The sequence below is a fragment of the Malaya genurostris genome, chromosome 3 (assembly GCF_030247185.1).
Source record: "Malaya genurostris strain Urasoe2022 chromosome 3, Malgen_1.1, whole genome shotgun sequence".
In the NCBI taxonomy this organism is placed as follows: Eukaryota; Metazoa; Arthropoda; class Insecta; order Diptera; family Culicidae; genus Malaya; species Malaya genurostris.
In genome coordinates, this window is record NC_080572.1 from 96300781 (window position 1) to 97454213 (window position 1153433).

At 37.1% G+C, this 1153433-nt stretch overlaps 4 protein-coding genes and 2 long non-coding RNA genes across 10 annotated transcripts; 2 read left to right on the top strand and 4 right to left on the bottom strand.

Moving 5' to 3' along the window:
• Positions 1-33393: 33393 nt before the first annotated feature.
• Positions 33394-502624, bottom strand: LOC131437055 (nyctalopin-like). Of its 4 annotated transcripts, XM_058606105.1 has the most exons (8): positions 501462-502624; positions 472551-472947; positions 403715-403756; positions 270266-270637; positions 208747-209166; positions 76954-77964; positions 64856-65016; positions 33394-35514 (listed from the first exon to the last, which is right to left on the bottom strand). In XM_058606105.1, exons 6-8 carry the CDS (start codon positions 77806-77808, stop codon positions 34476-34478), a joined length of 2055 nt encoding a protein of 684 aa, XP_058462088.1. In that variant the 5' UTR covers positions 77809-77964; positions 208747-209166; positions 270266-270637; positions 403715-403756; positions 472551-472947; positions 501462-502624; the 3' UTR covers positions 33394-34475. The 4 variants fall into 4 exon arrangements, with proteins under 4 accessions (XP_058462088.1, XP_058462090.1, XP_058462087.1 ...); XM_058606107.1 differs by lacking the exon at positions 472551-472947; XM_058606104.1 differs by lacking the exon at positions 403715-403756.
• On the top strand, positions 140937-141438 carry LOC131437056 (uncharacterized). Its single transcript, XR_009230694.1, has 3 exons — positions 140937-140989; positions 141050-141184; positions 141324-141438. It is a non-coding gene; the product is annotated as an uncharacterized LOC131437056 (long non-coding RNA).
• An 87340-nt stretch (positions 502625-589964) lies between the features above and the next one.
• On the top strand, positions 589965-934825 carry LOC131437191 (nyctalopin-like). Of its 2 annotated transcripts, XM_058606371.1 has the most exons (6): positions 589965-591225; positions 634363-635637; positions 813800-813859; positions 900205-901361; positions 911760-911920; positions 912735-934825. In XM_058606371.1, the coding sequence occupies exons 4-6, from the start codon at positions 900531-900533 to the stop codon at positions 913555-913557; spliced, it is 1815 nt and encodes a 604-aa protein (XP_058462354.1). In that variant the 5' UTR covers positions 589965-591225; positions 634363-635637; positions 813800-813859; positions 900205-900530; the 3' UTR covers positions 913558-934825. The 2 variants fall into 2 exon arrangements, with proteins under 2 accessions (XP_058462354.1, XP_058462353.1); XM_058606370.1 differs by lacking the exon at positions 813800-813859.
• Positions 709638-710617, bottom strand: LOC131437192 (uncharacterized). Its single transcript, XR_009230734.1, has 4 exons — positions 710394-710617; positions 710277-710300; positions 709892-710211; positions 709638-709832 (listed from the first exon to the last, which is right to left on the bottom strand). It is a non-coding gene; the product is annotated as an uncharacterized LOC131437192 (long non-coding RNA).
• On the bottom strand, positions 917992-918846 carry LOC131433894 (uncharacterized). Its single transcript, XM_058600501.1, has one exon. The coding sequence runs from the start codon at positions 918844-918846 to the stop codon at positions 917992-917994; it is 855 nt and encodes a 284-aa protein (XP_058456484.1).
• Positions 919089-920895, bottom strand: LOC131433895 (uncharacterized). The gene is made up of 4 exons (XM_058600502.1): positions 920517-920895; positions 919956-920441; positions 919167-919691; positions 919089-919111 (listed from the first exon to the last, which is right to left on the bottom strand). The coding sequence occupies exons 1-4, from the start codon at positions 920893-920895 to the stop codon at positions 919089-919091; spliced, it is 1413 nt and encodes a 470-aa protein (XP_058456485.1).
• Positions 934826-1153433: the final 218608 nt, after the last annotated feature.

Genomic DNA, 1153433 nt, shown 5'->3' on the forward strand with positions numbered 1-1153433 from the left:
CTTCTTTGGCATTGTCCAGCATGTACACAGGGATTTTATATTCAACATTGTCATGATCAATACTGTGCATCCCGTTATTAAACGAAGCCAGGCGCGTACACAGGGGGGGGGGGTTTAGGGGTTCAAACCCCCCCCCCCCCCCGAAACAAAAAATTATAACCCATGGGAAACATTGTGATATAAATTGTACATGTGTTGATTTATCACCATGTTCTAAAACCCCCCCCGAAAATTTTCTCTGGCTACGCGCCTGACCGAAGCAAATGCAATTGCATCTTTTTCACGTTTGAACATAATGTACACACAGTTAGACGCCTTGTTGAATTGAATTTCACTTACATCAGTAACGTTTAGATGCATTCGTTCCTTAAGCAAGGTTTCAATTTCAGTTGCTGCTGGTCTAACTTTGCAGCGCTTGAAATCAATACAAATTGAATTTGGCCTTGTAGGCCAACTTTCAGGCTTTGTTAAATCGTATTTCATTTCGTACACTCTATTGTTCACTACACTGTATTGTCTTTGTTTTTATCGTCTCGACCGTAAGCAATTGTCGACTGCGTCTTATGGGATGCGAGCACGAACTGTATTTAGTTACATTGATTTTCGCTTTGGCATATTAGGAATATACGGAATGGATACGCAACAAAATTAAGAAATTTTGTTCATATCGTAACTTGATGCTATTAACACATGAATGAACATTGCCGAATGAACCTGAACGCGTGTAGCCATCAGACGCTTATTATTTTGAAGCAAATAATAATTGAACTGAAACTGGCCATTAACCAAATTCTATGAGGGTTCCTATTCAAACGATACATGTAAAATCGCAGGTAAACTTACCTTGAGTTTATCTTTGATACTATATGACATTGCATCTAATTGTACTGTATATGTGAACCTGTGAAACTCAATTATACTACTCAACCGAGGAGGCCGCGTATAGCCCCGTAACGCGAAGAGTAAGGCATTTTTAATGCCAAAAATGTTGCAAATCACTACTGCCGATATGAAAATTCTCGGAAGAACCCTCCTTTTCTTGGTTCCATTTTTCATTTGCAGGTGTCGCTAATTCAGTTTTGCGATAATGTCCCAATAGCTCAAAACCTTTAAAATAAAGACAAATAATAGACTTTGATTCAAATGGCATTGGCTTCGGTTAACGTCGGTAGTACTGATTTTCAGAATAAGGAGGCGAAAATGCTTTAGTGATTAATTTTCAATGAATTTTCATGAAAACTGTAGAAAATTTTCCACATCGATAAAATTATTTTTTCGGCTGATCTAATATAATCGGCGGCATGATTGAGATGTGAAAACCGGCGCGCTGATCATCTTTTTTTCTTGAATTCGCGGCGTGTTGAAATTATCGGCGACGGCGGCGTGGCGCGGCGGCGCTCAGGCCTAGTTTCAAGTTTTATGAGTGCCTAACGAGCAGAGTAGATTTGAAAATGATCAACAATTTATCTTGAAACCATAAGACATTTCATGTGAATTGTAGTTTGTGAAAATCGGTTGAGCCATAAAGACTGTCCCAGAAAGTATGGACGCAATCAAAAACCGCTGCCATTTCGCAATGGTTCAGAATCTGTCAATTTTTATTGCTGCGTCCTGTTGTTTACTCTCTTCTCTAACCACTTGTGCAGTTGTTTATTCGTTTTCATTAGTTTGTTTCGAAATGCGTGAACTTTCAGAAGAACAAATCGAAAAATTGTGTATAAATGGTGCACAGAACGCGGACTGTCACTAAGAAAGATAACAAAAATGGAAGGAGTAAGTGAAAAAGCCGTGCGAAATGCAATCAGGAAGTTCGGTGAGGATAACACCTTTGAGGATAAACCGAAAACGGGTCGAAAAAAAAGGTCCTGCTAACCCTCAGTTGGATAAACGTATACTGAAGGCGTTCGAGCAAAAGAAGGAGGTTTCAGTTCGGGATGTGTCCAAAAAAGAGGACACTTCGAAGTCAAATGTTCTTCGTGCTAAAGAACGTTTGAATCTTCGAACCTATAAGAAAGTTCGAAAGCTGTACAATACGATTCTTGCTGGAAATTTGAACTGCATAATCATGGAAGACGAAACCTACGTGAAACTCGATTACAAATCCTTGCCGAGACCACAATATTATACGGTGCGAGAAGGGCAAGTGTTAAACCAATCTGAGACATCGATTGAAGTCGAAAAATTTGGTAAGAAAGCTATGGTCTGGCAAGAAATTCGTAGCTGCGGTAAGATTTCGAAACCCTTCATCAGCACTGCTTCAATGAACAGCGAAATATACATCAAGGAATGTTTACAAAAACGACATCTACCCATGATTCGAAATCACAAGGATCCTGTTGTCTTCTGAGCAGATTTTGCTTCTTGCCGCTCCTCGACATCAACGGTAGAATGGTATACTACCTAAAAGGTCACTTTCGTTCCAAAAGCCAAATTGCCCACAACTTCGACCAATTGAGGAATGTTGGGCATTAACCAAGGCACATCTTAGGAAACATGTCTCGGCGGCCGAAACCATTCAACAGTTCGAAAAAGATTGGAAAAAAGCTAGTCTACAATGGCTAAGTAGCAAATGTTGAGAATAATATTCTATTGTTGTAGTCCAATATTATCAGTATATCGAATAAAATTTGAATATCTAACACTTGTGAATTATTTACAGCGAAATCAAAGTGCGTCCATACTTTCTGGGACAGCCTTTATCTGAGAAAAGCTAATTTCATCATTTGACATATTCGCACACAGACATTATGAATTTCAGATATGGCGAAATAATCTATTCGACCAACTGGTCTCTAGCGAATTGATGATTCTGAATCGACCGATCACGAGTTTGCAATGGTGAAAGCTCTAACGCTGATAGCTGATAAATTCGTTTCTGTCAAGTAGTCAACTGCTCCATTAGTACAAGCAAAAACACTAGGACGACGAACAATATTTTCTGTTTAAATTCAATGAATCACATATTCTGCGATTATAAATGAAACATTGACCCCCTTAGTGCACAAGAAAATACTAACTTATTCATACAAACTGTGCAATTTTTGTCTGAATTAAGTTCCGACAGAAACCAGTTGGTTAAGTGCACAATTTTTGCATGCAGAATGCAGAATTCAAATTGCTACTCAATTTTTCCCATTGTCCGAAGTGAGTGTAAACAAATGCAAAAATGCAGTTTGCACAACCAATGCAAAGAGACCAGTGCCTGAAACTGTGCTTCCTGGGTCTTTTGTCCGCTTCCGCAGTTCACAATCGAACCGTTCGTCGAGGACGGGTTGTTCATCCGTTCCGTAAACTAGCGCGAAACTGAAGGAAATTCAAATCAATATTTGAACAATCGGCAGATCATAGCGTAGGCTCGGAAAAAGTCACCAGGTCTGATTGAGAAGCCAATCGGAGAAAATCGAACGCTCTGGCAAAGACAAAAGCACATTTTATTTGCATTCGATCGTTTTCAATGCTGATTGCGTTTGTATTCGAGAAAGAGAAAGAAGGATAGTTTTCCGGTGGCAAATCGAACCGTGCAGCACAGGACAGCTCCTTTTAATCAATGTCAGTAGCAATTGACCTGGGGTGGGTGATTTAGAAGGTGAACCGCTGATACGATAACCCAGTGGAAGCATGTTTGATTCCGTGACCATAGTTCACAGCGGTAATAAAATCGTTAAACCGTACAATTATTCGGTCAGCTTAAGGACAGTTTCATAGATTGTCGGAATGGACGGCCAAACTCCTCGTTGAAGTGTAGTTCCCCAAACGGTTCTCTGCTCACGGTAGCGATAAAATCAATCGATTAGTCTCCAATCATTCACCACGACTTTGCTGATGCTTTTAGTTGAAAAATGCATTTTCTTCGTCAATCGAATTTGCATAAATTTTGAAATTAATTCAATTCATTCAAATCATTGCTTTCCATTCCCAACCAATGTTGTAGGAAAATTGGTCGATTCTCATTAAAAAACGCAGTTATTTATGAGCTCGAAGGAAATTGTGCTTCCTCAACTAACATTAGTTATTGATGAGATTCGATGAATGAAAATGTTTCTACTGATGATGATTACGATGACATTGGCTGCAGGAATAGCGATTGTGTATAGTGCTTTGGTACCTTCGATTTGGAAAATTACCCGTCAGGAATCGGTTGTGAAAATTTTAATATCTAGCATTCGATTGAGTTTTGTTGCTGTTATGAAACCAGCATTCTCGCTCTCACATCACCATTCAAACTACGATCATAAACAAGCACTGCTGTAACACCGATTTTCGTCAATAAAGACATCTTCCGTTCCTGTTTTGTCACTAAAGCCGAAAGTGAACGCAGTAATCGAAACTGAGGACTTTCCCGAATAACTCGTCGCATCCACGTCCACTTCTGTGAAATAGAGTAAGATAGCGAAAGGTTAGTGACAAGTATATTGTTCCTCTGCTTTTTGTTGTCATCAAACTACGTGATCATCACTCCATATAGCTCGATAAGAGGACAAGTGGCGCCATCTACTATCCAGTAGCATCGTTAAAATAATCATTTGTACATCCTCACAAATCATGCATGGATTTTGCGAAAGCTACGCCAATACTGTTCCCGACGGTAGCAAAGCACTAAAATGTGGAGGTTTTTGTTCTGCCTTCTTTTGTGCAAAATGTTGCGGCTTAAATGATGAACTTTTTGCTGCAGTCGTGAATAAATCGAATGTTTTTTGGATGTGCAATACGTGCAATACGTGCAAAAATATTATGGAAAAGGCGCGTTTTCGCAATTCATTGATATCGGTAGAAGCAGCAAACCAACAAATTATTGACGATCTTAAAGATTCTATTCGCAAGGACATCTTAGAAGATCTAAAAATGGAGATTCGAACGAATTTTAAAACTCTAATTGATTCTGTTCCAAAAATTCCACTTTCCGTACCAAAGAAATTTTCTTTCAACTCTGCAAAAAGGAAAAGAGGCAGAGATGATGATAACAATAGACCGTCTAAATTGCTTCGCGGCACCGATGATTCTGCTTCTTCAGTTTCGCTAATCTCTGAGAATAAAGAGGAAAATAAATTCTGGCTGTATTTATCAGGAATCTCTCCGGAAGTCCCTGATAGTAGCGTAGCCATGCTTGCTTCTGAACGACTGGGAACGGCAGATATCACTACTGTCAAATTGGTACCACGCGGAAAAGATCCTAGTACGCTAAATTTTGTCTCATTTAAACTAGGCATGCCCATTGAATTTAAAGAGAAGGCAATGGTATCTTCGACATGGCCCGTTGGCATCGTTTTCCGTGAATTCGAAGACAAATCCAATACCAGGAAGGTTTTTTGGAAACCAGAGATGTCAGCTACCGCCGGTCCGCCGATAACCATCAGTTAGACACTCAGTCGCCCTGTACTTTTAAGGCTCACGTTATCGCTCCTCAGTCATTAATCAATGTAAAGCATTGTGCGGTCAATCGGCCGCCTACTCTTTCCTCGTATACTAATTGTCAAAATGTTACCCACCCTCCCGAATACCTGACCGTTTAAAAAAAAATGTTCGTGGGATGAGAACAAAGACGCAACACTTTTTGTTATCTCTCTCCTCCTGTGACTACGATGTTATTGTTTTGACCGAAACGTGGCTGCGAGAAGATATACTGAACTCTGAACTCTCGACCAATTATACAATATACCGATGCGATCGTAACTCGTCTTCTAGTCAATTGCTTCGTGGAGGAGGGGTACTCATCGCAATCAAGAATAACTTGACTGGGATCGCAATAAAAATGCACGGATTTGAACACCTAGAACAAACTACCGTACGTGTCTCGCTACCAAATCTATCGCTATACATCTGTTGTATATATTTAAGGCCTAATAGTGACCCAGATCTTTACAGTTCTCACGCCTCTGCAGTTCAGCAAGTCCTTGACATTGCGAATAGTATGGACCGTGTACTCGTTTTAGGTGATTATAATCTTCCTCATCTGCGATGGACTTTTGATCATGATCTAAAATCTTATCTACCTGAAAACGCTACATCTGAACAAGAAATATCGATTATGGAAACGATGATAGCAGGAGGTCTTTATCAAATCTGCTCACTTTCGAATATGAATGGACGAATCCTGGATTTAGCATTTGTTAATAACACGGATTTTGTAGAATTATTTGAGGCTCCGACATCCATACTTAAAGTCGACCCCCACCATAAACCTTTTGTTTTAAGGTATGAAAAGCATCTGAATGAGAATATTGTTTTCTCTGAAACTTACGACGATCTCGACTTTGATTTTAATCGTTGCGATATGGATGATATATCAGCAGATATCGAAGCTGTCAATTGGCAAGCTATGCTTGGTGGTAACGATTTGGACCATGCGGTTTCATTGTTTTATGATACAATACATAGAATTTTACATAGCAGAGTTCCTAAAAAACGAGTTAGAAACAAAGTGGATTACAAGTTTCCATGGTGGAATGCAAGGCTTGGCCGTATGCGCAACGTGCTACGAAAACAACGCAAACACTATTATCGTTACAAGACTGAAGACAACAAAATTGTTCTTCGACAATTTGAACTGCAATATAAAACCGCTAGAAATAATGCCTTCCGTGATTATCTTAACCGTATCGAGAATAGTCTTCGAAATAATCCCTCAACTTTCTGGACATATGTAAAGAGCAGGAAACGTTCTGGTGGCATTCCCGTGAATGTTTTTCTCAAAGATGTAAGCGCTCACTCTGCATCTGAGGCCGTTAATTTATTTGCCGATTATTTCCGTGGTGTATTCAACAGTTCCCCTGTCAATCCGTCGCAGGAATATATTGACAGTTTGGAATCGTACAGTGTTAACCTACCTCTCTTGAATATAAGTGAACCTGAAGTCATGGAAGCACTATCCAGTTTAGATTCAACGAAAGGTCCAGGACCGGATCGTCTACCGCCAGTGTTTTTAAAACGTTGTGCCCGATCATTAGCTGTACCAGTTAATATGATTTTCAACCGATCAATAATCGAACATACTTTTCCTAGTGCTTGGAAAGTCGCTGCTATAGTTCCAATACATAAGAATGGAAACACTCATAATATTGAAAATTACAGAGGGATCTCGATTTTGAACTGTCTAGCTAAAGTACTGGAAAAATTTGTTTACGACGCGATGTACTCTGAAGCGTCTCAAATCATTGCTGATTGTCAACACGGGTTTTTGAAAAAACGATCAACAACGTCGAATTTGTTATCATACACAAACAGCTTGATACCCACCATCGAGAAACACCAACAAATTGATGCGATATATTTCGACTTTTCTAAAGCATTCGATAAAGTACCACATAATGTTGTCATCCTAAAGTTGCAACGACTTGGATTCCCCCAATGGTTAACTAGATGGCTGGATTCATATCTTTCTGGTCGATCCGCTTTCGTCAAGATTGATACCATACTTTCAAATAAGCTCGAAATACCTACTGGTGTTCCTCAAGGAAGTCACCTGGGACCGCTAATATTTATTTTATTCATAAACGATCTTTGTAATCGCATAAAGTCTGGAAAATTGTTCTATGCTGATGATCTGAAGATTTTTCGCCCAATCGCCTCGAATCTCGACTCCGTAGTACTTCAAGAAGACATAGCAAATATCGAAAAATGGTGTTTGTTGAATGGTATGCTGCTTAACACTAGTAAATGTAATATGATAAGCTTCAGACGTTCGCTAGTTTTGCGCTGCTTCGAATATACTCTTCGAGGGCATATCATCGAAAGAGTAGACTCTATTCGTGATTTAGGCGTAATATTCGACAGCAAACTTAGCTTCACGGCCCATATTGCATCAACTACGGCTAAGGCATTTGCAACGTTGGGTTTTCTGAAACGAAATACCGCTTATTTTAATGATTTCTACACACTAAAAGTTCTCTACTGCACCCTAATTCGAAGTATTTTGGAATATGCTGTACAAGTGTGGGCGCCGTATCACGACGTGCAAAGCTACCGATTGGAACGCGTCCAAAAATGCTTTGTTCGTTTCGCACTAAGGAAACTACAGTGGAACGACCAATTCAATCTGCCCCCGTACATCGATAGATGCTAACTACTAGACCTACCAACATTGGAATCCCGTCGTACTTTTTTACAAAGAATGTTTATCTATGACATGCTATCGAATAACATTGACTGTACTGATATCTTAGCCAGCATCAATGTATATGTTCCTGCTCGTGTTATGAGAACCCGCAATTTTTTGATGATACCTAGACATCGTACAGTATATGGACAAAACAACCCGGTGGATAGATGCTGTAGAAAATTTAATGAGACTTTCCATCTTTTTGATTTTAACTTAACTAAATCTAGTTATAAGTTAGCGATAAGACACTTTTAATCAGTTTAGACAAACATTTATACATTACGTTAAGAAATATCTGTACGGTACTTTCCGAAGATTCAACAAATAAACAAACAAACAAACAAATAATAAATAATTGAGGGCTTTGTCAATTTAAGTTGAAGTCATAATCAGGTTAGTTTCAACAGTCGATCTTACACATATTATAAAAAAGAAATAACTGATAGGGCTTACGCAAACCAAATTACCCGATGCTCAATGAATAGAGTTTCGTGTACCGATGGATTTTGCTTGACGAATCCAACGAACAGGTCGAGATTAAAAAGATTGGTCAACCACAGCAAAAATACTCAAATTTGAAGGTAACTCATATTCACTTAACACGTCGTTCTAAAAAACCACAACTTATTTTCAGTTTCGATTATATTCATTAATCCTTGAAGATAAAACTTCATCATTCGATGCAAATCTCGTTTCGACATACCTTCTTTATACCTTTCTAATATAGAAAGACTACTGAACCAAGGCCTGAAGGGCAGTGTGTTATATACCATTCGACACGGTTCGTCAAAGTTAGAAAATGTCCGGTTGTGTATGTGGCAAAAATTGGTACTCCATTTTCTCGGAGATGGCTGGACCGATATTGACAAACTTAGACTCACATGGAATGTCTCTTGCTTCCAGAGCCTGCTATTGAATTTTATAATTTTATCTGGATCAAAATTCCGGTTCGGGGGTAACGGGGTATAATGAGCATACTTTAAAACGAACATAGAAATCTACCGTATTTCTTTACATGAAACTGAAAAATCGAGCGGAATGTTTTCAACTAGCCGTGTAATTCTTCAATTAGGCCGGTCTGAGTTGATGACCAAAGGCATTGCTTCTGGTACAGCGGGTATAAAAGTGTAACCTAGGGTAATAATGCAAAAAAAAAAATGAAAAAAAATCTTCATAATTTAACTCAACACTATTTTAATTTGCGAACTATGTTCGTTTTGGGCCATACGGAACGATTTCAGTTGTTCCGGTCGTCAAAAACTCATAAATCAAACTCATTTTATTTTTGTCTCAGACGGCTTAACGCAGGATATGGTTATTGCAGCCTTGAACAAACTAAAGCTTTCATTTGCTGCTGGTCCCGATGGAATTCCTTCGTCTGTGCTTAAGCGCTGTTCATTCGTCTTGAGTTACCCGTTAGCAATGCTATTCAATCTTTCGGTTCAGTTTCCCACGTGTTGGAAGTCGTCCTTTATGTTTCCGGTTCACAAAAAAGGCGACAAGTGCAATGTTGCTAATTACCGAGGAATTACTTGCTTGTGCGCATGTTCAAAACTGTTTGAGATCATTGTCAACGACATCTTGTTCGTCTGCTGCAGAAATTACATTGACACCCAGCAGCACGGATTTTTCCCTAATCGTTCCGTGTCGACGAATCTCTTACAGTTCACTTCGAACTGTATACGAAACATGGACCGTGGCCTGCAGACTGATGCGGTTTATATTGACCTTAAAGCGGCATTTGACCGGGTTGATCACGAAATTCTCCTAAAAAAATTAGATATACTTGGAATCTCTACACGAGGAGTTGCATGGTTTAAGTCTTACTTGACGAATCGCTTTGTTCGGATTAAAATTGGATCTTCGACTTCGGAGACCTTCACGAATCTTTCGGGAGTGCCTCAAGGTAGTATCCTTGGTCCGTTACTGTTCTCTATCTTCATTAATGATGTATCAACGCTGTTACCGCCGGAATGCCGTTTGTTCTATGCTGACGACACGAAACTTTTCAAAATTATTGAAAGTCTGTTAAATTGCCTGGAGTTGCAAAAAATGCTTGATACATTTCAAATATGGTGTACCAAGAATTTTTTGAAATTGAGTATCGAAAAATGCAGTGTTATATCTTTTCATCGAAAAAGTGCACCAATAGTATTCGATTACAAAATCGCTGGACACACGCTAACGCGAACAGAACATGTGAAAGATCTCGGTGTGATTCTTGATCGCGAAATAACCTTCAAACTTCACTATGAAAATATTATTTGCAAAGCAAATCGGCAATTGGGATTCATATTTAAAATTTCCTCCGAGTTTCGCGATCCTTTGTGCATACGATCATTATACTGCTCGCTGGTACGGTCAGTGCTTGAGTCGAACGCGATTGTCTGGTGTCCATATCATTCAAATTGGATATTGAGGATTGAAGCAGTGCAACGCAAATTTGTGAGATACGCATTGAGACTTTTACCCTGGAACGACCCCATACAGCTACCGTCATATGAGGATCGTTGCCGTCTCTTAAGCATTGAACCCCTGGAATTAAGAAGGACATATGCTCAAGTTACATTCGCAGCGAAATTGCTTCTTGGTGCTGTTGATTGTCCCGCATTACTCGAACGTCTGAATATGTATGCTCCAGAAAGATCTCTTCGACAGCGTAATTTCTTGCTCCTTGAAACACAGTATACTGTATACGGACAGCATGAGCCATTTAGATCCATATGTCGACAATTCAACGAGTTCGCTGAGTTTTTTGATTTTAATTTGTCGTCCAATTTGTTTTATCGTAAGCTACTTGACCTTTTTCGTGTTGTGTTTCATGATAATTTAGCCTAAGTTGAATGATTTTTAGTTTAGTTTACTTTATTCATTAAGACACCTATTGTCAGATGGATTATATAGCAACAAATAAACAAATAAACAAATATTTTGCACTAACCAATAACTTATAGGCGATGCCTAACGCTTTTATTTCTTTTTTACAAAAAACAGTAAATTTGGCGTAAAAAACATGAAAACATAGTACATCGGCTTTGAATAAAACAGTACAATCATCAGGAAGTACAGTGACAACATGTAGTGAATGTGAATGTAAGTACATGCAAACAACAATTTTTCCGTTAATCATTCTTGTTCAGAGCTCGCCACAACAATTTAGCGAAATTTTGAAGATTAAAAAAAAGAAAAATGTCTCAACCAAGAAGAATCATACGCTTCTCAAAAAATGTTTGGTGAATAATACAAGCATTTTTTTTTAGTTTTTATCTAACTTAAAAATGCCCTGAAAAGGAAATAAAAAAAAATAGATTATGAAAATAAATCATTTGATGACTTTGAAGCAGATTTGAAAAAATGATATGCGCATACAACTGTATGATGAATACCGCAAAAAAGCCACCGCAGAGACGGGACGATGCTTTAAAGATTTAAAATTTTGTATAATTTTCAGTGTGAAAAATGCAGTGCATTTCAGTGTAAAAATACAATACAAATTAATATACAGTACATTTGAGTGTAGAAAACAGTACACAGTATCTGGGTCGAAAATACAGTACAATACTGTAAAATACAGTACGGATACGAGCGTTAGCGATGCCAGATCGTGAGCGCAGAATTCCAGCTAGTATCGGGGTGGTGGTAGTAAAAAAATCAACATAAATCCGTTTAAATTATTTAACATTGATTAAATCAAAGTTTACATTTTGTCTTTGACTCACCAGTGCGTTGCAGCTTATGTTGAACTGCTAGCGTGACCTGACGGCTCAACATAAATCTCTAGACAGACGTAAAGTTAATGCTATCAGCAATACACATATATTTAGCATCATCTGAATCGGCCAGTATTAGCTGAAACTTGTTTTCCTTCGACTCGCCAGGAAGGACTCGGTGCTAAATATAAGTGTATTGCAAATAGTGATGTCTGATTTTTCGTATTAATCGATTATTAGGTATTCGGTTAATAAAAGAGGAGTCGATTAGTGTAATCGATTACTATTAAGCATTAATCGATTAATGTAATTAATCGATCAAATTATTCTAAACAGAATCAGAGATCCAAATCACGCAGAGAAATGAAGCATGTTTAAACTAACGAAACTGTTTGTAAATTTTTAAATTTGATTTATGATGAATTTATGATTTACTAGAATATGATTTTTTTGAACGATTTTTCCCTTCCTCATCAAGAATGTTCTCTGTTTGATTTGAATTAAAATTTTTGTCTAGTCAAATGAAAAAAAATTCAACGATTTTTTTAGTCTTTGTTAAGACGTAAAGCCGTCTTGAGCTAGTTTTAATATGATCAGTATCTAACGGGGAAACAGATTGAAAAACTGACATGTGAACACAATGATGTAATGAAAACCGCGAAAATGTTACCGCAGAGACGGGACTCGAACCCGTACCTAACTCCTAACCGGGAAAATTGTTTTACCAATTAAACTACCCTGCATATAAAAACACATGAAGAGAAAGTCCAATTGATTGGACGAAAACTAAGCATGCTTCGCTGTACTTAGTCACCACGGTATTCACTTACAGTCCCGTATCGACGGAAACAAATTCAACAGAAATACATACAATGATCACGAGTCTATTTCTACCCATCTATTTTTGCCGCACGATACTGATTCGAGACTTTTGTTTTTGTCTATTTCGCTATCTACGAGATAACACACGATAGTTTCATCCATCGATTTCATGGATCTCCACTAGTGTGTGGTAGCAGCAGTGACGATTGTGTGAACTCAAACACAATGGTAAAGGTACACAAACCTTTTATTGACCTTCAACGATTTGTTTTAGTCTATGTTGAGACGTAGAGCCGTTTTGAGCTAGTTTTAATATGATCAGTATCTATGAAAAAAATTGTTTTTTGGCTGATTCTATTGTTGAAATAAACTAACTATTTATTATATGTCAACCAAAGTTTAGTTGATGTTATCGTCAATATATCACGACAAAAATTGGTTCAATTTATCTGTGATCTTATTTGTGCTATGATAAAACAGGGTTTACTATTTAAATGGACAATATTAAATTTATTTCTTCAGAGCAATTTTTTTCCGCGTGAATAAATATGAACAATCCAAGCGTATGTATTGAGAATTTATAATATTCTTGAAAATTGCATGACATTAAAAAACACATTTTTCACAAAATAATTATTTGATGCATATATTTTGACCGGATTCATGAAGAACCAAATCATTGGAAACTAATCAAAATATCTGGGCTTCAATGGGATTTTTTTTAAGAATTTGAATACGAGCATAAATTGAAATAAAATAGTATCAAAAATTTTGCAAGGTAATTTTAAAAAAAATTACAAGAAATCATTTCATTCTTAAAATCAAACCAAAATATGCGATTATAATAAACAAAAGCGTTATTAGCAATAACTAAATTTAAACTCATTTATTTCAACTAAAAAGTTTGAAAATTTAAACCGCTAAAAATAATTAACTTAAACTAGAATTCGTTCATTACAAACTAATTTTTCAAATTGAATTTACTGTGAAATTGTTTGGCAAAGAATTGACAGGAACGCATAAGTGAAATATTTGTTATTTCTTTCAAAATATTATTGAAGCAAACTAATCCACTGAGAAAAAATAATTATCCGTTTGATATCTCTCTCTCACGGCCGACGGTTTCGATTGTTGCTTTACACCTCCACAATTCATATACTATTTAGTAGTAATTCTGCTTTGATCGGTATAGAAAGAATTGACGAGATGCGAGTAAATAGTATCGCTATCTTCTGCATCGTAAGAACCTTTGTATATTTATAGATATGCCATTTTACAATTTTAACTTTAGTCGGTGGCTGCCTGCCAACGAGACAGGTTACATTCATTCGCTCGCTGAATACACGCTTTTGTACTGTGTATGGATGCCATTTTCAGTGTGCTGCACACCGCGTTCGCTTGAGTATATTGTATATCGATCAGCTGTTGATTCTACGGTAACTAGCAGGCCAATTTAGAACTATCGGCGATAGGTTGTTCGAATCCTTATTTGAAGCGCTTGTATCTCGATGATTTGTTGATTGGTGTGCCATATTTAACATGATTTGAAAGCAAAACTTCAATATTGTAGGCCTCAAAATGGATTGGTTTGTCGACGGGGTCATGTGCATGCTGGAATGCGAAACGTTAGCTTGCAAATGGAGTCAGTTCAAAGTTGTATTTTATGAAGATAATCATAGATACTTTTACATTAAATGTGACTAAACACAATGAACCTATTAAAGCATAAATTTCTTGCCTGATTTATTGAACCAAATAATGATAATGTAACTCAATTGAATGGTTGAAAATTGATATAGTTCTATGAAGCATAACAAGGGCATTACCATTGACATGTTCACTGCATTGCAATTCGCTATTGACTTCAGTTCACCGGTGAACGATGGGGTTCCAGAAAACGCTGTACTAACTGAGTAGGCTTAGAATTAACGTAATTTTAAACGCTTCTAGGTAAGTGATTTGAAGATGGATTTATAATATTCCTCGATGATATGATTATATGTATATAATTATATGACTATATGTTTATAATTGATTTATAATTAACCATTATTCAATGAAACCTAACACAGATAAATATATGTTGTGAACATCAATTTTCATGCACATATTTGGAGTAGGTAATTGAATAGATAGGCTATGCCATCGCTGTGAAAACCGACTTTACAATCGAAGTCCGGACCCAAAAAGATGGAAAAACGCTAAAGTAATTCCTATCCTCAAACCTGATAAAAACCCAGCAGAAACATCAAGTTATCGACCAATTAGCTTACTTTCTTCTATCAGTAAACTTTTTGAAAAAATTATCTTGTTGAGAATGATGTCTCATTTAAATGAGAATTCAATTTTTTTACCAGAGCAGTTTGGATTTCGTCATGAACATTCAACTACTCATCAACTTGTAAGAGTTACGAACATGATAAAATCAAATAAATCTTCTGGGTTATCCACTGGAGTTGCTCTTCTAGACATAGAAAAAGCATTCGACAGTGTTTGGCACAAAGGTTTAATAGCAAAAATGTCTGATTTCCAGTTTCCCATTTATTTGATCAAAATGATTCAAAATTATTGATTTGATCGCACTCTTCAGGTTAGCTATCAGAATTGTAAATTTGAATTGCTACCCGTACGAGCCGGTGTTCCGCAGGGTTCGAGCGTAGCTCCAATCTTGTATAATCGCTACTTCTGATCTTCAAAATCTACCCGTTGGTTGTCAGAAATCGCTATTCTGTGACGACACAAGTCTGTTAGCCACAGGTAGAAATCTAAGAGAGATTTGCAGTCGCCTACAAAGAAGTTTAAATATTTTCAGTGATTATCTGTCAAAATGGAAAATTAAACCAAATGCAGCAAAAACGCAATTAATTGTCTTTCCTCATAAGCCAAGAGCTTCGTTTCTTAAACCAAACAATAATCACATTCTCAAATTGAATTGCTTGGAATTGACATGGTCTGATCAAGCAAAATACTTAGGTTTAACGTATGACAAAAAACTCACTTTCAAGGATCACATTGAAGGAATCCAGGCAAAGTGTAATAAATATATTAAATGTTTATATCCTCTTATAAACAGAAATTCTAAGCTCTGTCTAAAAAACAAATTGCTAATTTATAAACAAATTTTCAGACCAGCCATGCTTTATGCAGTACCAATTTGGTCAAGTTGTTGTTCCACCAGGAAGAAAACGCTTCAAAGGATTCAGAATAAAATTCTGAAAATGATTCTAAAGCGTCCTCCCTGGTTTAGTAGAAATGAGTTACACAGACTCACAAATATAGAAGCATTAGATGTAATGTCATATAATATTATAAGCAAATTCCGACAAAAATCGATGCAATCTTCAATTGAATCGATTCGCTCTCTGTATTAGTTAGTAAGTTAGTATATAAGTTCCTTTTCACAATTACACAATACAAGTAGGTTTAGAATTTTCCCTACACAAAAATCTCAGAATTGCGGAAGCAAATGATGTCCTCATGGTAACAACCAAATCATATATAACAGTTCGGCTGAAAAGTTCGTATCGTTTAATAGAAACACACATTTTTTTGTCAAAATTCGTTTTTATTATTCAACATAATTGCCATCAGAGGCGATACAGCGATTATAGCGATCTTCCAACTTTTCGATATCATTTTTGTAGTACGATTTGTCCTTTGCCTCAAAATAGGCCTCAGTTTCAGCGATTACCTCTTTATTGCTTCTAAATTTTTTACCAGCGAGCATTCTCTTGAGGTCTGAGAACAGGAAAAAGTCACTGGGGGCCAAATCTGGAGAATACGGTGGATGAGGGAGCAATTCGAAGCCCAATTCGTTCAATTTCAGAATCATCAATTCGTTGTTGTTTTTGATCGATTGTGAGCTCACGCGGAACCCATTTTGCACAAAGCTTTCTCGTATCCAAATATTCGTGAATAATATGTCCAACACGTTCCTTTGATATCTTTAGGGTGTCAGCTATCTCGATCAATTTCACTTTACGGTCATTGAAAATCATTTTGTGGATTTTTTTCACGTTTTCATCGGTAACAGCCTCTTTTGGACATCCACTGCGTTCATCGTCTTCGGTGCTCATATGACCAGTACGAAATTTTGCAAACCACTTACGAATTGTTGCTTCGTCCGGTTCAGAGTCTGGATAACACTCATCAAGCCATTTTTTGATATCGGCGGCACTTTTTTTCATCAAAAAGTTTCATCAACACACGAAAGTCCTTTTTTCCATTTTTTTTACAATAACAAAAGTAGCTTCACTCAAAATGCAATATCTCACAAACTAATAATCAGACAGCTGTCAAATTAGTACACGTATCTTTTGAAGGTTGGTACTAACTGAAAATGGTATGGATTTAATTCTAGTGGCGCCCTCTCATAGAAACGATACGAACTTTTCAGCCGATCTGTTATAATAGGACTGAAAAGTCACCACTTGTGGTTGAACACCCAATTTAAATCTTAATAATTTAATTTTAATTCATATTCCAATAAATAGTTATTAAAAAAAAATCGAAGTCCGGACGACCGAGTGGCATATACCATTTGGCATAGTTCGTCGAGATCACAAATAGTGTCACTCAATTTTCTCAAAGATGGTTGAACCGATTCTCACAAACTCAGATTCAAATTAAAGGTCTTATAGTCCCATAGACTGCTATTGAATTTTATCCCTATCCGACCTCTGGTTTCGGAATTACAGGGCAATATGCACCAAGAAAAGAAAAAAATAGTCACACGCGCTTCTCAGAGATTGTTGAACCGATTTTCAACGATTTTCCTAAATTACATATTAATCCGATTCCCGGTTCCAGAATTACATATAAGGAAATATGTGAAAATTTATAAAAAAAAGCCGAACTCAATTTTCTCGAAAATTTTTTAACCGATTATCACAAACTTGAAATTATTTAAAAAGTCCCCGAAAAATTATTCCAGATCCGCCTTCCGGTTCCGGTATTACAGTGCGATTAGTGTGAAAATTTTCTATTTCATGAGTATTTTTTCACAAGCGATGGCGAAACGAGGTGCATATTTTTATAAAATTTACTTCTATATTTATCTAGTTGGCAGATTTTGTTAGTTAATAATAGTAATAGATCTTGTTAGTTAATAGTAGTAATAATAGTAATAGTGAAGAAAAGCTCTAACTTGAAGTGATTTCCACAAATCATTATTCAAATTGAAGCTCTCATTGTCCTCAAAGATATACCCAAACCTCCGTTCACGAACACTTTTTATACGTCACCTCTTTTTACGTAACTCTTTTTACAAACCAAATCCCAAATAATGTAAAATTTTTTTACGAAATTACTTCAGTTTTGGCATACATCGAAAGCGATTACCGGCTCATTTATATTTCATGGAAACTACTACAATATGGCTATTTTTGGAACGGGTTTAAAGAGTAGATTTCGGGAAATGATGTTTGAGGTGGTTCTGAAATTCAGGGTAACGACTTCCGGTTTCATGATATTCCTTTAAAACCCTTGCAATATGGGTATTTTTAGAACGGGATTGATGAGTAGATGTCGGACAACGATGTTTGAGGTCTTTCTGAAATTCTAGATGGCGACCTCCGGTTTCTTGATATTCCTTGAAAACCCTTACAATGTGGATATTTTTAGAACGGGATTGATGAGTAGATGTCGGAAAACGATGTTTGAGGTGGTTCTGAAATTCAAGATGTCGCCCTCCGGTTTCTTGATATTCCTTGAAAACCCTTACCAACTCCTACCAACTACCTCTTTTTACGAACCCCCGTTTAGTTCATAAATGGTGGTTTCGGTGTACTGTGCAATTTCATCTAAATGATGCAAAACCGGTAAGTCTCGGTACGTGCAGGTACGGAAGAACACCACCGCCTAGCACACAGCGTGCTTTGCTCAATTTTGTATAGCGTGCAGGGTTGCACATTTAAATCTATATAAACTTGGTATAGCTGTTTACAAATTGAAAAGGTATTTATACCAAGGAAAGTTTTCAATTTTATTCAAATTAAAAAAAAAATCTTGACAGAATCTTCTAGTGATGTTTTTGAAAATATCAATAATATGAGAAAGGCATCATTACAGCACTAGATGGATCGAAAAGAGTTTTTTTCATTTTTACTTATAATTATTTTTATTATTATTATTATTATTATTATTATTATTATTATTATTATTATTATTATTATTATTATTATTATTATTATTATCATTATTATTACTATTATTATTATTATTATTATTATTATTATTATTATATTATTATTATATGCCTTTTTCATACAGAAAGAATATGCAATCGCTGTGAAAACCGACTGTACAACCGAGGTCCGGAGGGCCGAGTGTCATATACCATTCGACTCAGTAACAAAAAAGTGCTAAAAGTGTATGCAAAATTTGATCCAAATCAAAGTATACAAAATTAAATCGACCTGCGGAATTGCTTGAATGAATCAACCGCCTTCCGATAACCACAAACAAATTTGATTCAATTCAACAGCACATCACAGAATGGATGAAGAAAAGTTGGCTCCAATTTAAACACCGCCGAGTCATTCAACTGTTTAGAAGTTTAGTTTAAGTAGTACCTAAAACAGCAACCAACTAGGGAGCACGATAATCAGCGCCCAAATCAGGCCAACAAGAAAGAGCAACAGTCACTTTCGGTCGGTTCCAAATCGATCCTAATGGAAAAGTTTAGCCCATTTAGAGCTGAAAGCCCACTTTTGTTCGTCGCTCGTGAGGCACTTTTTGGAAAATGGCGAGGCAAATATTGTTTGGTTCTGTTTTGGCTTGAAAAAAAAAAAGAAACAAAGGCATCATTCGAGGCAACAGCGATTCGATCCGATCTGGGGTTGCATACCCCTTAGTGATCAAAAATTTAACATCTTTATTGAGTGGTGGTTTAACAAAACAAAAAGCAGGTGAATTACTTATTTCTGTGGCTGGGAAAGGAATCCATTTGAATGTCTAATGTGGTGAAATGGAGCACTTTTTAGAACGTATTGTATTGTTTACGTTGTTCTGTAATCATAAAGCAATCGGCAATGTGGAAAGTGTGTTGTGGAATCTTAAACAAAACGCTTTTGTGAAATAACTCTATAACATACTGTTGGAGCTCACACGGAACGACCGAAATTAGCTCTGCGCCTAATTCGTATTACTGTTTTTGAATTAGTTGATTTTAACAACAAAATTTCCAAAATAACTATAAAATTAGTTGAAATTTAGAGTTTACTGTGCTGAAAAAAACTCTTATTTTTAGAGAATGTGTTTAGTTGGCGAATATTCTGGACACAAACCAGCAATATTCAATCCAACACGAACTTCTTAATGACAACTAATTTCGTTATTAAAATTAGAAACTTTGATTCTATTTATCTATCACCGTCATTACTGAAGGACAGCAGTGTCAAAGCAAAACAATCCATTAAAAAGCTAAAAGGGACAGTCTTGTTGAAACTGCTCGCAAATTGTTTAGATGTTTTTCGCATGTGTTACGATATATCCCTATATAATTTTCTAAACCGATATGTAAAAATGACGTAAACTGTTAGTGGAAAGTGTATTTATTCAGAATTTGTGCGCACTTGAAGCGATTGTGCGTAATAATGTTTTTACGCGGAACAGTGAAGTGAATTTCGAATGTTTCACTCTAATTGTGAAGAAGTTTTTTTGTATCTTCAAACCTTCCGAGCTGCGCCGTCAGGTGTACTATTTGTATTCGGTTTTTGTTTTCCGAGTGCTCAAAGTTTATAGTGAGAATGAAGAAAACAGTGATTTAGAAGAAAAAAAATTAAAAAGATGTTTACGTTTCGTTTATGTCTTTTTCTCCAACACAACATCGTATTTATACCTGCCAATATAGAAAAGACAACCGCGTCTGAATTTTTTTCGGCAGTAGTGTGCCATCTAGTGGCTAGTAGTCATTAAGGTGTTACCGTTTCGGTGACAGGGCGCCATATAGCTGCAGATTGCAGAAGCCAATTCAACCATTCATATTGGTTGAAAACAACATTATATTTCTTTAATTCAACTAAAAAATTAGTTGACTGGATATGAAGTGTGCCTTAGCTAAGAAATGACAGTACGTTTGATTTGTGAATTCAACTAAAAAAAATAGTCATTTCAACAAATATTTTATTATTATTAAGGGAATGAGAATAAAAAATCTAAATCAGCAAAAGTAAGATTTTTTTAGTTGTCTCAAAAAATAACTAACTAAAATCAGCAAATCAACTAATTTTTTCGCGAAAATGCTGATTTCGGTCGTTCCGTGCATAATTAGTGACCTGAAGGAAAGTGATTGGACAACTAAAAAGAAAAGGTCCTTGTTCGAAATCACTTGCTCATGAGAATTAGTTTTACTAAAAGCACTTCCACAAAATGCTCGAATATAAGTAGCCTGCGTCAATTTATTCATCGAACATTCAAAAGCTTTTCCCTGCAAAGTGTACCACTTTGTTCAAGATGCGCGAGAGGAAAAGGCACTTTTAACTCCATACTCGATAGCCTTTTGGCTAAGGACCTGGGAAAGCAGCTCTCAGCATGACTCCCCAAGCGCCAGGAAATAGATAGAGAGAAAGAGGGAGAAAAAAAACTAATACAGATTCTTGTTCCAATGCTGCCGAGAGAAGAATCGCTTAAAGCCGTTCAACGTGCGGCAATCGTTGGCAAGAATATATGGTAGACTTCCAGGAGCCTTTTATGGACGAAAAAATAACGGCAGCAGCTACAACAGCACTTACGATATGTCAGATTGGAACCAGTACAGAAGTGTCAGACTTTAGGGACTGTGCCCGCACGAGCTCGATGGTCAACCCGTACATGTAAGTTCTTGCGAATGGAACCTGCATGGTGCCAAGCTGCAACGCCATTGTGCTCGAAGCAGCAGCTCCAGTGTGGTGCAGTTAATCATAAATCTTGTTTGCTCCAGAGGCAACTATTAAAATAACAGCAGCAGAAGCAGCAGACCAACTACTCAGAAATCCTGAAAAATAAAATAACAGCCGTAGCATGGCAACGACCTGAGCCACTTAATTTCAGTTGTTTGTTTTTACCACTTCTGCCATGGCTTGAAGAACTGCTGTCGGCAACTTTTGTTTAAAGTGGGTAATAAACAATTTTTCAACAGAGGTTTGATTGCTGGTTTCAACTCTGGTAATGGTTTCCGAAATATTCACGGAACGACCGCAATCAGCATTTTCGCGAAAAATTTAGTTGATTTGCTGATTTTAGTTAGTTATTTTTTGAGACAACTAAAAAAATCTTACTTTTGCTGATTTAGATTTTTTATTCTCATTCCTTTAATAATAATAAAATATTTGTTGAAATGACTATTTTTTTTAGTTGAATTCACAAATTAAATGTACTGTCATTTCTTAGCTAAGGCACACTACATATTCAGTCAACTAATTTTTTAGTTGAATTAAAGAAATATAATGTTGTTTTCAACCAATATGAATGGTTGAATTGGCTTCTGCAATCTGCAGCTATATGGCGCCCTGTCACCGAGAAAATGTTAACACTTTAATGACTACTAGCCACTAGATGGCACACTACTGCCGAAAAAAATTCAGACGCGGTTGTCTTTTCTATATTGGCAGGTATAAATACGATGTTGTGTTGGAGAAAAAGACATAAACGAAACGTAAACATCTTTTTGAATTTTTTTTCTTCTAAATCACTGTTTTCTTCATTCTCACTGAAAACTTTGAGCACTCGGAAAACAAAAACCGAATACAAATAGTACACCGGACGGCGCAGCTCGGAAGGTTTGAAGATACAAAAAAACTTCATCACAATTAGAGTGAAACATTCGAAATTCACTTCACTGTTCCGCGTAAAAACATTATTACGCACAATCGCTTCAAGTGCGCACAAATTCTGAATAAATACGATTTCCACTAACAGTTTACGACATTTTTACATATCGGTTTAGAAATGGATTTAATGGATTGTTTTGCTTTGACACTTCTCATGAGTTTTTGGCTAATAAACTTGTTAATAATACCCATTTCAGTTTTGGTTTTTTGTGCTGTCCTTCAGTAATGATGGTGATAGATAAATAGAAACAAATTTTCTGATTTCAATAACAAAATTAGTTGTCAATGAGAATTTCGTGTTGGATTGAAATATTGCTGGTTTGAGTCCAGGATATTCACCAACTAAACACATTCTCTAAAACTAAGAGTTTTTTCAGCAAAGTAAATTCTCAATTTTAACTAATTTTATAGTTATTTTGGAAATTTTGTTGTTAAAATCAACTGATTCAAAAACAGTAATACGAATTAGGCGCAGAGCTAATTTCGGTCGTTCCGTGTTGAAATAATCAAAAGTTATAATAATAATCAAAATTTAGGATTACCTCAAGATGAAAAGATTGATTTTGTTTAGTTCCTTAGCTTTTGGGATGCTCTTATCATTTATTTAGGCAAACATTTGATCAAATTCGTCTTGGCACTCACTTTGATCAAATATGTTCAAGTAACGGTATATTTTAGTATACGTCTCAATATTGATATCGATCGTTCTTAATGTGATGTGTATTGAAAATTTCCGAAACCTCTTCTTCGTTTTATTTATCAATTCCTCCTCAGTTTTCGCGACAAAATTGTTGGAGTAGACCAGCAATGAAAAACTGCCCTGAACACATTTCTGCGAACGGGACAGTCAGTGGTGGTAAAGCATCGATTCCGAACACGCAAAACGTGTTCGTTCCTAACCAAAAAGCGAACCACTATCGCGAGTATATAAATTTGTCAGTGCCATCGTTCGAGCAAGCATCACCGAACCAAGAACTATTCGCGTGCGTTGCTAACGATTGTTCAATATTGACTGGCTATTAAATTTTTGAGTCGAATTATTCGTTCTGTATCTAAATACGACCAAGTCATTTTCTGTTATTGCAGTTGGATTTGTGTATAATTTTGATCATATTCTCTCAAGCATACTCTATTATTACGATATTCTCAGCACATTAAAAGATTTTTTAATCGAGGGGGCTGGAAACACTGAATAAAATCTTGCAACAAAATTCTAATTTCAGACCTTTAGTAAAAGTTACTTCTGTGTAATTTCTTTTTATACTTTCACTCGAGGAAAATACCCTAACAAAGAGTATAAATACTTGGTTAAATAAAGTAGATGTTGCTTAGGAGATGTTATTTGGAGATAGAAAGTGCGTATTTCTGTTACACATGCACACAAACACATTAATTTTGTTATCTCAACGAACTGATTCGAATGGTATGTAATATTCGGCTGTTCGGTCGACGATTCAAAATTCGGTTTGCACAAAATGTATCCTATCATCTTTTCAACCTTAGTATTAACGTAGCACCTTTTAATTTACTTAATAACTCCCATTGAATACAATCGTTTTATAACGCATGTGATATATTTTTCCGTGATTGATATCAAAGTCCGATGTCCCGCAACTTTCTCAGAAAAGACAAAGACTTTCTGTCACTTGAGAGAGGAATGTTCAAAAAAATTGCGTCGTGAAAGGACTTCGACGAAACACAAAGATGCAAAAAAGGACTATACCAGAAATTGAATTCAAGACTCAATCCTGTTGTAAATGCAAAAAGTGCCCAGAAAAAATAGATATTGATAGCCAACTGCAACTGTCCAACGCATATTATTATGAATCCAACCACGCCCAGAAAACATTAATCTTGCGATCATCTGTTAGATTAAGTCCTGTAAATGATACAAGAAGAAGCTGCAATTTACCAGTGGTAAAATCTCGGAAAAGAGAACATACTTTTGCATATTAACTGACAGATAAACATGGTTTGATTTATCCGGTATGCCGCTGCTTTTTTTAAATTTATATCAAGTTCTTAGCTCCACAATCAGTGATCGCATAAAATCGGTATCCTACAATCCAAGCGGAACAGAAGAACGTGGCATTGCTCCCTGTCCAATGAAAACTAAAACGGAACATTGAATCTTGTTCGTAGCTTCATCAGTTCCCTTCCAGCGTACGAATCTTACTATGGACGATCATCATCACAGATGAAATATTTGAAGCAAAGACTTACACTCGCAGCAATTTTTGGAGAATTCGAACAAAAACATGGAAACTGTGCTTCGTATAGCATATTTCGAAAGATTTTCAATGAAGATTTTAATCTGATGTTTAAGTTACGCCACACGGACACTTGCAAAACCTGCGATTCTTTCGATGTTTCTTTGAATGATCCACATAAATCTCCAGACGAACGGACTAGATTGAGCGAAATGCAGAGGCAGTACCATGATCTCTCTAAAACTTGTCGAATATGCAACCTCTAATCTTATGTAACGACGAGCTTTGTTGAGTGAATAACACTCTAAAATCGTCTCAAAAAGATTGATATAATCGGGATTGTGATTAGGCCAATTGAAGACATTTGAAAGATGATTGGACTTTCCATTATTGTACGGAGTGTGATATTTATAGAGGAAGGGTTTGTTAATTTAATTTTCATTTCGATTATATTTTTTTTGTTGAAGATATGTTACTATTTTTTAAAAATGATATCGCGTCAAAGGTGATCTTTGGTCTTGAGTACAAAATGTACCCTTTTCCGGCGTTTTCCATCCCTTCGACCAATGTATCGGTCGATATGGCGACGATTTCACGTCGTATGTCGACTTTGAGTTTTGTTATGCATCATGACTTATCAGCGTATACCTTGGATTTCAAATATCCCCACAAAAAAGTCTTTTGGCGTCAAATCGGGTGATCTCAGGGGTCAGTCAAAATCATCGTTTTGCGATATGACTCGTACGGGAAACAATGTTCATAACAAATCGACTGTTAGTCAAACCGAATGGCATGTTGCACCGTCCTGTTGAAACCAGTAGCCATTCAAACCATTTTGAACATTTTGGAACAGTACACACTATAATTGGGTTGCCCGATGCTTCCACTTCCAGCTGGCTCAATAAAATAAAATTTCAAATATATTCGTTTTGAATCTTTTCGCTTCCTCACACGAATGACTATGATCCCAGCTTGTGTTCGCATTTCATTCCAAAATTATTTAATTTAACAATTGAATGTACTTTTCGAAACGCAGTTTTTGTGTTCTGGTTAATCTAACGAAGTTCAAGCTCTTCCTCCGTTTTTAACTAACAGTTTATGGCTACAATGTACTGTTGAATATTACGAGCTAATAATGCAAATTCTACAAGGATACCCGATCGTCAAGCCCTAACAAGTTTATAACAAAAACCTGTTTTCGTAGCAAGTGCTGATATAAGTCTGGTCTCGTTAGTAGTTAAAATATCAAAATTTTCTAACAAGTATCAAATAGAGAAATAGTTTCGATATGATATGTTAATCGGGTAATGGGGCAAGGATAATGCTTATGCAAAATTTGAGACAAATAAAAAAATAAATTCGAAATACATGTGTTTTAGTGAAGATTCGAATCAATCCTTCCGGTTTTTACTCTATCCTCTGAGTTAACACCATGCACACATAAACATACATATTTTGTACAATTTCGCCTATTTTCATGCACATATGTTGAAAAGGATATTAAATTCAAAATTACTTTACAGTTCTTTAATTTTTTTTTTACCCAAGAAGCAAACCTGAGCATTAATTGAAAAATAAAGTTTCATTCATTTAAAATCAATGCATTCGTATTTAATTTTATATCGATTATGTTTGTCATTCAAATTGATGTCCATTCCGTATTACTATTGACTTCCATGTCATATAAGTTTCTTTTTTTGTGCATAGATAGTGAATTCTACTTCAACTGATGGTTTGAATGAATTGAATGAATAGAATATGTTGAACATTTCGCTCTAATTTCGTTTTAATAAAAACTTCAATTCTGTTGTTAGATTTACAATCGAACTGATACAACTACGATGTTCCTCGAATTGAAACCACTAATAGACATATTTGACTACACATATGATTAACAGGAATATTGACCTTATCAAAAGAAACACATATCTGTTCTCATTTTTTCCAGTAATCCTTAATACATGTTTGTTTGTTAACTGGCGAAAACATTATAAATTTTGTGAACATTTATGCATCGTAGCTACGAGCCATTAATAAAGTATATCAGTTCCATCCATTATGGAAAATATAGTTCCGTCTTATGAAAAAAGATACGAACTATGTTTACCAAGCTATATTTCACGTTTTATCTTCGTACCAAGAGTTTTATACTCTAATGATTCTTCTCTAATAACTTATTGCAAAGAGTTTCCATTAAAATCTATAAAGTAGGGTTGACATAATTATCGAATCACATTCGATTTTCCCTGCGGAACAAGACTAGACTCAATGAAAATGTGCTTACGTATAACGCCACCCGCAGCAAACTAGCGACCCATGCTTTATCCCGCAGCGACAGTTGGCCGAAAATAAGTTTGAATGCAAAAACCGGATAAATACATTTGTTTTGGAAGAACCGGTTAAGTTTTTGTCCGGTTTTTGCATTCAAGGTATTTTTGTCCGGTTCTTGCAATAAAAATGTTTTTAAACGGTTTTTGCATTTCAAAGTCCGTGTCCGACTTTTGCGCTCAATGTTTTTATCCGGTTTTTACATTCAAAAATACTTAACCGATTTTCCAAACTAATTGCACTTATCCGACTTTTGCTTTCAGCCGTTCAAATGAAAGTTCATATAATTCGCAGGATGGTCCATATGCTTAGAATAGAGGAAGGAAATAAATTGCAATCGTATAAATGCTAGTAAACTCACGGGTAGACATTTCGACGTATATTGAAAATACGAGTCACAAAATTAACAACAAATAATTTTATTGAAACGCTGAACTGTTTTGCCTTTTTCATGTAGAAAGGTTAAACAATCACTTGAAAATCGACTAGTAAAAATTGGCTAAGTGTCATTCCACTCAGTTCGTCGAGCTAGCAATGTGTGTGTGTGTGTGTGTGTGTGTGTGTGTGTGTGTGTGTTTCTCGAAAATGACTTAATCGATGTTGACCAACTTAGATTCAAATGAAAGGTCTCATGGTTCTACACGGAATTCCTGATTTTTATCCGGATCCGGCTTTCGGTTCCGGAATGATAGGGCAAAGTGTGTTAAAAATTGTGTACAGTCACTAGAAGAGTCGAAACGAAAAAAGTAAAAAGGTCTCGAAAGTGTTCCAATCGGTAGCCATTTCCAGTAGGCAGCCAAAAAAACCGATTCCGACTATCCTTTTTCCCGGTTTTCGAATAACGACGGCAGATAATAGTCATATACTCAAAAACTTGATTCAATCCACCTAGTGGTGTAATGTGGCCTTTCTCATATTTTTTCGTTTTCTCCTATATAGTACAGCAGACATTCCCCGAAACACTACAATTTAAAAAAGTTTAGATAAGAGTTTTGAAGTTTCAGTTGCATAATACTACTACAGTGATATACTACGTATGAATTTAAGCTAGTGAAAATCGAATCAATCATATGAGAGAACGTGAAGTTTGTTCCATTTTATCATATTTGACATTTGACATTCGGTTCATACAACCGTACACTAATAAGACCTATAAATTGTTTAAAGATTCTCTATGGCGATTTGAATTTTGGAAAAAAATGTACCGGAAGACGAACTTGAATAAATTTTTTTTACGTAACTACTTCGTGAATTTCTACAATATGGATATTTTCGGAACGAGTTTGATGAGTAGATGACGGAAAATGATGTTTGAGGTGGTTCTGAATTTCAAGATGGCGACCGGTTTATTGACATTCCTTGAAAACTCTTACAATATGGATATTTTCGGAACGGGTTTGATGAGTACATGTTGTAAAACGATGTTTGAGGTGATTCTGAATTTCCAGATGGTGACTTCCGGTATATTTACGTTTCTCAAAACGCCTTACAGTATTCCTCTAAACCGGATCAATAAACCGAAAGTCGCTATCTTGGAATTCAGAACCTCCTCAAACATCGTTTTAAAACTCATCAAACTCGTTCCGAAAATACCCATAATGTAAGGTTTTTGAAGGAATATCAATCAACCGGAAGTCGCCATATTGAAATTCAGAACCACCTCAAACATCGTTTTTCTATATCTACTCATCAAACTCGTTCCGAAAATATCCATATTGTAAAAGTTTTCAAGGAATATCAATAAACCGGAAGTCGCCATCTTGGAATTTTGAACCTCCCTTAAACATGGTTTTCCACCATGTACTCATTAAATTCATTCCGAAAATACCAATATTCTGATAGTTTGTAACGAATATCGATTAACTATAAGTCGCCATCTTGGAAATTCGCAGAGCGCATATCTATCACCCTGTAATTTTCGAACCAAAAGTCGGATACAAATGATAGTCAGGAACTTTGTACGGGACCATAAGACCTTTCATTTGAATCTTAGATTGTTAAAATCGGTTGAGTCATCACCGAGAAAAGTGAGTGACACAGATCAGTTCGTCGAGCTGAGTCGAATAATTAATGCCATTCGGCCTTTCGGGTTTCAGTTCAGATGTCAGGTTTCACAGTGATTGTATAGCCGTTCTATATGAAAAATGCCAGAATCAATAATCAAATAAATAAATAAACAAATGATTAAATAAATAAATAAATAAATAAATAAATAAATTAAAAAATAAACTAAAAGATAATAATTTGATCAATTTATAAATGAATGAATAAAAAATAGGCAAATGAATAAATACAGAAATAAAAATAATAAATGAATAAATAAAAAAACAAACTAAATAATAATTTATAAACAATCAATATATTTTTTTCCTGAAAAAATTAAAATTTGTATATATTGGTTTCTATTTTTGTCTGTAAATTATTCATTTTTCAATACACACGAATCAAATTTACACCGATGGCTTTGGGTTAAGTTTTAAAATAAAATTATTTTCAATAATATTAAATAGTTAGTTAGTTTTTTTAGTTTTACGGATATTTGCAAATGTATTCAATTTTTTTTTCGCAGTTTACGTTTTTTTAAGGATGCCCAATCGATTTCCTACCACTTATTCTTGGACTCCATTTTTGTACCATTTAAAGTTTCCGAATTATAACGATTTAAAAAACTCTTCCTAATCCACCTAGTGGTGTGATACCCAAGTAGCATGTTAAGTTGCTGTCCTGTATTTTTCTACTGATTGTGCAATTTATCAAGTTAGTTTATATCACTATTCTAGTAACTGTTGTGTTATGGAAGAAGCGCAATTTTTCTGTGTTGTGCAACATACTTTCAAGTTCATCCGTTATTACGAACATTTATTCACAACGATTGTGCAACTGACACAAAAACTCATGCGTCGATCCCATCACAAAGGCAGTGATGAAATAAGCAAAAAAAAAAACAATTGTGAAACTCGTGAGAACTACTACGTGATGTAAACAAGAAATGGAATGACGTTTACAAAAACATGCAAACTTAATTTCTAATGATTAAGTTTCACATTTGATTTTCAATACAACGGCTCTTGACACAAACATGGATCTTGTTAAATAATCTGTTCATGAAAATTTGTAATGCAACATATTGTAGAATTGATCTTTTGTGTTTTTGTATATAAAAAATCGATAACGAACTGCATTTTTATGGTGAAACATGTATTCGTACGCAAAAAATTTTTAAGCGCCTTTGAATTAACGTGTTTTGATGATTGTACACCAATTTCTGTGAAAATAATAGTCTATTATTTTTAATGAGAATAATCAGAATGGTGTTTAAAATACGTGTATTCAAACATTCTTTAAAATTCTCAGACGATTTTGATCAAACTAATGTGTAATGAAACCTGAAAAATCTCGAAATGAATTTTTCTTGAATATTTCCAATATGGCATCGATGGTAACAGTGAGTTGAATAGAAAATGGTTCACCCAACGTTATGGCATATATTATCTAAATAACAGGAATCAGTAACATGTTAATATTTCGGAAAGAAATGCTCTACGTTTTGTTTTTTTATCAGTTTCAATCTTCTAGTTGAATTAAAGAACAATACTATATAATCATTCATCTTAGCGGGCCCGACTTTTGTGATACGCACTGTAGGTATTATTTTGGTAAGTCCGTGTGCTGGAGTTGCAAAAACAAGTTGCACAAGCGGTAATATATAACTATGGGAGTAACTGTGACGAAATTAACTTTTCGTTCAATATCTTTGAAAAGTGATGTCAGGTCTACTTTTTTTTCGCGAGATGAAACCCGAATACAAATTATCTGATTGATTTTTGTTTTCATTGCGTATATAACGCTGTATTCCTGCAACTTTTATGATAATAATCTCATGTCTGCAAGTTTTGCGTTCAATTCAAACAGATGAACCTTGCACAACTTTTTTGCAAGTTTTGAATTTAATATCAATGTTTTTCTAAAACTGAAGAAAACTGCACACACTGATCTAAAAATTCATGAGGCAACAAAAACAATGCGGAATCTGCAGAAATATATTTTTTACAGCAACGTTATCAATTCGGCTTAGCCTTTTTTGCCTTGCAGAGAGCATCAATAATTTCGCCAATTTTTCTTCCACAAGAGATTTATATCAATTTCGACGTATATTGTGTCAGGTACAATTATGACAGCCGTTTGGAAAGTTTTTGAAGTTGCACTATTGTTATAGTTACTCCCGTTTTACATGACGATGTATAATTTTTTGTGAAGCTTCTAGTGAAACATTAACAAGTTTGTGATTTACTGCACAATTGTTTTAGATGTACTTAAAGTTGTTCTACAGTGATTTTTTCGGTAGTATTGTGAAATTTAATAGTGATAAGTTGCACAACTAATTTTAATATACATTTCTAAACATATCTAACATAAATAACATTTCTAAATCAATTGTAAAACATCTTGAAAGTTCAATAAGTTACATTTGCTACTTGGGTAGTGTCTACCTCTTGCCATTTAAATGCAATGTGATAGAAACAGGTGGGGCAAACACAACTCGTTTGTGTTAGTGAAAGTAAGTTTTCTTCAGCAAGCCAAGTAAAACTAAAACTCTCGGACTAGTTGGCATTGAATCAAAGCATGTTTATTTTTCATGTATGTCGTCATACCGAACTATTTACAAAGTTCTGATTTCTAGCACAAGTAAACCTTGATTTAAATGGTCTTATCGATAAATTTGAAAGATTTCATCCTCGACCGTTAGTATTGTGAGCTTATCAAATAACCTAATAGTAACTTTCAAACGAGTCCAAGTCTTTGATTCTTTTATTTATTTTTGAATTTGTTTGATATTTTTAGCTTTCAGAAAAAAACCTAAGTTTATCGAAACTCGTTGATGACCGAGCAAAATGTGCGGTTAGAATTTACGTCATTTATACTATTACATGTTTGGAACCAAAAGTGCCAGCTATTTGATTTTGGAACTTGATCCACAATTCAATAGTAAGAAGTGTATCGAAAATAAGCTATCCACATACATTTGTGTTGTACGCATATATGCGTTTGGCTGTCAGCTTTCGTTTGTTTACTTGTTTGTGCGGTAGAAATTCTGCGTTTTCAAAATGTCGCGTATTAAATAGGAAGTGAAAATTAAGGATCTGGACACATGGCTAAGTGAGAATGGTATTACTATGCGAAAATTGGCGAAGCGGTATGGAATTCATCATGCCAATCAATCAATATCAATCCACTAAATTGCACTCAGCTTCGACCAATCGAACGTTACTGGGCAATCGTGAAGAGGGTCTTCAAGAAGACTGGTAAGGCAGCTGGGAACATGCAGGAGTTCCAAAAATTTGGGCTCAAGCGTCCAAAAAATGTGATGCAACACTTGTCCGAAACTTGATGAAGAGCGCTCGATAATAAGTTCGAAAATTCGTGAAAGAATAACTTAAATTTCATCCGGTTTTCATTATGCTCAAGTTTAACCTCGTACAATAAAGGATCCATTTTTAGTTTGAATAAAATATTGTTTTTTATCATAATTTAAAAGAAAAATTTGTGGATAGCTTATTTTCGATACACTCCTTAGCTTTCAAACAAACCTACACGGATAGAAATCTATTCCCGGAACCATGATTAAAAATCATGTCTATCAGGAATAATAAGTCATCAATTCATGCATGATCAAAATGATTGATATCATGATTTCAGCAAACTTACACGGGTAAAAATCTATTGCCTGTACCATGATTTTTTAATCATGAAATCATGAACCATGTCTTCTTATGAAATTTCATGAGCAAAATGATTGATATCATGAAATTTTTCATGAAAGATGAGTTATTGTTCATGATATCAATCATTTTGATCATGCATGAATTGATGACTTATTATTCCGCATCGTCGCAACCGTTGTCAAAACTTACCTGCAATCGTTGAAATGGGAAGCGTTGCCTCACCTGCCATACTGTGCATACATAGCACCGTCGGATTTCTATCTGTTCCGACAACTGACGCATAATTTTGCTGGACGACGGTTCACTTCAAGCGAATTATAAAAAAATGTCATCGATTCGTGGATTGAACAGAGTTACCATATTTACAGATTTTTCTGTAAAACCACAGACTTTTTTGCCTATTTTACCAAACAGATTCTGTGTCACGGAACACAGATTTTATCAAAATTTACAGATTTTTAGAAATATTTTATAAAAATGACAGATTTTCAAAAAGTTTTTCATAAATTTTCACAGATTATGATCGGATATATGCAACACTGATGGTACACAGATTGTTTAAATTGAAACACAAATTTTAAAATGGCAACTCTGGGATTGACTCGAAACCTTTCAAAGTTATTCGAAAACTTACCTATTTTATATACGAAAAGTTCAATCAGCTTTCTCTATAATCGAAAACACAGAAATGACTGGGTCAAGACCATTCAATCCTTTATTTTGCGCAATAGTTTTTCAGTCTTATAACAACTTATTTTCGAACAGAGTGAGTGTCTGGTATGAATTCCGTATGTTTTGTTTCGATTTTATTGCATTTACTTGTCACATTTCATGAAAAAAGTTATTATCTTCATAAATATATCATATATACCTACTAAATATCGCAAATGTATAACTGTTAGATGTAGTCAAAAAGGAGCGCGATCAAGCATTCGGGATGAGTAGAATATGCTGTAGTTAATTCCTCATTCATTTTTTTTTTGCTTTTTGTTTGTTTCGTTTATTATATGCCTTCACATGTCTTTTCCTCGTTACGCATAATGTGTGGTGAGTGTGGGATTAAATAAATTCCATATTTTAAATGTCGCTTGTTCAATGTGTTAAATGTCATTCATTTTGCAGTAATCATGCGAGTACGGGTACGAAATTAGTTGTGCCAAATTTTTTCACAGAATTTTTTTTTGCCTTCTAAGTACGGATGGATCAAACTTATTAACTAAATTTAACATTTATTTTAACGAAAAGTACATTCCTAACGATCTAGTATGGCAATCAGAAGGGATGGGATCTTTCAACAAAACAATTGTTTACGAACTGAAAGGTTGAATGCACTAGTTTTAAGGGAATATTGCTTCATAATATACAATTAGATTAAAGTGTGAACTTACAAATATGAAAATAGCTGTACAAAATAGATTATATCCTTCTTTTGTTTAATTGCTATCGTTTGTATTTCATCGATTTCTTTCAGTAAATGTGTAATGAATAAATTGTCTTTTGATTACCTTCTGCTAGCAATGAATATGAAATAAATGTTTTCTCCATCTACGAGTGATTGTATGTAGCTTTGTTGGTGTGTGTCGTGTAATTTTTGTTTTTTTTTGTCTTTCGGAAAGTCGTCGACGGTGATAACATAACAGGAGCATTTAGGTTTACTGTTGTTATTTTTCTTTTTTCCTATTTCGAGAGCGAAACGATTTCATCTAACAAACAAAACTTGCACCTACCGGGGCTTTTGCACAGCACATTGAGCACATTTTCGTTGATGCTGTAATTCATCATAATATCAGCAGTAGAATGATAAAGTGGGAATACAGCACATAGATGAAGAAGTTCGGGGAATATGCATGACCGGAGGACGAGGAACTCCGTTGCTGAGGCGGAACTGGGAGGGTGTTGTTGGTTGCTGTTGGGGCCGTCGGAAGGGGATTTTTCAGAGGATAATGATCTGGATGTTGGAGGGTCATGCTGACCGGACCGGTCGGTAACTGGGTCTGATGGTAGGGATGGGGGTGCTGGTTCTGGTGGTACGGATGATTGTGATGATGGTTCAAAGCTCGCTGGTGCTGGAGGTAATCAATGTTCTCGTAGTGGTCGGATTCTTCCGGATCTGAAGCGTGCAAGGGTTGAGTGGAACACTTGGTATCGTAACGCATCGAAACATCACACGGTCTCAGCTCTCGATAATCGTTCGCTAGAACCTGCTGGGCCAGGTAACGCTCCAGCTCAAGTTTATCCACTTTCTGAGGAACGATTCGTTCGTGAACGTTTTTTCTTTCCTGTAAAATTTTCTTTCGCTCGGTTGTCCTTCTTCGGTAGAACATGACAATAAACATAACCAAGAGCACTACTATTACACTACCTATCACACTAATCACTGTAACAAGATGGGCAGGACAATTGATGTCTCCTTCAGTCATGTTTCGGAGAATCCGTCTCGTAATCAGTCCATCCTCGTTTGAGTCGCATCCGATCTCATCCTTATCGATCATAAGCACCGTGGTGATGTTGGCCAAACTATCTCCGCTTCGGCCGACCATCGCGATCCCATCGCTATCATCCTCGTCCATCGTTCCGGTGACCAGACGCCACAACCAGCGGATCGAACAGTTACAAACCAAAGGATTACCGGCCAGCTTAAGACGCTGCAGTCTGTCCAAGGGAAACTGAGCCGCATCCAGCGTTGTCAGCGCATTCCGACGGATCGAAATATCAATCAAATGGGGATTTCCATGGAACAATCGCAGTGGCAGTTCGGTGAACGATGGATTGTCATCCAGTGTCAGGATCTGCAGGTAGGTGTTGTCCACGAAGGCCCTGTGCAAAAGTAACGAAAAAGTTCCATTAATGTTCGGTGACAGTGAGAAAGAATACGGCTTTGGAAATTGACAATCCGTTGAATGTTTAATTCGTGCAGCTTGTTCAGATTTTGTTTCGATTCAGTAGCCATTTGCTTGTATTTGCCTATATGAGCGTTCAGAAAACAATGTTCGCGATAATCGTTTCACTTGCCAGCATAAACTATGCACTGTGATAAAATTTATGTTTGCAATAGGATCTTTAAAAGGGACAGTGGATAGAAGCCAGGGAAAATAAATGTAAAAGTATTGGTGAAACCATACGTTTTCATACCGTAAAAATATTTGTGAGTAGAGAGAGATAAAGTTATGATTTTTTTTGTTTCGTTTATAGAGGTTTTAACCTTAAGGTCATTCACCTTTTCGGGTCAGAAAATGATGGCCAGATGGGCTGCGTGAAAGACACCGCCTTAACCATCACGCTACTCCCGTCCCCCATAAGGTAATGATATTCGTAGACAGAAAGGAATACAGTAGCAAGAACAAAATGTAAACATTGAAACTAAAGACTGTCCCAGAAAGTATGGACGCACTTTGATTTCGCTGTAAATAATTAGTGTTAGATATTAAAATTTTTTACGATATACTGATAATATTAGACTACAACAACAGAATATTATTCTCAACATTTGCTACTTAGCCATTGTAGACTAGCTGGCGCACCTTCTTGCGAACGTTCCTCATTAAATTCCGTACAGACAGAAGTACGCTGCGACAAGTTTTGACACTTTTTCCAATCTTTTTCGAACTGTTGAATGGTTTCGGCTGCCGAGACATGTTTCCTAAGATGTGCCTTCGTTAATGCCCAAAATTCCTCAATGGGTCGAAGTTGTGGGCAGTTTGGTGGATTCATGTCTTTTGGGACGAAAGTGACATTTTTGGTAGTATACCATTCTACCGTTGATTTCGAGTAGTGGCAAGAAGCAAGATCTGGCCAGAAGACAACAGGATCCTTGTGACTTCGAATCATGGGTAGAAGTCGTTTTTGTAAACATTCCTTCATGTATATTTCACTGTTCATAGAAGCAGTGGTGATTAAGGGTTTCGAAATCTTACCGCAGCTACACATTGCTTGCCAGACCATAGCTTCCTACCAAATTTTTCGATTTCAATCGATGTCTCGGACTAGTTTAACATTTGCGTTTTCGCACCGTATAATGTTGTGGTCCCGGCAAGGATTTGTAATCGAGTGTCACGTATGTTTCGTCGTCCATGATTATGCAGTTCTAATTTCCAGCGAGAATCGTATTGTACAGCTTTCGAACGCTCGGCCTGATCGATGCTTCTTGTTTCGGACTACGTTTTGGGTGTTTTTGCTTCTTATAGGTTCAAAGATTCAAACGTTCTTTAGCACGAAGAACATTTAACTTTGAAGTACCCACTGTTTTGGCCGCATCCCGAACTGAAACCTTCTTCTTTTGCTCGAACGCCTTCAGTATAATAGTATTTAGTAGGTAAAAGTAAATGCCACAGAAAAATTTACTACGCTTCATTTGAGCTCGTTAAGGGGAGATAAGGTCCAGCGGTTGAAAAAAAAACTATTTTTGAAATTTTTTTAGAGTTATCGTTCAACAAAATAAATTAAAATGTTTTGCATAATGCAAAGCATCATTCGAACAACATTTCGTGGAAAAATTTTGAGAAATAAGTCGGAGAAGGAGTATTTTTGAGGACGCTTCTTAGATATCGTGATTTACGATTTTGCCATTTTTGATTTTTGCAGTTGTTGTTTAATAACTAATAATTAGTTGATTCAACCAATTTGCTATTTGATTTGCACATATTGAAGTAGTTGAAAAATATGTTGTTTTTAATGCTGTCTAATGTCAAAAACCGCACAAAGCAAAACAAAAATCGCAATGGAAAATCAACCATTACTTTAGTTGAAATTTAAACGCGTTTCTTGAACATAAAACATAAAAATGAATAATTCTTATCTAATCGACAGCTGCACTGATGATCAGTATTTGATGGTAGTCAAATAGAATAATAATAAAAGTAGTTAAAGAAAAAAATCTCCCCATTGTGAACAATAATTCTGATCAACAGTTTCAATAATATCACTAACCGAAACAAGATTCCATCTGAAGTGTTCGTTAAAATATGAACTCGCGTTGTTTCTACTTATGAAAATGCAATTCATAGTGCAGTTTAATTGCATCACCTTAATAATTCCAATAGTAAACCGGAAAAGAGTGACTCATTTAGGGGTTAGCCAAATTTTGTGCTAAGACACATAACCGTTTTTATTATTTTGTCGTGAATACGACTTACTTTACTATGGGGTGCCTTTTCAAAATTAGCCATATGGAAAAATGGGCAGAACTTAATCGTGAATATTTCGACTTGTATTAATGGTAGCAACATAATTCTTTCACCATTTCATCAAAAATATGATTAGGAATTTAGGATAATATTTTGAACAGTGTGCGATAACCACAAACAACTCAAAAATAATGTTTTCCTAAAATTTGAAAACAACGCGGAAAACTCTTTACTTTCGCTTGGGTTTTTCGCGCAAGGACGACGATTTTGAGATAGTCAGGCACATATCTTCAACTGAATGCGTATAAAAGAGGGGCCCGTGGTCGAAAATCGATCTTCGCTCATTTGTCTTCTTAGCTAAAATTTTTAACAGGTGCTGGGAGCTTGGTTACTTCCCTTCAATGTGGAAGTTAGCTAAAGTTATCCCAGTTTTGGAACCGGGGAAAGATCCTTCCTTTTCCAAGAGCTATCGGCCCATCAGCTTACTCTCTGCCCTATCCAAGCTGTTTGAAAAGTCAATACAAAGGCGAATTTTTGCTTTCGCAGATGAACAGAATATATTTCTGGAAGAACAGTTTGGGTTCCGGAAAGGAAGATCCACCATCCACCAACTCACAAGTGTTACCAACGTCATCCAGCAAAACAAATCAGTGTCCAAAACGACTGCCATGGCAATATTGGATATTGAAAAGGCATTCGATAATGTGTGGCACGATGGACTGGTGTTCAAACTGCATCGGTATAATTTTCCCATGTATCTTAATAAAATTATCAAAAATTATCTTGCAGATAGAGCATTCCAGGTTTCTCTGAATAATGCACTTTCGGAAAGATTTACTATTCCTGCTGGTGTACCCCAAGGAAGTATCCTAGGTCCCATTCTATACAACATTTTCACATCAGACATCCCACCTCTTCCAGGTGGTGGTGTTCTGTCACAATTTGCTGATGATACTGCCATTCTTTACAAAGGTCGTGTCATTAATGCTCTGAAGAATAAACTACAGACAGGTTTGGACGCTTTAACGGAATATTTTACAAGCTGGAAAATTGTGATCAATGCAGCAAAAACTCAGGTCATCTTGTTTCCACATTCAAGATCTCCAAAACTTGTTCCATCAGACGAATGCCGAATACGATTCGGTAATGAAGTCATTCAATGGTCCGATGAAGTTATCTATCTAGGACTCACCTTTGACAGACATCTGATATTCAGGTCACATGTTGACAAAATCGTTCAAAAATGCAGCATACTCATTAGGTCTCTGTATCCGCTGATTTGTGGAACATCTAAACTGTACCTGAAGAATCAGATGGCTGTCTATAAACAAATCATCTACCCCGCAATTGAATACGCAGTCCCTGTTTGGCGGGGCTGTGCACGAACACACAAACTTAGGCTTCAACGCATTCAAAGTAAGATCTTAAAGATGATTCTAAATCTACCCCCTTGGACAAGGACTAGTGAAGTACATGAGATGGCCTCACTGGATATACTAGAACAAAAATTCGAACAATACTGCACGAAATTTGAAGAGAGGTGCTCAATCTCTGAAATACAAATAATTCAAAATTTGTACGTATTAGGTTAGGGATGGTTATAAGTAGGTAGACATTTTATAAATAATTAAAATAAATATTATGATTAAACATTAGTATGTAAAACAAGAGTAACTAAAACACCTAATATTAATAACGAATCGTATGAACAACAAAGATGAAAGGCCAAAGGGTCAAAACACTTGTACTGTAAAATGTTGATGTAATACACAAAAATAAGATTAATAAACAGATATTTATGCAAAAAAAAATAAAAATGCGAAAATTAATCATTTCTTTTCGTGCGTTCGGTGGAAGCAGACGTCGTGGGAGTGGAATCATAAACCAGCAGCGACGGAGAATGCACCTTCTGCGTGGTTAAAACATCAAACGCTCAGGTCGCATCTCTCATTCGCTTGCTGGCCATCAATGCGTGCTGGAACTGGATTCTGGAACTGTATTCCGGAACTGATTTGATTTTCGAAATTGCAGTTCTAGAATTGAAACTGGATTCTGAGTCTGTTATTGGATCTAAATTTAGGTCTTGAACTCAGGGTCCAGTTCTCTATTCCAGACTTCTATTCGGTTCTTTTTAAAACCATAATAATACTCCTAAAGAATTATGCGGAATTTACTTTACTGTACCTCATACAAGCCATTTTTTATTCATGGCGAAAAATCGTTCATGCACGGAAAGACCGAAATCAGCATTTTGGCAAAAAATTAGTTGATTTTCTGATTTTAGTTAGTTTTTTTTTTGAGACAACTAAAAAAATCTTACTTTTGCTAATTTAGATTTTTTAATTCTAATTCCCTTAATAATAATAATATATTTGTTGAAATGGCTATTTTTTTAGTTGAATTTACCAATTAAACGTGCTGTCATTTCTTAGCTAAGGCACGCTTCATATCCATTCAACTATTTTTTTAGTTGAATTAGAGAATTAAAACGTTGTTTTCAACCAACATAAATGGTTGAATTGGTTTCTGCCATTTGCAGCTATATGGCGCTCTGTAACCGAAAAAACGTTAACACCGTAATGACTACTAGCCAATAGATGGCACACGACTACCGAAAAAAAATCGATTCACGATTATCTTTTCTATATTGGCAGGTATAAATACGATGTTGTATTGGAGAAAAAGACATAAGCGAAACATAAACTTCTTTTTGAAAATTTTTCTTCTCAATTGCTGTTTTCTTCATTCGACTTCGCGAAATTGACTATCTCACTGAAAACTTTGAGCACTCGGTACAAGTAGTACACCGGACAGCGTTGCCCAGAAGGTTGGAAGATACAAAAAACATCATTTGACATATACAATTAGAGTGCAATATTCGAAACTCACTTCACTGTTCCCGTAAAAACATTATTACGCACAATCGCTTTAAATGCGCACAAATTCTGAATAAATACACTTTCCACTAACAGTTTACGTCATTTTTACAAATCGGTTTATAAATTTATATCTGGATATATCGTAACACATGCTAAACAATTTGCAAGCAGTTTCAACAAGACTATCACTTTTAGCTTTTTAATGGATTGTTTTGCTTTGACACTTCTCATGAGTTTTTAGCTAATAAACTTGTTAATAAAACCAATTTTATTTTGGTTTTCTTTGTCCTGTCCTTCAGTAATGATGGTGATAGATAAATAGAAACAAATTTTCTGATTTTAATAACAAAATTTGTTATCAATGAGAATTTCGTACTGGATTGAAATATTGCTGGTTTATGTCCAGAATATTTACCAACTAAACACATTCTCTAAAAATAAGAGTTTTTTCAGCAAAGTAAATTCTCAATTTTAACTAATTTTATAGTTATTTTGGAAATTTTGTTGTTAAAATCAACTAATTCAAAAACAGTAATACGAATTAGGCGCAGAGCTAATTTCGGTCGTTCTGTGTGGCGAAAATAAAGAACATCGTCAAATTTTGGCACTCAAAGGGTAGTGATTCGCCCAGAATGTTGTTGGCTGACAATTTCGGCGACATATGTGCAATCGATATTATGCTAAATGGTATAAAAACACTGTTAGTTGTTCTATATATTTCGCCAGATACAACTTACAAAGAGAAGCAATTTTTCATCACACGTAATTTATTTCTATATTCTCGTAAAGTTACACCGATGATCGTTGTGGGGGATTTCAATATAGATGCCTCAAAACAAGATAATATTAAATTTATTGATTTCTTGAGCAAGTATATGAAGCTGGATATGAAATCTGATCCTTCACAAGCTACTACGCTTGGGGGCACATGTATCGATCTTGTTTTTGCTAGGAACTTTAATGTAGAAAGCCGTAGATATATTTCATACTTTTCATATCACAGGCCTATTGTATTATTGTTCAATCCAGCAACTTGAAGTTTCCTTTACTGGAAGATCGTAATCGGTTGTGAACGCTATACCTACACAAACCATATCAGTATCGCACCCACGGACAATAGCCTGGTCAGCCTGGAAACAGATGAAGGAAGTCAGCGGTATCCATCGGAATTCGAACTCAACTCGTCACTCTCCATCACGAACGCTTTCATAAAAGGTTCTTTTCAGAGCCACCATTATTTTATTATAAAGAACTATACTGCTTATTTCATAATATTTAATTGCGTTTCAGAATGTTTAATGTAACTAATCTGTAATTTAGTCTAGGCGCATCGTTTAAAATTCTAGTAATGAAAGAGGGGGAAGATGCACAATTCAAACAATCGATCAACTACCAATTCGAATTCGGAAGTATAAATAAAGCGTGTCATATTCGTATTCACGACATCCAGTTATGTCACTGACGTTACACACCCGTACTTTTTCCACGTTTCGTCTTTGACTCATCAGTGCAGAGCAGTTCAAATTAAACTGCTTAGTGCTAAACTCGGCAGTTAAATTTGAACCGCTAAGCAGACGTAAAGTTTCTGCTATTTACATAATAAGAACGGTTATGTGCCCAAGCACAAAATTTGGCTAACCCCTAAATGACCAAACCTGCATCGGCCAGGAATAGTCGAAAACACGTTTTCGTTCGGCACGTCAGAAAAGACATTGCACTCCGTTGCAAAACAAAAAGTGTTCTGTAAATAACAGAAACTTTACGTCTGCTTAGCGGTTCAAATTGAACTGCCGAGTTTAGCACTGAGCAGTTCAATTTGAACTGCTCTGCACTGATGAGTCAAAGACGAAACGTAAAAATAATAAAGAGTGACTTCTTATTTGCACTTATACTCTATCAAGAATACATATAATATAACGGTCCTTATGCTCATTCAGTAATAGCCGTTCAACCGAGAAGGTTGTGTATAGAAGCGTACAGTTTAACAACGCTGGTTAGTTTACACGCGTTAAATACGACAACGGTTGAACTACAGGTAGAGACCTGTTGGCAGCAGCCGTTAAAAAGTATAGTCGTGCTGCATAAGAGAGCCCTAGTGCTGGGCCAAGCTGGTGAAGGAAACAACAAAGGGCGTTTCCCAAGCTCTACCCAGGCCACAATATACAGCCACAAGTGCTGAGCAGGAGAGTGCAAAGGCACATTGAAGAAGAAGAGTGCAAAGGCACACAGAAGCAGGAGAGTGCTAAGGCACACCGGTGCGAAGGCACTTCGGTGCAGAAGCATATCGGTGCGGAGCACTAGGAAGAAGGAGACAAGACAACTCGGTCTTTCCACTGCCATACAACACGCAGGTATACACCGGTGACCTGCGCTGGTTACAGCTGGCGAAGACGAAAGCAAATCGGAATTCGAGTGGTGCTGGATGTCAGGTAGCAGTAGCATCACATCATATTCTATCGCTACAGTGAGCTTCAGCATTGTATCAACGTCCAGATACATCCAACAAGAACATCTAGAGCAACGAGGATCTACACGGCAGTGCAACGGAGATAGACAACAATTTCAAGGTAGAAGTTTTTTCTTTTCCTTTTGATTGAGTACTGTGTAGTGTTGGTTTCAAATTTTATTTTAAAGTTTAGTTAAAAATTTTAATGTAATGGATGAATCCATGGACGTAAATCCTAGCATGAATCCGATACCCCCACGAACGAAAAAATATCAGGAGAGCTCTTCTGGGCCTTGGATAGTCTTTTTTAGACGTATATCAAAGCCATTAAACATTTTACAAATTAATAAAGGTTTGACATCACGATACTCTTCAATCAAAGAGATCATAAAAGTAAATAATGATAAAATTCGTGTTGTAGTAAATAATTTGAAACACGCGAATGATATTGTCTCTTCGGAACATTTCAATAAAGAGTATAAAGTTTACATACCCTCCAAAGATGTCGAAATTGACGGTGTTGTTACCGAAGCGAGTCTTTCGGTAGATGATTTACTCAAGCATGGTGTTGGTCGTTTCAAGAACTCTATGCTTGAGGGTGTGAAAATACTGGAGTGCAAACAACTGTACTCAGTAGTTCATGAAGAGGGAAAGAAAGTTTATCGCCCATCAGACTCGTTTCGAGTGACATTTGCCGGGTCTGCGTTGCCGTCCCATGTCTATGTCGATAAAATTCGCCTCCCTGTTCGGCTTTTTGTTCCAAATGTAATGAATTGTACGAACTGCAAAAAATTCGGCCACACAGCTACTTACTGTAGTAATAAACCAAAATGTATTAAGTGTGAAGGGCCTCATAAAGATAATGATTGCAACAAGGAAATTGAAAAATGTATTTATTGTGGGAATAGTCCTCATGATGATATTTCAGTATGCACTGCATTTAAAGTGCACAAAGACAAAATTAAGCTTTCTTTAAAAGCACGGTCTAAGCGCACATATGCAGAAATGCTTAAAACGGTCATTGATGTCCCCCCTTTGGAAACCGAAAACGGGTTTTCAAATCTAGAGGAACCAGAGGACTCTGACTCTGACGAAAATAGTGAAGGTAATTCGTTTATCACTACCCAAGGGTCAGTTAAGAGAAAGAAGTCTTCCTCCAAATTACCAAAAAAGACACCTAAAATTTCATCTTCAAAAAAAGATCCCCGTGTTAAACAAAAAAAGTCAAAACCAAAGACTGTGCCTCCTGGTTTGTCAAATTCACAAACCAATCCAGGATCTAGTACAGAAAAAGATAATAATCCAGTGGGCTCCATTTCACAGCCACCAACAGGATTACTGAAGTTTTCGGAAATTGTTGAATGGATTTTCTCAGCATTCAATATATCTGAACCCTTAAAGACCCTCATAATGGCATTCCTTCCAATAGCTAGAACCTTTTTGAAGCAGTTATCAGCTCAATGGCCAATTGTCTCAGGTTTTGTATCTTTTGATGGATAATTTATCACCCGTCGCAAATGATACAATCACTGTCCTGCAGAGGAATTGTCGAAGCATCATGCCAAAACTTGATTCATTTAAAATATTATTGCATAGTCAAAAATGTGATGTATTTGCTTTATGCGAAACATGGCTTACTTCAAACATAGCTTTAAATTTTAATGATTTTAATATTATACGTCTCGATAGAGACTCTCCGTATGGTGGAGTGCTTTTGGGAATTAAGAAATGCTATTCCTTTTATAGAATAAACATCCCTTCAACTTCTAGTATAGAAGTTGTTGCTTGCCAAATAAACATTAAAGGCAAAGATATTTGCATAGCTTCGGTTTATATTCCTCCAAAAGCACAAGTTGGACAACGACAGCTTAATGAAATTGTCGAAGCCCTTCCTGCTCCACGATTGATTCTGGGGGATTTAAATTCGCACGGAATGATGTGGGGTTACGTTTACAATGATAGCAGATCATCTTTAATACAAAACATTTGTGACAATTTTAGCATGACGGTATTAAATATGGGTAGCATGACACGGATCCCAAGACCTCCTGCACGCCCAAGTGCATTAGATCTATCTCTTTGCTCAACATCAATTCGACTAGATTGCACCTGGAAAATATTGCCTGAATTACACGGTAGCGATCATTTACCAATCATCATCTCAATTAGCAATAGCAATTGCATTGCTACTTCAGCTAGTATTCCATATGATTTGACAAAAAATATCGACTGGATTAAATACCAAAGTAGTATCTCTAGTATTTTGAATTCAATGGAAGAGCTCCCTCCACTTGAAGAATATGACTTCCTCATTTGTTCGATTCTGGAGGCAGCAGAACAATCCCAAACTAAACGCTTTCCTGGGCCAACGACTAACAGAAGGCCTCCCAACCCCTGGTGGGACAAAGAGTGCTCAGAGGCTAAACTCGCAAAACAAAATGCTTGCAAGACGTTTCTAAAACGGGGAGGAGGAACTCCTCAGAATTTTGAAAAACTTATGGCTTTAGAAACCAAGTACAAGAGCATACTTCGAGCCAAAAAATGTAGCTATTGGAGACATTTTGTCGAAGGTTTGTCAAGAGATACCTCAATGAGCACTCTTTGGAACACGGCCAGACGAATGAGGAATCGTAACGTGGGCAATGAGAGTGATGAATACTCGAACCGATGGATATTTGACTTTGCTAGGAAAGTTTGCCCAGATTCTGTTCCTACGCAGAGCATTATAAGGGAATCTCCTCCAAATAATGGGTTTATTAATAACCCATTTTCAATGATGGAATTTTCTATAGCACTCTTGTCTTGTAACAATAACGCTCCTGGGTTGGACAGAATTAAATTCAACTTGGTGAAGAATCTGCCCGACCTCGCAAAAAGACGTTTGTTGGAATTGGTCAACAAGTTTCTTGAGCAAAATATTGTTCCACCTGACTGGAGACAAGTGAAAGTTATCGCCATTCAAAAGCCGGGGAAACCAGCTTCCAATCACAACTCATATAGACCCATTGCGATGTTGTCCTGCATCAGAAAATTGTTCGGAAAAATTATTCTACGACGTCTCGACACTTGGGTCGAGACGAACGGTTTGTTGTCAGATACTCAGTTTGGCTTCCGTAGAAATAAAGGGACGAATGATTGCCTTGCATTACTTTCGTCTGACATCCAAATTGCCTTCGCTCAAAAGCAACAAATGGCATATGTATTTTTAGACATTAAAGGAGCAATTGATTCAGTTTCCATTGATGTTCTTTCAGACAAGCTCCACCAACATGGACTCCCAGCGGTTATAAATAATTATTTGCACAACCTTTTGTCAGAGAAACGCATGCATTTTTCATATGGCGATTTGACAACATTCAGAATTAGCTACATGGGTCTACCGCAAGGCTCATGCCTCAGTCCGCTCCTTTATAATTTTTACGTGAATGACATTGACAGCTGTCTTGTAACCCCATGTACACTAAGACAATTGGCAGATGATGGCGTGGTTTCAGTTACTGGACCCAAAGCTATTGATCTGCATAAACCATTGCAAGATACCTTAGATAACTTGTCCGTTTGGGCTGTTCATCTTGGTATCGAATTCTCTGCGGAGAAAACAGAGTTAGTCGTCTTTTCAAGAAAGCATGATCCCGCGCAGCTTCAGCTCCATATGATGGGAAGAATGATCCAACAGGTTTTAACTTTTAAATACCTCGGGGTGTGGTTCGATTCCAAATGCAAGTGGGGAGGACACATTAGGTATCTGATAACGAAATGCCAACAAAGAGTAAATTTTCTTCGAACAATAACAGGATCTTGGTGGGGTGCTCATCCGCAAGATCTAATAAAATTGTATCAAACAACGATACTTTCAGTGATGGAATATGGATGCGTTTGTTTTCGTTCCGCTGCAAACTCTCATTTTATCAAACTTGAGCGAATTCAGTACCGTTGTTTGCGAATTGCCTTAGGCTGCATGCATTCAACACATACAATGAGTCTTGAAGTTCTGGCGGGAGTTCTTCCATTAAAAGATCGATTTTGGGAGCTTTCATCACGCCTGCTAATAAGATGTGAGGTGCTGAATTCCATGGTAATTAATAATTTCGAATGACTAGTCGAGCTTCGATCTCAAACAAAATTCATGACAGTATATTTTAACCATATGTCACAGGAAATCAACCCTTCAAGATATATTCCTACCATGTCAGCCTCCTAAATGTCCCTGACTCAACTTTATTTTTCGACACATCCATGCAGCGCGAAGTGCGTGGAATCCCGGATCATCTACGCTCGACGGAAATCCCAAAAATATTTTCAAGTAAGTTCAGGCATATTGACTCTGAGAAAATGTTTTACACGGACGGATCGCGAATTGAAGAAGCGACAGGGTTTGGTATGTTCAACAATAATGTTTCGGCCTCATTTAGGCTTCAAGAACCTGCATCTGTTTATATAGCAGAGCTAGCAGCAGTTCATTATAGTTTGAGTGTAATCGTCACATTATCTCCAAACCATTATTTCCTCTTCACAGATAGTCTGAGTGCAATTGAAGCCATTCGCTCAAACATGACTGGCAAGACTGAACCGTTTTTCCTGGGCAAAATAAAACAGTGCCTGAACGACATATTGAACAATAATTATCTAATCACTATAGTCTGGGTCCCGGCTCATTGCTCCATTCCTGGCAATGAAAGAGCCGATATTTTAGCCAAACGTGGTGCTATTGAGGGTGAAATTTATGAGCGACCGATTGCTTTCAACGAATTCTATAGCTCGTCTCGCCAAAGAACACTTGCCAGCTGGCAAGCTTCTTGGGATAGAGATGATCTGGGTCGGTGGATGCACTCAATTATTCCGAATATATCGACAAAGTCATGGTTCAGGGGACTGGATGTGAGTAGGGATTTCATTCGTGTGATGTCCAGACTCATGTCCAATCACTACACGTTAGATGCACATCTCTTTCGAATTGGGCTCTCCGAGACTAATCATTGTGCTTGCGGAGAAGGTTATCGGGATATTGATCATGTCGTTTGGACATGCGTGGAGTATCGTGATGTCAGATCTCAACTAATAAATTCTTTGCGTACCCAAGGTAGACTATCCAATATCCCAGTTCGAGACATTCTTGCTTGTCGTGACCTTTCATACATGAAACTTATTTATCATTTCATAAAGAAAATTGGAGTTTCAATTTAATAAAGGCCCCTTTTAAGACTTAGTTCTGATCCCAGCTGCGTCCATGAGTTCAACCAATAGCTAAATTAGAATAAAAATTATTCTATGAGGACAATAACAAATATGGCTTTTTCATTTTAGGAAACATTTCATTTTAAAAGGTTACCTTACTTAATTGGTATATTGCTGGAAGTTCTCTTTATTACACAATGACTATTACTAGTAATCCAAGCTCAATAAGCTGTTATAAGAGTGGAGCTAAAGGAGAAAATCGAACCGTTACAGCGAACTAAAGGAGCAATTTGAGAGTCACGCGAAAGGAAAATACCTGATAGTCTAAAGTAAATATACATACAGACGCGACTGGAATACCCAGTAAGTTTGCACCTTTATACAAATATTTTTTTTAAGAAATCACTTCTGTACATGACCACCGATTTCAGTGCGTAGAAGCACTACGCGCAGAACTACAGCAACAATAACTTTTATTTATACCGTCATAATATAACATATTATTTATATTAAATATTACATTTTTTTATATATCTTAACATACCGAATTTTCATTTAAAAAATCAGAACGAATATCAATAAGGAATATTTTGTTGTCATTCAAAATTAATAATTTGGCTTAAGTTGAAATAACTAATCGTAATATCTAAAACAACTAAAACCGATTTGTTTTTCAACTCACATTACTGTTAAATCAAAAACAAGGTCGGTTGTTGTAACTAGAATCTTTATTGAAATTGAAAGGTAACTGACAGCATCTTTTTTTCAACCAAAAAATTTGTTATTTCAAGCATCGTTTCTGTTGATCGAAAAACAAAAATGGCAGTTTAGAAAAAACAACAATCGATTGGTTGTACCAAACTTTAACCAATCAAATTCATTAAAAAAAACTAATATTTTGGGTGTTTCGCGATCGCGAGGGGTTCCGTGTAGATGTTTTTCTAGACCCCGTGGTTCTTGTATATATTTTTTAAATTTTTTGAATTTTTGGTGGCTGTTGAATGTCAATACTACGAATTTTCACAAAAAAAAAATTGAAAATTTCAAAAGTGTTATAACCTAACCCACCAAAAGGACTGTGTACAGCATCTTTTTGTCTTTCTCAATACAATCACTGCAAAAACCGACTTTTGAACTGAGGCCCGGAGGGAAAAATGTCATATACCATTCGACTCAGCTCGAAGAACTGAGCAAATGTCTGTGTGTGCGTGTGTTTTTTTTTTTACAAGGTGAAATACCTTATGTACTTTCCTCGCTCACGCGCTCGGTAGTTGTCAAGCTACCGCTACCCACTAAAACACCTTGGACATCTTGCCTCGATCCCCCCGGAACTAAGCTAAGCTCAATACTTCGGGGGAGGCATGCACTTCTTCGTTTGGGAGAAAATGAGCTCCTGCGTTTCTTTCTTTATCCATCCCAACCCACCTTGGGCGCCTCGACGACCCAATGCCGCTACGTCGCGCCACACTACTCGACTGATCCCCGACGATGGATCTAACCTACACCGACGGAGAGTTTCCCCTTTTACGCCACGCGGGACACCCGAAGGAGTGCCGAGGTCAGCTCCGCGATTCCGGTTGGAGCATGGCTTCCGGTTCGCTGATGCCCCGACGACTCGAATCGGTGTTGTGGCGTCTACTCGACTAGTCCCCGGTGATGGATCTAGCCTACACCGACAGAGAGTTCCCCGACGATGGAAGTTCTCCCGAAACCGACGTTTTCGATACCCGTCCACGGTCCGACCGTAAGGATGTCTGGGTCGATCCAATGATGCCGGTTGGAGGATGGCTTCCGGTTCAATGGTGCCCTGACTATCTTAACGGTGCTACGCCACGATCTACTCATCTAATCCCCGATGAAAGATCTAGACTACACCGACGGAGAGTTTCCCGGCGAAAGAGGCTCTCCCGACACCGAGTCCCCTGTTACACCACACGGGACACACGAGAGAGTGCCGAGGTCGGTCCGGCGATTCCAGTTGGAGCATAGCTTCTGGTTCGCTGGCGCCCCGACGACACAAGTCGGTGTTGTGGTGGCTACTCGACTAGTCCCCGCCGAAGGATCTAGCCTACTGCGACAGAGAGTTCCCCGACGCTGGAAGTTCTCTCGAAACCGACGTTTTCGATACCCGTATACGACCCGACCGAAAGGATGCCAAGGTCGGTCAAGTGGTTCCGGTTGGGAGATGGCGCCCGGTTCCACGACAATCCTTACGATGCTATGGCGTGGTCTACTCATCTTGTCCCCGACGACGGATCAAGACTACACCGACGAAGGAAGTTCTCTCGATCCGACGCTTACTCGCTGATCCCTTCTCCATATTCGCTGCAACTCCGAGAGTTTACTGCATTCCATGTGCCTTCTTCACGACACATTACCTCAGATATATTATCCACCCTTAGGGCAGGCCCTACGTACTTCCGCAAACCGGGGACAATCGAAAATCACATGTTGAGGTGTTTCTTCAACATACTCACACTCCAGACAAAATGGCGACGCGGCGTGACCACACCGGAAGATACTTCCGGAAACAACCATGGCCAGATAGAAACTGCGTTAGGTAGAAGTTTACCTCTCCGTGTTGTCTATTCATCCACGGGGACAAATGTGGAATGAGCCGGTGAGTCCATCTACCTTTCTTCGTACTGTCTCACTCCTGCTGCCACTTCGCCATCGAATCGATTCGAACCATCGTCCGCACGTTTCTGGTGGTTCTACGCTGATAACACTCGATATCCTCCGCCAGGGTGATGCAGATTGGGATCATTCCGGCGATAACGCTTGCTGCTTCCGACGATATTGTCCTGTAGGCGCTCGTAACTGGTATGACCATAAGCCGGAATGCTCTGTTCAGCTTTTCACGGTTTCTCTTCGTTTTCAATGCTGTTCCCCAGGCAGGAGCACTATTCCGTAGTATTGACGAAGATAAACTAGCTAACAGTCGTTTTGTGCTGCTTTTCGGGCCACCGACTTTTTACATGATCCTCGTTATTGCATTGCATTGTTATTGTGTGTGTGTGTGTGTGTGTGTGTGTGTGTTTTTTTTTTTTTTTTTTTTTTTTTTTTTTTTTACAAGGTGAAATACCTACTTATGTACTTTCCCAGTTCACGCGCTCAGTAGTTGTCAAGCTACCGCTATTGTGAACCAGCGAGTGGGACTGGCTGAACCTTACCCACTAAAACACCTTGGACATCTTGCGTGTGTGTGTGTGTGTGTGTGTGTGTGTGTGTGTGTGTGTGTGTGTGTGTGTGTGTGTGTGTGTGTGTGTGTGTGTGTGTGTGTGTGTGTGTGTGTGTGTGTGTGTGTGTGTGTGTGTGTGTGTGTGTGTGTGTGTGTGTGTGTGTGTGTGTGTGTGTGTGTGTGTGTGTGTGTGTGTGTGTGTGTGTGTGTGTGTGTGTGTGTGTGTGTGTGTGTGTGTGTGTGTGTGTGTGTGTGTGTGTGTGTGTGTGTGTGTGTGTGTGTGTGTGTGTGTGTGTGTGTGTGTGTGTGTGTGTGTGTGTGTGTGTGTGTGTCAAATAATCACACCAGGTTTTCTCGGAGATGGCTGAACCGATTTTGACAAACTTAGATTCAAATGAAAGGTCTCATGGTCTCATATGGCCGAGCGAACCGACTTCGATTATACCGGTTTTTCGTGCATATAAAAGTGAACCCACTTCGTTTTCTTAAGGGGCGGGTAGGGTCTAACACTTTTGAAAAATCATTTATTCTTTTCTTTCTATTTTTTGATAGTAAAACATTTCAAGAATATTTTGTGAAATTTTGAAGCCTATCGGAACAAAACTCAGCAAGTTATGGGCCTTTATCTTTACTGATCTCATACTGCGAAGAAATAAGAGCTGCGCACACAGGCCCAAGATTTCTGCTTCGATTGACTTAAAAACTTGACAAAACATTCTCAAAATGCTTCATAATAATAAAATACAAAAGAAAAAATATGACTTTTGAGAATGTTAGAGCCTACGTGCTCCCTTGAGTAATAAATTGTTTCGTTCGATTTTATAGACAATGAACTTTAAACGCGTTTTTCTCGATTTTGAAAGTCCGTGTCCAGCGTCATCCAAAAACTACTGTACCAATTTTTTCAAATATTGCACACACTTTCTACATATAATAAAACCAAACCCCAACGTTTTCCTTTTCGTTGTTCACTATGGGAAGGTTCTACAGCTACAAAATGGTCGATTTTCGTAACAGAACGTAAACGTAAACAGAAACGTTGGGGTCTAGAAAAACTTCTACTCTAACTATGCTGCTTTGATTTGTTCACTTCTGATTAGTCTGCGCTGAGATACAGTGGACACCGCAAATCATGATTTTTAAGAAGCGTCCTCAAAAATGCCTCATCACCGACTTATTTCTCAATATTCTTCAACGAAAATATTACAAAATGTTGTTCGAATGATGCTTTCTAATTTCGCAAAAATGATGAATTTTTCATCATTTAGACCCTACCCAAATTACGTACAAATACTCGCCGAATACATTGAAAAATACATTAAAGCTCGTGACAACCACGGGGCAATAAGCACCCTCATAAAGCTTCTTCTTATTATTTAAAGAAAGCTGTAGACTTTTCGTTGACGAAATATTTGCCCGGTGGAAGATTGTTCACTATTATTCATTAAATTGATAACTTATGGATAATTTTTGTAAGCGAATTCTTGAGCCTCACACCATTCGGGTCGTTTTGCAATAAAAATATGAGACGATAAATTCGACGATTTTTCTATAAAATTGCAAATACATCGTCTGTATTAGAACTAATTTTAGAAACCCGAATGATTGGCAAAGAAGTTCACTGGTCACATAATTAAAATCGTCTTAATCACCCTAGAAAATTACTATGGAACGAACATCAAAAATTTCTTTTAACAGAAACATAATTGGCTTTTTTAAATTTTCCCAGATATGATTGAACCATCGCTACCAAAATTTTATAGTAATCTGTTGTTACGGCTGACTTTCGGATTCATTAAAATTTCAGCAAAAAAAATTGGTAACTTTTGAGAAAAGCAAAAGGTGCATTATGCCTCGGGGGTGCGTTTTACTCCATCTTCCCCTATGGTCCGGGTCCCGTTTATCGCGGATTCGCTTTTCACGCCCCCGGTGTACCGCGTTATACGAGACCCCTCTGTATTTAAGTAGGTAGATCAGAACCATCGTCCGAGTGCGAGAAATGGAAGCAAGCGTGTCAAAATTTCCTCAATATCAATATAAATTCGATAGTATTAAAATATACTAGATATTGGCTGTGTCATTGAAAAATCTTGCGATAGCAAATTAAATTCATCAGGTGAAAGAGTTACGCTTTCATCATTACCCTTGTCGCCGATTACCTTCCATTCGAAACGGAGCAAATTACCTATCGGAGCAAATTACCTATCGCATTAACAATTCAATTTCGTAAGTTATTGCTTGAATGTCTGGAAATAGAAATTTTACCAGACCAGACTCAATAAAGCCGTCGGTGTGAAGGCCGCCATCGCTAGATCCTGTCATGTACACGGGTGCCGTAAATCGACACGTTTTATGGAAGGCTCTTCCGCTTTATGATTCCTGTTTCCGGTGCTCGAAGGTACGATTTCGGCTTCGGGAGTGTTGTTTTCACCGATGGCTTCCGGAGTCAGAGTCTATGCTGAGGGTTTAGTTTTTCATGGCAGTTGGTTTTCATTTTGTTTGCTGGTAATAATAATAAATTCTTTATATGGTACCCGAATCGGTACATGTTTGTAAGACGTTTCTTGTGTTTCAAGTGAAGCGGTATACAGGAAAATGAAAGTGTTAGGAACAGTAGAGTATTGTCTCAAATGTTCAGTTTAATGTTCGGGCATTCCACCTCAAATAGTTTTCTATGACACATCAATGAAGTAAGACTAACTGAGTTGTATAGCCTACGTGGAATAAATTCAACTGGTACTGTCCAAAGAAACGGTTAGATCACTAGAAAGTCTCATTCTAGTTTTATGACATTTTGATATTGGGCTACATCCGAAGCAGTTCGACTGAATTCAATTAGAATGCCGTCATTTGAGCTCATTTGCCTCTCGGGCAAGAAAAACTTCCTGAATTTAAGTGCGGGTGGGGAGTCGAACCTCGACAGGCCACATGACAGGTATCGGTTTGTTCATAACGCTTTATCGGACTCCAACGAAGTAGTTTTAACTTCAACTCTGCTTGTGTAATACTATTTTTTACTAGCACACTGCTCTGCAGTGTGGTTATAAAATATTCTACTCAAATAGAATCAAACTTTATTTTTTGTGTGCGGTGCCATAAGATGCCATAGATGTTTTTTATTTCAGTTGCTTCTTTATTGTTTTTCAACTTTCTCCGTATACTGTTTTATGACCTTAGTTTTAGGGATCCTCTATCTGCTTTTAAGCCTATTACTAGTAAAATATTTACCTTGAGTAGTCAAGGAATCGATTTTTTTTATCGCTCAGTTTTTTAAGATATACGTTGGAAAATTCAGAGACAAGTTCGTTGCGATGAAAATACATTGTGGAATATTTGATTCAGATATTATTTATAGCAATACGCGTCATTTCCAAGTTTCGTTACACTCTAAGCGGGGAGGGGACAACTAACACATGGATCAATAAGTCCCGAGACTAAAGCAGAGATGGCGCTCGTAGTAAACCAGTAACCACGTCTTTCTAGAGTACTAACCTTTGCTTGAAACTGGTCAAAATTTTAACTCGATCCGACCAGAAACAGCTGAGTTATCGAGGTTGGAGTAAAGTCGTTTTGTAGTTTGTTTAAAAAATGGAAAAACCGAGTTTCGTGTATTGATAAAACATTGTTTTTTAATGGGTAAAAACACCGCGAAAGCGATACAATGGATTGAAAAATGTTACCCGGACTCTTGTCCATCAAAAGCAACGATTTGTCGGTGGTTCGCCGAGTTCAAACGTGGTCGTACCGACACAAATGACGCGGAACGCTCGGGTAGACCTGTGGAAGCCGCTACACCGGAAAATGTGAGTGAAGTGACAAAAAGTATAATGAAAGATCGTAAAGTGAAGCTCCGTGAGATTACTGAGATGACACAGATATCATATGGAAGTGTATTTACTATCCTTAATGAAAAATTGAGCATGAAAAAGATTTTTTCCAAGTGAGTGCCGCGATTGCTTGCGATGGAACAAAAACAGCAACAATGCACCCTGCCACAAGTCGATGAAAACAATGGCGAAATTGAACGAATTGGCCTTTGATCTGCTTACCCCCCCTACTCGCCAGATTTAGCCCCCAGTGACTACTTGCTCTTTGCTTAAAAAAATGCTCCAGGGAAAAAGATTTGGCTCAAATGAGGAGGTCATCGCTGAAACTGAAGTTTATTTTGAAGCGAAAGATAATTTTTTTTATAAACATGGTATTGAAAAATTGGAAAAACGTTGGAACCATTGTATCACCCTAAAAGGTAATTATGTTGATGAATAAAAAAAAATTTGCAAAAAAAAAAGTTGTTTCCATTGCTAGTCTCGGGACTTATTGATCCATGTGTTATTGTGACAAATTGCGACTCGTAAATTTTATTTTGATTGAAATTTCATTGATTCAAATTTCATATTTCTTTGATTCAAATTTCATATTGCGATTTCATGGTGATCATGGTCTAGAGTTTTAGACACATCTTTGAGTTCAATGCATTAGCGTTTTCTCTAACGGAGCAATTCCAGAAATGCTTAGCAGATCATCAGACTCGACCTTCTCCGATTTGGATGAAACTTCGCACATGGTTTCAGTATGGCAAACCATAAGTTTTGAACCGATGCAAAGGTCAATCCGACTCACGACTGATTTTTAAAAAGGGCGTATGTATTTTCGCATTTCACAAAAATTACCTCTTTCAAATCGTTGTAACTCGGAAACCGTTAATTGTACAAAAATGGCGTTCAGGAAGAAGTTGTAGGGAATCGATTGGGCACTCTAAAAAAATATATAATGAAAAAATTTTTCGGATTATTTTGTAATTATTGAATAATTACAAAATAATCCGAAAAAGTTAAATAAAAAAAAATCAGGCTTTTAATTTTTTTTGATAATTTTTATTTGAAAGCTGGTCCTAAAACCTACAGATTGATGGCTATCGGATCCGCGCCTTTTGAGAAATGAAGAAGTTACAGCTAAAACAGTTTATGGGTGCATGCAAAAGATCAAGTTCTTCTCGTTGGAATTCAGAAACCGTTCATCGTACAAAAATGGCGTCCAGGAAAAAAATGTAGGGCACTCTAAAAAACTATATGCTGAAAACATATTTGATTTTTTTTCTTAATAATTTCAAAATGAACCAAAAAAATTATATTAAAAAAAAATCAGGGTTTCGATTTTTCCAATTAACACTCCTAACCTAATACCAAGCCTAAAAAAGTTACGCGAAGCACCAAGCCTCAAAAAAAGTTGGAACGGTAACTTTGAGCTATCATAGCTCAGTTGTTACTTGACCAATTTCGATAAATTTTTCACCCTCGAATTTTGTGAAGTTTGTAGATTATGTTAAGTATATCATTATTGACGATCTTTTAGGAAAAACTAATGAAAAACTGATTTTTCCCGTTCCAAGTTTTTTTTCAAGCTCAAAATGTGCCCTATCTGCATTCATGCGGCACCTGCATCGCAAATTGGATATTGAGAACTTCAACTTTACCAAGTCATAACTTTGTCGTTAGTCAACCGATCTTCAAAATTTGTTCACCATTGGAAAGGTAATACTTCCACACATAAAATGCACTGAAAAAAAAAAACGAAAAATAGGGTTGTCTACCCAAAGTTATAATGAAAACTGTAGATAGATGACCTAAGAAAAGATGAGACTTTTTACAATGATCGTAAATATCTCGAAATTTTAAGCGATGACCTATATATTTTTACACATCATTCGATGGCTAGTGATACCAGCTACAATTTTCGCTCAACTACCATTCCTGCACAATCAAAAGAAAACATAAAAAAATCGATGAATTTATAAATGAATATATGAATTTTTAATTTTTTTTCTCATGTTTGTATATAACTCAAAAATTAAAGCGATGACATGTACATATTTTTGATTTAAAATATTGGAATCATTACCAGAAAAAATGTATTGATGATCAAAATTATATATCCGTTCAAAGAATCTCAAGAAATTTGGTACAAATACAGAGAATTTTTATTATTGGGAAAATTTTGCCAAACAACATGAAATCAAAACTTCAAAGTTTGTTAAAAAAATGTATAAAACCGAGTTTCGTGTATTGATAAAACATTGTTTTTAATGGGTAAAAACACCGTGCAAGCGAAACAATGGATTGAAAAATGTTATCCGGACTCTTGTCCATCAAAAGCATCCATTTGTCGGTGGTTCGCCGAGTTTAAACGTGGTCGTACCGACACAAATGACGCGGAACGCTCGGGTAGACCTGTGGAAGCCGTTACACCGGAAAATGTGAGTGAAGTGACAAAAATTATAATGAAAGATGGTAAAGTGAAGCTCCGTGAGATTGCTGAGGTGACACAGATATCATATGGAAGTGTACTTACTATCCTTCATGAAAAATTGAGCATGAAAAAGGTTTTTTCCAAGCGGGTGCCGCGATTGGTTTCGATGGAACAAAAACAGCAACGAGTCGATGATTCAGAAAGCAGTTTAAATTGAACGAATTGGGCTTTGATCTGCTTCCCCATCCCCCATACTCGCTAGATTCAGCCCCAATGACTACTGGCTCTTTGCTGATCTTAAAAAAAATGCTCCAGAGAAAAAGATTTGGCTCAAATGAGGAGGTCATCGCTGAAACTGAAGCTTATTTTGAAGCGAAAGATAATTTTGTCGTGAATACGACTTACTTTACTATGGGGTGCCTTTTCAAAATTAGCCATATGGAAGAATGGGCAGAACTTATTCGTGAATATCTCGACTTGTATTAATGGTAGCAACATAATTCTTTTACCATTTCATCAAAAATATGATCAGGAATTTAGGATAATATTTTGAACAGTGTGCGATAACCACAAACAACTCAAAAATAATGTTTTCTTAAAATTTGAAAACAACGCGGAAAAGTCCTTACTTTCGCTTGGGATTTTCGCGCAAGGACGACGATTTTGAGATAGTCAGGCACATATCTTCAACTGAATGCGTATAAAAGAGGGGCCCGTGGTCGAAAATCGATCATTTCTTTTCGTGCGTTCGGTGGAAGCAGACGTCGTGGGAGTGGAATCATAAACAAGCAGCGACGGAGAATGCACCTTCTGCGTGGTTAAAACCTCAAACGCTCAGGTCGCATCTCTCATTCGCTTGCTGGCCATCAATGCGTGCTGGAACTGGATTCTGGATCTGTATTCCGGAACTGATTTGAGTTTCGAAATTGCAGTTCTAGAATTGAAACTGGATTCTGAGTCTGTTATTGGATCTAAATTTAGGTCTTGAACTCAGGGTCCAGTTCTCTATTCCAGACTTCTATTCGGTTCTTTTTAAAACCATAATAATACTCCTAAAGAATTATGCGGAATTTACTTTACTGTGCTTCATACAACCCATTTTTTATTCATGGCGAAAAATCGTTCATGGCGAAAAAAAAGAACATCGTCAAATTTTGGCACTCAAAGGGTAGTGATTCGCCCAGAATGTTGTTGGCTGACAATTTCGGCGACATATGTGCAATCGATATTATGCTAAATGGTATAAAAACACTGTTAGTTGTTTTATATATTTCGCCAGATACAACTTACAAAGAGAAGCAATTTTTCATCACACGTAATTTATTTTTATAAAGTTACACCGATGATTGTTGTGGGGGATTTCAATATAGATGCCTCAAAACAAGATAATATTAAATTTATTGATTTCTTGAGCAAGTATATGAAGCTGGATATGGAATCTGATCCTTCACAAGCTACTACGCTTGGAGGCACATGTATCGATCTTGTTTTTGCTAGGAACTTCAATGTAGAAAGCCGTAGATATATTTCATACTTTTCATATCACAGGCCTATTGTATTATTGTTCAATCCAGCAACTTGAAGTTTCCTTTACTGGAAGATCGTAATCGGTTGTGAACGCTATACCTACACAAACCATATCAGTATCGCACCCACGGACAATAGCCTGGTCAGCCTGGAAACAGATGAAGGAAGTCAGCGGTATCCATCGGAATTCGAACTCAACTCGTCACTCTCCATCACGAACGCTTTCATAAAAGGTTCTTTTCAGAGCCACCATTATTTTATTATAAAGAACTATACTGCTTATTTCATAACATTTAATTGCGTTTCAGAATGTTTAATGTAACTAATCTGTAATTAAGTCTAGGCGCATCGTTTAAAATTCTAGTAATGAAAGAGGGGGAAGATGCACAATTCAAACAATCGATCAACTACCAATTCGAATTCGGAAGTATAAATAAAGCGTGTCATATTCGTATTCACGACATCCAGTTATGTCTCTGACATTACACACCCGTACTTTTTTTTTTTTTAATCGTATTGAAAAATTGGAAAAACGTTGGAACCATTGTATCACCCGTAAAATTTCAAGAAATCGGTAGAAGATCGGAAATTTAAAAATTTCTGATATATATTCTGATATATTATATACGTTCCAACGTTTCTGCAAATCAAAGTGAAAATATTGGAAACCGTTTTGATTTCATCTGTTTCAAAGAGACGTAGAATTTGTTTCTATTAATAAAATATATTTTGTGACAACACGAAAATTTTAAATTATTTCAATGGCTTTGTACAACAAGAAATAGAACGTAAAATTATATGAATTTCATATACTAACCCATGGCAAAAGAAACCAACTACAATTAAAAAAAAATTTTGCTTGATTTCTGTTTTACAAGCAATTAAGTGTGCCACTCTGTGCCCCATGAAACAGCTACTTGTCAAAACTGAGCCCTTTGTGTGCCGCAACTGTGCAACTGTATGAAAACGGAAGTGCCAATATTGATAAACGAACGAACGCATTGTGTTAATATGTGATTGGCACATTGTTCTAAGCGTCCTCCCCTTGGATTTAGTACATTTGCAACATTAAGACCAAAACACTGTAAGTTGCTTGGAAGTTCTGGTTCACATAACATATGTGTTTGCACAATCCATGAGAATGTTTCATTAATGATTCATGCTGTTGAAAAATATTTCAGACACAAGATCTGGAGAGAAGCGTTTTAGACAATTTCGAGGAACGTGATTTGACTGAGATAAGATTTGAACAATGAGTTTCTACTGACAGATGTGATCTAGTGAAATTTGTCAAACCAGTAAAAGAATTTGCAGCAAATTTTTGCGAAAAATTAAAAAAACTTGTGACTCAATCTGATTTTCTTAAAAAGGCGAAATCTAATTAAAAGACAGGAGAAATTGTAATTATTTGTGATTTTTCAGAAAATTTTTTATTTGTGCTTCAGGTTGCTGTTCAAAGCTACTATTGGAGCAATGATCAAGCAACCATTCATCCGTTTTATTATAGAGAAGAGCTTAAACATTTAAGTTTCATTGTGATTTCAAAAGTGCTTAAACACGATACCATCGCGGTTCAAGTGTTTATTTCACACATAATGTCATTTTTGAAAGACAAAATTCAAATTGAAAAAAACAGCATTTATGTCTTATTTTAATAATTTGAAACCTTAAATATAATTAAGAATTATTCATGTACATGTAATAATTGTAGATATAGTAAGCAAATAAACAATTCATGGGAATATAAAAAATGGTGTCATAATTAAATATCTAATTATCTCAAGAAAAGCTACTTTTAGAAAAAAATATAATGAACAAATTTTATTGCCTTTAACCTGTAAAATAATATTCTAGTGTTTAAATGATTATCTTTCAACGAGAATTTGAAATTTCGAATATATCTGTAAATTGTTTTAGCTGTAACTTCTTCATTTTTCAAAAGGCATGGATGGGATAGCCATCAATCTGTAGGTTATAATAAGAGCTTTAAAATAAAAATTATCAAAAAAGAATCGAAACTCTGATTTTTTTTATTTAATTTTTTTGGTTCATTTTGAAATTATTGAGGAAAAAAATCAATTTTTTTTTCAGTGTATATTTTTCTTAGAGTGTCCCATTGATTCCCTACAATTTCTTCCTGAACGCCATTTTTGAACAATTAACGGTTTCTGAGTTACAACGATTAAAAAAAGGCAAATTTTGTGAAATGCAAAAACACATACGCCCTTTTTTAAAATCAGTCGAGAGTCGGATTGACCTCTCCATCGGCTCAAAGAGTATGGTTTGCCATACTGAAGCCATGTGCAAAATTTCATCCGAATCGGAGAAGGTCGAGTCTGATGATCTGCTAAGCATTCCTGGAATTGCTCTTGTGGAACAATGGTGTCAACAGGTTGGATTGTCGGTAGATTCAAATAAAACCTCAATGATTCTTTTTACAAAGAAGCGAACAACAACCGGGGCCCGTCCTTTGCCTTTTTTTTTTGGAGCGTGCTGTTGTGTACCGACCAGGTCAAATACGTTGGAGTAATCCTGGATTCCAAACTTAACTGGACTGCTCACATTGAGTCTAGAATCAAAAGATCATGCGTGGCTTTTGGCCAATGTAGATGCACATTTGTCTAAATGTGGTGTTTGAAACTGAAATTGGATTTATACGACAATTATACGTCCAATACTGGTATATGGATGTCTCGTATGGTGGCAGAGAGGGCAAGTAGTGAGGATTCAGTCGAAGCTCAATCATTTGCAAAGAGTGGCGCTCATGGTAATGACTGCAGCTTTTACAACAACTCCGACCATTGCTCTGGAAGCTCTTCTCAATATAAGACCACTTCATGTGCATCTAAAGCAAGAAGCACTCGCTTGTGCCTATAGACTTCAAATTACCGGTCTATGGAAGTTAAAACAATAAATTCAGAAATAGGTCATACACGTCTGTGGTCCCAATTGGTTGCATGGGATGATGTTCCCGTATAGAACTTTTCAAATAAAAATTCCATCTAGACAGGAGTGGCTGTCTGGATTTATGGAAACACTACAGCAAGAGCACGCAGTCTGTTACACTGATGCTTTACTGATGGATGGCCGAGCCGGTGCGGGTGTTTACTGTCGTGAATTGGGGTTGGAGCAATCGTACTCACTTGGTAGATACTGCACCGTTTTCCAGGCTGAGATCTTTACAATCATGTGTAGAGTACAGTGTAATCTCCGACAAGGCATATCTGGTAGAATAATAGATTTTTGCTTCGACAGTCAGACTGCAATTAAAGCGCTTAGCTCGGGTGACTCACGTTCAAAACTTGTGATCGATTGCCGTACTCAGATCGAAGAACTTAGCATTTTCAATGCTGTAAATCTAGTCTGGGTACCTGGTCATTCCAACATAATTGGAAAAGAATGGGCGGACGAACTGGCCAGAGTGGGAGCAGAAAACGACCTTGCAGGTCCTGAACCAGCACTACCAATTTCCTATTGCTGGATTAAACAAAAAAAAACTCTGTCTTGGGCTTCGTCTGAGCATGCAAACTACTGGCGAAGTTCTGAGACTTGTCGTCAAACAAAAATATTCTTGCAAAATCCATGCCCTGTAATTTCGAAGGATCTTTTAAATTTCTCTAAGCGCCATTGTGGTGTTCTGGTGAGGGCTCTGACTGGCCACTGTAAACTTAATTATCACATGGCTACCATACATCTTGCTGAATCATTTTCATGTGATCTCTGTGAATCCGATTACGGAACTTCATATCATCTAATATGTAACTCAGTGCTGTCAACTGTTTTTTCCAAAAATCTGTATTTGGCGAAAAAATCTATCTGTACAATATCTTTCTCGAAAAATCAATCATCGATTTAGTGCGGAAACTGATTTTGCGACCAAAAAAAAAAAAGGTCGCTCGACCTGGTTTATCCCTATGGAATCCAACACAAAAACTGAAAATCGGTATTTATCTGTATGAAAATTGAAATATCGGTATTTTGAGAGAGCATATCTGTATTCCTGTATCGAATCAAAATACCGGTATAAATACCGAGAAATCGATATAGTTGGCAGCGCTGATGTAACTGCCCTGTAGTATCTGAACTATGGTATCGGGTCTTCGGTTATTTTTACATTGAAGAATCTATGTTCAAGCAACTGAAACTCAGAGATATTCTTGGGTTTTTAACCCAATGTGGAAAAGAGCTCTAATTACTCTCGCAAGCGGTTTCTACGTCTCGTAAGTTGCAACTGGCTTCTATATACATTTATGTTGTGTGCGTGTTTCATTCCATTTCTTCCCATTCCTCTATTTTCCTTCTTCCTCTATTTCCCACCATCATTCAGGTAAATGATGAAAAGTCACGGCAAGGCACAAATCTCCGGAAAAAAATATGGGCAACGTGCCGTTATGAGCCAATTTATTCTGATACCTGATACCCGTATTTGCGGTAAGATTTTCACGGTTTTTGTTGCTTAATTGCATTCGCATGTTTTTCCCCGTAAGATACTGATCATATTGAAAAGTAGCTCAAAACGGCTCTATTAAGACGTCGAGACTAAAACATTAATCGTAGATTGAAAGAGGGTTAATTTTTACAAACTCAATTCCTAGTATCGTGCATATATTTTAACTGATTTAGCACTCTACGAGTCTCCGTTTTAGTTTGAAAAGTGAGATTTTTTGTGTAACAATATTTTCAGAAGGCTTATCTAGTTGTATCGAAATTGTGTTCCGCCATATCGCATTTCCCTGATACATCCAGCGAAACAAGTTCCATGTCGCGTTACAACTTTTTTCCACGTATGAATACAAAGTATTGGCCGGAGCAGAGTTGTGAAATAGCATGTCACCCGGTAAAAGGGTAGTGAAAGCGGGTTGAGTAAGTGATAAAGAAAAGTACAAGGTTTTTTTTCCTGTTATAGTGGTACATGTCTCTATTTGTCGTTTGGCAACCTTCTTTTCATGTGCCACAAAGGGCAGTCACCATGTAAGTCAGCCTGAAGAGAACAACTGCTAAAGGAGTTTTCCAACCCGGTTTTGAATAAATTCCGCGCATTCTTGGCCGTACCGAGCGTGTCTTTATTTCGCCTATAAAAGTTGGTTGTTGTTGCAGACTGTGGTGTGAATCTCAATCTATTCTTTTCGTGTAAGTGTATCGGAAGATAAGAGAAGGTTTTTTTAGGCGTTACAAGCTAGAATAAAAGCATTATTTTCACTGTCGTACTGTCGTGCGATAGAAGGCAGAGTGATACATTCATTTGAACCATTCGAACCATTCGACGCTAATAAAACTGCCAACTGATATTTTGCGCATTGTGCCAACGTCAGCACATAATTATTTAATCACCCATCTCAGTTTCGATCAGATTGTAGATGCTTCATGATGATGCTGCTCCACCTCTTGTCTTACTTTTACCAGCCACCGATCAACCTCACACTGTGGTTGTGAGCCCGCAAGAGTTTAGGATTTATTAGACTAGCGCCGTTTTAATGCCTAAAATGAAATCCCCTGCAGCTATTTGCTACGGAACGGAAAGATGAAGGCGGTTCGGAAGGGTGCTAAACTAGAGATACTTTCCATAGCAGTAGACACTTACCTAGCATCGATTCGCTCCAGCCGATCCAGACGGTTCAGGTGTAGTTCCCGCAGGTGGAACAAGTTCAGAAAGGATACCGCCGGAAGTTGGATGAACGAGTTCCCACTCAACGAGAGCGTCGTCAGGTTGTACAGTTTTGAAAGCTGAGTCGTCGGGATGAGCTGGAAAGTTTTAGGAGAGGTTTTCCAATTAATTATGCATTGTTTTAAACTTCTTGAAAGCATTATCTTGAGTGCTGTAGAATGTCTCGTAGAAATAAATGAAAATTTGAACAGTTCGCTATCAGTTCGGTTTGAATATTAGTCTTACTACTCAAACAAATGAGTGTTATTTTCGGAGAGTATGATACCGTGACGTAAACCACCTGAACGTTCTGAAAATATGACAAGAGGAAACAAAATGTCTCGAATATCAGCGAGAGATTAATCATTATATTTATTTTCTCAATCCCATTTTTTTTTTCATTCCGTACAATAGTCGAAAGTCAACGAACAAAATGCATATATCAAAACAAGTGACATACCTGATATACTGCACACTGTAAACTGAATGCACCTAAAATAAATACTTCTGCCGTACTCAGAAAGTTAGTAGACAGATTATCTAGAACTAGCTGAATTACCCGGCGTTGCTCGAAAATGTTTCGTGAAGGGAAGGCCGAAAAAAATTCTCGAAGTTGTCCTGCTTAGTGAAATACTCTGATTGTAATGAAACATAACTTAGACGGAAACCCGATTGAACAATACTCCGTTCATGTTCAGATTGCGAATGATCAGTGTCCCATCTCAGATCTCACAATAGTCATAATTTTCATGGTATTCTCGACAAATTGGGTTAGTTCTATATTTGAACCCTTTTGTTAGAAACATTTAAAACACCTTTCTCTCTATAAATACCTTCTTAGTAACCACAGACTTTCATATGAATATGTGTCCGTACTTCCTCGTCACATTCGATCTACAATAACTTTGGCTTCTATGGGTATGAACACTTAATACTCTCTCCTCTTTATAAAAATATTTATGACATCATTAACTGCTCAAAATTTCCATCTGATAATGTTTATTTTATAACGAAAGGCTGTTTAACACACACTACACACTTAAAAAATGTTACATCTTTATAGATGCACATAAAAGGAGCGTCGCGATTCACATACATTCACAATACAAAGCAAGTTAATGATAAGTCATATCATTAACTTCACAGTTGTTATAGCTGAAACTCACATCGATACAGACGCAAAATTTATGTTTACATGTTAGTAGATGTAATATTGTGTCATCACCGAAGTTATTACGGTATACTTGAATTTACGTCAAGCGTAAATTTCATTTTTTCTAAGAGTGTACATTTGTACTATAGAATAACGTTTTGCCCTTCTCATACTGAAAGGTTATGCAATCACTGTGAAAACCGACTTTTGAACCGAGGCCCGGAGGGCCGAGTGTCATATACCATTCGACTCAGTTCGTCGAGTACGCAAAATGTCTGTGTGTGTATGTGTGTGTATGTGTATGTGTGTATGTAACGTTTTTTTGCACTAACTTTTCTCGGAGATGGCTTAACCGATTTTCACAAACTTAGATTCAAATGAAATGTCTTGAGGTCCCATAAAAAATGTCTGAATATTATTTGGATCCGACTTCCAGTTCGGGACAGTGCTGTAGTTGTTCAAATTTCATTAGTTAGTCGCTGACTTTGTTGATGGGGCGCCTTGATTTCCGTGGTACAGGGGCGCATTGCAATTGACTGAAGTTAGATTTCTATTCTTCGTATTTTTGTATACAACAGTTATATAGTTCTAGTATCAGACTTATTTGATGCGAGCGGGGCGTCGCATTTTCCTCAACAACTCCTTTTTAACTCTTTTTTAAGTTTTCTAAAGCTCTATAATTGCCACACCAATCAACCATGAAGACTTATTTGCAATAGACATAGTGTGATATAATCTGAATGTTTCTAAGTACCTAGATGTCAATATTTTCACTCTCTGTATTTATAATTCTTTCAAATAATAGTTCCGATTGTGTGATTGTGTGATAGAGTTCCAAATCTACTTCTTCAGAGCTGAGTTCTGTTATATATCCAGGTTTTTGATTGTATTAAAAACATCTTGCTGCGAAAATATAGACATAGTTCGAAAAAATCTTGTGATTTTACATCTCATAAGATGAACATAAATGGAGCGTCGTATTTCACACGAATTAGGATAACAAAATTGGGACAAAAAACAAAAAATATCGATAGAAACAGCGCGACTTAAACCGAGAAACATTAGATTACAAGCACACCATTTCATGAATTCATTCTATATGGCGGTTTGAATACTTTGACTTCGAACTATAACTGCGGAACCGGAAGTCGGATTCGGATGAAATTTCACAGTAGCTTTTGAGATAATGTGAGCTTTAATTTAAACCAGGATTTCTAAAAATCGGCTCAAGCATCGCTGAGAAATAGAAATGAGTTCTATTTTTGGAGTTTTTCTTCACTACTTTCGGTACTGCCGGAACAGAAAAAGGTCTCCCCCTTAATTAAGTTGATATGCCCACAAACTAACAAATTCTGTAAACTAGAAGAATTTATCAGACAGTTTTATAGGATTTCTATCTGTTTTTGACCATCGTTTGTGAAAATCTACTCATGGAATGGGTAATTTTCCACTTATCACGCTTTAGTTCCAAAACCGGAAGTCGGATCTGAATAAAATGTTTAGGAAACTATAAATATTTTTAGGAAACTATAAGATAATCTTTTTGTTGTTGCGAGAAAATCAACTAAAATGTAAATTCCCGAGGATGTTTTGCCCATTCTATTTTTAGCCCTTGTTTGCGGTGTATTTGTTTTCAGTAATATCAGAGCAGATCAATAACTGATTATGCGTTTCAATTTTGGTTGGTTGGTAGTAACATCAAACTGAGAATAAGTTTTGTTATAAACTCGGGCAATTCCATATCTCTTTCTGATTTCAGTTCGCTATTCGATGTCATGGGAATAATTTATCTGCTTCCGATTTTGATTTTTTACCGACCAATACTAAGCAAATTGGGTAATCGATAAACACGAATATCACATTTTCAGAAGAAAATGCTTATTTTAGGGCTTAGTGGATAGTTTTGAAAAAAATAAATTCACTTTATTTCCACAATATTAAAAATTTCCTAAGTATTTCCCACTAATGTCACGAAATAGTAACAGACATAGATACTAGTAGTGGGAGGAAAGTGCTATCTCTGTTGTACTAGTACAGGTGAACCATTTTACATCTTAGAGATAAATCATTTTGCTAAATTACATATAAATAAATAGTAACTTGGAAAGTTAATATATTTACATATGTTCTTAAACTTTCAGCTACGTTTAGTTTCCATGTTAGTTCATAATTTTCTAAACATATTCAGCTATTTTTGACTTGGAATGAAAATCTTATCTAATTTTACTTACTGAAACTCTTTTTGAATTTTCTGATGGTTGGGTTAAAGTAGTAAATGATGGTTTTTTTCAACAGTTTTTCTTTTTATCAAAAACTGTTTGAATTGATGGCTTCGAATATCCACTGAGCATTCCAATATCGAGAATGTATTTTTTCTCGTGTCTTACCGCATTTTCTCCATGGGCAAGTTTAAGCATTCAATGAATCAACTGGTGAAAGGCTGACATTTTAAGCTGATGAGAATGATTAGAAGTATAACGTATAATACTTTCTGTATTGGTTTATATATTAAATATATATTATATATTAAAAAGGATAGGTTTTCCGAATTCCTTGTGATGAGAATGTCTAAGAAGTCTGCTGTTATTTGCTTCTTCACAAGTGAGTTCAATGTTTTTGTGCATGTTATCGAAAGATGAACTACCTCATTATGTATTGAGTCGGTATTCAATCAAAACGATAAAATCTCGTAAAGTCTGATCTAAGATGCATAGAAGAAAGAAGAAAATACTAATGAAATCGCCATCAGCTCAATTCATGTGGTAATTAATTCCACTATACCGACCTTCACTAAACAAGACCGAGTTTGAAGAAAAGATGCCAGTATTCATAAAAATTTACCTCGTTCAAAATTAGTGAACTTCATCATTTCTTGCCCAAAACTTCATTACTGTCCAATTTTTCAATAGAGTCAACTTAAAACTATTAAAAGTTAATGATGAAAATTACAGACAGTTACAAATGCTAGTATATTTTATGTTTGAATATAATAAATGTTATAAAAATTGTTGTTAAAGCAGCACTGCTCAAAGCTGACTTATTTATTGAAAGCTTTACAGTATTAAGTAAACAAAATTCGTTTTGCACCCTGATATCAATTCTTAGGCACTCCGTGCTTATGTTTTTATTTAGCTTGAAAATTTACTCCTTCAGTAGAATTACATAAAGTATTTAAAAATACTTCCACAATGCGCCCTAGAATTAATTTTAAGAGCGTCCTTGAATCATCCCTAAGGCGCTCTTCCATATTAGGCTTTCAAGATTTTTTTTGTTTGAAAATTGATAATGATTTGCGCCCTCAGTAGAATCATTTGATGTATTTAAAAATACTTCAACCTTGCACACTAGAATTATTGATATGGGAGCCCTCTAATTCTCTTACCGTGATTCTGCGCCCTGGAATCATTCCAAAGGCGACCTCTTCAAATTTTACCTACAAAATGTTATTTATTTAGCTTGAAAATAAATAATGAAAATAAACTACGATTATTTATTGTATTTAAAAAAATGTCAACCTGCGTGCTAGGAGCAATTATATGGGCGTTCTTATCATTTCTCCTATCGTGATTCTGCGCCCTGGAATGAATCCCAAGGCGCCCTTTCAAATTATCTTTACAAGATGTTATTTATTTAGCTAATAAATAAATAACGATTCGATATCTCAATAGGTATTATTGCTTTTGCACCCTTCGTTGTTACTTGAATCAGTCATTATCAAAATTTCCAACAACAAATTTTCTCGATTCCTGAGAAGAAGAAGTTTTATGAGCAGGTTAGTCACTGACTAACTGTGACTAACCGCAACTACAGCACTGGTTCGGGAGTTATGGGGTAAAATGTGAAAAAAAAGAAAATATGTGTTCCAACTTTTCTCATAGATGGCGCGACCGATTTTCATAAACTTAGAATAAAATGAAAGGTCCTGTGGTCCCATGCGTAATTCCTGAATTTCTTGCGGATCCGACTTCCGGATCCGGAAATATAGGGTAAAGTGGGTTAAAAATTGTATACCATCACTGAAAATAGGGAAAATCCCTAAAAAAAATTCTAAATCGACCTCAAATCTTTTCCAATCGATAGTTTTTATCAGTAGATGGTCAAACAAACCGATTGCGGTTATTCTTTTAAGAATCGAAGAAAATTATTTTGAAGAATTCCACAGTATTATATGATAGTATGATTGATATGAGAAAGGCATCATTACACCACTAGGTGGATTAAAACAAGTTTTTATATAATTTATTTTATTTATAATTTGTTTTTCCATCACCTTGAGTCGACAGTTTTCTCAAATTACATAAAATATGCACATTGATTGTAAGATTTCGTCAATTCAGATCAATGTTGAGAATACATATTCCCCCTCCCTCTTGTGAATATTTTTGTGAGCCTCACTTAGTTGCTAGAAATATACTGTACTCGCAAAGAAGTACCAAGTTTTCGTAAAACCCGATGAATTTTCCCTTACACTTTCCATGTTAGGGGCACTTACTCCTCTCTCTCACCCTGAAAATAACCTTATAATCTATATTGATTTAACTTTCTTTTTGTCAGTGAACAGATCTCCACCTTGATTACCCTGAGTTGTGCAGAAAGTATCTGAGTTTTTAAAAAAATATCGATGCCCACCTTTGTTACATGGCCAAACTTGGTGGCGATTCGTGAATTTGTTTCGTAGTTATGCTGAGACTTAAATACACTCGCGTTCATAGATAGTTAAAGATCATTTTCCCTTAGTTCTTTGAATTCCCCGGCAAAATAGAACCAGATCCTTTAAAATTATTTAAATAAAATTGCGTTGCACTCGAATTAACAACAGCAATACTATCTACTACGACCACTCTCTTGTTTTACAAAAAATGGGAGGTGAAAATGTATTTTCAAAAACCCCTCCTTCTAGTCTAAATTTCGACTCTCTTCAAATTACATAAATTTCGTCATTGACCCCCTCCCCCCATGACACTTGCTACACACTATCTTCCCTGAAAATGTCCTAATGATCATCTCTGAAGAGCAAGAAGTATCTGGCCAAATTTGATAGCAATCCGTTCAGTAGTTCCAGAGTTATGCCGTTACAAACATTTCATCCCCTTTTTAGAGGGAAGTACTACATCCATTCCATGGTCTTCAAAAAGTATCGATTCTCGTCAAATTAAATAAATTTTCTCATGACCCCAGTTAAGGATAATTGCTACGCTCCCTCCCCATAAAAATTCTCTTACAACTATCTATGAACAGCAAAAATCTTCTATGCCAAGTGTGATAGCAGTTCGTTCAGTAGTTTCGGAGTTATGCCGTTACATCCCCCTTTTTAAAGGCACTTGCTACATCCACCCCCATATATATAATTCCTAAGGTATGGAAAATGTTTGCATGATCTAAAAAATTATCGACTCTAATCAAATTTTATGATTTTTTTCATAACCTATTAATGATACTTGCTTCGCATCCTCCCATAAAAAAAGCCTTTATGACTATTTCTGAAGAGAAAGAAATAATTGTGCCAAATTTTATAGCAATTCGTGCAATAGTTCCGAAGTTATGCCGTTACAAACATTATACTCCTTTTTTAGAGGCACTTAGTACACTCTCTCCCCACAGAATATCCTTATAATTATATCTAAGTTGTGCAAAAAGTGACTACGGTCTTCAAAAAGTACCGATTTTCGTCAAATTAGATAATTTTTTTATGACTACCTTTGTTAAGGACACTTGCTTAACTCCCCCATGGAAATATTCTTATAACAATCTCTGAAGAGCAAGAAGCACATGTGCCAGGTTTGATAGGAATCCGTTAAGTGGTTTCGAAGTTATGCCATTACAAACATTATACCCCCCTTTTTAAAGGCACTTGCTACATCCATCCCCTATTAAATCATATCTACGATATGCAAAATATTTCTAAGATCTTCAAACTATATGGATTTTTGTCAAGTTATATGTATTTCTTCATGACTCCTCCTTGTTAATGACTTGCACTTGCTACCAGTGCTGTAAAACTTCATTCAATTCAATTGAAACTGAATGTGGAACACATTGACGATCTCTCTAATGCAGTAAACTTCACTCTCTGACGCACACAATGTTTGCTGACGGCCCGAACGGGCAGCATTCAATTCATCACTCGTTTCTCTTCAATCGAGACTCAGTTTAACCACCGTCAGTTGATCTCTTGAAATGTCAAAATATCTCTTTGAATAGTGTGAGAGCGGCCTTCAAATGAGGTTCATGTAAACATTCGAATTGGTTCAAGATAATAGATGAACGACAAACCAGATAGCTGAAATATCAATCACAAAATACACATAAATTAATTGTTTCCTCCTTTAGTTTTCATTTTAAATACTTTACTCCATTTATAATTCTATTCGTTCGAATTTGCTTACTACCATGAGCGAAAGCGTTGAAGCAGGTAGACTACTTGGCACTCGAAACTGAGCAAACAAAACTTCAAATGACTAGGTACGATTAATCAACTGACGATGAATTCCGGGAGCTTAACTTTAAAATGGCAGCAAAAGTCAAATGAATTAGTAGGGATGTACTGACTGTCAGCGGCCATAATTTTCATTTTCATCTTATATTATTCGATTGAAAATGAAATTTTACCGCACTGCTTGCTACATCCACCCCCCATATAATCATATCTAATATTAGCAAAATGTTTCTACGGTCTTAAAAAAGTATCGATTCTCGTCAAATTAGACAAATTTTTTCTTGACCCCCCATGTTATGAACACTTACTACGCTCCCTCCAAAGTCAAAATATCCTTATGACCTTTTCAAAAGAGCAATAAGTATCTGTGCCAAGTTTGGTAGAAATCCGTTCAGTAGTTTCGAACGTATGCCGTTTTAAACATTAAACCCCCCTTTTTAAAGGCACTTGCTACATCCACCCCCCCGTATAGTCATATCTAAGGTATGCAAAATGTTTCTATGGTCTTTAGAACGTATCGATTTTTGTCAAGTTATATGAATTTTTTCATGACCCCCCTTGTTTATGACACTTGATACGCTCCCTCCCGTATAATAATACTACTTAAACCATCTCTGAAATGCAAGAAGTATCTGTGCCAAGTTTGGTACCAATCTGTTCAGTAGTTCCGAAGTTATAGCGTTACAAATATACAAACTTACATCCATTTTTATGTACATAGATTTGGTGAAATTCACTCCTTCAGTCCTCTATAACTGCATTATTTTTTTCTGCACTATTTACAGATTAGTTTGGTCCTTTGATCACGAAACTTTTATCAAAGACTGTCCCAGAAAGTATGGACGCACTTTGATTTCGCTGTAAATAATTCACAAGTGTTAGATATTCAAATTTTATTCGATATACTGATAATAATAGACTACAACAACAGAACATTTGCTACTTAGCCATTGTAGACTACCTGGCGCACCTTCTTGCGAACGTTCCTCATTAAATTCCGTACAGACTTCTTGGCGACAAGTTTTGACACTTTTTTCCAATCTGTTGAATGGTTTCGGCTGCCGAGACATGTTTCCTAAGATGTGCCTTCGTTAAAGCCTAAAATTCCTCAATTGGTCGAAGTTGTGGGCAATTTGGTGGATTCATGTCTTTTGGGACGAAAGTGACATTTTTTATAGTATACCATTCTACTAGGTTATAGTATACCAGGTCATACTAGGTTGCAATATTTTAAAACCTTTTTGTGGAACATTCACATACATTTTCAAAGACACAACTTATACAAAGAATTAGAATAAGCGGCAATAGTAAAATGATTCTATCGCAATTATCCACTGCCCATACAGAATCGGATCGCGAAACGAGAATAAGTGACCGTTTGTTGCTTCAGAGAGAATCCCCACAGCAGCGTGCTAACCTTTGATTCTCAGAAATGTCATCGAGAGAAATTCGCTCTCGCACTGGTGTCTATTCTATGTTATTCTAGCCATGCCGGGTTTTTGTTGTTGCGATGATATCCGTATCTCTTTGATGGATTGAATCGTGTGAAGAGTTGCGAGCGATCGTTCTTTGATACGATAAAAGCCATCCTTGCCAACCAGTGCAAGTAATTTGCAACTGAAAGTTATGGAAAATGTTCCATCTGCGATCGAGCATAACCGGAAGCGGTCAAAATATCACTATGATAAGAAATCAAAACCATTACCTGAACTTCAGCCAGGATGCAGCCAGATTTGAAGCAGTGTAAGGAACCCGCAACGCAGCAGCAGTATACATCGCCATCCAAACACGTCACTCAACCAATATCGCTTGACAAGGAAACTAAAATGTAAGTCCAACGTCCAACGAAGTTACAAACAAAACCTACTGAGGTAACCATTGTACAACCTCAAATCACAAGAGAAGAAAATACGTCTGAATCTGAAAGGAACTGCTCACAGTCGAAGATCATTCGTCCGCAACGTATCAAGCGTCTACCGGAGAAACTCAAAGATTTTTATCTCAAGTAATATTATTTTTTCTTAGAGTAAGGAGGATGTTGTGGTATTAGCTTGCCCCTCGTTGGGTGCTTTTTCATTTACGTATCTGAGTGTGCTCGCTCTCTTTTATACGATCAGTCAGTCAGTAACGTACAGTCAAAGAGGAAAGGCCTGATATTTGAATCGTTTATAAATAAAGTTAAAGACTAATAGTCTGACGTGTCTTTTGATTAATAGAACAGTCTTTGTTATGAACCAAAACCGAACACGTGAACCCAAAATATAGACTATATTTGTCATGATTTGTATTTGTTTTTTAGATGACGAAATTACATCAATAGCCCAAAGCTTGTGTTCAAGTTTAGTATGCAAGTAGTTATTTTTATAACGTTTCTCTACCATCCATTACTACCATTCTGCGATTTTGGTTGAAGCGATAAACTTTTTTTCATTATCAATCGAGTTCATCTTATATAAATAAGAAATTAATCTTATGCACTCAAACCTTACCCTGGGGTAGTTGTCAATTTCTCAGGCGAAACGACATAACATGGGATTTCATCCAATCTTGCATGACACAAGATCAGAGCATACCAATAGAAGCTTCAAATCGTTTATGGCACTTTTTGTCTTGCTGTGTAGCAACAACCTACCTCTAGCATGCTACTTATAGATAACATAGGTAACACTGTTGATTTCGAGTACATCAAGCTTTCTTAATATACAAAAAATTCATTAAAGTCAAAGCTGGGCGGGCGATATACTTCATGAGCATCATAAAACTGTCCTTTAACACACAGTTCAATGTGTATGTCTGTATGTAAGTCTATGTTGAATGTTTTGTTTCACATATACGGCTAATCCACCACTAGAGTGATTCATCCAAGCAAAATAGGCTCTATATTGTGGAATTTCGTGAAGGATGCAGTTTTCATTTTTAAACCATGTCACGTCTATAGAAGTTTTACAATTCTCTAGGTCCTGTAGAATTACGTCAAACTTGGATAGCTCATTTATACCTCTAACATTCCACTGTAAAATTTTTAACGTTTGTTCATCATTACTAACGTAGCTATCGTTGGAATTATAAATATTGTCATGGGAAAAGTTTTTCTGATTTGTGTTGTCCACTCAAACGCTCGGGTTGGGATTTGAATCGATTTTTTTTCATAAATTTTTGCGTCTTTTCAAAAAAGTCTTTCAGAAGTTTTGTAACCGGTTCCAGTACCCTCTGGGATGGTTGGCCTAATGATTAGTTTATTGTTTTGTTTGTTTTATTTTATTGGTGACTTTACCCGTTTCTGGTCATTCGCCGCACATGATTAGTTTATTCAAATTGATGCGTTTTATGTCGTTTTCGCTTGATGCCAAACCTAACCCAGTTTCCACCCTAACTGCTGTCAAACCGTTTGTTTGAAGCTAGTTTCGAACCTAGTTATAAGGTTGTTGAACTGAAAATCGAGTCAGTTACGAACCTGGTTGATATTTCAGGTTTGCTCATACCCCCGTTGCTGCGAAATCAACACAATTTCATGAAAAGTGTTTGTTTGATGAAACTACCCTGGGTCAGTTTCAGTTTTCTCAAGCGAAAACGACATTAGTAAATCTTGCACATATCAGATTGTTCCAGAACTGTTCCCATATACATTTTTAGTTTTTTAGATAGAATAGCAATACCGACTTACTCCAAGGCGATCTGGAATAACACCGGTGTTTTTGGACCATATCAACACCGATTAAGGCAGAATGAAATGAAAGAATACCCGGTTTTTCTGACATACATACATCAAGATCGGTAAATTTATTCAGCAGTTACAAATTTTTGAAAAAAAATTGATGAAAATTTCAACCCGAGCGTTTGAATGTTAAAAACGACTGGCGTGTCTTCTGGTATAGTGATTTGGATTATGGAACAATTATCCGAATTGGAGTATAGAACAATTATCCGACAGTTCATAACTGACAAAACATAGATCCAGAAACCGATTGTTGCTGTTTTGATTGTTCCTTGCTAAACCTCTGCATGCATCGAGAATCTTCTTTTACTAATTGGATTTCGAACTGGTATTCAGGGCCAAATGATTAACAAAGTTACTCTTTTTTAATATTCGCATTTTTAATTATTCATGCATTTCCAGTAAAATATTTTCATTTACGTTACACTTCATTGATTATTTCGTGGAAATGTTCAATCCATGAGATATACACTGTAACAATCATATTAACTCTCTCCTCATTACCCTCTTGTTTTATTTTCACAACTCCACACCATTAATAACTATGGACAAACGGATTCCTGTCAGCGCAGGACTGTTTGCTTTTTATTTGTTTTGTGCTCGTTCCAAGAAAAAAAGTATTTGAATTAAACAATATGATTTACGATTCACCCGCTGTTTCCGATAAGGATTTTGAGTTAATTCATAAATTTTAACGCAACTGTCATCGGTAAATATATCATCAAACTCACCGTCAAATTATTGTCCGCCATATGGATGTGTTTCAGTGCATTCAGCCCATTGAACGCACCAAGATCCAGTTCTGTCAGCACGTTGCCATCCAGTTGAAGTGACCGCAGCTCGCGCAGGGCCTCGAAGCTGTCATTGGCGACGAATTCAATCAGATTGACCGACAAATCCAGGTGACGCAGGGATCGCAAAAACTGCAGATTGGCATCGTATGGCACTTCCAGAAGCTGATTATTTCTAAGCGAAAGGGTCTCCAGTGTACTGAGTGACCGAAAGACATCCTCGTCCAAGCTGACGATTTGATTGTTTGTCAGATCCAGATCTAGCAAACTGGCCAAACCATGGAATGCGGTGGGATGAATCTTCTCTATCCGATTGTCATTCAGTAGCAGAGTCTCCAACATCTGCAATCCCTTGAAACTATCCTTCAGTAGATTGCTGAGCAAGTTGTAGCTCAGATTCAGTGTCCTCAGTTTGGCCTGAGCCTCGAAGTTTCTCGACCCGAGGGTGTCCAATCGGTTGTGGGAAATGTCCAGCACCTCCAGCTGGTAGTAGAATCCAAGCGTAAAGTGCACATTGGTAATCGCGTTCGAGCTTAGGTTGATGTGTCGCACGTCCGGATTAAGCTGGATCGGGACGACCTCCAGGGATGCGTTGATGCACGACGTCCGGAGGTTGCGGTCGGCCTCGCAGGTACACAGTGACGGACAGAATCCAATTATCCGCTCCGGTATGCAGATCAAGAGCACCAGAAGGCCGCCAAGCAAGGTCCGCCACGAGGGGCAGACTGTCGTCAGGGCGGACACCTTGCGAGATGGTGACGATGAAGACGGTGATGCTGACGACGCCGCTGTCATGGTCACGTCAGGTTATCGCTCGTTTGCGCCTTTCTACAGCCTTTCGGTACGGAGTGGTCGCTGGGCTTTGAACTGGGAACTGGTGGGAACAAGATTTACTGCACGGTTTTGCCGCCCGGTGGGTATTCAACTAGAAACGCCTAAACTGGCGACCATCTGGAACGAATCAAAAGAAAAAAAGAGAAACGTATCACTGTCAGGATTTGCATAATTTGTGATGATTTTTATTTGGTTGTTGATTATTAAGATACGATCAGATGGACTCGTTTGTGCATGTCAAACAAAGCGCCTTTTAGGTTATGAATATTGAATATCGAATAAAGCATCGATTTTATCGGTTGATTGAGAATGCAAGAAAGTGTGAGAGAGTGACAAAATGTTGCTCAAATTAGTTTGGATTAGGGCTCAAATAAGATATTTACGTTTCAGTAGAAGGGAAGACGAAATGTTCAACATTTAATTTAAAAGGTTTTGTGAAGACATTGAAGTTCCGATACGAAAGAGCAATGTTGCATCTGAGTTGAACTAGAACAACAAGCAAGAGATGATTAAAAATTCAGTTTAAGTAGTTGGAGTAAAAATCTACAAATTTTAGGGAAACTGAACTACTTCACAATTCTATTCCAAATTTTTTCGTTCCTAGCGACTGAATCACATTCAACAAAACAACAACCAATTGACAATATCCATCTGCCACTGTCTGCTGAATTAATCGACGACTGACTGGACTCGTATGGTTTCCTGTGCTGGAACGACTGACGAAGTCGAAAATTGTGTGACAAATACATAATTTACGAACTAACTCGACGAGAGCCGGCGTCGTTTATTCAGTTCGGAACATTGTTTCGCTTACTGTTGTTCCATAAATAAAACACGAAACAAGAAACGAATTCAAACTTCCCTCTGCACGCCAACTCGAAACGGATTGTGCCGGAAGAAGGTCCCTGCCGATGACACATCGAACGATTGCAGTGTTGTACAATTTAATGCAATCAAGCGTGTACTGCGGACTCGGCAGTCACATGCGAGTGGCACACATCTCCGTGAGCCAAGAGGGTGATCGTACAATATTTAACATTCCGATGCCGATTTCCAGCAGTATTTGGATAATCGAAATTTCGTTTCATCATGGTCAAGTTAAAACGGCAGGAAAAAAAAGTACCAAGGGGAAGAATTTAATTAGGATGTCTGAAAGGGTAGTTGATTATCTGGAAGGGTTTTCTTTTTAGGGACGTAAAAAATTGAGCGCAGGAAAAAGTCTGACGAAATTCAATGTTAACAAAAGAGGGAGGATTTTTTTCGCTGTTCGGTCTGGCGTAGAACAATCAGCATTGAGCGGGAAAGCTCTGACGAAAATTGAAAGAAGATAAATAAACAATCCCTTGCAGAATGACGACAATAATGGAGAGCTTAGCAAACATCGCTCTGCTCCATGCGTTCGGTCGGTGCGGGGCGAACGCGGAGTTTGATTTTGCAAAGTTTTTCGAAATTTTCAACGGATAAGAAGAGTATTCTTCGGTTTGAACTTGATTGGAATCTCTATACCGACCATTTCACTAAGAATAAATGGTGATTCCGGAACCGAAAGTCGGATCCAAATAAAACTTGGGAATTTTGTATGAGACCGTAAGACCTTTGATTTGAATTTAAATTTGGGAAAGTCAATTTAGCCATCTTCGAAAAAATTGAGTACCATCATTTGCACATTTTTGGTGCATGTCACCGGAATTCGGATCCAAATGAGAACGGCAAAAAAAATTTTTTTTTCTCGCTTCTTTTTAGTCACTGTGAATTATCGGGTTTTTCGATCGACTCTTCCCATCAAATTTTCCACAGAATGCCAATTCACCTACATCACACTATCGACTGCTTTTCGCTTCTTCTTGAGGTTCATCTTTTGTTTTATTTAATAATATAATTTTCTAGGCACACTGCAAAGGCTCTTGGATGCCGGGCATGAGGTTCCGATTGACTATGACCTCATCAATTTTCTAGCATGTTGGCAGGATTCATGTCGGCGTTGTTCGCGGCATACTTTTTCATTATTATTTTTTTCGTGATGGCAAGATGTTAAATCTAACCAAAACTAAGCGGAACAATTGTATTGGTATGGGCAAAGGCAAAACACGTTTTTTTTTTCAAGCATCCCGAACAAAAATGGCCAAGTTGGTAGTCTCTATAACAATTTAAATGTCACTCTTCAAGCCGTGAAAAAACAGATGAGCTGCCACAAGAGACATTTGTCAACGAGCTTCGAACCGACGACACGACCTGCCACTCGCTATTCAAACTGTATCGCAAATTTAACTACCCCTCAGTAACTGGTAATGCCAAAACGAAATTACCTAAAAAATTTCGGAAACTGGCAACACAAATTGATAAATTATTGATATTGAATAATAGTTACTATAACCTTGGTTACTGTGTATCAAAGACCAAATGAATGTAAACAAAATAAATTCCAAATCGTTTCGTAAAATTCTCGGTCGTATTCTCGCGATAAGTTACAAAAGTGCTTCAGCATCATTAAGTATCTGAGCAGTAGTTCGATTAGTCACTTTAAAGTTATGGGAACTTATCGGTGGATATGGAACTTGTTTTCAGTTACTTACTATGATTCATTCACTCGCTGGACGACCTCGTTGAAGCTGGGGTTGATTAGGTTAGTTAAAAATTTAAGTATTAATTTATTAACATTTTGTTTCGGTAGAACTTTGCATGAGACGCGAAAATTCGAAATCTTAAGCGGTTTTGGTATTTTGTCTTGAAACAAAATTGCCCATACGACATAAAACTACTGTAAGGTTGTTCGAGCTGTTGACGTAGGACTACATAACTAGTTTCAAAATCACTGAAGGAAGGGGCTGAACTCGTTCATTCAGTACTTCATAATCGAAAAGTAATGCCTTGGTATTACATATCTATTAGCGTTCTCACCAGATTTTTCTCGCTAAGTCAGACAATCCAACTAACCAGATCTTTTGCCAGATTTTCCCAAATTTTGTCTGATTTTCCAGTTCTTTACGGGTTTTAGCCTCTATACGATAGGTGGTGAAACCTTTTTTTTTTGCTCGCTGAATATGAAGCCCGGTCAAAATTTTCTTTCATATCTATATATGTGTAGATCCAGACAAATCCAGATAATTTTAGAATCAGAGACAGATTTTTGAAAAAATAAACTGGCAACTCTGACCCACTGGTGGTTCAATGGAAAACGCCATTAGAATCCTTCCAGGTCAACCAGGTGATTTTCGATCAAAATGTGTCTTGTGCGTATCGAGCCCAGCCGCTGATTTGCATAACACATTGTTCAAAAAGTCCCGGGACTGACCCAAAGATGACATTTGTGTCGAAGAAACCTCATTTTTCGAAAATAGCAACCTTCAGATGACATGTGTTAAATTTTTACGTCAATCGTTCCACAAACACTAAGCCTACCGATATATAAGTTACTTTTACGTTAGTTACGTTATTTTCTAATTTACGAAAACAAGGAAATAACGAAGTCCTTGTATTGATAAAATATTTCTTCTTAAATGGAAAGTCCAGCACTCAGCAATGAGTTGAGAATCCGGAAAAAATTAGGCATGATAATCGTAATGAACGCAAAATCAAAGCTCGTGAGATTAGGTGTGCTGAGATGGTTAGCACATCAACAGAATATGCTTTTTCGATCTTACGCAAAAATCTGAGCATAAAAATGGTCTTTTTCAAATGGGTGCCATGTTCGCTCACAATAGAACAAAAGCAACAACGCATCAACGATCCAGAGAGATGTTCGGGACTGTTAAGTCGCAATAGAAAAGATTTCTTGCGTTGGCATGAAACAATGAACGAAACATGGATCCAACATTTTTCGGCGGAATCATATGCGCATTCAGGCGGAGAAAGTCATCCGCACCAGGTAGCTGGGACAATCATGGCATCAGTTCTTCGATGCTTGAGTATAATTAACATCGACTATTTTAAAAAGGAATCAAAAGTGATTATATTGAATTACTGATGCATTTGAAGAGCAAAATCGAACAAACAGCTTCATATGAAAAAGAAATATTTTTAACCAAGACAATTCACCGTGTCACAAGTCAATAAAAACAATGGCCAAATTGAACGAATTAGGCACCGATCTGTTTCCTCACCCACCATATTCTCAATAATCGAACTTCCAGCAACTACTTGTCCTTTTCTGATCTGAAAAAGAAACTCTCGAGAAAAATTATTGGCTCGAATGAGAGAGTCATCGTCGCAACTGAATCCTATTTTGAGGCCATGAACAATTCATCCAATAAGTAAGGTATCTAAAAGTTAGAAAAAACTGGAACGATTACATTGCATTTAAAGATGACAACGTTGATGGATAAAAAAATCTTTGCACATGAATCACGGTTTTCCTAGTTAGTTCCTGGACTGTTAATAATAATATGGTAATATCGAACCGCACAGAGTGCAAGTCGATTCGGTACTGGATCTTGATTAGTGTGAGTGATTTTCTTAAATGCGAGCGCGCTCATTGAAGAGCAGAAATCTTCTGGAAACCGTGAACTTGTGTATACGAATCTGTCGTATCTGTTAGCGGATACAATGACAACGGTTTGGAAAACAGAGAAAATTAGGCATGGTTCATTATTAATTGAAGTTTCTATATCTATATAATATCAATATCAATGCATTTCCAAGCAGTATGTATAATTATATCGAAAATCAGTTAAAAATGGTTGAGTACGGTTTCATTTGCATTGATGAGACGCTTAAACTTGACTCCTCTACTAGACGGTGAATGTAAAGTTACTAAACGACTTCTGCTTGCTCAAATTAACCTTGTCACGTCTCACCTTACTGTTCTATATCTTCAAATCTCGACTCTACCTTGAGTACTAGCATTCTATAATTTTGATTTCGTTTATTATTTCGAGTTACAATAAAAATATTCTTATTTGTATAAACAATACAAATATTACCATTGTTTTTCGCTTGAAACTGCAGGTGGGTAACATAATAACCCACCTTTGAAATTTTCGGCTGGGTATTACTACCCACCGTACCCATTTCTTTCACCGACCCTGATGGCAGAAGCAATTGGTTGATCCTTATTCATTAGTGCTCTCTGATTCACCGAAGCGGCGCAGAGGACACAGTATTTAAAACTATAGTAACATCCTTTGTAAATTGTCTCAATTTTACGAGACATCTTCTCCGGCAACTGTTCTTCAATCACTCACTGTGTTCTCACCTTTCATATGCGAAATAAATTAATGGAAGAAACCGTTACCCTAGATCACCACAGAAACCGAGCACTCCATATAGGCAACCAGTTTTTCGGACCGTTACCAAACACGAAACATGACTATCAACAATCAACGCAGATTACAAGAACAGATTGGTGTTTGCTTCGTGAATAGTCTCTCAGAAATAGCAATACAACGCAAAATATCTGAAAAGTTTTATAAAACTGGAGACGATTAATTCAATTAGAATGAATTAACAAATGCTTGATATTTTGGACGACATTTCCAATTGAAAAAATAAATACCTACTTGATCGGAGAAATAGGTATAAAGCGAGAAGACTAGTGTTTGATAGACAGAGAAGATGTTTGGATATAAGGTATCGGTCGGGTGAAGGCCAGGATGTAGACCATGTTCGATGTACGTGCTACTGTGTCTGACTGGCGTTTTAGAGTGACTAAAACAAGATTCAGAGTGGCGAAATGGTAGCGCGTATGCACGGAATGGATAAGAACGCAGGTTCGAGTCCTGTCTCTGAGCGTATCTTTTTCCAATAAATCATCCTTTCTGTTAGTTTTTCATTCATTTGGCTTCTCCAATATATGTTTCCGCTCAGTCATTGCAAAACTGAACTTAGTTATGGCGGCTTTACGTCAAACCAACTAAAAATTAATAAATCGTTAAATACCTACTTGTTTTTCAACGACAAACGGATTGGGTTTGAACAAAATTATGCAATACGACATGGTAGTTATTATATATCTCATATATGTCCTACATCATAAAAAATGAGACATTAGAAAACACACACTTTTATCTTGCAGTTTTGCTTTTGTAATTTGTTTTATTTATAAACCGTGAATTTAATTTCGTATCAAACATTTCGCATCTACCGCCTTCGAGACTCCACAATCGCACGCAACAAGAGCGTATTGACTAGTTAGAGAGTAATGAAAGATTATTAGAGCTATTACATCTTTTCTTGACACACAAGTCTTTTTTTAAAACTATTTTAAAAACAAATTGATTCACATTTCATACCTGTTACGCTTCCACGTATATGCTACACGTTTGTTTATTTATTTTTGGGCTCCTTGATAACTTGTTCTTAGTAACTTAAACAGTGTTGCTCGAGAAGATAATTTGAATCATTCTCAAGGGGTCGCTATATTTATGGTAACTGTCGGTGAATCGTTAACGGACAACTTTAATGTAGATTTTTCTTCGGAGTGCCTGGTACTGTCGTCGTTCGACCGCTTAACGAAGAACATCACAGTAACCGATGGAAAATGAGACTCGATTTTGAACGTGTGTTTAAGAAAAACTGAATAAGTTACAACACTTCAATTTTTTCACTTCATTTATCTATCAAAAGCAAATAAAAGACATTTTGACGTCTCTTTTAACTAAACACACCGAAAAAGGAACAATAACGGAGAAAACTGTACAAATCGGCCCTTCTAAGGGCTGTAAATGTTTTCTATAGCCAGAATCTCTTTTAAAAGCCCGAAATGAATCATGTAATGCATTATGATAGCTGAAATATGTAAACCCGAAATGATATAATCCTCAACAATATAATTTTCAATACTTTTTTCGCGGTCGTTTGGTCTAGAATTAGAAGGAAATCTCGCTTCGAGCCTTTTAGGAAAATTGCTTTACACTGTGAGTAGTTTTATTGCGAAGCCATTTTCAGTCCAACTTTCAGCTTCTGATCTTTTGCATTTAATGAAAATTCACTGAGTAAAGTTTAACGTCTGGAAAATAATATTGAAAACGTACAGAGTTGTTACGAAAAATTTCAAAATCAAAACGCATCGAATTCGCGCGAAGTCGGAAACTAAAACGAGCGATATTCGAGCAAAGCAACTTATACAACTATTTTTATGCAGGTGATATTGTCCACAGTACTTGAAAGTTCACTTAAATATAATTAAAAAATCATTAGTTTCGCGAAGGAATAACTTAAATTTCATCCGGTTTTCATTATGCTCAAGTTTAATCTCGTACAATAAAGGATCAATTTTTAGTTTGAATAAAATATTGTTTTTTATCTCAATTTGAAAGAAAAATGTGTCGATAGCTTATTTTCGATACACTCCTTACAATAGTTGGTCAACAAAACGGGCATTAACGTTATATCTTTTGTTTGTATTTATTTTAAATAAATTCCATTTACAATATCAAGAAAAAAAACCTTAAGTTTACGTTTCGTCTTCGACTCATCAGTGCGTCAGCAGATTATGCTGACGCAAACCCCCGGATCAACATAATCCGCTGAGCAGACGTAAAGTTAATGCTATTTGCAAGACACTTTTTTTTGTACACATGAAGTGTAACGTCTAACCTGACGTCTCGAACGAAACAAGTTTCGGCTTACTGGCCGTACAGATTGTGGTAATTTGAAGGGGAAAAAGCTTGCTTTTACCCCCAAGTTTATGCTAGGTGCACATAACCATTTTCTTAAGTTTACGTTTCGTCTTCGACTCATCACGTTTACGTTTCGTCTTCGACTCATCACTCATCAAATTACCACAATCTGTACGGCCAGTAAGCCGAAACTTGTTTCGTTCGAGACGTCAGGTTAGACGTTACACTTCATGTGTACAAAAAAAAGTGTCTTGCAAATAGCATTAACTTTACGTCTGCTCAGCGGATTATGTTGATCCGGGGGTTTGCGTCAGCATAATCTGCTGACGCACTGATGAGTCGAAGACGAAACGTAAACTTAAGAAAATGGTTATGTGCACCTAGCATAAACTTGGGGGTAAAAGCAAGCTTTTTCCCCTTCAAATTACCACAATCTGTACGGCCAGTAAGCCGAAACTTGTTTCGTTCGAGACGTCAGGTTAGACGTTACACTTCATGTGTACAAAAAAAAGTGTCTTGCAAATAGCATTAACTTTACGTCTGCTCAGCGGATTATGTTGATCCGGGGGTTTGCGTCAGCATAATCTGCTGACGCACTGATGAGTCGAAGACGAAACGTAAACTTAAGAAAATGGTTATGTGCACCTAGCATAAACTTGGGGGTAAAAGCAAGCTTTTTCCCCTTCAAATTACCACAATCTGTACGGCCAGTAAGCCGAAACTTGTTTCGTTCGAGACGTCAGGTTAGACGTTACACTTCATGTGTACAAAAAAAAAGTGTCTTGCAAATAGCATTAACTTTACGTCTGCTCAGCGGATTATGTTGATCCGGGGGTTTGCGTCAGCATAATCTGCTGACGCACTGATGAGTCGAAGACGAAACGTAAACTTAAGAAAATGGTTATGTGCACCTAGCATAAACTTGGGGGTAAAAGCAAGCTTTTTCCCCTTCAAATTACCAAAAAAAACCTGTTTTAATCCACCTAGTGATGTAATGATGCCTTTCTCATGTTCATACAATATTGTGGTATTCTATTCAAAATTTTTCTCATCGATTTTTGAAAGAAACCACGAGATTGTTTATGCATAACATACATAATAAAGCAGTGCTCTGATTGCGTAGGTCATCCTTAAGAAAACGAAGTGGGTTCATTATTATATGCACTTCCGGCACCGGAACCCGAGAACCGGTATAATCGAAGTCGGTTCGTACGGCCACCAACTAACATGACACACAAAATGTTCTAGTACGCACTCTAAAATAAGATTTAAATGTTTGTTGCATCCGACAATATTTTAAGTGACGGTGTACAATATTGAACACACTTTACCCTATAATTCCGGAACCGGAAGTCGGATCCGGGTGAATTTCAGGAATTCCGTATGGGATTGGAAGACTTTTCATTTGAATCTAAGTTTGTGGAAATCGGTCAAACCATCGCTGAGAAAAGTGAGTGAGATCTATTTTGGTATATATGACCACTATTTCCGGTACTTCCGGAACCGGATACCGGGAACCAGGATAGCCGGAATCGGTTTGTTTAGTTGCCTACTGATAATGACTATCGATTTGTGTTGTTTTGAGACCAGTTTAGAGAATTTTTTACGTTTTTTGTTTCGCCGGTTTAAGTGACGGTGTACAATATTGAACACACTTTACCCTATAATTCCGGAATTCCGTATGGGATAACGAGACCTTTCATTTGAATTTAAGTTTGTCAAAATCGGTTCAGCCATCTCCGAGAAAACCTAGTGAGATTATTTGACACATACACACACACACATACATACACACACAGACATTGCTCAGCTCGATGAACTGAGTCGAATGGTGTATGACACTTGGCCCTCTGGGCCAATTTTCACTAGTCGGTTTTTCAAGTGATCGCATAACCTTTCTTTATGAGAAAGGCAAAACATAAACATGAATACTAAGACAACCAGTGAAACAACTAAGGATTCAGCAAAATGATCCTGACCCCAAAAATATTCAATCGGATTTTTCTAATAAAGTCTCACCTATCCGACTTTTGCAAAATTTTGCACGAATGAAGAGGTTATCGTTGGAACTGAGGTCTATTCTGAGGCAAATGATAAATCGGTCTACAAAAGTGGTATTGTAATTTTAGATTACGTTGATGAATAAAGTTAATTTTTGTTCTGTTAGTGCTATAGGAAAAAAATATGTTCAAGATGATTAAACTTGCAATTGGTCTTAGCACTTGAATGTCTTCTGGACGTCAAAGGCGTCGTATTTTTTTCGGCTGCTCGGCCATCCATGGAAGTTGACCATCAATGTCAACTTCCCTCTCTGAGCAGCCTAGATAGCCGTGTAGTGTCGGTAGCGGTTTCCCAACTGGCTAAGAATAACGCTACGGTCCACCTGTACCGGTGGTATAAGTCCACCAAACAGGTAAGCCGTGTGGCATCCGGCGGAATTATTTTTTACCAAGAATTGATTCACTGGTTTCCTGTTCCATGTCGTAAAAGGCCACAAAAATAGGAACTCCTAAGTCAAGGTGTATTTCCGTGCCGATGGCTGAATGGCTGCAGGAGGTTAAACAATGCAGTCGTGAACGGAATATCTTGGGGTTTTCCCTTACTGTGTTAAGCGAAGCTCTGGCACAGTGGACGACTTCTTTCTTCGCAACTCGTGGGATTTAAATGATTAAAACATTAAAAAAAATCCTTACATGGTTCGCTATAGACGATTATAGGCCAATATATTTGGTTTCTTGTAGTTGTTGTACGATAAGTGCTGGAGGTGGATTGTTCGTTATCCTAATTTATAATGGTTAGAGTGGCACAAATCAATCTTCAGCATAAACGTACAGCAACTATGAATCTATCCAGACTTCTGCAAGAAGGTAAAGCTTCTATAGCTTTAGTTCAAGAACCATATTTCCAAAAGAGAAACTTCTACGTTGGAAAATTGTTAAACCCAGTCTTTGTTGCCTTCAACAAGACCGGTATGACTAATCCACGTGAAATGCCTCGAGCATGCATACTTGCAAATAGTGCTCTCGATGTTTCTCTCACATCGGAGCTCACAACTTGGGATATTTGTGCTGTCACAGTTGGTATGACTATTGATGGCATAGACAGGAAATATGTCCATTGTTCGGCATATTTACCGCATAACCAACCTTCGCCAAGCGAAGACTTCAAAAAGGTTGTATCATACTGCTGCAAGAGTGATTTACCGCTTGTAATCGGCAGTGACATAAATGCTCACCATATCATTTGGGGCAGCACAGATATAAATTCGAAAGGCTCTGATATGACGGAATTTGTGAGCAGTACAAACCTGCACATAGTCAATGCAGGAAACCGTCCAACTTTTGCGAGATCTGGAAGAGAGGAGGTTTTGGACGTAACTCTCTGCTCTGATAGAATTGCGCATGAGTTGGTGAATTGGCTCGTCTCCGATGAGCTCGAACCTTCGTTGTCTGATCATAAGTACATATTCTTTGATCATTCAAACGTTAAATTTGATATTATCACATATCGTGATCCCAAATTTACAAACTGGAACCTATATGAAGAGAGCTTGGCGACTAGATTTTACGGGTACCAACCAACAATTGAAACCCCAATTGATTTGGAAAATGTTGTCGAAGAGACAAACTCATTCATAGTTGCAGCATATGAAGAGGCTTGTCCACTTCGGATTGTGCGAGATACTAGAGGAACTCCTTGGTGGAATGCTGAACTTGCTAGACTAAGGAAACTACGCAGAAGAGCTTGGAACCACCGACGCAGAGATGGGTCGGAGGCATTCGTGTCGGCTCGAAGGGCTTACAAAAATGCTCTTCGATCGTCTGAGCGAAGTGGTTGGAAAAGCCTCTGCACAAATGTCTCTAGTCTCAACGAGGCTAGCAGATTAAATAAGTTACTTTCGAAGTCTAAGGACTTTAATGTCAGTTTCTTAAAAACTTCAGATGGTGAACACTTGTCTGAAAAAGGTGATGTACTTCACTATCTTTTTAACACTCACTTTCCAGGATGTATGGATCCATCACCGACAGCTCTTCCCGAGGCTTTTTCAGGTAGTTACGATTCTTGGGCCCTTGCTCGAAGCGTTGTGACGATTGAATCGGTCAAATGGGCAGTTGAGAGTTTTGCTCCGTACAAGTCTCCTGGAAAGGATGGAGTTTTCCCAGTGTTACTGCAGAAAGGGTATGAACATTTCAAACATGTTTTGAAGAAAATACTTACTTTTAGTCTTGCGACTGGATATATTCCAAGAGCCTGGCAGGAAATAATTGTCAAATGTATTCCCAAAGGCGGTCGCGACACTTATGAGGAAGCGAAGAGTTTCAGGCCTATCAGTCTTAGCTCATTTCTTCTTAAAACAGTGGAACGCATAGTCGATCACTATATCAGGAATGTTAGTTTGGGCGTGCATCCTCTACATGGAATGCAACATGCTTACCAGCGTGGAAAGTCCACTACAACCCTGTTACATGATTTTGTGTACAACATTGAAAAAGCTTTCTCACAAAAGCAATCTTGCTTGGGAGTTTTCCTAGATATTGAAGTTGCCTTTGATAACGTGTCTTTCAATTCAATTCTGGAAGCAGCCCGGGGCCATGGCATACCTTCAAGTATCACAAATTGGATACACGCAATGCTTAGCAATCGACTTCTTTGTTCATCGCTTCGGCAAGCAGAGATTAGATTGGCTGAGTGTCTGTGGGTGTTCTCAAGGTGGTGTACTATCCCCACTTTTATGGAACCTAGTCGCTGATGGTTTGTTAAGGAAACTTAATAACCTTGGATTTCCGACTTATGGTTTTGCCGACGATTATCATATATTGAAGACCGGTATAAGCATTAACACTCTCTTCCTCTTCGTGAGGAACGGTTGTCTGGTTGTCTTGAACGACAACTTGATGAACACATAGTTTGTTATACGGACGGTTCTCTGTTGAATGGTCGTGCTGGTGCTGGTGTCTACTGTCGTGAAATGAGGCTGGAGCAGTCTCATTCACTTGGTGGATAATGTACTGTGTTCCAAGCAGAAATCTACGCAATTCTGTGTGGAGTACAATCGGCACTTCAGCAGAGGATCTGTGGTAAACGTATTTATTTTTGTTCCGACAGTCAGGCAGCCTTAAAAGCTTCGAATGACTCACGGGAATGAATCTAGTGATCGCATGTCGAACTCAAATTGAAGACCTCAGTATTTCAAATGCTGTTTACTTCTTATGGGTACCCGACCATTCTGGTATTACTGGAAATGAATGGGCTGATGAGTTGGCTAGAGTTGGTGCAACGAATGATTTCGTTGGTCCGGAACCAGCTTTACCACTTTCAACTAGTTGGATAAAGCACAAGATTCGTTTTTGGGCTGCATCCAAACATGCCAGCTACTGGCGCAGCTTGCAAACTTGCGCTCAGACAAATGCATTTCTACCAGATTCAAATCTGAAATTGTCAAAGTGTCTACTGCATTTCTCCAAGCATCATTGCAGTATTCTGGTCAGAGCTCTGACTGGACATTGCAAACTCAATTATCACATGGCTACTATTCAACGTGCTGAGTATTATTCGTGTGATTTGTGTGAATGCGATTATGGTACTTCATATCATCTGATATATAACTGTCCCGCATTGACGCAGCTGCGTATCCGGGTTTTGGGTTCTCCATACATGGTTGAGTCTGTGTATGCGGAGCTAAAATTGAAGGATATTCTCTCGTTTCTCACCCAATGTTGTAAGGAGCTATAGTCAGAAGGGTTCATCGTTCTTCCTGGAGGGAATGAATCCCTTCTGTATTCACCTTAAATAGGGTTTAGCAGATTGTTTGGCATCCTTTAGGGGGTACCGAATTTACTTCTGCTCGTACATACTGCGAGTCGTTCTGCATTCTTCCGGGAGTGCAGTATGGTGTCGCTTTGGTAAAATCTCTAAATCCTATCGGGGGTTGAAGGTTTTATTTACAGCAGACTGTTCGGGACCTCGTGGAGGTTCAGAATTTACTTCTGCTTCCACTAAATGTGATCCTCAGCAGATTGTTCAGCATCCCTTAGGGGTGCAGAATTTACTTCTGCTTTTATGTGTTTTAGTGTCGTCAATTTTTCCCATCCTCCTAGTCCAACCCTTACCATTTCCTTTCAATCCTTCCCTCTTATATATCGGGAAAATGATGCTAAAAACAAATTGATGGCAAGGCACAAATCTCCAAATATCAAAGGGAACGTGCCATTTGAGCCAATTTGTTCTGATTCCTGATTCTGTTAGTGCAATAGGAAAAAAATATGCTCAAGATGATTAAACTTGCAATTGGTCTTAGCACTTGAATGTCTTCTGGACGTCAAAGGCGTCGTATTTTTTACACACTTGTTTCGAGTGATGTGAATTGTAAATGTTCATCGATGCTTTTAAACGCTTGTTTGCCGCACAATAAAGTGGCTTTACTTAGTATTTGGAATATAGCGACCGGTAAAATTTAAAATTAACAACACAGAAAACCATTAATTTGAAATTTCTCAAGGTGTCCGATGCGACTAAACTAGAACATAAATCGTGTAAACCTAGATTTCCCACTGTACCAAGACAAGCGCTTCTAGTGAGAAACGGATGTACTTTTTTCCAGTAGCTACAGGGTCCGGCACTCGAAGTGTAACCAATTAAAAAGGCCATAGATTCAGTTTGGAAAATTACTTTTACTTAATTCAAAGTACAAAATGTGTAAAAATAATACAAAATTCAGAATCAATTCACTTTTGCTCGATATGACCACCTTTTGTCTTGACTTGATGACTTGAGAGAGCGAAGAAGTTGCTTCGTTTTGCCGAAAGCGGTCAATTTCCGAACATTGTATTTTCTGACGAGAAAATTTTTCCAATTGAGCAATTCGTAAACTCTCAAAACGATAGGGTTTACTTGACCGATCGTTCATACGAGAATTTGAGTCATCGATTGGCCACCAGGAGGCAGCACCCGCAACATATAATGGTTTGGGCCGCTGTAACCGCAGATGGGCGCTCTCCAATCGTTTTCATCGAACCTGGCGTCAAGGTAAATGCGACATATTATCGGGAAAGTATTCTGGAGGTTGCTTTGAAGCCGTGGGCAGACAAACATTTCGGTGGCAGACCATGGACGTTTCAGCAGGACTCGGCACCATCTCACAAAGCTCGAGTGAACCAAGAATGGCTGAAAAACAACGTTCCGAACTTCATCACGTCCATACAATGGCTCTCGAATTCACCAGATGCGAATCCAATGGATTATTCTCTTTGGGCCATTTTGGAGAGCAAAGTCCGAACTAAAAGATACACAAGTCTCGAGGCGCTGAAAAAAGTTATTGTCCGCGAGTGGGCCAAAATACCTGCAAGTCACATTCGGCCAAACGAAGCAACTCCTTCGCTCTCTCAAGTCATCAAGTCAAGGCAAAAGGTGGTCATATCGAGCAAAAGTGAATTGATTCTGAATTTTGTATTATTTTTACACATTTTGTACTTTGAATTAAGTAAAAGTAATTTTCCAAACTGAATTTATGGCCTTTTCAATTGGTTACACTTCGAGTGCCGGACCCTGTACTATGGTTGTGTGCAATGTGCAGGCATCTTTTTACATGCATTTAAGGAGAATTTACGCACACATTTTTTAACCGGCGCTTTTGGGCTGGTCGACCACAATACCATTACGCTGGATATTCTAGATATATTTTATTTATGATTAGAACTATGTTAGATCAGAAAACACAAAGACGGCCATGTTGCATGTTTTCCAAAAAACAATCACAAACTGAAACGTCGACGCCTGTGCATGTGGCATGTTCAGCTCTCTAGTTTTTTTTTATGAAAATCTAGCCGGAAACACACAAAATCCACGTCCCTTCAGTAATGACTATACCACCGACCCGATGAACCGAGAGGAAGAGCTTGGATGCTAGAAAATGTCACTAAAAATGAATCAAAGCAGAAACAATAAAATTTTCACAGTACGGTTTTCCTGTCTTCATCGAGGGACGAGTTTTCGGAGAACTACCCAGCAAGGAAACTCTTTAAAACAGTTTCCCGAATGTATGTGTGGTGGCTGTAGTAATATTGTACGGACACGGTGCGGATGATAACAGACGGGGAAAAATGTTCAAAAGAAAACGACATTCACTTGTACTCGGATTTTCTGGATGGCAGCAAACATGCTCCCATCAGAATGCCGCACAATATGCACTGAAAACGTCTCAGAATAGATCTATGGAATTGAACAAGACAGGCTGCTTGAATAATGGGAAGCACTCATAAGTTAATGGAAATGATCATCAGACACTTGTTTTTGTAGAGAATAGCGAATTTCCTTTGCTTTGTATGGATGTTGGTTGGTTCTGTTGGTGCTCTATTGTAAGCTAGTAAGGTGCGGTTTCGTGGATTAGGATAATGTCTTATATTAGTTCCCAATACGTTTAAAATGCATAACCGATAACAGATAGTATTCATTTAGGTTATGTTTCATCCGGAGTTGACTAATATTCCGCAATAACCCATACAATATGGATATTTTTGGAAAAGATTTGATAAATACGTGCCGGAAAACAATATTTTTCGTCGTTCCGAAATCCAAAGAAACAAAATCTATATTGTAATGGTTTTCAAGTAAAATAAATAAACCGGAAGTCGACATCTTGGATTTCGGAACGACTCCAAACATCGTATTCCGGAATCTACTCTTCATTCGAAATCGTTTGAGAAATATTCATACTGTAGTGGTTTGCATGAAATATCAATTATCCGGAAATCGTTTTCATTTTATGCGAAAACCTCTTGTTATAAAGTACACTCATAGAAAAAATTAAATTTACGATTAACGTACATCCAAGCACGCCGCAATTTCTTCGGTGATGACACAAGATTACGTCCAAGGATGGCTTTTATCGTATCAAAGAAACGCTCACTGGCAACTCTTCACACGATTCAATCAGTGCCATCAAAGAGAGACGTGTCATTTAACATAGAATAGACATCAGTGCGAGAGCGAATTTCTCTCGATGACCTGTCTGAGAATCAAAGGTTAGCACGCTGCCGTGGGGATCTTCTCTGAAGCAACACACGGTCGCTTATTCTCGTTTCGCGATCCGATTCTATACAGGCAGTTGATAATAGCGATAGAATCATTTTACTATTGCCGTTTATTCTAACTATGTGCATATAACCTTTGTATAAGTTGTGTCTATCAAAATGTCTGTGAATTCTCCACAAAAGGGTTTTGAAATATTGCAACCTAGTATGAGAGTCATCAAGTTGTATCATCGATTCGATTTTCTACGATTCTCTCTTGGTAAATTCCACACAGCAATGATCATTATCAGACTGTGAATTTTTTTAAGGGTCGTGAAATACTCAGAGTATGAAGTGGAGCGAAGAAATGTAGAGAAATTCTCTCGCGGTTCATGCATTGAGAGACTCTTGTAGCATCTTCTACCGGATTGAAAATGTTGTATCCAATATAGATAGCAACACAGAAGCTTCTGTCAAATTTTCGGCAATCATCAACACTGATTACATCTACTAACATGTGAGAATTAATTTTTGCGTCTTTATCGATATAAGCTTCATCAAAATTGTTCTGAGTTCGTGAAAAGAGTTACGTAAAAAGAGATGACGTGAAAAAGAGTGTTTGTAAACAGAGGTTAGGGTGTACGAAAAAGTTGAGAATCGATCTTTTCCGCTTTAGCACAGAATTTGTTGCTTCAATGCATCATAGTCTTATCCAAAATACAATCACACTAGAATCGCTAATTAATTTCGTTTCGAATTCTGAAATATTTTCTAATTGATATCTACTTTTGAATCTGCACTCACGCTTTTAAGCTCAAAGCGCACCGAGAATTAGATATATAAAAAATGATCAGCTAGATGTTCTATTTGTTATCAGACCACCACCCTCCACAGAAAAGCGATCTCTATCTGAAAAAAATGAGCGGAATGCTTTGTCGATTACAGTCGTGGTGGAGTAATATCATCAATGAGAACAAATAATAATATTAAAATACATACTGCAATGAATAACAATTATAATGACAAGAAAAACATGCCCAAGCACAAAGCGTGCTATACAGCTGCTTAATGATACCCCATTTAGCTTTAATATCATACACAGTAACAGGAGTGCAGGATTTTTCTACGCCAATTCAAAGGCCCAATTCGAACGCTGCGCCAAATGCTGCGCTCCCGTTACTTTTAAAAACCATATTCTTGTCAAATAGCGTTTTATTGAATTTAATCTAAACAGTACATGAACATAATCATCAGCATCAACCAGCTGGAAGTAAAACAAAATCTTTTGTCACTATGATCACTATTTGGAGTGGTATATTTTTGTACTACTTTTGCATTCCGTATTGCTATTGCGCAGTGAAAACTGCTAAACTAACATTATCAATGTGATTACGATCTAAACTGATTTTCATAAAACCATCATCTAGGATTGATTTTCCTTCATCTAGTGTTTATTTCATTGCGAATTAAACAACAGGTTGCGAAATCTAACACGGTTTGTATCAAACGAGAACATGTGTTGAAACTTCGTAAACCGTGCCGTAACGAAACCGGTATTTTTCCCAACTCTGGTGATAAAGAAGCATTTCTAAAAGTTAAAAATTGACAACTTTCCCCGATTTGAGAACCCTCAAGAATATAAATTGCCAAATATCATTGATGTATATGCTCCTTTAGTATTTCTTCACCCATCACTAAACTTCCCAAAGATAGAAAATTGGAAATTTTCCAAGATTTTAAAAGTCTCATTGACACGCGGTAGTTAATTCCTGTAGGATTACTGTTGTCACTAATTTTCACACCCCTCATTGCGATCAACGATTATTGGCACTCCTGTCTGATCTTGCTTATATGTGATTTTCTGATCGAATCGTCCAGTGATTTGATCTTACAGAAATCAGTGATAATAGTAGCTCAAAACCACTACCGATTTTGTGTGACGGAAGATCAGTATTGATTTTGATCGATGTGATTCAAAGATCACTAGTAAACTAATCCTAAAAAGATTAGATAACGAGCGATAATCTTCACTAGTGATAATGATTTGATGATTTTTCGAACTTGATTTTTCCAGCCCTGAATTTAGGAGCATTTTAGAAGTTAACAGTTTCACTACCTGGAAAGTTCCAGAATTCAACTGTAGTATCTTCTACATATGGGTATCGCTTTCTAATTCGATGCAAATATTTGAAAAAATATGCCTAAACTATTCGTACATTCTCAACAAAACAACACAAATGAGCATAATAATCAAACTCGCATATTTTTTTAAATATATTCCCGATTTTGTTTATATATTCGACATAAAAGGTAATTTGAATTGTATGTGTGAGACCACAGTTATGAAGATTTATAACCTTTTTGTGTTCATTATAGACCACTATAATTTTAGATTCATTACACATTGAATGTTATGTATTTTTTTTATTTACAGATTCAAAGTCTTTTGCTGTATTAATTAAATGTATGCGCTTGCAACCCGTTAAATAGTGGGTTGTTTGAGAGCTAAAATATTTTTTTAAACTAGATATTGGTGACGAACCTTTTATTTTAATCTAATTGTCTATTATGTCCATTAAAATATTTAAAAAAAATCTAAATTCATTAAAAGTGTGCAAAATTACTCCTATTATCGATATTATCAGGTTTGAAAAGTAGTTTAATATAATTAAAATTACTAACGTGATTACTGTATTCAATTCTTGATCATATTTGAATTGTTTTTATGTATGACCACGAAAAAAATTTTGAATAAATTTTAAGGTGGTGTAGAGCAAGATCGCACCAGGATATCCAAGAAATATGTAGAACAGCTTTAGAATGACTGAATAGTTACAGATACATTTCCCCGCTTTTGAAAACCACATTATTAAATTCGAGCCCCGACCTGGAAGGATTCTTGGTGTCAGTAGGATCCATAGTACTAGCCATCTAATGATTCTGTACACTAAGAATCGGCTGCGAAGTCTGTTGAAACAGAAAGGCCAAATTCCACAAAAGGAATATAATGCCAAGACTTGGATTGTCAAAAAATGTAAGGATTATTATTTTTACAAAAATGTATAAATGTTATATTGTGATCTTCGACTTTTCGGAGTGATTAGCACAGGTTGCGACGCCATTCTCATGTGACTGGAGCACTCGAAACTCGGTTTTGGCAAAATGCGCTGAGAACGTACAGAGCGTTGTACATTTATTACTGCCGCGGTACATAAATGCGTGAACAAGTTGTTGTGAGAGCAGCTAAACCTCTTCGCTTGCGCATGGTTGACTTCTGAGAATGAGAACAAATTTGTCTCAGCACAATAAAAAGAGATCGTATGCATAAGGTCTTCTACTACACTGTGTAATATACAGTTTTGTTGCCCAATTTTTTAATTGATTTTTTGATTCACAATCGGAAATCTTGATTCACATTTTCGTGCACAAAATGGGCTTATTTCCACCTCTGGTTTAAAGTACTATGTATTGTGGATGCCACGGCGAAAAAAAACTTATGTGTAATGCCGATGAAATAAACATATTTATGAAAAAACCCGTTCTTAATCCATTTTAATGACCGTCGTTTTAAGCGGCAATTTGTGATTTCAATCACTCATTACTCTGTAATGTCGAAACTGTAAATCGGATCGAATTCGAATCTAAACGTGTGACAATCGATTGAACATTCCATGAGATGTCGAAGTAAGTTCCACTTTAGAGTTTACGGTTATTTACGGTGCTTCCAGAGCCGTTATTCAGGAACCAGCATAACCCAAAACTATTCGTATGGCCAAAAAATATAGATGACGAAATTGCAATAGTTTCAAGGAGTCCAAATTTGAAGCTTTTTGGAATTGACATTTTCTATATCGGCTTGAATTTTGAAGACTCATCACTCTGTAATTCCAGAATCGAAAATCAGAATCAGATAAAATTAATTAATTTGGCATGGGACCATAAATCCTTCAGTTTGAATTTTTGTTTTTGAAATTCGATATGGACATTTACAGTTTTGAAAAACGATTCGATACTGGTAGGGTAAGGGCTCCCTATTTCATCTGAGCTCCAATTTCCATCTCATCCCTTCACCTCATTACTTTGAACATGCATAAAAAACTCACTTTTCGATTTAGGACACATTTTTGTCTTAAGATTTACAGTTCGTCATGCTTCTGAATATCTACTATACGATTCGTCTCTAAACATAATCACTGTTTCGCACAATTACACTACTATTGAATGCTGGATGACTTCATAATTAGTAATGCTCACTTGCCACTTGTGTAATTAACGATTAAAAACTTAAAAAACTACCCGACAAGCAATGAAAGTCTTCAAAAATATGAGATGAAAGATTTTCGTTTAGTTCACTTGATTGTGCTTTGTTTTCATCTCATTTGGTGTCGCAAAGTTGCAAAGTTTTCTCATGATGTTACAAAACAAAATAGTTTTTTTTCTTCAAATTGTCATCAACAAGCTTTTTTTTGGTATCCGTGACATTAGTTTAATTATATTATTGATATTTATATCTCAATAAAACTATTTCGGCTTCGAATATTACTAGAAAGAGCGTGTTAAATACTAATGGAATAATTATTGTGGCAAATCTAGAAGCACTGGTTTCTTCTCGCTATTTGTCAACACAACGCTGTTAAGTGTATGTCTTTCATCGGCTGTGCACAGAGATGCCAGATATTTTAGTAGAAAATATGTATTGCTTTGCATAAAAATCTGTATCTGTATCTGTATCTGCTCTATCTGTTTTCACTAATAAAATGTTGTTAAAAAATAATTCTTCATATCTGCGAAGATTTCCATTTTAACATGCGATTTGTCCGTTGATTAATTAACTTTCAAAGAATTACTGCAATCAAATACTAATAGATACTCAGAGATAAAAGTCTAATGTTTTTACTTCTCACTTTTTATGAACCTTTACAAACCTGTATTACATTTAGGAAATCTGTATAAAGTCTGTACTCTGATTTAAATCAGCATGCGAACGCAAAAATCTATACAATACAGATGAATCTAAATAAATAGCATCTCTGGCTCTGCATTTTGTTTTTAGAAGGCCAAATGCCTAAATAGTAACAAATCCTTTTTTGTTTTGTTGCTAAGTTTACCAAATCAACTGCACAGTGAAATTTTAAATTTAAAACGAAAGGTAACGAAAATGATCCGAAAATTTTTAAACGTCGAAATGATTCGAAACTGGTTCTAAAACTATCGTGTGTTGTCTTATAGTTGGCATTAGGCTATTTTTAAGAAAAAAATCGGACGACTTGAGCCTGAGAGTGTAATAGTGCAATGTTTTGATTGCTGTCGCCATGACTAATTAATAGGATAAATAAAGAACCAACGATAGGATGAATAAAAATCCTTTGAGATGGAATTAGGAGCACAGTAGTGAACATATCAGAAGTGCGCTGATTTTTTGAACATTATTTTAATTTCCAAGGAATGTGAATCAATTCTCAATGTGGAGTAAGGCGAACTTAGCAGGAATATGAAAACATCATAGTGATTTTAGTGGCTGAATCAGATTTTTAAGGTAACGTCCTTACAAATGAGATGAAATAACAGTTCGGCTGAAAAGTTCGTATCGTTTAATAGAAACACACATTTTTTCGCCAAAATTCGTTTTTATTATTCATCATAATTGCCATCGGAGGCGATACAGCGATAATAGCGATCTTCCAATTTTTCGATACCATTTTTGTAGTACGATTTGTCCTTTGCCTCAAAATAGGCCTCAGTTTCAGCGATTACCTCTTCATTGCTTCTAAATTTTTTACCAGCGAGCATTCTCTTGAGGTCTGAGAACAGGAAAAAGTCACTGGGGGCCAAATCTGGAGAATACGGTGGATGAGGGAGCAATTCGAAGCCCAATTCGTTCAATTTCAGCATGGTTTTTCGTTGTTGTTTTTGATCGATTGTGAGCTCACGCGGCACCCATTTTGCACAAAGCTTTCTCATATCCAAATATTCGTGAATAATATGTCCAACACGTTCCTTTGATATCTTTAGGGTGTCAGCTATCTCGATCAACTTCACTTTACGGTCATTGAAAATCATTTTGTGGATTTTTTTCACGTTTTCATCGGTAACAGCCTCTTTTGGACGTCCACTGCGTTCATCGTCTTCGGTGCTCATATGACCAGTACGAAATTTCGCAAACCACTCACGAATTATTGCTTCGCCCGGTGCAGAGTCTGGATAACACTCATCAAGCCATTTTTTGGTATCGGCGGCACTTTTTTCATCAAAAAGTAGTGTGTCATCAACACACGAAATTCCTTTTTACCTTTTTTTATATTCATAAAAAATAGGTATAGAATTCGCTCAAACTTTCGAAAATTTTTCCGAGGCCCGGAGGGCCGAATGACATATACCAATCGATTCAGCTCGACGAACTGAGCAAATGTCTGTGTGTGTGTGTGTATGTGTGTGTGTCTGTATGTGTGTTGTCAACTAAGAGGTCGAGATCTCAGAGATGGCTGGACCGATTTTGATCAAACTAGTCGCAAATGAAAGGTCTCCCCGTCACTCAAAACGCTATTGAATGGTTTTGAGATCGGATGTTTACTTTTTGAGTTATTCGAAGTTTTATGTCAAAATTTTCAGTTTTTTGACAGTATCTGTCACAATTGACCTTGAAAACAGAATATGTTTTCAGACTTAGATTCCGCACGGTAATACCTATTCAACAAGCCATAGATTGTTAAAATCCGTCCATTTTTAACGGAGATATCGAAATTTTTGTGTAAACGACTTTTCCCCTTATTCCAGCAGTAGGAGTTTTGAGCGCTGTATGACAAAGCAATGCTTGGGAGCAACGGAAAACACGATTTTTTATTCTGTTACATACAATTGTTTCTAAGTACCGAAAAGACTGTGTACAGCATCCTTTTTCATGACAATTTGCCTCGGACCGATTTTAGCACGGCTCGTTTTTGGCAACATAATCGTTTGAATATGACATATATAAACCAGATGATGGCGGATTTTTTTTTAATTATATTGCTTTAAACTACTTACAGCAATAAATGCTGGAAGAACATAACATCCATATACCATTCGAATCAGTTCGTCGAGATCAGAAAATGCGTGTGTGACAAATAATTTCACTCAATTTTCTCTGAAAATTTCTTTTCTACAAATTCAGATTCATACGAAAATTCGTATGCTCCCAAACAAAGTTCCTGAATTATGTTTGGTTCCGACCTCTGGTTCCGGAACTACAGGATGATATGTGAAACGAAATCAAAATTGTGTAACTCATTCTTCTCGTAGATGGCTGAACCGATCTAAGATTCAAATGAAATCTAAGAATCATCTAAGATGCAAATGAAAAGTTTCAAGATTCTTTAAAACATCTTGCTCTTCAGTCAGATCCAACTTCCAGTTTCGGGGATACAGGGTGATTAGTATAAAAATGTCTATTCCACATAAATTAATCAGGTTTATCGGGTTAGCAGATTTGGATAGTCGATAAAAAAAAATTAACTTTTTTCAGTTTTAGTGGTATTCAGTTGTCGATTCAGAAAGCACCTAAAAATTTAATTCATGCTATGATTCCACAAAGATGTCTTCACTGATTTTCAAATATTTTGAAACAAATGTAAACTATACAGCTATTCAGGTGAATTTATCTGACTTCGGCCATACCGATTTTAGAATTCCGGTTCCAGTATAAAATCGTTTCTCAAAGCTCAATAGTTTTCTCAAAAAAGCCTAATCAAATTTCAGAAACAAAAATTCAAATTGAATTAAACTTAGATACAAAATTAATTAGTTTTATACATACATACAAAAATTAATGAATTTTATCCAATTAAGCTTCAAAGTTGTACTCAAAACTGTAATTTATTCGTCATATGGCCATACGAATCGGTTTGGGTTATGCTGGTTCCTGAATACCGGCTCTGGAAGTACCTTAAATTACCGTAAACTCTAAAGTGGAACTTACATATCATGGCATGTTTAATCGATTATCACACTTCTAGATTTAAATTCGATTGTATTTGCAGTTTCGACATTACAGAGTAATGAGTGATTACAATCTCAAATTGTCGCTTGAAACGACGGTCATTAAAATAATGTGATGAAAACTTAAACACCGAAGAATATTCATGCAAAAAACATTACATTACAGAGTAATGAGTGATTACAATCTCAAATTGTCGCTTGAAACGACGGTCATTAAAATAATGTGATGAAAACTTAAACACCGAAGAATATTCATGCAAAAAACACATGCGGATTGATAAAAAAAGGTATCATCTCACTGCTAGGTGGATTAATCACGTTTTTTCCATTTTTTTCACAATAACAAAAGTAGCTTTACTCAAAATGCAATATCTCACAAACTAATAATCAGACAGCTGTCAAATTTATACACGTTTGAAGGTTGGTACTAACTGAAAATGGTATGGACTTAATTCTAGTGGCGCCCTTTCATAGAAACGATACGAACTATTCAGCCGATCTGTTAGGGAGCCCTTACCCTACAAGAATTCGAAAATCAGTGTAGCCGAAGTCAGTTTAATTCACCGGAAGAGTTGTATAGTTTACATTTGATTCAAAATGGGCGGAAATCAGTGCAGGCATCTTTGAGAAATCGTAGTGCGAATTAAATTTCCGAATCGAAAACTGAATACCGATGAAACTGAAATAAGTTTATTTTTTTATCGACTATCCAAATCTGCTAACCCGATAAATCTGATTAATTTATGTGAAATGGACACTTTTATACTAATCACCCTGTATCCCCTAAACCGGAAGTTGGATCTGACTAAAAAGCAAGATGTTTCATAGAATCTCAGGACCTTTCATTTGAATCTTAGATGTTTCTTAGATGTCATTTCGGTTCAGCCATCTATGAGAAAAATGAGTTACACGCATTTGACATATCATCCTGTAGCTGGGGAACTAGAAGTCGGATCCAGACGTAATTCAGGAACTTTGTTCGGGAGCTTACGACTTTTCGTATGAATCTGAGTTTGTAGAAAATGGTTGAGTCATCTCCGAGAAAATTGAGTGAAATTATTTTCCACACAAGCATTTGCTGATCTCGACGAACTACAGTCATACAGCGCTCAAAACTCCTACTACTGGGCGAAAAATGGACGGATTTTAACAATCAATGGCTTGATGGTTAGATATTACCTCTATACCTATTTTTTATATTTATAAAAAAGGTAAATAGAGAATAAAACCATTCTCTGGTTAGGGCATCCATTAGAAAATGAAGTGGGTTTACCATTAAAGACAGTCCCAGAAAGTATGGACGCACTTTGATTTCGCTGTAAATAATTCACAATTGTTAGATATTCGAATTTTATTCGATATACTGATAATATTAGACTACAACAAGAGAACATTATTCTCAACATTTGCTACTTAGCCATTGTAGACTAGCTGGAGTACCTTCTTGCGAACGTTTCTCATTAAATTCCGTACAGACTTCTAGGTGACAAGTTTTGACACTTTTTTCCAATCTTTTTCGAACTGTTGAATGGTTTCGGCTGCCGAGACATGTTTCCTAAGATGTGCCTTCGTTAATGCCCAGAATTCCTCAATTGGTCTAAGTTGTGGGCAATTTGGTGGATTCATGTCTTTTGGGACGAAAGTGACATTTTTGGTAGTATGTCTCGAACTGGTTTAACACTTGCCCTTCTCGCACCGTAATATATTGTGGTCCCGGCAAGGATTTGTAATCGAGTTTCACGTAGGTTTCGTCGTCTATGATTATGCAGTTCAAATTTCCAGCAAAAATCGTATTGTACAGCTTTCGAACCCTCGGCCTGATCGATGCTTCATGTTTCGGATTACGTTTTGGTTGTTTCTGCTTCCTTGAGGTTCGAAGATTCAAACGTTCTTTAGCACGAAGAACATTTGACTTCGAAGTGCCCACTTTTTTGGCCACATCCCGAACTGAAACCTCCTTCTTTTGCTCGAACGCCTTCAGTATACGTTTATCCAATTGAGGGTTAGCAGGACATTTTTTTCGACCCGTTTTCGGTTTATCCTCAAAGGTGTTATCCTCACCGAACTTCCTGATTGCATTTCGCACGGCTTTTTCACTTACTCCTTACATAATTTTCCATAACTAAAAGTTGTATGAAGTATTTTTCGCACCGAAGAGAAGAGAAGAGAAGAGATTTTAGTTATTTATATTTTTCAACTGACCGAAAACGTAACCACGGTTACTGGTAACTGTTGTTCTAAGACCAACAATCTACCAATCTGTGTTGCCTGTTTCAACATTTGTCTTCGTTTTGACATTACCAGTTACTGAGGGGTAGTTAAATTTGCGATACAGTTTTGATAGTCGAGTGGCAGGTCGTGTGGTCCATTTAACCCTTCCACGGCCATAAGATATCCAGGACAAAATATGTCAGTACAACACAATATTTTAGCTATTGTGGGTGTATAGTAAGACAATATCACCAGAAAAACATAGCAGGGTGCATAAGTTTCCTTTAATTTCATGGGAAATATTTCTCTCTATGATCTTAAGAAATAAATAAACGAACGTAATTTAATTTATTGATTTAATTGCTTTAATTATCAGAATAGTAAAATAAATAGTTAGTTATGGTATTCTACGAAACGATTTCGATTTTTTAGTGCAATGAAGATTTTTTTTATTCGTTCAGAAACACATGTGTCGCCTGAGAAATAAATTTTTATAACATTCAGTAAAAAAAAAACCTTCTTAATCCACCTAGTGGTGTGATAATGCCTTTCTATTTCTTCAAAACAGTTTTATAAAAACATTTTTTATCTTTTTATTAAATAATTTGTAATACTAATTTGGGCTCATTTTGACACCAATTGGTTCATATCGCATAGTAGGGCATCATTTTTCCAACTAAGCGCTTGACATTTGCGTTGCTAGGGGGGTATTAGAATTGCTGGAAAAACCGTTCGAAAGTCGGTTTCTCCAGCAATTCTAATACCTTTCTATAGAGAAAGGCAAAACACATCGATTCAATAATAATTGAAAAATCGATAACGATTTTTATTGAAGGGAAATATATTTTCCCATGAAGCGTTAAGGGGTTAAATTTTTGTTGTATCCGAAAATAAGCAGTAATTTTTGGTAGGACCTTAAGACCTTTCATTTGAGCCTAAGATGGAGATTAACGGTTTTGAGTCCAGTTTAGAATTTTTTTTACGGTTTTCGTTTCGCCAGTTTAAGTGACGGTGTACAATATCGAACACACTTTACCCTATAACTTCGGAACCGGAAGTCGGATCCGAATGAAAATAAGGAATTCCGTATGGGACCGTGAGACCTTTGTATATGACATTTGACTCTCCGGTCCAATTTTTACTAGTTAGTTTTTGAAGTGATTACATAACCTTTCTATATGAGAAAGGCAATAACTCAAAAATGGCCTTCGAACGAGCCTAAGATTGTGAAAACCGGTTTAGTCATCGGTTCGAGAAAAGGTGCGACTTGTCGGTTACGTTGGTTTAGTTCGTTACATCTCTGAAACCGAAAAAGTCAACCATTTGATCTTCAAACATTATAAAGAACTCAATAGTTGCATTCAAATGAATGTGCTTGTTGAGATTAGTTCTACCACCTCCGAGAAATTGGATGGATTTTTACCCTTGTAGGGTTCTCCGGGTCTCCGATTTTAGGTCATTTCTTCCAAAATTCTATATTCTATAAAAAAAACAAAAAAGCCCAGTTGTGGTATCATCATTCAAATTAAAAACTTTTTGACAGAGAAACTTTTTTTGAAAATACATGCTTGGATTTCTTTGAAATTATTAAGTAAAATCACGATTTGGGACTTTTTTCCCCACTGTGCTTTGGGTTCAAGTAGTTTGGATGCGTATAAAAGTGCCGGAGAAAACGTTGATCCTTGACACTAACCTCCTACGCGGAATTCTACATTCTGCTTCAGATAACTGCACATCAGATTCGGACTGACTGCTTACGGCAAAGCATCCCGAGCGTAATAAAGAAATTTCTACTCCGCCACTCTCAGAACCTTCCATAATTAGACGCAAACAAGGAAATGGCAAACACTGCTAATTACATCACAGAGCGCGTGAGCATCGTGCCCCTTATTCGCGAGCATCGTTTACCAGAAGACGGGTATCAAAATACATATCTTGCCAACCGACAATTATTTATAGCGAACAGCAGCAGTGGCAGTTAAGATAATCATCTGTGAAATTAAACCGTTCCTTTGCGTGGGGAACGACGATGCTTTCTCCCAGGCGCTACTCGAGGAATTGCAGCATGAGTGAGAGGAGGGAGTGAGAAAAAAAAGAGAATCTTGCGAAAATGGTGCCTTTCGGGTAAATGACGAGTCGGTGGTTTGCCGGTGGCATCAATTTAGAAGCTAGAGCGAGAAAAATGGGGCCGCATCCGCCAGAGACAATCCGCGCCCTTAACGCAGCTTATTAAATTCACTTCAATCCGTTGTAATAGCCGATATTTATTTCCTAATAAGATTGATAAACACGACAACGGAAATGGGAAGGGAGAATGACAGACCGCATTAAACCCGCATTCACCCCGAAGTCATTATTAAAGCTAGCAAGCGCGTGGTCCGGATGCTGATTCAAGTGCCGGAAGGGGGTTCAGCTTGACCGGGATTATCCTAATGAGTTGAACCCAGTAAATCACTTTAGTGTGTTCGGTTGCAGTTGTTTTGCGAAGTCATTAATTTGCTCGGTTATAAAAACTTTAACGGCTTGCATTGACGATGAGGCATCATTTATTATCTGTCCAATTTACAAAGCTATTTTGCCGATACAACAGCACTACCAAATCAAGGATAACTTTTACTGCTGTCAGACTTTTTGAGATTTTCCTACTGATTTCTAAGCAACTCGAGTAATTTCTTCAGTTCATTATGTAAATTGAACATTTTAAAGATCGATGTTCTACACCGTATTCTTCCGTCCGTCCATCTGCCAAGAATACATTTGATTCTGCGGAAACATTACAAATCACTAATGAGCTCCTCTCGTGAATCACTTCTTTTTACGAGTTTCCCGAAGAAGAAGAAGAAGAAAAAGAAGAAGCTGTTTATTATACCGACAACAAACACAAGCTGCCTCCGTTACGATTGTTCTTCTTCGTACTGTGGCACATCAGAAACACAGATTAAGCACATTTTTCATGGTTTTCCTTTTCATAATTCAGGCGGAAATTCTCCTCCGAAAAAGGCTTTTTACTGCCGTAGCTACCCCGCAGTCGTCTCGCGGTATCAACGAGCGCTGCGGTTCTTCCCTCCGCTCAGACAGTCGGTCATATGGTTCTAATGTTGTTTTCGCCCGGTTTAATTACTCATATATTGAATTGATAACAGTGGGAATAATTCATTTTTATGGCATGCATCAGAGTCGTTACTGCTGGTAAGTAGCATTCAAAACGACGAGAGACAGTGAAATAAGAAAAGACGTCTCAAGATCACCACCGGACATTAATCGCAACGGAAAACCCGTCGGAACACGATAGACAGTTTTGCTGTGTTGAGATGAGACTCAGCAGATGTTCGGAAATTTTTTATAACGCTTCAAGGAATTGACCGATTTAGAAATTTCAACAACATTAGCTTATGTTCTTGAAAATTTTGAAGTGTTCAAATCCGTAACGCGTTATACAAAGTTAGCTAGCTTGAGAAAAAATTGTTTTGAGACCCTTATGAGTAGGATTGGGGCATGAATTCTTACATCGATTCTTTCTAGCAAGTCATTTTGAACGATTATCATAGAACTGATAACGCACTATTTTAATTAGTTTAATAATCTGCATTTCCTTTAGTTGTTATTATTTTTTTACCTCCGGAACCGGGCACCGGTATAGCGGTATAGCTTCGTTTGACTATCAACTGACTAGATTGGAATAGTTCTTACGTTATTTTCTTCGAAACTTATCACCCTGTAATACCAATTCGTGCTTGCATCTCACCCGACACAGTCGAAAATTGCTTACGGTCGAGACGACAGAAACAAAGACCATACAATGTAGTGAACAATACCCAAGTAACATTTTTAATATTAATAAATACTTGTAGCTGTCTTCAATGCTACATAATAAATCTTGCAATAAAACTTTAAACTCCACGAAAGCCTATTGAAAACCTCTATAAGAGCATGTTCTTGCCAAGTGGAGCATTCTTCATAAGGTTTATAAATCAAAATGAAGAATCTGCATAAACCTGCTTTAAAACTCCAAATTCAAGAAAATTTTGAAACCAGCTTTACGATCAACATTAAATTTATTTGGATGGAATGAACTCCGCTATGAATATACTGACGTTTTGATAATATTTTTCTTGACTATGTGTGTGTCATGTCTACTTTGAATGCAATCAGTAAGAATATATTAGATTTTTTTACGAGTTTGAGGCTGTTTCCGAACGTAAAAACTTCATGCGCTTTTATTTTTATCGTAAATGTAAGGATAAAAATAAGAATTATAACTAATCGCCTTGAAATAAATGCGGTTTTTGCGAAAGTCTTCATGATTTCTGAAAATTATTTTTTGTGAATCATCGTCATTTTTGTATAAAACTATTTCGTGGCGTTAAAACTTGTGCATACATTCTGAAGAATCATGAAAGTCCATCATATTTCCTCGTTTTTGCATTTCGAAGTTTATTTGATGTCAATAAATGCTACGGTATAGAACATCATAATGGCGGCCATGAAATTTCCTTTAATGCAGATTCATCGGTTCTTATCCGAAGGATCCTTGGTCTGAGATCGATTTCGATGAACTTTGGAAGAATTCACAAAAGCCTTAGATGAAATCCCTTTTCTTTTGAAGAATTAGCTTACCGAACATGGCCGAATACTGTGAAAATATTCATCGACTGGCAGGTGAGACAAGACGTTTCGTTCCGCTGGTCAACTTCTTCTTACCTAGCAAAACTGAGCGAACCTCTACAGTTGCCATCAATGAGTTATCGAAAATTGCAACATCTTTCAATGTTACTCTTGATTCAAGAACAACATTCACAGATTATGAAAAGGCAACAATCAATAGTTTGTCAAAAGTATTTCCGGATTCGCAGCAAAAATATTGTCTTTTCATCTCACACAATTTTTCTTCAAAAGAGTACATTGCACTGGATTTAGCTCACTGTACATAGCGTACGGATTCTGTGAAATTTTGGACAGTTTACGTAAAGAGCAAAAGCTAGTGAAAGGAACGATTATTAAGATACTTCAGGGATCACCAGGAACCTAAAAAATTGAAAAACAGGTGGAAAAGGATGACAAGTTATTTAAAATTGTGGAAAAGTTTGCAGATAGGTGATTTACACTGTGAAAGTTTTTAATTCAAGCTAGTTATGAGAATATACTAGATTCGTTACTGATACTTTTTGCATGTTTCAGGCAACTAGTAGTTGGGAAATTGGATTCTGCGATGATTATGACTTCCATTGTTTAGTTTTCGATAAAATTTCACTGAAAAACAAAATTAGTTTGGAAAAGAAAATGTTTTTGTTTTCAAATAATTTTTTCTCCTTAAAAGTGCCCATATTGAATTTCTGACTGTAGGTAGGAAAACACAACAACGCCTCTACGAACGAAGCACGCAAAATCGAAGTGATCGATTTTGTACACACGATAAAGAAAACTAAAACCAACACCGAAACTCGATTATAAAAAAACACAAGCGAGTCCATCGGTGCCGAGTACATAAAAGCCTGAGTTTTCAATAGTTTTGAAAAAAAAGTCACAGCACAATCATGATTATCTGTAACCGGTGCGTGATTTTTGTTAAATACAGTGCTGAGGTGGAGACAAACCATAGCTACATTACGTGATGTGCGCTTGTAAGAAAGAAAGAATATCAATGGGTTTAAGTTTATTTGAAAAGATATTTGCATCGGAATTGCATGGTCAAAAAGGACTCTATATTTCGTTGTCTTATTAACACAATTTAAATGGGCCACGTCACGCACTTCTTAACTTTACTTAACTTGATTTAAGCTTTCCAAAAAGTATATGTATGTGCCTTTTGGTCTGCGACCCTGCTTTCTATAAGTACACGGAAAGACCGAATTCAGCATTTTGGCGAAAAAATTAGTTGATTTTCTGATTTTAGTTAGTTATCTTTGAGACAACTAAAAAAATCTCACTTTTGCTAATTTAGATTTTTCAATTCTAATTCTCTTAATAATAATAAAATATTTGTTAGAATGTGTATTTTTTAGTTGAATCCACCAATTAAACGTGCTGTTATTTCTTGGCTAAGGCACACTTCATTTCTATTCAACTAATTTTTTAGTTGAATTAGAAAAATAACACGTTGTTTTCGACCAACATAAATGGTTGAATTGGTTTCTGCAATTTGGCGCTCTGTCACCGAAAAAACGTTAACACCGTAATGACTACTAGCCACTAGATGGTACACTACTGCCGAAAAAAAATTTAGTCGCGGTTATCTTTTCTATATTGGCAGGTATAAATACGATGTTGTATTGGAGAAAAATCAATAAGCGAAACATAAACTTCTTTTTGAAAATTTTTCTTCTAAGTCGCTGTTTTCTTCATTCGACTTCGCGAAATCGACTCTCTCACTGAAAATTTTGAGCATTCAGAAAACAAAAACCGAATACAAATAGTACAACGAACGGCGTGGCTCGGAGGGGTGGAAGATACAAAAAACATCATTTGACATGTACAATTAGAGTTCAACATTCGATACTCACTTTACTGTTCCGCGTAAAAACATTAGCAATCGCACAATCGCTTCAAATGCGCACAAATTCTGAAGAAATACACTTTCCACTTGGAGTTTACGTCATTTTTACATATCGGTTTAGAAATTTATATATTGATATATCGTAATACATGCGAAAAACATCAAAACAATTTGCAAGCTGTTTCAACAAGACTGTCCTTTTTAGCTTTTTAATGGATCGTTTTGCTTTGACACGACTCATGAGTTTTTGGCTAATAAACCTTTGTAAATAAAACCAATTTCATTTTTATTTTCTTTGTGCTGTCCTTCAGTAATAATGGTGATAGATAAATAGAAACAAATATTCTGATTTTAATAACAAAATTAGTTGTCAATGAGAATTTCGTGTTGGATTGAAATATTGCTGGTTGGTGTCCAGAATATTAGCCAACTAAACACATTCTCTAAAAATAAGAGTTTTTTTTCAGCAAAGTAAATTCTCAATTTCAACTAATTTTATAGTTATCTTGAAAATTTTGATGTTAAAATCAACTAATTCGAAAACAGTAAAAAGAATCGGTCGTTCCGTGTAGTTTAAGTTAATGTATATAAAAGTTAAAATGTTCAATAACTTTTCAAGGAAAAGACCATATCGTACACAGTCTTCAACAAAAATGTGTAATTTTATGTTTTTAGTAATAGTCTCGAACAAAGTAGACATTGCAAACAATTCCAAAAAAAGTTATGTACAAAAACTGATTTTAAGAGGTTTTAAACGAAAATGCTTCATACAGTCTGTTACATTAGAGCGTGGTCACTGTTGTGAGAAAATGAAAAGACTCAACATGAAAATACTTTTCAATATTGTTTTATTAGATCAAAAATTTGCATTCAAATACATTAATAGCAAGTCCTATCCCCTTCGGCGTTAATAATGGCTTGACACCTTCGAGGCATGCTTTAAGTGAGATTTTGCGCGTATTCTTCTGAAAACAACCTCCTGTTTCAAATTGTGTGGTCGTTTTTCCCAAGCTTCATCTTCATTTAAGCCCAAACGTTCTCAATTGGATTGGCATCGAACGACTGAGAGGGCCAATCAAAGGTCACGACACCATTTTGCTCCTTTGCCCGTTCAAGACGTTTTTGACTCAACATCGGCTTTTGCAAAGTACTTCGAAATTTCAAATTAATTGCGATCAAATGTCTGCAAACAGTTCCTTGCGATATATTCAAACCTTTTTTTTGTCAATTTTGTAGCACCTTCGCGTAAAGTTGATGTCGGGTTCGACATTTCTCACCTCTTTAAAACGATTCACCCACTTACTCACAAACTGATTCGACTTTTTTATGTATTTCGTCGCGGTGGGTCATTTTGGGACCTTTCGGGTGCGAGCACAAAAAAAAACTGCTTCGAAGAGCGTAGCGTACGCGGTACTCATTTTGAACAAATGCTGAAATCGAATTGTAAACAATCGACTTTTTATTTGAATAGAGTTTGTGAAAATCGGTTCAACCATCTCTGAGAAAATTGGGCGACATTATTTGTTACATAAACACAGACATAGGTACATACATACATACAAGCACGTACACGCACAGGCACGGTGATCACCGCGAACTGAGTCGAACGGTTTACGACATTCGGCTCTCCGGGCCTCCATTAATAAGTCGGTTTTCACATTACTTTTGCCGACTTCTCTCTCTCTCTCTCTCTCTCTCTCTCTCTCTCTGTGTGTGTGGGTGGGTAGATGAGTGGTTGGCTGAGTGTTTGGTTGGTTGTGTGAATATGTGTGTGCACTTTTCGAGGATATTTTTACCGCTCAATTTTCTCAGAGATGGTTGAACCGATTTTAACAAGCTTAGGCTTATTTGAAAGCTACTATCGGGCCATTCATCACGTTCGAAGATTAAATGGCTGTGACTTTTGGTTCCGAGGTATGATGGTGTAAGAGACGTAACCGACAAAACACGTAATGTATATAAGGGTGCCAATATTTTGATACTACCTCTAATTTCGTTAAGCGCTGCTGTTCAAAAGTTTAAGCACCTCGAAAAAAGTCCCCATGCAAAATTTAAGCTAAATCGGACATAAGTAAGGGGTGCAAACCGGCGGTTAAGGTTTGAAAATGTTCGATCTTGAAACATTACCATAGGGTGGAGTACAAGGATGGCTTTTATCGTATCAAAGAACGTTCTCTGGCAACTCTTCAACGATTGAATCAGTGCCATCAAAGACCCGGCCAGGCTCATTTAACATAGAATCGACACCAGTGCGAGAGCGAATTTTTCTCGATGACATTTCTGAGAATCAAAGGTTAGCACGCTGCTGTGGGGATCTTCTCTGAAGCAACAAACGGTCGCTTATTCACGTTTCGCGATCCGATTCTGTATGGGCAGTGGATAATTGCGATAGAATCATTTTACTATTACCGCTTATTCTAACTATGTGCATATAATCTTTTTATAAGTTGTGTCTATGGAAATGTATGTGAATGCTCCACACAAGGGTTTTGAAATATTGCAACCTAGTATGAGAATCATCAAGTTGAATCATCGACTCGATTTTCTGCGATAATTGTCAACTTGCGATTCGCTCTTGGGAAGTTCCACACAGCAACGATCATTATCAGACTGTAATTTTTTTTAAGGGCCGTGAAATACTCAGAGTATGAAGTGGAGCGAAGGAATGTAGAAAAATTCTCTCGCGGTTCATGCATTGTGAGACTCGAGTTCTTGTAGCATCTTCTACCGGATTGAAAATGTTGTATACAATATAGATAGCAATATAGCAGCTTCTGTCAAATTTTCGGCAATCACCAACACTGGTGGAGTACATGAGATTTCCGAAATAGATTTTTTTTTATTTCAAACGTCTTAGAATTGCATAAAACGTCGAGATTTAGTGTCATCTCAAAAATATATTTTTTTTAAATCGACTTTCTGGGACCGGGAATTTTTTTTTTCAAGATGACACTAAATCACTATTGTGATTTCTCAACATATATTAGAAAATTCCACTAAGTGGACTAAGAAGCGTTTTATAGATTAGCATCACTCTTCTCAAAGTCAAGAATCAAAATAAAAAATGAGCCGAAATTAGTGTCAAAAATTTTATAACAAAATAAAAAAATCATAACACTATTTTGAAGAGAGAGAAAGGCATTATCACACCACTAGGTGTATTAAGAAGGGTTTTTTTAGATAAGCACCACTCTTCTCATACAAATAGGCAACGCAAATGTCAAACGCTTGGCTGGAAAAATGATGCCTACTATGTGACATAAACACTGCTTTTGTGAACTACTCGATTCAATCTGAATCAATTGGTGTCAAAAATGAGCCCCAATTAGTGTCACAAATTATTTAATAAAAAGATAAAAAATGTTTTTATGATACTGCTTTGAAGAAGGAAACAGACATAATCACACCATTAGGTGGATTAAGAAGGGTTTTATATGAGAAAGGCAAAAATATGTATAGTTATTGAAATTATCCTGATAATTTTAATAAATATTTTGTCCAACTTTTTCGTTATTCTAGGATCGTCCAGGTAATTTTTGAATTCCATCCACAAATATTGTCTCGTCTTTTGAGGTAATCCAAGTTTGATCTACCTTATCGTACTGCATTTGTCATACCAACCAGTAATCAGAAAGAACAATGTCACGAGAATCCGGCGGGTGCGGTAAAATGTCCCACTTGAACGTTTCAAAATATTGTTTCTCTATTTTTTCAACAAGAGGTCGAGCGTTGTCATGCAGGAGAATAACTTCATCATGTCTTTGCTTGTATTCCGGCCTTCCGGTCTTCTCGAGATGCTCGACTCAAACGCATCAAATGCAACCTATACCGATCGCCCGATATATAATCGCCTGGTTGTAGCAGCTCAAAGTACACAACTCTTTTGGTCCCACCAGATGCACAACATGACCTTCGAACCATGAATATTCGGCTTTGGCATTGATGGTGAGGTATTTGTTCTTCTTGGGATTATCATAGAATATTCTTTTTTCAACCCCAGTAACGATTCGATGTAAAATTTTAATTCTTCAGAAATTTCTTAGTGCATATTTTTCTCTCACATACATACACGCAGGAGTTTTGCGATCTCGACGAACTGATTCCAATGGTATATGAATCTCGGCCCTCCGGGATTTGATTCAAAAGTCGATCTTCTCAGTGACTACGTAATCTTTCTTTTTAAGAGCTCCAAAAACATTTTTAATCTAACAAAAATAGTAGACCAGTTGGTTTGAGAATGTTTTTAAGCAACAACAACATAATTTTTCACGACGTTATTAAGATGCAATAATGTTAGCTTCATGTCGCATTAAAAGCAGCATTTCATTGTTATCTTCTTTCTTTTGAAAGACACAAGCTTTTGTGATGGTAAAATCATGCTCCAGAGCCCGGAGGTGAAACAAAAACGTACAAAAGGGCAGTGTATAAAAATGAACACGACAATCTATCTATTGAAAAGATGCGGACCCAACCAAATTGACGTTTATATCGTTTAAAGTCGGACTAGACCCATCTTTAAAAGAACAATCACTTGACGCATCGACCTGGCCCAGTGGACTTCTCTTTCGCGAATTTGTCGATCACGTTAAAGTGCGTACTGCCGAAAAAGGAGCACTTACGACCCCTTTAGACAACGGCACTCCTCAACCATCGTCGTCGCAGCCTCGGATCCGGGACACCCAGTAACAAGCACTAAGAAAGTCTCCCTACCACTCCACCCAGTCGTGCTCTCCGAAGACATCCATCATCGTCATCGTCCCGGTCCTGTGGTCGGTGATGGTAGAGAAGGCTTCCGACATGATACTCCAGGCGAGTATAAGGAGCTACTAGAACCCGCTGTACTTGACCATTTTCCGCTAGTGTTACTTTTTCGAATGGTTTACGCATTTACTACCAGAACGTGCGTGGATTGAGGACAAAAATTGATGCATTCTTCCTAGCTGTTTCGGATGCCGAATACGACATTATCGTCCTAACGGAAACCTGGCTGAATGATCAAATTTTCTCTGTGCAACTCTTCGGTCACCTGTATGCTGTTTACAGGAGTGATCGCTCCCCGCTGAACAGCCACAAAACACGCGGAGGAGGCGTACTGATCGCAGTATCGAAAAAATTTAGCAGTTCAATTGATCAAACAATCATATCTGTATCGCTTGAGTAGTTATGGGTATTGGTTGAACTCCCACGAGATTCGCTTAGTATCGGAGTAATCTACCTGCCCCCTGATCGTAAAAACGACTCGGTGAGTATCAATGAGCACATAGACTTCTTGAGTTCGATATCTTTCCGATTAAGCCCCCGCACTCCTGCGCTATTGTTCGGTGACTATAATCAATCCGGTTTACGATGGTGTTTTCCTGAAGGCGGATTACCTTTAGTTGATCCACTGCTGTCGCAAATTCCGACTGCCTGCAGCGCTCTTCTCGATGGGTTCAACCTGAATGGATTTACCCAGATTAATACATTGCTGAATCGAAACGATCGTCTGTTAGATTTAATACTCGCAAATGATGTCGCTTTACCGGTCATAAACGTTTTCTCGCCAGTTGAGCCACTGATTGACCTTGACGCGGACCATCCCGCTCTAGGCGTTGAGTTTAGGATACCAACGCCAATTGAGTACGACGAACCATCTATCTCATTCTCTCTTGACTTTCGTCGAGTCGATTATGCCGAACTGAACGATCTACTTTCCGTTATCGACTGGCGATTCATTGAAAGGACTGCTAATGTCAATGACGCTGTTGAATGTTTCTGCGATGCTGTAGAAAGTGTTGTTTCTCACGCTGTTCCAGCTAGTCGTCCACCGCTAAAACCGCCGTGGTCTAATCCACGTTTACGTGCTCTTAAGCGAACACGTTCTGCCACTTTACGAAAATATTGTAACACTCGTTCGCAGTACATCAAACAACAACTGAATACAGTAACTAGACAGTATCGCCGTTACATTTTTCTATATCGTTGCTATATTAAACGTATTGGAATGAATCTTCGTCGAAACCCTAAACGTTTCTGGTCCTTCGTTAACTCAAAAAGGAGAGAGGTTGGCCTTCCGCACTCTATGTACTTAACCGATGAAACGGCCCGCAACGAAAAGGAAAAGTGCGATTTATTTGCCCGTCATTTTAAACAAACATTCAACGAAAGTTCTGCTACACTGATGCAAATAGACGAAGCAGTCACAGATGTGCCTAGTGATATTTTTAATTTCAATATTCCGCTTGTAACCGAAGAAATGGTTAGAGTCGCATTGAACAAATTGAAGTTGTCGTTCGCTGCTGGATCCGACGGTATTCCCTCATCTGTGCTGAAGCGTTGTGCAGGCGCTTTCAGTTATCCACTAGCAAGACTGTTTAACCTTTCAACTCTACAATGTAAGTTTCCTTCTCGATGGAAGTTCTTCTATCTGTTTCCTGTTCACAAAAAAGGTGATAAACGCAATGTCTCCAATTATCGAGGAATAACGTCTTTGTGTGCTTGCTCAAAGCTGTTCGAAATTATTGTGAACGATTCCCTCTTTGCCAGCTGTAGGAACTACATAGATAACGAGCAGCATGGGTTCTATCCGAAACGTTCGGTGTCATCTAATCTCATGTTGTTCACTTCGAAATGTGTGCAGAGTATGGAAGGCGGATGGCAAATCGACGCAGCATATATGGATCTCAAAGCAGCATTTGACCGAGTGGATGATGGAATTCTTCTATCAAAATTGCAACGACTGGGAATCTCATCGATGAGCGTGAAATGGTTCAGATCCTACCTAACAAACCGTTATGTCAGTGTAAAAATTGGCTCCTCGACTTCAGAAGTTTTCTCAAACCTGTCCGGAGTTCCGCAAGGCAGTAATCTTGGACCGCTGCTGTTTTCGACTTTCATGAACGATTTTCTGCTACTGTTACCACCGGAATGCAGACTCTCCTATGCCGATGACACAAAAATCTTTAAAGTTGTCAAATGTCTCCTGGATTGCATTGAGTTACAGGAAATGATTCAAACGTACGTTGAATGGTGCTCAAAGAACTATTTATGTTTAAGTATCGAGAAATGCTGTATCATCTCCTTCCATCGTAAAACTGATCCTGTCATATTCGATTATTTCATTGCGGGAAGATCTATGACACGAGTGGAGAATATAAAGGATCTTGGTGTCATTCTGGATCAAAAAATGACTTTTAGACTTCATTATGACGAAATTTTAGTCAAAGCCAATCGTCAACTCGGTTTCATCATGAAGATTGCCTCAGAGTTTCGGGATCCGTTGTGTTTGAGATCTTTGTATTGCTCACTTGTACGCTCTATACTCGAGTCAAACGCTGTGGTATGGTGTCCTTACCATGCTCTCTGGAAAACTAGGATTGAAGCTGTTCAACGAAAATTTGTGCGATACGCTCTGCGCCTGCTACCGTGGCGTGACCCCATGAATTTACCGCCCTATACCGATCGATGTCGTCTATTGAATCTTGAGCCATTGGAAACACGACGAATCATTGCTCAAGCTACATTTGCTGCTAAACTGCTTTTGGGGGATATTGACTGCCCACCTTTGCTAATGCGGTTAAATCTCTACGCACCGAAAAGATCACTTCGTCAACGCAACTTTCTGCTCCTGGAATCAAGGAATACGGTTTATGGACAGCACGAACCTTTTCGCTCTGTCTGTACGAGATTCAACGAGTTTTTCCAGTATTTCGATTTTAATGTGTCGTCCCGTGTGTTTCATCAACGTCTACTTGACCTTTTTCATATTGTGTATCGTGAAAATTAAATTTAGTGTACTTAGTTCATTAATTTTTATTCATTAAGACAAACTATGTCAGATGAATCATAAGAAACAAATAAACAAATAAACATAAGAAATGAGGTCCTAGAAAATGTGCAATTTTTTTCATTCTTAATACAAATTTAGCCTTTATTTTGAAACTTTCACCACCTAAAATATATTCTTGATATTTAATGTATTTTATTCTTTGTTTCTTACGACCATATGATTCGAAAAAAAATCATACCAATTTTACTTAAATTATTACGAAAAATGTTCTTAAAGAGGTCAGCCAGAGATTATTTTGTATAAAAATACAACGAATCGAGCAGTCATCTGGGCGATAGAATTGTTCGCAACTAGTTGAGTCCGTGTTTCACAAAAAGATTGTATGCAATAGAACGCATGATTTCCCGAAGGCTAAAAATAACCCCTCAAATAACAACTCCTCGGTCTTGGCCCGAGTGTCGGATCCAAGCCTGCTAACCCGAGTCGGCAGGAACACCGACAATTTTCCAAACTTCACTAGCAGGTGCCAACCAAAGCACGATGACGATCGGATATAATGTTGACTCAGCAGCCATTGTTATTAATTCCCCAACCATTTAGAGCTCCATCAGTCTCCGGGCAAAGTCGTTCTGTCCCAAACTTTGTTGGCTGTCAAAGCACTCACCAGCCGCCACTGGTGTTCCGAACAAAAGTTTCGGCTACACATCCAACGTTTTGCAGACCAATTCGTCACACCGCCGTACTGTGTTCGTCCGGTAGTCTGAGCCGGAGCTTTGCAAGCTTATGGTGGATTGTATTTTTCGCTTTCTGTCTCTGTTTGTTTGCCTGTCCGGACACGTTTTTCCGGGAAACGGGCAAGGTGGGACGTAAATTTTTCACCCCATAAACAATGACAGACTCACCGGTTGCTGGTGAGGACATTCCAACATACACCCAAAAAAAACATGTTTACCTGAGGACTCAACTGGACAGCACAGGAAAAATAAAATCATGAGGCTGACTATCAAAAAAAAAACACTGTCCTTTCACTCGGAAAGCTTGTGATGGTGGGTAAGTTTTGCTAGGTAACTATTAATACTTTAATGGGGCTCCACAGTGTCTGGATTCGCGTCGAATTTTCGATAGCACAACGATGTATTTTCGGTTGAAACTTGCAGATTTCAGATTTCAAACTACACCGTCAGTTTTCAATTTTTGTTACAATCGTAAAACTGAAGTTTAGTTCCACAAACAAAGTTACGTAAAGAGCTTGCCTTTTGAAAACATGTTATCCAGAAAACGTCCCCTCTCATTCACCGGCGAACGACTCCGAAACTAAGCTAACTCGGTGAAATTCATGTCGACCGTTCACAGTCATAAACGAGACGAACACGTGTTCCGAAAGTGATTCCCTCCCAAAGACATCCTGCCATCAACGCTATCACTAGCCCGAATGACTGACAGACTGACTGACTGGCTGAGCTTTGACTAAATACGCGTGAAACGTCATCAACGTCGTCATTTTCCGCGGTATAACTTTCAAACCCTCCAGTTCTCCTTCCAGTTGCCAACAGTAGATATTCATTTGATGTAGCACATCCTTTGCTTTGCTGGGATCGGGCCACGCTTCAGATACGAGTCTTGGGGTTTCCCCCCGCTACCGAAGGATAGTGCGGTCGCCGCTGGAAGTTGATGAGTCAAACATTTCCTTCCACCCTATCCCCTGCTCGGAGGCGTTCCGATATCCTCGCTGCTAAGATGCTAACGAGGGAAAACCACAACCTCCCACAGCAACACAAGCTGATACCAAATAGCACAGCACTGGTGGAGATAAGCTGCCTGACAGATTACATGGTGTAAAATTAGTTTTATCATTAGCTACTGGCGAGAGGTGTTTGTGTGCGAGTGAGTGTGGGTGTTGTGGTGAGTTTGGAACTGGAAATTCAAATATTCTATGATTTTCCAACTGCTTTCAAGGGTGTTATTTGAACCGGGAAAGTTCTCTACTCGAGTGACGCCGGTCAAAGGGGTTAAAGAGATTAAAAGTGGGATTTGCACGCTCCAAAAGTTACTGCCAGAATTGGTGTAACTTTTTGGCCATATTCAACCAAATGACTGCTGTTGGCTGAAAGGATGTGTTAGATCTTACGTTGAGAGCGACGGCTTAGTGCCGCACGCGAACCATAAAAGTCGCTGATGTGTTTGCACTGCCAAGGAGAAACTTGCTCGGTAATTGCACTTTGGAAAGTGTGAATGTTCGGCGGGATTGGCAATGTGCACTTATTATGGAATTTGTCTAGCTTGCTTGAACTTTGATGTTTTCGTGTGAGTAAAGAAAATTGTTTTCAGGATTATCCACTCCAGTCGTTCTGCGTAACTGGCTACGGACCATCATCAGATCAAGTTTTGGCATAATAATCCTGTTTGGGAAACTTAAATTATTTTATTCTGATATTGTTTCTGAATGTTTAGTGTCATATTTTGAATGGTTTGTAAATAGATATCTACACACTGGCGGACTCGAAATCGTTCCACTCTTCACGGACTCAAAAAATCAAAAATTTCCAGTAGTCAATGTACCAACGTATGAGGTTTGTTAAATAAGTATCGCGAATTTTCCGGCCATTTTTTATGTCCAGTCTGTCAGAAGACCAGCTAAAACCTAGTACAGGACCAGACAGTTGGCTTCTTTTTCCGAGAAAGAATGCGTCTTCTTATTTCTGTGAAACCCTCGCCGTTTGTCTATCATGACATTTGTTTAAAGACTGTCCCAGAAAGTATGAACGCAACCAAAAACCGCTGCCATTTCGCAATGGTTCAAAATCTGTCAATTTTTATGACTGCGTCCTGTTGTTTACACTCTTCTCTAACCACTTGTGCAGTTGTTTCTTCGTTTTCATTAGTTTGTTTCGAAATGCGTGGACTTTCAGCAGAACAACGTCGAAAAATTGAGTACAATCAGGAAGTTCGGCGAGGATAGCACCTTTGAGGATAAACCGAAAACGGGCCGAAAAAAAGGTCCTGCTAACCCTCAGTTGGATAAACGTATACTGAAGGCGTTCGAGCAAAAGAAGAAGGTTTCAGTTCGGGATGTGGCCAAAAAAGTGGGCACTTCGAAGTCAAATGTTCTTCGTGCTAAAGAACGTTTGAATCTCCGAACCTATAAGAAGCAGAAACAACCAAAACGTAGTCCGAAACAAGAAGCATCGATCAGGCCGCCGGTTCGAAAGCTGTACAATACGATTCTTGCTGGAACTTTGAACTGCATAATCATGGACGACGGAACCTACGTGAAACTCGATTACAAATCCTTGCCGGGACCACAATATTACACGGTGCGAGAAGGGCAAGTGTTAAACCAGTCCGAGACATCGATTGAAGTCGAAAAATTTGTTAAGAAATCTATGGTCTGGCCAGCAATTTGTAGTTGCGGTAAGACTTCGAAACCCTTCATCACCACTGCTTCAATGAACAGCGTAATATACATCAAGGAATGTTTACAAAAAAGACTTCTACGCATGATTCGAAGCTAAAAGGATCCTGTTGTCTTCTGGCCCGATCTTGCTTCTTGCCACTACTCGAAATCAACGGTAGAATGGTATACACTGAAGTCTTTTATTATGCGAATTTACGTACCGCATAAAAAAACCGCATAACTCTGAAAATTCGCATAAAAAACCGCATAACTCTGAAACTTCGCATTAAAAAAACCGCATAACTCTGAAAATTCGTATAAAAAAGTCGCGTAAAAAAACCGCATAAAAAAGACCTCAGTGTACTACCAAAAATGTCACTTTCGTTCCAAAAGACATGAATCCACCAAATTGCCCACAACATTCAACAGTTCGAAAAAGATGGGAAAAAAGTGCCAGAAGTCTGTACGGAATTTAATGAGGAACGTTCACAAGAAAGTACACCAGTTAGTCTACAATGGCTAAGTAGCAAATGTTGAGAATAATATTCTGTTGTTGTAGTCTAATATTATCAGTATATCGAATAAAATTTGAATATCTAACACTTATGAATTATTTACAGCGAAATTAAAGTGCGTCCATACTTTCTGAGACAGTCTGTAATAGAACGGCTTCGATTTGGTGCTATCGCCTTTATGCGTTAGTAGCAGAATGAGAGGGTGCCAATTGATTGGTATGTAATAATCCATCTGAAACGTGAATTTTATAGAAAATTCTTTGAATTTACCATGAGTCTCAGTTGTCCATTCGTTTTCATCAACAAACATTCCTTGCAATTCATTAAATAGTATTTTGCATATCATCCTTATATAAATTGACGCATAAAGCAAAAATAAGACGTAAGAATAACTTTTTGTGTATGAATAAAAATTATCTTCTTATCATTAGTGTTTTATGCAGAAGCGTCTATGGTTTCGATGGTTTTGATACCGCAAGAAATGGAACATTGAATGCGAACTCGAGGATTGGTGAGATTAGAAAATATTAATTATTCATCACTAACAGTACTGTTGTTGTACTGTTGAATTCCACTATATCATATGATATAGTGGAATTCAACGGTACAACAACAGTACTATTAGTGAGAATATTCTACTAACAGCTCAAACAGAAATTTAGTAATTATTCATACAAAAAATAAATCCGCATTGGTTGTTTTCCAATTGCAAGGGGTTGAAAGTTTTTCTGTAATGTTTGAATCCATCTGATACAAACATTTCATTTAGGCGGAGCTGATCGATGGAATGCTGAGCTCGAAACACAATTTGCTCGGTATACCAGCTGAGTCCTGGAATAAAGTTATTTGCATGTATAAACAAAACACATGGAAACATTTTTTTTGTAAACCGCTGCCAGACACACTTACACACATAAACGCTGTTAAACACACCGACACACATAAGCGAGGGTCATGAGTACCAAAATAACGCCTCCAAAAGATTGTAAATCTAACATACGCAGCGTGCGAGAATTCAAAATTCGTGATACTTTCTGAACAAACCTCGTAACACATGGATCAATAAGTCCCGAGACTAAAGCAGAGATGGCGCTCGTAGTAAACCAGTAACCACGTCTTTTTAGAGTACTAACCTTTGCTTGAAACGGGTCAAAATTTTAAGTCGATCCGACTAGAAACAGCTGAGTTATCGAGGTTGGAGTAAAGTCATTTTGTATTTTGTTTAAAAAATGGAAAAAAACCGTGTAATTTCGTGTTCTGATAAAACATTGTTTTTTAATGGGTAAAAACACCGTGCAAGCGAAAAAATGGATTGAAAAATGTTATCCGGACTCTTGTCCATCAAAAGCAACGATTTGTGGGTTGTTCGCCGAGCTTAAACGTGGTCGTACCGACACAAATGACGCGGAACGCTCGGGTAGACCTGTGGAAGCCGCTACACCGGAAAATGTGAGTGAAGTGACAAAAAGTATAATGAAAGATCGTAAAGTGAAGCTCCGTGAGATTACTGAGATGACACAGATATCATATGGAAGTGTATTTACTATCCTTAATGAAAAATTGAGCATGAAAAAGATTTTTTCCAAGTGAGTGCCGCGATTGCTTTCGATGGAACAAAAACAGCAACGAGTCGATGATTCAGAAAGCAGTTTATCGCTATTTACTCGCAACAAAAAAGATTTCTTGCGTCGTTACGTGACCATGGACGAAACATGGATACACCACTACACTCCAGAGTCGAAGCGGCAGTCATCTGAGTGGCGCACAGCTGACGAAAGCAGTCCGAAGCGTCCGAAAGCGCAGCAGTTAGCTGGCAAAGTCATGGCGTCAGTTTTTTTGGGATACGCATGGCGTGATTTTCATTGACTACCTCGAAAAAGGTAAATCGATCAACAGTGATTATTATATTGACTTACTGGTGCGTTTGAAGGAGGAAATCGCAAAAAACGACCACACATGCAGAGAAAAAAATCCTTTTTTATCAAGACAATGCACCCTGCCACAAGTCGATGAAAACAATGGCGAATTGGGCTTTGATCTGCTTTCCCACCCCCCATACTTGCCAGATTTAGCCCCCAGTGACTACTGGCTCTTTGCTGATCTTAAAAAAATGCTCCAGGGAAAAAGATTTGGCTCAAATGAGGAGGTCATCGCTGAAACTGAAGCTTATTTTGAAGCGAAAGATAAATTTTTTCATAAACATGGTATTGAAAAATTGGAAAAACGTTGGAACCATTGTATCACCCTAAAAGGTGATTATGTTGATGAATAAAAAAAAATTTCAAAAAAAATGTTGTTAGTTTCGGGACTTATTGATCCAAGTGTTATTTAATATACTTAACAGCAGTGGTTTCCGAATTCATTTTGACCAAACCCAATTCTGGAATTTTTTGGTGTAATAAAACGCAATAGAACTATTGAAAGGTAATAGAATTACTGAAACCCCCGATTTTCGAACGGTGCCTTGGAGACCCATAGCTTTATAAACCATTCGATTCAGATTGACTAGATCGGAAAATCGGTATTTGGTAAAAAAAACTGGTGTCGTAAAATAAGTGGTAGGAAATCGAAAAATCTGTAATTTTCTAATTTTAAGTCTAATTTTAAGCCTGAATTGTAAACCAAAGAATTGACATTAATGCGACTCGCGTATTCTATAAAAATAAATAGTTATAGGATTTTAAGTTATATTCAAGAATTCAAACTCACCATCGCACAGTGGTTCAAAAGCTCAATTTCACGCTCTTAATTGATAACTGATAGGAACGTGGTTTTTGAGGTACAGTGTCTTTAGCAAAGTTGCTGATAGACGGCATCTTTTGGAAAATTTTATTTATGTAATTAATCTCCCTAAAAGTGAGATAAAAATATTATTTTAGTTCATGGTAAACATAGGGGCTAAGTTATATCTACAAAGTTGTTCAAAATGTTATTTCAAACAAATTTGCTGAAGATACTATTCCCGTAACTTTAGTGTAATTCATGATATAATGTATTTTCTGAAAAGGGTGTCCTAAAACCAGGTTTTGTAAGAAACACATATATTTTCAATTTATATGAGTTTTTCATGTTATACAAAGTTTTTCATCATTAAAAACTAAACAACTTTTTCAAACATACTATGCTGCTATCATTTCAGTTTAATGAAAAAGAGCCATTTTTCATGTTTATTTTACATAATTTCAACTTGTCTATCATCAAAAGGCGCAGAAAGGTGCAGATGAGACTACTTACATATTGAACTACTTCAGAAGAACTTTCATACCGTGGTTGAATTACTCGTCTACGATCGTCTGCAGGCGAGATATGTTCTTTTCAAATATCCTTGTCCTTGACATTTGCAATGATAAGGTTCATTGTATATCAGATCAGACTTCAGTATATAAAAAATTGTATAAAAGGGGGCTTAAGTATGAGCCCAGAGTAAGACCCTTGTAGCTAAATCGTTTTGTCGACTAATCACCATGCGCGAAATACATGTGTTTCTCGGACAATAGATTACACAAAAAAGTTATTCACAACTGGCCAAAAACCATGCTGATGCAACTTCTCAGACAGGATATTTATAGAAACTGAGTCAAAAGCCCCTTTGATGTCGACGAAAACTGATGCCATTTGTTCTTCACGAGCAAATGCTATTTGAATTTCTGTTGAGAGCAACGCTAGACAATCGTTCGTTCCTTTGCCCCTACGGAACCCAAATTGTGTACCTGAAAGCAAACCATTAGTCTCGGCCCAATTGTCTAGACGAAATAGAATCATTGCATTGCAATCGGCCTATACGAATTGGGATCAGAGGCTGGTTTCCCAGGTTTTTGAACGGTGATCACTCTCACTTGTCTCCAGTCGTGTGGGACAATATTACTCTCAAGGAACTCGTTGAATAAATTCGGTAAGCGTCTTTTGGCGGTGTCAGGCAGATTCTTCAACAAGTTGAATTTGATTCTCTTTAGCCCCGGGGCCTCATTGTTACATGACAAGAGCGCAAGCGAAAACTCTAACATTGAAAACGGTGTTTCGTTCCTGTTTGGTGACGTGACACGGGTGATCTTCTGTTCCGGAACAGAGTCAGCACATACTGATTTAGCGAAATCGAATATCCATCGGTTAGAATATTCCTCACTTTCGTTCGTGGTATTATGGTTGCGCATTTTTCGGGCTGGATTTTAAAGAGTGCTCATTGTTGTTTCTCTCGACAATCCATCTACGAATCGACGCCAATAACCGCGTTTCTTAGCTTTAATTATGCTTTTCATTCTAAAATCTATCGACGTGTATTTTCGATAGTTGTCTGGTGTTCCACTTTTTCTAAACGCGATGAAAGCTGAAATTTTTTTTTTCTTTCAGCTCTGAGCACTCTTTGTCCAACCACGGGTTGAGAGGATGGATGTAAGTTTTCGCGCCGGGTACACGTTTGGTCCGAGATTGAATCGCGGTATCGAGAATCAAGTTAGCCAGATATGTGTACTCTTCCTCCGGAGGAAGTTCTTGTGTTGTATCTAGTTTCTTAGTTATCGAATTTGCGTAGTATTTCCAATCAATATTTCGTGTGAGGTCATACAAAACATTGATTGTCTCCAATGATCTCAATCCGCTGGTGATTGAAATTACGATCGGCAAATGATCGCTACCGTGTTGATCACGGATTACCTTCCACTTGCAATCCAACCGTAGCGATGTCGAACAAATGGAAAGATCCAGTGCACTTGGTCTCGCTGGTGTTGCAGGAATCCGTGTCATTTCTCCCATTAGCCATTGGAGGATATGATCGCTGAAAGGAGGGGCCATTTTGCAGTCAACTACTTCAAAAATGATTCAACTGTGGGTATAGCAGCTATCACAATGCTTTTAGAAGGATCAGGCATGTTGAAAGTAGAAACGATCCACTCCACGATGTCGGAACCAGCACTGGCCTGATTCTCTGACTGATATCGTAGAACACTGAGGGGTTTCGATGTTCCAGGAAGTGCTGGATACTCCTTATCGGATTTGAGATTTCCCAAACCTGGAGTAATTTGCTTAGATTTTTTTGGAGCACTAAGTTTAGATTTTGTATTTGATGATCCCTGAGAAGATATCTTCGGACCTTTACAGGGACTTGATTGCGTCTTCAGTGATTGATACTGAGCTCAATTGCTTGCAATCGAGTATCTTTACTTTCTGAAGTAAAGAGTCACTGAAGCCGCCAGTTCCATAATTCAACAAATCCTCGCATGTCATCGCATCGAACAATATTGTTTGCCTGCTGTACATTGGAAACAACGACTTTCAATATATCTGGTCTGATTTTTTTTTTTAAATTTTGGTCACGGCCGAAAATCGTTTCGTAGGATCTTGTGAAATTTTCAAAATTTTCAATGGTGTTCCCTTGGTCCGGAAATACACCACCCATGGTCCGGTTGATATAGAGGGATAAATTTTTAGTCTAGGATTTTTTCAATAGAATTGGTTTTCGAAGGTTCCATTGAATCTAAATCCATTATAACGATTTCAGCACGGGTTTAGATAGATTCACGTAAAATAAATATATTAAAAGGTATTTTCGCGTGAAATAAATAAAATGAAAGTAAAGAACAAATACTAAACTTAAAAATGCACAAATATAAGGAAACAAAGAATACTGAATTAAAGATAACACCAAATTGAAATTGATTCGTCCTCCAGTCACGGTGAGTTCACAAATTTTAGAAATGTGTCATATTTTCGCAGATGGTTCGACCTTTAACTTTAGAACCGATATACATAATTTAAAAGCGGCATACTCTGATTTGTTTACTCTTTCTCACATTAACAACTGTCTCTTTCTTTTTCTACTTGTACACCACCACCACCACACTCCCACACACCAAAGAGCTTCAATTTGTGAAGCACCCTGGTAGTGGACGCAAACTAATCTCAGCTAAAAAAAATAATTTGACAAAATACTACTAAAAGAAAGTCTTACGTTGCAATACGCTGAGATGTTTGTATTTTCATGATGTGCAATTAAACTTTATTAATAAATATTGCGGAATCCCAGTGGAATTGATTTCCTTTTAAGGGATCCACAATGATACAGGCTAACTAAAAAAAATTATACAAAAATGAATTACTGTTGAAAGTTTGTAAAACAAGGAATAAATTAAGGAACTACATATATTAAAAATCTCGTTCAGTCTATGCTTAAAATGATACTTCAGTCTAGCCCCGAATAAGGCACGGCTGGATGTTCTTTGAATGTCAAATGGAAGTGCGTTATATTTTATTGGACCAACAAAAAGAATCCTTCTTTGACCAATGTTTGTGACTGCTTGAATGCGAAGCAAGTTGTTACTACGACGTGTAGTTCGAGAGTGAGTTAAAGTTGGAAACTGTAAATTATGGTGAGTTGAGGGGTTGTGTAGGATATCATGAATGAACAGTAATGTTTGAACATCACATAAGTATGCTAAAGGTAAGATGTTATAGGAATTATCGGAGTATAACAATAAGCTTGAAAACAGTAAGGGTTTATTGAAGATGATTTTTAAACACCTGCTTTGTAGAGTTTGAATTTTTTTACCTTTTTTTATATATATAAAAATAGGTATAGAATTCGCTCAAACTTTAGAAAATTTTTCCGAGGCCCGGAGGGCCGAATGTCATATACCAATCGATTCAGCTCGACGAACTGAACAAATGTCCGCGCGCGCGGGTGTGTGCGTGTGTGTGTGTGTGTTTGTGTTGTCAACTAAGAGGTCGAGATCTCAGAGATGGCTGGGCCGAGTTTGATCAAACTAGTCGCAAATGAAAGGTCTCCCCGTCACTCAGAACGCTATTGAATGGTTTTGAGATCGGATGTTTACTTTTTGAGTTATACAAAATTTTATGTCAAAATTTTCAGTTTTTTGAAAGTATCTGTCACACTTGACCTTGAAAACAGAATATGTTTCTATACTGAGATTCCACACGGTAATAACTATCCAACAAGCCATAGATTGTTAAAATCCGTCCATTTTCAACGGAGATATCGACATTTTTGTATAAGCGACTTTTCCCCCTATTCCAGCAGTAGAAGTTTTGAGCGTTGTATGACAAAGCAATGCTTGGGAGCAACGTGAAACACGATTTTTATACTGTTACATACAATTGTTTCTAAGTACCAAAAAGACTGTGTACAGCATCCATTTGCATGACAATTTACCTCGGACCGATTTTAGCACGGTTCTTTTTTGGCAACATAATCGTTCGAATATGTCATATGCAAACCATGACACAGGATGACACGTGAAACGAAATTAAAATAATGCAATTCATTTTTCTCGTAGATGGCTGAACCGATCTAAGATTCAAATGAAATCTAAAAATCATCTTTGATTCAAATGAGAGGTATTAAAATCCTATAAAACATCTTACTTTTTAGTCAGATCCGACTTCTGGTTTAGGAGATACAGGGTGATTAGTATAAAAATGTCCATTTTACATAAATTAATCAGGTTTATCGGGTTTGCAGATTTGGATAGTCGATTACCAAATGAATTTATTTCAGTTTAAGCAGTATTCGTTTTTGGAGTCGGAATGTACCCCCAAATTTTAATTCGCACTACAATCTCTCAAAGATTTCTACACACTCCTCAGGTGAAATTTCACTGATTTCGGCTACGCCGATTTTAGAATTCCGGTTCCAGTATCGAATCGTTTCTCAAAGCTCAATCATTATCTTAAAAAGGCAAATCGAACTTCAAAAACAAAAATTCATATTAAAGGACTTAGGGCCCCATACAAAATTGATGAATTTTATCCGATTCTGGAATTACAGGATGATGAGTTTTTAAAATTCATACCGATATAGAAGATGTAAATTGTTTGGCGTATTAATTTATGGCCTTTCGAATCATTTTGGGTTATGCTAGTTCCTAAATACCAGCTCTGGAAGTACCATAAATGATGACGAAAAACTCTAAAGTGGAACTTACTTCGACATCTCATTGAATGTTCAATCGATTGTCACACGTTAAGATTGAAATAAATGAGCTGTGAATGAATGTAAGCAAAATAAATGTTTAGAAGTGCACGCTTAGCAACATATGACTTGACCCTCCACAAAATACCGCAGTAGGATGCCACATGTTTTTTAATAGATTTAATATGGTGAATCCAGGTTAGCGTGGGGTCAATAAAAAACCCAAATATTTGAAACAGTCCACTTTTTCAATAATATAATGTCCCAATTTATTATGACGATGGATTGGTATTATTTTTTTTATGGACCGGAAAATCATATATTTAGTTTTTATAAGATTTAAAGATAATAAATTTGCACTAAAATATTGATTATAAATACTTAAATCGCTCTCCATTGAGTTTATAATAGCATTGATGTCATTGTTAGGATAAATCGAGCTGTGTCGTCGGCAAATAACCGCGGAGTCCCTGTGAATTGCAGGTTACCTATATCATTAATATACAAAAGAACTATTATTCCTATATTGCTACCCTGTGGCACTCCAATGTTTATGGCAGTAAGATTGCTACAGTCGCCCTCGATGGACACGAATTGTTTTCTGTTTGTCAAGTAGCTATTGATAATAGAGTTCGCGATGCCCCTGATGCCGCAGCACTGAAGTTTGTCCAAGAGAATACTGTGATCCAAAGTGTCAAAGGCTTTTTTGAGATCTAAAAATAAGGCAATCATGTTTTTTTGGTCAATCTCGCTCATTATATTGTCTACTAATTCTATGATAGCGGTACGTGTGCTAGAACCTTGTCTAAAGCCATACTGAAATTTATAAAGGACACTATTTTTGTTTAGAAATTCGAGAAGTCATATAAATCCGAATACTGGTTCCGGAATTACAGGACGATATGCACCAAAAATATGAAATTAATATCACTTTATTTCCTCGCAGATGGTTGAACCGAGTTTCAGAAACTTTGATTCACACTAAGTGTCTCATGGTTCCAAACAAAGTTCCGGAATTTCCAACTTGATAGGGTGATATGCACCAAACATGTGGAAATAGTGCATTAAAGATGTGAATATAGTGTCACTCATCTCTCTCGGAGATGGAAGTTCTTAAGATGTCATTCCAATAACCCAATTTTCATTCGGATAAAACCCCTGGTTCCGAAGATAGGGTGCTCAGTAAGAAAACATAAATTTTAGGAATACTTTGGTCATAAGCTACCTTATTATATTGGCTAGTGATTTTCTCAAGTTTGCAGACCATTAAACTCTGACATTGATAATCCCATAAAAAATTTGTTGAATTTTATCCAAGTCCGATTACCGGTACTTTTTTTTCCAAAATTCAAATTGTCATAGAGAATCGTAAAAAAATGTGTAGGTCATATTAGTGCATGGTTGAATAGATTTTCACTAACTTAAATTCAAATGTAGTGTATCAATGTAGTAGTTTTATGCAACAGAAATCAGCAAAACTATTTTCCAAACTTTATTAAATTGTAGTATTTCGGGGAATTTCTGCTGCAATATACAGGAAAAAATGAAAATGAGAAAGGCATCATTACATCACTAGGTGGATTAAAACAGGTTTTTATCTGTCTATTATAAGTTGAAGGTTCCAGAAGACGTTAACAAGCAGAAGATGCTACAGTTTGTCAAAAATACCCGATTTGACCATCAGTTTGCTCAGTTGGAAAGTGGAGCACTCCAGCGTCTACTTCCCATCTAAGGTCACACAATGCCCCCACACTATTTTGGACCGGATTTAGCTTCGTGCCATTACTCGAAAGATGCTTTGAAGTGGTACAATAAAGCTAATGAGGTCAACTTTGTGCCGAAGAACTGCGAGCAATTTAAAAGTAGTAGGCCATCCTGAATCCGGCGCTTCTGAAACATCATACCAAAGGCAGGTAAGATCGGAGGTAGATATGAAAATAAATGAATTTTCACGCGATAAAAAAATTTTGGCTCAACGTTGTACAAGATCCTATGAGTAGTGTTAAGAGTGACCCTGCATTAGGAAATGGTATTGAAATTGAATAAAACGAATAGGGAAGATGTTTAATAATATCTTTGAATGGCTTTCCAGATGATCAGTTGAATGGATAAATTTCGCTGAATATTTTCTTGTGATGAAATTTGATTCCGTACACCTTTTATCTTAAAATCCTAAAGCAGATTCAAACGCTGTATGCTGAATTCTGTTCAAAACTCGTTAATCAAGTAATAACAATAACGAACCCGTGAATCTACCTTGTGGAATCCCTGAAATGCTGTTAAACAAGAACTTAACTTTGGAACTGAGTTACCCTATGACTCGAAAATACGACCTCACTCAAGTGATGAATTGGATAAATCGTGAGTTTCCATCACGAAAGGTCTTATGAAGAAGACTTCGGGATCAAATCAAATAATGTCAATCTCATTTACATTTCAGTGATACACGTCAAACAAGAATCTATCAATACATGTTATTATAATACATTTCGTCTAGAGGGTTGCCCTTGAGATGAGAACAATTTGTTGCTTACTAAAACATCACAAATCCGAAACTTACGACTAGAAGAAACATTCCATCCAGGTTCATCGGAGATTTTACGTTAGGGGTTGGGACACATTTTTATCTGTTGTATATTTTAATACAAAATAAATTCAACGCCCGAATACCCCCAAATGGCCACACCACAACTGAACGTACATATGGCACTTCAGACTACCAGAGTTGACTACCAGAGCGCTGCAGTAATGGACGACTATGTTTGGCAAATTGACTGAACACTTTTGTCCTGTCTCCCGTTCTGGCGTTTGCCAACATTGCCGGTGGCGAAGTTGTCTGTCTGCTCTGCATAAACATGATGTCGTTAAATCAGTTCTTCATCAGTTACGGACGAGGTGGCGGCCCTCGTCATCGTGGATGCATGCTAGAGTAAGTGGAATGTACATACGTATCATCGCCCTCCGCAGCTTCCACCACCACCACCACCACCATCCATCGAGGATTGCATTTGCGTATGGGCACCGACATTCCAGACGCTGTTTTAATGACGGTGACGTGCAGCAATGAGCTTTGTGCTCCTCTGCTTGTCAGCGTACCAGAAATTATACGCAGATTCTCGTCTCTTCTTATGACAGCTCGGTGGTGCTCTTCCAGAGTTCTTGTCGCGGTGAAAGCAAAAACATCAAACATACAAAAACAAACAGAACCCAACGGGCCCGGCATCGTCGTTAGCGCCAGACTGGCGTTCCAGATGAAGTATTCTCGATGACGGGCGAGTCGGAGTGGGACATTGTTACCGGGGACTTCAGGTGGAAATCTGCAAGTGTACTCAAATTTCCTCCGTCAATCATCGTCATCCGTCGTGGCCAGGGATGGATTGAAATAAAATTGCCGAATTTGGATTAAAAAATCAATCATCTTCTGGTCAAACCTTGCTCGGTAGAGAAAGAAATATTTCCTTTTTAACGAATAACATTTGTATTTTGGCAATCCCTTTCTGCCATCTAAAAATTCTAATCTACAAAGACGCCTACGCATCCTCACTGAAAACCACAAGTTGGCTTACACACTGGATAAGAAATTGGTGAAGTTGCCGTGTAATCCTCTTATTAAATTGATAATTAAAATTCTTCTCCACTTTTCCGAGTGGCGAGACGATTCGTGATTCTCGGCAGTTGCTAGGTCTATTGTTAGAAGACCGTCATGTTAACCATTCTGTCAAAATTGGCGCAAGTAGGCCATGGGTATTTCGTACAGCCATTCTACCGGCTTTGTGAATCGTCACGGGTAACGTGGCTACGGAGATGTACGCCTAATAAAAAAAGGTAAAATCGCAGTTTATGCCTTCATAAGCATAAAACGGATCCCCGTTGACTGCGTCAAACTCCCCAGGACAGACAAGACCGGGGATGGTGGTGACTCTGTTTGCTGACTGTTTCAAAAAGTTGCAAACTGCTAGCGCCACCACCGCTGCCGCACCGTGCGCCCACGAAATCCAGTCAGTAATCATTCCTGCCGAGATTGTATCATCGTCGTCTTAATCAGGGTACGGTGATTATGAAGGTACTCGAGTCCCAAGCCTACTGCGGTAGAAGCCGACGAACGAAGTCCTAAACTGAAAAGGAAGAGGACTAGATATGCTAAAATTAAATGAATCGTTTCGGATTTGCAAACAGTGCGGCCTGCGCCTGACTGCCGGCTTCCGTGAAGGCACTTGAAGTCAAACATAATTACAAAGTACAGCTGTTTGCGTAAGAATTTTCCACGTACAATTTCCTACACATCCACTTAGCCACATAGGAAGAGCGCAAACAAAACCAGAAAGCCGTCGTCCTCGTCGTCGTCGTTGTTGCTATCGTGACGGCTTTCGAGGAAAAACTTTCCTTGCTCCTGCTGTTTGAGTTGGCTACTGGAAAACGGGGATCGAACGGCGGATATGTGGTTTACCTACGCGTCAATTCTGCTAAATGCTAAACTGCTGATAGTTACTACGACTGCATCGTGTAATCCGAAGATAATCGGAAAATACGCTGTAATTCATTGTAATTAGTCAACCATCGACAGCGCGGACGACGAAGACAGCGCCGGGTTTCTTTTTTTTTCACCGGCTTGGTTGGGCTGATCCGATGGCTGCCATTACGCCGCTTCGATTCGGGCGGGGAGGTCGGAGAATAAATTAGGGCATTAGCTTGGGATTACGGGTTGAGAAGATTTATGCAGTGCTATTTCTCTGTTTGCTCTTTTTTTGCAACACTGTTCGAAAGAATATGGGGGAACTTCTTAAAGTGGGTCACCGAGGGCCTTGACTTATGGTCGAAGCAACCCAGGGAAACGGGAGAATGCTTTTATCATATTAAAGACATACTAGGAAATGAGTCAGAAGGGAATTCCGGCAAAAAAAACCTAATAGATAACATAAAATAAATCTAGATACCACGAGTACATGTACAATTAAGTGTTTTATTGTGGCATAAAAATAACTTTTGAAGAATTCTATTGCTGCTCGAGAGTTGCATTATTTAGAAGTGTATGTAGTCGCGATAATAATATGTTTTAAAATGTACTTTTCCATAAAGACTAATATTTTCATTTATATTACTAAATTTTTCTGGGCATACATTAGCATGTTTTTTTGTTTGTTTTTTTTTTTTTTTTTGAGTGCACATATTTTCATTGTTATGTCCTAATAACCCTGTGTCACGTGAGTTTCATGTGGGTATTCTGATTGCTATTTCAATTGCAGTTTATGGATCAATTTTCGAGCAAACAAAACAGTTTTAAAATTTATTTTCGAGCAGTTCTCAAGCAGATATTTGTACAATTTTTAAAGTAGTTTCGGAGCAATTTTCGTGTAGTTTTTTAAAAAATGGAATAGTTTTCGAGCAGTTTTTATCAGTCTTTCGAGTAAAATGTTGAAACAATTTTTAATGTAGTTTCCATGCAGTTTTCAAGCAGTCATAGAGCAGTGTTTGGGGCTTTTTTCGAGCAATGTTGAGCAGTTTTTGGGAACAATTTTTAGAGTTATTGTCGAGCGATGAAACAGTTTTTCAAGTGATTTTCGAGCAGCTTTCAAAGTCTTTTCAAGCAATTTTTAAAGCAGTTTTCGAGCACTTATTTGAAAAGTTTTAAGAGTAATTTTCAAGCAGTTTTCAAGCAGTTTTCGAGCGGTTTTTTTGCGATAAGTTATTCGAGCAGTTTCCAAGCTTTTTTCGAGTAGTGTGTAGAGCAGCTTTCAAACAGTTTTTCAAAAAGCTTTTAAGGTAGTTTTGAGCGGTTTTTTTAACAGTTTGTATGTTATTTTTGAGCAGTGAACGAGCAGTTCTCGAACAATTTTTTCAAGCTACTATTGGAGCAGTTTTCGAACAGTTGTTTGAACAATTTTCAAAGTAGTTTTCGAGCACTTATTCGAACAGTTTTTAGAGTAATTTTCAAGCAGTTTTTCTAGCAATTTTGAGCAGTTTTATGAACAATTTTTAGAATTATTGTCGAGCGATGAAAGAGTTTTTCAAGTGATTTTCGAGCAACTTCCAAAGTCTTTTCAAGCAATTTTTAAAGCAGTTTTCGAGCACTTATTTGAAAAGTTTTAAGAGTAATTTTCAAGCAGTTTTCAAGCAGTTTTCGAGCGGTTTTTTTGCGATAAGTTATTCGAGCAGTTTTCAAGCTTTTTTCGAGTAGTGTGTAGAGCAGCTTTCAAACAGTTTTTCAAAAAGCTTTTAAGGTAGTTTTGAGCGGTTTTTTAACAGTTTGTATGTTATTTTTGAGCAGTGAACGAGCAGTTCTCGAACAATTTTTTCAAGCTACTATTGGAGCAGTTTTCGAACAGTTGTTTGAACAATTTTCAAAGTAGTTTTCGAGCAGTTTTGCGTGCAGTATTCAAGTAGTTTTTGGAGCAGTTTTCGAGCAGTTTTTAAAATTATTTGAACCGTCTATGAACCAGTTTTTTAACAGTTTTTCGAGCAGTTTCCAAGCTGTTTTCGAGTAGTATGCGAAGCTGCTTTCAAATAGTTTTGAGAGGTTCTTTAAACAGTTTTCAAAGTTATTTTCGAGCAGTTCTCAAGTAGTTATTTGTACAATTTTAAAGCAATTTTCGAGCAGTTTTTCGTGCAGTTTTCAAGCAGTTCTAGAAGCAGTTATCAAAAAATTTTATAAACAGTTTTCAAAAATCGAGTAGTTTTCGAGTAGCTTTCGAGAAGTTTTTCGAACAGTGTTTAAAGCTGTTTTCGAACTGAGTTGTTTGAGAGCAGCTTTAGAAGCTATTTTCGATCAGTTCTTCAGTTTTTTTAGTTTTTTGGAGTAGATTTTGATGAATCTACGAGCATTTTTACAGTTTTTTTCGATCTGATTTCGATGTGTTTTTCGAGCAGTTTTTAAGCAGTTCTCGAGCAGTTATTTGAAGTTTGAAGTTTTCGAACAACTTCAGGAGCAGTTTTCGAGCGATTATTCAAACAGTTTTTAAAGTAGTTTTTGAGCAGTATATCAAACAGTGTGGAGCTGTTTTCGAGTAGTTTTTTAGCAGTTTTCTAGCCATTCTCGAGCAGTTTTTCTAACAGATTTTTGAGCAGTTTTGTTAACAGTTTTTGTAGTAGTTTTCGAGCAGTTTTGTAAACAGTTTCTGAAGTTGTTCGAGTTTTCGAGCAGTTTTATAAATAGTTTTTAGTTGTTTTCGAGGAGCTTTTAAACCAGTTTTTGAGTAGTTTTGCAAGCAGTTTTCAAACAGTGTTTGAAGCTGTATTTTACTGTTTTAAGAATTACTTTCAAGTAGTTTTTTCGAGCAGTTTCCGAGCTGTTTTCGAGTAGCGTGTGAAACTACTTCCAAACAGTTTTGAACGGTTCCTTAAGCAGTCTTAAAAGTTATTTCCGAGCAGTTTTTCGAACAGTGTATAAAACTGTTTTCGAACAATTTTCCAGCAGTTTTCTAGCAGCTTTAAACAGTTTTATGAGCTGTTTTAGAGCAGCTTTTGAAGCTGTTTTCAAGTAGTTTTTCAATTTATTTCTGTTTTTTGGAGTAGATTTTGATGAGTCTACGAGCATTTTTTACAGTTTTTTTCGTGCTGTTTTCGATGTGTTTTTCGAGAAGTTTTTAAGCAGTTCTCGAGCAGTTATTTGAAGTATTTAGGATAGTTTTCGAAAAGCTTCAGGAGCAGTTTTCGAGCATATAACTCAAACAGTTTTTAAAGTAGTTTTTGAGCAGTTTTTAAAACAGTGTGGAACTGTTTTCGAGTAGTTTCTTTAGAAGGTTTCTAGCCATTTTCAAGCAGTTTTTCTAACAGGTTTTTGAGCAGTTTTGTTAACAGTTTTTCTAGTAGTTTTCGAACAGTTCTGTAAACAGTTTTTAAAGTTGTTTTCAAGTTCGAGTTTTCGAGCAGTTTTTCTAGCAGTTTTATAAATAGTGTTTAGTTGTTTTCGAGGAGCTTTTAAATCAGTTTTTGAGTAGTTTTTTGAGCAGTTTCCGAAGCAGTTTTCAAACAGTGTTTGAAGTTGTATTTTACAGTTTTTAGAGCTACTTTCAAGTAGTTTTTTGAGCAGCTTCTGGAGCAGTTTAGAAAAGTTGTTTTCGAGAAATTTAGTAAACAAATTTCGATGTTTAAAATTGTTTTCGAACAATTTTTAAACAAATTTATAGTAGTTTTCGAACCGTTTTGAACAGTTTTAACAGTTTTTAAGAGCAGCTTTTGAAGCTGTTTTCATGTAGTTTTTCAGTTTGTTTTAGTTTTTTGGAGTAGATTTTGATGAATCTACGAGCATTTTTACAGTTTTTCAAGAAGTTTTCAAGCAGTTCTCGAGCAGTTACTTGAAGTTTTTAGGGTAGTTTTCGAACAGCTTCAGGAGCAGTTTTCGAGCAATTATTCAAACAGTTTTTAAAGTAGTTTTCGAGTAGTTTTACAAACAGTTTAAAGCTTTTTTCGAGCAGTTTTTCTAGCAGTTTTCTAGTCATTTTAGAGCAATTTTTCTAGTTTTTAAAGTAGTTTTTGAGTAGTTTTTTCAAACAGTGTGAGCATTTTTTCGAGCAGTTTATTTAGCAGTTTTTTAGCCATTTTCGAACAGTTTTTCTAACAGTTTTCGAGCAGTTTTGTTAACAGTTTTTCTAGTAGTTTTCGAGCAGTTCTGTAAACAGTTTTAGAGGTGTTTTCGAGCAGCTTTTTCGACCACCTTTTAAGCTGTTTTCGAGTAGTGTTTGAAGCTGTTTTGGAGCAATTTTTCTAGCCGTTTTCGAGCAGTTTTTCTAGCAGATTTGTAAATAGTTTTTAGTTGTTTTCGAGCAGCTTTTAAAGCAGTTTTCGAGTAGTTTTTTTGAGCAGTTTCTGAAGCAGTTATAGAGCAGTGTTTGAAGCTGCTTTGTACAGTTTTTAGAGTTACTTTCAATTAGTTTTTTCGAGCAGATTTTGGAGCAGTTTTCGAGCAGTTTTTGGATTAGTTTTCGAACAATTATTATAAAATAGTTTTCGAACAGTTTTTCGAGCTGTTTTCGAGCAGCTTTTCAAACAGTTAACAGTTGCTAGAGTTATTTTGAGCAATTTTTGAAGTAGTTTTCGAGTAGTTATTTAAACAGAATATTTTTCAACCAATTTTTTAACAATTTCGAGCTGTTTTGGAGTTATTTTCAAGCAATGAGGTGCAGTTATCGAATACTTTTTTGAGCAGTTTTCGAGCAGTTTTTGGATTAGTTTTTGAACAAATATTATAGAATAGTTTGCGAGCAGTTTTGGAGCAGTTTTCGAGAAGCTTTTCAAACACGTAGCATTTGCTAGAGTTATTTTTGAGCAATGAACGAGTTGTTTTCAAGCAGTTTTCGAGCAATTAGTCGAGTTTTTGGATTAATTTTTGAACAATTATTTGAACACTCCTTAGAGTAGTTTTCGAGAAGTTTTTCGAGCAGAGTAAGTTTTGCTAAGCAGTCCTGGCATTACATTCATTTTTTGTGGATTTTGGCCTTCCTGTTTCAACAGATTTCGCAGCCGATTCTTAGCCTAGATAATATCATTGAATGACTAGCTCTACGATCCTATCGACACTAAGAATTCTTCCAGGTCGGGGATCGAACATACGACAACTGGCATGTAAGACCAGCACCCTATGCATTGAACCGCCAACTCTGGATTCAATAGTAGCTATCAAACAAGCCTAAGTTTGTTTAAATCGGTTCAGCCATCTCTGAGAAAATTGAGCGGTAAAATAACAACGCGTTTTGTCGGTTACGTCACTTTTACTATCATATCTCCGGAGCCAGAAGTCACAGTCATTTGATCTTCGAATTTGATCCATGACCTAATAGTAGCTTCAAATGAGCCTAAGCTTGTAAAAATCGGTTGGTTGTTGGAACTATCTTTGAGAAAGTTGAGCGGTAAAAAAATCGTTGAAAGATGCACGCACACATACATACACACACAGAGAGATTTTCCAATCTCGTTGAGCTAAGTCGAATGGTATATAACACTATGGGTCTCCGAGGCTCCGCTCGAAAATCGGTTTATCTAGTGATTTTATTACATTTCTATAAAAAAATAAAACAATAATAACATTCTGGGTTAGATCATTGTGTGCAGGTCTAAATAGCCTAAATAGTGTGTTGTCCGAACCTATTCGGACCACGCGCATCTCTCGTCCAATATCTTGGCCCACGCACACGAATGCAGTCAGCTAGGGTACAGACGAGAGTGACAGTTTAACGCAGGGAGTAAACAAATAAAACACAGTTTCACAGTGCGTATCAAATACATTTTATCAAAACTTAATCCTTTAAATAGCTGCCATAAAACGAACTATTATAGTGCTCATTACTAATAAATATCTACCTTAGATTGGTACGAAGGTAACTAGAGTTTAATAATAGAATGTATCTTAAAAACAACTCTCAATACTAGGTCAGTAATAGTAGCTCACCCACAAGCGGGAACCCTTTACTAGAGCCGATATCGCCTACAGGAACCCGAACCCCACTATATCGCAATAGAATTTTGCATTTTAAGCGGAAAGCGAAAACAGAATAGGAACTAAACGTAAGTAAACACTGAATTGAACCTAAATAATATATTTCAATATTACTGATTATGAGAGCTAAACTACACGTTATTCAAGTAGAAGTAACTGGAATTGAGTTGAATTGTGAATGTAATATTATATCATTTCTCTCATTAGGAAAATTATAATCTCCCGTTAAGAAACACCTGCGTTTTATTGGAGATTAAATTTCCGGAAACATCCTGTCAAACCGTTGACCCATTGCTGTCACCAACCGTTGACCAAAGGCAACAAGTGAACTACAACGTTTAAATTGAAAATACTTACAATATCTGTGCGATAGACAAGCTCTAATCCATAACAATAAGGAAGTTGAAAACGAATCCTTTCATCAAACCATCACAAGTTTTATTTTGTAATTTATATTGTTAATGTAATGCTATCTTGGAATAACTTATGGCGTATGGTATATAATTATTCGCTAAGACTACGCAGATGACAAGGAAAAATAATCGCAAGATTTATTGAAGTCGTCGATCATCATAATTTTCATCTCCGCTTCAACAGGTGAAAGCAGTAAACATATGACTGCCTTACTACAAATCAGTCAAAAGCAGAGATGTCATCGTAACATTTGCTTCTAATTTTAGCCGAGATCTGCCACGTTTCTCGTGGTGAGGTGAAAGTGAATAAATCTTGTCTGTCTTATTAACGTGCGTAGTAAAACAACAAAACGAACCGCAAAACCACTGCAGTTGCGAAATGCGCCACGTCGTGCTCGATGATTTAGATTATAAAATGCCCGCTGCTATTAGGATTGATGTTTCAGAAAGGATAATACTCCTGAAAGTTTTAATTGGCAGATCTCATGATTGTTAGAAGAAAAACAGTGAATACTTCCAGCAAACTCAACCCAGCACCGATATCAGCTACTTTAACTTTCAAGTCCCGTTTTAAGGAAGTAAGCAGTGCAAAACTGCAACTCCCTCTAACCAGGACAGATTCGTTCACCTCTTCTTGTTCGGTGCATACATACTGTTTAGGCAGGGTATTAATATTCATCTGAGGTAGTCTCATAAATAAGTACGTGAGATGTTTATGAGAAAGTGCAAGCTAGTGCGAACCACTCGAACAACCCGGAGGGGAGCTTATGTCGCACCGAACCTCGGTGGAATCCGCGAAATCGGAAAAAGAGTACACAAAAAGACTAACAACGAAGCGACACTTATTGCCTGATGCTCGAATCGTACGGCGGTTGGTTGGTTGGTTGGTTCGTTGGTGTCTGGTGAGGAAAACTGTTTCACATTTCAAAGCACTGCGTTTGCTACTTTCGAGGGTGGTTGGTCCCAGTTTGGGATACATTGCTCACCTGTTTCTCAAATTCAATAAACTTTGAAAATTTAGCTGATTCATTGAATTTCAATTTTGTTTTAACAAACCGCAATAAATCGAACGTGCAACGATTATCTGCAACCCTGATCCTGTCATGCAGCGCTTCACGGAACAAGTCGAAACAGACTGGAATAGATGGTAACCCAACGGAATACACGGATTATTTAAAATTTCAGGCTTGTCAGTGAAAAGTTGAAAGATAAAATTATGTCATCGATTAAACTGACAAGTCACCGGATGAAAAAAAAAATGTCATTCCACATTAGGATAACCAGCCAGCGTATGGCACAATAGAGAAGACAGCAAGTGATTATAAATATACTCTCCTTTCAAGTGCTTGAGCGGGAAGACTAGTGTTTGTTGTCTGATGAACAGAGCAGATGTTTGGAAATATGATACCGGTCGTGAGACGGCTAGGATTTAAATCATGTTCGATGTACGCTTCACCAAACCCAGTCGTGTGGTAGAGCCGTGTCTATCGCATGCTCAGGGTGGCGAAATGGTAGCACGTATGCGCGGATTGCATAAGAACGCAGTTTCGAGTCCTGTTTCTGTTCTCATTCATTTGGCTTCTCCAATATATGTTTCCACTCAGTCATTGCAAAAAACCTAAACTTAGTTATGGCGACTTTACGTCAAACCAACTAAAATTAATAAATCGTTTGTGAAGTTTTCAGACTTTTCCAGAGTTCATAAAATGTTCGAAAAATAAACAAAACGTTCTGCAATTTTGTTTATTTTTAAATTTCATAAAAAGTCCTACATTTCAAAAGGTTTGAAAAATGATTTGAAATATCGCAGTTCAAACGAGACTATTTAATCAAAAAAATTTTGTTTCAATTATTAAGGGTTTTTTAGACGCCAGAAAAACTTTCTGACACTCTGTGTAGGGGTTGGTGATCGTGTGAAAGGCATCGACTTACCCATCAAGCTATACCCGTCCCCCGAAAGATTAAAATTTATTTTAATGATGTTTATACAATTTGTTCCGTTTGTTTTAATGATGTTTATACAATTAGTTCCGTAGTAGTATAGAAATATAATAGAGCATGTACTAACATTTGAAACACGAATTCTTAAATATTTTAATAATTTGTGTGAAGAACGTAATTTTCAATTTTTTCTGTGCTGTTTGTAATTAATGGAAAATTCTTCTCAAATTTAACAGGTCCGGCACATTTTTCGATATGCATAAACTTGCGCTATTCCGCGAGTTCATAAAATTGTATATGCCTCGGAAGCACATCTCACGGGCGTCTTGTCATTCTTAGTAAGATTTAACTGTTGTTGGTTCGAACTTACACGGCACAGTACAGTTTTCACCTTTAGTAGTTTATAGGCTGAAATTTGTAGAAATTTTCATATATCTTAAGTTCGCATAATTTGATCATTTTGCTTTAAGCCAGAGGTGGAAATAAGCCCATTTTGCGCACGAAAATGGGACGCAAGATTTTCGATTGTGAATCAAAAAACCGAACACCGTGAATTAAAAAAATTCGATTATTTTTTAAAACGTGGGAACTGTATATAACACAGAGTAGCAGCGGACCATATGCATACGCGCTCTTTTTATTGCGCTCAGACAAATTTGTTCTCAGTCTCAGAAGTCAACCATGCGCAGTCGAAGAGCTTTAGTTGCTCTTACAAAAACTCGTTCGGGTATTTTTGTACCGCGGCCGAAATGAATGTACAGCACTTCATACGTTCTCAGCGCATTTAGCCAAGAACGAGGTACGAGTGCTCCATTTTAATAAGATTTACACAATTTTGTAAGAATATTAAACCCTACATTTTTTGGCAGTGTTTTCTGAGACTTGTTTAATTACTTTCCTTGGCGTACGGCACAATTGTTAATAATTCGGTTTTCAACAGCGGGAAAAAGTATCTGTAACTATTCAAGCATTCGAAATTTTTCTTTTATCTATTTCTTGAATATCTTGATGCGATCTTGCTCAACACCATCTCAAAATTTATTTAAAATTGTTTGCGTGGTCATACATGAAAAAAACCCATTCAATTTATGATCTAGAATAAAGAGAAAGTAATCACGTTAGTAATTTTAACTATATTGAACTACTTTTCAAACCTGATAATATCGATAGTTGGAGTAATTTTTCACACTTTAACTACCCGGTGAATGACCATTAATGGTTAAATCCGGGGTGAATTGAAATAACAATGAAATAATAATAGTAACAATGATTCACTTCAATGAATTTTGATTCCGAAAAAAATTTTAATAGACATATATTATCGAATAAGATCAAAATAGAAATATTTGATTTCTATACAATTAGATTAAAATTAAAGGTTCGTCATCAATATACCATATTCGAAAATCGTAGAAAGTTTCCATGTAAAAATCAACACATTTGCTCTGAAAGTACCGGCTAAGTTTTTATCCGGTAGTCCTATTCTAAGCTTTATGCCCGGTTTTGCCTTTCTCTATAGAAAGGTATTAGAAGTGCTGGAAAAACCGACTTTCGAACGGAGCATCGGAGACCCATAGTGTTATATACCATTCGACTCAGTTCGACGAGATCGGAAAATATCTGTGTGTGCAATTTTAGAAGATATTTGAACGCGCTCAATTTTCTCAGAGACCGATTTTAACAAACTTATGCTCGTTTGAAAGCTACTGTTGGGCTATTGATTAAGTTCAAAGATCAAACGGCTGTGACTTTTGGTTCCTGAGATATTATGGTATAAGTTGATTTCTACCGCTCTTATACATATAAGGGTGCCAATATTTTGGGATCATCTCTAATTTCGTACAGGGCTAGTGCTCAAAAGTTTAAGCACATCGAAAAATGTCCTCATGCAAAATTTGTGCTAAATCGGACATGAGTAAGGGGTGCTGCCCGGCGGTTAAGGTTTGAAAATTTTCGATCTTGAAAAAGCACCATAGGGGTACATAGGAGTACATGAAATTTCCGAAATTGGAAATTATTCTTCGATGCCAAAAATCTTAAAATTGCACGAAACGTCGAGATTTAGTGTCATCTCAAAAAAAATTTTTTTTTGAAAAAATCAACTTTCTGGGACTTTTTTCTTTGAGATGACACTAAATCTCGACGTTTCATGCAATTCTAAGCCTTTTGGCATCAAAATTATTTTTTCGATTTCGAAAATTTCATGTACTCCCCCCTAGGGTGATTTTTCAAGACATATGAAAGTTCCACTAAGTGGACTAAGAAGGGTTTTTTTAGATTAGCATCACTCTTCTCATACAAATAGACAACGCAAATGTCAAGCACTAGTTTGGAAAAATGATGCTGACTGTGTGACATAAACACTGAATCATGATTTTCTGAACTACTGGAATCAATCTGAATTAATTTTTGTCAAAATTAGTATCCGAAAATATTTAATAAAAGTATGAAATAAATTTTCATGAGACTGTTATGAAAGAAGAGAAAGGCATTATCACACCACTAGGTGGATTAAGAAGGATTTTTGAACTAAAAATGGCTCTAAACGTTTTCTGCTCTGGAAAGTTCAAGTCCGATTTTGGCATACAAAGTATTAATTCGGTTTTCGTACTCAAAACTAATTAAAGGGGGTTTCAATGATAAGTTGCACTTATCAGTCGTTCATATAACGCTCAATCACTTTTTAAAATCACGCAGATATTTTTTAATAAAAAACTTTGGAAATTAATGTTTCATTCATGTTAACTTGAATATGTGTATTGGGCTGCAGAATTTTTTTTTGATTCAAAACAAAACTGTTATGACAGTTCGCTTTCACATCTTATCCAAGTCAGTCGATAAAACAAAACCGCTTACGTTGGGGACAAAAGAAACCAAGTACAGTATTGTGTAGTGAACAATAGATCTCGAAAAAGAGTGAACCAAACGAACAAAAGCTACCGCCGACACGAAAGAATACAATTATTGTTGACTTCAAGCAGTGCAAAATTCGACCTTCGATACGAGAACTTGAAGGTTTGCTTAAGGAGCAAATGCATCTTGACATTAAACGTGTGCATTTACTTCAATGCAGTAAGACGAATAATGTTGTTTGCATCCAGTTCTATAAAGAGTTGGTTGCAATTCAATTCGAAAAAGACAATAACAATGTGCACTATGTGGAGCATGAAAATATCAAGTACAACATTCCAGTATATATGGAAGATAGTGCTATAGAAGTGCGTGTGCATGATCTTCCTTCAAGCGTCGTTGATCCTTATATTCGCAAAACTATGTCCCAATACGTAGATATTCTTTCTATCGAAAAAGAAAAGTGGAAGATTTTTTTCCCCGATATTTTAAATGGCGTACGTTTGTTACGCATGCGCTTGAGGAGGCCTATACCTTTTTATGTGACATTCTGTCAGGATACAAGAATCCCGTGCAAATCACTTGTTACCTATGACAATCAGATGGCCACATGTCAATATTGCCAAAAAGCTGTTCACTACGGTAAGCCATGTGATAAACTGGACAAGGAGACAACCACACCAAAGGACAACGGTGCTTCCTTCACTTCAACCCCAAGCAACCCCAGTACACCTGTGACAGTTACCAACAACAGTGAAGCATCCCCTTCAACGAAACCATCCGAAGTATCCTCTAAAGAACAAAGTACACCAGCTGCAGTTAACAACTTACCTGGATGCAGCAACTGCAAACAATGTACAACAAGACGCATCTACAGCAACTAGCAACAAAATTAACAACAATACCACCGATGCGGTAATGGATGCCGAGACGAACCGCGAACAAACTGCCCCTCAATCCTCGCAGGAGGGAAATGGAAGCTCCTCTCCCCCTAGAAAAAGGGTGACAACGAGATCCAATACAAAAAAATGTTTATTTAAAAACTCAGCTCAATCTGCCACGTAAAGCTTGTACTCAAATAGGCCTGAATAAAATATCTTTAAAAAAAAACTGTACCAAAATAAACGTGCACTTCAAAAGTAATCTGCCCCTTGTCGACAGTAGCCCTACGTCAATCTTGTTGTTATGTCTCTAACATTACCTACTACTAGTTTTACTAACCCGAAGAGGCGACTAAACTTAAGGTTAAATTAAAGAAATAAGTTTGCAGAACAATCTCCTGTCGTTTGCATGTGAATTATTTATGTTATGGAAAGTTTTATTCAAGAATTCAAGGTTTGATTCGGGAATACTTATTATTAATATTACATTGATTGGCATTGGATTTATTAAATATTGATAGAATTTATTTTTATATTATTCTTTCAACTTGAATAAATTAACAAAATTTTTATTTGTGATGTCAAATATATGAGATTTCATTTTAAATTGTCATTTAAGGGTTAGCCAAATTTTGTGCTAGGGCACATAACCGTTTTTATTATTTTGACGTTTCGTCTTTGACTCATCAGTGCAGAGCAGTTCAAATTGAACTGCTTAGTGCTAAACTTGGCAGTTCAATTTGAACCGCTAAGCAGGCGTAAAGTTTCTGCTATTTACAGAACACTTTTTGGTTTGCAACGGAGTGCAATGTCTTTTCTGACGTGCCGCACGAAAACGTGTTTTCGACTATTTCTGGCCGATGCAGGTATGGTCATTTAGGGGTTAGCCAAATTTTGTGCTAGGGCACATAACCGTTTCTATTATTTTTTCGTTTTCGTTCAGCTCGTCAGAAAAGTCATTGCACTCCGTTGCAAACCAAAAAGTGTTCTGTAAATAGCAGAAACTTTACGTCTGCTTAGCGGTTCAAATTGAACTGCCGAGTTTTGCATAAAGCAAGTCAATTTGAACTGCTCTGCACTGATGATCCAAAGACGAAACGAAAAATAATAATTTTAAATTGTGTTAAATTTGAATTACCCTAAAAAAGATTGTATATTTTATAAAGGGTGCAGCCGGGATTTCATATAAAAACTGCCCCAAACAGAAAAAAATTGATATACGCTATTTAACACTCCTAATACCAAGCCTAAAAAAGTTACGCGAAGCACCAAGCCTCAAAAAAAGTTGGAACGGTAACTTTGAGCTATCATAGCTCAGTTGTTACTTGATCAATTTCGATAAATTTTACACCCTCGAATTTTGTGAAGTTTGTAGATTATTTTAAGTATATCATTATTGACGATCGTTTAGGAAAAACTAATGAAAATCTGATTTTTCCAGTTCCAAGTTTTTTTTCAAGCTCAAAACGTGCCCTATCTGCATTCATGCGGCACCTGCATCGCGAATCGGATATTGAGAACCTCAACTTTACCGAGTTATAACTTTGTTGTTAGTCAATCGATCTTCAAAATTTGATCACCATTGGAAAGGTATTACTTCCACAAATAAAATGCACTGAAAAAAAAAACATAAAATAGGGTTGTCTACCCAAAGTTATAATGAAAACTGTAGTTAGATGACCTAAGAAAAGATGAGACTTTTTACAATGATCGTAAATATCTCAAAATTCAAAGCGATGACCTATATATTTTTATACATCATTCGATTGATAGTGATACCAGCTACAATTTTCTCTAAACTACCATTTCTGCACAATCAAAATAAAACATAAAAAAATCGATGAATTTATAAATATATATATGAATTTTTCATTTTTTATGACATATATTTTTTTATTGTTTTAGTTGGAAATTTATTATAAACAAAATTTACAAAAAAAAACTGAAACTTGGATTTTACTGAAAATTTTAAAAATTTTAGTAAATAACCTAAAACTCTAAAACTAGTTATATTTTTGTATTGGACAAACGATCCAAACAATTTTTATGCACAACCCAAACGCAATTGATAACTACTAAAACTCTGATTTTGTTGTAGGTTTACCGTAGAGTCTCAAAAAATAGGTAAAAGATCGGAAATTTTAAAATTTCCTAGTTAAATTGCGTTGCACAGTGGTCCGGATCCACAATTTAGGGGGACAAAAACATTTGGCTTGGTCTTATACTTTAGAGCTATGATGTCTACAGAACAAATGATCAGTAAAAGATAAGCCATATTTTGAAGCATATAGTATTAGGGTGGTTCTTATTATTAGGGTGATCCAAAAAATTATTTTCCGTATGTGTTGAGATAGTGGACTACATCCTTCGGCAAAATTGTAGGAAAATTTATATCATGCAACTTTGCCGAAAGCACTATTGTAGTATCTCTAACGGTTTTAGTGTTACATCTATTTTAATAGAGCAACTTAGGGTGTTCCTAAAAAAATCAGATTTTTTGCTCTAGCTTTATCAATTTTCACTTCTCAATTTTAGTGTCTTTGAATATCTTTTAGAGTTTGTTGAAACTAATTTTTTCATGACTAGCGCATTCATTTAGCGTTTTCTGAACCGAAGTTATGAGCAAAACTCGTTCAAAAACAGATCATTTTTAAACTGCTATATCTAACATTGGAGCAAATGAAAAAAAAATAATCGTTTTCTTTCATTCGATAGAAAATACTTTCGTGCATGTTTATAAAAAAAATGGTGGAGGAGATATTTTTTTTAATTTTTTAAATTGAGTTCAAACATTGGGTTTTTTCATTCAAAAATGCTCTTTCGTGTAAGACATTTATTAGCTATATATATAAAAATAAGGTATTGTTGTCTTCTAGCGTGTTAAAACTAATTCAGCTGCATAATCGGGAAGATGGAGTACACTAGCGTTGGTTGTTACTCTATTCAATAATGCTATTATAGGATCAGACGTTAAAAGAAATCGTTTGAATACATCCTCTAGATTCACTACACGATTGAATTTCTGAGGATGAAACTGCCTATACTTGCGAATTGATTTATTTCGACTCTATTCCGGTTCAGAAAACGCTAAATGAATGCGCTAGTCATGAAAAAATTGGTTTCAACAAACTCTAGAAGATATTCAAAGACACCAAAATCGAGAAGTGAAAATTAAGAAAGCTAGAGCAAAAAATCTGATTTTTTTAGGAACACCCTAAGTTGCTCTACTAAAATAGCTGTAACACTAAAACCGTTAAAGATACTACAAAAGTGCTTTCGGCAAAGTTGCATGATATAAATTTTCCTACAATTTTGCCGAAGGATGTAGTCCTCTATCTCAACACATACGGAAAATAATTTTTGGATCACCCTAATAATAAGAACCATCCTAATACCATATGCTTCAAAATATGGCTTATCTTTCACTGATCATTTGTTCTAAAGACATCTTAGCTCTAAAGTGTAAGGCTAAGCCACAAATGTTTTTGTCCCCCTAAATTGTGGATCCGGACCACAGTGCATTGGGTTTTTTCATTGAAAAATATTCGTATCATGTAAGTAATTTATTAACTATATACGAAAATAAGGTATTTTTGTTCCAAAGTGTTAAATTAATTCAAGTGCATGTTCGGGAAGAAATCGTTTTGCATTCTTCCGGGAATGCAGAATGGTGTCGCTTTTGTAAAATCTCTAAGGCCTCTCGGTGGTTGGAGGTTTTATCAACCGTGCATTTTGGCACCTGCAGATCGTTCAGCATCCTTTCGGGGATGCAGGACGATTTATTTCTCTATGTTTTGTGCTGTTTTCCCACTTCACCCAATTACCAATTCCCTTCCATGTTCTTTTTATCCTTCCCTTCCCATCAGGAAGTTGATGAGAAGCTACGGCAAGGCACGAATCTCCAAATAACTAGCGGAACATGCCACTTGAGCCAATTAGTTCTGATAACATAGGTGCAGGGCTTCATTCAGTAAAAAGCATTCAAACGAAGAGGTTGTTTTTCGAGACGAAGACAACTGTAACCTGCAGGTAGATTGGTTGGTTGGTGCTAATCGCAAAGGCTGCTGAAAAGCCAACATTCGGGGCGATCCCAGTTTCATAAGTACTTTAATCGTGGAACTCACTTCACTGAGAAAGATGGCCTAAGCGATTTGAGAACTGTTTCATTTTGTAGGTTACACTAGTTCATGCACTAGCTTTCGTTTTTCAAAAATCAAACAGAACTGTTTGAAGAATACATTTTTTATATATGAATAAGAGAGATATGAAAAAGGCATCATAGCACAACTGGGTGGATAAAAACAAGTTTTACTTAATTTCGTGTGATTTTTTGTGCTAAATTCGGAATTCTACTTTTTCTGAATTGTTTACTAATAGAAAATCCAAATAATTTTCGAATTCTATACATTCCGAAATAATTCTAAGTTTGTGATATTTAAATTTTAATATTCTATCGATTATAATTGATGTCGTTTAGGATAGCGGAAAATTGAAGATATATGTTTTTGTTCTTAATTGCTTGTAAAACAAAAATCAAGCAATATTTTTTTTTAAATTGTAGTTGGTTTCTTTTGCCATGGGTTAGTATATGAAATTCATATAATTCTACGCTCTATTTCTTATTGTACAAAGCCATTGAAATAATTTAAAATTTTTGTGTTGTCACAAAATTTATTTTATTATTGAAAAACAAATTCTACGACACTTTGAAACAGATGAAATCAAAACGGATTCCAATATTTTCACTTTGATTTGCAGAAACGTTGGAACGCATTATATATAAGAAATTTTGAAATTTCCGATCTTCTACCAATTTTTTTGAGGTTTTACGGAAAATCTAAAATAAAAAAACCTAATTTTAGTAGTTATCAATTCCGTTTGGGTTGTGCATGAAAATTGTTTACATCTTTTGTCCAATTCCATAATTGTTTTTAGAATTTAGGTATATTTACCAAAATTTTTAAGATTTTCAGAGAAATCCAAGTTTCAGTTTTTTTTGTAAATTTTGTTCATAATAAATTTCCAACTAAAATAATAAAAAAATATATGTCATAAAATTTCAAAGTTTTGATTTGTTTTTTTTTGGAAAAATTTACCCAATAATAGAAATTCTCTGTATTTGTACCAAATTTCTTGAGCTTCTTTGAACGGATATATAATTTTGGTCAACAATTCACTGTTTCTGGTGATGATTCCAATATTTTGAATAAAAAAAATGTACATGTCATCGCTTTAATTTTCGAGTTATATACAAACATGTGAAAAAAAAATGAAAAATTCATATATATTTATAAATTCATCGATTGTTTAATGTTTTCTTTTGATTGTGCAGGAATGGTAGTTGAGCGAAAATTGTAGCTGGTATCACTATCAATCGAATGATGTATAAAAATATATAGGTCATCGCTTTGAATTTCGAGATATTTACGATCAATGTAAAAAGTCTCATCTTTTCTTAGGTCATCTATCTACAGTTTTCATTATAACTTTGGGTAGACAACCCTATTTTTAGTTTTTCTAAGTGCATTTTTTTGTGGAAGTAGTACCGTTCTAATGGTGAACAAATTTTGAAGATCGGTTGACTAGCAACAAAGTTATGACTCGGTAAAGTTGAAGTATTCAATATTTTCTATGCGACGATTATGCCAAAGGAAAGAAAATTGGAAAGCAGATAGGGCATATTGGGCGCGAGAAAAAAACTTGGAACGGGAAAAATCAAATTTTCATTGGTTTTTCTTTACCAATCAACTCCTACAAAGTTTTTGAATCAATCTACGAACTTCACAAAATTCGAGGGTGTAAAATTTATTGAGATTCGTTGAAAAACAGCTGAGCTATGACAGCTCAAAGTTACCGTTCCAACTTTTTTTGAGGCTTGGTATTTGGAGTGTTAAAAGGGTTTATATAGGAAATGATTGGGAAACCTTTCTGATTTATTTCAGAATTTTTCAAAATGTATTTCATGTGAAAAAAAAATGTTTAAAATTTTCGAATTGTTTTTAAATGCACTTACAATTTTGGTACCACTCTATATGTTACAAAAAAAGTAAGTCATTTATGAGTACATTATGCTGTAATTATTTAAGATTTTTTAAAAATGTGGACGGGTATAATATCCGACTTTGAAGAAATAAATCATTCGAAAAACCATGCGTCTCCATCAAATTGTCATCATCCGATGGAGACGCATGGTATTTAGTTCTAAAATCATATATCACATGTCCTTAGAATTAAATACCATGCGTTTCTATTTACAACTTGAGTTCAGGGCTTAAGAAAGAATTTTCTTAAGGAAAGACCAGTGAGAGAAACATTAATCAGAACTAATGAATTGACTAATATTTAGGTTTTAATATACGGTTTAAAGTTTTTATTCATGAGCTGATAAGTAATTTTACATTTATTGTACATTTATTTTATTCAAATCAAATAATAACTATATTTAGTAAAAATTCTAAAGGACATTTAAATTATAGTTCTCTTGCAGAAAAAAGTATTCCTAGATACCAAGCGCAAAATCAAGGAAAATGCGAAACCAAGTGAAATCTAAAAAACTATAAGTTTTAAGGTAAAATGTTCGTCGACGTTCTGTATCACATGGTATGAATAGTCAAGTTGCCTGAAATTGCTCAACAAGACAGCTTCAGCTCATAAAGAGGGTTAAGATTAATCAAACTGGGATCGGACTGACAGCAAATCCGTCGAAACAAAAAAAGAAAAGTGATCCACGAAACACCAGAAAAAGACCACTAAGTGCAAGTAAATTCGATGAACTATATTTGCGAAAACTTTTGAAATTCAATTTTTATACATAGCTCAGTTTCTTATTCATTCTTAGTTAATACATATTTCGATTAAAGCAATAAAACAATACGATTTTCCGAAACTATTTAATAAAGGGGTCCTTTTCAGGAAATAGCAAAAAACTGAAAATGTTAAGTTTAATAAAACATGTTGTTTGTATAGAAAATTGACGATGCGAATTAATACGTTATTTTTGGGTCTTCGGGACTTGCTGCAGGCGCTTCGACTTAATTGCTATCTGGTTAATAGTATTTCTTAGGACTGCTAATAGCTAACCTCGAAACCTCCAAACTATACCGCAAGCTAGAAACGAATTACATTCCCTACATAATTGCTTGGTAAATCGACCCAGGCGTGCGGGCGTGTGTAAATAACATAAGGAATAAAATTCTTTTATTTTTATTAATTACATCAATACTCAAGCCCTGAGCTCAAGTTGTAGATGGAAACGCATGGTATTTAGTTCTAAGGGCATGTTATATATAATTTCTGAACTAAATATCATGCGTCTTCATCGGACGATGACAATTTGATGGAGAAGCATGGATTTCCGAATGATTTATTCTTTTAAAGTCTGATATTATACCCGTTCACATTTTTTAACAATCTGAAAAAATTACAGCGTAATGTACTCATAAATGATTTATTTTTTGATGTAAAATCTAGAGTGGTACCAAAATTGTAAGTGAGATTGAAAAAAATTCGAAAATTTTGAATATTTTTTTACACATGAAATGCATTTTGAAAAATTCTGAAAAAAATCAGAAAGGTTTCCCATAATTCCTAAAATATTCCTGATTTTTTTCAATATTTTTGCTAAAAGGGTTTTTGAAAAATTACAAAAAAAAAATATCAGAAGAATCACCCTAACTCCACCAACATGGCAGTTAAAGGGGTAAAATTTTGGGATAATCATTTCCAATAAAAAGCGTTTTCAAACAGCGTATACAATTTTTTTTCTGTTTGGGGGGCAGTTTTTATATGCAAACCCGGCTACACCATTTATATTAATTTCTTAAAATGGTTTATTTTGTTGAATGACATTTATCGATTCAGTAAAATGATCAAATTAGGCGAATTTAAGGTATATGAAAATTTCTACAAATTTCATCCAACACACAAGGCGTAACACTACGCACAAGAATGTAAATGCTCAAAATTCTGCAAATTAAATTAATTTTAAAAGTTATTGTTTTGGAGCCTGAACAAAACTAACAATAAGTTTCTCATATTTAACGAAATTTCAATATTGCAATTGAAAATTGAAAATGGAAAGTTTTTTCTACCCAACGGGTGAGCTTTCGGAAAAGAACTGATGAAACATCTAACAGAAATGAAATACAACAAAAAAATACCGCAGAGACAGAACTCGAACCCGTAAATTTTGCACAACAAAACAACCCCACGCAGAAATCAATCTAATTGAACAAAACCTCTGTAGGGGAAGTGGGAGTAAGGCCGCCACCCTAAATGTTTCATTAAATAACCTTTTTCCAATTCCAATTAACTGCACATATTGTTCCTATATTTCGAATTTTCAACCCTTTGAAACACATTGGACTCACTATACGTTTTCAAATGTCAAATAAAATTGAAAAAAAAAACAAAACGAGCATCGCCACCGAAGATCGAAAGTTGTTTTTCTAGGCAAAAGTTTAAGCGTTTCGCACCCAAGTAATAATTGATTCCAATTTCAAACCATCAGGAATATTTTTCTTTGCTATTTTCCTATAAAAAGAATTACAAGAATTATAGGTTTGAACAAAAACGTGATATTGATTGAGGGTTTGTTAATATGTGCATTATCTGGGTAAGATTGATTCATTTGATGATTCCGATTAAGACTGCAGCCTCTCAACTGATGCCACTGAACTTTACAAGAAAATAAAATACTGTCCCAGAAAGTATGGACGCATCCAAAAACCGCAGCCATTTCGCAATGGTTCAGAATCTGTCGAATTTTTATGGCTGCGTACTGTTGTTTACACTCGTCTCTAACTACTTGTGCAGTTATTTATTCGTTTTCATTAGTTTGTTTTGAAATTTGTGAACTTTCAGCAGAACAACGTCGAAAAATTTTGTACAAATGGTTCACAGAACGCGGACTGTCACTGAGAAAGATAGCAAAAATGGAAGGATTAAGTGAAAAAGCCGTGCGTACTGCAATGCAAATGTGGGCACTTCGAAGTCAAATGTTCTTCGTGCTAAAGAACGTTTGAATCTTCGAGCCTATAAGAAGCAGAAACAACCAAAACGTAGCCCGAAACAAGAAGCATCGATCAGGCCGAGGGTTCAAAAGCTGTACAATACGATTCTTGCTGGAAATTTGAACTGCATAATCATGGACGATGAAACCTACGTAAAACTCGATTACAAATGCCTGCTGGAACCACAATATTATACGGTGCGAGAAGGGCAAGTATTAAACCAGTCCGAGACATCGATTGAAGTCGAAAAATTTGGTAAGAAAGTTATGGTCTGGCAAGCAATTTGTAGCTGCGGTAAGATTTCGAAACCCTTCATCACCACTGCTTCAATGAACAGCGAAATATACATCAAGGAATGTTTACAAAAACGACTTCTACCCATGATTCGAAGCCACAAGGATCCTGTTGTCTTCTGGCCAGATCTTGCTTCTTGCCACTACTCGAAATCAACGGTAGAATGGTATACTACCAAAAATGTCACTTTCGTCCCAAAAGACATGAATCCACCAAACTGCCCACAACTTCGATCAATTGAGGAATTTTGGGCATTAACGAAGGCACATCTTAGGAAACATGTCTCGGCAGCCGAAACCATTCAACAGTTCGAAAAAGATTGGAAAAAAGTGTCAAAACTTGTCGCCAAGAAATCTGTACGGAATTTAAAGAGAAACCTTCGCAAGAAGGTGCGCCAGCTAGTCTACAATGGCTAAGTAGCATATGTTGTGAATAGTATTCTGTTTTTGCAGTCTAATTTTATCAGTATATCGAATAAAATTTGAATATCTAAAAGCAAAGCCTTGGTATTACATTTCTGTAGTGGAATTTGAACTTCTGTTTCAACAGACTTCGCAGCCGATTCAGAGTGTACAGAACCATTGCATGGCTAGTACTACGATTCTACTGACACTACGAATCCTTCCAGGTCGAGGCTCGAACATACGACAACTGGTTTGTGAGACCAGCGCCCTAAGCATTGAAACGCCAACCCGAGACATTTGAATATCTAACACTTGTGAATTATTTACAGTGAAATCAAAGTGCGTCCATACTTTCTGGGACAGCCTTTAAGCCATGTAAGTCCGAATCAACAACAGTTAAATCTTACCAAGAATAACAAGACGCCCGTGAGATGTGCTCCCGAGGCATATAAAAATTTTACTTTTATTTGTGAGGTAAAAACACTCGAACCATACCAGCTTCAAGACACAGAAAAGAATCAACATTAAATTAGCGTTAATTCTGATTCTACAAAAATTCTAAGATTATTTGGATTGAGTGTCGGTCGGATTGACGATTTTACTCGAACTGTAACGGGTTCGAATCCTGTCTCTGCCGTAAATTTTTCTCAAAATTTCATTTCTGCTAAACGCTTCGTAGACTCTTTTCCGTTGGGAGCTGATAAATCCTTAGACTAAATTGAAGGCGGCTTCAGCTCTAACAACAAAAATAAACCGAAATTCCAAGAGTTATACAAATGCACATTCTACATAACTTTCGGTAAGACAATTTGGCTCGATTCGTTTTAACCCGATTCAATTTTGGCAACATGCTATCAAGACTGTGGCATGATTGAACGGTATGTTGTCATACAAATATTTTATCTTAAGGGTATCGGTTTTTGCTTGATGCACATGACTTTTTTTTTAATTTGTTTCGCATTTCACTTCTTCTTCGATTCATCAGTGCATTTGCAGTTCATGCTAAAGTGTTAATGCAATCTCACAGTTCAACATAAACCATTAACTAGTCGTGGAGTAAATTCCATTTCATAATAATTTTTTTTTGCACCTAAGTGGAGTAACAGAACTTCTAAATTACTACTTTATTATTGATAGTTGGGCAAACAGATCGTGCTTGCGCACCTACATCAAATTCTGTTAATTTTTGAAATTCTAAGAATTTTGCTAGTGTCTATTGCCCTTTTATATAATTATTCAAAGACTGTTCGGAACGATATAATCAAATCAACAAATTTCTCCATTCCTCGATTTTACTAAATTCGATTTGTTGATTCATTAGCACAACCTTAGATCTTCCGAGATTCCAGCCATCAGAACCAAGAACAGGAACCTTTCCCCTTGCGTTATGTGTTGGTGGCATTTCGCAGCATTCACGTAGCCCATAATTCAAACCTCGTCACACCAGGCCGTACAGCTCCTTAGCAGCACTTATACAAGCTCTTCGGAAAACGACGCTCGCGACGCGCTTCGTGAGGATCATTTTTCCTATCCTCCCCGTGGTCGAGGGAAGAAAAATTCGCTTTCCTAGTGTACTTTTCTCGCCATTCTCTTCGACGGCGAAGGTGTGACTACACCTTGTAATTGAAGTGGATGTAGCTATTTACTACGACAGACTGCTGCGTCGCGTCGTCGTCGTCATCGGGGGTAACCCGGTTGGAATTTCCTCGTATTCGGTTTACCAACGGCGGTGCAACCGAAGACCGTAGGAACGAACCTTCATGGAGTGGTACTGGACCGGTTTTAGATATATTTTAAATTCCATCGGAGCATTACCAGAAACCACGGCGCGACATTCTTCATAAATTGTTCATTCGAATTCTACCGCGGAGTAGGCTGCGATCTGCTGTGCCGTCCCGAATAAGAAGCTATAACGAACTTCTATCAAATGATAATGGTTTATTTTACTATCATGGCTTACTTAGGAATAATTTAATTATTGAAATGGCAAAATAATGCTTTAATTCAGTACATTAGCTTGTTTTGCTCTTATTCCGCAATTTAGCAACTTCCAGAGAAGTTTTAGAAAGAAAAACTAAAACTTTGTGTGATATTCATTGAAACTTTGGATTTTAAAATATACCAACTTAGTAACATACTTTTCGGAACCGTCAATCGTGTTCCTTCAAAGATAATTCAAATACATTTTAAGGTTAGTCTCTGTATTCTACATTTCAATGTTACTATGCTATTGTTTTGGTATTGGAAATATCTCAATTGGCTATAACTTTGCTCATGCGGGTGACAATTTTAAGTATTCTCTTTAGCAATTTTAGCTGTTAATTCAACCATATCAATTAAGGCTCTTCTGCTAGTCGGACACAAGAATATAATAAGGTATGCTTTTACTGTTTTCTTCTGATCGGATCTTCATCGAATGATTGGTAATTGAATGTTACCGGAGAAAAATGCCACCCAGGGATTTCGCTGTAAATAATTCACAAGTGTTAGATATTCAAATTTTATTCGATATACTGATAATATTAAACTACAACAACAGAATATTATTCTCAACATTCGCTACTTAGCCATTGTAGACTAGCTGGCGCACCTTCTTGCGAACGTTCCTCATACAATTCCGTACAAACTTCTTCGCGACAAGTTTTGACACTTTTTTCCAATCTTTTTCGAACTGTTGAATGGTTTCGGCTGCCGAGACATGTTTCCTATGATGTGCCTTCGTTGATGCGCAAAATTTCTCAATTGGTCGAAGTAGTGGGCAATTTAGTGGATTCTTGTTTTTTGGGACGAAAGTGACATTTTTGGTAGTATACCATTCTACCGTTGATTTCGAGTAGTGGCAAGAAGCAAGATCTGGCCAGAAGACAACAGGATCCTTGTGGCTTCGAATCATGGGTAGAAGTCGTTTTTGTAAACATTCCTTGATGTATATTTCGCTGTTCATTGAAGTAGTGGTGATGAAGGGTTTCGAAATCTTACCGCAGCTAAAAATTGCTTGCCAGACCATAGCTTTCTAACCAAATTTTTCGACTTCAATCGATGTCTCGGACTGGTTTAACACCTGCTCTTATCGCACCGTATAATATTGTGGTCCCGGCAAGGATTTGTAATCGAGTTTCACGTAGGTTTCGTCGTCCATGATTATGCAGTTCAAATTTCCAGCAAGAATCGTATTGTACAGCTTTCGAACCCTCGGCCTGATCGATGCTTCCTGTTTCGGACTACGTTTTGGTTGTTTCTGCTTCTTATAGGTTCGAAGATTCAAACGTTCTTTAGCACGAAGAACATTTGACTTCGAAGTGCCCACTTTTTTGGCCACATCCAGAACTGAAACTTCCTTCTTTTGCACGAACGTCTTCAGTATACGTTTCAGGAACAAATTGGCTCAAATGGTACGTTCCCCTTGATATTTGGAGGGGAACGTTCCATTTGAGCCAATTTGTTCTAATTCCTGAAACGTATACTGAAGGCGTTCGTGCAAAAGAAGGAGGTTTCAGGAACGCCTTAAGTACACGTTTATCCAAAGGTGTTATCCTAACCGAACTTCCTGATTGCATTTCGCACGGCTTTTTCACTTACTCTTTCCATTTTTGCTATCTTTCTTAGTGACAATCCGCGTTCTGTGCACCATTTGTACACAATTTTTCGACGTTGTTCTGCTGAAAGTCCACAAACTAATGAAAACGAATAAACAGCAGCACAAGTGGTTGAAGAAGTGTGTAAACAACAGGACGCAGCCATAAAAATTGACAGATTCTGAACCATTGCGAAATGGCAGCGGTTTTTGGTTGCATCCATACTTTCTGGGACAGTCTTTATGTCACTATATTTTTACTTTTTGGACGAAAGCATACGAGATTTTGCTCTTTTTAGCTACATCTTGTATGGAATGGTTCGGGTTTCGCGTAATTTACAATTCCAGGGAAACAGCCATTGTTGAAAAACGCAAAATCAGTTTGCTCCGTTATCGTTGAACTGAAATTCAAAAAAGAAATATCCGTTTCATCAATTCATTTTTCTAAATAAAGGTATTTTCTGCTCACGTAGATTTATCCAGCGATAGCGGAGAAAACTGTTTTTTCCTTTTACAACAATTTTCAACTGTTTTCCTAAGATTGTGAGTAGGATTTTAACACTCCTGATAGCAAACCTAAAAGTTACCAAGCCTGAAATAACTTGGAACGGTAACTTTGAGCTATCATAGCTCAGTTATTTTTTGACAAATTTCGATAAATGTTACACCCTCGAATTTTGAGAAGTTTGTAGATTATTTTAAGTATATCATTATTGAGGGTCGTTTATTAAAAACTAATGAAAATCTGATTTTTTCCATTTCAAGTTTTTTCAAGCTCAAAATATGCCCTATCTGCATTCATGCGGCACCTGCATCGCGAATAGGATGTTGACTTCAACTTTACCGAGTCATAACATTGTTGTTAGTCTACCGATCTTCAAAATTTGTTCACCATTGGAAATGTACTACTTCCACAAATAAAATGCACTGAAAAAAAACTAAAAAAAGGGTTGTCTACCCAAAGTTATAATGAAAACTGTAGATAGATGACCTAAGAAAAGATTAGACTTTTTACAATGATCGTAAATATCTCGAAATTCAAAGCGATGACCTACATATTTTTACACATCATTCGATTACTAGTGATACCAGCAACAATTTTTGTCCAACTACCAATCAAAAGAAAACATTAAACAATCGATGAATTTATAAACTTCATTTTTCTCACATGGTTATATATAACTCAAAAATTAAAACGATGACATGTACAGTTTTCTGCTCTAAAATATTGGAATCACTACTAGAAACAATGTATTGATGAACAAAATTATATAGCCGTTCAAATAATCTCAAAAAATTTCATACAAATACAGAGAATTTCTATTATTGGGAAGGTTTTTCCAAACAAAATCGAATCAAAACATTTAAATTATATGACATATTTTTTTATTATTTTAGTTGGAAATTTATGATGAACAAAATTTACAAAAAAACTGCAACTTGAATATCACTGACAATCATAAAAATTTTGGTAAATATACCTAAACTCCAAAAATAATTATATTTTGGACAAAAGATCTAAACATTTTTTATGCACAACCCAAACGCAATTGATAACTACTAAAATTCTGATTCTGTTTTAGGTTTGCCGTAGAATACAAAAACAAAATAGATAGAAGATCGGAAACTTCAAAATTTTCGAGTTATATTGCATTGCACAGTGGTCCGGATCCACCATTTAGGGGGACAAAAACATTTATAGCTTAACCTTATACTTTAGAGCTATGATGTCTTTAAAACAAATGGTCAGTAAAAGATAAACCATATTTCGATGTACATGGTATTAGGGTGGCTCTTATTATTAAGGTGATCCAAAAATTATTTTGCGGATGTGTTGAGATAGAGAACTGCATCCTTCGGCAAAACTGTAGATAAACTTATATCCAGCAGCTTTGCTGAAGACACCATTGTGGTATCTCCAACGGTTTTAGTTTTGCAACTATTTTTGAAAAAGCAACTTAGGGTGTTAGGTTTTTTACTATAGCATTTTTATTTTTCACTTTTCGTATTAGGTATTTTTGAACATTGTAAAACCAATTTTTTGATGACTGTTGCATTCAGGTAGCGTTTTCTGAACCGAAGTTATGAGCAAAACTAGTTCAGAAATGGGTTATATTTAAACTGCTACATCTAACATTGACAGAAAATGCATTTGACAAAAAATACTTTCGAACATGTTTAAAAAAAAGGCGGAGGAGAAATTTTTTTGATTTTTTAAAATTGTGTTCGAACATTTGGTTTTTCCATTGAAAAATACTCTATTATGTAAGGCATTTATTAGCTATATATGAAAATAAGGTATTTTTGTCTTCTAGAGTGTTAAAACTAATTCAGGTGCATATTCGAGAAGATGAAGTTCACTCACGTTGGTTGTTACTCCATTTGGTAATGCAATAACAGAGATTGATTTTGTTTCAAAAAAAATTTTTTTTGTTCTATATCGACACTATATCTTAACGTATCAGCCAATTTTAAGATATTTGGAATTGAAAAAAATGGTCGATTTCGGAAATTTCATATAAACCGGTGATTTTTCAAAATGCTACGTTTCATCATAGACTCGTCATTTCAAAGCAGTTTATGTTGAACTGTTATGCCACTTGCGGTTCAACATAAACCAACGAGGCTAAATCGAAACGTAAACATAATGAAATTGGTTATGTGCCCTAGCGCAAACAAGGTTAATTGCTAAATAACTTCAAATGCCGGCCGTCACCACTCACCCACCTAACGCTTCACGAAATTAAAGATGATCGAAAAATATTGGCACCCTACTGTTTCATTATAATGGTAGTAGTAATGACAAAAATCCAATCACAAAAAACTTGTTTTTGGTTAAAAAGTATTACCCTATATAGTAAGATTTTTATAAGGAGTGTATCGGAAATAAGCTATCCACAAATTTTCTTTCAAATTATGATAACAACGATATTTTATTCAAACTAAAAATTAATCCTTTATTGTACGAGGTTAAACTTGAGCACAAAGAAAACCGGATGAAATTTAAGTTATTACTTCACGAGTTTTCGAACTTTTGATCGAACGCTCTTCATCAAGTTCCGGACAAGTGTTGCATCGCATTTTTTGGACGCTGGAGCCCAAATTTTTTTGAACTCCTGTATGTTCCCAGCTGCCTCACCAGTCTTCTTGAAGACCCTCTTCACAATTGCCCAGTAACGTTCGATGGGTCTAAACTGAGGGCAATTTGGTGGATTGATATTTTTCTCAACGAAATTTATACCCTTTTCCACAAGCCAATTGAGAGTGGTTTCGGCATTGTGAGCCTACGCCAAATCCAGCCAAAACAGTGGAGGTGTACTACGCTTCTTATATAAAGGCAGCAATCTCTTCTGGAAACATTCAGATCGATAGATTTCTGCATTTAGAGTTCCGGTAGTGTAAAAAATGGTTGACTTCAAACCACAGGAACATATTGCTTGCCATACTAGTACCTTTCGACCGAATTTCTCCACTTTAATCGATTTGTTCGCATCGCTCACATCCTCCCCAACGACGACAGTAAAGTATTGTGGACCTGGAAGGGATTTTGAGTCCTCTTTTACATAAGTCTCATCGTCCATCAAAACGCATGCATCCGGACCCTGCAAAAGACGCGAATGCAATTTCCGGGCCCTTGTTGCTGCTTTGCTTTTTCTGTTTTACACTTTGTTCCGAGATTTTCTGCTTCTTGTAGGTCTTCAGGTGATTTCGCCTCTTGATACACTGGACCATTCCGACACTCGTTCCAGCTGTTTTGGCAAAATCACGTATTGACATTGATTTGTTCTTCATGATTAGATATACAACTTTCTGGTCCAGTTTCGGGTTGGAAGAACCGGGTTTTCTGCCTCTTCCTGGTAGCTCATCCTAAGAATAATGTTCCCCAAACTTATACGTTTTTATCACTGGCATGATGAATTCCAAACCGCTTCGCCAATTTTCGCATAGTAATACCCTTCTCACTTAGCCATGTGTTCAGAACTTTAATTTCCACTTCCTTTTCAATACGTGACATTTGGAAAACGCAGAATTTCAACCGCACAAACAAGTAAAGAATCGCAAGCTGACAGCCAAACGCACAGCATGCTGCGATCTGAGCTTAAAAACCATCACAAATACATGCGTACAACACAAATGTATGTGGATATATTATTTTCGATACACTCCTTATACAAAAGTAACAGAAGCGCAGGGTTTCATTCAGTAAAAAGCATTCAAACGGAGAGGTTGTTTTTCGAGACGAAGACAACTGTAAGCTGCAGGCAAATAACCTGTTGGTGCTAATCGCAAGGGCAGCTGCACAGCCAATAGTCGGGGCGATTCCAGTTGTAGAAGTACCTGGAACATTGGAACTCACTTCACTGAGAAAGAAAGCCTAACCGATCTGAGAACTGTTTCATTCCGTAGGTTACACTAGTTCGTGCACAAGCTTTCATGTTTTTCAAAAATCAAACAAAATTGTTTTAAGAATACCATTCCTTTTTTATATGAGAATAATATAGATATGAGAAAGGCATCATTTCACCACTAGGTGGATAAAAACAGGTTTTACTTAATTTCGTGAGATTTTATGTGCTAAATTCGTAGTTCTACTTTTTCTGAATTGTAAAACAAGTATATGATAGAATTTCGAATTCTATACATTCCGAAATAGTTCTAAGTTTGTGAAATATAAATTTTAATATTCTATCGATTACTAGCTGACCCGACGAACTTTGTCTCGCCCCAAAATTTGTTCGAATTTATGTTTTCGTACATCAGAATTGTAAAACGATTAAGTGGTTAACGTTTCTCTCCATTATTTTTCTGATTACTTAACCTTTAATCAACGGTATTTGACACACATTTGCTTTAGCGCGAAAAGAAATATCACAAAAAATTAAAGTGAAAAATCGAGCAAATGCACAGATTCTCATCTCTAAATAAAGAGTTCCTATTCTAGAGTTGTTCATTCGGAGAGTAGGATACATTTACAATTAGTATTTAGCCCAAGTAACCAAAAGTTCGTAAAAAAGATTTTGCTTAAGAAACGTACCAAGCATTCTGAAGAGTCCGTTTTTAAGGAATTGCTCATGTTCATTTTATTTGGTCCTTTCGATCAAATTCAGTGATCACAGCATAAATTTGTACCTCCAATTGTGAAAAGCTTGTGAACTGAGCACAACCTGATAGAAAGGGTCGAAGAAAGGTCTGACATCTAAAAAAACTCGAATTAAAACTTACAAACATACATCCATATATTTTGGCACTTTCTTAATTCGTCTAGGAGAGTTTATTGGTACATAAGAAATGACTCTCCGAGCCCATTACTTTTCCCTAAGTATTATAATTGTAAGGAAAGAATCAAATCTTTGTATAGTGATATGTAATTCCGTATGAAAATTCATTGATTAATTATCTATGCTTAGTATTTGATTTAAATTAAAAAAAAGTCGGGTGGGTAATGTCAGAGACATACCCGGATGACGTGAATACGAATAAAATGGATCGATCAGATTCTTTAATGGGAAAGAGTTTGAATTCTGAAATTTTTGAACCGAATGCTTGAGCTGAATTCGGAAACTCAATTTTGATGCTAGACTCGGGTATTGAATTCTGGACCTGAACTTGGTAACTGGATTCCGAAACTGAATTCTGAATTGTTAAACTGATCACTGAACCTGTGTTTTGGGACTAAATTCGAGACACGAGACTAAATTCTGGTTGGGCACTGAATAATGTGCCTGAATCCTAGCACTGAACTCCGCAGCTAAATTATAGTTACCGAATTCCCAGGATTTTCAAATCCGGATCCAGAACTCAGCTAAGAAATTCTGTTCTAGAATACAGATCCGGAATTTAGTCCAAAAATCTTCAGAATATAGTTACACTTTTAGAATTGTAGACCTGAATTTTGGAACTAAATTCTAGACTTCTGTTCCTGGATTTCGGTCTGTAGTTTCAGAACCTCTGGGTCAAAATTTTGAATTTTGGAACTGTATTCTGGTCTGAAACTCGATTTTAGTTCAAATCCAATCTAAAATCTAGCTCTGAAATTCGGTTTTAGCTCCAGAATTCTGGTACTAGATTCTGGCTTTGGAATCTAGACGAGAAACTGAATTTTAGATCTGGCTTCTGGAAATGAAAAAAAAAACAGATCTTGAATTCTGAGACTGAATTTCAGATCTGAACTGTAGAATTGGATTCTGGACCTGAATTCTGGTCCGAGCTGAACGAGTCAAGTACGCAAGCTAGAATGAATCAAGTATCAAATTTTTATCTTCTTTATTTATCTAAATACTTGAAAGGAAAATTTTTAAAAGACGTATTAACGTCAAAACTCAAACACGCTGCAATGCATATCATCTCAGACACTCGATTAAGATTTTCTTTGTTGAATACTTACTCTAACATTTATTAATTTTGAATCACCAACCTGAAATGAAAGTAATAAATCGTATGAGTATGAAAAAAATAAATTTCAAAAATAATGAAAATCTTCAATAAAATCATTCATTTCGTGAAATGAAAGCAGACCACATTGAAATTATTTGAATGGTGCAGAGCATATACACAGCAAAAATTACATTTCTAACACCTCCGAAGCCATCTTCATTTAATGCAACCTGTCATTATTGCTAGCGAAAGAGAACTATAACACAATAATCCATGCCAATCATCATTTCAAGTTCCAAGATTCTAATGTTCTTCATCTCAATCTCAGCTCAACCAATTACAAGATCTTGGCGAACGTATCATCCCTCTGTTTTAGGACACTAAATCCTCTGAATCACAGCCATTTGGAATTTACTACCGTTCTGAGCGTCCGACATCTGCCATAGCGCAGTTACAGTCCTTTGTTCTATTACGTCCCACACGCAGACACACAAACGCGTACAACGAACAGTGAAACTGTATCCAAGTCATTAGTCACCCTCCTACGATTGGAAAGTGCCATCAGCTTCAATAGCATCTCTATATGGGATCGTAAAAGAATTAAAGCCTAAAATCTCATTCGGAAAACCGTCCCCCTCGTTGGGCAGCCTGAAGTAGCGTGGTCGGTGACAATTCGGTTTCCTCCGAGCGGAAGTTGCATCCCATGCTGTGCCGCAGCACCGTCCGTCGGAAGGCTCTGATATCTAATTTGCTCTGGCACAATAATCATTAGGATTGCTTCCACCACCCGGCATCAAGGCCGATATCATAATTCATATTCGCTCGGTGCCGTTTCTGTCGCCGTGTGCCAATGGAGCTCGTAAAAGTGTATGGCTCAATGTTTGGTCAATGGCTGTCTATTCGCGTGTAGCCGCCCATAAGCTATTTCACGGGTCGAAGGTGACGGTGACTCGATTCTGGGTGCATGGTGGAAGTCAGAGTGTGCGAAGATTTGCGGAGTAGGAAAAGTTTCAAGAGTTTGAATGAAATTCGAAGACTCAACTTTTTTTTAAATTAAAGAATTTGAAGATATGGCGGAATTGAATGGAATTGTGGAATTTGTTTAATTTGAACGGTTTGAAGAATTGGTGAAAATTGGTCATCCGATTAGATATTTTAAGGTTGCCACATCTGTCATTGATATTCTGTCAAATTTTCAGCTTGATACCTGGACATTTGTAAAAGTTACGCTGTATTAAGTACGTCTTCGATTGTGCGTGTGCTCGATTTTATGCAATTTTTAAAATGAAATTGAATTTTGAACAACGAGTTTGCATTGCATATGGCATTAAAAACAGTCTCAATGGTTCTACGACATTGCAAATGTTAGGTTGCTGTCAGAGTGAAAGCGTCACGCGATGTGTCTAGGCGCGCGTGTGAGCTAGTAGCATTTGATCAAAGCAAACCTGTCAGAATGAATGCGATGCGATATCAGTACATTGCATTGAATCGCTTCGCTTCGCATCGCGTTCCGCGTTTACTCTGACATCAACCTTAGAAGAGTGATACTATGAAGAAAACAATCGTTTATCAAACGAGTGAATGGCGTACACCCAATGACCCGCGACCGAAAAAAACCACGTCGTTTTCAGTCGAAAAAAAAAGACGATGCTCGCAGTTTTCATTGATTACAAGGGTGTTGTGTATCATCAATTCCTTCCACAAGGCCAGACCGTCAACAAAGAGCGTTGTTTGGGCGCTATGAGACATTTGAGTGATGCAATTCGTCGAAAAAGATGAGATTTGTGGGCTAACATCTCATGGATCTTGCACCATCACACAATGCCATCGTAATCCGTGAACATTTGACTAAAAACGAAAGGAATACTATTCAGCAACCACCGAATTCACCTGATTTGACTAACTGTGACTTTTTCCTATTCAGTCGACTCAAGAAACCGCTCTGTGGAACGCGTTTTAGCTTCTGAGATGCGATTATGGAAAAATCGCAGATGGCTCTGAAGGACATACCGAAAACTGAATATCAAAATCTTTTTTAATCCACCTAATGGTGTAATGATGCCTTTCTCGTCGTAGTGAGTTCCACAATTTGGTCCTTCTGAAAGACAGGCATGAATCCCGTACAGCATCCTACTAGTTTTTTCAATGAAATGCAAATCCGAAATGAAATAATCGACATTTAAATTCTATATGCTGCTATTTTAATAGTCGTAAGGACCACCCATTAGTGAAAAAGCTACAAACGAAATCACGTAAAATAAAACCTCTTAACAAAAATTGAATCAGTTTGGATGCTATCGCCACTGCAAGCAGATGCATTTGCATTGGTGAAAAAACAACTAAAAGGGGACAACGGTAGAGAGCATCACACAAAATCAGCCGTTCTAATGGCTCTAAAAGTTTTCTAAAGAACTATTAGGATTTCTTCTTCGCAAATCGAAAGTAAATATCCTCAGTTTAGTGCAAATCTAGAACAGTTTGATTAGATTTGTGCACTTTCCGCTGTGTGAAATTCACAGTAATCGAGATCAAGTGAAGCCTTCTTTGTTTTTGCGAAAAATGTGAAAAAGGGGAATGCTTGCATAATTCAAACAATTGATCAACTAATTGATATTCGGAAATGTTAAGGAATATGTCAGTTGTTTTCGTATTTACGGCATCCAGTTATGTCTCTGACATTACCCACCCGCCTTTTTGCATCGTCGCTTTAAATGACGGTGTGAAATTCAATAGCAACCTATGGGACTATGAGAATTTTAATTTCATGAAAGACATTATTTGACACATATTCACACACATACACGCACGGACACATACATTTCTCAGCTCAATGAACTGTGTCGAATGATATAGAACACTTAGAGCAAATTCGGCAGCTAGAAGTTCTATATGGAAGATCAATAATAGAGCAGAAACTGGAACAAACGTATCCCCAGCAAGCCGTTCTAGTTTTATTTATTCGACCAGTTCTTCTGTCAAATTTAAAACTGGTCTACGATGCCGTTCTATTTTTGCCTTTCTCTATAGAAAGGTATTAGAATTGCTGGAAAAACCGACTTTCGAACGGAGCCTCGGAGACCCATAGTGTTATATACCATTCGACTCAGTTCGACGAGATCGGAAAATGTCTGTGTGTATGTGTGTGTGTGTATGTGTGTGTGCGCACTTTTAGAAGATATTTGAACGCGCTCAATTTTCTCAGAGATGGCTAAACCGATTTTAACAAACTTGGGCTCGTTTGAAAGGTACTATCGGGCCATTGATCAAGTTCGAAGATCAAATGGCTGTGACTTTTGGTTCCGGAGATATGATTGTATAAGTGACGTAACCGACAAAAAGCGTTGTATTTGAACGCGCTCAATTTTCTCAGAGATAACTGAACCGATTTTAACAAACTTGGGCTCGTTTGAAAGCTACTGTCGAACCATTGATCAAGTTCGAAGATCAAATGGTTGTGACTTTTGGTTCCAGATATATGATGGTATAAGTGACGTAACCGACAAAACACATTGATTTTTACCGCTCTTATATATATAAGGGTGCCAAAATTTTGGGATCACCTCTATTTTCGTTAAGTTCTAGTGCTCAAAAGTTTAAGCACCTCGAAAAAAGCCTTCATGCAAAATTTGACCTAAATCGGACATGCGTAATGGGTGCTGCCCGGTGGTAAAGGTTTGACAATTTTCGACCTTGAAAAAGCACCATAGGGGGGAGTACATGAAATTTCCAAAATCGAAATTTTTTTTGAGACCGAAACTCTAAAAACTGCATGAAACATCGAAATTTAGTGTCATCTCAAAAAGATTTTTTTTTTGAAAAAATCAACTTTCTGGGACTTTTTTTTTCGAGATGACACTAAATCTCGACGTTTCATGCAATTCTAAGCCTTTTGGCATCAAAAATTTTTTTTCGATTTCGAAAATGGTGATTTTTCAAGATATATGAAAATTCCACTAAGTGGACTAATAAGGGTTTTTTTAGATTAGCATAACTGATTACAAATAGGCAACGCAAATGTCAAGCACTAGTTTGGAAAAATGATGCTGACTATGTGACATAAACACTGAAGCATGCTTTTGTGAACTACTCGAATCAATCTGAATCAATTGGTGTCAAAATTAGTATCCAAAATTATTTAATAAAAGTATGAAACATATTTTCATGAGACTGTTATGAAAGAAGAGAAAGGCATTATCACACCACTAGGTGGATTAAGAAGGGTTTTTTTAGTAAATTTGCACATATTTTCTTGTAATTCCGGAACAGGAAGTCGGATCCAAATGAAATTCAAGAAAAGGTCACCAGACCTTTCGTTTGAATTTTAGTTTGTGAAAATCGGTTCAGCCATCTCTGAGAAATGTGTGTGACAATTTTTTCCTGTAATTCCGGACCGGAAATCGGATCCTAATGAAACTCTGGAACTTTGTATGGGACCTTAAGGAAAGTGTTGTAAAAATCGGTTCAGTCATCTCTGAGAAAATTGAGTGACATTATTTGTCACGTACACACATACATTCATTCACACACAGACATTTTGTGATCTCGACGAACTGAGTCGAATGGTATATGACACTCGGCCCTCCGGGCGTTGGTTGTAAAGTCGGTTTTCACAGCGATTGCATAACGTTTCTATATGTGAAAGGCAAAAATGTTTCGAGAATTGAATCAAGCGCTGGCATAAGTGTGTTGCAGTCGATGGTGAGTCCTTTGAAGGGAACAGTATCGATTATGATGAATAATCTTGTATTTTTTATTTCCTGAATAAATTCCTGGAACTTTTTGATCAAGACATTACTATTGGAAATGCAAGCAAACAGCGGTATATGTCAAACGTTAATTTAGTCATCACAAGTTAAATTTTAATACCATCCTTATAAAGTATATTTTTATTTTAATATGTTCTGCAAAGATAGTGTAGAACAAAACATAAAATAAGCATAAATGCCCAAGTTCTTTTTACGGCACAAAACTGAACATGCACTCGATTGAAACGCGGCGCGCTTCATAGGATAAATTCATGGTGCAAACTTCGGTGCAAGATGCGGTGGGAGCACCGGCACAAAACAAAACAAAAAACTAGCAAGCTCACGCGGCTTTGTGTCGTGTTCAGTGTTGTTGTCTTTTTTCTGGAAAAACAGGAAGATGAGTGGAAGAAAAATGTAAACTTCGTCCGTTGTAGGATCATCATCACTGAGCACAAAGTTGTATTTTAAAATATTCAAGATGAAATACTTGATAACTTGTAAATTAAATCTACATACCCGAAAATACCACATAGTAAATCTGCACTAGAATTCTGGGCCATGTTTTGTTCCGTTGTATATGTGCAACGATCCCCGCGTCGATTCACTAGTTTCATACAATTTTAAAACTTGAAGTTTTAATTTAAATGTTTTATTCAATAAATTTTGAAGATCGTATTTAACTAAACATTATCACTAGAACTTGCAAAATCGGAGAAGAAGAAGGAGATGAAAACAAGTTAACAATTCATTCAGCATTTTCAATACCGACAGGTTTTTTTAAACCATTTGGTTAGAGGCGAAATTTATTCGGAATCGTTACTAAATTTACTAAACGTTTAATACTAAATTCCGCGTGGAATTCTTAATGAAAACTTTCCGCCGACTTGAATTTGATTCAATACTCATACAATCCAGTTATATCTCTGACATTACACACCCGTACTCTTTTTAATTTATTTCCGCATGGATTGTCTTTACCCAGTCGCTGAACTGTTTAGTACTTTACGAGATTAAAATCTATGGCGAACGTATTTTATTAATACTAAACACTACAGTCAATACAAAAATTGTCTTTTTCAATAATGACTGTACTCGGAACAAATGCAACACATTTTTTGTGCATAAGTTTTTATTAGATAGGGAAAATCTATGATTGCTAGTAGAACTTCTTTAAAGTGTTATGTTTATATGTTCAAGATTTCGTCACAATCTGTCAAATTGGTTACCGGAAAAGCTTCCAAGCAAGAAACGCATCATCCAAAAATGTCGGCTCAATCCAGACCAGTGTCACAGGTGGATCACGAAACAGTTGGGAATAGACAATTAGGTTCCGTGTCCCGTGTGGTAAATTGATTCATGGAGCCGACCCGGCAGTTTATTTACGATAAGCTTGCAACACAAAATTTGCGTAATTGTTACTTACATCTAACCTCTTGTGTGACTGAAAAAGTGCAGTTTTTACTAGTGACTGGTGACATATTGGAGATCAGTAAGAAATAAGTTGCGAACTAGTTGCCGTTTCGTTGCAAGGATATACTAGAATAACTGATCTTTACGCAACATGAAAATAACTCATATTAAGTATATTTGTAACAACACTGTAAATAATAAATTTATTAAATGAGCTTTTCCAACAATAAAAGAAAGAAGCATGTTTTTTTGGAATTACAAATTGATGCGATGCCCAGGTTTTGCAACGAATTTTAAACTGTCGAACGAAATTCAATTCTAGTTAAATGTGTTTAAATGCTGAAATATTATCCATGCAGCCTTAATTAACAGTTGATAAAACTTTAAATCCAACCCTTAAGAAACTGTTAATAATGTTGAGACCGATTTCCCAATCCATATATTGTTGTCTTCGATTTCATGATAGTGCATCAAAGCAAGATGGATATTGAGTAAATCATTATTTTGATCAAAGAACATGTTTAAAAATATAATATTCTTGTTATATGATTTTGTTCTAGTGCTTGATAATTCGACTTACTCTCCAGAATTCGCTCCATCCTACTACCGTCCCTTTTCGTGGTAGAGCCACGCCCCGATTCTTAAGAAAACATGCGAAAATTTGCTCACCCTTTTGCAGTTTAACACCGATGGCATTTATAGGAAAACGGTGGAATATACTTCGCAGAGCTTAAAATTGTCACGCATTCTCAATTCGGTTTTACCTTTTTACTGTTTCATTCATAGACGAAGTATATTCGTCTCTCAAGGCAAAAAAAGAGAGTGTCAATGTTACCGTCACTCGTTCATCTGTGACAAGACGAAACGAAACTAACGTCTGCAGGGAGAATCAGAAGAATTTCAGTTCTCATTCTTTCATCGTATAATGAAAATCTGTGGCGTTTGGTTATAAAGAGTGACTAAAATATAACAAATCGAAGTAATTACACCCCAGCACCAACAGGTAAAAGTCATTCTGAAACCTTTTTCTGTCATTTTTGATTCTCAAAGCTTTGGTCGAATATCGACACTGCACAGTATACGATTTTCACTGGAAACCGCAAATGACTGAAAAGGAAAATGTAAGAAAGATCACAATTTTGAAACTACTGTTCCGCTTACGTCGTTGACTGGACATAGATCTCGTTAACACCATTTGCAAGCGCAGCTGAGAGTGACATTTATTTCTCGTCGGGTTTCGTATATTTTGAATCAATGAAAATGACTTGTTTTAGCTCTGATATTTCGTACCAAATAATGTTTCTATTTGAGAAAAAAAAACTAAAGTAATGCAAGAATACTGTTCATAATTGGGCTTAATTTTTCTTTAATTGTGTTCCATTTGAGAAATATTCAATTCAATCCGTCCGGTAGTATATTCAGAATGTACAGAATTAGAGGAATGAAATTGCTTTGCTAACCATTACTCACTTACCGACGATTTGCTGTTACGGTGATTGATTGCATCCGATTTCACCCCTTTGGTTTGAACCCTGCTAACTAGAAGCTTTCAATAATTCCCCACCAGCAGCACAAAAGTGATAAAAGCAAAATTCCATTAATTAAGGGATAATAAAAAGAGTCATTATTTTAATGAAAATATGTAATTATCATTTGCTTGCGCTCCTGCAAGGTAGTAATAACATCCTGTGGTTTCCCCGCCGTCGGTTGCCCTAGCTTTTAACGTCCTTTGCCTCACACGCGTGGTTTTGTCGCCCAGCAACCCCCCGAGTCAGCATCGTTACTAGCATTGTGCGAAAAGTGTCACCAGCATCCACAAACAGATTTTCTCATATGATCTGCCTTCACTCCCACACATTCGTACGGAGCCTCATGCTTTTCCCTTCCGTTTTCTCGATGATTTAATTTTTTTTTGCTGCTTCCCGAAGGGATGTTAATTACGATTTTCACCACGTTTGACTCCTGCATCACTCGATAAAGTACACTTTTGTCCTTGCTAACCCATCCGCATTGGTGTGCTCCGTCGAGTGGCCGGGCACTCCCGGTTCATTCTTCCCTCGTCCGCCAAGCCTCCCAGCCGCAGCCCCTCCCCTTGTGCCCTCCAGGAGACTGCAAATGATGTTCTCGCTGTAGTTCACAGACATCATTATCCCTGTGATGGTGAAGTGATTCCTGGTTTTTATGTTATTTTCTCCGGGCTTGGTATTCCACACGCGCTACTACTGACCGAGTGGGGACCGAACTTGGGGCGATGACAATCTCGTCACGTACGTTGCAACAGCACTTTGGTGGTATCCTAGTAAATGCTTGGCTACTGACTACTGTTTTCCTAGCATTAATTTAAACTGTTCGCTCTTTCGTTTTGCAATGTGTCATTTTTAAATTCATTCGTACAGAACATCGTCGTCTACAGTCATGTACAGTTTTTGAAGTAATCCTATTTCCAGAGGTACACTCGTGCTAATTCGTACCAGCAGATGTCTGTCTGGCACAATTCATTTGTCTCATTCCGGAACCTATATTTAGAAAATGTTAGAACACGAGGCGATTCTGTACTATGCAGCGGATCAGTTGGTACAAGGAAACGGGCGAAGACGTAAACATTTACGCGAAACGTACTCCAGTTGAAAAGAAAAAAGAAAACAGAAAATAAAGCTGATCCCAGACGATTCCCAGCAAAACAAACAATTAGTCCAGTCTAGTTGGACGGGCACTTGTTACAGAAGTACCGGTGCACAGTCTGAACATCTCCTCTTCCACAGTACATTTAATTCTGCACACGGACTCACCTTTTCTAACTTGTTTGGTTCTCTCAGTCGGTGAAAACTATTTGAAGAAGCTGAAATCTCAAAAGATTCCTTCGCTGCCATAAGGTATTCGCTTTGTTGTGACCGGTTACTGTCTTTGTTGCAAAAAGGTTCGCCTTGATTTGTCAGCTGAGTGCGAATCGCGTCAATCCTGAGAGCTATTTTCGGTTGTGGTCGATGTAACTCCATAGGATATGGTTGTTTAGTGGATAATTAAAATGATTTGCAGTTGCAGCTGGGCTGGCTCTCATCGCTCGTGGCAATAATTTATCAATGTCCATGCCGTGGGTTGCTGAAGCATATGTCTCTAATGGACAAATAACAGTCCATTACAGTATCCATTTTTTTTTTCATAAATACGTTTATTTCATAAGGCAGTTTACATAAGTTTTTCTTCGCCGTAGCATCACTTTTACATAATATTCTTATCCTAATTTAATTCTAACATAGTCACAACGTTTTGCATTTATTAAAACATATTCTCTTATTACTTAAATATCATTTTAGGTAACTCGTCATTAATTATGAAATCTACTCGGAAATATTATTTGAACCAAACGATTAACTTCTATAAATTATAAAATAAGCTGTTATTTTCAGACATTTTGTTAATAATTTCATAAACTGTTTCGAGTTTGTTTGTATCATTACATTATTTTTATTCTAATTTAGCTATTGGTTGAACTCATGGACGCAGCTGGGATCAGAACTAAGTCTTGAAAGGGGCCTTTATTAAATTGAAACTCCAGTTTTCTTTATGAAATGATAAATAAGTTTCATGTATGAAAGGTCACGACAAGCAAGAATGTCTCGAACTGGGATATTGGATAGTCTACCTTGGGTACGCAAAGAATTTATTAGTTGAGATCTGACTTCACGATACTCCACGCATGTCCAAACGACATGATCAATATCTCGATAACCTTCGCCACAAGCACAATGATTAGTCTCGGAGAGCCCAATTCGAAGGAGATGTGCATCTAACGTGTAGTGATTGGACATGAGTCTGGACATCACACGAATGAAATCTCTACTTACATCCAGTCCCCTGAACCATGCCTTTGTCGATATTTTCGGAATAATTGAGTGCATCCACCGACCCAGATCATCTTTATCCCAAGAAGCTTGCCAGCTGGCAAGTGTTCTTTGGCGAGACGAGCTATAGAATTCGTTGAAAGCAATTGGTCTCTCATAAATTTCACCCTCAATAGCACCACGTTTGGCTAAAATATCGGCTCTTTCATTGCCAGGAATGGAGCAATGAGCCGGGACCCAGACTATAGTGATTAGATAATTATTGTTCAATATGTCGTTCAGGCACTGTTTTATTTTGCCCAGGAAAAACGGTTCAGTCTTGCCAGTCATGTTTGAGCGAATGGCTTCAATTGCACTCAGACTATCTGTGAAGAGGAAATAATGGTTTGGAATTAATGTGACGATTACACTCAAACTATAATGAACTGCTGCTAGCTCTGCTATATAAACAGATGCAGGTTCTTGAAGCCTAAATGAGGCCGAAACATTATTGTTGAACATACCAAACCCTGTCGCTTCTTCAATTCGCGATCCGTCCGTGTAAAACATTTTCTCAGAGTCAATATGCCTGAACTTACTTGAAAATATTTTTGGGATTTCCGTCGAACGTAGATGATCCGGGATTCCACGCACTTCGCGCTGCATGGATGTATCGAAAAATAAAGTTGAGTCAGGGACATTTAGGAGGCTGACACGGATAGGAATATATCTTGAAGGGTTGATTTCCTGTGACATATGGTTAAAATATACTGTCATGAATTTTGTTTGAGATCGAAGCTCGACTAGTCGTTCGAAATTATTAATTACCATGGGATTCAGCACCTCACATCTTATTAGCAGGCGTGATGAAAGCTCCCAAAATCGATCTTTTAATGGAAGAACTCCCGCCAGAACTTCAAGACTCATTGTATGTGTCGAATGCATGCACCCTAAAGCAATTCGCAAACAACGATACTGAATTCGCTCCAGTTTGATAATATGAGAGTTTGCAGCGGAACGAAAGCAAACGCATCCATATTCCATCACTGAAAGTATCGTTGTCTGATACAATTTTATTAGATTTTCCGGATGAGCACCCCACCAAGATCCTGTTATTGTTCGAAGAAAATTTACTCTTTGTTGGCATTTTGTTATCAGAAACCTAATGTGTCTTCCCCACGTGCATTTGGAATCGAACCACACCCCCAGGTATTTAAAAGTTAAAACCTGTTGGATCATTCTTCCCATCATATGGAGCTGAAGCTGCGCGGGATCATGCTTTCTTGAAAAGACGACTAACTCTGTTTTCTCCGCAGAGAATTCGATACCAAGATGAACAGCCCAATCGGACAAGTTATCTAAGGTATCTTGCAATGGTTTATGCAGATCAATAGCTTTGGGTCCAGTAACTGAAACCACGCCATCATCTGCCAATTGTCTTAGTGTACATGGGGTTACTAGACAGCTGTCAATGTCATTTACGTAAAAATTATAGAGGAGCGGACTGAGGCATGAGCCTTGCGGGAGACCCATGTAACTATTTCTGAGTGTTGCCAAATCGCCATGTGAAAAATGCATGTGTTTCTCTGACAAAAGGTTGTGCAAATAATTATTTATAACCGCTGGGAGTCCATTTTGGTGAAGCTTGTCTGAAAGAACATCAATGGAAACTGAATCAAATGCTCCTTTAATGTCTAAAAATACAGATGCCATTTGTTGCTTTTGAGCGAAGGCAATTTGGATGTCAGACGAAAGTAATGCAAGGCAATCATTCGTCCCTTTATTTCTACGGAAGCCAAACTGAGTATCTGACAACAAACCGTTCGTCTCGACCCAAGTGTCGAGACGTCGTAGAATAATTTTTTCGAACAATTTTCTGATGCAGGACAACATCGCAATGGGTCTATATGAGTTGTGATTGGAAGCTGGTTTCCCCGGTTTTTGAATGGCGATAACTTTCACTTGTCTCCAGTCAGGTGGAACAATATTTTGCTCAAGAAACTTGTTGAACAATTCCAACAAACGTCTTTTTGCGAGGTTGGGCAGATTCTTCACCAAGTTGAATTTAATTCTGTCCAACCCTGGAGCGTTATTGTTACAAGACAAGAGTGCTATAGAAAATTCCATCATTGAAAATGGGTTATTAATAAAACCATTATTTGGAGGAGATTCCCGTATAATGCTCTGCGTAGGAACAGAATCTGGGCAAACTTTCCTAGCAAAGTCAAATATCCATCGGTTCGAGTATTCATCACTCTCATTGCCCACGTTACGATTCCTCATTCGTCTGGCCGTGTTCCAAAGAGTGCTCATTGAGGTATCTCTTGACAAACCTTCGACAAAATGTCTCCAATAGCTACATTTTTTGGCTCGAAGTATGCTCTTGTACTTGGTTTCTAAAACCATAAGTTTTTCAAAATTCTGAGGAGTTCCTCCTCCCCGTTTTAGAAACGTCTTGCAAGCATTTTGTTTTGCGAGTTTAGCCTCTGAGCACTCTTTGTCCCACCAGGGGTTGGGAGGCCTTCTGTTAGTCGTTGGCCCAGGAAAGCGTTTAGTTTGGGATTGTTCTGCGGCCTCCAGAATCGAACAAACGAGGAAGTCATATTCTTCAAGTGGAGGGAGCTCTTCCATTGAATTCAAAATACTAGAGATTCTACTTTGGTATTTAATCCTGTCGATATTTTTTGTCAAATCATATGGAATACTAGCTGAATTAGCAATAGATTTGTTACAGCTAATTGAGATGATGATTGGTAAATGATCGCTACCGTGTAAATCAGGCAGTATTTTCCAGGTGCAATCTAGTCGAATTGATGTTGAGCAAAGAGATAGATCTAATGCACTTGGGCGTGCCGGAGGTCTTGGGATCCGTGTCATGCTACCCATATTTAATACCGTCATGCTAAAATTGTCACAAATGTTTTGTATTAAAGATGATCTGCTATCATTGTAAACGGAACCCCACATAATACCGTGCGAATTTAAATCCCCCAGAATCAATCGTGGTGCAGGAAGGGCTTCCCATTTCATTAAGCTGTTGCTGTCCAACTTGTGCTTTTGGAGGAATATAAACCGAAGCTATGCAAATATCTTTGCCTTTAATGTTTATTTGGCAAGCAACAACTTCTATACTAGAAGTTGAAGGGATGTTTAATCTATAAAAGGAACAGCATTTCTTAATTCCCAAAAGCACTCCACCATACGGAGAGTCTCTATCGAGACGTATAATGTTAAAATCATTAAAATTTAAAGCTATGTTTGAAGTAAGCCATGTTTCGCATAAAGCAAATACATCACATTTTTGACTATGCAATAAAATTTTAAATGAATCAAGTTTTGGCATGATGCTTCGACAATTCCACTGCAGGACAGTGATTGTATCATTTGCGGCGGGTGATAAATTATCCATCAAAAGATACAAAACCTGAGACAATTGGCCATTGAGCTGATAACTGCTTCAAAAAATTTCTAGCTATTGGAAGGAATGCCATTATGAGGGTCTTTAAGGGTTCAGATATATTGAATGCTGAGAAAATCCATTCAACAATTTCCGAAAACTTCAGTAATCCTGTTGGTGGCTGTGAAATGGAGCCCACTGGATTATTATCTTTTTCTGTACTAGATCCTGGATTGGTTTGTGAATTTGACAAACCAGGAGGCACAGTCTTTGGTTTTGACTTTTTTTGTTTAGCACGGGGATCTTTTTTTGAAGACGAAACTTTAGGTGTCTTTTTTGGTAATTTGGAAGAAGACTTCTTTCTCTTAACTGACCCTTGGGTAGTGATAAACGAATTACCTTCACTATTTTCGTCAGAGTCAGAGTCCTCTGGTTCCTCTAGATTTGAAAACCCGTTTTCGGTTTCCAAAGGGGGGACATCAATGACCGTTTTAAGCATTTCTGCATATGTGCGCTTAGACCGTGCTTTTAAAGAAAGCTTAATTTTGTCTTTGTGCACTTTAAATGCAGTGCATACTGAAATATCATCATGAGGACTATTCCCACAATAAATACATTTTTCAATTTCCTTGTTGCAATCATTATCTTTATGAGGCCCTTCACACTTAATACATTTTGGTTTATTACTACAGTAAGTAGCTGTGTGGCCGAATTTTTTGCAGTTCGTACAATTCATTACATTTGGAACAAAAAGCCGAACAGGGAGGCGAATTTTATCGACATAGACATGGGACGGCAACGCAGACCCGGCAAATGTCACTCGAAACGAGTCTGATGGGCGATAAACTTTTTTTCCCTCTTCATGAACTACTGAGTACAGTTGTTTGCACTCCAGTATTTTCGCACCCTCAAGCATAGAGTTCTTGAAACGACCAACACCATGCTTGAGTAAATCATCTACCGAAAGACTCGCTTCGGTAACAACACCGTCAATTTCGACATCTTTGGAGGGTATGTAAACTTTATACTCTTTATTGAAATGTTCCGAAGAGACAATATCATTCGCGTGTTTCAAATTATTTACCACAACACGAATTTTATCGTTATTTACTTTTATGATCTCTTTGATTGAAGAGTATCGTGATGTCAAACCTTTATTAATTTGAAAAATGTTTAATGGCTTTGATATACGTCTAAAAAAGACTATCCAAGGCCCAGAAGAGCTCTCCTGATATTTTTTCGTTCGTGGGGGTATCGGATTCATGCTAGGATTTACGTCCATGGATTCATCCATCACATTAAAATTTTTAACTAAACTTTAAAATAAAATTTGAAACCAACACTACACAGTACTCAATCAGACAGTATCCATTTTAAACACGCCTATTCATCCCATCCTACATTGAGCCATTTTCGACAAACTCTTCGGTTGCTACCTGGAATACGTCTCTCGTTCAACAGGTATTTTATTCGGGGCGAAGATTCTTCAATTGATGCAAGTTGATTATTTCCTTTCCGACTTTCCGACAAATCAATCAATCAATTGTGATACTGAAGAATACGCTATCTGAATACACATGACATTTGCGCTTTGTTTGAAGTTCTGTCCCACAAACACGTCATATCTCAGTAGACAATAGCGTCATCTATGTGTTCGAACGCACAGTTCTCTCTAAACAGTTTTTCATCTGACGTTGAAATTCCAACATGGAACAAAGAACGATCATTAAATTTAACGCAAAGCATTCGTCCAACCGGAAAGGCAACAAGCCTAAGGCTAAAAATAATTCAATACGGAATAAATCACAATCCGTTATTCAACATTTTTCTAATAACATTCACGATCTTATAGAATCTGAATGTAAAAATAAAAGACAACGGACGGATTTCCCTTCCGTTTATCCTATGCCGTCTAACAATATTTACGAGATTCTTCCTGAATCCGATTGTAGCGACATAGAAGAAAATTCTTCAAAAATTCCCAAAATGGACGCTTGTCGTTCTGGGAAGAAACATCAATCTATGCCACCAGTGACGGTGATGATTTCCGACTTCAAAGCATTCCGTACTGAGCTTTCTACTTTTCTCCCGGAAGTAAAAGTCTCATTTCAAATCGGACGAAGAGGAGAATGTCGAGTCTTGGTGGATGGATTGGAAGATTACGAACGTCTTATTCGATATTTGTCCGAGAAACTTCATAAATTTTATTCATATGATATAAAATCAGACAGACCCTTCAAGGCTGTCTTGAAAGGATTATCAAATGATCAAAGTATTGATGAAATTAAAAATGAACTAAAAGAATTGCTTGGTTTTGCCCCTTCCCAAGTAATACTTATGAAAAAAAGAGCGAATGGTACTTCTAAACCACGCTCTGGAATTTCCCATGAACTTTACCTAATACACTTCAATCGAAGTGATGTAAACAATTTGAAAACTTTAGAAAAAGTACGTTTCATTTCCCACATTAAAATTCATTGGGAACATTATAAACAGCATAATCGTATTGCAAACTTAACGCAATGTCGTCGTTGCCAAGGCTTCGGTCATGGAACCAAAAATTGTCATATGGATATACGGTGTTTGAATTGTGGTAAATCGCATTCGAAAGACGTTTGTCCAATGACAAAACCATTGATAAATTTTCATGTTCAAATTGCGATGGAAATCATAAATCCAATTATTTGAAATGTCCTGTCAGGGAAAAAATTTTAAACGCCAATTCGTTTTCTAACGAAAACAATTTATTGACAGGTAGATCGACCTCGTCATCATCTTCTTCTAATGTCAGTTATGCTGGTATATTAGGTAGAAATCTATCACCTATTTCTTCTAATGTAAATAATCAAAACACAGGACCGCCTTGCAGTTCTTCTTCTAACAAAAACAATTTATTAATAGGTATACCGGCCAAATCATCTTCTTCTAATGGCAGTCTACCTACAAATATTCCTTCAATGCCATTCGCTTCTTTAAATGAAGTCGATTTAGGCGATATAACTGAAAATAAAATGATCTACCTACAAGATCAACTTTTTCAAATGATCATCCAAATGAATTCGACTTTATCACTTTTTGAAGCATTTCAAATCGGATGGCAATTTGCAAATAATATTATAATGAATTTAAAATTTAACAGTGATGTTAAATAATTATTAGAATATTTTAAATTGGAATGCTCAATCTTTGAAATCGAGTGAAGATGAATTTTATAATTTTCTCAAAGTTCACAAAATCCATATTGCCATTGTGACAGAAACTTTCCTTAAACCAAATGTCAAATTGAAATGTAATCCACATTATGTGGTTCATCGATTTGACAGGTTTACTGGAATGGGTGGTGGAGTTGCCATTTTTGTCCAACGGCAAATTAAACATCGAATTTTACCTTCTTTCAATACTAAAGTTATTGAAAGCTTGGGAATCGAAGTTGAAACCATTCATGGAATTTATTTCATAGCTGGAGCATATTTGCCATTCCAATGCACCGGCGAACAATTAAATTTCTTTAAAGGCGATTTGCAAAAACTTACAAGATATCGATCGAAATTTTTCGTAATAGGGGACTTAAATGCTAAGCATGTCCAGTGGAATTGTAGGCAAAATAACAGTAATGGTAAAATACTTCACAATCAACTCTCAGCTGGTTACTTCACAGTTCTTCATCCCAGTAATCCTACTTGTTTCTCTTCCGTGAAAAACCCGTCTACAATTGATCTGGTTCTAACAGATCAAAGTCACATTTGTAGTGAACCAACTACACATGCTGACTTTGACTCAGATCATCTTCCAGTAACATTCAGACTTTCTAACGAAGCTATAATTAATCCAATTAGTTCTATTTTCAACTATCATAGAGCTAATTGGTTGGATTACAGATCTCACATTGAAAATCATGTGGATCATGAAACTATTTTAGAAAATTCTGCGGACATCGACACAGCAATTGATAATTTGAATCATTGTATTATCGAAGCTAGAAATCTTTCAGTTCCCAAAGCTCAAACTAAATTAAATTCTCCTATCATCGATGACAATCTTCAACTGCTCATTCGGTTGAAGAATGTTCGTCGACGACAATATCAACGTTCTCGTGATCCTGCTATGAAAAACATAGTTAAGGATTTAAAAAAAAAAATTAAACATAGATTTACTCTTTTGCGAAATGAAAATTTCGCTAAAGAAGTTGAACAAATTAAACCATATTCTAAACCTTTCTGAAAACTTTCCAAGGTTCTTAAGAAACCTCAGAAATCAATTCCTGCTCTCAAGGAAGGAAATCAAATACTTCTTACAAATGGTGAAAAAGCTCAAAAACTAGCTCAGCAGTTCGAGAGATTAAAATTTTAATTTAAACGTTGTGAGTCCTATTGAAAATGAAGTCTCACTGAAATATGATCATATTTCAACCCAAGTGTTATCACACGATGACATTATTGAGACGAATTTTGATGAAATTAAATCAATTATTAGGAAACTCAAAAACATGAAGGCTCCTGGTAATGATGGAATTTTTAATATTCTTATTAAAAATCTTTCCGATGTTGCCTTGAGACTCCTGGTTAAAATTTTCAACAAGTGTTTTTCATTAGCTTACTTCCCAAAAAGATGGAAAAACGCTAAAGTAATTCCTATCCTAAAACCTGATAAAAACCCAGCAGAAACATCAAGTTATCGCCCAATTAGTTTACTTTCTTCTATCAGTAAACTTTTTGAAAAAATTATCTTGTTAAGAATGATGACTCATATAAATGAGAATTCAATTTTTTTACCAGAGCAGTTTGGATTTCGTCATGAACATTCAACTACTCATCAACTTGTCAGAGTAACGAACATGATAAAATCAAACAAATCGTCTGGGTTATCACCTGGAGTTGCTCTTCTAGACATAGAAAAAGCATTCGACAGTGTTTGGCACAAAGGTTTAATAGCAAAAATGTCTGATTTCCAGTTTCCTATTTATTTGATCAAAATGATTCAAAATTATTTAACTGATCGTACTCTTCAGGTTAGCTATCAGAATTGTAAATCTGAATTGCTACCCGTACGAGCCGGTGTTCCGCAGGGTTCGAGTGTAGCTCCAATCTTGTATAATATTTTCACTTCTGATCTTCCAAATCTACCCGTTGGTTGTCAGAAATCGCTATTCTGTGACGACACAAGTCTGTTAGCCACAGGTGATCTGCAGTCGCCTACAAAGAAGTTTAAATATTTTCAGTGATTATCTGTCAAAATGGAAAATTAAACCAAATGCAGCAAAAACGCAATTAATTATCTTTCCTCATAAGCCAAGAGCTTATTTTCTTAAACCAAACATTAATCACATTCTAAAATTGAATGGCTTGGAATTGACATGGTCTGATCAAGCTAAATACTTAGGTTTAACGTATGACAAAAAACTCACTTTCAAGGATCACATTGAAGGAATCCAGGCAATGTGTAATAAATATATTAAATGTTTATATCCTCTTATAAACAGAAATTCTAAGCTCTGTCTAAAAAACAAATTGTTAATTTATAAACAAATTTTCAGACCAGCCATGCTTTATGCGGTACCAATTTGGTCAAGCTGTTGTTCCACCAGGAAGAAAACGCTTCAAAGGATTCAGAATAAAATTCTGAAAATGATTTTGAAGCGTCCTCCCTGGTTTAGTACAAATGAGTTACACAGACTCACAAATATAGAACTATTAGATGTAATGTCACATAATATTATAAGCAAATTCCGACAAAAATCGATGCAATCTTCAATTGAATCGATTCGCTCTCTGTATTAGTTAGTAAGTTAGTATATAAGTTCCTTTTCATTACACAATACAAGTAGGTTTAGAATTTTCCCTACACAAAAATCTCAGAATTGCGGAAGCAAATGATGTCTTCATGGTAATAACCAAATCATATATAACAGGGCTGAAAAGTCACCACTTGTGGCTGAACACCCAATTTAAATCTTAATAATTTAATTTTAACTCATATTCCAATAAATAGTTATTAAAAAAAAAAACGCAAAGCATTTCGATTGATGCAACAAGTGTACGCCCGAATAAAAAATATTGTAGAAAAACAATACGATTTGCTGTTACAAAAGCTGCCACAATTTTGCTTTGACCATATAAAAATAATTTCATGTATTGTTATACACTATTCAATCAATTGTGAAAATGCTTTTTACAATAGAATGTATAGGTTGTTAAGTATCGTAACAGTTCAAATCATAAAGTTTTCTCATACATGTTTTCTTGGGAAACAATAAAATGTACAGTTTGCATATTGTTTGAAACACCATGTGTACAATAAATTCAATTGTAGAATCGTAGAAACAATATATTGAATCGTTGGAAATGAAAAAAATCTTGTCAAGATACAATAAAATATATTGTAATCCATATATCTAATTGTGAATCAATTGTTTATGCTGTAAAATCAATGGTTTATTTTTTTACGGGCGGTGATCAGTGTTTGTCTCGAGCAAATTTGGGTGAGTATTCGGGCAAAACAAAGGTCTGTGCAAAGTTTGTCCCGCACACACTAACGGGGGATCAGAAGTCACATCGTGTCAATCATTCCAGAGAAGTCGTGGCAGCCACCAGAAATGATACAATCTTCCTGAAATCAATTCTTACTGGCGACGAAAGGTGGTGCTTTCAGTACGATCCAGAAATTAAGCGTCAAATTTCGAAATGGAAGTTAAAATTGTTTTTTAATCCACCTAGTGGCGTAATGATGCCTTTCTCATATTAATTATATTTTCAAAGAAAAAGATTCTGTGAAAAATTTTGAATAAAATAAGATACTTTCTTTGGATATAAACTAACATAATCTTTTCAATTTGTAAACAGTTATGTCAAGTTAATAAGATTTTTTTCTTCATTTTGCATCGTCGCACTAAAAAAATTGAACACACTTTACCTTAAAGTTCTGGAATCGGAAGTCGGATTCGGATGAAATTAAACAGCTATGAGACTACACCCAAACCTCCGTTTACGTAAACTTTTTTTACGTTACCTCTTTTTACGTAACTTTTTTTACGAACAAAATCCTAAATAACGTAAACTTTTTTTATGAACCTGCTTCGTAAAAAGAGGTTTTTGCATACAATGGAAATCATTTCCCGCTCATTTATATTCCATGGAAATTACTACAATATGGGTATTTTTGGAACGAGATTGATGAGTACATGTCAGAAAACGATGTCTTAGGTGATTCAAAATTCCAAGATGGCGACTTCCGGTTTATTGATATTCCTTAAACACCCTTACAATGTTTGTATTTTCGGAACGGGACTGATGAGTAGTTGACGGAAAACGATGTTTGAAGTGGTTTGGAAATCCAAGATGGCGACTTCCGGTTTATCAATATTCCTAAAAACCCTTACAATTTGGGTATTCTTGAACCGGAATTGATGAGTAGTTGACGGAAAACGATGTTTTAAGTGGTTTGTAAATCCAAGATGGCGATTTCCGGTGTGTCGATATTCCTAGAAACCATTACAATGTGGGTATTTTCGGAAAATGATTGATAAGTAGATGACGGAAAACGATGTTTGAAGTGATTAGTTACGGTTTTAAATTTCGACATTCTAAAAATTAATATTGAGTCCTTTATCAGGAAGAAGAGATTGCCACACTGAAGAGGTGTACATTGTTTCATCCGATTCGGACAAAGTCGATCCGTCCAGTTTATCTGCTATTTATTTCTGGAATTGCTCATAAATGTTAGAAATTCAGGGTCATATGATTGTCTAACTGACTCTTACCACTTGAGCCAAATAATATCCCTTTTTCTCAATGGCTTACAAAATGTTAAATCATATTCCAATGGGCCAGTTGACATGAGATTTTGACAAGTTTTAATAAAAACAACTGAGTCGTGATGAGAGTAACAGTACTTTTTTCGACTTTATCTCGTACACTAAAACAATTGAAATTGTAAGTGTAACACTGAAAATAATAAAAAATGGAAAACACGGTCATTGATTTGAAACCAAATTTCAATGTTTGTGGTTGCTTCCAAATATTAGATTGAGACTTCCAGTTGTTCAATAAAATATTGAAAGCATACAATATAACTATAACAACACAAAATTATTATAGCTCTTCAGACGTCTACTTGTTATGGTCATTTCAAAAACATAGTACAGTATTCAAACAATAATTATTAGCAGGAAACATCTTTGTCAGAAGCATTTTTTAAACAATATATAATCATATCGTAATGATTGTCAAAGACTACCGATACAACTGAACTCACCATTTTGATTTTTGAAGCGCTTTCAAACATAATTTCCCGGTATATACTCATCAAACCCGTCCCGAAAATACCCATATTGTAAATATTTTTAAGCAATATCAAAGAACCGGAAGATGCCATCTTGGATTTCCGAACCACTTCAAACGTCGTTTTCCGTCATCTACTCATCAATTCCGTTCCGAAAATACCCATATTGTAGTAATTTCCATGGAGCCGGAAATTGTTTTCATTGGATGCAAAAACCTCTTTTTACGAAGTTGGTTCGTAAAAAAAGTTTACGTTATTTGGAATTTGGTTCGTAAAAAGAGTTACGTAAAAAGAGGTAACGTAAAAAAAGTGTTCGTAAACGGAGGATTGGGTGTATCTGAATTCCAAGATGGAGTCTTCCGATATATTGGCATTCCTCAAAACCCCTTACAATATTTCTCAAAACCCCTACAACAATGATGGGTTTGATGAGTAGATGTCGGGAGCGATGTTTGAGGTGGTTCTGAATTCTACTTTAGTTATTAATATGTAGAATTTCTCTTTATTTGGGGCACTTGTTCAACAATTTCAACAGTCTGGATAATCTGATTTGACTGGTATTTAAGTATTTTTTTTTGGCATTAAAAATGCCCTACTCTTCACTATACGGGGCCGGATGTCAATTAAAAGTTTCAAAAATAGCAGCGTAACCTTTTTCTGTCATAACTTTGAACGCTTAGAACTCAGTCATTTGTTGATGAATTTATATAATTTAACTACCAATCGATTCGAAAACATTTAACTTAAACCTTTGCGGTAACGTCATTTAAGTATTTCATTTGCATACCATTGAAATATTGGATTGAATTGACCTATGTTTTCACAAGCCAATGACAGTCTCAGTGAATGATGTCAAACTCTCGTACGATTTGCGCAGTATGAACTATAGCACAAAAGGGAATCTATCAATATATGCCCGAATGCATTTCTGCTTTAGTTTACCCATGGCTTAGAATTATCGGCGGTAGATTTTTCGAACCTAATTTGAAGCGCTTGTATCTCTGTTATTTATTGATAAATTTTTCTCATTTAACTTGATTCGAAAAAGTTTAAAAATGTTTTAATTTGTCAACGGGTAGTTTGCATACTGAAATCTCCATTTACATACGAACAACACGGTGGCGCGCAAATAAATTCAGTATAAAGTTGTGTTATCATACAGATAATTATTTTTCATTAAATGTGGCTAAATACAAAGAACTATCTCTCAACATAATTCCTCAGACAATATTATTAAACCAAACAATAATCGTGTAACATAATTGAAGTATAATATTTTGGTCGATTCTTGCTTCCAATAATCTTATAGAAGGGATCCCGACTAAGTGTAGCAAAAATAATGCAATGACAATCGTCATGCAGTATCGATTTGAATAAGCTGTTGTCCCATCAGGAATAAAACACTTCAAAAGATTTGGAACATATGTAGAATTATCATCAGATGCAATAAAATACAGTATTAGAGATAAACAAGCTATGATCAAGTTGATCTGCGATTTTTCATGTATCATTTAAATTCTTACTAAACTCGGGTTACCGCCAGTTTCAGTTAAATTATCATTTACATCAAAACAACAAGTGTCTTATCACTACATGCGTTGTAACAATGATAATGTTCGTTCATGTATTAATAAAATCAAGTTACAATATGAACAAAATTAAGGAATTTGGTTGCGTATGCATTGGTTCCTTAATATGCAAAAGTGAAAATCAATTAAAGTAACAAAATATGTTCTGCGGACTGTGTCACATATTTTCTTCCTTGTATTGCTGCCATTCTGTTTTCAGACACTTTTCGAAGATTATCGACACTTTTTAACGAAAGATCATTAAAACTACACTATTACTGAGTTTATTGGTTGACGGTTAGTCAAATTTTTCACATCCACATTTTTCGATCAAAATATTTAAAATCTTCTCTAATCTCTGTTTATAAAATGATTAAGTTAGTACGTCCTCTGTCTAGAAAATTATGATGATATAAAATAGTTTCATTTGTCCAGATTTATATCTTGAGGTTCCTATTTTTACCTGGAGCTGTTAGCGGAATATATTCAATAGTTGCACTATTTATGTACCATTTAATTCCACTATTTCACTGTCACGTTATTACACTTTCACAAAGTCACTACACTTTAATGAAGCCTTACAAACGTTACCATACAGATACGCGTATTTCGGAATGTTATTTACATCCTTCTTCAGTGTATCGGTTTTATAAGATAAAAAAAAAACAAACTTATAAAACCGATACACTGAAGAAGGATGTAAATAACATTCCGAAATACGCGTATCTGTATGGTAACGTTTGTAAGGCTTCATTAAAGTGTAGTGACTTTGTGAAAGTGTAATAACGTGACAGTGAAATAGTGGAATTAAATGGTACATAAATAGTGCAACTATTGATATTGAGGTTGTTCGTATCTAAAATTGATCCTTTGAGTAATTATGAAATCATCATAATTGACTTTCATTTAAAGGATATTTTCCAAAAATTTTAAAATGTAAAACTTCGTTGAAGGCATAAAGTAGAGTAGAATCAATTGTTTTGAAAGAATCTAATTGTCATTTTGATCGTTCGCCAAAAATGTAAACACTAAAAGTAGAGCAAGTTTGTAATTTGTGACTTTTAGTGCATCCATCATCATCTATATTTTTGTATTTATTATGGGTACCTAAGAATTATTTCATTTTTAATGTAATCGTGATCGGTCGTGTCTTGCATAAAACCCTCTATTTTTTTACTAAATCCAGCTATAATTTAGATCTGTCGCAGATATTATACTACCCAAGTAGCAATCCGCAACTAGTTCTGATACGACAAAGTCCAAACTATGTCGCAACAAGAGCACAAATATGTGCTTTATGTAATACTGGTTAAAACATGGTGACAGCAATGTTTCATCATAACATAACTAGTTACTTAATCAAATTAATCATGTAAAAAATCAGCAAAACTGTTATTTAGATTTTTTATTTACTAATATTCACGATGATTTTTGTGTAATAGAATCACCAACACCATTGTGGAAAAATGAAGCTTTTCATACAGCAATCGAATTCTCAATATTTATACATCAGATTAATAGACCCGACGACTATGGGTATGAGGAAATTTTCGATTACCACTCAGCAAATTATGATAGTATTAGTCGTAAGCTACGAGAAATAGATTGGCAAGAACTCCTTAGAAACGAAAGAAATGTCGAAATTTCAGTCGATATTTTCTACGCACGGCTGTACGACATAATAAATGAACACGTCCCATTAAAGAAAATTAGGCGACAAAATAATTCAAAGTATCCTGTTTGGTATAACGAGCATATTAGAAACCTAAGAAATCGAAAACAAAAAGCTCATAAAAAGTACAAAAGAGAAACTAATAGTGACAATTTATCGAATTACATACACATCTGTGACCAACTAAGTTCAGCAATTGATACTGCATTCAAAGAGTATAACTCAAGAACTGAACAGGAAATAAAGTCTTGCCCAAAAAAATTCTTTAGTTATGTTAGAAACAAATTGAAATCAGAAAACTTTCCGTCAAGAATGTATCTACAGGAAAACATTGATAATAACTCACAAGAAATTTGTAATCTTTTCGCTAAATTTTTTCAACAAATCTACACGAAGTTTTCTGAAGATGACCGCGATCGTGAATATTTTAATTTCTTTCCAGAGTTTACTGAAGATATTAATGTAAATCAGATCAAAGTGCTAGACATAATAGATGCCCTAAACAAATTAGATGTCTCTAAAAGTGCCGGACCTGATGGGATTCCACCCATATTTATGAAAAAATTAGCATTAGATCTTGCAACCCCCCTGTGCTGGCTTTTTAATAATTCGCTTCAGTCTGGAGTTTTTCCAGAAACGTGGAAAAACTCTTTCCTTATCACTAATAGTACTGTTGTTGTACCGTTGAATTCCACTATGTTATATCACGTCATTACACTCTCACAAAGTCACTATTTTCACAGTCACTATTTTTCCGAAAGTGTATAAAACGTTATAATACAGATACGTATTTCGGAGTGCTATTTGCATCCTTCTTCAGTGTATCGGTTTTATAAGTTTATTGAAAGAATGCTGCAATGAAGTTCCTTTTATACAAACGTAAGTAGGTAGAAACGTAAGTAGGTAAACCACAAAATGAAAGGTAAAAACAGGTAACAGAAAACTGGAAGAGTTAAGTGTTTTCTATGTTTGTTTTTATCTTGGATATGGGTAGTAACTGGAAAAGCCAAGAAGATCTATTCCCTTGGTCTCGGTTTAATAAAGAGATGGAGTTATTTTTGAAAATTTCTAAACTTTCTGCTGAATCTAATTTCCATGGATTGGAAATTTGTCTTAAGATTTTTATGTCATTAGTAGAGAGTTCATGATCTTCAAAAAAGGCATGTTCTGCTACTTTTGACTTGAAGTGATGTGGTAGTCCCTTTTCCAATTCTTTGGATGCTTTCGCTATTTCTGAGATATGTTCCTTGAAACGAATGTCCAGTGTTCTCTTTGTTTGTCCGATGTATATTTTATCGCAATGAGGACACGAGATTTTGTATACCCCAGACTTTTTCAAATTCTCTGTAGGATCTTTTGTAGAACCTAGTAGAGTTTTCAATTGGTAGTTCATACTGCTGAACACTAAATCTAAACCAAATTTTCTTAGTTTTGATTTTAGTGGGTGTGAAATGTTTTGATTGAAGTCCACTGATATTCTTTTAAAATTTTCAGAAGGGGGGGTCAAAGTTGTAAGTGATTGTTTTTTCAACAGTCTTAATTTTTTATCGAAGATGGTTTGAATTGTATGCTCTGGATATCCATTGAACTTTCCAATTTCGAAAATAAAGTTTTTCTCTTTTATCGCAGCATCTTTTCTAAGGGGCAAAGATAGCATTCTGTGAATCATATGGTGGAATGCTGCCATTTTGTGTTGATGGGGATGATTAGAAGTATTTGGTATGACACGGTCCGTATTGGTTGGCTTCCTATATATTTCGAAAGTTAAGGATTTTGCTTCCCGGACAATAAGAATGTCCAAGAAAGGTAAACTGTTGTCTTTCTCTTCCTCATAGGTGAATTTAATATTTTTATGTAAATTATTAATTATTTCTAAAAAGTTCGATAAATCGTTGCGTTTGATGATGCAAAATATATCATCTACGTATCTCCACCAGCGATTAGGTAATAATCCCTGCTTATTTAGAAGTTCTTCAAGGTTTGCCATGAATAATTCACATAAAAACGGGGAGAGTGGATTGCCCATTGGTGCCCCTTGTAATTGTTTATAAAATTCCCCTCTGAATTTGAAATAATTTACATCCATGCAAAGCCGAGTTAGAGTAAGATAAGACCGTACTTTGCATTTCCATAAACTACTACTATTTTGTTGAAGTAACCAATCTTCCAACAGATTGATTGAGTCCTTCACTGGGACACTTGGGAATAAGGCGGTTACATCGAAAGATACCATCATTTCGTCATCTTTGATATCGCCTGAATTCTGAAGTTGAGTAACGAATGTCTGTGTGTTAGGAACTGATTTACTGAAGAATTTTTTTGGCATAGATTGGAATTCTTTTACTAGCCATTTGGATATTTTTTGAGTTGGGGCCCCTACTGAAGAAATGATTTCCCTTATTTCGTTACCAGGTTTATGAACCTTTGGTAGTCCTTTTATTTTGGATAAAGAAGGGTTAGAAACTTTGAGACTACTGAGATTGATATCGAAGTTTGGGTTGCATTCATGAAGAGTTTTATCTACTTTTTTAATAATATCTGGAAGGGGGTCGGCTCTTTGTTTCCTATAAGGGCCGTCATTGATTTTTTTAATTATCAGATTATCATAATCTTCTTTGTCCATAATTACCACTTTGTTTCCCTTATCAGCCTTAACATAAAATACAGGCTTTTCCCGCAATTGTTTCACTATTTCTTTATCACCCATATTTTGTTGATTTTTCAGTGAGGTATTTTTAATGATATCAGCTACAATAGTTCTGGCATCATTAATTTGAGAAAAAGAAAGATTACAGTTATTTAGGCCTGTTTCTACGTCTATAATAACTTGTTCGAGATTTACTTTAGAAGAAATTGCATAATTTAACCCAAGATTGAGAAGTTTTGTTTGTTCGTTGGTAAAATTCTGAGATGACCGATTGATTAGGAAGTCTTCTGAAAACTGTATTGGAGGTTTAGGGGGGCGGCGTGCGGAATTTTTGAAACGTAAATTTTCGAATTTCTTGTGAAGGAGAATTCGTTTTCGCTCAGATTCGCAGTGTTCTGCAAATTTAACTTTGCTTAGGAAAATTTCGAAACCTTGGGGATATTGTTTCGCTAATTTTAAATGAAGATTATAACATTCCAAAGTTTTCACGTTCAGAATGCTAAACAATTTTTTAGTTTTCTCTTTCAGAATTTCGTGTTGAATTTTATTTTGAATATTTTTAGAAAAAGATCTCCCACCCTTTACCTTGCAGCATGTGGGAGTTAATCCAAATCTACTGCATTTTTTCAAAAATGCAATGTCTCTCGATATTCCCACAATTTTCTTTCTTAACTTAATAAACCTATTAGGCTCACTTGGCTTGGTAACCATTGTCACTAAATTTTTGTTTGAGCTGTTAGTAGAATGTTGTCACTAATAGTACTGTTGTTGTACCGTTGAATTCCACTATGTTATATCACGTCATTACACTCTCACAAAGTCACTATTTTCACAGTCACTATTTTTCCGAAAGTGTATAAAACGTTATAATACAGATACGTATTTCGGAGTGCTATTTGCATCCTTCTTCAGTGTATCGGTTTTATAAGTTTATTGAAAGAATGCTGCAATGAAGTTCCTTTTATACAAACGTAAGTAGGTAGAAACGTAAGTAGGTAAACCACAAATTGCATATGTCTGCTTTTTTACCAATTTTCAAAAATGGGAAAAAAGCAGACATATGCAACTATCGCGGGATTGCTATTCTATCTTGCATTCCGAAGCTCTTTGAAGCGATCGTTAATGACAAACTCTTTAGTCAAATAAAATATAGAATTACTCACATGCAACATGGATTTTTCAAAGGACGTTCCACTACTACTAATTTGCTTGAATTCGTCCACTATACCCTGACCGCTATGGACAAGGGAAATTACATTGAAGCTCTTTATACAGATTTCAGCAAAGCATTTGATCGTGTTGACATACCCATGCTTATGTTCAAATTACAGAAATTGGGAATCTTACCAGGTCTTCTTAATTGGTTGGAATCTTATCTAACAAATCGTCAACAAATTGTAAAATTCAAGGGTAAAAAGTCGAGCCCCATTCACGTCAGTTCCGGGGTCCCCCAGGGATCTCATTTAGGTCCTCTTTTATTTATCTTGTTTGTTAACGACATTTCCTTTCTTTTAAAAGAAATAAAAATTCTAATATACGCAGACGATATAAAACTATTTTTAGAAATAGAGAAAAGTGAGGATGCCAAGGTTTATCAAGAAGAAATTCTTTCTTTTTATACATGGTGTAACAAAAGTCTTCTTCAACTAAATGTGAAAAAATGCAGTAGAATAACATTCAGTAAAAAACGAAATACACCTGACTTGATACTTACTCTTGGAAGTCAAACAGTTCAAAAATGCGAAAGAATTAGGGACTTAGGAATAATACTAGATTCTAAAATGACTTTTGTTGACCATTATAATACAATCATAAACAGAACCAATAACATGCTAGGATTCATAAAACGATTTTGTTACTGTTTTCACAATCCGTATACAATTAAAACATTATACAATGTTCGGTCAGTACTAGAATATTGTAGCTTAGTTTGGTCACCTTACTTAATCACATGGGAAGATCGAATAGAATCAGTTCAAAAACAATTTTTGTTATTTGCACTTCGTAAATTAGGTTGGACAAGACTTCCTCTTCCGTCATATAAAGCCCGCTGTATGCTAAGTATTCAAACATTAAAAGATCGCAGAGAATTTTCAATGATCTCATTTGTAAATGACATTGTCTCGAATCGCATAGATTCCAGTCAACTCCTGTCCAAACTAAATTTTTACATACCATCTCGGCGTTTAAGAAATCGAACTATTTTTATTACAAACCACCAGCGAACAAACTATGCGAAAAATGGGCCAATAAATCAATTGATGGCTGTATACAACAAACATTCAGAAGCAGTCGATTTCACTATGTCAAAAAAACAAACTAAAGCAATATTTCAGTTCTATTCGGTAAGCCAATTATTATTATTTGACTCATAATAAATTATACATTTATTTAGAATCTATTTAGAATAGTTTACAAATTTAAGACGATTATTGTAATTATCCTTATGGTCTACTTTTGATTGACGACAAATAAACAAAGAACAAAGAATATCGTTACTTAATCCAAACATATTTTTAATCACAACAATGCTTCTAGCCACTAGTTGAAAATAAGTTTATTTGACGTCAATAGTAGCAACCCATAACAAGTTTTGATACCACTTAACCCAACTGTGTTGCAACAAGAGCACGAACATGTTTTTTATGTTACACTGGTTAAAACAAGGTGACAGCAGTGTTTCTTTGTAACATTAACCTAACTATCATTTGTAAGTTATTGTTACTTGATTCTAACATATCTTTAATCACAGCTATGTTTTTATCTACTAGTTGAAAAAAAGTTTATTTTCCGTTGCGAAACCATTATAAATACGTTAACGTATATGTGAATCGTTACTGTTAATTGATATAGCAATAACTTAGATATTATAAGATTATAACAGATAATTTCTTCATTAATTCAGTTATCGGTAAGTTTTCCCAACGTTATGATAACTAAAATGCAAACAAAACAACCTTTGTTGGCTTGAATATGGCGAACACAATATGGAGTCTCCAGAAGTGTTTGAAACGTAAATAAAACCAGGATATTACTTTATCCAAAACTACTTTTTGCCGAAAATAGTGAAAAGCAGAATAGTCATTTTTGTTCTATGCACTGTCATAAACACGAAGAAAATGATATAGGGATTGAACATCGATTATGATAATATTATAATTCTCATGATATATGAATTTAAAATAATGAGAAATCACTCTACTTGGAATAATTTTGAGCATTCTGACCATAGGGTTATTTTGTTGCTTATTTTTTATATCTTTATAAACAGATTTTGATAGAAGGCGCATAAAAAACAGTTAAGTAAAATTGAATTCCGCTCGACAGTTTTTGGATCGTTGTGAAATTTGTACCTTGTATCAAGTTTGTGATTTAAAGTACTCTTCTACTTTTTTATTGATGATAGAAAAGTATTCTGGATTTATTCAATGTTTATAATGTCGATGGTGACTAAGTTTCAACTAGTTTACTTGAAAACAAGTTATTTTCAAGTTATGAAAAGATAAGTTATATCAGTATGGCATTACAACGTGAAGACAACACATTTTTAGCCGACTTAACAACTAGTAGAAACTGCGCTTTTTGAGTCATGCAAGTGGTTAGATGTTAGTAACAATCACTCAAATATCTGGTTGCAAACAAGTCACAAACAAGCTAGCGTAACAAAAATTGTTACTTGGGTACTAATTCGAAAATGTAAATGCCTACTCATGCAAACCGTTCCGAAAATATGCACATTGTGAAGGTATTCGAGCAGTTCGAGTAATATCGACACATATTGTAAGGGTTTTCAAGGAATATCAAACTACCGAAAGTCGCCATCTTGGAATTCAGAACCACCTCAAACATCTTTTTCCAACATGTACTCATCAAACCCGTACCAAAAATACCCATATTCTGATGGTTTGTAACGAATATCGATGTTCCGGCTCATCTTGCCATTGCCATCTTGGAAAGTGATGCGACCTAGGACATCCTTTTCCTGATAATACTAATATTTTTTTTATAGTTATTCAGTATATTATACATATCCAATAATATGCATACATAGAGAAAACTTTTTTTACGTCATAATTCGAATTACGAACTCTCGATTATTACGTGGATGGAGGTTTGGGTGTATTGAGAAACTTCAATACTGTTGCTATACACGTTTATGTTGAAAAATTTCGATTCTATTGGTAGTTATATTATATAAATCCTTTCACATATCACTGAACTATGAACTTTCAAAATACGATCAAGGCGAACGCGCGTCATGTGTTTTCCTCTTTGATACTCGTTGACACCAAACATTTTAGAAGAAAATTAATTTTGAATCATTTGAGATTATGCCACACTGAAAATTTTATAATAAATGTAACATGTAGCAAAAATTATGTTGATTCGGTAGATACAAAAAGAGAAATTCACGATCAAAAATTTATCACGCTCTCAGAGGGTAAATTTTTGAAAAGACGTCCCATAGTAAAGTAAGTCATATTTACGACAAAATCTATGAACCAGTGAAAAATACTTTAGTTGCTCTACCGAAGACACATGCAAAATTTCATGCAAATTGAAGAAGGTCGTGCCTACAGTCAGCCGATCCCGCATGGAATTGCTCTATTGATAAAATATTGTCTCCGGCGCGATGTAATACAATCGATTAGTGAAGACTTGGAGCTCTCGAATTGTGGTATCTGCTCTCTCATTGGAACAGCAGCTCTACAAAATTTACTGCATTCGATTGAGTATCCTACTTACAGAATTCAAACAGTAATTATTCTATCCAGAATAATTCAATCTATACGAGAAGGGAGGAAACGCCAAAATTTAAACAAATTGTGTTGCGCTTTATTTCGTAAAGAAATTCAAAAAACATTTTAAGGGTTTATTTTATTCCAACTCAAGGTTTGTGCTACAAATAAACAATGTTATGTTGTTTTCATCATTCGAAAAATGAGCCGTTCCAAAATTACCATAAGTTGTTAGATTGATCATTCAACACCTTTCAAGGAGTTATTATGCAGAAAAATTCAATTTCCAACAACCTCTCGAAATTCTACACTTTCCATCCCATCGCACACCATTGCCTACAACTCCCGTGGGGTATGCACTGTTATTGGACTTGTTCTATTAAACGCAATTCGGCCCTCTTCCATGTTGTGCGTGCGGCCACGTTGCAGCTTGCATCAATATTGCCTAGGCCAAACAGTCCCAAAGGGGAAATCCCGGACGATGTCCTACCGTATTCACAGGTATCACATGAACATTGCCGAAACCAGAAAACTTGCTGATCGTTGGAACATTTTGCGCCTGCTGGCATTACAACAAACTAGACATGCACTGATTGCAAGCCATTCGAAACGTTTTCGTTCAGACCCGACCCAAAAGACGATGGTGCATTTCGGATGCTTGTTCCATGAAACATCGCTTGGATGTACAATTGGATGGTTTGTGTTATTATGCGTCATGTTGATTACCTCTATGGACTGTATCGGATTGGGATATGGAGAAAAGAGATTGAACAGGAGGTCTCGAGTGAAGTGTCTAAACTTTAATCGTGGAGAAAAATCCCATAGATGGATACCGTACAAATCATGCTGGTTGTGACGACGAGCTTTTACATAAAGAAATTAATCGATTCTAAAATATTGATTGCTATTCGGATCCAACTTTCGACTCAAAAATTACCGGGTGATGTATGTTAAACATTTTAATTTCAAGAATAAGTTGAGAAATGAAGACTCGAGAAAAAAATACAACGCTTATATTTGTGTTTAACTTCTCATAGCATGGACAAAAATTAAATTACGGGTTATATTGATTCAAGTATTTCTCCTGTGAACGGAGCTTTTCTTTATAAAAAAGTTATTAAAAATATCTGATTTTTTTGACATTTTTGGAAAATTTTTACTATCCTAAAATTTGATTCCTCAGAACACCATTTTGAGGAAGCATACTAATCGATTATATCTTGATATTACGTCATAGTGAGATGGAGGTTTTGATCATCACAAAACTGCAATGCCTATAAAGCACGCAGCGGCAGACCCTAAAAAGCAGAACAAAGTCAAAATCACATAAAATTGAGGATTTAACCGGGGTAAAATAAATGACAATAATAATAATAATACATAAAATAGTAGTTTAGTTTTTGAAGCTATTTACGTAACGAAGTTGTTTTTTTTAGGCCTATCTGAGTCAACGCCTGTGTAAAGGTACTACAAGGGTGGAATTTTTTTTGTTTCCATTATAGAGGTTTTAACCATAAGGTCATTCGACTCTTTACGCTAGAAACATTTTCTGACCCTATGAGCGGTGTTGGGAATCCAACCCAGGTGAAAGGTTGCATGAAAGCCATCGACTCTCACCCATCGCGCTACACTCGATAGTGCTATATGGAAAAATGTTCCATTTGACGAAACGTTTCACTCGATATTATCGTGAGATGGGAAGCGTTACGTGAAGTTAAAGATGTTAGAAAACGTTGCATACGATGATTTTTTTAAAGTGATGTTTACAAATCATATTAGTTACTTTGTGGAAATTATGAATGTTTAAAACCTTTATAAGTGTTAAATTCTTGCGGGAATGAGTTACGATGCGCTAACACATGGAACGTTACTGGTTAAAAAGTTATAGGCGTTACGGAGCATTGCGTGAGTTAGGCGTTACAAGGTGTTACATGCGTTACTTTTCATTTATTTATTTATTTATTTATTAGGACAATGTTTATCTGACAACAAGTCTTAATGAACCAAACTTATAAAAGTAATTAAGAATGGTGGTTATCAACCTATTATTATAACAACCGATGATTAAAAACTGTAAAGAGGTCATAATGAAGTCAATCAGATCGCTAAACTCGTTGAAACGGCGAATCATAGCCAAAATCGGGCTGTTGGTAGCATACACACTAAGATTCGATTCCGTTGTTCGGTAATTTTTTTGACGAAAACTTTCGGTAATAAATAGAAATTACCGATACTTCGGTTCGTTTACTTTATTTTAGAACAATTATGCAAATTTTTACCGGACGATCAGTTTTACGCAATTTTTTATTACAGAATTCTGTAAATAGATATACAATTCATACGGTAAATCTGAGTACGGAACGATAAAAACCATACCGTCCGTATGGTAAAATTATCTTCCAATAACCGAACTTCTGTGAAGATTGATTATCGTGATGCGAACTGTCAAACAGTTATTCAAATTTTCAGTGTCTTTTTATTAACCAAACGAAAAAAATTTTGAAGAGTTCATCGAATGGATTGAGATACAGGTACTATAATATTTAAAATATTTGAACCACTAAAAGCTTTTTGTTTACTTATAGACAGAAAAAAAAAATTTGTATCACTTGTCCAGTTCTGGTGGACTCGACGGATTGTGCAGTGTTTTGGAAAGCGCTCATAATTCCGGTAAGCCGTAACATTTGCTCCTTTTTTTTTTCGTGGAATAAAACCATAGCCACAATAGGTTGGAATTTACTTCATTCGTTTTTGTGAATTTGTGTTGTTTTTAAAATCCATCCAGAATTTCAACCAACGGAAAACAAACAAACAAAAAATTACCGAACAATCAGTTAGATTCATTTGGTTTACAGTTTACGGTAGTTGTTTGACAGTTCAGCAGTTTCCGAACGATTGCTAATCAATTTAATTACCGAACGTTCAGCTGTTGAAAATTCGGTAAAAAGTTATCGAGTTCTGTGAAATTTCCTAAGTGTGTAGTTTGTATTGCGCAGATCAGTGTTCAGTAATGATCGAGGCCGAAGACCTCTCCAAATATCAAGGGGAACGTGCCATTTGAGCCAATTTGTTCTGATTCCTGATACGAGGCGTTGAATGCGTTATGTTATAGATGTTACGAAGCGTTGAATGCGTTACTTTTCTAAAAGGTATTGGCGTTACGAAGCGTTATATGCTTTACTAATTAGTAAGTTATAAGCATTACGGAGCGGTACGAAGCGTTACATTTTTGTAAGTTAAAGGTGTTACGAAGCGTGTATGCACAGCAAAACACAGTCTTGGTATTACATTCCTGCTGTGGAATTTGACCTTCTGTTTCATCAACAGACTTCGCAGCCAATTTAGAGTATACAGAACCATTGCATGGCTGGTGCTACGATTATACTGACACTACGAATCCTTCCAGGTCGGGACTCGAACATACGACAACTGGTTTGTAAAACCAGTGCCCTATGAATTGAACCGCCAACCCGGGACATGGACATGTATGCGTTAACTTTCAATAAGTTATAGGTGTTACGAACTGTTGCTTACATTATTTTTTTTTTAAGTTATAGGTGTTACGAAGTGTCACATGTGTTACTTATCAGTAAGTTATAAGCGTTATGGAGCGTTACATGTGTTACTTATTAGTAAGTTATGAGCGTTACGGAGCGTTAAGAAATGTTACACTTTTGTAAGTTAAAGGTGTTACGAAGCGTATATGCGTTACTTTTTAATAAGCTATAGGCGTTACGAACTGTTACTTACATTTTTTTTAATTATAGGTGTTACGAAGTGTGACATGTGTAACTTATTAGTAAGTTATAAGCGTTACGGATCGTTACTAAATGTTACATTTTTGTAAGTTAAAGGTGTTACGAAGCGTATATGCATTACTTTTCAATAAGCTATAGGCGTTACGAACTGTTACATTATTTTTTTAAGTTATAGGTGTTACGAAGCGTCACATGTGTTACTTATTAGTAAGTATAAGCGTTATGGAGCGTTACATGCGTTACTTATTAGTAAGTTATAAGCGTTACGAAATGTTACATTTTTGTAAGTTAAAGGTGTTACGAAGCGTATATGCGTTACTTTATAATAAGTTATAGGCGTTACGAACTGTTACTTACATTATTTTTTTAAGTTATACGTGTTACGAAGCGTCACATGTGTTACTTATTAGTAAGCTATAACCGTTATGGAGCGTTACATGCGTTACTTATAAGTAAGCTATGAGCGTTATGGAGCCTTACGGAGCGTTACATTTTTGTAATTTATTGGCGTTAGGAAGCGCTACATGCGTTACTTATTAGTAAATTATAAGACTTACGAAACGTTATTTTTTGTAAGCTATAGATGTTAAGATGCGGTACATGCGTAACTTTTTTGAATGTTATAGATGTTACAGAGTGATACTGTTTTTTAGGTTTAAGGTGTTACGAAGCGTTACATACGTTTCTTTTTATGAGTTAAAGACGTTACGAAGCATTACTTGCGATGCTCGTGTGTAAGTTACAAGCGTTGCATGCGTTATTTTTTGTAAGTTACCGGCGTTACGAAGCGCTAGTTTTTTGTAAGTTACAGGCGTTATGAAGCTTTGCATGCGTTAGTTTTTGTGAGTTGTAGGCGTTACGTGCGTTATTGTTTTGTGAACACAGGCGTTACGAAATGTTACATGCGTAACTTTTTTTGGAAGTTTTAGGTGTTACAAAAAACATTACATTACATTTTGAAACGGTACAAGCGTTACGAGGCGTTTCATTCATTTTTTTTTCAAATTTTGTGTGTTACGAAGCGGCTTTGTGCGCCGTATCTAAGCTGTTTGAAATTAAAGATTTGAATTTTATAACACATATTTGCTCTAACTATATATCTGAGACTGAACATGGTTTCATGCCGAATCGTTCGACGTCTGCAAATTTAGTATCCTATACTTCCTTTATCATACGTTCGTTACAATCACGACTACATCATCATCACACAACAACCTCAAAGTTAAAAAGACTAGGATTTAACGGGTCATTTCTGAATTGGCATCACTCATATCTTACTGGTCGCAAAATGATAGTGACTTACTTAGACTGTACAACTTTACCATTCGTTGTTACCTCTGGAGTTCCTCAAGGAAATCACCTTGGACCGTTTATATTTTTACTTTATCTCAACGATCTAAATTTTTCGATCAAGTGCATGAAACTATCATTCGCCGATGACTTCAAATTATTTCATGTCATCAAATCCACAGCTGACGCAGCGTTCCTATAAGAGCAGTTGAATAATTTGACTAACTGGTGTAATATCAACAGAATGGTTTTAAACACCTCCAAATTTCATATCTTTTAGTCGCAAACAGTCTGTAGTCAGTTTCGACTATAATATTTCTCAATTTGTTCTGGAACGTACATCGTCTGTGAAGGACCTTGGTGTCCTCCTGGACTCTAAGTTATATTTCAAGGAGAACATTGAGTTTACTATCTCCAGAGCCAGCTAGGATTCATTTTCCGCGTTCCTGAAGAATTCGATGATGTACATTTCTTGAAAGCATTATATTGTGCTTTAGTTCGCTCTACGCTCGAATACGCCAAAACCCTTGGAACCTTCCAAGCTACCATGCCAGATGCAAACTGATTGATCTCGATTTGTTTTCTGTCTGTCGCGATGTCAGCAAGGCTACTTTTGTGACTGATTTCCTCCAATCAAGAATAGACTGCTCCGAGCTCTTACAGCATTTACAAATTAATATCCATCGCCGTAATCTTAGAAACTATTCTTTTCTTAGGATCCCCTATGCTAGAACTAATTATGGATATAACGAGCTTTTTGCCAAGAGGTGCCGAATATTCTACCACTGTTTCAATTTATTCGACTTTAATCTATCACGAAACGTTGTCAAGAAATTGTTCCAAGGGTTACTATCTAATTAGTTTTAGTTTTAGTTAATTTAGAAATACTATGTTTAAGTGAAATGTATCATTTGGATGATTGTAATCTGTTGATGCAAAAGATGAGGAGGTTTTATGGAGGTTGGAGAGCAAGTTTGACAGAACCTAACAGATCGGCTGAAAAGTTCGTATCGTTTCTATGAGAGGGCGCCACTTGAATTAAATCCATACCATTTTCAGTTAGTAACAACCTTCAAAAGATACGTGTATAAATTTGACAGCTGTCTACTTTTTGTTATTGTGAAAAAAATGGAAAAAAAGGAATTTCGTGTGTTGATGAAACACTACTTTTTGATGAAAAAAAGTAGCTTGATGAGTGTTATCCAGACTCTGCACCGGGCGAAGCAACAATTCGTAAGTGGTTTGCAAAATTTCGTACTGGTCATATGAGCACCGAAGACAATGAACGCAGTGGACGTCCAAAAGATGCTGTTACCGATGAAAACGTGAAAAAAATCCACAAAATGATTTTCAATGACCGTAAAGTGAAGTTGATCGAGATAGCTGACACCCTAAAGAACGTGTTGGACATATTATTTACGAATATTTGGATATGAGAAAGCTTTGTGCAAAATGGGTGCCGCGTGAGCTCACAATCGATCAAAAACAACAACGAATTGATGATTCTGAGCAGTGTTTGGAGCTGTTATATCGAAATAAAACCGATTTTTTCCGTCGATATATAACAATGGACGAAACATGGCTCCATCACTTCACTCCGGAGTCCAATCGACAGTCAGCTGAGTGGACTGCACGCGATGAACCGAACCCAAAGCGTGGAAAGACTCAACAATCGGCCGGTAAGGTTATGGCGTCTGTATTTTGGGATTCGCATGGTATAATTTTCATCGATTACCTTGAAAAGGGAAAAACCATCAACATTGACTATTATATTGCGTTATTAGAGCGTTTGAAGGACGGAATTTTAAAAAAAACGGCCTCATTTGAAGAAGAAAAAAGTTTTGTTTCATCAAGACTATGCACCGTGTCACAAATCGATGAAAACCATGCTGAAATTGAACGAATTGGGCTTCGAATTGCTCCCTCATCCACCGTATTCTCCAGATTTGACCCCCAGTGACTTTTTCCTGTTCTCAGACCTCAAGAGAATGCTCGCTGGTAAAAAAATTAGAAGCAATGAAGAGGTAATCGCTGAAACTGAGGCCTATTTTGAGGCAAAGGACAAATCGTACTACAAAAATGGTATCGAAAAGTTGGAAGATCGCTATATTCGCTGTATCGCCTCTGATGGCAATTAAGTTGAATAATAAAAACGAATTTTGGCAAAAAAATGTGTGTTTCTATTAAACGATACGAACTTTTCAGCCGAACTGTTAACTCCATCGGGGTTTTCCCTGCTCCAAAGAAACAAATAAACAAATAAACAAAGACCTTTCCACTGCCTTTGACAAATTTAGCCATGCCATTACAGTCGCTAGTTTGGACAGATTGGGCTTTGGTTCTTACATGTTGCGTTCATACCTCAAAAAATCGCCGATTAGCAATCAAGATAAATGACTCACAAAACTATCTGACTATTCACAAAGTTTCTCGCTCCATCGGGGAATTCACAAGGCAAGGTCTTGGATCTCTGATATTCCTCCTGTACTTCTACGATGTGAATCTGATGATCTCAAGCTATTCCATATAGCTCGAAGCAACGAGGATGCCATTTTTCTTCAACAACGATTTTGAAAATTTTTAAAGGGGTGTAAGATAAATGTAATGACTTTGAATATTTGAGCCTTTTCTAAGAACCGGGAATTTTTATGTCGCATGCTGGGAAAAACCGGGAAATTGAAATCGGCAATTCACTTACCACCCTGCGTGTAACAAAACTAATCATTTGACTTCAATAGTATACTTCAATAGTTGTATTTACTAAACATATCATATTTTGTTAAAAATAACAACTATGTGTTATGCTGTTTGAGCTCTAAAAATACCTTGCTTTTCCGGGAAGAGGAAGAAGTTTCTAAATCCAGTTGTTTATCTAATAGTCACTCATCCAATCGGGTGCCAATTCTTTGGACGTGATGAAACAATGTGTGAACGAACAGAATAAACCTATTTTACTCAGGTGTCAGTAAAACGCTTTGCCGGTACATCATCGCCATCATCAGCATCCGATGTGGCTGATGGAACACACGCAAAAAAAAAAGATAGATGGATGAACCTGGTTCTCCCCTCCGGAACTACTTTTTATGGCGGTTATGACGATCGCTCGGAAATATGGTCGGCACCGGTCGTAACAAATTTGCAACGTGGGCTATTCGTTCTACTTTTTTTTTTTGCTCACGGTTTCCCGCTGCCATTTATGCCATGCTTTGTAGTGACGAGCGAAATCCCCTGAGGAAAGATAAGGTTTATTTGTGCCAACCAACTCGTTGCCGGTTTTATGACTATCAAATGGGAAGGCTTATTGACTGATTGATGACAAAGGGATAAATTTATGTTGCTTCCAGGGATTATTTACGGACTGCACACCTGGGGGAGAAGTATTGATCGAAGAACGCAGTCATGGCGTCATTGGGCTGTGATACTTCAATTTCAAATGTATAGTCTTTTCTGAATAATGCATGTATATAGAAAAGCACTTTTCGCATTCAAATTAAATTTTCGCTGCCAAAATCCAGCCCCTTTTCGGTTTGTTAGATTTCCTGTCGGACAAGCTAAACAAAAAAAAAACGAGGCACAAAGTGGAACATCGATTCCGACAGCAAAAATCCATCCATATTACAGTGAACGATCTCAACCCAAATCGATTGTTATCGTTACTCGGAAACATACCAAAATCCGGACCAGCTCAACCTTAGCGACCGGGGAAAATTTGGCTCAGTTCCAGCGAACCAATTCGATGGATGTTCGGATCATTATGAAGGATGCACCAAAAATCCGTTTTCGATGCACCACAGAAACCTTTATTCCCGTGCACACTCACAAACAGAATTCCACTCCAAATCCGATTGAGTTGGCAGATCACTTCGGGGGAAAAGTCGTTCATGCAAGCACTTTACAGAAGCGGCTACATTTGGGCCTGCAACGAAAATTTCCACATTCAATAACGGGAAAAAGTGCAAATTGGACAGCAAACCCGGCAACAGCCTACCGACCGAGCGAGTGAAGGGGCGGGCAGCAATAAAAAAAATCTGATCAACGAAATGAAAATCCATTTTGAGCTGCCTCCTTTGGCAAGGATCATTGACGGGACTCCGTGTCTGTCAGTGTCGGGGGCTTTAAACAGTGAAATAGAACATTGTATGTTGTTCGTGGCTTCCTCGGTCAATCAGATGCTTAATGCTGCGAACGTGATCGATAAAAATTTACACCAACCGTGTATCACTAATTGAATTTGCGAGTTTTTTTTTTTGTTTCGGGTAGCGGACAAAAATTAGCACATGAACAAAACCAGAAAAGAGGATATACGACAGAACCTCTTTCCACCCGTGGCCAACCATTTTGCTACTGCTGCAGGTATTTTTCATTCAATTAGCGGATCTGCTTGATAGCAGTATTGATAAGCCGGCGAAACGAAAATTGGAAACAAAAATCAATTAATTTTGATGTGTCGGTCTAAATTAAAATGTAAAATAATAAATGGATGCGACAGCCAATCCGTGATGGTTTCATAAAAATTCAAAATGGGAAAACGAACAAAAAGTTTTCGTTTGGCCATAAACTTACCTTGAAAAAAATAATGTCCTCGATTTTCACACTAAACTTTTCGGGATGGCTTGGCTCGAACCGCCTCACAGTTTCCTCAAGTTCGGAGATAAAATATGCCAAGAATCAGGAAAAAACAAACAACCGAAATCACGAAAGCACAGTTATTAAATTTCTTTAGCTCAGTTTTTCCTTCGCTGCCCGGAACGTGCTTCTGACGAGCGAGACTCACTTTCAATTTCACGGTTCTGAATTTAAATATTCAATATCACCGGTATCTGCTGTAGGGCTCGGCGGCAAGCGGCCAGGGCTGGTCCAGTTGGTGTCCTTTTCTCTTTGCATATGCTAAGCAAGCAGCTTGGACGTCTCCCGGTCAGTGTGTGTCTGTGTGTGTGTGAGATGGTGCAGAAACGAACGGCAGTCCAACTTCCACCTTGTTATCTGCAAGAGTAGCAAAAGAAATGAAAACGATAAAAAATACTTCTGGAAAATAAACAGCGGAGTGTCATCTGGAAGTTTTCCTTTATGCGCCAAGTAGGGTAGTTTTTCTTCGTAGTTTAATTTAAGGATACGGAAGAAGAAGGTCCGAGAGCGAGAGTCAATAAGTGAAAAATAAAGGCACGTCATGAATATCAAACAGGTGCTGGTTTTTGTTCATTTTGATGGAAGCTGGAATTCATTCCACAGTGCATTGTGTTTTGTTTCACCACGAACAGAGACTCTCCTGCAAAGATCTTCGTTAAATGAAATGAAACTAGACGAGATAAAGATTGCAAATTGAATGCTGAAGCATTCAATTTCCAATCTTTATCTCGTCTTGTTCGAAAGAAATTTTATTTTTGTCTGTATTGAATCGGCTTTGTCGTAATGACTTTCCGAAGAAATTATTTTAAACGTCGAAAGGAGCACACTTTTGGTCAGACGAAATTAAATGCAAATGTACGGAACGATTGATTTTTTTTTTCTTTTGATCAGTGTTGGTGATTGCCGAAAATTTGACAGAAGCTGCTCGATTTTTATTTATATTGTGTACAACATTTTCAATCCGGTAGAGGATGCTACAATAATTTTTCTACATTTCTTCGCTCCACTACATACTCTGAGTATTTCACGGCCATTTAAAAAAATTACAGTCTGATAATGATTGGTGCTGTGTGGAATTTATCAAGAGAGAATATGATTCTATCGCAATTATCCACTGCCCATACAGAATCGGATCGCGAAACGGGAATCAGCGACCGTTTGCTGCTTCAGAGAGAATCCCCACAGCTAACCTTTGATTCTCAGACAGGTCATCGAGAGAAATTCGCTCTCGCACTGGCGTCTATTCTATGTTAAATGAACCATGCCGGTATTTTGTTGCTGCGATGATATCCATCTCTCTTTGATGGCACTGATTCAATCGTGTGAAGAGTTACCAGTGAGCGTTCTTTGATACGGTAAAAGCCATCCTTGCTTTTGATTATTATAAAGGTTTCAGCGTAGATTTCTTGGGCGCGCGGCTTAGATTCGGACACAGGACTGCTGCGTGGAAGACATTTGAGGTATGAATCCTCCATAAAGCCCACACGCATTATACGAAATAAACAGTTAGACAGTCATTTAGCGTGGTCGAAAACCAATAAATAACCAAATAACTCACTCACGACACAGAACAGTAATCAACTAGGAACTCACTCTCATGAAACGACTCTAATTAAACATATTCCAACAATATCTCCCCTTTCGTACACATAATCGTATTTCAATCTCTGCACCGGTATGTGCACGTTTAGTCCGTAATAACCATTCATTGGTTAGGAACCTAAGTAAATAGAAAAAAAGGCGGGTGGGTAATATCAGAGACATAACTGGATGTCGTGAATACGAAAACAACTGGCATGGTCCTTAACACTTCCGAATATAAATTAGTTGATCAATTGCATGAATTATGCAAGCATTCCCCTTTTTCACATTTTTCGCAAAAACAAAGAAGGCTTCACTTGATCTCGATCACTGTGAATTTCACACAGCGAAAAATGCACAAATCCAATCAAACTGTTCTAGATTTGCACTAAACTGAGGATATTTACCTTCGATTTGCGAGCAATAAATTATAATAGTTCTTTAAAAAACGTTTAGAGCCATTAGAACGGCTGATTTTGTGTGATGCTCTCCACCGTTGTTTTTTCACAAAAGGAAATGACTGCCAGCTGTGACGAAATCGTGATTTTGTCTGTAGCTTATTCCCTAATGGGCGGTCCTAACGGCTATAAAAATTGCAGCATATCGAATTTCAATTTAGATTATTTTATTTTGGATATGCATAATTTATTGAAAGAAACTATCAATATGCTGTAGGGATTCGTTTCTAGTATTAAGAAGGACCAAATTGTGGAACTCACTACGATGTTAAACACTGTTCGGAACATTTTCCTCGAACGATTTGTTGTACAGCTGCAGATATTTTGTTCTCTTCCTCAGAATGCGTTCTGATTGGCTGGTGTTGACATGGGTCAAATGAGACAGGTTTTTCAATAGTGTACTATTGAAATATTTCAATACTGTTACTATACACGTTTAAGTTGAAAAATTTCGATTCTATTGGTAGTTAGATTATAGAAATCCTTTCACAGATCACTGAACTGTGAGCTTTAAAAATACGAGAAAGGCAAACGTACCTTATGAATTATCCTCTTTGATACTCGTTTATACCAAACATTTCAGAAAAGTTTAATTTTGAATTATTTAAGATTATGTCACACAACTGAAAATTTTATCATAAAATTGCGATAATATTTCTGATGGCATGTAGCAAAAATTATGTTGATTCGTTGATACAACAAGAGATATTCACGATCAAAAACTTATCACTATCTCAGAGGGCAAATTTTGAAAAGTCGCCCCATAGTAAAGTAAGTCGTATTCACGACAAAAATTGGTCAACCAACCCCAGAGCCGGTGTAGGTTGGACGAGTTTGAAAAAATATGTAAAACAAATCAAATGTATCAATAACCTTTTTCCTTATTTGAAAAAAGTTAGTGTATTCATAATTTTTTGTTATCTAGGTACGTAAAAAACCTCCCCTTCTCGATTTGTGAGTCTTTTTAACTATTTTGGACTTAGTTTCGACAGCATTAGTGAACTTTTTCTGCTTCACTTCTTCCTTTTCTCCACCAGCGTTTGCACTTTCGCTTAGTTAATTTTTCTACTCCTCCAATGCTTCTTTTATTGGAGAATTGATAAAAATTTGGATCCATTCGCGATTTACGGTCTTGACGCTCCTCCGAATCAGTTCTTATACTCGCCTTGAATAGAAGTCTGACATATTCAGGATGGCATATGACATATGGCGCCCTGTCACCGAAACGGTAACACCGTAATGACTACTAGCCACTAGATGGCACACTACTGCCGAAAAAATTTCAGACGCGGTTGTCTTTTCTATATTGGCAGGTATAAATACGATGTTGTATTGGAGAAAAAGACATAAACGAAACGTAAACATCGTTTTGAATTTTTTTTCTTCTTAATCACTATTTTCTTCATTCTCACTGAAAACTTTGAGCACTCGGAAAACAAAAACCGAATACAAATAGTACACCGGACGGCGCAGCTCGGAAGGTTTGAAGATACAAAAAAACTTCATCACAATTAGAGTGAAACATTCGAAATTCACTTCACTGTTCCGCGTAAAAACATTATTACGCACAATCGCTTCAAGTGCGCACAAATTCTGAATAAATACGATTTCCACTAACAGTTTACGACATTTTTACATATCGGTTTAGAAATTTAAATAAAGATATATCGAACACATGCGAAAAACATCAAAACAATTTTCAAGCAGTTTCAATAAGACTGTCCTTTTTAGCTTTTTAATGGATTGTTTTGCTTTGACACTTCTCATGAGTTTTTGGCTAATAAACTTGTTAATAATACCCATTTCAGTTTTGGTTTCTTTGTGCTGTCCTTCAGTAATGATGGTGATAGATAAATAGAAACAAATTTTCTGATTTTAATAACAAAATTAGTTGTCAATGAGAATTTCGTGTTGGATTGAAATATTGCTGGTTTGTGTCCAGGATATTCACCAACTAAACACACACGGAAAGACCGAAATCAGCATTTTGGCGAAAAAATTAGTTGATTTTCTGATTTTAGTTAGTTATTTTTTGAGACAACTAAAAAAATCTTACTTTTGCTAATTTAGATTTTTTTATTCTAATTTCCTTAATAATAATAAAATATTTGTTGAAATGGCTATTTTTTTTAGTTGAATTCACCAATTAAACGTGCTGTCATTTCTTAGCTAAGGTACGCTTCATATCCATTCAACTAATTTTTTAGTTGAATTAGAGAAATAAAACGTTGTTTTCAACCAACATAAATGGTTGAATTGGTTTCTGCCATTTGCAGCTATATGGCGCTCTGTCACTGAAAAAACGTTAACACCGTAATGACTACTAGCCACTAGATGGCACACGATTATCAGTCACGATTATCTTTTCTATATCGGCAGGTTTAAATACGATTGTTGTATTGGAGAAAAAGACATAAGCGAAACATAAACTTCTTTTTGAAAATTTTTCTTCTCAATTGCTGTTTTCTTCATTCGACTTCGCGAAATTGACTATCTCACTGAAAACTTTGAGCACTCGGAAAACAAAAACCGAATACAATTAGTACACCGGACAGCGTAGCCCAGAAGGTTGGAAGATACAAAAAACATCATTTGACATTTACAATTAGAGTGCAATACTCGAAATTCACTTCACTGTTCCGCGTAAAAACATTATTACGCACAATCGCTTCAAGTGCGCACAAATTCTGAATAAATACGATTTCCACTAACAGTTTACGACATTTTTACATATCGGTTTAGAAATTTAAATAAAGATATATCGAACACATGCGAAAAACATCAAAACAATTTTCAAGCAGTTTCAATAAGACTGTCCTTTTTAGCTTTTTAATGGATTGTTTTGCATTGACACTTCTCTTGAGTTTTTAGCTAATAAACTTGTTAATAAAACCAATTTCATTTTTGTTTTCTTTGTCCTGTCATTCAGTAATGATGGTGCTAGATAAATAGAAACAAATTTTCTGATTTTAATAACAAAATTTGTTGTCAATGAGAATTTCGTACTGGATTAAAATATTGCTGGTTTGTGTCCAGAATATTCGCCAACTAAACACATTCTCTAAAAATAAGAGTTTTTTTCAGCAAAGTAAATTCTCAATTTTAACTAATTTTATAGTTATTTTGGAAATTTTGTGGTTAAAATCAACTAATTAAAAAACAGTAATACGAATTAGGCGCAGAGCTAGTTTCGGTCGTTCCGTGCATTCTCTAAAAATAAGAGTTTTTTCAGCAAAGTAAATTCTCAATTTTAACTAATTTTATAGTTATTTTGGAAATTTTGTTGTTAAAATCAACTAATTCAAAAACAGTAATACGAATTAGGCGCAGAGCTAATTTCGGTCGTTCCGTGTATTTTCATTACTTATTATGTAATGTTATATTTCCTTATAGTCATCAATCTAAGCATAACATCCAATTCTGTCCAAAAAAAGAATAACATTCCACGAATATCCAAGTGTTCTTCGCTATAAGCTAAAATTACATCTCGGCAAACCAACAAACCGCACAAAACTCGGCCAACCTGCCCCGAAGAATGTATTTGAGAACAATCACTATTAACAAAACTAAAAGTAAGGTTATACTGGAAACCGATTGCCATTTTGTAAAATTTTGAATACCTTTTCCAATGGTACCAAGTTTTTGGAAATCGAATATAAATTGATCCGCGCTATACGTATTACCTTACAAAAACAGAAATTTACTCGCCAGTGCCGAAAAAAAACGTGTTCTTGCACAAACGACAACACAAAAACACCTGAATTTACGTCGGTACGTGGGTGAGTTAATGCTCTACCAAAATCATTATAGATGTCACCACTGCGCATAATAGCCTTTTCAGAAAACCTGTCCCTTCGACCAACTAGCCCCAGTCTTCCCTATATTTTTTTAGAAAGTTCGATTGATTACCTACAGACCTTTTCAAAATTATAAGACCACCCATAAATTTCAAGATACAAATAAAAGGAATAGTTTAGGATTTTTTTTTCGATGGAACATGAAATTAGATTGCAAAGCACTGATGTAAGTCCAAGAGTTGATTGATTTCGCTGAAAAACTTTTGTGATAGAACGTTTTTAAGGAAAAATGGCTTTTCAAAATTATAAGGCCAGTTGCAGTTTATTGAGGATCGGATGATTAAAATAAGCAACAAAAAGCATCTAATGATCCGTTGCTCCACCGGAACGGTTTATGGTCTGAAAAATACCATTTGGCATACTTTGCATCAATTTCTGCAGTGTTGCCAGTTCAATAGCTTCCCAAGACTGAAGAATAGCACTTTTTAGCTCTTGTAATGATGAAAATTGATGAGTACCATAATACCGCATACATTCTCAATTGGATTTAAATCCGGTGAGCCACTTTAGCCACTTCATTGTTTCAGCACCTTTATGAATACTGGCGTTATCCTACTGGAAAATGAGCTTTGACTTGCGTCTTCTTTTAATTATTGGCAGCAGACTAGCTTTGAGGACATTTGTGTAATCGGAACTTTTCATTTTGTGCGATACAAATTGAAGTTCCAGCTTGCCGGTTGCACAGAACGCACCCCAAACCATTACAGATCCACCGCAAAAAATTCTCTTTGAGAAATATCGTGGTTCCTTACGTAGATCACGCCAATAACCGTTGAATCCGTCTGGTCCGTCTAGGTTAAACTTTTTTTTCATTCGAGAATATTACCTGTAATAGTTTAACACATTTTTTTTTTTTATATAAAAAATTTTTTATTCAGGCCAATTTGCGTACAAGCTGCCATTTTTTGGCCGAATGAGCCATGTTTTTATTAGATAAATAATTTTTTTACCGTTGGATCTCGTTGTCACCCTTTTTCTAGGGGGAGAGGAGCTTCCATTTTTATCTTGCGATGAGTGAGGGGCACTTTGTTCGTGGCTCGTCTCGTCCTCCATTGCCGCATCGGTGATATCGTTGTTGGTTTCCGTTTTTTCTTCGTTTTCCTTGTAATTCGTATTCTTGGGTTGGTTGTTAGTTGCTGTAGACGCGCCTTGTTGTGCATTAATTGCAGTTGTTGGTGGGTTTGATGGTACAACAGAAGTAATGCGCTCACTAGTTTCCGTTGTTGGGCGGTTGTCCTTATTTTTGTTTAAAGATGTCCTTTTTGCAGTTTCAGTGCAAGGTTTGCCGTAGTGTGCAGGTTGTTCACAAAACTGACATGTAACCAGTTGATGTTCATACGTAATCAGCGTTTTACACGGATGTATCCCGTCTTGATCACAAATGATGTAAGATGGAATTGCTTTACGTAGTTGCATACGTACTACTCGCACGCCATTCCGGATACCCGGAAAAAAATTCCGCCATACTTCCCTTTCGATGGAAAGAACTTCACCGTACGGCGACATACATTCACGAACATACTCCTCGCTGGTCTGCGGGGGAAGGTCATGCACGCGTACTTCTATGGCATTGTGCACCATGTACACAGGGATTTTATATTTAACATTGTCATGATCAATACTGTGCACCCCGTTATTAACCGAAGCAAATGCAATTGCATCTCTTTCACGTTTGAACATAATGTACACACAGTTAGACGCCTTGTTGAATTGAATCTCACTTACATCAGTAACGTTTAGATGCATTCGTTCCTTAAGCAAGATTTCAATTTCGGTTGCTGCTGGCCTAACTTTGCAGCGCTTGAAATCAATACAAATTGAATTTGGCCTTGTAGGCCAAGTTTCAGGCTTTGTTAAATCGTATTTGCCCATTTCGTACACTCTATTGTTCACTACACTGTATTGTCTTTGTTTCTATCGTCTCGACCGTAAGCAATTGTCGACCGTGTCTGATGAGATGCCAGCATGAACTGTGTTTAACACATTTGTTATTAAATAGTTTAAATGCGTTCGTTTTTTTTAATATTGCAGAACATGTTCGTACCTTTTTCCAATCTTAGGCATGTTCCGACGTGCAAATTCCAATCGAGCTTCCTTGTGGTGAAGTATGTTAGTAAACGAGGAGCACTGTTCATTTTTGCTCGAACTACGTTGGGCGAAAGTTTTAATGCCATCCAAACCGTCGAAACTGAAGCTTCCAACTTAAGTTCAGTGCGGATTTGTGAACAACTCAAGGTAGAATTCGAAGATTCATGGACAATTCGACGAGTATCTCTCTTTGACAGTTTCTTTTTGCGTCCTGCATTTTTATTCAGACTATACTTTGCTGGATTATTCAGAAAAATTGCGACCGCACATCTGCTTCGACCAATTTTTCCTGCAATTTTCCTGATCCCCCATCCTACCTTCTTGACGGCCAAAATTTGTCCTTGTTCTTGTTGATTTAGTCTCTTTCGCTTTCGATATTTATAATCACTATATTCAACACAAACTGACAAACATACAAGGTGGCCTTATAATTTTGAAAAGGGATAATTACTAATTTCAGCTGCTTCGGCTTTGTTTGTCAACAAATATGCGATACGAAAATATTTTGCTTGTATTTGTGTCATTCTTCACTGATTGCCATCGTTGAGTAAGGGTGGTCCCATCAAAATCACGCGAAAACTTTAAATTCGAGGGTGGCCTTATAATTTTGAAAAGGTCTGTACAACTTCTTTTAGACATATTTTTTGTAGAAGTTACAGATTTCTAGTTATAATTGATTGAAAATAATGTGACTAAAAACACATACGCCCATTTCATAAATTAGTCTTGAAAGAAAAAAATCCCTAGACCAGTGAAAAATACTTCATTTGCTATACCAATCACACATGTAAAGTTTCCTGATTTGGCGTGGAGTTGCTCACTGTTGAAAATGTAATCATAAATTGCTGACCATATTTCTGATGTCGCTGAGCTATGTTGTTGCATTTAGTTCAACTCTAGATACTCACGATTCATCTCTACCCATTCTTCCACAGGTTGAATTTTCAAAAGGCGCTCCATAGTAAAGTAAGACGTATAACATTTAAATAGAAACATTTGGTTCAACTCCATTTCGATTGAATATTTTGCGATCGTTCAAAAAATCGGTCGAATAATATTTGAACAGTTTTCAAAATAGACTCCGAAAGAACTCCGTGCTTCAACAATGTCGTCAATTATTATTATGAATTTATTTTTTCTGTCACTCAAGCACGACTCACTATTCGGAAAAAGTAGGGCAAAATTCTATCGATTATCACGTTTTTTTTGTCCTGTATGCGTGTAGAAAAAGAACAAACCAAACTCATCGAGCGGAAAAGTGCCTCCTGGTCTCTCGGGATGGGGTGTTTGACGGGTTGTCCCAACTCAACGACAGAAAAAAAATAACAATCGGGTTGTACACCCAGCATAAATCGTCGCAAATTGGCTTCATTTCGTGGGCAAATAGCGTGTGTGCGTGACGCACGATATATCGGGATTAGTTTCCGTTACAGTCACCGGACCGGTCAACCGATCGCCCAAGCCAAAGCACAAGCGGATATGCTAACGTCCGAAATAGGATTTTCCGAACAGTCAAGTCAATCGATGATCGGACAAATGGCAGAGGACTAAGTGACGGTTTCGACAGGCAACATTATTCAGGATGGCAGAGAACTTTTCTTTAAATTTCAAATAAGCTTCGCCTAATTATAAAACTCCAGACTTCAGCACGAGTCGAAATCCGGCGAACATGTGCCTCCACCGTAACCATCAGTCATATTGCCGTGATAGGTGCGGACCAAAACGGGCCAACTAATAACACATAATTCATTCGGTACCATAATTATTAATTTTAACTTCAAAACTTTCTCCCCTAGCCGGGCGTCATTCTTTGTTTTTCTGTTCTTCGGTCCAGTCGATGGGGATACGGCGCTAAGACCATAAGGTAAATCCGCACGTTCTTTCGCAGTAAGCTCTCCTAAACTTTCTCGCCAAATCGTTTGACTCGTGAGGGGGTTTGCCGGATCCTTGGTCCCCTTTTCCCTTCTGGATGGTTTAAATTCCGCCGTCAAACGAAATCGCGTGAAACTGATTCGCCATATCGGGAGGAAAATTTTTATCCGTCCAACCCACCTTACCAGTTCATTTGGCCTTATGTTTCGGGGTGGTCGTTGTGGTTGCCAGTATTAGCACGGCTAATAAGTGGTGAAAAGGAAAAGTTTTCCCGCCCGCCTCCGGTGGAAAATAAACCATATAAAAACTACACAACTAGCAGCGGTTGAACAATTTCCACCAGTAAAATCAAAAGCAAGGTAGTTTCCAGCAACGGCAAATTTTCCGACCGTGAAGAATTTAATATAATTTAGCCGAGCGTCTTTTTTTCCCTTCCGTAGCCCGCCACGGCTACTGGACTTTTTTTGCTGCGAGGGGTTAAAATGTTGTGCTTCTCTCTCCCTTGGAAAATATGGAGGTTTATTCTACCGACACTTTATTTCTTAAGTCCTGCTAGCGTGGCCGATTTCTGCAATACAGAAATTAATTTTATCCTTTGTTTGAACAAAGTTTTTACTCCTTTTCTTCCACCACCACAGCAGCGTAGCTTTAACAGTCAACTTAATATGGTTCCGAATGCTGAACGATGATGTGAAAGAGTGAAATTTTGTCCCATGACGTAGTCGCAGCAAATTTCAAGCGTTTTTTTTCCCTCTATCTTCCCTTTTTCGTCCAGTACTCTAATTAAGTAATTATGTGTTAATGCACCTTTTTCGTGATGGATGACTCAAATGGATTCAAACCCAGTCGGGCTGGGAAGGGGAAATGTACTAAAACGCAGCGCTTAGTATGCACTGTCAGGACTGCATAAAGCAGATATTTGCATTTTTTTTAAACCATTTTCCGCCGCTCATGAGGCTGACAGCCATGATGATAAAATCTCTTACTTTTTTTTAAACTACATCACGGCTGCTTTTTATGAATGGGGCTGCAGGGAAAATGCATCTCCAAATGTAGTTAAAAAATCTGCCGCGAAGCTACTGGTATCGAAGTTCTTCGAAGCGGACCAAAATAATTGAATATAAGTAGAGCTTAATTTTGGAAAAATGATCAAGTTTTCCATCTGACCTATGCTCGATGGTTTTAGTGTTTGGCGCTTACGTTTAGAACGATCACTATTAAGGAAACTACAATTTCAACAATATATAAATTAAAACTTTCAGAAATTAACAGCAAAACAGTTGTAAAATTAAGAGCGAATTGCTACACACTTGGAAAAATTTACATCTTTATAGATGCACATAAAAGGAGCGTCGCGATTCACTTACATTTACACTTCAAAGTATGTAGAGATAAGTCATATCAGAAACTTCACAGTTAATTTAGTTGAAGCTTACATCGATACAGTCGCGAAGTTTATTTTTACATGTTAGAAGATTCACATGTTAGAAGATGTAGTCATCACCGAAGAAATTACGACATGCTTGAATTAACGTCAAGCGTAAATTTCATTTTTGATAGAGTGTACTATTCGGTGAAGGTTTTGTACATGTCCTCAGTATTTCACTCAAATGCTGTAACTTGTACGAAAAAAGTGTCCAAGAAGAAATTTTCAGGAAATCTGAAAATATGCTATGAAAAACATAATCTATCGCTTTTTCGAGTTGGAACACCAAACGATACAATGAAACTAGAAATTAATAGCATATTTAAATTTTGACGTAGGACTACACACTTAAATTTTTTAGCTGAGTCTCGGCAAAAAAATGCCGAGATTCGCACAGCCGAGTAATCAGCAATCATCTCGGCAAAAATAAAATAACTGAGCATCTCGGCACCCTCAAATTTGACAAACGTCAAATATTGCCGAAATCGCCAGCATAAAATTTACTGTTTGCTCAGTGAAACGTTCGCTGAATATTCGGCAATAAAATAAAACGAAAAAATGAAAAAACAAATTACCGAATCATCAGTAATTAAAAATCAAGGCAATTAATTTTGTTTGTAATTTCTAAACATTATAAACACACCATTCAGGATCAAAAATTCATTTTATTAACACTTAAAGGAGGCTTACAAATTTGTTGCCAGTAGTGCTTAAAGCCTCTACCTTAAAACATATAGCATAATAAAAAGCGGCGTTTCCGGATTCGGCCACCTTGAGACGAGCTGGAAATATGAAAATTAAAATAAATATACAAAAATTTTCAATATTTAATGATGCATATACGGTATTGTTCAAAAAATAAACTTACTTGGATCTATTGAATTTGTCCATGCATTGGGTTATTTTTTCGCATATCCCCCAAAGTTTTGTCTCGAGGACTCTTTGAGCCCCGTGTTGGGTGTATTTCCGTTATAATGTGATCTGATAAAGTCGCTTTTTATAAAGCGAAACATGTCACTATATTTATTCAATATTTTTACTTGCAAGTTTCTTCGAAGATTATCCATTTTTTCACTCGAGAATTTCATCAGAAAATAATCGCGCAATGCGAAGCGAAAATGTAACGCGGCAATAAATGACAGCTGTCGTTCTGAATCTCGGCAACAGCTAGCGCATATTACGAAATCTCGGCAAACGTCTCTGCTGATGTCGGCATATCTGTTGTTTACTGATAAATTCAGCAAGCAATTATGCCAAATTTCGGCAAAGTGAAGCATTTTACCGAAATATCAGTGAATGCATTTAACGAAGTTCAGAAACATGCGTATTGATTACTGAGCAATCAGCAATTTTAGGTGTTGCTGATCAGTTTCGGCATTTTATTATGCCGAGCTCAAGAAATGGTTTTAAGTGTGTAGGTCTTTGCTTTGCCTTTCTCGTATAGAAAGGCTATGCAATCACTAGTAAACCGACTTTTTAACCGAGGGCCGAATGTCATATACCATTTGACTCAACTCGACGAACTCGAGCAAATGTCTGTTTCTGTATGTGTGTGTGTATGTAACACATAAATAAGCACTCACTTTTCTCGGAGATGGCTGAACCGATTTTCACAAACTAAGATAAAATGTCTCATGGTCCCATAGCCTGCTAGTGAATTTCACTCCGATCCGACTTCTGGTTCCGGAGATATAGGATGATATCCACAAGAAAAAGAAAAAATATTCACGCCCTTTTTTCAGAAATGGCTGAACCAATTTTCACAAACCAAGATTCAAATAAAAGGTCTTATGGCCCCATATCCTGCAATTGAATTTCATTTGGATCTGACTTCCGGTTCCGGAGTGACATGGTAATATGTGAAAAATAGCAAAAAAGTGTGCGTTCAATTTTCTCTGAAACAGCTCAACCGATATCCTAAAAATTTCTAGAACATTTTATTCAGATCCAATTTCCGGTTCTGGAACTAAAGCGTGATAAGTGAAAAATTACGAATTTCATTAGTATTCTTTCACAAAAGATTGTCAAAAACAGGTGCAAATCCCATAAAACTTTCACATAAATTGTTCTAGTTTGCAGAACTTGTTAGTTTGTGGGCATAAAAACGTAATTCGGAACTACTAGTTCCCCTTTTCCCTGTTCCGGAAGCACCGACAGTAGTGTAGAAAAATTCCAAAAATAGAACTCACTTCGATTTCTCTGCGATGCTTGAACGGATTTTCACATATCTTGATTTGAATTAAAACTCATATGTTATTATCTTTAAAGCTACTGTGAAATTTTATATGGATCGACTTCCGGTTCCGCAGTTACAGGGCGATGAGTGTTAAAGTTTTCAAATCTCCATATAGAATGACAATATGTACAACACCGAAAGAAGAAGAAAACACAAAAAAAAAACTAGCGTGCTTTGTTCCATTTCGTACACGCTATGAAGAAATCGAAACGGTTACGGATGTCTGCTACTAGTGTGTAATATTCGTAAAAGACGGTGCCGCGGTTAATAAAAATTATAGCTATTTTATGATCAGTACGGCCGAAAGAATAAACGAATGTTAATGAATTCAAATTTATTTGAAAAAATATGAAATTTTCACATCCGGTAGTGCAGTAATATCGTGCCGGTGGTGTAATGATGTCAATAATAATAATAAAAGTAATAATCCTACTACATGTTTTATGCTGCTAATTCATGCTGTTTAGCTTCACTTACATATGCAGATATTAGATATGCAGGCTCGCTTCGTTTTTTAGATTTCGTCTAATTGGTTTAATCGAAACAAAGCATGAGATAGTAAGTCTAGGTTTAACTAGGTTCAAAACTGTTCTAATTTGTAGGCCATATTTGTTGCTGACAAACAAACCAACTTCGGCTATACCGGTCATCCGAATCCGGTTTCGGAAGAATTGGAAATGGTGAATAAAAACTACAAAAGCGTCTCACTCTCCAAAACTATAGGGTAAACAGGATTTGTAGAGTTTGTTAGATTAAGTCCGAACAAACTTTACTATTTCTATGCAATGAATAGTTGTTTTTGCGAATTCCACAGTAATTTTTTTGATGTTATGAGTAATATGAGAAAGGCATCATTACACCACTAGGTGTATTAAAACAGGTTTTTATATAGGATACTATTCATACGAAAAAGTTGTAAATTTAAATTGGAACAGAAACAGCAAACTCAAATATTGCCATCAACCGTTGAATAATCAACAGCAAAGTGACGCGTAAAACAACGCACCGCTATGAACAAGAACAACTGAACGCGACGATAGCATTGGTCTCAAGTGTCAAATGCACTTCCTTACAAATTTGCACATTGCTCAGCGAATCGAACGAATTTGGTGTGACGCACGCTACACTTATCACACTCCGATAACACGAGCTGCCAAGGAATTAATCGGACGGGAGAACAGTGAGGAATTCTATATTTTGAAGTCACTGCGAGAGGGATTTGGAAGCCACTGCGAGGTCGTCATTATTCACGGAATAGAGAAAAACCACGACGAAGACCATTTAACATCATCACGCGTTAGAGTGAAAGTGTGAATTAGGTAATTCAGAGCTGGTATTCATATCGAACGATTTGACACTAATTCACAAAGGCTTCACGAGATTGACGTCACTAGATCATTCGCACGGATTGTATGTATGTATGTATGTGTGAAGCCACCATCAGTTCAAGGCATTACCAGTGTATGCGGGTAGACTTACAGTAGATCCGAATTTCATTATCAGATAGCTTTCATATAATTGGTGTTAAGAAGGCCAAATTTGGTTTTGAGGACCCGGCGCCTTCCAGCAAGAACATCCGGCCATATAATAAAGAATTTCGCTGTACCAGCGTTAACCCTCCTGATGGTTTGTTTGTTAGAAGGGTGCGTCTTACTCATTTCAGACCTTCAGGGAGAAACACAAAGCTTCCCCCGCGTGACTTACTTACCTTACCTAACAGCTATAGGCCTGGGGTGTCCTTTGCTGTATCAAGCATTCGTCCCCACATAACTCTGACGAGCCAACATAATCCAGGTCTCGTGGCCATAGAGAACAACCTATCTAATGAGCGTTTTGTAGATGGTCAATTTCGTGCGTTGGCGTACTCTCGATCGAAGGGTTTCTCTGAGTCCAAAGTACGCACGATTCCCTGCCAAAATAAGGAGTGTATCGAAAATAAGATATCCACACGCATTTGTGTTGTACGCATGTATTTGTGATGGGTTTTTATGCGCAGATCACAGCATGTGGTGCGTTTGGCTGTAAGCTTTCGTTTGTTTACTTGTTTGTGCGATTGAAATTCTGATTCTGGACACATGGCTAAGTGAGAAGTGTATTACTTTGCGAAAATTGGCGAAGCGGTTTGGAATTCATCATGCCAGTGTTAAAACCATCATTAATAAGTTTAGGGAACACTATTCTTTGGATGAGCTACCAGGAAGAGCCAGAAAATCCGGTTCTTCTAACCCGAAACTGGACCAGAAAGTGTCATGAAGAACAAATCAATGTCAATACGTGATTTGGCCAAAAAAGCAAGAACGAGTGTCGAAATGATCCAGCGTATCAAGAGGCGAAATCACCTGAGGACCTACAAGCAACAGCAAATCTCGAAACAAAGTGTTGAACAGAAGAAGCGAGCAGTAACAAGGGCCCGGAAATTGTATTCGCGTATTTTGCAGTGTCCGAATGCATGCGCTTTGATAAACGATGAGACTTATGTGTTAAAGGAGGACTCAAAAACCCTTCCAGGTACACAATACTTTACTGTCGTCGTTGGGGAGGATGTGAGCGATGCGGACAGGTCGATTCAAATAGAGAAGTTCGGTCAAAAGGTACTGGTATGGCAAGCAATATGTTCCTGGGGTTTAAAGTCAATCATTTTTTACACTACCGGAACAATAAATGCAGAAATCTATCGATCTGAGTGTTTCCAGAAGAGATAGCTGCCTTTATTTAAGAAGCATAGTACACATCCACTGTTTTGGCCGGGTTTAGCGTCGGCTCACTATGCCAAAACCACTCTCAATTGGCTTGCGGAAAAGGGTATAAATTTCGTTGAGAAAAATATCAATCCACCAAATTGCCCTCAGCTTCGACCCATCGAACGTTACTGGGTCTTGAAGAGGGTCTTCAAGAAGACTGGTAAGGCAGCTGGCTTTTGGCTCAAGCGTCCAAAAAATGCGATGCAACACTTGTCCCGAACTTGATGAAGAGCGTTCGATCAAAAGTTCGAAAATTAGTGAAGGTATAATTTAAATTTCATTCGGTTTTCATTATGCTCAAGTTTAACCTCGTACAATAAAGGATCAATTTTCAGTTTGAATAAAATATCGTTTTTTATTATAATTTGAAAGAAAAATTTGTGGATAGCTTATTTTCGATACACTCCTTAAGTCCTTTACGGGCGATTCGCGTTTCAGCACTTTTTCCGTAATATTGTACTAGTATCTTATGACTTTTGATTTGGCATCTTGTCACTACATCAAGAATGTTTTCGAGTGGTAGAAAGCGAATGGAGAGTATGTTGTACCGAAATAGACGAATCCACCTAATTGCCTGGAGTTGCGACCTTTTTTTTTTTCTTTTTTTATTTAAATAACTATTTATTGGAATATGAGTTAAAATTGAATTATTAAGATTTAAATTGGGTGTTCAACCACAAGTGGTGACTTTTCAGCCCTATTATATATATGATTTGGTTATTACCATGAGGATATTATTTGCTTCCGCAATTCGGAGATTTATTTTTGTGTTGGGAAAATTCTAAACCTACTTGTATTGTGTAATGGGGAAAAGAAACTTATATACTAACTTACTAACTAATACAGAGAGCGAATCGATTCAATTGAAGATTGCATCGATTTTTGTCGGAATTTGCTTATAATATTATGTGACATTACATCTAATGGTTCTATATTTGTGAGACTGTGTAACTCATTCGTACTAAACCAGGGAGGACGCTTCAAAATCATTTTCAGAATTTTATTCTGAATCCTTTGAAGCGTTTTCTTCCTGGTGGAACAACAACTTGACCAAATTGGTACTGCATAAAGCATGGCTGGTCTGAAAATTTGTTTATAAATTAACAATTTGTTTTTCAGACAGAGCTTAGAATTTCTGTTTTTAAGAGGATATAAACATTTAATATATTTATTACACTTTGCCTGGATTCCTTCAATGTGATCCTTGAAAGTGAGTTTTTTGTCATACGTTAAACCTAAGTATTTAGCTTGATCAGACCATGTCAATTCCAAGCCATTCAATTTGAGAGTGTGATTATTGTTTGGTTCAAGAAAAGAAGCTCTTGGCTTATGAGGAAAGATGGAGTTGCGACCTATCGATCGATATTGGGCTTTCATGGCTTGTTAATTTAAGAACATTCAAGAAATAAATTTAAAAATTCAAGTAATAAAATGCGAACGCATACGTCCCATGTTCGACAACATTCACGAAACATTTAAACTTGATCATTGATTTCTTTCTGAGCAAAAAAATCGGATAGAAAAAAAAACACGCTTCGTCGATTACGTCACTTATGCCATTATATATATCCGGAATCGGAAGTTACTGCCAATTGATCGTCAAATTTGGTTTACGATTCAAGAAGCAGCCTTCAAATGCGCCTACACTTGGTAAAATCGGTTAATCCATATCCGAGAAAATCGAGCGAAGAGAAAATAAATGCGTTTTATCACTTAAGCCTTTATATCTTCGGAGAAATGACGACATTTCTACGGTCATATCTCCGTATCCGAAAGTGACAGCCATTTGATCTTTGATTCACAACCGAAATCGGTTTAGCGATCTCGGAGAAAATTGTGCGTAGATAATAATCTTCAAAAAGGTACACACACATACTCACACCGACATTTTCCGATCACGTCGAGTCTCCAAGGCTCCGATCGAAAGTTGGGGTTTTCAGCAATTCTAATACCTTTCTATAGAGCAAATCAAAAACACTTATTTATAATGCCAGGTAATTTCACTCTCTCAAAATTTGATATATGAACACCCGATGAAAAAATGTGGTGGAATATGTTACAAATGGTATGTTATTCAGAATGAACAGTAATTGGCTCAAATGGCACGTTCTCTTGCTTATTTGAATTAAATTATACATATTAGGACCAAAACAATAGGTCGAAACGTTCGGACGTTATAAAAAGTGGTGTTCAATAGTCTAAAAGGAGATAATTCCACATTTACGCCAATGGAACTGTTCTGCTTTTTTGTAGTAACCTTCATTCATGCTACATACTAACTATGATTAGGTTTCAGCGGTCAAAAATATCCAATTCACGCACCATGATTTTTTTTTCATTTCGATTCAGACAACTAGCAAACTGTCTAAAAAGCGCTGAGAATTGGAGTATGCGATTCAAGCATTCCATTCACTCTATGCTGACTGCTTCCAGACCTGAATCGTCGTTGTACGCTAAAGTGAAAAGTATGTAGGGATGGCAAACTTTTTCCTCAGCCCGTCTGATCCTGTCTGGGCAGCTGCGTAAAATGATAACGTTGTATGAGTGTGTTAGGCACAGGATTTTTCCCGCAGCTTCGAGCGAGCAACATAGCAACATTCATTCGGGATGGGTGTGGACGAATGAATGAATGAAAATTCTGATTATTCAGCAGAAATTCTCATCGGAAAAATCGCTGTATTATCCGCGTATTTCTATTAGCAGAGCATAACTTTATGACTCAATATGGGCTTTGTTTTAGTTTTTTCTTTGCATGCTCCGCACTAATCAATAGCTTCATCAAACGTAACTCATGTAACCATCAGATGTGTCGTGTTTGTCAAACCTTTCCCAGCGAACTCTTCCGGATTCCGTGATTAATTGCACGCACAGTCAGAAAAGAAAATCCTCTTGATTGCACACGTTTTCAGGATTGCTTCCGAACAACCAGAACCGAACATTTCACCCATCGCAACGATTTGCGGCAGGAGCACCTTTTTCCGGCAGAGGTGAATTCATTAGGGCCAAGTCAATGTAGACAAACATTGTAGCTGGGATTAAGTCCGGCTCGAGCAGTTAAGATTGATTACTGCATGTTACTTGTGCTGATGGGAGGGGCCACAAACTCGGCTAGCCGAGCACTTGGCCCTTTTGGCAGACGCTATCCCATCGGTGACCGGAGTGAAGTCAAGCTGAAAATGAAATAAAATTAGTTCGTTCATTTTCAACTAAAGCGCTCGTGTTGCGGAGTGAGTTTCGGTAGAGCACATCCTTTGTTAATTTGCTAATGTTTTCTGTTACATAAACTGTGAATATTTTTACGCTTCGGAATGATGTTCTTAATTGTTCTCAGATCAATCATTTGTACTGTGAATAGAAACTATACTCAAGAACACACAGATATTTTGCGATCTCGACAAACCGGATCGAATGTTGTATGACATTGGTATTCACCTCAATGGCAGTACCATTATTGTGTTCGAATAATCTACACACATTTTTTTTTCGTTAAATCTCTGGAAAATTTTTGACTACTCGGAAATCATATCGGCAAAATATAGTATTGCTGTGTCTCAATAATCTCAAATTTGACAAACGTCAGTTATTACCGAAATCACCAGTATAAATTTTACTGGTTGTTCGACATAACAACGAAGTGATGCAAAACAAAACAACGAAGTGAAATTTATGAATTACTTCGTTTCGGCAATTAAAAGTAAACAAAGAATTTCTCTTATTAAATTATAAATGTTATTATGATTATGCAATTCGAACTAAACGCCGATTGTCGAATATGTAGGTTGATATCTTGTTGAAATTCTTCGACTTATCCTATAACGACTATAAGAGTCTAAAAGATGCTTACTATAAATAATCTACAATAATTTGTAGTTGTTAAACTTACTGAATTCATGGTAGATTATCACATCTTCCTTTTGGACAAATTACATTTCTTCTATAATTTCTCCGAAATCTTTCGCAAACGCATTCGATAGTTTCGGGATAATTGTTAATTACGTATGATTTCAGTACCAGATTTGGCCAAATCTCGGCAAAAACATGCACTTTGCCGAAAAATCAGTAAATCTACTAAACGGGTCTAGGAAAACATAATATTGATTACTGAGCAATCAGCAAAATTGTGTGTTGTCGGTTTGTTTCGGCATATTACTTTACCGGGCTCGAGAATGGTTTTAAGTGTGTACTGGAACGGCATTGAAATTTATTCTTAGTAGGCATCTGAGTACACAAAATGCCTGTGTGTGTAAGTGTGTATGTAACGTTTTTTTGCACTAACATTTCTCCGAGATCGCAGAACCGATTTTCACGAACTTAGATTCGAATTAAATGTCTTATGGTCCCATATTAAATTCATGAATATTCCGGTTCCGGAGTTATGGGGTCAAATGTGCAAAAAAATGAAAATATGTGTTCTAACTTTTCTCATCACCCATACAAAATTCCTGAATTTCATCCGGATCCGACTTCCGGATCCGGAAATATAGGGAAAAGTGTTTTAAAAATTTTACACCATCACTGAAAAGGACGCAAAACCGTAAAAAGTTTTCTAAATCGACCTCAAATCTTCTCCAATTGATAGTTTTTATCAGTAGACGGTCAAACAAACTGATTTCGGTTATTCTTTTGAGAATCGAAGAAAATTATTTTGAAGAATACCACAGTATTATATGTGATAGTATGATTGATATGAGAAAGGCATCATTACACCAACAGGTGGATTAAAACAGGTTTTTTGTCTAAATTCATGTTTCTTTATTTGTTTACTTACTTTTAGAACAAACCGTTTCTTTTGTACAACCATCGGTATAGAAAAGTGGTCTTCTAAAATGAATTGAAAAACTCCAGGGAGCCCGTAGGGTCTAACATTTTCAAAAAATTATATTTCTTCTTTTATAATTTAATACAATGAAACATTTCAAGAATGTTTTGTCAAGTTTTGAAGTCAATCGAAGTAGACATCTTGAGCCTGTGCACCGAGCTCTTGCTTCTTCGTAGAATGAGATTGCCATAGATAAAGGTCCATAACTTCCAGAGTTTCGTTCCAAAAGGCTTGAAAATTTCACAGAATATTATTGAAATGTTTTACTATAAGAAAATATAAAAAAAAATATAAATGATTTTTCAAAAGTGTTAGACCCTATCCGCCCCTTAAGTGAAACAGAATTGATAAGTGAATTGAGGGAAAGGCCCGTATTCTACACACAGACTGAAAAGGGAAATGAAGCGGCCCATATAGAAAACAAAGAGATGATTCTCTCCCTGATATTATAAAACGACTTGATAAAATTCAAAATGATTGCATTTAACTTTGTAAATCCGCGTAACTTCGGAAATCCGCGTAAAAACACATAAAAAACGCATAAAAAGACTTCAGTGTACACAGAAAAATTATGAGAACAGGAGAACAGGAAGACATAATCCTACAAACGAAACAATTCATAACTACTCACCTTTTGAAATAACGTAATATTCCACTCGTGCAGAATTTTATAGGCTCCGAGTATAATTTGTACTCGGCTAGCAAGTGCGGCTGTATGAATTTCCATGCACCATTTACCAGTCAAGTGTGCTTCTGTGGTTCAGTCGATCTGCTGACGTGTTTTGTGATTTAATGTTTCTAGGTGCATGTCGCGCTGTTGCCATCGACCTTTTATTTTACATTTCTTTCAATTTCAAGCCAAATAATTTTCAAATCACACAATTTCACATGTTTTGCCTTTCTCATATAGAAAGGTTATATAATCACTTGAAAAACCGACTAGTGAAAATTCATCAAGCTCAGTTCATCGAGCTGAGCAATGTCTGTGGTTGTGTGTGTGTGTGTGTGTGTGTGTGTGTGTGTGTGTGTGTGTGTGTGTGTGTGTGTGTGTGTGTGTGTGTGTGTGTGTGTGTGTGTGTGTGTGTGTGTGTGTGTGTGTGTGTGTGTATGTGTATGTATGTGTGTGTTTTTTTTTTTTTTTTTTTTTTTTTTTTTTTTTTTTTTTTTTTTTTACAAGGTGAAATACCTACTTATGTACTTTCCCAGTTCACGCGCTCAGTAGTTGTCAAGCTACCGCTATTGTGAACCAGCGAGTGGGACTGGCTGAACCTTACCCACTAAAACACCTTGGACATCTTGCCTTGATCCCCCCGGAACTAAGCTAAGCTCAATACTTCGGGGGAGGCTGTGCTCATGCACTTCTTCGTTTGGGAGAAAATGAGCTCCTGCTCTCTATATACATCTCGGCTGTGCTCATGCACTTCTTCGTTTGGGAGAAAATGAGCTCCTGAGTTTCTATCTTTATCCCTACGTCGCGCCGCACTACTCAACTGATCCCCGACGATGGATCTAGCCTACACCGACTGAGAGTTTCCCCTTTTACGCCACGCGGGACACCCGAAGGAGTGCCGAGGTCTGCTCTGCGATTCCGGTTGGAGCATGGCGTCCGGTTCGCTGATGCCCCGACGACTCGAATCGGTGTTGTGGCGTCTGCTCGACTAGTCCCCGGTGATGGATCTAGCCTACACCGACAGAGAGTTCCCCGACGATGGAAGTTCTCCCGAAACCGACGTTTTCGATACCCGTCTACGGCCCGACCGTAAGGATGCCTGGGTCGATCCAGTGATGCCGGTTGGAGGATGGCTTCCGGTTCACTGGTGCCCCGACTATCTTAACGGTGCTACGCCACGATCTACTCGTCTAGTCCCCGATGAAAGATCTAGACTACACCGACGGAGAGTTCCCCGGCGAAAGAGGCTCTCCCGACACCGAGTACCCTGTTGCACCGCTCGGGACACACGAGAGAGTGCCGAGGTCGGTCCAGCGATTCCAGTTGGAGCATAGCTTCTGGTTGGCTGGCGCCCCGACGACACAAGTCGGTGTTGTGGTGGCTACTCGACTAGTCCCCGCCGAAGGATCTAGCCTACCGCGACAGAGAGTTTCCCGACGCTGGAAGTTCTCTCGAAACCGACGTTCCGAAACCGGTTTACGACGAGCCTACTCAACTAGCCCACGGTGGTAGGTCTAGCCTACCCGACGGAGAGTTTCCCGGCGAAGAAACCTGTCCAGAAAACCGAGCCACATTCCACACGCTTCGTCCGTCTTCTTAGGGTGCCGAAAACAGTCCGGCATTTTTCGTCTTTGGACCTAGGTCATTTGACGCTGCTCTTCTCGCCAACTCCTCTGCAGTGTGGACATAATCTGAACAACTGTCCGGTTCACCGCGTTCCATTTTCCTTCGTCACTGCACATCCTTTGAACGATGTTCTCCACACTGACATCGGCGCCAACGATGGCAGTCATTTCGCTACGCGGTTGGATAAACCGTGGACAGCTGAATATTACGTGCTCCGGCGTTTCTTCTGTTTCCTGGCACTCAACACACAACGGCGACCTTGCGTGGCCAAATCTGTGCAAATATTGCTTAAAACAGCCATGTCCAGACAGGAATTGCGTCAGTTGAAAGTTTACCTCGCCGTGCACTCGGGTTGTCCAAACCGACAGGTTAGGAATTAATCGATGCGTCCACCTTCCCTTCTCCGCGTTGTCCCACTGCTGTTGCCATTTAGTGAGCGTATTGGCTCTCTCTCTGCTTCGGGCTCTTCCTGTGCCTTGATCCCTGTAGCATAGGCTATCCTCTTCCAGTAGCAGACAGATGGGGATCATTCCGGCTATCACGTGCACAGCGTCTGACGATATTGTTCGGTACGAACTTGTCACGCGCATTGCCATCAGTCTGAAAGTGCGGTTCAACTGGGCTCGGTTCCTTGCTGTTGTCAATGCCATCGACCACGCTGGAGCTGCGTATCGTACGATCGATGATGACACGCTCGCCAGTAACCTCCTCTTGCTACTGACAATCGCGGAATTATTGGGCATAATCCGAGATAACGCCAATATCACCTTCATTGCCTTCTTGCATATGTAGTCAACGTGACTATTAAAGTTCAGTCGATCGTCCAGTATAGCGCCCAGATGCTTGACCTCACGCTTCGAATTGATGATGCATTCACCGACCGAGATGCTCGCATGTTGCACCGCCTTTCGGTTGCTGATGATGACCATTTCAGTCTTTTCATGTGCCAGCACAAGCTTCTTTTCCCGCATCCAATTCTCAACGACGTCTACTGCCTCCATGGCGAGAACCTCCACCTCTTCTCGAGACTCGCCGATTACTAGGAGCGCCACATCATCCGCAAAGCCGACAATCCTAACTCCCCTGGGCAGATTTAGCTTCAGCACTTCGTCGTACATAATGTTCCACAATGTGGGACCCAGTATGGATCCCTGTGGAACGCCAGCCGTGACAGACATATTTACGTATCCGGCGTCTGTCTCGTATATCAGCGTCCGGTTCTGAAAATAACTTTTCAGAATCTGACATAGGTACTCTGGTATCCTCAACCTGTGCAGAGAGTCGGCTATTTCTACCCAGCTGGCACTGTTGAAAGCGTTTTTCACGTCCAATGTGACCACCGCACAGTAGCGGTTTCCCCTTTTCTGCTGCTTCTGGGCCTTTTCCATGGTTTCCATGACCACTCGTATGGCTTCTACAGTGGACCTGCCTTTCCGGAATCCGAACTGCATGTTCGACAGACCGTTCTCGCTCTCAGTGTACTTCGTGAGCCTGTTAAGGATCACTCTCTCCAGCAGTTTTCCGACTGTGTCCAACAAGCATATAGGCCTATATGCTGACGGATCGCCGGGTGGTTTGCCTGGCTTTGGTAGCAGCACCAGCTTCTGCCGCTTCCAGATGTCAGGGAAACTACCATCCTCCATGCATTTTTGGAATGTAGTCCTGAACATGTCTGGATTCTCCAGAATCGCAGCTTTAAGGGCCACATTTGGAACCCCGTCCGGGCCTGGAGCCTTCTTCACCGGTAAGGCTTTCGCTACAGCAATCAGCTCCTCGTTTGATACTCGGATTTCGTCGCCGCGGACATCCTGTACGTCGTACAGTACTGGCGGCCATATCGTAGGCTCATGCTTCGGGAACAGGGTCTCGATAATAGTTTTCATCCTTTCCGGGCACCTATCCGGTGGAACTGCTGGACCTTTCATCTTTGCCATGGCCATCTTATAGGCATTACCCCACGGATTCTCGTTGGCGTTGTTGTTCAGCTCTTCTAAACACTCTTTCTTGCTGAGCCTGATTGCCTTGTTGAGTGCGGCTCTTGCTATTCTATAGGGCAACCTTCTTTCCTCCCTTTCGCCGCTGTTTCTAGCTCTCTGCATCCTTCTCCTGGCATGTAGACAACGTGTCCGCAGGTCAGCGATCGTCGAATTCCACCAGTACGCCGGACGTCGCCCATTTCTGGGTTTTCCCATTCTAGGCATGGTTGCATCACACGCACGTGATAGTGTTGCAGTCAGCTCTTCCGCGCTGAGGTTTATTGTGTTGCGCTCGAGCCTCAGTGCTTCCACAAATACGTCCTTGTTAAAGTTCGCTGTTTTCCACTTTCGCTCACCAAACTGCGTTCTGCTTGATTCCACCTGCGAGTCGCGTCCAACACAATACCGGATCGCTTGGTGATCGCTGTGGGTGTATTCTTCGCACACTCTCCAGTGCATGCTCCTTATCATACCCGGGCTGCAGAAAGTGACATCTATGATGGACTCTCTACCATCCTTACGGTAGGTGGTAGTGGTACCGTCGTTGGCAAGATCTACGTTCAGCTTAGCTAGGGCCTCCAGAAGACTGCTTCCCCTTGAGTTCGTGAGGCGGCTGCCCCATTCGACCGCCCAGGCATTGAAGTCACCAGCTACTACTACTGGTCTTCGGTCGGTTAGCTCTTCCGTTAGTTTGTCCAACATCCGGTTGAACTGTTCGATCGTCCATCGTGGAGGTGCATAACAACTACATATAAAGACTCCGTTGATTTTGGCTATAACAAACCCTTCATCTGCGCAGTGCACCACTTCTTGAATGGGGTATTTTCCCACTGCCCATATCGCTGCTGTTTTGGCTCCGTCTGATGTCCAGTTTCCATCTCCGGGTGGAATTTGGTATGGCTCCGAAATTATCGCAACATCGCATCTATGTTCCGCAACAGATTGCCGCAGAAGATGTTGTGCCGTATCACAGTGGTTGAGGTTAATTTGCACTACCTCCACTGGGACTTCGTTGCACTCGCTCGTTTGAAGGCCGGGCATCTGCTACCGCCTGTAGGATGTTTGTTATCCCCCGTGGCAGCGCAAATTAGGCATTTCGGAGGCTTCGTGCAATCCTTTGCCTTGTGACCTTCCTCGCCACACCTTCTGCATAGTTTGCTCCTATCCGGCCCTTGACAGTTCCGTGCGAAGTGACCAAAACCCAGACACTTGAAGCACACGTCCGGTAGCTGGGAAACGCTCAGTGGACACACAGACCAACCCACACATATTTTCTCCACTTTCAACGCTTTATTAGCTGCATCTACTGGCAGCTTAATTAAGGCTACCTTGGTGCCGTCAGGTCCATTCCTGATACGGATGGTCATCTGGACCTCTCCTAGCTCGCATTGCTCCTTCAGGGCTAATTTTACCTCCTCCTCCGTAGTAATCTCGTCCAGATCTTTACACCGGAGAGTCGCTTCCGGGCACAAGGCTCTTACTTCCACCTTGTTTCCGAGGGCTTTCTCGGTAAGCTCCTTGTACGAGATGCTGCCTGCTTTGGGGTTTCTTTTCAGCTCGAGAAGCATCTCACCATTACGAGTGCGCCTGACCTTTTGCACGTCTTCCCCTAGCTCCTTAAGATCCGGGTTCATCCGCATAGCGCGTAGGACTTCGGCGTACGAGTCGTCGCTCGCTTTGACGATGAGAGCCTCGCTCTTATTCCTCGTCCTGACGACCTTACGTTTTTTGGGCGGGTTTTTTTTGCTCGCTTTCTCCTTTTTTTTGCCGACGACCTGCCATTCAGTGCGGCTGTTTACCGCGTCGGTTGCTTCTGGTGGTAGTTTAGCTCCAGTGACACGGGCATCCTTGTGTCTCTTGGGACCACCTGGTCTAACATCTCCAGGCGATGCCCTTGGCCTCTTTGGTGTGAAGAAGGGCGTGGACTGCACCCCAGGGGGAACACTACTCGCCGTGTTGACCTCCCTCGTAACTGTGTCGGCTTCTGCCCTTTGCATTTGCGCTGCTATGTGTGTATGTGTGTGTGTGTGTGTGTGTGTGTGTGTGTGTGTTTGTATGTGTGTATGTGTATGTATTTGACAAATAATCTCACTAGGTTTTCTCGGAGATGGCTGAACCGATTTTGACAAACTTTGATTCAAATGAAAGGTCTCGTAGTCCCATACGGAATTCCTGAAATTTATCCGGATCCGACTTCCGGTTCCGGAGTTATAGGGTAAAGTGTTTTCAATATTGTACACCGTCATTTAAACAGGCGGAACATAAACCGCAAAAAAAAAATCTAAACTGGACTCAAAACCGTCTTGGAGTCAAATGAAAGGTCTTATGGTCCTACCATATCACTGCATATTTTCGGATTCAACAAAAAATTAAGCCGTCGTTTAGAGTTCGATGTCAAAATCGTACAAAATCTTTCAAAATTTGAATAAAAACTTGTAGAGTTTGGACGTCATGTTAGTCGGTGACCGTACGAACCGACTTCGATTATACCGGTTTTCGGGTTCCGGTGCTGGAAGTACATATAATAGTGAACCCACTTCGTTTTCTAAAGGATGACCTAACCAATCAGACAACTGTTCCTATCTGTATGTTATACTAGTTAATGCACAAACAATCTCTTGGTTTCTTTCAAAAATCGAAGCGAAACATTTTGAATAGAATATAACAGTATTATATTTGAGAAAGGCATCATTACACCACTAGGTGGCTTAAAACAGGTTTTTCAAATTAAAAGCCGGCTTTTTGGTCAATTGGTTTCTCGTCAGAACATTTATTTTTTGTTAACGGCGAACGTTTCGAAGGTTATTCCTTAAACTTCAGGACAAAAAAATTTGCTGTCGTTTTGCCCTGAAGATGAAAGTTAGAGACGTTGGCCGTTAATGAAAAATAATTGTTTTGACAAGAAACCAATTGTTCCAAAAGGAGTCTTTTAATTCGAAATTTCTTTATTCAGAATGGATGTTTTTATTCAATCCTCGACCAGAATCGGAATGAAAGTCACCTAAAAATTTTGCTCAGAAACTGTTTTAGTTACATACATTTTTGGAAGTTGATGTATCGGGTATCTATTGCTAGCTTTGGATCCGTGTTTAGTTTTGAGATTATAGTTTAACGTATTTCAGGCAGGAGCTGATAAACTGGATTCTTAATCTTAAAGCAAGATATAGTTTGAAAGTTCGTCGAGATCGAAGAATTCAGGAATATAATGCAAATGAATACTATTTTGCCGGAGGACCGATTTTCTCAAACTTATTTTCGGGTGGTAGTTAGGTAAGTAATTCCGCAATTTTATTCGGATTCCTCTTCTGGTTCCCGAATTACAGGGATATTAGTGAAAAATTTCCATTATTTTGTATTTTGTTATACAGGACCATACAATGAGGATTGAAAGAAAAAATGCTCTATAAGTTCCTCTAGTTTGTTGGAATCGTTAGTATATTAACGTAGTATTAACGATTTCCGGTTCCGGAAGTACCAGACTTTTAAATATAGCGTAATTAAATGGAATCATTTTTTCTTTTAAAATCGATTTAGTTCATTTCAATAACCGCTCAGAAAAAGAATTTTAGTTTTGGTTCGTTTATACGAGTCCGAGCTTTCCTCTCTTTGTTCAAGAGTCAATGAAAAGGACTTCGAAGTTATATTTCTGAAAGGATCAGTATCATGAGAAAGGCGTCATTAGACTCTTTATGTGGAATAAAACAAGTTTTTGCTCATTTAGGGTTTTGGTACCTCATGTGTACCGTTTTGTGCTAAAGTGCACATGACTAGTTTTCATTTTTTTTTACGTTTCGCATTCAGCTCATCAGTGCGTCAGCAGTTTATGTTGAACTGCTAACGCCACCTAACGGTTCAACATAAACCGCTGACGCACTGATGAGCTGAATGCGAAACGTAAAAAAAATGAAGTTTTTACTATTTAATTTGTGTGCATAATTTGAATTTTGGCAAATTGCAGTATTTTCAATCCAGTATTTTTATTCCAGTATTTAATAGATGGTTTTGTTATTGCTGATTGTTTGCGAGACCTTTCTATCAGTTTTTTTACACACTCATGAGAAGAAGCGAAACGCATCCATGTCGTTATCATAATTTCATTCGTTTTTTGTCGGTATTTGAGTATGACAACAAAAGGAGTCATTAATAATAGTCGAACAAGCAAGCTAAACTGAATAAAATATGAAAAGCTATCGGTTCGGCACGCATATGGGTATTGTACGATTTAATTAAAACCGGAAAGCGCGTTCCGGAGCTGAAAATATTAAAAATCATAACTCTTGGAGCGTGTACTCTTCAGAAACAGGGCACGGTCCAATTTGATTATCCCTGTTCGAACATGGAAGGAATTCGAAAAAAATGTAAAAATACTGTTGTTTTTTTTTCAACCTGTTCCATCCATTCCACCTGCCGGAACGAGCCGTTCGTTTTCCCATAAATAATACACCAGCGTGCGACGAGTAAAACCTACAGAAGTGGGCTTCCGGTAACGCAGCCAGGTTGTCGAACACGGTTCGTGAATTTTATTTTGGCAATAGCCATAATTGAAAAAATCCATTTGCATTAAAAATATCTCTGAACAGCGATGTCGCAAAGCTGCGCTTCTAGCTTCCTTAGATAATCTACCACCGGGCCCCATCCCGACAGACTGCTCATAAAACGAACCGAAAGACTCCGGTTATCATCGTTACAGAAGCGGCAATTATTTCATCCGATTCGCGCACCAGTATCTTAATTGAACAACCGCTAAGACCGGAATTAACAGAAATTAAAAAGTTTATCGTAAACATTGTTCCTTAATTCTTCCGCCGACGTCATCCGATCCGTAGCGGAAAAACCTCCTGCCGGGCGAGTGCTGGGTCACCCCGGTCCTGATGGCGAACCATCGCACTCAACTCGCGTGCTGATATCATCTAATTCAGCTGGACCAACCTCGCGAGCGGAGAGCGAAGAGCTAAGCGCTGAATGAAACATGAATCCAAAAGGAAGATACCCCATAACTACAATAGACCGGCCTTAGCAAGTTTCAAAGGACCAGAGTGAAAAACTCCCATCAGCTACTTTCACGGCACGTCGGCTTGGGTGAAATGTAAGAAAAAAGCTCATTGTCGAGGCAGGAAACTTTTTAATTTTTATGTAAATTAGATTCATTAGCGAGTGGGAACGTACATGCGGACCGCTTGGGTTCACTCCTGCTCCTGGTATCCTTGTTCATCCAGTCGTTCCAGCCTGGGCTCAGCTACTCGAGTACAAACGTATAAAATTCGGAAGTGGCTTATGTGGTTGTGGCGAATGCCCAGAAAAATTGACGGAATGAGGGTGAGATTGATAATCTACCGCCGGGGTGTGTTGGAACCCGACCGAGGGTTTGGCCGGGTGGAAATGCTTTTCACATTATCGCGGCATTCCTCTTTAATTGCATACGGTCTGGTGGAAATGAATGGGTGCGGTACGAAAAACATTAAATGTTAAAGATCTGACAGGTAGCGTGAAACCCGTTTGTTTCAATCCAAGCGCCGAGGATAAGGATTATAGAGGATTGTCCTTGCGAAATGTTATGCTGTTGCATTATGGTACTTGTTTTTCACTTTCTAGATGATACCGGTTTTACTGCTGAATTTTCCCCATTAATTGCCCTTGTGTGGAGGAAGATTGTGCGTTCGGGAAGCGTCTTTTTTGAACGGATACATGAAAATGATTTTAATATTATCTCTTGTCTTCATCCAGCCGATGGAAACTTGGTTCAACGATGGATGAAGCAGAGAAGGGAATCAATATCCACTTTTACAAACCAAATGAAAAGTGAAAATCTTAGCACATTAATCATTTTAATGAACATTTCGTAGTCGTTCCGAGGAGCGAAAGAACTTCCATCGTTTACCGCTGTTTTCAACCATCGCCAGTAGACCATTTCGCCCGCACCGATGAATTAATATTTCGGAAAAAAAAACCGCGACACGGGACAAACCCTCCGGGAAGGCGAAAGTAGAAACAGCTAGCTGCCAAAATGTTGCACATCTCGTGCACTTCGACAGGACGTGTCTGGGTGGTATGCTTTCGGGTTCCGCTTTCGTGTTCACTCTGCGGATGAAATTTTCCGGTCTCAGCTGGCAGTAAAGGGCTCGGGACGCGTAATAAAAATTTATTGGTAATTTTTATTGTTAACTGGCTACTGACTGTTCAGCGATCCGGGGCCAAAGCAGACTGCTCGGGTTGGGAGGAATCAATTTATCAGTCAGCTAGGGTTTTTATTTCTGTGCTAGACAAATTTATTTGCTTTGTTAAGCTGTGTATCGGAATTTTGATTGTGGCTTACTGTAAAAAGAATACATTTGGTAAAATTCAGGACTGTTAAAGTTTTGTTGCTCAACCGGTCCCGGTAATAGTCGAAACAACATGCTCTGTTTTTGAAATTAACAATACATATGTAAAATTATTACATTAGCGGTTAACAAATTGATTTCTTGAAACTGATAAAGTTTGTTCGCTACAAAATCTGGACAGATTAAATTTGGAATAAATTGTTTATTCATTCAATTGTGCATTATTAGTGATCTTAAAATAACTACAGTTACTTAATCAGGCTGCATGAAGAAACTATACAATTTTGAGCTACCTCCAGGAATTAGGCTCTGTGCAGACTTATTTGCTACCGATTTTACTGCTTTTGTCCAAGAATTTCGATCGTTGTAGGTTGTTTTTTTTTATATTTAGAGAATTCTTCTATATAGGGGTGCAAATTAGAATTTCAAGGGTAAATACAAGTAGAAATGTGATCAGTTTTTGAAAACTTACAGCTCAGTCAGTTTAGTTTCAATCAGTTATATTATTTCACCAATTGATTGGAAATATTTCTACGTATCGATTTGAATGTTCATAGCAGTGTCCAATTTTGTCTGCTAAAAATCTCCAGCATACCGGATTTCCCAAACGTAGCCGACGGTTTTGTAAGAGTAAGCGATCTTTCAGCTGGGAAACAATCGATGCAAATGCGAAGCTGTTGGAAGTACGCGAATCTTTAAATAGAAGCGAAATTATAGCTAACGTTTCAGTCCTACGCGTAGATTGTTTCTAGACAGTAAGACATAAAGCGCTATAAAACGATTTGAAGCTTTAATTGGTATGCTCTGATCTTGTGGCATGCGAGTCCGGATGAAATTCCATCTTATGCCGTTTTCGCTTGAGAAAACTGAACTCGATTAAAAATGAGAAAAAGTTTATCGCATCAACCGAAATCACAGAATGGTAGTTACATTGTAACACTGCATTTCTCAAATTTTAAAATATCGATTGCCTTTTTAGAATGAATCATATTGGCATTCCGGTTATCTTACCGAATTCAAACAAAAATTTCATGGAAAAGATACAACTAAATCCGAGAGAATGCGAATTTTAACTGTTTTGCCGAAAAAAACTGGAGTATTCGTAAGATAGCGAATACGATGAACACATCAAGATATTTTGTTACGAAAGTAGGGAATCTCATGGAGAAAAAGGATTTTTGCGATTCCGGGAACAAAAAGTAAAAACTTTTTTTTTTATCAAACACTTACTGTATTTATATTCAAAATCATCAATATTTATATTTTACAGAAAAACAATTTTTCTCTGAAATAGTAATTAAAGTCAAACAATTTAACGAACGTGACGATGTATGTGTTATGATGCCAGGTCAAAAGAACACGAAATCTGTAAAAATTGATGGGAAAAATGCATAATTCAATAACGATTAATTTTTTAGAATCTTGAAGACGTTTATCAACGATTCAGAGGTGAAAATGATGGGATCAAAATAAGCTTTTCAAAGTTCTGCTCACTCCGATCAGAGCACTGTGTTTTTGCTGGTACTGGTGGGACGCACAATGTTTGTCTGTGTCCCATTCACGAAAACATGAGACTGATGACTTCAGGTAATAAACGGAAAACATCTCAGTTTGTTTCCAGTAACGTTACTATTCCTGTTGGGTCATCAAATGGTGGGCTAACTCTCACAAGTTCCTATCTCATGCCTCCCCGAGCGTCTATGATGACATTTGGTCAATAGAACGGCGTCGACAGGGTGCTATCGCCTTCTGCGTTAGTAGCAGAATGAGAGGGTGCGAAATGGCTTGTAGTTTGAAGCTCATCCTAAAGTGCAATATTTATGGTAGTATAACAGTTCGGCTGAAAAGTTCGTATCGTTTAATAGAAACACACATTTTTTTGCCAAAATTCGTTTTTATTATTTAACATAATTGCCATCAGAGGCGATACAGTGATTATAGCGATCTTCCAACTTTTCGATACCATTTTTGTAGTACGATTTGTCCTTTGCCTCAAAATAGGCCTCAGTTTCAGCGATTACCTCTTCATTGCTTCTAAATTTTTTTACCAGCGAGCATTCTCTTGAGGTCTGAGAACAGGAAAAAGTCACTGGGGGCCAAATCTGGAGAATACGGTGGATGAGGGAGCGATATAACAGCTCCAAACACTGCTCAGAATCATCAATTCGTTATTGTTTTTGATCGATTGTGAGCTCACGCGGCACCCATTTTGCACAAAGCTTTCTCATATCCAAATATTCGTGAATAATATGTCCAACACGTTCCTTTGATATCTTTAGGGTGTCAGCTATCTCTATCAACTTCACTTTACGGTCATTGAAAATCATTTTGTGGATTTTTTTCACGTTTTCATCGGTTACAGCCCCTTTTGGACGTCCACTGCGTTCATCGTCTTCGGTGCTCATATGACCAGTACGAAATTTTGCAAACCACTTACGAATTGTTGCTTCGTCCGGTGCAGAGTCTGGATAACACTCATCAAGCCATTTTTGGTATCGGCGCCACTTTTTTTCATCAAAAAGTAGTGTTTCATCAACACACGAAATTCCTCTTTTCCATTTTTTTCACAATAACAAAAGTAGCTTCACTCAAAATGCAATATCTCACAAACTAATAATCAGACAGCTGTCAAATTTATACACGTATCTTTTGAAGGTTGGTACTAACTGAAAATGGTATGGATTTAATTCTAGTGGCGTCCTCTCATAGAAACGATACGAACTTTTCAGCCGATCTGTTATTGCCACATGTGGTTCTGTTGTTTGTTGCATTATTTGTTATATATTGAATTGAATTATTTTACATTGTATTATATATTGTTGTTATTATTATTATTATTATTATTATTATTATTATTATTATTATTATTATTATTATTATTATTATTATTAGTATTATTATTATTATTATTATTATTATTATTATTATTATTATTATTAACAAAGAAATATTATATTTCCTGCAATACTGCGACGAAAGAAGAGCATAACTTACACTGCGACATCAACTGTTATATATTGTATCATAGCATATTGTTTCATATAGTATCTTCTGTTGTGTTATATTATGTTGTATGATATTATACTGCATTGCATTATATCATATTATATTGTATTATATTATATTATAAGTATATATATTGTGTTATATTATGTTATATTTTATTACATTACATTATATTATATTATGTTAGTTCACAGAGAACAGATATCCAACATACATTCATACGTGCAAAGTCGTGTGCAACGGTGATTTTTAACGGATTTTTACTTGTATGCTTTACATAGCTTTTAAAAAAGTTTGTACTACCTTGAAAGTATACTGTATTGCATTAAATTATGTTATATTATATTATATTATGATATATTGTGTTATGTTAAATAAATTATATCATATTATATTGTACTGTATCATATGATATTTTTATATAAATTTATATTATATTATATTATATTATATTATATTATATTATATTATATTAATAAATATAATAATTATATTATATTGTGTAATGCTCAAGTATATCGACAACGGGGAGTGGCAGGGCGTGCATCAGGGTATCTTACAAGTGAATGACTAGATGATGGAGTGGACTGCCAACCTAAGTCACCCGGGGGAAGCTTTGTGTTTCTCCCTGAAGGTCTGAAATGAGTAAGACGCACCCTTCAAACAAACAAACCATCAGGCGAGTTTAAGCTGGTACAGCGAAATTCTTTATTATATGGCCGGATGTTCTTGCTGGAGAGCGCCGGGTCTTTAAAATCCATTTTGGCCTTCTTAACAGCAACTCTATGAAAGCTATCTGATAATCAAATTCGTATCTACTGTAAATCTACCCGCGTACACTGGTAATGCCTTGAACTGATGGTGGCTTCAAACATACATACATACATACATACATACATACAGCCATTACGAAGATATTTTGCTACATTTTTTATGTGAAAACCCTAGTGAAAATGCTTTTTTGGGTAATGTAAAAAATGTGTAACTAATGATCAGCTTTCAAAAAAAAAAATTCACGCAGTTTTCAAAAAGAATGAAGTAAAAACAGTCACGCACAAACAATGGGTTATGAAACCAAAAACAAGTTTGGAAAAATAACAATAGCTACTGATAAGTTTATCGAAAATTTTGTCAAAGCTGCAAGGATATTTCTCAAACTGCTCGGAAACAAACTTCATATTTTCAAAATGTGAACAAAAAATTTAAAGAGTGACGAAAGTTAAATAATTTGCGACGACATGTGTCTACAAGTTAAACCCGCATCCAAGCAAGCAAGGGTGGCAAAAACTCGCTCATAAGATTCGATTTTTTTCTATTCATCAGCTCACCTCATGATTTTCGATGCAATCCGTCAAATGATGGTAAAGTTGAAAATCATCGCTGATCTAAACAAACACACTCAAATTATGATGGTATTGATGGTTCTCAGTTTTGATTTCATAGCATTTAACTCTCATTCCTTGTTTTAAAATGTGAGTAATGAATTTGGCATCACCGTACCGAGCTACATCGGTGAGTGTATGCTTAAACCACAGAGCTGCCAACATAACCCAGATTTTCGGTTTTGTTTTTTCTGGTACTCAAAACGAACACGAGCATTAATGTACGAAAACAAATGTCGAACCATAGCGTGATGTATATCATAAACGATTGTATTTCATGAGCTAAACACAACTGGCTACTGAACCGAATGCGTTTTCCAGCATACGAGAACATGTCTTGAGAATTGGATTGAAATAGTATCGATTCGAACGTTGGCCAAAGATAAATAATAAAGACATGTACGTGCATATAAATATTTTTGAAAAATGTGGTTCGTTCCCGGTTCCTTCTGAAATGACCGCACTAACCGCTTGGTGGAGCGCGAGATTAATTGCATTGTTATCATTTCAACCAAAGTGTGCCATAAAATCTCAATATATACAAATGAGCTACCGAATCGAAAGGGTTCTCACGGTTTGACATTTGCATTAGGAATGTAGGATGGGAACTCAGCAGTGCAACCAATTTATCACCATTGTTGCCAGTTTTACGGAGGACCGAAGATGTGCGCCAAAAAAAGATCGTGACTGTCATGTCTGGAAATTCGTTTGTGCGTTGGCCGCCCATGCAAGACACTGTCATAAGAATCTGATTCAATGTGTTGATGTACAAACACATCAAATCACAACTCACAAATCGTCTCTTAGTGGGTTCTAATATTTGATGTGCACTCAGCGCTCATCTGCTGATTGCTTGACACTACGATGTTTTCTCTACACAAATGGTTACCGTGTTACTCAACTCGTTCAGCGATGCTTTTGAAACCGATTTGCAGGTGAGCTGAACCCAGCTGAAAACAATTGGGCTCAAGTTTGAATTTTTTTATTTGTTTAATAATTTTTAACTTTTTTCAATAAATAAACTATAAAGGTTGTTCAATGGAATCGCTTATTTGAAAGTTAAGGAAAAGACGCACATTTCATGTCTTGGACGAATTTTGATATCTTTTTTAGATTTTACAGTATAGGCTGTTGAAAAAATGCTCTTTTTTGTGAACGCGTAACTTCAAAAAATCATATCTCGAAAATTGAAATAAAAAAATACGTGTCGAATATTTTCGAGTTCTTTACCGAAAAAAAAAATTTGGGTGGTTGATTTTGCGTGGAAAGCCTCATATATAGCTCGGGAAATATTTCATTAAATCGTAAAATATTTCACAGTCTGATGACTGTATCTGTTTACTGTGTACAATAAATTTTTAGTGATACTACAAGCTTCCAGATCATAGATGGCGTCGAAAGAAGGGCAAGTGCGAAAAACAATTGTGTGTAGCCGCTATGAAAATCCCGATCTGTCGGCAAGAAAAATTGTAAAAAATCATGGTTTTCCTGCACGTACTGTCCGTAACAATTCCGTAATGTATATTTCATTAAATTTAATTCACTGGAGCATCTTGGATTTTTTTTGTATACGTATAAATAAAAATTTCATTCATAATGCTGAAACCAAAGATAAATAATAAAGACATGTATTTGCCTATAAATATTTAAAAAAAAATGTGGTTCGTTCCCGGTACCTTCTGAAATGACCGCACTCACCGCTTGGTGGAGCGCGAGATTAATTGCATTGTTATCATCTCAACCAAAGTGTGCCATAAAATCTCAATATATACAAATGAGCTACCGAATCGAAAGGGTTCTCACGGTTTGACATTTGCATTATGAATGTACGATGGGAACTCTGCAGCAGCGCTGCCAACTATACCTATTTCTCGGTATTTATACCGATTTTGGGACACGATACAGGAATACAGATATGCTTTCTCAAAATACCGATATTTCAATTTTCATACAGATAAATACCATTTTCAGTTGGATTCCATAGGGGTAAACCAGGTCGAGCGACCTTTTTTTTTTGGTCGCAAAATCAGTTTGCGCACTTAATCGATGTTTGATTTTTCGAGAAAGATATTGTACAGATAGATTTTTCCGCCAAATACAGTTTTTTTGAAAAAAAAAACAGTTGACAGCACTGCTCAGCAGTGCAACCAATGTATCAACATTGGTGCCAGTTTCACGGAGGACCGTAGATGTGTGCCAAAAAAAGATCGTGACTGTCATGTCTGCAAATTCGTTTGTGCTGAAACTTTAAATCAAAAATCGGATTATTTCAAGAAAAATGTCAATATAATCAAAATAGGTTGGTTTGACCATAAACCAACATGTCAAATTTAAAGAATTTGTGCCAAGCTTTGCAAATTTAACTGCTTCTACATGGTTACAAACAGAGTGTCTGTAGCCAGAGTGACGATATCTCATCCGTAATATTGACAACAATTCAATACATTGAATCCAACACGTTTATTAAGCTTTACATTGTATTCGACAGGTCGTTTGTTTGTTTGGAACAAAGCTGTCATTCCAAACGAACTGCTTTCGTCACTCTGGTTATAGGCACTCTAGTTACAAAGTTCTGTAGAGAATAGATAAATGAATTCAAATAAACAATAAAAAAAAGTTAGTAGTTTTTTGAATTAGCACAGCAGTAGTTTCTATGATTTTCTTTGATACTATCGCTGAACGAAAAATATTGATCAATTTAGAAGCAGCCTCTGAAGAGAGCGGTCATAAAAAAGGGTTTTGTTTGACACAAATTATTAAAATTTATTGAAGAAAAAATTTCTTCAAGTGTATTCGAAAAAAAAACCGGGGGACAAAATAAAGCATCATGTCACGACAAGTTACATAAAATGTGTGACTTACTCAACAGCTCTATACGTTTGTTTGTTGGATGAAGTTGGAGGATCAATTTGAGATCCGAGAACTTCGATACAAGTTCCAGAAAATTGATTCGAATTACAAAGACTCCCTATTCAGGTGGTCAAAGTCAGATGAACCCGTTCACTTGCAAATAAATGGCTTCATTTTTCAAACGGGATTACTTCTTCAATCGAGCCCTAAAACATTGATGGTCCACGTAATCGATTGAATTCATTCATATCGAATTGTAACCAATGATTTTCCAAGAATAAATGGTATCAGAGAAAAAGAATCTGTCAAAACAGACCCTCCTTCGGATGCCATCGCTATTCAGTAAACGAATGAAACAATGATCCTGGTTTGCAGAAGGTTAGACTGTAATCAGCATACCGGGTCGCGGAAAATGGCATTTCACATTGCCAGTCCGCCCCCGCCATCGGTCCGTCCGACGAGCGATGGTTTCACTTTGATCTTCCTGGTTCCCCGAAACGATTCTGACACCACCATCCGTCAGCGTGGAGCTCCCGCAGGAGGCGAAAGACGCACAACAGTGAGCCTTTGTTTGTTTTGCGGTTTTTGGCACGCTTCAATAGGCTCTTTATACCCATTGTTTGATCCGTTTGGGATTCCGTTCTACCGACAAATTGTTTTAACAATTTAGATGGATGTCTGTGTTCGGTGCGGACTGCGGTGTTGAGCTGTGGATGGAATTTTCGCCGGAAAATTGAAATTGAATGAGATAGGAATTTTCTCCACTTTTTGGCTGTTTCCGGTTTTTTGCGTTAGACCACGATTTTGATCTAGGACTCAACATTTGAACCATTTATTCCTGAACGTCAATTGAAATTATTGATACGATACAAAAAAAGCCTGCCACCGTAAAATCTTCATTATAGTATGGTACGCAGTCCTGTCATAAATAAGCGATCATTTGCCTCGTAAATCTCCATCGTTGCTTCATGACAAATCTTTTTTTTCGTGGCCCCTGTCGACGACCCATCAATCATGCAGAGAAAATAAACTGCTATGTGACGCAGCGGTTGCTTCGATGGCTGCGAAGCGGCTAAATTTCCTGTTAGGTCAAAAGTTCGCACAACACGGCAAAATACGAAAGGAAACCCAATAACCGAAAGAAACTTCCCAATATGCCAAAATAGAACCCGCTCAAATCACTCCGTCATGCTCGGCTTCGCACAGCCGTCCATCAGCAATTTCATCCTCCATTATGAAACTCCTGCCGTCGATTTCCCCTCCCTCAAAGGTTTTCATACTTACTAGCGTTATGTACTAACGTATCCGTGCATAACCGCGTTCTACAATTTCTAACATTCCGACACACTTTGTGTCTGACAAATCAACCCACACCGACGCGGCTCCAGAGGCCGGAACTGCTTCAGTGCTTCTATTTACACAACGTACTTTGGCTTTGGCGTTTCCTGACGCTTCCTGAAACAATATCGTAGACAACTGACGGACCGCTGCTCGTGACAGACACGTGTGCTTCTCGTTGTTCGGAAACGCTATCGCATTGCAATAGTTTTACGTTTTCTTAATTCATAAACCCGTGGATTGTTTTTGACTGTTGTTAGAGCATACATTTTTCAAATGGATATTGTTCGGTACGAGTGCGTTTCAAACTGCTGAATCGATGACAAAACAGGCAAATCAATTGAAAAGCAGTTTCTTGACTGGTATCGGAGATTGTTTTTTTGTGGTTCTGTTGAATATAACTATTCAGTTCTAAAAAAATAATAACGACAATTATTATTTTTTTAGAACTGAATAGATTCAAAGATCACAGTATGCTGTGCGTTTGGCTGTCAGCTTTCATTTGTTTACTTGTTTGTGCGATTGGAACTCTGCGTTTTCAAAATGTCGCGTATTGAAAAGGAAGTGAAAATTAAGGTTCTGGACACATGGCTAAGTGAGAAGGGTATTACCGACGACACGACCAGGCACTCCAAAGAAAAATCAGCATTAAAACTGTTCGCTAACGATTTACCGCCAGTTACCACAAATCTAGCGACTTCTTTTTTTTTTTCTTCAGATCGTTTATTTGATATGGCACATAGCTTTAGCTCAGAGGTGCCAAAGTCTGTATTATATTTTTTCGTACAATATGATTACAATTATTATTTAACATATATACATACACATACAAGGTTGGTGGGAGAGTTAAAGAGTGGGAAATACAATTATGTTTAAACTATAGAAAATTTAAGGTTAGTGTTAAAAAAGAGAGCCGAATTACTGACGGTTACTCCAGGTTAGTATGGAAAAAACAAACAGTTACATACACACTAAAACAATATACAATAACACAAAACAGATAATAATAATGTAATAACTTCAAAGTTTTCGTGTAATCTTCGTTTCATTTTGGCTCAAAATTTCCGATGTGTGGTTACCAATAACCAATCAGTACGTCACAAGATGGCATTTTGGGGAAAGGTGAACTGTAAAGGATGTAAATAAAGAGAAGCAGTAACTAGATTGATAAACCAATAATTTTCAGAAAGATGTAAATCGAGTACATATAAGTGCAATCGCGACTTGCTAGTACATCTCACACCGGCACATTTGGTGGCCTACCTCGGGCCCAAAGGGAGTCTCTTAACTGTAATCTTGCGAAACGATTCAGGGCACATGACCACACAATATGCTCGATGTCGTGGTAGCCATTGCCACAAGCGCAGATACCATACTCAGCGAGGCCAATTCGCCAGAGATGCGTACCCAACTCGGAGTGATTAGACATAAGTCGGGACATCACACGAATGAAATCGCGACCCACTTACATCCCCTCAAACCAAGGTTTCGTCGATACTTTTGGTATAATAGAGTACAGCCAACGTCCTAGGTCTCCATTGCTCCATGAAGCTTGCCAACTTTCGAGTGTCTTCTGACGAGAAATGCTGAAAAATTCGTTGAAGCAGATTGGTCTTTCGTAAGTAAATCTAGCGACCCCTTGTAAATGATAAGAATAATCTTCTCGAACAACACTGTTTAAGTTGCTATGGACTAGTTACCAAGGAACCCCAAAACAAATAAACATGTTTTGAAAGCGGTGGAATAGTCCAAATTAAACAGAAATGCATTTAAATTTAATCGAAACTATAGATGAAACATGATAAATATGCATTTATTGATTAAACTGTATGTATAAATACTCAGAATCCGAAGTAATCGGATGGGGAGATACAGATCACTAAATTGCCTGCATCCAATTTCATTTGTAGATCTTCCGTAATTTTATCATACTGTCTCTTTCGAGAGCTGCCAAAGAAAGAGCCAAAAACAAAAATCACTATTCGATCTAACCTTTCTTCCAGTAACGGAAAACTTGGTAATATGTAGTTTTTCTCGCATGAATCAGATCGGTCGTTTGATCGTTTTCCAACAATCCGTACACTTTAACTGCTAGCTTTTCTGGGCAGTAGGATTCGATGTAATATGCCGGTGTCAAAATTGTTTTGTGTCGGTTGATTGCGCAGCAGTGGAAACAGTATTTCACCTTGTTGACCACTATTCGAGGATTACTAGTGGAATTCCACAAAGAAATCATTTTACCGTACGTTATGTAGGTAGTACCTAGACCTACTAGATACCGCAGAGCACTAGCCTCGCTCAGCTCGTTGTCGGTCATTTCCATGTTTTCCTCGTTGGTTTGCGCTGACCTGTTATCACACAACGGTGCAGCGCCCTTAGCAAATTTTCCTTCGAACATGTTAGTATTGTGAATAAAATAGGGAGCCATGAAGGAATAACGACATTGCAAGAACAGCAACCTAGTCGTGAAGGAAAAACTTTCAGGCAAGCCTTCATGTCAGCGTAAACGCGACGAGCAAAAACAAAGCTATTATTTTCACGGACACAGGTCACTGCCTCTGGCCTAGCGACAGTGGTCTCGACTTTCGGTAGAACTTCGGGAGAAAGTCGGATGAACTTTCTACTTGAAATCACAAGCTCGGCTTGTACTAAAATCTTCGGGCTTCACCCGAAAGAAAATGCTAGGAGCTTAAAAACCCATAGTTGGGAAGAGTTAGCGTCCAGTTCAATTTTAACGAGTGCGCGGTAAATAGCCGTTGGTCTCGGGCGTCGGCCCGTAGACAAATTAGCAGTTGAGTTCAGTCTCAGAGTGCGCGGAAAATATCCGTTAGTCTCGGGCGTCGGCCCGTAGACAAGTTAGTAGCTAGTTCAGTTCAGTTCGGAGTATAATACAGTAGCTATAGGAACATGTGTGCATTGTGAGACTTGAGTATCAAGTGACATCAAAATCAAGTAAGAAATATTGTTTATAATGGGATATAATAGATTTCGGAAGGCACCTAAAGAATTGAGTGAAAGATTGCTGTAATAAGTGAAGATTTAATAGTTTCATGTGCAGGTTTGATATTCACATGCAAAAGAAAAATAGTTAGACACAACCATTGTTCGTGTTAGGGTAGTGTTGATAATATATGACAACAAAAGTACGTGTTGAAGAATAACTTCTTTTATTAATGTAAACAAGTAAATGTGGAGACATATATCCGACGAGTTTACCATGAAGTGTTGTGAATAGTTGAAACTCAAAAAAGGTGAATTTCGTGATATTAATCTCAAATACGTAGATGAATCAATACAATGACATAAAAGAGAAACCGAATTGGAGAGTGTTACTCCGTATAGAACTGAAAGAAACATCCTCTTCGTTATTCTTCTCCCGCCTCCGCTCGGCCGGGAGCTTACAAGTGGTGACAGCGATACGTGCTATAGTAGCAAGGACACGCCAGGACTACGGGCGAGGATTTCGGAATTGAGGATGTTGGGCGAAGTAGTATTAGTATGGTGAGTCTCCATTATTTTATTAATTTTTTTTTCTCGTTGTTTTGATTACGTAATGTTGCCACTTATTGTGAGCGCTAAATCATAAAAAAAAATTAAGATGGCATTAGCGCGAAAATTTTTCTGATTTGTTTAACTCGCGCTCACAAGGACCAATATTATTTTTCTAACTACATTACTCACAATCCATCAACTGGTAAACGATATCAAAACTTTTAACATGCCTACAGCGGGTTTCTAGAACAGTTGTATACATTCCGTTGTCGAGTCATTTGGCAAGCAATAAATTTGTTCAAGTTTCCTTGAAAACTGCGGACGTATAGATTACGCTCACAGTTGATTTGTTTACGTTTTGACCACGGTCAATACGAGCGCATGTGTTGAAGAAAACAAAAAAACAACACCGCGATAATACTTACAAAAGTGGCCACACTAGCATAAAGGCCTAAGAAGTTTTTTTCTCCCCTTCGTTGAAGAGACACGAATATCACGACCAGCAGAACAGTTAGCACTGGTGTAATGATTGTAAGGTCAAGGTGACTATCCGAAACCAACGCGTATGAGCGAAAGAATCGGCAATCTGACGCATCATTTTGCAAATAAGCAAAGGTAGCCGTCTGACATAACAAAACAAGTCAGCGAGCTAGGCACCAAGAGTGCATGCCACGAAGTAGATATTCAAATTTGGTGAAGAACCAACCCGTATGGGCGGAGCCTATAGCAAAATGCGTTGCTAGGTAGCACACCAAAAACAATCGCGGCCATATTTGCGGGTAAAAGTCTGGCAACCGAAATAAAAACAGAGTACGGTAGCGGTATATGACAATAATAATAATAAACCGACATTGACTTTAAGTCGCGTACGGTAAACTATAATGCTAAACCACGAGTATGGTACGATGCGCTGTTGAAGCCTATGCCGTCGACCTTTATAACGGAATTAACAAAGACAGTTTGGTTTGCGCACAAAGCGGGCATGACAAATTTGAGAGCACCGAGTTGGGCTGGCTCAATAATAAAGAAAAAAATGCCAATGTGAACGAAATTCGACCACGCAGGGCTCGTAGCAGTTAAAGGTTTATATTATACAATGACCAGTAATTTAAAACTAGGTCGAATTTGTTTACGATGATTGTTCTTTTTGTTTGTCGACCATGACCACGGTCAAGATCGTAGTTTTTCACTGTTAAATAATGATAGGGAGTCGACGGAAATCGTACTGGTGGGGGGGTAGTGAAAACAAAACTATTAGAAGCGCACAGCGTGTTTGAAAAATTCCTGCATATGTTAAAAATGATGCTCGTAAAAACATGCAACTGAGGTTTTACAAAAATACAAGAGTATAAAAATGAAATGAAGAGCTACTAGTTAAAAAGATAAAGCGGCATAGCGAATTAAAGTCACATTGACAATGGCGAACGAAAATAATATTGAAGGCGGTGGTACCTATCGATTTCCAATGCTAGAGGCAATACAATGTATCCCGGAATTCCACGGGTCAGTAGACGAATTAGAGCCATTTATTGTGCAAATAGAGTATTTTGCAGAAGACATCCCGGAAGGGGAAAACCAGAAACCACTACTAAATGCAGTACTAATGAAATTAAAAGGTAAAGCGGCAACCTTTATTAATAGAATAAGAGCCGACACAGTAAAGGATACAGTCAGGAATTTAAGAGACGTATTCGGTTTGAAAATCACAGTAGAAGAGATTTTGATGAGGATCGAAACACTCGAACAACATTATGGAGAACCTTTTGAAGAGTACGCTGAAAGAGCGCTACGAATAATGGAATATATTGACACTCAGCAAGGGAATCAAGGCCAAGAAAAAGTACAGAAATCCTTCGCAGAAAGAGGATTAACGATTCATTTTATAGCAGGATTATCGAATGAAAGTTTAAAAAATTTAGCCAAAAATCATAGGCAGCTTAAGTTTCAAGAAATAATAAAATTCCTAAAAGAGGAGGCGGAGTTCAGCTACTTATTATCAAATATTGAAAATCGGCTGCTATCCTACCATGCAATTGATAAACCAAAACTCTGGACAAACAATAAATATAAATGCTATCCAGGGGAGCAAATCGAAAATCCTTATAAACACAACCGAAGCTTACGCAACGAATATTATCGCAACAATGGGTGCTTAATCGAAGATAACAATTTTTATAATAATCATTTCGAAAACAATTCGAATAAACTATGGGTAAATTGCGTGACATACAGTAATAGAAAAATATTTCGAAGATATGATCATAATATCAGGACCAGAAATATGCCTGATCAAATAAGATATGGAGCGTCAAGAAATCCGAATGCAAATTTAGTCAAGCAAACACGTCAAAGGCAAAATTGGGATCGATATGGGGAGAATAGAAATATAATGAAGAGTGATGTGAACAATCACGCCGAAGAAAAAGATAGCGAAAAACGCAAAGAAGGGATATGGGTCAAATTACATAAGACGAAAGACAACGAATTTATGATGTTGTTGTGATCGGCAAACGAACCAAATAACGAGATGCAGTTTCTGGTAGACACTGGAGCATTTGGCAACTTGATAAGTAGACGAAACGCAGAGTACATGGGAGCATACACAATTAATGATAACGAAATCATAGAATATTCCGGGATAACGGGTACTGTTAGAAAAACATTAGGTACCGTAGAACTAAACTTCATCATCGCAGGAAGAGTTTTCCGAACGAAGTTTGACGTAGTGGAGAATTTGACTCCAGGGGGCATTTTGGGAATGACATTTATGAACAAGTATGTGACTAGCATACACAATGACCAAGGATGGATATGCTTACGGAAAATACCTCTCACCTTTGAACCAAAAACAGAATCATATGCAGCGCATCAGAAACAGGAGAACAGAGTCTCAAAATACGAGGCAAATAACAATGTCAAAATACAGGAAAAATATCAAGCGGTTGAACAAACCAAGCTTAGTCCACAGGATAGACTGTGTACAGAAACGACAAAAAATTACACGCGGCAATGGCCGCGCCTCACGAAATGTTAAAAATAGATTGTGCTAAAAACAATCAGCTATTTGTAAAAGTTGCTGCTGTAAATAGACCTAACGAAAAAATTAAATATTTGCTCGACACTGGAGCATTTTATAACGTAATGAGATGGGATACTGTCGCGAAAATAGGATCAGAGAAAATAAACTATAAAGATAATTTATACATTGCAGGCTTTGATGGAACTCAATCACAGACTATTGGGTCAGTAAAAGTCACGTTGGTGATTGGAAAAACTCATTACAGAGTTAGATTTTATATAGTAAAAGATTTGTGTGTTCCTGGAATCATTGGAGCAGAGTTTTTAAAGATATACACAATTTATGTCACTCAGAATTTCGAGTACATATGCCTAAGTGTACCAAACGAGCACAAGAATGTGGCAAATACACCAGTAACAGGCAAAGAAAAGGTACACGCAACTGAGCATTATGGGATGCGTGCTGCAGATAAGAATGAGTGCAACATTGAAATAGCCACCCGCATAAATAATGAAAGAAATAATGAAGTAAATGATAATAATGAGAAGCCAAAGATGTCTTCAAACAGTGCAACTAAAGCAAACAATAATTGTGAAATAAAAAAATCTCCAAGTAGAAATAGGACAACCGGAAAACGTATTAAAATTGATGCAAAGAGTGGCAAAAATGAAGTAATTATCGTCAACGCTGAAGTCTTGGAGGGCAGTTTAGCGAAGCATAATAAATATGAAGTGAATAAAAAGCACGTGAATAAAAATGATAACATTAATGCATCGTATCAGAGCAACTATGAGTTATACAAAAACGACTATCGTTCAGATAGTATGCTTCCACGTTGTGGAACTAATATTACTAATGAAGAAGAAAAAGATTATATAGACAGAGAGATTGACGAGGAAGACAAACGTTTCCTTGATTTAGATTCAAATCAAGACGTAATTCTTACGGAAAATAAAAGATACGGTCAAATAACGGGTCGAGACCGAACGGAAAAAGTATTAGAATCACTAAATATGAATCATCTAAAAAGAGAAAATTTTAGAGATATAGAGAAGATTATGGTATCATATAGCGATGTATTCTATCTGAAGGGGGATAAATTAACTATCACTGATGCGGCAGTGCACGAAATTGAGACCACCTCAAACGTGCCTATCAACAAACGGCAATACAGATTTCCAGAAGCTACAAAGAAGCACATTAATGAAGAAATTGAAGAAATGCGTAGACAAGGTATCATAAGGCCTAGCAAAAGTCCGTGGAATGCACCAGTCCTATGTGTTCCCAAGAAGGACGATGAATTTGGTAACAAGAAATACAGAATCGTGGTTGACTTCAGGGCTTTAAATTTAGTTACGAAGCCATTTGTATACCCAATTCCACTAATTGACGAGATTCTGGATAATCTTGGAAACAGTATATATTTTTCTACCTTGGATTTAAAATCAGGGTCCATGAGGGTCATGAGTCCACTATTCCATTGGACTAATATGCGGAAGGATATCGAAAATTATGTTAAACAATGTAGCTCGTGCCAGAAAAACAAAATCGGTCGAGCGAACAAAATTCCAATGAGAATTACCACGACATCGTCCGAACCGTTCGAGAAATTGTATATGGACATAGTGGTATTACCCGAGTCAGAATGGGGGAACAGATACGGACTTGTGATGCAAGACGATCTGACTAGATATCTAATTGTAGCACCGATGGAAAATCAAGAGAGTGCCACGGTCGCGCAAACTTTCGTGAATAATTATATTTGTAAATATGGAACACCCGCCGAATTGGTAACCGATAATGGAACCAATTTCGTTAGTTCTCTTATGAAAAATGTATGTAAAATTTTAAAAATTAAAAAAATTACTACGAGTACATATCATCCACAAGCAAACTTGGTGGAACGATCGAATAGGGAACTAAAAACCTATTTAAGACAATACGTAGGTAACGAACCGAAAACATGGGATCAATTACTCCCATTCTTCAGTTTCGAATATAATACCACTGTAAATTCCTCAACGGGTTATACACCGTATGAATTATTATACGGAAGACGGGCGAACATCCCAAACTCCGTCTACAAATACGATAATGATGGTCTCTACTATGAGGACTACGTCAATGAAATGCGATCTACATTTAAACGACTTCACCACCAAGCCCGGGAGAATCTAATTGCGTCTAAACACAAGCGCAAAGAATTATATGATAAAAACTCCAACGAATGGCAGCCAATGTGGGGAGACTTAGTGTTAGTAAAAGCCAATCCCACAGGCGCAGGACAAAAATTGCAATCACTTTGGAGAGGACCGTATGAAGTAGTTGCTCTTCCTAGTGAGCAAACAACAACTATAAAGAATGGGAATAGACTAGAAAAGGTTCACAATAACCGATTGAAAAAGTATACGGATTGAGAAACTGAACCTTATCACAGAATATTGAGATAATTAAGAAATTATCCAAGAAACATTAGAAAAGTAATAAAAAGATTCAACATGTATACAAAGTGATACACGAAAATAAACATATTGTATTAGAAGTTTCATCGGAAAACTAAATACAAAGGAATAATATTTAAAACATAAGGGAAATTGAAACCCTGAGAGTAATTGAAATAAAGAAAAATAGGATACAGTTATAAAAGAAATTAACAGCAAACATCATACAATGATACGTTGACATAAGAATTCAACGAAAAACTTAAAACCACAGTGTAAGGAAAACAATGGATAAGATAAAAACATGAAAAATACACCAAGAAGGGAAAAATATCAGCGAAATATGTAAGATGAAAGTCGAAATGAATCAATTCGAACACGAAAAAAAAACATGATTGCGAGCAGAAGGATATTAAAACTGTTGAGAGGGTAATAAGAGAGGGTCAATAAGAAATAAAATTTTACTTATGCAACGAAACGAACACCATGAAAACAAATGGACACCAAACGAAGAAAGAAAAATAAGGTGAAACTGATGATAATAAACTGATGATGATGAAGATACATCAGAGAGACAATAAAGCTACATTGTCAAAGAAGATATATAATGGGGGGAAAACTTATGAAGAAAAAAAAGAAAGGGTATACTTAAAGAAACTCAAACATATAGTTGAAGTAATACAATGTGGAAATAAACTATGGGAAAATATGGGATTCTAATGATCCTAGATGAATCAACCAATCAAGAAAATTCAAATATATTATAAACATGGGAATCATGTCATACACAGCAATACTGTGCTGGTCATAAGAAAAAAAAAGTTAAATTAAAGAGATAATCTGAGATGTGAGAAAAATTTGTTCTTGGGAGGAAGCTATAATGCTACAAATTAAAATGAACTTGGGAAAAGTTACAATGCGTTTAGAAAAAAAGAAGAGTACATTACACAAGGGAGGTAAACATAATGGTATAGAATACAGAAACAATGTTATAAATAAGGAGAATTTCTATGGTGAAATAAGATGGTTTATCATTAAATAACATAAAACTAACACTAAAAGGACACTAGAAGAATACTACAAAAAAAGTAAATAAAATAAAGATGAGAAACGACGGATACAACAAGAAAAGGATAAGACACAAGCGAACAGACTATCAAAACGACGCTGGCCAGCAAATAATTTCTATATAATGTATGCATTTATGCAATGATATTAGTTTGAGTGATCAAGTGTGTGTGGACAAGGGGATCGCGACCCCGGAATGAATAAAATAAAAGATGCATACAATATGAATGAATTGAGGATTTCTTAAGTGCAAATTACGCACTCAAATCAAAATGTCAATAAAATACAGATACGACAATATGGACATGTAAAAGTTACGAAAACACAATGAAAGTAGGATACAACAAATAATTAAAATCTTATATACCAAAAAATTCATGGGGAATTACAAAAATACATATATATGAAAACTCTGCCACTAACAAACTAATAATATTTTAATATTTACTTTATGGGTTACCGTTATTATTGGAAAAATATTAAAACCCAGATTTGAGTTTATTTTTAGAAAGGAAAAACAGGAACACGTGCCGAAAGAACCAGCTCAAGTAGTGGGGGAGAGAAGCTGCGGCATGAGCACTACACAACCGACCAGATGGAAGGACGGCTTCTGAAGCTACGCAAGCAAGGATGGTAAGACACCATTAAAATGAACACGGTATAGAAGCTAGTTGCGGGAAAAATTTAGAAAAAAAAAACAGGTTTAGAAAAGATTCATTATAACCTGCAACAAGCATTCGCATGCCGCAACTTTAATAACAATTTTATATCCACAGACAGACGTATTGTCGACAGACGGGTTGTCGACCTATATCTACGGGTTAACAGGGTACGAGGTACCTCAACAAAACAAAATATAAATAAACATAAAAATTCAACTAATAGAAAGAACATGTACGATAACGAAAAATTGTATACGATGTACAATGAAATTATGAAAAAATACGTATATAAAATAATAATAATAATAACACTTATAGAAAATAGATTAAATTACAGGCACAAAATCATGCAAAAAACGAATAGGAGTTTTTTTTTTGGAGTCCCAAATTGTGTGTGTGCCCGAAAATTAGTCGTCGCAGAAGGATGTCAGTAGCTTAGCCAACGAGAGAACGAGAGGGTGTGATCGGATGTGGTGGCAAGTTGAAGACAAAGGGAACCGGGGAATCACCAAGATGTCAGAAGGAAGAACGTCAGAGGAGGCAATTACGAGTTGAAAAATCGAGGCAGAAAAATTACGAAAAAGTTTAATATGGAAGACGTGATAACAAATCGAAATAATGGCAATGCTACAAATTGCTACATCAACAAGTACAACTGATAACAAAACAAGAAGGAAGTAAATGCAGTCAACACAGTTAAAGATGACTTGCGTGGGTATGCCACAACGTTACAAATTGCTATCCCATATTTTATTCAGTGAGCGTCGGCAAAAGCTCAACTGAGTACCATAAACCAATATATGAAAATCAAAGCTTATTAATACGTGAAAAAAATTAAACAGTTGGTTGTTTAAAAATACACTACGAAGAAGATAACCACGAAATCAAATGCAATGCATAAAAGCTGCTAGGAGCCTCAACACATTGTACCAAACGAGAAGCCATGATGAGAAACAACAATACAGAATACCAATATTACTACTGACAGTAATCCCAATGATGTCCAAAATGCAAAGGAGTCAACGATCAATTTTCAACTATGCCTAATGAAGCGAGTACATAAACAATGAGAAGCCCTAATACGTATCACCAACACAGAAGAACGAGCTATTAGGAACGAGAACGACACGGAACCCAGAGTCCGAGACTAGCAACCGTTCGATCACTCCCACAGATAAAGCAACAATAGAAGCATACCATGGAGCAGGATGGCGTCAGAGGAGAACACACACACACGCGGACCATCGTAAGGTTAGGAAATTTAACTAACGTATAGCCAACAACGAAAAATAAACCAATTGGCAATTGTAAATACGGAAATTTGTGACCCAGCTACAAACTTTAATGTTATAAACCAACGCATCCGACTTGATGTTTACCCTTCAGGTAACATCAAGCTCAGTAAGTAAGGGGGCATGCAGCGCCCTTAGCAAATTTTCCTTCGAACATGTTAGTATTGTGAATAAAATAGGGAGCCATGAAGGAATAACGACATTGCAAGAACAGCAACCTAGTCGTGAAGGAAAAACTTTCAGGCAAGCCTTCATGTCCGCGTAAACGCGACGAGCAAAAACAAAGCTATTATTTTCACGGACACAGGTCACTGCCTCTGGCCTAGCGACAGTGGTCTCGACTTTCGGTAGAACTTCGGGAGAAAGTCGGATGAACTTTCTACTTGAAATCACAAGCTCGGCTTGTACTAAAATCTTCGGGCTTCACCCGAAAGAAAATGCTAGGAGCTTAAAAACCCATAGTTGGGAAGAGTTAGCGTCCAGTTCAATTTTAACGAGTGCGCGGTAAATAGCCGTTGGTCTCGGGCGTCGGCCCGTAGACAAATTAGCAGTTGAGTTCAGTCTCAGAGTGCGCGGAAAATATCCGTTAGTCTCGGGCGTCGGCCCGTAGACAAGTTAGTAGCTAGTTCAGTTCAGTTCGGAGTATAATACAGTAGCTATAGGAACATGTGTGCATTGTGAGACTTGAGTATCAAGTGACATCAAAATCAAGTAAGAAATATTGTTTATAATGGGATATAATAGATTTCGGAAGGCACCTAAAGAATTGAGTGAAAGATTGCTGTAATAAGTGAAGATTTAATAGTTTCATGTGCAGGTTTGATATTCACATGCAAAAGAAAAATAGTTAGACACAACCATTGTTCGTGTTAGGGTAGTGTTGATAATATATGACAACAAAAGTACGTGTTGAAGAATAACTTCTTTTATTAATGTAAACAAGTAAATGTGGAGACATATATCCGACGAGTTTACCATGAAGTGTTGTGAATAGTTGAAACTCAAAAAAGGTGAATTTCGTGATATTAATCTCAAATACGTAGATGAATCAATACAATGACATAAAAGAGAAACCGAATTGGAGAGTGTTACTCCGTATAGAACTGAAAGAAACATCCTCTTCGTTATTCTTCTCCCGCCTCCGCTCGGCCGGGAGCTTACAACGGTTTCAAGTCAGCAGTGAGTTATGCATCCCAATGTCGCTAAGACCTGAATTTTGAACTTGGCTTAATAAAAGACATAACTCATGCTCCTCAATTTTTATAATCCGCTCGAGGCAGGTAAATCCATTAAAATGTTCAGTAATATAATAACCGATCTGAAATTTATTTTGTTTACATTACTCTTTCCTTCGATATGCAGTAACCAAGGTTATGGTGACTGTTATTCAAAATAAATAATATATCAACTTGTGCTGCCAGTTTAAACAAATTCACTAGCGTTTTCGATTTGACATTTTCAGTTATTGAGGGGTAGTTAAATTTACGATACAGTTTTGATAGACGAGTCGTGTCGTCGGTATGCGAAAATTGGCGAAACGGTTTGGAATTCATCATGCCAGTGTTAAAACCATCATTAATATGTTTGGGGAACACTATTATTTGGATCATCTACCTGGAACAGGCAGAAAAGCCGGTTCTTCCAACCCGAAACTAGACCAGAAAGTGGTATCTTTAATCATGAAGAACAAATCAATGTCAATACGTGATTTGGCCGAAAAAGCAGGAACGAGTGTCGGAATGATCTAGCGTATCAAGAGGCGAAATCACCTGAAGACCTACAAGAAGCAGAAAATCTCGAAACAAAGTGTAGAACAGAAGAAGCGAGCAGTAACAAGGGCCCGGAAATTGCATTCGCGTCTTTTGCAGTGTCCGGATGCATGTGTTTTGATGGACGATGAGACCTATGTAAAGGAGGACTCAAAAACCCTTCCAGGTCCACAATGCTTTACTGTCGTCGTTGGGGAGGATATGAGCGATGCGGACAGGTCGGTTCAAGTGGAGAAGTTCGGTCGAAAGGTACTGGTATGGCAAGCAATATGTTCCTGTGGTTTGAAGTCAACCATTTTTTACATTACCGGAACAATAAATGCAGAAATCTATCGATCTGACTGTCTCCATAAGAGATTGCTGTCTTTATTTAAGAAGCGTAGTACACCTCCACTGTTTTGGCCGGATTTAGCGTCGGCTCACTATGTCAAAACCACTCTCAATTGGCTTGCGGAAAAGAGTATAAATTTCGTTGTTAAAAATATCAATCCACCAAATTGCCATTAGCTTCGACCCATCGAACGTTACTGGGCAATCGTGAAGAAGGCCTTCAAGAAGACTGGCAAGGCAGTTGGGAACACGCAGGAGTTCAAAAAAAAAAAGTACGGGTGTGTAATGTCAGAAACATAACTGGATGTCGTGAATACGAATAAAACTGACACGATTTCTTTACACTTTCGAATTCGAATTGATAGTTGATCGATTGTGTGAATTGCGGAACTTTCCCCCTTTCACTACTACAAATTTTCAACGATTATAAACAACGACGTCGATTATCTCATTTCGGATTTGCATATTTCATTGAAAGAAACTATCAAGATGCTGTACAGGATTCATTTCTGCCTTTTAGAAGGACCAAATTGTGGAATTATCTACGATAATTAGCACAGTTCGGAACATTTTTCTCGAACGATTTTCGCACAAGTGCACGAAGCAAATCAAATTATTTTGGATTTTCACTAAACTGATGATTTCTACCTTCGATTTTCAAAAAAGTAATCTTAGTAGTTCTTTAGATAACATTTAGAGCCATTAGAAAGGCTAATTTTATATAATATTGTCCACTTTTCGTTTCTTGTTTTCTTTCTCTCCAATGCAAAGCACCAGCAGCTGATGCAATCGTTCTTGCTTGAATTAAAACTAGCTTTGCGTACAGACCGACACATCCGCTCGCAGTGCCAAATGATGCGAAACTGGTTTAATGCGTCTTCTCGCCTTGACGACCGGAAGGCAAATGAGAACTACGACCTGAACGTTTGAGGTTTTTAACCACGCAGAAGGTGCACTCTCCGATGCCGCTGTTTGAATGCGTCTTCTCGCTCCGACGTCTGCTTTCATCCAACGCACAAGAAGAAATGATCGATTTTCGACCACGGTTCCCCTTGTATAACATTCAGTTGAAGATATGTGCCTGACTACCTCTAAATCGTCACCCTTGCTCAAAAAAAAACCAAGCAAAAGTAAAGAGTTTTCCGAGATGTTTTAAAATTTTAAGAAAATCTAATTTTTGAGTTCACACTGTTCTAAATATTATCCTGAATTCCTGATCATATTTTTGATGAAATAGTGAAAGAATTATGTTGCTGCTATCAATACAAGTCGAGATATTCACGATTAAGTTCTGCCCATTCTTCCATAAGGCTAATTTTGAAAAGGCGCCCCATAGTAAAGTAAGTCGTATTCACGACAAAAATTTGGGCTCAAGCGTCCAAAAAATGCGATGCAACACTTGTCCGGAACTTGATGAAAAGCGTTCGAGCGGCTGCGAAGTCTGTTGAAATAGAAAGGCCAAATTCCACACAAGGAATGTAATGCCAAGACTTTGACCTTGAGCTTTAATTTGAATCATTATTTGTGAAAATCGGTTTAACCGTTGCTGAGAAATCAAAGCGAGTTCCATTTTTCTAGCTTTTCTTCACTATTACCGGGTGCGTTCGGAAGCGGAAACTGGGGACTAGTAGTCCCAAAGTAGATTTATATATCCACTAACTAACAAGGTCTACCAACTAGATGAATTTCCAGTAAGTTTTATAAAAATTTTCACTTTTCACCGTCAGTTTTGAAAAAATACTCATGAAATAGAGAATTTTTCAATTACGGTGCTGTAATAACGGAACCGAAAGTCGGATCTGGATCAACTTTTTGGGAACTTTTTCAAGAATCTCAAGACCTTTTATTTGCATCTCAATTTGCGAAAATCAGTTAAAAAATGTCATATACCATTCGATTCAGCTCGACGAACTGAGCAAGTGTGTGTGTGAGCTCGATTTTCTCGGAGATGGTTGGACCGATTTTCACAAACTTATAGTCAAATGAAAGTTCTCTTGGTCCCATAGGTTGCTATTGAATTTTACCCGGATCGGACTGTCGGTTCGGGAGTAACGGGGTAAATGTGCAAATTTTCTCAGAGACCGCTCAACCGATTCATTTCAACGAAGATTCAAATTAAAGGTCTTATGATCTCATATTGAATTTCATCTGGATCCGACTTCCGGTTCGGAAGTTATGGGGTAAAATGTGCAAATGAACTAAAAACGTTTCATCGATTTTTTCCGGGGCTGCTCTTCCAATTTTCACAAGTGTAGGTTCAAATGAAAGGTCTTAAAACCTCATAAAATCCAACCAAATTTCATCCGGATACAACTTCCGGTTCCGGAATTACAAACTGAAAAGGTATAAAAAATTCACTTAATTCAAACAGCCGTATAATTCTTGAATTGGACAGATTTGGTTAGTTGATGACCAAATACATTGATTTTGGGTATACCGGATCTTCGTTTCAGATTCCGGAAGTATCGGAAAAAAGTGATCGTCTACTCCAAACCGGAAATCACTTCAATTTCTTAGAAGCGGAGAAACCGATTTTCGCAAACTCAAATTAAAATGAAAAGTCTTGTAGTCCAAAACCAAATTTCTGAATTTAGTTCGGATAGAACTTTCGGTTTCGGAGCTATGGGGTAAAATGTTCAAAAAATGGAAATAAGCGTACTAATTTTTCTCAAAGATGACCGATTTTTACCAACTAAAATTTAAATGTATGGTCTGACTCCCGATTTCGGAATTATAGGGTAAAGTGTGTTAAAAATTGTATACCATCACTTAAAGGGGCAAAACAAAACACTTAAAAAAATTTCAAATCGACATCAAAACTGCTCCAATCGATAGTCATTATCATCATTGATATAAACAAAGCGATTCCGGTTATTCCTTCAAAGATCTAAGAAAATTATTTTGAAGAATACCACAGTATAATAAATGATAGAATGATTGATTTAGGAAAGGCATCATTTCACAACTAGGTGGATTAAATCAGGGTTTTTTACATTCAATTAGAGATGATCGGGAATGAAAAAAATACCCGAACCCGAGAGTAAATTTCCTTCTAAACCCAAATCCGACCCGTACCCGCTAAAAAATAAAAATCTTTACCCGACCCGTACTCGTTTAAAATGAAAAAATCGATACCCGTACCCGACCCGTATTTGCCCAACAACATTTTTTTCTGTACCTGAACCCGACGGGGGTTCGGGTACGGGTCATGCATGTGCAAATCTGTTGTACTATTCTGTTCGTACACCGCTAGACTGTACACAGTTTGTAAAAATATTGTGATTTTACCAATGGCGTCTCGTCCTCATGTGCACCTCGTGCACTGCACAATCGACTACCGAAAAGTTCGAAAATTCGTGAAGAAATAACTTAAATTTCATCCGGTTTTCATTATGTTCAAGTTTAAACTCGTACAATAAAAGATCAATTTTTAGTTTGAATAAAATATCGTTTTTTATGGAAATTTGAAAGAAACATTTGTTTGTTTTAAAATCTTTCGATACACGTTTGACACCAGCCAGGAAGGCTGGGAGCGGAATAAAAACGGATCTCAGGAATCTTCAGAAGGACGCGAAGGTGAAACATATATTGCAGAAGAGACCAGAGCTTTCGGTACATACTGTGGCTAGCAAAAATAAAAATGACTCAATTTTTTGTGCATACTATCAGGTATACAACGTTGCTTCCGCCGTTTTCTCCAAAATTAGAAGCTTTATTGCGAAAAAGTGCTTACTGATGTATTATTCAGAGTATTGTCCGTCGCTAGCGACAACTTTTTCCCATCTTTCCAGCAATTTTCGGATCCCGGCTCGAAAACAGGAGTCCTCGTTTGACGCTATCCATAAAGCAATCCATTTTTCCAACTCTTCGAAGAATTGAAAATGTTGATCTGCCAGGCCGTGTGCCATCGAACGAAATAGGTGGAAATCAGAAGGGGCGACATCTAGGGAATACGGCGGGTAGGGTGAGACTTCCCGTTTCAGCGCTTTCAGGTACTTATTGACCCCTTTTGCGACGTGAGGCCGAGCATTGTCGTGTTGGAGGATGACTTTGCCATGTCGCTCTTGATATTGCGGCCGCTTTTCTTTTAGCGCGCGACTAAGGCGCATCAGTTGCGTTCGGTAGTGATCTCCTGTGATGGTTTCACCCGGTTTTAAGAGCTCGTAGTAAATCACACCGAGCTGATCCCACCAAATACAAATCATTACCTTAGCGCCGTGAATATTCGGTTTTACCTTCGATGAAGTAGCATGCCCGGGCTTTCCCCATGATTTTCTGCGTTTAGGATTATCGTATCAAACCCACTTTTCATCACCGGTTACGATTCGATGTAAAAACCCCTTACGATTTTGTCTTTGAGGAAGTTGCTCACATACAAATAGACGGCGCTCGATGTCCCTCAGTTTCAACTCGTACGGCACTCAGTTTCCTTTTTCTGAATCATGTCGAGGGTCTTGAGACGTTTTGAAATGGCTTGCTGACTCACTCCCAACGATTCGGCAAGCTCTTCTTGGCTTTGGCACGTATCTTCATCAAGCAATGTTTCTAGTTGTTCAACTTTGAAGATCTTTTCTCTTCCACCACCCTGTTTGTCTTCGACATAGAAATTACCATTTTTAAAACGATGAAACTACTTTCGACACGTTCTTTTACTCAGAGCAGCATCACCGTAAATTTCTGAAAACATTCGACGCGCTTCAGTTGCGTTTTTTTTTCGAATTGTAACAGAAAAGTAAAACTTCCCGCAAATGGCGAGAAATGGGCACATAAACAGACATTTTCGAGCGTGAATAATACGAAAACAAGAACAACTGTCACTGAAACGGCGATGACAATTCGTTTGGCACTGTACACACTCACTTTAAAGGCATTATCATCTATGTATTTTGACCAGCCTCAGCCGGTACAGCCACCTATCGGAAAACGGCGAAAGCAAAGTTGCACACCTGATACAAGAAACAACTTCTAAGGTATGAAGTTGTTCAAGGTGAAAGCTATTCCGAACCGCAACGATAAACAAAATGTACCATCTAAAACTCGGGCTCACAAGTTGTATCATGACATTTGACGAAGTTTTCCTGTGTCATAATAGACGATGAAACTTTTGTGCTGGAAGACTTTAGTCAGCTTTCCGGAATGTCTTTCTGTACTGTCAAGCAACGGAGCGGCCATGAAGAATTCCTAAAGAAACGATTGTTACCATTCCCATGCAACCATAACGCTTCCTCGCTATTCTGGGTTGATTTGGCCCCTTGTCACTACGCCAATCGGTCGGTATTGAGCTCTCGTGAAGAGAGAACTCGACAAGCTACAACTATAGAAAAATTTGAAAATTCTTGGACAAAAGCAACTAAATCGGTTGCAGAATAAATAGTAAATTCAAAAATTTGTATTTTTTTCATGCAGCCTCGTTAAGTAACTGTAATCAGTTCTAAGATGACTAATAATGCACAATTAAATGTAGCAAAAATGCATTTTGGATTGAGCTAACAGTGAATTTTTGTTGTTCCAAATTTAATTTGTCCAGACTTTGTGGCGAACACGCCTTGAATAAAATTGCGAAAAAGCCTATAAATGCTATAAAAACGTAAAACTAACCTTCTAACATCTAACAGCTGATTCAAAATTTGAACCATGAATCATATTGTCAACTGTACCACAATAGTCAGCACAAAAAGTCGGGTGAGTAATGTCAGCGACACTGAAACTCGATTACAAATCCTTGCCGGGACCACAATATTATACGGTGCGAGAAGGGCAAGTGTTAAACCAGTCCGAGACATCGATTGAAGTCGAAAAATTTGGTAAGAAAGTTATGGTCTGGCAAGCAATTTGTAGCTGCGGTATAATTTCGAAACCCTTCATTACCACTGCTTCAATGAACAGCGAAATATACATCAAGGAATGTTTACAAAAACGACTTCTACCCATGATTCGAAGCAACAAGGATCCTGTTGTCTTCTGGCAAGATCTTGCTTCTTGCCACTACTCGAAATCAACGGTAGAATGGTATACTACCAAAAATGTCACTTTTGTCCCAAAAGACATGAATCCACCAAATTGTCCACAACTTCGACCAATTGAGGAATTTTGGCAATAACGAAGGCACATCTTAGGAAACATGTCTCGACAACCGAAACCATTCAACAGTTCGAAAAAGATTGGAAAACAGTGTCAAAACTTGTCGCCAAGAAGTCTGTACGGAATTTATTGAGGAACGTTCGCAAGAAGGTGCGCCAGCTAGTCTACAATGGCTAAGTAGCAAATGTTGAGAATAATATTCTGTTGTTGTAGTCTAATATTATCAATATTTCGAATAAAATTTGAATATCTAACACTTGTGAATAATTTACAGCGAAATCAAAGTGCGTTCATACTTTTTGGGACAGTCTTTATAGATTGAACGAAGTCGAAGTTTTTGATCGTTTTTTCTCCACTATGCAGCACTTCGCACGATATTTTGAATGAAACTTCATACGATTTTTGATTGTCCGGCAAACAGTACCAAATACACGTCTTGAAATTTGAGCAAGATCAGTCAATAAGTCAGACGATATATTTGGCGTGAATCCTGTGATATTTTCGTGTTGACTTTCATTAGTTCTACTAGTATGTAGCCGCTGTAGAAATTCCTATAATTTCTAAGTCATAGGTAAAATGGCGTCATTCTCATGTAATACAAATTTATCCCGGCGTCCGGTTGAAGAAAAAAAATACCATCAGTTCATGAACTAAGGCATCCTCGCTGCATCGTCATTCAGCTGCTTTTCAAAAGGTTCATAATTAGCAGCGTCATAACTCAAACCGGCACCGCAGTATTCGTTACTCAATATATAATGAAGCAATTAGATTTCAAGTCAATCATCCTGGAAGGGTGCACAGTATACAAGCAAAGAAAAAGAAGCAAAAACACCGTTACTCAAGAGCCCCAGACATATTTCCCACCTGACTACTGCCATCCGGTCGAACCGCTCGGAACTCCACGCACCATGATTTATATAAAAGGGGAAACCGAAGGTGGTTACGCCACATTGAAATTCAATTTTCAACTACCCCCCCCACCCACACTGTCGTCCATGGTGCAAAAGGAGAAAAAGGACTGTCGTTCGTCGGAAAGCGAAAAAAAAACTTACTCACCTTTCTCACGCAGATCTTTGAGTTAGTATTTTTATTATGCCGGTTTTTTTTGCTGCACTCTTTTCCAACGGCGCTGCTCCGATGGGACGCGAGTTGTGCCAAATGGGGTCGTCAAATGCTTTACGCCGCTCAACCCGTAAGTAATTTATTTATTGCAGCGACGGAGGCCAACGGAAGAAAGACTCGACTGGAAAACCATTTAGTCCAGGACTGCGTACTCATTATTCACCGAAATTTACTTCACTGCCCGATTGCCGGTTAGCTGCCTTTTGGGTCGCTTTTGATGTTCGAGGGTTCGTGTGTTTCAATTTGTGTGGTCGCTTCGCTCGGGGCAGTGGTTTTGCTGTTTTCGCGGGTGGTTACTCCGTGCTTCTGCAAGTAGGTAAGTGAATGAAAAGTTCGTTAATAAAGTTGCCGGACGGTTGGGGAATAGGACAAGCGAAAGTAGGTAGCGATAGGAGAGTGAATGAATGGAAAAGAAGAAAAAAAAACCCTTCTTAATCCACCTAGTGGTGCGATAATGCCTTTCTCTTCTTTCATAACAGTCTCATGAAAATATGTTTCATACTTTTATTAAATAATTTTGGATACTAATTTTGACACCAATTGATTCAGATTGATTCGAGTAGGTCACAAAAGCATGCTTCAGAGTTTATGTCACACAGTCAGCATCATTTTTCCAAACTAGTGCTTGACATTTGCGTTGCCTATTTGTATAAGAACAGTGATGCTAATCTAAAAAAAGCCTTCTTAGTCCACTTAGTGGGATTTTCATATATCTTGAAAAATCACCATAGGGGGGAGTACATGAAATTTTCGAAATCGAAAAAAAATTTTTGATGCCAAACGGCTTAGAATTGCATGAAACGTCAAAATATAGTGTCATCTCGAAAAAAAAATTTTTTGAAAATATCGACTTTTTGGGACTTAGAAAAAATATGAAAATTTTTCTAAGTCCCAGAAAGTTGATTTTTTCAAAAAAATTTTTTTTTGAGATGACACTAAATTTCGATGTTTTATGCAGTTTTAAGAGTTTTGGCATCAAAAAAAATTTTCGATTTTGGAAATTTCATGTACTCCCCCCTATGGTGCTTTTTCAAGATCGATAATTGTCAAAACTTTACCACCGGGCAGCACCCCTTAAGCATGTCCGATTTAGGTCAAATTTTGCATGAAGGCTTTTTTCGAGGTGCTTAAACTTTTGAGCACTAGAACTTTACGAAAATAGAGTTGATCCCAAAATTTTGGCACCCTTATATATACAAGAGCGGTAAAAATCAACGTGTTTTGTCGGTTACGTCACTTATACCATCATATATCTGGAACCAAAAGTCACAACCATTTGATCTTCGAACTTGATCAACGGCCCGACAGTAGCTTTCAAACGAGCCCAAGTTTGTTAAAATCGGATCAGCCATCTCTGAGAAAATTGAGCGCGTTCAAATACAACGCTTTTTGTCGGTTACGTCACTTATACAATCATATCTCCGGAACCAAAAGTCACAACCATTTGATCTTCGAACTTGATCAATGGCCCGCCAGTAGCTTTCAAACGAGTCCAAGTTTGTTCAAATCGGTTCAGCCATCTCTGAGAAAATTGAGCGCGTTCAAATACAACGCTTTTTGTCGGTTACGTCACTTATACAATCATATCTCCGGAACCAAAAGTCACAGCCATTTTATCTTCGAACTTGATCAATGCCCCGATAGTAGCTTTCAAACGAGCCCAAGTTTGTTAAAATCGGTTGAGCCATCTCTGAGAAAATTGAGCGCGTTCAAATATCTTCGAAAAGTGCACACACATACACACATACACACATACACACACACACACACACACACACACACACAGACATTTTCCGATCTCGTCGAGCTGAGTCGAATGGTATATAACACTATGGGTCTCCGAGGCTCCGTTCGAAAGTCGGTTTTTCCAGCAATTCTAATACCTTTCTATAGAGAAAGGCAAAAAGCCTTCTTAGTCCACTTAGTGGGATTTTCATATATCTTGAAAAATCACCATAGGGGGGAGTACATGAAATTTTCGAAATCGAAAAAAAATTTTTGATGCCAAACGGCTTAGAATTGCATGAAACGTCAAAATATAGTGTCATCTCGAAAAAAAAATTTTTTGAAAATATCGACTTTTTGGGACTTAGAAAAAATATGAAAATTTTTCTAAGTCCCAGAAAGTTGATTTTTTCAAAAAAATTTTTTTTTGAGATGACACTAAATTTCGATGTTTTATGCAGTTTTAAGAGTTTTGGCATCAAAAAAAATTTTCGATTTTGGAAATTTCATGTACTCCCCCCTATGGTGCTTTTTCAAGATCGATAATTGTCAAACCTTTACCACCGGGCAGCACCCCTTAAGCATGTCCGATTTAGGTCAAATTTTGCATGAAGGCTTTTTTCGAGGTGCTTAAACTTTTGAGCACTAGAACTTTACGAAAATAGAGTTGATCCCAAAATTTTGGCACCCTTATATATACAAGAGCGGTAAAAATCAACGTGTTTTGTCGGTTACGTCACTTATACCATCATATATCTGGAACCAAAAATCACAACCATTTGATCTTCGAACTTGATCAACGGCCCGACAGTAGCTTTCAAACGAGCCCAAGTTTGTTAAAATCGGATCAGCCATCTCTGAGAAAATTGAGCGCGTTCAAATACAACGCTTTTTGTCGGTTACGTCACTTATACAATCATATCTCCGGAACCAAAAGTCACAACCATTTGATCTTCGAACTTGATCAATGGCCCGCCAGTAGCTTTCAAACGAGTCCAAGTTTGTTCAAATCGGTTCAGCCATCTCTGAGAAAATTGAGCGCGTTCAAATACAACGCTTTTTGTCGGTTACGTCACTTATACAATCATATCTCCGGAACCAAAAGTCACAGCCATTTTATCTTCGAACTTGATCAATGCCCCGATAGTAGCTTTCAAACGAGCCCAAGTTTGTTAAAATCGGTTGAGCCATCTCTGAGAAAATTGAGCGCGTTCAAATATCTTCGAAAAGTGCACACACATACACACATACACACATACACACACACACACACACACACACACAGACATTTTCCGATCTCGTCGAGCTGAGTCGAATGGTATATAACACTATGGGTCTCCGAGGCTCCGTTCGAAAGTCGGTTTTTCCAGCAATTCTAATACCTTTCTATAGAGAAAGGCAAAAAGCCTTCTTAGTCCACTTAGTGGGATTTTCATATATCTTGAAAAATCACCATAGGGGGGAGTACATGAAATTTTCGAAATCGAAAAAAAATTTTTGATGCCAAACGGCTTAGAATTGCATGAAACGTCAAAATATAGTGTCATCTCGAAAAAAAAATTTTTTGAAAATATCGACTTTTTGGGACTTAGAAAAAATATGAAAATTTTTCTAAGTCCCAGAAAGTTGATTTTTTCAAAAAAATTTTTTTTTGAGATGACACTAAATTTCGATGTTTTATGCAGTTTTAAGAGTTTTGGCATCAAAAAAAATTTTCGATTTTGGAAATTTCATGTACTCCCCCCTATGGTGCTTTTTCAAGATCGATAATTGTCAAACCTTTACCACCGGGCAGCACCCCTTAAGCATGTCCGATTTAGGTCAAATTTTGCATGAAGGCTTTTTTCGAGGTGCTTAAACTTTTGAGCACTAGAACTTTACGAAAATAGAGTTGATCCCAAAATTTTGGCACCCTTATATATACAAGAGCGGTAAAAATCAACGTGTTTTGTCGGTTACGTCACTTATACCATCATATATCTGGAACCAAAAGTCACAACCATTTGATCTTCGAACTTGATCAACGGCCCGACAGTAGCTTTCAAACGAGCCCAAGTTTGTTAAAATCGGATCAGCCATCTCTGAGAAAATTGAGCGCGTTCAAATACAACGCTTTTTGTCGGTTACGTCACTTATACAATCATATCTCCGGAACCAAAAGTCACAACCATTTGATCTTCGAACTTGATCAATGGCCCGCCAGTAGCTTTCAAACGAGTCCAAGTTTGTTCAAATCGGTTCAGCCATCTCTGAGAAAATTGAGCGCGTTCAAATACAACGCTTTTTGTCGGTTACGTCACTTATACAATCATATCTCCGGAACCAAAAGTCACAGCCATTTTATCTTCGAACTTGATCAATGCCCCGATAGTAGCTTTCAAACGAGCCCAAGTTTGTTAAAATCGGTTGAGCCATCTCTGAGAAAATTGAGCGCGTTCAAATATCTTCGAAAAGTGCACACACATACACACATACACACATACACACACACACACACACACACACACAGACATTTTCCGATCTCGTCGAGCTGAGTCGAATGGTATATAACACTATGGGTCTCCGAGGCTCCGTTCGAAAGTCGGTTTTTCCAGCAATTCTAATACCTTTCTATAGAGAAAGGCAAAAAGCCTTCTTAGTCCACTTAGTGGGATTTTCATATATCTTGAAAAATCACCATAGGGGGGAGTACATGAAATTTTCGAAATCGAAAAAAAATTTTTGATGCCAAACGGCTTAGAATTGCATGAAACGTCAAAATATAGTGTCATCTCGAAAAAAAAATTTTTTGAAAATATCGACTTTTTGGGACTTAGAAAAAATATGAAAATTTTTCTAAGTCCCAGAAAGTTGATTTTTTCAAAAAAATTTTTTTTTGAGATGACACTAAATTTCGATGTTTTATGCAGTTTTAAGAGTTTTGGCATCAAAAAAAATTTTCGATTTTGGAAATTTCATGTACTCCCCCCTATGGTGCTTTTTCAAGATCGATAATTGTCAAACCTTTACCACCGGGCAGCACCCCTTAAGCATGTCCGATTTAGGTCAAATTTTGCATGAAGGCTTTTTTCGAGGTGCTTAAACTTTTGAGCACTAGAACTTTACGAAAATAGAGTTGATCCCAAAATTTTGGCACCCTTATATATACAAGAGCGGTAAAAATCAACGTGTTTTGTCGGTTACGTCACTTATACCATCATATATCTGGAACCAAAAGTCACAACCATTTGATCTTCGAACTTGATCAACGGCCCGACAGTAGCTTTCAAACGAGCCCAAGTTTGTTAAAATCGGATCAGCCATCTCTGAGAAAATTGAGCGCGTTCAAATACAACGCTTTTTGTCGGTTACGTCACTTATACAATCATATCTCCGGAACCAAAAGTCACAACCATTTGATCTTCGAACTTGATCAATGGCCCGCCAGTAGCTTTCAAACGAGTCCAAGTTTGTTCAAATCGGTTCAGCCATCTCTGAGAAAATTGAGCGCGTTCAAATACAACGCTTTTTGTCGGTTACGTCACTTATACAATCATATCTCCGGAACCAAAAGTCACAGCCATTTTATCTTCGAACTTGATCAATGCCCCGATAGTAGCTTTCAAACGAGCCCAAGTTTGTTAAAATCGGTTGAGCCATCTCTGAGAAAATTGAGCGCGTTCAAATATCTTCGAAAAGTGCACACACATACACACATACACACATACACATACACACACACACACACACACACAGACATTTTCCGATCTCGTCGAGCTGAGTCGAATGGTATATAACACTATGGGTCTCCGAGGCTCCGTTCGAAAGTCGGTTTTTCCAGCAATTCTAATACCTTTCTATAGAGAAAGGCAAAAAGCCTTCTTAGTCCACTTAGTGGGATTTTCATATATCTTGAAAAATCACCATAGGGGGGAGTACATGAAATTTTCGAAATCGAAAAAAAATTTTTGATGCCAAACGGCTTAGAATTGCATGAAACGTCAAAATATAGTGTCATCTCGAAAAAAAAATTTTTTGAAAATATCGACTTTTTGGGACTTAGAAAAAATATGAAAATTTTTCTAAGTCCCAGAAAGTTGATTTTTTCAAAAAAATTTTTTTTTGAGATGACACTAAATTTCGATGTTTTATGCAGTTTTAAGAGTTTTGGCATCAAAAAAAATTTTCGATTTTGGAAATTTCATGTACTCCCCCCTATGGTGCTTTTTCAAGATCGATAATTGTCAAACCTTTACCACCGGGCAGCACCCCTTAAGCATGTCCGATTTAGGTCAAATTTTGCATGAAGGCTTTTTTCGAGGTGCTTAAACTTTTGAGCACTAGAACTTTACGAAAATAGAGTTGATCCCAAAATTTTGGCACCCTTATATATACAAGAGCGGTAAAAATCAACGTGTTTTGTCGGTTACGTCACTTATACCATCATATATCTGGAACCAAAAGTCACAACCATTTGATCTTCGAACTTGATCAACGGCCCGACAGTAGCTTTCAAACGAGCCCAAGTTTGTTAAAATCGGATCAGCCATCTCTGAGAAAATTGAGCGCGTTCAAATACAACGCTTTTTGTCGGTTACGTCACTTATACAATCATATCTCCGGAACCAAAAGTCACAACCATTTGATCTTCGAACTTGATCAATGGCCCGCCAGTAGCTTTCAAACGAGTCCAAGTTTGTTCAAATCGGTTCAGCCATCTCTGAGAAAATTGAGCGCGTTCAAATACAACGCTTTTTGTCGGTTACGTCACTTATACAATCATATCTCCGGAACCAAAAGTCACAGCCATTTTATCTTCGAACTTGATCAATGCCCCGATAGTAGCTTTCAAACGAGCCCAAGTTTGTTAAAATCGGTTGAGCCATCTCTGAGAAAATTGAGCGCGTTCAAATATCTTCGAAAAGTGCACACACATACACACATACACACATACACACACACACACACACACACACACAGACATTTTCCGATCTCGTCGAGCTGAGTCGAATGGTATATAACACTATGGGTCTCCGAGGCTCCGTTCGAAAGTCGGTTTTTCCAGCAATTCTAATACCTTTCTATAGAGAAAGGCAAAAAGCCTTCTTAGTCCACTTAGTGGGATTTTCATATATCTTGAAAAATCACCATAGGGGGGAGTACATGAAATTTTCGAAATCGAAAAAAAATTTTTGATGCCAAACGGCTTAGAATTGCATGAAACGTCAAAATATAGTGTCATCTCGAAAAAAAAATTTTTTGAAAATATCGACTTTTTGGGACTTAGAAAAAATATGAAAATTTTTCTAAGTCCCAGAAAGTTGATTTTTTCAAAAAAATTTTTTTTTGAGATGACACTAAATTTCGATGTTTTATGCAGTTTTAAGAGTTTTGGCATCAAAAAAAATTTTCGATTTTGGAAATTTCATGTACTCCCCCCTATGGTGCTTTTTCAAGATCGATAATTGTCAAACCTTTACCACCGGGCAGCACCCCTTAAGCATGTCCGATTTAGGTCAAATTTTGCATGAAGGCTTTTTTCGAGGTGCTTAAACTTTTGAGCACTAGAACTTTACGAAAATAGAGTTGATCCCAAAATTTTGGCACCCTTATATATACAAGAGCGGTAAAAATCAACGTGTTTTGTCGGTTACGTCACTTATACCATCATATATCTGGAACCAAAAGTCACAACCATTTGATCTTCGAACTTGATCAACGGCCCGACAGTAGCTTTCAAACGAGCCCAAGTTTGTTAAAATCGGATCAGCCATCTCTGAGAAAATTGAGCGCGTTCAAATACAACGCTTTTTGTCGGTTACGTCACTTATACAATCATATCTCCGGAACCAAAAGTCACAACCATTTGATCTTCGAACTTGATCAATGGCCCGCCAGTAGCTTTCAAACGAGTCCAAGTTTGTTCAAATCGGTTCAGCCATCTCTGAGAAAATTGAGCGCGTTCAAATACAACGCTTTTTGTCGGTTACGTCACTTATACAATCATATCTCCGGAACCAAAAGTCACAGCCATTTTATCTTCGAACTTGATCAATGCCCCGATAGTAGCTTTCAAACGAGCCCAAGTTTGTTAAAATCGGTTGAGCCATCTCTGAGAAAATTGAGCGCGTTCAAATATCTTCGAAAAGTGCACACACATACACACATACACACATACACATACACACACACACACACACACACAGACATTTTCCGATCTCGTCGAGCTGAGTCGAATGGTATATAACACTATGGGTCTCCGAGGCTCCGTTCGAAAGTCGGTTTTTCCAGCAATTCTAATACCTTTCTATAGAGAAAGGCAAAAAGCCTTCTTAGTCCACTTAGTGGGATTTTCATATATCTTGAAAAATCACCATAGGGGGGAGTACATGAAATTTTCGAAATCGAAAAAAAATTTTTGATGCCAAACGGCTTAGAATTGCATGAAACGTCAAAATATAGTGTCATCTCGAAAAAAAAATTTTTTGAAAATATCGACTTTTTGGGACTTAGAAAAAATATGAAAATTTTTCTAAGTCCCAGAAAGTTGATTTTTTCAAAAAAATTTTTTTTTGAGATGACACTAAATTTCGATGTTTTATGCAGTTTTAAGAGTTTTGGCATCAAAAAAAATTTTCGATTTTGGAAATTTCATGTACTCCCCCCTATGGTGCTTTTTCAAGATCGATAATTGTCAAACCTTTACCACCGGGCAGCACCCCTTAAGCATGTCCGATTTAGGTCAAATTTTGCATGAAGGCTTTTTTCGAGGTGCTTAAACTTTTGAGCACTAGAACTTTACGAAAATAGAGTTGATCCCAAAATTTTGGCACCCTTATATATACAAGAGCGGTAAAAATCAACGTGTTTTGTCGGTTACGTCACTTATACCATCATATATCTGGAACCAAAAGTCACAACCATTTGATCTTCGAACTTGATCAACGGCCCGACAGTAGCTTTCAAACGAGCCCAAGTTTGTTAAAATCGGATCAGCCATCTCTGAGAAAATTGAGCGCGTTCAAATACAACGCTTTTTGTCGGTTACGTCACTTATACAATCATATCTCCGGAACCAAAAGTCACAACCATTTGATCTTCGAACTTGATCAATGGCCCGCCAGTAGCTTTCAAACGAGTCCAAGTTTGTTCAAATCGGTTCAGCCATCTCTGAGAAAATTGAGCGCGTTCAAATACAACGCTTTTTGTCGGTTACGTCACTTATACAATCATATCTCCGGAACCAAAAGTCACAGCCATTTTATCTTCGAACTTGATCAATGCCCCGATAGTAGCTTTCAAACGAGCCCAAGTTTGTTAAAATCGGTTGAGCCATCTCTGAGAAAATTGAGCGCGTTCAAATATCTTCGAAAAGTGCACACACATACACACATACACACATACACACACACACACACACACACACACACACAGACATTTTCCGATCTCGTCGAGCTGAGTCGAATGGTATATAACACTATGGGTCTCCGAGGCTCCGTTCGAAAGTCGGTTTTTCCAGCAATTCTAATACCTTTCTATAGAGAAAGGCAAAAAGCCTTCTTAGTCCACTTAGTGGGATTTTCATATATCTTGAAAAATCACCATAGGGGGGAGTACATGAAATTTTCGAAATCGAAAAAAAATTTTTGATGCCAAACGGCTTAGAATTGCATGAAACGTCAAAATATAGTGTCATCTCGAAAAAAAAATTTTTTGAAAATATCGACTTTTTGGGACTTAGAAAAAATATGAAAATTTTTCTAAGTCCCAGAAAGTTGATTTTTTCAAAAAAATTTTTTTTTGAGATGACACTAAATTTCGATGTTTTATGCAGTTTTAAGAGTTTTGGCATCAAAAAAAATTTTCGATTTTGGAAATTTCATGTACTCCCCCCTATGGTGCTTTTTCAAGATCGATAATTGTCAAACCTTTACCACCGGGCAGCACCCCTTAAGCATGTCCGATTTAGGTCAAATTTTGCATGAAGGCTTTTTTCGAGGTGCTTAAACTTTTGAGCACTAGAACTTTACGAAAATAGAGTTGATCCCAAAATTTTGGCACCCTTATATATACAAGAGCGGTAAAAATCAACGTGTTTTGTCGGTTACGTCACTTATACCATCATATATCTGGAACCAAAAGTCACAACCATTTGATCTTCGAACTTGATCAACGGCCCGACAGTAGCTTTCAAACGAGCCCAAGTTTGTTAAAATCGGATCAGCCATCTCTGAGAAAATTGAGCGCGTTCAAATACAACGCTTTTTGTCGGTTACGTCACTTATACAATCATATCTCCGGAACCAAAAGTCACAACCATTTGATCTTCGAACTTGATCAATGGCCCGCCAGTAGCTTTCAAACGAGTCCAAGTTTGTTCAAATCGGTTCAGCCATCTCTGAGAAAATTGAGCGCGTTCAAATACAACGCTTTTTGTCGGTTACGTCACTTATACAATCATATCTCCGGAACCAAAAGTCACAGCCATTTTATCTTCGAACTTGATCAATGCCCCGATAGTAGCTTTCAAACGAGCCCAAGTTTGTTAAAATCGGTTGAGCCATCTCTGAGAAAATTGAGCGCGTTCAAATATCTTCGAAAAGTGCACACACATACACACATACACACATACACACACACACACACACACACACACACAGACATTTTCCGATCTCGTCGAGCTGAGTCGAATGGTATATAACACTATGGGTCTCCGAGGCTCCGTTCGAAAGTCGGTTTTTCCAGCAATTCTAATACCTTTCTATAGAGAAAGGCAAAAAGCCTTCTTAGTCCACTTAGTGGGATTTTCATATATCTTGAAAAATCACCATAGGGGGGAGTACATGAAATTTTCGAAATCGAAAAAAAATTTTTGATGCCAAACGGCTTAGAATTGCATGAAACGTCAAAATATAGTGTCATCTCGAAAAAAAAATTTTTTGAAAATATCGACTTTTTGGGACTTAGAAAAAATATGAAAATTTTTCTAAGTCCCAGAAAGTTGATTTTTTCAAAAAAATTTTTTTTTGAGATGACACTAAATTTCGATGTTTTATGCAGTTTTAAGAGTTTTGGCATCAAAAAAAATTTTCGATTTTGGAAATTTCATGTACTCCCCCCTATGGTGCTTTTTCAAGATCGATAATTGTCAAACCTTTACCACCGGGCAGCACCCCTTAAGCATGTCCGATTTAGGTCAAATTTTGCATGAAGGCTTTTTTCGAGGTGCTTAAACTTTTGAGCACTAGAACTTTACGAAAATAGAGTTGATCCCAAAATTTTGGCACCCTTATATATACAAGAGCGGTAAAAATCAACGTGTTTTGTCGGTTACGTCACTTATACCATCATATATCTGGAACCAAAAGTCACAACCATTTGATCTTCGAACTTGATCAACGGCCCGACAGTAGCTTTCAAACGAGCCCAAGTTTGTTAAAATCGGATCAGCCATCTCTGAGAAAATTGAGCGCGTTCAAATACAACGCTTTTTGTCGGTTACGTCACTTATACAATCATATCTCCGGAACCAAAAGTCACAACCATTTGATCTTCGAACTTGATCAATGGCCCGCCAGTAGCTTTCAAACGAGTCCAAGTTTGTTCAAATCGGTTCAGCCATCTCTGAGAAAATTGAGCGCGTTCAAATACAACGCTTTTTGTCGGTTACGTCACTTATACAATCATATCTCCGGAACCAAAAGTCACAGCCATTTTATCTTCGAACTTGATCAATGCCCCGATAGTAGCTTTCAAACGAGCCCAAGTTTGTTAAAATCGGTTGAGCCATCTCTGAGAAAATTGAGCGCGTTCAAATATCTTCGAAAAGTGCACACACATACACACATACACACATACACACATACACACACACACACACACACAGACATTTTCCGATCTCGTCGAGCTGAGTCGAATGGTATATAACACTATGGGTCTCCGAGGCTCCGTTCGAAAGTCGGTTTTTCCAGCAATTCTAATACCTTTCTATAGAGAAAGGCAAAAAGCCTTCTTAGTCCACTTAGTGGGATTTTCATATATCTTGAAAAATCACCATAGGGGGGAGTACATGAAATTTTCGAAATCGAAAAAAAATTTTTGATGCCAAACGGCTTAGAATTGCATGAAACGTCAAAATATAGTGTCATCTCGAAAAAAAAATTTTTTGAAAATATCGACTTTTTGGGACTTAGAAAAAATATGAAAATTTTTCTAAGTCCCAGAAAGTTGATTTTTTCAAAAAAATTTTTTTTTGAGATGACACTAAATTTCGATGTTTTATGCAGTTTTAAGAGTTTTGGCATCAAAAAAAATTTTCGATTTTGGAAATTTCATGTACTCCCCCCTATGGTGCTTTTTCAAGATCGATAATTGTCAAACCTTTACCACCGGGCAGCACCCCTTAAGCATGTCCGATTTAGGTCAAATTTTGCATGAAGGCTTTTTTCGAGGTGCTTAAACTTTTGAGCACTAGAACTTTACGAAAATAGAGTTGATCCCAAAATTTTGGCACCCTTATATATACAAGAGCGGTAAAAATCAACGTGTTTTGTCGGTTACGTCACTTATACCATCATATATCTGGAACCAAAAGTCACAACCATTTGATCTTCGAACTTGATCAACGGCCCGACAGTAGCTTTCAAACGAGCCCAAGTTTGTTAAAATCGGATCAGCCATCTCTGAGAAAATTGAGCGCGTTCAAATACAACGCTTTTTGTCGGTTACGTCACTTATACAATCATATCTCCGGAACCAAAAGTCACAACCATTTGATCTTCGAACTTGATCAATGGCCCGCCAGTAGCTTTCAAACGAGTCCAAGTTTGTTCAAATCGGTTCAGCCATCTCTGAGAAAATTGAGCGCGTTCAAATACAACGCTTTTTGTCGGTTACGTCACTTATACAATCATATCTCCGGAACCAAAAGTCACAGCCATTTTATCTTCGAACTTGATCAATGCCCCGATAGTAGCTTTCAAACGAGCCCAAGTTTGTTAAAATCGGTTGAGCCATCTCTGAGAAAATTGAGCGCGTTCAAATATCTTCGAAAAGTGCACACACATACACACATACACACATACACACACACACACACACACACACACACACACACACAGACATTTTCCGATCTCGTCGAGCTGAGTCGAATGGTATATAACACTATGGGTCTCCGAGGCTCCGTTCGAAAGTCGGTTTTTCCAGCAATTCTAATACCTTTCTATAGAGAAAGGCAAAAAGCCTTCTTAGTCCACTTAGTGGGATTTTCATATATCTTGAAAAATCACCATAGGGGGGAGTACATGAAATTTTCGAAATCGAAAAAAAATTTTTGATGCCAAACGGCTTAGAATTGCATGAAACGTCAAAATATAGTGTCATCTCGAAAAAAAAATTTTTTGAAAATATCGACTTTTTGGGACTTAGAAAAAATATGAAAATTTTTCTAAGTCCCAGAAAGTTGATTTTTTCAAAAAAATTTTTTTTTGAGATGACACTAAATTTCGATGTTTTATGCAGTTTTAAGAGTTTTGGCATCAAAAAAAATTTTCGATTTTGGAAATTTCATGTACTCCCCCCTATGGTGCTTTTTCAAGATCGATAATTGTCAAACCTTTACCACCGGGCAGCACCCCTTAAGCATGTCCGATTTAGGTCAAATTTTGCATGAAGGCTTTTTTCGAGGTGCTTAAACTTTTGAGCACTAGAACTTTACGAAAATAGAGTTGATCCCAAAATTTTGGCACCCTTATATATACAAGAGCGGTAAAAATCAACGTGTTTTGTCGGTTACGTCACTTATACCATCATATATCTGGAACCAAAAGTCACAACCATTTGATCTTCGAACTTGATCAACGGCCCGACAGTAGCTTTCAAACGAGCCCAAGTTTGTTAAAATCGGTTGAGCCATCTCTGAGAAAATTGAGCGCGTTCAAATATCTTCGAAAAGTGCACACACATACACACATACACACATACACACACACACACACACACACACACAGACATTTTCCGATCTCGTCGAGCTGAGTCGAATGGTATATAACACTATGGGTCTCCGAGGCTCCGTTCGAAAGTCGGTTTTTCCAGCAATTCTAATACCTTTCTATAGAGAAAGGCAAAAAGCCTTCTTAGTCCACTTAGTGGGATTTTCATATATCTTGAAAAATCACCATAGGGGGGAGTACATGAAATTTTCGAAATCGAAAAAAAATTTTTGATGCCAAACGGCTTAGAATTGCATGAAACGTCAAAATATAGTGTCATCTCGAAAAAAAAATTTTTTGAAAATATCGACTTTTTGGGACTTAGAAAAAATATGAAAATTTTTCTAAGTCCCAGAAAGTTGATTTTTTCAAAAAAATTTTTTTTTGAGATGACACTAAATTTCGATGTTTTATGCAGTTTTAAGAGTTTTGGCATCAAAAAAAATTTTCGATTTTGGAAATTTCATGTACTCCCCCCTATGGTGCTTTTTCAAGATCGATAATTGTCAAACCTTTACCACCGGGCAGCACCCCTTAAGCATGTCCGATTTAGGTCAAATTTTGCATGAAGGCTTTTTTCGAGGTGCTTAAACTTTTGAGCACTAGAACTTTACGAAAATAGAGTTGATCCCAAAATTTTGGCACCCTTATATATACAAGAGCGGTAAAAATCAACGTGTTTTGTCGGTTACGTCACTTATACCATCATATATCTGGAACCAAAAGTCACAACCATTTGATCTTCGAACTTGATCAACGGCCCGACAGTAGCTTTCAAACGAGCCCAAGTTTGTTAAAATCGGATCAGCCATCTCTGAGAAAATTGAGCGCGTTCAAATACAACGCTTTTTGTCGGTTACGTCACTTATACAATCATATCTCCGGAACCAAAAGTCACAACCATTTGATCTTCGAACTTGATCAATGGCCCGCCAGTAGCTTTCAAACGAGTCCAAGTTTGTTCAAATCGGTTCAGCCATCTCTGAGAAAATTGAGCGCGTTCAAATACAACGCTTTTTGTCGGTTACGTCACTTATACAATCATATCTCCGGAACCAAAAGTCACAGCCATTTTATCTTCGAACTTGATCAATGCCCCGATAGTAGCTTTCAAACGAGCCCAAGTTTGTTAAAATCGGTTGAGCCATCTCTGAGAAAATTGAGCGCGTTCAAATATCTTCGAAAAGTGCACACACATACACACATACACACATACACACACACACACACACACACACAGACATTTTCCGATCTCGTCGAGCTGAGTCGAATGGTATATAACACTATGGGTCTCCGAGGCTCCGTTCGAAAGTCGGTTTTTCCAGCAATTCTAATACCTTTCTATAGAGAAAGGCAAAAAGCCTTCTTAGTCCACTTAGTGGGATTTTCATATATCTTGAAAAATCACCATAGGGGGGAGTACATGAAATTTTCGAAATCGAAAAAAAATTTTTGATGCCAAACGGCTTAGAATTGCATGAAACGTCAAAATATAGTGTCATCTCGAAAAAAAAATTTTTTGAAAATATCGACTTTTTGGGACTTAGAAAAAATATGAAAATTTTTCTAAGTCCCAGAAAGTTGATTTTTTCAAAAAAATTTTTTTTTGAGATGACACTAAATTTCGATGTTTTATGCAGTTTTAAGAGTTTTGGCATCAAAAAAAATTTTCGATTTTGGAAATTTCATGTACTCCCCCCTATGGTGCTTTTTCAAGATCGATAATTGTCAAACCTTTACCACCGGGCAGCACCCCTTAAGCATGTCCGATTTAGGTCAAATTTTGCATGAAGGCTTTTTTCGAGGTGCTTAAACTTTTGAGCACTAGAACTTTACGAAAATAGAGTTGATCCCAAAATTTTGGCACCCTTATATATACAAGAGCGGTAAAAATCAACGTGTTTTGTCGGTTACGTCACTTATACCATCATATATCTGGAACCAAAAGTCACAACCATTTGATCTTCGAACTTGATCAACGGCCCGACAGTAGCTTTCAAACGAGCCCAAGTTTGTTAAAATCGGATCAGCCATCTCTGAGAAAATTGAGCGCGTTCAAATACAACGCTTTTTGTCGGTTACGTCACTTATACAATCATATCTCCGGAACCAAAAGTCACAACCATTTGATCTTCGAACTTGATCAATGGCCCGCCAGTAGCTTTCAAACGAGTCCAAGTTTGTTCAAATCGGTTCAGCCATCTCTGAGAAAATTGAGCGCGTTCAAATACAACGCTTTTTGTCGGTTACGTCACTTATACAATCATATCTCCGGAACCAAAAGTCACAGCCATTTTATCTTCGAACTTGATCAATGCCCCGATAGTAGCTTTCAAACGAGCCCAAGTTTGTTAAAATCGGTTGAGCCATCTCTGAGAAAATTGAGCGCGTTCAAATATCTTCGAAAAGTGCACACACATACACACATACACACATACACACACACACACACACACACACACACACAGACATTTTCCGATCTCGTCGAGCTGAGTCGAATGGTATATAACACTATGGGTCTCCGAGGCTCCGTTCGAAAGTCGGTTTTTCCAGCAATTCTAATACCTTTCTATAGAGAAAGGCAAAAAGCCTTCTTAGTCCACTTAGTGGGATTTTCATATATCTTGAAAAATCACCATAGGGGGGAGTACATGAAATTTTCGAAATCGAAAAAAAATTTTTGATGCCAAACGGCTTAGAATTGCATGAAACGTCAAAATATAGTGTCATCTCGAAAAAAAAATTTTTTGAAAATATCGACTTTTTGGGACTTAGAAAAAATATGAAAATTTTTCTAAGTCCCAGAAAGTTGATTTTTTCAAAAAAATTTTTTTTTGAGATGACACTAAATTTCGATGTTTTATGCAGTTTTAAGAGTTTTGGCATCAAAAAAAATTTTCGATTTTGGAAATTTCATGTACTCCCCCCTATGGTGCTTTTTCAAGATCGATAATTGTCAAACCTTTACCACCGGGCAGCACCCCTTAAGCATGTCCGATTTAGGTCAAATTTTGCATGAAGGCTTTTTTCGAGGTGCTTAAACTTTTGAGCACTAGAACTTTACGAAAATAGAGTTGATCCCAAAATTTTGGCACCCTTATATATACAAGAGCGGTAAAAATCAACGTGTTTTGTCGGTTACGTCACTTATACCATCATATATCTGGAACCAAAAGTCACAACCATTTGATCTTCGAACTTGATCAACGGCCCGACAGTAGCTTTCAAACGAGCCCAAGTTTGTTAAAATCGGTTGAGCCATCTCTGAGAAAATTGAGCGCGTTCAAATATCTTCGAAAAGTGCACACACATACACACATACACACATACACACACACACACACACACACACAGACATTTTCCGATCTCGTCGAGCTGAGTCGAATGGTATATAACACTATGGGTCTCCGAGGCTCCGTTCGAAAGTCGGTTTTTCCAGCAATTCTAATACCTTTCTATAGAGAAAGGCAAAAAGCCTTCTTAGTCCACTTAGTGGGATTTTCATATATCTTGAAAAATCACCATAGGGGGGAGTACATGAAATTTTCGAAATCGAAAAAAAATTTTTGATGCCAAACGGCTTAGAATTGCATGAAACGTCAAAATATAGTGTCATCTCGAAAAAAAAATTTTTTGAAAATATCGACTTTTTGGGACTTAGAAAAAATATGAAAATTTTTCTAAGTCCCAGAAAGTTGATTTTTTCAAAAAAATTTTTTTTTGAGATGACACTAAATTTCGATGTTTTATGCAGTTTTAAGAGTTTTGGCATCAAAAAAAATTTTCGATTTTGGAAATTTCATGTACTCCCCCCTATGGTGCTTTTTCAAGATCGATAATTGTCAAACCTTTACCACCGGGCAGCACCCCTTAAGCATGTCCGATTTAGGTCAAATTTTGCATGAAGGCTTTTTTCGAGGTGCTTAAACTTTTGAGCACTAGAACTTTACGAAAATAGAGTTGATCCCAAAATTTTGGCACCCTTATATATACAAGAGCGGTAAAAATCAACGTGTTTTGTCGGTTACGTCACTTATACCATCATATATCTGGAACCAAAAGTCACAACCATTTGATCTTCGAACTTGATCAACGGCCCGACAGTAGCTTTCAAACGAGCCCAAGTTTGTTAAAATCGGATCAGCCATCTCTGAGAAAATTGAGCGCGTTCAAATACAACGCTTTTTGTCGGTTACGTCACTTATACAATCATATCTCCGGAACCAAAAGTCACAACCATTTGATCTTCGAACTTGATCAATGGCCCGCCAGTAGCTTTCAAACGAGTCCAAGTTTGTTCAAATCGGTTCAGCCATCTCTGAGAAAATTGAGCGCGTTCAAATACAACGCTTTTTGTCGGTTACGTCACTTATACAATCATATCTCCGGAACCAAAAGTCACAGCCATTTTATCTTCGAACTTGATCAATGCCCCGATAGTAGCTTTCAAACGAGCCCAAGTTTGTTAAAATCGGTTGAGCCATCTCTGAGAAAATTGAGCGCGTTCAAATATCTTCGAAAAGTGCACACACATACACACATACACACATACACACACACACACACACACACACACACACAGACATTTTCCGATCTCGTCGAGCTGAGTCGAATGGTATATAACACTATGGGTCTCCGAGGCTCCGTTCGAAAGTCGGTTTTTCCAGCAATTCTAATACCTTTCTATAGAGAAAGGCAAAAAGCCTTCTTAGTCCACTTAGTGGGATTTTCATATATCTTGAAAAATCACCATAGGGGGGGGAGTACATGAAATTTTCGAAATCGAAAAAAAATTTTTGATGCCAAACGGCTTAGAATTGCATGAAACGTCAAAATATAGTGTCATCTCGAAAAAAAAATTTTTTGAAAATATCGACTTTTTGGGACTTAGAAAAAATATGAAAATTTTTCTAAGTCCCAGAAAGTTGATTTTTTCAAAAAAATTTTTTTTTGAGATGACACTAAATTTCGATGTTTTATGCAGTTTTAAGAGTTTTGGCATCAAAAAAAATTTTCGATTTTGGAAATTTCATGTACTCCCCCCTATGGTGCTTTTTCAAGATCGATAATTGTCAAACCTTTACCACCGGGCAGCACCCCTTAAGCATGTCCGATTTAGGTCAAATTTTGCATGAAGGCTTTTTTCGAGGTGCTTAAACTTTTGAGCACTAGAACTTTACGAAAATAGAGTTGATCCCAAAATTTTGGCACCCTTATATATACAAGAGCGGTAAAAATCAACGTGTTTTGTCGGTTACGTCACTTATACCATCATATATCTGGAACCAAAAGTCACAACCATTTGATCTTCGAACTTGATCAACGGCCCGACAGTAGCTTTCAAACGAGCCCAAGTTTGTTAAAATCGGATCAGCCATCTCTGAGAAAATTGAGCGCGTTCAAATACAACGCTTTTTGTCGGTTACGTCACTTATACAATCATATCTCCGGAACCAAAAGTCACAACCATTTGATCTTCGAACTTGATCAATGGCCCGCCAGTAGCTTTCAAACGAGTCCAAGTTTGTTCAAATCGGTTCAGCCATCTCTGAGAAAATTGAGCGCGTTCAAATACAACGCTTTTTGTCGGTTACGTCACTTATACAATCATATCTCCGGAACCAAAAGTCACAGCCATTTTATCTTCGAACTTGATCAATGCCCCGATAGTAGCTTTCAAACGAGCCCAAGTTTGTTAAAATCGGTTGAGCCATCTCTGAGAAAATTGAGCGCGTTCAAATATCTTCGAAAAGTGCACACACATACACACATACACACATACACACACACACACACACACACACACACACAGACATTTTCCGATCTCGTCGAGCTGAGTCGAATGGTATATAACACTATGGGTCTCCGAGGCTCCGTTCGAAAGTCGGTTTTTCCAGCAATTCTAATACCTTTCTATAGAGAAAGGCAAAAAGCCTTCTTAGTCCACTTAGTGGGATTTTCATATATCTTGAAAAATCACCATAGGGGGGAGTACATGAAATTTTCGAAATCGAAAAAAAATTTTTGATGCCAAACGGCTTAGAATTGCATGAAACGTCAAAATATAGTGTCATCTCGAAAAAAAAATTTTTTGAAAATATCGACTTTTTGGGACTTAGAAAAAATATGAAAATTTTTCTAAGTCCCAGAAAGTTGATTTTTTCAAAAAAATTTTTTTTTGAGATGACACTAAATTTCGATGTTTTATGCAGTTTTAAGAGTTTTGGCACCAAAAAAAATTTTCGATTTTGGAAATTTCATGTACTCCCCCCTATGGTGCTTTTTCAAGATCGATAATTGTCAAACCTTTACCACCGGGCAGCACCCCTTAAGCATGTCCGATTTAGGTCAAATTTTGCATGAAGGCTTTTTTCGAGGTGCTTAAACTTTTGAGCACTAGAACTTTACGAAAATAGAGTTGATCCCAAAATTTTGGCACCCTTATATATACAAGAGCGGTAAAAATCAACGTGTTTTGTCGGTTACGTCACTTATACCATCATATATCTGGAACCAAAAGTCACAACCATTTGATCTTCGAACTTGATCAACGGCCCGACAGTAGCTTTCAAACGAGCCCAAGTTTGTTAAAATCGGTTGAGCCATCTCTGAGAAAATTGAGCGCGTTCAAATATCTTCGAAAAGTGCACACACATACACACATACACACATACACACACACACACACACACACACACAGACATTTTCCGATCTCGTCGAGCTGAGTCGAATGGTATATAACACTATGGGTCTCCGAGGCTCCGTTCGAAAGTCGGTTTTTCCAGCAATTCTAATACCTTTCTATAGAGAAAGGCAAAAAGCCTTCTTAGTCCACTTAGTGGGATTTTCATATATCTTGAAAAATCACCATAGGGGGGAGTACATGAAATTTTCGAAATCGAAAAAAAATTTTTGATGCCAAACGGCTTAGAATTGCATGAAACGTCAAAATATAGTGTCATCTCGAAAAAAAAATTTTTTGAAAATATCGACTTTTTGGGACTTAGAAAAAATATGAAAATTTTTCTAAGTCCCAGAAAGTTGATTTTTTCAAAAAAATTTTTTTTTGAGATGACACTAAATTTCGATGTTTTATGCAGTTTTAAGAGTTTTGGCATCAAAAAAAATTTTCGATTTTGGAAATTTCATGTACTCCCCCCTATGGTGCTTTTTCAAGATCGATAATTGTCAAACCTTTACCACCGGGCAGCACCCCTTAAGCATGTCCGATTTAGGTCAAATTTTGCATGAAGGCTTTTTTCGAGGTGCTTAAACTTTTGAGCACTAGAACTTTACGAAAATAGAGTTGATCCCAAAATTTTGGCACCCTTATATATACAAGAGCGGTAAAAATCAACGTGTTTTGTCGGTTACGTCACTTATACCATCATATATCTGGAACCAAAAGTCACAACCATTTGATCTTCGAACTTGATCAACGGCCCGACAGTAGCTTTCAAACGAGCCCAAGTTTGTTAAAATCGGATCAGCCATCTCTGAGAAAATTGAGCGCGTTCAAATACAACGCTTTTTGTCGGTTACGTCACTTATACAATCATATCTCCGGAACCAAAAGTCACAACCATTTGATCTTCGAACTTGATCAATGGCCAGTAGCTTTCAAACGAGTCCAAGTTTGTTCAAATCGGTTCAGCCATCTCTGAGAAAATTGAGCGCGTTCAAATACAACGCTTTTTGTCGGTTACGTCACTTATACAATCATATCTCCGGAACCAAAAGTCACAGCCATTTTATCTTCGAACTTGATCAATGCCCCGATAGTAGCTTTCAAACGAGCCCAAGTTTGTTAAAATCGGTTGAGCCATCTCTGAGAAAATTGAGCGCGTTCAAATATCTTCGAAAAGTGCACACACATACACACATACACACATACACACACACACACACACACACACACACACACACACAGACATTTTCCGATCTCGTCGAGCTGAGTCGAATGGTATATAACACTATGGGTCTCCGAGGCTCCGTTCGAAAGTCGGTTTTTCCAGCAATTCTAATACCTTTCTATAGAGAAAGGCAAAAAGCCTTCTTAGTCCACTTAGTGGGATTTTCATATATCTTGAAAAATCACCATAGGGGGGAGTACATGAAATTTTCGAAATCGAAAAAAAATTTTTGATGCCAAACGGCTTAGAATTGCATGAAACGTCAAAATATAGTGTCATCTCGAAAAAAAAATTTTTTGAAAATATCGACTTTTTGGGACTTAGAAAAAATATGAAAATTTTTCTAAGTCCCAGAAAGTTGATTTTTTCAAAAAAATTTTTTTTTGAGATGACACTAAATTTCGATGTTTTATGCAGTTTTAAGAGTTTTGGCATCAAAAAAAATTTTCGATTTTGGAAATTTCATGTACTCCCCCCTATGGTGCTTTTTCAAGATCGATAATTGTCAAACCTTTACCACCGGGCAGCACCCCTTAAGCATGTCCGATTTAGGTCAAATTTTGCATGAAGGCTTTTTTCGAGGTGCTTAAACTTTTGAGCACTAGAACTTTACGAAAATAGAGTTGATCCCAAAATTTTGGCACCCTTATATATACAAGAGCGGTAAAAATCAACGTGTTTTGTCGGTTACGTCACTTATACCATCATATATCTGGAACCAAAAGTCACAACCATTTGATCTTCGAACTTGATCAACGGCCCGACAGTAGCTTTCAAACGAGCCCAAGTTTGTTAAAATCGGATCAGCCATCTCTGAGAAAATTGAGCGCGTTCAAATACAACGCTTTTTGTCGGTTACGTCACTTATACAATCATATCTCCGGAACCAAAAGTCACAACCATTTGATCTTCGAACTTGATCAATGGCCCGCCAGTAGCTTTCAAACGAGTCCAAGTTTGTTCAAATCGGTTCAGCCATCTCTGAGAAAATTGAGCGCGTTCAAATACAACGCTTTTTGTCGGTTACGTCACTTATACAATCATATCTCCGGAACCAAAAGTCACAGCCATTTTATCTTCGAACTTGATCAATGCCCCGATAGTAGCTTTCAAACGAGCCCAAGTTTGTTAAAATCGGTTGAGCCATCTCTGAGAAAATTGAGCGCGTTCAAATATCTTCGAAAAGTGCACACACATACACACATACACACATACACACACACACACACACACACACACACAGACATTTTCCGATCTCGTCGAGCTGAGTCGAATGGTATATAACACTATGGGTCTCCGAGGCTCCGTTCGAAAGTCGGTTTTTCCAGCAATTCTAATACCTTTCTATAGAGAAAGGCAAAAAGCCTTCTTAGTCCACTTAGTGGGATTTTCATATATCTTGAAAAATCACCATAGGGGGGAGTACATGAAATTTTCGAAATCGAAAAAAAATTTTTGATGCCAAACGGCTTAGAATTGCATGAAACGTCAAAATATAGTGTCATCTCGAAAAAAAAATTTTTTGAAAATATCGACTTTTTGGGACTTAGAAAAAATATGAAAATTTTTCTAAGTCCCAGAAAGTTGATTTTTTCAAAAAAATTTTTTTTTGAGATGACACTAAATTTCGATGTTTTATGCAGTTTTAAGAGTTTTGGCATCAAAAAAAATTTTCGATTTTGGAAATTTCATGTACTCCCCCCTATGGTGCTTTTTCAAGATCGATAATTGTCAAACCTTTACCACCGGGCAGCACCCCTTAAGCATGTCCGATTTAGGTCAAATTTTGCATGAAGGCTTTTTTCGAGGTGCTTAAACTTTTGAGCACTAGAACTTTACGAAAATAGAGTTGATCCCAAAATTTTGGCACCCTTATATATACAAGAGCGGTAAAAATCAACGTGTTTTGTCGGTTACGTCACTTATACCATCATATATCTGGAACCAAAAGTCACAACCATTTGATCTTCGAACTTGATCAACGGCCCGACAGTAGCTTTCAAACGAGCCCAAGTTTGTTAAAATCGGATCAGCCATCTCTGAGAAAATTGAGCGCGTTCAAATACAACGCTTTTTGTCGGTTACGTCACTTATACAATCATATCTCCGGAACCAAAAGTCACAACCATTTGATCTTCGAACTTGATCAATGGCCCGCCAGTAGCTTTCAAACGAGTCCAAGTTTGTTCAAATCGGTTCAGCCATCTCTGAGAAAATTGAGCGCGTTCAAATACAACGCTTTTTGTCGGTTACGTCACTTATACAATCATATCTCCGGAACCAAAAGTCACAGCCATTTTATCTTCGAACTTGATCAATGCCCCGATAGTAGCTTTCAAACGAGCCCAAGTTTGTTAAAATCGGTTGAGCCATCTCTGAGAAAATTGAGCGCGTTCAAATATCTTCGAAAAGTGCACACACATACACACATACACACATACACACACACACACACACACACACACACACACACAGACATTTTCCGATCTCGTCGAGCTGAGTCGAATGGTATATAACACTATGGGTCTCCGAGGCTCCGTTCGAAAGTCGGTTTTTCCAGCAATTCTAATACCTTTCTATAGAGAAAGGCAAAAAGCCTTCTTAGTCCACTTAGTGGGATTTTCATATATCTTGAAAAATCACCATAGGGGGGAGTACATGAAATTTTCGAAATCGAAAAAAAATTTTTGATGCCAAACGGCTTAGAATTGCATGAAACGTCAAAATATAGTGTCATCTCGAAAAAAAAATTTTTTGAAAATATCGACTTTTTGGGACTTAGAAAAAATATGAAAATTTTTCTAAGTCCCAGAAAGTTGATTTTTTCAAAAAAATTTTTTTTTGAGATGACACTAAATTTCGATGTTTTATGCAGTTTTAAGAGTTTTGGCATCAAAAAAAATTTTCGATTTTGGAAATTTCATGTACTCCCCCCTATGGTGCTTTTTCAAGATCGATAATTGTCAAACCTTTACCACCGGGCAGCACCCCTTAAGCATGTCCGATTTAGGTCAAATTTTGCATGAAGGCTTTTTTCGAGGTGCTTAAACTTTTGAGCACTAGAACTTTACGAAAATAGAGTTGATCCCAAAATTTTGGCACCCTTATATATACAAGAGCGGTAAAAATCAACGTGTTTTGTCGGTTACGTCACTTATACCATCATATATCTGGAACCAAAAGTCACAACCATTTGATCTTCGAACTTGATCAACGGCCCGACAGTAGCTTTCAAACGAGCCCAAGTTTGTTAAAATCGGATCAGCCATCTCTGAGAAAATTGAGCGCGTTCAAATACAACGCTTTTTGTCGGTTACGTCACTTATACAATCATATCTCCGGAACCAAAAGTCACAACCATTTGATCTTCGAACTTGATCAATGGCCCGCCAGTAGCTTTCAAACGAGTCCAAGTTTGTTCAAATCGGTTCAGCCATCTCTGAGAAAATTGAGCGCGTTCAAATACAACGCTTTTTGTCGGTTACGTCACTTATACAATCATATCTCCGGAACCAAAAGTCACAGCCATTTTATCTTCGAACTTGATCAATGCCCCGATAGTAGCTTTCAAACGAGCCCAAGTTTGTTAAAATCGGTTGAGCCATCTCTGAGAAAATTGAGCGCGTTCAAATATCTTCGAAAAGTGCACACACATACACACATACACACATACACACACACACACACACACACACACAGACATTTTCCGATCTCGTCGAGCTGAGTCGAATGGTATATAACACTATGGGTCTCCGAGGCTCCGTTCGAAAGTCGGTTTTTCCAGCAATTCTAATACCTTTCTATAGAGAAAGGCAAAAAGCCTTCTTAGTCCACTTAGTGGGATTTTCATATATCTTGAAAAATCACCATAGGGGGGAGTACATGAAATTTTCGAAATCGAAAAAAAATTTTTGATGCCAAACGGCTTAGAATTGCATGAAACGTCAAAATATAGTGTCATCTCGAAAAAAAAATTTTTTGAAAATATCGACTTTTTGGGACTTAGAAAAAATATGAAAATTTTTCTAAGTCCCAGAAAGTTGATTTTTTCAAAAAAATTTTTTTTTGAGATGACACTAAATTTCGATGTTTTATGCAGTTTTAAGAGTTTTGGCATCAAAAAAAATTTTCGATTTTGGAAATTTCATGTACTCCCCCCTATGGTGCTTTTTCAAGATCGATAATTGTCAAACCTTTACCACCGGGCAGCACCCCTTAAGCATGTCCGATTTAGGTCAAATTTTGCATGAAGGCTTTTTTCGAGGTGCTTAAACTTTTGAGCACTAGAACTTTACGAAAATAGAGTTGATCCCAAAATTTTGGCACCCTTATATATACAAGAGCGGTAAAAATCAACGTGTTTTGTCGGTTACGTCACTTATACCATCATATATCTGGAACCAAAAGTCACAACCATTTGATCTTCGAACTTGATCAACGGCCCGACAGTAGCTTTCAAACGAGCCCAAGTTTGTTAAAATCGGATCAGCCATCTCTGAGAAAATTGAGCGCGTTCAAATACAACGCTTTTTGTCGGTTACGTCACTTATACAATCATATCTCCGGAACCAAAAGTCACAACCATTTGATCTTCGAACTTGATCAATGGCCCGCCAGTAGCTTTCAAACGAGTCCAAGTTTGTTCAAATCGGTTCAGCCATCTCTGAGAAAATTGAGCGCGTTCAAATACAACGCTTTTTGTCGGTTACGTCACTTATACAATCATATCTCCGGAACCAAAAGTCACAGCCATTTTATCTTCGAACTTGATCAATGCCCCGATAGTAGCTTTCAAACGAGCCCAAGTTTGTTAAAATCGGTTGAGCCATCTCTGAGAAAATTGAGCGCGTTCAAATATCTTCGAAAAGTGCACACACATACACACATACACACATACACACACACACACACACACACACACACAGACATTTTCCGATCTCGTCGAGCTGAGTCGAATGGTATATAACACTATGGGTCTCCGAGGCTCCGTTCGAAAGTCGGTTTTTCCAGCAATTCTAATACCTTTCTATAGAGAAAGGCAAAAAGCCTTCTTAGTCCACTTAGTGGGATTTTCATATATCTTGAAAAATCACCATAGGGGGGAGTACATGAAATTTTCGAAATCGAAAAAAAATTTTTGATGCCAAACGGCTTAGAATTGCATGAAACGTCAAAATATAGTGTCATCTCGAAAAAAAAATTTTTTGAAAATATCGACTTTTTGGGACTTAGAAAAAATATGAAAATTTTTCTAAGTCCCAGAAAGTTGATTTTTTCAAAAAAATTTTTTTTTGAGATGACACTAAATTTCGATGTTTTATGCAGTTTTAAGAGTTTTGGCATCAAAAAAAATTTTCGATTTTGGAAATTTCATGTACTCCCCCCTATGGTGCTTTTTCAAGATCGATAATTGTCAAACCTTTACCACCGGGCAGCACCCCTTAAGCATGTCCGATTTAGGTCAAATTTTGCATGAAGGCTTTTTTCGAGGTGCTTAAACTTTTGAGCACTAGAACTTTACGAAAATAGAGTTGATCCCAAAATTTTGGCACCCTTATATATACAAGAGCGGTAAAAATCAACGTGTTTTGTCGGTTACGTCACTTATACCATCATATATCTGGAACCAAAAGTCACAACCATTTGATCTTCGAACTTGATCAACGGCCCGACAGTAGCTTTCAAACGAGCCCAAGTTTGTTAAAATCGGATCAGCCATCTCTGAGAAAATTGAGCGCGTTCAAATACAACGCTTTTTGTCGGTTACGTCACTTATACAATCATATCTCCGGAACCAAAAGTCACAACCATTTGATCTTCGAACTTGATCAATGGCCCGCCAGTAGCTTTCAAACGAGTCCAAGTTTGTTCAAATCGGTTCAGCCATCTCTGAGAAAATTGAGCGCGTTCAAATACAACGCTTTTTGTCGGTTACGTCACTTATACAATCATATCTCCGGAACCAAAAGTCACAGCCATTTTATCTTCGAACTTGATCAATGCCCCGATAGTAGCTTTCAAACGAGCCCAAGTTTGTTAAAATCGGTTGAGCCATCTCTGAGAAAATTGAGCGCGTTCAAATATCTTCGAAAAGTGCACACACATACACACATACACACATACACACACACACACACACACACACACACACACACACAGACATTTTCCGATCTCGTCGAGCTGAGTCGAATGGTATATAACACTATGGGTCTCCGAGGCTCCGTTCGAAAGTCGGTTTTTCCAGCAATTCTAATACCTTTCTATAGAGAAAGGCAAAAAGCCTTCTTAGTCCACTTAGTGGGATTTTCATATATCTTGAAAAATCACCATAGGGGGGAGTACATGAAATTTTCGAAATCGAAAAAAAATTTTTGATGCCAAACGGCTTAGAATTGCATGAAACGTCAAAATATAGTGTCATCTCGAAAAAAAAATTTTTTGAAAATATCGACTTTTTGGGACTTAGAAAAAATATGAAAATTTTTCTAAGTCCCAGAAAGTTGATTTTTTCAAAAAAATTTTTTTTTGAGATGACACTAAATTTCGATGTTTTATGCAGTTTTAAGAGTTTTGGCATCAAAAAAAATTTTCGATTTTGGAAATTTCATGTACTCCCCCCTATGGTGCTTTTTCAAGATCGATAATTGTCAAACCTTTACCACCGGGCAGCACCCCTTAAGCATGTCCGATTTAGGTCAAATTTTGCATGAAGGCTTTTTTCGAGGTGCTTAAACTTTTGAGCACTAGAACTTTACGAAAATAGAGTTGATCCCAAAATTTTGGCACCCTTATATATACAAGAGCGGTAAAAATCAACGTGTTTTGTCGGTTACGTCACTTATACCATCATATATCTGGAACCAAAAGTCACAACCATTTGATCTTCGAACTTGATCAACGGCCCGACAGTAGCTTTCAAACGAGCCCAAGTTTGTTAAAATCGGATCAGCCATCTCTGAGAAAATTGAGCGCGTTCAAATACAACGCTTTTTGTCGGTTACGTCACTTATACAATCATATCTCCGGAACCAAAAGTCACAACCATTTGATCTTCGAACTTGATCAATGGCCCGCCAGTAGCTTTCAAACGAGTCCAAGTTTGTTCAAATCGGTTCAGCCATCTCTGAGAAAATTGAGCGCGTTCAAATACAACGCTTTTTGTCGGTTACGTCACTTATACAATCATATCTCCGGAACCAAAAGTCACAGCCATTTTATCTTCGAACTTGATCAATGCCCCGATAGTAGCTTTCAAACGAGCCCAAGTTTGTTAAAATCGGTTGAGCCATCTCTGAGAAAATTGAGCGCGTTCAAATATCTTCGAAAAGTGCACACACATACACACATACACACATACACACACACACACACACACACACACACAGACATTTTCCGATCTCGTCGAGCTGAGTCGAATGGTATATAACACTATGGGTCTCCGAGGCTCCGTTCGAAAGTCGGTTTTTCCAGCAATTCTAATACCTTTCTATAGAGAAAGGCAAAAAGCCTTCTTAGTCCACTTAGTGGGATTTTCATATATCTTGAAAAATCACCATAGGGGGGAGTACATGAAATTTTCGAAATCGAAAAAAAATTTTTGATGCCAAACGGCTTAGAATTGCATGAAACGTCAAAATATAGTGTCATCTCGAAAAAAAAATTTTTTGAAAATATCGACTTTTTGGGACTTAGAAAAAATATGAAAATTTTTCTAAGTCCCAGAAAGTTGATTTTTTCAAAAAAATTTTTTTTTGAGATGACACTAAATTTCGATGTTTTATGCAGTTTTAAGAGTTTTGGCATCAAAAAAAATTTTCGATTTTGGAAATTTCATGTACTCCCCCCTATGGTGCTTTTTCAAGATCGATAATTGTCAAACCTTTACCACCGGGCAGCACCCCTTAAGCATGTCCGATTTAGGTCAAATTTTGCATGAAGGCTTTTTTCGAGGTGCTTAAACTTTTGAGCACTAGAACTTTACGAAAATAGAGTTGATCCCAAAATTTTGGCACCCTTATATATACAAGAGCGGTAAAAATCAACGTGTTTTGTCGGTTACGTCACTTATACCATCATATATCTGGAACCAAAAGTCACAACCATTTGATCTTCGAACTTGATCAACGGCCCGACAGTAGCTTTCAAACGAGCCCAAGTTTGTTAAAATCGGATCAGCCATCTCTGAGAAAATTGAGCGCGTTCAAATACAACGCTTTTTGTCGGTTACGTCACTTATACAATCATATCTCCGGAACCAAAAGTCACAACCATTTGATCTTCGAACTTGATCAATGGCCCGCCAGTAGCTTTCAAACGAGTCCAAGTTTGTTCAAATCGGTTCAGCCATCTCTGAGAAAATTGAGCGCGTTCAAATACAACGCTTTTTGTCGGTTACGTCACTTATACAATCATATCTCCGGAACCAAAAGTCACAGCCATTTTATCTTCGAACTTGATCAATGCCCCGATAGTAGCTTTCAAACGAGCCCAAGTTTGTTAAAATCGGTTGAGCCATCTCTGAGAAAATTGAGCGCGTTCAAATATCTTCGAAAAGTGCACACACATACACACATACACACATACACACACACACACACACACACACACACACACAGACATTTTCCGATCTCGTCGAGCTGAGTCGAATGGTATATAACACTATGGGTCTCCGAGGCTCCGTTCGAAAGTCGGTTTTTCCAGCAATTCTAATACCTTTCTATAGAGAAAGGCAAAAAGCCTTCTTAGTCCACTTAGTGGGATTTTCATATATCTTGAAAAATCACCATAGGGGGGAGTACATGAAATTTTCGAAATCGAAAAAAAATTTTTGATGCCAAACGGCTTAGAATTGCATGAAACGTCAAAATATAGTGTCATCTCGAAAAAAAAATTTTTTGAAAATATCGACTTTTTGGGACTTAGAAAAAATATGAAAATTTTTCTAAGTCCCAGAAAGTTGATTTTTTCAAAAAAATTTTTTTTTGAGATGACACTAAATTTCGATGTTTTATGCAGTTTTAAGAGTTTTGGCATCAAAAAAAATTTTCGATTTTGGAAATTTCATGTACTCCCCCCTATGGTGCTTTTTCAAGATCGATAATTGTCAAACCTTTACCACCGGGCAGCACCCCTTAAGCATGTCCGATTTAGGTCAAATTTTGCATGAAGGCTTTTTTCGAGGTGCTTAAACTTTTGAGCACTAGAACTTTACGAAAATAGAGTTGATCCCAAAATTTTGGCACCCTTATATATACAAGAGCGGTAAAAATCAACGTGTTTTGTCGGTTACGTCACTTATACCATCATATATCTGGAACCAAAAGTCACAACCATTTGATCTTCGAACTTGATCAACGGCCCGACAGTAGCTTTCAAACGAGCCCAAGTTTGTTAAAATCGGATCAGCCATCTCTGAGAAAATTGAGCGCGTTCAAATACAACGCTTTTTGTCGGTTACGTCACTTATACAATCATATCTCCGGAACCAAAAGTCACAACCATTTGATCTTCGAACTTGATCAATGGCCCGCCAGTAGCTTTCAAACGAGTCCAAGTTTGTTCAAATCGGTTCAGCCATCTCTGAGAAAATTGAGCGCGTTCAAATACAACGCTTTTTGTCGGTTACGTCACTTATACAATCATATCTCCGGAACCAAAAGTCACAGCCATTTTATCTTCGAACTTGATCAATGCCCCGATAGTAGCTTTCAAACGAGCCCAAGTTTGTTAAAATCGGTTGAGCCATCTCTGAGAAAATTGAGCGCGTTCAAATATCTTCGAAAAGTGCACACACATACACACATACACACATACACACACACACACACACACACACACAGACATTTTCCGATCTCGTCGAGCTGAGTCGAATGGTATATAACACTATGGGTCTCCGAGGCTCCGTTCGAAAGTCGGTTTTTCCAGCAATTCTAATACCTTTCTATAGAGAAAGGCAAAAAGCCTTCTTAGTCCACTTAGTGGGATTTTCATATATCTTGAAAAATCACCATAGGGGGGAGTACATGAAATTTTCGAAATCGAAAAAAAATTTTTGATGCCAAACGGCTTAGAATTGCATGAAACGTCAAAATATAGTGTCATCTCGAAAAAAAAATTTTTTGAAAATATCGACTTTTTGGGACTTAGAAAAAATATGAAAATTTTTCTAAGTCCCAGAAAGTTGATTTTTTCAAAAAAATTTTTTTTTGAGATGACACTAAATTTCGATGTTTTATGCAGTTTTAAGAGTTTTGGCATCAAAAAAAATTTTCGATTTTGGAAATTTCATGTACTCCCCCCTATGGTGCTTTTTCAAGATCGATAATTGTCAAACCTTTACCACCGGGCAGCACCCCTTAAGCATGTCCGATTTAGGTCAAATTTTGCATGAAGGCTTTTTTCGAGGTGCTTAAACTTTTGAGCACTAGAACTTTACGAAAATAGAGTTGATCCCAAAATTTTGGCACCCTTATATATACAAGAGCGGTAAAAATCAACGTGTTTTGTCGGTTACGTCACTTATACCATCATATATCTGGAACCAAAAGTCACAACCATTTGATCTTCGAACTTGATCAACGGCCCGACAGTAGCTTTCAAACGAGCCCAAGTTTGTTAAAATCGGATCAGCCATCTCTGAGAAAATTGAGCGCGTTCAAATACAACGCTTTTTGTCGGTTACGTCACTTATACAATCATATCTCCGGAACCAAAAGTCACAACCATTTGATCTTCGAACTTGATCAATGGCCCGCCAGTAGCTTTCAAACGAGTCCAAGTTTGTTCAAATCGGTTCAGCCATCTCTGAGAAAATTGAGCGCGTTCAAATACAACGCTTTTTGTCGGTTACGTCACTTATACAATCATATCTCCGGAACCAAAAGTCACAGCCATTTTATCTTCGAACTTGATCAATGCCCCGATAGTAGCTTTCAAACGAGCCCAAGTTTGTTAAAATCGGTTGAGCCATCTCTGAGAAAATTGAGCGCGTTCAAATATCTTCGAAAAGTGCACACACATACACACATACACACATACACACACACACACACACACACACACACAGACATTTTCCGATCTCGTCGAGCTGAGTCGAATGGTATATAACACTATGGGTCTCCGAGGCTCCGTTCGAAAGTCGGTTTTTCCAGCAATTCTAATACCTTTCTATAGAGAAAGGCAAAAAGCCTTCTTAGTCCACTTAGTGGGATTTTCATATATCTTGAAAAATCACCATAGGGGGGAGTACATGAAATTTTCGAAATCGAAAAAAAATTTTTGATGCCAAACGGCTTAGAATTGCATGAAACGTCAAAATATAGTGTCATCTCGAAAAAAAAATTTTTTGAAAATATCGACTTTTTGGGACTTAGAAAAAATATGAAAATTTTTCTAAGTCCCAGAAAGTTGATTTTTTCAAAAAAATTTTTTTTTGAGATGACACTAAATTTCGATGTTTTATGCAGTTTTAAGAGTTTTGGCATCAAAAAAAATTTTCGATTTTGGAAATTTCATGTACTCCCCCCTATGGTGCTTTTTCAAGATCGATAATTGTCAAACCTTTACCACCGGGCAGCACCCCTTAAGCATGTCCGATTTAGGTCAAATTTTGCATGAAGGCTTTTTTCGAGGTGCTTAAACTTTTGAGCACTAGAACTTTACGAAAATAGAGTTGATCCCAAAATTTTGGCACCCTTATATATACAAGAGCGGTAAAAATCAACGTGTTTTGTCGGTTACGTCACTTATACCATCATATATCTGGAACCAAAAGTCACAACCATTTGATCTTCGAACTTGATCAACGGCCCGACAGTAGCTTTCAAACGAGCCCAAGTTTGTTAAAATCGGATCAGCCATCTCTGAGAAAATTGAGCGCGTTCAAATACAACGCTTTTTGTCGGTTACGTCACTTATACAATCATATCTCCGGAACCAAAAGTCACAACCATTTGATCTTCGAACTTGATCAATGGCCCGCCAGTAGCTTTCAAACGAGTCCAAGTTTGTTCAAATCGGTTCAGCCATCTCTGAGAAAATTGAGCGCGTTCAAATACAACGCTTTTTGTCGGTTACGTCACTTATACAATCATATCTCCGGAACCAAAAGTCACAGCCATTTTATCTTCGAACTTGATCAATGCCCCGATAGTAGCTTTCAAACGAGCCCAAGTTTGTTAAAATCGGTTGAGCCATCTCTGAGAAAATTGAGCGCGTTCAAATATCTTCGAAAAGTGCACACACATACACACATACACACATACACACACACACACACACACACACACACAGACATTTTCCGATCTCGTCGAGCTGAGTCGAATGGTATATAACACTATGGGTCTCCGAGGCTCCGTTCGAAAGTCGGTTTTTCCAGCAATTCTAATACCTTTCTATAGAGAAAGGCAAAAAGCCTTCTTAGTCCACTTAGTGGGATTTTCATATATCTTGAAAAATCACCATAGGGGGGAGTACATGAAATTTTCGAAATCGAAAAAAAATTTTTGATGCCAAACGGCTTAGAATTGCATGAAACGTCAAAATATAGTGTCATCTCGAAAAAAAAATTTTTTGAAAATATCGACTTTTTGGGACTTAGAAAAAATATGAAAATTTTTCTAAGTCCCAGAAAGTTGATTTTTTCAAAAAAATTTTTTTTTGAGATGACACTAAATTTCGATGTTTTATGCAGTTTTAAGAGTTTTGGCATCAAAAAAAATTTTCGATTTTGGAAATTTCATGTACTCCCCCCTATGGTGCTTTTTCAAGATCGATAATTGTCAAACCTTTACCACCGGGCAGCACCCCTTAAGCATGTCCGATTTAGGTCAAATTTTGCATGAAGGCTTTTTTCGAGGTGCCTAAACTTTTGAGCACTAGAACTTTACGAAAATAGAGTTGATCCCAAAATTTTGGCACCCTTATATATACAAGAGCGGTAAAAATCAACGTGTTTTGTCGGTTACGTCACTTATACCATCATATATCTGGAACCAAAAGTCACAACCATTTGATCTTCGAACTTGATCAACGGCCCGACAGTAGCTTTCAAACGAGCCCAAGTTTGTTAAAATCGGATCAGCCATCTCTGAGAAAATTGAGCGCGTTCAAATACAACGCTTTTTGTCGGTTACGTCACTTATACAATCATATCTCCGGAACCAAAAGTCACAACCATTTGATCTTCGAACTTGATCAATGGCCCGCCAGTAGCTTTCAAACGAGTCCAAGTTTGTTCAAATCGGTTCAGCCATCTCTGAGAAAATTGAGCGCGTTCAAATACAACGCTTTTTGTCGGTTACGTCACTTATACAATCATATCTCCGGAACCAAAAGTCACAGCCATTTTATCTTCGAACTTGATCAATGCCCCGATAGTAGCTTTCAAACGAGCCCAAGTTTGTTAAAATCGGTTGAGCCATCTCTGAGAAAATTGAGCGCGTTCAAATATCTTCGAAAAGTGCACACACATACACACATACACACATACACACACACACACACACACACACAGACATTTTCCGATCTCGTCGAGCTGAGTCGAATGGTATATAACACTATGGGTCTCCGAGGCTCCGTTCGAAAGTCGGTTTTTCCAGCAATTCTAATACCTTTCTATAGAGAAAGGCAAAAAGCCTTCTTAGTCCACTTAGTGGGATTTTCATATATCTTGAAAAATCACCATAGGGGGGAGTACATGAAATTTTCGAAATCGAAAAAAAATTTTTGATGCCAAACGGCTTAGAATTGCATGAAACGTCAAAATATAGTGTCATCTCGAAAAAAAAATTTTTTGAAAATATCGACTTTTTGGGACTTAGAAAAAATATGAAAATTTTTCTAAGTCCCAGAAAGTTGATTTTTTCAAAAAAATTTTTTTTTGAGATGACACTAAATTTCGATGTTTTATGCAGTTTTAAGAGTTTTGGCATCAAAAAAAATTTTCGATTTTGGAAATTTCATGTACTCCCCCCTATGGTGCTTTTTCAAGATCGATAATTGTCAAACCTTTACCACCGGGCAGCACCCCTTAAGCATGTCCGATTTAGGTCAAATTTTGCATGAAGGCTTTTTTCGAGGTGCTTAAACTTTTGAGCACTAGAACTTTACGAAAATAGAGTTGATCCCAAAATTTTGGCACCCTTATATATACAAGAGCGGTAAAAATCAACGTGTTTTGTCGGTTACGTCACTTATACCATCATATATCTGGAACCAAAAGTCACAACCATTTGATCTTCGAACTTGATCAACGGCCCGACAGTAGCTTTCAAACGAGCCCAAGTTTGTTAAAATCGGATCAGCCATCTCTGAGAAAATTGAGCGCGTTCAAATACAACGCTTTTTGTCGGTTACGTCACTTATACAATCATATCTCCGGAACCAAAAGTCACAACCATTTGATCTTCGAACTTGATCAATGGCCCGCCAGTAGCTTTCAAACGAGTCCAAGTTTGTTCAAATCGGTTCAGCCATCTCTGAGAAAATTGAGCGCGTTCAAATACAACGCTTTTTGTCGGTTACGTCACTTATACAATCATATCTCCGGAACCAAAAGTCACAGCCATTTTATCTTCGAACTTGATCAATGCCCCGATAGTAGCTTTCAAACGAGCCCAAGTTTGTTAAAATCGGTTGAGCCATCTCTGAGAAAATTGAGCGCGTTCAAATATCTTCGAAAAGTGCACACACATACACACATACACACATACACACACACACACACACACACACACACAGACATTTTCCGATCTCGTCGAGCTGAGTCGAATGGTATATAACACTATGGGTCTCCGAGGCTCCGTTCGAAAGTCGGTTTTTCCAGCAATTCTAATACCTTTCTATAGAGAAAGGCAAAAAGCCTTCTTAGTCCACTTAGTGGGATTTTCATATATCTTGAAAAATCACCATAGGGGGGAGTACATGAAATTTTCGAAATCGAAAAAAAATTTTTGATGCCAAACGGCTTAGAATTGCATGAAACGTCAAAATATAGTGTCATCTCGAAAAAAAAATTTTTTGAAAATATCGACTTTTTGGGACTTAGAAAAAATATGAAAATTTTTCTAAGTCCCAGAAAGTTGATTTTTTCAAAAAAATTTTTTTTTGAGATGACACTAAATTTCGATGTTTTATGCAGTTTTAAGAGTTTTGGCTTCAAAAAAAATTTTCGATTTTGGAAATTTCATGTACTCCCCCCTATGGTGCTTTTTCAAGATCGATAATTGTCAAACCTTTACCACCGGGCAGCACCCCTTAAGCATGTCCGATTTAGGTCAAATTTTGCATGAAGGCTTTTTTCGAGGTGCTTAAACTTTTGAGCACTAGAACTTTACGAAAATAGAGTTGATCCCAAAATTTTGGCACCCTTATATATACAAGAGCGGTAAAAATCAACGTGTTTTGTCGGTTACGTCACTTATACCATCATATATCTGGAACCAAAAGTCACAACCATTTGATCTTCGAACTTGATCAACGGCCCGACAGTAGCTTTCAAACGAGCCCAAGTTTGTTAAAATCGGATCAGCCATCTCTGAGAAAATTGAGCGCGTTCAAATACAACGCTTTTTGTCGGTTACGTCACTTATACAATCATATCTCCGGAACCAAAAGTCACAACCATTTGATCTTCGAACTTGATCAATGGCCCGCCAGTAGCTTTCAAACGAGTCCAAGTTTGTTCAAATCGGTTCAGCCATCTCTGAGAAAATTGAGCGCGTTCAAATACAACGCTTTTTGTCGGTTACGTCACTTATACAATCATATCTCCGGAACCAAAAGTCACAGCCATTTTATCTTCGAACTTGATCAATGCCCCGATAGTAGCTTTCAAACGAGCCCAAGTTTGTTAAAATCGGTTGAGCCATCTCTGAGAAAATTGAGCGCGTTCAAATATCTTCGAAAAGTGCACACACATACACACATACACACATACACACACACACACACACACACACACACACAGACATTTTCCGATCTCGTCGAGCTGAGTCGAATGGTATATAACACTATGGGTCTCCGAGGCTCCGTTCGAAAGTCGGTTTTTCCAGCAATTCTAATACCTTTCTATAGAGAAAGGCAAAAAGCCTTCTTAGTCCACTTAGTGGGATTTTCATATATCTTGAAAAATCACCATAGGGGGGAGTACATGAAATTTTCGAAATCGAAAAAAAATTTTTGATGCCAAACGGCTTAGAATTGCATGAAACGTCAAAATATAGTGTCATCTCGAAAAAAAAATTTTTTGAAAATATCGACTTTTTGGGACTTAGAAAAAATATGAAAATTTTTCTAAGTCCCAGAAAGTTGATTTTTTCAAAAAAAATTTTTTTTGAGATGACACTAAATTTCGATGTTTTATGCAGTTTTAAGAGTTTTGGCATCAAAAAAAATTTTCGATTTTGGAAATTTCATGTACTCCCCCCTATGGTGCTTTTTCAAGATCGATAATTGTCAAACCTTTACCACCGGGCAGCACCCCTTAAGCATGTCCGATTTAGGTCAAATTTTGCATGAAGGCTTTTTTCGAGGTGCTTAAACTTTTGAGCACTAGAACTTTACGAAAATAGAGTTGATCCCAAAATTTTGGCACCCTTATATATACAAGAGCGGTAAAAATCAACGTGTTTTGTCGGTTACGTCACTTATACCATCATATATCTGGAACCAAAAGTCACAACCATTTGATCTTCGAACTTGATCAACGGCCCGACAGTAGCTTTCAAACGAGCCCAAGTTTGTTAAAATCGGATCAGCCATCTCTGAGAAAATTGAGCGCGTTCAAATACAACGCTTTTTGTCGGTTACGTCACTTATACAATCATATCTCCGGAACCAAAAGTCACAACCATTTGATCTTCGAACTTGATCAATGGCCCGCCAGTAGCTTTCAAACGAGTCCAAGTTTGTTCAAATCGGTTCAGCCATCTCTGAGAAAATTGAGCGCGTTCAAATACCACGCTTTTTGTCGGTTACGTCACTTATACAATCATATCTCCGGAACCAAAAGTCACAGCCATTTTATCTTCGAACTTGATCAATGCCCCGATAGTAGCTTTCAAACGAGCCCAAGTTTGTTAAAATCGGTTGAGCCATCTCTGAGAAAATTGAGCGCGTTCAAATATCTTCGAAAAGTGCACACACATACACACATACACACATACACACACACACACACACACACACACACAGACATTTTCCGATCTCGTCGAGCTGAGTCGAATGGTATATAACACTATGGGTCTCCGAGGCTCCGTTCGAAAGTCGGTTTTTCCAGCAATTCTAATACCTTTCTATAGAGAAAGGCAAAAAGCCTTCTTAGTCCACTTAGTGGGATTTTCATATATCTTGAAAAATCACCATAGGGGGGAGTACATGAAATTTTCGAAATCGAAAAAAAATTTTTGATGCCAAACGGCTTAGAATTGCATGAAACGTCAAAATATAGTGTCATCTCGAAAAAAAAATTTTTTGAAAATATCGACTTTTTGGGACTTAGAAAAAATATGAAAATTTTTCTAAGTCCCAGAAAGTTGATTTTTTCAAAAAAATTTTTTTTTGAGATGACACTAAATTTCGATGTTTTATGCAGTTTTAAGAGTTTTGGCATCAAAAAAAATTTTCGATTTTGGAAATTTCATGTACTCCCCCCTATGGTGCTTTTTCAAGATCGATAATTGTCAAACCTTTACCACCGGGCAGCACCCCTTAAGCATGTCCGATTTAGGTCAAATTTTGCATGAAGGCTTTTTTCGAGGTGCTTAAACTTTTGAGCACTAGAACTTTACGAAAATAGAGTTGATCCCAAAATTTTGGCACCCTTATATATACAAGAGCGGTAAAAATCAACGTGTTTTGTCGGTTACGTCACTTATACCATCATATATCTGGAACCAAAAGTCACAACCATTTGATCTTCGAACTTGATCAACGGCCCGACAGTAGCTTTCAAACGAGCCCAAGTTTGTTAAAATCGGATCAGCCATCTCTGAGAAAATTGAGCGCGTTCAAATACAACGCTTTTTGTCGGTTACGTCACTTATACAATCATATCTCCGGAACCAAAAGTCACAACCATTTGATCTTCGAACTTGATCAATGGCCCGCCAGTAGCTTTCAAACGAGTCCAAGTTTGTTCAAATCGGTTCAGCCATCTCTGAGAAAATTGAGCGCGTTCAAATACAACGCTTTTTGTCGGTTACGTCACTTATACAATCATATCTCCGGAACCAAAAGTCACAGCCATTTTGTCTTCGAACTTGATCAATGCCCCGATAGTAGCTTTCAAACGAGCCCAAGTTTGTTAAAATCGGTTGAGCCATCTCTGAGAAAATTGAGCGCGTTCAAATATCTTCGAAAAGTGCACACACATACACACATACACACATACACACACACACACACACACACACACACACAGACATTTTCCGATCTCGTCGAGCTGAGTCGAATGGTATATAACACTATGGGTCTCCGAGGCTCCGTTCGAAAGTCGGTTTTTCCAGCAATTCTAATACCTTTCTATAGAGAAAGGCAAAAAGCCTTCTTAGTCCACTTAGTGGGATTTTCATATATCTTGAAAAATCACCATAGGGGGGAGTACATGAAATTTTCGAAATCGAAAAAAAATTTTTGATGCCAAACGGCTTAGAATTGCATGAAACGTCAAAATATAGTGTCATCTCGAAAAAAAAATTTTTTGAAAATATCGACTTTTTGGGACTTAGAAAAAATATGAAAATTTTTCTAAGTCCCAGAAAGTTGATTTTTTCAAAAAAATTTTTTTTTGAGATGACACTAAATTTCGATGTTTTATGCAGTTTTAAGAGTTTTGGCATCAAAAAAAATTTTCGATTTTGGAAATTTCATGTACTCCCCCCTATGGTGCTTTTTCAAGATCGATAATTGTCAAACCTTTACCACCGGGCAGCACCCCTTAAGCATGTCCGATTTAGGTCAAATTTTGCATGAAGGCTTTTTTCGAGGTGCTTAAACTTTTGAGCACTAGAACTTTACGAAAATAGAGTTGATCCCAAAATTTTGGCACCCTTATATATACAAGAGCGGTAAAAATCAACGTGTTTTGTCGGTTACGTCACTTATACCATCATATATCTGGAACCAAAAGTCACAACCATTTGATCTTCGAACTTGATCAACGGCCCGACAGTAGCTTTCAAACGAGCCCAAGTTTGTTAAAATCGGATCAGCCATCTCTGAGAAAATTGAGCGCGTTCAAATACAACGCTTTTTGTCGGTTACGTCACTTATACAATCATATCTCCGGAACCAAAAGTCACAACCATTTGATCTTCGAACTTGATCAATGGCCCGCCAGTAGCTTTCAAACGAGTCCAAGTTTGTTCAAATCGGTTCAGCCATCTCTGAGAAAATTGAGCGCGTTCAAATACAACGCTTTTTGTCGGTTACGTCACTTATACAATCATATCTCCGGAACCAAAAGTCACAGCCATTTTATCTTCGAACTTGATCAATGCCCCGATAGTAGCTTTCAAACGAGCCCAAGTTTGTTAAAATCGGTTGAGCCATCTCTGAGAAAATTGAGCGCGTTCAAATATCTTCGAAAAGTGCACACACATACACACATACACACATACACACACACACACACACACACACACACAGACATTTTCCGATCTCGTCGAGCTGAGTCGAATGGTATATAACACTATGGGTCTCCGAGGCTCCGTTCGAAAGTCGGTTTTTCCAGCAATTCTAATACCTTTCTATAGAGAAAGGCAAAAAGCCTTCTTAGTCCACTTAGTGGGATTTTCATATATCTTGAAAAATCACCATAGGGGGGAGTACATGAAATTTTCGAAATCGAAAAAAAATTTTTGATGCCAAACGGCTTAGAATTGCATGAAACGTCAAAATATAGTGTCATCTCGAAAAAAAAATTTTTTGAAAATATCGACTTTTTGGGACTTAGAAAAAATATGAAAATTTTTCTAAGTCCCAGAAAGTTGATTTTTTCAAAAAAATTTTTTTTTGAGATGACACTAAATTTCGATGTTTTATGCAGTTTTAAGAGTTTTGGCATCAAAAAAAATTTTCGATTTTGGAAATTTCATGTACTCCCCCCTATGGTGCTTTTTCAAGATCGATAATTGTCAAACCTTTACCACCGGGCAGCACCCCTTAAGCATGTCCGATTTAGGTCAAATTTTGCATGAAGGCTTTTTTCGAGGTGCTTAAACTTTTGAGCACTAGAACTTTACGAAAATAGAGTTGATCCCAAAATTTTGGCACCCTTATATATACAAGAGCGGTAAAAATCAACGTGTTTTGTCGGTTACGTCACTTATACCATCATATATCTGGAACCAAAAGTCACAACCATTTGATCTTCGAACTTGATCAACGGCCCGACAGTAGCTTTCAAACGAGCCCAAGTTTGTTAAAATCGGATCAGCCATCTCTGAGAAAATTGAGCGCGTTCAAATACAACGCTTTTTGTCGGTTACGTCACTTATACAATCATATCTCCGGAACCAAAAGTCACAACCATTTGATCTTCGAACTTGATCAATGGCCCGCCAGTAGCTTTCAAACGAGTCCAAGTTTGTTCAAATCGGTTCAGCCATCTCTGAGAAAATTGAGCGCGTTCAAATACAACGCTTTTTGTCGGTTACGTCACTTATACAATCATATCTCCGGAACCAAAAGTCACAGCCATTTTATCTTCGAACTTGATCAATGCCCCGATAGTAGCTTTCAAACGAGCCCAAGTTTGTTAAAATCGGTTGAGCCATCTCTGAGAAAATTGAGCGCGTTCAAATATCTTCGAAAAGTGCACACACATACACACATACACACATACACACACACACACACACACACACACAGACATTTTCCGATCTCGTCGAGCTGAGTCGAATGGTATATAACACTATGGGTCTCCGAGGCTCCGTTCGAAAGTCGGTTTTTCCAGCAATTCTAATACCTTTCTATAGAGAAAGGCAAAAAGCCTTCTTAGTCCACTTAGTGGGATTTTCATATATCTTGAAAAATCACCATAGGGGGGAGTACATGAAATTTTCGAAATCGAAAAAAAATTTTTGATGCCAAACGGCTTAGAATTGCATGAAACGTCAAAATATAGTGTCATCTCGAAAAAAAAATTTTTTGAAAATATCGACTTTTTGGGACTTAGAAAAAATATGAAAATTTTTCTAAGTCCCAGAAAGTTGATTTTTTCAAAAAAATTTTTTTTTGAGATGACACTAAATTTCGATGTTTTATGCAGTTTTAAGAGTTTTGGCATCAAAAAAAATTTTCGATTTTGGAAATTTCATGTACTCCCCCCTATGGTGCTTTTTCAAGATCGATAATTGTCAAACCTTTACCACCGGGCAGCACCCCTTAAGCATGTCCGATTTAGGTCAAATTTTGCATGAAGGCTTTTTTCGAGGTGCTTAAACTTTTGAGCACTAGAACTTTACGAAAATAGAGTTGATCCCAAAATTTTGGCACCCTTATATATACAAGAGCGGTAAAAATCAACGTGTTTTGTCGGTTACGTCACTTATACCATCATATATCTGGAACCAAAAGTCACAACCATTTGATCTTCGAACTTGATCAACGGCCCGACAGTAGCTTTCAAACGAGCCCAAGTTTGTTAAAATCGGATCAGCCATCTCTGAGAAAATTGAGCGCGTTCAAATACAACGCTTTTTGTCGGTTACGTCACTTATACAATCATATCTCCGGAACCAAAAGTCACAACCATTTGATCTTCGAACTTGATCAATGGCCCGCCAGTAGCTTTCAAACGAGTCCAAGTTTGTTCAAATCGGTTCAGCCATCTCTGAGAAAATTGAGCGCGTTCAAATACAACGCTTTTTGTCGGTTACGTCACTTATACAATCATATCTCCGGAACCAAAAGTCACAGCCATTTTATCTTCGAACTTGATCAATGCCCCGATAGTAGCTTTCAAACGAGCCCAAGTTTGTTAAAATCGGTTGAGCCATCTCTGAGAAAATTGAGCGCGTTCAAATATCTTCGAAAAGTGCACACACATACACACATACACACATACACACACACACACACACACACACACACAGACATTTTCCGATCTCGTCGAGCTGAGTCGAATGGTATATAACACTATGGGTCTCCGAGGCTCCGTTCGAAAGTCGGTTTTTCCAGCAATTCTAATACCTTTCTATAGAGAAAGGCAAAAAGCCTTCTTAGTCCACTTAGTGGGATTTTCATATATCTTGAAAAATCACCATAGGGGGGAGTACATGAAATTTTCGAAATCGAAAAAAAATTTTTGATGCCAAACGGCTTAGAATTGCATGAAACGTCAAAATATAGTGTCATCTCGAAAAAAAAATTTTTTGAAAATATCGACTTTTTGGGACTTAGAAAAAATATGAAAATTTTTCTAAGTCCCAGAAAGTTGATTTTTTCAAAAAAATTTTTTTTTGAGATGACACTAAATTTCGATGTTTTATGCAGTTTTAAGAGTTTTGGCATCAAAAAAAATTTTCGATTTTGGAAATTTCATGTACTCCCCCCTATGGTGCTTTTTCAAGATCGATAATTGTCAAACCTTTACCACCGGGCAGCACCCCTTAAGCATGTCCGATTTAGGTCAAATTTTGCATGAAGGCTTTTTTCGAGGTGCTTAAACTTTTGAGCACTAGAACTTTACGAAAATAGAGTTGATCCCAAAATTTTGGCACCCTTATATATACAAGAGCGGTAAAAATCAACGTGTTTTGTCGGTTACGTCACTTATACCATCATATATCTGGAACCAAAAGTCACAACCATTTGATCTTCGAACTTGATCAACGGCCCGACAGTAGCTTTCAAACGAGCCCAAGTTTGTTAAAATCGGATCAGCCATCTCTGAGAAAATTGAGCGCGTTCAAATACAACGCTTTTTGTCGGTTACGTCACTTATACAATCATATCTCCGGAACCAAAAGTCACAACCATTTGATCTTCGAACTTGATCAATGGCCCGCCAGTAGCTTTCAAACGAGTCCAAGTTTGTTCAAATCGGTTCAGCCATCTCTGAGAAAATTGAGCGCGTTCAAATACAACGCTTTTTGTCGGTTACGTCACTTATACAATCATATCTCCGGAACCAAAAGTCACAGCCATTTTATCTTCGAACTTGATCAATGCCCCGATAGTAGCTTTCAAACGAGCCCAAGTTTGTTAAAATCGGTTGAGCCATCTCTGAGAAAATTGAGCGCGTTCAAATATCTTCGAAAAGTGCACACACATACACACATACACACATACACACACACACACACACACACACACACAGACATTTTCCGATCTCGTCGAGCTGAGTCGAATGGTATATAACACTATGGGTCTCCGAGGCTCCGTTCGAAAGTCGGTTTTTCCAGCAATTCTAATACCTTTCTATAGAGAAAGGCAAAAAGCCTTCTTAGTCCACTTAGTGGGATTTTCATATATCTTGAAAAATCACCATAGGGGGGAGTACATGAAATTTTCGAAATCGAAAAAAAATTTTTGATGCCAAACGGCTTAGAATTGCATGAAACGTCAAAATATAGTGTCATCTCGAAAAAAAAATTTTTTGAAAATATCGACTTTTTGGGACTTAGAAAAAATATGAAAATTTTTCTAAGTCCCAGAAAGTTGATTTTTTCAAAAAAATTTTTTTTTGAGATGACACTAAATTTCGATGTTTTATGCAGTTTTAAGAGTTTTGGCATCAAAAAAAATTTTCGATTTTGGAAATTTCATGTACTCCCCCCTATGGTGCTTTTTCAAGATCGATAATTGTCAAACCTTTACCACCGGGCAGCACCCCTTAAGCATGTCCGATTTAGGTCAAATTTTGCATGAAGGCTTTTTTCGAGGTGCTTAAACTTTTGAGCACTAGAACTTTACGAAAATAGAGTTGATCCCAAAATTTTGGCACCCTTATATATACAAGAGCGGTAAAAATCAACGTGTTTTGTCGGTTACGTCACTTATACCATCATATATCTGGAACCAAAAGTCACAACCATTTGATCTTCGAACTTGATCAACGGCCCGACAGTAGCTTTCAAACGAGCCCAAGTTTGTTAAAATCGGATCAGCCATCTCTGAGAAAATTGAGCGCGTTCAAATACAACGCTTTTTGTCGGTTACGTCACTTATACAATCATATCTCCGGAACCAAAAGTCACAACCATTTGATCTTCGAACTTGATCAATGGCCCGCCAGTAGCTTTCAAACGAGTCCAAGTTTGTTCAAATCGGTTCAGCCATCTCTGAGAAAATTGAGCGCGTTCAAATACAACGCTTTTTGTCGGTTACGTCACTTATACAATCATATCTCCGGAACCAAAAGTCACAGCCATTTTATCTTCGAACTTGATCAATGCCCCGATAGTAGCTTTCAAACGAGCCCAAGTTTGTTAAAATCGGTTGAGCCATCTCTGAGAAAATTGAGCGCGTTCAAATATCTTCGAAAAGTGCACACACATACACACATACACACATACACACACACACACACACACACACACACAGACATTTTCCGATCTCGTCGAGCTGAGTCGAATGGTATATAACACTATGGGTCTCCGAGGCTCCGTTCGAAAGTCGGTTTTTCCAGCAATTCTAATACCTTTCTATAGAGAAAGGCAAAAAGCCTTCTTAGTCCACTTAGTGGGATTTTCATATATCTTGAAAAATCACCATAGGGGGGAGTACATGAAATTTTCGAAATCGAAAAAAAATTTTTGATGCCAAACGGCTTAGAATTGCATGAAACGTCAAAATATAGTGTCATCTCGAAAAAAAAATTTTTTGAAAATATCGACTTTTTGGGACTTAGAAAAAATATGAAAATTTTTCTAAGTCCCAGAAAGTTGATTTTTTCAAAAAAATTTTTTTTGAGATGACACTAAATTTCGATGTTTTATGCAGTTTTAAGAGTTTTGGCATCAAAAAAAATTTTCGATTTTGGAAATTTCATGTACTCCCCCCTATGGTGCTTTTTCAAGATCGATAATTGTCAAACCTTTACCACCGGGCAGCACCCCTTAAGCATGTCCGATTTAGGTCAAATTTTGCATGAAGGCTTTTTTCGAGGTGCTTAAACTTTTGAGCACTAGAACTTTACGAAAATAGAGTTGATCCCAAAATTTTGGCACCCTTATATATACAAGAGCGGTAAAAATCAACGTGTTTTGTCGGTTACGTCACTTATACCATCATATATCTGGAACCAAAAGTCACAACCATTTGATCTTCGAACTTGATCAACGGCCCGACAGTAGCTTTCAAACGAGCCCAAGTTTGTTAAAATCGGATCAGCCATCTCTGAGAAAATTGAGCGCGTTCAAATACAACGCTTTTTGTCGGTTACGTCACTTATACAATCATATCTCCGGAACCAAAAGTCACAACCATTTGATCTTCGAACTTGATCAATGGCCCGCCAGTAGCTTTCAAACGAGTCCAAGTTTGTTCAAATCGGTTCAGCCATCTCTGAGAAAATTGAGCGCGTTCAAATACAACGCTTTTTGTCGGTTACGTCACTTATACAATCATATCTCCGGAACCAAAAGTCACAGCCATTTTATCTTCGAACTTGATCAATGCCCCGATAGTAGCTTTCAAACGAGCCCAAGTTTGTTAAAATCGGTTGAGCCATCTCTGAGAAAATTGAGCGCGTTCAAATATCTTCGAAAAGTGCACACACATACACACATACACACATACACACACACACACACACACACACAGACATTTTCCGATCTCGTCGAGCTGAGTCGAATGGTATATAACACTATGGGTCTCCGAGGCTCCGTTCGAAAGTCGGTTTTTCCAGCAATTCTAATACCTTTCTATAGAGAAAGGCAAAAATGCTGACGGAAAAGTATTTGCCAAATACATTCAGCCACCACCACTTGGGACGAGTGAGAGAAACCGAAGCAGGCCGGTCCTGGATGGGATTTCCTAACTGCAGCAGAGGAACCGTATAAATTTGCTGTCGTGGTTGCGCAGCCGTTAAGGAAAACTGGCCCCGACTTCGAGCGGGTACTCTCGGTGCAAAATGAAGTTCTAAAGTGGCAATTGGGAGTGGAATGTTTTGCCTGCAGGATTTTTTTTTCCATTTCATTCCAATTTTTTTCTACTGCATAATTTTTTGAGAATAAATTGGTTCTTCGAAATAAAAATGATGCTTTTTTAAGCGAAAATTGCGGAAAAATATTACAATTCCGGAGGAAAAAACCATTTCAAATGCGCTTTAAATTGAATCCGTCTCGGCCCCGGAGCCGAGAGAAGTAATTTGTTGATTCCAGCTCAAATTCCAAGCAATCAAAACAGCGGAATAATTTGGTGGCGAATTTTCTACTCAAAGGAAAGCCAGTTCTCTCAATTTGGAGCCGAACTTTTCTTACTGGCTTCCGGCAACAATAAATATCAAAACGAATTTTCGTTCTGCAAAAATAATTACGGTGATTATCGTTTCCAAGCCGAGTGTTTATTTTCTGGAAATGAATCCCAAAACATTTGCTGAATGAATAATCAAATGCCAAATTATACAAGTTCAATTTCATTTAATTGGGGGCAAACAAAACTGCTTTCCATAGAATCAACAAGCGGGCTACGATGTAAAGCAACCAGTATTAAGGGAATGTGGTATGAATGGTCCTAAAATACATATTATTCTATTCATATTTGTTGTATAGTTTTTACATTTCTCATATAGAAAAACTACCCGAGTAAAGTCTAACATCAAAATGTGAACAAATTGAAATCTGATTATGATAGCAACATCAGATTGCAATCCTTATATGATATCGACTCAACAAATTTTCAATTAACATCACATTATGTTATCATTTTGCTGTTTAAAAGCAAAAGTTTTGTGAAACTCAAAAAAATGAAAATATTAAAATCAACAACTTAGTGAATCCATTGAAATTGAGCAAATTTCAAATAGCAACACAAAAATACAAAGTTAAATTTCAATGGAAGAATTATTCCTTCAATCCTATGTTGCCTCTTACAAAAATGCTTTGACCTCCTGCCGAGATGCTGCAGTTGACCGCAATCATAGCCGCGAAGAAACGATTTTTTCAACATTTTTTCAACTTTTACGCAAATAATGCTCCTTCTTTTTAACCACGAGAATATCGGTGTCAAACCACACGTCTGGGAGGCATTAGATAAATTGGCGATCATCGGTACCACGTTTGTCTGAAGCAGGTCAATCTGAATAGTGGCTTTGGCATTCCCATCTCGCTGATCGTCTGCCGTAGAAGGAGCTTATTTCAGAATTTGATATGAGAAATATATTTGACGTCATCGATTTCCTTCTAGATACGTTAAGTATCCGATCCTGCAACAATTTTTGCGTTCAGTTTTAAAAAAATGTTTCGATATTTATAATCATACCACGTCGCGAAGTTCATTCCAAAAGTTTTAGACCATTATTTTCAGTGCATCCAGAAATCGGGGACCTGGATGGCGACAAAAATCTACTCACCAAACCCGTTCTGAAAATACCCATAACTTTACATCCTACAGTATGGAAAATTGTTGAATCATTGTTTACGAAGTTCGAACATCGAACATTGAATGTCTCAGATTTCAGAACCTAGAGCTAATTCTTAATAATACTTTAGTGGCTTAGAGGAGCCACCAAGAAAATATATGTTTAATTTGTATATTCCTAAGTGGAACTTTAATACACTTTTCTATAGAAGCCGTCTAACTAAATCTTCATAATTTTGAGTCACAGGACTGATTCTGCGTAAAATGATCGTAAATTATAAGTCTACACAAGAACCAAAAATTTACTGAAGAGATTATGGTTCCATCTGTGGTTAGAAGTGAGATATTCGTTCATTGTCCCAATTAGTCGAAAAATCTGAGATACCTTATTGCCGGATTCCTAATTCACGTTCCCTGTGTTGTAGAAGATTTCACTGTAAATTCGTATTTCAAAGTGATTACATGTGCGAGTTATGTGAGATCAAGTAGATAACTTAATTTAATGTTATAATGTTTGAATGCTACAGTTTTGGATATGAGAAGGACAAAGAGAACATTTTTATACTAAATAGTCACACTGCTATTCACGGTGGATGCGGGATGGAAGCGACGCAACGAGTGTGCATTGACAGAAACTACCTGCATACAACTTTGTGAAACAACACTGCTTGTCATATAACCAAACATTTTCCATCTCCTCATAGCTAGCTCTCACAGTCCATAACAATCCCAAAAAGTTCCCATTCCTAATCATCGGATTATCTCCATTTGTAGTTTGGTGATTGCATAAAACAATATTTTTTCTTGCTTGCGAGTAATTTCGCCTAAATATATACTATCCCGGACCTGTTTTTTTCTGTTCTATTTTTAGGTTATGCTCGTGACGTGTCATTTCGAGAAAATCTACATCATATTATGTTTTCGATGTGCTTTCACTGAGAGCAAAATTAGTTTTCAGTTTGATGTCACACAACATTTTTAACCGTTAAAACGACCAAAACGATAGCGAATTAAGTAATCGATATATACGAACAGCACAACATCAAATGGAGTTTTCTTTTTGATCTCACACTCTACTCGGGTATACAATCACTGCAAAACTGACTTTTGAACCGAGGCCCGGAGGGCCGATTGTCATATACCATTCGGCACAGCTCGACGAGCTGAGCAAATGTCTCTCTCTCTCTCTCTCTCTCTCTCTCTCTCTCTCTCTCTCTCTCTCTCTCTCTCTCTCTCTCTCTCTCTCTCTCTCTCTCTCTCTCTCTCTCTCTCTCTCTCTCTCTCTCTCTCTCTCTCTCTCTCTCTCTCTCTCATCTCTCTCTCTCTCTCTCTCTCTCTCTCTCCTCTCTCTCTCTGTGTTTTTTTTGTAGGAGGTGAAATCGTCGGATCATCAAGCTATCTGCACAATAGTGAACTTGGTATGTAGAAGTCGAACCCCGAACTAAAACACCCCCTAAGCTTCGTTCCCCTCATCCCGCCGGGACTACCATAAGGTATTACTTCAGCAGGGGTGCTGTGCTGAAGCACCACCACTCTCAATTCGCTGACGCCTCTACTACCCAGGACTGGTCTACGTCGCGAACTACTCCACTAATCCCCGATGATGGATCAAGCCTTCACCGACGGAAAAGTTCCCGACGATGGAAGTTTCCACGGACCGACGTTCCCAAAACCGTAAACGGCAGGGTGCCTGGGTCGGTCCAGTGATTCCAGTTGGAGGATGGCTTCCGGTTCACTCCCCGGCGAAAGAGTTCCTCCCCGACATCGAATCTCGTATTTTGCCACGCGGGACACTCGAAGGAGTGCCGAGGTCGGTCCGGTGATTCCGGTTGGAGCCTGGCTTCCGGTTCACTGGCGCCCCGACGACTCGACTTCGGTGCTGTGGCTTCTACTCGGCTAGTCCCCGACGAAGGATCTACCCTACCCCCGACGATGGAAGTTCTCCCGTAACCATCGCTTCCGATACCCGTGAACGGATCGATCGGCAGGGTGCCTGAGTCGCTTCAGTGATTCCGGTTGAAGGAAGGCTTCCGGTTCACTTGCGCCCAGACGATCCATACCAGTGCTACGTCGCAATCTACTTGTCTAATTCCCCGGCGAAGGATTTAGACTACACCGACGGAGAGATCCCCGATGACTGAAAAACTCCCGAACCGACGCTTTTCGCTGGTCCCTTAGTGGCCGGTGGTCGCGGCCGCCTGTTGCTCTGCGCTCCAGTATGTGTTGTTACGGACGAATCAATCATGTCCTTGGCGGTGGATCATTCCTACCCGGATCACAGTTCGGCGCTTTCTGGTCTTCGCGCCACTTTCTTTGCAGCGCGCAGATCATCTCCGTTACTGCTCTGTCAACAACGTGTCATGTGTCTTCGTCGCGACACATTTCCTCTACAATGTTGTCGAATGCCAAGCCGCGCATATCCCTGCGTATCTCCGCGAACCTAGGGCATTCAAAGACGACGTGCGCCGGTGTTTCCTCAAACGTTCCCACATTCCGGACAAAGAGAGGAAGACGGGTGACCAAACCGAAACAGATACTTCCGAAAACAGCCATGCCCGGACAGAAACTGCGTCAGCTGGAAGTTTATCTCTCCATGCTTCCTGTTCACCGACGCCGACATGTTTGGGATCAGTCGGTGGGTCCCACCTACCGTTCGCCGCATTGTCCCACTCTTGTTGCCACTTCGCCAGCGAGTCCGTTCTAGCAGCTGCTCTCGCATTCCTAGCGTAGCACTCGACGTCTTCTTCTAGGGTGATGCAGATGGGCATCATACCAGCAATAACGCATACAGCCTCCGACGAGATTGTTCCATAGGCACTCGCGACTCTCATAACCATGAGCCGGAACACACTATTCAGCTTTCCACGGATTTTCTTAGTTTTCAGCGCCGCAGCCCCGGCTGGCACGCCATACCAAAGTATTAAGGTTGCAACGTTTGCCAAGTTTGCTATGTGTGTGTCACAAATATTGTCACTCACTTTTCTCGGAGATGGCAGTATCGATTGCCACAAACTTAGATTCAAATGAAAGGTCCTACGGTCCCATACAAAGCTCCTGAATTTCATTTTGATCCGACTTCCGGTTCCGGAGTTGCAGAATGACCTTAGTGTATGAGCATTTTTGGAACAAGTGTAAAGAGAAGGTTCCGGAAAATGATGTTTGAGGTATTTCGGAAATCTAAGATGGCGTCTACCCTTACAAACCCTTACAATATGGGTATACTTGGAACGAATTTGATTTTTTTAATTTATAACAATTTTTATTCAGGCCAATTTGCGTACAGCTTCACGTGGCCGATTTACCCATGTTTTTGTTACATAATATAATTTTTTTATCGTTGGATCTCGTTGTCACTCTTCTTCTAGGGGGAGAGGAGCTTCCATTTCCATCTAGCGAAGATTGGAGGTCATCTTGTCCGTTGCTCATATCATCCATTGCTACATCGTTGGAGTTGTGAGTGGTTTCCGTTTCCTTGTTTTCAATGTTGATCGCAGTCTTGGGTTCGTTTGCAGTTGCTGTAGATGCGCTTTGTACATTGATTGCAGTTGATAGTTGGTTAGATGGTGAAAGTGTTTTTGAAACAGGAGCACTGCATTCACTAGTTTCCGTTGTTGGGCGGTTGTCCTTGTTTTGGTTTGTTTTGTTTGTTTTCGCAGTTTCAGTGCAAGGTTTGCCGTAGTGTGGAGGTTGTTCACAAAACTGACATGTAACAAATTGATTTTCATACGTAATCAACGTTTTACGCGGATGAAACCCGTCTTGACCACAAATGATGTATGATGGAATTGCTTTACGTAGTTGAATACGTATCACTCGCACGCCATTCCGGATACCCGGGAAAAAATTCCGCCATACTTCCTTTTCGATGGAAAGAACTTCACCGTACTGCGACATACTTTCCCGAGCATACCCATCTCTGGTCTGCGGGGGAAGGTCATGCACGCGTATTTCTATGGCATTGTCCACCATGAGATTTTATATTAACATTGTCATGATCAATACTGTGCACCCCGTTTTTAACCGAAGCAAATGTAATTGCATCTTTTTCACGTTTGAACATAATGTACATACAGTCAGACGCCTTGTTGTATTGAATCTCACTTACATCATTAACGTTTAGATGCCTTCGTTCCTTAAGCAAGATTTCAATTTCATTTGCTGCTGGTCTAACTTTGCAACGCTTGAAATCTGTACAAATTGAATTTGGCCTTGTTGGCCAAGTTTCAGGCTTTGTTAAATCGTATTTTACCCATTTCGTACACTCTATTGTTCACTACACTGTATTGTCTTTGTTTCTGTCGTCGCGACCGTTAGAAATTTTCGACTGTGTCGGATGCGATGAGAGCACGAACTGAACGAATTTGATGAATAGGTGTAGGAAAACAATATTCAGGGTCTTTCTAAAATTCAAGACAGTGACTTTCAGTTTATTGACATTCCTTGAATGCAGGTATTTTCGGAACGGATATGATGAACAGAAATGACCCTAGCAAAGTCCTGGCATTAGATTCCTTTCGAGGGATTGGGCTTTTCTGTTTCAACAGACTTCGCAACCGATTCATAGCGTAAAGAATCATTGCATGGCTTGTGCTACGATTCTACTGACACTAAGAATCATTCCAGGTTGAGGCTCGAACATACAACAGACATGACCCTACCCTCCACTTAAAGTACTGCTTCAAATTAGGAAATACTTAAGCCGGTGGGACGTTGTTAGAAATAGCATTCCATTAGAAAATCGTGTACGGTTTTCACCAATTAGTAGCATTTTGAATTCCACTTCTTAAGAGCTTCATTACGCTTTTCCGCATTCAATGGAATGAGAACGCGAACCAACTTGATAAAATCTAGTTCTTTTATAATTGAGGTTTTCTTTTTCTGCTTTTCATTCGAGAATGCGAAAATAATCGTAGCAATTTTTGGGCTGTGCGGTTCCCTAATGGTTTCGTCTCACAAATGGTCATATAAATCTCCGGAAAATCTATCCGAGACGAAAGACCGACCCGGGTGTAAAGTCACCACTTCCATTGTCCAATAATGTCGAGTCATTATTATCAATTTAAGCGAAAGTGATTACGCGATCATAATCTTTCTGCTTCGATTTCAGTTTCGGCTTTTCGATCGCCTGGTCGGTCGTTTTCCGGGGGACCACCGTTGCTGCACCCACAACCGCACGACGAGACCGCTGGGAAATTGTCGACCAAGATAATGATGATGGTGACGGTGATTACGACGCCCATCGTGCGTTTCGTTTCATTTTTTTGTTGTTTGTTCTCACCAATTCGTGATGTCCGTGAAGACATCAGCTCCGTTGAAAGTGTATAATGGTAACCGGCAGCAGCGTCGGTAATGTCCTGATGGGAATATTATCGGGTTAATATCTTCTTTCACACACCCATTCCCTATTATTGTCATTATTTCCGGTGTTGCCTTTTTGCCTACTCCGTCGGCACTGGGAAAGGGCGAATCACCATTATCACCTCCACCGGGTTTTCGCTCTCTTCTTTGCTCACTTATGGGAGTCGTTAGGTTAATAAGCTTTTCCACTAAAAAGGGTGCTTAAAGCTGAGTTTGAGTTTTCATTTGAGCCGTTTTATCAACGTTTAACTGAAAGGTATTTTGAGTAGATGAAAACGATTACAGAAAACCTGAGTTCCGTTTCGTCTCCCAATCGTATGAGCATAGCGGTTCAAATTAAACTACCAGTGACACTTACCAGGTTGTACCGGTCCCAAAAAGTACCTAAAATAGTGGAATTCACTTCGTTTTATCAAAGAAGGCTTAACCGATCTGAGAGCTGATTCTATTTCTATCTAACTGTTTCAACCGTTCAAGAATCAAAAGAAGTATTTTGAGAAATTTCACAAAAGCGATGGGCAATACCTACTTCGGGTGAAATTTGTTGTACCATTTTCTGTCAAAACTAATGATTTAGGGAGAACTTCTGATGACTTAATCGTTTTGCTTCTCAATATTTTTAGATATTGGTAGTATTCTTGCTCTTTTTGTTCTCATTGTTATGTTTATTTTGCCCTTCTCATAAAGAAAATTTATGCAATCACTGTGAGATCCAATTTTTTTAGCTAGGCCCGGTAGGCCGATTTTTATATACCATTCGAAACAATGCGTAAAGATTTGCAAATGTCTGTGTGTGTATGTGTCAAATATATGCTTTTGATTTTCTCGGAGATGACTGAACCAATTTTCACAGATTCTGATATATAAAATGTCTTACTATTGAATTGAATGTACATAAAAAGCCTTACTATTGAATTGTATATGAATCCGAGAAAAAATTGCAAAAAATATGTGCACTCAATTTTCCCAGAGACATCTGAAACAATTGTCACAAACTGAGGCTCAAATAAAGGTCTTGCGGTCTCGCAGATTGCTATGGACTTTCATCTGGGTCTGCTTTCAGGTTCCAAAATTGCAAAATGAAGTGTCTTTAAAATTTCATATCGCCGAGTAAAACAACGAATTTTTTTCTAAATTTCGCCCAAAACAGTTTCAAATTGGGGGTCACGTTAGTTACTGACCAAACGGATCGATTTCGGCTATATTCGTATCCGGTTACATGTGAAATTTGATTTTACTTTAATCTTGAAAATTCAGGATTTTTTTTTATTCTGAAACTTTGCCCCGATTTTTGTGAGCTTCTGTGTTAAAAAGCTGAGAGTGTTTTTTTTTTAAATTTTATATTCAATTCCGTTCACAGTTGAGCACCGCCATCTTATTTAAAACGTCTGTGCAGCTTAAACTGATTTGTTTATTTTTAAACGCGATTGACTGTTTTAACCTGAGGAAGTGTGTTCACCGAGTAAACAGTAGATTTTTATTAAATTTCTTCAAAAACGACGAAAAGATGTAATATCAAGGGTTTTATACCAAAACGGCGAATGACAGAAAGTCGAATAACAAAACGTCGAACACCAAAACATCGAACACCAAAACTTCGAATGTCACAAATCGTCGAATGTATCAAAAGGTCGACTAAAACAGAAGACCGAATAGAACAAAAGGTCGAAATACCGTATAGTTGAGATACCAAAAATAGTTGGTTGGTGTTTTGAAGCAGTATGTCTTGAATGACAGAAAATCGAATGATAAAACGTCGATGAACAATAGGTTTAAATACCAAAAGGTCGAAGGAACGAAGGGTCAAATGCAATAAAATACGACTGAAGGTAGAATACAACAACAAAAACGAAAGCAACTAAAAGACAGGGTGCAGAGTGTGTTGCATTGCATAATGGGTGTAGCCGGGATTTCATATAAAAACTGCCACCAAACAGAAAAAAATTGATACACGCAAATTGAAAGGGTTTATATTGGAGATGATTTTCACAAAATTTCAACCCGTTAACTGCCATATTGGTGGAGTTAGGGTGGTTCTTCTGATTTATTTAAATTTTTAAAAAATTTCTTTAGCAAAAAAATTTAAAAAAATTAGGAAAAAATTTAAAAAATATTGTAGGAATTATGGGAAACCTTTCTGAATTTTTTTCAGAATTTTCAAAAATGTATTTCATGTGAAAAAAAATGTTCAAAATTTTCGAGTTTTTTTCATCGCACTAACAATTTTGGTACCACTCTAGATTTTACATAAAAAATAAATCATTTGTGAGTACATTACGCTGTATTTTTTTGAGATTATTAACAAATGTGGACGGGTATTATATTAGACTTTGAAAGAATAAATCATTCGGAAAACCATGCGTTTCCATCAAATTGTCATCATCTGATGGAGACACATGGTATTTAGTTCTGAAATCATATATCACATGCTCTTAGAACTAAATACCATGCGTTTCTATCTACAACTTGAGTGCAAAGCTTAAGAAAGAATTTTCATAAGGGAAGACCAGTGAGAGAAACATGAATCTGAACTAATGAATTGACAAATATTTAAGTTTTAATATACGGTTTAAAATTTTTATTCATGAACTGTTAAGTCATTTTACATTTATTGTATTCAAATAAAATATTAACTATATTTAGTAATAATTCTGAAGGACAATTATATTATAGTTATTTTGCAAAAAAAAAGTATTCCTAGACACCAAGTGCAAAATCAAGGAAAATTCTAAACTATCCGTTTTAAAGTAAAATGTTCGTCGACGTTCTGTGTCACATGGTATGAATAGCCAAATTGCCTGAAAGTACTGAACAAGACAGCTAAAGTCATACGGCTTAAGCTCATAAAGACGGATTAATCAAACTGAGATCGGACTGAAGATCGATTAAAGCAATAAAACAATACGATTTCCCGAAACTGTTTAATAAAGGGGTCCTCTTCAAGAAATAGCAAAAAAACGGAAAATATTAAGTTTAGAAGAACATGTTGTCTTTATAGCAAATCGACGATGCGAATTAATACGTTTTTTGGGTCTTCGGGACTTGCTGCAGACGCTTCGATTTCTATCTGGTTTATAGTATTTCTTAGGACTGCTAATAGCTAACCTCGAAACCTCCTGACTATCCCGAAAGATGTTGAGGCTAGAAACGAGTTACAACCGTCCGCTGGCACACATGTTCACTAAAGACTGTCCCAGAAAGTATGGACGCAACCAAAAACCGCTGCCATTTCGCAATGGTTCAATTTTTATGACTGCGTCCTGTTGTTTACACTCGTCTCTAACCACTTGTGCAGTTGTTTATTCGTTTTCATTAGTTTGTTTCGAAATGCGTGGACTTTCAGCAGAACAACGTCGAAAAATTGTGTACAAATGGTGCACAGAACGCGGACTGTCACTGAGAAAGATAGCAAAAATGGAAGGAGTAAGCGAAAAAGCCGTGCGAAATGCAATCAGGAAGTTCGATGAGGATAATACCTTTGAGAATGAACCAAAAACGGGTCGAAAAAAGGTCCTGTTAACCCTCAGTTGGATAAACGTGTACTGAAGGCGTTCGAGCAAAAGAAGGAGGATTCAGTTCGGGATGTGGCCAAAAAAGTGGTCACTTCGAAGTCAAATGTTCTTCGTGCTAAAGAACGTTTGAATCTTCGAACCTATAAGAAGCAGAAACAACCAAAACGTAGTCCGAAACAAGAAGCATCGATCAGACCGAGGGTTCGAAAGCTGTACAATACGATTCTTGCTGGAAATTTGAACGGCATAATCATGGACGACGAAACCTACGTGAAACTCGAATACAAATCATTGCCGGGACCACAATATTATACGGTGCGATAAGGGCAGGTGTTAAACCAGTCCGAGACATCGATTGAAGTCGAAAAATTTGGTAATTTGTAGCTGCGGTAAGATTTCGAAACCCTTCATCACCACTGCTTCAATGAACAGCGAAATATACATCAAGGAATGTTTACAAAAACGACTTCTACCCATGATTCGAAGCCACAAGGATCCTGTTGTATTCTGGCCAGATCTTGCTTCTTGCCACTAATCGAAATCAACGGTAGAATGGTATGCTACCAAAAATGTCACTTTCGTCCCAAAAGACATGAATCCACCAAATTGCCCACAACTTCGACCAATTGAGGAATTTTGGGCAATAACGAAGGCATATCTTAGGCACCATTCAACAGTTCGAGAAAGATTGGAAAAAAGTGTCAAAACTTGTCGCCAAGAAGTCTGTACGGAATTCAATGAGTAACGTTCGCAAGAAAGTGCGTCAGCTAGTCTACAATGGCTAAGTAGCAAATGTTGAGAATAATATTCTGTTTTTGTAGTCTAATATCATCATTGTATCGAAAAAAATATGAATATCTAACACTTGTAAATTATTTACAGCGGAATCAAAGTGCGTCCAAACTTTCTGGGACAGTCTTTAATCCATTCTCAACATCATTGCTTGTAAATCGACCCAGGCGTGTGGGTGTGTGTAAATAACATAAAGAATACAATTTTATCATTATTCATTACGTCAATACTCAAACCCTGAGCTCAAGTTGCAGATGGAAATGCATAGTATTTAGTCCTAAGGGCATGTGATATATGATTTTAGAACTAAATACCATGCGTCTCCATCGGATGATGACAATATGATGGAGACGCATGCTTTTCCGAATGATTTATTTTTTTAAAGTCTGATATTATACCCGTCCACATTTTTTTTAAATCTGGAAAAAATACAGCGTAATGTACTCTTAAATGATTCATTTTTGATGTAAAATCTAGAGTGGTACCAAAATTGTAAGTGCGATTAAAAAAAAAATTGAAAATTTTGAACATTTTTTTTCACATGAAATACATTTTGATAAATTCTGAAAAAAATTAGAAAGGTTCCCCATAATTCCTAAAATATTCCTGATTTTGCTCAACTTTTTTGCTAAAAAGATTTTTAGAAATTTAAATAAATGAAAATCAGTAGAACCACCCTAACTCCACCAATATGGCAGTTAGATGGTTAAAATTTTGGAAAAATCATCTCCAATATAAACCCTTTCATACAGCATATATCAATTTTTTTCTGTTTGGGGGCAGTTTTTATATAAAAACCCGGTTACACCCTTTGTTAAATATCAACATTTTTACAAAAACGTATGAAATCAATTGTCCAATGTATCCCACTAAAATAACCGTTCTGTAGCAATTGTGTAACATGCCAATTTTCACAAGTTCACTTGAGACTGTCACTTCACGTATAATTGCCCTTAGCAATTATTTGTTGAAATAAGCAGTCTCAATCTTCAATTGAAGGAATATAAATTTCCGTTGCAAAGTTATTGCTAATTGCTTCAAAAGCTGAATTTTTCATGCCTTTTCTAAAGGTAATGTTTTTTTTAACTCTCTGTGTGTGAAATTTTCTTTAATGATTATTTTTTTGTGTGTTATGCAATATTTTTTACATTTAAAGTGATTTAATCCTTTGGCCCTGTACCATTGTTAAAAAATCGTTTTTGTTCACATGTTGTTTGTAACTCTGCTGAAACGTCGAGATCGGATGTGAACCTGAATATTTTCTGTTTTTGATCGACAATCTGGGACTTTTTGAATCAAGATGTGATTGCTGCTGCTTCTAATGAAAATTTTGGATAATTGTTTCCAATAGCATTCAAACAATCATTTGTATTAAGCAACAGAAAAATTTTATTGTGAATTAGATTCGATTTTTCAACATTTCGTTCCTCGAAGAAGGCGCAAGCAAAATTTTAACAACAGACGACCTTGGTGGAATGAAGAAGGGCGCAATCTGCGGAATCACCTAAGGAATGGTCGCAAACGATTTTTTCGGACAAAAATGCATACAATCAAATTCCTCGTACGGAGTTTGGAACTTCAATTTGAATCATTGAACGCATAATGTTTTCGGTTGTACGTTTCTCGGATGGAGACCTATTTGAAGGACGACCCGAGGCAATTTTGGTCTTATTTGCGGACTAAAACGTCCTCCCGTGGAATTTCAGTTAATGTCCACTATCGTGACCAATCTTCATCGACAGTTCCAGGTTCTGCTGACCTATTCTCGTCATTCTTTCAAAGTGTGCTAAATAATAACTCACCGCCTTTGTCAGAATCGTACCTGAGTAGTCTGCCGATGTATTTACTGAACTTACCTGCTACGGTTTTCACTGAATGCGAAGTACACAATAATCTACGACAAGTCGATGGATTCAAAGGGCCAGGATCGGACGGGCTATCACCGTCTTTCGTGATGGAGTGCTCTTCTGCTTTGGCTTAACCTGTATCTTTGCTTTTCAATCGCTCTCTTGCTGAACAATATTTCCCAGCGAAGTTGGAAAAAGCTTTGATAGTTCCAGTTCACAAAACCGGCAACGTACACGACATCACAAACTACAGAGGCATCTCAATTCTGAGCTGCTTACCTAAAGTATTCGAGCGTATGCTGTTAGATCTTATGTACCCCTCAGTAAAACATATCATATCCACTTATCATCAGTCGGTGTTGAACAGTCGTTCGCACCGCACGCGTATAGCTCTTGGCTCCTGGAATTTTTTTTCTGGCTACCTAGAGTTTCATTGATTCAAGGCTTCAGTCTTTTTCAAGACTACCTGAATCACTAACTAAGTGACTAAGTGAAAACAATTTACTGACAGGTAGACCGACCTTGTCATCATCTTCTTCTAATGACCTACCTCTTAATTCTTCTAATGTAAATAATCAAAACACAGAAACGCCTTTCAATTCATCTTCTAACGAAAACAATTTATTAATAGGTAGATCGGCCAAATCTTCTTCTTCTAATGGCAGTCTACCTACAAATATTCCTTCGATGCCATTCGCTTCTTTAAATGAAGTTGATTTAGGCGATATAACTGAAAATAAAACGATCTACTTACAAGATCAACTTTTTTAAATGATCATCCGAATGAATTCGACTTCATCACTTTTTGAAGCATTTCAAATCGGATGGCAATTTGCAAATAATATTATAATGAATTTAAAATTTGACAGTGATGTTAAATAATTATTTGAATATTTTAAATTGTAATGCTTGATCTTTAAAATCGAGTGAAGATGAATTTTATAATTCTCTCAAAGTTCACAAAATCCATATTGCCATTGTGACAGAAACTTTTCTTAAACCAAATGTCAAATTGAAAAGTAATCCACATTATGTGGTTCATCGATTTGACAGGTTTACTGGAATGGGTGGTGGAGTTGCCATTTTTGTCCAACGGCAAATTAAACATCGAATTTTACCTTCTTTCAATACTAAAGTTATTGAAAGCTTGGGAATCGAAGTTGAAACTATTCATGGAATTTATTTCATCGCTGGAGCATATTTGCCCTTCCAATGCACCGGCGAACAACTAAATTTCTTTAAAGGCGATTTGCAAATACTCACAAGATATCGACCGAAATTTTTCGTAATAGGGGACTTAAATGCTAAGCATGTCCAGTGGAATTGTAGGCAAAATAACAGTAATGGTAAAATACTTCATAATCAACTCTTAGCTGGTTACTTCACAGTTCTTCATCCCAGTAATCCGACTTGTTTCTCTTCAGTGAAAAACCCGTCTACAATTGATCTGGTTCTAACAGATCAAAGTCACATTTGTAGTGAACCGATTACACATGCTGACTTTGACTCAGATCATCTTCCTGTAACATTCAGACTTTCCAACGAAGCTATAATTAATCCAATTAGTTCTATTTTCAACTATCATAGAGCTAATTGGTTGGATTACAGATCTCACATTGAAAATCATGTGGATCATGAAACTATTTTAGAAAATTCTGCGGACATCGACACAGCAATTGATAATTTGAATCATTATATTATCGAAGCTAGAAATCTTTCAGTTCCCAAAGCTCAAACTAAATTAAATTCTCCTATCATCGATGACAATCTTCAACTGCTCATTCGGTTGAAGAATGTTCGTCGACGACAATATCAACGTTCTCGTGATCCTGCTATGAAAAATATAGTTAAGGATTTACAAAAAGAAATTAAACATAGATTTACTCTTTTGCGAAATGAAAATTTCGCTAAAGAAGTTGAACAAATTAAACCATATTATAAACCTTTCTGGAAACTTTCTTAAGAAACCTCAGAAACCAATTCCTTCTCTCAAGGAAGGAAATCAAATACTTCTTACAAATGGCGAAAAAGCTCAAAAACTTGCTCAGCAGTTCGAGAGTGTCCACAATTTTAATTTGAACGTTGTGAGTCCTATTGAAAATGAAGTCTCACTGAAATATGATCATATTTCAACCCAAGTGTTATCACACGATGACATTATTGAGGCGAATTTTGATGAAATTAAATCAATTATTAGAAAACTTAAAAACATGAAGGCTCCTGGTAATGATGGAATTTTTAATATTCTTATTAAAAATCTTCCCGATGTTGCCATGAGACTCCTGGTTAAAATTTTCAACAAGTGTTTTTCATTAGCTTACTTCCCAAAAAGATGGAAAAACGCTAAAGTAATTCCTATCCTCAAACCTGATAAAAACCCAGCAGAAACATCAAGTTATCGACCAATTAGCTTACTTTCTTCTATCAGTAAACTTTTTGAAAAAATTATCTTGTTGAGAATGATGACTCATATAAATGAGAATTCAATTTTTTTACCAGAGCAGTTTGGATTTCGTCATGAACATTCAACTACTCATCAACTTGTCAGAGTAACGAACATGATAAAAGCAAATAAATCTTCTGGGTTATCACCTGGAGTTGCTCTTCTAGACATAGAAAAAGCATTCGACAGTGTTTGGCACAAAGGTTTAATAGCAAAAATGTCTGATTTCCAGTTTCCTATTTATTTGATCAAAATGATTCAAAATTATTTAACTGATCGTACTCTTCAGGTTAGCTATCAGAATTGTAAATCTGAATTGCTATCCGTACGAGCCGGTGTTCCGCAGGGTTCGAGTGTAGCTCCAATCTTGTATAATATTTTCACTTCTGATCTTCCAAATCTACCCGTTGGTTGTCAGAAATCGCTATTCTGTGACGACACAAGTCTAAGAGTGATCTGCAGTCGCCTAAAAAGAAGTTTAAATATTTTCAGTGATTATCTGTCAAAATGGAAAATGAAACCAAATGCAGCAAAATCGCAATTAATTATCTTTCCTCATAAGCCAAGAGCTTCTTTTCTTAAACCAAACAATAATCACATGCTAAAATTGAATGGCTTGGAATTGACATGGATGTAATGTCACATAATATTAGATGTAATGTCACATAATATTATAAGCAAATTCCGACAAAAATCAATGCAATCTTCAATTGAATCGATTCGCTCCCTGTGTTAGTTAATAAGTTAGTATATAAGTTCTTTTTCCCCATTACACAATACAAGTAGGTTTAGAATTTTCCCTACACAAAAATCTCAGAATTGCGGAAGCAAATAATTTTTTTTTTTTTTTTCATAAATACGTTTATTTCATAGGCAATATACATAAGTTTTTCTTCGCCGTGGCATCTACAATACATAGTACTTTAAACCTAATACATTTCGAATATCCTATTAGTATGTTGGTATTCATTAGTTAATCTAAACACTGTTTTTATCAAGCGAGTTGCTATTATAAATTACATTAAATGAAATACATTTATTTTGTACATGATCTTATAACTATTTCAGGTTTGTTTGTATCAGTTCATCACTTTTATTTAATATAAGATAGCTGGCTATTGGTTGAACTCATGGAAGAGAAAACAATCTAACATAAAATAAAATTTAAATTGGAACTCCAATGGACTTAATGAAATAATAAAGAAGTTTCATGTAAGGAACGTCACGACAAGCAAGAATGTCGCGAACTGGGACATTGGATAGTCTACCTTGGGTACGCAAGGAATTTATTAGTTGAGATCTGACATCACGAAACTCCACGCATGTCCAAACAACATGGTCAATATCGCGGTAACCTTCGCCGCAAGCACAATGATTAGTCTCGGAAAGTCCAATTCGAAGGAGATGTGCATCTAACGTGTAGTGATTGGACATGAGTCTGGACATCACACGAATGAAATCTCTACTCACATCCAGTCCCCTGAACCATGCCTTTGTCGATATTTTCGGAATAATTGAGTGCATCCACCGACCCAGATCATCTTTATCCCAAGAAGCTTGCCAGCTGGCAAGTGTTCTTTGGCGAGGCGCGCTATAGAATTCATTGAAAGCAATTGGTCTCTCATAAATTTCACCCTCAATAGCACCACGTTTGGCTAAAATATCGGCTCTTTCATTGCCTGGAATGGAGCAATGAGCCGGAACCCAAACTATTGTGATTTGATAATTATTATTCAATATGACGTTCAGGCACTGTTTTATTTTGCCCAAGAAAAAAGGTTCATTTTTGCCAGCAGCCTTTGAGCGAATGGCTTCAATTGCACTCAGACTATCTGTGAAAAGAAAATAATGGTTTGGAGATAATGTGACGATTATACTCAAACTATAATGAACTGCTGCTAACTCTGCTATATAAACAGATGCAGGTTCTTGAAGCCTAAAGGAGACCGAAACATTATTGTTGAACATACCAAACCCTGTCGCTTCTTCAATTCGCGATCCGTCCGTGTAAAACATTTTCTCAGAGTCGATATGCCTGAACTTACTTGTAAATATTTTTGGGATTTCCAACGAGCGTAGGTGTTCCGGAATTCCACGCACTTCGCGCTGCATGGATGTGTCGAAAAATAAAGTTGAGTCAGGGACATTTAGGAGGCTGACACGGATAGGAATATATCTTGAAGGGTTGATTTCCTGTGACATATGGTTAAAATATACAGTCATGAATCTTGTTTGAGATTGAAGCTCAACTAGCCTTTCGAAGTTATTAATAACTAGGGGATTCAGTACCTCGCATCTTATTAGCAGTCGCGACGAAAGCTCCCAAAAACGATCCTTCAATGGAAGAACTCCCGCCAGAACTTCAAGACTCATTGTATGTGTCGAATGCATGCAGCCTAAAGCAATTCGCAAACAACGATATTGAATTCGCTCTAATTTGATAATATGAGAGTTTGCAGCGGAACGAAAGCAAACGCATCCATATTCCATCACTGAAAGTATCGTTGTCTGATACAATTTTATTAGATCTTCCGGATGAGCACCCCACCAAGATCCGGTTATTGTTCGAAGAAAATTTACTCTTTGTTGGCATTTTGTTATCAGAAACCTAATGTGTCCTCCCCACGTGCATTTGGAATCAAACCACACCCCGAGGTATTTGAAAGTCAAAACCTGTTGGATCATTCTTCCCATCATATGAAGCTGAAGCTGCGCGGGATCATGCTTTCTTGAAAAGACGACCAGCTCTGTTTTCTCCGCAGAGAATTCGATACCCAGATGGACAGCCCAAACGGACAAGTTATCTAAGGTATCTTGCAATGGTTTTTGCAGATCAATAGCTTTGGGTCCAGTAACTGAAACTACGCCATCATCTGCCAATTGTCTTAGTGTACATGGGGATACTAGACAGCTGTCAATGTCATTCACGTAAAAATTATAGAGGAGCGGACTGAGGCAAGAGCCTTGCGGTAGACCCATGTAGCTAATTCTGAATGTTACCAAATCGCCATGTGAAAAATGCATGCGTTTCTCTGACAAAAGGTTGTGCAAATAATTATTTATAACCGCTGGGAGTCCATGTTGGTGAAGCTTGACTGAAAGAACATCAATGGAAACTGAATCAAATGCTCCTTTAATGTCTAAAAATACAGATGCCATTTGTTGCTTTTGAGCGAAGGCAATTTGGATGTCAGACGAAAGTAATGCAAGGCAATCATTCGTCCCTTTATTTCTACGGAAGCCAAACTGAGTATCTGACAACAAACCGTTCGTCTCGACCCAAGTGTCGAGACGTCGTAGAATAATTTTTTCGAACAATTTTCTGATGCAGGACAACATCGCGATGGGTCTATATGAGTTGTGATTGGAAGCTGGTTTCCCCGGCTTTTGAATGGCGATAACTTTCACTTGCCTCCAGTCAGGTGGAACAATATTTTGCTCAAGAAGCTTGTTGAACAATTCCAACAAACGTCTTTTTGCGAGGTCGGGCAGATTCTTCACCAAGTTGAATTTAATTCTGTCCAACCCAGGAGCGTTATTGTTACAAGACATGAGTGCTATGGAAAATTCCATCATTGAAAAGGGGCTATCAATGGAACCATTATTTGAAAAAGATTCCCTAATAATGCTATGCGTAGGAACAGAATCTGGACAAACTTTCCTCGCAAAATCAAATATCCATCGGTTCGAGTATTCCTCACTCTCATTTCCTACGTTACGATTCCTCATTCGTCTGGCCGTATTCCAAAGAGTGCTCATTGAGGTTTCTCTCGACAAACCTTCGACAAAATGTCTCCAATAGCTACATTTCTTGGCCCGAAGTATGCTCTTGTACTTGGTTTCTAAAGTCAAGAATTTTTCAAAATTCTGAGGAGTTCCTCCTCCTCGTTTTAAAAACGTCTTGAAGGCATTTTGTTTCGCGTGCTTAGCATCTGAGCACTCTTTGTCCCACCAAGGGTTTGGAGGCCTTCTGTTAGACGATGGACCAAGAAATCGTTTGGTTTGGGCTTGTTCTGCGGCCTCCAGAATCGAACAAACGAGGAAGTCATATTCTTCAAGTGGGGGGAGCTCTTCCATTGAAGTTAAGGCACTTGAAATATTACTTTGGTATTTAATCCAGTCAATATTTTTTGTCAAATCATATGGAATATTAACTGAATTAGCAATGCCTTTGTTACTGCTAATTGAGATGATGATTGGTAAATGATCGCTACCGTGTAAATCAGGAAATACTTTCCAGGTGCAATCTAGTCGAATTGAAGTCGAGCAAAGAGATAAATCTAATGCACTTGGACGTGCAGGAGGTCTTGGGATCCGTGTCATGCTACCCATATTTAGTACCGTCATGCTAAAATTGTCGCAAATATTATATATTAAGGATGATCTGCTATCATTGTAAACGGAACCCCACATCATTCCGTGCGAATTGAAATCTCCTAAAATCAAACGTGGAGCAGGAAGGGCTTCGACAATTTCATTAAGCTGTCGTTGTCCAACTTGAGCTCTTGGAGGAATATATACTGAAGCAATGCAAATGTCCTTTCCTTTAATGTTTATTTGACAAGCAACAACTTCTATACTAGAAGTCGAAGGAATATTTAATCTATAAAAGGAATAACATTTCTTAATTCCTAAAAGCACTCCACCATACGGAGAGTCTCTATCGAGACGTATAATGTTAAAGTCATTAAAATTTAAGGCTATGTTTGATGTAAGCCATGTTTCGCACAAAGTAAATACATCACATTTTTGACTATGCAACAAAACTTTAAATGAATCAAGTTTTGGCATGATGCTTCGACAATTCCACTGCAGGACAGTGATTGAATCATTTGCGGCGGATGATAAATTATCCATCAAATGATACAAAACCTGAAAGAACTGGCCATTGAGCTGATAACTGTTTCAAAAAAGTTCTAGCTATTGGAAGGAATGCCGTTATGATAGTCTTTAGAGGTTCAGAAATATTGAATGCTGCGAAAATCCATTCTACAATTTCCGAAAACTTAAGTAATCCTGTTGGTGAATGTGAAACGGAGCCCACTGGATTATTGTCTTTCCTTGAGCTAGTTTCTGGATTGGTTTGTGAATTTGACAAACCAGGAGGCACAGTTTTTGGTTTTAAATTTGGCTTTTTAGCTTTAACACGGGGATCTTTTTTTGAAGATGTAATTTTAGGTGTCTTTTTAGGTATTTTGTGGTTTGTTAATCTCCTCTTAACAGACCCTTGAGGAGTGACAAACGAGGTATCTTCACTATTTCCGTCGGAGTCAGATTCCTCTGGCTCCATAAGATTTGAAAAACCGTTTTCGGTTTCCAAGGGGGAGACATGTATGACCGTTTTAAGCATTTCTGCATATGTGCGCTTAGACCGTGCTTTTAAAGAAAGTTTCATTTTGTCTTTACGCAACTTAAATGCAGCGCATACTGAAAGATCATCATGAGGTCTCTCCCCACAATAAACACATTTTTCAACATTTTTATCGCAAAGATTATCCTTATGAGGCCCTTGACATTTGATACATTTGGACTTATTACTACAGTAAGTAGCTGTATGCCCGAATTTTTTACAGTTCGTGCAATTCATAACATGCGGTAGGAAAAGCCGAACAGGAAGACGAATTTTATCGATATAGACATGGCTAGGCAACGCAGATCCGGCAAATGTTACACGAAACGAATCTGAGGGACGATACGACTTTTTTCCATCGACAATAGATGCTGAGTACAATTGCTTGCACTCGAGTATCTTAACTCCCTCAAGCATGGAGTTTTTAAAACGACCAACTCCATTTTTAAGTAAATCATCGGCCGTCAGACTTGCTTCAGTCACAACACCGTCAATTTCCACCTCCTTCGATGGAATGTAAACTCGATATTCAACAGAAAATAATTTACAGGTTACAATTTCGTTCGCCTGTTTCAAGTCATTGACAACAACTCGAATTTTATCTCTATTAACTTTACATATTTCTTTAACTTCAGAGAAATGTGATGTCAAATCCTTGGTAATTTGCATCAAATTTAAAATCTTTTCTTTTTTTCGAAGATAGACTATCCATGGCCCAGTGGTACCCTGTGGATAATGTTTAGCCCTCGGAGTATTTAAACTCTTACTAGTATCCGGAATCGGATTCGGATGATCTTCCATGAGATCATCCATTACATTAATTTTTTTTGTAAATTAATAATACCAAAATAAAAACTTATGTTTAGTAAAATTTCAGATATAAGAAATAAAAAATAATTTAAATTAAATCTACCTTGTAGCTGATGTCTCTGTTCCTTTATCGTGAAGAACGACGTGAAGCTCTTCCAACGATTTCCAATTGGCAGTCTTCTGCTGTTTCCAATTGGCAGTCTTCTGTCGTTTACTGCTATCTCAGTTGCTCTGCCGTCGTTGTGAACACCACTGCACTTGCTGTGCTTCCTGTACCTGACCCCAGGTACAGTGCTTTTGCTCTTGGTGGCGATCAAATGCGATGCTTGCAGTGTAGCACCTCGCGATATATGCCGTCTCTTTTGATCCTACGCAGCGTACAAATTCTGGTACCTGGTAGATCAGCACTGGGTTGCTTTAGCACCTTTGTGCCTTTGCACCCCTTCGTCTTCGCACCTTTATGCGATGGCACCTCTGTGACTCGTCACTTCTATGCTCTCGCACCTCTGTGTTTCTACACCTCTGTGCGTATGAACGGGATGGCCTTCGTTGCTAGCTTTCCAGTCGGGAAACGCCCCGAATATTGCGTTTGCTATGGGCAGTTTAACTACCTGAAGCTTAGAATTGTCTCGGTAGCAGCCGTTAACTCACGAGCCAGTACAATCGAAACACAACCTCTTCGCTTGAATGGTTTTTACTGAATGAGGAAGCAAATAATGTCCTCATGGTAATAACCAAATCATATATATAATAGGGCTGAAAATTCACCACTTGTGGCTGAACACCCAATTTAAATCTTAATAATTTAATTTTAACTCATATTCCAATAAATAGTTATTTAAAAAAAATCCACTAATCAGCACGGGTTTGTCAGAAAGCGGTCTACTACTACAAACCTAATGAGCTACGTTTCTATATCGATCGACAAACTTGAATAACGGCAACAAGTCGACGCGATTTACTTCGATTTTTCAAAAGCTTTCGATCGTGTTCCTTATCAGCTCGCAGTGGAAAAATTTAGACGAAACGGATTCCCTGATTGGATAACTAATTGGGTTATGTCGTATCTCACTGATTGAAGTGCTACCGTATGAGTCGGAACCGTACTCTCTGAATCCTTCAATGTTACATCGGGTGTTCCACAAGGGAGTCATCTCGGCCCACTCCTCTTCGTTCTATTCGTTAATGATCTTTGCAGTGTATTGTCGTCATTAAAAGTAATGTATGCTGGTGATCTCAAACTCTATCGCATCATCACAAATCTTTTAGATTGTTGTGCTCTACAAATGGACATTAAGAGGGTTTTAGACTGGTGTAATAGAAACAGCATGACAGTGAACATCAATAAATGTAATTCAATAACCTTCTCACGAGCACTTTTACCGATTTTATTCGATTACTCCATAATGGCGGCTACAATTAAGCGAGTTTCATCTGTTAAAGACTTAGGCATCATTCTCGATCGCTAGCTCCGCTTCATCGAACAGTTTGCCTTTGTTACTACGAAAGCCTTTGCAGTTTTGGGGCTCATTAAACGCAACACGCAAGATTTCAACAATCTATATTGTCTAAAAACAATTTACATAGCCTTAGTACGAAGTATTTTGGAATATGGAGTTACAATTTGGGATCCGCATCATAATGTTCACATCGACCGGATCGAAAGGGTCCAAAAATGTTTCGTCCGATTTGCTCTTCGACGACTACCTTGGCAGAATCATCTTCAATTGCCACGTTACGAGAATCGCTGTGCTCTCATGAACCTACCGACTCTGCAAAATAGAAGAGTACATCTACAAAGGATCTTCGTTTTTGATCTACTGACTGATAACATCGATTGCCCCGTGCTACTCGAAAGAATTCACTTTAACGTTCCAGGGAGATCATTGCGAAGAACGGATTTTCCTAGACGCTCATTTTATCGTACACAGTATGGGCAGAATAATCCAATGGATGTTTGTTGCCATCGTTTCAACAGCGTGTATCATCTATTTGATGTCTCTGCGAAAGGTTAACTCTAATCGAAGACAATAAAGACAATATCTCGAATTATGATTTTCACTTGACGTGAGATATTTTATTTCAAGCTACAGTCCCATCTCAATTGAAAAGTTGAAAGTCTTAAAACACATCGCAAGTTATTATCTTCATTGTCTAGTCTTACAATATGTACCCTTTTTTTAAACAGCCGAGTGCATTCTACGTTACGTGTATTTGCAGCAATCCCTTCAGCCGACGAATGGCATCAAAAATGCTAAGCTCAACTCTATCGCAAGATAATTCCCGGCAAGGCAATAAACCCTAAGCCTTTTCATGCATCATTCAAAACATGCGAACCATTCCGTACGCTTTCAGGATCTCTGCTCAACGGGCAGCAGAGATTAGAAATGCATCGAAAGAATACCAAAGCACCCCTGGCGGCTGCTCCTGTTGTGGATCGGGTGGATCACGAGAGGCGCGATTGCGACTGTGAATTTGTATGCACCGTTGCGTCCGTGGGGGTGGCTCAGACGAACGGTTGGACTAAACTTGGCCACAGATCAGCGGACCGGATCGGACCGAAACGCGCTGTCGGACTGCCCGATGATGACGAAAAACCAGAACCTTTCGGTACGTGGCAGTTCGGAGCAATGTTGTGCAATTTGATCAGCTTTACCCATTCGATTCGAGAAAAGCATCGACCGATGGCTGCTCGTTGCCGGTTATGAGCCTGTTGTCGGTGCGGGCCCAGCGCGAATACAAATGCTAGACGCAGATAATATCGCATTGAAAGGCTTAATCGATAAAATAAATTATTCTGCTTATCTGCTTGAAATGCCGTCTGCGTACAAGCCAAACATGGTACGGCCAAAGGAACCTCGTGTTGTTTGTCTACCGGGGCGAGTCCTAGGCAGACGCGGGTGCTGATTTAATGGACGATTGATTTTCTGCAGTTGGGCAGCTCTGAAGGATTGCGCTGGTGATGCCGGCGATTGGCGAGATTTCCGAGAACGATTTCTACTTGATTGAACTTAGAATATGACGTGGAATGGTGGCCCTGCTCGTATTGTAACTGATTTATAAGACGGCGACCAATTGATCGACTGTGTTTGTGGCAATTTTGGGCCTTCCAAGAGGGCGATAGTTAAATAAAACCGTTGTGGATATTGTATAGATCGTTTTCTTTTGGTGACAACTTTTGAACACTGTATTGTAAAATTCATAATTTTTTATCGAACATTTCACATAATTATCACAGTGATGGAGAGCTTATTGCAGATAAGCCAATCGATTTTATATGTTTTTAATTTTGAGCAAAATTTTATTAAGTAAACTGTTTGCTATTCACATCTACCCGGGTTTAGTAACCGGTTAGCAACAAAAAATCTAGTTGGAGGATAACGTTTCTACATCGAAGAAATGCTAAAAAGCGCATAAAACAAATATTGATTTGAGTTATTTGAAAATCTATAAGGGACAACCCTATGAAGTTGTTCGAACCGTTGACGGAGGACTACATAAATATTATCTGCTATCTAGTAACTGTCACTGCTAAAATTTATTTTGCACATTTAGGCAGCAGTTGTTTGTGCTTTATATAAACTTATTTGTAACAATGTAAAATATATTTCCGATGAATTATTCTTTAAGAATTTTTGATACCCTTAAAAGGAGCATTCAGTTTAATGGCAATAATTACGAAAATGGCTGATCACGAAGCTCTCCATGACGAGGCCATCTTGCATTTTATTCAAATGCAAGGGAACTGCCGAATTTCAATGTATATATGTCTCGTGCAAGGCAAACGGCGCACAAAACAAATTCACCAATGGTCAAAACACACTACGAAGCGAAAATCCTATGAAAAACCGTCAACTTATGTACATGAATCTGTCGTCTCTGTCATAGGAAACCATGATAAAAACTTGAAAAACGGGGCTCGATCACCAATTATTCAAAACATATAGTTTTATGTCACCAATTATTTAAAATATGTAGTTTTATCTACTTCGAAATATATTAATATACTCGAATCGATGCGTAGAAACATTCCCAAGCGATGTAACGATATCGAAAACCTGTTTAAAATTGGGTTGAGCTGTAAATATCCACAACAACTGTTTGTACGATTTTCCTTATTTTGAATTCACATAATTCAGTACTTGATTTTACATACTACGATTTCGGTCAAATATGCACCGGTTTGTTTTATGTTTTTTTTTGTCATTGTGAACAGTAAAATTTACAGAATTCTGTAAAATGTACAAAAAACTGTTTTTTTCGGATCAGGATCATTTCACCGAAAGCAGTTTCGCCGAAAGGGCCATTTCGCCGAATCCTGAAATCGTCTTAAAATCGTTATTGGAATTGATTTAAAACAAAGACAAATGAAAGATGATAGCGTTAACTACCGTTTTGTTGACATAAAGACTGTCCCAGAAAGTATAGACGCACTTTGATTTCACTGTAAATAATTCACAAGTGTTAGATATTCAAATTTTTTTCGATATACTGATAATATTAGACTCGCAGACAGAGTATTATTCTCAACATTTGCTACTTAGCCATTGTAGACTAGTTGGCGCACCTTCTTGCGAACGTTCCTTATTAAATCCCGTACAGACTTCTTGGCGACAAGTTTTGACACTTTTTTCCAATCTTTTTCGAACTGTTGAATAGTTTCGGCTGCCGAGACATGTTTCCTAAGATGTGCCTTCGTTAATGCCCAAAACTTCTCAGTTGGTCGAAGTTATGGACCATTTGGTGGATTCATGTCTTTTGGGACGAAGGTGACATTTTTGGTGGTATACCATTCTACCGTTGATTTCGAGTAGTGGCAAGAAGCAAGTTCTACCCAGAAGACAACAGGATCCTTGTGGCTTCGAATCATGGGTAAAATCGTTTTTGTAAACATTCCTTCATGTATATTTCGCAGTTTCATTGAAGCAGTGGTGATGAAGAGTTTCGAAATCTTACCGCAGCTACAAATTGCTTGCCAGACCATAGCTTTATTACCAAATTTTTCGACTTCATTCGATGTCTCGGACTGGTTTAACACTTGCCCTTCTCGCACCGTAAAATAATGTGGTCCCGGCAAGGATTTGTAATCGTAATAGGTTCGATGATTCAAACGTTCTTTAGCACGCAGAACATTTGACTTCGAAGTGCCTACTTTTTTGGCCACATCCCGAAATGAAACCTCTTTCTTTTGTTCGAAAGCCTTCAGTATAAATTTATTCAATTAAGGTTTAGCAGGACCTTTTTTCGACCCGTTTTCGGTTTATCCTCGAAGGTGTTATCCTCACCGTTTTTTCTGATTGCATTTCGCACGGCTTTTTCTCTTACTCCTTCCATTTTTGCTATCTTTCTCAGTGACAGTCCGCGTTCTGTGCACCATCACAAATTATCGACGTTGTTCTGCTGAAAGTCCACGCATTTTGAAACAAACTAATGAAAACGAATAAACAACTGCACAAGTGGTTAGAGAAGAGTGTAAACAACAGAACGCAGGCATAAAAATTGACAGATTCTGAACCATTGCGAAATGGCAGCGGTTTTTGGTTGCGTCCATACTTTCTGGGACAGTCTTTACAATGGTACTTCTTGAGTAAAGATTGATTAATGAACCCCAGAACGGAGAAAACATGTTGGAGAAATGACCCTTTCGGCGAAACGATTTTCGGTGGCACGGCCCGCTCCCTTTTTCCATATTCTCATATATAATACGTATATAATATATATAATACATGAGAATCATCTAGCATAACCTATCATTTGAAACAGTTCTCAGATCGGTTGAGCCATCTTAGAGAAAACGAAATGTGTTTCACTATTTACGATACTTCTGGAATCGTCGTGGTTTAAAAGTATTATGTATTATGTATTATGTATTATGTATTATGTATTATGTATTATGTATTATGTATTATGTATTATGTATTATGTATTATGTATTATGTATTATGTATTATGTATTATGTATTATGTATTATGTATTATGTATTATGTATTATGTATTATGTATTATGTATTATGTATTATGTATTATGTATCATGTATTATGTATTATGTATTATGTATTATGTATTATGTATTATGTATTATGTATTATGTATTATGTATTATGTATTATGTATTATGTATTATGTATTATGTATTATGTATTATGTATTATGTATTATGTATTATGTATTATGTATTATGTATTATGTATTATGTATTATGTATTATGTATTATGTATTATGTATTATGTATTATGTATTATGTATTATGTATTATGTATTATGTATTATGTATTATGTATTATGTATTATGTATTATGTATTATGTATTATGTATTATGTATTATGTATTATGTATTATGTATTATGTATTATGTATTATGTATTATGTATTATGTATTATGTATTATGTATTATGTATTATGTATTATGTATTATGTATTATGTATTATGTATTATGTATTATGTATTATGTATTATGTATTATGTATTATGTATTATGTATTATGTATTATGTATTATGTATTATGTATTATGTATTATGTATTATGTATTATGTATTATGTATTATGTATTATGTAATACATAATATTATGAACTTCAAATTGGAATAATGTTAAGATAAATTTAGAAGATTTCATTCTTGTTTTAGCATCGACGTTGGTTTAAAATTTTTAACATTTATAAGTCAGGTTCGGACAGAATTCGGGAATTCAAGAATTTTATATGCAACCATACGAACTTTCATTTGAATCCAAGTCCGTTAAAAACGGCTCAATAATCTCAGAGAAAAGTGAGTAAGATTGTTACATACATGTATACACCTTGCTACACTCGGCAAACCGAGTAGATTTGTTGATGAATTTTTTTACTAGCCAATCTTTAAGGCAAAAAGCTGAAGAAGTGTTGCGACTTATTAATTAAAATTAAAGTTGGTTTGACGTAAAGTCGCCATAACTACGTTATTTTTTTGCAATGACTGAGTGGAAACATATATTGGAGAAGCCAAATGATTGAGAAACTCACAGAAAAGATGATTTTTTTGAAAAAGATACGCTCAGAGACAGGACTCGAACCTGCGTTCTTATGCGTTCCGTGCATACGCGCTATCATTTCGTCATCCTAAGCCTTGTGATAGAGACAGCTCTAACACACGACTGACTAGGGTAGAGCGTAAATCGAACATGGTCTAAATCCTAGCCGCCTCATGACCTTTGGCGTCTTTACGTCAAACCAACTGTAAATGAATAAATCGTTAAGAACAATTACGGTTTGTGCCAATCTGCTTCAGGTAGGAAAGTCGGTAGCAGACTATCAAAACAGCCTTCATAGTGGTCCTGTCGCTGACGGTAAGCAGGCAGCGATTGGCACAATAGATGGCAGCAAGTGATTATAAATATACTCTCCTACCCAGTGCTTGAGTGAAAGAATAGGTATAGAACGAGAAGACTAGTGTTTGTTGTCTAATGAACAGAGCTTTTTTTATATTTGTGTTTAAGGTTCGATTACTAATTTTGAAAACGGCTTCAATGGAACGCTTGTAAAACTGCATTTAATGTTTATATAAATCAGTTCTGAGTTGGAACGGCCACTCAATTATTGCAAAATAATAATTTCTCTTACTGATGACGTCTAAAAATTTTCATATAGATCGCAGCAAGTAGATTATGATTTTGTCACCTGATGTTGATTTTTGGAAATGTTTTTCTGTTACAAACGAAAAAGCTCAACTGATTACTTGATCAACCGATCTTCTGGTCGAAATTTCCAGAAGTGGCGATTATTTCTGCAGAAACTTACCTAAAATTGCATAGATTTTGAAGTGAAACTGCGTCGTACTTTTAGGCCAATGTGGAAGAAATGTAATTTAAAAAATACCTAAGATATCCTTCAACACAGGTATAAAGTCCATGTCATGTAACGAGAGCGATTAGTTCAGAACGCTTTAAAACCGCTTATGTTACTATGCGGCTAGAATACGAACCAGATTCTTATAACTGATCAATTTACAATAGGCAAACTCTCTGATTCCTGATACAGAGCTACAAGGGATTTGACCATTTTACTGTCATTAATATGCTAATCATTTTGTTTATTGGATCAATGAAAAATGTTTTTTTCCATATAAATAAAACTAAGACATGAAAATCACCCCGCTACCATATTCTGCTGATTTTATTCATTTCCAAACCTCGGCCAGTTCCAATAACCTTAATTCCTAACAAGGCAACGCAGAACAATCTAGTGTTTCATAAACAAAAATCATAGCTCGCTCTGCATTGGCTCTCAGCACACCAGCAGATCATCATCCTATCACAACCTATAAAACATTGTGCCGTTTCATGATTTTGTCTATCTGCTCACTTGCTCCATAAATCATGCACCAACCGAAGCGGCAAAGAACAGACTTTATAAGCACCCAGAATCCATAGTTATGGGCTCACATCACCAGCGTCAGACCTTCAATCGCTCAAGATGATGGGCATCGTTACGACCGACGGTTTTAAATGGCGGGAAGTAAGTCAGATGCTCCTGCTGCTGCTGCTGCTTTTGCCTTGAGGCGTGGTGTTCAATATAATTGACTTGCTATCATCGGGAACCGGAGGCTGAAACACGAGAAACAGAAGCCGAACCGAACGGCGGCGGCGGCGGCACATTAAAGTTATATGCCCTCCAGATAAGGTTTCGTTCCTTATGGTGGCAGTCAGAGGACTGGTAGCAAGTTTGTACTTGCCTCAAGGAGCTGATGAAGTTCGCCCGCACGTTAGAAGGTGGTTAGTGCATTCGGTTGGTGATTCGGGGCGGTGGAAGGCAAAGCTTTCGTTCCGATGAATGGAAACCACTTCGTACTAGCAACTGATGGGGCTTTACCGTTAAAGTTAGCATGCTTGTTGGCAACGAGTTAAGAAACTTGCCTCATCGCTCAACGATAATCAATTTTATTGCTTTGGTTTCAGTGTAAAGTTGCGCAACACTGAATAGAACTGCTAATTTAAATTATTACGACATGGTTCAATCGGTCGGTCCATTCCTGCAACATTGTCACCCGATAGTGTGTCAAGCCAAATGTATGTCTCTACTTCGACCGAAGATAAATGACTTCGAATGCCATAGGAATTTTCAGGATCATCAATTCACAATTATCTTCCCGCTTCATCGATTGGATTGTGCTTGATGATGTCGAGGACTCTGCCGGCGTGGAAGACCCCCATCAAACTGAGTGACACTCGTTCCCCGGATCAGTGCCGGGGAAATTGTGCGTGTCAGTCAGATGCGCTGAAAAACTAGCAATTTATTCCTGAAGTGGCATTCATCTTCGAATAAATTGATACTGATCGGGACGGTCGCAGACGGAGTTTTATTAAGTTCCTCGGTTGAAGTCTGACGGGACGTCTCTTTACGGATATCAGCGGAACGTGAAAACAAGTGAGAAAGGTTTCCGAATGTGTTCCGATGCATTATTTATTTACGATTGATTCTTCGGTTATTAGGAGTTAGATTGAATTGGCTCGAAATTTCACGATTTCGTGAATATTTAACAATTTTGCCAGCAAGCCCAGCACTTCTTTCGATAAAATTTTCTGAAATCTATCCAAATTCTTATCTGTTAGTCATGATTATGTAATAAACTTAATTTACATGCATTATTTTGAGAACAGATAAAGTAATGTATACGAGAAATGATTAAGGTATTCTTTACTGATATTGGAATATTTTTTCTTCATGCTAAATTATAACTAAAGACTGTCCCAGAAAGTATGGACGCACTTTGACTTCACTGTAAACAATTCACAAGTGTTAGATATTCAAATTTTATTCCATATACTCATAATATTAGACTACAACAACAGAATATTATTCTCAACATTTGCTACTTAGCCATTGTAGACTAGCTGGCGCACCTTCTTGCGAACGTTTCTCATTAAATTCCGTACAGACTTCTTGGTGACAAGTTTAGACACTTTTTTCCTATCTTTTTCGAACTGTTGAATGGTTTCGGCTGTCGAGACATGTTTCCTAAGATGTGCCTTCGTTATTGCCAAAATTCCTGAATTGGTCGAAGTTGTGGACAATTTGGTGGATTCATGTCTTTTGTGACGAAAGTGACATTTATGGTAGTTTACAATTCTACCGTTGATTTCGAGCAGTGGCAAGAAGCAAGATCTAGCCAGGGGACCACAGGATCTTTGTGGCTTCGAATTATTAGTAGAAGTCGTTTTTGTAAACATTCCTTGATGTATATTTCGCTGTTCGTTGAAGCATTGGGGATGAAGGGTTTTGAAATTTTACCGCAGTTACAAATTGCTTTCTTACCATAGCTTTCTTACCAAATTTTTCGACTTCAATCGATGTCTCGGACTGGTTTAACACTTCTCGCACCGTACAATATTGTGGTCCCGGCAAGGATTTGTAATCGAGTTTCACGTTGGTTTCGTGGTCCATGATTATGCAGTTCAAATTTACAGCAAGAACCGAATTGTACAGCTTTCGAACCCTCGGCCTGATCGATGCTTCTTGTTTCGGACTACGTTTTGGTTATTTCTGCTTCTTATAGGTTCGAAGATTCAAACGTTCTTTAGCACGAAAAACATTTGACTTCGAAGTGCCCACTTTCTTGGCCACATCCCGAACTGAAACTTCCTTCTTTTGCTCGAATGCCTCCAGTATACGTTCATCCAACTGAGGGTTAGCAGGCCCTGTTTTTCGACCCGTTTTCGGTTTATCCTCAAAGGTGTTATCCTCACCGATCTTCCTGGTTGCTTTTTGCATGGCCTTTTCACTTACTTCTTCCATTTTTGCTATCTTCCTCAGTGACAGTCCGCGTTCTGTGCACCATTTCTAAACAATTCTCCGATGTTGTTCTGCTGAAAGTCCACGCATTTCGAAACAGACTAATGAAAACGAATAAACAACTGCACAAGTGGTTAGAGAAGACTGTAAACAACAGGACGCAGCCATAAAAATTGACAGATTCTGAACCATTGCGAAATGGCAGCGGTTTTTGGTTGCATCCATACTTTCTGAGACAGTCTTTAATTCATAGATACAATTCGACCAAATCTCAGAAAATGAAACACTATCAAAAGCCGAAATGAGATCATTTCATATTCGAATAAAAAAACATAGGCACCAATAGTAATAGTCACATCATTAGTAGAGTCACCATATTTTTTTGTCTATCACATTTTCAATCAACGAATTGCGATAAAATCGGAAACAATATCTTCGCTTCGGCTCTAAGAAGTAATACTGCAGAAAAAATAGTTCGAAAATTGTGCCTTTCTGCTGCTCTGAATCTTTTGCCATTTTTTCCCAATTTTTCCGCGTATCCTGAAAATGTCCGAGTCGTAATCTTAGCTTTCGTTCAGCTAAAGGTTCATTTGGCCAAAATCCATTCCACCGAAATTCGTTTCGCCGAATGTTATTTCCCCGAAAAGATCATTTTGCCGAAAGAGTTATTTCACTCACTGAAAATATCGTATAGAGAATTAATATCGTTTATTTTCTATTTATGATAAAACGATCGTAAATGCAATGCAGTATTGTAGTCTTCAATTTTCATTCTGAGGATCATGTCAGTCTTCATACGGTTTCTAACGAGAGAGGAAACTTTAAATTTTTTTTAATGCGATTTCAACTGTTACAACTTCAGTTCGCTTTCTCATCTCATCCAAGTCAGTCGATAAAACAAAACCGCTTACGTTCGGGAAAGAAGAAGCCAAGTACAGTATTGTGTAGTGAACAATAGAACGACCCCGAAATGAGTGAACCAAACGAACAAAAGCTACCGCTGACACGAAAGAATACAGTTGTTGTTGACTTCAGATAGTGCAAAATTCGAGCTTCGATACGAGAACTTGAAGGTTTGCTCAATGAGTAAATGCATCTTGACATTATTTATGCAATAAGACCAATGTGCATTTACTTCAATGCAATACGACCAATAATGTTGTTTTATATCAAGTTCTATAAAGAGTTGGATGCAATTCAATTCGCTAAAGACAATAATAATGTGCACTATGTGGAGCATGAAAATATCAAGTACAACATTCCAGTATATATGGAAGATAGTGCTATAGAAGTGCGTGTGCGTGATCTTCCCTCAAGCGTCATCGATCCTTATTTTTTCTCCGGTATTCTAAATGGCGTACGTTTGTTACGCATGCACTTGAGGAGGCCTATACCTTCTAATGTGACTTTCGGTCAGGATACAAGAATTTCGTGCAAATCGCTTGTTACCTATGACAATCAGATGGCCACATGTCAATATTGCCAAAAAGCTGTTCACTACGGTAAGCCATGTGATAAACTGGACAAGGAGACAACTACACCAAAGGACAACGGTGCTTTCTTCACACCAACCCCAAGCAACCCCAGTAAACCTGTGACAGCCACCAACAACAGTGAAGCATCCCCTTCAACGAAACCATCCAACGTAACCCCTATAGAACAAAGTACACCAGCTGCAGTTAACAGCTTACCATCCAACCAACCAGCAACTGCAAACAATGTACAACAAGACGCATCTACAGCAACTAGCAACGAAATCAACAACAATACCACCGATGCGTCAATGGATGACGAGACGAACCGCGAACAAACTGCCCCTCAATCCTCACAGGAGGAAAATGGAAGCTCCTCTTCCCCTAGAAAAAAGGTGACAACGAAATCCAATACAAAAAAAATTATCTAAAAACTCAGCTAAATCGGCCACGTAAAGCTTGTACGCAAATAGGCCTGAATAAAATATCTTTAAATTAAAAAAAACTGTTACAACTTTAAAAAAAATCTGGATGAAAAAATTACGAAAAAAGGGAAGGTTTCCACATAATTAGCTAACAATGAATTACCAAAACACTGTACAAATAAACAGCTATTCAGTGAATCATGTTTCAAGGTCTGAGGACAGTAAGTTTTACGAAGTAAGTTTTTTATAAATATTTTACCGTTTCAAATCAAAATTTTCATGAAACAGTGGTGCATATCGAAAAATTCACCGCATGATGTTTTTGAAATTTGATTAAGAATATTCGGTGAAATTTTCGGAATGATTCATAGAGTTTACTGCTCAAGCATCGGTTTCGATTAATAGAGGAAGATGTTCGGTTGCTGGCAGTGGTCGGTTGCCGGAACCCCACCGTAACTTTTGACTGAATATATATAAGGTGAAATCGCAATTTTTGCAACAAAATGTCATTTTCAAAATGTCTACCGAATTCGATTACCGGCCCTCCATTTTTTTTCGACAAACCGTGAGAAATCGTCAGTGATATGAAGGCTACTGTCGAGACAAAGCAAGCCAAAGTTTCGGCCAAACATCCAGCTGCGCATACAGCAGATGCTTCGGCTAAGAAAAAAACGTGGAACACCGGCCAAATCAACACCAAAGGTACCACCATCCAAATCATCGGCCAAGAGAGCCAAGGCGAAATCACCATCACACAATTAAGACTTTTGTCCAAAACGTACCCGAAAAGTATAAATTCCGGGTTTCCTTTGAATAATTGCATTCTTTACTTATAATTTTTTGAAATTTCTTGGGGTGCCGGTAACCGAACACCTTTTTTGAAATGGCCAAAATTTATCACTTTACTAAGTTGATAATTAAGCTTTTTCAATCAAAGAAATCAACTTAGTTCTTTAATCAGTTTTCAGCTAGGGACTTTAGCTTTCGATTGATGTATAGATGTCTGCATAATGTGCACTAAGTTTCAGATTTGAGTTCCGAATATGGAACCTGTGCTGAACCAGAATTGAATTCTTGAATTAATTTTCAGAAATTAATTCCTAAATTTAGTTCCGGAATTCGCCCCCAGAGTTCAGATTCAGAAATTGCATGATAGACCGAAACTCGAAACTTTGATTCTAGAAATAGGTTTTAGAACTGAGTTTATGCTCGGGAGTTAAAAATATTTGTTTTTATGTAGTTTATATATACCCGACTTTAACCTAGTTGCGGTCGTTCACCGGGAGTTCAAAATTCAGTTTAAGAACTGAAATTCATGAATCGAATTCTTGATCTGGATTTCTAACCTGAACCGCTTGTCCCAAGTTTCAAATCAAGTTAATGAATTAAGTTCCAGTTCCGGAATCCTGGTCCAGAATATAAAATCGTGCTTTTGTCGTGAATACGACTTACTTTAACAGTTCGGCTGAAAAGTTCGTATCGTTTAATAGAAACACACATTTTTTTGCCAAAATTCGTTTTTATTATTCAACATAATTGCCATCAGAGGCGATACAGCGATTATAGCGATCTTCCAAATTTTCGATACCATTTTTGTAGTACGATTTGTCCTTTGCCTCAAAATAGGCCTCAGTTTCAGCGATTACCTCTTCATTGCTTCTAAATTTTTTACCAGCGAGCATTCTCTTGAGGTCTGAGAACAGGAAAATGTCACTGGGGGCCAAATCTGGAGAATACGGTGGATGAGGGAGCAATTCGAAGCCCAATTCGTTCAATTTCAGCATGGTTTTTCGTTGTTGTTTTTGATCGATTGTGAGCTCACGCGGCACCCATTTTGCAGAAAGCTTTCTCATATCTAAATATTCGTGAATAATATGTCCAACACGTTCCTTTGATATCTTTAGGGTGTCAGCTATCTCGATCAACTTCACTTTACGGTCATTGAAAATCATTTTGTGGATTTTTTTCACGTTTTCATCGGTAACAGCCTCTTTTGGACGTCCACTGCGTTCATCGTCTTCGGTGCTCATATGACCAGTACGAAATTTCGCAAACCACTTACGAATTGTTGCTTCGCCCGGTGCAGAGTCTGGATAACACTCATCAAGCCATTTTTTTGGTATCGGCGGCTCTTTTTTTCATCAAAAAGTAGTGTTTCATCAACACACGAAATTCCCTTTTTTCCATTTTTTTCACAATAACAAAAGTAGCTTCACTCAAAATGCAATATTTCACAAACTAATAATCAGACAGCTGTCAAATTTATACACGTATCTTTTGAAGGTTGGTACTAACTGAAAATGGTATGGATTTAATTCTAGTGGCGCCCTCTCAGAGAAACGATACGAATTTTTCAGCCGATCTGTTACTATGGGGCGCCTTTCCAAAATTTACCCTGTACAAGAATGGGCAGAACTTTATCGCGAATATCTCTTGATGTACTTAAAAAACAACATAATTTTTTCTGCAAGCTATCAGAAATATGATCAGGAAATTGTGATTGAATTTTCAACAGCGTGAGATAACCATAGATAACTGAAAAACAAAGTTTCCTGAAACTTTTTGAAATATTGAGGAAAATTCATCACGCATGCTTGCCTTTTACGCACCCGGACGACGGTTTTGAAGTAGTCAAGCACATATCAGTTTCAATTATCTACTGGACGAGTATAAAAGGTAAACTTTGATTAAAAATCGGTAATTTCTTCTAGTGCTTCAGACGGAACTGGATGTCGAGGTGAGGTTCTTCCACCATTAGTAAGAACAAAACTGATATAAACCTTCGAACGATCAGGTCGTGCTTTCATTTGGATTTCGGTCGTCAAGAGGAGCAGTCGGCATTGAAAACGCAAACCTTTTGCGTGGTAGAAAACCTCAAACGCACAAGTCGTAGAGCCAGTTTTCCTTTTAAGAAGACGGATTGCTTCATGCTGCTGCTTGTCGTTGCATTGGAGCAAAACCAGCCCTTCTAATGGCTCCAAATGTTATCTAAAGAACTATAATAATTGCTTCTTTGCAAATCGGAAATTAAAACCATCAGTGTAGCGCAAATCTAGGATAATTTATTTAGCTTTGTGCAATTTTCGCAACGCAAAGTTCGCAACAGTGTTTATTATCGTTTATATCATAAAGAACTATACTGCACGGAACCACCCGCGATCCCATTTCAACCAGAATATTAGTTGATTTTCTGAAATCGATTGGTTAAAATTTGGTACAACTAATCGATTGTTGTTTTAACTAAACTGTCATTTTTGTTTTTCGATTAGCAGAAACGATGGTTGAAACAACTAATTTAACTGTTTGAAAAAAAAAAATGCTGTCAATTAGTGAGGACACATACCTTTCAATTTCAACAAATATTTTAGTTTAAATAACTGGTGTTGTTATTGAAACAAAATTCTGTTAGTTGAAAAATAAATCGGTTTTATTTATTTTGGACATTGCAAATAGTTGAATCAATTCGAACAATGCTATTGATTTGCGAAAATTTTAGTCAATTTATATGAGTTCGGGTGCATCAACCGCTGGGAATTGGAATTTTGCGACGGCAATTCAAACGCGCCATTCAATCGCAGCGCGTTCTGTGTGTTTGAAACCCAGCTGGAAGTAAAACTGGAAGTAAAACAGTCTGCTGGAAGTAAGTCAATGATCGAATTTGAAGCATGAAATTTTTGCGCATACCTGAAAGATTACGAGATGATTATTCATTAACATTTTTTAATTTGTCACCAAATCTTTTTCATCTTAAACAAGGTTAACTTTATCACAACACCGTTATTATATAAACACTTGTTATCATAAATTTCTCAAATCGAATGAACACAATTTCACAAAACGCTTTAACCATCGATGTTGTTTTCATTGACATTTTGAAGCGACGCGAACAGATTTCAACTAAAAAAGTTGTTGATTTTGCATTGCAATTATCGTTTTGCTTTCAACTGTCTCCGGCATTTGACAGCATTCAAAACAACATATTTTTCAACTACTTGAATATATGCAAATCAAAAACCATATTGGTTGAATCAAAAATAAATTAGTTAAATCAACTATCGCAAAAATCAAAAACTGCGATATCGCAATTTTATGATCGAAGGGTTCTCCGTGTGGCTATTTCGTAATATATAATTGTATGTCGGAATGTTTATGTAAATAATCTGTACTGGTGCATTGTTTAAAATTCTACACGCAAAAGCCAGCGATCGCAAAACAACTAAAATGTTAGTTGTTATTTCTGAATTTGATTGGTTAAAATTTACTACTACTACTGGTACTAATCGATTGTTGTTTCAACTAAACTGTCATTTTTGATTTATAATTCTACCAGTTTAGCAATGACATCCATCAAAGACACGCACCACAAACGAGTAATGAAACATTACAGTTGAGCAATGACGTACACCCTAAGGGGAAAATGAAATGTTTCGATTAGGTGTCACTCGTGCAACTGAGTAATGACACATTCCAAACAAAGCTACCTGTATGCATGATAGCAAAAAATATCTCAGTTGTCAGAGTGGTTCACTAAAAGAGCTTTTTTGATTCCGTTTTCATGAATGTTGCTGATAAGACTAATGCTACAGATGCACTTTCAAGAAAACACAAATACTATCACTCGACTTTAGCAGTAATTTTTAAGCATTAAGCGTGTTTATTTACATTGACATAATCTGTCCAAAAAAAAATTACTCGCAGATGAAATTAAAACATATCGTAGGAATATCTATTCAAGTACATGGAAAACTTGTTTCACAATTAAACTCTTATGTTTTTCTGAATACTTTCACTTAAATGAAACGGTCACTACGTAACTAACATAAATGACGTTCATTTGCCATTGCAAATTTTCAAAGGTGAAATGAAGAGGATATTTGTTTGGCGTTTCGCTGTCTTCGTTTTCAACCCAGTGACAGCATTCGAATACAGCTATTTAGTTTACTTGAAGGGGTTGTGACAAATGTGAGTTAAATCAACAACATTTTATTTGAAACAACCAGGACGTGAAACAAAAATTGCAATGTTGTAATTTTGACTTCTGCGGGTTAGCCGTGTAGTGGTGAAAAAGGGGAAAGCTTGTAGAATTCACAAAATCGATCCACTAATTGAGTGTCAGTTTAATTCGTATTCATGACATCCAGTCATGTCTCTGGCATTACACACCCGTACTTTTGTATAGATGCACAATTACAATCCTGGAGGCGAAGCAGTAAAAGTTTCAGAATTCACACAATCAATCAACTAATTGATATTCGGAAGTTAGAAAGAAGCAAGTCAATTTTGTTCGTATTCACGTCAACCATTCATGTTTCTGACATTACCCATTTGTTTTTAAATTTCAAATCGTTATTTAAATGCATAATGGCATGTTCGGTAGTGTTCTAGTTCTAGATGCAAAATTTATGTCAGTTTCAAAAATTCCAATCGGAATATTATAACAAGAAAACTGAAACGGCTTGCTTCAATTGTTCCAGTTTCACTTTTACTATGTTCATCTAAATTTAGTTTGAAACTGCTTGCAATTTTAATGTGGTTATGGCCGAATAAACTTTCTCATTCTTATACAAATCTGAGTAATAATGCAACTCATTATCACTTGATTCAGGAGGTGCATCCTAGAAGAAAATTTGAGTTACGAGTTTCACGTTGCGAGAAAAGTTATTGCGCATGATTATGATCCAAATTTGATCATGAAATCATAAATTATTGTTATGATTTTATGAGAAGATACAATATTCAATCTTGACAATGGTAACGAATTTCTTTCAGTCCAGAATTTATGGTCCAACATTGAGGTTCCAAGGATCGGATACCTGGAGCAAGCTTCTGTTCCTGAATTCGGATCTAGATGTGGATTCATTTTGAAACACAGATTTTAAATCGAGCATTTTCCGAAATAAGTTACAAGTCCTCAGATTCCACATACTCTTGTCTCAACGGAAATTTGTATATATTATAGGTAATTATCTTTCATTATAACTCGGTATTCTCAAATATTGGCAATAATCTGAAAACTACTCATGTTTATTAATAATCTGAGATTTGTGATGAATAATCTTTGATGGTAAATATGGCTTTTCTTTTGTACGTAGATTATATCAGGTGTACAACTTTGCTTCCGCCGAAATAATGCTTACAGATGTATTATTCAAAGTATTGTCCATCGCTAGTGACAATTTTCTCCCATCTTTCCGGAAATTTTCGGATCCCGGCTCGAAAAAAGGAGTCCTTTTTTGACGCTATCCATGAAGCAATCCATTTTTCCAACTCTTCGAAGGATTTAAAATGTTGATCTGCCAGGCCGTGTGCCATCGAACGGAATAGGTGGAAGTCAGAAGGGGCGACATCTGGGGAATACGGAGGGTGGGGCAAGACTTCTCATTCCAGCGTTTCCAGGTACTTTTTGACCACTCTTGCGACGTGAGGCCGAGCATTGTCGTGTTGGAGGATGACTTTGTCATGTCGCTCTTGATATTGTGGCCGCTTTTCTTTTAGTGCGCGACTAAGGAGCATCAGTTGCGTTCGGTAGCGATCTCCTGTGATGGTTTCACCCGGTTTTAAGAGCTCTTCATCAAGCATTGCTTCTAGATGTTCATCTTTGAAAGATTTTTCTCTTCCACCACCATGTTTGTCTTCGACATCGAAATCACCATTTTTAAAACGTTGAAACCACTCCCGACACGTTCTTTTACTCAGAGCAGCATCATCGTAAGTTTCTGAGAGCATTCGATGCACTTCAGTTGCATTTTTTTTTGCGAATTGTAACAGAAAAGTCAAACTTCCCGCAAATGGCGAGAAATGGGCACATAAACAGACATTTTCGAGTGTGAATAATACGAAAACAAGAATAACTGTCACTGAAACGGCGATGAATTCGTTAGGCACTGTACATACTCACTTTAAAGGCATTATCATCTATCACTTGGACCAGCCTCAGCCGGTACAGCCACCTATCGGAAAACGGCGGAAGCAAAGTTTTACGCCTGATGTGCCATATATGCTCGGAAAATCTAGATTATTGTTTGCATTTCTCATTTGAACGGCTGAAAGTAAAAATCGGATAAGTGCAATTTACTTTGGAAAACTCGTTTAAGTATTTTTGAATGTAAAACCCGGATAGAAACATTGGGCGCAAAAAACCGAACACGGATATTGGAATGCAAGAATCGTTTGAGAATATTTTTTTACAAGAACGTGCCAAACAAATTTTTTATTGTAAAACCAGTCTAAATAGTTCTTCGAGCAACACAAATTTTTTTTATCCGGTATTTGCATTCGAAGATACTAAAATGGATTTACCAAACTAAGTTGCACTTATCCGACTATTGCATACAACCGTTCATTTGAGAAAATGGTATATGGGTAATATCTTTTGAAATCTACCATATTTAAAAAAATTGTAGTTTGAATCCGCACATGTCATATCTGTGGAATAAGTATCAAGTAATATATATATAGAAATGTGATAAGTGAACTATTTGTTTCTGTGACATTTTCCAGGAAAACAATTTGACTTGCAACTGCTGGTGACAGGAAAAAATATAATGATTATAATGCAATTTGTTAACAATATTGTCTTCAAACATTGATTGAGACGAGATGCCAAATTTCTTAGCAGAATTTTTTTTCATTACATCTTAGAGCCGTTTTCAAAAGAAAGTGTACCGGTTTTTTCTATTCTGTCAGACATTTTCGTCTCCTCATTTCTGCCAGAAAGAATTTTTGTAAGAAAATTGTATCGTACTCTCGTCAGATCGGTTATGTCTCTGATGCTTCCCATCCGGTTTATTTGTTTCAGGTCATAATTTCAATAATCTATTCAAGAAATTTTGCGCTCTGTACAAGCCAAAGTAAACAAACTATATAGTCATCCTTCCTGGTTTTTTCGTAACATTACTGTCAACATCAAAACAAAACGAAATAATTCCATTCGGCATCACACTATCAAATAAGCTCCGCGGCAAACAAAAGTTCCTAGCAGGTTTTCCAGTACCCTCAAGCACGAGGAATCTGAAACGAAGCTGGGAGATAGTGTTGACGATAATGATGACGATGTTGGTCCTACATGACTCTACCAGTCTGTTACCGCATGTAGGACAAACACAAGAAACGAATGCCGCCGTTGTCGTCATCGTCGTTGGCATCGTTGTCTCTTAATTGCATTGCTCATAAACATACCGCAAGTCTGAATCATTGCAAATGCAGTGCGAAGGGTCGGGCGATCGGCGTAAGCGAGAGGAAGATTAAGCTTCTAGAACAACCCATGCTCCCTTGCCACTAGACTACTGGAAAGAACGAATGGCATTAGTGTGTAGCTTCGCTGTATGCTCCGACAAAGCCATTATCTCGGGGCAACCATGCTGCTGTGGTTCTTCCGAGCAGAAAGATGATGCACGAGAATGTTGCACTTGCTTGAGGATAATGCTGCTGGTGCTGCCTTAGTCTCTGGTGACACTGGCTCGACTGAAATGATATTTCCATGTGGTTTCGATGGGAATGAAAACACATCGACATCTCCGTTCTCAGGAGTGTTCAATTTAAACAACGAGCGAAAAAGCTCAATCCAAACAGCTTCAAAAGATGTTTCCAGCGAAAAGATTTTAACCTCTCGGAGGAAATATTTCTGGCAACACTACTTAAAACAGTCTACATTTGTAAAGCTTATACGTTGCACATTTATTTCACCTGACTCCGGGTACATTCGGTTCAAAGTAAAACTTCCTTTTGGAGGCAACAATCTGTTCTACTGCAATATGCAGTTTCATTTCATTCATTAGAGACCGCCACAGTGAAAAAAAAAGAAATTTGCGCTGCATCGAATAAATATTTTGTTAGAATGCAACAATCATTCGATTAATGAGACTGAGTTTTCAAGATAATACTTTATTTTACTTTCAAAATAGATTAAAAATAAAGTTTTGTAAAAATGTCTTATTTAATTTTGCGCTTTGAAAATGCACGAAAAAAAAACTGAGAAATTACAAATAAATTTTATCTGTGCCAGGCACCGGTCTTTCGATCATTAAAATGCAATTCTGGGCTAGCATGCTTGCCTCCGATGTAATATGACAGATTAGAGCGATTCAATTAAACTAATATTAGTCGCCTTATTAGCCGTGCTTATCGTCGTTATCACTTGCATGACTGCTCTTAACGGTGGCGAGAGCAGGTCCGGTTGGTACGTAAAACAGTGCGCTTTAAACTGTGGTAATGCTAGCTGGAATTAATTTTCAGCTCTCAACAATTTGATTACTGTTTCTACATGGGCAAAGCATTAAACTTGTTTTGATTGCTTGGATTTTTGCGTGACTCTGAGGGTGGAAAATTACATACTTATTTGCTCATTTTTCTGATGGTGTCACCATTTTTTGTTTGTTTCCACTCTGTTTGGATTTTGGTCCCATTCTAATCGAAATAATTATTCATGACGATTTATTTTTTTATTTCGTCAAGCAAATGTAAGCTAGGATTTCATTTCAGTTTGGACATACTAAGATCAAGATGTTCGCAGTATTGATTGCAGTGACGCATTATTCGATTGACTGGGCTATATTTTGCATAATTTGTTCAAGCTTGTTTTTCTAAAAATAATTTCCTGGAACGTAGTTGACGGCTAGGTATATAAAAATTCAATTGCGATAATAATGGAGCTGATTGAATGCGTTGAGAAATAATGTCGCTGATAAAATAAAGCATTGCAAAGTCGCGGCGTTCTTTAAGTGTTTGTATATTGATGAGCATACAGCGTGCTTCATATGATGGTAGAGGTAATGCTGTCCAGTTTAATTTACGAAGTGCATATAAAAGAAATTGTTTCTGGATTCATTCAATCCGTTCTTCGTGAGTAATATTATATGGATTCCATACTAGGCTGCAATATTCCAAAATATCTCTGACATATGTACTGTATAATATTTTGATTGTATATGGGTACTGGAAGTTATGACTGAAGCGTTCAATAAAGCCCAGCATACTATTTGCTTTATTACATAAAGACTGTCGCAGAAAGTATGGACGCACTTTGATTTCGCTGTAAATAATTCACAAGTGTTAGATATTCAAATTTTATTCGATATACTGATAATATTAGACTACAACAACAGAATATTATTCTCAACATTTGGTACTTAGCCATTGTAAACTAGCTGATGCATCATCTTGCGAACGTTCCTCATTAAATTCCGTACAGACTTCTTGGCGACAAGTTTTGATTTTTCATTTCTTTTGGGACGAAAGTGACATTTTTGGTAGTATACCATTCTACCGTTGATTTCGAGTAGTGGCAAGAAGCAAGATCTGGCCAGACGACAACAGCATCCTTGTGGCTTCGAAACATGGGTAGAAGTCGTTTTTGTAAACATTTCTTGATGTTTTTGTAAACATTTCTTGATTTCGCTGTTCATTGAAGCAGTGGTGATGAAAGGTTTCGAAATCTTACCGCAGCTGCAAATTGCTTGCCAGACCATAGCTTTCATACCACATTTTTCGACTTCAATCGATGTCTCGGACTGGTTTAACACTTGCCCTTCTCGCACCGTATAATATTGTGATCCCGGCAAGGATTTGTAGTCGAGTTTCACTTAGGTTTTGTCGTCCATGATTATGCAGTTCAAATTTCCAGCAAGAATCGTATTTTACAGCTTTCAAACCCTCGGCCTGATCGATGCTTCTTGTTTCGGACTTCGTTTTGGTTGTTTCTGCTTTCAAACGTTCTTTAGCACGAAGAACATTTGACTTCGAAGTGCCCACTTTTTTGACCACATCCCGAACTGAAACCTCCTTCTTTTGCTCGAACGCCTTCAGTATACGTTTATCCAACAACTAAACAATTGTTTGACAACTGAGGGTTAGCAGGACCTTTTTTTCTACCCGTTTTCAGTTTATCCTCAAAGGTGTTATCCTCACCGAACTTCCTGATTGCATTTCGCACGGCTTTTTCACTTACTCCTTCCGATTTTGCTATCTTTCTCAGTGACAGTCCGCGTTCTGTGCACCATTTGTACACAATTTTTCGACGTTGTTCTGCTGAAAGTCCACACATTTCGAAACAAACTAATGAAAACGAATAAATAGTGGTTAGAGAAGACTGTAAACAACAGGACGCAGCCATAAAAATTGACAGGTTCTGAACCATTGCGAAATGGCAGCGGTTTTTGGTTGCGTCCATACTTTCTGGGACAGTCTTTGAACAGATCATTACGATCAGATGGTAAACTATTTCATGCAGCCAACCTTTAGTATTTCATTTTGAGTTTCAAATACTTAGCAATCTATTGCCCGATGGTGATGAATCGTGGAATAAAAGCACTAGAAACGTGTTGATTGAAATCTACAATATTTTTTTCCTCCAGAATTCTATTGAACTCCACTTCAAACTTAAAACGGTTCAAGAAATGAACTTGTCGAGCTGACAACACACTTGATGGATGAAGCACATTCGAATTAACCGACTACTGAATTTGTAAATGAAAATCATGCAGACGTGCTCCGAACTCCAGAAAAACTTCCCAATATTCTACCCTAAAAAACTCAACCGAAACGAGTAACTCAAATCCAGAAGCGAATGACCTAACTCGAAAGGATGTATCAAAAATTAGACAGCTACAAATTCCTTCCATTTCATTCACTAGGACTACTTGGCTACGCTGCGATGGTAGCTCATTTATCTTACCATCAAATGGATCCGCACCACATGGCAGTAGGAAAATAAAAAAAAAACAGAGGAAAAATGACTGCACTTTCTCTTCGACCGACTGGATAATACCGTCCTGACACTTCCAACAGCGGAGTCCAGCTTATCCCGAATGTCCACCGAGCCGAACCAAGCCTTCCTTTCTCAGTGGCTAAATCGAATAGTTGAGACCGAATGAAAAATCTATTTGCACCTTTTCCATGCCCACCCATCGGGAAATCTGAAGCGGAAGTACCGATGCCGGCGTCAAACCTAAGTCCACGACCGAAGAAGATGCATCTGCGGGCGGATAAAGGTCTTTAATAAAACATAAAACTAGGAAAGATAGCATAATTTATTACAAAGCATTTATTTCACCCAAGTCGTAAGAGCTTGGTGCTGCCGCCGTTCCTTTGATTATTTTTTATTGGTCTCGGATGTAATCTAGCTCAGTTTAACCCTTTTTCGCTCCGTCCGGGAGGATTTTGGTAGTATGCTATTTTGTCGGAATCTCCATCTACTTCGTTTTTCACAGCTTGACTAAATATGTATAGCGAGAGCCAAAAACCGGAACACAGCTTTGTCCGGATGGAGGCGGTGGACGGTTGCAAGCTGTGACCACATCCCAATTAATCTTGCACCCGTCCATTTGCATAGTGCATCCGCTGACTAGATGGATTTTTTTTCGTCTTCCACGTGAAACTCCGGGCCCCCTGCTTCGGAATCCTTCGATCAACTGCATCCAGCTGGCCATAGCTAATGGCGTAACCCCACCGGAATTAGTAGATTTAGCTCGAGCACCAGTTGTTCTACAAGCGATGAACCATACTCCCGAACCTGGAGGTTTTTTAATAAATGAATTGCCAATCAATTTGTGCAACCCATCAACGGGTCGCTGAACATTTATCCCAATGACGATAGGATAAAAGGAAACTGGAACAGATGGGCGATGAGCGCTGGTTTGCGAGAATAACTCGCCGTTCCGGTTAACATTGGCGCTCCGCTTTGGTCGAACGAGCAAATGTAGTTGCAGACCCAAACCATCCGAACCCGGCTTTTGGACAGGAACGGCCGGAAGGAGGGACAGCGTGGCAAGAGAATGCACTCTATTACTCGGGTGGCAATATCGCGAGTTGCACCGGATTTTTACCTTACCACAGTGACAGGTTTTGATTGAAGTACGGTAGCGGCAGTAATTGGAATTTGATGAATTCTGAGCAGTGGTGACTAGCGTGAGAGCAATTTATGTTTTATAACGATCGGTAGCAATATTGGAATATTTTTATGTGTTCTATCGTTTTTTTTTCGTTTTTTTGTTGCAGAATACGGTTCAACATTCTGTGCAATTATCAACCGAGGAATTACCATCACTTTTTCATAAAAACTGTTCCAGGAAAAAAGTGTAACAAGCTTTGTAACTTTCATGTTAATCATAAGCGATGACATCCTGACAGAAGCTCGCAATCGGAAACGAGAATCTATCATTTCCTGTGTAGTGAGATTATTCGAAGAGACTCAGATCAATGGGATAGAAACATATTTAATAGACGATGCAGTTTAACTGCAATTTGTTCCATCTAGTTGGCCCTGAACGAAATGAAATATGGTCCAAAAGGCGGTGGTGAAAATTCCCACTAGGAGAAAAAATTGTAAAAAATAATCAAATTTATATTTCATACAACGATTTATTTTGTTGAAACAGCGACAACAGAAAATCTGGTTAGATATTGTGAATATGTTTTCTTGAAACTACGAAACAAGATATGTTGGCTCCTGTAGGTCCTGGCCAACATCGACTCCGGTGGTTCCTGTGTAGACTGGCTTTCACTGTGCGGGATAAACTCTCAATCCTGATCGTAATGCCAAATGGGAATCTGATATGATTTTGCCTCCGGATTTTCTTGATGTGGCTATGCGCTGGGTTTTCGGGCATTGAATTTACATAACACTCGCGTATTAATAAGCACCGCTTAGTGAACAAACATTTATTTTATCCTAACGTTCATCTTCTTCTTATGTCAGTTATGCCAGTATAACAGGTAGAAATCTACCACTTAATTCTTCTAATGTAAATAATCAAAACACAGGACCGCCTTGCAGTTCATCTTCCAGCGTAAACAATTTATTAATAGATAGGTCGGCCAAATCATCTTCTTCTAATGGCAGTCTACCTACAAATATTCCTTCAATGCCATTCGCTTCTTTAAATGAAGTTGATTTAGGCGATATAACTGAAAATAAAATGATCTACCTACAAAATCAACTTTTTAAAATGATCATCCGAATGAATTCGACTTCATCACTTTTTGAAGCATTTCAAATCGCATGGCAATTTGCAAATAATATTATAATGAATTTAAAATTTAACAGTGATATTAAATAATTATTTGAATATTTTAAATTGGAATGCTCGATCTTTAAAATCGAGTGAAGATGAATTTTATAATTTTCTCAAAGTTTACAAAATTCATATTGCCATTGTGACAGAAACACTTCTTAAACCAAATGTCAAATTGAAAAGCAATCCACATTATGTGATTCATCGATTTGACAGGTTTACTGGAATTCGCGATGCAGTTGCCATTTTTATCCAACGGCAAATTGAATATCGAATTTTACCTTCTTTCAATACTAAAGTTATTGAAAGCTTGGGAATCGAAGTTGAAACCATTCATGGAATTTATTTCATCGCTGGAGCATATTTGCCATTCCAATGCACCGGCGATCAATTAAATTTCGTTAAAGGCGATTTGCAAATAAACAATAAACAAGATATCGACCGAAATTTTTCGTAATAGGGGACTTAAATGCTAAGCATGTCCAGTGGAATTGTAGGCAAAATAACAGTAATGGTAAAATACTTCATAATCAACTCTCAGCTGGTTACTTCACAGTTCTTCATCCCAGTAATCCTACTTGTTTCTCTTCCGTAAAAAACCCCGTCTACAATTGATCTGGTTCTAACGGATCAAAGTCACATTTGTAGTGAACCGATTACACATGCTGACTTTGACTCAGATCATCTTCCAGTAACATTCAGACTTTCCAACGAAGCTATAATTAATCCAATTAGTTCTATTTTCAACTATCATAGAGCTAATTGGTTGGATTACAGATCTCACATTGAAAATCATGTGGATCATGAAACTATTTTAGAAAATTTTACGGACATCGACACATCAATAGATAATTTGAATCATTACATTATCAAAGCTAGAAATCTTTCAGTTCGCAAAGCTCAATCTAAATTAAATTCTCATATCATCGATGACAATCTTCTACTGCTCATTCGGTTGAAGAATGTTCGTCGACGACAATATCAACGTTCTCGTGATCCTGCTATGAAAAACATAGTCAAGGACTTACAAAAAGATATTAAACATAGATTTACTCTTTTGCGAAATGAAAATTTCGCTAAAGAAGTTGGACAAATTAAACCATATTCTAAACCTTTCTGGAAACTTTCTAAGGTTCTTAAGAAGCCTCAGAAACCAATTCCTGCTCTCAAGGAAGAAAATCAAATACTTCTTACAAATGGCGAAAAAGCTCAAAAACTTGCTCAGCAGTTCGAGAGTGGCCAAAATTTTAATTTGAACGTTATGAGTCCTATTGAAAATGAAGTCTCATTGAAATATGATCATATTTCAACCCAAGTGTTATCACACGATGACATTATTGAGACGACTTTTGATGAAATTAAATCAATTATTAGGAAACTTAAAATCATGAAGGCTCCTGGTAATGATGGAATTTTTAATATTCTTATTAAAAATCTTCCCGATGTTGCCTTGAGACTCCTGGTTAAAATTTTCAACAAGTGTTTTTCATTAGCTTACTTCCCAAAAAGATGGAAAAACGCTAAAGTAATTCCTATCCTCAAACCTGATAAAAACCCAGCAGAAACATCAAGGTATCGACCAATTAGCTTACTTTCTTCTATCAGTAAACTTTTTGAAAAAATTATCTTGTTGAGAATGATGTCTCATATAAATGAGAATTCAATTTTTTTTACCAGAGCAGTTTGGATTTCGTCATGAACATTCAACTACTCATCAACTTGTAAGAGTAACGAACATGATAAAAGCAAATAAATCTTCTGGGTTATCACCTGGAGTTGCTCTTCTAGACATAGAAAAAGCATTCGACAGTGTTTGGCAAAAAGGTTTAATAGCAAAAATGTCTGATTTCCAGTTTCCTATTTATTTGATCAAAATGATTCAAAATTATTTAACTGATCGTACTCTTCAGATTAGCTATCAGAATTGTAAATCTGAATTGCTACCCGTACGAGCAGAACCATTAGATGTAATGTCACATAATATTATAAGCAAATCCCGACAAAAATCGATGCAATCTTCAATTGAATCGATTCGCTCTCTGTATTAGTAAGTTAGTATATAAGTTCCTTTTCCCTATTACACAATACAAGTAGGTTTAAAATTTTCCCTACACAAAAATCACAGAATTGCGGAAGCAAATGATGTCCTCATGGTAACAACCAAATCATATATATAATAGGGCTGAAAAATAACCACTTGTGGCTGAACACCCAATTTAAGTCTTAATAATTTAATTCTAACTCATATTCCAATAAACAGTTATTAAAAAAATATTTATCCTAACCTAATTAATCCTAATTTATTATACTTAATCTACAGGTTTTTAATAAATTAACAGGACACACGGTCCACCATGACCATTACGGTAGCTAGTTGGTACTGCACTGACTGCATGCTCAAAAGTAGGTCAGCAGATCCTGCAATGTTTTGAAGATCGGGTTAAATTCTCCTCCGCTCACTCGGTTATCATTTTATCAGTGGTGGTGGTATTAGGATCATTGCTCTCGTTCTACCATTGCTACGCTGATGAACTCTCCACCACATGCCTACATGTGTGTATGGTTGTAGTTGCCCTTTACATCGTTGATCGTTTGCCATTGCGTGTGATCGTTTCACACGCAGTATTGTTGTGTTGTGGATTGAATGATCCGACGACGTTGGAGGAAGATTAGCTACAGGATTGTATCTTTGGGTGGACTACTGTGATTTGTTTCGAAGATGATACGTCATACTCTACTATGAAACGCCTTTTCAAAAATCACCCAATAGAAGTTCAGGTTAAGGCCCAAAGTTCAGGTTAAGAGCTGAGGCCAGTGTGTTTTAGAGTGATTTGAAGGGCTATTTTCAAGCTTCAAATCTGATTTTCTCAGAAACGGTGGCGAATAAGCACGCGCCATTGTTTCTGCTCCAGTTTCCTGGTAACGTAAAGAAATATGAGAGAGAAATAAAATCGGAATACTTTTTTCTGTAAAAGAACTATAATTTAATTATCCTTTAGAATTTTTACTATCAGGTGTACAACTTTGCTTCCGCCGTTTTCCGATAGGTAGCTGTACCGGCTGTGGCTGGGTAAAATACATAGATGATAATGCCTTTAAAGTGAGTGTGTACAGTGCCTAACAAATTGTCATCGCCGTTTCAGTGACAGTTGTTCTTGTTTTCGTATTATTCACGATCGAAAATGTCTGTTTATGTGCCCAATTCTCGCCATTTGCGGGAAGTTTTACTTTTCTGTTACAATTCAAAAACAAATGCAGCTGAAGCGTATCGAATGCTCTCAAAAACTTACGGTGATGCTGCTCTGAGTAAAAGAACGTGTCGAGAGTAGTTTCATCGTTTTAAAAATGGTAATTTCTATGTCGAAGACAAACAGGGTGGTGGAAGAGAAAAAACCTTCAAAGCTGAACAACTAGAAGCATTGTTTGATGAAGATTCGTGCCAAACCCATGAAGAGCTTTCCGAATCGTTGGGAGTGAGTAAGCAAGCCATTTCAAAACGTCTCAAGGCCCTGGGCATGATTTACAAAGAAGGAAACTGGGTGCCGTACGAGTTGAAACCGAGGGACAACGAGCGCCGTCTATTTGTATGTGAGCAATTGCTTCAAAGACAAAATCGTAAGGGGTTTTCACATCGGATCATAACCGGAAATGAAAAGTGGGTTCGATACGATAATCCTAAACGCAGAAAATCATGGGGAAAGTCCGGGCATGCTACTTCGTCGATGGCAAAACCGAATATTCAAGGCGCCAAGGTTATGATTTGTATTTGGTGGGATCAGCTCGGAGTGATTTACTACCGAACGCAACTGATGCGCCTTAGTCGCGCGCCAAAAGAAAAGCGGCCACAATATCAAGAGCGACATGACAAAGTCATCCTCCAACACGACAATGATCGGCCTCACGTCGCAAAAGTGGTCAAAAAGTACCTGTAAACGCTGAAATGGTAAGTCTTGCCCCACCCGCCGTATTCCCCAGATGTCGCCCCTTCTGACTTCCACGTATTTTGTTCGATGGCACACAGCCTGGCAGATTAACATTTTCAATCCTTCGAAAAGATGGAAAAATGGATTGCTTCATGGATAGCGTCAAAAGAGGACTCCTTTTTTCGAGCCGGGATCCGAAAATTACCGGAAAGATAGGACAAAGCTGTCGCTAACGACGAACAATACTTTGAATAATAGATCTGTAAGCACTTTTTCACAATAAAGCTTTTAATTTTGGACATACGTGCTTAATCCATCTAGCAGTGAAATGATACCTTTTTTTTATCAATCCGCATGTATTTTTTGCATGAATATTCTTCGGTGTTTCAGTTTTCATGATATTGTTTTAATGACCGTTCGTGCTCTGTAATGTCGAAACTGCAAATCGGATCGAATTTTAATCTAAAAGTTTGACAATCGATTGAACATTCCATGATATGTCGAAGTAAGTTCCACTTAAGAGTTTACGGTAATTAAAGGTACTTCCAGAGCCGGTATTCAGGAACCAGTATAGCCCAAACCGATTCGTATGATGAATAAATTGCAATAGTTTTGAGTCCAATTTTAAAGCTTTTCGAGATTGTCATATTCTATATCGATTTGAATTTAAAAAATTCATCATCCTGTAATTCCAGAATCGGAAGTCAGAATTGGATAAAATTAATTAAACAATTCGATACTGGAACCGGAATCCGAAAATCGGTGTAGCCGAAGTCAGATAAATTCACCGGAGGAGCTGAATAGATTACATTTGTTTCAAAATGTTTGAAAATCAGTGTAGACCGCTTTGAGAAATCGTAGTGCGAATCAAATTTTTGGGTACCTTCCGAATCGAAAACTGAATATCACTAAATCTGAAATAAGTTTATTTGGTTATCGACTACCCAAATCTGCAAACCTGATAAACCTGATTAATTTATGTGAAATAGACATTTTTATACCAATTACCCTGTATCCCCGAAACCGGAAGTTATAACTGACTGGAAAGCAAGATGTTTTACAGAATCTTAAAACTTTTCATTTGAATCTTAGATGATTCTTAGATTTCATTTGAATCTTAGATCGGTTCAGCCATCTACGAGAAAAATGAGTTACACAATTTTGATTTCGTTTCACATATCATCCTGTAGTTCCGGAACCAGAGGTCGGAACCAAACATACTTCAGGAACCTTGTTTGGGAGTATACGACTTTTCATATGAATCTGAGTTTGTAGAAAACGGTTGAGTCATCTTCGAAGAAATGGTAAAAAATTGAGTGATATTATTTGTCACACACGCATTTGCTGATCTCGACGAACTGATTCGAATGGTATATGGGTGTCATGTTTTTTCAGTATTCATTACTGTCAGTAGTTTAAATCAATAAAATTATGCAATTGCTTTCAACTCGAAAATGCTGCAATCATCTGGTATATGTCATATTCGAACCATTAAGTTGCCAAAAACGAATCGTGCTAAAATCGGTCCGAGGCAAAATTTCATGAAGCAGGATGCTATACACAATCTTTTTGATACTTAGAAACAAATGTAACAGTATAAAAAATCGTTTTTCACGTTGCTTACAAGTATTGCTTTGTCTTACAATGCACAAAACTTCTACTGCTGGAATAGGGGGAAAAGACGTTTACACAAAAATGTCGATATCTCCGTTATAAATGGACGGATTTTAACAATCTATGGCTAGTTGCATAGCTATTACCGTGCGGAATTTAGGTCTGGAAGCATATTCTGTTTTCAAGGTCGAATGTGACAGATACTGTCAAAAAACTGAAAATGTTAACATAAAACTTAGTAGAACTCAAAAAGTAAACATCCGACTCAAAACCATTCAATAGCGTTCTGGGTGACGGAGAGACCTTTCATTTACGACTAGTTTGATCAAAATTGGTCCAGCCATCTCTGAGGTCTCGACCTCTTATTTGACAACACACATACAGACACACACAAACACATGGACATTTGCTCAGTTCGTCGAGCTGAATCGTTTGGTATATGACATTCGGCCCTCCGTGCCTCGGAAAATTTTTCTATAGTTTGAGCAAAGTTGTACACCTGATAATTATAGTTATTATTTTATTTGAATAAAACAAATGTAAAATAAATGTAAAATGACTTATCAGTTAATAAAAAAAAACTTTACACCGGTTTGAATACCTAAATATTTGTCAATTCATTAGTTCTGATTCATGTTTCTCTCACTGGTCCTTCCTTGTGAAAATTGTTTCTTAAGCCCTGAACTCAAGTTGTAGATGGAAACACATGGTATTTAGTTCTAAGGGCATTTGATATATGATTTTAGAACTAAATACCATGCGTCTCCATCGGATGATGACACTTTAATGGAGACGCATGCTTTTCCGAATGATTTATTTTTTTAAAGTCTGATATTATACCCGTCCACATTTTTCAGAAATCTGAAAAAACTACAGCGTAATGTACTCATAAATGATTTATTTTTGATGTAAAATCTAAAGGGGTACCAAAATTGTAAGTGCGATTAAGAAAAATTCGAAAATTTTGAACATTTTTTTTTCACCTGAAATACATTTTGAAAAACCCTTTAAAAAATCAGAAAGGTTTCCCATAATTCCTAAAATGTTCCAGATTTTTTCCAATTTTTTTGCTAAATAGGTTTTTGAAAAATTTAAATAAATTGAAAATTATAAAAACCACCCTAACTCCACCAATACGGCAGTTAAAGGGTTAAAATTTGGGAAAAATCATCTCCAATATAAACCCTTTCAAAAAGCGTATATCAATTTTTTTTCTCTTTTGGAGCAGTTTTTATATGAAAATCCGGCTACACTCTTTATATTTCCAAAAAATATCTGTTTGGTTGACAATGGGATATTCCAATGGGTTCATTTGTCAAAACACAAAAGAAAATAAAACGAGTACATTACAGTGATTATGAAAACAACAACAATGCTGATTCGATGCCAGAACTGATTTATGGTAATTTACTTTGAACAAAAACCTATTCAATGGAATTCATGTTACATGAAAATTCACTTACTGTGCGAACTGTCCACATCGAAAATGTCGTGATGCCAGTGAACCTGGCTGCCCGTAATTTCAACCTGGCAAACCGAAACAGATAAACACAAACCGACAAACCACTTCAATCAATGTTAATCCAATTACGCTGTAATTTTTCTTCCCCATTCAGTCACTCGTCCGAACAGGTTTCGCCAATCAATTCCTGTCACGGTCGAGTCTGTCTGTCTCTGACGCACCACTAGATGGAACGATTATAAACTAAACATTTGCATTCATAAATATCTGACATGAGCACGATCGGGACGCAATAATTCTTGCCGCAAATCCAAACACGGATAATAAATATATAAATGTCCGTACGTTCGGCACTACCACCGCACATGCATGTCACTCTGTCTCTCTCTCTTTCTCTTTCTCTCTCCCCCTATCTCTCTTCCGGGCTCTCTCGTCCCATAATTTCATGCACTATCTTGCCCGCTCATCCCGTTCCGACCTTTCTATCGCAGAGCCAGATGAGGTCTTCCGGCAGCGACGGCGTTCCTATCGGCAGAGTTTAGCGCATTGCCACAGGCAAGTACCGAAGTACATACCAAACGCTAACCAATTTTCCCTATCACTCATGCACTTACTTGTCCTCCTGACCTTTCGCCGAGGCTCTCCTTTCTCTGTAACTCTCTTTCTGCGTGGTGTCTCCACCGATGCAGGCTTCCCTCAAGTGGGAGTGGAAGACGAGCTCGTAGGGTTTCTTCGGAATCATCGGATCTCACCCTTCTTCCCATTACTCTCGGTGTCATCGGAATGTCCCAAGTCACGACAACCAGAGCCGGGAATCGGTTTTTACATGCATCATAAATCAAATTATTTTATTCATCATCGTTACGATTATCATCAGCCATTGGTTTATTGGGTAATAAGCAGAGGATTTCGAAAAAATAGAAAGGAACGAAGACAGTTGCTTGAATGGTGGTGACGGTGGTAAACGGGGAAGAGGGGACAGGAGCCTTGCCTAGCAGCTTGAAGCCCTGCAAATAGACTCTCGTGGGGTTTTCTGATTCGTTTACTGATTTTTCGGAAATTAAGTGCTGTCAGCAGGATATCATTGTCGATAATTTATTACTACTGAATTATGTTCTGCTTTCGATAATAGAGGTTAACTTTCAGTCTGGGAACTTTTACTGATTCCTAACTATGAAAGGTGTTTTAATCAGTGTGGTATTCAGGATAATTATGTAATACTGATTATACAAAACTTGATAAATCGTTCAACTGGTTCACGTTCATTTCTACTACTGATTATTGCACTGACCGACCACCAAGATAAACTATGCCCGTTGATCTTACTCTCTCTGGAGCAAAGAGAAGTTAATTAATGTCACTTGTCTCTTTGTTTACCAATTCAATTACTTCGAGACAACTAGGCTTACGTGGCTGAAAGAAAAGAGGATTGAAGTTAATTTGCAGTTTTATATCGAAAAGGTGTTAATGGTAAAGATCATGATTTAACCATTTCGAGCTGAATATTGGGATTCGAAATTTGATATACAAACGAGCGAAACACATTTTGATCGTTAATATTTTTGTATACTTTGTATGTTCAGAAATAATCGATTATATCGATTGCTTCATGAAGTCGCAAATATAAAACCAATCATGTTCAACTATTCGCTTTTTTTGAAATCGAGTTAAATAGAGCGAGCCGCTCCAATGATTCCCGAGTTGGCGGTTCAATGCATAGCGGCACTGGTCATATTGGTCAGTAGTTGCATGTACAGTCCCGATCAGTGCTGTAGTTGCGGTTAGTCACAGTTAGTCAGTGACTAACCAGCTCATAAAACTCCAACTTCTAGGGAATCGAGAAAATTTGTTGTTGGAAGTTTTGATTCAAGTAACCACGAAGGGTGCAAAAGCAATAATACTTATTGAGATATCGAATCGTTATTTATTTATTTGCTAAATAAATAACATCTTGTAAGGATAATTTTCAAGAGCGCCTTAGATTGATTCAAGGGCGCAGAATCAAGATAGGCGAAATGAAGAGGGCACCCATATAATTTATTCCAGGGCGCAGAGTAAAAGTATTTATTACATTAAATGATCAAACAGAGGGCGCAAATCATTATTTATTTTTAAGCTAAATAAATAACATCTTGCAAAGGTTAATTTAAAAGGGCGCCTTAGGATTCAATCCAGGGCGCAGAATCACGATAGGAGAAATGATAAAAAAGCCCATATAATTGCTCCTAGGGCGTAGGTTATAAGTATTTTAAAATACATTAAATAATCCTAGTGAGGGCGCAAATCATTATTGCTTTTCTAGCTAAATAAACAACATCTTGTAAGGGTAATTTGAAAGGGCGCTAAGGTAAGGATTGATTCCAGGGCGCATAATAACGGTAAGAGAATTAAAAAGGCTTCCATATCAATAATTCTAGTGTGCAGGGTGGAAGTATTTTTCAATACATCAAATGATTCTACTGAGGGCGCAAATCATTATCTATTTTCAAACAAAAAAAAATCTTGAAAGCCTAATATGGAAGAGTGCCTTAGGGATGATTCAAGGGCGCTCTTAAAATTAATTCCCGGGCGCATTGTGGAAGTGTTTTTAAATACTTTATGTAATTCTATTGAGGGAGCAAATCATTATTTATTTTCAAGCTAAATAAAAAACATAAGTACGGAGTGCCTGAGGATTGATATCAGGGTGCAAAACGAATTTTTTTTACTTAATACTGTAAAGCTTTCAATAAATAAGTCAGCTGTGAGCAGTGCTGCCTTCACAACAATTTTTATAACATTTATTATATTCAAAACTAAAATATACTAGTATTTGTAACTGTCTGTAATCTTCATCATTAACTTTTAATAGTTTTAAGTTGACTCTATTGAAAAATTGGACAGTAATGAAGTTTTGAGCAAGAAATAATGAAGTTCACTAATTTTGAACCAGGTAAATTCTTATGAATACTGGCATCTTTTCTTCAAACTCGGCTTTGTTTAGTGAAGGTCGGTATAGTGGAATTAACTACCACATGAATTGAGCTGATGGCGATTTCATTAGTATTTTCTTCTTTTTTAATGCATCTTAGATCAGATTTTATGAGATTTTATCATTTTGATTGAATACCGACTCAATACATAATGAGGTAGTTCACCTTTCGATAACATGCACAAAAACATTAAAGTCACTTGTGAAGAAGCAAATAACAGCAGACTTCTTAGACATTCTCATCACAAGGAAGACGGAAAACCTATCCTTTTTAATATATAGAAAGCTAACCAATACAGAAAGTATTACAAGTTATACTTCTAATCATTCTCATCAGCTTAAAATGTCAGCTTTTCACCAGTTGATTTATTGAATGCTTAAACTTGCCCATGGAGGAAATGCGGTAAGAAACGAGAAAAAATACATTCTCGATATTGGAATGGTCAGTGGATATTCGGAGCCATCAATTCAAACAGTTTTTGATAAAAAGAAAAACTGTTGAATAAAAACAATCACTTACTACTTTAACCCAAAAAGAGTTTCAGTAAGTAAAATTAGATAAGATTTTCATTCCAAGTCAAAAATAGCTAAATATGTTTAGAAAATTATGAACTAACATGGAAACTAAACGTAGCTGAAAGTTTAGGAACATATGTAAATATATTAACATTCCAAGTTACTATTTATTTATATGTAATTTAGCAAAATGAGTTATCTCTAAGATGTAAAATGATTCACCTGTACTAGTAACACATGGATCAATAAATCCCGATACTAAAGCAGAGATGGCGCTCGTAGTAAACCAGTAACCACGTCTTTCTAGAGTACTAACCTTTGCTTGAAACGGGTCAAAATTTTAAGTCGATCCGACCAGAAACAGCTGAGTTATCGAGGTTGGAGTAAAGTCGTTTTGTAGTTTGTTTAAAAAATGGAAAAAAAACGAGTTTCGTGTTTTGATAAAACATTCTTTTTTAATGGATAAAAACACCGTGCAAGCGAAACAATGGATTGAAAAATGTTATCCGGACTCTTGTCCATCAAAAGCAACGATTTGTCGGTGGTTCGCCGAGTTTAAACGTGGTCGTACCGACACAAATGACGCGGAACGCTCGGGTAGGCCTGTGGAAGCCGTTATACCAGAAAATGACACAGATGCCGCGATTGCTTTCGATGGAACAAAAACACCCTGCCACAAGTCGATGAAAACAATGGCGAAATTGAACGAATTGGGCTTTGATCTGCTTCCCCACCCCCATACTCGTCAGATTTAGCCCCCAGTGACTACTGGCTCTTTGCTGATCTTAAAAAAATGCTTCAGGGAAAAAGATTTGGCACAAATCAGGAGGTCATCGCTGAAACTGAAGCTTATTTTGAAGCGAAAGATAAATATTTTTTAAACATGGTATTGAAAAATTGGAAAAACGTTGGAACCATTGTATCACCCTAAAAGATGATTATGTTGGTGAATAAAAAAAAATTTTGCAAAAAAAATGTTGTTTCCATTGTTAGTCTCGGGACTTATTGATCCATGTGTTGCAACAGAGATAGCACCGCACTTTCCTCCCGCTACTAGTGTCTATGTCTGTTACTATTTCATGACATTAGTGGGAAATAGTTAGGAAATTTTTAATACTGTGGAAATAAATTGGATTTATTTTCTTCAAAAGCTATCCACTAAGCGCTAAAATAAGCATTTTCTTCTGAAAATGTGATATTCGTGTTTATCGATTACCCAATTTGCTTAGTATTGGTCGTCTTAAAGGTAAAAAAATCAAAATCGGAAGCAGATAAATTATTCCTATGACATCGAATAGCATACTGAAATCAGAAAGAGATATGGAATTGCCCGAGTTTATAACAAAACTTATTCTCAGATTGATGTTACTACCAAATAACGAAAACAAAATTGAAACGCATAATCAGTTATTGATCTGCCCTGATATTACTGAAAACAAATACACCGCAAACATTTTTCTTGCAACAAAAAAAAGATTATCTTATAGTTTCCTAAAAATATTTATAGTTTCCTGAACATTTTATTCAGATCCGACTTCCGGTTTCGGAACTAAAGGGTGATAAGTGGAAAATAACCCATTTCATGAGTAGATTTCACAAGCGTTTGACCAAACAGATAGAAATCCCATAAAACTGTCTGATAAATTCTTCTAGCTTACAGAATTTGTTAGTTTGTGGGCATATCAACTTAATTAAGGGGGAGACCTTTTTCTGTTCCGGAAGTACCGAAAGTAGTGAAGAAAAATAGAGCTCACTTCGATTTCTCAGCGATGCTTGAGTCGATTTTTAGAAATCCTGGTTTAAATTAAAGCTCACATTGTCTCAAAAGCTACTGTGAAATTTCATCCGGATCCGACTTCCGGTTCCGCAGTTATAGTTCGAAGTAAAAGTTTTCAAACCGCCGTATAGAATGAATTCATGAAATGGTGTGCTTGTAATCTAATGTTTCTCGGTTCAAGTTGCGCTGTTTCTATCGATATTTTCTGTTTTAATCCCAATTTGATTTCAATCCATGTAATTTTCAAATCACACAATTTCCATGTTCTTGAATATAAATTCGTGTGAAATACGACGCTTCATTTATGTTCATCTTATGGGATGTAAAATCACAAGATTTTTTCGAACTGTGTCTATATTGAAATATTCAAAAGAAATTTCGTAACTTTCGCAGCAAGATGTTTTCAATACAATCAAAAGCCTGGATATATAACAAAACTCAGCTCTGAAGAAGTAGATTTGGAACTTTATCTCACAATCACATAAACGGAACTATTATTTGAAAGAATTATAAATACAGAAAGTAAAAATAATGACACCTGGGTACTTAGAAACATTCAGATAATGATAACACATTATGTCTATTGCAAATGAGTCTTCATGGTTGATTTGAGTGACAATTAAAGAGCTTCAGGAAACGTAAAAAAGAGTTAAAAAGGAGTTGTTGAGGAAAATACGGCGCCCCGCTCGCATCAAATAAGTCTGATGCTAGAACTATATAACCGTTGTATACAAAAATACGAAGATGAAGAAACAACAAACCCCGTCAAAACAAATCTAACTTCAGTCAATTGCAATGCGCCCCTGTACCATGGAAATCGAGGCGCCCCATCAACAAAGTCAGTGACTAACCAATGAAATTTGAACAACTACAGCACTGGTCCCGATCTGGAAGGATTCTTAGTGTCCGTAGGTTCTCTACACTGGTCATGCAATGGTTCTGTGCGCTTTAAGAATGGGCTGCGAAGTCTGTTGAAATAGAAGGCCGAATTTCACTAACGGATAGTAATACTAAAACGATTCTCGGTTCAGGTCGTCCCGTCCAGCTATCGATATATTTTTTTTATACTCAAATGAATTTCATGTGCATGTTCCTGAACGTAAATTTACGTGAATAGAGTGTCGCATCTCTATTTATATGCGTCTTATAAGATGTAAAATCACAAGTTTTTCGCGAAGTATGTAGCCATGTAAAAACTACAAGGTAATGCGCTTACTTTCATCCTATCCTTATGCCGTTTTCGCTTGATGCCAAACCTAACCCAGTTTTCACCTTAACTGCTGTCAAACCGTTTGTTTGCAGCTAACTTTGAACCTAGTTTCAACGTTGTTGAACTGGAAATCGAGTCAGTTTCGAACCTGGTTTTTATACCAGATTTGCTCAAATACCCGTTGGTAAGTGCGTAACCAACACAGTTTCGTGAAAAGTGTTTGAGGAAACTACGCTGGACCAGTTTCAGTTTTCTCATACCGTTTTCGTTTTTGAACCTAGACGCGGGCTACTCTGACTCCGAGTAAAACGAACACGTGGTACGCGCCCTAAACAACAACTCATGAAAAAATTAAAAAATAAACCAACCCGGCTGGATGCGTGGTGCGACCCGAGAAAATTTTCAGAGCGAAACTACGCGATTGGAGTCCGATCTAGAGCGACCTCAGGTTGCTAAAACAAACATATCAAACGTTGTTTTGGCGACTCTGGGTCAGCTTTCGGGCTGCTCTGATCAATAAACGAAAACGGTATCAAGCGAAAATGACATTAGACGTTCCAAAATCCGGAAATACTTTTGACAAACTATTGTTACCTTTTCAAAATTTGTGAGTGTTGTATTATGAGTAACATTGAAATATTTTGCAATTTTCGATAACTCATAGAAGGCACCTGTATAGCTTCGCTTGGTTTTGCTAGGTACGAAAAAGTTGACCAGCGGAACGAATCGTCTTGTCTCACCTGTCAGTTGACGAATATTTTCACGAGTGAAAACAAAAGTATTCGGCCATGTTCGCTATGCTAATTCTTTAAAAGAAATGGGACGACGTCTAAGGTTTTTGTGAATTCTTGCAAAAGTTCGTCGAAATCGATCTCAGACAAAGGATCCTTCGGATAAGAACCGACGAATCTTCGGGCTCTTTGACATATGCGCTTCTGTGTCAGTTTCGAGATCATGGTTTGAGCCGGATAAAGTAATAAAAATGAAACATACAGCACGACTGAACTATTACAATAATTCGTGTTAATTTGTTATGAGTAGAAGGTTTGCTCAAATGTATCTTTTGAATCGAACGGATCATTATATATCACGGATAGAAATATTTCGGAATTTCTAATAATCTTGTCTATTTAAATCTAGTGTCAGCGACTAGTACATTTCACAACGTCTTTTCAGTGACTGCCTTCAGGCCCGTACCCAGGATTTCGTTTCAGGAGGGGCCCACAAATAACATATAATGCTTTTAACTGATGATTCTTGTGTCCTTAGTATTCTTTTTCTGAAGAGTGAGTGCAAGTAATTATCAATTTAAGTAAATATGTACTAACATATTTTGGATTGAACAATGAGGGACGATTGAAATAAGAAGTTATTTGTGTCAAAGGGAAGGGATCGTTTTTTACATTTCTTTTATCATATAGTCCCATAGTTCGGCTTCGACTTCTGGTTCCGGAAAAACTGAGTGATGAAAAAAACATTCAATTTTAAAGGTGTGTTCCTATGTCAGAAGGATGTTCTTATGTGTTCACGATGTAAAAATGAGCAAATATTTTGAAACTATTCAAGCTCTTCTAGTTTGCAAAATTGGTTGATTATTTATCGAACAGATGGTCGAGCAGATTTTAATAAATTTATTTTCAAATGAGGTACCTTACAATCTTATATGATTCTATTTGATTTCATCGAGTCATCTTCCATGTCTGGATCAGAGATGCAGATTTGTTGGTAAATCAGCAGATTTATAAAATAAGCTGCAGACATATTTCAGTTGCAGACTTTTTTGTAGATATTTGATAATCACGTTTTTTGTAGACGTTTGTAAAAATTTACAGACTTTTAAAATTGTAGCGGTCTTTTTTTGTTCATTATACCAATTCGTTACATTATTATTTGAAAAAACTTAAAGTCCGCCGACTTTTTTTTCGAGTTTACAGACTTCTTCAACCCTGCATGAAAATATTTAAAATTTTTACTTTATATCTCTGGTCTGATTTTACAGGGTGATGAGTATAAAATTTAAATTCGTCATTGGGAGTGACGATGCAACAACAGAGAAATCTTCTTTGTAGCGGTCGAAAACTCACATAATTTTCTCAGAGATGACTAGGACGATTTGCACAAATGTAAGAATGGATCCCAATGAAACGTCTTATGAATTCATAGACTTTTATGCTATTTTAACCGGCTTCCGGATTCGTTTCCAAAATGAAACTCACACTCTGCTCTTGTGTATCTGTGCATTTTCTTGAAAAACCGATTTTCAATCGCTCCAATAATGCACACTTACATTTGCTGTCGAAGGTGTTTTTCTTTTTTCTAGGTAGTCCACGAAAAGTATACCGAGACAAACCCACAAAACCGACTCTTACCGATTCTTACCGATTTCAGTCTTTTGTCGGTTAATCATTCTGTTCTCTGGTGCATAATAATGGATCTAGACTTCATCAACATTAACTAACTGACACCATCATCATCAGCATAGGCGGACATGCTTCCGAAGTGTGCTTGCGTTCATCGTTTTAATCATGAGTATGCAAGTGCGGCATCCAGCGGTAGAACATCTTTTTCATGCGCAGAATCTTGCTAAAACTATGATTATTTTGCTCAGTACTAATCTTCATGGCATTTTCTGGCCATCTAGTACCATTTCCTTTGATTTTGACATTGACTGTAATCACTGTGAAAACCGACTTTTGAGCTTCGAAAAAAATTCGATTGCAGAAAGAAGCGGGTTATCTAAAACTGGTTGATAAAATCTTCTAATTAACAGATCTTGTTAGTTGATGAAAAAACAACTTATTTCTGTTCTTGATTCCGGAAATAGTGGTTAAAAATCCTAAAATGAAAATAACTTTACTCCGATTTCGGGAACGGGATTTGGGCCCCCTCTGGGTTCGTGCCTGATTGCCTTAGCTTCGAATGACCAATGGACATCATGTTAATCTAATGGTACGAAGACAAGTTTTGTGTGCAATTCCCTTTTTTGCAAATTATATATCTGTATATACGTGTTTATATAAGTGGTAAATGAATCCGTCAGGTGACAGTTTTGGTTTACCTTCATGTGTTAATAATATTTCATAAGTTTTCGAACTGCCATTTCGACGTTCAGTTACGCAGCACAAAAATGAATAATTTCAAAGTAGTTTTCCTACAGCGATATATGCTTTGGCAATTAAATATTGACACTGCTCATTTCAACAAATAATTATGAAGTACAATTACGTAAAGTGATAGTGATTACCAACAAAAATCTCAAATTTAGGAATAAACACTTTGCATCATTTTGCTACTATGTTCCATCATCGACTTTTAGTATATTTTTTAGTATATTTTATATTTATTTATTTCGTAAAGCAAATGTAAACTACATATAAATGGATTACAATGTTTACTTAGATACTACGCATTATTTCTACGACTAAGCTGGAATTTCATTTCATTTCTGGACATACAAAGGTCAAGATGTTCGCAATATTGATTGTAGTGGCGCATTATACGATTGATTGGGCTATATTTTGCATAATTTGTTCTAGTGTTTCTTTCTAAAATTAATTTCCTGGTTCGTAGTTGACGGCTCGGTGCATAAAAATTTAGTTGCGATAATAAAGAAGGTGATTGAATGCGTTGAGAAATAATGACGCTAATAAAATAAAACATTGCAAGGTCGCGGCGTTCTTTAAGTGTTTGAATATTGATGAGCATGCAGCGTGCTTCATATGATGGTAGAGGAAATGCTGTCCAGTTTAATTTACGAAGTGCATATAAAAGAAATTGTTTTTGAATAGATTCGATGCGTTCTTCGTGAATAATATTATGTGGATTCCATACTAGGCTGCAATATTCCAAAATAGGTCTGACATATGTAGTGTATAATAATTTAATTGTGTATGGGTCCTGAAAGTTATGACTGAAGCGTTTAATAAAGCCCAGCATACTATTTGCTTTATTGATTATGGTATTGTAGTGTTCCACAAAAGTGAGCTTGGAGTCTAAGATTACGCCTAAATCTCTTACAATTTTACATTTTTCTACAAGTTGATTTCCTATATGTATGTTTATAGATATAGTTTCATTCTTCCTACTGAAAGTTATTGAGTTACATTTTTTTACATTGAGTTGGCGTGGACTTTTGCAGCACTAAATGTGAAATAGATTGATTTCGTTCTGGAATATTACAGTGTCGTTGATATTTTTAATTTCCCTGAAGAGATTCATGTCGTCTGCATATATAAGCACTTTCAGATTTTTGAGTATGAAGAAAATGTCGTTTATATGTAAAATGAAAAGGAGAGGCTCTAAGTGAGAACCAGAAGTTACATTAATTGGTTCAGACAGAATGTTTTGAAAGCGGAATACCTGTACACGATTCGTTAAGTATGATTTGAGCCATTCAAGAAGACTATGTTTTATGCCATATTTTTGTAGTTTGTATAGAAGTAAAGGTATGTCAATACGGTCGAAGGCTTTGCTAAAGTCAGTGTAAAGAGTTTCTACGTAGTTGCTGGCGTCCATTGCATTCAGTGTGAATGTAATAAATTCTAAGAGATTTGTTGTAGTTGAGCGGCCTTTAAAAAAGCCATGTTGTTTGTTTGTTATTACATTTTTAAGTTGATGAAAAAGTTTTTCGGTTACAATTTTTTCAAATAATTTTGGAATGCATGAGAGGTAGTTCCGAATGTTAGATTTTGCACCAGATTTAAATATTGGTACAAGAAATGAAGATTTCCATGCTTTAGGAAAAGTACTTCAGTGCTGTCGAAATGTCATGTTCTGATAGATAGTTTACAGAGATGGAGTTGGAAAATGCAGGTATGAAAGAGAAGTATTCACGATCACGGTCAGTTTCTGAATAAGATGTATATACTTCTTGGAAAAAATTTGCAAAGTGATTGCAGATTTCAGTACTATTTTTCCCTACATGTTCGTCGAGGTGCATTTGAGATGGAAAATTGTTGCTTTTTAGTTTAGTTTTTGTGTAGTTAAAAAAGTTCTTAGGGCAAGTCTTTATTTCGTTTTCAATTTTGCGGTTGTATTCTTCGTGTGCTGTGTTAATGGCTATTTTGAGTTGATTGCATAGATTTAAGTAATTTTGAAGATGAGCGTCACTTTTTTCTTGTTTGTAAGTTTTGTGTTCTTTTTGTTTCCTATTTTTCAAATGTTTTAGTTGTGAATTGAACCATACAGGTAATTTCCTGTTATGATTTTTTCTTCTTCTTTTCATGGGCAAAGTTTCGGCTAATATTTTGTTTATAATGTGATAGATTTTGTTTACTTCGACGTCGACATTTCCTTCTGTACTCAGTATGTTCCGCCAATTTATTATACTTAGTCTACACTTGACTTCTTCAAAGTCAATTTTATTGTATTCCGGCACTTCCTCATATTCCAAGTCGTAGGGAAGGGATGCATTGTGTGTAAATAATGAATATTCAATTGCGGTGTGAAATGCTTCATTTTTCCATAAAGGCAGGTTTGATGCATTCACACAAAAGTCTTCTGTGCAATTTGTGAAAAGATGGTCTAAATATGCGTTTTGTTGATTCTTTACGGAGTTTACTTGATGTAGGCCAAAATTAGAAATTTTGTCGAAAAAGTAATGCAATGTTTCGTTTTTTCCTACGACTGGAAGTAAGATTGATTCATTTTCAATGTCAGAAATAAAGTCCGCATTACGTTGATTGAAGTCGCCAAAAATATGAAGCTTTACTTCAGGTTCCATATTCGAAATAATTGTGTTTAAAGATTGAAAGAATAATTCAAAAGAGAATTTGTTCGCATTTTCGGGTGGGAAGTAGACAGAGCAGTAAATATGTTCTTCTCCCAATATTGAGACTTTGGCCCATACATGCTCAAATTTTTTATATTTAGGAGTAATAATTTCTTCAGAAGTAAAGCAAGAGTCTATGGCTATGAGGACTCCACCTCCAGATTTTTTCTGACAGAGAGATAAATTTCGGTCGTGCCGGAATACGTTAAAATTATTTCCAACAACTTCTTCGCTTCTAACACTTTCATCCCAGCTGCTTTCAGTTCCAAGGATTACGTCGAAAGAGGAGGTTATTAAATTTTGATGAATTTCTTTCATTTTGGCCGGGCTTTTCATGCGGTTGAAATTTTGGCAATAGACCAAAATTTCAGTCACATTTTGTCTATGAAGCGAAGAAGTTTTTGAGAATTCTGAAATACTTACATTACTAATTCCTGTTTCTATTCCTTCGTCAAAGGGCGTCGTTATTTCTGAAATATGATTTCATAGTTCAAAAGCAAAAAATTTGATCTTTTTCCGTGGCATAGTCAAGTTCAAGATATTTGAACATAAAATATTCATAACACAATTTTTCGAGAAATATCATATATGAAGTTTTCTAATATTGTTATTTTGAGAAGAATTCTGAAAAGCTTTGTTCAAAGATAGAAATGATTGAAAAATAAGGTTGAGATAATTTTGTTGAAAAGAATTTTTGTCATAGCTTACCGTTAATTCAAACTATGTTCATGTAATCTTTGTATAAGTTATGTCTATAATATGTCTGTGAATTGTCGACAATTGTCAACTTGCGATTCTGTTTTGATAAATTCCATACAGCGCCGATCATGGCAAAACTGTATCTATTTTGGTAAGGACCGTGAAATAATCAGGTACTATAAGGTGAAACGAAGAAATGTAGAAAAATTCTCTTACGTTTCAAGATTGACGATGTTGTATACAATCAACCAAAGATACCAGGTCATTTTTGCTTTTTTTCAAAACGACCACATTCTCAGTTTTGTTGCTTGCCGTAGGCAAAATGCCTCAGCAAACGTATAATATGCCTCACAACAAATCAGTGGTATGCCCCACAACAAGAGGCATTACGCCCCACAACAGTCCCCTGTGCCCCTTGAAGTGTCGATATAGAAGAAAAGCACATAAAGAAAATATTCTTTGCATCAGAAATCAATTCCATAATCAATTAATTACTCTTTATATTACTTTCCCCTAAGTTGAAAGACGCTTGCGTAAAATATTAATAATAGTTTTTGACTGTATGTTCTCACGACAATCAGGATTTACAAAAGCTAGAAGAATTACCGCATGAATAGTATATTTATTAACAAAATTATGTTATCAAAATTTACATATAACTGATAGTTCGGTAAAAATTTGCATAACTTTTGTCAAATAAAATTCATGTACCGAAATGTCACTTTTTTCCGATGAACGGTAAGCTTTCGTAAAAAAAATCACTGAACAGCGGAATTAAATCTTAGCGTGTACGGAGACACTGACAGCGCGAAGAGGGTGTGCTTTTCTCCAATACATACTGTGGTTGTGTGAAATGCGCAAGCAACTTTATTCACAGATTTTGGTCTAAGACAAGATCTGAAAACTGGCGGTCGTCAAATGGTGAGATAACTAAGTCCTCACAAGTTCCTATCTCATACCTCCCCGAGCGTCTATGATGACATTTGGTCAATAGAACGACGTCGACTGGGTGCTAGCGCCTTCTGCGTTAGTAGCAGAATGAGAGGGTGCGAAATGGCTTGTAGGTTGGAGCCCATCCTAAAGTGCAGTGTTTATCATAGTATATTACAACATATAATTCTGTTGTTTATTACATCATGTATTATTATTATTATTATTTTTATTATTATTATTTTTATCATTATTATTATTATTTTTAGCATTATTATTATTATTATATTTATTATTATTATTATTATTATTATTATTAGAAGAGCGTAACTTACACTGCGACATTAACTGTTATATTGTATCATAGCATATTATTTCACATATTATCGTCTTACACTATTTTATGTTATTATATACTATGTTGTATGGTATTATACAGCATTGCATTATATCATATTATATTGTATTATATTTTATTATATTATATTATATTGTATTATATTATATTATATTATATAATAGGGTTTATTATGAGTAGTACTACGTACCTCTGCTCAAAATATAAATTTGTTTTCCTTATAAATTATCAATTTTAATGTAATCCTTTAACTAACTATCAAGGTCGTCACAAGGTGAGCTTGGTCCTCACAGGTTCCTGTTTCATGCCTACACGTGTGTCTGTGGTGACAATTGGTCGATGGAATGCGTTGATGGCAGAATGAGAGGATGAGAAATGACATATAAATTCAAGTAATATAATATCATAGCGTATCGCAACATATCATTTTATTCATTCTATTATTTATTATATAATTCATTGTACTATATTATGTTTTAATATGATCAGTATCTAACGGGGAAACAGATTGGAAAATCGACATGTGAACACAATGATGTAATGAAAACCGCGAAAATGTTACCGCAGAGACGGGACTCGAACCCGTAGCTAACTCCTAACCGGGGAAATTGTTTTACCAATTAAACTACCCTGCATATGAAAACACATGAAGAGAAAGTCCAATTGATTGGACGAAACTAAGCATGCTTCGCTCTACTTAGCCACTACGGTATTCACTTACAGTCCCGTATCGACGGAAACAAATTCAACAGAAACACATACAATGATCACGAGTCTATTTCTACCCATCCGCTTCTGCCGCACGATACCGATTTGAGACTTTTGTTTTATTTATTTATTTATTTATTGTAAAATCAACAGACACGATGTGGTCCTAATGATTAATTCTAATACTATGTAAGAATTTGGTCCTTGTTTTATGCCGTGAAAGATTGAAGTCGAACTCAGATGACACTCGATTGAATGACCGTTGTAAGCCGATAATCGCACCGTTTATCCCGTAGTTAGTGCGGCGTAAAGGAAGTCGAAGAAAAGCGTTATTGCGGAGAGCTCGAGGACGAACATTGATGTTGATTTCACGGAGCAAAGTGGGGCAGTCGATTCTATCAGTCAAAGCGTCTGCTATCATTAAAGCACGCGATAGCTCCCGTCTTACTTGCAGTGTGTCTAGACCGATTAGCAATCCGCGACTTTCATAGCTCGGTAGTTGATGAGGATTGGTCCAAGGTAAACGGCGAAGAGCGAATCGAACGAATCTACGTTGAATCGACTCGATTCTATTAACGCCATTGAGGTAGTGAGGGTTCCAAACAGCTGAACAATATTCCAGAGTAGAGCGAACGAGTGAACAGTATAGGGATTTCAATAGGATCCAAGGCAGCGAGAAGCTTTAGCCACAATGTAGTTGGTGTGTTGCCTGAATGTTAACTGCTCGTCAAGAAAAACGCCGAGGTCCTTGATGCACGTCGATCTACCAATCATGAATCGCTCAATAAAGTATTCGAATTTCAAAGGCACTTTTTTTCTCGTAAACGTTATGATCGAACATTTTTCTGGATTAACGGTCATGTGATTCAATTTGCACCAATCCGAAAAGATTGCCAATTGTCGCTGAAGAAACTTCGCATCCTCTAAGGTGCGAATAACACGGTAGATCTTGAGGTCATCTGCAAAAGATATGCGCGGTCCTTCCAGAGAAAAATTAACGTCGTTAAAGTAAAGCAAGAAGATCAAAGGGCCGAGATGGCTCCCCTGCGGAATTCCAGATGTTGCAACAAATTCTTCCGAAGTACAATCATCAATTTTAACCACAAGATGACGATTCCTGAGATATGATTGTATCCATCGAAGGACGTTTGTACCAAAACCAAGTCGATCCAGTTTTGCTATTGTGATGTCATGGTTAATTTTATCGAAGGCGAGGGAAAGATCGGTATAGATTACGTCCGTCTGAAAAGCATTTGACATGGCGTTGGTCACGTAAGATGTAAAAGATAATAGATTGGTGGTTGTGGAGCGCTTAGGCATAAACCCATGTTGGGAATCATCGATATACTGCTTGCAATGATTGAAAATTTGAGTCAGTATTACTTTTTCGAACAGCTTGGGGATAGCGCTTATACAAGTTATACCACGGTAGTTGTTTATATCTCTTTTGTCTCCTTTCTTGTAGACCGGAAACATGAATGAAGCTTTCCATAAGTTGGGGAATACTCCCGTAGCTAGTGACATATTAAATAAACGGCAAAGGGGGGCAATTAACCCGGTTGAACATTTCTTTAAGATGACTGCTGGTATGGCGTCTGGGCCTGCAGAGGTGGAAGCCTTCATACCAACGATTGCCGTTTGTATCGATTCCTCGTCTATATTGATCGAGTGCAAAGCATAATTGGATACAGGAACATTATTCGCGGCGCGTGCTATTTCCTGCGGAGATAGAAAATCGCAAAAGAAAACACTTGCGAAACACTTGTTTTTTGTCTATTTCGCTATCTACGGGATAACACACGATAGTTTCATCCATCGATTTAATGGATCTCCACTAGTGTGTGGTAGCAGCAGTGACGATTGTGTGATCTCAAACACAATGGTAAAGGTAGACAAACCTTTTATTGTCCTTCAACGATTTTGTTTTAGACTTTGTTAAGACGTAAAGCCGCCTTGAGCTAGTTTTAATATGATCAGTATCTAACGGGGAAACAGATTGGAAAATCGACATGTGAACACAATGATGTAATGAAAACCGCGAAAATGTTACCGCAGAGACGGGACTCGAACCCGTAGCTAACTCCTAACCGGGGAAATTGTTTTACCAATTAAACTACCCTGCATATGAAAACACATGAAGAGAAAGTCCAATTGATTGGACGAAACTAAGCATGCTTCGCTCTACTTTCAACACGGAAACAAATTCAACAGAAACACATACAATGATCACGAGTCTATTTCTACCCATCCGCTTCTGCCGCACGATACCGATTTGAGACTTTTGTTTTTTGTCTATTTCGCTATCTACGGGATAACACACGATAGTTTCATCCATCGATTTAATGGATCTCCACTAGTGTGTGGTAGCAGCAGTGACGATTGTGTGATCTCAAACACAATGGTAAAGGTAGACAAACCTTTTATTGTCCTTCAACGATTTTGTTTTAGACTTTGTTAAGACGTAAAGCCGCCTTGAGCTAGTTTTAATATGATCAGTATCTGTTTCCCCGTTAGATACTGATCATATTAAAACTACAGTGGGTCAATAAAGTATTGGCACACCCCACATTTTCTTCAGATCTAGGCTATCGTACATTTTTCGAAAATTTCAACACCACCACGTAATTCCCCGTCCAAAATAACCCCAAATCACTCATTTTCAATAAATAATTTCATTTTAATCAGAAGATAGCACAAAAAATACAAATATACAAACCAAAAAAGTATTGGCACCCCTGCTAAAAAATCACATTGTTTGTTTGTTTTTTTCACAAACACTTGTTGCAAACATGAAAAAGTTTGTCTACGTGTTAATTAAACACTGTCCGGTCACGTTTCGATTATTTTTATTAAAAAATTAATATGATTTCTACTAAAGTTGGAGAATGGTCGTCGGATACTCGTCAAAGAATAATTAATCTTCACTTAAAAGGCTACAGTTATGGTGATATCGAAAAAACAATGGATATAAGTCGTTCTACAATACGGGCAATCATAAAAAAACATGAAAAAACTGGAACCGTTTTCAATCAACCAAGAAGTGGCCGACCAGCGAAGATTACGCCACGAGAAAAACGTCGTATTCTACATGTAGTCGAACAAAATCCTCGAGTAAGTGCCCAAAGCTTGGCCGACGAACTTGAAAACACTTCAGATAAAAAAGTCAACCCACAAACAATCAGAAATTGCCTTCACAAAGCCGGTTATTACGGTAGATCAGCTCGTAAGAAGCCATTGATTTCTGAAACGAACAGAATAAAACGTTTGAATTTTGCAAAAGAATACGTTAACAAACCTCAAGAATTCTGGGATAATGTTATTTTTTCAGATGAAAGCAAGTTTAATTTGTTTGGTTCCGATGGTCATCAAGTGGTTTGGCGAAAACCCAACACTGAATTACTTCAAAAAAATATTTTAAAAACGGTAAAACACGGCGGCGGTCACGTTATGGTTTGGGGTTGTATGTCGGCAAATGGCGTCGGAAATTTAGAATTTATCGACGGAAAAATGAATGCTAAACAATATATCGATATTTTAAAAGTAAATCTACATGCGAGCGCGGCTAAGTTGAATATTCTCGATACGTTTATTTTTCAACAAGACAATGATCCAAAACATACAGCGTATGTGACACGAGAATGGTTACTCTACAATGTTAAAAATAAACTGAACACGCCGCCACAATCACCTGATCTTAACCCAATCGAGAATTTATGGTCAGCGGTGGAGAGGGCAATTCGAAAACACACCATAGCCAACCTTCGAGAGTTGAAAACCGTTTTACTGAAGGAGTGGGAGAAGATTTCAGCAGACTACACTCGATCGCTTGTAAACTCTATGAAACGACGGCTAGAAGCCGTTATCGTGGCTAATGGCTTGAATACGAAGTATTAGATCGATTTTAGTCCTACATTTTATCATTTTACCGTTTTATTTGTTGAATTTTAGCGTTAATTTTTTATTTTCCGGCAGTGTGCCAATACTTTTTTGGTTTCTGTTTTTGTTTTTTTTGCATTTTCTTTTAATCGAAATAAAATTATTTATTGAAAATGAGTGATTTGGGGTTATTTTGAACGGGGAATTACGTGGTGATGTTGAAATTTTCGAAATAAGTACGAGAGTCTAGATCTGAAGAAAATGTGGGGTGTGCCAATACTTTATTGACCCACTGTAGCTCAAGGCGGCTTTACGTCTTAACAAAGTCTAAAACAAAATCGTATATTATGTTGTTTTTCATTATTATTAGCATTATTTTATTTATTGTTATTATTAATAATTTGTAATAATAATAATAACATATATTATTTTTATAGATGTGGATATTATTATTGTTATTAGTAGAGAAATATTCTACTTCCTTCATTTCATTACACTATGTTTCATTGTATCGATATAAAACATTTTGCACGGGGGCGTAAAGGGGAGGGAGCATCAGGGCATCGGACGAATTGATGACTGGACGAGGGATTGTGGATAGCCAGCCCAAGTCACTTGTTTCCTTCTGAAGGTTTGAAATGAGTCTAACGCATCTGAGCATCTTTTATTCCCGCGGAATACGAGTAAGTGACTCTACTTACATAACCGCCCAACCCTTTTTGTAACGGTAACAGCTATAGTAAGAAGGTGAATGGATGAGTCATATCGGAGTTACTCTAAGTCTACCCGCATCCACTGGCAAGTCCTTGAACGGATGGTGGCTTCACTGCACATCACATCACATCACATCACAAGACAAGATCTGAAAACTGGCTTTATATTTTTCCTTCCGAATAATCCTTCTCGTCATCTTCACCCTGTTGAATAAATACCAAGTTTACGTATCGGCTAAAGTGTTGCCATATTTACGGATTTTTTTAAATCTTTTTATGCTGACGGGAAAATGTTATTTTAAATTAAATTCTTTGGCTTGGCCTTTGATTTGAAATGAATGTGCAAAATGTTTTGATGAATGCATTTTTGTGTATTAATTATTAACGCCTAAAAGCAATTAATTGAGCATACTTCTGCTGTTGAATTTCTTTTGCGTTGTTTTTCACCCCCTGTCTTCAAACGAAAAACTACAAATCACTTTATTAAAGAATGTTAAAAATGTAAATTTGGGTTTCAATGGAAGATTTATTTCGCGCACAAGTCTCTAGCATAGGAGATAGTAATAAATTGTTGTGAACTTTTTCCACCTCAACGTATTGATCGCCTTATGGCACTTTTATCGACGGAACATTAGTAAAACCATCTGACTTTTATTCCATTTGGAAAATTGAACTTAAAAAATAGTCTAGTTATTATATTTCATTACCATTCCTACAGTTTGACTTACGCCACAAATTCTCATTCTTTGATGACAAAACACGAAATATCTCTTTCATTGTGAACGCAAAGTCGAACCCATTGTTGACGTATTACCGGAAACCGGAAAAAAGTCGAGTTTGGATAAAACTACTTAGTGCGCCTACAGTGTACAACACAACACTTCATTCTGCTCGTGAAAGTAAACACACTTTTCAATTGACACTAATTTAACAAATCTTTTTAGGTTACACTTTAAATAGATTAACTAATTTCAAACGGCTTGATGCTGATTTTAATATCACAGTGCTGCCACTGTAAATATTTACTACAGATGAGTTTGAAAATACAGTGGAACATTTTCTGAAAATATTCAATATCATTGGTGAACTGAAAATTACATTTTATTGAACTTGTTTTCCAATTTTTTATATACTCGGCATCATTGTTCGCGTATCGTGGAAAAAATTTCCTCTCACAATGTACAGGTTGCAACATCAAAATCAGCCAATCAGCCCTCCTTTAGTTGATTTTGCAACATTTACATGCTGTCATTTCTTAGCAAAGACACGCTCCACTTTCATTCAACTAATATTTTTAGCAAAACTATGGTTGATTTTAACAAATAATTATTGTTGATTTCAGTAAAAAATGTTGTTGAATTAAGTGATATTGTTGTTAATTTCAATGAAAATTGACAGTTAATAATAACAATAAACCTTCTTGAGTTAAGTAAAATATATACTGATTCCAACTAATACGAACTGTTAATTTTAGCTACAGCCAAAACGAGTCCAATTAATTAATTTATTTTAATTGGAATTGTCAGTTGATTTGATCAATAAACTTTCTTGAGTTTAATAAATTTATTTCTGTTTATAATGTGAATAATTGATTTTGCACTATAAATTAATAGCTGCTTTCCTAAGTTTGTAAAAGGCCTCTTAACAAAAAAAAAACAATACATATGGGTACGGTCCTGATTATAACTCATTTTATCTAATTTGTTGAATTCTTATGCACTGTAAAAATGATTTCCTTCTCCAAAGCAACATTTTGTTTGTTCATTGTAAACTCTCACTTACAATCACGAAGCGTAATTACAAACGATCTGCTTTGGTTAGGCACTGAATGTAATGAATGGCCAATGAAAATGTCTTACAATTTCGGATAGTAGCTCTTTGATTCATGTGTCCTACTCTATTGTTGTAGATGCTGCTTGTAACATCACGGTAAATTTTCCAATTGACCGTACAGGGAAGTGTCAGTTTCGATTTGTTTACTTTCTTTTCTGATTATTGAGCGACTAAACGAGTATATTTTCGTTTATTTACATGTACTAAGCGGAAACCAAAGCATTCAGATGTCGTCTCATACAAAAAGTTCAGAGATAGAAGTCGGAATGGCAAAGCAAGCACTGGTCACAGAAATGATTGTTAGTTAATCTTTTAATAATTCACTGATAGCTGAAAGCACTCCACAAATAAACTTAAACCAAGCAACTTTACAGCAGTTTTACATATCGGTTAGTTCGAAATTTCAAAATCTATATATAAAATATATCAAAACAATTTCAACAAGACTATCCTGTTTTGTTTTTCAACGAATTGTGTTCATGAGTTTTTGACTAATAAACTTGTTAATAAAACCAATTGCATTCTTGTTCTCTTTGTGCTGTCTTTCTGCAGTGATGATGACAGCCAAACAGTGTCAAACTATTTGATTTTAACAACAAAATTAGTTGACAACGAAAATTTCGTGTGGGATTGAAATGTTGCTGGTTTGTGTCCAGGATTTTCGCCATCTAAATATATTCGTTAAAAACAAGAACTTTTTTCAGCAAATTAAATTCTGAATATTAACCAATTTATTAGTTATTTTGGCAGTTTTGATGTTAAAATCAACTAATTCAAAAACAGTAATACGAATTAGGCGCAAAGCTAATTTCGGTCGTTCCGTGCATCTAAGTACTCTAATTCGATGACATAAGGATCAGTCGAGCAACCAATTCGATATCCATTAACTTCCATTTTCTATATATTTTGTTACTCGCACAATGCTAAGTTTGGTATCAATTTAGTCCTAGAAACATTCACAAATAATGGACCATTTTCTACTTCAGATACGCAGAAAATTATGATGACTTTCCGGTCTGTTCCGAATTCTCTACCCAGCCTCAATCTCCGGTCGAAGATTTAATGGCTCTCATCTGCAATGGCACATTCACACACACACACAGGCGGAACAGAGTTTACCACACCAACCAAACAACACGCTCCTTATCATGTTTGCCGTCTTCCGCAAACAAATAGCGCCATACTTTACGGTCAGCTTTTATTAATATTTAGGAATCAGGCAAACTGATGTTCTCTCTCCCTCTATTTCCTTCCTTCTCTAGCCAGGAAGGCGATTTCGACAAACCACCCGACAAACTCCTCAAAAGCATTGGCATCGCAAAGTAAGGCTAATTCAGCTCGCTGCGGATGTACCGCCGCCGACACTGGCCGTAAGACATTCCCGAGCATTGAATCCATTCGGGAGTGGGCTGTCAGGGATGAGGGCGCAGCATCACCAAAGCTGGACAAAATGCATCATCAACTAACCTCTAGCCGGCGGTCGGTCGGTTGGTCGGTCGGTACATCGTCTGCTGGTGTCGAATATCGTTCATCGTCAGGATGCAAGTTCTACCATAATGGTCTCTAGAGTGGTTGCGTTTAACGTCGGAGATGCTGAAAAGCTGACCGAAAGTGATCAGTGCCGGGTTCGATCCACTGAATATTTCTGCTGCAAACGAACATTTTTATACTTTTACAATTGCTTGCGGAAACCGGTCAATCTGGCTTACGTGTGCGATAATTAGTCAATGTCCACTTTATGGCGTCGGTTTTCCTTCGGACGGACCGTAAACGAACCCCATCATGGTCGCATGAGGTACAGTTTATTATTATATACATTTCACCACTATCGCCATCGTTTATTGATAATATAATATTCGTCCCGCAGCAGTAACATGCTGCACGACATTCGAGGGACGCACGCGACCCGGAGGAAGCAGGTCTTGTGGAAATTGTGGCTATCGATGGAGACTTTCTGGTTTCAGCATTCCAGGTATTGGCTGCCTTCGTCTGGCTTTGGTCCGAATGGTGCCCGTTTCTTAGTGACGATCTAATCGGACGATAGCACGGCGAAACGCGAAACAATGTAGCGGAATGTTATTCCGCGTGTTTTCGTGCCGTTTTTTGACACTGAAAGTCGAGTTTTATCGCAATAGTCCTTGTAGCGCCAGTGAATTAAGATAGCGACAACTGGCACGAAAGATATCACACAGCATTCAATCAATCATTTCAGTCTGGTTGTTGAATACTTTTTATATTGTTTTCGGTGCATTCATCGTAGCTACTTTCAAAATTCTCCATTTCCTTATTCAATATACGTTTATTTCGGTACATTGCGTCAGCTCTAAGATCCCAGAGGTTTTGTGTTAGAATTGCATAAAACATTAATCATTCTATTGGCAGTTCGAGCTTGCATCTCACCCTACACAGTCGAGAATTGCTTACGGTTGAGACGATAGAAACAAAGACAATACAGTGTAGTGAACAATAGAGCGTATGAAATGGGGAAATACGATTTAACAAAGCTTGGTACTTGGCCTACAAGACCAAATTCAATTTGTATTGATTTCAAGCGTTGCAAAGTTAGACCAGCAGCAACCGAAATTTAAATATTGCTTAAGGAACGAATGCATCTAAACGTTAATGATGTAGGTGAGATTCAATTTAACAAGGTGTCTAACTGTGTGTACATTATGTTCAAACGTGAAAGAGATGCAATTGCATTTGCTTCGGTTAATAACGGGGTGCACAGTGTTGATCATGACAATGTTAAATATAAAATCCCTGTGTACACGGTGGACAATGCCATAGAAGTACGCGTGCATGACCTTCCCCTGCAGACCAACGAACAAAGTGCCCCTCAATCATCGCAAGATAAAAAGGGAAGCTCCTCTCCCCCTAGAAAAAAGGTGACAACGAGATCCAATGGTAAAAACATTATTTAATCTAATAAAACCATGGCTCAATCGGCCACGCAAAGCTTGTACGTGAATTGGCCTGAATAATAAATGTTTATAAAAAAAAATTAATTATTCTATTACGTTTTGTCTTTCTCATATAGGGTAAGGCCTCCCTATTTCATCTCATTTGCTAGGACGTCGCCTCAAAATCCCGATTTAGCCACTAAAATCACTTTACCTATTTCATATTACTGCTTCATTCGCCTTGCTCCACGTTGAGAATTGATTCACATTTCTTCAAAATTTAACTAATATTCATGAAACAGCTAAAAACACTTACGATGTGTTCACTACTCTGCTCCTAATTTCATCTCAATGGATTTTTATCCATTCTATCGTTGGTCCTTTATTCATCCTATGAATTAGTAATAGCGACAGCAATCAAAACAATATATTCCACTATTACACTCTCAGGTTCGAGATGTCAGAATTCTTCTTAAAAAAAGCCTAATGCCAACTATGAGACAACACACGATATTTTGTCGTGAATGCGACTTACTTTACTGGTGCCTTTTCAAAATTTACCCTCTGAGAGAGTGATAAGTTTTTGATCGTGAGTATCTCTTGTTGTATCTAACGAATCAATATAATTTTTGCTACACGCCATCGTAAATAAGATCACGATTTTATGATAAAATTATCAGTTGTGTGACATAATCTCAAATAATTCAAAATTAAACTTTTCTGAAATGTTTGGTATGAACGAGTATCAAAGGGGATAATTCATAAGCCGCGTTTGCCTCTCTCGTATTTTTAAAGCTCATAGCTCAGTGATCTGTGGAAGGATTTATATAATCTAACTACCAATAAAATCGAAAAGTTTCAACAACGTGTATAGCAACAGCATTGAAATATTTCAATAGTACACTATTGAAAAACCTGTCTCATTTGACCCATGTCAACACCAGCGAATCAGAACGCGTTCTGAGGAAGAGAACAAAATATCTGCTGCTGTACAACAAATCGTTCAAGAAAAATGTTCCGAAAAATGGTGAATATCGTAGTGAGTTCCTCAATTAGGTCCTTCTGAATGCTAGAAACGAATCCCTACAGCATATTGATAGTAGATTTCAATAAACTATGCAAATCCGAAATGAAATAATCGACATTAAAATTCTGTATGCACGGAGAACCCGCAGATCACAAAATTACAATATTGCAATTGTTGTTTCACGCCCTGGTTGTTTCAACTAAAATGTTGTTGATTTAACTATCATATCTGGTGATTTTGACATAACCATTCAGGTAACCGAAATTGCTGTATTCAGATGCTGTCACTTGGCGGAGAACGAAGACAGCAATAGGCAGAACAAAAAACCTCTTCATTTCACCAAAAGCGTTTCATATTGAAAATTTTCAATGGTAAATGTACGTCATTTATGTTAGTTACGTAGTGGTCGTTTTATGTAAGTGAAAGTATGCAGAAGAATATAATAGTTAATTGTAAAACAAGTTTTCCATATGTTAAATAGATATTCCTACAGTATACATGTTTTAATTTTATCTGAGAGTAATGTATTCTAGGACAGTTCATGTCAATGTTATTAAAACCGCTTAACGCTTAAAAATTTGCTGCTGAAGTGAAGTGGTACTATTTGTATTTTCTTGAAAGTGTATCTGTAGCATTAGGTTTACCAGCGAGCCATTCTGCAAGTGAAGGAAAAATTTCCTAATTCCCTGTGACCATTTTTCTGGTGAGTTCCCTTTTGAGAATTGTTATCTGTTGGTGCATTTCTATATCCATTGTGAGTTTAGTGACAAAGATATAAGCAGTTAATTAGGTAAAATTTCATTGTTCAAGCAGTGAACGATTAACTGCCCCCAGAAGAGGCTAACAGTAAAAAATATTTATTGCAATTGGCGTCTTAAGTTCAAATAACTGAATAATTGGTTGAAACAACTGAGTCATTTTTTTGCTTTCATGCATACAAGTAACTTTGCTGGGATTGTGTATCTGCTCAATTGCACGAGTGACATCTCATTGAAACGTTTCATTGTGCGCTCAGGGTGTTTGGCATTGCTCAACTGAAACGTTTCATTACTTGTTGGGTGTCGTTGCTAAGCAGACAGCACGATAAATCAAAAATGACAGATTAGTTAAAACAACAATCGATTAGTTGTACCAAATTTTAACCAATTAAAATCAGAAAAACAACTAATATTTTAGTTGTTTTGCGATCGCTGGCTTTTCCGTGTGCGGCTATTTTTATAGCCGTTAGGACCGCTCATTAGTGAAAAAGCTACAAACAAAATCAGGTAAAAAGAAAGCTCCTAACAAAAATTGGATCATGGCCGGTGTCAGTAGCATAGTGTGGTGAAGAACTACACTTGTTACACGACCATACTTGGGGACTCGTATTTAGTGTTCGACCCCCTCAAGTAGAAGGTAAAATAGAATTCATTTCTTTCTTCTGATCATGCCTATGTGAGCCTGCCTAAGCTAGCTTTTCCGTTCTAAATTTATAGCTGATTCAATCTAGAATACCTTTTTCATTTCATATCTTTCGTCTATCTCAGTTAATGCTTGCCGAAAAGAAACAATTAAAATCGATATAGTAAAAATTGGATCAGTTTGGATTCTATCGCCACTACGAGCAGATGTATTTTGTGTCGTTTGCAAAGCTAGTTTCGCTTCCGACAAGAGCGATTACGTCACAGCTGCCAGTCATTTGCATTGATGAAAAAACAACGGTGGAGAGCATTACACAAAATCAGCCGTTCTGATGGCTCTAAAAGTTTTCTAAAGAACTATTAGGATTTGTTGTTCGCAAATCAGAGGTAAATATCCTCAGTTTAGTGTAAATCTAGAACAGCTTGGTTAGATTTGTGCACTTTTCGCTGTGTGAAATTCACAGTAATCGAGATCAAGTGGAGCATTCTTTGTTTTTGCGAAAAATGTTCCAGAGTTTAATGTCGTAGAGAATTATGCAATTTGACCCTTTTGAATGCTAGAAACGAATCCCTATAGCATATTGATAGTTTCGTTCAATAGATTAGGCCTATTATATCATTGATCAACTCAGCGAATTAATGTTTTCTTTATTGGAACATTATAATCGGTTGTAAACGCTACACCTACACCAACCATATCAGTATCGCACCCACGTACAACAGTTCAGCCTGGAATTAGATGACGGAAGTCAGCGGCATATCGGAATTCGAATTCAACTCATCACTCTCCTTCACAAACGCTTTCATAAAAAGTTCTTTTCAGAGCCACCATTATTTTATTATAAAGAACTATACTGGTTATTTCAGAATATTTGTGTTTCAGAATGTTAAATGTAACTAATCTGTACTTTAGTTTAGGTGCATCGTTTCAAATTATACATACAATTACAGTTATGTCTCTGACATTACCCACCCGCCTTTTTTCATCATAAAATCTATACATATAAAAATGAATGTATGTTTGTATGTTTGTGACGCGATAACTTCGGAACTACTGAACGGATTGCCACCAAACTTTGCACAGGTACTTCAGAAACATGACGAACTGTAAACTGTAAAGTTTATTTATTATGAAAAAGCGATCACCGAAAAATTTAAAACCACTTCTTTTAATGGGAAAGTGTGACAATAATTTTTATAATCATTTTAAAATATTTCACAGTTTGGTTCAGGTAGGTTGTAAAATATTATTCATGTTCAAAGTAATGAGGTGAAGGGATGAGATGGGAATAGGAGCTCAGATGAAATAGGGAGCCGTTACCTTAGGGAGGTTATGCAATCAGTTGAAAAACCGACAAGTGTCATGTGTGTGTATGTATATATGTATTTATGTGTGTGTCAAATAATCTCACTAGGTTTTCTCTGAAATGGCTGAACCGATTTTGACAAACTTAGATTCAAATTAAAGGTGTTACGGTCCCATACGAAATTCCTGAACTTCATAAGGGTCCGACTTCCGGTTGCGGAGTTATAGGGTAAAGTGTGTAGAATATTGCACACCGTCACTTAAACCGGCGAAACAAAAACCGTAAAAAAGTATCTAAACTGGTCTCAAAATTACACAAATCGATAGCCATTGTCAGTAGACAACTAAACAAACCGATTCCGGCTATCCCGGTTCCCAGTTCCGGTTCCGGAAGCACCGAAAATAGTTATCATATGTTCCAAAATGGATCTCACTCACTTTTCTCAGCGATCGTTGGACGAATTTCCTCAAACTTAGATTCAAATTAAAGATCTCACGGTTCCATACGAAATTCCTGAATTTCATCCGGATCCGACTTCCGGTTCCCGATATTGTACACCGTAAATTAAACCGGCGAAACAAAACCCTCAAAAAAACATCTAAACTGGACTCAAAACCGCCATTCCCAATCTTAGGGTCAAATGGAAGGTTTTATGGTCCTACCAAAAATTACTGCATATTTTCGGATACAACAAAAAATTTAATTCGCATAAAATCTTCAAAATTTGAATAAAAACTAGTAGAGTTGGTTGGTGGCCTTAAGAACCCTGTTTGATACGAAGCGAACAAGTGTCAAAACTAAATAAAATGGAAATTAAACACCTGGAAAAATAAACGATAGTAATAATAAGACACTTAATTGTTCTGAATGACTGGAAAGAGAAAGTGCGCGAGCTTACCATAGTTGAGCAAGTTTTTGCAAATTAGAAAGATATCTCGCACATACTTATTTAGGACTAAAAATACGAGCGATAGTGCACTTCGAATACATGTTTGGCTGGATCCATTATTATATTATTATCCAGAGAAAAAATATGATTACCCGACAATGGATTGAAGTCGTCGCGAGAGCCTGGAAGAGAGACTCAATGGGTCGGAAAGAGCATGATGCCGGTTTTTTGCGATTGTCATAGTATACTTTTGGAGTACTAAATTGATTAAAGACCGAAATCGCTGTGAAAGGGCCTTACATGAAGCACATGAGCATCGCTACCATAGGTAAAATTGACGGTTTAGTGTTCTAATTACTTGCCCATCCACCTTGTTCACCTGCTTTGGCCTCCTCGAACTGTCATTTATTCCCAAACCTTTAGTCATCTTTGAGAAATCGAGGGGAGTTTCGTTTTGGAATTTTATACCGCTACTTCCGGATCCTGATACCGAAACCTGTATAGCTAAAGTAAGTGTGAAGGGCCATCAACTAATATGACCTACAAATTGAAAAGATGCTTTCCGTTCTCCACGAATCGAAGTAAGGGATCTATCTCGGACCACTTCTCAAAATCCATCACAAGTCTTGTGGATTTTTGTGCTCTAGAAATGGACATTTAGAAGGTCTTAAATATGTGGAATTGAAATGGCCTGATGGCGTTAGGAAATGTAATACAATAACCTTCTCTCGGTCATACTCACAAATTTTATTTAAATACCTAATAGTGAAAAAAAAGTTTAAGGTGTCTGTTAAAAACGCCGATAATTGGCGTACCGGAAATTATCTTCAGTAACATAATTTTTTTCATTCTGGGCCCCTCCCGAAACCAAATCCTGAGTACGGGCCTGCTTCTATTGACTTATAAACTTGACAAACCATCTTGAAATGTTTCATTACAATAAATTCTAGAAGAAAAAATATGATTTTTTGAAAAAGTTAGACCCTATGGGCTTCTATTGAATAACAAATTTTTTCCATTGATTTTGTAGACAAAAAACTTTAAATGCGATTTCCTCGAAAGCAGATTTTGGAAGTCCGTGTCCATCGTCATTCAAAAACTACTGCACATACTTTTTTTCTTACCACTAGATTTTCTCGCGATGGCTGAACCGATTTCAAAAATGTTAAGCTCATTTGGAAACCACTGTTAAGTCAGTAAACAGATTTTAAATTTAAATGGCTGTCACCTACTGTTCCGGTGATATAATATCCAGTTGCGGGCATTTGCCCGGATTACCCAAAGCTATCCCTCAGTTAAGGTCAACAAAAACGATACAGCATAGTCGCACTGGACCTTTCAAAATTTCAATTAGATTAAATTAGAACAAATTGTATCATGAAGCATATTGATATGTTATGAAAAGTGCAGTACCAAAGATTTGTTATTTTGTGCCAAATGGCTGTTATGTCAAATAGCTATTTGTCAAATTACTACTATGCCAAATGGCTTTACTAAACGTCATCTGTATATATTTTTGGTGCAGTTGACAAAACAAAAATTAGATTCATTATATTTGCAGTTTTACTTACAACAAATGCAATCCAGGTTTTCAATTTCGATTCAATTCATACCTAAAAAGAAACAAGAAAAAATAATCATTTGTTAGCAGATGGTAGAATAAGAAGCGATCCAGAACAAGTAAAAAAGGTAATAAGAATCAGAGCTATTGAAAGTCAGTTTCATTGACACAAAAAAGACGAAAATCACGAAAAATAAATGTCACTCTCAGTTTTGCTTGCAAATTTTAAGAACGATATCCATGTCCAGTCAACGAAACAAGCGAAATAGTAATAACAATAGTATTAGTTTATTCTTAAGTCATTTTCGGCTTTCAGTGAAAATCGTACACTGGGTGGGCAGTATCGATATTCAACCGAAGCTTCCAGAATCGATTCGTTTTTCTGGAGTGCAATTGTTTTTTATTTATCATCGTCGAATTGAAATTCGACTGCATCTCCCTGCAGATGTTATATCGGTTTAGTCTTGTCGTATGGAAATGAGTGATGTTGGCATTGATACTCTCTTTTATGGCGGTGAGAGACGGAAAGACAAATGAAACAGTGAAAAAACGAAGATGACGCTGTTGTTTTGTAAAGATAGAAATGACGCGGGTGACACTGTTCCATTGAAAATACGTAAATTACGCTCTGATCAGAACTCACACACTTTGATTTAAATGAATCTTTACACATGTCCCCAATATGGCAACCCATTCATTTTGCACAGATTAAGAGATTCCGGTTTAACCGACGAATGAGTGATTTTCAAAAAGGACGGGTGCAATTTCAATTTGGCTTCAAATCGTTTTAACTCTGAAACTGTTCATTGTAAAGCTTGCTTCAGATAGAATTGGAACAAAGACAATTGCCTGTATTTCAGTTATTTATTATTGAATTTAAGATCTTTTTTATACAAATGTAGAATTTTCTTCATACTTTTAAGAAAAAATACGGATAAAATTATTCGTCACGGTTTCGAAGGAATTCTCGAATTTTTCCTGTAACACGGCTCATTAAGCAGCGCACACCTTCTTCGTCCATCGTTTTAGCTATCTTATTCCACCAGGTCGTCATCGGATTGATGTCTTTGACAACCTTTTCATTTGACTTGACTCTCCTCTTCATGATTGCCCAGTATTTCTCAATAGTACGAAACGGAAAGAGGAGGCAGTTTGGTGGGCTAAGGTTTTCCGACACAAACTGGACCCCTTTCTCTGCATACCATTCTTGAACGACTTTACTGTAATGACAGCTTGCCAAATCTGGCCAAAACATTACAGGATGGTCGTGGGCAAAATTCGTTTTTGGAGACAATCTTTTTCGCATAGTTCCGATGTCATTTTCTTATTTGTAACGAATTCTTTAGTTTTTTTTTTGCCACAGATGCAAATGCCCTGCCAAATCATAAATTTTCTTGCAAATTTGTCGGAAACAACGAATTTAATTTTGGCTGGAACATCCCCCCGAGCTGTTGCCAAGTATAATTTTTGATCTGGGATTTGCCCGAAGTCAGCCTTGAAATAGGTTTCATCGTCCATCAGAAGTTATCATATAGTTTCCGAGCACGAATTTTGAACACACTATTCTGTTTTATGGTCCGATTTGGCTGTTTGCTACCTCGATACGACTCGATTACTTCCCGGAGTCGAGTTCTCCTCACGGTACTATGGGCAGCAGCGAATTTTCTGACCAAATCACGGTCCGACAGATTAGGATTCCTCTTAATCGTCTTCAAAATCATACCACGCGGTTTCCGGTCGACAGTTCCACTCCGACGATTGGCTTGAGGCTTCCGAATCGTCGTCAATGTTTCCGTATACCGTTTGATAACGCGCCATACGGTATTTCTGGGCTATTTCAGCTGTTTAGCTAGCTTAGATGCAGACCACAATGGATTTTCCAAATAACTGTGCACCTTTTTTTGACCTTCTTTCGGCTACCATGTTGATTGTTTACAAAATACAGTCGATTTGCGGAATGTCAAAAATCATACGTGAAGCTGACAAAATTCCCGACACGTGTGCGCCAAGAATTTCCAAATCCGTCCACCAGGAGCGCCACAGTATGCGCAAAAGTTTGTTCCAATTCTAAATGAAGCAAGCTTTACAAAAAATCAGAGTGTCTTAAGAAAATTAGAACAAGTCAATTGTGCACTCGAATAAGATACACACTGGAACAAAAATTGAATAATTTTATCAAAAATAAGAAAATTAGTTGAAAAAACTCAACCATACAAAAAACATTACTACTTGTTCTGGTAATATTTTCATTTCAAACTTGTTATTGAACTCAATATTTGATTATTTAGAGGTCTGTTTGTTTTGTTGTTAGGGCACATAACTGATTCAAATATTCCAAGTCTTAAACGAAACGGAAAGAGTCACCAATATCTGACATGAATTTGATCAGTTTCTTAAAAAATGAAGAAGTTAGAAATGAAAATATCTGAAAGTATTTGTAATACTTTACGCTTAGAAAATAGTTATTCTTGCGCCATATAAAGAACAGTAAATTAATTACAAATGTCGTTTCTCTCAGGTCGGCGGTTCAATGCAAAGGTTAAAATTCGACAAAAGGAATTTAATGTCAAGGTTTTACAGTTGCTTCACCCAACAATATCCATTCTCGAGCCATTTGAAACTCTATTTAAAAAAAAACTTTGTTTTTTGTTGAACATTTGAGTTCGGCTATTTCTATTTGTATTGTATTGTATTCTATTGTATTGTATTGTATTGTATTGTATTGTATTGTATTGTATTGTATTGTATTGTATTGTATTGTATTGTATTGTATTGTATTGTATTGTATTGTATTGTATTGTATTGTATTGTATTGTATTGTATTGTATTGTATTGTATTGTATTGTATTGTATTGTATTGTATTGTATTGTATTGTATTGTATTGTATTGTATTGTATTGTATTGTATTGTATTGTATTGTATTGTATTGTATTGTATTGTATTGTATTGTATTGTATTGTATTGTATTGTATTGTATTGTATTGTATTGTATTGTATTGTATTGTATTGTATTGTATTGTATTGTATTGTATTGTATTGTATTGTATTGTATTGTATTGTATTGTATTGTATTGTATTGTATTGTATTGTATTGTATTGTATTGTATTGTATTGTATTGTATTGTATTGTATTGTATTGTATTGTATTGTATTGTATTGTATTGTATTGTATTGTATTGTATTGTATTGTATTGTATTGTATTGTATTGTATTGTATTGTATTGTATTGTATTGTATTGTATTGTATTGTATTGTATTGTATTGTATTGTATTGTATTGTATTGTATTGTATTGTATTGTATTGTATTGTATTGTATTGTATTGTATTGTATTGTATTGTATTGTATTGTATTGTATTGTATTGTATTGTATTGTATTGTATTGTATTGTATTGTATTGTATTGTATTGTATTGTATTGTATTGTATTGTATTGTATTGTATTGTATTGTATTGTATTGTATTGTATTGTATTGTATTGTATTGTATTGTATTGTATTGTATTGTATTGTATTGTATTGTATTGTATTGTATTGTATTGTATTGTATTGTATTGTATTGTATTGTATTGTATTGTATTGTATTGTATTGTATTGTATTGTATTGTATTGTATTGTATTGTATTGTATTGTATTGTATTGTATTGTATTGTATTGTATTGTATTGTATTGTATTGTATTGTATTGTATTGTATTGTATTGTATTGTATTGTATTGTATTGTATTGTATTGTATTGTATTGTATTGTATTGTATTGTATTGTATTGTATTGTATTGTATTGTATTGTATTGTATTGTATTGTATTGTATTGTATTGTATTGTATTGTATTGTATTGTATTGTATTGTATTGTATTGTATTGTATTGTATTGTATTGTATTGTATTGTATTGTATTGTATTGTATTGTATTGTATTGTATTGTATTGTATTGTATTGTATTGTATTGTATTGTATTGTATTGTATTGTATTGTATTGTATTGTATTGTATTGTATTGTATTGTATTGTATTGTATTGTATTGTATTGTATTGTATTGTATTGTATTGTATTGTATTGTATTGTATTGTATTGTATTGTATTGTATTGTATTGTATTGTATTGTGTTGTATTGTATTGTATTGTATTGTATTGTATTGTATTGTATTGTATTGTATTGTATTGTATTGTATTGTATTGTATTGTATTGTATTGTATTGTATTGTATTGTATTGTATTGTATTGTATTTTATTGTAGATTTTGTTTTTGTCTCTTTTGCCAAACAGAGTGTGTAGAAAGACTTGCAATACGACGTGTATGTGTTTTCTGTCGGAGATCTATGGAGATTCATAGAGATGGGACTACAATTGAATGTTGTGGCACCCGAGTAAAACCCGACGCATACTCATATGTTTTCATATGCAGCGCAGTTTAATTGGCAAAACAATTTTCCCGAGTAGGAGCTAGCTACGGGTTCGAGCCCCTTGTCTACGGTAGCTTTTTCGCGGATTTTATTACATAGTTGCAATCGAATGTCAATTTTACAGATTGGTTTCCTCGTTAGATACTGATCAGTTTGAATTGTATTGTAACGCGTATATTGTAGAGAAAATCTAACGCCTTTTGTTTTACATCACCTTTCAGAAAATACTAACAGAAATCGCTGAATATACTGGACAAGTACAGAGCTAGATAATAAAGGGTGATTTTTTAAGAGCTTGAGAACTTTTTTAAACAATAAAACGCATAAAATTTGCAAAATCTCATCGGTTCTTTATTTTAAACGTTAGATTGGTACATGACATTTACTTTTTGAAGATAATTTCATTTAAATGTTGACCGCGGCTGCGTCTTAGGTGGTCCATTCGGAAAGTCCAATTTTGGGCAACTTTTTCGAGCATTTCGGCCGGAATAGCCCGAATTTCTTCGGAAATGTTGTCTTCCAAAGCTGGAATAGTTACTGGCTTATTTCTGTAGACTTTAGACTTGACGTAGCCCCACAAAAAATAGTCTAAAGGCGTCAAATCGCATGATCTTGGTGGCCAACTTACCGGTCCATTTCTTGAGATGAATTGTTCTCCGAAGTTTTCCCTCAAAATGGCCATAGAATCGCGAGCTGTGTGGCATGTAGCGCCATCTTGTTGAAACCACATGTCTACCAAGTTCAGTTCTTCCATTTTTGGCAACAAAAAGTTTGTTAGCATCGAACGATAGCGATCGCCATTCACTGTAACGTTGCGTCCAACAGCATCTTTGAAAAAATACGGTCCAATGATTCCACCAGCGTACAAACCACACCAAACAGTGCATTTTTCGGGATGCATGGGCAGTTCTTGAACGGCTTCTGGTTGCTCTTCACTCCAAATGCGGCAATTTTGCTTATTTACGTAGCCATTCAACCAGAAATGAGCCTCATCGCTGAACAAAATTTGTCGATAAAAAAGCGGATTTTCCGAATGGACCACCTAAGACGCAGCCGCGGTCAACATTTAAATGAAATTATCTTCAAAAAGTAAATGTCATGTACCAATCTAACGTTTAAAATAAAGAACCGATGAGATTTTGCAAATTTTATGCGTTTTATTGTTTAAAAAAGTTCTCAAGCTCTTAAAAAATCACCCTGTATTTGGTACTGTGCTTTCTATCGTTTTTTCGAGTGAAAAAAAAAACTATTGTTAGAAAGTATCGTAGTAAGCGTCGGTAATTATATTGACAGGTTTCGGGTACAATTATCGTAAAACCTGTACTCTTGAACAGTACACAAGTGCTGGTTGAGGACGAAACGATATATGTAGGGATGAAGTCAGCACAGTTTTCCTGACTAAAGTTCAAGGTGTCTACGATTCGATGAAATGTCATATGAAAAACGGATATGAATTATTTCTTTTTATTAAGTCTCTTAGTGAAATCCAAACAAATTATTCCTTTCAATTATACTAGAAGGTATTAGAGTTCAATGGAGGATTTCCAGCATTATTAATAATAATATGGATTGATTTCAGCTGATATGCTTACAAAAAAAAATGATTTAGCCAGCAAATTGCAGCTGGTGATGTCCGTATATATTCGGTTTGATTTGGCTAGCTGCCATTGCAATCACGCAATCAAGAGAAAGAAAAAGAATTTAGTGCTACAGTGACAACGACGTGGACGTCAGAAGCTGAAGCAAACTGGAAAAACGATTCGGAAGTTAATATTTTTTTTAAATCTTAGCTACTCGAATGTTTCATTGCAACGAAACAATTATACAGTGTAATTGGAACCCTAGGTCTGGTGTATCTAATGCGTAAAAAAGCCTACTTTTCACTAGACAATGAGTCTGGCATCTTTTCGAAAAACTCTTATAACTCGGGTTACTAACACATGGATCAATAAGTCCCGAGACTAACAATGGAAACAACATTTTTTTTTGCAAATTTTTTTTATTCATCGACATAATCACCTTTCAAGATGATACAATGGTTCCAATCATCGACTCGTTGCTGTTTTTGTTCCATCGAAAGCAATCGCGGCACCCACTTGGAAAAAACCTTTTTCATGCTCAATTTTTCATGAAGGATAGTAAATACACTTCCATATGATATCTGTGTCATCTCAGTAATCTCACGGAGCTTCACTTTACGATCTTTCATTATAATTTTTGTCACTTCACTCACATTTTCCGGTGTAACGGCTTCCACAGGTCTACCCGAGCGTTCCGCGTCATTTGTGTCGGTACGACCACGTTTAAACTCGGCGAACCACCGACAAATCGTTGCTTTTGATGGACAAGAGTCCGGATAACATTTTTCAATCCATTGTTTCGCTTGCACGGTATTTTTACCCATTAAAAACAATGTTTTATCAAAACACGAAACTCGTTTTTTTCCATTTTTCAAACAAACTACAAAACGACTTTACTCCAACCTCGATAACTCAGCTGTTTCTGGTCGGATCGACTTAAAATTTTGACCCGTTTCAAGCAAAGGTTAGGACTCTAGAAAGACGTGGTTACTGGTTTACTACGAGCGCCATCTCTGCTTTAGTCTCGGGACTTAGATAGGTATTGTTACTTCATTGCGTGTTTTTTTTTTAAGATAACCATACGCAACCAGGTATTTGCTCTGCACTGCAAATCAAGTTGGTTTCAACAAGAACCTAGATCCAACAACGATACTTTCATACAAACAGTAGAGGCACTGCCCTGCTAAATCAACAACGCCATGTTTGTCATTCAGCGATTATAATGTGCGGCATGAGGGGAGGCACAGCGTTTTGGTTGGACAACGAGCGACTAGCGAAAGGCGCACATGAGAGTACAACGGCTCTCAAAGCCTTTCGCGGAACGATCGAGCAATGAACGGAATTGCTTGAGAAGGAAAAGCAAATTACGAGAGTGCAAACACTCATTTAACCCTACGGGGAACCCCGGTGCCAAAGGTTGTCGTTCTGCACATATAAATCGTATGTTTTTCATGCTTCACTTGCTTAGCAAGGATCTCACGCTGGTGAAGTTGCTCCCAGGCATGACAATAAGGGAAATTTAGCACGTTCAAAGTTAGCTGAAATTACGGAAAATGTGGAACGAAAAGTTTCTACCAAGGATGTCGCATGATTAGTTTCAACGATAATTACTAAGATTACTGCTTTCGGTACATTGAAAAACCAAATCCAAACGTGTGTTTACTTTTTTTAAATAAAATATTCACGAGTCTGGCAACCGATATTCCTCTCCCCACTTTGATTTGCCTTTGAGCGAACGCGCAAAAAAATACAGCAAGGGCTGGTGACACCACGAAAGCTCTCCTTCAACCAGCCAAGCATGACTGTTGCTACTGCTTTTTTAATAATTTTAATATTCAAGTGTGTTCTCATATTACACTCCAAGGATCAAGGAAAGTTTCCACGGCTCCTGGTTCTCGGTTGAAAGACCCGACGCTGCTGCATGGCAGTTGATATGGTGGAGCATAGTTTAAAAACGACTTGGCACTCCCCAGGAGGTGATAACTTTTCGTCGGGAAGGCGGGGATGGGTTGTTTTAACACAAATAAACTTCTGGATGGGGAGGGAGGCCCTGTGTCAGACTATGTAAACCCCTTGAGGGAAGGGAATGGTAATAATAGAAATGTGAGTAAAAATATGTGCCTTTAAGTGTTGTCGTTCATGCTTTCGAGACAATTTTTCGATGCGAAGGGTTGGCGGCGGGGGGGAAGAGCCGGTTGCAACACGATGCGATACGCCGGACGGAGCATTCTCCGGTGGCAGAGGGGATGGTAGCAGAAAGACAGAAAAAAACCCCGAGATTGAGCACCCTCACTTGAGTTTCGGTGGATGGATCATTGTTGGAATGTGTTTTCGTAAACGAACCTCATGTTATAAACGAATCGTTCGCATAGCTTTCGGTTCAATTCTGCGTGCATGGATACTTGCTCCGGGGGACCGAGGGCTCCAGTCAGAAGGGATGCCGCCCTGTGCTCGGTACAGACCATTCACGGCTTTGTCGGCGGTCGCTGTTTTGCCGTTTGTGGATGCTCAGCGTTTATAATCTGAAATGAGGTTTGTTTGCACTCGATACGTTCCTTGCTTTATGCAAATGGGTTCTAGTCGTTCGGGATTTGAATGCTTTAAGCTGTAATAATGAGAATTGCTCGTTATGTTTTTTTTTTTCAATTTATGGAGGAACCCACTGGAACTGTTTAAATATTTAGTGTTACCTGTGTCGAGGATAAAAGTTGAGGATTTGTAGTATGCACTTCGCCTCTAAATGGTTATTTGTAATCAAATTTCTAAACAACAACTTATTCCACATTCATTTCCCACGAGATACCAACATTCGGTAATCATTTTATTATGCGCGAAATTACAGGGACTAGTAACTTGCATAGAAAATAGACAAGACACCGCGACCCTGTAGGGTTTATTGAGGATTGGTCGTAATCTACGTAAATATCGTACGATAAGTTTATGAATTTTGAAAACCTGTTATCACCTTTAAAAAACCGTGCAAAAAATATTCCCTTTAATATAAATGTTACAATAGGAATCTTATCAGCATATCCATTATCTATTTTGATTTGTCATAGTAAGAGAAATCTCCTTCCTTTCCATCCTACTATTTACTCCACGTGGATCTGATCCTTGTTTAGTTAATTATTTGAAGGCTTTCAAATGATGTTGATGTTGAAATATTTAACTTAAGAAACACAAAAATTTAGTCTGAATTTTAAGAAGGATTTTGGATAATTATTATAGAAACTGCCAACTGATAATAATACAATCGACCACGATTACTATCGGTAATATAAAACGGAATTATACACTTGATATTGGGAGTAACGTTTGCATTTAAAAATCCTTCTTAATCCACCTAGTGGTGTGATAATGCCTTTCTCTTCTTTCATATCAGTCTCATGAAAATATGTTTCATACTTTTATTAAATAATTTTGGATACTAATTTTGTCACCAATTGATTCAGATTGATTCGAGTAGTTCACAAAAGCATGCTTCAGTGTTTATGTCACACAGTCAGCATCATTTTTCCAAACTAGTGCTTGACATTTGCGTTGCCTATTTGTATGAGAACAGTGATGCTAATCTAAAAAAAAGCCTTCTTAGTCCACTTAGTGGAATTTTCATATATCTTGAAAAATCACCATAGTGGGGAGTACATGAAATTTTCGAAATCGAAAAAAAATTTTTGATGCCAAAAGGCTTAGAATTGCATGAAACGTCGAGATTTAGTGTCATCTCGAAAAATTTTTTTTTTGGAAAAATCGACTTTTTGGGACTATATGAATATGAAAGTCCCAGAAAGTTGATTTTTTCAAAAAAAAATTTTTTTAAATGACACTAAATTTCGATGTTTTATGCAGTTTTAAGAGTTTTGGCATCAAAAAAAATTTTCGATTTTGGAAATTTCATGTACTCCCCCCTATGGTGCTTTTTCAAGATCGAAAATTGTCAAACCTTTACCACCGGGCAGCACCCCTTAAGCATGTCCGATTTAGGTCAAATTTTGCATGAAGGCTTTTTTCGAGGTGCTTAAATTTTTGAGCACTAGAACTTAACGAAGACAGAGGTGATCCCAAAATTTTGGCACCCTTATATATATAAGAGCGGTAAAAATCAACGTGTTTTGTCAATTACGTCACTTGTACAATCATATATCTGGAACCAAAAGTCACAACCATTTGATCTTCGAACCTTATCAATGGCACGACAGTAGCTTTCAAACGAGCCCAAGTTTGTTAAAATCGGATCAGCCATCTCTGAGAAAATTGAGCGCGTTCAAATACAACGCTTTTTGTCGGTTACGTCACTTATACAATCATATCTCCGGAACCAAAAGTCACAGCCATTTGATCTTCGAACTTGATCAACGATCCGATAGTAGCTTTCAAACGAGCCCAGCCATCTCTGAGAAAATTGAGCGCGTTCAAATATCTTCGAAAAGTACACACACATAAACACACACACATACAAACACACACACACAGACATTTTCCGATCTCGACGAACTGAATCGAATGGTATATAACACTATGGGTCTCCGAGGCTCCGTTCGAAAGTCGGTTTTTCAAGCAATTCTAATACCTTTCTATAGAGAAAGGCAAAAAACCCTTCTTAGTCCACTTAGTGGAATTTTCATATATCTTGAAAAATCACCATAGTGGGGAGTACATGAAATTTTCGAAATCGAAAAAAAATTTTTGATGCCAAAAGGCTTAGAATTGCATGAAACGTCGAGATTTAGTGTCATCTCGAAAAAAATTTTTTTTGAAAAAATCGATATTTTGGGACTTAGAAAAAATATGAAATATGAAAAGTACCAGAAAGTTGATTTTTTCAAAAAAATTTTTTTTCGAGATGACACTAAATCTCGACGTTTCATGCAATTCTAAGCCTTTTGGCATCAAAATTTTTTTTTTCGATTTCGAATATTTCATGTACTCCCCCCTATGGTGATTTTTCAAGATATATGAAAATTCCACTAAGTGGACTAAGAAGGCTTTTTTTTAGATTAGCATCACTGTTCTCATACAAATAGGCAACGCAAATGTCAAGCACTAGTTTGGAAAAATGATGCTGACTGTGTGACATAAACACTGAAGCATGCTTTTGTGAACTACTCGAATCAATCTGAATCAATTGGTGACAAAATTAGTATCCAAAATTATTCAATAAAAGTATGAAACATATTTTCATGAGACTGTTATGAAAGAAGAGAAAGGCATTATCACACCACTAGGTGGATTAAGAAGGGTTTTTAAATGCAAACGTTACTCCCAATATCAAGTGTATGATTCCGTTTTATATTACCGATAGTAATCGTGGTCGATTGTATTATTATCAGTTGGCAGTTTCTATAATAATTATCCAAAATCCTTCTTAAAATTCAGACTAAATTTTTGTGTTTCTTAAGTTAAATATTTCAACATCAACATCATTTGAAAGCCTTCAAATAATTAACTAAACAAGGATCAGATCCACGTGGAGTAAATAGTAGGATGGAAAGGAAGGAGATTTCTCTTACTATGACAAATCAAAATAGATAATGGATATGCTGATAAGATTCCTATTGTAACATTTATATTAAAGGGAATATTTTTTGCACGGTTTTTTAAAGGTGATAACAGGTTTTCAAAATTCATAAACTTATCATACGATATTTACGTAGATTACGACCAATCCTCAATAAACCCAATAAATAATAAATAATAAATAAATAAATAAATAAATAAATAAATAAATAAACTTTTATCCTCGACACAGGTAACACTAAATATTTGAACAGTTCCAGTGGGTTTCACCATAAATTGAAAAAAAAAGTTGATATTTTCAAAAAATTTTTTTTTGAGATGAAACTAAATTTCGATGTTTTATGCAGTTTTAAGAGTTTTTGCATCAAAAAAAATTGGTGCTTTTTCAAGATCGAAAATTGTCAAACCTTTACCACCGGGCAGCACCCCTTAAGCATGTCCGATTTAGGTCAAATTTTGCATGAAGGCTTTTTTCGAGGTGCTTAAATTTTTGAGCACTAGAACTTAACGAAAATAGAGGTGATCATAAAATTTTGGCACCCTTATATATATAAGAGCGGTAAAAATCAACGTGTTTTGTCGGTTACGTCACTTATACAATCATATATCTGGAACCAAAAGTCACAACCATTTGATCTTCGAACCTTATCAATGGCACGACAGTAGCTTTCAAACGAGCCCAAGTTTGTTCAAATCGGTTCAGCCATCTCTGAGAAAATTGAGCGCGTTCAAATACAACGCTTTTTGTCGGTTACGTCACTTATACAATCATATATCTGGAACCAAAAGTCACAGCCATTTGATCTTCGAACTTGATCAATGGCCCGACAGTAGCTTTCAAACGAGCCCAAGTTTGTTCAAATCGGTTCAGCCATCTCTGAGAAAATTGAGCGCGTTCAAATATCTTCGAAAAGTGCACACACACATACGCACACACACAGACATTTTCCGATCTCGTCGAACTGAGTCGAATGGTATATAACACTATGGGTCTCCGAGGCTCCGTTCGAAAGTCGGTTTTTTTCAGCAATTCTAATACCTTTCTATAGAGAAAGGCAAAAACCTAGTGGTGTAATGATATCTTTCTCATATCACACCTAGAAAAAATCGTGTAAATTTACGTCTTCTGAGACCGACCTATTTGAGCGTCAAAAATAACTCAATTTTATAGTAAATATAACTTATATTTAATTCATTCTGACATACTTTTAAGTTCTAAATCATGTAAATTTACACGTTTGCTTGAAATACGGGCGTATATTTATATCATTCTTGTAAAATTCAGTCACTTCACGGATTACGTTCTTTGAATTGTGTCATATGTAGAATTGCGTCACCTGTAAAATGTAAGAATTTCAGAGATGGTTTAGGGTGTATATTTATAGGGGAGGGAGCGTAGCAAGTGTCATTAACAAGAGGGGGTCATGAAAAAATTTATATAGGTTGACAAGAATCGATACGTTTTGAAGACCATAGAAACATACTGCATATATTAGATATCAATATATTGAGGGTGGATGTAGCAAGGGCCTTCAAAAAGGGGAAGGGGGTGTAATGTTTGAGACGGCATAATTCCGAAACGACTGAATGGATTGTCACCAAACTTGGCACAGATACTTCATGGTCTTTTGAGATAGTCATAAGGGTATTTTAATGGGGGAGGGATCGTAGTAAGTGTCCTTAACAGGAGGGGGGTCATTAAGTCAAAAATTGTCTAATTTGAAGAGAATCGATACGTTTTGAAGACCATAGAAACATTTTTCATACCTTAGATATAACTATAAGTGGGCTGGATGTAGCAAGTGCCTTTAAAAAGGGGAGTGTAATGTTTGTAACGTTAGAACTCCGAAAGTACTGGATGGATTGCTATCGAACTTGGCACATGTACTTCTTGCTCTTCAGAGATGATTATAAGTGTATTTTTATAGGAGAGGGAGTATCGCAAGTGTCATTAACAAGTGGGGTCATGAAAAAAATCATATAACTTTACGAAAATCAATATTTTTTGAAGACCTTAGAAACATTTTGCTTACCTGAGATATGATTATATGGAAGATGGATGTAGCAAGTGCCATTAAAAAGGGGGGTGTAATGTTTGTAATGGCATAACTCCGAAACTACTGAACGGATTGCTATCACACCTGTCACAGATGCTTTTTGCTCTTCAGAGATTGTTGTAAGGATTTTTATGGGGGAGGGACCGTAGCAAGTGTCCTTAGCAGTGGTCATGAAAAAATTCATTCAATTTGATGAGAATCGATACTTTGGAAAACTTTGAGCAATTACGTGGAAATAATAATGTCATAAAAATTGTTATAAAGAGGAGGGAGTAGCAAGTGTTTATAGCCATGGAAGCCGAAGGTATTGTAGATCGAATGTGACGAGGTAGTACGGAAGTACGTTACAAGCACATATACATATGAAAGTCGGAGATAACTAAGAAGGTATTTATAGAGAGAAAAGTGTCTTTAATGTTTCTAACAAAAGGGTTCAAATATAAAACTGACCCAATTTGTCGGGAATATCATGGAAATTATGATTATTGTGAGATCTGAGATGGGACACTGATCATTCGCAATCTGAACATGAACGGAGAATTGTTCAATCGAGTGGTCGTCTAAGTTGTGTTTCATTGCAATCAGAGTATCAACAGGGAGGACAATTTCTAGAATTTTATTCGAAACATTTCCGAGCAACGACGAGTAAACCAGCTAGTTACTTATATTTTCCAAAACATCACTAGAAGATTCGGTCAAGATTTAAAAAAAAAATTAAAAAATTCTTTGGCTATAAACTACCATAACCTTTTCAACTTGTAAACAGTTATGTCAAGTAAACATATACTTAAATATGGCAACCCTGCACGCTATACAAAACCGAACAAAGCACACTGTGTGCTAGGCGATGGTATTTTCTTCTTCCGTACCGGCACGTACCGATGCGTACCGGGTTTGCATCGTCATTTTGTACGGCAGTTTGAAAGTTTTGACATTCATCGCTCTGTAATACCGGATCTGTCGGAACTGGATGAAATTGCACCGTATTTTATACGACAATGAGAGCTTGAATTTGAATCATGATTCGTGAAAATCGACTTAACCATTGCTTTTCTTCACTATTATCAGTGCTTTCAGAAGCGGAAAGCGGAGGCTAGTAGTCCCAAAATAGATTGTTATATCCACTAACTAACAAGGTCTGCCAACTAGATGAATTTACCAGTAAGTTTTCTGAAAAATTGTACCTCGTTTCGCTATCACTTGTGAAAAAACACTTATGAAAATGAAAAAGTGTAACAAATCAGCTCAGAAGTGTGCGTGTTCAAAGAACGGCACTACGCGGTGTCGAAAACGAACATCTCGTGCGGCACTTCGTGGATGTCAGATACGCCGTTCCGGCATCTACAACATCTTGGCATTATTAGACAACAGAGCTGCGAAAGAAAACCCGGTTCCAAAGAAAACTGAAGAGGAAGACCGAAGGACAAGTGGTTACAGCGCTGCGTGTGCTTGGCCGGGAGGTCGGTGCAAACGGCCAAATAGTGAGAATGTACCTGGCGAACATGAGCGTACATGTCAGGAAGCGAAAGTCGTGGCCATTGGTATCGGAGCTACAGGCACTGACGCGGCGGCAGCAGCTGAATAAAACTATATCCATTTAGAATCCGGATTAATAAAATCATCTGTATTTCGTACATCTGTACAAATAAGGTTAATACATCAAAACATCCCGGGTTAGCGGTTCAATGCATAGGGCACTGGTCTTACAAACCAGTTGTCGAGTGTTCGAGCCCCGAACTGGAAGGATTCGTAGTGTCAGTAGAATCGTAGCACCAGCTATGCAATGGTTCTGAGCCGATTGGCTGCGAAGTCTGTTGAAACAGAAGGTCAGATTCCACTACAGGAATGTAATACCAAAGCTTCACATCAAAACAAAAAATGCACTGTACTAATAGGAAAAAATATCGATACAAAATAATTCCTTATTTTTCAAATGAAAATTCGCACTTTCTTCTTGATTCCTTCCATCAAACGCTGCACACTTCCGGAGTCAACTTCCTTGGCACATTTGTTCCACATTTTGGTCATCTTAGTAGTGCCTCGAACCGTTTTTCCACTTTTCTTAAGCTTCCGCTTCATTATTGCCCAAAACCGCTCGCTGGACCGGAGCTGCAGGCAGTTGGATAGTTTTATGTTTTGTCGTGAATACGACTTACTTTACTATGGGGTGCCTTTTCAAAATTTACCCTCTGAGAGAGTGATAAGTTTTTGATCGTGAATATCTCTTGTTGTATCTAACGAATCAACATAATTTTTGCTACATGCCATCGGAAATATGATCACAATTTTATGATAAAATTTTCAGTTGTGTGGCATAATCTCAAATAGTTCAAAATTCCACTTTTCTGAAATGTTTGGTATAAACGAGTATCAAAGAGGATAATTCATATGGCGCGTTTGCCTTTCTCGTATTTTGAAAGCTCATAGCTCAGTGATCTGTGGAAGGATTTATATAATCTAACTACCAATAGAATCGAAATTTTTCAACATAAACGTGCATAGCAAAAGCATTGAAGTATTTCAATAGTACACTATTGAAAAACCTATCTCATTTGACCCATGTCAACACCAGCCAATCAGAACGCGTTCTGAGGAAGAGAACAAAATAGCTGCTGCTGTACAACAAATCGTTCCTCAATTAGGTCCTTCTAAATGCTAGAAACGAATCCCTACAGCATATTGATAGTTTCTTTCAATAAATTATGCAAATCCGAAATGAAATAATCGACATTAAAATTCTATATGCGGCTATTTTTATAGCCGTTAGGACCGCCCATTAGTGGAAAAGCTACAAACGAAATCACATAAAAGGAAATCTCTTAACAAAAATTGAATCAGTTTGGATTCTATCGCCACTGCGAGCAGATGTGTTTTGTGTCGTCTGCACAGCTAGTTTCGCTTTCGACAAGAGCGATTACGTCACAGCTGCCAGTCATTAGCATTGGGAGAAAAACAACGGTGGAGAACATTACACAATATCAGCCGTTCTAATGACTCTAAAAGTTTTCTAAAGAACTATTAGGATTTGTTGTTTGCAAATCGTAGGGAAATATCCTCAGTTTACTGCAAATCAAGAACAGTTTGATTAGATTTGTGCACTTTTCGCTGTGTGAAATTCACAGTAATCGAGATCAAGTGAAGCTTTCTTTGTTTTTGCGAAAAATGTGAAAAAGGGGAATGCGTGCATAATTCATACAATTGATATTCGGAAGTGTTATGGAACATGTCAGTTGTTTTCGTATTCACGACATCCAGTTATGTCTCTGACATTACCCACCCGCCTTTTTTATCGATGAAATCTACGTTATTCTCGCGGTACCCGGCTGTAGTGGCAACTCACCAAATCTTGCCAAAACTTCACAGGATCTTTATGGAATTTAATGGAAGGTAGTACTCTGTTTTTGAAGCATTCTTCCTTGTACAGCCTTGAGTTCCTCGTCTTTTTCCTCACGAACGTTTAGGTCTTTGCCCCGCAGCTGCACATCCCTTGCCAAATCAAGAGTGTTTTTTGGCAATTTTGAAATTTTTCCAAAAAAACAAACTTAAACTTCGTAGAAACATCTCTTCGTGCCGTCGTTGGGTAGAACTTTTTGGCCAGGAAGCTGTCCGAAATTCATTTTCACGTAGGTTGCATCGTCGATGAGCAGGCATCCTTGGTACTTCATCAAAACGTGCTGGTTTAATTTCCGAGCTCAAGTTTTGGTGACGAAACGTAGCTTCAACGTTCTGTTTGGTTGTTTGCTGGCTTGATAAGAACAACATTCTGCTTTGCAAACGATTTTTTTGAACGATATTGCGAATAGCAGCGTACTTTTGTGCAATTCAATTATCTGATAGTTCAGGGTTCACTCAGGCGGTTCTCTACATCATCTGGTTCAGTTTGCGGTCTTACGTCCCATTACGAAGCATATTTTTAGGCACTTGCTCCACGCTCCTTCACTCCCTGAAACGGTCCTTTCCTTACCGCTGCAACACAATATGTGATTCCGGACTCTAACTTCCGGACAGAACATTAAGATGGTCAACTCGATTTTTCCAGCGAATCGTGACATGGTGATGGTCGACGAGAATTATCTCACCCTGGATGGCAACGACTTGCAGCGCACTTCGTAATCTCCTTCCCCCACGGAACAAGATTGATCAAAGTAGCGTACGTCGCTAGTTACTACTTTTTCCTACCTCTCAGGTAATTTTCGAATTCCAATTTGAGAAAATGTCTCATCTTTTGAAGTGATCCAAGTTTGAAGCCAATTTTCGACCAACCAGTTGAGCGTTTCCAAATATTTTTTCACGACTTCAGGCCGCGCGTTGTCACCGAGGAGAATCACTTTATCATGTCTGCTTGTATTTCGGCCGTTCTTCTCGTAATGCACGGTTCAAACGCATCAATTGCGGCCTATACTGATCGCCCGTTATAGGATCGCTTGGTTGTAGCAGCACACAACACCCTTTGTTGGTCCCACCAGATGCACAACATGACCCTGGAACCAAGAATATTCGGCTTTGGTGTTGATGTTGAGGTCAATGGCAACATTTGACCGAACATAGCGTAGTATTTGTTCATCTTGGAGTTATCATAGAATATCAATTTTTCTTCCATAAAATATGCATTTTTTTTATTTCAAATTGTAGTAGAAAACGTGATTTTTTTGAAACTTCTCCAATACATAGTTTTAATAAGTTAATGTCCATAGGAATTTTATTCAGTTAGATCTGTTCTATGGTACACTTCCGCTATGGAGATTTAAATAGGGTTTTCAAACACGTAGCTTCTGAACCGCTGGGTCAATTACACTTGTTTTTTGATAACGACTGTCCCAGAAAGTATGGACGCACTTTGATTTCGCTGTAAATAATTCACAAGTGTTAGATATTCAAATTTTATTCGATATACCGATAATATTAGACAACAACAACAGAATATTATTCTCAACATTTGCTATTTAGCCATTGTAGACTAGCTGGCGCACCTTCTTGCGAACGTTCCTCATTAAATTCCGTACAAACTTCTTGGCGACACTTTTTTCCAATCTTTTTCGAACTGTTGAATGGTTTCCTAAGATGTGCTTTCGTTAATGCCCAAAATTCCTCAATTGGTCGAAATTGTGGGCAATTTGGTGAATTCATGTCTTTTGGGACGAAAGTGACATTTTTCGTAGTACACTGAGGTCTTTTTTTATGCGGTCTTTTTTTATGCGGTTTTTTTTACGCGACTTTTTTTATGCGAATTTTCAGAGTTATGCGGTTTTTTTTTTATGCGAAGTTTCAGAGTTACGCGGTTTTTTTTTATGCGAATTTTCAGAGTTATGCGGTTTGCCCTTCTGCGGTCTTTTTTTATGCGAAGTTTCAGAGTTATGCGGTTTTTTTTATGCGAATTTTCAGAGTTATGCGGTTTTTTTTTATGCGAATTTTCAGAGTTATGCGGTTTTTTTATGCGGTTTTTTTTTATACGGTACGTAAATTCGCATAAAAAAAGACTTCAGTGTATTTGTTGATTTCGAGTAGTGGCAAGAAGCAAGATCTAGCCAGAAGACAACAAAACCCTTGTGGCTTCAAATCATAGGTAGAAGACGTTTTTGTAAACATTCCATGATGTATATTTCGCTGTTCATTGAAGCAGTGGTGAGCAGTGCCTAACAAATTGTCATCGCCGTTTCAGTGACAGTTGTTCTTGTTTTCGTATTATTCACACTCGAAAATGTCTGTTTATGTGCCCAATTCTCGCCATTTGCGGGAAGTTTTACTTTTCTGTTACAATTCGAAAAAAAATGCACCTGAAGCGAAGCTGAGTAAAAGAACGTGTAGGGAGGGGTTTCAGAAATAAGGAAACTGGGTGCCGTACGAGTTGAAACCGAAGGACATCGAGGGACATCGAGGGCCGTCTATTTCTATGTGAGCAACTGCTTCAAAGACAAAATGGTAAGGGTTTTTTACATCGAATCGTAACCGGTGATGAAAAGTGGGTTCGATACGATAATCCTAAACGCAGAAAATCATGGAGAGAGCCCGGGCATGCTACTTCGTCGAAGGCAAAACCAAATATTCACGGCGCCAAGGTTATGATTTGTATTTGGTAGGATCAGCTCGGTATGATTTACTACGAGCACTTAAAACCGAGTGAAACCATCACAGGAGATCGATACTGAACGCAACTGATGCGCCTTAGTCGCGCGCTAAAAGAAAAGCGGCTACAATATCAAGAGCGACATGACAAAGTCATCCTCCAACACGACAATGCTCGGCCTCACGTCGCAAAAGTGGTCAAAAAGTACCTGGAAACGCTGAAATGGAAAGTTTTGCCCCACCCGCCGTATTCCCCAGATGTCGTCCCTCCTGCCTTCCACCTATTCCGTTCGATGGCACACGGCCTGGCAGATCAACATTTTCGATCCTTCGAAGAGTTGGAAAAATGGATTACTTCATGGATAGCGTCAAAAGAGGACTCCTTTTTTCGAGCCGGGATCCGAAAATTGCCGGAAAGATGGTCATCGACGGACAATACTTTGGATAAAACATCTTTACGCACTTTTTTGCATTAAAGCTTTTAATTTTGGAAAAAAATGGCGGAACCAAAAGTTGTACACCTGATATAAAGTTTGCTTCATTTAGAATTGAAACAAACTTTTGCCCATATTGTGGTGCTCCTGGTGGACGGATTTGGAAATTCTGAGCGCCCACGTATCGGGAATTTTGTCAGCTTCACGTATGATTTTTGACATTCCGCAAACCGACTGTACTTTGTAAACAATCAAAATGGAAACCGAAAGAAGAGAAAACATTGTGCACAGTTATTTGTAAAATCCATTGTGGTCTACATCAAGGCTAGCTAAACAGCTGAAACTGCCCAGAAATACCGTATGGCGCGTTATCAAACGGTATAAGGAAACATTGACGACGATTCGGAAGCCTCAAGCCAATCGTCGGTGTGGAACTATCGCCCGAAAACTGCGTGGTATGATTTTGAAGACGATTAAGAGGAATCCGTCGGACCGTGACCAAGTTGACTTCGGGCAAATCCCAGGTCAAAAACATTACTTGGCAACGGCTCAGGGGGATGTTCCAGCCAAATTTAAATTTGTTTTTGCCGACATATTTGCAAAAGAAAATATGATTTGGCAGGGCATTTGCAGCTGTGACAAAAAAAAAACTAAAGTTTTCGTTACAAATAAGACAATGACATCGGAACTATACCAAAAAGAGTGTCTTCAAAAACGAGTTTTGCCATTCATTCGATCCCACGACCATTCCGTAATGTTTTGGTCAGATTTGGCAAGCTGTCATTACAGCAAAGTCGTTCAAGAATGGTATGCAGAGAAAGGGGTCCAGTTTGTTCCGAAAATCCTTAATCCACCCAACTGCCCCCAGTTCCGCCCTATTGAGAAATACTGGGCAATCATGAAGAGGAGACTCACGGCAAAGGGAAAGGTTGTCCAAGTCATCAATCAGATGACGACCTGGCAGAATAAGATAGCTAAAACGATGGACGAAGAAGGTGAGCGCCGCCTAATGAACCGTGTTACCGGAAAAATTCGAGAATTCCTTCGAAACCGTGACGAATAATTTTATCCGTATTTTTTCTTAAAAGTATGAAGAAAACGCAATATTTTTATAACAAAAGATCTTGAATTCAATAATAAATAACTGAAATACAGGCAATTCTCTTTGTTCCAATTCTATCTGAAGCAAGCTTTATGACTAAGTATTTACTTAAATTGCTCATTATTTTCTTATATTTCCTGGATTGGTTCCGTTGCTAATATTTTATCGGTTTATTGATTTTTTTTCTAGTAAACTTAGTCATAACATATCCAAAACAAACATAATATAAAAACTTAGGAATAACTTATACGAAAGAAGAGCAATGGGAAATATTTCATTTTCGAGTTACATTTTTTGAGTTTAACTACCAGCCACCAATCATCCTCTTTTGATTTCAAACGATTGTAGCACGGCAGCGAAACCAAAAGCAGGCACGCCTTCCGCATTTTTTAACATTGCGCGGGTAAACAAGAATGCCTCATTGCAAATCCTACAATGTGGATTATCACCTAAACGACTTGCACTTAAAAATACTCCGAGTAAAAGTGCTTGACCTATCTGCCCGTGTTACAGATAAAAATAAAACAGAAAACAAACAGTGAAACCCAGACCACCGTCGCCACGCGTGGGTGTGCCATCGGACCGCACTCTTTTATGCAACCCAAATCGTTACAAGTGGCTGTTGACTCACTTGAAATCGTGACCAACAGCGCTACCGAACGAATGAACAAACTGCCGCGAACCGACCCATAACAATCATAAGAGACCAAATTAAAATGATAAAATATATCTTCCCCCCAAAAAACATCTGCAGCTGCTAGGAGATGAAAGGCCCAAAAATCCGACACTTTTACAAACTGGGCAGTATGTAAATCGGGTGCCTTTACAACGAGCCATTTTACATAAAAATGTGGTCACTTTAGTAGATACGAGTTATGTCCATCCTCCATTCCCCTCCCACCACCAACCTGTCGTGCTTTGAGAGTAGCAGAAAATTAATCCTCACGTGTGCCAACCCATTTACGGTTGCGGACCACACTCTCAATTGCTTTATGGGAATCGGACCAGTTGCTGCCCGGAGAGTAAAGCAAAACTTTATCTTTACCGTAACGGCATACAATGACAAGTAATGTTGTATTTTGGAATATTTTGGTTCCTAACATTGAAAGTACTATACTAATCATCTGATGGAAAAAAAAAACTCAAATCCTCTGCCGTTTTCCTTAACCGCACCGAAGTTGCTGCATTCACGGTACAATCCGTCCCGACCATCAACCGGTGGCGGTAGACCCAAAAATGGCCATACGAAACACAGGCCACGACACGGCCGCATCGGGGGAGAGTGTGTATGATTTATCCGCTTCGATGGCACTGGGCGTCCCATTTTTGGAAGGACGTTTGCCTTCGAGTGTCCTCGGTTGGCTAGGTAGGTCGTGTTGAATATGCTTTGCGGCCACAGGGTCCGCCTGACTTTCGCCTAATCTATGGGTCCAATGATAACAAAGATGATTGACGGGCCCACTGGGAAGCGGGCGTGGGCCTGTTGAGCCGGACCATATTCGATGCTGCGGGCGAGAGCAATGTGGACGAATGTAGGCACGTGTTGTGGAAGCGACAAACAAAGGCGGGTTTTTGGCTGTCGCTTCAAGTACTTCATCTTCGTTGAAATTTTGTAATGGATCCCTAGTTATGATACAGACAGATTCAATGGATATTGACGTTCTTTAGATCACCGCGTTTTTAATCAGAACATTTATGTATCAAGGCATAGATCACAGTAGACGTGTGTGTGTCAGCGAGTAACCTTGGAATTTATTTTGCTTTCATTATAAACCACTAAACCCAAGAAGCAGATTGGTCCAGCTTTCCTTAACTCGTGCTAGTTATTCTTCGTGCAAAGCCCGAATAAAAAAAAGTCATAGTGTGTTACACCATTTGCGTTTTGACGTACGACAAAAGACTGCCCCAGAAAGCATGGACGCAGTCGAATGTCACTGCTAACTGTATAATAACGTTTACACATTTTTCTCGTCACTTGTGTAACCGTTTATTTGTTTCTATCAGTTTGTTGCAAAATGCCTAAACCTACAGCAGAACAACCTTGAAATATTGTGCTCAAAAGGGGCATAGAACTCGGAATGTCACTGAGAAAGATAGTAAAAATGGATGGACTAAATGAGAAAGCCATGCAAAGAGCGGTCAGGAGAATCGGTAAAGATAATACAGTTGGAGACAACCCAAAAACAGGTCGAAAAAAAATTCTTCCTCATCCACCTAGGTGTGATAATACCTTTCTTTTGACATTTAAATACTCTTGTTAAAACATTTGTATGAATCAATCTTCAGCTATCAGTATTTTAGCATCAAATAATCTAATAGTAGCACAATGATTTGTTTTAGTCTTATTGAGACATAGAGCCGCGGATAGGCGCTGGCTACGGGTTCAAGTCCTGTCTCTGCGGCAACTTTTTCGCGGTTATTCGCATGTCTTTTTCCAATCTATTTTCTTCGTTAGACACTGATCAAATCTATTAGTAACTTTCAAGCTAGTTCAAGTCTTTTGAAATCGTTTATTTTATCTCCAAAAATATTTGTTGCATTGACGGTAACGTCACATATGATAAAGACTGTCCCAGAAAGTATGGACGCACTTTGATTTCGCTGTAAATAATTCACAAGTGTTAGATATTCAAATTTTATTCGATATACTGATAATATTAGACTACAACAACATAATATTATTCTTAACATTTGCTACTTAGCCATTGTAGACGTTTTGATGGTTTGGCTGCTCGGCCATCCATGGAAGTTGACCATCAATGTCAATTTCCCTCTCTGAGCAGCCTAGATAGCCGTGTAGTGTCGGTAGCGGTTTCCCAACTGGCTAAGAATAACGCTACGGTCCACCTGTACCGGTGGTATAAGTCCACCAAACAGGTAAGCCGTGTGGCATCCGGCGGAATTATTTTTTACCAAGAATTGATCCACTGGTTTCCTGTTCCATGTCGTAAAAGGCCACAAAAATAGGAACTCCTAAGTCAAGGTGTATTTCCGTGCCGATGGCTGAATGGCTGCAGGAGGTTAAACAATGCAGTCGTGAACGGAATATCTTGGGATTTTCCCTTACTGTGTTAAGCGAAGCTCTGGCACAGTGGACGACTTCTTTCTTCGCAACTCGTGGGATTTAAATGATTAAAACATTTAAAAAAATCCTTACATGGTTCGCTATAGGCGATTATAAGCCAATATATTTGGTTTCTTGTAGTTGTTGTACGGTAAGTGCTGGAGGTGGAGTGTTCGTTACTTTAATTGATAATGGTTAGAGTAGCACAAATCAATCTCCAGCATAAACGTACAGCAACTATGAATCTATCCAGACTTCTGCAAGAAGGTAAAGCTTCTTTAGCTTTGGTTCAAGAACCATATTTCCAAAAGGGAAACTTCTACGTTGGAAAATTCTTAAACCCAGTCTTTGTTGCCTTTAACAAGACCGGAATGACTAATCCACGTGAAATGCCTCGAGCATGCATACTTGCAAATAGTGCTCTCGATGTCTCTCTCATATCAGAGCTCACAACTCGGGATATTTGTGCTGTCACAGTTGGTATGACTACTGATGGCATAGACAGGAAATATGTCTATTGTTCGGCATATTTGCCGCATAACCAACCTTCGCCAAGCGATGACTTCAAAAAGGTTGTATCATACTGCTGCAAAAGTGATTTACCGCTTGTAATCGGCAGTGACATAAATGCTCACCATATCATTTGGGGCAGCACAGATATTAATTCGAGAGGCTCTGATATGATGGAATTTGTGAGCAGTACAAACCTGCACATAGTCAATGCAGGAAACCGTCCAACTTTTGCGAGATCTGGCAGAGAGGAGGTTTTGGACGTAACTCTCTGCTCTGATAGAATTGCGCATGAGTTGGTGAATTGGCTCGTCTCCGATGAGCTCGAACCTTCGTTGTCTGATCATAAGTACATATTCTTTGATCATTCAAACGTTAAATTTGATATTATCACATATCGTAATCCCAAATCTACAAACTGGGACCTCTATGAAGAGGGCTTGGCGACTAGATTTTACGGGTACCAACCAACAATTGAAACCCCAATTGATTTGGAAAATGTTGTCGACGAGACAAACTCACTCATAGTTGCAGCATATGAAGAGGCTTGTCCACTTCGGATTGTGCGAGCTACTAGAGGAACTCCTTGGTGGAATGCTGAACTTGCTAGACTAAGGAAACTATGCAGAAGAGCTTGGAACCACCGTCGCAGAAATGGGTCGGAGGCATTCGTGTTGGCTCGAAGGGCTTACAAAAATGCTCTTCGATCGTCTGAGCGAAGTGGTTGGAAAAGCCTCTGCACAAATGTCTCTAGTCTCAACGAGGCTAGCAGATTAAATAAGTTACTTTCGAAGTCTAAGGACTTTAATGTCAGTTTCTTAAGAACTTCAGATGGTGAACACTTGTCTGATGAAGGTGATGTACTTCACTATCTTTTTAACACTCACTTTCCAGGATGTATGGATCCATCACCGACAGCTCTTCCCGAGACTTTTTCAGGTAGTTACGATTCTTGGGCCCTTGCTCGAAGCGTTGTGACGATTGAATCGGTCAAATGGGCAGTTGAGAGTTTTGCTTCGTACAAGTCTCCGGGAAAGGATGGAGTTTTCCCAGTGTTACTGCAGAAAGGGTATGAACATTTCAAACATGTTTTGAAGAAAATACTTACTTTTAGTCTTGCGACAGGATATATTCCAAGAGCCTGGCAGGAAATAATTGTCAAATTTATTCCCAAAGGCGGTCGCGACACTTATGAGGAAGCGAAGAGTTTCAGGCCTATCAGTCTAAGCTCATTTCTTCTTAAAACAGTGGAACGCATAGTCGATCACTATATCAGAAATGTTAGTTTGGGCCTGCATCCGCTACATGGAATGCAACATGCTTACCAGCGTGGAAAGTCCACTACAACCCTGTTACATGATGTTGTGTACAACATTGAAAAAGCTTTCTCACAAAAGCAATCTTGCTTGGGAGTTTTCCTAGATATTGAAGGTGCCTTTGATAACGTGTCTTTCAATTCAATTCTGGAAGCAGCCCGTGGTCATGGCATACCTTCAAGTATCACAAATTGGATACACGCAATGCTTAGTAATCGACTTCTTTGTTCATCGCTTCGGCAAGCAGAGATTAGAAAGCTAAGTGTCTGTGGGTGTCCTCAAGGTGGTGTACTATCCCCACTTTTATGGAACCTTGTCGCTGATGGTTTGTTAAGAAAACTTAATAACCTTGGATTTCCGACTTATGGTTTTGCCGACGATTATCATATATTGATGACCGGTATAAGCATTAACACTCTCTTTGATTTAATGCAGCAAGCCCTGCGATCTGTTGAACAATGGTGTTGTCAGGTTGGATTATCTGTAAATCCGGGCAAAACATCAATGGTTCTTTTCACTCATCGTAGGATAATCACAGGAGCTCGTCCGTTGCAGTTCTTTGGTTCAGAGGTCACTGTGGTCGAACAAGTTAAATACGTCGGGGTTATTCTTGACTCAAAACTGAATTGGTCTGCTCACATTGACTTCAGAATTAAAAGAGCTTGCATGGCTTTCGGCCAATGTAGACGAGCTTTTGGAAAATCATGGGGACTCAAACCCAGATATATTCATTGGATCTACACAACTATTGTTAGACCAATTTTAGCATATGGATGTCTTGTATGGTGGCAGAAAGGAGAAGTCGCGACAGTTCAGTCAAAGCTAAATCATCTCCAAAGGATGGTCCTAATGGCGATGACAGGAGCATTCACGACAACTCCTACTGCTGCTCTAGAGGCGCTACTGTGCATTAAACCACTACATGTGTTCCTAAAACAAGAAGCATTATCTTGTGCATATCGTCTTAAGGTTACAGGGCTTTGGAACAGTAACCCATTAGATTATGCTACCAGCCACACTCGCTTGTGGTCTCAAATGGTTACGTGGGATGAGTATTTACTCGCTCCTAGTGACCTAACTCTCACATGCAGTTTTCCTTTCAAAACATTCAATGTGAGCTATCCTTTTCGTGAGGAATGGTTGTCTGGTTGTCTGGAACGACAACTTGATGAACACATAGTTTGTTATACGGACGGTTCTCTGTTGAATGGTCGTGCTGGTGCTGGTGTCTACTGTCGTGAAATGAGGCTGGAGCAGTCTCATTCACTTGGTAGATACTGTACTGTGTTTCAAGCAGAAATCTACGCGATTCTGTGTGGAGTACAATCGGCACTTCAGCAGAGGATCTGTGGTAAGCGAATTTATTTTTGTTCCGACAGTCAGGCAGCGTTAAAAGCACTCAGTTCGAATGACTCACGGTCGAATCTAGTGATCGCATGTCGAACTCAAATTGAAGACCTCAGCATTTCAAATGCTGTTTACTTCTTATGGGTACCCGGCCATTCTGGTATTACTGGAAATGAATGGGCTGATGAGTTGGCTAGAGCTGGTGCAACGAATGATTTCGTTGGTCCTGAACCAGCTTTACCACTTTCAACTAGTTGGATAAAGCACAAGATTCGTTCTTGGGCTGTATCCAAACATGCCAGCTACTGGCGCAGCTTGCAAACTTGCGCTCAGACAAAAGCATTTCTACCAGATTTAAATCTGAAAATGTCAAAGTGTCTACTGCATTTCTCCAAGCATCATTGCAGTATTCTGGTCAGAGCTCTGACTGGACATTGCAAACTCAATTATCACATGGCTACTATTCAACGTGCTGAGTATTATTCGTGTGATTTGTGTGAATGCGATTATGGTACTTCATATCATCTGATATGTAACTGTCCCGCATTGACGCAGCTACGTATCCGGGTTTTTGGTTCTCCATACATGGTTGAGTCTGTGTATGCGGAGCTAAAATTGAAGGATATTCTCTCGTTTCTTACCCAATGTGGTAAGGAGCTATAGTCAGAAGGGTTCATCGTTCTTCCTGGAGTGAATGAATCCCTTCTGTATTTACCTTAAATAGGGTTTAGCAGATTGTTTGGCATCTTTTAGGGGGTGCCGAATTTACTTCTGCTCGTACAAACTGCGAATCGTTCTGCATTCTTCCGGGAGTGCAGAATGGTGTCGCTTTTGTAAGATCTTCAAATCCTCTCGGGGGTTGGAGGTTTTATTAACAGCGGACTGTTCGGGACTTCGTAGAGGTTCAGAATTTACTTCTGCTTCCACTAAATGTGATCCTCAGCAGATTGTTCGGCATCCCTTAGGGGTGCAGAATTTACTTCTGCTTTTATGTGTTTTTGTGTCGTCAATTTTTCCCATCCTCCTAGTCCAACCCTTACCATTTCCTTTCAATCCTTCCCTCTTATATATCGGGAAAATGATGCTAAAAACAAATTGATGGCAAGGCACAAATCTCCAAATATCAGGGGGAACGTGCCATTTGAGCCAATTTGTTCTGATTCCTGATAGCCATTGTAGACTAGCTGGCGCACCTTCTTGCGAACGTTATTCATTAAATTCCATACAGACTACTTGGCGACAAGATTTGACACTTTTTTCCAATCTTTTTCAAACTGTTGAATGGTTTCGGCTGCCGAGACATGTTTCCTAAGATGTGCCTTCGTTAATGCCCAAAATTCCTCAATTGGTCGAAGTTGTCGGCAATTTGGTAGATTCATGTCATATGGGACGAAAGTGATATTTTTGGTAGTATACCATTCTACCGTAGTGGCAAGAAGCAAGATCTGGCCAGAAGACAACAGGATCCTTGTGGCTTCGAATCATTGGTAGAAGTCGTTTTTGTAAACAATTCTTGATGTATATTTCGCTGTTCATTGAAACATTGGTGATGAAGGGTTTCGAAATCTTACCGCAGCTACATATTGCTGGCCAGACCATAGCTTTCTTACCAAATTTTTCGACTTTAATCGATGTCTCGGACTGGTTTAACACTTGCCCTTCTCACACCGTATAATATTGTGGTTCCGGCAAGGATTTGTAATCGAGTTTCACGTAGGTTTCGTCGTCCATGATTATGCAGTTCAAATTTCCAGCAAGAATCGTATTGTACAGCTTTCGAACCCTCGGCCTGATCGATGCTTCTTGTTTCGGACTACGTTTTGATTGTTTCTGCTTTTTAAAGGTTCGAAGATTCAAACGTTCTTTAGCAAGAAGAACATTTGACTTCGAAGTGCCCACTTTTGTGGCCACATCCCTAGCCCACATATACGTTTATCCAACTGAGGGTTATCAGAAACGTTTTCGACCCGTTTTCGGTTTATCCTCAAAGGTGTTATCCTCACCGAACTTCCTGATTGCATTTCGCACGGCCCTTTCACTTACTCCTTCCATTTTTGCTATCTTTCTCAGTGACAGTCCGCGATCTGTGCACCATTTGTACACAATTTTTCGACGTTGTTCTGCTGAGAGTCCACACATTTCGAAACAAACTAATGAAAACGAATAAACACCTGCACAAGTGGTTAGAGAAGAGTGTAAACAACAGGACGCAGCCATAAAAATTGACAGATTCTGAACCATTGCGAAATGGCAACGGTTCTCGGTTGCGTCCATACTTTCTGGGACAGTCTTTACATACTGATCTACGCAATACCAGCTACGCTACAAACAGCCCGATTTTGGCAATGATTCACCGCTTCAGTTCAGCGATTTGTTTGACTTCTTCACAACGTCATCTCAGTTTCGTCACCGGTTACTATGGCACTAAGTTCTCCATAAATAATTTTATTCCGTTAAGATAACTTGTTAGGTAGCTTTTCGTAGTTCATTAAGACTTATTGTCAGATAAGCATTATTAAATAAATAAAAAAATAATAAATAAATAAATAAATAAATAAATAAATAAATAAATAAATAAATAAATAAATAAATAAATAAATAAATAAATAAATAAATAAATAAATAAATAAATAAATAAATTAATAAATAAATAAATAAATAAATAAATAAATGCCAATCGAATCAGTTCGTCGAGATCAGCAAATGCGTATGTGACAAATAATTTCACTCAATTCTCCTGGAGATGACTCAACCGTTTTCTATAAACTCAGATTCATATGAAAGGTCATATGCTTCCAAACAAGATTCCTGAATTCCTGAAATAAGTTTGGATTCGATTTCTGATTCCGGAACTGCAAGTTGATATGTGAAATGAAATTAAAATTTCGTAACACATTTTTCTCGTAGATGGCTGAACCGATCTAAGATTCAAATGAAAAGTCTTGCTTTTTAGTCAAATCTTGCTTTTTAATCAGATCCGACTTCCGGTTTAGGGGATACAGAGTGATTAGTATAAAAATGTCTATTTCACATAAATTAATCAGGTTTGTCGGGTTTGCAAATTTGGATAGTCGATAACCATTATTTTAGTTTTAGTGGTATTCAGTTTTCGATTCGAAAGGTATTCTAAAATTAAATTACCACTACGATTTCTCAAATATGTCTACACTAATCAAATGAAAACTATACAGCTCCTGAGGTTGATTTAACTGACTTCGGCTAAACCGATTTTCGAATTCCGATTCCAGAATCAAATCGTTTTTCAAAGCTCAATCGTTTTCTCAAAAAAGGCCAAATCGAATTTCAAAAACAAAAATTCAAATTAAAGGATTTATGGCCCCATACTAAATTAATGAATTTTATCCAATTCTGACTTCCGATTCTAGAGTTACATGGTGATGAGTTTTTAAAAGTTAAACCGATATAAAAGATGACAATCCAAAAAAACTTAAAAATTGGACTCAAAACTGTTGCAATTTGTTCGTCATTATAATGTATGGTCATACGAATCGTTTTTGGTTATGCTGGTTCCTGAATACTGGCTCTGAAAGTACCGTAAATAATGACGAAAAACCCTAAAGTGGAAGTTACTTCCCTATCTCATGGAATGTTCAATCGATTGTCACTCGTTTTGATTTAAATTCGATCCGATTTGCAGTTTCGACCTTACAGGGTAATGAGTGATTGAAATCTCAAACTGTCGGTTAAAACGACGGTCATTAAAATAATATCATGAGAACTAAAACACCGAAGAATATTCATGCAAAAAACACATGCGGATTGATGAAAAAAAGGTATCTCACTCACACTCACTGCTAGGTAAATTAAGCACATTTTATTTCAATGTATTTCATCTCATGGAATTTTGGACACAATATTAAATGTTCTGCCACGTAAATTCGCGTGAACTGCGATGCTCCATTTATGTGCATCTAATTAAATGTAAAATCACAGGTTTTTTTTTCGAAGTGTGTGCTTAAATAGTTAAACGACGTAATATCGAACTGTGTAGTTATTTAAGGATTTTGATTTCGTGTGGGTTCCGGTTTGTGATAAACGCACAATCGTCGTATAAGTCATACGCTTTGCCTCTGATGAGTCAGAGTGCCCTAGCAGTGCTACTAATACACTGATGAACGACGAAAGGTGAAACGAAAAAAAAAATTACTCACTCAAAGCTACGATCATGTAAGCAGAAATACTGAAAAGTAATTCCATTGGAAACTCGTACGTCAATCCTTCGCGCCACATTATTTCAAAATTTCCTTTTTAATAAAACACTTTGCATCCGTCACGACTTTATTGATACCACATCACATAAAATGCTGCTGTTTCATTGTTTTAGCACGTGACTAAATGAAACCAGACAGGCCCGCTCGCGATGCAGTGGCAATTCTCCGATGCGGTTTCTGTTCCCTGTTTCGACAAATTGCTCGAGCTACCATCGTTCCTATCCCTTCGCAGGCAAAACAATTTCCATCAAGCATTCATGAAGACACCTTGTTTGCTCAGCAGATGTCCCCCGGCGAGTGGCTTTTCCGCATTTCACCGAACGAGCGCATTCGCGCAAACAGCCAGGAAATGAAATCCTACCGCGACTTCTTTGCCGTTCCGTTTGGGGAAACGCGATTTTTTTCCCTCGTTGGGAAATGACAATGAAAGGAGAATAATGCTGCAGGTAGTAACGGGAGATAGTGCTGTGACGGCGAAGAAAATGTATGCAGAAGGTAATAAAATATTTACTGCTCGTTACAAACCGAATGAAAAGTACGGAAAGCTAGAAAGCTAGGGTGCCGAACTGTGGTCCGGGTGCCACCGCTCGCGGAATGACGGCATTCGTTTCTGTGGTCGGGTCTTCTGATTCGCAATCGCATCAGGGACGATTACATCTGACAGCTTAATGCATGTAATCAAATGTAGTTATCAAAACCGCGCGGGGACGTGTTTGAAATTTTATTTATTCAAAAATTCGGTTTCATCATCCGGCGAGTCGGTGGCAGCTCCCAGCAAAGCTCCCGGATCAGTTTTCCACCCGTCGTCAGGACGATGTTGGTCCATGCGTTTTTTGCATATCTTGCCAACCCGACGCGATGGAAGATGTGCCATTTGTTTATCTTTTCGTTCTGCGGGTTTCCCTTCTTTCCGCGGCGACAGTCGCGACAGCTTGTCAACATTGTCAAGCGCAGAAATCGACACCTGCTTGGCCCGGGAAGCGTCGATTTAGTCGGAAACTTTGGCTTCCGATGGTTGCGGAATGCGTTGAGAGTTTCCAAATGACTAAGCGCCATAAGAAATTTGAGCTTTATATATCAATCGCGTCAATAAAATTACCGCTTTGAAAAAAATGTTGAGTTTAAAGTTTCAAGATATTTGACATCGTTCAGTAAAAATTTCGGAAACAACCATTCAATGAACTCAAATTTTCTTTACACACTTTTCACCTTTCTCATATAGAAAGGCTATACCAGTTGTTCCAACCCTTTTTTGTCAATTGCCCATTTAAGTTGTATTATAATTTCTATTACTCACCAAGTAGAAACATTTGAAATTCATTTAATTTAGCATTTTTGCAGCAGTTTTACGTTATATTCAAGAGCAAAATAAAATACAAAAAAAAACCCTTCTTAATCCACCTAGTGGTGTGATAATGTCTTTCTCTTCTCTCATGACAGTCTCAAAAAACATATTTCATACTTTTATTAAATAATTTCGGATACTAATTTTAACACCAATTGATTCAAATTGATTCGAGTAGTTCACAAAAGCATGCTTCAGTGTTTATGTCACACAGTCAGCACCATTTTTTCAAACTAGTGCTTGACATTTACGTTACCTATTTGTATGAGAAGAGTGATGCTAATCTAAAAACACCCTTCTTAGTTGTTTAAAAAAAAATCGACTTTCTGGGACTTCGTAAAAATATCAAAAAGGTCCCTGAAAGTCGATTTTGTCAAAAAAATTTTTTTCTGAGATAACACTAAATCTCGACGTTTCATGCAATTTTTAGAGTTTTTGCATCAAAAAAAAATGTTCGATTTCCCCTATGGTGCTTTTTCAACATTTGCATGAGGACTTTTTTCGAGATTCTTAAACTTCCGAACAATAGCGTTTTACGAAATTAGAAGTGATCTTAAAATATTGGCACCCTTATATACATTAGAGCGGTAAAAACAACGTGTTTTGTCGGTTACGTCTTTTATACCATCATATCTCCGGAACCGAGAGTCACAGCCATTCGATCTTCGAACTTGATCAAAATCGGTTCAGCCATCTCTGAGAAAATTGAGCGCGTTCAAAGATCTTCGAAAAGTGCACACACATACACACACATACACACACACACATACATTTTCCGATCTCGTCGAACTGACGTAACACTATGGGTCTCCGAGGCTCCGTTCAAAAGTCGGTTTTTCCAGCAATGCTCATACCTTTCTATAGAGAAAGGAAAAACTACCGTTTTAAAAAAAATATAAAATTTAAACCTAATCGAACAACCTTTTTCAAAATCTCACATATCATCACCCAACAGAATAATGGAATGTAAAAAAAAAATGCGAGATGAAGCTATGCATGTAACATCAGCGCCGTACGCATTGAACCGTCAACCCGGGAGATATTTTTTCTACATGCTATTCAAAAGGTACTTAGGTAAAAATTTTGATTCGATGATATTTAATATATTTTTCTGGTGGCCGAATTCAACACTTCACTGGATTCCTGTTTGACAATATATGAAGCAGGAAATATGAAATCAATTTTTTTAACATTGTTTAATAAAGTAGAATAGAAACCGAAAATGTTGATAAATTCGCTTTAACGGCTCACTAAATTATTCATTTCAACTCATCTGGCTGTTCCAAGTTTGTAAAGAAATCAAGAATTCTTTATTTAGAACTGGGAATATCTAAATTCGTCAAACCGTCTATCTCGAAATAAAGACCTTTAGAAAAGATGATAAATGAGTACATCACTCCCGCAGATCATCAAACATGAAGCCTATCGTTGGTCGAGGTTCAAAAATTGCGCGATCTTTTCAATACAATACTTCGAGAAAATTATATTTTCAACCGATTCCTAACAATCATACGCACTCCAAATCCCTAGTATGATTCATAATTAGAATATTTGTAATTTAGAATAATAAAGGAAGGATGTGAAGATATGCAACAGAAAGGTGAGACGTGATTTCTGTTTGCTCGAATGAACCTTCACATCTCACCTTTCCGTTCTCTATTTTCACATAAATAAAAAAACAACTTTTGACGTAGGATTACATTTTTGTTTTCTATTCTGGGGTGCAAATTCAAAATACAGAAAATAAGACCGTACAAACAGCGGTCAGGTTTTGAACATTTACATATTTAACTGATATTCGATATCATATCACAGATAAATCGAATCTTCAATTAGTAACGAACTATTTCTAATTTTACCAGTTCCTCAAACCATTGTCATGATTTCCTCCAACAGATACGACAGTTTTGTATAAATAAGCTCGCGGTTTCTATAAGATTTCTGCTCTTGAATAAGTGCGTTCGCGTTTAAGAAAATCGCCCATACAAAACAAGATTCAGTGTCGAATCGACTTGCACTCTGTGCGGTTTGATACTGCCGTACAAAAACAAAATATTCAAAAAGTCCAGGAACTAACTAGGATTGTCAAAACTTGATTAATTTTTTCGGGATGACTGCCTCATTTGGCCACATTTAAAATCAGAATACCACAAATCTTTGTTTTTAATCCGAATATGCATAACACTTCTCAAACTTGTTGGGCTTGCGCGGTTTTATCAAAAAACGGAAATCGTTATTTTCATTTTTGCCTTTCTCATATAGAAAGGTTATGCAATCACTATGAAAAACCGACTTTTGATCCGAGGCCCACATGGTCGAGTACGCAAAATGTCTGTATGTGTGTATGTATGTGATTGTGTGTGTGTGTGTGTGTGTGTGTGTGTGTGTGTGTGTGTGTGTGTGTATGTGTGTGTGTATGAATGTAACATTTTTTTGCACTCACTTTTCTCGGAGATGGCTTAACCGATCTTCATAGATTCAAATGAAAGGTCTTGTAACTCCACACAAAGTTCCTGAATTTTATTCGAATCCGACTTCCGGTTACAGAATTAAAGGGTGATATGTGCAAAAAAATGAAAATAAGTGCACTAATTCTTCTCAGAGACGGCTGAACCGATTCTTACAAACTTAGATTCAAAATAAAGCTATAATTGTCCCATACAAAAGTTCCTGATTTTTTTTAATCCGACTTCCTGTTCCGGAATTACAGGGTGATTAGTGAGAAAATTCCTATTTCAAACTACTTCTTTACTTTTCTCAGAGATGGAATGATCGATTTTTACAATCTTGAATTCAAATGAAAGTTCTTATAGTCCCAAATTTCATTTGGATCTGACTTCCGGTTCCGGAATTATAGTATGTTAAAAATTTGATACCATAACTTAAACAGGTGGAACAAAAAACGCAAAAAATAATTCTAAACTGGTCTCAAAACTACACAAATTGATATCCATTACCAGTAGGCAACCAAACAAACCGATTTCGGCTATCCTAGTTCCCGGTCTCCAGCTCCGGAAGTACCGGAAATAGTGGTCATATATTCCAAAATGGATCTCACTCACTTTTCACTGCGATGGTTTGACCGATTTCCACAAACTTAAACCGAATTCCACAAACTCACGATCAATACGGGATTCCTTAATTTCATTTGGATCTGACTTCCGGTTCTGAAGTTATACGGTAAAGTGTGTAAAATATTAAACCATCATTTAAACAGGCGAAACAAAAACCATAAAAAAATTTCTAAACTGCACTCAAAACCAATATTCCCAATCTTAGAGTCAAATGAGAGATTACTGCATATTTTCGGATCCTACAAAAATTTAAATCGCCGTCGCGAGCAAAGCACTGTTACATTCTGTATGTTATACTAGTTAATACACAAACAATCCCTTGGTTTCTTTAAAAAATCGAAGAGAAACATTTTGAATAGAATACCACAGTATTAAATATGAGAAAGGCATCATTACACCACTAGGTGGATTAAAACAGGTTTTCATAAATGACTTTACACTTATATGTCGGTAAACTTAGTGTTTGTAGTCCGATTGGCGAGAAAGTTTGACATCTGTCGTCTTAAATTTGGTACTTTCGGAAAATGAGGTTAGTATGACATTTCTTTGAATCAGTCCCGTGACCTTTTGACTAAAGCGATATGCACATGAGCGGCTGAACCGTCTGTGGATTTATTTTGTGCACCGTTCGATCCGCACGAGACACATTTTGATCGAAATTCGGCAGTTTTTTTTCATATTCGAGGATATTGCAGGGTAACCTCAATCACAAACTACTGGATGAACGAGTTCAGCACCTTCCATCATCAATCCCAACAAACTAAACTGTCAGGGTAACAAAAATTCTCAATAAGGTAATTGCGAAAATTCACTGACACAAATAAGTTTGAAGGAAACACAAAAGACTGCTGCCACAATATTCAAAACAAATGTAACGAAGTAATATTGGCACTAGTTGAGTAGTCCTACGTCAACTATTCGAACAACCCATAGCAGTTTTATGTCGTATATAACGCTTAAATGCGCAATTTTGTTTTGAAACAAAAAATCGAAAACGTCTAAAACATCGAATTTACGCGTTTAATGCAAAGTTATACCGAAACAAAATATTTAAAAAATCGTTTTTGCTCTTTTATGTATGTATGTATGTATGTATGTGTGAAGCCACCATCAGTTCAAGGCATTACCAGTGTATGCGGGTAGACTTACAGTAGATCCGAATTTAATTATCAGATAGCTTTCATGTAATTGCTGTTAAGAAAGCCAAAATGGGTTTTGAGGACCCGGCGCCTTCCAGCAGAAACATCTGGCCATATAAGAAAGAATTTCGCTGTACCAGCTTAAACCCGCCTGATGGTTTTTTTGTTAGAAGGGTGCGTCTCACTCATTTCAGACCTTCAGGGAGAAACACAAAGCTTCCCCCACGTGACTCAGGTTGACAATCAACTCCATCATCCAGTCATTCACTTGTAAGATACCCTGATGCACTCCCTGCCCCTCCCCGTTGTCGATATACTTGACCATAATACAATATAATATAATATAATATAAATTATTATAAAAAATTATAATATAATACAATACAATATAATATAATACAACACATATATAACATAATATAATTCAATATAACATGATATAATATATTATAACTACAGAGAACCGACATCCAAGCTAGTACAAACTTTTTTAAAAAGCTGTGTAAAGCATACAAGCGAAAATCCTGTAAAAATCACCGTTGTACACGACTTTACACGTATGAATGTCTGTTGGATATCTGTTCTCTGTGATATAACATAATATAATATAATATGGCACAATATACTATAACATAATACTTATAGTAGAATTCAACGGTGTTAAAAAATGGTTATCCTATTATATAATATAATATAAAATAATATAATATAATATAATATAATATAATATAATATAATATAATATAATATAATATAATATAATATAATATAATACAATATAATTTGATATAATGCAATGCAGTATAATACCATGTTATACATAATATAACACAACAGAAGATAATATATAAAATAATATGCTATGATTCAATGTATAACAGTTGATGTCGCAGTGTAAGTAATGCTCTGATTTCGTCGCAGTACTGCAGGAAATATGATATTTCTTTTTAAATAATAATAATAATAAAATAATAATAATAATAATAATAATAATAATAATAATAATAATAACATAATTCAATTCAATATATAACAAATACTGCAACAAACAACAGAGCCCAATGTTGCAATATACCACGAGAAAGATTGCACTTTAGGAGGGGTTTCAAACTACAAGTCATTTCGCACCCTCTCATTCTACTACTAACGCAGAAGGCGATAGCACCCAATCGACGCCGTTCTATTGACCAAATGTCATCATAGACGATCGGGAAGGCATCGTTTTTGCTCTTTTAAGGAATAAATAACATTTTCATTAGAATTAAGGTATCCTTGAAAATAGTGGGTCGTTCCCCCAGGTACGAAAAATTACCCACCTGGACTTAACAAGTTTCACCGGCCCTGGCCTCGGAGACCCATAGACCATTCGAGTAATCTCGACGTGATCGGGAAATGTCTCTGTGTGTGTGTACTTTTCAACGAAATTTCTCTCCGCACTATTTTCTCGGAAATGGCTTAAACGACGTTTGCTAACTTAGGTTCGTTTGAAAGCTGTTCCTAGGATGTGAATCAAGTTCGAGGAATAATTGGCTGTCGCTTCCGGTTCCGGAGCTAAAACGGTAAAAGTGACGTAACCGACAAAACGCATTTTTTTCTTTGCGCTCGTCTTCTCGAGGATACTTGAACCGATTTTAGTCAACTTAAACTTATTTGGAAGCTACTTTTGCAATGTAAATCAAGTTTGTGGATCAATTGGATGTCACTTTCGATTCCGGCATAACTGACGTAACCGACAAAACTCATTTATTTCCTTTTCGCTCAATTTTCTCAGAGATGGATAAACCGATTTTAGCAAACTTAGGCTCGTTAAAATGCTGATATTGAGCTGTGAATGAAGTTCAAAGATCAAGTAACCCATGATTAAGTTCAAATGTATTATTTCTGGCACTTTTGGTTTTGGGAATGTTGTCGAATTTGCGACGTAAGCGTTAAGTCACGCTGTTCCGAACTAACCGAAACAATCTGAGCAAATTTGAGGTAAAAAATTAGCGGAATTCAGATGCAAAATTATCCCAATGAAAATAATACGTTTTAACAAAACTATTTGAATGACAAGAGAAAGACATTTTTGCACCACTAGGAGGATTGAGAAGAGGTTTTGAGAAAAAAAATTGAATTCAGGTTCACCAAACTTTTTGCGTGGATTCAAACATAGACACAGGTAAATAATTGCGTTTCGCCTTCGGCTCATCAGTGCTAATCGACATGCTGATTTCAACCCCGTCGTTCGTTTTCGCTCGTTTAGCACCCCCTCCACCAACCAGTGTTGGTGATTGCCGAAAATTTGACAGAAGCTGCTATATTGCTATCTATATTGTATACAACATTTTCAATCCGGTAGAAGATGCTACAAGAACTCGAGTCTCTCAATGCATGAACCGTGAGAGAGTTTTGCTACATTTCTTCGCTCCACTTCATACTCTGAGTATTTCACGCCCTTAAAAAAATTTACAGTCTGGTAATGATCGTTGCTGTGTGGAATTTCCAAAGAGAGAATCGCAAGTTGACAATTATCGCAGAAAATCGAATCGATGATTCATATTCTATCTGACATCTTGGACCCAAACTAGTGACGACCGACTATTGGCCTCCGTTTTCTGGTTTGTAAATTTGAACTGCTTTGAGTCGAAGGCGAAACACGAAGAAATCGAAACGAAATATGTGCTATTGTACAAACCATATGTGCGGGGTTGGGAATCGAACCCCTGTGGGCGACATGAAAGACATCGACTAACACATCTTTGCTATACCCGCCCCCTTCCTGCATTTTGATATAAAGACGAAATAAATGGAATGAATGACACTGAAACAATCTTCAATAGTTTTAAAACAATCTTTAATAATACAAAATAAATCTTCATAACAATACCAAATATTACAAAATAATCGTTCTTCGAATACAAATGAAATAGCCTTACACAAGTATGTTGACATCATAGGGCTGATAAAATATGACAGGTTACAATTGGACCTGGACATGTAGCACGAATACCAGAAAAGAGAGACGTACGGTCATGAGACGGTATGTACAAAGAACTAAATTCCCAACCCGATCATAGCCACATTTTGTTGCGATGTCAACTCTCGAAGTGGTTTCGGCACCAAAAATCTCGATTACAGAAACGCCGAGACAAAAAAAAAATCAACTGATACGCGTTGGAAATCCGTCTAGCCAAAGTAGATCTAGTTAGGACGCTAACGAAGCTTTCAATTTCCTACTCTCCTTGCCGATGACAACCGATCAGTTCCCTATCATCATAATCACCATCATCATCATCGAGTAAAGCATCGAAAACGACAACGTCGACGACGATGACACTTTTCCGCGTTAGATGGAAATTAGGCGATAAATTGCATTTTCGTTCCGGAGGGACACCGATTCGAGCCGATGCTTGTAACGAAAATCTCTGCCAACCAGTACACGTTTACGACTGACGAACCATAAAGAGAATGAGAGAGAGAGAAACCAAGCGATTGATTGCACGTGGCATCGCTTGGCTTCCCGCTCGCTTTTTTGCCACCAGATCTTCCAGATAACTTCTTACCCAAATTTAGCCGATCGATGATTGTGAAAGCTACCGAAGCGGAATAAGTGACAGGGAGAAATGGGTCGAACGAGAAGGGGACAGGGACTCGGAGACGAATGATTTTACGGGTCCGAGATTCGCAAGAGGATTGACGTCGGAAAAGTCGGCAATTCGTTCGGGTGGGAGCTATCGGATATTTGAAATCGATTACGACAAACAATTCGGTTAACGCGAAAGATACACTTTTTGGTGGTGCCACCAGGAGCGAAGTCCAACCGAAATCTGACAGTAAATCAAAATCACATTTTGACGGCAGCATCAAACTGAAATCTTAATTTGATTTCAGTTTATGATGGTCAAATAAAACATCAATCGATTTCGATGAACTGCTTTCACCTTGGTAGACCAAAATTTTGTCAGAAGCTGAAACTGAATGATAAATGATGAATGCAATTAACAGGACAAACTCAGCATCTTAGTATTACGGAACCAGTTAGACTTTAGACTATGCTAGCTGATTAGTGAAGCGGGTAAATTACGAATCGATGAATTCATTTAAAATGTGAGTTGTTTGCATTTCAAATATCTTTAAAACAGTTATTTCTAGGAAAATGGTAACTACGAGTAAATTCTTTACTTTTTATGTGTTGATTAATATTTTATTGTTTAAACGACTATTTTCAGCTGAAAAATTGACTAGAAAACTGCCTAATATTGTTTGAGTCGCAACTTTTTCACTTTTTATTTAATTCTAACAACAAATATTGTAAATGAATTGTAATTTGTCATCAATAATAAAATAATGTCAAAATCAAATTTAAAGACAGAAGAAATTGTAATTATTTTATGATTTTTCAGAAAAATTTTCATTTGTGCTTCAGGATGCTGTTCAAAACCACTATTGGAGCAATGATCAAGCAACCATTCATTCGATTGAAATTTATTATAGAGAATCAGAAGAGCTTAAACATTTAAGTTTCATTGTGATTTGAGAAGTGCTTATCGCGGTTCAAGTGTTTATTTCGCGGTTCAAGTGTTTATTTCTCACTTGATGTCATTTTTGAAAGACAAAATTCAAATTAAAAGATCAATATTTATGTCTGACGGAGCTGCCTCACAGTAAAAAAACAGAAAATAATTTGCAAGTCACTGTAAATTTAAATCAACGCATCCATTGATGCTGATAGGCATTTTTTTGCAAATTCTCATGGTAAAGGACCATTTGGTGCACTCGGGGGTAATTTAAAGCGAATGGCACGACGTGAAAGCTTAGCTAAACTACATGAAAACCAAATCACAACTGCAAAACAATTATATGAATGGGCAGAGCAGAGAAGTCGAGATGCATTCACGACCATGTCTTTTTGTTACGTGTCACAAGAAGAATATGAACGGGGTGTGACCAAGTGGAGTACTGTTTATAAGGATACCAGAATGATTCCAGGCACACAGAAATACCATTTTTTCGTTCCGATTTCAGAAACCACAATCGTCACAAGACTGTATTCGAATGACGATGCACGTAGTACTCATACAATTTTCAAAAACTTAAAACTTTAAATATAATTAAGAATTATTCATGTACATGTAATAATTGTAGATATAGCAAGCAAATAAACAATTCATGGAAATATAAAAAATGGTGTTATAATTAAATATCCAAGTATCTCAAGAACAGCTACTTTTAGAAGAAAGGATATCATGAACAAATTTATTGCCTTTAACCTGTAGAATAATATTTTACTGTCTAAATGATTATCTTTCAACGAGAACTTAAAATTTCGATTTAATCTGTAAATTGTTTTACCTTCTTCATTTTTCAAAATGCACGGATGGGATAGCCATCAATCTGTAGGTTTTAATAAGAGCTTTAAAATAAAAATTATAAAAAAAAAATTTAAACCCTGATTTTTTAAAATTTATTATTTTGGTTCATTTTGGAATTTTTGAGAAAAAAAATCTATTTTTTTCAGTGTATATTTTTTTCAGAGTGCCCTATTGATTTTTTACAACTTCTTCCTGAACGCCATTTTTGTACAATTAACGGTTTCCGAGTTACAACGATTTGAAAAAGGCAATTTTGTGAAATGCAAAAATACATGCGCCCTTTTTAAAATCAGTCGTGAGTCGGATTGACCTTTCCATCGGTTCAAAACTTATGGTTTGCCATACTGAAGCCATGTACAAAGTTTCGTCCAAATCGGAGAAGGTCGATTCTGATTTTGTCACTTTTTCGTCTACTCATTCCTGGAATTGCTCGTATGCTATTCAAGCTAAATAGAGTAATATTATTCACGCTTTATGATTGGACATGTTTTCTTATCATTATGATTATTATTCATCGCACATGTTAATATTATTAGCTGTTTTACCTTTTTTTATATAGATAAAAAATAGGTATAGAATTCGCTCAAACTTTAGAAATTTTTCCGAGGCCCGGAGGTCCGAATGACATATACCAGTCGATTCAGCTCGACGAACTGAGCAAATGTCCGTGTGTGTGTGTGTGTGTCTGTATGTGTGTTGTCAACTAAGAGGTCGAGATCTCAGAGATGGCTGGACCGATTTTGATCGAACTAGTCGCAAATGAAAGGTCTCCCCGTCACCCAGAACGCTATTGAATGGTTTTGAGATCGGATGTTTACTTTTTGAGTTATTCGAAGTTTTATGTCAAAATTTTCAGTTTTTTTTACAGTATCTCTCACAATTGACCTTGAAATCAGAATATGTTTTCAGACATAGATTCCGCACGGTAATAGCTATCCAACAAGCCATAGATTGTTAAAATCCGTCCATTTTAACGGAGATATTGAAATTTTTGTGTAAACGACTTTTCCCCTTATTCCAGCAGTAAGAGTTTTGAGCGCTGTATGACAAAGAAATGCTTGGGAGCAACGGAAAACACGATTTTTTATACTGTTACATACAATTGTTTTTAAGTACCAAAAAGATTGTGTACAGCATCCTTTTTCATGACATTTAGCCTCGGACCGATTTTAGCACGGCTCGTTTTTGGCAACATAATCGTTCAAATATGACATATATAAATTAGATGATGGCAGATTTTTTTAAAATTATATTGTTTTAAACTACTTACAGCAATAAATGCTGGAAGAACATAACATCCATATACCATTCGAATCAGTTCGTCAAGATCAGAAAATGCGTGTGTGACAAAAAATTTCACTCAATTTTCTCGGAAAATTTCTTTTCTACAAATTCAGATTCATACGAAAAGTCGTATACTCCCAAAAAAAGTTTCTGAATTATGTTTGGTTCCGACCTCTGGTTCCGGAACTACAGGATGATATGTGAAACGAAATCAAAATTGTGTAACTCATTCTCCTCGTAGATGGCTGAACCGATCTAAGATTCAAATGAAATCTAAGAATCATCTAATGCCGTTTTTCATTGAAAAACACTGGTGGCGTAGATCGCTCTGATTTTGCACTTTCGAGCAGAAATGCAATATTTTGACGGTGTTTCATTGCCATTTCTGCTCGAAAGTGCAAAACCAGAGAAATCCACGCCACCAGTGTTTCTCAATGAAAAACGCCATAAGATTCAAATGAAAAGTTTCTTGCTCTTCAGCCAGATCCAACTTCCGGTTTCGGGGATTCAGGGTGATTGGTATAAAAATGTCTATTCCACATAATTTAATCAGGTTTATCGGGTTAGCAGATTTGGATAGTCGATAAAAAAATTAACTTTTTTCAGTTTTAATGGTATTCAGTTGTCGATCAGAAGGCACCTAAAAATTTAATTCGTGCTATGATCTCTCAAAGATGTCTTCACAGATTTTCAAATATTTTGAAACAATTGTAAACTATACAGCTACTCAGGTGAATTTATTTGACTTCGTCCATACCGATTTTAGAATTCCGGTTCCAGTATAAAATCGTTTCTCAAAGCTCAATCGTTTTCTCAAAAAAAGCCTAATCAATCAAAAACTTAAAACTTTAAATATAATTAAGAATTATTCATGTACATGTAATAATTGTAGATATAGCAAGCAAATAAACAATTCATGGAAATATAAAAAATGGTGTTATAATTAAATATCCAAGTATCTCACGAACAGCTACTTTTAGAAGTAAGGATATCATGAACAAATTTATTGCCTTTAACCTGTAGAATAATATTTTACTGTCTAAATGATTATCTTTCAACGAGAACTTAAAATTTCGATTTAATCTGTAAATTGTTTTACCTTCTTCATTTTTCAAAATGCACGGATGGGATAGCCATCAATCTGTAGGTTTTAATAAGAGCTTTAAAATAAAAATTATCAAAAAAAAATTTAAACCCTGATTTTTTAAAATTTATTATTTTGGTTCATTTTGGAATTTTTGAGAAAAAAAATTTTTTTTCAGTGTATATTTTTTTCAGAGTGCCCTATTGATTTTTTACAACTTCTTCCTGAACGCCATTTTTGTACAATTAACGGTTTCCGAGTTACAACGATTTGAAAAAGGCAATTTTGTGAAATGCAAAAATACATGCGCCCTTTTTAAAATCAGTCGTGAGTCGGATTGACCTTTCCATCGGTTCAAAACTTATGGTTTGCCATACTGAAGCCATGTACAAAGTTTCGTCCAAATCGGAGAAGGTCGATTCTGATTTTGTCACTTTTTCGTCTACTCATTCCTGGAATTGCTCGTATGCTATTCAAGCTAAATAGAGTAATATTATTCACGCTTGATGATTATGCATATCACGCTTTATGATTGGACATGTTTTCTTATCATTATGATTATTATTCATCGCACATGTTAATATTATTAGCTGTTTTACCTTTTTTTATATAGATAAAAAATAGGTATAGAATTCGCTCAAACTTTAGAAATTTTTCCGAGGCCCGGAGGTCCGAATGACATATACCAGTCGATTCAGCTCGACGAACTGAGCAAATGTCCGTGTGTGTGTGTGTGTGTGTGTGTGTGTGTCTGTATGTGTGTTGTCAACTAAGAGGTCGAGATCTCAGAGATGGCTGGACCGATTTTGATCGAACTAGTCGCAAATGAAAGGTCTCCCCGTCACCCAGAACGCTATTGAATGGTTTTGAGATCGGATGTTTACTTTTTGAGTTATTCGAAGTTTTATGTCAAAATTTTCAGTTTTTTTTACAGTATCTCTCACAATTGATCTTGAAATCAGAATATGTTTTCAGACATAGATTCCGCACGGTAATAGCTATCCAACAAGCCATAGATTGTTAAAATCCGTCCATTTTAACGGAGATATTGAAATTTTTGTGTAAACGACTTTTCCCCTTATTCCAGCAGTAAGAGTTTTGAGCGCTGTATGACAAAGAAATGCTTGGGAGCAACGGAAAACACGATTTTTTATACTGTTACATACAATTGTTTTTAAGTACCAAAAAGATTGTGTACAGCATCCTTTTTCATGACATTTAGCCTCGGACCGATTTTAGCACGGCTCGTTTTTGGCAACATAATCGTTCAAATATGACATATATAAATTAGATGATGGCAGATTTTTTTAAAATTATATTGTTTTAAACTACTTACAGCAATAAATGCTGGAAGAACATAACATCCATATACCATTCGAATCAGTTCGTCAAGATCAGAAAATGCGTGTGTGACAAAAAATTTCACTCAATTTTCTCGGAAAATTTCTTTTCTACAAATTCAGATTCATACGAAAAGTCGTATCCTCCCAAACAAAGTTTCTGAATTATGTTTGGTTCCGACCTCTGGTTCCGGAACTACAGGATGATATGTGAAACGAAATCAAAATTGTGTAACTCATTCTCCTCGTAGATGGCTGAACCGATCTAAGATTCAAATGAAATCTAAGAATCATCTAATGCCGTTTTTCATTGAAAAACACTGGTGGCGTAGATCGCTCTGATTTTGCACTTTCGAGCAGAAATGCAATATTTTGACGGTGTTTCATTGCCATTTCTGCTCGAAAGTGCAAAACCAGAGAAATCCACGCCACCAGTGTTTCTCAATGAAAAACGCCATAAGATTCAAATGAAAAGTTTCTTGCTCTTCAGCCAGATCCAACTTCCGGTTTCGGGGATTCAGGGTGATTGGTATAAAAATGTCTATTCCACATAATTTAATCAGGTTTATCGGGTTAGCAGATTTGGATAGTCGATAAAAAAATTAACTTTTTTCAGTTTTAGTGGTATTCAGTTGTCGATCAGAAGGCACCTAAAAATTTAATTCGTGCTATGATCTCTCAAAGATGTCTTCACAGATTTTCAAATATTTTGAAACAATTGTAAACTATACAGCTACTCAGGTGAATTTATCTGACTTCGTCCATACCGATTTTAGAATTCCGGTTCCAGTATAAAATCGTTTCTCAAAGCTCAATCGTTTTCTCAAAAAAAGCCTAATCAAATTTCAGAAACAAAAAATTCAAATTAAAATAAACTTATATACAAAAATTAATAAATTTTATCCAATTATGACTTCCGGTTCTCGAATTACATGATGATGAATTTTTCAAATTCAAACCGATATAGAAGATGACAATCCCGAAAAGCTTCAAAGTTGGACTCGAAACTGTTGTAATTTATTCGTCATATGGCCATACGAATCGGTTTGGGTTATGCTGGTTCCTGAATACTGGCTCTGGAAGTACCTTAAATTACCGCAAAACTCTAAAGTGGAACTTACATATCATAGCATCTTTAATCGATTATCACACTTCTAGATTCAAATTCGATCCGATTTTCAGTTTCGATATTAGTGATTAAAATGAGTAATGAGTGATTAACATCTCAAATTGTCGCTTAAAACGACGGTCATTAAAATAATGACATGAAAACTTAAACACCGTAGAATATTCATGCAAAAAACACATGCGGATTAATAAAAGAAGGTATCATCTCACTGCTAGGTGGATTAAACACGTTTTTATTGATGATATTACTCCACCACGACGGTATTGCTGATTAAGTTTCAAATACATCACGACGCATGGAATTTCGATGCGACCGACGAAATAAACTCACCCAACGAGCAAAAAAAATATTGATATCGGATAATCCATATTCGAGAAAATTGAGCGATAATCAGCTTCGAAGTTTACGTCACTAATAGCGTTATATCACCGGAGTGACAGCCATTTGAATTTCAAACCTATTTATTGAACACACAGTAGCATTGAAACGAGTCTAACTTTGTTGAAATGTTGATTTCGATTCAGACAGATAACGATGAAGACATTTTTAAAGTCTAAGTAGAACAAAAATTTATCTTATCAAAAATAATTCGTTTCGAAATTCATTATAACATCTACAATAAATGTGTGATATGAAAAGATAATACTGACTATTTTTATTCACTGTGAATCAAAAAATTTGCTTATTTCCACCCTTGGTTTAAAGTGACACATTTGTTGGGGACTATAGCGGCCCTTTCACGAGTAATTAAAAATGTCATTACTTAAAAATAATATCATTTTAATTAACGTGTAATGGTGTAGTAATGACAAGATTTCATTCAAATTTGAAATACATCATTACTTAGTCATAATTAAAAATGAAAAAAATAATGCTCGTGTAAGGGCCGCTTATAGGATTTATTACTTTTTAGGTTAGGTGTAATCTGCATTAGGGAAAATATCATGTCCGCCATTTCAATATTCTACCGTACCATTTATTGACATCAAATAAATCTCAGAATACAAAAAAAGAGGAAATACGATTGATTTTTATGTTTCACATTCAGAACGCTTGCACTAGTTTTGTTTGTTAAAAAATTAGCGGGAGCGACTATTTTTGAGCTCGCCAGAAATGCTCACTAAGGCTTTGCCGATGCGTACCGTTTTCGTTTTTGAACCTGGACGCGGGTGACTCTGACTCCGAGTGAAACATAAACACGTGGTACGCGCCCTAAACAACAACTCATGAAAAAAATAAACAAACTCGCATGGATGCGTGGTGCGACCTGAGAAAATTTTCAGAGCGAAACTACGCGATTGGAGTCCGATCTAGAGCGACCTCAGGTTGCTAAAACAAACATCTCAAACGTTGTTTGGGCGATTCTGGGTCAGCTTTCGGGCTGCTCTATTCAATAAACGAAAACGGTATTAATCGGCAGCTACCTAACACTAAACAAATTGATTATCTCATTCACCACTTAGTACGGCCTACTCTGTGGGCAGTTGTTTCAGTAAAGCGCAATATCAAGTGGCTAATGCTGATGAAGTTGGCAAGCTTTGCTCTCACGGCAACTTTAAAGTCAAGAGTCCCACTCATCACTAATCACCAGAAGTACAAGTGTAGTTAAGCACAGAAAAAAGAAACACCTAGACTTACTCGTTGCATGAATAAACCAGTGAAATTCGGCAAAGGATTTGAATTAATTACGAACAACCACATCGGCCACCGTTTTCAAACAGATCTTAGCCAACGCAGGTCATACACTTGATCCTTCCAAAATATAAGCAATCTCATGGAGGTGTTGGAACCAGTTGAACAACTGAACTTCGTCGGTAGCTTTAGTAATTTTGGTTTCGCCATCAAAGTTGGCTTCTCACGACAAAACACACACGCACACATACCGGAACTCATGGAGTACGTGACTTCTATTGCAAAAGTCCAATTCCACGTCGTCGGTAGCCGAATGTATCATTTCTGGTAATGCTCCCTGACAGTCACACCCTGAAAGAAGCCTCGACACGTCCAATTAAGTTTTTGATCCCGTGGACGTGTCTTTGTTGAAACCGCAAAACATTCTACGACTTGTACAACAAAGGATACTTATAACAAAACATCATACCCAGCACTGGGCCTTGGCGGTTGGCTGCGGTTAGCCCCGTTGGTAAAGCAACACAATTCAATTATACGTCTTAGCCCTCCCCCTATTGGTGTCCGTCGGGATTCACCCGTTTCAAATAGTCGGGCGAAGATGCCTTGGTCGAATCGAAAAGTATGCGAGCAGGTTGGGTATAGTTATGCAGATGAGATTCGCTGGAACTGACTGAGAACCAAATTAACCTCGATGCTTGCATCCCAAAGCATTTGGGTGATGGCTTCTAGCTCCCGGTATGGACTCGGGGGAAATAAATTTGCTCTTGATACCTCTGATCATCCTAGCTTCGGTGTGTGTGTGTGTTTTCTTCATAATGGAGGCAGAAAATTCAGGAAAGAAACAGTTTCTCACACTCCGCACGGGAAAAAACAACTGCTTTACGGTCAACACCCTCTTGACTTAATTTATTCTTTGTTTTCACCACCAGGTGCATCTGGAGCCCGGTGAGGATGAATGTAGGAAGAAATTCGAATTGAAGGATCCAGTAGCATATTACTAGTTATGGGATTCCAACAGAGGAGATGCTTGATTTTCGTTCATAAATTGAGGCTAGTGTGAGATTGAATTCCTGTATGAGGAAACTGATAATTTGGAAGGAGTTTCCAAAAGACTACCATCAATCAGTTTTTCGTATTCCTTTATTGAAAAGTAATGGAATTACGGGAAAAACCTTGAGCTTGATTGAAAGCTACTTTTGTGTTGTAAATCAAGTTCCACTATGAAAAGACAGGTGCTTCTGATTCTAGAGATATAATGGTATAAGTGATGTAATCGACAAAGCGCAATTTTCTCGGAGATGGCGGAAGTGATTTTCACTAGCTTAGTCTTGTTTGAAAGCTAGTTTTGAGATTTGGATTATGTTTGATAATCAAAAGACTGTCATATTTGATTTCAGCAATATAATGGAACAACTGACGCAACCGACAAAACGCATTTTCCCCTCGACTCAATTTTATCATAGTTGGCTGATCCGATTTCAATAATCCTAAGCTCGATTGAAAGCTATTAATGGATCATTTATCATGTATGAAGTTAAAATTCCTTGAAGTTAAAAAGCTCTTCCGATTCGGAAGATATAATCGCAAAGATGACGTAACCGACAAAAAGCGGCTATGCACTCGCTGTGAAAACCGACTTTACAACCGAGGCCCGGAGGGCCGAATGTCGTATACCATTCGACTCAGTTCGTCGAGATCACAAAATGTCTGTGTGTGTATGTATGTATGTATGTATGTACAGTCTATCGCAAAATTGAGTGCACACACCTGTTAGTTCATATTATTGCTAACATTTCTATGACAAATATCACTATGAATGGAAATTTGTGATGGAGAACAATAAATATATTTGTCAGCTTGAAATGTGTACACACAAAGTATGCAAAATGTTTATTAGTATTTTAATACAATCGAAAATATGAAAAGAAAATTTAATAAAATTTTAATGAAATCGAAAATATGGCACGGATTGTACATGAAATTTCCGAAATCGAAAAAAAAATTTTGATGCCAAAAGGCTTAGAATTGCATGAAACGTCGAGATTTAGTGTCACCTTGAAAATAATATTTTTTTTGAAAGAATCGACTTTTTGGGACTTGGAAAAAATATCAAAATAGAAGTCCCAAAAAGTTGATTTTATCGAAAAGAAATTTTTTTTGAGATGACACTAAATTTCGACGTTTCATGCAGCTTTAAGAGTTTCGGCATCAAAAAAAATTCAAGATCGAAAATTTTCAAACCTTAACCGCCGGACAGCACCCCTTACGCATGTCCGATTTATCTCAAATTTAGCATGAGGACATTTTTCGAGGTGCTTAAACTGAGTTGATCCCAAAATATTGGCACCCTTATATATATATATATATATATATATATATATATATATATATATATATATATATATATATATATATATATATATATATATATATATATATATATATATATATATATATATATATATATATATATATATATATATATATATATATATATATATATAGCTTTTAAACGAGCATAAGTTTGTTAAAATCGGTTCAGCCATCACAGACATTTTCCGATCTCGTCGAACTGAGTCGAATGGTATATAACACTATGGGTCTCCAAGGCTCCGTTCGAAAGTCAGGTTTTCCAGTAATTCTAATACCCTTCTATAGAGAAAAAAAAAGGCAAAAATCTCTGCTGAACAAATTCATAACTGAATCGCAAATGACAAATGATGACAGCGATATTTCCGATGCACGTAGGGTGGTCAATATAAACAACAATATTTCTTTCCACATTCCAAATAGTGATCGTAGCGACGAAAGGCTGTTTTAATTCCAGCTGGTATCATTCAGCACATCACTATTTGGATTAAACCAAGCAAAACGCTGCCCAGCATGAATTTGATTTTTTTAAACAACTGGAGCGCAGCATTTTACATATCTCGAACACACAGCAGGCAAAGCGTTTGAATGGAGCATTTGGATTGGCGTTGCGATAACCTGAGCTTATGTTGCTTCTGCGTATGACATTCAAGTAAAACTGGCTAATATTTTTAATGACTTTTTACTTACGTTTTTACTATCATTCAGGCCCGTGCGCAGGGGAGGGGGGGGGGGTTTGGGGGTTTTAACCCCCCCATGAAGAATTTTTTTTAAATTAAGTTTCATGAACAATGGAGTATTTATTATATTAAAGTGCAAATAACTTGACAATTCATACTACGTTTTCAGATTTTTTTTACAGTTTCAATATTGTGGATGACGCAACTTTCTTTTTCAAATTTTGGCGTCTTTCCCACTTTTTGTCAAGTGTTACTGAAAATGCAGTCATCGATGTTATGCATTTGTATAGTGCGTGCCCGAAGTACCGACTACCACCGCTCTCAATAACGCGCATCTTTTCTCTAGAGTAAAGTCCAATACTTACATGCAGGGGAACTATTTCTTTTATCGTTTTCACTAAAAATTGCCCCCCCCCCCCCTGTTTAATGATTGCTGCGCACGAGCCTGTCAGAATTCGTTTTACATTGTCAATATAGTGGACACCCACCTCTCCCCTTGAAACCTCCCCCCCCCCCCCCCCCCATGGATGATTCCTGCGCACGGGCCTGCTATCATTATAACTATTTTAAATCACAGCACTTGCAGCTTTCGTTGGTGATACTTCTTAACCACCACGGTATTGCTGAATAAATTTTGAATTTGCTGAATAAATTTAGCATTTTTACCAATTTTTTTAAAATATATAAAAATAGGTAAAAATATATAATAGAAAAATTTCCGAGGGCCGAGTGTCTTATACCAATCGATTCAACTCAACGAACTGAGCAAATGTCCGTATGTGTGGGTCTGTATGTGTGTTGTCAACAAAGAGGTCGAAATCTCAGAGATGACTGGACCGAGTTTGATCAAAATAGTCGCAAATGAAAGGTCTCTTCGTTACCCTTAACGCTATTGAATAGTTTTGAGATTTTTGAGTTATACGAAGTTTTATGTCAAAATTTTCAGTTTTTTGACAGTATCAGTCACATTTGACCTTGAAAACAGAATATGTTTCCAGACTTAGATTCCGCACGGTAATAGCTATCCAACAAGCCATAGATTGTTAGAATCCGTACATTTTTAACGGAGATATCGTTGTTTTTGTGTAAGCAACTTTTTCCCCTATTCCAGCAGTAGGAGTTTTGAGCATTGTATAACAAAGCAATGCTTGGGAGCAACGTGAAACACGATTTTTTATACTGTTACATACAAATGTTTCTGAGTACCAAAAAGACTGTGTACAGCATCCTTTTTCATGACATTTTACCTCGGACCAATTTTAGCAGACATTTTGAAACAACTGTAAACTATACAGCTTCTCAGGTGAATTTAACTGACTTCGGCTACACCAATTTTCGAATTCCGGTTCCAGCATCGAATCGTTTCTCAAAGCTCAATCGTTTTATCGAAAAAAAGCCAAATCGAATTTCAGAAGCGAAAATTCAAATTAAAATAAACGTAACAGATCGGCTGAAAAGTTCGTATCGTTTCTATGAGAGGGCGCCACTAGAATTAAATCCATACCATTTTCAGTTAGTACCAACCTTCAAAAGATACGTGTATAAATTTGACAGCTGTCTGATTATTAGTTTGTGAGATATTGCATTTTGAGTGAAGCTACTTTTGTTATTGTGAAAAAATGGAAAAAAAGGAATTTCGTGTGTTGATGAAACACTACTTTTTGATGAAAAAAAGTGCCGCCGATACCAAAAAATGGCTTGATGAGTGTTATCCAGACTCTGCACCGGGTGAAGCAACAATTCGTAAGTGGTTTGCAAAATTTCGTACTGGTCATATGAGCACCGAAGACGATGAACGCAGTGGACGTCCAAAAGAGGCTGTTACCGATGAAAACGTGAAAAAAATCCACAAAATGATTTTCAATGACCGTAAAGTGAAGTTGATCGAGATAGCTCACACCCTAAAGATATCAAAGGAACGTGTTGGACATATTATTCACGAATATTTGGATATGAGAAAGCTTTGTGCAAAATGGGTGCCGCGTGAGCTCACAATCGATCAAAAACAACAACGAATTGATGATTCTGAGCAGTGTTTGGAGCTGTTATATCGCTCCCTCATCCACCGTATTCTCCAGATTTGGCCCCCAGTGACTTTTTCCTGTTCTCAGACCTCAAGAGAATGCTCGCTGGTAAAAAATTTAGAAGCAATGAAGAGGTAATCGCTGAAACTGAGGCCTATATTTAGGCAAAGGACAAATCGTACTACAAAAATGGTATCGAAAAGTTGGAAGATCGCTATAATCGCTGTATCGCCTCTGATGGCAATTATGTTGAATAATAAAAACGAATTTTGGCAAAAAAATATGTGTTTCTATTAAACGACACGAACTTTTCAGCCGAACTGCTATAGTCCCATAGAAAATTAATTAATTTTATTAAATTCTGACTTCCGATTCTAGAATTACAGCATGATGAATTTTTAAAATTCAAACCGGTATAAAAGATGACAATCCCGAAAAGCTATTGCAATTTATTCGTCATATGGCTATATGAATCGGTTTGGGTTTTGCTGGTTCCTGAATACCGGCTCTGGAAGTACCTTAAATTACCGTAAACTCTAAAGTGGAACTTACTTCGACATATCATGGAATGTTTAATCGATTATCACACTTTTAGATTCAAATTTGATCCGATTTGCAGTTTCGATATTACAGAGTAATGAGAGATTGAAATCTCAAATTGCCGCCTAAAACGACGATCATTAAAATAATATCATGAAAACTGAAACACCGAAGACTATTCATGCAAAAAATACACGCGGATTGATTAAAAAAAATATCATCTCACTGTTGGATGGATTAAACACGTTTTTATAATTTAAATTACCCTACGCACACTGAACATTTTTAAAAAGTTTCACTTTCTGTTCATCGTCGAATTTATTCATCATGTTTTCTGCAAAGGGTTGAGATATAACGGCTATGAAAATTTGTTTCTCAAAAATCTTCTGCTCGAGAATCTTATCAGATGTATTCGAACTTTTTTCTTATATATCATCGAGAAGAATGTTCGCTAGGGAACTTTTCACAACTGATTTTTTGACATGTGAGATCAGTTCCAGTAAGAGTCGCATTTTCAAAAAATCAGTAGTGAACTTTTCATCAGTGAATTTTTCGATCGATGATTTTTTTTAATTTGAAAATCACTTGTGAAAAATTTCAGCCGCTATTTTCTAAATTTAAATTTTTTTTCCGAACATTGTAGATTTATGATGTAACAGTATTTATTAAAATTAAAAATATTACATGGGGTATGTTCCCTACGAACCGTTCATGCATTGCAAGATGAGCCCATTCCCAGTGTTGTTTGAGAAATTATTTGATAGTTTTGTTAAAATGATTAGTACAACACTTATTTGTAGGAATTGTCACTTTTGTACTATAGCCGATTGAAAAAAAATGGTAAAAGAACATTGGACCCTTTTCATAAAACAGTACTGCCAACCCCGAATAAGATTTTGTCCGAAACTCGTCATAAGAATACAAATGCCTGCGTTAATTTGTTACTAAAAATTTACACCTATTATTCACAGAACAAAATATTACAATATAGGGTAAGGGCTCCCTATTTCATCTCATTTGTGAGAACGTTGCCACAAAACCCCGATTTAGCCACTAAAATCACTATAACTTTTTCATATTACTGCTTCATTCGCCTTGCTCCACGTTGAGAATTGATTTACATTTCTTGAAAATTTAACCAATATTCATGGAACAGCTAAAAACACTTATGATGTGTTCACTACTCTGCTTCTAATTTCATCTCAATGGATTTTTATCCATCCTATCTTTGGTTCTATATTCGTACTATAAATTAGTAATGGCGACAGCAATCAAAACAAAATATTCCACTATTACACTCTCAGGTTAAAAATGTCAGAATTCTTCTTAAAAACGGCCTAATGCCAACTATGAGACAACACAAGATATTTTTAGAACCAGTTTGAAATCATTTCAACGTTTAAAAAAATTTTGGTCGTTTCCGTTACCTTTTGCTTTGTAATTTAAAATTTTATTGCAAAGTTAATTTGGTGAATTTTAAATGAAACCAAAAACGGAATTGTTACTATTTAGGCATTAGCCCTTCTTAAAACAAAATGCAGAGCCAGAGATGCCATTTATACAGATTTATCTGTATTGTATAGATTTTTGCGTTCGCATACTGATTTAAATCAATGTACAGATTTTATACAGATTTCCTAAATTTAATACAAATTTGTACAGGTTCATAAAAAGTGAGAAGTAAAAAATTAGACTTTTATCTCTGAGTATCTATTAGTATTTGATTGTAGTGATTCTTTTAAAGTGTATTAATTAACGGACAAATCACATGTTAAAGTGGAAATCTTTTATGCAGATAATTGATTATGATTAATACCATTTAATTAGTGAAAACAGATAGAGCAGATTACGACTTTCTATGCAAAGTAATACATATTTTCTATGAAAATATCTGGCATCTCTGTGCACAGCCGATGAAACACACACACATACTTCACAGTGTCATGTTGACGTATAGCGGAATGAAACCAGTGCTACTAGATTTGCCACAATAGTTATTTCATTAGTATTTAACACGCTATTTCTGGTAATATTCGCAGCCGAAACAGTTTTATTGAAATATTAATATCAATAATATAATTAAACTAATGTCACAAACATACTTTTTGATAATAATTTGAAGAAGAAAAACAATTTTTGTTTTGTAACATTATCAGATAACTTGGACACTTTGCGAAATCAAATGAGATGAAAACAAAGCGCAATCAAGTGAACTAAGCAGGATTACCAGATATACGGATTTTTCAGTATTCTACTCAAGTAGAATGGTGAAATTTACTGAATTTTATACGGATTTTTCAAAAAATTCTGATTTCATACAGATTTTTAAGGAAGTCTGTTTTCCATAATGTAATGATAGAGGAGCGTGATCAATCGGTTGGACAATCGGGCCGATTCCGGCCGACAAATCATTGAAAACATGCGCAAGTTGAACTCAGTAGAACTAATTAGCTCTTGAATTTCCAGAATGCACCCAAAGTTTGTAGTATATGTCATATTTTTTTACGATAATATCTCAGTCATTTGTTTCGAGATTGACATAATTCAACAACCTATCGATACGGAAACATTTAACTTAAACATTAGTGGCAACGTCGTTTCAGTATTTCAGTAGCGTACTTTTGAAAAATTGGTTTGAATTGACCTATGTTTTCACGAGCCAATCACAGCATTCAATAATGATGTCATCCTTTAGCCACTTTTGTCACTGGCTGCCTGTGAACGAAACATGTAGCTTATCTAGTGAATTGGTGACAAAACAGAGTTACATCCATTCGCTCGCTGGATTGTCACTTTTACGCGGTGTAAGGATGCCATTTATTCAGGCCTATTTGCGCACAAGCTTTACGTGGCCGATTGAGCCGATTTTTTAAATAAAAAATATTTTGAATTCGATGTCGTTGTCACCCTTTTTCTAGGGGGAGAGGAGCTTCCATTTCCCTCCTGCGAGGATTGAGGGGCACTTTGTTCGTGGCTCGTCTCGTCATCCATTGACGCATCGGTGGTTTTGTTGTTGATTTCCGTCTTCATTTCGTTTTCCTTGTTATTCGCAGTCTTGATCTCGTTGCTAGTTACTATAGAAGCGCCTTGTTGTACATTGGTTGCAGTTGCTTGTTGGTTAGATGGTGAAGGTGTTTTTGAAACAGGAGCACTGCATTCACTAGTTTCCGTTGTTGAGCGGTTGTTCTTGTTTTTGTTTGTTTTGTTTGTTTTCGCAGTTTCAGTGCAAGGTTTGCCGTAGTGTGCAGGTTGTACACAAAACTGACATGTAACCAGGGATTTTAAATTTAACATTGTCACACTCAACGCTGTGCACCTCGTTGATAACCGAAGCAAATGCAATTGCATCTTTTTTACGTTTGAACATAATGTACACACAGTTAGACGTCTTGTTGAATTGAATCTCACTTACATCATTAACGTTTAGATGCATTCGTTCCTTAAGCAAGATTTCAATTTCGGTTGCTGCTGGTCCAACTTTGCAGCGCTTGAAATCAATACAAACTGAATTTGGCCTTGTAGGCTAAGTTTCTGACTTTGTTAAATCGTATTTGCCCATTTCGTGCACTCTATTGTTCACTACACTGTATTGTCTTTGTTTCTGTTGTCTCGATCGTAAACGATTTGCGACTGTGTCGGATGAGATGCGAGCACGAACTGAAAGCATTACTTGAATGTTGTAACTTAAAAATGAATTGATTTGTCGATGAGGCCGTGCGTATACGGGAAACTCAAATTTCGAGCGAAACAGTGGCTTGCTAATGGATTCAGTTCGAAGTTGTGTTATAAAGATAATCATAGATACTTCTTTTTCATAAAAATGTGCAATTGACGATGATATCTTAGTAACTGAAGGCTCTAACTTCCTAAAATTAGCTTTAGTTAAATATCATTTAGTAGAAAAATCATGCCTTTTTCTTTTGAAATATATTCACGAAACCAATCAGCAGAAAAATGTAAAGTTATTAGAGGCCTAGGTCAAATTTTAGACACAAAACTCACTTTCTTGGAGCATTATAATACATTGGTCAATTAAGCAAATAGTATGTTAGGTTTCATTAAACGTTTCAGTTATAAATTTCAGGACTCTTACACAATAAAATTATTATATGCAACCTCTGCCAAATTTGGGATACTACAGCATTGTGTGGAACCCATGTTCTTCTGTACACGGAGAACTTATCGAATCTATCCAAAAACAATTTCTACTGTATGCGTTTCGCCGACGAAACTGGACTACATTTCCTCTTCCATCATATAAAGCGCGTTGTATGCTCATAAACTTACAAACACTCGAAAAACGCCGCAAAATTACAATGCTTTACTTTATCTACGATTATTGCTTTCACAACTAACATTTCATGCTCCTAGCCGCCTCTTAGAAGTCGTCAAATATTCTCGGAAAAAATATATAAGGCAATAATAATAATCCTGTTCATATTATGATGCGCTTTAGCAACGAAAACTGCCAAAAAATTGATCTAATTGTATCCAGAAAACAAATAAAAGAAGAATTGAGACCAAATCGTAGAAATAATGAATAGTAGATAAGAAACCTTTGTTACTTTTTTTTGTAAATTTGGAAAAATGCCTTCACATTTATTTACCTATTTTTTAAATTTAAATCTGTTAATGGAAAATTGCATTTTTATGTCACCATGATCGGTCGTGCATCGTACACAATCCTGTAATTTTTTCGTATTAAATAAAAATTCCTTCAAAAACAAAAAGAAAACAAACTTACAAAAATTACGCAACAATTGATATAAAAAAGATATTATAGATGTAAAATAAGTTATACGGATTTATACAGATTTTTTCTCCTCTGTCACCACTACAACACAAGATGGAATACGGAAATTCAGTGCGCACGATCTGGCATCGCTGGAACTAAGTAAAAAACTGTCATCTCATATTTTTGAAGACTTTTATTGCTTGTCGGGTAATTTTTGAAGTTTTTAATCGTCAACTAAACAAGTGGCAAGTGAACATTTCTAATTATGAAGTCATCCAGCATTCAACGTTGGTGTAATTGTACGAAATAGTGATCATGTTTTGAGACGAATCGATTAGTAATTCTTTCAATTGGATTAGAAATTCTTTCAATTGGAAAGTGTGACAATAACTTTTATAATCATTTTAATACATTTCACAGTTTAGTTCAGGTAGGTTGTAAAATATTATTCATGTTCTAAGTAATGCGGTGACGGGATGAGATGGAAATAGGAGCTCAGATGCAATAAGGAGCCGGTACCCTCGTTCTGAAAATATGTTCTAGCTTTCCAACCTTATTGCGAGCATCTCTAGTGCACCACATGCGGACAAGAAATGAAATGACTCTATAATAAAGGTAAACAGTTTTGCTTCCAGGTATTAACAGTAACACGCTTCCCCCAACGAGTTCCGACACGCCACGGCGGCATTGCCAGCCCCGAACCGGTCCAATGATCTTACTGTTGGAGGTTGTTGGTTTGGAGAACTGTTCCAGTTTTAGTGTTCCGTCGCTGCCTGACTGGGCATACCTTGATGACTGCCACTACCTAGCAGGGAGAGTAGGAGAGGGTAGGCAAGATTAGAGTGAAACTACATCATCACAATTTGTTAAATCGGTGTGGAAGGAGAGAATAACACTGATGCCGTCGCTTTCACTGCTGGTAGCAACACTCAACACCAACAACATGTGCCGAGTGAAGGATTTCCACCGGGGATTTCTCGCCTTATAAAATGAAAATAAAAGCACCAGCTCCATCGCCCTGGAATCCAGGGCTACCGCCTGGAGTTCAGCAGCCGTCAGTAGAAGAGTGCTGTTTATGTAGGAGGGAAGCATTTTCCCTCCGGTTTAACACAACGGAGCCGGAAGATGCTGTACATTTCGATTTGCATAATAATTAGAATGTATTCCTTGATGAGCTGTACGAAGAAAATGAATTACAGGCGTTCGCCGCTGAGCAGCAAAAGCAGTTTGCTTCGTAATACTCTGCTAAGCCATCAGCTGGATGGAAGGAAAATCCTACGCTTTGAAAAGATTAAATTGTGTGCCTGAATGACCGAATTCAGCTTCCGAATGAAAGGAACTGTCGACGGCTGTAACGAAACTCCGGAGGGAATATAAATTTAGCAGGTTGAGTTTCATGTGTACAAAACCTGTTTCCACACTTCAATTTCCTCCGAAACTCCGATGATAGATGGTGATGCCATCGGCTGTGACCGAATATTTGTCGATCAGAAAAATAGACACCCTACCCGGTCTGGCTCCGTAGGAATCATTTTCCATCCAAACCCAGCACAACCTAAAATATTCCCTGTCCAGAGACCTCCAGCCGCACTCGACTTAATTGATTGTCATATATAATTTTTCGCTTTTTATCCCACATCAGCAGCTTCAGATTCATTTCCCAGAGATAAACATAAAACCTTCTGAAGTGCCTCCCTCGTCATTTGTCACTGCTCCGGTGCTCCGGGGTTCCTGGGCAGTTCTGTCTAACGATCTGCCACTTGACCAGCAGCCAGAGCAGAACGGAGCAGACCGATACGGCAACTGAGTAGTCCGGTCTGCCGGTCTGTCCCCGGGACCCGTTTCTCGGTCGTCGATTCGGCTTCTTTGTCGGATGGTTCTGCCCTCCGTTTCGTGTTGCTCTGGTAGGGATGAAAAAAAAAGGTGCTACGAGTGTTTCAAAACATGAACCCACTGTCGGAGGAGGGGTGGAAGAGAAGGGCACCATCTCATGCCCTTTCCGAGTGACATATGGGCATGGAGAATTATTAATATGAAACAAACGTGAAGTGGCTTGTTGTGCCCCCTGAGGGGGGATGCTTTTTCATGTTTCAGTTTTCACGAAGCACGAACCATTCCGAGACAGTTGTGATGAACAACTTTTCGATGCGTGAGTGTGTATTGAGTGTTTGTAAATAAAATGTAAACTTTGTGCCTGTCTAGGATTTCAATTTTTGGTTCGCATTTTTTTTTTGTTTTGTGCTGCGGATGAGAGTTTAGCTAGTATTTCACCAGACCAATTTGCATTGCAGATAAGAGTAAACCATCTGGGTTTGGTCTTCAAACATTACATAAAAACGATGTCACAACTAAAAGGGATTCACTAGTCCCTGGTGTGTTGGATATTTGAATTGTAAAAATCAAGTCACCAAATGGTGGTTTGAATGGAAAACAAACAAAAAATACGACATTTCGAGTACATCATATTAGGGTTTAAAATTTTCCTTCTCATGGGATGAAATAAATTTTACAGTAATGAGAATGCAAACAAATCAAGCAACTGTCATACTTGTTTTTTAGCTGTTCAACTGTTTAACGATAATATGTCATGAAAGCTGTAAGAAGCTTATTTTCAATATGACGGTACACTTTACAAGGTAATTGAAGAGCTGAATTCGTTCTCCTCCTATAACACATTTTCCGATTATTAAATATAATCGTTAATTTCATGTCAAATGCACATTTTAAGTTGTATGTAAAATACAACAATAATTCACAATTGTAGGGAAACATGTTTCCAACGTCCCGGGTTGACGGTTCAATGCACAGGACGCTGGTCTTACAAGCCAGTAATCGTATGTTCGAGCCCCGACCTGGAAGGATTCTTAGTGTCAGTAGGATCCATAGTACCTAGCCATGCAATGATTCTGTACGCTAAGAATCGGCTGCGAAGTCTGTTGAAACAGAAAGGCCAAATTCCACAAAAGGAATGTAATACAACGACTTTGCTTTTATGTGTCCAACGGGTGATGCTAATCAAGCCGACATATCGTCGTACTATATTAGCTAAATTTGTGCTTTGTTTTTTATAACCCGCTATGTGAGGGGAATAAGAATGATGTATAGGAAATAATAAATTATTCTAAATGCTGAAGCTAAATTCTTCTTGGGTCAGTTGCCTTTTAAAGTTTATTGTTTACAAACCGTTTAAAAACAAAAAACTACAGAGAAAAGTCTTATGAGGGTGCTCGAACTGTTCACGTAGCACTACACAACTAAAGACTGTCCCAGAAAGTATGGACGCATTTTGATTTCGCTGTAAATAATTCACAAGTGTTAGATATTCAAATTTTATTCGATATACTGATAATATTAGGCTACAGCAACAGAGTATTATTCTCAACATTTGCTACTTAGCCATTGTAGACTAGCTGGCGCACCTTCTTGCACCTTCTTACGAACGTTCCTCATTTAATTCCGTACAGACTTCTTGACGACAAGTTTTGACACTTTTTTCCAATCTTTTTCGAACTGTTGAATGATTTTGGGTGCCGATACATGTTTCCTAAGATGTGCCTTCGTTAATGCCCAAAATTCCTCAATTGGTCGAAGTTGTGGGCAATTTGGTGGATTCATGTCTTTTGGGACGAAAGTGACATTTTTGGTAGTATACCCAAACCTCAGTTTACGAACACTTTTTTACGGTACCTCTTTTTACGTAACTCTTTTTACGAACCAAATCCCAAATAACATAATCTTTTTTTACAAAAAAAAATCCCAAATAACGTAAACTTTTTTTACGAACCAACTTCGTAAAAAGAGGTTTTTGCATCCAATGAAAACAATTTCCGGCTCCATGGAAATTACTACAATATGGGTATTTTCGGAACGGGATTGATGAGTAGATGACGGAAAACGATATTTGAAGTGGTTCGGAAATCCAAGATGGCATCTTCCGGTTCTTTGATATAGCTTAAAAAAATATTTACAATATGGGTATTTTCGGAACGGGTTCGATGAGTATATATCGGGAAATTATGTTTGAAAACGCTTTAAAAATCAAAATGGTGAGTACAGTTGTATCGGTATTCTTGGACGATCATTACAATATGATTATATATCGTTGGAAAAAAGTTATGCTTCTGACAAAGGTGTTTCCTGCTAATCATTATTGTTTGAATATTGTACTATATTTTCGAAATGACACTATAGTTATATTGTATGCTTTCAATATTTTATTGAAAACTGGAAGTCTAAATCTAATATTTGGAAGCAACCACAAACATTAAAATTTGGTTTCAAATCAATGACCGTGTTCTTCATTTTTTTTTATTTTCAGTGTTACACTTATAATTTCAATTGTTTTAGTGTACGAGATAAAGTCGAAAAAAGTACTGTTACTCTCATCACGACACATTGGTTTTTATTTAAACTTGTCAGAATCTCATGTCAACTGGCCCGTCGGAATATGATTTAACATTTTGTAAGTCATTGAGAAAAATGGATATTATTTGGCTCAAGCGGTAAGAGTCAGTTAGACAATCATATGACCCTGAATTTCTAACATTTATGAGCAATTCCAGAAATAAATAACAGATAAACTGGCAGGATCGAGTTTCTCCGAATCGGATGAAGCAATGTACACCTTTTCAGTATGGCAATCTCTTCTTCCTGATAAAGGAACCTTTTCGACTCAATATTAATTTTTAGAATGTCTAAATTTAAAACCGAAACTAACCACTTCAAACATCGTTTTCCGTCATCTACTCATCAATCCTTTTCCAAAAAACTCACATTGTAAGGGTTTTTAAGGAATATCGACAAACCGGAAGTCGCCATCTTGGATTCCCGAACTTCTTCAAACATCGTTTTCCGTCATCTACTCATCAATTCCGGTTCAAAAATACCCACATTGTAAGGATTTTTAGAAATATTGATAGACCGGAAGTCGCCATCTTGGTTTTCCGAATTACTTCAAACATCGTTTTCCGTCATCTACTCATCAATTCCGGTTCGAAAATACCCACATTGTAAGGGTTTTTAGGAATATTGATGGACCGCAAGTCGCCATATTGGATTTCCGAACTACTTCAAACATCGTTTTCCGTCATCTACTCATCAATTCTGGTTCAAAAATACCCACATTGTAAGGGTTTTTAGGAATATTGATAAACCGAAAGTGGTCATCTACTCATCAATTCCGATTCGAAAATACCCATATTGTAAGGGTTTCTAGGAATATTGATGGATCGGAAGTCGCCATCTTGGATTTCCGAACTACTTCAAACATCGTTTTCCGTCATCTACTCATCAATCCTTTTCCGAAAAAACCCACATTGTAAGGGTTTTTACGGAATATCGACAAACCGGAAGTCGCCATCTTGGATTTCCGAACTACTTCAAACATCGTTTTCCGTCATCTACTCATCAATTCCGGTTCGGAAGTACCCACATTGTAAGGGTTTTTAGGAATATTGATAAACCGGAACTCGCCATCTTGGATTTCCGAACTACTTCAAACATCGTTTCCGTCATCTACTCATCAATTCCAGTTCGAAAGTACCCACATAGTAAGAGTTTTTATGAATATTGATAAACCGGAAGTCGCCAACTTGGATTTCCGAACTACTTCAAACATCGTTGTCCTTCATCTACTCACCAATTCCGGTTCAAAAATACCCACATTGTAAGGGTTTTTAGGAATATTGATAAACCGGAAGTCGTCATCTACTCATCAATTCCGGTTCGAAAATACCCACATTGTAAGGGTTTTTAGGAATATTGATAAACCGGAAGTCGCCATCTTGGATTTCCGAAATACTTCAACCATCGTTTTCCGTCATCTACTCATCAATTCCAGTTAGAAAGTACCCACATTGTAAGGGTTTTTAGGAATATTGATAAACCGGAAGTCGCCATCTTGGATTTCCAAAGTACTTCAAACATCGTTTTCCGTCATTTACTCATCAATTCCGCTTCGAAAATACCCACATTGTAAGGGTTTATAGGAATATTGATGGACCGGAAGTCGCCATCTTGGATTTCCGAACTACTTCAAACATCGTTTTCCGTCATCTACTCATCAATATTTTTCCGAAAAAACCCACATTGTAAGGGTTTTTACGGAATATCGACAAACCGGAAGTCGCCATCTTGGATTTCCGAACTACTTCAAACATCGTTTTCCGTCATTTACTCATCAATTCCGCTTCGAAAATACCCACATTGTAAGGGTTTCTTGGAATATCGACAAACCGGAAGTCGCCATCTTGGATTTCCGAACTACTTCAAACATCGTTTTCCGTCATCTACTCATCAATTCCAGTTCGAAAGTACCCACATAGTAAGGGTTTTTATGAATATTGATAAACCGGAAGTCGCCAACTTGGATTTCCGAACTACTTCAAACATCGTTTTCCTTCATCTACTCACCAATTCCGGTTCAAAAATACCCACATTGTAAGGGTTTTTATGAATATTGATAAACCGGAAGTCGCCAACTTGGATTTCCGAACTACTTCAAACATCGTTTTCCTTCATCTACTCACCAATTCCGGTTCAAAAATACCCACATTGTAAGGGTTTTTAGGAATATCGACAAACCGGAAGTCGCCATCTTGGGTTTCCGAACTACTTCAAACATCGTTTTCCTTCATCTACTCACCAATTCAGGTTCAAAAATACTCACATTGTAAGTGTTTTTAGGAATATTGATAAACCGGAAGTCGCCATCTTGGATTTCCGAACTACTTCAAACATCGTTTTCCGTCATCTACTCATCAATTCCGGTTCAAAAATACCCACATTGTAAGGGCTTTTAAGGCATATCGACAAACCGGAAGTCGCCATCTTGGATTTTGAACCGACCCCAAACATCATTCTCTTGCACCCACTTATCACATCCGTTCCGAAAATGGCTATGTGATTGGGGGTTTCTACATTTATTACACAGAACTTTTTTTACGAAGTAAATTCCAGATAACGTAAACTTTTTTTACGAACCAAATCCCAAATAACGTAAACTTTTTTCACGAACTACCTCCATTTACCAACCCCCGTTTAGTTCGTAAATGGAGGTTTCGCTGTATACCATTCTACCGTTGATTTCAAGTAGAGGCAAGTAGCAAGATCTTGCCAGAAGAAAACAGGATCTTCTTGGCTTCGAATCATGGGTTTTTGTAAACATTCCTTGATAAACATAGAAGTCGTTTTTGTAAACATTCCTTGATGTATATTGCGCTGTTCATTGAAGCAGTGATGATGAAGGGTTTCGAAATCTCACCGCAACTACAAATTGCTTGCCATACCATAGCTTTCTTACCAAATTTTTCGACTTTAATCGATGTCTCGGACTGGTTTAACACTTGCCCGTCTCGAACCGCATAATATTGTGGTCCCGGCAAGGATTTCTAATCGACTTTAACGTAGGTTTCGTCGTCCATGATTATGCAGTTCAAATTTCCACCAAGAATCGTATTGTACATCTTTCGAACCCTCGGCCTGATCGATGCTTCTTGTTTCGGACTACCTTTTGGTTGTTTCTGCTTCTTATAGGTTCGAAGATTCAAACGTTCTTTAGCACGAAGAACATTCGACTTCGAAGTGCCCACTTTTTTGGCTACATTCCGAACTGAAACCTCCTTCTTTTGCTCGAACGCCTTCAGTATACGTTTATCTAACTGAGGGTTAGCAGGACCTTTTTTCGACCCGTTTTCGGTTTATCCTCAAAGGTGTTATCCTCACCGAACTTTCTGATTGCATTTCGCACGGCTTTTTCACTTACTCCTTCCATTTTTGCTATCTTTCTCAGTGACAGTTCGTGTTCTATACACCATTTGTACACAATTTTCCGACGTTGTTCTGCTGAAAGTCCACGCATTTCGAAACAAACTAATGAAAACGAATAAACAACTGCACAAGTGGTTAGAGAAGAGTGTAAACAACAGGACGCAGCCATAAAAATTGACAGATTCTGAACCATTGCGAAATGGAAGCGGTTTTTGGTTGCGTCCATACCTTCTGGGACAGTCTTTACGATATTCTTTCAAAATTGAGTAACAATCTATGCCTCTAGTGACTGAGATGATCTAAGTTTGATTCTTCGTCAACATCAACACCCGCATTCTAGTGAATCCTACTATGAAATCCATAGGTAATGATGTTTAATATAAATTAAACATTAAACATTCACTGAACGAATCAAACCATCTTCTAAACCTTTCTAAGGTTTTTCACAAACTCTCATAAACCAATTTTAGCTCTCTAAGAAGAAAATCAAATACTCATTGCAAACGGTGGACAAGGTCAAAGTCGACAGCTTTTTAAATTTTGATAATCCTTTTGAAATCAATACCAAGATTACAACACAAGTATTGTCTCAAGATGACATTATTGAGACAAATTATGATGAAATTAGGACAATCATTAGCCCACTCAAAAACATGAAGGCTCCTAAGAATTTTTCATAATTTTATTAAACATGTTACCTAATATTTCTTTTGCAATCATATTATGCAAACTTATTTTGAAATTTAATAGAAATCCAGTAAAAGCATCCGTTCGATGTGCTGTTTGTTGATAACAACTAAGAAATGGTTTCTGATCCATTAAAAATTGCTGCCAAACTCTTGCAATTGTTGAACGAAACGTGGTATGTTGGCCCCATCTCCAATGGATTGTGTACCATAAAACCTGTGTGGGACAATACGATGTTTCAAAACTTTTACTGAACTTCTCACTTAAACACAAAATGGAGTATTGCCTCCAACTTTTCATTTGCTTAATCAGGAAAATCATGATATACTAAGATTAGGTCTGGTAAATTTTTTCCCTGATTTGCACTAAAATTCCCGACCTTTTCCCGGTTTTTCCGATTTTCCCGGTCACTTGCCACCCTGGTTTAACAATATTGTGTATGCAAAACTCTCACCAATTATAATGAAATAACTCCAAACGAATAACCTACTTATGAGTTTACATTTTGACAAACCCCAGGCTCAGGTAGGAGAACTGTTGGGTAGTCATAAACACATAAATAACCGTTTAAACTAGGAATTTTTCGTTTGGATCCTTTCAAAAAACTTATCCGTTTGTGAATGATCCGTTTATGACGCTGTTATTAGCTGCAATTATCGTCTAGTTCGTTCGTTCCACAGTTTTCAACCCTAATATCGTCATCCCGCAGAAGTGAACCGATTTCCATCTAATTTATTAGTACAAAACAAACACCGCACAAAGCACATTTCGCCGCTTGAGTGGTTTCGCTAGTTTGATGGAGCCCAACCGCGTGGAAAGTCTTTCTCCCACTGGTACGGGAGCCAGCATGGTCGCGTGTCGATCGAGCATAAACCGTCACTCAACGCTACATGAAAATTACGTACACTATAAAACATTTTATAGCAGCACACAAAAGGAATGACTTCACTAGAAGTTAAAGGATTCGGTCCCGTCACCCTAACATTGTTTCCTATCCCATATGGTGGCTACCGATGATTGAATATGGCAGTAAAATCTTACCTCGGCGAGTTTTCCCAGCAGTTACGTCATGCCGACCAGGGGTGACCTCGAGCAAGAAACGCTATGCTATATTGTCCAACCTCATTTACATCAATTAGATGCTTCGGACCGAACTGTGACATCGACCCCCGACGCACACACACAGGCACACCAACACACACGATCACTGGCAACTTTGTGCTACTTTTGATGGTAAATCACATTAAAAACACTTTGCCGGTCTCGTCTCGTTTCCAGAAACCGTCCACCGGCCGTGAACACACCACAATTAATTTTACTGACGCCAATTATCCAATCATTCACTTCCAACAGCACAGAAACGTCACCGTCTTGGTCTCGGTCTTGGTCGTCCTGATTTTGCCGCGGTCGTTCGGTTGGTTGCAGGTTTCGACTCCGTCTGTAAATAGCGAAGCAGTAGGGAAAAAAAAGTTAATTTAATAAAAAAATTCAATTTTCGTACCTTCTTCGCTGTTAAGCTCACTTTTTGCCTCGTGCTGTTTGCTGCTTCCGCTGAAGGCTATTGATGCTATTTGCAAACAAACCCCTTTCTGCCGACCCGAAAGCTAAGACCGGGGCTTACGAGGAAAGAGACACCGACCGACCGCAGTAACGGAAAAGCACCCGAACTTTCATATTCTACCAACTAGACGACGACGACGACGCCAAAGGGAAACTGGGTGTGTGTGTGTATGAGAAAGGTTGTGCAGCGAAAGTTCAAACGGCCCTTTCGGGTGCGATCCAAACGAGCTGCCATAGTTTTGTTCAGTGTTCAAGAAGGATCAAACAAAAAAAACAGGTCGATTTGATCTCCCATAAATCTGAGCCCCGTTTTGAAAAGATATTTCGGATCTTCGATGCAGAAAAGGGTAGGACATTTTTCAACCCGATGGAGCAGCTTGGTTTTTGACAAAACCGTGACCATGCCTCTTCATGCCAAAACCAGTTTATTTAAGAACAATATCGGCATCGTTTCAATATTAAAAATGGTATTATCACGAAGGGTAAAATTTCTTTCGCCTAAACAATACACCCACTTGATTTATTACATATATTCTTGGTTTCCATTCACTTTTCATTCGGTCGTGATGGAGCTGTTCGAAATCCGAAATCACTTAACCTTGCGACCCCGTGAAATTTTCTTTTCCTTCATTTTCCAGCCAACATTTGCAACAATTTCCATTCCCTTGAACCGAGACTCGACTTCGCTAAACGAAAACGTGCATTTACCGAACGCCACTTCACGTTCCCTTGGCGTTGCTGGTGAAGAGGATTGGGGGTGGCGAAATATCGCATGTAAGGTACCACAACCGAGAAGATCCGGAAGGAACAACAATAACTGCTTACAAGCAGCAGCAGCAGCAGCAGAAGCAGTAGCAGGAGTGAAGGAAACTTGCCGTGCGTTCGAAAGCTGTTGCACACGTCCCGTCCCGGTTGGCTTCGGTTGCCGAAATGCCGGAACCAGAAGTAGTAGGAATAAATTTTCTAAAAATTACCACAATTGATCACGTACGAACATGAATCTAAGGCCGCGGGTTCTACCGCCTCATCGCCGCTGCCGCCACCACCATGACTGGCTGGCTTTGAACCACGAACGTATTCAGGTTCGCCTTTGTTCGCTCGAGAATTCTCTTCTTAGTAGTAAATCGCTGCATGAGCTTTTCATTCCGTTCACGGTGCGGCGAGGTGTGGTGAGGATTGCTGAGAGCAGGAACTATTTGGTGGAAATGCGACAATGCTTGTTGCGATCCATTGTTGAACATGGATGCAAATATGGTTCGCTGGTTGTACGAAACGAAGCACTTTTTTATATACTCGTTGGCACGGGCACTTATCGGGTCAGCAAAGAAGGTCACATGAGTGCGAAACTTGCTACTAATGCAGCTGATATTTATGTTTATATATCCCTCATGCTCACTTTCTCGATGTTGCATCAGCTTCCGTTAATGCCGATAAACTTGTAAGTCAGGAAAATAGTGCGGTTAGAATCAGAAGGTGAAGCACTCAACTCTTGAGTTAGTTATCGTATCATAGAAGGACTCTTAACATAATTTATGCATAGGGTTGCCACTTGCACGGGCATACAAGCAGTGTTGGTGATTGCCGGAAATTTAACAGAAGCTGCTCGATATTTATCTATATTGTATACAACATTTTCAATCCGGTAGAAGATACTACAAGAACTCGAGTCTCTCAATGCATGAACTGCTAGAGAATTTTTCTACATTTCTTCGCTCCACTTCATATTCTGAGTATTTCACGGCCCTTAAAAAAATTACAGTCTAACAATGATTGGTGCTGTGTGGAATTTACCAAGAGAGAATCGCAAGTTGGCAATTATCCCAGAAAATCGAATCGATGATTCGACTTGATGATTCTCATACTAGGTTGCAATATTTCAAAACCCTTGTGTGGAACATTCACATACATTTTCGTAGACACAACCAGTACCGTAGTGAGTGTGAGGCGATTGCCTCGGGCGCCAACAGCCAGGGGGTGCTAAATCATTATGGAATTGCAATAAACCTGTTTTAATCCACCTAGTGGTGTAATGATGCCTTTCTCAAATTACTCAAAACATCATAAATATTACAGTAGAATTCTCTAAAACAACTGTTCATGGAATAGAAATAGGAAAGTTTGTTCGGACCTAATCTAACAAACTCTACAAATCCTGTTTATCATGTAGTTCCGGAACCGGAAGTAGTATCTACAACAAATTTAGGAATTCCGTATGAAACTGTAAGACTTTTTTTAAGTTTGTGAAAATCGATTTGGTTATCTTGAAGAAAAGTGAGTGAAACCCTTTTGCAGCTTTTAATCACCTTTGGAACAGTTTTGAACCTAGTTAAACCTAGACTTACTATCTCATGCTTTATTTCGTTTAAACCAATTAGACAAAATGTAACAAACGAAGCGAATTTGCGTTTCTGTTATTTCTGCATATGTAAATCAAGCTAAACAGCATGAATCAGCAGCATAAAACATGTAGTAGGATTATTACTTTTGTTATTATTATTTGTTTATTTGTTAAAATAATCCATCTGACAATTAAAAGTCTTAATGAATAACACGAAGTACAACGAACCAACTTATAAAAAGGACACACTTAATAATTTCTGTGAAAACTTGTGCGTCGGTTCACCATATTCAAAGAGATGCTCAACTTTGGAAAATGCACGTATACATGCTGTCATTGGTTCATGTTGTCCGAAAGTAGTACGATGAAATCTTGGTTGAAGTAGACTCGTCGAGCGTAGAGATCGCTGAGAAGCACGGAAGTCAAGAAGAGATAACAATTTTGGTGAATCAATATCGCTATTGTCTAGTTTAGCCACAAGTAACGCTTGTTGCATCTTTCTTCGTCGCTCTAATTCCAGGCCAATCAGACGACAGCGGTCAGGGTACGGTGGTAAATCCAGAGGGTTTTGCCATGGGAGGTGCCGCAGAGCCAACCGGACGAATCTCTTCTGTACACGTTCTATTCGTAAGTTCCAAACGAGTTGGTACGGGCTCCAAACCAAACATGCATTTTCGAGTAATGGACGCACCAACGAACAGTATAGCGCTTTTAGACAGTACGGGTCTTTGAAGTCTCGGCTAATTTTTGCTATGAAGCCGAGTTGTCGTGTTGCTTTGGAAATCAAAGTTGATCGGTGTTGGTTAAAGGTAAGCTTAGCATCCAGCAAAACGCCGAGGTCATTGACAACGTCGACTCTTCCAAGAGTTTATTCATCGATTTGATAGTCGAATATTATGCGCGATGAAATGTTATAACTTGACATTTCACAGTACTAATAATTAAAAAGTTCCTTCTACACCAGCCAACGAAAATATTTAAAAGTTCCTGGAGACGAACACAATCTTCAATAGACCGAACTGCCAGATACAGCTTCAGGTCATCAGCGTAAACCAGTTTGCATTCAACGCCAAGTAGTAAAGTAGCGTCGTTAAAGAACAGCACAAACAATAGTGGACCTAGGTTACTACCCTGAGGAACACCAGATTTATTCGTGAAAGGAGAAGAAATACACGAGCCTTGCTGCACACGTAGCACTCTGTCGCATACTAAATAAGAGCTCAGCCATTTAACAAACATTCTCGAAGGGTCCAGTCGGGATAATTTTGTTACAAGTATTTCATGCACTATTCGATCAAACGCTGCTTTCAGATCAGTATAAATTGCATCAATTTGAGATTTTTCTTCCATCCGAGTGATACAGGTGGATGTAAAATCCAACAGGTTCGTGTTCACCGATCGTCCAGGCATAAAACCATGCTGATCAGTACGTACGATGTACGTTTTAGATTTGGAAAGTACGACAGTGCTAACTACCAATTCAAAAAGCTTCGACGCTGCTGGCAAAATGGTTATACCGCGACCTATTGAATATCACACACAAAGGATCAGTCAAGACGTGGACGCATCGACTATAAACTACTGCTGGAATACCATCAGGTCCAGTAGAGTATGACTTTTTCAACCTTTTTGCAGCGGTGACGATCATTGACATCATTACACAACCGACACGGTAATACTTCCATATTGGCTGTGAAAATTGAATATTTTTTCAAATAAATTTGAATTCAATGACATTCGTTTATTCTATCAATCGCACTTATCATAGAATAGCTAAAATTTTATTCATCCGCAGCACCGTCTTTTACCAATATCACACACAAGTAGCAGACATCCGTCACCGTTTCGATTCTTTAATAGCGTGTACGAAATAGAACAAAGCACGCATCATTTGTTTTGTGTTTTCTTCTTCTTTCGGTGTTTTACATATTGTCTTTCTATATGGCGATTTGAAAATTTTGACACTCATCGCACTGTAACTGCGGAACCGGAAGTCGGATCTGGATTAAATTACACAGTATTTTTAAAGATAATATTAGCTTCAATTCAAATCATGATTTGTGAAAATCGGTTCAAGCATCGCAGGGAAAACGAAGTGAGTTCTATTTTTGGAGTTATCCTTCACCACTTTCGGTGCTTCCGGAACATGAAAAGGGGGAACCAGTGGTACCTAATTAAGTTTTTATGCTCACAAACAAACAAGCTCTGCAAACTAGAATAATTTATCAGACATTTTTATGAGATTTGTACCTGTTTTTGACCATCGTTTGTGAAAAACTACTAATGAAATTGGTAATTTTCCATTTATCACGCTTTAGTTCCGGAACCGGAAGTCTGATCCGAATGAAAAGTTCTAGAAATTTTTAGGAAACTATAAAACCTTTCATTTGAATCTTAGTTTATAAAAATCGGTTGTGCCGTTTCAGAGAAAAATGAGTGCACACTTTCTCTCTAATTTTCACATATTACCATGTAACTCCGGAACCGAAAGTCGGATCCAAATAATATCAGGATATGGGACTGTTAGTTAGTTTTATTTGAATCTAAGTTTATGAAAATCGGTCCGGCCATTTCTGAAAAAAGTGAGTGCATATTTTTTTCATTTTTTGGAACATATCATCCTATATCTCCGAAACCGGAAGTCGGATCGGAATGAAATTCAAAAGCAGGCTATGGGACAATGAGACCTTTCATTTGAATCTTAGTTTGTGAAAATCGGTTCAGCCGTCTTCGAGAAAAGTGAGTGAATATTTTTGTTACATACATACACACATACACACACGGACGGACACACACAGACATTTGCTCAGTTCGTCGAGCTATGACATTCGGCCCTCCGGGCCTCGGTTAAAAAGTCGGTTTTCACAGTGATTGCATAGCCTTTCTATATAAGAAAGGCAAAAATATGCAATTATTTTATGAAAAATTTATTTCATGGGGTTTTTTTTCGGGAAAACTATTTAAACTAGATTAAGTTTCAGATTAGTACTAAACTGCCACAAAAATCCGATGAGATGCCGCCATAATCATTATCGTTCATAAACATGAAAATGCAATTACACAGTCATTTAAAATACAGAACCGCCATTTAGCGACGACCTTAACAATTATTTTCCATGAGCAAGAGACGCTTTCTTCTTGATTGTGGTTGTGAACTTGGACCTACCAAAGATCTAATTCTCAGAGAGTAAACCTGCAAACCCCTTTAAAAGCAAAGTTAGATTTTCTGAAAGGTTCCCTGAAAGAGATTACCATTACCGAAAATTAACTATTATTCAAATGTGCAAGTGCGCAGATATCTGTATTACTGTTCACTGAACTGATATTGCACGTTTTGACGTAGGACTACTCTTTTAATTCTATATAGGAATGCGAAACAGTGATCAGGTCGCATCGAATCGAAGAGATAAAACTATATATTTCAGATAATTGATTGTCGAAACTTGAATAAATAACGAACAATGTATAACTTTCCATCTTTACCAAGCCGTAAATAAGACGAGAATTTCGTATGCATATTTCATCTCTTTGCAGTTCGCGTAGAATGGACGCGATCATTTAAACTGACCCTCTTCACACAATCGAAATTGTATTGATCGACTTGCATTCTGTGCGATTCGTTTGTGCCGTGGAAAAGGATTCTATGCTCATCAGGTTCCTGTGGGTTTTCATGCGCTTTTTGTCTTTCATGAGAGGCAATGATTTTTGTAGGAGTTCTGCTGATTTTTTCCATTTGAGATTCTGAACGCTGGGTATTTTGAGATCTCCGACATCGTAAATTTATAAATTTTCTTAAGCTGTTTCTCCGTAAAAAATTACAAAAAAAGTGTTTTTTGATTCAAATTATCCCTTTCTCCTCCCTTAATTGGTGAATTTAACTAAAAAATAACCGTTTCAACAAATGTTTTATCATTATTAAGGGAATGAGAATTAAAGAATCAAATTTATCAAAAGTAAGATTTTTTTAGTTGTCTCAAAACAATAAGTAAATAAAATTAGAAAATCAAATAATTTTTTCACCAAAATGCAGATTGAGGTCTTTCCGTGTAGCTGCCGGTCTGCAGGACTCACAGAAATTCTGCCGGTCCGCAGCACGACTGACGGCTCCCGAAGATGCAAATGTTATAATTCGTTATGACGTACAGTAATTATTCGTTGAGTTGAACTTTTGATAACTACCCAACGAAAGACATATTGGGAATCGCTAGAAAAAAGAGGGGATTTCGATTAACAAGATTATATCGCATGAGAGCATCTACGAGCAATATTTGATATACTTGCGTTCCTATCGTTTGTCCGATCAAGATTTATGACGTAATTAAATCGGTAATTCCTTCTATGAGATTTAAAGTTCACTCGATACAATCAATCGAACTTTCAAGACAAGGTTCAATGAATGCTACGGAATTTCTTTTACTATGAATCGAATTAGCCTTTTAACTTCGCTTGAAACTGAACTTCAAACTCCTTTGCTATTGCATAATTGACAAATAAAAGAAATTTTGAACTAATCAAATTTTCCATTTGACAGGGTGGCAAGTGAATTAGCGATTTCCAATTTCCCGGGTTTTTTCCGGTTTTCCCGGTGCGCGAGACTAAAATTTCCCGTTTTTTTATATTTTGTTGTAAACAGATTCAATAATAGTGAGTGCTTTTTGCATGTGTCCAACGATCATTCTTCAAACCAGCAAACGTTCCGAAAGACGCAACTTATTTGTATACATACTCAAAGAACTCGATTACTTTCATTTCCATTGAGAAGAATAGAGAGCTATCATTCTTCAATAAAGAACTCCAGTTCACTCAATATTCGAGCAGAACTAGTTCTTTTGGACCGTTTGCGGACCGACTATCTCTAGTGTATTCCAATACTTTTTTAGCTTGGTATAGTCTGGAAAAAGTATTAAGTTAAAAATTAAAAATGAATGAACTAAAGAACAACACTCCTCCCGCAAACCCGATTCCTTCTAACAACCAGTGGCGTCTCGTGACCAAATTTACGGGTTGTGCACTGCTTATATGGTATGATATCAGAACCGTTTCGACGTTGCAACAGAGACAGCAATTAGTTTTCAACTGCCATAAGCATAGGCCACGGAAGCCTCACCTGAAAAAAAACTAAAAACACTGTTGTTTCAAAAAATGTTGGAAAGTACAGGAATAAGCCGTAATAATTGAAAGAGAATATAAACAAAGTGAAACTGTTATTTGCACTTGGAACCTTTTCTAATATTTGTCGAAATTTAATAGAAATCCAGCAGAAGCATCCAAATTATCCTTATTTTTCAGTATGAGCATCCATTGTGTTGTTAATGATGAAAACTAAGAAAGCTCTTATTGATTTGAAATTGCATACAAAAACCGTTGAGACATGAAGTGTTGGCCCCATTTTGTGCACCATTGAACCCGTGTGGGACAGGCAGATGTTTCAAAACTTGTACTGAACTTCTAGTTCAGACACAAAATTGCCTTCAACTTTTCATTTGTTGTATTAGGAAAATTATGATGCTGAAAATCGTTACTAAGACTCGGACATTGATTAGTCCGAGTCTTAGAAACGTTTTTCAACATCATAATTTCCCGGATTTGCACTAAAATTCCCGACTGTATCCCGGTTTTTTCCGGTGAAACCAAATTCCCGACTTTTTCTCGGTTTTCCCGGTCACTTGCCACCCTAATTTGAAGAATTGCAAACACGAAAGCCAGATTCCCTTGAAACATTCGTTTAAGAACTGAGAATTCGTTAGGATCGCAAAATAATTTTTTTTTAATAACAGTAGTTCATAATTTTGGATCAAACTGTAGTCTTATTTAAATTTTAACCTCAATGGGCACTCTTTGCAATACGGCCAGACGAATGAGGAATCGTAACGTAGGAAATGAGAGTGAGGAATACTCGAACCGATGGATATTTGATTTTGTGAGGAAAGTTTGTCCAGATTCTGTTCCTACGCATAGCATTATTAGGAAGTCTTCTCCAAATAATGGTTCCATTGATAGCCCCTTTTCAATGCTGTAATTTTCTATAGCACTCATGTCTTGTAACAATAACGCTCCTGGGTTGGACAGAATTGAATTCAACTTGGTGAAGAATCTGCCCGACCTTGCAAAAAGACGTTTGTTGGAATTGTTCAACAAGTTTCTTGAGCAAAATATTGTCCCACCTGACTGGAGGCAAATGGAAGTTATCGCCATTCAAAAACCGGGGAAACCAGCTTCCAATCACAACTCATATAGACCCATTGAAATGTTGTCAGAAAATTGTTCGAAAAAATTATTCTTCGACGTCTCGACACTTGGGTCGAGACGAACGGTTTGTTGTCAGATACTCGGTTTGGCTTCCGTAGAAATAAAGGGACGAATGATTGCCTTGCATTACTTTCGTCTAACATCGAAATTACCTTCGCTCAGAAACAACAAATGGCATCTGTATTTTTAGACATTAAAGGAGCATTTGATTCAGTTTCCATTGGTGTTCTTTCAGACAAGCTCCACCAACATGGACTTCCAGCGATTATAAATAATTATTTGCACAACCTTTTGTCAGAGAAATGCATGTATTTTTCACACACCGATTTGATAACAATCAGAATTAGCTACCTGGGTCTCCCGCAAGGCTCATACTTCAGTCCACTTCTCTATAATTTTTATGTGAATGACATTGACAGCTGTCTAGTAACCTTATGTACACTAAGACAATTGGTGTGGTTTCAGTTACTGGACCGAAAGCTACCATTGCCAAAAACCATTGCAAGATACCTTAGATAACTTGTCCGTTTGGGCTGTCCATCTGGGTATCGAATTCTCTGCGGAAAAAACAGAGCTGGTCGTCTTTTCAAGAAAGCATGATCACGCGCAGCTTCAGCTTCATATTCGACTTTCAAATACCTCGGGGTGTGGTTTGATTCCGAATGCACATGGGAAGGACACATTAGATATCTGATAACGAAATGCCAACAAAGAGTAAATTTTCTTCGAACAATAACAGGATCTTGGTGGGGTGCTTATCCGGAAGATCTAATAAAATTGTATCAGACAACGATACTTTCAGTGATGGAATATGAATGCGTTTACTTTCGTTCCGTTGCAAAGTCTCATATTATCAAACTTGAGCGAATTCAGTATCGTTGTTTGCGAATTGCCTTAGGCTGCATGCATTCGACACATTCAATGAGTCTTGCAGCTCTGGAGGGAGTTCTTCCATTGAAAGATCGCTTTTGGGAGCTTTCATCACGACTGCTAATCAGATGTGAGGTACTGAATCCCCTGGTTATTAATAACTTCGAAAGGCTAGTTGAGCTTCAATCTCAAACAAGATTCATGACAGTATGTTATTTTAACCATATGTCACATGAAATCGAATCTTCAAGATATATTCCTATCCGTGACATTTCCTAAATGTCCCTGACTCAACTTTATTTTTTGACACATCCATGCAGTGCGAAGTGCGTGGAATCCCGGAGCACCTACGCTCGATAGAAATCCTAAAAATATTTACAAGTAAGTTCAGGCATATTGACTCTGATAAAATATTTTACACGGACGGATCACGAATTGAAGAGGTTACTGGGTTTGGTATGTTCAACAATAATGTTTCGGTCTCATTTAGGCTTCAAGAACCTGCATCTGTTTATATAGCAGAGTTAGTAGCAGTTTATTATAGCTAGAGTGTAATCACTTCACAGATAGTCTGAGTGCAATTGAAGCCATTCGCTCAAATGCTGCTGGCAAAAATGAACCGTTTTTCGTGGACAAAATAAAACAGTGCCTGAACGACATATTGAATAATAATTATCAAATAACAATAGTTTGTGTCCCTGCTCATTGCTCCATTCCAGGCAATGAAAGAGCCGATGTTTTAGCCAAACCTGGTGCTATCGAGGGTGAAATTTATGAGCGACCGATTGCTTTCAATGAATTCTATAGCGCGTCTCGCCAAAAAACTACTTACCAGCTGGCAAGCTTCTTGGGATAAAGATGAACTGGGTGGGTGGATGCACTCAATTATTTCTAAAATATCGACAAAGGCATGGTTCAGGGGACTGGATGTGAGTAGAGATTTCATTCATTTGATGTCCAGACTCATGTCCAATCACTACACGTTTGATGCACATCTCCTTCGAATTGGACTTTCCGAGACTAATCATTGTGCTTGTGGTGAAGGTTATCGCGATACAGATCATGTCGTTTGGACATGCGTGGAGTATCGTGATGTCAAGATCTCAACTAATAAATTCCTTGCGTACTCAAGGTAGACTAACCAATGTCCCAGTTCGCGACATTCTTGCTTGTCGTGACCTTCCATACATGAAACGTCTTTATTATTTCATAAAAACAATTGTAGTTTCAATTTGATAATTGACCCTTTAGAGACTTAGTTCTGACTACTACTGCATCCATTAGTTCATCCCAAAGCTACATTTGAATAGAAATGGTGTGCTGATTCAAAACAAACTCGAAACAGTTTATGAAATTATCAACAGAATGTATAAAAATTTCAGCTTATTTGATAACTTATAGCATCTAATCGTTTTATTTAAATATTATGATAGTTAAAAAATAAGAGGAATACGTATTATTAAATACAAATCGTTGCGACTATATTAGAATTATATTAGGATAAAAATTCTAAGGAAAAGTGATGCTACGGCGAAGGAAAACTTATGTAAATTGCCTTAAGAAATAAACGTATTTGTGGACAAAAAAATACGGCTTTCGGCGAAGCCCTGAGCTCGAAAAATTCAAACAGTTGCACCAGAAAATCTACCAACAAAAGTTTTTTTCTGTTGATTATGTATTTTCTTTATGAAAATAGATTTTGCCTTACTTGATTCTCTCTGAGTTGCTTTGCAAAATCGACAAAAAAGCAAAACCATCGATTCCTGTAAAAGCTTCTATAGCTGAAAAGAAACTTATGTTAAAACAAAACTTTTTGAAAGCGCAGAAGCTTCGGTGGAAACTGGCACGTACTAGCGAATGACTTGAGTTCCTCTCCATTTCTACTGGCTTCAGAGAAACGGAACTCACTGCCAATCATCAAAACTCATCTCCGGGAACCATTATGTCGGCTGGCACACGAGCAGCAAGCAAAAACATTTCTCCATTAGCGACGCTTTCCTCGAGGAGGCGAAAGGCGAAAAAAAAGCTGAAAAGTACGATGACGATACATGAGCCCATAAAAATCCCTCGGAAGCAAATTTCGTAAGAAAACAAATCGTGTTTACAATAAATTTCGCAATTCTCTTAAACCATCATCGCTTGCAATAAATTGTTCCACGAATTGCCTCGTTTTTTTTTACCGGTAGTACTCCATTTGCTCCCCTTCGCTGTGTTCCGTAGCTCCTTGGAAAGGAAGCAAGAGCGGCGGTGATCAGTACCCACTTACTTGCTAAAGTTGGTAAAGAAGTACGTGCTTTATAGGCTTCTTTCCGGCGATTCCGTCAGTCGGTCGGTGGGTGATGTGTGTTTTGATACCATTCGGGAACTGTTTGATATTCCATATCTACCCGGCTCGGTACAGTTTCTCCTTCTGTGCAAGCCGGCAAGGTATGAATATGTAAGTGCTGCCTATCCCCCTCCAGCCAGGCAGCCGCGGCTGGGGGCGGGGTAGAATTGATATCTCACTCGCTACAATGCTCCCATGGGGCGATGCTCGAGGGCACGTGTTTTACATCCCCAGCGGGAGGAAGTCATTTTCAACCGCAGGTTTTTTTTCCTCTCTCTGTCTCTCCCTTTGGTAGGTATATTTTGACACGGGGGTTGATTTGTTAGAGGAAATGAACTTTTCTTTTGGAGCAACAACGAGGAAAGAGGATTTATGGAGCTCATGTGAGCGGTGAAGCATTAAATTATGGTCAACTTGTTGCCATTTACTCCAGGTTGACAACACTCAGGCTGTATTTTGTTCCCGCTTCAACTATTGAATTACTCAGAACTGGTACGATCAAATCCCCACAAGCCGCGGATAATCAGTCAAGCAGCGAAAATTCAATTACTGGCGGTACAAATTTCATCCAATTTTTGGATTTACGGTTCCTTGATTCAAATCATCATCGCTGCACGCAAAGCATTTTCGTTTTTTTTCTTCACTGAATAGCATATTTTCGTGTCACATTTGTCATATCCCTTTTGCTTCCCTTCGAACATTTTTTTCTTCTTCGAAACCGGAAATTCAACTCTTTTGTGTTACTTCCTCCGTTAGCTGTGCCGAAAAGAAAGTATGCTCGAACGGGGGGAATTGTTCTGCCATTAATGAAAGTTCTTTACATCAGTCAAATGGATCTGATCGAGCGGATTTACTTCTCCTATCGGAGAAGTGTATGAATGGGGAAGTTTAGTTTTCGTTGGGATTTCGCATTCACGCGATGCGCTTCTCTGTTTTAATTTGGACTCGAGAAATCCTGTTGTACCTGTTGAAATAAATTAAACGAGTACCATCTACCAAGTGCTTTAAATATTATTACTCTAATGTTGCGAAAAGAAAAAAAGATGCAGTAAAACATAAAACGTATTTTATGCAACGCTCTTATCATCAGCAGAAGTGCCCTTGAAGCTCAGGCTCCCTTCTCCAACCAACATCGCGTGCATAAACGCAAATGAATTTTCCGGCGATGGATAAGCCATCTGGGAACCGTTCGTTTCCACCAAAGTTTCCGCTTCCGCCGCTCGCTGCCGTCCAGCAGAAAGGTGCGAATTACGACGGCACCAGCTGATGAAATCAAGCAACTGAAGCAGCAGCGACAAAACAAGGCTACAGAAAATCCTACCGGCAAACCGTGATCCCCGGGGAGGCAGCGAAAAGGTGCCAATGGCCTGGACGTTCTACTTCCACCGCCAGTTCCTTCCTGTTTTAGCTGGTGGTAATTCTGGCGCTTTAGGAGCTTCAAACGAATCCCCACGATAAAGCCCTAGGTAGGCGTAAGTTTTTCTTTATGTATTTAGGCTTCGCCGCATCACGCTAGCAACACTTATTTCGTTCGTCCCCATTTACCAGATTCGGCGGTAATGAAGGCCAGAAATGCTCGGCAAATATGCTACAGGATACCGCCTCATGGGAGTGAAATGGTTTTCGGATTTTCTCCCTTTTAGCCGTGAACATTTTGGAAGTTATCATTAATTTTCAGTAGGCTTTATTTTTGTTTTGTCGATTTTCATATAGCTAACGAAGGAAATATTAAAGCGAGGTTTCAATTCATCGCTTTTGCCTCAAGACAAGACGGTGAAAAATAATAGCAAAACAAGAGAATAGAAAACCAAACAAACTAATAGCAAACCAACCGCCTTTCTAAGACATACAAAAAATATTCAAAAGTCCTAGAAAGTATATTTTTTCAAAAAAAAATTTTTTTTCAGATAACACTAAATCTCAACGTTTCATGCAATTTTAAGATTTTTGGCATAAAAATCAAATTTCGATTTCGGAAATTTCATGTACTCCCCCCTATGGTGCTTTTTCAATATCGAAAATTTTCAAACTTCAACCGCTGGGCAGCACACCTTACCCATGTCCGATTAAGCTCAAATTTTGCATGAGGACTTTTTCGAGGTATTAAACTTTTAAACAATATATAGCGCTTCACGAAATTAAAGGTGATCCAAAAATATTGGTATAAATCAACGTGTTTTGTCGGTTTCGTCACTTATACCATCATATCACAGCCCTTTGATCTTCGAACTTAATCAATGGCCTAACAATAGCTTTCAAACGGGTATAGACCTGTTAAAATCCGTTAAGCCATCTTGCGCGGTAAAAAACAACACGTTTTGTCGGTTACGGCACTTAAACAATTATATCTACGGAACCAGAAGTCACAGCCATTTGATCTTCGAACTTGATCAACAGCCTAAAAGACAGAAAAGACAGAAAAGACAGAAAAGACAGAAAAGACAGAAAAGACAGAAAAGACAGAAAAGACAGAAAAGACAGAAAAGACAGAAAAGACAGAAAAGACAGAAAAGACAGAAAAGACAGAAAAGACAGAAAAAACAGAAAAGACAGAAAAGACAGAAAAGACAGAAAAGACAGAAAAGACAGAAAAGACAGAAAAGACAGAAAAGACAGATAAGACAGAAAAGACAGAAAAGACAGAAAAGACAGAAAAGACAGAAAAGACAGAGAAGACAGAAAAGACAGAAAAGACAGAAAAGACAGAAAATACAGAAAAGACAGAAAAGACAGAAAAGACAGAAAAGACAGAAAAGACAGAAAAGACAGAAAAGACAGAAAAGACAGAAAAGACAGAAAAGACAGAAAAGACAGAAAAGACAGAAAAGACAGAAAAGACAGAAAAGACAGAAAAGACAGAAAAGACAGAAAAGACAGAAAAGACAGAAAAGACAGAAAAGACAGAAAAGACAGAAAAGACAGAAAAGACAGAAAAGACAGAAAAGACAGAAAAGACAGAAAAGACAGAAAAGACAGAAAAGACAGAAAAGACAGAAAAGACAGAAAAGACAGAAAAAACCAAGAAGACAGAAAGACAGAAAAAAAAAGAGAAACGACAGAAATGACAGAAATGACAGAATAGACAGACATAAAGGCATAAAGACATAAAGACATAAAGACATAAAGACATAAAGACATAAAGACATAAAGACATAAAGACATAAAGACATAAAGACATAAAGACATAAAGACATAAAGACATAAAGACATAAAGACATAAAGACATAAAGACATAAAGACATAAAGACATAAAGACATAAAGACATAAAGACATAAAGACATAAAGACATAAAGACATAAAGACATAAAGACATAAAGACATAAAGACATAAAGACATAAAGACATAAAGACATAAAGACATAAAGACATAAAGACATAAAGACATAAAGACATAAAGACATAAAGACATAAAGACATAAAGACATAAAGACATAAAGACATAAAGACATAAAGACATAAAGACATAAAGACATAAAGACATAAAGACATAAAGACATAAAGACATAAAGACATAAAGACATAAAGACATAAAGACATAAAGACATAAAGACATAAAGACATAAAGACATAAAGACATAAAGACATAAAGACATAAAGACATAAAGACATAAAGACATAAAGACATAAAGACATAAAGACATAAAGACATAAAGACATAAAGACATAAAGACATAAAGACATAAAGACATAAAGACATAAAGACATAAAGACATAAAGACATAAAGACATAAAGACATAAAGACATAAAGACATAAAGACATAAAGACATAAAGACATAAAGACATAAAGACATAAAGACATAAAGACATAAAGACATAAAGACATAAAGACATAAAGACATAAAGACATAAAGACATAAAGACATAAAGACATAAAGACATAAAGACATAAAGACATAAAGACATAAAGACATAAAGACATAAAGACATAAAGACATAAAGACATAAAGACATAAAGACATAAAGACATAAAGACATAAAGACATAAAGACATAAAGACATAAAGACATAAAGACATAAAGACATAAAGACATAAAGACATAAAGACATAAAGACATAAAGACATAAAGACATAAAGACATAAAGACATAAAGACATAAAGACATAAAGACATAAAGACATAAAGACATAAAGACATAAAGACATAAAGACATAAAGACATAAAGACATAAAGACATAAAGACATAAAGACATAAAGACATAAAGACATAAAGACATAAAGACATAAAGACATAAAGACATAAAGACATAAAGACATAAAGACATAAAGACATAAAGACATAAAGACATAAAGACATAAAGACATAAAGACATAAAGACATAAAGACATAAAGACATAAAGACATAAAGACATAAAGACATAATAACATAAAGACATAAAGACATAAAGACATAAAGACATAAAGACATAATAACATAAAGACATAAAGACATAAAGACATAAAGACATAAAGACATAAAGACATAAAGACATAAAGACATAAAGACATAAAGACATAAAGACATAAAGACATAAAGACATAAAGACATAAAGACATAAAGACATAAAGACATAAAGACATAAAGACATAAAGACATAAAGACATAAAGACATAAAGACATAAAGACATAAAGACATAAAGACATAAAGACATAAAGACATAAAGACATAAAGACATAAAGACATAAAGACATAAAGACATAAAGACATAAAGACATAAAGACATAAAGACATAAAGACATAAAGACATAAAGACATAAAGACATAAAGACATAAAGACATAAAGACATAAAGACATAAAGACATAAAGACATAAAGACATAAAGACATAAAGACATAAAGACATAAAGACATAAAGACATAAAGACATAAAGACATAAAGACATAAAGACATAAAGACATAAAGACATAAAGACATAAAGACATAAAGACATAAAGACATAAAGACATAAAGACATAAAGACATAAAGACATAAAGACATAAAGACATAAAGACATAAAGACATAAAGACATAAAGACATAAAGACATAAAGACATAAAGACATAAAGACATAAAGACATAAAGACATAAAGACATAAAGACATAAAGACATAAAGACATAAAGACATAAAGACATAAAGACATAAAGACATAAAGACATAAAGACATAAAGACATAAAGACATAAAGACATAAAGACATAAAGACATAAAGACATAAAGACATAAAGACATAAAGACATAAAGACATAAAGACATAAAAGACAAAAAGACAGGAAAGATAGAGAGGGCAGAAAAGAAAAAAAGAGGATAGTTTTTTTTACATTTTCTTTTAGTTTGACATTTCCAAAACTTTTTGGACCTGGGATCGATGATTCAGTGTAAGTTACCACAAACATTTGCACAATTTTTGAGAAAAAAAATAAACGTGTTTTTCTGAAAACCATTTTTCGAAGTCTGTGAACACGATGCTGCAAATACTGCTACAGATTCTTTACAAACTTGGAACGTATCTCGTTTCTGAAATTTTTCATTTTCATATTATGGTAGTTTTTCAGCTCAAAATTGAAGGAAAATTTAACGTAAGATCACGTTTTTTGCTTGAATATGCCATGAACTGTTAAAAAATCAAAATGAAAACTTGAGAGGGGAGAGGGAAGAAATAACTCGCACTTTAAATAAATTTTTAATTTTTGGTTTCAGATAATTCTACGCCAAGTTATCGTATTCACCGCGCAACTTGATTCTCAAAAGCGGTTTTGGGGAATGCTCTGTTGCCGCTTTTTTTTTTCAATAATAATATACGGAAATTTAGCTAAAAATTTCTTAAATAATGCTTTATAATGACAAAAAAGTTTTAATAAATTTTCTTAAGCTGTTTCTTAAAATTAAAATAACTTTCGTCTAAAACGTGCTGTCCTCAACCCATAAACACAATCAGAACCTATGCTTCACCCACACTACGTGGAAAAAACGTGGGTCATACAATGATTTAAAAATATTTTAATAGAAATTATCCTTTTGAAACTTTTATTTAGGAATTTCAACTCAGGAATTTCAATTGTGAATACTTTATTTAATCACCGAATGTCAGCTCAGCGGACATTAAAAAATCATGAACAAACAACTCAGCCTAAATTGTTTGCACTGCTGTTGAGTATCCAATACAATGGCATTCTCATTAACGCTGCACTTGGAAAAGATTTTCCAAGTGGAAAACTTGTATTCTCCCTCCCGAAAGCTCAGTAAACATGTGTTAATATCACAGATTATATGTATTCTTGCAGCTTGAAAAAACATATACTGTCATTGTTTACTCATTTGTTGTTGTTGTTGTCAATCATCGCTTCCAAAAAACGGAATTCGTTCGCGGAAAATTACCAGCGCGAAAGTCAAAGTGTGAAAACTTGACTTGGGATGAAATTAGATTTCCCTCTGTGTTTCTCTTTCCAGAATGACACCAAAAAGGGCGGGCGTTAACATCATCGTCGTCGTCGTCGTCGTCGTCACCGTAGCCGGATACGAGTTCCAAAACGGAAACTTTGTTGTATCATGTCTCGCCTGTTATTCCGATGGAGTTGTCTTATTCTTCCCGGAGGCTTCGTTTTCTTGCGTAGCGTACACGACATTGATGTATCCTAGTGACGACTCGCACCATGAATAATTGATTTGGTTTGTTCGGAAAATTACTTCGGAAAATTTACCGATAATCGAAACCATTTAGTCATCGTTGCTATGCCGGTTGTCTTAAAACAAAGATGAAAAGCAAAGCCTTGGTTTTACATTCCTGCAGTGGAATTTGATCTTCTGTTTCAACAGACTTCGCAGCCGATTCAGAAGTGTACAGGAACCATTGCATGGCTAGTGCTACGATCCTACTGACACTACGAATCCTTCCAGGTCGGGTCTCGAACATACGACAACTGGTTTGTAAGACCAGTTCCCTATGCATTGAACCGCCAACCCGGGACAAAGCAAAGGTGAACATTACGTATTTTGACATCAGTCGGTGACTCCTGGAAATGTTCCTGGCTAACTAAAACAGCTTCGGTTTCAACAGTCTTTTTTCAATGCTGCCTAAAACGCTATTACATAAACGCTTACAGACTGATACTATATCATTTCTAAGAGTATTTTATAACAATTTACATTTTTTCATTCGGTTTTCTGAAAATTGTTTGGAGGAACCTGTCCTTAATTCAAGTTTTAAACAGATATTCCAAGTCAAAAAAACAGAACATTACAATAGGTCCGCTAGTTAAAGATTGAAGTATTTTCGGTTATCTCGATATATAAATAAGAAATATTTTCTATTACCAGTGCATATAAAAAAAATCAAAGTTCCTAAAATGCTTGTCGGTCTGGAAAACCAACAACAATCTTTACCTGCATACTGTCATACTGACCTTTTTTCGTAACTAATGTCATTGCCTTGGCTTCGGCCTTGGTACAACAAATTGTCATATGGACATACACTGTTTAAATTGTGGTAATTCGCTTGCAAACACTTCTATTCAATGATCGAATCTCTCAAAAGAATTTTCATGCTATGAATGAAAAGGAAAATATGACTTCAATTAATGACAATGTCTTGTCAGGCAACAAATTTTAAATTCTCATCCAATAAAATCCAATATAAAATCATTGCATGTATTTATACCCAAAATTTAGCAAAACTGTTCGGCTTCCACGCCTGGCTCTTGTAAAACACCATTTTTCCTAATGTATCTGTTAGCCCATCAATGATAGATCCGTCATGTCATCCCATTTTTAAAATTTGGTGTGTCCACAATTTCAATGCGTTGATGAGCTAATAAATCAAACGAATTTTACATAAACGCCCCTAATGCTAAGCATTTCTCATGAAATAACCAGCAAATTTACCAGAAAGTACGAGTTTTTCATTATGAGTTCTCCGCCTAAACGGAGCGATTTAAAGCGATAAGTGCACTTGGGACCGATATTCTACAGGGTACTATACGAAACAAATCGCTATAGAATTGAATGGGAGGAATGACAGCAAAGGAGAGGTGAGTAGATGTGAACGAAAAAGAGAAACATAAAGGTATACTGATTACCGTATTATAAACAGTATAACGAACGAACAAATTAGGCAAGTATTGACCATAACAGTATTAATAACACAGATAACAAACACATCTACACAAAATGAAAAACTGCCATAGGTTCTAGCGGGAAGGAAAAGCAGTTGAAGCATGGGATGATGAAGGAGTAGGCCATAATGGAACACATACCCAAACACAAGGTGAGTGACCAATATATCAAGGCCAATAGATTACTATATTTAATAATATATTAGAGCTTAATGCATTGAAATATTGAACGTCATTTCAACGAAGCGTATTATATTATATTGTACTATATTATATGATATTGCGTGGAGTTGTATTGTATTATATTAAGTTCGATTGTGGTGTATTATATTATATTATATTATATTGTATTATATTATATTATATTATATTATATTATATTATATTATATTATATTATATTATATTGTATTGTATGGCATTATATAGTATGGTAGTATATCATAATATAGTTTAGTTCAGTTTTCTTGACGTGAGAGACTCTCAGCCGGAAACTGGTTCTTTTATGTATGGTGCAGTATATTATATTATACTATATATTATTGAAACATACTATACTAGGTTGCATTATAGTTTATTATTATATTATATTATATTATTTTTTCATGTATTGAAGTACATTTCTTTTTATATTCTATTATATTGTACTACATTCTATTATATTATATTGATATAAAACATTTATTATGGGGATGTAATGGGAGGGAGCATCAGGGCATCGGACGAATTGATGGCTGGACGAGGGATTGTGGATAGCCAGCCCAAGTCACTTGAAGGAAACTTGTTTCCTTCTGAAGGTTTGAAAAGAGTCTGACGCGCCCTTCTCAAACAAACCATCAGGCGGGTTCAAGCATGTATAGCGATATGCTTCATCCATGCACTGGATATTATGGTTGGAAGAGCATCTTTTATTCCCGCGGAAAATGTGTAAGTGATTCTGCTGACATATCCGCCCAACCCTTTTTGTTCACTTTTCGGTAACAGCTATAGTAAGAAGGTGAATGGGTGAACCGTATTAACTCTTAAACACGGAAATCAAACACCCCCTGCAAACGATGGATAAGATCAAAGTCAATAACTTTTTCAATTTCAATTTTGTGAGTCCAGTTGAAATCAATATCTAACACAAATATGAACGTATAGACAAGTATCCATTGCAAAATCATCATGACATTATGATGAATTAGGGCGACCATTAGTAAATTTAAAAAACAAACATGAAAGGTCCTAGGAACTTTTAATATTTATTTATAACATTTTCTCGATTTGCCAAATGCCAGATTTTTTCCAACAAGAATTTTGTATAGTTATTTTCTTATATTTATTTTTTTATTAAATAAAAAACTTTTAATAATTTTTTATAACATTTTCTCAATGAATCTGTCCCCGGTGAACGACCAAAATGGTTAAAACCGGGGTGAAATAAATGATATAAAAAAAATCAATGAACCTCAGATGACAGATTTTTTCCAATAATTTTGCAAGATTTTCGTACACTTATTTTCAAATTTAATAAAAATCCAGCGAAAGAATCCCAATTGTCCTTATTTTTCATTATGGGCATTCATTGTGCTGTTATTGATAAAAACTGAGAAAGCTTACCCTTACAAAAATCGTTGAGAGAGACATGCAGGATTGTCCAAAATAGATTCTGTGAGGGACAATAAGTTGTTTCAGAACTTTGACTGAACATTTCGCACAAACGCCAAATTCGGTATTGTCTTTTACTTTTTCAAGAAAATCATTATGCTGAAAATCGTTTTTCAGCTTTGGGCTGGTAATATTTTTTACGGTTTTGCACTAACATTTCCAACTTTTTCCGGGTCATTTGCCGCCCTTAAATTTTTCAGATACTTCTGAAATGTAATTCGCTAGTGTTGAAACTATAATTTGGGTAACTTAAAGGAAAGTAAAATGATTTTCCTACAAAAACAACAATTTTAAGTAATCATTCCAACGAATTCTAGTTCTTCTCTGTTTGAAGCATTTCATGTTGGGTGGAAATTTACAAACCGCATTATAATGAATTTGAAATTTAACAACGATGTTAAATAATCATTGAAAGGTCCATAATAAAAGAAATAACAATTGAAGAGAAATTTTACATAATACTCTTCAAATGTTATACTTTCATGTGTCATTGATGTTAATGAACATATCTTGACTAGAATTCGCTTAAACATGCCGTTTTTCGTGCAAATTACCCATACCTCGCCAGGTTTTGTTCCTCTAGGAGAAAAACACTTCAAAGGATTCAGAGTAGAATTCTGAAAACTCAACTGAGCTACCTCTCTGGTTTAGTACGAGTAAATTGTAAGTTCCTCTACTTCTTTCCACATGACAAGTAAGTTTTCAACTTTCCTTTCAATGTCTGAAAAAGATTGCGGCGTCCAGAGAATCGTTCTTCCAGGAAATGTTCTTCAATCAATCTTTTCCAATGTGCATTTAATTGGACACTGATACAAAGCCAAACTGAGATCTTGGTGACTACGTGTAAACTACCGTACAGTGATAAATAATTCATTTTAATTCACGTTTGTAAATGTTTTCTTGCGATGTAATGCCAGAGTTAGGCTAAAAATAAAACCAATTGAATGATCAAAATCTACTTGTACAGCGATCATCTTCTCGAATACAATTTCAGTTGAACTATTTCACATATTTAAGTATGTTGCTGCCATGCAAGCTCTGGCTCTGATAATATTAAGGTTCAAGATAAATAATTGAGATTCAAAGTTAAACGTCAACCTAGTGTGGCAATTAAAAATGCGGTATTTTTCAAGAGATGTCTCTGTGAACAGGTATTTGTTCACCCTAGAAACTATTGCGTCATTTTTTTTTCAGTAACATCACGTTCCAAAAAACCTTTCGGATTTTGTCAATTTGAAGTTTGTGGCAGTGAAATGAACGTGTCGACATTTTTGCTAAATAAAGAGCATTTTCCGGGTGTGTTGATTCTATATATTGTGTTAAAAAGCTGCTGCTAAATCCCAGCGACGGGAAGCACGCTCTATCGGTCATGAGGCGGAGCAGTTAAATGTTAGTCACAAAGCCATTTCTGATCGTCTACACCTCACGGAGAAATATCAGAAGGTAGGAAAATCGGTTCCTCATGAGCTGAATGATAGACAGCAGGAAAAACGAAAAACCAGTGAGCATATAGGTTCATGACGGGAGAGTAGAAATTGATTTATTTTGAGAATCAACTGCAAAAAAAATTGCATCGGAAAAAAAACGAAATGGTGGGATCAAATGGTACCTTGTATTGCTTGTTTCTCAAATTTACTAATCGCTTGTTCAATTCATCCCTACTTGTTAGTGTTAGTAACGATGCTTTTCTGTACTAATTGCCTTTCTCATATGGAAAGATTATACAGTCACTTGAAAAATCGACTAGTTAAAATTTGTCCGGAAGGCTAAGTGTTCTATATCACTCGACACAGTTCTTCGAGCTGAGCAATGTCAATGATATATGTGAGAGTATCTGTCAAATAATTTCACTCAAAAATTTAAAAATATCATAATTCCATAAGTCATTTAGAGCGACGATTCAAAAATGGGAAAAATTCTACTAAATTTGACTCAAAACTGATTCAATTTGTAGGCTATATTAGTTACTAACTAAACGAACCGACTTCGGTTATACCGGTTCCAAGTTCTCGGTTTCAGAAGTACCGGGAATGTTGGTCAAAAACTCTAAAACAAGACTTACTCAATTTTCTCAGAGATGATTTGATCGATTTCTACAAACTGAGAATCTTCTTATAATATTTTTGGAAATATAAGTAATATGAGAAAGCAAGCATTACATAACTAGGTTGATTTAAAAATGTTTTTCAGTAGTTTGATGCATATGTCAAGGCGGTCAAATGTTTTACTGAAGTCAGTGTAACACATCGTTCAAACAGTTTCTGGACCATCCGAGAAAGCATCATTTCTTGTGCAAAATCCTTATTTTGTTTTGAGCCTCTCAGCCTTGATTATAGAATGATTTGTCCTTAGCCTCAAAATTGACAGATTCAACGATAACTTTTTTAACCGAGCGAAATCTTATTCCCAGGAACACCTTTTTGAGATCAGCTAAGAGCCAGTAGTCACTGAGGGCTAGATCTGGTGTATGAGGAATATTTCGTCCAATATTTCTATTACTGTCATTGATGTGTGGCACGGTGTACTGCCTGAAAGACGTGAAATGATGATATATTTTCTTCTTCGATTTCGGTATCCAAATGCATACAAAATATATTGCAATAGTTAATGTTATTGATTTTTCCCTTCTCAAGATAGTCGATAAAAATTATACCGCGAGCATCCAACAAAACTGACACCATAACTTTTCCAGATGGTCTTAAGAAAAGAAATAATAGGTTTCTTTGGATTCCACTATGAAAAATTTTTCATCGTGGAATCCAAAGGAACCTATCAGTTCTTTTCTTAAGACTGTTTAGTTTCATTCCATTAAAGGCTCAAAAATTCCAAAAAAAATCCAGATCCTTGTTGCGTTTTCGGTCGGCTTTCCCCGACTACACGCCGCTCAGCTGACAGCGATTCGGCATCGGAGTAAAATGGTGGATCCATGTTTTGTCTACTGTCACATACCGACGCAAGAAATCCCGATTATTGCGACTAAACGAAACCAGACAACTCTCTGACATTTGGAAAATATCTTTTTCATGGCCAGATTTTTGCGGAAAACCGTGAAAGCACTTACAGTTGATGTGCTACCTCAACAATCTTAAGAATTTAAAAAAAATAGGAGGAAAAAGAAAACGAAAATTCAACACACATATATAATAAGCGACACTTCGAATCCTTTGGGAGAAGTCCCCTCCCCCTTTGTAAACACACGTACAGAGCCGGTGAAACATATTGAGCCCAGGTGGGAATTATTCGTACCGAGGTCACTATTTTGAAGTATTATTTAGTCAATTTTTAAATAATATTTTGTTTCAATATAACTTTGCATGAGACGCGTAAATTCGAAGCTTGAAGCGTTTTCGATATTTTCTTGTAAAACAAAATTGCGCATTTAAAGGTTAAATACAATATCAAACTACAAAATTCCTGCCAATATTTGTTTGGAATATTAAGTCAGCAGTCTTTTAGGTTCCGTATAAACTTATTTGTGTTTGCAAATTTTGAAATTATTTTTTTGAGAATTTTGGTTACCCTGATCGTTTAGTTGGTTGTGGTTGATGGTAAAAGATGTCTCGCATGAATCGAAAGTAATGTCTTGGCTTTACATTCCTCTTGGGAATTTGGCTTTTCTGTTTCAACCGACTTAGCAGTCGATTCTTAGCATACAGAATCATTTCATGGCTAGTGATACGATCCTACTGACACTATGAATCATTCCAGGTCGGGGCTCGAACATATGACAACTGGTTTATAAGACCAGCGCCGTATGCATTGAGCCGCAAATCCGGGCGAATCGAACGGCGCACAAAACAAATCCAGCCGCTGATGTGCATAGCACATTGTTAAAAAAATCCCGGGACCAACTGAGATGACGGGGTAATGTCAAACTATCATCATCGTTCAGAAGACAAGTATTAAATTTTCACGTCAATCGCACTACAAACACTAACTTACCGACATATAAGTTACGTTACTTTTTGATTTACGAAAATTTAAAAATAACGAATTCCGTTTATTGATCAAACATTGCTCTCTATAACCGGGCAAGTTCAGCAATGGTTTAAGAAGTGTTACCCACACTCAGAATAAAAACATAGATTTGTGGTATTCTGATTTTAACGTGAATAAATTAAGCAGTCATCCGGAAAAAATGTGAACAAGTTTTGATAATCGTTATGGATGAACACAAAATCAAAGTCCCACTGAACTGGAAGTACTTTTATGATCATATGCGAAAATTTGGGCATGAAAAAAATCTTTTCCAAATAGGGGCCTCGTTCGCTCACAATCTATCAAAAGCAACAACGCATCAACAATCCAGAGAGCTGGTCGACACTGTTTAGTCGCAATAAAAAGGAATTCTTGCGTTGGTATGAAACAGTGGACGAAACATGGATCTATCTTTTTTCTCCGGAGTTGTTTCAACATTTAGACGGGGAAAACGCAACAGGTAGCTGCAACAAGTATGGCGTCAGTTTTTAGATGCTCGAGGTATAATTAACGTCGAGTATCTTGAAAAGGAAGAACCAACAAAAGTTTTTAGTTATTAATGCGTTAGGAGTTATTAATGCGTCTGAGGTATGGAATCGTAAAAAACGGCCTCATATGAAGCAGAAAAAATCACCTTTAACCAAGACAATGCACCGAGCCACAAGTCAATGAAAATAATGGCCAAATTGAACGTATTGGGCACCGATCTGTTTCTTCACCCACCATATTCTCAATAAACTAGCCCCCAGCGACTACTTGTCATTTGATGATCTGAGAGAGTCATCGCCGCAAATGAAGCCTATTTTAAGGCCATGGACAAATCATTCTATAAGTATGATATAGAAATTTAGATAATAAATAAAGAAATTTTGATCAAGAAATGTTGTTTTCCTAGTGGAAGCAACCTTCTCTACGGAAGGTTCTAAGAATTTCTGCTTTCGGCCTTCTGTAGTCATATAAGATTCAATAATATTTGTGATACAAACGTTTCAAAATCTGTTACGATTTTATTCCCGCTAGAGTTTTTTTGTTATTTCAACAGCTTACCAGTCAAAAATATTTCAAAATTTGTTACAAAATATTTCTGAAATAAATTACTCCAGTTGTTATAATTCTGTTATTACCATCTGATCGGGTATAGAAAACAAAGACACAATCCTACATCAAAAGATTTTGAGTGATTTCATTTATGTGAAAATAAAGAATGGAAAGGCGAGATGTGACAAGGTTGATTTTAGCAAGCAGAAATCTTTTACTTTAACTTAACTTTCGCAAGAGGAGTTGAGTCTAAGCATCTCATCAATGCAAATCACTCGAGTCTCTGGTATGCCGGAAAGTACCGATAAAAGTCTTTTACCACTTACTATCCGAACCGACAAAAGAATAGTTATCAGAAGTTTGAACTTTCTACTTGCGACTGTATTCTCGTACACAATTAATTCTTAACTATCTCTAATAGTGAAAAAGTGAAACTAGCATGATGGGTTTCCATCAGGTAGCGGTGAGTGCAGCGCTACTGAATACCGCTTACAACCTAGGCTAAACAGCCAGCACGCTGTGACTCTGGTGGGCATAAGCAATAGTTCGAACAAATCTTTCATTCTGATGTTCAACTAGCTGTATAGAGATTGAGAAAAATATCCATACAGTAAAGAACTCAATGTGTATAAGAATGCAGTCGCAAGTAGAAACTGATAACTTCTGGTAACTTTTATTTTACCGGTTCGTATAGTAAATGGTAAAAGATCATTTTCGGTACTTTCCGGCATACCAGAGACTCGATGATTTGCATGAATGAGATGCTTAAACTCGACCCCTTTGGTTGAAGGTAAAAGTTAAGTCACTAAAAGATTTCTGCTTGCTCAAATGACCATTGTCACGCCTCACCTTTTTGTTGTATATCTTCACATCCTTGCTCTACCTTGAGTACTAGCATTTTATAATTCTGATTTTATTTTTCATTCTCAGTTACAATGAAACTATTCTAATTATTATAAATTATACTAATACTACTATTATTTTTCGTTAGAAATTTCAGGTGGGTAATTATCCACCTTTGGTAGTACTACCCACCGTACCCATCTCTCTCACCGGCCCTGCACACGTAGACTTGTGAGGAACCCCTTCTCTACCCCCCGTGAGTTAACGTGGTTATTGAATGGCCCCTACGACCAATACTGTCTCTTTAAACACAAAGTCTTAAGTGATTCGAATTCATGATCCAAATCTCGTACGGGTAAATTATCATTTGCACACATTTCCTGCTTAAAATCCCTTTCCAGGTCTTCCTTATGCAGGTCGGAATTAAGTATTTGAAGCTCCTAAATTATAAAAATAATTACAAACTACAAGGTTGCAAAATAATAGTAAATCCTATAACTAATTCTGCTAAATCAATCATATCATCAGCATGGCACGCAGCACGCAAAATGATATAAATGCTGACTAGGCGCATTGCATTCAAGCGATGAGCTAAATTTTTCTCTTCGGAATCCACAAGCTGTTCCGTCTGTACGAAACCCATTCCGAGCAGAACATTCCGCACCGGTTCTGATCCGTAGATAACCTTTAATTTTTAATAAGCCCATGACAGATGAACGACATGCCAAGTGGTACAAAATTTAACAGCTGCGTGTTTCTTATCCCTGAGCAGCATCGTCACTCACTCGCCTGAATTGGCACTTCCAACTCGCTTACGATTGCAACCATTCGCGGGAACAGTGACATAATTTCCCACCGATTCGTGTCAGTCTGATCTGAGAATCCCCGAGGAAACGAAGACATCGTATCGTATCGTATTGACAGCCTCAATCTGGAACGTTAGCAGCAAGACAGCACGAAAACAAAAACAATTTCAAGTGCCCCGACAGTATTATGATGGGAGATTTATGATTTGGATAAACACTCACTCGCTCACTTGAACTGGATTTTTAATTTCCGCTCACAATTTGCTGTTCATCATTTTAAACTTCCTCCCATCTGCGCCGCCCTTTTGGAACAATCGAATCGATTTAAATCCTCGCTCGCTCGAGGTTGTGTGATTTACTGTCGTTTCGGTTTTTTTTCTCCTTCTTTCTTTCTTTCTTCTTCGCCTCAATTCGTTACGCCGCTCGCTGGCCGACAACACTAAACTTTTACTGCATCGTGAAATTTGTTAAACATAATATTTGCATAACAATACCCGTAAAAGCCTATTAAGCACTCACTCACTCACGCCGGGGATTTTCTGTGGCGGCCACAGAATAGGTTTCATTCTTCTACACACTTCCTCCCACGACTTTCATTCTATCCGGTGCTACACGGTGTGCTGTCGACCACCAGCATAAATATGTTTTGGCTGACACACATTCGAACGGACGTAGTGCGACGTTTGATGTTGAAGCGGTGATAAAATTCAATTTTCGGATATTCCCGACAACAAACTCTATTCCCGATTTGCTTTCACTGACACCCCAGCACGGTTTGTCACAGAATCACATTGGTTAAATCGACTGCCATATACTTGGCAAAAACTAAACCGAAATCACGTTTCCACTGCGGTTTTTCTATTCGAGGTTCTTTTGTTCACCGTGAGTTTTCCCGAGAAAAAAAAATCAACTTTTCACGCAGGTTCTTTCTAGTAGCAATCGGACCGAAAATACCACCACCGAATCACGTTTCACGATCCACAAGCATGTTTACTACAATCACAATCAACAAATCACTTCACTTTTGCTTCTTGGACACTATCGCATTACACCGAACACCGCATCATCATCTCCGCTGGTAGCGGAAGACGTGCTCTAGGAAAAAAAAAAAACTGACGTCTTGACGGAAAAGCGTCACTTTTCCAATTTTCCTTCCACCGAATTCGCCGACAGCCGACGATTTCCTTCTAGCACCGGCCACCGGTAGCTGAGGGGACGACGGTATATCGAGTTTCAGCCAAAGTTCGTCCACTTGGGTAATCGATTTTCCTGCGATGTGTTGAAATTTACGTATCCACCGTCAACACGAGGTTTGTCTGATTGTGGAAAACGAAACCAACTGCTGCGTAAAACCTTCCCGGAAAAGAGGCACGCGTTTTGCCCGATGGCAACCACAGTACTGAGTGCGTTCGTCGTTTCACGACGGTACGGAGCGGTTCACGAAGCAGGCGAGCACAGATTTGCTTCTGCCACGAAGCAAACGACGCTGTTCGGAATGTTGCGCAGCAAACCTTTGATATGTCGCACGAGGGTTGTTGTCTGCTGCACGGGCCACGCGAATGTGTAGCTCTTTTCTCGCCAGCTCTCCCATTTCTGATATCCTGTGTGCTCTTGATCACAAGGCTCATGCCTTTCGTTATAACCCGAGTAAGATTGACGTGCGGAATGCTCACTGCGGGACCCTCTCTCGATAATGGCATATTTATGCTGCCGTTATGCTGTCTGTCCCTCTTACCGCTCCTACACAGGCAGACCGGTGGAAACATGCTTCTGCATGTCTGAGCAGTCAGTCAGGCGGATATGCAGTGTGAGGGTAAATTTTCGGGGAAAAATGCCCAAAAATAAATTCTAAAGTTGATAAATTGATAACCTATAGACAGTGCACAGTGGTTTGAATCGACAAAAAACGCGAACTTAATTCTCTAGCTGCTAAACCGTTGTTCCGATATACATAGTTCCTTTGGAGAACTCATTCACAAAAATATTCCTCGTTATTTGATCACAATAAAAAAGCATTCAACAATAAAAGTTCATTTTAATAACTTTTTTCCCTTAAGAGATAAAAAAACGATGTTAGAGCTTCTAACGAGAAAAAACTTTGCCGAAGAAGCTATAGGTCTAACGCAAAAAGATTCGGATATATGAAGCATTTTTGTTTGAAACCCCTTAAAATCAACTTTTTGTACATAACTTTTTTCGCCATTATTTTCAGTGTCTACTATGTTCGAGACAATTACTAAAACCGTAAAATTACACATTTTTGTTGAAGACTTTGGCCTGGCCTTTTCCCTAAAAAGTTATTTAACATTTAAACTTTTATATACACTAACTTTAACTACTAATAGGAAGCAGGGTCACAGACCAAAAGGCACATGCATATACTTTTTGGAAAGTTTGAATCAAGTAATATAAAGTTATGCAGTGTGTAGTGTGGCCTTTTAAATTGTGTAAATAAGACAACGAAATATAGAGTGCTTTTTTGACCATTTTCTTAGCAAAAACATTTACTAAAACGATTATTTTTGGTTTATTAAAAGGAGCTTTGTAGGAAATGTTCAAATATTATAATCGGTCGTTAGTGTAGCTTTGGTACAATGGAGTAATAATTGAATACAAATTCAGGATGCAATCTTGTATGCAATTGATAAAACTAAAGAAGCATATTAACGTGCTCATTAAATTTCGACAATTTTACTTATTCTTTTAATAGACTATTCCATATCCGTTCTTTTTATTAAAATTAAATTTATTTCAAGGATGATAAAGACTGTCCCAGAAAGTATAGACGCAACCAAAAACCGCTGCCATTTCGCAATGATTCAAAATCTGTCAATTTTTATGGCTGCGTCCTGTTGTTTACACTCTGCTATAACCACTTGTGCAGTTGTTTATTCGTTTGTATTAGTTTGTTCCGAAATGCGTGGACTTTCAGCAGAACAACGTCGGAAAATTGTGTACAAATGGTGCACAGAACGCGGACTGTCACTGAGAAAGATAGCAAAAATGGAAGGAGTAAGTGAAAAAGCAGTGCAAAATGCAATCAGGAAGTTCGGTGAGGATAACAACTTTGAGGATAAACCGAAAACGGGTCGAAAAATGGTCCTGCTAACCCTCAGTTGGATAAACGTATACTGAAGGCGTTCGAGCAAAAGAAGGAGGTTTCAGTTCAGGATGTGGCCGAAAAAGTGGACACTTCGATGTCAAATGTCCTTCGTGCTAAAGAACGTTTGAATCTTCGAACCTATAAGAAGCAGAAACAACCAAAACGTAGTCCGAAACAAGAAGCAGCGATCAGGCCGAGGGTTCGAAAGCTGTACAATACGATTCTTGCTGGAAATTTGGTAAGAAAGCTACCCAAGTAGCAATCCGCAACTAGTTCTGATGCGACTAAGTCCAAACTATGTTGCAACAAGAGCACGAATATGTTTTTTTATGTTATACTGGCTAAAACAAGGTGACAGCAATGTTTCTTCATAACCTAACCAGTTACGAAATAGTTATTTAGGTTTCAAATCACCACATCTTTTTGTCATATTGAATTAATAATAAATTATAAGCTATCGTAACTTAACTCAAACATATCTTTAATCGCAACTTTATTACTAGCTACTAGTTGAAAATAAGTTTATTAGACTCCAATATTGGCAACCCGTAACTAGTTCTGATACCACTTAGCCCAACTATGTTGCAACAAGAACACGAACATGTTTTTTTATGTTATGGTTAAAACAAGGTGACGGCAGTGTTTCTTTATAACATAAACATTGAACTAGCTAACATTAGTAAGTTATCGTTACTTGATTCTAACATATCTTTAATCACAGTTTTAGTTTTAGCTACAAGTTGAAAAAAGGTTGCGAAACCATTATAAATACGTAAGCGTATATGTAAATCGTTACTATGTGAATTGATGTAGTAATAACTTAGATATTATGAGATTATAACATAAAATTCTTCATTGATTCAGATAGTTATCGGTAGGTTTTCCCAACGTTATGATAACGAAAATGCAAACAAAACAACCTTTGTTGGCTTGAATATGGCGAATACAATATGGAGTCTCAAGAAGTGTATGAAACGTAAATAAAACCAGGAGATTACTTTTTTCCAAACTACTTTTTGCGAAAATAGTGAAAGGCAGAATAATCATTTTTGTTCTATGCACTGTCATAAATACGAAGAAAATAATATAGGGATTGAGCATCGATTGTGATAATATTATAACTCTCATAATATATGAATTTAAAATGATAAGAAATCACTCTAATTTGAGCATTCTGAACATAGCGTTATTTTGTTGTTTATTTTTCATATCTTTATAAACAGATTCTGATTGAAGGCGCATGAAAAACAGTTAAGTAAAATTGAATTCCGCTCGACAGTTTTAAAATCGTTGTGAAATTTGTACCTTGTATCAAGTTTGTGATTTAAAGCACTCTCCTGCTTTTTTATTGAAGATAGAAAAGTATTCTGGATTCATTCAATGTTTATAATGTCGATGGTGACTAAGTTTCAACTAGTTTACTTGGAAACAAGTTATTTTCAAGTTATGAAAAGATAAGTTATTCTAGTATGGCATTACAACGTAACGACAACTTATTTTTAGCTGAATTAACAACTAGTAGAAACTGCGCTTTTTGAGTCATGCAAGTGGTTAGATGTTAGTAACAATCACTCAAATATCTGGTTGCAAACTAGTCACAAACAAGCTAGCGTAACAAAAATTGTTACTTGGGTATGGTCTGGCAAGCAATTTGTAGCTGCGGTAAGATTTCAAAACCCTTCATCACTACTGCTTCAATAAACTGCGAAATATACATCAAGGAATGTTTACAAAAACGACTTCTACTTCGAAGCCACAAGAATCCTGTTGTCTTCTGGCCAGATCTTGCTTCTTGCCACTACTAGAAATCAATGGTAGAATGGTATACTACCAAAAATGTCACTTTCGTCCCAAAAGACATGAATCCACCAAATTGCCCACAACTTCGACCAATTGCGAAATTTTGGGCATTAACGAAGGCACATCTTAGAAAACATGTCTCGGCAGTCGAAACCATTCAACAGTTCGAAAAAGATTGGAAAAAAAATGTCAGAACTTGGCGCCAAGAAGTCTGTACGGAATTTAATGAGGAACGTTCGCAAGAAGATGCGACTGCTAGTCTACAATGGCTAAGTAGCAAATGTTGAGAATAATATTCTGTTGTTGTAGTCTAATATTATCAGTATATCGAATGAAATTTGAAAATCTAACACTTGTGAATTATTTACAGCGAAATCAAAGTGCGTCCATGCTTTCTGGGACAGTCTTTAATTTGGTGGTTTTATTTTAAAAATTGAGTCTTATACTGATTCGATGGTCTGTTGATTCTGGAAACGATAGCAGTTCGAATTGGATATTTTTTTACATTTTTATGAAGCGTAGGGTGGCATATGAAAATTTATAAATGTGTTGACTTTTGTTGATTTCATGTTCCATTTAATAGTGAATCAAGAGCAACTAAAATTTGATAATTTTGAACATTTTCAACGACCGTAGGGTGGTGGTATTCGAAAAAATTCAAAATCTTTTACTAATGTCAATTCAATGTTCTATTAATTGGAGAATCAATAGCAGTTCCAATAGGACAGCGAGCGTATTGTGGTCCTATTTGAAAAATGTTAGTATTTCAATTTGCATTTCCGATCCTTTATTGATTGGTGAATGAATTAAATTCGAATAGGATAATTTTGACATTTTAAGTGGGCGTAGATTGGCTTAATATGAAAATATGGGAATGTTTACCTTTTTATAATTCAATGTTTAATTGATAGCAATTGGAATATTAAAATTTTAAGCATTTTGTTCGGTGGTAAGTCAGCTTTATATGAGAAATTGTTAATGCATTAATTATGGTTTCGGCTTTAGCGGTCTGTTAAATAAGAACGGCTGTTATATACTGCCCGACGTTTCGACCACTGGTTATGGTCTTTTTCAAGGGAAATATCTTATCGTTCCTCGTCTAAAAATCGTATCTTTGAAAGTGAAGTGAGATCTTTGAAAGTGACGTTAGGTAGTGCATAGTGGTAAAACAGGCTAATGTTTAAAACAAACGCTATTAGTGCAACAAAAGTGACGAAAGAAGCTTTGTTATTATGTAAACAACCGTTCGTGGGCATACGATTTTTAGACGAGGAACGATAAGATATTTCCCTTGAAAAAGACCATAAACAGTGGTCGAAACGTCGGGCAGTATATAAGAGCCGTTCTTATTTAACAGACCGCTAAAATCGAAACCATAATTAATGCAAAATTTTTGTACGGTCGACTAATCATCTTTCGAAATTGTTAATTGTTTTGGCAAATTGGATGCTGTATTGATTAATATATCATCGTCGAAGTGCCTATGATTTTGACTGTAGTTTTTAACGTGCTATTGCTTTGCTCATCAACTGAAATAGAATTTTAGTTCCGATGCTGTAGGTAGGCATGTCATCGAACCATAAATAATAGAACTAAGCATCGAATAGAGCTCAATGGACCTTCACCGATGGTTTGCCAACTGAATGGTTTGGAACATATTGCTTCGCCGAACAGCAAGCGAACTTTACCGTAAAACAAATGAACAACTTTTGCATATTTTTGGTAGGAAAACATTTCTGAACAAATATTTGCGAAGCATCGGTGTTCGTTTCATATTTTTTACCATTTTTCATATTGAACCACCTGAACCGCTCGCTAAAAACGTCAAAAATTATCCAATTCTACATGCTACTGATTCGCTCATAAAAATTAAAATAGCAAAAATCAAAATATTTAAAAAAATTTATAACACATGGATCAATAAGTCCCGAGACTAAAGTAGAGATGACGCTCGTAGTAAACCAGTAACCACGTCTTTCTAGAGTACTAACCTTTGCTTGAAACGGGTCAAAATTTTAGGTCGATCCGACCAGAAACAGCTGAGTTATCGAGGTTGGAGTAAAGTCGTTTTGTAGTTTGTTTAAAAAATGAAAAAAAAACCGAGTTTCGTGTTTTGATAAAACATTGTCTTTTAATGGGTAAAAACACCGTGCAAGCGAAACAATGGATTGAAAAAATGTTATCGGGACTCTTGTCCATCAAAAGCAACGATTTGTCGGTGGTTCGCCGAGTTTAAACGTGGTCGTACCGACACAAATGACGCGGAATGCTGGGGTAGACCTGTGGAAGCCGTTACACCGGAAAATGTGAATGAACTGACAAAAATTATAATGAAAGATCGTAAAGTGAAGCTCCGTGAGATTGCTGAGATGACACAGATATCATATGGAAGTGTATTTACTATCCTTCATGAAAAGTTGAGCATGAAAAAGGTTTTTTTCCAAGTGGGTGCCGCGATTGCTTTCGATGGAACAAAAACAGCAATGAACAAAACAATGAAAACAATGGCGAAATTGAACGAAATGGGCTTTGATCTGCTTCCCCACCCCCCATACTCGCCAGATTTAGCCCCCAGTGACTACTGGCTCTTTGCTGATCTTAAAAAAATGCTCCTGGGAAGAAGATTTGGCTCAAATGAGGAGGTCATCGCTGAAACTGAAGCTTATTTTGAAACGAAAGATTTTTTTATAAACATGGTATTGAAAAATTAGAAACACGTTGGAACCATTGTATCACCCTAAAAGGTGATTATGTTGATGAATAAAAAAAATTTTGCAAAAAATATGTTTCCATTGTTAGTCTCGGGACTTATTGGTCCATGTGTTATTAATCTCCCCTACGATGATATTGATTCACCAATCAATAGAGCATCGAATTGACATTAGTCAAAAACTTTATAATTTTACAGGTGAGCAATTCCAGAAATGCTTAGCAGATCATCAGACTCGACCTTCTCCGATTTGGATGAAACTTTGCACATGGCTTCAGTATGGCAAACCATAAGTTTTTGAACCGATGGAAACGTCAATCCGACTCACGACTGAATTTAAATAAGGGCGTATGTATGTATTTGATAATTTTTATTTTAAAGCTGTTATTAAAACCTACAGATTGATGGCTATCCCATCCGTGCCTTTTGAAAAATGAAGAAGTTACAACTAAAACAATTTACAGATATATTCGAAATTTCAAGTTCTCGTTTAAAGATAATCATTTAAACAGTAGAACTAACGTAACTACGTCAAAACGAATAAACACATGTAGAATCAAAGATTTGATTATCTTCCAACGAGAACTTGAAATTTCGAATATATCTGTAAATTGTTTTAGTTGTAACTACTTCATCATTCAAAAGGCACGGATGGGATAGCCATCAATCTGTGGGTTTTAATAACAGATTTAAAATAAAAATTATCAAATACATACATACGCCCTTATTTAAATTCAGTCGTGAGTCGGATTGACGTCTCCATCGGTTCAAAAACTTATGGTTTGCCATACTGAAGCCATGTGCAAAGTTTCATCCAAATCGGAGAAGGTCGATTCTGATTTTGTCACTTTTTCGTCTACTCATTCCTGGAATTGCTCAAGTAGAACCACCCTACGGTCCCTGAAAATGTCAAAAATTAGCAATCCGTAACTATTATTATTTCACTATTAAATGAAACATAGAATCAGCAAAAGTCAAAATATTTACAAATTTTCATATTGTGCCACCCTACACTCACCGAAAATTATTCAAGTCGAACTGCTATTGATCCAACAACCAACAGACCATCGAATTGGTATTAGTAAAAAATTTTACAATTTTTCAAATAGTAGAAACACCCTGCGGTGTCAGAGAATGTCCAAAGTTTTTTCTCTATTTATTAAAACATCAAATTAGTAAAAAAAATTCCAAATCTCCAAACTGCTCTCTGAAATTGTCCAAAATTATTCATATCGAACTGCTACTGATTCATCAATCAACATAACATCAAATTGACATTAGTCAAAATATTTTCCATATACTGGTACCCTACGTTCATTGAAAATGCCTGAAATAATACCATTTGAATTGCTATTGATCGGTTTATCAATCAAGCAAAACATTTTTTTTTGTGCTGATAACGTGTTCATTGACAATTTCAGAATCAGAATGCGATAACTGAAATCAACAAAGCATCGTATCGAACGCAGTTTACTCGGGAGTGGGTCATTTCGCCAAAAGGGTCATTTCGCCAAAAGGGTCATTTCGCCAAAAGAGTCATCGGAAGCGGCGACCTCTTGCATATAAACCTGTAACCGCCTCATTTGCCCGGTCTACTCAAAGCTTTCTTTGCTTTAGTTAGGTTCGAAAGAGCGAGAGCGAGGTCGGACAGCACACGAATCAAATCGATATGGCGAAGCCGCATTAGATATTTTTTCACTTAATAAACAGAAAATATCACATACATTTGCTTGATAGATACACCTATGCAATTGCTTTGATGCTTAGTGACTAATAGTCAACAAGTTTCCTTGAGAACTCCGTCCTGAGGTTCATGAATCAATCTTTATTCCAGAGTACAAGAATCAATTTTTATTCAAGAAGTACAATTTTGGGTCAAAAAACGGGCGTTAACGTATTTTCATTCATTTCTGTTTATTTTAAGTCAATTCCAATTTTAGTATTAAGACAATTGCAGGAATCGGCGAAATGACCCTTTCGGCGAAGTGGCCCATTCGGCGAAACGGCTTCCGGCGAAATGGCTTTCGGTGAAGTGACCCTGATGCAGTTTACTCGACCCTCGCCGATGGTCCGCCAACCGAACGGTTCGAAACAGATTGCTTCGCCGAACACCGAGCACAGAACACCTTCGCATTAACCGAGGGAATAGCTTTCGAACCTATCGCATGCTTACACTCGGTGAACATTTTTGAGTAAATTTGCACAAGCATCGGCATTCGGTTCGCAATTCACCACCACTGCCTATAGACCGTTAAGTTTGTTATGTTACTTTATTACTAACAGAATTATAGGAAAAACAGATATCCCTCTTAGAAAAAAAAGGTTTAACGGTTGTCCCTCATTGGTCCAATACGTTGGATCGTTGGTCTTATGAACGTCCAATTAATCGTTCAACGGGAGGCCAACACGGGACCTTCGTTTGCCGATTTTGAAACAGACCGTTGAACCGAATGCCATTTTTTTCGTTCAAGAAACCCCGCAGACAGAGGTCCATTGTTGAGCTATTTTTAATATGAGCAAACTCCAGTTCCAGCAAACTGCACGAATATTTCGTGCAGTATGTTGCTCAACAAACGCTCAACGACCAACAAAATCGAACCGTATGCTGAGAGGGATTTTATCCGTACTATCCGGGGACATAATTGTATAAGTGGCATAACCAACAAACCGCACATTTTTCGCTTATTTTTGACGTCAATAAGTTTTATCTTACTATGGGGCGCCTTTAAAAAAATTTACTCTCCCCTACTTCGTGCACGATACGAAAAATCGTGGAGGACTACACACATGGAAAGTTCAAAAAGTACCGAATCGCAATTAATAGCAGAACACGGTGCATGGTAGCTCAATACCTATAGTTGACAAAACCGCATTGTCTCATTATCGATGATGAGACGTACGTAAAGGCAGCACTCCTATTTTACACTGCAAGCCTAAGATTGATGATGTAAAAGATGTCAGTAAACAGAAGATATCGAAGATTGTCAAACAAATACATGATTTGGCAAGCAATTTGTTCATGTGGGAAGCAGAGCACTCCATCGTGACAACCGGGAAGATCAACTGGCAGGCTCACATAACGAAATACCTCCTGTCTACTTCCACGCTTTTCCAGAAAGGTTGCTAATGAAGCAGGCACTTCGGAAACATCTTGATGAAATTATATCGGAAGAAATTTGAATTTTTCCGAATATTTTCTTTCGATGCAGTTTGATTCCGTACATCCTTCAATGCAATGCTAGGCTAATCTTTTTCGTAGGAGAACGATTGTACCAAATGTTATGTTTTTCCAGTCCAAAGTCGTTTTTTCTTTAATGGAGCAATTCCAGGAATGAGTAGACGAAAAAGTGACAAAATCAGAATCGACCTTCTCCGATTTGGATGAAACTTTGCACATGGCTTCAGTATGACAAACCATAAGTTTTGAACTGTTGGAGAGGTCCATCCGACTCACGACTGATTTTGTCGTGAATACGACTTACTTAACTATAGGGCGCCTTTTTAAAATTTACCCTGTACAAGAATGGGCAGAACTTTATCGCGAATATCTCTTGATTTACTGAACCCAACAACAAATTTTTTTCTACAAGCTATCAGGAATTTGTGATTAAATTTTCAACAGTGTGAGATAACCATGAATAATTGAATAACAACGTTTTCTAAAACTTTAGGAAATATTGATTAAAATTCATCACGCTTGCTTGCCTTTTTCGCACCCGGACGACGGTTTTGAGGTAGTCAAGCACATATCAGTTCCGATTATCTGCTGGACAAGTATAAAAGGTAAACTTTGATTGAAAGTAGTTCATTCTTTCTAGTGTTTCAGACGGAACTAGATGTCGAGGTGAATTTCTTCCATCAACATCAGCAAGAACAAACCAAGCATAAAGCGGGAGACGCTCAAGTCGTGCTTTTATTTGGACTTCGATCGTCGGGAGAAGCAGTCGGTCAGTAATGAGAGCAGACCTTCTGCGTGGTACAAACCCTCAATCGATGTTTTCTTTCGCTGTAATATTCAAATCGAAAATGAAATAATCGACGAATCAAAATTCTGTATGTTTGTATTTAGAACCATAATTGTACACCCAAAGAATTATGCGAAATTTTTCTTCACTATACTGTATACGGCCCATTCTTCATTTGTACTTTGTAGTAGAATTTTCTGCTGATTTGCTATATAAAATGCAGAATCTTAGAATAGATTTGAACTCAACTCGTCATTCATTCATTATTTTATCGTGAAGAACTATGCTGGTTATTTAGTTTAGGTGTACGATCAAATTCTAGAAGTGAAAAAGGGGAAAGCTTGCACAATTCACAATTCGATCAACTAATTGATATTCATAGGTATGAATAAATAGTGTCAGTTTTATTCGTATTCACGACATCCAGTTATGTCTCTGACATTACAGGCTCGTACTTTTTTAAAAAGAGCGCATGTATTTTTGCATTTCACAAAAATTGCCTTTTTCAAATCGTTGTAACTCGGAAACCGTTAATTGTACAAAGATGAAGTTCAGGAAGAAGTTGTAGGGAATCGATAGGGCACTCTAAAAAAATATACACTGAAAAAAAATTTTGATTTTGTTTCTCAATAATTACAAAATAATCCAAAAAAGTTAAATAAAAATCAGGGTTTTAATTTTTTTTGATAATTTTTATTTTAAAGCTGTTATTAAAACTCACAGATTGATGGCTATCCCATCCGTGCCTTTTGAATAATGAAGTAGTTATAGCTAAAACAATTTACAGATATATTCGAAATTTCAAGTTCTCGTTGAAAGATAATCAAATCTTTGATTCTACATGTGTTTATTCGTTTTGACGTAGTTACGTTAGTTCTACTGTTTAAATGATTATCTTTCAACGAGAACTTGAAATTTAGAATATATCTGTAAATTGTTTTAGCTGCAATTTCTTCATTTTTCAAAAGGCACGGATGGGATAGCCATCAATTTGTAGGTTTCAATATCAACAGTATAAACTCAAAATAGCCATTAACACAGCACACGAAGAATACAACCGCAAAATAAAAAAGACTTGCCCTAAGAACTTTTTAAACTACACAAAAAGCAACAATTTTCCATCTCAAATGCACCTCGACGAACATGTAGGGAAAAATAGCCCAGAAATCTGCAATTACTTTGCAAATTTTTTCCAAGAAGTATATACATCTTATTAAGAAACTGACCGTGACCGTGAATACTTCTCTTTCATACCTGCATTTTCCAACTCCATCTCTGTAAACTATCTATCAGAACATGACATTTCGACAGTACTGAAAAACTTAGACGCCTCAAAAGGGCCTGGACCTGACAGTACACCACCAATATTTTTAAAAAATCTTGCTGAAGAACTTACAATACCACTGCAACTACTTTTTAACTTATCACTCAATAAATGTACTTTCCCTAAAGCATGGAAATCTTCCTTTCTTGTACCAATATTTGAATCTGGTGCAAAATCTAACATTCGCAACTACCGTGGAATAGCCATTATCTCTTGCATTCCAAAATTATTTGGAAAAAATTGTAAACGAAAAACTTTTTCATCAACTTAAAAATGTAATAACAAACAAACAACATGGCCTTTTTAAAGGCCGCTCAATTACAACAAATCTCTTAGAATTTATGACATTCACTCTGAATGCAATGGACGCCGGCAACTACGTAGGAACTCTTTACACTGACTTTAGCAAAGCCTTCGACCGTATTGACATACCATTACTTCTACACAAACTACAAAAATATGGCATAAAACATATTCTTCTTGAATGGCTCAAATCATACTTAACGAATCGTGTACAGGTAGTCAATTGTAGAAAAATGTAACGCTTCCAAAACATTCTGCCTGAACCAATTAATGTAACTTCTGGCGTACCTCAGGGTTCTCACTTAGGGCCTCTCCTTTTCATTTTACATATAAACGACTTCATACTCAAAAATCTGAAAGTGCTTATATATACAGACGACATGAAATTTTTCATGGAAATTAAAAATATCAACGACGCTGTAATATTCCAGAACGAAATCAATCTATTCCACATTTGGTGCTGCAAAAGTCTACCCCAACTCAATGTAAAAAAATGTAACTCAATAACTTTCAGTAGGAAGAATGAAACTATATCTATAAACATACATCTAGGAAATCAACTTGTAGAAAAATGTAAAATTGTAAGAGATTTAGGCGTAATCTTAGACTCCAAGCTCACTTTTGTGGAACACTACAATACCATAATCAATAAAGCAAATAGTATGCTGGGCTTTATTAAACGCTTCAGTCATAACTTTCAGGACCCATACACAATTAAATTATTATACACTACATATGTCAGACCTATTTTGGAATATTGCAGCCTAGTATGGAATCCATACAATATTGTTCACGAAGAACGCATCGAATCTATTCAAAAAAAAATTCCTTTAATATGCACTTCGTAAATTAAACTGGACAGAATTTCCTCTACCATCATATGAAGCACGCTGCATGCTCATCAATATACAAACATTTACAGAACGCTGCGACTTTGCAATGCTTTATTTTATCAGCGACATTATTTCTCAACGCATTCAATCACCTTCTTTATTATCGCAACTAAATTTTTATACACCTAGCCGTCAATTACGAACCAGGAAATTATTTTTAGAAAGACACACTAGAACAAATTATGCAAAATATAGCCCAATCAATTGTATAATGCGCCACTACAATCAATATTGCGAACATCTTGACCGTGGTATGTCCAAAAATGAAATGAAATTCCAGCTTAGTCGTAGAAATAATGCGTAGTATCTAAGTAAACATTGTAAACCATATATATATATAGTCTACATTTGCTTGACGAAAAAAAAAATAAATAAATAAAAAAATATACAAATAAAAAAAGCCTTAAAATAAAAAATTATCAAAAAAAAACGAATTTTTTTGGTTCATGTTGAGATTATTGAGGAAAAAATCATATTTTTTTTCAGTGTATATTTTTTTAGAGTGCCCAATCGATTCCCTACAACTTCTTCCAGGACGCCATTTTTGTACGATGAACGGTTCCCGAATTACAACGAGAGGCACTTGATCATTTGCATGCACCCGTAAACTATTTTAGCTGTAACTTCTTCATTTTTCAAAAGGCACGGATGGGATAGCCATCAATCTGTAGGTTTTAATAACAGCTTTAAAATAAAAATTATCAAAAAAAATAAAACCCTGATTTTTTTATTTAACTTTTTTGGATTATTTTGTAATTATTGACAAACAAAATCAAAAACTTTTTTCAGTGTACATTTTTTTAGAGTGCCCAATCGATTCCCTACAACTTCTTCCTGAACGCCAATTTTGTACAATTAACGGTTTCTGAATGACAACGATTTGAAAAAGGCAATTTTTGTGAAATGCAAAAATACATACGCCCTTTTTAAAAATAAGTCATGAGTCTAATTGACCACTTCAACGGTTCAAAACTTATGGTTTGCCATGCAGAAGCCAAGTGCAAGTTTCATCCAAATCGGAGAAGGTCGAGTCTGATGATCTGCTAAGCATTTCTGGAATTGCTCAATGGCAAGATGCCAAATCCTGACAAGACAGAACAGAAAAACGAAGGAAGGCACTGTTGTTCTCAGCAGATGACCACGATGTCGGGGACTCCCGGGGAGTATGATTTCGGTTATGTTAACAGTTGAGCTCTCCGGTGACAAACATCTGTTGTCGTCCTCATGTAGCCGCGGAAACACCCGCAGGTTGACAGTTGGTGAAACTTGGTCCTCCGTGAGCAGCAGTAGTGAATTTGTATGGCACAGAGTAAGAAAGAAGGAGTAAATTAAGCATTGAAAGGGTATATTTGGTGGGTATAGGAAGGGTGTTCGAAGAGAATTTAAAACAGCAAAAAGATCTTGTAAGTTTCCAACGAAGATGGAAGAGGTAGACTAAAAGATCGGCCAGGCTAGATCGAATTATAGCGATACGCGAGCGAAATTTTGACACTTCGCTTTTTTGTTGCAATGCCATTTTGACAACTGAAGAGACAATGTGATAATCGAATAGTAGGCTCATCTATACGATGAAGAGTGTGAACGTTTTTTTTAAGGCCTGATGGAAAAAATGCGTCAAATTAGAGTTGAATAAGTTTTCAATCGTAACACACTATATGCAACAAAACACATCTGCTTCAACTAATACCTACACCAGTTCTCTAAACAGTAACAAAACCATTTAGAAAATGTAAATATGAAATTTAGAAATTTGTACATGTAGCTTGTAAGGTTTTTTGTCGTGAATACGACTTACTTTACTATAGGGCGCCTTTTCAAAATGTACCCTCTGAGAGAGTGATAAGTTTTTGATCATGAATATCTCTTGTTGTATCTAACGAATCAACATAATTTTTGTTACATGCCATCGGAAATATGAAATATGATAAAATTTTCAACTGTGTGACATAATAAAATTTTCAACTGTGTGACATAATCCCAAATAATTCGAAATTAAACTTTTCTGAAATGTTTGGTATAAACGAGTATCGAAGAGAATAATTAATAAGGCGCGTTTGCCTTTCTCGTATTTTTAAAGCTCATAGCTCAGTGATCTGTTAAATGCTTTATATATTCTAACTACCAATAGAATCGAAATTTTCCAACTTAAACGTGTATAGCAACAGCATTGAAGTACAATCAGAACGCGTTCTGAGGAAGAGAACAAAATATCTTCTGTACAGCAGAACAGCAAATCGTTCGAGAAAAATGTTCCGAACAGTGCTTAATATCGTAGTGAGTTCCACAATTTGGTCCTTCTGAAAGGCAGAATGAATCCCGTACAGCACCCTGATAGTTTCGTTCAATGAAATGCAAATCCAAAATGAAATAATCGACATTAAAATTTTATATGCTGCCGTTAGGACCGCCTATTAGTGAAAAAGCTACAAACGAAATCACGTAAAAGAAACCTCTTTACAAAAATTGGATCAGTTTGGATTCTATCGTCACTGCGAGCAGATGTATTGTGTATCGTTTGCAAAGCTAGTTTCGCTTCCGACAAGAGCGATTACGTCACAGCTGCTAGTCGTTTGCATTGGTGAAAAAAACAACGAAAAGGGGACAATGGTGGAGAGCATCACACAAAATCAGCCGTTCTAATGACTCTAAAAGTTTTCTTAAGAACTATTAGGATTTCTTCTTCGCAAATCGGAGGTAAATACCCTCAGTTTAGTGCAAATCTAGAACAGTTTGATTAGATTTGTGCATTCTTCGCTGTGTAAAATTCACAGTAATCGAGATCAAGTGAAGCCTTTTTTGTTTTTGCGAAAAATGTGAAAAGGGGAATGCTTGCATAATTCATACGATTGATCAACTAATTGTTATTCGGAAGTGTTAAGGAACATGTCAGTTTTTTCGTATTCACGACATCCAGTTATGTCCCTGACATTATCCATCCGCCTTTTGAATTTTTCATAAAATTTTCGAAATTAAAAAAATTTCTGCGAAAAAAGTTCTCAACATTTATGTGGGTTATATTGTTCAGAGTTTTATATTAAAAATCTATGTTTTATTGACATTTCAATATTTAAAATGTTGAGCCGTAGAGAAAAAACGTGAAGAAGGAGAATGTCATGTAGATAAAAACCGTTGGAACAATAACAAAAACATTACAAACAAGCTGAAAGACACACACGAATTCTGTTACAGCTTGTTGAAGTCACCGTACAAGTTGTTTTGTGAAACATGTTTACCAAACCGTAGAACCTCAACACTGTTTACCGAAATGTCACTTCAAGAACTACACAATAGAATGAATAATTTGCCATCACAACCATTTGTTTACTCCATAAACGTCCAAACAGAGCGCGGTCGGTCGCCTGAATAAACATTTAGGTTTCACTTTTCGTCCGAACCATTCATTCGTACAGCCTATTCTCCTTTGATGGGACTTACTTTTTATCACACCACTTCATCATCAAACATTATATAAGAATAGCCTTCCCCGCACCCGTTCGTTGCCACAAAACTTCACCAAAACCGGCAAAGAACGGACCCTATTTATTTATTGTTATTTGACCGTGTTCCGGAAGATGGAAAGCAGAAGGAGTTCCCCCGGACGGGTGGCCATCAATCAAAGCTACTCTCGTGCCGCCTGACCATGGCTACACGATGGCCATCGGTTATTGTTTGATCAACACGCTCTCAGTGGAACCGCGTCGATTCCGAGTATGTGTTTCTGTTTGTGTTTGTGTGTGCGTCTGTGCTGTGGCCTCCTAAATCCTCCCGGGGATCACGGACCAGTAGAACAAAAGTATTTCCTCATCGGAAAGTCGCGTATGACCGGGAATGAATGGTGTGGGAGTCATTTTTTATTTTCGTTATTACCCTGAAGTGAAACGGGAACATGCCATGCGAGGCGAGCGAAGTGGCAGTTTTGACTGTGAAAGCGACACTTTTCACATTTCTCAGGAAGGTTCGTTTTTTCTTCACCTCTGTTTTGCTCTCCATTTTCCTTATATTTGATGTCATTTTAATGTCCCTCTATTATCCATTAATGATCACAACTTCTGGCGGATGCTGGCAAAGCCGGGAGGGCTTCGCGTGGCGTTGAAAAGGAACTAACATGGGAAGAAGCGAGAAAGATGTAAGTTATGGTAATCAGACTCAACAATGGATGTCACAGAAGGAATGTGAAAAAGTCTCACCTTTTTATTTTGGTCATTAATATTCTATAAATATTAAGAATGTGAATGCTGTTATAGTCGAATTCATTTTCTGGGTTTTTCTTTTTGTAGGATCATGGATCACAAAGAATAGTGCTAGTATTAAATCGCATTTGTGTCTGGTTTAATTCTATTAAAAAATAACTTATGAACAGGTTTTAAGTCGGCAAATTCGAACCTGTTAATCAATCGGATTTTTTTTCGTACATTTAAATGACACCTGATGATTTACAGCTGAAGCAGTCCCTGTTTGGGGGATTAATCTGTAATTATATTTCCGAATGACTCGTCCTAAGTATATTATTCATTATGCACAGAAGCCAGCTCATTTATATTCTTTTGAATACAAAATTTGTGCCTTAGGCTTCTCCTAAGGACCTGTGGCTAAATTCAAGTGAAGTGGTCATCCACACTACAGACGAGAGTATTGCTAAACAAATATTGTCGGTTCCGTGCAGCCGTTCGTGCCGTTCATCGTGGGGTGCACTCCGGGATTGTGGCGGACGCAGTCTAAAGCAGCTCTTCAAAGAGGACGAATGGGCTAATGAATGGAAATGAACAGTTGGAAGAGGCAACGACAAGCGAACGGTGAACAGGATGACATTCTTTCACGTCATTTTTGTTCGCTTCTGTTGCTTCCGGCAAATGAATAAAGAAGAAAAAAAATTACGAGGGTGTGAAATATTGAAGCACAAGACATGCATGCCACGTTGAATGTGACTTGATGAATATTAATAAGAGTTATGCATCATTCAGACTGACGAACCATTCATCGAAAGTGCAAACAAACTGACTGCAACGGAGATTTCCTGTCCTGGCGAACCCTCACGTGGGAAGAATGATGGTTCAACGAGGCTTTCCACTTTAATAATAATAATAATAATATTCGTCAAGGTTTCGTAACGCTCATAACAAAGAATACTTCAGGTAGAGAAATAAGAGGAATGTCAATTACAATCCCGTAGTTTCACAAGGCCTCTTGAGAGCCATAAATTTTTCTATTTAATTTTTTTCATTACAACGGATTAGAACTTAAATCCTATCTTTTATTAATTGTTCTCTACTTTCTTTTCCTATTTTAAGTTTGTATTCGTCTGTAATTCTTTCGTTCTTTCGTTTTTCCGTTCTTCCGTTCTTCCGTTCTTCCGTTCTTCCGTTCTTCCGTTCTTCCGTTCTTCCGTTCTTCCGTTCTTCCGTTCTTCCGTTCTTCCGTTCTTCCGTTCTTCCGTTCTTCCGTTCTTCCGTTCTTCCGTTCTTCCGTTTTTTTCCGTTCTTCCGTTGTTTCGTTATTTCGTTCTTCCGTTCTTCCGTTCTTCCGTTCTTCCGTTCTTTCGTTTTTCCGTTCTTCCGTTCTTCCATTCTTCCGTTCTTCCGTTCTTCCGTTTTTTTCCGTTCTTCCGTTGTTTCGTTATTTCGTTATTTCGTTCTTCCGTTCTTCCGTTCTTCCGTTCTTCCGTTCTTCCGTTCTTCCGTTCTTCCGTTCTTCCGTTCTTCCGTTCTTCCGTTCTTCCGTTCTTCCGTTCTTCCGTTCTTCCGTTCTTCCGTTCTTCCGTTCTTCCGTTCTTCCGTTCTTCCGTTCTTCCGTTCTTCCGTTCTTCCGTTCTTCCGTTCTTCCGTTCTTCCGTTCTTCCGTTCTTCCGTTCTTCCGTTCTTCCGTTCTTCCGTTCTTCCGTTCTTCCGTTCTTCCGTTCTTCCGTTCTTCCGTTCTTCCGTTCTTCCGTTCTTCCGTTCTTCCGTTCTTCCGTTCTTCCGTTCTTCCGTTCTTCCGTTCTTCCGTTCTTCCGTTCTTCCGTTCTTCCGTTCTTCCGTTCTTCCGTTCTTCCGTTCTTCCGTTCTTCCGTTCTTCCGTTCTTCCGTTCTTCCGTTCTTCCGTTCTTCCGTTCTTCCGTTCTTCCGTTCTTCCGTTCTTCCGTTCTTCCGTTCTTCCGTTCTTCCGTTCTTCCGTTCTTCCGTTCTTCCGTTCTTCCGTTCTTCCGTTCTTCCGTTCTTCCGTTCTTCCGTTCTTCCGTTCTTCCGTTCTTCCGTTCTTCCGTTCTTCCGTTCTTCCGTTCTTCCGTTCTTCCGTTCTTCCGTTCTTCCGTTCTTCCGTTCTTCCGTTCTTCCGTTCTTCCGTTCTTCCGTTCTTCCGTTCTTCCGTTCTTCCGTTCTTCCGTTCTTCCGTTCTTCCGTTCTTCCGTTCTTCCGTTCTTCCGTTCTTCCGTTCTTCCGTTCTTCCGTTCTTCCGTTCTTCCGTTCTTCCGTTCTTCCGTTCTTCCGTTCTTCCGTTCTTCCGTTCTTCCGTTCTTCCGTTCTTCCGTTCTTCCGTTCTTCCGTTCTTCCGTTCTTCCGTTCTTCCGTTCTTCCGTTCTTCCGTTCTTCCGTTCTTCCGTTCTTCCGTTCTTCCGTTCTTCCGTTCTTCCGTTCTTCCGTTCTTCCGTTCTTCCGTTCTTCCGTTCTTCCGTTCTTCCGTTCTTCCGTTCTTCCGTTCTTCCGTTCTTCCGTTCTTCCGTTCTTCCGTTCTTCCGTTCTTCCGTTCTTCCGTTCTTCCGTTCTTCCGTTCTTCCGTTCTTCCGTTCTTCCGTTCTTCCGTTCTTCCGTTCTTCCGTTCTTCCGTTCTTCCGTTCTTCCGTTCTTCCGTTCTTCCGTTCTTCCGTTCTTCCGTTCTTCCGTTCTTCCGTTCTTCCGTTCTTCCGTTCTTCCGTTCTTCCGTTCTTCCGTTCTTCCGTTCTTCCGTTCTTCCGTTCTTCCGTTCTTCCGTTCTTCCGTTCTTCCGTTCTTCCGTTCTTCCGTTCTTCCGTTCTTCCGTTCTTCCGTTCTTCCGTTCTTCCGTTCTTCCGTTCTTCCGTTCTTCCGTTCTTCCGTTCTTCCGTTCTTCCGTTCTTCCGTTCTTCCGTTCTTCCGTTCTTCCGTTCTTCCGTTCTTCCGTTCTTCCGTTCTTCCGTTCTTCCGTTCTTCCGTTCTTCCGTTCTTCCGTTCTTCCGTTCTTCCGTTCTTCCGTTCTTCCGTTCTTCCGTTCTTCCGTTCTTCCGTTCTTCCGTTCTTCCGTTCTTCCGTTCTTCCGTTCTTCCGTTCTTCCGTTCTTCCGTTCTTCCGTTCTTCCGTTCTTCCGTTCTTCCGTTCTTCCGTTCTTCCGTTCTTCCGTTCTTCCGTTCTTCCGTTCTTCCGTTCTTCCGTTCTTCCGTTCTTCCGTTCTTCCGTTCTTCCGTTCTTCCGTTCTTCCGTTCTTCCGTTCTTCCGTTCTTCCGTTCTTCCGTTCTTCCGTTCTTCCGTTCTTCCGTTCTTCCGTTCTTCCGTTCTTCCGTTCTTCCGTTCTTCCGTTCTTCCGTTCTTCCGTTCTTCCGTTCTTCCGTTCTTCCGTTCTTCCGTTCTTCCGTTCTTCCGTTCTTCCGTTCTTCCGTTCTTCCGTTCTTCCGTTCTTCCGTTCTTCCGTTCTTCCGTTCTTCCGTTCTTCCGTTCTTCCGTTCTTCCGTTCTTCCGTTCTTCCGTTCTTCCGTTCTTCCGTTCTTCCGTTCTTCCGTTCTTCCGTTCTTCCGTTCTTCCGTTCTTCCGTTCTTCCGTTCTTCCGTTCTTCCGTTCTTCCGTTCTTCCGTTCTTCCGTTCTTCCGTTCTTCCGTTCTTCCGTTCATCCGTTCTTCCCTCTGGGTTTTTGTGTTCCGTTCCCCTATTTTTCGTTTATTTTTCTTCGTTTTTTTGCACTTCGATATACGCACAAATCTCCATTTACGTAATAATCGGGACTTCGCAAATCGAATTATGACGTAAAAAAGTTTGCGTTAATTGAAATTTTTAAGGTTGAAAAAAGTTTACGATATTTGGAATTTCCAACGTAAAAAAAGTTTTCCCAATTTATGTATATTATTTGATATGTATAATATAATGGATAACTATGGAACAAAAATTATTAGTATTTGAAGGAAAGAGATGTTTTAAGTCGCATCAAATTTCAAGATGGCGACTTCCGGTTTATTGATATTCCTTGGAAAAACTTATAATGTGGGTATTTTAGGAACGGGTTTGATAAGTAGATGTCGAAAAACGATGTTTGAGTTGGTTCTGAATTCCAAGATGGCGACTTATTGATATTCTATGAAACCCCTTACAATATGAGTGTTTTCGGAACAGATTTTATGAGTACATGTTGGAAAACGATGTTTGAGATGTTTCTTATTTCCAAGATGACGACTTCCGGTGTATTGACATTTATGTCAAACAGGTTTAATTTTATTTTAATTTTAAAATTTCTGTGAAACTATTTTTCCTCTACATTGTAGCTGGTATCAAATTCAACTGATTGGTGTACAAAAGTGCTTAGCTGTATATAGCATTCTTTGAACAATTTCTGTGAAAATATTCAATTTTTTGAGACTTTTTCACCAAAGTTGAAATTGATTTCTTCTGAATATATTTGATGCTAAATGCGATCTATTTATAAATAAAAATGCATATGTCGTCGTTTTGAATTTAAAGATATGTCAAAAATCCGAATTTTTCGAAAATTTATGCTTTGACTTTTGGTTACGTTTTTGATCATAACTTTCATTACCAAAGTGTAATTGAAAAATTTTCTGTTCCATTTATGTTGTGATAGACGTATCTGTCTAATGATAAACAAATTTTCAAAATCGGACTTCTAACAGCTGAGATATGGCCAGTCAAAGGAAGCGTTCCCCCTTTTTTTCAACAGACTTTAGTTGGAACTTTTTATAATAACTATGAATAGAATATTCGGTTTTCCATCGTTTCCGAATGAATTTTTCTCCTTTTTTGGACAGAGAAGATGTTTGGATATAAGGTATCGGTCGAGTGACGGCCAGGATGTAGACCATGTTCGATGTACGCGCTATTGTGTCTGACTGGCGTTTTAGAGTGACTAAAACAAGATTCAGAGTGGCGAAATGGTAGCGCGTATGCACGGAATGCATAAGAAAGCAGGTTCGAGTCCTGTCTCTGAGCGTATCTCTTTCCAAAAATTCATCTTTTCTGTTAGTTTTTCATTCATTTGGCTTCTCCAATATATGTTTCCGCTCAGTCATTGCAAAAACTGAATTTTTCTTGCTAATGGTGAAAAAAGTTTTGAAATCGGTCCAAAAATGGCTAAGATATAGTCAGTCAAAATAAGCGTTACCTTTTTTCATGGTACCCTTCGTAGTCCGCATAACTTTTTACCCCCTTGGTATTCGGAGTGTTATTTTGCTGTGCTGGTCAACGTTTCGAATGTTTATTTCATCGTTTTCAGAGTAGAAAGGCCAAAAATATTCCAAGTAAAATGGTAACCGTGGATTGACACAAAGTATCGAAGTCATCACTTGAACCTTTCGGAAATAGGGTCTTATTTGAAAATATATGCATTTTCCAAGAATTCTTGTGAAGATGGAAAAGGAAATATTCGTTAACTTATAAATTATTGCCAAAACCTAGCACAAAAATATATTAAATAAAGGATATAAATATAGAATGTAATTATATTTACCAGGCATTTCTTGGAGTCCGTTCAACACTAATGTTGTTTGTATAGGTAACATAAAATGAATGTGTAAGAAAATTTTTTTTTTGTATTCATCATGAGAACAATTTCTAGAATCAACTTCAATTTAACGCTATATAAATGCGCGAAACCAAATGCAATAAAAATAGTTGACTCAAAATGGAGTGTGTTTTTGCTCAGAAATGATAGTATATTTAATTGGCAAATTCAACTAAAACATCAGTCATTTCAACTAATATTTTAGCATTTTTTAAGGGAACGAAACTCATAAATCCAAATCAGCTATAGTAAGACCTTTTTAGTTGTCCTAAAAAAATAACTAACTAAAATTAAGTAATTTTAAGTTTTTTGCCAAAAAAGCTGATTTTAGTATTTGCGCTAATCCGCTTCTTTTGCGAGGTTACTTTTAAATAACACTCGTGAAATTATTATTTTTTGGATCAGGATCCGGATGAAATTCGGAATTCTAATAGTACTGTTGTTGTACCGTTGAATTTCACTATGTCACTTCATTACACTCTCACAAAGTCACTATTTTCACAGTCACTATTTCTCCGGAAGTGTACCAAACCTAAAAAGTAGTCACACGAATAGTACTCAGGAAATTCTCATTGGAAAATAAATTGGATTATGAATATATTTTCTTATAAGTATTGTAAAAGTTTGCTGCATTAAGTTTCATATTTCGCTTCAGTACAGGTTTTCTAGATAAAAACTTTTCAAGAAAAGAATAAACCTATGTATTACCTTCTAAAGGGTGATTTTTTAAGAGCTTGAGAACTTTTTTAAACAATAAAACGCATAAAATTTGCAAAATCTCATCGGTTCTTTATTTTAAACGTTAGATTGGTACATGACATTTACTTTTTGAAGATAATTTCATTTAAATGTTGACCGCGGCTGCGTCTTAGGTGGTCCATTCGGAAAATCCGCTTTTTTATCGACAAATTTTGTTCAGCGATGAGGCTCATTTCTGGTTGAATGGCTACGTAAATAAGCAAAATTGCCGCATTTGGAGTGAAGAGCAACCAGAAGCCGTTCAAGAACTGCCCATGCATCCCGAAAAATGCACTGTTTGGTGTGGTTTGTACGCTGGTGGAATCATTGGACCGTATTTTTTCAAAGATGCTGTTGGACGCAACGTTACAGTGAATGGCGATCGCTATCGTTCGATGCTAACAAACTTTTTGTTGCCAAAAATGGAAGAACTGAACTTGGTTGACATGTGGTTTCAACAAGATGGCGCTACATGCCACACAGCTCGCGATTCTATGGCCATTTTGAGGGAAAACTTCGGAGAACAATTCATCTCAAGAAATGGACCGGTAAGTTGGCCACCAAGATCATGAGATTTGACGCCTTTAGACTATTTTTTGTGGGGCTACGTCAAGTCTAAAGTCTACAGAAATAAGCCAGTAACTATTCCAGCTTTGGAAAACAACATTTCCGAAGAAATTCGGGCTATTCCGGCCGAAATGCTCGAAAAAGTTGCCCAAAATTGGACTTTCCGAATGGACCACCTAAGACGCAGCCGCGGTCAACATTTAAATGAAATTATCTTCAAAAAGTAAATGTCATGTACCAATCTAACGTTTAAAATAAAGAACCGATGAGATTTTGCAAATTTTATGCGTTTTATTGTTTAAAAAAGTTCTCAAGCTCTTAAAAAATCACCCTTTACAAAAATAAGGGATTTTATATTTTTTGCAATTATTCTAAATAAAGTATGTATAAAAAACTAACTTGAAACAAGTTATGATTAGAAAGCTAGTTTTAAGGGGGTTGTCATAATTCAATAACTAAAACTAACTTTGAAAAGGCCTAAAAAAAAGTTCCATCGAGTTCCACGCTTCGGTGTAAAGTTTCATCATAGGTAAAAATAGGTAAAATGATTTATAACTATTCCATGAAAGTATGCATAAAAAATAACTCGAAACAAGTTATGAATAAAAAACTGATTTTAAGAGGGTTGCCATAAAAACGCTTTGTATATCCGAAACGATGCGACCTAGACTTTTGGTATATTTGACAAAGTAAATTATTTTCAATAGTTCTAAAACTTTGTAGAAGAAAAGAATTTTCTATCTCTTCAGAAAAAAAAGTTATGGTTATATTTTTTGTCAAAGTAGGCCATGAACAATTAGAAATAGAATCAAATTACGCGGTATATATTTGTAAACAATTTCTTAAAAGGAACTATATGCATTAAAAAAACGGTTTGGCAACTGCTGATTTATGTCCATGTTTTTATTGATTCGAACCACTGTGCGGCGTCGGCGTATTCATCAAGCTAGTTTTGTGGCTAAGTTATTGAATGGTGAAGTTGATAGCTCTGAGCTCCTCGCCATGTTGAATTTTCGAGTTCCTCCGAGAGTTCTTCGTAGTAGTACTTTACTTGAGCCACGTTTTCATCGCACTACTTTTGGGTATTTCGAACCAATAACTGCAATGATTCGAACCTTCACGACTGTCGAGGAGTTTCATGAGTTTGGAGAACCATCCACCCGGTTTATTTCACGAATCAAGTCACGTATTTAGTTAACTGTTTAAGTGTATAGTTTTAGGTTTTTGTTTCATGTAAATAACAGGGAGATGGAGCTAATAATAATAAATAAATAAATAAATAAATGAATACATCATACAAAACTTTGAATCTTTTCTATTTTTTTTTTGAACAGGCATATACAAACACCAACATAACCATCATCAACCAGCATCCCTCGTGATAATCCCAACAAAATCGGAAAATATATCTCCGTCTTCCTCATGTATTCCCAACCAAGACAAGAAGCAAAGACCGAGAAGATTGAAGGCCACTGCCGAAATCCTCTTTTTATTGAAAATTGAAAGTATGTACTCTACCATCCACACGAGGACCGATCCATCATGGGAAAGTCTCTCGAATGGTTTTTATCCGTTGGTTTTTTTCCCCACACATAGTCGCTGGTTCTGTCAAGATGTGATGTGATGTGTGGCTGGGGCTTTTCCAGAAGAATTGTGGCAACGGCGGAGGTACACTTTTGAGCCTTAGCCACGCACAAGTACCTCCGGCAAACCAAATGACTCCCGTGGTGGTAATAAAAAAGTGAGATTGAGTTCGGATAACATTTGTCATACTTTTTCCCTCCGCTGATCATCACCCACCAGTCGGTGGCTGATTTTTTTTGCCTTCCTCACTTTACCACAGAATAATATCCGGAAGTTTGCGCTGGGTACGGATTCAAAATTTGCACCCCCATCCCACTAACGAGAAGATCTAGTGGTGAAATCGCTCCTACCATATCATCGCGCACCAGACCAGAGTGAAGGTAAAGCTGCGGAAAATCCTTCAAGTGGAAGCCATTCCGGGAGTGTGAATAGAAGTTACTTAAGGTAAAAGCACTGCCTCTCGAGTACGACCCGTGCAGTGCCTATTCGGTTGTGGGAAAAGCTAAGGACGACCACGACGACGACGACGGAAGGGGGAAGCCTAAGAGCTGTAGATTTGTGAGCAAAATCCTAGAAACTATTGCTGCATGGCCATGGCCGAGATGAGCCCAGGAAGTAGGAGCGTGCATTTGAGTGGTAGTTGATGGATATTTCCAATGGCCATTGGATGAATGGAATGCCAACAATACCCACCTGATATTCATTACACAAAGTAACGAACAAACAGTGTCACTGCCAAGAAAGAAATTCATGTCCTCTTCCAGTTGTTACTGATGATGGACAGAATGTTTTGGTTTAGATGTTTTTCAGGCAGGCTGCTAGACAATTGATGAGTGAAATCCATATATCTACATCGTTCACGTGACTTCCTTTTCAATTAGAAACATCCTTAAGGGCTGAGGACAGTACCGTAAAGTGATAGGTTTTTTGCTATTTTCCCGTTTCAAATTAAATTTTCTTGGAAACGGTGCAAAATATAGAAAAACCCACCTGATAATGTCTTCGAAATTTAGTTTAAAATATTCTGTGAAATTTTCAGAATGATTCATTGAGTTTAGCGTTCGTGTTGTATTTTTTCTGACTGAAGAACTGCTGAAAATTGGAACGCTCAGAAATGCATACCTCTACTTGTTCATCGAATATCTCGGCTTTGAAGGCTTGTATCATAAATCTACCGGGACAAAGTCTAGATGATTTAGTTTAGATGCGATTTGTACATAAAAACATATATGTTATCGCAATAAAAATAAAGTCTTGTATTTTTCTGTCAGTTTCAATGCATCTACCATTTTTTTCGCTTTAGTTTCCTGATAGCATTCTGAAAAAGGAGAGAGAAATAAAATTGGCTCGACAAGGCTGCCAAACACACAGAAATTCAATCTTTGTGAAAGTTGAATATTTTTTCATTGTTCATTGGAATCCATGTAATGTCCAACCCATACGATAGATTAATGTGATAAAACTTCTCATCAAAATAATAAAATGTATGCTGGCAACCCGGTTAAGTTTGCTCATATACGAGAGAGTACAAGAGAAATACGATGCGCAAAGGGAATTGAGCGTTCCACGTGGTCGATTTAAAACTCAACACGTGGCCCCCTGTCCTCAGACCTTAAGGGTTCTGTCGGCAGGAAAGGTAGTGGCAAAGAATTTAGAAAATAGAACTCTTTTTTAATCCACCTAGTGGTGTAACGATGCTTTTATTATATTACTTTCATTTTCATAAACATCACTAGAAGATCCTGTCAAGAATTTATTTTTCACACTTAAATAAAATCAAAAACTTTCTTTGGGCATAAACTATGGCGATGGTTTTTTTTTTTTTTTTTTAATAACAATTTATTGGAATATGAGTTAAAATTAAATTATTAAGATTTAAATTGGGTGTTCAGCCACAAGTGGTGACTTTTCAGCCCTGTTATATATATATATATATATATATATATATATATATATATATATATATATATATATATATATATATATATATATATATATATATATATATATATATATATATATATATATATATATATATATATATATATATATATATATATATATATATATATATATATATATATATATATATATATATATATATATATATATATGGTTTGGTTATTACCATGAAGACATCATTTGCTTCCGCAATTCTGAGATTTTTGTGTAGGAAAAATTCTAAACCTACTTGTATTGTGTAATGGGGAAAAGGAACTTATATACTAACTTACTAACTAATACAGAGAGCGAATCGATTCAATTGAAGATTGCATCGATTTTTGTCGGAATTTGCTTATAATATTATGTGACATTACATCTAATGGTTCTATATTTGTGAGTCTGTGTAACTCATTTGTACTAAACCAGGGAGGACGCTTCAGAATCATTTTCAGAATTTTATTCTGAATCCTTTGAAGCGTTTTCTTCCTGGTGGAACAACAGCTTGACCAAATTGGTACCGCATAAAGCATGGCTGGTCTGAAAATTTGTTTATAAATTAACAATTTGTTTTTTAGACAGAGCTTAGAATTTCTGTTTATAAGAGGATATAAACATTTAATATATTTATTACACTTTGCCTGGATTCCTTCAATGTGATCCTTGAAAGTGAGTTTTTTGTCATACGTTAAACCTAAGTATTTAGCTTGATCAGACCATGTCAATTCCAAGCCATTCAATTTGAGAATGTGATTATTGTTTGGTTTTAGAAAAGAAGCTCTTGGCTTGTGAGGAAAGATAATTAATTGCGTTTTTGCTGCATTTGGTTTAATTTTCCATTTTGACAGATAATCACTGAAAATATTTAAACTTCTTTGTAGGCGACTGCAGATAACTCTTAGATTTCTACCTGTGGCTAACAGACTTGTGTCGTCACAGAATAGCGATTTCTGACAACCAACGGGTAGATTTGGAAGATCAGAAGTGAAAATATTATACAAGATTGGAGCTACACTCGAACCCTGCGGAACACCGGCTCGTACGGGTAGCAATTCAGATTTACAATTCTGATAGCTAACCTGAAGAGTACGATCAGTTAAATAATTTTGAATCATTTTGATCAAATAAATAGGAAACTGGAAATCAGACATTTTTGCTATTAAACCTTTGTGCCAAACACTGTCGAATGCTTTTTCTATGTCTAGAAAAGCAACTCCAGTGGATAACCCAGAAGATTTATTTGATTTTATCATGTTCGTTACTCTGACAAGTTGATGAGTAGTTGAATGTTCATGACGAAATCCAAACTGCTCTGGTAAAAAAATTGAATTCTCATTTATATGAGTCATCATTCTTAACAAGATAATTTTTTCAAAAAGTTTACTGATAGAAGAAAGTAAGCTAATTGGGCGATAACTTGATGTTTCTGCTGGGTTTTTATCAGGTTTTAGGATAGGAATTACTTTAGCGTTTTTCCATCTTTTTGGGAAGTAAGCTAATGAAAAACACTTGTTGAAAATTTTAACCAGGAGTCTCAAGGCAACATCGGGAAGATTTTTAATAAGAATATTAAAAATTCCATCATTACCAGGAGCCTTCATGTTTTTGAGTTTCCTAATAATTGATTTAATTTCATCAAAATTCGTCTCAATAATGTCATCGTGTGATAACACTTGGGTTGAAATATGATCATACTTCAGTGAGACTTCATTTTCAATAGGACTCACAACGTTTAAATTAAAATTGTGGACACTCTCGAACTGCTGAGCAAGTTTTTGAGCTTTTTCACCATTTGTAAGAAGTATTTGATTTCCTTCCTTGAGAGCAGGAATTGGTTTCTGAGGTTTCTTAAGAACCTTAGAAAGTTTCCAGAAAGGTTTAGAATATGGTTTAATTTGTTCAACTTCTTTAGCGAAATTTTCATTTCGCAAAGGAGTATATCTATGTTTAATTTCTTTTTGTAAATCCTTAACTATGTTTTTCATAGCAGGATCACGAGAACGTTGATATTGTCGTCGACGAACATTCTTCAACCGAATGAGCAGTTGAAGATTGTCATCGATGATAGGAGAATTTAATTTAGTTTGAGCTTTGGGAACTGAAAGATTTCTAGCTTCGATAATATAATGATTCAAATTATCAATTGCTGTGTCGATGTCCGCAGAATTTTCTAAAATAGTTTCATGATCCACATGATTTTCAATGTGAGATCTGTAATCCAACCAATTAGCTCTATGATAGTTGAAAATAGAACTAATTGGATTAATTATAGCTTCGTTGGAAAGTCTGAATGTTACAGGAAGATGATCTGAGTCAAAATCAGCATGAGTAATCGGTTCGCTACAAATGTGACTTTGATCTGTTAGTACCAGATCATTTGTAGACGGGTTTTTCACGGAAGAGAAACAAGTAGGATTACTGGGATGAAGAACTGTAAAGTAACCAGCTGAGAGTTGATTATGAAGTATTTTACCATTACTGTTATTTTGCCTACAATTCCACTGGACATGCTTAGCATTTAAGTCCCCTATTACGAAAAATTTCGATCGATATCTTGTAAGTTTTTGAAAATCGCCTTTAAAGAAATTTAATTGTTCGCCGGTGCATTGGAAGGGCAAATATGCTCCAGCGATGAAATAAATTCCATGAATAGTTTCAACTTCGATTCCCAAGCTTTCAATAACTTTAGTATTGAAAGAAGGTAAAATTCGATGTTTAATTTGCCGTTGGACAAAAATGGCAACTCCACCACCAATTCCAGTAAACCTGTCAAATCGATGAACCACATAATGTGGATTACTTTTCAATTTTACATTTGGTTTAAGAAAAGTTTCTGTCACAATGGCAATATGAATTTTGTGAACTTTGAGAAAATTATAAAATTCATCTTCACTCGATTTCAAAGATCGAGCATTCCAATTTAAAATATTCAAATAATTATTTAACATCACTGTTAAATTTTAAATTCATTATAATATTATTTGCAAATTTCCATCCGATTTGAAATGCTTCAAAAAGTGATGAAGTCGAATTCATTTGAATGATCATTTGAAAAAGTTGATCTTGTAGGTAGATCATTTTATTTTCAGTTATATCGCCTAAATCGACTTCATTTAAAGAAGCGAATGGCATTGAAGGAATATTTGTAGGTAGACTGCCATTAGAAGAAGATGATTTGGCCGGTCTACCTATTAATAAATTGTTTTCGTTAGAAGAAGAACTGCAAGGCGGTCCTGTGTTTTGATTATTTACATTAGAAGAAATAGGAGATAGATTTCTACCTAATATACCAGCATAACTGACATTAGAAGAAGATGATGACGAGGTCGATCTACCTGTCAATAAATTGTTTTCGTTAGAAGACGAATTGGCAGGTGCCTTAGAAGAATTTTCAGGTATATTCTGTAAATTTAAGGTCGTTGATTTGACTTGTTGTCTAAGCGAACGAGCGTTTAAAATTTTTTCCCTGACAGGACATTTCAAATAATTGGATTTATGATTTCCATTGCAATTTGAACATGAAAATTTATCAGTGGTTTCATTCATTGGACAAACGTCTTTCGAATGCGATTTACCACAATTCAAACACCGTATATCCATATGACAATTTTTGGTTCCATGACCGAAGCCTTGGCAACGACGACATTGCGTTAAGTTAGCAATACGATTATGCCGTTTATAATGTTCCCAATGAATTTTAATGTGGGAAATGAAACGTACTTTTTCTAAAGTTTTCAAATTGTTTACATCACTTCGATTGAAGTGTATTAGGTAAAGTTCATGGGAAATTCCAGAGCGTGGTTTAGAAGTACCATTCGCTCTTTTTTTCATAAGTATTACTTGGGAAGGGGCAAAACCAAGCAATTCTTTTAGTTCATTTTTAATTTCATCAATACTTTGATCATTTGATAATCCTTTCAAGACAGCCTTGAAGGGTCTGTCTGATTTTATATCATATGAATAAAATTTATGAAGTTTTTCGGACAAATATCGAATAAGACGTTCGTAATCTTCCAATCCATCCACCAAGACTCGACATTCTCCTCTTCGTCCGATTTGAAATGAGACTTTTACTTCCGGGAGAAAAGTAGAAAGCTCAGTACGGAATGCTTTGAAGTCGGAAATCATCACCGTCACTGGTGGCATAGATTGATGTTTCTTCCCAGAACGACAAGCGTCCATTTTGGGAATTTTTGAAGAATTTTCTTCTATGTCGCTACAATCGGATTCAGGAAGAATCTCGTAAATATTGTTAGACGGCATAGGATCAATGGAAGGGAAATCCGTCCGTTGTCTTTTATTTTTACATTCAGATTCTATAAGATCGTGAATGTTATTAGAAAAATGTTGAATAACGGATTGTGATTTATTCCGTATTGAATTATTTTTAGCCTTAGGCTTGTTGCCTTTCCGGTTGGACGCAGGCATTTTTGAAATTAATGAAATTTTAAATTAAATTAACTAGGCTAAATTAGTCTTCGATTAGACTCCTAGCTAGCCTTAAAAAAGGCTGATTAATTTCTTAGTCACTCTAATATCACTCTTTGTATCACTTAGTCACTCTAATATCACTCTTTGTATCACTTAGTCACTTAGTTAGTGATTCAGGTAGCCTTGAAAAAGACTGAAGCCTTGAATCAATGAAACTCTAGGTAGCCAGAAAAAAAATTCCAGGAGCCAAGAGCTATACGCGTGCGGTGCGAACGACTGTTCAACACCGACTGAACTATGGCGATGGTGTTTTCTTCTTCTGTACCAGTACGTACCGATGCGTACCGGTTTTGCATCATTTTGTAAGGTAGTTTGAAAGATCGCCCTATAATATCGGAACCGGAAGTTGGATCTCGATAAAATTGCACAGTATCTTTTATGACAATGTGAGCTTAAATCTGAATCAAAATTTGTGAAAATTGGTTTAACCGTTGCTAGACAATCGAAGTGAGTTCCGTTTTTGAAATTTTTCTTCATTATTATAGGTGTTTTAGTAACCGGAGTAGGAGTCCCAAAGTAGATTTATATATCCATTAACTAATAAGGTCTCCCAATGAGATGAATCAACCAGTAAGTTTTGTAAACAATTGCACCTCGTTTTGTCATCCTTTTGAAAAAATATTTTTCACTTATCACTTATCTATGTAATACTGAAACCGAAAGTCGAATCTGAATCATCTTTTGGGGGACTTTTTAAAGAATTTCAAGACTTTTTATTTGCATCTAAATTTGTATAAATCGGTTAAGAAATTGCCGAGAATACCGAGAATAGATTAGCATATATTACCTTGTAACTCCGGAACCGGCAGTTGGATGGGAATAAAATTAAACAGCAGTCTATGGGACCATAGGCCCTTTATTAAAATCTTATTTTGTAAAAATCGCTTCTGCTACCTCTAAGAAAATCTAGTGACATTATTTGTCACATACATATATTCACACACACTCACACATTTTGTGATCTTGACGAACTGAATCGAATGGGCCTGGACCTATATGAGAAAGGCAAAAAGGATGGTTTTAAAGACGCCATGTCTGACAAAGAAAATTTTTTCTACTTATACGACGAATGTATTGAAGCTATCAAGTTGTCCACGGGTTTCATAGCACCAGAGACACCAGGTACACCGAAACCTCCATTTACGAACCAAACGGGGGTTCGTAAATAGAGGTAGTTCGTAAAAAAAGTTTACGTTATTTGGGATTTGGTTAGTAAAAAAAGTGTTGTGTAATGAATGTGGAAACCGCCCATCATATGGCTTTTTTTCGAAACGCATGTGAAGAGTAAGGGCAAGAAAATGAAATTTGCGTTCTGCAATTCAAGATGACGACTTCCGGTTTCTTGATATTCTTTGAAACCCCTTACAATGTGGGTATTTTCGGAACGGCATTGATGAGTAGATTTCGAAAAACAATTGTTAGGGTGGTTCTGAAATTCATGATGGCGACACTTTTGCTCATATTGTGGCGCTCCTGGTGGACGGATTTGGAAGTTCTTGGCGTCCACGTGTCGGAAATTTTGTCAGCTTCACGTACAATTTTTGACATCCCGCAAATCGACTGTACTTTGTAAACAATCAACATGGAAGCCGAAAGAAAGGAAAAAAATGTGACAGTTATTTGGAAAATCCATTGTGGTCGGCATCTAGGCTAGCTAAATAGCTGAAATTGCCCAGAAATACCGTATGGCGCGTTATCAAATGATATAAGGAAACATTGACGACGATTCGGAAGCCTCATGCCAATCGTGGGAGTGGAACTGTCTACCAGGAATTGCGTGGTAAGATTTTGAAGACGATTAAGAGGAATTCTAATCTGTCGGACCGTAATTTTGCCAGAAAATTCGGTGCTGTCCATAGTACCGTGAGGAGAACTCGACTCCGGGAAGGAATCAAGTCGTATCGAGCTAGCAAACAGCCAAATCGGACCATAAAACAGAATATTGTGGTCAAAATTCGTGCTCGGAAACTATATGACCAGGTGCTGACCAAGTTCGACGGATGTCTTCTGATGCACTATGAAACCTATGTCAAGGCTGACTTCGGGCAAATCCTAGGTCAAAAATTTTACTTGGTAACGGCTCGGGGTGATGTTCCAGCCAAATTTAAATTTGTTTTTACCGACAAATTTGCAAGAAAACTTATGATTTGGCAGGGCATTTGCAGCTGTGGCAAAAAAACGAAAGTTTTCGTTACAAATAACCGGAACTATACCAAAAAGAGTGTCTCCAAAAACGAATTTTGCCTTTCGTTCGATCCCACGACCATCCCGTAATGTTTTGGCCAGATTTAACAAACTGTCATTACAGCAACGTCGTTCAAGAATGGTATGCAGAGAAAGGGATCCAGTTTGTTCGGAAAAACCTTGACCCACCCATCTTCCCCTAGTTCCGCCCTATTGAGAAATACTATTGAGTTTTTGTGTGTCTCATTTCTCGAACATACAATGTATGGAACACTTGTAGAACTAAATTAATACTATTACTTTGCTGAGGAAACTATGTTGATACGTTAAGGCGTTTAGGAGTTATACAATGTTTCTGAGTTTTTTGAAGGTATTCTTAAAACTAATTTACAAAAGTTAAAAAAATAACACCCTTCCAATTTTCTCTTAAATTTTTACTTATATAATGACCTTTCAGGAACCGCATAGGATACATTTTTGTCGATCTGGCATCTAATGAATATTGATATTTGAAGCTTGACTAGTTTTTGATGAAAAAACAATCATAACTTTTTACTGGTAGCTCATATGAAAAACCTTGGTTTAGCAAAATTAAAATAACTCTTCTGAAGACAACTTTTCCGTAGAACGTTTCACAAAAAAGTTAGAACATAAAAAGTGATTTTTCAGGAGCCGCCCTACTTTTATTCGGGAAAATGTATGTAACACGATCAAATAAAAAGCTAGAGAGGTGTTTTTTCAGCAAAGTTGCTCAAAATAAAATTTCCTTCAACTCTATTGTACAACAAAATCATTTTTGAGTTCAATTAAGAAAGTTAGATTTCAGCTTTCAATCTAAATGTGGACCACCCTAGTAACTTTCTTCATCAAAAGGAGCGCCATTTGATTACAAACAGCTTTTGTGAAGACACCTACTACAAAAAACTTATATTTAACAGTGAAAATATTTTTGTCACGCTAATTTCCCGTTTCGGACCATACTGAAATGTGGTCAGGTTTTAAACACTTACAGCTCAGTATATTTTGTATCAAATATTAATATAATTTCATTTTTTGATTGAAAATATTTCTAAGATTCGATTTGAATGTATCAAGCCACGTATTTTAAATTATAAATGATTGAAATTTAGATTAGTAGCGAGAAGTGTCTATAAATAGAAGCAAAATTATAGCTAACGTTTCAGTCCTACGCGTAGCATGCTAGAGGTAGGCTGTTGCTAGACAGCAAGACAAAAAGTGCCATAACACGATTTGAAGCTTTAATTGGTATGCTCTGATCTTGTGTCATGCAACTCAGGGTAAATTTTAAGTGCTTAAGATTAATTTCAAATTTACATAAGATGAACTCGATTGATAATAAGAAAAGTTTATCGCTTCAACCGAACTCGTAGAATGGTAGAGAAACTTAACGCTATAAAAATAACTGCTTGCATACAAAACTTGAACACAAGCTTGGCGAAGAGAAGCTTAAATACTGAAATCCGTTTCGCAAGTATGTACAAAGATAGAATTGCATACATTTGGGATATTGGTGTAATTTCGTCGGCTATAAAACAAACAATGTTCGGTGTTGGTTCCTAGTCATGATAAATCTAGGCAGACTCTCGTGCAATTGCGGATTCAAAAGTGTCACACAAGCCGGGTGCTGGTCGTCACGATTGATTAAACTGTTTGATTGTAGATCATTAGAAATTTTGGTTGCCTTGTTCCACATCAAAAGCTCGAACAACACCATGGGGTTGATCTTAGTAGTTTTTTGTTTAAATTATATAGAGGTTTTAACTTTTTATGTCATTCGCCTCTTCAAGCCAGAAGAAGTGAGGTGCGTGATAGGCATCGCCTAACCCATTACGCTATACCCGTCCCCTATTTTATGTTCTTGAATATGAATTAGCGTGAAATGCAATGTTCCATTTATAAGATGTTCCATCTTATAAGATCACAAATTTTTTTCAAACTGTCAAACTGGTTTTAATTTCTATTTATTTACTAGAAAAACGTACATCATATATCGAGTGCTATGCATCTGCTGACCTTGTCATCGTTCGGATTGACGTAGAATCCAATCAACGAACACTCACCATCCACCAAACTTTTCCACTGTTCACCGAGAAGATCAACGGCAATGACAGTGATAGCAGGTGGGTTCCAACACTTGGTAGACAGAACTCGGCATTTGGATGGTACACAAATGAAAGGAAGAAAAAAAAACCTGGTTCCATAAATATTAAGTGACTGGATGGTAATTGAGTTTTTTTTGTCTGGACGCACCGGCACCGGTCCCCGTTGCGAGCGTGAGTCCCGTTCGTGTTTTGTACCGAAGAAGGTGTAGCGCAAAAGTTTAGCACCTCTGGGTGGCCGGAACTGGCTTTGCTTCCTTTCGCACAGTTGCTCGATAATTTCTTTCTGAAAGCTTTTTGTATACTTTTGTTCGCTCAGCTCTACTCATATTCAGGACTTTATTTCACGCTCGTTTAATTCGCTTTTGAACGCATTCGAGACGAACTTTACGTACCTACTTTCTCATCTCGGTCCGATTGCCTCCGAGGTTCCTGTTTTAAGAGCTGTCGTAAAGTTTTATCACTAGCTCAACTCAGGAAGTTCCGTTGAATAACTTTCGAATGTAATCATTTTTACACCACCTTTTTTGGCCTTCTCGAGTTTTCCCCAGTTCACGATACTCAGTTTTGTTTCAAGTTCCTCAAGCAAAAACAAGCTCGTAATGCTCGCTTAATCTTTATATCCGATTTGAGAGTTTTCCCTCTAAACAACCGTCCGTTTCTTTCCTCCCCTCTTGTCCTAGTGCCACCGGTCGCAGCTTGTCCGACTTTAGATTCGGAGGACAGGAGTCAAAACTAGCGCGCGAGAGTAATTAATAGAAGGCAAATTTTCTACGGCCTATTGTTATTATTCTTCAGCCGGTTTTCCCGCTTTACGACTTTCACGGTAAAAATACTCCGGTTCCCCTGGTTTTGGCGAGAGGATTGGTGCCTTATTTCGCCCCGGTCGGGAACGCCGGCAGCAATTACTTCATTCGCTAGAGCTGGTCCATTTATGGCGATTTTCCAACTTTTCCCCTTTGCTGATGGATGGCACAAAAGCCGGAGCCGTTTAATTAAAGTTTCATTCTCGGCTAGGCTGCTAGACGGTTAGCCCGAGCCCAAAGTCCAGTGACCCAAAAACAATTTGCAAGTGAGCGAGCATTCTTAAGATCGTTTGTGCTGTGGACAATGTCTTCGTTCCGGCACCGGTCACGGGTTTCCAGTGACGGGTTATGCGGGGCAGTCGCTGTTAACACGCTTCGGGAACTTTTTAATCCTCATTTGTCAAGCGGAAACGGCGATTGTTATTCCGTTTCACCGGAAAACAAGCTCCCGTTCAGCGGAGATTTGTCATGCCGTCAAACAACTGTCATGCCGAAAAACAACTCAAGTGAAGGTAAATTTAATAACCGAATTTAGTGGATCATTTTCTAACCGGGGATGATGCTGAAAATAGATTTATTGCCAACACATTGCACATGCACGATTCGAAGGGAACAACAAACCCACATTTTCCGCAATGTCATACTTAAATTGAATTTTGTACTCTCGTTCCTCCGGCTTTGGGCACCGAAAACCGGCGAACATCAAAGTTGCTCAGTTTGACAGCTTGATCACGGCAAATGATTTACGTGAACCGTTTATGCATCGGGCGAGACTCGTAAAAACTATTCCACATTATTGCTGCAGTTTGCCTATTGCAGTTCCCGCAGTACCGCGTGCGTGAAGAAAAGATGCCACTCCGTATGTGCCACGGCGAACACACTGCGGCGTTACTAATGAACCTCTCCCTGGAAAACACCGCACCCGCCCGGCCAGCCCGGTGTCTAGTGATACATTGCGATCGGTTGCATGAGACATGAACCTTTTAAAATTCCATTCTATTCCCCGGCCGGAGTCAGTTTGGCTCGGCCGGGTGCTGGCCGCACATATGTGCGTGCTTGTCCATCAAAAAAAAAACGAAAACCTGAAAAGATCCGCCCTGTTGAACCAATCCGATCCGGACACTTTAGGTGCCAACTGACGAGCGGGGTGAAACGGTTAATGAATTGTTAAACCGGACGGTCTGTCGATTGTCGGTGGGAGAATCCGCCGCTGCCTGGATATCGCCGTTCATTTATAAATTAAGATAATAGGTTGATAAATTCGACGGTGTCGACGTCGTTGCTGTCTTTTCCCGCACTATCGCCTGCCCGCCTGCCTGCCACGCTAATAGTTTTGAAGTGCTGATGACATGATGTATTTTTATACGCCCAAAACGGGCGTTCGGTGGAAATATATTATTTTAATGGGTTCGAAATGGGTCGGCGTTCGGCCCGACTACTTTTCAATGTGGAATTGATTGAGAGACCAAGTCCAAGCTGTCTAATAAAATAAACCTAATGATAAAAAGCTAATGTTTTAGCTCGAAATTATGTTGAATTAGATGTAACAGCAGGGCGAATGGAGAAAATAAAGATAAACTTTACAGTTATTGCATTATTTATATGAATAAATCTTTTGACAGCTCATTCATCACTTCGATAAAAAGTTTCACCAGAATAAAAATAATAATAATGCAACTGACGGCGTTAAAGATTCCAGATAAGGCACTAATCATAATGCCTATTTCCGGAATTGAACAACAAGTCGAAGAATTGAAATATGATTGAATTATCGAACTTGTTTTATTTTATTTTATTTTGGGAGCAAAGAAATTCTTGTTAGATTGGAAAATTTGTTAAATCCTTACCTTCACAAGGCAAAAAACATCTTTTGTATCTACAGATTATTTACAGCCAAATACGGAGCCGGGTGTCAATCAAAAGGTTCCAAAATAGTCATAATTTTGAACATACATAACTCAATCATTTATTTATTTATTTATTTATTACTAGCTGACCCGTCGAACTTCGTCTCGCCTGAAATTATTTTTTTTTAAATTTATGTTTTCGGACAGCATAGTTGTCAAACGTTAATGTTTCTTTCCATTATTTTACTGATTACTTGGCTTACAATAAACGAATTTCGACAAATTCATATCCAACACATTGACTTCGTCCCGAAGAAGAAATATCATCAAGAATTATTGTGGAATTACATTCAATGCTTTTGTTAAGCAAAACCTAAACAAATGCACCGATTGCCATCTCATCCTTCGAGTCAGTGTGTTGAACAGAGATTGTAGATCTATCAAAACTAAATGTTTGACATATGGGATGATGGATTGGATTGAATCATATCCGACTGGTCGTAGTACGACCGTGAAAATTGGCGACTGCGTTACTCCATCATTTATCGTGAGCTCTGGCGTTCCTCAGGGAAGCCATCTAGGACCATTCGTATTTCTGCTATATCTAAATGATCTGAATTTCGTTTTGCAATGTATGAAGCTATCATTTGTCGATGATTTCAAGCTGTTTCATCTCATCAAAGATCTGAAAGACTCAAATTTCTTGCAATCACAGTTTGATGTATTTTCTAACTGGTGCAACGTCAACAGAATGGTTATGAATGCCTCTAAATGCTCCGTTATCTCCTTCTCTCGCAAACGAACCACGACCATGTATAATTACACTATTTCGCAAGTTGTACTAAAACGGGAGACATCAATCAAAAGATCTAGGAGTGTTATTGGTTTCTAAACTTAGTTTCAAAGATCACATAGAATATACCCTCTCTAAGGCATTAAAGATGCTAGGTTTCATATTTCGCATCTCAAAAAATTTCAATAACATATACTGCCTGAAATCGTTATGTTGCGCTCTAGTTCGCTCTACACTGGAGTATGCTGTTGTTGTTTGGACACCACATTACCAAACTGATAAGCTGCGCATTGAAGCTGTCCAGCGCAAGTGCATTCGTTTTGCTTTGCGTCGCCTGCCCTGGAGAGATCGATTGTGATTTTTCCAAGCTACGAAGCTGTTTTCGTCGCGGACCTCATCCAATCTCGAATTGATTGTTCAGATCTCCTACAACAGCTAAGTTTTGACATTCATCAGCGTAATTTGCGGTTTATTCCCTCTCTCAGAATTCCTCGTGCTAGAACTAACTATGGCTTTAATGAACCGTTTTCGAGTATGTTTCGCGTATTCAATACTTGCTCTGATGAATTTGATTTCAATTTATCTCGTAAACCGTTTTCTTCGAATCTTTTCCCGCTAGTTTTATTAAGATAATTAGACGATATCAATAGTTGTTAGTTAGCTTTATAGTTTAAATAAAGGTAATCTACGATTTCGTTATGTATCATGTGGACAAATGTTATATGTTGATACAAAAGATGGGAATGTTTTATGCCTGCTGGAGAAGGAGAATAAAAATCTCAGCTCCAGCGGGCTCTTCCCTTGCTATTAAATAAACAAATAAACAGATGGATGGAAAAGAGATGACCATGATAAATACTTTAAACTTTTTAAAATTTAATAGCAAATCCTTAGGGATTATCGAAAGTAATAAATTGGTTTTGAACGGTTGTCCATAACCTGCTTCACCGCTAGTGAAGCCTTAGTCGTGTTTGATGAATATTCGTAGGATCAATTTTCGATTAACGAATTAGCGATAAAATGAAAAATTCTTGGACATTCGAACGTTCAAATTACCCTTTTATTAAATATTGTTTCCATTAACTTTGACGTGAACGCTGGATTCGTTCAAGAATTGTATCAAAAGGCCTCTCATTCGTCGAGCCACCACATCGGTTTGCTTAGTATTCAGTCCTGAGAATCAATATTCTGTTCTAGCGGAGTGAACATGAGGAGTGATTATACCAGTATTCTTCTTATCGTTAAAGCCAATGTACAAAACAGCAGATCTCACAACTAATGGTTCTTACATGCCACGATTTCTCCTTCAGATATGATATTCATGATTCGCATAAGGTAATTCGTCAAGTAATTAAAAGTTCGGAAAATGATTTGATTTGGCTTAAGCAGCTTACAAATCTGTATGAAATGTTCAAAACGACGGATCTAACAATGAGAGATTCTCTTTGTTTACTTTCTCTTTAGATTATTACGGTACTCTTAGCAATCCTTCACTCAAATTATTTACAGATAATAATAACTAAAGCTATCATCTTTGAATCTGCACTGAATAAATTACCGACAAAAAGCAGGAATGTTTCGCAATATTCGAAAGAGAAAATAAACAAAGAGAATGTCTCATTGTTACATTCGTCGTTTTAAACATTTCAAACATAAATGTCATGTATATGTGCATCCTAAGCAGACCGTTTTGAAGTAAACCACTCTTGAAAACTCACCCGAATCGGCTGAACAAACTTCACCATGCTAAATGCCAGGAAAATATTTTCATCTGAACTCACTATTTCAACAGCAGAATCCTATCATTGATACGTAAAGAAAAATCGTTACATTATTTGATTTGTTCAACTCACACCCACGATGGCCAACATTATTCATCTAACTACATCTACTATACCTACAACAGTCATGTGCATTCCACCATAAGGTCATTTGGCAAGTAATGATTTGGATACCCTATTAGGCACGTGTTTCCAAATGACGAATCAATCATGCATGCAAAATCTCCACACAAAACTATTCGTTGCGCGCCAAAAAATTTATTCGACGATCTAGTATTCTTTCCTTCGACGGTCAAGCACTTATGCAACTTGTTGCGCGCCATCAATCGTAAATCTAGCAATCATTGGCGACTTTTTCAGTGGAAAATTCCATTGTCCATACAAAAAAACTTTATTAGTAATTTTTCCCAATTTTTTTGATGTACGAACCCGGTGGGGGTAAAAACTGATCAAACAAAAAAAATCATCTCAATCCGTCCATCCGTTCTTACGTGATGCGATTTCAAAGAATGATCTCTGCATTCATATATATATATATATATATATATATATATATATATATATATATATATATATATATATATATATATATATATATATATATATATATATATATATATATATATATATATATATATATATATATATATATATATATATATATATATATATATATATATATATATATATATATATATATCTTTATATATAAAAATGCAGAGATCATTCTTTGTAATCGCATCACGTAAGAACGGATGGACGGATTGAGATGCTTTTTTTTTGTTTGATCAGTTTTTACCCCCACCGGGTTCGTACATCAAAAAAATTAGGAAAACTTACCGGAAAAGTGGGAAAAACCAATAAAGTTATTTTGTATGGACAATGGAATTTTCCACTGAAAAAGTCGCCAATGATTGCTAGATGATCGATAGGTGTTTGGCGCATAACGAGTTGCATAAGTGTTTGGCCGTCGAAGAAAGGAATACTAGATCGTTGAAAGAATCATTTGGCGCGCAACGAGTTGTTTTGTGTGAATTCATGTGGTTCGTCATTTCGAGCCACGTGCTTAATTGGGTATCAACATTATTGATTGCCAAATGATTCAATGATGGAAGGCATATGAGTGTTCCAGCTATACCGTAAACATGATCAAAAGTTCTGATACTGTTTACCAGAAGATGCATTGTGTGCAATGTAATCAGTTAGTTGTTTATTGTTGGCCATCGTAGGCGTGAGTTGAACAAATCACCTTATAAATAGAACGATTTTTGTACGAATCAATGATAAGATGCTGCTGTTTAAATAATGAGATCAATCATAGAGGTTTGCTTTGAATTTAGCATGCTGAAGTTCGTTCGCGTCGGGTAAATTCTGGTGGATTGAAAACCATTAGTTGTGAGATTTTATGCATTGACTCGAACGATAAGCTGCATACTGGTACAATCACTCCTCATCTTCACTCCTCTATAACAGAAGAACTGCACATTATTTTCATATAAAACTTTCTGATATAGATTCTCAGTGCCGAACTCCACCATTCATTAATTGTAGGTGGGGTAGTAAACAAAATTATGTGGTGTTGACTAATGAGACGACTATTGATAAAACTATTAAACGAATTCAGTGTTCATATAAAAGTTAATGGAAACAACATTTAAAGGAATGTTAACTTATTGGGTATTAAAACTTGACAAATAACTCAATGACGGAATGCATATGACTGTTTTCTAGAAAACCGCTGTAGGCAGCAGAAAAAGTTCTGATATCATTTACCTGTTGATGAATTGTGATTAATGATAAATATTGGCCATCCCGGCCTAACAAATTAGTAATTTTTTGAATAAATCAATGCAAAGTTTGTGCTGTAGAAGCGTTCAGGTCAAGCTAAGAGATTTTCCGAGCAGTTTTTGTTCTAATGATTTAGAGTATACTAAGCCTCTCTAAGCAACCAAAGGTCCACAGTACCTGAAAACTATCCACTTTATTAGAGCTCTAAAGTTTGCGTGGCATTTTTTGGCAACTTAAACATACAGAACAAGTTCTGAGAAAACTTTCCCGCTGCCTTAAAGATGTGCAAGGAACTGCTCTCTGTTCAGTGAATTGACTCAAAGGATGAGATGACAATCTATGCATTTGATAAATTTTTTCTTAACAGAAGTGTTTCACATTTTCACATTAATTTTTGGTGATATTTCTTTTTTGGACTAAAGCGAATGTGTATCGAATTCTATTGATTGTAGGTTAAGTTATCAGAAAAATAAGGAAAAAGAGTCGGAGGAAAGAATACTAGTTCGTTGAAAAAGTTGTTTGGAGCGTAACGAGATGCTTTGTGTGGTCAATCTAAGAGATTTGCCTTGCATTTCTCTTTCTAATGATTTAGATTAGACTAAGCGCACACAGTAAGTGGTTATTACATATTAATGTTCAAGATGATTACCATAATGAATTGAGACTGTTATTTCATGTTGCAAATTCTGTGAAGAATGTTCAAACTGGTAAGATCAATATCAAATTACAATTTAAGCGTCGTCTCCAAGCAATCAAAAGTTCCACAGTACCTGAAAATATCCACTTTATTAGAGCTCTAAAGTACGCACGGTACTTTTTGATAACTTGAACGTACAGAACAGATTCTGAGACAAATTTCTCACTGCTTAAAAGCTGTACACACCGAATTATTTTTACGGATGTCGGTACAGTTTTACTGACTTTCAAACAGCTGAATATTCGGTAATCCGTTCAGTAAAAGTTTTATTTGCTGAATGATCGGTACAGTTTCACTGAACTTCGATCTGTCATAACTCTAATGACTTCTTCATCATTCAATGAAGATGTTCGGCGAAATTTACAAAACAATTCTAAAAATATGTACACGTCTTAACCCGTAAAGTATTACTGTTTTTTGGTAAATTGTATTAGAGATCTGGAAAAGGAAGAAGCAATTTAGTTTTCAAAATATATTTCCATCCGATTAATTAATTTATTTGCGTGTGATGAATGAATTGAATTACATTTGCTCTCCAGAAATAATTTATTCAAATAAAATGATCAGATATCTTTCGGATGCAATTCAGCAGAATATGGGATCACCTTTCATATATTTAGAGTGCTGAAATAATAGGTTGTAGAAGGCTTTTTGAATATATTCACTAAATGAAAAATTACCGCTAGGAATCAGTATTACCTATTTTTCGCAAGCAATCAATTCGCACGACTATTTTTTTCTTTACAAATTTAGAAATTTTCACACCTTTACGTCCGAAAGTTATGTTATTTGACAGATCTTTTTTTCTGCTGAATGTTTAGTGATGATTACTGAAATTCTTCATTTTTTTTACCCGGTGAACGACCAAAATGGTTAAAGCCGGGGTAAAATAAATGATATAAAAAAAAAAATAAATTCATTATTTTTTATTAATTTTCCGGATATTGGTAAAACTTTTACTTAGTTCGTCAAGAGAAATGAAATTTCAGAGTTCACAGACCGTGTCAGTAAATAATAAATAATCGTAACTTTTACATAGGATTTTCCGATATTCAGTAGTTCTTTGACAGATGACCGTAAGTTGGATAAATTTTACGTATCTTTCAGTAAAAATAATATTTTACAGATCGTTGCCGGAGAAATTATAACCGAACACAAAAATAGAAATTTTTTGTGTATAAGAAACTGCTTTGAAGTTTGTTCTGTCGGGTGAACATTCACGTATGAGTAATTCCTTAAAACGGACTGTTCAGAATAGATATCTGTGCATGTGTTCAATTTTCGCTTAACAGAGGTATTACATATTTTCACATTAATCTTTGGTGATATTTCTTCTTTGTGAGCTAAAGAGAGTGTGTGTTGAGTTCCGTTGATTGTAGGTTAAGTAATCAGAAAAATAATGGAGAGAAACGTTGACCACTTAGTCTTTTGACAATTCTTCTGGTGAGACGAAGTTCGACGGGTCAGCTAGTATATATATATATATATATATATATATATATATATATATATATATATATATATATATATATATATATATATATATATATATATATATATATATGTATATATATATATATATATATATATATATATATATATATATATATATATATATATATATATATATATATATATATATATATATATATATATATATATATATATATATATATATATATATATCTATATATATAAAAATGCAGAGATCATTCTTTGTAATCGCATCACGTAAGAACGGATGGACCGATTGAGATGCTTTTTTTTTGTTTGATCAGTTTTTACCCCCACCGGGTTCGTACATCAAAAAAATTAGGAAAACTTACCGGAAAAGTGGGAAAAACCAATAAAGTTATTTTGTATGGACAATGGAATTTTCCACTGAAAAAGTCGCCAATGATTGCTAGATCATTGATGGGTGTTTGGCGCATAACGAGTTGCATAAGTGTTTGGCCGTCCAAGAAAGGAATACTAGATCGTTGAAAGAATCTTTTGGCGCGCAACGAGTAGATTTGGGTGGAGATTTTACATGCATGATTGATTCGTCATTTGGAAACACGTGCTTAATAGGGTATCAAAATCATTACTTCCCAAATGACTGTTTTAGCTATACCGTAAACAGAAGCACAAGTTCTAATGTCATTTACCAGTAGATATAGTTAGATGAATTATGTTGGCCATCGTGGGCGTGAGTTGAACAAATAAAATTATGTAACGATTTTTTTACGTATCAATGATAGGATTCTGCTGTTGAAATAATGAGTTCAGATGAAAATATTTTCCTTGCATGTAGCATGCTGAAGTTTGTTCAGCCGATTCGGGTGAGTTTTCAAGAGTGGTTTACTTCAAAACGGATGGTATTCATAACATTTGTAAGCTGCTTAAGTCAAATCATTTCATTTTCCGAACTTTGGATTATTTGACGAATTACCATATGGGAATCGTGAATATCATATCTGAAGGAGAAATCGTGGCATGTAAGAACCATTAGTTGTGAGATCTGCTGTTTTATACATTAGCTTTCACAATAAGAAGAATACTGGTATAATCACGCCTCATGTCCACATCGCTAGAACAGAATATAGATTCTCAGGACTGAATACTAAGAAAAACGATGTGGTGGCTCGACGAATGAGAGACCTTTTGATACAATTCTTGAACGAATCCAGCGTTCATGTCAAAGTTAATGGACACAATATTTAATAAAAGGGTAATTTGAACTTTCGAATGTCCAAGTATTTTTCATTTTATCGCTAATTCGTTAATCGAAAATTGATCCTGTCATTATCCTGCTACGAACATTCATCAAACACGACTAAATAATATCACTAGCGGTGAAGCAGGTTATGGACAACCGTTCAAAATTAGTTTATTACTTTCGATAATCCCTAAGGATTTGCTATTAAATTTTTGAACGTCTTCAGTACAAATAAGCCTTAACATTCAATGACAAACAACCATCCCCGAGGGCTGCTTTTGGAAATTTGTGGGGTCAATTTAAAGTATTTATCTTGGTCATCTCTTTTCATCCATCTGTTAATTTGTTTATTTGTTTATTTAGGAGCAAGGGAAAAACCTGCTGGAGCTGAGATTTTGGTTCTCCTTCTCCAGCCGGCATAAAACCTTCTCATCTTTTGTATCAACAGATAACATTTGACCAAATGATACATAACGAAATCTTTAGTTACCCTTATTTAAACTACAAAGCTAACTAACAACTATTCATATCGTCTATTTATGTAAATAAAACTAGCTCGAAAAGATTCGGAGATAACGGGTTTTAATGGTGTTACGAGATAAATTGAAATCAAATTCATCAGAGCATGTATTGAATACGCGGCACATACTCGAAAACGGTTCATTGAAGCCATAGTTAGTTCTAGCACGAGGAATTCTGAGAAAGGGATTAAACCGCAAATTACGCCGAAGAATGTCAAAACTTAGCTGTTGTAGGAGATCTGCACTATCAATTCGACATTGGATGTGGTCCGCGACGAAAACAGCTTTTTGTGTATCACGGCGGACAGATAGCAAATCGAAGTGTATGAGCCTACAACGATTTTCGTAGCTTGGAAGATTAAATGGATCTCTCCAGGGCAGGCGACGCAAAGCAAAACGAATGAACTTGCGCTGAACAGTTTCAATGCGCAGCTTATCAGTTTGGTAATATGGTGCCCAAACAACAACAGCATACTCCAGTGTAGAACGAACTAGAGCGCAATATAACGATTTCAGGCAGTATATGTTATTGAAATTTTTTGAGGTGCGAAATATGAAACCTGGCATCTTCAATGCCTTAGAGAGGGTATATTCTATGTGATCTTTGAAACTAAGTTTTGAATCCAATAACACTCCTAGATCCTTAGTTGATGTCTCCCGTTTTAGTACAGCTGGCGAAATAGTGTAATCATGATCGTGGTTCGTTTACGAGAGAAGGAGATAACGAAACATTTGAAGGCGTTTATAACCATTCTGTTGACGTAGCACCAGTTAAAAAATACATCCAACTGTGACTGCAAGAAGTTTCAGTCTTTCAGATATTTGATGAGATGAAACAGCTTGAAATCGTAGGCGAATGATAGCTTCATGTATTGCAATGCGAAATTTAGATCATTTAGATATAGCAGAAATATGAATGGTCCTAGATGGCTTCCCTGAGGAATGCCAGAGCTCACGATGAATGATGGAGTAACGCAGTCGCCGATTTTCACGGTCATACTACGACCAGTCAGATATGATTCAATCAAATCCATCATCCCACATGTCAAATCTTTAGTTTGAGAGAGATATACAATCTCTGTTCAATACACTGACTCGAAGGATGAGATGGCAATTGGTGCATTTGTTTAGTTTTTGCGTAACAAAAGCATTGAACATATCCACAATAATTCCTAATGTTGGATATGAATTTGTCGTAATTCGTTTATTGTAAGCCAAGAAATCAGTAAAATAATGGAAAGAAACATTAACGTTTGACAACTCTGCTGTCCGAAAACACAAATTTAAAAAAATAATTTCAGACAAGACGAAGTTCGACGGGCCAGCTAGTATATATATATATATATAGTTTACATCAGGGTTTTCCAAAGTGGTCAATATAGACCCCTTGGGGTCGATATCCTTTTTGCGGGGGTCGACGTAAACGAAAACTGACTATGGGGGTCGACGAGGTCTAGAAACCGACCCCCTATTGTTTGATATCAGTTGTTATTTGAAATATGTTTGCTAAAAAAGTTTTGTTTGTTTGACCATCCGCAGAAATTGAAAAGTATTTTACATCAATGTTAATGGGGGTCTGAGGCCTATGTTATTTTTAGTAAAGGGGTCCATGACCCAAAATAGTTTGGGAACCCCTGGTCTACATGAAGCATTGGAATGGGAAAAGCCCAATTGAAGATCCAAACAGAAACTATCTTCAATTTGGCATAAAAAACCCTTCTTCTTTTCTAATTTCTATGGTTGGCTGAATTGACAGTATAATAACATCACAAACAGTTTCATATTACATAAATTGACATATTGGTTTTTACATAAATTCTTATACACTAAGTAAATTTCTTGAGTCTATCTTTAAAATTATCACATGGAATGGAAAAGTCGAAAAAATCATAGACATTGTTAAAAATACAACACATCCCCCTTATAGGTTCATTCTGTCCATAATCAGTACGTTGATGGTCAAGTCTTAAAAAGTTCCTCGATCTTAAAGTTCTAGGTGGTACGTTAATATTAACTCGAGAAAGTATATACGGAGCACCAATTTGAGCTTGAGCTTGAGCGAACACCTCTGGTTGCTACTCCGTTACTAATCGGGATTAGCTGAAATTGTACAGGGAATGTCTAGATGATCCAACCTAGGACTGGTAAGTCATCCTTCAATGTACTTCTTCTGGTAACCCCAGAATTCATTGATCTGTACCGGCGCCGGCCTGGCCCGAAAGTAGATCGTCAAAGGAATGGGAAGGGATGTTAGTCCAACACTTGTTGTTACTAGAGGCCGTATATACTACTGTGCACTCCACAAGTGTCACGGGAGAAGGATATTTGTTAGTATAAATTTCAGTAATGGTTGTATTCACGTGCGACCTAGTATGTTCTGGTTTCAAGATGCTCGGATGCCCCACTAAACTCACTGGCTTTCCGAGTGAAAGTTTCAACAATATCCGATACTGAAGTCCCGAGGAGTCTTGATTCACAGTTCTTATTCGTGGAAACTGAAGGAAAATTTGAAATACTATTGCGTAACCAATAAAAACTTCCTTATTTTTTTTCTAAATGGAAATACCTGCTACGAAATAAACGAGTGAATAGGATTTAGACAAAATAGTTGATTCATTGTAGTGACATATTCTAAAAATTTTTATAAAATCATTTTAAAGCACCAAGCAAAGGTCCACAGATTTCACGCGCGACTTGATTTTTTTTATTTCCGCTTTATTATTTTAATTATTTATTAAAATTTATAATTGGTTATATTGGTTGATCTGGGCAGCCGGCTACCGAGAGAAAATTTTTAATTTATTAAGTATTTTTTACTATTTATTCAATATATGGATATATGTTATCTCTGTTATTAGCTTTGTAATATTAACGAATTTGCGCAATAGTTGATTTTTATCATTCAATTTATAATCTTGAAAGACAAGCAATAACATAGAAGAAGAAAACATATCAAATAAAACTTCTATCCAAAGCTAGTCGCGAATTGATAAGTTTATTGAAGAGATAATTTAGTAAAATAGAGTAATCAGAAGTGAAACGTTGAAAATATCTAATAACTGAAAGGAACTCCTGCAATTGTCGCCATTTACGACATGGAAGCAGGAACCCAGTGGATATATTTTTTTCCGCCGGATTCCACACGGTATCTAGGCTGGTATACTGTCCGGAGAAAGATAATAGGTAGTATCAATCTCCTAGTGGACCCCAGCCCCTATATATATATATGGAGCGTCAATTTAACCGATTAATAATTTTCCAATAAAAGCGGCCCTAAAGATATTCCTCCTTTTGACAAGTGTGTCCACACCAAGCAATCTGCAGCGATCTGTATAGGGTGGTAATTCTGTAGGGTTACGCCATGGCAGAGACCTAAGAGCATAACGAATGAACCTAGCTTGAACTGATTCAATTCGGTTAATCCAGACATCTATGTAAGGACTCCAAAACTACAGATGAAGTTTCTAGGACTGATCGCACAAGGGTGAAGTACAGTGATCGAAGACAATATGGATCTTTGAACTCTTTTGCTGTTTTGAATATGAATCCAAGATTTCGGTTGGCTTGAGCAATAATATGACAGTAGTGGTCTCTGAAGGACAGCTGTGTATCCAGTAGTACACCAAGATCTCTTACAACTGATACTCTCTCGAGACATTCCCCGGAAAAAGTGTAGCTCCAAAGAACAGGCTTTTTCTTGTGTGTGTAGGTAACTACAGAACATTTGGATACACTAAGTGTCAAGCGGTTACGCGTACACCAATCACAGGAAACATCGAGCTGTTTTTGCAAGACAATGCAGTCCTCTTCGGATCGAATGGTGGGGAAGAGTTTTAGATCATCTGCATAAATAAGCTTACATCCTGGTGGCATGATAGAGCAAATATCATTAAAAAATAAAGAAAACAGCAAAGGTCCTAGGTTGCTACCCTGAGGTACGCCTGACATATACCCTCGCTAGTTTTACCTGGACAAAAAATCATGTCGATAATAGGAACTAGAAAGTAAGGCATGGCGGTATCGGGATCTGGAGATGACTTCATGGCGGCATCAAGTGATTGTTATTGAGAGCGGTGAATATATTGGCGTCTCCGTTCAACAAGTTTCTTATACACTGGGCATTCCAAACTGTATGCTTCATGTTTTGTGTCCAAATTTAATTCCTGATTTTTGTTCACCTGAGTACAATGTTTTTGATTCACAAACAGCCGAAGCATGTTCACCAGCACATTTAGAACATATTTGAGAATGATTACACTCATTGCTCTTGTGTCCATAGGCACAACATTTAAAACAACGAACAATCCCGAAGCATTCAAACACTCTACATCTTTCCAAATCAATGTTCACACGACCTAACTTCAGCATGGAGTCATTAGCATCAGCGTTCACCTCGATTATAAAATTGAATGTCGTGATGTCGTTACGTACTGATTTGAAACATGCAATTAATTTCAAATCAGTCAGGTTAACTGCTTCATTCTGCTCTATTACACATTCCTTAAGATCGCTTCCAGAGAGCTTATCAGCCACACCAACAATCTTCAGTCTCGGTTTCATCGGTTTTGGTACTGAGATGTCGTAGTTTTCACCAAGCTTTTCTTTAACGACAGCAACTGCTGGTTCTACAGCTTCAGCACATTTTACACCAACAATGATACTACCATTATTACCTACGCGAACAGCTTGAATTTTATTCGAAACATGATCAATATTATCACTTAGATCGCTTCACTTAGATCGCTTTTCGTTTTCTTGGCAGTTTGATTAACTAATTTCGGGCGAACAACGATGCCGCATTTTTTTTTATGAGATTGTTTCAAAGGCACACGAGGACACCGTGTATGTTATTGACGAACGACGGAGAGCAATAGCCATCACTGGGAGATTTTGCTGGAATAGCCGTATCATTATCGTCAGTTCTAGGCCACTTTCGAGATCTAAGATTTTGACTAGGACCTCTCGGAGTGACATCTTTCCTGTTGCGAATTTTTAGCACTTCAGCAAATAATTTTTGTTCTGTATTACCAGATATTGCCCGTAACAAGTCACTTTTTAAGATTCCCACCGCATTTTCTATTTGCTTGCCTACATCATATTCTAATGATTTCACCTTTTCGATCAATTCATTCTTGAACAGCTCATCATCCTCACTCATTTTTGCTAAAATGCCATTACATTTGGCTATGATTTCATTGTGACCAAATTGATGCTTGCGACAACCATGGCAAAGATATTTCAAGCCGCGATTAGTTTCCATCGCTTTCAGCCCTTGTTTATCAATATCGTCAGTACATTTTAGGTGCAGTATTACATTATGTTACACGGGCCGTAACAAAACACTTTATCGCTGTCCCCTTTTATAGCTTTCGCACAGGCGCCGCATTGTAAAGTTGTCGACATCTCGCCCGTGATCGCTGACCCGTAGGTCACCAACCTAACAAAACAATAGAACCACTTCTAATTAACTTATTAAATGGTAACCTTTGGAGAAGATTCACTTAACTCAGCATATGAATATTTATCCACCAATGATGACTCAAAAACCGCTGAGCGTTGAACTTCACGTAGATATAAGAAACTCCACTCAACTTAACGCTTAATTTGTTGATAGATTGATATAATTTAATAACCAATCGATTCAACTTTCAACTTGAACATGTATGGCAACGTCGTTGCAGTATTTCGATAGCATACTATTGAAAAATTGGTTAGAATCGGTTATGTTGTTTTCATTACCTATCACAGAAGAGCAAATGATGTCATCTTGTTGATTTTTCGTGCACGGCCGTTGGTCTGCATCGTTCTCTTCTGCATCGCATGAACATCCACACAAAAGTGCTTCTATACATATATGCTGTGTTATTCTGGGTTTTGTTTTCAACGCGTGCACAGTTTTTTTAATAACTATTTATTGGAAAATGAGGTAAAATTAAATTATTAAGATTTAAACTGGTATTCAAGTAGTGACTTTTCAGCCTTATTATATATCATGAAGACATCATTTGCTTCCGCAATTCTATGATTTTTGTGTAGGGAACAGGCCCGTGCGCAGGGGGGGGTTTTGGGGGTTTTAACCCCCCCCATGAAGAATTTTTTTAAAATTAAGTTTCATGAACAATGGAGTACTTATTATATTAAAGTGCAAATAACTTGACAATTCATATTTTTTTATCAATTTTTTATCAATTTATAAACTGACATAATTTGAAACCCCTCCCCCCCGCGCACGATCCTGTCAGAATTCGTTTTACATTTTTGGACACCCCCCTCTCCCCTTGAAACCCCCCCCATGGATGATTCCTGCGCACGGGCCTGGTAGGGAAAATTGTAAACCTGAATGAACTTATATACTAACTTACTAACTAATACAGAGAGCGAATCGATTCAATTGAAGATTGCATCGATTTTTGTCGGAATTTGCTTATAATGTTACGTGACATTACATCTAATGGTTCTATATTTGTGAGTCTGTGTAACTCATTTGTACTAAACCAGGGAGGACGCTTCAAAATCAATTTCAGAATTTAATTCTGAATCCTTTGAAGCGTTTTCTCCTGGTGGAACAACAACTTGACCAAATTGGTACTGCATAAAGCATGGCTGGTCTGAAAATTTGTTTATAAATTAATAATTTGTTTTTTTAGAAAGAGGTTAGAATTTCTGTATAAACATTTAATATATTTATTACACTTTGTCTGGATTCCTTCAATGTGATCCTTGAAAGTGAGCTTTTTGTCATACGTTAAACCTAAGTATTTAGCTTGATCAGACCATGTCAATTCCAAGTCATTCAATTTGAGAATGTGATTATTTTTTGGTTTAAGAAAAGAAGCTCTTGGCTTATGAGAAAAGATAATTAATTGCGTTTTTGCTGCATTTGGTTTAATTTTCCATTTTGACAGATAATCACTGAAAATATTTAAACTTCTTTGTAGGCGACTGCAGATCACTCTTAGATTTCTACCTGTGGCTAACAGACTTGTGTCGTCACAGAATAGCGATTTCTGACAACCAACGGGTAGATTTGGAAGATCAGAAGTGAAAATATTATACAAGATTGGAGATACGCTCGAATCCTGCGAAGCACCGGCTAAATAATTTTGAATCATTTTGATCAAATAAGTAGGAAACTGGATATCAGACATTTTTACTTTTAAACCTTTGTGCCAAACACTGTCGAATGCTTTTTCTGTGTCTAGAAGAGCAACTCCAGTGGATAATCCAGAAGATTTATTTGCTTTTATCATGTTCGTTAATCTGACAAGCTGACGAGTAGTTGAATGTTCATGACGAAATCCAAACTGCTCTGGTAAAAAATTAAATTCTCATTTATATGAGACATCATTCTCAACAAGATATATTTTTCAAAAAGTTTACTGATGAAAGAAAGTAAGCTAATTAATCGAAAACTTGATGTTTCTGTTGGCTTTTTATCAGCAGTTGAGTAGAAATATGATCATATTTCACAACGTTCAAATTAAAATTGTGGACACTCTCGAACTGCTGAGCAAGTGTTTGAGCTTTTTCGCCATTTGTAAGAAGTATTTGATTTTCTTCCTTGAGAGCAGGAATTGGTTTCTGAGGCTTCTTAAGAACCTTAGAAAGTTTCCAGAAAGGTTTAGAATATGGTTTAATTTGTCCAACTTCTTTAACGAAATTTTCATTTCGCAAAAGAGTAAATCTATGTTTAATTTCTTTTTGAAAATCCTTAACTATGTTTCTCATAGCAGGATCACGAGAACGTTGATATTGTCGTCGACGAACATTCTTCAACCGAATGAGCAGTTGAAGATCGTCATCGATAATAGGAGAATTTAATTTAGTTGGAGCTTTGGGAACTGAAAGATTTCTAGCTTCGATAATATAATGATTCAAATTATCAATTGCTGTGTCGATGTCCGCAGAATTTTCTAAAATAGTTTCATGATCCACATGATTTTCAATGTGAGATCTGTAATCCAACCAATTAGCTCTATGATAGTTGAATATAGAACTAATTGGTTTAATTATAGCTTCGTTGGAAAGTCTGAATGTTACAGGAAGATGATCTGAGTCAAAGTCAGCATGTGTAATCGGTTCACTACAAATGTGACTTTGATCTGTTAGAACCAGATCAATTGTAGACGGGTTTTTCACTGAAGAGAAACAAGTCGGATTACTGGGATGAAGAACTGTGAAGTAACCAGCTAAGAGTTGATTATGAAGTATTTTACCATTACTGTTATTTTGCCTACAATTCCACTGGACATGCTTAGCATTTAAGTCCCCTATTACGAAAAATTTCGGTCGATATCTTGTGAGTATTTGCAAATCGCCTTTAAAGAAATTTAGTTGTTCGCCGGTGCATTGGAAGGGCAAATATGCTCCAGCGATGAAATAAATTCCATGAATAGTTTCAACTTCGATTCCCAAGCTTTCAATAACTTTAGTATTGAAAGAAGGTAAAATTCGATGTTTAATTTGCCGTTGGACAAAAATGGCAACTCCACCACCCATTCCAGTAAACCTGTCAAATCGATGAACCACATAATGTGGATTACTTTTCAATTTGACATTTGGTTTAAGAAAAGTTTCTGTCACAATGACAATATGGATTTTGTGAACTTCGAGAAAATTATAAAATTCATCTTCACTCGATTTCAAAGATCGAGCATTCCAATTTAAAATATTCAAATATTTATTTAACATCACTGTTAAATTTTAAATTCATTATAATATTATTTGCAAATTGCCATCCGATTTGAAATGCTTCAAAAAGAAATGAAGTCGAATTCATTTGGATGATCATTTGAAAAAGTTGATCTTGTAGGTAGATCATTTTATTTTCAGTTATATCGCCTAAATCGACTTCATTTAAAGAAGCGAATTGGGGGACGGGTGTAGCGTAATGGGTAAGTCGATGCCTTTCACGCAACCCACCTGGGTTCGATTCCCAACCCCCGCACATAGGGTCAGAAAGTTTTTCTGGCCCGAAGAGGCGAATGACCTAAAGGTTAAAACCTCTATAAGCGAAACAAAAAAAAAATAAAGAAGCGAATGGCATTGAAGGAATATTGGTAGGTAGACTGCCATTAGAAGAAGATGATTTGGCCGGTCTACCTATTAACAAATTGTTTTCGTTAGAATTATTTACATTAGAAGAAATAGGAGGTAGTTTTCTACCTAATATACCAGCATAACTGACATTAGAAGAAGATGATGACGAAGTCGATCTACCTGTCAATAAATTGTTTTCGTTAGAAGACGAATTCGAAGGCGCACCTGTTTTTTTATTTAAATTCGAAGAAATAAGTGCCTTAGAAGAATTAGGCGTGGCTTTTGTAACGGTTTTTTGATTTTCAGGTATGTTCTGTAAATTTAAGGTCGTTGATTTGACTTGTTGTCTAAGCGAACGAGGGTTTAAAAATTTTTCCCTGACAGGACATTTCAAATAATTGGATTTATGATTTACATCGCAATTTGAACATGAAAATTTATCAGTGGTTTCATTCATTGGACAAACGTCTTTCGAATGCGATTTACTACAATTCAAACACCGTATATCCATATGACAATTTTTGGTTCCATGGCCGAAGCTTATGCAACGACGACATTGCGTTAAGTTTGCAAAACAATTATGCCGTTTATAATGTTCCCAATGAATTTCAATGTGGGAAATGAAACGTACTTTTTCTAAAGTTTTCAAATTGTTCACATCACTTCGATTGAAGTGTATTAGGTAAAGTTCATGGGAAATTCCATGAGCGTGGTTTAGAAGTACCATACGCTCTTTTTTCATAAGTATTACTTGGGAAGGGGCAAAACCAAGCAATTCTTTTATTTCATTTTTAATTTCATCACTACTTTGATCATTTGATAAGCCTTTCAAAACAGCCTTGAAGGGTCTGTCTGATTTTATATCATATGAATAAAATTTATGAAGTTTCTCGGGCAAATATCGAATAAGACGTTCGTAATCTTCCAATCCATCAACCAAAACTCGACCCTCTCCTCTTCGTCCGATTTGAAATGAGACTTTCACTTCCGGGAAAAAAGTAGAAAGCTCAGTACGGAATGCTTTGAAGTCGGAAATCATCACCGTCACTGGAGGCATAGATTGTTGTTTCTTCCCAGAACGACAACCCAAGTAACATTTTTAATATTATTAAATACTTGTAGCTGTCTTCAATGCTACATAATAAATCTTGCAATAAAACTTTAAACTCCACGAAAGCCTACTGAAAACCTCTATAAGAGCATGTTCCTGCAAAGTGGACCATTCTTCATAAGGTTTATAAATCAAAATGAAGAATCAGCATAAACCTGCTTTAAAACTCCGAATTCAAGAAAATTTTGAACCCAGATTTACGATCAACAATAAATTTCTTTGGATGGAATGAATTCCGCTATGAATAAACTGTCGTTTTGATGATATTTTTCTTGACTATGTGTGTCATGTCTACTTTGAATGTAATCAGTAAGAATATATTATATTTTAATTACGAGTTTGAGACCTTTTCCGAACGTAAAAACTTCATGCGTTTTTATTTTTATCGTGAATGTAAGGATAAAAATAAGAATTATAACTAATCGCCTTCAAATAAATGCGGTTTTTGCGAAAGTCTCCTTGATTTATGAAAATTAGTTTTTGTGATTCATCGTCATTTTTGTATAAAACTATTCTGTGGCGATAAAACTGCATACGATCTGAAAATGAATCATTAAAGTCCAACATATTTCCTCGTTTTTGCATTTCGAAATTTATTTGATGTCAATAAATGCTACGGTATAGAACATCATAATGGCGGCCATGAAATTTCTTTTAATGCAAATTACACTTAACCTAAGAAGCAACAAATCAAATAGCCTACAACTATAACGTGTCATAAATGTACTTTAGAACCCTCAAATTTACTCTGAGTGAAATTGTCATAGAATGAACACGCACACACACAAAACTAGATTTATGAAAGAATTTAACTGACAATAATGTTTTAAAGAAAATGTTTGAAAGCAATATTAAGAGTGTTTGCATGGTTTTATTCTAGTGCAAATTGTTTTATTTTTATTTTATTTTTAGTGTAGGTAAAGGGTTTTATAGAAGCTTTGAAAACTATGATATTACTGGTTAAAAGAGACACTTATTATAGTTGTCATAAAACAGGTAGTGATTGAAAAATCAATTACAAAACTCCTATAAATTATAATCAAAACCATAAGGCATTCGAATTGTTACTTGGGAAGCGTCCATTTTGGGAATTTTCGAAGAATTCTCTTCTATGTCGCTACAATCGGATTCAGGAAGAATATTGAAAATATTGTTAGACGGCATAGGATCAACGGAAGGGAAGTCCGTCCGTTGTCTTTTATTTTTACATTCAGATTTACTGAAGCTTTGAATCAATGAAACTCTAGGTAGCCAGAAATAATTTTCAGGAGCCAAGAGCTATACGCGTGCGGTGCGAACGACTGTTCAAAACCGACTGTGCATTCCTTTTTTATTTTGTTTGTTTCTTCGCCAGTAACCTCGATGTAACAACATGATTAAAACAAGAAACAAACAAAATTCTTGCAATTTTCTCGAAAAATCGGCACATTTTATTCAGACTTCATGCTTTTCCAATAATGCTCTTAAGCGCAGCTTTCACATCAAATTCGATTATTTTTGGTGTTTTGTAGGAAGCCTATATAAAGAAACAATAAATTTAAATCCTTACAATTAAAAATTTAAAAAAAAATATATTTCAAACTATTCAATTTTTGACAAAACTACCTTTGAATCAGTCTTTTAATGCTATCAGCCCTTCTTAAAACTTATTCAAATTGCGAGTATATTCTAGCGAGTGTATTCTAGAGCTATGGAAATCGAAAATGACAGAAAAAAGGTTTCACAATAACTTTTACCAGTTGGTGTTCGAATTTGTAGTAGTTTTGTTTTCCAAAGAGGTTCTGGGATGTTATTACTTCCATGTGTAATATTTTAGTCACTCTTTATACCCAAGCGTCACTGATTTTCAATAGATCGACGAAAGAATGAGAATTGAAATACTGCTGATGCTCCCTGCACACATTACATAGTTTGGTTTCGTCTTGTCATAGAGGAAAGAGTGACGTTGGTAATTATACTCTCTCATTTTTTCAATGAGAAACGAAAATGCTTCGTCTGAATGCAAAATAAATGTGGTAATGTGGTGTCGGACATTTACGAATGAGACAGTAAAATATTGAAAATAAGGTTGTTGGAATGGTTTCTTTCATTGAGAATGCGTGAAAATTTTAAGCTCTGTTGATGACAACTAAGAAAGCTCTTGTTGAATTAAAAATTGCTTTCAAACCCATACCATTATGAATTAGATATGGGGTGTTGGACCCTTTTCAAACGGATTGTGCTCCATTGACCCGCGTCAGACAATAAGATGTTTCTGCTGAAAATCGTTACTAAGATTAGATCTGGAAAATTTCAAAATTTCCGACTTTTCCTCGGCTTTTCCCGGTGAAACCAAATTCGACTTTTCGGAGACTTTTTCTAGAATTTAAAGACATTTTATTTACATTTTAGTTCATGAAAATAAGCTAAGAAGTTATAGAAAAAATGAGTGTACATTTTCTCATAATTTTGCACATATCACTTTGTAGTTCTGGAACCGGGAGTCGGATCTAAACAAAATTCAGGAATTTATATGAGACAATTAAACCTTTCATTTGAATCTAAGTTTGTGAGAATCGATTCAGCCATTTCAGAGAAAAGTTAGTCCACTCATTCGAATTTTTGTTACATATATCACCCTGTCATTTTGGAACCGGAAGTCGGGTTCGAATTAAATTCAGGATCTTTGTATGGAATTACAAGGTGTTTTCAATTTGAATCCAAGTTCATGAAAATCGGGGTTTCAGCTCAAAAACCGGTTTTCACAGTGACTGTATAGACTTTCTATATGAGAAAAACTTTTCTGTAATAGCCTTAGTATAAAATGGATTCAATCGAAATCGATCTCAACCCATTCAATCGTCCTCAATTGTATCCAAATTGAAAATATTGGGTAATTGTTTAACTGAAGCTGAAAAAAGGACATTATGTACTTCAGCGATGAAACGATTGAAATGGTCAAATCTCAAATTGAGATGTTTGTTAATTGACTGTTTTATGTAAACAATCTCTAAATAGTGTAGATGCTAATAACTGATAGAGGCTTTAACAACACGCCACTGATCAAATCACGCCAAATTGTTCCATTCAATGAATTGGTAATTCACTTTATCCCGATAATATCTTTGGAGCACGTCAAAATTGAATTTTCAACTTCGCCGGAAACGCGCATCATGAAAGGACGGCTCATATCGATAGAGGCATGGCAACAGATCGCGTTCAGCTTGCTCGCCCAATGCTCCATGGTAACCGACTCGCCAACAACCAACGCAGCTGTGACCGAAAGCTCACTGACCAGCACACCTTTTTCGTTTTGTTTCGGGAACACACTATCACACGTCATCACATTTTCAATTTAACATCGGCTCTCCTTCGCTACGAAACTGGACCCACTATTGATGATGTTGAATTTAATGATTGCTATCATCAGGCTTGTCGATTTCGTTCACTCTCCGTTGACGTTTAGCGGGATTGTGGGTGAAAATATTTTCGACTGTATGATCAATATTAAGCATGGGATCATTGCTGATCAAACATGCATAGTAAAATTCATGTCCTCAACTGTGAAACATTTCCCCACTGTCCCATGTGTTCGCTAGGTTCGTACTTGCCATCCCTGGCCGGTGTGCCACCCGCAGTGGAGTACTGAAGCATCGAAATTGTGCCCTGGCGGAGCATGGCATCAGGGTGGTCTTCGGAATCGATCTCCCTCGTTCCGTCAGGAGCATTTCCGATAGCATCTCAGCTGTGACAATTGACGCTGGTGGCGTTTTGTAGCCCACTCACATCGCGGATAATCAACGTCGTCGCCGAGTGTCGAATTCGCGGAAAAGCTCACTTAACCCGAGCTCTCGAACGGTTGAGGAGGTTGAAGTTGGGTTTGATGTGATTCCTATCTTGCCTCTTCAAGCCTGCCGAAGGAGGGCAAGCATCACTGACCGACCCGGTCCCGGCTGAAATCGATATTTTGTAAACAGGTCGTTTGAGATCAAGCGGAGCACGAAGCGACGATGCGCCGCTGATGCGCTATGGGAGCTGGTGAAATTGAAAATAAATTTTAATTCCTTTTTCTAGATGGGAATTTAGACACGTTATTAGATTTCATATATCGCTATTTTCACCCGCTTCGTGATCAAGCGACCGCTCCCTCGAAAGCCCTTTGCTGGTTCTCCCACGGGGCTGCTTCCACTTCACGGGCCAATGGTTAGTGGAATCGAGACATGGCAAAAGTGAATTGGTTGTAAAACAGCTTATTGGTGCCGTAATGGGTGCCTATCAAATCGGTAAATTGGGTGATTTATGAGTTTTTGTAAGACGATTCCATGGTGCTAGCAGCTTGTGTGGCACATGGAAACAATACACAATACACCTATATTGACGGTTGATTTCGACGTTAACGGTTTTGTTGTAAAGCAAGGATTGGGTGTTTAGTATTGAGTTGTAACGTAGGAGTTTGCTATCGACCGTGCCTTTCAATTTCGCTTTTACGGGTTTTTGTCATCAAATCCAATACACAGTTATTTTATTTGTAAGATAATTCGAACGTTAATATTTACTAACGCAAAATTTATTTACCCTTCTTTCATTTTCAATTTTGTTGTTGGAAATTGCTCACTTTTTAACGTAAAGGCTAACCACAAGTACACCACTTGCGCACCGATCGAGCGCCTCTAGTGTCGTGAATCTTGTGTGTTTTGAAGGAACGATGACGAAACAAACGTTAAACTCGATTTCAAGTAGCTTCCCGGTCAAAAGTTTCAAATTCGTGTTAGTCGACAAGTTGACGAAGAAGGCTATGATTTGGCAAGCGATTTGTAGTTGTAATCTGCAAACGGAGCCACTTGTCAACTCCTCTAGGATCACAGTTCACTTTCACATCTAATCCAAGTCAGTCGATAAAACAAAACCGCTTACGTTCGGGACGGAAGAAACCAAATACAGTATTGTGTAATGAACAATAGAACGATCTCGAAAATTAGTGAACCAAACGAACAAAAGCTACCGCCGCTGCGCAAGAATACAATTATTGTTGACTTCAGGCAGTGCAAAATTCGACCTTCGATACGAGAACTTGAAGGTTTGCTTAAGGAGCAAACGCATCTTGACATTAAACGTGTGCATTTACTTGACATGCAATTAGACAAATAACGTTTTTTTTTTTTTTTCAGATATATTTTATTAAGGCACAATCTGTTACAGTTTATGATGCCAAGGGCTTGTCCCTGTGGGTCCTCAGGAAACACTCTTGTATCTTTGAAGATCCGGCGTGTGTCCCTCATCGATGGGAGTGGTTCTTCGTGGCGGTGGTGATGGAAACATGGGAATAATTCTCGTGACATGGAAACATTTCAAAGGTTGCCTCATTCTTTTGTGGGTCCGCGGTAAACACCCCCGGGTTACGAGAACCCGGCGGGTGGCCCGCATGTTGACTGGGGCGGCTTTCCGTGGGCGTTTATAATGATGTTGCCGAAGAGAATGAAAAAAAAAAAACATGGAGAAGTAAATGTTGTGGAAAACGGAGTGGAAAAAAGGGTATGGGAACGAATGACTAAAAACGACAAAGATCTAATTAGTTTACATCGAGATGGTGAAGAGTCGGGGGAGGGGTATGCGAAAAAGTTAGTGACAGCAAGAAGATCTTGTTAGTTTCGATAGAGATGGTAGACAGGCAGGGGATCGGGAGAATCGAGCGGATGTTAGTGCCGAACCTGTAGGTGAAAATTATTCTTAACCTCGCCAAGGAAAGGAGAACTTTCTATGCCAGATGCAACGGATCACACTTGTATATTTATGTGTTTAAGGTACTTGTATATGAGTATCATATATGAAATATCCCGATTTGCCAACACATCTCGAACAGGTACATCAGGTGGTCTACCTCGGGCCCTGAGGGAGTCCTTCAATAAAGACCTGGCGTCAGTATACTCCACGCACGTCCACACGATATGCTCGATGTCCTGATAACCGTTACCACAAGCGCAGAGACCGCTCTCTGCGAGCCCAATACGCCGGAGATGCGCGTTGAATGTGTAGTGATTGGACATGAGCCGAGACATCACGCGAATGAAATCGCGACTCACGTTCATCCCCCTGAACCATGGTTTCGTCGATACCCTAGGGATAATGGAATGTAGCCATCGTCCCAGTTTGCCAACTTTCGAGAGTTTTCTGACGAGAAATACTGAAAAATTCATTGAAGCAGATTGGTCTTTCATAAATATCACCTTCCAATGCGCCCACTTTAGCCAATGAGTCTGCCTTTTCATTGCCCGGAATGGAACAATGCGAAGGGACCCAGATTAACGATATTGAATAAGACCGTCCAGATAAAGTTCTCAAGTGTTCCCGTATTTTCCCCAGAAAATATGGGGGATACTTTCCTGGCTTCATTGCCCGGAGAGCTTCTATTGAACTTAGACTGTCCGTGACAATGAAGTAATGGTCTTTGGGCAAGGTTTCAATGATCTCGAGGGTGTACTGAATGGCAGCTAATTCTGCGACGTAAACTGAAGCCGGATCACTGAGTTTGTACGAAGCGGTGATGTTCTGATTGAAGATACCGAAGCCTGTGGACTCGTTGATGTTTGATCCGTCAGTGTAAAACACTTTTTCACAGTTGACTGTTCTAAGTTTGTTATAAAAAATATTAGGGGCTACTTGAGGGCGTATGTGATCCGGAATTCCACGAATCTCTTCTTTCATGGATGTGTCGAAAAACACAGTAGAATCAGAAGTATCCAAGAAATGAGCACGGTTGGAAACAAACGAAGAAGGATTAATATTCTGAGCCATGTAATCAAAATACAAGGACATAAAACGGGTCTGAGAATTGAGCTCGACAAGCCTTTCGAAGTTTTCAATCACCATCGGATTCAAGATGTCGCATCGGATTAGCAATCGATATGAGAGATCCCAGAATCGATTTTTCAACGGTAAGACGCCCGCAAGCAATTCGAGACTCATCGTATGAGTCGATTGCATGCAACCTAAGGCAATACGCAAACAACGATACTGAATTCTTTCCAGTTTAATGAAATGGGTGTTCGCGGCGGATCGGAAGCAGAAGCATCCATATTCCATTACGGACAATATCGTTGTTTGGTACAGCCTGATCAGGTCTCCTGGGTGGGCTACAAATAACGTTGTTTACATCCAGTTTTATAAAGAGTTGGATGCAATTTTAAGTACAACATTCCAGTATACATGAAAGATAGTGCTATAGAAGTGCGTGTGCATGATCTTCCTTCAAGCGTCATCGATCCTTATACATAAAAACCTCCGTTTACGTGAACTTTTTCTACGTTACCTATTTTTACGTAACTCTTTTTACGAACAAAATCCCAAAGAACGTAAGCTATTTTTACGAACCTACTTCATAAAAAGAGGATTTTGCATACAATGAAAATCGTTTCCGGCTCATTTATATTCCATGGAAATTACTACAATATGAACATTTTCGTAATGTGTTTGATGACTAGATGTCGGAAAACGATGTTTGAGGTGGTTCTGAATTCATAAATGACGACTTCCGGTTTATTGATAATCCTTGAAAACCCTCACAGTATAGATATTTTCGGAACGGGTTTGATGAATGAATGTTGGAAAACGATGTTTTAGGTGGTTCTGAATTCAAAGATGGCATAGCCATCTGCTATAGTTTTTTATATCGAGAATTTCACTTTATTATGGCACTTGTTCAGCAGTTTCTGGTATTTTAATCTCTTTTCCACTTAATCCGGCTATAATTCAGATCTCCCTCAGATATTAGGCTACTGCTTAAAAAATGTCTTACTAATGAAAACCGTTCCGAAAATATGCATATTGTGAAAGTATTCAAGCAATCTGAGAAATATCGACACAAATTGTAAGGGTTATCAAGGAATAATCGAAAGCCGCCATTTTGGATTTCAGAACGACCTCAAACATCGTGTTCTGACATCTACTCATCAAACCTGATAAAAAAATACTCATATTGCAAATAACGTAAACTTTTTTTACGTTGAAAATTCCAAATAACATAAACTTTTTTTACGTCATAACTCGATTTACGTAGTCCCGATTATTACGTAAATGGAGGTTTGGGTGGTTTCGCAAAACTATGTCCCAATATGGAGAGATTCTCTCTATGGAAAAAAAAGTAAAAGAACTTTTTCCCCGTTATTCTAAATGGCGTACGTTTGTTACGCATGCGCTTGAAGAGGGCTATACCTTCTTATGTGACTTTCGGTCAGGATACAAGAATCCCGTGCAAATCACTTGTTACCTATGACAATCAGATGGCCACATGCCAAAAAGCTGTTCATTACGGTAAGCCATGTGATAATCTAGACAAGGAGACAACCACACCAAAGGACAACGATGCATCCTTCACACCAACCCCAAGCAACCCCAGCACACCTGTGACAGCCACCAACAACAATGAAGCATCCCCTTCAACGAAACCATCAGTGTCCCCTATATTACAAAGTACACCAGCTGTAGCTAATAACCTACCCAACGCCTGTGAAAAAAATAAAAATTGTTCCGCCAATAACAGTGATGCTGAACCAATGGACGGGAGTGTGAATAGCGAACCACTGCTCCCCCTTCATTCGTTAGATAACAGCGAAAGCGCCTCTCTTTCAAGAAAAAAATTATAACAAGATCCAGCAAACAAAATAAATATTTTCTACTGTAAAACGGTCGCGTTAAACTTAAGTCTTAAGGAGCCGAATAAAAAAAAACTTTCTGAAAAAAACTCATCTACGATAACATCCCAAGTTACCAATGAAAAATGCCTAAAAAAAAGCGTCTATGATACCATACCATCCGCAACCATAGGACCGAAGCCATCTTCTGGGCGGAATTGGCTTGCTGCCACTACCTTCTGGAGTTATATGCTGTCAACCAACCAATCGAAAAACACTGGGCAGATTCAAAGCAGCGACTTCGGCGAAGCAGGACATCCACAATGTGCAGGCAAAATGGAAAGGATGCTCCGGTTCTGTGTTCGTTTTCACTGCGCTGATGGACTTTATCAGGGTGGTGGTTCGGGATTTCGTTCGAACTGGAAAAGTCTAACCATCTAATGCAGTAACTTTGAAATTTTAATAAGTTTGGACACGCTTTAATAAGTATATCTCTAGAAATATTTCATCAACGCACGAAATATTTTGCAAATTCATGATCGCATTATGTAAAATCTTAAAAGTCTATTAATGGCTTTTATTTCTACAGTTAAAACATTCTTGAAGCAGTTGACTGCAAAATAGCCCCTTCATTCAGCGATCGTATCCTTCGATGGCTAAGTCACCCACCGAGGTCACGGATACAATCACTGTTATACAGTGGAAATGTAGAAGTATTATCCCAAAAATAAATCCTTTCAAATTTCTAGTAAATAATCTGAAGTGTGACGCATTTGCATTGTGCGAAACTTGACTAACTTCTGAAATACCCTTAAACTTCCACGATTTTAACATTATTCGTCTGGATCGAGATGATCCCTATGGAGGAGTACTTTTGGGGATCAAAAAGTGCTATTCTTTCTATCGCATTAACCTCCCCTCGATGGCAGGTAGTGAAATTGTCGCATGTCATGTTACAATCAAAGGAAAGGACCTTTGCATTGCTTCCATCTACATTCCCCCAAGAGCCTCGGTTGGGCATCGGCGGCTCTGTGATATCATAGAGCTCCTTCCGGCACCGACGTTGGTTTTAGGAGACTTTAACTCACACGGTACGGAATGGGGCTGTCTTCACGACGATAACAGATCAGCTATGATCCATGATATTTGCGACAACTTCAATATGACAATCTTGAATACGAGAGCAATGAGAGGAAACGTGTACCCGGCGCGAAAACTAACACCCGTCCTCCCTATCCGTAGTGGGACAAAGAGTGCTCATCACTGAACGCGGAAAGAACCTCAGCGTTCAACAGTTTAGAGCAAATGGAACTTCTGATAATTATCGTAATTACGCAATGTCAGGCACGCAAATGAAAAACTTATCTAAAGCGAAAAAACACCACAAACGAAAGTGAGGAATATTCTAACCACTGGATATTCGATATCGCTAAAAAAGTATGCCCAGATTCTGCTCCGGACCAGAAGATCTCCCGCGCCGCGACATCAAATTCAAACGAAACACCGTTTACGATGGTAGAGTTCTTAACTGCGCTCTTGTCATGTAACAATAATGCTCCGGGGTTAGACAGAATCAAATTCAACTAGTTGAAAAATTTGCCTGACTGCCAAAAGACGCTTATTGAATTTATTCAATATGCTTCTTGAGGATAATATTGTCCAACATAACTGGAGACGAGTAAGAGTTATCGCCATTCACAAACCAGGGAAACCAGCCTCCAATCACAATTCTTATCGGCCGATTGATATGCTTTCCTGTATCCGGAAATTGTTCGAAAAAATGATTCTGTATCGTCTAGACAATTGGGTCGAGACTAATGGCTTACTTTCAGATACACAATTTGGTTTCCACAGCGGCAAAGGAACGAACGATTGTCTTGAGTTGCTCTCAACAGAAATTCAAATGGCATTTGCTCGTAAAGAACAAATGACGTCAGTTTTCCTTGACATCGAGGGGGCTTTTGACTCAGTTTCCATAAACATCCTGTCTGAGAAGCTGCAGCAGCATGGTCTTTCACCAATTTTGAATAACTTTTTATATAATCTATTGTCCGAGAAATACATGTATATCGCGCATGGTGATTTGTCGACAATACGATTTAGTTATATGGGTCTTCCTCAGGGCTCATGCTTAAGCCCCCTTTTATACAATTTTTACGTAAACAACAATGGTGAATGTGTCAACACATCTTGCACGCTAAGACAACTTGCCGACGACAGCGTTGTGTCTATTATAGGACCCAAAGCTGCCGATCTCCAAGGACCATTGCAAGATACCCTCGACAACTTGAAGACATGGGCTCTTCAAATGGGTATCGAGTTCTCTACGGAGAAAACTGAGCTGGTTGTATTTTCAAGGAAGCGAGAACCAGCACAACTACAGCTTCAACTAGGGGGTGAAACTATAGCTCAGGTCTTCACATTAAAATATCTCGGGGTCTGGTTCGACTCCATAGGCACCTGGGGATGTCATATTAGGTATCTGAAACAAAAATGCCAACAGAGAATTAACTTTCTTCGTACAATAACCGGAACTTGGTGGGGTGCCCACCCCGGAGATCTGATCAGGCTGTACCAAACAACGATATTGTCCGTAACGGAATATGGATGCTTCTGTTTCCGATCCGCCGCGAAAACCCATTTCATTAAACTGGAAAGAATTCAGTATCGTTGTTTGCGTATTGCCTTAGGTTGCATGCAGTCGAATCGTACGATGAGTCTCGAAGTGCTCGCGGGCGTCTTACCATTGAAAAATCGATTCTGGGATCTCTCATATCGATTGCTAATCCGATGCGATATCTTGAATCCGATGGTGATTGAAAACTTCGAAAGGCTTGTCGAGCTCAATTCTCAGACCCGTTTTATGTCCTTGTATTTTGATTACATGGCTCAGAATGTTAATCCTTCTTCGTTTGTTTTTCAGTCTTATTCAATATCGTTAGTCTGGGTCCCTTCGCATTGTTCCATTCCGGGCGGTGAAAAGGTAGACTCATTGGCTAAGGTGGGCGCATTACAAGGTGATATTTATGAAAGACCAATCTGCATCAATGAATTTTTCAGTATCTCTCGTCAGAAAACTCTCTAGAGTTGGCAAACTTCATGGAGCAATAACGAACTGGGACAATAGCTACATTCCACTATCCCTAGGGTATCGATGAAACCTTGGTTCAGAGCGATGAAAGTGAGTCGCTTTTTCATTCGTGTTATGTCTCGGCTCATGTCTAATCACTACACTTTCAACGCACATCTCCGGCGTGTTGGGCTTGCGGAAAGCGGTCTCTGCACCTGTGGCGACGGTTATCACGACATCGAGCATGTCGTGTGGTCGTGCGTAGAGTATCGTGACGCCAGGTCGGAGCTTCTGGAATCCCTTAGGGCCCGAGGCAGACCGCCTGAGGCCCCGGTTCGGGTTGTGTTGGCGAGGGATCAGGGTCATTTCGCAGAAAGCCGTTTCGCCGAATGCCATTAAGCGGAAAGAGTCATTTTGCCGAAAGCCATTTCACCGAAAGGGTCATTTCCCGTTTTGTTGATCTACAATAGTACTCCTGAGATGATCCAGAGACTTGAATCATTTTTGTCGGTTTATTCATGATCCTCAGCACGAATTTACCAAAGAAACCTATTGACTTTATTAGTGTACCTATCAGGCAATTGTTTGCAATATGTTTTGATAACTGAGTGCAGATGAAAAAATATCTAATGCACCTTCGCCACATCGTTTTGTTCGTATGCTATCCGACCTCACTACCGCTCTTTCGGACCTAACCGAAGCAAAGAAACCTAGGTTTGAGTGGACCGGGCAAACGAGGCGATTACAGGTTTGTATCCAAGAGGCCACCGCTTCATTATCTTCCGTAACATCACCATCACCAACCACGGAAGACCGCTTCAGCTGATGACCAGCATGCGGGCCACCCGCCGGGTTTTCGTAGCCTGGGGATGATTCCCGCGGAACCACACGGACCGATAGATGCGGCCAACATAGATGTTCCACAACACCATCTGACTGACTTGCTATATTCAATTCACCGGCCACTGAAAGCTCGACTCCGATACGCCATTACCAAATGATACTATTCTAGTTTTAAGTTAGTGGTTAATTAAGATTAGAATATACCCTTGGTATCTTAGAGCTTAAGCAGTGTGCCTTAAAATCTATATATATATATATATATATATATATATATATATATATATATATATATATATATATATATATATATATATATATATATATATATATATATATATATATATATATATATATATATATATATATATATATATATATATATATATATATATATATATAAAAAATAAAATAATAGCGAAAAGAGTGTGAGTTGCTAATGTTCTCTGGTATGCGTGGGCCGATCTTAAAATGATTTTTTTTGTTCGAAAGGTGACGTTTATGCGGTGGTTTTAGGATATAGTACATAAGGAAAATCCTTCGGGAAAGTAGAGAAAAACCAGAAAATTGGATCAAGAAATTGGAAATTTTCCACTCAATGCATGCTAGATCTCCGATGATTGTTTGGCGCGTATCGAGTTATGCAATGTTGCTGCCCACTGGAGAGCAATATAGGGGAAAGTCTTATAAAGCGCCCCTGCTAGCCAAAATGCCCCTTTTCCTTTTTTAAGCATTGAAGACTTTTCTGAACCAAAGTTTTATCACTAACACTATCTTTTCGTAGGATCTTTCTGCTATGCAAGTTTGGTGGTTGTCGTTTGCAGGAAAGTATGAAAAAACTAAAAAATTCATTTGGCAGCTTTTCGGTGTAAGGTTTTGCTTCGAATAAATAGATGTTTTATCCGCCATTTCTTTGACATACTGATTATCGCAAAACAGTAACTTTATGGACATTTTAAGAAGCATAATGCATCATTGTTGTGGGATAAAATGTCTTTTGTTGTGTGTCATGCCACTGATTTGTTGTGAGACATATTTTACGGCTGCTGGGGCATTATGTCTGAGGCGAGCGAAAAAAACTAAGAATATGGCCTGTTTGAAAAATGTGTTTATATCAATTAATTCTCATCTTTTCTATTGGAGTCATTGAAAATTATGTTCCTCATCCGTATTGCAATGAAATACTTACATTCTCGAGGAAAATATATCAATACACTTGGAAATATCTCAATGTTTTCTTAAGGGGGGCATATTATAACACTTTACCCTATGAATACTTGATTATTAATAAAACCGTTTGGCGCCAAACGAGCTGATTTGTGCAAAAATTTCACTGAGCCTACTTGATTCACGTGTTTCTTTATTTCGAATCAGATGTTCAATTAATGCCGTTTTTCATTGAAAAACACTGGTGGCGTGGATTGCTCTGATTTTGCACTTTCGAGCAGAAATGCAATATTTTGACGGTGTTTCATTGCCATTTCTGCTTGAAAGTGCAAAACCAGAGCAATCCACGCCACCAGTGTTTCTCAATGAAAAACGCCAGAAGTAAGGGTGCCAAATGAATAGCATACAGGTTTCCATTTTTCGATATATAAATTGTGTTCAATACCGTGAAGTCAAATTATAAAACGAAAAGATAGTGATTAACGTTTTTTCTATGATTAGTTGTTTTCCTAAAATTACAGAAATGTGAATTGTATCCTCTTGACAGATATAATTATTGCTTTCACAATGCATAGAGACAACAGGAGCAGCACACCTCAGCTGCCACTTAAAATTAAGACCGTTAACTCAAACACCAAAACTGTTCGGCTCTCTACTTTTGTGGAATGATTCCATTCGAATTAGAAGGATGTTCACTGTTACTTTTCGGCTTAAATTTTTCATAAGCATTTCCCGTGCTATACCTTTGAAGGATTTTTTGGACGGGATTTTGTGTAAATTTTTCTCGAAAATTTTGTCAATTGCTTCAAATTACCAGTTCGGTTATTTATTTGAGTCCAAACGTCTTCAATAGACCCAAACGCGATTCGAATTATATCAACCCAGAGTAATTTCGTATCGCGAAATACGAAATTCCAAATTATTTGTATTTGAGTAACTATGAACAGTTTCGTCCAATGTACTCGAACCATCCCGTTGTCTTCTGTTTTTAAATTTGGGGAAGATGGGGTAAAACGTACCCCCGAGGCATAATGCACCTTTTGCTTTTCTCAAAAGTTACGAATTTTTTTCACTGGAATTTTAATGAAACTGAAAATCCGCCATAACAGCAGATTACTATAAAATTTTGGTAGCGATGGTTCAATCATATCTGGAAAACTTATGTTAACCAATTATGTCTCTGTTATAAGTAGTTTTTGATGTTCGTTCCATAATAATTTTCTAGGGAGAGGAAGACGATTTTAATTTTATAACCAGTGAACTTCTTTGCCAATAATTCGGGTTTCTAAAAATAGTTATAATACAGACGATGTATTTGCAATTTTATAGAAAAATCGTCAAATTTATCGTTTGGGGGCAAAACGACCCGAATTGTGTGAGGCAAAATGTTCAAGAATTCGCTTACAACAATTATCCATAAGTTATAAATTCAATGAATAATAGTAAACAATCGTCCACCTGGCAAATAGTTAGTCAACGAAAAATCTAAAGCTTTCTTTAAAGAAGAAGAAGTTTTATGAGGGTGCATATTGCCCCGTGGTTGTCATGAGCTTTAATCCGCTGTTTTGATGGATATTTACCCGTTGTTTAAGATCATCCTGCCTCTATGTTCAGATAATCGTAATTTGGTAAATTTAGAATGTATATTTTTCATGTTTTCCACGATCGGGCGTCATGCCCCGCATATATTTCAATAGACAATTTTTAAGGGTTTTAGAAAATAAGATATTTCATGTATTTTTCAATGTATTCAGCGAGTATTTGTACGTAATTTTGAGAAATAATGATTACGGAAGATAGTCATGCATGAAACTCTTCCGTGTTATTCTCTGTAGTTAAGATATAGCTACATTTGCTTAGGGGGTGCATTTTACCCCATCTATCCCTACATCGATTGAACCGAGATTAGGGAACTCATCGACATGTTTTACCTATTCGAAAGATTCACTCTCTTGCTAATGAACCGTTAAACTGATTTTGTTGTATTTTGCTTGAATCATTTGGGACTTTTAAGAGCAGGAAAAAACTGTTTTAAAGTGCGAAGTGTACGTGTGTACCTGAATTGGGGAAAAATGTTGAGATCGAATCAAAAACAATTGTCAGATGATTCATTTTTACAGAACACTATACCATTCTACTTCACTAATCTCGAGCAATCATGAGGGTCGTTCGATTATTCTAATTTAAAACGTATTCGAAATAAATTCCATCCAAAGATAATTTTTGAGCTGTGAAAAATTCACAGGGACAGCCACAGGTACAGAAATAAAAGGAACAAGTACAGAAGCTAAGTTCAGGAAAAAATAAAGAAGGTACAGGAACAAGTGCAGAAAGTACAAAACCAAGTACAGAAATGAAGGAAACAAGTATAGGAAGTACTGGCACAATTGAGTGCAGAAAAAGGTACAGAATGAGCAGATGGTACAGATATAAGTACAAAAGTTACATGACCAGATACAGAAAATACTGGATCAGGAATAGAACGTACAGGAACAAATGCTTAAACAAGCACAGAAAGTACAGGAAAAAACACACAAATTACAGAAAAAAGCACACAAAGACAAAATGACGTGCAGACAATAGAAGAACAAGTACAGAAAAAAGTTAAAAGTTCAAAAGTTAATCGCAAATGTTGTCGAGACAACAATTTTGAATGGCAAATTAGAAGAAAAAAAGTTTTCATTCCACGCATTCCAATGATGCCCACTGCTATGCCATTTCAATTTGAACGTCATTTTCTCATCCGTTTAACTTTTCTATTACCGTCTATAATCGTTATGAGTCTGTAGCGTGAATTTAGAGTTTTTTTCGGATGCTACATTGTACGCTGCCTGTTTGCGTTTCGCAAACCATCAGTTTTATATATTTTTTCCTGTTGTCCGCGATATGAAAAGGTTGGGGCCACTATCATAGAGCATTATAATGATATTTTGATTAATTGATAAGTAGTTTTGATTTTCTACATCTAATCTAATATTATTGCGCTACGAAGTGTGCAGGGGTCCGCTAGTTATATTATATTATTGAATAAAAAAATGACTCACGTTTACTAGCTTTTTCGCCCACTGCGTGATGATTTTCTGGATACCGCAATGCAATTCCCATCGAATCTTGTTCGACAGTGACCTTTAATCTTCAGTTTTGCCGTCGAGAGAAAATCAATATTAATGATTGATTAAGCTCGATGAGACTCTTCAATCGTCTGGTTTCGGTAAATGTATCTTCTGCTTCCTTTATCACCAGTTGGTTCAACATATTCACGTGGTTGTTGGAAAGCTTTCCTCCGAAAGCCGATGATGTTATTATGGAAAAGATCAGCAGGTTCCGTTCTCCTAACCATCGATGGCCCTATCTCCAACTGTGTCCACTTGTATTGTTCACTGGCATTGTGTGTAAACCCAAGCCCAATTTGAATATGATATCTTCGCCGTCCTTTCTCTCGATACCATACTTCAGACAGGCAACAGGCGAGGAAGGTTTCGAAGCTTGACTCGATAGCGGTATGAATTTCAAATTAACAAATATCGAATGGCTCTAGTGCGAGCTCAAGTGGAGAGAGCCCACTTGCACGGTTATGAATCCCGCCAAACCCGGCTGTACCATTCCGCCAGCACTAATCATAATCTTTCAAATATCGAGTCACAGTTCAATGGCCTACCCTTTTGTCCCCTTGCCTTCGGATGCCACGGCATTTAATCATCCGCTTTGCTGTGCAGCTCGGATGGGAAGAAATAAAATTTCCACACCTTCTGTAAAGTGGACCGTTTTGTTTGTAGGCTGTTTATGTATGTACCTTTTTCACCTAGAAAAGAAAATATTTTCGTTTATTAAAATAGAAAAGCCGTTCCTGAGTGGTGTTGACGCCCGGCTCGGGTTTTATTATTATTTTCGGGAAGGTGTTATTTGTTGACTTACCAAAGCCTTCGAAGCTATAGAGGATGGGCAAATATTGGATCGAAGCAAATGTGATGCCGGGAAGGAACGGGAATCGTCCGAAGGAAGAAGAAAAACAAAATCAGTTAAATACAAACTCCACGTTTGAAAGGGGAAGCTAGCCTAAAACGTGTAAAGTTTACACATTCCGATATCGAGCTGGCGTTAAGTGCATACCAATTACGGTGAAGATGTTTGGTTTTAATTATTGACAGCTGCTAGTGGACAGCCGCAAACAGATGTTTGTTGACAGTGTGCAATTAAAACGGCTACGATAGATGCAGTGATATCGTAGCAGGCCGAGATAAAATATCGATTGAAAGTTCTTCGATGACTATTTTTAGTTAAACGATAAAAAACCAGCTGGGGAACGAACAAACCTCTCGTTATACTTGCCTAGATGAATTACCCACGACTGTAAAAAGATACAATTGAAACTCTCTGGATGTCATAAAACACAAGTTGGAAGGATCGGATTTGAGCAATGTACATGTTCATTGATTCCTTCTATTGGTAACATTTACATTGTGTAATGTGTATATATTGAGCGATTTCATCTGTGTTTAAAAGTCGATTTTTTATTCGACTCCAATTTTGCATACGCATTCTTCATGATCAAAAAGTATAATTTGCATCATCAGCTCACAAATTTTGATTCTAGTTTTTCTTTTGATACTCTAGCCTCCGATTGATTTAGTATCTTTCGTAATGTTCTAGACAACCATTGCACAGTGGTCCGGATCCACAATTTAGGGGGACAAAAACATTTGTGGCTTAGCCTGATACTTTAGAGCTATGATGTCTTCAAAACAAATGATCAGTGAAAGAGAAGCCATATTTTGAAGCATATTGTATTAGGGTGGTTCTTATTATTATGGTGATCCAAAAATTATTTTCCGTATGTGTTGAGATAGAGGACTGCACCCTTCGGCAAAATTGTAGGAAAACTTATATCAAGCAACTTTGTCGAAGACACTATTGTAGTATCTCTAACGGTTTTAGTGTTACAGCTATTTTAATATAGCAACTTAGGGTGTTCCTAAAAAAATCAGATTTTTTGCTCTAGCTTTCTTATTTTTCACTTCTCGTTTTTGGTGTCTTTGAATATCTTTTAGAGTTTATTGAAACCAATTTTTTGATGACTAGCGAATTCGGGTAGCGTTTTCTGAACCGAAGTTATGAGCAAAACTAGTTCAAAAACAGATCATTTTTAAACTGCTATATCTGACATTGGAGCAAATGTGTGTCTGTTATGTCGTTTAATACTTTCGTATCGCTCAAGCAGAACACTAGCTTCGTTGATACAAATACACTGAAGTCTTTTTTTATGCGAGTTTACGTACCGCATTAAAAAAACGTATAAAAAACGCATAACTCTGAAACTTCGCATAAAAAAATCGCATAACTCTGAAACTTCGCATAGAAAACCACATAAAAAAAGACCGCATAAAAAAGACCTTAGTGTACTTTCCCAAGTACTGTGGGAGAAAGCTCTGCAATTTCTGTTTTTACTTTGTCCAATTCCTGCTTTGTTAGTTCCGTGTTTTCCTTTTGGAAGATGATTATTTTGGGCGGAAAAGGGAAACAGATGAAGAATAACTGTTGTTCCAGATCATCCAGCCTTCTTGCTCAACAATTAATCGCAAGGGAACCAAACAGATAGCAAATAATGTACAGTAAGGAAGCGCAAGAGAGTCGAAATAAATCAATTCGCTAGTATAGGCAGATAAATTTGCAGAAATTCAATCGTTTAGTGAATCTAGAGGATGTATTCAAACGATTTCTTTTAACGTCTAATCCTGTAATAGCATTATCGAATAGAGTAACAACCAACGTAAGTGTACTCCTGCTTCCCGATTATGCAGCTGAATGAGTTTTAACACGCTAGAAGACAGTAATACCTTATTTTAATATATATAGCTAATAAATGTCTTACATGAAAGAGCATTTTTCAATGAAAAAACCCAATGTTTGAACACAATTTAAAAAATTTAAAAAAATATCTCCTCCGCCATTTTTTTTATAAACATGCTCGAAAGTATTTTCTATCAAATGAAAGAAACAGATTTTTTTTCCATTTGCTCCAATGTCAGATATAGCAGTTTAAAAATGATCTGTTTTTGAACTAGTTTTGCTCATAACTTCGGTTCAGAAAACGCTACCCGAATTCGCTAGTCATCAAAAAATTGGTTTCAATAAACTATTTATTTAGATTTATACTATTTAGATATTCAAAGACACCAAAAACGAGAAGTGAAAAATAAGAAAGCTAGAGCAAAAAATCTGATTTTTTTAGGAACACCCTAAGTTGCTATATTAAAATAGCTGTAACACTAAAACCGTTAGAGATACTACAATAGTGTCTTCGACAAAGTTGCTTGATATAAGTTTTCCTACAAAGGGTGCAGTCCTCTATCTCAACACATACGGAAAATAATTTTTGGATCACCATAAAAATAAGAACCACCCTAATACAATATGCTTCAAAATATGGCTTCTCTTTCACTGATCATTTGTTCTGAAGACATCATAGCTCTAAAGTATAAGGCTAAGCCACAAATGTTTTTGTCCCCCTAAATTGTGGATCCGGACCATTGTGCATTGGGGCTATGTTGAGAAGGCATACACTGTACCAAGACACTATTTCGATTTTTCATCATTTTGAAAATAAAACTAAAAAATCGATTAAAGAAGGGATAAAGAATTGCTGGAAAGTCCAACTTTTATTCAGAGAAAACCTAGTGTTACACATCATTCGACTCAGCTCGAAGAGATCGAAAAATGTGTACCGGAGATGGGCCTCAAAATGAGAATTTTGGGAAAATTGTTAAAATTTGATTCTATTACTCTCTTTCATACATATTTTTGGTAGATATTTTGAGATCAAAAGGTTTTATACTTATATTTATTTAAATACAAGAAAAAGCAAGCTAGTCTCACTGCTTCGTCTGTGGTGGCGAAATGTGGTGGAATGTGCATAAGCTTGATGGTATATGTGAATGGATTCAAACCAAAAAGGGTATAGCCGGGTTTTCATACAAAAACTGCCCCCAAACAGAACAAAAAATGATATACGCTGTTTGGAAGGGTTTATATTGGAGATGATTTTCCTAAAATTTTAATCCTTTGACTGCCATATTGGTGGAGTTAGGGTGGTTCTTCTGATTTTCATTTTATTTAATTTTTTCAAAAACCTCTTCAGCAAAAATATTAAAAAAAATCAAAAATATTTTAGGAATTATGGAAAACCTCTTTGATTTTTTTCAGAATTTTTCAAAATGTATTTCATGTAAAAAAAATGTTCAAAATTTTTGAACTATTTTTAATTGCACTTACAATTTTGTTACCACTCTAGATTTCACTTCAAAAATAAATCATTTATGACTACATTTCGCTTCATTTTTTCAGATTTTTAAAAAAATTTGGACGGGTATAATACTAGACTTTAAAAAATAATTTATTCGGAAAAGCATACGTCTCCATCAAATTGTCATCATCCGTCACCATGGAGACGCATGGTATTTAGTTCTAAAATCATATATCACATGCCCTTAGAACTAAATACCATGCGTTTCCATCTACAACTTGAGTTCAGGGCTTAAGAAAGAATTCTCATAAGGAAGGATCTTGAGACAATACTTGTGTTGTAATCTTGGTATTGATTTCAATAGGATTCACAAAATTTAAAAAAACTGTCGACTTTGACCTTGTCCACCGTTTGCAATGAGTATTTGATTTCCTTCTTTGAGAGCTGAAATTGGTTTCTGAGAATTTGTGAAAAACCTTAGAAAGGTTTAGAAAATGGTTTGATTTGTTCAGTGAATGTCCAATGTTTAATTTATATTGAACATCATTACCTATGGATTTCATAGTAGTATTCACAAGAATGCGGGTGTTGATGTCGACGAAGAATCAAACTTAGATCATCTCAGTCACTAGAGGCATAGATTGCTGTTGTTTTTCCAAAGCAAAGAGTCTATTTTAAGAATTTTAGAAGGATTTGGTTCTGTTTCGCCAAAATTCAATTCTGAAAGACATTCGTATATGTTGTTAGATGGAATCGGGAGGAGAATTGTTTCTTGTTCATTTTTAACCTTAGGTATACTTTTTTTAGACTATACTAGAACTAATATAGTATTGGAACACACTAGAGATGAGCAATCCGTTCACGAACAGTTCAACGAGTTACAATCATTACCAGAAACAATGTATTGATGAATAAAATTATATATCCGTTCAAAGAATCTCAAGAAATTTGGTACAAATACAGAGAATTTTTATTATTGGGAAAATTTTGCCAAACAAAATCAAGTCAAAACATTTAAACTTTATGACATATATTTTTTTATTATACTAGTTGGAAATTTATTATGAACAAAATTTACAAAAAAAAAACTGAAACTTAGATTTTACTGACAATCTTAAAATTTTTGGTAAATATACCTAAACTCTAAAAATAATTATACATATTTTTGTATTGGACAAAAAATCTAAACAATTTTAATGCACAACCCAAACGCAATTGATAACTACTAAAATTTTGATTTTGTTCTAGGTTTTCCGTAGAACCTCAAAAAAGTCGGTGGAATTTCCGATATATATTACGTTCCAACATTTCTGCAAATCAAAGTGAATATATTGCAATCCGTGTTAATTTCATCTATTTCATAGAGACGTAGAATTTGAATTTTACTAATAAAATAAATTTTAAACAATTTCAATGGCTTTGTACAATAAGAAATAGAACGTGAAATTATATGAATTTTATATACTAACCCATGGAAAACGAAACCAACTACAATTTAAAAATAATACATTGCTTGATTTTTGTTTTACAAGCAATTAAGAACAAAAACGTATATATTAAATTTTTCGCGATCCTAAACGACATCAATTATCGATAGAATTATTTATGTACAAGTAATAATTGTAGATATAGCAAGCAAATAAACAATTGATGGAAATATAAAAAATGGTGTTATAATTAAATATCCAAGTGTCTCAAGAACAGCTACTTTTAGAAGAAAGGATATCATAAACAAATCTATTGCCTTTAACCTGTACAACAAAATTCCACTGTTTAAATGATTATCTTTCAACGAGAACTTGAAATTTCGAATATATCTGTAAATTGTTTTAGCTGTAACTTCCTCATTTTTCAAACGGCATGGATGAGTTAGTAGGTTTTAATAAGAGCTTTAAAATAAAAACTATCAAAAAAAATCGAAACCCTGATTTTTTTAAATTTTTTTTTTCATTTTGAAATTATTGAGAAAAAAAATCAATTTTTTTTCAGTGTATATTTTCAGAGTGCCCTATTGATTCCCTACAACTTCTTCTTGGACGCCATTTTTGTACGATGAACGGTTTCCGAATTAGAACGAGACCCGTAAACTGTTTTAGCTGTAACTTCTTCATTTTTCAAAAGGCACGGATGGAATAGCCATCAATCTGTAGGTTTGAATAACAGCTTTAAAATAAAAATTATCAAAAATAATTAAAACCCTGTTTTTTATTTAACTTTTTCTGATTATTTTGTAATTATTGAGAAAAAAAATCAAAAAATTTTTTCAGTGTGTATTTTTTTAGAGTGCCCAATCGATTCCCTACAACTTCTTTCTGAACGCCGTTTATGTACAATTTACGGTTTCCGAATTACAACGATTTGAAAAAAGGTAATTTGTGTGAAATGCAAAAATGCATACGCCTTTTTTTAAAATCAGTCGTGAGTCGGATTGACCTCTCCATCGGTTCAAAACTTATGGTTTGCCATACTGAAGCCATGTGCAAAGTTTCATCCAAATCGGAGAAGGTCGAGTCTGATGATCTGCTAAGAATTTCTGGAATTGCTCATATCTCACTTATTCTCATATAAAAAAGGAATGGTATTCTTCAAACAATTTTGTTTGATTTTCGAAAAACACGAAAGCTAGTGCATGAACTAGTGTAACCTACAGAATGAAACAGTTCTCAGATCGGTTAAGCCATCTTTATCAGTGAAGTGAGTTCCACTATTTCAGGTACTTCTGAAACTAGAATCGCTTTGCAGCAGCCTTTGCGATTAGCACTAACAGGTTATCTACCTGCCGCTTACAGTTGTCTTTGTCTCGAAAAACAACTTCTCCGTTTGAATGCTTTTTACGGAATGGAAACCCTGCACTTATGTTACTTTTGTATATGAAATTCATATTATATAGGGTAATAATTTTTAATCAAAAACATAAAATATTTTATGTGATAGGATTTATAACATTACTATTACCATTATAATTAAACAGTAGGGTGCCAATATTTTGGGATCATCTTTAGTTTCGTAAAGCGGGGTGGATAAGTGGTGCCGGCCGGCATTAAAAATTACTAAGGAATTAACCTTGTTTGTGATCGGGCACATAACCAATTTCATTATGTTCACGTTTCGTATTAGCCTCGGCGGTTTATGTTGAACGGCAGATGGCATAGCAGTTCAACATAAACTGCTATGCAATGACGAGTCTAAGACGAAACGTAAAGATAATGGTGAAAGTTTGATGATTTTCCATTCTGAAGAATCACCAAATATCTTTAAATTGGCTGAAACGTTAAGGTCTAGTGTCTTCTGAAAAAAAATTTTGTTGAAAAAAATTCACCAAAATCGAAAATTTATTTTTTATGTCAAATATCTTAAAATTGCCTGAAACGTCGAGATAACACCAGATGTCGACGTTCGGTTTCAGAAATCTTAAAATTCAAAGTCTCAGGGAATAGATTTTTTCAAAAAAAAATTTGGAGTCATGATCTAGACGTTCGGGGAGGGAGCGCAAGAAAGTCGAAATTAATCAATACACAAATATAGGGAAATTCAATCACTTAGTGAATCTGCTGAAAGTGATTGCTTTTAAAGTCACATAATCTCTGTAATAGCATTTTCAAAAAGAGTAACAAGCAACGTGAGTGAACTTCAACTTCCCGAATATGCACCTGAATTAGTTTTAACACTCTAGAAGACAAAAATACCTTATTTTCATACATAGCTAATAAATGCCTTACACGATAAAGTATTTTTCAATGAAAAAACCCAATGTTTGAACATAATTCAAAAATTTTTGAAAAATATCTTCTCCGCCTTTTTTTATAAATATGCTCAAAAGTATGAAAGTCAATGTTAGATATAGCAGTTTTTAAAATAACCTGTTTTTGAACTAGTTTTGCTCATAACTTCGGTTCAGAAAACGCTACCTGAATGCGCCAGTCATCGAAAAATTGGTTTTAACAAACTTTAAAAGATGTTCAAAGGTACCTAATACGAAAAGTGAAAAATAAAAATTCTAGAGAAAAAAATCTGATATAAATTTATCTACAAATTTGCCTCTATCTCAACACATCCGGAAAATAATTTTTGGATCACCTTAAAAATAAGAGCCACCATCATGCCATGTACACCAAAATATGGCTTATCTTTCACTGATCATTTGTTTTAAAGACATCATAGTTCTAAAGTATAAGGTTAAGCTACAAATGTTTTTGTCCCCCTGAATGGTGGATCCGGACCACTGTGCATAACTCGAAAATTTTGAAATTTCCGATCTTCCACCGACTTTTTTGAGATTCTACGGAAAACCTAAAACAAAATCGGAATTTTAGTAGTTATCAATTGCGTTTGGGTTGTGCATAAAAATTGTTTAGATCTTTTGTCCAATACAAAAAATATAATTATTTTTAGAGTTTAGGTATATTAACCAAAATTTTTAAGATTATCAGTGAGATCCAAGTTTCAGTTTTTTTGTAAATTTAGTTCATAATAAATTTCCAACTAAAATAATAAAAAAAAATATGTCATATGATTCAAAAGTTTTGTTTTGATTTTGTTTGGCAAAACTTTCCCAACAATAGATATTCTCTGTATTTGTACCAAATTTCTTGAGGTCTTTGAACGGATATATAGTTTTGTTCATCAATACATTGTTTATGGTAATGATTGCAACATTTTGGAGCAGAAAAATGTACATGTCATCGCTTTAATTTTTGAGTTATATACAAACATGTGAAAAAAAATGAAAAATTCATATATATTTATAAATTTGTCGATTTTTTAAGGTTTTCTTTTGATAGTGCAAAAATGATAGTTGGGCGAAAATTATAGCTGGTATCGCGAACAATCGAATGGTATGTAAAATATATAGGTCATCGCTTTGAATATCGAGATATTTACGATCATTGTAAAATGTCTCACCTTTTGTGAGGTCATCTATCTACAGTTTTCATTGTAACTTTGGGTAGACAACCCTATTTTTCGGTTTTTCCAGTGCGTTTTATTTCTGGAAGTAGTACCTTTCCAATGGTGAACAAATTTCGAAAATCGGTTGACTAACAACAAAGTTATGACTAGGTAAAGTTGAAGTTCACAATATCCGATTCGCGATGCAGGTGCCGCATGAATGCAGATAGGGCATATTTTGAGCTTAAAAAACTTGGAACGGTAAAAATCAGATTTTCGTTAGTTTTTCCTAAACGATCGTTAATAATGATATTCTTGAAATGATCTACAAACTTCACAAAATTCGAGGGTGTAGAATTTATCGAAATTGGTCAAGTAACAACTGAGCTATGATGTGATGTAATGAGATGTGAAGTGATGCCATCATCAGTTCAAGGACTTGCCAGTGGATGCGGGTAGACTTACAGTAGCTTCGATATGACTCATCCATTCACCTTCTTACTATAGCTGTTACCGAAAAGCGAACAAAAAGGGTTGGGCGGATATGTAAGTAGAGTCACTTACTCGTATTCCGCAGGAATAAAAGATGCTCTTCCAACCATAATATCCAGTGCATGGATGAAGCATATCGCTATACATGCTTGAACCCGCCTGATGGTTTGTTTGAGAAGGATGCGTCAGACTCATTTCAAACCTTCAGAAGGAAACAGGTCCCTTCAAGTGACTTGGGCTGGCTATCAACAATCCCTCGTCCAGTCATCAATTCGTCCGATGCCCTGATGCTCCCTCCCCTTTACGTCCCCGTGATAAATGTTTTATATTGATAAATACAACGAAACATAGTGTAATGAAACTAATATTACATAAAATGAAATAATAGATTAGAAAATAATGTAATATAATATAATATAATATAATATAATATAATATAATATAATGTAACACAATATAATACAGTATACTAGAATTACCTATTATTTTGTATATTGTTTTATAATATATTGTTTAAAAAACATCATGGTATTATTATTGATGACAAATTAATAACAATAACAATAAATATAATAATGACAATAATAATGAAAAACGATAAAATATAGTACAATCAAATATATAATAAATAATAGAATGAAAAAAATGATATGTTGCGATATGCTGTGATATATAATGGGCTTGAATTTATATACCATTTCGCATCCTAATAATAGCAATAATAATAATAATAATAAAATAATAATAATAATAATAATAATAATAATAATAATAATAATAATAATAATAATAATAATAATAATAATAATAATAATACACGATGTAATAAACAACAGAATTATATGTTGTAATATACTATGATAAATACTTTAGGATCGGCTTTAACTTATAAGTCATTTTGCACCCTCTCATTCTGCTACTAACGCAGAAGGCGATAGCACCCAGTCGACGCCGTTCTATTGACCAAATGTTATCATAGACACACGGGGAGGCATGAGATAGGGACTTGTGAGGACTTAGTGATCTCACCATTTGACGACCAAGTAACAACTGAGCTATGATAGCTCAAAGTAACCGTTCCAACTTTTTTTCAAGCTTGGTGCTCCGCGTAACTTTTTTATGCTTGGTATTAGGAATGTTAATGACTTAAGTTCCATTCGACATATTCATTGGTTGTATTCATTATAATATTGATAAACTAATACCAAAATCAACAAATATTACCACTAAAATCGACTAATTAAATCAATCGAAATCAACAAAAATATTTTTGTATTTACGAACCACCATTTATGCTGGTTGAAAGCAACATTTTATTTGTCTAATTTAACTAAAAAATTAGTTGAATGAAAATGGAGTTTGTCTTAACTAAGCAATGACAGCACGTTTAATTAGTGAATTCAACTAAAAAAATTGTCATTTCAACTAATGTTCTAGCATTTTTAAGGGAATGAGAATTAACCAATTCAAATTAGCAAAAGTAAGATATTGTTAGCTGTCCTAAATAAAAACTAACTAAATTCAGTAAATCAACTATTTTTTGTCGTGTTTACTATGGGGTGCCTTTTCAAAATTAGCCATATGGAAGAATGGGCAGAACTTAATCGTGAATATCTCGACTTGTATTAATGGTAGCAACATAATTCTTTCACCATTTCATCAAAAATATGATCAGGAATTTAGGATAAATTTTTTGAACAGTGTGAGATAACCACAAACAACTCAAAAATTAAGTTTTCTCAAAATTTCAAAATAATGCGGAAAACTATTTACTTTCGCTTGGGTTTTTCGCGCAAGGACGACGATTTTGAGGTAGCCAGGCACATATCTTCAACTGAATGCGTATAAAAGGGGAACCGTGGTGAAAATCGATCATTTCTTTTCGTGCGTTCGATGGGAGCAGACGTCGTGGGAGTTAAACCTTCAACCAGCAGCGACGGAGAGGACGCCTTCTGCGTGGTAGCAACTTTCATTCGCTTGCTGGCCTTCAAGGCGAACAGACTGCCATCGCGAGAGTTAAACCATCAACCAGCAGCGACGGAGAGAGCGCCTTTTGCGTGGTTAAAACCTCAAACGCTCAGGTAGCAACTTTCATTCGATTGCTGGCCTTCAAGGCGAGCAGACTGCTATCGCCAGAGTTAAACCATCATCCAGCAGCGACGGAGAGAGCGCCTTTTGCGTGGTTAAAACCTCAAACGCTCAGGTAGCAACTTTCATTCGCTTGCTGGCCTTCAAGGCGAGCAGACTGCCATCGTGAGAGTTAAACCATCAGCGACGGAGAGAGCACCTGCCATCATTTGGTTTTCGGTAGTCATAACGAGAAGTTCAATTTTCAGATTGTAGTTCCGCAATATAGGTTTAGAATTCAGAGCCTGCGTGCTGAAACTGGATTCTGGAACTGTATTCCGGAACTAATTTGAGTTTCGAAATTGCAATTCTAGAATTGAAACTGGATTCTGAGTCTGTTATTGGTTCTAAATTTAGTTCTTGAACTCAGGATCCAGTTCTTTATTCCAGACTTCTTCTATTCGGTTCTTTTTAGAACCATAATAATACTCCTAAAGAATTATGCGGAAATTTACTTTACTGTACTCTATAAAACCCATTCTGGTAGTCATGGCGAAAAATCGTCTTCATGTTTTAGAGCTTAGTTCTGGAATATGGGCTTAGAATTCAGAGTCTGCGTGCTGAACTAACTCAAATCGTCACCATTTTTTTTATTATAAAGAACTATACTGCTTATTTCATAGTATTTAAGTGCGTTTCAGAATGTTTAATGTAACTAATCTGTAATTTAGTCTAGGTGCATCGTTTAAATTTCTAGTAATGAAAGAGGGGAAAGTTGCACAATTCAAACAATCGATGAACTACCAATTCGAATTCGGAGGCATAAATAAAGCGTGTCATATTCGTATTCACGACATCCAGTTATGTCTCTGACATTACACACCCGTACTTTTTTTCACCAAAATGCTGATATTGGTCTTTGCGTGTGTTCAAACGCAAATTGACTAGTGAAACTTCACTAAAACATATGCTACTGAATCTTATTTCTGAGTGTTTGGTTGAGACTGCTAAAACCTCAACAGCTAGTTTCTGTCTTAAAACATTCAATACACTTAATCATTGAAATTCAAGAAATATTACTTGTCAGTAGCAAGACAGACTAGTAAATTGAAAACACACAAAGTTCGAAATAATACTCTATTTCCAGCTAAGCAATTAATTAAACACCAGCGTCCCCTCGCCACACCCAAGTAGATCGCATTGAACCGGCACAACCGTAACCAAATTATTTCTGTCAGCGGTTGTTCCCTCCGTCATCGGTATTACCATCTCCAGATCTCCATTTACGGAAAGTGAGAAACTAGCACGGCATCGCACAACATAAACACCAACAGCATTCATTATTCACGTGTCTATCAAAACTTGTTCCCCGTTCCCGCATCGCATCCTCTGTTGCATCAGGTACAATGCCTCTTCCTTAGTACATATTTACTCTGACAGCATCTGCAACAAAAACAACAAAAACAACAGCAGCAACAATAATACATGATACGAGTCAATGGGTCGGTGCTGGAACAACGCCGGGAAGGAACGTGGTGCAGAGCAGCTACGAACAAGAGCAAAACAAACACCGGGATTACATCGTGTCTACCGAGGATCCCACGCATTCCAACGGTGGTGAACGAGAGAGACAGAGAAGTCTAGAGTCTCGTTTAGTTCAGAAAATCTGTGAGAACAATACAAAATGAGCTATTGATTGAGCAACACGCGTGACACTACAAACATGCAGCATGTAGCAAACGAAGCTTCGGCTGTGTTGCAACACTTCAGTGCTACGACGAAGGGAGCTCATCGAACCGATTACCACGAGACGGATTGTTCCGAATACTCAGTTGTATCGTTGCTTCGGGAAAGATAGGACGTGGAATTCTCGTTCGGCTTGTAGTGTGCACGCCATTCGGTGAGCTGCGTGGGCCCAGTGTGTATGTTATTCTGCGTGTGGAGCCCTGCTGGGGACTAAGAAAGGATCAAGTTTGATTTTTTTTGTAGCTCAACCAAATAGAAATAGGCAGGTGAAAGCTGACGGGGAGGTTCATCAATCAATCAAAGTGAACCGACTACTTTTTGGCGAATCACTGGACGAATGCTGGTGTATCGCCGAACCGGCAGTGAGCGAAAGGATTGCAGTTGAAACCCGCTTCGACGTTCAGGGACTGGCAAATCATATCGCTTCTGCAGTTAGTGATACACATTGGATGACGGTGTAGAACATCGGACAGGAAGAGTGGTGGATCAAAGCAAGCTATCCGGAGAGCGTTTTCTGTGTTAACATAGTCATCATAGAACTGGTTGCCATCTGTCTACTAGTTGGACAAGTCCCCAACGGCCGATAAGGGCGAGCCAGCCAGCACAATGCCGTAGAAGCAGATTAGAGTGAAATTGTCGAGGATCAGCCCTTCGTTAGGGGGTGTTTTTTTTTTTGGTTTCACCACATGCATTCCGCTAAAAACCAACAGAGCTTCTCATACCAGAGTGGTTAACCCCGACGAGGTCTCCTCCCCGGAACTGGTAGACCTACTTTCCAGCACACGGTGACCGAATATGTGCGGTGCAAAGCAAAACTGTGAATAAATCGATGTGGTTACACATCTAGGACCCGACAGCAAGTGAATTTTTTGCTACGTTTTGCCACTGTTGGCAAATTGGAATAATAATCGGTTTTACAAGCCCAAGTAGTCGGGCTGTGGTCTGGTGGACCGGGAATAGTGAGTGCATTTACGGGGACACAACTGAGCGGGTTTGTTTTTGTTTCTGCTGTGTTTTTTTGTGATTGCTTCTGGTCTCGTGGATAAAAGAAAAAAACTGCGAACAATCAGATATGACCCGTGGCGCCACGATTCGCAAATAGCATTATTAATTCCGGAAGTGTTGATGGAGTGGAATTCATTAGCGGTATGTTTTGCCGAAAACGGTTCCACTAATTAGGCCTCGATCGGATGAGGTAAACTACAATCGTGAGCCAATTTTTGCGTGATGATGTTGAACTTTTTATGGGACGTGGGAGTGTTTGTGTTTGTGACAGTGCGCATTGAAACGAGTGGGTTATTAGCCGCCTCACTATAGCGACTTCAACAGAAGCGTGGAAACAATAAAACAAATTTAACGGTAAATCGATTAATTGTTACTATCGTGGCATTTATTTCCGGAGCCTTTTTGTAGTGAATTTTTGTACTTTTGTTTGTTGAAATAAATCAATTTTTTGCACGAATGTTGTGTTGTTTTATTTTTTTTTTTATTGCTGTTCATTTTCATTTCAGTTTGAATCTGTGGTTTCACTTGTACTCACGGTACATCAATTCAGCTGACTGCCGAACTGATAAAAAGATAATGAATACAACTGCTCGTAATACGAAATATTACTTGTAGAGTTAAATGCGGTATTTGTATCTGCACGCTAGAAACAATCTTAGTTATTTTGTTATTTGCTCGACCGTTGGTTTCTTTGATTCTGAATGAACAAAGTTTTTAGTTAAATGTCGATCGATGGCTATAATCAAACTAGTATTGATGTCAATAATGTTTCAGAAATAATAATCTGCCATTCAAATTTAATAATTATGTGTTACCAGGCACTTGAATACTCTTTCTTGAACAATCCGAAATGCGAACGATGTTATCCACTGGAGTTCAAGGTACAACTTGTGTGCCTGAAAAATTATATTATATTATTGAATAAAAAAAAGGGTACAATTCGGTCAAGGCGAGGCAGAGACAAACTCGGACTAAAAAATGGAATTTACTGAATTATGAATTCAACGCTTCTATACTCATCACAAGTCCGACCTCTCTAGGGGCCGATCATGAATTATGTAGACTAGAAAAGTGTCGCTTTATATATGTGGTTCAATGATTAGACCGGTTTACTGAAATGGGTGGTGGAGTTTCGTCCAACAGCAAATCAAACCTCGAAAGCTAAAGAAAGCTGGAGCATATTTGCATTCCAATCCTTTTCTTTGCGTTTCGTCTTAGTCTCGTTAGTGCAGAGCAGTTCAACTTAAAACTGCCACTTAAAGTGCCATGTTTTTATTGACGTGTCGAACGAAAACGTCGTTTTCGGCTAATACTTAACATAACGCGCAAAATTAGCATAACGCCTGAATGACCATATTTCAATCGGCCAGTACACTGAAACCTCAATTTACGCGAACCTAATTTACGCGAATTTAATTTAAGCGACTTTTTTTACGTGTTTTATTTCAAATAACGCGATGTTTTTTAATACACGTGATGATCGCTTAAAAATAGGATTTTGCATAATGAAGGAAATCTCAATTTGTATACAAGTACAAAACAGTTTAACATGCTTCAGGGAATTGAATATTGTGAAATGTATATTAATAAATTGTTTAGTTTCAAAGAATCTGAAGACTGTCCCAGAAAGTATGGACGAACTTTGGTTTCACGGTAAATAATTCACAAGCGTTAGATATTCAAATTTTATTAGATATACTGATAATATTAGACTACAACAAGAGAATATTATTCTCAACATTTGCAACTTAGCCATTGTAGACTAGCTGGCGCATCTTCTTGCGAACGTTCCTTATTAAATTCCGTACAGACTTCTTGGTGACAAGTTTTGACACATTTTTCCAATCTTTTTCGAACTGTTGAATGGTTTCGGCTGCCGAGACATGTTTCCTAAGATGTGCCTTCGTTAATGCCCAGAATTCCTCAATTGGTCGAAGTTGTGGGCAATTTGGTGGATTCATGTCTTTTGGGACGAAAGTGACATTTTTGGTAGTATACCATTCTACCGTTGATTTCGAGTAGTGGCAAGAAGCAAGATCTAGTCAGAAGACAACAGGATCCTTGTTGCTTCGAATCATGGGCAGAAGTCGTTTTTGTAAACATTCCTTGATGTATATTTCGCTGTTCATTGAAGCTGTGGTGATGAAGGGTTTCGAAATCTTACCGCAGCTACAAATTGCTTGCCACACCATAGCTTTCTTGCAAAATTTTTTCGACTTCAATCGATGTCTCGGACTGGTTTAACACTTGCCCTTTTCGCACCGTATAATATTGTGGTCCCAGCAAGGATTTGTAATTGAGTTTCACGTAGGTTTCGTCGTCCATGATAATGCAGTTCAAATTTCCAGCAAGTATTGTACAGCTTTCGAACCCTCGGTCTGATCCCTGGTCTTTCTTCCCAGAAAGTCGTTTTTATAAACATTCCTTGATGTATATTTCGCTGTTCATTGAAGCAGTGGTGATGAAGGGTTTCGAAATCTTACCGCAGCTACAAATTGCTTGCCAGACCATAGCTTTCTTACCAAATTTTTCGACTTCATTTGATGTCTCGGACTGGTTTAACACTTGCCCTTCTCGCACCGTATAATATTGTGGTCCCGGCAAGGACTTGTAATCGAGTTTCACGTAGTTTTCGTCGTCCATGATTATGCAGTTCAAATTTCCAGCATGAATCGTATTGTACAGCTTTGGATCCCTCGGCCTGATCGATGCTTCTTGTTTCGGATCACGGTTTGGTTGTTTCTGCTTCTTATAGGTTCGAAAATTCAAACGTTCTTTAGCACGAAGAACATGTGACTTCGAAGCGCCCACTTTTTTGGCCACATCCCGACCTAAAACCTCCTTCTTTTGCTCGAACGCCTTTAGTATACGTTTATCCAACTGAGAGTTAGCAGGACCTTTTTTTCGACCCGTTTTCGGTTTATCCTCAAAGATGTTATCCTCACCGAATTTCCTGATTGCATTCCGCATGGCTTTTTCACTTACTCCTTCCATTTTTGCGAACTTTCTCAGTGACAGTCCGCGTTCTGTGCACCATTTGTACACAATTTTTCGACGTTGTTCTGCTGAAAGTCCACACATTTCGAAACAAACTAATGAAAACTAATAAACAACAGTACAAGTGGTTAGAGAAGAGTGTAAACATCAGGACGCAGCCATAAAAATTGACAGATTCTGAACCATAGCGAAATGACAGCAGTTTTTGGTTGAGTCCATACTTTCTGGGATAGTCTTTAAATAAGATCGTGGGTATCCAAGAATTATCTGGAAAGCAAATATTGTATCTGGAAAGCAAAGTGCATTATGTACTCGTAGTACTATTCACAGAAAATTGACATACTGCGATAAGATCTGTAGAAGAACTTACACATCAAAAAGCTCCTTGGAACAAGCCTTAAAGTCTACAAATATAACCGATGATCCATTGAAAAACTACCTGAAGCTCAGACCTTAAGATCTACCAGTGTAACAAAGTGCATTAACGAACTTATCGTTCTCGGTCCATATTCGTGATCCCACATGCGATTAATAGGAAAATGGTGATTGCTCTAGGCCATCCAAAAACTACCTGGAGTTGTATCTCTACGACTATGAACAATATTGAATAATTATACTTAAACTGCTGAATGTTCGTGAAGAACTTAAGACCAGTTTCACAAAGGTTCTTGGACGACAGAGAATGTTTCGAGAAAAGGTCAGAATACACAAGTAAGCAGTATGTAGCTCTACGGCTTTGAGCAGCATTGAAAAACTATACATAGACTGCTGAATGTTCGTGTAGATCTTAAGACCTGTTTTCACCAAAGTTCTTGGACGACTGGGAACCTTCCTAGAACAGCTATAAATAGACAAGTAAGCATTGTGTAGGTCGAAAAGTATGAACTACAAACAAAAAAGGCATTATCCGTAGTAGTTCTTGCTGTGACACAGTGTAGTCCCTGAGGATGATATTCCAAGTAGTTCTTGGATATTGGAATATCTCTTAAGCATTTCAATAGTCTCAGAACATACTGAGAGGGTCCTCAGGCGCTATAGTATCGGACGTAGTAGGATTGTTCATGTTATTTACAATAAAATCAAATAAAATTTGAAAAATCTTTTTTTACGCGGAAAATTTGAAATAACGCGATGTTTTATTTAATTTACGCACTCCCGGCTCTGCGTGTAAATTGAGGCTCCAGTGTATTAGCGAAAAGACGTTTATAAAAAAATAAATAAAAACGGTTAGGTGCCCTAAGCACAAACATAAGATAACCTCTAAATGACATTCCAATGCACTGGTGAAAATATAAATTTCTTTGCCAAAACTCACAAGGTATTGATCTCATTTTTCAGTTCTAAGGAGTGTATCGAAAAGTAGTTAGCAACATTGATTATTGAATAAAAAGCAAAAAAAAAACATATTTTGACATCAGTTTTCGATATATTGCAGAAAAATTACATTTTTCTGCATTTCACTGATTATATTGAAGAGAATCCTAGTTTCTGTGAAACGCTCGCACTTTGGACTTGACAATCTTCATTAAATTCTGCACAGTTACTTTTGTGACTTTCCTGGTGGCAGCTGTTTTTTTTTTTTGAACTCCTGCATCTTTGGGAGACTGTACCTTCCTTCCGAAAGTGCCGCTTGACAATTGCCCAATACCTTTCAATTGGTCGAAGATCCGGGCAGTTCGGTCGGTTGATGTCTTTTTCCACGAATTGTACATTATATGTTGACAACCACTATAGAACGGAGTTGGCGTAGTGGGCTGAAGTCAAATCCGGCCAGAAGAGAGAAGGAGCCTTATGCTTTCTGTACAGTGGCAGCATTCTCTTCTTCAAACATTCTTCCTCGTACACCTTGGCGTTAATTGTGCCCTTCGTGAAGAAAATCGACGACCGCAAACCACAGGTACAAATTGCATGCCAGACCAACACCTTCTGCCCAAACTTTTCCATCGCCACCGTGGTGTCAGCGTCGTCTAGGTCCTGGTACACCGATTTCGTATAATATTGCGGTCCGGGCAGCGCTCGAGAGTCTTCCTTGGCGTAGGTTTCGTCGTCGATCAGGATGCATCCGTCTTTATTCTGTAGAATCCGGTTATACAGTTTTCGCGCTCTTGTTTTGGCCTGAACTTCCTGTACCAGGGACTTTTTCGGCACTTTCTGTTTCTTGTACGTTTTCAGGGAGTTCTGAACTTTGATCCGTTGAATCATCCCGAGGCTGGTGTTGAACTGCTTGGCCAAATCCCGCGTCGACGCCGATGAGTTTTTCCTGATGTACTCTACCACTTTTAAGTCCCGGCCGGGCTGGCTGGGACTCGTTTTCCTACCGGATCGGGGCAAATCCTTCATGAAAAGGGTCTTACCGAAGTTCTCGATTATATTTTTGATACTGGTGTGGTGCACTTTCACCCGTTTTGCAATTTCGTTGTACGTGACACCACTTTCTGAGCACCAAGTGTGCAGAGTTTTCTTTCGCGTTTCCGGATCAATTCGACTCATCATTGAAACGATAAACCGTACCAAAACCAATCGATTGCACAGCTGTTATTGACATGTAAACAAACATGTCACAGCAAAACACGCTGCAAAAAAATTAAGCCCTTTCAGAGTAATAACTGTTTGAATGTTGCTAACTACTTATCGATACACTCCTTAGCTCCCAAAAGTTCAACTTGTTTTTCTTCTGTAAGGGAGAATCAGAAGAGCTAATCTTTTAATTACTGTTCATTTACAGTATCAAAGGAGTAAAAAAAGGTAAAACGGATACGAAATACAAGAATGCTTTACACGAAGTGGTTGAAGTTACGGGAGTTACTGAAGAAATTTGTAGAGCGTGATTTGATTGAACCGGAGGTGGTTAAATTATCACTATCTAAGCGGAAACCTGAGGATGATGTTGACAGTTACAATTCTATTGCATTAACAGCATTTTCTGATGGAACTGATGACCATGAGCTACCCTTATCCAAATGTCGAAACGCTGGGGAGATTAGACGACCGCAGAGAATATCTTGATGATGTACAATGATTCGTATAACATATTAATACTATTGTTGATGGGAACGATTTCGTATTCTGAGCTTGTTAATATCTACAATGGATTTGGGGAGTTAGTCGGCAACGTGTAGAGATGGATGGATTGGAGCGTTTGAGAAGAGCGGTAAAAAGGCGGGTGGGTAATGTCAGAGACATAATTGGATGTCGTGAATACGAAAACAACACTTCCAAATATCAATTAGTTGATCAATTGTATGAATTATACAAGCATTCCCCTTTTTCACATTTTTCAAAAGAAGAAGGCTTCACTTGATCTCGATTGCTGTGAATTTCACACAGCGAAAAGTGCACAAATCTAATCAAACTGTTCTAGATTTGCACAAAACTGAGAATATTTACCTTCGATTACAATACATCTGCTCGCAGTGGCGATAGAATCCAAACTGATCCAATTTTTGTTAAGAGGTTCCTTTTTACGTGATTTCGTTTGTAGCTTTTTCCTTAATGGGCGGTCCTAACGGCTATAAAAATAGCAACATATAGAATTTGAATGTCGATTATTTCATTTCGGATTTGCATTTCATTGACAGAAACTATCAGGATGCTGTACGGGATTCATTCCTGCCATTCAGAAGGACCAAATTGTGGAACTCACTACGATATTAAGCACTGTTCGGAACATTTTTCTCGAACGATTTGTTGTACAGCAGCAGATATTTTGTTCTCTTCCTCAGAACGCGTTCTGATTGGCTGGTGTTTACATGGATCAAATGAGACAGGTTTATCAATAGTGTACTATTGAAATACTTCAATGCTGTTGCTATACACGTTTCGATTCTATTGGTAGTTAGATTATATAAATCCTGTCACAGATCACTGAGCTATGAGCTTTAAAAATACGAGAAAGGAAAACGCGCTTTATGAACTATCCTCTTCAATAATCGTTTATACCAAACATTTCAGAAAAGTTTATTTTGAATTATTTGAGATTATATCACACAACTGAAAGTTTATCATAAAATTGTGATCATATTTTCGATGGCATGTAGCAAAAATTATGTTGATTCGTTAGATACAACTAGAGATATTCAGGATCAAAAACTTATCACTCTCTCAGAGGATAAATTTTGAAAAGGTGCCCCATAGTAAAGTAAGTTGTATTCACGACAAAAAAAAGAAGTAGACATGTAAGTAGGTGCTTGTGAAATATCACACTGAGTTCAGTTCCTTAATTCAGGATCAGAATTCAAGTTCAGACTTAAATGGAGTTTGGATTCAGAAAATGAGTTCAGTTCAGTTCTTGATCTGTATCTCGAACCTGAATTTTGCAACTGAACTCGGATCCAGTCTCAGGTGGCGGGTTTACTGGCTAATGGCTGGAATTGCTGGATTCAGATTGACAAACTCGGATTCAAATGCAATGTCTTTTGATCCAATTCAGACCTCTAGTTCAGAAAAAGGTGGATAAAGGTTAAAAGTTTCAAACAGTCATTGAAGGTCTTATAACAAATAAGAAACATTTTTTTTTTAATTCTGAAATGAGTCTGGTCAAATTGATTAACCATATAACAGAAATAAAGAAAGAGGCTGTACAACTGTGAACAACTGAATTAACCATTCGACACTGGATTCTAAAGTTTCCCTGTGATTGCATAGAATTCCAATTCGAGAATAACAAATATAGGGTAACGGCTCCCTATTTCATCTGAGCTCCTATTTCCATCTCATCCCTTCACCTCATTACTTTGAACATGAATAATATTTTAAAACCTACCTGAACCAAACTGTGAAATGTTTTAAAATGATTATAAAAGCTATTGTCACACTTTCCTATTGAAAGAAATGGTTTTAAGTTCTTCGGTTATCGTTTTTTTCATTTAAATTTTCGATTCGTCTCAAAACATGATCACTTTTTCGCACAATTACACTACCATTGAATGCTGGATGACTTCATAATTAGTAATGTTCACTTGCTACTTGTTCAATTAACGATTTAATACTTCAAAAACTACTCAACAAACAATAAAAGTCTTTAAAAATATGAGATGAAAGTTTTTCACTTAGTTCACTTGATTGCGCTTTGTTTTCATCTCATTTGGTTTCGCAAAGTTGCCATATTATCTCATAATGTTACAAAACAAAAATTATTTTTCTTCTTCAAAATCTCATCAAAAAGTATGTTTTTTGGTATCCGTGACATTAGTTTAATTATATTATTGATATTAATATTTCAATAAAACTGTTTTGGCTTCGAATATTACCAGGAAGAGCATGTTAAATACTATTGAAATAACCATTGTGGCAAATCTAGTAGCACTGGTTTCATTCCGCTATACGTGAAGTGTGTGTTTCATCGGCTGTGCACAGAGATGCCAGATATTTTCATAGAAAATATGTACTACGTTGCATAGAAATTCTATATCTGGTCTATCTGTTTTCACTAATAAAATTATGTTAAATCTGTTTTCACTAATAAAATCTGTTAACATCATTTCATTAGTGAAAACAGATAGACCAGACATAGACTTTCTATGCAACGTAATACATATTCTATGATAATATCTGGCTTTAAATAGTTCAAATTGGTTTCAAATTTTAATATAAATGTTTGTCATTGTTCATAATCAATTATCTACATAAAAAAAATCCACTTTAACATGTGATTTGTCCGTTGATTAATAAACTTTTAAAGAATCACTGCAATCAAATACTAATAGATACTCAGCGAGAAAAGTCTAATTTTTTACTTCTTTCTTTCTATGAACCTGTACAAATCTGTATTAAATTTAGGAAATCTTTACAAAATCGGTACTTTGATTTAAACCAGTATGCGAACGCAAAAATCTATACAATACATATAAATATGTATAAATGGCATCTCTGGCTCTACACTACACTTTTAAGAAGGGCTAATGAATAAATAGTAACAATCACAGTTTTGTTTTTATTTAAAATTCACCAATTTAACTTTTCAGTAAAATTTTAAATTTAAAGCGAAAGGTAACGGAAACGACTGAAAAAATTTTCAACGTTGAAATGATTTTAAACTGGTTCTAAAAATATCGTATATTGTCTCATAGTTGGCATTAGGCCGTTTTTAAGAAGCATTCTGACATTTTGAACCTGAGAGTGTAATAGTGGAATATTTCGTTTTGATTGCTGTCGCCATTGCTAATTTATAGGATGAATAAAGGATCAACGATAGGATGGATAAAAATTCATTGAGATGAAATTAGGAGCAGAGTAGTGAACATTTCATAAGTGTTTTTTTGCTGTTTTATGAACATTATTTTATTTTCCAAGGAATGTGAATCAAATCTCAACGTGGAGCAAGGCGAATGAAGCAGTAATATGAAATAGTTATAGTGATTTTAGTGGCTAAATCGAGGTTTGAAGGCGACGTCCTTACAAATGAGATGAAATAGGGAGCCCTTACCCTAGTTAAACTGAAATACAATCCAGTACAAAAAGGAAACTTGAGGTAAAATGGACTTGATAGCATTTCGTGTAGTCTTTGTAAATACATGGAATCGATTTTCCAGTCAATTTTACAGCAAAATACTATCATGCCTCAAAAAAAAAAAAAACATTTACGTTTACTATATTATGAATTCTGTATTAAATGTTCAAAACGACGAATGTAACAATGCGAGATTCTCCTTTGCTGAAGTGAGCACATTTAAAAAACACCTGACAAAATCTTACTAATTTTTAACTAGAGTAGTTATTAGAAACGGAACACTAAAAGAGTTTGATTACATTTTTTAAAGAGTTTGCTCCTTTCTACATCGTCTCTTATTAAGGTTCTACTTACAATCTTAGAAAAACAACCATGGTTAAAAACTCAAAAGCAGTTTTCTAGGCTACTGCTTGATAAATCTTTAGGAGAAAAACGTCAGACTATTAAAAAAAAGAACTATACAAACTAATTTTTTTTAATTGAAACTCAATGGCTGTTTTAGCGTTTAGCGACAACAACTGTTTTTCTATGATTGTAAATTGTCCTCTTAAAAACAGAGAGTTGGCATCACTGGGAGTACGATGCGGTGCCTAAGTGTTGCTTTCAAGAAAGTCTATAGTACAGTAATTGGTCGGAACAGTTGGTTTGAGTGATGGTGCAGCTGTGGCAAGTATGTGTTGGTGGGTTTAAAATGTTATTTTTTGAATAATGCTGATTTGCGAAACTAAAAAATTTTCAAGCAAAGGATACTGCGAATTTACCGCCCAATATTAAACTATGTTAACCGATCGGAGCGCCATCTGCATACACCGAAACCTCCATTTTCGAACTAAACGGGGGTTCGTAAAAAGAGGTAGTTCGTAAAAAAAAGTTTTGTGCAATAAATGTGGAAACCTATTTTCGGAACGGATGTGAAGAGTAAGTGCAAGAAAATGATGTTTGGGCTCGTTTCAAAATCCAAGATGGCGGCTTCCAGTTATTAGAGATAACCTAGAACCCCTAACAATATGGGTATCTTCGGAACGGAATTGATGAGTAGATGTCGGAAAACAATGTTTGATGTGGTTCTGAAATTCAAGATGGCGACTTCCGGTTTCTTGATATTCCTTGAAACCCCTTACAATAGGGTACTTTCGGAACGAGATTGAACAGTAGACGTCGGAAAAAGATATTTGAGGTGGTTTTGAAATGCAAAACAGTGACTTTCGGTTTATTAGTATATTTTTGAAAGTTTTTGCCGTATTCCTTGAACTTGGTATTCCTTGAAAACACTATACCGGAAGTCACCGCATTGAATTTTGAAACCAGCTAAAACATCTTTTATTGGTATCCAATATGTTTCGAAAATTTCTGTTTTAAGGGTTTTTAAGGCATATCGATAAACCGGAGGATGCTATATTGGAATTCGAGACGACACCAAACATAGTTTTGCGGCATCTGTTTCTTGCATACTTTCCAAAAATATCCATATTGTAAGGGGTTTTAAGGAATATCAACAAACCGGAAGTCGCCATCTTGAATTTCAGAACCACCTCGAACATCGTTTTCCGACGTCTACTCGTCAATCCCGTTCCGAAATTACCCATATTGTAAGGGCTTTCGAGGAATATCAATCAACCGGAAGTCGTCATCTTGGTTTTCCAAAATACCTCAAACATCATTTTCCGGAATCTACTCTTTAAACCCGTTTGAAAAATACCCATATTGAGTAGTTTCCATGGAATATAAATGAGTCGGAAATCGCTTTCGATGTATGGCAAAACCTCTTTTTACTAAGTAGGTTCGTAAAAAAAGTTTGCGTTATTTGGGATTTGGTTCGTAAAAACGTGTTTAATCGACCTAGCAGTGAGATGATACCTTTTTTTATCAATCCGCATGTGTTTTTGCATGAATGTTCTTCGGTGTTACAGTTTTCATGACATTATTTTAAACACCGTCGTTTTCAGCGACAATTTGAGATTTTAATCACTCATTATTCTGTAATGTCGAAACTGCAAATCGGATCGAATCTAAAAGTGTGATAATCGATTAAACATGCCTTGATATGTCGAAGTAAGTTCCACTTTAGAGTTTACGGTAATTTAAGGTACTTGCAGAGCCGGTATTCAGGAACCAGCATAACCCAAACCGATTCGTATGGCCATATGACGAATAAATTACTACAGTTTTGAGTCCAAGTTTGAAGCTTTTCGGGATTGTCATCTTGTATATCGGTTTGAATTTTAAAAATTCATCATCCTACAATTCGAGAATCGGAAGAAATAATTGGATAAAAGTAATTAATTTTGTATGGGACTATAAGCTAATTTTAATTTGAATTTTTGTTTCTGAAATTCGATTAGGCTTTTTTTGAAAAAAAAAACGATTGAGCTTTGAGAAACGATTTGATACTGGAACCGGAATTCTAAAATTGGTATGGCCGAAGTCAGATAAATTTACCTGAGTAGCAGAGAATAGTTCACATTTGTTTCAAAATGTTTGAAAATCAGTGTAGACATCTTTGAGAAATCATAGCACGAATTAAATTTTTAGATCCCTTCTGAATCGAAAACTGAATACCACTAAAACTGAAAAAAGTTTATTTGGTTATCGACTATCCAAATCTGCTAACCCGATAAACCTGATTAATTTATGTGGAATAGACATTTTTATACTAATCGCTATCGCTGAAACCGGAAGTTGGATCTGACTGAGAAGGAAGATGTTTTATAGAATCTTGAAACTTTTCATTTGAATCTTAGATCGGTTCGGCCATCTATAAGAAGAATGAGTTCAACAATTTTGATTTCGTTTCACATATCATCCTGTAGTTCCGGAACCAGAGGTCGGAAGCAAACATAATTCAGGAACTTTGTTTGGGAGCATACGACTTTTCATATGAATATGAATTTGTAAAAAAGAAATTTTCCGAGAAAATTGAGTGAAATTATTTGTCACACACGCATTTTCTGATCTCGACGAACTGATTCGAATGGTATATGAATGTTATGTTCTTCCAGCATTCATTGCTGTGAGTAGTTTCAAACAATATAATTAAAAAAAATTCTGCCATCATCTGGTTTATATATGTCATATTTGAACGATTATGTTGCCAAAAACGAGCCGTGCTAAAATCGGTCCGAGGCTAAATGTCATGAAAAAGGATGCTGTACACAGTATTTTTGGCACTTAGAAACAATTGTATGTTACAGTATTAAAAATCGTGTTTTCCGTTGCTCCCAAGCATTTATTTGTCAAACAGCGCTCAAAATTTCTACTGCTGGAATAGGGGGAAAAGTCGTTTACACAAAAATTTCGATATCCCCGTTAAAAATGGACAAATTTAAACAATTTATGGCTTGATGGATAGGTATTACCGTGCGGAATCTAAGTCTGAAAACATATTCTGTTTTCAAGGTCAATTGTGACAGATACTGTCAAAAAACTGAAAATTTTGACATAAAACTTCGTATAACTCAAAAAGTAAACATCCGATCTCAAAAACATTTAATAGCGTTGAGGGTGACGGGGAGACCTTTCATTTGCGACTAGTTTGATCAAAATCGGTCGAGCCATCTCTGAGATCTCGACCTCTTAGTTGACAACACACATTCACACACACGGTCATTTGCTCAGTTCGTCGAGCTGAATCGATTGGTACATGTCATTCGGCTCTCCGGGCCTCGGAAAAATTTTCTTAAGTTTGAGCGAATTCTATACCTATTTTTTATATATATAAAAAAAGGTAAAAAGAGTTACGTAAAAAAAGGTAACGTATAGAATGTGTTCGTAAACGGAGATTTGAGTGTATCATTGTCAGTGTTATCCGATTTTTGATCTCAGATATCAATGGAATGTGAAAATGTGAAAATTTGACTTGTGAAGTCAAGTGTGATTCAAGTGATTCAAGCTGTAAATCAAAAATCCACCAGTGTTTATTTTAATATATTTTTTCAGTAATGGTGTGTCATCTCGCGTTGTTAACAGTAACAGCGTTGTTAACGTTTGATCAATGGATCTATTTTTCTTCGGATTCAACGCTGAGTTAAAGACAAGTGAACTTTATAACCGTGCAGATATTTCTTGCGACCGTGCTTAACTGGGACGTATGTAGAAATGAAAATTGTAAGACTCATCTCCTTGTTATTCCGGACCCTGAAATCGGATCAGCACATATTCAGTAACAGTCAATGAAGCAACTTTACATTAGAATCTCCGGAATAATTTAAACCTTTGGTTAAAATTTGACATTTTTTTAAATAGTTAAATTTCACTAGAACTACGACCCAATTCAAAGTTTGACAGATGGAAAACTAATTGAGTTCACTTTGCACCGAAAACAAAATAGTTATCTGAAATCAGAATTACTCAAAGCCTAAGTTTTGGGAAAAACAGGTCTGTCATTTCGGAGGAAATTGAGTACAAATTATTACCTTTTTTGTACATATCACCTCGCGATTCCTGAACATAGAAAATGGATCTGCACATCTTGTAAAAAATCGTCTTCTGAGACCAACATATTTGAGCGTCAAAACTGACTGATTTTTACAGTTGATCTAACAAATATTTAATGCATTCTGACACATTGTTAAGAGCTGCAACATGTAAGTTGTAATGCTGTACACATATTTAAATCATTCTCGTGAAATTCAGTCATTTTACGATTTAAGTTCTTATGAAATGAGTCAAACGTGGATTCGAGTCCCCTGTAAAGTTCATATTTTTAAACTGAGTGAATAAAATTTGATGGTAGCCTATGGACTGAAAGTCTTCCATGGAAATCTAAATTCGAGGAGATCGGTCCAGCTATCTCTAAGAAAAACGAGCGCCCGTTTTTGAAATTTTTCGGCCCATTCAATTACCTTGAAATTCAGGAACCGGATGTCATATTTTTGTCACATACACACACACAGATATTTCCTGATCTCGATAAGCTGAGTCAAATGGTCAAAAGTCAAAAGTCAAAAGCCGGTTCTCTCAGTGAATGCATATCCTTTCTTTAGAAAGGATGAGGTTAGAAGAAAACAAAAATGAAGCCGTTTCCACATTCATCGGGACATTTTTAATCAAATTGAAATCACAGTAAGAAGCAACGAAGTAGTTCACACAATTGTGCGTCAACCAATTGAATTTAATTCAATTGCGGGAAATAAATTCATTCCCCGCATTTTCGTCTCCTATCCACTCTTGTGAAACACCGTTAAATTCTCCTGGTTCCAATAGATTGAACTGCGACAGCGTGCGGAGCTGTATTTCGCTAATGCGACTAGCGGATAGAAATTTCACGCTTCCAATTACCTTAAATGTATTCCAAACCAATAGGCAATCTTTCCAAATTCCATTAATTCGCAGTCTACTGATTGCTTACCGCACCAAAATTGATCCATTTATTCCATGCTCCTGGGCTCCTCTACTCGGCCCAAAAGGGAGGCATTCTCTACGTGCCAGCAGTTCCAGCTATTGTTCCGTTTCGAATTTTTAGGATGACTTATTGACTTGATTGGGAACTCGCACGAAAATACTTCTCGAGCAATTACCGATTGTAAAAAAAAATACGTGTTCGTTTCGTACGTGCAAATATGAAAATTTACCATCGAATTCGACTACCTGCAGCAGAAACTACCGGAAGGGATGTTTCATTAATTACACTCCAGCAATGCATGGCACTTTACTTGCGGAGGAATTTTTCCCAGAACGTGATTCCTAGTGAAAACTCTTTTCCGACCTCATAACTGGTCTCGTTATCCTTTCGCAGCATCACGGATCCCCCCACAGTGGTGCGACGCAGATGGAGTGAGATGGACTGGGGTCGAGAAATTGCAGCATTCCAATAAATTGTATCCCATAAAAACACACTCCACTATTCGGGCAGACTACGGGCACTCCAAACCGATTACTTTCCAAAAGGTTCCTTTTTTCAACCCTAATTCAAAGTAGCCCCTTTTACTCAGATACGTATTCACACACACACACAAACTACCAAACCTACTCACTAACATGCAGCACAGCAAAAGTTCTCATGTTCTAGTTTTTCCCTCGTTTCCTCAAACTGCTAAGCGCGTGCTTCCAATATTTCAAGCCTAAGCCTAATATATTATTGCCAGGCCAGACTTCCTCTGGGGGGTTCGTTATCCAACGTTTTTTTTCCTCCTAGCTTACTCCAAACCGCCACAAGGATGTTCATGCCGTGTATCAGCAAAGAGGAAGAAAACCAACCAGATAAAAATATCGGAATGTGTGTATTTACAACAACTTGAGGTAGGCATTGCCAATGGAGTCCCGTACCGTTTAGATCATACACCGGGCCAATATATATCTCTCTCTCTCTCTAAGCCAAAAGGTTTTACTGGATAAGAGACGGCTTGATGGGAAACACTTTTGCCGTTGCCTTTGCGGATGCTTGCGGCTTACAGGTCTCGCAAATCTCCACCAGATCTTCTCCGCTTAGCATGCGATAAGCAGCGCGAATTTCGGGGCTTTCAGTAGTACATGCGAAGCGATGCTGGTGTCAGGATAAAAGTGTTAAATTGTCATACAGAATGGATTCGTGACTGTCAAATCATTCGGAAAAGTTTCGAAATATTTTGCGTTGTAAGGTGGAGTTTTCGTTTCTAAGCGTTGTTGATAAAAGTTCTCCAAACGGAGAAAATGGCCAAAATCTGGGAAAAAGTAAAATTAAACTAGGAAGCCGTCGAAATTTGTTTACGGAATTATTGAAAGTGGGAATTATTCGCACTATCAGAAAAATATACCAGTAATACTTTAATTACATCACTCGAAAAGTCATGTGACTGACACACATTGTCAAATCCATGGGACATTTATGAAGCACCAATTTTAAAAAGACTCTGTGAAAATTTCATGACAATACGATTGGACAGAAAAAGTGCCAGCCAGTTTATTGAAACTGCTTTTGTCTTTTTCATAACAAATTATTCTAAACAATTTCGTGTGTTAATTTATCATTGCTTGTTGATCGAAAAGAACCATTTGTTACTAGTTTGCTGAATTTAAACGTGATGGTGTACGTTTTGGTCGTCAAATGTCAAATGGCTACTCCATAAAAAACTAATTTTCTTCTGTTTGGCTCCATGTATTCAGCATTATTTGTGTTTGTTCGATAAAATGTGCTTATGCGAACACTTACAGAAGAAAGAGACTAAGTATATATAATAAGACTTGTTGTTTTATTACCGTATCAAATTAACTTATTATTTTGTGAAAATGATCCAAGAACAAACAATCGAATTAATTGACGAAGATGTGGGTTCCAAAAAATAAAAACAGAAAAGACACTGAAAATGTCAAACCAATTTCGAATAGTTCTGCCGGTCTTGTACGCAGTGCTGTAGTTGTTCAAATTTCATTGGTTAGTCGCTGACTTTGTTGATGGGGCGCCTTGATTTCCATGGTACAGGGGCGCATTGCAATTGACTGAAGTTAGATTTCTGTAACGGGGTTTGTTGTTTCTTCATCTTCGTATTTTTGTATACAACGGTTACATAGTTCTAGCAACAGACTGTTTTGATGCGAGCGGGGCGCCGTATTTTCCTCAACAACTTCTTTTTAACTCTTTTTTAAGTTTCCTGAAGCTATTTAATTGCACACAAATCAACCATGAAGACTCATTTGGAATAGACATAATGGGCCGTATGAATAAAACGTAGCATGCTTGAATTTCGGTAGTAAATGCTACATGTGGATCACGTTACTGTCAAAACCAGAGACTTTACTACACAACAACGTTCGAACATGTAGTATTTACTACAATTTTTCGGTAGGTAGCTCCAGAGGTTGCTACTCGTGTGTTTGTTGATGAAGTGAAGTAGAGAAATTTAAACCAAACCAAACTTGTTTTACTTTGTGGACTATGTTTTTGAGAAGATACTACAAACAACAGACTTTACTACATTTTATTCATACGGAACAATGGGCCGTATGAATAAAATGTAGTAAAGTCTGTTGTTTGTAGTATCTTCTCAAAAACAAAGTCCACAGAGTATAACGCGGTTTGGTATGAATAAAAAACAAGTTCGAACATGTAGTTAATGCTACTCACACAGATCCGGAAAAGCTGGCATAAGCATGCACAAAGCAAGAAACGTACTTACATCTGTAAAAATTCCTATTTTTTAATTTCTGTACTTCACTTTATCAGCAAACATACGAGTAGCAACCTCTAGAGCTACCTACCGGAACTTGTAGTAAATACTACAGTTTGTAGCATGTTTTGACAGGAACGTGATCCACACGTAGCATTTACTACCGAAATTCAAGCATGCTACGTTTTATTCATACGGCCCAATGTTTCTAAATACCCAGATGTCAATATTTTCACTTTCTGTATTTATTATTCTTTCAAATAATAGTTCCGATTGTGTGATTGTGAGATAGAGTTCCAAATCTACATCTTCAGAGCTGAGTTTTGTTATATATCCAGGCTTTTGATTGTATTGAAAACATCTTGCTGCGAAAATTGCGAAATTTCTATTGAATATTTCAATATAGACACAGTTCAAAAAAATCTTGTGATTTTACATCTCATAAGATGAACATAAATGGAGCGTCGTATTTCACACGAATTTATATTCAAGAACATGGAAATTGTGTGATTTGAAAATTACATGGATTGAAATCAAATTGGGATAAAAAAACAAAAAATATCGATAGAAACAGCGCGACTTGAACCGAGAAACATTAGAATACAAGCACACCATTTCATGAATTCATTCAATATGGCGGTTTGAAAACTTTGACTTCGAACTATAACTGCGGAACCGGAAGTCGGAATTTCACAGTAGCTTTAATTTAAACCAGGATTTCTAAAAATCGGCTCAAGCATCGCTGAGAAATCGAAGTGAGTTCTATTTTTGGAGTTTTTCTTCACTACTTTCGGTACTGCCGGAACAGAAAAAGGTCTCCCCCTTAATTAAGTTGATATGCTCACAAACTAACAAATTCTGTAAACTAGAAGAATTTATCAGACAGTTTTATGGGATTCCTATCTGTTTTTGACCATCGCTTGTGAAAATCTACTCATGAAATGGGTAATTTTCCACTTATCACGCTTTAGTTCCAAAACCGGAAGTCGGATCTGAATAAAATGTTTAGGAAACTATAAATATTTTTAGGAAACTATAAGATAATCTTTTTGTTGTTGCGAGAAAATCAACTAAAATGTAAATTCCCGAGGATGTTTTGCCCATTCTATTTTTAGCCCTTGTTTGCGGTGTATTTGTTTTCAGTAATATCAGGGCAGATCAATGACTGATTATGCGTTTCAATTTTGGTTTCGTTATTTGGTAGTAACATTAAACTGAGAATAAGTTTTGTTATAAACTCGGGCAATTCCATATCTCTTTCTGATTTCAGTATGCTATTCGATGTCATAGGAATAATTTATCTGCTTCCGATTTTGATTTTTTACCTTTAAGACGACCAATACTAAGCAAATTGGGTAATCGATAAACACGAATATCACATTTTCAAAAGAAAATGCTTATTTCAGCGCTTAGTGGATAGCTTTTGAAGAAAATAAATTCAATTTATTTCCACAATATTAAAAATTTCCTAACTATTTCCCACTAATGTCACGAAATAGTGACAGACATAGACACTAGTAGTGGGAGGAAAGTGCGGTGCTATCTCTGTTGTACTAGTACAGGTGAATCATTTTACATCTTATGGCGTTTTTCATTGAAAAACACTGGTGGCGTGGATTGCTCTGATTTTGCACTTTCGAGCAGAAATGCAATATTTTGACGGTGTTTCATTGCCATTTCTGCTCGAAAGTGCAAAACCAGAGCAATCCACGCCACCAGTGTTTCTCAATGAATAACGCCATTAGAGATAACTCATTTTGCTAAATTACATATAAATAAATAGTAACTTGGAATGTTAATATATTTACATATGTTTTTAAACTTTCAGCTATGTTTAGTTTCCGTGTAAGTTCATAATTTTCTGAACAAATTCAGTTATTTTTGACTTGGAATAAAAATCTTATCTAATTTTACTTACTGAAACTCTTTTTAAATGTTTTGATAGTTGGGTTAAAGTAGTAAATGATTGTTTTTTTCAACAGTTTTTCTTTTTATCAAAAACTGTTTGAATTGATGGCTCCGAATATCCACTGAGCATTCCAATATCGAGAATGTATTTTTTCTCGTTTCTTACCGCATTTTCTCCATGAGCTAGTTTAAGCATTCAATGAATCAACTGGTGAAAAACTAATATTTTAAGCTGATGAGAATGATTAGGAGTATAACGTATAATACTTTCTGTATTGGTTAGCTTTCCATATATTAAAAAGGATAGTTTTTCCGTCTTCGTTGTGATGAGAAGGTCTAAGAAGTCTACTGTTATTTGCTTCTTCACAAGTGAATTTAATGTTTTTGTGCATGTTATCGAAAGGTGAACTACCTCATTATGTATTGAGTCGGTATTCAATCAAAATGATAAAATCTCATCAAGTCTGATCTAAGATGCATATAAGAAAGAAGAAAATACTAATGAAATCGCCATCAGCTCAATTCATGTGGTAATCAATTCCACTATACCGACCTTCAATAAACAAGGCCGAGTTTGAAGAAAAGATGCCAGTATTCATACAAATTTATCTCGTTCAAAATTAGTGAACTTCATCTTTTTTTGCTCAAAACTTCATTACTGTCCACTTTTTCAATAGAGTGAACTTAAAACTATTAAAAGTTAATGACGAAGATTACAGACAGTTACAAATGCTAGTATACTTTATGTTTGAATATAACAAATGTTATAAAATTGTTGTTAAGGCAGCACTGATCAAAGCTGACTTATTTATTGAAAGCTTTACAGTATTAAGTAGAGAAAAAAAATCGTTTTGCACCCTGATATCAATCTTCAGGCACTCCGTACTTATGTTTTTTATTTAGCTTGAAAATAAACAATGATTTGCTCCCTCAGTAGAATTACATAAAGTGTTTAAAAATACTTCCACTATGCGCCCTGGAATTAATTTCAAGAGCGCCCTTGAATCATCCCTAAGGCGCTCTTCCATATTAGGCTTTCAAGATTTTTTGTTTGTTTCAAAATAGATAATGATTTGCGCCCTCAGTAGAATCATTTGATGTGTTTAAAAATACTTCCACCCTGCACACTAGAATTATTGATATGGGAGCCTTTTTTAATTCTCTTATCGTTATTCTGCGCCCTGTAATCATTCCTAAGGCGACCTCTTCAAATTTTACCTACAAAATATTATTTATTTGGCTTGAAAATAAATAATGATTTGCGCCCTCACTAGGATTATTTATTGTATTTAAAAAAATATCAACCTGCGCGCTAGGAGCAATTATATAGGCGTTCTTATCATTTCTCCTATCGTGATTCTGCGCCCTGGAATCAATCCTAAGGCGCCCTTTTAAATTATCCTTACAAATAGTATTTATTTAGCTTGAAAATAAATAATGATTTGAGCGCTCAGTTTGATAATTTGATGTATTTTAAAATACTTTCACCCTGCGCCCTGGAATGGATTATATGGGCGCCCTTTTCATTTCTCCTATCGTGATTCTGCGTCCTGGAATCAATCTTAAGGCGCCTTCTCAAATTATCCTTACAAGATGTTATTTATTCAGCATAAAAATATTTACTGATTTACGCCCTCTGTAGAATTATTTGATGTATTCAAAAATACTTTCACCCTGCGCCCTGAAATAAATTATTCGGGCGCCCTTCTCACTTCTACTATCGTGATTCTGCGCCCTGGAATCAATTCTAAGGCGCCCTTTTAAATTACCCTTACAAATAGTATTTATTTAACTTGAAAATAAATAATGATTTGAGCACTCAGTTGGATAATTTGATGTATTTTAAAATACTTTCACCCTGCGCCCTGGAATAAATTATATGGGCGCCCTTTTCATTTCGCATATCTTGATTCTGCGCCCTGGAATCAATCTAAGACGCTCTTGAAAATTATCCTTACAAGATGTTATCTATTTAGATAATAAATAAATAACGATTCGATATCTCAATAGGTATTTTTGCTTTTGCACCCTTCGTGGTTACTTGAATCAGTCATTATCAAAATTTCCAACAACAAACTTTCTCGATTCCTGAGAAGTTGAAGTTTTATGAGCTGGTTAGTCACTGACTAACTGTGACTAACCGCAACTACAGCACTGCTTGTACGACATCAATCCAGGCCCCTGGCGAGCTGTCATTTTGCTGTGACTATCATCTATTTTGCTAAGAAGAACACAACGAAGATGTATGGAAATAAAAACAATGTTTGCCCTTATTCACTAAATATCTATTTAGTTAAATGCTGATTTTCTTACTGGTAGTGGATTTTAATTGTGTTTTCCTTTCGAATGGTGTTTCCTCATGAAGTGTTTGGTACCAAATTGCAAAACCGACTTTCACAAACGAGAGTTGCATGTTTCCGCTGGATCTTCAATTACGTGAGGGTTGGATTGAAGCTATTGAAAAAAATACTTCCAAAGTGAACAATTATGATGCCAGCATAGCAAAATTGAAGCATGTAAATATTTGCTCAAAACACTTTACCTCGGTTTGTTGCACAGCGGCACTATATGCACAAAGACGTCGACAGCTGAAACTGGACGCTGTTCCGACTATTTTTGAGTTCGAAAATGAGTCTCTTATATACGAAGTAACAGTTCGGCTGAAAAGTTCGTATCGTTTAATAGAAACACACATTTTTTTGCCAAAATTCGTTTTTATTATTCAACATAATTGCCATCAGAGGCGATACACCGATTATAGCGATCTTCCAACTTTTCGATACCATTTTTGTAATACGATTTGTCCTTTGCCTCAAAATAGGCCTCAGTTTCAGCGATTACCTCTTCATTTCTTCTAATTTTCTTACCAGCGAGCATTCTCTTGAGGTCTGAGAACAGGAAAAAGTCACTGGGGGCCAAATCTGGAGAATACGGTGGATGAGGGAGCAATTCGAAGCCCAATTCGTTCAATTTCAGCATGCTTTTCATCGACTTGTGACACGGTGCATTGTCTTGATGAAACAAAACTTTTTTTTTCTTCAAATGAGGCCGTTTTTTTGAAATTTCGTCCTTCAAACGCTCTAATAACGCTATATAATAGTCACAGTTGATGGTTTTTCCCTTTTCAAGGTAGTCGATGAAAATTATACCATGCGAATCCCAAAATACAGACGCCATAACCTTACCGGCCGATTGTTGAGTCTTTCCACGCTTTGGGTTCGGTTCATCGAGTACAGTCCACTCAGCTGACTGTCGATTGGACTCCGGAGTGAAGTGATGGAGCCATGTTTCGTCCATTGTTATATATCGACGACAAAAATTGGTTTTGTTTCGATATAACAACTCCAAACACTGCTCAGAATCATCAATTCGTTGTTGTTTTTGATCGATTGTGAGCTCACGCGGCACCCATTTTGCACAAAGCTTTCTAATATCCAAATATTCGTGAATAATATGTCCAACACGTTCCTTTGATATCTTTAGGGTGTCAGCTATCTCGATCAACTTCACTTTACGGTCATTGAAAATCATTTTGTGGATTTTTTTCACGTTTTCATCGGTAACAGCCTCTTTTGGACGTCCACTGCGTTCATCGTCTTCGGTGCTCATATGACCAGTACGAAATTTTGCAAACCACTTACGAATTGTTGCTTCGCCCGGTAAAGAGTCTGGATAACACTCATCAAGCCATTTTTTGGTATCGGCGGCACTTTTTTTCGTCAAAAAGTAGTGTTTCATCAACACACGAAATTCCTTTTTTCCATTTTTTCACAATAACAAAAGTAGCTTCACTCAAAATGCAATATCTCACAAACTAATAATCAGACAGCTGTCAAATTTATACACGTATCTTTTGAAGGTTGGTACTAACTGAAAATGGTATGGATTTAATTCTAGTAGCGCCCTCTCATAGAAACGATACAAGCTTTTCAGCCGATCTGTTAATAGATATTCCGCAACCTCTGTTGCCTAATAGCGGTGAAGATTTACATTTGTAAACGATACTCTAGAATCGTCAAGCCAATTTGATATCCAATCGAGCACAAGTAAGACCAGTCACTAGCAATAGGTAACTTTAAAATTCATTACAAATATTTCCAACGATGAAATTTGAATGTTTACGTAATTTAGGATAATTCGTTATGATGGAGATATGGATGAAGCAAATTTAAATCCAAAAAATTTAATGCAGGCTGTTCCAAAAGTACGTTATCGAATCATTTTGCATCAGAAAACGGTAAAGAGACTAAGAGTACAAAACAAAAGACTTCGTGATAGAGTGCGAAACATGGAGGAACTGATCGATAAACTCCAGACAAGGGAACTTTTGTCAGAAGAGAGTACGACACTACTTAAAATGTAATGTTTAGGTTTCTATGAATTATCAATTATTTTTAAATCAACATAAACCAATTTTCAGAATTATCCGGTAAACCAAAAATTATTCAATCAGTTGATGCACCGAAGAATACGTCAGCCGTACAGCGATGCATTGCAAAGTTTCGCAACAACACTTCAGTTTTATTCTCCGAGTGCATATAACTTTATTCGGAAAACATTTAATAACACGCTTCCACACAAGAGAACAATCATTCGTTAATACTCAAGCATCAATGGAGAACCTGGCATAACCGCAGAATCGATTGCTGCAATCAAAGCAAAATCGGAAGAGTATTCTGTTCAGGGTAAATCACTACTCGGTTGTTTAATGATGGACAAAATTGCTATTCGTCAACAAATAACCTGGAACCGTTTCACAAAGAAATTAGAAGGTGTTGTACAACACAACTCAAACGATAATACCAACAGAAATGAAACCGACCACCTCTCTGCCGCGAGAGAAGCACTTGTTTTCATGGTGACTGGTATGCAAGATAGCTGGAAAGTACCGGTTGCCTATTTTTTTTTATCAAGGGAGAGGGTTAGGGTCTAAACGATGAAAAAAATCATTATTTTTGCGAATTTTTTACAGAATTATCGTTCAACAAAATAAATTCAAATGTTTTGCATGATAAAAAGCATCATTCGAACAACATTTTGTAATTTTTTCGTGGAAAAATATTGAGAAATAAGTCGGTGAAGAGGTATTTTCGAGAACGCTCCCTAAAAACTACACCCAAACCTCCATTTACGTAACTTATACAAGGTGAGATGAAAAAACTGCAACAAAGTAAAACGCCATAATTTTTTCATTTTTTTTTAAATTTTATTGAATGAAAGCAAAAAATGTCGGAAATAACATCAAATTTGAGAATCGGTTTAGATTTGTTCGAATTGGCCACCTTTGGCACGAACTATGGCCTTCAAACGGCCAATGAAACCATCACACGCTGCCCGAAAGTGGCTCTGCGGTATTTTGTCCCATTCTCGGCGAAGCGCTTGCTTGAGATGATCGACACTTTGGTATTTTTTAGTGCCAACCTTGCTTTCCAAAATACCCCAGGCACAATAGTCCAACGGATTGGCATCCGGAGATTTTGGTGGCCATTGTGCGGTGGAAATGAAGCGAGGAACCTCATTTCTTAACCATTCTTGGGTGGCGCGTGCTGAGTGCGATGGTGCTGAGTCCTGTTGGAATGTCCAAGGTCTGCGGCCGAAATGTTTGCGTGCCCAGGGCTTCAGAACTCCCTCCAAAATATTTTCGCGATAGATTTGCGCATTTATTTTGACCCCACGGTCGATGAATACGAGCGGCGAGCGACCATCGGCTGTTATGGCGGCCCACACCATCACCATGGCCGGCTTTTGAGTTCTGGTGGCCAACCGAAGTTGCAAATTTTCAGCTGACCTCTCTGGCAAGTAAACACGATCATTTTGTTTGTTTACAAACTGCTGGATAACGAATGGTTTCTCATCGGAGAAAACCAAATTCGGCAGTTCACCACTTTCGGCCAAGCGAAGCAACTCTTTAGCTTTTTCGAGTCTAACTTTTTTTTGCGCATCAGTAAGATCTTGCACTTTTTGGAACTTCAATGGCTTTAGTCCAAGCTCATTTTTCAATATTTGCCGAATGGCATATTGCGATATGTTCAGCTCACGAGCCATTTTTCGGCCACTGCGACGCGGATTTCGTTCAATTCGCTTCTTCACTTTTCGAACCATTTCTGCCGATGTTGCTGTTTTTTTTTCGTCCACTTCCTTGACGTCGGGCTACGCTACCAGTATCACGGTAACGAGCGATGGTACGAGACACAAAAGATTTATTCACTTTTAAATGCTGGAGGGCTCTAACGATAGCCACTTGTGGTTTTCCAGCCAAATGCAAAGCAATCACACTATCACACTTGAATTCCATCACAAATAACTTTTTTTCTGAAAAATTCCCACCAAAATGCTTTTGTGCGCTTGTAAATAATATAATGAGCTGTCACTAGAATAAATCTGACAGCTGTGGGACGAGCGGTTTAGAAATGACAGCAGTCTGAAGTTGGTTGCAGTTTTTTCATCTCACCTTGTATATGTATATATGTATTAATATACGTACGCATGTGTGCAAATATTTGTATTTCCTAATTTTTTTCGGTTTTTTAACGATATCAAACTAACTAGAGATTATAAGAGGAGAAAGAATATGAAATCATAGAGCCGTAGTACTCAAGGAAGAGCAAGAATGTGAAGAATAAAGTGCGGAAAAGTGAGACGTGACAAGGGTCATTTAAGTAAGCAGAAGGCTTCTCGTATCTAAACTTTTACCTTCTACCAGAGGAGTCGAACTTAGGCATCTTAGCGATACGAATTCGTCCGAACCGGTTCGGACAGTAAATGGCAAACGACCTTTGCCTTTACTTTCTGACATATCAGAGACTCGGATAACTCGTATCGCTAAGATGCCTAAGTTCGACTCCTCTGGTAGAAGGTAAAAGTTTAGATACGAGAAGCCTTCTGCTTACTTAAATGACCCTTGTCACGTCTCACTTTTCCGTACTTTATTCTTCACATCCTTGCTCTTCCTTGAGTACTACGGCTCTATGATTTCATATTTTTTCTCCTATTATAATCTCTTGTTAGTTTGATATCGTTAAAAAACCGAAAAAAGTAAAAAATACTGACTGACCAGAAGTCATAAATAAAAAAGTAAAAAAAAAAAAAATGTATATCCTAATACATATAAATATTGGTGAAGTAAAAGCGATCATTTATATGTATAAATATATACACATATACGCAAACGAGTGAGTGTGTAAGCATACATACATACATATATAAGGTTCGTAAATGGAGGTTTGGGTGTACAAGGATCAGCCCCATGGGACTGTTCGAGCTATTGATGTGGAACAAGGCAACCAAATTTTCTAATGATCGACAATTTCAATTAATCGTCACACTTTTGAACCCGCAAATGCACGAGAGTCTGCTTAGTCTTTATTATGAACCAACACCGAACACGCGAACCCAAAATATAGACTATATTTGTCATGATTTGTATTTGTTTTTTAGACGACGAAATTACATCAATAGCCCAAATGTATGTAATTATATGTTTGTACATGCTTGCGATACAGATATCGATATTTAAGCTTCTTTTCGCCAAGCATGTGTTGAAGTTTTGTATGCAAGAAGTTATTTTTATAGCGTTTCTCTACCATCCTGCGATTTCGGTTGAAGCGATAAGCTTTTTCTCATTACCAATCGAGTTCATCTTATATAAATAAGAAATTAATCTTATGCACTCAAAATTTACCCTGGGGTAGTTGTCAATTTCTCAGGCGAAACGACATAACATGGGATTTCATCCAATCTTTCCTGACACAAGATCAGAACATAGCAATTAAAGCTTCAAATCGTTTTATGGCACTTTTTGTCTTGCTGTGTAGCAACAGCCTACCTCTAGCAAGCTACGTGTAGGACTGAAATGTTAGCTATAATTTTGCTTATATTCATAGCTTCGCGTGCTTCCAACAGCTTCGCTTTTGCATCGATTGACCAATCAGAGCGCTGCATTCCCTTTGATATATCGCTTACTCCTTCAAAACCGTCGATTATGGCAGGGAAATCCGGTATGCCGGAGATTTTTTGGATGCAAAATAGGACACTGCTAGCTATTAATCCACATTTCAATGATATACTATTAAAAATACATGGCTATGAACATTCAAATCAATACGTAGAAATATTTCCAATCAAATGGTGACATGATATTAATAATTGATACAAAATTGACTGAGCTGTAATTGTTCAAAACCTGACCACATTTCTACATGTATTTTTCTTGAGTTTCTAGTTTGCACCCCTATATAGAAAACAAAAATGTGTTCCACATTCAAAATGATTTGCGGTGTCCACTGTATCTCAGCGCAGACTAATCAGAAGTGAACAAACAAACGCACCATAGTTAGAGTAGAAGTTTTTCTAGACCTCAACGTTTCTGTTTGATTTTTTTTGTGGTTGTTCAAAGAGAAAACTACGGTTTTTCACGAAAAAATCCGCCATTTTGTAGCTGTTAAAGCTCCACAAAGTAACAAACAACGAAAAGGAAAACGTTCGGGTCTGGTTTTTTATATGTAGAAAGTGTGTGCAAAATTTGAAAAAAAAAATTGGTGTAGTAGTTTTTGAATGACGATGGACACGGACTTTCAAAACCTGTTTTCGAGGAAAACGCGTTTAAAGGTTTTTGTCTATAAAATCAATGGAAACAATTAATTACTTCAGGGATCCCGTAGAGTTTAACAATTTCAAAAAATCAGATTTTATCTTTTATAATTTATTATAATGAAACATTTCAAGAATGTGTTGTCAAGTTTCAAAGTCAATCGAAGTAGAAATCTTGGGTCTGTGCGCCGAGCTCTTGCTTCTTCGTAGAATGAGATAGCCATAGATAAAGGTCCATAACTTCCAGAGTTTCGTTCCAATAGGCTTGAAAATTTCACAGAAAGTTCTTCAAAAGTTTTACTATGAGAAAATATAAAGAAAATAATATATGATTTTCCAAAAGTGTTAGACCGTACACCCCCATCCCCCCCTTAATGGGGTAAATTCTAAATAAAAAATAAGATAATGATGACTATCTTGAAATGCCTTCATTATGCGGGTATTATTATACCGGTATTCACTTTCGACGGCACGAAAACCAACATTGCCACGGCTAATGCACTCGAATGTGATATAGAAAACTCCAAAGAATCTACACGTACCGCTTTCAAACATCCATGCTTTGACTATAACGTAAATGTTCTACTTGATGCTGTCCACATGATTAAGCCAGTAAGAAACACAGTAGAGTCACAAAAAGTGATCATAATGAATTTCAAAATCTAAATGCCATAAAAGTTGCTCCAAAAATAACGGATAAACACATAAACTTTCATGATTCGAAAATGAAAGTTATATTAGCAACGCAGGTAATCAGCAACAGCCTATATCGTTCCAAAGTTTCGATCTTTATCATCATCTTCTCAAGGTTACGTGTCACAATATCAATATCGTCAGCGAAGCCAAAAAGTTGTACGGACTGTCGGAAGATCGTGCCATTCGTGTCGATCCTCGCTTTTCGAATCACACCTTACAGGGCAATATTGAAGAAAGTCATCACCTTGACGTAGCCCTCTCCGGGATTCGAAGGGACTCGAGACCGTCCCAGATACTCGGACGTAGCACATCACTCTATCCATCGTTGCTTTGACCAATTGCGTCAGTTTATCTGGGAAACCTTATTTGTTTGCTTAGGTGAAGCGAATTGTTCCAATTTCAATAATACACATTTGTTGAAATCCGAAAACTATATTAAAACAGTAGTAGATGACGATCCGTCAGTTCCAGAATATAGAAATCAATACATTGATAAAGAAAACCAATGCCCCGCAACTGAACCAAACCATTAGCAGGAAATAAGTTCATCGAAGCTGCTTTGAAGGGATATGCTGTGAATTTACAAAAAAAATCTTCTGCCTGGCCTGAATTGTAAACACTGCAAAACTGATATCGTGACTGATAGAACGAATTTCATTCTGACTATTTGCAGAATCAGTGAACAAGAGAGTAAGAATTTGAAGAATATTTGATTTGTTACTAACAATTTTTATTGTTTCATAGGAGATTGTGGGAAACGTTTGCAACTTCAACAAATGAAGTATTACACAACTCTAGTGGCAAGAGCTGTAGCTTCGATGAAAAATGAATTAACCAGCATATTCCAACGCAATCGCACCTGGATCTTTTCCCATCATGTAACTTCACTTATTAAAAAACGTGCTTAATCCACCTATCAGTGAGATGATACCTTTTTTTATCAATCCGCATGTTTTTTTTTCATGAATATTCTTCGGTTTTCATGACATTATTTTAATGACCGTCGTTTTAAGCTGCAATTTGACATTTTAATCACTCATTACTCTATCTAAAAAGGTTACAATCGATTAAACTTTTCATGATATGTCGAAGTGAGTTCCACTTTAGAATTTACGGTAATTTAAGGTACTTCTAGAGCCGGTATTCAGGAACCAGCATAAACCAACCGATTCGTATGGCCATATGACGAATAAATTGCAATAGTTTTGAGTCCAACTTTCAAGCTTTTCGGGATTATCATCTTCTATATCGGTTTGAATTTTAAAAATTCATCCTCCTGTAATTCCAGAATCGGAAGTCAGCATTGAATAAAATTAATTAATTTTGTGTGGGACTATAAGTTTATTTTAATTTGAATTTTTTTCTGGAATTCGATTTGGCTTTATTTGAGAAAACGATTGAGCTTTGAGAAACGATTCGATACTGGAGCCGGAATTCGAAAATCGGTGTAGCCGAAGTCAGACAAATTCACCTGATTAGTTTACATTTGTTTCAATATGTTTAAAAATCAGTATAGACATCTTTGAGAAATCGTAGTACGAGTTAAATTGTTGGGTGCCTTCCGAATCGAAAACTGAATACCACTAAAACTGAAATAAGTTTATTTGGTTGTCGATTATTCAAATCAGCAAATCTTAGATGATTCTTAGATATCATTTGAATCTTAGATCGGTTCAGCCATCTACGAGGAAAATAAGTTACACAATTTTAATTTAGTTTCGCATATCATCCTGTAGTTCCGGAACCAGAAGTCGGATCCAAACAGAATTCAGGAACCTTGTTTAGGAGCATACGAATTTTCATATGAATCTGAGTTTGTAGAAAACGGTTGAGTCATCTTCGAAAATAAGGTAAAAAATTTAGTGAAATTATTTGTCACATACGCATTTGCTGATCTCGACGAACTGATTCAAATGGTATATGGGTGTTTTGTTCTTCCAGCATTTATTGCTGTAATCAGTTTAAATCAATATAATTTTGAAATTGTTCAGAATTCGGAAGTACTGCCATCTTTCCAATATGTCATATTCGAACGATTATGTTGCCAAAAACGAACCGTGCTAAAATTGGTCCGAGGCAAAATGTCATGAAAAATAATGCTGTTCACAGTCTTTTCGGTACTTAGAAACTATTGTATGTAACAGTATAAAAAATCGTGTTTTACGTTGCTCCCAAGACTTTCTTTGCCATACAGCGCTCAGAACTTCTACTGCTGAAATATGGGGGAAAAGTCGCTTACACAAAAAATTCGATATCTCCGTTAAAAATGGACGGATTTTAACAATCTATGGCTTGTTGGATAGCTATTACCGTGCGGAATCTAAGTCTGAAAACATATTCTGTTTTCAAGGTCAATTGTGACAGATACTGTCAAAAAACTGAAAATTTTGACATAAAACTTCGTATAACTCAAAAAGTAAACATCCGATCTCAAAACCATTCAATAGCGTTCTGGGTGACGGGGAGACCTTTCATTTGCGACTAGTTTGATCAAAATCGGTCCAGCCATCTCTGAGATCTCGACCTCTTAGTTGACAACACACATACAGACACACACACATACACACACACACACACACACACAGACATTTGCTCAGTTCGTCGAGCTGAATCGATTGGTATATGACATTCGGCCCTCCGGGCCTCGGAAAATTTTTCGAAAGTTTGAGCGAATTCTATACCTATTTTTTATATATATAAAAAAAGGTAAAAAGTATCACGGAGTTTTTGATATTCGTGTCAATGAATACTCTATTCTAAACTTATTATATTTGAAGGAAACTAATACAGTTGAGTGTCTAAAATATGATTAATAAATCGAGCACACCAACTCCTTATTTCATTAAACATTTAGAACAAATGAAAATTATCATTAACATTACGTTGATGTAATTGTGGTCATGATGATTGTTTACACGTTGCTCCATGCCGATGGGAATCGTTTGGTTACTATAACGTTACATTATACATATAATAGTAAATGTGGTTGCTCGTCAGAATAGTGTTTGCTTTCCATATTCGTTCTCCCGGCCTCCTTTATAAGTTCTGATCCCGACGGCCTCCTTTAATTATTTGGTCACCTCCTATTGCTCATTATGGTTATCTAGAAGTAATTCTACGTCTATGCCGATCTGCTGCAGGTTAAATTGCAAACAGGTTAATAAAAATTGGATGTACATTCGCCTAGTGTTCCTTACCGGGTTTGCAAATTCAGTTTTTTAATTTTGCTTCTGCTAGTCCAACCAACCCATACACAACCTGACAGAAATGAGCCTGTTTCATATGTGTTCCACTGAATTCAGGACAGCGCTAGTGTACCTAGACAATACGGATACAATGAATTACGGAAAAAAAGATTACAATAGACCAATAAACCAGTACTACATTACGTTATTTACGGTCACTGTGTATGCGTCCAGCAATATATTTAAAAGGAGCAAAATTTTCATATTGTGACTCACGCAAGAACTCCTGAATGTAATGAAAATATTGCGAATTTTTCTAACAGCGCTGCATAGCAACAAACTCATCAATAACACACGTCATGCGTATTTTGTAATCTTTCTTTCTTTTAATTCACTCTGACCAACGTCTCCTCGTTGGTCTAAAATGATAACTATTAATAGTAATTGACAGAGTTATAAATGATCCATTTTCTAGGAGTATTTGTTATCATTATATGATCTTCTAACAACTCGGATAAAGGTAAGGGAACCAAAGAATTGCAAATCTTGGTTTGCAATTTAGCAGTATTGCTCTTCAAGTTTCAGTAGAATACATTACTTCACGTTCATTGTTCATTGAAATGTGATGAACTACTTTAAAAAACTTCTATTGATGAAAAGAGACAAATTATACTTATACTAAACCATAGTAATTTATCATCATAATTATTTTATTACTTACCTTACCTACCAGCTATAGGTCTGGGGTGTCCTTTGTTGTATCAAGCATACGACTTCACATAACTCGGTCCATGGCTGCTCGTCGCCAGCCACTCAAGGCACGGATGCTTCTGAGATCACCCTCCACTTGATCGATACACCATGCTCGTTGCGCTCCTCTTCTTCTTGTACCAGTCGGATTAGATTCAAAAACCATTTTCACTGGGCTGTCGTCCGACATCCTTATGACATGCCCAGCCCATCGTAGGCGTTCGATTTTAGCTGTCCGTACGATAGGTGGTTCTCCTAGCAGCTGTTGCAATTCGTGATTCATACGCCGTCTCCACGTTCCATCTTCCATCTGCACTCCGCCATAGATGGTCCTCAGTACCTTTCTTTCGAAATCTGCCAGCATAGTCCAGGTCTCGTGGCCATAGAGAACAACCGGTCTAATGAGCGTTTTGTAGATGGTCAATTTCGTGCGGTTGCGTACTTTTCTCGATCGGAGGGTTTTTCTGAGTCCAAATTACTCACGATTCCCTGCCAAAATACGTCTATGAATTTCTCTGCTGGTGTCATTATCGGCGGTCACCAGTGAGCCCAAATACACGAACTCGTCAACCACCTCGATATCGTCACCGTCTATCAATATTCGTGGTGGGAGGCGTAGTGTTTCTTCTCTAGAGCCTCTTCCTCTCATGTATTGTGTTTTCGACGCATTTATGGCCAGTCCGATACGCCTAGCTTCAGCTTTCAGTCCGATGTAGGTTTCCATCATCTTCTCAAGGTTACGTGTCACAATATCAATATCGTCAGCGAAGCCAAAAAATTGTACGGACTGTCGGAAGATCGTGCCATTCGTGTCGATCCTCGCTCTTCGAATCACACATTCCTGGGCAATATTGAACAAGATACAAGAAAGTCCATCACCTTGACGTAGCCCTCTCCGAGATTCGAAGGGACTCGAGAGCGTCTCAGATACTCAGACGTAGCACATCACTCTATCCATCGTTGCTTTGACCAATCGCGTCAGTTTATCACCTTCGTGCATTATCTGCCATAACTGTTCTCGATCGATTGTATCGTATGCCGCTTTGAAGTCAATGAATAGGTGATGCGTGGGTACGTTGTATTCACAACACTTCTGGAGTACTTGTCTTATCGGGAATATGTGATCCGTAGTGGCGCGGGCTCCAGTAAATCCCGCTTGGTACGTTCCTACGAATTCTTTAGCTATTGGTGATAGACGACGGCAAAGGATTTGGGAGAGTACCTTGTAGGCGGCGTTCAGCAATGTGATTGCGCGGTAATTGCAACAATCTAGCTTATCGCCCTTTTTGTAGACGGGACATACCACTCCATCCATCCATTCCTGCGGTAGAATCTCCTCCTCCCAAATCTTGGAAATCATCCAGTGCAGTGCTCTAGCCAGTGCCTTTCCTCCATGTTTGAGGAGCTCGCCTGGTAACTGGTTATTGCCCGCGGCTTTGCTGTTCCTCAGCTTGCCGATCTCCTCAATTATCTCCGACAGATCAGGGGCTGGGAATCTGTCGTCGACTGAGCGTGAACTCAGATTGATTCCTGTGTATTTCTCTGTATCTTGTGCTTCACCATTCAGATGCTCGTCATAGTACTGCTTCCACCTGTCGATCACCTCACGTTCATTCGTGAGAAGGTTACCACTGGTATCTCTGCACATTTCGGTCTGTGGCGTGTAGCCTGTACGTGAGCGGTTCATCTTCTCATAGAAGATTCCGTGTGTCATTTGCGCGGTACATCTATTCCATCGCTTCGCGATCTTGGTCTTCCTGGTAGCGTTTTATCCTCCGGAAAACCGTGTTCTGTCTGTTCCGCGCCTGTCTATATCGTTCCTCGTTCGCTCTAGTGCGGTGTTGCAGCATCCTCGCCCTTGCTGCATTCTTCTCTTCGACCAACTACTGATATTCGCCGTCGAACCAGTCATTTCCTCGATTCGATAACCTCGTACCTAGAACGGTTGCAGCAGTGCTACTCACTGCGGACCTTATGTTCCTCCAGCCGTCTTCAAGAGTCGCCGCGCCAAGCTGCTCTTCCGTTGGTAGCACTAGCTCCAGTTGTTGCGCGTATTCCTCTGCAGTACGAATGCTACGTAGCTGCTTGAGATTGAATCCCGGCGTTCCTGTGCGACGAGTATTGTGCACCGTCGATAGTTTTGAGCGCGTACAAACCGCGACAAGGTAGTGGTCAGAATCAATGTTGGCTCTGCGGTAAGTGCGGACATCGATGACGTCGGAGAAGAATCGCCCGTCGATGAGAACGTGGTCAATTTGATTTTCCGTATGTTGATCAGGTGATCTCTATGTGGCTTTGTGGATATCTTTGCGGGGGAAGAAGGTGCTTGGAACTACCATTCCTCGGGAGGCTGCAAAGTTTACGCGTCGTTGACCGTTGTCGTTTGTTACCGCGAGCAGGCTCTCCAGCCCGATCACGGGCCTGTACATTGCCTTCCGGCCTACCAGAGCATTCATGTCGCCGATGAAGAGTTTTACATCCCGCCATGGACAGTTGTCGTAGGTTTGTTCCAGCTGCGCGTAGAATGCTTCCTTCTCGTAATCGGATCTCGTCTCATGTGGGCAGTGCACGTTGATGATGCTGTCATTGAAGAAACGGCCCTTGATCTTCAATACGCACATTCTATCACTGATTGGCTGCCACCCAATCACGCGCTGGCACATCTTGTCCAACACTACAAATCCCGTTCCTAGAACGTTGGTTGGGCCGCAGCTCTGGTAGAAGGTAGCCGCTCGATGCCCACTTTTCCACACCTTCTGTCCCATCCAACAAAGTTCCTGCAGTGCTACGACATCGAAGCCGCGGATTTGAAGCTCATCATGCAGCATTCGGTCGTATCCTGGGAAGCCAAGCGATTTGCAGTTCCATGTGCCAAGCTTCCAATCGAAGTCCCTGTGTTCGTTGCGTAGGTCTTTGCCGATTATTCCGAGTCGTATTTCTTCCTTGATTATTCGTAACTTTTTTTTAAACCTGCACCAACCTCCTGTCTCGTCGGAGGGCCATCGTGTCAGCACTGTTTAGAGTCCCACACTGACACAAGGACGGTAATCAACCTTCCCTAACATGGAGAACAGACGCTGTTTCGAGCCGCCCCAACATGGATAACAGACGCTCGGGTAGGCTCGCTTTCTTTAAAGAGAAGGCAAGCCCCCCCCCTTCCCTGTCAGCATACGACCAACATCCCACCGGGGTGGTTACCCGATCTTTCCTATGGTTACTCGTACCCCAGCCGGCACCGCGGGGAGGTAGGGATAGGAGTTACTGGACAAGAGGCTAAGAACCACATTGGGGCCTAAATTGCGCATTGTCCAGTCGTTTATTAGTGTCAAGAAACGCTAGCAACATTTGTTTTACTTATTTAAATATAAAAACTTAAACCACAGATTGTCGAAAAATATATACATTATTTCCAAATATTATTCTATTTACAACGCCATTGTGGAACCAGAGAACCAAAACTTTTACTTATATTCTCGATGTATGGGAGCTGTCAAGTTGTCCACGGGCTGAACAAAATACGGATTCATGCAAGTAGCACAGTCAGCACTCTTCAATAAGATTCACTTTTTAATACCGTTTAAAGAATATTGCAACAAGAACAACTTCTCAACCGTTGCACAGTGGGGAAAAATGGACCAAAAACGCGACGATTTTTTTGGAGGCATGATACAGCTGACCACAAAGCACTTTTTTGGTGTAAAATGGTCAGTAAAATCGATTCCATGTATTTAGAAGGACCGCACGAAATGCTATCATGTTCATTTTACCCCAAGTTCCCTTTTGATACTGCATTGTATTCAAGCTTAACTATATAACATAAAACCGAAGAACTTGTAGAAGAGCGAATAGAGAGTTTCCGATGTAAAAAAGTCTAACAAATCGATTGCATATAGTTTTATTGACAGCAGAAAACTCGTTGCACCGTTTTACCCCATTTCTTTTCTAGTTATAATATTCAGTTGAATTATGATCTACAATCCAAAAGCAGATCCAATGCGATCTATCAATATTGGTTCATAATACGTGCAAAACATCTGTGATCCAACAAAACACAATCGGAATGACAGTACTAGTCCGTTTAACCCGTTTTACCCCAATTTATTTCATAAGTCGTATTTCTGGTTAAATTTTCTCTCGCATACCGAATGCAGGCTGATTGCGGTTGATGAAAATCAATTGATATTACGAAGAAAGACCTGAAAATAGGATTACAAAAGAATTCAATGACCGCACGAATCTTGCTATGCCGTTTTACCCCAATTTATTTTATAAGTCGTATTTCTGGTTAAACTTTCTTTCGCATACCGAAAGCAGGCTGATTGCGGTTGATGAAAATCAATTGATATTACGAAGAAAAACTTGAAAATAGGATTACAAATGAATTCAATGACCGCACGAATCTTGCTATACCGTTTTACCCCAATTTATTTCATAAGTCGTATTTCTGGTTAAACTTTCTTTCGCATACCGAAAGCAGGCTGATTGCGGTTGATGAAAATCAATTGATATTACGAAGAAAGACCTGAAAATAAGATTACAAATGAATTCAATGACCGCACGAATCTTGCTATACCGTTTTACCCCAATTTATTTCATAAGTCGTATTTCTGGTTAAACTTTCTTTCGCATACCGAAAGCAGGCTGATTGCGGTTGATGAAAATCAATTGATATTACGAAGAAAGACCTGAAAATAGGATTACAAATGAATTCAATGACCGCACGAATCTTGCTATACCGTTTTACCCCAATTTATTTCATAAGTCGTATTTCTGGTTAAACTTTCTTTCGCATACCGAAAGCTTCTTTCGAAAGGTCTTTCTTCGTAATATCAATCGCATTTCATCAACCGCAATCAGCCTGCTTTCGGTATGCGAAAGAAAGTTTAACCAGAAATACGACTTATGAAATAAATTGGGGTAAAACGGGTTAAACAGGCTAGTACTGTCTTTCCTTTGTGTTGAATTGGATAACAGATGTTTTGCACGTAATATGAACCAATATTGGTAGGTCATATTGGATCTGCTTCGGGATTTTAAATCTGAATTCAACATTAAATTATATTAGTGGGAAAATTGGGGTAAAACGATGTAGCACGTAGCATGCGATCATGAACATCATCTGTGAATTATTATTTGAGGTTATATGCGAAACATAGAACTGTCTTGTTGAACCAAAATTGGTCCAAACACCGATCAGTAAAACATTTTTTTCTGTAAATTCATGGAAAAAGATGACTGGGGGTAAAACAGAATACAGTTGTTTGCGGTCAATCTTATTAAAAACAATCCATTTATCTAACTTATGAGCATGTCAGGAATACCTTCCGATTGGTTGAATTGAATTTTTTCCTGAGTTTCACAGTTAGTTTTCAAAGTAAAGTCAGAAAAAAGAGGAATTGGAGCAAAACGGGCATGATAGTGAATTTTGCGGATCTTCTAACTATCATAAATCGATTCTACAGAAAAATTTGCATAAGAAATACTCATTTTGAAAATATTTGCTTATGTTTTTATGAAATTATTAAGCAAAGTCGCGTTTTTGATCGTTTTTTCCCCACTGTGCGTTGTTTGAAACCGGCCAACAAAACAATGACGTTTGCATTCTGTTTGTTTACTTGACGTTCACTGGTGTGCTAGTTTCAATTGCCCACCAAATGCCCGAGATGTTGACAACAATAAACTTACTGGAGCGTCGTATCCTTGCCACCGGGCTGCAGCAATCAGTCTGTTGTTATATTGTTACCAGAATCTTGTCGGAATTCTGTCAGAACTCCGGTACAAGTTCTGGCAGCCAGTCTGAGGGGAAATCTGTCAATAGATAATAGTCAATGAATAATTGAGGACCGGATTTCTGTGTTTTTTTTTTTCTATTTCAAGCTATTTTAATTGATTTCGGAAAGCCGAAAAGTTGACCTGCACGAATATTGCAAACTTTGAAAGATTTGATAACATAAAAAGAGGTTGTTGCTAGAAGCTTTAATTACTTTTGCTGCTTCATAATCTCATGGCTATGAAGTTGTTGTGTGGGCGCTCCAAGGAGACCGAATCGAGGAAAAAGCTTTTCACAGTCTCTGTCACCGTGCCGGATGCGAATCTCAGACAGTCGAAGCCGCCGAACGGTGTCCGATCCCATTACCATAAGTATGCGTTTCGCGTCTGCCGAGCCGGTTGGAATGTTTTCCGGCTAACTGCCGGAGCGCTTGGCCATGGGTTTACTCGCAAGTTAATGTGTTTCGTGGAATTTTCTTCCAACTTCGCAGAAGACGGAGGCTTAATGGGGAGGGCCCGGCTCGGTTCGAAGGTTGCTCAATTGAGTGAATTTATGCGAGGGTGGTTCGGTCCACGCTGGAATTCGTGAGCGTTTCAAAGTTTCCTAATCGATCCTGATTAACGATTTAACCGATGGTCTGCGAGGAGCGGGCGGTGGACTGAAATTATGACGGTCCGGGGATCGTTTTGATGAATTTTGCCGAGAGCAATCTTTAAGCTGGTGGATGTTTTTCAAATATAATAAAGATTAGGTCATTCCCTAATGGGAGGAATGACGAAAATTAGATGAATTCTGAAGCAAATTTGTAAATGGAAGATGATTAAATTGTTTTCTACAGAACGGAACGCTATGCAATCACTTTGAAAATTGGTTACAGTGCTTCTACAGGATGCAATTGAACTTGTGATAAGATATCAGTTATTATCTTAAATTGGTTCCAACAAGTTGTAATCTTTCAAAATACTCCACAATCCGTTAAATCTTAGATTTTGATTGGTTTTGAAGTCACTGTAGTCAATCGCTTGGGAACTGACCTTACCGCGACATTCGGAGTCGACTTCACTCTCTCGTTGAGTCTTATCCACTGGTAGTTTGGTCATTAAAATTGATCAAAAATTTATTAATTGCTTTCAAACGAGACCAGGTTTGTTATAATTGCTTCAGTAATCTGCAAGTAAATTGAGCAGTACAAAAAACTAGTTGAAAGGTACAAACACATTTTCCGATGTCGTCGAGCCGAGTCGAATAGAACACCGCACTTATTCTTCTTTATAGAGAAAAGCAAAATTAATTTTAGATTTGTGGTTTGTGATGTGTGATATGCGATTTCTGTTTTTGCGATGTTTCATTTTCAACTTTCCAGTTTTCAGTTTTTAATTTTTAATTTTCAGCTTTCAGTTTTCAGTTTTCAGTTTTTAATTATTAGTTTTCAGTTTTCAGTTTTCAGTTTTCAGTTTTCAGTTTTCAGTTTTCAGTTTTCAGTTTTCAGTTTTCAGTTTTCAGTTTTCAGTTTTCAGTTTTCAGTTTTCAGTTTTCAGTTTTCAGTTTGCAGTTTTCAGTTTTCAGTTTTCAGTTTTCAGTTTTCAGTTTTAAGTTTTCAGTTTTCAGTTTTCAGTTTTCAGTTTTCAGTTTTCAGTTTTCAGTTTTCAGTTTTCAGTTTTCAGTTTTCAGTTTTCAGTTTTCAGTTTTCAGTTTTCAGTTTTCAGTTTTCAGTTTTCAGTTTTCAGTTTTCAGTTTTCAGTTTTCAGTTTTCAGTTTTCAGTTTTCAGTTTTCAGTTTTCAGTTTTCAGTTTTCAGTTTTCAGTTTTCAGTTTTCAGTTTTCAGTTTTCAGTTTTCAGTTTTCAGTTTTCAGTTTTCAGTTTTCAGTTTTCAGTTTTCAGTTTTCAGTTTTCAGTTTTCAGTTTTCAGTTTTCAGTTTTCAGTTTTCAGTTTTCAGTTTTCAGTTTTCAGTTTTCAGTTTTCAGTTTTCAGTTTTCAGTTTTCAGTTTTCAGTTTTCAGTTTTCAGTTTTCAGTTTTCAGTTTTCAGTTTTCAGTTTTCAGTTTTCAGTTTTCAGTTTTCAGTTTTCAGTTTTCAGTTTTCAGTTTTCAGTTTTCAGTTTTCAGTTTTCAGTTTTCAGTTTTCAGTTTTCAGTTTTCAGTTTTCAGTTTTCAGTTTTCAGTTTTCAGTTTTCAGTTTTCAGTTTTCAGTTTTCAGTTTTCAGTTTTCAGTTTTCAGTTTTCAGTTTTCAGTTTTCAGTTTTCAGTTTTCAGTTTTCAGTTTTCAGTTTTCAGTTTTCAGTTTTCAGTTTTCAGTTTTCAGTTTTCAGTTTTCAGTTTTCAGTTTTCAGTTTTCAGTTTTCAGTTTTCAGTTTTCAGTTTTCAGTTTTCAGTTTTCAGTTTTCAGTTTTCAGTTTTCAGTTTTCAGTTTTCAGTTTTCAGTTTTCAGTTTTCAGTTTTCAGTTTTCAGTTTTCAGTTTTCAGTTTTCAGTTTTTAATTATTAGTTTTCAGTTTTCAGTTTTCAGTTTTCAGTTTTCAGTTTTCAGTTTTCAGTTTTCAGTTTTCAGTTTTCAGTTTTCAGTTTTCAGTTTTCAGTTTTCAGTTTTCAGTTTTCAGTTTTCAGTTTTCAGTTTTCAGTTTTCAGTTTTCAGTTTTCAGTTTTCAGTTTTCAGTTTTCAGTTTTAAGTTTTCAGTTTTCAGTTTTCAGTTTTCAGTTTTCAGTTTTCAGTTTTCAGTTTTCAGTTTTCAGTTTTCAGTTTTCAGTTTTCAGTTTTCAGTTTTCAGTTTTCAGTTTTCAGTTTTCAGTTTTCAGTTTTCAGTTTTCAGTTTTCAGTTTTCAGTTTTCAGTTTTCAGTTTTCAGTTTTCAGTTTTCAGTTTTCAGTTTTCAGTTTTCAGTTTTCAGTTTTCAGTTTTCAGTTTTCAGTTTTCAGTTTTCAGTTTTCAGTTTTCAGTTTTCAGTTTTCAGTTTTCAGTTTTCAGTTTTCAGTTTTCAGTTTTCAGTTTTCAGTTTTCAGTTTTCAGTTTTCAGTTTTCAGTTTTCAGTTTTCAGTTTTCAGTTTTCAGTTTTCAGTTTTCAGTTTTCAGTTTTCAGTTTTCAGTTTTCAGTTTTCAGTTTTCAGTTTTCAGTTTTCAGTTTTCAGTTTTCAGTTTTCAGTTTTCAGTTTTCAGTTTTCAGTTTTCAGTTTTCAGTTTTCAGTTTTCAGTTTTCAGTTTTCAGTTTTCAGTTTTCAGTTTTCAGTTTTCAGTTTTCAGTTTTCAGTTTTCAGTTTTCAGTTTTCAGTTTTCAGTTTTCAGTTTTCAGTTTTCAGTTTTCAGTTTTCAGTTTTCAGTTTTCAGTTCTCAATTTTCAGTTCTTAACTTTCAACTTTCAACTTTCAACTTTCAACTTTCAACTTTCAACTTTCAGCTTTCAACATTCAACTTTCAACTTTCAACTTTCAACTTTCAACTTTCAACTTTCAACTTTCAACTTTCAACTTTCAACTTTCAACTTTCAACTTTCAACTTTCAACTTTCAACTTTCAACTTTCAACTTTCAACTTTCAACTTTCAACTTTCAACTCTCAACTTTCAACTTTCAACTTTCAACTTTCAACTTTCAACTTTCAACTTTCAACTTTCAACTTTCAACTTTCAACTTTCAACTTTCAACTTTCAACTTTCAACTTTCAACTTTCAACTTTCAACTTTCAACTTTCAACTTTCAACTTTCAACTTTCAACTTTCAACTTTCAACTTTCAACTTTCAACTTTCAACTTTCAACTTTCAACTTTCAACTTTCAACTTTCAACTTTCAACTTTCAACTTTCAACTTTCAACTTTCAACTTTCAACTTTCAACTTTCAACTTTCAACTTTCAACTTTCAACTTTCAACTTTCAACTTTCAACTTTCAACTTTTAACTTTCAACTTTCAACTTTCAACTTTCAACTTTCAACTTTCAACTTTCAACTTTCAAATTTCAACTTTCAACTTTCAAATTTCAACTGTCAACTTTCAACTTTCAACTTTCAACTTTCAACTTTCAACTTTCAACTTTCAACTTTCAACTTTCAACTTTCAACTTTCAACTTTCAACTTTCAACTTTCAACTTTCAACTTTCAACTTTCAACTTTCAACTTTCAACTTTCAAGTTTCAAGTTTCAAGTTTCAAGTTTCAAGTTTCAAGTTTCAAGTTTCAAGTTTCAAGTTTCAAGTTTCAAGTTTCAAGTTTCAAGTTTCAAGTTTCAAGTTTCAAGTTTCAAGTTTCAAGTTTCATGGTTCAACTTTCAACTTTCAACTTTCAACTTTCAACTTTCAACTTTCAACTTTCAACTTTCAACTTTCAACTTTCAACTTTCAACTTTCAACTTTCAACTTTCAACTTTCAACTTTCAACTTTCAACTTTTAACTTTCAACTTTCAACTTTCAACTTTCAACTTTCAACTTTCAACTTTCAACTTTCAACTTTCAACTTTCAACTTTCAACTTTCAACTTTCAACTTTCAACTTTCAACTTTCAACTTTCAACTTTCAATTTTCAACTTTCAACTTTTAACTTTCAACTTTCAACTTTCAACTTTCAACTTTCAACTTTCAACTTTCAACTTTCAACTTTCAACTTTCAACTTTCAACTTTCAACTTTCAACTTTCAACTTTCAACTTTCAACTTTCAACTTTCAACTTTCAACTTTCAACTTTCAACTTTCAACTTTCAACTTTCAACTTTCAACTTTCAACTTTCAACTTTCAACTTTCAACTTTCAACTTTCAACTTTCAACTTTCAACTTTCAACTTTCAACTTTCAACTTTCAACTTTCAACTTTCAACTTTCAACTTTCAACTTTCAACTTTCAACTTTCAACTTTCAACTTTCAACTTTCAACTTTCAACTTTCTACTTTCAACTTTCAACTTTCAACTTTCAATTTTTCACATTCAAGATTCAAGTTTCGAATTTCTAGTTCCGTTCCATTTTTATTGTTAAATTTCAATGTTTAAATTTTTATCTCATGCTTTCTTTGTTCTTTTTCAAGGGAGGAAGTTCAACATACTAACTTGGACATTTGTCTCACGTGTTTAATTTTTTTTTGTTCTGTTCCAGTGCATCAAAATATTGTGCTGTCGCTCCCACTTGCCATGCCGCTCGCATGAGTAGCACCGAGCCCAGAGCAAAAAGACATACCACAGCTCGTCCCATTCGACTGTTCGTGACACAATTTCCACGCGCTCGTTTTCAACCATCCAACCCAACCAGAATAGCATCATCTCCAGGGTGAAATTATTCTTACATGTGAAAAAGGGAAAAAAGGAACCCACGACGTGTGTCATACACGGATTCCAGATACTCCAACCCACTGTTGAAGGAAACGTCATACACATCCAACGCTTCGTAATAGCAAAAGAACAAGAGCGGAAGGAATTCTTTGACGAGGTGAGGAGTTTTTCATTCCCTGGAGCATTCGGCGCCAAACGACAGTCAGAAGCTCGGAAAGGTATGAGCTATAGTATGGGAAAATATTAATAGCTCCGGTGGTCGTCACACCCGTCGGAAAGCACATTAATTTTCACCGTGCTGACTGTTGACTACGACCCGTGTGTTAGCGAACTAGAATTACTGTTGGTTGCCAACATCTGTCAGGACCCTATGAGCGAGCCAAGGTTCTAGATTGGAACGAAGTGAGTGGAGTGCTGCTGCTGGAAAAGAAAGGATATTAAAGCTTCCGTGAATCCTTTTCTCACCTTAGAGATCCGTACATTGAACGACAAACAAAAAACGGTACGCTCGTTGGAACGCAGCCAAGGTGATTATAGCGGAAAGCGGAAGAAAATTCAAATTACCTAACACCGTGTAATGATAAGTGATTATTAAGTGAACGATCTCAGATAACACGCTTCATTCCGACTCGACTCTGGGCTGCATCGTTGAAAAGAAGGCCAAACGACTACTGATAGCGGGAAATAAATTGCTGCTTTCCACAGCACCGAACCCCGACCACTGAACTGACTTAACAAACGAAGAAAGATCGTGAGTTTTCATCGCATTCAATGGGTGTGTGTTTGGCTACTGGCTTGTTCGTGGAGCCGAAAGCAAAGCAAGGATTTCTGAGCCTGACTCTACAGTGAAAAACAAGCCTGAAAGTTCGTATTGAAGCAGTGCAAGAAGAATAAATTAAAAATCATATTCATTGATAAATTACACTCGGTGTTCCGTTAAGACTTACCGTCGAATGCAGCACTAAGGCGGAGGGATAAAACTTCGCTGACCTAGTTGAAGGCGGCATAAATAGATAAGGACTTACGCGAGGAAGAAATACGGGCGGATTTACATTTCCACTCGAACCGGGTGCATCAGATGCCGGATACAATCACATAAAAGGTAAGCTTTCTTAACTTGGCTTGTGTTCATTTGCCGTCTCATTTATCCGTTGGGTTGTTTTTCAACTCCAACGATTGATGAGCATTACGGCTAGGATTGAATGCAATCGGGTCGGCTTGCGACTGGAAACGCATTTATATTCCAACTAAATAGATGCGAACAGCCTGAAATTGAAAGAAAAAGCTTGATCGAGGGTATTCAATTTATTTCTACCAAGCAGTTCAAAGAATTCAATATCAATAGTGTTTGAATTTCTGAAGAATATCATTCAAGACAACATTCTCAATGCAGAAGCTGTTAGCAACCCTTTCATTCAGCAGGGGAAATTGTGAAGAACAAACATGAAGAGAGAATGACTTGGATATGAAATACATCCCGATCAGAAGAGAATAGCAAACGAAGACCATGTTATGTCATTCTTTTCAGAATAGCAAAATAGTTCTGTTTGGTATTGGTTAGGTTGAATTAAGAGCTAAAATATCAAAACTGAATACCAAAAATTTACACCATGCATACCAGATTCATAACAAGTTGACCTATTTAAGATACCAAAACTATACCACAAGAATATTAGTTTATACCCAATTTCTTTCTTGATGTGTATATGAACCCAATTTTGATTACTACGATTTAATCGTGCTGATCTAAAAATAGAATCACAAGCTTACCCGATCAGAAGAGAATAGCAAACGAAGACCATGTTATGTCATTCTTTTCAGAATAGCAAAATAGTTCTGTTTGGTATTGGTTAGGTTGAATTAAGAGCTAAAATATCAAAACTGAATACCAAAAATTTACACCATGCATACCAGATTCATAACAAGTTGACCTATTTAAGATACCAAAACTATACCACAAGAATATTAGTTTATACCCAATTTCTTTCTTGATGTGTATATGAACCCAATTTTGATTACTACGATTTAATCGTGCTGATCTAAAAATAGAATCACAAGCTTAATGTATTTATAGCCAACATTTAGGCGTATGAAATTTGCCATAAAAATTATTGAGAGGGTGAGCTTAATTGCATACTTGAAGGCTAAATTAGTTGTGAATTATATTGAACATGTTTTGTTAAAGATGAAATAGTTTCGAACCTACGCTTATGAAGTGGAAGTCGGTAGCTTCAACTCAAGGCCATGGCATCCGATTGATAGTGAGTGGAAATACAGCCATTATATTATAAGCCCTTCGACTTCGTCATACAGATATGAGAACGCTTTCATCGCTGCATCGAACTGTTTAATTTTTTGTCTCTTTCCTTCCGTGGTAATGAATAATCGAATTGCAAAATCAGGTCTGCGTTTACTATTATCAATCTAAAAACAAAATCAATAATTTCTGGAGCATAAAAAAATACTTTGCCAATTTTAAATGTGAATGAGGTGATACAGATATTGAATTTACTTCAACAAGCAACCTTCTAATCCTTCTTGGAATATGAACGGGATGGTTTTGCTTACTATCACTTATTATTTGTTTGAGTTGCCCTTGGGTATTAAGAAACGTTTATCGCCGTCAAAGGTTCTCATTTTCTCATACACTGCTGTAGTTTCTAATTTTTTAACAGAGTTCTGGATACACATATAATTTTATGACAAGTGGGTATTGCAGACCGTAATTCGACAATACAAAGAAAGAAAATATCTTAAATGTCCATAGAACTAGTATGGAGTAAGACCTATCCCCCAAAAAACACATTTTGTAAAGAATAAACATAATATATGTTAACCGGAATCCATTTCGTCTATTCCCTTTTTGTAAACGTTTGTAAGGGACACACTAAGAGAAAATCATGTAAGTTTACGTTTCAATTCACTTAAATTTACAACCAAAAGCATGTACAAATTTATCATGTTTCTAAATTAACTTACAACTTTTAATATGTCAATATCGGATGAATACAATTAAATTTAGAAAAGCAGTTTAAGTATGTATATTTGAATGCAGAAACCGAACACGGACTTAAGATTACTAAATTTTTTAGAAAACATGTATTTTGAGAGAACCGAACAAACATTTCTATCGAAAGAACAAGTTTAGTTTTGACCGAATTTTACTGCGAATGAAGAACAATTTGTTTATTTGTTACGTGATCTGATCCACGCTACGTTCCTAAACGACAGTCGGCCCAAAAGTAATCGGATATAGGCATTTGTTTCGGAAGAACCAGCTAACCAGAAGCTATACCCCTGTTCTTGTGTACAATTTTTTTGCACGGTTCTAGAAATGAAGATGTTTTAGAACAATTTTTGTCTGTTTTTTTTTTTACACCCAATGTTCAAAAGTACTTCTCCGATTTTTGCATTGATTTACCAATTTACATTCGCTGATTATTGTGTTTTGCCTTTCCCATATAGAAAAGTTGTGCAATCACTGTGAAAATCTACTATTAAACCAAGACTCAGAGGGTCGAGTGTCAAATCCGAATCCGTGTCAAATCTCGAATCCGTTCGTCGAGATCGGCAAAATCTGTATGTGTGTGCACTTTCTCTCAGAGTTGGCTGAACTGATTTTCATAAACTTAGATTCATATGAAAGATCTTGTGATCCTATACAATGCTCAAGAATTTTATATGAATCCGAATTCTGGTTACGGAGTTACAGGGAGATAAGTGCAAAAAATTTTATTACCCTCATAATTGACTTTTTTAGCTTTTCATAAGTGACCATGTAGAGAGCTGCGATTTGCTTGAAAATTTATCATAATTTTTTCTAGTAACTAGATCTTGCTGACAGATCACCAAATAATCTCACTACAGTTATACCGGTCCCCAGTTTCCGGTTCCCTAAGTACCGGAAAATAGTGAATTTTCTCCGTGAAGATTTTTCAGAGATTAACTGGTGAATTTTCATAAACTTAGGTGTAAATGAAACGTAAACGTTGTGCAGATGCGACTTTCGGTTTCGGAATTACAAGGTGATGTAGGCTTAAACTTTAAAACAGTCGTCAAAGAGCGACGATGTGGGAAATGGACAAAACCGGATCCCTCGAAAAAAAATTCTCGAATTCATAACTTAGACGGCAACCCGATTAAACGATTAAACAATACGTACATGTTCAGATTGTTCACGGTCAGTGTCCCATCTCAGATCTCACAATAATGTTAATTTTCATGGTATCCTCGTCAAATTTGGTCAGTTTTATGTTGTTATGTTTTCTGTAAAATTCAATCAATTTCACCTTACACTTCTCATGTTTGGGGCACTTGCTACAAAAATAACCTTATAATCTCCATTGAAATAAAAGTAGTATCTGTATTTGTCAAGAAACATCGTTTCTCGTTGAATAAATTTTATATTGAACTTCCTATTTTTAGTGAACTTGCTACAGCTCTTCTCCACGATAATCCTTAACTCCACCTCTGAATAGTGTACAAAGTATCCGTGCTCTTCAAAAAGTATCGATTTCCACCTTTGGTACATGCGCCAAGCTTGGCGACGACTTGTTTGGTTGTTTCGTAGTTATGCTGAAACTTGCATACACTCGCTTTTATAGGCAGATTAAGATTATTGTCTCTTAGTTTTTTAATTTTCTCTTCGAAATAGAACCAAATCTTTTATTTTTTTTTAAACCTGCGTTCCATTCAAATTAACAATATTAATACTATCTAGCAAGACCTAGAAATTCTTGCCTCTCTCTTATTTTACAAAAAATGAGAGATAGAAATTGATTTTCAAGACCCCTTCCTCATAGTCTGAATCCTTCCCCCTCTCTTGTTTGTCGACAAATAAGAAAAGAGAGAGGCAATTGCTACGAATTACACCCCCTTTGCAATGAATATTAAAGCTCGTCGAGAAAAATCAAAATATACTCTAATGACACCCTCTGAATTGTAAGAAATACCTGTGCCAAGTTTGGTGATAATTTACTGAGTTGTTATGGAGCTTTGCTGAAATATATCGGTTCTTTTTAAATTAGATAAATTTCGTCGTTGCTCCATTTTAAGGACACCATATTAAGGACAGTTGCTATACACTCTCTCCTATGAAAATGTCCTAACGATCATATCTGAAGAAAGAAGTATCTGTGCCAATTTTTATAGTAATCCGTTGAGTAGTTCCGGAATTATTCCGTTACAATCATTACACCTCTTTTTAGAGGCCCTTACTACATCAACCCCCCTTATAATCATATCTAATTCGTACAAAAAAGTATCCATGATCTTTGAAAAGTATAGATTCTCGTCAAATTAGATAAATGTTGTCATGACTCCCCATGTTAAAGACACACTCTCCCCCCTAGGAATATCTTTATGACCATCTCTGAAGAGCAAGAAGTATCTGTGCCAAGTTTGGTGGCAATCCGTAAAGTCGTCGGAGTTATGGCGTTACAAACATACAAACATACAAACTTACATCCTTTTTTTATATAAAGATTATACTTCGAATAAATTGTTCAGCCCTCAAAATCATTTAAACAGGGTTTACTATCTTCAATCCATTATTCTGCCAAAATTCGAGTTTTTCGTGTATATTATGAACTTCTTACTAAAATATACTAAAAATGACAGAAAATGCTGACAGCGGCACTTTAATACTTTCATACATTTCTCACTGTCTGAATAAGAAAATAATAACAAAACGAGCTATCATTGTAAATTTATTCATTACTTTACTATTTCCAGCAATTTTTGCAACATTTCACAATCCATTATGATAGCTAAATAAGCAATGATAACTAAATGAACTATAGTTATGATATTCGTTTGCTCTTCTCTTATGATCGGGGCACGCTCCACAGTCCTTTACATATTCATTCAAAGGAGCAATTATGTTTTACCATTCAAACGTGCACGCATATTTATGTAATTAAAGCTAAATTTTGCATTCTGAGTGACTCAATATGCATGTTCCTGTTCGGCAAATTTCCCAGGCAACCGAAAGAATAGAGAAAACAATATTTTCCTTGTTAGTATATAACTAATTGATTATAATCTTATCTCACGTAGTTATTAGCCATTTCTATTTCTCGGAACATTATAAAGATGATAGTATTTTTCATGCTGAAAATGTGAAGAAGGTATTGTTCACTGTTCACTATGTCTCTGATCTATCACCGACTCATCGATGAAATTAACAGTTTATAACAAACCGTGATTGAAAGAGGAACGCCAAAAATGGGTACCGGACTCATCGTCCGGTCTTCACATACTCCAATTTGAGTTCTGGACACGTCTACAGAATAACGAACCATTAGTTTTGCACAGATGCACAGCGGTCCCAATCATGTCAAAACATGCGTTTTTTGTCGTGAAAACGACTTACTTTACTATGGGGCGCCTTTTCAAAATTTACCCTCTGAGAGAGTGATAAGTTTTTGATCGTGAATATCTCCTGTTGTATCTAATGAATCAACATAATTCTTGCTACATGCCATCGGAAATATGATCACAATTTTATGATAAAATTTTCAGTTGCGTCACATAATCTCAATTAGTTCAAAATTAAATTTTTCTGAAATGTTTGTTATAAACAAATATCAAAGAGGATAATTCATAAGGCGCGTTTGCCTTTCTCGTATTTTGAAAGCTCATAGCTCAGTGATCTGTGGAAGGATTTATATAATCTAACTACCAATAGAATCGAAAATTTTCAACTTGAACGTGTATTGCAACAACATTAAAGTTTTTCAATAGTACACTATTGAAAAGCCTGTTTGATTTAACCCATGACAGCCTGCATCTATACAAGAGCATCCATATAAAAGTTGAGTGGTTTAGTTTTCCTACCTTTTGCTGAGCAACTGTTCCCGAAACAAGACACACGAGAGCAACATCGAGGACCTGTCGCCTCCCTGTTTCCCGTTCTGCGAACAGGAAAAGTAATTTTGGCAAAGGGGCTGTCCGTACACCGCTGTCAGTAGCAGGTATAAAATGAAATGTGATGTGAGAAATAGCGTCAATAAATCAAACTGTCTCTCAGTTAAACTGATAAAAAAAAATTAATTAAAAATTATTTACAAGAAAATTACCGTAAAATAAAAGATGAAAAGTAACATTACTAAATCACTTGACATGTAACATCATACAGAAATGTAATCAAAGAGAAACAATAAATATTTAATGAAAAAAGAAATAGCGTCATTTAAGTAAAAACAGCTACTCTGAACGTACGAGACACCGTCAGCACGATGGTACCGAAAACCGGTAGAAAGGCAGCCAAAAAGTCCAGCAAGGCCCATTCAAAGCACTTTTCAGTGCTTTTCAGACAATTCAAAGCACTTTGCAGTGCTAAGGATCATCATAAAGAACTAGTTGAATTTTGTCGCTTTCCTACCATTTTCTGAGCAGCTGTTGCCGAAACAAGACACACACGGGAACCATCTCAGATCTAAATGCAGATTTTGTTGATTGTGACAATTCAAGGCACTTTTTAGTGCCACAGGTAATCATAAAGAGTCAATTAAACTTTCAATATTTCCTACCAAAAGATTCATCAAGATGGAAGTTAAAATAATTTGCACCGTCACCAACACATTCAAATCCGAACGGCAATGCGAAAGTGGAAGTGATGAGCACATTTTTATACTAGTATGGGGTCGTGTGAAAATATGCCATGCGTAACAGGGTTGCCATATATACAGATGAATCTGTTTTATTATTATTATTATTATTATTATTATTATTATTATTATTATTATTATTATTATTATTATTATTATTATTATTATTATTATTATTATTATTATTATTATTATTATTATTATTATTATTATTATTATTATTATTATTATTATTATTATTATTATTATTATTATTATTATTATTATTATTATTAATATTATCATTATCATTATTATAATTAAAATTACTCTTGCAAAACCGAAGATCGTCGATACATTTCAGACCAGGCCATTGCAATTGTCTCGTACTGAAATTTCGAGAAGAATCAGATATCTTCGAACTTTATTGCTTCAATAAAAATAAACTACAAATTTGTCGTACCTAGCCTCCTATATAAGTAAATTAAAAAGGAATTGTTTCAAGTTTGGAATATATAGTTGTAGAATAGTAGCTGTTAAAGTAACTAATCTGTATTTTAAAGTAGGTGCATCGCTTTAAACTCTATTAGTGAATAAGGGGAAAGCTTGCACAATTCATACAATCAATCAACTAACTGATATTCGGAAAAGTGATGGGAGCGTGCCAGTATTTCCGTATTCAAGACATCCAGCTATGTCTCTGACATTACCCACCCGCCTTTTTATTTCTGCTTCAGGGGTTAAGTTTGGAGCTTTCATGTCTCCAGAAGAATTTCTGTTTGAAATAGTCCGCTTCTTTCAATATAATCAAAGTTGACATTAATCCACCTACAAGTGAGATAAAAAAATTATTTTACATACAATACGAGATAGAGCATTTATGTCTTTAGAAAAATTGTAGATCATGTTCAAACAAGAAAACGTGCCACAGACATAAACAATTTAAAATGCATTGGTGTCGAGATATGATGCACTGTTTATAAAGGACCCCCAAAATCAAGTATTTCCATCATAACCTTTTTCATTAAATTTTTAGAATTTTCGGATGTTCTACAATTATATTTTAACTATCAAAATACATATTTTTGTCAAAGACTGCATATTTTTAAATTCACAAACTAAAAAGTTTTTGAGCAATTTAATTACAAAATACTACATATTCAAGTATCAATATCTCGAAGATGTGGAAATATGTGGAACCAATTTCAACAAAGTTTGAAAGTATGGTCAAAACACTAAATTAGAAAAATTAGTAGCCACAACTTAAATTTATATGGAAACACACTTTTAAAAAAGCATGTCCTAACATTCCCCAATATATATTTAGCACCTACACAGTATTCATTGACCCTGCATCTTAAATTCAATATTTATCAAAGTAATAAAATAGGAGCAGTTGAAAACTTCAGACAAAAGCAAAAAGAATTTCCCAAAGTAGACGAAGTTTTCAACGTTTTCTTCAATCAAATATTGTTAATCTGTTAAGCGGTTTGTATTTCATGTTCGATTGTAAGGAACACTGTACCAGGAAACCTCTCCGTTTTTGTTTATTTTGTTTTTTTCTGCTCCTGTTTTCTGGCTTACTTTGATCAATATTGAATTTAAGATGCAAGGTTAACGAATACTGTACGTTAAGGTGACCATGGAAGCGAGCCACAAATGGCAACCAAGAAACCGCCTACCCTCCCACTCCACCTTCCGCTATTTTGCCCTGCTCTTGATGTAAACAAACCATGAAACACATTTTTTCTACGCGTAGGGGTAAATATGTTGCGTATAATTGCTACTGCAGTTTGGTGACATAATTACTCATCGTATATGTTTATGATAAATTATCAACTCTGCAGAATGATTTGTGCAAAACTTTTTCGGACCTTCATTAGAAGGTTTCTTCTTAGAATGTTATTATTTTCATTCACCTCAAGATTTCAACTGCTGATTATAGCTCTGTGACATAAGTAAGCTTTATGAAACCCTTTTGAGTTGTTCTTCACCGGTAAACTTATCCTCTGATCTAAACATTTTATTATAAAACCTTTGAATAACTCACAGTTCTGGTTTTGAAAATTTTCCAAAAATCCACGTTAAAAAGTTTGTCGGCCTAGTTTAGTATTGGTAATACCACCCTTCTATATTAGCAGTAATGCCATACATAATTAGAGGAAAAAACCTTCAAATGCACTAAAAATGGCAATATTTTCAATTAGTCGCACATTGATATAGTTAAAATTACGGATCAAAACTACTTTCGTACGTCACCATCTAAAATTTCAATATTTATAGAACAACGATAACATTTGCCTAGTTTCCATTTCAAACACTGCTTCCCCTCCTAGTTATCCGCAACCCTGTTGTCTTATTTACCGTCGCTATGGAAAGCAAAAAATAAACAAACAGTTCATGTATAGAAATCTTTTCAAAATGCCTCGTCCATCTAAGAAGAGGAAAGCAGCGCTCATTCACGAAAATCAATAGAAAAATAGATTGAATACGTTGATAGAGTGTGTTTTGGGTAGTGAGTATGTGCGAGACTCATCAGTTCAAACAGTGGAAGAACTGCCAGGAGTGCCAGTTCAAAACAATACCACAGAATCTAGAAACTGTACTGGTATCAATAGCTAAAGTTCTAAAATATTTTCGTCAATATATGGAATTATATCTTCAAATTTGCATGATAACATCTAATCTAGAATTATTAATTAAGATTACAACTTCTGAATTCATGAACAAAATTCAAAGTATGATTTTTAGATCTTATTCAAATTTGGAATTCAAGTTCAAAATTCAGTTCTAAAACTAAATTCAGAACTTGGATTCTGAAAATGAGCTCAGTTCTATAATTCTAGAATTAAATTTATGACCCGGTTTCTTTGGATTTGGATATTTGGATCAATATTCTGAGTTTTGTTGATGTATAACGAGTATTGACAATAATATTGTCTGGTGTAAGGGCCACTATTGACCGTAAAAATTATTCCTTTTTTACAGACCCTGTCAGCTTGGAGCGAAATAAATCTTCAGTTCAGAAACGCCATCGCACGGTGTCACATTCAACATATCATGTCAATTGTATGGGTGCGCAGTGCTGCTATTTTGGCGTGCACGAATTTGACATTTCTCTCCCCTACTTTTACGTACGAGATTCGATGCGTACTCGCCTGAGGGCGCCATGCTCGCAAAAAATGTTGTCGCCAATGATTTGTTCGGGAAATGTGAGAGCTGGATATCTTGTTAATATGATGTCTTTGCTTTTTTATAAGATTCTGGATACCTTCTAAGGTAAAAACTAAATCCGGATAGCTAAAGCTGGAAGCTCGTGTCGATGGAAGAACTCATTCTCATTCAACGGACAGGTCGGTAATAATAGTCCCGCAACGATAAGCCTCTAAATTGGTACGATGCTCTAATTTACGGGAACGGATACTTCCAACTCGATGACTAAGTCGAAGAGTTGCTCTGACATGTGACTTACGTTGACAAAACGCCACGTAGCAGTATGTGACCTAATTTCAAGCTCGCTCCGAATTTGATGTGTTTCCGTCGTCATTTGTTTTCCCTTCATAAGAGCAGCGGTGACACCGTTCCAACCGTTTGTAGCAACCCGGCGGTGCTGAAGAAAAGTGACGGTGAAAATTTTCATTCACGCCCGCAGCTGTGCAGTGCCGACCAGGTATTGTGGCTTTAAGCAGAGCAGAAAAAATCGTTCTCATAAACAACCCGGAGGGCCAAGATTTTGAATGGAACGGTTGATATTCATTCACAAGCAAGATTTTTGTTGACAATTTCACATTAGTCAAGGGAGGAAAAGTTATTTTAACAAGCAGCGCGCAAATTAATAACGAGTAAGAATTCCGCCATTTTCGTGTCATTTGCAGTAAAAGATGCAAACTTTTGACGTGTAATTATTTTGGCACTTGTTTCACTCTCACCGTCTGCGTAAGTTGAATGACATCAGCAATCTTTTGACGATATGACGCGTTTTTTTGTATGAAGGCGTTGCGCTGCCAGCATAAGGCAAGAATGTCATCCTCAACTGTTGCAGTGCCTCAATGAACTGACGTCAGTCGGTGGACGCAGTTGGCAGCATCTCAAGTGACAGCGAAGCGTCTCACCGAAATAAAAAAGACATCCCTGGCAGCCGAAACCCGTTGAGTTTTCGTGGCAAACCCCTTTGAAGGCCCTCCGTAACACATAAAAGCACCGGGTCTGCTGCTTGTCATATTAGCATGCTGTCAGTCACTTGTGGTACGATGCATCACCGAGGGCGAAATGGGAAGGGCTCGAGAATGATCTCATCATTCCGGCACTCTACTATGACGTTTGGATGTCTATAACTAACGAGTATCGTCAAGGAAAAGTTAACCCGTACTCACGTCTTTATCATAGCCACTCACGCTGCTTTCGGTTTTCCGGCCGATATGAAATAGATCTTGGCAACCGTCACGTCACAACAGCTCTAGCCATCAGAAATCAATTAAGATGTTGAAGTGAGCATCCCGTTTTAACAGAAGAAAGAAGACGAAAAAAACTCGCTTTCCCACATTTGCCTTGTTTTGTGGTGGTTGCGTTTATGACTGCTGACGGACAGACCGGTGCGCGGTCGGAAACGTTTTTCGTAGAAGGAAAATTCCTTTTCGATCAGATAGGAGTTGATCGGTTCGCTAGACTGCAAACTTTGGCACCTTCATCAATGCTCTTAAATTTCCTTCATTTTGCTATGACACATGCTCGGACGTCCGTCCATTCGCTGTCAATTCCGGACGGATTGTTTCCGTACCTTTATCTATCCAACAGCATTCACGAGTTGCCTTACCAATATCTTCAAACCTATTTGATGGCATTTGAATATCACCGCTGATGCAGATAGTGTTTTTGCAAAATCGACTTTCGATGGACTATTTTAGACCAATAAATGCAAATATGAAAAATAAGAATGAGAGAAGGAAAAGTGTGACAAGTGCACACAGTAAAAAGAATTTTAACTACACCGAAACCTCTTCTTCTACCAACCGAGGTTCGTAAATAGAGGTAATTCATAAAAAAAATGTATGTTATTTGGAATTTGGTTTGTGGAAGAAGTTTTGTGTAATGAATGTTGAAACCCCCAGTCGGCCGCTGACCGGGCCGGCGGCCTCTTGCATACAAACCTGTAACCGCCTCGTTTGCCCGGTCTACTCAAAGCTAGGTTTCTTTGCTTTAGTTAGGTTCGAACGAGCGGCAGCGAGGTCAGACAGCAAATGAACCAGAACGATGTGGCGTAGCCGCATTAGATATTTTTTCATTTTCACTTAATAAACGGAAAATATCACATACATTTGCCTGGTAGGTACACCTATGCAATTACTTTGATGCTTAGTAGCTAATAGTCAACAAGTTTTCTTGGGAACTACTTTCTGAGGTTCATGAATCAATCTTTATTCAAGAAGTAAAATTGTAGGCCAACAAAATGGGCGTTAACGCTATCATCTTTCATTAACCCTTTCGGCGAAATGGCTTGCAGCGAAACGGCTTTCGGCGAAAGGCCCTGATTCGTTTCAAAATACCAGATGGATGGAGACTTCCGGTTCATTGATATTGAGAATGAACCGTAGGTCGCCATGAGAACCCTTGAAATATGGATATTTTCAACGTGGATTTAATGAGTAGATGTCGGAAAACGATGTTCGATGTTTGAGGTGGTTCTGAATTCCAAGATGGCGATTTCCGGTTTACTTGTAATCCTTGAAAACCCATACAGTATGAATAAGGGGTTTCAGGAAATGTCGATATATTAAGTCACCATATTGAATTTCGTAACGAGCTATCTGACATACAATCTGTTCCAAAAAAAAACTAATTTTGTAAATATTTTCAAGAAATATCAATAAACCGGAACTCGCCATCTTCGAATCATGAATAGAAAAATGTTTTTAGAATCTCTTTTAATTCCAACACATGCACAGCATTATCTTTTTGCCTTTTTCTATAGAAAGGTATTAGAATTGCTGGAAAAACCGACTTTCAAACGGAACCTCGGAGACCCATAGTGTTATATACCATTCGACTCAGTTCGACGAGATCGGAAAATGTCTGTGTGTGCACTTTTCGAAGATATTTGAACGCGCTCAATTTTCTCAGAGATGGCTGAACCGATTTTAACAGACTTGGACTCGTTTGAAAGCTACTGTCCGGCCATTGATCAAGTTCAAAGATCAAATGGCTGTGACTTTTGGTTCCAAATATATGATGGTATAAGTGACGTAACCGACAAAACACGTTGATTTTTAACGCTCTTATATATAAGGGTGCCAATCTTTTGGGATCACCTCTAATTTCGTAAAGCGCTAATACTCAAAAGTTTGAGCACCTCGAAAAATGTCCTCATGCAAAATTTGAGCCAAATTGGACATGCGTAAGGGGTGCTGCCCGGTGGTTAAGGTTTGAAAATTTTCGATCTTGAAAAAGCACCATAGGGGGGAGTACATGAAATTTCCAAAATCGAAAATTTTTTTTTGATGCCGAAACTCTTGAAACTGCATGAAACGTCGAGATTTAGTGTCATCTCAAAAAAAATTTTTTTTTTGAAAAATTCAACTTTCTGGGAAAAATAGAAGTCCCAAGAAGTCGATTTTTTCAAAAAATGTTTTTTACGAGATGACACTAAATCTCGACGTTTCATGCAATTCTAAGCCTTTTGGCATCAAAAATTTTTTTTCGATTTCGGAAATTTCATGTACCCCCCCACATGTACCCCAGTGTGAAACACACTGGCGATCTCTCTACGGCAGTAAACTTCACACTCTGATACACACACACATTCACACACACACAACGTTCGCTGACGTACCTTCAATCGATTCTCTTCAAATCAAAGATCAGTTTAACCACCGTCAGTAGATCAGAGGATGAAGTAACAAAATATCTCTTTCAATAGTGTGAGAGCGGCCTTCAAATAAAGTTTATGTAAACATTCGAATTGATTCAAGATAATAGATGAAAGACAACGCAGGTAGCTGAAATATCAATTACAGAATACACATATATTAATAGTTTCCTCTTTCAGTTTTCATTTTTAATACTTTACTCCATTTATAATTCTATTCATTCGAACTTGCTCACTACCAAGAACGAAGAAAATGAAACAGCTAGACTGCTTGGCACTTGAAATTGAGTAAGCAAAACTTCAAATGACTAGGTACGATTATTCAACTGACGATGAATTCTTGGAGCTTCACTTGAAAATGTCGAAGATATTTTTGTATGGATATTCTGACCGGCAGTGGCCATAAATTTTTGTTTTCATCTGATATCATTCGATTGAAAATGAAATTTTACCGCACTGAGTGTGTGTTTGTATGTAAGTGCACTACCGATCAATTTTCTCGGAGAAGGCTGAATCAATTTTATCAAACTAAGGCTGGTTTGAGAGTTGTTGAATCGTGGATCATCTTCGAAGATCAAATACACAAAAACGTCAATTTATGTGCCTTGTAAGGAGTGTATCGAAAAGTAGTTAGCAACATTGATTATTGAATAAAAAGCGAAAAAAAACATATTTTGACATCAGTTTTCGATATATTGTAGAAAAATTACATTTTTATGCATTTCAATGATTATATTGAATCCTAGTTTATGTGAAACGCTCGCACTTTGGACTTGACATTCTTCATTAAATTCAGCACAGTTACTTTTGTGACTTTCTTGGTGGCAGCTGTCCGAATTTTTTTTGAACTCCTGCATGTTTTGGGACACTGTACCTTCCTTCCGAAAGTGCCGCTTGACAATTGCCCAATACCTTTCAATTGGCCGAAGATCCGGGCAGTTCGGTAGGTTGATGTCCTTTTCCACGAATTGTACATTATTTTTTGACAACCACTGTAGAACGGAGTTGACGTAGTGGGCTGAAGTCAAATCCGGCCAGAAGAGAGAAGGAGCCTTATGCTTTCTGTACAGTGGCAGCAATCTCTTCTTCAAACATTCTTCCTCATACACCTTGGCGTTAATTGTGCCCTTCGTGAAGAAAATCGACGACCGCAAACTACAGATACAAATTGCTTGCCAGACCAACACCTTCTGCCCAAACTTTTCCATCACCACCGTGGTGTCAGCGTCGTCCAGGTCCTGGTACACCGATTTCGTATAATATTGCGGTCCGGGCAGCGCTCGAGAGTCTTCCTTGGCGTAGGTTTCGTCGTCGATCAGGATGCATCTGTATTTATTCTGTAGAATCCGGTTATACAGTTTTCGCGCTCTTGTTTTGGCCTGAACTTGCTGTACCTGGGAATATTTCGATCGACACCTTCTGTTTCTTGTACGTTTTCAGGGAGTTCCGAACTTTGATCCGTTGAATCATCCCGATGCTGGTGTTGCACTGCTTGGCCAAATCCCGCGTCGACGCCGATGGGTTTTTCCTGATGTACTCAACCACTTTTAAGTCCCGGCCGGATCGGGGCAAATCCTTCATGGAAAAGGTCTTACCGAACTTCTCGATAATATTTTTGACACTGGTGTGGTGCACTTTCACCCGTTTTGCAATTTCGTTGTACGTGACACCAGTTTCTGAGCACCAATTGTGCAAAATTTTCTTTCGCGTTTCCGGATCAATTCAACTCATCATTGAAACGATAAACCGTACCGCAAAATACTCTGCAAAAAATTAAGCCATTTCAGAGTAATAACTGTTTGAATGTTGCTAACTACCTATCGATACACTCTTTATATGTATATTTGTATACATATGTGCACGTATATGTACAAAAACATATGTATATACATAAGATATACAAATATATGCAGGAACACGTGTCTACATTAATACATATATACATATATAAGGCACGTAAATTGAGGTTTCAGTGTATCTGTCACTAACGGTTCTGGTGAATTGAGTGAACTAAACGACAAAACTCATCATCCGCTCAATTTTCTCAGATATGGATGAACCGATTTTTGTCATTTTAGACTCGTTCGATATAATATTGGGTTGTGAATCGAGTTCAAAGATCACATGATTGTTTCTTCTGGTTCCAGAGATATAATCGTACAAGTTTCGTTACCTAGAAATCAATTCTTTATCTTAATCGCACAATTATTTAAGAAAGTGACCAAAATTAAAATGTGTTGTTGGTGATACATTTGTTTTGAAAAATGTTGACGAATATGTGACGTTAGCGCTGAAGCATCCTATTTTGATCTACCCAAATCAATCTAAATGAATTTGTTTCAAAATGGGAGCTTTAATGGGTCAGATATTTGCGTAATAAAAAAGGCGGGTGGTTAATGTCAGACACATAACTGGATGTCGTGAATACGAATAAAATTTACATGCTTCCTTCATACTTCCGAATATCCATTAGTTGATCGATTTTGTGAATTCTGCAAGCATTCCCCTTCTTCTATACTAAAATTTGAAACGATGCACCAATTTTGTGCTTTTTTGCACAAATCAAAAAACCCCTAAATGTTCAAACTCTGCGGCGACCAGTAGCCAGTCGTCATTCGTTTACGCCCGAGACGTCAGATAGGATATGTCACCTAGTGTTATATCCTTAAAGGGTCACATAAGTAGTGTGGACTTTGCGTCTGCTTAGCGGTTAAAGTTGAACTGCTAGGCACGAGATGGCAGTTCAATTTGAACTGCTTTAAGTACTGACGAGCCGAAGGCGAAACGCAAAGAAAGTTGAAAATATAGTTCTGGACTTCATCAAGCATAACTGCAATAACTACATCTCGGAAACACAACACGGTTTTATGCCAAAACGATCAACTACAACGAACTTATTGTCTTATACATATTTTATTTCGATCCCTACAAGCACGCCTTCAAATTGACGCTATCTCTACGGATTTCTCCGCAGCCTTCGACATTGCAGTTGCTGAACTCGAAAAACTTAGATTCAGTGGATCTTCACTCAACTGGCTTCAATCATATCTTATTTTTCGAGAAATGTTTGCAAACACCGTTTGCTGTAGGTTCTTGAGTCTCTCAAGGCAGTCACTTGGGATCATTTTTATTCTTGCTCTACCTCAATGATCTCAACTTTCTATTGAAATGCCACAAACTATCTTTCGCAGATGATTTTAAGCTTTATCATCTAGTAAGATCGCCCGACGACACTATATTTTTAGTCACAGCTTGAATCATTCGTGAACTCGTGTAACGACAATAGAATGGTCTTAAATGCCTCGAAATGTTCCGTTACGTCGTTTATTCGCAAACACTCGCTATTTAGCTACGACTATAACATTTCGCAGATTGTACTGAAACGAGAATCTACCGTTGAAGATTTAGGTACACAGAAAGAAAAGATGAAACTTACACGACATGTAAACCGACAATACTATGAAATAGACATCAGTTGAAACGAAAATCTGATTTAAAACCATGATTGATGTAAAATTTCATTAAAATTCATTTAGTTTTTCATTGAACAAGACTTTATATTTACAAACCGCTTCGTTTTGTAATGTAAATTTCCGTTCAATTGCCTGCTCCAAATATGTGCATGAAAATAAATGTAAAATCACAAAATATTTTTATCTGTGTATCATTCTTGATACCAAGTTGAATTTCAAAAGTCATATCGATTATGTGATCTTTAAGCTCTCCAAGCTTTTAGGTTTCGTCTTTCGCATTACTAAGAGCTTTGTCAATGTACATTGTCTTAAAGCATTATATTGTGCTCTAGTCCGCTCGACGTTTGAATATTCAGCTGTGGTCTGGTCACCGCATTATCAAATCGACATAGATCGGATCGAAGCTTTTCAACAAAAATTTGTTAGATTCTCCCTGCGTAACCTACCATGGAGAGATCTTACTAATCTTCCTAGTTACATAGATCGCTGTAAGCTTATTGATCTTGATCGGTTATTCGTTCGTCGGAATGTCTCCAAGGCAACTTTCGTTGCTGTTTCGTCCCAAACTCTTGCATTTGATTAGTCTCGACATTCATCGACGCAATCTTCGTTCCCATCTCTTTTTGAGATTACCTGTTGCACGAACAAATTATGGTTATAATGAGCCGTTCTCCAGTATATGCCGAACATTCAACTACTGTTCCAATGTCTTCGACTTTCATTTATCTCGAAACATGATTAAACGATAGTTTCGTAGTCACCTGTCGGATTAAGATTTGTCTGGAACCGTTAATATTTTATTTTCATTCAACCCCCATTCCGTCTCTCCATCATCTTCATTTGAAACTAACTAGATTCGCTCGCCTAAATTAACCTGGTCGTTAATTACAATTTTTTTCTGTCTTCCACCATCCATTTTTATCACTAATTAGATCTACATGCCGATTCTAGCCTCGTCGTTTTTTTTCCGTCTTCCAACATCTGTTTGATAACTAATTAGATCTACATGCTGATTCCAACCCCGTCGTTCGTTTTCGCTCGTTTAGCACCCCCTCCACCAACCCTTGTTTTCAATTTACCTAACCATTTTTCTCCTCACTCTCACCTTCTAAGTAAGAGTTCTAATACTGTTAAGCATGGTGTCATCAACTAGTTATAGTGTTATAAATTTAGTTTGAACTGTTAGTTTTAATTGTAGTGTTAGGCCTAAATGTATCTGTTGGATCATTGTATTCTGTTGATACAAATGATGAGGAGGTTTTATGCCTGCTGGAGAGAGAGATAGCTAAATTTCATCTCCACCGGACTTTTCCCTGCTCCAAATAAAAAAATAAATAAATGAGATACTGCTGTGGTTGGACAAGGTTTAGCGTTCACAACCGATTACAATCTTCCAATGAAGAAAACATTAATTCGTTGGGTTGATCAATGATACAATAGGCATATGATATGAAAAGTATGAAATATATCTACTGCTTTCTACATTGATATTTCTAGCAAATACGAGATAAATACATGTGCTTCTAAACGAAGTGTCTTGTGAAGGGACACATTTCAGATCCAATTTCATATAGTTGCAAAGTCAATCAATGAATTTAATATAATCTTGTTTTGAGTCATCTATGTCGAAATCACCCACAACTAACACCGGCGTATTTTTTACGAATATATTAAAATGAGGCGTACTTCATTTTTATAATCCATATAGAAACATAAAATATATTTAGAAAAACACTTTTCAAACAAATTTGGATTTTTTAATTAAATTCTTTCCTTTTGCCACGTTTAAATCTGTATTTTTCAGGAGAAATAAAATACTGATTAATCTGTACATTTGGCAACCCTGTTTCGCACGGCATATTTCGAAACGACACCCATACTTGTATACAGATGTGTTCTACATCAATACTTTCACTTTCGCATTGCATAAAAGCGTTGCCGTCGTAATTGAATGTCTTAGTGACGACGCAAACTTTTTCAACTTCCATATTGATGAGTCTGATGCTTTTGGTAGGAAATGGAGAAAATTCAATTAATTCTCAATGGTGATCTGTGGGACTGAACAGGGCCTCGAATTTGGATCTGAGATTGGCTCTTGAGGTGTACATTCGGCAAACTCGTCAGAAATTTGACTCGAAATTCATTGTGATTTCCAATTGGATTCCAAAACTGATGAAACAATCCATTTCGGGCGGAATCAGTTGATGCATTTAGAACACACAATGAATTCTGATTAAAATTCTAGACAACTTAACTTCGGCACTGTTACTCTCCCGGATGTCTCGCTTCAACAAGTGTTGCTCAAAAAATGATGGGAAAGAGTGCACTGTTTATCTTTTATACTGATACAGTTGTACAGCAGCAGATATTTTGTTCACTTTCTCAGAACGCGTTCTGATTGGCTGGTCCTGACATGGGTAAAATCAGACAGGTTTTTCAATACTATTGCAATATTTCAAGGTTGTTGCAATACACGTTCAAGTTGAAAAACTTCCAATACCAAACCAAACATTTCAGAAAAGTGTAATTTGGAATTATTGGAGATTATGTCATCAAATTAAAAATTTTATCTACAAATTATGATCCCATTTCTGATGGCATGTAGCAAAAATTATGTTGATACGTTACATCCAACATGAGATATTGACGATCAAAAACTTATCACTCTAGCAGAGGGTAAATTTCGAAAAGGTGCCCCATAGTATAAAGTAAGTCGTATTCAGAACAAAAATGTCATGGCATCCTTTGACGTTAACTACGATGAGTTTTGAACTAAAATCTGTTATTTTCAAACACTGTTTCAACAATTTCAAACCAATCAGTAGAACATAATTTTATTAACCATTTGTAAAAATATACAAACATCCGCAATGGAACTGCCGCCAGAGAAGTTTAAACCAATCCAGAAAAGTAACCTTAAATCCATCAGTTCCACCGTTTCACTGAAAGATAAACAACAATCCCGGAGCGCTTGCCTTCAGCAAAAATTGGATTATATTTCTTCCAGCCTGCTTTGATGGTCAAGTTTCGCTATAATCCCGTGATAAAGCTGAACCCGGGCAACCACACCGCAGATGATCATCATCTTATCAAACGAACCTTATCTTTGTTGAAAACGTCACCGGGAAGCCATCGTGAAGACCATTTGCTCGAAAAGCCCCCGCCCACGTTGGATCCATCGTTAAACTTTTTTTTTCCTCCCGCTTTCTTGCGGCAATCCGAACAGGAAAGCAAATCGAAACCAGTAGGATTTTCGTGCAGCCAACAGGATATGCCTTTCATATTACTGTCAATTTGGACGAAGCTTTTCCCGAAATATGGCAAGAAGAAAAAAAAACGTTGAACGTCTCCAAGCCCCACTCCCGGACTCCATATCACTATGTAAAAAAAATGAACCATGGTTGGATGAAAACCTGGGTGCTTTGTAGAAATCAGGTTCAGTAATCGGATTTCCCTTCTGCTGTCGGTTGTTCCACCGCCAAGCTTTTTTGGTCCCGTTAGTGTGGCACCGCTCTTAAATCGGTTGATTGGAAGAGTTCGTCGGTTTTTCCCATTTTATTTTCCCTGTGGCAGGTGAATGCCCAACCGAAAATTCTGGTCTAGATTTAACTTTCTTCGTTTCGTCTCCGCCGTTGGTCGAAATGTAAAACAGGATGCACATGAGAAAGTCACGGGATACTTTGATATGTCTTTTTTTCTCTCTCGTCGGTTGCCTAGTCCATGCTTCCGTTACCGGTGTTCTTTTGTAGCTTCCGCATGTAGATGACTGCAGAGATGGCACGGATTTAACGATCGATTGAGGAAGAAGAAAATCCTGCGGATTTTAAGGAACATATACCACAACTGATCGGGCGATTATCGTTAGAAGTCTGGTAAAACAAGTCGGATAAAGTGAGAATGGGATGTCGAAGAAAATTTTCGTAACCGTAACCTAGATTCCAGAGGCAGTGGAGCAAATTCTCTTGGCTTTCCTTCACGGCGAACGGGTGCAATCATGAACGAAAAATGGTTCTGATTGACGGATTCTATTTATACTTGAATTTTACTTCCCACTCAAGAGTGCCGAGTGCCGAGAAGGCTCTTGTGGAGTTGAATTAAAATCGATGGATTGAGAATGACAGAATGATTAAAATTGTGGGAGTTGTGCAATTTATCTGAACTTTTCCTTGGCATGCAACTTTAAGTCATCAACTTATGCAATGTTCATTCGAGATACTCACTAGATAGTCTATGTGGACTCTAATTTCAGTGTGTAGTGCGTGGCTTCTGATATTCCGCTATGAAAAAAAATCAATCACTTCACCCCGTTAAAAGATTTCGAATGAAATATTAATATTACATCATGTTCTTCGTGCGATAAAATCATCCGCATGCGATGTCCCCGGCTGCGGAAGACAGCAATAATTAATTAGACCGGTTGAATTACGATTCGGATCCCATAAATGACTGGTGCGAATGAGAATGGGATTGTTGTCCTTCATCTTCAGGCCTGAGTCGAGGAAAAGCAGGACGACGGAGAGGAGAATGATGCTGATGATAAATTCTATGGTCGATTCGCTTGACAGATTTTCCACCCCGAGCACCGTGCGTGACACCGTGGCCGCACGATGCTTGCAACGGGTGCTACCTGAAGTGTGAATGACGTTTACGCTTCAATTTAAAATTTAATTATTTAATTAATTAACCCGTGATTGGACTTCGGGGCGCACTGTTGTTGACCGGCCAGTCAGTCAGTCAATTGGCCAGTCATGCAAAGTTGGCCTCGGGTTGACGTTGATGGAATTCCCGTCTCTTGGTTGGGTTCTTCGTTTCTGCAAGCTTTGCGATATTCATTTCGTTCCGGACTCAGGCACCGATGCAAATTGAACCAAAGGGTGAGAACACGAATTTAAAGAAATGTCAGTGTATGGATGCATTTGAATGGTTTTGTTCAGTAGTAAATTTTGCCTCTGAAAAATTATATTCGACTTTTTTCAAAACCAAATGTGTTTGCCATTCAGCGGAAAATTTGCACTCACGACTCTACATTTTCATTTAATGCTAGCTTTTTCAAAAACACTCAAAATGGTTTGCTGACCCGAACCCTACTTTAAAATGACAGCTTTTTTTGTCACAGAACTTGATTTCAAAAATCGATTTTATACAAAAGCAATACAGCCACTCCAACGCTTATCTAACGTGTATACAAATTTGTCCATTGCCTCAAAATAGACAGCAAATGCTTCTCCAGCGAAGTCCAGTAGTTTCTGGGGACCAAATCTGCACTATACGGTGGATGTGGAAGCAATTCGATTTATTTATTTATTTTTCTTCGAGTTAAAAAAAAAAAAATTTCGCACAGACTTAGACTTATACTAATTTAATCCTAATCTTATTCTTGGTTTGAAAGTCTCTTTGCTAATATTAAAATCAAATAAATTAAAAACGCTATTGAATTGTTGACAGCAAACGTACAGTGGATTTTTTTGCCCGTACTGGGTTCTATGAACTGATGATCGGAAGAAATCCATTCGGCGTAGAAATCTGCTTGGAACATTGATATCCAATTTAGCTAAAAGAGCATCACAGTCAATGTTGTTTGAGAGCAAGTCGAAAACGAATAGTTGCTGTAGGAAGATTCGCTTATCAAGTAAAGTAGGTAAACTGATGAGAGCGCTGCGATGTTCATAAGAAGGTAGTTGGAAACGATTTCGCCAAGGAAGTCGTCTAGGTGCAAATCTCATAAAGCTCTTTTGAACACGTTCGATACGATCGATATGAATGGAGTGATACGGGGACCACACAATAACTCCGTACTCAAGGATGCTTCGAACCAGGGAAATGTAAAGTGTCTTTAGACTATAAACGTCTGTGAAGCCTCGAGTTACACTTTGATTAGTCCCAGTACTGCGAATGCCTTAGCGGTAACCGTTGAGTAGTGTTCCGTAAAACGAAGCTTGCAATCGAGAATGATACCTAGATCCTTAACAGATGATACTCGTACATTTGGGACGGTGATCATAGTGCACTCAAACACAATAGGCGAGCGTATACGGGAAAACGTAATAACATTTGATTTTTCTATATTCACCTTCATACCGTTTCTGTCACACCATGTCAATATCCTTTCCATGTCCATTTGCAGAGCATAGCAGTCCACTAGCGTAGTGAAAATTTAAGAATTCGAAGTGTAATTCGTTCAATTTAACCATCCTTGCCATCGACTTGTGAATCGGTGCATTGTCTTGGTGAAATAGCGGTTATTCCTTCGACCTATGATATCGTTTTCACTTGATTGTCGCATTCAATCGATCGCATAACGTCGACTTATCAAAAGCATTTATTTGTTTATTTGGAGCAGGGAAAATCCCGGTGGAGATGAAATTTATCAATCTCTCTCTCCAACAGGCATAAAACCTCCTCATCATTTGTATCAACAGATTACAATGATCCAACAGATACATTTAGGCCTAACACTACAATTAAAACTAACAGTTAAAACTAAATTTATAACACTATAACTAGTTGATGACATTAAGCATAGCAGTATTAGTACTTCCGAGTAAAGTATAACATCAAAATTAGAACAAATTGATATTTGATTATGATAGCAACATCTGATTGAAATCCTAATATGATATCGACTCATCAAATTTTCAATCAATATCACATTGTGTTATCATTTTGCTGTTTAAGGCAAAAGTTTTGTGATACTCAAAAAATAAAAATAATAATATCAACAACGTAGTAAATCCATTAAAATTGAGCAAATTTCAAATAGCAGCACAAAAATACGAAGTTAAGTTTCAATGGAAGAATTATTTCTTCAATTCTTTGTTGCCTTTTACATAAAAGCTTTGACATCCTGCCGAGATCCTGCAGTTGACCGCAACCATAATCGCGAAAAAACGATTTTTTTCAACATTTTTTCAACTTTTACGCGAATAATGCTCTCTCTTTTTAACCACGAGAATATTGGTGTCAAACCACACGTCTGTGAGGCATTAGATAATTTGGCGATCATCAGTACCACGTTTGTTTGAAGCAGGTTAATCTGAATAGTGGCTTTGGCATTCCCATCTCGCTGATCGTCTGCCGTAGAAGCTTATTTCAGAATTTGATATGAGAAATATATTTGACGTCATCGATTTCCTTCTGAATACATTAAGTATCCGATCCTGTAACAATTTTTGCGTTTAGTTAAAATTTTTTTTCGATATTTGTAATCATACGACGCACAGTGGTTCGAATCAATAAAAACGTGGACATAAATCAGTAGCTACCAAACCGTTCTTTTAATGCATATAGTTGCTTTGAAGAAATTATTTACAAATATATACCGCGTAATTTGATCCTATCATTAATTGTTCATGGCCTACTTTGACAAAAAATGTAACCATAACTTTTTTTTCTGAAGAGATAGAATTTTTTTTTCTTCTACAAAGTTTTAGAACTATTAAAAATAATTTACTTTGTCAAATATACCAAAAGTCTAGGTCGCACCGTTTCGGATATACAAAGCGTTTTTATGGCAACCCCCTTAAAATCAGTTTTTTATTCATAAATTGTTTCGAGTTATTTTTTTAGCATACTTTGTTTGGAATAATTGTAGAATTTAAAAAATCGCATATTTTTGTTGAAGATAGTGCATAGGTTTGTTCTTTCCTGGCAAAGTTATGCAACATTTTACCTTTTTTTTACCTAGGATAAAACCTTGCACCGAAGCGAAATATGCAACTTTATGCAGCAGATTTTTCCAAACTTTGTAGGAAAAGATGTGCCCAATATCATAAAAAAAAAATCTAAGTGGAACTCGGTGGAACTTTTTTTTTAGGTCTTTTCAAAGTTAGTTTTAATTACTGAATTATGGCAACCCCCTTAAAACTAGTTTTCTAGTCATAACTTGTTTCGTGTTATTTTTTAATGCATACTTCGTTTGGAATAATTGTAGAAAATATAGAATTTCATAATTTTGTAGAAGCTAATGCATAAGTTTATTCTTTTCTGAAAAATTTATGCATAATTTTACCTTTTTTTACCTAGGAAACCTTGTGCCGAAGCGAAATATGCAGCTTAATGCAGCAAACTTTAATAATACTTATAGAAGAACATGTACCTTATCCAATTTATTTTCCAATGAGAATATCTTGAGTACTCTTCGTGTGACTCATTTTCACTATAACCATGCTGAAACCATGAATATTTAAGAAACAGAGGGCGCCACGCGTCTGCTATTTCTGTAACTCACTTTTGCAGTGAGCGTCGCCCGATCAACATCTCGTCTTAAAAATCGTGTTGCTTCGCGTTAACTCAATTTATTTACACGTTTAAACATGAAATCTCTTCGTAAAGGTTTGTACTTTAACAATACTTTATCATATTTTGTCTAGAAAACATGTTTCCATTGTTTAAATATGTGTTGAAGTTTTGATGATTTTTCGGATTTTCAATAATTAAAACTAAATTTGAAAAGGCCTAAAATTGCATCTAGTTCCTCTTAGATTCATTCTAATATTGTCAATAGTAAAAAGTAACAAAATGAAAATCGCAACAATTTGCTTAAGTTGCGCGTGCAAGCATGAATTTGTTTATGCTGGTTTACTCGCGTCCAGACTGGTAGTCGGAAATAGGATAGAAATATCTTTCATATATTTGCATACGTGCATAGCATGTATAGTAATAATCCATGGGGTATTTCACACAAAGCCTTTTTTCAACAGCCTGTAAAATATAACAAAGATACAAAAATTCGTCCAAGGCATGAATGTACGGTTTTTTCTTAGGTTTCAAATAAGCGATTCCATAAAACAACCTTTATAGTTTATTGAATGAAAAAAGGCACGAGGAAAAACAGCCGTGAAAAAACGACGACAGATGTTTTTTGTAGACTCCTAGTAGCGTCTGTCCCACTGATTTCGAATATTTATCACAAACCTATCAAAACTGGAAAGAAATTGTCACTGGAAGCAATTGATATGCTAGAACTTACAACAGAACAAGAAGTTAGCGATGCGGAAAACTCGGACGATAGCGTGACTGATACTGATTGATCGAATGCAATGCGACTAAGTGACATATTGTAATGATTTATTAGGTAACATTAACTACCTAGTTGATTGATTAGGTTGTAAAAAGTATTGGGAAAAGTTACTCATTTAAATGCTAACTTTGTAGTAGATACTTAGGTAATAGAGATAAATTCTACTGAGGTAAATCCAAAAAAACTGTATTTAAAATAAAGCGGATAACTCAAAAAAAATTTTTTTTAAATTATTCATATCTTCAGCAAAAATACTTGAAATGTTTTTTTCTTTTAAATGAGATAGAAAACAAAATTTTTCGTCAAAAACAAAATTATTTTTTTTCGAAATCGGTACTACCCCCTTAACAAAAATTAAGGTACTACTCTCAAAAGAAGCGTTATATAATTTTGTAAAACTTCTTCGAAGACACGTTAGCTCTTAAAAATCAGTGAAAGTCTGTACAGACTTGTGACCGTCTTTTTCCAATTTAGACCACTGTGCGCCCTCTGTTTCTTAACCATTCATGGTTTCAGCATGGCCATAGTGAAAATGAGTCACACGAAGAGTACTCAAGATATTCTCATTGGAAAATAAATTGGATAAGGTACATGTTCTCCTATAAGTATTATTAAAGTTTGCTGCATTTAGTTGCATATTATTATGCATAAATTTTCCAGAAAAGAATAAACTTATGCATTAGCTTCTACAAAATTATGAAATTCTATATTTTCTACAATTATTCCAAACGAAGTATGCATTTAAAAATAACACGAAACAAGTTATGACTAGAAAACTAGTTTTAAGGAGGTTGCCATAATTCAGTAATTAAAACTAAATTTGAAAAGACCTAAAAAAAAGTTCCACCGAGTTCCACTTAGATTTTTTTTTATGATATTGGGCACATCTTTTCCTACAAAGTTTGGAAAAATCAGCTGCATAAAGTTGCATATTTCGCTTCGGTGCAAGGTTTTATCCTAGGTAAAAAAAGGTAAAATGTTGCATAACTTTGCAAGGAAAGAACAAAACTATGCACTATCTTCAACAAAAATATGCGATTTTATAAATTCTACAATTATTCCAAACAAAGTACGCATAACAAAATAACTCGAAACAATTTATGAATAAAAAACTGATTTTAAAAGGGGTTGCCATAAAAACGCTTTGTATATCCGAAACGGTGCGACCTAGACTTTTGGTATATTTGACAAAGTAAATTATGTTTAATAGTTCTAAAACTTTGTAGAAGAAAAAAAAATCTATCTCTTCAGAAAAAAAAGTTATGGTTACATTTTTTGTCAAAGTAGGCCATGAACAATTAATGATAGGATCAAATTACGCGGTATATATTTGTAAATAATTTCTTCAAAGCAACTATATGCATTAAAAGAACGGTTTGGCAGCTACTGATTTATGTCCACGTTTTTATTGATTCGAACCACTGTGCGACGTCGCGAAGTTCATTCCAAAGTTTTTAGACCATTATTCTCAGTGCATCAAGAAATCGGGGACCTGGATGGTGAAAATAATCTACTCGCAAAATCCGTTCTGAAAATGTCCATAACTTTATATCTAGCAGTATGGAAAAATTCATTGTTTACGAAGTTTGACCATCGAACATTGAATGTCTCAGATTTCAGAACCTAGAGCTAATTCTTAATATCTTTAGTGGCTTAGAGGAGCCACCAAGAAAATATATGTTTAATTTGTATATTCCTAAGTAGTCCACAAACTGTGTCGAAGAACCTCTTCAATTCTTATTCCTAGTTATAAATGCTTAGAACCTCATATTCTCACTAACGCTAGATGCTATGAGAAGTATTTTATCAATCATCTAATAGATCTTGAAACTTTAATACACTTTTATAAAGAACCCGACTAACTAAATCTTCATAATTTTGAGTCACAGAACTAATTCTGCATCAAATGATCGTAAATTATAAGTCTATACAAGAACTGAAGAGATTCTGGTTCTATCTGTGGTCAGAAGCGAGATAATCGTTCATTGTCCCAATTAGCCAAAAAAAAAACAAATGATCTGGGATACCTTATTGCCGGATTCCTAATTCACGTTCCCTGTGTTGTAAAAGACTTCACTGTAAAACGTTCGGTCTTCAGAGCCTCTAAATTCGTATTTCAAAGTGATTACATGTGCGAGTTATATGCGATCAAGTAGATAACTCAATTTGATGTTACAGCTGATGTTTGAATGCTACAGCTTTGGATATGAGAAGGAGAAAGATAACATTTTTATACTGTACTCAAATAGCCACACTGCTATTCACGGTGGAAGCGGGATGGAAGCAACGCAACGAGTGTGAACTGACAGAAACTACGTGCATACAATTTTGTGAAACAACACTGCTTGTCATATAATCGAACATTTTCCATCTCCTGATAGCTAGCGCTTACAGTCCATAGCAATCGCCAAAAGTTCACATTCCAAAACACCTAAGTTCGAAACCGGATTCTCTCCGCGGGTAAGTGTAGTGTGGAGATTGCATGAAATCTTTTTTCTTGCTTCCGACTAATATAGAGATTGCATAAAATCTTTTTTCTTGCTTGCGAGTAATATCGCCTAAATGTATACTATCCCGGACCTTTTTTGGCTGTTCTATTTTTAGATTATGCTCGTGACGTGTCATTTCGAGAAAATCTACATCATATTAAGTTTTCAATGTGCTTTCACTAAGAGCAAAACTAGTTTTCGGTTTGATGTCACACAGAATTTTTTTTGCTTTCGATTTTGATCTTTTAACCGTTAAAACGACCAAAACGATAGCAAATTAAGAATCGGTATATACGAACAGCACAACATCAAATTGAGTTTTCTTTTCGATCTCACACTCTACTCGGGCTCTTACTTAGAAGGTGAGAGAGACCAGAAAAGTGGTTAGGTAAATTGAAAACAAGGGTTGGTGGAGATCTAATTAGTTATCAAAAAGATGGTGGAGGACAGAAAAAAACGACGAGGTTAAAATCGACACGTAGATCTAATTAGTGATCAAAATGGATGGTGGAAGACAGAAAAAAAAGAGGAAATAACGACCAGGTAAATTTAGGCGAGCGAATCTAGTTAGTTTCAAATGAAGATGATGGAGAGACGGAATGGGGGTTGAATGAAAATAAAACATTAACGGTTCCAGACAAATCTTAATCTGACAGGTGACCATCATTTTATCTTATCTTGTCCTATCACTAACCTAATCAAAAACTTTAACGCTAACGTTAGTCATGTATGTTTAAACGGTATTCGAATAGTAAAACTAATAAAGTTAGCAGGAAAGAACCAAATAAATAGGTTTTTGACAGTATTTCGAGGTAAATGAAGATCGAGCTCGTTAGAACAACTGTTGAATAAGCGACACATACTGGAGACTGGTTCATTGAAACCGTAGTTAGTTCTAGCGCGAGGAACTCGGAGAAAAGGATTGAATCGCAAATTACGACGATGGATGTCAAAATTCAGCAGTTGTAGGAGATCTGCGCAATCAATCCGGGATTGGGTTAAGTCCGCAACGAAAACAGCTTTGATGGTATCCCGGCGAATAGATAACAAATCGAGATTTATGAGTCTACATCGATTTTCGTAGCTTGGAAGATTTGATGCATCTCTACATGGCAGACGGCGCAAAGCGAAACGAACAAATTTCCGCTGAACAGCTTCAATTCGCAGGTTATCAGTTTGATAATACGGTGCCCAAACAACGACAGCGTACTCAAGGGTCGAGCGAACTAATGCGCTGTATAACGATTTCAAACAATATATGTTGTCAAAATTTTTTGCAATGCGAAAAATGAGTCCCAACATCTTAGATGCTTTTGAGATTGTATATTCTACATGATCTTTGAAATTAAGTTTAGAATCCAGTAACACTCCTAAATCCTTGATTGTTGACTCCCGTTTTAGGATGGTTTGCGAAATAGTATAATCATACGTGATCGATGTTGCGAAATAGTATAATCATACGTGATCAAAATAGTATAATCATACGTGATCGTTGTACGTGGTGACATCAGGATTCTTGATGAGATGAAATAGCTTAAAATCATCGGCAAAAGATAGCTTCATGCACTTCAACGAAAAATTCAAATCGTTGAGATATATAAGAAATATGAACGGCCCCAGATGGCTTCCTTGGGGGACTCCGGAGCTTGCGATGAATGATGAAGTGACACAGTCACCTATTTTCACTGACCCGTCAGGTGTGATTCAAGCCAACTAAGGAATGATCCGCTGAATCCTAGCCTATCGAGCTTGGCAACTGCTATCTGGTGATTAATCTTGTCGAAAGTTGCGGAGAAATCCGTATAAATAGCATCTACTTGATGTTGTGCTTCCAATGAACGAATGGTATAAGACGTATATGAAACGAGATTTGTGGACGTAGATCGTTTTGGCATAAACCCATGTTGAGTATCACATATATAATTGGAGCAGTTGTGAACTATAAAATCTAGTACTATTATTTCGAATAGTTTTGATACGGCACATAAAGCGGCAATTCCTCGATAGTTTGAAATGTGAGATTTGTCGCCTTTCTTGTAAACAGGAAAAACATAAGAAATCTTCCATGACTCTGGAAAAACTCCGCGTTGAAGAGAGATATTAAACACCATCGTCAGTGGTACAAGAAGGCTTCTAGAGCATTCTTTTTAACTCTAGTGACGGTATACCATCAGGACCTGCACTTGAAGATGGTTTCAGCTTTAAACACGCTTTGTTAACGGCAGCAGTCGTAATCCTAGGGTGCGGACCAATCGATGAACGAAGTGGAACGTTACTGGCAGCCCTTAAAATTTGTTGTGTAGTTAAAGTTTCATCGGAAAAAAAACACTACTAAATTGAATACGGAATAAATTGCTAATACCAGCAGAGGTCGATGCATTCAATTCACCAAGGGACATGTGAGTTGGTAATCCAGATTCCAGAAACGTTAAGGATTAGTTTTAAGATTGTTCTGGATGCTGCGTTGATAATCATAATAGAGCGCCTTATTTAGCCGTTTATATCGATTATTCACGAATACGTAATGTGATCTTAATTGAAGTGACGGATGCTTAGTAAGTTTTTTCAAGGTTGATCTTTTTACAAGTGTAAATCGTTTCAGAAGCGGATTCGACCAAGGAGGATGAGCTGGCTGACTTTGGAACAAACTTTTCTTTGGAACAAACTGGTCGATTGAGTACAAAACAATGTTTGCCCAAACCGAAGCAGCGGTGTTGCCATCGTTGTCAGATAGTAGCAAGCTGCAATCTAATGATGATAAAAATCTGTTTATTGCCTCGAAGCTTCCATTTTTATAATCGTAGAATCTTGAATCCGAATTACGCTTAAAAATTAGTGGTGAAAATTTCGTTATAAAGATATGGAGAGGCGGATGATGACGGCAAATTTTAACGAGTGGTTCAGGTGCTACAGCGACTAGGCAAAAATTCGAAAGCTCCTGACTGGTGAAGCAGAGATCGAGAAGGCGATTGTTGCATTCAGTTGCACTAGTCCAGCAATGTTATATTCATCTAGTAGCCTTTGACAAAATTCATTGTTCAAAGACTCAGCGTGGGGAAACAGATGATTAGCGGCAGAGCGAACCCATTTAATACTGTGGAAAAATTGAAAAGATTTGGCTGGACGCAGTGCTTTCGTACGTATAGGAAACATAACATCATCGTCGTTCGATATATTGTCGGGCGTGCCACAAGGAAGCCATCTTGGTCCGTTAATATTTGTTCTATTTATCAACGACCTCTGCAAAGTGATAAGATCTCCAAAATTATTATACGCAGACCATTTTTAAGATTTTCCGCTGCATTATATCTATACTGGATTGTTACGCACTTCAATCTGATATTGATACACTTATCGACTGGTGTAATATCAATGGCATGGAGATTGACAGCCGTAATAGTAATGCATCACATTTTCTCGTTTACGTACTTCAACTGTTTTCGACTATAAAATATCCTCAACAAGTATTGAACGAGTCACTGTAATAGAGGATCTTGGAATATATTTAGATAACGAACTACGCTTCTCGGAACACTTTTCCATGTCGTTCGAATATATTTATTGCCTGAAATCTTTGTACGGTTCAGTTGTTCGCAGCATTTTAGAATATGCCGTTCCGGTATGGACCCCGTTTCATAGTGTCCATATCAGAAGAATTGAAAGCGTGCAAAGGAGCTTCATACGTTACACACTACGTCTACTGTCTTGGTCTTATCCTGTTCATCTCCGCTCTTACGAGGACCGCTGTCGACTCATCAATTTACCAACACGGAAAGGCAGAAGACAGATCTTGCAGCGGCTCCTGATATTCGATGTAATAGTTAATAACATTGAGTGCGCTGAATTGTTAGGAAAGTTTCCATTTTTTTTATCCATTAAGACGTACTCGACACGACGGACGACGGCTGCCAATCCATCGCACTCAATATAGACAAAACAGTCCTTTCAATGTATGCTGCCGTCTTTTTAACGAAGTTTACGACAAATTCGACTTTAATGTTTCCAAAAGTATGATTAGATCAACAATTAGTAACTAGGTGTCTTTTTCCATAAATACGTTTATTTCATAGGCAATATACATAAGTTTTTCTTCGCCGTGGGCATCCACAATCAGAGCTGCTAAATGTCACTATCAACGAGCAACTTTGCACGACGAAGATTGGAAAGTTTATGTCACTGGACTGCTGCCAACCAGGCTCTACCAATCATCATATATTGAGTGTCTGAGAGCCGACCTGTCATAACTTAAATTCTCTTGATATTATACTCACCAGGACGCTCATTGATTGCCGATGCGATTGATGTTATCTTCATTTCTCCTGTCACTGCTTGATTACGATGTGACTAAATATTAATCAAGCAGCATAAAAATTGAATTAAATTCATGTACACCAATAAACTCCGAAATCCGATGACTTTTTACAGAGAACAATTAACTTTATCAATTTATGTTCATGTTAGTACTCTTATGGAATTTTTTTACTTCAACAGGGAATAGCAGAATGAGAGAGAGAACAAAATGCGTCACCTGTCTTTGACTGAGTATACTTCTTCTTGAGCTATCGAGTATCTCATTTGACAGACACTTTGACCGTACCGATTACAGTTGACGATGATTTTAGTCAGTTTGTCAAGGTCATTTGACATGACTGACAATTTGCAGCTCTGTTCACAATACATAGTACTTTAAACCTAATACATTTCGAATATCATATTAATATTTTGGTATTCATTAGTTAATCTAAACACTGTTTTTATCAAGCGATTTGCTATTATAAATTACATTAAATAAAATACATTCATTTTGTACATGATCTTATAACTATTTCAAGTTTGTTTGTATCAGTTCATCACTTTCATTTAATATAAGATAGCTGGCTATTGGTTGAACTCATGGAAGAGAGAGAGGTCTAACATAAAATAAAATTTAAATTGGAATTCCAATGGACTTAATGAAATGAAAAAGAAGTTTCATGTAAGGAATGTCACGACAAGCAAGAATGTCGTGAACTGGGACATTGGATACGCAAGGAATTTATTACTTGAGATCTGACATCACGATACTCCACGCATGTCCAAACGACATGATCAATATCGCGATAACCTTCGCCACAAGCACAATGACTGGTCTCGGAAAGTCCAATTCAAAGGAGATGTACATCTAACGTGTAGTGATTGGACATGAGTCTGGACATCACACGAATGAAGTCCCTACTCACATCCAGTCCCATGAACCATGCCTTTGTCGATATTTTAAGAATAATTGAGTGCATCCACCGACCCAAATCGACTTTATCCCAAGAAGCTTCCCAGCTGGCAAGTGTTCTTTGGCGAGACGCGCTACAGAATTCGTTGAAAGCAATCGGTCTCTCATTAATTTCTCCCTCAATAGCACCACATTTGGCAAAAATATCGGCTCTTTCATTGCCTGGAATGGAGCAATGAGCCGGGACCCAAATTATTGTGATTTGATAACTATTATTCAATATGTCGTTCAGACACTGTTTTATTTTGCCCAAGAAAAACGTTCATTTTTGCCAGCAGCGTTTGAGCGAATGGCTTCAATTGCACTCAGACTATCTGTGAAGAGAAAATAATGGTTTGGAGATAATGTGACGACTACACTCAAACTATAATGAACTGCTGCTAACTCTGCTATATAAACAGATGCAGGTTCTTGAAGCCTAAATGAAGCCGAAACATTATTGTTGAACATACCAAACCCAGTAGCCTCTTCAATTCATGAACCATCCGTGTAAAATATTTTTTCAAAGTGAATATACCTGCACTTACTTGTAAATATTTTTGGGATTTCCATCGAGCGTAGGTGTTCCGGGATTCCACGCACTTCGCGCTGCATGGATGTGTCGAAAAATAGAGTTGAGTCAGGGACATTTAGGAGGCTGTCACGGATAGGAATATATTTTGAAGGGTCGATTACCTGTGACATTTGGTTAAAATATACTGTCATGAAACTTGTTTGAGATTGAAGCTCAACTAGCCTTTCGAAATTAATAATAACCAGGAAATTCAGTACCTCACATCTTATTAGCAGTCGCGATGGAAGCTCCCAAAAGCGATCCTTCAATGGAAGAACTCCCGCCAGAACTTCAAGACTCATTGTATGTGTCGAATGCATGCAGTCTAAGGCAATTCGCAAACAACGATACTGAATTCGCTCCAGTTTGATAATATGAGAGTTTGCAGCGGAACGAAAGCAAACGCATTCATATTCCATCACTGAAAGTATCGTTGTCTGATACAATTTTATTAGATCTTCCGGATGAGCACCCCACCAAGATCCTGTTATTGTTCGAAGAAAATTTACTCTTTGTTGACATTTTGTTATCAGATATCTAACGTGTCCTTCCAACGTGAATTTGGAATCGAACCACACCCCGAGGTATTCAAAAGTCAAAACCTGTTGGATCATTCTTTCCATCATATGAAGCTGAAGCTGCGCGGGATCATGCTTTCTTGAAAAGACGACCAGCTCTGTTTTCTCCGCAGAGAATTCGATACCCAGATGAACAGCCCAAACGGACAAGTTATCTAAGGTATCTTGCAAAAGTTTTTGCAGGTTAACAGCTTTGGGTCCAGTAACTGAAACCACGCCATCATCTGCCAATTGTCTTAGTGTACATGGGGTTACTAGACAGCTGTCAATGTCATTCACGTAAAAATTATAGAGGAGCGTACTGAGGCATGAGACTTGCGGGAGACCCATGTAGCTAATTCTGAATGTTGCCAAATCGCCATGTGAAAAATACATGCATTTCTCTGACAAAAGGTTGTGCAAATAATTATTTATAATCGCTGGAAGTCCATGTTGGTGGAGCTTGTCTGAAACAACATCAATGGAAACTGAATCAAATGCTCCTGTAATGTCTAAAAATACAAATGCCATTTGTTGTTTTTGAGCGAAGGCAATTTGGATGTCAGACGAAAGTAATGAAAGGCAATCATTCGTCCCTTTATTTCTACGGAAGCCAAACTGAGTATCTGACAACAAACCGTTCGTCTCGACCCAAGTGTCGAGACGTCGAAGAATAATTTTTTCGAACAATTTTCTGACAACATTTCAATGGGTCTATATGAGTTGTGATTGGAAGCTGGTTTCCCCGGTTTTTGAATGGCGATAACTTCCATTTGCCTCCAGTCAGGTGGGACAATATTTTGCTCAAGAAACTTGTTGAACAATTCCAACAAACGTCTTTTTGCAAGGTCGGGCAGATTCTTCACCAAGTTGAATTTAATTCTGTTCTATCCAGGAGCGTTATTGTTACAAGACATGAGTGCTATGGAAAATTCCATCATTGAAAAGGGGCTGTCAATGGAACCATTATTTGTAGAAGACTCCCAAATAATGCTATGGGTAGGAACAGAATCTGGGCAAACTTTCCTCGCAAAATCAAATACCCATCGGTTCGAGTATTCCTCACTCTCATTTCCTACGTTACGATACCTCATTCGTCTGGCCGTATTCCAAAGAGTACTCATTGAGGTTTCTCTTGACTTTTAATCCAGTTAATATTTTTGTTTTTTTGGGCTTAGACCATTTCATTAAGCTGTCGCTGTCCAACTTGAGATCTTGGAGGAATATATACCGAAGTGATGCAAATGTCCTTTCCTTTCATGTTTATTTGACAAGCAACAACTTCTATGCTAGAAGTCGAAGGAATGTTTAATCTATAAAAGGAATAACATTTCTTAATTCCTAAAAGCACTCCACCATACGGGGAGTCTCTATCGAGACGTATAATGTTAAAGTCGTTAAAATTTAAAGCTATGTTTGATGTAAGCCATGTTTCGCACAAAACAAACACATCACATTTTTGACCATGCAACAAAACTTTAAATGAATCAAGTTTTGGCATGATGCTTCGACAATTCCACTGCAGGACAGTGATTGAATCATTTGTGGCGGATGATAAATTATCCATCAAATGATACAAAACCTGAAAGAACTGGCCATTGAGCTGATAACTGTTTCAAAAAAGTTCTAGCTATTGGAAGGAATGCCGTTATGATAGTCTTTAGAGGTTCAGAAGTTTTGGATGCTGCGAAAATCTTTTCTACAATATCTGAAAACTTCAGTAATCTTGTTGGTGAATGTGAAACGGATCCCACTGGGTATTGTATTTTCTTGTGCTAGTTACTGGATTGGTTTGTAAATTTGACAAACCAGGAGGCACAGTTTTTGGTTTTAAATTTGGCTTTTTAGCTTTAACACAGGGTTCTTTTTTTGAAGGTGTAATTTTAGGTGTCTTTTTTGGTATTTTGTGGTTTGCTAATCTCCTCTTAACAGACCCTTGAGGAGTGACAAACGAGGTATCTTCACTATTTCCGTCAGAGTCAGATTCATCTGGCTCCGCAAGATTTGAAAAACCGTTTTAGGTTTCCAAAGGTGGAACATGAATGATCGTTTTAAGCATTTCTGCATATGTGCGCTTAGACTGTGCTTTTAAAGAAAACTTAATTTGATCTTTACGCAACTTAAATGCAGCGCATACTGAAAGATCAACATGAGGACTCCCCCCACAATAAACACATTTTTCAATATCTTTATCGCAAAGATTATCCTTATGAGGCCCTTGACATTTTATTAATTTAGATTTATTAATACAATAAGTAGCTGTATGTCCGATTTTTCTACAGTTCGTGCAATTCATAACATGCGGTACGAAAAACCGAACAGGAAGACGAATTTTATCGATATAGACATGGCTAAGCAACGCAGATCCGGCAAATGTTACTCGAAACGAATCTGAGGGACGATAAAACTTAATTCCATCGTCAATAGATGCTGAGTACAATTGCTTGCACTCGAGTATCTAAACTCCCTCAAGCATGGAGGTTTTAAAACTACCAACTCCATTTTTAAGTAAATTATCGGCTGTCAGAATTGCTTTAGTCAAAACACCGTCAATTTCCACCTCCTTCGATGGAATGTAAACTTTATATTCAACAGCAAATAATTTAACGGTTACAATATCGTTTGCCTGTTTCAAGTCGTTAACAACAACTCGAATTTTATCTCTATTAACTTAAGAGATTTCTTCAACTTTTGAAAAATGTGATGTCAATTCCTTTGTAATTTGCATCAAATTTAATACCTTTTCTTTTTTTTCGAAAATAGACTGTCCATGGCCCAGTGATACCCTCTGGAGAATGTTTAGCCCTTGGAGTATTTACGATCATACTTGTATCCGGAATCGGATTCGGCTGATCTTCCGTGAGATCATCCATTACATTAACTGTTTTTTTTTGTAAATTAATAATATCAAAATGAAAACTTATGTTTAGTGAAATTTCAGATATAAGAGAAATTAAATTGAATTAAATCTACCTTGTAGCTGATGTCTCTGTTCCTTTGTCGTAAAGAACGACTTGAAGTTCATCCAACAATTTCCAATTGGCAGTCTTTTGGTATCGTTTTCTGCTATCTCAGTTGCTCTGTCATCGTTGTGTTCATCACTGAGCTTGGTGTGCTGCCTTTTCCTGACCCCAGGTACAGTGCTATTGCTCTTGGTGGCGATCGAATGTGATGCTAGCAGTGTAGCACCTCACGATATATGTCGTCTCTTTTGATCCTACGCAGCGTACAAATTCTAGTACCTGGTAGATCAGCGCTGGGTTGCTTTAGCACCTCTGTGCATTTGCTCCCCTTCGTCTTCGCACCTTTATGCGATGGCACCTCTGTGACTCATCACTTCTATGCGCTCGCACCTCTGTGTCTCTACACCGCTGTGCGTATAAACGGGATGGCCTTCGTTGCTAGCTCTCCAGTCGGAAAACGCTCCGAATATTGCCTTGGCGATTAGCACCAGCAGTTTTAACTACCTGCAGCCGTTAACTCACGAGCAGTATAATCGAAACACAACCTCTTCGCTTGAATGGTTTTTACTGAATGAAGATTTTATTTATTGCACAGCATCAAAAATATTTGTGAATGTCAAATGAAATATTTGTACTGTTATCACCTCGAGCAAGTCTCTCCGACGATGTCAAGTAACCGAAATAAACTGCCAAATGTCATTTCCTACTCCAGTCACTCTGGTCGCTTTCACTGACTTCCGGTTAACGACTTCAAAATCTAATGAAAGTAGCTAATATTAAATTTACCCTAATGACACTTTTCCCCCCATGGAAACCCATATCTTCTCGTTATCACTATCACTTTCGTCACGAAGCGGGGATAGTCACTGATGGAAAGACGAATAAGCACTGCCTTGCCGGAAGCTCAACTTGCAACCGAACGGAAAATGGCATTCTCGGATAATGTTTTATGTCGTTAGATGATGCTAAACATAAATTTCCTGCCGGATTCTTCAGAGAAGAAGAAGCTGGCCTGAAACACACAGCGATAGAGGGACTATTCTCTTACACCAAAACAAGTCGGTCTGATACTGGATGCTGCTCTGGTCAGCGTCGGATCATGACTTCGATACCGTAAAAAGATACAACAGGACGATTTACTGTTCTCCTCAATAGTTGCCGGGTTGGCTCTACCGGGCGATTCCCTCCCACAGTCCCCAAATCCCCGAATGCGTATAAAAGTGCAACCCTGTTGGAGGGAGAACCGGTCCACGTGGATATCCCTCTGTCCAAGTTTTTGAATTCGATCGAAGGGTTGGGGTCGGGAAGAAGGCTCACGAGGAAATAAATCCTGAATGTGCAAACATAATATGCTTTGAATCGTTTTCTTTTCGACAGTGTTCCCCTTTTTGTTTTCAATTCTGTGCAGCCTACGGGTAATGCCTACCAGGTTAAGGAATGCTGCCTTACAGGGATTTCTCGGCTATGACTACGATGCATTGAGGGGGAGATACAAAAAAAATCAAAGACAAAGGATTGAATATTCCACAGTGAAAGGGTACCCAGTGCTGGCAGTATGCTACTTGCATTTGTAACTAACTATGGCAACTTATTTCTGAAACTGTCTCCAAACCGATTACAAAAAAAGTTCTAAAATCAAACAAACAATCTCAGTTTATTGCACTGTGCGAAGTTTTGCTTGCGAGAGAGAGAGAGAGAGAGAGAGAGAGAGAGAGAGAGAGAGAGAGAGAGAGAGAGACGGAATTGGCCTTCCGAGTATTGAAACACCAGAAAGCGAACGATACAACTAGCCAGTGAGTATAGAAACAGAGATATACTAATACAGCTACAGTGTCAACTTTTGCGGGAAGTATATCACTGAAAGCGACACATAGATAAAAACTAAATAACAAAGTTACGATCAGATGAAACAGAGCGTAGGGAGAGGAAAATACTTGCAATTTGGTTCAATGCTCATCACTCTGGTATCGATTAAAGAAAGAAAGATATGATAAAACGAAATTATCACATATCGATAGTAGGAGCATGAAACCTGCAGTAAAGCTACCTGAACAACGAGTATGTTATATGTTTAGCAAAGTGAACAAAAAATTGGTCGAACAAAAAAAAAATGATGTTGATTTTTCAATTTCAATTGATATTGAAAAAAGAAAACATGTTCAGTTCGGCACATCAATATGGACATTGCAAATAGCAGAAACTTTACGTCTGCTTAGCGGTTTATGTTATTCCTCCAAGCTTACTTTTTAGTGTATGCGAAATTCCAGACCATTCGTTCGATTCCCTAATGGCAACCTGTAAAATTCAGCCAAGCCAGAACAATTGTGTTGCTTGAGCAAAGACAATTATTGTTTTTTCGGGTGCTGCTGCATATAAATTTTGTGGTTGATAGTCCCGATCACGATGTAAATGTTGGTCTTTAAACACACCTTCCGATAGAAATTTACTCCATTTAAATTCATTATCCGATTTTGTTGAAATTTTCAGGAAATTAAACGTCACTGATGAGTTATGATTCTTTAGGTTTGTTTCATTCAATTTCGTCTCCTATTCCGAATTCTATGGGGTTTCAAGGAACATCAACAAACCGGAAGTAGCCATCTTGGATTTAAGAACCACCTCAAACGTCGTTTTCTGGCATCTACTCATCAATCCTGTTTCGAAGATACCCATATTGTTACTGGTTTTAAGCAATCTCAATAAACCGGAAGCCGCCATCTTGGATTTTGCAACGAGCCCAACGTGCACTTACTCTTCACATCCGTTTCGAAAATAGCCATATGATGCGTGGTTTCCACATTCATTACACATTTACGAACCCCCGTTTAGTTCGTAAATGGAGATTTCGGTGTACATTATTATCTTGGTAAGTTTGAGAGGTAAATAATTTTACCCCCTAATTTATGCTAGGTGCACATAACCAATTTCACTTGATTTTACGTTTCGTCTTAGACTCTTGTTATACAACATATTAATATGAAAGCTGGAAAGGAATTATCACTGGAAGCAACTGATATGCTAAAACTGACAACAGAACAAGAAAATATAGAGCAAGAAATTAGCGACACAGAAAACTCGGACGATAGCGTGACTGATACTGATTGATCGAATGCAATGCGACTAAGTGACATATTGTAATGATTTATTAGGTAACATTGATTACCTAATTGATTGATTTTGTTGTGAAAAATATTGGGAAAAGTTACTTATTCAAATGCTATCTGAAACTTTGTAGTAGATACTTAGGTAATAGAGGTAGATTCTACGTAGATACAGGGTCCGGCACTCGAAGTGTAGCCAACTTCAGACCTTCGAGCCTGGCGTCAAGGTAAATGCGGCATATTATCGGGAAAGTATTCTGGAGGTTGCTTTGAAGCCGTGGGCAGACAAATATTTCGGTGGCAGACCATGAACGTTTCAGCAGGACTCGGCACCGTCTCACAAAGCTCGCGTGAACCAAGAATGGCTGAAAAACAACGTTCCGAACTTCATCACGTCCACACAATGGCTCTCGAATTCACCAGATGCGAATCCAATGGACTATTCTCTTTGGGCCATTTTGGAGAGCAAAGTCCGAACTAAAAGATACATCAGTCTCGAGGCGCTGAAAAAGGTTATTGTCCGCGAGTGGGCCAAAATACACTTGCAAGTCACATTCGGGCAGCTTGCGATTCGTTTTTTGACCGTCTCAAGGCCATAGTCAAGGCAAAAGGTGGTCATATCGAGCAAAAGTGAATTGATTCTGAATTTTGTATTATTTTTACACATTTTGTACTTTGAATTAAGTGAAAGTAATTTTCCAAACTGAATTTATGGCCTTTTTAATTGATTACACTTCGAGTGCCGGACCCTGTAAATCCAAAAAAGCTGCTTAAAAAAAGCGAATATATCTAAAAAAAAATTTGATCACATTATTTATATCTGCAGTAAAAATACTTTAAATATTTTTTCTTCAAAACGAGAGAAAATTTCAAAACGAGATAGAGAAAAAACATTATTCGAAATTAGTGCTACCTCTTTAATAAAAATTAAGGTGCCACTTTCAAAAGAAGCGTTATACAATCTTGTAAAACTGCTTAGCAGACACGTTAGCTCTTAAAAATCAGTGAAAGTCAGTACAGACTTTTGACCGTCTTTTTCCAGTTTTGGACCACTGTGCGTTGCTCCTCTTCCAACGTTATCAATTACAACTGTAATGCAAGCACAACAAAACACCGAAAATGAAAGCTATTAACCGTTGAGTAAATAGAAGGTTATATTGAGTATATATAACACACTTATCAGTATGCTTTCGCAAGTTCCTTACTACTTAAAACCATGTAAATCATGTTCGATGTTCTACCATGTCTGACTGGCGTTTTAGAGTGTCTATAACAAGATTCAGAGTGGCGAAATGGTAGCGCGTATGCACGGAATGCAAAAGAACGCAGGCCCGAATCCTGTCTCTGAGCGTATCTTTTTCCAATAAATCATCTTTTCTGTTAGTTTTCCATTCATTTGGCTTCTCCAATATATTTATTTATTTATTTTCGGCAAGCAAATGTAGACTACATATAAATGGTTTACAATGTTTACTTCGATACTACGCATTATTTCAACGACTAAGCTGTAATTTCTTTTCATTTTTGGATACACCAAGGTCAAGATGTTCGCAATATTGATTGTAGTGGCCCATTATACGATTGATTGGGCTATATTTTGCATAATTTGTTCTAGTGTTTCCGCTCAGTCATTGCAAAAACTGTACTTAAAACCAATTTACCTGAAATTAGGCTTAGGAACTCCGAAGTTAGGTGAAAAGTATTCAAAAATTGCGGTTCAGTGTACACACAGTGCTACGCACTAACACATATCTTTAAAATAAGGAGTGTTCAGGTTTTTTAGGGCTCAATGAAAAAATGCAATAATTTGAAATTTTTATATCTAAACATTTCGAGAATGGTTGCTTCTAGAAAGGTCGCTAAGAGAAGTTTTAATTTTTTTTATTCTTTGGAATTATATTCTAGTGTTTAAATATATATTTTTCATCACAAAGTTGAAGTTTTGGAAATGTTGGTAAATTATTTAAGCTGTATTTTTTTTAATTTTTCAATTCACACTTATCAAGTTCGTATCAAATGTGGACTTTAAGTTAAGGCTTAAAATAAATAGGCGTATTTTTTTAATTCAGTTTATTCTGTTATTTTTCCAATTCTTGAAATATGTTCAACAGTGTATAATTTTTTAAGAGTGCCTTATCGATTTCCTACAACTTCCTTCTGGACACCATTTCTATACAATTTACAGTTTCCGAGTTACCACGATTTGAAGAAAGTGCAGACAAAAATATATGCACTTTTTATAAAAAAATGGTCTCTGCATTGGTGAAAAACAAATGTTTTGTCATACGGAAAGCGGGTACAAAGTTTCATTCGCTGTTATTTCTACATGGATGTATAGAGAAAATTGGAACTATAACTAATCGCCTTAAAACAAATGCGGGTTTCGCGAAAGTCTGCATGATTTTTGAAAATTAATTTTCATGGATTATCATCACTTCGGTATAAATCAGCTTCGCAGGTAATTTGAAAAATGAAACATAAAAGTCCCTCATATATTATCTATTTTATGCATATTTTGAATTTAATTTGAAGTCAGGTTGAAGTCAGGTTGAGACACATTTGTTGTGTGCTAGAATATTTATTTATTTTGATGTCCTACCGTGGATCAAAATGTAATGAAAGAACAAATCTTATAGCACACAACGAATGTGTCATAAACCTGGCTTCAACCTGACTTCAAACCAATTTCAAAATATGCATAGAATAGAGAATATATGAGTGACTTTTATGTTTCATTTTCATATTACCTGTAAAGCTAAGATGTGCCTGTTTCCTGTTTCCTAAGATGTGCCTTCGTTAATGCCCAAAATTCCTCAATTGGTCGAAGTTGTGGGCAATTTGGTGGATTCATGTCTTTTGGGACGAAAGTGACATTTTTGGTAGTATACCATTCTACCGTTGATTTCGAGTAGTGGCAAGATGCAATGTCTAGCCAGAAGACAACAGGATCCTTGTGGCTTCGAATCATGGGTAGAAGTCGTTTTTGTAAACATTTCTTGATGTGTATTTCGCTGTTCATTGAAGCAGTGGTGATGAAGGGCTTCTAAATTTTACCGCAGCTAGTAATTGCTTGCCAGAACATAGCTTTCTTACCAAATTTTTCGACTTTATTCGATGTCTCGGACTGGTTTAACACCTGCCCTTATCGCACCGTATAATATTGTGGTTCCGGCAAGGATTTGTAATCGAGTTTCAGGTAGGTTTCGTCGTCCATGATTACGCAATTCAAATTTCCAGCAAGAATCGTATTGTACAGCTTTCAAACCCTCGGCCTGATCGATGCTTCTTGTTTCGGACTACTTTTTGGTTGTTTCTGCTTCTCATAGGTTCGAAGATTCAAACGTTCTTTAGCACGAAGAACATTTGACTTCGAAGTGCCCACTTTTTTGCCACATCCCGAACTGATACCTCCTTCCTTTGCTCGAACGCCTTCAGTATACGTTTATCCAACTGAGGGTTAGCAGGACCTTTTTTTCGACCCGTTTTCGGTTTATCCCCAAAGGTGTTATCCTTCCAATTTTGCTATCTCTCTCAGTGACAGTCCGTGTTCTGTGCACCATTTGTATACAATTTTTCGACGTTGTTCTGCTGAAAGTCCACGCATCTCGAAACAAACTAATGAAAACGAATAAACAACTGCACAAGTGGTTAAAGAAGAGTGTAAACAACAGGACTCAGCCATAAAAATTGACAGATTCTGAACCATTGCGAAATGGCAGCGGTTTTTGGATGCGTCTATACTTTCTGGGACAGTCTTTAGCACACAACGAATGTGTCATAAATGTACTTCAAATTATCGAACTTGCTAACAGATCGGCTGAAAAGTTTGTATCGTTTCTATGAGAGGGCGCCACTAGAATTAAATCCATACCATTTTCAGTTAGTACCAACCTTCAAAAGATACGTGTATAAATTTGACAGCTGTCTGATTATTAGTTTGTGAGATATTGCATTTTGAGTGAAGCTACTTTTGTTATTGTGAAAAAAATGGAAAAGAGGAATTTCGTGTGTTGATGAAACACTACTTTTTGATGAAAAAAAGTGCCGCCGATACCAAAAAATGGCTTGGTGAGTGTTATCCAGACTCTGCACCGGGCGAAGCAACAATTCGTAAGTGGTTTGCAAAATTTCGTACTGGTCATATGAGCACCGAAGACGATGAACGCAGTGGACGTCCAAAAGAGGCTGTTACCGATGAAAACGTGAAAAAAATCCACAAAATGATTTTCAATGACCGTAAAGTGAAGTTGACCGAGATAGCTGACACCCTAAAGATATCAAAGGAACGTGTTGGACATATTATTCACGAATATTTGGATATGAGAAAGCTTTGTGCAAAATGGGTGCCGCGTGAGCGATCACAATCGATCAAAAACAACAACGAATTGATGATTCTGAGCAGTGTTTGGAGCAGTTATATCGAAATAAAACCGATTTTTTTCGTCGATATATAACAATGGACGAAACATGGCTCCATCACTTCACTCCGGAGTCCAATCGACAGCCAGCTGAGTGGACTGCACGCGATGAACCGAACCCAAAGCGTGGAAAGACTCAACAATCGGCCGGTAAGGTTATGGCGTCTGTATTTTGGGATTCGCATGGTATAATTTTCATCGACTACCTTGAAAAGGGAAAAACCATCAACAGTGACTATTATATAGCGTTATTAGAGCGTTTGAAGGACGAAATTTAAAAAAAAGGCCTCATTTGAAGAAGAAAAAAGTTTTGTTTCATCAAGACAATGCACCGTGTCACAAGTCGATGAGAACCATGCTGAAATTGAACGAATTGGGCTTCGAATTGCTCCCTCATCCACCGTATTCTCCAGATTTGGCCCCCAGTGACTTTTTCCTGTTCTCAGACCTCAAGAGAATGCTCGCTGGTAAAAAATTTAGAAGCAATGAAGAGGTAATCGCTGAAACTGAGGCCTATTTTGAGGCAAAGGACAAATCGTACTACAAAAATGGTATCGAAAAGTTGGAAGATCGCTATAATCGCTGTATCGCCTCTGATGGCAATTATGTTGAATAATAAAAACGAATTTTGGCAAAAAAATGTGTGTTTCTATTAAACGATACGAGCTTTTCAGCCGAACTGTTATGAGTGAAACGGTCAAGCAGCCAGTTTTAATTATTTGAAACCTCTGGTCGTCTCTTGTTGTGTTGCATAATTACATATCTGCTAAAAATCAAGGTCATATATTTTTAGATCTCCTGGAAAATTGGCTTTTATGAAAAATCATAATTTTGTAACCACTGAACTGATTTTGCTAACTTTTGAATACGTTGTTTTTTTTCGAATTTTATTACGTATTGAACATTTTTCCAGAAAAGCACAGACTTTACACAAATCACGTCCAAAAAGATTCAAGATCGTAACAATGGTTCAAAAGTTATGCTTTTTTTAATGGGCGTGGTCGATAAATGATGGACTTTTTAAAATTTATAACTTAAACACGAGAAATTTCGCTCCGCTTATTATAATACGTTACGTAAAATAGTCTAAATTGAATAAAATATTAAAATATCTAACGCCTTCTAAAAATTGATAGGAAAAATAATCAACTCAACCAATTTTCGAACACAAAAGTCCAATTTTGTTAAGTTTTCCTGTTGATTTCTGGAAAGTATAAACTTTTGTAAACAACAAATTCAAAAATAAAAAAAAGGCGGGTGGGTAATGTCAGAGACATAACTGGATGTCGTGAATACGAAAACAACTGGCATGTTCCTTAACACTTTCGAATATCAATTAGTTGATCAATTGTATGAATTATGCAAGCATTCCCCTTTTTCAAATTTTTCGCAAAAACAGAAAAGGCTTCACTTTATTCGATTACTGTGAATTTCACACAGCGAAAAGTGCACAAATCTAATCAAACTAGATTTGCACTAAACTGACCATATTTACCTTCGATTTGCGAGCAAGAAATCCTAATAGTTCTTTAGAAAACTTTTAGACTCATTAGAACGGCTGAATTTGTGTGATGCTCTCCACCGTTGTCCTCTTTTCGTTGTTTTTTCACCAATACAAACGACTAGCAGCTGTGACGTAATCGCTCTTGTCGGAAGCGAAACTAGCTTTGCAAACGACACACAATACATCTGCTCGCAGTGGTTTCTTTTTACGTGATTTCGTTTGTAGCTTTTTCACTAATGGGCGGTCCTAACGGCTATAAAAATAACAGCATATAGAATTTTAATTTCAATAATTTCATTTCGGATTTGCATTTCATTGAAAGAAACTATCAAGATGCTATACGGGATTCATTCCTGCCTTTCAGAAGGACCAAATTGTTGAACTCACTACGATATTAAACACTGTTCGGAACATTTTTCTCAAACGATTTGTTGTACAGCAGCAGATATTTTGTTCTCTTCCTCAGAAAGCATTCTGATTGGCTGGTGTTTACATGGGTCAAATGAGACAGGTTTTTCAATGGTGTACTATTGAAATACTTCAATGCTTTTGCTATACACGTTTAAGTTTAAAAATTTCGATTCTATTGGTAGTTAGATTATATAAATCCTCTCACAGATCACTGAGCTATGAGCTTTCAAAATACGAGAAAGGCAAACAAGGTTTGGTATAAAACATTTCAGAAAAGTTTAATTTTGAATTATTTGAAACTACGTCACACAACTGAAAATTTTATCATAAAATTGTAATCATATTTCCGATGTCATGTATCAAAAAACATGTTGATTCGTTAGATACAAAAAGAGATATTTGACAACAGTTGTGAAGTCCTACGTCATCCGTTCGAAGAACCCCACAAGGCTATCCCTTCCGTAGTTTTTTTTTCTGATTATTTGATCTACATTCAATGAAATAAGAGGAATACGATGACTGCATAATATGTTATAGTAAAATACTTTTCTTGCATACACTAACTTACGAGATGCGAGATCCTGCTGAGATTATACTGCTATTATATAATCGAGTTCATCGTGACACGCAACCCAGGATAGAATAAATGACAACACAACAGCACATTGATTACCCCCCCTCAACAGGAGTAATTTCGCAACCTCAGAAACAAAACAATCTGCCATTCAAACCCCGGCAGCACCGAAAGGAGCAACGCAGACAAACGTCAAACAATTACAATTACCGAATGACTAAAGAGGTTTCATTTACCCTGCCATTAATCACAGCTTTCTGCCTGGGAGCAAAAGTGGTCCTCGAGCTGTCAAAGTCGATAAACGCTAGTGCAGAACCCCATGCTAGGGAATGACACAGAAAGTTGACGTGAAACAAGGTTTACTCATTGTCGACGGCCAGGGCAGAAATTAAATAGCTCAACAATAATAGAAATGTTGCCCCAATGACTCCTTCTCTTCGCTATTCTCTGTCCCGAACAACCTTAACACCTACCCCATCAATCGCTGTCACTGTCATCAATCCATCGAGGTAGTGTGCGACGGGAGAAAGGACGGGAAAGCAGCCACGCTCCGCTTCGACAAAGAAAAGACTGATGATTTCTTTGCCCGGCCGTATCCGTAGCCGGAGCCGGGACTGGAAAATTGTTCTCCCTTCCCTCCCGGTTTCGGTCGACGAAATATTGGCCCTCAGTTCGATGTCCCTCGTATCCAGATTTTTCATTTTCCTTGTTATTCCACAACCCCGGGAACCACTTTGATTGGTCTCTGATGAGGAATTAAATGGTGGAAAAATAAAACCGCAAAATCGATTTCGGAAATCGAGCAGAAATTCAGTTTATCGGCTGACTGGAGGTGGGCCCGGTTTCGTTGGCCAACCGTTCGGAACGGGTCGTAATTGTATCAGAATTAATAACAATAATAACAGTAGCATTAATAACGGTAGCCGAAATATCGAATTATGATCGATTATATGATGACGGTTAACTGCTGCGACGTACGTTGACGGTTTGTGCTTACTCGAGACCTCAAAATATGTAACTGAGAAAAACGTGGAACCAGAAAAACTAACGGCGAGTTATGTCAGAAACATTACTGCAACCTCGACGTGGACGCCCAACGTTCGATGCATAATATTGCCGGAGTAGTGAATAGCCACAGTTAGGTCTAGCAGCTCACGAATCTGGAACTTAGTGATGCAGATTACTTTCAGAAATATTGTTATATTACAACTATATATAGCTATATTATCCTTAATTCAACGTTATAATACATTCTTCCGTTCCCACCTCAAGTATGAAATATTTAAATGTTAATTTACTTGAACATGATTTTCGTCATTTTAACTACACTCTCTGTAAAACACAACACCTTCTCTCGAATATCGTCCCGTATTAAACAAGATATTTCGTTTGAAAACAAAATACCGCTAATTTCAGCAAGCGAAAATGTCACGAAATTTCATTTAAAGGGTAATCTTTTAAAAGGTATATGGTACGATTAAAAACAAAACCTTTTTATTCCACCTAGTGGTGTGATAATGCCTATCTCATATGACTTATAATTTCAAAAACATAACTAGAAGATTATGTGATGAATTTTTATTTTCAATCTTGAATAAAATAAGAAATATTCTTTGGATATAAACTAATATAACCTTTTCAATCTGTAAACAGTTATGTGAAGTTATATAGTCTACAAACTGAATTAGTTATTAGCCAAATCCAGGAGAATTTTACTCTTTTTTGCATCGTCGCCAAGCGGCGGGTCGCTTGGAACAGTGTGCCAATCACACATTAACACAATGCATTAGTGCATTTCTCAATATGGGCACATTCGTTTTTATTCAGTCGCACAAGTTGCGGCACACACAGGCTCACTTTTTACAAGTAGCTGTTTCCATCGCATTACCTGTACTGCTTATCATTGTTTTGCCAACGGTAAAATGAACATAATTGAATTGACATTTTGTCTCTACTTGCTGTTGAATTTGCAATGGATGAGGTGAATTTTGTCAAAAAAAATAGTCCGTATATCACATTTTTGATTTCATTACAGGCCTATTTTTGGAGTCAGTTGGAATCTGAACATGGACCAATTAACATACATATTCGGAATATTCTCAAGAAAAATAATCTCTGTAACCAGTCCCTTGCCAAATTAAACTGCGAAGTTATTCGTGAAATAGAAATGGACATGCATACCATGGCCGCTAGTTTACGCGAGGAAGTTTCAAGTGGCGGATTGCCTCTTCTTGATATTTATGGTCCAACTTTTGCAAATGATAAAAAAATAAAATTACCCCGGTGAATGACCAATAATGAATCTCGACGTTTCATGCAATTTTAAGATTTTTGGCATCAAAAAAAATTATCGATTTCAGAAATTTCATGTACTCCCCCCTATGGTGCTTTTTCAAGATCGAAAATTTTCAATCTTTAACCGCTGGGCAGCACACCTTACCCATGTCCGATTTAGCTCAAATTTTGCATGATGACTTTTTTCGAGGTGCTTAAACTTTTGAACTGTAGCGCTGTAAGAAATTAGAGGTGATCCCAAAATATGGGCACCCTTATATACATTAGAGCGGTAAAAAACAACATGTTTTGTCGGTTACGTCACTTATACAATCATATCTCCGTAACCAAAAGTCACAGCCATTTGATCTTTTAACTTGATCAATGGCCCGACAGTAGCTTTCAAACGAGCCCAAGTTTGCTAAAATCGGTTCAGCCATCTCTGAGAAAATTGAGCGCATAAATATCTTCGAAAAGTGCACACAAATGCACACACACACACACACACACACACACACACACACACACACACACACACACACACACACACACACACACACACACAAGCACACACACACATACACACACACACATACACACACACACATACACATACACACATACACATACAGATCTCGTCGAACTAAGTCGAATGGTATATAACACTATGGGTCTCCGAGGCTCCGTTCAAAAGTCGGTTTTTCCAGCAATTCTAATATTTTTCTATAGAGAAAGGCAAAAACGTTAAACCCGTTTTTCTCGAAATCAGGTTTTGGAAGTCCGTGTCCATCGTCATTCAAAAACTACTGAACCAATTCTTTTTTCAAATTTTGTTACTTTGGGAAGATTTTACAGCTACAAAAAGGCGGATTTTTTTTCGAGAAAAGTCGTAGTTTTCACTTTGAACAACCACCAAAAATTAAAAATATCAAAACGAAACGTTGGGGTCCAGAAAAACTTCTACTCTATCTATGAGCTGAGCTGAGCTGAAGTAGATCGCCCGTAGTTGCACTTCGTGACTGACCGAATGAGTGGAAATGTACAATGAACCAAGAAAATGAAGCTTGGGAGATGCAAATCATTTTCACTGTACATACCCACTCACTCCTAACTTTTTATTAAATGATCAATAACGACGCTGGCTACGACCAAAGGCTGTGCTACTGAGGGAAAGAAAGAAATGTTAGTCCGATACTCGTCGTTTCTAGGAACCGCGGGTACCACTGTATTTCCACGAGCATCACAGGATAGGAGATTTGTTAGTAAGGAGGGAAAGAGATCCGGATATGTTTTGATAAACAATATGATCTCAACAAAACCTGATTTTCGATACTCAGGACAAATATAATAAGTAAGAAAAATATAAAATATCTCGAAGGAACGATCTCACCAGTATCCCTTTTCTCCTGCTCGCTCTGCTGTCAGTAACGCGAGATGAAGCACCACCACTGAAAGAAAAAAATAAAAACACTCGCGGATGGCTGCAGACCAACCCTAGACCTTCAGTCTGAATGACGAGATCGACTTGTAAACTTTCACACATTCCATAGAAATCCGACAACACCGGCAATGACATGCAGACGGCGCATAGATCGGTTAACAGGTTAACATCGTTGAATTTTGGGGCGGTAAATTCTCAGTTTTCGCCGCTTTAGCATATTTAGTTTCGCGGATCAATATTATTCAATAAATAGCACTCTCCCTACTGAACACACACTTGCCACACCTGCACTGTCACTTAAAATAACTATTTCAATCAAATTTTTAACTATACGTATCAAACAACACATTGAAATTATACGTTTTTGAGAGCAGCACCAGTGATGCCAACTTTTCCAGAAAAAACTTCTACACTATCTATGCTGCTTTAATTTGTTCACTTCTGATTAGTCTGCGCTGAGATACAGTGGCACCGCAAATCATGTTTTTTAAGAAGCGCTCTCAAAAATACTCCTTCACCGACTCATTTCTCAATATTTTTTCCACGAAAAAATTACAAAATGTTGTTCGAATGACGATTTCCAGTTTATTGATATAGCGTGAAAAGCCTTACAATATTAGTAAGGGTTTCAAGAAATATCGACAAACCGGAAGTCGTCATCTTGGATTTCAGATCAAGCAATTGTTTTCATTTTATGCAAAAACCAGTAGGTTCGTAAAATGAGTTTACGTTATTTGGGATTTGGTACGTAGAGGAAAATTACGTTGATTGGTTCGTAAAAAGAGTTACGTAAAAACAGGTAACGTAATAAAAGTGTTCGTAGACGGAGGTTTGCGTGTACAGTGATAATAATAGCGCCATCTGTTAGAAACAATTTAAACTCATTATTCAAAGTTCAAAGCATTTACAGTTTCTTCAGTGCTGTTTGCGTCGGTATATGTTAGTTTCGTGTATCATCCATGCATCAGCACCAAAAATTACTCGATAAACATCATAGTTCAAAAGAATTTCAACCAATTATTGAAATGAGCATCGTTTTCCAGCGTTCCCACGTTCCGTGCACAAAACTCTGTCCCCGTTCTAACCGGAGAACCGAGAATTGCTCAAATGTTTGAATTCGATCGGGCGAAAGCCCCGCAAAGCCATGGGAGCTGAAGCGTGCTTCCGAAATAGTTTTCTATTTGATTTAGCAGAAAACTTTGATTTCTGATTTCCATCCAAGGGTACGGAAAATAGCTAGCAATTCTCAGCCAGCCCCGGTTCCTACCCCCACTGGCGACTGTACGACTGACGGTTCACGTACACATACTTCCGCCGATCCACTTAGTTGCAGTGAAAAGTGAATGTAAATATTATAGCAAAACTTAACTCCATTTCCGGGTGGCAAGTCTCTACTCAACAACTTCCTGGCATTCCACACAGAGCCATCGCCACCGGCTTTGCTGCTAGTGCACAATCGAGCCTCACGATGCTGGGTTCCAATCGGGTCGGTTCCATATCCTGCGACAGGGAAGACGAAAGACGACGACGACGATGAATGCGGCCAAGTCCTCCAAGTATTTCTCCCATTAGCCCAGACAGACGCATATCAAGGAAATGCTACAATTTCTCTGCATTGGCTTGTCCCAGAGAAAGCGGTGGAGTGGCAGTACGGTTGCGGCGGGACCGGGTATGGTTCACCTTTGCACTCTCACCAGACAGTCTCGAAGGAGTGAATCAACTCTTCCGATGAAGCGTTCCTTGAAGACGGTGGCCTCTATTTGCACTTGGGTCCGTGTGTGCGAAGTGCGGTACAGGAAAATTGATACTTTTGAGGTTTCTCAGCCGTGTTTCGACAGCATTTTCCACCCTCAGTCTCAGTCCCCAGTGTATGGAGAAGAAACTAAAGTTGCAACCGTTTTCATACGGTTCTTGGGTTTGTTTGTGTGTGTGTTTGTTTTTCGTTAGGATTTTTGCATTTGACTTTTTGCCTTCAGTGCAAATCGAGCTCGGTTTGATTGAGTGGATTAGAACGAAAGGCGCAAGAAAGGGTAAGTAGCAGTTTTGAGGCGTTACCCAAATGATGCTCAATTTAACGTTTTCCTGGGGAAAATGTTGCCGGGTTGGATTGTACAATGTTAATCTTATCAATTTCTGTTTTCATATCAGTATGACATTGGACATTGATTCTGCTCAGGATCGTAACAACTTCACTCAGACTTGTTTTTTTTTCGGTAGTATTCAGTTAACTTCAAGCTACATACTTTAAGTGTTTCGCATGAGCGATTTTTCTGAATTCGGTAAATTGAATTTTGCTTCATCATTCTTGGTAGTCTGTTTGCCTCTCCGTTTACCGCTCCATCATCGCAACAGCGACAATGCCCTGCAGCTCCGCAAAGATTCCCTTTCACTCCAAAGTTCAATTCTTCCGCTCCGGCCACGAGGAAAGTCGATTCGAATGTCGCGTTCGTTCGTTCGTTCATTCATTCGCTTATTCATTCTTCACCCGTCCCAATTCGGCATCTATCGCAGATCCTTGTCAAGTTTAAAACGATTCCGGTTCTCCGCCTCCCGGCAACTGGCAGGGCGACCTCTACAAAGCGGGCAGCCACGGGAAGGGAACTAGCACCTACGAGAAAATTACATCCCGGAATGTTATTCTTGAAGATGACGTCGCGAGCTGAAAAGTTTCTGGTCTCCACCGTGGTTTCCCGTTCATGGCGCTAGTCTGACAAGGACGAGCTCACCTTTACCGATTGGATTCGATGGAACAACTGGATTTCGGGTTTTCCCCCCTTCCAATGATCGCCATTCTATTCGCAAACTCAAGTTTTGGGAAGCATCAAACTTTCGTCGGAGGCTGGGAGGATTGTCTTTTGTTGCACAAAATAAGCGGATGTCGAACCGGAGCTGAGCCCGGCGGTGACACGACGAAGAAAGCTATTATTGATTCTTTTCTCCGAGCCGAAGATATTTAATGGGATGAAAATGAAGGTGTATTGTAATTTAATTGAAGCGAGCCCGGAATGGGAAAAGTTGAAAATCAACGGGAGGAAAAATTGGGCACCGGGGAGACGCAAATTGGTTGTCAAGTTTTAAATCGATACTGGGATCGACGATGGTCGGCCAGTTTCGGAAAGAATGCGCTAGCAGCAATCGGGTTATTGATCCGGAACGTCAGACGAAAGGTTCAGGTGTACCGTGAATTCCCGGGCCGGGAATGTTACTTGCAGATGTTTTAAATTTTTCGAATAGTTTGATTTTGCGTTATCTAGGAAAGTTGAACAGTTGAAGTTTTACCGTTCATTAGCCAGGCCTCTAGCAATATATGTTAATTATTAAAACGATTAAATTATCCCGTTCATTGATTGCGGTTCGTAATTAAATTGAAAACTTTTTTTGTGGTTTCGTCCCTACAAATAATTTTATTCTCGTGCTGTCGCTCCAGTTCATCTATAAAACGTGACAAGCACTGTTTGCTGATCTGTTAGTTGTGTTTTATTAACATTGCATAGTTATTATTCAAGTTTTATTATTTATTCGGCATATCTGGATCAAGCTCTTTGTGAGCCTCTGATATAACGCATCACTCAATTGGTCGTACGAATAAAATGTAGTAAAGTCTGATGTTTGTAGTATCTTCTCGAAAACAAAGTCCACAGAGTAAAATGCAGTTTGATATGTACAAAAACAAATTCAAACTTGAAGTTAACGCCACTTTCGAACTGCATGCCGTAACTACAAATAGAGCCGGAGGAGCTGCCATACACGGAAAGACCGAAATCAGCATTTTGGCGAAAAAATTAGTTGATTTTCTGATTTTAGTTAGTTATTTTTTGAGACAACTAAAAAAATCTTACTTTTGCGAAATTAGATTTTTTAATTCTCATTCCTTTAATAATAATAAAATATTTGTTGAAAGGGCTATTTTTTTTAGATGAATTCACCAATTAAACGTGCTGTCATTTCTTAGCTAAGGCACACTTCATTTCCACTCAACTAATTTTTTAGTTGAATTAGAGAAATAAAACGTTGTTTTCAACCAACATAAATGGTTGAATTGGCTTCTGCAATTTGACGCTATATGGCGCACTGTCATCAAAGAAACGTTAACACCGTTATAACTACTAGCCACTAGATGGCACATTACTACCGCAAAAAAATTTCAATCGCGGTTGTCTTTTCTATATTGGCAGGTATAAATACGATGTTGTATTGGAGAAAAAGACATAAACGAAACAAACTTCTTTTTGAGAATTTGTCTTCTAAATCGCTGTTTTCGTCATTCGACTTCGCGAAATCAACTCTATCACTGAAAACTTTTAGCACTCGGAAAAAAACCGAATATAAGTTGTACACCGGACGGCGTAGCCCGGAAGGTTGGAAGATACAAAAAACATCATTCGACAAATACAATTAGAGTGCAACATTCGAAGCTCACTTCACTGTTCCGCGTAAAAACATTATTACGCACAATCGTTTCAAATGCGCACAAATTCTGAATAAATACACTTTTAACTAAGAGTTTACTTTATTTTTACGTATCGGTTAAGAAATTTATATATGGACATATTGTAACACATGCAAAAAATATCAAAACAATTTGCAAGCAGTTTCAACAAGACTGTCCTTTTTAGCTTTTTGATGGATTGGTTTGCTTTGACACTTCCCATGAGCTAATAAACTTTTCAATACTAACAATTTCATTTTTGTTTTCTTTGTGCTGCTCTTCAGCAATGATGGTGATAAATAAAAACAAATTTTCTGATTTTAATAACAAAATTAGTTGTCAATGAGAATTTCGTGTTGGATTGAAATATTGCTGGTTTGTGTCCAGGATATTCGCCAACTAAACACATTCTCTAAAAATAAGAATTTTTTTCAGCAAAGTAAATTCTCAATTTTAACTAATTTCATAGTTATTTTGGAAATTTTGTTGTTAAAATCAACTAATTCAAAATCAGTAATACGAATTAGGCGCAGAGCTAATTTCGGTCGTTCCGTGTAACCACGCACAAAGCAATAAACCTACTTACTGCTACAAAAAAACTAGAAGGATCAGCCCCATTGAATTGTTCGAGCTATTGATGTGAAACTAGGCTACCAACATATGGAATGACTGATAAATTAAATCAAATTTCTAACAGTTCAATCAGTCGTCATAATACTTACTCATTGTTATACAATTGTACAAGAGCCACAACGCAAACCTTTTAGTTTTGTTTGAAAATTCGACAAACATCGAACACGCGAACCAAGAAAATGAACTGTTTATACAACTATATTATATCAATTGTCAATATGTATGCAATTATATTTAGCACTGTGAAGCTTACATTAACGGTATTCAGGTATTTGATTTCTTTACGTAAAACTTGAGCCAGATCTGGACTATACGATGGATGACGATCAGATGATGATCGTTTTGTTTCCGGATTGAATCGATGGATCCATGTTTTATCCATTGTTAGATGTCGACCCAAAAAATCTAATTTATTACTTGTAAACAGGGCCAAACACTGCCCCTTAAATCATCAATACGATGTTGTGCTTGAACATAATTGTGAACACTCCACCTTCTGACATCTATTTGGCCTCAGCTATCTCACGCCCGGGTTGGCGGTTCAATACATAGGGCGCTGGTCTTACAAACCAGTTGTCGTATGTTCGAGCCCCGACCTGGAAGGATTCGTAGAATCGTAGCACCAGCCATACAATGGTTCTGTACACTCTGAATAGGCTGCGAAGTCTGTTGAAACAGAAGGTAAAATTCCACTACAGGGATGTAATACCAAGGCTTTATCTCACGCAATTCCAATTTACAATTAAGTATTACCAATTTGTGAACTTTTTAATGAACATTTGGTTTATGCAAAAAAACACATATTTTGTTTCTATTTCTTAGCGTTTCGTCTTCGGATCGTCAGTGCTTGAAGCTAAAGTTCAAACTAAACTGCCATCTGCTTCTGCTTAGCGGTTTAAATTAAACTGCTAGGCGCGAGACTGACGAGCCGAAGGCGAAACGCGAAGAAATAGACTTTTTTTATAGACCGCAATAACTAAGTTCAGTTTTTGCAACGACTGAGCGGAAACATATATTTGAGAAGCCAAATGAATGAAAAACTAACAGAAAGGATGATTTATTGAAAAAAGATACGCTCAGAGACAGGACTCGAACCTGCGTTCTTATGCATTCCGTACATACGCGCTATCATTTCGCCTCTCTGAATCTTGTTACACCGAAACCTCCATTTACGAACTAAACGGGGGTTCGTAAAAAGAGGTAGTTCGTAAAAAAAGTTTACGTTATTTGGAATTTACTTCGTAAAAAAAATTTGTGTAATGAATGTGGAAACCGCCCATCCATCATATGGCTATTTTCGGAACGGATGTGTAGAGTAAGTGCAAGAAAATGATGCTTGGGCTCGTTTCAAAATCCAAGATGGCGGCTTCCGGTTTATTGAGAATGCTTAAAACCCCTAACTATATCAATATATATATATATATATATATATATATATATATATATATATATATATATATATATATATATATATATATATATATATATATATATATATATATATATATATATATATATATATATATATATATATATATATATATATATATAATAGCGGAAAAAACGTGTGTAGCTAATGTTCTCTGGTATGCGTGGACCGATCTACAAATAGATCGGGAAAGTTGAGAAAAACTATAAAACTGGTTTGTTTGAAATTGGAAATTTTCCACTCAATGCATGCTAGATCTCCGATGATTGTTTGGCGTGTATGAAGTTGCGAAATGCTAGCTGACTGTATAGCAAAATATGAATACTAGATTATTAATAAAATCGTTTGGCACCAAACGAGCTGATTTGTGCAAAAATTTTACTGAGCCTACTTAATACACTTGTTTCTTTATTTCGAATCAATATAATGTTCAATAAAGTAAGGGCGCCAAATGAACAGCATACAGGTTTCCGTTTACCGATATATAAATTTGGGTTCAATGCCGTGAAGTCAAATTATATAACGACTTTAAGAAAAGAAAGTGACGTTTTTTATGATTCGTTGTTTTCCTAAAACTCCAGAAATGTGAATCTTATTTTCACGATAGATATAATTATTGCTGTCACAATGCACTGAAATTATATTCAGAGACAACAGGTGTGCTGTCACTTCAAATTAACACACGGAAAGACCGAAATCAGCATTTTGGCGAAAAAATTAGTTGATTTTCTGATTTTAGTTAGTTATTTTAATGTGGAACACATTTTTGTTTTCTATATAGCGGTGCAAACTAGAAACTCAAGAAAAATACACGTAGAAATGTGGTCAGGTTTTGAACAATTACAGCTCAGTCAATTTTGTATCAATTATTAATATTATGTCACCATTTGATTGGAAATATTTCTACGTATTGATTTGAATGTTCATAGCCATGTATTTTTAATTTTATATCATTGAAATGTTGATTAATAGCTAGCAGTGTCCTATTTTGGCTGTAAAAAATCTCCGGCATACCGGATTTCCCTACCATAGTCGACGGTTTTGAAGGAGTAAGCGATATATCAAAGGAAGAGCAGCGCTCTGATTGGTCAATCGAAGCAAAAGCAAAGCTGTTGGAAGCACGCGAATCTATAAATAGAAGCGAAATTATAGCTAACGTTTCAGTCTTATGCGTAGCTTGCTAGAGGTAGGTTGTTGCTACACAGCAAGATAAAAAGTGCCATAAACGATTTGAAGCTTTTATTGGTATGCTCTGATCTTGTGTCATGCAAGATTGGATGAAATCCCATGTTATGTCGTTTCGCCTGAGAAATTGACAACTACCCCAGGGTAAATTTTGAGTGCATAAGACCAATTTCTAATTTATATAAGATGAACTCGATTGATAATGAGAAATATTTTATCGCTTCAACCGAAATCGCAAAATGGTAGTAATGGTAGAGAAACGCTATAAAAATAACTGCTTGCATACAAAACATGAACACAAGCTTGGTGAAGAGAAGTTTAAATATCGATATCCGTATCGCAAGCATGTACAAACATTTAATTGTATACATTTGGGCTATTGATGTAATTTCGTCGGCTACGAAACAAATACAAATCACGATAAATAGAGTCTATATTCTGTGTTCGCGTGTTCGATGTTGATTCCTAATAAGGATCAATCTAAGCAGACTCTTGTGCATTTGCGGATTCAAAAGTGTGACGATTAATTGAAAATGTCAATCATTGGAAATTTTGGTTGCCTTGTTCCATATCAACGGCTCGAACAACCCCATGAGGCTGATCCTTGTAGTTTTTTGAGACAACTAAAAAAATCTTACTTTTGCTAATTTAGATTTTTTGTTTCTGATTCCCTTAATAATAATAAAATATTTGTTGAAATAGCTATTTTTTTAGTTGAATTCACCAATTCAACGTGCTGTCATTTCTTAGCTAAGGCACACTTCATTTCCATTCAACTAATTTTTAGTTGTATTAGAGAAATAAAACGTTGTTTTCAACCAACATAAATGGTTGAATTGGTTTCGGCAATTTGCAGCTATGTGGCGCACTGTCACCGAAAAAAAACGTTAACACCGTAATGACTACTAGCCACCAGATGGCACACTACTACCGAAAAATATTTCAGTCGCGGTAATCTTTTCTATATTGTCAGGTATAAATACGATGTTGTATTGGAGAAAAAGACATAAGCGAAACATAAACTTCTTTTTGAAAATTTGTCTTCTAAATCGCTGCTTTCTTCATTCGACTTCGCAAAATCGACTCTCTCACTGAAAACTTTGAGCATTCGGAAAACAAAAACCGAATACAAGTAATACACCGGACGGCCCGGAAGGTTGGAAGATACAAAAAACATCATTTGACATATAAAGGGTGATTTTTTAAGAGCTTGAGAACTTTTTTAAACAATAAAACGCATAAAATTTGCAAAATCTCATCGGTTCTTTATTTTAAACGTTAGATTGGTACATGACATTTACTTTTTGAAGATAATTTCATTTAAATGTTGACCGCGGCTGCGTGTTAGGTGGTCCATTCGGAAAGTCCAATTTTGGGCAACTTTTTCGAGCATTTCGGCCGGAATAGCCCGAATTTCTTCGGAAATGTTGTCTTCCAAAGCTGGAATAGTTACTGGCTTATTTCTGTAGACTTTAGACTTGACGTAGCCCCACAAAAAATAGTCTAAAGGCGTCAAATCGCATGATCTTGGTGGCCAACTTACCGGTCCATTTCTTGAGATGAATTGTTCTCCGAAATTTTCCCTCAAAATGGCCATAGAATCGCGAGCTGTGTGGCATGTAGCGCCATCTTGTTGAAACCACATGTCAACCAAGTTCAGTTCTTCCATTTTTGGCAACAAAAAGTTTGTTAGCATCGAACGATAGCGATCGCCATTCACTGTAACGTTGCGTCCAACAGCATCTTTGAAAAAATACGGTCCAATGATTCCACCAGCGTACAAACCACACCAAACAGTGCATTTTTCGGGATGCATGGGCAGTTCTTGAACGGCTTCTGGTTGCTCTTCACTCCAAATGCGGCAATTTTGCTTATTTACGTAGCCATTCAACCAGAAATGAGCCTCATCGCATCGCTCAAATTTGTCGATAAAAAAGCGGATTTTCCGAATGGACCACCTAAGACGCAGCCGCTGTCAACATTTAAATGAAATTATCTTCAAAAAGTAAATGTCATGTACCAATCTAACGTTTAAAATAAAGAACCGATGAGATTTTGCAAATTTTATGCGTTTTATTGTTTAAAAAAGTTCTCAAGCTCTTAAAAAATCACCCTTTACAATTAGAGTGCAACATTCGAAACTCACTTCACTGTTCCGCGTAAAAACATTATTTCGCACAATCGCTTCAAATGCGCACAAATTCTGAATTAATACACTTTTCACTATAAGCTTACGTCATTTTTACAAATCGAATCAGAAATTTATATATGGATATATCGTAACACATGCGAAAAACATCAAAATAATTTGCAAGCAGTTTCAACGAGACTGTCCTTTTTAGCTTTTTAATGGATTGTTTTGCTTTGACACTTCTCATGGGTTTTTGACTAATAAACTTGTTAATTAAACCAATTTCATTTTTGTGTTCTTTGTGCTGTCCTTCCGTACTGATGGTGATAGAAAATAGAAACAAATTTTCTGATTTTAATAACAAATTAGTTGTCAATAAGGATTTCGTGTTGGATTGAAATATTGCTGGTTTTTGTCCAGGATATTCGCCAACTAAACAAATTCTCTAAAAATAAGAATTTTTACCAGCAAAGTAAATTCTCAATTTTAACTAATTTCATAGTTATTTTGGAAATTTTGTTGTTAAAATCAACTAATTCGAAAACGGTAATACGAATTAGGGACAGAGCTAATTTCGGTCGTTCCGTGCACAGTTAACTCAAACACCAAAACTGTTCGTCTCTCTACTTTTAGGAACAATCCCATTCGAATTAGAAGGATGTTTTCTTTTTTTTGTTGGCTTAAATTTTTCATCCGCATTTCCCTTGCTATACCTTAAAAGGATTCTTTGGACGAGATTTTGTGTAATTTTTTTTCGAAACGACCTCTAAATTTCGTCAATTGCTTCAAATTGCAAGTTCGGTTATTTATTTGTGTCCAAACGTCTTCAATTGGCCCAAACACGATTCGAATTATATCAATCCAGAGTACTTCGAAATTTCAAATTTGCGTTTGAGTGGCTATGAACAGTTTCGTCCAATGAAAAGTGCGAAGTGTACGTGTGCACTTGTGTTGTGGAAAAATGTTAAGATCGAATCAAAAACAATTGTCAGATGATTCATTTTTACTGAACATGCAGGATACTACTTCTTACTGTGCGAGAAAAATACCATTCTGCTCGCGATCAGTGAAGCGAGCAATTATGAGGGTGGTTCGATTATTCTGACTTTAGAGTATTCGAAATAATTTCCATCCAAAGATAATTTTTGAGCTGTGAGAAGTTCACCGGAACAGCTACAGGTACAGAAATAAGAGAAACAAGTACACAAGGTAAGTTCAAGAAAAAATAAAGAAGGTACAGGAACAAATGCAGAAAGTACAACATCAAGTACAGAAATGAGAGAAACAAGTACAGGAAGTACAGTCACAGTCCGCTAGTCACTAAATAAATCCAGTAACTGACACACAGATGGCGCTATTATTGCCAAATCCATATGACGTTTATTAAGTACCAACTTTTGAAACACTATGTGTGAAATTTCATGACATTTCGATTGGTCAGAAAAAGTGACAGTCCTTTAAGCGAAGATACTTTTGTCAAAACAAATGGATTCATAACAAATGGATTCAAAACAATTTCATGTATTAATTTATCATTGTTTCTTGATGAAAAAAATAATGCTGACCAAGCTCCGTAATAGCTTGAAAAGTGTTATCGGGACTCTGCTCCATCGAAAAGAACCAGTTGTTACTGGTGTGCTGAATTTGAAACGGCCACGTTCACGGATATTGGTCGTTCAATCGAGATGGTTACTCCGGAAAACATAAAAAAAGTCTGGTTTTTGTAGCCAAATGGATGAAAAACTAATAGAAAGGATGATTTATTGGAAAAAGATACGCTCAGAGACAGGACTCGAACTTGCGTTCTTATGCATTCCGTGCATACGCGCTACCATTTCGCCACTCTGAATCTTGTTATAGACACTCTATACTGGCGTTTTAGAGTGTATATACACCCAAACCTTCGTTTACGAACACTTTTTATACGTTACCTCTTTTTACGAGCTAAATCTCAAATAACGTAATCTTTTTTTACGAGACAAATCCCAAATAACGTAAACTTTTTTTACGAACTTACTTCCCAAAAAGAGGTTTTGGCATACATCGAAAGCTAGTTCTGACTCATTTATATTCCATGGAAACTACTACAATATGAATATTTTTGGAACGGGTTTAAAGAGTAGATTCCGGAAAATGGTGGTTGAGGTATTGTGGAAATCCAAGATGGCGACTTTCGGTTTATTGATATTGCTTAAAACCCCTAACAATATGGGTATCTTCGGAACGAGATTGAAAATAGACGTCGAAAAACGATATTTGAGGTGGTTTTGAAATGAAAAAAAATTAGATGGTTGTATTCAAGACACGACTGAGCACAATAACATTAAAAATTAAACGTTTCTAGGGTCTACATAAAATATACAAAAATAAAGATGATAATGATGATGATACACTAAACTTCACTAAACTTCAAAGTATAATAAAGCTTAATTTTAGATACAAACAACGTAAAGATTTATACCTGAAGAAATAAAACTATTTTATTTTATGATGATAATTTACGATAAACGTACAAACTTATTAATTTGATTTGATTTATATCGTTTATTTACCACCAGTTTTAACCTAATAATGGTAGTTCATTGTGTGGACTTATTAATTTTATAAACAGTTAATCGATCCAAGAGAATGTTGTTCCAGTAATCTCAGTAATAGTGTAATTTTATTAATCTTTCAAAATCGTCGATAATCTTCGGAAAGTGGCGGTAAATAATATGGCAACAATACGAGGAAGAAAACTTGTGAAACAGTTCGCATAAAATATTTAGTTACTTACATTGATTTTCGCTTTGGCATATTAGGAATATACGGAATGGATACGCAACAAAATTTCGAAATTTTGTTCATATTGTAACTTGATGTTATTAACACATGAATGAACATTGTCATAGTTACAACGTGTGTAGCCATCAGACGCTTATTGTTTTGAAGCAAATAAAAATAGCCGCATACAGAATTTTAATGTCGATTATATAATTTCGGATTTGCATAATTTATTGAAAGAAACTATCAATATGCTGTAGAGATTCGTTTCCAGCATTCAGAAGAGTCAAATTGCGTAATTCTCTACGACATTAAACTCTGGAACATTTTTCACGAAAAAAGGCTTCACTTGATCTCGATTACTGTGAATTTCACACAGCGAAAAGTGCACAAATCTAACCAAACTGTTCTAGATTTGCACTAAACTGAGGATATTTCCCTACGATTTGCGAACAACAAATCCTAATAGTTCTTTAGAAAATTTTTAGAGCCATTAGGACGGCTGATTTTGTGCAATGCTCTCCACCGTTTTTTTTTCCAATGCTAATGACTGGCAGCTGTGACGTAATCGCTCTTGTCGAAAGCGAAACTAGCTGTGCAGACGACACAAAACACATCTGCTCGCAGTGGCGATAGAATCCAAACTGATTGAATTTTTGTTAAGAGATTTCCTTTTATGTGATTTCGTTTGTAGCTTTTTCACTAATGGGCGGTTCTAACGGCTATAAAAATAGCCGCATACAGAATTTTAATGTCGATTATTTCATTTCGGATTTGCATAATTCATTGAAAGAAACTATCAATATGTTGTAGGGATTCGTTTCTAGCATTCACAAGGACCAAATTGAGGAACTCACTGCGATATTCACCACTTTTCGGAACATTTTTCCCGGACGATTTGTTGTACAGCAGCAGATATTTTGTTCTCTTCCTTAGAACGCGTTCTGATTGGCTGGTGTTGACATGGATCAAATGAGACAGGTTTTTCAATAGTGTACTATTGAAATACTTCAATGCTTTTGCTATACACGTTTAAATTGAAAAATTTCGATTCTATTGGTAGTTAGATTATATAAATCCTTTCACAGATCACTGAGCTATGAGCTTTAAAAATACGAGAAAGGCAAACGCGCCTTATGAATTATCCTCTTTGATACTCGTTTATACCAAACATTTCAGAAAAGTTTAATTTTGAATTATTTGAGACTATGTCACAAAACTGAAAATTTTATCATAAAATTGTGATCATATTTCCGATGGCATGTCGCAAGAGTTATGTTGATTCATTAGATACAACAATAGATATTCACGATCAAAAACTTATCACTCTCTCAGAGGGTAAATTTTGAAAAGGCACCCCATAGTAAAGTAAGTCGTATTCACGACAAAAATTGAACTGAAACTGGCGGTTAACCAAATTCTACGAGGGTTCTTATTCGAACGATACATGTAAAAACGCAGGTAAACTTACCTTGAGTTTATCTTTGATACTATACGATATTGCATCTAATTGAACTGTAGGGCAACGGCTCCCTATTTCATCTGAGCTCCTATATCCATCTCATCCCTTCACCTCGTAACTTTGAACATGAATAATATTTTACAACCTACCGGAAGCAAACTGTGAAATGTTTTAAAATGATTTGAAAAGCTATTGTCACACTTTCCTATTGAAAGAAATGGTTTTAAATTCTTCGGTGATCGTTTTTTTCATATAAAATAAACTCACTTTTCAATTTAGGACACATTTTCGTCTCAAGATTTACAGTTCGTCATGTTTCTGAATATCTACTAATCGATTCGTCTCAGAACATGATCACTATTTAGCACAATTACACTACCATTGAATGCTGGATGACTTCATAATTAGTTATGTTCACTTGCCACTTGTTTAGTTAACGATTAAAAACTTCAAAATTTACCCGACAAGCAATAAAAATCTTCAAAAATATGAGATGAAAGTTTTTCACTTCGTTCACTTGATTGCGCTTTGTTTTCATCTCATTTGGTTTCGCAAAGTTGCCAAGTTATTTCATAATGTTACAAAACAAAAATTGTTTATCTTCTTCAAATTATCATCAAAAAGTATGTTTTTGGTATCCGTGACATTAGTTTAATTATATTATTGATATTAATATTTCAATAAAACTGTTTCTGCTTCGAATATTACCAGAAAGAACGTGTTAAATACTAATGAAATAACCATTGTGGCAAATCTAGTAGCACTGGTTTCATTCCTCTATACGCCAACATAACGCTGTGAAGTGTGCGTGTGTTTCATCGGCTGTGCACAGAGATGCCAGGTATTTTCATAGAAAATATGTATTACTTTGCATAGAAAGTCCATATCTGTTCTATCTGTTTTCACTAATAAAATGACGTTAAAAGATAGTTCTAGGGATGTCGCGTTTTTTGAAATACTCGATTAGTAAATAATCGAATACAACTTTTCAAACTAATCGATTTGCTTGATATATCGTACAGAATTACTCGATTAATCGATTAGCTTGCGATTAAGCATGACTAAATTTGATGGGCGATCTAACGTTGTGTTTCACTGCTAGATGCGTACGTGTGCGAGGATGATGATTGCAATATTAGCTGTCAAAATACAGGGGAAAACAAATTTTCACTTGTAAAATCCTTTATAACTTACATACAGCGTCATTTTTTCAAGCGAAAAGTTTATTTTAGTGTGAGAAAAATCAATTTCTACCTATCAACATATCATCCTATAAAAACAAAACGTGATTAATCCACCTAGCAGTGAGATGATACCTTTTTTTGTCAATACGCATGTGTTTTTGCATGGATATTCTTCGGTGTTTTAGTTCTCATGACATTATTTTAATTATCGTCGTTTTAAACGGCAAATTGAGATTTTAATCACTCATTACCCTGTAATGCCGAAACTGCAAAACATATCGAATTTCAATCTTAGCGTGTGACAATCGATTGAACATTCTATGAGATGTCGAAGTAAGTTCCACTTTAGAGTTTTTCGTCATTATTTATGGTACTTCCAGAGCCGGTATTCGGGAATTAGAATAGCCCAAAATGATTCGAATGGCCATAAATTATTACGCCAAACAATTTACATGAAATTTATAAACTCATCATCTGTAATTCCAGAATCGGATAAAATTCACCAATTTTGTATGGGACCTTAAGTCCTGTAATATCTGTGTTTGAAGTTCGATTTGGTCTTTTTTGAGAAAATGATTGAGCTTTGAGAATCGATTCGATACTGGAACCGGAATTCTAAAATCGGTGTAGCCGAAATCAGTTAAATTCACCTGAGCAGTGTGTAGACATGTTTGAGAAATTGTAGTGCGAATTAAAATTTGGGGGTACATTCCGAATTCAAAAACGAATACCGCTCAAACTGAAATAAATTTATTTGGTAATCGACTATCCAAATCTGCAAACCCGATAAACCTGATTAATTTATGGGAAATGGACATTTTTATACTAATCACCCTGCATTTTCTAAACCAGAAGTCGAATCTGACTAAAAAGTAAGAGGTTTTATAGGATTTCAAGACCTCTCATTTGAATCATAGATGATTCTTAGATTTCATTTGAATCTTAGATCGGTTCAGCCATCTACGAGAAAAATTAATTGCATTATTTTAATTTCGTTTCACATATCATCCTGTGGTTCCGCAATCAGAAGTCGGATCCAAACGTAATTCAGGAACCTTGTTTGGGAGTATACGACTTTTCATATGAATCAGAGATTGTAGAAAACGGTTTAACCATCTCCGAGAAAATTGAGTGAAATTATTTGTCACACACGCATTTGCTGATCTCGACGAACTGAGTCGTATGGTATATGGAAGTCATGTTCTTCCAGCATTTATTGCTGTAAATAGTTTAAATCAATATAATTATGGAATTACTTCCAACTCGATAATGCTGGTATCATCTGGTTTACATATGCCATATTCGAAAGATTATGTTGCCAAAAATGAACCGAGCTAAAATTGGTCCGAGGCAAATTGTCATAAAAAAGGATGCTGTACACAGTCTTTTTGGTACTTAGAAACAATTATATGTAACAGTATAAAAAATCGTGTTTCATGTTGCTCCCAAGCATTGCCTTTTCATACAGCGCTCAAAATTCCTTCTACTGGAATGAGGCTTACACAAAAATATCGATATCTCCGTTAAAAATGGACGGATTTTAACAATCTATGGCTTGTTGGATAGGTATTACCGAGCGAAATCTAAGTCTGGAAACATATTCTTTTTTCAAGGTCAAATGTGACAGATACTGTCAAAAAACTGAAAATTTTGACATAAAACTTCGTATAACTCAAAAAGTAAACATCCGATCTCAAAACCATTCAATAGCGTTCTGAGTGACGGGGAGACCTTTCATTTGCGACTAGTTTGATCAAAATCGGTCCAGCCATCTCTGAGATCTCGACCTCTTAGTTGACAACACACATACAGACACACACACACACATACACACACACAGACATTTGCTCAGTTCGTCGAGCTGAATCGATTGGTATATGACATTCGGCCCTCCGGGCCTCGGAAAATTTTTCGAAAGTTTGAGCGAATTCTATACCTATTTTTTATATATATAAAAAAGGTAAAAATGATTACACGAAACGAAAGAAAATAAATTTTCTTACATTAAAAAAAAAAACAGTTTTATAACAGGTCCTAGAATTCTACAAAATAATTGAAATTATATAAGAAAAAATCAATCTTAAGAAATGTTCAAATAATGAAACTTAGATGGCGCGTCAGGTGAAATTAGTTCTACGTTCGATTGTCAATTTTGTTTAAGTCGATTTGTTGTTTCAAGTGGTGCCAGATTGTTTTCGAAACAACTTTCTTATTTCACGCACAAAAATTAAACAAATGCCTAGTAATTAGAATGAATAGATATTCTAATTTGAATCAAATATTGGTCTCGTTTTTATAAACACCAATAAGTCACATGGCAAAATTTTCTTTGAAGAAATGCAGGCGAACTATTCAAAATAGAGCATATTATTAACGACCAAACGAAAGGGAGAACTTTTCTTCTTCGATTACTGTTATGCACCCTCATTCTTGTTTACGGCCGTATGCGATACGTTCGAAAGTATAGCAAATTCGTATTCCCGTTTACGTTCGAATCAATTACACTTTTAAACATCGTACATGCATAAAAACAACGCCCATCCAACTTTAAACTATCAGTTCTGGTACAGATTTGAGTTGTAAATAAAAATCTTTGATATCATTTGTTATTTGACTTGTTTTTTTCACTGATTTTGTATCATCATGTTTGCTTACGTCCGTATCGATCATACGACGAACACATGCTTTCGAACGAATGCGAACAAGCCATTCTTGTTTTCACTCGAACGTGTACGTACGCGATTCCTGTGCAAAAGAAGGATCGGTAGCGCAGGTAGTTTTTTAAGGAAGATTCCAAGCATCAAGGAAGTGACGAATGCTACATAATAAATAAATATCGTACTCAGGACCAATTTTATTCAAGTCGGTAAATGAAATTTTCAAATCAAACTTCGTGCAAAGTAAAAAAAGCATTTGAAATAGCAGTCCGATCAGTAGTATCTGCGAAAAATATGTTGCATTTTTCTTGCAATTTTGTCATGTTTTCGATAGCCTACATATTTATTTCATTGGTAAAATCATGCATTTAATATAAAATAAAGCATGTTTACCCATGGCGTATTTTCCATAAAGTACTTAATAGATGCAAAATTGATGCGTAAAAACTTTGAACCTCGCATATATTCAAAGGCTCCCCACAAAAAAACAGCATTTTACTATACTGCTATGCTTTCTAAATGATTTATGCAAAACACAAATTTATGATTTGATTACAAATCACCTTTAGATTCGAAAATAATTTTGTTAGAGATCGGTTAAACTTTTTTCAATGTGTTCGAACGGTTGATTCGCAACATTAAACTGACGAATCGAAACCACGGCATTTCGTCTATTCGTCCGTAAACGGGAATGCGACATTTCGTTCGTACGAATGATGTTCGAACACACGTTTCGTTTGAAACTAAAATGGCATACATTCTAGCGTTTCGCATATGGTTAATCACATGAATTGGACTGATTACATCAAGGCTTAGCATTTATTTTAAGAAGTTTACTGATATTTGAATATTTTGTGGCAAACGAGTCGCGTTCGAATTCATTCGAGTGAAAACAAGAATGGCTTATTCGTATTCGTTCGAAAGTACCCGTTCGTCGTATTGCGGATACGGACGTAAACAAGAATGAGGGTGATGATATACACTCAGCCAGTACATAACAGATCTTCAAGTAAGTGGCAGGGTGCTTAGTGACTTTAAAACAAACACGACATATTTTTGTAATAAGCACAATTTGTTTGGAGCAACCATGTCCTCGATTGAAGTTATAACATTCGAGTTTGAATCTATTGATTTGATGTTTGATGAGCAACTAACCGTTTCATCGTTTTCATTATACTGTTTTTTTCTGAATGAAGTTTAAATTACTTAATTAAGCTCTCGGTCCTCGTACACTAAGATTACTAGAAATCAATAAACCAATTTGAGGTATATAAACTCAAAAACTAGTAATGTAAACTAGGAAATAAGTATATAATAGCTTTTAATCAAAATATGGCTCTTTCAAACAAGAACAAACTAAGAAAAACAAAAAATCACCCGAAACAATATACATTATTTACATACATTTGTTTGTTTGTTGCGAATCCTATCCTATGTAGCAAACCTAATTTACTATTCTCATCGTTTAAATAGTAAAATACTGTTAAAATCATAGTTTTGAGTAACGCAAAGGTTTATGTGACATATCATATCCTTCGAAAAGGTGAATGTGACAGCATAGAACTAAAGCTTTAAGAATGTCAATTCAGGAAACTTGAATTATCTCAGGTTTAAAATTTTTAAGCAGACGATTTATAGGTAAATGATTCAAAACAATTTTGGTTTAATTTTATTAAAAATATTGTGCGATTAGTAATATAAATAAAGAAATGTCAATATTTTTGATAAAAAAGCAGTGTAAATAATTTTGATGAACCAGAGATTATCTATTAGAATAAAAAAAATTAACAGAATTTTGTGCAGTTTTTGATAACTGTGTACAATGAAAATTTGTGCATATGGCATCTATTAAAACTTCTCAACTCATGAACAAAGATTATAATGAACATAAGTGAAACTGGAGTCATTTCTTTCATTTTATTGTATTGTAATTTTCACTGGCGGTTAGCAAAGACTGCGATGCGCCAAAAAGCGACAGAATGCCGCAAAGGAAGCGAACCTGTCTTTCGCATCAATTCATCCTCTTCGAGACCCCAAGTCACAAACATAATTTTTAAATTGACCGTTACAATGCCAAACTTTTTATAACTAGAATAATTATACAAGAATACTTATTATTTGTGTTTACCTACTGCTTTACTTGAAACACTTTCGATTTTAACTAAAAATTATACATATACTCATTGAGGCTTCAAATGAACAAATAAATAATTCTTGTCGTAAAAGAAAATTGCATGTTGAATCTGTAATTGCCCTTGGTTCATCATGCGATTTTTTTTTCTAATCGATCTAGATTAGATTACTGTCTGAAAAAACTTCGAAAACCTCTAAAAAGTCTGCAAAACTGCATAGTTCGCTAAGAAAGAAAATTCATCAAATTCACATAAAATCTGCAACTTGGTATCTGTGATTCTGACCTTCATTATTTCACTATTCTGCGACGATTTCGTCGCATTCTATGCTAAGCTGAAATTCACAATACTAATCGAACCAATAATCGTAGGAAATTAATCGATTACTGCGATTATCTGAAAGAATTCAATCGATTAAATTTCATTCGATTAACTGTGCCTTTACTCGATTATTCGATTAATCGATCGATATTACGACATCTCTAGATAGTTCTTTTGATCTCCGTAAGTCATTGCCCCATTAAATAGATAATTCAACGAGTAAATTTTTTTACCAATAATAATAATGTGGAAAAATCCTGGTGGGTACGGTTGTATCGTTTGTGTTGTATATCTGGCAGCGGTAAGGCAGTCGGTCACCAGAATGTCTGCAAGCCATATTTTTCCAGCTGGCAGCGTTTAGTCAGCCATCTGGCAGCCATGCGAATGCGGGTGAGAGTGTAATAGTGGAATATTTTGTTTTGATTGCTGTCGCCATTGCTAATTTATAGGATGAATAAAAGATCAACGATAGGATGGATAAAAATCCATTGAGATGGATTAGGATCAGAGTAGTGAAAACATCATTAGTGTTTTTAGCTGTTTTATAAATATTAGTTGAATTTTCAAGAAATGTGAATCAATTTTCAACGTGGAGCAAGGCGAATGAAGCAGTAATATGAAATAGTTACAGTGATTTTAGTGGCTAAATCGGGGTTTGAAGGCGACGTCCTTACAAATGAGATGAAATAGGGAGCCCTTACCCTATATATAAGCCTGTGGAACTCAATTATACTACTAAACCGAGGAGGCCGCTTTTAGATAAGTTTCAGAATTTAATTTTGAATCTATTGAAGCATTTAATTCCTGGTGGGACAACAACTTGTTCAGTCACATTGTCACGTTTTGTTCGTATGGGAATGAAGATTTAAATATGCAAACCGATCCGTTGCTAAATTAAAACATTTTTAAGCGTACAATATTGAAGACTTCGAATTATTTAAATGAGGAAAATCCATCAACAAATCATCGAGGAACAAGCGCTGCAAATTAGATCCGAAAAATCCATCGCCGATAATTATAAATTGGCCTGATAGTTACCAGAGAACCAAAATAAAATACTCAATTCAAACCAATTTTTGAATGGTATGCAATTGAAATATTCAAATGACGTTGTCTCATAAGTTTAAGTTAAATCTTTCCGAATCGATTGTTTGTTGAATTATATAAATCCATCACCAAATGACTGAGTTATAAGCGTTCAAAATTATGACGGAAAAATGTTACGCGATTAGTTTTGCATGTTTTAAATTGACACCTAGCTTCGCGAAGCGAAGTGTAAGGCATTTTTAATGGCAAAATCGACCAAAAATTTGCTAAATACATGGGATATTTCAAAAGAATCAGTAACCATGCTGATTCGGTTTTTCTATAGCTAGATGATATATAAGATACTCAAGCGAACACGGTGTTGCGCAGACAATAGGAAATTTCACCAACACATAATTCAAAAGCGACAATCCAGCAAGTAAACGCACATACAATCCAGTCATCAGCTTACTGGACAAGCTACTTGTTTCATTCGCAGTCAAACATCAACTAGGCAAAGAAATATTCGCGACATAGAAGGAGCGGTGCTGCCATCTATCAAAGTTTAGTCTGTGTGTGAAGAGAATGTAAACAAAATATAGAACTTTTTCGCTTAAATAAATGCATTGTTTTTTAAAGTGATTTTGTGCATGTAAAAATATAAAAAACCGATAACGGCTCTTATCTAGACTTTTCAACTTGTTTAGTTGTGTTTTGAAGTTGGTTTTGTGTTAGAAAAAAACGATAATGAAACATCTATTCCGGCGCTGGTAACACGCTTAGGTAAGAGCACACATGATGTTTTGTGAAAAAATCATTATGTTACGGTATGTTTATATGACAAGCTAGTACGTAACATTACAAAAAAAGTTTATCGAGACTTAAGTAAAATTATTTTTTCTCTGGATATCGTAGAACATGGATCTGAAAAGCAGTTTTGATGATTACGCAAAAACGATCTTTGACAATGTTTCTGATGCTGACGAGGGCATTAACGAAAGGAAGATTACAAACACAAGTGTCCGCCAGGAATATCATTTCATTCCTTCCCGAAAATGTCAAAAGACACTTCAAAATTGAGCCGACGAATACTGTGCGTGTGTGTAGATTCTATTTCACTACACATTCAATATATTATATTTTCCATCAAGTAAGTGTAAAAAATGATTTAAAATCAAACCCAGACAGGCGTTACTCGCTGTCTATTTACAAGTATGAAACGTACGTATCAATGATTAAGAATCTTTTTTTCAGTTTTAAAGTGGACTCAAGATTCCTGCCCGTTTGCTCATGATTATCGCTTGAGAAATTGTTGATATGTTGAATATATTATGTAATAAAATATTTTGAAACATTTTGTATCCTGATATAGTTTTTATTTTTTAGTAATTATTTTCTCCCAGCATCAGCAATTCTTCAACTTTCGGCATTACCTCATGTACCTGAGAAAACTGAAAATGTAAAATCAAGTCATAAAAATAAAAAAAAATCGTACCGAACTTGCAATTACCTCCCACGAAATGGTTCCAAATTTGAGAGTTTTCCAACTCGTCCGAAACAGATCTCTCAATCTTGTGGCCTGATATATATCCGAAGTAGTTTTTGCAGCGATTTTCATTGTGCGCGGTTCGGCACTTGAAGATGATGACATAAACAAGGGGAAAATGCACCAAATCCGCCATAGTATACCTCATCTAATTAAACTATCAGGAGGTAACCAGCCTGGAATACCCGTTGGCGTTTGACTACCAAACTGCTAATTCCAGCAGCGAAGCTGAAAACATCCGGCAAGTTCACCAACACACCATACGTATAACTTGATAATGGCTCCTAATGATTATTCGAAAAATAGATTGTTATCTCATTTAAAGTAAACATCTTGATGAAAAACTTACACCATGAGTAGAACACATCCAGTTCTAAAGCACATTGAAAAAATTTTAAACATATGAATAGATTTTAATTCATAATTGCTGTTTTGAAATGTTGTTTACTTTTTTTCAGATACCTACAGCTGTTTTTTACTCGGGAAAATAAGCATCACTTATTGTATTCATTTTATATTTATCAACTAAAATAGTATCGTCAAAAATTTTTAAAATCATTCCAATTTACCATTTCAAACTGAGTAACGAAAATAGCATAAAACGGTACGTTTGAAAATTTATTACTTTTTTATCTTTTCTTGTTTACCTCCACTTCACACACATAAGCTGTCAAACTCAACTTCGTAGTCGCGAATTGTGCAGCCTATATTTATATGTCGTTTTCGCTTGAGAAAACTGAAACTGACACAGGGTAGCTACATCAAACAAACACTTTTTACGAAACTGTATTGATTTCGCATTTCGCACACTTGACTCGATTTTCAGTTCAACAACGTTGAAACTAGGTTCGAAACTGTCTTCAAACAAACGGTTTGACAGCAGTTAAAGTGGAAACTGGGTTAGGTTTGGCATCAAGCGAAAACGACAATAGATTTCTCTTCATACTACGCGTAACGATACGGTGTTTTTTATGCATGACGCAAAGCCTCCTATGCCGAACAAGAAGTTGACGTCATTTTGTACAACAGGGATTGGTGGATGAAAACATAGGTCGATTCTAACCATTTTTTCAATAGTATGCTATTGAAATACTGAAAAGACGTCATCATACATGTTTAAGTTAAAAGTTTTCGAATCGATTGGTTGTTAAATTATAACAATCCATTACCAAATTACCGAGTTATTAACGTTCAAAATTATGACACAAAAAGGTTACGCGACTATTTTTGAAACTTGTAGTTGACACCCGTCCCCATATAGTGAAGAGTAAGGCATTTTTAATGCCAAAACAGTGATTTCCGGTTTATTATTATTAGGTTTATTAGTTGAAAGTTCTTGCCGTATTCCTTGAACTTGGTATTACTTAAAAACACTATACCGGAAGTCATCTCATTGAATTTTGAAACGAGCTCAAACATCGTTTATTGGTATCCAATATGTTTCGGAAATTTCTTTGTTTTAAGGGTTTTTAAGGCATATCGATAAACCGGAAGATGCTATATTGGAATTCGAGACGACACCGAACATAGTTTTGCGACATCTGTTTATTAAACACTTTCCAAAAATACCCATATAGTAAAGGTTTTCAAGGAATATCGATAAACTGGAAGTCGCCATCTTGAATTTCAGAACTACCTTAAACATCGTTTTCCAACATCTACTCATCCACTTCGTTCCGAAAATACCCATATTGCAACAGATTTCAAGGAATATCATTCAACCGGAAGTCGCCATCTTGGATTTCAGAACCACCTCAAACATCGTTTTCCAACATCTACTCATCCACTCCGTTCCGAAAATACTCCTTATTGTAAAAGTTTTCGAGAAATATCAATCAACCGGAAGTCGCCATCTTGGCTTTTCAAAATACCTGTACAAGAGCGGTGATCGTATTGACGTAAGGAATTACAGTGGCATAACGAATTCATCTGCTGCATCTAAGCTATTTGAAATAGTTGTGAGCACCGAGGTACTTTTTCGTACAAAAAATTATATCTCCTCTGATCAGCATGGATTTATGCCAGATCGTTCGGTCAGCACGAATCTCTTAGATTTCACTTCCACTTGTATTTCGAGTTTGGAGGAGAGAGTACAAGTTGATGCAGTATACACGGACCTGAAGGCAGCTTTCGACCGAATTGACGACCACCGAATACTTTTATGCAAGATTTCGCGGCTGGGTGCAACACAAAAGTTTATTGAATGGCTTTGCCCTTACTTATGTGGTAGAGTTTTGCGCTAGGCTCCTGTGTATCATCTCCGTTTTCATATCTATCTGGAGTTCCTCGAGGCAGTAATATGGGTCCAGTTTTGTCTTGCTGTTCTTTAATGATGCTGTTTCGCTACCCGGTGTTGGTTGCAGTTTAGATTTGAAATTGTATCTTGAAGTTCGTGATTTGAAATTGTATCTTGTCATAACGTGCCACTGAACACTGAATCCAGTTCGATTCGACTATGAAATTGATGGACAAATGCTCCAGAGGGTTGATCATGTTAATGATCTTGGTGTTTTGTTAGATGCTAAGCTTACCTTCAATCTACATCGTTCATCTATAGTTTCAAAGGCTACACGGCAACTAGGTTTCATTGCAAAGATCGGGTGGGACTTCATTGTTATATTGCTTCTTGGTTCTAGCCTAATTTGGAATCCGTATCAGCTGGTTTGGAACTAGCGGATTGAACGCGTACAAAAAAGATTTGTTCGTCTTGCTCTAAGAAACCTCCCTTGGAGGAATCTGCTTAAGCTCCCACTGTATCCCGATCGCTGTCGACTGATCGGACTCGACTCATTGGAACGACGCAGAAAAATTCAGCAAGCTGTTTTCGTGGCAAAACTGATTAACGATGATATCGACTCTTCGAAGATTCTGTCTCTACTTGATTTCCGTGCTTCACAACGATCGCTGCACTCCACCAGTTTAATGCAGCCAAGATTTCATCGAACGATCTTCGGGTCTTACGAACTGATAACATCTTGCTTGAGGTCGTTTGGCACTGTTGAACATCTTTTCGATTTTGGTGAACCAACTCACAAATTTTCGCAGAAAATACTACGTTCTACAATTTTAGGACTTGACTGATACATATTCATTAAGAACATTTTATTGTCAGATGAATTTATTAATCATAATAATAATAATAATAATCAATAATTGAAAAAGGTTAACATTCACCTAATCCTTATTCATAGTGGTAGAACAATTCTATAGTATCAATACTACTTTATTAAAAAAAATTATTTTCATCTTTTCATTGCAGGTAGGCGAGCCACTCATTCACCAGTCCGTAAGTTCAGTCATATTCCACTAGTTTTAAGTTACTGCTCTGCAATCATTTCAACACCCGCATGCCGCTCATTAGAAACGAATTAGGTGCTAATAGACCAACTGCCGTACATTCGCTTAGCAATCATATTTCAATTTCAATGTCTTCCGCGGACGTACGAGCGTGTGTATGTTGGACTGTCAGCCAAGAACCGCCCATCATATCTCACTGTGGAGCAGCGTTGAGTGGCGTATCGCAGCGCGTAACTGCTTTCACTTTAAAATTCCAGCTCGCCTTCCCCCCCCAACACCCTTTTTTATCACAGTGTTCTAGTTTCAGTCGACTGTCAAATTCACATAAATCAAATCTAATATCTTAATGTGAGTGTTCGGTTTTGTTCCGTCGGGGAACGGATGCGAGTGGAGATGTTGGCAAGAGGCAGACCAGCAAAAAATCGTCTAACAACCACTAAGTTGATGGCTGTCTAGGGAATACACCCTCGCACCACCCTCGCCGCTTCGGTTGTGTTCGCTTACACTTACACAGAGCCCCGCACATATGATTCCAGTAGCGAGGATAGTACGTAGTATGGCTGGGGCAACGGCAACTAAAAAAGGCTGGAAAATTCCATCACCGAAAACCGGCAACCTGCGGTAGGTGGGTGGGCGGAAAAATGTTCCCGAAGACCGCATCAGAGCCTCCGAACAAGGCACCCTCTCAAAAACACTCATCTGGTTTTGATAATCCACATTATGGTGATGCCTTTCAGGGAAGCAGAGCTGGACTGGTTGGTTTGTTGGAGTAGATGGGTCACAACGAACTATTCTACAAAGTTGGACTTTACTTCCGATAATTTGCTTTGTCCAATACTGGCTTGCCAAAAGTTAGTGATAGCAAGTTACGATTATTGAGAAAACAGTAACCGATTACGGGAAATTCTACCCTGGAACTGAAAATAATTTGTACATGTTAAAGTTTTGCCCCCAAACGTTGAAGCTTTCCACTCGGGAACACGAGACAAAAAACATTTCATACCACTTTCTCAACGCTAAAAAGTCACACACAGGGGCGTGAAGAAAACGCGCTTCCGAGCTCGGAAGACCCCCATCAAGACGATAAATAGCTTATTTATGCCGCCGGGGAAGCCATGACATCTATGTGAGATAAAAATGAAAAATTATTGTTTTTAATCTCACTTTCCAGTTGTTTTGTCAGTTTTTCGACGGCCGACCGTCCGCCCCGTCGTTTGGCAGTAGGGTTCTGGGCGGAACGAATCTTGCCTCGGTTGACCGGCTTCCATCGCGCTGTCGGATCTAATTAAAGTGATAACAAAACCATGTTGGGATTCGGATATTCAGCCGGAAGTGTCACGAGTGTGATACGAGCTTGTTCGATTTTTGTGGGGGGAAAATATGTTTCGTTGGTTTTCCGGAGTGCATGAAAAAGTTTGTATACGGTACTAATTGAGAGATGACATGGGTTTCGAGGATGCGATGCGATTAAGACAAGTTTGATAAAAAACGGTAAGCAGCAAAGCAGGACAGTCGGGTTTGTTCTATTTCTGCAGGCGGTCAAATAGAGTACATTTATGCTTTTGAAAATGAAAACGGAAAAAGTTGACACCAATATCCTCTTATTTCTTTATTCGAGAGAGAGAGAAAGATTGAGTAAATGACGCACTACAATCACAAGAAAGATTATGTTACCTTACAACATATTTTTTAAATAACTATTCATTGGAATATAAGTTAAAATTATATTATTATGATTTGAATTGGGTGTTCATCCACAAGTTGTGACTTTTCAGCCCTATTATATACATAATTTGGTTATTACCATGAAGACATCATTTGCTACCGCAATTCTGTGATTTTTGTTTAGAGAAAATTGAAAACCTATTTGTATTGTGTAATGGGAAAAGAAGAACTTATATACTAACTTACTAACTAATACAGAGAGCGAATCGATTCCATTGAAGATGGCATCGATTTTTGTCGGAATTTGCTGATAATGTTATGTGACATTACATCGAATGGTTCTATATTTGTGAGCCTGTGTGACTCATTTGTACAAAACAAGGGAGGATGCTTCAAAATCATTTTCAGAATTTTATTTGAACCGTTTTCTTTCTGGTGGAATAACAACTTGACCAATTTTCGGTTCCGGATATACAGAATAATATGCACTAACAAAATGGAAAAAAATATGCACTCACTTTTTCCAGAGATAGTTTAACCGATTTTCACAAACTTATATTCAAATGAAAGGTCTTATAGTCTCATAGCCTGCTATTGAATTTTATTTGGAACCGACTTCCGGTTCCGGAAATTGTAATATGTGAAAAAAATAAAAATATGCGCACTCAATTTTCTCGGAAACGGCTTAACCCATTTTTACAAACTTAGATTCAAATTTATTGGAAAAGATGGCAACATCTACATCTCCTCATTTGTGCTGTCTATTGCTCATATATCTGTTTCTGATTATTGCTATGGACGCACTTTGATTTCGCTGTAAATAATTCACAAGTGTTAGATATTCAAATTTTATTCGATATACTGATAATATTAGACTACAACACCAGAATATTATTCTCAACATTTGCTACTTAGCCATTGTAGACTAGCTGGCGCACCTTCTTGCGAACGTTCCTCATTAAATTCCGTACAGACTTCTTGGCGACAAGTTTTGAAACTTTTCGAACTGTTGAGTGGTTTCGGCTGCCGAGACATGTTTTCTAAGATGTGCCTTCGTTAATGTCCAAAATTCCTCAATTGGTCGAAGTTGTGGGCAATCTGGTGGATTCATGTCTTTTGGGACGAAAGTGACATTTTTGGTAGTATACCATTCTACCGTTGATTTCGAGTAGTGGCAAGAAGCAAGATCTCGCCAGAAGACAACAGGATCCTTGTGGCTTCGAATCATGGGTAGAAGTCGTTTTTGTAAACATTCCTTGATGTATATTTCGCTGTTCATTGAACCAGTGGTGATGAAGGGTTTCGAAATCTTACCGCAGCTACAAATTGCTTACCAGACCATAGCTTTCTTACCAAATTTTTGACTTTATTCGATGTCTCGGACTGGTTTAACACTTGCCCTTCTCGCACCGTATAATATTGTGGTGCGGGCAAGGATTTGTATGTTAATCGAGTTTCACGTAAGTTTCGTCGTCCATGATTATGCAGTTCAAATTTCCAGCAAGAATCGTATTGTACAGCTTTTGAACTCTCGGCCTGATCGATGCTTCTTGTTTCGGACTACGTTTTGGTTGTTTCTGCTTTTTATAGGTTCGAAGATTCAAACGTTCTTTAACACGAAGAACATTTGACTTCGAAGTGCCCACTTTTTTGGCCACATCCCGAACTGAAACCTCCTTCTTTTGCTCGAACGCCTTCAGTATACGTTTATCCAACTGAGGGTTAGCAGGACCTTTTTTTCGACCCGTTTTCGGTTTATTCTCAAAGGTGTTATCCTCGCCGAACTTCCTGATTGCATTTCGCATGGCTTTTTCACTTACTCCTTCCATTTTTGCTATCTTTCTCAGTGACAGTCCGCGTTCTGCTCACCATTTGTACACAATTTTTCGACGTTGTTCTGCTGAAAGTCCACGCATTTCGAAACAAACTAATGAAAACGAATAAACAACTGCACATTCTGAACCATTGCGAAATGGCAGCGGTTTTTGGTTGCGTCTATACTTTCTGGGACAGTCTTTATTTTTTAAGAGTCTGGATTTTCTTTAACTTCTTCGAAGATTCCGATAAAGGCAATAATTTTTGAGTTACAATGATTTGAAGAAAGAGACTACAAAAGTTTATTATACGTTCTTTCAAAATTTTAGTATTCAGTTGAATCGGGATTTTCATCCAAGGAAAACAAATACTGTGCTATACTGAGAAAAGTTTCATCCAAATCGTATTATGTTAAATCATATGATTCCATTTCTGTAATTGGTCATGTCGAGCTTTTGAAATCAAACTGATTTTTCATGTCACAAAATTAGCTCCGAAGCACACGACGAACATAATTAATTTTGGAAATCCATCGAATCCATTTGGTTCATCATTGAAAGTTGTTGTGATAGATCACGGGAAAGTTACAATAAATTATGACACGGGAATTTTGCTTCAGATAAATAGACTTCCTACTTGTGCTGTTCACGAAAACGTGTAAAAGTGTTCTGAACACGCGTACCATATAAAACACTAAGCTATCCGATGCTGATGTTAGCTTTGGTGTACTGAAATAAGTGTTACCATATCACAAAACTTGCCGTGCAACCCTCGTATTTTATTTTGTTTGTAACGAGTGAATCTCGAAATGCGGGGTGAATTTCTGATGATTCATTACAATCTCGATCCACAGCTGTTTGTGAAAGCGGAAGTGATTAAATTTGACATGTTTTGACGCCTGCCAAAATTGTGAGGAAGCTTTTCAGGCAAACCAGTGATTGCAGGGCAGTCTTCAGGATTTCAGGATTCAACCCGAAGCTTTACACTATCCCATGACTTGTAACCGGCATATTTGATACCTAAATATTATCTTTAACAGCTTATTGTTTTTTTTGGTCTCATATAGTAAAGTCAAATAAAGGTTGGGAAAATCAGCTTTCTTCGTATGATACCTGACGAAAGTGCTCATTTATTACCCACTAATCGTACAGCGGATTATCTGATTCGAGGAAAATTTCCCACAGCAGACGGAAGATCAAGCCAGCGTTGAATGACATTAGAAAACTGAGAAACCATATGAAACATCGTGGATTCCCAGTATAAAGTTGCGACTGTAAAACACTGACAGGCAACTCCATGGGTTTAACTCTATCGTTCGACGTTTTCCCAGTCGTAAATCGCGTTCAGAATACGGTTTTTGATATCCGATACTCCGGCACTGAGTGGAATTTTTCCGTCCTCCCTCCCACACATCTTATCCGGTGTTTTCCGTTATTTTCCCCCTTCGAACGATTCTGCTAGAAACCACAGTACGTATAGAAGTACGTTACGTTGCTGAGCGGTTTCAATTTTCCTATTGAAAGTGTTGTCACGCGTTGCCTTTTTGAAGTGTGCTGCTATAAATATGATGCAACTCTTCGTCGTCACAGCGCTTCTCACCACGTAGCATCCTCCGCGGCACAGTGATTGCGAGAAAACCTCAGTATCACCGATGTCACCCGCACAAACCCTCCACCCACTTTTCACTTTTGTGGTCGATTGATTATATTGAAGCATTAAATATTATTGCATGTGCTGCTGTTCAAACAAGCAAACAGATTCAATTATTCATGAACAATCTCTCAATTTTTATAATCAATCATTACCAAATCCGAAAATAAATACGAGCTACTGCCTCGATAAATGGATATTTTCACTGGAGCTACCCAAACAAAACAGTGCAGTTACTTTTCAGCCTTTTCGCTGTTTGTTGCTTTTAGTGATGTTGTTGTTTCTCGTTATTGCTGTTGTGGTCGCTGAGTGCTCAAAATAAACCAAAAGACGTGGCAAGCGACACGTTTTTGAAGAGGTTATGGAAATTGAAGACAATAAAGTCGACTTGCGGTCGGAACACAGCAAGTCTAGGCAGACATAAATGAGTGGAAAAAGCAACTAATTCTTTGGGTGGTGGGTTGGGTGGTGGTGGTTTGGCTGTCGTTGTCGGAATCGCGGAACGGGAAGATTATGTCGCGTTTGATGTTTCGGCTTTTGAAGTACAACGGTAGCTGCTGCTGATCGGCTTTGTCGGGTGAAGTGTCACCAATTTTAAGATTTACAGACCATTGCGGTTTATGACGAGGCAAGGTTCGGTTTTCATGTTCGAGCATAATTATGCGGGATACTTTCCGTTTCTTTTCGTTCCGTCTTGCGGTTTACGGTTCGCGATGATGGGCTCATCTTTGAGGTATCGATCCGTGCCGAACGAGCGAAGCCGTAAATGAGAATGCATGACAGCGAGGTGGTGAGTGATGAAAGTGCATTAATTTTACAACTCAATTTGGATAAACGGTGCGGGACATTTCGGAAACATGGTGATAAATATCATGTTTAGTGAAGTATAGAGTAATTTAGCAATTGTGACATAATCAATAATTCCAAGGATAGCGAAATCAATTTATCGGGTAAGAAACGATAGAATATTCTTCTTTTTCAGCTTACGATTAGCTGGATCTTGTGATTTGTTCCTTTTGTTATATTTTGATATTCAGCTAATTAAGTGGCCGCATTGGTTCGCTATGCACGCCCTTGTCCATTGGATCGACGTTGCTGTTATTGTTCTTGTTATTATAGCGAGAGTTTTCTCTTTTATTAATTAGTACAATATAAAAATGAGGTGGTTGGAAACCTAAATAACTACTTGATAATCAATTATATTAGGAAAAACCTCTTTTAATCCACCTAGTGGTGTAATGCTGCCTTTCTCATATTACTCATAACATCATAAATATTACAGTGGAATTTGCAAAAACAACTGTTCATTGAATAGAAGTAGGAAAGTTCGTTTGGACCTAATCTAACAAAATCTTCAAATCCTGTTCAGCCTTTAGTTCCGGAACCGGAAGTACTATCCACAACAAATTTAGGAATTCTGTATGAAACTGTAAGACTGCTTTGAACCTAGAAGTTTGCGAAAATCGATTTGGCCATATTGAAGAAAAGTGAGTGGGATCCTGATCACTATTTCCAATTCTTCCGAAACCGGATTCAGATGACCGGAACAGCCGAAGTTGGTTCGTTTGCCAGCAACAAGTATGACCTAAAAATTGGAACAGTTTTGAACCTAGTTAATCCTAGACTTACTATCTCATGATCTATTTCGATTAAATCAATTAAACGAAATCTAACAAACGAAGCGAACCTGCGTTTATGTTACTTCTGTATTAGAGATGGTCGGGTATAGAAATTCTTATACCCGAACCCGACCCGTACCCGAGTGATCAGCAAAAAAAATTACCCGTACCCGACCCGTACCCGAGTGATCAGCAAAAAAAATTACCCGTACCCGACCCGTACCCGATTAAAAATTTAAAAAATTACCCGTACCCGACCCGTACCCGATCAATAATAAAAAATTTTACCCGTACCCGACCCGTACCCGATTAAAAATTACCTGTACCCGTACCCGACCCGAATGAGTAGTAAAAAGTTTACCAAAATTCAGGATGGAAAAAATAAAGTGTTTAAGATAGCGAGCTAGATAGAGCGTATCAGGCTCTAGTTTGTAAGTAAAATACATTAAAATGCTTGTTTACATTTAAGGTAGCGCTTCGCCGTGGTCACAGGAGTTCGCTGCCTATCCCGGGGTTTCACGCACTTTACCCAAAATTGTGAGAAAACGGGGAAGAAAACGGAAATTCCAAGAACATACGATTGTAGATAATTAATTTTTCTATCGATTCGTATATAAATTGTGCCTGATAAACATTTTTATCGAAAGATTTCGTGCGAGTTATAAAAATAAATGAGTTTTTCCTTATTCTTTCGCACGCACACAATGTCAACGCATGCATTGGGGTGTGCAAAATGCTACATGCGGTAGACGCTAACAACATTTCTTTTGTTTTCGTTGTCCGTTCTCTCTGCGTAAACGTTGAATATAGATGAGTAGAAAATGTAAGTAAGTGTTACTACTTTGTATAATAATTTCTATTCATGTTTCAGTAGAACCAGAAATCAGTAAAGATTTTCATCGCTACTAGCTTTGACGCTTTGTTGAAAACGTAGCACATCCCTACATATGCGAGTTGTTTATAGCGAGAAAAGGAAAAAAGAAAACCAAATTTTAACAAAACTCGCACGAAATCTCGCGAAAGAAAAGCTTTCTAACTGATATTTTTCGCCAAATGCATAGTAAAATCATTTACCTACAATCGTATGTTTTTGATTTTTCGTGAATCGGGTTAGTATTTTAGAAATTTGCAATTTAGGGTGAAATTTCGGCGACAAAGCAAGAGGAAGCAGTGAGTTGTCTTGCTTCGACCTGACCACGGCGAAGCGCTACCTTAAACATATAAATACACTGTGAAGCGTGAATAGATTTCCTATGTCTTTGGTACTTTATACTTATTTACAAATGTCATAAAGGGAGTAATATCTACTCAAATTTTTCGAGAAGCATATTTATCCAAAATGTAATACCCGTTGTATTCAATTTTGGGTAGGTATGGTTTTTACGAAACAGTGCGACTTTTGATCCAATTCTTTAGAACCACAAGTAAGCGTGCTCATTATCTTGACACACAAATAAAAATTCACATTAGAATCACTTGAAAAATCACGAACATCCCCTAAAATTAATAGAGTATCATCGGTTCGTTTACGTGAATTGACCAAACATCAAATAATTCACGTGTATTCCCGGTGTGAAAAATTCAATTTTGAAAATGTTGAACTGTGAGTCCTTCAAGTGTAAGTAGTTTGAACATTTGTGAGAAAATTTTTTTTGGTTACATTTTTTTTACTACAAAGCAAAATGAATTATGATTTTGATTTAAATTATTCTGTCAAATATGCCCGTTTTGTAAGCCTCACAAACCCACACTAACGATGTTAACGGGAGCTGGTGGTTTTTACAGCCATTGAACTTCTGTTCCACCTCCCTTGGAACCCTCAACGAGCAGGGCTTGTATTGTGAATCCTCAAACGAACGAAGCAACAAAAAATATCTGCTGTGAACACTTTGCTTGACATAGCTGAATGAGAGACCTATATTAGAGAGAAACTGGATGCGTGAGAGTATATGCTACTGAGCAGACCAATTCCCCTTGCCAAGTAAACTGTCTGTGCTCTCAGTCTCAGTTAACACATGAACTAAGCAATCCATGACAATGTAATGAAATGAAGGGTTCGCTCTCGTTAGTATTGTACGAGAAAGAAGACCTTGCCTCACGGTGTGCTACAAGACGCGAAGCAAAGTCATATAGGCAGTGTTTACGGTTTATTTTTAAAAAGTAGGTTTACAGAAATCATTTTTAACATAATGTTCGCATTCCAAGACCAAATTTGATCACATTTCAAACATACTTTAAACATTTTATAGCAGAAGTTTTGCATTTGAGCCCATTTTCAAAACGATCAATTTGTTTCTTGACAGTTTACACTGTGTATATATCCGAGAAACACTAAAAGCAATGTTCTTTAAGTTAATATTCTTCGGAACTAAAAGTTATAAAACTAGTTTCCTCATAGGCATCTACAATATTAGAACCATTCATCAAATGCTAACCTCATGAAGCATAGGTCTCAGCAAGCGGGCATATTCATGAACTAATGAACGAACGAAGCAGCTCTCCTGGCTTGGGTTGCGCTGTGAATTCTACCTGACATACGAATGTGTGTGAATAGCACAGATGGTGAAATCCTTTCGTTCATATTCGTTGCTTCAATTTGCAAGCCCTGTCAACGAGTGAACACGGTGAAAATTTGAGCATTTCGCGTGAAAAGATTTTCACCCGTACTTTTGCGACTGTCACGCATCGAGATTTTCAGTGAAAAGAAACGTAAATTAACTCGACGTCAACATTTCAAAAGGGCCTAAAAACAATTGACAGATTTTCTTTGTTTACTTTCTCTTTCGACTATATCTGCGTTATTATACAAAAACGTTCGTTACATATTTGGTAATGTTGGAAACATGGAGATATTATCTTTCATTCTACACGAATACTTTGTAGGTACACGTGAAAATTAAGGAGATCATTGGTTTATGTGCCCTTATGAAATGTTGGCATCGAACTGGCAATATAGCTCAACTTGCTGTGCCATCAATCGGTGTCATTTCAAGTGAGGTGACACCACCCAGAAGTGAAGAATAAGAAGAACTTCTATGCAGATTTTCTGAAATGAATGTTCATGTTTTTATGGTTAGAATCCTAATGATTTATATGTAAATTTTGAAAATCTTCAACGAATATTTAAAATAACAGTTTTCTGGTATCTGAATGTGATATGAGTACTACACTACATTTTATATATTAATCATGTAATTTTTACTGGATTGTGCATTAAACAGCTTTAAAATGGCAGTTCATTAAAACCTACGTGAAAAGTATGGTCTGACCGCAACATTTTAGAGCTAAGGCAGTGTGTCTTATTAAATATGTTATAAAAAAGTAGGGTGGAAAATAGTCACATAACTTTTCGCGTAACTATGATTGATCGTTTTTTTTAAATGAAGAAAAGAAATGTTTTTTTCTGGAAAAAGATGCCAGTTTTTAGGTCTGGTTCTAGGCGCGAATGTCAAAACCCCTTGAATCAAATTGTTTATTTTTCGGAACCACTTTTTTTGGCAATAAAAAATTCTCGTCAACGTGTAAACATATTTATGTGAAGTACAAATGGTCGGGTAATCGATCAGAAAAAAAAAATTTACCCGTACCCGACCCGTACCCGAGTGAGTAGTAAATTTTTTTACCCGACCCGACCCGTACCCGAGTAAGCAGTAATTTTTTTTTACCCGTACCCGACCCGTACCCGATTGAAAATAAAAATTTTTACCCGTACCCGACCAAAAACCCGTCGGGTACGGGTACGGGTTGGGTTTCGGGTAAAATACCCGATACCCGACCATCTCTATTCTGCATATGTAAGTCAAGCTAAACAGCATGAATCAGCAGCATAAAACATGTAGTAGGATTATTACTTTTATTATTATTATTATTATTGACATCATTACACCACCGGCACGGTATTACTGCACTACCGGATGTGAAAATGGCATATTTTTGCCTTTCTCATATAGAAAGGTTATGCAATCACTTGAAAAACCGACTAGTGTCATATACCATTTGACTCAGTTCACCGAGCTGAGCAATGTCTGTGTGTGTGTACCGAAGTACCGGAAATAGTGGTCATATATACCAAAACGGATCTCACTCACTTTTCTCAGCGATGGTTTGACCGATTTCCACAAACTTAGATTCAAATGAAAGGTCTTCTGGTTCCATACGGAATTCCTGAATTTAATCCGGATCAGACTTACGTTTCCGGAGATATAGGGTAAAGTGTGTTCAATATTGTACACCGTCACTTAAACTGGCGGAACAAAAACCGTAAAAAATGTTATATACTGAACTCTAAACCGTTAATCCCAATCTTAGGGTCAATTGAAAGGTCTTATGGTCTTACCAAAAATTACTGCATATTTTCGGATGCAACAAACATTTAAATCGTAGTTGGTGACGGTACGAACCGACTTTGATTATACCGGTTCTCGGGTTCCGGTGCCAGAAGTGCATATAATAGTGAACCCACTTCGTTTTCTTAAGGATGACCTACGCAATCAAAGCACTGTTTTATTCTGTATGTTGTACTAGCTAATGCACAAACAATCTCTTGGTTTCTTTCAAAAATCTAAGAAAATTTATTTGAATAGAATACAACAATATTATACATGAGAAAGGTATCATTACACCACTAGGTGGATTAAAACAGGTTTTTCAAATAAATTTGAATTCATTGACATTCGTTTATTCTTTTGATCGTACTGATCATAAAATAGCTATAATTTTAATCAACCGTAGCACCACCTTTTACCAATATTACACACTAGTAGCAGACATCCGTAACCGTTTCGATTTCTTCATAGCGTGTACGAAATAGAACAAAGCACGCATCGTTCGTTTCGTGTTTTCTTTTTTCTTAGGTGTTATACATATTGTCATTTTATATGGCGATTTGAAAACTTTGACACTCATCGCCATGTAACTGCGGAACCGGAAGTCTGATCCGGATGAAATTTCACAGTAGCTTTAAAGATAATATGAGTTCTAATTCAAATCAAGATATGTGAAAATCGGTTTTGTACCTGTTTTTGTACCATCGTTTGTGAAAAAATACTAATAAAATTGGTAGTTTTCCACTTATCACGCGTTAGTTCCGGAGCCGGATGTCGGATCTGGATAAAATGTTCAAGTAATTTTTAGGAAACCATAAGACCTTTCATTTGAATCTTACTTTATGAAAATCGGTTGAGCTTTTTCAGAGAAAAATGAATGCACACTTTTTCTCTATTTTTTACATCTCACCATGTAACTCCGGAACCGGAAGTCAGATCCAAATGAAATTCAACAGCAGGCTATGGGACCATAAGACCTTGTATTTGAATCTTAGTTTGTGAAAATCGGTTTAGCCATTTCTAAAACATAGAGTGCATATTTTTACCATTTTTTTGGTGCATATCATCCTATATCCTCGGAACCGGAAGTCGAAGCTCGGGATGAAATTCAATAGCAAGCTATGGGATCATTTTAATCTTTTAATTTAATTTTAATCATTTTAATCATACACACAGATATTTGCTCAGTTCGTCGGCCTCGGTTCAAAACTCGGTTTTCACTGTAATTGCATAGCCTTTCTATATGAAAAAAGTAAAAATTAATACTGATAGCGACCGCCGCGACTTGAACCGAGGATCATTCGATCGCATAAATCGCCTCAAACCTGTCAGGGTATTTGATCTTATACATGAACGAAAAAATTGGTTTGTATAGAGTTCCTCATAATCTCATCATCACTACTCATCATAAACCTCGTGTCGATTGGTCAACGGAATTGTTGAAAAAACTCAAAAGATATCTATGCCCAACTTTTTTTCTCGGTTATGCAAAAACCTTTCGGACAAACTTTGAATTCCTGTAGACACGTGAGATACTTCTTAACCTTCAGACAATGGCCGTCCTCCTATATACAGTTAGCTGGTATCGTTTTAATACTGGTATGACAATTTCTGTAATTACTATCGATATTGTGCTGTTCAGCATTATTAAATATTGAACAAAATTCATTTCATTCCGTTCATTTTAGGGTCAACAAATCGACTGTACAAATAGTACTGCATACAATTTTTTCCTCCGATGAGAAAAAAACTAATCGATTGGAAAAAGGAAACGTTTAAGTTCTATTCGTAATCACGTCATTCCGGATATGTCTCTGACGTTACTCATCCAACTATTTTTTGTTTAAATTAGTAGAGCTAACCACTATTCTGGGCGTTTTATTTGTATATTTTATATTTTTCCTGTATATTTTCCTTTATCAAACGTGTCTGAATTACGTAATACTTCGTATATGATGTTGAATTACGAATTACGACTTGGCACCAGAAAACGAAGTTTGATTGTCTCGATAATCTTTTTTATCAAAGAGCAATTCAGAAATGGGTAACAAGTCATCAGACTTCACATTTTTTGATTGAGACTTGCTACACGTCTTTAGCTTAGCAAATCATCCATTTTTTACATGGGCAGAATTTAAATATTTTAAGTTGGCCGAAAATAGTGTTTTTAGCGTAGAACTACGTCTTTCTCAACTATACACACCTGGGTGCATTTTCAAAATTTCACAACACGAGACTGTAACGAAATTACTCCAGATTTGATTCCCTGATAATTTTTCCTTGTTTAAGTATTTCCTTAATTCTTTCACGAAACGAATATAGCGTTTGTTGCGTAACAGTTGTTTAAATAGTAAAAAAGAGATCCAAAAGACAAAACAAAAAAAATCACCAAATCTACAAATAAACTCTGTTACACATTTTCTAACTTGAGTCTATGATAATCCACGAACGTAGATACATTGCATGCGCAGAATGCCATCTACGTCAAGACAAAGGAACTACACACAGCATCATTCAACTGGTGCTTCGGTCAATGACGAATCTGTGAGCAGTCTTGCTGCGGGACGTTCGCAGAGTGAGTTTCACTTGAAAGAGAATCGATAACATAATCATCCAGCTGCCGGTCGTTTGCATTGAAGCAAAATGTACCGTGAAGTGAACACCAGTGGAGAAAGTTGCACGAATCAACCTAGAAGGACTGTAAATGATTACAAAAGTGCTATGAAAATCGGTCAATTTAAAAAAAAAGCGGCTCAGAAGTAAAAATCGATATTTTAGTGCATCGTTCGCAGCGCAAACATTCAGCAGCTTTGCGATACAGAAAAATGCGAGCAGTGTTCAATGCAAATTCTAAATCAAATAATCAACATCAAAATTCAGTGTTGTTGCTATTTTGCAGTCGTTAAGACCGCCTATCTGTCAAAAAGATGCGAACGAAATCACGTTAACAGAAAACACTCCACAAAATTTTTTTTCAGTATTGTATCAATCCGCATTGTGGACAGTTCTGCTGCAGGACGGACGAAAAAAATAGAACTGCCATCACTTCCCTGGCCTATTGCGTTAGTAAGAAACGAACGATTGGAATCGGCTTTGTTCATTGTTGTTTAGTGCAATGTTCGCAGTGCAAATTTTGCTACGTCATCATTCAGTAGCTGATCGTTTGCATTCGAATAAAATTCACCGAAAAGTGAACGACAACGGAAAAAAATCAATTATTCGACTCTTCCAAGGGCCAAAAAAATTTCGCGATGAGGTATAAGAAATATTCTTTCATTAAAATATGTAAGCAAATTAGATGTAAAATAATTAGTTCAGTGCAAACCCATCACAACATTATCAATTTAGAGCATCGCAGTTTGCAAAGCAAACTTCTCATCAAACAAGTGCAAATAAATTCAATATTCAGCTGCTGCTTTGCTCCACAATTCAACACTTCCAAGGGCCAGAAATAAATCTCAAGTATGATTATGACAGTTTCAAGGCAGTAGCATTATAAAAGGAAACGGCAAATCGGAAATGAAGTAATCTACCTCAAAATTCTGTATGTTAACAAAATGTTTAAAAATTGTTTCAGTATCGAATTAATCCGCACTGTGAGCAGTTCTGCTGCAGGACGAACGAGAAAGGTGAATCCTTCTGCGCCAAAGAAAAACGAACGATTGATCTACTCTGTACATCGTTCGCGCCGTTGAATATCTTCAAACAAGTGCAGAAAATACAGCAAATTATGAACACAACTGAGAGAATATACTAATCGACATTTCTATGGGTCATGAATAAGAGTGCTATGATCCGCTATTACGGTCAAATCATTTAGCTCCAGAACCTTTTCAATATCTTCACATCAAATCAAGCAAAGAGTTAATTTCAAGAGTCAACCGATTTGTTAAGATTTTTTCTCGTGGAAATAATTATCAACTGTGATGAAATTTATAGAAATGGGAACCTTCGGTTCCTAGCAGAATCCAAAGCATTTTACAAAAAACTAATGAGATTTTCCTAGAAATGGATGAATAATTTATATAAAAAACAGCTCATGATTCTACAATAAATCTCTGGCCAATTGGGCTGTTCTTCATGTGTTTGCATACGCAGGGTAGTTTAATTGGTAAAACAATTTCATCGGTTAGGAGCTAGTTACGGGTTCGATTTTCGTCTCTGCGATAACATTTTCGCGGTTTTCATTACATAGCTGCATTCGCATGTCATGTTTAAAATCTATTTTCTCCGTTAAATACTGATCATATCTAGTTTCAATTGGTTTCAGAAAAATATTCTCTACAACTCATAAATATTTTTCCACGGACCATGACTAAACGAATCAACATTGAAAATGGTATGACTAAAGTATTCCCGGCACTAAAAACTTAATGAGAATCAATCATTTATCCCTTTAGAATCTTCTTATGAATAAAAATGTATTCTAATTCTATTATTCTCGCCGGTTGATAATCGATTTTCATTGAATTTAATTGGCAGTCCGTTTTTCGTTTCCGCAAGGGGGAAAATTTCTTATGCTTTACTATGCTTTCAAATAGATCTACAAACACAAACATTCACTTTTCCGTGACTAAATAATGTTATCTTCGGTAACCGGCAAAATCACGCCAAACGAGAGACACTCGGAAGCGAACCACATTGAATCGCACCGCAAACCCCTTCCAAAAGGAAGAGATTGGTAAGAGCGGCAGCAGCAGCGGTGCACATTTTTCCCAGGAGACAATGCAGTACAGCACGGCACAACGGATGCTGGCGATGCAATGCCAGTGACGGCGAAGACAAAAGCAAATAAAACTGTGTCAAAATATTTTAAAACTCTCGAAATAGAGCGCTTCCCACTTCCGCCCGACGGTTCCAAGACTGGGCACGTCTGGCACTCTCTGGCTAGAGGAACAAACTCGTAGTCCCGCGGAGTCCCACGAGAATCGTGCGTCGGTGGTGGTGAAAGAAAGGGTGGAGATCGCGTTGAACCGAAAAAAGTGGGAGTAATAAAAACTTTTAGAATCAGCGTAATAAAAACACTATTTTTACAGGCCATCCTCCGGTTCACCGCTTTAGTAGTAAACCGCAATCCCCGTCGTAGCTCACACTTCGAACACATCCGTTTGCTTGGTCGGCTGCAACGGGAGAACGTTAATGGGATAATGAATGGTTACATTCGAGTTTGATGTTTTTCACGACCGGAGTCTCCCTCTGGGAAAGCTGAAGAAACTGTCCGCTCGGTGGGAGCGTCGGTCCCGTCTCGATGTAACAGGAAGGGCGAAAACATGGTATGGCGGTTCGAAACTTCCATGCAGTTATGATTTATTGAAATATGAGACATTAGATAATTAGCTTTTAATGGAGTGGGTGCCCCCCGATGAAGTGTTGCGGTGGCGGTGTGAAGGATTAGCGGTGCTTTTTCCATGGGATTAAGGAAAAAAGGCGTGAAAGACTAATGGCTATACATGTTGACTGAGGTTGGCGGGGTTAATTACTGTTATGAGTTTTCAGCGATTGAGTAGCTGAACTAGAGCTAGTTTGTATAACTTAATAAATACGGTGATAGAATGCAGGTGGTTGATGTCTTCGATCAACCTATTAATTAATTGTTTTATTTATCCCATTTATGTTACTCGAGGATTCATTTATAAAGTGCTAAAAATTTTGCGTTTTTAATGTTACGTTTCTATAGATGTATTTGAACATTTGGATATTACTTGTAGATTTTTGCGAGCAATTAAGGTCAGTTCCCCAGCTCTAGTCAATTCTGCTTTCAGTGCTCCACTGGGACATCACTTTATGTTAATAATAAATTGCGCATCAAAGTATGAATAAATAGAATCTTAGCGGACTTTGCATCAAAATTAAATTTGTATTTCTTGTATTATATCTGCTTTCCGATGAGGCGTCATGCATAAATTACGTCCCGCTAAATTTCAATAAATTTAAACCCCCCTCCCCATTCCCCCCTGGGCTATCCCATTGCACGGTTGGTGCTACGATCCTACTAGCACTAACCATCATTCCAGGTCGGAATTTGAACATATGGCAACTGGTTTGTAAGAACAGCGCTCTATGCATTCAGCCTCGAGTGCATTCCCTTGACATAAGGTTTATTTCGAAACTTTATTTTAAACGCTAGCACCATTATCGAATACTATGTCACATAAGAAAGTCGAGAGTTCGAATTAAAAACACATACTTTAGTATTCAAAATGAATTTCCGTGTCGTAACGTTTTTTTAAGTCCCCCCTCCCCACTTGCCACAATTGGTCACAATATTTGTAAACTCCTAAAAGCAAAGCAAAGGTCCTGGGCTAGTACTATGGATCTTACTGACACTAAGAATCCTTCCAGGTCGGGGTTCGAACAAACGACAACTGGCTTGTAAGACCAGCGTCCTATGCATTGAACCGCCAACCCGGGTGAAACCCCCTACATCCCCTATTAAAGCATGACGCCTGAGTCTAGTTGCGTCTACTACCAGGGGGCTGAAATTGTACGCCCTTGTGAGCGGTCTTCCGGTAGTTAATCGGAACATGGCGGACGAAAATATGCTTGCAAAATTTTCATGAAGAATTTTCATGAAGAACTATAAGAATTATTCGTCTGTTGTAATGAGCAAATCAGAAATAAAATGATTAGTTTAGTTGCACCGTAACGATGTAGTTCACGTAGCGATGTCGCTACTTTTCCCTCGGTCTTCCTCTTAAGCTTCCTTTGGAACTTTCCTTTCTTTTTTTTCTTTCGATGCTCTAATTGTTGTCTAATAGTGCCAAGATGTTGTAGAGCATCTTGTGAAAACAATGCCGGACGGGCGTATCCGGCGTCCACAAAATGCCGCGCGATGTCCGTTGTCGACGTTCTTTAAAAGCGCACACTCCTGAACGGAGTTGCTTCACTGTTTTAGCCATCACGGTTAGAGTTCGACTGATAGAGCTGTCAAATTTTGTCTGCTGACTCAAGGACTACTATGATTGAAGCTGGTGGGTGGGGTGCGGGTGAAGGTAAATTTTTACCATATTTTTAAATGTAAACTTTAACTGTTATGCAAAGTATGAGTTCGAAGACACAGTAATAACTGCAAGTATCAAAGTCTAAACCGAATGATATTCTGAAGCGATCGTTTTGTTTCTGAAAAAAAAAAATTGGAGTAGGAACATAACCGTGAGATTTTTGTAGGAATACAGTCAGGGTTAATAAAAAATTCGGTGTCTTAATACTACTCAAGTTCATGCAGCAGATAATTCGTTTTTTTCGAATACGTTCTATGTGATATTTTTTGGATCCTGAATCTTTGGGATTCGTATATTATAATATTGTCTATATTATTTCACCGACGTTTACAAATGTGCAGTGAATTTCCCTCATAAGCAAAGGATCAGAAACTGAATATCGGAGTTTGCAATAGATCTGCTCATTGTGCGAATTGATACAATAGTGATGCGATTTTCGTATGAGGCTCTCTTGAAATAAAAAAATGGTCCGCCCTACCGATAGTAAAGCATTGAACAAAATAATATTGTTGATCATCAGGGCCGTCAGGAGACAATTCTGATCCGGGAGCCTGAGACTTCGATGTTACTAAACATTTTTGGGCATGGTAAACACACTAACTTAACAAAATAATTAGCAAGTCCATTTTTTTTTATTTCTAATATAATTTTATTATGAAGAATGCAAAACAATTTTGAATCTTCGAATTTTCGAGCGCATTTGTGGAAGGAAATCATGCGTACTTTGGACTTAGAAAAATCCTTAGAACGCGAAATGACCATTTCCTGACGATCAGCCATGTACGATTAGTCCAGGTCCAGTAGTTTGAATAATTTTTTGTGTCAGGTCCCGGACCTTTTGAGATACTTAATTTTAAGCAGCGCTTCAATGATACCTTGAACAATGGTATGATGAATATTAATGTCCCCAACATGTTCAAAAAACATTCACTAAGAAATCCAAAAATATTCACGATCCCGATCCTCTTCGGAAAACGTTGCAAAGGTTTCCTGGAAGTAAATTGCAAATAGTGTACCAATATCTTCCAAGTTGTCAGCAACCTTTTCCTTGGAAGAACATTTTTGAAGGAAAATATTAGATTTGAGTTTAAATTTTACGTATATTTTTGACAAGTTTTCATTTCACATTCCGTTTCTGAATTGCAGTTTTAATGGTCTAATCTAAATGATCATAAATTTGTAAGGCGCAAAGCCTTCGAGGGAACGTAAACCGATTCGCCAAAAGACCAGTAAAAAACGCCGGTCTCATGCATACAAACCAGTAGCCACCTATAGTTTGCTCGGTTTATTCAAGGCAATTTGCATTGAAATATTTTTGGTTTCAATTATAGAGGTTTTAACCTTAAGGTCCTATATGCGGGGTTGGGGATCGAACCCAGGTGGGCTGCGTGAAAGGCATCGACTCACCCATCACGCTATACCCATCCCCTTGCATTGCATTCGTAAGACTCAAACGAATCCAGAAGAACGACGCGACATGCCTTCTTGGTCAATTTACTTTGAATGTCTCGGGTAATATTGAGAATAAATTAGTTCAGTTGTTATGAATATTTTATTTTATTTTTGTAAACCACACTGTGTTAATTATTAGCAGTTTTGTGTTTTGCGAGCGGCTGATTTATAGGCAGGAATCAGGAATCAGAACAAACTGGCTCAAATGGCACGATCCCCTTAATATTTGGAGATTTGTGCCTTGCCATCAATTTGTTTTTAGCATCATTTTCCCGATATATAAGAGGGAAGGATTGAAGGAAATGGTACGGGTTGTACTAGGAGGATGGGAAAAATTGACGACACAAAAACACATAAAAGCAGAAGTAAATTCTGCACCCCTAAGGGATGCCGAACAATCTGCTGAGGATCACATTTAGTGGAAGCAGAAGTAAATTCTGAAGCTCTACGAGGTCCCGAATAGTCTGCTGTTAATAAAACATCCAACCCCCGAGAGGATTTAGAGATCTTACAAAAGCGACACCATTCTGCACTCCCGGAAGAATGCAGAACGATTCGCAGTATGTACGAGCAGAAGTAAATTCGGTACCCCCTGAAGGATGCCAAACAATCTGCTAAACCCTATTTAAGGTGAATACACAAGGGATTCATTCACTCCAGGAAGAACGATGAACCCTTCTGACTATAACTCCTTACCACATTGGGTGAGAAACGAGAGAGAAGAGAATATGAAGAGACAAGCCTCTTCATATGCTGCAACTATGAGTGAATTTGTCTCGTCGACAACATTTTCCAAATCAATTGGGGTTTCAATTGTTGGTTGGTACCCGTAAAATCTAGTCGCCAAGCCCTCTTCATAGAGGTCCCAGTTTGTAGATTTAGGATTACGATATGTTATAATATCAAATTTAACGTTTGAATGATCAAAGAATGTGTACTTATGATAAAGTTATTCTCCTGCATGGCAACGCTCGACCTTATGTTCCAAAAATCGTGAAAAAATGTTTGGAAAGGGTCAAGTGAGACATTTTATCGCACACGCCGTATTCTCCTGACATTGCTCTTTCTGATAACTGGTTGTTCCGATACATGCAGCACGATCTAGCAGGTCATCGGTTTACTTCTTTCGCAAAAATCGAAAATTGGCTTTAGACTTGAATCACCTCAAAAGACGAGACATTTTTTCGAGATAAAAGCAACCAGTCAAGGACTTTGATACTTTGATTAATCTTTAATTTTTTTTTATTTCGGAATAAATGAATTTTTGATCCCAAAAAAATGGACGGAATTAATTTGTACTTTCAATACGTAATGATTTTATTCGGCTCTTTTGCACTTAAGCGTAACGCGGCCGTTTTACAACAAAAAAAATTTTTTTTGCAAGATCTTGTAACTTTTTTTCTTGGAGGAAAGGCGCTTTGGCTGTTTTCTAGCGAATGAAGGGGAAGCAGTGGTTCGCTATTCACGCTCCCGTCCATTGGTTCGACATCACTGTTATTGGCGGAACAATCGTTACTTATTTCACAGGTGTTGGGTAAGTTGTTAACTGCAGCTGGCGTACTTAGGTGTTACTGATGGTTTCATTGAGGGAGATGCTTCATTGTTGTTGGTGACTGGCACAGGTGTACTGGGGTTGCCAGGGGTTGGTGTGAAGGAAGCACCGTTGTCCTTTGGTGTAGTTGTCTTCTTGTCCAGTTTATCACATGGCTTACCGTAGTGAACAGCTTTTTGGTAATATTGACATGTGGCCATCTGATTGTCATAGGTAACAAGTGATTTGCACGAGATTCTTGTTTCCTGACCGAAAGTCACATAAAAAGGTATAGCCCTCTTCAAGCGCATGCGTTACAAAAGTACGCCATTTAGAATGTCGGGAAAAAAGTTTTTTCGCTTTTCTTTTTCGATAGAGAGAATCTCTCCATATTGGGACATAGTTTTGCGAATATAAGGATCGATGACGATTGAGGGACACGCACACGCACTTCTATAGCACTATCTTACATATATACTGGAATGTTATACTTAATGTGTTCATGCTCCACATAGTGCACATTGTTATTGTCTTTTGTGAAATGAATGGCATCAAACTCTTTAGAAAACTAGATGTAAACATCATTATGTATCTTATTGCATTGAAATGCACACGTTTAATGTCAAGGTGCATTTGCTCCTTAAGCAAACCTTCAAGTTCTCGTATCGAAGGTCGAATTTTGCACTGCCTGAAGTCAACAATAATTGTATTCTTTCGTAGCGTACTTAGTTTCTCCCGTCCCGAACGTAAGCGGTTTTGTTTTATCGACTGACTTGGATGAGATGTCAAGGCGAACTCGTAATGATTTTTCCTTCAATGCAGCAATCTTCTATCTCCTACCACAACCAACCGTACATTACATTTCCAGCGAACAAGCTAATTTGGGCCTAATTCGTTCCAGTAGTTCGGCAACCAAATGGTGCTCCTGAACTTCGTTAATTACCAACCGTAATGTTTCGATATGCCGTTGCTTGTTTATTTTATTTGCATTTGCATTTGAGAGGCCAGCCGACCGGCGAAACTTCCCAAAACCAATCGGATATACTTTTAGGTGACAACTTTGTTCAACCATCGGAAACATTGCTGCACACTCAGTGGCAAAGATCAACAGGAACTCGGTTGCCATAGTCACATTTAACCAACTGTTTTGCTTTATACGTAGCATCCTCTGAGCTAGCGTCGAAGGGAAAAACTTGCTCATATTCAGGTCGGACCGGTCATTAACACACATGCCAAAATTGGACCATCCAACTAACGAGTCAATTGAGGAAAACTTTTCTACGACATGAACGGTGTGTCGATATAGACAGGATACAGGTCCGACAGCTACCGAGGACCAAGTGTATCAAACAGTTGTGTCATGTAAGCAGAAACGACTGGTCCGTAATGCGAATTAGATATATACAGAGAGGGAGAGAAGAAGTGCGATAGAGATACCGAGAAATATATATGCCAAAAAGTACCTGTATACTTTGTCTTGTTATTAGGTCGTTACGTCACGTCCAGGTCGTAGACACCATAAGCAACTGGGTTAGAGACGATCTAAGCCAAACAGCGCATTTAATTACGGCTCCCAGGTTCCAAGGCTAGCTTAGTTTTCCATGAACACGGAAGAAGAGAATATGGTTAATTTATCGATTATCTTAGCGAGGGAGTATGTCCAAAAATACGACTGACATGATTTTTTATTTGACTTTAGAAGATCCCCATCAAAACTTTATTTAGCTACCTCAGGGATATTTGTAAGATGTTTACTTACTTTTGAAAGTAATTTTCCATTGTGTTTCAATGATTCTCTGGTCTCTGAGACTCTTGTTCATTCTCAAACACAAAAAGTAAGCCATATCAGAATGGATTTTCCCACCCATCCCTCTGTCAACGGTCGGTTCCCTCAGCACTGTGACACCAACCACAGATTTCTGGCAATTTCTCAAAATTGTATGTCATCATCATTACAGTCTTGTTTGTAAATATATTTACGACCCATCTGACGCATTTTCCTCTCTCACTTGTATTGGCAATGAAAAGCTGTTCCGAGCCCCGCACAAATTGTGTCAAATGGCAAACTGTTGTTGTCCGCGATAAACCGTGGGAGTGACAGGGGAAGACGCGCTTCTGCCATTTCACCCGGGGATGTTTGATTTAATAGGGAACACATGTGCCTCGCCGGGCCCCATTAGCTAATTTGGAAGCATTTTGTCATTTGTCGCATGCCAGGTTTCGGTTCTAAAAATGTACCGAGCGAGAATCGTACTAGAAAAAAATTCGGATCGTCTTCATTATGGGCCCGCACGAAGCGATGCGATTTCGTCGCGCTGGGTACTAAATTACCGGCAAATTTCGGGAAATGATCATGACATTTTCCTGGCCTGTCACTTCGCTCTATTATAGCCCAGCCTACTGTATGGAGAGTGAGTCAACGGATTTTTTTTCTCTGCTTTGTTTTGTCGACGCTTGACTTTACCGAGAATCACGGTGGGAGGTGAATCGTTAGAAGTTTGTTCGCAGTGTCACAGGAAAAAAAAACACGAAAGAGTGCGGTTCTTTGCTTGGCCAACCGACTGTCATAAAAGTTACGGACGGACAGCTGCGTCGGTTTAGTAAATCATCCTCTATTCATTAGTATATTAGTTTATTTAGAGATATGACAAGAGTGTCACCTCGTGAACAGCCACGGGGGATTTCGGGTGCGAATGCCAGCGGCTTGTGATGATTCCACGGGCGGTGCAAAGGCTAAGCTCGTTTGTTTTAGAATGTGATACGTGATGTTTAGTGGTAGCAGTGAGATAATGTATCTGATGAGGTTTTTTTCATTTTCCTTCGATTCACATTAATTATAGTGAACTTGCAACTGGTATGATTATGACCTCTGTTATGATCAGTCATTTCCACGGAAACCTGTCGAACTGTCTATCCCAGAAGTCGGCAACCTTTTGAGTCGGAGGTGTCAACAATTACAGTGTGCGCAATTTCTTATGTCAGTATGTAAAAATTGAGTAACTTTGAAAAGAAAAACTGATTTCTATTTATTTCATTTTAATCTGCACAATTTTTTCAGAACAGTGGTTGAAAACAACATCTTAAATTTTTAAAACTATTTCTCAACATTTTAACAGTAAAGGTTTGAAATAATTTAAAAAAATATATATATCAAACAGGACCGTGAGCTGACTTTAATTTGAATGAAAAAATCGAAAATATTCTGCCACCGTCCATCACTATATGTTGAAATACTGCTGTGGCCAAATTATGTTTGGTCATCAAACAGAATACTAAAAAGTCGAATGTTTTGAACCAAACCAAACTCGGTAAAGAATTTTTTTCCTAGTCGTTCTGATGGCCCCCCTGGTTCACATGCTTAAATTTTCAGGCTTTCCAAACTACTCAACGATACCGTAGCCAAGACGTAGCCATTGGTGCTTACGGTTGAACGTGTGGTTGGAAAATTATCGACATTCGACACCTGCAGCGAATCAGTACGCCATTCATGAAACCGAACAGGAACGAGTTCTGTTAGGAAAATCACGTAGCAGCGTCGACTGCAAAGGATAGTGCTGAGCTCTATTGTTCTGTTTTCAGCTTAGTCGTTTCGATGAAACAGCTTGCACTGATGCCTCATTCCATAACGGTTATGACAATTACCTGATGTGGTGAATTCACAATTTAATGAGTTTGTTTTTTCAAAAATGATTTTCATACACTTGGAATATTATGCGGGCTTGGATCCGAGGGAATGGCAGGTCAATATCTTGCTTCTACCGTATTTTAATTCAGCCAAATTAGAAGAAAGAATTTCCGTGCCCAATATTGGGAAGATTATTTAGTAACATATAACTGTTGAACGCAACACATAATTATTCAGACTTCAGAGCAATTATCGAGCTGTTCAAAGAATCGGTCTCAATCGAAGAATTATCTTTAACAGCAGAGATATTTCAATAATGCTATACTGTAGACGGATAAATCAGATTTATTTTCTTCACAATTTCAAATATATATCATTGAACTAATCAATCAAATGATTATGTTAATTGTGTACAGAGCAACTTTGAAGGCGGCCATCACTTCATTGACCAGCCCCGCCACAATACAATCTTTCCATCAAATGGATTCAAACATTGTGGATATCTAGCTATCGACGAGTATTCTTAGCTGAAAACCGATCGAATCCAAACCTGTAGTCTTCATAACCAAAACCCTCCGATCGAGGAAAGTACGCAACCGCACGAAATTGACCATCTACAATACGCTCATTAGACCGGTTGTTCTCTATGGCCACGAAACTTGGACTATGTTGGCAGAGGACCAACGCGCCCTCAGTGTTTTCGAAAGAAAGGTACTGAGGACCATCTATGGCGGAGTGCAGCTGGATGACGGAACGTGGAGACGGCGTATGAATCACGAATTGCAACAGCTGCTAGGAGAACCACCTATCGTACGGACAGCTAAAATCGGACGTCTACGATGGGCTGGGCATGTCATATGGATGTCGGACGACAGCCCAGTGAAAATGGTTCTTGAATCTAATCCGACAAGAAGTACAAGAAGGTACAAGAAGAAGAGGAGCGCAGCGAGCAAGATGGATCGATCAAGTGGAGGGTGATCTCAGAAGCATCCGTGCCTTGAAGGGCTGGCGACGAGCAGCCATGGACCGAGTTATGTGGAGACGTATGCTTGCTACAGCAAAGATAAATAACTTAAAATAAGAATAGGAAGATGATTGCAACCCGTACAGCTAACAGTTCGGCTGAAAAGTTCGTATCGTTTAATAGAAACACACATTTTTTTGCCAAAATTCGTTTTTATTATTCAACATAATTGCCATCAGAGGCGATACAGCGATTATAGCGATCGTCCAACTTTTCGATACCATTTTTGTAGTACGATTTGTCCTTTGCCTCAAAATAGGCCTCAGTTTCAGCGATTACCTCTTCATTGCTTCTAAATTTTTTACCAGCGAGCATTCTCTTGAGGTCTGAGAACAGGAAAAAGTCAATGGGGGCCAAATCTGGAGAATACGGTGGATGAGGGAGAAATTCGAAGCCCAATTCGTTCAATTTCAGCATGCTTTTCATCGACTTGTGACACGGTGCATTGTCTTGATGAAACAAAACTTTTTTCTTCTTCAAATGAGGCCGTTTTTTTTAAATTTCGTCCTTCAAACGCTCTAATAACGCTATATAATAGTCACTGTTGATGGTTTTTCCCTTTTCAAGGTAGTCGATGAAAATTATACCATGCGAATCCCAAAATACAGACGCCATAACCTTACCGGCCGATTGTTGAGTCTTTCCACGCTTTGGGTTCGTTTCATCGTGTACAGTCCACTCAGCTGACTGTCGATTGGACTCCGGAGTGAAGTGATGGAGCCATGTTTCGTCCATTGTTATATATCGACGAACACAATCGGGTTTATTTCGATATAACAGCTCCAAACACTGCTCAGAATCATCAATTCGTTGTTGTTTTTGATCGATTGTGAGCTCACGCGGCACCCATTTTGCACAAAGCTTTCTCATATCCAAATATTCGTGAATAATATGTCCAACACGTTTCTTTGATATTGTTAGGGTGTCAGCTATCTCGATCAACTTCACTTTACGGTCATTGAAAATCATTTTGTGGATTTTTTTCACGTTTTCATCGGTAACAGCCACTTTTGGACGTCCACTGCGTTCATCGTTGTCAGTGCTCATATGACCGGTACGAAATTTTGCAAACCACTTACGAATTGTTGCTTCGCCCGGTGCAGAGTCTGGATAACACTCATCAAGCCATTTTTTTTATCGGCGGCACTTGTTTTCATCAAAAAGTAGTGTTTCATCAACACACGAAATTCCTTTTTTTCCATTTTTTCACAATAACAAAAGTAGCTTCACTCAAAATGCAATATCTCACAAACTAATAATCAGACAGCTGTCAAATTTATACACGTACCTTTTGAAGGTTGGTGCTAACTGAAAATGGTATGGATTTAATTCTAGTGGCGCCCTCTCATAGAAACGATACGAACTTTTCAGCCGATCTTTTACTTAAATCCTTTCATAGGATTTAAACTTTGATACAAATTCTTCTCGTTCGCAGTTCGCAGATTCTGGGTTGAATTATAAGGAGAATATTAAATTCACTTCACACTTTAGAGCCTTTTTTCGTTGCCGGAACAATGTCCAACGTCCACACTTCCACGACATGACCTCGAATTTTTCATCGCAATGATTGCAGAGAAGTTTTTGTTTCCGATCTACGTCAATCTTGAACCGAGCTCTTACAATTCTTACCTTTAGATATACATCGTTGTAATATACGAGCCCATACTTCTCTTCGGATTCGGAATATTAGAACTAAATGTGAATTTAACGAGCTCTTCCTGCCCATACTCGCATATCAGTCCCACATCGATTTTCGTCAATTTCGTGTTAGCTTGATATATGAAGTTTATGCTCGATATACTCTTTTAAACTGAAACAAAAGTAGTGGATTTGGTCAGAAAAAAAAATGGGAAAAAATATCAACTCTTGTCTGTGAGTATCCGCATATTTATCCCATTTAGAACGAATTTCATTAATTTAATATATTGAAATGTTGAAATCAAAAAATCTAAAATAAAACATAAATCGCATTTTTCTCAGTATGCTGATTTTCCATATGGTACTGATATGCAACTGCAACTGTCCATATATTGTAAGGTGGGCATTCTTCTTATCAAGTACTGATGCTTCTTGCAAATATCGAGCAACTAACGATTGAGTGTTCTGTGAAATCTCCTTACAATTGTGTGTGACAACTCACTTGGCTCGTAGATGGCTGAACCGATTTTCTCAATCTTAGATTTAACTGAAAGGCCTTGAGGTTCCATTAGAATACCCCAATTTTCATTCGGATCAAACCCCTGGTTAGGGTGCTAAGAGTAAAATCGTCAATTTCAAGAAGGCGATTTAAATTTCTCTAGTTGGCAGATCATGATAGTCTGTACCCATAAATTAATATACCACTAATAGTCCCATAAATGATTTGCTGACTGTTATCCAAGTACGATTACCGATATATTTTTTAATGTGGAACATATTTTTGTTTTCTATATAAGGGTGCAAATTAGAAACTCAAGAAAAATACACGTAGAAATGTGGTCAGGTTTTGAACAATTGCAATATTTCTACGTGTTATTGATTTGAATGTTTATAGCCATGTATTTTTAATTGTATATCATTGAAATGTTGATTACTAGCTAGCAGTGTCCTATTTTGTCTGCAAAAAATATCCGGCATACCGGATTTACCTGCCATAGTCGACGGTTTTGAAGAAGTAAGCGATATATCAATGGGAAAGCATCGCTCTGATAGGTCAATCGATACTAAAGCGCAGCTGTTGGAAGCACGCGAATCTATAAATATAAGCAAAATTATAGCTAACGTTTCAGTCCTACGAGTAGCATGCTAGAGGTAGGTTGTTGCTAGACAGCAAGACAAAAAGTGCCATAAAACGATTTGAAGCTTTAATATGTATGCTCTGATCTTGTGTCATGCAAGATCGGATGAAATTTCATGTTATGTCGTTTCGCCTGAGAAATTGACAACTATACCAGGGTAAATTTGGAGTGCATAAGATTAATTTCCAATTTTTATAGGATGAACTTGATTGATAATGAGAAAAAGTTTATCGCTTCAACCGAAATCGCAGAATGGTAGTAATGGTAGAGAAACGCTATAAAAATAACTGCTTGCATACAAAACTTGAACACAAGCTTGGCGAAGAGAAGCTTAAATATCGATATCCGTATCGCAAGCATGTGCAAACATATAATTGCATACATTTGGGCTATTGAAGTAATTTCGTCGGCTATAAAACAAATACAAATCATGACAAATAGAGTCTATATTCTGGGTTCGCGTGTTCGGGTTTGGTTCCTAATAAAGATCAATCTAAGCAGATTCTCGTGCATTTGCGAATTAAAAAGTGTGACGATTGATTGAACTATTTGATTGTAGATCATTAGAAATTTTGGTTTCCTTGGTCCACATCAATGGCTTGAACAACCCCATGGGGCTGATCCTTGTAGTTTTGTTCCAAATCGTCATAGAGAACCGTAAAAAAATTGTAGGTCATATTAGTTTGAGGTTGCATCAATCGAACGTCACTATGCTTCATCTCCAGCTTTCGGTTCCAGAAGTATCGGCAATATCAAATGTGATAAAATGGAACTCACTTTACCTTCTCTCATATGGTTGAGTAGTTTTTCACTAACTTACATTCAAATGTAGTATATCAATGTAGTAATATATTGCAACAGGAATCTTAAAAACTCTTTTCAAAACTTATTTAAATTGTAGTATTTCGATGAATTTCTGAAATGAAATATGAGAAAGGTATCATTACACCACTAGGTGGATTAAAACAGGTATTTTGTTTCAGAAATTAGACTGATTTTCTGAAAATCACTAGTACAACACTTTTGGCAGGATTTATAATTTTTCGATTAACTAATTATTACTATTCTGAAACAACTACTGAAATTTTGAAAATAATTTTGTCACGTATAAAAAAATGTTTAAAATATGTAATCTCAAATTTATTAAATTTAATTCATGAATCGATCTTTAGATGAATTGATACGTAGATTAGGCAATCAGGAACCATTTGTTCTATATGCCAGTATCAAGGTGAGACACAAGTTCATCTGTAATTAGAACGACTTGCTCGTTTTATTGAGTCATTTGGATTGTCATGACTACAACTGTAGTTATGGTGTATTCTAAGTATTTGATGTATACACATCTCAGGAAAAGTGTAATTCTGGAACAAATTAATATTATTTAGCTTCCCAGATTAAATCCTGGTGAGAGTAAATTGGCTACTTAAATGTAATAGGATTTCAACATTAAATTAATTGTGGAAAATGGCGATATTCGAGCTAGATCCGATTGAGAAGCTTGGAAAGTAACCCACGAGTTCAAAATCAATATTTCGTGCCATACGGGTGATTTGTAAAAAACGGAAACAATGAAACATTATTGAAAACTGTAACGATGAGTGTCACGATAAATAGAATTTTGGAATTCAACTTTCAGAACTCTTTACTTACTTTTCAGCTACACATGCAACTGCAACCATTGAACCAGCAAAGTTACTTTTCGTAGGACAAATTCGAGAAAACAATTTTTAGTGCAACTACAAATGATGATATAAAGAAAACTGAGCATTGAAGGAATGAGAAAAGTTAACATATGTGGAAGAAAGAAGAAAGAAGAAAGCCTAAATATCGACTGGATCACCCATTTATTGAAAGTACTGTTATTAAATATACCGTTAAGAGAAATAAATTACCAAGAAATTTCAACCCACAACTCCACGAACTGCAGAGAAAAAATTGCCAAGATCGACCGTGAAAAATTTTGTAACTGGAGCTTTATATGACAGGCATGTGAATCATGCAATGTTTTCATAGTGGAAACAAGAAACAGATTTATGTCGTATTTGTTTGAAAACACTGAACCAGGATAGTTCCCTCAAACAAACGTTTTTCACGGGACTGAGTTGATTTCGCTCTTAGTAACGGGTGCTTGAACGAAACCGATATAAGAATCAGGCTCGAAACTGACTCGAATATTAGTGCAATAACTTTGAAACTAGGTTGGAAATTGGCTTCAAACAAACGGTTTGACGTCAGTTTAAGTGAAAACTGGGTTAGGTTTGGCATCATGTAAAAACGACATTAGAGCAAATTCAGCAGCTAGTAGTTCTATATGGAAGATCTATAAAAGAGCATGAACTGGAACAAATTTATCCCCAGCAAGCCGTTTTAGTTTTATTCATTCGAACAGTTTTTCCTTAAAATTTAAAACTGATATACGATGCCGTTCTATTTTTTGTATATTTGAAACACGAGCGAAACACTGCTGGGGCTGCCAGTTTTTCTTGTTATAAAATTCAGATATAAATTTTGTAACTGGCATAAATTTTGCATCTAGAACTAGAACACTACTGAATATGCCCTTAGTATATAAATATAAGCGATCAAGTAGGCTACGAAACATATCTAATAAATAAATGATGGTAATAAATGAGCATTAAGTTATTCACACTCAATAGAGACAGTTACTCTTTGGGACATATATTTTCATTGGTAGGGTATGCAGGTAGAGTACCTCAATACCTAACGCGAGAAACAAATTGGAAATATTAAATGCGAATGGAACTATGTAACGAAAATGTTACCGCTGAGACGGGACTCGTACCCGTAGGTAAAGACTGTCCCAGAAAGTATGAACGCGCTTTGATATCACTGTAAATAATTCACAAGTTTATATTCGATATTTTGATAATATTAGACTACAACAACAGAATATTATTCTCAACATTTGCTACTTAGCCATTGTAGACTAGCTGGCGACAAGTTTTGACACTTTTTTCCTATCTTTTTCGAACTGTTGAATAGTTTCGGCTGCCAAGACATGTTTCCTAAGATGTGCCTTCGTTAATGCCCAAAATTCCTCAATTGGTCGAAGTTGTGGGCAATTTGGTGGATTCATGTCTATTGGGACGAAAATGACATTTTTGGTAGTATACCATTCTACCGTTGATTTCGAGTAGTGGCAAGAAGCAAGATCTGGCCAGAAGACAACAGGATCCTTATGGCTTCGAATCATGGGTAGAAGTCGTTTTTGTAAGCATTCCTTGATGTATATTTCGCTGTTCATTGAAGCAGTGGTGATGAAGGGTTTCGAAATCTTACCGCAGCTACAAATTGCTTGCCAGACCATAGCTTTCTTACCAAATTTTTCGACTTCAATCGATGTCTCGGACTGGTTTAACACTTTCCCTTCTCGCACCGTATAATATTGTGGTCCCGGCAAGGATTTGTAATCGAGATTCACGTAGGTTTCGTCGTCCATGATTATGCAGTTCAAATTTCCAGCAAGAATCGTATTGTACAGCTTTCGAACCCTCGGCCTGATCCATGCTTCTTGTTTGGGACCACGTTTTGGTTGTTTCTGCTTCTTATAGGTTCGAAGATTCAAACGTTCTTTAGCACGAAGAACATTTGACTTCGAAGTGCCCACTTTTTGGCTACATCCCGAACTGAAATCTCCTTTTTTTGCTCGAACGCCTTCAGTATATGTTTATCCAACTGAGGGTTAGCAGGACTTATTTTTCGACCCGTTTTCAGTTTATCCTCAGAATTGTTATCCTCACCGAACTTTCTAATTGCATTTCGCACTTACTCCTTCCATTTTTGCTATCTTTCTCAGTGACAGTCCGCGTTCTGTGCACCATTTGTACACAATTTTTCGACGTTGTTCTGCTGAAAGTCCACGCATTTCGAAACAAACTAATGAAAACGAATAAACAACTGCACAAGTGGTTAGAGAAGAGTGTAAACAACAGGACGTAGCCATAAAAATTGACAGATTCTGAACCATTGCGAAATGGCAGCGGTTTTTGGTTGCGTCCATACTTTCTGGGACAGTATTTAGCTCCTAGCCGGGGATATTATTTTGCCGATTAAACTGCCTTGCGTATGAAAACACATGAAGAGACAGCCTATTTGATTAGAAGAACCAAGCATGCTTCGCTTTACTTGGATGCCGCAGAATTTAATTATAAGTCATAGAACTCATCCAACAGGAAATAACACACACCGCATCGCAAAGTCTATCTTCACTTTCTGCTTTGCCGTCAGAGTATTATTTGAGATTTTGTTTTTGTCTCTTTTACTGTCTAGCAAAATTTGAAAGTATATTTCTGTCTCTTTTGTTTTCTGTTGGATGGGTTTCCATAGAAATAAAACTATAATTGAATGCTATGGCGGCCAAGTAAAGCGAAGCATACTTGGTTCTTCTAGTCAATTACGCTGTCTCTTCATGTGTTTTCATATGCAGGGTAGCTTAATTAGCAAAACAGTTTCCCCAATCAGGAGCTAGCTACACCAAGTAGCACAAGAGCAATTCAAGGAATTTTCAGAGTGCCCAATCGATTCCGTACAACTTCTTTCTGAACGCCATTTTTGTACAATTAACGGTTTCTGAGTTACAACGATTTGAAAATGGCAATTTTGTGAAATGCAAAAATACATACGTCCTTTTTAAAAGCAGTCGTGAGTCGGATTGACCTCTCCATCGGTTCAAAACTTATGGTTTGCCATACTGAAGGCATGTGAAAAGTTTCATCCAAATCGGAGAAAGTCGAGTCTGATGATCTGCTAAGCATTTCTGGAATTGCTCACAAGCAAAGTCTTGGCATTACATTCCTTTTGTGGAATTTGGACTTTCTGTTTCAACAGACTTCGCAGCCGATTCATAGCGTACAGGATCATTACATGGCTGGTAGTACGATCCTACTGACACTAAGAATCCTTCCAGGTCGGAGTTCGAGCATACGATTACTGGCTTGTAAGACCAGCGCCCTATGCATTGAACCGCCAACCCAGGTAGCACATGTAACTTGTTGATAAAAAATAAATAAAATAAAACATATGCTGCATAATATTCGCGTGACAAACATGATGAAACAAGCCGTAGTATGATGGTGACAATCAAGTCAAAATAATTTTACAAATTCACCCCTCGTCATACTTAATTACAATAAGTTCTGGTGTAACTTTTCGGTAGCCGGTAATTACCTTACGACTTGTTCGCATTGACTGTTTTTGGTTACCAACTGGTCACCGTAACAAAATGCGACAATAAAAAAGTGACACACTAGAAGACAAAGTTAAGTAGTAATGATTTCATATCGATTACCGTATTCATTGTGATTCAACAAAGAAATACAAAGACAGTGTCGGCTGAAAGCTTCCGTATATTTTCCCGGATAATAATATTAAATCAATAAGAAGAATACGTGAAAAATTGTTTTAGTTTTAAGAAATTGAGTATAGTTAAGTCTGCATTTATACGCAATTTTCTCGCCGGTAAATGAGCAAAACTTGTTTCGTTTTGGAAAGTGTATCCATGGAAAAACTTATGCAAATAGATACCATTAGAACCAGTGAATGAAATATTAATTAAATTTCATAAAATGCATTTTAATTCATTGCGTTGCGATGTTGAGTAATACCAGCTGGGAGCTCTGGCGTGACTCTCGCATTTTTTTTTCATTCTAATGTCTGTCTCTAACTCTGACAACAGTCTACGGCTTTATCCGCTGATATTCTCTTTATGGTTTTTTAAATGTTACACCTTATTTTGCTTTAATTTGCTATATGATTAATTTATAAATAATAAACCGTCTATCTGTGGATATCGTAGTCATCACTAAATCTTATGCCGTTTTCTCTTGAGAAAACTGAAACTGACCCAGGGTAGTTTCATCAAACAAAAATTTTCTATAGGATTACATGGCACATAGTAGTCTTGAGTTTATCTTTGGTATGACTATCAAATGAACTGTGTGACAACCTAGTACAGCTGAGTATTATCAGTTCCTTCTGCTCAATAAGTCTGTTTCTTCGATTTCCCCGTATAGGAAAAGTTACAAGTTCGAGTAACGTTTCTATGGTAACGTAAGCTCTCATTCCGCTGCAGAAACAGTCTTTTTTCAATCTGATTTTCTCGTTGAGAGTTGATAAAATCTTAGGACAAAAAACACAAACACCATTCGAGAACAACTAATTTGTTCAACTCGCTGGTTGTGAGAAAATCTTCCGATGTTTTAGTTGCATCAATTAATTTTAGTTGAAACAGCCTCAAAATTCGATACCTAAAGCACGCACTAATTTTGTCAATCCTGTTCTATTCAGCATCTCCCATGAAGTTTAGAAGCTTATTAATCCATTCCTTTCCCCTTTTTCACCGAACTCGTTATGTGCACCGTAAAATCATTTCAACTGCAACCCAACGTGGATCTCTTTGTTCTGCATTATCGAGAATGAACGTACATACTTAGAGACCGTTTTGGGTCATTTCCTTTCAAAATCCCGACCTTCTAAACTACTTCCGAGCATTCGTCTGTGTGAGTGAAAAAGACCGTCCTAGCACCTTTCACTCCTTGGCAGAATATACAGTCTTCGAAGCGATTGAGCACAATTTAAAGGTTGCTGCTATACGGTAAGTGGCCGGCCGAAGCGAAGATGGCAGCAAAAAAAAGAAAAGTTCGCCTTGGGAAAGGACATGTCGTCGTCTGGCTCTCGTTCGGAAAATGGACCGTAAAAATGCACATCGAGAAGGTGATATTTTTGTGTACGATTGCTTCGGGACGGGCCCAGGTGGCTGGTGTCGAGAGGTCATCTACAAAATAATCTTCCGAAATGGCAGCATGCAGAGAACGGAACCGGGCTGGACCGACTCGAATCGGTATCTTGGTGGCGCACGGGAGGCCAACTCTTCGGAGAGTCGTATATGCGGAGAAACGTGAGGATATTACTTCGCCATAATGTTGAATAATCCATGTGGTGCCATGGACGACAGGCGGATGGATGGCCTTTGAATCGCTATAGCCGAAACGACCAAAAGACCGGAACGGTTTCTCGTGTGTGCTGCGGGCCGTCGTGGGAAGTGGCCATGGAAATTTATGTTTATCTTGAGAGTATTTATAATTCTATTTCAGGTTACTTCGTCTTATTTCCTTCCGAGTAGTACCGGTCGTAATATGCAGTAAAATGCTTGAATGGAACCATATATTTTCTAGGAGATTTGTTTCAAGAGTTTCCGAATAGAAACAGTCAGACGAACAGTAAATTAACGGAATGAATCCGAAGTAAAAGCTAATAGCCGATGTTTTCGCCAACGCGTTGTTCGTTGCTTCACAGTCAGACACCAGGTTCATCAATAAAAATCAGCAATAAACGTTTCGTGCTACGGAGAACAATTTGTACACTTCATTGAACAACGAGCTCGTTTTTCCAATAAACTCAAATTTTGGCTGCCATTAAGCTGAACTACCGATAAATAAAATAAGACCAGTTCCAGAAGATAGTAAAATGGTAGCACCATCAGCTTAATGCTCTGCTTTCGCTATCTTCCAGTTTATCTACGTACCGAAAAAGCAACGGAATTTCCGTCAAGATGGGAAATTTACGCACTTTTCAGTCAAGCCCTACCCGACCCGTGTGTTCTTCCCCTTTTGCACATCCAAAATAACAATAAAAGTCGAATGAACCTCTCCGCTCATTATTATCCAATTCCCAGGACGGGACTTTCGCCAGTTGCCGATGGAACCTTGGCCCGACCAGTTGACTGGCTACCGACTGCTTCGCTATTCATGATGTAGAGAAGAAAAAAAGAAAGAATCATTTCCTACAGCACCGAAACTGAACCAGGAGCTGTGAAAAACAAATTAATAGCCTGTTTTCTTAGCACGTTTACTATCATCGCTTACAAGGCTGCAACCTGGCGAGGGGGGAAATATCAGTTTGCAACCGCCTGTATCTGCCACCTATTCTCGAGGATTGACCATTAATTCAAGTTACTCCAGAAACGATTTTTTGAAAATTATGTGCGGTTTGTGTTGATGAATATCGATTATTGATATGACGAGCTTTATATCTGGGTCGATATATGGCACGATTAGATAAACGTAGGTTTGAATTTTGCTCGAGCGAATAAGTCTTACAATACTGCGGACAACTTTTCGAAATTTGCCTTCTAGGAGAATGATAAGTTTTTGAATACGGTGGATTTGGGAGCAATTCGAAGTTCAATTCATGTAGTTTTGCCATTGTTTTGATTGATATGTGACACGGTGCGATGTCTTGATGAAACAACAATTCAACCTTCAAACGTTTCAATCTATATATATATATATATATATATATATATATATATATATATATATATATATATATATATATATATATATATATATATATATATATATATATATATATATATATATATATATATATATATATATACTGGAAAAAGTGTGTATTGCTAATGTTCTCTGATATGCGTGAACCGATCTTCAAATGATTTTTTATGTTTGAAAGGTGACGTTATAGTACATAAGGAAAATCCTTCGGTAAAGTTGAGAAAAACTAGAAAATTGGTTGATTTGGAATTGGAAACTTTCCACTCAATGCATGCTAGATCTCCTATGATTGTTTAGCGTGTATGGAGTTGTGAAATGCTAGCTGACTGTAGAGCAAAATATGAATACTAGATTATTGATAAAATCGTTTGGCACCAAACGAGCTGATTTGTGCAAAAATTTCACTGAGCCTACTTGGTTCACGTGTTTCTATATTTCGAATCACATGTTCAATTGAGTAAGGGCGCCAAATGAACAGTTTCCATTTTCCGATATATAAATATGAGTTCAATGCCGTCATGTCAAATTACTATAAGAAAAGAAAGTGATTACCGTTTTTTATGATTCCTAAAACTCCAGAATGTCAACTTCCCTCTCTGAGCAGCCTGGATAGCCGTGTAGTGTCGCTAGCGGGTTCCCAACTGGCTAAGAATAACACTACGGTTCACCAGTATCGTTGGTATAAGTCCACCAAACAGGTAAGCCGTGTGGCATCCGGCGGAATTATTTTTTACCAAGAATTGATCCACTGGTTTCCTGTTCCATGTCGTAAAAGGCCACAAAAATAGGAACTCCTAAGTCAAGGTGTATTTCCGTGCCGATGGCTGAATGGCTGCAGGAGGTTAAACAATGCAGACGTGAACGGAATATCTTGGAGTTTTCCCTTACTATGTTAAGCGAAGCTCTGGCACAGTGGACGACTTCTTTCTTCGCAACTCGTGGGATTTAAATGATTAAAACATTAAAAATAATCCTTACATGGTTCGCTATAGGCGATTATAAGCCAATATATTTGGTTTCTTCTAGTTGTTGTACGATAAGTGCTGGAGATGAAGTGTTCATTACTCTAATTGATAATGGTAAGAGTAGCACAAATCAATCTCTGACATAAACGTACGGCAACTATAAATCTATCCAGGCTTCTCCAAGAAGGTAAAGCTTCTATAGCTTTGATTCAAGAACCATATTTCCAAAAGGGAAACTTTTACGTTGGAAAATTGTTACCTTCGACAAGAACGGTATGACTAATGACTAATGACAAGAACGGTATGACTAAAGAAGGTGACAAGCGATTATAAATACACTCTCCTACTCAATGCTTGATCGGAGAAATAGGTATAAAGCGAGAGGACTAGTGCTTGATGGACAGAGAAGATGTTTGGATGTAAGGTATCGGTCGGGTGACGGCCAGGATGTAGACCATGTTCGATGTACGTTGCTACTATGTCTGTTTCGAGTTTTAGTGTGGCTAAAGAAAGATCAGAATGGCGAAATGGTAGCGCGTATGCACGGAATGCATAAGAACGCAGGTTCGAGTCCTGTCTCTGAGTGTATCTTTTTCCAAAAATTAATCTTTTCTGTTAGTTTTTCTTTCACTTGGCTTCTCCAAAATATATTTCCGCTCAGTCATTGCAAAAACTGAACTTAGTCATGGCGGCTTTACGTCAAACTAAAATTAATAAATCGTCAGGAAATATGTCTATTGTTCGGCATATATGCCGCATAACCAACCTTCGCCAAGCGATGATTTCAAAAAAGGTTGTATCATACTGCTGCAAAAGTGATTTACCGCTAATAATCGGCAGTGACATCAATGCTCACCATATCATTTTGGGCAGCACAGATATAAATTTGAGAGGCTTTGATATGATGGAATTTGTGAGCAGTACAAACCTGCACATAGTCAATCCAGGAAACCGTCCAACTTTTGCGAGATGTAGGAGAGAGGAGGTTTTGGACGTAACTCTCTGCTCTGATAGAATTGCGCATGAGTTGGTGAATTGGCTCGAACCTTCGTTGTCTTGTCATAAGTACATCTTCTTTGATCATTCAAACGTTAAATTTGATATTATCACATATCGCAATCCCAAATCTACAAACAGGGACCTCTATGAAGAGGGCTTGGCGCCTAGATTTTACGGGTACCAACCAACAATTGAAACCCCAATTGATTTAGAAAATGTTGTCGACGAGACAAACTCACTCATAGTTGCAGCATATGAAGAGGCTTGTCCACTTCGGATTGTGCGAGCTACTAGAGGAACTCCTTGGTGGAATGCTGAACTTCCTAGACTAAGGAAACTATGCAGAAGAGCTTGGAACCACCGACGCAGAGATGAGTCGAAAGCATTCGTGTCGGTTCGAAGGGCTTACAAAAATGCTCTTCGATCGTCTGAGCGAAGTGGTTGAAAAAGCCTTTGCACAAATGTCTCTAGTATCAACGAGGCTAGCAGATTAAATAAGTTACTTTCGAAGTCTAAGGACTTTAATGTCAGTTTCTTAAAACTTCAGATGGTGAACACTTGTCTGATGAAGGTGATGTACTTCACTATCTTTTTAACACTCACTTTCCAGGATGTATGGATCCATCACCGACAGCTCTTCTCGAGACTTTTTCAGGTAGTTATGATTCTTGGGCCCTTGCTCGAAGCTTTGTGACGATTGAATCGGTCAAATGGGCAGTTGAGATTTTTGCTCCGTACAAGTCCCCTGGAAAGGATGGAGTTTTCCCAGTGTTACTGCAGAAAGGGTATGAACATTTCAAACATGTTTTGAAGAAAATACTTACTTTTAGTCTTGCGACAGGATATATTCCAAGAGCTTGGCAGGAAATAATTGTCAAATTTATTCCCAAAGGCGGTCGCGACACTTATGAGGAAGCGAAGAGTTTCAGGCCTGTCAGTCTTAGCTCATTTCTTCTTAAAACAGTGGAACGCATAGTAGATCACTATATCAGGAATATTAGTTTGGGCGTGCATCCGCTACATGGAATGCAACATGCTTACCAGCTTGGAAAGTCCACTACAACCCTGTTACATGATGTTGTGTACAACATTGAAAAAGCTTTCTCACAAAAGCAATCTTGCTTGGGAGTTTTCCTAGATATTGAAGGTGCCTTTGATAACGTGTCTTTCAATTCAATTCTGGAAGCAGCCCGTGGTCATGGCATACCTTCAAGTATCACAAATTGGATACACGCAATGCTTAGCAATCGACTTCTTTGTTCATCGCTTCGGCAAGCAGAGATTAGAAAGCTGAGTGTCTTTGGGTGTCCTTAAGGTGGTGTACTATCCCCGCTTTTATGGAACCTAGTCGCTGATGGTTTGTTAAGGAAACTTAATAACCTTGGATTTCCGACTTATGGTTTTGCCGACGATTATCATATATTGATGACCGGTATAAGCATTAATACTCTCTTTGATTTAATGCAGCAAGCCCTGCGATCTGTTGAGCAATGGTGTTGTCAGGTTGGATTATCTGTAAATCCGGGCAAAACATCAATGGTTCTTTTCACTCATCGTAGGATAATCACAGGAGCTCGTCCGTTGCAGTTCTTTGGTTCAGAGGTCACTGTGGTCGATCAAGTTAAATACGTCGGGGTTATTCTTGACTCAAAACTGAATTGGTCTGCTCACATTGACTTCAGGATTGAAGGAGCTTGCATGGCTTTCGGCCAATGCAGACGAGCTTTTAGAAAATCATGGGGACTCAAACCCAGATATATTCATTGGATCTACACAACTATCGTTAGACCAATTTTAGCAGGTCTTAGGTTGTCTTGTATGGTGGCAGAAAGGAGAAGTCGCGACAGTTCAGTCGAAGCTAAATCATCTCCAAAGGATGGTCTTAATGGCGATGACAGGAGCATTCACGACAACTCCTACTGCTGCTCTAGAAGCGCTACTGTGCATTTAACCACTACACGTGTTCCTAAAACAAGAAGCATTATCTTGTGCATACCGTCTTAATATTACAGGGCTTTGGAACAGTAACCCTTTAGATTTGGAGTTTGAAACGAGTGCAAACTTCATTTTTTTGTACTTACTCTTCACATCCGTTCCGAAAATAGCTATAGTTTCCACATTCATTAAGCAAAGCTTTTTTTACGAAGTAAATTCCAGGGGTTTGATCCGAATGAAAATTGGAATATTATTATGGCAGCTTAAATGGTGAACAGAGTCTAACACTAAACAAATCAGATTTTTATGTTCATATTTTCTTGTAGTGAAACATTTCAATAATATTCTGTGAAATTTTCAAGCCTATCGGAACAAAACTGAAAATTTGCCAAACCCCGTCTTAAAATGTTTCTTTAAGAGTATGATTTTTCGAAAACTTTAGACGCTACGAGCATCCCAGAAAAAAATTGTTTCCTTCGATTTTATGAACAATGACGCGTTTTTCTCGAAAGCAGGTTTTGAAAGTCCGTGTGCATTGTCCTTCAAAAACTACTTTACCAATTTTTTTCAAATTTTGCACACACTTTCTACATATAAAAAACCAAACCCCAACGTTTTCCTTTCCGTTGTTTGTTACTTTGGGCAGGTTTTACAGCTAAAATATGGCGATTTTTTTCGTGAAAAATCGTAGTTTTCACTGTGAACAACCACCAAAAACTTCTGATTAATCTGCGCTGAGATATACTGAACACCGCAAATCAGAATTTTTAAGAAGCGTCCTCAAAAATATTTCTTCATCGATTTATTTCTCAACACTTTTCCATGAAAATATTACAAAATGTTGTTCGAATGATGCTTTTTATCATGCTAAACATTTGAATTTATTTTGTTGAACGATAATTCTGAAAAAATGATGATTTTTTCATCGTTTTAAATACTTTCTTAAAATATCTATATTGTAAAGACTGTCCCAGAAAGTATGGACGCACTTTGATTTAATTGTAAATACACTGAGGTCTTTTTTTATGCGGTTTTTTACGCGACTTTTTTATGCGAATTTTCAGAGTTATGCGGTTTTTTTTATGCGAAGTTTAAGAGTTGTGCGGTATTTTTATGCGAATTTTCAGAGCTATGCGGTTTTTTTATGCGTTTTTTTTATGCGATACGTAAATTCGCATAGAAAAAGACTTCAGTGTACTTCACAAGTGTTAGATATTCAAATTTTATTCGATATACTGATAATATTGGACTACAACAAAATATTATTCTCAACATTTGCTACTTAGCCATTGTAGGCTGGCGCACCTTCTTGCGAACGTTCCTCATACAATTCCGTACAACTTTCTTCGCGACAAGTTTTGACACTTTTTTCCAATCTTTTTCGAACTGTTGAATGGTTTCGGCTGCCGAGACATGTTTCCTATGATGTGCCTTCGTTGATGCGCAAAATTTCTCAATTGGTCGAAGTAGTGGGCAATTTAGTGGATTCTTGTTTTTTGGGACGAAAGTGACATTTTTGGTATTATACCATTCTACCATTGATTTCGAGTAGTGGCAAGAAGCAAGATCTGGCCAGAAGACAACAGGATTCTTGTGGCTTCGAATCATGGGTAGAAGTCGTTTTTGTAAACATTCCTTGATATATATTTCGCTGCTCATTGAAGCAGTGGTGATGAAGGGTTTCGAAATCTTACCGCAGCTACAAATTGCTTACCAGACCATAGCTTTCTTACCAAATTTTTGACTTTATTCGATTTCTCGGACTGGTTTAACACTTGCCCTTCTCGCACCGTATAATATTGTGGTGCGGGCAAGGATTTGTATGTTAATCGAGTTTCACGTAAGTTTCGTCGTCCATGATTATGCAGTTCAAATTTCCAGCAAGAATCGTATTGTACAGCTTTCGAACCCTCGGCCTGATCCATGCTTCTTGTTTGGGACCACGTTTTGGTTGTTTCTGCTTCTTATAGGTTCGAAGATTCAAACGTTCTTTAGCACGAAGAACATTTGACTTCGAAGTGCCCACTTTTTGGCTACATCCCGAACTGAAACCTCCTTCTTTTGCTCGATCGCCTTCAGTATACGTTTATCCAACTGAGGGTTAGCAGGACCTTTTTTCGACCCGTTTTCGGTTTATCCTCAAAGGTGTTATTTTCACCGAACTTCCTGATTGCATTTCGCACGGCTTTTTCACTTACTCCTTCGATTTTTGCTATTTTTCTCAGTGACAGTCCGCGTTCTGCGCACCATTTGTACACAATTTTTCGACGTTGTTCTGCTGAAAGTCTACGCATTTCGAAATAAACTAATGAAAACGAATTAACAACTGCACAAGAGGTTAGAGAAGAGCGTAAACAATAGGACGCAGCCATAAAAATTGACAGATTCTGAACCATTGCGACATGGCAGCGGTTTTGGTCGCGTCCATACTTTCTGGGTCAGTCTTTAAGGGGTTTCAAGAAATATCGATAAACCGGAAGTCGTCCGCTTCAATTTTGGAACCACCTCAAACATTGTTTTGAATATTATCATAAAATCCGTTCCAAAAATATCTTAATGTTAAGCTTTTTCAAAAAACGTGATTAACCCACCTAGCAGTGAGGTGATACCTTTTTTTATCAATACGCATGTGTTTTTGCATGGATATTCTTAGGTGTTTTAGTTCTCATGACATTATTTTAATTATCGTCGTTTTAAACGGCAAATTGAGATTTTAATCACTCATTATCCTGTAATGCCGAAACTGCAAAACATATCGAATTTCAATCTTAGCGTGCGACAATCGATTAAACATTCCATGAGATGTCGAATTAAGTTCCACTTTAGAGTTTTTCGTAATTATTTATGGTACTTCCAGAGCCGGTATTCAGGAATTAGCATAGCCCAAAATGATTCGAATGGCCATAAATTATTACGCCAAACAATTTACATGAAATTTATAAACTCATCATCTGTAATTCCAGAATCGGATAAAATTCACCAATTTTGTATGGGACCTTAAGTCCTATAATATTTGTTTTTAAAGTTCGATTTGGTCTTTTTTGAGAAAATGATTGAGCTTTGAGAATCGATTCGATACTGGAACCGGAATTCTAAAATCGGTGTAGTCGAAATCAGTTAAATTCACCTGAGCAGTGTGTAGACATCTTTGAGAAATTGTAGTGCGAATTAAAATTTGGGGGTACATTCCGAATCCAAAAACGAATACCGCTCAAACTGAAATAAATTTAATTTATGTGAAATGGACATTTTTATACTAATTACCCTGCATTTTCTAAACCAGAAGTCGGATCTGACTAAAAAGTAAGAGGTTTTATAGGATTTTAAGACCTCTCATTTGAATCATAGATGATTCTTAGATTTCATTTGAATCTTAGATCGGTTTAGCCATCAACGAGAAAAATGAGTTACACAGTTTTGATTTCGTTTCACATATCATCCTGTAGTCCCGGAACAAGAGGCTGGAACCAAACATAATTCAGGAACCTTGTTTGGGAGCATACGACTCTTCATATGAATCTGAGTTTGTAGAAAACGGTAGAGTCATCTCCGAAAAAAATGAGTAAAATTATTTGTCACACACGCATTTGCTGATCTCGACGAACTGAGTCGTATGGTATATGGAAGTCATGTTCTTCCAGCATTTATTGCTGTAAATAGTTTAAATCAATATAATTATGGAATTACTTCCAACTCGATAATGCTGGTATCATCAGGTTTACATATGCCATATTCGAAAGATTATGTTGCCAAAAATGAACCGTGCTAAAATTGGTCCGAGGCAAATTGTCATAAAAAAGGATGCTGTACACAGTCTTTTTGGTACTTAGAAACAATTATATGTAACAGTATAAAAAAATCGTGTTTCATGTTGCTCCCAAGCATTGCTTTTTCATACAGCGCTCAAAATTCCTTCTACTGGAATAAGGCTTACACAAAAATATCGATATCTCCGTTAAAAATGGACGGATTTTAACAATCTATGGCTTGTTGGATAGGTATTACCGAGCGAAATCTAAGTCTGGAAACATATTCTGTTTTCAAGGTCAAATGTGACAGATACTGTCAAAAAACTGAAAATTTTGACATAAAACTTCGTATAACTCAAAAAGTAAACATCCGATCTCAAAACCATTCAAAAGCGTTCTGGGTGACGGGGAGACCTTTCATTTGCGACTAGTTTGATGAAAATCGGTCCAGCCATCTCTGAGATCTCGACCTCTTAGTTGACAACACACATACGGACACACATACACACACACACACAGACATTTGCTCAGTTCGTCGAGCTGAATCGATTGGTATATGACATTCGGCCCTCCGGGCCTCGGAAAATTTTTCGAAAGTTTGAGCGAATTCTATACCTATTTTTTATATATATAAAAAAAGGTAAAAAATCACAAAAAGTTTACGTTATTTGGTATTTGGTTCGTAAAAATAGATGGGACCGTGAAAGCATCATTCAATCTGTCTCAATGTTGTACTACCGCCTAGGGAATAAATCGACAGCGGCAGATTTTTTAAATTTGTGTTAAACATTTTCGATACGATCAATATTGTAATAATCACCAACTCTATATCAATGTTGGTGTTGAGAATTTCTTCCCTAGAGCATTTACTAACAACAGACTTACAGTTACAGTTTAAACGTTTTCGCTTGACCGTTTTCGGTTGAAGCTATTGGTTAAGACTTTTGTTAAATCTTTCAACGCTGCTTCTGGAAGCCACTCTTGATACAAAGCCGACTATCCGATTCAGTAATTCCAGCATAGTTCACCACTACTCCGACATTCGATCATTAATTTCGCCTAAGTTGAACTCAAGGAAGTTTTTTCTCTGGAGAGAATGAGGTGCACCGAAATGCAGATCGGCAATCTAACAAAATGCGTCAAAAATCCAGGCTGTGATCTCTTCCCAGGGGGATATTTCAGCCGTTACTTAGCTGCATGTGGGTTGAAGTGGTGATCCGGTTGATAGGCCAAACGGACACGGCTTTACTGCGGTCGGTTGCAGCAGCAGCACATTAGCGTGTAAGATTGATGGTCTTCCTTAGCGGCCAGACAAAATATGGCAATATTTAATCAAGATTTATACAAATTTTGTCACTTCGCTCTCGGTTAGGTTATGGATGAGACACATCGCCGAAGTGCGGTTGCGGTTCATCGGGTGATGAACGGCCGGTTTCACTGAGCAAATTAATTTTTGTCTCAAGAGCCCCAAACGAATGGACAAAAAAAATGAGAAGCTTCTGCTGGGAGTGAATTGTTTGTATCAAAGTTGCAGCAAACCACGAGGGTTGACAGGAATAAAAAAAAAAATAATCCGGCAATTAATTACCAACCAAATGGAAGCAAACAAACAAGACTTGGTCGCCGACCGACGCCGCACCATGTCGAAATGAGTGACGAGAAATTGAAACTTTGTACGACTCGAACGTTGGCACGGTCACGGCGGGGTACTTCGCGAATGGAATGGCAAATTGCCTTAGAAGGCATTCGTTTCAATCTGGAAATGCAGAATTCAGTCCGGAAAATGTTTAACATATTTACACGAGAAAAACGCAACTGCGTCTGTGATTGCAGCAGACTGGAAAGTGACACAATATGAGAGGGAACGAAGAAAAGCAACGTCCCAACGTCGACGGGACGTACCGAACGGGTGAGTGCGGGGAAAATTTATGCTGTCTTTTACAAACATAGCTGCGATAGTTTCCATTTGGCGCTTCGCTTTTGTTGCTCTCGGCTCGGCAGTGAGGGTAATTATTCATCGGTTGTTTTAGCGCTGTGGAGCGGAGAAGGAAAAAAAGAAAAACATGACACAGCACACAGGGGACATCTGCGACAGAAAAATACTGGGTCTGGATCGTACACATACATTGTATGCTGCGACGGTATTTTTAATCCCAACCGGAGAACAACAAGAATTAGGCGGGCTAATTTTGAAACACGGAAAACTGTCAATGAGATTTTGTCCGAGAGGTCGTTCTGCGAGGCGGGGCATGACGACGACACTCAAAATCTCCAAAAACGACGGCGGCCGCTCTACGGTTTAGTGGTGACAGATCGAAAAACAACAGCTGGCAGAACTAGAACCAACCCAAAACAAAACATTCCACTGAGTATTCAGATTCCTGGAAGCTGAACATGCAAATATTGCTTTTCTTTCACTTATCTTCTCGGTTCCCTTCAAGGCTTTCAAATTATTTGAGGGGACAGTTTACTAGTCCCTTCTTATATTAATATCACATTTCCAAATTTAGATGCTGGGAAAACTGCAGCGAAAATAAGTTTTGATATATTTCAACAAAATACAAGCAATAATACCCCAAGGTCCCTTACAATCTGATCACTATTATTTGGTTCACAAAATGATCAATTTGATCTAGCGAAAATGTTTATAACTGGCAACTTTATTTGAAGAACAGCTCGAAAAATCTTGTGATTTTACGTCTTCTTAGCGTCTTATTTCACACAAATTTATATTCAAGAACACGTAAAATCGTGTGGTTAGAAAATTACATGGCTTGAATTCGAATGAAATTAAAAAAAACATAAGATCGATAGCAACAGCGCGACTTGAACCGAGAAATATCATATCACAAACACATCGGTTGCTCGACAGAACCACTGAAGCACATATCTGTTCGTTGAATAATTGATACATTCAAAACCATATAGGCGTGTAAAATTCTGTTCGAGTGAAATATTGCATCATTAGAAAAATTGAGTAGTTGTGAATTGTATCGTATGTAGAATTATGTCACCTGCAAAATTCATAATTTTGTTTACTCAAATTGTTTCATCAACTGTTTCCGCTGCGCTTGTTACTGGTGGATGGAAAAAATTAGTGATTTTAAAAATAATAAAGCATCAATCTTTCATTATTTGGAACACCTGCTGTTGAGTGAATTCACCCAGTTGCTGTATATCTGTGTAGGTGAACGAACAAACTTCGATTTAAGCGGGCAGTAAATGAGCCAGAGACAGCTGTGTGGTAAGATCTTACGTTATGTCCAGTAAAAAGTTCAATAAAAGTGTATTAATATTCACTTTAGTTTCACTTTTAAAATATAGATACAACAAATCTTTGTGTGAATCTCAAACAATGAAAAACAAAACGTTATAATAGTCGCTTGCTACATCAAAATGTTAGATCCACTTTTCAAACAACTGAAAATTCGATGCTCTCATTTTTCTCGGAAACGGCCTAACCGATTTTTACAAACTAAGATTCAAATGAAAGCTTTTTTAGTTTTTTTTTTTTAAATTTAAAACATATCAAGATTCGACTTGCGGCTCTGGAACTAAAGCGTGATAAGCGGAAAATTACCAATTTCATGAGTATTTTTTCACTACCGATTGTTAAAAACAGGTACAAAGCCCATAAAACTATCTAATAAATTCTTCTAGTTTACAGAACTTGTTAGTTTGTGGGAATACAAACATAATGCGGTACTACTGGTCCCCCCTTTCTTTGTTCCGGAAGCACCGAAAGTGGTGAGGAAAAATAGAGCTCACTTCGATTTCTCAGCTATGCTTGAACCGATTTTTACAAATCTTGGTTTAAATTGAAGCTCACATTGTCTCAAAATCTACTGTGAAATTTCATCCGGATCCGATTTCCGGTTCCTCAATTACAGGGCGATGAGTGTCAAAGTTTTTAAATCGCTATATAGAATAACAACGACGATACGACCTGCCTATAAAAACTGCATCGTAAATTTAACTACCCCCCAGTAACTTGTAATGTCAAAAAGAAATCTCTTAGAAATTTTTGGAAACTGGCAACCAAGACTAAACAAGTTTTGTTTTTGAATAACTGGAACCTTCACCGTGGTTACCAGTTTCGATAATGAAAACAAGGAAAATAAGTATAACTTTAACTAAATTAGTCATTCGGCCCAAATGAGTTTCTCTAGGTAGGATTTGTTAACTTCATAGGCATTGAATTCACTTATATTTAGTACATTTCAGCATTACGCAGCGAGAACATTATGGCTATCTTACATGGTGAGGTAATAGACTAAACACCGCGGTACTTTGGGTTAATTCACGTACGTCTCTTCGTACAATTCGGGTTTATCAGAATCCCTAAAGATCTGGACAAATAGGACTGCTTTATCGAGAAATGATATATGCCTAAACAGGAACCACAAAATTTAGATATTAATGAGTGCGTGAAAATTCTGCAGGACACTCAAAAAACTCCAAAACCATTTAGGGTAACGGCTCCCTATTTCATCTGAGCTCCTATTTCCATCTCATCCCTTCACCTCATTACTTTGAACATGAATAATATTTTAAAACCTACCTGAACCAAACTGTAAAATGTTTTAAAATGATTATAAAAGCTATTGTCACACTTTCCTATTGAAATAAATGGTTTTAAGTTCTTCGGTTATCGTTTTTCTTCATTTCAAATAAACTCACTTTTCAATTTAGGACACATTTTCGTCTCAAGATTTACAGTTCGTCATGTTTCTGAATATCTACTAATCGATTCGTCTCAAAACATGATCACTATTTCGCACAATTACACTACCATTGAATGCTGGATGACTTCATAATTAGTAATGTTCACTTGTTACTTGTTTAATTAACGATTTAATACTTCAAAAACTACCCGACAAACAATAAAAGTCTTTAAAAATATGAGATGAAAGCTTTTCACTTAGTTCACTTGATTGTGCTTTGTTTTCATCTCATTTGGTTTCGCAAACTTGCCAAGTTATCTCATATTGTTACAAAAAATAAATTGTTTTTCTTCTTCAAAATCTCATCAAAAAGTATGTTTTTTGGTATCCGTGACATTAGTTTAATTATATTATTGATATTAATATTTCAAAAAAACTGTTTTGGCTTCGAATATTATCAGGAAGAGCATGCTAAATACTAATGAAATAACCATTGTGTCAAATCTAGTAGCACTGGTTTCATTCCGCTATACGTCAACATAACGCTATGAAGTGTATGTGTTTCATCGGCTGTGCACAGAGATGCCAGATATTTTCATAGAAAATATGTATTACGTTGCAGAGAAACTCTATATCTAGTCTATCTGTTTTCACTAATAAAATGATGTTAAATCTGTTTTCACTAATAAAATCTGTTAACATCATTTTATTAGTGAAAACAGATAGACCAGATATAGACTTTCTATGCAACGTAATACATATTCTATGAAAATATCTGGCTTCAAATAGTTCAAATTGGTTCCAAATTTTAATATAAATGTTTGTCAGTGTTCATAATCAATTATCTACATAAAAGATTTCCACTTTAACATGTGATTTGTCCGTTGATTAATAAACTTTCAAAGAATCACCGCAATCAAATACTAATAGATACTCCGAGAGAAAAGTCTAATTTTTTACTTCTTTCTTTCTATGAACCTGTACAAATCTGTATGAAATTTAGGAAATCTTAACAAAATCGGTACTTTGATTTAAACCAGTATGCGAACGCAAAAATCTATACAATACATATAAATCTGTATAAATGGCATCTCTGGCTCTACACTTTGTTTAAAGAAGGGCTAATGAATAAATAGTAACAATCACAGTTTTGTTTTTTTTTTTAAAGTTCACCAATTTAACTTTTCAGTAAAATTTTAAATTTAAAGCGAAATGTAACGGAAACGACTGAAAAATTTTTAAACGTTGAAATGATTTCAAACTGGTTCTAAAAATATCGTATATTGTCTCATAGTTGGCATTAGGCCGTTTTTAGGAAGAATTCTGACATTTTGAACCTGAGAGTGTAATAGTGGACTATTTCGTTTTGATTGCTGTCGCCATTGCTAATTTATAGGATGAATAAAGGATCAACGATAGGATGGATAAAAATGAAAAGATTTAACAGAGTAGTGAACATTTCATAAGTGTTTTTTGCTGTTTCATGAACATTATTTAAATTTCCAGGGAATGTGAATCAAATCTCAATGTGGAGCAAGGCGAATGAAGCAGTAATATGAAATAGTTCTAGTGATTTTAGTGGCTAAATCGATGTTTGAAGGCGACGTCCTTACAAATGAGATGAAATAGGGAGCCCTTACCCTATTAATTGTATGTGTCATGTCTTAAAATTATGTACAACTGTAGATACACAACATTGCATGCTTAAGGACAAATTACTTGTTTGTTGACGAAATACGTTCTGCATCGATTGATGCGAAATAACCCAATTAGGAAATAACATTTTAAAACCGTGTATAGAGCGACACTTTCGAGTTTTCTGAAAATGATACTCATTGCTTAGAACTGACAATAAACAAATTTACAATACAAAAAAAAATATTTTCAATTGTTACTTTAGAATTAAGAGTTGCTCATTATAAGATACCCACTGGACTTTCGGGAATTGACTGAAAAATATGTCTGTAAATTATCACAGTTTCATTCAAACTTAGTTTTCATTGGAAAAATTTGGTTTCGCTATATTCTCGAACAATTTTTATTTAATAATCGTAACCAACATGTAATATGAAGTCATAAGTGCTAACCAACTTCAAACCTTCTCGGAACTTCGTTATTTGCTAAGTATTTGATACAAATGCTATGGATCATCTTCAAGTCACTTCAGGTGATCTGATTAGTGGATGATGTGTTAAGAAACTTTGGTAGTGGTTGGAAAGTTTCTTCAATATAATAGTTGAGATATTTGAGGAGGAATAATTATTCGATGGTTAATCTTTGCCGGAGCGGAATTAAGAGTTACTAGAGCGGGAATCCGAATGCATTATTCAACTTGGTGCAGATGAGCATCGACTTCTCAACCAGTAGTGTAGTAGTAGTGGTCATTGTTATTGTATTTTTTACTAATCTAGCCAAGGATACATAAGTGGTCTGCAACACCAGATATTGGGAGGTTGTGTCGAAGGATGGTCTTCGGATTCTCAGTATTGGAAATTGGAGTCAGTGAAAACTGAATAAAAGTTTTCGGTTGTAAGTTTTGTGAATTTATCCGAAACTGAGATACATTTTAATATGATCAATAAAAAGACTGAATTAAAATAAATCAACTAACCTAATCTCGCGGACCCACGTTGAATCGTCATCTGGAAGACACTCGTATTACATTCAATCCATCGACCATTGCCGATCGCCAACTGCAACTGCAACTGAATCTGCCAGAATCGACCATTGCGACCGGAATACGTCACTACCCTAATGATAATACCCTAGTTTTAAGTTAGTCGTTAATCAAGATTTGAAAATACCCTTGGAATCTGCTTGGCACAGCTTTAGCAGTGTGCCTTTAAATATATTATTATTGAATAAAAAAAAAAAAAACTAACCTAATCTCAAAACAGTTTGAAGCAACGGATTCTAATTTTCGGAAAAGAGTACTACAAGACTCCCGCTGTTTGCTCAATTGAGTTGTTTATTTATATTAATGTGATTTCTAAGTAACTAACTCATAGCAACAAGAACAGTGTTGCTCAAGAGTGTTATTTTTACCATTAGATAGGGGTCGCTCAATTTCTGGTAACTAGCGGTGAGTCGTTAACGGATACATGCAATTTAATGCAATGTTTTTCGGAGTGCCTGGTCGTGTCGTCGATAACAATATGTAAAACACCGGTACGTGCAACGTGGGCGAATAAAAAACCAAACCGAACGATGCGTGCTTTGTTCTATTTCGTACACGCTATAAAGAAAACGAAATGGTTACGGATGACAGCTACTGGTGTGTGATACATATTGATAATAGACGGTGCCGCGGTTGATAAAAACGATATGATAAGTGCGACCAAAAAAATTAATGAATGACCAGTTTAGAATTTTTTTTTTACGTTTTTTGTTTCGTCGGTTTAAGTGACGGTGTATAATATTGAACACACTTTACCCTATAACTCCGGAACCGCAAGTCGGATCCGGATGAAATTTAGGAATTCTGTATGGAACCAGAATACCTTTCATTTGAACTAAATTTGTGGAAATCGGTCAAACCATCGCTGAGAAAAGTGAGTAAGATCCATTTGGGTATATATGACCACTATTTCCGGTACTTCCGGAACCGGATACCGGGAACCAGGATAGCCGAAATCGGTTTGTTCAGTTGCCTACTGATAATGACTATCGATTCGTGTAGTTTTGATACCAGTTTAGAAAAATTTTAACGTTTTTGCCTTTCTCTTATATTGTCTTTCTCATATAGAAAGGTTATGCAATCACTGTGAAAACCGACTTTTGAACCAAGGGTCGGAGGGCCGAGTGTCATATACCATTCGACTCAGTTCGTCGAGTACGCAAAATGTCTGTGTGTGTATGTGCGTATGTGTGTATGTAACGTTTTTTGCACTAACTTTTCTCGGAGATGGTTGAACCGATTTTCACAAACTTAGGTTCAAATGAAAGGTCCTGTGGTCCCATACATAATTCCTGAATTTAATCCGGATCCGGAAATATAGGGTAAAGTGTGTTAAAAATTTTATACCATCATTGAAAAGAGCGAAAAACCGTAAAAAGTTTTCTAAAACGACCTCAAATCTTCTCCAATTGATAGTTTTTATCAGTAGACGGTCAAACAAACCGATTTCGGTTGTTCTTTTAAGAATCGAAGAAAATTATTGTGAAGAATACAACAGTTTATCTATATGATAGTACGATTGATATGAGAAATACCACTAGATGGATTAAAACAGATTTTTGAAAAGAAATAAGACCTAATCTAACAAACTCTACAAATCCTGTTTACCCTGTAGTTCCGAAACCGGAAGCAGTATTCACAACGGATTAAGGAATTCCGTATGAAACTGTAAGATTTTTCTTCTGAACCTATAACCTATTCTTCTATTCTTTCGGTTACACTTATCATAAAATAGCTAAAATTTTTATCAATCGCAGCACCGTCTTTTTCCAATATCACACACTAGTAGCAGTCATCCGTAAGCGTGTAGTGTAGCTACTACTGTATGAATTGGAACAAAGCAATCATCGTTCGTTTTGTGTCTTCTTCTTGCACCGTACCATCACGTACCGATGTTGTATATATTGTCATTATATATGGCGATTTGAAAACTTTGACACTAATTGCCCTGTAGCTGCGGAACCGAAGGTCAGATTCGGATGAAATTTTACAGTAGCTTTAAAGATGATATGAGCTTTAATTCAAATCAAGATTTGTGAAAATTGGTTCAATCATCGCAGAGAAATCGAAGTGAATTTTAATTTTGAGTTTTTCTTCACCACTTTCGCTGCTTCAGGAACAGGAAAAGAGGGAACCAGTAGTGTCTAATTAAGTTTTTATGCCCACGAGCTAACAAACTCTGCAAACTAGAAGAATTTATCTGATAGTTTTATGGGATTAATACCTGTTTTTGAGCATCGTTCGTGAGAATTACAAGATCAACCAACAAGGACTAGTAACACCCATAAATCTCACATACTTCTTGATAATTAACTATTGCATGTCTATTCATTCTGTTCAAATTACATTTCTCATGGTATCTAATTAATGTTTCTATTATTTCCATTACAGGTAGGTAACCAAACACGGACAAAACGCTGTGAGTGTTGAACAATGTTATAGGAAGATACGACGTAACTTTTTCAAAAGGTAATTCTAAAGAACAAACTTTCTCATTCATACTGTGAAATACTTTATTCAGAAAACAATACAAAATCGTTGTTTTATGAATCCCAGTAAAAGATAATAATTAACGATTTAACGATCCGCAAACTGTACGAAGATGGACTGATTTTTAAAAATCACACTCCAGACTTCTTGATTCGATATGCACCATCTAGGGGCACATGCAAATTACAAATCTGTCAGGCTCGCTGCGGAACGAGGAACGACGTTGACAAAATACGAGTCCGTGACAGGGTGCTGCTTACTGTACGGATTGACTTGTTAATTTCATTTTCCCATTTCTCATTTAAATAATTACGAATGAATTCAACAAGCCAAGCCCAAGCCACGGATGCAACAACACCCAGTGGCGCAGTATTTTTTCTTCCATTACCGAGGGCACCAAGCGCTCCGCCGGTGAACAGACTTGAGCCGCATTGCAGCAGAGCTTTTATCTGACGAACGATGCTGAGCTCCTTGAAGCAGACCAACGCGCTAAATGAGACTCGGGTAAATATTAGATTTACACAAAAGAACAGCATAAAGACGTTATTCAGTTGGCTGCTCGTCGTTCAATAATGATTAGCAACAGTAAACAGGTTACTTATTTGATCATTAATTGATCAATCAACTTTGCAACGTTTACATCCTTCGTACAATCGAATAATCATTCATGATTTAATAAATAAAAATAAATTAATAAATGCATAGTAAATTTGATTATTAAATTAATAAATGCATAGTAAATTTGATCAGCAGTTGCAAATATACGAAGTTTTGCATTGTTTTGGTTTTGACTTTGTGAAAGGCAACTGCCAGTATTATAGCAATTCATGAATTGAATCACTGAATTTTATACAGACCATTTCCAGTGAAGGTGCACAATAGCCGACAGCGAATTAAACAGCCATTTTTTTGTGATTTGCAGGTAATAAGCGTCATTCATCATTTTCATATGAACAGCATGGAGTTGCTGATGACGGGATGTAAAGCGAACGCGAACGCAGCTTTGTTGTTATAGAATTCTATTCGGTGCATGTTTTCAGTAATTAGTAAATCGCTTTGAATTTTTTGCCTTTCCCATATGGAATGATTATGTAATCGCTGTGAAAATCATCATTTCGACCCAGGTCCAGAGCACCAAGTGTCGTTTATCAATCGACTCAGATCGTCGAGATCGCAAAATATTTGTAGAAAATTGCTAAATGTTATTCAGATCCGACCTCCGGTTCCGAAATTACAGGGCTATATAAACTGACTTCGGTACCACCAGTCCCCGGTCTCCGGTTCTGGAAATGTTGGAGATAGAAGTGAGAAGCTATTTTTCTACTTTTCAGCGATGCCTGAATAATTTATCTCATCTTATCTAATATCCTTTGATCTTAACTTCCGGTTCCGTAATTATATGGCGATGAGGATTAAAAATAGCAAGCGATACAAAAAAACGTACAAAACAAATTAGAAACTAAAAAACTCTACGTTCACTGAAAATGGTAATGCTTATCCCCCTAGGTGGATTAAAAAAGTTTACAATACATAATTGTATTCGCATGCCATTTTTTCCAATCTGTTTTCCTCGTTAGATAATGATCAAATTTTTAAAAGGTATTTTTCTTACCACGCGATCCAAACATTCTTAATCCACAACTATTACAAAAACATCTGAATTTTAAAATACCTCACATTGAAAAGATTTGTAAGAACTGTGAAAATCGACTTTTGTACCGAGGCCCGGAGGAACGAGTGTAATATACCGTCTGACTCAGTACGTCGAGATCGCAAAATGTGTGTGTTCTCTTCTTTGTGTGTAACTCGAAAGTGTACTCAAATTTCTAGAAAATGACTGGACCAATTTTCATAAACGAAGATACAAATGAAATAGCTTCCGGAACTACAGCGTGATAAGTGTAAATGATTACCGAATTCTTGGAAATTCGTTGCCAAATTTTCTAATTTCCAGTTCCAGAAGTATCTGGAATAGTCGAAAAATACTTCGAATAGAACTGATTTCTCAGAAATGTCTACACCGATTTTCTCAAACTTAAAATCAAATAATATTTTGGTTCTGAATTTTCCGGCTCCGCAGTTGCAAGATAATGAGAGTTAAGAATGGAAATAATGTCACTAATTCTTCTCGAAAAGTGTGAAACGGATTTTCGCAAACTTAGATTGAAATGAAAGGTCTTACGGATCCTTACAAAGTTCCTGATGTTATTTTGAATCCGAAATAACAGAGTGCTAAGTGTTCAAAATTTAATCTTCAAAATTTCAAACCGTCATCTAGTGTGCCGATGCATAACATATTAAAATTCATCTAAATTAAGCTCAAAATTATATCGCTTCAAAGGTCATGTCTAACACTCGTATATTTTGTTTGACGAAAAACAGCACTTTTTGCTGAAAAATCAAGCAAATAAAATACATCGACTTTGAAAAACTTCTTCATCCATCTGGTGGTGTAATAATGCTTTTCTCCTGCCATTTACATACTGTCATTAAATCAAAACATTTATAAGGTTCTATCCGCGGCCATTTGTGTGGAGAGTTTACCAAAGCTATCAAACGAGTCTTAGCCGATCGAAATAGATTCTACCGTCTCCGAGAAATATTGGTGCAGTAAAAAAAAACTCTGGGATTTGTCACATATAAGATTATGCCTCTCGAACCGAAAATGATTGCCATAACTCTTCCAAATTAGATCAACATTGCTAGCATTAGAATAAGCCTAAGTTTATCAAAATTCGTTGAGTCAGCTTCGAGAATATTCAGCCGATGGAAAAAAAAAATCGTTAGTCGCTTATGTCACTTATACCATTATATCTCCGGAACCGAAAGTGACAGCTATTTGATCTTCAAACTTGGTCAATAGATTTCAAACGAGCCTAAGCTTGTCTATGGGTCTTCAAAAGTCGGGATTTCTAGCAATTCTCTTACTTTTCTATAGAGAAAGGCAAAATCCTTATTTTTAGGGCATGTTCATTTTAGAACGCCCACTTGATATTCTACAGTGATTTAAAGAAAGTGGATAGTCCAATCGACCTCTGCATTCGTATTACTCAACAGTGAGTAATCATTCGATTTTACTAAATCAGATTCAAATGGAAGGTCGTATGAGCCCATACAAAATTTCTGAACGTGTTTTGGACCTCACTTCCGCTTCCCAATTTAGAGGACTATTTCTAGCCGTCATTTAGAACCACAATGCACAAAAAGTAATAAATATTCTAAATTTGATTCATAACTGTTTCAATTTGTAGTTTATATTACACCCAAACCTCCGTTTACGAACACTTTTTTTACTTTACAATAAGAGGTAAAGTAAAAAAAGTGTTCGTAAACGGAGGTTTGGGTGAACCAAATCCCAAATAACGTAAATCTTTTTTTTGTACTTCGTAAAAAGAGCTTTTAGCATACAATGAAAACGATTTTTAGCTGATTTATATTCCATGGTATCTACTACCATATGGAAATTTTTGGAACGGGTTAAAAGATTAGATTCCGGAAAATGATGTTTGAGGTACTTTGGAAATCCAATATGGCGACTTCCGTTTCATTGATATGCCTTGATATATGGGTATGGGTATTTTCGAAACGGATTTGTTGAAAAGGTCGGGAACAAAGTTATTTCAAAATCCAAGATGGCGACTTCCAGTGTATTAATATTCCATCAAAACATTTACAATATAGGTATTTTCGGAACGGATTTGATGTGGAAGTATCGAAAAACGATGTTTAAGGTCGTTTAGAAATCCAAGATGGCGACTTACGGTTTATTGATATTCCTTCAGAACACTTAGAATATGTTTACTTCGAAGCAGATTTAACGTGTACACTCTTAAAAAAATTAATTTTACGCTTAACGTGCATTCAAGCATACCGTAATTTCTTCATAACATGTAAAAATAAATTTTGCGTCTGTATCGATGTAAGCTTCAGCTAAATTAACTGTGAAGTTAATGATATAACTTATCTTTACATACTTTGAATTGTGAATGTAAGAGAATCTATTAAGATGTAATTTTTTCTAAGTGTGTAGGCACCAAAAACAATGTTTGAGGTTGTTTCAAAATCCAAGAAGGTGACTCCTGGTTCATTGGTATTTCTTGAATATGGGTATTTTCCGACCATAGTGGGAATTTTCGGAACGGATATGATGAATACACATCAGAAAACGATATTTAAGTTCCTTTCGAAATTCTATATGGCGACTTTTGATTTATCAAAATTCCTTGAAAACCCTTACAATATGGATATTCTTTGAATGGATTTAATTAGTAACAGATCGGCTGAAAAGTTCGTATCGTTTCTATGAGAGGGCGCCACTAGAATTAAATCCATACCATTTTCAGTTAGTACCAACCTTCAAAAGATACGTGTATAAATTTGACAGCTGTCTGATTATTAGTTTGTGAGATATTGCATTTTGAGTGAAGCTACTTTTGTTATTGGGAAAAAAAGGGAATATCGTGTGTTGATGAAACACTACTTTTTGATGAAAAAAAGTGCCGCCGATACCAAAAAATGGCTTGATGAGTGTTATCCAGACTCTGCACCGGGCGAAGCAACAATTCGTAAGTGGTTTGCAAAATTTCGTACTGGTCATATGAGCACCGAAGACGATGAACGCAGTGGACGTCCAAAAGAGGCTGTTACCGGTGAAAACGTGAAAAAAATCCACAAAATGATTTTCAATGACCATAAACTGAAGTTGATCGAGATAGCTGACACCCTAAAGATATCAAAGGAACGTGTTGGACATATTATTCACGAATATTTGGATATGAGAAAGCTTTGTGCAAAATGGGTGCCGCGTGAGCTCACAATCGATCAAAAACAACAACGAATTGATGTTTCTGAGCAGTGTTTGGAGCTGTTATATCCAATTAAAACCGATTTTTTTCGTCGATATATAACAATGGACGAAACATGGCTCCATCACTTCACTCCGGAGTCCAATCGACAGTCAGCTGAGTGGACTGCACGCGATGAACCGAACCCTGATCGCTGAAACTGAAGCCTATTTTGAGACAAAGGACAGATCGTACTACAAAAATGGTATAGAAAAGTTGGAAGATCGCTATAATCGCTGTATCGCCTCTGATGGCAATTATGTTGAATAATAAAAACGAATTTTGGCAAAAAAATGTGTGTTTCTATTAAACGATACGAACTTTTCAGCCGAACTGTTAGGAACCAGAAAATTTTATTTGGGGTCGTTTCGAATACCAAGATAGCGACTTCCGAGTTATAGCTATTCTAAAAACTCTAATAATTGAGGTACTTTCGGAACGGATTTGATGATTAGATGCAAGAAAACAATGTTTGAGCATGTTCCGAAATCCAAGCTAGCGGCTTCCGGTTTATTAATATTTCTTGAAAACCCTTCCAAATAAGGATATCGTCGGAATAGATTGGATACCAATAAACGCCATCTTGGGAACCAAATCCGTTCCAGAAATACAGCAATTGTAAGAGTTTTTGAGGAACATCAATAAACCGGAAGTCATTATCTTGAACTTCAGAACCACCTTAAACATCGTTTTCTGACATCTACTCATCAAGCCCGTTCCGAAAATACCTAAATTGTGGTGGTTTTCAGAGAATATAAATCGGAAGTGATCATCTTGGATTTTGAAACGACCCCAAACATCATTTTAGTGCACCTACTCTTCACATCCGTTCCGAAAATAGCCATATTTTTGGGGGTTTCCACATTCATAACACAAAACTTTTTTACGAACCTAATCTATCTATCTCTATACACCCAAACCTCCGTTTACGAACACTTTTTACGAACCAAACCCCAAATAACGTAATCTTTTTTTACGAACCTACTTCGTAAAAAGAAGTTTTGGCATACATCGAAAACGATTTCCGACTCATTTATATTCCATGGAAACTACTACAATATGGGAATTTTACGAATGAGTTTAACGAGTAGATTCCGGAAAATGATGTTTGAGGTATTTTGGAAATCCAAGATGGTGACTTCCGGTTTATCGATATTCCATGAAAACCTTTACAATATGGGTATTTTTGGAACGTATTCAATAAACAGATGCCGCAAAACTATGTTTGGTGTCGTCTCGAATTCCAATATAACATCCTCCGGTTTATTGATATGGCTTAAAAACCCTTAAAACAAAGAAATTTCCCGAACATATTGAATGCCATTAAACGATGTTTAAGCTCTTTTCAAAATTCAATGAGATGACTTCTGATATAATGTTTTCAAGAAATACGGCAAAAACTTCAAGAAATAATAATAAACCAGAAATCACTGTTTTGCATTTCAGAACCATCTCAAATATCGTTTTCCGATATTTGAAATTAGTTTAAATTTTTCAATCTCGTTCCATAAGAATTCATAATGTAAGGTTTTTCAAAGAATATCAATAAACCAGAAGTCGCCGTCTTGGAATTCAGAACCACCTCGAACATCGTTTTCTAACATCTACTAATCAATCCCCTTCCGAAAATACCCATATTGTTACTGGTTTTAAGCAATCTCAATAAACCGGAAACCAGCATCTTGGATTTTGAAATGAGCCCAAACATCATTTTCTTGCACTTACTCTTCACTTCCGTTCCGGAAATAGCCATATGATGCGCGTTTTCCACATTTATTACACAAAGCTTTTTTTACGAAGTAAATTCGAAATAACGTTAACTTTTATTACGAACTAAATCCCAAATAACGTAAATTTTTTTTTCACGAACTACCTCTTTTTACGAGCCCCCGTTTTTGGATTGTAATTGGAGGTTTCGGTGTATATAAAAATAAATGTAAGTTTGTATGTTTGTAACGCCATAACTTCGTAACTACTGAACCGTTCACCACTAAACTTGGCACAAGTACTTCTTGCTTTTCAGAGATAGTTTAAGGAGTATTTTTATAGGGGAGGGAGCGTAGAAAGTGTCGTTAACAAGGGTGGGTCATGAGATAATTAAATGAAGACCATAGAAACATTTTGCATAGCTTAGATATGACTATGCGGGGGTGGATGTAGCAAGTGCCTTTAACGGCATAGCTCCGAAAGTACTTAACGAATTGCTATCAAACTTGGCACATGTACTTCTTGCTTTTCAGAGATGGTCAAGAGCGTATTTTTAGCAAGGGAAGGGGTCATGAAAAATTCATATAACTTGACGAAATTTTTTTGAAGACCTAAGAAACATTTTGCTTACCGTAGATATGATTTTATGAGGGATGGTGCCTTTGAAAAAGGGGATGTAATGTTTGTAACGGCATAACTCCGGAACTACTCAACGGATTGCTTAAATTAAAATAGATTATAAGGTTATTTTGAGGATGAGAGAGTGCCCCGAACAAAGTGTAAGAAAAAACGAGTACGAGTACAGTATATTCCTAGCAACTAAGTGAGGTTCACAAAAATATTCACAAAAGGGAGGGGGAATAAGTATTATCAGCATTGATCTGAATTGACGAAATCATACAATCAATGTGCATTTTATTATGTAAATTGAGAAAACTGTCGACTCAAGATGATTGAAATAAAATTACAACAACATTTGTATTTATTAACTGAATCATTATTCTGAGGTTTTCCTACCAGGCAGTGCAGTAAAACTTCATTCAATTCAATTGAAACTGAATGTGGAACACATTGACGATCTTTTTAATGCAGTACACTTCACTCTCTGACACACACAATGTTTGCTGACGGCCCGAACGGGCAGCATTCAGTTCATCACTCGTTTCTCTTCAATCGAGGCTCAGTTTACCCACCGTTAGTTGATCTCAAAATATCTCTTTCAATAGTGTGAGAGCGGCGTTCAAATGAGGTTCATGTAAACATTCGAATTGTTTCAAGATAATAGATGAAAGACAAACCAGATAGCTGAAATATCAATCACTGAATACACATAAATTAATTGTTTCCTCCTTCAGTTTTCATTTTTAGTACTTTAATCCATTTATAATTTTATTCGTTCGAACTTGCTTACTACCAAGAGCGAAGGCAATGAAGGAGCTACACTACTTGACACTCGAAACTGAGCAAGCAAAACTTCAAATGACTAGGTACGATTATTCAACTGACGATGAATTCCGGGAGCTTCACTTGAAAATGGCAGCAAAAGTCAAGTGAATTAGTAGGGATACGCTGACGGTCAGCGGCCATAAATTTCATTTTCATCTTATATTATTCGATTGAAAATGAAATTTTATCGCACTGCTCCCAGGTGGACGACTAAAATGGCTAAAGCCTTAGTAAAATAAAGTATATAAAACGTTATTCTATAGTACGAATGTAGTTATGATGTTGAAAATCATTATCAGATGGAAAATTTCGAGCAATTACGTGGAAATAATGATGTCATAAAAATTTGTGTAAAGAGGAGGGAGTAGCAAGTGTTTATAGCCATGGAAGCCAAAGGTATTGTAGATCGAATGTGACGAGGAAGTACGGAATACATTTGCGGATACATTTGCTCCGCTCCACACAAAGAGGAAAGCGCACTTCTTCTCAGTGTCCAGACAGACAGACTTTGAGTGCGTGCTTGTGTTGAAAGAAGCTGGTGCGAGAGAATAACATGCTCTTCGCACGAATCACTCTCACGTGCTCTCGCCTAAATACACCCAAGTGATCACTGACGCGTGATGGTGAGCGAACACTTCTGTGAACTTTAATTAATAGAGAGTAGATCTGGTCTTGCTATGAAAAATTAGCAATGAAAACTGAAAATTTTACGATAGATTGTTTTATCTTGCTGATTTTGCGTGCCCCACGCTTCTTCTACGCAAACCATACACCAGAGTGCTCACCGGCGTGTACACCTCTGTGAAAGTATCTGCATCCACCTGAGAGAATTTATTAGCCAATGCTCTAGCACTTTGGTGCGATTCAGTGGAAGAGGTAAAAGGAAATAAACAAACGCACTCATGATGCGTGCACACTTTATACAACAGTGGTGTGTATATTTGAAAGAGAAGAGCTCTCGTTGAAGTTGTCAGTGCATGGGAAAAATTTTGCTTGCTCTTCGCCACACAGAGGAGATGGACAGCTAGTTAAGAATAAAAGAGCACTACCTCGATGAAATCTACAGCTATGTATACTAGAATGTGAGTAATATAAGAAAAACTTCATTATAACACTAAGTGGAATAAAACAGCTTTTTTATAGCCATCATTGGAGATATCGGAGTATGCATTCAGAAATAAACACAGGTACAGAAATGAAAATGATGATTCCGGACTGATATTAAAAAAAATTGTGCACGGAAACCCTCGCGATCGTGAAACAACCAAAATATTAGTTGTTTTTCTGAATTTGATTGGTTAAAATTTGGTACAACTAATTGGTAGTCAAGACACACACCTTTCAATTTCAATAAAGCTTTTAATTACAACAACCGACCTTGTTTTTGATTTAACAGTTATGTGAGTTGAAAAACAAATCGGTTTTATTTGTTGTAGATATCACAATTAGGCATTTCAATTCAAGCAAAATTATTGATTTCGAATGACAACAAAATATTGCTTATTGATATACGTTCTGATTTTTTAAATGAAAATTTAGTATGTTAAGATATATAGAAAATATGTAATATTTAATTTAAATAATATATTATATTATGACGGTATAAATAAAAGTTAATATTGTTGTAGTAACAACATAATAGAAAAATAGACTAGAAACACGGTTTATATTCACTGAAATAATGATTGTTGATTTTTTAGAAAGTTACACAACAAATTAATTGATTTCTATGATTGGTAACTGATTTGCGAAAAAACTAGTATATCAATTCAAAGTCTAATGAGATCCTATGTTCCTAAAACTTATTTTTAATTTTAAGCTTTCGGCAAAGGATCTCACTCATATCCTATCATGCTGAGTATTATTTTTAATGAAGCAGAAAAATGATATTACCTTCCATCTATCGGTATGACAAAACCTTTCGCAGCCCTCAGAATTATTCATTGAAACCATTTTTATTTTTGTTTTTATTATACTGTTTTTTAGTAGTGCTGGTGTTAACGAAACTTTCTAATTGTGACCACTATATTACTTACGAACAAAAAGTTGAACCGAATGCTCTGATTTTTACTATTTGAGCCATTGCAACTTACAGTTTCAACAGATTATATGCATGAATATTAAACATTTTCAATTTAATCACTTTGTTCATACAATTTTTCATTAACATGCATTTCACGATGGAGAATCAAGTTGATTTTAAGAACGCATAGAATTCACTGGGTTCTAGTTTTGGTTAAACACGTTTTGTTAGTTGCAATATCTCTAACGGCTATCAGTTCTGTGCATAGCACTACTTTATATCAATCGTTTCTTCTTGTGACACCAGAGCAGTAAAGATGTAGATAATTTATCATCACATTATTATTCTGGCAACTAGTGTTATGATAAACATTAATTTACTATCATTCAAAAGTTACTCTTCAGGAGTATAATAAGCGAATTTCGTTTGCATGACAATGTTTAAGAAACGCGTTTGAATTTCAACTAAAGTAATGGTTAATTTTCCATTGCGATTTTTGCTTTGTGCTGTTTTTGAAATTAGACAGCATTGAAAACAACATATTTTTCAACTACTTCAATATGTGCAAATCAAATATTAGGTGTACAACTTTGCTTCCGCCGTTTTCCGATAGGTGGCTGTACCGGCTGAGACTGGTCAAAATACATAGATGATAATGCCTTTAGAGTGGGTGTGTACAGTGTCTAACGAATTGTCATCGCCGTTTCAGTGATAGTTGTTCTTGTTTTCGTATTATTCACGCTCGAAAATGTCTGTTTATGTGCATAATTCTCGTCATTTACGGGAAGTTTTACTTTTCTGTTACAATTCGAAAAAAAATGCAGCTGAAGCGCATCGAATGCTCTCAGAAACTTACGGTGATGCTGCTCTGAGTAAAAGAACGTGTCGGGAGTGGTTTCAACGTTTTAAAAATCACGATTTCGATGTCGAAGACAAACATGGTGTAAGAGAAAAAAAAACCTTCAAAGTTGAACAACTAGAAGCATTGCTTGATGAAGATTCGTGCCAAACCCAAGAAGAGCTTGCCGAATCGTTGGGAGTGAGTCAAAAAGCCATTTCAAAACGTCTCAAAGCCATGTGCATGGTTCAGAAAGAAGGAAACTGGGTGCCGTACGAGTTGAAACCGAGGGACATCGAGCGCCGTCTATTTATATGTGAGCAACTGCTTTAAAGACAAAATCGTAAGGGGTTTTTACATCGAATCGTGACCGGTGATGAAAAGTTGGATCGATACGATAATTCTAAACGCAGAAAATCATGGGGAAAGTCCTGGCATGCTACTTCGTCGAAGGCAAAACCGAATATTCACGGCGCTAAGGTTATGATTTGTATTTGGTGGGATCTGCTCGGTGTGATTTACTACGAGCTCTTAAAACCGGGTGAAACCATCACAGGAGATAGCAACCGAACGCAACTGATGCGCTTTAGTCGCGCGCTAAAAGAAAAGCGGCCACAATATCAAGAGCGTCATCCTCCAACACGACAATGCTCGGCCTCACGTCGCAAAAGTGGTCAAAAAGTACCTGGAAACGCTGAAATGGGAAGTCTTGCTCCACCCGCCGTATTCCCCAGATGTCGCCCCTTCTGACTTCCACCTATTCCGTTCGATGGCACACGGCCTGGCAGATCAACATTTTCAATCCTTCGAAGAGTTGGAAAAATGGATTGCTTCATGGATAGCGTCAAAAGAGGACTCCTTTTTTCGAGCCGGGATCCGAAAATTTCCGGAAAGATGGGAGAAAGTTGTCGCTAGCGACGGACAATACTTTGAATAATACATCTGTAAGCACTTTTTCGCAATAAAACTTTTAATTTTGGAAAAAGTTGTAGACCTGATAGCACATTGGTTGAATCGACTAATTTTTAGTTAAAACAACAACTGCAAAAATAAAAAATTGCGAGATCGTGATGATTTTTTGATTGGATGGTTTTCCGTGTGTAATCGAAATATGTACTCAGCAAATTATACACACGCAAAAAAACACCGTTTGTAGATTTGCAATTATGTGAATAGAGATACTACCATATTCGTGCTAAAAAGCATCGTGTGCGTTGTAGCAATTCGAATGCGAACTTGTTTCATTAGAACTACAGCTATTTCAATACAAACTAAATCAAACGTTTTTGATTCCCGTTTACTACTTCATTATCGTCGATGAAACAAGCTTCGAAGGAAACCCTTCGATTCTCGAAAATATTAAATTACGCGAAACGCGGTAATAAAAAAAAAATACATCGATATAACCTAATGAAATCATAGGATGGTAAGTTTAAATTTCCAAACTACCGTGGCTTCTCGAAGTTTCTCGATTACATTTCGCTGTGGGCGTGCACAGATCGACCACCACACTGCCCTCAATGCGATTCCAGTAGTTCCCTGGATAGGATTGCAATTTCCACCAAATCCACGAGCGCCCCATTCCATCCCGAAATTCGCCTCGGAAACCAAAGACCGTGGGCCACCCGCGATGCATTACCAAGTCTATGCAGCAGCAAAGCAGGCTGCCATGCGCAAATGATGAATAATTCCACCCACTGCATTTCCCAGTGGGCTTCCGGATTCGAGTGAAGTGAAACTTCAACTGTGAAATGAAATCCTCCCGCATTCCGGATGAACGGATGGGATAGTGATGGAACCAGATATACAAATCCGTCAGGCAGGACAAGAGCCGGCGTTGCATAGGATTGAAATAGAAAGCATTATATGCACTGAAAATCTGCAATCTGATCGGTAGAGTGCGGAACGGTACCGTATATTGTCCAGAGAAAATGGAAAAATTATCGCTCTGATGAGTGTTTCATGAGATGCATTCAACAGGACAATTTGTGCCCTACGCCAAGCGAGCGAGATGAACTACATTTTTATACGCAACTGAATACACGCATCAGTCAAGCCTACTTGACATGACGATGGGACTTTCGGATGATTTCATCTTTGGTGAAGTATTGGAGCGAGTCGCAGTATGCTCTGACAAACTGCAGATGCGTTTGATGTTGATTGTTGAATAATGGAGCATGCATAACAGGACCACCGATGCGATGTTACTTCACATTGCATGTTGACAAATGTGAGTCACCGAACCGAAGCCCCGTTGATGAATATTCTAGTCATAGCTTTAACATCTCTTGGAAATAACTTTGCATATGTTAAAATTTCATTCTTATCACTTTTCATTGCAAAATAAATGAATGAAGTCTCACATGAAGGCACAGATCAATCATCAGAATTACAGTAAACTTTATTAACATTTTCTAGAATTTAACAAGGCCATGGTATTACACTTCGATACGGAGCTCGACTTTCTGTTAATACAAACTTTGGAACCGATTCAAAAATCTACATTCCAGTTTCGATGGCAGGTGCTTCACTTTGCAATAGTAGTTTGAAAATTTGAAATTCAGGAATTTCGTATGAGACCACAGAACCTTTCATTTGAACCTAAGTTTGTTAAAATCGGTTGCGCCATCTATGAGATAAGTTAGAACATATTTTTTTCATATTTTTGCTCATTTTACCCCATAACTCTGGAACCAGTAGTTAGACCCAAATGAAATCCAGGAATTTAGTATGGGATTTGAAGAGCTTTCATTTGAATCTAAGTTTGTGAAAATCGGTTTAAGCCATCTCCGAAAAAAGTTGGTACACTTATTTTCACAATTTTTTGCCCTCATAATTTCGGAACCGGAGCACAGTGGTCCAAAACTGAAAAACCTGTTTTAATCCACCTAGTGGTGTAATGCTGCCTTTCTCATGTATAATATTGTGGTATTCTATTCCAAACATTTTTTCTTCGATTTTTGAAAGAAACCAAGAGATTGTTTGTGCTAACTAGTATAACATACAGAATTAAACAGTGCTTTGATTGCGTAGGTCATCCTTAAGAAAACGAAGTGGGTTCACTATTATATACACTTCCGGCACCGGAACCCGAAAACCGGTATAATCAAAGTCGGTTCGTACGGCCATCAACTAACATGACATACAAACTCTACTAGTTTTAATTCAAATTTTGAAGATTTTATACAATTTTTTCATCGCACTCTGAATGACGATTTAAATGTTTGTTCTATCCAAAAATATGCAGTAATTTTTGGTACGACCATAAGACCTTTCAATTGACCCTAAGATTGGGAATAACAATTGAGAGTCCAGTTTATAACATTTTGTACGGTTTTAGTTCCGCCAGTTTAGGTGACGGTGTACAATATTGAACACACTTTACCCTATAACTCCGGAACCGGAAGTTGGATCCGGATAAAATTCAGGAATTCCGTATGGGACCAAGAGACCTTTCATTTGAATCTAAGTTTGTGGAAATCGGTCAAACCATCGCTGAGAAAAGTGAGTGAGATCCATTTTGGTAGATATGACCACTATTTCCGGTACTTCCGGAACCGGATACCGGGAACCAGGGTAGCCGAAATCGGTTTGGTTAGTTGCCTACTGATAATGACTATCGATTTGTGTAGTTTTGAGACCAGTTTAGAAAATTTTTTGCGTTTTTTGTTTCGCCGGTTTAAGTGACTGTGTACAATATTGAACACACTTTACCCTATAACTCCGGAACCGGAAGTCGGATCCGGATGAAATTCAGGAATTCCGTATGGGACCGGGAGACCTTTCATTTGAAATTAAGTTTGTGAAAATCGGTCAAACCATCGCTGAGAAAAGTGAGTGAGATCCATTTTTATATATATAACCACTATTTCCGGTACTTCCGGAACCGGCTACCGGTAACCAGGGTAGCCGGAATCGGTTTGGTTAGTTGCCTACTGATAATGACTATCGATTTGTGTAGCTTTGAGACCAGTTTAGAAATTTTTTTACGTATTTTGTTTCGCCGGTTTAAGTGACGGTGTACAATATTGAACACATTTTACCCTATAACTCTGGAACCGGAGGTCGGATCCGGATGAAATTCAGGAAAAATGTATGGGACCGGAAGACCTTTCATTTGAATTTAAGTTTGTGGAAATCGGTCAAACCATCGCTGAGAAAAGTGAGTGAGATCCATTTTGATATATATAACCACTATTTCCGGTACTTCCGGAACCGGATACCGGGAACCAGGATAGCCGAAATCGGTTTGTTTAGTTGCCTACTAATAATGACTATCGATTTGTGTAGTTTTGAGACCAGTTTAGAAAAATTTTTACGTATTTTGTTTCATCGGTTTAAGTGACGGTGTACAATATTGAACACATTTCACATTATAACACCGGAACCGGAAGTCGGATCCGGATGAAATTCAGGAATTCCGTATGGGACCACGAGACCTTTCATTTGAATCTAAGTTTGTCATAATCGGTTCATCCATCTCCGAGAAAACCTAGTGAGATTATTTGACACATACACACACACACACACACACACACACACACACACACACACACACACACACACACACACACACACACACACACACACACACAGACATTGCTCAGCTCGATGAACTGAGTCGAATGGTGTATGACACTTTTCACTGGTCGGTTTTTCAAGTGATTGCATAACTTTTCTATATGAGAAAGGCAAAAAGACGGTCAAAAGTCTGTACTGACTTTCACTGATTTTTAAGAGCTAACGTGTCTTCGAAGAAGCTTTACAAGATTATATAACGCTTCTTTTGAAAGTGACACCTTAGTTTTTATTAAGGGGGTAGTACCAATTTCGAATAAAAATAATTTGTTTTTCAAAAAAAAAATTTCTCTATCTCGTTCTGAAGAAACAAATATTTAAAGTATTTTTGATGAAGATAAAAAAAATGTAAAAAAATAAGTTTTTTGATATAAATTCATTTTATTTTAAAAACAGTTTTTTACGATTTATCTACATAGAATCTACCTCTATTACCTAAGTATCTACTACAAAGTTTTAGATAGCATTTAAATGAGTAACTTTTCGCAATACTTTGCACGATTCAATTAGGTAATAAATGTTACCTAATAAATCATTACAATATGTGACTTAGTCGCATTGCATTCGATCAATCAGAATCAGTCACGCTATCGTCCGAGTTTCCTGTGTCACTAATTTCTTGCTCTATATTTTCTTGTTCTGTTGTCAGTTCTAGCATATCAATTGCTTCCAGTGACAATTCCTTTCCAGCTTTAAAATTAATATAGTGTCCAAGACGTGAAATGTGCGTCTTTTCCTTAGGTTGCTGTCAAAGTGAAAGCGTCACGCGAAGCGTCTGGACGCGCGTGTGAGCTAGTCACATTTGATCAAAGCAAACCTGTCAGACGTATCGCGTGACGCTTTCACTCTGACTGCAACCTTAGCTTTCAAATAAGCGATTCCATGAAACATAAAGTTAATATTATGGAAAAAGTTAAAAATTAATAATCAAATAAAAAAAATCAAACTTGGGCCTAATATTTTTGTTTTTTTCTAGTTGAGAAAAGAAGCCTTAGGGGTTTAACTCAATCTTGGCAAAGTTTCAGAGTGGAAAGATGAATACTTTCGGAGCAGTGAATTTTTCAATCACGACCCGCTCGCGAGTCACGAGTTTACCGCAGCGCAACTCGCTCGAATACGGGCTTAACTTGTCGACACATGTCGCACCACTGATCGAATCCTAACTTTGACAGTTTATTGTTAGCAACGTTTCAGTTAAGATCGCGGTGTAAAAATGAATTAAATAATCTAAAATCGTTGCTGCAATCTGTTTAACTTTTACAGATTCAGTGGAATTTTCACGCCACAGCGCCAGATTATGTAATAGCAGAGAAATTTCTTAAAAATCGTTTTGAAAAATGTAAAACTATTTCTGGAACACAATCGTTTCACTATGTTGAGCCGCACGGAGACAAGGAATTAAAACTGAAAGTTTTCTCTTTCCAGGACACGTTTGAAGTATTGAGTTCATTCGTGCCGTAACTATCGAATCGGTCGGACGTGAATTCGACTTTCTCCAATCGTGTATTGAGTTGATTTATTCCGCTATCAAGGTCAATCCATATTCAATTGTGTCTGCATTGGTGCGGTCGAGTGATAGAGCAGCACTGCGACAAGCGATATAAAATTGCCTGACCTTCCCGTAGATGATCAAATGGATGCTTCTGATGGCAATAAATCTCGCATCAGAAGCTATCGCGATAGGCTTGCACTCCCGGCCGGACCGTATGTGGTTTACATCCGGACCAAAGCCAATGGTAAAAAATTGAACATCCTTAGATTATCTAAAGACCTGACCTCGCGATATTCTACAACACAAAAGATTGAAAAAGTACGCCCAGACAAGCTTAGGGTCTTGTTAGCCAGTGCAAAACAGACTAACGAGATCGTTCAATGTGAGCTCTTCACGCGGGAGTATCGCGCATACGATCCAGCTCGCAAAGTCGAGATAGACGGCGTGATCATCGATCCGAGTCTGACTTGCGAGGATGTTCGTAAGTCCTATATCCCATCAGACTCGTATCGGGTGACTTTCACTGGCTCGGCTTTGCCTAATTACGTCCTCCTGGATCGAGTTCGTTTACCTGTTCGCCTTTTTGTGCCGCGGGTCATGAACTGCACCAATTGCAAACAATTGGGACATACAGCATCCCATTGTTGCAATAAATCCCGGTGTATAAAGTGCGGATAACTCCTGCAGTGGAGACAATGTAAAGTGTCTCTACTGTAAGGAGGGGCCGCATGAACTCTCTGATTGTCCCGTTTACAAATTGCGTAAGGATAAAATGAAGCGTTCACTAAAGCAACATTCCAAACGCTCAATTGCGAAAATGTTGAAATGTGCTACGCCACCTACCGAAAATGCTTACGCTTACTTGTGACGAGAGTGAATATGATGACCCCCTCGGCTGTCCCTCATAGCTCATCAATCAGAAAGACGAGAAATATATCCTCTCATAAGCTCCCTAGTAAGGGTTCGAAAATGTCTTTAGAGGGGGCTTCTAAAACTACAGCAACAGTAAGTGGTACCAAAAAACCGGAGAAAAAAGCTCCAGGTCTTGGAAAATTAAATTCCGTGCAAGAATTTCCACCCCTTCCTGGGACTTCAAAACCCCCGAAAGTCTATGTGTCTATGTTTAGCGACTATACAGAAGTAATTCTTACATTTACTTACATTGTAACATTGCATTTCTCAAATTTTAAAATATCGATTGCCTTTTCAGAATGAACCATATTTGCCTTCCGGTTATCTTACCGAATTGAAACAAAAATTTCATGCAAAAGATGGAACTAAATCCGAGAGAATGAAAGTTTCAACTGTTTTGCCAGAAACTGGATTATTCGTAAGACAACGCATACAATGAACACATCAAGATATTTTGTTACGAAAGTAGGGAATCTCGTGGGATTTTTGCGATTCCGAAAGCAAAAAGTAAAAACTAATTTGTTTTATCAAACTTTTGATGTCTTTATATTAAAAATCATAAATATTCATATCTTACAGAAAAATAATTTTCCCCTGAAATAATAATGAAAGTTTGCTTGCAAACAATCTAGAAGGGAAGAAGAAACCCGACGCAACGAATGTTTTTGCTCTTCATTCTCCTTTCTCGCTCGTTTTGATTCTCCCGGACTTTTATCTGCTCCTCATCCTTGAAAGTTGCCTCTTCAATCAAACATCCGCTCATACGAGAAAATCATCGACACCGGGAAGGAGTGTGTTCCATGCCTTCCGGAAAATTATACTGAAGTCCGTTTTTATGCGGGGATACGTACCGCATAAAACGTGCGCTTAAGAAAAATGTTAGTGTACTCGCTGGAACATGTACCGAAAAATGATAATGGAAAATATTCTTTGTCGTTCCCTAGAACGAGACTTTTCACCAAACCTAATATATTTTAAAGAACAAACATAGGTGTTTAAGTGATCTGGTTCCTCTTTTCCACTAATTTGTTCACTTCGGCCTACAATATCTCAAATTAGAAAATTCAAGAAGGTTTTACGTTTAAAATTGGTCAACTTAAAATAAACGCATTTTGACGCGTCGATATTTTGCTCGCTCATCGTAAAAATTCTATCTACTCGCCTACCAAACGGTTGAATATAAACAAATCATGCAACACCTCGTAATAGAAGAATATGGAGAACATTTAACAACAGCCAAGAAGAGGGGATCGAGGAAAGTTGAAAACCAAAGACCGCAGAAAAATTGAAAATAATTATCAGATGTTTCAAGAAGAATCTCGACTTTTTCGTTCGAGATATCACAAGCAATGCTGATAATATAGTCTACAATCGTGCATCGAACCAAAAACGAACCGGATTGTCGACCTAATTCGAATCGTGACGATAATAGCAGAGTACGAGCACAGAAGCCTGAAAATGCTGATGCTGGTTTGATTTTGCAGTACAGGACATTGAAACCTATGCCAAAGCAGATTTTAAATCGAAATACAGACTAAAGACCTCTCATTAAAATAATTCTGCGTCAAGATTTCTTATAACATATGTGTTCATACCAGAAAGACAAAACCATGCGCTCCTGCTACTTCGTGTATGAAATCAAGTAAACAGTTGTGATATCTTTGAATCATCTTCATGAACAAGCTTTGGGATTAAATTGTTACCATACCAATTATCGGCATTATAAATTTATTTAGGTTATGTGATTTTTATCTCAATTTTCAAAACAGAGATAAATAACTGGAAGGCATATTTACGCATGAGAATTACGCTGCTGAAATTGAACCCTCGGTTGCACTCAATTTATCGCCACAGATATGACAGTTCAGTTATCAAAATGTCATGACATTTTGAGCTCATGATATTCTCGAAAACCGCAACAGAAAATGAATACTGCATCTACCTATACAGCATTTACGTACACCACCACAAAGCGAACGTTGTGGCTTTGACTGCTGTGAGAGAGTGCGACAAAATGAGCTGCTCTCTATATTGCTGCCGTGTGTGTTGTTGCTCTCCTGATTGCGCCAAGATCTCGCAGTGGTAATGCGAACGGAAGAGAAAAAAAAATGTTTACCCCCAAATTTATACTAGGTGCACAGGCCCATTTTGATATGATTTTACGTTTCGTCTTTGACTCATCAGTACGTAACTGTTAATGTTGAACTGCTAGCGCGACCTGACGACTCAACAGACGTAAAGTTTATGCTATTTGCAAAACACTTTTTGCTATTACACAGATGTCTAAACTGACGGCTCGAAAAAAACAGATTTCGGCTCCAAAGTATGACATCATTTCGGTCCGCTGTGATTGATTCGTGAAAACCCAGGTAGATTCTAACCAATTTTTCAATAGTATACTATTGAAATACGTCGTTTTACATTGCCAAACATGGTTAAGTTAAATGTTTCCGAATCGATTGGTAGTTAAATTATATAAATCCATCTCTAGATCATTGAGCGTTCAAATTTACAAAAAATCAAGTAAGGTATTGCTTTCATGAGAACATTCTTGCTTCCATGAGAACATTTTTTAATAAACTATCACTGTGCTGCTTAGTTATTGTTTGTAGTTTTATTTATTTCATACTAGCTACTATTTTACAAGCTTAAATTAAATTATGAATTTAGTTTTCTAATGCATATTCTAAGCCGTCTAGATGGCAGTGAGCTAAATTTGTTCGCGTTCCTTGTCTCTATTTTGAATATGGCGATTTGTCACCAATAAAATTGTTCCGCTAAAAAAATTTATAATTAATTTAATTTTATTGATCTTGTATACGTATTCTTACTAAAAAGAAAGTTTAAATTCTTGGTTTAGTATTTGTATGACCAGCTAGGAATCTGTCCGAAAGAAATACGAATTCTGTTGGTGGTGAATGGTTCGACGAGGTTGTCCAGTATATTTTCAATTAAAACTGTTGAGATGTCCGAGTGTTTACTGTGAGAGACAGATATGAGATAGTAGATCAGGATATGACAAGTTCAAAATTTGTCTTGGAACTGTTAGGATGAGAGTAGTAACAGAGTTTAAAATTTAATTGTGAGACTAACCGAGGATGGCTAAACTAGAACGATACCCGATCAGATGGTCGAAACAAGTTTATAACAAATTGGGATATTTATTTCACATAGCAAAATTGGTTTTATATTTGGCTGGTTAGCTGTTAAAATAACAAAAATTATATCTAAAATTGGCTTAGATGACAACTAAATTGTAACAAAACTTAATATGTTAATATCAATATTATATCCAAATTTGTTATGAATTCTGTAGGTTTTTCAACTATTATTACCAATTTTATGGTGCGTAAGATTTTACCGTGCAATTCTAAAAATAGATTTTATGTGTCATACAATTGCATACCTTTAGGCGATTTTGCTTGAAATAAAAAAAGGCATCTGCCAATCGGAACCAAATTTCAACCGAGAAGATTGCTATTGCCACACACACACACTTCGAATACACGAGACTGTGAAGGTTACCTATGAGTGGATGGAAATATCACCAATACATGATAAGCGGTGTTTAATTATAAAGCTGAATGAAGATTCTTGCGTCGCTACTTTTTAATCAGTGAGTGATCATGTAAGCGGGTTTTTGCGTGGGGTATGTAAACCAACATTTCAGGTTTACATACCCCCCCCCCCCCTTGGTTATACGCTACAGATTGAAAGTTGGTTTGTCTTTTCTAAGCTGTGTATTCCTGTAAATAATGGCATACGTGATAAAGCATGATCACAGATTGCCTAAAATAGCTACTTTGTCTAAATTGCTGAATATTTCTCACAGGCTATTCCTGGAACTGAATGATTTTATTGATAAAGGAAAATAGGTATTCATTCTAATTTTTGTTCTTCTTTTTACTCCGTAGCAGTGAAAGTAATTATACAGTCCCTTACGATAATGATTACATTTACTCTACTAAATATAAAAGTGGCAGTTCAAAACTGGAGGAGGATCTTTTAGCGACGGAAAAGATTAAATAAAATGTAATTGCCATTGTTTCTTACAGGGTAGATTACATGCCACTGATACCACTAATAACATGTTCGTGCATATTTTATCAATTCGCTCAATTTTTTAAATACAATTGTTGTGCGTGTTATATAGATGTGAAACTGGATGTACATAGGTTTGATGTTTGCCTCTGTATAAAAATATTTTCTATATGGCGTAGTGAAAATTTTATATGGCTTTAATTTAGTTGAAACAAACGGAAATTATTTTGAATGCAATACACTTTAGATTCATATGGGATTAGTTTGATTATTTTGTTTTAGATTAGCACTACCTTTTTTATACAAAAAAGCACGAAAACCAACCTAACATTCGATACACCAATCGAGTGAATGAGACAAGAATGTGCACATAATTTTTACGTAGTTAACTAAATCGACATACGAGGTCTGTTCAAAAAGTACCCGGAGTTCTCATTTTTCTAAAAAAATATTTATTTATTCGTCTACATCTACATGGTCCCCTTCAAAGTAATCCCCCCTAGATATAATACACTTATGCCAGCGTTTTTTCTAGTCTTCGAAACACCCCTGATAGTCACTTTTTGTAATGCTCTGTAGCACTCTCAGCAATTCTGCCTTTATCTCTTCAATCGATGAAAAACGCTGTCCTTTCATGGGTCTCTTCAACTTTGGAACGGGAAAAAATCACACGGAGCGATATCTGGTGAATAAGGAGGTTGGGGCATTGGTAATGCGTTTGTTTTTTTGATCAAAATTCAGCAGTTTTGGAACGAATTTGGCTGCCACTCGTTTCATGCCCAAAACATTTGAAAAAATATGATGGCATGAGCCAACTGATATGCCAACTTCATCAGCAACTTCTCTAATAGTGATTCGGCGATCATCAATAATCATTTTTCCACTTTTCCCACATTTTCATCGATTATTGACGTGCTGGGTCGACCGGAGCGTTCGTCGTCTTCAACGTCTTCGCGGCCATCTTGGAAACGCTTATACCACTCGTAAATATTTGTTTTTTTCATAGCAGACTCACCGTAGGCTCTCTGTAACATTTCGCACACTTGGTTACACTTTATTTCATTTTTCACGCAAAATTTAATACAAATTCTTTGACTCTTCAATTCTTCCATTATTTAAACTAACAAAAATCGCCGAGCTCAAAAAACACGTCTACACCAGCCGCTACAAGACAGAATGTAAACAATGAATACAGCTGAAAATTTCACCATACATTAGGGACATATGTACCAACACAATAATAAATTTTTGACCACCGGACTCTCCAGACGCGCGCAATTAAATTCCGGGAACTTTTTGAACAGACCTCGTACACAAAATATGAACTGTTTCATAGACCATGATTAGCAGCTACTGGATGTTATACGGTTTCGATTTCCGGTTACAGAATAACAGATTTGTGAAATCTGTGAAAAAAGCCACCAACCAAAAGTTTGCAAGTTTCCAGTTTATTTTCAAATTCGAGGCTTGTGATGAGTGATGACTACAAAATTGTCCTACAGTGACGAACGTGGAATTTGCAATATTGGTCTTATTGTTTTTTATTACACACAAACCTCCGTTTACGAAAACTTTTTTTACGTTACCTTTTTTTACGTAACTCTTTTCACGAAGCAAATTCCAAATCACGTAAACTTTTTTTACGAACCTACTTCGTAAAAAGAGGTTTTTGCATACAAGGAAAAGGATTTCCGGCTCATTTATATTCCACGGAAACTACTACAATATAAGTATTTTTGGAAAGGGTTTGACGAGTAGATGTCTGAAAATGATGTAAAGAGTGGTTCTGAAATCCTAGATGACGACTTCATTGATATTTCATGAAACCCCTTACAATATGGTTGTTTTTGGAACAGATTTGATGAGAAAATGTCCTCAAATGGGGTTTAAAGAGGTGCTGAAATCTACGATGGCATCTTTGATATTCATTGAAAACCCTTACAGTATGGGTATTCTCGGAACGCATTGGATATGTAAATGTCGATAAAGGATGTTTAAAATGGTTCTAAATTCCAAAATGGTGACTTCCGGTTTATTGATATATTTTAAAAACCGTAACAATTTTGATATTTTCATATCGGGTGTTATGGTTAGATGTCGGAAAATTTCGATGGAGTCGTAAGAGTTAGCTAAACAACCTGAAATAGGCCAAAATCGACATCTTCTCATCAATCCTGTTCCAGAAACACCCATATTGTAAGGGTTTTTATAACATTTCTATGAACCGGAAGTCGCCGTCCTGAATTTTGAAGCTATTTAGAACATACTTTTCCTGCAAATACTGATGATTTTCGTTCCAAAATTATTCATTATATTAATTAACGTAAATTTTTTATACGTCATTATTCGTTTTTCTAACCCCCGATTATAACGTAAATGGAGGTTTGGGTGTAATAGGTCAATTTATGTTGATGACCAAATAGATTTGCTGCGTTCTAACCGATCCCAGGTTCCGAATATTGTAAAAAGACTACTAATTGCACTATAATAATGCAATAAAATGACAAAACGAACGACACATATAAACTCATTACTAAAATATGTTGTTTTTATATTAAAGATAGATGAACATTTTTTAGGCGAATGCGCTTGCTAAATGTAAGAATTATTCACGATTATTCTTTAATTCGATAATTCATACTTAAATCCTAGAAACCAATGACGGAGTGTTGCTCTTCTCGAAATTTATATAATTTTGCTCAGTTGGCATAAGTGTTGAGTAACTAATTGTATTCAAAATATCTGACCTATATTGGAACAAAACTGTTTTCAAGAAAATTTTTGTGGAATCAGCTGTTTCCTAACATAATTTCAGTATTCAGAAAATTTGCGTCAATATTTTGAATAATTTTGTCGTATTTTTTCGAAAAAAAAGCGATAGGTTTGTTTGCCTCAAGGTGCGTTTTATCCCATCTTTCCATGTTAGATGTCAAGACGATAAACAATAATAAATATTTGACTTTTAGTATACGTTTAAAGTAATTGTCACAGACTGTGTTATAATATTGATATTGTGCGTTATTATAACCCGACAAATATACTGTATAGATAACTGAACATATCACATTTTGATAAAAATAACAACTATTAAAAAATTTTGTTAGAATTTTGTTATGTGCATTTGATCGGGAAGTTGTTTTTATCATTATCATAACAGTTAGGACTAATTGCCCTTCGATTAAACTAAGTTTAGAACTAGTTGGCCTTCAATTAAAATATCATCATATTTCTCTCACGGTAACCGGATGCCTACAGATAAAGGAAAAAACTATAATGCATTTCGGCTGTTACATATCAGACGCCAATTATGAATACAATGTCATTTCTTTTCTCGTTGATTATTCTTAAAATATACAAGGTGAGATGAAAAAACTGCAACCAACTTCAGACTGCTGTCATTTCTAAACCGCTCGTCCCACAGCTGTCAGATTTATTCTAGTGACAGCTCATTATATTATTTACAAGCGCACAAAAGCATTTTGGTGGGAATTTTTCAGAAAAAAAGTTATTTGTGATGGAATTCAAGTGTGATAGTGTGATTGCTTAGCATTTGGCTGGAAAACCACAAGTGGCTATCGTTAGAGCCCTCCAGCATTTAAAAGTGAATAAAGCTTTTGTGTCTCGTACCATCGCTCGTTACCGTGATACTGGTAGCGTAGCCCGACGTCAAGGAAGTGGACGAAAAAAAACAGCAACATCGGCAGAAATGGTTCGAAAAGTGAAGAAGCGAATTGAACGAAATCCGCGTCGCAGTGGCCGAAAAAATGCTCGTGAGCTGAACATATCGCAATATGCCATTCGGCAAATATTGAAAAATGAGCTTGGACTAAAGCCATTGAAGTTCCAAAAAGTGCAAGATCTTACTGATGCGCAAAAAAAAGTTAGACTCGAAAAAGCTAAAGAGTTGCTTCGCTTGGCCGAAAGTGGTGAACTGCCGAATTTGGTTTTCTCCGATGAGAAACCATTCGTTATCCAGCAGTTTGTAAACAAACAAAATGATCGTGTTTACTTGCCAGAGAGGTCAGCTGAAAATTTGCAACTTCGGTTGGCCACCAGAACTCAAAAGCCGGCCATGGTGATGGTGTGGGCCGCCATAACAGCCGATGGTCGCTCGCCGCTCGTATTCATCGACCGTGGGGTCAAAATAAATGCGCAAATCTATCGCGAAAATATTTTGGAGGGAGTTCTGAAGCCCTGGGCACGCAAACATTTCGGCCGCAGACCTTGGACATTCCAACAGGACTCAGCACCATCGCACTCAGCACGCGCCACCCAAGAATGGTTAAGAAATGAGGTTCCTCGCTTCATTTCCACCGCACAATGGCCACCAAAATCTCCGGATGCCAATCCGTTGGACTATTGTGCCTGGGGTATTTTGGAAAGCAAGGTTGGCACTAAAAAATACCAAAGTGTCGATCATCTCAAGCAAGCGCTTCGCCGAGAATGGGACAAAATACCGCAGAGCCACTTTCGGGCAGCGTGTGATGGTTTCATTGGCCGTTTGAAGGCCATAGTTCGTGCCAAAGGTGGCCAATTCGAACAAATCTAAACCGATTCTCAAATTTGATGTTATTTCCGACATTTTTTGCTTTCATTCAATAAAATTTAAAAAAAAAATGAAAAAATTATGGCGTTTTACTTTGTTGCAGTTTTTTCATCTCACCTTGTAATTGATATGCAACATCAATAAATGGTACAAAATTAAAAGCTTAGTGAAATCAACTACGAATACTTCCTTACGAATATAAACGGCCAACCTACTGACCTACGATTTCACGATAATTATTATTTCAAATGCTAATCTACGTTTGCAGCTAATTAGTTAGTTCACATTTGTTAGTAATTAGTGTACATCAAAGGTAAACAAGCGATAAAAAAAATTCACCCCCAAAAGCTGCATGCATACGCAAATCAACCCGGAAAATACGTTCCCTTTGATTCCTTTAACAAGCACTTAGCGACAAACGGTCCTGTTCAACAGCAACCTAAGTCCTGCTTAGAGCACTGCATGGAACTGTTGCAGAACCCAGCCAACCAGCCACCCCAGCTAAGCTCTCCGGAGTGGAGAGGTGGGAGGCGGTGCTTTCAAATTACTTTCCAATGCTTGGTTAAGCAGATAGACGAATTAGTAGCACAAACATATGGCATAGCAAGTACCTATGTATGCACGCCTTCCAAGAACCCCTGTGTTTCAGAAAATTTCGCAATCGCATGTACCCGACTTGTACGTGTGCGCCCATTTCCAGTGCTTCTCCCGAGTGCGATGGAACCTCGGCCGGCTGAGGCTGAAGTACTTTTCTCCATTTTTCGTCGCCAATTCTCCGACTGGCACTACTACAGGAATGAGGTAAAATCTCCAGTTCCCCGTCGCCACAGCGCTGGGAACGAAGCGACAGCTGGAACTAGCACTGGCTTCCACTGGGTGAGACCCGAGAGGTGCCACAGCATAAACCGCCTCAACCTAATGCCCACCCGGACCGGCAGTGTTGAACGGTGCTCGTTGTAGACCCACAATTCCGTGGAGGCAGGTATTAATTAAAATGTAATTTAGTTTGCATTTTACTGTAATGCTGGCTGGCAGAGAAGTCGCTGCTGTTGCGCCGGTATTCATGCCAAAGACGGACCGCAACCGTAGGGAATCGCACCCGCCAGGCTCGTGGTAAAGATGTAAATCCAGTAAAATGCTTCCAAAGCGTTCGCAAGCAAATACCAAGTGAGAACACATGCACGGTATTTAGCGAAATTTATTATGATCATGCGATGCCGTCTCGATTGTTTATCCAACGTTTTCATTTCTTTATTCAAGAACCGTGAAAAAAGTTACACTGCGATGATTGACCTTGGACTGATTAATCGGAAGTGGTTGCTGATGAATTGGAAGTGGTTGGTTAAATGTTGCAAATTGATCTATAAAGCATGCTATAAAACTCTGACAGCTTTATAATGAAGTATGTCATGACATTTTTTTAGGCACACACACTGTGATAAACAGAAAAAATTTCTGTTCTACACACGAATTGGTCATTTAGTTTTAGCATGCAGTGATCCAAAACATGCCAGCTTTTGACTGTTTAAAGTATACTCTTCTCTCCATCGATTGGGATTAATCTCTATTACAATGGTTTTCATTGTGCTTGACTCCGGATCCGAACATTGGAAAGAGATTCTCCAACACTCTGGTGAAACGTAGAAGTACCAAAATCTCAAGCATCAATCTCGATTTGGTCATTCGGAAGATAAACCGATGAAACCAATTGGATCGCTTTAGAAACATTGTTGGATATGCGATAGCAAAAAGATGAACGATAAATCACTATCAAACTAGGTTCTGACTGCTCATACTCAGTGTATCAGAAGGACCGTATAAATCAAAATAGCAGTAAGAAAAGTGGAGGTAGTATTCTAATTGCTTGTCGCTCGAAGATTAAATCTCATTTGTTGTCTCTCGATAATTATACCAATGTTGAACGAAGGCTACAGCCGGATAAGTATGTGAAATCTGCTCCCGAAGGGAATTCATACTGTTATATCACATTTGAAACAGTTTGGACTGGAGATAATTTTACAAAAAGTTCTACAAAAATTTTAAAAAAATCAGGGAAGTTGTAGATGTTCTCGGTAAGAATAGCAATTTTTTAATTTTTCTTCGAAGATTCTTAAAAATTCTGTAACATATTTTTTCACTCTTTTCATTTTATAACCACTCTGGATTTTTTAGGAACATATAAATAAACGCGTCAGTTTCATATTGCATCAAAAAGTAAGGACGATCATATCATTTGAATATCTCAAACAAATACCAATCAACCACGCGTTTCCTTTGAAGGTCTATTCGAAGAAAACGCATAGTGCTTAGTTCTAGTAGTAATGGACCATGCGTTTCCTTCTAATTCTAATCTTTAATGGAGACGCATGGTTGAATGTTTTTTCTCTTCAGAATAACTCAAAAATTGTAATTTTCCACATTTAAAAATAAAGGAAGCCGAAGCAAACCTACTTGTCCGAAAATTATTTATTTATTACATGAAAATCCAGAGTGGTACCAAAATCCGAAATATGAAAAAATAAGTTTCAAAATTTTGAAGTATTTTCAATTTTTTTGGAAAACAATGTAAACCTTCTTGACAATGCCTAAAACATTCCTAATTTTGTTCAAATTTTTCGGTGAAGCAGTGAAGATTTCTACTTCGATTGACTTCCAAACTTGACAAAACATTCTGGAAATGTTTCATTATAATAAATTCTAAAAGACAAAATAAGTTTTTTTGAAAATGTTAGACCCTACGGGCTCCCTGGAGTAATAAATTGTTTCCATTGATTTTACAGACAAAAAACTTTAATCGCGTTTTTCTCGAAAGCAGGTTTTGAAAGTCCGTGTCCATCGTCATTCAATAACTACTGCACCAATTTTTTTCAAATTTTGCACACACTTTCTACATATAAAAACGTGTTTAATCCACCTAGCAGTGAGATGATACTTTTTTTTTATCAATCCGCATGTGTTTTTTGCATGAATATTCTTCGGTATTTCAGTTTTCATGACATTATTCTTAAATGTCATGAAAAATTTAAATTTTGAGATTTTAATCACTCATTACTCTGTAATGTCGAAACTGCAAATCGGATCGAATTTGAATCTAAAAATATAAAAATCGATTAAACATTCCATGATATGTCGAAGTAATTTCCTCTTTAGAGTTAAGGGTAATTTAAGGTACTTCCAGAGCCGGTATTCAGGAACCAGCATAACCCAAACCGATTCGTATGGCCATATGACGAATAAATTGCAATATTTTCGAGTCCAACTTTAAAGCTTTTCGGGATTGTCATCTTCTATATCGCTGAAATTTGATTTGGCTTTTTTTTAGAAAACAATTGAGCTTTGAGAAACGATTCGATACTGGAACCGGAATTCTAAATTCGGTGTAGCCGAAGTCAGACAAATTCACCTGAGTAGCTGTATAGTTTACATTCGTTTCAAAATGTTTGAAAATCAATGAAGGCATTTTGAGGAATCGTAGTGAGAATTAATTTTTTGGGTGCCAATACAACCAAAATTATAATAAGTTTTTTTGGTTATCGACTATCAAAATCTGCTAACTCGATAGACCTGATTAATTTATGTGAAATAGACATTTTTATACTAATCACCCTGTATCTCCATCTCCGAAACCGGAAGTTGGATCTGACTCTAAAAAAACAAGATGTTTTATAAAATCTCAAAACTTTTCATTTGAATTTAGATGATTCTTAGATTTCATTTGAATCTTAGATCGGCTCAGCCATCTACGAGAAAGTTACAAAGTTTTATTTTCGTTTCACATATCATCCTGTAGTTCCGGAACCAGAGGTCGGAACCAAATATAATTAAGGGATCTTGTTTGGGAGTATACGACTTTTCATATGAATCTGAGTTTGTAGAAAATGGTTGAGTCATCTCCGAAAAAAATTGAGTGAAATTATTTGTCACACACGCATTTGCTGATCTCGACGAACTGATTCGAATGGTATATGGCTGTTATATTCTTCCAGCATTTATTGCTGTAAGTAGTTTAAATCAATATAATTATGGAATTGCTTTCAACTCGAAAGTTCTGTCATCATCTGGTTTACATATGGCATATTCGAACGATTATGTTGCCAAAAACGGACCGAGCTTAAATCGGTCCGAGGCAAAATAACATGATGTACACAGTCTTTTTGGTACTTAGAAACAAATGTATGTAACAGTATAAAAAATCGTGTTTTATGTTGTTCCCAAGCATTTCTTTGCCAGACAGCGCTCAAAACTTCTACTGCTGGAATAGGGGAAAAGTCGCTTACACAAAAATTTCGATATCTCCGTTAAAAATGGACGGATTTCAACAATCTATTGGCTATAGAAAATAGAAAATTTTGACATAAAACTTCGCATAACTCAAAAAGTAAACATCCGATCTCAAAACCATTCAATAGCGTTCTGGGTGACGGGGAGACTTTTCATTTACGACTAGTTTGATCAAAATCGGTCCAGCCATCTCTGAGATCTCGATCTCTTAGTTGACAACACACATACAGACACACACGTACACACACACACACACACACGGACATTTGCTCAGTTCGTCAAGCTGAATCGATTGGTATATGACACTCGGCTCTCCGGGCCTCGAAAAAATTTTCTAAAGTTTGAGCGAATTCTATACCTATTTTTATATTTATAAAAAAAGGTAAAATCAGATCCCAACGTTTTCCTTTTCGTTGTTTAATACTTTGACGGGGGTTTCAGCTAAAAAATGGCGGATTTTTTCGTGAAAAATCGTAGTTTTAACTTTAAACAACCACCAAAAATTTAAAAAATTGGAAAAAAAAATCAAACAGAAACGTTGGGGTCAAGAAAAACTTCCACTCTAACTGTGCTGCGTTCATTTGTTCACTTTTGATTAGTCTACGCTGAGATACAGTGGACACCGCAAATCATGATTTTTAAGAATCGTCCTCAAAAATACCTCTTTACCGACTAATTTCTCAAAATTTTTCCACGAAAAAAATACAAAATGTTGTTCGAATGATGCTTTTTATCATACAAAACATTGGAATTTATTTTGTTGAATGATAATTCTGGAAAAAATTCGCGAAAATGATGATTTTTTTCATTGTTTAGAGCTACCTAGGCTGAAACCATCAGACAACAGACTCGCTAGGCTGAAACCATCAGATAACAGGCTCACACTACGAGTAAGTCTGAAAAAAGATTGATTGTTAAAATAACCTTCGAAATGACTCATTAGTTCTGCCTTTCTCATATAGAAAGGTTATGCAATCACTGTGAAAATCGTCTTTTTAACCCCGAATGGATGGCCGAATGTTATATACCATTCGACTCAGTTCGACGAACTGAGCAAATATCTCTGTGTGTGTGTATGTAACAAAAATATGCACTCATTTTTCACAGAGATGGCTTCCCGATTTTCACAAACTAAAATACAAATGAAAGGTATCATGGTCCCATAGCCTGATATTGAATTTCATCCCGATCCAACTTCCGGTTCCGGAGTTACTTGGTAATATGTGAAAATTAGAGAAACAGTGCGCACCCATTTTTCTCTGCAACGGCTTAACCGTTTTTCACAAACTAAGATTCAAATGATAGGTGTTGTAGTTTCTTAAAAATTTCTGATATATTTTATCCGAATCCAACTTCCAGTTCCGGAACTAAAGCGTGATAAGTAGAAAACTACCAATTGCATTAGTATTTTTTCACGAATGATGCTTTAAAATAGGTATTAATCCCATAAAACTATCAGATAAATTCTTCTAGTTTGCAGATCTTGTTAGTTTGTGGGCATAAAAACTTAATTGGGCACTACTGGTCCCCTCTTTTCCTGTTCCGGAGGCACCGAACTCCAAAAATAGAATTCTTCGATTTCTCTACGATGCTTGAACCGATTTTCACAAATCTTGATTTGAATTGAAGCTCATATTATCTTTAAAGCTACTGTGAAATTTCATCCGGATCCGACCTTCGGTTCCGCAGCTACAGGGCAATTAGTGTCAAAGTTTTCAAATCGCCATATAGAATGACAGTATGTACATCACCGGTACGTGATGGTATGGTGGAAGAAGAAGACACAAAACGAACAATGCGTGCTTTGTTCTGTTTCTTACCTGCTATAAAGAAAGCGGATGTCTGTTACAAGTGTGTGATATTGGTAAAAGACGGTGCTGCGGTTGATGAAAATTTTAGCTATTTTATGATAATTGCAACCGAGCGAATAAAAGAATTTAAAGCTGGGGTAAAATAATTGATAAAAAAAACTTGTTTCAATCCACATAGTGGTGCAATGTTGCCTTTCTCAAATATACAATACTGTGGTATTCTATTCAAAATGTTTCTCTAAGAATTTGGAAAGAAAACAAGGGATTGTTTGTGCATTAACTAGTATAAAATACAAAATGAAACAGTGCTTTGTTTGCGTAGAAATGGGTTCACTATTATATGTACTTCCAGCACCGGAACCCGAAAACCGATAATATCGAAGTCCACTCGTACGGCCACCAACTAACATAACGTACAAACTCTACTAGTTTTTATTCAAACTTTGAAATTTTTATACGATTTGGCCATCGTACACTGGTTTAAATTTTTGTTGAATCTGAAAATATGCAGTAATTTTTGGTAGGACTACAAGACCTTTCATTTGACCCTAAGATTGGAAATATCGGTTCTGCAAACTGTGAGAAAAGTGAGTGAGATCCATTTTTGAGAATATGACTGTTATTTCCCATCGTCAATCAAAAACCGGGAACCAGGATAGCCGGATTCGGTTTGTTTAGCTGCCTACTGATAATGGCTATCGATTTGTGTAGTTTTGAGTCTAGTTTTGAAAATTTCTTGCACATTTTGTTTCATCGGTGTTAGTGCCGGTGTGCACTATTTAACACACTTTACCCTATAACTTCATAACCGGAAGTCGGATCCGGATGAAATTTAGTAGGATTATATAAGGTTGTAAGACCTTTCATTTGAGCTTACGTTTGTAAAAATCGATTGCACGCTTTTAGTTCATTTTGCACATTTTACGCCATAACTCCCGAACCTGAGCAACCTATGAGACAACAAGGACTTTAGTTTAAATCATAGTTAAAAAAAACGGTTAGGTGGTCTCTGCGAAAATCGAGTGAACTTTTTATTTATTTATTTTTTGCACATTTTACCCGTTACTCCCGAACCCTAGACAAAAAGTCCCGAAGTCTAGGCAAAAAATAAAAGAATGTCAATGAAAAATATGCAATTTTCACAGCCGGTAGTGGAGTAATACCGTGCCGGTGTTGTAGTGATGTCAATAATAATAGTAATAATAATAATAATAATAATAATAATAATAATATTAATAATAATAATAATAATTATTATTATTATTATTATTATTATTATTATTATTATTATTATTATTATTATTATTATTATTATTATTATTATTATTATTATTATTATTATTATTATTATTATTATTATTATTATTATTATTATTATTATTATTATTATTATTATTATTATTATTATTATTATTTTTATTATTATTATTAATATTATTATTATTACTATTATTTCCTACTACATGTTTTATTCAGCAGCATGCTTTTTAACTTAACTTACATATGCAGAAGTAACAGAAACGCTATTTCGTTTTGTTTGTTCAATTTCGATTATTTGGTTTAATAGAAATAAAGCATGAGATATCAGGTGTACAACTTTGCTTCCGCCGTTTGCCGATAGGTGGCTGTACTGGTACTGGCTGGTCAAAATACATAGATGATAATGCGTTTAAAGTGAGTGTGTACCCGATCAGATGCACACAACAAAATCATAACACAAGTATATCAACAGTTGATATGTATAACAATTTGTGTTATTTTGAGATATTTAACAAATGAAAACAGTTGCAAGTTAAAACTTATGATAACAATATATTAACAAAATCAGTTATGATGTTTTATTTTCATTTGCAAGACTCATGATAAAGTTCATCATGAGTTTTTCCGTTGCTAGAAATGATAATATAGTGATCAGAATTTCAAAAAACTAAAAGAAAAAATCAGATCAATAAATAAATTATTCATTTAAGAAAAACAATCATTCAACAATTTAGGACTGAAACGATGCTTAAAGTTAGCTATGATATAGTTTTTCTGTGTTAAATATGTTATCTAATTTATTACAACTTTGGTTATAAATTTCTGTTTTCGGACCGCTGTAGTTATATCAAATTCTATAATAATTGTGACACAAACGTTTCAAAATCTGTTACGATTCTGTTCCCGCTAGAGTCTTTTTTGTTGTGATTTTTGTTATTTTAACAGCTAGCTCAGTTGTTATAATTCTGTTATTACCATCTGATCGGGTACAGTGCCTAACGAATTGTCATCGCCGTTTTAATGACAGATGTTCTTCTTTTCGTATTATTCACGCTCGAAAATGTCTGTTTATGTGCCCAATTCTCGCTATTTGCGGGAAGTTTTACATTTCTGTTACAATTCGAAAAAAATGCAGCTGAAGATTCGTGCCAAGCACAAGAAGAGCTTGCCGAATCATTAGGAGTGAGTCAGCAAGCCATTTCAAAACGTCTCAAAGTCCTGGGCATGATTTAGAAAGAAGGAAAGTGGGTGCCGTACGAGTTGAAACCTCCTCCAACACGACAATTCTCGGCCTCACGTCGCAAAAGTGGTCAAAAAGTACCTGGAAACGCTGAAAAGGGAAGTCTTGCCCCACACACCGTGTTCCCCAGATGTCGCCCCTTCTGACTTTCTCCTATTCCGTTCGATGGCACACGGCCTGGCAGATCAACATTTTCAATCCTTCGAAGAGTTGGAAAAATGGATTGCTTCATGGATAGCGTCAAAAGAGAACTCCTTTTTTCGAGGTGGGATCCGAAAATTTCCGGAAAGATGGGAGAAAGTTGTCTAGGGACGGACAATACTTTGAATAATACATCTGTAAGCACTTTTTTGAAATAAAGCTTTTAATTTTGGTAAAAAACGGCGGAAACAAAGTTGTACACCTGATAGGTTCAAAACTGTTCCATATTTGTTGCTGGCAAACGGACCAACTTCGGCTATTCCGTTCATTTGAATCCGGTTTCAGATTGGAAATGGTGATAAAAAACTGCAAAAAGGATCTAACTCACTTTTGTTTAAGATATCCAAATCGATTTTCACAGACTTATAGGTTCACAGGAAAAGTCTTTCAGTTTCATACGGAATTCCTTAATTTGTTGTGGATACTAGTTCCGGGTCAGAAACTACAGGGTAAACAGTAGAATTTTTTAGATTAAGTCCGAACAAACTTTGCTATTCATATTTAATGAACAGTTGTTTTTACGAATTCCTCAGTAATATTTATGATCTTATGAGTAATATAAGAAAGGCATCATTACACCACTATTTGGATTACAACAGGTTTTTTTCTTCCATAAGTTGCCCTGACAAGACAGATCAACTAAAAGTTTTCAAAGCTGTTAGTATCTCAAATTGTCCTTAGACGGTTTAAATCAAAGCAACTCTAAGTAGCTAGAAAATTTCCAGAGGCCAAGAAATCCTAGCCCGTCGTTCCACATCAATCGATGATATAGCAAATTGTATCAATAATGCATAGGCCATGACCTTTTTCTCGCATCGAATCAACGAGTCGTAAAGGCTGATTAAACTTTTAAAATTATCAATCAAGAGCTATCTATTCCAACAAGATTGAAAAAAAAATTACCCAAACCAAACCACAAGGCTAGAAAGGCCGAACATGGTAAACGATTACGGAAAACAAACCTGTACAAATTTAGGAATACTCGTTAAACAACAAATTTTCTATCATTACAAAAGCAGCCTATCACCACAATAAATTAGGGGACGCCTCCAGTACTCACCTGGGAGCAGGTTTAAAATGATGATATCTACCATTCTCCGGTAGCACAACCATCGCAATTCCAACCACCACGCTATTATCCTCTGTCGAACAATAATTTTCCAAAATTTGTCTACGTTTCAGCTTTCATAATCACCATCTTTACATTGCCGTGCCACTGAACACCCAACAGCAACAGCTCAGGGCGATAATCATCTTTCTCATCTGGCATGATGCTGATGCTTTCCCTGGGTTCCTTCGGGGTGAACTTTGACAACGAACACATAAACCTGCTAGGCGAAATAAAAGGAACAGAAGAAAAAAAAACAAATAAATGTGCCACCAGGAAGTACGTCACCGGCTTGAGTGAACGGTACACGCATCAAAACATTGCCCCCATGGGTTTACTTAAGTTAATTTTGAAAAATTGCGCTCACGTTCCAAGACGGTTTTTCTGTCGGAGCTCACTGGAGTTATGATTGCGAAAGGAGCCCAAACCGAACTTTTCGTCCCAGCACAATTTCAACGTGATTAAGAATTCGCTCGGTTGTGGAACTTTCTGTCTGTAATGAACTTTCGGGTTGTGGTGCTAAGGTCAACACTTCGCAGGTGTTGTTTTGTCAAAATGTAAAATCCGGTGACGCCTCACCTCGAGATTGACACGAGAATAACAACATATTCTTTAGAATGCTGGCATTCCCGTAATCCGAGAAGATTTGTCTGCTGAATGAGTAGATGAGAATATAATTCTTGTCTACCGAAAACCGTAGAAAAATGATGATGCAATGGTACCCACTCTTGTCGGGAATAGTTCATATCGATGGGACAATGCCCGATTAGCACGTGGACAATCAATGCAAATGGATTTTTGCTTCCCCCAATCTGGCTCAATTCATCTAACGAGCCTCTTTTCCGTACTCCACAGCAAAGCAAACAATCTCGATCTAACTAAATGAATTAGCACCGCCCGCCCGTCGACCGACTGCACGCAAATATGAGATTGGCGCCCACTGAGCAAACACTTCATTTGGACTGCCATTCAGTGCGAAAGCAGGATCGCAGCTCATCCACTAGGGTGATTCAAATCGACATGTCCAGCCCAGAGTCAATTGAAAAATCAATTAACTGATTCGCAGTAGATAGAAAATTGGAATCGAACACAAATAAACCAGGGCTATTTTATGGCTAATCACTTGTTGACAGAGAACTGTTCCGTCGGATGATGTGACAAAAATGTTGGTCACACAGTGATGGAAAACTGCACCTGCAAACGTGACCGAATCCGGTTTGTAGTTAAACAAATTTCCAATTTTTAAGCTCGCAACGTGTTCTGTATTTCAAGTTTCTATCCCGTTTCGTGTTAAATGTTTGGCCATTGTTGATTAACTGACAGCCATTTAGCAATTCCTGAAACGGATAACAAGTCATCAGTATTATCCATATCCCAATTTGGATTAAACTTTACACTAGTCTTCGGTACGATAAACCATTTTTTTAAGCGTGGTTGGCATTGCATTTCTTCTGTGGAATTCTGTTTCAAAATAACCGTTGCATGACTGATGCTACGATCCTACTGACACTTAGAGTACTTCCAGGTCGGGGCTCGAACGATAACTGATTTGTAAGACCAGTGTTCTATTCACTGAACCGTCAACCCGCAGGCAATTTCTTCAGATTGTTGCAATTCGAACAACAGTAAAAGTTGTTCTGCAGTTTTTACTATCTACTAGCTGATCCGTCGAACTTCGTCTCGCCCGAAATTATTTTTCGAATTTATGTTTTCGGTAGCAGAATTGTCAAACGTCTTATGCTGTTCAATACGGCGAATTCATTAAAATATGTTGTGAATATATTAAAAGCTTTTGTTACGCAAAAATTAAGCAAATGCACCAATCACCAAATCATCTTTTGAGTCTTAGTGCATCGAACAGCGATTGTAGATCTCTGTCAAACTAATGGGTTGTACATATGGGATAAAATGTGGAGCAAAAATAACTAAGATGACTACTTCAAATTGATTCCGCAAATTTACCAAACCTACCCTCGCGACTTGTAGTTCGTCTTTTCTCGCTAGTCTTGTGATATCATTTATTCGTGTTTGATGAATGTTCGTAGCGTGACAAACACAGGAACAATTTTCGATGAACAATTTAGCGATAAAACTTTACTTTTTATTTATGACTTCTGGTCAGTCAGTAATTATTAGTTTGTTAGATATTGCATTTTGAGTGAAGCTACTTTTGTTATTGTGAAAAAAATGGAAAAAAAGGAATTTCGTGTGTTGATGAAACACTACTTTTTGATGAAAAAAAGTGCCGCCGATACCGAAAAATGGCTTGATGAGTGTTATCCAGACTCTGCACCGGGCGAAGCAACAATTCGTAAGTGGTTTGCAAAATTTCGTACTGGTCATATGAGCACCAAAGACGATGAACGCAGTGGACGTCCAAAAGAGGCTGTTACCGAAGAAAACGTGAAAAAAATCCACAAAACGATTTTCAATGACCGTAAAGTGAAGTTGATCGAGATAGCTGACACCCTAAAGATATCAAAGGAACGTGTTGGACATATTATTCACGAATATTTGGATATGAGAAAGCTTTGTGCAAAATGGGTGCCGCGTGAGCTCACAATCGATCAAAAACAACAACGAATTGATTAATCTGAGCAGTTTTTGGAGCTGTTATATCGAAATAAAACCGATTTTTTTCGTCGATATATAACAATGGACGAAACATGGCTCCCCAAGTAGCAATCCGCAACTAGTTCTGATACGACCAAGTCCAAACTATGTTGCAACAAGAGCACGAATATGTGTTTTATGTTATACTGGTTAAAACATGGTGACAGCAATGTTTCATCATAACATAACTAGTTACGAAATAGTTATTTAGGTTTCCAATCATAACATCTTTGTGTTATATTGAATTAAATATGATTTATAAGCTATCGTTACTTAATCCAAACATATCTTTAATCACAACAAAGCTTCTAGCTACTAGTTGAAAATAAGTTTATTTGACTTCAATAGTAGCAACCCGTAACTAGTTTTGATACCACTCAACCCAACTGTGTTGCAACAAGAGCACGAACATGTTTTTTATGTTATACTGGTTAAAACAAGGTGACAGCAGTGTTTATTTATAACGTAAACATTGAACTAACTATCATTTGTAAGTTATCGTTACTTGATTCTAACATATCTTTAATCACAGCTATGTTTTTAGCTACTAGTTGAAAAAAGGTTTATTTTCCGTTGCGAAACCATTATAAATACGTTAACGTATATGTGAATCGTTACTGTGAATTGATATAGCAATAACTTAGATATAATAAGATTATAACATATAATTTCTTCATTACTTCAGACAGTTATCGGTAAGTTTTCCCAACGTTATGATAATTAAAATGCAAACAAAACAACCTTTGTTGGCTTGAATATGGCGAACACAATATGGAGTCTCAAGAAGTGTATGAAACGTAAATAATACCAGGATATTACTTTTTTCAAAACTACTTTTTGCCGATAATAGTGAAAGGCAGAAAAGTCATTTTTGTTCTATGCACTGTCATAAACACGAAGAAAATAATATAGGGATTGAACATCGATTGTGATAATATTATAGTTTTCATGATATATGAAATTTAATATGATGAGAAATCACTCTACTTGGAATAATTTTGAGCATTCTGAACATAGGGTTATTTTGTTGTTTAGTTTTTATATCTTTATAAACAGATTTGGATTGAAGGCGCATAAAAAACAGTGAAGTAAAATTGAATTCCGCTCGACAGTTTTTGGATCGTTGTGAAATTTGTACCTTGTATCAAGTTTGTGATTTAAAGTACTCTTCTGCTTTTTTATTGATGATAGAAAAGTATTTTGGATTCATTCAATGTTTATAATGTCGATGATGACTAAGTTTCAACTAGTTTACTTGGAAACAAGTTATTTTCAAGTTATGAAAAGATAAGTTATTTCAGTATGGCATTACAACGTAACGACAACATATTTTTAGCCGACTTAACAACTAGTAGAAACTGCGCTTTTTGAGTCATGCAAGTGGTTAGATGTTAGTAACAATCACTCAAATATCTGGTTGCAAACTAGTCACAAACAAGCTAGCGTAACAAACATTGTTACTTGGGTCCATCTCTTCACTCCGGAGTCCAATCGACAGTCAGCTGAGTGGACTGCCCGCGATGAACCGAACCCAAAGCGTGGAAAGACTCAACAATCGGCCGGTAAGGTTATGGCGTCTGTATTTTGGGATTCGCATGGTATAATTTTCATCGACTACCTTGAAAAGGGGAAAACCATCAACAGTGACTATTATATAGCGTTATTAGAGCGTTTGAAGGACGAAATTTCGAAAAAACGGTTTCATTTGAAGAAGAAAAAAGTTTTGTTTCATCAAGACAATGCACCGTGTTACAAGTCGATGAAAACCATGCTGAAATTGAACGAATTGGACTTCGAATTGCTCCCTCATCCACCGTATTCTCCAGATTTGGCCCCCAGTGACTTATTCCTGTTCTCAGACCTCAACAGAATGCTCGCTGGTAAAAAATTGAGAAGCAATGAAGAGGTAATCGCTGAAACTGAGGCCTATTTTGAGGCAAAGGACAAATTATACTACAAAAATGGTATCGAAAAGTTGGAAGATCGCTATAATCGCTGTATCGCCTCTGATGGCAATTATGTTGAATAATAAAAACGAATTTTGGCAAAAAATGTGTGTTTCTATTAAACGATGCGAACTTTTCAGCCGAACTGTTACCTCGATTCGACTAAAACTTTATAGAATCGACCATGTTTGGTATTATGGTTCTCGACTCGAACTCGATCATCGAGCTTCGTTCGACTTTACTCGAAGAAGTTTCTGATTTTCGAGAAGTTTTGGCATTATAAAACCAAAACAATCGAGCTCGTAAACGACTAAACTCAATGAGAAATGGTCGAAAGCCGTTTCCGTTTTATTTAAAGGTAGTTTTTGATAGCGTCATAGATTTTCACAAAGATATTAGTATGTTGATCCGGGGATTTGCGTCAGCAGTTCAACATAATCTGCTGACGCACTGATGAGTCGAAGACGAAACGTAAACTTAAGTTATATTAGTATTTATAAACTTTAGTCTAATGCATTGTTTTATATATCATGATGTGACTGTTTAAAAATCGTATCAATTGATAGTTGCACGGAATTTAATTCATATAACAAAAGTATGTCGGAACTAAACTGTGTTCAGTAACCGTAGTTTGATATAATATTTCTGAAACCGGTGGACGGAAAACATTATTAAATCGAATTGTTGGAAAAGGCGTAAGAAAGTGGGTGATGTTGAAAAAGATTTCCTAATGCAGAAAGTTGAAAATAGTAGTAAATTTTATTGACCCAACAATTTTGACACATTTCTGTTCCATTTAATGTTTAGCATGAAAACAACTGAAAATTTTATCTAGCTTTATTTCACTCTAATCTAAATTACCTTTAATGATTTTGTGACTTTCTGCGGTATAATTCATAATTTAGAAATGGAAAATGCAAGAATTTAGATTGAGTAATATTTACACGTCTGGAAAATTCTTAGTTTTTATGATTGGATTTAAAGATTATTTGATAAATTTTGATCGAAATTGATCATATTTGTCAGCTTGCACAAGTCGTAACATCCAAAAAAAAATTCGTATGTGTACAAATAATATAGAATTTATAATTTTATCCGAAATGTTCCAATATACTGTGCAGTTTTCAACTATACGCTTGATGACAATACGTGAATAATGTTTTTTTTTCATATCTATAAGGTTCTATAGTCAGTAATCGTTTAAACTCAAGTAAATTGATTTTTTCGCTAACACCTTCAGAGTAACAGTTCGGCTGAAAAGTTCGTATCGTTTAATAGAAACACACATTTTTTTGCCAAAATTCGTTTTTATTATTCAACATAATTGCCATCAGAGGCGATACAGCGATTATAGCGATCTTCCAACTTTTCGATACCATTTTTGTAGTACGATTTGTCCTTTGCCTCAAAATAGGCTTTAGTTTCAGCGATTACCTCTCCATTGCTTCCAAATTTTTTACCAGCGAGCATTCTCTTGAGGTCTAAGAACAGGAAAAAGTCACTGGGGGCCAAATCTGGAGAATACGGTGGATGAGGGAGCAATTCGAAGCCCAATTCATTCAATTTCAGCACTGCTCAGAATCATCAATTCGTTGTTGTTTTTGATCGATTGTGAGCTCACGCGGCACCCATTTTGCACAAAGCTTTCTCATATCCAAATATTCGTGAATAATATGTCCAACACGTTCCTTTGATATCTTTAGGGTGTCAGCTATCTCGATCAACTACACTTTAAGGTCATTGAAAATCATTTTGTGGATTATTTTCACGTTTTCATCGGTAACAGCCTCTTTTGGACGTCCACTGCGTTCATCGTCTTCGGTGCTCATATGACCAGTACGAAATTTTGCAAACCACTTACGAATTGTTGCTTCGCCCGGTGCAGAGTCTGGATAACACTCATCAAGCCATTTTTTGGTATCGGCGGCACTTTTTTTCATCAAAAAGTAGTGTTTCATCAACACACGAAATTCCTTTTTTCCATTTTTTTCACAATAACAAAAGTAGCTCGTGCTTTATCCAACTAGTTGAAAGTGGTAAAGCTGCTTCCGGACCAACGAGATCATACGTTGCACCAGCTCTAGCCAACTCATCAGCCCATTTATTTCCAGTACCAGAATGGCCGGGTACCAATAAGAAGTAAACAGCATTTTAAATTGATTTTAATTTTTAACTTGAGTTCGACATGCGATCACTAGATTCGACCTTGAATCATTCGAACTGAGTGATTCACGGTCGAATCTAGTGATCGCATGTCGAACTCAAGTTAAAAATTAAAATCAATTAAAAATGCTTTTAAAGCTGCCTGACTGTTGGAACAAAAATAAATTCGTTTATCACAAATCCTCTGCTGAAGTGCCGATTGTATTCCACACAGAATCGCGTGGATTTCTGCTTGGAACACAGTACAGTATCTACCAAGTGAATGAGACTACTCCAGCCTCATTTCACGACAGTAGACACCAGCACCAGCACGACCATTCAACAGAGAACCATCCGTGTAACAAACTATGTGTTCATCAAGATGTCGTTCCAGACAACCAGACAACCATTCCTCACGAAGAGGATAGCTCACATTTCAAAACAGGAAAACTGCATGTGAGAGTTAGGTCACTAGAAGCGAGTAAATACTCATCCCACGTAGCCATTTGAGACCACAAGCGAGTGTGGCTAGTAGCATAATCTAAAGGGCTACTGTTCCAAACCCCTGTAACCTTAAGACGGTATGCACAAGATAATGCTTCTTGTTTTAGGAACACATGTAGTGGTTTAATGCACAGTGGCGCCTCTAGAGCAGCAGTAGGAGTTGTCGTGAATGCTCCTGTCATCGCCATTAGGACCATCCTTTGGAGATGATTCAGCTTTGACTGAACTGTCGCGACTTCTCCTTTCTGCCACCATACAAGACATCCGTATGCTAAAATTGGACTAACAATAGTTGTGTACATTCAATGAATGTATCTGGGTTTGAGTCCCCATGATTTACCAAAAGCTCGTCTGCATTGGCCGAAAGCCATGCAAGCTCTTTTAATCCTGAAGTCAATGTGAGCAGACCAATTCAGTTTTGAATCAAGAATAACCCCGACGTATTTAACTTGATCGAGCACAAAGACCTCTGAACCGAAGAACTGTAACGGACGAGCTCCTGTGATTATCCTATGATGAATGAAAAGCACCATTGATGTTTTGCCCGGATTTACAGATAATTCAACCTGACAACACCATTGTTGAACAGATCGCAGGGCTTGCTGCATTAAATCAAAGAGAGTGGTAAGCGAAGAACAAAGAAGTCGATTGCTAAGCATTGCGTGTATCCAGTAAGGGAAAACCCAAGATATTCCGTTCACGACTGCATTGTTTAACCTCCTACAGCTATTCAGTCCTCGACACGGAAATACACCTTAACTTAGGAGTTCCTATTTTTGTGGCCTTTTACGACATGGAACAGGAAACCAGTGGATCAATTCTTGGTAGAAAATAATTCCGCCGGATGCCACACGGCTTACCTGTTTGGTGGACTTATACCACCGGTATAGGTGGACCGTAGCGTTATACTTAGCCAGTTGGGAAACCGCTACCGACACTACACGGCTATCTAGGCTGCTCAGAAAGGGAAGTTGACATTGATGGACAACTTCTATGGATGGCCGAGTCATACGTTGGAAACAGAAGGGCAGTCAACAACGGAACCACAACCATCCACATCGCAGTACGATTTAGAGGAAGTACCTTCAGCAGCTTCAATCAACTCAGCATCTTCTGAAGCATTAGTCGCGGCGGAGTATTCAAGAGCACACAACATTGAACTCTTCAACAAGGGCATCGCAGGAATCAACGTGTCTCCGATATCAACGAAGAAAACCCGGAATATTAATTATCCTAGAGAAAAATATTTGAATATTTCTAGAGGTATAAAAAAGCAAATATTCGGGTTCTCGGCGGATGAAGAAGATCCAGAATTACTTAAAACGAAAGCAGCAGAGTTGGATTAAGTGATTACTCAAATGATAGAGCAGTTTGCTCAGCCTGATTTCACTAGGAATGCAAAAGTGAGTTTGTTATCAGTCTTGCCAAACTCGTGGTCAAAGGAGAAAATAGCCACCCAATTCAAGGCGAACAAATACAGTGTGTCGGAGGCAAGAGAATCAACGGACGAAAAAAAGCCAAGAAACAAACGGGACGCAGCAGGAACGAAACGATAGAAAACGAGGGGCTTCAATATTTCAACAGCGATGACGTCAGAGGAGTAATGTCGGGATCAAGAGATTGCTTCACAGTCAAAATGAATGGTAAGTGTGAACGCAAACAAAAACGATTGCTTTATTCATCATTGAAAGAAATTTATTTGGGTTATAAGGAGGAATTTCCAGATCGAAATATTGGATTTAGTACATTTGCAGCATTAAGACCAAAACACTGCAAGTTGCTTGGAAGTTCTGGTTCACATAACATATGTGTTTGCACAATCCATGGGAATGTTTCAATAATGATTCATGCTGTTGAAAAATATTTCAAGCATGACGATTATTATTTAAAAAATCTATTATGTGACTCATCAAAAAGATCCAGCAACCTCCGTGAATGCAAAAGTTGTCCAGCGACATAAGATCTGATCGGCTGCGTATAGTCGATTTCAATTGAATGCAATTTAATGAAATTTTACGGCACTGATTCTGATATTTTTTTCCGATTTATTCAAAGTCCAAAACATTGAAAATAAAATCAATTGTTTTCAAAATTTGTATACACACTTAAAGCCATTTCTTGAGCTCGGCATAATAAAATGCCGAAACTGATCAGCAACACGTAAATTTGCTGATTGCTCAGCAATCAATACACATGTTTCTGAACTTCGTTAAATGCATTCACTGATATTTCGGTAAAATGCTTCACTTTGCCGAAATTTGGCATAATTGCTTGCTGAATTTATCAGTAAACAACAGATATGCCGACATCAGCAGAGACGTTTGACGAGATTTCGGAATATGCGCTAGCTGTTGCCGAGATTCAGCACGACAGCTGTCATTTATTGCCGCGTTACATTTTCGCTTCGCATTGTGCGATTATTTTCTAATGAAATTCTCTAGTGAAAAAATGGATAATCTTCGAAGAAGCGTGGAACCACTTGCAAGTACAAATATTGAATAAATATAGTGACATGTTTCGCTTTATAAAAAGCGACTTTATCAGAGCACTCGCGATTATAAGGGAAAAACACCCAACACGGGGCTCAAAGCGTCCTCGAGACAAAACTTTGGGGGATAGGCGAAAAAATAACCCAATGCATGGAATAATTCAATAGATCAAAGTAAGTTTATTTTTTGAACAATACCGTATATGCATCATTAAATATTGAACATTTTTGTAGGCCAAAAATCAATATATATTTTTATTTTCATATTTCCAGCTCGACTCAAGGTGCCCGCATCTGGAAACGCCGCTTTTTATTTATGCTACATGTTTTCAGGTAGGCTTTAAGCACTACTGGCAACAAATTTGTAAGCCTCCTTTAAGTGTTAATAAAATGAATTTTTTATCCTGAATAAATACAAACAAAATAATTGACAAGATTTTTAATTACTGATGATTCGGTAATTTATTTTTTCATTTTTTCGTTTTATTGGATTGCCGAATATTCAGTGAACGTTTCACTGAGCAAACAGTAAATCTTATGCTGACGATTTCGGCAATATTTGACGTTTGTCAAATTTTAGGATGCCGAGACGCTCAGTAATTTTATTTTTGCCGAGATGATTGCTGATTACTCGGCTGTGCGAATCTCGGCATTTTTTTTGCCGAGACTCAGCTAAAAAATTTAAGTGTGTACAATAAGTTTTATTTTATTGTATTATCTGTGAAATTTTCATTAAAATATGTTTATTTGTTAACGAATGGAATGATTTGACGAAAAATAACTACAATAACTCTCAGAAAAAAAAACTTTTTTTCAATGTTTCTTCCAGTAAGTCACAAAAATGAAAAAAATATAGTTTTTGGCTATTTTACGAATCCTGATCCTATAGTAAAACAATACTTCAAGAATACTTTGCCAAATTTTCTAGGCTATCGGAACAAAACTCTGGAAATTCGGCGCACAGGTCAAAGTCCTACGTCGATTGATTTGGAAACTTGACAAAACATTCTTGAATTTGTTTTATAAATAAAATACAAAGAAAAAAGTACGGGTGTGTAATGTCAGAGACATAACTGGATGTCGTGAATACGAATAAAACTGACACGATTTCTTTAAACTTTCGAATTCGAATTGATAGCTGATCGATTGTGTGAATTGTGAAACTTTTGACGTCGATTATCTCATCACGGATTTGCATATTTCATTACAAGAATCTATCAAGATGCTGTACAGGATTCATTTCTATCTTTTAGAAAGACCAAATTGTGGAATTCTCTACGATATTTAGCACAGTTCGGAACATTTTTCCCGAACGATTTTCGCACAGCGGAAAGTGCACGAAGCAAATCAAATTATTTTGAATTTTCACTAAACTGATGATTTTTACCTTCGATGTGCAAAGAAGTAATCTTAATAGTTCTTTAGATAACATTTACAGCCATTAGAACGGCCACTTGTCCACTTTTCGTTTTCTTTCTCTCCTATGCAAACGACCAGAAGCTTTGTTGCATGATGCAATCGCTCTTGTTTGAGTTGAAACTAGCTTTGCGTACAAACCGCAAGACATCCGCTCGCAGTGCCAAATGATGCGAAACTGGTTTAATGCGTCTTCTCGCCTTGACGACCGGAAGGCAAATGAGGTCGTGTGTTCGAGGTTTTTAACAACGCAGAAGGTGCGCTCTCCGATGCCGCTGTTTGAATACGTCCTTTCGTCACGACGTCTACTTCCATCCAACGCACTAGAAGAAATGATCAATTTTCGCCCACGGTTCCCCTTTTATAACGTCCAGTGAGGGATGTCGTAAAATCGATCGATTAATCGAGTAATCGATTAATCTAGTAATCGATTAATAACCCATATAATCGAATAAATTACAATCGATTAGTTTTAAAATTATATTCGATTATTAAACAATCGAGTAATTCGAAATTTCCGACATCCCTACGTTCAGTTGAAGATATGTGCCTGACTACCTCAAAATCGTCGTCCTTGTGCGAAAAACCCAAGCGAAAGTAAAGAGTTTTCCGCGTTGTATTTAAATTTTGAGAAAACTTAATTTTTGAGTTGTTTGTGGTTACCTCACAGTGTTCAAAATATTATCCTAAATTCCTGATCATATTTTTGATGAAATAGTGAAAGAATTATGTTGCTGCCATTAATAACATACAAGTCGAGATATTCACGATTAAGTTCTGACCATTCTTCCATATGGCTAATTTTAAAAAGGCGCTCCATAGTAAAGTAAGTCGTATTCACGACAAAATAATTTTTTCGATAGTGTTACACTCTACCAGCTCTCTAGAAAAAGAAACCGTTTCTTTCGATTTTATTGACTGTAAACTGTAAAAGCGGTTTTCTCGACAGCAGGTTTTGAAAGTTCGTGTACATCGGCATTTGAAAACTACTTCACTAAGATGAAACGTAAAGAAAAGGCAAAACGGTTATGTGCCCTAAGCACATTATTATATCGCGACCTCTAGCAACTACAACTAACAAAACCCACATACAGCATAATAGCTTCACAGTTTAGGAATATAATCATATAGTGATAGTATTTTATTATTTATACTTCTTCTAGCATAGTGTTTTCCAGTAAGCATCCAATTGCCTACCGATAGCGTAATAGAAAAAAATGATTTCTCACTGATTGAACAATTTAATAAAAAGCCAGTCTAGTGAACTTCAATTTAGACTGTTAATTTTGTTCATGTTCAAACTACATCACCCTATGATATGGATATATGTACTCACCAAGGAACGTTAGTCTATCGCGATACTTCCAAGAGCAGTTGGCATTGTTTCCCATCTCTCTTTTGTTAGCACCGCAGCCAGTCAGAATGCAGTATCGTATCTCCTTTTGGGGTGAGAGAAAATCAGTTCCCATTGCATACTCAACTCATCGAACGAGCTATAAATAACTCATAGTCTGGTAAACTAAGTGATGTTTGTGCCGAACGGTAACAACCATCAGGCTTCCGCTTTTGCACCATGCGATCGGTGACTGGCTCTGTAATTCCAGACGGATCCTGTCGATAATTACCGATGGTTTTGCCACAGATAGTCCTAATACGTTCCACCAGCTCGTATGACCGATGGTGGCATCACTCGTGAAATCTGTTTGCGGTGTTTGTTTATCATTGAGGATCAGAGATTAATCATAACATACACAATAACTATACCCCTGCCTGACTCACCCTTGATGGGTGGGTTCGAACGGAATTTCGTTAACAATGTAGTGTCAAGATTGGAACAACTCAGGGTGTACATTGTTGTTACAATTTGCTGATCCGAAGAGTAAAGCCTGCATAATCAGTGTTTGCACAATCTCCGCAAACTGACCCACGGAAACAGTTCACAAATCTTTGATTACCCTCAGCTGTCCACACAAATAATCTATTTTATAACACATGTAAAATAAGCGAAAGCTTTGTGTTGTAAAATTGATAGTATACTAACAATAGTGACTAACGACCTAATACGACTTAGTCTTATCGAACACATTCATATTTGCTCGCCGTCAATAACCGTGAGGACACTGACTTAAGAGTGTTACGGTAAAAAAATGATTCAACAGGAATGTTTGTAAATTCATACATGATAACGAAAAAATATTCATTCAGGCGTTCTGCGGATAGCAAAGTAATCAAGGACGCTGTTCGAAACTTGACGGAAAGAGTCAAGCGAAAGGCCCTGCCATTTTCATTCGCAATAAATTGAGTATGAATAAATAATTTTCTTTCATGTATTCTTGAACTTCCGCTTGAAGACGGCCCAATACATTTCTATCGGATGGAGCTCAGGCATACTGGAATGGTTTATATCCTTGGGCACCAAGTGAACGTTGTGCGCGGTATGGCCGTTTTTACCTTTTTTTATATATATAAAAAATAGGTATAGAATTCGCTCAAACTTTCGAAAAATTTTCCGAGGCCCGGAGGGCCGAATGTCATATACCAATCGATTCAGCTCGACGAACTGAGCAAATGTCTGTGTGTGTGTGAGTATGTGTGTGTGTCTGTATGTGTGTTGTCAACTAAGAGGTCGAGATCTCAGAGATGGCTGAACCGATTTTGATCAAACTAGTCGCAAATGAAAGGTCTCCCCGTCACCCAGAACGCTATTGAATGGTTTTGAGATCGGATGTTTACTTTTTGAGTTATACGAAGTTTTATGTCAAAATTTTCAAAATTTATGTTTTTTGACAGTATCTGTCACAATTGACCTTGAAAACAGAATATGTTTTCAGACTTAGATTCCGCACGGTAATAGCTATCCAACAAGCCATAGATTGTTAAAATCCGTCCATTTTTAACGGAGATATCGAATTTTTTGTGTAAGCGACTTTTCCCCCATATTCCAGCAGTAGAAGTTCTGAGCGCTGTATGGCAAAGAAAGGCTTGGGAGCAACGTAAAACACGAACAGCATTATTTTTCATGACATTTTGCCTCGGACCAATTTTAGCACGGTTCGGTTTTGGCAACATAATCGTTCGAATATGACATATTGGAAAGATGGCAGTACTTCCGAATTCTGAACAATTTCATAATTATATTGATTTAAAATGCTTACAGCAATAAATGCTGGAAGAACAAAACACCCATATACCATTTGAATCAGTTCGTCGAGATCAGCAAATGCGTATGTGACAAATAATTTCACTCAATTTTTTACCTTATTTTCGAAGATGACTCAACCGTTTTCTACAAACTCAGATTCATATGAAAATTCGTATGCTCCTAAACAAGGTTCCTGAATTATGTTTGGATCCGACTTCTGGTTCCGGAACTACAGGATGATATGTGAAACGAAATTAAAATTGTGTAACTTATTTTCCTCGTAGATGGCTGAACCGATCTAAGATTCAAATGATATCTAAGAATCATCTAAGATTTGCTGATTTGAATTGTCGACAACCAAATAAACTTATTTCAGTTTTAGTGGTATTCAGTTTTCGATTCGGAAGGCACCCAACAATTTAACTCGTACTACGATTTCTCAAAGATGTCTATACTGATTTTTAAACATATTGAAACAAATGTAAACTAATCAGGTGAATTTGTCTGACTTCGGCTACACCGATTTTCGAATTCCGGCTCCAGTATCGAATCGTTTCTCAAAGCTCAATCGTTTTCTCAAATAAAGCCAAATCGAATTTCAGAAAAAAATTCAAATTAAAATAAACTTATCGTCCCACACAAAATAATTAATTTTATTCAATGCTGACTTCCGATTCTGGAATTACAGGAGGATGAATTTTTAAAATTCAAACCGATGTAGAAGATGATAATCCCGAAAAGCTTGAAAGTTGGACTCAAAACTATTGCAATTTATTCGTCATATGGCCATACGAATCGGTTTGGTTTATGCTGGTTCCTGAATACCGGCTCTGGAAGTACCTAAAATTACCGTAAATTCTAAAGTGGAACTCACTTCGACATATCATGAAAAGTTTAATCGATTGTAACCTTTTTAGATAGAGTAATGAGTGATTAAAATGTCAAATTGCAGCTTAAAACGACGGTAATTAAAATAATGTCATGAAAACCGAAGAATATTCATGAAAAAAACACATGCGGATTGATAAAAAAAAGGTATCATCTCACTGATAGGTGGATTAAGCACGTTTTTACCATAGCAAGATGACAAATCCAGCCAGAACAGAGTAGAACAAATGTGTCGCTTAGGGAAAGTTAGCAGATGATTTTCTAAGCACTATTGCACATGAATTTTCTGGTTAATAATCCCGGTCGCGCTGTAAATAAAACTGATGGCCTTTGACACGAAACACTTGGATTGACCGTAAAAATGCGCTGCAACCACAATTACCCGACCAGTACCCGAGAAAAGGTTCGGGTATTTGGGTTCGAATACCCGAAACCCGATCAAATTCTTGAATCCAACCCCGATCCGTAGGTACCGTTCTAAGAGAGCAGAATATCGTCCTTAGCGAGCCAGCAAACAACCAAACGGAACGTTGAAGCAAAGCTTACTCATCAAACTCGAGCTCGAAAATTGTACCAGTAGGTTTTGACGAAGTACCAAGGATGCCTATCGACGATGAAACCGCTGTCAAAATGGATTTCGGATAGCTTGCTGGTCAAAAATTCTACATGGCGACGGCACGAGGAGATGCTCCTGTGAAGTGTAAGTTTACTTTCATGAACAAATTTGTCAAATAACTGATGATTTGGCAAAGGACATGCAGCTGTGGAGCAAAGACCAAAGTGTTCGTGACAAATAAGACGATGGATTGATGCTGTACTAGGAAGAATCTCGCCAAAAACCGCGTACTACCGTTCATCAATGCCCATAAAGGCCCCGTGAAGTTTTGGTAGATTTGGCAAGCTGCCACTATAGACGGGAAGTTATCCAGTGGTACCGAGATAATAACGTAGATTTCATCGAAAAAATATAAGTCCACCCATCTGTCCGAAGTTCCGGCTCATCAAGAGATTTTAGCAATAATGAAGCGGAAGCTTAAGAAAAGTGGAAAAACGACTCGGGACGTTGACTCCGGAGATGTGTAGCGTTTGATGGGAGGAATCAATAAGAAAGTGAGAAATTTCACTAGAAGCGAAGAGAAATAATATGTATTTTTATTTTTTCCTTAAAGTACAGTGTTTTGATGTATACATAGATGATTTTATTATTCCGGAATCTAAATGGGCATAGTTTTATTCTATGCAATGGAACCTAATGGGACTATAAAATCTTAGTTTGAAATAGTCGGTCCATCCATCTTCGAAAAAATTGAATGACCTATTTGAATCCACCTAGTTGTCTAATGAGGCCTTTCTCATAATCGTTAATAAGAGGAATGGGTGCAAGTTCCGTGTTAAGAATTTCGACCGCTACTTGCGGTATTTTCGAAACTTGAGACCGAAATGGATATAGCCGAAGTAAGTTTCTACCGCAATCAACTAATACTTGGATTAGTTTAAAAAATATTTTTTTCTTGTGTACTAAGTATCGTCATTTTAAATTAAGATTTAAAGTTTTCAACACCCATCACCTCATAATACCAAAACTAGAGGACCGCTAGTTTTTGAAAAACAGAAGTGAGTTTCATTTTCAAGTATTTACCACTACTTCTGGTACTTCTGTAACCTGTAATTTTTCGCAGTGATTTTAGCTTTTCGCATTTCCATGAAGAGTGTATCGAAAATAAACTATCCACATACATTTGTGTTGTACGCATGTATTTGTGATGTTTTTATGCTCAGATCACAGCATGCTGTGCGTTTGGCTGTCAGCTTTTATTTGTTTACTTGTTTGTGCGGTTGAAATTCTGCGTATTCAAAATGTCGCGTAATGGAAAGGAAGTGAAAATTAAGATTCTTGACATATGGCTAAGTGAGAATAACTATGCGAAAATTGACGAAGCGGCTTGGAATTCATCATGCCAGTGTTAAAACCACTATTAATAAGTTTGGGGAACACTATTCTTTGGATGAGCTACCAGGAAGAGGCTGAAAACCCGGTTCTTCCAACCCGAAACTGGACCAGAAAGTGGTATCTCTAATCATGAAGAACAAATCAATATCAATACATGATTTGGCCAAAAAAGCAGGAACGAGTGTCGGAATGATCCAGCGTATCAAGAGGCGAAATCACCTGAAGACCTAAACTACAAGAAGCAGGAAATCTCGAAACAAAGTGTAGAACAGAAGAAGCGAGCAGTAACAAGGGCCCGGAAATTGTATTCGCGTCTTTTGCAGTTTCCGGATGCTTGCGTTTTGATGGACGATGAGACTTATGTAAAGGAGGATGTAACGTTTAGTTTATGAAAATCGAATCATAATCAATCTAAGTGAATTTAAACGTTACGTGCATGTAGGTAGATTTAATTAAGAGTGCAGACAAAACTGTGAATCTGAAAAATTGGGCGCACTAGTTCACTCTGACACGAGGCTAACTTGACAGCCAGAGTGAGAGAGTTTTTTTTGAGTAGTGAGTTTCCGCCCACCAGCGTGTTCGTACAGTACACGACGGGCAGAGTGGAAGTGTTCCGCTCAAAGCCAGCGTGTGCCGGCTGGAACGGGCGGCCATCGGATTTGGCACGTCGGGAGATACCTGCGGGAAGTGGCAGTCTTTTCCGCTCGAAGTGAAGCGTGCTCGTCGTCAGATATCAGAGTGACCCATCAGGGAACACCATAAAAAGTCACCCTCCAGCGTCACGGAGCAAGTGTTTCGGCAGTGTTTGTTGGAAGCTGGATTTTGCGTGAGAAGCTGGGAGCCGCCCGGACCAATAGACACCTCGTGGAAAAGTCACCGACCAGCAGGCAAAAGGGGCTTCATCTTCCGGAACGTTGTGAGTAATTCCTGTGTTGAGTACAGTGCAAAAAACCGTGCAGACTTCACGGTCATTCGCCGGATGGGACTTCCAGCGAGGATTCCAGTGGCTTCACAAACAGACTTCTGGTCGTCAGGTGGCGAGAGAAGCATCGCAACGGCGTGAAGGTGACAAGCTTGTCTTTCGGCGCAAGGACGGATCCGCGATGGATAACGGCTAGTCGCGCGGTTAGCGACACCAGAGCAGAGGACGAGAATGGCCGCCGTGACGGGTGAGTCTGCACAAATCAGAATTAGCAAGAATTAGCAACAAGGACTCAAAAAGCCCTTCCAGGTCCACAATACTTTACTGTCGTCGTTAGGCAGGATGTGAGCGATGCAGACAGGTCGATTCAAGAGGAGAAATTCGGTCGAAAGGTACTGGTATGGCAAGCAATATGTTCCTGTGGTTTGAAGTCAACCATTTTTTACACTACCGGAACAATAATTGCAGAAATCTATCGATCTTAGTGTCTCCAGAAGAGAATGCTGCCTTTATATAAGAAGCATAGTACACCTTCACTATTTTGGCCGGATGTAGCGTCGACTCACTATGCCAAAACCACTCTCAATTGGCTTACGGAAAAGGGTATAAATTTCGTTAAGGAAAATATCAATCCACCAAATTACCCATCCATCGACCCATAGAACGTTACTTTGCAATCGTGAAATCGTGAAGAGGGTCTTCAAGAAGACTGGTGAGGCATCTGGGAACATGCAGGAGCTCAAAAAATTTGGGCTCAAGCGTCCAAAAAATGAGATGCAACACTTGTCCGAAACTTGATGAAGAGCGTTCGATCAAAAGTTCAAAAATTCGTGTAGGATTAACTAAAATTTCATCCGGTTTTCATTATACTCAAGTTTAACCTCGTACAACGAAGAATCAATTTTTAGTTTGAATAAAATAATGTTTTTATCATAATTTGAAAGAAAAAAATGTGGATAGCTTAATCTCGATACACTCCTTATGATAAGAGCAAAAACCCCATGAATAAATATTTCATTCTGAATATTGATTTTAGAGACAAAGACTTTGCTTAAATTCCAAATGGGTGACTTACTATCTCAAGCTCTATTTCGATTAAATCAATTAAACGAAATCTAAACAAACGAAGCGAACCTGCGTTTGTGTTACTTTTGCTTATGTAAGTCAAGCTAAACAGCATGAATCAGCATCATAAAACATGTAGTAGGATTATTATAATAATTATTGTAATAATTATCATTGTAAATAATTTTCCTAACAGTATGTATTAGGTGTACAACTTTGCTTCCGCCGTTTTTTTCCAAATTTTAAAGCTTTATTGCGAAAAAGTGCTTACAGATGTATTATTCAAAGGATTGTCCGTCGCTACTACAACATTCTCCCATCTTTCCGGAAATTTTCGGATCCCGGCTCGAAAAAAGGTGTCCTTTTTTGACGCTATCCATGAAGCATTCCTTTTTTTCCAACACTTCGAAGGATTGAAAATGTTGATCTGCCAAGCCGTGTGCCGTCGAACGGAATAGTTGGAAGTTAGAAGGGGCGACATCTGGGGAATACGGCACTTTTGCTACGTGAGGCCGAGCATTGTCGTTTTGGAGGATGACTTTGCCATGTCGCTCTTGATACTGTGGCCGCTTTTCTTTTAGCGCGCGACTAAGGCGCATCAGTTGCGTTCGGTAGCGATCTCCTGTGATGGTTTCACCCGATTTTAAGAGCTTTTTATCAAGCAATACTTCTAGTTGTTCATCTTCGAAGGTTTTTTCTCTTCCACCACCATGTTTGTCTTCGACATCGAAATCACCATTTTTAAAACGTTGAAACCACTCCCGACACGTTCTTTTACTCAGAGCAGCATCACCGTAAGTTTCTGAAAGCATTCGATGCGCTTCAGTTGCATTTTTTTCGAATTGTAACAGAAAAGTAAAACTTCCCGCAAATGGCGAGAATTGGGCACATAAACAGACATTTTCGAGCGTGAATAATACGAAAACAAGAACAACTGTCACTGAAACGGCGATGACAATTCGTTAGGCACTGTACACACTCACTTTAAAGGCATTATCATCTATGTATTTTGACCAGCCTCAGCCGGTACAGCCACCTATCGGAAAACGGCGGAAGCAAAGTTGTACACCTGATATGTTGATATTATTTGCTGTTTTTACTGACATTCACTGTCACCACTATCAAATTGCATATGCATAGCAAAGCATGAAATTCCGGTACATTTTAAAAAAAAAATCTTCTACCAAAATCACACACCAGTAGCAGACAGAACAGAACACGCATCGTTCGTACACTGAAACCTCCATTTACGAACTAAACGGGGGTTCGTAAAAAGAGGTAGTTCGTAAAAAAAATTTACGTTATTTGGGATTTGGTTCGTAAAAAAAGCTTTGGGCAATGAATGTAGAAACCGCCCATCATATGGCTATTTTCGGAACGCATGTGTAAGTGCAAGAAAATGAAGTTTGGGCTAGTTTCAAAATCCAAGATGGCGGCTTCCAGTTTATTTATATTGCTAGAAACCCCTAACAATATGAGTATTTTTGGAACGGGATTACTGAGTAGATGTCGGAAAACGATGCTGGAGGCGGTTTTGAAATTCAAGATGGCGACTTCCGGTCTTTTAATATACCTTGAAAACCCTTACAATGCAGGTATTTCGGAACGGGATTGATGAGTGGATGTCGGAAAACGATGTTTGAGGTGATTCTAAAATTCAAAATGGCGACTTCCGGTTTCTTGATATTCCTTTAAACCCCTTACAATATGGGTATTTTATAAAAGAATTAATGAAAAGGTGCCGAAAAACAATGTTTAGGGTCCAAGATGGCGACTTCTGTATCATCTATATCCGTTGAAATCCCTTACAGTATGGGTATTTTCGAAAAGGATTTGATGTGGTGCCATGAAAACGATGTTTCTGATCGTTCCGAATCCAAGATGATCACTTCCGCTCTGTTGATATTACTTGAAAATACTCACAATATGGATATTTTCAGAACAAATTTGGTATGTCGGTACCGATAAAAAAAAGATGTTTGTGGTCGATTTGAAATACAATTCTTCCCAAAAATACCCATATTGTAAGGGCTTCCAAGGAATATCAAGAAACTGGAAGTCGCCATCTTGGATTTCAGAACCACCTCAAACATCGTTTTCCGACATCTACTCATGAATCCCGTTCCAAAAATACCCATATTGTAGTAGTTTCCATGAAATATAAATGAGCCGAAAATCGCTTTCGATGTATTCCAAAACCTCTTTTTACGAAGTAGATTCAAAAAAAATTTACGTCATTTGGGATTTGGTTCTTAAAAAGAGTTACTCTTTTTACGAAGTAGATTCAAAAAAAATTTACGTCATTTGGGATTTGGTTCTTAAAAAGAGTTACGTAAAAAGAGGTAACGTATAAAAATTGTTCGTAAATAAAGGTTTGGGTATATTGTGTTTTCTACTTCCACGTTGCACTTATCGGTGTTGTATTGTCATTCTATATGGCAGTTTGAGAACGTTGACACTCATCGTCCTGTAACTGCGGAACCGGAAGATATTTCACAGACACTGTGAACTTTAATTCAAACCAAGATTTCTGATAATCGGTTCAAGGCATCGCTGAGAAATCGAAGTGAGTGCTACTTTTGGAATTTTTATTCACTACTTTCGGTGCTTCCGGACCAGTAGTGCCGAATTAACAAACTAACAACTTCTGCAAACCAGGGAAATTCATCATTCAGTTTTATTGGATTGGTACCTGTTTTTGACCATCGTTTGTTAAAAAATAAACATTGGAAATTTTCCACATATCACACTTAAATTCCGGAACCGGAAGTCGGATCCGGATGAAATGTTCTACAAATTAAATAAAAAAATGTGATCAACTCTGGCAGATCAATCATGAATTTTGATTAATCGTTCTGAACAATTACTTAACTTAACACACACCGATATTTCGTGATCTCGACGAGTACGATTTAGTTCGAAAAACTCGTTTAAGTATTTTTGTAGGCAGCAGCGGATAAAAACATTGAAAGCAAAAACCGGACTTGGATTTTACAATGCAAAAGTTGTTCAAAAACATCATTTTGCAAAAACCGGACAAAAAAGATTTTATGCAAAAACCGGATCCAAACTCTATTCTTCCGACACAAATATTTTTTATCCGATTATTGCTTTCAAAGTTTTTCTCTCACCTAACGTTGTAAAATGCAGTATGGATTCTTCCAAATCATGCATCCGATTGAACGACTTCTTACGTATTTCGGATCGTTATTTTAAATTAAAACTTCAAATTGTAATTCACTTCACCCTGCAAATCCGGAATCGGAAGTCGAATTTCAAAGCAACCTATAAGGCCGAAAGATCTATCGTTTACTTTCAAGTTTTGAAAATCGGTTTAACTATCGCAGAGAAATCGAAGAGAGTTCCTTTTTTCCAAAGATTTTATTCATCATCGATTTTCTTAGACATCATTGCACCATCATCTTAGATGGCGGTTTTAATTTTTTTACAACGTTCGTTTTACCGTAAGTCGAATCTAGATAAAATTTCACAGCAGGTCATAGGATCAAAGACTATTCATTTAAAACAACGCTTGCGAAAATCTTTTGCACATTTTGCCCCGTAAATCCAGAACCAGAAGTCGTATCTGAATGAAATTCAATGGCAAGCTGTGGGATCAGAAGACTTTTCATTTTAATCTTTATGCGCGAAAGTTGTGCCATATTAGGTTTTTAGTTGAATTAAAGTTTGCGATAATTGGGCCCGCGGTTTTCCGTAAAATTTAGTGAACTTTCTATGCACGTTTTCCCCGCTCTTGTGGATCAAAAAGTCGGATCCGAATAGAATTTGATAGTAGGCTTTGGACCTTGAGGCCTTTTAATGCAATTACATTGCATTACAGCTTAGTTTACTGTAAAAACTTAAACGAAAAGTTAAATTGAAAGGTTGATTTAGTTGTACTACTAAGTTAAGCTAAATAAGCTCAACAAATTGAAATGCACGTTTTCCAATTCAGTAACCAATTACCGATAAAACTGTCGAACAATCAAACCAACACAAAGACACTCAATATTTATCGTAATTAATGTCAGATTAACTTCCACTCTTTCTCAATAAAACCAGTTCAATTAGCAATAAATTTCATCCTATTGTCTAAATTTTGAAATCGTTTGGGACTGAAACATTCTACTGTTCGCTAGCCGAGCATCACATTCCATAAATCACAGACTCACTTAAAACCAACTGAATAACCAAATTATCGCTTCGATATTACGAAAATGACGCTAATAAATCTTTCCCTCTCTTATCTTTCGCAGGTAATTATCAACATCGACACCATTCTACTGGCGGCGTCTGGCGCTGACAGATTCAGAACATTTTCATTTCCTGGAACACACAAAACTAAGCCCCTAGCAAATAACCGGTGATCGATCTGCGTCTCACCGCATTCGAAATTGCCGAAAGTTGGGTAGCTAAACAGAAACGTTCACCTTCATCCCCAATATGCGAATTTGAAAATGGATTCTGTCACCTCTGGGGCCACTCTCAGAACATCGCCTCTTCGCCGTGATGATGGAGCACAACCCGATTTGCGGAGGTGGCTTTGGGGGAAGCGAGAAAAAAAAACAATATCCCATAAATCACCGAAATTTTCTTCTCAACTTTAAATTACCTTAACAGAACACCAGCAACCGACGACCAGCCCCGTCAGCTTCTCAACCGGTCAAAGTTGTCCGTGTCCTTCTGGGTTTCATTCATCTTCATTAGCGCACACCGAAAAGTAAAGGCAAAACAGCGGAACGGACGGAGCTTGGTTCTCCAACTTGCAGGCAAATTTGGAAAACGGCAGCACGGTATTTGCCTTTAGGCTTTTACTTACCGAAAGTGTTTGATGCGGTTCGTGGGCACTCAGCTCGGGGGAGTCAGTGTTTGTTTGTGGAGAAATTGGTCAAAACTTTTGAACCGAGAAATATTGACAAAGCCGTTCTTCTTGGGGAGGACGTCGAATGTTGATCGAGAATCGAACCGACCCTGTCAGAGTGATCGATCTGCTGAACTAGCGTTCATTTACAACGTCATTAGAGGGGATGAACTTTTTGTACTGTTTCTAACAGTGTTGTGAAATGTGTGGATGGATGCTTTCGAAAAGTTCGAAGTCGACTAAAATCAATGATAAACAACGAACTTCTGGACAAAAAAACGCAACGAACCATGCCTCGCAAAAACTAGTCGAGTCTAGAAACATTTATAATATTATTTTCTCTAACAGCTTCGACAAATTTTGGTATTTGGGTCTTTTATTAATATTTACAGCATCATTTCCGAAATTACGAAAATTTATACAACGAGTTTTATTCAATGTACTGTCCAAACATAAATATGATATCGGCGAAAATAGATACCGTAAAGCGCAGGTAAAACGATATTTAACTAAAATGTCGGTAAAAATAGCTTCTTCAGAAATACGATTATTTCCTCGTTTCCTAATTCTCCCAATTCACCGTTGTTGTACCGATATACGGATTTGTAAATTGCCGTGGTTGACAGCAATCGATCACTTTACCGAATTCCTTGAATTAGAGATATTAAGACCAACTTTCTACAAAAAAAACGTATTTTTTTAAGAAAAATCTTGATCGAACTAGTCACAAATGAAAGGTCTCCGCGTCACCCAGAACGCTATTGAATGGATCGGATGTTTACTTTTTGCGATATACGAAGTTTTATTTTAAAAGTTTCAGTTTTTTACAGTATCTGTCACACTTGACCTTGAAAACAGATTTTGCTTCCAGACTTAGATTCCGCACGGTAATAGCTATCCAACAAGCCATAGATTATTAAAATCCGTCTATTTTCAACGGAGATATCGACATTTTCGTGTAAGCGACTTTTCCCCCTATTCCAGCAATAGGAGTTTTGTGCATTGTATGACAAAGCAATGCTTGGGAGCAACGTGAAACACGATTTTTCATACTGTTACATACAATTGTTACTAGGTACCAAAAAGACTGTGTACAGCATCCTTTTTCATGACAATTTACCTCGGACCGATTTTAGCACGGTTCGTTTTTGGCAATATAAGCGTTCGAATAAGGCATATGTAAACCAGATTATGGCAGCATTTTCGAGTTGAAAGTAATTCCATAATTATATTGTTTTAAACGACTTACAGCAATAAATGCTGGAGGAACATAAGACCCATATACCATTCGAATCAGTTCGTCGAGATCAGCAAATGCGTGTGTGACAAATAATTTCACTCATTTTTTTTTCGGTTTCCGTTTTCCGTTTTCTACAAACTCATATGAAAAGTCGTATGCTCCCAAACAAGGTTCCTGAATTATGTTTGGATCCGACTTCTGGTTCCGACACCGGAATCGGATCCGGTTGAAATTCAGGAGTTCCGTATGGGACCGTAAAGCCTTTCATTTGAATCTAAGTTTGTGGAAATCGGTCAAACCATCGCTGAGAAAAGTGAATGAGATCCATTTTGGAATATATGGCCACTAGTTTCGGTGCTTCCACACTTTACCCTAGGGATCTCACTTGTTTTTCTCAGCGATGGTTTGACCGATTTTGACAAACCTAAATTCAAATGAAAGGTTTCACGGCCCCATACGAAATTTGTGAATTTCATCCGGATCCGACTTCCGGTCCCGGAGTTATAGGGTAAAGTGTATTGAATATTGTACACTGTCACTTAAACTGGCGAAACAAGAGCCGCAAAAAATTTTCTAAACTAAATTCGAAACTCCACAAATCGATAGTCTTTATCAGTAGGCAACTAAACAAACCGATTCTGGCTATCCTGGTATCCGGAATTCGTAACTGGAAGCATCGAAAATAGTGGTCGTATATTCCAAAATGTACCTTACTCAAGTTTCTCAGCAATGGTTTGACCAATTCCCACAACTATTGATTCTAATAAATGGTATTCAGTCCCGAAAGCTCCGGAAATAATTGTCATATATTCCAAAATAATCGCATACACTTTTCTCAGCTTATATTCAAATGAAAGGTCTCATATTCCCCTACGCAATTCCTGAATTCATTTCGATCCGACTTCCGGTTCCGTAATTAAGCGACGAAACAAAAAACGTAAGAAAGCTAGACAAGCACCGCTGATTGACTTCTTGTCACAGTACGCAGTGCAATCAATGTAGACACAAATAGTAAATAAGGAAAAAAATAAATTCTTCCATAAAATTGATTTTATTTATATTCAATATTAGGCTTCTGAATCAAAAGAAACAAATTATTTGTATGCAACATCAGCTTTTGTCTAATCAACAGTTTTGAAAATACTAAACGTGCGAAGCTGAGCTGAACTAGAATTTCCCATTATTACTAGGGAAAAGGAAAATCTACACACAGTACAGAGATCATATCCGAGTAGTAGCAAGAAATCTGCTTCAATGCTGCTTCTAGTTGGGCAGGGTAAAGTGTGTTAAATATTGTACACTATCATTTGAACCGGCGAAACAAAAACTGTAAAAAATTATAAACTGGACTCAAAACGATATTCCCAATCTTAGGGTCGAATGAAAGGTATTATGGTCCTATCAAAAATTACTGCATATTTTCGGATACAAAAAAAAAATTAATCGTTGTTTAGAGTACGATGTCAAAATCATATAAAATCTTCAAAATTTGAATAAAAATTAGAAAAGTTTGTACGTCCGCAGAAAAAATATGAATTTTACCGGTGGCAGGATACAAACTACTTAATTTTCCAAACAACGCAAAATTCCACTCGCACAGAATTTTACACACTCCGAACGTAGTTTGTACTCGGCTACCAAGTGCCGCTGTATTGATTTATATGTATCAATTATTCAATGAACAGATATGAGCTATGTGGTTCAGTCAAGTATCCGATGTGATTGTGATTTAATGTTTCTCGGTTCAAGTCGCGCAGCTGCTAACGTTTTTTTGTTTTTTATTACGTTCGAAATCAAACCATGTAATTTTCAAATCACACAATTTTACATGTTCTTGAATAAAAATTTGGGTGAAATACGACGCTCCATTCATGTGCATCTTATAAGATGTAAAATAACCGAACTTCGTTTTCTTAAGAATATCACCCACATCTTAGAAAAAATGAATTTTACGCTTGGCGTAAATTCAAGTATGCCGTAACTTCTTCGGTGGTGACATATTATTATATTTACTAATATGTCAAAATAAAATTTGCATCTGTATCGATGTAAGCTTCAGCTAAATTAACTGTAAAGTTAATGATAAGACTTATCTTTACATGCTTTGAATTGTGAATGTAAGTGAATCGCGACGCTCCTATTTTGTGTATCTATTAAAATGTAAATTTTTCTAAGTGTGCAGTATTATATAAGAGAAAGGCATCACTACACCACTAGGTGGATTAAAACAGGTTACTAAGAAGGTGTTTATAGAGTGATAGGTATTTTCAAGATGCCTAACAAAACGGATCAAAAATAAAACTGACACGATTTGACGAGAATACCGCTTAAAAATAAAGATTGTTATGAAATCTGAGATGGGACACTAGCTTTCAAACGAGCGAAAGTTCATTAAAATCAGTTCAGCAATCTTCGAGAAATTTCGTTGAAAGGTGCACACATACACACAGACATGTTTCGATCGTCGAGCTAAGACGAATGCTATATAACACTATGGATCTCTGAGGCTCCGTTCGAATGTCGGGATTTCCAACAATTCTATTACCTTTCCATAGATAAAGGAAAAAAGCACTGGGCCATATACTAAATGATTTCTGAAGTAAAAAAAACCCTTCTTAATCCACCTAGTGGTATGGTAATGCCTTTCTCTTGCTTCAAAACAGTCTCATAAAAACATTTTTTATCTTTTTATTGCATAATTTGTGACACTAATTTGGGCTCATTTTTGTCAAAAATTGATTCAGATTGAATCAAGTAGATCACAAAAGCATTAAACACAAAAGTAGGCATCATTTTTTAAACCAAGCGCTTGAGATTTGCGTTGCCTATTTGTATGAGAAGAGTGATGATAATCTAAAAAAAAACCCTTCTTAGTCCACTTTGTGGAATTTTCATAGATCTTGAAAAATCACCATCCCAAAATATTGGCACTCTTATATGTATAAGAGCGGTAAAAATCAACGTGTTTTGTCGGTTAACGCACTTATACCATCATATCTCCGGAAACAGAAGTCGTAGTCATTTGATCTTCGAACTTGATCAATGGCCTAATAATAGCTTTCAAACGGGCCTAGATTTGTTAAAATCTGTTAAGCCATATCCGAGAAACATGTGCGGTGAAAAAACAATACATTTCGTCGGTTACGTCACTTATTCCATCATATCTCCGGAACCAGAAGTCACAGTCTTTTGATCTTCGAACCTGTTCTATGGCTTAACAATAGCCTTCAAACGGGCCTAGACTTGTTAAAATCGGTTAAGCCATCTCCGAGAAACTTGCACGGTAAAAAAACAACCCGTTTTGCCGGTTACGTCACTTATACCATTATATCTCCGGAACCAAAAGTCACAGCCATCAGATCTTCGAACTTGATTAATGTTTAGGCCATTAATCAAGTTCGAAGATCTGATGGCTGTGGTTTAGCTTTCAAACGGACCTAGACTTGTTAAAATCGGTTGATAATGATTTTGTGATCAAAATAATTGAAATTATAGAAAATAACTATTCTGACATTAACATTCATCATGAATGCTTAGTAAATCTATTGAATAGACTGTCACTACGCAGTTTCCATCGAAATTGTTGTGTATCTTCGGAGAAACAATTTAACCATACTACCTAGATAAAATGGGTAAATTGAAAATCATCGCTTATCATTCACTCGCAGAACTCTAAACTTCCCAATCAAATAACTTTTAAAATGGTTATTCTTTAATAACAGTTACTCTGAACCACAAAAGCTCCCAAATTTTTGTGCAAGAATTTAAATTATGCGGACGAAAATCATAAATCGAATTAACAACATGTTAAACATCAAGATGCAGCATTTGAATAGAACAAACAAGTTTCTTAACAGAAGCACGTTCACCTGTGTGACAGCAAACTAAGTGGATTGCCAATATTTTCTTTTCTTTTGCAATCTAAAAACATCTGATAAAATGATGTAAACTTCCCAGCAAAACCGTGCAATAATTCATATAATTTCGTGACTTTCGCGAAAAAATCCCTGCTCGCGTTTCAGATCGATCCGACTCATCCGACCGTTCGCCTTCCGCCTCCAGAGATATCAAGTGCATCATCATCCGATAGGACTTTCCCAATGGCAAACAATTTTCCAACATTTCCTTGATTTCCGAGGACGAGAACGACGGCCAAAAAAAATCGATTCCTTTGCAGAAAACTGAACTTCAACCCCGACGCTGTCGAGTTGACAGCAACCTCTTGTAAAACCAGCATCGGCGATCCCGATCGCAAACAGCGAAACGAAAACTATAAATTGCAAAACACGCCTTATCATTTTCTCGCTTCGATTTTACCACGCCGTTGTTGCCTCCCCGCACCAGCAGCTCCACCAACCCATTGACAATGTTGTAAAGTCTAAACAGACGAAGTCAATATTAAAGTTAATATGCAGCTTCTTTTGCAAACAGCTTCACGGAGGAAATCAGCTCGACTAGGGGATGGATCTCAGCAATAAAAAAAAACGAAGCGAATAGAACCCGTCAGCAAACGACGAGAAAAAGTTCGGGAAAATCTGCTCTCGTCGGATGAGGTCTGCTTCAACCATTGTTGTGTATGTGTGTGTGTATATGTAGCTCGGGCTCCGACAGAGATCTTGTCCGCTAAAAAGTGTCAGCGAAGAAAATTGATGTCAAATTGTCTGCCGGTAGAGTGTAAATTCTTGTTCTTTACGCCCGTCGCCGCACTACCGTGACGATGGAAAATGAATAAGGAAGAAACCGACAGAGAAAATTGTAGTTTTTAGAGATGTGGTATTGAAGGGAGATAATATTTGACCAGCATAGCGCACTATTCAGCACGTACTTCAAACTAATCGTTTTCAATTTTCCTCATCTAATTCCATAACTCAATCCATGGCTATATTGTCACTGTCACTGGCAATAGCTTAACCGAAGGATCAGGAGGAAACAAGAAAATCAATGGATACCCGATCAACAAGGGATAACAAAATTGTATCTTTGGTTGCTTCGTTTTACCTTTTTTTATATATATAAAAAATAGGTATAGAATTCGCTCAAACTTTCGAAAAATATTCCGAGGCCCGGAGGGCCGAATGTCATATACCAATCGATTCAGCTCGACGAACTGAGCAAATGTCTGTGTGTGTGTGTATGTGTGTGTGTCTGTATGTGTGTTGTCAACTAAGAGGTCGAGATCTCAGAGATGGCTGGACCGATTTGGATCAAACTAGTCGCAAATGAAAGGTCTCCTCGTCACCCAAAACGCTATTGAATGGTTTTGAGATCGGATGTTTACTTTTTGAGTTATACGAAGTTTTATGTCAAAATTTTCAGTTTTTTGACAGTATCTGTCACAATTGACCTTGGAAACAGAATATGTTTTCAGACATAGATTCCGCACGGTAATAGCTATCCAACAAGCCATAGATTGTTAAAATCCGTCCATTTTTAACGGAGATATCGAAATTTTTGTGTAAACGACTTTTCCCCCATATTCCAGCAGTAGAAGTTCTGAGCGCTGTATGGCAAAGAAAGGTTTGGGAGCAAAGTAAAACACGATTTTTATACTGTTACATACAATTGTTTCTAAGTACCAAAAAGACTGTCTGCAGCATCCTTTTTCATGACATTTTGCCTCGGACCGATTTTAGCATGGTTCGTTTTTGGCAACATAATCGTTCGAATATGACATATTGGAAAGATGGCAGTACTTCCGAATTCAAAACATTTTCATAATTATATTGATTTAAACTGCTTACAGCAATAAATGCTGGAAGAACATAACAACCATATACCATTCGAATCAGTTCGTCGAGATCAGCAAATGCGTATGTGACAAATAATTTCACTCATTTTTTTTTTCGGAGATGACTCAACCGTTTTCTACAAACTCAGATTCATATGAAAATTCGTATGCTCCTAAACAATGTTCCTGAATTATGTTTGGATCCGACTTCTGGTTCCGGAATTACAGGATGATATGCGAAACGAAATTAAAATTCTGTAACTCATTTTCCTCGTAGATGGCTGAACCGATCTAAGATTCAAATTAAATCTAAGAATCATCTAAGATTTGCGGACTAGAATAGTCGACAACCAAATAAACGTATTTCAGTTTTAGTGGTTTTCAGTTTTCGATTCGGAAGGCACCCAACAATTTGATTCGTACTACGATTTCTCAAAGATGTCTACACTGATTTTTAAACATTTTGAAACAAATGTAAACTATACAGCTTACAGATGAATTTGTCTGACTTCGGCTACACCGATTTTCGAATTCCGGCTCCAGTATCGAATCGTTTCTCAAAGCTCGATCGTTTTCTCAACTAAAGCAAAATCGAATTTCAGAAACAAAAATTCAAATTCAAATAAACTTATAGTCACAACAAAATTAATTAATTTTATCCAATGCTGACCTCCGATTCTGGAATTACAGGAGGATGAATTTTTAAAATTCAAACCGATATAGAAGATGATAATCCCGAAAAGCTTGAAAGTTGGACTCAAACTATTGCAATTTATTCGTCATATGGCCATACGAATCGGTTTGGGTTATGCTGGTGTCTGAATACCGGCTCTGGAAGTACCTTAAATTACCGTAAACTCTAAAGTGAGTTTACTTCGACATATCATGGAATGTTTAATCGATTGTCCCACTTTTAGATAGAGTGATGAGTGATTAAAATGTCAAATTGCAGCATAAAACGACGGTCATTAAAATAATGTCATGAAAACTGAAACACCGAAGAATATTTATGCAAAAAACACATGCGGATTGATAAAAAAATGTATCATCTCACTGCTAGGTGGATTAAGCACGTTTTTTCTATCTAAATTAGTCATAATCTTGGCCTCGTTAATAGTTAAAATAACAAAAATTATAACTCAATTCATTCTAGGTGATAGCAAAATTGTTATAAACCTTGATATGTAAATATCAATATTATATTTAAATTTGTTACAAATTTAGTACGACTTTTCAGCTGTTATTACCCATTTTTTGGGGGGGAAAGGCTTTATCGTGCAAATCTAAAAATAGATTTCGCGAAGTAAGTTGAAATTGCATATCTTTAGGTGATTTAATTTGCGATAAAAAAACATGAACAGTTAAGCGACTGACTGGTTTCGAACCGGGAAGTTTTGAATTGCCAACATACGCTACGATTGCATCGGAACATGAGAGCCAACTAAGGTTGAAAGGATATATTGGCATCATATAATAACTAGTGTTAGTCCATATTGCTACAAAAATAATCTATCGCTCTCCACCTCGTGCTTTCGTATGAATGACAAAATGGCTATTTTAGAACTATGAGCAAGCTTTTTTTTTGGTACTGAAGAATAGTTGTAAATGAACGGAAATGATTAAATTCAGTGAAACAATACTATCTTATAGAATCTGAGGAAATTAACTAATGAATGATAGTTTTTCAGTTTTTTCTTCTTTGTACCAAGAGGGCCGACCTTCAATTCGAATCAGTTCGCTCGTTCAATTGAAGCAGTGAATTGCATGTACGTGTATGTATGTCAATTGGCGGGTATATTTGATTAAAATGTACACTTAATTTTCTCATAGATGGCTGAATTTCGTAAATTTAGATTAGAATAAAAATCCGTATGAAAGTCAGTGAAAAATCAGAAATGTATATAACATCGATTTGAATAGCAAGTTTTTATGATTGATGATCAACCAAAAACCATCAAAATTGAACTTTCATTTCGGATTATTTGATATCTATCAAGGTATGTAGATTGACTCACAGAAAAATGGTTCAAATGGAAAGTCTCATAATGCGGGTCGATCGCTTTAAACTCTAGATTTATTGAAAGATGGCTTTTTGATCAAGTGTTGCTTTAGAAAATATTTATTTTGCGTTAAAAGCCGACGTTTCGAATGAATATTCCTTCATCTTCAGGGCAAAAACGACGACAAATATTTTTCTAGATAGCAAATTTCGAATCCCAGCTGATGGTTCCGGATCGGAAGTAATCCAAATACTACGAAATACGACTATCCTAAATTTATCAGATATGGATAGATTGAACTTTTTAAATCGAAGGTATTATGGTGCGATAAATCGTTTTTGTCTGATTCATGAATGTAAAAATATTCATGCAATGATATAGATGACAACGGGAAAAATGCGATATCTGCAATTTTTAGATTTTATTAATTGATGACCTAACCAACTCATTTCGATTTTACTGATTTAGGATCTATTTCCAGTACATCCGAGGTCCGGTAAAACTAAAGTTGCTATTTTCAATCTGCAACTAAAAGACCTATAAATCGAGAAAGTATTGAGCTGAGTTTAAATTTTGTTTTTGAGCCCAGTTTAGATTTTGTTTTCCGTTTATAGCAGTGTCACTTTTGAAGACGTTTTGAAATTTTTAACACTTATCACTCTGTGTCTTCGGAAACAAAAATCGACCACCGGTGAAATTGTAGAATTGAAGCATTCATTTTACACCAAGCTTGTGAAAATCATCTCTTAGGAAACATTGCAGATTCAATGAACTGAGTTTAATGCTATATCACTAACTGAGTCTAATGCTATATCACTATAACCCGGACATGCATTTGGCATAGCAAAAATCGTTTAAAAACTTCTTTTTTGCAGCATATAAATAAAGTGATATAAATAAATAAACGATATAAACTGAACGATAAAAGGGAGCTTCTCTTGTGAACGAGTTTCTACACTCCACAATTTCAATTACTAAAAACTTTAAAGGCAAAATATCTCGATGGCAACTTTAAAAATATGTGTATGTGTTGTCAAATTTGAGCATAATATTACACATTCTCCTATCTGTAAAGCATAATTAATATCAAAATACTAAAACTTTCTGTATATTTAACGAAAACTCCTTTGGGGATGTATTTGACGCATTGTTATTATACGCTTTGACCCGTTGTTCTAGTGCTTTTTTGACTCGTGTAATGGGTGTTATTCAATGAGGTAGAAACAGGTATGTCAAACATAATTCTTTTGTGTTAATGAAATTAACTTCGTGTAAGCAAGCTAAGTAAAACTAAAACCACGTGCTTGCTTTCCTCACACCGGTCGAACTAGTTGGCATTGAATCAAAGCAGTTTTATTTTACACTAGCTGACCCGTCGAACTTCGTCTCTCCCAAAAATTATTTGATCGAATTTATGTTTTCGGACAACAGAATTGTCAAACGACTAAGTAGTTAACGTTTATCTCCATGATTTTTCTAATTACTTATCTCACAATCAACGGAATTCGACACACATTTGCTTTAGCTGAAAAAAGCAATATCACCAAAAATTAATGTGAAAATTTGAAATACTTCTGTTAAGAAAAAAATTGAGCAAATGCACAGATTGTCATCCCATCCTTTGAATCAATCTCTAAGAGCTTCGACATTATGGATATAAGGTTCCACGCTTTCTCTTCCAGATGTGATTCTTGCTTTCAGTAAAGGATAAAAAAGCTCACTAGCCAGAATTTTATATTGATAAACTTAACACATACATACAAAGCTTACAAACCATTCTGAACAGTCCGTTTTAAGGAACTACTCATACTTGAATGTTCACCCGACGCTACAGAATAAACTTTGAAGCAGTTCCTTGTGCAGTTTTTAAGCAGCGAGAAAATTTTCTCAGAACTTGTTCTGTATATTCAAATGGCCAAAAAGTGCCATGCCTACTTTAGGGTTCTAATGAAGTGGATATTGCTCAGGTACCAGGCTGTGCGCAAGGAGGAGGGGGGGGGGGGTGATTTAGCGACTGCACCCCCCCCCCCCTCGCCGACTAATGGAAGGTTTTTCAACATTAGGTTCCATGAACAATAGACTATTATATAAAAGTGCAAATAACTTGACTTTTCCTTCAAATTAGTGCGTCTTCCCCGCCCTTGAATCTCCACCCCCTTGAACCTCTCCCACCCCCTCTTGAGCACGTGACCCCCTTCTTTTGAACCCTCCCTTGGACCCTCTCTTGAAACCCAACCCGGGCCTGTCAGGTACTGTGGAACTTTTGGTTGCTTAGAGAGACGTTGCTTAAATTTTAATTTGATATTGATTATGCCAATTTGAACATTCTTCTCAGAATAGGAAATATGAAATGGCAGTATAAATCCATGATGATAATCATATTGAACATTGATATCTAATGGCCACTTATTATGTGCGCTAAATCTTTAGAAAACAAGACAAATGTATTAGTTTGACATTAGCGCTTCTACAGAACAATGTTTTCATTGATTCAATCAAAAATTTTCTAATTTGTTAAACTCGCGCTCACGATGACCAATATTATTGATCTTACTCCATTACACACAATCCATCAACTGGTAAACGATATCAGAACTTTTTCTCCTGCCTACAGCGGTTTTCTAGAACAGTCATATGCATTCCGTTATTGAGTTATTTGGTAAGCAGTAATTTTTATATCCAATTAAGCACGTGAAAAATGACAAATAACATGAATCAAGTATGCATGTGAAATCTCCATACAAAACATCTCCTTGCGCGCCAACCAATTTGTTCAACGATCTAGTATTCTTTCCTACAACGGCCTAACACTTATGCAACTCGTTGCGCGCCAAACATCAATCAATCTAACAAGCATAGAAGATTTTGTCAATACAAAATTCCATTGTCCATGCAAAACAATTTTATGAATTTTTCCCACATTTCCGGTGAATTTTTCTGACTTTTTTGATATACGAACCCGGTGGGGATAGAAACTGATCAAACAAAAAAAGAATCATGTAAATCCGTGATGCGATTACAAAGGATGGCCTCTGCATTTTTATATATATAAATAGAAGATATAGATAGATAGATGTATGTCGTCATACCAGTTGGTTGGTACACGACTGGACAAGGCGCAATTCAGGCTCCAATGTGGTTCTTGGCCACTTCTCCAGTAACTCCTATCCCTACCTTCCCGTGGTACCGGTTGGGGCACGAGTAACCATAGGTAAGATCGGGTAACCGGTGGAACCTTGGTAGTATGCTGACAGGGAAGGGGGGGGGGGTTGCCTTCTCTTTACAGAGAGCGAGCCTACCCGAGCGTCTGTTCCCCATGTTGGGGCGGCTCGAAACAGCGTCTATTCTCCATGTTAGGAGCGGCTGATTACTGTCCTTGTGTCAGTGTGGGACACGATGGCCCTCCACCGAGACAAGAGGTTGGTGTAGGTCTAACAAGCTACCCGGAAAAAGAAAGTTAAGAATAATCAAGGAAGTAATACGACTCGGAATAATCGGCAAAGACCTACGCGACGAGATAAGGACTACGATTGGAAGCTTGGCACATGGAACTGCAAGTCGCTTGGCTTCCCAGGATGCGACCGAATGCTGCATGATGAGATTCAAATCCGCGGCTTCGATGTCATTACACTGCAGGAACTTTGTTGGACGAGACAGAATGTGTGTAAAAGTGGACATCGAGCGGCTACCTTCTACCAGAGCTGTGGCACAACCAGCGTTCTAGGAACGGGATTTATAATGTTGGGCAAGATGCGTCAGCGCATGATTGGGTGGCAGCCAATCAGAGATAGGATGTGCGTATTGAAGATCAAGGGCCGTTTCTTCAATTACAGCGTCATCAACGTGCACTCCCCACATGAGAGGAGACCCGATGACGAGAAGGAAGCATTTTACGCGCAGCTGGAACGAACCTACGACAGCTGTCCTCGGCGGGATGTAAAACTCGTCATCGGCGACATGAATGCTCTGGTAGGCCGAGAGGCAATGTACAGGCCCGTGATCGGGCTGGAGAGCCTGCACGTGGTAACAAACAACAACGGTCAACGATGCGTAAACTTTGCAGCCTCCCGAGGAATGGTAGTTCGAAGCACCTTCTTCCCACGCAAAGATATCCACAATTCTCATCGACGGACGATTCTTCTATGACGTCATCAATATCCGCACTTACCGCAGTGCCAAAATTGATTCTGACCACAACCCTGTTGCGGTTTGTATGCCCTCGAAACTTACGACGGTGCACAACACTCGTCGCACAGGAACGCCGGGACTCAATCTCGAGCAGCTAAATAGCGTTCGTACTGCAGAGGAATACGCGCAACAACTGGAGCTAGTGCTACCAACGGAAGAGCAGCTTGGCGCGGCGACTCTTGAAGACGGCTGGAGGAACATAAGGTCCGCCGTGAGTAGCACTGCTGCAACCGTACTAGGTACGGGCTTATCGAATCGAGAAAATGACTGGTTTGACGGCGAATGTCAGCAGTTGGTCGAAGAGAAGAATGCAGCAAGGGCGAGGATGCTGCAACGTCGCACGAGGGCGAACGAGGAACGATACAGACAGGCGCGGAACAGACAGAACACGGTTTTCCGGAGGAAAAAGCGCCATCAGGAAAACCAAGATCGCGAAGCGATGGAACAGCTGTACCGCGCAAATGACACACGGAAGTTCTATGAGAAGATGAACCGCTCACGTAGAGGCTAAGTATTATAAAAGTTTGCTGCAACTTAATGCAGCAAACTTTTATAATACTTATAGGAGAACATGTACCTTATCAAAATTATTTTCCAATGAGAATATCTTGAGTAATATTCGTGTGACTCATTTTCACTATGGCCATGCTGAAACCATGAATGGTTAAGAAACAGAGGGCGCCACGCGTCTGCTATTTCTGTAACTCACTTTTGCAGTGAGCGTCGCCTGATCAACATCTCGTCTTGAAATCGTGTTGCTTCGCGATAACTCAATTTATTTACACGTTTAAACATGAAATCTCTTCGTAAAGGTTTGTACTTAAACAATACTTTATAATATTTTGTCTAGAAAACATTTTTCCAATTTTTAAATATGTGTTGAAGTTTTGATAATTTTTCGGATTTTCAATAATTAAAACTAAATTTGAAAAAGCCTAAAATTGCATCTAGTTCCACTTAGATTAATTCTAGTGTTATCAATTGTAAAAAGTAACAAAATAAAAATCGCAACAATTTGCTTAAGTTGCGCGTGCAAGCATGAACTTGTTTATGCGTGTTTACGCACGTCCAGACTGGTAGTCGGAAATAGGATAGAAATATCTTTCATATTTTTGCATACGTGCATAGCATGTATAGTAATAATCCATGGGGTATTTCACACAAAGCCTTTTTTCAACAGCCTGTAAAATAAAAGGTGATTTTTTTGAGGTTAGGATTTTCATGCATTAGTATTTGCTCAGATTTTTTGAGGTTATGATTTTCATGCATTATTATTTGCTCAGTATGCTCTGACATTTCATCATGAATAGACTTACTAACGAGCAACGCTTGCAAATCATTGAATTTTATTACCAAAATCAGTGTTCGGTTCGAAATGTGTTTCGCGCTTTACGCCCGATTTATGGTCTACATAATTCTGGTTGAATGGCTACGTAAATAAGCAAAATTGCCGCATTTGGAGTGAAGAGCAACCAGAAGCCGTTCAAGAACTGCCCATGCATCCCGAAAAATGCACTGTTTGGTGTGGTTTGTACGCTGGTGGAATCATTGGACCGTATTTTTTCAAAGATGCTGTTGGACGCAACGTTACAGTGAATGGCGATCGCTATCGTTCGATGCTAACAAACTTTTTGTTGCCAAAAATGGAAGAACTGAACTTGGTTGACATGTGGTTTCAACAAGATGGCGCTACATGCCACACAGCTCGCGATTCTATGGCCATTTTGAGGGAAAACTTCGGAGAACAATTCATCTCAAGAAATGGACCGGTAAGTTGGCCACCAAGATCATGCGATTTGACGCCTTTAGACTATTTTTTGTGGGGCTACGTCAAGTCTAAAGTCTACAGAAATAAGCCAGTAACTATTCCAGCTTTGGAAGACAACATTTCCGAAGAAATTCGGGCTATTCCGGCCGAAATGCTCGAAAAAGTTGCCCAAAATTGGACTTTCCGAATGGACCACCTAAGACGCAGCCGCGGTCAACATTTAAATGAAATTATCTTCAAAAAGTAAATGTCATGTACCAATCTAACGTTTAAAATAAAGAACCGATGAGATTTTGCAAATTTTATGCGTTTTATTGTTTAAAAAAGTTCTCAAGCTCTTAAAAAATCACCCTGTATAACAAAGATACAAAAATTCGTCCAAGGCATGAATGTACGGTTTTTTTTTAGGTTTCAAATAAGCGATTCCATAGAACAACCTTTATAGTTTATTGAATGAAAAATGTTAAAAATTAATAAACAAATAAAAAAAATCCAAACTTGGGCACGAGGAAAAACAGCCGTGAAAAAACGATGATAGATGTTTTTTGTAGACTCCTAGTAGCGTCTGACCCACTGATTTCGAATATTTATTACAAACCTATCAAAACTGGAAAGAAATTGTCACTGGAAGCAATTGATATGCTAGAACTTAAAACAGAACAAGAAATTAGCGATACGTAAAACTAGGACGATAGCGTGACTGATACTGATTGATCGAATGCAATGCGACTAAGTGACATATTGTAATGATTTATTAGGTAACATTAACTACCTAGTTGATTGATTAGGTTGTGAAAAGTATTGGGAAAAGTTACTCATTTAAATGCTAACTTTGTAGTGGATACTTAGGTAATGGAGATAAATTCTACGTAGGTGAATCCAAAAAAACTGTTTTTAAAATAAAGCGAATATCTCAAAAAATATTTTTTTTACATTATTCATATCTTCAGCAAAAATACTTGAAATGTTTTTTTCTTTGAAATGGGGTTGGAAAAAAATTTTTTTCGTCAAAAACAAAATTATTTTTTTTCGAAATCGGTACTACCCCCTTAACAAAAATTAAGGTGCTACTTTCAAAAGAAGCGTTATATAATTTTGTAAAACTTCTTCGAAGACACGTTAGCTCTCAAAAATCAGTGAAAGTCTGTACAGACTTGTGACCGTCTTTTCCAGTTTTGGACCACTGTGCGCTCTCTGTTTCTTAACCATTCATGGTTTCAGCATGGCCATAGTGAAAATGAGTCGCCTCCCACCACGAATATTGAAAGACGGCGACGATATCGAGGTGGTTGACTAGTTCATGTATTTGGGCTCACTGGTAACCGCTGATAATGGCACCAGCAGAGAAATTCAGAAACGTATTTAGGCAGGGAATCGCGCGTACTTTGCACTCAGAAAAACCCTTCGATCGAAAAAAAAGTACGCCACCGCAAGAAATTGACCATCTAAAAAACGCTCATTAGACCGGTTGTTCTCTAGGGCCACGAGACCTGGACTATGTTGGCAGAGGACCAACGCGCCCTCAGTGTTTTCGGAAGAAAGGTACTGAGGACCATCTATGGCGGAGTGCAGATGGAAGACGGAACGTGGAGACGGCGTATGGATCACGAATTGCAACAACTGCTAGGAGAACCACTCATCGTACGGACAGCTAAAATCGGACGTCTACGATGAGCTGGGCATGTCATAAGGATGTCGGACGACAGCCCAGTGAAAATGGTTCTTGAATCTAATCCGACTGGTACAAGAAGAAGAGGAGCGCAGCGAGCAAGGTGGATCGATCAAGTGGAGGGTGATCTCAGAAGCATCCGTGCCCTGAGTGGCTGGCGACGAGCAGCCATGGACCGAGTTATGTGGAGACGTATGCTTGAAACAGCAAAGGACACCCCAGGACTAAAGCTGTTAGGTAAGGTAAGTATGTTGTCATACAAAACTGTTTACAAAGTTTTGGTTACCATTGCAAGTAAGCCAGGAGGTCTGCACCTATGTATAACACATTGGGCGTGATTCGTCTTTAGAAAAGATATAATTTTTCTCTATTTGCTAATGCATATTATGGAAATTTGGATTAAACTAGGTAAAACAATATTCGTTGTAGATATTGATGAAGTATTAAGATATTTTTACGATTGTTATTCTGTGATTGAAAAATATCGATGCTTCCATAGGGGATGTTTTTCACCGCCTCTTTCCATACTCTTCCAAATCCCTAACTTTTAACTTCCTCATCTGCTATATTTTCCGGATATAGCAGATGAGACATTTCCTTTTACTTTGCTCACTATCCATTTCACTTTTTGGTTAACAATAGATGGAAAGGCGACAGGCGATGATGATAATTTAATGTTGATAAAAAGTTCGATTCTAGTTGGGATGGTATTAAATATAAAACACCATTTCCTAACCAACTCTTATTAGCTAATCAGCAGAAACTATGATAAAATCAGTGATCAATCTACCAAAACGCTCGTCACAATGTCCTCATTGTCCATATAGAAAGTTTACATGCAATCTTCATTATATACGCTAGTTACAAAACTAAAACTGCTCTGCAAATACTACCAGAGTGAAAGGATTTCAAGAAGCTATCTACAGATTGGAGAAAAATCTCCAATTAGCAACAAAGTAGGATGTGATAAAACACGTGTACCACATGCAGGACACTTAACCGAACTATAGTACCATGATATCGGAACGGAAGAGAAGAAAAAAATAATACTAAACCGAAGGGAGTGGACATTAAGAGCTTGATGACTTGGTGATACATCATGTAATATTCATTCCTCAATAGATATTTGACATCGTTTCAAGTCCTTCCAGGATCGAGTGCGTGTGTAGGAGGACGTAGATTGTGTACATTCAAGCTGTAGTGTGACTGCTCATCATCGACCATTCACCATTCCGGGTGACGATGCAAACGGGAAAAAATGAAGAGTTACATTCAAGTGTGGTGGTGTCGGAAGACGGCGACGACGACGTCGACGATGACGATGACGATGTTATCCTGCCAGGCCTGGTGCACGGTTGACATAGGAGCGGGTGGCTTGTTAACTGTTGTAGATGAACGCATACTTTTCCACCCTTCGGCATTTTCCCTTTCTTTGTGCTCTCGAGAGGGTGCTCTTGGGGGAAGATCGTGTTGACTTTCTTCACCCGGTTGGAACCTGGAACAGAATGCCTAGAATGACACGAACAGTCATTAGGAGCGCTGTTTGAGATGGGAAATAATCATATGTTATTGAAACGATAACGTTACTTTTCCTTTTATGGGGATTGTGTTTTGCGCAATAGGCAGTGAATGGTTCTTTTATTTGGGAAGCTTGTTTTTTTTTCGAGATAGCGAAGAGTTGTTTTTGCTAACGAGTTTCCTTTTTCGGCGCGAAATTAGTATCGGTCTTTGTCCATTCCGAACACCATGTAGCATAAGAAGATTAATTTAACGTTCCGTCGATTGGCTAATAGTAATACAACGTTACGTATTGTCAAATATCACACATTCAGCGAAAAGTTATTATGCAACATATTTGGAGTAGCACCCCTACTAGAAACTTGTCCTGTTTATTGTATCCCGAATCGAGCCTGTGTTAAGCAAAGAAGTCAATTCTTCCTTACAGTGAGTTATTGAGCAATTTTATAGTGGGTGAAACAGTATGAAAACGGCAATTTTGCTAATTGATTCAATATAAATCAAGGCATCCTATCTGAGTTTTTTGTGGAAGAATCTTGTGAGGAACTTGGATTAAAACTTTAAACTACAGGGCGAAGTTTGTTAAAAATTTCAGTACGATCTAGTGAAATAGGTTGAAATATACTGGCTCTTATTACCGTTCTCACTTCCACTTTCACATTCACTTCATTTACACGTCACTTCACTTGATTTTACCTATTACCGGTATCACGTATAGCGAAGTCATCACTGTGGTAGAAAAAACTATTTTTTTTCAACAAAATGTTGATGGCGTGTTGTTCATAATGACATCAAGTTCATTCAAGTAATTACTTTTGTCTCTGAAGCGACTTCCGTAATAAGGACCTACATTCACTTCACTTGATTTCCACCGTGAAGTGATACCCATAATAAGGGTCACAATCACTTCACTTGGTTTTCACCGTGTAGTGACACCGGTAATAAGGGCCACTATCGTATGCGACTTGGAAATTCTACTCCCGAAATATTTGAACCGGACGATGAAAATCGAATAATGCAATAATTTGCAGGATATATTACGACTGGATTGTTCTGAGGCAAATTTAGGGGCGTTGCATGTCCCCACACTTGCAGAGCTAGATATTACTTTGAAGAGTCATCATGAAGTCAATTGTGCGGGTGTTAATTGATAAGTTTCTTGTTGAAATTCAAGTTCTTATCTCGAAGATGCCTATCACTAAAAATTATCATGTGTGAGAACGAATTAATTTGGTCCGTTTTTTTTTGTCGAAAATTCATTTATTTCAAAATAAAAAGAACTCAAAGAATAATCAAAGTATCGTCCATCACTAGTAACAAAATTTTTCCACCTCTCAGGTAATTTTCGAATTCCATCTAGAAAAAATGTCTCATCATTTGAGGTGCTCCAAGTTTGAAGCCAATTTTCGATTTCTGCAAAAGAAGTAAACCGGTGATCTGCCAGGTCGGGCTGCATCCATCGGAAAAAACAGTAATCAGAAGGAACAATGTCGGGAGAATACAGCGTGTGCGTCAAAATGTCTCACTTGAGCGTTTCCAAATATTTTTCACGACCCTTGCGACATGGGATCGAGCATTGCAGGAGAATAATTTTATCATGATTTTTTGCGGCCCTTCTTCTCGTAATGCACGGCTCAAGCGCATCAATCTTAGCCTATACCGATCGCCCGTTATAATATCACCTGGTTGTAGCAGCTCATAGTACACAACATCATTTTGGTCCCACCAGATGCACAACATGACCTTCGAACCGTGAATGTACGGCTTTGGTGTTGATGTTGAGGTCGATAGTAACAATTGACCGAGCATAGCATTGATTCTTGAGGTTATCATAGAATATCCATTTTGCATCCCGAATAACAATTCGATGTGAAGCAAACCTTTCTTTGTTGTCTTTAAATCAGCTGCTCGCAAGTGATCACCTTTCAATAACTGCCCTGCTTTCGAACCATGGATTTTAATCATACAGAAACTGTTTACTGAGTCACTTCCAAGGACCTGCAAGCTTCTCTTGCTGTTGACTCGGATCTTCAACGAGCAATACATCCAAACCTCCGTTTACGTAAACTTTTTTTACCTTACCTCTTTTTACGTAACTCTTTTTACGAAGAAAATCCCAAATAACGTAATCCTTTGTTACGAACAAAATCCCAAATTACGCAAACTTTTTTTACGAACCTACATCGTAAAAAGAGGTTTTTGCATACAAAAACTCCCGCTCATTTATATTCCATGGAAATTACTATAATATGGATATTTTCGGAATGGGTTTGATGAGTAGATGTCGGAAAACGATGTTTGAGGTATGTATGTATGTATGTATGTGTGAAGCCACCATCAGTTCAAGGCATTACCAGTGGATGCAGGTAGACTTACAGTAGATCCGAATTTGATTATCAGATAACTGTCATATTACTGCTGTTAAGAAGGCCAAAATGGGCTTTGAGGACCCGGCGCCTTCCAGCAATAACATCCGGCCAGATAATAAAAGAATTCGCTGTACCAGCTTAAACCTGCCTGATGGTTTGTTTGTTAGAAGGATACGTCTTACTCATTTCAGACCTTCTGGGGAAAACACACAGCTTTCCCCTGTGAATCGGGTTGACATTTCACTCCTTCATCCAGTCATTCACTTGTAAGATACCCTGATGCACTCCCATCCCTCTTCCCTTACAATGTACTTGAGCATAGTATTATATAATGTAACACAATACACTTTAATATAACTTCCGACAGTATAATACAATAAAACACAATATAGTATAAAACGGTGCAAAATCGTATGGTACAGTGTATTATAGTCTACTATAATATTTTATGATGAATATAATAGTATCATAATGTTATGTGACATAATATAGTAAAATATACCATAATATATTATAATATAGTTTGGTCACTATACGACACTGAATATAATAAAATATTATTATGCATAAAATATAAAAATGTAATACATCACAATGCAATATAATACACTTATAATTGTGTATTTAAAAAAATGCCTTGCAATACTATATAAAAAATACCAAACATTGTACCATAATATAGTATAATATAGTACAATGTAATATAATATAATACCACAAAATATGACGTAATATAATTTGATACAATTTAATAATATATGTGTAAAGTGAAATGTGTAGTATGGAAATGAAAATGTAGCTGATAATGATAAAGATTATAATAATGGTAACAATAGTAATAATAATAATAATAATAATAATAATAACATAATATAGTATAATATATTTTAATTTAATATAATATATTAAAATGTCATACAATATAATATATTATAAATCAATATATAAAATAACAGTTAATGTAGAGTGTCAGTTATGCTCTTCTATCTTCGCAATACTGCAGGAAGTAGAATATTTCTCTTCTAATAACAATAATAATATCCACATCTATAAAAATAATATATGTTATTATTATTGATGGCAAATTAATAATAATAACAATAAATATAATAATGAAAATAATAATAAAAAACAACATAATATAGTACAATGAATCATATAATAAATAATAGAATGAATAAAATGATATGTTGCGATATGTTATGATATTATATTACTTGAATCTATATGTCATTTCTCATCCTCTCATTCTGCCATCAACGCATTCCATCGACCAATTGTGACCACAGACACACGTGTAGGCATGAAACAGGAACCAGTGAGGACCAAGCTCACCTTGTGACGACCTTGATATTTAGTTAAAATTGACTTTAAAAATGATAACTTATAAGGAAAACAAATTTATATTTTCCGCAGAGGTACTCATAATAAACCCTATAATATAATATAATATAATATAATACATTATGCAATACGATATAACATAATATAATAGAATACAATATAATATAATAAAATATAATATAATATAATATAATACAATATAATATGATATAATGCAATGCAGTATAATACCATACAACATAGTATATAATAACCTAAAATAGTGTAAGACGATAATATGTGAAATAATATGCTATGATACAATATAACAGTTAATGTCGCAGTGTAAGTTACGCTCTTCTAATAATAATAATAATAATAATAATAATAATAATAATAATAATAATATTAATAATAATAATAATAATAATAATAATAATAATAATAATAATAGTAATAGTAATAATAATAATAATAATAATAATAATAATAATACATGATGTAATAAACAACAGAATTATATGTTGTAATATACTATGATAAACACTGCACTTTAGGATGGGCTTCAACCTACAAGCCATTTCGCACCCTCTCATTCTGCTACTAACGCTGAAGGCGATAGCATCCAGTCGACGCCGTTCTATTGACCAAATGTCATCATAGACGCTCGGGGAGGCATGAGATAGGGACTTGTGAGGACTTAGTTATCTCACCATTTGACGACCGGAAAACGATGTTTGAGGTGCTTCAAAATTCCAAGATGGCGACTTCCGGTTTATTGATATTCCTTGAAAACCCTCATAATATGGGTTTTTTTCGAACGGGTTTGATGAGTACATGTAAGAAAACGATGTTTCAAGGAATATCAATAAACCGGAAGTCTTGGAATTCAGAAACACCTTAAACATCGTTTTCTGACATATACTCATCAAAGCCATTCCAAAAATACCCATATTATTTCAAGGAATATCAATAAACCGGAAGTCGCCATCTTGGAAATTGATGCGACCTAGAACATCCTTTTCCTGCAAATACTAATAATTTTTGTTTCATATATTATACATATCCAATAATATACATACATATGGAAAACTTTTTTTACGTTGAAAATTCCAAATAACGTAAACTTTTTTTACGTTATAAATTCCAAATAACGTAAACTTTTTTTACGTTGAAAATTCCAAATAACGTAAACTTTTTTTACGTCATAACTCGATTTACGAAGTCCCGATTATTACGTAAATGGAGGTTTGGGTATAACTTCAACTGACAGCTGCACTTTTCTTCCAATTAAAACAAAAAAAACTTAGACTTCCGGCAAATACTCCTTAGTTTACACAAAATTGCTCATAATTAACACAGTGAAAAATAAGATTCTTTTAACAAACCCGAAGCAAGGTGAACTGAATATAAATGACAGATGTCTAACCTCGTCATCCGCTGTTCCTGTTCAATATTCATAACAGCCAGAGTCATCTTTTGAAAACGGACCGAATTAATTTGTACTCCCAATACAAAAGACAAGAAGGTTGTATGCCTGCTGGAAAGCGAGAGAGAGAGAGAGACTCAACAAGTATCAACCACAGTTACCATATTCACATATTTTTCTGTAATTATTAAAATTTTATTATAATTCACAGATTTCTACAGATTTTAATAAATATTTCATAAAAATGACAGATTTTCAAAATGTTTTTCACAGATTATGATCGAAAATATGCAACACAGATAGTACACAGAATTTTCAAGTTGAAACACATTTTTTAAAATGGCAACTCTGGTATCAACTTCAGTGAGCTTCTTCCAGTTCAAACTTATTACAATATAAAAAAATATTGGACAAAGTGACTGAATTCGAAACATGTTTCAAATTTTGTCGTGACTTACTTTACTATGGGGCGCCCTTTCAAAATTTACCTTGTACAAGAATGGGTAGGACTACCTCTTGTTGTTCCCAAGGTAGCAACATAATTTCCTCTCCATACCATCGGAATTTATTTCAATAATTTATGATAAAATTTTCAGCAGGAAAAATCCAAACATAACTCAAAGTTTAAATTTTCTAGAATGTTTGGTATGAACGAGCATTAAGGTGAAATTCAGTGCCAAAATGCCTTATTGCTGCAAAATTCCAAACACATGAATTGAACGAATCATCGTACATCGTGCGCAACGTTGCAAAAGTGACACATAGAAATACGGAATATTTTCAGTGATTGAGTACTGTGAGCTTACGACACGTTTGATTTGCTAGTAAAATAGACACCAACAACCAAGAAACTATGAGTATTTTTAATAGACTAATATTCGGAATATTTTTTCTTACTTACTTTTGATAATACTTAAATTAGATACGACATAAATATATTTCTTTTATGTTTGATAATTTTTTTTATAAAAAATAGGTATAAAATTCGCTCAAACTAAAAGAAAAATTTTCAGAAGTGTGGAAAAGCAAGTCAGCAGTTTTTTGTTTTTGATTGCCGCGATTTTGAGATATATATTTCATCAATTTACAGAAACCATATAAATGACACAACAAAATAGAAAGAGGAATAGTTATTTTTTTGGTTAGAATAATACGTAATTAGAAATTTAAATTATCCTCGCATTTTCTCAAATGATTCACTCAAATGTATGAAACTTCTGTAGTGACTTATGATTTGTTGGTTTATCCAATTGAACATCTCGCACATACTTCGAAAAACCTTCCCTAATCCACCTAGTGGTGTGATAATGCCTTTCTCTTTCTTTAAAACAGTCTCATGAAAATATGTTTTATCCTATTATTAAATATTTTCTGACACTAATTTGGGCTCATTTTTGACACCGATTGATTTAGAAAGAATTGAGTAGTTCACAAAAGCAGGCTTAAGGGTTGCTTATTTCACAAACCAAGCGCTTGACATTTGCGTGGCCTTTTTGTATGAGAAGAGGGATGCTAATCTTAAAAACCTGTTTTAATCCACCTAGTTGTGTAAAGATGCCTTTCTCATATTACTCTTAACATCATAAATATTACAGTGGAATTCGCTAAAAACTGTTCATTGAATAGAAATAGGAAAGTTTGTTCGGACCTAATCTAACAAACTCTACAAATTTTATTTACCCTGTAGTTCCGAAACCGGAAGTAGTATCCACAACAAATTATGGAATTCCGTATGAAACTGTAAGACTTTTCCTTTGGACCTATAAGTTTGTGAAAATCGATTTGGCCATCTTCAAGGAAAGTGAGTGAGATCCTTTTTGCAGTATTTAATCACCATTTCCAATTCTTCCGAAAGCGGATTCAGATGACCGGAATAGCCGTTCGTTCGTTGGTTTGTTTGCCAGCAACATATATGACCTACGAATTGGAAGAGTTTTGAACCTAGTTAAACCTAAACTTACTATCGCATGCTCTATTTCGATTAAACCAATTAAACGAAATCTAACAAACGAAACGAGCCTGCGTTTCTGTTACTTCTGCATATGTAAAGATTGACTTAGAGCATGAATCAGTAGGAGGATTATTATTATTATTATTATTACAATTATTATTCGGAATTTTTATCAACCACAGCACCGTCTTTTACCAATATCACACACCAGTAGCAGACACCCGTAACCGTTTCAACTTCTTCATAGCGTGTACGAAGTAGAACAAAGCACGCATCGTTCGTTTTGTGTTTTTTTTTCTTTCGGCGTTGTACATATTGTCAATCTATATGACGATTTGAAAACTTTGACACTCATCGCCCTGTAACTGCGGAACCGGAAGTCTGATCCGGATGAAATTTCACGGTAGCTTTAAAGATATTATGAGCTTTAATTCAAATCAAGATTTGTGAAAATCGGTTCAAGCATCGCTGAGAAATCGAAGTGAGTTCTATTTTTGGAGTTTTTTCGCCACTTTCGGTGCTTTCGGAACAAGAAAAGGGGGGACCAGTAGTGCCGAATTAAGTTTATATGCCCACAAACTTACAAGCTCTACAAACTAGAAGAATCCATCAGACAGTTTTATGGGATTTATACCTGTTTTTGACTATCGTTCGTGAAAAAATACTAATCAAATTGCTAATTTTCCACTTATCACACTTTAGTTCCGGAGCCGGAAGTTAGATCCGGATAAAATGTTCTACAAATTTTTAGGAAACTATAAGGCCTTCCGTTTGAATCTTAATTTGTGAAAATCGGTTGAGCAGTTTTAGAGAAAATTGAGTGCACACTTTTTCTCTAATTTTTACATATCACCATGTAATTCCAGAACCGGAAATTCAATAGCAAGCTATGGCACCATTAGACCATTTATTTGAATCTAAGTTTGTGAAAATCGGTTCAGCCATCTCCGAGAAAAGTGAGTGCATATTTTATCCATTTTTTGGTACCTATTATCCTATATCTCCTGAACCGGAAGTCGGATCGGGATAAAATTCAATAGAAGGCTATGGGACCATGAGACCTTTCATTTTAATATTAGTTTGTGAAAATCAGCTCAGCCATCTCCGAGAAAAGTGAGTGCGTATTTTTGTTACATACATACACACATACACACACACATACATACATTTGCTCAGTTCGTCGAGCTGAGTCGAACAGTATATGACATTCGGCCCTCCGGGCCTCGGTTAAAAAGTCGGTTTTCACGGTGATTGCATAGCCTTTCTATATGAGAAAGGCAAAAATTCTGTGATTTTACATCTTATAAATTGCATATAAATGGGGCGTCGCAGTTCATGCAAATTTTCGTACATAAAAATATAATATTGTGTGATTGGAAAATTTCATGACATAAAACTCATTGGAAAAATAACTCACAGTGACCGCAGCGACTTGAACCGCTAACCATTGGATCACAGGAAAAAGCCCGTCAATCGACTGAGCTTGCTAGCCAAATGAAAATTACAGTCGGAACCAGTGAAATTCAGTCTCATCCAAAATTAAGTCATTACAAATGTAATTTTCCTTCATTTGGCAAATTGGGAATTTGTGAATTGTCTCGTATGTGGGATTAGATCACCTGTAAAATTCAAAATTATTTTTGTATTTAGGCATGTTTACTGTCCTTAAATATTATTTTGGCCAGGAACTCTAAAAAAACGATAAAGAAAATAGTAATTTTTTTTCGCCCCAACTAGATCACAATTTGATGCTGTGTTTCCCGCTGTGCGCTGTAATAAAAGTTCCAGACTCTATTATGATAACGTTTGGTATATCAGCTCGTTGTTCACTAGTTGATTCCACGAAGTATATAGAACATCAGAACCACCTATCACATGCTAAGCACATCCCATTAAGTGTGATGATTCCAGTTAACTGATTCCATTTGCCTAGGTAATGGAAATGGCACCATAAAACGGTACCGAGCTACGTCGCGGAACATCGCGGAAAGTCATTTGTAACTTCTGTATCGCTTATCGGAGCTCGCCAGCAGAGGACACTACTCCGGAAGGAAATAAATAAAACATTAAACTGTGCACTAGCATCAAACAAAAAAGGGAAAAAACTAAATTGACTGCGAATGGCTCTCGGTTCAGTTGAAACAGTGAAAGGATTGATCACTGAGGCACGGAAAGAAGAAAACTTTCCCGGCAACGGTGGAAAACTTTTCACGGACAAAAAGCATGCTATTAAATATTATCACTTCCTTTCACTCTACAACGACGTACTTCCGGATTATCAGCGCTTTCTCCATTTAATGTGTTTCCCCGAAGACGTGAGTCTTTCGCAATAGACCAGTGTCCACTCGAAAGATCTCCCAAAATGCCCCGGAAGAAAACTGGAATTTGTCAAGTGTTTAATGTATTGAAACGACGTGATACGGGTCAATCAAAATCCTATTTCCTCCTCTCGTCGAAGAAAGCATCAATCAAACAACAATCTTTTTATAACTTAGTAAGCCCATCTCATCGCCCGCAGGGTCCTGCTACGAATAGAAGCAACCGGAGAATAGGCAATCCGTTTTCCGTTCCGAACGACATCTCTGTTGTTTGAGAATCTCATTGTTTTCCCAAACAGAACACCAAAATAAACAACCTTGACGGAATGGAAACAAAAATCACTTAACGCCATTTCTTGATATTGTTTTCCTTTGGCCTAAGATGGTCAGATTGTACGTGCTGTGGTTTTTCACCCGGATCAGTGAAGTATGCGGCATGCTCAGTTGCCGCGGTGTGAAACTTCAGATCTCCTGAAAGCTGGGAACCGCGACAGAACGACCGGCGGAGACGCAAACACCAACAAAAGCAAAATTTGAATATTCCGAACATCTGTAGGACAGATTTCATGGAGCGGTAACTGAATCCATCCACGGCGTGTTGTCTGCGTTGGACTCGTTACGAAGAGTTCTCGTGAAATATCATTAGGACGTTGTTGTTTCTCCGGAGAACAGTGGATGTATTTATATTTGGATATTGTTATCGTTTGGAAAATTTAAAATCCTTATTGCTTGAAGAGATTCATAGCCACAACCATCGATCGTTTGAGCGACGCTGGAAAAATTGAGTCGTATTTATTTATTGAGCCCCCTGCAGTTGATTTCAACAGTATGGTCAACCATTTATCTTTAAACGAATTTACAGTAATGTAAATGTCTTTAAGAATAATTGAAAGAAATATGAAAACTAATCACACCGACAAATATTCATGCAAAAACACATGCGGATTGATAAAAAAAAAGATATCATCTCGTTGTTAGGTGAATTAAAAACGTTTTCAAAGTTGAATTTAATCAGTTTACAGGTGGATGTTACTTGGAGTTCAGAAATGCTCAAGAAAAAAATCCATCAGAATAGCATCGCGGTTCAAGTTTTCCTACACCTCATGCTTAACGTTGGCTTTCCAAAGCAATGCAATATTTGCCTTTGATTCCAAGTTAATCCCAATGAATCGCTCCATAAGATATATCAACAATTCAAATTGAACTTTACTCTTAGAGTCTAAGCTAAATACTACGAAAATCTTTTATTCATCTCTTTTTGTCACTTTGCTTGGTGTTTCGCGGTTTTAAGAACCATCGAGATTATCAATCATTTTACTACCTTACGAGCTACGATTATTAATTTTCATTGCTCAGATCTCAACCCTCAATGGTCAATTTTTGCCTTTCTCATACAAGCAAACCAAATCCCAAATAACTTTTTTACGAACTACCTATTTTTTACGAACCCCCGTTTAGTTCGTAAATGGAGGTTTCCGTGTATGAAAACCGGGTTTTTAAACCGAAGCGTGAAGGGCCGATCGTCAAAATTTACTCGGAAATGTCTTAACCGATTTTCAAAAAACTTAAGTTCAAATGGAAGGTCTCAGTTTCGCAAAGAAATTTCTTCGATATTCATGCAGATTCTACTTCCGGCGTCTGAATGACATTTGAAAATACGAAAGAACTTTCTCTGAGATGGCTATACCGATTTGTATAAACTAAAATACAAATGAAAGAACTATACAAAATTCCTGCAAATTTTGTGGATCCCACTTCCATTTCCGAGAGTGAAAAAAAAATTGTAAAATCTGAAAATAAGAAAGAGCTTCATTCACCTAGCTGATGGTACCCTGTTTTATCGATCCACATGTTTTCTACATCAATACTCGTTTGTCTCTCAAAAATTGTGACTGGAAAGGATGGTAATTGATTGCTTTGTCTGAAGAAATAGGACAAAATAATTTATTTATTTATTATTTTTTTTTTATTTTTATTATAACTATTTATTGGAATATGAGCTAAACCTAAATTTTGTGTAGGGAAAATTGTAAACCTACTTGTATTGTGTAATGGGAAAAGGAGAACTTGTATACTAACTTACTAACTAATACAGAGAGCGAATCGATTCAATTGAAGATTGCATCGATTTTTGTTAGAATTTGCTTATAATATTATGTGACATTACATCTAATGGTTCTATATATGTGAGTCTGTAAAATTCAATTGTTCTAAACCAGGGAGGACACTTCAAGATCATTTTCAGAATTTTATTCTGAATCCTTTGAAGCGTTCTCTTCCTGGTGGAAAACAACTTGACCAAATTGGTACTGCATAAAGCATGGCTGGTCTGAAAATTTGTTTATAAATTAATAATTTGTTTTTAGACAGAGCTTAGAATTTCTGTATATAAGATATATATGTATTTCTGTATATATTTCTGTATATAAGATTTAAGAAAAGAAGCTCTTGGCTTATGAGGAAAGATAATTAATTGCGTTTTTGCTGCATTTGGTTTAATTTTCCATTTTGACAGGTAATCACTGAAAATATTTAAACTTCTTTGTAGGCAACTGCAGATCACTCTTAGATTTCTACCTGTGGCTAACAGACTTGTGTCGTCACAGAATAGCGATTTCTGACAACCAACGGGTAGATTTGGAAGATCAGAAGTGAAAATATTATACAAGATTGGAGCTACGCTCGAACCCTGCGGAACACCGGCTCGTACGGGTAGCAATTCAGATTTACAATTCTGATAGCTAACCTGAAGAGTACGATCAATTAAATAATTTTGAATCATTTTGATCAAATAAATAGGAAACTGGAAATCAGACATTTTTGCTATTAAACCTTTATGCCAAACACTGTCGAATGCTTTTTCTATGTCTGGAAGAGCAACTCCAGTGGATAACCCAGAAGATTTATTTGCTTTTATCATGTTCGTTACTCTGAAAAGTTGATGAGTAGTTGAATGTTCATGACGAAATCCAAACTGCTCTGGTGAAAAAAATTAAATTCTCATTTATATGAGACATCATTCTCAACAAGATATATTTTTCAAAAAGTTTAAGAAGAAAGTAAACTAATTGGTTGATAACTTGATGTTTCTGCTGGGTTTTTATCAGGTTTGAAGATAAGAATTACTTTAGCGTTTTTCCATCTTTTTGGGAAGTAAGCTAATGAAAAATACTTGTTAAAAATTTTAACCAGGAGTGTCAAGGCAACATCGGGAAGATTTTTAATAAGAATATTAAGAATTCCATCATTACCAGAAGCCTTCATGTTTTTAAGTTTCCTAATGATTGACTTAATTTCATCAAAATTCGTCTCAATAATGTCATTTGGTAACAACACTTGGGTTGAAATATGATCATATTTCAGTGAGACTTCATTTTCAATAGGACTCACAACGTTCAAATTAAAATTGTGTACACTCTCGAACTGCTGAGCAAGTTTTTGAGCTTTTTCGCCATTTGTAAGAAGTATTTGATTTCCTTCCTTGAGAGCAGGAATTGGCTTCTGAGTTTTCTGATATTGTCGTGGACGAACATTCTTAAAGCGAATGAGCAGTTGAAGATTGTCATCGATGATAGGAAAATTTAATTTAGTTTGAGCTTTGGGAACTGAAAGATTTCTAGTTTAGATAATGTAATGATTCAAATTATCTATTGATGTGTCGATGCCGCAAAATTTTCTAAAATAGTTTCATGATCCACATGATTTTCAATGTGAGATCTGTAATCCAACTAATTATCTATATGATAGTTGAATATAGAACTAATTGGATTAATTATAATTAATTATAGCTTCGTTGGAAAGTCTGAATGTTACAGGAAGATGATGAGTCAAAGTCAGCATGTGTAATCGGTTCACTACAAATGTGACTTTGCTCTGTTAGAAGCAGATCAATTGTAGAAGGATTTTTCACGGAAGAGAAGCAAGTCGGATTACTGGTATGAAGAACTGAAAAGTAACTAGCTGAGAGATGATTATGAAGTATTTTACCATTGCTGTAATTTTGCGTACAATTCCACTGGATATGCTTAGCATTTAAGTCCCCTATTACGAAAAATTTCGGCCGATATCTTGTAAGTTTTTACAAATCGCCTTTAAAGACATTTAATTGTTCGCCGGTGCATTGGAATGGCAAATATGCTCCAGCGATGAAATAAATTCCATGAATGGTTTCAACTTCGATTCCCAAGCTTTCAATAACTTTAGTATTGAAAGAAGGTAAAATTCGATGTTCAATTTGCCGTTGGACAAAAATGGCAACTCCACCACCCATTCCAGTAAACCTGTCAAATCGATGAACCACATAATGTGGATTACTTTTCAATTTGACATTTGGTTTAGGAAAAGTTTCTGTCACAATGGCAATATGAATTTTGTGAACTTTGAGAAAATTATAAAATTCATCTTCACTCGATTTTAAAGATCGAGCATTCCAATTTAAAATATTCAAATAATTATTTAACATCACTGTTAAATTTCCAATTCATTATAATATTATTTGCAAATTGCCATCCGATTTGAAATGCTTCAAAAAGTGATGAAGTCGAATTCATTCGGATGAGCATTTGAAAAAGTTGATCTTGTAAGTAGATCGTTTTATTTTCAGTTATATCGCCTAAATCAACTTCATTTAAAAAAGCGAATGGCATCGAAGGAATATTTGTAGGTAGACTGCCATTAGAAGAAGATGATATGGCCGATCTACCTATTAATGAATTGTTTTCGTTAGAAGATGAACTGAAAGGCGTTTCTGTGTTTTGATTATTTACATTAGAAGATTTAAGTGGTAGATTTCTACCTGTTATACTAGCATAACTGACATTAGAAGAAGATGATGACGAGGTCGATCTACCTGTCAATAAATTGTTTTCGTTAGAAGACGAATTGGAAGGCGTACCTGTTTTTTGTTTTAAATTCGAAGAAATAAGTGCCTTATAAGAATTAGGCGTGGGATTTGTAACGGTTTTTTGATTTTCAGGTATGTTCTGTAAATTTAGGGTCGTTGATTTGATTTGTTGTCTAAGCGAACGAGCGTTTAAAATTTTTTCCCTGACAGGACATTTCAAATAATTGCAATTTGAACATGAAAATTTATCAGTGGTTTCATTCATTGGACAAACGTCTTTCGAATGCGATTTACCACAATTCAAACACCGTATATCCATATGACAATATTTGGTTCCATGGCCGAAGCCTTGGCAACGACGACATTGCATTAAGTTCGCAATACGATTATGCCGTTTATAATGTTCCCAATGAATTTTAATGTGGGAAATGAAACGTACTTTTTCTACAGTTTTCAAATTGTTTACATCACTTCGATTAGAGTGTATTCGATAAAGTTCATGGGAAATTCCAGAGCGTGGTTTAGAAGTATCATACGCTCTTTTTTTCATAAGTATTACTTGGGAAGGGGCAAAACCAAGCAATTCTTTTAGTTCATTTTTAATTTCATCAGTACTTTGATCATTTGATAAGCCTTTCAAGACAGCCTTGAAGGGCCTGTCTGATTTTATATCATATGAATAAAATTTATGAAGTTTCTCGGACAAATATCAGATAAGACGTTCGTAATCTTCCAATCCATCCACCAAGACTAGACATTCTCCTCTTCGTCCGATTTGAAATGAGACTTTTACTTCCGGGAGAAAAGTAGAAAGCTCAGTACGGAATGCTTTGAAGTCGGAAATCATCACCGTCACTGGTGGCATAGATTGTTGTTTCTTCCCAGAACGACAAGCGTCCATTTTGGGAATTTTCGAAGAATTTTCTTATATGTCGCTACAATCGGATTCAGGAAGAATCTCGTAAATATTGTTAGACGGCATAGGATCAATGGAAGGGAAATCCGTCCGTTGTCTTTTATTTTTACATTCAGATTCTATAAGATCGTGAATGTTATTAGAAAAGTGTTGAATAACGGATTGTGATTTATTCCGTACTGAATTATTTTTAGCCTTTGGCTTGTTGCCTTTCCGGTTGGACGCGTGCATTTTTGAAATGAATGAAATTTTAAATTAAATTAACTAGGCTAAATTAGTCTTCGATTAGACTCCTAGTTTGGAAAAGTCTTGATAAAGACTAATTTTGTGGTAGTCCTAGTAAAGACTGATTAGTTCGAAGAATAGTTCTTTGAATAGCAAGCCTTAAAAAAGGCTGATTAATTTCTTAGTCACTCTAATATCACTCTTTGTATCACTTAGTCACTGTAATATCACTCTTTGTATAGCTTCGAGAAAGGCTGACTAACTGTTAGTGATTCAGGTAGCCTTGGATCAATGAAACTCTAGGTAGCCAGAAAAAATTTCCAAGAGCCAAGAGCTATGCGCGTGCGGTGCGAACGACTGATGGTAATAATTGTAATAGTAATAACAATAATAATAATCTTTTAAATGGGTTTACCTGTTGGGTACTTGATGTTTTTTTTACATACTTTTACATACTCTCTTGCGTTATTTGTTCGTTTCTTTTTTATATTTCTGGTATTCTGCATCATTCTTCTTCTTTTCTTCTTTTTTCTTTTCCAAGTTTAAGAGCTTCTCTTAGTTCGATTTTCCAGTTTTCTTAGTGTGAATAAATTTCATATGGAATAGGAATGTTGAGTTAGTAATTATTAACACATGCAATTTACACATACATATACATCTCCATATGCACACAAACATACTCACACACATACATACATACATACATACATACATACATACATGCAAGTACTTCACAAGCAAACATAGTAACATTGAGCTATTGTTTCTATTCTAATAGATTCTGACTAGGGTTAATGTACCAATAGTCATCTCATTAGTAGTGTCACCATGTTATTTTAGTGATTACTCGACTTTCAATTAATGCATTGTGACCAAATCGAATACAATATCTTTGCTTCGGATTTGTGAAGCACTACCGCAGAAAAAGTAGTTCGAAAATTGTTTCGTTCGGTACTTCGTGGTACTTCGTGGTACTTCGTGGTACTTCGGTACCAAATATATAAGTGGTATGCAAATAGCATTAACTTTACGTCCGCTTAGCGGCTCAAATTGAACTGTTTAAGTTTGCAATAATCAGTTCAATTTCAACTACTCTGCACTGACGAGTCTAAGACGAAACGTAATGAACAGTTCAATATTGTTGTTATAGCGACGCAAAAACTTGAAGCGAATGCTCCTAATTTCATCTTACTGTTGAAATCAATCTATCGAACAGAAGCAACAGATCTCACTCTAACTAATGGTTTTCGTATATGAGATGACTAATGGAACTGAGATAAATGAGGGGACCGTTACCCTATTTTTATCTCTACTATTGGTCGGTCGTTAGTCCTGAGCTGAAACGGTGGCCTTTATTACCATTCTTGCATACACTTCCTCTTACACTTCACTCACATATAATCTCACCCATCAGGTCTCACATGAAAACGACACAACCTCACAAAATGAATTGGATGAACATCGTTTGACAGCTATCAGTGGTTTACTCATATGTTCATTCTGCATTATTTTATTCTATTCTACAATATTCTATCTCATTCCACAGTATTCCATGGTACACAAACCACCAATAAACGTCAAAGATGGACTGCATTTACCGTTCATTTGATGTCATCGTGTGAAACCCAATTGGGATACGTTCACTCTAAATACCAAATACCATTCGACTCAGTTCGACGAGATTTGGAAATGTCTCCATATATGTGTAACGCAAATATGCATTCAATTTTCTCGGAATTGTCTTAACCGATTTTCAAAAAACGAAAAGGTTCAAATAGAAGGTCTCAGTTTCGCAAAGAAATTTCTTCGATATTCATGCAGATTCTACTTCCGGCGTACAGTGGTTCGAATCAACAAAAACGTGGACATAAATCAGTAGCAATCAAACCGTTATTTTAATGCATATAGTTGCTTTCAGGAAATTTTTTACAAATATATACCGCGTAATTTGATTCTATCCCTAATTGTTCATGGCCTACTTAGACAAAAAATATAACCATAACTTTTTTTCTGAAGAGATAGAAAATTTTTTTCTTCTACAAAGTTTTAGAACTATTGAAAATAATTTACTTTGTCAAATATACCAAAAGTCTAGGTCACACCGTTTCGGATATACAAAGCTTTTTTTTATGGCAACCCCCTTAAAATCAGTTTTTATCCATAACTTGTTTCGAGTTATTCTTTTATGCATACTTTGTTAGGAATAATTGTAGATCCCATATTTTTGTTGAAGGTAGTGCATAGGTTTGCTGTTTCCTGGCAAAGTTATAAAACATTTTTCCTTTTCTTTACCTAAGATAAAACCTTGCACCGAAGCGAAATATGCAACTTTATGCAGCTGATTTTTACAGAATTTATAGGAAAATATATGCTCAATACTATAATAAAAAATCTGAGTGGAACTAGATGGAACATTTTTTATGCCTTTTCAAAGTTAGTTTTAGTTATTGAATTATGACAACCCCCTTAAAACTAGTTTTCTAATCATAACTTGTTACAAGTTCTATTTTATACATACTTTGTTTGGATTAATTGTATAATTGTATATGTATTATTGTATTAATTGATATAAAATCCCATAATTTTGTAGAAGGTAATGCATAGGTTTATTCTTTTCTGGAGAAGTTATACATCATTTTACCTCCTATTACCTAGGAAACGTTGTGCCGAAGCGAAATATGCAACTTAATGCAACAAACTTTTACAATACTTATAGAAAAATATATTCATAATCCAAATTATTTTCCAATGAGAATATCCTGAGTACTATTCGTGTGACTCATTTTAACTATGGCCATACTGAAATCATGAATGGTTAAGAAACGGATGACGTCACGCGTCTGCTATTTCTGTAACTCACATTTGCAGTGAGCGTAGAGATGGGCAATTCACTCCTGAGCTATTCCGGTGAATCGAATCTTCAAAGTGAGCTGATAGCTCACAGCTCTTTTTAAAAGAACCGCAGCTCACCAGTTCACCGCACTGATAAGCAGGGATGCCAGTTTCACAGATTAATCTTTATGCTATGCTTGTTTATGCTGTGTTGCACAGATTTTCAACCTTTTGCACAGATTTTCACAAATTTCTGAAAATGGTCAAAGAATTACACAGATTTTGAAATCGATCGCAGATTTTTTAAATTAATCACAGTTTAGCACCAAAAACTACAGAGCGGTAGGATATATGGAGACCTTTTTTTTGCTTACCAAAATGATTCCGATCAGCTATTATGGAACCGTGCACAGATTTTGCACAGACAAGTTAGTTCGCATAGCATTGTTCTTTGTGCATCAATGATTTCGATCATGCATATGAAAGAAAAATGGAGTGAGAAAAACGGCGCTCAAAACAAACCTTCAGTTCAATCTAAATGAGCTGATATATTGAATCGATTCCCTTTAGTGAGCTGATCGGTTCGGAGCTGCTTCGCACATCTCTAAGTGAGCGGCGCACGATCAACATATCGTCTTAAAAAACGTGTTGCTTCGCGATAACTCAATTTATTTACACGTTTAAAAATGAAATCTCTTCGTAAAGGTTTGTACTTTTACAATACTTTTTCATATTTTGTTTGGAAAACATGTTTCCATTTTTTTAATATGTGTTAAGCTTTTGATAATTTTTCGGATTTTCAATATTTATAATTAATTTTGAAAAGGCCTAAAATAATTGCACCGAGTTCCACTTAGAATCTTTTCTAATATTGTTAATTGTCAAAAGTAAACAAAATAAAAATCACAACAATTTGCTTAAGTTACGCGTGCAAGCATGAGCTTGTTTATGCGTGTTTACGCGCACTTTGTAGTAGATACTTAGGTAGTAGAGGTAGATTCTACGTAGATAAATAAAAAAAACTGTTTTTAAAATTAAGTGAATATATTTAAAAAAATTATTTTTTACAGTATTTATATCTTAAGCAAAAATAATTCAAATGTTGGAAAAAAATTCTTTTTTGTGAAAATAAATATTTTTATTTGAAATTGGTACTACCCCCTTAACGAAAATTAAGGTGCCACTTTAAAAAAAGCGTAATATAATCTTGTAAAACTTCTTCGAAAACACGTTAGCTCTTAAAAATCAGTGAAAGTCAGTACAGACTTTTGACCGTCTTTTTCCAGTTTTGGACCACTGTGCGGCGTCTGAATGACATTTCAAAATACGAAAGAACTTTCTCTGAGATGGCTATACCGATTTTTATAAACTAAAATACAAACGATAGAACTATACAAAATTCCTGCAAATTCTGTGGACCCCACTTCTAATTCCGAGATTGAAAAATATTATTGTAAAATATGAAAATAAGAAAGAGCTTCATTCACCTAGCTGATGGTACCATGTTTTATCGATCCACATGTTTTCTACATCAATACTCGTTTGTCTCTCAAAATTTATGACTAGAAAGGATGGTAATTGATTGCTTTGTCTAAATATGAGTTTATACATGATTTCGACTGGGGTGATAATCGTGGAAAACTGTAAAACGGCTGTCTCAGTCTTATAATACAAACTAATGTTGTTTACTGTTCGACGTTCCGGCCTTTGATGTAGGCCTTTTTCAAGGAAAATAATGTCTATCGTTTATAGTCAAAATATGACGATGTCTGACACTACGTTGTCTGGTCAATTTTAGAACGTGCTTTAAGATATATTGACTGCATAACAAATATTTGGTTTGCATAAATTACGTACAGTGTCACAACTACTGGTGGTGGATTTTCAGTTAATTCGCTTTTCACGAACATTCCAAAGAACTTAGTCATCAATAACATAATCATGAACTGACCTAGCATCAAAACAGCAACAAATATTAACTCTGATTTGTTCATAGAGATGGTTGAATTATGTCTTAACAACAGTTATTTCCGCTTCCGAGACAAATTTTATCTACACTCATAAACCGGCTTATCAACAATTTTCACACAAAGCAGCCTCACAATAACATACAACCATCAACGAAGGACACAATTTTGCATTGGAGAAAACAAAGATCATAGATCGATCTTTGCTATCTACAGCTTTGCCTCTATTGGAAATGTGTCATATTTCCAATACTACCAAAACAGTTAATCAACGCACCGATGTACAAGGCCTCAACACCACTTACGCTGGTATTCTACATTCTATCAAAACCATCAAATACGATAAGAAATGACAACTCTTTGATTAACACCAATAGTACCGTACTCTACACAGCACTTTGCTGAGCTTTTCAACGATAACGTTACTTAATAATGTTGATAAGCTCATTGTTTTTTGATCACCATGATGAAAGCTTCAGAATAGTCGTTAAATTGAGTAGTTGTGACACTGTACGTAATTTATGCAAACAAAATATTCGGTATGCAGTCAATATATCTTAAAGCATGTTCTAAAATTGACCAGACAACGTAGCGTCAGACATCGACATATTTTGACTATAAACGATAGACATTATTTTCCTTGAAAATGGCCTACATCAAAGGCCGAAACGTCGGACAGTAAACAACATTCGTTTGTATTAGACTGAGAGACTGAGACAGCCGTTTAACAATCACGTTTGTCTAAATGAATAGGACAAAATAATTAATGTAATGATCAGAAAATTTTCAATAATTATAGAATTTTCTTGATTCTTCTTCAGAACTGCGCATAAAATATTCCAAAAAACGGACTTTGGCTATAGCCGTTTTCAGTTTCCGTTCCAGAAATACCAGAGATTGTGGTCGATCGATCGATCATTATGCTGCCACCATTTCTGTTGTTAATATTTGGAATTGATCTTATGGAAAAGTAGAGACGTTTATTCCTACATTCACATTTGCTGAAAACGCCCAATATGAGGACGCAGCATTTATCATGCGAAATAAAGAAAACGGAAGAAAAGAGAAATCCAACTGCTTTGGAAAAACTTCCCTCTCGGCCGCAGTCAATCATCGGTCTGTTGGCACTTGAAACGAAGGCGACTGCCCGGAGGGAGGCACTTAATCTATATTCTATTAAAATTTCACTTCAGCATCACTTCCCCGACGTGACATCGACTGACGACTGTAGGGGAAAGGGGCGGTGGGAGGTATTGCTTTACCCGGATCAGATCCTACCACGTAGCCCACATAGGTCTGCTCTGGTTAGCAACATGCGGAAAACACACATGAAGAACAACGTTGCTCGTACTAACCACAGATCGTTAGGATGTGGCTGGCACAGGGCACATTACCAAAGCTTGGGTCAGGCAGACAGTCGTAGCATTCCATCGCCGGAACGTCCCGGAACATGACAGGGATGGGTACACTGAATATCTGCCTGTCTGTCTGTCTGTCTGTCTGCCGGTACACCTGGTGCGCCTTTCCGATGCGTGCTGCCGGTACGGTGGAAGTTTGCTTAGTCGACGGTTGTAGATGTCGAAGCTTGTCGAAAAGTTGGAAAAATCCGATCTTCCTCGGACGGAGTTTGCTCTAAAAGGCACCGGGAGAGTGGAACATAATTTAAATTCCTGACAAACCTGCAGCATCCGTCACCCGCAGACAGTTGCGGGGAATAGGGACGAAAGAATCCCGGATGTTCAATGTTTCACCTTAACGGTAAAATAGTTTGGATGGAATGGGAAGCAAGTTGATGAATATTTTCGATGCTCAATCGATTCAGTGCTCCCAGATGTTTAATAGGAGAAGAAAATTAACGAAATCATAAGAAAACCTTCTTAGATTTTTATTGTCAGTAGTTTTGACTGAAGGTTGCACTTATCCTGATGCATGTTAAAATTCCTCTAAACCATACGAAACAGACCCCATTTTCGAAACATCCAAAGTCATGGTGACTCGTCCCTTGTTCCAAATGAAAACTGGAACACATCCAATCTAGTACAGCCAGGAATCTGGCTTGTTTGTCGCTAAACTACTGAATATGCATAATGTCTTACATTCACCGGTGTTCTAAAGAATCCTGGTGGCCTGTTTCTTTGCTCACGGGACAGGGAATGAATTCTTTCCGGTCCATTTGAAGCAATTCCGTTCATTTCGGTTGACTGCTGATCGAGCGTACGATGACCGATGATCGTGACTTTGACCGGTCGATTAGGCATCGATTCAATAATCGGTTTCTGGTAAAACTATTCTTTTATTATTTGAAAAAATAACAAATGATGATGTCCTGTCCAGAACATTTTTTCCTCCATGCATTCTCTGCGTGAGCTCGGATACAATAAATGAAATTCTATCACTTACAATGACTTATTCGATTGCGATTATTGATTTCTTTCAGCTCATTTATCGAACGAAAGCCACAACCGGGTATGGGCCCTTTTTCTCATTCTCCTCGTCTCTTACTACCGATCCTTCAGGCGAAGGACAAAATTCGCGCCTCGATATCCGTTCGCGGAAAGCTCATTGTGTTTTCGTTTTTTTTTTCTTTGCAACCCAGAACCATTCATCACGTAGAGCTCATTTCCAGGTAATTACGTTTTAATAAAAATTAATTAACGTTTCGCGTTTTTTTGCTAGAGTTTACCGAAACCCAATCAGATCCGGTTTCAAGCATATTGCGTGGAGAAAAAAAAATAGCCGTAGGCTTTTCGCGCATCAGACCATCGACCTGCGTTTATTTTCAACCAACCGACAATCTGCCAATTTTCCCAATTTACTGAGCGGAAAAGAAAATCGATTTCCCTACTGGAAGCAGTTGCAAAATTCCTTCGCTCCAACTCGAGCCGGGTCCGTCTAGGTAATCTACTAACTAGTGGCCCACTTTCAATCAACGTATCCACCCGGTTTGCGAAATGCGACTCGTAATTAAGCAAAGGTGTTTCAATATTTGCTCGTACGTGGCCTGAATTGGAGGCCCTTCAACCAGACCATCTATCCAATCTCTGTGTTTGTCTTTTGGTTTCCGACGTGATAATTAAGTACGTGATTGGCGAAATTAGGATGGTGTGTTTGCCGGTGCCAAACCTTCCACCATTCACCAGTACAAGCGCGATTAGCAGAACAAGAGCGAAGCTTGCTGTATTGACATATATTCGTTATTTGAGGAAGAAGAATGAGGCTGTGGGTAGGAAGTGATTCCCTTTGATTTGAGTTCTAACAGAGGAATGTCTTTGCCTGCTTCGGCGGTGTTCCGAATTGAGAGTTATGAATTTGTGATGTTAGTATTGAGAATATAAAATGGAATATTTGAAGATCACAATTGATAATTGAGAATCGAGAGAACAGGCATATTGTGATGGAAAAAACGATGCCTTCCACGCAGACTGCCTGGGTTCGAATCCCAACTTCACACATGGGATCACAAAATTTTGCTGGGCCGAGGTAAATAAGCACCAGGTTTGACACTATAATCGAAACTTGAAAATCTGTTTTTATATACCTAGAGGTGCAGTGATGCCTTTCTCATTACCGGTAATAGGGAAATTTGATGCCAGTTTAATTTCAGAGTATTTAACCATTATTTTCGGAAAAGCCAAATTAATTTGAATGGTCCGAAACTAATGTCGTTTTCTTTTTTAAATTGCACTACACCGGTGTAGCGAAATCTGCACCTAATCCGTTCGTTTTTACCAATTGCACTACACCAGTGCTACACTTTTTCTGCACCGAAACCACTGGTGTACTGCCCATACTTGCATATCAGTCCCATATGGAAATATTATAAGTTTGCTTTCACATCTCATCCAAGTCAGTTTATAAAACAAAACCGCTTACTTTCGGGACAGAAGAAACCAAGTACAGTATTGTGTAGTGAACAATAGAACGACCTCGAAATGAGTGAACCAAACGAACAAAAGCTACCGCCGTCACGAAAAAATACAATTGTTGTTGACTTCAGGCAGTGCAAAATTCGACCTTCAATACGAGAACTTGAAGGTTTGCTTAAGGAGAAAATGCATCTTGACATTTGACGTGTGCATTTACTTCAATGCAATAAGGCAAATAATGTTCTTTACATCCAGTTTTATAAAGAGTTGGATGCAATTCAATTCGCAAAAGACAATAACAATCCCGATCAAATGCACATAACAAAATTTTTTTAACAGTTGTTATTTTTATCAAAATGTGATATGTTCAGTTATCTATACAGTATATTTTTCGGTTTATAATAACGCACAATATCAATATTATAACACAGTTTGTTACAATTACTTTCAACGTATACTATTAAAGTAAAATATTTATTATTGTTTATCGTCTTGACATCTAACATGGAAAGATGGGATAGAACGCACCTTGAAGCAAACAAACATATCGTTTTTTTTTTTTCAAAAAATACGACAAAATTATTCAAAATATTGACGCTAATTGCTGAATACTGAAGTTATGTTAGGAAACAGCCGATTCCACAAAAATTTTCTTGAAAATAGTTTTGTTCCAATATAGGTCAGATATTTGGAATACACTTATGCCAACTGAGCAAAATTATATAAATTTCGAGAAGAACAACACTCCGCCATTGGTTTCTAGGATTTAACTATGAATTATCGAATTAAGGAATAATCGTGAATAATTCTTACATTTAACAAGTGCACTCGCTTAAAAATGTTCATCTATCTTTAATATAAAAACAACATATTTTAGTAATGAGTTTATATGTGTAGTTCGTTTTGTCATTTTTTTGCATTATTATAATGCATTTAGTAGTCTTTTTACAATTTTCGGAACCCGGGATCGATTAGAACGAAGCAAATTTATTTGTCATCAATATAAATTGACCTATTATTTCAACGTAAAAAAAGTTTTTTTTTTTTTGTAAATGTATTATTGGGTATGTATAACATAATGAATAATTTTGGAACGAAAATCATCAGTATTTGCAGGAAAAAGATGTTCTAAATAGCTTTAAAATTCAAGATGGCGACTTCCGATTCATTGAAATGTCATAAAAACCCTTACAATATTCGTATTTTTGGAACAGGATTGATGAGAAGATGTAAACTTTTTGCCTATGTCAGGTTGTTTAACTAACTATTACCACTTCATCGAAATTTTCCGAGATCTAACCATAACACCCGATATGGAAATATCAAAATTGTTACGGTTTTTAAAAGATATCAATAACCGGAAGTCACCATCTTGGAATTTAGAATCATTTTAAACATCCTTTCTCGACATCTACATTTCCAATGCGTTCCGAGAATACCCATACTGTAAGGGTTTTCAATGAATATCAAAGAGGCCATCGTAGATTTCAGAACCTATTTAAACCCCATTTGAGGACATCTTATCAAAAAATCTGTTCCAAAAACAGCCATATTGTAAGGGGTTTCATGAAATATCAATGAACCGGAAGTCATCATCTAGGATTTCAGAACCACTCCTTACATCATTTTCAGACATCTACTCGTCAAACCCTCCAAAAATACTTATATTGTAGTAGTTTCCGTGGAATATAAATGAGCCGGAAATCCTTTTCCTTGTATGCAATCATGGTCTATGAAACAGTTCATATATCGTATATGTCGATTTAGTTAACTACGTAAAAATTATGTACACATTCTAGTCTCATTCACTCGATTTATGTATCGAATGTTGTTGGTTTTTGTGCTTTTTTGTATAAGAAAGGTAGTGCTAATCTAAAACAAAATAATCAAACTAATCCCATATGAATCTAATGTGTATTGTGATCAAAATAATTTCCGTTTGTTTTAACTGATTTAAAGCCATATAAAATTTTCACTAAGCCATATAAAATATATTTTTATACATAGGCAAACATCAAACCTATGTGCATTCTGTTTCACATCTATATAACAGGCACAACAATTGTATTTAGAAAATTTAGCGAATTGATAAAATATGCACGAACATGTTATTAGTGGTTTCAGTGGCATGTAATCTACCCTGTAAGAAACAATTCCGTCGCTAAAAGATCCTCCTACAGTTTTGAACTGCCACTTTTATATTTAGTAGAGTAAATGTCATCATTATCATAAAGGACTGTATAATTACTTTCACTGCTACGAGTACAAAGAAGAACAAAAATTAGAATGAATTCTAAGTTCCAGGAATAGCTTGTAAGAAATATTCAGCACTCAATTTAGACAAAGTAGTTATTTTAGCCAATCTGCGATCATGCTTTATCACTAATGCTATTATTTACAGGAATACACAGTTTAAAAAAGACAATCCAACTTTCAATCTGTTGCGTATAACCATTAAAACATTTCAGGTTTACATACCCCACGCAAAAACCCGCTTACATGATCACACACTGATGAAAAAGAAGCGACGCAAGAAGTGTGCGACGATGGAAAACATTCACCTTTATTATTAAACACCGCTTATCATGCATTGGTGATATTTCCATCCACTCCTAAGTAACCATCACAGTCTCGTGTATTCGAAGTGTGTGTTGGCAATCGCAATCTTCCCGGTCGAAATTTGGTTCCGATTGCCGGATGCTTTTTTTTTTATTTCAAGCAAAATCGCCTAAAGGTATGCAATTGTATGGCACATAAAAATCTATTTTTAGAATTGCACGGTGAAATCTTATGCACCATAAAATTGGTAATAATAGTTGAAAAACCTACAGGATTCATAACAAATTTGGATATAATATTGATATTAATATATTAAGTTTTGCTACAATTTTGTTGTCATCTAAGCCAATTTTAGATATAATTTTTGTTATTTTAACAGCTCACCAGCCAAATATAAAACCAATTTTGTTATGTGAAATAAATATCATAATTTGTTATAAACTTGTTTCGACCATCTGATCGGGATGTGCACTATGTGGAGCACGAAAACATTAAGTACAACATACCAGTATATATGGAAGATAGTGCTATAGAAATGCGTGTGCATGATCTCCTCTCAAGCGGCATCGATCCTTCCATTCGCTAAACTATGTTCCAGTACGGAGAGAACTTTTTCCCTGGTATTCTAAATGGCGTACGTTTGTTACGCATGCGCTTAAAGAGGCCTATACCTTCTTATGTGATTTTCGGTCAGGATACAAGAATCCCGTCCAAATCACTTATTACCTATGACAACCAGATGGACACATGTCAATATTGCCAAAAAGCTGTTCACTGTGGTAAGCCATGTGAAAAACTGGAGAAGAAGACGTCTGCAATAAGGGACAAAGCGCTCCCTCCACACCAACCCAGAAAACCCCCAGTACATCGGAGACAGCCATCAACAGCTATGAAGCTTGTTATTCAACGAAACCAGTTGTTTCATATGCAAAACAAGGTACGCCAGCTACAGCACCACGCAACTTCCAGATACATATAAGCAATAACGATCGTTCCGCCAACAACAGCGACACCGAATCAATGAACGGGAGCGTGAATAGCAAGGAGGGCCCGAAATCAAAAACAGATATATAATTATTTGGAAAATCTCAGATATGTGTTACAGAAATAACAAGATATTAAACGTAAAGTAATGTAATACAATAACAGTTCCAGTAGAAAAGTTTAAAATGTTTAAAACAACCGGTAAAGGCACACCGAAAATTAGGTACATAAGCAATCTTCAGTAACATTATTTTTTTTATTTTTGGGCCGCTCCCGAAACGAAATCCTGGGTACCGGCCTGCCCGTACTAAACATCAGGAAATCAATACCAAGTTAACAAACACTCACTGGAGAAACTCATTCGGGCTTAGTGATGAATTTATTCAAATTTAATCAAAATTATTTTCCTTGTTTTCTTGATCGAAGCAATTTCTCTATTAAGTATGTCACGCAAAACTGACTAAGCGAGCAAAAAAAAGGTCGCGGCAATTTCAAAAGTCTGTTAATTTGAACGAAAGTCTGCGAAAAACTCGATTTTCAAAAGTCTGCAAAAGTCTGCACAACAAAAAATGTCTGCAGCACTATACCCGAAATCGGCAGATTTACAGACAAATCTGCAGATCTGGCATCTCTGCTGCTAACAACTAAACTGGTTACCAGCGATGCCAACCCTATGGATTTATCCGTAGATCTACGGATTTTTGTCTTTTCTACGGATCTACGGATGGACCTTTAAAAATCTACGGATTTTTTATTATTTGAAAAAAAATGCATTTTTTCCAAGATATGTACGGGAAATGCTTGAATATTGTCGCATCGCATTCGATTTTTTTGTATGTCCAATTATAAAAACTATTAAACATTTACCGACACTGAGTACTCATTTTAAGGAAGCCTGTCTTTATCGCTTGGCATTCCAAGCTGATGATTTTACGTAGTTTTTTTTATTTATTGATTTACTTGTATTTGATACGTACTAATTTTCATTCTAAACATATTTTTTGATACAGGCCCTTATTACCGTTCTCACTTCCACTTTCACATTCACTTCACTTAACAGTTCGGCTGAAAAGTTCGTATCGTTTAATAGAAACACACATTTTTTTGCCAAAATTCGTTTTTATTATTCAACATAATTGCCATCAGAGGCGATACAGCGATTACAGCGATCTTCCAACTTTTCGATACCATTTTTGTAGTACGATTTGTCCTTTGCCTCAAAATAGGCCTCAGTTTCAGCGATTACCTCTTCATTGCTTCTAAATTTTTTACCAGCGAGCATTCTTGAGGTCTGAGAACAGGAAAAAGTCACTGGGGGCCAAATCTGGAGAATACGATGGATGAGGGAGCAATTCGAAGCCCAATTCGTTCAATTTCAGCATGGTTTTCATCGACTTGTGACACGGTGCATTGTCTTGATGAAACAAAACTTTTTTCTTCTTCAAATGAGGCCGTTTTTTTGAAATTTCGTCCTTCAAACGCTCTAATAACGCTATATAATAGTCACTGTTGATGGTTTTTCCCTTTTCAAGGTAGTCGATGAAAATTATACCATGCGAATCCCAAAATACAGACGCCATAACCTTACCGGCCGATTGTTGAGTCTTTCCACGCTTTGGGTTCAGTTCATCGCGTGCAGTCCACTCAGCTGACTGTCAATTGGACTCCGGAGTGAAGTGATGGAGCCATGTTTCGTCTATTGTTATATATCGTTGAACAAAATCGTTATATTTCGATATAACTGCTCCAAACTATGCTCAGAATCATCAATTCGTTGTTGTTTTTGATCGATTGTGTGCTCACGCTGCACCCATTTTGCACAAAGCTTTCTCATATCCAAATATTCGTGAATAATATGTCCAACACGTTCCTTTGATATCTTTAGGGTGTCAGCTATCTCGATCAACTTCACTTTACGGTCATTGAAAATCATTTTGTGGATTTTTTTCACGTTTTCATCGGTAACAGCCTCTTTTGGACGTCCACTGCGTTCATCGTCTTCGGTGCTCATATGACTAGTACGAAATTTTGCAAACCACTTACGAATTGTTGCTTCGCCCGATGCAGAGTCTGGATAACACTCATCAAGCCATTTTTTGGTATCGGCGGCACTTTTTTTCATCAAAAAGTAGTGTTTCATCAACACACGAAATTCCTTTTTTTCCATTTTTTTCACAATAACAAAAGTAGCTTCACTCAAAATGCAATATCTCACAAACTAATAATCAGTCAGCTGTCAAATTTATACACGTATCTTTTGAAGGTTGGTACTAGCTGAAAATGGTATGGAGTTAATTCTAGTGGCGCCCTCTCATAGAAATGATACGAACTTTTCAGACGATCTGTTACATGTCACTTCACTTGATTTTCCCTATTACCAGTATCACGCATAGTGAAGTGATCACTGTAGTGGAAAAAACTCATTTTTCAACAAAATGTTGGTGGAGTGATGCTCATTATGACATCAAGTTCATCTAAGTAATTACTTTTGTCTCTGTAGCGACTTCCGTAATAAGGACCTAAATTCACTTCACTCGATTATCACCGTGATGTTAAACCGATATTAAGGGTCACAATCACTTCACTTAGTTTTCACCGTGTAGTGATACCGGTAAAAAGGGCCACATTTAGTGAGTTTTCCCCATATAAGTTCACGGCAAGCTCGTCTCAAATGAGCATATACGAGTATAATTAGACTTGGAGTCAAATCTACGGATTTGACCTCAGGAAAAAGTGGCATCACTGCTGATTACTGTTATTCATAAACAAAACTTTTTCAGTCTTGGTTGCCAGTTTCCAAAAATTTCCAAGAGACATTACAAGTTACTGCGGGGTAGTTAAATTTGCGATACAGTTTTCACAGGTCGTGTCGTCGGTAAATTCATGTTTCGTCACCTGTGTAGATGTTATACACCAAATTTGAAACACGACGATTGAAATTTTTCAGCATATCTCTGTACCAATCGACACGAGTCTTTTTTTAATGGCTGTCAATTTATGTGGGATCCAACGTGAACAAATTTTTTTTCTTAACTAAGTGTTCATGAATAAAACATATGAGCTTTTCACCTACCATTTCACGGTACGTCACATGGCGACCTTCCATTATCAGATTTTTACAGCATCGTAGTTTTCTTGCAAAACAACTGATTTTAGACGACTTTCTTCGAATTTATCGGCAAGCAAACTACGACCACGATTGAATTCGTTTTTTTACAGTCGCATAGGATGGTGCTACACTACCAAAAGTCGAACTAAGTTGATCGAAGCACTGTCACCTTGATAACGACGAAAATCGTAATAAATCATTGAACGAAAATGTCAGTTCTAAACTCACTTGGAACAAATCAAATAGCGCTCAAATGTCAGAATATTCTGAAAATATTAATGGTTAAAATGTCAAACTTTCTGATGGAACCGTTAAATCCATCGGGCACATAACAACCTACAGTAACAACCTACATATAACAATAGGCTATTGAAGGAAACCCCGAAATTAGGTGCAAAATACTCAAAATAGAGTAGTTTTGCGATTCAGTCCACACAATATTGCACGCATCTAATGTGGTCGTCTGAAATATCTGTTCACGAACTCGTAACCTTAAAACCTTTTCTCAAAAATTACAAATTGCATGTAAATAGGTCTTTTTCGTAGTGATCATATTTAAAAAAAATTTTCTTAAGATTCTTGGGACACTTGGAAACAAAACCAGAATTTTAAATCTCATTCCAATTAGTTTCTATATTGACAAGGAGCGCTGAAAACATCGTAAAATATACTCTTTTCTTTTGGAAGACACTACAATAAATTGCCAACGAATGGCTCCGAACGATCACGGATAGCAAAACAATCCTTCCAGTTTCAATTCCTTATAAGGGTGTTTGTCAACTTAACAAGTCCTTCCCAGCGTTTATCCGCCATTCTAAGGCAGTAATCGTACCGTACGAAAATTCCAACTCAAACGAAAACAATGCAACGACGAAAGACACAACTTGTAAATGTTTAAATTTTAGATGAAACAGAATAAATAGCAAATGAGAGTAAACCATTCCAGCGCTGAAGTACGTACCAACTTGAGCGAACCCATAAGCTGCCATGAAAAATACTTCACACAGTCTAATGCTCCCCCTGCAATTTATGTATGCTCCTGGTGCAGGCAACCGAGCAAGGACCAGTGCTCGATGTTTAGAATAGTGCAGCTCTCAAGACTGCTACTTTGGCAATAGCAGCAGCAGCAGCAGTAGATAGAGCAAACCGGGAGACACGTCATTCTCTAGTAAAAATCCAAATAAACAATGACTTATGAATAATGTATCAGTCAGGTAGAAGCACAAGTAACAGTTGTAGCAGAAACAAGAAAGCATGTAAATGGTTCAAACTAACTGTGGTGACACGGATCCGCTGGATTGCACATCTTCGGGCAGCTTCCTGGCCGTATTCGACTGCCTAGACTAAGATGGTCCCTTCTGTGTTTTTTATTTAAGTGACGAAATGTCTGCCGGAGGAGCAAATTCCCCTTGGCGCTATGATAGGTTGCTTTGATGTAGCGACTTCTGGTTGCGCTAGACGGGGAACGGCAGAGAGGTTTTTGCAACTATTTCCGTCAAGCTTCGATGCCCAAAAAGATAGTTAATGTGTTTCGGGCATTGAACTTCGGTTCGGCCAGAATAGTATAGACAACCGTATATTTTTGGCGATGTTTTTCTACATGCAATAAAATCATCTGCCACGTGGCACTCCCCCACGGAAACTGCATTTCCATGGGGAAACCGACGATTCAAGGTATGTGACTCAACAGTCTCTGGTAAACCGATGTGGTGAGAAGTTATTAAACATGCATGTAAGAAGCATTTACGTGACTCTTCCGTAGATGCTTTTAGCTAGCAGCACGCTAAAACCTGAGCTAGACTAAAGATTTTGAATGGTTTTATAGCTAAAAAAAACTGGTGCTGGCCGTGTAGAAACATATTTTAGTGTTCATCAAAAATAGAGTTATTTACAAAGTCTCATTTTATGGGCGCTTGCACTCTACTCGTACATTTTGAGTATGATAATAATCTTCAAACTCACTTCACAAAACTTTTAGGTAAATCATGCGTTATCACCGCTCCGTGCTACCATTTTATCTGAAGTCATGCTGTCAACTCAACACCACCCCCCCTCACTTGATCAAACAACTTTTCAGCGGAGCAGCAATTTATATCGCCACTTTGACAGGCTTTTGAAATCGATCCTCTTGTGTTTTTTGCCCTTCGACATCCTTCTGGACTCGGGTTTTTTTTTATCAACCAGCACATCCAATCAAATGCTTAACCACGTTCAAATGATAGAGCACACCCAGGACGAGTCTTTGCTCACCGAGCAGGATCACCGTCCCGGTAGCGGTGGAAGAAGATTGGTTCGCGTTGATAAACGACCCGGTTGCCACCCACAACAACGCTGGTATTACAACATGCATACATGAAGTGCACGCCAGGACCGTGTGAACAAATAGGGAAAGAAACAAAATTGCCCCGCAATGAATAGGAGGTGGAAAAATTCTATTATGACACCCATAAATTGACACGATATTGAGCGAAGGCCAAACCATCCATCCGGCTTGGGCGGATAGGTGGGGTAAACAGAGAAAAAAAAATCCCTCTCCCTCCTTTTGCTGTACTTGCATACACCATCAACACTCCCGCCGCACGGTTATGGGGAAGGAGTTGGCCTGCAGGAGTGGCGATGTCAGAGGAAGTAATAACACCTATTATTAAACCATAATCACCGTGGCTTTTGTGGGCTTTCACTGCAGAAGCCACTGTGAAACAGTGTTTCGGTACAAGTGTTGGATACGAGAAAAAAAAATTGGAAAACGATCCTATTCTTGAGGATGGCTCGCTCTTCGACAGTGTGTTTGTGTGGGTTTAGAGACGACGAGAGTAAAAATCAATCAACAAATGATTGGATTGCTTGTGAGAACTTAGTTCGGTCGTTACAATTGCAATAAAAGTAGCATCTTTTGCTAGATGGGAATTTTCGTGTTATGCAACTTAATTAGAACTCAAGTGAAACTGTGCTAATTAGTAACAAGGATGTGCAATTTTAATTAAGGCTTGAAAAGGATATTGTAAAGCAAGCTTGAAATCGTCTTATGGTACTGCTGAATGCTGTTGAAATACATCCGAGTCAATAGGTGTTGCATAATCGTGCACAAAATTAGCTCTTGGCGCTGTAAAAACTTTCTGGCTGTGATGTCCCGAGTTATTAAATATCTACAATGAGTTTGACTTTGATGAAGTTAGCGTGTTGGCTTCAATCACGGGTGCCGAAAGAGTAGAGATGGAGTAAGTAGTGGATTTTGGCATGGAGCTGGATATCTGCTATTAGGAGCCTATCACACTAGCGATCCAGCCTTGATGAGTGTAACTGGATTCTCTAAATGGTGTTTTTTGGCATTAAAATGCCTTACTCTTCACTGTACGGGACCGGGAGTCAATTAATAGTTTCAAAAATAACCGCGTAATTTTCATGTAACTTTTCCTTCCGTTCTACGTTAAAAAAAAAGTTAGAACAAAAATAGTGAATTTTCAGGAGCCACCCTACTTTTATTCGGGAAAATTGATGTAACTGGATCAAATTAAAAGCTAGAGAGGTACTTTTTCAGCAAAGTTGCTCAAAATAAAATTTCCAACAACTTAATTGTACAACAAAATCGTTTTTGAGTTCAATTAAGAAAGTTAGATTTCAGATTTTAATCTAAATGAGGACCACCCTAGTAACATTTTTCATCAAAAGGAGCACCGTTTGATTACAAACAACTTTTGTGAAGACACCAACTACAAAAAAAAAATATTCAATAGTGAAAATATTTTTGTCACGCTAATTTCCCGTTTCGGACCACTGTGCAGTGGGCTTGCGACACGTTTTGTTAGCCAGTAGAACCGACACTAACTATGTTCAATTTAGAACCAAAAATGCCAAACCGAAATTTATTTCCTCGACTGTTGCGGAATTGTTCTTTTTTTGTTTCGATTATAGAGGTTTTAACCTTAAGGTCATTCGCCTCTTCGGGCCAGAAAAATTTTCTGACCCTATGTACGGGGATGGGAATCAAACCCAAGTGGGCCGCGTGAAAGGGCATCGACTTACCCATCACGCTATACCCGTCCCCTTCGGAATTGTTCATTGTTTTAGATCAAAACCTTTGGCATGAAGACAATACTGCATCTAGTTGATTCCAACTAATGTCGTTTTCGTTTTTAAATTGCACTACACCGGTGTAGCGAAAGCTGCACCTAAACCGTTCGTTTTTACCAATTGCACTACACCAGTGCTACACTTTTTCTGCACCGATACCACTGGTGTAGCACTCATCAAAAGTTTGGTGTAGCTCTGTGCAATGGAATCGTTCATTGTAGTCAATGGTTACTGTTTATGTTTTCGTCATTTTTGTTCGTTTATTCATGCCTCAGTGTAGCACTGCACCGGTGTAGTGCAAATTAAAAACGAAAACGCCATAAGTATCATTTTAGAAAATGACAGAAAAATATTCAAACAAGATCTTGTTCATTTGAAATTACAGCTGGTTTGTCGAATGTTCACTAAAAATATCTAGTTTTTGAAGTGCAAATCATATCAATGCGTGAAGAATATTTTATAATATTTTCGTTTCTCATGACTTTTGAAGGAATTATGGACACTTTTTGTCCATGCTTGACGAGAATGAAGAATTTTTAAATTCGCTTTGAGGATATTATTTCAACTCGGAAAACAATTTGTATTTTTGGGACGGGTTTGACAAGTAAGTTATTAAAAGCAGGCTAAAAACGATTTGTTGTGGATTTTTCAATTTATGATTGAATTTTAACATTAAATTTTTCAATCGGTCTTGCCCTCGTGATTTTTTGCTCTCGTGGATCGCGCCCTTTAATTGTACCGTTACAATTACGCAAGTGAAGCATTGAAACTTTGCAAGATTTACACAATCAATCAACTAATACATGCTATTATCGATATTCGGATGTGTGGAAAAAGCATGTCAGTTTTATTCGTATTCACATCATCCAGTTATGTCTGTACCCTCCCGCCTGTTTGTTGCTTTTGCTGTATGAAAATTTTTGATTGATAATAGTTTATTCCATACGTTTGCGTTTGCTGAGTATAACCTACAAACTTTTGGTCATTCAGTCCAGCCGTTTTTGAAATCAGATAAAGAAAAGTTCGAAAAACACAGTTTTGAGAAAAACGCGTTCAATGTTTCAAACTATGAAAGTTTCAACTTATCCTCAATCAGCGATGCCTGGTACATAGAATATTCTTTCCTTTTCCTCTTAAAACTCTTCCAAATATGATTGCTCATCTCTTGTGTCAATCATGGCATCCGAACGTGAGTTTCACCTTTCATCACGTTTCTCAACATAAGTTATGGGGCATCCCATAACCGACACTACGTTTAAAACACCTCCAAAACTTTCTTTCAAGATTACATCTGACAAGCAGCTAACAATTTCAACTATCGTGGGCCAGCACGGGGATGCTTAGGAGCAAAAGTCCAAATCAACGAATGCAAAGAGTAGTTGCTGGAGCATACAAAAAATGTGGTAAAATCTGATATTTAAAGTACAATTCAACAAGGCTTTTAACTCAGTGTATATTATATTTCGACGTGCAATTGCATTCGCTTCTGTTAACAAGGTGCACAGTGTTAAGTTTGATATCGTGAAATACAAAATCCCTGTGTACGTAGTCCCGGGTTGGCGGTTCAATGCATAGGGCACTGGTCTTACAAACCAGTTGTCGTATGTTCGTGCCCCGACCTGGAAGGATTCGTAGTGTCAGTAGAATCATAGCACCAGCCATGCAATGGTTCTGTACACACTGAATCGACTGCGAAGTTTGTTGAAACAGAAGGAACAAAATTCCACTACAGGAATGTAGTACCAAGGCTTTACTTTTTGTATACGTAGTAGATGGTGCAATAGAAATGCGTGTGCATAACCTTCCCTCGCAGGTCACAGAAACTGCAGTACGGAGAAACTCTTATCATCGAAAGATAACCGGTATCCAGAATGGCGTGCGAGTGTTAAGTAAGCGACTACATAAGATTCCATCTTAAGTGATGTTTGGACAGGGCAGGAAACATCCTTGTAAGTCCTTGATAACTTGCGAGAATCAGCTGATTAAATGTCAGTTTTGTTAACAACCTGTTCACTACAGAGAACCTTACACTGAAACTGCGAAAAAGACAACTTCAACCAAAGACAAGGAAACGCTTTCAGCAACGGTAATTTATGAACCCATTACTCCTGTTTCAAAAATACTTTCAACCAAGAAAAAGGGTCCGAGATCCAATAACCAAAAAAAAATAACTAACAAAAAATGGCTCATTTGGAAAATGACACTTTGCGAGTGTATGGGTTAACAATGTGTGTGTGTGTGTGTGTGTGTGTGTGTGTGTGTGTGTGTGTGTGTGTGTGTGTGTGTGTGTGTGTGTGTGTGTGTGTGTGTGTGTGTGTGTGTGTGTGTGTGTGTGTGTGTGTGTGTGTGTGTGTGTGTGAAAACACACCGGTTTCCGAACATTATCAAGTAAAATTGTCATATACTGAAAAAGTGAAACAAATCAGTAGTTTAAGTAAGGAAATTTCCAATAAGTTTGGAACATTTTCAAAAAATAGATAAAATTTCATGTTTGAACAAAAAAAAACTTACATTTACATTTGTTTAAGAATAAATTATTGAAAAAATAGAATGATTAAAGTTCAATTGTGCTTGCGAGTTTGATAAACTTGTTGGAACAACATCGATTGAACTACATGAATGTTAGTATCCCATGCTGTAATGGAAAATAAAGTATCACATCAACTGCTAACTGCACTTTTATAATAAAATTATTCTGAACGCTTTAAGATTATACATGAATCTGTTTTGTTATAATTAATGCAGGGGAGGTTTGTCATAAAAGTCTGCGCTTGTAAACGAGGGAGGAGCGGGTGACAGAACCCGAACATGCAAGCTTTCTCCACCACCAAGGATTCAAATTATGTCAAATATTTTTGAAACTATCAGGAATAATATAAACACATATTAGCCATGCATTTGCAAAATTGGTTTTTTCAATATCCTCTCCTATCCATCAAATTTCAACCACTCTTTTTCAAAACCATTGTCGCGCTTGAAGACCTTTACCTACACAATCGTCCAATTTTTTTCAATTGGGCAAAGTGGTGCCGGTCGTTATGCACGGCTTGCTAAAATTACCGCACACACAGATCGCCTGCCACACCAAGTACTTCTTGAAAAACTATTCTACATTCTACAGAGTAAAGACTCTAAGAGGAAACACGTTCTATTCCCAGTCGTTCACCCGGTACAGGCGTTGGATGTTTACAGTATCTCCTTTCGTTCTATTTTGCTTGACGTTAAGTCTATTGGAACTAAGTTTAATTTTTATTTAACCCCCACCAATGATACAGACTGAAAAAGTTATTTCGAAAGAAATAGCGAAAATGAAAATTTAAGAAAATCGCTAATTTGCTTTTTAGATATTCGTTTCCAAAGTTCTGTTTCATTAGATGATTATTAAATTATCTTCTAACCGCTTGGGTATCTTTATTGAATGAGAATTCATCATAATGTTTTAGGATAGCAAAATTACCATTACCGGAAAATCTATGACACGATTTCAGGAAAGCCTTCCAATAATCAAAAATTAAAAAACGGACAAAGTATGGTCATTTGGGGGTTAGACTATGTTTGTGCTTAGGGCAAATAACCGTTTCTACTGTTCTTCACGTTTCGTCTTAGACTCGTCAGTGCAGAGCAGTTCAAAAGTGAACTGCTTGTTGCAAACTTAAACAGTTCAACTAGAACCGCTAAGCTTACAGTTCAACTAGAACCAACTAGAACTTGCGAAACACTTATTTATTTAGTACCGAAGTACCACATCTTTCCAGACGTGCCGATGCTATGGCGCGAATTTCAAAACACATCATTTCACATTTTTGAATCATTTGGTAGAAAAATTGTAAATTTGTAATCTTTGCAAATTTTCGAAGCTTGTGAGTTCTATGAAACCCCAAAAAATTAAGGATAGGCAAACGTTTCAGCAATTGGTCGAGCTGGCCGAATTGATGAATTTTCACCTTGATAAAACCAAAATTTACCAGATGGCGGTTTTAGCAAATGTTTTCTTTGGATCAGGGTCATTTCACCGAAAGCCATTTCGCCGAAAGCCGATTCACCGAATGCCATTTCGCCGAATTCGTCATTAGTCTTAATATCGTTATTGGAATTGATAAAAAAAAACAAATAAAAAATGGTGATGTTTACTCCCGTTTTGTTGACCTACAATCGTACTTCTGATATGATCCAGAGACTTGAATAATTTTTGTAGGTTTATTCATGATCCTCTGAACGGAATTCCCAAAATAACTTGTTGACTTTATTATTGTGAAATTGTTTACGGAATTTTCCGATAACTGAGTGCATATGGGGAAATATCTAATGCGGCTTAGCCACATCGTTTTGTTCGTATGCTATCCGACCTCACCACCGCTCGTTCGGACCTAACTGAAGTAAAGAAAGCCAGCTTTGAGTAGACCGGCCAAACGAGGCGGTTGCAGGTTTGTATACAAGAGGCCGCCGCACAGTGGTTTGAATCGACAAAAACGTGAACTTAATTCTCTAGCTGCTAAACCGTTGATCCAATACACATAGTTCCTTTGGAGAACTCATTCACAAAAATATACCTCGTGATTTGATCACAATAAAAAATGTGCAAAGCCTACTACGATAAAAGTTCATTTTCACAACTTTTTTCCCTTAAGAGATAGAGAAACGATGTCTTCTACAAAGTTTTACAGCTTTTAACGAGAAAAAATTTTGCCAAAGAAGCTAAAGGTCTAACGCATATAGTTTCTGGTATATGAAGCATTTTCGTTTGAAACCACCTAAAATCAATTTTTTGTGCATAACCTTTTTCGCAATTATTTTCAGTGTCTACTATGTTCGAAACAATGACTAAAAACGTAAAATTATACTTTTTTTAAGGCTGTGCACGGTTTGGCCTTTTCCTTAAAAAGTTATTTACCATTTAAACTTTTATATACACTAACTTTAACTACTAATAGGAAGCAGGGTCGCAGACAAAAAGGCACATACATATACTTTTTGGAAAGCTTAAATCAAGTAATATAAAGTTACGAAGTGCGTAGCGTGGCCATTTCAAATTGTGTGAATGAGACAACAAAATATAGAGTGCTTTTTTGACCATTTTCTTAGGAAAAACGTACATTAATAAAAATTTTTATCTTCATATCACGCGTTATTTGTGACATCGACCGATAAATTACTTTTAGGCAAAAACTTGTGCAAGAAATTGAAGTCGAGGTATAAAAAATAGAGCATTAGTTTTAACACCAGGCGAAAGAGAAGACTTTTCACTATAGCTTATTATTATGACTTACTCTCAGCGAGTACCGAGTCATTAACTTTTCGTTTGAGTGTTTGAACAGAATGATTTTACAAGGATGAATTTTTTAAATATTACCATTTAATTCTGTTATAAGTATAGCAGGTCACTATACAAATTCACTATGTATCTCACGACACTATAAATCTTGTATAATAAACGTCACATCACATATACGTATTTCGAATACAATTTATATTCTTCTTCAGTGAATAACTATAATATCTAAACAAAACTTTCACACTGAAGAAGAATATAAATTGTATTCGAAAAGCGTATATGTGATGTGACGTTTATTATACAAGATTTATAGTGTCGTGAGATACATGGTGAATTTGTATAGTGACGTGATATACCTATAACAGAATTAAATGGTAATATTTAAAAAAATCATCCTTGTGAGTACCGAGTCGTTCGGAATTCCTCTTCAAAGTGAATGTTGATAGGTGTCTTATTGACCGTTATCTCAAAAAAATCGCGAAGTCGGTTATATTTCAGTAGAAAATGTAATAGAGTTGCAGAAAGGCAACAGATTAGTTACAAATTCCCTAAAACCAAATAAACTTTTTTTTTGTTAATTATTATTCTTTATTCTTAGTCTGTGCACGTTTTTATACTCGAGTTCAGGCATTTCTCTTTTGAAAAATGTCTAGACTCATAATTTACATAATTTGATTTGATACTTTACCGTCTACGCCTGTATGTAACGTTGATCCACTCACTCATTTTTTTGTAGTATTATCATCGACCAAATGCTCCAGCATTTGTATTATCAACCAACTCACTTGCGTTTTTAAAAATAATATGCAGTGCTGCGCTCACCAACACCAACAGTGCATATTTGGAGCAGGAAATTTAATATAAAGTTACTTCACTGTGCTTTACTTTAAAATTAAAACCAATCGTCAATATAAATAAACGGTCATATTTATTGAAATTAATGTATTCCAATTTAGTTTTACATCGAGGATGGTTTTGAATCGAATTTTTTATTCAACTGATGTCCATTTCATAGTACTATTTATTCAGAAATCGTGTGAATTTCATTATTTTTTCAGTGTATGGCTTAATTCATAAGAACGTAGTTCGTAGAATGACATGATTTTACAAAAAGGATTCAGCCTTTAAAGCAGGCTACACTTACACATTTCGACACATTAAAAAAATTCTCAGAAGACTTAAATTTAAACTATGTTTTTGGACGTACTGGTAATGGTGTGAGATATCAAGTTATATACTACCATTACACCATTCCACCAAATCTACACTATCAGGAATCAGAACAAATTGGCTCAAATGGCACGTTCCCCTTGATATTTGGAGATTTGTGCCTTGCCATCAATTTGTTTTTAGCATCATTTTCCCGATATATAAGAGGGAAGGATTGAAAGGAAATGGTAAGGGTTGGACTAGGAGGATGGGAAAAATTGACGACACAAAAACACATAAAAGCAGAAGTAAATTCTGCACCCCTAAGGGATGCCGAACAATCTGCTGAGGATCACATTTAGTGGAAGCAGAAGTAAATTCTGAACCTCTACGAGGTCCCGAACAGTCCGCTGTTAATAAAACCTCCAACCCCCGAGAGGATTTGAAGATCTTACAAAAGCGACACCATTCTGCACTCCCGGAAGAATGCAGAACGATTCGCAGTATGTACGAGCAGAAGTAAATTCGGCACCCCCTAAAAGATGCCAAACAATCTGCTAAACCCTATTTAAGGTAAATACAGAAGGGATTCATTCACTCCAGGAAGAACGATGAACCCTTCTGACTATAGCTCCTTACCACATTGGGTAAGAAACGAGAGAATATCCTTCAATTTTAGCTCCGCATACACAGACTCAACCATGTATGGAGAACCAAAAACCCGGATACGTAGCTGCGTCAATGCGGGACAGTTACATATCAGATGATATGAAGTACCATAATCGCATTCACACAAATCACACGAATAATACTCAGCACGTTGAATAGTAGCCATGTGATAATTGAGTTTGCAATGTCCAGTCAGAGCTCTGACCAGAATACTGCAATGATGCTTGGAGAAATGCAGTAGACACTTTGACATTTTCAGATTTAAATCTGGTAGAAATGCTTTTGTCTGAGCGCAAGTTTGCAAGCTGCGCCAGTAGCTGGCATGTTTGGATACAGCCCAAGAACGAATCTTGTGCTTTATCCAACTAGTTGAAAGTGGTAAAGCTGGTTCAGGACCAACGAAATCATTCGTTGCACCAGCTCTAGCCAACTCATCAGCCCATTCATTTCCAGTAATACCAGAATGGCCGGGTACCCATAAGAAGTAAACAGCATTTGAAATGCTGAGGTCTTCAATTTGAGTTCGACATGCGATCACTAGATTCGACCGTGAGTCATTCGAACTGAGTGCTTTTAAGGCTGCCTGACTGTCGGAACAAAAATAAATTCGCTTACCACAGATCCTCTGCTGAAGTGCCGATTGTACTCCACACAGAATCGCGTAGATTTCTGCTTGAAACACAGTACAGTATCTACCAAGTGAATGAGACTGCTCCAGCCTCATTTCACGACAGTAGACACCAGCACCAGCACGACCATTCAACAGAGAACCGTCCGTATAACAAACTATGTGTTCATCAAGTTATCGTTCCAGACAACCAGACAACCATTCCTCACGAAAAGGATAGCTCACATTGAATGTTTTGAAAGGAAAACTGCATGTGAGAGTTAGGTCACTAGGAGCGAGTAAATACTCATCCCACGTAACCATTTGAGACCACAAGCGAGTGTGGCTGTTAGCATAATCTAATGGGTTACTGTTCCAAAGCCCTGTAACCTTAAGACGATATGCACAAGATAATGCTTCTTGTTTTAGGAACACATGTAGTGGTTTAATGCACAGTAGCGCCTCTAGAGCAGCAGTAGGAGTTGTCGTGAATGCTCCTGTCATCGCCATTAGGACCATCCTTTGGAGATGATTTAGCTTTGACTGAACTGTCGCGACTTCTCCTTTCTGCCACCATACAAGACATCCATATGCTAAAATTGGTCTAACAATAGTTGTGTAGATCCAATGAATATATCTGGGTTTGAGTCCCCATGATTTTCCAAAAGCTCGTCTACATTGGCCGAAAGCCATGCAAGCTCTTTTAATTCTGAAGTCAATGTGAGCAGACCAATTCAGTTTTGAGTCAAGAATAACCCCGACGTATTTAACTTGTTCGACCACAGTGACCTCTGAACCAAAGAACTGCAACGGACGAGCTCCTGTGATTATCCTACGATGAGTGAAAAGCACCATTTATGTTTTGCCCGGATTTACAGATAATCCAACCTGACAACACCATTGTTCAACAGATCGCAGGGCTTGCTGCATTAAATCAAAGAGAGTGTTAATGCTTATACCGGTCATCAATATATGATAATCGTCGGCAAAACCATAAGTCGGAAATCCAAGGTTATTAAGTTTCCTTAACAAACCATCAGCGACAAGGTTCCATAAAAGTGGGGATAGTACACCACCTTGAGGACACCCACAGACACTTAGCTTTCTAATCTCTGCTTGCCGAAGCGATGAACAAAGAAGTCGATTGCTAAGCATTGCGTGTATCCAATTTGTGATACTTGAAGGTATGCCATGACCACGGGCTGCTTCCAGAATTGAATTGAAAGACACGTTATCAAAGGCACCTTCAATATCTAGGAAAACTCCCAAGCAAGATTGCTTTTGTGAGAAAGCTTTTTCAATGTTGTACACAACATCATGTAACAGGGTTGTAGTGGACTTTCCACGCTGGTAAGCATGTTGCATTCCATGTAGCGGATGCAGGCCCAAACTAACATTTCTGATATAGTGATCGACTATGCGTTCCACTGTTTTAAGAAGAAATGAGCTTAGACTGATAGGCCTGAAACTCTTCGCTTCCTCATAAGTGTCGCGACCGCCTTTGGGAATAAATTTGACAATTATTTCCTGCCAGGCTCTTGGAATATATCCTGTCGCAAGACTAAAAGTAAGTATTTTCTTCAAAACATGTTTGAAATGTTCATACCCTTTCTGCAGTAACACTGGGAAAACTCCATCCTTTCCAGGAGACTACGAAGCAAAACTCTCAACTGCCCATTTGACCGATTCAATCGTCACAACGCTTCGAGCAAGGGCCCAAGAATCGTAACTACCTGAAAAAGTCTCGGGAAGAGCTGTCGGTGATGGATCCATACATCCTGGAAAGTGAGTGTTAAAAAGATAGTGAAGTACATCACCTTCATCAGACAAGTGTTCACCATCTGAAGTTCTTAAGAAACTGACATTAAAGTATTTAGACTTCGAAAGTAACTTATTTAATCTGCTAGCCTCGTTGAGACTAGAGACATTTGTGCAGAGGCTTTTCCAACCACTTCGCTCAGACGATCGAAGAGCATTTTTGTAAGCCCTTCGAGCCAACACGAATGCCTCCGACCCATTTCTGCGACGGTGGTTCCAAGCTCTTCTGCATAGTTTCCTTAGTCTAGCAAGTTCAGCATTCCACCAAGGAGTTCCTCTAGTAGCTCGCACAATCCGAAGTGGACAAGCCTCTTCATATGCTGCAACTATGAGTGAGTTTGTCTCGTCGACAACATTTTCCAAATCAATTGGGGTTTCAATTGTTGGTTGGTACCCGTAAAATCTAGTCGCCAAGCCCTCTTCATAGAGGTCCCAGTTTGTAGATTTGGGATTACGATATGTGATAATATCAAATTTAACGTTTGAATGATCAAAGAATATGTACTTATGATCAGACAACGAAGGTTCGAGCTCATCGGAGACGAGCCAATTCACCAACTCATGCGCAATTCTATCAGAGCAGAGAGTTACGTCCAAACATCCTCTCTGCCAGATCTCGCAAAAGTTGGACGGTTTCCTGCATTGACTATGTGCAGGTTTGTACTGCTCACAAATTCCATCATATCAGAGCCTCTCGAATTAATATCTGTGCTGCCCCAAATGATATGGTGAGCATTTATGTCACTGCCGATTACAAGCGGTAAATCACTTTTGCAGCAGTATGATACAACCTTTTTGAAGTCATCGCTTGGCGAAGGTTGGTTATGCGGCAAATATGCCGAACAATAGACATATTTCCTGTCTATGCCATCAGTAGTCATACCAACTGTGACAGCACAAATATCCCGAGTTGTGAGCTCCGATATGAGAGACATCGAGAGCACTATTTGCAAGTATGCATGCTCGAGGCATTTCACGTGGATTAGTCATTCCGGTCTTGTTAAAGGCAACAAAGACTGGGTTTAACAATTTTCCAACGTAGAAGTTTCCCTTTTGGAAATATGGTTCTTGAACCAAAGCTAAAGAAGCTTTACCTTCTTGCAGAAGTCTGGATAGATTCATAGTTGCTGTACGTTTATGCTGGAGATTGATTTGTGCTACTCTAACCATTATCAATTAAAGTAACGAACACTCCACCTCCAGCACTTACCGTACAACAACTACAAGAAACCAAATATATTGGCTTATAATCGCCTATAGCGAACCATGTAAGGATTTTTTTAAATGTTTTAATCATTTAAATCCCACGAGTTGCGAAGAAAGAAGTCGTCCACTGTGCCAGAGCTTCGCTTAACACAGTAAGGGAAAATCCCAAGATATTCCGTTCACGACTGCATTGTTTAACCTCCTGCAGCCATTCAGCCATCGGCACGGAAATACACCTTGACTTAGGAGTTCCTATTTTTGTGGCCTTTTACGACATGGAACAGGAAACCAGTGGATCAATTCTTGGTAAAAAATAATTCCGCCGGATGCCACACGGCTTACCTGTTTGGTGGACTTATACCACCGGTACAGGTGGACCGTAGCGTTATTCTTAGCCAGTTGGGAAACCGCTACCGACACTACACGGCTATCTAGGCTGCTCAGAGAGGGAAATTGACATTGATGGTCAACTTCCATGGATGGCCGAGCAGCCAGTGTATGGCTTAATTCATAAGAACGTAGTTCGTAGAATGACATGATTTTACAAAAAGGATTCAGCCTTTAAAGCAGGCTACACTTACACATTTCGACACATTAAAAAAATTCTCAGAAGACTTAAATTTAAACTATGTTTTTGGACGTACTGGTAATGGTGTGAGATATCAAGTTATATACTACCATTACACCATTGCACCAAATCTACACTAACGACCGATTCCAATTTTTGAACATTTCCTACAAAGCTCTTTTTAATAAACCAAAAATAGTCGTTTTAGTGAATGTTTTTGCTAAGAAAATGGTCAAAAAATCACTATATTTCGTTGTCTTATTTACACAATTTGAAAAGGCCACGTTACTCACTTCGTATCTTTATATTACTTGATTTAAGCTTTCCAAAAAGTATATGTATGTGCCTTTTTGTCTGCGACCCTGCTTCCCATTAGTAGTTAAAGTTAGTGTATATAAAAGTTTAAAAGTTGAATACCTTTTTAAGGAAACGTCTAAACCGTGCACAGTCTTCGACAAAAATGTGTAATTTTACGGTTTTAGTAATTGTCTCGAACATAGTAGACACTAAAGATAATTGCGAAAAAAGTTAAAAAGTTATGTACAAAAAATTGATTTTAAGTGATTTCAAACGAAAATGCTTCATATATCCGAAACTATATGTGTTAGACCTATAGCTTCTTCGGCAAAATTTTTCTCGTTAGAAGCTGTAAAACTTTGTAGAAGACATCGTTTCTCTATCTCTTAAGGGAAAAAAGTTGTGGAAATGAACTTTTATCGTAGTAGGCTTTACACATTTGTGATCAAATCACGAGGTATATTTTTGTGAATAAGTTCTCCAAAGGAACTATGTATATCGGATCAACGGTTTAGCAGCTAGAGAATTAAGTTAGCGTTTTTGTCGATTCAAACCACTGTGCGCCGCTTCCGACGGCGGGTCGGTGGCCAACTGAGCTAGCTTCGCTTCGACGCCTTTGTGCCGCCGAGCCATCTTGGCTTCGGTTATGTTGCTGCGCCACATGCGAAGATATAAAAACAAAAAGATATTTTTACCCCTGATAAAATGACCCTTTCGGCGAAATGGCATTCAGCGAAACGACTTTCGGCGAAATGGCTTTCGGTGAAATGACCCGCTCCCGTTAAAAATTTCGATTGTATGCTCTCCGATCTCGAGTGGTACAAAAGTGGAACGTAATAAATGGAATGCTATTCTTCAATGGATTGGTCACAAATTTTGTGTGTGAAAAAAGTCACAGTCTTAAAAATTTGCACCACAAGCTTACGACGCGAAGTTGGACAAGAAAAGAAACGAAGAAGTTAAAACGTTCATCTAGTGCTGGACCCAACGGTACTCCATCCGTGGTGATAAGAAATTGTTCTAATAGTTTGGTAGTTCCACTATCCAACATTTTTAATTGTTCTTTGCGTTCTGGAATTTTTCCTGACATATGGTAGAAATCCTATGTGAACAAGAATATAATATCCAACTACCGTGAAATTGTTGCTTTATAAGCTGTATCGAAGCTGTTTGAAATTACAGTTCTGGTTTTTATAACACATAGTTGCTCTGACTACATATCTGAGACTCAGCACGGATTCATGCCAAAGGATTCAACTTCCACAAATTTAAATAACCTAAACTTTCTTCATCATACCTTTTGTACAAGCACGACTACAAGTAGATTCTGTATACACCGATTTCGCTGCTGCGTTTGACACAATCAATCATCAAATAACGATCTTCAAGTTAAGTAGACTGGGATTTAATGGATCATTTTTGAATTGGCTTCAATCATATCTAGCTGGTCATGAAATGATAGTGAAAATGTGAGACTATATAACCTCACCATTTGCTGATACCTCTGGAGTTCCCTTGGACCATTTATAATTTTATTGTATCTCAACGATCCAAATTTTTCGATCAAGTGCATGAAACTATCGTTCCCCGATGACTTTATAATATTTCATATAATCAAATCTGCAGCTGACTCACAGTTCCTATAAAAACAATTGGATTATTTAACAAATTGGTGGTAACATTAACAAAATGGTTTTAACTACCACTAAATGGCGGCGATTAAAAGTTGAAATTGAAATTAAAAAGAGTAAATCTTACCGAGAAGGAAATGCTTTGCGAGCAAGAAGATGTTGAAGCAAAAAAGTTGTCTATCTGTTGGAGTTTCTCAAAGTGACGTGATGTATGCGGACTTATTAATCGTTTATTTATGCAAACTTTGTAATTATATTTAAATGTATTTTCAAGTTCTTCGGAAAATATCACCTGCATAAAAATAGTGATGTAATCGATTAGCTCGAATATCGCGCATTTTAGTTTTCGACTTCGCGCGTTCTGATTTTGAAATTTTTCGTAACAACCCTTAGCACAAACTTAGGTTAATCCATAAATGACCATACCTGAATCGGCCAGTATTAGCCGAAAGTAATGTTTTCGTTCGACACGTCAGCAAAGACATGGCCCTTTGGTGCCAATTTAGTAAGTGTTTTGCAAACAGCATTAACTTTACGTCTGCTTAGCGGTTCAAGTTGAACTGCTTAAGTTTGCAATAAGCAGTTCACTTTTGAACTGCTCTGCACTGACGAGTCTTATGTCGTTTTTCATTGAGAAACACTGGTGGCATGGATTGCTCTGGTTTTACACTTTCGAGCAGAAATGCAATATTTTGACGGTGTTTCATTGCCATTCCTGCTCGAAAGGGCAAAACCAGAGCAATCCACGCCACCAGTGTTTTTCAATGAAAAACGCCATAAGACGAAACGTAAAGAACAGGAAAAAGTATGTCAAGACGTATTTACTATAATGGCGTTTTTAATTGAAAAACACTGGTGGCGTGGATTGCTCTGGTTTTGCACTTTCGAGCAGAAATTGCTATGAAACACCGTCCGAAGGTTGCATTTCTGCTCGAAAGTGCAAAAGTAATCCACGCCACCAGTGTTTTGCAATGAAAAACGGCATAAGACTAGACCATGGAATCATATAGGAAGCTCCATCAGAGTCGAGTTAATAAAAAATAAATTGAGAAATTCCTACATGTTATGAAATTCTTCTCTCGAGGTTATCATTTCACAAAATATTTCAGTACAAATAGTCGAATGTTGTGTTCGCTGTATGGAATGTAGTCTTATTTTGTCGTAACAAAAGTTGTCCAGATCATTGTATTGTATTTCCGGTAAAAGAAAGTGAGACAATGCCCCCTAAATAATTTAGCAGTATCAAAACTTGGTAATAATGAAACAAAATTTCCACAACATTTCGTATCGGAAAGCCGTTTATTAATTTGTTGCGATCATCAAAAATTTCGCTTCCCTCTTACCGACACCAAAATTTCAATTGTTCCCTACCATTTCTCAAAATGTTAAAATCATCTACGACTGGGACAGATACATCTGATCTCACTCAGTGCATTTATCTTTGTCTCGTCCGGTTCATAAGACGTGCGAAGTGAAATGGGCCCCCAGTTCTATGCGGTAATGATGCCACAAATGAGCAATTCATCCGGTGTTCGCGTTCTTCATCAGCCGTGATGCTATCTGACAGTCCCTGCTGGTGTTGGGTTGAACTATTGAGTAAATGGTACCGACTATTATTTATCTGCGGCTGACAGTAACATGGGAGTGATTCATCTACTTTGCTCCGTACGTTGGTCTGTACATATCTACAATTGCGTTACCCATGTAGCCTCACGGGTAACGCAATTGTTGGGTTTGCCACCGTCTATCTGACTGCAAGTTGGTGTCACAAAGATGATCTGATTTAATTACAGTCGTCTCGGGGACCCAGCGATCTTCAAATGAAATTTTGCGACAACGACCCAAATGACCAACCGCCTGCAATAAACGCATTCGGCCAAACAATGAACATTCTCTCCAAATGCCACATGCTTTGTGCTTCATTTCCCGACAAGAAGCATAATGAATCCCGTCTAATCCCGCACAATACAACTGTCAGTCAAAGTCTTCCTCAAGCGTTCCTTGGCTACAGATTTTCTCTATAAATAGTAAAATGTCCCACCACCACCCGGCATCGTCAGGCTTGGGCACAGTTCGTTCCGCAGTTCCACCGGCAACGGCAGAGTTTACTTGCACTTTGAGCGTGTAAAATCTCCCGGTCTCAGCTGGGTTTAATCCCAGCTCATCATCTCGGTTTCGGCGCGGCTGGCATCTACTGGAGCAAGTGGATTCAAGCGATGGAAGAAAAGTGTGGTAAAATTAATTTGTTAGGTTCGAACACTTTCCTTGGTCTTTTCTTGTACAGTATTTCTTGAAAAACGTAATGCTGACAGTGATGTGATAGACAGCGAATGAATTGACGGAACGAAATTTAAACTACAACCAAATTACGGTGATTGGTATTGGACAAAAACATGTTTAAAATCTACATATTTTCGAAAACTCTATGGGTGTATTACAGCCTCCTTTCTTATGTTACCTGTTTTTACGACAGTAAAAACGTGTTCTTTTTAAGAACAAAATCCCAAATAACGTAAACTTTTTTAACTAACCTACATCGTAAAAAGAGGTTTTTATATGCAATGAAAATCATTGCCGGATCATTTATATTGCATGGAAATCACTACAATATGGGTATTTTTGGAACGGGTTTGATGAGTAGATGTCGGAAAACAATGAGGTGGTTGAGGTGATTCTGAAATCCAAAATGATGACCTCCGGTTTGTTGACATTTCTTGAGAACCCTCACAGTATTGGTATTTTCGGAACGGGTTTGATGAGTGAATGTCGGAAAACGTTGTTTGAGGTGGTTCTAAATTCCAAGATTGCATACCCAAGTAGCATGTTAAGTTGCTGTCCTGTATTTTTCTACTGATTGTGGAATTTATCAACTTAGTTAATATCACTATTCTAGTAACTGTTGTGTTATTGAAAAAGCGCAATTTTTTTGTGTTGCGCAACATACTTTCAAGTTCATCCGTTATTACGAACATTTATTCACAACGATTGTGCAACTGATACAAAAACTCATGCGTCGATCACATCAAAAAGGTAGTAATAAAATCAGCGAAAAAACAATTGTGAAACTCGTGAGAACTACTATGTAATGTAAACAAGAAATGGAATGACGTTTACAAAATTTATTTCTAATGATTAAGTTTCACATTTGATTTTCAATACAACTGCTCTTAACATAAACATGGATCTTGTTAAATAATCTGCTCATGAAGAATTATAATGCGACATAATGTAGAATTGATCTTTTGTGTTTTTGTAAATGAAAAATCGACAACGAGCTGCATTTTTATAGTGAAACATGTTTTCGTACGCCCGAAATTTTCAAGCGCCTTTGAATCAACGCGTTTTTATGATTCTAAACCAATTTCTGTGAAAATAACAGTCTATTATTTTTAATGAGAATCGTCGGAGTGGTGTTTAAAATACGTGTATTCAAACATTCTTCTAAATTCTCAGACGATTTTGATCAAACTAAGGTGTAATTAAACCTGAAAAATCTCGAAATGAATTTTTCTTGAATATTTTTCAATATGGCATCGAGGGTCACAGTGTGTTGAATAGAAAATGGTTCACCTAACGTAATGATTAATTTAACCTAAATAAAAGGAAATATAAACCTATAAATATCGAAAAGAGAAATTTTTGTTTTTATTTTTATCGAACTAGTTGACTTAAACAACAATACAATTTATTCATTCATCTTAGTGAGCCCGACATTTGTGATACGCTCTGTAGGTATTATTTTGGCAAGTCCGTGTGCTGGAGTTGCACAAGCGGTAATATACAACTATGATGACATAAACTTTTCGTTCAATATCTTTAAAAAGTGATGTCAGGTCTGCTTATATTTTTTCGCGAGATGAAAACCGAATACAAATTATATGAATACAAATTAACTGCGCACACTGATCTAAAAATTCATGAGGCAGCCATAACAATGCGGACTCTGCAGAAATATATTTTTAGCAAGGTTAACAATTCGGCTTAGCATTTTTGCCTTGCGGAGAGCATCAATCATTTCAGTAATTTTCTTCCACAAGAGATTTATAGCAATTTCGACGTATATTGTGTCCGGTACAAATATGACAGCCGTTTGGAAAATTTTTGATAAGTTGCACAATTGTTATAGTTACTCCCGTTTTACATGACGATGTGAAATTTTTTGTAGAGCTTCTAGTAAAACATTAACAAGTTGGTGATTTACTGCACAGTTGTTTTAGATGAACTTAAAGTTGTTCTACAGTGATTTTTTCGGTAAGTATTGTGAAAATTAACAGGAATAAGTTGCACAACTAATTTTAATATATATTTCTAAACATATCTAACATAAATAACATTTCAAAATCAATTGTAAAACATCTTGAAAGTTTAATAAGTTACATTTGCTACTTGGGTCTCTTCTGATCGGGTTCTTAGTATCAGTAGGATTGTTGTACTTGCCGTTCAATGATTCATGAACGCTAAGAACCGGCTGCATAGTCTGTTAAAACAGAAACGTCCAATTCCTCGAAATGAAAGTAATGCCAAGACTTTGACTTTAAGCATCTTTAATTGGCGGCCCGTTAGCGATGACTAGTCATGCTGGTTGGAGTTCCATTTTCTTATTCCATACACTTTTCCAAAGAAACATGGCTTCAATGCATAGGGCACTGGTCTTACAAACCATTTGTCTTATGTTCGAGCCCCGACCTGGAAGGATTCGTAGTGTCAGAGAATCGTAGCACCAGCCATGCAATGGTTCTGTACCCTCTGCATCGGCTGCCGAAGTCTGTTGAAACAGAAGGTCAAATTCCACTACAGGCTTTTTACCAGTAAGGCCAGTTGCAGCTGACGAGCCCTTGTAATCGACCTTAAAAAAATATATATTCTCAATAAACCTTATAACAGTTCAAAATTTCAACTGCGAATTTTTCATATCACTAAAAATTGTAAAATGACATGATTTCGACCAGTCACGTACCCAGAGGGGGGAAGGGTGCGGCGAGGGGCCCTGGCCCCTTCCGAAATCAAAAACATATAATTATTTAGAATGTCTCAAACATGAGTTACAGAAATTACACAACGGTGAACATTATGAAATGTAATACGATATCAGTTCCAGTGGAAAAGTTTAAAGTGTATGTTAAAATCAGCCGTAAAAGGCACACCGAGAATTAGGTACATAACCCTAGTAGCATTTAAAACTTGTTATAATTGGCATGTTTCACAATTGCTTCATATCAGTTATTTTTGTTAGATATGTCAGACAATTGATTCAACACGTTTTTGTAATGGATGTAAAATTCATTCATATTACTGCGTGTGAAACCAACTCCAAAACCTGAATGGATTAAGTTCCACATCCGGTTTTTTAACTGACTGTACGACAAGATGATTTGAGCAGTTTCAATTCCGGTTTCCACTTAGCATATATTACTGCTGTGAAACATATGAAACAAGAAATTTGTTGCACATCATTCAAGAAAAGTGCGCTTTTCCAATCGCATAATCGTTGCGAGAAAAGTAATAAATTCAGTACTAGAACTATGTTTGCTACATGAGAAGCAATCTTCAGTAACATTATTTTTTAATCTTTGGGCCCCTCCTGAAATGAAATCCTGGGTATGGACCTGACCCTACAAGATAGAATGAATGGTATTGTACAGACTCGTATACAGAAGGGTTTTTGGGGGTTCAATCCCCCACCCCCCTTCCAAGAAATTCAAGAAATTTATGGTAATGGATGTTCTTCTTTTTCAATGTGTGTCCGGTGTCCGGCTTAGCCCCGGTCTCCGCTATATTATGAAAACTATTTTCTTTAGACAGTTACATCAATTATAAAATTGATCAACTCCAACAAACGACTTCATAACCAAAGTAATTGTATTCATATTTGCATACTTATGATAATTTATCAACCCAACCCAGCAAAAATTTTCTGGATACGCGCCTGGTGTTGTAGGTTCAGTTAAAATGTTTTCAGCTATTTTAACCTAAACGTGAGATTTACAAAATATCTAGATTCGAACGTTCGCGCACGCGATATCGGCGGCAATGATATAATTTCAACTGAGAGTATGATTTTTTAATTTTGAAGATAAATTTCGTAATAAGTTGTGCTACTTTCCAACTAGAGAACATCTCATTTTTTGGAACCTATGAAGTTGATTTGTCTGCTATAAGCCCATTTAATCAAACATCATAACGTTTCGAATGGTTCCAGAAGTTGCTTGTATTAAATTTTCCTTCCATCCAATATTTACTGAACCTTCATGACTTTCATCATCATTTTCTCGTATTCGAAATCAATTTCAATAACCACATTTTCCTTCTATTTCTCTCTTTCTGTCTCTTTCATTCAAAACAGATTGCAACCGTCATGAGATCGATAGTGAACCGAACGTAGTAACATTGAACCGAACCAGTCTGACAGCACAGAGAGAGAGAGAGAGTGATAAGACGCTTCCGACGATACGATGATGGCAGCAGGGTTGCTTTCACCACTGGTTGACGAGCGGAAACGTTTGCACTAGCACGCGACCGTGTAGGACATACGCCCCCACGCAACACGGACTGCCACAATCATTGAACGTACTGCCGGCGTTTTTTTTAATTAAAACTTTCATTTTACTTGACCAGATTGTCCGAGTCCCAACAGCAGCAGGTCGCCGAACTCGCGTTTTCATCTGTCGAATGCCCACCGATATTTACTACATGATGACAGGATTAGTACGACCGGCAGCAGTCAGTTGTCGGATAATCATCTATTCGACGACGTTGATTCTGCTGGTGTTCCTGAGGCAAGTGTACTCCTTCTGTCCGTCGATATGTACGTGCGAGGTGGATCCCAATGCGCGCACGTGGTGTATCGGAGCCGGATTGGACGTAGTTCCCATTCAGCTCAATCCGGACGTTCGGTTTATCAATCTCACTGCGAACCATATTACGAACGTTCATTTCACACTGAGCTTCTATCACAAACTGGAAGTGCTTGACATTTCCTTCAACCGGATTGATACGCTAGGGTCCCGAAATTTTGACACACAGGAGAACTTGAGGATGCTAAATCTAAGCGATAATGCGATTGTGAGCATCCCGAAGGATGCGTTCAAAGGATTGAAGCGATTGCAAATCCTAAAACTGTGTAACAATCGTATCGAAACCATTCATCCGACGGCATTTCATGATTTAAGGAATCTTATGGAGCTGGATTTTTCCAACAATGCCATAATTTCGCTCGATCATGGTGTCCTGAGGCATCTGTATTCATTGGAAACAATCTCCTTCCAGAACAACCAATTTTTGGAAGTACCGTACGAACATAATCTCGAACATCTATCCCGGCTTCAGTCGCTTGATCTGTCCGTCAATTTGATCGAGTTCATCGCCAATGACAGCTTCGTGAACCTGCGAGAGCTACGAACGCTTAGACTGGGTGGGAATGTGCTCACTGAACTGGACTTTGGTGCATTCCATGGCCTGAATGCACTTCGAGTGTTAGACCTAGCTGACAATAATTTTACGGTAAGTACACTCCGTAGCACCGCACTACAAAATCTATTATTTGCCCTCAACCTATTCCCATTTTTTTCTCCACACCATTAAGGCTCATAAGAATTTTAAACTAACAGCAGCGGTGTGACATAATTTCCCTGCAGTCAAAACGCGGTGTTTGGTCATAACTAACACTATTTAGCGGGCGCACGAAACGCTCATTAAATATTCAAATTCATTCCATTTACATAAATCATTTTCGAATAATTACCTCACGATAGGAACGATGCAGTGGACCTGGGTCGGTAAGCAGAAGGACGGTGTGCGTGTGTGTAGATTACAAACCAACTAATGCACACGAAGCGCAACACCACCGGTGAGCTGAAGGACATAATTTAGCTTTCGGATCTCGCCGCTCCCTGAAGCCCTGAAGACATCATCAGTTTCACCGGAGGAAGGAAGTCCTCTGCACGGAGCACGGAGCCGGTAGCCGTAGCTGTAGTGTAGCCGAACTTGCTCGAAAGCTGCCACCAACAGGCTCAACCCGGTGGTCGGACCGTTCAGCGGATACCCTAATGAACATACTGAGGCAGAGAGTGTCGCATCACGCACCGCTTGCCGGAAGCCTCACGGTGGGAAAAGTTAGTTACTTCGAAGGAAAATATGCCACAGTCGAAGTAACGCAAGTTATTTACTTTTTGATACTGAGCAATGGCCAAGTGCTACATGAAGTTGTTTAAAACTGGATAATTTCCAGCTCCCCCTTCGGAATTAGTTTTCTTGTTAAACTTTTTTTTAATAACTATTCATTGGAATATGAGTTAAAATTAAATTATCAAGATTTAAATTGGGTGTTCAGCCACAAGTGGTGACTTTTCAGCCCTATTATACACACGGAACGACCGAAATTAGCTCTGCGCCTAATTCGTATTACTGTTTTTGAATTAGTTGATTTTAACAACAAAATTTTAAAAATAACTATAAAATTAGTTAAAATTGAGAATTTACTTTGCTGAAAAAATTCCTATTTCTAGAGAATGTGTTTAGTTGGCGAATATTCTGGACACAAACCAGCAATATTTCAATCCAACACGAAATTCTCATTGACAACTAATTTCGTTATTAAAATCAGAAAATTTGTTTCTACTTATCTATCACTGTCATTACTGAAGGACAGCACAAAGAAAGCAAAAATGAAATTGGTTTTTATTAACAAGTTTATTAGCCAAAAACTCATGAGAAGTGTCAAAGCAAAACAATCCATTAAAAAGCTAAAAAGCACAGTCTTGTTGAAACTGCTTGCAAATTGTTTAGATGTTTTTCGCATGTGTTACGATATATCCATATATAAATTTCTAAACCGATATGTAAAAATGTCGTAAACTGTTAGTGGAAAGTGTATTTATTCAGAATTTGTCGGCATTTGAAGCGATTTTGGGTAATAATGTTTTTACGCGGAACAGTGAAGTGAGTTTCGAATGTGTAAAATATTTTGTATCTTTCAATCTTTCGACTATGCCGTTCGGTGTTCTACTTGTATTCGGTTTATGTTTTCCGAGTGCTCAAAGTTTTCAGTGAGTGAGTCGATTTCGCGAAGTCGAATGAAGAAAACAGTGATTTAGAAGTAAAATTTTCAAAAAGAAGTTTATGTTTCGCTTATGTCTTTTTTCTCCAATACAACATCGTATTTATACCTGCCAATATAGAAAAGATAACCGCGACAGAAATTTTTTTCGATAGTAGTGTGCCATCTAGTGGCTAGTAGTTATAACGGTGTTAACGTTTCTTTGATGACAGAGCGCCATATAGCTGCGAATTGCAGAAACCAATTCAACCATTTATGTTGGTTGAAAACAACGTTTTATTTCTCTAATTCAACTAAAAAATTAGTTGAGTGGAAATGAAGTGTGCCTTAGCTAAGAAATGACAGCCCGTTGAATTGGTGAATTCAACTAAAAAAATAGCCATTTCAACAATTATTTTATTATTATTAAGGGAACTAGAATTAGAAAATCCAAATTAGCAAAAGTAAGATTTTTTTAGTTGTCTCAAAAAATAACTAACTAAAATCAGAAAATCAACTAATTTTTTCGCCAAAATGCTGATTTCGGTCTATCCGTGCATATACATCATTTGGTTATTACCATGAAGTCATCATTTGCTTCTGCAATTCTGAGATTTTTGTGTAGGAAAAATTGTAAACCTACTTGTATTGTGTAATGGGGAAAAGAAACTTATATACTAACTTACTCACTAATACACAGAGCGAATCGATTCAATTGAAGATTGCATCGATTTTTGTCGGAATTTGCTTATAATGTTACGTGACATTACATCTAATGGTTCTATATTTGTGAGTCTGTGTAACTCATTTGTACTAAACCAGGGAGGACGCTTCAAAATCAATTTCAGAATTTAATTCTGAATCCTTTGAAGCGTTTTCTCCTGGTGGAACAACAACTTGACCAAATTGGTACTGCATAAAGCATGGCTGGTCTGAAAATTTGTTTATAAATTAATAATTTGTTTTTTAGAAAGTGGTTAGAATTTCTGTATAAACATTTAATATATTTATTACACTTTGTCTGGATTCCTTCAATGTGATCCTTGAAAGTGAGCTTTTTGTCATACGTTAAACCTAAGTATTTTGCTTGATCAGACCACGTCAATTCCAAGCCGTTCGATTTGAGAATGTGATTATTGTTTGGTTTGAGAAAAGAAGCTCTTGGCTTATGAGGAAAGATAATTAATTGCGTTTTTGCTGCATTTGGTTTAATTTTCCATTTTGACAGATAATCACTGAAAATATTTAAACTTCTTTGTAGGCGACTGCAGATCACTCTTAGATTTCTACCCGTGGCTAACAGACTTGTGTCGTCACAGAATAGCGATTTCTAACAACCAACGCGTAGATTTGGAAGATCAGAAGTGAAAATATTATACAAGATTGGAGCTACGCTCGAACCCTGCGGAACACCGACTCGTACGGGTAGCAATTCAGATTTACAATTCTGATAGCTAACCTGAAGAGTACGATCAATTAAATAATTTTGAATCATTTTGATCAAATAAGTAGGAAACTGGATATCAGACATTTTTACTTTTAAACCTTTGTGCCAAACACTGTCGAATGCTTTTTCTGTGTCTAGAAGAGCAACTCCAGTGGATAATCCAGAAGATTTATTTGCTTTTATCATGTTCGTTAATCTGACAAGCTGACGAGTAGTTGAATGTTCATGACGAAATCCAAACTGCTCTGGTAAAAAAATTGAATTCTCATTTATATGAGACATCATCCTCAACAAGATATATTTTTCAAAAAGTTTACTGATAGAAGAAAGTAAACTAATTGGTTGATAACTTGATGTTTCTGCTGGGTTTTTATTAGGTTTGAGGATAAGAATTACTTTAGCGTTTTTCCATCTTTTTGAGCTAATGAAAAACACTTGTTGAAAATTTTAACCAGGAGTCTCAAGCAACATCGGGTAGATTTTTAATAAGAATATGAAAAATTCCATCATTACCAGAAGCCTTCATGTTTTAAGGTTTCCTAATAATTAATTTAATTTCATCAAAATTCGTCTCAATAATGTCATCGTGTGATAACACTTGGGTTGAAATATGATCATATTTCAGTGAGACTTCATTTTCAATAGGACTCACAACGTTCAAATTAAAATTGTGGACACTCTCGAACTGCTGAGCAAGTTTTTGAGCTTTTTCGCCATTTGTAAGAAGTATTTGATTTCCTTCCTGGAGAGCAGGAATTGGTTTCTGAGGTTTCTTAAGAACCTTAGAAAGTTTCCAGAATGGTTTAGAATATCGTTTAATTTGTCCAACTTCTTTAGCGAAATTTTCATTTCGCAAAAGAGTAAATCTATGTTTAATTTCTTTTTGTAAATCCTTAGCTATGTTTTTCATAGCAGGATCACGAGAACGTTGATATTGTTGTCGACGAACATTCTTCAACCGAATGAGCAGTTGAAGATTGTCATCGATGATAGGAGAATTTAATTTAGTTTGAACTTTGGGAACTGACAGTTTTCTAGCTTCGATAATGTAATGATTCAAATTATCAATTGCCGTGTCGATGTTCGCAGAATCTTCTAAAATAGTTTCATGATCCACATGATTTTCAATGTGAGATCTGTAATCCAACTAATTATCTATATGATAGTTGAATATAGAACTAATTGGATTAATTATAATTAATTATAGCTTCGTTGGAAAGTCTGAATGTTACAAGAAGATGATTTGAGTCAAAGTCAGAATGTATCATCGGTTCACTACAAATATGACTTTAATCTGTTAGAACCAGATCAATTGTAGAGGGATTTTTCACGGAAGAGAAACAAGTCGGATTACTGGGATGAAGAACTGTTAAGTAACCAGCTGAAATTTGATTATGAAGTATTTTACCATTGCTGTTATTTTGCCTAGAATTCCACTGGACATGCTTAGCATTTAAGTCCCCTATTACAAAAAATTTCGGTCGATATCTTGTGAGTTTTTGCAAATCGCCTTTAGAGAAATTTAATTGTTCGCCGGTGCATTGGAATGGCAAATATGCTCCAGCGATGAAATAAATTCCATGAATGGTTTCAACTTCGATTCCCAAGCTTTAAATAACTTTAGTATTGGAAGAAGGAAAAATTCGATGTTTAATTTACCGTTGGACAAAAATAACAACCTGTGAAATCGATGAACCACATAATGTGGATTGCTTTTCAATTTGACATTTGGTTTGAGAAATGTTTCTGTCACAATGGCAATATGAATTTTGTGAACTTTGAGAGAATTATAAAATTCATCTTCACTCGATTTTAAAGATCAAGCATTACAATTTAAAATATTCAAATAATTATTTAACATCACTGTCAAATTTTAAATTCATTATAATATTATTTGCAAATTGCCATGCGATTTGAAATGCTTCAAACAGTGATGAAGTCGAATTCATTCGGATGATCATTTTAAAAAGTTGATTTTGTAGGTAGATCATTTTATTTTCAGTTATATCGCCTAAATCAACTTCATTTAAAGAAGCGAATGGCATCGAAGGAATATTTGTAGGTAGACTGCCATTAGAAGAAGATGATTTGGCCGATCTACCTATTAATAAATTGTTTTCGTTAGAAGATGAATTGAAAGGCGTTTCTGTGTTTTGATTATTTACATTAGAAGAATTAAGAGGTAGTTGTCTACCTGATACCAAAGCGTAACTGTCATTAGAAGAAGATGATGACAAGGTCGGTCTACCTGTCAGTAAATTGTTTTCATTAGAAGACAAATTGGCAGGCGTACCTGTTTTTTGTTTTAAATTCGAAGAAATAAGTGCCTTAGAAGAATTAGGTGTGGCATTTGTAACGTTTTTTTATTTTCAGTTATGTTCTGTATATTTAAGGTCGTTTATTTGACTTGTTGTCTTAGCGTTTAATTTTTTCCCTCATTTCAAATTTCAAATAATTGGATTTATGATTTCCATCGCAATTTGAACATGAAAATTTATCACAATTCAAACACCGTATATCCATATGACAATTTTCGGTACCATAGCCGAAGCCTTGGCAACGACGACATTGCTTTAAGTTTGCAATACCATTCTGCCGTTTATAATGTTCCCAATGAATTTTAATGTGAGAAATGAAACGTACTTTTTCTAATGTTTTCGAATTGTTTACATCACTTCGATTGTAGTGTATTAGGTAAAGTTCATGGGAAATTCCAGAGCGTGGTTTAGAAGTACCATTCGCTTTTTTTCATAAGTATTACTTGGGAAGGGGCAAATCCAAGCAATTCTTTTAGTTCATTTTTAATTTCATCAGTACTTTTTTCATTTGATATGCCTTTCAAGACAGCCTTGAAGGGTCTGTAGGATTTTATATCATATGAATAAAATTTATGTAGTTTCTCGGACAAATTTCGGATAAGACGTTCGTAATCTTCCAGTCCATCAACCAAGACTCGACATTCTCCTCTTCATCCGATTTTAAATGAGACTTTCACTTCCGGGAGAAAAGTAGAAAGCTCAGTACGGAATGCTTTGAAGTCGGAAATCATCACCGTCACTGGAGGCATAGATTGATATTTCTTCCCAGAACGACAAGCGTCCTTTTTGGGAATTTTAGAAGAATTTTCTTCTATGACGCTACAATCGGATTCAGGATGAATCTCGTAAATATTGTTAGACGGCATAAAATCAACGGAAGGGAAATCCGTCCGTTGTCTTTTATTTTTACATTCAGATTCTATAAGATCGTGAATGTTACTAGAAAAATGTTGAATAACGGACTGTGATTTATTCCGTATTGAATGATTTTTAGCCTTAGGCTTGTTGCCTTTCCGGTTGGACGCAGGCATTTTTGAAATGTATGAAATTTGAAATTAAATTAACTAGGCTAAATTAGTCTTCGATTAGACTCCTAGTTTGGAAAAGTCTTGATAAAGACTGATTTTTTGGTAGTCTTAATAAAGACTGATTAGTTCGAAGAATAGTTCTTTGAAAAGCTAGCCTTAAAAAAGGCTGATTAATTTCTTAGTCTTGAAAAAGGCTGATTATATTAGAATATCACTCTTTGTATGGCCTTGAGAAAGGCTGACTAATTGTTAGTCTTCAAAAAGACTGAAGCCTTGAATCAATGCTTCTCTAGGTAGCCAGAAAAAATTTCCAGGAGCCACCGCGTGCGTTGCGAACGATTGTTCAACACCGACTGAAATTGTTAATTTTATTATCACTAAGAACGTCACATTGAGTGACTCTAGCTTTTATCTCAAAATAAATAGCAGACTGTGAAAACCGACAGTTGAAACGAAACCCAGAGGGGCCGAGTATCATACACCATTCAAATCCGTTCGTCAAGATCGCAAAATATCAGTGTGTAGGGTAAAAATATGCACTCGCTTCCCTCCGAGATAACAGAACCGATTTTTTCTAGCTTTTACTCAAATTTACCCTATACAAATTATTTTGAATTTCATATAGATCAAACTTCCGGTTTCGAAATTATAAGGTGATGAGTGAAAACAAAACTGCAAATTCAGAACTTTGCCTCTACAGAGTGGTAAAAATAATAAACAATTTCCTTTAACCAACAATTCTTGTGAGGATATATCCACACAAACTTACTTCGGACAAACCAGTCCCCGGATTCCGGTTCTCGAAATACCGGAAATAGTGGTAAAAAACTCCAAAATGAATGAATGGCTACACCGATTTCACTATCTCAGATTCGAATCCAAAATTTTCATAGTCCCATACAAGATTCCTGAATGTTGTCCGACTTCCGGTTGCTGAATAACAAGGTGATGAGAGTTCAAAATTTTAAACCGTCGCACAGTGGTTCGAATCAATAAAAACGTGGACATAAATCAGTAGCTGCAAAACCGTTCTTTTAAAGTCTGAGGACAGAGGGCCATGTGTTGAGTTTTAAATCGACCACGTGGCTCGCTCAATTTCCTTTGCGCATCGAATTTCTCTTGTATTCTCTCGTATATGAGCAAACTGTACCGGGTTGCCAGCATACATTTTTTTGTTTTGATGAGAAGTTTTATCACATAAATCTATCGTATGGGTTGGACATCACATGGATTCCAATGAACAATGAAAAAATATTCAACTTTTACAAAGATTGAATGTCTGTGTGTTTGGCAGCCTTGTCGAGCAAATTTTATTTCTCTCTCCTTTTTCAGAATGCTATCAGGAAACTAAAGCGAAAAAAAATGGTGGATGCATTGAAACTGACTTTGTTTCACAGAAAAATACAAGACTTTATTTTTATTGCGATAACATATATGTTTTTATGTACTAATCGTATCTAAACTAAATCATCTAGACTTTGTCACGGTAGATTTATGATACAAGCCTTCAAAGCCGAGATATTCGATGAACAAGTAGAGGTATGTATTTCCGAGCGTTCCAATTTTCAGCAGTTCTTCAGTCAGAAAAAAATACAACACGACCGCTAAACTCAATCAATCATTCTGAAAATTTCACAGAATATTCTCAACTAAATTTCGAAGACATTGTCAGGTGGGTTTTACTATATTCTGCACCGTTTCCAAGAAAATTTAATTTGAAACGGGAAAATAGCAAAAAAATTACCACTTTACGGTACTGTCCTCAGCCCTTAATGCATATAGTATTATAAAATTTTTATTCTGGCCTTTTTGAGTAAAAGCATTACGTGGCCGATTGGCTTACATTTTTGTTACTTAACAATTTTTTTTTGCTATTGGATCTCATTGTCTCCCTTATTCTAGGGGGAGATGAGATTCCATTTCCATCCAACGAGGATCGGGGGTCACTTTGTCCGCGGCTTATCTCATCATCCATTTCTTCATCGCAATATTGTCATGTGGCCATCTGATTGTCATAGTTAACAAGTGATTTGCACGGGATTTTTGTATCCTGACCGAAAGTTATATAAGAAGGTATAGGCCTCTTCAAGCGCATGCGTAACAAACGTACGCCATTTAGAGCTTGAGCGACCACCCCTGGTTGCTATTCCGTTACTGGTCGGGATTAGATGAAATTTTACAGGGAGTTTCTAGATGATCCGACCTGGGACTGGTTAATCATCCTTCAATGAACATCTTCTGGTAATCCCAGAATTCATTGATCAGTACCGACGCCGGCCAGGCCCGAACGTAGATCGTCTAAGGAATGGGAAGGTATGTTAGTCCAACACTTGTTGTCAGTGCGGTAAAATTTCATTTTCAATCGAATAATATAAGACGAAAATGAAATTTATGGCCGCTGACCGTCAGCGTATCCCTACTAATTTATTTGACTTTTGCTGCCATTTTCAAGTGAAGCTCCCAGAATTCATCGTCAGTTGAATAATCGTACCTAGTCATTTGAAGTTTTGCTTACTCAGTTTCAAGTGCCAAGTAGTATAGCTGCTTCATTGTCTTCGCTCTTGGTAGTAAGCAGATTCGAACGAATAGAATTATAAATGGAGTAAACTGAAGGAGGAAGCAATTAATTTATGTGTATTCTGTGATTGATATTTCAGCTATCTGATTAGTCTTTCATCTATTATCTTGAACCAATTCGAATGTTTACATGAACCTCATTTGAAGGTCGCTCTCAGACTATTGAAAGAGATATTTTGTTACTACAAGAGATCAACTGACGGTGGTTAAACTGAGCCTCGAATGAAGAGAAATGAGTGATGAACTGAATGCTGCCCGTTCGGGCCGTCAGCAAACATTGTGTGTGTCAGAGAGTGAAGTTCACTTCAGTGGAGAGATCGTCAATGTGTTTCACATTCAGTTTCAATTGAATTGAATGAAGTTTTACTGCACTGCTTGTTGTTACTAGAGGCCGTGTATACTACTGCGCAATCCACAAGTGTCACGAGTGAAGGATATTTGTTAGTTAAAATTTCAGTAGTGGTAGTATTCACGCACGACTCAGTATGTTCCGGTTTCAAGATGCTCGGATGCACCACTAAACTTACTGACTTCCCGAGTGAACGTTTCAACAATATCCTATATTGAAGTCCCGGGATACAAGAAAAAACGAGTGAATAGGATTTAGACAAAATAGTTGATTCATTGCATCGACATATTCTAAACAGTTGTTAAAAAATCATTTTATATCACCAAATAAAGGACAACAGATTTCACGTGCGTCTTGATTTTTTATTATTTCCGCTTTATTATATTATTTATTTATTAAAATTTTTAATTGGTCATATTGGTTGATCTGGGCAGCCGGCTACCGAGAAAAAAATTAATTTATTGTTTGAAATATTAATCATCAAGTGTTTTTTTACTATGTATTCAATATTCCGATATATGTTATCTCTGTTATTAACTTTGTAATATCAACGGATTTGCTCAATAGTTGATTTTTATCATTCAATTTATAACCCTGAAAGACAATCAATAACATGAAAAGATAACATTCCAAATAAAACTTTTCTCCGAAGCTAGACGGAAATTGATAGGTTGAATGAAGAGATAGTTTAGTAAAATAGAGTAATCAGAAGAGAAACTTTGATAATATCTGATAACTGAAAGGAAAAAGAAACTCCTGCAATAGTCGCTTTTTACGACATGCAAGCAGGAACCCAGTGGATCTATTCTTGGTTCATTTTTTTCCGCCGGATTCCACACGGCATCTAGGCTGGTACTGTCCGGAGAGAGCTAATAGGTACTATCAATCTCCTAGTGGACCCCAGCCCCTAAGTATCGATAATGACCAAAAACTCTACCAAAAAAAACCACTGTGTTCGTCTACCATGACCAGATATAGAGTGGAAAATGTTTAATTAATAAATTATATATACAACTAACAACTGAATTTGCTCAGCAAAACCTGTTCCAAAGCCTTTCCTCTTCCGACCGCTTTCGACCGACCCGTTGCCAGTGTAAATTATCACATTGCTACAGCCGCTTGTTTTTGCATTTGTACATTTGCAGGTCGTGCCAACACTAGAATTATCAAAGCTGTGTAATCTGACATACTTATCGCTGAGTGGAAACAATTTCGATGCTCTACCAGCCGTGGCATTCCTGAATCTGTTTCAGCTGCGCCATCTCCATTTGGACCGCTTGGATCGACTCGAACGGATAGATGTGAGGTGAGTTTTCTATCTCCCGGTGGGTGCTGGTGGTGACAACGAAAAAACGATTGACAACAGATCCGAATTCTTTGAATCTGCCTGCTATGAAAAAAAAAATCCAGTCATATCTGCTAATTCTTCCAGTGTATAGCCATTTAAGCAAAAAACTCTAACTCGATTCAAATTAACAATTCCACGAAACCAATTTTCGAACAAATCTTTTTTTTCACGCTCGAGTTAAAAAAGGATAATGCAATAAATCACATACACCACAGTCACCACTGTACTTATTTTCCACCAATCAGCAATGGTAAGGTGGTTTCATGAAATTTTATTTCACTAGAAGCGTTTATCCTGATCAGAAGCTTGCACAAAATTGGAACCAGAAAAAGCATTGGATCGACACTGTTTTGTCCCAATTCCGACTGCGAAAAAAATTACGAACCGGTCTCGGCAAACTCAATAATACATCTTCATTTCTGTCATTCGCCGAAGTACCGAGATGAGTTTTGCGGTCGAAGCTGAATATCGTAAAAATCATGAAAATGAAAAAGTTCCCAAGAGGAAAACGTTGATCAGATGTAATTCTATTAGAGCTAGGTAGAGCATGCTAAATAGGAATCGGATCGAAATTTCCAGGAATCGCAAACCTATAATTGAGTTCCAGAGAAAATTAAATTGCTTCTTAAAATCTGAACGATCGGAATGGCGAACAAAACCTTCCACCGCGATGAGCGAATCGATTTCTAGTTTTATAAACGCCTTTTGATATTTGAACAATATGACATTCCGTGTGCGAATAATACTCTTATTTCCTCTCTTTCTATCCTAGGGCCTTTGTCGACAACACCAACCTGCACACACTGACACTGGACGACAATCCATCATTCGGCAGTTTTCCGCTGCGGCTGTTCCAAGGTAACCCACACCTGGTGGAAATCTCAATGCGGCGCAATGTCCTTGTGCGGTTAGAAGCGGTCCAATTCCCACTGGATCGGTTGCACCGGCTGCGGTTGGCCGGCAATCCGCTGGTTTGCAACTGCTCCCTACTTTGGTTGTGGTGGCTGGTTAGCGAGTCCGACCCGGATGATGAATTTTTGCTGACATCGGCGGCCCTCACCAGTGCCGGCACTGCGATGGATGAACAAACCTCCGCACATCCGCTGCTGATCGATCGGGATGAGCTGGGTTGCGATGTATTCGAAGATGGCCGGAAAATACGGCGGACACTCCGCACGATGACCGAGTCGGACATGAATTGCCCAACGCACGTGGTAACGGTGATCAGCGCTGTGTTCAGCATTCTGCTACTGATGGCAACCGCTGCCAGCGTTTTGTACTTCTTCCGGCTGTCGAAGAGACGGAAAAAGTTGCTTCACGAACGGAAGAATGCAAACGATTTAATTGTGCCACAAAAAGTAGATAAACTAGAGTTAGAGCGCTATTTGGCGCAACAAAGCGCCACCAGCGAGTATCGACCGTTGCGCGGTGGCCCATGGGAGGTCACACCGATGCTGAAGGACGATCAGTTCCAGTACGGTAACGCAATCCACGAATTGGAACACTACGAGAGCTTCGAGTACTACCAGCAACATCCGGTTCAACAGCACCAGCAGAAGCGACCCCTCGCGAGGCCCCACATTGTGTACGTATGACTCTAGACCGGTCGAAAAATCCGTAGTATAAGCAGCAATAGAAAAAAGGCCACTGGCAACCACAGCCGAAGCAACAGTGTGCGGCCGCTCATCGTCGATAGTGCCGTTTAAGGTTAAAAATTCTGACTTTTCTTCTTTTCGTTATCTTTTTCTTTCGCTCGATTCGCTACACTCAAGTGGTGTAGGCGGAACCGGAGAATTACGGTAAGGGAAATCAAATCGCTGTATAGATTTACATAAAATTAGCTAACCCTCGTCCCACTTCCGAAAATTGTAGGTATTTGTTGGAAATGTGTAAATAGAAGAAAATGTGAATAACGCTAGGATAGCAAGCAAGTAGAATTGAGAAACATTATAAAGACATGAATATTTACAGGAGCTGAGCAAAAAAATGTAGGCTCATTTGATATTAAGCAGATAGGGAAACATGCTAGAGGAACTTGGTTTGAATTTTTTCTTCAAACAAGGGATAACCGGTGACGGATTTGGGATTCAGAGAATTCAGAGCACATTTTCGTTTTTTGTCCAATTCACGCATTTTTTGTGTGACATAAACCATTCAGTCTGCTAATGAACACATCTATTTCCACTTGGTTACAACATAATTATTTCAGTAGAGATTATTTTTAGACTACTGTTAATTCAGATTCTCATAGTAGCAGCAGCAGCAGCAGCAGCAGCAGTCGGAAATCGAGAGCCTAACAATGGCTAACGGTTGGAATAGTTTCGAGCCCAGTTAAGAAATCTTTTTACGTTTTTTGCTACGCCGCCTAAAGTGGCGATATAAAATTGTTAACATTTTTCACCCTTTAATTCCGGAACCAAATGTTGTATCCGGATGAAATTCTAAAGCTTCGTATGAGAGCATAAGACCATCAATTCGAGTCTAAGTTTGAGAAAATCGGTCGCGCTATATCTGAGGAAAGTGAGTAAGTCATCAGCTTCGGTGTTGGTTTTCGTTGAAATGTATATGCGTGTATGAAATTGAACAAAGCGCGCTGTGTGCATCGTTTGTAAAGGTGTGTAGTGTTTTCTTTTTCCACGTACCGGTGCGTACAGGCTTTGTTTAGTCATTTTATATGGCGGTTTGTAAAGCTTTGACACTTACCGCCCTGTAACTACGCAACCGGAAGTCGGATCTGGATGAAATTTCACCAGTACTTTCGAATGAGGATTATATGCTCACAAACCAACAAGTTCTCCTTACTAGAAGAATTTAGCAGTCAGTTTTATACGTTTGTGAAAAAATACTCATAAAATTGAAGATATTCCACTTATTGCACTCTAGTTCCGAAACCAGAAGTCGGATCCGGATGGAATTTTTTAACAACTTCAACGCCTTCGTTTGAGTTTTGGTTTGAAAAAATCAGTATAGCCATTTCCGAGGAAATTGAATGCACAGCAGGCTATGGAACTATAAGACCTTTCATTTGAATTTAAGTTTGTGAAAATCGATTCACCCATCTCCGAGAACTGTGAGTGAATATTTTTGTTACATACATACACACATACACACAGACACACACATACAAAAAACATACTGTTAGGCGATCCAGGAAGCTATGCGAGAAGACGGTTGATTTTCTCGGTGCGACAATGTCCGATGGTTGTGCAATACTTTGTCCGATACTATCACTTGAGAAATTTAACAATTTATGGGTTTTCTCAATTGATTCACGAGTAAAACGCGTGTACTGCTTATGGAGGTTCAAGTTCAAGTAAGTTGTATTTCAGTAGAAGGTATAACAGAGCTTTTATTGGCGCCAAAATCGTTTTGTAAAGGTTGGTAACACCAAGGGGTACTCGAATGTTTCGTTGGTTGATTGAAATGTCAAGTACACCAACATGTCGGCCCGCCTTGAAAGGAACTTTCAAACAAACCAAGTCAAAACATTTCTGGCTAGTGTCGGGTGGTGCCTATGCTGACGATAAAGGCTTGACTGGATGACTGTGTTGTTCAATTGGCAATGGACAGACTTCGGTGACTGCTCTTCTGTAGCTTCCACTGGCAGTTTTAACATGAACAACACGAACCCTTCCATCAGGACCATGAAAAACCGTTTCAACTCGACCGAGGTTCCAGCGCATGGGTGGAGCGTTGTCCCTCTTCAAAAGCACCAGGGTTCCGACTTCGATGTTTGGTATGACAGTCGGCCACCTTTTACGATTTTGTAATTGACCGATGTAATCACGTGACCAAGATTTCCAAAAGTGTTGAAGTCTCTGTTGCATTTTCTGGAACGAATTGAGGCGATTAATAGGAAGGTTACAAAGATCAGGCTCTGGGAGAGCGCATAGTGATTCTCCCACAAGAAAGTGTCCAGGTGTAAGAGCAATAACGTCGGCTGGATCCGATGATAGCGGCGTGAGAGGTCGTGAATTCATGATGCCCTCAATTTGAACGATGAGCGTGTTGAAATCATCTATCGTGAGTAATGTGTCCTTCATCACTCGGTACAGATGGTATTTGAAGGTCTTCACTGCGGCCTCCCACAATCCGCCAAAGTGGGGCGACCGCGCCGGGTTGAAGTGAAAGTTGATTCCAGATTCGGTGCAATATGCTGCAACTTCTTCTGCTCGATGCATTGCGTTGAATTCCGACTGAAGTTCTTGTAGCATGCGATTTGCACCTACAAATGTGCGTGCATTGTCGCAATAGATGTCAGCCACGCGACCTCGGCGACTGACGAGGCGTTTGAGCGCATTAATGAACGCAGCTGACGTCAGAGTGTAGACCATGTCGATGTGTACAGCCTTAGACCACATACAGACGAATATAGCGACGAATATTTTCACCGACGAGCCGCGACGACTTGGTGGCCTTACGAAAAATGGCCCGCAATAATCGACACCGCACGAGATGAACGCGCGCGACGGAGTAAGTCGAACTGGCGGTAGTTGTCCCATTATTTGGCTGCCAGGGCTCGGTTTACAGCGAAAGCAATCCAGACATTCTCGAACTACCCTTTTTGCAATGTCTCGCCCCCTGATTGGCCAAAACCGTTGATGCATAGTGGATAGTATTAACTGTGGACCCGCGTGCAACATTCGTAGGTGAATTGTCCTTGTTATAAGTAATGTCAAGTGAGCCTTCTTCGGTAAAATCATCGGATATTTTGTATCAAATGGAGCATCAAGCAGCTGCAAGCGTCCCTTTACGCGCAAGATACCATCTATATCTAAAAAGGGATGTAAAAGTTTCATTTGCGATTTAAACAGAGGTATATTTTGTTCTGCTTCTTTGTGTTTTTGCAAAAATCGAATCTCTGGCGAAAAATAATGTAATTGTGTTTGTTTAATTAGCCTTTTCAAAGCACTATCAAGTTCCTTGCACGAGAGTGATCCTATACAACGATTTTCGGGAATCTTCATACGGCAATTGTTGGTAAATCGCAAAATCCAAGCAACAGTTCGTTGCAGCGGAGAAAGTTTGGAATACTTTTCTATAAATTCCAGTGTAGCTGAGTTTGTAGTGGTAACAACTACCACCGATTGTCGGGCTTCGAGTTCCCGTGCTTGTAAATGAAGTGGGGAAAGATGAATACAATTTGGTGGCCAATGGTTTACTTCAAAGCAAATAAACGGTGGACCATGCCACCATAACTTGTCTCCAATTAGTGTAGATGGTAGAACACCGCGAGAAATCCGATCAGCTGGGTTGAGATCGGTGGGCACATGTCGCCAAGAGCTTCCCATTGTCAATCGGTGAATTTCAGCAATTCTATTCGACACGAACACTTTCCAAATCGACGATGATGAGGCGAGCCAGTGGAGCACAATTGTCGAATCGGTCCAATAAGTAACTGTACAGTTTAATTTTGTTGCATCCAGAACATAAACTGTTAATTGTGCTGCGAGAACAGCAGCGCACAACTCTAGTCGAGGAGTAGACAGCTTACTGAGAGGACTAACGCGCGATTTCGAGATTAACAAGTTGCTAAACGATATGCCCTTAGCTTTCGTCGTCTTAACGTATAAACAGCATCCATACGCACGGTCTGATGCGTCCGAGAAACAATGCAGCTCAATAATTTCATGGTGATCTATGAGAACTCGTCGTGGAATATTCAGTGAACTGAGTTCTTTTATTTCGGCTCGAAACTGTAGCCACCATTGTTGGAACTCAAGAGGTAACTGCTCGTTCCATTCAAACTGTTTAGACCAAAGCGATTGGAGAAAGATTTTTGCACTAACAACTGCTGCCCCAGCGAGACCAAGAGGGTCAAATAAACTTGACATTTCCGACAGAACTACTCGTTTCGTTATCGAATCGAAATTAGAAAACGATGGAACGTTGAAACCGAAACAATCCGAATTCGGGTACCATTTCAGTCCTAGTGTTTTAACTGGATCGTTCGAGCTGATTCCGAACTCTGCACGAGTGTCTCGTAATGGCTCGGGAATATGAGCGAGAACTTCTGCGTTGTTGCTGCACTATTTCCGTAAAATGAATCCTCCCGATTGGAGGAGAGCGATGAGTTGATGATTGATCTCGATTAAACGTTGCTTGTCATCGTCTCCTGATAAATGATCGTCGACATAGAATGTCTTCTTCACTCTTGGTGATGCTAGTGGGTAGTTATCAGCTTCATCTTCCGCCAGTTGATTCAAAACGCGAGTGGCCAAATAAGGGGCTGGGGCCGTACCGTATGTTACGGTATTTAACTGATAGACTTTCAAATCGTCACTTGGATGGTACCGCCAAACAATTTGCTGCAGAGGACGGTCGGCAACATGAACGATGACTTGGCGATACATTTTTTCCACGTCAGCAGTTACTACGTATTTCGGCAAACGGAAATTCAGCAACATGGATATCAATGGCGGTTGAACAGTTGGTCCGATGTAGCAAAGATCATTCAACGATATGTTGTTGGACCCACGACATGAGGCATCGAAAACGACACGTGTTTTGGTCGTTGTACTCTCTGGACGTTGGACTGCATGATGAGGAAGATAAAAGTGTGAGTTTGTGTGATCCGGTACGGCCTCACTCATATGTCCCAACATTTGATATTCTTTCATGAAAGCTGAGTACTCTAACTGTAGTTGTGAGTTGGAAATGAGTTTCCTCTCGATGCTTAAAAATCTTCGTTTCGCAACCGTGAACGACTCTCCCAATGAAGTCAGCATCTCTTCACGAATCGGCAAACGAACCACGTACCGACCGTCAGGGGCTCTACAATGTGTCTTCATAAAATGAGCTTCACAATGTTGCTCTTCTAATGAAAAAGCCTTTCCATTTTCGAAACTTTCCACCTCCCAAAACTTGCGAACTATTGACGCCATGTTGTCAATAGTGGAAACGTTGCATACCACACTAGAATTATTGTTCTCAAATGCCTCGCCAGCGACAACATATCCAAAAACAGTCTTGCGTAGTATAGGTAGACTATTGCCAAGACTGATTTGATCCTCCTCTAGGATGGAGAAAAATGATTTTATTCCAATTATCATATCAACGTCGTGTGCGATATTGAATTTAGGATCAGCTAAAGGAAGGTGGCGAGGGACGGTCCATTTCGATATGTCTACATTGACCGTTGGAAGTATTCTGGTTAAGGATGGGAGAATCAAGAAGTTCATGCTTTCTGTATACGAGCTTATACGTGATGCCACAATAATAGGTATTTGCTGTTTCACCTTTTTTACTGACTGACTGATACCATATACATCGATATTAGCTGATGAGCGTTTCAAACGGAGAGCTTGTGCAAGCGATTCGGTAACAAAATTGGCCTCGGAGGCACAATCTAATAACGCTCGAGCGTACATGTATTGACCATTGACATCTTTGACCTTCACGTATGCAGTCAACATGAAGACAACCGATTTATTAGCCTTCGAAAAATATGAGTGCATCGGGATGACAGTTTGACAATTGGTTACTTGTGAAGAACTGAGAGCCGACCTTGACGGTATACCTTGCGATTCTGACGATGAAACGAGAGACGATGAACGATTACCATGTCTACCCGACGACGACGAAGCAAGTCCACTAGCCCGTGGGACCTCATGACGTTGATCGATAACGCATGAAACCGACGGCGACGATTCGACGACCGATGCCGATCGTGAGTATTGTTCACATTGAGCCATTTCGATAGGCAGAGCCACTTTATCATCAACTTGATCTTGTTTTAGAGAAGTTGAATTCAAGTGCAACAGTGTATGGTGACGTTTGTTGCATGTTCTAAATGAACCAGCAGTACAATTTTTCATCATATGTGTAGAACGTAAACAGTTTAAGCAAAGACCGTGTTTTTTGGCAACTTCAAACCGTTTTTGTGGGGATAATTTTCTGAACTCGTCGCACTGCGATAGTGTATGTGTTTGTTTGCACACAATACATTTCGATAAATTTTCACTACTGGAATGATAAATTGCCGTTTTATTACGCCAAGGTTTTGATTCAGCCTTCAGATCGGACTTGGCAACATGTTGCGATGATTGGGAGAGCGTTAGAGATTGCAAAATACGAGAGCGTTTCTTAATAAAGGTGATAAGGTCATTGTACGTTGGACGACCATCATTGTCCAACTGAGATTCCCATTCCTTCTGTGAAACAAGGTCCAATTTACTGCTTAGCAGTTCGACAAGAAAAGAATTCCAATGATCTTTAGAATCTTCCAGCTTATTTAGTACACTCACATGCTTATCAAATTCGTCCGCTAGGTCTGATAGAGCAGTTGCGGACTCCTTCCGGATCGAAGTTGTGGACAACATAGCCGAAAAGTGTTGCTTTATTTGCAGATTCTTATTATCATAGCGTTTTCGCAAAGTATCCCATGCAATTGTATAATTTGCTGCTGACACGGTCAGAGACTGAACTAGACGTAGTGCTTCGCCTTTCAATACAGCCTTTAGATACTGGAACTTTTGTACTGATGAAAGATGAGGGTTTGTGTGTATGAGAGTGATGAAAAGGTCATGAAAATTCATCCACTCATCGAAGCTACCGTTGAACTCGGGTATTTTGAGTTCTGGTAAACGAATATGAGTACTTTGAGCAGGTTGAGTATCATGGGAAGGTGATGATCTAGTAGATGCAACAGCATCAAGCTTTTCAGCTAAAGATCCTTTCAGTTGAAAGAAATCCGTTTCGAATGCGATGCGTATGGGAGAAACATCGGCTTCTAATTCTTCTTCGAGCTCAATTTCTGCTTGCACCTCATTAAAGTCTTCCCACAACTGATCAAGTTTTTCGATCCGAAATTTGAGCTGAGGAAAATCTCGGTCGAACACGAAATTAGCATCAAACTGCTTGATCAATTTTGCAGACCCAACAATATTGTTTCGACGAACGAGAAGCTTTTTTATTTTCTTGGCTTTATTCATTCTGTTTTCACGCCAAGCACGAGAGTACAATTTATAAGCTATTTGATGCCACTCACCTTTTTAGCTCAAGGGAGGTTACCTGTGCTCATATGTTTCGATTAAATCGAACCGTTGGTTACCGCTTCCAGGCCTGTCGATGGTTTCCGATTAGAAGATTCCGTACAGTTGACACAATGAATGATGACTCCGTTGAAAGTGATTTCTATTGTTGAGGGTCAACCCACGCTAACCTCCAAATTCGGCCGAGCTTTATATGACCTGGCAGTCCCGGGTTTCGGCACCAAAAAATGTTAGGCGATCCAGGAAGCTATGCGAGAAGACGGTTGATTTTCTCGGTGCGACAATGTCCGATGGTTGTGCAATACTTTGTCCGATACTATCACTTGAGAAATTTAACAATTTATGGGTTTTCTCAATTGATTCACGAGTAAAACGCGTGTACTGCTTATGGAGGTTCAAGTTCAAGTAAGTTGTATTTCAGTAGAAGGTATAACAGAGCTTTTATTGGCGCCAAAATCGTTTTGTAAAGGTTGGTAACACCAAGGGGTACTCGAATGTTTCGTTGGTTGATTGAAATGTCAAGTACACCAACACATACATTTGCTAAGTTTATTTATCTGAATGGTATATGATATATGATATTCGACCCTCCGGGCCTCGGATGAAATGTCGGGTTTCAAAGTGATTGCATAGTCTTTCTGAATAATTTTCGAACAGAAGATTTTTGAGAAATGAATTTTCATAGCCTTTATATCTCAACTCTTTGCAAAATACATGATGAACGATTTCGCCAATGAACAAAAACTTCACCTTTCAGTTCGCGTAGGGTGGTTGAAATTGCAAAAAAAGACGGGTGGGTTATGTCGGAGACATAACTGGATGTCGTGAATACGAAAACAACTGACATGTTCTTTAACACTTCCGAATATCAATTAGTTGATCAATTGTATGAATTATGCAAGCATTTCACATTTTTGGCACAAACAAAGAAGGCTTCACTTGATCTCGATTACTGGATTTCACACAGCGAAAAGTGCACAAATCTAATCAAACAGTTCTAGATTTGCACTAAACTGAGGATATTTACCTTCGATTTGCGAGCAAAAAATCCTAATAGTTCTTTAGAAAACTTTTAGAGCCATTAAAACGGCTGATTTTGTGTGATGCTCCCCACCTTTGTCCTCTTTTCATTGTTTTTTCACCAATGCAAACAACTGGCAGCTGTGACGTAATCCCTCTTGTCGGAAGCGAAACTAGCTTTGCAAACGACACACAATACATCTGCTCGCAGTGACGATTTGCATTTCATTGATCAGGATGCTGTACAGGATTCATTCCTGCCTTTCAGAAAGACCAAATTGTGGAACTCACTACGATATTAAGCACTGTTCGGAACATTTTTCTCGAACGATTTGTTGTACAGCAACAGATATTTTGTTCTCTTCCTCAGAAAGCGTTCTAATTGCCTGATGTTGACATGGGTCAAATGAGACAGGTTTTTCAATAGTGTACTATTGAAATACTTCAATTCTGTTGCTATACACGTTTAAGTTGAAAACTTTCGATTCTATTGGTAGTTAGATTATATAAATCCTTTCACAGATCACTGAGCTATGAGCTTTCAAAATACGAGAAAGGCAAACGCGCCTTATGAATTAACAGTTCGGCTGAAAAGTTCGTATCGTTTAATAGAAACACACATTTTTTTGCCAAAATTCGTTTTTATTATTCAACATAATTGCCATCAAAGGCGATACAGCGATTATAGCGATCTTCCAACTTTTCGATACCATTTTTGTAGTACGATTGGTCCTTTGCCTCAAAATAGGCCTCAGTTTCAGCGATTACCTCTTCATTGCTTCTAAATTTTTTACCAGCGAGCATTCTCTTGAGGTCTGAGAACAGGAAAAAGTCACTAAGGGCCAAATCTGGAGAATACGGTGGATGAGGGAGCAATTCGAAGCCCAATTCGTACAATTTCAGCATGGTTTTTCGTTGTTGTTTTTGATCGATTGTGAGCTCACGCGGCACCCATTTTGCACAAAGCTTTCTCATATCCAAATATTCGTGAATAATATGTCCAACACGTTCCTTTGATATCTTTAGGGTGTCAGCTATCTCGATCAACTTCACTTTACGGTCATTGAAAATCATTTTGTGGATTTTTTCACGTTTTCATCGGTAACAGCCTCTTTTGGACGTCCACTGCGTTCATCGTCTTCGGTGCTCATATGACCAGTACGAAATTTTGCAAACCACTTACGAATTGTTGCTTCGCCCGGTGCAGAGTCTGGATAACACTCATCAAACCATTTTTTGGTATCGGCGGCACTTTTTTTCATCAAAAAGTAGTGTTTCATCAACACACGAAATTCCTTTTTTTTCCATTTTTTTCACAATAACAAAAGTAGCTTCACTCAAAATGCAATATCTCACAAACTAATAATCAGACAGCTGTCAAATTTATACACGTATCTTTTGAAGGTTGGTACTAACTGAAAATGGAATGGATTTAATTCTAGTGGCGCCCTCTCATAGAAACGATACGAACTTTTCAGCCGATCTGTTATCCTCTTTGATACTCGTTTATACCAAACATTTCAGAAAAGTTTAATTTCGAATTGTTTGAGATTATGTCACACAACTGAAAATTTTATCATAAAATTGTGATCAAATTTCCGATGGCATGTAGCAAAAATTATGTTGATTCATTAGATACAACAAGAGATTTTGTTGATTTCTATGTTTGATACATGCTGACAATGCTGCGCTCCTGTTACTTCTATAAATCAAATTCATGGTAAATAGCGTTTTATTGGGTTTAAATCTAAAATGAGCAGTACAATCAACCAGTTGGAATTAAAACAGCTTTTCGTTGCATTGATCACTATTTAGAATGTAGAAAAAAATTAGTATGTGGAAGAAAATGTTCATATTGACCCCCCTACGTGCATAGAAAATATCGCAGTCATTTCCGATACAGTTGCAAACTTATTCAGCAGCGATTTTTTTCACTGAAGCGGCGACTCTTATCCCTTTCGATTATCTCTTCAGCGGTATTTCTGTGGGTGAAAATTCATCATAAACACAGAAAAAAAATATTAATTTCCATAAATTGAACCGAATGCCGATGCATTTGCACATTTACTCGAAAATGTTCGAAAACTGTTCCCTCAGTTCATGCGAAGCTGATGTGTACTCGGTGTTCGGAGTAGGTCGATTGAGATGTTCAGTTTTATTAATTATGGTTCAGTGACATGCCTACCTACAACATCACAAACAAAATTTTATTGCAATTTATGAGCGTTGAAAACTACAATCGAAATCACAGTCGCTTGGACTTTTCACGTGTTAAAGCTTGCTTCAGATAGAATTGGAACAAAGACAATTGCCTGTATTTCAGTTATTTATTATTGAATTCAAGATCTTTTTCATACAAATGTAGCGTTTTCTTCATACTTTTAAGAAAAAATATGGTTTCGAAGGAATTCTCGAATTTTTACTGTAACACGGCTCATTAGGCGGCGCACACCTTCTTTGTCCATCGTTTTAGCTATCTTATTCCACCAGGTCGTCATCTGATTGATGTCTTTGACAACCTTTCCCTTTGCCTTGAGTCTCCTTTTCATGATTGCCCAGTATTTCTCAATAGGACGGAACTGGAGGCAGTTGGGTGGGTTAAGGTTTTTCGGAACAAACTGGACCCCTTCTCTGCATACCATTCTTGAACGACTTTGCTGTATTGACAGCTTGCCAAATCTGGCCAAAACATAACGGGATGGTCGTGGGATCAGAGGAACGGCAAAATTCGTTTTTGGAGACACTCTTTTTGGTATAGTTCCGATGTCATTGTATTATTTGTAACGAAAACTTTCGTTTTTTTTTGCCACAGCTGCAAATGCCCTGCCAAATCATAAATTTTCTTGCAAATTTGTCGGAAAAAACAAATTTAAATTTGGCTGGAACATCCCCCGAGCCGTTGCCAAGTAAAGTTTTTGACCTGGGATTTGCCCGAAATCAGCCATGTTCGTGCGAAGCTGATGTGTACTCGGTGTTCGGAGTAGGTCGATTGAGTTCTATTCGATGTTCAGTTTAATTAATTATGGTTCAGTAACATGCCTACCTACAGCATCACAAACGACATTCTATTGCAGTTGATGAGCAAAGCAGTTGCGCCGTAAAAACTACAATCGAAATCACAGTCGCTTGAACGTTTGGCGTGTTGGAAAACGATGGTTTACCACAACTGCTATTGATTCACTTATAAATATACCATAGAATTTGCAATAGCAAAAAATTTAACAATTTTCCATATCATAACTTTTTCCTACGATTGCTGAAAATGTCCGAAATTATCCCATTTTTATTACTATTGATACAACAATTCATTAAACATCGAATTAGCAACAATAAATATATTTACAAATTTTTCTACGCACTCTAAAAATCTCCAAAATTCACGTTTGCATTAAAAAAAAATGATTTTTTTTTTCGGATGACGATATAAAAGAAGCTAAGAAGCTGATAATTGTTTTCCATAAATTTTCCATGGAAGGTAGGAGTAGATCTTACGCTTCAGGTTGATCCGGGAGTTCTCGGTTGGACGCAGCGCAGAACCGCCAAGAATGCCGCGTCTTTGCCCTTGATTTCTTGATGAACGACGCAACTTCCGGCAAGCATTTCGTTCTAGAAATTTTTATCGTTCACGGCCAGTCCGAAGCGAATGAAGAGCGGCTTTGGCATCCCTTTCTGGCTGATTGTCAGCCGCAGCTGCACCTTCTTGGGGAACTTGGTGTGTGAAATGAACTTCACCTCGGAGCTCACTTCCTTCGTGGAGGGAGTAAAATGCGAAGTGCCGCTGCTTCATTGCCTAGCTCCGAAACCAGTCTTCCGCTTCCTGACATTTATGTTCATGTTCGCCAGGAACTTTTTCCCTGTTTGGCCGGTTGCAGCGATGTAGCCTTTTCCTTCGATCTTCCTCTTCACCTTCCTATGGTGCTTCTTGTGGCTCAGAGTCGTCGGCGGTCCGAAATCGAGCTTTCTTTCGATGAACTGATTGTTGTCTAATAGTGTTGTAGACGCCAGAACGGACGTATCCGGTGACCACAAAGTGCCGCACGATGTCCGTTTTCGACACGGTGAGGTGCGCACACTTCTGAACGGAGTTGCTTCACTGTTTTTGTCATCACGGTTAGAGTTCGACTGATAGAGCTATCAAATTTTGTCTGCTGACTCATGGGTTACTATGATTGATGCTGCATGGGTAGTTTTGCCAGTGCGGGTGATGGTAGACCCATGCAAAATCGGTAAATGATGTTTCCAATCCAAGACAACACCTCCCGTTTAAAGGACATTCTTCAGAAATTTGAAGACTTTCCAAGATCTAACAGTTCGGCTGAAAAGTTCGTATCGTTTAATAGAAACACACATTTTTTTGCCAAAATTCGTTTTTATTATTCAACATAATTGCCATCAGAGGCGATACAGCGATTATAGCGATCTTCCAACTTTTCGATACCATTTTTGTAGTACGATTTGTCCTTTGCCTCAAAATAGGCCTCAGTTTCAGCGATTACCTCTTCATGGCTTCTAAATTTTTTACCAGCGAGCAATCTCTTTAGGTCTTAGAACAGGAAAAAGTCACTGGGGGCCAAATCTGGAGAATACGGTGGATGAGGAAGCAATTCGAAGCCCAATTCGTTCAATTTCAGCATCGTTTTCATCGACTTGTGACACGGTGCATTGTCTTGATGAAACAAAACTTTTTTCCTCTTCAAATTAAGCCGTTTTTTTGAAATTTCGTCCTTCAAACGCTCTAATAACGCTATATAATAGTCACTGTTGATGGTTTTTCCCTTTTCAAGGTAGTCGATGAAAATTATACCATGCGAATCCCAAAATACAGACGCCATAACCTTACCGGCCGATTCTTGAGTCTTTCCACGCTTTGGGTTCAGTTCATCGCGTGCAGTCCACTCAGTTGACTGTCGATTGGACTCCGGAGTGAAGTGATGGAGCCATGTTTCGTCCATTGTTATATATCGACGAAAAAAATCGTTTTTTTTTTTCGATATAACAGCTCCAAACACTGCTCAGAATCATCAATTCGTTGTTGTTTTTGAATGATTTTGTGGATAATGTCACAGACATAACTGGATGTCGTGAATACGAATATAACTGAAACGCTTTCTTCTTACTTTCGACTATCAATTAGTTGATCTCTTGCCAGCTTTCCCCTTTTTCACTACTAGAATTTGAAATGATGCATCTAAACTGAGCCGGTGCTATGCATTTTATATTGCAAATTAATAGAGAGTTCCTACAACTACGAACTCCAACTGGTTGAAAGAAGGACCGTATATAGTATAGCAAAGTAAAATCTCGCATAGTTCTTTGGGAATATGTTAATGGTTTTAAAAAGATCCGACTGGATGAATTCAGAAACTAGGGACTTGACCTGAGTTCAAGAACTACATTCAGAACTTAGAGCATGCTCAGAATTCAAAAGCAATTTAGTTTTTGAACTAGTTGCGAAACTGAAATCAGTTCCGGAATCCAGTACCAACATGCAGGTTTTAAATTCTGAACCTGTATTCTGGAACTAAGTTCCTGAAACTAAATTCTCCTCCCGACGATCGATGTCCAAATGAAAGCACGACCTGCACGGCTTTATGCCACGCAAAAGGTCTGCTTTCTTTGCCGACTGCTCCACCTGACAACAGAAGTCCAAATGAGAGCACGACCTGAGCGTTTGAGGTTTCGTACCACGCTAAAAGTTTGCTCTTATTACTGGCGACTGCTGCTCACGACGATCTAAGTCCAAATGAAAGCACGACCAGAGCGTTTCACGCTTTATACTTGGTTTGTTCTTACTGCTGTTGGTGGGAGAATCACACCTTGACATCAGAGTTACCATATTCACAGATTTTTCTGTAAAACCACAGACTTTTTTACCTAATTTGCCGCACAGATTTTGTATCACAGAACACAGATTTTATTAAAATTCACAGATTTCTACAGATTTTTATGAATATTTCATAAAAATGGCAGATTTTCAAAATGTGTTTCACAGATTTTCACAGATTATGATCGAAAATATGCAACACAGATGGTACACAGATTTTTCAAGCTGAAACGCCGATTTTAAAATGGCAACTCTGCTCGACATCCAGTTCCGTCTGAAGCACTAGAAGAAATGAAGCGATAAAGTGAGTCGTATTCACGACAAAAATTATCTTCTTATGTTAATTTCCACTTGAAATCATCCATCAAACCGTGATTCCGAATCTGGAAGTCGAATTAAATTAAAATTAAACGAAGTTATGGGATCTGTACAGTCACATTTTCTCAATTTTAGTACAATTTACCTTATAACCAGAACCAGAAGATGAATACGGACAAAATTTAACAGCAAACGATGGGACTATAGAGCCTTCCATTTAAAGTTAAGTTTTTGAAAACAAGTTTAGCAATCTCTGGACAGAATGCATATTTCCGTTATTTTGCACATTCAAACATATGAAATGGAAGTTTGATCCAGATAAAACTTAAAAGAAGGCTATAAGACCATTAGGCTAAGTTTTTGGAAGTCATGCATTTTTTTTTTCTTTTTTTACATGTATTACTACGTAACTAGAAAAGCGAAATTCGGATCTGTCTAAAATTAAATAGCAGATTATGGAACCACAAGACCTTTCATTTAAATCTAGGTTTGTGATTACGGCTCAATATTCTCTGAGAAAGTAGAACGAACTTTTTCAATTTTTTCACCTATTTAACCCTACTGTTTCGGAACTCTTCTATGTCAGATCCGGATAAAATGTAATAGCAGACTATAAGACCGTAAGACCATCAAGATTGTAAAAGTCAGTTCGGTGGTTTCTTAGAAAATCGGAGAATGCTTCGGAATTTTCATTTTCTTTGTTGGACATTTTTTTCCCGACAGTCCGAAACTGGAATCATAAAAAATCAACAGCAGGCTTTGTTTAAGAAACTAGATGGTGCCCTTTTTTCGTTTGGACTCCGGAACCGGGAGTTCGGTTCGAATGCAATTCAATAGCAGGCTATGGGAGAATGAGACTTTCCATTTGGATCTAAGTTCATGAAAAGCTGTCTTGAGCTGTACAGATGTTTGCCGACCTCGTATGATATATGACACTCAGCCCCTTCCCGGGCTTTTGGTTGCAAAGCTTTTCTATGTGAAAAAGGAAAACAACGGACGCAGCTTCCGTTACTCCCTCAAAAACGTGTTTAATCCACCTAGCAGTGAGATGATACCTATTTTTATCAATCCGCATGTGTTTTTTGCATGAATATTCTTCGGTGTTTAAGTTTTCATGACATTATTTTAATGACCCTCGTTTTAAGCGACAATTTGAGATTTTAATCACTCATTACTCTGTAATGTCGAAACTGCAAATCGGGTCGAATTTGAATCTAGAAGTGTGATAATCGATTAAACATGCCATGATATGTAAGTTCCACTCTAGAGTTTACGGTAATTTAAGGTACTTCCAGAGCCGGTATTCAGGAACCAGCATAACCCAAACCGATTCGTATGGCCATATGACGAATAAATTACAACAGTTTTGAGTTCAACTTTGAAGCTTTTCGGGATTGTCATCTTCTATATCGGTTTGAATTTTAAAAATTCATCATCATGTAATTCGAGAACCGGAAGTCATAATTGGATAAAATAATTAATTTTTGTATATAAGTTTGTTTTAATTAAAATTTTTGTTTCTGAAATTTGATTAGGCTTTTTTTGAGAAAACGATTGAGCTTTGAGAAACGATTTTATACTGGAACCGGAATTCTAAAAGCGGTATGGCCGAAGTCAAATAAATTCACCTGAGTAGCTGTACACTTTACATTTGTTTCAAAACATTTGAAAATCAGTTAAGACATCTTTGAGAGATCATAGCACGAATTAAATTTTTAGGTGCCTTCTGATCGACAACTGAATACCACTAAAACTGAAAAAAGTTAATTTTTTTATCGACTATCCAAATCTGCTAACCCGATAAACCTGATTAAATTATGTGGAATAGACATTTTTATACAATCCCCGAAACCGGAAGTTGGATCTGACTGAAAAGCAAGATGTTTTATAGAACTTTGAAACTTTTCATTTGAATCTTAGATGATTCTTAGATTTCATTTGCATCTTAGATCGGTTCAGCCATCTTCAAGAAAAATGAGTTACACAATTTTGATTTCGTTTCACATATCATCCTGTAGTTCCGAAACCAGAGGTCGGAACCAAACATAATGCAGGAACTTTGTTTGGGAGCATACGACTTTTCGTATGAATCTGAATTTGTAGAAAAGAAATTTTCCGAGAAAATTAATTGAAGTTATTTGTCACACACGCATTTGCTGATCTCGACGAACTGATTCGAATGGTATATGGATGTTATGTAGTTCCAGCATTTATTGCTGTAAGTAGTTTAAAACAAAATAATTAAAAAAAATTCTGCCATCATCTGGTTTATATATGTCATATTCGAACGATTATGTTGCCAAAAACGAGCCGTGCCAAAATCGGTCCGAGGCTAAATGTCATGAAAAAGAATGCTGTACACAATCCTTTTGGTTCTTAGAAACAATTGTATGTAACAGTATAAAAAATCGTGTTTTCCGTTGCTCCCAAGCATTTCTTTGTCATACAGCGCTCAAAACTCCTACTGCTGGAATAGGGGGAAAAGTCGCTTACAGAAAAATTTCGATATCTCCGTTAAAAATGGACGGATTTAAACAATCTATGGCTTGTTGGATAGGTATTACCGTGCGGAATCTAAGTCTGAAAACATATTCTGTTTTCAAGGTCAATTGTGACAGATACTGTCAAAAAACTGAAAATTTTGACATAAAACTTTGTATAACTCAAAAAGTAAACATCCGATCTCAAAACCATTCAATAGCGTTTTGGGTGACGGGGAGACCATTCATTTGCGACTAGTTTGATGAAAATCGGTCCAGCCATCTCTGAGATCTCGACCTCTTAGTTGACAACACACATACGGACACACACAGACATTTGCTCAGTTCGTCGAGCTGAATCGATTGGTATATGTCATTCGGCCCTCCGGGCCTCGGAAAATTTTTCGAAAGTTTGAGCGAATTCTATACCTATTTTTTATATATATAAAAATAGGTAAAAAGACTAGTAGGTAATGTCAGAGACATTACCGGATGACGTGAATACGAATAAAATAAATGGTTCAGTTTCTTTGATATTAAGGAATCTGAATTTTGGACCTGCATTTCTTGAACCAAATTTTGAAGCTAGAACTAAATTTTGAATCTGAATTCTCAATTTTGATGTTAGATTTCGGAACTGTACTCTGAAGCTGAATTCTAGAACTTAATTCTGGATTGTTGAACTGATTACTGAATCTGTGTTGTGGAACTAAATTCGAGACCAGGATTCTGACTCGGAACTGAATTCTCAACCCTGATTCTACAGCTGAGTGTTAGCTACGGAATTCCGGTTCAGGATTCAGTTTTAAAATTCGGATCCCGAACTCGGCTCCGAAATTCAAATTAATTCAGTTCAAAAATTTTCAGATTCTATTTCCTGATTTCAGTTATTCTTCTAGATTGTAGAACTGAATTCTTGAACCAAATTCTAATCCTGCACTGAACTGAATTTTTAATATGGATTCTGGAGTGTATTTTTGAATTGAATTCTGTGAATACAGTTGATCTATGAATCTATACTACTATAATCCTAAATTTCGGACTGAAGGTTCAGAACTCAGTTTTAGGATTCTGATACTGAATTCTGAACTCCGGATAGAAACTTTGAAACTGAATTCTGCTCTGATACTTCAGTTCAGAATTCTGTTTCAAAATTCAGATCTAAGTCCAGAGTTCATTTCTAAAATTTAATTCTAGAGCCTAGGTCTAGAAACGAGACCATGATCGCAGTTACATAATCCAGGCGCAGAATTAAGTTCTAAAATTCGGTTTCAGCTACAGATTCATAATTCTGGAACTCGATTCTGGCCTTGGATTCGGGACGAGGAATTAAAGTTAAGATCTGTATTGTGAAAATGAAAAAGAAAATCTTGTCTTGGATTCTTAATCTGAAATCCATAAGTGAGCTCTAGAACTGGAATCCAGAACTGAGCTCCAGAACTGTGGGTACCTCATGCTACTGAAAACTCTATCACACATTGCTGATCACATCTCCAATAACGTGGAGAGAAAATTATGTTAAGTGGAACAAAAGATATTCAGGATCAATTAGAATCTATTATACTGTAAACCTTTACTAAACTAATTATTTTCATTTCCGATTTGCATATTTCAATAGATAAGTAGTTCTAAAAGTTCTTTAGATAACCTTCAGAGCCCTTTGAAGGGCTGATTTTGTAGACTATCTTTGTTCACTTTTCGTTGTATTTTTCTCCAATGCAGCTAGATGACGCAATCGCTCTTGTTCGAAGTGAAACTCACACTGCAAACGATGCACAAAAAACCGTCATGCAGCAGAACTGAATTCTTGATTCTTCATCTAGAACTAAATCCTTAAATTTTATTTAGAAACTGAATTCTCGCTACTGGAACTGAAACTGAGCTGTGCACATAAAGAAAAAATGAAACTTACACGACATGTAAACCGATAGTACTATGAAATAGACATCAGTTGAAACGAAAATCTGATTTAAAACCATGATTGATGTAAAATTACATTAAAATTCATTTAGTTTTTCATTGAACAAGACTGTATATTTACAAACCTCTTCGTTTTGTAATGTAAATTTCCATTCAATTGCCTGCTCCAAATATGTGCATGAAAATAAATGTAAAATCACAAAATATTTTTATCTGTGTGGACCTCAACTAACCGAAATGATGCACCTGCTTCATTGTCTGTTCAGTTTCTGTGCGCAGACAAGAATGAACGAAATATATCAAGTGTTAATCTTCTTTACCTATCCAGTAGGTAACGCAGAAATGAAATGTTGCTTACTACATCAAAACCGTCGGCTCGGGTGCGAGAAAGAAAAACACGCGTCGTAAGTTCGCTTCTTTTATACTCGTTGATACCAAACATTTCAGAAAACTTTAGTTTTGAATAATTTGTGATAATGTTATACAATTGAAAATGTTATCATAAAATGATGATAATATTCCAGATGGCATGTAGCGAAAATGATGTTGATCCGTTAGATACGACAAGATATATTCGAGATCAAAAACTTATCACTCTCTCAGAGAGTAAATTTTGAAAAGGCGCCCTATAGTAAAGTAAGTCGTATTCACGACAAAAAAAAACTAGTTATTCGGTTACGACATTGACCGTTTATTTCTACACTTGAGATCAAATTCAATGACTTAATTCGGGATCTGAATTCAGGATAAAAATCTTGCCAAAGATAATGACTGAGAAGATACAATTCCCTTCACGAAAAGTACTCCCCGAGGTAATTCAGTTGAAATGGTTTCGTTTTTCCACGAAACCGGACCTATTGGCTATTACAAAACAAAATTCTCAAAATATTGGCATAACGAAACCGAATTCCCACACAAATTCACCCGCACACCTTCAGCTTTGTTGTCATTCATGACACTTCCCATTCAGCACAGGACACTTCCGAATGGATTTCCCGAAACGCCAGCGGTTTGTACGCATGTTTTATTTTATTTTTCATTTTAGTAATGTGGCACCAGTTCCCGCTGTCAGTTCTTTTGATTAATTTCCTTGATTGGATGCTGTGAAAGAAGAACGACTGCAAATTTCCGTTTATTGCGGTGTGAGATGCCGTTTTTGTGTGGCATGAGATTTTTTAGGTACTTTTATCAAATAATCTGGATTTGTGTAGGAAAAATAGTCGCAATCTCATGTCGCTGTTGAAGTGATTGCGAACATATTCTGGATATTATTTCATCTAGTTTTGCTATAATAGAGCAGAAAGAAAATTTCAATAAACGGATTAAATTGGAAATCGTTTCAACCGAGTTACGCATCGGACATGATTGATTTCAAAACAACAACAACAAAAAATCTTCCACCACTGTCAAACCCTTATACCGCTGTGAAAATACGACGAGAGCGAAAACAATTTCCCTAAAGCAACCGGAGTTCGCTCCGAAAAAATCCCTACAGGAAACAATAATAATCTGCCCCGGTAAGCTGAATGTTGATAGACAGCAGCAGGTTCTAACAACTACCGTGAAGTCATCCGTTATCCCTTGCCAGAAGAAATAAGCCAAACCCAACCGCATTAGACTTAATGTAATAAAGAAGAATGTACCACAGCGTCATAAAAAAAAGAAAAATGTAATTAAAATTAATGGATTCTGTACATTGCGTGTCGAAGTAATCCTCCAATGTTTACCCAAAAAAATACTCAATTTAAGTTTCTTGATAGCATTCGATTGCGAGTTGTAGATATTCACAGAAAGGTAATGCGCCTCACGGTGCAGTAATTTGTAATCCTAAAGTTAAGGACATAAACGAGAAAACAATAATCAAAATACAGTAATTTTACAGATTAAGCACTTTAGTTGTAAGCTTATGAAATTCCAAAAAAAATCCAGTAGATGAGAGTTTACATGCTAAACCAAAATGTGTATGCAATGTACTAAGCTTAATCGATGGAATGTACTTTTTTGTAACCGCTTAAATATAATGACTAGAAGCTAGAAGAAAATCATAATTCAACCACGTGTTTCGAGCGATGAAAAATACAACAAAACAAGCAATAAAAATTAGCGAAAAATTATTGAATTGAGGTAAGGGAATTGTAAACCGTAAAGCCGTGACACAAATGAACATCATAATACACCAAAAGCAAAGCACCTGTCACACAAGGAAAGGTACTAAAAACCGCGATCAAGGAAGTAAGCAAATTTAGCTAAATGAATATTTTGGTAATAAAAAGAAATGCGCAAAATAAAAACGTTAATGAAAATCAAACATCCGGTCCGGCTTTAGCTTCATTGTCTACAAGTTCCACGATGACAGACCCTGCCAATACGTATTACGTATTAAGCCACGGTTAGAATCACTTTGAAATGCAAATTTGTCAAACACGGTAAGTTAAGGCTTCGTTTAAACATCATTAATTTATTGAACTTTTTTTGGTTAATTTGTGCCGTATTTTCTTTACAATGCTTACAAAATTTCGTATGATGTTGGGAAACAATTTGTGCCGATGAATTCAACTACTATATCTTTAAATCCATTTATGAATCCAGAAAGTTTTTGATGTTTTGTCTTTATTGTCCATTTAACAGAAGCGTGAGTTGCTCATTTTAGTTGTACTAACAATAAACCATGCGGTTGCATCATTTCAAAAAGAATGAGAAGCAATGGTGATTACTTTCAACAAAACAGAAATGGTGACGAAATCTGGATCGGTTTGTTCCGATTTGGATGAAACTTTGGATAAACCTTCTTGCACAGAAATGGAGACCGATTTGATTCTAGACTAATTTTGTAAAGAGATTGAAAGATTCGTTAGCCAGTTTCTTCAAATTATTGTACTGCACTTGCAGTTTTTTATGTAATAATAATATTCAAACAGAAGTTGTAGGACATCAATTGGGCACACTTGAAAACTTACACTGAAAAAACTACAAGGATCAGCACCATGGGGGTGTTCGAGCCATTGCACAGTGGGGAAAAATGGACCAAAAACGCGATGATTTTTTTGGAGGCATGATACAGCTGACCACAAATCACTTTTTTGGTGTAAAATGGTCAGTAAAATCGATTCCATGTATTTAGAAGGACCGCACGAAACGCTATCATGTTCATTTTACCCCAAGTTCCCTTTTTCTACTGCATTGTATTCAAACTTAATTATATAACATGAAACCGAAGAACTTGCAGAACAGCGAATAGAGTGTTTCCGATGTAAACAAGTCTAACAAATCGATTGCATATAGTTTTATTGACAGCAGAAAACTCGTTGCACCGTTTTACCCTATTTCTTTTCTAGTTATAATATTCAGTTGAAATATGATCTGCAATCCAAAAGCAGATCCAATACGATTTATCAATATTGGTTCATATTACGTGCAAAACATCTGTGATCCAATAAAACACAACGGGAATGACAGTAGTTGCCTGTTTAACCCGTTTTACCCCAATTTATATCAAAAGTTGTATTTCTGGTTAAACTTTCTCTCGCATACCGAAAGCAAGCTGATTGCGGTTGATGAAAATCGATTGGTATTACAAAGAATAACCTGAAAATAGGATTACAAATGAATTCAATTTTCACTACATGCGTTGTAACTATGACAATGTTCGTTCATGTGTTAATAAATCTACAATATGAATAAAATTAAGGAATTCGGTTGCGTATGCATTGGTTCCTTAATATGCAAAAGTGAAAATCAATTGAAGTAACAAAATATGTTCTGTGGACTGTGTCACATATTTTCTTCCTTGTATTGCTGCCATTCTATTTTCAGACACTTTCCGAAGATTATCGACGCTTTTTAACGAAGGATCATTAAAATTACACAATTACTGAGTTTGAAGGTTGACGGTTATTAAAATTTTTAACATCCACATTTTTCGATCAAATATTAAAATACTTCTCTAATCTCTGATAATAAAATGATTAAGTTGAACGTTTTCTGTCTTGAAAATTATGATGATATAAAATTGATTCATTTGTCCAGATTTATATCTTGAGGTTGTTCGTATCCAAAAGTGATCTTTTAAGTAACTTTGAAATCATCATAATTGACTTTCATTTAAAGGATATTTTCCAAAAATTTTTAAATGTAAAAATTTGTTGAAGGCATCAAAATAGATTAGAACCAATTGTTCTGAAAGAATTTAAATGTCATTTTAATCATTCGCCAACAATGTAAACACTAAAAGTAGAGCAAGTTTGTAATTTGTGACTTTTAGTGCTTATTATCTTTATTTTTGTATTTATTATGGGTACCTTAGAATCGAGGATGGCTTTTATCGCTCACTCGCAACTCTTCACACGATTCAATCAGTGCCATCAAAGAGATACGGATATCTTCGCAGCAACAAAAACCAGCATAGTTCATTTAACATAGAAAAGGCACCAGCGCGAGAGCGAATTTCTCTCGATGACCTGTCTGAGAATCAAAGGTTAGCTCGCTGCTGTGGGGATTCTCTCTGAAGTAACAAACGGTCGCTTATTATCGTTTCGCGATCCGATTCTGTATGGGCAGTGGATAATTGCGATATAATCATTTTACTATTGCCGCTTATTCTAAATATGTGCATATAACCTTTGTATAAGTTGTCTCTATGAAAATGTATGTGAATGCTTCACACAAGGGTTTTGAAATATTGCAACCTAGTACACCGAAACCTCCATTTACGAACTAAACGGGGGTTCGTAAATGGAGGTAATTCGTAAAAAAAAGTTTACGTTATTTGGGATTTGGTTCGTAAAGAAAGTTTACGTTATTTGGAATTTACTTCGTAAAAAAAGTTTTGTGTAATGAATGTGGACACCCCTCAATCATATGGCCATTTTCAGAACGGATGTGATAAGTGGGTGCAAGAAAATGATGTTTGGGGTCGGTTCAAAATTCAAGATGACGACTTCCTGTTTATCGATGTTCCTTAAACATCCTTACAATGTGGGTATTTTCGAACAGGAATTGATGAGTAGTTGACGGAAAACGATATTTGAAGTGGTTTGTAAATCCAAGATGGCGACTTCCGGACTGTCAATATTCCTTAAAAACCCTTACAATGTGGGTATTTTCGGAACGGGATTGATGAGTAGTTGACGGAAAACGATGTTTGAAGTGGTTTGTAAATCCAAGATGGCGACTTCCGGTTTTTCGATATTCCTTAAAAACCCTTACAATTTGGGTATTTTCGGAACTAGACTGATGAGTAGTTGACGGAAAACGATGTTTAAAGTGGTTTGGAAATCCAAGATGGCGACTTCCGGTTTATTAATATTCCTAAAAACCCTTACAATATCGGTATTTTCGAACCGGAATTGATGAGTAGTTGACGGAAAACGATGTTTGAAGTGGTTTGTAAATCCAAGATGGCGACTTCCGGTTTTTCGATATTCCTTAAAAACCCTTACAATTTGGGTATTTTCGGAACTAGACTGATGAGTAGTTGACGGAAAACGATGTTTAAAGTGGTTTGGAAATCCAAGATGGCCACTTCCGGTTTATTAATATTCCTAAAAACCCTTACAATATCGGTATTTTCGAACCGGAATTGATGAGTAGTTGACGGAAAACGATGTTTGAAGTGGTTTGGAAATTCAAGATGGCGACTTCCGGTTTATCAATATTCCTTAAAAATCTTACAATGTGGGTATTTTCGAAACGGGATTAATGAGTAGATGACGGAAAACTATGTTTGAAGTAGTTCGGAAATCCAAGATGGCGACTTCCGGTTTGTCTATATTCCTTAAAACCCTTACAATGTGGGTATTTTCGGAACGGGATTAATAAGTAGATGACGGAAAACTATGTTTGAAGTAGTTCGGAAATCCAAGATGGCGACTTCCGGTTTGTCTATATTCCATAAAAACCTTTACAATGTGGGTACTTTCGGAACGGGATTGATGAGTAGTTGGCGGAAAACGATGTTTGAAGTGGATTGGAAATCCAAGATGGCGACTTCCGGTTTATCAATATTCCTAAAAACCCTTACAATGTAGGTATTTTCGAACCGGAATTGATGAGTAGATGACGGAAAACGATGTTTGAAGTTATTTGTAAATCCAACATGGCGACTTCCGGTTAGTCGATATTCCTTAAAACCCCTTACAATGTGGGTATTTTTGGAACGGGATTGATGAGTAGTTGACGGAAAACGATGTTTGAAGTGGTTCGGAAATCTAAGAGCGACTTCCGGTTTATCAATATTCCTAAAAACCCTTACAATGTGGATATTTTTGAACCGGAATTGATGAGTAGATGACGGAAAACGATGTTTGAAGTGGTTCGTTACGGTTTTAAATTTCTACATTCTAAAAATTAATATTGAGTCGAAAAAGTTCCTTTATCAGGAAGAAGAGATTGCCATACTGAAGAGGAGTATATTGTTTTATCCGATTCGGAGAAAGTCGATCCTGCCAGTTTATCTGCTATTTATTTCTGGAATTGCTCATGAATGTTAGAAATTCAGTGTCATGTGGTTGTCTAACTGACTCTTACGACTTGAACCAAATAATATCCCTTTTTCTCAATGGTTTACAAAATGTTAAATCATATTCCGACGGGCCAGTTGACATGAGATTTTGACAAGTTTAAATAATAACAAACAAATGTGTCGTGATGAGAGTAACAGTACTTTTTTCGGCTTTATCACGTACATTAAAACAACTGAAATTATCAGTGTAACACTGAAAATAAAAAAAAATTGGAGAACACGGTCTTTAATTTGAAGCCAAATTTTAATGTTTGTGGTTGCTTCCAAACATTAGATTGACTTCGAGTTGTTCAATAAAATATTGAAAGCATACAATATAACTATAACAATATAAAATTATTGTAGCTGTTCAGACGTCTACTTGTTATGGTCATTTCGATTTCCGAACCACCTCAAACATCGTTTTCCGTCATCTACTCATCAATTCCGGTCCAAACATATCTACATTGTAAGGGTTTTTAAAGAATATCGTCAAACCGGAAAACGTCATCTTGGATTTCCAAACCACTTCAAACATCGTTTTCCGCCAACTACTCATCAATCCCGTTCCGAAAATACCCACATTGTAAGGGTTTTAAGGAGCTTGAGCTTGAGCTGGTTGCTACTCCGTTACTGATCCAACACTTGTTGTTACTAGAGGCCGTATATACTACTGCGCATTCCACAAGTGTCACGGGAGAAGGATATTTGTTAGTAAAAATTTCAGTATTTTTATTATTCGCGCGCGACTAAGTATGTTTCGGTTTTAAGATGCTTCGATGCACCACTAAACTCACTAACTTCCCGAGTGAACGTTTCAACAATATCCTATATTGAAGTCCCGGGAAGTCTTGATTCACAGCTCTTATTCGAGGAAACTGAAAAAAAATTTGCAATACCATCGCGTAAAGAATAAAAACTTCCCTATTTTTGCCTTACTCATATAGAAAGGTTATGCAATCACTTGAAAAAGGGGACGGGTATAGCGTGATGGGATAGTCGATGCCTTTCACGCGGCCCGCCTGGGTTCGATTCCCAACCCCGCACATAGGGTCAGAGAGATTTTCTGGTCCGAAGAGGCGAATGACCTAAGATGTTAAAGCCTCTATAATTGAAACAAAAAAAAAATCACTTGAAAAACCGACTAGTGAAAATTGGCCCGGAGGGCCAAGTGTCATATATCATTCGACTCAGTTCATCGAGCTGAGCAATGTCTGTGTGTGTGTGTGTGTGTGTGTGTGTGTGTGTGTGTGTGTATATGTATGTGTGTGTGTGTGTATGTGTCCAATAATCTCACTAGGTTTTCTCGGAGATGGCAGAACCTATTTTGACAAACTAGGATTCAAATGAAAGGTCTCGTGGTCCCATACGAAATTCCTGAATGTTATCCGGATCCGACTTCCGGTTCCGGAATTATAGGGTAAAGTGTGTTCAATATTGTACACCGTCACTTGAACCGGCGAAGCAAAAAACGTGAAAATTTTTCTAAACTGGTCTCAAAACTACACAAATCGATAGTCATTATCAGTAGGCAACTAAACAAACCGATTCCGGCTATCCTGGTTCCCGGTATCCGGTTCCGGAAGTACCAGAAATAGTGGTCATACATATCAAAATGGATCTCACTCACTTTTCTCAGCGATGGTTTGACCGATTTCCACAAACTTAGATTCAAATGAAAGGTCTTCCAGTCCCATACGGAATTCCTTAATTTCATCCGGATTCGACTTCCGGTTCCGGAATTATAGGGTAAAGTGTGTTCAATATTGTACACCGTCACTTAAACCGGTGAAACAAAAAACGTGAAAATTTTTCTAAACTGGTCTCAAAACTACACAAATCGATAGTCATTATCAGTAGGCAACTAAACAAACCGATTCCGGCTATCCTGGTTCCCGGTATCCGGTTCCGGAAGTACCAGAAATAGTGGTCATACATATCAAAATGGATCTCACTCACTTTTCTCAGCGATGGTTTGACCGATTTCCACAAACTTAGATTCAAATGAAAGGTCTTCCAGTCCCATACGGAATTCCTGAATTTCATCCGGATCCGACTTCCGGTTCCGGAATTATAGGGTAAAGTGTGTTCAATATTACACACCGTCACTTAAACCGGCGAAACAAAAAACGTGAAAATTTTCTAAACTGGTCTCAAAACTACACAAATCGATAGTCATTATCAGTAGGCAACTAAACAAACCGATTCCGGCTATCCTGGTTCCCGGTATCCGGTTCCGGAAGTACCAGAAATAGTGGTCATACATATCAAAATGGATCTCACTCACTTTTCTCAGCGATGGTTTGACCGATTTCCACAAACTTAGATTCAAATGAAAGGTCTTCCAGTCCCATACGGAATTCCTGAATTTCATCCGGATCCGACTTCCGGTTCCGGAATTATAGGGTAAAGTGTGTTCAATATTATACACCGTCACTTAAACCGGCGAAACAAAAAACGTGCAAATTTTTCTAAACTGGTCTCAAAACTACACAAATCGATAGTCATTATCAGTAGGCAACTAAACAAACCGATTCCGGCTATCCTGGTTCCCGGTATCCGGTTCCGGAGGTACCAGAAATAGTGGTCATATATACCAAAATGGATCTCACTCACTTTTCTCAGCGATGGTTTGACCGATTTCCACAAACTTAGATTCAAATGAAAGGTCTTCCAGTCCCATACGGATTTCCTGAATTTCATCCGGATTCGACTTCCGGTTCCGGAATTATAGGGTAAAGTGTGTTCAATATTATACACCGTCACTTAAACCGGTGAAACAAAAAACGTGAAAATTTTTCTAAACTGGTCTCAAAACTACACAAATCGATAGTCATTATCAGTAGGCAACTAAACAAACCGATTCCGGCTATCCTGGTTCCCGGTATCCGGTTCCGGAGGTACCAGAAATAGTGGTCATATATACCAAAATGGATCTCACTCACTTTTCTCAGCGATGGTTTGACCGATTTCCACAAACTTAGATTCAAATGATAGGTCTTCCGGTCCCATACAAAATTCCTGAATTTCATCCGGATCCGACTTCCGAATCCGGAGTTATAGTGTGCGTATTAGAAGAGTTTGTGTGTCATGTTAGTTGGTGGCCGTACGAACCGACTTCGATTATACCGGTTCTAGGGTTCCGGTGCCAGAAGTGCATACAATAGTGAACCCATTTCGTTCTCTTAAGGATGGCTTACGCAATCAAAGCACTGTTTTATTCTGTATGTTATGCATAAACAATCACTTGGTTTTTTTCAAAAATCGAAGAGAAATTTTTTGAATAGAACACCATATATTATATGTACATGAGAAAGGCATCATTACACCACTAGGTGGATTAAAACAGGTTTTTTATAAATGAAATTACGTGATACAAATTAAACGAGTGAAATAAAGGTCAACAGATTTCACGCGCGTCTTGATTCTGTATTATTTCCGCTTTATTATTTTAATGATTTATTAAAATTATTAATTGGTTATATTGGTTGATCTGGGCAGCCGGCTACCGAGAAAAATATTAATTTATTGTTTGAAATATTAATATTAAGTGTTTTCTACTATGTATTCAATATACCGATATATGTTATCTCTGTTGTTAACTTTGTCATATTAACGGATTTGCGCAATAGTTGATTTTTATCATTCAATTTATAATCCTGAAAGACAATCAATAACATGGAAGAAGAAAACATTCCAAATAAAACTTTTCTTCGAAGCTAGACGGAAATTGATAGGTTGAATAAAGAGATAATTTAGTAAAATAGAGTAATCAGAAGTGAAACATTGAAAATATCTGATAACTGAAAGGAAAAAGAAACTCCTGCAATTGTCACCTTTTACGACAAGGAAGCAGGAACCCAGTGGATCTATTCTTGGTTCATTTTTTCCCGCCGGATTCCACACGGCATCTAGGCTGGTACTGTCCGGAGAGATCTAATAGGTACTATCAATCTCCTAGTGGACCCCAGCCCCTACATTGTAAGGGTTTTTAAGCAATATCGATAAACCGGAAGTCGCCATCTTGGATTTCCGAACCACCTCAAACATCGTTTTCCGTCATCTACACATCAATCCCGTTCCAAAAATACTTATATTGTAGCAGGCGCGTATACAGGGGGGTGTTTTAGGGGTTCAAACCCCCTCCGAAACTCAAAAAAGTATGATATTATGTAAACTCTTTTTTTCAAATAAGTAAAAAATAAAATGAATAATTTTCAACAAACGACTCCACAATAAAAAAATTTCAAATAATTATATAAAAAGTTCCATTTGTATGGAAATTGATCAACATGTTCTGAAACACCCTCCGAAATTTTTTTCTGGGTACGCGCCTGTATTGTAGTAATTTCAATGGAGCCGGAAATTGTTTTCATTGGATCCAAAAACCTCTTTTTACGAAGTTGGTTCGTAATAAAAATTTACGTTATTTGGGATTTGGTTCGTAAAAAAAGATTACGTTATTTGGAATTTGGTTCGTAATAAGAGTTACGTAAAAAGAGGTAACGTAAAAAAAGTGTGCGTGAACGGAGGTTTGGGTGTATGAGAATCATCAAGTCGAATCATCGATTCGATTTTCTGCGATAATTGTCAACTTGCGATTCTTTGTTGGTAAATTCCACACAGCACCAATCATTATCAGACTGTAATATTTTAAGGGCCGTGAAATACGCAGAGTATGAAGTGGAGTGAAGAAATATAGAAAAATTATCTCACGGTTCATGCATTGAGAGACTCGAGTTCTTTTAGCATCTTCTACCGGATTGAAAATGTTGTATACAATATTGATAAATATCGAGCAGCTTCTGTCAAATTTTCGGCAATCACCAACACTGCTTAGAATTATTTCATTTTTAATGTAATCGTGATCGGTTGTGTCTTGCATACAACCCTCTATTTTTTTCTGGACACAATCATTCTGCGATTTTGCCGAGATGAGTCAAATTGTATGCATTACTAGACGCCTTCGGGGCTTCGTTGAAAAGTTGTTTTCCAAAGCTCTCTGACTAAATACAAGAACTTTTGATTTGGATTGTGAATTACACTCCACTTTGAATGTTGCATTTTTTAGCGAGTGCGCCAAAATTGCTCCTAAAATCCCTCAGCAACGGTTAACCACTGACAAGAGCATTTAGCAAGGAGCAGTTGCTAGTATACGTTGCTATCAAGACTGTTTCAATGCCGCTCTTGCAAAATATTTGACTCTTCACTTTCTATTATTGTTGAAGGTTTTCTCGGGTCAGTGTTCCTTAGAAATTCTTATTTCGTATTCTTATTACCCCTTGATAAGCTTGCATATTTACTTATTGGTTAACTAACCAAGTATAAAATACTATTTGAACGCTGGTTCTATTGTGCACTTGAATAGCAAACTCCAGATTTAGCACACATCTTCGTTTCGAAAATGATTGGAACAATACTCAATACGACTTCTACTTAAGTGTATCTTATTTTCCTTCGCGGTTTTAAACCACCTATTTGACCCGCACAAAAGGATCGGATTCACATCAAAAATGTACGCAGATATTTCATTTCCAATTCCCCTCAACGACCATGTAAACCGTCATCATACACGGTTCCAGCAGAAATACTGACCGACTTAAAAGCATCTGATAATTTCGCTTTCCTGCGAACTACTTGCCATTTTCACCCTCCGGAGAAAAGGTAGGCTATCGCTCACAAGAATGGCACTTGTTAGAGAGCCATAATCGTATCGCGTGACCAAAATTGTGATGACCGAATAGGCGCAAACAAGACCACCGTTGCCGTCCTCTGGGAGCAGAAAGCCGACATAAATTTCAGTTACAACCCGGCCACGATACAAGGGTCCTCCGGTGATGGTAGGCAGGATGATGAAGGTGACAATAACTTGAGGATAGCATTTCTTTTTTGCTTTCAATTTCTGGGGAATTGAATTTACAAGGACTGCTACGACTTGTGTGTGTGTGTGATTTTTGTAGAATATAGATTTTTCGCAAGGGAAGACCAGAAAATGAATCGGCTTGACCGAGAAAGGATAATCATTCCGATCAGAAGTTACTTCACGGGGCATCTTGATTCCCTTTTGATTGGCTACTTCCAATCTGCAGAATTCAGGCTTTGGTTCAGCTTTTCAAGTAGGCTGTGAATTATTGAACCAGGAATGGTCTAATATGATACCTAAACTTTTCAGAAATCGCTCTTCCAGCGCGTGCTGAGATAGTTCAATTAACTTACTCTCAGCAAATGACAGGTAGATCCCATCCAAAGTCATTTTCTCCCAATCATCCGCAGGGAAGTTTTCGTCAATTATCTGATTCTTTCAGTAAATCCTGTGCGCCCAACCGAACACTCCATGTTTTACCACCATATAACAGGGACAGCAACATATCAACAACCGACAACAGAACAAAAGAATATGATCAATTTCAGCACATAACATATGTCAGTTAGAGAGGATTATAACCCTGATTCAATTATCGTCTATTTCTCATCGCGAATCCATCGCTCGGCATTTCGTTGGCTACGAGAATCTCTCTGTCAGTGAGTGCCATGCTTCATATGTTGGTTAAAAAAACCTCACCGTCCAAAGGAGACTGCCAGGATTTCATTTTGGCAAAGTAGACACGTTCTTTTTTTTGCCACGTTGAAGATTCCTATATTCGTTAGATTGCTTTTTTGGGGGGGGCCTTCATCCCTAATACCGAACCCAAGCGGCCGGTACACCGCCCATAAAGACAAAACAGGAAGGATAAATCAACACATGGTGGAGGGATACGATAGACAAAAGTGATACAAATTGAATACTGAGCAGATTAGAACATTTCCAGAACTGTTTTTGCGTTCGCAGTTAGTCAATGATGAAGAAAAAAAAATGCTGGTTGGACTTTGGTCGATTTTGCGATTTAGGCTGGCTAGGCTGATGATGAATAAAACCGAGCAACTGATTGCGACCGAATTCAAGCGGGAGATTTTCGTAAAAGAAATGGGCACCGCTTTCAGTATTTGCTCGTCAGAAACAGTTCAGTAGTCTACGTTCTGAATACTGCAACATGATTCAGGACAAATGTTTATTTAGTGATATAAATTCCAGAATTCATTCAACGATGAAAAATATAAATCGCGAGATATGAAACCTAATTCAAAAATTCACATTTCAACCTCACACTTATAGATATGTTGGTAGACGCATCCGACGCAGAATGATTTCAAGCAAACGTTACGGAAACGATAGGATTCTATCTCAAAAGTTGCTGCCAAAGTGAGCACGTAACGCGAAGCGTCAATACGCGCGGATGAGTTGGCTAGGTTGCTGACAGAGTGTAAGTATCACGCGAAACGGCTACACGCGCATACCAGCTAGTTAGATTTAATCAAAGCAAACCTGTGATGATGTGCTAATAGTTAATCGCACCAAACCACTTCGCAAAACGCATTCATTCTGGCTGTACCGTTAGGGTGATGCGGGAGTGAGCGTGAAAAGCGATTCAAACCAACAGCGTTCCGCTGCCATAGTGAACACGATTTGCGAAGCGTCATATACTATCTTGATGAAAAAAAGTACGGGTGTGTAATGTCAGACACATAACTGAATGTCGTGAATACGAATAAAACTGACACGATTTCTTTAAAATTTCAAATTCGAATTGATAGTTGATCGATTGTGTGAATTGCGAAACTTTCCCCCTTTTCACTACTAAAATTTTCAACGATTTTTGACGTCGATTATCTCATTGCGGATTTGCATATTTCATTGAAAGAAACTATCAAGATGCTGTACAAGATTCATTTATGCCTTTTATAAGAACAAAATTGTGGAATTCTCTACACGATTCTTGAAATGAGCAAAACGAGTCATGATTTGGGGAAAAGAAATGTGTTATGTAATGATATACAAATTTCTAAAATATTCTTAATTATCATTGTTGAAAACCCCCTATGAAATGAAAGAATGCTTTGGTTTATTTGAAAAAAAAAACAAACTAATATGGTCTTTTTAAAAAGTGAACTTAGTTGTATCATTACACTAATAAGATCATCGATCAATTGAACCAAGTTTTTTCTTCATATAAAGGTATAGCAGGATTGAGTCAACTTTGGTTGACATGCAATAAATAGTTAGTTTATTTCAACAATAAACTTAGCCTGAACAAATATTTTTTTCGCATGGTTGAACAAAAATGTTGATTCAAATCAAACAGAGATCATTGTTTCTGTTGAAGGAAGAAATTGGTTTGTAACAATCATATTCTATTCATTTTTGCCTTTCTCATAGAGAAAGGTTATGCAATTACTGTGAAAACCGTGTCCAAATGTCATATACCATTCGACTCAGTTCGTCGAGTACGCAAAATGTCTGTGTGTGTATGTGTGTGTGTGTGTGTGTGTATGTAATGTTTTTGGCACTAACTTTTCTCGGAGATGGCTGAACCGAACTTAGATTCAAATGAAAGGTCTTGTGGTCCCATACAAAATTCCTGAATATTATTTGGATCCGACTTCCGGTTCCGGAATTATGGGGTAAAATGTGCAAAAAATTGTGAAAATTAGTGCACTAACTTTTCTCAGAGATAGCTGAACCGATTTTACAAACTTAGGTTCAAATAAAAGATCTTGAGGTGCCATAAAAAATTCCTGAATATTATTTGGATCCGACTTCCGGTTCGGGAGTTATGGGGTAAAATGTGCAAAAAAAGAAAATATGTATTCTTACTTTTCTCATAGATGGCTGAACCGATTTTCACAAACTTAGATTCAAATGAAAGGTCCTGTGGTCCCATACGTAATACCTGAATTTCATGCGGATCCGACTTCCGGATCCGGAAATATAGGGTAAAGTGGGTTAAAAATTGTATACCATCACTGAAAATGGGGAAAAATCTTAAAAAATTTAGAAATTAATCGACCTCAAATCTTTTCCAATTGATAGTGTCCTATTTTGCATGCAAAAAAAATCTCCGGCATACCGGATTTCCCTGCCATAGTCGACGGTTTTGAAGGAGTAAGCGATATATCAAAGGGAAAACAGCACTCTGATTGGTCAATCGATACAAAAGCGAAGCTGTTGGAAGCACGCGAAGCTATAAATATAAGCAAAATTATAGCTAACGTTTCAGTCCTACACGTAACTTGCTAGAGGTTGTTGCTAAACAGCAAGACAAAAAGTGCCATAAAACGATTTGAAGCTTTATTGCTATGCTCTGATCTTGTGTCATGCAAGATTGGATGAAATCCCATGTTATGTCGTTTCGCCTGAGAAATTGACAACTACCCCAGGGTAAATTTTGAGTGCATAAGATTAATTTCTTATTTATATAAGATGAACTCGATTGATAATAAGAAAAAGTTTATCGCTTCAACCGAAATCACAAAATGGTAGTAATGGTAAAGAAACGCTATAAAAATAACTACTATCATACAAATCTTGAACACAAGTTTGACGAAAAGAAGCTTAAATATCGATATTCGTATCGCATGCTTGTATAAACATATAATTGCATACATTTAGGCTATTTAAGTAATTTCGTTGGCTAAAAAACGAATACAAATCATGACAAATATAGTCTATATTCTGGGTTCGCGTGTTCTGTGTTGGTTCATAATAAAGACTAAGCAGACTCTCGTGCATTTGCGGATTCAAAAGTGTGACGATTGATTAAAAATTTCTATCATTAAAAATTTTGGTTGCCTTGTTCCACATTAATGGCTCGAACAACCCTACGGGGCTGATCCTTGTAGTTTTTAGATAATATTTAGAGCCATTAGAAGGCTGATTTTATATAATGTTGTCCACTTTTCGTTTTTCGTTTTCTTTCTCTCCAACTCACATCGATTTCTCTGAGATGACGAGGTTTGAGAACAGATAATAGTTCGAAGAAGCCATATCAGGTGAACAAGGTGGATGGGCAAGTAACTGGAACCCTAAACCGTTGATTATAACCGTAGTTGTGATGCTCATGTACTTCATGTAAGGCCCTTTCACACAGATTTCGGTCTTTAATCGCTCCATTAATGCACGCTAATACTTGCATTGAGGTAATCCTTCAAATGTATACCATGACAATCCCAGAAACCCAGCCTTCCATGCACTCGTGCCGCTTCGAAGCCAGAACTGCTAAATGTCACTATCAAGTAGCAACTTTGCCCGACGAAGATTGGAAAGTTTATGTCACTGGACTGCAGCCAACCAGGTTCTGCCAATCATCATATATTGAGTGTCTGAGAGCCGATCTGTCATAACTTAAATTCTCTTGACATTACACTCACCAGGACGCTCATTGATTGCCGATGCGATTGATATTATCTTCATTTCTCCTGTCACTGCTTGATTACGATGGGACTAAATATTAATCCAGTAGCATAAACATTGAATTAAATTCATTTACACCAATAAACTCCGAAGTCCGATGACTTTTTGCAAAGAACAATCAACTTTATCAATTTATGTTTATGTTAGTACTCTCAAGGAACTTACTTTACTATGGAGTGCCTTTTCAAAATTTACCCTCTGAGAGAGTGATAAGTTTTTGATCGTGAATATCTCTTGTTGTATCTAACGAATCAACATAATTTTTGCTACATGCCTTCGAAAATATGATCACAATTTTATGATAAAATATTCAGTTGTGTGACATAATCTTAAATATTTAAAAATTAAACTTTTCTGAAATGTTTGGTATAAACGAGTATCAAAAAGAATAATTCATAAGGCGCGTTTGCCTTTCTCGTATTTTTAAAGCTCATAGCTCAGTGTTCCGTAGAAGGATTTATATAATCTAACTACCAATAGAATCGAAATTTTTCAACTTAAGCGTGTATAGAAAAAGCTTTGAAGTATTTCAATAGTACACTATTGAAAAACCTGTCTCATTTGACCCATGTATACACCAGCCAATCAGAACGCGTTCTGAGAAAGAGAACAAAATATCTGCTGCTGTACAACAAATCGTTCGAGAAAATGTTCCGAACAGTGTTCAATATCATAGTGAGTTCCACAATTTGACCCTTCTGAATGCTAGAAACGAATCCCTACAGCATATTGATAGTTTCTTTCAATAAATTATGCAAATCCGAAACGAAATAATCGACATTAAAATTCTGTATGCGGCTATTTTTATAGCCGTTAGGACCGTCCATTAGTGAAAAAGCTACAAACGAAATCAGGTAAAAACAAACCTCTCAACAAAAATTTGATCAGTTTGGATTCCATCGCCACTGCGAGCAGATGTATTGTGTGTCATTTGCAAAGCTAGTTTCGCTTTCGGCAAGAGCGATAACGTCACAGCTGCCAGTCATTTGCATTGGTGAAAAAACAACGGTGAACAGCATTACACAAAATCAGCCGTTCTAATGGCTCTAAAAGTTTTCTAAAGAACTATTGGGATTTGTTTTTCGCAAATCGAAGGTAAATATCCTCAGTTTAATGTGAATCTAGAACAGTTTGGTTAGATTTGTGCACTTTTCGCTGTGTAAATTCACAGTAATCGAGATCCAGTGGAGCCTTCTTCGTTTTTGCGAACAATGTGAAAAAGGGGAATGCTTGCATAATTTATACAATTGATCAACTAATTGATATTCGGAAGTGTTAAGGAACATGTCAGTTGTTTTCGTATTCACGACATTCAGTTATGTCTCTGACATTACCCACCCGCCTTTTATACTTCAACAGGGAATAGAAGAATGAGAGAGAGAGAGAGAGAGAGAGAGAGAGAACAAAATGCGTCACCTGTCTTTGACTGAGTATACTTCTACTTGATCATTTGACAAACAATTTGACTGTACCGATTACAGTTGACGATGATTTTAGTCAGTCTGTCAAGATCATTTGACATGAATGACAAATTGCAACTCTGTTCGAAGCACGACTTCAGTCCATTGTCGAGTAATCATTTTGTTCTCTAGCGTATTATAATGAATCCATAGAAACATGTACTCCATGTGCACTTGCGTTCTGCAGAATCTTGTCCAACTTAGTGAGTTCGCGCACTTTCTCTTTCCGGTCATCGAGTACAATTTAGAATCTTTTTGCCTTTCTCATGTAGAAAGGTGATGCAATCACTGTGAAAACCGACTTTTGAACCGAGTACTGGGGAGCCGAGTGTCATATACCATTCGACTCAGTTCGTTGAGTACGCAAAATATCTGTATGTGGGTATATGTGTGTTTATGTACCTTATGATAAAAAAAGAACTGGAATTTTATTAAAAAAACGCAAAATTTCAATTTTTAATAAATTTCTTTATTATCGCCTTAAAAGTACTCTCCTCCTGCGGCAATACATGCATGCCAACGCTTGATCAAATTTTCCATACAAATTTCATAGGCCGCCGAAGGTATGGCCTTTAGTTCACGCAGCGAATTCTCTTTTATGGTCTCTATGGTCTCAAACGCGTTCCCCACTATGGCCATTTGAGTCTGGGAAGAGGAAAAAGTCACGCGGGGCCATATCTGGAGAGTACGGTGCTTGGTTGATGACATTGGTTGAGTTTTTGGCCAAAAACTGTGACACAACCAACGTTGTTTTTGAATGAAATTCAGCTTTTTTGGCATCAGCCGAGAAGAGACGCGTTTCAAACCCAAAACATCAGTTAAAATGTGTTCGGCTGATCCATAAGAGATGCCTAACAACACAGCAATCTCTCTAGTCGGTACAGAACGATTTTGCAACACGATTTGCTTCGCCGATTCAATGTTTTCTTCAGCAACAGATGTTGTTGGGCGGCCAGGGATCTCATCATGATCCAAGCTTGTACGACCACCTTTGAACTCGTATGCCTGTGTTTTTCCTAACATTTTCAACGTTTCGGAACACTTAAATCCATTTGCAACACAAAATTTGATGCACACATGTTGTTCTAAATTTTCATCCATTATAAAAATAGCCAAATGAAAATTTTTCAACTTCTTTGTATAGACGCCAAACAAAAACTAATCGTACGATATGCGTCAAAATTTGACAGAATGTGTATAAAAGTGTTGCCAACGTTGAGAGAATAAAAGTTTACCGATTGGACAAGCGCGTGAATTTTAAAATGAAAATTCCGGTTTTTTATCATAAGGTATGTATTTAAGATTTTTTTGCACTCACTTTTTCTCGGAGATGGCTGAACCGATTTTCATGAACTTAGATTTGAATGAAAGGTCTTGTAACCTCACACAAAGTTCCCGAATTTTACTTCTTTCGTAACAAAATTTCTTAACTTGCCTCGAAACTATTCCAATCGGTAGGCATTGTCAATAGACACCCAAACAACCCGATTCCGGTTATGCTGATTCTCGTTTTCTGATTCCGGAAGCAAAATGAAATAATAAAAAGTAAAATAATTTCTAAACTTCTCTCAAAATTATTCCAATCGGGAGTCATTGTCAGTAGATGGCCAAACATTAATTTGGCTTTCCTTGTTCTTGGGTTTTTGATGAAGGACCGAAGATTGTAGCCATAAACTCAAAATTCTAGTCACGTTTTCTCGAAGAAACTTCGATTATACCGGTTCCCAGATTCCGGCTTTGGAAGTACCTCGTTTCATTTCCTCAGAGATGGCATAACCGACCTGAGTACTTTTTCACTCTATAGGCTATACTAGTTTTGATGTGGAACACATCTTTATTTTCTATATAGGGGTGTAAATCAGAAACTAGAGGAAAAATACACGTAGAAATGTGGTCAGGTTTTAAGCACTCACAGCTCAGTATATTTTTTATCAATTATTAATATTGTTTCATTATTTGATTGGAAATATTTCTACGATTCGATTTGAATGTATCAAGCCACGTATTTTCAATTATAAATGATTGAAATTTTGATTATTAGCGAGTAGTGTTCTATTTTGTCTGCTAAAAATCTCCGGCATATCGGATTTCCCTGCATAGACGACGGTTTTGAAGGAGTAAGCGATATATCAAAGAGAAAGCATCGCTCTGATTGATCAATCGATGCAAAAGTGAAGCTGTTGGAAGCACCGTGTAGCATGCTAAAGGTAGGTTGTTGCTAGACAGCAAGACAAAAAGTGCCATAAAACGGTTTGAAGCTTTAATTTGTATGCTCTGATCTTGTGTCATGCAAGCTCGGATGAAATTCCATGTTCCATGAAATTGACAGCTACCCCAGGGTAAATGTTGAGTGCGTAAGATTAATTTCTTATTTATATAAGATGAACTCGATTGATAGTGAAAAGTTTATCGCTTCTACCGAAATCGCAGAATGGTAGAGAAACTTAACGCTATAAAAATCACTGCTTGCATACAAAACTTGAATACAATCTTGACGAAGAGAAGCTTTAATATCAAAATCCGTATCGCAAGTATGTACAAAGATATAATGGCATACATTTGTGATATTGGTGTAATTTCGTCGGTTATAAAACAGACAATTTTCGGTGTTGGTTCCTAATCAAGATGAATCTAGGCAGACTCTCGTGCAATAGCGGATTCAAAAGTGTGACGATTGATTGAACTGTTTGATTGTAGATCATTAGAAATTTTGGTTGCCTTGTTCCACATCAATGGCTCGAACAACCACATGGGGCTAATCTTTGTAGTTTTGTTTTTCCAAGAATCAAAGAAAATTATTTTGAAGAATACCACACATTTATATATGCGAATATGTGAGATATGATATGGATTAAAAGAGGTTTTTATTATTGTCGTTTGTTGTGCTCTGGATTTAATCTCCATTTCATTTAGTTTTGACACTGTTCCATTGACATCATTCATTATTCTGATTTCGGGAGGGGCCAAGGCCTCTCACCCCCCCCCCCCCCTCCTCTGGGTAACTGAATGCGGCAGCGCCCTATGCATTGAACCGCCAACCCGAGTGGAACAGTATTTTCTTTGATTTGAGTTCGACATGCGGTCACTAGATTTTAAAGCTTGCCACAGATTTTCTGCTGAAATGACCATTGTACCCCACATAGAATCGCTTAGATTACTGCTCGGAACACAGTACGGTAACTAGCAAGTAAATGAGACTGCTCTAGTCTCATTTTACGACAGTAGACACTAGTAGAAGCACGACCATCCAACAGAGAACCGCCATGCACGATAATTGTTACGATCGTCGCTGAATGTAAATAAATGATTATGATTACGATTTCCCCTTATTCCAGCAGTAGTAGTTTTGAGCGCTGAGTTATAAAGCGACCCTTGTACTCAAAACTGTTGCAATTTATTCGTTAAGTTTATTTGTAGCCATACGAACCGTATTGGGTTATGCTGATTCCTGAACACCGACTCTGAAAGTACCATAAATAATGACGATAAACTCTTAAGTGGAACCTACTTAGACATCTTATGGAATGTTTAATCGATTCTTACACGTTTAGATTCAAATTCGATCCGATTTGCAGTTCCGACATTACAGGGTAATAAGTAGTTAAAATCTCAAACTGCCGCTTAATACGACGAAGTTGGTGATTGTCGATAATTTGGCAGAAAGCGCCTCGATGTTTCTCTACATTGTTTACTACATTTTAAATCAGGTAGAAGATGCTACAAGAACTAACTGCCTCTCAATGCATGAATCGTGAAAGAATTTTTCTACATTTCTTCGCTCCACTTCATATTCTGAGTATTTCACGACCCTTATCAAAATATATACAGTCTCGCAATGATCGGCGCTGTGTGGAATTTACCAAGAGTGAATCGCAAGTTGACAATTATCGCAGAAAATCGAATCGATTCTTTTATTCAATAATATAATTTTTAAGGCACACTAACTAAGGATTAAGATGCCAAGGGCTTTTTCTAATTTTAATTACAGACTAACTTAAAACTAGGATAGTATCATTAGGTAATGTCGTATTGGTAGTAAAATAGAATCTATCGCAATTATCCACTACCCATATAGAATCGGATCGCAAAACGAGAATAAGCGACCGTTTGTTGCTTCAGTGAAAATCCCCTCAGCAGCATGCTAACCTGTAATGCTCAGACAGGTAATTCTGTGTTAAATGAACCATGTCGGTTTTTTGTTTCTGAGACGATATCCGTCTCTTTTCGATGGTACTGATTGAATTGTGTAAAGAGTTGATAGAGAGCGTTCTTTGATACGATAAAAGCCATACTTGGTCATGAGAACTAAAACACCGAAGAATATTCATGCAAAAACACATGGTAATTGATAAAAAAGGTATCATCTCACTGCTAGGTGTTTAATAAACTTATCGTGCAACAAATACTTACAAATCCCATCACTAGGGCACTGAAAAAAATGCATACACCCTTTTTTTAAATCTGTCCAGAGTCAACTTCGAACACAAAAAATGGTTTGCAATTCTGAAATCGCTTTGTATACTCATCCAGATCAGGGTATGAGAAATTTGATGGCTTGCTACCTATTTTGTGGAGTAACTCTATTGAAAAAATGAGAATATATAACCCGAAAAAATCCCAAGTACGTCAGTTTTGTGCTAATACTTACGCAATTAGACCCATTCACCGAAGACAGAAAAGTGCCGACAAACCCGAAAAGCTCATCGTTCGAAACATGTAAAAGTAACAGACAAACAGTAAGTCTTTCATCAAAATTACACAAATTAGTATCGCTCTAATTCAATATTGAATCATTGGAAGGTGAAGTTTTTTTTCCCTTGCACATCTCTGCAGAGGGATTCAATTGCTGCTGATTCGTAGCCAAAGCCGAAAGCATTTGGTAGCCCAGTCTACTCATATCTGCGGTGGGTTGTGATGAGTTCAGATCGATGGTTCGTGGACCCCATCGCCGATAGACAACAGACGGACAGACAGAGCAGCAACTGATGGTCGACCAAGTGCCTTTCGATGCCGAGAGGGTGGCAGTCTGGGGAGTAACATTTTACGACCCAGCGCCAACTAATCGAACGCTCGTTAAAGGCTGCTGGCCATTCCATTTCAGGAAATGAGCTCATGGTAGTGGGCGGACCATTCATTCATTGCTCGGCTAGTTAGGCAGCTGCGATGAGTCGAGCTCGACGGTAGGTAATATCCCGAATTGGAAGTTGCTGATGCGAGAAAATCACGAGATGAAGGGTGGCTACCTCGGTTGAAGGAAAACACAGCAAAAGCTCGTCGTTCGGTTTGGAGATTTTTTACTGAAAGTCTGTTCGCGTTGAAGCAAAAAACCGATCGCACAATTGCCCGGAATAATCTGTTCCTAATATACGAGAATGATTAAAAGCCTTCTTCACATCGCGAGACTCCGGAACACGAAATGCATATTGTTCAAGAAAACGTCCAGAATAACACTCCGTCACAAACCATCGCTTTTTCCGTGGTATCAGAGCATAAAATGAGCTGCAAAAGCTAGGAAAATCATAAACAGTTCCCAAATGTTTAACTCACGGGACGGAGAATGAATTATTTATGCGACAACCGACCCAATTCACTTGACTTGACGATGGATGATGATAAAGGTACTCTCACTCCAGCGCCGCTTGTAGCCTGTAACCGGCACGAAATCGGTCAAATGAGAGAAAAATTGTCCGGGACAGCGGGGGCAGTTTTTGTGTTTATCCAACGCCTCCATCCATGCGAGATTTGCGTGCGATACGGCTTTGTGTAGGTGGGCATCGACAAACCGGAAAAGCAAACTTTGACAAACCGTATGTCAGTTCATCGACGATGCCAACAGCAGGAGCAGACTGCTTGGCGACAATAGCATTTTCCGATTACGACTCGAAAGTGGGTGTCAGCGAGGACGGGGCTACTTCCGAGAATATGAGGATATGAGCAGCTGCTAGGATATCCGCTGCCAGATGAAAACTTGGACACACTCACATTCTTGATTTGAGTTTAATTTGGGCCGATGGTTGTCGTCTGCGGGAAAGCCTATTGAAAAGGACGGTCGCTCTATAAATCATCGTTACTTGTAGTTTCTTTTCGGTTCGCTTTCGCATAGAAGGATATCGCCTGCCAGCATCCGAAGCCAGAACTTACTACTGCAATTTGCGGAAAAAGAAAAACTGTGGGGAAAGGTTTTCTGAAATAGGGCCATGTCAAACACTAATGGAGATGTGTGATATATTACAGAAGGTGACCTGTGAGCTAATGGTAAAGTTTTGGAATCGAAAATAACGCGGCTTTCAGGAGTTCGTATCTTTATTTGTTGGCAATAGTGAATGAATTTAAACAAATGAAATGGCTTGCTCACTCTCATATGGATACAATCTTAAGTAAATTTTAGTATTCATTCATCTTTAGACCTCCAAAATATTCCATTGCTATAATTTTATAATGTTTCAGAGATCTCAGGGTACTTAGTGTAAGAGAGATCCTTACGTTACTCATGCTATTGTTCTACGCACTTACATGGATTTCACAAATTGGAGGAATTTTTGGTAAAATAGTCACAAAAACGTTTCGTGCGGCCAGTATAAAATCTGGCATTCGATTCTAAAGACTTTTTACATAATATAAGATAATTTTCGTATGCCTTCAACGTGGTTCCCTTAAGACTTAAAGGTGATTTAGATGAAAATTCACATATTGGAGGAATTGGGGTAAAATATCCACCAAAACGTTACGTGCGGCCAGTATAAGTTCTGGCATTCGATTCTACAGACTTCTTTACATAAGATAAGCTAGATTTAGTAAACTTCCAATAAGTTTTTCCGCGATTTAACGACGACGTACAATACGATATCATGAAATGGAGAAATGGGGTAAAATAGTCACCAGAACGTTTCGTGCGGCCAGTGTAGGTTCTTCCATTCGATTCTTCAGACATTTTTACACAATATAAGATAGTTTTCGTATGCTTTCAACGTGGTTCGCTTAAGACTTAAGGGTGATTTAGATGAAAATTTTACATATTGGAGGAATCGGGGTAAAATAGCCACCAAAACGTTTCGTGCGGCCAGTATAAGTTCTGGCATTCGATTCTACAGACTTTTTTTTCTATAAGATAAGCTAGATTTAGTAAACTTCTAATAAGTTTTTCCGCGATTTAACGACGATTTACAATAAAATACCATAAAATGGAGGAAATGGGGTAAAACAGTCATCAAAACGTTTTGTACGGCCAGTTCAGGTTCTTTTATTCGATTCTACAGACCTTTTTACATAAGATAAGCTAGATTTAGTAAACTTCCAATAAGTTTTACCGCGATTTAAGGACGATTTACAATAAGATATCATGAAATGGAGAAATGGGGTAAAATAATCACCAGAACGTTTCGTGCGGCCAGTGTTGGTTCTTCTTTCAACGTGGTTCGCTTAGGACTTGAGGGTGATTTAGATGAAAATTTCACATATTGGAGGAATCGGGGTAAAATAGCCACCAGAACGTTTCGTGCGACCAGTATAAGTTCTGGCATTCGATTTTACAGACTTTTTTACATAATAAAAGATAGTTTTCGTATACCTTAAACGTGGTTCACCTAAGACTCAAGGGTGATTTAGATGAAAATTTCACATATTGGAGGAATTGGGATAAATAGCCACCAAAACGTTTGGTGCGGCTAGTATAAGTTCTGGCATTCGCTTCTACGGACTTTTTTACATAAGTTAAGCTAGATTTAGTAAACATCCAATAAGTTCTACCGAGATATAAGGACAATTTACACTAAGAGATCATGAAATGGAGGAAATGGGTTAAAATAGCCACCAAAACGTTTCGTACAGCCAGTGTACACTCTTCCATTCGATTCTCCAGACATCTATATATATATATATATATATATATATATATATATATATATATATATATATATATATATATATATATATATATATATATATATATATATATATATATATATATATATATATATATATATATATATATATATATATATATATATATATATATATATATATATATATATATATATATATATATATATATATATATATATATATATATATATATATATATATATATATATATATATATATATATATATATATATATATATATATATATATATATATATATATATATATATATATATATATATATATATATATATATATATATATATATATATATATATATATATATATATATATATATATATATATATATATATATATATATATATATATATATATATATATATATATATATATATATATATATATATATATATATATATATATATATATATATATATATATATATATATATATATATATATATATATATATATATATATATATATATATATATATATATATATATATATATATATATATAGTTACATACTGATCAATCACCAACGGCCCAACTCGTTCGACCACGCCACTGCAGAAGTGCAGACATCAGCAGTACAGTCCGGTGGACTTTGCCAACTCGTTCGAACACGCCGCTGCAAGCATTCCAGCCCGGTGGACTTCACCCCCAGGCCAATATAGCATGATCAGCAATTAGAACCATTAAGTAGAACCTCGATAGGTAGGGCATTTATTCAGTTTCAATCGCGCGACGAGTTCAGTTAGCATAGCATAGTGTTAAATGTAAATTTAATTAAAGGAATAAAAAGTTTTTTTTAAAGACCACCGCGTGTGATCTTTTTATTGGCGCAGCCGTCCGGAGTCGGCTGAGTGATTGCTTGTGATTAAGTGGAAAAATTACGAACACGAAAACGTAGTTACAGTGATTCCGCCGCGTTCATACGAAGAGAACAAAGCATCGGTGGCACGTAGATGATTTCATCGCCACAGAGTTGAGGATCCCCCCGCAAGCAACACCTGGAGTAACCAGCATCGTCAGCCCGGCCTACACAGGACACGACAGCAAAACCGTGAGTAACACAAACCTTTTTTTTAAGTGATCAGTGAGTCTTTAGCAAGGAGATTTTGCAAACTCCTACAGAAAATTCGCACTACCAGATAGACGAGTTTTCTGTCCCGTTGACGTACTACCAGATAGGCGACAATTTGTGGTGTCTTTTCGGCTTATCCGACCTTTTAACTAAGTGCAGTGTTATTTACGAGGAGGTTTCGCGCACTACCAGATAGACGCAATACCTCTACAGAAAATCGCACTACCAGATAGACGATTTCTCTGTCCCGACTTGACGCACTACCAGATAGACGACAAGTTGGAAACCCTTTTCTTTTGAATTTTTTTTCAAAACCCTATGAGCCAATTGCAAGAAATCCTGTTCGCGATACGCACACCCAAAAGCGACGACGAACACAGTGATAGCAATAGTGAGTGTTCAAACGATTCAGGAGATTTAGCGCACATACCAATTGCAAATCTCGACATCAATTTAGAAGAAATGTCCCTCAACGAACAACAGCAGCAGCAAGCGCCAACAGCAGAACAAGTGCTCGCGCAGTTAGTAGATCAAGTTACAAGTTTAAATGTGACGATTCAACAAATAACATCGAAACAGCAAGCGCACGATACAGTGCTACAGAATATGGCAAGCCCCCCTGGCTCCTCAAGAAGCAACACCGCACCACAAACCCAGTTGGCAGGTGACATTTTTAGAATTCCTGATCCGATTAAAGGAATTCCCACTTTCGATGGCAACCGCAAACAACTCCAATCTTGGATTACCTCTACGGAAAATACCCTAAACGTTTTCAAAAACCTCGTGAACGACCAAACATTTCAAATTTATGAGCAAGCGGTGCTCAATAAAATCACAGGCATCGCAAAAGACGCGGTTTGCCTCGCGGGTAATCCGCTTAATTTCGATGATGTAAAAATCATCTTATTAGATTCATTCGGCGATCGGCAAGAGCTGGCAACATACAAAGCTCAACTTTGGTCCAACAAACAAAATGAGGATATGAACATCCACAAATATTTTAGACGAACCAAAGAAATAGTGCAAAACATCAAAACGATCGCTAAACAAAACCCGGACTACTGCAACAACTGGGCAGTGATCTGCAAATTCATCGACGAAGACGCACTAGCCGCATTCATTTCGGGGCTTAGACACCCGTACTTTGGATATGCTCAGGCAGCAAAACCTGAGAATATAGAAAATGCTTACGCATTTCTTTGCAAATTCACTTCTGCCGAAAAAATATCATCACAGTTGTTTTCTCAGGCAGGACATAGTAGGCAAACACTAAAGGAAAAAACGCAATCGGATGGCCGCTACCAAAAAGGAACCCAAAATCACACCAATCAAAAAGGAACTCAAAACTATGGCAACAACAGCAATGTCGAGAATAAACAAAAAGCGGACCAAATGGAGGTCGACCCATCCCTTAAAAGCAGACTGACGTTAAATCGGAAGCTCGTCAACAATCAAGAAATTGATTCCGACGACGACTCTAGCGATGTAGAAGCAAATTTTTGCACGATGACGACGCCAGACACGGATCCGTAAAACAACACGACTTCCTACCATACTTAAAAATTGTTGACACGAATGAAAACATTACTCTGAACATTTTGATCGATTCCGGCGCAAACAAAAACATTCTTCGACCAGGGATTCTTAAGAATCCTAAGAAAATTAAACCAACTATCACCAAAAATTTTTGTGGAAGTAGGACTATCTCGTCAAGAGGTATGGCTACACTTTTAGGCTCAGAATTACCAGCAATTCCGGTTTATGAATTAAATTTTCATAATTTTTTCCATGGATTGATAGGTTCAGAAACCCTTTCAAAATTTAATGCAACACTTGATTACAATAATTCAACCCTGAATGTACTTAACAAAACGATTAAGTTTCACAAGTACACAATCAGGCGTAAATCAAAACAGTTCAACCATTTTATAACCCTACCAAGTGACAAAAATGGAAACTGGATTGTCACCAAGCCTTCAAAATTAACTAAAAATATCTTTATTGAACCCGGATTATACAAGTCAGAACAATATAAAACCACCTTTCTCGTCAGAACAAATAACCCCGTACCCCCGGAAATACCTGTTAAAAAACTATCTTTGAAGGTCAATAATTTCGAAGTAAACAATTTCTTTACCCAGGCTAAACAAACCGACAAAATACCGACAGAGACAATCGAATCATTAATTAGAACAGACCATTTAACCGAACTGGAAAAATTAAAAACTTTAGAAACTCTTGCAAAACACGACAGAGTTATTCTTAGAGATAACGAAAAATTAACAGCAACGACTAAAATTAAACACAAAATTAACACGACCGACGACATTCCAATCTATACGAAAACGTACAGATACCCACACGCTCATAAGACAACTGTCAAGGACCAAATAGAAGATATGCTGGAAAACGGAATTATCACACATTCAGAATCTCCGTGGAATGCACCTATTTGGGTCGTCCCAAAAAAGACAGACGCTTCTGGTATCAAAAAATTTCGCGTAGTTATAGACTATAGAAAACTTAATGACAAAACAATTGACGACAGACACCCCATCCCACAGATAGAAGACATTTTAGACAACCTAGGGCGCTCTTGTTATTTCACCACGCTTGACCTGAAATCTGGTTTCCACCAGATAGAACTCGACGAAAAATCGCGACAGAAGACTGCATTTAGTACAGACTTAGGGCACTATGAATTTTTGCGGATGCCATTTGGTTTAAAAAATGCACCCGCCACTTTTCAAAGAGCGATGAATTCCATCTTAGGAGACCTCATTGGTAGTGTATGTTATGTCTACCTGGATGACATAATAATTTTCGGCAAAAACCTCCAGGAACATCTTGAAAATCTAGGCAAAGTACTTGAAAGGCTCGCACAATCAAACTTAAAAATTCAACTCGACAAATGCGAATTTTTGAAGCGAGATTGTGAATTTTTAGGCCACATTGTCACAGCCGAAGGCATTAAGCCAAACCCCGAAAAAATTAAAGAAATTCAGAAATGGGAACTACCCAAATCTCAGAAAGAGATTAAGCAGTTCCTAGGATTACTGGGCTATTACAGAAAATTCATTAAAGACTACTCCAAATTAGCATACCCAATGACCAAGTACTTAAAGAAAGACAGAGAACTGGACACGACTGACGCACTTTACATTCAGGCATTTGAGAAATGTAAAAAAATCTTGACAATGGACCCAATTCTGATTCACCCAGACTTTTCGAAACCTTATGTACTAACAACCGACGCTTCAAATTATGCTCTAGGGGCTGTTTTATCCCAAATCAATGATGGAAAAGATCACCCAATAGCTTTTGCATCCCGAACTCTGAACAAACACGAAGTCAACTACTCCACGACTGAAAAAGAAGCGTTAGCGATTATTTGGGCCGTCGAGAAGTTCCGACCTTACTTATACGCACATAAGTTCACGCTGATTACCGATCATAAGCCACTAACATTTATCAAGACCTCTACAAAAAATCTAAAAATCCTACGTTGGCGACTGGAACTCGAAAACTACGACTACACAGTCGAGTACAGAACCGGCAAGACGAACGTTGTTGCCGATGCTTTGAGTAGGAAAGTGGAAGTTAACGCTTTAGAAAACGGAAACGACACTGATGGAGAATCTGTACAAAACAATGCCGCTGAATCTGACGTAGACACCGTCCATTCTGCTGACACATCAGACGATTTCTTTCTTCATTTCACTGAACGTCCCATCAATTCATATAAGAATCAAATTACTTTCAAACATGCCAGAATAAACACCACAACACAGGAAACCATTTTCCCTCACCACACTCGCACAACAGTTTGCAGTAACAATTTGGATAAGAACCTAATCATTGAAACACTCAAAAATTACCACAACGGCAAACAAACTGCAATTCATGCTCCAGAAGATACACTTCAATTAATCCAAGAAGCGTACCGTGAACATTTTTCGGACTCCCCTTCACACTTCGTCATAACGCAAAATATGGTAAATGATGTTACTTCCGAGCACAGGCAAGATTCGATAGTAAAAAAAGAACATGAAAGAGCACACCGTGGCATTCAAGAAGTTGAGAAACAACTCAAACGCTCTTACTATTTTCCAAAAATGTTGAAAAAAATCAAAAGGTATAACAATTCTTGTCGCATCTGTTTCCAACACAAGTATGAGCGAAAACCATACAATATAAAAATTACCCCCAGACCAATAGAAAAAACTCCATTCCAGAGAGTACATATGGATATTTTCGGGATAGACAACCACAACTACCTATCCCTCATCTGCGCGTTCTCCAAACACCTTCAGTTAATTCCAATTGCAACGAGAAATACTCTAGACATTCAAAATGCTCTTACAACTTATTTTGCTAACTTCAGAACACCACGTACTATAGTCTGTGACCACGAAGCCTCCTTTACTAGTATTCAACTTAAAGGATTCCTAGCAGATTTAGGAGTTCAAATAGAATTCGCATCTTCATCCGAATCCAACGGTCAAATAGAAAAAACCCACAGCACAATAATAGAACTTTTCAACACAAACAAACATAAATACCCAGAGTTACATTCACCAGAAATGTTGAACGTAATATCTTCACTCTACAATGAGACGGTCCATTCTGCCACCTCGTTTACTCCAAACGAGATCATATTTAACCAGAGAAATTTGGTAAACCCTCTCGAAATTGCAGAAGCTTCACAAAAAATTTTCGATAACGCCATAATTCACTTAAACAAAGCCAAAAAGAACATGCAAAAGTACAACGCTAACAAGGAAGATCCACCCGTAGTCGATGTTGGCAAAGACGTTTTTGTGAAAAAGGGTACTCGAAAAAAGTTAGACCCCCGCTTTACAATCGCTCAATGTATCGAAAATGGTATCAAAACAGTTAAAATACCGAGGAATGTAAAACGTAACAAGAGCAAAATTAAACGTTTAAGAAGATGAAAATTTCAACTTTACTTATTCATTTCTTTCTCGTTACAGGTTCCGGTACCCTCCTCCAGGAATCACGACAAAAAAAAAACAAATAAAAAAATTTTTCTTTGCAGCACACAAAAAAAAAATTAGAACCAAAGTTATCATAATCTTCTTTTTCTTTTAGGCCACAGTTGCGATCGATGTTACATGGATACGTGAGAAGACGCTATCGACAGACAGAACGACAAGACAACACCAATCTTTTCCTCTCTTTCCAGCGCGTTATTACGCACTTAATAGTACAAGTTTAGTTGAATAATCAATAATTAATCAAATTCCAATAATGATAGGGTTTAAAATATTCATGCTCGTCGCAATAATTGACGTTAGGGCCCAGAAATTAGAAATAGCTAACATAAATGAGCAACCTCTCTTAACATTGATTACAGGCAAATGTAGAATTCAAACAGGGAATATAAAAATTATACATCCTATCAATTTGACAAATATAGAAGCCACAGTTAATCTTTTAACCAACGTTGTTCACGAAAAAACTAACAATCATTTAACAGAAATAGCAAAATTCAAAATAAAAGAATTATATTCAAATTTTGTAGAGATCAAGCCTAGGAACCACAGGGGACGCAGAAGTCTGGAATCTTTCGGAACGGCATGGAAATGGATAGGAGGCAGCCCAGATGCAGAAGACCTGAGGATCATCAACAAGACAATGAACGAGTTGATCGCCAACAACAACCAACAATACCAGGTAAACGAACAGCTCAATAACCGACTGAATTCAATTACCAGGAGTATCAACGCAATCATCGAGAACAAAGCAAAAAACAGAATAATACTGGACGAAATGGAGACCATCGTCACCATGATAAAAATAGACGTTATCAACAAGCTGCTAGAGGACATAGCAGACGCCGTTATTCTTTCCAAATTGGCAATAACCAGCAACAAAATACTCTCATTGAATGAGATATTCATCATCAGGAAAATCTTAGAAGATCAGGGAATTCAGACGGACCTCCCGGACGAAGCACTAAACCTCGTGCAACCCAGCGTAGCTGTCAACGATCAAACCCTTTTGTACATCATAAAGGTCCCACAGCTGGAAAAAGAAGAAGGATCCATCATTCGAATAATTCCAACGACGAAAGATGGACAGATAATCACACAGTTTCCAGATTATCTGTTAAAAATTGGAAAAACATTGTACTCCACGAACCAACCGACCGCGTATATTCAACGCAGCGCCTTCATTCGTGAGTATTCTGATAGTTGTATACAACCTTTGATAGAAGGAAAGACGAGCAAATGCTCAACAAAAGAATCGTTGGAGACAAAAAGTTCTCTCCTTACAGACGGCATGATACTTATTAATAATGCCCGGAACGATTTAATACAAACCAATTGTGGACCAGATGACCGCAATTTGACCGGAAATTTCCTAATATCATTTTCAAACTGTAGCATTTCCTACAGAAACGAATCGTTTACATCGAGTACGAAGGAAATAACAACAAATATTTTACATGGAGCAATGCACAACCTTGTAATGGAACTGCAACCAGAGGACGACGTACTGAAATTAATCAACAACTTTACAATAACCAACAGGAAGAAGATCGACCATGTCTATCTAATGCAGTACAATAACAAACTTTGGGATTGGAGCCTACTAGGAGGAATCTCCATCTCTACGGCATTAACCATAACAGTATCTGTTTTTGCTTTTTTACTCTACAGAAAGTCATTATGCACAATATTATCAAAACTTACTAGGAAAAGTAAACCCAAGACCCCATCACCTGGAGATCAACCAAATCAGGACGCGTGAGGTCACGCTTTTTTACCCCCCGGAGGAGTTACATACTGATCAATCACCAACGGCCCAACTCGTTCGACCACGCCACTGCAGAAGTGCAGACATCAGCAGTACAGTCCGGTGGACTTTGCCAACTCGTTCGAACACGCCGCTGCAAGCATTCCAGCCCGGTGGACTTCACCCCCAGGCCAATATAGCATGATCAGCAATTAGAACCATTAAGTAGAACCTCGATAGGTAGGGCATTTATTCAGTTTCAATCGCGCGACGAGTTCAGTTAGCATAGCATAGTGTTAAATGTAAATTTAATTAAAGGAATAAAAAGTTTTTTTTAAAGACCACCGCGTGTGATCTTTTTATTATATATATATATATATATATATATATATATATATATATATATATATATATATATATATATATATATATATATATATATATATATATATATATATATATATATATATATATATATATATATATATATAAATGCAGAGATCATTCTTTGTAATCGCATCACGTAAGAACGGATGGATGGATTTACATGATTCTTTTTTTGTTTGATCAGTTTTTACTCCCACCGGGCTCGTACATCAAAAAAATTAGGAAAACTTGACTGAAAAGTAGGAAAAATCCATAAAGTTTTTTTTGTATGGATAATGGAATTAGGTGTTTGGCGCGCAACGAGTTGCATAAGTGCTTGGCCGTCGAAGGAAAGAATACTAGATCGTTGAAAAAATTGTTTGGCGCGCAACGAGACCACGTGCCTAAAGGTATATCAAAATAATTAAACAAATGACATAATTGCGTAATGCTAACCAAATAAATGTTATATTAAAACCATTGTCGGTAGGAGAAAAATAAACTAATATCGTATACCAGTCAACAAATCAGCAAATTGTTGAACCAGTTGACGAATGGACTGTACTGTGCAAGTTTTACGTAAAAATAAAGACTTTATCTTTCACGTGAATTAATTTATTAAGGCGCGTATAATGAGTGCTAATTAGATACTACTGTCAAATACGATTTCTGTAATGGAATATGATTTTTTGGTGTTTGTGAAGAACATCAAAATTTGACAATTTCACGAGGAAACTAAAATCAATGCTGGACTTCAGTTTCATTGCTATGACTGCTTATTTTCGCTTTACTGTAACAGAAGTATTGCACTCTTTGCACATTGATTCTCTGGTCTCTCATCAATGTACATGAATGGAGTGTCGCATTTCACGTAAATTTACGTTCAAGAACATGTACATGAAATTCAATGAAATAAAAGAAAAACTCTGACAGTGAGAGCGGCGACTTGATCCGAGAATCATTGGATCGCAAAGTACGTCCATTAATATACTGAGCCATGGAAGCACGCATCAGCTTTTCTTACACATAAATTCAAGCAGTTGCACTTGCTAGCCGAATAGAGATAACATTCGAAACCAGTAAAATTCAGGCTCATCCAGCATTAAGTCATTACAAATGGAATTTTCCGTCATTTGACAAATTAAGTCCTAATGAATTACATCATATGTGGGATTAGATCACCTGTAATATTCAAAATTTGTGTGTGTGTGTGTGTGTGTGTGTGTGTGTGTGTGTGTGTGTGTGTGAGTATATTTAAATGAATTCATTGTTCATTATCAAGTTAAAGAACAGTATGTTGAATGCCACTGTCATTTGAATTTCTTAACGTCCAGCAATTTATCATACTATCGCTATATTTCTAATAGAACGTTTATCTGACACGCTGCTTAATATCGATTTGCTACGACTTTGTTATGGTATTAAACCAGCGGTGATAGAGAAGAGAAGTAAAAAAAGAATTTTCCTCCTGGTGATCTGAAACGATTTAACATTCGGGTTGAAAAGTCCTATTGCGTCTGCAAATGCAACGACGACCCAGTTACGAGGGCAGCCATTGAAAATTTGCGAAATCAATTTGAATAAGAGAAATCGTTATTTCGATCATGTAAACTTAGGAACGGCTTCGTATTCAACAGAAGAGAAGATAAACAAAGTTGCTTATACGACCATTTGGAACAGTTCACAGAGAATTCAAGATAACTATTTTGGTCGAGACGAAGTTCGACGGGCCAGCTAGTTTTTACATAAAATCAAGCTATTTCAGTAGACCGCACTCGATTTCTTTTCAAGTTACAGAACAAATACTACAGAAACCTTAAAACTGCTGGGCATTTGAGTTAAAACGAGCATGATGGCGATTCGTGCGGCCATTAAAAACCATTCCATTGAATTTCTTGGATTTTTTTACATAAGAGACACTCTTGTTTGTTGCCTTTTTTCATGGTTCCCGATTTCTTTGCTGGTTTCCTGGGTTATTTTCCCACTGTGCATTGCTTCGCTTGAACGGTATTTTTCCCATTAAGAAGCAGTGTAAAATTAAAACACAAAATAGTTTTTGATCCATTGTTCTGAAAATAACAAAAGTAGCGTCACTCTTTGCACAATAACTCACAAACCAATGAATAGAATATCATGAAATTCTAACAGCTGTATTTTAAAGGTTAGTATTAACTGAAAAAAGAGTGACTGCAATAAAACTAGCGCCATCTATTGGCGTGGCGTGGATTGCTCTGGTTTTGCACTTTCGAGCAGAAATGGCAATGAAACACCGTCGAAATATTGCATTTCTGCTCGAAAGTGCAAAATCAGAGCAATCCACGCCACCAGTGTTTTTCAATGAAAAACGGCATATGTGTTAGGCCCGGGACTTGTCAGTCCATGTGTTAAGTCGTACATCGGAATGTACAATATGCGTCAGAAAACCTAGTTTTACAAAATTTTGCTCCAGGTGTCAGTTATTGTTTACAAACAGATACATTTGGTACATTTGAATTTGTTTTTATTAAAGAAGATTTTTTGAAAAATGTACGACAAGGATGACATCCTTAAATTATTTTAAGGCCCAGAGGTCAGTTTAAGATATCATGGCTCTAGTAAAATGTTCAAGGGATACTGTTTTTCATGTCAAGGCGTCAGTTGGACTCCCAACAGTACCAAGGAAACCTGAAAGTGGTCGGAAGCGATCAGTGAGAACGCCAGGGTTGAAACAATCCATTGAGATGAAAGTAACTCGTAAGCCCGTTCGAAGCATGAGGAAAATGGCAAAGCAGGCTAATGTATTAGAAGCAACGGTAAAAATAGTTGTGAAATATCACTTTAAAGGAAAATCTAGACCTCGAGTTAAAAGCTCAGTAATCTAAAGGAGAGGTCCACCGTTATTTTTTTTACGGATGAGAAGCTGTTTACTGTCGACAGCGTATTCAACAGTCGCACCAACCGGTATACAAGTTCGAAGAAAGCATCTGATGTACCTGATAACATCAAATTCATGTTTTAATTTTATAATCCAGCGGAAGTTTGTGTATTTGGGCTCACTGGTGACCGCCGACAATGACACCAGCAGAGAAATACAGAGACGTATTTTGGCAGGGAATCGTGCGTACTTTGGACTTAGAAAAACCCTTCGATCGAGAAAAGTACGCCACCGCACGAAATTGACCATCTACAAAACGCTTATTAGACCGGTTGTTCTCTATGGCCACGAGACGTGGACTATGATGGCAGAGGCTCAACGCGCCCTTAGTTTTTTCGAAAGAAAGGTACTGAGGACCATCTATGGCGGAGTGCAGATGGAAGACGGGACGTGGTGACGACGTATGAATCACGAATTGAAACAGCTTCTAGGAGAACCACCCATCGTACGGACAGCTAAAATCGGACGTCTACGATGTGCTGGGCATGTCGTAAGGATGTCGGACGACAGCAAAGTGAAAATGGTTCGCAGCGAGCAAGGCTGATCGATCAAGTTGAGGGTGATCTCAGAAGCGTCCGTGCCTTGAGTGGCTCGTCGGGCAGCCATGGCCCGAGTTATGTGGAGACGTATTCTTGATACAGCAAAAGACACCCCAGGCCTATAGCTGTTAGGTAAGGTAAGTAATCCAGTGGATGTGATGGTTTTCGAATTGGTTGATTCCAATGGCCAAAAACTGGGCCTGGAAGTGACCACCAAGAATTCTTAAGGATCGTGTTTTGCCTTGGATTACATCTACCTGTGGCAAGGATGCAAATATTGTGTTCCAGCAAGACGGGGCCTCTGCCCTCACGTCGAAGAAAACACAACTGTGGTTGAGGGACAGCATGCCTCAATTCTGGTCCAAAGAGGTGTAACCGCCTAGCTCGACCGCCTGACTTAAATCCTCTGGATTTCAGTGTATGGGCGAATATCGAAGCACGTGTATGTGAGCATCCTCACTCGAATTTGATATCTCTACGGACCTCCATAACAAAGCATTGGAGACAAATGAAGACAAATACGAGAAAAGGTCCTAAGTGCAAATGAGAGTTTCTCTTTGTTTACTTTCTCTTTCGAGTATTACGGCTCAATCAGCAATCCTTCCATCTAACACTTCAAAAAGGACAATAGCAAAAACCATCAACTTTCGATAGAAGCTGTACAATTTGTTGGAAATTACTGGAATTTACCGTAATAAATTAAAGAGAAAGTAAACCAAGAGAAACTGTCACTTGCACTTGGGACCTTTTCTAATATTTATCGAGAAATGTCATCAAATTATATTGCCAAGGCCTACAAAAGATTCACTCGTCGTCTAGAAGCAGTCATAAATGCAAATGGCGTACATGTTGAGTGACACGGAAGCTTCTTCTACGAACATTTTAAGTTAATACAGGTTAGGGCATGTTCTGGACTGTTCTAGTTCTAGATGAATAATTTATGTCAGTTTAAAAATTATAATCTAGAAATTTTAAACAAATTAAACTGGCAGCCCCAACAGCGCTTCTCTGTGTTTCAAATATATAAAAAAAATAGAACGGCAGCGTATACCAGTTTTTCATTTGACAGTAGAACTGTTCGAATAAATAAAACTAAAACGGCTTGCTGGGGATACGTTTGTTTCAGTTTCAGTTTTATTATAGACCTATGATTCTTGCAGCTGCTGAATTTGCTCTTATGTTTAAATTTGATAATACAGATACTAAGCCCAAATGAAAAAAAATTTTTTTTCTTGCGCATACTGTAGTTTTTTTATGTAATTTTCACTTAAAGGCTGACTAAAAATAAACCGGTTCGCCCATCGCGCGCCGCTGGCACGTCTCTACCCGCATACGCATGGCTGCCAGATGGCTGACTAAACGCTGCCAGCTGGAAAAATATGGCTGGCAGACATTCTGGTTAACGTACTGCCTCACCGCTGCCAGATATACAACTCAAACGATACAACCGTATCCACCAGGATTTTTCCACATTGAAATCTTTGACATTTTCAGTGAAGGTGAGAAGATGAAAACGCTCGGCTAACTTCGATACAGGCGATTTTGTTTTGTCAAATTGGATTTGACAACCGTCACTGAATCAATTTTGGTAGCCGTCTGGTGGCCATGGCTGCCCAGGTAGCCAAATCGCTATGCGGGTAGTGTTTGGAATAGAAAATCTTTAACAGTGGATCGTTGACACTTCTACTGAGAACTAGAACTAGAGCTAGTTAGATCAAAGTACTCGGTCGTGTTCTGGCTGCTAATATTATTCTCGTTCTAATATTATTCACAAAAATCCATTTACAAGCTGGCTAAAGTGCTGAAAATGTCGAAAAGAATAGTTTGTAGGGTGCTCAAACCCTACAAATAAACCCTGAGTGTATAGGAACCCTACTGGAAATGGAGTAATGGTGCGATACATCTTGTCGGGGAAGAATATAAATTCCGTGGCCAAAAACTTTCAAAGCTCTTGAATTCCGTGGCCTAAATCATGCACAGCTCTTGAAAGACCGTTTTTTTTGCCGAAACACCAAAACTGTTCTTTGATCGATGATATAAAATACGTAACTCGACTTTCAACATGAGCCCGGAATATTCAAGTTCGTCACATGGTGTTATTTTGACATCACTCCGCTATTTCGGAATTGAAATTATTCTACTTCATCATCGGAGGGAGATCATATTAGTCGAATATTCAATTGATTTGAAAAATCTACAAAGAATCGCCTCATGGGGTTTGCTCGATTTGTTGATGTAGAACAAGGCAACCAAAACTTTAAATTATCGATGTTTTCTATCGAACAGTTCAATCAGTCATTATGATACTTCATTCTCAATGTGCAATTGTACGAGCGTTACATCTGATCGATCCTTATTAACTTCATATAACTAGGGTCATTTTACTGAAAGTCATTTCATCAAAAGCCGTTTCGCTGAAGGCCATTTCATAGAAAGGGTAATTTCGCAGAATCGTACAACTATCTTAATATCGTATTGGAATTTATTTAAAATAGAGAAACGTAATGTTGGTAATGTTAGAGTCATAACTGGATGACGTGAATACGAATAAAACTGATATGTTTTCCATACATTCGAACATCGATAATCTCACATACTAAATGATTGAATGTGTGAGTTTTGCAATGCTTCACTTGCAGAATTGTAAGAGCAAATTCAGCAGCAACAAGATTCATATGAGTGGTCTATAATGTAAATGAAACAGAAACAAACGTTTCCCCAGCAATCCGTTTTAGTTTTATTTATTCGACCAGTTCTACTGTCAAATTTAAAATTGGTATACACTACCGTTCTATTTTTTCTACACTCAAAATAATAATCATGTTATAGTTACGTGAAAAGTTATGTGAATATTTTCCACCCTACTTTTAACGTAGGTTTTAATGGACTGACATTTAAAAACTGTTTAATGCATAATCCAGTAAAAGCTACGTGTTTCATAGGTAAAATATAATGTACTGCTCATATCACATTTACCTATCAGTTCATACATAATTTAGATACCAGAGAATTACTATTTTATATACTGGTTGAAGTCAAAAAGGAGATTTCAGATTTTTATATAAATCTAAGAAATGAAAAATGCCATGAAAAATAAAAAATTTATTTCAAAAAATTAGCATAGAATTTTAACGGCTGAAAATAAAAAGCAACTAATAACCTCTTGGGATCTCGAATCCATCCAACCGAAGCCGAAGTCGAGATCCGAGAACTCCCACAACACTACCGATGCAGGTTGAGTTCGCATTACATGGGTCCAGTGTCTCTAGCTTCATACCGATCCTGAACTCGTTTTTCGGCGGACCAACGGCCTGTTTGAAGCATTCGACAGGAGCGGGCACACTTCCGGACTCATGCAGGCACTCGGTCCAGTCGAACACATGGAAACTTTCATACTGGAATGGTTCGGTCGATGTAGTAAAAAATTGTAAATAAATAACATTTCTCGCAAATATTTACACTACTCCCACTTTGAGGGCCACTATTCGTTATTTTCAAAATCGAGTTTTTCACACTTGAAATTCACGTAGATTGTTTGACGTTTGGTCAATTCACGTAAATCTTATGTGATGACTCTATTCATTTTAGGGGATGTTCGTGTAACATTCAATTTCGTCACGTAAAACATTCAATTTCGTCACGTAAAACATTCAATTTGACATTTGAAACCAGTTTACGTGATTTTTCAAGTGAATCGAACGTGAATTTTTATTTGAGTGTATATTTGAAACACAGATAAAACGCTGCTGAGGCTGCCAGTTTATTTTGTTATAATTCATAGATTTAAATTTTAAAACTGACCTAAACTATGCATCTAGAACTAGAACACTCCTGAATATGCCCTAAGAGTGCAAATATAAGGCGGAGCACACGAGAGCAAAAAATCAAAGGGTTGTATAGAGGAAAAACCCACAACAAATCGTATAAGCATTTCTAAGTTTAGATTAGAAATTAAAATGACATCAATTCCAATAACTTACTTGTCAAACCCTTGTTTCGAAAATTCAAATTACATAGCGATTTGGAAGAACATCCACAAACCAAAAGCCGTCATCTTGGATTTAAGAATTCTAAAAATAATACTTGATTCCCACTCGTCAATCGTGGACAAAAAGTATCTATAATTCCTTCCAGAAATAATCGTAGCACTGCGATTGGGCCGTCATCAGACAATTCTACACCATCTCCCGGTAGATTTTGTCGACCCGTATCGGTTTGATCATCGACCCTATGTTCAGATTTGAAAATCCAGGCAATCGTCTTGCTTCTTACCTAGGTAAATCTACACTCTTTTGTTATAGCGATACATAATGTAAGCTTTGATATTGCTCGAAAAGTATTCAAAAGCTTTTATGTACGATGCGTCCGATATTCGGATTTACTGCACGGAACCACCCGCGATCCCATTTCAACCAGAATATTAGTTGATTTTCTGAATTCGATTGGTTAAAATTTGGTACAACTAATCGATTGTTGTTTTAACTAAACTGTCATTTTTGTATTTCGATTAGCAGAAACGATAGTTGAAACAACTAATTTAACTGTTTGAAAAAAATGCTGTCAATTAGTGAGGACACATACCTTTCAATTCCAACAAATATTTTAGTTGAAATAACTGGTGTTGTTGTTGAAACAAAATTCTGTTAGTTGAAGAATAAATCGGTTTTATTTGTTTTAGACATTGCAAATAGCTGAATCAACTCGAACAATGTTTTGAAATTGCGAAAATAATGAAAATATACTTACTGATACACGTCATGATCTATTTGAAATAAGTTCGGTATGTTGAGACTCATGAAAAAAATATCGTTGGTAAAATATAAACAGTATTTTATATTGACATGTAATATCATTAGGGCTGGGAAAACCAACGATCACTGCTGATTTCAAGGTTCAACTAAGGAATAAATTATCATTACGAAATCAGAACTGATCTGATCTCTTAGTGATTTTGATCATGATCATGTCAAGTCGAGATCAGTAAAGATCTAAATTCTGCAAAAAAATTCTTCTGATTCGATCGGAAATGATTGATGTAGAAAAACGTTTTTAATCAGCAAAAGTGCCCGGAGGGGCGAGTAAATTAGCGAAATTATTAAATATACCTAAAATGAGTATTGACAGATGATGCCTTCAAACGGTTGAACTAAAGTTATGCACTGATAATTTTAGTCAATTTATATGAGCTTGGGTGCATCAACCGCTGGGAATTGGAATTTTGCGACGACAATTCAATCGCAGCGCGTTCTATGTGTTTGAAACCCTTCGCTCCTGTTACTTTTAAAAATTAAATTCACATCAAAAAGCGTTTTATTGCTAATGCATGAACATCATCATCGGTATCAAACAGCTGGAAGTAAAACAGTCTACTGGATGTAAATTGATGATCGAATTTTAAGCATAAAATTTTTGCGCATACCTGAAAGGTTACGAGATGATCATTCATTAACATTTTCTAATTTGTCACCAAATCTTTTTCATCTTAAACAAGGTTAACTTTATCACAACACCGCTGTTAGATAAACACTTGTTATGGAACAATAAATTTCTCAAATCGAATAGACACAATTTCACCGAACGCTTTAATCATCGATGTTGTTTTCATTGACATTTTGAAGCGACGAGAACAGATTTTAACTAAAAAAGTTGTTGATTTTCCATTGCGATTATTGTTTTGCTTTCAACTGTCTCCAGAATTTGACAGCATTCAAAACAACATATTTTTCAACTACTTGAATATATGCAAATAAAAACCCATTTTGGTTGAATCAAAAAGAAATTAGTTAAATCAACTATCGCAACAATCAAAAACTGCGATATCGCAATTTTATGATCGAAGGGTTCTCCGTGTGGGTTGCATCAACCGCGTCAACCTAAAAAAGCTTTTCGTTTACATTGTGTATCGCTATCACAACAACAGCGATGAGATATCAAAAGAAGGCATTGTTGGGCCAACGTCGCTCCGGTAGCGTGACATCGGTCACTCTTGTTTTTTTTTGTTTGTAGAGGCTTCAACCTTAAGATCATTCACCTCTTCGGGCCAGAAAATCTCTGACCCTTAGTTCGGGATAGGAAATCGAACCGCGCGCTATATTCATTCCCGTCGTACTGCTTCTCGCTTTGGTGTCTAATCACTCTCTAGTTCTAGCGATACACAATGCAAGCTTTAATCTTGCTTGAAATGCAAACAAAAGCACGATGCGTCCGACGTTCGAGTTTAATAGGTGATAATGTCTGATTTTAATCGAAACGTGAGCAATCATCATGTGATCACAACACAGTGTACCTAGGTCTATGATTCCCTTAAAGAAAGGTCATTAAATGACTTCTGAACTCAATTTTGTAATTGAGACCCGGAAAACCGATATTTATATACCTACCACTATAAATTCTTTGTGTATGTGTGTTTTAAGTATGTCGAATAACCGATGTGCAGATAACGATGTTAATCTAGTTTGCTCAAAACTAGCTATTGTTCTAAATGCTCAATATCCAAATGACACAAGGATTATTCAATCTGCGGATGTATCTATAATTCGACCATTGAAAACAAGCTGGGGGACGATAGTTGACTCGAGGAAAACAGAACTGATTTCCGAGCGAATAATGGAACAATCGCATAAGAAATCGACGATTATAAATGCATTTCGTGCTTGTGATTTATTCCCATTTGATCGTAATTCCGTGGACTACTCAAAATGCATTGCTAAAATAGATCAGTCAACCTCAGGATTAGTTCGAGTTTTAACTCACCTGACTAAAGAAAATCAAATGACTCTCGTTCCTGGATCAACGATCAAACATGCTATTGAAATTATTGGAGAAGAGAGGATCAAACATTACAAAACTGGAGATCCGGATGATTTTTTTACGCGAAAGATAAGATTGTATTTACAATAATATATTAACCACTGGACAAATTGGCATTGACATTTTAAACATGAGAGTGTAACAGTGCGATATTTTTTTTTGATTGTAATCGCAGTAAAAAAAAATCAAGTTGTGTTCTGTGTACAGTCATCAGTATTTGAAATAAAATCTTCAGACGAAGTAGATCTAATAGAGCTTGTTGAAGTTTAGTCGGAACTGTCAGATGATGTATGGCCCGTAGGGCCAACAAATTTTACGGATTATTTACGTTTTTAAAGTTATTTGTTCATTTCCGTGTTGCTTTCAACACCTGCTACTCGAAAAGAAAACGAGTGCAAAATAGTTGATCGCGAATATGTCGCTTACTTCTTTCAAAGCCATCGGCTCTGTTAGAAAAGTCCTTAAGCCATAGAATAATAGGCTAATCGGTATATAATAAGCAGAATAAGGCATTGCCCGCTATTATTTTAAATTTCAGTCATATATACAGGGTGATTTTTTAAGAGCTTGAGAACTTTTTTAAACAATAAAACGCATAAAATTTGCAAAATCTCATCGGTTCTTTATTTTAAACGTTAGATTGGTACATGACATTTACTTTTTGAAGATAATTTCATTTAAATGTTGACCGCGGCTGCGTCTTAGGTGGTCCATTCGGAAAATCCGCTTTTTTATCGACAAATTTTGTTCAGCGATGAGGCTCATTTCTGGTTGAATGGCTACGTAAATAAGCAAAATTGCCGCATTTGGAGTGAAGAGCAACCAGAAGCCGTTCAAGAACTGCCCATGCATCCCGAAAAATGCACTGTTTGGTGTGGTTTGTACGCTGGTGGAATCATTGGACCGTATTTTTTCAAAGATGCTGTTGGACGCAACGTTACAGTGAATGGCGATCGCTATCGTTCGATGCTAACAAACTTTTTGTTGCCAAAAATGGAAGAACTGAACTTGGTTGACATGTGGTTTCAACAAGATGGCGCTACATGCCACACAGCTCGCGATTCTATGGCCATTTTGAGGGAAAACTTCGGAGAACAATTCATCTCAAGAAATGGACCGGTAAGTTGGCCACCAAGATCATGCGATTTGACGCCTTTAGACTATTTTTTGTGGGGCTACGTCAAGTCTAAAGTCTACAGAAATAAGCCAGTAACTATTCCAGCTTTGGAAGACAACATTTCCGAAGAAATTCGGGCTATTCCGGCCGAAATGCTCGAAAAAGTTGCCCAAAATTGGACTTTCCGAATGGACCACCTAAGACGCAGCCGCGGTCAACATTTAAATGAAATTATCTTCAAAAAGTAAATGTCATGTACCAATCTAACGTTTAAAATAAAGAACCGATGAGATTTTGCAAATTTTATGCGTTTTATTGTTTAAAAAAGTTCTCAAGCTCTTAAAAAATCACCCTATATTTGAAAATACATTGTTGAAATCTTTCAAATCGATACTTAGAGAAATTTTAGTATGTTGAATTATATCACTAAAATATGACTGAATTAACTAATATTTGAACGAGCCAATCAGACCGAGGCCAAGAGTCCTAGGCAACCTCAACTTGGACGACAGGCCGACAACAAAAAACGAGAAGAGCAACCGAAGAAACTGACTCACTCATATTATTCCACCGAATGTAGCATCACTTACATTTTGACTATAAAATTGACGGACAAATGCTTCAAAAAGTCGATCGTGCATTACTGCATTAATTTGCATCGTTCATCATTGTTTGGTGCTCATTTTTTAAGTACTCAGAATAGAAGGAGGTAATGTTGTGAATTGATTGTAGCGATTGAATTAGTGGCGAATAGGCGAAAAAACTCTACCATAGCTTTACACTGTTACCATATGTTCACGTTGAATAAAATAGTCAAAAACCTGTTTTAATACAATATAGTGGTGTAATGATCCTTTTCTCACATCAATCATTTTCACATATATAATACTGTAGTATACTATTGAAAATATTTCTCATCGATTCTTAAAATAAACCAAAGAGATTGTTTGTGCATTAACTAGTATAACCTAGAGCATGAAACAGTACTCTGACATCGATGAGAAAACGAAGTGAGTTACAGTTTTGTAGGTATTTCGGGCACTGGAACCCGAGAATGTATAATCGAAATTGGTTCGTATGACTAACATGATTTCAATTGCATCCGAAAATTATGCTTAATTTTCGGTAGAAGCATAAGAACTTTCATTTGAACCTAAGATTAGGAATACCGGACTAAGTGTAAAAGTAAGTGAGATCCTTTTTTGAGTGTATGACTATTATCTGTCATCGTTATTCAAAAACCGGGAATACTTTCGAGACCAATTTAGAAAACTTTTTACTTTTTTCGTTTCGACTCTTCAAGTGACGGTACACAATTTTCAACACACTTTGCCCTATCATTCCGGAACCGAAAGTCGGATCCGGATGAAATTCTAGAATTCCGTGTAGAACCATGAGACCTTTCATTTGAACCTAAGTTGGTCAATATCGATTATGTCATTTTCGAGCAACACACATACACACACAGATACATTGCTCACCTCGACGAACTGAATGGAATGGCATATGACACTTGGCCAATTTTTACTAGTCGATTTTCAAGTGATTGTATAACCTTTCTATATGAGAAAGCAAAACAGTTCAGCGTTTCAATAAAATGATTATTTGTTGTTAGTTTCGTGACTCGTATTTTCAATATACGTCAAACTGGCTACTCGTGAGTTTGCTAGCATTTTTACGATTGCAATTTATTTTCTTCCTCCATTCTAAGAGTATGGACCATCCTGCGAATTATTCGAACTTTTAGTTAAAATTCGACAGTCGGGCAGTTATTTTTTATCGAGTAGTTAAATTTATCTAAAACTGCGGGCCCATTTCAAAGTTTGACGGATGGAAAGTTATTTGGGTCTATTTTGCTCTGAAAATAAAGTAATAGAAAGTGGTGTAATAATTGCAATTCAGTGAAAGTAAGAATAACTTCGAGATAAACTTACTTCATTTAAAAAATATTTAAACAACTTTTTATTGGGGTTTTTGAGTGAAAGTATAAAAATAAATTACACAGAAGCAATTTTTACTAAAGGTCTGAAATTAGAATGTTTTAGCAAAATATTTTTCAGTGTTTCCAGTCAAGTCGATTAGAAAATCATTTAATATGCTGAGAATATCGTTTGAGTGTTTGAGTTTGAGTGAATATGACAAATATTATATACAAATCCAACTGCAATGACAGAAAATGACGTGGCCGTATTTAGATACAGAATGAATAATTCGACGCAAAATTTAATAGTCAGTCGATGTTGAACAATCGTTCGCACTATACGCGAATAGTTCCTGGGTTCGGAAAAAAATCCGCAAAGAAAATACGCTAGAAAGTATTTTCAAATTCAGTTTACAAGTTTTGCTATGGTAGCATTATTTTCTCCACTCGCCGCCTCGTGCGCTGTCGTCGCCGGCCACTAAACCACGCCCTCGTGCACGGTCCCTATAGTATGAGCATTACAACAAACAAATATCATGTAGGTAAATGCGAATGTAGTGGTGTGTTACTCTTCATAGTTATTGCGTTGGTGTTAAAACTCGAGTATCCACAGTGACAGTTATTGTTATTTACTTAAAAGAAGCCATTTTCATTGAGATAAGCAATATCAGGTGAGTGTTTTTTTCAAGTGAAATTTCCCACTGAATACTAATCCAATACTGTTTTGTTGATATTCAGGATCAAAATTTAGATTCCAAGGGTCAAGTGACAATAGTGCTTTGGGGTAATGTTGTAAGGGCAACATTATAAACTATTAAAAACATTATTTTTATTCAAAACCAACGTAAGAGCAGCCAAGACTGCAATCAAACGTAGATGTAGGAGTTATCACATACTCGCAAGTTTTCGCAACTTCAAAATATACCATGAACTTCCAAAAACGTACTTTCTAGTTTTTGTGTTTTTGGACGTTTTTCAATGATGACGTTTGTGATAAATAATAAATCATAAGAAATCAAGCGGGACCTGTAGCAACATACAAAATATACAAAAAAACACAATAAAATCACATATTTATATTTTTGCAATTTCAATTTATTAACCTGATATTAAGAGCAACACTTAGTGTTAGTTTCATGAGTGCCTTTTTAAAATGAAGTTACAGTAAAAAAAAACTTTTTTAATCCACCTAGTGGTCTTTCGCATATTACTTATGCTTTCAAAAACATCACTAGAAGAATCTGTCAAGGTTTTATTTTTCAAAATTAAATAAAATCAAAAACTTTCTTTGGTATAAATTACCATCACTTTCTCAATTTGCATACAGTTATGTCAAGTTAATATAGATTTAAATGTGGCAACCCTGCACGCTATACAAAATTGAAAAAAGCACGCTATTTGCTAGGAGGGTACGTTTTCTTCTTCTTCTTCTTTGCCAGCACGTATCGATGCGTACCGATTTTGCATAATTTTGTAAGACAGTTTGAAAGTTTTGATACCCATTGCCTTATAATTTCGGAACCGGAAGTCGGATCCAGATGAAATTGCACAGTTTCTTTTAAGACACTGAGAGCTTTAATTTAATTTTTGTTTTTGTTTTTTTAAGTTTTTGGAGCTTTTCTTCACTATTATCGGTGCTTTCGGAAACCGGGCACTAGTAGTTCCAAAGTAGATTTATATATCCACCAACTAACAAGATCTGCAACTAGATGAATTTATCAGTAAATTGTATAAAAATGTGCACCTCGTTTCGCCATCGCTTATGAAAAAATATTCATGAATTTGATATTTTTTACTAATCACACTGTAACACTGAAACCAAAAGTTTGATCTGGATCAACATTTCGGGGCCTTTTCAAAGAATTCCAGGACCTTTCATTTGCATCTTAGTTTGTAAAAATCGGTTGAGAAATTTCCAAGAAACTTGAACGCGCCTTTTCCCATAGATTTTCACATATTGCCTTGTAATTCCGGAACCGGAAGTCGGATCAAGATAAAATTCAATAGCGATCTATGGGACCATAACACCTTTCGTTTGAATCTAAGTTTGTGAAAATCTGTCTCGCAATCTCTGAAAAAAGTCAGTGACAATTTTTTTATGTAGAACACATCTTTTGATGTGGAACACATCTTTATTTTCTATATAGGGGTACAAATCAGAAACTCAAGGAAAAATACACGCAGAAATGTGGTCAGGTCTTAAACACTTACAGCTCAGTCTATTTTGTATCAATTATTAATATTATTTCATCATTTGATTGGAAATATTTCTAAGTTTCGATTTTAATGTATTAAGCCACGTGTTTTTAGTTATACATGATTAAAATTTTGATTAGTAGCGAGCAGTGTCCTATTTTGTCTGCTAAAAATCTCCGATATACCGGAGTAAGTCATATATCAAAGGAAAAGCATCGCTCTGATTGGTCAATCGATGCAAAAGCGAAGCTGTTGGAAGCACGCGAATCTATAAATAGAAGCGAAATTATAGCTAACGTTTCAGTCCTACGCGTAGCATGCTAGAGGTAGGTTGTTGCTAGACAGCAAGGCAAAAAGTGCCATAAAACGATTTGAGGCTTTAATTGGTATGCTCTGATCTTGTGTCATGCAAGCTCGGATGAAATTCCATGTTATGTCGTTTCGCCTGAGAAATTGACAACAGCCCCAGGGTAAATTTTGAGTGCTTAAGATTAATTTCTAATTTATATAAGATGAACTCGATTCATAATGAAAAGAAGTTCATCGCTTCAACCGAAATCGCAGAATGGTTGAGAAACTTAACGCTATAAAAATAACTTCTTGCATCCAAAAGTTGAACACAAGCTTGGTGAAGAGAAGCTTTAATATCAAAATCGTATCGCAAGTATGTACAAAGACATAATTGCATACATTTGGGATATTGGTGTAATTTCGTCGGCTATAATGTCGTTTTCGTTTTAAAATTGCACTACACCGAAGTAGCGAAAGCTGCACTGAAACCGTTCTTTTTTACCTAAACCACTACACCAGTGCTACACTTTTTCTTCACCGATACCACTGGTGTAGCACTCATCAAAAGTTTGGTGTAGCTCTCTGCAATGGAATTGTTTATTGTAGTCAAGGGTTACTCTTTATGTTTTTATCATTTTTGTTCGTTTATTTGTGCTATGGAGTAGCACTGCACCGGTGTAATGCAGTTTAAAAACGAAAACGACATAAAACAAATACGAATCAAATAATGTTCCTAATCAAGATCAATCTAAGCAGACTCTCGTGCAATTGCGGATTCAAAAGTGTGACGATTGATTGAACTGTTTGATTGTAGATCATTATAAATTTTGGTTGCCTTGATCCACATCAATGGTTCGAACAACCCCATGGGGCTGATCCTTGTATTTGTGTATATCGACCTATAATTCCGAAACCGAAAGTCGGATCGGGATAAAACTCAATAGCGATCTATCGGACCTTGAGACCTTTCATTTGAATCTGAGTTTGTGAAAATCGGTTCAGCCGTCTTTGAGAAAATCGAGTGACATTATTTGTCACATACACGCACACACATACACACCCAGACATTTGATCAATTCGTCAAGCTGAGTCGAATGGTATATGACTCGGTTCAAAAGTCGGTTTTCACAGTGATTGCATGACCTTTCTATATGAGAGAGGCAAAAAACATTTACAATCTGAGAAAAACAGCAATAAATTACTCAAAAATTCATTAATTTAAGTTTTAGTAATGTTGGGTTATTCAACTTACTCTCCTGGGCTCATTTCCTGCATCATGGACTCAACGCTATTCATCAAAAACAATGCAACACTTACATCCAAAATCTTTCTTCTAATTTTCGTCATTTTCGAAGACTTTCCCTGTTATCTAAAGCTTTTCTTTCATAATCGGTCTGAATTTTTCTAGTGGGCGAAGTTTTGGAAAATCTGGCTGATTTGCCTGCTTCGGTACAAAAACCAACGTCGTTACCTTTGTATCACTCCACCATCGGTTTCGCGTAAAGGCACAATGCCAGATCCATCCAAAATAGAGAATTCAATAGCGATCTATGGGACCATAACACCTTTCGTTTGAATCTAAGTTTGTGAAAATCTGTCTCGCAATCTCTGAAAAAAGTCAGTGACAATTTTTTTATGTAGAACACATCTTTTGATGTGGAACACATCTTTATTTTCTATATAGGGGTACAAATCAGAAACTCAAGGAAAAATACACGCAGAAATGTGGTCAGGTCTTAAACACTTACAGCTCAGTCTATTTTGTATCAATTATTAATATTATTTCATCATTTGATTGGAAATATTTCTAAGTTTCGATTTTAATGTATTAAGCCACGTGTTTTTAGTTATACATGATTAAAATTTTGATTAGTAGCGAGCAGTGTCCTATTTTGTCTGCTAAAAATCTCCGATATACCGGAGTAAGTCATATATCAAAGGAAAAGCATCGCTCTGATTGGTCAATCGATGCAAAAGCGAAGCTGTTGGAAGCACGCGAATCTATAAATAGAAGCGAAATTATAGCTAACGTTTCAGTCCTACGCGTAGCATGCTAGAGGTAGGTTGTTGCTAGACAGCAAGGCAAAAAGTGCCATAAAACGATTTGAGGCTTTAATTGGTATGCTCTGATCTTGTGTCATGCAAGCTCGGATGAAATTCCATGTTATGTCGTTTCGCCTGAGAAATTGACAACAGCCCCAGGGTAAATTTTGAGTGCTTAAGATTAATTTCTAATTTATATAAGATGAACTCGATTCATAATGAAAAGAAGTTCATCGCTTCAACCGAAATCGCAGAATGGTTGAGAAACTTAACGCTATAAAAATAACTTCTTGCATCCAAAAGTTGAACACAAGCTTGGTGAAGAGAAGCTTTAATATCAAAATCGTATCGCAAGTATGTACAAAGACATAATTGCATACATTTGGGATATTGGTGTAATTTCGTCGGCTATAATGTCGTTTTCGTTTTAAAATTGCACTACACCGAAGTAGCGAAAGCTGCACTGAAACCGTTCTTTTTTACCTAAACCACTACACCAGTGCTACACTTTTTCTTCACCGATACCACTGGTGTAGCACTCATCAAAAGTTTGGTGTAGCTCTCTGCAATGGAATTGTTTATTGTAGTCAAGGGTTACTCTTTATGTTTTCATCATTTTTGTTCGTTTATTTGTGCCATGGAGTAGCACTGCACCGGTGTAATGCAGTTTAAAAACGAAAACGACATAAAACAAATACGAATCAAATAATGTTCCTAATCAAGATCAATCTAAGCAGACTCTCGTGCAATTGCGGATTCAAAAGTGTGACGATTGATTGAACTGTTTGATTGTAGATCATTATAAATTTTGGTTGCCTTGATCCACATCAATGGTTCGAACAACCCCATGGGGCTGATCCTTGTATTTGTGTATATCGACCTATAATTCCGAAACCGAAAGTCGGATCGGGATAAAACTCAATAGCGATCTATCGGACCTTGAGACCTTTCATTTGAATCTGAGTTTGTGAAAATCGGTTCAGCCGTCTTTGAGAAAATCGAGTGACATTATTTGTCACATACACGCACACACATACACACCCAGACATTTGATCAATTCGTCAAGCTGAGTCGAATGGTATATGACTCGGTTCAAAAGTCGGTTTTCACAGTGATTGCATGACCTTTCTATATGAGAGAGGCAAAAAACATTTACAATCTGAGAAAAACAGCAATAAATTACTCAAAAATTCATTAATTTAAGTTTTAGTAATGTTGGGTTATTCAACTTACTCTCCTGGGCTCATTTCCTGCATCATGGACTCAACGCTATTCATCAAAAACAATGCAACACTTACATCCAAAATCTTTCTTCTAATTTTCGTCATTTTCGAAGACTTTCCCTGTTATCTAAAGCTTTTCTTTCATAATCGGTCTGAATTTTTCTAGTGGGCGAAGTTTTGGAAAATCTGGCTGATTTGCCTGCTTCGGTACAAAAACCAACGTCGTTACCTTTGTATCACTCCACCATCGGTTTCGCGTAAAGGCACAATGCCAGATCCATCCAAAATAGAGCATCACCTTTGTAGAACCGGAGAAAAGCGCCGGCTTGCAGAATTTAACGCTCTAACCAACCGACGATCATAGCAAGTACTTTTTGGCAAACTTCTTTTTTGAAACTTTTCCGAGACAGCCAAACGGTACTTGCCGACGAAAATTTCCACGCTGGGAATCTGCTCGGTATCCGCTTTCATGTGCTTCTCGTCTTCTATTATGGTGCATTTCGGCTGCACAGCTTCCTGGCGCGGGATCTAGCCATCGTATTCTGTTTAACGCATGCCTTCCTTGAGGACATGAAGTTCGGTTCGCTTAATTTTCTGATGGACAAACGACCCGAATCGAGAGGTTCAAATTGCGCTTAATGTAATTTCTCACCTCTTTTGTGTTCACGAGGTTGCATATATTCGATTCTCTTCCATTTCCTGCTTCCCGCTGGATTGTGAATGTCTCTTTGAACGATTTTAACATACGGGACACGGTCGAATTATCGATAGATACCATACAAAGTTTCCGAATTTCATTTGGATCTGACTTCCGGTTCCGGAATTACAGGGTGATATGCACAAAAAAAGGAAAAAAAATTCCCACACGTTTCTCAGAGATGGCGGAATCGATTTCCACAAATTTAGATTTAAATGTAAGGTCTTATGGCCTCATACAATTTTCTTAAATTTCATTTGGATCCAACTTCCGGTTTCGCAATTACAAGGCAATATGTGTAAACTTATTAAAAAATGCGCTCTCAATTTTATCGGAAATTTCTTAACCGATTTTTACAAACAAAATTCCCAAAATGATGATCCAAATCCAACTTCCGGTTCCGGTATTACAGTGCGATTAGAGAAAATTTTCAATTTCATGAGTATTTTTTCACAAACGATAGCGAAACGAGGTGCACATTTTTATAAAACTTACTCCTAAATTCATCTAGTTGGCAGATCTTGTTTGTTAGTGAATATATAAAACTTCTTTGGCACTACAAGCCCTCGGTTTCCGCTTCCGAAAGCACCGATAATAATGAAGAAAAGCTTCAAAAACGAAACTCACTTTAATTTCTCAGCAAAGGTTAAGCCAATTTTCACGAATCATGATTCAAATTAAAGCTCTCATTGTCTTTAAATATACTGTGCAATTTCACCCTGATCCGACTTACGGTTCCGAAATTATAGGGCGATGAGTGTCAAAACGTTCAAATAGTCATTCAAAACGACGATGCAAGACTAGTACGCGACGGTGCGTGCGGCTTTGATCCGTTCGCAATGTGCTTTGTTCAATTTCGTATAGCGTGTAGGGTTGCCACATTACAATTTATATTTATCAGGTGAAAAAGATGTAAATTTCTGTTTCTTTTATTCAATTCATACCTACTTGCTAGTGTTATTACAAGATCATGAAAACGATGCTATTCTTCAAAAATGCAGTAATGCCTTTCTCATAAAGAAAGTAGTGAAAATTGGCCCAGAAGGCTAAGTGTTCTATATTATTCTGCATAATTCATCAAGCTAAGCCATGTATGTGTCTGTGCGTGTATGTGTGTGAGTATGTGTCAAATGATGTCACTCATAAAATAAAAAACTACAATGATCAGCCCCATGGGGTTGTTCGAGCCATTGATGTAGAACAAGGCAACCGACATTTCTCATGATCGACATTTTCAATTAATCGTCACACTTTTGAATCCGCAAATGCTCGAGAGTCTGCTTAGATGGATATTTATTTGGAACCAACACCGAACACGCGAACCCAGAATATAGACTCTATTTGTCGTGATTTGTATTTGTTTTGTAGCCGACGAAATTACTTCAATAGCCCAAATGTATGCAATTAAATGTTTCTACATGCTTGCGATACGGATATCGATATTTAAGCTTCTCTTCGCCAAGTTTGTGTTTAAATTTTGTATGCAAGCAATTATTTTTATAGTGTTTCTCTACCATTACTACCATTCTGCGATTTCGTTGAAACGATCAACTTTTTCTCATTATCAATCGAGTTCATCTTATATAAATTAGAAACTAATCATATGCACTCAAAATTTACCCTGGGGTAGTTGTCAATTTCTCAGGCGGAACGACATATCATGGAATTTCATTCGATCTTGCATGACACAAGATCAAAGCATACGAATTAAAGCTTCAAATCGTTTTATGGCACTTTTTGTCTTGCTGTTTAGCAACAACCTACCTCTAGCATGCTACGCGTAAGACTGAAACGCTAGCTATAATTTTGCTTATATTTATAGATTCGCGTGATTCAAACAGTTTCGCTTTCGCATCGATTGACCAATCAGAGCGATGCTTTCACTTTGATATATCGCTTACTACTTCAAAACCGTCGACTATGGCAGGAAAATCCGGTATGTCGGAGATTTTTTGCAGACAAACTAGGACACTGCTAGCTCTTTATCAACATTTCAATGATATACAATTGAAAATACATGGCTATGAACATTCAAATCAATACGTAGAAATATTTCCAATCAAATGGTGACATAATATTAATAACTAGATGAATTACCCGGCGTTGCTCGGAAATGTTTCGTGCAGGGAAGTCCGAAAAAAATTCTCGAAGTTGTCCTGCTTAGTGAAATACTCTGATTGTAGTGAAACATAACTTAGACGGAAACCCGATTGAACAATACTCCGTTCATGTTCAGATTGCGAATGATCAGTGTCCCATGTCAGTTCTCACAATAATCATAATTTTCATGGTATTCTCGACAAATTGGGTTAGTTTTATATTTGAACCCTTTTGTTAGAAACATTTAAGACACCTTTCTCTCTATAAATACCTTATTAGTAACCTCAGAGTTTCATATGTTTATGTGCTTGTAACGTACCTAATTTATTATGTATATGTGCTTGTAACGTACTTCCGTACTTCCTCGTCACATTCGATCTACAATACATTTGGCTTCCATGGCTATGAACACTTACTACTCTCTCCTCTTTATAAATATATTTATGACATCATTAAATGCTCAAAATTTCCATCTGATAATGTTTATTTTATAACGAAAGGCTATTTAACATGGCGATTAGTTAAGTTGTTTCGTAGTTATGCTGAGACTTAAATACACTCGCGTTCATAGACAGATAAAGATTATTTTCCCTTAGTTCTTTGAATTTACTGGCCAAATGGAACCAGATCCTTTGAAATTATTTAAATAAAATTGCGTTGCATTCGAATTAACAACAGCAATACTATCTACTACGACCTTGAAATTTTTGCCACTCTCTTGGTTTACAAAAAATGGAAGGTAAATATGTATTTTCAAAAACCCCTCCTTCTAGTCTAAACGTCGATTCTCTTCAAATTACATAAATATCGTCATTGACCCCTCCCCCTATGTTAAGGACACTTGCTACACACTATCCCCCCTGAAAATGTCCTAATGATCATCTCTGAAGAGCAAGAAGTATCTGATTAAATTTGATAGCAATCCGTTTAGTAGTTCCAGAGTTATGCCGTTACAAACATTTCAACCCCTTTTTAGAGGGACGTACTACATCCACTCCATACGAATACCCATATAATCATATCTAAGTTGCGCAAAAAGTATCGATTCTCGTTAAATTAAATAAATATTTTCATGACCTCTGCTAAGGATTCTTACTACGCTGCCTCCCCATAAAAATACCGTTACAACTATATTTAAACAGCAAGAACCTTCTATGCCAAAGGTGATAGCAATACGTTCAGTAGTTTCGGAGTTATGCCGTTACATCCCCCTTTTTAAAGACACTTACTACATCCACCCCCATAAATATCATTTCTAAGGTATGGAAAATGAAGAGAAAGACATAACTGTGCCAAATTTTATAGCAATTCGTGCAATAGTTCCGGAGTTATGCCGTTACAAACATTACACTCCTTTTTTAGAGGCACTTACTACACTCTCTCCCCACAGAATATCCTTATAATCATATCTTAGTTGTGCAAAAAGTGTCTACGGTCTTCAAAAAGTACCGATTATCGTGAAATTAGATAATATTTTTATGACTACCTTTGCTATGGACACTCGCTACGCTCCCTCCCCCATGGAAATATTCTTATAATTCTCTGAAAAGCAAGAAGTACATGTGCCAGGTTTGATAGGAATCCGTTAAGTAGTTTCGAAGTTATGCCATTACAAACATTATACCCCCCTTTTTAATGGCACTTGCTACATCCATCCTCTATTCAATCATATCTACGATATGCAAAATGTTTCTAAGATCTTCAAAATATATCGATTTTTGTCAAGTTATATGTATTCTTTCATGACCCCTCCTTGTCTATGACACTTGCTACTCTCCCTCCCCCATAAAAATACGCTTATGACCATCTCTAAAGAGTAAGAAGTACATGTGCAAAGTTTGATAGCAATCCGTTCAGTAATTTCGGAGTTATGCCATTACAAACATTACACCCCCCTTTTTAAAGGCACTTGCTACATCCACACCCCATTTAATAATATCTAAAATTTGCAAAGTGTTTCTACGGTCTTAAAAAAGTATCGATTCTCGTCGAATTAGACAAATTTTTTCATGACCTCCCCCTATTAAGAACACTTACGTTGCTCCCTCCCTCATTAAAATGTCCTTATGACCATCTCAGAAGAGCAAGAAGTATCTGTGCCAAGTTTGGTGGCAATCCGTTCAGTAGTTTCGAACGTATGCCGTTTTAAACATTACACCCCTCTTTTTAAAGGCACTTGCGACATCCACCCCCGTATAGTCATATCTAAGGTATGCAAAATGTTTCTATGGTTCTTAGAACGTATCGATTTTTGTCAAGTTATATGAATTTTTCCATGAGCCCCCCTTGTTTATGACACTTGCTACGTTCTCTCCCCTATAATAATACTCCTTAAACCATCTCTGAAATGCAAGAAGTACCTGTGCCAAGTTTGGTGGCAATCCGTTCAGTAGTTCCGAAGTTATGGCGTTACAAACATACAAACTAACATCCATTTATATATATATATATATATATATATATATATATATATATATATATATATATATATATATATATATATATATATATATATATATATATATATATATATATATATATATATATATATATATATATATATATATATATATATATATATATATATATATATATATATATATATATATATATATATATATATATATATATAGATTGATACAAAATTGACTGAGCTGTGATTGTTCAAAACCTGACCACATTTCTGCGTGTATTTTTCTTGAGTTTCTAATTTGCACCCCTATATAGAAAACAAAAATATGTTCCACATTAAAAAATTCATAGTCCAATAGGTTGCTATTGAATCTCATACCGTCATTGAGAGCGACGATGCAAAAGAGGGTAAAATTCTACTAGATTTAACTCAAAACTGATTCAATTTGTAGGCTATATTAGCTACTTACTAAATGAACCGACTTCGGCTATACTGGTTCCAAGTAATGGAAATAGTGGTCAAAAACTATAGAACGATATTCACTCAATTTTCTCAGGGATGATTTGATCGATTCCCACAAACTTAGGCTTAAGTAAAAGTTCCTATAGTCTCATAGGTTGCTGTTTAATTTCATCCGGGTCCGACTTCCTGTTCTAGATCTATAGGGCTTAGTGTGTTCAATCATTTAGTGCGACGATACAAAATAAAGAAAAATTCTTATTAACTTGACATAGCTGTTTACAAATTGAAAAGTTAAATGTTAGTTCATACCCAAAGAGAGTTTCTTATTCTTTTCAAGATTGAAATAAAAGTCTTCACAGAGAATGGCATCATTACACCACTAGGTGGATTGAAAAAGGTTTTTATGTTCAGTTCCTATCTTTCAACCACAAACTCAAATTTATCTTGAAAGGCAAATTATTCAATTATGAATTGCATGAATGTAATTCGTGTAGGTTTTCTTCAATTGGCGATTCAATGACCCACAAACCGTTAGAATAAGATATTCTTTTCTTGTTCTCCCTTAGCCATATTAGCGATTCACTGAAAACAGCCAAGCAAACGGTTTATCCTAAAAGTGAATGTAACAAGTAAATTGATGTTAGTATTTTGCTCCCCCTAATCGACGACGACGACCAAACAGGCATACATATACGTCATGATTTGGCGTTAAAATATCTGCTCGTTAGCCTAAACTGATTCAGATTAATATCGCAATTTCTCATTCGCACCAGCAATCCACGAAGTATAAGGCGAAGCACGGACGCCCATCGGTACCAGACCAGAAATGACTTTTGTGACGACAACCGAAAAGCCGCGGATGGTAGGCTGCTGCAGTACCACTTCAACTTGCGATATAGAAATCGAGCCACTCCATCTCAGTTAGATCAGAGTCATCGAGTTAATAATGACAAAAAAAAAACAATCCTGAATCGGTTGCGGTAGCGTTGTGAGCACTCTGATTTCTTTCAATTTTCCGCCCAGTTTACTATTCAGTACAACATATTTCTTCGCCGTGATGCATGCATGCCTATTTGTTTAGGGTGTGTAAGAAGAAGATTTTGCCGAAGCAAAAACCAGGCACTGTGCAATGCGAACGAGGGCCATTTGTTATCAGTACAGCTTCTTCGAGAAGTTGTAAATATATGAACCACTCATGGCAGCACGAGAGACGGTGCCAGACACGAAGGCCACACAGAAAGATTATTTACTCTAACTGGAAAAGACGATCATCAATCACAACAGCTTTTTGGCCGTGTAAGCTCTATATTATTCGATGATTATACCGTGGCTATGTGGAGAAAAATGACTAAAAAGTGTGATTAAGCCTGCTAGGAACGGAGGAGTAGAAAAATTTCAACGCGTATATACATAGGTACTGCTCAGGAGAGTTTTATTGATATCCTTTTCATTAGTATTGAAGTAGGTTTCTATTGAGTTTTCATTCTTTTGCTATTGATTTTTTTATTCTACAAAATGAACAATTTGGTTTTGGTACGGTTTTGTTATCGGAAAAGTATTATAAATTCTAAACAAACCTAGAATCCGCATGTAGATAAGAGTGTGATTCACTTTCATACAACTTTTCAAAGAATGAACTGAATCGGATTATTCCAAGTTTTACAGTTTGGGTTTCGTTTGTTTCTGATATGACGAATTTTGCGCTAAACTGTATTTTCAGTTGGCAGCACTCTCTCAGATTTGAATGAAACTTTCTGGATAAGTAGGCTTTGTCCCAAAATGTCTTCTTCGAATGTCTTTTGAAAAGGGCCGAATTTGTTTTATGTATGTTCTTAGATCACCTGAATCACCTGAAAATTCGACTAGTAAAAACTGAGGAATGTCTGAGTGTGTGTATGTGTCAAATAAGCTCACTAGGTTTTCTCAGAAAATGGCAGAACCGAATTTGATAAACTAACATTCAAATGAAAGGTCTGGTGGTCCCAGGTGAAATTCGAGAATTTCATCCGGATCCGACTTCCGGTTCCGAAGTTAGACGATAAAGACAATCGAGCTCGTAAACGACTGAACTCGATAAGAAATGGTCGAAAGCCTTATTATTATCGACGATGAGTTTTCGAATACGTTTCTATTTCATTTAAAGGTAGTTATCGATAACATCTTAGATTTTCATAACATATTAGTATTGATAATCATTATTCTAATGCATAGTTTCGTATATCATGATATATTTTGTGTGTTTGGCATATTATGTACAAGTCGAACTGTTTAATAAGCGTATTAATTGAAAGCTTCGTGGTGTCTATTTAAAGTAACAAAAGTAAGTCGAAACTAACATATGCCCAGTAACTGTAGTTTGTAATCAAATTTCTGAATACTGTGGACAGAAAACGTCGCTCGAACGGATTGTGAGAAAAAGCTTATTCACTTGATAACAATGAACGAATAATGTTTTACCCATACACATATGGATTACGTAAATTGTATTAGACTTGCAACAATAACTGGAAAACACAGATTTTTGCCTTTCTCATATAGAAAGGTTATGCAATCACTGTGAAAACCGACTTTTGAACCGAGGCCCGGAGGGCCGAGTGTCATATACCATTCGACTCAGTTCGTCGAGTACGCAAAATATCTGTGTGTGTGTTTGTGTGTGTGTGTGTGTATGTGCGTTTGTGTGTATGTGACGTTTTTTTGCACTAACTTTTCTCGGAGATGGCTGAACCGATTTTCGCAAACTTATATTCAAATGAATGAAAGGTCTTGTGGTCTCATACAAAATTCCTGAATATTATTTGGATCCGACTTCCGGTTCCGGAATTATGGGGTAAAATGTGCAAAAAATTGTGAAAATAAGTGCACTAACTTTTCTCATCGATGGCGCGACCGATTTTCACAAACTTAGATTCAAATGAAAGGTCCTGTGGTCCCATGCGTAATCCCTGAATTTCATGCGGAACCGACTTTCGGATACGAAAATATAGGGTAAAGTGAAAAAATTTCTAAATCGACCTCAAATTCTTTCCAATTGATAGTTTTTATCAGTAGGCGGTCAAACAAACCGATTTCGGTTATTCTTTCAAGAATCGCAGAGAATTATTTTGAAGAATACCACAGTATTATATATGATAGTATGATTGATATGAGAAAGGCATCATTACCACTAGGTGGATTAAAACAGGTTTTTTATTATAATTTGAAAAGTTCATCGATAAATTGTGTACAAGAACACGCTTGAAAAAATTCTTTACGTTTTCAAATGGAATGGAAACGAATCTGCTTCTTGATTTAAATTTCATAAATATGTTCATGTTAATTTCGTGGTAACTTAAAACCGCAGTATTACAAACAGATTTCTTGTTTACAGTACTTGAACCAAATAAATGTAATCGAAAATACCTAAACAATAATTCACAGTTAAATTTTTTTTCATGATTGCAATGTATATGGGTTTGTTTACCTATGGTTGTTATGACAGTTCGAGCAGCGTCAGTCGAAATCTCGTACCACATTGTTAGGATCTCGATCACGAGGTCGAAAGCGATACGTAATGCCACACTTCAGTCGAATGGACTTCAAAAATAATCGTTTCGAGCAACTCCATTCGAAATGCATAATGTCATTCCTGGTTCCCAGTTTTCGATTACCGACGGAAGATAATAGTCCCAAAAAATGATCTTACTCACTGTTTTCAGAGATTGCAGAATCGATTTTCTCAATCTTAGGGTATAATGATTGGTTTTATGGTCCTACAAAAATACGGCTTATTTTCGGATACAACAAAAATTTAAACCGTAGTTTAGAGTACGATGTCAAAATCGTAAAAAATCTTCAAAATTTGAATAAAAACTAGTAAAGTTGTCACGTCATGTTAGTTGATGGTCATACGAACCGACATCGATTATATCAGTTCTCGGTTTCCGGTGGCGGAAGAACCTACAATATTGGAACTCAATTCTTTTTCTCGTGTTTCATGCACAAACTAGCTAATACACGAACAATCCCTTGGTTTCTTCCAAGAATCGATGAGAAACATTTTGAATAGAATATCACAGTATTGTATATGAGAATATGATTGATATGAGAAAAGCATCAATAATTACACCACTAGGTGGATTAAAACAGGTTTTTCTATAAAAAGGTAACAGAATTGTTGAAAAACAAAATTTCGAACGGAACCTTGGAGACCCATTGTGTTATATACCATTCGACTCAGCTTGACGAGATCAAGAAATGTTTGTGCGTGTGTGTGTATGTGTGTGTACTATTGAGTTTTAAATGAAGTTGGAAAATCAAACAGGTGTCACTTCCGGTTATGACGATATAATAGTAAATCGACTTTAAATTTTGAAAATCGATTTTTTTCCAATATAGGTATTGAAGAGACGATTTTCTTACCAAATCGTATTCGGAGTTGGCAGCTTATAGACTTTATCACAAAATGCCACTTCGCTAAATTTGTTTTTTCTAAAATTGAACTAGACTGCCTTTTGAAATAGGCTAAGACTTTTTTTTGTAAATAATTATAGTAGAAAAATTAAAAATCCTTCCAGTAACAACGAATCCTTCACTGAGAAAAAATAGGTCTTAATAATTTTAAGTCAAAATACAAAAATAAAATACCTTTTTTTTTCAATAAAATTTTGTCCCAACATAGATAATTATGTTCACTACCAACGTTCCATGTCGTTGGAAAGTGGGTGTTTTGAACGAGATTTTGAAGGGAAAAAATGTCGTCAAACGAAAACTTTTTCTTAACCAGCACTCATACTTTCTACAAATATCGAGCAACTAGAAATCTTTGAAATTGCTCATCATACAATGTATGAACGGTTGGTGGGGAACATAATCACCTATCTTGGGACAAAATTTCATCAAAATTAAAAAATGGTGTGTATTATACATTGATTTTTAATTTTCGAAGTCAATTTCTTTCAGTACAGAACTAAATAAGAATTTTGTTCATTGTGTTAATTGGAAAATTAAACCGATTTTGTAAAAATCACTACACCTTTTTTATAGAATTTGTCATTTTTCAACAAAAACTATTTGAAAAAAATGAGTTAAAAAGCTTGGCCCTTTTCAAAAGACAGCCTAGATAAATTTTGGAAAAACAAAGTATGCAAAGTGACATTTTGGGACGAAGTCTACATGTCTAGAGAGTTTCATTCAAATCTGAGTAGAATCCCATGTTCGATACCGAACGCAAAATGCAGAGAAAAAATAACTCATGTCTTGTATTTTCCCAAAATTATTGTTTTGTCATACATTCCCGTTCCCATATTCCCCACTGAACTCAAATTTAATCCAATAGCTTATATCACAGACTAACAGACAGGACACTCAAATTAGATTCTTCAATCATTTTAACAGTCATTTCGAATATTCCTTTATTTGGGACAGTACTCACATGTGTCATGATGGCGCCACGTTACCCTATCAGAAACATCCTGTCTGTCATCTAGACTGTGTTTTATTTTTTCATTTACCAACAGAGTTGCCATTCATACATAATTACCTGTAATGTATTGATTTGTATACGTCCATGCGAATTTCATGCAGGATACAGATTTAATACATATTGTCAAAACTATATACATAATTGTGCCTACTTCTCATCCTCCAACGCAATACAAAATCGAACCCGTTTTGTTACAATATTTACTTGCTTCTGGTCTGCCGCCACTTAATTTCGGGTGAAAACTACCAACACAATAAAACTAGTCTAGATGAACAACGTTGAGTCAAATAAATGGTTACCTTCCAACACTGTGATGCCACTTTTTCCTGAGGTCAAATCAGTAGAATTGACTCGTACATGCTTCTTTGAGACGAGCTTGCTGTGAACTTATATGTGGAAAACTTACTAAATGTATCTAAAAAAAATGTTTAGAATGAAAATTAGTACGTATCAAATACAAGTAAATCAATAAATTAAAAAAAAACTACGTAAAATCATCAGCTTGGAATGCCAAGCGATGAAGACAGGCTTCCTTAAAATGAGTACTCAGTGCCGGTAGATGTTTGATAGTTTTTATAATTGGACATACAAAAAAATCTGGATAAATGATGCGACAATATTCAAGCATTTTCCGTACATATCTTGGAAAAAATGCTTTTTTTTTTAAATAATGAAAAATCCGTAGATTTTAAAAGGTCCATCCGTAGATCCGTAGAAAAGACAAAAATCCGAAGATCTACGGATAAATCCGTAGGGTTGGCATCGCTGCTCCCCATAGAAGCATTCTCTGCTAACACGCAATTCGTGTTGTTGTATTGAAAGGGGGTTGGGCTTAATCCTTGCTGAATGAATGCACACGTCAAACTGAAAAATAGTATATAAGAAATCGTTTCACGCACTAAAATTCATTATTGTTGTAACCATTGTACAGTAAACATCGCGAAATAAAATTAAAGAGTTAAATCTGGAATTTCTTTTCTGCCTCCGAAAGAACACCATTTGAGGTTTGGTATCCGCTGCTTGAGTGAGGATTCCGACTGCTGCTGCTGTTGAGCCTGTCGCCATCGAGTATAGTTCGTTTCAGCGTTCCATGTCTCTATCGAACTTCGTCCATCCGTTCTGGAGCACCGCCGAGAGAACCACAAAAATTTGTCTATCGATCCGATCCTCAATCAGACTAGAGATGGGCAATTCGCTCCTGAGCTGTTCCAATGAATCGAATCATAAAAGTGAGCTGACAGCTCACAGCTCTTTTTAAAAGAACCGCAGCTCACCAGCTCACTTATTTGCTACCCAGTTCGCCGCATTGTTGAAGAGGGGAATAAGATACGAGCTGAATGGATCTTCGGCTCTTGAAGAACGAGTTCTAAACGAGAAAAAAAATTGCACCAACTTTCGTTATTTCTAACATACCTGCATCTATCCTCCTTTAACGGATTGAATGAGACATTATCAGTAAGAAATCTTACCTCTCATGGCGTAAGAAAAACGGGCCACAACATTAACCTTCAGTTCAATCTAAATGAGCTGATGAGCTGATACATCGAATCGATTCATTTTGGTGAGCTGATCGGTTCGGAGCTGCCCACCAATATGAGCTGTTTCGCACACCTCTAAATCAGACCCTACCCAAGGTAATCTGTTGTGGACACCGGTTTGAACTGTACGGACAATTTTAATTCTCTGGTGTGTTGGTGTTAGACGTAACGGAATTAGATTGCCCCCTAAAGAGATTTGTTCCTGTGCCATTATCCCTACATTGTACGCCGTACATCCCATATTCTAAGGGTTTTAAAGGAATACACCCAAACCTCCATTCACGAACAATTTTTTTCCTTTACCTCTTTTTACGTAACTCTTTTTACGAACCAAATCCCAAATAACGTAAACTTTTCTTACGAACCAACTTCGTAAAAAGAGGTTTTTGCATCCAATTGAAACAATTTCCGGCTCCATGGAAATTACAACAGTATGAGTATTTTCGGAACGGGATTGATGAGTAGATGACGGAAAACGATGTTTGAAGTGGTTCGGAAATCCAAGATGGCGTCCTCTGGTTCTTTGATATTGCTTAAAAGCATTTACAATATGTGTATTTTCGGGACGGGTTTGATGAGTATATACCGGGAAATTATGTTTGAAAGCGCTTCAAAAATCAAAATGGTGAGTTCAGTAGTATCAGTATTCTTTGACGATCATTACGATATGATTATATATCGTTTAAAAAGATGTTATGCTTCTTACAAAAGTGTTTCCTGCTAATAATTATAGTTTGAATATTGTACTATATTTTCGAAATGACCATAACAAGTAGACGTCTGAACAGCTATAATAATTTTATATTGTTATAGTTATATTGTATGCTTTCAATATTTTATTGAACAACTGGAAGTCTCAATCTAATATTTGGAAGCAACCACAAACATTAAAATTTGGTTTCAAATCAATGACCGTGTTCTCCAATTTTTTTTTATTTTCATTTTATAATTTCAGTTGTTTTAGTATACGTGATAAAGTCGAAAAAAGTACTGTTACTCTCATCACGACACATTTGTTTTTATTTAAACTTGTCAAAATCTCATGTCAACTGGCCCGTCGGAATATGATTTAACATTTTGTAAGCAATTGAAAAAAAGGGATATTATTTGGCTCAAGTGGCGAGAGTCAGTTAGACAACCACATGACGCTGATTTTCTAACATTTATGAGAAATTCCAAAAATAAATAGCAAATAAACTGACAGGATCGACTTTCTCCGAATCGGATGAAACAATGTAGACCTCTTCAGTATGGCAATCTCTTCTTCCTGATAAAGGAACCTTTTCGACTCAATATTAATTTCTAAAAATAAATTTATAACCGTAACTAACCACTTCAAACATCGTTTTCCGTCATCTACTCATCAATCCTTTTCCAAAAATACCCACATTGTAAGGATGTTTAAGGAATATCGATAAACCGGAAATCGCCATCTTTGATTTTGAACCGACCCCAAACATCATTTTCTTGCACCCACTTATCACATCCGTTCCGAAAATGGCCATGTGATTGAGGGTTTCCACATTCATTACACAAAACTTTTTTTACGAAGTAAATTCCAAATAACGTAAACATTTTTTACGAACTACCTCCATTTACGAACCCCCGTTTTGTTCGTAAATGGAGGTTTCGGTGTATGAATAAAACGGAATCGAAGTTTGGGTGTATGTGTAAGTGTGTAGAATAATTGCATGGTATGCTGATATGCGGACATTTAGAATTCTTCCAGGTTGGACCCTCGAACATAAAGGATGTTCTTTTGAAAGTTTGCTGATTTGGAATTTAAATAAAACACATGTCAAATTATGAAATGACCAAGTATTTTTTCATTTGATAATTTGGCATTTAACATTTAAATATGATTTGGGGCATATGGACGCCACGACTATTTTTCACAAAGGCCTTTCTGGAGGTCCAGTGTTTGAGCATTCTAATTCTAACTTCTTCTAACTGCTAGAGAATGTAAGGAGGTAAGGTTCAAACTCATGTTTTCTAACTCAATTACGGTAATTGAACGCATAATTATGTCATCTCCTCAATAAATGCCATCCCAAGTCCGGATCATCAATTGGAATGAGATATACCATCTCTGTTCAATGTATCGTTTAAAAGAATGTACTTGAACTATTTAGAATTTCTTCACTAAAAAGATAAATATTGCCACAATCACCTCATGAAGACCCTACGAACTGTTCGTTCAACGAACGTGTAGCCATGCGAGCATCAGTTTCTTCAATGATTCGTCATCGAATCAATCGCAACAGTCGTTATTACTCACCCGCTGAATTTCGTCACTCACAAACACAGTGAATTCCGTGTAACACAATCAAGTAATTGGAAACACATTTCAATCAATCAGTTGCTCTCAGAAAACCGTCTGTATCCGACGCAAATCAGCAGCTCAGGCGGAAATTGCGATGCGACAGTCAGTGAACTTACAACTCGTAATCCCTGCCCGCCTCTTCGCTGGTAATGATTATTATCGGTTCGGAACAGGATGAAAGCAATACTCGGTACCCAATAAATAAATTATAATGATTTAATGTGTATGCTACCAATAGGTAGTATTCTTGCGGTGGTTTGGCACATGCATCGATTTACGTTTGACATCAGGATCCTTGCATCGAATAAATTTACCATTCATTCTGCAGTAATTCCTGTATTGCAACTACCGAAGCTTCGAAGTTTAATCCCAAAACGAAAACCTTGAGGTGGCAGGGGCTCTGACGGTAGCAGTAAATTACCGGTACGATAAAGCACATGAGAGATGAAATTGAATTTTCGCTTCGAATGCACTGCAACGATAATATTATTAATAACGCTTCGAAATGGATTTGCATTTCATGTTGCCAAACCGAGTAACCGAATGAGCTTTAAGGATAATGCGAATTATTTGGAATTGATCAAAGCTATCTTTCACAGCATGTTTCAGATACGAATCTCATCGATAGAATAGCAAAACTGTATTCCTTCTTATGGATCCTCTTATGGCGGGACGAATTTCCCTTCAAACTGAAGATCAATAATTAGCTAGAATGATATTTTTATTTCACAGAAGTAGATTAAAATCAGCATCATTATGCAATTGTATCCCATAGGATCAAAGTATCTGAATAGCATCACATCACACAATTCTCATTGCAATCCAGCGAAAGGAGAATTGCTTCCCAAGTGCAAATGTTGCCATCCCTTTAATCAGAAATAAATTGTATATTTTTCCCATCTATTACATCTGCTTCCACAAATTTCTGTGCACATTTTTCCATCATCCCTGGTTTTTCCGGTTACGAATCCCCCCTCTCTGCGTCGCTCTTGCTACTCAGCGCTTTTCGTATCAACAAACTCGATCCCGGTCTGTTGCCCATGCATCGCGTCATCCTCAACCACCACCGGTCGACGCTCGTCTCACTGGAGACCGGTTCCCCGTATGTATTTCTCCGCGAAGCTATACTCCTCATTACACTTAACTTTGCATAAATTTCCGTCAGGCTTTTCCTTCCGTCGCTTGGTAGCGAAAAGAACACCGCCGGCATCAGCATCCAGAAAGGCAGCAATAACAGACTCAACGTCGGAAACAGTACTCGCCCCCAACTCCCCAGCCGAATCGGGCGCTTCGCCAACGCTATTTGATGAATCACACACACATACTCACATACACATTCACCCACACAGACAGAACAATAGTGAGTTCCAGCGAAGGAAGAAGCTTCCGCAAACGTCGGAGCTTTCTCGCCGAATTTAACTGGAGGGAAGTTTCCGAGGAAGAAAAAAAAACCTCACGTTAAAGGAAGCCCCATCATCATCATCTGGCCAGCTCGGATAATCTGAAACCGAATCAACACTGGTACCGCCGTAGCAAATCCGCACCGAACGAGGGGTGAAATACAAGGAATACAACAAAAAATGAATAATGATTAACTTGAATGGTTTCTTGCTGGAATTAATTCAACATATTTTCCCCAAGAATGGAATAAGCTGTGCTTCATTTGCTTCTGTTATTGGTTGTTTGCTTGAGAGTTAAATAATGCGAATGAATAAATTCATTGAGCTGCAGTGCTAGAAATTCAATCACCGGTAGTGACTAGTTGAATTACAATTTCAGCCAACCTGAGCTGATGAGCAGTTTTTCTTTTACCTTTCGCACGAAAAACAAAAGTTCACTATCCATGTTCAACAAAGCTTGTTTTATATTTATTTAATATATTTTAAGGCACAATGTTTTAAGCTATGAGATGCTACTTAAAATTAGGGTAATTTTCTTTAATTTTCACATTACACAATTTTGATCGAGCTTTGGAAGATCCAGTCTTCAACTGGTGATCGACAGTGGCTCTTGTATGAGGAATTTTCCTAGTGATGTTGGCACGCATCGATGGTGGTTACATCTTCCTGTTCGTGCGGGTTTGCAGGAAGCATGTATTTTGTTTTTGACCCATTTATGGCCAGTCTGATAGGCCTAGTTTCGGCTTTCAGTCTGATGTATGTTTCCATCATCTTCTCAAGGTTACGTGTCACAATATCAACTTCGTCCGCGAAGCCGAAAAGCTGTACGGACTTTCGAAAGATCGTACCACTCGTGTCGATTCTCGCTCTTCGAGTTACACCTTCCAATGCAGCATTGAACAAGATACAAGAGAGTCCTTCACCTTGCCGTAGCCCTCTCCGAGATTCGAAGGAACTCGAAAGTGTCGCAGATACTCGAACGTAGCACAAAATCACTCTATCCATCGTTGCTTCAACCGATCACGTCAGTTTATCCGGAAAACCTTATTCGTGCATAATCTACCCTAACTGTTTTCGATCGATTGTATCGTATGCCGCTTTGAAACCAATGTACAGTGGTCCGGATCCACAACTTGAGGGGACAAAAACATTTGTGGCTTAGCCTTAAACTTTAGAGCTATGATGTCGTGGTGAGTTTTAAATCGACCACGTGGCTCGCTCAACTCCCTCTGCGCATCGTATTTCTCTTGTACTCTCTCGTATATGAGCAAACTGTACCAGGTTGCCAGCATACATTTTATTATTTTGAAGAGAAGTTTTATCACATAAATCTATCGTATGGGTTGGACATCACATGGATTCCAATGAACAATGAAAAAAATATTCAACTTTCACAAAGATTAAATGCGAAACAAAAAATGTGTTTATATACAATGAAACGTCTGTGTGTTTGGCAGTCTTGTCGAGCCAATTTTTTTTTCTCTCTCCTTTTTCAGAATGCTATGGCGGATGCATTGAAACTGACTTTGTTTCACAGAAAAATACAAGAGTTTATTTTTATCGCGATAACATATATGTTTTTATGTACTAATCGCATCTAAACTAAATTATCTAGACTTTGTCACGGTAGATTTATGATACAAACCTTCAAATCCGAGATATTCGATGAACAAGTAACAGATCGGCTGAAAAGTTCGTATCGTTTCTATGAGAGGGCGCCACTAGAATTAAATCCATACCATTTTCAGTTAGTACCAACCTTCAAAAGATACGTGTATAAATTTGACAGCTGTCTGATTATTAGTTTGTGAGGTATTGCATTTTGAGTGAAGCTACTTTTGTTATTGTGAAAAAAATGAAAAAAAAGGAATTTCGTGTGTTGATGAAACACTACTTTTTGATGAAAAAAAGTGCCGCCGATACCAAAAAATGGCTTGATGAGTGTTATCCAGACTCTGCACCGGGCGAAGCAACAATTCGTAAGTGGTTTGCAAAATTTCGTACTGGTCATATGAGCACCGAAGACGATGAACGCAATGGACGTCCAAAAGAGGCTGTTACCGATGAAAACGTGAAAAAAATCCACAAAATGATTTTCAATGACCGTAAAGTGAAGTTGATCGAGATGGCTGACACCCTAAAGATATCGAAGGAACGTGTTGGACATATTATTCACGAATATTTGGATATGAGAAAGCTTTGTGCAAAATGGGTGCCGCGTGAGCTCACAATCGATCAAAAACAACAACGAATTGATGATTCTGAGCAGTGTTTGGAGCTGTTATATCGATTTAAAACCGATTTTTTTCGTCGATATATAACAATGGACGAAACATGGCTCCATCACTTCACTCCGGAGTCCAATCGACAGTCAGCTGAGTGGACTGCACGCGATGAACCGAACCCAAAGCGTGGAAAGACTCAACAATCGGCCGATAAGGTTATGGCGTCTGTATTTTGGGATTCGCATGGTATAATTTTCATCGACTACCTTGAAAAGGGAAAAACCATCAACAGTGACTATTATATAGCGTTATTAGAGCGTTTGAAGGACGAAATTTCAAAAAAACGGCCTCATTTGAAGAAGAAAAAAAACTTGTTTCATCAAGACCATGCACCGTGTCACAAGTCGATAAAAACCATGCTGAAATTGAACGAATTGGGCTTCGAATTGCTCCCTCATCCACCGTATTCTCCAGATTTGGCCCCCAATGACTTTTTCCTGTTCTCAGACCTCAGAAGAATGCTCGCTGGTAAAAAAAATTAGAAGCAATGAAGAGGTAATCGCTGAAACTGAGGCATATTTTGATGCAAAGGGCAAATCGTACAACAAAAATGGTATCGAAAAGTTGGAAGATCGCTATAATCGCTGTATCGCCTCTGATGGCAATTATGTTGAATAATAAAAACGAATTTTGGCAAAAAAATATGTGTTTCTATTAAACGATACGAAATTTTCAGCCGAACTGTTAGAGGTATGCATTTCCGAGCGTTCCAATTTTCAGCAGTTCTTCAGTCAGAAAAAAATACAACACGACCGCTAAACTCAATGAATCATTTTGAAAATTTCACAGAATAATCTCAACTAAATTTCGAAAACATTGTCAGGTGGGTTTTTTCTATATTCTGCACCGTTTCCAAGAAAATTTAATTTGAAACGGGAAAATAGCAAAAAACCTACCACTTTACGGTAGAGTCCTCAGCCCTTAATAACAAATGTTACAGGAAAGCTAAATTATTTTCCGAATGAATAGAGCACTGCATCCTTCAGAAAAACTGTAGAAAAACTTATATCAAACAGATTTGCCCAAGACGCCATTGTGGTATCTCTGGTGGTTTAGTGCTACAGCTATTTTAACAGAACAACTTAAGGTGTTCCTTCAAAAACTCAGATACAAACAACCTGAAGATTTAAATATAATAGTTTTCAAGAAACGTACAAACTTATTAATTTTTTAAAAAGGTAATCGATCCAAGAGAAGATTTTATATATAGTGTAATTTTATTAATCCTTATCCAAAATCGTCGATAATCTTCGGAAAGTGTCGGTAAATAATACGGCAACAATACGAGGCAGAAAACATGTGAAACAGTCCGCATAAATTATTTAGTTAGGGTAAGGGCTCCCTATTTCATCTCATTTGTAAGAACGTTACATTAAAAACATGATTTAGCCACTAAAATCACTATGATTTTTTCATATGGCTGCTTAATTCGTCTTGCTCCACATGGAGAATTGATTCACGTTCCTTGAAAATTAAAATAATGTTCAGAAAATCAGCTAAAAAAACTTCTGATATGTTCACTACTCTACTCCTAATTACATCTCAAAGGATTTTTTTTTTCACCCTATCGTTGGTCCTTTATTCATCCTATTAATACAATCAAAACATTGCAGTTCGTGCTCGCATCCCATAAGACGCAGTCGACAATTGCTTACGGTCGAGACGATAAAAACAAAGACAATACAGTGTAGTGAACAATAGAGTGTACGAAATGGGCAAATACGATTTAACAAAGCCTGAAAGTTGCAACTACAAGGCCAAATTCAATTTGTATTGATTTCAAGCGCTGCAAAGTTAGACCAGCAGCAACCGAAATTGAAACCTTGCTTAAGGAACGAATGCATCTAAACGTTAATGATGTAAGTGAGATTCAATTCAACAAGGCGTCTAACTGTGTGTACATTATGTTCAAACGTGAAAAAGATGCAATTGCATTTGCTTCGGTTAATAACGGAATGCACAGTATTGATCATGACAATGTTGAGTATAAAATCCCTGTGTACATGGTGGACAATGCCATAGAAGTACGCGTGCATGACCTTCCCCCGCAGACCAGCGATGGGTATGTTCGGAAGAGTATGTCGCAGTACGGTGAAGTTCTTTCCATCGAAAGGGAAGTATGGCGGAATTTTTTTCCGGGTATCCGGAATGGCGTGCGAGTGGTACGTATGCAACTACGTAAAGCAATTCCATCTTACATCATTTGTGATCAAGACGGGATACATCCGTGTAAAACGCTGATTACGTATGAAAATCAACTGGTTACATGTCAGTTTTGTAAACAACCTGCACACTACGGCAAACCTTGCACTGAAACTGCAAAAAGGACATCTTCAAACAAAAATAAGGACAACCGCCCAACAACGGAAACTAGTGAGCGCAGTACTCCTGTTGTACCATCAAACCCACCAGCAACTGCAATTAATGCACAACAAGGCGCGTCTACAGCAACTAACAACCAATCCAAGAATGCGAATTACAAGGAAAACGAAGAAAAAACGGAAACCAACAACGATACCACCGATGCGGCAATGGAGGACGAGACGAGCGACGAACAAAGTGCCCCTCACTCATCGCAAGATAAAAATGGAAGCTCCTCTCCCCCTAGAAAAAGGGTGACTTCGGCCACGTAAAGCTTGTACGCAAATTGGCCTGAATAAAAAAAAATTTTATAAAAAAAAAAATCAAAACATTGCACTATTACACACTCAGGTTCAAAATGTCCGAATTTTTCTTAAAAATGGCCTGATGCCAACTATAAGATAATACACGATATTTTTAGAATCAGTTTTGAATCATTTCGATGTTAAAAATATTTTTGGTCGTTTTCGTTACCTTTCGTTTTAACTTTAAAATTTTACTGTAGAATTAATTTGGTAAACTTAACAAAAAAAACAAAAAAGGAATTGTTTTTATTTAGGCATTAGCCCTTCTAAAAACAAAATGCAGGCCAGAGATGCCATTTATACAGATTTATCTGTATTGTATAGGTTTTTGCGTTGATTTAGTACAGATTTTATACAGATTTCCTAAATGTAATACAGATTTGTACAGGTTCATGAAAAGTCAGACGTAAAAAATTAGACTTTTCTCTGTGAGTATCTATTACTATTTGATTGCAGTAATTCTTTGAAAGTTCAGTAATCAACGGACAAATTGCATGTCAAAATGGAAATCTTCGCAGATATAAAGAATTATCTTTTAACATCATTTTATTAGTGAAAACAGATAGAGCAGATATAGACTTTTTATGCGAAGTAATACATGTTTTCTATGAAAATATCTGGCATCTCTGTGCACAGCCGATGAAACACACACACTTAACAGCGTTTTGTTGACATATAGCGGAAAGTAACCAGTGCTGCTGGATTTGCCACAATGGTTATTTCATTAGTATTTAACACGCTCTTTCTGGTAATATACGAAGCCGAAAAAGTTTTTTTGAAATATAAATATCAATAATATAATTAAACCAATATCACGGATACCAAAAAAAAAAACTTTTTGTTGATGATAGTTTGAAGAAGAACAACAATTTCGTTTTGTAACATTATGAAAAAACCTGGCAACTTTACGAAACAAAATGAGATGAAAACAAAGCGCAATCAAGTGAACTAAGCGAAAAACTTTGATCTCATATTTTTGAAGACTTTTATTGCTTGTCGGGTAGTTTTTGAAGTTTTTACTCGTTAAATAAACAAGTGGCAAGTAAACATGACTAATTATGAAGTCATCCAGCGATCAATAGTAGTGTAATTGTGCGAAACAGTGATCATGTTTTGAGATGAATTGTTTCTGCCAATGGAAAAGTGTGACAATAGCTTAAATATTCATTTTTAAACATTTCACAGTTTGGTTCAGGTACGTTGTAAGATATTATTCATATTCAAAGTAATGAGATGAAGGGATGAGATGGAAATAGGAGCTCAGATGAAATAGGGAGCCCTTTCCCTACTTACATTGATTTTCGCTTTGGCCTATTAGGAATATACGGAATTGATACGCAACAAAATTCCGAAATTTTTTTCATATTGTAACTTGATGTTATTAATATATGAATGAACATTGTCATAGTTACAACGCGTGTAGCCATCAGACGCTTATTTTTTGAAGCAAATAATAATTGAACTGAAACCAGCGGTTAACCAAATTCTACGAGGGTTTCTTTTCAAACGATACATGTAAAATCGCAGGTAAACTTACCTTGAGTTTATCTTTGATACTATATGTTATTGCATCTAATTGTTCTGTATATGTGAGCCAGTGGAACTCATTTATACTAAACCGAGAAGGCCGCTTTTAGACAAGTTTCAGAATTTAATTTTGAATCTTTTGAAGCGATTAATTCCTGGTGGGACAACAACTTGTTCAGTCACATTTAATGAAAAAGAAGTATCTATGATTATCATCATAACACAACTTTATACTGAATTCATTTGCGCGCCACCGTTTTGTTCGTATGGGAATGGAGATTTGGGTATGCAAACCGATCCGTTGCGAAATTAAAACATTTTTAAACGTACAACATTGAAGCTTTGGAATCATTTAAATGAGGAAAATCCATTAACAAACAATCGAGGAACAAGCACTGTAAATTAGATCCGTAAAATCTATCACCGAAAATTCTTAATTGGCCTGATAGTTACCAGAGAACCAAAATAAAATACTACTATACTATACTGAACACACCGCACACATACAAAATCGACTATTCAGCGAGCGAATGGTAGGGATGGGTATCGATACTGCTATACTTCAAGGTATCGATACTTAAGCCTAAAGTATCGATTTTTTAGGATCGATACCGTGCAAAGTGGTATCGCGTGGTATCGATATTTTCATGGTCGATACCTGTCGATACTAGTTTAAAGTAAACATTATCTGGATCCCACTCTAATAGTCAATCAAAGAGCAACCAGCGACACCAAAAGCGCCCATTCTGTCTGGCAACCAAAGAAATGTCCAAAGAAAAGTATATAACTCTTAGTAAGATCATTCCCATTGTTAAAATGATTTCTGATGTAAGTATGTATCGAAGTTCTGTAAGAGCATATAATTTAAAATAATCGACCTAACTATTAAAAAATATGATTTGAATGAAGGTTTTTTTTTACAGAAACCCGGTACCAAGAACTTGCAACCCTCTGCATGCATGTGAATCGATTTGCCATCAGTTTCCTCATTAATATCAATTAGCAAAAAAAAACTTCAGTATTGGGGACCTCAGTACCATCCGTACGCCTATTTTCATTAGTCAGTAGGATAATGTGCGACAAAAGTTGTCGTTTGACGTCTTTCACTTTCACTTTCAATGAGTGTTCTTATCCAGTTTGGATAACGAATTTTTTTTTTCCATAAATACGTTTATTTCTTAAGGCAGTTTACATAAGTTTTTCTTCGCCGTAGCATCACTTTTATATAATATTCTTATCCTAATTTAATTCTAACATAGTCACAACGTTTTGAATTTATTAAAACATATTCTCTTATAGCTTAAATATCATCTTAGGTAACTCGTCATTAATTATGAAATCTACTCGGAAATATTATTTGAACCAAACGATTAACTTCTATAAATTATAAAATAAGTATAGTATCATTACATAATTTTTATTCTAATTTAGCTATTGGTTGAACTCATGGACGCAGCTGGGATCAGAACTAAGTCTTAAAAGGGGCCTTTATTAAATTGAAACTCCAATTTTCTTTATGGAATGATAAATAAGTTTCATGTATGAAAGGTCACGACAAGCAAGAATGTCTCGAAGTGGGATATTGGATAGTCTACCTTGGGTACGCAAAGAATTTATTAGTTGAGATCTGACATCACGATACTCCACGCATGTCCAAACGACATGATCAATATCTCGATAACCTTCGCCACAAGCACAATGATTAGTCTCGGAGAGCTCAATTCGAAGGAGATGTGCATCTAACGTGTAGTGATTGGACATGAGTCTGGACATCACACGAATGAAATCCCTACTCACATCCAGTCCCCTGAACCATGCCTTTGTCGATATTTTCGGAATAATTGAGTGCATCCACCGACCCAGATCATCTCTATCCCAAGATGCTTGCCAGCTGGCAAGTGTTCTTTGGCGAGACGAGCTATAGAATTCGTTGAAAGCAATCGGTCGCTCATAAATTTCACCCTCAATAGCACCACGTTTGGCTAAAATATCGGCTCTTTCATTGCCAGGAATGGAGCAATGAGCCGGGACCCAGACTATAGTGATCAAATAACTATTGTTCAATATGTCGTTCAGGCACTGTTTTATTTTGCCCAGGAAAAACGGTTCATTTTTGCCAGCAGCGTTTGAGCGAATGGCTTCAATTGCACTCAGACTATCTGTGAAGAGGAAATAATGGTTTGGAGATAATGTGACGATTACACTCAAACTATAATGAACTGCTGCTAGCTCTGCTATATAAACAGATGCAGGTTCTTGAAGCCTAAATGAGGCCGAAACATTATTGTTGAACATACCAAACCCTGTCGCTTCTTCAATTCGCGATCCGTCCGTATAAAACATTTTCTCAGAGTCAATATGCCTGAACTAACTTGAAAATATTTTTGGGATTTCCGTCGAGCGTAGATGATCCGGGATTCCACACACTTCACGCTGCATGGATGTATCGAAAAATAAAGTTGAGTCAGGGGCACTTAGGATGCTGACACGGATAGGAATATATCTTGAAGGGTTGATTTCCTGTGACATATGGTTAAAATATACTGTCATAAATTTTGTTTGAGATCGAAGCTCGACTAGTCGTTCGAAATTATTAATTACCATGGGATTCAGCACCTCACATCTTATTAGCAGGCGTGATGAAAGCTCCCAAAATCGATCTTTTAATGGAAGAACTCCCGCCAGAACTTCAAGACTCATTGTATGTGTCGAATGCATGCAGCCTAAGGCAATTCGCAAACAACGGTACTGAATTCGCTCAAGTTTGATAATATGAGAGTTTGCAGCGGAACGAAAACAAACGCATCCATATTCCATCACTGAAAGTATCGTTGTTTGATACAATTTTATTAGATCTTGCGGATGAGAACCCCACCAAGATCCTGTTATTGTTCGAAGAAAATTTACTCTTTGTTGGCATTTCGTTATCAGATACCTAATGTGTCCTCCCCACGTGCATTTGGAATCGAACCACACCCCGAGGTATTTAAAAGTTAAAACCTGTTGGATCATTCTTCCCATCATATGGAGCTGAAGCTGCGCGGGATCATGCTTTCTTGAAAAGACAACTAACTCTGTTTTCTCCGCAGAGAATTCGATATCAAGATGAACAGCCCAAACGGACAAGTTATCTAAGGTATCTTGCAATGGTTTATGCAGATCAATAGCTTTGGGCCCAGTAACTGAAACCACGCCATCATCTGCCAATTGTCTTAGTGTACATGGGGTTACTAGACAGCTGTCAATGTCATTCACGTAAAAATTATAGAGGAGCGGACTGAGGCATGAGCCTTGCGGGAGACCCATGTAGCTAATTCTGAATGTTGCCAAATCGCCATGTGAAAAATACATGCACTTCTCTGACAAAAGGTTGTGCAAATAATTATTTATAACCGCTGGAAGTCCATGTTGGTGGAGCTTGTCTGAAAGAACATCAATGGAAACTGAATCAAATGCTCCTTTAATGTCTAAAAATACAGATGCCATTTGTTGCTTTTGAGCGAAGGCAATTTGGATGTCAGACGAAAGTAATGCAAGGCAATCATTCGTCCCTTTATTTCTACGGAAGCCAAACTGAGTATCTGACAACAAACCGTTCGTCTCGACCCAAGTGTCGAGACGTCGTAGAATAATTTTTTCGAACAATTTTCTGATGCAGGACAACATCGCAATGGGTCTATATGAGTTGTGATTGGAAGCTGGTTTCCCCGGCTTTTGAATGGCGATAACTTTCACTTGTCTCCAGTCAGGTGGAACAATATTTTGCTCAAGAAACTTGTTGAACAATTCCAACAAACGTCTTTTTGCGAGGTCGGGCAGATTCTTCACCAAGTTGAATTTAATTCTGTCCAACCCTGGAGCGTTATTGTTACAAGACAAGAGTGCTATAGAAAATTCCATCATTGAAAATGGGTTATTAATAAAACCATTATTTGGAGGAGATTCCCGTATAATGCTCTGCGTAGAAACAGAATCTGGGCAAACTTTCCTAGCAAAGTCAAATATCCATCGGTTCGAGTATTCATCACTCTCATTGCCCACGGTACGATTCCTCATTCGTCTGGCCGTGTTCCAAAGAGTGCTCATTGAGGTATCTCTTGACAAACCTTCGACAAAATGTCTCCAATAGCTACATTTTTTGGCTCGAAGTATGCTCTTGTACTTGGTTTCTAAAACCATAAGTTTTTCAAAATTCTGAGGAGTTCCTCCTCCCCGTTTTAGAAACGTCTTGCAAGCATTTTGTTTTGCGAGTTTAGCCTCTGAGCACTCTTTGTCCCACCAGGGGTTGGGAGGCCTTCTGTTAGTCGTTGGCCCAGGAAAGCGTTTAGTTTGGGATTGTTCTGCTGCCTCCAGAATCGAACAAATGAGGAAGTCATATTCTTCAAGTGGAGGGAGCTCTTCCATTGAATTCAAAATACTAGAGATTCTACTTTGGTATTTAATCCAGTCGATATTTTTTGTCAAATCATATGGAATACTAGCAGAATTAGCAATACATTTGTTACAGCTAATTGAGATGATGATTGGTAAATGATCGCTACCGTGTAAATCAGGCAATATTTTCCAGGTGCAATCTAGTCGAATTGATGTTGAGCAAAGAGATAGATCTAATGCACTTGGGCGTGCCGGAGGTCTTGGGATCCGTGTCATGCTACCCATATTTAATACCGTCATGCTAAAATTGTCACAAATGTTTTGTATTAAAGATGATCTGCTATCATTGTAAACGGAACCCCACATCATTCCGTGCGAATTTAAATCCCCCAGAATCAATCGTGGATCAGGAAGGGCTTCAACCATTTCATTAAGCTGTCGCTGTCCAACTTGTGCTTTTGGAGGAATATAAACCGAAGCTATGCAAATATCTTTGCCTTTAATGTTTATTTGGCAAGCAACAACTTCTATACTAGAAGTTGAAGGGATGTTTAATCTATAAAAGGAACAGCATTTCTTAATTCCCAAAAGCACTCCACCATACGGAGAGTCTCTATCGAGACGTATAATGTTAAAATCATTAAAATTTAAAGGTATGTTTGAAGTAAGCCATGTTTCGCATAAAGCAAATACATCACATTTTTGACTATGCAATAAAATTTTAAATGAATCAAGTTTTGGCATGATGCTTCGACAATTCCACTGCAGGACAGTGATTGTATCATTTGCGGCGGGTGATAAATTATCCATCAAAAGATACAAAACCTGAGACAATTGGCCATTGAGCTGATAACTGCTTCAAAAAATTTCTAGCTATTGGAAGGAATGCCATTATGAGGGTCTTTAAGGGTTCAGATATATTGAATGCTGAGAAAATCCATTCAACAATTTCCGAAAACTTCAGTAATCCTGTTGGTGGCTGTGAAATGGAGCCCACAGGATTATTACCTTTTTCTGTGCTAGATCCTGGATTGGTTTGTGAATTTGACAAACCAGGAGGCACAGTCTTTGGTTTTGACTTTTTTTGTTTAACACGGGGATCTTTTTTTGAAGATGAAACTTTAGGTGTCTTTTTTGGTAATTTGGAAGAAGACTTCTTTCTCTTAACTGACCCTTGGGTAGTGATAAACGAATTACCTTCACTATTTTCGTCAGAGTCAGAGTCCTCTGGTTCCTCTAGATTTGAAAACCCGTTTTCGGTTTCCAAAGGGGGGACATCATTGACCGTTTTAAGCATTTCTGCATATGTGCGCTTAGACCGTGCTTTTAAAGAAAGCTTAATTTTGTCTTTGTGCACTTTAAATGCAGTGCATACTGAAATATCCTCATGAGGACTTTCCCCACAATAAATACATTTTTCAATTTCCTTGTTGCAATCATTATCTTTATGAGGTCCTTCACACTTAATACATTTTGGTTTATTGCTACAGTAAGTAGCTGTGTGTCCGAATTTTTTGCAGTTCGTACAATTCATTACATTTGGAACAAAAAGCCGAACAGGGAGGCGAATTTTATCGACATAGACATGGGACGGCAACGCAGATCCGGCAAATGTCACTCGAAACGAGTCTGATGGGCGATAAACTTTTTTTCCCTCTTCATAAACTACTGAGTACAGTTGTTTGCACTCCAGTATTTTCACACCCTCAAGCATAGAGTTCTTGAAACGACCAACACCATGCTTGAGTAAATCATCTACCGAAAGACTCGCTTCGGTAACAACACCGTCAATTTCGACATCTTTGGAGGGTATGTAAACTTTATACTCTTTATTGAAATGTTCCGAAGAGACAATATCATTCGCGTGTTTCAAATTATTTACCACAACACGAATTTTATCGTTATTTACTTTTATGATCTCTTTGATTGAAGAATATCGTGATGTCAAACCTTTATTAATTTGGTAAATGTTTAATGGCTTTGATATACGTCTAAAAAAGACTATCCAAGGCCCAGAAGAGCTCTCCTGATATTTTTTCGTTCGTGGGGGTATCGGATTCATGCTAGGATTTACGTCCATGGATTCATCCATCACATTAAAATTTTTAATCAAACTTTAAAATAAAAAATGAAACCAACACTACACAGTACTCAATCAAAAGGAAAAGAAAAAACTTCTACCTTGAAATTGTTGTCTATCTCCGTTGCACTGCCGTGTAGATCCTCGTTGCTCTAGATGTTCTTGTTGGATGCTGATTGTTGGATGTGATGCTACTGCTATCTGACATCCAGCACCACTCGATTTCCGATTTACTTTTGTCTTCGCCAGCTGCAACCAGCGCAGGTCACCGGTGTTTACCTGCGTGTTGTATGGCAGTGGAAAGACCGAGTTGTCTTGTCTCCTTCTTCCTTGTGCTCCGCACCGATATGCTTCTGCCCCGAAGTGCCTACGCACCGGTGTGCCTTTGCACTCTCCTGCTTCTGTGTGCCTTTGCACTCTTCTTCTTCAATGTGCCTTTGCACTCTCCTGCTCAGCACTTGTGGCTGTATATTGCGGCCTGGGTAGAGTTTGGGAAACGCCCTTTGTTGTTTCCTTCACCAGCTTGGCCCAGCACTAGGGCTCTCTTATGCAGCACGATTTTACGTTTTAACGGCTGCTGCCAACAGGTCTCTACACCCAAACCTCCGTTTACGAACACTTTTTATACGTAACCTCTTTTTACGTACCTCTTTTTACGAACCAAATCCCAAATAACGTAAACTTTTTTTACGAACCTACTTCGTAAAAAGAGGTTTTTTTTTTTTTTTATTCAATAATATAATTATTTTTAAGGCACACTGCTTTAGCTCTAAGGTGCCAAGGACTTTTTCTAATTTTATTAACGACTAATTTAAAACTAGGATAGTATGATTGGATAATGTTGTATTGGGGTCGCAGTGGTCGACTTTGGCAGATCCAACCTTCAGCTGGCGATCGGCACCGGCCGGTGGATGGAATATATCATGAGTCTTCCAGATGACGTTGGCCGCATCCCTCGGTCCGTGTGGGTCCGCGGGAAACACCCCCAGGCTACGAATACCCGGCGGGTGGCCCGCATGACTAGAGCGACCTTCCGTGGGCGATGATGGTGATGTAAATATAACGAAAAATATAGAGAAGTAAATATTGCGGAAAACGAAGTAAAATGGGGATATGGGAACGAAATGACTAAGAACGACAGAGATCTAATTAGTTGACATCGAGATGGAGAAGAGACGGGGAGGGGGGAAGCGAGAAGGTTAGTGACAGCAAAAAGATCTTGTTAGTTCCGATGAAGATGGTGGACAGAAGAGGACTCGGGGTAATCGGCGGAAGTTAGTGTCGAACCTGCAGGTGAAAATAATTCTTAGCCACAGTTGAAATAACGTCGATAAATAGGAGGAACTTTCTAAGCAAGATGTAACAGATTACACTTGTATATTAATGTGTTTGAGGAACTGGTATATCAGAAGCATATATGAACTATCCCGACTCGCCAACACATCCCGAACCGGAACCTCAGTCGGTCTACCTCGGGCCCTGAGGGATTCCAATAGCTCCGATCTGGCGTCGCGATACTCTACGCACGACCACACGACATGCTCGATGTCCTGATAACCGTCGCCACAGGTGCAGAGCCCGTTCTCCACGATCCCGATACGTCGGAGATGTGCGTTGAATGTATAGTGATTTGACATGAGCCGTGACATAACGCGAATGAAATCACGACTCACGTTCATCCCCTTGAACCAAGGTTTCGTCGATACCTTAGGGATAATGGAGTGTAGCCATCGTCCCAGTTCGTCATTCGTCCATGAAGTTTGCCAACTTTCGAGAGTTTTCTGACGAGAAATACTGAAAAATTCATTGAAGCAGATTGGTCTTTCATAAATGTCACCTTGTAATGCGCCCACCTTAGCCAATGAGTCTGCCTTTTCATTGCCCGGAATGGAACAATGTGAAGGGACCCAGACTAACGATATTAAATAAGACCGTTCAGATAAAGTTCGCAAGTGTTCCCGTATTTTCCCCAGGAAATATGGGGGATACTTTCCTGGCTTCACTGCGTGGAGAGCTTCTATTGAACTTAGACTGTCCGTGACAATGAAGTAATGGTCTTTGGGCAAGGTTTCAATGATCTCGAGGGTGTACTGAATAGCAGCTAATTCTGCGACGTAAACTGAAGCCGGATCACTGAGTTTGTAAGAAGCGGTGATGTTTTGATTGAAGATGCCGAAGCCTGTGGACCTGTCGATGTTTGATCCATCAGTTTAAAACACCTTTTCACAGTTGACTGTTCTAAATTTATTATAAAATATATTAGGGGCCACTCGAGGGCGTACGTGTTCCGGAATTCCACGAATCTCTTCTCTCATGGATGTGTCGAAAAACACAGTAGAATCAGAAGTATCCAAGAAATGAGCACGGTTGGAAGCAAACGAAGAAGGATTAATATTCTGAGCCATGTAATCAAAATACAAGGACATAAAACGGGTTTGAGAATTAAGCTCAACTAACCTTTCGAAGTTTTCAATCACCAGAGGATTCAAAATGTCGCATCGAATGAGCAAGCGATATGAGAGATCCCAGAACCGGTTTTTCAACGGTAAGACGCCCGCCAACACTTCAAGACTCATCGTATGAGTTGATTGCATGCAACCCAAGGCAATACGCAAACAACGATACTGAATTCTTTCCAGCTTAATGAAATGGGTGTTCGCGGCGGATCGGAAGCAGAAGCATCCATATTCCATAACGGACAATATCGTTGTTTGGTACAGCCTGATCAGGTCTCCTGGGTGGGCACCCCACCAAGTTCCGGTTATTGTACGAAGAAAATTGATTCTCTGCTGGCATTTTTGTTTCAGATACCTAATGTGACATCCCCAGGTGCCTTTGGAGTCGAACCAGACCCCGAGATATTTGAATGTGAAGACCTGAGCTATGTTTTCACCCCCTAGTTGAAGCTGTAGTTGTGCTGGTTCTCGCTTCCTTGAAAATACAACCAGCTCAGTTTTCTCCGTAGAGAACTCGATACTCATTTGAAGAGCCCATGTGGATAAGCTGGCAAGAGTATCTTGTAACGGCCCTTGCAGATCGCCAGCTTTGGGTCCTATAATGGACACAACGCTGTCGTCGGCAAGTTGTCTCAGCGTGCAAGATGTGTTGATACATTTATCGATGTCGTTTACGTAAAAATTGTATAAAAGGGGGCTTAAGCATGAGCCCTGAGGAAGACCCATGTAACTGAATCGTATTGTCGACAAATCACCATGCGCGAAATACATGTATTTCTCTGACAATAGATTGTACAAAAAGTTATTCAAAATTGGTGAAAGACCATGCTGATGCAACTTCTCAGATAGGATATTTATAGAAACTGAGTCAAAAGCCCCCTTGATGTCTAGGAAAACTGACGCCATTTGTTCCTTACGAGCAAATGCCATTTGAATTTCGGTTGAGAGCAACGCAAGACAATCGTTCGTTCCTTTGCCCCTGCGGAAACCAAATTGTGTATCTGAAAGTAAGCCATTAGTCTCGACCCAATTGTCTAGACGAAACAGAATCATTTTTTCGAACAATTTCCGGATACAGGAAAGCATAGCAATCGGCCGATACGAATTGTGATCGGAGGCTGGTTTTCCTGGTTTTTGAATGGATATCACTTTCACTTGTCTCCAGTCATGTGGAACAATGTTGTCCTCAAGGAACTTATTGAATAAACTCAGCAAGCGCCTTTTGGCGGGGTCAGGCAGATTTTTCAACAAGTTGAATTTTATTCTGTCTAATCCCGGGGCTTTATTGTTACATGACAAGAGCGCAAGTGAGAGCTCTACCATCGAAAACGGTGTTTCGTTTGTATTTGGTGTCGCGGCGCGGGTGATCTTCTGTTCCGGAACAGAGTCTGGACATACTTTTTTAGCGAAATCGAATATCCAGCGGTTAGAATATTCTTCGCTTTCATTCGTTGTGTTATGATTGCGCATTCGTCGGGCTGTGTTCCAAAGAGTGCTCATAGATGTTTCTTTTGTTAGGCCGTCTACGAACCGACGCCAGTAACCGCGTTTCTTAGCTCTAATCAAGTTCTTAGTTTTAACGTCTAACGCCGCGTAATTCCGGTAATTATCAGGTGTTCCATTTTTTCTAAATACTTTATACGCGGAGGCTCTCTCCGCGTTTAAATTTGTGCACTCTTTGTCCCACCACGGGTTGGGAGGACGGATGTTAGTTTTCGCGCCGGGTACACGTTTCGTCTGAGCTTGAGTCGCGGTGTCGAGAATCAAGCCAGCCAAAAACGTGTACTCTTCCTCCGGAGGATGTTGTTGAGTTCTTTCAAGTTTCTCAGATATCACGGTCGCATAGTTATTCCAATCAATATTTCGTGTGAGGTCATACGAAACATTGATTGTCTTCGATGGTTTTGAGCCGCTGGTGATTGATATTACGATCGGTAGATGGTCGCTACCGTGGGGATCAGGAATTACCTCCCACGTGCAATCCAACCGTAGCGATGTCGAGCAAAGGGATAAATCCAGCGCACTTGGTCTTGCTGGTGGTGCAGGAATCCGTGTCATTTCTCCCGTATTCAAGATTGTCATATTGAAGTTGTCGCAAATATCATGGATCATAGCTGATCTGTTATCGTCGTGAAGACAACCCCATCCCGTACCGTGTGAGTTAAAGTCTCCTAAAACCAACGTCGGTGCGGGAAGGAGCTCTATGATATTACTGAGCCGCCGATGCCCAACCAAGGCTCTAGGGGGAATGTAGATGGAAGCAATACAAAGGTCCTTACCTTTGATTGTAACATGACATGCGACAACTTCAATACCTGGTATCGAGGGGAGGTTAATTCGATAAAAAGAATAGCACTTTTTGATCCCTAAAAGTACTCCTCCATAGGGATCATCTCGATCCAGGCGAATAATGTTAAAATCGTGGAAGTTTAAGGATATTTCAGAAGTTAGCCAAGTTTCGCACAATGCAAATGCGTCACATTTCAGATTATTTACTAGAAATTTAAAAGAATCTATTTTTGGGATGATACTTCTGCAATTCCACTGTAAAACAGTGATTAGATCCGTGACCTCGGTGGATGATTTAGCCATCGAAGGATACAATCGCTGAGATAAGGGGCCAATTTGCAGTCAACTGCTTCAAATATGTTTTTACTGTTGGCATGAAAGCAATTAAAATGCTTCTAAGAGGGTCTGAAATATTGAAAGTTGTAAAAATCCAGTCCACAACATCAGAGAACTTGATAAGTCCAGCACCTAGTTGGTTCTCTGGTAGATTTTCAGGGACGCTTGGGGATTTTATAGTCCCGGGAAGTCGTGGGAATTCCATCTCGGAATTGAGTTTTCCGAGACCAGGAGCTTTTTGCTTCGGTGTTGTGTCCCGATTCCCGTTAGCTGTAACTTTTCGAAGCCCTTCGGAAGACACCTTCGAACCCTTACTAGGTAGCTTATGAGAGGATTTATTTATTCTTTTCCTACAGCTATGAGGGACCGCCGATGATGGACCTTCCAAAGGGTCGTCAGAATCGCTCTCGTCAGTTGACAAGCAGGCATATGGGTACGTTGTCAGTTTAGGAGGGGTGGCACTCTTAAGCATCTCGGCAAAGGAACGCTTGGAGTGTTCCTTCAGGGAACGCTTCATCCGATCTCCTCGCAGCTTATACGCAGGACATGCCATTAGGTCATGCGGACCCTCCTTGCAGTAGAGACACTTTTCAGCATTCTTACCGCAAGAGCCATCCGCATGAGCCTCCCCACAGTTAGCACACCGGGGCTTATTGCAGCAATGAGAAGCTGTATGCCCCAATTGTTTGCAATTAGTACAGTTCATTACTCGGGGTACGAATAGGCGAACAGGCAAACGAACCCGGTCCAAGAGGATGTAGTTGGGCAAAGCAGAACCGGCGAAGGTCACTCGATAAGAGTCTGATTGGGGATAGGACTTTGTTCCATCCCCGGCGATCGATACTGAATGCAATCGCTTGCAATCCAGTATCTTGACATTCTTAAGTGAGGGGTCTTTAAAACAACCCGCCCCGTACTTAAGAACGTCCTCGCAAGTCAAACTCGAATCGGTGACCACACCGTCGATTTCTACTTCGCGAGCTGGCACGTAGACGCGTAAAATGATCATTTTGAACGAGCTCATTAGCCTGCTTTGAGCTGGTGAGCAGAACCCTGAGCTTATCTGGGCGTATTTTATCAATACTTTTTATAGTATTGTATCGCGAGGACAGATCCCGCGATATTTTCAAAACATTCAATTTTTTTTCTTTAGCCTTGGTCCGGAAATAAACCGAGTAAGGCCCGGCCGAGAGTGCAAGCCCATCGGGATAACTCTTTATGCGAGACTTACTGCTGCCAACAGAAGTCTCCATCTGATCATCGAGAACGGAGGGGTCGGGATTCGAATTTGACATGTCGCGGAGCTACCTCCGCGCAGAAATAAATGATTCGGAGGGGGGGGGGGGGAATGAACGGTCGAATGAAGAAGAAAAAAAAAATATACAAAATAATAGTACTTAACTTTTAATCCAACGGGGGCCACCAAGGCCAAGCCCTCGTCGATCGGCGTATCGCCGCTTCGAGGGTGTGCAAAAAACCTCCGAGAGGAAAAAGCACACTCACTTATAATCCGCACAGTATAATCACAATGGCCACTGAAATCTGGCCATGATCGATCAAACAATCACCGGCTAACGGTACTGTTTCGATCGTCCGCTCACAACAATGCACTGCTTCAGTGTATAATGTACAAAAAACCTCTCACAGAAAAAAGCACTATTGTCTATTACACAATAGCGATATACATAATCTAGTTTTGATCGTCCGGTCACGTTATCACACACGGCACTGGTTTTTTTTCGCAGTAAACACAAAGCACGTCCGTTCGCTCGGAAGGTTGAAACGGCAATGAAAAAAAAAAAAAAAAAAAAAAAAAAAAAAAGAGGTTTTGTCATTCATCGAAAGCGATTTCCGACTCCATGGAAACTACTACAATATAGGTATTTTTGGAACGGGTTTAAAGAATAGATTCCGGAAAATGATGTTTGAGGTATTTTGGAAATCCAAGATGGCGACTTCCGGTTGATTGATATTCCTTGAAAACCCATGCAATATGGGTATTTTCGGAACGGAATTGATTAGTAGATGTCAGAAAACGATGTTTGAGGTAGTTTTGAAATTCAAGATGGCGACTTCCGGTTTGTTAATATTCCTCGAAAACCCTTACAATATGGGTATTTTCGGATCGGGGTTAATGAGTAGATGTCAAGAAATAATATTTGAGGTAGTTTTGAAATTCAAGATCGCGACTTCCGGTGTGTTGATATTCCTTGAAAACGCATACAATATGGGTATTTTCGGAACGGGGTTAACGAATAGATGTCGGAAAATGATGTTTGAGGTGGTTCTGAAATCCAAGATGTCGACTTCCGGTTTATCGATATTCCTTGAAAACCCATGCAATATGGGTATTTTCGGAACGGAATTGATGATTAGATGTCGGAAAATTATGTTTGAAGTGGTTCTCAAATCATAGATGGCGACTTCCGGTGTCCGAAAACGATGTTTGAGGTAGTTTTGAAATTCAAGATGGCGACTTCCGGTTTGTTAATATTCCTCGAAAACCCTTACAATATGGGTATTTTCGGATCGGGGTTAATGAGTAGATGTCAAGAAATAATGTTTGAGGTAGTTTTGAAATTCAAGATCGCGACTTCCGGTGTGTTGATATTCCTTGAAAACGCATACAATATGGGTATTTTCGGAACGGGGTTAACGAATAGATGTCGGAAAATGATGTTTGAGGTGGTTCTGAAATCCAAGATGTCGACTTCCGGTTTATCGATATTCCTTGAAAACCCATGCAATATGGGTATTTTCGGAACGGAATTGATGAGTAGATGTCGGAAAATTATGTTTGAAGTGGTTCTCAAATCCAAGATGGCGACTTCCGGTGTGTTGATATTCCTTGAAAACGCATACAATATCGGTATTTTCGGAACGGGGTTAATGCATAGATGTCGGAAAATGATGTTTGAGGTGGTTCTGAAATCCAAGATGTCGACTTCCGGTTTATCGATATTCCTTAAAAACCCTTGCAATATGGGTATTTTTCGAACGGAATTAATGAGTAGATGTCGGAAAATTATGTTTTAAGTGGTTCTCAAATCATAGATGGCGACTTCCGGTGTGTTGATATTCCTTGAAAACCCATACAATATGGATATTTTCGGAACGGAATTGATGAGTAGATGTCAGTAAACGATGTTTGAGGTAGTTTTGAAATTCAAGATGGCGAATTCCAGTTTGTTAATATTCCTCGAAAACCCTTACAATATGAGTATTTTCGGATCGGGGTTAATGAGTAGATGTCAGAAAATAATGTTTGAGGTAGTTTTGAAATTCAAGATGACGACTTCCGGTTTGTTGATATTCCTTGAAAACCCATACAATATGGGTATTTTCGGAACGGGGTTAATGAATAGATGTCGGAGAATGATGTTTGAGGTTGTTCTCAAATCCACGATGTCGACTTCCGGTTTTTCGATATTCCTTGAAAACTCTTGCAATACGGGTATTTTCGGAACGGAATTGATGAGTAGATGTCGGAAAATTATGTTTGAAGTGGTTCTCAAATTTAAGATCCCGTTCCGAAAATACCCATATTGTAAGGGTTTTCAAGGAATATCAAGCAACCGGAAGTTGCCATCTTGGAACTAAGAACCACCTCAAACATTGTTTTCTGACATCTACTCATCAATTCCGTTCTGAAAATACCCATTATGTAAGGGTTTTCAAGGAATATCAAGAAACCGGATGACACCATATTGGATGTCAGATTTACCTCAAACATCGTTTTCTGATATCTACTCATTATCCCCGTTCCGAAAATACCTATATTGCAAGAGTTTTCAAGGAATATCAACACACCGGAAGTCGCCATCTTGAATTTCAAAACTACCTCAAACATCGTTTTCTGATACCTACTCATTAACCCCGTTCCGAAAATACCCATATTGCAAGGGTTTTCAAGGAATATCAACAAACCAGAAGTCGCCATCTTGAATTTCAAAACTTCCTCAAACATCGTTTTCTGATACCTACTCATTAACCCCGTTCCCAAAATACCCATATTGCAAGGGTTTTCAAGGAATATCAACAAACCGGAAGTCGCCATCTTGAATTTCAAAACTACCTCAAACATCGTTTTCTGATACCTACTCATTAACCCCGTTCCGAAAATACCCATAATGCAAGGGTTTTCAAGGAATATCAACAAACCGGAAGTCGCCATCTTGAATTTCAAAACTACCTCAAACATCGTTTTCTGATATCTACTCATTATCCCCGTTCCGAAAACACCTATATTGCAAGAGTTTTCAAGGAATATCAACACACCGGAAGTCGCCATCTTCAATTTCAAAACTACCTCAAACATCGTTTTCTGATATCTACTCATCAATCCCGTTCCGAAAATATCCATATTGTAAGGGTTTTCAAGGAATATCAACAAACCGGAAGTAGCCATCTTGGATTTCAGAACCACTTCAAACATCATTTTCCGACATCTACTCATTAAACCCGTTTCAAAAATACCCATATTGTAAGGGTTTTCAAGGAATATCAAGAAACCGGAAGTCGCCATCTTGGATTTCAGAACCACTTCAAACATCGTTTTCCGACATCTACTCATCAATTCCGTTCCGAAGATACCCATATTGTTAGGGGTTTTAGGCAATCTCAATAAACCGGAAGCCGCCATCTTGGATTTTGAAACGAACCCAAACATCATTTTCTTGCAGTTACTCTTCACATCCGTTCCGAAGAAAAACATATGATGCGTGGTTTCCACAATAATTACACAAAACTTTTTTTACGAAGTAAATTCCAAATAACGTAAACTTTTTTTACGAACCAAATCCCAAATAACGTAAACTTTTTTTACGAACTACCTCTTTTTACGAACCCCCGTTTAGTTCGTAAATGGAGGTTTCGGTGTACCTGTAGTTCAACCGTTGTCGTATTTAACGCGTGTAAACTAACCAGCGTTATTAAACTGTACGCTTCTATACACAACCTTCTCGGTTGAACGACTATTACTGAATGATAACGAATTTTGGTTTTCATAGAAGAAACAGACTCAATCAACTAAGAAGTGAGATGACACCGTTTTTAATAACTCCGCAAGCACGAACTTGTTTGATAAAACTTATCTATATCTCGTTGGAAAGGTATTCTCGCGAGGTATTGAAATATAAAAAAAAGTTCTTGATCAATTGCAAAAGATATTCTAAAATAACTGAAATTATCTGTAACTCAAAAGGTGAACAAAGGATCTCAAAACCAATCAACAGCGTTTTGGATCTTTGGGGAGGTCATTATTTGAAGACTAGTTTAATCAAAATCGGCCTAGCTTGCATTTTCGATCGATACCGATACCGATATTAAGTATCGATACTTTTTCCTATAGTATCGATACCGATACCTGAAATTACAAAACGGTATCGCGATACCAAGTATCGATACTTTACCTCTCGATACCCATCCCTAGCGAATGGATATGACTTTCATCCACTCACTATTCAAACACCTTCACCGGCCTACGAGACATGCTTGCTCACAGCATGGGGTTAACTAAAGCAGAAATGTATTCGGGCATATATTTATAGATTCCCTTTTGTGCTATAGTTCATGCTTCGCAAATCGGACGTGAGGATGACATCATTCACGCGCTGCTACTGTTATTGGCTCGTGAAAACATAGGTCAATTCAAAAGAATCGATAACCACACTGATACGGTTCTTCAATAGCTAGATGATATATAAGATACTCAAGCGAACACGGTGTTGCGCAGTCGGCAGGAAATTTCACCAACACATAATGCAAAAGCGACAATCCAACGAGTGAACGCTGGACACTCGTTGTCTTACATAGAAAGAAAATTTGTTGTTATTCTACGTGAAGTAGAAGTATTGTGCAGGTACGTATTGTTAGTTTAAACAAATAAGTGGAAAAAACTTCAGAAATTCTGCAGTAAAACTAGTCCAACGGGGCTCCAACTCCTCATGTTAAAAATGGCTCAACAATGGACCTCTGTCTGCTGGGTTTGTTGAACGAAAAAAATAGCATTCGGTTCAACAGTCTGCTTCAAAATCGACAAAAGAAGATCAATCTAAGCAGACTCTCGTGCATTTGAGGTTTCAAAAGTGTGACGATTAATTAAAAATGTCGATTTTGGTTGCCTTGTTCCACATCAATGACTCGAACAAACCCATGGGGCTGATCCATGTAGTTTTTTATTGAAAAACGCTCTATCATGTAGGCAGTTATTAGTTATATATGAAAATAAAATATTTTTGTCTTAGATGAAGTTGAAGTTGATGAAGTTCACTCACGTTGGTTGTTACTCTATTTGATAATACTATTACAGGATCTGATGTTAGAAGCAATCGTTTGAATATTTCCTCCTGATTCACTAAACGATTGAAGCTGAAAGCGAATGCATCTGTTTTCATCTTACCCTTAGTATTCGTATAGAAGATAACTAATGGAGCTGAGATGACTGTTGGAGCCGTTACCCTAGTAGCTCAGAAACGCGCCTAACATTTTTGAAACCAGTTCCGGAATCTTCAAGAAAATTTAGTGTTTTGAAAAATAAACCACGATCTGTCGGTTATGTCGTTTATACGACTACATCTTCCGAACTTGAAATATTCACGACAGCCCTTCCGAATCAATTGATCAATGACGGGGTGTTGGTTACGTCACTTATACCATTATATCGCCGGAACAGCAAGTGACCGCCATATGATCTGCCAACTTGATCAATGAACCAATAGCTGCTTTCAAACGAGTTTAAATTAGGCTCGGAAAGCTTCGAGAAAATTGAACGGAGCAAAAAAAGTGCGTTTCGTCGTACACACCACTTACACCATTATATCTCCGAGACCAGAAATGAAAGCCATTGTATCATCAAACTAGATCAATGAACCAACATTAGCTATCAATCAAGCTTAAGTTTGTTTAAATCGGTTCAACATATCCAAGAAAACTAAGCGGAGAAAAAAGTGTTTTTCGTCGATGGATGCAATTCAATAGCAACCTATGGGACCATAAGACCTTTAGTTTTAACCTAAGTTTGTGAAAATCGGTTAAGCAAGCCGGCTCGGAGAAAATAAGATGAGTTCCGTTTTTCAATTTTAGACCACTATTTCTAGGAACTGGAAACCACTGTAGCCAAAGTCGGTTCTTGTGACCAGTAAATAACATAACATATATAGAAAAAAAAATCCTATTTTCGCATCGGTGTTCTAAATGACGGTTTACAATTTTCAACACTCTTCACCCTGTAGTTCCACAACCGGAAGTTTTATTTGCGTCTTGGCTTTGCGAACCACGTTGATAGTATTACAGCACGGAACGACCGAAATCAGCATTTTCGCGAAAAAGGCTATAGCAGGATAAGCATGTGAAATCTGCCCCCAAAGGGAATTCATATTGTTATACCACATTCGAAAGGTCATAGACTGTAAACTATTTTCTCAAAGTTTCAACCCTTTAACTGCCATATTGACGGAGCTAGGGTGGTTCTATTGATTTTTATTTTATTTGATTTTTGAAGAAACTGCTTCTCCGAAAAATTTGAAAAAAATCAGGCATGTTTAAGGCATTATGGGGATGCTTTACAATTTTTTTCAAAATTTTTGAAGATGTATTTCTTTTATTAAAAAATACTAGAAAATTTTGAAACATATTTTTTCCCTCTTCCAATTTTTGCACCACCCTGGATTTTTTAGTGATAAATAAAGAATTTTTGGACATGTTAAAATGGTATGTTTTCATATTTTTTAAAAATGTGGACGACCAAAATATTTAATTTTTTCTAAAAAATCAATAACAGTCGACCATGCGTTCCCATCAAATTCTGAGAGAAGGAAACGCATGGTGCTTTATCTTAGCAGTTTCTAGTAGTAGTCGACCATGCGTTCCCATAAAGTTCTCTTAAAACGGAAACGCATGGTGCTTTGTTCTAGTAGTTTATGATGCAACTCAAGCGCAGGGCTTAGAAATCAAAGTAACGAAAAGAAGGAAATGAGTATCAACCTTTGCATAATACATACACGATCATACTTCGGGTACAACCTAGAAAGCTGCAAAGCGAGAACTTACTGGTATGTGGTTTATATATGAATGGTAGTAATATATGAACGTTGCGAGTATCACACATATGCAGTTCGGTTACGGCAGTCAAGAACTAGAGCGAGTGACTGTATATAATTCGATGATTCGATAGTGTTTCATGAGATGGTCAAATCGTTTTGCACTGTTGGGTCTCGTACAACGCGGTTTCTTTTTGCCAGCTCTGTACATTTCACTTAATACATAGCGAGTTGAAACAGCAGTGAATTTAATTTTTTCTTTTTTATATTGGTGTCAAACAAAAGTGGCCACTGATGAAGGTTGGAATCGATTTCTTAGAATTGTTTTTCCATAAATACGTTTATTTCTTGAGGCAATTTACATAAGTTGTTCTTCGCCGTAGCATCACTTTTACATAGAATTCTTATCCTAATATAATACTAATATAGTCACATCAATTTGAGTTTAATAAAGCATATTCCTCTTATTTTTTAAATTTCATATTATTTAAACCAAACGATGAACTGCTATAAATTTTAAAATAAGCTGAAATTTTTATACATTTTGAGGTTGATTTCATAACCCACTTGGAGTTTTTTTTATCAGCACATCATTTTTAATAAAATTTTGCTATTGGATGAACTAATGGACGCAGTAGGAGTCAGAACTAAGACTCAAAAGGGTCAATTATTAAATTGAAACTTCATTTGTCTTTATGAAATGATTAAGAAGTTTCATGTAAGAAAGGTCACGAAAAAATTTCTGAAAATTATTGACTGTATTTTTCATTTAAATAGGAAATGGGATAAAAATGTTATAAAAATACATTGCTGTTTCAATGCACACATTTTCTCTCTGATTCTTTTCGTTTATTCTATAGAATTATCAACCTCACTTGGTAGCTGTTCTGATTTAAGCATTTCTGACAATATTTTCGCCGGTCTTACAATTCTGGATAAAAACCGAGCATAAGGAGAGGTAGTGAATAATGGCGGCCTCGTGTTAAAAGCAACCAACAGTTCTATTGCCAATAACGCATTCACAGCAACGGCGCTGGATTCCCAAATATCCAGTCGAATTTGTAGTGTACTCGATATAGTACTTGTAAGCTTTTAAAAATAAGACTTATTACCAGCCCGAATAGCTTTTTTGTGATCTGTGTGTCTCAATTGGGTCATCTCGTGATAAAGCTTTAAATCCAAAATTACTTGGCAGAACATCCTTTTCAAAAGCTTCTGTTCCAGAGCTACTATATTCCGATACTTATTGCACTCGTTCCAATCCAAGGATTGATAATATTATCTTATTAGAACTTCCTGTTCGCAATTTGAACAAAAATACGAATAAATCTTTCTCATTTACACCAGCATATCACGAAGCTCAATGATATTTGACCATATTAAACCTGTAAAAACCTGGAAGCGTTCCTCTGAGAGTGAAAATCACTTACTGAGTTAATTATGTATTCTCAGATATTTTCTGGAAAATATGGAGCTTTCTACACAATATACCCAAAAATTAAAGAGATCGATTCAGCGAATCAAGTTTTTTAATAGACATGGTCGATAAATGCTTGATTTGAAATTATGCAAAGGTTATAACTCAAAAATGAAAAATAACGCATCACTATTTTTTTATATCTGCTGTTGTTTCAAATTTTAGAATAAATAAAAAATATACAGCGCTCTCAGTCTACAAACCATGAAAACCATCATAAAGATATTCGATTGAAGTTTTCAAACACAAAACTCCAACTTTATCTTTATTATACATTTTTCCAGAAAACTGTACACATCCCTCGATAACATATCTTTATGATTACTTTTGACACTGTAATGAAATTTTCATTCTTTCTTTCATTATTCTTTCATTACATCCATCAGCAACACATAAAAACTGACACTAGCTCTAGTTCTTGACTGCCATAGCCGAATTTCATATGTGTGATACTCGCGACGTTCATGTATTACTACCATTCATATATGAACCACATACCAGTAAGTTCTCGCTTTGTAGCTTTCTAGGTTGTACCCGAAGTATGATCGTGTATGTATTATGCAAAGGTTGATACTCATTTCCTTCTTTTCGTTACTTTGATTTCTAAGCCTTGCGCTTGAGTTGCATCATAAACTACTAGAACAAAGCACCATGCGTTTCCTTCTCTTAGAATTCGATGGGGACGCATGGTCGACTGTTATTAATTTTTTAGAAAAAATGAAATATTTTGGTCGTCCACATTTTTAAAAAATATGGAAACATACTACTTTAACATGTCCAAAAATTCTGTATTTATCACTAAAAAATCCAGGGTGGTGCAAAAATTGGAAGAGGGAAAAAATATGTTTCAAAATTTTCTAGTATTTTTTAATAAAAGAAATACATCTTCAAAAATTTTGAAAAAAATTGCAAAGCATCCCCATAATGCCTTAAACATGCCTGATTTTTTTCAAATTTTTCGGAGAAGCAGTTTCTTCAAAAATCGAATAAAATAAAAATCAATAGAACCACCCTAGTTCCGTCAATATGGCAGTTAAAGGGTTGAAACTTTGAGAAAATAGTTTACAGTCTATGACCTTTCGAATGTGGTATAACAATATGAATTCCCTTTGGGGGCAGATTTCACATGCTTATCCTGCTATAGCCTTTAGTTGATTTGCTGATTTTAGTTAGTTATTTTTTGAGACAACTAAAAAAATCTTACTTTTGCTTATTTAGATTTTTTATTCTCGTTCCCTTAATAATAATAAAATATTTGTTGAAATGACTATTTTTGTAGTTGAATTCACAAATTAAACGTGCTGTCATTTCTTAGCTAAGGCACATTTCATTTCCAGTCAACTAATTTTTTAGTTGAATTAAAGAAATATAATGTTGTTTTCAACCAATATGAATGGTTGAATTGGCTTCTGCAGCTATATGGCGCCCTGTCACCGAAACGGTAACACCGTAATGACTACTAGCCACTAGATGGCACACTACTGCCGAAATAATTTCAGACGCGGTTGTCTTTTCTATATTGGCAGGTATAAATACGATGTTGTATTGGAGAAAAAGACATAAACGAAACGTAAACATCGTTTTGAATTTTTTTTCTTCTTAATCACTGTTTTCTTCATTCTCACTGAAAACTTTGAGCACTCGGAAAACAGAAACCGAATACAAATAGTACACCGGACGGCGCAGCTCGGAAGGTTTGAAGATACAAAAAAACTTCATCACAATTAGAGTGAAACATTCGAAATTCACTTCACTGTTCCGCGTAAAAACATTATTACGCACAATCGCTTCAAGTGCGCACAAATTCTGAATAAATACGATTTCCACTAACAGTTTACGACATTTTTACATATCGGTTTAGAAATTTAAATAAAGATATACCGAACACACGCGAAAAACATCAAAACAATTTTCAAGCAGTTTCAATAAGACTGTCCTTTTTAGCTTTTTAATGGATTGTTTTGCTTTGACACTTCTCATGAGTTTTTGGCTGATAAACTTGTTAATAATACCCATTTCAGTTTTGGTTTCTTTGTGCTGTCCTTCAGTAATGATGGTGATAGATAAATAGAAACAAATTTTCTGATTTTAATAACAAAATTAGTTGTCAATGAGAATTTCGTGTTGGATTGAAATATTGCTGGTTTGTGTCCAGGATATTCACCAAATAAACACATTCTCTAAAAATAAGAGTTTTTTCAGCAAAGTAAATTCTCAATTTTAACTAATTTTATAGTTATTTTGGAATTTTTTTTGTTAAAATCAACTAATTCAAAAACAGTAATACGAATTAGGCGCAGAGCTAATTTCGGTCGTTCCGTGAGTTGATCGTTGAACTATGGAATTGATGGAAGAGTCAGTCAAATATGCATTGGATCCGAAATGAAAAATGATTAGGAAAGAAACAAAGTTCGAAGATGCCAAAACACTAGTGACATGTGATTTTAGCCGCGAGGTAAAAAAGAGTATTCCGGGGAAGAAAAACGGTCTAATCACTGAAACACAAACAGTATCTACAATCTAGATTTCTCGATACCATCCTCGGCTAAAAGACCTGAACACCGAATGTACTACAACCGAATAAAATGAAACTGTGAAGCAAAATAAAGACATTTTTCGCATCCCATAACGATGACACAGCAGCTTCAATGAGATTTCCTTCAATCCCGCCATAGCCAGGCTGGACTATCTTCCATCGCCGAATACACCACATTTCAGACTCTGTCTGATGCGATGGGACGGAACCTGGCATTCCGAGCAATCAGTACAAATTCCCATCAAAAAGCATTAGCATCGGTGATGAGCAGATTACAACATTTGGGCTATGTGCTCTCCAGGCTGCCATCCGTCCATGGTCTCTTTTTTACTCGGAAAGATGCAGATCATCATTCGGAACCATTGCCGTCAACCAGACAAAAGACCAACCGATCCTGGCAGGCAGCTACCGCAGCAGAGAAAACCCGGAAAATCTTTATCATCATCGATTCGGTGCTTATATCTAGCAGCGAGTGAACCGTTCGGTCTGGTCTGAATGATTAGAAAATGGGAAACAAAAGTCACTTTTGTTGTCATTGCCTGGGACTTGCCGCACCGGGGTATGTTTTTATCCCCAATCTTCAGTTCGTTGGCAGTTGCTGTGGTAGTGCCACCTTTTTTTGAGGGATACTCAATTCAAGTCCGTGAAAGTGGGGTTCGCTTTGTTTGTTAGTAGAAAGACATAGATTATTATCAGTACGAACCGATTGTAAATGACGAGCACCATCAGACAGGAGATGATTGAGAGAAATGAAGATTTCACAAAACAAATTTAACAAACAACATCTGTTGGGTGTAGATTTCGATTCGGATGTGACTGGTTTACTAGTTATGGGTTACTATAATACACAAAGAGCAGAGTTGAAAGTAGTGCATAGGTTTGTTTTTTCCTACACGGAACGACCGAAATTAGCTCTGCGCCTAATTCGTATTACTGTTTATGAATTAGTTGATTTTAACAACAAAATTTCCAAAATAACTATAAAATTAGTTAAAATTTAGAATTTACTGTGCTGAAAAAAACTCTTATTTTTAGAGAAAGTGTTTAGTTGGCGAATATTTTGGACACAAACCAGCAATATTTCAATCCAACACGAAATTCTCATTGACAACTAATTTCGTTATCAAAATCAGAAACTTTGATTCTATTTATCTATCACCGTCATTACTGAAGGACAGCAATGTCAAAGCAAAACAATCCATTAAAAAGCTAAAAGGGACAGTCTTGTTGAAACTGCTCGCAAATTGTTTAGATATTTTTCGCATGTGCTACGATATATCCCTATATAATTTTCTAAATCGATATGAAAAAATGACGTAAACTGTTAGTGGAAAGTGTATTTATTCAGAATTTGTGCGCAGTTAAAGCGATTGTGGGTAATAATGTTTTTACGCGAAACAGTGAAGTGAGTTTCGAATGTTGCACTCTAATTGTACACGTCAAATGATGTTTTTTTGTATCTTCTCATTCCGGGCTACGCCGTCCGGTGTACTACTTGTATTCGGTTTTTGTTTTCCGAGTGCTCAAAGTTTTCAATGAGAGAGTCGATTTCGCGAAGTCGAATGAAGAAAACAGCGATTTAGAAGTAAAATTTTCAAAAAGAAGTTTACGTTTCGCTTATGTCTTTTTCTCCAATACAACATCGTATTTATACCTGCAAATATAGAAAAGATAACCGCGACTGAAATTTTTTTCGGTAGTAGTGTGCCATCTAGTGGCTAGTAGTCATTAACGTGTTAACGAGCGCCATAGAGCTGCTAATTGCAGAAACCAATTCAACCATTTATGTTGGTTGAAAACAACGTTTTATTTCTCTAATTCAACTAAAAAATTAGTTGAATGGATATGAAGCGTGCCTTAGCTAAGAAATGACAGCACGTTTAATTGGTGAATTCAACTAAAAAAATAGCCATTTCAACAAATATTTTATTATTATTAAGAAAATTAGAATTAAAAAATCTAAATTAGCAAAAGTAAGATTTTTTTAGTTGTCTCAAAAAATAACTAACTAAAATCAGAAAATCAACTAATTTTTTCGCCAAAATGCTAATTTCGGTCTTTCCGTGTAGTAAAGTTATACAACATTTTACCTTTTTTTACCTAAGATAAAACCTTGCACCGAAGCGAAATATGCAAATTTATGCAGCTATTTATTACAAAATTTACAGGAAAAGATATGCCCAATACTATAAAAAAAATCTAAGTGGAACTCGATGAAACTTTTTTTACGCCTCTTCGAAGTTAGTTTTAGGTATTGAATTATGGCAACCCCCTTGAAACTAGTTTTTCAATTGTAACTTGTTTCGAGTTATTATTGCCTTTCTCATACAGAATTCCTGAATATTATTTGAATCCGACTTCCGGTTCCGGAATTATGGAGTAAAATGTGTAAAAAAAAGTGAAAATAAGTGCACTAACTTTTCTCAGAGATGGCTGAACCGATTTTCACAAAATCGGGTTAAAATGAAACGTTTTGTAGTCCCATACAAAATTCCTGAATATAGTTTGGATCCGACTTCCGGTTCCGGAGCTATGGGGTAAAATGTGCAAAAAAATGAAAATTTGTTTCCTAGCTTTTCTCATAGATGGCGCGACCGATTTTAATAAACTTAGGTTCAAATGAAAGGTCCTATGGTCCCATACGTAATTCCTGAATTTCATCTGGATCCGACTTCCGAATCCGGAAATATAAGGTAAAGTGTGTTAAAAATTGTACACCATCACTGAAAAGGGCGAAAACCGAAAAAAGGTATCTAAATCGACCTTAAGTCTTCTCCAATTAATAGTTTTTATTAGTAGACGGTCAAACAAACCGATTTCTATTATTCTTTTTGGGAATCGAAGAAAATTATGTTGAAGAATACCACAGTATTATATATGATGGTATGATTGATATAAGAAAGGCATCACTACACCACTAGGTGAATTAAAACAGGTTTTTATGCATACTTTGTTTGGAATAATTGTAGAAAATATAAAATCCCATAATTTTGTAGAAGGTTGTGCATAGGTTTATTCTTTTCTGGAAAAGTTATGCATCATTTTACCATTTTTCAATATGCAACTCAATGTAGCAATTTTTTACAATACTTATAGGAAAATATATGCCTAATCCAATTTATTTTCCAATGAGAATATCTTGAGTACTATTCGTGTGACTCATTTTCACTATGGCCTTGTTGAAACCATGAATGGTTAAAGGACTATTCACACATTTCAGTTCCGTGACGGTTCAGTGAAAGTGCCTTCAGTGCGCCGTCAGTATTCTTTTTTATCGGAACCCTTCCGTTCCGTTTCCGTGTTGTTTCCGTTCCGGCACAGCCAATGCAATGACATACCGACTTCAGTGAAAATAAAAAATATCGGTGACGACGAATTTGAGTTTGCCGGACGGACGCTACACTGACGGCGAGCTGCACTGAAACGGCACGGTGCCGGATAGGTGTAAATGCGCGCATAGAAAACGAATGAAATAATATCAGTATCCGTGCACGGTGTCGTGCCGGCACTGAACCGGACCGGATATGTGTGAATAGTCCTTAAGAAAAGGAGGGCGCTATTTCCGTAACTCACTTTTGCAGTGAGCGTCGCACGATCAACATCTCGCCTTAAAAATCGTGTTGCTTCGCGATAACTCAATTTATTTACATGTTTAAACATGGAAGCTCTTTGTAAAGATTTGTACTTTTAGAAAAGATTGTTCCACAGCGTGCTTTGTTCAATGTTGTATAGCGTGCAGGGTTGCCACATTTCAATCTTTATTAACTTGACATAACTGATTACAAATTGTAAAGGTGATAATAGTTTATACCGAAGAAAGTGTTTGATTTTATTGAAGTCTCAAAAAAAGGAAACTTGACGGAATCTTCTAGCGATGTTTTTGAAAAATCATTACACCACTAGGTGTATTGAAAAAGGTTTTTCTAATATTTTTTTTATTCAATAACATATATTAAGGCACACTGCGTTAAGCTATAAGATGCCGGGGGCATTTTTAAACTACTTAAAATTAGAGTAAATTAGTATCTCTTATGATCATATTTTCCAACTAATCATCGGTGGAGGCTGGTCGGTTGGTGACGTTGGTGCCTGGTGACGATGGTATGCATCGATGGTGGTTACATTCTTCGTGTGGGTCCGCGGGAAACACCCCCGGGCAACAAGAACCCGGCGGGTGGCCCGCATGTTGATCGTCGATTCGGCCCTCCGGGGTGGTGAATTTTGCGGAAAAGAAGGAGTGAAACAGAGAGAAATAAATGTTGTTGAAAAAAGGAGTTAGAAAGCGAAATTACTTAGGTCAGCGAAAAGATCTAATTAGTTCACGTCGAGATAGTGAAGAGACGAAAGAAGGGGGAGCAAAAAAAATTAGTGTCAGCACAAGATCTTGTTAGTTCCGAAGAAGATGGTGAACAGATGTTGGATGAGGAGTTGCGAGCGGATGTTAGAATCGAAGTTGAATTGAAATATCATCGGAGGATAGCAGAACACAGATCAGACTTGTAAGTTGATGTTTTTTATGAACTGGTACAAGAGTGACATATAGGGAAGGTCTCGATGGGCCAAAACGTCTCGTACTGGAACCCCGGGTGATATACCTCGGGCCCGGAGGGAGTCTATTAGCTGCGATCTGGCGCCACAATACTCGGTACATGCCCAGATAATATGTTCAATGTCGTGATAACCCTTACCGCAAGTGCAGAGACCGCTCTCCACGAGACCTATACGCCGGAGGTGTGCATTCAAAGTGCGGTGATTAGACATAAGCCGGGACATGACACGTATGAAATCTCGACCCACATTCATCCCTCTGAACCAAGGTTTCGTCGATACCTTCTGGATAGTGGTGTGTAACCATCGTCCCAACTCCCTATTACTCCATGATGTTTGCCAACTTTCGAGAGTCCTTCGACGAGATATACTGAAAAATTCGTAGAAGCAAATTGGTCTTTCGTAAATTTCACCATCTAATGCGCCCGCCTTGGCCAATGAGTCTGCCTTTTCGTTGCCCGGAATAGAGCAATGCGAAGGGACCCAGACTAAGGAAATTTGATAAGACCGCCGAGATAAAGCTCTCAAGTGTCCCGTATTTTCCCCAGGAAATATGCGGGATGCTTTTCTGGCTTCATTGCCCGGAGAGCCTCTATTGAACTTAAACTGTCCGTGACAATGAAGTAATGGTCTTCGGGCGAGGTTTCAATGATCCTAAGGGTATACTGAATGGCAGCTAATTCTGCGACGTAAACTGAAGCAGGATCACTGAGTTTGTATGAAGCGGTGATGTTTTTGTTGAAGATACTGAAGCCCGTGGACCCGTTGAGATTTGATCCGTCAGTGTAGAACATCTTTTCACAGTCGACTGCTCTAAACTTATTGTAAAAAATATTAGGGGTCACTTGAGGGCGTATGTGATCCGGAATTCCACGAATCTCTTCTCTCATGGATGTGTCGAAAAACACAGTAGAATCAGAAGTATCCAAGAAATGAGCACGGTTGGAAGCAAGCGAAGAAGGATTAATATTCTGAGCCATGTAATCAAAATACAAGGACATAAAACGGGTTTGAGAATTAAGCTCGACAAGCCTTTCGAAGTTTTCAATCACCATTGGATTCCAGATATCGCATCGGATAAGCAATCGATATAAGAGATCCCAGAATCGGTTTTTCAACGGTAAGACGCCCGCCAGAACTTCGAGACTCATCGTATGAGTCGACTGCATGCAAACTAGGGCAATACGCAAACAACGATACTGAATTCTTTCCAGTTTAATGAAATGGGTGTTCGCGGCGGATCGGAAGCAGAAGCATCCATATTCCATAACGGACAATATCGTTGTTTGGTATAGCCTGATCAGGTCTCCTGGGTGGGCACCCCACCATGATCCAGTTATTGTACGAAGAAAGTTGATTCTCTGTTGGCATTTTTGTTTCAGATACCTAACATGACATCCCCAGGTGCCTTTGGAATCGAACCAGACCCCGAGATATTTAAATGTGAAGACCTGAGCAATGGTTTCACCCCTTAATTGAAGTTGTAGTTGTGCTGGTTCTCGCTTCCTTGAAAATACAACCAGCTCAGTTTTCTCTGTAGAGAAATCGATACCCATTTGAAGAGCCCATGTTGACAAGTTGTCGAGGGTATGTTGTAATGGTCCTTGGAGATCGGCAGCTTTGGGTCCTATAATAGACACAACGCTGTCGTCGGCAAGTTGCCTTAGCGTGCAAGGTGTGTTGATACATTCATCAATGTTGTTCACGTAAAAATTGTATAAAAGGGGGCTCCAGCATGAGCCCTGAGGAAGACCCATGTAACTGAATCGTATTGTCGACAAATCACCATGCGCGAAATACATGTGTTTCTCGGACAATAGATTATACAAAAAGTTATTCAAAACTGGCGAAAGACCATGCTGATGCAACTTCTCAGACAGGATATTTATAGAAACTGAGTCGAAAGCCCCCTTGATATCTAGGAAAACTGATGCCATTTGTTCTTTACGAGCAAATGCCATTTGAATTTCTGTTGAGAGCAACGCAAGACAATCGTTCGTTCCTTTGCCCTTGCGGAAGCCAAATTGTGTATCTGAAAGCAAACCATTAGTCTCGGCCCAATTATCTAGACGAAAGAGAATAATTTTTCGAACAACTTCCGGATACAGGAAAGCATAGCAATCGGCCTATACGAATTGTGATCGGAGGCTGGTTTCCCTGGTTTTTGAATGGCGATCACTCTCACTTGTCTCCAGTCGTGTGGGACAATATTACCCTCCAGAAACTCGTTGAATAAATTCAGCAAGCGTCTTTTGGCGGTGTTAGGCAGATTTTTCAACAAGTTGGAGTTCTGTCTAGCCCCGGGGCTTTATTGTTACACGACAGGAGCGCAAGTGAGAGCTCTACCATCGAAAACGGTGTTTCGTTTGTATTCGATGTCGCGACGCGGGAGATCTTCTGTTCCGGAACAGAATCGGGGCATACTTTTTTTGCGAAATCGAATATCCAGCTGTTAGAATATTCTTCGCTTTCGTTCGACTTGTTTTGGTTGCGCATTCGTCGAGCAGTGTTCCAAAGAGTGCTCATCGATGTTTCTTTTGTTAACCCGTCAACAAACCGTCGCCAGTTACCTAGTTTCTTTGCTTTAACTAAGTTCTTCATTTGCTTGTCTAGCGCTGCGTAATTCCGATAATTTTCAGATGTTCCATTTTTTCTGAACATTTTGAATGCTAAAGATTTTTCCTCGTTCAGTGATGAGCACTCTTTGTCCCACCACGGGTTGGGAGGACGGATGTTAGTTTTCGCGCCGGGTACACGTTTCGTCTGAGCTTGAATCGCAGTATCGAGAATCAAGCCAGCCAAAAACGTGTACTCTTCCTCCGGGGGAAGTTCTTGTGTTGTTTCTAGTTTCTCAGATATCAAGATTGCGTAGCATTTCCAATCAATATTTCGTGTGAAGTCATACGAAATATTGATTGTCTCCAATGGTCTCAATCCCCTGGCGACTGAAATTACGATAGGTAGATGATCGCTACCGTGGGGATTAGGGATTGTCTTCCACTTGCAATCTAGCCGTAACGAGGTCGAGCAAAGGGATAAATCCAGCGCACTTGGTCTTGCTGGTGGTGGAGGAATCCGTGTCATTTCTCCCGTGTTCAGAATAGTCATATTGAAGCTATCGCAAATATCATAGATCGCGGTTGATCTGTTGTCATCGTGAAGACAACCCCATCCCGTACCGTGAGAGTTAAAGTCTCCTAAAACTAACGTCGGCGCAGGAAGGAGTTGCATGATATCGCTGAGCCATTGGAACCCAACCGAGACTCTTGGGGGAATGTAAATGGAAGCAATGCAAAGGTCCTTGCCTTTCATTGTGATATGACATGCGACCACTTCAATGCCTGGTATCGATAGAAAGAATAGCACTTTTTGATCCCCGAAAGTACTCCTCCGTAGGGGTTATCTCGATCCAAGCGAATAATGTTAAAATCGTGGAAGTTGAGGAAAATATTTGAAGTCAACCAGGTTTCACATAATGCAAACGCGTCACATTTTACACTATTTATTAAATTTTTGAAGGAGTCAATTTTTGGGATAATACTTCTGCAATTCCACTGTAAGACAGTGATTGAATCCTCAACCCCGTTCGATGAGTTAGCCATCGAAGGATACAATCACAGAAAGGAGGGGCCATGTTGCAGTCAACTGCTTCAAAAATGTTCTAACTGTTGGTATAAATGTCATCATCATACTTTTAAGAGGATCAGTGATATTGAAAGTTCTAAAAATCCAGTCCACAATATCAGAGAATTTTAGTAGTCCAGCACTTGATTGATTTTCTAGTTGAATTTTGGGGGTACTAGGGGTTTTTGATGCACAAGGAAGCGATGGAAATTCTTGGTCTGATCTTAAGTTAGCCAGACCAGGAGCATTTCGCTTCGGTTTTTGTGAAGCACTTCCCCGTGTTGTAACTTTGTTAATCCCCACAGGGGACACCCTTGGGCCTTTACAAGGCAGTTTAGGAGATGAGGTTGGCTTTCTTTTCCTAGAACCGCTAGGCATAGCAAAGGAAGGTCCCTCTTGAGGGTCATCGAAGTCTGTCTCGTCAGAAGGCAAACAATCATTAAGGTTTACCGATTCGACAGGTGTCATGGCGTTCTTCAGCATCTCTGCGAAGGTGCGCTTGGAACGTTCTTCAAGAGATCGCTTCAATTTTTCCCCGCGCAGTTTGTATGTGGGGCATGAACTCAATTCATGTGGATTTTCCCCACAGTAAAGGCACTTTTCAGCTTTTTTACCGCAGGAATCATCCGCATGGTCCCCCCCACATTTGATGCATCTCTGTTTATTGCCGCAATAGGCTGTATGGCCCAACTGCTTGCAGTTGGTGCAATTCATCACCCGCGGCACAAAAAGTCGAACCGGTAAGCGAACTCTGTCCAGAAGGATGAAGTTAGGAAGAACTGATCCAGCAAAAGTCACTCGAAACGAGCCTGATGGAGAATATGTTTTTGTATTATACTCTGCAATTTTTATTGATCTCAATTGCTTGCATTCCAATATTTTTACCTTCTGAAGTGTAGGGTCCCTGAAACAACCAACCCCATGCTTCAGGAGGACTTCGCAATTCAAGCTCGCTTCCGTGACCACGCCGTCAATTTCTACTTCTCGCGCTGGTATGTAGACTCGATAACTCCGTGTAAAAGCATCGTGGCGAGCGATCTGATTCGCCTGCTCTATAGTTTTTACGACCACTTTCAATTTTTTTGCTCGAACCTTTGTTATCTGAATCACGTCCGGATAATGTTTAGCCAGTTCGCGCGATGTTTGCATCAAATTAAGCGGTTCATCTTTTTTGGACCGGAAATATACCACATAAGGCCCAGCAGAACCGATTGGCCACACGCGAGTACGAGATGGATTATCAGAGGGAGGAAGATCATCTATACCATCCATATTGATGAGGGGTTTATCATTTGAGGGGGAAAGGCCTCCACCCTCGCTCATAATAAGGTGAGGTAGACGCTTTACAAATATATACTAGGATAGAGAGAACAAATACTACAATAATACTTAGCTTGGTATAACACTGGTTCACTACAAGCGAACGCTGACCACGTGTTTGGTTGTACGATGGCGGTGGATGCTAAGCAGTATCTTCAGACACACTACCACTATCACACACGTCTTCACTGCACATATACAGTATAGCCGATAGGCTATCAATTTATGTCTGGAAGGCTAAGTCCGAGCTGGCTACCGTCCGGGAGGCAGAGCTCGACCTTGGCAGCCAATATGGAGATTCGTTGCTGTAAGCACGTGTTATCACAACGATTTTTGTGGTATCGAATAATGCACTTTTTATCCGTACAACGGATCGAATTTCACTTGATCGGGATGGATTAGCTCCGATCCTATACACTGGTACTGAAATTACCCGTAACAAAAGGTTGCAATTCACAAATTGGCACTCTACGCTTGGGGAGATTCTAACGAAGCGACCGATTTGAACGATTGTTCGATACGAACTGATTTTTTTTCTAATATTGTTAATTGTCAAAAAGTAAACAAAATAAAAATCGCAACAATTTGCTCAAGTTGCGCGTGCAAGCATGAGCTTATTTATGCGTGTTTACGCGCGTCCAGACTGGTAGTCGCTGGTTTCACGCCTCCTCGGAAATCGGATAGAAATATCTTTCATATATTTGCATACATGTATAGCATGTATAGTAATAATCTCTATACATTATTATCTTGTTATAGACTATATTAAACTGAAAGCTGGAAAGAAATTGTCACTGGAAGTAATTGATATGCTAGAACTTACAATAGAGCAAGAAAACACAGAGCAAGAAATTAACGACACAGAAAACTCGGACGATAGCGTGACTGATACTGATTGATCGAATGCAATGCGACTAAGTGACATGTTGTAATGATTTATTAGGTAACATTGATAACCTAATTGATTGATTAGGTTGTGAAAAGTATTAGGAAAGGTAACTCATTTAAATACCATCTAAAACTTTGTAGTAGATACTTAGGTAATAGAGGTAGATTCTACGTAGATAAATCCAAAAAAGTTATTTTTAAAACAAAGAGGATATATCTAAAAAAAATTTTTTTCACAAGATATCGACCGAAATTTTTCATAATAGGGGACTTAAATGTTAAGCATGTCCAGTGGAATTGTAGGCAAAACAACAGTAATGGTGAAATATTTCATGATCAACTCTCAGCTGGTTACTTCACAGTTCTTCATCCCAGTAATCCGACTTGCTTCTCTTCCGTGATTACAGATCTCACATTGAAAATCATGTGGATCATGAAACTATTTTAGGAAATTCTGCGGACATCGACACAGCAATTGATAATTTGAATCATTACATTATCGAACCTAGAAATCTTTCAGTTCCCAAAGCTCAAACTAAACTAAATTCTCCTATCACCGATGACAATCTTCAACTGCTCATTCGGTTGAAGAATGTTCGTCGACGACAATATCAACGTTCTCGTGATCCAGATATGAAAAACATAATTAAGGATTTACAAAAAGAAATTAAACATAGATTTACTCTTTTGCGAAATGAAAATTTCACTAAAGAAGTTGAACAAATTAAACCATATCCTAAACCTTTCTGGAAACTTTCTAAGGTTCTTAAGAAACCTCAGAAACCAATTCCTGCTCTCAAGGAATTAAATCAAATACTTCTTACAAATGGCGAAAAAGCTCAAAAACTTGCTCAGCAGTTCGAGAGTGTACACAATTCTAATTTGAACGTTGAGAGTCCTATTGAAAATGAAGTCTCACTGAAATATGATCATATTTCAACCCAAGTGTTATCACAAGATGACATTATTGAGACGAATTTTGATGAAATTAAATCAATTATTAGGAAACTTAAAAACATGAAGGCTCCTGTTAATGATGGAATTTTTAATATTCTTATTAAAAATCTTCCCGATGTTGCCTTGAGACTCCTGGTTAAAATTTTCAACAAGTGTTTTTCTTTAGCTTACTTCCCAAAAAGATGGAAAAACGCTAAAGTAATTCCTATCCTCAAACCTGACAAAAACCCAGCAGAAACATCAAGTTATCGTCCAATTAGCTTACTTTCTTTTATCAGTAAACTTTTTGAAAAAAATATCATTCAAATTATCATTAAGTTATCAACTGGAGTTGCTCTTCTAGACATAGAAAAAGCATTCGACAGTGTTTGGCACAAAGGTTTAATAGCAAAAATGTCTGATTTCCAGTTTCCTATTTATTTGATCAAAATGATTCAAAATTATTTAATTGATCGTACTCTTCAGGTTAGCTATCAGAATTGCAAATCTGAATTGCTACCCGTACGAGCCGGTGTTCCGCAGGGTTCGAGCGTAGCTCCAATCTTGTATAATATTTCACTTCTGATCTTCCAAATCTACCCGTTGGTTGTCAGAAATCGCTATTCTGTGACGCCACAAGTCTGTTAGCCACAGGTAGAAATCTAAGAGTGATTTGCAGTCGCCTACAAAGAAGCTTAAATATTTATCAGAAAGAAGTCAAGGAAGAAAACGCTTCAAAGGATTCAGAATAAAATTCTGAAAATGATTTTGAAGCGTCCTCCTTGGTTTAGTACAAATGAGTTACACAGACTCACAAATATAGAACCGTTAGATGTAATGTCACATAATGTTATAAGCAAATTCCGACAAAAATCGATGCATTCTTCAATTGAATCGATTCGCTCTCTATATTAGTTAGTAAGTTAGTATATAAGTTCCTTTTCCCCATTACACAATACAAGTAGGTATAGAATTTTCCCTGCACAAAATTCTCAGAATTGCGGAAGCAAATGATGTCCTCATGGTAATAACCAAATCATATATATAATAGGGCTGAAAAGTCACCACTTGTGGCTGAACACCCAAGTTAAATCTTAATAATTTAATTTTAACTCATATTCCAATAAATAGTTATTGAAGAAAAATAAACAACAATATACAATATGTTCAACATCAGTATGTGGTGGAACGGTGGAAGAAAAAACACAAAACGAACGATGCGTGCTTTGTTCTATTTCGTACACGCTATAAAGAAAACGAAACGGTTACGGATGTCTGCTACTAGTGTGTGATATTGGTAAAAGACGGTGCTGCTGTTGATAAAAATTTTAGCTATTTTATAATAAGTGCGACCAACAATAAAAGATAATAATAATAATAATAATAATAATAATAATAATAATAATAATAATAATAATAATATTATTATTATTATTATTAATAATAATAATAATAATATTAATAATAATGAGTCATGCTGTTTAGCTTGAATTACATATACCGACGTCACAGAAACGCAGTTCGTTTGTTAAATTTCGTTTAATTGGTTTAATCGAAATAGAGCATGAAATAGTAAGTCTAGGTTTAACTAGGTTCAAAACCGTTTCAATTTGGAGGTCATATTTGTTGCTGCCAAACGAACCAACTTCGGCTATTCCGGTCATCTCAATCCGGTTTCAGAAGAATTGGAAAAGGTGATTAAAAACTACAAAAAGGATAACACTTACTTTTCTTCAAGATGGCCAAATCGATTCTCACAAACTTATAGGTTTAAAGGAAAAGTCTCATAGTTTCATACGGCATTCCTAAATTTGTTGTGGATACTACTTCCGGTTCCGAAACTACAGGATAAACAGGATTTTAAGGGTTAGTTAGATTGAGTCCGACTAAACTTTCCTATTTCTATTCAATGAACAGTATAAGAAAGACATCATTACACAACTAGGTGGATTAAAACAGGTTTTAATATGAGGAGTTGGAGTCCCGTTGGACTAGTTTTACTGGAGAATTTTCGAAGTTTTTACACTTATTTTTTCCAAACTAACACTACATACCTGTATAATACTTCTACTTCACTTAGTATAACAACAAATTGCCTTTCAATATGAAGGTAATACCTAATTTTCACACTATTTTTGCAAAAGAAAAAACAACAACAAACTGCAAACTGAACGAATATTTCGTGCAGTATGTCGTTCAAGAAACGTTCAACGACCAACAAAATATAATCGCTTGCTGAGTGGGCAGGAGTAAAATCACAGAGAACACACATCCAATTAGAGTTTTCAATTTGTGTAAAAAATTTAACGGTTGTTTTTCAAAACAATCACCAAGTAGCAATTGTCCTGTAGAGACGCTTCGAGCAGCTCTATCTCTCATCTCATCATCTCATCTCTCATGGGCTCTTGCGTTCGAGCTTTCATACAATGGTAATTCATGCGTGCAAATTTGTACGCAAAAGTGATTTTTAACCCCTTAACGCTGATGGGGTAATATTTTTCCTTTCCATAAAAATAGGTATCAATTTTTCTATTTAAAAAATAATTCCAAGGCGACAAATGTGTTTCTGAACGAATGAAAAAAAGAACTACCAATCTTTATTACTATAAAAAAGTTTGTGTAGAACGGCGTATAGAAAATAGAACACAAACTGCTAAACAAGTACACGAATTCGTTACGTAGAATGCCATAACTAAATATTTATTTTACTATTCTGATAATTAAAGCAATAAATTAAATTACGATATAATAAGCCCAACTCTTCGTTTATTTATTTCTGAAGATCATAGGGGAAAATATTTCCCTTGAAATTATTTAAAACTTATGGACCCTGCTATTTTTTTCTGGTGATATTCTCGTACTTTACACCCCCACAATAAGTAAAATATTATGTTGTACCGACATATTTCGTCCTGGACATCTTATGATCGTAAAAGGGTAACGGATTTTTACTGGTATGCTTTACACAGCATTCTGAAAAAGTTTGTACTAGCTTGGATGTATGTTCTCTGTGGTAAAATAATGATGATCCCCACGCTTATGAGGAAAGTGACAATACAACAAGTTTTGATTGTATCTACCGAGTTGAAATCAATATTGATTTTCAAGTCGAACAATTTTCATTGTCTGTAGACTAGAGCAAATGACCTCATAAACACCGCTTTGATGCCTCAACAAAACAAACAACAGTCTAAATAAATGGAACGAATGCGAAAGGAGGAAATCCGCTCGAACCGAATTGTATCATTAAACAGTCCACTCAACCGATAACAAAACCAAACCGGGAGAAAAAAAAGTGCACCGGTTCTTGTTCCCACGAGCTTATATTATTACAGTCATCGTTCGGTTGATGATTTGAATTAAATGCTATCAATAATTAAACCCGATGGATTCGCACTCAACTTGGTTTTGTTGTTTGGAAAAGAGATGCTGACACAAAAAAGCGATTGCCACAGACAGAGGGTTTTTATTGTTCGAGGCGAAGAACGGGGACATCAGATGACGAGCAAATTTTTAATGGGATCGACATTATTCAACCTTCCAAGTTCACATTCAAAAAAAAAACCGCACAAATAAAGATGACAAAAATAATAGATCGAAGGACGGGAGAAAACTTTTCGTTGAATTTTAATTTCATTTCTTTTTATCGTCTTAAATCAATTAGCGCTGAATTGATTCCTCTCTCTCCCCCTCTATCTGTCGTTGCTTCCAGTCAGTTGGGATTTATGCTGCCAAAGGAAGGAAAACTTTTTGTGTCTCCCAGGATCTAATACGAAAAGGGTTTCGATTTTTTCTGGTTGTTGGGGTGAAAGTTTCTGTTTTGGCTCGATGAAATTGATAGGATTAGAGCGACCGGTTCTTGTTTCCATTTCTGTTTTTTAATTTCGAACCGAAACTCTTCTTCTTATACTCTTATTAGGGATAACTAATTATATCGATTCCTGAGTGTCTTCGATAAACCACAACGGAATAAATAGGATTGAAGAAGCGCCTTTGTCATGCTTTATTCATTAAGAGGTCTGGTTATAATTAATCAGCTTGTACTGAGAACGCTAATGCAGTTTCAATACTATTTACGTTTGTTCTTAGCTCTGTTTAGAATTTAACATTGAACTTCGATTAGACCATAACAGGAAACGCTAGGCAGACACAACATTTGACCCTACTTAAATAACGCCAATGTGTTCGCTAACTGAACGTCCCGAACTGGAAAGACTTTGGTCGTGTATTTCAAATGCGTATTTTTTTATTAACTAAATCTAAATGAATAATTTCTAGAACGATCATTCTATAGCTTCACTTCATACAAAATTATCCATTAAAGCTGAAACCTCGCAAACAAAAATTGCAATGCTTTCGCTGTATTGAACCCAGTAAACAATTGTCTATTTTTCCTGGGTGAGTTCAAACAGAAAACCTGAAGCAGTGTGATAAAAGAAAAAATCGTTAGCTAACTGCACAAAAAACATGCAATCACTTTCAGAACAACCCTCTCCGGTCATTGTATATATTCGCGGGAAAGTATGCCAGTGCCAGGTCATGTTTGCGAAACTGTGCCCTCATTATTGCAACCCGGCTCCTGTTGCAGCGAGCGCAGATGTTTATCCTGCAGGGTTTACAAACAAACAAGACAACCAATGCAGCTTTGAAGCTGCAATTGGAACAGTGATCTTGTAATTAGTTTCTCGATTTTAAACGGTACCGATGTTTCGGTTGAGCTAAGTGTTGTGATTTTTTTTTGTTTTTGTTCGTTTTGCTCGGAGAAGTTTTTACTCCAGTGACGTGCTGGCAACTTATTCTTTTTGCTAATTAGTTGCTTTGCTGTACAACATGCTTCAGCAACAGCAGTTAAATCAGATGAAATTGAAAAATTCGTTGTACCGTCATGCAAATGCAGCATTTGTTTGTAATGTTTGAAATGCATCAGAATCACGCAAAACAGCTTTGAATAATGCAAGTTGCCTTCATGCTGTAAACATTAGAAAGATCTCATCTATAGCTGCTCTATGTTTAAATTTAACCTGAACCTCAATAATTCTAGCGAATACGAAATGTCATTAATAGCCCAGTCCCTCGCAGTTGTCAAATTTTTACTGTGCGTACAATTGAAGGTATGGACCACTTCCGGCGAAACGCTCAACGTTGTATCGTGTTAGTCCGGAAAAAATTCGAGTATTTCGCAAGAAAAAAAGGATTTTTATCCGTACTTTGACGACTCGATACAGCCACACAGCAAGATTTTTGCTTGTAGTCCAGTAAAAAGAAAGGCCATAGGACTATAAACGAAAATTAATTGGCAATATAGCCTAAGTTGCTGTGCCATCAAATCGGCGTCATATCAAGTGAGGTGACGCTAACCATAACTAGAAGAAGAAGAAGAAGGTATTAGACAGAGATTTATCTGTACTATGCAGATTTTTACAGGCAAATACAGATTTGAAACAGAATACAGATTTTGGTAGCAAGATATAGACTTATACAAATTAAAAAAAAATTAAATAAATTTTGTACGTCGTTCCTCTCTCGCAATTATCAAAATGGGTTGAAGGGGGTTGTGTTGTGAATTTCAATTTTCCTTTTCTACGGTGTATATTGTGACGGGTACACTGAGCTAAATTTTTGCTTTCACATTGTATGATATTCTAATCTGTTTGCACTATTGGCATTTCCAATGATAGCTTCATGAAGTATTCCATATCATGTCAAATATATAAGATAATCATATCAAACATAAAATTCCTCTTAAAGTTTTTTTACAAGATTTTCTTATTGTAAATGAAATTTCAAATCCTTATCGTAACCCTTATAATAACTATTAGAGAATCACAGAGCATAAATATGGATAACATATGACATAAAATTATAAAATTTATATTTAACTATTAATGGAGATCATTCTAGTTCCTTATACCAATAATATAGACTTCAAATGATTATTCATTAATTAAACAAGTGATGCGAATATGCCTCATTCCGAAGATAATTGGCTTATTATATTTAGCCAAAACAAAAGCTTCAATGAAAGTTAAATAAAACTGAATTCAGTTCATTAATTTATGTTCGAAATTCGAATCCAGAATTCCGATTTTGTATTTCAACTTCAAAATTCAACATATGAAATTTAGTTCTGGATGGATTCTGGAACTAAACGTTGGATCTGAACTCCGAGCCTGAACTTTTTAACTGACCTAAATTCAGTTTCAAAATTTAATTCATGAATTCAGTGTCATAATTTAATTTCGGTTGCGCTAATTTAATTTCTAAATGCAGTATTAAAATTCATTTCCAGAATTCAGAACCTGCATGTTACGGTTTGATTTTCACAAACTTAGAGTCAAATTAACACTAAATTTACGGACCGAGCCAATTTGACTCATAAAAAATTTGTTCACAATATGTAGATAAAACTTTTATACAACTTTTAGAAAATATTCGTTGATTTTTAGTTAAGTAATGAAATATATATATGAACGTTCATTCCTCTCCCCCGCAGAACCCTTCATTTCGTATTAACGAATGAGGTATACCTATTTGCACGGTTTTGAGCCAGTTTAACAGTTAATCACGTAACATTAAATTTATTGGCTATATCATTCCACACATACAATATTTGTGTGTATGTGAGTGGTGGTAAATCATTGGTTCCGAATACGCGTTCACTCGAATGCTGATTGTCGAACAAAGAACGGATGCTTGTGAGGAACGATCCGAAGCATCACATTATGAACCTACTGTTATTAGTGTGTTCATGACCAGTCGAATCGAACCGATCATGTTGTCCCTCTTCTGCTTCCAATGAGCAGCCGGTTCGTATATGTGTTGGTGAACCAAAGGTTTTGAAATAAATTGCTTCTCCGAACACCAGGTACACATTATCTACACATAAACATCTACAGCTGTCGAACATTTCGCATTTTTAAATTCGACATCAAATTTTGGCTAGCATCCGATGCAAATATCTTGTAAACGGTAACTAAGCTTGCCGAGCCATATTTAGGCTGTGGACGAAATATTACTACAGATAATTTGTACCTTTTTGCCTTTCTCATATAGAAAGGTTATGCAATCACTTGAAAAACCGACCTGTGAAAATTGTCATATACCATTCGACTCAGTTCATCGAGCTGAGCAATGTCTGTGTGTGTGTATGTATGTATGTGTGTGTGTATGTGTCAAATAATCTCACTAGGTTTCCTCGGAGATGGCTGAACCGATTTTGACGAGACCTTTCATTTGACCGAGGATTCAAATGAAAGGTCTCGTGGTCCCATACGGAATTCCTGAATTTCATCCGGATCCGACTTCCGGTTCTGGAATTATAGGGTAAAGTGTGTTCAATATTGTACACCGTCACTTAAACCGGCGAAACAAAAAACGTAAAAAAATTTCTAAACTGGTCTCAAAACTACACAAATCGATAGTCATTATCAGTAGGCAACTAAACAAACCGATTCCGGCTATCCTGGTTTCCGGTATCCGGTTCCGGAAGTACCGGAAATAGTGGTCATATATACCAAAATGGATCTCACTCACTTTTCTCAGCGATGGTTTGACCGATTTCCACAAACTTAGATTCAAATGAATGGTCTTCCGATCCTATACGAAATTCCTGAATTTCGTCCGGATCCGACTTCCGAATCCTGAGTTATAGGGTGCGTACTAGAAGAGTTTGTGTGTCATGTTAGTTGGTGGCCGTACGAACCGATTTCGATTATACCGGTTCTCGGGTTCCGGTGCCGGAAGTGCATATAATAGTGAACCCATTTCGTTCTTTTAAGGATGGCTTACGTAATCAAATCACTGTTTTATTCTGTATGTTATGCATAAACAATCACTTGGTTTCTTTCAAAAATCGAAGAGAAAATTTTTGAATAGAATACCACAATATTATATGTACATGAGAAAGGCATCATTACACCACTAGGTGGATTAAAACAGGTTTTTTATGAATATAAAAAATAGGTATAGAATTCGCTCAAACTTTAGAAAATTTTTCCGAGGCCTGGAGGGCCGAGCTACATATACCAATCGATTCAACTCGACGAACTGAGCAAATGTCCGTGTGTGTGTGTGTGTGTGTGTATGTGTGTGTGTATGTGTGTGTCTGTATGTGTGAGGTCAGGTATCAGAATAAATTGGCTCATAACGGCACGTTCCCCATATTTTCGGGGATTTGTACCTTGCCGAGACTTTTCATCATTTACCTGAATGATGGTGGGAAATAGAAGAGGATGGAAAATAAAGGAACGGGAGGAATACGGAATGAAACACGCACACAACATAAATGTGTACAGAAACCAGTCGCAACTTACGAGACGTAGAAACCGCTTGCGAGAGTAATTAGAGCTCTTTTCCACATTGGGTTAAAAACCCAAGAATATCTCTGAGTTTCAGTTGCTTGAACATAGGTTCTTCAATGTAAAAGCAACCAAAAACCCGATACCGTAGTTGAGATACTGCAGGGCAGTTACATATTAGGTGATATGAAGTTCCGTAATCGGATTCACAGAGATCACATGAAAATGATTCAGCAAGATGTATGGTAGCCATGTGATAATTAAGTTTACAGTGGCCAGTCAGAGCCCTCACCAGAACACCACAATGGCGCTTCGAGAAATGTAAAAGATTCTTCGAAACTCCAGGGCATGGATTTTCCAAGAATACTTTTGTTTGACGACAAGTCTCAGAACTTCGCCAGTAGTTTGCATGCTCAGACGAAGCCCAAGACAGAGTTTTTTGTTTTATCCAGCATTTGGAAATTGGTAGTGCTGGTTCAGGACCTACAAGGTCGTTTTCTGCTCCCACTCTGGCCAGTTCATCCGCCCATTCATTTCCAATTATGTTGGAATGACCAGGTACCCAGACTAGATTTACAGCATTGAAAATGCTGAGTTCTTCGATCTGAGTACGGCAATCGATTACAAGTTTTGAACGTGAGTCACCCGAGCTAAGCGCCTTAATTGCAGCCTGACTGTCGGAGCAAAAATCTATTATTTTACCAGATATGCCTTGCCGGAGGGTACACAGTACTCCACACATGATTGCAAAGATCTCAGCCTGGAAAACGGTGCAATATCTACCAAGTGAGTACGATTGCTCCAACCCCAATTCACGACAGTAAACACCCGCACCAGCTCGGCCCTCCATCAGTGAACCATCAGTGTAACAGACTACGTGCTCTTGCTGTAGTGTTTCCATAAATCCAGACAGCCACTCCTGTCTAGATGGAATTTTTATTTGAAAAGTTCTATACGGGAAACTACACGTGAGTGTTAAGTCGCTAGGGGCAAGAAAAACATCATCCCATGCAACCAATTGGGACCACAGACGTGTATGACCTATTTCTGAATTTATTGATTTATCCTTCCATAGACCGGTAGCTTGAAGTCTATAGGCACAAGCGAGTGCTTCTTGCTTTAGATGCACATGAAGTGGTCTTATATTGAGAAGAGCTTCCAGAGCAGCGGTCGGAGTCGTTGTAAAAGCTGCAGTCATTGCCATGAGCGCCACTCTTTGCAAATGATTGAGCTTCGACTGAATTGTAACTACTTGCCCTCTCTGCCACCATACGAGGCATCCATATGCCAGTATTGGACGTATAATTGTAGTATAAATCCAATAGATATATTTCGGTTTCAAACCCCACGTTTTACCAAAAGTGCGTCTACATTGGCCAAAGGCCATACATGCTCTTTTGATTCTAGACTCAATGTGAGCAGTCCAGTTAAGTTTGGAATCCAGGATTACTCCAACGTAATTGACCTGGTCGGTACACAACAGCACGCTCCCAAAAAACTGCAAAGGACGGGCCCCGGTTGTTGTTCGCTTCTTTGTGAAAAGAACCATTGAGGTTTTGTTTGGATTCACCGACAATCCAACCTGTTGACACCATTGTTCCACAACCCTTAAAGCCTGTTTCATCAGATCAAATAGCGTTGCAATGCATAGTCCAGTGATTTGTATTAGATAATCATCTGCGAATCCGTACGTCGGAAACCCAAGTTCATTGAGTTTTTGCAGTAGACCATCAGCAACAAGGTTCCAGAGTAGTGGTGACAAGACACCTCCTTGTGGACAGCCTCGAACACTCAACTTCCTCATCTCTGCCTGTCTTAATGATGAGCAGAGGATGCGATTGCTAAGCGCTGCGCTTATCCAGCCTGAGATACTTGATGATACTCCATGTCTGCTCATCGCTTGCACAATGGGTTGGAAAGATACATTGTCAAAAGCACCTTCTATATCTAGAAAAGTTCCCAAGCTGGATTGTTTGAGCGAAAAGGCTTTTTCGATATTATATACAACATCGTGAAGTAGTGTGATCGTGGATTTTCCACGTTGATAAGCATGTTGTTTAGTATGAAGCGGTCGTTCAATTAGGCACTTATCTCTGATGTGATGATCGACAATTCGTTCCAAGGATTTTAAGCAAAAAGAGCTTAAGCTAATGGGTCTAAAGCTCTTGGCTTCCTCGTAACTCTGACGTCCGCCTTTTGGAATAAATTTGATGATTATTTCTCGCCATGCTTTCGGGATGTACCCAAGAGCAAGGCTGTTAAGTAGAATCTTTCTCAGGACATGTTTCGTAATATCAAAACCTTTCTGCAATAGAATAGGATAGATGCCATCTTTTCCAGGTGATTTGTATGGTGCAAAACTGTCAATTGCCCACTTTATCGATTCAAAAGTGATCAGCGATCTTGCTATTGCCCACGAATCAAGATTGTCTGTGCACGGTTCGTGAGCATTTAGAAAATCAGGATCAACAACCTTGCTACCTGGAAAGTGTGTCTCGAAGAGACAGTTAAGAACGTCCTCTTCGTTTGAAAGCAGTTCACCATCCATGTTTTTTAGACAGTTAGCCTGGAAAACTTTTGATTTCGAGAGTATCTTGTTTAGCCTGCTCGTTTCATTTAGACTAGAGATATTTGTGCAAAGATTTTTCCACCCAGTTCGTTCGGCAGATCTAAGGCATTTTTTATACGCAGTTCGAGCAGTTTTAAAAGCTCTCGAGTTGTCATGCCCACGCCGGTTCCAAGCTCTTCGCATGTCCTTTTTCAGTTTCTCAAGCTCAGCCCTCCACCATGGAGTACCCCTTGTAGTTTTTACGGATCTGGGCGGACAAGCCTCTTCATATGATGACACTATGAATGAGTTCAAAGTGTTTACAGCCAAGTCCAAATCGTCGTGACATTCGATGGTAGGAAAATAGCCATGAAATTTTGTTGCCAAAGTTTCAGTATAAAGATCCCAATCGGTAGATTTCGGGTTCCGATATGTTGTGACAGTTAAGGTAACACCTAAGTGATCAAAAAATATAAATTTGTGGTCTGAGAGCGAAGGTTCAGTTTCATCTGACACCTTCCAGTTTCCCAGTTCGTGCTGAACTTCTTCAGAACAAAGTGTTATATCCAAGACCTCTTCCCTATCAGACCTAACAAAAGTTGGGCGACTTCCTTCATTGAGAATGTATAGATTCGTACTACTTATGTACTCCATTAGTTCAGATCCCCTGGGATTTATATCTGTGCTACCCCAGATGATGTGATGAGCATTTGCATCACTTCCAGTAATTAGTGGAAGACCAGTTCTTTCACAGTACAGCACTACTTTCTTAAAATCTTCCGTGGGAGACGGCTCATTGTGGGGCAAATAAGCCGAACAGTATATATATTTCTTTTCAATATTTCCTATTTTTAAGTCAACTGCAATTTTACAGATATCACGAGTGGTTAGCTCGGGTAAGAGATACGCTGGAATTGAATCATTAACAAGAATGCATGCACGTGGCATTTGCTGGGGATTGTCCAGACCAACCTTGCTATAGATTGCAAAAGCGGGATTAATTAGTTTTCCAACATAAATATGTTCTTTTTTGAAGTAAGGTTCCTGAACCAAAGCTATTTTAACCTTACCTTCCTGTAATAGACGAGAGAGGTTCATTGTCGCGGTGCGCTTGTGCTGAAGGTTTATCTGCGCCACTTTAATCATCTCCAGACAGAATGAGGGCACAAAAATAGTCGCAGCACCAATCGCACAGCAGCAAAAGAGAACCAATCTGAATGTTTAAATATCGCTTTGTGCGATTCAGCCGATGAGAATTTTAACTGCCACATTAAGGGTTCTTTTGTGGCGACACGCATGGCGAGAGGGGCCTCCCCTTTTGCCACCACAAAGATAAACAGTATTGTTAAGCACGCTCGCTGGAGGTAAAGCCTACGAAGGTGTGTCCATCCGAATGTAAAAACACAGCAGCAGAGAGTGTTGCCGATGATGCTTACCATATCAGAGACGAAAAACACAATTGGATTTGCAGTGCGCAACAAAATCAGGATAAACAGCAAGGCTATCCGTCTAACGACCCTGAATAACTGGGCGAAAATACGATTGAATTTTTGAGAAATAAATTTAACCATGCAGCTAGGTTCAATTTGTGGCGGGAATGGTGAGTTGCACCCGTGTCAGAAGCCCGCATAACACGAGAGGGCAAAGCCAATAAACAATCCGTTCGCGACTGGAAAAAGTTTAAGCCCCTCCAGCCATTCAGTCCTCGGCACGGAAAAACACGTTGACTCAGGGCTCCACTTTGAGTCGCCTCTTACGACAGAGAGTGGTAGTCTCTTGGTGCAATTCTTTGCTATTTGTATAAGTTGCTGCCGGACACCACACGGCAAAAAAAATAAAAGAAATATATATATATATATATATATATATATATATATATATATATATATATATATATATATATATATATATATATATATATATATATATATATATATATATATATATATATATATATATATATATATAGAGAGAGAGAGAGAGAGAGATTTACAAATAAAGGAAACAATTTTATTTTTAATTCAATTTTTTCAATTTAACCATATTTAAAGTTCACATTTCAATTTCAATTTAGACCATGCATAGTGTGACAAATAATTTCACTCAATTTTTTCGGAGATGACTCAACCGTTTTCTACAAACTCAGATTCATATGAAAAGTCGTATGCTCCTAAACAATGTTCCTGAATTATGTTTCTATCCGATTTCTGTTTCCGGAACTACAGGATGATATGTGAAACGAAATTAAAATTGTGGACCCATTATTCTCGTAGATGGCTGAACCGATCCTAAATTCAAATGAATAGTTTTAAAATCCTGTAAAACATCTTGCTTTTTAGTCAGATCCAACTTCCGGTTTAGGGGATACAGGATAATTAGTATAAAAATGTCTATTTCACATAAATTAATCAGGTTTATCGGGTTTGCAGATTTGGATAGTCGATAACCAAATAAACTTATTTCAGTTTTAGTGGTATTCAGTTTTCGATTCGGATTTAATTCGCACTACGATTTCTCAAAGATACTGATTTTCAAACATTTTGTAACAAATGTAAACTAAACAGCTACGTAATACTTTTTTATGTAAAGAAAACAAAGATTAGTGTAATAAGGAGTGTATCGATAAGTAGTTAGCAACATTCAAACAGTTATTACTCTGAAATGGCTTAATTTTTTGCAGCGTGTTTTGCGGTGACATGTTTGTTTACATGTCAATAACAGCTGCGCAATCGATTGATTTCGGTACGGTTTATCGTTTCAATGATGAGTCGAATTGATCCGGAAACGCGAAAGAAAATTCTGCACACTTGGTGCTCAGAAAGTGGTGTCACGTACAACGAAATTGCAAAACGGGTGAAAGTGCACTACACCAGTGTCAAAAATATTATCGAGAAGTTCGGTAAGACCCTTTCCATGAAGGATTTGCCCCTATCCGGTAGGAAAACGGGTCCCAGCCAGCCCGGCCGGAACTTAAAAGTGGTTGAGTACATAAGGAAAAACCCATCGGCGTCGACGCGGGATTTGGCCAAGCAGTTCAACACCAGCATCGGGATGATTCAACGGATCAAAGCTTGGAACTCCCTGAAAAGGTACAAACGTACAACAGAAGGTGCCGAAAAAGTCCCTGGTACAGCAAGTTCAGGCTAAAACAAGAGCGCGGAAACTGTATAACCGTATTCTACAGAATAAAGACGAATGCATCCTGATCGACGACGAAACCTACGCCAAGGAAGACTCTCGAGCGCTGCCCGGACCACAATATTATGCGAAATCGATGTACCAGGACCTGGACGACGCTGACACCACGGTGGCGATGGAAAAATTGGGGCAGAATGTGTTGGTCTGGCAAGCAGTTTGTACATGTGGTTTGCGGTCGTCGATTTTCTTCACGAAGAGCACAATTAACTCCAAGGTGTAAGAGGAAGAATGTTTGAAGAAGTGAATGCTGCCACTGTACAGAAAGCATGCCTCTTCTCTTCTGGCCGGATTTGGCTTCAGCCCACTACACCAGCTCCGTTCTACAGTGGTTGTCAAAAAATAATGTACAATTCGTGGAAAAGGACATCAACCTACCGAACTGCCCGGATCTTCGGCCAATTGAAAGGTATTGGGCAATTGTCAATCGGCACTTTCGGAAAGAAGGTACAGTGTCCCAAAGCATGCAGTAGTTCAAAAAAAACTGGACAGCTGCCACCAGGAAAATCACAAAAGTAACTGTGCAGAATTTAATGAAGAATGTCAAGTCCAAAGTTCGAGCGATTCACAGAAACTAGGATTATAATCAATATAATCAGTGAAATGCATAAAAATGTAACTTTTCTACAATATATCGAAAGCTGATGTCAAAATTGTTTTTTTTTCGCTTTTTCATTCAATAATCAATGTTGCTAACTACTTTTCGATACACTCCTTATAAAAGTTTAATTATGGTACTTTATTCCAAAGTTTGTTTAAAGGCAACTAATACTTGTCAATGTTTTGTTATGTGGATCGGTAAAATAAATATCATCTCATTGCTAGGTGGATCATTCGTGTCGTGACTATCGGATCGATCGGACGTAAATTCTGCTTTCTCCAATCGCGTGGTGAATTGTTTTATTCCGTTATCAAGGTCATCCCGTATTCTATTGTGTGCATCAGTGCGGTCGAGTGATAGTTCTAATAAATCCGTTCTCAAGGCCGACTGTGAGCTTGTGTAAAGCAGCACTGCGTGTGGTACCGTTAGCCAGCGCCAGCGCTGGGCGCTGCGTATATATCGTTGTACATTAGAAACAGTGATAAATATATATAGTGATAAAAAGATTGGTTTCATTGGACAGTGTAGTGAGAGACTAAAAACAAAGTGCTTTTTCCTCAAAGAGGTTTTTTGCACTTTATTGAACTGGAGTATTCACCGGTCGCCTAGGACCGGGCCTTGTCGGCCGATCACCCTTCGAGAGCTAAAGCTAAGTATTTTTTTTCTTTTTCCCTGTTGTTCAGTACCATTAGATTTTTATTGCCCCCTAATATTTACCCGCACGGACACATTTCCGTGCCATGACAAAAGGCACAGAATTGCCTGACCTTCCCCTAGATGATCAAATGGATGCTTCTGATGGCAATAAATCTCGCATTAGAAGCTATCCCGATGGGCTTGCACTCTCGGCCGGACCGTATGCGGTTTACATCCGGACCAAAGCGAATGGTAAAAAATTGAACCTTCTAAAACTTTCTAATGACCTGTCCTCGCGATACAATACTGTACAAAAAATTGAGAAAGTACGCCCGGACAAGCTTAGGGTCTTGTTAGCCAGTGCAAAACAGGCTAATGAGATCGTTCGAAGTGAGCATTTCACGCGGGAGTATCGCGTATACGTACCAGCTCGCGAAGTCGAGATAGACGGCGTGATCACCGATCCGAGTCTGACTTGCGAGGACGTTCTTAAGCATGGGGCAGGCGGTTTTAAAAACCCCCTACTCAAGAACGTTAAGATACTGGACTGCAAGCAATTGCGTTCAGTATCGACCGCTGAGGATGGGACTAAGTCCTATATCCCATCAGACTCGTATCGGGTGACTTTCGCTGGCTCGGCTTTGCCTAATTACGTCCTCCTGGACCGAGTCCGTTTACCTGTTCGTCTTTTTGTGCCGCGGGTCATGAACTGCACCAATTGCAAACAATTGGGACATACAGCATCCCATTGTTGCAATAAATCCCGGTGTATAAAGTGTGGAGGGAGTCATGCGGATAACTCCTGCAGTGGAGACAATGAAAAGTGTCTCTACTGTAAGGAGGGGCCGCATGACCTCTCTGATTGTCCCGTGTACAAATTGCGTAAGGATAAAATGAAGCGTTCACTCAAGCAACATTCCAAACGCTCTTTTGCAGAAATGTTGAAATGTGCTACGCCACCTACCGAAAATCCTTACGCTTACTTGTCAACTGACGAGAGCGAATATGATGACCCCCTCGAAGGTACATCTTCGGCTGTCCCTCATAGCTCATCAATTAGAAAGAGAAGAAATAAATCTTCTCAAAAGCTCCCTAGTAAGGGTTCGAAGATGTCCTCTGATGGGTTCCGAAAAATTACAACAACTGGTAGTGATGGCAAAAAACCAGAGAAAAAAGCTCCAGGCCTTGGAAAATTAAATTCCGAGCAAGAATTTCCATCACTTCCTGGGACTTCAAAACCCCCGAAAGTCCCTAAAGATCAGTCAGAAAATTTACCAAATACTGGGTTTGTTAAATTCTCTGATATTGTGGACTGGATCATGTCTACTTTCAATATTTCTGAACCTCTTAAAAGCCTGATAATGGCTTTTATTCCTACAGTTAAAACATTCTTGAAGCAGTTGACTGCAAAATGGCCCCTTCTTTCAGCGATCGTATCCTTCGATGGCTAAGACATCCACCGAGGTCACGGATACAATCACTGTTATACAGTGGAATTGTAGAAGTATCATCCCAAAAATAGATCCTTTCAAATTTCTAGTAAATAATCTGAAATGTGACGCATTTGCATTGTGCGAAACTTGGCTAACTTCTGAAATACCCTTAAACTTCCACGATTTTAACATTATTCGTCTGGATCGAGATGATTCCTATGGAGGAGTACTTTTGGGGATCAAAAAGTGCTATTCTTTCTATCGCATTAACCTCCCCTCGATACCAGGTATTGAAGTTGTCGCATGTCATGTTACAATCAAAGGCAAGGACCTTTGCATTGCTTCCATCTACATTCCTCCAAGAGCCTCGGTTGGGCATCGGCGGCTCAATGATATCATAGAGCTTCTTCCCGCACCGACGTTGGTTTTAGGAGACTTTAACTCACACGGTACGGGATGGGGCTGTCTTCACGACGATAACAGATCAACTATGATCCATGATATCTGCGACAACTTCAATATGACAATCTTGAATACGGGAGAAATGACACGAATTCCTGCACCACCAGCAAGACCAAGTGCGCTAGACTTATCCCTTTGCTCGACATCGTTACGGTTGGGTTGCACGTGGAAGGTAATCCCTGATCCCCACGGTAGCGATCATCTGCCTATCGTAATTTCAATCGCCACCGGATTAAGACCATCGGAAACAATCAATGTTTCGTATGACCTCACACGAAACATTGATTGGAAATGCTACGCAAATTTGATATCTGAGAATCTAGAAACAACACAAGAACTTCCTCCGGAGGAAGAGTACACGTTTTTGGCTGGCTTGATTCTCGACACCGCGACTCAAGCTCAGACGAAACGTGTACCCGGCGCGAAAACTAACATCCGTCCCCCCAACCCGTGGTGGGACAAAGAGTGCTCAGAATTAAACGCGGAGAGAACTGCATCATTTGTCGAGTTTAGGAAAAACGGAACACCTGATAATTTCAGAAACTACGCGGCATTAGACGCTAAAATGAAAAGCTTGATTAAAGCGAAGAAAAGCGGTTATTGGCGTCGATTCGTAGACGGATTATCGAGAGAAACATCAATGAGCACTCTTTGGAACACAGCCCGACGAATGCGCAACAAAAACACCACAAACGAAAGCGAGGAATATTCTAACCGCTGGATATTCGATTTCGCTAAAAAAGTATGTCCTGACTCGGTTCCGGAACAGACAATCATGCGCGTCGCTTCATCAAACAGAAACGAAACACCTTTTTCGATGGTCGAGTTCTCACTTGCGCTTTTATCGTGTAACAATAAATCTCCGGGGTTAGACAAAATCAAATTCAACTTGTTGAAAAATTTGCCTGACTCTGCCAAAAGGCGCTTATTGAATTTATTCAATAGGCTTCTTGAGGATAATATTGTCCCACATGACTGGAGACAAGTAAGAGTTATCGCCATTCAAAAACCAGGGAAACCTGCCTCCGATCACAATTCGTATCGGCCGATTGCTATGCTTTCCTGTATCCGGAAATTGTTCGAAAAAATGATTCTGTTTCGTCTAGACAATTGGGTCGAGACTAATGGCTTACTTTCAGATACACAATTTGGTTTCCGCAGGGGTAAAGGAACGAACGATTGTCTTGCGTTGCTCTCAACCGAAATTCAAATGGCATTTGCTCGTAAAGAACAAATGGCGTCAGTTTTCCTAGACATTAAGGGGGCTTTTGATTCAGTTTCCATAAACATCCTATCTGAGAAGTTGCATCAGCATGGTCTTTCACCAATTTTGAATAACTTTTTGTATAATCTGTTGTCCGAGAAATACATGTATTTCGCGCATGGTGATTTGTCGACAATACGATTCAGTTACATGGGTCTTCCTCAGGGCTCATGCTTAAGCCCCCTTTTATACAACTTTTACGTGAACAACATTGATGAATGTATCAACACATCTTGCACGCTAAGACAACTTGCCGACGACAGCGTTGTGTCTATTATAGGACCCAAAGCTGCCGATCTCCAAGGACCATTGCAAGATACCCTCGACAACTTGTCGACATGGGCTCTTCAAATGGGTATCGAGTTCTCTACGGAGAAAACTGAGCTGGTTGTATTTTCAAGGAAGCGAGAACCAGCACAATTACAGCTTCAACTAGGGGGTGAAACCATAGCTCAGGTCTTCACATTTAAATATCTCGGGGTCTGGTTCGACTCCAAAGGCACCTGGGGATGTCACATTAGGTATCTGAAACAAAAATGCCAACAGAGAATCAATTTTCTTCGTACAATAACCGGATCATGGTGGGGTGCCCACCCAGGAGACCTGATCAGGTTATACCAAACAACGATATTGTCCGTGATGGAATACGGATGCTTTTGCTTCCGATCCGCGGCGAACACTCATTACATCAAGCTGGAAAGAATTCAGTATCGTTGTTTGCGTATTGCCTTAGGTTGCATGCAGTCGACTCATACGATGAGTCTTGAAGTACTGGCGGGCGTCTTACCGTTGAAAAATCGATTCTGCGATCTCTCATATCGATTGCTAATCCGATGCGACATCCTGAATCCGATGGTGATTGAAAATTTCGAAAGGCTTGTCGAGCTCAATTCTCAAACCCGTTTTATGTCCTTGTATTTTGATTACATGGCTCAGAATATTAATCCTTCTTCGTTTGTTTCCAATCGTGCTCATTTCTTGGATACTTCTGATTCTACTGTGTTTTTCGACACATCCATGAGAGAAGAAATTCGTGGAATCCCGGATCATGTGCGCCCTCAAGTGGCCCCAAATATTTTTTATAATAAATTTAGAACAGTCAACTGTGAAAAGGTGTTTTACACTGACGGTTCAAACATCAACAGGTCCACAGGCTTCGGCATCTTCAATCAAAACATCACCGCTTCTCACAAACTCAATGATCCGGCTTCAGTTTACGTCGCAGAATTAGCTGCTATTCAGTACACCCTTGAGATCATTGAAACCTTGCCCAAAGACCATTACTTCATTGTGACGGACAGTCTAAGCTCAATAGAAGCTCTCCGGGCAATGAAGCCAGGAAAGTATCCCCCATATTTCCTGGGGAAAATACGGGAACACTTGCGAACTTTATCTGAACGGTCTTATTTAATATCGTTAGTCTGGGTCCCTTCGCATTGTTCCATTCCAGGCAATGAAAAGGCAGACTCATTGGCTAAGGTGGGCGCATTAGAAGGTGATATTTATGAAAGACCAATCTGCTTCAATGAATTTTTCAGTATCTCTCGTCAGAAAACTCTCGAAAGTTGGCAAACTTCATGGAGCAATGGCGAACTGGGACGATGGCTACATTCCATTATCCCTAGGGTATCGACGAAACCTTGGTTCAGGGGGATGAACGTGAGTCGCGATTTCATTCGTGTTATGTCGCGGCTCATGTCAAATCACTACACCTTCAACGCACATCTCCGGCGTGTTGGGCTTGCGGAGAGCGGTCTCTGCACCTGTGGCGACGGTTATCAGGACATCGAGCATGTCGTGTGGTCGTGCGTAGAGTATCGTGACGCCAGGTCGAAGCTACTGGAATCCCTTAGGGCCCGAGGTAGACCGCCTGAGGTTCCGGTTCGGGATGTGTTGGCGAGTCGGGATAGTTTATATATGCTTCTCATATACCAGTACCTTAAACACATTGATATACAAGTGTAATGTGTTATCCCTCGCTCAGAAAGTATAAACTCCACCTACAGGTTCGACACTAACATCCGCCCGATTCTCTCGATCCCCGTCCCTGTCCACCATCTTCATTGGAACTAACAAGATCTTTTTTTGTCACTAACTTTTTCGTTACCCCTTCCCTATCTCTTCACCATCTCGATGGCAACTAATTAGATCTTTATCGTTTTCAAACATTTTGTTCCCACATCCCCTTTTTACCCCGTTTCCACAATATTTACTTTTTTTTTCATTCTCTTCCGTAACATCACCATCATCGTCCACGGAAGGCCGCCCCAGTCGAAAACCAGCATGCGGGCCACCCGCCGGGCCTTCGTAGCCTGGGGGTGTTTCCCGCGGACCCACGCGGACCGAAGGATGCGGCCAACATGGATCTTCGCCAACGGCATATGGAAGACCCTCATGCGATATTCAATTCACCGGCCACTACCGATAGCTTCTCGAGAATCCGCTACCGCTACATTACATAATGATACTTTTCTAGTTTTAAGTTAGTCGTAATTAAGATTAGTAAATACCCTTGGCATCTTAGAGCTTAAGCAGTGTGCCTTAAAATTATACTATAATATTGAATAAAAAAAAAAAATGCTAGGTGGATGAAGCACATTTTTCCTTTAAAAAATGAGTAATACCTATCAAAAATTTATCAAAATCCTGAATTTTAGCAAGGTGGCAATTTTTCCAGCATTAGGACCAAGTGCACACCTATCAACAATTATAAAAGCAGCGTAAATTGAAATAAAAATAAACTTCATTAGAGAAATTGGTACGACTAAGGTTTTATTTATTCAGCTGATCATTCTACTGCGGTGTCGTTCTATTTCCGCCTTCTGACCAAATTCGCAACAGTCCCCGACCCGGTCAGCAGAAGTGGCTTCCAACATGGGAACAAGGGTACAAACAGTTCCCTGGTGCGTCCCCTCCGGTGCTGGTTGTGATCCAATAAACACCGAGCGAATGGCGGTCGGTTCTGCAATTGCATCTTGGCATTTTCTCGGGAGTAAATCGCTGGCACTTTTCCAACCGTTTAAGATTTTCACCGTTCCAGCCAACCGTGGACGAGCTCGTTTGGGACGTTCTACTGTTGGGATAGCACGAGACCCACGCTGATGTTGATGGTGAAGATGATGGTTATGATGATGGTGATGGCTACGAGGGAAACAGCAGATATAAATGGAGAAATTTTCCACAAGAGACAAATTATTACTTACTTACAAGTAGTACACGCGCGCTAGGTATTTCGCCTCGCAAACAGACTATTAGTAGCGCCGATGCCAATGGAGGGTGCCACCGTTAGTGATGCTATTTGGGAAGAAGTGTGCCGCTATGTTGTGACCGATGAACTTCTCGGGACCGAACTGTAGCGACAGTTTACCGAAATGGTAATTACCGGTTCACGAATTAAGATTTCTGGCAGCCTTTCACGTTGCTGTCGGGATGGGTAAACTGGTAGCATGTTTGGAATATTTATTCCATCGTTTTTACTGTACCGTGTAATGTTATTTCATGCTCGGAAATTAATGTTTTTCATAAATTGCATAGCAGGTGGTGAATGAAGCCTTTATGTAGTTTTGGTAGCTCGTAACTATAACGTCTTATTGCCGTCTTATAGTACAGTTGGTGATAGACACTCTTACTAATGTGTGCTCTTAACGATGCTTAGTTTGGAGATAACTTTTGGAAAACTTTTGCTATTTCAAATAAATGAATAAAGTAAGATCAATGATTTTGCTATCAGAACTACGGATGGTGCACAGAATTGAATTAAAAATAATTTATTTAAGAGTTGAATTGAAAATTAATTTGAACTGCTTTGTACTGTTAAATCCAGGACAAAACACAGTGAAATAGAGAATAGTTTTTTTATTAACTATTTATTGGAATATGAGCTAACTTTCAATTATTAAGATGTAAATTGGGTGTTCAGCCACAAGTGGTGACTTTTTAGCCCTATTGTATATATGATTTGATTGTTACCATGAGGACATCATTTGCTTCCGCAATTCTGAGATTTTTGTGTAGGGAAAATTCTAAACCTACTTGTATTGTTTAATGGGGAAAAGGAACTTATATTCTAACTTACTAACTAATACATAGAGCGATTCGATTTAATTGAAGATTGCATCGATTTTTGTCGGAATTTGCTTATAATATTATGTCACATTACATCTAATGGTTCTATATTTGTGAGTCTGTGTAACTCATTTGTACTAAGCCAGGGAGGACGCTTCAAGATCATTTTCAGAATTTTATTCTGAATCCTTTGAAGCGTTTTCTTCCTGGTGGAACAACAACTTGACCAAAATTCTAAACCTACTTGTATTGTTTAATGGGGAAAAGGAACTTATATTCTAACTTACTAACTAATACATAGAGCGAATCGATTCAATTGAAGATTGCATCGATTTTTGTCGGAATTTGCTTATAATATTATGTGACATTACATCTAATGGTTCTATATTTGTGAGTCTGTGTAACTCATTTGTACTAAGCCAGGGAGGACGCTTCAAGATCATTTTCAGAATTTTATTCTGAATCCTTTGAAGCGTTTTCTTCCTGGTGTAACAACAACAACAACTTGACCAAATTGATACTGCATAAAGCATGGCTGGTCTGAAAATTTGTTTATAAATTAATAATTTGTATTTTAGACAGAGCTTAGAATTTCTATTTATAAGAAAATATAAACATTTAATATATTTATTACACTTTGGCTGGATTCCTTCAATGTGATCCTTGAAAGTGAGTTTTTTGTCATACGTTAAACCTAAGTATTTAGCTTGATCAGACCATGTCAATTCCAAGCCATTCAATTTGAGAATGTGATTATTGTTTGGTTTAAGAAAAGAAGCTCTTGGCTTATGACAGATAATCACTGAAAATATTTAAACTTTTTTGTAGGCGACTGCAGATCACTCTTAGATTTCTACCTGTGGCTAACAGACTTGTAGTTGAATGTTCATGACGAAATCCAAGCTGCTCTGGTAAAAAAATTGAATTCTCATTTATATGAGACATCATTCTCAACAAGATAATTTTTTCAAAAAGTTTACTGATAGAAGAAAGTAAACTAATTGGTCGATAACTTGATGTTTCTGCTGGATTTTTATCAGGTTTCAGGATAGGAATTACTTTAGCGTTTTTTCATCTTTTTGGGAAGTAAGCTAATGAAAAACACTTGTTGAAAATTTTAACCAGGAGCCTCAAGGCAACATCGGGAAGATTTTTAATAAGAATATTCAAAATTCCATCATTACCAGGAGCCTTCATGTTTTTAAGTTTCCTAACAATTGACTTAATTTCATCAAAATTCGTTTCAATAATGTCATCTTGTAATAACACTTGAGTTGAAATATGATCATATTTCAGTTAGACTTCATTTTCAATAGGACTCACAACGTTCAAATTAAAATTGTGGACACTCTCGAACTGCTGAGCAAGTTTTTGAGCTTTTTCGCCATTTGTAAGAAGTATTTGATTTCCTTACTTGAAAGCAGGAATTGGTTTCTGAGGTTTCTTAAGAACCTTAGAAAGTTTTCAGGAAGGTTTAGAATGTGGTTTAATCCGTTCAACTTCTTTAGCGAAATTTTCATTTCGCAAAAGAAAAAAATCTATGTTTAATTTCTTTTTGTAAATCCTTAACTATGTTTTCATAGCAGGATCACGAGAACGTTGATATTGTCGTCGACAAACATTCTTCAACCGAATGAGCAGTTGAAGATTGTCATCGATGATAGGAGAATTTAATTTAGTTTGAGCTTTGGGAACTGAAAGATTTCTAGCTTCGATAATATAATGATTCAAATTATCAATTGCTGTGTCGATATCCGTAGAATTTTCTAAAATAGTTTCATGATCCACATTATTTTCAATGTGAGATCTGTAATCCAAAAAATTAGTCAACTGAAGAGGGGTTTTTCACGGAAGAGAAGCAAGTCGGATTACTGGGATAAAGAACTGTGAAGTAATCAGCTGAGAGTTGATTATGAAGTATTTTACCATTACTGTTATTTTGCCTACAATTCCACTGGACATGCTTTGCATTTAAGTCCCCTATTAAAAAAATTCGGTCGATATCTTATGAGTTTTTGAAAATTGCCTTTAAAGAAATTTAATTGTTCGCCGGTGCATTGGAATGGCAAATATGCTCCAGCGATGAAATAAATTCCATGAATGGTTTCAACTTCGATTCCCAAGCTTTCAATAACTTTAGTATTGAAAGAAGGTAAAATTCGATGTTCAATTTGCCGTTGGACAAAAATGGCAACTCCACCACCCATTCCAGTAAACCTGTCAAATCGATGAACCACATAATGTGGATTACTTTTCAATTTGACATTTGGTTTAGGAAAAGTTTCTGTCACAATGGCAATATGAATTTTGTGAACTTTGAGAAAATTATAATATTCATCTTCACTCGATTTTAAAGATCGACCATTCCAATTTAAAATATTCAAATAATTATTTAACGTCACTGTTAAATTTTAAATTCATTATAATATTATTCGCAAATTGCCATCCGATTTGAAATGGTTCAAAAAGTGATGAAGTCGAATTCATTTGAAAAAGTTTATCTTGTATGTAGATCATTTTATTTTCAGTTATATCGCCTAAATCGAATTTGTTTAAAGAAGCAAACGGCATTGTAGGAATATTGGTAGGTAGGTGTCTACCTGTTACACTAGTGTAACTGCGATTAGAAAAAGATGATGACGTGGTCGATCTACCTATTAATAAACTGTGTTCGTTAGAAGATGAACTGGAAGACGTTCCTGTGTTTTGATTATTTACATTAGAAGAAATAAGAGGTAGTTGTCTATCTGTTACTAAAGCGTAACTGTCATTAGAAGAAGATGATGACGAGGTCGATCTACCTGTCAATAAATTGTTTTCGTTAGAAGACGAATTGGAAGGCGTACCTGTTTTTTATTTTGAATTCGAAGAAATAAGCGCCTTAGAAGAATTAGGCGTTGCTTTTGTAACGGTTTTTTTTTTTATTTTCAGGTATTGTAAATTTAAGGTCGTTGATTTGACTTGTTGTCTAAGCGAATGAGCGTTTAATTTTTTTCCCTGACAGGACATTCCAAATAATTGGATTTATGATTTCCCTCGCAATTTGAACATAAAAATTTATCAGAGGTTTCATTCAATGGACAAACGTCTTTCTAATGCGATTTACCACAATTCAAACACCGTATATACATATGACAATTTTTGGTTCCATGGCCGAAGCCTTGGCAATGACAACATTTTAACGCAATTCCATTATGCCGTTTATAATGTTCCCAATGAAATTTTAATGTGGGAAATGAAACGTACTTTTTCTAAAGTTTTCAAATTGTTTACATCACTTCGATTGAAGTGTATTAGGTAAAGTTCATGGGAAATTCCAGAGCGTGGTTTAGAAGTACAATTCGCTCTTTTTTCATAAGTATTACTTGGGAAGGGGCAAAACCAAGCAATTCTTTTAGTTCATATTTAATTTTTTAGTACTTCGATCATTTGATAAGCCTTTCAAGACAGCCTTGAAGGGCCTGTCTGATTTTATATCATATGAATAAAATTTATGAAGTTTCTCGGACAAATATCAGATAAGACGTTCGTAATCTTCCAATCCATCAACCAAGACTCGACATTCTCCTCTTCGTCCGATTTGAAATGAGACTTTTACTTCCGGGAGAAAAGTAGAAAGCTCAGTACGGAATGCTTTGAAGTCGAAAATCATCACCGTCACTGGAGGCATAGATTAGTGTTTCTTCCCAGAACGACAAGCGTCCATTTTGGGAATTTTTGAAGAATTTTCTTCTATGTCGCTACAATCGGATTCAGGAAGAATCTCGTAAATATTGTTGTCTTTTATTTTTACATTCAGATTCTATAAGATCGTGAATGTTATTAGAAAAATGTTGAATAACGGATTGTGATTTATTCCGTATTGAATTATTTTTAGCCTTAGGCTTGTTGCCTTTCCGGTTGGATGCAGGCATTTTGGAAATGAATGAAATTTGAAATTTGATTAACTAGGCTAAATTAGTCTTCGATTAGACTCCTAGTTTGGATAAATCTTGATAAAGACTGATTTTGTGGTAGTTTTAATAAAGACTGATTAGGTCGAAGAATAATTTTTTGAATGGCTAGCCTTAAAAAAGGCTGTATAATTTCTTAGTCTTCAAAAAGACTGTTTGTATTAGAATATCACACTTTGTATAGCCTTGAGAAAGGCTGAATAATTGTTATTCTTTAAAAAGACTGTTAGTGATTCAGGTAGCCTTGAAAAAGACTGAAGCCTTGAATCAATGAAACTTTAGGTAGCCAGAATAAATTTCTAGGAGCCAAGAGCTATACGCGTGCGACTGATCACATATTTGTTTGTGACACTGTCACAAGTTAAGAAAAGAAAAAAAGAATATTTAAAAACTAAACTAGTTTCGGTGACAATTTGCGTTATGTGTTAATTGATAATTGTAATGATATAAAACAAAAAGTAGTCAATGTAAATCAGTATAACTTAAATGTAATTCATTATCGACAACCAAACGGCATAAAATTTAAAAACAATGTTCAAACGTAATTGACAAAATACAAATCAATACTCATGTACCTGCCTTCGACGTTGGCCCCGGCTGCAAAACCGGTCAACTCAATTTTCCTCAAAATGAATTTTCCCTCCGAGCTCGATTGGCCAAAATTGCATTTGCAAACTGCAAACTTCGTCGGCCGGTAACCGCCTGAAATCAAATTAAAACTGTTTTACTAGCCACAAAGCATCCCCTCGGCTGGGCAGTGCAAATACCATGATCGACAACGTTGTTCGTTGGTCCGTGCCGGCCGAGACCATATTGTTCCTGTAATTATAAATCCCATTGTTCCGGCACTGCGACGATGCTGTAAAGTGAAAATGAAAATGTGAAATTGTCCCCCAACAAACATGAAAGCCTCCCGCGACCACTCGTTCCAAAATACACTGGTTAACTTATATACCAGCACGCAACAATGGCCAGCCTTACACTAACAACGGCATGAAAGTGACAAACAGCACTGGATGAATCACTTCACCCGCCCGAATAAAGCGCTGGGAGCGATAATTGGATTCATTTGCAGCGTTTTCCAATGCATGTCAGAGCACTGAGCTAAGCGAAGCGGAGCGAGTGAGCAGTTGGTCAATTTCGCATTCCACCCGTTTGTCATTGAACCACAAAAGGACTCTATATCCAACAAATCACCAACGGAGGCTTCCACGCAATTGAAATGCACTGGCGTGATTTTTGTTTACATTATTCGGCTTTTTCGACCACACGAACAAAAGTGTCTGGCGTACCAAGCACAATAATAAATATGAGTTTGTAAAAACCAACATTGAAACTCAGCTGAAGTATGACTCAAAACAAAAACGTGAATCAACATGTAAACAATAGAGTCGGTGCAGGATGAATGGTGCTATAAATTTGAAGACCCCGACAGCGATCGATCAAACTTCGGTAGTTACCCGGCGAAAGACCATAGTAAGGTTAAAACCGGGTATAAATAAACTTTAAATTAATTAATTAACTTCGGTAATGTGGAAATTTGGCATTCTTGCTGCCAACCTTCCGATTGATGAACGGGAAATTGAGCTTCTCTATAGATGAAAAGAGAAATCCAAAAACGTTTACCAGAGAATAGAAGGGGATTTTTAAAATGATGAGTTTTGGATCGATTTCAATGTGTAGAACGACAATGACATTTGAAGTCCTTGCAGAACCATTGTTACTTCTGGAACACCGCTATCAGTTAAAAACAATTAAAATTTGAAAGACTTTCATATTGTAAGGGTTTTCAACCGGAAGTCACCATTTTGGATTTTGAAACGGCTTCAAACATTATTTTCCGGTACCTGATGTTGCAATCGTTTCCAAAAAAAAATGCGGATGGGTAATGTCGGAGACATAACTGGATGTCGTGAAAACGAATAAAACTTGCATTCTTTCTTCACACTTCCGAATATCTGTTAGTTGATCGATTGTGTGATAAATCGAAGTTACATGAAACATTCTGACACAGAATTAAATATTACTAAATATTTTTTATAGTTCTTTGTAATAAAATAATGATGGTTCTTAAAAGAACCTTTTATGAAGGCGTTCGTGTTGGAGAGTGACAAGTTGAATTCGATTTCCGATTATGATCTTCCAATGGAGAAAACATTAATTCGCTGGATTTATCAGTCATACAATAGGCCTATGATATGAAAAGTATAAAATATATCTACGTCTTTCTACACTGGTATTTCTAGCAAATACAAAATCAATACATATGCCTTCAAGTGTAGTAGCTTGTGAAGGAACGGATTTCCAACTTGATATATTTGCCCATATTTTGTTTTTTAAGCATCTCTATTGAAATCCCCTACAACTATCGTCGGCGTATTTTTACGATAATATGAAAATGGGGCATACTAGAATTCTTAATCCGCATAGAAACATGAGATGTATTTAGAAAAACACTTTTTAAACAAATGTGGATTTTTAGTGCTGTTAAGAAATTCTTCTCTATCGCTATCTGTATTTTTCAGGAGAAATAAAATACAGATAAATCTGTATATGCGGTAACCCTGTTTCACAAGACATATTTCGAAACGACACCCATACTACTATAAAAATGTGTTCTACATCAATATTTTCATTTTCGCATTACGTAAGTCGTAATTAATGTGTTAGTGACGGCGCAAACTTTTTCAACTTCCATTTTGATAACTTTTTTGCTTTTGGTAGGCAATGGAGAAAATTGAATTTATTCTTAACTAGCTGACCCGTCGAACTTCGTCTCGCCTAAAATTATTTTTTTAATTTATATTTTCGGACGGCAGAGTGATCAAACGTCTAATGTCGTTAACGTTTCTCTCCATTATGTGGCTGACTACTTGGTCTACAATGAACGCTTGTAACGAATTCAGAGACAACATATTCGTTTCCAAACAAATTGAATATTAGAATAAGAGTGGTCCTGAAATTATTAAAATTTAATGGCAAATCCTTGGAGATTATCGGAAGGAATTTTTTTGAGATTGTTTGTCCAAAAAATGCTTCTTCGCTAATCTGATGATTCTACACGGAGAACCCTCCGATCATAAAATTGCGATATCACAGTTTTTGATTTTTGCGATAGTTAATTCAACTAATTTCTTTTTGATTCAACCAAAATGGTTTTTGACTTGCGTATATTCAAGTAGTTAAAAAATGTGTTGCTTTGAATGCTGTCAAATGCCGAAGACAGGGCCTTCGTAGCCTGGGGGTGTTTCCCGCGGACCCACACGAACTGAAAGGAAGCGCCCATAGATAGCACCAACTGGAAGTCATGCAATATTCAATTCACCGACCACTGCCGAACGCCAGCTAAAAGCTTTTTCCAAAAATTCTAGACGACATAATCTAATGATACTATTCTAGTTTTAAGTTAGTCGTTAATTAAGATTAGGAAATACCCTTGGCATCTTAGAGCTTAAGCAGTGTGCCTAAAAATATATATTATACTATTGAATAAAAAAAAATGCCGAAGACAGCTGAAAGCAAAACAATAATCGCAATGGAAAATCAACAGTTTTTAGTTGAAATCTGTTCGCGTCGCTTCAAAATGTCAATGGAAACAACATCGATTGTTAAAGCGTTTGGGAAAATTGTGTTCGTTCGATTTGAAGAAAATTATGATTCCATGACAAGTGTTTATCGAACAGCGGTGTTGCGATAAAGTTAACCTTGTTTGAGCTGAAAAAGGTTTGGAGACAAATTAGAAAACGTGTACTGATTTGGTGTTACAAAAATCGTACAAAAATCAAAATCACTCATAGATCAGATCAGTTGTGATTTCGTAACGATGATTTATTCCTTGGTTAAGATCACTTGTGATGAAATCAGTAGTGATTTTTAATGTGCAAGATCAGTCATCTTAAGATCAGCAGTGATCGGTGGTTTTCCCAGCCCTGTTAATAACCAATGATATTACTTGTCAATATAAAATACTGTTTATATTGGAACAACGATATTTATTTCAAATAGATCATGACGTATATCAGTAAGTATATTTTGATCAGTATCGCAAATCAATAACATTGTTCGAGTTGATTCAATTAATTGGATTGTCGAAAACAACTAAAACCGATTTGTTTTTCAACTAACAGAATTTCGTTTCAATAACAACGCCAGTTATTCCAACTAAAATATTTGTTGAAATTGAAAGGTATGTGTCCTCACTAATTGACAGCATTTTTTTTTCAACCAATTAAATTAGTTGTTTCAACCATCGTTTCTACTAATCGAAAAACAAAAATGACAGTTTAGTTAAAAAAACAATCGATTAGTTGTACCAAATTTTAACCAATCAAATTCAGAAAATCAACTAATATTCTGGTTGAAATTGGATCGCGGGTGGTTCCGTGTACATAATCATGTTTGTTGAATGTTCATAGCATTGCAATCACAGGATCAATCTTTGAATCAAAATTTAGCGATAAATTTTATTTTCAATAGTTAAAACAATAATTTTATCCATGTGTACTTTAACTGGGGTTTGCTGGGTACTCTGTCTACAATTAGGGAATAAGTTAACAGAAATTAAGTTAAGAGAATCAATATCATTCAAAATTAAAGGAAAAATGTGCAATACTTCTGTTATAGCGAAGCAAATATGTGAAGTAAATATACCAGTTGCCGTCCTTTCTTTTTAGCCAATGTGCTAAACAGGACAGTAGATTTCACAACTAACAATTTTATGGTACCATGTTCTCTCTTCATGTTCTTTATTACTGGAGCATAGAAAAGTCCACTAGAGATAAGTTATTATCAATTTATCACTGTCTCCAGTAGGCATTAATATATATCAGCAGACTACATAATATGCAAATGATACATTCCGTGTGATTAATTTTTATAGCTATAAAATCATCTCTTCTGTCCACGGCATCTTAGAGCTAAGGTAGTGTGCCTTATCAAAAATATCGTTAAATTAATAAGTTCAAATAGAGGGAATGATTTATCTTAAGCTACTTTCGAAGTAAATGAATAGTATCCTGAGCCGCCCGTTTTCAAGTAATAATCCACATTTGAAAACTCACCCAATGCAACTGAACGAATTTTAGCTCAGCGCAGCAAGAAAAATAGCTTGTTCTGTACCTTCAAGTTATCAAAAGTTTCTCATCTATCTCGAAGGAGAAAGAAAATGATTATTTTCGTATGCTGAGAAAATTTTGATTGCTTGGAAGAACTTCGCTATAATTTCAATTTTATCTTTATCTTGCAAATTCTAAAATACAAAAATAAGTAACATAAAACTACAAGGATCAGCCCCATGGGGTTGTTCGAGCCATTGATGTGGAACAAGGCAACCAAAATTTTTAATGATCTATAATCAAATAGTTCAATCAATCGTCACACTTTTGAATCCGCAAATGCACGAGAGTCTATTTAGATTTAGATCTTCATTAGGAACCAAAACCAAACACGCGAACCCAGAACATAGACTCTATTTGTCGTGATTTGTATTTGTTTTGTAGCCGACGAAATTACATCAATAGCCCAAATGTATGCAATTATATGTTAGTACACGCTTGCGATACGGATATCGATATTTAAGCTTCTCTTCGCCAAGCTTGTGCTCAAGTTTTGTATGCAAGCAGTTATTTTTGTAGCGTTTCTCTACCATTACTGCCATTCTGCGATTTCGGTTGGAGCGATAAACTTTTTCTCATTATCAATCGAGTTCATCTTATATAAATTGTAAATTAATCTTATGCACTCCAAATTTACCCTGGGGTAGTTGTCAATTTCTCAGGCGAAACGACACAACATGGAATTTCATCCGAACTTGCATGATACAAGATCAGAGCATACCAATTAAAGCTTCAAATCGTTTTATGGCACTTTTTGTCTTGCTGTCTAGCAATAAGCTACCTCTAGCAAGCTACTCGTAGGACTAAAACGTTAGCTATAATTTTGATACATTCAAATCGAAACTTCGAAATATTTCCAATCAAATGATGAAATTATATTAATAATTGATACAAAATAGGCTGATCTGTAAGTGTTCAAAACCTGACCACATTTCGACGTGTATTTTTCTTGAGTTTCTAATTTGCACCCCTATACAGAAAACAAAATTGTGCTTTACAATAAAATAACAATATCAATTTATTACGCTAATCACCCTTCGGCATTGTCCAGCAGAATCATATCACATTACATGGTATTACATGGCTCACATTGCATCTAGTACAACTGGTAAACGAAATCAGAACTTAAGCTCCTGCTTACGGTATGGCTTGAATAGTATATCGACATAGCTAGAACAGTGCTATGCATTCCGTCAATAATTCATTTAGCAAGCAATAATTTTTTATACCAATTTAAGCACGTGGTTCGAAATGACGAATCACATCCATCAAGTATGCATGTGAAATCTCCACACAAAATATCTCGTTGCGCGCCAAACAATTTTTTCAACGATCTACTATTCTTTCCTTCGACGGCCAAGCACTTATGCAACTCGTTGCGCGCCAAACATCAATCGTAGATCTAGCAAGCATTGACCGCTTTTTCAACAGAAAATTCCATTGTCCATACAAAACAATTTCATGGATTTTTCCCACTTTTCCGGCAAGTTTTCCTAATTTATTTGATGCACGAACCCGGTGCTGAAAACTGATCAAACAAAAAAAAGAATCATGTAGTTCCATCCATCCGATCTTACGTGATACGAATGATCTCTGCATTTTTATATATAGATGGTGATCTGTGGGACTGAAAAGTGCCTTGATTTGTCAAGACCACCATGATCTGCATATTCTCAGAACTGAGATGGCTCTTGGCGTGTACATTCGACAAACTAAACACAATTGGATTCCATAAAAGATGAAACAATCCATTTCGGGTGGAATCAGTAGGTGCATTTGGAACTCACAATACATTCCGACTAGAATTTCAGACAACTTAACTGAGCAGCGCTCCCATGATGACTGACAACTTCCATCTGGTAGGATTTTGATGTGGTTTTGCTGTGTGCCCGACTGCGACTGTTCTTCGGCACAATTCTACTGTCCCGCGCTCGCTTTATTCCAAAGGCGTGATGTCTTCGATGTTGTTCTCCCGTATGTCATGCTTCGACAACCGTGGCTCAGAAAATGATGGGAAAAAGTGGATCTGTTTCCTCTTTTTATCTTTTATGCCGATTCTGTTGTACAGCAGCAGATATTTTGTTCTCTTCCTCAGAACGCGTTTTGATTGGCTGGTGCTGACATGGGTCAAATCAGACAGCTTTTTCAATAGTGTACTACTGAAACACTTCAATAGGTTATATAAATCCTTCTGCAGATCACTGACCAATAAGCTGTCAAAATACAAGAACGGCAAACACGCGTCATGAGTTTTCCTCTTTGATACTCGTTGATACCAAACATTTCAGAAAAGTTTTATTTTGAATTATTTGAGATTATGTCATACAACTGAAAAAAATTGCATAAACTTATGATAATATTTCCGATGGCATGAAGCAAAAGTTATGTTGATACGTTAGATACAAAAAGAGACATTCACGATCAAAAATTTATCACTCTCTCAGAGATGAGACCATGAGATTTTTTATTTTATGAACGCTTTGATGAACTGTGTCGAATGATATAGAACACTTAGCGCTCTGGGCCAATTTTCACTAGTCAATTTTTCAAGTGATTCCATAAACTTTCTATATGAGAAAGACAATAAGTGTACTTTTATATAAAATAATCGTTATATTGATTTTGTGATAATACTAACGTATGTACAAAATGCATAAAAGGTTTACAAATTTACATATTTTTCATCTGAAAAATAAAAGAATTTTTTGTGGCAACCATGCACACCATACGAAATTAAGCGAAGCACGCTGCAAACGGATCAAATTCTATTTCCGTACCAGCACGTACTGACGCGTACCAGTTTTGCATCGTCATTTTGAATGACGATTTAAATGTTTTGACACTCATCGCCCTATAATTTCGTAACCGAAAGTCGGATCTGGATGAAATTGCACAGTACATTTAAAGACAAGCAGAGCTTCAATTTGAATCATGATTTATGAAAATCGGCTTAACCGTTGCTGAGAAATCGAAGTGAGTTCAATTTTTAGAACTTTTCTTCACTTTTATCAGTGCTTTTAGAAGCGAAAACCGAGGAGTAGTAGTCCCAAAGTAGATTTATATATTTACTAACTAACAAAATCTGCCAACAAGTTGAATTTAGCGGTAAGTTCTATAAAAATGGGCACCTCGTTTCGCCACGCTTGTGAAAAAAATACTCATGCAATTGAAAGTATTCACTTATCCCGCTGTAATACCGGAACCGGAAGTTGGATCTGGATCAACTTTTCGGGAACGAGGAAAAAAATAGTCACACACGTTTCTCAGAGATGGCTGAACCGATTTTCACAAACTTAGATGAATATGAAAGGTCTTATGGCCTCATACAATTTTCTTGAATTTCATTGGGATCCAACTTCCGGTTCTGGGAATACAAGGAAATATGTGTCACTTTATTAAAAAATGCGCACTCAATTGTCTTGGAAATTTCTTAACCGATTTTTACAAACTAAGAAGCAAATAAAATTCTTTAAAAAGTCCCCGAAAAGTTGATCCAGATCCAACCTTCGGTTCCGGTATTGCAGTGCGATTAGTGAAAATTTTCAATATCAGGAGTATTTTTTCACAAGCGATGGCGAAATGAGGTGCGTAGTTTTATAAAACTTACTGCTAAATTCATCTAATTGGCAGACCTTGTTAGTTAGAAAATATATAAAACCACTTTGGGACTACTAGTCCCCGATTTCCGCTTCCGAGAGCACCGATAATGGTGAAGAACATCTTCAAAACTCACTTCGATTTCTCAGCAATGGTTAAACCGATTTTCACTAGTCATTATTCAAATTAAAGCTCTCATTGTCTTTAAATATGCAATTTCATCCAGATCCGACTTCCGGTTTCAATATTATGGGGCATTCAAATTATCATTCAATGACGATACAAATCTAGTACGCGGCAGTACGTGCGGCTTTGCCCCGTTCGCAGCGTGCTTTGTTCAATTTCGTATAGCGTGCATGGTTGCAAAATTTAAATTTATATTTTTCAGGTGAAAAAATGTACATTTCTAAGTCTTTTATTAAATTTGTACCTACTAGTTAGTGTTATTGCAAAATCATGATAACGATGCTTTTCTATACAAGTACAGTTATTGCCTTTCTCATATAGAAAGTTTATGCAATCACTTGACTAGTGAAAATTGGCCCAGAAGGCTAAGTGTTCTATATCATTCGACACAGTTCATCGAGCTGAGCAATGTATGTTTCTGTGCGTGTATGTGTGTGAGTATATGTCAAATGATGTAACTCATAAAATGAAAAATAGTCCCATAGGTTACTATTGAAATTCATCATGCTTTCATAGCGTACAGTGCGTTCAAAATTGCTAACCGTCTTTGAGAGCGACGATACAAAAAAGGGTAAAATTCTTCTAGACTTGGATTCAATTTGTAGTTATAAGTAACTTACTAAACAAACCGACTTCGGCTATACTGGTTCCAAGTTTCAGGTTCCAGAAGTACCGAAAATAGTGGTCAATAGATTGCTATTTAATTTCATCCGGGTCCGACCTCCAGTTCTAGAACTATAGGGTAAAGTGTGTTTAATCATTTAGTGCGACTATGCAAAATAGAGAAACATTCTTATTAACTTGACATAACTGTGTTTTATTGAAAAAAAAATTTCTTCACAGAATCTTTTAGTGATATTTTTGAAAATATAAGTAATATGAGAAAGGCATCATGACACCACTAGATGGATTAAAAAAGGTTTTTTGGTGCATATCACCCTGTCATTCCGAAACCGGTAGTCGAATCGGGATAAAATTTAATAGCTGTCTTTGAGACTATAAGATCTTTCATTTGAATCTGAGTTGAAAATCGGTTCAGTAATCTATGAGAAAATTGAGTGACATTCAAGGATGGCTTTTATCGTATCAAAGAACGCTCACTAGCAACACGATTGAATCAGTGCCATCAAAAAGAGACCGATATCATCGCAGCAACAAAAACCCGGCATGGCTCATTTAACATAGAATAGATACCAGTGCGAGAGCGAATTTCTCTCGATGACATTCCTGAGAATCAAAGGTTAGCACGCTGCTGTGGGGATCCTCTCTGAGGCAACAAACGGTCGCTTATTCTCGTTTCGCGATCCGATTCTATACAGGCAGTTGATAATTGCGATAGAATCATTTCACTATTGCCGCTTATTCTAACGATGTGCATATAACCTTTGTATGTGAATGCTCCACACGAGGGTTTTGAAATATTGCAACCTAGTATGAGAATCATCAAGTTGAATCATCAATTCGATTTTTTGCGATAATTCGACGTGAACATTTCAAAAGGGCCTTAAAACAATTGACAGATTCTCTTTGTTTACTTTCTCTTTCGATTATATCTGCGTTATTATGCAATTGTTCGTTACATGTATGATACTATTAGAAAGCTGGAGATATTTTCTTTCATTCTATATGCAAATTTGGCAAGTGAACGTGAAAATTTAGGTGTTATTAACAGAAGAGAAAGTAAACAAAGAGAATCTCTCATTGGTTCATGTGCCCTTATGAAATGTTCACGTGGAATTGTCAACTTGCGATTCTCTCTTGGTAAATTCCACACTGCACCAATCATTATCAGACTGTAAATTTTTTTAAGAGCCGTGAAATACTCAGAGTATGAAGTGGAGCGAAGAAATGTAGAAAAATTATCTTGCGGTTCATGCATTAAGAGACTCGAGTTCTTGTAGCATCTTCTACCGGATTGAAAATGTTGTATACAATATAGATAAAAATCGAGCAGCTTCTGTCAAATTTTCGGCAATCGCCAACACTGGTGACATTATTTGTCACATACACACATACATTTTGTGATCTCGACGAACTGATTCGAATGGTATATGAAACGCCTCGGTTGTAAAGTCGGTTTTCATAGCGATTGCATAGCCTTTCTATATGAGAAAGGCAAAACACTGTTTCATCAATTCATAAGTCGAGAGCAAAGATTGTTAAGTTGAACGTATTACAATTCAAATTGCTTCATCATCCACCGTATAATTCAAATCTGGCCCCCAGTAACTACTGAACTTCACTGATCTAAGAAAATGCATGCCTTCTTCAACTCAAATGAAGAAGCAATCGCTGAATGTGAGACCTATTTTGAGGCCAAAGACAAATTCTTCCACAAGCACGACAACGAGAAGCTCGAGAAACGTAGGAGTGGCCTATACGTTGTCGTAGACAAAATTTTCCAGAAATGTAAAGAAATCAGAAAGTTCAATAATTAGTATCGAAACTGCTTGTATAAATCTGTAAAATTGATTCTAAAACTAACAACACAGACGAATATTCATGTAAAACACATGTGGATTAATAAAAAAAAACGGTATCATCTCACTGCTAGGTGGAATAAGCACAACCGGAAGTCTTTTCTTCAACTCGATTAAAATAAAACAATCTCAGACAAGTGAGTTTTAAAGCAATGATCAAGATAACACGCTTCTATTGTTATAATTCTAATTGACCAATGCTGGCTTTTATTTGACAACGCTTGTTTCTGTGTTCATGGAAATTAGTACGATAAAATACTGCCGACAAATGTTTTTATTCCAGTTTTTCCCGTTCCTTACCTGCAATGTATCTATTGTTTCGTGATGGGGACGTAAGTGACCAACAGTCTTCCAACATCCTGCTCGTGAAAGTGTGGAAATATAAAAACGATTTTCCAAGCTGTCGTAAAATTTCACGGCTCAGTGAAATAAGTAATGAACTTTTCATCCGGTCTCCATTGTCACATTTTTCGAAAATTCTAGCCAAAACAAGCAGCAGGTCATTTCATGTAAAGATCATATCTTCACTCCCCTTGCAAACAAAGCACCGCCACTAAAAACGTTTTGGAAGGGTGCTTGATTTTCAGCACCGTTAAATTGCAATTTATTTGCGGCAAAATTATCATACGTAATGAAATATGATAATTACTTTCCTAATTTCACTATGCTTTGACCACATTAACTTCGTTCACGCTCACTTCCACTCATACGTGATGCTGAATTGTGCAAATCCGGTCGAAAAGTGTTCCAAGACAGGGTTTCCACAAAATCCCGCATCGTATGAACCAGCCAGCCGTATCCTCCATGGCCTCAATTCCTCCCCACTTCGAACGGTAATCTGCAACATATTTCAAACATTGTCACTTATGCTGTCATCGCGTGGATCCCCAATCTACCATCCACCTGTACTGGGGTCTGATTTTCCACAACGACCAGAATGGCAAATTTCTGCACGCATGAGTTTGCAGAATGTCGAAACATAAATTTGTCAACCCTTCCTGTGCCGTTTGCCAAGAGACCGAGTGGCCGCAGGGTGGGATCGAAAATGGCTTCATCGCACATCGTAAATCTCGTCCGGCGAATAATTTCGACCCGGACGACGCGAGTGTTAACGGGAAGAACCCGATACGGGACGTAGCCGCCAGAAAGCATGCCCCAGATCGCGCGGATAATGTCGGATGGTTCATGAAATTAAAACACACTGGCAGGCGTGGGGAACTTGCTGAATTGAACTATTGTTTTAGTGACAATAACCGCAGAATTTCATTGCCGTCATGATTTCGAGATGGCAGACTGTAAACTGTGCAGAAATACTGATTAGTGATGACATTTCAGAAGATTTGTATTTGTGTGGCTTCAAGAATACAAAAATTGTAAACACAGTTTTGAGCTAGTCGAGTATAAAAGTCTTACGAAAAAAATTTGAACCATCAACCGTTTCGAAATGAGGGTCAATTCAAACGTAAGATTATTTCCTGACTATGCAATAACTTGTTGAATGATAATCACAAAATATGTGGCATACAATTCCAACACTTTAATCTTGACGCTCTTTATGAGATTTTACACAAACGTTCGTAGATGGTATTGCTTACGTTCATTTCTGAATTTCTCGGAAATTGTTCGTTTCGTGTTCCATATTATTAATCACTCATTGAAACATAGCACTATAAAAATGCAAAGAATTTTCCGGTTTCTAATTGGAATATTCATCGCACTATTTTTCCACTTCCAAATAAATACGTATCTGCTTTCTGAAATAACCGGTGTCGGTATTGATCTGCATTCAGGAATCAAAGAAATTTATGCAACGTGATGTTGCAACCTCAATTCGTTCTGGTCAATACCGGCGACAGACCCTGTCAGCTTTGAGCGAAATCAATCTTCAGTTCAGTAACGCCATCGCACGGCATCACATTCAACAAATCTTGTCAATTGTATGAGTGCGCAGTACTGCCATTTTGGCGCGCACGAATTTGACATTTCTTTTCCATACTACTATGTACGAGATTCGAAGCGAACTCGCTTGAGGGCGCCATGCTAGCCAAGAAGAATGTTGCCAATGATTTGTTCGGGAAATGTGAGAGCTGGATATCTTGTTAATATGAAGTCTTTGCCGGCGGTCTATAAAGACTGTCCTAGAAAGTATGGACGCAACCAAAAACCGCTGCCATTTCGCAACGGTTCAGAATCTGTCAATTTTTATGGCTGCGTCCTGTTGTTTACACTCTTCTCTAACCACTTATGCAGTTGTTTATTCGTTTTCATTAGTTTGTTTCGAAATGCGGACTTTCTGGGACAGTCTTTAATGCTAGTGATAGTAATGATATTCGTCCACCCAGTATCACACAAATCTGTCAACTCACCTTCACCGTTATCTGTAATAGTTGATTTGCTTTTACTGAACCGTATTTCGTCTCCAAATCAAATTCACACAACTAACTTAGTTTGGATCTGATTTTTCACAACGTGTTCCTGAATGAATTCTTACTACAGATAAATTTCAGAAACAGACCACATTCAAGTTAGTGGCAAATCTTTTCGGAATATTATGTAAAAGCTAATTTTAATTACACGTTGAATCTTTTCTGTGCCGAAGCTTCTCTAAAAAACCCTGTTTTAATCGACCTTGTGGTGTAATGATGCCTTTCTCATACCATTTATAACATTATAAATGTTACTGTAGAATTCACAAAAAAAACTGTTCATTGAAGTGAAAAGTATGTTCGAACTTAGTCTAACAAACTCTACAAACTTTGTTTACCCTGTAGTTCCACAACCGGAAGTAGTATCCACAACAAATTTAGGAATTCCGTATGAAACTGTAAGACTTTTCATTTGAACCTATAAGTTTGTGAAAATCGATTTTGGCCATCTTGAAGAAAAGTGAGTGAGATCCTGATCACTATTTCCAATTCGTCCGCAACCGGATTGAGATGACCGGAATAGCCGAAGTTGGTTCGTTTGCTAGCAACAAATATGACCTACAAATTGGAACAGTTTTGAATCTAATTAAACCTAGACTTACTATTTCATGCTCTATTAGACGAAATCTAACAAACTAAGCGAACCAGTGTTTCTGTTACTTTTGCGTAACAAAAAAGTCAAGGTAAACAGCATGAATCCGTAGCATAAAACATGTAGTAGGATTATTATAATTATTATTATTATTATTATTATTTTTTTTTTTCAATTATAGAGGCTTTAACATCTTAGGTCATTCGCCTCTTTGGACCAGAAAATCTTTCTGACCCTATGTGCGGGGTTGGGAATCGAACCCAGGCGGGCTGCGTGAAAGGCATCGACTATCCCATCACGCTATACCCGTCCCCCTATTATTATTATTATTATTATTATTATTATTATTATTATTATTATTATTATTATTATTATTATTATTATTATTATTATTAGTATTATTATTATTATTATTATTATTATTATTATTATTATTATTATTATTATTATTATTATTATTATTATTATTATTATTATTATTATTATTATTATTATTATTATTATTATTATTATTATTATTATTATTATTATTATTATTATTATTATTATTATTATTATTATTATTATTATTATTATTATTATTATTATTATTAGTATTATTATTATTATTATTATTATTATTATTATTATTATTATTATTATTATTATTATTATTATTATTATTATTATTATTATTATTATTATTATTATTATTATTATTATTATTATTATTATTATTATTATTATTATTATTATTATTATTATTATTATTATTATTATTATTATTATTATTATTATTATTACTATTACTATTATTATTATTATTATGATTATTATTGACATCACAACACCGCCGGCACGGTATTAGAGCACTACCGGCTGTGTAAATTGCACATTTTCACCTTTTTTTATAAATATAGAAAATAGGTATAGAATTCGCTCAAACTTTAGAAAAATTTCCCAAGGCCCGGAGGGCCGAATGTCATATACCAATCGATTCAGCTCGACGAACTGAGCAAATGTCCGTGTGTGTGTGTCTGTATGTGTGTTGTCAACTAAGAGGTCGAGATCTCAGAGATGGCTGGACCGATTTTGATCAAACTAGTCGCAAATGAAAGGTCTCTCCGTCACCCAAAACGCTATTGAATGGTTTTGAGATCGGATGTTTACTTTTTGAGTTTTACGAAGTTTTATGTCTAAATTTTCAGTTTTTTGACAGTATCTGTCACAATTGACCTTGAAAACAGAATATGTTTTCAGACTTAAATTCCGCACGGTAATAGCTATCCAACAAGCCATAGATTGTTAAAATCCGTCAATTTTTAAGGGAGATATCGAAATTTTTGTGTAAACGACTTTTCCCCCTATTCCAGCAGTAGGAGTTTTGAGCGCTGTATGACAAAGAAATGCTTGGGAGCAACGGAAAACACGATTTTTTATACTGTTACATACAATTGTTTCTAAGTACCAAAAAGACTGTGTACAGCATCCTTTTTCATGACATTTAGCCTCGGACCGATTTTAGCACGGCTCGTTTTTGGCAACATAATCGTTCGAATATGACATATGTAAACCAGATGATGGCAGATTTTTTTTAATTATATTGTTTTAAACTACTTACAGCAATAAATGCTGGAAGAACATAACATCCATATACCATTCGAATCAGTTCGTCGAGATCAGAAAATGCGTGTGTGACAAATAATTTCACTCAATTTTCTCGGAAAATTTCTTTTCTACAAATTCAGATTCATACGAAAAGTCGTATGCTCCCAAACAAAGTTCCTGAATTATGTTTAGTTCCGACCTCTGGTTCCGGAACTACAGGATGATATGTGAAACGAATTCAAAATTGTGTAACTCATTCTTCTCGTATATGGCTGAACCGATCTAAGATTCAAATGAAATCTAAGAATCATCGAAGATTCGAATGAAAAGTTTTAAGATTCTAAAAAACATCTTGTTTTTTCAGTCAGATCTAACTTCCGGTTTCGGAGATACAGGGTGATTAGTATAAAAATGTCTATTTCACATAAATTAATCAGGTTTATCGGGCTAGCAGATTTGCATAGTCGATAACCAAGTAAGCTTTTTTTCATTTTTGGTTGTATTCAGTTTTCGTTTCGGAAGGCACCCAAAAATTTAATTCGCACTACGATTTCTCAAAGATGTCTACACTGATTTTCAAATAGTTTGAATCAAATGTAAACTACTCCGGTGAATTTGTCTGACTTCGGCTACACCGAATTTCGAACTCCGGTTCCAGTATCGAATCGTTTCTCAAACCTCAATCGTTGTCTAAAAAAAAAAAGCCAAATCGAATTTCAGAAACAAAATTTCAAATTAAAATAAATCCAATTTTATCCAATTCTGACTTCCGATTCTGGAATTATGGAGGTTTTTTTTTAAATTCAAACCGATATAGAAGATGACAATCCCGAAAAGCTTTAAAGTTGGACTCAAAATTACGATTCGTTTAGGGTTATGCTGGTTCCTGAATACTGGCTCTGGAAGTACCTTAAATAACCATAAACTCTAAAGTGAAACTTACTTCGACATATCATGGAATCTTTAATTGAATGTTACACTTTTAGATATAAATTCGATCCGATTTGCAGTTTCGACATTACAGAGTAATGAGTGATTAAAATCTGAAATTGTCACTTAAAACGACGGACATTAGAATAATGTCATGAAAACTGAAACACCGAAGAATATTCATGCAAAAAACACATGTGGATTGATAAAAAAAGGAATCATCTCACTGCTAGGTGGATTAAGCACGTTTTTCAAATAAATTTCAATTCATTGACGTTTTTTATTCTTTCGGTCACACTTATCATAAAATAGCAAAAGTTTTTATCAACCGCTGCACTGTCTTTTAACAATATCACACTCCAGTAGAAGACATCTGTAACCGTTTCGATTTCTTCATAGCGTGTACGAAATTAAACAAAGCACGCATCGTTAATTTTGTATTTTATTTTTCTTTCGGTGTTGTACATATTGTCTTTCAATATGGCGATTTGAAAATGTTGACACTCATCGCCTCATTGTAACTGCGGAACCGGAAGTAGGATCCGGACGAAATTTGACAGTAGTTTTAAAGACAATATGAGCTCTAATTCGAATCAAGATTTATGAAAATCGGTTCAAGCATCGCTGAGAAATCGAAGTGAGTTTTATTTTTGGAATTTTTCTACACTACTTTCGGTGCTTCCGGAACAGGAAAAAGGGGAACCAGTAGTTCCGAATTATTCTATGGAATTTGTACTTGTTTTTGACCATCGTTCGAAAAAAAATTCATGAAATTGGTAATTTTCTACTTATCACGATTCAGTTCCGGAAGTCGGATCTAGATAAAATGTTCTAGAAATTTTAGGGAAACTATAAGACCTTTCATTCGAATCTAAGTTGGTGAAAATCGGTTGAACCGTTTCCGAGAAAATTGAGTGCACATTTTTTCTATAATTTTCACATATTACCATGTATCTCCAGAACCGGAAGTCGGATCCAAATGAAATTCAATAGCAGGCTATAGGACCATAAAACCATTATAAGTTTGTAAAAATCGGTTGAGCCATCTCTGGAAAAAGTGAGAGCATATTTTTCCCATCTTTTTTGGTGCATATCATCCTGTATCTCCGGAACCGGAAGTCGGATCTGGATGAAATTCAACAGTAGGCTATGGGACCATGAGACATTTCATTTGAATCTAAGTTTGTGAAAATCGGTTCAGCCATCTTCGAGAAAAGTGAGTGCATATTTTTGCCTTTCTCATATAGAAAGGCTATACAATCACTGCAAAAATCGACTTTTTTTCATCATATACATAGGTTCTAAACGATGAAAAAAATCGATCTTAAAAATCATGATTTGCGGTGTCCACTGTATCTCAGCGCAGACTAATCAGAAGTGAACAAATGAACGCAGCATAGTTAGAGTAGATTTTTTTCTAGACCCCAACGTTTCTGTTTGATTTTTTTTTTATTTTTTTTATTTTTGGTGGTTGTTTAAAGTGAAAACTACGATTTTTCATGAAAAAATCCGCAATTTTGTAGCCTCCCCAAAGTAACAAACAACGAAAAGGAAAACGTTGGGGTCTGCACTTTTATATGTAGAATGTATGTGTGCAAAATTTGAAAAAAAAATCGGTGCAGTAGGTTTTGAATGACGATGGGCACGGACTTTCAAAACCTGCTTTCGAGGAAAACGCGTTTAAAGGTTTTTGTGTATAAAATCAATGGAAACAAATAATTACTCCAGGGAGTCCGTAGGGTCTCACATTTTCAAAAAATCATATTTTTTCTTTTATACTTTATTATAACGAGACATTTCAAGAATGTTTTGTCAAGTTTTGAAGTCAATCGAAGTAGAAATCTTGGGTCTGTGCGCCGAGCTCTTGCTTCTTCGCAGAATGAGATAGCCATAGATGAAGATCCATAACTTCCAGAGTTTCGTTTCAATAGGCTTGAAAATTTCACAGAAAATTCTTGAAATGTTTTACTATAAGAAAATATAAAGAAAATATTAAATGATGTTAGTGTTAGACCCTACCCGCCCCTTAAAGGTCTCATGGCTCCAAACAAAGTTCCGGAATTTCATATGTATCCAACTTAATAAGGGTGATATGTATCAAAAATATGGAAATAGTGTAATCAAAATGTGAAAATAATGTCACTTACTTTTCTCGGAGATGGAAGTTCATATATACACACACACACGGACACATACACACACAGACACTTGCTCGATTCGTCGACATGGTATATGACATTCGGTCCTCCGGGCCTCAGTTAAAATGTCGGTTTGCACAGTGATTGCATAGCCTTTCTCTATGAGAAAGGCAAAAAGTAAATTATTCAGTGTCGTTTGATGAAATACTTTCCATTTTCGATCGAATGCGTCGATCAAATTTTAATCATTTGAAACAATTCGAATTACAATTTCATTCCGATTTCGATTGATGGAAACTAGTGTATCTCCCGGCTACGGAGTATTTGCCAGCAAAATAAATTTCTCATCAACGCTACTAGGAATGTCATTAAATATTCCGATTACTTCACGCTTCACTGCATTCGTTGAATGCGTATTTCGGTTCCATCTCGACGCTGGTCCGTGCAATCCCCGCGGTTATCTATCACTATCACAAATGGAATGGGGCAGCAGATAGCCAGCCGGAAAGCCTATCCGGGTTTTACACCATCTTCGATGCCAGCGACTACGGTCAATGATTGTCGAATCTGTGCTGAAAATTAGATGTCCATATAAACACACATAAACTGAAACTTTCAAGCCAACCCGGCTTTCGTCAAAGCTGCAGCTGCTTCCATCCGGCTGAACCTCCGGAACCGTTTAAAACTGTCACTATGGGCACATATGGGCCCCGACAACGCACCGCGTGGTCGTGTCATCGTTGCCCGTTTGTTCGTAATTAAAATACGTGTTTCAAATAACAATCAATAATGTGGCCCTGTCTGTCCAGGAGACGAAATTGACGTGCACTCAGAAGGCAATTCAACAGCAGTCGTCCCGAAACCAGCACGTCACAGCCGTGCTGCTGGCAAATCATCCAACCGGTGACCGATGGACTTCGCGCCGGCACCATCAGGAACGGATGTACTTTCTGTCACACGGAGGGATGCTCTGGAGGTCCTGCAATTTTCGATGCATATTGGCATACTCACCACACTAACATTTGTACGCGTAACAACTCGTCCGTTAGCCCTTTATCGCGTAAGGTGAAGCTTTCTAGGTGTGAATTCTGGATTGGTGTTGAACGATTCTAACTAAAGGTCCGCTTTACTGTCGAAGTTTTAAAACAAATTCGAATAACATTGAAAGATGGATTCTCCCATTATGTGGGCTTCATCATATTATCCTTTCAATAATTTTACACTCCAAACGACCGACAAAACTTACTGAGCATATAATTTGCCAGTAAATGTAATGTCGACTAACAGATCGGCTGAAAAGTTCGTATCGTTTCTATGAGAGGGCGCCACTAGAATTAAATCCATACCATTTTCAGTTAGTACCAACCTTCAAAAGATACGTGTATAAATTTGACAGCTGTCTGATTATTAGTTTGTGAGATATTGCATTTTGAGTGAAGCTACTTTTGTTATTGTGAAAAAAATGGAAAAAAAGGAATTTCGTGTGTTGATGAAACACTACTTTTTGATGAAAAAAAGTGCCGCCGATACAAAAAAAATGGCTTGATGAGTGTTATCCAGACTCTGCACCGGGCGAAGCAACAATTCGTAAGTGGTTTGCAAAATTTCGTACTGGTCATATGAGCACCGAAGACGATGAACGCAGTGGACGTCCAAAAGAGGCTGTTACCGATGAAAACGTGAAAAAAATCCACAAAATGATTTTCAATGACCGTAAAGTGAAGTTGATCGAGATAGCTGACACCCTAAAGATATCAAAGGAACGTGTTGGACATATTATTCACAAATATTTGGATATGAGAAAGTTTTGTGCAAAATGGGTGCCGCGTGAGCTCACAATCGATCAAAAACAACAACGAATTGATGATTCTGAGCAGTGTTTGGAGCTGTTATATCGAAATAAAACCGATTTTTTTCGTCGATATATAACAATGGACGAAACATGGCTCCATCACTTCCCTCCGGAGTCCAATCTACAGTCAGCTGAGTGGACTGCACGCGATGAACCGAACCCAAAGCGTGGAAAGACTCAACAATCGGCCGGTAAGGTTATGGCGTCTGTATTTTGGGATTCGCATGGTATAATTTTCATCGACTACCTTGAAAAGGGAAAAAACCATCAACAGTGACTATTATATAGCGTTATTAGAGCGTTTGAAGGACGAAATTTCAAAAAAAACGGCCTCATTTGAAGAAGAAAAAAGTTTTGTTTCATCAAGACAATGCACCGTGTCACAAGTCGATGAAAACCATGCTGAAATTGAACGAATTGGGCTTCGAATTGCTCCCTCATCCACCGTATTCCCCAGATTTGGCCCCCAGTGACTTTTTCCTGTTCTCAGACCTCAAGAGAATGCTCGTTGGTAAAAAAATTAGAAGCAATGAAGAGGTAATCGCTGAAACTGAGGCCTATTTTGAGGCAAAGGACAAATCGTACTACAAAAATGGTATCGAAAAGTTGGAAGTTCTATTAAACGATACGAACTTTTCAGCCGAACTGTTAAGTGATCAAACAAATAGAATTGATATAAGTTTAGATAAAGTTTAGCAGAAACTACGAATCAGCTAATACATTAGTTCGTGATTTGATGATTTTGCGACGAAAAATATTGACGGAAGTGGAAAAATATATTCTGATTCTTTGGAATAATAATACATCAAATACATAAAATAGAAGTTTAGTTTTTGAAGCTATATACGTTACGAAGTTTTTTGAGGCCTATCTGCGTCAACGCCTAAGTAAAGGCACTATGGAAAAAAATTACGATTATAGAGGTTTTAATCTTAAGGTCGTTCGCCTCTTCGGGCTAGAAAAACTTTCTGACCCTATGTGCGAGGTTGGCAATCGTTAGCCAGGTGGGTTGCGTGAAAGGCATTGACTTACCCATCACGCTATAGCCGTCCCCAATATGAAAAAAATGGAAATTTGTGAAAATTATGAATGTTAAAACCGAAAATTTGTGAAAATTATGAATGAATTTTGTGAAAATTATGAATGTTAAAACCGTTATAAGGGTTGGATTCTTGCGATAAACGAATTACGACGCGCTACTTTTGAGAGCGTTATAGGTGTTATGAAGTGTTATATATGTCACCCGTTTGTAAGATAAAGGTGTTGCGAAGCGTTACAGGAGTTACTTTTTTGTATGTTATAGGCGTTACGAAGCGTTGCATGCGTTACTTTTTTTATGAATTATAGACGTTACGAAGCGTTACATGCTTTATTTTTTTATAAGTTATAGACGTTACATGCGTTACTTTTTGTAAGTTATAGGCGTTACGAAGTGTTACATGCATTACTTTTAAGAAAGTTGCAGGTATTACGGAGCGTTACAAAGGTTACTCTTTCGTAAGTTTTAGGCGTTACAAAATGTTACCTGCGTTATTTTTTTGTAAAATGTAGGCGTTATGAAGCGTCACATGCACTACTTTTTGATAATTTATAGGCGTTACGAAGCGTTATGAAGCGTTTTGAAGCGTTACGAAGCATTACATTTATGTAAGTTAAAGACGTTACAATTGTTCACCCATCCATGGAAGTTGTCCATTAATGCACTATGGTCCGAAACGGGAAACTAGCGTGACAAAAATATTTTCACTATTAAATATTAGTTTTTTTGTAGTTGGTGTTTTCATAAAAGTTGTTTGTAATCAAATGGCGCTCCTTTTGATGAAAAATGTTACTAGGGTGGTCCTCATTTAGATTGAAATCTGAAATCTAACTTTCATTATTGAACTCAAAAACGATTTTGTTGTACAATAAAGTTGTAGGAAATTTTATTTTGAGCAACTTTGCCGAAAAAAGCACCTCTCTAGCTTTTCATTTGATCGAGTTACATAAATTTTCCCGAGTAAAAGTAGGGTGGCTCCTGATAAATCACATTTTTTGTTCTAACTTTTTTGTGAAACGTTCTACGGAAAAGTTTTTTTCAGAAGAGTTGTTGTACTAATTATTGCGTATAATTTTGCTTAACCAAGCTTTTTCATATGAGCTACCAGTAAAAAGTTATGATTATTTTTTCATCAAAAACTAGTCAGCTCTCTCCGGACAGTACCAGCCTAGATGCCGTGTGGAATCCGGCGGAAAAGAAATGAACCAAGAATAGATCCACTGGGTTCCTGCTTCCATGTCGTAAAAGGCGACAATTGCAGGAGTTTCTTTTTCCTTTCAGTTATCAAATATTTTTAATATTTCACTTCTTATTACTCTATTTTCCTAAATTATCTCTTCATTCGAGCTATCAATTTCCGTCTAGCTTCGGAGAAAAGTTTTATTTGGAATGTTTTTTTGTTCTTCTATGTTGTTGATTATCTTTCAGGAATATAAATTGAATTGATTGATAACTATTGCGCTAATCCGTTGATATTACAAAGTTAATAACAGAGATAACATATATCGGTATATTGAATACATAGTAAAAAACACTTGATATTAATATTTCAAACAACAAATTAATATTTTTTCGGCAGCCGGCTGCCCAGATCAACCAATATAACCAATTATTAATTTTATTAAATAATTAAAATAATAAAGCGGTAATAATAAAGACGCGCGTGAAATCTTTTTACCTTTATTTGGCGATTTAAAATGATTTTATAACAACTGTTTAGAATATGTCAATGCAATGAATCAACTATTTTGTCTAAATCCTATTCACTCGTTTATTTTGTATCACGCAATTTCATTTAAAAAAAGGGAAGTTTTCATTCTTTACGCGATAGTATTGCAAATTTTTCTTTAGTTTCCTCGAATAAGATCTGTGAATCAAGACTTCCCGGGACTTCAATATGGGATATTGTTGAAACGTTCACTCGGGAAGTCAGTGAGTTTAGTGGTGCATCCGAGCATCTTGAAACCGGAACATACTGAGTCGCGCGCGAATAATACCAATACTGAAGTTTTTACTAACAAATATCCTTCTCCAGTGGCACTTGTGGAATGCGCAGTAGTATATACGGCCTCTAGTATCAACAAGTGTTGGACTAAGATCCCTTCCCATTCCTTAGACGATCTACGTTCGGGTACTGATCAATGAATTCTGGGGTTAATAGAAGATGTACATTGAAGGATGATTTACCAGCCCCAGGTTGGATGATCTAGAAATTCCCTGTACAATTTCAGCTTATCCCGATCAGTAACGGAGTAGCAATCAGGGGTGGTCGCTCAAGCTCAAGCTTAAATGCTGTTTACTTCTTATGGGTACCCGGCCATTCTGGTATTACTGGAAATGAATGGGCTGATGAGTTGGCTAGAGCTGGTGCAACAAATGATTTCGATGGTCCTGAACCAGCTTTACCACTTTCAACTAGTGTGCCAACAAAAGGATGTTCTCTCGTTTCTCACCCAATGTGATAAGGAGCTATAGTCAGAAGGGTTCATCGTTCTTCTTGGAGTGAATAAATCCTTTCTGTATTCACCTTAAATAGGGTTTAGCAGATTGTTTGGCATCCTTAATGGGGTACCGAATTTACTTCTGCTCGTACATACTGCGAATCGTTCTGCATTCTTCCTGGAGTGCATAATGGTGTCGCTTTTGTAAAATCTCCAAATGCTCTCGGGGGTTGGAGGTTTTATTAACTGTGCATCGTTCATCAGAAAGAACGCACATAGTTACAAACCTAAATAGGTTTTACAGAAGACTGTTTGGAACCTCGTAAAGGTTCAGAATTTACTTCTGGTTCCATTAAATGTGATCCCCAGCAGATTGTTCAGCATCCCTTAGGGATGCAGAATTTACTTCTGCTTTTTTGTGTTTTTGTGTCGTCAATTTTCCCCATCCTCCTAGTCCAAACCTTACCATTTCCCTTCAATCCTTCCCTCTTATATGTCGGGAAAATTATGCTAAAAACAAATTGATGGCAAGGCACAAATCTCCAAATATCAAGGGGAACGTGCCATTTGAGCCAATTTGTTCTGATTCCTGAAGTTATAGGCGTTGCGACGCGTTACAGGCGTTACTTTTTTGTATGTTATAGGCGTTACGAAGCGTTGCATGCGTTACTTTTTTTATAAATTATAGACGTTACGAAGCGTTACATGCATCACTTTTTTGTAAGTTATAGGCGTTACGAAGTGTTACATGCGTTACTTTTAAGTATGTTACAGATATTACGAAGCGCTACAAACGTTACTGTTTCATAAGTTTTGGGTGGTACAAAATGTTACCTACGTTATTTTTTTGTAAAATATAGGCGTTATGAAGCGTCTGCACTACTTTTTGATAATTTATATGTGTTACGAAGCGTTATGAAGCGTTTTGAAGTGTTACGAAGCGTTACTTTTATGTAAGTTAAAGACGTTATGAAGCGTTACTTTCGTTACTCGTTTTTTTGTAAGTTATAGGCGTTACGAAGCGGTACAAGCGTTACTTTTAGGTAAGTTACGAAGCCTTAGTTTTTTGTAAGTTAAAGGGGTTATAAAGCATTACATGCATTACTTTTTTGTATGTTATAGGCGTTACTAAGTGTTACATGCGTTACTTGTTTGTGAGTTATGACTTTACGAAGCGTTACATGCGTTATTTTATGTAAGTTATACGTGTTGTGCAGCGTTACGAAGCATCATGTTTTTGTAAGTTATAAAAGTTACGAAGCGTTACATACGTAACGTTTTCTTAAACTATATGGGGCTACGAAGCATTACATACGTTACTTTTTATGAGTTATAGACGTTACTACGCATTGCATGCGTTACTATATTGTAAGATATAGGTGTTACGAAGCGTTACATGTGTTATTTTTTCGTTAACTATAGGCGTTACGAAACGGTACATGCATTACTTTTTGTAAGTTATAGTCGTTACGATACGTTACATGCGTTACTTTTACGTGAGTTACATGCATTACTGGTTCGTTAATTATAGACGTCACGAAGTGCCAAATGCGTTACTTTATCGTAAATTATAGGCGTTACGTAGCGTTACATACGTTACTTTTTATGAGTTATAGGCGTTACGATGCGTTACTTTTTCGTAAGTTATCAACGTTACGATGCGTTACATGCATTACTTTTTATGAGTTACATTTTAAAAGGTACAAGTGTTACTAGGTGTTACATCCGTTACTCTTTTGTGAGTTTTGTATATTAGGAAGCGTTGTATGTGTTACTTTTTGTAAATTATAGGTGTTACAAAACGAGTTACAAGAGTTTTGCCATCCCAATTTTAACATATTGAACAGTCACCTATTTCCAAAATCTACTAGAAATATCAAAATTGTGTAATGATTAGAATTGATCCTACAACGACATGGAATACGTTGATCAGAATTAGCACAATGTTATATCTAATCGAAACGAAAAATTATATCTAATTTTGAAGGAAAATGAGCACAAATACTATTCAAGTGAATTAATTGTTCTATTCTATCCATAAAGGAATCATCAATTCTTTTTTTAATATGTGAGTATTCCGCAAATTGAAATGTTATTTCACATGGATCAACGGTTTCAATATTTTCAATGTAACCGACAGCCACATCTCGAAGGGCGTCTCAATGGAACGGAAAGATTACAATGTCGGTTTTCTGAGATCAGCATAGTGTACTTTTGGAGGACTATCTCAAATAAGAAAAAAGTCGGGTATTAATGAAGCGGTTGTAGACCGAAATCGGTGAGAAATGGCCTTACATGAAACACATGAGCATCGCTACCATGTTTAAAATCAACGGTTTAGGTTTCAATTACTTGGTCCAGACCACCACTTCCGAAGCTTGAATCCGCAACCAGTATAGCAAAAGTAAATTTGTAGAACCACTGGTCTACTAATAAGACCTATTTAGATTTAGAAGAAGTTTTCCGTTCTCCACGAATCGGATGTGTACTTAAAGCAGGAATGAAAATGATCTCAAAATATATATCATCACAGGTCTTGTGGATTGCTGTGCTATATAAATATCTAAAAGGTCTTAGACAAAAATAACATGATAGTGAACCTAAAAACCTGTTTTAATCCACCTAGTGTTGTAATGATACCTTTCTCATGTATAATATTGTGGTATTCTATTCAAAACTTATCTCTTCGCTTTTTGAAAGAAACCAAGATATGCATAACATACAGAATGAATCAGTGCTTTTCTCGCGTAGGTCATCCTTAAGAAAACGAAGTATGTTCACTATTATATGCACTTCCGGTACCGGAACCCGAGAACCGGTATAATCGAAGTCGGTTCGTACGGCCACCAACTAACATGACGTACAAACAATTGTACAACTGTATAAAATCTTCAAAAGTTATTCAAATTTTGAAGATTTTATACAATTTGGCCATCGCACTCTAAATGAAGATTTAAGTGTTTGTTGTATCCGAAAATATGCAATAATTTTTGGTAGGACCATAAGACCTTTCATTTGAGGTTAAGATTGGGAATAACGGTTTTGAGTCCAGTTTACAACATTTTTTACGGATTTTGTTCCGCCAGTTTAAGTGACGGTGTACAATATTCAACACATTTTACCCTATAACCTCTGAACCGAAAATCGCACCCGAATTAAATACAGGAATTCCGTTTTTGACCGTAAGACCTTTCATTTTATTCTAAGTTTGTGGAAATCGGTCAAACCATCGCTGAGAAAAGTGAGTGAGATCAATTTTTGTATATATGACCACTATTTCCGGTGCTTCCGGAACCGGATAACGGGTACCAGGATAGCCGGAATCGGTTTGTTTAGTTGCCTTTTGATAATGACTACCAATTTGTGTAGTTTTGAGAACAGTTTAGAAATTTTTTTACGTGTTTTGTTTCGCCGGTTTAAGTGACGGTGTACAATATTGAACACACTTTACCCTATAAATCCGGAACCGGGAGTCGGATTCGGATAAAATTCAGGAATTTCGTATGGGACCATGAGACCTTTCATTTGAATCTAAGTTTGTCGAAATCGGTTCAGCCATCTCGGAGAAAACCTAGTGAGATTATTTGATACATACACACACATACATACACACACACAGACATTGCTCAGCTCGATGAACTGAGTCGAAGGGTATATGACACTTGGCACTCCGGGCCAATTTTTACTAGTCGGATTTTCAAGTGATTGCATAACCTTTCTATATGAGAATTGCAAAAATGTAATAGAATAATCTTCTCTCGGGTACAGTCACAAATTCCTTAATGACAGTTCTAGAGGAAAAGTGTAAAGTGTCTGTTAAAAACGTCGGTAAAAGGCACACCGAGAATTAGGTACATATTAGTAATCTTCAGTAACATTATTTATTTATCTGAAGGCCTCTCCCGAAACGATATCCTTGGTAAGTACGAACCTGTCCACCAGCTAATATCGAACCATTGCAGTTTCTTCCTACGTTTCAACAAATAATAAAATTTATATTGCATATATTGCAAGCTTTGATTCGAGAATGTAAGAATCCATCGATTTTTTACCGTATCGTGCAAGTCTAAATATTTCTGTTACTTTTTGATATCTTCGTCATATTTCTCGGGTCTTTGTAGAGCACTTTGTAGAGCACGGTCATCTATCACAGTGTTGTGCGTCACCGAACCATCTTTCACCGAACATATCAATTTAGATCCAGAGGAACTGGTACGAGACACAGTTTTTTAACAGTCTTTGCAGCCGTTGAACCTGGAAATGCTGTTAACTCATTACCCTGTAACTCCATAATCGGAAGTCAGAATAGGATAAAATTCTTCAATTTTCTGTTTATGAAATTTGTTTTGACCTTTTTTGGGAAACGATTGAGCTTCTCTATTTCCGATATTTTCGGAACCGGAATTCGGAAGCCGGAGTAGCCGAGGTCAGTCAAGTTTACCTAACGGATTGTAAACCATTTCATTTGATTCGAAGCTTTTGACCATCAGTGTAGCCATCTTTGAGAACTCTGGAATTGGAACACGGTTTTGAACCTGGATTCAGAAACTAAATTCTAAATCTGTATTCAAGAACTAGTTTCTGGAACAGTTTTTTAGCTCAACTCTGGACCTGAATTCTGAAACTGAGCTGTGGAATTAACCTGAAATCGGTAACTTAATTGTGAAGCCTAACCGTGCGAAATGAAATGATCCTGGAGCACTGACTGAAACGTCCTGCTAAGTTGCACAGTTGGCTAGAATTCGACGAATGAAGTGTGGCTCACATAAAAAAGTACGGGTGTGTAATGTCAGAGACATAACTGGATGTCGTGAATACGAATAAAACTGACACGATTTCGTTACATTTTCGATTTCGAATTGATAGTTGATCGATTGTGTGAATTGCGAAACTTTCCCCCTTTTCACTACTAGAATTTTAAACGATTTTTGACGTCGATTATCTCATTTCGGATTTGCATATTTCATTGAAACTATCAAGATGCTGTACAGCGAAAAGTGCATGAAATGCAAATTATTTTGGATTTTCACTAAACTGACGATTTCTACCTTCGATTTGCAAAGAAGTAATCTTAATAGTTCTTTATTTTTTTTTATTTAAAAGATGTTTTTATTCAGGCCTATTTGCGTACAAGCTTTACGTGGCCGAATTAGCCGATTTTTCAAATAAACAATGTTTTGAAGTGGATCTCGTTGTCACTCTTTTTCTAGGAGGAGAAGAGCTTCCATTTCCCTCCTGCGAGGGTTGAGGGGCACTTTGTTCGTGGCTCGTCTCGTCCTCCATTGCCGCATCGGTGGTTTTGTTGTTGATTTCCGTCTTCTTTTCGTTTTCCTTGTTGTTCGCAGTCTTGAGCTCGTTGCTAGTTGCTGTAGGAGCGCCTTGTTGTACATTGGTTGCAGTTGTTGGTTGGTTTGATGGTGAAACAGGAGTACTACGCTCACTAGTTTTCGTTGTTGAACGGTTGACCTTGTCTTTGGTTGAAGATGTTCTTTTCGCAGTTTCAGTGCAAGGTTTACCGTAGTGTGCAGGTTGTTCACAAAACTGACATGTAACCAGCTGATTTTCATAGGTAATCAGCGTTTTACACGGATGTGTCCCACCTTGACCACAAATGATGTATGATGGAATTGCCTTACGTAGTTGCATACGTACCACTCGCACGCCATTCCGGATGCCGGGGAAAAAATTCCGCCATACTTCTCTTTCGATGGAAAGAACTTCACCGTATTGCGACATAATTTCCCGAACGCACTGATCGCTGGACTGCGGGGGAAGGTCATGCACGCGTACTTGTATGGCGTTGTCCACCATGTGCACAGGAATTTTGTATTTAATGTTGTCACACTCAACGCTGTGCACCTCGTTGTTAACCGAAGCGAATGCAATTGCATCGCTTTCACGTTTAAACATAATGTACACACAGTTAGACGCCTTGTTGAATTGAATCTCAGTTACATTATTAGCGTCTAGATGCATTCGTTCTTTAAGTAAGATTTCAATTTCATTTGCTGCTGGTCTAACTTTGCAACGCTTGAAATCTATACAAATTGAATTTGGCCTTGTTGGCCAAGTTTCAGGCTTTGTTAAATCGTATTTGACCATTCCGTACACTCTATTGTTCACTGCACTGTATTGTCTTTGTTTCTTTTGCTTCGACCGCAAACGATTTTCGACTTTGTTGGCTGAGATGCGAGCACGAACTAATAATAGTTCTTTAGATAACATTTAGAGCCATTAGAACGACTGATTTTATATAATGCTGTCCACTTTTCGTTTCTTGTTTTCTTTCTCTCCAGTGCAAACCACCACCAGCTGATGCAATCGTTTTTGCTTGAATTGAAACTAGCTTTGTGTACAAACCGACACATCTGCACGCACTGCCAAATGATGCGAAACTGGGCTGACATTATGCATCTCGAATCGAGTTGCTGGAAACGGTTTTTTTTAAGTCGATTCGACTGAACTGTGGCATTACGTATCGCTTTCGACCTCGTGATCGAGATCCTAACAATGTGGTACTAGATTTCGACTGACGCTGCTCGAACTGTCATAACAAACACAGGCAAACAAACCCATATACATTGTAATCATGAAAAAAAATTAAACTGTGAATTATTGTTTGGGTATTTTCGATTACATTTATTCGGTTTAGGTACTGAAAAGAAGAAAAATGTTTGTAATACTGCGGTTTTAAGTTGCCACGAAATTAACATGAACACATTTCTGAAATTTAAATCAAGAAGCAGATTCGTTTCCACTCCATTTGAAAACGTAAAGAATTTTTTCAAGCGTGTTCTTCTACACAATTTATAGATGAACTTTTCAAATTATAATACAAATATTTCTGTGTCATGTATTGTTGCAAGTCTACTTGAGTTAGATATATGGGTTAAAACATTATTCGCTCATTGTTATTAAGCGAATAAACTTTTTTCCACGACGTTTTCTGTCCACAGGATTTAAAAATTTGATTACAAACTACAGTTACTGGGCATAGGTTAGTTTCGACTTACTTTTGTTATTTTAAATAAATACCACGCAGCTTTCAATTAATATGTTTTTTAAACAGTTCGACTTGTACATAATACGAAAAACACACAAAATATATAATGATATACAAAACAATGCATTAGAATGAAGATTATCAATACTAATATGTATATTTTTTATTATAATTTGTTTATGAAAATCTAAGATGTTATCGATAACTACCTTTAAATAGAAAAGAAACGTATTCGAAAACACATAGTCGATAGTAATAAGGTTTTCGACCATTTCTTATCGAGTTCAGTCGTTTACGAGCTCGATTGTTTTGGCTCCATAATGTCAAAACTTCTCGATAATCTAATACTTCTTCGAGTGAAGTCGAACGAAGCTCAATGATCGACTTCGAATCGAGAACCATAATACGAAACGTGGTCGATTCGATAAAATTTTAGTCGAATCGAGATACATAATGCCACCCCTGGTTTAATGCGTTTTCTCGCCTTGACGCCGGAAGGCAAATGAGAACTACGACCTGATCGATCGATTTTCGACCACGGTTCCCCTTCTATAACGTTGTTTTAAAATTATCAGAAAACTTAATTTTTGAGTTGTTTGTGGTTATCTCACACTGTTCAAAATATTATCCTAAATTCCTGATCTTATTTTTGATAAAATAGTGAAAGAATTATGTTGCTGCCATTAATACAAGTCGAGATATTCACGATTAAGTTCTGCCCATTCTTCCATATGGCTAATTTTGAAAAGGCGCCCCATAGTAAAGTAAGTCGTATTCACGACAAAAGCCATCGAACGAGCACGAGAAAGGCAAACACGCATCCAAAACCACCAAGCGACCATTTTTGCCTAGTGTTTCACAATGTACTCCCCTTATTGAGAGTGGACAACGTAGATCCAATCAATGTTTACTTCACTATGAAAATTTACCGAGAGTCTTTTTCCGTGTTACAAAATATTTTATAGTAGGGACAGAATGAATAAAACATCTAACGACCAGACAGAACGAAATTTCAAATTTAAAAAGCTTTTTTAAGCAGCAAATGCTACAGACAAAGCCAAACAGCACTACAATAAATCGGATCTGGCTCCAAATACTCCCCTCAATCGATCACATTTCAACTGATAAATTCATAAACGAATACTAATTTCAATCACAACTCATACTAAACTACGCAATCTAATATTTCATTGAAGCTCAACTCACAATCGATTGCAACGCGGTCTCCACGGAAATAATTTGTTCCCAGCCATCGAATCCCTGGCGTACACACAGCGTGACACGTTGCACAAAACGGACATCATCATCCGACAGAATCAACGATAAAACCATTGTTGTTTGGCAATTATTTCATGAATATTCACCGAAAAATACAACTGTAAATCAATTATACACACGTGTATCCCCGTGATTATACGGATCAGCCAGCAAACTCTATCCTCCACCCCACAGTCTGCGGTTTTCCCGCCCACTCATTGGGCTGTCGGAATTTGCTAGCGGTCTATGCATTGAAAACAACAACAGCGAATGAAACACTATTGAAAACACTGTCCTCTCGCCAGAATGAGGCTGTCATCGAAATTTGCACGCTGGTAAAAATCATTGTTGATTTATATATTCAATTTATTTGCACGTAGCATGTTTCCGCAGTATTTGCTGTCGATGTTGTTTTGCAAAGTTTTTCTGTTTGTAATGTCGATGATCCTCACCGTTATCACCTAATTAGAAATGTTTACTGATTAGCTAGAAGCTTTTGTTTCGAACAATTAGACTGTTTGGGTTTGTTTTTTGGAAAGCTTGTGAATTCAGATAACTGAGACAGAGACAAATGCAATCATAACTGCCTTGATAGTTTGGCATCTATTCTAACTGACAAACACTTTAAATCTATTATTGATTATTATTTTGTAAACAGAAAAATGTAAATACGAATGAATCTGGGTCACAGCTGTAAACCCGAAAGTCTATATTTGAATTTTTCGTTCGATTCCAGCATTCCAACCGGTGTACCGCACCGTACAGAGAAGTCATGCACCATTTGCAAATTGTGTGCATCAACGCTTCCGCAGACAGTGCAAAACCACCGTTTCGTTTGAACACCGCGACATCTATATTTGCAGTCACAATAAAACACTGTAATCCCACGTTTTATGATAGGTTCGGGCGGCCGATTACCACGTGTCCTGGTTGACCATCATCGAACCGAACCGCAAAAACCGAACGCACGCGTAAGTCCATTCCACACAGCAGGCTCCGCCCGCTGGCAGAAGCGGAAACGTTCGATTTTTAGACACTGGATCAGTCACTCCCTTATCCCCTTCGACGATATGTGCTGCTCATCCATCGAGTCAAAAATGATTTATCACTGCGGTTAGCCAGTCTGGAAGTTCGCTTCAACGGTTCCAACCCATTTTGTGGCGGCTTACATCCGTTGCTGACATTATGGCTTCGGTATGTACTCGGTCCTATTCATACGAAGAGAGCCACGGCGACTGGTTCGATTGCACCTTCAGACTAGGAACAAACAGCTCCTGTCGAGGTTTACTAGTTCGCCCGTCAGCAGCAGAAACACTGTTGTTTGCCCTAACCAACAAGTTTAGTGGATTGTTGGCAACGGTAGCTACAGTCACTAATCAATCTGACAGATTGCTGGAATAACATTTTCACGTGGTTATGCTTGTGGTTTAAAATTGTAGCATGACTTCACTTAGTGGTTTAAATTAGGCAGCCGATCAATGTTCCATGAAACCGATTGAGCAGTTACAGATAAACTTGCAAATTGATTGATCGCGACCATATTTGTTTACCATCACTAGTTTCGTGTGTCAGTTAGTTGTCACAACAAATAGAGTAACAAATTGTATAACGATCATACTGTTGTATGACAAATTGAATGTTACATTCCAATTTAATGCGAAAACAAGTACACCGATTTTTTTATAAAACTTTTATTTCGGCTCAATTGCTCTTCGGCTCAACGTGGCCTTATAACAAAAAGAAACTGTTTCAATCCACCTAGTGGTGTAATGATGCCTTTCACATATTGATATTACTCATAACATCGTAAATATTACTGTGGAATTCGCTAAAACAACTGTTCATTGAATAGAAATAGGAAAGTTTGTTCGGACCAAATCTAACAAACTCTACAAATCCTGTTTATCCTCTAGTTCCTGAACCGGAAGTAGTATCTGCAAGAAATTCAGGAATTCCGTACGAAATTGCAAGACTTTTCCTTTGAACCTATAAGTTTGTGAAAATCGATGTGGCCATCGTGAAGGAAAGCGAGTGAGACACTTTTGCAGTTTTTAATCACAATTTCCAATTCTTCCAAAACCGAATTCAGATGACCGGAATAGCCGAAGTTGGTTTGTTTGCCAGCAACAAATATGACCTACAAATTGGAACAGTTTTGAACTTAGTTAAACCTAGACTAGAGCTCTATTTCGATTAAACCAATTAAACCAAATCTAACAAACAAAGCAAACCTGCGTTTCTGTTACATCTGCATATGTAGGGGACTATCTTCCGTAATCATTATTTCTAAAAAAATTACGTGCAAATACTCGCTGAATGCATTGAAAAATACATGAAATATCTTATTTTCCAAAACCCTTAAAAATTTTCTATTGAATTATATGCGAGATATGACGCCCGATCGTGGAAAACATGAAAAATATACATTTTAAATTACGCGAAGTGACGATTATCTGAACATAGAGGCAGGATGATCTTGAACAACGGGTAAATATCCATCAAAACAACGGATTAAAGCTCATGACAACCACGGGGCAATATGCATCCTCATAAAGCTTCTTCTTCTTATTGGAAAAAAGCCGAAAGCCGAAATATTTGACAGGTGGGAAATTGTTCACTATTATTCATTAAATTGATAACTTATGGATAATTTTTGTAAGCGAATTCTTGAACATTTTGCCTTACACAATTCGGGTCGTTTTACCCCCAAAACTATGAGACAATAAATTTGGCGATTTTTCTATTAAACTGCAAATACATCTTCTGTATTAGAACTAATTTTAGAAACCCGAATGATTGGCAAAGAAGTTCATAATAAAAATCGTCTTTCTCACCCTAGAAAATAACTATGGAACGAACATCAAAAATTACTTATAACAGAGACATAGTTTTTTTGTTTTTTTTTTTTTTTTTTTAATTTTTCCAGATATGTTTAAACTATCTCTACCAACATTTTATAGTAATCTCTTGTTATGGCGGACTTTCAGTTTCATTCAAATTTCAGTGAAAAAATTGGTAACTTTTGAGAAAAGAAAAAGGTGCATTATGCCTCGGGGGTGCGTTTCACTCCATCTTCTTCCCATAAGTCAAACTAAACAGCATGAATCAGCAGCATAAAACATGTAGTAGGATTATTACTTTTATTATTATTATTATTATTGACATCATTACACCATCGGTACGGTATAACTGCACTATAAGCTGTGAAAATAGCATATTTTTTCAAATAAATTTGAATTTAATGACATTCGTTAATTCTTTCAATCGCACTTATCATAGAAGAACTAAAATTTTTATCAACCGCCGCACCGTCTTTTACCAATATCACTCACCATAAGCAGACATCCGTAACCGTTTCGATTCCATCATAGCGTGTACAAAATAGAACAAAGCACGCATCATTTGTTTTGTGTTTTCTTCTTCTTTCGGTGTTGTACATATTGTCAATCTATACGACGATTTAAAAACTTTGACACTCATCGCCCTGTTATTGCGGAACCGGAAGTCGGATCCGGATGAAATTTCACAGTATTTTTAAAGATGATATGAGCTTCAATCAAGGGGAGAGTCGCTTAACACAAACTATATTGTGCCTCTAAAAAAACACGTGATATACTGTTAGTCTAAGTGTGCTGTGCCCCATGAAACAGCTACTTGTCAAAACTGAGCCCTTTGTGTGCCGCAACTGTGCAACTGTATGAACACGAAAGTGCCAATATTGATAAATGCACCAACGCATTGTGTTAATGTGTGATTGGCACATTGTTCTGAGCGTCCTCCCCTTGGCGTCAATTGAAATCATGATTTGTGAAAATCGGTTCAAGCATCGCAAAGAAATCGAAGTGAGTTCTATTTTGGGAGTTTTACTTCACCACTTTCGCTGCTTCAGGAACAGGAAAAGGGGAGACCAGTAGTGCCGAATTAAGTTTTTATGCCAACAAACTAACAATCCCTGCAAACAAGAATAATTTATCAGTTAGTTTTATGGTATTTGTACCTGTCTTTGACCATCGTTTGTGAAAAACTACTAATGAAATTGGTAATTTTCCACGCTTTAGTTCCGGAACCAGAAGTTGGATCCGGATGAAATGTTCTAGAAATTTAGGAAACTATAAGACCTTTCATTTAAAACTTAGTTTGTAAAAATCGGTTGAACCGTTTCAGAGAAAAATGAGTACACACTTTTTCTCTAATTTTCACATATTACGATGTAACTCCGCAACCGGAAGTCGGATCCAAATAAACTTCAATAGCAGGCTATAGGACTCCGAGCAAAATGAGTGCACATTTTTGTTACGTAAATACACACATACACACACACACACACACACACACACACACACACACACACACACACACACACACACACACACACACACACACACACACACACACACACACACACACACACACACACACACACACACACACACACACACACACACACACACACACACACACACACACACATATATATAGAGCTGTCGATGGCTGTCTCCGATGTACTGATTGGTGTGGAGGCAGCGTTGTTGTCCTTTGGTGCAGATGTCTTATTGTCCAGTTTTTCACATAGCTTACCATAGTGAACAGCATTTTGGCAATATTGACATGTGGCCATCTGATTGTTATAGGTAACAAGTGATTTGCACGGGATTCTTGTATCCTGACCGAAAATCACATAAGAAGGTATAGCCCTCTTTTAGCGCATGCGTAACAAACGTTAATACCAGGGAAAAAATTCTTCCACTTTTCTTTTTCGATGGAGAAAATATCTCCGTACTGGGACATAGTTTTGCGAATGTAAGGATCGATGACGCTTGAGGGAGATCATGCACACGCACTTCTTTAGTACTATCTCCCATATATACTGGTATGTTGTACTTGGTATTTTCATGCTTTACATAGTGCACATTATTATTGTCTTTAGGGAATTGAATTGTATCCAACTCTTTATAGTTTATATGCAACAACATTATTGGTCTTATTGCATTGAAGTAAATGCACTCGTTTAATATCAATATACATTTGCTCTTTAAGCAAACCTTCAAGATCTCGCATCGAAGGTCAAATTTTGCACTGCCTGCAGTCAATAATAATTGTATTCTTTCGTACCGGCGGTATCTTTTGTTCGTTTGGTTTACTCATTCAGAGGTCGTTCTATTGTTCACTACACAATACTGTACTTGGTTTCTTCCGTCCCGAACGTGAGCGGTTTTGTAGCGAACTGAAGTACACCGATTGATATTTTCTTAACATCTGATTGTCATCCGTAAATAACATGGATTCGTTCTTCATCGATGTTATTGTAAATCTGGAGTTTGTAGGATGATTGGTGATCCTGCCTGATAGCATAATTTATTTTTGCTGCTAAGAGTTACTCAACACAATTGCTCCTGTAAGAACTCTTAATCAGTTATTAATTTGATAATATGAAATAGTTTGAAGTCAGCAAAAGATAATTTCACGCGCTTGATCGAAAATTCAAATCATTGAGATAAATTAAAAATATCAACAGTCAAAGATGACTTCCTTGAGGAACTCCAGAGGTAACGGCTCCTATTTTCACTATCATTTCACGGCCATATACATCTGATTGAACAATTTTTACTATTTTTACCTGGAGCTGTTAGCGGAATATATTCAATAGTTGCACTATTTATGTACCATTTTATTCCACTATTTCACTGTCACGTTATTACACTTTCACAAAGTCACTATACTTTAATGAAGCATAACAAACGTTGCAATACAGATACGCGTATTTCGGAATGTTATTTACATCCTTCTTCAGTGTATCGCTTTTAAACAAACTTATAAAACCGATACACTGAAGTAGGATGTAAATAACGTTTGTTATGCTTCATTAAAGTATAGTGATTTTGTGAAAGTGTAATAACGTGACAGTGAAATAGTGGAATTAAATGGTACAACTATTGATATCTGATTGAAGTTAATTAAAAAATGAACCGCTGAATCCCAGCTTCCCCAACTTAGAAACTGCTATGGGGTGATTGATCTTGTCGAACGCGGACTGAAACGGATGCGATTCGAAAGAGTTTTGGGTAATTCGAGTCCCAGTCCTTACTCGATACAGACCAGGACGGTCTTGAGAAACTTGAATGCTGATCAAGATGACTGCCTAAAAACTAATTCGATCGGCCGCTGTTTAGATTGATGTGAAGCGGATCGAGATGATCGCAAAGAAGAAATTTTAGTGCTATATTCCACGGCACGGACTGGTATGGCCGTGTTAAATATTAGATATTCAAAAAAGAGGAATTTAAAATATTTAAAAAAAAAGGAATTTCAGGCGTTTTTGAGTGCAGACCTAACCCAATCGGAACAAATCTTGGAAAGTTCAAAAATCATCACATGTAAGACTTTCAGAAGTATGCAAAATGGCCATTGCCAGATGATGGCATGAAGTCGACCGCGTGGTTTCACAGAAAAATATAAGATTTAATTTATATCGAAAAAACATACACAGAAAGAAATAATGAAATTTACACGACATGTAAATCAATAGTAACATGGAATAGACATTGGTTGAATCGAGATTTTGATTGAAAACCGTCATAGATGCAAAACTAAATTGGATTGCATTGAATTTTCGATGAATATAACTGTATCTTTCAATTATCCTTAGTTTGCGATTAAATTATATTGAAACCTACAGAATTGTAAAGTAACTTTATTTTTAATTACCTGCTCCAAATATGTGCATGAAAATAGATGTAAATTCACAAAATATTTTTATCTGTGTATGTTTTTTGTACTAATCTAAATAAGAAGAAAAGAAGTATCGTGAATACAACTTACCCACGCATTACCTATTCGTTAACTTCAAAGCGGTATACGACACAATCTATCGAGAACAGCTATGGCAGATTATGCACGAATACGGTTTTCCACATAAGCTGACGCGATTTGTCAAAGCAACGATGGATAGAGTGATGTGTTACATCCGAGTATCTGGGTCCGAGTCCTTTCGAATCTAGGAAACGACTATGACAAAGTGATGAACTGTCTTGTCTCTTGCTTAGTATTGCTTTGAAAGGTGTAATTCGAAGAGCGAAGATCGACATGAGTGGTACGATCTTTCGAAAGTCCGTACAGCTTTTTGGCTTCGCCGACGACGTTGTTTTTGTGACACGTAACCTTGAGAAGATGATGGAAACATACATCGGACTAAAAGCTGAAGCTAGGCATGACGGACTGGCTACAAATGAATTGAAAACAAACAAACATAAGAGAATGAGGCTGTAGCGAAGAAACACTATGCCTCCCACCACGAGTATTGATAGACGGTGGCAATATCGAGTTCGTGTATTTGGGCTCCCTGGTGACCGCTGATAATGATAGCAGAGAAATTCAGAGACATACGACGACGCAGAGAAACCTTTCAATCGAATAAAATACGCCACCGCACGAAATTTACCATCTACAAAACGCACATTAAAGTGATTATTCTCTATGGCTACGAGACCAGGACTATGTTGACAGAGGACCAATGCGCCTTTAGTGTTTTCGAAACAAAGGTGCTGTGGACCATCTATGGTGGAGTGCAAATAGAAGCCGGAACGTGAAGACGGCGTATGAATCACGAATTGCAACAGCTGCTAGGAGAACCACCCATCGTACGGACAGTTAAATTCGGACGGCTACAATAGGCTGAGCATGTCACAAGGATGTCGGACGACAGTCGAGTGAAAATGGTTGTTGAATCCAATCCGGCTGGGAAAAAAATGGAAAGGAGCGCAGTGAAGACGGCGTATGAATCACGAATTGCAATAGCTGCTAGGAGAACCACCCATCGTACGGACAGTTAAATTCGGACGGCTACAATAGACTGAGCATGTCACAAGGATGTCGGACGACAGTCCAGTGAAAATGGTTGTTGAATCCAATCCGGCTGGGAAAAAAATGGAAAGGAGCGCAGCGAGCAAGGTGGATCGATTAAGTGCAGGGCGATCTACGAAGCATCCATGCTTTGAGTGGCTGACGACGAGCAGCTTTTCTACAAGATGAAATGCATTTACTACGTACAAAATGTGGGACGCTCCACAGGATTACCCAACTGTATAATTTAAGCTACCCACTAAAACAGCCCGGGTTGGCGGTTCAATGCATACGCCGCTGGTCTTACAACCCAGTTATCATTTGTACGAGCCCCGACCTGGAAGGATTCATAGTGTCAGTAGGATCGTAGCTAGCCATGCAATGATTCTGTACGCTAAGAATCGGCTGCGAAGTCTGTTGAAACAGAATGGCCAAATTCCACAAAAGGAATGTAATGCCAAGACTTTGGCTTGGATCTTCAACCCAACCTCCCGGTACCACCGTAAGGTATTACTTCGGGGTGGATCGGTGTTCATAGTACTCTTTACGGCCTTGTGCATCGCCACTATGGACGTCCACACCGTTCTCTTATAGTTTTTGAACCCTCTAGCTCTCGACTCTCGACACCAAATCTCCTGTTACGCCATACGGGTCACCCGAATGAGTGCCGAGGTCGGTCTTGTTATTCCGGTTTGAGATGTGAATTCTGGATGGCTTTCGGTTCACTGGAGCCCCAACGACTCGACTTCGGTGCTGTGGCTACTACTCGGCTAGTCCCCGACGAATGAAGTTCTCACATAACCATCGCTTCCAATACCCGTAAGCGAATCGACGAGCAGCCGTGGATCGAGTTATGTGGAGACGTATGCTTGATACAGCAAAGGACATCCCACGACTATAGCTGTTAGGTAGGGCAACGTAACCGAAATACTAATATGATATTCAAAGAATCCACTAATAATAAGTTTCATTAAATACTAACCGTTGTGACTATATTCGAAATATATTAGGTGTAAAGTACTGTATATACTGGATGCTACGGTGAAGAAATCTAATAATATACTGCCTTAAGAAATATACGTATTTATGTATTAGCCTACAGGTACAGGTATTCAATGAACATTCCAAGCGTTTCCGTTTTCAGCGAAAATTCGGAAAATTTAACAAAATACTCTCAACTAAATTTCAAAAACATCATCATTATTTAACGATATTCATCACCGTTTCATATACTCTGTGGATTTTGATTTTGAGAAGTAGTATCTTCAGTATATCAGACTTAACTACTTTTTATTCATATGACCCAATGAAGTATAACGCGGTTGCTTGCGCAATAGAATGAAAATATATCAAATCATCACCGGGCCGACGCCAACCCATAGAGTTGTAAAGAGAATCAGACATTTATTTTTGTTTCGATTATAGAGGTTTTAACCTTAAGGTCATTCGCCTCTTCGGACCAGGAAAACTCCGAGCCTATGTTCAGTGTTAAGAATTGCACCCCATTATATTCGTCCCCAGAGCATCGCACATGCGTCGTGCTCCTGACTTTGGTATGTCATCACTTTTCTGCACTAGCGATACGCAATGTAAACGTAAATCTAGCTCGAAACGCAATCATACGCTTTCGTGCACGATCCGTCGGATGTTCGAACTTACTGGGATGTTGATCACGTTTCTGTTTAAAGAAGAGACTTTACTGCACAACAACTCGAACATGCTACAAATTGTAGAATGTATTACCATTTTGCGGTAGGTAGCTCTAAAGGTTGCTACTCGTGTGTCTACTGATATGGTGAAGTAGGGATGGTGCTCGGAAGGCAAAGTATCGATACCTAGGGAATCGCGATTCCGAACTTTTGGGTATCGAAAGGCAATAAAGTATCGATACCTGTAAGTATCAATTGATACTTGCGCAGCAATCATTTCTAAATAAAATAAAATTGTCGACTATGGCGTTATTTTATGATGTTCAGAAAGGTTTTTTTCATAAATTTGTTATGCCAACAGAATACGCATATTTCTAGCCACATAGATTGCACTTCGTCTTTCGCGACTCTCGATCCACGTTAAAGAATTTCCACGAATTTTACAACGTCAAAGAATTTCCGTAAGCCACTTTGTGTTGGAGCCATGATGATTTCACTTTTTTTTTCAAAAATTTTCATGTCATAGCCTTTATGTAGATACACGAATACTACACTAAAAGCCAATTCCTATTGAACATTTAGGGGTTCTGTTGGTTTGTGCAAAAAAACATATTTTGTTTCAATTTCTTCGCGTATTGCCTTCGACTGATCAGTGCTAAGCTAGTGGTTTAAATTTAACTGTTAGGCGCGAGATGGCAGTTCAATTTGAACTGCTTTAAGCACAGATGAGCCGAAGGCGAAACGCGAAGAAATAGAAACAATTCCTGTTGCCATTACTACGCGGCCAAGGAACGGCACTGAGAGAGAGTGTAATGAGAGTGAAAAATTTAAATGATTAAATCCTTTGAGAGTATGGCCTTTATGTGCGTGTTTTGTTGATGGTTTTCTCTCATTGCACTCTCTTTCAGTGCACTTGTAGGGCGAAGCGAGATTGTCGAGAACGAATTTCAAAAACGGCTAGTCCCCGTCACGAGCCTGGGACTTCGTCGAAGCCAAAAAAATGTTCTACTGAGGACTGATATGGCGTGATGGGTTAGTCGATGCCTTTCACGCAGCCTGGGTTCGATTCGCAGTGCTTTTCTGTGGGTGACGATGAAACACCGAGCACTCCTATTGTGCATATTCCACCGCTCACTCTTTCGTCGGCCAACTCATTGGCGTGCACACTCTTACTGAAGCTGTTCCCCATAGATAGTCGCACTTCTACTCCCACTCGTACTCTCATACCGTGTTTGATTTTGATCCAATGCTTAATATGCAATCTGATCAAGCTCGAAGCATGTTTCATACAGCAGTTTCAAAAATATTTAAACTATTTACTTGAATTTCATACATAAAAGTAACGGGAGCGCAATACTTGGCTAGAGCGAACACCCGCCAAACCCGCCCGGTGGCAAGAATAGAGCGTTCTTTCAAGTGCTATTTTTGCCAACATCTCGGACGTTCGGCGAGTGATTAGAGTGCATAAAAATGGTAAACAAGATATCGAGCATTAATCGAATGAAGCCTTTACTTCTTGATCGTAGAAAAGTCATTCTGACCGATAATTTGTGAGAAAAGGATACTGAATAAATATTAAGTTATTAATGATAATTTTTTGTTAGTTATTTTTCTTAGTTGCTTTGATTTTTGAAGATAGATGCTTGCCACAGTTATGACTGATAGTCGTGAAAATGATCATTCAAAATAATGTGTGAATTTACCTCAACTATACAGCAAATGGCATGTCAAACTCAAGTCTCAATTTAGGTTAAAAAGCTCAAGAGAGGCAATTTTTCGCAAAAAAGTATCAAGATTGCATTAGATTAATGCACCCACGCATCTAGAATAAAATTTATTCCTTTCTTTCGTCATAGGCAATTTTTTAAGATGAAAATTTTCAACGGTACCATGTGCCCATGTCAGATTCAGCACAAGCTATACATTAGGACTTTGTTTAACAGCTAAATGTTGGTACAATCGCCAATCCTGTTAACATTATATTCCAAATATTGCGTGATACACTCTATGCGGTTACTATCATACAGAAGAAAACATTGCTTGATGAACATTAGGAAAGGTCCCAAGAGCAAATTACAGTTATTCTCTTTGTTTACTTTCTCTTTCAATTATTACGGCAGATTCCAGTAATTCCCAATCAATTTTACAATGCATATCGAAAGTTGATGGTTTTTGACATTATCCTATGTGATGTATTAAATGGGGATTGCTCTATGCATCCTCATTCGGTAGCGGTCTTTTATATATTTTCGAAGGATCAGCCATACTCGTGCGGTTATCATGATGCTACTATACACTTCGATTTACTAAAATGAAAACTTACCTGTTCACCACACTGTTAACGTACTGAAGGAGTGCTTCCATTCCGTGTATATTGATAAGGCTCTCTCTCTTGGAGTGAGTACGGACATGATCTGAAGTAGAGCGAGCTGACTCGCAGCAGTAAGTGTTTAGTCCTACTGACTCTCACTAATCGTACTCAAGCAAAAACATCACTCATGTTTCAAATGCACCTTTTGTGAGTGACTCATAAGCGTGCGCGGAGGAGTGCAAGTGAGCTAGAGTACGTCTCGCATCCGTTCGATAATGTGCTTCATGTTCTCGCTCTATTAGCAACACCAGGAATTGACTTTAGCCCGTAGCGATACTGTAAGTATCGAAACCAAAAGTATCGATACTAACAGTATCGCTCTAATGTGATATCGATACCAAAAATACTCGATTCTTGAAAGAAAGTATCGATACCTCAAAGTATCGACTCGGTATCGCACATCCCTATGGTGAAGTATAAAAATTGAAAAAAAGACATTTTATTTCAGCTTTGCCCGCTCTGTGCAGATCTACATGCGGTAAATGCTCAAATTCGGAAGAAGCAATTATTCGTGCTCGAACTCGTTTTTAGTCATACCAACACTGTATTTTAATCTGTGGACTTTGGTTTTGAAAAGGTACTTCAAACATCAGACTTTACTACTAGTAAATGCTAGTTTCGTATTTGAACATTTACTGCATACCGATCAATAGTCATTGAATAACTATTACCTAACCACAAAGGCTTGGTTTCCAGCACATTGCTCCAGACATCTTGGCCAAGGGTGGTGCTCTCGGAGGAGAAATTTATGAAAAATTTAATGCTGTCTACAAATTTTAACCAATGGAAATCAACATTCCTTATTTGTAGAAGATTGGTACAATCGATTCTAACAAATCAGTAATGGAAATCGTCTTACTAACTTTGCGGCAAACAGAAATATATGTGAGGTAAATACAGTTAGTTAATAGGCCATGAAAATTATACATTCTATGTGATTTTTTAAAATACTAAAATCACGTCCAAATCTTTAACAAAATATATTAACTTGGGAGCTATTTGCGATATATTATAATCATTCGACATTAGTTACCGTTTGTGAGTAAATGACATAACTGAGCTTTTGGACCATATTGTTTATATTGCACCACTTTGCGAATACATAAACTTGTCTTTGTTAAAATCAAGTGCTATCTGGTTTTCAATCAAGTTATATAGTTGGAAATCATCGGCAAACGACAGCTTTTTAAATTTCACAGACAAGCTCAAATCGTTGAGATAGAGTAAAAGTATGACCGGTCCTAAAAGGCTGCCTTGAGAAACTCCAAAACTGACAGAAACGGGTGCTGTTACACGATCTCCGAATGTCTCAAATACTTCTCTGTCTAGCAAAAATTTATGAAATTGAAATTGGGACTATCTAACATTCACGACCAGGTAATTATTTTCATCGGAATTCTGCTGGTTTTTGGCATGTGAGTAAAACATTCTGGTCGACCTATACAAATAAATATGTATGGAAAACAAAGACACGTGCTACTCAAAATACTCAAAACAGAAGTTAACAGTGAATTTGACACATAGTTATGTATTCCTGTAGGCACACAGTTCGAAAAACTCCAACTCCATGAGACTGTGCCTTATGCTTTTTGTAATTTTCGTAACAACCCAGTCTCATTTCAACCAATTGTCATAAATTGTTGCTATCAACACATACACCGCATCACACCTGAACCGATCAATGCATTTATTTCATTGTTGACGCATGAGTAGCTATATTATTAAAATTTAATACGCACATTTCCATTCTCTACGTAGAAGTGACGGTGCACAGAATATTCCGGAAGACGAGCCGAAAGCGGGCCACGTTGGCAAGGGGATTGAAAAATTATGTTCACATGCGAAGCCTGAAAATTCCCATGCCCTTACTTATCGAATGATTGCAAAAAAATGGTGATGGTAGTTCATTACCGAAACTCATCCCGGTGTTCTGCACAGATTGCTACCTTGGGAACAACCGGACACGATTGCCAGTAATCTGATACTTTTTCGCACGCACACACCCAGCCGCAGGCAAACAAATGACCACGCTCGTACAAGTGCAGTGATTAAAATGTGTTTATTACCTAATTATTTAAAAATGCAACACCAAAGTTGAATAAAATATGCTCACTCAGATGGAAAATTCTGGGTTAATCATTGGCCAGTCCTGCCGGACCAATTCATAGTGCAATTAATGTGAATTACGGCGCTTACGAGATGCGATCCGTTGGGGAATAATTGAAGTTTGAGCCACAATCGTCCGATATTAAATAAAACTTTGATCATAACAGTTCTTCTTGTGAATCTTCTTTAAAATGATTTCAAAAAATAATATTTCTCGGATCTGGAAAATATTACTGATCAGCTGGACCACACTGAACTCCGGTATCAAACATTGTCATAAAAATCTATCAAATAATTACGCCTTCAATGAACAACGGTCTATGTTCATCAGAATTATATTTCTCAATTTGTCAACGGGTGCGCAACAAAGGATTGTGCCGGAAGAATTATTACAGTTTGCTTGAAACGATTGAAAATAAATAATCGAAAGTCACGATTCAGTACATTCCATTGATGAAAATTGCAAATTCGATCATGATGTTCCTATAGAACAAACGCATATTGGCATTGAGTCGACAACAATAGCACGTAAAACGATTTATGCAGTCTATAGAACACATAGCTCATTTATGTGTCACAAGTTGGAAAATCGAGTATGAATACAATAAGAGTATAGTAGGAATACATATAGGAAAACCAGAAAATATCGTTTCAATTCATAGGAATTTACTACTTTACTATTTTATTACTTTACTACTTTACTACTTTACTACTTTACTACTTTACTACTTTACTACTTTACTACTTTACTACTTTACTACTTTACTACTTTACTACTTTACTACTTTACTACTTTACTACTTTACTACTTTACTACTTTACTACTTTACTACTTTACTACTTTACTACTTTACTACTTTACTACTTTACTACTTTACTACTTTACTACTTTACTACTTTACTACTTTACTACTTTACTACTTTACTACTTTACTACTTTACTACTTTACTACTTTACTACTTTACTACTTTACTACTTTACTACTTTACTACTTTACTACTTTACTACTTTACTACTTTACTACTTTACTACTTTACTACTTTACTACTTTACTACTTTACTACTTTACTACTTTACTACTTTACTACTTTACTACTTTACTACTTTACTACTTTACTACTTTACTACTTTACTACTTTACTACTTTACTACTTTACTACTTTACTACTTTACTACTTTACTACTTTACTACTTTACTACTTTACTACTTTACTACTTTACTACTTTACTACTTTACTACTTTACTACTTTACTACTTTACTACTTTACTACTTTACTACTTTACTACTTTACTACTTTACTACTTTACTACTTTACTACTTTACTACTTTACTACTTTACTACTTTACTACTTTACTACTTTACTACTTTACTACTTTACTACTTTACTACTTTACTACTTTACTACTTTACTACTTTACTACTTTACTACTTTACTACTTTACTACTTTACTACTTTACTACTTTACTACTTTACTACTTTACTACTTTACTACTTTACTACTTTACTACTTTACTACTTTACTACTTTACTACTTTACTACTTTACTACTTTACTACTTTACTACTTTACTACTTTACTACTAGGGCTTCCCTGCGGCTAACTAAATTTTGAACATGTAATCGGAAATCTTCTCGAACCTTGATGGTCGCCATACGGGTCACGGTTTCAGTGAGTGTCCAACGGTAGGACGGCAAGCATCACCAAATGAAGATTAATTAGTGTCGGTATGAAACGAAAAGACTCATCCAGTGGAGCAATTAATTTTTGCCCGCCACTTCCTCTGTCCTTCATTCAAAGACAGACAAGGTCGCTGGGGTTGGCACAAGTTTCACTCTGCACAACGTTACCGTGAGTAGAAAGGGAAAAATAAATCCTCAAACCGAGCGTAGGATTTGCAATTAAGTTCAGCGCACTTGAAACTTTTCTTGTTACGGGGGAATTTGCATTTCACACGTTGAAACAAGTGACATGCATTTCATCGTGATAACATTGTGTAAAAGTTTGGAAGAAGGAATTAGTTGTAATCGTTCTCCGTGATCAGTAGGCGTTGCTAATTGACGGCATTATTTTTTACATAACATAGGAAAAAGTGTGAATATCGATTGTTCAACATATCCGACCATCAAATTTTGAATTATCAATATTACTGCGTACCATCTGTGCACGTGTGACACATGGTGAATAAATTCAACTCATCTATCGTCCAAACCCCAAACTAACCAACTAGACAATGTAACTAGTTTTCCCCCTGCATTAACCGCAGGTGACACCACAAACTACACCTGCTATTATCCAGCGACGATGATACAACCAGGACACGGCGGTGGCGACATTAGAGCACGTGGGACAAGTTATCCATAACTGTTTTCGTCGCGCCACACGCTTGGTTAGTTCTTTGTGGAAGTGTGACTCGGTTTTAAACGGCACAAGAGGGTTCGTGATCAATCCAGACATGCACAGAATTAGATGATCAGAAAATGCTTGAATTTGTTGGTTTGAATTGAACAATCCCCCACAATTTATGCAACTGCTTAGTGGTTGCCATGACTTCGTCCATCAACAACGTGAACCTCTTGCAGTGTTCCTAAGATAATGTTAAGGGATCAAAATTCAATAATAAATACGATGGGTAACATTATGTGACATCTATACTAAATATCAACTGATAAACAAAGTTATCCAAGAATAAGTTTTTGTCGTGAATACTTACTTTACTATGGGGCGCCTTTTCGAAATTTATCCCCTGAGAGAGTGATAAGCAGTGGTGGTAAATTGCGAACCGAACGCCGATGCTTCTGCAAATTTACTCAAAAATGTTCGCCGAGCATAAGCATGCGATAGGTTCGAAAACTATTCCCTCGGTTAATGCGAAGGTGTTCTGTGCTCGGTGTTTGGCGAAGCAATCTGATTCGAACCGTTCGGTTGGCGGACCATCGGCGAGGGCCGAGTAAACTGCGTTCGATACGATGGTTTGTTGATTTCAATTCTCGCATCCTGGTTTTGAAATTATCAATGCACATGTGATCAGCAGAAAAGAAAATTGTTTTGTTCGATTGATAAATCGATCAATAGCAATTCAAATGGTATTATTTTGGACATTATCAGTGTGCGTAGGGTGGCTCGATATGGAAAATAGTAAGTTTTGGATCTTTTGCTAATTTTATGGTTTTGGTTATAGAATCTATAACAATAAGAATTGAATATTTTGGAAAACTTCAGCAATCGTAGAGTGGCTCAATATGAACAGGGATATTTTTTACTCTTGCAAATTCGATGTTTAATAAACTGGTGAGTCAATAACAAAGAAAATTAAGTAATTTCAGGTATTTTTAACGAGCGTATTTAAATTTGATGTTCTATTGATTGTTGAATCAATAGAAGTTCAACTTGGATAATTTTAGACATTTTCAGAGAGCGTAGAGTGGCGATATTTGAAAATTCGGATTATTTTTTACTAATTCGATGATTTATTAAATAGTAAAAAATCTTTGGAAATTATCTGCCACCGTAGGGTTTTTCTATTTGAAAAATTGTAAAATTTTTGATAATACCAATTCGATCGTTTGTTGATTGTTGGATCAATAGCAGTTCGAATTGAATAATTTTGGGCATTTTCGGTGAGTGTAGGATGGCGCAATATGAAAACTTGTAAGTATTTTGACTTTTGCTGATAAAATGTTTCATTTAATAGTGAATTAATATCAATTACAAATTGCTCATTTTTGAGATTGTCAGGGACCATAGGATCTATCTGTATCTATCTGTATAATGGTAAAGTTTTTGACTAATGTCAATTCGATGCTCTATTGATTGATGAATTTATAGCAGTTCAAATAAGATGATTTTCATGATGATGATAAGAACATTTTCAGCGATCGTAAGGGGGTTTAATATAAAAATTTGAAAATATTTTGATTTTTGGTATTTTAATGTTCAATAGATGAATAGGTAGAATTTTGATTCTGGATGATTTTGGACGTTTCTAGCGAGTGAGCCGTTTGTTAATTTTGGATATTCTCAGCGAGCGGTGGATGGCTTAATATAGAAATTGTAATTTTTAAACTATTTACAATTTCATGCCAACGGTAAAGCGAGAACCGAGCACCAATGCTTTATACATATTTGTTTAGAAATGTTTTCCTAGCAAAAGCTGTTCATTCGGTTTATGGTAAAGTTCACTTGCTGTTCGGCGGAGCAATATGTACCAAACAGTTGGCAGACCATCGGCGAAGGTCAATTGAGCTCTATTCGATGCGTAGTTTCATTATTTATGGTTCGCTGAAATGCCTACCTACAGCATCAAAATAAATTCACAGGCACTTCGACGATTTGCATGTTTAAATCCGATGGTTCACCACCACTACTATTTATATATTAATCAATACAGCATCCGATTTGGAAAAATAGTTCACAATTTCTCATATAAAGCTGCCTTACCACCGAATAAAATGCTTAAAATTCTAATATTCCAATTGCTATCTATTAAACATTGAATTAGCAAAAGGTAAAGTATTACCAAATTTTTATATTAGGCCATTCCACACCCACAAGATATGTATAAAATTATTCTATTCGAATTTAATTCATTCATCAATCAATAAAGCATCGGATCTGCAAATTCAAATACTAACATTTTTTCAAATAGAACCACACTACGCTCGCTGTAAATTGAAAATCCTATTGGAACTGCTATTGATTCATCAATTAATAGGACATTGAATCGACATTTGTCAAAAATTTTAAAATTTTCCAAATAGCACCACCCTACGCTCGTCGAAAATGTCCAAAATTATCAAATTTACATTGCTCTTGATTCACTATTAAATGGAACATGAAATCAGCAAAAGTCTAAATATATGCAAATTTTCATATTGCACCACCCTACGCTCGATAAAAATGTAAAAAATTATTTCCAGAATCAACAGACCATCGAATTAGTCTAAGATACAATTTTTGTAGATTTTTCAAATAGAACCACCCTACGGTCACTGAAAAGTCCAAAATTGTTAAATTTTAATTGCTTTTGAATCAATATTTAATAAAACATAAAATTAGTAGAAATCAAAAAATTTACAAATTTTCATATTGCGCCACCCCCGCTCGCTGAAAATGTAAAAAATTATCCAATTCGAACTGCTATTTATTCACTAATCAATAGAGCATCGAAATGAGATTAGTCAAAAAAATTTCTATTTTCCATATACAGGCACCCTACGCTCGTTGTAAATGCCCAAAATTACTCAATTTTAATTGCTATTGACTAACCAATTTATTCAATATCGAATTTGCAAATGTTGAAACATTTTCAATTTATCATATTGAGCCACCCTACGCTCACTGAATATGTACAAAATTACCATACTCTGCTAAGCTACTCAAAAACTGAAACATCCAGCCGCAGCTGACAAAGTTCGGTTCATCCGAAGCAACAGCCTATAGTACTCGAATCGGATGTTCATGAACATACTAGTAACGATAGGCTCACAAACTAAAGCATCGGTTCTTGGTTCGGCGATGCTCGCTCGAACGATGGTATCGGCAAATTCATACTCGCGACGGTGGTTCGCTTTTTGGTTCGGAACGAACACGTTTTGCGTGTTCGGAATCGATGCTTTACCACCACTGGTGATAAGTTTTTGATCGTGAATATTTCTTGTTGTATCTAACGGATTAACATCATTTTTGCTACATTCCATCGGAAATATGACGTAATCTTAAATAATTCAAAATTGAACTTTTCTGAAATGTTTGGTATCAACGAGTATCAAAGAGGGAAGCACATGACGCTTGTTTGCCTTTCTCGTATTTTGAAAGCTCATAGCTCAGTGATCTGTGGAAGGATCTGTGGATAATCTAACTACCAATAGATTCGAATTTTTTCAATTTGAACGTATGTTGCAACAACATTGAAGTTTTCCAATGGAATACTATTGAAAAACCTGTCTGATTTGATCCATTTCAGCACCAGCAAATCAGATCGCGTTCTGAGGAAGAGAACAAAATATGTGCTACTCCAGCGATATGAAAGCTGAAATATGTGAAAATTTATGAAAAAATATGCAATCAATTCTCTAGGAAATTTCTCAACCGATTTTCACAAACTAAGAAGCAAATAAAAGATCTTGAAATTCTTTAAAAAGTTCCCAAAAAGTTGATCCAGATCCGACTTCCGGTTCCGGCATTACAGTGCGATTAGTGAAACTTTTCAATTTCATGAGTATTTTCTCACAAGCGATGGCGAAACGAGGTGCACATTTTTGTAAAACCTACTGCTAAATAGATCTTGTTGACAGATTTTATTAGTTAGTGAATATATAAAACTACTTTGAGACTACTAGTCCCCGATTTCCGCTTCCGAAAGCACCGGTAATAGTGAAGAAAATCTCCAAAAACGGAACTCTTGTCGATTTCTCAGCAACGATTAAGCCGTTTTTCACGAATCATGATTCAAATTAAAGCTCTCATTGTCTTTAAACATACTGTGCAATTTTATCCTGATCCGACTTCCGGTTCCGAAATTATAGGGCGAGGAGTGTCAAAACATTCAAATTCAAAATGACGATGCAAAACTGGTACTCGACGGTACGTGCGGCTTTGCTTCGTTCGCTGCGTGCTTTGTTCAATTTCGTATAGCGTGAAGGGTTACCACATTGAAGTTTATATTTTTCAGGTGAAAAATATGTAAATTTCTAATCCTTTTATTCAATTTGTACCTACTTGTTAGTGTTTTTACAAGATCATGATAACGATGCTTTTCAATAAAAGTGCACTTATTGCTTTTCTCATATAGAAAGTTTATACAATCACTTGAACAATCGACCAGTGGAAATTTACCCGAAAGGCTAAGTGTTCTTTATAATTCGACACAGTTCATTGAGCTGAGCAATGTATGTGGCTGTGTGTGTATGTGTGTGAGTATATGTCAAATAATGTCAGTCATAAAAAAATCTCGTAGTCCTATAGGTTGCTACTGGTTCCAAGCTCACGGTTCCAGTAGTATAAGAAGTAGTGGTCAAAAAGTTTAAAACGAGACTCATTCAATTTTCTCAGAGATGATTTGATCGATTTCCACAAACAGGCTCAAATAATAGTTCCTACAGACTCATAGGTTTACTTTCATCCGGGTCTGATCTCCGGTTCCAGAACTATAGGGTAAAGTGTGTTTAATCATTTAGTGCGACGATGCTAAATAATGAAAAATTCTTATCAACTTGACATAACTGTTTACAATTTGAAAAGGTTATGTTAGTTTATACTCAAAGAAAGTTTCTTATTTTATTCAAGATTGAGAAAAAAATTTCTTCACATAATCTTCTGGTGATATTTTTGAAAATATAAGTAATATTAGAAAGGCATCATTACACCACTAGGTGGATTAAAACAAGTTTTAAACTTTTGCTATAATTTTGTGGGCAACGGTTACAGAAGCAAGACACACACCAGAATAACATCGGACCGGTCACACAGCAAAACCACACCAGAAGCCTGCCAGCTGAAGTCATCAGTGTACACGCAAAGAACCATCTCGGATCTAAATGCAGATCCTGTTCGTGACAATTCAAATCACTTTTCAGTGCTACAGGTCGTCATAAAGAATTAATTGAATTATCTCTTTCGTACCAAAAGCATCAGATTTATCAAGATGGAAGCAGACAAAGTTTTCACCATCACTAACACATTCAATTACGACTCAAGCAATGCGAAAATGAAAGTATTGATGTAGAACACATCTTCATACTAGTATGGGTGCCGTTTTGAAATATGCGGTGCGAAACAGGGTTGCCACGTATACAGATTAACCTGTATTTTCATTATAAAGAACTACACTGGTTATTTCATAATATTTATTCGTGTTCCAGAATGTTTAATGTAACTAATCTGAACTTTCGTCTAGGCGCATCGTTTCAAATTCTAAGTTCAATGTTTTCTAGATATTCGGAAGTGTTAAGGAACATGCCAGTGGTTTTCGTATTCACGACACCCAGTTATGTCTCTGACATTACCCACCCCCCTTTTTTCGCGGTATCATTTTACCAATATCACAAGTCATTCATTCAACACAAACAGTGAAGTAAACCCATAAGAGCATATTCAGTAGTATTATAGTTCTAGATGCATAATTTATGTCAGTTACAAAATTTAAATCTGGATTTTATAACAAGAGCAACTGGCAGCCCCAGCAGTGTTTTAGTCGTGTTTCAAATATACAAAAAATTAGAACGGTATCGTAGACCAGTTTTAAATTTGACAAAAGAACTGGTCGAATAAATAAAACTAGAACGGCTTACTGGGGATACGTTTGTTCCAGTTTCTGTTCTATTATAGATCTTCCATATAGAACTCCTAGCTGCTGAATTTGCTATAAAAGACTGTTGAAGCGACGCAAAAACTCAAAGTGAATGCACCTATTTTCATTTTATCCTTAAGGTCAATCTGTCGCACATAGACAGAAGATCTAACTCTAAGTAATGGTTCTCATATATCAGGCATCTGGAGCCATTACCCTATAACAGTATCGAATTTTTTTTTGTTCTAAGTTCTACAAAATTGTTTTCGATCTCTTATAACTAGATATCATAAAATGTTCAAATACCATTTAATTTCTGTAGACATTAAAGTGTCGAAAACAATCCTGAACATGAGAGTTCCATGTTTTGAACAGACTTGAAATCCGAGTTTTTCAAAAGAATGAAACCTTTTTTTTTAGAATAATTTTTTATTTGAAACAATCTGACAGGTGATTATCGAGACGACAAAAAGAGCTTCGGCAAAACATTATGAGTGCGAAAGAAAAGTGAAAAATGTTACCCTCTGAAATCAAGACAGATGGAGAATTACTTGAAGCACCATCCGAACATTTTGGTTTGGAAAGAGGATAAGGAAGCTTAGCCCTGTAGCAGAAAAAAAAATTGAAAACGATTTCGATATGGAGATAATTGCATATGAACATTTTTAATATACCATTCAAAAACTATGCTTAACCCTCAAATGACCATACCTGAATCGTACAGTATATGCTGGAACTCGTCTACATTCGGCACGTCAGCTAAACCATAACATTTTGGTGCAAACTAATACGGGTAAATGGGGTAAAACTCGTCCCCCGCACCCTCATAAAACTTCTTCTTCTCATTTAAAAATAGTTTTAGCCTTTTCGTGGACGAAATAATTGCCATGTGGAAGATTGTTCAGTATTATTAAGGAGCAAGACTCTTTGCAAGCGTATGAGTAATGCCAACAATGTGTGAGTAAAAACAAATGCCGGCGCTTCTTTTCCTGCTTTTGCTCAATAAATATTCCATATGGTTGTAAAATAAACCAATCGGTTCATACTGCTTAAAATTGCAATTCAATAAAAGCGAAAATCTTAGTCTAAAACTCTTCTCTTTTCCTTAAAGCTGCTCGAGAAAAATTATTTCAGTTTCAGCTTACTTCCACTGACACATTTGATTAGCAACAAACACATTCCTATATGGATTTCCTCTTGCAGAAATTATTGCGATATAAAGACGTTCCTTCTATAAGTAAACCCGCAAAATCGTAACCTTTAATTTAGCACGCGAAAATCAATGGATGTGGAATGTTGTCGAGAAAGACTATTTATTTTTCCGGCAAACTGTTTTTGTAACAGAATATATTTAGTTTTGTTTTTTTTTTTTTTTTTAATTTTTTTTTTTTTTTTAAATAACTATTTATTGGAATATGGGTTAAAATTAAATTATTAAGATTTAAATTGGGTGTTCAGCCACAAGTGGTGACTTTTCAGCCCTGTTATATATATATATATATATATATATATATATATATATATATATATATATATATATATAAATATATATATATATATATATATATATATATATATATATATATATATATATATATATATATATATATATATATATATATATATATATATATATATATATATATATATGATTTGGTTATTACCATGAAGACATCATTTGCTTCCGCAATTCTGAGATTTTTGTGTAGGGAAAATTCTAAACCTACTTGTATTGTGTAATGGGGAAAAGGAACTTATATACTAACTTACTAACTAATACAGAGAGCGAATCGATTCAATTGAAGATTGCATCGATTTTTGTCGGAATTTGCTTATAATATTATGTGACATTACATCTAATGGTTCTATATTTGTGAGTCTGTGTAACTCATTTGTACTAAACCAGGGAGGACGCTTCAGAATCATTTTCAGAATTTTATTCTGAATCCTTTGAAGCGTTTTCTTCCTGGTGGAACAACAGCTTGACCAAATTGGTACCGCATAAAGCATGGCTGGTCTGAAAATTTGTTTATAAATTAACAATTTGTTTTTTAGACAGAGCTTAGAATTTCTGTTTATAAGAGGATATAAACATTTAATATATTTATTACACTTTGCCTGGATTCCTTCAATGTGATCCTTGAAAGTGAGTTTTTTGTCATACGTTAAACCTAAGTATTTAGCTTGATCAGACCATGTCAATTCCAAGCCATTCAATTTGAGAATGTGATTATTGTTTGGTTTTAGAAAAGAAGCTCTTGGCTTGTGATGAAAGATAATTAATTGCGTTTTTGCTGCATTTGGTTTAATTTTCCATTTTGACAGATAATCACTGAAAATATTTAAACTTCTTTGTAGGCGACTGCAGATCACTCTTAGATTTCTACCTGTGGCTAACAGACTTGTGTCGTCACAGAATAGCGATTTCTGACAACCAACGGGTAGATTTTGAAGATCAGAAGTGAAAATATTATACAAGATTGGAGCTACACTCGAACCCTGCGGAACACCGGCTCGTACGGGTAGCAATACAGATTTACTATTCTGATAGCTAACCTGAAGAGTACGATCAGTTAAATAATTTTGAATCATTTTGATCAAATAAATAGGAAACTGGAAATCAGACATTTTTGCTATTAAACCTTTGTGCCAAACACTGTCGAATGCTTTTTCTATGTCTAGAAGAGCAACTCCAGTGGATAACCCAGAAGATTTATTTGATTTTATCATGTTCGTTACTCTGACAAGTTGATGAGTAGTTGAATGTTCATGACGAAATCCAAACTGCTCTGGTAAAAAAATTGAATTCTCATTTATATGAGTCATCATTCTTAACAAGATAATTTTTTCAAAAAGTTTACTGATAGAAGAAAGTAAGCTAATTGGGCGATAACTTGATGTTTCTGCTGGGTTTTTATCAGGTTTTAGGATAGGAATTACTTTAGCGTTTTTCCATCTTTTTGGGAAGTAAGCTAATGAAAAACAAAAAATTTTAACCAGGAGTCTCAAGGCAACATCGGGAAGATTTTTAATAAGAATATTAAAAATTCCATCATTACCAGGAGCCTTCATGTTTTTGAGTTTCCTAATAATTGATTTAATTTCATCAAAATTCGTCTCAATAATGTCATCGTGTGATAACACTTGGGTTGAAATATGATCATACTTCAGTGAGACTTCATTTTCAATAGGACTCACAACGTTTAAATTAAAATTGTGGACACTCTCGAACTGCTGAGCTAGCTTTTGAGCTTTTTCACCATTTGTAAGAAGTATTTGATTTCCTTCCTTGAGAGCAGGAATTGGTTTCTGAGGTTTCTTAAGAACCTTAGAAAGTTTCCAGAAAGGTTTAGAATATGGTTTAATTTGTTCAACTTCTTTAGCGAAATTTTCATTTCGCAAAAGAGTAAATCTATGTTTAATTTCTTTTTGTAAATCCTTAACTATGTTTTTCATAGCAGGATCACGAGAACGTTGATATTGTCGTCGACGAACATTCTTCAACTGAATGAGCAGTTGAAGATTGTCATCGATGATAGGAGAATTTAATTTAGTTTGAGCTTTGGGAACTGAAAGATTTCTAGCTTCGATAATATAATGATTCAAATTATCAATTGCTGTGTCGATGTCCGCAGAATTTTCTAAAATAGTTTCATGATCCACATGATTTTCAATGTGAGATCTGTAATCCAACCAATTAGCTCTATGATAGTTGAAAATAGAACTAATTGGATTAATTATAGCTTCGTTGGAAAGTCTGAATGTTACAGGAAGATGATCTGAGTCAAAATCAGCATGAGTAATCGGTTCACTACAAATGTGACTTTGATCTGTTAGAACCAGATCAATTGTAGACGGGTTTTTCACGGAAGAGAAACAAGTAGGATTACTGGGATGAAGAACTGTAAAGTAACCAGCTGAGAGTTGATTATGAAGTATTTTACCATTACTGTTATTTTGCCTACAATTCCACTGGACATGCTTAGCATTTAAGTCCCCTATTACGAAAAATTTCGATCGATATCTTGTAAGTTTTTGCAAATCGCCTTTAAAGAAATTTAATTGTTCGCCGGTGCATTGGAATGGCAAATATGCTCCAGCGATGAAATAAATTCCATGAATGGTTTCAACTTCGATTCCCAAGCTTTCAATAACTTTAGTATTGAAAGAAGGTAAAATTCGATGTTTAATTTGCCGTTGGACAAAAATGGCAACTCCACCACCAATTCCAGTAAACCTGTCAAATCGATGAACCACATAATGTGGATTACTTTTCAATTTTACATTTGGTTTAAGAAAAGTTTCTGTCACAATGGCAATATGAATTTTGTGAACTTTGAGAAAATTATAAAATTCATCTTCACTCGATTTCAAAGATCGAGCATTCCAATTTAAAATATTCAAATAATTATTTAACATCACTGTTAAATTTTAAATTCATTATAATATTATTTGCAAATTTCCATCCGATTTGAAATGCTTCAAAAAGTGATAAAGTCGAATTCATTTGGATGATCATTTGAAAAAGTTGATCTTGTAGGTAGATCATTTTATTTTCAGTTATATCGCCTAAATCGACTTCATTTAAAGAAGCGAATGGCATTGAAGGAATATTTGTAGGTAGACTGCCATTAGAAGAAGATGATTTGGCCGGTCTACCTATTAATAAATTGTTTTCGTTAGAAGAAGAACTGCAAGGCGGTCCTGTGTTTTGATTATTTACATTAGAAGAAATAGGAGATAGATTTCTACCTAATATACCAGCATAACTGACATTAGAAGAAGATGATGACGAGGTCGATCTACCTGTCAATAAATTGTTTTCGTTAGAAGACGAATTGGCAGGTGCCTTAGAAGAATTTTCAGGTATATTCTGTAAATTTAAGGTCGTTGATTTGACTTGTTGTCTAAGCGAACGAGCGTTTAAAATTTTTTCCCTGACAGGACATTTCAAATAATTGGATTTATGATTTCCATTGCAATTTGAACATGAAAATTTATCAGTGGTTTCATTCATTGGACAAACGTCTTTCGAATGCGATTTACCACAATTCAAACACCGTATATCCATATGACAATTTTTGGTTCCATGACCGAAGCCTTGGCAACGACGACATTGCGTTAAGTTTGCAATACGATTATGCCGTTTATAATGTTCCCAATGAATTTTAATGTGGGAAATGAAACGTACTTTTTCTAAAGTTTTCAAATTGTTTACATCACTTCGATTGAAGTGTATTAGGTAAAGTTCATGGGAAATTCCAGAGCGTGGTTTAGAAGTACCATTCGCTCTTTTTTTCATAAGTATTACTTGGGAAGGGGCAAAACCAAGCAATTCTTTTAGTTCATTTTTAATTTCATCAATACTTTGATCATTTGATAATCCTTTCAAGACAGCCTTGAAGGGTCTGTCTGATTTTATATCATATTTAGTTTTGTTTATTTTGTGTAGCGCAATCTAATACAAATGCATTGAAGCAGTGTTGCTATTAGGGAATTAAAATCTACATTCATAAAATGTAAGCAATTTTCCATCAAACGTTGGCGAAAAATTGATCAAAACTGATATTTTATCCAAGATGGCAGGCTTAACATTCATTTGAGAATAAATTATTGTGAAAAAAGATTGTTTGAATTACAATCGTGCAATTCACTTTGATAAACGGTGCACTGCATATATAAATACACAGATCTATGGCATAGGTACCAATTAAAATGTACGTTATATAAAAATTACCAACACTAGTTAACTTGGTTTACTCTTGATCCTTAATTAAACTGATAGCCTATATTTATTTTTTATAAGTGAATTCTGAAGCATTTTGCCACACAATTCGGATCATTTTACCCCCCCCGATTTTGCCATATAGTTGCAAATACATCTTCTGTATTAGAACTAATATTAGAAATACGAAGCATTGACAAAATGTTAACTGGTTACTTAATTGAATTCGTCTTTCGCACTCTAGAAAATTACTATAGAACGAACATCTTAAATTACATATAACAGAGACATAATTGTATTTTCGTTATTTTTCCAGATATAATTGAACCATCACTGCCAAAATATCATAACGAACTTTTACTTTCATGAAAATTTCAATGAAAAAAATTAGTAACTTCTGAGCAAAACAAGAGGTGCATTTTGTCTTGGGGAACGTTTTACCCCATCTTCCCCTACGCTTTCTTTTCTTCTTATGCTTGAAGGTAACGGATTTTAGGCATAGTACTACGTCTTTGTTTACTTGGAAGGAGTGCGAATTCTAAACCGGAAACTAAATTCTAGTACTTGATTTTACGTTTCGTCTTAAACTCATCAGCGCACTGATGAGTCTAAGACGAAACGTAAAATCAAATGAAATTGGTTATGTGCACCTAGCATAAATTAGAAGGTAAAAACTCTTTACCTCTCAAACTTAAATTCGAGTAGATAAAACTATATATTTAAGATATTTGATAATCGATATTCTATTTGATGTTCAATTATTATTAGTATATTAGTATTAGTATATCCTTCAAGAAGATCATACGAAATCTCAAAAATCGGTACCGAAGCGAATTGCACTCTGCTCGGTTTGGTAATGCCGTAGAGATGGTTGATGTACCTATCAGCAAGTGAACCATCTGCGGGTTTATTTTATGCACCGTTCGCTTCGCACGGATGACATAAGGGCATTTGTCTTCACGTTTTCACTTCATATAAATATCTGTTTATTAATCTTATTTTTGTGTATTACATCAACATTTTACAGTACAAGTGTTTTGACCCTTTGGCCTTTCATCTTTGTTGTTCATACGATTCGTTATTAATATTAGGTGTTTTAGTTACTCTTGTTTTACATACTAATGTTTAATCATAATATTTATTTTAATTATTTATAAAATGTCTACCTACTTATAACTATCCCTAACCTAATACGTACAAATTTTGAATTATTTGTATTTCAGAGATTGAGCACCTCTCTTCAAATTTCGTGCAGAATTGTTCGAATTTTTGTTCTAGTATATCCAGGGAGGCCATCTCATGTACTTCACTAGTCCTTGTCCAAGGGGGTAGATTTAGAATCATCTTTAAGATCTTACTTTGAATGCGTTGAAGCCTAAGTTTGTGTGTTCGTGCACAACCCCGCCAAACAGGGACTGCGTATTCAATTGCGGGGTAGATGATTTGTTTATAGACAGCCATCTGATTCTTCAGGCATAGTTTAGATGTTCTACAAATCAGCGGATACAGAGACCTAATGAGTATGCTGCATTTTTGAACGATTTTATCAACATGTGACCTGAATATCAGATGTCTGTCAAAGGTGAGTCCTAAATAGATAACTTCATCGGACCATTGAATGACCTCATCACCGAATCGTATTCTGCATTCGTCTGATGGAACAAGTTTTGGAAGTTTTTGAAGGGAAGTAACCAAGCTCCCAGCACCTGTTAAAAATTTTAGCTAAGAAGACAAATGAGCGAATACTCAAATGTTTCAGCTCAATGTTTAATGTGTTGTCGAAACCGGGGGCCTTCATATTTTTGGATTTTTTCATAATAGCCATCAGCTCATTCGCAGTGACTCTACTTTCCTCCGGAACCAAGCTGTCTGATTGGTCAACCTCAGCTACGCTATCAGCAACGGCTCTTTCATGTGGACTAACAATGTTGAGTCCTAAATTGTGAGAACACACAAACTGCTGGCCTAGCGCATTTGCCTTCTCTACTGGTGTGATTAAAGGTATTCCTTCAGCTGCGTCCTGGGGTGACATCAGAGGAGGAATAGGCTTCGGTTTTTTCTTAAGCACCTTCGTTAAGGACCAGAAGGGCTTTGAATGTGGGAGAATTTCTCGAAGCTTTTGCTGGAAGTTCCTGTTGCGAAGCTCAGATATCCGTTCCTGGATTATCCTAGTTAAGTTGTTATAAGTAGTCTTCCTATCTAGGATGCCAGTTCGTTGATACTGCCTCCGGTAGATATTCCGAAGTCGGATGAGTTTCTTGGTGACACTGTCGATTTGAAGAGAGGAACTCGGCATATGTTGTACTGGAACCGTCCTATCACGAGCGACTGTGATTGAATGCTGGAAGGAAGATAGGGTTGCATCGATTTCCATCGGGGAATCAAGTGGCAGATCGATATTAATAAGTTGGTCGGCGATTTGTTGAAATTGGACCCAATCGGTGCGATAATAGTTCCTCCGAGGTTGAATGGGCACTGTTTCTGGTGAAGATCCCAACGTCAATATTACTGGAAAGTGATCAGAAGAGAGCTCGTTGAAGACAACCGGAGAGCTGTCTATGGCGATGTTGCTGATGAATATATCCAAAATGGAATGAACTCCCGATCTGGAAAGTCGCGTTGGTTGATCCGGAGCGAGGATGTTGTATTGTCCAGCTTCGTAATCTTCGGCAAGTACGAATCCGTTTCGATTCTGTCTTCTGTTTCCCCACAGCTCATGCCGTGCGTTCAGGTCCCCAGCAATGATCAATTTGTTCTGTCGTCGAGTGAGCATAGCCAGATCTCGCTTCAATGATGCACACGTGCCATCTCGAAGATTGGTTTGTTTGGGGCAGTACGCTGCAATGATGATGATGGGTCCCATCGTCGTTGTAATCTCAATTCCGATGGCTTCTATGAGTTGCAATTTAAAGGCTGACAGAAGCCTGTGCTGAATGGATCGTTTAACGGCAATGGCAACTCCCCCTCCTCTGGTAGTTGTCCTGTCGAGCCTGTGAATCCTGTAATTGGAAATAAAAATAGAAATTTCAGGTTTAAGATGAGTTTCAGTTAAAATAGCAATATCGGCATTCTTCTCTTGAAGAAAGTCGGACAATTCAGCAGTTTTGCTCCTGAGTGAGCAAGCATTCCAATTTACTATAACCAACTCATTATATTGCATATTCGATGATGAATTTGCCTAAGGCGTTGATTTGATCTAACCGCGTTCTGCAGTTTCGTAGTTTTGTTGTCATTGTTTCAAAAATGACGATCAGTTGTTCAGCAGAGAATAAATCACCAGAGTCATCCTTTGCTTGTGGTTGATTATTGCCCCATCCAGGAGGGATTCTTGAGGAAGATTCTTTTTGAGATCCAGCGGCTGAAGTCTTTGGATTGCTGCGAGGAAGTGGCGGCAAATTCGGAATATCCCTCTTCGGTGGGAGCCGTGGGAAATTAATTTCATCCTTCTGTGGAACATTCTTGCGCGTTGATTGTTTACGGGATGCCTGTTGTCGAATTTTTGTGAACTCAGCACGTTTGGGACACGATTTGCTAGTAGATGGATGGTCGCCATCACAGTTCACACATTTTACAGCGATGTCATCTAGTAGGCAATCGTTGGTATTGTGTGGTTCGGCACATTTCCCGCACCGACTTTTCATGTGGCAATTCCTCGCTCCATGGCCGTAGTTCAAACAGTTCGTGCACTGTGTGACATCCCGATGTACCGGTTTATACTTTTGCCATTCGATGATTATGTGAAATAACGATTTAATCGTTTTCAGTTGACTCATGGTGATGGAGCCATTCTCCAGATGAATCAGGTACAGTTGATCTCTAAACTTTTTGTCCGTATTATGTCGCTTCATTTTGAACACCATCAAAGGCTTTAGTCCAGCCTCCGACAGTGCCTGCTTTAGTTCGGCTTCCATCATGTCGGGTAGTCCTCGAAGTACAACCTTCATAGGTTTGTTGGCGGCAATATCGTGTGTGAAGTATTCCGCTTTTGTCTGCTTCAGATAACATTCCACTCCTTTGTAGTGGTTCAAAGCCGGAACAGTTATTTTGTAGCCTTCAGTACATAAACGGATTGTTGCCTGTAGTCCTTTGCTGATCAGTGTGTTGAAATCCGAGCGTAGAGTTGGTGGGAAGCCCTTCAGGTAGAAAGGCGGCATTTTTTCCTTCTTCGGCAGTTCCTCTTCGACATCAACTGGCAGATCAGCATATTGGTTTTTACTCAGCAAACGGTCGTTTACCTGTACATCACTTGGCTTCAGACGCTTAGCATCCTTTGGATCCTTCTCGGATCTATGGCGGTTTTTACCCATAGCTTGGGTAGGTAGACAACTGCGAATAAAAAAATAAAACAAAATCGAAATTAGTCGTAGTAGGTTATTCGTCTATCCACATCGAGTGTTAGATGACGAATGACGTTTTCACTTCAAACGAGAGAGATTTTCGTTGAAATTCCGATGTTAATTTGCATTCGAGGGAAAGGGAATCGAGGAAACCTCGATCATGGAGTACCGGATGAACGTGATCAGCATCTTATATTATCGACTAAACGATCCTTTTCAGGGCTGTCCCTTGTCATTTTTTGTTCTTGTCCAAGAATTTTCACTGGAATACATGTTGAAAAATAATTCTTTGACAGGAATAAAAAAAACAAACAAACGAGCAAATAAAACTATAAACAGTTTTATGCTGTGCTCATAAACGACGATATTCAGTTGAAAACAGGAAAATACAGCGACAACCATAATTATCGCATTAGACGTGAAATATATGACGTTACAAGTACCGTACTTTATACAGCGCGTCCCGCCAAAGAACACTTGCCAGCTGGCAAGCTTCTTGAGATAAAGATGATCTGGGTCGGTGGATGCACTCAATTATTCCTAAAATATCGACAAAGGCATGGTTCAGAGGACTGGATGTAAGTAGAGACTTCATTCGTGTGATGTCCGGCTCATGTCCAATCACTACACGTTAGATGCACATCTCCTTCGAATTGGACTTTCCGAGACTAATCATTGTGCTTGTGGCGAAGGTTATCGCGATATTGATCATGTCGTTTGGACATGCGTGGAGTATCGTGATGTCAGATCTCAACTAATAAATTTCTTGCGTACCCAAGGTAGACTATCCAATGTCCCAGTTCGCGACATTCTTCCTTTTATGAAACTTCTTTATCATTTCATTAAGCCCATCGGAGTTCCAATTTAAATTTTATTTTATGTTAGACTGGTTTTTCTTTCATGAGTTCAACCAATAGCCAGCTATCTTATAATCAATAAAAGTGATGAACTGATACAAATAGTTATAAGATCATGTACAAAATGAATGTATTTAATTTATTGTAATTTATATTAGCAAATCGCTGGGTAAAACAGTGTTTAGATTAACTAATGAATACCAAAATACAAATATGATATTCGAAATGTATTAGGTTTAAAGTACTATGTATTGTGGATGCCACGGCAAAGAAAATCTTACGTATATTGCCTATGAAATTACGTTTATTATGAAATTAAACTACCAAACTTGCATAACAACAAAATCCAAAGCTTAAGTGTGTAAGTGATGACACTTTTGTTTAGAAAAATCTTGAATGCGTAAAATAGAAAGGCGCCTTTTTCTGCACGCAGGAGCGCTCTATAATACTACCTCCTATATCAGGTCGGGGGACACAAATGTTCATTATTTTCCCTGTATATTATATGTGTGCAAAGATCAACTCGATAGTCAAAATTTGCCAAACATTCTTTATTGAGGCTAATTATTTCTCAATGTTACATTTTATGTAAAAAAAATCCCACAAAAATCCTTCGGACCATCTGCTCTCTGTTATACTACCATAAAGGTTTATTATATGATTGATTCCCACAAACAATGCACCATTGCGAATAAAAAAAACGCTAACAAAATTCAAATAAACAGCTATATCCAGAGACAGGAAACAATCAAACTCATATCAGCAGGATCTCCGCTTGGTAGCGCATTGAATAAAGCTGTCGAATATTTTACTGGCATCGGAAACAACCGAAGCAAATATTGATTTCATTTTTTTAAGTGAAATAATCACAATAACGCGGGAAGTCACATCGAATGTACAAACAGATCAGAGTTTTTATTGCGCTTGTAATAATACACAAGCCACAGATGAGAAAGCCATACATTTTGCCTCGCCGACAGATGGCGTACGGATAGCGAACGGTAGAGCAGCTGCAGGTGTAGCCATACTGCATATTCACTCTCAGACTCCGATGATGAAAAACGACTCTGATTGGCATCAATGGATAACACAACAAACAAGCAACAAACGAGAGTAAATGAGTCAATAAAAATAAACCAACAATATTTTTTTCTTCCGCATAATCGCCCACTTTGTTCCATAGTGCTGCATTTATTTGCCATAACTATTATTTACAATTACAGCCGAGAGGGTGGTAATAATTACTATAACTAGGGTCGGTGATTCCGGTCCTTTGAGTATGATTTGTTTCCGAAAAAGCGTTTACTAGGGTAGGTTTGTATACCAGACAAATACTTTAGCTCATAGAACCAAAATACCCATTATAATTAGCATAATTAAAAATTCTGATACGAAAACACACTGTTTTATTAGTATTTCTAGCAGAACTAATCATTTGATCATCATCTGAATTTATACTACTACTGTGGACAAAAAAAGTGCAATTTAGAAATTCAAGGGTAAATAAGCGTAGAACACTTACAGCTCAGTCAGATTAGTTTCAATTACTTATATTATTGCACCAACTGATTGGATATATTTCTATGTATTGATTTGAATATTTAAAGCCACATATTTTCAATTATATATGATTGAAATTATGATTAATTGTCCAATTTCATCTGCTAAAAATCTAAGACACTATACTGGTTTACTGGATTTCCCTAACGGAGACGATGGTTTTGAAGAAGTAAGCGATATATCCATTGGAAAGCATCACTCTGATTGGTCAATCGATGCAAACGCAAAGCTGTAGGAAGCACGAGAATCTATAAATATAAGTGAAATTATAGTTAACGTTTTAGTCTTATGTAAAACATGTCAGATTAAGGTTGCTCCAAATAAACCTAGATTTGTCAATGTACGGAGACACTGACAGCGCTTCTAGTGTACATTTTTTCATTAGCTACTGTGGTCGTGTTGAATGCGCAGGAAACTTTGTACATTAATTTAGGAGCATTTATGAACCCATTTTACACCAGACGGCGCTTTTGATGTCACGGGTTGCTCATTTACATCACTATTACACTGGGAAATCTATGTTTATTTGATTTATGCTCGGAGCCACCCAAACAACTTTTGAGATGTTTGTTTTAGCAACCTGGAGTCGGACTAGATCGGACTCCAATCGCGTGGTTTCGCTCTGAAAATTTTCTCGGGTTGCACCACGACATTCGTGAGAGTTTGTTTATTTTTTCTTTTGGCATTAAAAACGCCTTACTCTTCACTATACGGGGCCGGGGATCAATTAAAAGTTTAAAAAATAGCCGCGTAACCTTTTTGTGTCATGATTTTGAACGTTAATATCTCAGTTATTTGTTGATGGATTGATATAATTTAACAACCAATCGATTCGGAAACTTTTAACTAAAACATGTATGATAACGTCGTTTTAGTATTTATATAGCATACTATTGAAAAATTGGTTAGAATCAACCTATGTTTTCATCCACCAATCCCAGTTGTACAAAATGACATCATTTTCTTGTTCGGCATAGGAGGATTTGCGTCATGCATAAAAACACCGCATCGTTCTGCGTAGTATGAAGATGAATCTATAAATATATGTTGCAAAATATTTCTTTGCCTAGTTGATGTTTGACTGTGAATGAAACAAGTAGTACAACGCTTTTGCTTACTCTTCACTGTAACCGCGTAACCTTTTGTCGTGAATACGACTTACTTTACTATGGGGCGCCTTTTCAAAATTTTTTTTCAAATGGAAGAATGGGCAGAACTTAATCTTGAATATCTCCACTTGTATTAATGGCAGCAACATAATTCTTTCACTATTTCATCATGATCAGGAATTTAGGATAATATTTTGAACAAACCATAGATCACTATGGATAGATAATCACAAACAAATCAAAAGTTAAGTTTTCTCAAATTTTGAAAACAACGCGGAAAACTTTTTACTTTCGCTTGAGTTTTTCACGCAACGACGACAATTTTGAGGTAGTCAGGCACATATCTTCAACTTAACGTTATAAAAGGGGAACCATGGTCGAAAATCGATCATTTCTTCTTGTGCGTTGGATAGAAGCAGACGCCAGGGCGAAAAGACGCATTCAAACAGCGGTATCGGAGAGCGCACCTTCTGCGTGGTTAAAAACCTCAAACGCTCAGGTCGTAGTTCTCATTTGCCTTCCGGTCATCAAGGTGAGAAGACGCATTAAACCAGTTTCGCATCATTTGGCACTGCGAGCGGATGTGTTGAGGTTTGTACGCAAAGCTAGTTTCAACTCAAACAAGAGCGATTGCATCATACAACAGAGCTGCTGGTCGTTTGCATTGGAGAAAAAGAAAACGAAAAACGAAAAGTGAACAACATTATATAAAATCATCCGTTCTAATGGTTCTAAATGTTATCTAAAGAAGTATTAAAATTACTTCTTTGCAAATCGAAGGTTAAATCAGTTTAGTGAAAATCCAAAAAAAAATTGATTTGCTTCGTGCATTTTTCACTATCGTAGAGAATTCCACAATTTGATCCTTCTAAAAGGCAGAAATGAATCCTGTACAGCATCTTGACAGTTTCTTTCAATGAAATATGCAAATCCGAAATGTGATAATCGACATCAAAAATCGTTTAAAATTCTAGTATTGAAAAGGGGGAAAGTTTCACAATTCACACAATCGATCAACTATCAATTCGAATTCGAAAGTATAAAGAAATCGTGTCAGTTTTCTTCGTATTCACGACATCCAGTTATGTCTCTGACATTACACACCCGTACTTTTTCTGTCATAATTTTGAACGCTTATAACTCAGTCATTTGATTAATGTATTTATATAATTTAACTACCAAGCGATTCGAAAACATTTAACTTAAACTTGTGAGGTAACGTCGTTTGAGTATTTAAATAGCATACCATTGAAAAATTGGTTTGAATTGACCTATGTTTTCACGAGCCAATGACAGTCGCAATGAATGAGGTCATAATCTCGTCCGATTTGCGCAGTATGAACTATAGCACAAAGGGGAATCTATAAATATATGCCCGAATACATTTCTGCTTTAGTTTACGTATGGCTGCCATTGAGGAAAGGTGAGTGGACGACAAAGCTGAAAGTTGCATTCATTCGCTCGCTAGATAGTTGCTTTTGTATGTATGCGGTTTGTTGATACTGTATTCACTGGTATTGAATACAAGTTATCTGTTTATTTTGATTCTCCGGTAACTAGCAGGCCAGTTTAGATCTATGGGCGATAGATTTTTCGAACCTAATTTGAAGCGCTTGTATCTCTGTGATTTATTGATAAATTTTCCTCATTTAACTTGATTCGAAGCAGTTTAAAAATGTTTCAATTTGTCAACGAGTAGTTTGCATACTGAAATCTCCATTTACATACGAACAACACGATGGCGCGCAAATAAATTCAGTATAAAATTGTGTTATGATGATAATCTTAGATATTTTTTTTTTCATTAAATGTGGCTAAATACAAGGAACTATCTCTCAGCATAATCCCTCAGATCCTATTATTGAAACAAACAATAATCAATTCAATTATTTTATTGAATAGTTATAAATTGATTTAGTCTTATAAAGCATAATATGTTGGTTTAATCTTGCTTCCAAGCATCTCTTAGAAGGGATCCAGACTAAATGTAGCAAAAACAATGCAAATCGTTATGCTGTATTAATTTGAGCAAGCTGTTGTCCCACCAGGAAATGCTTCAAAAGATTCGGAACTTTGTACAAATAAGGTGGTTAGACTTACATATATAGAATTATCAGATGCAATAAAATATAGTAAACTCAAGATAAGCTGATCTGCGAATCATCACTAAACTCGGGTCACCGCCAGTTTCAGTTAAATTATCATTTACATCAGAACAACAAGCGTCTTATCACTACATGCGTTGTAACTATGACAATGTTCGTTCATGTATCAAAAGAATCAAGTTACAATTAGAACAAAATTAAGGGATTTGGTTGCGTATGCAGGGGTTCCTTTACATGCAAAAATGAAAATCAGTGAATGTAACAAAATATATCGACGCTTTTCAACGAAGGATCAATAAAATTATCCTATTACTGAGTATATTGGTTGACGGATTTTCGCATTTTTCGATCAAAATATATAAAATCTTCTCTAATCGATGTTTATATAATGATTAAGTTTGTACGTTCTCTGCCTTGAAAATTATGATGATATAAAATCGTTTCATTTGTCCAGATTTATACCTTGAGGTTGTTCGTATCCAAAATTGATGTACTTAAAAGATCATTGAAATCATCATAACTGACTTTCATTTAGAGGATATTTTTCAAAAATTTTCAAATTTAATAATTTCTGGAAGGCATCAAAATAGAGTAGAATCAATTGTTCTGAAAGAATCTAATTGTCAATTTGAATTTAAAAGTAGAGTAAGTTTGTAATTTAATTATTAATTCGATGCTTTAAAGTGTCAGATCCAGAATTCAGTTAAAGAGTTCAATTTCAGACACAAGATTCAGGTTCTATTTTCTGGTTCAGAATCAAAGCCCAGAATTCCACTCCAAAAATTTAGCAGCAAATTGAATTCCAGATTCCAGGTTCAAGTTTCAAAACAAGAATAAAGTTCCTCGATTACAAATTTCAGCTACAGAACCTACGTACAGAACTCAGTTCTGAATCCAGTTTCAGAATTTAGTACTAGACATTCAGTTTTAAAATTGAGTTCCGGAATCCAGGTCCAGATTTTGGTTGCATAATGCTGATACAGAATCCTGGCCCTGAACTCAATTCCAGAATCAAGTACCGAAATGAGTCCCAGAATCCAGGTTCATAATCCGGATACAGTATTCGATTCCAGAATGAAGGTCCAGAACTCGATTCTATATTGCAGTTCCAGAATTTAGTTTCCGACTTCAGATCCAAAATTCCAGTCCAGTTCTAGAACATTGTTGCAGAGTTTAAGGCCAGAATTCAAGTCCAAAACTCAGTTACGGAATCTAGATCCTCTAGATCCAGAGCTCAGTTTTCGAATTCAATTTCAAAAACCAGATTTAAGTATTTTCTGATTCAGAATCCAGGTTCAGATTCCCACTCCAGAATTCAGTGCCAAATTAAGTTCCAGAATATCATATTCTCATATTCTAACCTAGAATAAGGATCCTGGATGCTGGTTTAGAACTCGGTTTCAGCTTTCAGCTACAGAATCCAGGCGCAAAACTCAGTTCCTGAATTCAGCACCAAAATTTAGTTTCAAAATTCAGGTTAAGAATTCACTTCCAGGAAACCGGTTCAGAATTTAAATCCAAAATTTTTTTCCAGAAACCAGTACCATAATTTTGGCCTAGAATTCAGTTTTGAAATTGTATTCCGGAATCCAGGTCCATATTTCGATTCCTAAATCCAGACTTTAGTACCAAAATGGGTTCAAGAATCCATAGTGCGAGTCCAGAACAGGCCCAGTGTTCGATTTCAGAATGAAAGTTAAAATTCCAGAACTCAATTTTTAAATTAAGTTCCAGAATTTTGGTCTAGAATTCAGGTTCAGAATTCAGACCAGTAATATGGTAAGTCTAGATACAACTACTCTTTCGCATGCGGAGTAAATTAACTAAAAGGACCTGATACACTGATGAAGGATGCAATAAAACACCGAAACACTAGTATCTGTGTTACTATTACTATCTCGTGACATTGATGGCGATAGCTTATTCCAGAAATTTTTGAGCTCAACAGCGACAATCTTTTACATTCGTACTCACGTCATTCAGCTATGTCTCTGACATAACTCACCCACCTTTTTTCCTCCAATGGACTTCACTTTTACTGACTGCCAATGAAAGCCTCACGATATAACAACACCAAGCAACCACACGGAAAGAAATCCGTTTCTGCTGTCATGATTAAAAAATCATGAAACCAATCATTTTAACTTATCATGAAACCATGAACAATAACTCTTCTCCCATGAAAATTAATCATGGTTCGAAATGCATTTCTTTCAAAGCTCGTAACTCCAATTTTCTACCCGGATATCACTTTGAACCCTCTGCCTCAAGTGATGTGATAGACTGCTAAATAGATTAATGGTAAAGCAAAAAGCAGACATTGAAAAGCAACATCTACTGAAAATGTTTACTTGATCCTGAAGCATTTTCATTTAATAATCGTGATGTTTCACCCACCGGCTGATAGAGAATTAAATATAAAATGAAAATAAAGATAATGAACCGAAAATAGACATCATAAGCGACTAAGCACGGCTACGCTTTTCATTTGACAAATATCAATGTTACATTTTGTTTGAATGTATTCTTACATATTTGATATGACCGTTGTTGCTAGAATAATATTCTGAGAGCTAGCGTAAACCAAAAAAATAAATTCGATTGTGAATTTGGAACACCATCTAACGAAAATCAGAAAAATATTTTGTTCAACCACTTTAATTAATTTGTTACATAGATATAACAACACAAGCTGTATTGATTTGCCTAAATATTATAAATAGGACGATTTTTTTTGCAAGAATTCGACATAGAGTTTCTTTTTAAGAGGTTTGATTCACCTTTCATGCAGTTCGTTTAAGTGTTTAAATTCTGAAACACAAAATCAAAACTGAAGCAATGAACGCAAGTAAACACGTTATTTTAGGCGCCGTCGTTTTTCAAAAACATTATATTTTAATTGTTAATGATTCTGATTAAAAGAAGTTCGTCGTGCTTTTCACTGAATTATGGTGCAAAAATTAACATCGTTGCAAAAATCACACAAAACGCCTGAATTTATGTCGAAAAACTTACCATCGTAGCAGAAACACGCCTGAAGCTATACCTCACAATGTCAAGTGCGTTACGTTTAAATTTCAGCGGAATCAGCCCAAATAGATCATGATCCGAGAAATTTCAATCATGGTGTATTATCATAACATGAAAATATAATATTTTCTCCAAATCATGACTCGTTTTGCTCATTTCTAGAATCGGAATTTTGCCCGTGTACAAATGATACCCCAGTAGAAGCTGGAAACAAAGTTTTCGTTTGACACGTTAGTAAAGAAATGGCACTTCGGTGCAAAATAAAAAGTGTTCTGCAAGTAGCATTCAATTTACGTCTGTTTAGCAGTACAAGTTGAACTGTTTAAGTTTTCACTAAGCAGTTCAATTTGAACTGCTCTGCACTGCTGAGTCTAAGACGAAACCTAAATAAAAGTAAATAAGGTTATGTGCACTAAGCACAAACAAGGGATAACCCCTAAATGGTCACAAATGATAATAATTTCTTTCTCCCAAATTATATTAGAGATTTCACCGCGAAACGACACGCTGAGAGTCTCACCGGTACTGAAGGCATCGTTTATCCACTTACTTAAGTAGCTTAACCCTTAACAGTAATCATCTTGGTTCTACAGTTGATCTCATACATCGAAACCATTAGTTAGTGTGAGATTTGCTATTTATGTGCAATGCATTGATTGGCTCAAATGATAACATCAAATTGGTACATATTGTTTCTTAGGGTCGAAGTGACGATTTTGACTCCACCTACAGCAAATTCCGTTGACTGTAAGCAGAATAATCAACTATTGGTAACCTCACCTTAATTTGGCCATTTCTTGACAGGATACTCGGTCCCGAATCAGCCTACTTGGAGCACAATTTGAGGAAAATTTTCTCCGCATACCAAAACAAAATTTACTTTTTTATTATATTCATTACATCTTGTCGAGATTTGGCTACGGTGACCGCGAGCTGTATTTCAACGAATATCTTCCCTCGGAGACGGCTCGGCAGACTTTCACTCACCAGAATCATCTTCAATTTAGAGTAAATCATCTTTGTATATTGAAGTTTCCGTTCGCTTCCTTCCCTTTCACGTGCTATCTGTTTAGGGGATGGTATAAAAAAAAATAACAAATCATAAAATAAACAGTTCCAACAGAACTGACGGGGGTCATTTCGAACAGTAGCATCAACATTGGCCGAGGGTACGAAGAATATTTGTGCACGGAACAGGTTCGTTTAGCAATTCATTCAAGCGATATAAATCCGAGGAATGATGCATTGTAATAGCTGAATTTCACCTACCAGAACGGCAGTCAAGCTTGACTTTCGTTTTGCTGGTGGAACAAATACTGATTGGTAATAACTGCCGTGGTTTCGTGATTATGATAATGCTGTGTACAAAATATTAATTCCGTTTTAAATTTCCTTGTATCTCCCTTCTTCTACTCAATTTGGTCCATTTTTCAGACTGTAGGTATTCGTTTCAGTTAAAGTTAAATGTAATCAGAAAATCGGACCATGATTGAAGGCAGGAAAAGTGTCCCAATTTTCCCTAACCTCCAGTGAAATGAGTTTCCAATGAGAGGTATTTTCTTATTTCAGAATAAATTTAAAATTGTCATTGTTGAAATTGATGTGCCAATATAGTTTCTGAGACTCGTAAATACAAAGCTCACACAAATATGAAAATCCATCTTTGGCATCCTATCGCTCTAACTTCCTGTTCAGCTTTTCTCCCGTACCGTACGAAGTACGGCTTTTAAACAATGTGTAGTCATACGTATTTGCAGCCACACAGGAGCTAGTTTCAATCAGCATTCGTTTTGATTTTATGTGATCTCATGTGCACGGGATGTGCTGAGTGCTTGTTATATCAATTTTGCATACCATCTGCTACAAACCGGCTGAGTTAGGCGGTGAAAACACATCAGATTTATTTCAAATAACATGTAATCAAAAATGGCTTTCGATTAACATGCAATTATTAGTGGACCTACGCAACCTGCCCAACTCAACACTCAATTCACTCTCGTTTCAATCGATTGGAAAATTAGAAATTTATTACTAGCAGATTCAAAATCACACTGCGGAAGCGATGAAATACCGACGAGCAGCATATTCACAGATATTCGAGGATCACCATGCAGGACCATGCCGTCAGAATCTACATACCGCTTGGAGAAATAGCGAGTGTCAGTTCTGCTAGTTCTGTCATGCATGGTTTGTGTGTACATAAATTGATTGCAGGTAATGCTTGTAAAATGTGATCACACGCCTGCGTTCCTATCGGCAGCCATTCATCTATCAGAGTGCACCATGCCATGCCAGGATTCGATACTCCTGATATTAATTTCGAAGCATGAACACTAGCGTGAGGAGCTCAGATTTCCTCCATGTGTCATACATGTTGCACGTTCGCTTTCCACTATTGAAATCCACCGGACGATGACAAGCAGCCCAGAAGGAGCTTCAGCAACAGAGTTCGATTTTCCTAACACCGGTTTTACAAATATTTGATTTGCCGGAGAAACACATTCTGGGCGGAAATAGCGTTATGGCGGATAATGAAACAATAACATGATATTTATAACAAAGAATGGGTTGCATAAACCTGATAACCTGAGCCGCATATGAGAAGTTCCAGAAATTAACAGCAACAAACAAGGCAAAATCAGGATCAACCTTTTCCAATTTGGATTTTGTACACATATTTAGAATGGCACACCGTTCGTTTTTCACGGATAGTCAAACCTATTACCAGCTTAACGCTTGCTTCAGATAGAATTGGAACAAAGGCAATTGCCTGTATTTCAGTTATTTATTATTGAATTCAAGATCTTATATTATAGAAATGTAACGTTTTCTTCACACTTTTGAGAAAAAAATACGGATAAAATTATTCGTCACGGTTTCGAAGGAATTCTCGAATTTTTCCTGTAACACGGTTCATTAGGCGGCGCACACCTTCTTCGTCCATCGTTTTAGCTATCTTATTCCACCAGGTCGTCATCTGATTGATGTCTTTGACAACCTTCCCCTTTGCATTGAGTCTCCTGTTCATAATTGCCCAGTATTTCTCAATAGGGCGAAACTGGAGGCAGTTGGGAGGGTTAAGATTTTTTTTTTAACAAACTGGACCCCTTTCTCTGCATACCATTCTTAAACGACTTTCCTATAATGACAGCTTGCCAAATATGGCCAAAACATTACGAGATGGTCGTGCGATCGAATGAACGGCAAAATTCGTTTTTGAAGACACTTTTTTTGGTATAGTTCGGATGTCATTGTCTTATTTGTAACGAAAACCATCGTTTATTTGCCACAGCTGCAAATACCCTACCAAATCATAAATTTTCTTGCAAATTTGTCGGCAAAAACAAATTTTAATTTGGCTGGAACATCCCCCGAGCCGTTGCTAAGTAAAATTTTTGACCTGGGATTTGCCCGAAGTCAGCCTTGACATAGGTTTCATCGCCTTTCTGTCAGAAGACACCCGTCGAACTTGGTCACCTGGTTAAATAGTTTCCGAGCACGAATTTTGACCACACCATTCTGTTTTATGGTCCGATTTGGCTGTTTGCTTGGTCGATACGACTTGATTCCTTTCCGGAGTCGAGTTTTCCTCACGGTACTATGGGCAGCACCGAATTTTCTGGCCAAATCACGGTCCGACAGATTAGGATTCCTCTTAATCGTCTTTAAAATCTTACCATCTAAACTGCTTCCGGTCGACAGTTCTACTCCGATGATTGGCTTGATGCTTCCGAATCGTCGTCAATGTTTCCTTATACCGTTTGATAACGCGCCATACGGTATTTCTGAGCAATTTCAGCTGTTTAGCTAGCCTAGAAGCAGACCACTACGATTTTCCAAATAACTGTGCACAATTTTTTCCCTTCTTTCGGATACCATGTTGATTGTTTACAAAGTACAGTCGATTTGCGGAATGTCAAAAATCATACGTGAAGCTGACAAAATTCCCGACACGTGGGCGCCAAGAACTTCCAATTCCGTCCACCAGGAGCGCCAGAAAACTTACAACTATATTCTTTCATAATAATTGATTCTATGTTGATCCTTTTTCAAACATTTTTACATAGCAAGGTATTTGAAAAATTTTCTTCAACTGTAAGTCATCGTATATGGTTTTAAAATTATCTAAAAGATCAATTTTAGATACGAACTATCCCAAGATGTAAGCCATGACGAATAAAACGATTTAATATATTAATAATATAAATTTTCGATACATAAGTATTGAAATCATTCTAGAAATACTCGTGTTGCCAAAAGTCGCCAATTACTTTTCAATTCTGTTATTCACATGATTTAGTTATTTTTATCCAGAAATCATTTGGAGAAAAAAAAGTACAAACTTATTAATGTTACAAACAGTGAATCGATTCAATCGAAGATTGTATATATTTTTATCGAATTTTACTTATAACACATACAAAGGTGAATAAAATAAAGATAGTGATTTAGGGATTAGCCAAATTTTGTGCTAGGGCACATAACCGTTTTCATTATTTTTACGTTTCGTCTTTGACTCATCAGTGCAGAGCAGTTCCAATTGAACTGCTTAGTGCTAAACTTCGATATTGCAACCATGGAGTTAAGTAAAATTATAGTTTCATATTATTACTTCGCTCGTGTAGTTTTTATCTAATATTAGATATTTAGGCTATGTTCAAAAATACTTTAATAAAATCTTACCTAAAATCAAAGACTTCATTATTAACTAGATATCCAGCTCTCACATTTCACGAACAAATCATTGGCAACATCCTTTTTAGCGAGCACCCTCAGGCGAGTCCGCATTGAATCTCATACATAGAAGTAGGGGAGATAAATGTCAAATTCGTTTGGCGCGCACGAATAATACGCGCCCATACAATTGACATGATATGTTGAATGTGATGCCGTGCGATGGCGTTACTGGACTGAAGATTAATTTCGCTCCAAGCTGACAGGGTCTGCTAAAATTGATTTCCTGCACGCAACTCTTGTAAAGGGCGAACAGTACTTAATGTTAAGTATTTTGTTGGCAGTGTGTAGGCTAAGTATTGAGCAAGCCAGAGATGCCATTTATACAGATTTATCTGTATTATACAGATTTTTACATGCTCATACAGATTTAATACAGAGTACAGATTTTATACAGATTTCCTCGATTTAATACAGATTTATACAGATCTCACAAAAAGTAAGAAAAAAAACTTTTCTGTCTGAGCTATCTTTTAGTATTTGATTACAGTGACGAGATAAAAGTCTATCAATCAACGGACAAATAACAAATTAATATGGAAATCTGTTGTTAAATCCATTTATATTATCATTTGAAACCAATTTGAACTGCTATTCAAGGAGGTAATGGCATCACGAAACTTTACTGTCAAACTGAGAGTTGTATAATCCGACTTGACGTTGCATATTGGGTGTTGAAATTCCAAGTCAAATTATGAAGTCAATAATTTTAAACTATATGGAATTACAATTCAATTGTTGTGAATAAAAAAATAAAAAAAACTATGCAATTTCCTCGTTAAATATTCTTGTGAGCGCGGCAATGACTGATTGAGGCTACCATCCTACAAACACAATCTATTAGAATAACATCTTCTAGGATCATTTTGTTGTAAGAATTTCAATTTATTAGTAAATACAGATTAATACAGATTTTTTATTCAAAGCAATACAGATTTTCTATGAAAATATCTGGCATCTCTGGAGCAAGCACACCACGCTGCCAAAAAATTACCTAATTTTAAGTACTTTTCACTCAATAGAGGGGTTGTGTGCAGGAAGTCAATTTTGGGTAAAATGGGTTTTACTTATTTTTGAGTAAAAGCATCAATAGTACTGATTAGGTAGAAACTACGCAAGCGATATAAAAATCAACTTGGGTAATTTGATTCCAGTTTTCGTTCGATGGTTTGAAAAATAAAACACAAACAATAAAGTCAACTATGATTACTTTATTTATTTAATATTTATCTTTTTACATATTTCAACAATTTAATTATGTTCAGATGGTTTGTTACCGTTACATTTACAAAATTCAGAATGAGTAATAAAATTAAATCTGTTCGCACACTTATGAGAATTCATATTCATTTTACTTTGCAATTGGAGCTGCAACAGTATTAAATCTACAGACTATATCATTGAACTGCCATGGCTGCTCTATTGAGCTGCTGGAACTGCGCCGTTGAGCGATCGAACGCATCTCAATATCTTCTATCGCCTGAAATGATATTGCGGTGTAATTATTGTTTTAAAAAGAAATTATACAAAGCTACTCACACTGCGATTGATGACAATCATTGAAATATTCTCCCAAAACCGGCAATTTTACAAAATAATTTCACTCACTTCAAATCTGACCGATAGTTTCTGCGATGCAACACACAAAATTTTTTCACCCAACAGCAACTTATTGAAGTAAACTACACTGTTGAGTGAAAACTACTCAATCGATACAGTACTTTTCACCCAACAATTAAAAACATGCTTGATTACTTCATATTAGGTGAATTTAAGCAAAGACATCATATTAACAAGATATCCAGCTCTCCCATTTCCCGAACAAATCATTGGCAACATCCTTTTTTGGGAACATGGCGCCCTTAGACGAGTCCGCATTGAATCTCGTACATAGAAGTAGTGGAGAGAAATGTCAAATTCGTGCGCGCCAAAATAGCAGCACTGCGCACCCATACAATTGACATGATACGTTGAATGTGATGACGTGCGATGGCGTTGCTGAACTGAAATTTGATTTCGCTTCAAGCTGACAGGGGCTGATTTAAGTCAACCGTTGGGTTTTTTTGGCAGCGTGCAGAGAAAACAGATATCTCGGTTAATTTTTCAAAAGGGCGTATAAGCAAGTGACAGTTTCTTATTAATCACTCTTTCTTTCGATTATTGTGATGTGATTAAAAAGATTTTCTATGATATAACTATTCTGTTTGAAAGTCGAAAGTTTCGAGTATCATTTCATGCAAAGAGTTGAAAGATAAACGTGGAAACCGCTTGATAATTAATAGAAGAGAAAGTAAACAAAGAGAAACTGTCACTTGCTTATACGCCCTTTTGAAAAATTAACCGAGATATTTTCTCTTATTGGGAAAATTACACAGAACTTTATTGCACAGCGTCTTTTGATAATTCTAGCAAAAAAAAAGACGCTGAAAGAGTCAATTCCACAGCGGGAAACACGGCTTGTTTGAGCCCAGGGATATTTCAATTTTTGAAAATGTAATTTGTTCGGCTGTGAACCTAAAATTAATTTTTGCGATCAAATATACTTTCTTGTTTTAATAAATTTTCATTTAGCTGGTGACAAATATCGATATTTATCGATAATATCGATATTGAATTGAGATATATCGATATTGAATTGAGATATATCGATATTATCGATAACAGATTTTATTCGATATTTCCCATCTCTAGTTTCTGCTACTTACAGAACACTTTTTGTTTTGCAACGAAGTGCAATGTCTTTTCTGACGTGCCGAACGAAAACGTGTTTTCGACTATTTCTGGCCGATGCAGGTATGGTCATTTAGGGATTAGCCAAATTTTGTGCTAGGGCACATAACCGTTTTCATTATTTTTACGTTTCGTCTTTGACTCATCAGTGCAGAGCAGTTCAAATTGAACTGCTTAGTGCTAAACTCGGCAGTTCAATTTGAACCGCTAAGCAAACGTAAAGTTTCTGCTACTTACAGAACACTTTTTGTTTTGCAACGAAGTGCAACTTCGTTACAGAACACTTTTTGTTTTGCAACGAAGTGCAACTGCACTGATGAGTCAAAGACGAAACGTAAAAATAATGAAAACGGTTATGTGCCCTAGCACAAAATTTGGCTAATCCCTAAATGACCATACCTGCATCGGCCAGAAATAGTCGAAAACACGTTTTCGTTCGGCACGTCAGAAAAGACATTGCACTTCGTTGCAAAACAAAAAGTGTTCTGTAAGTAGCAGAAACTTTACGTCTGCTTAGCGGTTCAAATTGAACTGCCGAGTTTAGCACTAAGCAGTTCAATTTGAACTGCTCTGCACTGATGAGTCAAAGACGAAACGTAAAAAATAATGATAAAGATAGTGTTTTAGTTACATGCAATGCAAAAAAGTGAGAGCCGTTTCGCTCGAAAATTGAGATTCCAGTGTGGACACGACCATGTCGACAAATCAATCCATCCGAGATACAAGCGCTTCCAATTAGGTACGAAAAATTCATCGCCAAAAGTTCTCAATTGGCATGCTAGTTACCAGAAAACAAAAGCAACAGCTAATTGATATTCAATATACTCATGCGGACACGGCGGACAGGAGAAGGAAAATGGCATCCACACACCGCAATTAATGCAAAAGCGACCATCCAGTCGATATGCAGTCTAAATTTGTAGAAAAATGTCACAGAATACCCTGTTGCTAATTGTCCGATATAGGCTGAAAGTATCAGTACTGGATAAGAAAAAGTTTTTGTTTGAAAAACCTTTTTTACTTCAAAACGCCCATCTTACAATATATGGAAGGTTGGTAGGGAACATAACACATGGATCAATAAGTCCCGAGACTAACAATGGAAACAACATTTTTTTTGCAAATTTTTTTTTATTCATCAACATAATCACTTTTTAGGGTGATACAATGGTTCCAACGTTTTTCCAATTTTTCAATACCATGTTTATAAAAAAATTTATCTTTCGCTTCAAAATTAGCTTCAGTTTCAGCGATGACCTCCTCATTTGAGCCAAATCTTTTTCCCTGGAGCATTTTTTTAAGATCAGCAAAGAGCCAGTAGTCACTGGGGCTAAATCTGGCGAGTATGGGGGGTGGGGAAGCAGATCAAAGGCCAATTCGTTCAATTTCGCCATCGTTTTCATCGACTTGTGGCAGGGTGCATTGTCTTGATGAGAAAGGATTTCTTTTTCTCTGCATGTGCGGTCGTTTTTTTGCGATTTCCTCCTTCAAACGCACCAGTAAGTCAATATAATAATCACTGTTGATCGATTTACCTTTTTCGAAGTAGTCAATGAAAATCACGCCATGCGTATCCCAAAAAAAACTAACGCCATGACTTTGCTAGCTGACTGCTGCGTTTTCGGACGCTTCGGACGGCTTTCGCCAGCTGTGCGCCACTCAGATGACTGCCGCTTCGACTCTGGAGTGTAGTGATGTATCCATGTTTCGTCCATGGTTACGTAACGACGCAAGAAATCTTTTTTGTTGCGAGTAAATAGCGATGAACTGCTTTCTGAATCATCGACTCGTTGCTGTTTTTGTACCATCGAAAGCAATCGCGGCACCCACTTGGAAAAAACCTTTTTCATGCTCAATTTTTCATGAAGGATAGTAAATGCACTTCCATATGATATCTGTGTCATCTCAGCAATCTCACGGAGCTTCACTTTACGATCTTTCATTATAATTTTTGTCACTTCACTCACATTTTCCGGTGTAACGGCTTCCACAGGTCTATCCGAGCGTTCCGCGTCATTTGTGTCGGTACGACCACGTTTAAACTCGGCAAACCACCGACAAATCGTTGCTTTTGATGGACAAGAGTCCGGATAACATTTTTCAATCCATTGTTTTGCTTGCACGGTGTTTTTACCCATTAAAAAACAAAGTTTTATCAAAACACGAAACTCGGTTTTTCCATTTTTTAAACAAACTACAA

Excerpts from the sequence above, each read along its gene's own strand:
- LOC131437055 (XM_058606107.1), bottom strand. The coding sequence starts at position 77,808 with ATGACAGCGGCGTCGTCAGCATCACCGTCTTCATCGTCACCATCTCGC. Across the intron at positions 65,017-76,953 it reads TGGCGGACAATAATTTGACG|CTCATCCCGACGACTCAGCT; the intron begins GTGAGTTTGATG and ends AAAACTTTCCAG. Across the intron at positions 35,515-64,855 it reads CTGGAGCGAATCGATGCTAG|GGCCTTCGTGGACAACACCT; the intron begins GTAAGTGTCTAC and ends ACTTTTGCACAG.
- LOC131437191 (XM_058606371.1), top strand. The coding sequence starts at position 900,531 with ATGCCCACCGATATTTACTACATGATGACAGGATTAGTACGACCGGCA. Across the intron at positions 901,362-911,759 it reads TAGCTGACAATAATTTTACG|GTCGTGCCAACACTAGAATT; the intron begins GTAAGTACACTC and ends GTACATTTGCAG. Across the intron at positions 911,921-912,734 it reads CTCGAACGGATAGATGTGAG|GGCCTTTGTCGACAACACCA; the intron begins GTGAGTTTTCTA and ends TTTCTATCCTAG.
- LOC131433894 (XM_058600501.1), bottom strand. The coding sequence starts at position 918,846 with ATGGCGTCAATAGTTCGCAAGTTTTGGGAGGTGGAAAGTTTCGAAAAT.
- LOC131433895 (XM_058600502.1), bottom strand. The coding sequence starts at position 920,895 with ATGAATAAAGCCAAGAAAATAAAAAAGCTTCTCGTTCGTCGAAACAAT. Across the intron at positions 920,442-920,516 it reads CAAAATACCCGAGTTCAACG|TACAAAAGTTCCAGTATCTA; the intron begins GTAGCTTCGATG and ends ATCTTTCATCAG. Across the intron at positions 919,692-919,955 it reads GGCTGAATCAAAACCTTGGC|ATCAAGTTGATGATAAAGTG; the intron begins GTAATAAAACGG and ends CTCTAAAACAAG.